Consider the following 1,143,903-nt stretch of genomic DNA (forward strand, 5'->3'; position numbering starts at 1 on the left):
TTTGGAGAAAGTGTAATATGTTTTCACTGTTTCTGCGGATAAGTGACGTCCACCATATAATGTTGAAAATTTAAAAGAAGTTTTAAACAGTGAGGTTCATATTTTCCGCTTAATTTTGGTATTTTTTTAACAGAATGAAATTTTTTTTGTCAAATTTTTATAATTAATGCAAGTTTATGCACCCAGGTCCATGACTATAATGCACATCATTTTCGTTGTAATTGATGGTGTATGAGATGTTCTAGGTTCTCCAAGTTGCTTTGAAGTTCAGATTATTTGATCTACTGGCTCAACCATGAACTACACGATGTCCTCAGCGACAAAACCTACAAAGACATGTTCATAAAGTTTCTGCGGATCGTTTTTGATTTATTTTGATTTATAATCAAGGTTCTCCAAATTGTCTTGAGCTCTGATCAACTGATTTACCTGATCAACCATAACTGATACAAGGTCCTTAGCAACTAAACATCTTCAAACAACATCAATTTAAGGTGTATTAGAAGTTCTAGGTTCTTCAGGTCAGATTATTTGATCTACTGGATCCACTAAAATCTGCACGATGATCTCACCGACAAAACTTTCCGAAACACGTTTATACAGTTTCTGCTCTCCGTTTATAGTTGATTTTGAGGTGTATAAGATACTCACGGTTCTCCAAATTGTCCTTGAGTTCAGATCAAATTCTCATCCTGGTTCACTGATTCAAAGCCCTTTGTATTAAAACATCTCCAAACAGGATTAAACATATCATGCACATTATTTACGTTTGAATTCGATGTGTTTAAGACGTTCTAGGTTCACCAAATTGTCGTCAAAACTTGTTAATTAGGCTACCATCTCGCATTTTAGTTTAATTACATTTATAGATCAGGGGGCCTCCATAAGCTCGGTCGGTAGAGCCTGCGACTATAAAGCAAACCATGCTGGAGGTGGCTGGGTTTGAATCCCGGTTGGTCTAGGATTTCAGGTTGGAAAATTTATCGACTTCCCTGGGCATAGTATATTATTGTACTTGCCACACAATATACACATGTAAAAATCGAACAGGCTTGGAAAACTTTCAATTAACAACTGTGGAAGTGCATCTAGAGCACTAAGTTGAGAGCAGGTGTTAAGTTACAGTTGGGACGTAATAGCCAGAGAAGATCATAGATAGCACTAACTAGCGGAGGAATTCCGAATTGTTCTGTCCATCATCCAACAGTCCTTGACCTCCTGATCAACTTTGCCGAAGAAATCATCCGTCTAAATAGTCAGGATCTTGAGATACAGTAGCACAAACATATACACTTCGAATGCTCACTAGCGCCGCCTAGCGGAAGAATTCTGATTTTTTCTGTCCATCATCCAACAGTCCTTGACCCCCTGATCAACTTTGTCGAAGAAATCATCCGTCTAAATAGTCAGGATCTTGAGATACAGCAGCACAAACATATACACTTCGAATGCTCACTAGCGCCGCCTAGCGGAATAATTCCGAATTGTTCTGTCCATCATCCAACAGTCCTTGACCTCCTGATCAACTTTGCCGAAAAAATCATCCGTCTATATAATCGGTATCTTGAGATACAGCATTCAAATCATGCAAAATAGGAGATTTTAGGGCAAAACTGTGAAAACCCCAACTTACCCTATCGTGCCCAAGATGAAACCCACTTCAATCGATTCCTGAGACTTTTTTCTATAAGAATGACTATTTTTTAGTCTCTTGTTCCAGCGAGCACCGAAGTTATTGAATTTTAACACATTGTTTCGATTTTGTCCCCAGTGTGCACTGGTCGTTCGCACTCCTGGTAAACCCCAGCCGTTCCACTATGAAGCCATGGAACCGGTCGTTCCATGCTTTCGAGGCTTGCTTAAGGCCGTACAGCGACTTGTCCAGCCGACACACCAGACTGTCACCACGTTCAAAACCCTCAGGCTGCACCATATATATCTCCTCGTTGAGCTTCCCATTCAGGAAAGCCGTAGCCACGTCCATCTGGTGGACTACCATGTTCTTGTGGTTCGCCAGAGCAAGCACCGTCCGCAGTGTGTCGAGCTTGGCGACGGGCGAGTAAGTTTCCGTGTAGTCGAATCCGAAACTCTCGGTATGTGCACGAACATAAGGCAACCGAACACTCGCAGCTTGCTGACGTTCGGCTTCCGGCCTTCCCAGAGCTCGAACGGTGTCACGTTGGAATCCAGCGCACTCGAAGGACTGCGATTGACTAGGTAAGCCGCTGTCTGGATAGCCTGCCCCCAGAACCGCTTGTCTATCTGGGAATCTTCCAGCATAGACCTCGCCTTCTCGACCAGGGTGCGGTTCATCCGCTCACTCACCCCGTTCTGCTCCGGAGTGTGAGGAACCGTTCACTCAACCTGGATGCCCTTTCCTTTGCAGAAACGATCGAACTCTTTGATTCTATATTCTCCGCCGTTATCGCAGCGAAGGCGGCACACTCGCTGATCGAACTTCGCGGTCACGTATGCCTCGTACTGCCGAAAACACTCGAAAACTTCGTCCTTCGTCGCGATTAGGAATGTCATCGTAAAATGCGACCAGTCATCAATAAAGGTGACGAAATATCTCACCTCGTCAAGGCCAACCGGCGTCACTGGCCCGCACACGTTGGAGTGTATCAACTCCAGCACTCGCGACGACCGTTTCGTATCGCGCACAACGAACGGCTTTCGGGTCTGCTTCCCGGTTACGCACGGTTCGCACACGACGATTTGCTTGTCCGCACAACCGCTGGTCGGTTTCAGTCCGACGACCATTTCTTCCCGAATCAGTTTTTCGATGCTTTTCGTGTTGACGTGGCCGAACCGACGGTGCCATAGTTCGAGATCCTTCGAAATTCGCCCACAGGACATAAGCGATTCACTCGCGCCACGCTCTTCCGTAAAGAAATCCAGACGATACAGTTTTCCATACCGCGAGCCACACGCGACGAGCTTTGATCCACGGTGGATCCACACTTTCCCGCTTTCGTAGGTCACTTTCATCCCGATCTGATCGACCCTTAACACGGAGAAGAGGTTACACCGCAACTCGGGCACAAAAAGTACATTGTTTACAAAACATTCAGTGTATTTACCTTGAACAAGGGCCAACACCCTTACCGTTCCCGAATGCTTCGCCAAAATCGTCTCTCCGTTCTTCGCAACGGCGATCTCCACCGGAGTTTCCAGCGGCTCCAGTTTGTCGAACAGCGCCCGATCATTTACTAGATGGTCCGAGCAGTCGGAATCTATGAACCACTGCAACCGGCTGGACTCATCTGGCGCGACGGCGCCTTCGGCAACGCCCACGAAACAAACACCACCACCCTCAGCGAGATGCGCTCGAGATTTTTGTTTCACATTCTTCGTTTCACTTTCCTTCTTCTTCGGGCAGTCGGCCAGCTTGTGGCCCTCTTGTTTACACCCGAAACACTGTAGCATTTTCTTCTTCTTCTTTTCCAGCTTCCTGGTCGAAAACGCAGCCGAGTCACCTTTTGGGGTGCACGATTCTGCACCTATTCCCTTCCGCTTCACCTCTTCATCGAGCAGCCGGCACTTCACAAATTCGAGGCTCAGTTTGTCTTCCGGCATGGTCTCGATGGCCGTTACCACGGTCGAGAACGATGGCCCCAACGTGAGAAGCAAGTGGCAAACGATGTCAAGCTCCTCCATCTCCGCTCCAGTCGCACGATACGCCCTAACGAGCCGGTCGAAGCACAAAAAGTGATCGCGAAGCGAGCCGCCCTCGAAACGCAGACTCAGCATCTGGCGCTTCAGATGCATCCGGCTGGCGATGCTCCGCCGTTCGAACACCCGTTTGAGGGCATCCCAAATCTCCTTAGGGGTCTTCTTCTCCTGGACGTATTCGAGTTGGGAATCACTGATCCTCGAGATGAGCAGCGACCGGCACTTTCGGTCCTGCTTCCGTCGTTTTTCCCGCAGCTTCTCCTTTTCTTCCTTTTTCGCCGCCGTGTCGTTCACCAGTTCTTGCAGCTCCGGTATTTCCGCGGCTTCCGTCTCCACACATTCGAACAGGTCGTGCTCTTCCAGCAGCACCTGCGTGCGGAACTTCCAGGCCATGAAATTGCTGCCGTCGAACATGTACACACGCTCGGTTTTTCCTTCGTCCTCCATCGCGAAAACACTTTTCACTTTCACTGGATTGTCCGGAAAAACACTGGGCCCATAACCTAACAGAGTTATGGAATGGCCACAGGAGAAAATAACACGAGAAACGGTTTAGAAAAACTCACAGAAAAAGAAACGTGTTTATTGCTTTTAGGTTTACAGGTTGGATTGAATGAAATTGGTTTGACAGCTCAGATGGAGCTCACTGCACAGTGGTGCCAATAAAAAGGGGGGGGGGGGGACAGTAGGTAGCAGTGTTGTACACTTAACAGAAAATAAGTAGCAAATGCGTAGTTTGAACAATCATAGAATTTGTTGAGTATGTGCGTGTTTTAAACGTCACTTGTCAGTAGCAATGTGACATCGAGCGGTAGCGACATCGGTGCAGCTCCTCCGCCAGCAGCCATCATGTTTCAGCATTATGAGCCACTACTTCTGGCAATCCACCCGCTATTTGGTGCCGTTTCCTGTTCGCCAGCAGTTCCGACAAATACGAGCTCCGTCTCTAACGGATCCTCAACGGCCACATCTCCGTTCGGCGGTATCAACATATTTGCTTCCCCCAGCTCACGCAACAACCAATCCATCGTCACCTCAGGCTTCTCACTGTTCTATTTAGTCCTTTGGAACACCCGGTCGGTTGAGAGACTACGGCCACGCCAGCCGCTGTTCGCATCGTCTTAAGCCACCACGTCCCCCGCCATCCGTAATCCTATCATCCTCGTCGTGGTCTTCCATTTCCTATGCAGATGTTAGCACATGCATTACGATTTCTCCGCTTTTGCCAATGTTGTCCAAAAATATTTTCCATCATCAAAGTGACAAGACATATTTGAGCCATGGTAGACACTAAATGGTTACAACAAACCTTTACAGTGACTACTTGATTCAGTTGGTTGCAAAACGAAGTTTGAAAACTTATAGATTCATACGCTTAATTGGAACAAGATTGCAAATACGTTTTTCAACACATCTTGGTTCGTCAACTTTTTAGTAACATTTCGAAACAGTTGCTCAATAGGTACAAAAAACATATAGTTCACACTCTGCTGCACCAAAGTTTTAAGAAACATAATGTTTTATGGAACTCTCATTCAACAAACACAACACAAGTTAGATCTGTTGCTCAAGTGTTTCATACAATATCACGTAGCATATAACTGTGTTGCTTGGGCTAACCCCCACTGGCCGGCAGTGTTATTATGGAAGAACTCTCTCTACAATGTCGCATTTATGGTCATTGTAGACAGCTTTAGTCCGGGAGTTAGAAGGTGATAGCTCTATTGCTGATCCAGCAACCCATTTCAGAATGTCTGGAGAGTCACGCCCATTCCGAGGTTACTTTCACTCACTCACAATAAGCCCCGCATGTATGCATCACCGTTATCATATTGATTATATATACACACTTCCAGGTTCGAACATATTTTTTTCAAACCTGGCATGTATTTAGTTTAATTTTGATGTTTTTTTTTAAATAAATGGAAAGCTCTCACCATATTCTGGTCTTCCGCCGTCGTTAATTGCTTCTTTTGGAATCCCTTGGACTTTTTCTCTAACGCTTCGTATTTCATTCCGTGCTTCACCGGCACTTTTCCTTCCGTAGATCGTTCTTGGTTGGTTGGTTCTAATATGATTCCGCATTTTTTGGTCGGTTTCTCACGTCCAAAGTCGCTGGTCCACCGAGCGCTCCGTGTGCGAAAAGAGAATGAAAGAAAGAAATACGAAAGGGATCAGTTTCAAGAAGTGACAGTTTCATCAGATTCCCCAACTAACCATACTCAAGCAAAGTAAGAATATACAAGCTATATTGCGGTTACTTGGGTACTCATATGGCCGTCAGAATGGTTCATCGGTTGCGAAGTGAAGTATTTCTGAAAGTGATGCGTAATATTTCTCAATGTTTTGATTTTATGCTAACGTTACCTCCATGTTATTTCACAGACAAGCAGACACAACACATTGAACATTTATCATTGTAAACCCTACCACCATCTGTCGTATATACTTTGATGGGCAATACACTCAACAGATGGTTGTAATGTGTAACCGTCAAACGCTAGGGAATTGATTATGTGCACCACAAGTGGCGGTACTACCATAGAGGTAACTCTAAGACTAGAAGGTCCCGAAGAAAGTGCTCCACTTTTTGGCTCAGCTCTGGTACTACCTTCGGTCCCAAGCTAATCGATTCACCCCTCGAAACATAGGAAAATCCACTAACCCCTCATTTTATCTGTCAAATTTGCATAGCGAATCAAAACAAACATTGTGTAGTACTAGAATTTTGACTAGAATAGGGTACGTTAATCGTTTGCTTGGGACCAATAGGCTAGTCAAGTAGTGAGCCAATTTAAAATCGTTAGTTTCGTATTGATTGTTGGTACTACCAACTAAGAAACATTTAAATTGACCGTTAAAAAACGATTTTGATTAACGTTTTAAGAGTGTTATGTCTGCTTGTCTATGATCATAACTTCACTATCGCAACTTCGGGTAATCTGCGAAAGCACTTGCATTTTTCTCAGGCACTTTTAATCTAACTGCAATTACTCTCTCATACTCGAAATATGCCACGACCAAATTGGCACAACGACGCCCTATACGCTCTCTGACCGAAGCACAGGGCGTTTGCACTGTTTACTGCCGAGTCAGGCTAAATTGAAATTTGGAAAATGCCCGTAAATTGTATCTTGTAATTCAGCCTCTGAAATCGAAATAAGTTTAGTTAGCAGTGTATGATCGATTTCAATTAAAGCGAAATAATATAAAAAAATCCCTTCAAACAGTTGCAGTATGCTGTTAAGGAATCACTTCTTCCACTAATAAAATCGATGCCGTCATATTGAATCACGTTTTCATACATGTAAATCACTTAGGCCGCGGCCAGGGTAGACGCGATTCGCGACCAATTCAAAAGAATCTTATTATTTATTATTATTCCTTGCGTGAGTCGCATGGCGTGGCGACGCGTGTCGCGTGTACCCAGGCCGCGGCCTTAGGCTCTGAACCATTTGGTGGATTATTTTAACTTTTGGTTAAAATTTGACAGATGAAAAGTTATCGATTAACCCTGCTATCCGAGCATGGTTATTTCTGACAGACAAGAAGTTAAATTTTGACAACCGTGGCTCGAAAACCGGTCGATCGACAGCACGGGGATTTTCGAACATAGAAAATAACTTTCGAAATGTCACTTTTAACCACGAGTTAAATTTAACTCGGCAAATGGTTCACAGCCTTAAGGTGTTTCTTCGTAGAGTCCGTTTTTCCATCACACCTCGCAATTTCAAGAGCACACATCTCAAGATCTACGAGGTGTATACATCTGAAAATTTCAGACATTCCTTGCTTCTCCGCAGCAAACAATAAGTAGTAGTTTCAGCTGCGTCCATTCACAGAAACCTTATTATTTTTAGATGTGAAAGAGGACGCTACAGGGAAGCACCTTAAACTCATTTTACGTAAGCACACCACAATCACACAACCGCACATAGAAGTTTGATATGAAAATGTTGACATGATATTATCTGTTTCTTTGGTATTATCTGTTTCTTTGGTAACAAAACACGCCGAAAACGACGCAGAAATCATCGCCATACAAATTCCTATGGCGACGATTTCTGCGTCGTTTACGGCGTGTTTTGTTACCAAAGAAACAGACAATATCGACAGTGAGCATTCATAAGGGCGAATACGCGATGATCGATTCTCTTCATCGATTTTCTCTTTGCATTGCTACAGCTAGGCGAAACAATTTTCTAGAATTTGTTCAATGCAGAGTAGTAACAGGTTGTATTGGCTATCAAAAGCAACAGCAAACGCATCGAGAAACGTTAAATCTAGCGAGTTATTAACAAAAGAGAAAATCGACGAGAGAATATATTATATTTATCAATCTTACTGTTGTCGCGCTTATTTTAAATTCTCATTTGGTGACCGTCAAATCGCGCCGCTCATAAGTGGGATGCAACCCCGCCCATAAGGATTATACACAGGTGTGTAACTTATAGCGAATTCGTTTATTATCGGGGTTAACACCAGTTCCAACCCAGTGCGAAACCGAACTTTTTGTCAGTGTAAACCTCAACCTGAGCTAGGTTTTAAAAACAAACGAGCAAACTGACGTTTGTCAGAAAACAAGCAGACCCAATCTTGATACCCGATCCAGGTTGGAACTGAATAATAAACGAATTCGCTATTAGATAGTTTCTTATGGCAGCGGCTTGAGGAGCGAATCCTGGATAAAGAGTCGCCGTGTGTTAAATCAATGGGCGCAGTCGTACGGCCATAAACAGAGAGCAGATGGTATAATCCCATTTTGAGAAATTATCCTGCCACACACAATACTAGAATTTCGACTAGAATGGGATACGTTAATCGTTTGCTTGGGACCAATAGGCTAGTCAGGTGAGCCAATTTAAAATCGTTAGATTCGAATTGATTGTTGGTACGACTGCGCCCATTGCACTCTAACATTATAGTACCCATTAATGAGTACAATTTCACCCATTTTGAAGTAAATTAGGTTAACCCATTTAATGGGTAAACAAATGAGTAACGTTTACCCACTAATGGGTAATAATTACTCATATATGGGTATTACTTACCCATTATGCGGTTGTTTTTTTTTTACCCATATAAAGGGTTAACCTACTTTACTTCAAAATGGGTGAAATTTTTCCCATTAATGGGCACTTTCCAGTTACAGTGTGTTTAACACACGGCGGCTCTTTATCCAGGATTTGCTCCTCAAGCCGCTGCCATAAAATACTATCAAAGTTACACACCTGTGTATAATCCTTATGGGCGGGGTTCCATCCCACTTATGAGCGGCGCGCTTCGACCGTCACCAAATGAGAATTTAACATAAGCGCCACAATATCAATTTCACCGAGCACAAATCAATAATAGCAAGCGCAACATTTGATAACGACACAAAAGCTTTTGTAAACAAACTTTGTAATCAAGAGCAAATTTTCATTATGTCGTAAGTAACATTCGCACCAATCCGAGAAAAATAAAGTTTTGTTTAGATGACCGAAAAGTTATTCCTATTTCCAAGTAAACACATATAATCTCATAGTGATAGCAATGTTTAACATATTTAGCAGGGTTTTAATCATACAAATGCAAATCGCTAGCTTTCATGCTAAAAAATACTGGTTTTTGAGTCAAAAGTTATTATACGTCGTTTGGTGGCCCCTATTGTTACTTAAGTCAAAGTGTATTTACCAGGATATTCGGGAGAATTATCAATTACGTCTCCTTACGTGCAGCCCATTCATCATTTTAGGACCACCGAAATCATCTTAGCAACAAACAGTTCGATTTATTCACTTTAATAATGAGAAAGCGAAACGACGAACGTACACTTTTCACGGGTTTCTCAGCGCTGTTACTTAAGTCTAACGGCATCTCCATAGAAATTGGGTGACTTAAGTAACATCGAAAACTATTTTGATCGGAAGGTGATTACGTCAAAAAGCAATTTGACTGGTAAATAAATTTAAAAATGGGATTTGATCCTATATTCGGACAGCATATAGTGTAATAGCAGGAGAATCGATTGACACTGATAGCTCGACTTTGTTTACCTTTGTTACATTCGACGTAATGAAAATTTGCTCTTGTAATGTCCTTTGCACGCGAACCACTTTCGGAAAGGTGAGAAAGGCCCCTACCCGATGATGTTGTTGGTTTGCATGGGCGTACTTTGGTTCGCGTGTAAAGGGCCTTATAAAGTTTGTTTACATAAGCTTTTGTGCCATTATCAAATATCACGCCTGATAGGTTTGTTCCGATGCGTTAGTTCATTCACGCTAACTCTAAAGTACCCATTAATGAGTAAAATTTGACTCATTTTGAAGAAAAGTGGCTTAACTCATGAAATGAGTAAAAGCGACTTTACTCATTAATGAGTATTCGAATAATACTTCATAAAATGGGTAGTTTTTAATCATCTTGTTTTTTCTGTAAATGAGTAAAAAGTAACCGTTTTATTGATTGTTTTTTTATTTGCTTCATTGGGCTGGCTGCCATCAAATATAAGCACTGAGAAATATAAGGGATTTGAACATTTGTAAAAGCTAAAATCATTAAAACACTTCATAGTCTTTATTAAACATAATCACATAGGTAATCATAAACACTAGAATTAACCGATGTACTGGAATATGCGAGTGTTGCAGTAAGTTGTAGACATTATTGTAATTTTTGTAAGGTAAAGAAGTTGCCTCTATTCGTTCCAAATGTACAATCGGATTTGGATTCCTGGGCATATAACCATCGTTTTATTCTCCGAACCCGCTATTAATCTGCTAACCTGAAACGGGACCGTCGGTTTTTAGAATACATACCTAAATTTAATCATAATTACATTCTTCGTAGCAATCGGGTCTTGAAAGCACACAGAAATGCCGTGCTGATCTTCTCTCGGATCTTCCCCAACACTTAGGTTTGCGGTTTGACTCTTATGGAAATAATGGAACTACCCGATCACCCTTTTCACCAGAATCAACACCGGCCGGAAAGAATCTGCTGCCTCTGCCGCATATTTTTTTGAAACGCGGTATTTATCGCCCGAATTCCGATCAATTTGCAGGACATAGCACACGCGAAATCCGTTAACTTTCAATACACTTTGCTCTTCCATTTCACCAAACCCTTTTTTACCCATTTTTATTGCAAGAAGATAATTTTAAAATGATTAAAAACTACCCGCTTTTAATTTTTTGAAAATACCCATTTTTTGACAGTTTGGAATAATAGCATAAAATGAGTCAAATTTACGCATTTAATGGGTACATTCAAGTTAGCGTGAGCTACAACATAAATCCTATTGATCAGTTCACGAAGATTTGCCGCACTCTTCTCTCACCCGTAAGTTTTGACAGTTTTGGGTGGTTTGTTTTGGCTCCCATTCGTTGCTATCTCTTTTACTCAGAAGCAAAATGATAGGGAGCAAAAAGTGAGGTTAGGGACCGTGCACTGATCAATAAGAGCGCATTTTATGAATATTTACGCTCATTGTTTTCAAAACAAAAGAAGCGCTCCCAGCGCATCCTCTTTTTCTATGTTTATCCGTAGGACGAAGAAAATCTAATGGCTTTTCAATGCGTTTGGACGGAATTGAAACTCGTAGGACGAATTTAGAATCAATAAGCAGTATTAGATTTTAAACAATATCTCAATAATTTGTGACTCTTTATTTGTGAATAACTTTAGAAGACTTCTCTGACAGAAATATTCTATTTTTTGTTCAAACCCGTTTAAAAAAAAGTGGTAAAACGAGGGTTGTGTTTAGTAGGACGGAAATTAGATAAAAAAAAACCTATAATCCCTTTTGAGAAATTATCCTGCCACACACAATATATTCTTGGGTAATTTTTTTTTTCGATAATGTTTCAGACTGCACACATTTATGTTTGTTAGCTGAAATCTCGGCAAAATTCATGTTTGTTAGCTGAACCTCGGCAAGTTTTTTACTGAAATCCAGCAAAATAAAATGGTTCAATCCGAGATATGATTTTTCGGGAAATGTCATACATTTGTTTGTTTGAATTTTTTGAAATTTCATATTGACAACATCTGACCGAACCTTCTGACAATTTTTATATATTTATTTCTTCAATATACACTTAAATGCATTGCGCATTCGCACCACAAACATTTCTATTAGGTGAAGGGATATAATCTCAGCCTTTACCGATCGCTAAAACTCAGGCTTCACGTATTTTTTTTATTCAATAGTTTATTTGTTAGACTCAGATTTGACGAAACTTCAGGCTGATATATCTGCTTCAATGGATCTTAAGTTACTACAATCCTATTGGTATTTCCGTACAGGAACATGAGCTGAGTTGACTTGTCTTAACCCTACGTCCCTTCATAAATCTCTTAAAATCATTGTTTAAATATATTTAGTAAACTCTTCATGACTTTTTCAATCCTGTACATCTTCAGCTCCCTAACATGATGATCAGTTGATCACCAGTTGTAGAATGTTGAATTAAATTACGTATAACACATCTTACGACTTATTCATACAATACGCAAATTAGGATACCCAAGTGACTATCTCGGAGGATTATAAGGCTTAGAATGGACTTAAAGACCATAATAAAACCGAAAAAATTTGCTTAGGTACTGAACAAATGCTCCTCAACATGCTTCAATGGACCAAATGCCAACATTCCACGCATACATTAAAAACATAATCTTCCAGTGTTGATCTCATCAATACCACTGGAAGGGCAGCTCCTGCTTGAGAACTCCATTGGGAAACTCGGCATTGCGGTAGTATATTTGAGTTTCCGCCACCAGCGCCGGTGGTAGCTCGTCGCCTCGGTACAACTCCAACACATTGCAGCCGGGTAGCTTCTTGCGAAGGTTCGACACTCCCTGGGAACTGATCCGGTAGCAGTCGTATAGAACCAGCAGCTTCAGTTGAGGTAGTTTTTGTGCCAATGCTTCCAGCGTGGAATCCTCGATCTAAAAGTGAAATGCATTTGTTAACATTTGAAGCACTTGGTATCGATGAAAGTACCGACTCACATTATCATTGAAGTAGAAAATGATTTTCTCCAACTTAGGACACGTTAATCGATCATCGATGCTTTTGGACACGTTGATGCCCCATAGTCGAAGGTCTGTCAAGCTTCCCATGTCTGTTAAGTGTTTGAATGCTTTATCGCTCAGTTTGTTACAGAATGCAAGCTCCAAACGTACTACCGAATGGGCATTCAGGGTAACCTTTATCAACTGCTCATTCTTCATTTTGGTATCGTGAATTTCCAACGATTTCAGAGTGGAAAGTTCTTTCAAAAAGTTGGTGAAATCAGTTCCAACGTTATCGACATGCAGTCGTTTCAGCATGCAAAAGTTTACGTGACGCCAGCTAAACTTATGGATGCCTCGTACCTGCAGATCCTCGAGACACTCCAATCTCGATAGCATGTTGAACTTCCTGCACTCAATAAGCCCGGAGCAGAGAAGGCTCAATTTCTTTAGTTTCGTTGATGTTCCACAAATGGCTGCAATAACATCATCATTAATACCGGCTTCCAGATGCAACTCCCTCAGTACTTTCATCTGTTTGAACAACTGTGGCCACACCGATCCGGATATCTTTAGTTCCAGTTTTGTCAGGTTTGAAAAACTCATCTCGGAAAACTCCGATTGATTGAAACACCGACTGGTGGAGAACCTCAAAGCGTTCAACTGCTGACTCAAACATCGCGTCAGCATGACATCCCACAGATCGATACATCCATGAATCGTCCGAATATTGAACCGCATCAGATTTGGCAGATTTGTCAAAAAATCATGATACAATCGACAATCATCTCCAATATCAAGGGTCAAGCTTTCCAGTTGATTCAGCTCTGACACCTCTGCATCGTTATCAAATTCATCATAGTAAATCCCGCCGGAAATAGTAAGTTCCTTCAGCTTTGGCAACAGCTGCAGCACTTGCCACAGTTCGCTGCGCCGCAGACCATGACAGTTTGTAAAACACAGACACTCAATCGAATCACAACACAGCTGCACCATAAAGAACAAAAACTCCCGAGCCACTGGCCGCGCAAAGTTCACATGAAAGAACTCCAAGTTGACATAGTTCCTCTTACTGTGAACCAAGGCATCGAACATGCGGTCGAACAGTTCTTCGGCGTCCACGGTTTCCCAGCTGGCAATCTTTGGACAAACCCGTAGACTAACCGAGCGAAGCGTTATCGGCGAGCTGAACAACATCCAGTTCCACGCTTTGCACGCCAGGGAAGCATTTTTACGGTCCCGTAGATCGGTGAGATTGTCCAGAATGTGCCACACTAGTTCCGGTGGAAGGGCTTCCAGATCCATGCTCTTGACTAGGCTGGGAGGTTGCTATGCTGGATGGAATTGGTTTGTGATGAAGTGACCGAATGTATTGTAAAAACATATATATAAAGATACTTACCTAATAAAACATTGTATTTTTTTAAATATAATATATTATGCACGATTGCATGAATAATGTACCTATGCTAAACGGCGGAAGACGAAGTTTGTTTTTGTTTTGAATAATGTTCTTTTTTTTTGTGAATTTACACGCTAATTCAAAACTCCCTAAATTTGGGTGGATTCCACCCAGATCGGTCAAAACTGAATCTACCCAAAAATGGGTAAACTGTGTTGGGAGTGACAAGTTGACAAATGAACAACATCGACATGAATCCGATCGACATTGTTCATTTGTCAACTTGTTAGTCCCAACACAGTTTACCCCTTTTTTGGGTAGGTTCAGTTTTGACCGATCTGGGTGGATTTTACCCAAATTTAGGGAGTTTTGAAATAGTGTGTATAATATGAGTAATATGGTAGCTGGTATGGTATGGTGAATATGGTAACTTAAATTGATGAATCACGGAAAATCGAAACAACTCAAAACTAAGTCTTTTGTAGCAGATACCGAGTTATCGGTATTTATACCGATTTCCTAACTAGATACCGATATACAGATAAGATTCCTCAGAATACCGATTTTTGAGATTTTATACCGATTTATTTTTAAAAAAAGTATAATTGATTATTTCCTGCCCGCGCTCGAATTTCGGAGAAAATTTTTGTATACCTCATATTTTTTGAGCCTTCAAAATTCTAAAAAGTCATCTCTAACGATGCCTTATCATTCCTCGTCGAACGTTCGACAGAGCAAGTTTGCTTACGCTACTCTCCCGCCGCCGCAAAAGTGTTTTTCGGAAAAAAAGTGGGTTTTTTTTTTCTCTCCCCGATCGGAATTTTTTTTATACACCTTCTGGTGTGCAGTGCCACAGGCGGACATAAACGTTCCCCGGAGGAAGCAACCATCTCAGCCGAGTCTGAAGATTGGATTGTCCAACGGTCCATCAACCACCACCTAGACATCGCATCATACGGCATCAAAAGGTCATCACCCGTATACACCGTACAACGAAGCAGCAGAACTGCAGATACGGTCTATCCAGACCGGACGGTGCCCTTTGTGCTAAGCCACGTGCTGCAACAATAGAGCTATCATCTCTGCTTCACCGCACAGTGGAGTTTGTAAACGCGCCATCCCGGCATATAGAGATAAGTTAATTTTTTTCTCAGCCTATTTCTTTTTTTTTTTTTTTGTAAATATTTTTTTTTGTTTGTTTGCTAATATTAAGTAATCCCCCTGCAGCGTTGAATTTCCTTTCTTACAAATTATTATTTTTATTATTATCATTCTCATATCATTATCTTATTTAGTTTTTTTTTTGCACATATTTTATTTTATTTTTATTTTTTAACACTGAGCAATTCACTCACAGTGTTGACTTCCATTTCTTGTTGTTTCCTTTCCAATTTCAATCCATATATTTGAAATTTGTGGAAAATATAAACATTTAATAGCTAAGATTGCAACCAATTCCGTTGCGGTGGTATCTTAAGTCACCGCAATGGATGATACAAATAAAGGCGGGGGTCTGTCGCTTGACATCTCTGATGATGAGTCAATAAAGTCTCCCTCATTTGAAAAGCTTGATAGCTCTGAGGAAATGGATACCCTCGAAGAGCACCTTGATCAAACCACCAGCAAGAACACTGGAGCCTATCCAAAAGTGAAATCTCTACCACAGCCCCCTTCTCCTCCATCACCGCCTTGTCCACCATCGCCACCTTGTCCTTATGTGCCCCCTACTCCACTCCTTCCCCCGAAAATATCAGCGACCCCCCGCCACAAGGCTTACCCTGATGACTCGAAAGGTCCGTGGGTTGTTTTCTTCCGGCCCAAACAAAAACCTTTGAATATTTCTCGGATTTCGAAGGATCTGACAAAACATTTTTCGGCCGTAACCGATATCTTTAAGGTGACGCCAAACAAACTGCGCGTTACCGTTGATAACCTGAAACAGGCAAACCGAATTGTTGCCTGTGAGCTTTTTTCGATCGAATATCGAGTCTACGTCCCCAGTTGTGACGTAGAAATTGAAGGAGTGGTCACCGATTCGAGTCTGACTTGTGAGGATTTCCTGCAAGTCGAATCTTTCGGCATTTTCAAAAACCGTGCCCTCCCGAAAGTCAAGATACTGGACTGCATTCAACTGCAGTCAGTGTCACACATAGGCACAAACAAAAAGTATACCCTCTCAGATTCGTTTCGTGTGACCTTTTCAGGATCGGCATTACCTGACTACGTCACAATTGGGAAGGTTCGACTACCTGTACGCTTGTTTGTACCGAGGGTAATGAATTGCTTGAAATGCAAACAACTAGGTCACACTGCGGACTTTTGTTCCAACAAACCGCGGTGCGATCAATGTGGGGAGGAGCATACGGAGGGTCCTTGTCATGCTACACCAAAATGCGTTTACTGTAAGGATGCTCCGCATGCTCTGAGTGATTGCCCGAAGTACAAACAGCAGGGAGAAAAACTAAAGCGGTCCTTGCAAGCTCGCTCTAAGCGCTCGTTAGCAGAAATTTTGAAAACGACCGCTTCATCTTCCCAAACCACCCCAAAAAGCAACAACACATTCCACCTCCTGCCAGATGATGATCAGGGCTCTGACTCAGAGGGTGGTGAGAGTAGTCCTTTTGTCTTTAACGGCAACACGAGGAAGCGGTCCAAAACAAACGTCACCCAAAAACCTCGTAAGGCCTCTCGTACGGACTCTCAACCTACCTTGACAAATTTAAGAGGTAGCGGAAATGTAGCAAAACCCCCACCACCGGGATTTAAAGTTTGTAATTTTAACAAAGACTTTCCGCCACTTCCAGGATCATCTAAAACCCCAGATATCCCAGTTTTTCAGCCAGAAAAACAGCTGAATAGCATCTTCAATATATTTAACGTCTCTGACTCAACTAGGAACATTATTAATTTAGTGCTTCCATTTGTGAAAACTCTTTTGAAGCAACTAGCTTCTAGGTGGTCCTTCCTTGCATCGATCATATCTTTTGATGGATAATTTTCCGAATGAGGTCGGAGATATGATCTCTCTTCTTCAGTGGAACTGTAGAAGTCTTATACCGAAACTTGACGCATTCAAATTTTTAGTTCAAAACTCACTTTGTGACGTATTTGCTCTTTGTGAAACATGGCTTTCTTCAGACACCGATCTCCCTTTCCACGGTTTTAACATTATTCGCCTTGATCGAGCAGATTCGTATGGAGGGGTGCTTCTAGGGATTAATAAGCTCCATTCCTTTTATAGAATCGATCTGCCTTCCGTGACAGGCATTGAAGTTGTCGCGTGTCAGGTAAATATTCGAGGTAAAAGCCTCAGTATTGCCTCAGTATATTTTCCTCCGAGAACTGCGATTTCTCGCCAAGGTCTCTCAGATATCTGCTCAGTTTTATCTGAGCCTCGGTTGATCTTAGGAGATTTTAACTCTCACGGTACAGGCTGGGGGGAACTGTACGACGACAACCGCTCAACCTTGATATACGACATGTGCGACATCTTCAAAATGACAATTCTGAACACCGGGGAAGCAACACGAGTAGCCAAACCTCCAGCAAGAGTAAGCAGATTAGACCTCTCACTTTGTTCGAGTTCACTATCGTTAGATTGCTCGTGGAAAGTAATCCAAGATCCCTACGGTAGTGATTTTTTTTTTTATCTAGTTCGTTTATTTGGAAGGCTCAATCGCTACGGTAGTGATCATCTGCCAATCAAAATTTCTATTACCAATGGTTCATCTTCCACTCGCTCGGTTGACATCGCGTACGACCTCACGAAAAACATCGACTGGAAAAAATTTGCGGCCACGGTTCTCGGTGGTATTGAATCGGTTGAGATACTCCCTCCGCTGGAAGAGTACGTCTTTTTATCGCGACTTATCGTTGACTGCGCTCTTCAAGCACAGACGAAACGCGTTCCGGGTGTTTCCATTCGCAAACGACCTCTCACTCCGTGGTGGGATAAGGATTGCACCAACGCGAACAGCGAGAAGTCCGCCGCGTTTAAACGCTTCCGCAAACACGGTAAGGTCGGGGATTTCGAGCGGTACACCGACCTCGAGAAAACTTTCAAGTGCTTGATTAAAGCCAAGAAACGCGGTTACTGGCGTCGGTTCGTCGATGGTTTGTCGCGAGAGACTTCCATGAGAACACTCTGGAATGTCGGCAGGAGAATGCGAAACGCGTCATCACCGGTCAACGAAGACAAGGAGTACTCAGACAGTTGGATATTCAGCTTCGCGCGGAAAGTTTGTCCGGATTCGGTGCCGGTTCAAACCAACGTTCGTGATCGTCCGTCGGGTAATAACGAAATAGATTATCCGTTTTCGATGGTGGAATTCTCACTTGCTCATGTAACAACTCAGCTCCAGGAATGGATAGAATCAAGTTTAACTTGCTCAAAAATCTCCCAGACGTCGCGAAGAGACGCTTGTTGAACTTATTCAATCAATTTCTGGAGCACAACATTGTTCCGGATGACTGGAGGCAAGTAAGAGTTATCGCCATTCGAAAACCCGGTAAAACCGCGTCGGATTATAACTCGTACCGTCCCATCGCGATGCTGTCCTGTATACGGAAATTGTTGGAGAAAATGATTCTTTTTCGTCTAGACAAATGGGTCGAGTCGAATGGTTTACTTTCAGATACGCAATTTGGATTTCGGAGAGGCAAAGGAACGAGCGACTGTCTTGCGTTGCTTTCAACTGAAATTCAACTGGCCTATGCGCAAAAACAGCAAATGGGTTCAGTTTTCTTGGACATTAAGGGGGCTTTTGATTCTGTTTGTATCGATGTCCTTTCGGATAAACTCCACGATAGTGGGCTTTCACCAATTATGAACAACTATTTGAGCAACTTGTTGTCTGAGAAATATATGAGCTTTTCTCATGGAAACTCGACAACTTCACGAATTAGTTACATGGGTCTCCCCCAGGGCTCATGTTTAAGCCCCCTTCTTTATAATTTTTATTTCAAAGACAACTTGTCTACTTGGGCTTTGAAGCTGGGTATCGAATTCTCTCCGGAGAAAACTGAGTTGGTTGTTTTTTCTAGGAAGCACCATCCTGCACAGTTACAGCTTCAGCTAATGGGTAAAACAATCACTCAAAGTATTTCTTTTAAGTATTTAGGTGTCTGGTTCGATTCCAAATGCACATGGGGAAAACATATTGCGTATCTGAAACAAAAATGCCAGCAAAGAATTAATTTTCTTCGTACAATTACTGGAACTTGGTGGGGAGCACACCCGGAAGATCTGATCAGGTTGTATCGAACAACCATCTTGTCAGTTCTAGAGTACGGTAGCTTCTGTTTTCAATCCGCGGCGAAAACACATATCCTGAAGCTGCAACGGGTTCAATACCGTTGCCTCCGAATCGCGCTTGGCTGTATGCACTCGACGCATACGATGAGCCTCGAAGTACTCGCGGGTGTTCTCCCACTGACAGATCGTTTCGCGGAACTGTCCTTCCGGTTTCTTATCCGCTGTGAAGTAATGAACCCATTGGTAATAGAAAATTTTGAGAAGCTACTCGACAGAAATCCTCAAACAAGATTCATGAGTTTGTACTATGAGTACATGACGCTGGAGGTTGGTCCTTCTTCATTAATCTCCAATCGTGATTGCTTTCAAGCCTTCTATAGTTCCTCTGTAAATTTTGATCTGACCATGATGCAAGAAATCCATGGAATACCAGATCACCATCGGTCGATGGTTGTTCCCTCAATTTTTGCAATCAAGTACCACCATGTAAGTAACGATAAAAGATTTTTCACAGATGGGTCAACCATAAATGCTTCCACTGGATTTGGTGTATTTAATCAATTTCATAGCGCCTCTTGTAAACTGCAGAAACCATGCTCAGTATACGTTGCGGAACTCGCAGCTATATTTTACGCAGTAGAGCGAATTGCCTCACTACCGTCTGACCATTATTTTATTTTTACGGATAGTCTTAGCTCATTGGAGGCTATTCGTTCAATGAGGCCGATGAAGCACTCCTCGTATTTCCTGCCTGAAATACGATCTAAACTGAGTGCTTTATCTAACTGCTCATATACTATCACCTTAGCTTGGGTCCCATCTCATTGCTCAATTCCGGGTAATGAGAAAGCGGACTCATTGGCTAAGGTGGGCGCTATGGAAGGCGATATTTTTGAGCGACAAATCGCCTTCAACGAATTTTTCTCCATTGCTCGTCAGCAAGTCCTTATCAGTTGGCAACAAAAATGGAATGATGGTGAATTGGGAAGATGGTTACATTCTATTCTCCCACAGGTGTCGAACAAGCCATGGTTCAAAGGGTTGGACATGAGCCGCGACTTTATACGCGTTACATCAAGGCTTATGTCCAATCACTGCTCGTTAGACTCGCATTTCTATCGAATTGGGCTCTCAGGCAGCAATTTATGTGCGTGTGGCAGTGGTTATCACGATATCGAGCATGTTGTTTGGTCATGTACTTTACACCGTGTTGCCAGATCTGAGTTATCCACATCCCTCAGGGCCCGAGGAAAACAACCCGCGATACCCGTTAGAGATGTCTTGGCGAGCCGAGACCTCGACTATTTGAATTTAATTTATGTGTTTTTAAAACGGATAGATTTGAGGATTTAGTAGTTAGTGTCATCTTGTGTTCTCCCAAGTTGTTAGTTGCCCATCGGTGTACCCCCATGTTTGTCTTTTTCATCAGAGTGTTGCCTAGTTCGAGATCAAGAGCACATTGCTCTCCAAACCTTGTGTTCACAATCCCTACCCTGCCATCCATTTGTTACAATTTGTTACCCCTAACCTCGAGATAGCCGCGAGTAATCGGCCTCCGCTTTACTAACGTTAGTTTTAAGTAATTTTGTTATTTAAACAATGAATATCGGCTCCGCAAAGCTACAGCAAATGAGCCTGGAAAAATAAACGAATTAAAAAAAAAAAAAAAAGTTGCCTTATGCTTGATACTCTTTCGATTAATGTTTTCATTTCCTCCTTTGATTGGCTACTCATCAATCGAGAAATTGTCGATGGCCGGTAGCTCCTAGGGAATCGAGGTATATTTTTTTAAACATTATTTAACTCTCGGAAGCTTTTATTCATTTTAAAACTTCCTGAAGTTTCATCCAACTTTCTCTGAAATTTTCTTCCATCTCACCTTGGAAGCTTATCCAGCCTCCAGCTCGAATGATTATTTCATCTTCTCCCGCCAGTTTTTTTTTCAACTTTCCCGGATCTTCAAGGATGCTATCAGATTTTTATTGCGGATCCACACTAGCTGCAGGAACATTTAAGAAGTTCTTAAACTTCAGAAAACTCCAGACTTTTGTGTAAGTTTTGATAAATAAAAAATAGTTTCATTAAATTCTGTTATAATTCGAAAACCCTGAAATTTCAGAAAAGTCCAGCGAACTCCAGTGAACTTAAGGAAACATCATACATATTTAGGAAACTTCACAAGTTCAAAGAACTTCAGGGAAATTTAATGGTTTTCAGGAACTTTAGTGAAGTTCAGAGAACATCAGGACAGATCAATGAATTTCAATGAAATTGCTGAAATAAGGCTTGTACTCGAAAAAAATCCGTGAGTAACTTTTTTTATACGTGGGTAAAAAATGATGAAAATCTAGGTATAACTAGTTTGGAGTGAATTGTTTATATGTGAAAAATTTCATAACAATCGGTTCAGTGGTTATTGAGATGTCATCGAAACAAGAAGAAAATCGCCGGAGAATTTTGCGCGCCGTCATGGAAAATCCGACTGCGACCATGAGATGGATCGGAAGACAACTGGGAATCACCCATACAACTGTGTCTCGGGTGGTAAAATCGTTTAAGGAGTTCCAGACGACCGAGCGGTGGGCTGAAAGTCGAAGAAAATCGAAGACAGCTGACCCTGTGAAGGCCCGGAAGGTGTTGGATTATTTCAAGCGTAATCCGAACCTTTCGATTCACGACGTGGCTCTGAAGGCAAAGTGTTCCGCCTGGTTCGTTCAGCAAACCATGAAACGAGCTGGGCTTCATGTATTCAAGGTCCGGAAGGCACCGAACCGGCGTGATCAACAAAACACAGTGGCCAAATCCCACGCAAGGAAGCTGTATCGAGAGTGGTTAACGAAACCGATGTGTGTGGTTATGGATGATGAAACCTACATCAAGGCAGACACAAAGCAGATACCGGGGCTGGAGTTCTACGTTGCCAAATCACAGTTTGATGTTCCGGAGGACATAAGGAAGAAGAAAGTGGACAAATTCGCCAAAAAATACTTGCTTTGGCAAGCCATATGCCAATGCGTTAAACTGAGTAAACCGTACATCACAATGGGTACCATCAACAGCGAAATTTACCGTACCAAGTGCCTCCAGAAGCGTCTGTTGCCCTTCCTGCGGCTGGACATTATTTTGGCCGGACCTGGCATCATGCCATTACGCGCGATCGATGTTGGATTGGTACAGAGACAATAACGTTGTTTTTGTACCAAAAACCGCCAACCCCCAAAATTCATCAGAGATTCGTCCGGTGGAAAGATTTTGGGCCATAATGAAGGCCAAAGTTCGAAAATCGTCCAAGGTGTTTAAGAACGAGCTGGAGTTGAAGAAAGAATGGATGAAAGTGATCAAAAAGGTTGGCTCCACCATTGCACAAAATGTAATGAGGGGTCTTAAGGGAAAGGTGCGGGCTTCCAGCGATGGAAAGGAAATTGAATAAAGTAATTATGCCGAAACATAATTCATATGTATTAGTTCATTCCCTGAAAGTTTCAAGAAAATCCGACTTAAAATAAATATTTGACGCACACTTTTGTCTGGTGCATTTTTTTCGAGTAAAGGAGTTCCAAGAAACTCAGGAAATTTCTGAAAACTTCAGCAATGTATGCAAATTTTTGGAAACGTAAGGGAAGGTACATGCTCTTTTGATCATTGTGAGAACAACTTATGGGAAGTTCCATGCTTTTAAGGACAGTGTCGATAACTTTTAAAAATAAACACATCGGGAAGATCAGAGAACTTCAATGCTGATGTTACAATAAATTCAAGAAAATTGTGAGAGCACTATAGAGATTTCGTCATCTTCAAGAAAGTCCAGAGACCTTCAAAGATCATTAGAGATATTTCGGTAGTCTTATTATAATCAGGAAAGTTCCGAGCGCTTCGAGGATGACCCAGAGAATTCCAAAACATCCCCTAATTTCAGGAAAATTGCAAGAACTTTTAAGGAATTTCGAGGAATTATGGAATATTTCTATTTGCTTTTCAGGAATGTTCCGAAAACTTCAGGGATGTTTTATGAATATCAGGAAAATTTTCTGGATCGTTTGAACATCCCCCAGGAATCTCGTCCTTCCGGAATTATGTCCTTGTTTATTTCGACTGTTCCGTAAGCGCTCTGGCTTCCGACTTTCTTCAGATGTTTCTTGCAATCTACCTTAGGAAGTTTCTGCCAGCGTCTCTCGGAAGTTTCTTTAGTCTTCTCCAGGAAGTACAATTAATTTTCCCAGAAATTTCTTTCGTCTTCTTCTGGAAGGTTTTTTCGTTTGACTTATATTGGAAGGTTTTTCCGAGCTTCTTCTGGCTTCTTTGGCTACTTCTGGAAATGTAGCTCCGATTTCTGAAGCTTTTCTGGCTTCCTTTGGATGTGACATCCGGTTGTTTTTTCCGATAGTTTATTTAAATTTTCACCACAAGTTTCTCTATTCGTGTCTTGGTAGACTTGTCTCGAACTTCATCCGGGAGTGCTTCTTTCGTCTTTCTGTTGATGTTTTTTCAGCTTCGTTCAGAAGCTAATTCAAAAAATTCATTTAATGATATTTAATTGAAAAAAAAAACTACTTGGTCACAATTTCGATCACCATATGAGGACAACGATAATTTAAAAAATTAAAGAGCGTTTTAAGACTGAGAAAGCCGTTAAACAAAGCAATTCCCCTCAAGTCCCAGTCGTCACAATTTCTAAAAAATTGCTTTCGAAAACGGCAGAAATTTAAAATTAATTGAATAGTAAATACCGATAACTAAAGGCCGGCGCACAATGCATACGTTTTCGGGTTTTTTGACAGATAATGCATGGGCTAACTGTCAAAAAACCTGAAAACGTAACTCTCGACGTATCTATTCACGCTAACTTGAAAGTACCCATTAATGGTTGAAAAAGACCCATTTTGAAGAAAAGTGGCTTAACTCATTAAATGAGTAAATTTTTTACCCATTAATGAGTATCTGTTACCCATTAATGAGTAATTGTTAATCATTAATGGGTAACAGATACTCATTAATGGGTAAAATTGTTTAATCATTAATGAGTTAAGCCACTTTTCTTCAAAATGGGTCGTTTTTTACTCATTAATGAGTACTTTCAAGTTAGCGTGTTGTGCGCCGGTCTTAACGATTTTTTAATACATTCGACACCGATAAGCTTTAAAACAATCTGGCACCGCTGAGTTAGCCTGTCAATTTGACAGTGTCAAAGTAACTCACCACAATCCGATATAGATAGAAAAATATTTACATTTGCTATTGGTGGCAATGGTCAAGATTCGCGATCTTCCTGAAGAAGTACTATTTAAGCATCATTATCAAATTGACTCACTCCCTTTGAAATCACATTTGCAGGTTGTTATCCTTATCTTTAGTTATCTAAAACTCCGAGATCGAAAGGTAGCATCCCGGGTGTGCCGCCAATGGAATCGTCTAGCATTCACAGACCGGCCCATGAGGACCGTCGCTCTACACGTAGTAGACTACCTCAGTCCGAAGGACCGGAAAATCCTGCTCAAAAGCAACCGCTGCTATCGCAATCTAACACTGGAATGGACCGAAGCCTCCAGTGTTCCATTTATGGTGGATGTTGTCGGTAGATTTGGCAATGATCTGCACTCGCTCAAACTGGCTACCTACGTCGTCACACCGCCGATTCTAGTGAGATTCCTACTGAAGACACCCAACCTAAAACAGCTCATCATCGAAGGCAGTATGTGCAGCGAGGACTGCGATATGGTGCTGCCGGCGTTCAAAGACGTTAAGGCACTGGAAATGAGCCAGAGAGGATTCGAAAGCGAGCTATGCGAACTAATTCCTAGCATGTTTCCCAATTTGATTTCGCTGGATATGCTCGGTGCTGAAGATGCTGCCATCGATTTGATTGTATCGTATGGGAAACAGTTGAAGTATCTGTATGTTCTATTGGAATACTCGCAATTTCGGAGGTTTTCCACTTTGAACTGTTTGGACAATTTGGAGAGAATGCATGTGTCTTGGCCTCAGCCAAGCGACTTTAGACAGGTTGTCAGCGTTTTTGGGCGGATGGAAGCGATTCAGGGTGCTTCCCTTACCGGTCCACTGAATGAAGCAACATTCGAACTGATCTGCAGCAGATGGAAAAACCTTACGAGTTTATGTGTGAACGTACACTCGCTCAAAGCTGCAAGCTTTCAAAATATTACAGCACTACACAAGTTGAGAATTTTAAAACTTCAAGGATCGATTAGAGATGGTAACTTTTTGAAGGATATTCAACTGCCGAAAGTAACCCATTTGATACTGGACGGAATATCGACCACCAATGGGTTCTATCATCATATGTCTAGCTTTGTACCGAACTTGTGGATGCTGAAAATCTACGATCATACGTTCGAAAATGCTCAATTACGGTTACTAACGAAAACTATGACCTCTCTAAGGGTGCTTGCCTTGGATTACTGTTATCAGGTAGACAACAGGATGAATTAAGAATCGGACGAGAACTTTACGACCATATTCATTTCAGATCAAAGACGATGGATTCCAGCTGCTCAACAATCTGACAAATTTGATCGAACTGCGCTGTTGGTCCATTTCGATTTCGGAAAATGCATTTATTCGTTTCCCCAAGTGTCCTAACCTCCGGACGCTCAGCATAGGCGGTAGCGGATGGGTACCATATGTTGGCTTCCAGATCAAAACCATAAGTATTATTAAATTGTATCGTATCGCATCCGTTACAGATAACAAACAAAACAGTGCTGGATATCCCGAAGGTGTTCCCCAACTTGAAAGAGCTACACGTGGTGGACTGCTTCAAAGTGGACGAAGATACGATTTACACACTGCAGGAGTGCATGCGGAAATGTGCAGTGGTTAGATTGGAAAAACCGGAGCTGGACCGGGATATGGAGGCCGTTTGGAGTTGGAATTACTGTGATAAATAACTGCTACCTACTTCGAAGCAATCAATGTTGGCGTTCTACCTAACTTATGCTTGTAAAAATAAACAATGGATCATATCATTGGATAATGAAACTAATCTTAATTTATGTACACTAGTCAGAGTTAGACCTGGTCCGGGCCAATGGTAATCGGTGAGGTTCATTTGGGCAAGTATAATTGGACAATCAACCCCATTTTGCAACACATCAGCGACAAACAAAGCCTACAGAGCACCACGTCGTGTCTTTAAAGGTTCCAGGTGAATCAGCCTCGTAAGGAAGCAATCTATAATGGTCTTCCCAGGGTAGTCGTCAGGCGTGGCTAATGAATCTTCGTTGAACAGATTCGATCCGCTGTGCTCCGTTTTGATAAAAAAAAGTATTCCAAACAGCAGCACCGTACTCCAAGGTGGAGCGCGCTAAGCAACAGTACAGTGATTTCAGGCAAGACACATCGGTAAAATCTAAAGATGAAACCCGAAGATCGCGAAGCTTTGTCAACGATAAACAATATGTGCTGTTTAAATGTTATTTGCGAGTCCAAAATGACACCTAGGCCTTTTATGTAACTTACTCGTTCAATAACAACGCCTAGCAGTGTATAATTGAACATCAAGGGCTCTTTCTCCCGAGCATAATTGATTACTGAGCATTTCTTCGGGTACACAGTCATCCGGTTTAAGTGACACCAGTCACTGAATATGTTAATCTGCTTTTGTAGAAACAAAGCAACGGCGTGCGTTAGAATCTTTAAAAAAAAATCTTCAGATCGTCAGCGAAGGATAGACGAGGTCCCTCTAGCACAAGCTTTACATCGGTGGAGTAAATGAGGAAAATGAATGGCCCGAGGTGACTAGAACTACTCAGAGGGATGCTCCCTCTGAGTATTTCTAGAGGTGCCTTCCCTGGGCTAGGCCCAAGTTTGTTGGAAAGGTACACGAATAACACTCCTCGATTCAAACACAAAGTTGACGCTCGGTGAGATATTACTGGTGGTAAACGTGACTGCTTTCTCACCCCAATGGGTCTAGGTTCAATCCCAGCCGAGGTCGGTGGGATTTTTCTGAGCCATAAAAATCTCTGTTCACATCTTCCTTTGGAAGGGAAACCCGCATAAGCGCGAACCATAAATTGACCTTACCGATAATGGTTATAAATTGTTTATAATCCCTGCTAAACTTCAACTGAAATGGTTATGGAACTTTACATGAACGTTTAATGATAAAGTTTTAACCTTAAGTATTATAGTTTTTTGGAAGTGGACCTTACCAATAATGGGTTGTTAAGAACCATTACCATTCAAAATTCTTGTTTTCTCCATACATTTTCGGAAAGAAAACTATATTAGAACGTTTTAACTTATGGTTTGAGAACATTAATGGTAATGGTTATGGTAACCAGTAAAGTTCATGAATGGTTTTGTAACATCGATCAACTTTATGTGGAATATATCGCGAATTGGTTGCCTGTAAATTACTGATTACCAATTCACGATATATTTCACGTAAAGTTGAGCAGTAATACAAAACCATTAATGGACCTTACTGACTACCATAACCATAACCATTAATGTTCTCAAACCATAAGTAAAAACGTTCTAATATAGTTCTCTTTCCGAAAATGTATGGAGAAAACAAGAATTTTGAATGGTAATGGTTCTTAACAACCCATTATTTGTAAGGTCCGCTTCCAAAAAACCATAATACATGAGGTTAAAAGTTTATCACACAAACGTTCATGTAAAGTTCCATAACCATTTCAGTTGAAGTTTAGCAGGGATTATAAACAATTTATAACCATTATCGGTAAGGTCATGTGATGGTTCGCGTTTATGCGGGAATACAGCCGTTGGTCCCGGCCCATGTGTTGTGTTGAATGGGTGCGATATCCTACGCAGGTGTGGAAGCTGCCTTCCTACACATTCGATTGCCGTCAATGGATGTCCGTCGGTGATTGGCTCTAGATTGCGGAACAGAGACCGACGTCAAATATAGGAAAGAAGAAGATGAGATATTACTGGAATCAGGATAGTAAGAATTAAGAATCCGTTGATCCCCAGTCGTTCAAGTTTAGCTATGGCGATGGCGTGGATGATCTTGTCAAATGCTGCCGATAAATCCGTGTAGAAGCGTCGCCCAAGTAACAATTCAGCAGCTACTTGGCATCCACTCTGATTTATGTTGGATTTATAACGGCAATGAACAATCCATTTAGTTTAAATACAGCATTTCAAAGTTTAAAACATTCCTGATTACTAATTCAGATTATTGCTGTTTTAAAAACCTTTTATATTCTGTCGAGAAAGTCAAAAACTGTCTTGATTAAAAAATAAACTTAAGGGGTTACGCCTACCTGCAAGACCGAAAAAAAAGCGAAAGTTTGGATTTTTTTTTTCTCGAAAACGACGCAACATATTGAAAATCGGTTTTCTGCCGTTTATTGAACACACATTAAATGGTACATTTATCAGTCGATGCTGTAAAAACGAGGTCCTGGTGCCCCGCACGGCTGCTCCCCGTGGACGATGTTCTAAAAAACGCTTTTTGCGGTGCCAACTGCGGTTTGTGATGTAATCATCTGAAATAAAAAAAAACCATGCCAAATCGTTAAGCATGTGTTAAACTAATTCTTCACTAATAAAAATTCAATGATTATTTGTATGTGTCCCACACATGAATTTTTGCAATGTGATAAACAAATGATAGATATGTGTCGGACACATAGTTTTTATGTGTACGTATAAAATTCATGTGTAACCACACATACTATTCATTTGACTCATAAATTTCATGTGTACTTCTGAGTGGATTCTGTTTATGTGTGGACCCATGAAAATTATGTGGAATTTTACATGGAAATTCGCCAATAAAAATGTGTCGAATTTTATCAGTGTTGATCGTTCGGTTTTTTTTTTAATTTTTTTGACAAAATGGCGGCCTTGCAAAGTTGAAGTGGCTGTAAAAAATCGAAATTAAATGATAGACGAAATCCGAACCACAAACGAAGTGACATACGACTAACCGTCGAAGAAATCCATTAAAATACTGGGTTCGCTGTAATAGAATTTTTTTAGAAGCTTGTGCCATCATCCACCATATGGGATACTATTTTTGTTTTGGTTTTGCACTAAGTTGATTTTGTGTACAATGATTCTTTGACAGTGTGCAAAGAGTGTATCATTTTGTCATTTTTTTTATGCATTTCAGTTTTGAGTAGAGTGAAAGAGATAGAACCAAAACATTCTAGTACATTTGGTGAAAATGCTAGTTCAATCCAGTAGTTGTGTTGCCATGTGGTACAATCATAGAGGTAACTCTAAGACCAGAAGGTCCCGAATCAACGTGCTGAACTTATTGGCTCAGCTCTGGTACTATCTTCGGTCCCAAGCTAATCGATTCACCCCTCGAAACATCTGAAAATCCACTAACCCCTTATTTTATCTGTCAAACTTTCATAGAGAATCAAAACAAACATTGTGTAGTACTAGAATTTTGACTAGAATGGGGTTCGTTAATCGATTTGCTTGGGACCAATAGGCTAGTCAAGTAGTGAGCCAATTTAAAATCGTTAGTTTCGTATTGATTGTTGGTACAATCCAGTAGTAGTGGTGTTGCCATGGGGTACACTGAAAAATTGAAATAGCAGGTTAGTCACCAAAGTTTTCGAGCCGCTCCGTCTGCCACTTCGTTTGTGTCCGAACGATCGTGGACTGCACAAAATAGTACTGAACAGAAATCAAAACGAATCGGACGAATCAAATGTATACTTTTCGAGAAATTTTTGGCGCCGGTTTTGAAAATATGATTCCGAGATAATCGCGTTTAAAGTTTCAAGTTGGGTTTAGTCCACTATAAGTGAATATTTTTGTACGTCGCACAACTTTCACAATTTTCATCGGATCAACTTGATCTTTTGAGGAAATATTCTTGACTTTATATACTTTCGATTAGGACAATAAAAAAAAACGATTTTTTGAAAGTTTGCAGGTAGGCGTAACGGGCGTAACCCCTTAAAGCAGCTCTCATTGACTTCTCGACGCAAGATCTCATTAATACAACCTAGCTAGCGTGGCCCTGTATAATCGATTTGTTTATTATTTTCAACCACGAAATCAGCTGTCAAAGTGTTCGACTTGACAGCGGTTTGTTTTTTATTTTCAACCAGTAAAATGCATGTATTAGTGAAACTTCTCACTAATACCAACAATCAATACGAAACTAACGATTTTAAATTGGCTCACCACTTTAGTAGCCTATTGGTCCCAAGCAAACGATTAACGTACCCTATTCTAGTTGAAATTCTATTACTACACTATGTTTGTTTTGATTCGCTATGAAAGTTTGACAGATAACATCAGGGGTGTGTGGATTCATGCAGAACATGCAGGGGTGAGTGAAATAGCTTGGGACTGCTTGGGACCGTTGTTCTGGTACTGAGTGAGCCAAAAATAATAATGATTTTCTTCGGGACCCAGTGGTCTTAGAGTTACCTCTATGCTAATACCATGGCGCGCATAGTCAATTCCCTTGCGTTTGACGTTTGCACACTACCGCCATCTGTTCAGCGTACTACCCACCACAGTGTATTCAACAGATGGCGGTAATGTTTTAGCGACGATGTTTTACAGTGAGAAATATTCAATGTGTTATGTCTGTTTGTCTGTGGTTTCTACTTTTGAAATGAAATTGTAGAACTGTCAAATTAAGAGTAGGTTCCCGAATAGAAATTTACATTAGCCCAACGTTTGATTTTGATGTCTACATCAGCATCGAAATCAAATGTATGCCTGATGTCAAACATTAGAAAACATTGTGATTTAGTTGTATTTAAGCAACGTAACATCATAGAGGTAACTCTAAGACCACTGGGTCCCGAAGAAAATCATTATTATTTTTGGCTCACTCAGTACCAGAACAACGGTCCCAAGCAGTCCCAAGCTATTTCACTCACCCCTGCATGTTCTGCATGAATCCACACACCCCTGATGTTATCTGTCAAACTTTCATAGCTAATCAAAACAAACATAGTGTAGTAATAGAATTTCGACTAGAATAGGGTACGTTAATCGTTTGCTTGGGACCAATAGGCTAGTCAAGTGGTGAGCCAATTTAAAATCGTTAGTTTCGTATTGATTGTTGGTAACATGGTGTACACACTTAGAAAAAATTACCGACTTCGGTAATTCATTTACCGAATTCTCAACAGCTGAACGGTCGGTAAATTTTCGGTAATCGAGAACATTACCGAAAAATCTGTAAACTGAATCAGCAAAATTAGCTGTCAAATTTACCGAACGATCGGTAACGTTTACCGAAAAAATAAGCATGATTTGTAATCGACTTTACCGGAGAACTGTAATTTTGGAGTCGATATGGAAAATGAAATTTACCGAAAGATCTGTAGTTTTTTAAAAGGTTACCGACTCAACTGTAATTCGCTTGTATATTGTTTCAAGGTATTTTCTTGGTTTTATCAATTGAATTAAATAATTTTTCCTTATCCTTTATTTTATTTTATTCTTACGGATATGCTTTTTTGTCAATCTAAAAACCCAAAACTTACTCGTAGCGCTGGCGGTCACTGCAATCCATGCAAATATTTGGCTCCAGTTGTGGTCAATGTATTAAAGTTGAAAATTGCTGCCGGTATAAAATTTCTCTTCTTATATGGTCTTTGATATGTCGGTGCAGTCCGGTAACATAGCCTGGTACTTGCGACCGACAGAAAAAACAAGCAACAACATCGGCCATCTGTAACAATGGGTGTTTATTTAGATAACGAAATACCATTACTTACGGAAAATATCTACGATTTGCTCATCTTTATGCGTTGCAGCTGGTCCATAAAAGCCTCCATCATTTCACTTTTTGTTTTTCATAACAGTTTCCACTTACACACTTTTTTTTAAAGGTCGAAAACACATTACGGCGGATTTGACGTTTCTCGCTGTGAAAGCTACCGAACTCGGTAATGGAACGCTTTGTTTACCGAAACTTCAGTAAAATATTTCACCGAAGTCAGTGATTAAGCTGATTTACAGATCTGCCGGTATTTTTTTTTTACCGTTTTCGTTGAATTGAAATGAAATCACCGAAATTCGGTAATTTTATTTACAGTTTTCAGCAATATAGCGAGAAAATACCGAAACATCTGTAATTTTTAGGATTACCGATCTAAGACGGTAATTTTATTTACCGAACTCAGGGTCTCTGTTTAAGTGTGTATACATCAGAAATTTTGGAACAAAATTTTGCCATTCTAATGTCGGTCTGACGTCAAAAATTTCAATCTATTGACATTAGAACCAAACGTTTTAAGGATGTTTTCGGATGTACAAAACGTTAGAACTAAACGTTGTTCGGATGTTTTTATATGTAAACGTTTTCTGATGTTTTCATATGTAGATGTTTCCTGATGTTAAAACCAAACGTTTTTGGATGTTTTCAGATGTAAAAAACGTTAGAACTAAACGTTGTTCGGATGTTTTTATATGTAAATGTTTTCAGATGTTTTCTAATGTAGATGTTTCCTGATGTTAGAATCAAACGTTTTTCGGTTGTTTTCGGATGTACACAACGTTGTTCTCTGATGTTTTCAGATGTACAAAACGTTTAAAGTAAACGTTGTTTGAATGTTTTCAAATGTATAAACATCTACATTTGAAAACATTCAAACAACGTTTCCTTTAAACGTTTTGTACATCTGAAAACATCAGAGAACATGTTTTTAGATATACAGAACACTAGAATCTTACTTTTCAAATGCTTTCAATTATATTTACAACACATTAGAATTAGAAACATGATCGTGTAAACACTACACACCATAATTGTTAGATAACATCATAAAAATGCGTACATAATAGTCAATGCTGAAGCTCCCGTTTCCCACCAGTCAGATAACTGACCTTAGCTAACCTAATATCATTGCGGCAACTCTCTATGCGGCAGGGGAACTATGCCATTAGCGCGCTAAGAGTTATTAGACCACTGACATAGGCGCCAATTTGTAGGTGACGAGGCACTTGGTGACATTACAGCAAGCTTAGCGATTGTTATAGCATTTTTGAGTAAACTACCAGACAATCATGACAATGTGATAGCTGCGCCTCCAGATCTCCCTTTAAATCGACCCGCTGTGCCAATTTGCCAATAATGCAAGACACTTTGGACGGGGTTGCTGGCTTGTTTGGTCCACTGTTACAAGTGGCAAGCCTTCCCCTTCACGGATCGCTCCAAAAATTGCTGCCTGTTCCACAGATGATCCAAAAATGCGGAAAGTTTTGGGCTGCCTTATTGACGAACTGCAAATATATAATAAACAAAATTATTGTGCATGAAAAATATGACAATAGACAATGCTCGAGAAGCACTGGGAGTTTTCGAACGACGCGTGCTTAGGACCATCTTTGGCAGGGTATATGAAGTGTATGTGTATGGAGGAGAAGAATGAACCACGAACTGGCGTAACTTTATGGCGAACCCAATATCCAGAAAGTCGCTAAAGGTGGAAGGGTACAATGGGCGGGACACGTTGTAAGAATGCCGGACAACAATCCCGCAAAAATTGTGTTTTCCTCAAATCCGGCCGGTACAAGACGCAGAGAAGCACAGCGTGCTAGGTGGTTAGACCAAGTGGAGCAAGATGTAGGAAGTGTGGGACGCTCGAGAAATTAATTATATGATTTGAGTAGTAGCTATGCTGAAGATCCGAGAGATGTCGTCCCTTCAGTGGTAGGAAAATCATTTTTGCAGCATGAAGAATATCAGAAAATCCACGATTTGTGACTAAATATGCTTTCACAGAAGGAAGCAAATAAACCAGTGTTTACCTTATCACTATAGTAATGTACTCGTGCAATTTTTGGCACCTAAAACTGCCCATAAAGACGATAATGAATAAAAACTGAAAATTTTCATGCATTTCCAAATGGTTTCCCACCATTCCCATACATTCGAAGTGACTGGCCCTCTGGATGTGGATGATGTCAAAAACAACAAAACATGATTAATTGGAGACAAGCAGCCAGGGACCGAGTTAGTTGGCACAACTTTGTTATACAGGTCAAATCTTGAGGGACATCGGACCAGCAAAAGTAAAGTATCTTATACGTTGGCCAAATTGTTATCCGAACTGCTTAAAAATTCGAAGAAATAGTTATTGAATAGTACAGAATTCTAAATTGATGTTATTTATGAAAAATTTACATTAGAATTGTGCTTTCTTAAATCTCAGTCTTTCCCTGATTGCGAACCACACTTAAAAATTTTATATAAACTTGTGGCCCATTTTGTGTACCATCATAAGGCTTGATGAAACTTATTCCGCCCGGAAACATGTTTTTTTTTCGAAATTATGAAGTCATTATACGTTATGATGACATTTTGTATTTTTAAGTTACAAGAGGACGTTGCAAAGGATGAGTTTGACGTATGAAACCTGGGCATTTAATTTTCAGAGAGTCACAATCAGCGAATTCATTAAATCAAGAGCAAATTTTCATTACGTCGAATGCAACAAAGGTAAACAAAGTCGAGCTATCAGTGTCAATCGATGCTCCTGCTATTACACTATATACTGTCCGAATATAGGATCACATCCCATTTTTAAATTTATTTGCCAGTCAAATTGCTTTTTGACGTAATCACCTTCCAATCAAAATAGTTTTCGATGTTACTTAAGTCACCTGATTTATATGGAGATGCCGTTTGCCTTAAGTAACAGCGCTGAGAAACCCGTGAAAAGTGTACGTTCGTCGTTTCGCTTTCTCATTATTAAAGTGAATAAATCGAACTGTTTGTTGCTAAGATGATTTCAGCGGTCATAAAATGATGAATGGGCTGCACGTAAGGAGACGTAATTGATAATTCTCCCGAATATCCTGGTAAATACACTTTGACTTAAGTAACAATAGGGGCCACCAAACGACGTATAATAACTTTTGACTCAAAAACAAGTATTTCTTAGCATGAAAGCTAGCGATTTGCCATTGTATGATTAAAACCCGGCTAAATATGTTAAACATTGCTATCACTATGAGATTATATGTGTTTAATTGGAAATAGGAATAACTTTTCGGTCATCAAAATAAAACTTTATTTTTCTCGGATCGGTGCGAATGTTACTTACGACATAATGAAAATTTGCTCTTGAAATCACTTATGGCTGTACACAGCAAAAAAAAAATGTAATATCGATCAACGTAATTCAAGCTGATGTATGAAATAATGATGTAATAGCAAGAAGCAGATACAATAATAGCAACAATCAATACGAAACTAACGATTTTAAATTGGCTGAATACTTGACTAGCCTATTGGTCCCAAGCAAACGATTAACGTACCCCATTCTAGTCAAAATTCTAGTACTTCACAATGTTTGTTTTGATTCGCTATGAAAGTTTGACAGATAAAATGAGGGGTTAGTGGATTTTTCTATGTTTCGAGGGGTGAATCGATTAGCTTGGGACCGAAGATAGTACCAGAGCTGAGCCAAAAAGTTGAGCACGTTTCTTCGGGACCTACTAGTTTCCCCATCAAGACCCGTATTTGGTTTCCCGCATAAGCGCGAACCATAAACTGACCTTACCGATAATGGTTATAAATTGTTTATAATCCCTGCTAAACTTCAACTGAAATGGTTATGGAACTTTACATGAACGTTTAATGATAAAGTTTTAACCTTAAGGATTATAGTTTTTTGGAAGTGGACCTTACAAATAATGGGTTGTTAAGAACCATTACCATTCCAAATTCTTGTTTTCTCCATACATTTTCGGAAAGAAAACTTTACTAAAACCTTTTAACTTATGGAACATTAATGGTAATGGTTATGGTAACCAGTAAGGTCCATGAATGGTTTTGTAACATCGATCAACTTTATGTGGAATATATCGCGAATTGGTTGCCTGTAAATTACTGATTACCAATTCACGATATATTTCACGTAAAGTTGAGTGATAATACAAAACCATTAATGGACCTTACTGACTACCATAACCATAACCATTAATGTTCTCAAACCATAAGTAAAAACGTTCTAATATAGTTCTCTTTCCGAAAATGTATGGAGAAAACAAGAATTTGGAATGGTAATGGTTCTTAACAACCCATTATTTGTAAGGTCCGCTTCCAAAAAACCATAACACATAAGGTTAAAACTTTATCACACAAACGTTCATGTAAGGTTCCATAACCATTTCAGTTGAAGTTTAGCAGGGATTATAAACAATTTATAACCATTATCGGTAAGGTCATGCGATGGTTCGCGTTTATGCGGGTTCCCCATCGAGATCCTTTTACGGAATCCCAATCGGGACTCGTATTCGGTTTCCCCATCGGGATCCGTATTCGGTTTCCCCATCAGGATACGTATTCGGTTTCCCCATCGGGATCCTTCTACGGAATCCCAATCGGGATCCGTATTGGATTTCCCCATTGGGACCCGTATTCGGTTTCCCCATCGAGATCTGTATTCGGTTTCCCCATCGGGATCCGTCTATGAAATCCCCATCAAGACCCGTATTCGGTTTCCCCATCGGGATCCGTATTCGGGTTCCCCATTGGGATCCGTATTCGGAATCCCCATCGGGATCCGTATTCGGTTTTCCCATCGGGACCCGTATTCGGTTTCCCCATCGAGATCTGTATTCGGTTTCCCCATCGGGATCCGTCTATGAAATCCCCATCAAGACCCGTATTCGGTTTCCCCATCGGGATCCGTATTCGGGTTCCCCATTGGGATCCGTATTCGGTTTCCCCATCGGGATCCGTATTCGGTTTCCCCATCGGGATCCGTATTCGGTTTCCCCATCGGGATCCGTATTCGGTTTCCCCATCAAGACCCGTATTCGGTTTCCCCATCGGGATTCGTATTCGGTTTCCCCATTGGGATCCGTATTCGGGTTCCCCATTGGAATTCGTATTCGGTTTCCCCATCGGGATCCGTCTACGGAATCCCCATCAAGACCCGTATTCGGTTTCCCCATCGGGATTCGTATTCGGTTTCCTCATCGGGATCCTTATTCGGTTTCCCCATCGGGATCCGTATTCGGTTTCCCCATCGGGATCCGTATTCGGTTTCCCCATCGGGATCCGTATTCGGTTTCCCCATCGGGATCCGTATTCGGTTTTCCCATCGAGATCCTTTTACGGAATCCCAATCCGGACTCGTATTGGATTTCCCCATTGGGACCCGTATTCGGTTTCCCCATCGAGATCCGTATTCGGTTTCCCCATCGGGATCCGTCTATGAAATCCCCATCAAGACCCGTATTCGGGTTCCCCATTGGAATTCGTATTCGGTTTCCCCATCGGGATCCGTCTACGGAATCCCCATCAAGACCCGTATTCGGTTTCTCCATCGGGATTCGTATTCGGTTTCCTCATCGGGATCCTTATTCGGTTTCCCCATCGGGATCCGTATTCGGTTTCCCCATCGGGATCCGTATTCGGTTTCCCCATCGGGATCCGTATTCGGTTTCCCCATCAGGATACGTATTCGGTTTCCCCATCGGGATCCTTCTACGGAATCCCAATCGGGATCCGTATTGGATTTCCCCATTGGGACCCGTATTCGGTTTCCCCATCGAGATCTGTATTCGGTTTCCCCATCGGGATCCGTCTATGAAATCCCCATCAAGACCCGTATTCGGTTTCCCCATCGGGATCCGTATTCGGGTTCCCCATTGGGATCCGTATTCGGAATCCCCATCGGGATCCGTATTCGGTTTTCCCATCGGGATCCGTATTGGATTTCCCCATTGGGACCCGTATTCGGTTTCCCCATCGAGATCTGTATTCGGTTTCCCCATCGGGATCCGTCTATGAAATCCCCATCAAGACCCGTATTCGGTTTCCCCATCGGGATCCGTATTCGGGTTCCCCATTGGGATCCGTATTCGGTTTCCCCATCGGGATCCGTATTCGGTTTCCCCATCAAGACCCGTATTCGGTTTCCCCATCGGGATTCGTATTCGGTTTCCCCATTGGGATCCATATTCGGAATCCCCATCGGGATCCTTATTCGGTTTTCCCATCGAGATCATTTTACGGAATCCCAATCCGGACTCGTATTGGATTTCCCCATTGGGACCCGTATTCGGTTTCCCCATCGAGATCCGTATTCGGTTTCCCCATCGGGATTCGTATTCGGTTTCCCCATCGGGATCCGTCTATGAAATCCCCATCAAGGCCCGTATTCGGTTTCCCCATCGGGATCCGTATTCGGGTTCCCCATTGGAATTCGTATTCGGTTTCCCCATCGGGATCCGTCTACGGAATCCCCATCAAGACCCGTATTCGGTTTCCCCATCGGGATTCGTATTCGGTTTCCCCATCGGGATCCGTCTATGAAATCCCCATCAAGACCCGTATTCGGTTTCCCCATCGGGATCCGTATTCGGGTTCCCCATTGGAATTCGTATTCGGTTTCCCCATCGGGATCCGTCTACGGAATCCCCATCAAGACCCGTATTCGGTTTCCCCATCGGGATTCGTATTCGGTTTCCTCATCGGGATCCTTATTCGGTTTCCCCATCGGGATCCGTATTCGGTTTCCCCATCGGGATCCGTATTCGGTTTTCCCATCGAGATCCTTTTACGGAATCCCAATCCGGACTCGTATTCGGTTTCCCCATCGGGATCTGTCTATGGAACCCGTCATCGGGATCCGTCTACGGAACCCGTTATCGGGATCCGTCTACGGAACCCGTTATCGGGATCCGATTACGGAACCCATCATTGGGATCCGTCATCGGATTTCCAACGGGGTCCACTTCCACTTAGTATTTAGTATTTCCGGAGAACTTTGAGATTTGGACGTAATTGCTTTTGTAAACAAACACGTCTATCGCCGATTAATCGTAAATTGAAACTTATTATCGCGAACAAACTATACTAAATGATAAAGGAATCATTTCTCTACCTGTTTGTGCCGTTTATTTTTTAGATTGAGCTTTAATTTGCGAGAAATTGGCGATTGACGTGTTTGTTTACAAAAGTAATTACGCCCTAATCTCAAAGTTCTCCGGATTTATTTATTGATTCGTCCATAAAAAAAACACATGCACTAACCTGCAGAGATCCGGCTTCGTACTCCCCGCCGGGTTCCAGCGTCGGACTTCCTACCGGGATCCGGCTTCGGACTGGTGCACATTTCTAAAAAAAAAAAACATAATTACATTAAATAGGTACATTAATTCACATTTACTTACCTGAAAAACAGCCTTGCTGATTTACCACCACTTTCCCGGACTAATTTGCCAAAACAAACACACACCGCGAAAACACGGCCAATGTGATCGACGCAAATTTGAATACAGTGTACTCAAAATCAAAAAAAAAAAGTGCAGGAACGCAACGATGAGTAAATTTGCCTCGAGATTTGCCTCATGTTTTCCTGTGGAAAACCTCAAAAATCTTCCAGAAAATTAGGATTGACGAAAATCCACAGAATCCAATCTTTACTTTTCTTATTTTCGGAAAATGTTTTCCTGGAAAAACCTGGAAAACCTGGAAAAACAGGGAAATTAACTCAAAACTGAGTTCCTGTACTTTTTGCGATTTATGAGTGAACTAAACTCAAATTTGGGTGTTCTCATTTGCCGTGTAGTGCTGACTCGGACAAAACAAACTTTGCATGCGCAACACGGTGTTTCTTGAAAACCCATTTATGGGTAAAAAATACCCATTTTCAAACCATGTATGCAGCTGTCAAAAAATGGGGGAATTTGGAAATCATAAAATGGGTGAAAAAATACCCATTTTATGAATCAGTTCACGATTGCATAATGGTATATTTTTTACCCACTAATAATGGGTGAAAAAACACTTGGAAATTTTATCGTCTCATTCCGTCACCGACCATTAAGGAATGCAAACAGTTTCTGTCCGCTTTTTTTTTAGCAAAAATGGACGATCTCCGGAAAAGGTTAGATTCCGAAACATTGGAGAGGCTTACGGATAAGTCTATTCAGTTTTATCCAATATGGTATTGTAATATCTCGTGTAATATTTTTTTTTTTGCTACAACTGCATTTATTTTCAATGTAAATATTTGAAAGTTTTTTATATCAACGAGGACAAATAACCCAGCACCAGCATCCTCCATTTGAAGAAATGGGTATTTTTTTACCCATTTTACGAAAAACACAATTTAAGAAGATGGGTAAAAAACACCCATTTATTGACAGATCCCCCTTTTACCCATTAATGAGTAAACCATAGTTTACCCATTAAATGAAGAGGGGCACTTTTAGCGGAAATGGGTGTTTTTATACCCATTAATGGGTTTTTGCGAAACACCGTGAAGGGCCTCAGGGACTCTAGTTTTCTTTTTGCGATTCAGCTAATAAACGCCAAATACGCGAGTTATTGACAGGTCAACATCAGTTGTTTGTAATGGAACGTCCATCTGACACTTACACCCTGAATAATTTTGGTATACGCTAATGCAGCAGCGATGTATAGAGATTTACTTCAAAAATGAGAACGACAATGACCTTTCTGTCGTTCATAACACGCACACTTGCGCAATCCCATTTTCAAGTGCGAAGTTTGTTATCCTCACTTTCGCTTCAGCCAGATATGCTGGTTTGTTATTGTTATCCTCACATTCGGACCATCAATACTCGAGCGCATAGAATGGACCGAGGAATGCATATGCATGCAGGCTGCGCCGGCCCATGCAGGGTGGCCAGATGGTTTTCTTCGTTTGCCTTGGAATTAATATTATCGTTTCAAATGAAAACCTCGTTGAAAACGTTCTGTATACGTTAAACATAACGTCGGACATAGTGTGCTGTATTCGTACACTGATGCGGTATACAGCACACTATAGAGATTGCTGACGTTTATCGTACGCACACTACGTCACGTATACGTATACGCAAAATGTTTTCATCGGGAAAAAAAACTTCATAGCAGAAAATTTTCCCGATGAAAACAAATCACTGACACAATCATACTTTAGCAATCTCTATGGCCGACGTTATGTTTAACGTATAGAACAAGAGTAAAATCGGGTTTCAATTGAAACGATAATAATCAATTAAAACACTAATTAACTCTTGCACTGTAACGTCACCAGGGCATTTGTTTTACATACAAATAAACATTGCCCACAGGGCATGCCAAAATTTCCTTCAGTGATTTGAGGCTATGTCAGTCGTGCAAGAGTTAATGATGGTAAGGTAAGCTCTACCTTGTAATCGCAATGTGCTATTTTATATGATTGCGCCGAGAATTGCGCATTGGGCACATTTATGAGATTATGAATGCGGAAACACTAATAAAAGTGCGGTTTTACGTTAAATTGTTGTTGTGTCTTCATCGCACTTATTCCTTGGTGAATGAATAATAAGTGCGCAGAAGGCGTCAAGACGATACAACGTCTAAGTGCACTTTTATTAGCGTCTCCACTCTTCTAAAGAGTTCAATTTTATTTGCAATTAATAATGTCACAAAACTATGCATAGGAGGCATCACTGCACTGCAAGCCACTTTTTATTGTTGTGTCATAGGATGTATTCTAATGTTTTATGCGTGCAACAATTTACATCGTGATGAACTTTGATTCTAATGTAACGTTAGGTTCTGTTGTCATTGGATGTATTCTGATGTTTTATGCGTGCAACAAATTACATCGTTATGAAGTTTGATTCTAATGTAACGTTAGGTTCTGTCCCGAATAGAAATTTACATTAGCCCAACGTTTGATTTTGATGTCTACATCAGCATCGAAATCAAATGTATGCCTGATGTCAAACATTAGGAAACATTATGATTTAGTTGTATTTAAGCAACGTAACATGGTGTATACATCAGAAATTTTGGAACAAAATTTTGCCATTCTAATGTCGGTCTGACGTCAAAAATTTCAATCTATTGACATTAGAATCAAACGTTTTAAGGATGTTTTCAGATGTAAAAAACGTTAGAACTAAACGTTGTTCGGATGTTTTTAAATGTAAACGTTTTCTGATGTTTTCTAATGTAGATGTTTCCTGATGTTAGAACCAAACGTTTTTGGATGTTTTCGGATGTACATAACGTTAGAACTAAACGTTGTTCGGATGTTTTTATATGTAAATGTATTCTGATGTTTTCTAATGTAGATGTTTCCTGATGTTAGAATCAAACGTTTTTCGGTTGTTTTCGGATGTACATAACGTTAGAACTAAACGTTGTTCGGATGTTTTTATATGTAAATGTATTCTGATGTTTTCTAACGTAGATGCCTCCCGATGCTGGAACCAAACTTTTTTGGATGTTTTCGGATGTACACAACGTTAGAACTAAACGTTGTTCGGATGTTTTCAATTGTACTTCGTGTTTGATGTTCTCTGATGTTTTCAGATGTACAAAACGTTTAAAGTAAACGTTGTTTGAATGTTTTCAAATGTAGATGTTTACTAATGTTTTTAGATATACAAAACACTAGAATCTTACTTTTCAAATGCTTTCAATTATATTTACAACACATTAGAACTAGAAACATGATCGTGTAAACACTACACACGATTGTTGTTAGATTACATCATAAAAATGCGTGCATAACAGTCAATGCTGAAGCTCCCGTTTCCCACCAGTCAGTTAACTGACCTTAGCTAACCTAATATCATTGCGGCAACTCTCTATGCGGCAGGGGAACTATGCCATTAGCGCGCTAAGAGTTGTTAGACCACTGACATAGGCGCCAATTTGTAGGTGACGAGGCACTTGGTGACATTACAGCGAGCTTGACGATTTTTGCAGCATTTTTTTTAGCAAACTACCAGTTAAGGTGTGTAGTGTTTACAAGATCTTGTTTCTAGCTCTAATGCTTTGTACAATTGAAAGTATTGAAAAAGTTAATTCTCATGTTTTGCACAACCGAAACCATCAGAAAACATAAAATTGTACAAAAAAAAGTCATCCATTCTGGTAGACTATCTCTTAAATGCATAAAGAATAGCCATTGCTTAAGCTCCCGTTTCCCACCAGTCAGTTAACTGACCTTAGCTAACCTAATATCATTGTGGCAACTCTCTATGCGGCAGGGGAACTATGCCATTAGCGCGCTAAGAGTTGTTAGACCACTGACATAGACGCCTATTCGTGGGTGACGAGGCACTTGGTGACATTACAGCGAGCTTGGCGATTGTTATAGCATTTTTGAGTGAACTACCAGACAATAATGACAATGTGATCGCTGCGCCTCCAGATCTCCCTTTAAATCGACCCACTGTGCCAATTTGTCAATAATGCATGACACTTTGGACGGGGTTGCTGGCTTGTTTGGTCCACTGTTCGGATATACAATTGGCAAGCCTTCCCCTTCACGGATCGCTCCAAAAATTGCTGCAAACGAACTGCAAATATATAATAAACAAAATTATTGTGCATGAAAAATATGACAATGGACAATGCTCGAGGAGCACTGGGAGTTTTCGAACGACGCGTGCTTAGGACCATCTTTGGCAGAGGGTATATGAAAATGGTGAATGGAGTAGAAGAATCTAGATAGAGCTGGAATTAGGGCGTAACAGCCTTTGTAAACAATGACTGCTCTTGTTGATTTCTCGGAATTCAAGACACGCCTACACAAACCAACATATCCATCGGGTAGTAGAAGTCTTTCTCTAATCGATGGTGATGTCGATTCGCCTTGGAGAGCCATGACTTCCGCGAAATCATCGAGAGAAGTCATTGATTACAAAAGCTGTTACGCCCTAGTTCCAGCTCTATTTAGGAATGAACCACGAACTGGCGTAACTTTATGGCGAACCCAATATCCAGAAAGTCGCTAAAAGTGGAAGATTGTACCCTTCCACGGGCGGGACACGTTGTAAGAATGCCGGACAACAATCCCGCAAAAATGGTGTTTTCCTCAAATCCGGCCGGTACAAGACGCAGAAAAGCACAGCGTGCTATGTGGTTAGACCAAGTGGAGTAAGATGTAGGAAGTGTGGGACGCTCGAGAAATTGGAGACAAGCAACCAGGGACCGAGTTAGTTGGCGCAACTTGTTATACAGGTTAGGTTCCGAGGGACGTCGGATCAGCAAAAGTAAAGTAAGTATACAGACAAACAGACATAAAACTCGCAAGATGTTCATCGAACAAGCATTTATCGGTCAATTTAAAAGTATCTTAGTTGGTAGTACCGCCACCTGTGGCGCGCATAGTCAATTCCCTTGCGTTTGACGTTTCCACACTACCGCCATCTGTTCAGCGTACTACCCACCACAGTGTACTCAACAGAGGGCGGTAATGTTTTAACGACGATGTTTTACAGTGAGAAATATTCAATGTGTTATGTCTATTTGTCTGTGGTAAGTATCTTATACGTTGGCTAAATTGTTATCCAAACTGCCTAAAAGTTCGAAGAATAGTTATTAGATAGTACAGAATTCTAAATTGGCATTATTTATGAAAAATTTACATTAGAATTCTTAAATCTCAGTCTTTCCCTGATTGCGAACCACACTTTAAATTTTATATAAACTTGCGACCCATCTTGTGTACCATCATAAGGCTTGATGAACTTATTCTGCCCGGAAACATGTTTTTTTCGGAATTATGAAGTCATTATAAGGTTAACTACCCCATTTTCGGCCTATTAAGCACAACCCGCACTTAGTCCTTCTTTATCTAGCGTAGTTTAGCACCAAACGGAATGTTATTATTACTGATGGCTTCCAAATTTATTTACCTTTCCGTATGTACCGTAAGATTTGATAAAGAGAAACCAATCGTTGAGATATTGTCAAAAGTCTAACACTGCTTCTTGACACCAAACTCGGCCTACGGATTCTAAACTCGTCCTAGCGCATTGAAACGCCATTGAAACGCCAATGAATTCACTTCGGCCTATCGGATGAAGATTAAACATTGTATTAATCATTGTATGTAGTCTACACTGGCTTGACGAAATGGAAATAAAGAATAAAGAATGAAGATAAAAATTGATTCGGTCGGAGCGCTTCTTTTGTTTTTGGGAATAATGGGTGCAAACCTTCGTATCACGTGTTCTCATTGACTTCGTTCCGTAGCTTATTAACTAAAGTATCGTACCAAATGCATAATTGAATTGACGAACTCTGAAATAATGGATTTCTATTGAAGTTTTCTGCTCGATAGGCCCAAAACGGGCGATTAGGCCGAAGTAGTTCTCTACCCTACGTTATTATGACATTTTGTATTTTTAAGTTACAAGAGGACGTTGCAAAGGATGAGTTTGACGTATGAAACCTGTGCATTTAGTTTTCAGAGAGTCGCAATCAGCGAATTATTCATTAAATCACTTATGGCTGTAAGCTACAATCGGTATTATCCTCGGATTATATCCCGATCAAGAATGTCCGGCTGCTTTGATGTCGACATCAGAGTTATTCAACACGATGCTATGCAAACAATACGCAGATCATCCAAACAGGGACGGTATTAAAAGTTAATCCGAGTTGGAGTTTACCGCCATTATTGCGGCTCTCTGAATCCAATATTAATAGGTTGAAAAAATGGTTTAAAAATGGAACCTAAATCCAAAATTTCATAAATTTTGGTTCACATGAACTATGATAAATCAGTGTTATTACATTTGCAAACATCACCATTTTAGCGGCCCTCGCCATAGAGCGAACTGTCATTCAAAAGGATATTAATGTCATCTAAAGCAATTTATCGACAATTTAAATCTTGGTTTACAAATCGACATGAATGTCTATGGGAACGATAAAAATATATTTGTGCTCAGAAAACGAAGCTCGTTCAGATGATGTATAAAAATGTGTTTGTTTTTCGAAATTATACAACCCAATTCCAGGTTTTTCACATGAAACGATAACTAATGGATACGTATTCGGTTTCCCCATAGGTATACGTATTCGGTTTTCCCATCAGGATACGTATTCGGTTTCCCCATCAGGATCCGTATTCGGTTTCCCTATCGAGATTCGTATTCGGTTTCCCCATCAGGATCCGTATTCGGTTTCCCCATCAGGATTCGTATTCGGTTTCCCCATCGGGATCCGTATTCGGTTTCCGCATCGGGATCCGTCTACGGAATCCCCATCGGGATCCGTATTCGGTTTCCCCATTGGGACCCGTATTCGGTTTTCCCATCGGGATTCGTATTTGGTTTCCCCATCGGGATCCGTATTCGGTTTCCTCGTCGGGATCCGTCTACGGAATCCCCATCGGGATCCGTATTCGGTTTCCCCATTGGGACCCGTATTCAGTTTTCCCATCGGGATCCGTATTCGGTTTTCCCATCGGGATCCGTATTCGGTTTCCCCATCGGGATCCGTATTCGGTTTCCCCATCGGGATCCGTATTCGGTTTCCCCATCGGGATCCGTATTCGGTTTCCCCATTGGGACCCGTATTTGGTTTTCCCATTGGGTTCCGTATTCGGTTTTCCCATCGGGATCCGTATTCGGTTTCCCCATCGGGATCCGTATTCGGTTTCCCCGTCGGGATCCGTCTACGGAATCCCCATCGGGATCCGTATTCGGTTTCCCCATTGGGACCCGTATTTGGTTTTCCCATTGGGATCCGTATTCGGTTTTCCCATCGGGATCCGTATTCGGTTTCCCCATCGGGATCCGTCTACGGAATCCCCATCGGGATCCGTATTCGGTTTCCCCATTGGGACCCGTATTTGGTTTTCCCATTGGGATCCGTATTCGGTTTTCCCATCGGGATCCGTATTCGGTTTCGCCATCGGGATCCGTATTCGGTTTCCCCGTCGGGATCCGTATTCGGTTTCCCCATCGGGATCCGTCTACGGAATCCCCATCGGGATCCGTATTCGGTTTCCCCATTGGGACCCGTATTTGGTTTTCCCATCGGGATTCGTATTTGGTTTCCCCATCGGGATCCGTATTCGGTTTCCCCGTCGGGATCCGTATTCGGTTTTCCCATCCGGATCCGTATTCGGTTTCCCCATCGGGATCCGTATTCGGTTTCCCCATTGGGACCCGTATTCGGTTATCCCATCGGGATCCGTATTCGGTTTCCCCATTGGGACCCGTATTCAGTTTTCCCATCGGGATCCGTATTCGGTTTTCCCATCGGGATCCGTATTCGGTTTTCCCATCGGGATCCGTATTCGGTTTCCCCGTCGGGATCCGTATTCGGTTTCCCCATCGGGATCCGTCTACGGAATCCCCATCGGGATCCGTATTCGGTTTCCCCATTGGGACCCGTATTTGGTTTTCCCATTGGGATCCGTATTCGGTTTTCCCATCGGGATCCGTATTCGGTTTCCCCATCGGGATCCGTCTACGGAATCCCCATCGGGATCCGTATTCGGTTTTCCCATTGGGACCCGGATTTGGTTTTCCCATTGGGATCCGTATTCGGTTTTCCCATCGGGATCCGTATTCGGTTTCGCCATCGGGATCCGTATTCGGTTTCCCCATCGAGATCCGTATTCGGTTTCCCCATTGGGACCCGTATTTGGTTTTCCCATTGGGTTCCGTATTCGGTTTTCCCATCGGGATCCGTATTCGGTTTCCCCATCGGGATCCGTATTCGGTTTCCCCATTGGGACCCGTATTTGGTTTTCCCATCGGGATTCGTATTTGGTTTCCCCATCGGGATCCGTATTCGGTTTCCCCATTGGGACCCGTATTCGGTTATCCCATCGGGATCCGTATTCGGTTTCCCCATTGGGACCCGTATTCAGTTTTCCCATCGGGATCCGTATTCGGTTTTCCCATCGGGATCCGTATTCGGTTTTCCCATCGGGATCCGTATTCGGTTTCCCCGTCGGGATCCGTATTCGGTTTCCCCATCGGGATCCGTCTACGGAATCCCCATCGGGATCCGTATTCGGTTTCCCCATTGGGACCCGTATTTGGTTTTCCCATCGGGATTCGTATTTGGTTTCCCCATCGGGATCCGTATTCGGTTTCCCCGTCGGGATCCGTATTCGGTTTTCCCATCCGGATCCGTATTCGGTTTCCCCATCGGGATCCGTATTCGGTTTCCCCATTGGGACCCGTATTCGGTTATCCCATCGGGATCCGTATTCGGTTTCCCCATTGGGACCCGTATTCAGTTTTCCCATCGGGATCCGTATTCGGTTTTCCCATCGGGATCCGTATTCGGTTTTCCCATCGGGATCCGTATTCGGTTTCCCCATCGGGATCTGTCTACGGAATCCCCATCGGGATCCGTATTCGGTTTCCCCATTGGGACCCGTATTCGGTTTTCCCATCGGGATTCGTATTTGGTTTCCCCATCGGGATCCGTATTCGGTTTCCCCGTCGGGATCCGTCTACGGAATCCCCATCGGGATCCGTATTCGGTTTCCCCATCGGGATCCGTATTCGGTTTCCCCATTGGGACCCGTATTCGGTTTTCCCATCGGGATCCGTATTCGGTTTCCCCATCGGGATCCGTATTCGGTTTCCCCGTCGGGATCCGTCTACGGAATCCCCATCGGGATCCGTATTCGGTTTCCCCGTCGGGATCCGTATTCGGTTTCCCCATTGGGACCCGTATTCGGTTTTCCCATCGGGATCCGTATTCGGTTTCCCCGTCGGGATCCGTATTCGGTTTCCCCATTGGGACCCGTATTCGGTTTTCCCATCGGGATCCGTATTCGGTTTCCCCATCGGGATCCGTATTCGGTTTCCCCGTCGGGATCCGTCTACGGAATCCCCATCGGGATCCGTATTCGGTTTCCCCGTCGGGATCCGTATTCGGTTTTCCCATCGGGATCCGTATTCGGTTTCCCCGTCGGGATCCGTATTCGGTTTCCCCATCGGGATCCGTATTCGGTTTCCCCGTCGGGATCCGTCTACGGAATCCCCATCGGGATCCGTATTCGGTTTCCCCGTCGGGACCCGTATTCGGTTTTCCCATCGGGATCCGTATTCGGTTTCCCCATCGGGATCCGTATTCGGTTTCCCCGTCGGGATCCGTCTACGGAATCCCCATCGGGATCCGTATTCGGTTTCCCCGTCGGGATCCGTATTCGGTTTCCCCATTGGGACCCGTATTCGGTTTTCCCATCGGGATCCGTATTCGGTTTCCCCATCGGGATCCGTATTCGGTTTCCCCGTCGGGATCCGTATTCGGTTTCCCCATTGGGACCCGTATTCGGTTTTCCCATCGGGATCCGTATTCGGTTTCCCCATCGGGATCCGTATTCGGTTTCCCCGTCGGGATCCGTCTACGGAATCCCCATCGGGATCCGTATTCGGTTTCCCCGTCGGGATCCGTATTCGGTTTTCCCATCGGGATCCGTATTCGGTTTCCCCGTCGGGATCCGTATTCGGTTTCCCCATCGGGATCCGTCTACGGAATCCCCATCGGGATCCGTATTCGGTTTCCCCATTGGGACCCGTATTTGGTTTTCCCATCGGGATTCGTATTTGGTTTCCCCATCGGGATCCGTATTCGGTTTCCCCGTCGGGATCCGTATTCGGTTTTCCCATCCGGATCCGTATTCGGTTTCCCCATCGGGATCCGTATTCGGTTTCCCCATTGGGACCCGTATTCGGTTATCCCATCGGGATCCGTATTCGGTTTCCCCATTGGGACCCGTATTCAGTTTTCCCATCGGGATCCGTATTCGGTTTTCCCATCGGGATCCGTATTCGGTTTTCCCATCGGGATCCGTATTCGGTTTCCCCATCGGGATCTGTCTACGGAATCCCCATCGGGATCCGTATTCGGTTTCCCCATTGGGACCCGTATTCGGTTTTCCCATCGGGATTCGTATTTGGTTTCCCCATCGGGATCCGTATTCGGTTTCCCCGTCGGGATCCGTCTACGGAATCCCCATCGGGATCCGTATTCGGTTTCCCCATCGGGATCCGTATTCGGTTTCCCCATTGGGACCCGTATTCGGTTTTCCCATCGGGATCCGTATTCGGTTTCCCCATCGGGATCCGTATTCGGTTTCCCCGTCGGGATCCGTCTACGGAATCCCCATCGGGATCCGTATTCGGTTTCCCCGTCGGGATCCGTATTCGGTTTTCCCATCGGGATCCGTATTCGGTTTCCCCATTGGGACCCGTATTCGGTTTTCCCATCGGGATCCGTATTCGGTTTCCCCATCGGGATCCGTATTCGGTTTCCCCGTCGGGATCCGTCTACGGAATCCTCATCGGGATCCGTATTCGGTTTCCCCGTCGGGATCCGTATTCGGTTTTCCCATCGGGATCCGTATTCGGTTTCCCCATTGGGACCCGTATTCGGTTTCCCCGTCGGGATCCGTCTACGGAATCCTCATCGGGATCCGTATTCGGTTTCCCCGTCGGGATCCGTATTCGGTTTTCCCATCGGGATCCGTATTCGGTTTCCCCATTGGGACCCGTATTCGGTTTTCCCATCGGGATCCGTATTCGGTTTTCCCATCGGGATCCGTATTCGGTTTCCCCATCGGGATCCGTCTACGGAATCCCCATCGGGATCCGTATTCGGTTTCCCCATTGGGATCCGTATTCGGTTTCCCCATCGGAATCCGTATTCGGTTTCCCCATTGGGACCCGTATTTGGTTTTCCCATTGGGTTCCGTATTCGGTTTTCCCATCGGGATCCGTATTCGGTTTCCCCATCGGGATCCGTATTCGGTTTCCCCGTCGGGATCCGTCTACACGGATAGAAATCTCCTTATACCTTTTGGCAAATTTCCATTGCTGATTATTCATAAAATGTATAAGTCAACTAATAAGCAGACGCCTTGCAAAAAGTTAATAAAGATCATGTGTCAAATGAAATGTATAAGCGGTCACACATACCTTTCATGCATTCTAATAGGACCTATGTGGTTTGTTTTATGGAATGTATAAGGCTGATGCTTTGGCAAAAATGTATAAGTGAAACACATGAATTAAATAATTGATTTTCGTTTCGTGTACGGAATCCCTATCGGGATCCGTATTCGGTTTCCCCATCGGGATCCGTATTCGGTTTCCCCATTGGGACCCGTATTCGGTTTTCCCATCGGGATCCGTATTCGGTTTCCCCATTGGGATCCGTATTCGGTTTCCCCGTCGGGATCCGTCTACGGAATCCCCATCGGGATCCGTATTCGGTTTCCCCATTGGGACCCGTATTCGGTTTTCCCATCGGGATCCGTATTCGGTTTCCCCATCGGGCTCCGTTTACGGAACCCGTCACCGGGCTTGTAGCTTTTAGTAAAAAAATACACTGACTAACCTGCAGAGATCTGGCTGCAAACTCCCCGCCCGGGATCCAGCTTCGGATTCCCTACCGGGATTCGGCTGGGACTGGTACCGGTACACTTTCCTAAAAAAAAAAAATAATTACATTACATTAAATTAATAAATTCACATTTACTTACCAGAAAAACATTGCATCGCCACCAAAACTCGCGACGGACACATTATTGGCACTTTCCCGGGCTAATTCGTAAACAAATCAAACTTTTCCCACTGCGAAAAAAACTGTACACGGCCAATGAGATCAACGCAAATTTGAGTACAGTGTACTCAATATCGAACAAAGTGCAGGATGAGTAAATTTGCCGCATGTTTTCCTGTGGAAAACCTCAAAAATCTGCCCTAAAATAAGGAAAATTTACGAGAATCCAGAGAATCCAATCTTTGCTTTTCTCATATTCGGAACATGAGGGAAATTAATTCAAAACTGAGTTCCTGCACTTTTTGCGATTTATGAGTGAACTAACCTCAAATTAGGGTCGTTCTCATTCGCCGTGTAGTGCTGACTCAGGACAAAACAAACTTTGCATGCGGCGAGAGACCGAGGGACAACAATTTACATCGTGATGAATTTTGATTCTAATGTAACGTTTGGTTCTGTTGTCATTGGATGTATTCTGATGTTTTATGCGTGCAACAAATTACATCGTGATGAAGTTTGATTCTAATGTAACGTTAGGTTCTGTTGTCATTGGATGTATTCTGATGTTTTATGCGTGCAACAAATTACATCGTGATGAATTTTGATTCTAATGTAACGTTAGGTTCTGTTGTCATTGGATGTATTCTGATGTCAAATTTTACATCGTCAAGACGTTTGATTCTGATGTAACGTTTGAGGCTAATGTATTTTTATGTAGTTGGATGTCACACTGAAGTCTGAATACATTAAGGGTACAGCAATACACGTTAAAATTTAATGTATTGAAGATGTCTGCTGATGTTTTCTACATTACAATTTCTATTCGGGTTAGGTCAAAATAAATTTTATCTTATTTCAAAATGAGAGCGTAGTTAGTCAAATAAAATTTTATTTCTTTTTTAACATAAAGTTCATTGTTTTGATTTTTACGTATATATATTTTTTAAATGTAAAACTAACAAAAAAAATAAATAAAAATATTGAATTGTGGAATTGTCCGCCATCCTTGTCAGCATCTGTTGAGCCGTCCATGCAATCCACTCCCCCTGCTTCAACCTTAAACTGTGGTGCTACCGTTTCAGCCATCTGGCTCAGAGTCCGGTGTAACCCAATCCGGAACGATGATCTTACTTTTGACTGATGCTGAAATTTCCGAAAAGAAAGCGATTCTATTATCGTAAAAAACTCTCTAGTCTAGACAAGGCATTATCGTAGATATACTTACCATATTGATCCTGTGGTATCGCCGTATTTTATTTATATTTTCAGTCGGTCTAGCTCACGGATGATCCGGTGAATGCAGCAGGGATTTGTTTTAAAAACTGGTCGAATAGAAATTAATAAAACAAGCTTTTCAATTCTCGTTTTGCGCGTTTTTATTTTTATTTACTCACGTTATTCAAAAACTAACCAGAAATGAGTAGAAACCTACCCCCGAAGAAGTTGTTTTGACAGTAAAACAATTTTTGATTTGAAAATCTGCACTTTTAAAACTACAAGTTAAAATCAAAACATCTACTTTTGGATTGAAAATAACCTTGTTGTTTCAAATATTTTCATAGTTCAAGTAACAAATTTTGGGGTACTTTTAAATTGAAAGGTTAATATTTTTACTGATACAATTTTCGTTTTTTGTGTGTACGCACACTACGTCACGTATACGTATACGCAAAATTTTTTTGCATCGGGAAAAAAAACTCCACAGCGGAATATTTTCCCGATGAATACAAATCACTAACACAATCATACTTTAGCAATCTCTATTCTCTCCATAACACCTACAGACCAGCTGCTTATGACCGATCTTCTTGTACCCCGGAGGCTGCCTCATAATAATTTCCTCGTCAAGCGATCCATGCACGGTAACCGCAAAATACCCAATAATGACTACAAAGTAAGCATTTTCGTGGGAGACTGGGACTACCCATTAAATGAGTAAACATATTACCCATTTATGAGTATTTGTTACTCAAAAATGAATACTTACTACCAAGCTTGCAAATGCTCATTACAGCTAAAACGATATTTTTCTGATTTATGAAGTTAAGAGATATGTTATTGATAATTGTTATTTACAAGATGCAAGAAGAGAAGGTAAAGTGTGTGTATGACGCATAAACCCTGTCAATTTAGCTTTCAGAAGGTCACAATAGCGATTAGCTGTAACGATGAGCAACGCGATGAGCGAGCAATCAGCGATCATAAAATCGCTAGTTGTGACCTTCTGAAAGCAAAATTGTTAGATTTTATATGTCATCCACAAACTTTTCCACTTCTTCTTGTTTCTTACAACTTAAAATTATTATTTTAGTATCTCATAGCTTCATAATTACGAAAAATAGCATTTTAGCTGTAATGAGCAATTACAAGCCTACTTACTACTTATTTTTGTAGTCCCAGTTTCTTTCGAAAATGCTTACTTTGTAGTCATTATTGGGTATTTTGCGGTTACCGTGTGGAGGTAGGCAGTCTTGACATCAAAATGGTGAACATAAAGCTTCTTGTATTCAGCGAATATAGCAACTATAGTGATACCTGGTTCGTAACTGGCGCGTAAACATCGCTGAAGTCGACTCCTTCACGTTGGGTGTAGCCCTGCGCTACTATTCTGGCTTTGTGCTTCACTGGTTCACCGCTTACGTGATGAACTAGCCTACGGCTAAAAATCACGGTAATAAAGAAAAAAAAAAACTAGTTCACCTTTCTCGTTTTCGCTTGAGTTTGAACACCCATTTAGACCCTATGATTTTCCGCCCTTCGGGTGGGCGCACGAGTTCCCAAGTTCCACTGCGCTGATGGGCATGCAGCTCCTCCTCCATTGCACGACTCCACTGGTCATCTTCCATCGATATGGTTTTATGACAGGTGGGCAGGAGCTCACGGTCTCCCAGTGTTGGTGAGTTCTTTGCCGTTAATTAGGTTCTGCAGCGTGACGTCACAAATGAACTCAGTGTTAAACGGCTGAACCTTTTTGACAGTTCAGTGGTACTGTTTACAAGCACTTAGTCGTTTTTTCGAAAAAACAAATTCTAAATTTTCAGAATTTTAACTTGAAAATTGTCGAGGAACAGCGCGGTGAAAGGATGTTGCTCGTGGACAATGCAGAAGTGTGGTTTACATCTCACTGCAGTCTGAAAAATTATCGAGAAAATCTACCCAAGAAAAAAACGACTAAGTCCACGTAAACAGTACCACTAAACTGTCATCAGATTGAGGTTAACCCCGACGGTGCAAAACCTAATTCATGGAGTATCCGACGAACACCAATCTTCTTGCTTTGCTGTCCATCTTTAACCGTTTTGACGCAGGAACGTGCACATACGCCTCACTGCCAAACACGCGCAAGTTGTCCCATTCAGGCTTTTGTCCCCACTACAACTCATAGGGAGTCTTCTCTACGGATTCTGAGGGCAATCGATTTTGGAGATACGTGGCTGTCAGCACAGCTTCTCCCCAGTAACGCTTCTCTAATCCAGCGTCGATCAGCATACAGGTAGCCATTTCGGATACTGACCGACTTTTGCGCTCAGCCACACCGTTTTGCTGAGGAGAATATGGCGCGGTGAATTCCGGTTTAATCTCTTCTTCACGATAAAACTTCGGCAAATCCCGATTATCGAATTCGCCTCCTCCATCCGAGGCTTGTGACCGAATGCATTCTCCACCAAACGCACATAATCTTTCATATTGCCTGCAGCTTCAGATTTGTGCTTGAGCAGGTATGTCACGGTAAAGCGACTGTAGTCGTCGATTATGTGCATAACGTACCGGTTACCACTAGGGATCTCGTTCTTCATGGGACCGCAGAGATTCGTATGCACAATATCCAAAATCTGTATTGAATTCCGTTCGACGACTTCTGGGAACGGTGCTCGTGCCGATTTACCCTCCAAACAAGTTTCACAAATGATTCTTAAACAACAGTCGCTTACCTTGATTCCGTTGGCCAAAGCTTCCTTCAAAATACGATAGTTCTTTTGAATATTTCCTGCTTTCCAGGAAGGATGCCTGGAAAAATATTCGGAAACTTATGCAACGTTTCCTGAAAATCTACAAGATTGAGTTTTATAAAATTTCCTCGACTTTTACTAAGTTCCCTGAATTTATTCCAAATTTCATATTTTTTCCAACTTCTACGAAGATCTCTGAACATCTTTGCACTTCTGGAAAGTCAATTATCATCTAAAAATATTCTTGAACATTTAACGAAGTTCCCAAAACCTCCAAGAAGTTTATGGAACTTTTTTGAAGTACGATCTCTGACAAACTACAATGAAGTTCTTAGAAGTTTATTGAACTATTTTAAGATCTTCTACAAAATTTCCTAAACTTTTTCAAAATTCCTTACTCTTATATGAAGTTTTATGCAACTTCTCAAAATGCTACGAATTTCGCAAAACTTTTACAAAGTGTGCTGCACTTCTGCGTTTCTCTTTGATTTTCAGCGAAGTTCCAAAAACGAAATTTCTTGAATCTGTAGGTAATTTTCACAACTATTCCAATTCCATGAGTCTTCAAAAAAGTGCCCTAAATTATATAGGGGTTGCCGATCAATAATGAGCTTCCCTGAAGTAAAATAATGCTCCCTTAACTTTTTTGAAGCTCCTCAAACTTAAATACATTTTCCACTTCTACGCAGTTTTAAGAACTTTTCCCATTTTATCTAAACATCTATGAAGTTCTCAAAATTTATACTACGTTTCCTCAATTTCTACGATGTTCCCTGAACTTCTTAGAAGTCCTCGACGTTTTACGAAGTTCCCAGAAGTTAAAGACAAATCCCGGGGCTCATTGCCAATTTGTAGAGCCTGAAGATTAAATATCGATTAAATATGTTATATAATTTCTCAAATTTGTTTCTTCAAGTCCAGAACATAAGAAAAGTAGGGGAATTTATGTATTCTCGTCAATCGAAGCAGCATCCGCACTTCTATTAGCATTTTCTCAGCGTCACGCACATATATGACGTGTCTGTTTGTTTACATTCATCTGCTGCTTGCTTCTCTATCGATTCCAATCGACAGAATTCTTCAAAACTGTTTGAAAGCGTTTTTACAACGCTCCAAACTTCTCAGTTGAGTGTGACTATTGTCGGCAGCCTCTTTTTCTTCGGCAACATTTCCATTAGAACTGCGTGTTAACCAGCTGTTCTATTATCGGCAACTTGAAATCAACCACATTTTGTAGTATGTATGCTTCATTTGAAGAAAAATCTAGCATAACAGGACTACTCGGTCGTACAGATAATATACAGTCAGGAATCCTTATTGCCGGATTTCTTATTGCCGGTATCCCTTATTGCCGGGCTATGCGCGAATAAGGATACCCACAGCTTATGGGATTTTCACTAATGGGGGCTGTGGTGGATTATCTCATTTGTTTCAATATATAGAGCTATACTGTCTTGGACGAAGTTGTTGTACTGAGATAGACCAACAAGCCTTTGTCATTGGATTCAGGTTTAATTGGGAACTACGCCGCTAAGGACGCTTCACTTTTATGTTACTTGTGACGGGTGCTATAATATATGCATCTTAGGTCCAATATAGAATATTTCGTGATCCTGGCCATATAGAAAGTTGCGGTTTTCAGAAAAGTTGATCAAGTGACCAAGTCCTTTCGGATGGTGGCCATATTAGTTCAGAACTCCCTCACTACGCAGCGCTAGTGTGCACATGAGCTTCCTATATAAACTGTATCTCAAAATCCTGGCCATATTAGTTCAGAACTCCCTCACTACGCAGTGCTAGTGTGCACATGAGCTTCCTATATAAACTGTATCTCAAAATCCTGGCCATATAGAAGGTTACTGTCTTGAGCAAAGTTGTTCAGGCGACCAAGTCCTTTCGGATGGTGTGCATAATAGTTCAGAACTCTCTCACTACGCAGCGCTAGTGTGCATGTGAACTTCCTATATAAACTGTATCTCGAGAACCTGGCCATATAGAACGTTGCTGTCTTCAACAAAGTTGTTCAGGTGACCAAGTCCTTTCGTATGGTGGTCATATTATTTAGGAACTCTCTCACTACGCGGCGCTATTGTGCACATGAACTTCCTTAATATGTTATTTCTGGAAAGCTTGTCCATATAAGATGTAGCTGTGCTATGTGAGAACACGAAACGGAATAGGGATGACGTGTAGAGGCCGGAAATCGATGCCAGACGTAATTTTGGAATCCAAGATGGTGGCCATCGGTTCAAGAAAAACTGTCAAATACGCAATAATATGGGTATTTCCGGAAAGGGTACGAAGTGTTGAGTCCGAAAATCGATGCCAGACGTTATTTTTGAAATCCAAGATTGCGGCCATCGGTTCAAGAAAAAACTATCAAATACCCTACAATATGGATATTTCCGGAAAGGGGACGACATGTAGAGGCTGGATATCGATTCAAGTCGTCCTTTGGAATCAAAGCTGGCGGGCATCGGTTCAATAAAAACTGTCAAATTCCACGACGTGTAGAAATCAGATATTGATGCCAACCGCCATTTTGAAATTGAAGATGGCGGCCTTTGCTTTAACGTAAACTTTTAATGGGGATGACGTGTATAGGCCCAAAATCGATGTCTGCCACCATTTTAGGATCCAAAATGGTGGCAATTGGCTTTCGAAGGGACATTTAGTGGCTATGGACAGCCTCGTATCAGTTCAGCACAGTTAACGTGGACCGTTCACGGGGTAGGTTTGGCGATAATCCATTAGGAAGATGAATTTGATCTTATTAATGTTTTAGGGTATTTTGGAGCTCAAAATCTTGCCTCGCATTATTTTTTTTCTGAATAATGCTTACCAAGCATATTGCGTATAGTTTGTAAAATGTGTATAACGTATCATTGAGCAAGATGGCAACGTTTCGACATCCTTTAGCGAATCTTGCATTTTTGTACTCTGTTCGACATTACTGTCCAATGTGCAGAAGCTTTCGAACTCAGAGAGTGGATTTATTTTGAACTCGATATCTGCCGTGGTGGGATGAAAATATAATCCTATTCATTGTAGATGGGTCCAGTTTGCTAACAATTCCATCTGCTGTAGCCGGTGCATCTCATATGATTTCGTTGATTTCACCGTGTTTCTTATCCCCGGCGCACCAAAGTTTTCGTGAATTTGTTGAATTTCGGACATGATCTGCAAATCCTCGTTGTCGTCTTCATTGCATTCTGAATTCGCGAAATACGACGGAAGAATGTTCTTCAAGCAGTTTATCAACGTGCTTTGTTTTATGTCCTTTAGAAACGAATCGAAGCAGTCGAAACAATTCTTGGTGCTGAACTACTTTCGTTAGAGTCGGTGTATAATGAGTCACGCCAAGAGGGAAGCCAAGTCTACCTATTGAACTGTCAAACCGGCTACCTATCGTGCAAAGTAAACAAGCATTACGATGCTATGAAAGGTCCACGAAAGGTATTGCAATTAAATATTAAATATAACCGAAGAAATGATCATATACACGCAGTGAGCATTACATTTGTCATGCGATACGTTTTGTAATGATCAGTAATGACAATTTCTACTATTTTCCCTTAAGATAATTCGACAAAATCACTGATATAATGATTTACTACAGTCGTTAATTTTTTTCCTCGCTAGAAGTCATTTGAAGTTGATGCAGAAGTCCTCTGTTGCCAAATTTCGAAAACCGTGATGCGAGTTCAACTATTTTCTCTTGGCGTGACTCATTTTACACCGACTCTAACTTTCGTGTATCCGCTAGTGAAAGGCCTTCTTTCTCGGCTGTTTTCAGAATAAAACTGTAGCTTCTCTTGACATACTTCAGCTTGAAATTTTGAACTGGTGGTCGACATCTTCGATTCCAAAGTGCCGTCTGGCATTGATTTCTGGTATATATACGTCATCCCCTCTCCGAAAATACCCATATTGTAGGGTATTTGACAGTTTTTCTTGAATTGATGACCGTCATCTTGGATTTTAAAAAGGTGTCCGAAATCGATTTACAGCCTCTCTACACGTCCTCCCTATTCCGTTTTGTGTTCTCACATTGCACAGGAACATCTTATATGGCTTTCCAGAAATAACATATTAAGGAAGTTCATGTGCACACTAACGCCACGTAGTGAGAGAGTTCTTAAATAGTATGACCACCATCCGAGAGGACTTGGTCACCTGAACAACTTTGCTCAAGACAGCAACGTTCTATATGGTCAGGTTTTCGAGATACAGTTTATATAGAAAGTTCACATGCACACTAGCGCTGCGTAGTGAAAGAGTTCTGAACTATTATGCCAACCATCCGAAAGGACTTGGTCGCCTGAACAACTTTGCTCAAGACAGTAACCTTTTTTTTAGATACAGCTGATATAGGAAGCTCATGTGCACACTAGCGCTGCGTAGTGAGGAAGTTCTGAACTAATATGGCCACCATCTGAAAGGACTTGGTCACTTGATCAACTTTTCTGAAGACAGCAACTTTCTATACGGCCAGGATCACGAAATATTCTATGTTGGACCTAAGATCCATATATTATAGCCCCCGTCACAAGTAACATAAAAGTGAAGCGTCCCTAGCGGCGTAGTTCCCAATTAAACCTGAATCCAATGACACAGGCTTGTTGGTCTATCTCAGTACAACAACTTCGTCCAAGACAGTATAGCTCTATATATTGAAAAAAAATGAGATAACCCACCACAGCCCCTATTAGTGAAAATCCCATAAGCTGTGGGTATCCTTATTCGCTGTTCCTTATTCACGCCCCCTTTACCCCGGCAATAAGGAAAGCAAAGGACTTAGCTGAAAGACTAAAGAATCGTTTGGATGTATTCAGGGAAGTGTGTCGATGGGAAAACATAATGAAATTAACGTTTAAATTTTGGTTGCCGAAAACAGTCAATGAGTGCCGAAGCCGACATTTACCCTATTTAACATTATGGGCTTTAAAAAAATGGTTGTTTGTGATCCAATTTGATTGATGACTGTTAAATATGAACATCGAACTTGAGAAGTTTTACAAAATACCGTTGAGTTAAAAAAAATCTGGGTGGGGAGGGCCTAGATAATTCTGGAGGAGGCCTGGCCCCCTTGGCACCCCCATTAGTTACGCCAATGGCCACCACTGTACTATTTCCGTAAATATTATTTATTTATCGTAAATATTTACGCAACAATCAAAAGATTTCAACAACCTAGTCATTTCCAGGGCCCAAGAGCCAATCGTGCAACCCGTCTCAGAGTTCACAAACTTTCTCTCGTATATCATCAAAATAACAGCGAAACATTATCCCATCCTACCAGAGCCTATATCGAGCAAAATTGCACCACGGCTATCATTCTGCCGTGAGATGGCAAAGTGACGTAAATCCAACCAAAACGAAGCTGAAAATATGAACCTTGCACACTTAGAAATGATTACCGTATTCGGTGATTTTTTACCGATCTTTCAACAGTTGATCGTTGGGTAATCAGTCCGGTAAACGAAATAACAGATTTTTGGATTATCTGTCAAAATTACCGAACAATTCAGGTGATTTTCTACAGAACCATTCGGTAGCTTTTACCAAACTTCCGTAAAACGAGAACGAGAAATCTTTTTTTTTTATTCTACTACTTTTTTCGATTAATTTGTATTATCTTTTTACAATAATTTATATTAATTATCTTTTTACAATAATAGTTATTTGAAAGTTTTTATAGAGAAAATTTTGCCAGAAGGGTTTGGCGAAGAATGGTCTTCTGACAAATAGAACGAGTGACATTGTATTTTTGGATGGTAAAAATTTCTTCGGTCTATAAAAGAGTAATTGTTAAGTGAATGATTTGTTGCAAAAAACTTTTGTTTTTAATACTCTACTGGTGTCTATCCTCGAAGCACGGTTCACTTATAAATAAAGTTTCTTCACGATTTGATAGTTTGTACATAACCTACGGTGATCCTATTTTACAGCTCGTACTGCAATTTTTTACAGAGTTCGTCATTTAAAAAATTAGATCACTGTTACTTCTGTTATGTTTTACCGAATATTGGTAATTTTTTAAAGTTTTACCGAAAAATCTGTAATAATTTTCGTTTACCGATTATTTTCGGTAAAAAATTACCGAACAAGCCAAACGTAGCTGAGTTTGGGATGTTTGAAACAGCTTCCTATAGAAACAGTAGAAATTGTTCACTGTTTCTCCAAAAATGTATAGGGTTTACGTCATTTTGTCTGCATGCATCCCAAACATATTTTTTTCAAGGTATGAGTAGCTTTGGGGGTTATTTAGGATTTAGAACTCGAATGTGGCGAAAAGTGAACATTGAACATGGTGGCGTTTATGTCACTTTGCCATCTCGACGGTTCCTCGTCTTGTGGGTCATGCATTGTTGTTTGTTGCACGGTTGAAGTCTCTCACTTGTGAGATTCCGCTCTGCCTAGATCGTGAAGTGAGGGAAAAGAAAACCTGTTTTCCGTTTTCTTTTGTTTTGTGTCTTTTCACTGATGCATTCCTCCAATCCGGGTTCCACGTTGGATTATTACATAATCGTTGAGCTTATTTTAAACACAGTAACCCCTCGATATATGCGGTAAGTAGTACCGTCCGCCCAGCGCCCACCCACCGCTATTTCTCGGCTATCGTTCAACCAATTGAGCTGATTTTCTGTAAATAACTACTTTATGGTTGACTCTAAACACATACACAAAATAAGCGTAGTTGGTTGACAGTACCACCCACCGCATACAGGGAGGGTCTGCTGTACCTTATGTTAACCCTCCGCTCCTTGAAGCGATCTCCAGCTGTAGAGAGCTATCATTGAAACATAGCTAAAATGATGATTCGTTCTAGTCTATGTTCTGCCGGTCTTACAAGCTTCCAATTGAAAGCGTCTTGTTCTACCAGAAATTTAACATAGAGAGCTGCTATTTGCACTTGAAACATCCAATTCCATAGAGTGCACATACATAGCTTACATGTTCAATAAAACCGGATAATCGATGCATGCTTTGTGTTGGGAAAGGCGGGCCTGCCGCTGATACTTCTTTTTGTTTGCCACCTCGTTTTAGTCTACCGAAGTCATCCGACCTGATCGTAGGTAGTAAGCAAGCAGTAGTTGTTGTTTAAATTCAGTACACGAAGAGTGCACTGTAAACGGAGAATCGGGCCCTCATCAAGCACTTCAATCCAATCGCGCATCGATCGAGGCAGGTGTCGTGCTGAGCAGCAAAATTCTATTACGGAACTATTACCGTCTCTGGAAGGGGTCACGTACGATGATCGCCGCCTAGAGTGTTTGGTGAGTAGCAACAGTGTTGACATAATCGATGGTGCTGCCACGTTTGTAACTAGTGCCGGCAGCCGGGTGATAGTAGTGCTGAAATTGCGAAAGTTTAGGTCAAACGAACTGATTGAAGGTGATGTTGGCCAAAATAAACCTTTTTTATATTTAGCCGGTGAACGAGAATACATTCTGAATAATTTGGTATTGATCTTCGACCAGTGACTATATTTGTGTAATAAAGAATAGAGATTCAATCAATCTGCAGTTGTCGAGGAAGATGGTTTAAATGAGCCGACAGTTTTCTCTCTTCCATTCTCTCATTTGAATGAAAATTAAGTGTTTTCTCAAAACATTAGCAACATTTGTGCTTAATCATCAACGTGGCTCGTAATAAATACTAGGGGCGATGCATTAATTATGTCACGCTAAATTGAGGAAAAATTAACCCCCCCTCAACCCCCTTCCGTCACGTTTTTCCTATACCTAATGCATTGCTTGTCACAAAATCATTAACCCCCCCCCCCTCCCCCCTCGGAGCGTTACATAATATATGCATCACCCTTACGAGAAAAATGGTACTTGGTAATAAGCAGAGACGATGTTTAATAAGAGACGCGCGAAGCCTGAAGCCAAAAGTTCCAGTCGAACCGTCAAACACGGTTCCAATCGAGCGCTTCGCGAGGAAAGCGAGAGGAGTATTGAGATTGCGGATGAAATTTAATTTTTGTTCTTTAAATAATTATAATTATGTTGGCGTATGAAAAGTGCAATTGAATGCTCTCTGACTTTTGGAATACAAATAAAACACAATTAAAATCTTTTGAGATCATTTTTTTTTATATTTTCATCAATTTCAAAAAGCAAATATTTTTTAAAAATTACAAAACCGTTGATTGACTGTCAAGTTTTTAATCACTGGATTTATATGTCTGATGAATACAAAGTCAAAACATTTTGAATCTATCATCTAGTTTTATGTGAACATCGCGACTGTCTTTAAAAACAGTGATCTGCAATAGCATCATCAAGGTAGCTAATCAGGCTGTAATATTATTGTTATTCACCAGCTATATTCTCGTTATGTTCTCACAAAATATGCGCTCCAGTGCAACGAAAAATATACGCAAGCCCTGTAACGTTGATCAAGGCGTTTACGGTGTAATCTGTCAAGATAATGAATTTGGGGAAAAATGTCTTAAAAGGGATTTCTCGACTACTTTTTAAAGGGACGTATCTGCTTTTGTAAACAATGTATTTAATCATCGGTTTGGTGTAACTGGTAGCTCACCTACGGTAGTGTTATTGTTTTCAAAAGCAGATACGTCCATTCGATAAAGAAATCGAGATTTCATTCATACAGGGAAGGAAGCATGTAACGCAGCTTGCATAATTTTGCGCAACGCTCTGTAAAATATCCCCTCCAATGTACTTACCTTACCAATCAGGCTAAGGCCTTGTTGTCCTCTGCTGTCCGAAGAAGTCGTCTCCACTCTACTCGATCCATGGCCATAGTTCGCCAGCCTCGTAGTCTGCGAAGGGTCCGCAGGTCACCTTCTACTTGGTCGATCCACCTTGCCCGCTGCGCGCCTATTCTTCTTGTTCCTGTTGGGTCGCTTTCTAGAACCATTTTCACTGAGTCGTCGTGCGGCATTCTTACGACGTGCCCAGCCCACCGTAGTCGCCCAATTTTTGCGATGTGGACGATGGATGGTTCTCCCAGCAGCTGGTGAAATTCGTGGTTCATTCGCCTCCTCCACGTTCCGTCATCCATCTGCACTCCACCGTAGATGGTACGCAACACCTTCCGTTCGAAAACACCAAGGGCACGTTGGTCCTCCACGAGCATATTCCAGGTCTCGTGGCCGTAAAGGACCACCGGTCTAATCAGCGTCTTGTAGACAGTCAACTTCGTGCGGCGGCGAATTTTATTCGACCGGAGCGTCCTCCGGAGTCCAAAGTAGGCACGATTCCCTGCCATAATGCGTCTTTGAATTTCTCTGCTGGTATCATTTTCGGCGGTCACCAGTGAGCCCAAATACACGAACTCATCGACCACCTCGATTTCGTCACCGTCAATCTGAACTCGGGGTGGGAGGCTAACATTGTCTTCCCTAGAACCTCTTCCTTTCATGTATTTTGTCTTTGATGCGTTGATGGCAAGTCCAATCCGTCTAGATGCAGCCTTCAGTCTGATGTACGTTTCCGCCATCATCTCAAAGTTCCGTGCCATAATGTCAATGTCATCGGCGAAGCCAAGGAGCTGGATGGACTTCCTGAATATCGTGCCACTCGTGTCTATCCCAGCTCTTCTGGTCACACCTTCTAACGCGATGTTGAACAGCAGACACGAAAGTCCATCACCCTGCCGTAACCCCCTTCGAGATTCAAAGGGACTCGAGAGTGTCCCCGATACTCGAACAACGCACATCACTAGATCCATCGTCGTATTGACCAATTGCGTCAGTTTATCCGGAAGTCCGTACTCGTGCATAATCTGCCATAGTTGATCTTGGTCGATTGTGTCGTATGCGGATTTGAAATCGATGAACAAATGATGTGTGGGCACGTTGTATTCGCGGCATTTCTGCAGAACCTGCCGAATCGCGAAAATTTGGTCCGTGGTAGCGCGGGCACCCATGAATCCCGCCTGGTATTGCCCCACGAACTCTCTTGCAAATGGTGACAGACGGCGGCATAGAATTTGGGAGAGTACCTTGTAGGCGGCGCTCAGCAGTGTGATCGCGCGGTAGTTGTAGCAATCCAACTTGTCGCCCTTTTTGTAGATTGGGCATACGACACCTTCCATCCACTCCTCCGGTAATATCTCCTCCTCCCAAATCTTGGCAATTACCCAGTGCAGCGCTCTAGCCAGTGCTTCACCACCGTATTTTAATAGCTCACTTGGTAGTTGATCTACACCAGTTACTTTGTTGTTCTTCAGCCGACCGATCTCCTCCTCAACTTCTTGAAGATCAGGGGCCGGTAGCCTGTCGTCTTCTGCGCGTGCTCCAAGGTCTGTTGCCGTGCCACCTTCGTTTTCTGCTGCTTCACCTTTGAGGTGCTCGTCATAGTACTGCTTCCACCTCTCAATCACCTCACACTCGTTCGTGAGAAGGTTACCGTCCAAGTCCTTGCACATATCGGCTTGCGGCACGTAGCCTTTGCGTGAACTATTTAGCTTCTCGTAGAACATCCGTTTACGCGGTATAGATTTTCCATCGCCTCGCGATCTCGGTCTTCCTGCTGACGCTTCTTCCTTCGGAAAACCGAGTTTTGTCTGTTGCGCGCTTGTCTGTATCGCTCCACATTCAATCTCGTGTGGTGTTGCAGCATTCTCGCCCGTGCTGCATTCTTCTCCTCTACTAACAGTTTGCATTCGCCGTCAAACCAGTCATTTCTTCGGTCCGGGATTGCAGCACCTAGTGCCGCTGCATCAGTACTACCTATGGCTGAACGGATGTCCCTCCAGCCATCTTCAAGAGAAGCTGCGCCAAGCCTCTCTTCCGTGGGTAGTGCAACTTCCAGCTGCTGCGCGTAGTCCTGGGCAACTCCGGCGTCCCGTAGTTGCTCAATGTTGGGTCGCGGCGTTCGACTTCGACGTGTGTTACGCACCGTCGAGAGTTTTGAGCGCATGCATACTGCAACTAGGTAGTGGTCCGAATCTATGTTCACACTGCGGTACGTGCGGACGTTGATAATGTCGGAGAAGAATTTCCCGTCGATTAGAACGTGATCGATTTGGTTTTCTGTGTGTTGATCAGGTGATCTCCAGGTGGCTTTGTGGATATCCTTGCGGGGGAAAAAGGTACTTCAAACTACCATACCCCGAGAGGCTGCAAAGTTCACGCATCGTTGGCCGTTGTCGTTCGATACGGCATGCAGGCTGTTTGGCCCGATTGCCGGTCTATACATTGCCTCCCGTCCTACCTGAGCGTTCATGTCACCAATGACGATTTTGACGTCCCGTTGCGAACAGCCGTCGTACACCTGCTCCAGCTGCGCATAGAACGCTTCTTTCCCGTCGTCGGGTCTCCCTTCGTGTGGGCAGTGCACGTTGATGATACTCTAGTTGAAGAAACGGCCCTTAATCCTCAACTTGCACATCCTCGCGTTGATCGACTGCCAACCAATCACGCGTTGGCGGATCTTACCCAGCACTACAAAACCGGTTCCCAGCTCGTTGGTGGTGCCACAGCTCTGGTAGAAAGTAGCCGCTCGATGCCCGCTTTTCCATACCTTTTGTCCCGTCCAGCAAAGTTCGTGCAGTGCTACGACTTCGAAGTTGCGTGGTTGAAGTTCGTCATAGATTAACCTATCGCAACCCGGGAAGCCTAGCGATTTGCTGTTCCATGTTCCGAGTTTCCAATCGTAGTCCTTATTTCGTCGCGTAGGTCTGTGCCGATTGTTCCGATCCGTATTTCTTTCTTCGGTATTTGCAACTTTGTTTTTTTCCAGGGCGGTTTGTTGGGCCTGCCCCAACCCCCTGTCTCGCTGGGGGAGCATCGTGCACAGCTCTGTTTAGAGTCCCACGCTGGCACTAGGACGGTGATCAGCCGCTCCTAACATGAAGAACAGACGCCGTTTTGAGCCGCACCTCCATAGTAAACAGACGCTCGGGTTTGGTGAAGCATTTCCTCTATCACCGTACTATGGTTACCGCGCCAGTGTTCGCGTCGCACCTCTTCACTTTGCTATTGCCGGACTGGCAACATTGCCCAGGCTACGCCACCCAGCTGTGTCCATGTTTCCTCTGGTAGTCTTTTGTTATCATATGACTCGAGGAGGCGTGAAGTAGGAACTTGTGAGGACCAGGGCTAGGTATTCCACTCCTTCCAGGTTGTCAACTCACCATTTTGTAGCCCCTCCAATGTAGTATATTTGGTTTCACTCAGTGTTTTCGAAAAATGATTATTCAAATACTTCGTTTGAATACCGATACTATCGAAGCAATTAAAAACATATTCAAGTTAAAAGTCACTCGAAGCAAACACAAAGTTGCGGGTTGCCAAACTTTGCAGACAAAATAACTTTGTTGGCCGTGCAACCAGATTTACTTTTATTCTCTCCGCGCGGCTCTCCCCTTAAGTACTCATCTCCTGTGATCTTGACTTTATACCTAGGAGATGAGTACTTAAGGGGGTTAGATTTTGATAAGTTCTTTAGTTTAGACACTGATGAAGACTGCCCAAGCAACACACATGTTCTATAACAGTTTATATAACCTTTATATGACTGAATTTGGTTATATAGCAGTTTACTCAACATAATCATATGAATTTGTGTTGCTTGGGTGCACATTGTAGTCGAAATACGTATCTGTCATGGATACCAAAATTTATTAAGTGGAATTAAATGGAAGATAACCTTTTTTGCTGTTTTATTTAAGCATTCCGCTAACAACCCAATTTCATTACTTCAAAAAAGTCAGCTGATCGCAACTATCTCGTGAACAGCGTTATTGCGTTGCGTTTGTAACGGTTTAATTCGTAGGTTGCATACTGGCATCTGTCATGTATCTACTTATTCTAATTGCTTAAAGTGATAGAGTCCACCAATGGCCACAACGTAGGCTACACATGTACATGGAACATTCCAAAATCGAGACCTTTTTCGATGTGTCACAATTGAGTGACTTAGCGATAAGAATCAATACTCCCTTAAGGGAATCCTTTTGAAAAACTATTGAAAAATTCGTGGAAGTGAGGAGGAATTGACCTACATTTGGAAGCGGCCAACACTGTTATTGCCTATCGTAAAATATGAGATCACCAGTTTTTTCACATTGCAGATGCATGCCAGTCCAACGCATCGTTTGGTTGCTTCTCTGTCAGGTGATCTGGAAATAACGGAGTAGCAACCGCGAGCAGTTAATCATTCTCATGCTCGATTATGTCTGCACTATCTGAAGTGATTCAGCACTTTCTGAAGTTTTTCTGCAGTAATTCATTACTTTTCAAACTGATTTCGAGATTTTTTTAAAATGTTTCAATACTTTCAGAAGAGGTTTTGATTCTGATTTTTAAACTTAAAAACCTTTCTGAAGGGATTCCAAACTTTTCTGAAGTGATTACAAAGTGATTCAGCTCTTGAAAAAGTGATTTTAAACTTCAGAGAATTGAAGTACTTTCTGAAGTTTTGTGAAGTTGTTCAGTTCTTTTTGCGGAATTGTTTAGTTAAGTCAGTCAATACTATCCCAAGAATATAAGAGCTTTTCTGAAGCGATTCATTACTTTCAGAATTGATTTCAAACTGTTAAAAGGTGATTCAATTTTTTTCTGAAGTGATTCAGTACTTTCGGAAGTGATTACAAATTATGTGTAATTATTCAGTACTTTTTGGAGTGATTCCAAGCATTTCTGAAGTGATTAAATGCTTTTAGGAATGATTCCAATTTTTTCCTGAAGTGATTCAGTACTTTCTGAAATGATTCAATTATATTCAAGTGAACGTTCTGCAATGTTTCAGTACTTTCCAAAGTGATTTAGAATATTTATTAAGTGTTTCCGGTCTTTTCTGAAGTAATTCGGTACTGAGTCCAAGCTTTTCTAAAGTGATTTCGAACTTTTCATAAGTTATTCAGTGGTCTCTGAAATTATTCAGTACTTTCCAAAGTGATTCCTAATTTTTATGAAGTAATTCAGTACTTTTCTAAGTGATTCCGAGCCTTTCTCAAGTGATTCAGTATTTTCCGAAGTGATGTCGATTTTTTTTATATGATTCCAAACTACTCTCCCATACCTCACCGTGAAAGAATTTTGAAAGCATCATCATGTCAAAATTTCTATCTTACGCCACTAAGTAGCGCCAACTTTTGTCCGCCAATCAGGATTTGCACCGTTAATGGTTAACCTCAATCAAATGAACCTTTTAACAGTTCAGTGGTATTATTTAACTTTTTTTATATTTCCTCGATCAGGGGTACCCCTGGCCACTTCAATTTTACCATTATTGATTGATTGTTTCCGTAAAATGTTTATCAGAGGCGTAAGCCATTTCAAATGTAAGATTTTAATTTTCCCCCGAACATGTTTACTAGGATGGGTCATCATGATCATTTTTTCGGAACAATGTTTTTTTGGTTCCATTTGAGGTCCCAAACAACTGTGCAAAATTTGGGGATGATTGGTTGTAACCCGGCTTTCCGCATTGCATTTGAAATTTGTATGAAAATTAGTATGGGAAAACCTACTTTTTTGCATCTTTATTACTAGGGACCACAATTTTGCACAAACCACGCATCTAAATACGTTAAAGTATAGCCCAGGAAGTGCCTAACCCCCTAGAATGCCCCTAAAAAAGTTATTGCTGTTTTTTCCCTTTGGTTTCTTTTTTCCGTCGATCTTGTTTTCCGTGCTGAGCACCAATGCTACCAACGTGCCAGGAAGGCAGCTCCCACACCTGGACCTACCTATCGACCCATCAACTCATGAACCGGGGACCAACGGCTTTACTTCCCATCCGAAGGAAGGCGTGATTAGAGATGTTATGCCTCAGAACATCCCGGCGGTGCCGACTGGGATTGAGCCCAGGCCTGTTGGGGTGAGAGGTAATCACGCTTACCACTACACCACCACTCATATCAAAAGATGTAAAGTTTCAAACTGAAATAACTTCGGAGTTTCTTATCTTATCGATTTGGTATGTTCAGATGAATTATTTAAAAACAATATTTCAATTTCATAGGCATACTAAGAGATGAAGGGGGCTAACTATACGCCGCCCCCCTCACCCATATAAATGGAGGTAAGGTTTCAAACTGCAATAACTTCGGTGTTTCTGATCTTATCAAGTTGGTATGTTCAGATGTATTCAAAAACATGTGCTCCATTTAATAGGCGTATATTAGATTTCGACGCTGTTCTATCCCCTGAAGCAAATATTGCTGTTGAACAAGGTATTGGGTAGATTTCTTGGTAAGTCATAAATTAGCTTCACCCCTCATTGAGCCATATCGTTGACAACCATCAAAGAAGCAACTCGATGTATCGCATTGAAATAATCTGTATCATTACGCCACTCGTTTGCCGGTTTTTGCATGAAGCCGGTCGAAATTTCGAAAAGGAATCAGGACTGTTAGAAGTGACGTTTGGCCTGGGAGCCCAACTGAAGCTTAGCCCACTTAAAGTTAGCCCAACAAGCGAAATACGATTGTACCTGTGTTTGAGACGAAACTGGTGAAGACAGTTTTCGTTTTCTCTTGTTTTTGATTTTTTGACGTTCGACTACTTCTGCGTTTTCTATATGAGGGTGGTCCGAATGGCAGTTTAATATTTCAAATAAAAGCTTTGTATAGAATATTATCCGATATTATTTCAGTTTGGAATCTGACTTGCATTGGTACACCGGCAGTGTTGGCAGAAAAAGGGATTTTTGGTGTTTAATAAACCATAATATTTGAATACATATAACTTTTTTAGATACATTCTAGCACCGTACTTCCTTCGGCAAAGTTGTTAGGCACTTCCTGGACTATATTTGTACATACTTAATTGCACGGTTCATGCAAAATTGTGGTATCTAGGGACAAAAATGCACAAAAGTAAACGAAAGTATTTCAAACGCAATGCGGACAAATTTTATATGTCATATACAATCTTTACCACCTCTTCTTGCATCTTACAAATAGCCTGTTGATCACTATTGAAAAATACACAAATGTCCAACTGTTGCAATGGTAATCAAAATTATCACCGATTGCCTGCAAACAGCGCATTCCCTAACACAGATTTAAAAATCGAATTCGATCCTGTCTCACTGAACGGTGCTCATTCAATCACCGTGTGGAGTGGCATCCGGTCATCGGTGGTATCAGCAGTAGCAGCAGCAGTGCTTTCAGCGTGTGGCGTTGAATATTGTTCTCCAGTAACAATGAAAGGCAGTCTGCAAGTAGCAAGCTGCAGGCCCACATGAGCATCCATAGAAGGAGGATAAAGCCACACCGCTATGGATCGAAATCAGTTTCTTCGTGAGTCGCTGTGGGTCATCTATGCCAAGCGCGTCACCCTTGCTGCAAACGACATTTAGACAGTTTCTTATGGGAATTTTCGGTGGAGTGAAAGGATAGTACAAAGTCCGCCATGTTTCACGCACAGTCTGACGTTTGCTTATGGATTTTCTCATAGGAGTAAAGAGCTACAGAGTTGCCGTCAACGCCAATAGCTCAGTATTACTCAACCATCACGACAAAACGGTCCTATTCAGGACCACCATGAATTTGTTAAAGAGTATGTTTTGGATGTCAGTTCCCGCAAGCAGCTAGGTATCAAGGCTCAACCTGGTCTATAGAAGGTGTGGAATTGCAGGTCTAAATGTATTGGTACAATCTGTGAGTCATCTATGCCAAGCGCGTCACCCTCGTTCCAAACAACACACAGCTCGCCAGCCTCATCCGTGTTGAACACCCTAATAGCTCAGCATTACTCAACCATTACGACAAAATGGTTCTTTTTAGAATCACCGTGAATTATCGTTGTTTTAGAGTTAATTTTCATTGAACGTTCGTTCGCCTTTCTGCCAGCCACATCACCCCCAAAGCACTTTGATAATGTACCCAGCAACCAAACGTTTGTCGTCAAATGCGTAACAGTATTGAAGTGGTACATACAAATTCTCGCAATGACCGAATACCACATGACCATGTCAATTTACCAGAGACACTTCGTAAGGTTTCCTCCAGGACGCTAGAAAAAGCAAAAAATCTCGAATTATATGATATTTTTTTTCCTTTGGTTTGTTTTCCGTGCTGAACGCCAATGCTACCGACGCCAGGGAGGCAGCTCCCACACCTGGAACCTATCTATCGACCCATCAAACTCATGAACCGGGGACCAACGGCTTTACTTCCCTTCCGAAGAAAAGGAAGCACTGGCCCTGACGGAATCCCTTCCGCGGTTATTAAGAACTGTATTGGAGTGCTGGCCGCACCTTTAGCATCCATCTTCAACTTCTCTTTGGATTCTGGGATCTTTTCCGACTGCTGGAAGGATTCTTTTGTTTTCCCTGTCTTCAAAAAAGGCAATAAGCAGTCGGTGTCCAACTACCGTGGTATCGCTGCTTTATGTGTAGTCTCAAAACTTTTTGAACTATTTTTTTTTTTTCCTTTGGTTTATTTTTTCCGTTGATCTTGTTTTCCGTGCTGAGCACCAATGCTACCGACGTGCCAGGAAGGCAGCTCCCACACCTGAACCCTACCTATCGACCCATCAACTCATGAACCGGGGACCAACGGCTTTACTTCCCATCCGAAGGAAGGCGTGATCAGAGATGTTTGCCTCAGAACATCCCGGCGGCGCCGACTGGGATTGAACCCAGGCCTGCTGGGGTGAGAGGTAATCACGCTTACCACTACAGCACCGTTTTTGAACTATTGGTGCTAGGTTATTTAAAACACACATGCTCTAATTACATCGAGACTGAACAAGACGGATTTATACCGAATAGATTGACCGCTACAAATCTCGTTCAATACACATCATCAATCATACACCCAACCGAGGGATGTAAGATTCGCTTACAATTATGTGCGATTTATCATCAGAGGATGTTAGTGGAGACCGCATGAACCGAGGATGCAATATACCTAGGTGCGGTCCAATGCAATAAAATTGGAGACCGAAAAATGTAGAGTGTATTAGTGAGGTAAATTAGTTATGTCGAAAAAAATAGGAATCCGATTGCCGACTGGACTCGAACCAAGAACGCTTCGGTTTTCAGACCTGTGCTTTCTCCACTGCTCTCTCCATGCTCCTGAATATGGATAGCCTAAAGGCAAACATGAAGCGCTCATTTTCTCGCATACTCGACTTCGTATGCTTTTTCTGCTGGAGAGATTCGAGGCAAGTGTGTGCGTCGTTCTACAATGTTCTACAATGTGCGTCGTTCTACAAGCTTACTGGTATAGTCGAAAGCGTAGATAGAACACGAAATGAAAAAGACAAAAAACCATTACATCGCCTGCATGGTCAGCTTCTAACATTCGCTGCGATGTTCATGAACAGAGGATGATAGGAAACGGAACTAACATTCATTGTAATAGATTTTTGGTTTGCGTGTACGCGAAATGGAAAGAGGTCATCAAGTGGATGCTATCTACACCGATATTTCTGCTGCTTTTGATAAAATCAATCACGAGATTGCAGTGGCCAAACTAGAGCGTCTTGGTTTCCACGGTTCCCTTCTTTATTGGCTTCGCTCATACCCCCCACCCGTCGACATAGGTCAGTGAAGATTGGAGATCATGTTTCTCAATCGTTCACTGTTTCTTCTGGTGTATCTCAAGGCAGTCATCTGGGACCGTTCATATTTTTATTGTATCTGAATGACGTTCACTTTTCGATCCGTTGCCTGAAGCTGTCTTATGCTGACGATTTCAAACTATACTTTGTCATCAAAGATCGAAGTGATGCATTGTTTCTTCAGCAGAAGCTGGACGTTTTTACTGTTAGGTGTGACAAGAACAGGATGGTATTAAATGCAGGAGCAAATATTAAAGACCTAGGCGTCCTACTTGATTCACAACTCACCTTAAAGGACCATGTGGCTTATGTTTCCGCTAAGGCGTCTTCTCAACTTGGTTTAATTTTTCGTTTCGCCAAAGACTTTAGGGACATTTTCTGTTCAACAACACTCTATTGTTCGCTAGTCCGCTCCACATTAGAGTACTGTTCCGTAGTATGGGCTCCTTTTTACAGCAACGGGGTGAATCGTATTGAGGCCATTCAGCGAAGATTTGTACGTTTCGCCCTTCGTTGGCTACCCTGGAGTGTTCCTTTCAATCTCTCTAGTTATGAAAGTCGCTGTAAATTGATGTCCCTACAATTACTTAGTGTTCGCCGAGGCGTCTCTAAGGCTAACTTTATCGCTGATCAACTACGATCGGACAATAATTGCGGTTCAATGCTGCAGCAGTTGAATGTCAATATCAGACGCGTAAATTTACGTTCTTTTTATTTTTTTTCAATATCCCGGCTTCTCGCACAAACTACGGCGCTAGTGAGCCTTTAACTAGCATGTGCAAGATTTTCAACAAATGTTATAACTGCTTTGATTTTAATATCTCCCGTGTTAGGCTTATAATGTACTTTTAATGGACTTTTAACTTCCTGACGGTTTCTGTTTTCTGTATTTAAATTAAGTTAATTATGTTATCAATAATATTGTAACCAGTTGGTTACAATCCGTGGATTTTCGTTTGTATGAGTTGTTGTTGTTTGGAAAATTCACATATTTTAATATCAAAGACAGAAGGCAACACACAGCAGCGAGAGGGTTAGTACCGCTGCAAAAACACTCGAACGATACTAAAGGGAGGACAATCGTAGTCTTAAGCTAAAAATGGAGAATGATCGGCAAAAGGCATGCGAGTGGCCATGTTCTAAAAGAAATAACCTTCTAATTGCTTGCCTTAGGCTAAAAATCTCTCTAATAAAGAAAAAAAAAAAAAAACCTTCTAATTGGCAGAAGTAATCAGGCGTCCCTGTAGACCGGTATTGTCAAGTCAAGATGGCTTCCGAGCCTAACAGTAAATGATACTCGATCGTCCGTCAGAGACGATTCCCTCAGACCGGTGGCCTTAATTGCCAAGGAGGGTCCCGTCTCGGCTCGACCAAGGTGGCCATGCCACGGTCAACCGATTTTGTCAACGATGGAAGGCGCCTGCCAGCCAAACGAGCCAGCAACGCCTGCTGAGCCGTATGTGGCTGATGAACGCCACCAGATCCGCCATTCTCCCAAAGCTGCAACAACACTGTCTGCAGCCCGCGCCGCAAGTTTCCGGCCACACGGTAGTGTAGGAGCAGCCGTGTGGGCCAACGCCAGCGTCGCGACGCCGTAAGAGATCCCGCTGCAGCAGTGAGTACAGAGCAAATTTTAAAACCCTCGCATACACGCCACATATATGTGAAAACCCACGCCCACACGCCACAGAATAGGGCAAATAAATGTGTTATAAAATGTGAATATTCCTGTGTTTCATACTTTGTCCGCGTAGTCCCTCCGAATGCCCAGTAACATGCCGGCCCTGCGACACAGTTCAGGGGTCTCATGCTACTGAGTAGTTACCCGGGAGTGTCTGGTCATGCCATAGTCACAATATCTTTTCATATGTTTAGGACTTAGTTCAAGCAAATGTATCTGTAGGATTCCATGTTATCTGTTGGTACTGAAATGATGAGGTTTTGCGCCCTCTAGTGTGGGCTTTTCCCTCCAAACAAATAAATAAATAAATAAAGGCGTGATCAGAGATGTTATGCCTCAGAATATCCCGGTGGCGCCGACTGGGATTGAACCCAGGCCTGCTGGGGTGAGAGGTAATCACGCTTTCCAGTACACCACCGGTGTAGTTGAATTATATGATTGATCGCGATTGGAAAAAATTGAGCAAGAAATTCCACCAATCAGTATTCGCTTTTTTATTATCTATTGAATAATACAAAAATTCCGTGCGGTTTGTGCACGTAAGTGCGTAATTTTGTCATCAGAAAACGAGCCGTTTCCGTGAAAGGGAAAAGTGGTTTCCCTAATATTGATACCAAGCACTGAGCATGCCAGACGGTACCGATCTTTATGCCTTTTGGTTCAAATTTTAAGCCCCTCCTTTTAAGAGCATTATGCCAAAAAATAGCCTTGTCGAATTCTCTTAATAGCAGGGGCTTAAAATATGCATCAAAAAGTATAAACGTAGGTATCGTCCGGTAGGCTATTATTATGTGATTGATGTGTTTTCCCTAATAGGGGAAATGGCTCTAATTATTATTATTATTATTATTATTATTATTATTATTATAGTCCATCTGACTTGATAGTCTCAATGAAACACTTAAATCTAAATGTAGTCACTCATTAAAAATTAAAAATTGGCCAACAGCAAACGATGAGGAAACCTCGAGGCATTGATGTCAAAGTCAAATAGGTCAGAGGCTTCGTTGAATTGATGAATCATGGCGACAAAGGAACTGTTTGCAGCATAGTTGGTTGCATGTACTACTTCATGTAGCAAGGTTCTCGGACGGAGTGTTCGGGCAGGAGCATACAGATTAATTTTGGCCAGTAACTCAGGAACATCATATTCTGCGAGTAAAACTTTAGCAACGAAGACGACCTGCGATATGTTTCGTCGCTTAGCAAGAGTATCCAAACCCAGTAAACGACAGCGGTCAGCATACGGTGGTAAATTCAGCGGGTCACTCCATGGAAGATAGCGCAGTGCGTATCTGACGAATTTGCGTTGAACAGCTTCGAATCGTCCACTCCATACAGCTTGGTAGGGATTCCAGACAACACACGCGAATTCCAGTAGTGAGCGTACCAATGAACAGTAAAAGGCTTTAAAACACAGAGGATCACGAAATTCCTTAGATATCTTGAACATGAATCCAAGCTGTCGATTAGCTTTGTCGATCGTGGTTGAGAAGTGGCGAGTGTATGTGAGCTTTTCATCCAACATGACACCGAGGTCTTTAACGTGATCGACACGTTGAACTGCAGTTTCAGCAACGTTATAATCAAACAAAATGGCAGTCCTAGTTCGACGGAAACTAATTACGCAGCACTTTGAGACGCACAGGAACATAAAATTACGTTCACACCAATCATTAAAGATTTCAAGAAGGTTTTGTAGTTCTAAACAGTCGGCATAGTCTCGAACGACTAGATAAATCTTCCAGTCATCGGCAAAAAACAATTTACCTCCACGTAGTAGAATAAACGTTACATCGTTCACAAATAAAGAGAAGAGCATTGGTCCCAAAGTGCTACCCTGTGGAACTCCTGATCTGTTCGAGAAACAGTACGATGAGTAGTTTCCAATGCATACAGTAACTTCACGTTGCACGAGGTACGATCTAAGCCAGCTGCAGAAGGAAACAGAACATCCAATTTTTTCAAGCTTTGCTAGCAGAACGTCGTGCACAACTCTATCAAACGCAGCTTTAAGATCAGTGTAGATGGCATCCACTTGAAGTTTCTTGCATACATTTTCCATACAGAACGACGTAAAGCTGACGAGATTAGTTTCCACGGAGTGGCCAGGAAAGAAACCATGTTTACATGTACTTATGTAATGCTTGCAGGAAGCAAACAATCTCTCATTTATCAGCGACTCAAACACCTTAGATTCAACCCCAAGCGAGGTAATCCTACGGTAGTTTTCCACATTGCGTTTGTCTCCTTTCTTGAAAACAGGGAACATAGTAGACCGTTTCCATAGTGCGGGAAATTTCTGTTGACGAAGTGACAGGTTGAAGAGCAAGGACAACGGAGCAGCTAAGATATCGGAGCATTTTTTTAGGACTGCAGATCGAATAACACTCGGACCTGGTGAAAATGATGATTTGGTTTTACTCATCACAGAGAGAACCATTTGTACATCTACGGCAAAAACATCCATGTTTACGACGTCGGTTGGCACATCACGGACGGCTCGCTCAATTTCTGCTTGCGATGGGGAGTCATTCGAGAAGACGCTTAAGGCTCTGAACCATTTGCCGGATTTTTTTTAACTTTTGGTTAAAATTTGACAGATCGATAGTTATTTCCCCTCAAATGGTTAAATTTTTCTTTCAATGCAACCCATTTGGAATTTTGACAGATGGGTAGTTATTTTGATTTGACAGTAGTTGAATTGAGAAAAATCCAGGAAAATAATAAAACATAAGAAAAATCTACGGAAAACTCGAAAACATCATGCCGTCGGAAGAAATATGTATATTTACGTTGATTTTTGTGATATTTTATTATTTCTTCAAGCCAGCTGATAATTCGGTGGAAATGTTTATGCATTGTATGCTGCCCTTTCCAAGAATCGTAAGGATAATTATTTCGACTGAAAATTGCATGTTGTTAATGTGTATAAATTTTTAAGGGAATGAGGTACGCTGTGAAATGTCCAGGATCTAGGGTTATGACAGAGATATTGAACCTAAATCCGGATATTATAAAGGAGCACCTAAGGGTTTCAGCTGCCGTGTTCCAGAGAATTTGTAGCTTGGTTCCAGAGAAGCGATCTGGATGGGAGATTGAAATAGATGTTGCTATCTTTCTTTTCTGGTTAGCAACAGGAACAAGTCGTCGGGTGGTTGGTGCAGTGTTTAATGTCCCTAGAAACACCACAAAGAGAATTTGTGACAAGTTGTTAAATTTTACACTTAACACTTTAATGAAACAGATCATCAAATATCCTCGTCAAGATGAACTGGCAAACATTGCATACAAATTTTGCAACCGAGCTGGAACACCGATATTTGACAACGCTGTAGGGGCAATTGACGGTTCCCACATTCGCATTAAATGCCCAATTTCTCTTCATGACCAATACATTAACCGTAAACTGAGTTATTCGATCCAATGTCAAGCCGTTTGTGACAGTAATTTTAAATTCATCGACATATGCGTAGGCTATCCCGGTAGTGTCCATGATACACGAGTAATGTATAATAGTTCTCTATACTACAAGAGATTGTATCCTCCTCCGGGCTACTACCTACTGGGTGACAGTGGCTATCCATGTAGCTTGTACCCAATTGCTATAGTAACACCATTTAAAGAAACTGTTGGGCAAAGGCTTGCTGTGAATAAAAAACGGTTCAATAATCTCCACAGTAAAGCACGAACCATTGTTGAGTGCGTTTTTGGTCAGATGAAAACGAGGTGGCGATGTATTTTCAATAAGGAACTAGAACTGAACATAGAGAACTGCATCAAAACTATTGTGGCATGTTGTGTCTTACATAATATCTGTGTGGATATGAACGATGTAATGGAAGCAGAAGAACTCACACAAAGCGGTGAAAATGAAACTGAATATCAACCTGTTTCCGATACAGGGGAAGGTATTGCTTTTCGTTTCCAGCTTTTGGAAAAATTGGAAGCTATTATAAGTCAGCAGAACTCACGACACAACTAATATCGAATAACGGATCATTCTGTAATAATTTTTTCTAATAATTCTTTAATAAATAAATCAGTCCAATGAAGCTTTTTTATTTTCCCTCCAAATTGAACAGTACAACAAAGGACAGTTTAAAATGCAGGTTGGTGTCGGATTAGATACTGTAGTGCATTTGCTCAATATATATCAGAATCTGACGAACTGGAGTTCTCAAAAGGTACAGAAATATTCTGTGATTGAGCGATCGATTTTAATAGCATAAGGCACTGCTTGCTTTCTTTCCGCTTCCGTTTGGATTCTTTTCGAAAGTACTCAAACATGTCTTGCTGTGAGTACCGCTTCTTCCTCTTTTTCTCCGATTGAATCCTGTTTTCAGGATCTGCCAAGCCAGGGCTTATGCTCAGGCGTTCGTAGCCTGAGGGACCAGCAACAGGTGAAACGGATGAATTTCTCGTAGAAGCTCGACGTTGCGCATCACCGGGAGAAGAGAGAAACGATGGGTCCGGATCGTATACGATGTAGTCGCTCATGTTGAACTCATCAGGATCACCACTTTCATCTTGAACCGGATCCGGTATGTGCTGCGCATTTTTAATGACATCGCCGTTGCTGTTGACTACAAGTGGAGGATAACACGTATGCTGCGTTGACATGAATTCATGCATTTTCTCGAAGTGCACCCATTGGTCGGCTCTCTGCTCTCCGTTCTCGGTGGCACCTCCAGTCGGAGGAGCGATAAGTTGCTGGAATAAAAAGGGTTATTACAGGTTAGTTCTACGAATTGAAGCATTTTATTTACCTTGTACTTTTTTGCCAAATTATTCCACTTCGCCTTGATCTGGTCGATGGAAAAGCTTTGAAGTCCCGAAGCTTCTTGGACGGTTCTGAAAATCATTGAATATAGGTTACATATTTTGCCAGAGTACGAATAAAGTAGTTCTTACCGCCAGGCCTCCTTTTTGTCAAAAAACTTGTTGACAAACAATCCGTTGTGTTGAATCCGGCTGTTGACCAAATCAGAAACTTCGGTCACACTCACTGGAAAAAGAAAAATGTTAGTCGTATTAATATAATAATGTTACGAATCGTATGCATACTTTTTTTCGCCTTTCGCTTGCCCTCCATTTCGAAACCAAATTTCACCGACAACAAAAACAAACACTTGATACGGGATGCGCTCTCTCACTCTTACCGTGCCCCAATGAAGCTTGCTGTCAAAACACTCAGATCTGAAAATAACTATCGAACTGTCAAAACTAACCATGCTCCAGAGTAGGGTTATTTTCAACCGGAGGGGAAATAACTATCGATCTGTCAAATTTTAACCAAAAGTTAAAAAAATCCGGCAAATGGTTCAGAGCCTAAGAAGTGCCTAGCAAATAGGCTGCATTTGTCCTGCTACGTCATTGCAGTTGTCAATGCTACGTCATTGCCGAGAAACATTTTTGACGGCAGTCCAGTTTCCTTCCTCTTAGTATTCACAAACGACCAGAATCCCTTGGGGTGGCATTGCAGATTATGTTGAGTACGAATTACATACCTCTTGTAAAGAAGCTTGTTGTAGTGGCGATAATCATTGCTGGCAATTGAAAAATTTCGCTTGGTAAGGGTACATCGTCGATGAGTGAGAGCACGGAGAGCTCTAGATCGCACTCGTTTCAGGTTGCGGAGAGTAGCGTTAGACCAAGGCGGTTTTCTTGGAGGTTGGCACTTCGGTACTGAAGCACAAACACAGTCGCGCAAAAGGCTATTATAGCGAGCGGCTGCTGTATCGATATCAAGGTCATTCAACATGTTCCAGTTGATCCGGGACAAGGAACGTCTCAGCAAACGGAAATCGGTCTTCCGGAAATTGAGCCGAGTGGCAGTCATGGTTTCATCAAAACGAATTTGAGATCCTTTCGCGATAGATATATCCAAAGCAGGGTGGAAATTGTCAAGAGGAACGATGACATCGGGCGCTTCAGCGACGACATAGTTCAGAAGTGCACTTTCGCTAATAAAAACCAAGTCAAGAAAACGAGACTGGAAATTGGGAACAAGGTTCATCTGGCTCAGTCCATGAAAAGCCGTGCCGTCAACAAGCAAGCGGCTGGCAGGAGTAGTTGAAGATGCAATCGGATCTGGAAACGCATAACCCTGGCCTGAGGGTGACCAGATAAGCCCAGGCTGATTAAAATCACCAAGCAGAAGAAGCACATCCGTTATATTAGCCATGGACGATGCAAATTCTGTAGCATCCAGATGAAGCTGCATTGTGCTGCAGTCATGTCGACGTTCAGGGGGAATATACACCGCTCCAATGAGGATGTTCTGCGAAGTGAGGCTGACCTTAACCCAAACCGCTTCAATTGTAGTAAATAGTTCGTTGGAGATTACGCAGGAGGCGAATTCGTTGGAAACAGCGATGAGCACACCACCACCGCGAGTACGAATGCTGTTGGATGAATTACGGTCTAATCTGTAGACAGTAAAAGAGTCACCAAACAGTTGCACTGAATTGATCCTCCCATCGAGCCAAGTTTCCGTGAATACATAAACGTCATATTCCCCGTCAAGCGCAGCCAGATAAACATCGTCCAATTTAGTCATGAGCCCCCTGGTGTTCTGATAGTAGACACGTAAACCGCTAGAGGGTTCGGTGCGAGCCGTGGCAATGATAACTTGTCCAAGGCGTAGAAAGGCTCGAAGTGGTGGCCATAAGCGAAGATGAACTGAAACGAAGTGGCGGATCAACAGTTGAATTCACATGGACGAGTTCATACTTGCCGCAAACGAGTGGTTGGAAGACCCCTTCACCAGGCCCGCACACAGGGCCGGGACGGCTGCAGGTCGCTGGCGGGAATGGCTCGATTGTGGCGGGGGGCTCGAGGGCTTCCATGATGCCAACGGCAGTGCGTCCCAGTAAACAAACAGAAGTTGATTCATCATAATGGTGTAAGTCGTCAATCTTCGGCTAGATCAGAGGATCTGAATGCTTCTTCCGGTGAATTTTCTGTGGAGCGTCTCGGCTTCTGGTATGGTGGGGCTGGTATACTGTTAATGTTATCTTCAGACCACAATTGTCGAGGAGCAGACATATACAATGGCACTAATGTGGACTTATGGATCTAAGACTGGGCCCATCGCTAAAAATCTGCTATTTTCAATTTTAACAATAACGATGAACGCGTCATTATTGGGACAGTAGTAATGGATATTTTTGGTCGCCATTGAAATTTTAGTTGATTGCTGAATTTATGTATGGGCCCAAATTAAAGGGCATTACATCCATTTCCCCTACATATTTCATTTCCGCACTGCTATAATTTTCAAAAACATCGAGAAAAAATTTCCACAGTATTGTTCTTAACTAGCTTTCAAGCTTCCAAGCCATCGGTGCTTTTCAGGACCACAAATGACTAATAAAAGAGAAAACTAAAGAGTAAGAGCTTGAATTCAAGACATATCGTCCAGGATTGGCTTGCATGGACATCGACAGAGCACCTTAAAAACAGAACTCTCAAATTGCTTCCGATTTTCAACCCATCGAAATTTTTCTCTAATAACGAGTTAAGAAATCAATTTAATAGGAGAAATGCAGGTAATGTCGGCCTAAGTGTCCCTAATTTGGGCCCATACATAAATTCAGCAATCGACTAAGTTTTCAATAGCAACCAAAAATATCCATTAGTAACGTCCCAATAACGCGTTCATCTAGATAAAATTGATAAATAGCAGATTTTTAGCGATGGGCCCAATCTTAGATCCATAGGCCAACATTAGAGACCTATTTACTATACTTTTGCTGTGACATCATAACTACCTTTCGTAATCCTACGTCAAATCTACGGTCGTGTCTTGGATACAACCTCTTACTCTTTTTTTTTCAAATTCCCTGAACATGTATATCAGGGATGCAGCCATTCCAAATTTAATGTTTTTATCATTTTTTCCAGAACATGTTTATCAGGCGCAAGCCATTTCAAATTTATGGATTTTGTGTTTTTGATCATGTATGTATATCAGGGGCGCGAACTATTTCAAATTTCAACCTGAACATGTTTACCTAGCTATTTCTAATTTTCACCCCAACTTGTCTACCAGGGGCGCAAGTCACTTGAAGGTTAACATTTTTATTCAACTTTTACCATAACTTGTCTACCAGGGGTGCTAGCGCTAGCTATTTAAATTTTTTAAAGATTTTCCAGATAAATCAGTTTTTGATTGCTCCCTGAACTTGTATATTAGGGGCACTATCCACTTTAAATTGAACGATTTTTATCATTTTAAATATGCTTACAAGTAATTTCAAATATATCCTTTTTAAATGTTTTCCAGAACCTGACTACCAGGGGCGCTTGCCATTTAAAATTTACTGATTTTTAAATTTACCTGAACATGTATATCAGACGCTAGTTATTTCAAATTTAATATTTTTTTTAACTTTTCGTCGAACTTGTTAATTGGGGGTGCAAGTGTACGAAGGGGCTGACTTGGGTGCAGTGTATTTTTAATATTTAACATTATTCGGTGAGATTTTGCTCTCATTGGGCTGCTGTATTTTACTTATTTTGTAAACATGTTTTCGGTTTGCAGCTAAGTAGTCACCAACTACCCGCGACTACCCACAACCACAGCACTGAGCTTGAAATGCGAAAATGAAGAAGAAGATTGAAACTCTTTTCAGATTTATGTGAAGATTACAGTGGAGTGTGTGTACATTTGGTGATCCATCAATAAAAAAACAAATTAAATAGGTTTGACAAAATGGGAATTAGGTATAGACGAAAATAAATGATCCGGAGACCGAAAAAAATAAACAAACCTCTGCAAAAAATACGTTTAAATGGATTGATTGGATCTATCGGTGGGGGATCGAAGTAGGCCTTGCTGCTTAATTAACGTGTTTGTGTTTTGAAGCATAACTCCAACGGTTATAATCAAGGGCCTGACACGCCACCATATTTTCGTAGCCAGCATAAAAACGTGAACACATATCAATCTTAGCGGGTCCACAGCGTAGACCCACAACTATGTTCGCGATGATTACTTGTTATAAGTTGTAATACAATATATAAATTAACAAAAAGCCAGTTAGTCGGCTGCAGCACTGTATTACGTAATAGTAACTATTGGAATCCCGGAAGACGGCTGTTTGATTCAGTATCTGCGTAGTTGCTGTGCTAGCTGCATTTAAAATTAAAATCATTTACAATCTCATTAAAAAAGCGTCCATTAAGCTTCGGAATGCTTGCGCTCTTGAAAAGGCTATTGAGACTATTGGTGCTGAAGCTATCACCTTCTTCTTCAAAGTCCCAGATTTACGTTTTTTTTTCTATATAGCGTAGCAAACGTATTCCTGCCATATTATGCGAAATATCCCATCGAAAATTGAGCTCACGTACACCCAGCATTATTTGCTTTATAACTGCATCACTTCACACCTCTGTGACGTCCGTGAAATTTGAACTCCCGACATGACTTCATTTATGGTAAAATAAATATAATTTAACGCAATAAGAGCCTCTTCCACACATCTTTTACATCTAGCCAGCTTAACCCAATCCGTCGCGTCATCACTTATGAAAATGATAATCCATTCCGAAGTAACTAACGCACCTATTGGAACTTCAACCCGACTCTCACACTCAATGTTATACAAATGAGAGCTTTTCAAGCCTATGATTGCACGCGTGTTAGTGTATTCTGTAATATCCAACTTACAGGCATTTCCACCGGGAAGTAAATCCACCGCTTCCAGCATGGTGTGCTTGATAATTGCGTCGTTTGCGCTTGTGGCTACCGGGATCCTCATTCGGAGTGGATATGGTCTCGAAGTATTCTCTTGTGCAAATAGTTCAATGTTTATTCAATTTATTCTTAAATCTACAAGCATAGCAGTGTATGCGCGACAAGAGGGCTACTGTTCAAGTACGCAGTGCGGCATCTTCAACACAACAGGTTCCTCTATTCCGTGATCTCTACCTACAGTACGAGAAATTCCTTTAAGCGCATGGTCATTTTTCGTCATTTCAGTCCAAAGCATAAGCAATGATTGTATTGTAGCTGACACTCGACTAATCAGTTTTCTTCACTACTAGGCAATTACATTATATGTCTCAATTTTCATTTAAAACAATTAAACTACCTTGCATTAATCAGTCAATGGATGGAAATTCTTCCACTTTGAAGAAGAGAAGATAGTTTTCCAACTTTTCCAATTTTCCTTTAAAATTTTGAATTTTTTTTTATTGTTGTAAAAATGTTTCTTGTGTGGCGATGAACACAACAAAACCAAAGCCAGATGAAATCGAACGGTCCGCTCTTGAGTTGTGCGTGGTCTATTGTATGCCACTCTATTATACATAATATAAATACAGCAATTTTTCAACAGGATTCACTTAAGAGAGTATTGATTCTTATCGTTAAGCCACATTTACACTCAATTGTGACACATCGAAATAGGTCTCGATTCTGGCAACATAGATGAAGTACAGCCAACTCTCCACAACTCGATATCCACTAGCTCGATATTGAGTTATAGAACCATAGTAAACATGAATGTCATGGCTACTGCGATAGGGAATTTGTATGGGATTGTTTTTGTATAACTTGCCCAAGCAACAATTTTTGATTTATTGAAGTTTTATAGCAGTTTATATAACCAAATTATAAATCCTTCACTGATGACCACATTACTTTAACAACCTCCTGACAACCGCTATACAGCCATGTCATGGCCAATTGGCCCAGTTTTAATGCAATCATCAAAACTTGATACGCGAACTACCTTAGGAACATAGGTTTTATGTCAGTTTTAGCACACTCTACATGTGGTTGTTAAAAATGAAAACATAAAACCTCCTCCTGGTCAGAAAGTTTTGACAACCTTTTAATGACTACCATAAAACTATATTACAACCGCATAAATCGCTCCTGAAGAAGTTGATAAAACATGATACGCAAAATATTTTGACATCCTTGAAGGTTTTATGTTGGGGTTTTTGGATGATAGTTAATATTGAGAAATATTTTATTGTGGCTTTATACTACTGTTGAGAAATAACCAGTCACATATTATTTAAATATACATAGATGTATGAAAGTGTTTTATCGCCTATCAATTAAAGCGTAATTATTCATACTGTGTGAATTTTTTTTCGTTATAAATTGATACTCCTTAAAAATACCTCAATATAACATATTCTCCTAGATTGGAATTCTATAGCATAACATAAACCTAATGGTTGTATCTTAGCATTTCGTAGTCCAAATTGAGAGCATTAAGGGTAGGTTCATTTAGATTTTGACGAAAAAATCGATTATTTTTAACATAAAATGAAAACTACACATGTGTAGAACATATGTGTCAAAGGATATTCCGATACAATACGTATTTTTTGAGTTAGAGCGTCTCGAACGGACCCATGTCACGACAAAAAATTTAAACGCGTTTTTCTCGGAACCATGTTTTGAGAACTCTTGTCAATGATAAGTCTTGTTCTATTCATCTGATTCGCTTCATTCAAACATAGTTTTAAAGTGAATAATTTTCTTTACGGCTTATACCTATTATTGGTTTGAAAAATTGTTTTTTTTTTACAATTTTTAAATGAGATCAAAGTAAAAAAAAGAGAAAAAATTAACTTTTTTTTAATGTCCAAAAAGGTTAGGTAGGGTAACCAACTGATTTTGGACCCCTAGAGGAAGTGAGATCACGTTTATGTCAAAATAATATTATTTGTTTATTATTATTATGCAATTTACATGCGGTTGTGTTCGAAAGCTACTCATCTTGGATGTAAAATGTCACTAGATGTTTTATTTATTGATATATACTCGAAAAATAATTCTTTTCACATCATGATATTCACATATTTTGGACCCTTCCACTTGATTTTGGACAGTGTCCATAATATATTTTGGACACACTGAATGGGAACGAATATATTTTGGACATGCTGAAGTTCTTTCAACCTATGAGCCTAAAATTAATTACGACGGTCACTTCTTCCTATCTCGCATTTGTTAGGTGCGTCTAGGTGGGAAAATTTTCAAAGAAGGTGCCGTAAAACGGGGTGAAATTGATCAGCGGGGTGAATTTGATCGCTGAGTATACCCAATATTGTACTTATGCATAATATTTTTACAATGTATACAAAGATACATTCGTACGCTTAGTAACGGACAACATGTTACACATGAAAAAATATCACGAGAAATTTCAGCGATCAATTTTGCCCCGCTGATCAATTACACCCCGTTTTACGGTATGCATAAAAGTTAACCCCCCGTTACTCGCGCTGTTGTACTTTGTACAACACATATGAGTTTTCCATTGCCATTTTGTTGCTGCCAATCGATCTGAAACCAACTTGTATTCCTCAAAAAACTTGTTTTGAACTAAAAAAGCTAAGCTTTGATTACAATTAACCCCCAAAATGCGGATAATAGAGAAAATGTAAATGTAAACCGCGTAAACGGTGTCCATACTACGTGGGATTGACTTAATTGGTTACAACATGGAATATCTCGAGATCCTGACCAGATAGAAATTTACTGTCTTCGGCAAAGTTGTTCAGGAGGTCAAAGCCTATTTCTTAGTGTACAATAGTTCAGAATTATCTCACTTCGTGGTGCTAGTATACATGTGAAATTCTCGTGTATAAAATATCTCTAGATCCTGACCAGATAGAAAGTAAATGCCTTCAGCAAAGTTGTTCAGGAAGTCAAGCTCTTTTCGTTGGTGGAGTAGTTCAGAAATTTCACACTACGAGGCGCTAGTATATACGTGTAATTTTCGCATATACAATAGCTCGAGTTCTTGACCAGCTAGAAAGTTACTGTACTGGGCAAACTTGTTCAGGGGGTCAAGACTTTTCGACTGGTAGACAGTAGTTCAGAATTTTCTCACCACGTGGAGTTTGTATACATATACACTTCTCGCATATGATATATCTCGAGATCCTGACCAAATAGAAAGTTGCTGTCTTTGAAAAAGTTGTTCAGGAGGTCAAAGCCTATTGCTTGGTGTAGAATAGTTCAGAATTTTCTCACTATGTAGTTCTAGTATACACGTTAAATTCTCTCATATAAAATATCTAGAGAGCATGACAAGATAGAATGTTCTGTCTTGGGCAAAGTTGTTCAGGGGATCAAGGCCTTTTGGCTAGTGGACGGTAGTTCAGAATATTTCACTTCATGGTACTAGTATATACGTGCAATTCTCGCATATGATATATCTCAAGACCTGCTAAAAATGTACTGTAATCGGCAAAGTTGTCCAGGAGATCAAACCCTATCGTTGGTGGAAAGTACATAGTTTTCTCACTAGGTGACGTTGAAATACACGTGAAATCCTTGCATATAAAATATCTCTGAATGACCCGCATACTAGTGCCACGTAAAGGGAAAATTCTGAATTACTGTACACTAACGAAAATATCCTAACATCCTGAACAACTTTGCTGAAGACAGTAACTTTCTGTCTGGTCAGGATCTAGAGATATTTTATATGCGAGAATTCCTCATGTATACTAGCGTTGCAAAGTGAGAAAACTCTGAACTTAAGTCCACCAGCAAAAAGGCCTTGACTTCCTGAACAACTTTGCCGAAGACAGTAACTTTTTATATGATCAGGATATCGAGATATTTTATATGAGAATTTCACGTATATACTAGCACCATATAGTGAAAAAATTCTGAACTATAGGCTTTGAACTCCTGAACAACTTTTTCGAAGACAGTAACTTTCTATCTGGTCAGGATTTCGAGATATATTACATGCGAGAACTTCACATGTATACTAGCGCTATGTAGTGAGTAAATTTTGAACTACTGATCACCAGCAAAAAGGTTATGATCTCTAGAACTACTTTGGCAAAGACAGTAACTTTCTATCTGGTCAGGATCTCGAGATATTCCATGTTGTAACCAATTAAGTCAGAACCCTCGTAGTATGGACACAATTTACGCGGTTTCCATTTACATTTTCTCTATTATCCGCATATTTTGGGGGTTAACTGTAATAAATATTAAGCTTGTTTAGTTAACAGCAAGTTTTTTGAGGAATACTCGTTGATTTCAGATCGATTGGTAGCTCGGCTGCAAAATGGAAATGGAAAACTCACACTGTTATACAAAGTACAACGCGTGAGTACTCGTGTTACAAAAGTTGGCGCGAGTAACGGAGGAAATATAATATAACATAAGGAAATAACTGATCATACCATAAAAAAAATCATTCAGAAGTAAATCTTAATACGGAGACCTGACTCTATGTCCATATTATTTTTTGTATGGGCTGTTCATAAACTATGTAGACGGTTTTTGAGAGATTTCAACCCCCCCCCCCCCCAGACAACCAGAATGCACGTATATTCAAAGTTGTTTCTGTGATATACAAACATATATACAAACAATCAAATCGTATAGAATGCAAAAAAAGGGCTTATACGTACAAAGGTGGAGGCCATATACGTGCAAATTTTAATTTCTTATTAAACGAGTTGATTTGGCATCATATACGATTTAATCTGTCATAACAAATTCAATTTCAAAAGCCTTACGATGTAATCCGATTTAATTTGTGGTACAGTACGATGGAAAAATGATTCATCGCATAAAGTCGCAAATTTGCGTTCTATACGATTTAACTTAAACACAATGCGATGTATGTCATACTTATATGCGATGTTGGCTTAAACTGTAGTTATTTACGATACTCTCGGTACATTGTTATGCGACTTCTGGTTGTCTGCCCCCCCCCCTTCCGTAGAAGACAGTCTCAAACACAAAATTTAAAAAATTGTATGGACCGTAGACATCTGCCAAGCGCTCCCACCCCCCTAAATCGTCTACGTAGTTTATGAACAGCCCCTTAGTTAAATGCGTTTGGGAGATAGGAAAACTTTTGTGGAAAACTAGGAACTAGGAAAACTAGGAAAACTCAGAGTGAGCCGCTCTACGTGTTTTGCCGTTTTTCTCATTTTGAATCGCCTGATAAACAAGAAATATATTTAAAAACAATGAATTCATATAATTTTGATTGATTTACTTACCAATTTAATCAAAAATCTGAGATTATAGCACGATCGACCAACCGGAATTTTTTTTTTGTCGCTCTTTTGATGATTCTCATTTGATAAGTGTCCAAAATAAGTTGGTAACATTTTTTACAATCTTTTTTGGACACTTTTTATTTAATACTTTTTAAGTAAAATCTTAAAGTGAAATCTTCATAAACACGTGAAATACATCTTCCAAAGTCAGATAAACTGATTTGATAAAAAAAATCATTGAATTGTATATTTTAGACCAAATTTAAAACAAGTACACTAACGCCGATTCCTCTTGACAAACGTCGAAACATGAAACTTTTTCGATAACATTTTCTAAAACTGCATAAATTGAGCAATTGTAAGCAATTTGAGGTGAACTAATGATCTTGAGACATAGCAAGTAATTGAAAGAATGTAATTACAACATCAACCCAGATGAATTTGAAGAAACCAGACAGTAAGCGAGGAAAATATATGAAAAGGGTCCAGAATATGTAGGGGTCCAATTCAAGTTGGTTACCCTATCTTGGTGTCATCCTTAGAATCCTTTTAAATTCTCTTAAAATTACTTTGATTTTTTTAAAGTTCTTAATCATCCTTGAAAGACTTTTGAAAATCTATCACACACAAATACCTTTGGATAGTTTCCAAGATTTACAATTTATTTTCTGGGAAAGGAGGTATATTTTCTCCGATTTTTATCGAATTTGAAGGCATTCCCAATAGCTTTCCTAGTGTTCTACAGTTTTGCGGTGACCAGATATGCATAATTGATTAAAGCTACTGTAGACTTTCTTTGTGCCATGTACCCAATTTTTTTTTTATATTTATAAATTTCACTTTATTTAGTACTGAAAAAGTGACTTTAGTGACTATTTTTAGGGAAATAGTTACTTTAGTGACTTTTTGGTGTAAAAAGTGACTTTTTAGTGACTGGCTTCAAAATAGTGACCAAGTCACTAAAAAGTAACCTACTACCAGCCCTGGAACACTGAATCTGTGTATTCAGCTCATGAAATATTTAGTAACTTAAGTTCAGCAGGGAAAATGTTTATTCGTTCAAGGATAGACTCACTTTCGAAAGTGTTAAAATTTCTTGACTAATTTAAAACTTTCGACAGTAATACCACGAGCTCTTGGGTATGTCTGAAACAAGAACCTGATATAAACGTAAAAACCTGGTACTAAAACTGAAAACGTATTGCTTACTAAGGTTTACAACGGTAATAACAATTGTAACATTGATGTGTCATTTTGCATTGATCTACATATATTTATAAAGCCAGCGCCGGTGGTGTAGTGATAAGCGTGACTGCTTTCTCACCCCAATGAGTCTGGGTTCAATCCCAGCCGAGGTGGGTGGGATTTTTCTGAGGCATAAAAATCCCTGGTCACGTTTTCCTTCGGAAGGGAAGTAAAGCCGTTGGTCCCGGCCCATGTGTGTTGTGAATGGGTGCGATATCCTACGCAGGTGTGGAAGCTGCCTTCCTGCACATTCGATTACCGTTAATGGATGGCAATTGATGTCCTCCAGCATAAATTGAACAGTAACGTAGAAACCAAATTGGTAATAATTTGTAAATCGTATCTCTGGCGTAAAACAACATTAAGTAAATCGTATAAAGTGAATCCATATTTTATATTTTTTTACTGGTATTTTTTTGAATTTAAGTATCATCATATCCATAATCTTCCCTTTATTTAGTCTCGTACTTGAGACTTAAGTAGAGCGACCGAGTGCCTCGGAGAAACAAAAGTTCGTTGCTTTGGATAGCGCAGTAACGGCTTCATACTGTTTTGATTGGGTAACTTACTGGTATTTTTGGGAACTTTATTTGCCCGAGGTTTTGCCCATGAATGCTTAGGACAGTTTCTAGAAATTGTTCAAGGCTTTTCCTGAAATTTAAAAAAAAAGTTATGTATGCTATGAGATAAATTATAAAACAAAAATCATGGTGCTTGGAAAATGTTGACGGAACTTTTGGAAATCAATCATAATTTCAAGAAGTAGGGGAAATGGCTTTAATGTTGGCCTATGGATCTAAGATTGGGCCCATCGCTAAACATCTGCTATTTATTAATTTTACCTAGATGAATGCATCATTGGGACGGTACTAATGAATATTTTTGGTCGCTATTGAAAATTTAGTCGATGGTTGAATTTATGTACGGGCCCAAATTAGGGGTATTTAGGCCGACATTACATCCATTTCCTCTAACTATAAAGAAACTTCGCAGATGTTCAAGGAACATTAGAACGATTTTCCTCCCCTCGGGATCTTGTTGTGTGGCAAATGCCACCTTCGCCACTTGTAGAGTACGGTGCTGCTCGTCGTGCAGCAGCGGTAAAGTGCAAATGTTTTGCAGCGCACTATATCAACTAGACGTTGCACTTTTTGAAACAAGGTCATCAACGTCAAGGGCGGACGCATCGTTATTTTAGGCAGATTTATATTTTAAGGGCACTGGTCAATATTGAGTGCGACTACTTAGCTCAAATTTTAGGAACACAATTTGATATCAAAATTGTCAATCGTTAACTGAAATCAAATTAACTTAAAAATTTGATTTCGATTTGCTATCTCTGGACTGTGCTCGGGATTGAAGCCGATTTTTCGTTATTTTGAAAAAAATATCCATGCGCTTATAGGAATTTTGCTCACTGTTTAGGCAGAGGTGGTAGATGACCGGAGAGTAAAATAAATGAGGATCCAATCACTCTGCAGCCGAGTTGTACATAGCAGAACAACTTAGCCTTTGTCGATGACGACAGCGACAACGACAACAATCAATGGGCTCGACAATCGTGCAAAAGCGCTAGAAGCACCGTTTCGGCGGTTGATCTTCACAGTCCGGTAGGCGACTTCGACGGATCAGCACGCGTTTTGTGATCTTCCCACCAAGAAAATCAAACCGAATCGCAACGTTTGCCCAGTAGTGTTCAGACGAAAATTTGAATCGCGCGCGCGCCCGTGTTGTGTTGAAATAGTTTTTGTGATATCTTCAGTTTTTATCATTTTCTTCGAAGGTTAGTTAGTACGTAGATGCATACTAAAAAGGTTTATGTGACAGTGTAAATGAATCCAAATCGGGTCCCACCGACGATTTATGCATACTTTCTCACAAAGTCGGCTGAAGAAGAGAGTTCTATTGGCCTGCCGCTTTGGGCTCCGCTCGGAACGAGAAAGTGTGCAACCGAAATCGTGAAGTGAAAATGGATATTTGGAACGAGTGAGTCAAATAACACCCAATAACAGCCAGTGCCGTGGTGGGTTGGGATTGAACTTGACCGTAGCTTACAGGCCGCTGTTGTGGCTGTTAGTGACTGTGTAAAGTAGAAAGTGTAGTTGCATTTCTTTCTCTCGATCGGTTTTTCGACTGTTCCATTTTCCCCGTGTGCACAGTGATCTAACTTTTGTGGTTCATTCAGTATAGTGAAGTTCGTGGTCCAGGTCGGATCGTACAAACACAGACAGGTATAATCTGCGGGAAGGTTTTCGTTGAATGAGAAGAATCATGTGAGAAACACTTTTGAAACACTGTAATCAACGGACGGAGACAATAGGCCGCGTTTTAAAGTGAATGCAACTGAAAATTAGGGCGACAAAATTAATGTCTCTTGAGTTGTGTGCGCGGCGTTCCGGACCGACGGGTGCTGGCGCAACATAAGCTAACGGTGGATGTGGCGACACACAGTGGCTGGCCGCCGTTGGTCAAAACATAAAGTCTTTCTGAATCTGGCTGAAAATCACATATTGTGCTCATTTTGGGATGCTGATTTCATTTTTGACGACGTTCTGAAAAATGTGAACTACACTGAACAAAGTTTACATATAATGAGAGAGAGAAGGATTAGTTATTTCTACACACTTAGATTTTTTTGCCGAGATGGGCACCAACGAGCAGCTCGGCATTTTATTTTGCTGGAAATTCAGCAAAAAATATGTTTGTTAGCTGAGATCTTGGCAAAATTTCCGTTTGTTAGCTGAATCTCGGCAAGTTTTTCACTGAGATCCAGCAAAATAAAATGCCAAGCTGCTCGCACCATCTCGGCGAAAAAATTTAAGTGTGTATTTCATTCCACTACCGTGTTTGCTTATCCTTGACAGATACGCGTATTTCAGCTACAATGTGCAGACTTCTGCAGTGTCTTGTCTGCACATTGTAGATGAAATACGCGTAACTGTCAAGGATAAGCAAATAAGGTAGTGGAATTAAATGGAAATTACTAACCCTTCTCTCTCTCATTATACAAGTATTCCATTAAGACGCCCACATTCATCAGGAAAGTTTACCCGTAGTTTCTATGAGAAGATCACATAACATAATCAATTCTATGTGAGTTATCATATATATATATTTCATTGGAAACATTAGGTTCATGTGATTTGGTGGTGCAAATTACAATTATGGGATCACAAGAAAGTTATGTGAGATTATCATGAATATTTTCCACTGGTTAAGTGATTGATTTTATCAGTGTAATGCCCCTAAGGTGCGATCTTATTTTTCAGATACCTGTGAACCTAATGGTTGTTTGTTAAGCTATATTAATTCATGATATTCCTCTGTTTGTTTGGGATGCTAAATCCCTTCTATAGGAAATCATGTTTCGATAAAACAAAATGAGCATAACACTACAAGATTTATAAAATAAAGGCTCTCATTGAGAATTCGCTGGATCTTGGAAGCTCGTTCAGATGACAAACGTTAACACAACGAAAAACTCATGTAACTTCCGATACTCTAAGACAGATATACGAACGTTCCGTATGAAATAAATCATGCATCAAAGATGGTAACTTCAAATTTAGAAACAGGGTGCCTTCCATTCATTTTGACTAAAAAAATGTTTTATTAAATTATGGAATAATAAGATATTTTGATAACATTTTGTGAAGTTTGTGTTTGACACATCTTCTTCTTCTTTGCATTTCAAGCTTATTGCGTATGGCATTATTAGCTTATTGCGTGCTCACAACTTAGTGTTCTAGATGCACTACCACAGTTATTAATTGAGAGCTTTCGATACCTTTACCATCCTAGACAACCAGAAGTCGTATAACAATGTACAGACAGTATCGTAAATTGCTACAGTTTAAGTCAAAATCGCATATAAGAATGGCAAACCTCGCATTATGTTTAAGTTAAATCGTATAGAATGCAAATTTCCGACTTATATGCGATAAATCATTTTTCCGTCGTACTGTATCACAAATTAAATCGGATTACATCGTAAGACTTTTCAAAATGAGTATGTTATTACAGATTAAATCGTATATGATGTTAAATCAACTCGTTTAAAATTAAATTAAAATATGCACGTATATGGCCTCCACATTTGTGCGTATAAGCCATTTCTTTGCATTATATACGAATTGTTTGTTTGTATATATGTTTGTATATCACGAAAACAACTTTGAATATACGTGTATTCTGGTTGTCTGGGATTTTTGCATTAGTATAATTGTGTGGCAGGTACAATCATACTCTATGCCCAGGGAAGTCGAGAAATTTTCCAACCGGAAAAATTCCTAGACCGGACCGGGAATCGAACCGATTTTGTCATTTATCTCATCCACTCTTCGCTCTTCACTCTTGGCGAAGAGGCGATCAGAAAATCGCTCATTGTGACTCTGTCAAAGCAAAATTTTCAGGTTTTATGCGTCAAACACAAACTTTACAATCTTTTGACATACACAGCAAAAAAAAAAATGTAATATCGATCAACGTAATTCAAGCTGATGTATGAAAAAATGATGTAATAGCAAAAATCAGATACAATATTACATCAATAGATGTAATTTTGTTCGCAAAATCGATGTACATCGTACAACGTAATATTACACAGCCGGCGGAATGACCTCTGTGCAGCTGTTTGGATGTAATATTCGACAACTTTTTTTTCTGTGTAGACTAGAAAATCGTAGTTAAAAATACAACAAGGGACAGCCCTATGGGGTTGTAAAGCTTGCTTCAGATAGAATTGGAACAAAAACAATTGCCTGTATTTCAATTATTTATTATTGAATTCAAGATCTTTTTTTATACAAATGTAGCGTTTTCTTCAACCTTTTAAGAAAAAATACGGATAAAATTATTCGTCACGGTTTCGAAGGAATTCTCGAATTTTTCCTGTAACACGGCTCATTAGGCGGCGCACACCTTCTTCGTCCATCGTTTTAGCTATCTTATTCCACCAGGTCTTCATCTGATTGATGTCTTTGACAACCTTTCCCTTTGCCTTGAGTCTCCTCTTCATGATTGCCCAGTATTTCTCAATAGGGCGGAACTGGGGGCAGTTGGGTGGGTTAAGGTTTTTCGGAACAAACTGGACCCCTTTCTCTGCATACCATTCTTGAACGACTTTGCTGTAATCACAGCTTGCCAAATCTGGCCAAAACATTACGGGATGGTCGTGGGATCGAATGAACGGCAAAATTCGTTTTTGGAGACACTCTTTTTGGTATAGTTCCGACGTCATTGTCTTATTTGTAACGAAAACTTTCGTTTTTTTGCCACAGCTGCAAATGCCCTGCCAAATCATAAATTTTCGTGCAAATTGGTCGGCAAAAACAAATTTAAATTTGGCTGGAACATCCCCCCGAGCCGTTGCCAAGTAAAATTTTTGACCTGGGATTTGCCCGAAGTCAGCCTTGACATAGGTTTCATCGTCCATCAGAAGACACCCGTCGAACTTGGTCAGCACCTGGTCGTTTAGCTTCCGCGCACGGATTTTGGCCACACTATTCTGTTTTATGGTCCGATTTGGCTGTTTGCTAGCTCGATACGACTTGATTCCTTCCCGGAGTCGAGTTCTCCTCACGGTACTATGGGCAGCACCGAAATTTCTGGCCAAATCACGGTCCGACAGATTGGGATTCCTCTTAATCGTCTTCAAAATCTTACCACGCAGTTTCCGGTCGACAGTTCCACTCCGACGATTGGCTTGAGGCTTCCGAATCGTCGTCAATGTTTCCTTATACCGTTTGATAACGCGCCATACGGTATTTCTGGGCAATTTCAGCTGTTTAGCTAGCCTAAATGCAGACCACAATGGATTTTCCAAATAACTGTGCACAATTTTTTCCCTTCTTTCGGCTTCCATGTTGATTGTTTACAAAGTACAGTCGATTTGCGGAATGTCAAAAATACATACGTGAAGCTGACAAAATTCCCGACACGTGGGCGCCAAGAACTTCCAAATCCGTCCACCAGGAGCACCACAATATGAGCAAAAGTTTGTTCCAATTCTAAATGAAGCAAGCTTTACGCAATGGTGACGTAGGACTACGTGGTCTTATATAATAAATGCAGGGCAGAGTTACAAGAGGGGTGGATTTCGCGAATTTCGCGGATTTTTCGCGAATTTGAACTTTCAGTCACGAAAATCGCGAAAGGACTGATGTGCTGTCACAAAAATTTAGGAATTAATTGTAACCTTTCCGCCCGGATTATTTTGCTGTCATCAATTTTGTTGTTCATTTGGCTCTCAATTTTTAACCGGTTCAAACCAAACACCCTGCAAATAATTGAGAAATGATCTCAATTCCACAAGTTACACCGAATTTACACGGAAATTTCCTGGGGTCTGTCCAATGTGAGACACTTTCATGGTTGTTTATTTCCAATATGAACATAACATTTTTCGTTATCAAATCATAAACGAAACGTACACACTTAGAAATAACTAATTTTACACGTGACGGAATCTATCTTTGACATAAGGGTTGAGACGTAAACAAACATGTCATGTTCAATTAAGTGCGCCGAGACTGAAAAGATCGTTACTCAACGAAAAGTTCGATTGATTGAGCTGAATTTCACGTCTGTTATGCCTCAATTTTCTGTCAAAATTGACGCTCGTATATGTCAGTCTCAGAGCACCTAAATTTACATCAATTTTTGTAAGTGTGTATACATGCGAGTTATTGCCATGTACACCGGATATTCTAGGTTCTCTAAATTGTCCTGTAGCTCAGTTGATTTGTTCTACTATATCAACCGGGACTGCAATGATGTATGTGGTATCAAAATGTGCCCAAAAAGATTCAAAGTACCTATGTGGATCGTGTCCGACCTATTGCTACGTATGCGAGATGTTATAGGTTCTGAAATCATTCTGGAGATCAGATTATTTTTCTACTAGATCACCCAAGACTAATTCAATACCTGTAGTACCGAAATATGCCCAAACAAATTTGCAGTGTCTATGTGGATCATGCCAACCTATTTCCGGGTATGTCAAATGTTCTAGGATTTCCAAATCTATATTTCGATACTGCCAATATTATACCAGTCTTTGTTGATCTAGTAAAACAAATCATCTGAACTGCAGGACGATTTGGAGAACCTAGATCGTCTGGTATACGTGGAAATAATTAAACATTATCCATATAGACACTATGAATCTGTTTGGATATATTTCGATACTACAGACCTTTTCCCAGTTATGGTTGAACTAGTAGAATAATGAGCTCCAGAACGATTTGTAGAACTTAAAATATCTGGTATACATTGCAATTGTTCATGCGTGATCCACATAGACACTGTCTGGAAATATTTCGATACTAAAGACATTGTCCCAATCTCGGTTGATTTAGTAGACTAAATTATCTGAACTCCAGGACAATTTGAAGAACCTTGAACATCTGGATTACTTGGAAATAGCATTATTGCAGTCTTGGTAGATATAGTAGAACAAATCAACTGATGTTCTGGACGATTTGAAAAACCTATAATTTCCGGTATACATAGTAATAACACCAGTGTTCACTCGGCTGTCGACAAAAGCAGACCACTCTCGATGTGTGCCACGCGATCGTCTGTATACTCGGCAGCAACCATTGTGTGGTCCTCCTCATTGTTCTTCATCAGCAGTTCTTTCGGTCGATGCGTCGTCGACTTTGGAAAGCAACCGTTTCGTGATGAGTGTGTGAGTGCTGACCACGTTTTGCGTCCATTGCTGCAATGGACGCGCTCTGACCCTCGTTGGCGTACAACAATTTGCCATACAATGAAACCACTGGAAGCGGCTCCAGTTCTGATGGAGGAGGCTTTTTGGATAGCGGAAGATAAAGTGTTTATTGTGTTGTACCTTTTGACTATAGTTTTAAGATGTATTGTATAGTGACCAAGAATCCTCGGCTCTGTTAAGTTAATTCGGTTGAGCCTTATCAAATAAATTAATGAACAAAAAAAAAATAGTAATAACATAGAGGTAACTCTAAGACAAGCAGGTCCCGAAGAAACGTGCTCAACTTTTTGGCTCAGCTCTGGTACTATCTTCGGTCCCAAGCTAGTCGAATCACCCCTCGAAACATAGGAAAATCCAATAACCCCTCATTTTATCTGTCAAACTTTCATAGCAAATCAAAACAAACATTGTGGAGTACTAGAATTTTGACTAGAATGGGGTACGTTAATCGATTTGCTTGGGACCAATAGGCTAGTCAAGTAGTGAGCCAATTTAAAATCGTTAGTTTCGTATTGATTGTTGGTAATAAGTCGTGCATTATACACAAAGTCACATATATGCGATTCGGTTATGATTTGACAACGAAAAAGTGCTAGGTTCATATTAGAAATAAAAAAAATATCATGAAAATGTCTCACCATTGGACAGACCCCGAGGAATATCCGTGTAAATACAGAACCGCGACGTGACCAACAAGTGTGACTTATGAAACTCTGGTAATTTCTCGATTATGTGCAGTGTGTTTGGTTTGAATAGGTAAAAAACTGAGAAAACTAGAGCAAAATTAACTACAACATTTAGGACAGCAAAATACGTCAGAAACGCAAAACTTAATTTTCAAGAAAATTTTCATTTCAAATGAAAATGCATTTTTTTTATTAAATAATGTTTCATCAAATCTAGGCCGGTATTATTCAATAGAATCTCATAATGTAAGGGTGTTTTATAATGTTCACTAATGACTCAGAATTTTTACTGTGCATAAATAACTGAAGATGATACACGGTTAGAAAAAAGTACCCAACGGCCAGTTCACTTTTACCTACTTTAGACTAGTTTGTCTCCTTTTCTCCTTCTAATGTTGTCAAAAACGGAGGAGCAATTGGAGGAGGAGGAGGAGGGATTGTAAAATGTGGGAACCCAACGTGGAGTATAATCATATTTACCTACTGTTGGGTACAACTTACTTACTTTTGGTTAAAAAGCCAGTGGAAAATTCCATACGAACTGCACACAGTGCACACAAGTAAATGAAAATTACGTTGACCCGCTTTACCTACTTTTGGGTTCCTGGAGTATAGCGCTGAGATGAGTGAAAAGAACTTAATTTTGGGTACTTTTTTTACTAACCGTGTACATTGTTATTTTTTCAAAGGCTACAAACGATACTCCTTTAGCTCAGTCGGTAAAGGCGTAGCTACAAAGCAAGTCAATGCTAGAGGCGACTGAGTTTGTTTCCCGTCTGGTCTATTAATTTTTCTGGTTGGAACATTTCTCTGCTTCCTTGGGCATAGGATGGTACAGGCATAGAAAGCTGTCAATTAAAATGTGAAATTACTACAAAGAACACTAAGTTGAGAGCAGGAAAAAATCTAATATGTTATACATATAACAATAAGATTGAAATGCCATGTAGTACCTACCTAGTATATAAATGGTATTTTTAGGTAAAGAAAACAGTTTTTTTTTGTCTGGATTAGTATTTGAAGTCGCGGATTTCTTTTGAGAAATCGCGGTTTCACGGATCAAATTTATAAAATCTTGTAACAGCCCTGTAAATTTTATTGGTTAACTACAGCAGGAACTTGTGTTTTGTGTAGGAATAGGAATTTGAGCGGGGTTCTCTCTGTTTATTCTCTTCAGTATGACTATGATTGTTCTGAAAAGAATTTTTTGATGTGAATTCTAGTTGGGACAAGATGGGACTGTCTCTTGTAGATAAATTGGTGGCCCTGAAAAGGGCCGTTTGTGTAAATTCAACCGGTTCATATGTGACAGGTGAACAGAAATGAGCGGCACGCTGAAGGTAGTAAACAGTTTGTTACCAAGTACCCGAATTTTCCAGTCCATGAATAGTTTGCTGTTTCTCCGCTTTCTCTGGCGAGTTCGGCTGGTCTTCTGCTTCTGGACGTACACAAAAGCCTTTATTAGAGCAGCAATTTGCTGCTTGCAATTGCATGAACCAGAAATGGCAGGCGGACGGCTTCCTCTCGAACGGTTGTCCACAAAATACTCCATAAGAGCGGCAATTTGATGCCTGGAAAAGCAAGAACTAGAATTGACAGGAGAACGGCTTCCTCGCGAACGATGATTCATAGTTGTTGTTTTCAAAATTTTGAAGATAATAATGACGACGAAATGTGATTCACCTGAGGGATGCAAAGATACTACAGGGAAAGCCTGTGATGTGATTCAATAAATAATACGGCACTGGACATCGAACGAAACACTAGATGCTAACGACACCACCAAATGGGAGGAGCTTCGGTCAGCTACTGTATGAACGAAAGAAACAATTGAGGCCATATCAGCTAAAGTTCCTCCTCTTTTCTACGGTTTTGTCGCTTGTCAATCGGACATGAAAAATAATCATTTTTCGAAAGCTAGGAAATCATACCGCATCTATTTTGAGTATTTTATCATACACTTCATCTGCTGTTCCTTTCTACACTAAATTATGCGTTGTATTGAAACAGCCGGTAGAATATCAGTGTCCACCCAGTTTTTCTGGTGTAACTCCTTCTCTCATAAAGTTGGTAAATCTTAGCCTTTAGCAGAGAGACGCTCAACACTTTTTTCGGCGATTTTTTGATTCTGTTTCAAGTCATGGTTCTTCTCTATGCCTGTTCAGATAAATTAGTACTTTTATTTATTTTCTATACTGCACACTTAGAAAAATTCATGTAAATTTAGGTGCTCTGAGACTGACATATACGAGCGTCAATTTTGACAGAAAATTGATTCATAACAGACGTGAAATTCAGCTCAATCAAACGTTGAGTAACGATCTTTTCAGTCTCGGCGCACTTAATTTTACATGACATGTTTGTTTACGTCTCAACCCTTATGTCAAATATAGATTCCGTCACGTTTAAAATTAGTTATTTCTAAGTGTGTGCGCTAAATCAATCAAAATTATTCAATGTGTGAGAAAGCTTGGAACAAAATAAAATAACAAAATTAAAAATAAAATCATTACTGGTAACCCGAGCAAAGTCCAGCATCAAAATGATAGCAAATTGAAATTAAGTTTTGAAATCAACATCAAACTGAAATCCTAATTTGATTTCAGTTTACACAATTGACAACTTTGATACCAAATTTTGTTTTCATTTTGCTGTACATTTGCTCTTCAAAAATATGTTGTTGCGGGTTTGTTTTCATTGCCTTGGCATAACATCAAATTGAATACTTGTTTTGTTATCAACAGGAAAAATTGATATCAAATTTAGTTTTCAGTTTGCTCTCACTGATAGCAGAAATAGTTTTCAATGTGATGTCACAGGAAGATTTGTTTGCTCTCAATTTTGATATTTTAACCGTTAAAACGGCCAAAACGACAGCAACCTGAGTAATCATTATCAGCGTAATCACATCATCAAATTTAGATTTCAATTTGATCTCAGACTTTGCTCGGGAAGCGTTTTGTACGGATTTCGGCCACTGTGCGACACGAACGATTTGTGTGACGTTATCATTGAAGGCTGGATTTGATGATTTCGTCGTGAAACTGCGTCACACTGCACGGCTTTAAAACGAAATTGGCATTGAATTTAGATGGATCCACACGCGATTTCTTTAGGATTCGAGGATTGTATCATTTAACAGCTAGGTTGTCACATCGTGCTTCGCACATACCTATGGGCGTATATGGAAGCAGTGAGCTTACCGCTTGGTGTGCTCTGCGGTCTGAAAAACATTTATTTAGCGCATCGGTGCGAGGTTGCGCGTGAGGTTGATCACTTTAACATGGGCATCCGTATAACAAATGGTCAATGGAAATTTTATCAATTTAATTAGGGCCTTCCGGCAGCCTACCCGAGGAAAGGATTATACCAAATTGATAACAAGTTCTGATACCCGGTTATCAAGATTTGATAACTGAACATGTGGTTTAATAAACAGCCACCATAACACAAATTTTATCAAAATAATACTCCTTGGATATCACAAAAATAACTGATTTAGTTATCATTCGAAACATCTTGATAACAAATCCTGTGATCAATGCAATTTTTTCCAAACAAATTTCAAATAATTTTATCGATTTGATATTAAAGGCTTACGCTGATAACTGGAATATGATTGACAGTGTTTTTTTTTAGTTTGCGGATAATATTTGAAGCTTTGATCAAATCTGGCATAATTTAATAATCTTTCATGATAACAACTGATAACAAAATGAGTCAAGGTTGATAACTAAATTTGTTATGCGATAACAACGGAAAACAAAATGATATCTGGAATAACAAGACTTGTTTTCAAAATGTTATCAGGTTTTTATTTTAATTTGCTCGGGTAGTCAGTAGAGGAGATGAGGCTTCCCGAGCAAAGTAAAACAACAACCTGATATCATCTTGAAAACAAGTTTTGCTATCCCAGATATCATTTTGTTTTCAGTTGTTATCGTATAACTTATTTAGTTATCACCCTTGAATAATGTTGTTATCAGTTGTTATTATGAAAAATATAAATTAATGTAAGGTTAGTTCAAAACTTTAAATATTATGCGTATGGTAACCCGAGCAAAGTAAAATATCAAATTGATAACAAGTTCTATTACCCGGTTATCACTTTTTGATAACTGAATATGTTATCATTTTGGTTGAATCAACAGCCAACATAACAAAAATGATATCAAAAAATTGCTCGTTGGATATCACAAAAATAACTAATTTTGTTATCATTGATAATATCTACATAACAAATTCTTTAAGCTTTACAAATTTATTCCATAAATTTCAAGTCATGTTATCATTTTGATATCAAAGTCTACGCTGATAACTGACATATGATTAGGGATTAAAAGCACTATTTTTTATTGTTTCAACGCGAATAATATATAAAGTTTTGAACTAACCTTGCAACGTTAATAAATATATAGTGAATTGATTTAGGCTGATAACTAAATAAGTTATGTGATAACAACTGAAAACAAAATGATATCTGGGATAACAAGACTTGTTATCTAGATGATATCGGGTTGTTATTCTACTTTGCTCAGAAATAGCATAGAGGTAACTCTAAGACCAGAAGGTCCCGAAGAAACGTGCTCAACTTTTTGGCTCAGCTCTGGTTCTCTATTCGGTCCCTAGCTAATCGATGCACACCTCGAAACATAGGAAAATCCACGAACCCCTCATTTTATCTGTCAAACTTTCAAAGCGAATCAAAACAAACATAGTGTAGTACTAGAAATTCAACTAGAATGGGGTACGTTAATCGATGATTGGGATCAATAGGCTAGTCAAGTAGTAAGCCAATTTAAAATCTTATGTTTCCACTGGTTGGTTATAACATGTTATAGCGCTATCTTGATGGTGTTTTTTTCCTTTGGTTTGTTTTTTTCCGTCGATCTTGTTTTCCGTGCTGAGCACCAATGCTACCGACGTGCCAGGAAGGCAGCTCCCACACCTGGACCCTACCTATCGACCCATCAACTCATGAACCGGGGACCAACGGCTTTACTTCTTGATGGTGGTTTCTGTGTTGCAATTATTTGACAACTGTTATAACATGTTATAACCATATAGGTAACTGTAAGACTAGAAGGTCCCGAAAGAACGTGCTCAACTTTTTGGCTCAGCTCTGGTACTCTCTTCGGTCCCAAGCTAATCGATTCACCCCTCGAAACATAGGAAAAACCAATAACCCCTCATTTTACCTGTCAAACTTTCATAGCGAATCAAAACAAACATTGCGTAGTACTAGAATTTCGACTAGAATGGGGTACGTCAACGTTATCAGCGAAATCACAACATCAAATTTAGATTTCAATTTGATCTCAGACTTTGCTCGGGGATGCAAGATAATATAGTAACGCTTAAGGGCACAATTCTACTGAGCTAAAACTAAAATACACCCAACACCTGTCAGCCGTAACCCATTTTATCTTAAGCCCATCGCTGTCCGCATGATAACCCGAGCAAAGGATTATACCAAATTGATAACAAGTTCTGATACCCAGTTATCAAGATTTGATAACTTAAAATGTTATCATTATGGCTGAATAAACAGCCAACATAACAAAAGGATACTCCTTCGATATCACAAATATAACTGATTTAGTTATCATTGAAAACATCTTGATAACATATCCTGTGATCCATTCATATTTTTTTCAACAATTTTCAAGTTATTTTATCTATTTGGTATGAAAGCCTTACCCTGATAACTGAAATGTGACTGGCAGTATTTATTTTTCTCTTAAACGCTGTCCAGACTGGGGCCTCCCTTAGCTCAGTCGGTAAAGGCGCAGCTACAAAGCAAGACCATGCTGGAGGTTGCTGGGTTCGATTCCCGGTCCGGTCTAGGAATTTTCCGGGTTGGAAAATTTCTCGACTTCCCTGGGCATAGAAGTATGATTTGACTTGCCACACAATCATATCAATGCAAAAATGGTACAGGCATCGAAAGCTCTTAATTAATAACTGTGGAAGTGCATCAAGAACACTAAGTTGAGAGCACGCAATAAGCTAATATGCGATATGCAATAAGCTTGAAATGCGAAGAAGAAGAAGAAGAAGAAGATTGGAGAGTTACGAAACTAACGATTTTAAATTAGCTCAATACTTGACTAGCCTATTGGTCCCAAGCAAACGATTAACGTACTCCATTTTAGTCGAACTTCTATGTCGTGACTGGACCGAGGTTTCCAGCCTCGGCCACGGCAACACGAATTAGCGATGCAGCTCCCACGGGTGCGGCTGCTTCTATTGCTGCTGCTGCTGATGTTTCTGCTGCTGAGGTTTCTGCTGCTGAGGTTTCTGTTGCTGCTGTTTCTGCTGCTGCTGGTGGTCCGTCACCTTCAAAATTCGTTACAAGAATGACTTCAACGAGCTTAGGTACTTCATATTTATACCTGCTAACCTATCAAAATTCTCTAACCAATGAGATTCTGTTTACATACGAACTATCACGCTTCACGCTCACTCGATTCTACTCATTATTTATTCAACACTAACTCTTTCTACTACATTCTAGTACTACACTATGTTTGTTTTGATTCGCTATGCAAGTTTGACAGATAAAATGAGGGGTTCGTGGATTTTCCTATGTTTCGAGGGGCGAATCGATTAGCTTGAGACCGAAGATAGTACCAGAGCTGAAAAGTTGAGCTCGTTTCTTCGAGACCTTCTGGTCTTAGAGTTACCTCTATGGTTGTACCAACAATCAATACGAAACTAACGATTTTAAATTGGCTCACTACTTGACTAGCCTATTGGTCCCAAGCAAACGATTAACGTACCCCAGTCTAGTCGAAATCCTAGTACTACGCAATGTTTGTTTTGATTCGCTATGAAAGTTTGACAGGTAAAATGAGGGGTTATTGGTTTTTCCTATGTTTCGAGGGGTGAATCGATTAGCTTGCGACCGAAGATAGTACCAGAGCTGAAAAGTTGAGCTCGTTTCTTCGGGACCTTCTGGTCTTAGAGTTACCTCTATGGTTGTACTATCGTTGAACAATCGTCGTATGTTAGTACCTCAAATTGTACATTTTGCAGTACTAGCTGCGTATAATTAGTACACTCTTACTCGCTGCAAACCCATGCTTTCTTTGTTCATGATCGACGATAATAGCAATAGCGTTGAAAACACTGATCCTATCGCCGAAGTATCCTTGTTCAATTCTCATTTGTTCCCATTAATTCGATGACAATCATCTATTTTCTTTTACAAAATCATATGTTTAAACTTTTGGCTCTGTACTGCTCATATACGGTACACACAGGGGGAGAGGTAGCTCATCGATTCTTCTGGTTCGCCTCCTAGCATCGTGCTATAAGGTACCAGGTGATAGCCAGGGTAGTTGATCGATAGCTCGATGACGTCATTTCGTTGGCGTCTGCAATGGGAAATTCTCATAGCAGGCGTTGACGATGGGACGTTGTCGAGTTGTTGAATAGCAACTATTGTGGTAACTCACCGATTACCTGTCGATCTGCCAAATTTGGATAGACGTCTGCATTGAATTGTCTCATATAATAATATTCCGCCCACTATATCACAAGAAATTGCGAGTAGCTGAGTTGAATGGAGATAAGTTAAGCATTGGGTACAGGACCAAGTCTCCCCTGGGTGGTGCCAAAAGATGAGCGCAATAGAATCATCAAGTTGCCATAAGGCACGGAATGAGACTATTGCATGGCTGGGTAGTCAAAGTCTTCCATTCGTTAGTTATTTCAGGTGGATTAGAACAGGTTTAGGTTTAGGGTGGGCGTTGGCCAGATTTGGATTTTTCAGATGTAATCCTTGATAGGACCCTGTCATTGAACGTCGCGTGAAAGTGGAACTTAATGAAGGCCTGAGTACTTTTTCGTAGTTTTTAGTTTTCGGATTTGAAAGATCGTCGGTTACAGTGGCCTGCTTACTCAGCAGAAAAACGCGGTCCCTGGTCCTTACATATCAAAGAGATTTATGGTAAAATCTCTTGTGTATCGTGTATTTTGCGAAATTCGTTGTTGTCGTTGGTTCCGGGTTTGAATGGATACACAAATTTGAGCAACGGTATTATGTGATATGAGGGGCTCGGTGGCCTTAGAGCAACCGTTTTTGCTTACTGAGCAGAACATCATGAGTCTAATCTCAGGCCCATCCACATTCAAGATTCGTCAATCGTTTTATTGGTTAATATGACTACATGGTAATAACAGCAACTCGGTGATTAAAAAGGTGCTCGTCTGCCTAGTGTCAAACGTTTTTGCTTACTGAGCAGAAGACCGTGGGCTTAGTCCCAAGCTCCTTCGCGTTATATGATCGTTAGGACATCAATTCAGCTTATCGTTTACCAAAACGAACCCTGCTGCAAACCCAACCCTCTTATCCAACATCCCAGTGATTCCTTGTGGAAGTGCAGAGGTGTTCTCGGCCTCCATCAAAGCGAGTGTCATGTCCACATAATCCTTCCCATTCCTTTCTTGACCTGTGTTCGGGCGCGGCCGGCGCTGGTATTGCCTAATTTAAGATCACCAGTTTTTACACATTGAGGATGATTGCTAGTCCCAAGCATCGTCTATTGGTTCTCTGTGTAATTACAGCTGATCTGGCAGTAACAGAGTAGCAACCGTGGGCGGTCAATCAAGCTCAAGCAAGCTCAAGCTCAAGCTGTACTGCTCATATACGGTACACACAAAACAAAAGTTTCATAAACTGATACTGTATTGTGTATACTACTAAGAATCAAATCTAAATTTTTAACTGGCATCACTGGAGTTCCTATGTCGCTAGCTCGCGTGTACGCTTTGGTGAGCGCGCGACAATAAGATGAATTTTAAACTTTAATTTTGTTTACTGTACATCATTTCCGCATTCGCCCTTTTAAGAAAAAAAAAAAAAAATGTGAGTTTGACAGAACCACCAGCATCAAATTGTCGGGGTACACTGGCAATATACCGGAGCTGTCAAGTTACCCCCGAGTTGGTTCCTGGGGTGGGACGTGCTGTCAAATCAGCCACTGATCATTCTTGTATGAAATTGGTTCCAATCGTAAACAAACCCTGTAGGTTTCTTATGGTTTGTTTACGTTTGGAACCAGTTATGCGAGGTAGGCGACGATTGTTCGTATTTGACAGCCACCTCCTCCCCTTGGTTGGTCCATCTAGTCATAGACAAACTTATCGAATGCTTCTTTCACATATTTTCGCGTTACTTTTTATAGAATGTTTACAACGTTACTTAGCCTAGGTAGCATGATGTTTCGTCGTTGAGTTCTTGGTCAGGTAAACATAAACATGGTAATGGTATTGGATGCAAAGACGCATCCATGCAGCTCGTTATATTGTGGTGTATACAATGAGTGTTAAATAAACGGTGTTTGCCGCTGTGTAACTGCTAACTGATTTGGTAAGTTTGTGGAGGTTAGGCTTTGCTGAATTGCAAGGGTGATGAAAGATAATATACAATATGCTAATTAAGGTTGGATTGTCTTAAAAAGGTTTCTGGGTAGATTTGGGAATTGCCGGGAGATGTTTACCTCACAGCTGACCAGAGTTCAACAGTGGAAATAACGAAAAATTCAAGTCGATAGATTTTCATTAACACCAGCAATGGCTAGGACCCAACACACAACTTGAGGTTGCCGGCGCCGGTGGTGTAGTGGTAAGCGTGAATGTTTTCTAACACCCCAATGGGTCTGGGTTCAATCCCAGCCGAGGTCGGTGGGATTTTTCTGAGGCATAAAAATCTCTGGCTGTTGAATGGGTGCGATATTCTACGCAGGTGTGGAAGCTGCCTTTCTGCACAATCAAATGCCGTCAATGGATTACGGCTTATGAGAACAACCCAAATTTGAGTTTAGTTCACTCATAATCGCCAAAAGTGCAGGAACTCAGCGATGAGTAAAATTTTTCTCATGTTTTCCCAGGTTTTTCCAGGGAAAAATTCCCGAATTTGAGAAAAGTAAAGATTGGATTCACTCAGTCTATTGGTACTACTCCGAGACTGAATAAATTTTTTGTCAATTTCCTCATTTTCCAGCAGATTTTTTAGGTTTTTCACAGGAAACCATGAGGCAAATTTACTCATCGCTGAGTTCCTGCACTTTTCGCGATTATGAGTGAACTAAACTCATATTTGGGTCGTTCTCATTCGCCGTGATGGCAATCGATGTCCGTCTGTGATTGGCACTAGATTGCGGAACAGAGACCGACGTTAAATAAAGGAAAGAAGAAAGAAGACTAATTGAGGTTAGAGGCCAATTCTGTGTCAAACAATGTAATGGACAAAGAATGAGCCAACTGCCTGTTTATTAGACCTTGAGCACACACACTGGTAAAATATAGTCTGGCGTGTTGTGTTTTAAAATGTGTTTCTATCTGCAGGCGATAGCTGATAGCAAAATGGCATACCCCGTTTTCAGATTTCGATCACCTAACCTGTGGATGTGCGACGCACATTGGACAACATGGAGTACGGCTCCAGTGCAGTGGTTTTAATCCATACCTCTCACGCCAAAGGCAAAATAATAAATAAAAATAATGATAAATAAATAAAATAATAATAATAAAATGGACGACATGATGAAATTTATATAATTTTGGATGCTGCTGCGAGTTTTCTGTCACGATTGGTGATTTGACTTGGTCTTTGATTTGGCTGTTGGATTTCCAGATGCGATCAATATACCTTCTAGGATTTTTTTTGAACACTGCAACACATTTCCCACCCATAATAACGTGGAAGAAAGACGTAAAGCAATTTTTCGTTTTAGGCTATTTTTTATGATTGTCGTATATTGTGCACTGTTCCTGCACCTGCACCATTGTAAGCAAGTAGTTTTGCAGAAGGCACCCATTGGTGTCCTTGCATGTATCGCTAACCATCATCAAGATAAAGCGGTCAAAGTTGACTGCACTCGCGTGGCTACCATCCTCGAGCCACTGAGGCAACCAGTCGAGTGAATCCAACAAGAAGGTAAACTCTTAAGCTCGGATTAGACGAATCAAGTTGGCATCCAACTCACTTGTTGAACGACCAGAAAATTGGTTGACGTCCAACGTTTTGTGCTTATTTTCTTGTCAGTTGACAGTCAACCACCAGATCTGGGATGAGTCGAATCCACTCACTTGGACCGTGTATTTCGGTCTTAGGAATTATCTCTAAGTTCACTGAGGCAAATAAACTAAAGAATTGCATAAGGCTTCACTTGTTAACCTGAACAAATTTGGATTCATACGACACTTATGAATTCCATAAGTTTGATTGATGAATTACTATTGGTTTTTGCCTAACCCATTACTGATAACTGATAGACGTGAGAGCAAACCACGGAAACCACGCTCAAGGTTCGAATCCAGTGTGCTCCAGTTCATAATTATATCTAAATTTTAATAAGCTGACTTATGAATTTCATTATTTTGTCTTATGAATCCCAAAATAAATCCTTGTGGTGAAAGAGAATAAGTGGAATTGTAAATTGTGTTTACCTCAGTGTAGGTAAATTTCACAGAGGTATATGCATCCGCCAATTGCGCATCAATCCATACAGGAGGGTGCACTTAAATATTTATTCACAACGTATACAAACACTGAAATTTACTGTGATCCATGTTTGCTTAAATGACCGTATCGGCAAACATGCCGACACACGATTTATAGACGGTTCAGTACGTAAGAAGGGCAGCTTTTTCATTAACAATGGGCTCTGCTGGACGTATGCATATGTATGTTACAGCGAGTGTGAATTTATGGGAAATTTCGTGCAATTAAGGCACGATGGAGGCTGTGATGAAATTTTATCGCGGCATGGTAGTTCATCGACCAGAGCCGATGGCATTAGCCTTGGCCGTCAATGGATTTCTTCCTTGTTGAATCTTGTTAGAGGAAACGCTCCTATAGTTGCGGTACGTTAGAAGTGCTACACACTTCGAAAAAATGATGTAAATTTCGGTTCCCTGAGACCGACACATGTAAACGGCCCTTTTGACATACACCGAGGCAAATAGACTTGCAAATTGCATAAGCCTCGACTTATGAACAACACATATGAATTTCATAAGCGTGACTTATGAATGATTTTTGGGTAACTTGAGGTAGCTCTTATACGCCATTAAACAATTCCATTTTCACATGCGTTGAAAGACGAGTGGTCAACATACGGGCCCCGTAATCTCAATGTCCATTGTTCGGATTCAGTCTGCCTCGATTTATTATTTTTTTGTCAGCATTATTTTTCATAAGGCAAATCAATGAAATTCAGAACTACACTCAGAATAATTTTCACGTCAATGCTACGTGAAAATAAACGTAGATTTTTTTCAATCGTACTTTTCACATAAAAGCTACGTGATTCTCATGTAGAGGCACTTATTTCATGAAGCTTTATTATCACATAGAAGTTACGTGATTTGGTCGGCAACATTCATTTGAGGATTCTAGTATTAATATTTATACAAATATTTAAAATATATATAATATTTATATTTATATTTAATATTTTTAATAATTTATATAAATAGTTTTAAAATCTTTACTGTATTCATTGTAGTAAAATATAATAAATATTCCATTAATTTATTTAATTTATTTCTTTAATTTATCATATATACTAATCATCAGATTTTTTTTAAATTTTCGATGCGCAGCACAAACAATCTGGACAATCATTGGGATGGGCCGAGGTACTTTTTTTCCTCAGAGAATGAAACTGCTGGACAGCTTGATATCATTCTGTTGAGCACAATGAAACAGTCAGGTTGTTTTCGTCAAAAAAAAAAAAAAAAATAATCCATAATTTTATACTTACATCTTGCCACTATCTTTCAAAAATACTGAACAAAGGATATCGTGATGCCGCCATGATTTGCAACGCTCTGAGTGTACCCACGTACCTGTACGTACCACTCTTTTTTTAGATGTGGAAATGACATAAACTTTACGTGAAACGCACATAGACTCAGTGTAATGTGAAAATCACGTACATTTCATTGATTATGTAGGTGTGTTTAAAAGGAACTCGCTGTAAAATTCAAGGAACATCACATACATTCTACGTGAGCCACGTAAAACTGAGAAGAGAGGGTAAAGTGAGAGCTTACGTGATTTTTCGCGTAGCTTCAACGTGTAGATTATTTTGAGTGTATAGGAACCTAACGCTTCTAACGTACACTCAAAAAATTCCACACGTTTGATCGAAGTGTTTAAGCACTTGATTTTTTAAATACACAATCACATTTACTTTAAGTGTATTTCACCTTGGTTTAATGTGTTATACACGTTAATTTATAGTGTTTCAAACTTTGAAATGTTGAAAATCTTTCACTATCTATTCAAGTGTATTGCACATTGAATCACGCTACTGTTCAAAACAGATGGATTTAAAGTGTTTTGCATTTCAATACGATGTGAATTGCTTGCTCAGAAACGTAAACATCGAAAACAAGAGTTGTGACTTTATCCTATCAACCCGCCTCATATATGAGAACAACCGTGGCACAGTGAGATCGAACGAAGACTCCAGCAGCAGCACACCCCAACAGTCCATGACCGAATCCCAAATCAGACCCATTAAAAAGATATGCGAGACAGCTCTGACCTCTGGAAGTTTTGTTTATATATTTTTCGATTCATTTTTAGAGTCGGTAAAGTAGAAGTCGATAAAGTAGAATATTGAACTATGATGTGCAAAGCTATTGATATCACCATATGAGGCACATATAATCCAAGTGTGTCACAATTAAAACCCATAGTGTTCAGGCATGGTTCATAGCATAATATTCACACATGAAATGGATGTGTTTCACAATAAGCGCAAAATTAAGTGTGAGACACATGATGATGACGTGTGGAATTTTTTGAGTGTACCGCAACTATAAGAGCACCCGCACCAATGCTATATAATGCTATTTTAGCAACCTCCACCATAGCACAGTAACCGCACTGGGGGTTGCTATTCAAGTGCGGGAAATAACAATCTGCCTCTCGGTGCACAGCGGGTTGACAAATATAGCAGCGCGATAGCAACGGGCCCAAGCGTTGCTATCTATGAAATGTTTGTTTTGTTTTTCATTTGAACATTGCGATATATGAATGAATTTGGATCTGGGAAAAAATGTCGACCCAAGGGACAGTAAAGCATTCCTCTGGGATACCCGGAACATCCATAAATGTTGAAAATTAGTAAAAAAGGATCTAGATTTTTTAATCATCTTGTTGTTATGCTGCATGAATGAATTTGGATTTGAAACCAGTATGTGCACTCTGGTAGCCATGGAACGGTCTTTCGAAAGATCCGGAACATCCGTAAAGGGAGCCAATTCATAGGAAAGATCGTAGAGCTCCGTATAAATCACTTATTTAGATGCTATATTAATGAATTTGGATCTGGGACCATGTATGCAAACTCTGCTGGCCACAACCCGGTCTTTCAGGAGGTCCGAACCATGCGTAAAAGTGATCAATTCATAAAAAAGTTTCAAGAGCTTCACGATTCACTTATTCTGAAGCTACATGTATGAATTAGGATCTAGGATTAGCATATGCAATCATGTAGCGGTGTGGTTCTCTGGAAGATTTTGAACATCAACAAAAGTAGACAATTCGCGTAAAAATCCTAGTTTTATTTGGAATTCTCTGAGGTTTTGAATCTTTCCTGGATTTCATTATTTTTTCTATTGTTCCGGAAATTTTAATCATATTTATAAAATTTTCTGAAGACCTCACATTGTTTCTGAAGCATTGCAAAATTCATGAAATTCTTGAAATATCCCATAATTCCTTCTTACTTCTCTGAAGGTCTTTAGACGTTCTTGAAGATTTCTGAACATTTTCTTGAACATAATCTGATCGTTGCTGAAGTTCCTGCATTTTTTTTACAGTTCTTTAAACTGCATTGAAACCCATGGAACTCCCTTAAAATGATCTCACATATTCCTGATGCTCATGTAAGATCTCTTATGTTTCTGAAATTTAAATAAAGGTCTTGGTACATTGATGAAGCTTCGGAAATTCCCTGAGATTCTTGGAACTTCTTAAGCAGTCTTCAATTTGCATGAAATTAGTTTATTTATTTTTTCCATTCCTGAAGTACTCTCAATTATTTTGAAGTTCTTGGTACTACCCTGAACTAAATAGAACTGTCAAAAAAAATCTCGAAGTTTTTCTGATGTTTATTGAATTGACCGGAATTTATCGGAGCTTACGCATACTCGTGCATACAAATCTTCGAACTTCCCTGAAAGTCTGGAATTTCTTGAATTTCTCGAAGTTATGAAATTATTGGAAGTGCCGTTAATATCTCTGAAATTCCCTAAAGCTCTCTAGTTTAACTTCTTAGAGGTATTTGGAAGTTCTTTAAAATGTAAATTTTCCTCAAGTTATCTCCACATCTCTGAAATTATTTTGACTTCCCTAAAGTTCTCTTAATATCCCTGAATTACTCAAATTTTCTTAAAAGTTCCTGCAGTTTCCAACCACTTTAAAAATCCTGAAATTTGCCTGAAGTTCACAAAAATTTCCAGAAATTTTGCGGAACTTTGCTTTTGCTCCAGCAGTTTGCCTATGATACTTCCTGAAATTTTCAGTACTTCTTTTCATTCCTCAGACTCTCCTGAAAATCTCTATTGTTTCTTGAAGTGTTCGGAATTTCCCTTATGTTTTCCTGATGACGTTCCTGGAATTGTTCAGAAATTAATGGAACTGCCCAGAAGATCTTTAAATTTTCCTTTAAACATGGATCTTCTGGGTAGCTTTCTTAATGTTTTTAAGTTCATTCCCTGAAGTTTTTTTACTATCCTTAAATTTTCGGAACTTCTTGATGGCTTTCTCTATTTTACTGAAATAAATGAAACTGCAATAAACTTCTTGAAACAAACCTAAAGTTTTAGGAACGTCCCTCAAGTTCTCACAGTTTTCCTGATATTCATGGAACTGCCCTAACATTTTCAGAACTTACCTGAAGTTCACGTAACTTACTCATAGGTCTTTATGCTTAAATTTTCCTGAATTTAATGGAACTGCCCTGAAGCTCTTGATCTTCGCTGAAGTAAATTGTCCTGAAATCTATTAGATTGCCCTGGAGCAGTCGAAACTTACTCATAAAGATCTTTTAACTTCCCCACATATCTATCAAACAGAACTTATTAAAGGTTTCAATTTTTTTCTGATGTTTATAGATCTACCTTATTAAATTCGACCAACCGAGCTTGATAGATTCACAAGTTAAAATATGTATTAAATCTCGGAATCCAGATGGGCATCCGAAAATGCCTTTATGCATTTTGGTGCGCAACTTTTATAAGATTAGCATACGAAGATCGATATTTCGATCATTTTTACGAATTGACCACTTTTATGGATGTTCCGGATCTCCAAGAGGACAGTTTCGTGACCACCAGTGTGCGCATGCTGGTCCCAGATTACAATTCATTCGTGTAGCATCACAACAAGTGATTTAAAAAAAAAAAATCGCTGGTCTAATTGGATCTTCCGGAGGACCGTTTCTTGAGTACCTGGGTCTGTAGATGGATCTTAACCTTCAATCTTCAGTCTTCGTGGTTAGGTTTATCAATATTGTTGAAAAAAAAAAACAATCACGGAACTTTGTGATCAATTTCAGTTCGAAGTTCGACGATAAGTTTAGCAACTATCGGTGCGAAAGCCGAAAACGTAAATTCACCAGGAAACGAGCAAACGATAAGAAAGCTAAGTGAATTTTGAATTAACCACTTCATTCGAGCAGATAAAATGACGTTTACTACCACTCGAACTTTGAAATGAAACATTATATTGAGATTTTTTCTTCCAGAACTTCGAGAAGAGTAGCCAACATTTGTGCGTTTCACAAAAAAATAGAAATTAGTTGGTCCAGTTTTGTGAAATCGCTGGTAGAAAGTCACGCCAAAACTGCTTGACAAAGTGGTCAATTGTATCGTAAACACTAACACTCACCCTCACATCACTCTGAACACACCCACACACTGTTTACACAAAAACCAATTCAAGTGAATGCATCCGCAGGATGTAAAATGTCAATAATAAAGAACAACAACAACAACAACAATCGTGATAGCAACGACCGGTGCGTAAACAAGTTGCTAACTAAACTAGCAATGGCTAAAGTTGACAAACTAGCAGCCCGAATAGCAACGCATTGGTGCGGGTGCTCTAAGAGCGTTTACTCTAATCGCTTTTCTTACACTTAGGATTCGTAAAAAAGGTTGGTACAGCCAGAAAGATTGTCATTATACCTATGAGGGTGGTTCAAATTAACGATTTTGCTCCGCGCAGCTCAATCGCTTCCAAATAAGGTCCAGATCGTTATCTTTAAGGGGTTACGCCTATCTGCAAGACCGAAAAAAAGCGAAAGTTTCGATTTTTTTTTTCTCGAAAACGACGCAACATATTGAAAATCGGTTTTCTGCCGTTTATTGAACACACATTGAATGGTACATTTATCAGACGATGTTCTAAAAATCGCTTTTTGCGGTGCCAATAAAAAAAAAACCATTCCAAATCGTTAAGCATGTGTTAAACTAGTCGTTGATCGTTCGGTTTTTTTTTAATTTTTTTGACAAAATGGCGGTTTTGCAAAGTTGAAGTGCCGATTTTTGATCCTTAAAATTTGTCTTTGATCGGCTGTAAAAAATCGAAATTAAATGATAGACGAAATCCGAACGATCTAAAAATAGTACTGAACAGAAATCAAAACGAATTGGACGAATCGAATGTATACATTTCGAGAAATTTTTGGCACCGGTTTTGAAAATATGATTCCGAGATAATCGCGTTTAAAGTTTCAAGTTGGGTTTAGTCCACTATGAGTGAATATTTTTGTACGTCGCATAACTTTCACAATTTTCATCGGATCAACTTGATCTTTTGAGGAAATATTCTTGACTTTATATACTTTCGATTAGGACAATAAAAAAATCGATTTTTTTAAAGTTTGCAGGTAGGCGTAACCCCTTAAACTTGCTCAAACTGTTGTGATCTCTGCAAGGGCCTTTGAGGTTTATGAGGAAAGTACTAAACCTGGAAAAGTGAACTTGTTGTTTACTCTTAAGAGCTCGGAACATTTAAAAGTATTTACAGTTGTCTGGCACTAATGGAACTACCTTAATTTTCTATGATCTTCGCTGAAGTTCCCAAACATTTTCTAACGGTCTTAGAACTGCTCTGAAGCTTACGAAACATTTCCTGAACTGTTATTTAGGATTATCCGACGTTCGAAAAGTTTCCTGATGCTCTCGGGACTTTTCTGAGGTTCTCGGAAACACTTTAAAGTAACTGCAATATACTTGAAGTTATAAGCAACCGGTCAGCACTCGTCAGCTACCGTGGGGAAATAATTTTTGGTTAGCCCCGGTCCCTTTCAAATTGTCTCATTATTTAGAGGAACAGTACCAATGAGTAAATAAGGCACATTTACTAACCGCTACCATAACGCTACTTGCGTACCGGGGGTTGCTATTCAGGTTGGGGAAATAGCAATCTGCACCTTGGGAAGTAGTGAGTTCATAAATTTAGCAACCCGGTAGCAACGCATCAGACGGTTGCTATTTTGAATAAACGCCAAAAGTTTGTTTTGCCGGTGTGGAAAACGGTAACTTAAATTATAACTAGCAACGACCAGTGTGGAGAGGAGTGATTAAGCCAAAACGGAAACGCTGTGCGTAAGTAAAATAGTGCCGCAAATGGCAACGACTGGTACGGTTGCTCTTAGAGCACTCGCACCAATTCGTTGCTAAAGCTATTTTAGCAACCTCCAGCATAACGCAGCATCCCTACCGGGGGTTGCTATTCAAGTGTGGAAAATAACAATCTGCCTCTCGATCAACGATCTGTGAAATGTCAGTTTTGGTTTTCATTTAAAAATTGTTGAAAATGTTATATGAATGAATTTGGATCTGGGACTATAATGTAGACCCTTGGTACAGCAAAGCGTTCATCTGGAAGACCCGGAACATCCGAAAATGATCTAGATTTTTTAATTAACTAGTTGTGATGCTACATGAATGAATTTGCATTTTAAACAGAGGGGGGCAACACATCTAAATCTCAATTTTAGATACTCAAAAAATCTCACACTAACGAATCAATCTTCGAAAAATCTTCTTGCATTTCTCGCATCTACATGCATCGCGCATCATTTTTTTGCATGAAATCTTCAAAATCGTCATCAATCTTCTGTCTATCTACTCAGCGTGCGAGCAGCTAGCCACAGCACAACACAATCTTTACTGCAGCGTATATAGAGTTGTCCCCCTCGTTTAAAACCAGCATATACACTCTAGTAGCCACAGATATGCACGGTCCTCTAAAAGATCTGGAACATCCGTAAAGGTGGTCAATTTCGAGGGGGGCGACACATCTAAATCTCAAGTTTAGAAAATGTCAACAAATCTCACACTAGCGAATCAATCTTCGAACAATCTTCTTTCATTTGTCGCATCTACTTGCATCGTTCATCAATTTTTTGCAGGAAATCTTCAGAATCGTCATCAATCTTCTTGCTATCTAATCAGCGTGCCACAGCAAAACACAATCTTTTTTTCATCGTATATAGTGTTGACCAGCAGGTGCACTCTGCTGGCCACGAATCAGTCTTTTGGGAGGTCCGGACCATGTGATCAATTCGTAAAAAAAGATCTCTACTATTTTTTGAATTCACATATTCTAAAGCTACATGTATGAATTAGAATCTAGGACTACCATATGCAATCAGGTAGTGGAGTGGTTCTCTGGAAGAACTTGAACATCCACAAAAGTAATTAATTTTTATAAAAGATCCGCGAAAACAGACCCAAACGACAAAGATCACTCTCATTCACTTTAAACAACACATAATACATACTTAAATAAAAATATAAACAGTAACGAAATTACCGGATGAAACCCCTAATTGGAACTGCCTGAAAGATCTCTGAGCTTCCCTTAAGTTCTATAGACTGTTTCTAAGTATCTTTTTAATCTTTCCGCAATTTTACTGCAGTTAATTGAATTACCTTGAAGTTCCTTGATCTTCCTAGAGGTTCTCACAATTTTGAAGCTCACGGCCTTTCGTCAAAAATCTCTCATTCTGCCTGAACTTCTTTGGACTTCCATGAGGTTTTGCATCGTTCCTGGAGTTCACTAAGTTTTCTATTGTTCTGGAAGCTTCTAATCATATTCATAAAATTCCCTGAAGACCCCACATTGTTTCTTCATCGAACAAGCATTTGACGGTCAATTTAAAAGTATCGTAGTTGGTAGTACCAACATAGTCAATTCTCTTGCGTTTGACGTTTACACACTACTGCCATCTGTTCAGCGTACAACCCATCACAGTGTAATCAACAGATGGCGGTAATGTTTTAGCGACGATGTTTTGCAGTGTTTTATTAAATGTGTTATGTCTGTTTGTCTGTGCGTGAGCTACTACACGGTAAGAAAAAAGTACCCAACGGCCAGTTCACTTTTACCTACTTTTGACTAGTTTGTCTCCTTTTCTCCTTCTAATGTTGTCAAAAACGGAGGAGCAAAACTACCCAACAAGGGTAGTAAAGTGTGGGAACCCAACGTTGAGTATAATCATATTTACCTACTGTTGGGTACAACTAACTTCCTTTTGGTTAAAAAGCCAGTGGAAAATTCCATACGAACTGCACACAATTAAATGAAAATTACTTTGACCCGCTTTACCTACTTTTGGGTTCCTGCACTATAGTGCCGAGATGAGTTAAAAGAACTTAATTTTGGGTACTTTTTTCTAACCGTGTAGGTGAATGAAGTAACCGAGAGTTAAAAGTAGAACGAACTGCTAGCTTGACACCACACTGGCAAAAAATGACAAAACCGCGACTAAATTGAATATCTTGGCTGCCAAACGGGTGTTATACATATACTCAAAGGAAAAACTCTCCTGAATCGATTGGTGGTGGTCTCATTGGCCGGAGACTTTTGCGTACCGAGATAGAGGGCCGGGATCAACTCGAGTTCCCGGTAATGTAGGAAATGCCACTATCTATCGGCATAATTTTAGACTTTACTGAACGTATATTACTGGAAATTGATAGTACTAATTATATATGGTGTGAAGACACCATATACGCCCTCAGGAAAACTCTACTGGCCTAAAGGAGGATCCGGAACGACCGATAAAGTGGCCACATTATAAAAATTATGCTAGAACCTTGCGATTTTTTCTATGATGTTCAGAATCAAGAGATCAAAGCGTATTTAACTTGGAATACATATTTTGGAATATGGTGGCCATATCCTGGTTCACCGGATAATCTGGATTGACCGATAAAGTGGCCACATTATAAAAAATGTCCTAGAACCTTGCAATTTTTTCTATGTTGTTCAGAATCAAGAGATCAAAGTGTATTTAATATGAAAACTATATTTTGGGGAGTAGTGGCCATATTCTGGCTCTCCGGATAATCTGGATTGACCGATAAAGTGACCACGTTATAAAACATGTCCTACATGCTTGCGGTTTATTCTATATTGTTCAGAATCAAGAGATCAAAGCGTATTTAACTTGGAATACATATTTTTGAATATAGTGGCCATATCCTGATTCTCCGGATAATTATGATTGACCAATGAAGTAGTCACATTATAAAAATTGTTCTAGAACCTTTCGATTTTTTCTATGTTTGTTAAGAATCATGAGATCAAAGGAATTTAATAAAGAATTTAAATTTTGGGGTAAAGCGGCCATATCCTCCGGAAAATCTGGATTGACCGTAGAAGTTGTCATAACGTGTAAACAGTCCTGCAAATCTACGATCTTTTTTTTTTTAAACCGTTTGGCAGTCGTTTGGCAGTCGAGATATGCAATTTAGTCGCGGTTTTTTCAATTTTTGCCCACTGTGCACCTCCGGAAGATTTGGGGCTAGTAGCTCGGGAAGGATCAGTGCGATAGACCGTAAAATCCGAACTCAATATTTGCTTAGAAAGTGTGTTCCTGTTCAACCAAGTTTCGGTGAAGGTGTACACGAATTGAAATTCCGTTTTCATTTGGTAGTGGTAATTTCCTGATAACTGTTGAGAAATACACAACAAAAATCAGGTTGCTGCGAGTTTTGAAAATCAACTCAAAAATCTGCCGTGAGCAAGAGCTGTCTTGCCCCTTGGAAGGTCCCGGAATTTTAATAAAGTTCCCTGTAATAAGTTTCATTCATTGCATCGTAGTTTCTCAAACATGTACAAGTTTCCCATTCCTTTATTTCTTTATTAATCTCTTTAATAAAGAAATGAAAAAAAAAAAAAAAAAATTCCTACGAAGTTTCCCAGATTTTATTCTAAGCTCTTCGCATGTATATTAGATTATTTGCATTTCTTCGATTGCTCTTGAACATCTCCAAAGTCACTAAAGTTTTATGAAAGTCAATAAAGTTCAAGAAAAATGCATGAACTTCAATGAACTTCCCCAAATTTCTATAAAATTTTATAAAGTATGGTGTAGCTCTACACAATTTTCTGCATTTCTACGAAGTTCATTGAAGTTTTACAAGGTTTATATGAAATTCGCTGAGCTTTTGAAAAGCTACCGGTTCTTCTATATAATTTGTTGCACTTATAGAAAGTTACCAGAAGTTCAACGCAGTTCCTGAAGTTCTTAGAAGTTTTCTATAAAGTTTCTGAAGATGTATGAAGTTCCTTGATATTTTATTACATCTTTTAATAATGTATGAAGTTCACGAACCCTCTAGCACAGACAAACAGACGTAACACTCCGTTGTGTATCTTCGTTCACGCATTTAACGGTTGATTTGAATATTATCAGTTCCGCGAACTACTCGCCGCAGCGCTGGCATCGGATCACTTTGACGTTTCTGTACACTCTATAAAACTTTTATGCAATATTGTTTGCGAGTTAGCGAGCAAGCTTGTTTTCCGCGAGAAGCCTTAGAGATGTCATTACTGAGGTCCTATGTTTTGAGATACTATGTTTTCAAGAAAAACATTTTCAAAGAGTTACGTCTGTTTGTCTGTGCCTCTAGGGAGTTAGAAGAAGCCGCAAGAAGCTCTCGATCGGGTGGCAGTAGGTTGTTGTTGTTGCTGTTGTTTCTGCTTTGATTTTGGTGCTGGTAGTAGTAGTACTAGTGGTTGTTGTTGTTACGGATGCTGTTGTAGCTATTGTTGTAGCCTAAATTATGACGTGCCATATTCTGCTTTCTCCGTTTTTTAGCCTTGTCAGCCAATTTTTGCTGACTCAAGCGGGGCAATACACGAGCGTCTTAGTCCGTCCAATCTGGTATCCATACCTTCCGGGTACCAAAAAGTATCCACCCGGGGACCAAAAATTCCCATTCTGGACCACTGTGCAGTTTTATATCATACAATTGACCTGGTCGTGGCACAGTTGGGCTGATGTGTTTTCACTACTTGGATGTGATTTATCTTATCGCCTTAACACTTCAGACGTTGGAGTTAGAATTAATGAGTTTATTTGCAAGTAGAGCCAATGGAGAAAGCCTCTATAATAAAGCACCTAACCTATTTGCAAGTAGATATATCAGCTAACCTGACTGGAAATATGCTGACAAGGAATCATTTTTAGTAGAACACATTTACGGTGGGACTGCCTGCTATGCCAAAATACTCAATAGTGATTTAATAGCTGTGGTTTGACCGGCCGAGCTAAGTGAAGCATTCACAGTTAGGGGCTGTTCATAAACTACGTAGACACCTTTGGGGAGATGTCTACGCAAAGGGAGGAGGGGTTTGAATCACTTGAAATTGGTTACGTAGTGTATGAAATAAATAACTTTGAATAAGAAGAAGAATCTAATCGAAAGGTTAATGTTTCAATTGGTTCATCAGGTACAACAAATTCATCAGCTTTACCACGAAAGCACTAATGCCCAACTCATTTTCATTTCTTTATTCACAGATTTTCCCACCCACGCTCTGAACGATGTCAACGTTCGATTGGGACGGTCCTGTCAGCATAGTAGCGTACGTCGTCTCAGGGATAGCGATATTCCTGTCTCTATTCAAGTATTACCTATACATCACCTGTGGAAAAATCACATCCAGTGTAAGTGTTAATTACTGGCCGTGCACCTGTTGGGGGATCCTGGGTGCTCGGCGTTAATTAAACTTCGGGATTAATTTATTCGTTCTCGTGTGCGGATTTTTTCCCCGCAGAGAAACATGGAAGGCAAAACCGTCATCGTAACCGGAGCCAACTCCGGTATCGGCAAGGAAACTGCGCGGGATCTGGCCAAACGGGGAGCTCGCGTCATTATGGCTTGCCGCAACATGAAAACTGCTCAGCAAGCTCGTGGTATGTGAATTTTATTTAACTAGATTGGTGGTAGTGGTCGGTGGTGATGGCTTCTAGAGAGTTGTTTATTTTTAATATTCTGGATTAGTATAATGACCACGCCGCTATTGGTTTTCCATTCCATTTGATCGAGCTCTAACGCATTTAGGATTTTTTTCGACTCAAAATTTATATTTCATCCATTGTAAAAAGACACCCCATGAGAATTTCAGCTACATAAATTCGCACAAATTGGAAAAAAAACCAGAACCTTGTACAGCGCACCAGATGGCACCAGAGATTGATTTAATCCCATACAAACAAATCCTTCGCCTCTTGCCCTTACGTTTTATGTTTCTGCAGATGAGATCGCGAAGGAAAGCGGAAACGAAAACGTTTTCGTCAAGAAGTTGGATCTGAGCTCACAGGTGTCGATCCGTGAGTTTGCCGCTGACGTTCACAAGACGGAATCCAAACTGGACGTACTGATCCACAATGCCGGATTTGCCGACACTTTCAGGAAGACAAAGAGTATCGATGGAATCGAGTTCACCATGGCCACCAACCATTATGGTCCATTCCTGTTGACGCACTTGCTCATCGATTTGCTGAAACGGTCGACTCCGAGCCGTATCGTGGTTGTAGCATCCGAACTGTATCGCTTTGCTTCGGTAGATTTGAACAACCTGAATCCGGTCAACAGCCTGCCCGCTTATCTGTACTACGTCTCAAAGTCAGCCAATATCATGTTCACTCGGGAGTTGGCTCGCCGTCTGGAAGGAAGCAACATAACTGCCAACTGTCTTCACCCGGGCATGATCGATTCCGGCATTTGGCGCAATGTGCCCTTCCCGTTGACTATTCCGATGGCTGTCATCAAGGTTTTCTTCAAGACCAACGAGGAAGGTGCTCAGACGAGCCTTCATCTGGCCTGCTCAGCGGAAGTAGAGGGCGTCAGTGGAAAGTACTTCCGAGACTGCAAAGAAGCGGATCTGACTGCCGGAATCAGCGATATGGAGAAGGCCAAGAAACTGTGGGAGGAATCGGCCAAGATAGTAAAGCTGACGGATAAGGACCCGAAGATCTAGGTTATCAACTCATGAGACTGCGGTAGTTTTGTCATGCTTACCAATAAAAATAAAAGATTTGCTTCTCCTAGTTAGTTCGGATTCCTTTGTTTGGGGTAGAATGTGGTAGCCTACCATATCACACGTTCATTTCATTTATCACAATCACCGTCCGAATCAGAATCAGAAAACGTCTACATTTTGCTTAATTAGCTATCACACCTCTTCACTCTTGTGCAAGTCTGATTTTGGTTTACATGCTCTAATTTTTGGTGGAACAAAACTGCCTTTTAGTGAAGCAATCTTGTTTCAAAAACTGGCTTATGAGCGCCAAGTTGTTCTGAACGCTTTTTACATAGTTTGCCTTGAACTGAGTGCTGGATTATAGTGACGTAAGTAGACTGCTTTAGGTCTTCAATCTTAGGCTATAGAGATTTTCACGTTCCGTTCAATTGGTATTTGAAAGATGTTAGTGAAAATCCGAGGAAAGTACACAACAAATTGCTGTCAAACTCATTTTTCCAGATCAAATTTCATATATTGTTTATGTTAGTTAGGGGCCAACAATAAACAACTGCACTCTGCGATGAACCCGCTAGTGTGCGTGTGTTAAACGTCACTAATCTCTATAGGACGAATGCCAATTTCTCAACATTGCAATGAGAAAAAAATGACGGAAAATACATTTTATTATACAGTATTATAAGAAGCAGCTGTCATCCACTGTACGAGTTACATCGATTTTGTGAACAAAATTACATCCATTGATGTAATATTGTATCTGATGTTTGCTATTACATCATTATTTCATACATCAGCTTGAATTACATTGATCGATATTAATTTTTTGCTGTGTGGAACCAGTGCGAAACCGAACTTTTGGTCAGCGTAAACCTCAATCTGAGCTAGGTTTTAAAAATAAACGAGCAAACTGACGTTTGTCAGAAAACAAGCAGACTCAATCTTGATACCCGATTCAGGTTGGAACCAGGGCTGGCAAATGTCATTTTCAACGAAAGATCTCACGCGATATTTACAGAGATACTTCTGTCACTATCATTGGATGAGAAAACGATGATAGAGATTTTCTTCAAAATCTCATCGAATTTTTTGTCATGACAGAACGTGACAGTGTTGTAATCATCGTAATTACTAGTTCATTTAATGCTATTAAAGTTACTTGTACCGAGGAAATCTTAATAATACATTCACTCTACCGATTACATACGGTTGTTTGCTGAAATTCACCTAAATCAGTTAGAAATGTTTTTTTTTTTTTTATTGGGTATCAAGCTGGAGCTGTGTGACAGCTTAGTTTTCAAGACTTGACCCATTTGAATAAATTTTGCTTCAATCTTTGACAATACAGCAGAAGGACTAGCCTATGTTGGCCGCTTGAACACTGGATTCCGTATGTATTGTTTCAAGATAGTTATAGAAAAAATGCTGTGACGTGTGCGCGTAGATACATCCGCGTAGTAAACCGATTGCATAAGTAAATCCGTTTCGAACGAAATATCTAAATTATGTAAGTTACGAAAACCGCGCGAATTCCGAAAGCCGTGCGAGACAACCGAAGCGAGAAAAAAGGCTTATTATCATTTAAAGATTGCCACCAAAATAAATGTGATAGCCTATGTTGGCAAGTTGATTAATTTTGGTTTCCTCCCTAGATATTCTACTTATTTACTACTGAGCTTTGTATCAAATTAGTTAATTTAAAGAACGTATCAATTATTACAAGATTTCACGACCGCACCGAACAAATTCTATACTACAGAAGCTCAAAAGCGTTTGACAAGCTCTACCGAATTGCGTATCACTTCTGCGTAAGCTCCGTAGACGTAGACGCGTTGAATCCGACAGTCGGCAAAGGTTTAACCTGTATCAACACCGCTTAAGGAACGACCTCGAGTCAGTAAAACCGTTTAGAGCTAAACATCTAAATTACGTAAGACACGAAAATCGCGCAAATTGTGAACGCAACGCGAAACAACCGTAGAGAAAAAATAGCTTATTATCACTTAAAGAGTGCCACCAAAATAAATTTGATAGCCTATGTTGGCAAGTTGATTAATTTTGGTTTCCTCCCTAAATATTCTACTTATTTTACTGTTGAGCTTTGTTTCAATTTAGTTATTTTACCGCACGTATCAATCATTTCAAGATTTCGCGACCGTACCGAACAAATTCTATACTACAGAAGCTCACAAAAAACTTTTGGTGAGCTCTACCGCATTGCGAATCACTTCTGCGTAAGCTCCGTAGACGCGTTGATTCCAACAGCCGCGAAAAGTTAAACATGCATCAATACCACATAAGGAAAGATCGATTTTACGTATGGTTTAGTTCATAGATTAACATTGACTGCTGTTTAAAAATGTAAGTACTTGAACACTAAGAAATAAGTTAACTCAAATGCTTTAACCGCATATATAAGAGATTTCACGTATTGAGAGAATAATATAGTAATCGAGTACAACAAACTCAGGGGAATACAATACCTCCAAAAGTTTAAAAGCTATTAATTGTCACATGCCTCTACTTTTACTTATTTCTTAAACTATTCCTCTCCTTGTTAATCTGCTTAATGCTATTGGTCTGCCTGCGTATTCTTTTTAAAGTTCAAGACTAAATAAGAAGATTTATTCTACAACTTTAAAGGTTAGTTGCCTCCCTAAGCGGACCCCCCGCATCCTAATTCTTTTGTTAATCTACTTAATGTTATTAGAGTTTCTGAATTTTCATATTTAAGTTCGCTCGATGATGATATCTCATTATTCTAATTTAATAAATTATTGTTATCTCTAAATCACCTAATCAATCATAACCCATGCTTTATTTAGTACCTGCACTTGTGCTTGTAATCTAAAATTAAACGTGTTACAAGTACTTTTGATTTAAGCCTATACCTATTTATTATATCTTAGTTCGACCCAGGTAACACCTTCATGTTTTAGTCAGCTTTATTTCATTTTGAAGTAAGTTTCCTAGCTGATTTTTATATTATATAGGGTATATGCTCCAACTATGTTCACACGCTTCCACTATGTCGCACCACAAAAATACGTATGGGTATGTCACAATAGAAGCACGCCACAGTGGAAATCTCGAGCCATAGTTCAAACACTTATCCCAAATCAAAATGAAGCACATATAAGATTAGTTACAATACCATGTACAAAAATGATGTTTAACATTGTTTCCTGAGTAATACTTCAATGAAAACAACAATGAAAGCTTGTTACGCAAATAGAAGGAGCACCGTTGGGCACTTTCTGAAATATTTCAATAGTATAATTCCCTTGCAAACCCAAATAAATCTATCTGCGTAAACATAAATAAAATAAGAGTGATTTGCGGCAAAACCCGCCAGTATCACACCCAACGTCAGTGCCTATACGTAAGTGTACTACGACGCGGCTCTCAATTAAAGGAGTAACAAGTGTGATACTATCACTGCTAGACAGATCTTTGGTTCTCTCATGTAGTGGTTCATCAGAGAGGGGAAGCTTAGAAATCCCCATTGCCTGCCCACGACGCCATTCTATTGCGGCATGAGCCAGCAACGCCGACCATAAACCTACCGTCTCCCACACTCCACTATAAAGCATGAAATTAAGCCCGCCCACCAACAGCAAGGTGCAAAAACTAGCCAAGGGGAGGGACCTAAATCAGTTAGAAATGTTGATGTCAAAACCGAATAAGAATTATTCTCATGAGTGCTTGATCATTGAAAAATGACAAGAAAGCTAATGATAGGTAGTTTCGTCTCGTGATAGTGAGAGGGCCTGTTTTCTCTTCGTCGCATGACGGTCGTGATATTTACCAGCTCTGGTTGGAACTGAAAAATAAACGAATTTGCTTTAAGGCATCTTGATGTCATTTGTGACAACTGTCCAACTTCCTTGAATTCTTTTTATTTAATATTGAGTATAGCCTCTCACTTGCACTCGATATTGTTGTCAAAAAATGTACGAGAGATTCGACCCAACTATGTAGTTCAGCCCAATAAGTTACTTTTGAGTAAATTGCATATTCTCAAATCTGCGTGAATTAAATATAATTTTAGGTAGAATATAGGGTAATTGATTCTGGTTGAACCTATCCAAAAACTGATGATGGACCTATTTTTCCAATCGCTAGTTTAGTCAATCTTCGCTAATTTTTTATTTTCAAAGATCACTTTACTATCATAAAAAACTCTTTTTCTTCAATTTGCATGGGTGTTTTATTGAAAAAACTTTAAAACAATTGAGTTTCAATGTGTTTTCAAAACAATTCACTTTCCACGCATTGGCGCGTCATCATGCCTTACTTTCAAACATACAAAAAAGGAATATTTTTACATTTTTTTTATTTTCATGCAGTAAAATACTGCTTTAAGGTGTAAACAACACGTTAGTACGCCATTTATCCATTGGTTTCACTAAAATGTTTGAATAATTGACGGAATTCGAATAGATAAATATGATCATGGTTGGACCTACGCATGATGATGGTTGGACCTATGTGTTTCCTAAGACGGCCGCTAGGTGCGCTTCGGTTTGTATACATCCTTCATGCGCAGCTGATTTGAAATTCGGTTTCGTTTTGGCCGAGTGATCAGTTTCTTCGATTGAAAAAATGGCTAAAGAAAAGAGTTATACGATCGAAAATCTTCAAGAGGCTGTTCTTTTAGTAAGAAATAAATCACTTACCGCGTATCAGGCACAGAAAAGGTACAATATTCTGAAAACGACACTTCACGCAAAAATTAAGGGAAGCCACGGCAAGAAATATAGAAGGGAAATAGTGTTGAGTGTTGATTTGGAGAACCAGCTAGGGGATTGGGTTTGAATGTGCGCTACTTCTGGCAGTCCGAAGACGACCAAAAAGATCTTGGAAGCTGCTAAAGACCTTGCGTCACTAGTTGGGCGTAAGAGGAGGAATACCATCGTCAGGTTGGCTGAAACGGTAATCACCGATTTCCGAACTACCACGAAAGCGCCGAAAGAATCTGTTAATATGAATTTACATTAAGCACTTTTCATACACCTTCTGTGTGTGAATTAACTTGAATTTTATTTCAAATTGCTTACTACAAACTAAAAATTGCTAACTGAAACTTGTTTCCGAAAAAAAAAAAAAAACTATAACACCGGAATTAAGTTCTGATATTCTGTAATTTTAAGCCCCTAAATTCCCCGGGGGCACCCAGAACATGCCCGGAAGTGGCCAATGTGGTCCAAGGCACTCAATTTTGTTATTGATCTTGTTATCGAATTTGGAAGTAATGTGAAGTGTCGCATGATAGGTTTTATTCCTTGCATGTAAAAATTAGGTCCATGTTCCATATACCCTGGAACTTGTTCCGGCCATATCTCCGGAAACAGTTGACCGATTCCAAAAATATTCGATAGCTTTCAATGGGATCACAATACCTAAAGTTTGACGTTAGAAATTTTCCAAATCGGGTCAATGATTTCTGAGAAAATGAGCCATGATGAATAGCTAATGCGTGGAAAGTGAACTTTTTTAAAAACGAAGTCAAACTCAAATTTCTTGATTTTTTTAAATAGCAAATTCATAAAAACTGTATAAAAAGGGTTTTTTCATGATACGAATAAGCTCTAAACACAGTTTTTGAACAAATATGGGCTAAACTAGCATTTGCAAAAATAGGGCCAACCATCATCATTTTTTAGGTCCAACCAAGATCAGTATAGGTCCAACCAACATCATAATTCTTTGCTGAATAAAAACGTTTTATAAAATCATTTGTTCATAATATTTAACTTTTTATGTTATTATTAGAAACAAGAAAAGTAGATCTTTCCCCTAATCACGCATTTTTCATAATTATATGTTGAATTCATAAAAAAATACGACATGAATGTTGACGTCGTGTGAAACCAGCCTAAATAGGTCCAACCTGGTCCAACCATCATCAGTTACCCTACTTAGGAGTGTGTAATTTTTTTGTTGATGTTAAATGGAGACTACTATATGCGATTTTCTACAATTTTAATTATTTGGCTAGCCCCGTGAATTAAGGGAAAAGTATTTAATTTTGGTTAGTTTTTCGTCTCCGTGTACCGTAAGTCGCCTTAATTCTGCGCCCTGCCTAATTCCGAACATTTGAAACAAAACGACAGTTTTGTGTCAATCAAATGTTAAATTGAGTCGTTACGATTTGCATTGTTTATGGTCTCAAAATAAGTACTGCTTAAATATATACAATGATACACATTTCATTTTTTTGTAGAGAAAAAATATTGCAAATGCACATCTTTACAGTATAGATACTATAGATTCCTTAGATAAGCGGTGGCACAAAAAGTTGTTTTGGCAACCATTAAAAATAAATGATCTTACTGGCATCCGTGAAAAAAGTTCATGCCATCATAGAGCTCTTCGTAGTGCAGTTTTGTTTTGTTTCGTGCGTAAAAGTTTAAAATGAAGTGAGGAGGAATTGTTTGCTTTATCTTTCCTTCTTCCGTTGTTTGCGAAATAAATCGGAATGTGGAGTGTGGAAAGCGTTTTGTGCTCATAATATTACAATACTTCTCCCTCAAACAACATCATGATGACGTAATGCTCGTTTGGCTACACTAGCAGCTGACAGTTCGTTTGGCTACATTATACCCATTATACTTTTCCTCCGCTTATCTATGGAATCTACACGGTAAGAAAAAAGTCCTCAACGGCCAGTTCACTTTTACCTACTTTTGACTAGTTTGTCTCATTTTCTCCTTCTAATGTTGTCAAAAACGGAGGAGCAAAACCACTCAACAGGGGTAGCAAAGTGTGGGAACCCAACGTTGAGTGTAATCATATTTACCTACTGTTGGGTACAACTAACTTACTTTTGGATAAAAAGCCAGTGGAAAATTCCATTACGAACTGCACACAAGTAAATGAAAATTACGTTGACCCGCTTTACCAACTTTTGGGTTCCTGCACTATAGTGCCGAGATGAGTGAAAATAACTTAATTTTGGGTACTTTTTTCTAGCCGTGTATGGTATCTATATACTTCAAATTACTTACATACAGTGCCGCAATGCTGTTAGAAAATTTGAACGTTCGCCCAGAACTGAATTAAAATAAAGTGCGCGGCAAAATTTTGCAAAAATAAAGCGAAGACGGCGTTGGAAAATGGTAGTTTCTTGCGATTTCGAAAAGAACCAGCTCTGAGGTCCATCTGTAGTACATCTAATACGAACTTTATAACACTAACATTCTGACATTTTTCTCTTCCCGACGTTCAGTAAATTTCACATATTTCGTTCGATATTCAAGCAGGTTTTTTTCACCCATTGAATCTCAGATCAAAATACACAAAAACTTCTCCAGTTTACTCAATTTTGGCTAGCCATACGGAAGCACCGAGTATAATAAAAATAACCCATTTTCACAATGACCGGTTCCCACCTGTTTCCTCGAGAGATCCATCACACAATTTGTGAACAGTTTTACTATAAATACACTAAATTTACTTTGCAAATCAATTGATATTTCAAATGCACCGTAAAAAAACATCATGTTCATGTAAAGTGATTTGCTGTTGAATTTGCACTACTTGTCAAACATTGCAATTCGATGTGAAAATCCCTTGGAAGAGATCATATCGAAACACGATGAAATCAACAGCAAATCACTTCATTTTAGATTGTATTGCACATTGTTGTTGATGTGCTGAGCTTTGAACTCGAAATGTCAACCATACTGATATTAACAAACTATCACTTTAAGTTTAAATAATTTATCCGTGGATTGAATTTTTGCTGAAAATGCAAGCCTTGTTCTATGTTATTCCGAATTTGACCATATCATATTACTACCCAGATCACATGTTTCCAAGTGACATTGAACAACATCGCAAGGCTTTTAGTAGAAGCAAGGCGAGACATTGAGCAATATATTTGATAAGTTTGACACTGTTTTGTAATCGAAATTATCTGAACAACACTATTATTGACTACAGCAACAATTTCGTATTACTCACGCTCTAGAACGCAAATTATTTCGGGTGGAGATGGATAATTGACCACTTTGTCAAGCAGTTTTGGCGTGACTTTCTACCAGCGATTTCACAAAACTGGACCAACTAATTTCTATTTTTTTGTGAAACGCACAAATGTTGGCTACTTTTCTCGAGGTTCTAGAAGAAAAAATCTTAAAATAATGTTTCATTTCAAAGTTCGAGTGGTAGTAAACGTCATTTTATCTGCTCGAATGAAGTGGTTAATTGTCGCTTCTCCGCTTGACTTCATTTGTTGTAGGCTTGCCATCTTCGCGAGTAATGTTTGTCATGTACGTTTTGACATTTGCTTCCAAAAGCAAAACTAATCAAATTCAATGGATGAAAACAGTGGTGCTGATTTAAATGATAATCATTTTGATTTAACGGTGTTATACAGTACATATGTATCAACAACAAATCACTTTGTTTCAAAACGCAAATAACTTGAAAATCAATGATAAATCACTTCGATCCGTAGTGCCGCATAACATACTGAATCAAGCGCAAGAGCATTTGGATTAGATGTGATAACTTTTTACCGTGTGCGTCAGTGAATAAATAATAATAACGAGTTAACGCCTTTGAGTATGCTATGAGCAGCTGTGTATATTTAAGCGTGGACTACTTCACACACGGCGAATGAGAACGACTCAAATTTGAGTTTACTTCACTCATAATCGCCAAAACTGCAGGAACTCAGCGATGAGTAAATTTGCCTCATGTTTTTCCAGGTTTTTCCAGGGAAAAATTCCTGAATTTGATAAAATTAAAGATTGGATTCACTCAGTCTATTAGTACTACTCCGAGACTGAATAAAATTTTCGTCAATTTCTTCATTTTCCGGCAGATTTTTTAGGTTTTCCACAGGAAACCATGAGAAATATTTAACTCATCGCTGCGTTCCTGTATTTTTGGCGATTAAGAGTGAACTAAACTCAAATTTGGGTCGTTCTCATTCGCCGTGCACGCTATCTTAAAACTAGAAATACTCAGAGGGAGAGATGGGCGGAGAAAACAAAATACAATTCGACAGCAGGGATTTGTACCTAAATAATCTTGCAACCCTTGCTATAAGCTAGCATTTCACATGACTGTTACTTTTGATTCGATTTACGTGCAAAATAATAATTGATTACATCGCAATATTTGCACATTTCTTTGTGCCATTAATGAACCGACTAATATCAATTAATCAATAGAGTTAGAATATTGTTTTTTATTCAAAAAAAACTAGTTGAATTTGAGATGCACACGAAACATAAGGGTGGATGAATTTCTGTTTGATTGCAATACTCTCAAATTTAATCTAGTAAGAATAAGAAATCCTCGGAAAAATTCTAATGGGAATGTTTGAAAATTGATTGGCTCAGAATTTGACAGTTCATTTGGCTCAAAACATTCCTTCCGCTTATCTCTCCCTCTAAATATTTCTACTTAAAACTGCAAAGAAATAGGAAGGCCTAATGTATCCAGATAGGTCAAAACTGATCCAATCAAAAATGGGTAGAACAGGAAATGAAAATTACCATAGGGGAAAAATCTTCTTCGGCCTAATCGCCCAATCGGCCTATCAAGCACAAACCATCAAATATATCTATGATTTCGGCGTGAAAGTGTTAAACAAACGTTTGGTAATATGCTCTATTCAATAGCTGTAAGACGAAGTGTTGAAGAACGCAAAATAAGATCTCGAAAACAAAAGGCGCACTTGAAGCAACCGGTGAGCACTCGTGTTTATTTCAGTTACCATTGGGACATAATTTGTGATTAGCCCCAGTCCATTTCAAATTGTATCATTATTTAAAGGGTGATACGGTCAAAATTTGGTCAAGGGAAAACGCGTGTAAATCGGTGAAATCGCTTATTTAAAAAATCAAATTAAATTTCTTTTTCAAGTTCAATTAGTATAAAATTCAGGAAAAATATTCAGTTAGGCTTCCGCTTTTCCAAATCCGAATTGCCGGGCCTTACGCTTGACCCCTGCCATCAGATTTTGTACAGCCACCTTGTCCACCTTCTTCGCCGCAGAAAGCCAGTTTGCCTTGAACTGCTGCTCGCCCTTAGCAGTTTTTTTGGTCTTCTTTAGGTTCCGCTTGACAATAGCCCAGTATTTCTCAATTGGGCGGAGCTCTGGCGTGTTGGGAGGGTTCTTGTCCTTGGGAACCACCTGCACGTTGTTGGCGGCGTACCACTCCATGGCCTTTTTACCGTAATGGCAAGATGCCAAATCCGGCCAAAACAGTACGGAACAACCGTGTTTCTTCAGGAAAGGCAGCAGACGTTTATTCAAACACTCTTTCACGTAAATTTCTTGGTTGACAGTCTCGGAAGCTATGAAAATGCTGCTTTTCAAGCCACAGGTACAGATGGCTTGCCAAACCAGATATTTCTTTGCGAACTTTGACAGTTTCATGTGCTTGAAAACATCTGCTACCTTTCCCCTTCCTTTTGCCGTATAAAACTCCTGTCCCGGAAGCTGCTTGTAGTCGGCTTTGACGTAGGTTTCGTCGTCCATTACCACGCAGTCAAACTTCGTCAGCATCGTCGTGCACAGCCTCCGGGATCGCGCTTTGGCCGTCGTATTTTGTTTATCATCGCGATTTGGAGTCACTACCTTCTTGTAAGTCGATAGTCCGGCTCGTTTTTGGCTCGATGCACGGTTGTAGACGATACACCCAGCTTATTTGCGGCATCTCGGAGAGAGAGGTTAGGGTTTCGCTTGAAACTACCGGCAACTCTCTTTGTCGTCACAGCGGCTTCCGGTTTTAGATTTCCCCCCGATCCAGACTTCCTGGCTGTCGACAAACGTTCCCCAAACACTTTAATTACATTTGTAACGGTTGATTTGGCAACTTTTAGCGATTTTCCAACTTTGCGTGCGAGTAGCTCGGATTTTCGCGATGCGCGAGCAAAATTTTGATACGCTCCTCTTCTTGCTTGGACGGCATTTTGACAACTGAAGAGTGAATTCCAAAATCAAAATAGGAGCAACATTCTACACACACACACCTTCAAAATGAGGGGTGTTCAGGTTTTTCAAATGCAAAATTGAAAGAAATACGTCAAGTTGATATTGACCAAATTTTGACCGTATCACCCTTTATGTACGGTCCTTATATTTGAAAAGACGTTTCACATTCATCTAGTGGTGGCCGATTGGTCCCGTCGGATGGGAAGTAAAGCCGTTGGTCCCCGGTTCATGAGTTGATGGGTCGATAGGTAGGGTCCAGGTGTGGGAGCTGCCTTCCTGGCACGTCGGTAGCATTGGTGCTCAGCACGAAAAACAAGAACGACGGTAAAAACAAACCAAAGGAAAAAAAACTTAACCGTCGTCCGAACCACTCGGCTCTTCTTCTTCTTATTCTTATTTTTGTTTTTCGCTGCACCGTGCTTGTTTTCCGATTTTGTTCTACACATTATACGGAAATTTCCGATGATTTTACACTTTTCACAAACCTTGTTCTTAGCCGGACACCCTTTGTCATTGGCGAAAAACTCTCGCCTCGTCCAATGAGGCGGACATTCTCTTCATCTCCTCCTTATTTCTCAGGACGGTTTCCAAAACTCGCGCATCTTCCACAATAGCCACTACCGTTAGGAGTTTCTTCTTCAAAACAACATAGCGGCAATTCTCAAACATTTTCCCCCTTAAAACGCATATCAAGTACACCCCCGAACTCGTAGAGACGACCCTGTTTCCTCAATCGAATGACTAACTTTTCCACACTTCGGAAAACGTACCGATCGTACGGGATGCTAGCCAATGAAGCAAATGTGCATCCAACAGTCGGATAACTTGCTTGTATCCATCCGAGCCAGGTGGAGCTGGAGCGTTACGGCCTTCAATTTCTTAGAAAATATCTTGAACCTCAGTCCCTGCAAAATGCAGCAAGTAGGACAGTTTACCTCCAGAAACAATAATTATTCTTATGACCGTTTCCATTTTCTCCAGCGGGTACCAACCGAAGAAGTATCGGCAGTGTCAAACGGCGGTAACGATGGGTTGGGTTCCATGTTCAAAATTTTCTTATTCGCAAGTTCGGCGTATTCACTTTTCAACTTACAATTTTTACTCTGCTACCCACATTCAGCAGCAGCTCTACTGGATTCCACTCAGATGTTTTGTTCACTTTTTGACTGGTCCACACGTCTATTTTTCGTCGATTTTTCTAAAGCAAATCAACCTCTCGGAACGTAACAGCACAGTTTCCGAACTCAATCACATGATTCGAACAGTTTAATCACTCGATCCGGAGCCGTTTCCACGAATCTAATCAAAACTTTATACCTCGTCACCAAAATGTCAAGATTGCAAATAAACGTAACTTTATTAAATGATTATTTATACATACATTGTTGCCAGTTATTAAATCATAACAGATACGCTCCTTTTCATATCGCATTCTGCTATAGCTTATGCCGACCTCTCTCCCCTCTTTGAAGACCAAAGCCTTAATGACATTCCTTTTTTTTCTATTTACAGATGAATTCATTGCCGAATCCAAAAACAAAAACATCATTATCAAACACGTCGACATGAGTTCCTTGGCATCGGTTCGCATCTTCGCCCAGGACATCATCACTACGGAATCAGTCGTTGATGTCCTCATCCATAACGCAGGTGTTGCCCAGGGTCTCAAAACCATGGTCACCTCCGATGGGTTGGAGTTCACCTTGGCTATCAACTACTATGGCCCGTTCCTGCTGACGCACTTGCTCATCGACCTCCTGAAGAAATCCGACCAAGGACGAATTGTGGTCGTTTCCTCCAAGCTCTACCGCTACGCCAGAATGAAGCAAGATCTGAGCAATATCAACCCCACGAATACTCTGTTCCCGACCAAGCTGTACAATCTGTCCAAGTTTATGGAAATCATGTTCACCCAGGAATTGGCTCGACGGCTGCAGGGAACCCGCGTCACAGCCAACTGTCTCCATCCGGGAGTGATCGATACCGGAATCTGGCGTAACATCCCGTTCCCGTTGAATATGCTGTTCAAACCGATTCAATGGTGTCTGCGTACGCCGGAGGAAGGTGCCCGAACTACGCTGTACTTGACGGTGTCACCAGAGGTGGAATCGATCAGCGGAAAGTACTTCCGTGGCTGCAAGCTAACGGAAATCAATGACCATGTACAGAACAAGGAGCTTCAGGGTAAACTGTGGGAGGCTTCCAAGCCACTGGTAAAGCTGACCGAATATGATCCAAAGATTTGAGTGACATTTTATGTGGAGCAGAAATGACATTTATAGGCGACGGGTTCGCCAGTCTGGTGGTTACATTTCCCGGCACATCCATGAAAGTTCTGTACCTTTTCTATTCTTGACGTAAAAATCATCCCTTTTTTATGACCTCAACCCCATTTTGATCCCACCACTTGTTCAGTGCAAATGTCATGGAGGAGATTGTACTCAGCACGTACTCAGTATAACTAATTGAATGTATACTTAAGTCATGTTATTAGAATAAAATAGTTGACAGCTGGTAGCAGGTCGAGCATGTTTCAAAGTTCAACATTATTTTATAAAACTCAATGCTTCATATATTTTCGTTTTCTCCGCTGGAAAGATTTCCCTGACAAGCTCTGTGGTAAAAATCGGGAATCTTATGTTTCAGTTTCTGGTTGGTGCCAGTATCTTTTCCAACTGTCTTCGAACATCCGCCGCTGCCTATGATAATGAGTATTCTTACGGGTGATACTTTACTTCCAGCGTTGGGCTGCAGCGAAGAGCTATTTACGCTATTCATTAAATTCCGTCATCGCAAATACTTGCAGCTCCAAGCAGACTTGAAAAAGCAAAGCGAAGCGGCATAGAATGCATTATCTTCTCGCTTTTCCTCCGGTTATTCTCACGAACTTCAGTCAAACACATTTCCCTGGAGTAGGTGGTACGTGAAGGACTACCCGCTGGAAAATGGCAGTTAATGTAATTTTCTTGTAAAATTAATCCAAGCTTCGTCTTGCGGAAGAATGCAAATCTGCACTTCACTTTGGTTTCTTTTCAATGTACCTACTTCCGGCTTGAGGTGTGGCAGAGCGTCACTCATTTTGGCACTCGTTCTTTTGTCCACCCGACCCGACCCGATGGGGTACAAAATTTGGAGAAATTCGCTTCCTCTGAGTGTGGAACGAACGCATAGCCATATAATTTAAATTTACGAAACTATCACCAAAGTCAACTTCGGTAGAATATCCTCTGACAGGTCAAAGTTGCAGCACTGTCCGTCTGTTCGTTCGGTTGGTCCTTTGTGAGAATTATAACGAGTGCTTTCTCGGCTGGGAGAGGGTGGGGACGGTGGACAAAAGTCTCAAGACATCTTTCTTGTATCTTATTTCACTGACGGTTCGCAGATGTAAGTTACGTGAAACGGATTAAGTGCTGTTCCGTTTGCAGCTGGGAATCGAATACAGATAGAATAATTTGCACACATTTCCGGATTGCCTTAGCAGAGCGCTCTGCTTCCAACTTTTTCTCCGGAGATTTTGTCAGTTTAATCTGATTACAATAAATTACAAAGACTTTCGTGCGACCGAAACTTTGATCAGCTCTATGAAACTGTTCCCGGGATCTAGCTCTTGACATATGAACTATATCACAATCCATTAGGAAGTAATCTGCTGATAGACGGACGGAAGGCCTTCGGGGCCATTATCAAAAGGATTTTTTTTCTTCTCTCAATCGATTAAACTAGAGCATCAAAAATTTCCGCTTATCTCGTCCTACCCGAAAAGGGTGCGTATCTGTTTCTTCTTGTTGAATCATCTGTAGTACCCCCTTTTCCGGCAATAGCGTTGAAGTTGATTTATAGATCGAAAAGCGAAAAGTCCCTGGTGGTGGTCATCGGTATATGAATTTAGTATGTGTGTGTGTGTGTGAGCCAGATAACCTTTGATCGGTGAAGGATGATTTTTGGGAAATCTTGAAAAAGTGACTTGAACTTTACTCTTACCGGATGGCTCCCTTCTTGCATGGGTCATTAGGTGGCGTCGGAAGGGATGGGCCATGAAACAATCACAGGCGGGGGCAGGGGTTCCACTGCTCCCTCCTAGCACAGCAACAGAGAGTGTTGTTATTCACATCGTCATGATTTTGAACTGTTAAATTTGATGATTTTTATCACATCCCGTTCTGTAGACTAGCAAAATTTTACCGGCTGTTAGTGGAAAGTGCAGTTTGTTGTGATAATCGACTATTTGGAGCATCTTCCATGTTGGGAAAACAGTGAAAAAGTTATCTAATCGGTCATCTTGTAGTGTTTACTGTTGTTATTGTCGATATCAGACGATCTGCAGAATCCAACTCCTCCTTGCGTATTAGAGCATCTACACCGCTGTTTCTAATTTAGATTTGGAAGCTGAATCAGCATGACTTCCGCTTGTGACCAATGCGCAAAACCAGTTAAAGGCGATGAAGAATCCGTCTCCTGCATGGCTTTTTGCGACAGGATGATTGAAATGTGGCGGCACAAAGTTGAACAAGGCTTTTCTCAGAGTTACATTTTCCTCGTGTGTGCAAAAATGTGCTGCCGAGACTCTCAACAAACCGTCTCCCGTCGCAACGAAAACAACATGTGACGAGCGAGAAAGAGACACGCGAGAATAAGATACGAGCGAGAAACAAATGCGACACCCAAAAATCCTCGCGCTGATTTCATGTGCCTCATCTCATGTGCTACGATTAATGCTAGAGCTGCAGAGCTCGAAGTTCTGGAAGGTTCGGTTGCTTTGACCGACATTTCATTTGCGTTTGCATTCCTATTTTAGAGGAAAGCTAGCATATATTTGCAGTGCTTAAATTCTTAAAATCCTCTAATAGCAAAAGCCATTAATTTGCCGATCAATTAGAATATTCTTTGTTTATTTTTTCCGGTTCAACACTTAACTGCACTTGCATGACTAACATCTTTTGACACGTTATTTTCAAAAAGTGTCTCGGTATTGTTTAGTACGGGGATTTTACCGTTGCTAGACGTTCACACATTTTCAACGTAATTTAACCATTCATCACACAACTGGTATACATTGTTAGATGGGATCCCAAGTAACAAATTTGGTTTTATGAGGGTTCTGTAGACCATGATTTAGACTTATAGAATGCTATAAAACCACGATAAAACCTGCAATGTTACTTGGGATGTTACGTATTTTGAATAGATTATATCGGAATGCTACGAATGCAGCAATGTTATGATAATTCAATGGGTGGAAGAATTTTTTGCAGAACATTTTTTTCTTGGCGTATTACTTTTACGCTTTCACTTGTACTTTGTTACCATTACTTTAAAAATGTACAGATTTTTTTTAATGTGCCTCATGTGATCGAGCATTCAGATAAATTCTATAACAGAAGTGGTGACCCACTGGGTGATGGCGCGGTCTATGCTAAATAGCTGCAGCAAAATAGTGACATGAGCGGGCATCGTTGGCTTTAACTCAGATGAGCGTGTAGACCAGTGCAGTGATATATTTACCATTCCAATTTTTAATATCACCAAGTCTAGCGACCTTCTGTTCTGTTCCTTCAAATCGCTTTCTGGTTGGCACGGTACGATCTAGGTGGCTTCTGCTGACCATTGCTCTGCGGGTTTCGATGGCATCGTTTTCGCGTCGATGTCCGTAATCGCTAAGAAGAAATAACCTTTTCGGTTAGATAATGGGCGACCTTGCCTTTGTATACCAACAGTGTCAGAAGAAAGCGCCTGAGTATCGGCACCAATTCCACAAAGTGACCACCAAGCGCCACCATCTCGCTACAACAAACCAGAAAGTGGTACAGCTATTGCTACAACCTGCAACAGATCAACCAATCAAATCACCATGTTGCCACCATGTTGCCAGAGTGTATGGTTTGAATTTGGAAAATACCGTGTTGAAAGTTGATCTATCCATTTGAAAAATTATGATATTCAAAAACTTAAGCACATTCTTAAATCATCCTTTTTTTAGCAACTCGCTAATTCAAATCAGAAGAACATCAGCAAATGCTGATCTTTTAAAACTTCCTGGCTGTCTAGGGAGCATATCTGAAAGAATATCCTGTTACTTATGCAACGTTTCCTGAACATGTACAAAATTTCCTTAAGTTTTAGAAAAATTACTCAAATTTCAAACTACCTTGAAATTAAACGATGGTCCAAAATCTTCATCTTCAGGAAGTTCATTGGGATTTTTAAGATCTCTGACAAACTTCTAAACGAAGATCCCTGAAGTCTTCTATCTTTACGAAATTCCCTGAACTTTTTTAAAATGCCCTGTTCTTCTATGAAGTTATACGCAGTTCCTCGAATTCTTACGCAGTCCACAAAACTTCATCAAAGCTTGCTTCACGTTTACGTTTCTCGTTGATTTTCCGCAAAGTTCGACGCACGAAATTTCCTGAATTTGTGCGGAATTCTCTGAACTATGTCAAGTCCATGAGGTTTCATCAAAGCTCTGAAGTTATAAACAAGGTCCCTGAATAATAAAGAGGTTCCCTGCCATTAAACAATAAACTTCTACGAAGATACCTAAACTTGTACAAAGTTCCCACTTCTACGAAGTTTTCTGAAATTTTCCATAATCACAGAACTTCAAATAATTTCACTAAACTTAGCTCATGATTCATCTGACATATGTTGGTCTTAATGCATAAAACAAAATATAATAATAATACCAAAGAAACATTCAAAATCAGGACAGTGTTCTAGTGAAAACAGTTAACGGAACATTAGAGTCAAACAAAGCATAAGTGTTACTAATCACATTAGCGACAGTATGAATAGCCTCATTCAGCCCATACTGTTAATTACGAGCTGCGAGGTGTATGAAGTGTCGTTGTCTCATAACTTTTTCAGGTACGTAGAGGAAGAGTTACCGAAGCAGTTCGATGAAACTCTACGAAGTTCACTGAAGTTCGGTGAGTTTCTACAAAGTTTAACAACTTTAAAGAAAAGTCTGCACTTCAAGAAAGTTTCCTGAACTTTTAAAAAGTTTCTTAAAGAACTACAAAATTCCTTGCAACTCGGATAGCAGTTCGTACCCTGGTGAAGTGGCTGTAGGTGCATTGTCAGACAGCACCAGCAAATCAACAGAGGAAGTGGTAGAGGTGCTGCATGAAGAGGTGGTGATAATGGACGTGCCCTCAGGAGGCCGATAAAGCATGCACAAATGAACATCAGCATCCTCGGCAGAAAGGGTTTACGGATCTGTCGAGATTCGATGCGTTACAAGCACACACAAAATATAGGAAATCGATTTAGATCTCCATTGTCATATTTGTTTAGTCCTTCGGCTCCGCAAAGCTTTCAAAGATATTGAGCTTACTAAATAAACATCTTGGAAAACATGGTTTTCGATTCAGATACTGACCGTTGAGTGTGACAAATATGCTGGATTCATCCCAAAATTTACAATCCAGTTTTCTTATTTCTCATCATATTTTCAGGTTGACTACTTGGGACGAACACACCATGCTTTTTGTCTAAATATATTTGAACAGTTCTCAAATTTAAGTACATACTTGAATTAACAAGTGATGTCGGCTACAGCTTGAAAGGCTGGAAATACTGATGGATGAAGTCACACGAATTAATTTCAACAACGAAGTTTTTTAAAGGGCCCTCCGAACTATTGGTTCTCTGTCAGCTGCAAAATACCTATCAATTTGATCCACCAAGATCAATCGGATCCAAATCAGGCTGATCAATATCCCAATATCCATTACGTGATATGGCGAACAAAGTAGTGTTTTTGTTGAGTTGTGCTGTGGAAATAAATACATAATTTCGTGTGAAATAGTGCCGTGTGCCGCGAAAGGATCATCCCAACGCGTGCCCGTTGTGTTGTTTTTAACAGGATAAGTAGAGAACGGTTGCCTAGCAACTCGTTTTGGATTTAATTTTGATTTTCCCCCCAGCGCGCTATTGATTTTGTATAGTGAGCTGCGGCGGTAAAATTTTATTTTGTGTTCTCTTCCCCTGTATATGTCTACTGCTAACAGTGTGCGCGTTTAATTTGGCGTGGTAATATGGATGTGTGTAATGTCTGCAAGGAGTCTATTACTATTAGTGGGCTCCCAGTCACATGTGTAGGTCCGTGCAATGGAATGTTCCACTTCAATTGTGCGGCACTCACTAAGACTGCGGCGCGCCTAATAGCAGATAATGCAAATGTTGTTTTCAAATGTGGTAACTGTCTATCAGGTCAGTGTTGTGGCGAGCAGAATGATCTGATCTCGCGCGTCAATAGGATAGAAGAAGAGATGAAGAAAGTTTTTCAACTCTCGGACTCTATCACTGGCATACGAGATCACATTGCTGCTCAGATAGACATCGCGGTTAAAAGCGGGATGGCAGATATAAGCCGAAATGTAAATGGTTTTGAAAATTTAATTTGTGAGAAATTGGATAATATGAAAAGTTCATTTTTTAAAATTGATGCGGAAAACAAATTAGCGGTAATGAATGATCAGTGCAGTGTATCTAGGACGATTCAGTCGGAATCGGACCAAAATACCAGACGCAAAAAACGTAAATTAGTAATCAGTAATAGTGATAATGATGATGTTTTTCAAGAAAATGCGAGTTTTGCGGATGTTGTAAAAAGAGACAGTCGTGCTAGTAAAAGTAAACATGTTAGTAACAGTAACAGTAAAAATAACAGTAACAGTAACAAACAAGATAATCGTAAGACTCGTCCGGTCATTGTGATTAAACCGAAAGAGTCCAAACAAGCTTGCGAAGACACTCGTAAGTTTTTGAAAACTCAGTTGGATCCAAAAACACACAAAATCAGTAATTTTAGAAATGGTAAAGATGGCTCCATTATTGTTGAGTGTGCAACAGGAGCAAATGTAAGTGATGTCAAAAATGGTATTGAAAGCAATCTGGGTGAAAGCTATAGTGCTGTTGTTCCCACTTCGGTGCCGAGATTGAAAATAGTGGGCATGAGCGATCAGTATTCCTCCGATGTCTTCATTGACTATTTAAAAAGTCAGAATGAAGACATCGCTATAAATGATGTAAAAGTAGTTAATATGTTTGAAAATCCACGCTTCACGTACAACAAGTTCAGTGTTGTGATTGAAGTCGATTTCGATACGTATAAATGTTTGTTATGCGCGAAAAAAGTAAATGTAGGGTTTGATCGGTGCTCTATAGTTCCCGCGATTAATGTATTGAGGTGTTTCAAATGTGGAGAATTTGGGCACAAGAGCATGGATTGCAAAAATTGTGAGAGATGCTCTAGGTGCAGCCAACAACACAAAACATCGGAGTGTACGTCAACTGTATTGAAATGTGTTAATTGTTTGAAAATGAATAAAGAACGTAAAATGAACTTGGACGTCAACCATGCCGCATTTAGTCCTGAATGTTTGATCTATAAAAGACTTTTTGAACAGAAGAAAAGCAGCTTGCGTTTCAATAAATAGCAGCCAAGTTCCAGGAATGTGAATCAATTTGATTTTTTATATTTGAATATTGCGGGGTTGTCAACAAACTACGTAGCATTACGTCAGATTGTTGAGGAAAAACGTCCTCTTTTAGTTTTATTATCTGAAACTCATATTGTAGAAACTGAAGCTTTTGATCAGTATAGTATTCCGGGATATATTGTTGCTGCTTGTTTATCACATTCTAGACACACTGGCGGTGTTGCTATTTATGTCAAAGAATCAATTCAATTCGACCTTCGAATCAACGAAGTTATCGATGGTAACTGGTTCTTGGGCATTACAGTTGTGCGTGGCATGAAGATGGGTAATTATGGTGTTTTGTATCATTCTCCCAGTTCTAGTGACCAGCGTTTTGTTGATGTTTTAGAGAACTGGCTAGAGACATTCCTTGATTCAAGTAAATTAAATATATTAGCTGGTGATTTTAATATTAATTGGCGTGACAACCATAATTCGAATCATTTGAAGCGTTTAGCTGATTTTTTCAATTTAAAACAAACGGTAGATGAGTATACGCGTATTTCCAGGCACAGTAGAACTTTAATTGACCACGTTTATTCCAATTTTGATTCCATTTGTTCAGTTCCGGATGCTGATTTGAAAATAACCGATCATGAGACCTTAGTGATTAATGTATTAGATAATATCAATAATAACGATGACTTAGTCAAATTGAAGTGCTGGAGGAAATATTCGAAACAGGCTGTTTCAAATCTTGTTGAGAGAAGCGTGGATTTTCCATTCGCGGCCGGTAATTTAGATGAATCTGCAGCTGTTCTAACTAACACTTTGAAAACGTGTACCAATCAATTAGTTGAGCAAAAGTTTGTTTCTTTGAAAAACTCGAACAGCTGGTACAATTTGGAACTTTTGCGTCTTAAACGTAAGAGGGACAAATGGTACAAAAAGTTTTGCAGATCAAATAATGATAATCATTGGAATAGGTACACAATCGCGCGTAATAAATATTCACAATCGATAAAACAAACTCGTTGTGAATATGTCCAGAGGAAGATTGATCAGCATCAAAACAACAGCAAAGAGTTATGGAAAATTTTGAAATCTTTATTAAAACCTAGTAATTGCAAACCGCGGTCCATAACTTTTAATGGCACATTAGAACAGTCAGAACCAGTAATTGCATCTATGTTTAATGATTATTTTGTCGAAAGTGTTTCATTGATTAATCAATCCATTGAATTGGTCGATGAACCTGACGAAATAAAACAGCCAGTTAATAGTAGTTGTAGATTTGAAGGTTTTCACCAAATTACTTTAGATGAACTTAGAGTTATTTGCTTTTCATTAGGAAAATCGGCTGGAGTAGATACTGTTAATTCTAGAGTTATTCAAGATTGCTTTCATGTCATTGGCCACATCTTGCTGGACCTTATTAATGAATCTTTGCAGACTGGACATGTGCCACAAATTTGGAAGGAATCCTTAGTGGTTCCTATTCAAAAAGTTGCTGGAACGATTAAAGCCGAAGAGTTTCGTCCCATCAACATGTTGCACACATTAGAGAAAATTTTAGAACTTGTTGTTAAAGGCCAGCTGTTGGAGTATTTGAATAGCAACTCTTTGTTGATACCAGAACAATCAGGATATCGGGAAGGTCATTCCTGTGAAACTGCGTTGAATTTGGTGTTAGCAAAGTGGAAAGACAACTTGGAGCGTAAAGATACGACTGTTGCTGTTTTTTTGGATCTGAAACGCGCTTTTGAAACAATTTCTAGGCCCTTACTGTTAAGTACAATCAAGCGCTTTGGAATTACGAGTACTGCTTATAAATGGTTTGAAAGCTATTTATCTGACAGAACTCAACGGACTGTTTTTAATGATTCTGTTTCCAGTCCCGTGGGGAATAACCTTGGAGTGCCCCAGGGAAGTGTATTAGGGCCTCTTTTATTTATTATGTATATTAATGATTTGCGACGCGTTTTACGATTTTGCGACATTAATCTTTTTGCAGATGATACTGTGTTATTCATTGCAGCTAAGGATTTAGAAGTTGCCGTCTCACATTTGAATGAAGATTTGCGTTCTCTAAGTAGATGGTTGAAGTGTAAGCAGTTGAAATTAAATACAAGTAAAACTAAATTCATGGTAATTTCGCGGAACCGAGTAAATGATAATGTCTCCGTGGTAATTGATGATGAGGCTATTGATCGCGTTCGGGAGATTAAATATCTTGGCGTGATTATTGATGACAAACTTAAGTTCAACTCTCACATTGACAATGTCATCAAGAAAATTGCCAAGAAGTATGGAATTCTATGTCGACTGAAAAACGATTTAACTATTGCCAGTAAAATACAGCTATACAAATCAATCATCTCTCCTCATCTAGACTTTTGCCCATCCATTTTATTTCTAGCCAATGAAACACAAATATCGAGATTACAGCGTTTGCAGAATAAAATAATGCGTTTGATTTTGCGATGTAATAGATTCACTTCCTCAACTTTGATGCTGGACGCTTTAAAATGGCTGTCAGTGAAGCAAAGAATAGTTTATTTGACTATGGTGTTCATTTTTAAAGTAGTAAATGGTTTGCTGCCTCGATATTTGTGTGATCGAATTGAAAGAGGAAGTGATTTTCATAGATATAATACTAGAAACGCGGATGAAATAAGAACACCACATTTCTTGACTTGCGCTTCACAGAATTCATTGTATTTTAAAGGAGTAAATGTTTTCAATTCGATGCCTAGACATATTAAACGTGCAACAACATTAGCAGAATTCAAGAGACATTGTATTTCACACGTTAAAACTGTCTTTTGAACAGTTATCCAGTGATTTTTATTTTTTTTTTTTTTTATGAATGGACGAAGTATGTATCTTGACGAAGTTATTTATAACGGATTATTTTGTATGGATAGCTGTCATAACGACTTTTTAATAATTATTGTAGCACTGCAAAAACTATTTTGTTCGCCACGATGGTGATGATGGATTTTTTTTTTATATTTGAATTAAAGTAGTAGTTAAAAAAAAAAAAAGTAGTAGTCTACAAAGGTTTGAGCCTCGCGCGCGTATTACGGATATAGAGGACTGAATTTAACATTTGATAAAAAAAAATGCAACTTTGAAGCTTATTTGGAAGATACTTTGAGTTAGTATTAAGTTTTCTGGCTGAATGTCGGGGGTTCGTGAGCATTCCTGACATTGCTGAAAATTATAATAGCATCATTGCGGGGTTGCTAGTGTATAGGATGCTTTGTTGATTGTTCATTAACTCTTGATTGCTTGTAATACTTATGAATATTCTAGGTGGACAAAAAGGCGAACTAAGAGGTGGACGCCTAAGCTTTTTCACATTTATGTATATTGCTGTAAAGCAACTGTAAAGTCTAGAGGGAATTTATATCTGTAACTGTAACCAGCTCGTTTTTGTTTGCTAACCTGGTTAAAATGTTTATATTTAATTATCTTAAAGATAAATCGTCCAGCTCAAACCTTTGTAGGGGTAAGAGGTGGGACCATCATCATCAAAATGTAGCTAATTTGGTGGCGAACTGATTCTGCACTGGCTCTTTGAAGTTTATGGAATTACTATAAGAAAAGTGTATTTTTTGTCCTCATCGTTCTAGCCCTGCCCCATAATGATTTACGGAAAAGTTATCCATCAGAGCCCTCCCCCCTCTTACGTGAAAACTTCCCTGCTACAACTTTGTTCAAAACCACTTTTTAATTGAATGTCAAGAAAATTTGTTATTAATTAATTTCCAAGTTGATAACTTGCTGGTAGGATTAATCGGCTGTTTTCAGGGCAACACTGCATTTTGCCCTTATGACATAATAGCCTCGATTTTTTGTCCTATTATTCCAATGTTGTCTGCTGAGTAGTAAATGAACAATGTCAGAAGAACATCATCTTTCTAATCAAATAATAACTAACTATCCTAACGTTCAATTTTTCAATTCCCACATAAACTTCAAAGGGCCAAGTGCAGTATGAGTTCGCATCCTAATGAGAACAAATTTTGTGAGAATGATCAATCGTTTGAACTTAATAGCGACCAAAAATATCCATTAGTACCGTCCCAATGACGCATTCATCTAGATAAATTTAATAAATAACAGATTTATACCCACTTTTCAATTAGGGAATCCAAAAGCATCTTCAACCTTTGTACAGTTGCGAAAAAGTCCATCCTCAGAATAACTTGAGGTTCTTTTCCAAATTTTTAGAACTCAATGAGTTCTTTTGAAATTCTTCTCAGAAGTCCTCTGGAATTATTTTTAGAACTCTTCTTGACTTTTACTCAGAACACCTTGGAACTGAAATTCCCTTAGAGTTTCAGAAGAATTTCCTATTGTATTGTCCAGAAATTATTCCCAGAATGAGCTAGAAATTATCGGCACTCCCTTGAAATTTTCCTCAAAATCCCTCTGGAATTTCATTCAAAATCTAATTTTTCTCGGTATTCTTTTCGGAATTATCTTGGAACCATCTGCAGGATTCACTAGAAATTATTCGCAGAATTTTCTTGGAATACTCCCCAGAAATCCTTTGGAACTGTTATCAGAATTCAATATCTTTAATGTTCTTCTCGGATTTTTTAGAACTCTCCTAAGAGATCTTTTGAAATTCTTCTCAGAAGTCCACTGGAATTATATTTTTCATTCATGTTTTTTCTCAGAACACCTTAAAACTGAAATTCGTTTAGAGTTTCAGAAATTTTTTCCGGAATGAACTTGAGATTATCCTCAGAATTCGCTTTAAATTTTGCGTAAAATCCCTTTGGAATTTCACTCCAAATTTGTTTTTCTCGGTATTCTTTTCAAAATTATCTTGGAACTATCTGCAGGATGCACTACAAAATATCCGCAGATTTTTCTTTGAACTCTACCCAGAAATATTTTAGAACTGTCCTAAGAATTCAATATCCTTGAGGTTCTTCTCGGAATATATTAGACCTTTTTTCTCAGAACAAATTGGAACAGAAATTCCCCTAGAGTTTCAGAAGAATTTCCTCTGAATTCTCCAGAAATTCTTCCCAAAATGAGCTAGAAATTATCCTCGGAATTTTCTTGAAATTTTCCCGAACATACCTTTGTAATTTCATTCAAAATTTCATTCGGAATTCTTTTCAAAATTATCTTGGAACTATCTGCAAGTTTTACTAGAAATCATTCGCAGAATTTTCATGGAATCATCCCCAGAAATCTTTTCTTTTGGAACAATCCTCCATACCCTTGAGGTTCGTCTCGGAAGTCAAGTTTAAGTTGTCCGTCCATCCACCAAAACGTTGTAGTTTTTCTAACAGAAATGTTCAATAAAGCTTACCCCTCCATTCACCAGAACTGTGCAATTTTTACATCAGGAATTTTCAATTCAGCTTGCCCCTCCATGCAGCAGATTGTTGCAAATCTTACACCAGAAATTTTCAATAATAACTTGTCCCCAGAAAATTTTACACCAGAAAATTTCATTTGACCAGAACGATGCAAATTTTCCACCGTTAATGTTTAATAAAAATTGCTTTTCCAATCTTCTGATTGGTGCAGATTTCCCTTTTTTCTCATTTTCCACCAGTAATTATCAATATAGCTTGCTTCTCCTATCATCAGAATGTTGCAGGTCTTCCACCAAATAAAGCTTGCCCCTATTTTCATATTTTTCTTCATAAATTTTCAGTAAAGCAGCTTCCCTTCAATCATGAGAATGGTGCAAATTTTACATAAGAAATTATTATTAAAGTATTTTTCTCTATTCAGCAAAAAGATGCAAATTTAAGACCAAACATTTTCCGAAAAGCTTACCCATCCATTCATTGTTGTGGTGCAGATTTTCCACCAGATATTTTCAATATAGCTTAATTTGAAATAAAGCTTGTGCCTTTATTTACCAGACCAGTGCAAGTTTTCCACCAGAAATTTTCCGTTCATTTCATTTATCAGAGCGATGCCAATTTTGCACCAGAATATTTTCAATATATCATGCTCCTCCATTCATCAGAACGGTGCACCAAAAATTGTCAGTGAAGTTTGTTTCAGCATGCACCTTTGTGGGTCAATTTTCAGGCTTTATCTTTTCAAGCACCATAATGGTGCAAATGTTCTACCATAAATTTTCAATGAAGCTTACATTCATCACAACGATGCAAATTATGCACCAGTAAAATGAATAAACCTTGCTTCTACATTCACATGTTCCGAACTTTCCACCAGAAATTTTCAGTTAAATGCGCAGCTCTAGATTTTTAGCGTGATTCAATTAATTCATTATGATTAGTCCCTCCATGTTAATCAGTTTGATTAGTCCCTCCATGCACCACCTTGATGATATTTTTACACAAGAAATATTCAATACAAAGCTTTTTTTTTTGAATTACCACCACGAAGTTTAATTTTTTCAACCTTAAATTTGCCCTCTTGTTTTAACACTCATTGAAAAAAAAAAAAAATACAGCAGAATTTTTTTGTATGAGCCGGTCAACTTTTTTGACCACAAAATTTCATTGAAGGTTGTCCTTTCATGCACCTTTGTGGTGCAATTTTCAGGCACCATCTTAAAGAAATTGACGCAATAAAAGGTTTTCATTTACCTTCAAATCAAGTTTAGGTTATTTTACCTTCATATCAAGTTATGTTATATCATAATTTTGTAAATGTGGAAAAATCTTATTTTTAAAAGGGTGGGCAACTGCCCCATCTTGCCCCACCCTGTGCACGCCAGTGTGTAGCATTATGGGAGACCTCGAACCACTCGATCAAGTCGTGCTAGCTGTTTCCCGCCATCAAAGTCGTTCTATTTCCTGCCATCAGCGTCGTTCTGGACCTGCGGTCGAGTTCGGTGGTGGGGTCTCCCAACCATCGTTTTCAGGAAAGTATGCGTACATTAGTTACAGTAATTTTCCTGATCAGCTTCCGTGTTCCAGTGCAACGCCTCAAGCATCTGCCGGCTATTTCCAGTTGAGAAGTACTTCTGATACTGCTCATTCACACCATCCGCTTTACTGTTCGAACAATCCCAATTCATCTCCGGAACGCACAATAGACCGCTCTTTGGAAGTTCCTGGTTCCTCCAGCCCAGTCGTGCCGATTCCTGCCAGCGTTCAGCAGAGTCGTCCTGGACCTGTGACTGGATATGAATCAGGAGTCTTCCACCTTGCCTCTATAAGCAAGTACAATCAATATATTGACTATTCACTGCCTGATGCCGATCAAATTTTCAGCAATTCTGACTATGTTAGTCATTGTGATGATACCTCTGTAACTACCAATCCTAGAAACCCGGAATGCGCCGTAGAAAGCCCCATGGAAGCCCCCAATCTCTCCGTCTCAGTCCTGCCATCAGCAGCCTTCGTTCATCATAGTCGTTCCGGACTTGCTGTCGGATGTGGAGAGCGGGACTTCCAACCCACTCACTATGGCGAGTATCCAATGATACTTGATGATGGTCAGTTATTGCCTAATGTATCTGTGATTTCCAGGAAGAGCAGTCATTCGATTCCTTGCCGCAAGCAGGACGTCGTGATCTTCTACCAAAAAGCCGGTGGAATGAATTCTGATGTTAAAGAGTACCGCTTAGCTGTATCGGATTGTTGCTACGATATAATTGTCCTGTGCGAAACGTGGCTCGATTATCGAACGCTTTCCAGTCAAGTCTTCGGTCCTGACTACGAGGTCTTTCGTTGCGATCGGAATCCTAACAACAGCCGTAAATCTACTGGTGGAGGTGTCCTTGTAGCTATCCGTGGCGGGTTGGAGGCAAAGGCCATCGAGAACGATTCATGGAACTATGTGGAGCAGGTTTGGACAGCCATCAATCTGGGTGATCGCACACTATTGTTATGCGCTCTATACATTCCACCTGATCGAGTCCACGACAATGAACTCATCGATACTCACTGTCGGTTAGTTTTCACAGTTATCGAAAGTGCCACTTCAGTTGATGAGATATTCATTTTTGGTGACTTCAATCTGCCAGGCGTTTCGTGGAGTCCATCTCATAGCGGATTCCTGTACCCAGATACTGATAGCTCTACATTTCACGCAGGACCTATTAGCCTTCTTGACAACTACAGAGCTGCGACGCTTTCTCAAGTTAACCATGTGGTTAACGAAAATGAGCGTAGTTTGGACCTCTGCTTCGTAAGCACACAGGATAGGGCTCCATTAATTTCCTCGGCTCCTTGTGCAGTAACTAAGCTAGTTCCACATCACCCTCCTCTAATTGTCACTGTTGAAGACAAACTCGTGCGTGATTTCGACGACTATCCTGCTACGGTTTCTCATGGCTTCCGTAAAGCTGACCACCGTAGCATCATAGATGTATTGTCTAGCATGGTATGGGAAAGCATCCTTGATCCAGATGACGTTGAGGCTACAGCACATGTCTTGGCATATGTCATTGACAGACACGCCCCGAAAAGAACTCACCACAAAGTGTCTCACCCTCCCTGGGTTTACTGTCGGCCGCTCTACAACCACCAATCTGCTGTGTCTAACATCGTATATAACTGAAAACATGTCAGATCGGGTTCAAACGGACGTTATTTATTCAGACCTATCCGCAACATTCGACAAGTTGAACCATGCTATTGCGATTGCTAAACTCGGCAGGCTCGGTGTATGCGGTAATCGTCTGAGTTGGTTTCGATCATATCTTACCGGTTGGCAACTAAAGGTTGCCATAGGAGATTGCAGATCAGCTAGCTTCTTCGCCACATCAGGTATACCTCAGGGAACCCCAGCAAAGTCGGTTAACAAAATGAAAGCAAATCGATATTAAAGTGTGCAGTTCCTATCATAATGAAAACTCATTTTGATTTCAAATGTTGCGACATAAGTCTGATATCATATTGTGCTTTCATTATGCAGTCAAGACTTTTTATATGAAAGCAACTTAACTTGAAGTTCTGCTGTTTACTTCTTGTTTAAAATTTAATTGATATTTATCTGTCGTTGAACTAATGATTATTGTTTATTTGATTTGTTTAACACATTTTAGGTCATTCGTGACTTTCCCGGGGTAAGATTGGAGCCGAAGTCCTTCAGCTTGAGAAACATGAATGGTAACCATTTACTCCAGGCCCGTATTCAGTTAAACATTATGAATGCAAAATCAGTAATCAAATTGATTTCATTGAAAGCAGGATTAGTTTTCCGTTTGCTTCAACAGTGTAAAATTTTGCTCTCATTTTTGCTGTGTTAACCGTTAAGTCAAGCAAAATGAGATCAACTGGAGTATTCAAAATAAGTTACATCACAACAGCAAATTTTGATTTCAATTTGATCTTCAGCTTTGCTCGGGAAGCCACATGGGACCGTTAATTTTTATACTGTACTTCAACGTCGTGCATCTGGTCATCGAAGCTCCTCGGTTATCATATGCAGATGACCTCAAAATCTTCCTACGAATCTGCTTCATTGCTGACTTTCTCTTTCTTCAACGTCAGCTGAATGTATTCGTTAGTTGGTGCAGGTTAAGCAGAATGGTAGCAACAATCAATACGAAACTAACGATTTTAAATTGGCTCACTACTTGACTAGCCTATTGGTACCAAACAAACGTTTAAGGTTCCCATTCTAGTCAAAATGTTAGTACTACACAATGTTTGTTGTGATTCGCTATGAAAGTTTGACAGATAAAATGAGGGGTTAGTGGATTTTCCTATGTTTCGAGGGGGGAATCGATTAGCTTAGGACCGAAGATAGTACCTGAGCTGAGCCAAAAAGTTGAGCACGTTTCTTCGGCACCTACTACTGGAAGCTTGGTAGTAGCCGACAGCTGATGTTCCGTCTCGCAGCGATGACCGCTACCCCTCCCCCGGAGCTGACTTCGGTTACGAGCGTCACAAGTTCCTCCGAGGTGAACGGATAATCGTCGACAGGTTCACCTGAGACAGCACCAGCGTATGATAAACCAAGTGGATGAACATGGAATTGGATGGGCCGCAACAGCAGCGAGACGATGCTGAACTGTCCGACTATTGGGAACCATTTGATACTCGCAGGATTGGCTTGTTGGTTATTGAGCGGAAGCGGGGCTAGGTTCGGAACATGTCGATGGGGCTGGAGAGCTGGGTACTGGACTTCCATGAGTACAGGAGGCGAACGATGATTACGGAGCTGGACCGAACTGGTTGTTGATTGTAGCCTTTCGACTGATAAACTCGCTTGGGACATCTGCGATTGGAGGCTTGGTGGTTTCCACCGCAGTTGACACACGTTGCCTCGATGTCATCGACTTGCTCACAGGACGCAGTTGAGTGAGCTCCAGCACACTTGCCGCAGTTTGTCTTCATGTGGCAGTTCATACACTGCGTTACATCACGATGTTGAGGTTTGTAATGCTCCCAACTGATGATGACCTGAAACAGGTCCCGGATTTTGGATCTCAGAGCCGCAAGGCTGGTGGACCCCTTCGTGAAATGCACCAGGAACAACTGATCACGGAAGCTGGTGTTGTGGTTGGGACGCCGGTTCATCGGGCACACTGCCTCAGGCTTGAGCCCAAACCGCTCCAGCTCGGATTTCACCTCGAACGACGGTAATCCACGCAAAACCACCTTCAGTGGCTTGCTCGATGGTAGATCATGCGTGAAAAAGTCCACGTTGTTGTTCTTGATGAAACATCCTACTTGTTTGTACTCCTCCAGGCTGGAGCAAATGATTTTGGTACCGATGCTGCAAAGCTTGAAGCGAGGCAGCAGCTTGTGTTCTGCCAGTTCAGCACCTAGCTTGGCAACATCCTTCACCGGCGTGAAAAGCGGGGGAATTCGCTCTTTTCTTGCAATGGGAGCGGCGTCACCATCGCCATTTTCTTCCGGGAGTACTGCATACTGGTTGGCTTGCAGTACTCGTTTCCCGGCGTCATCCTGCGACGCACTGGGCTTGATTAGCACCTTCTTTGAAGGGCCCGCTGCTGACTCATTGGCACGTTTACGCACCATTTGTTTCGTGTTTGCAAGTTCAAGTAAACTTGCCAGAACGCGAGAAGGTGGCGACACTTTTACGGCGCAACGCGACAGCACAAAACGAAACAAAATCGAATCGAGAACTCGAGTGAAAATACGGACTGAATAGCTCAATAGTCGAGCAAAGAATCAGAAAAAAAACTCTGTAATCTATTTGCTACTTTTAACGTATACTGGGGTCACACTAAAATAAAAATAAAAATTCAGACATGTAACGAAAAATCCCAAACACGGACGCAACGATAGAGCGCAAATCGAATAAAACGACACATGAGCGAGCTCAATGGTCGGTTGATCGCTCACCATTTCCACCTAAATGAAAGTAAGGGAGGAGAAAAGCAGTGTTAAAAAAAACGCTTGCCGAATCGTTTTCTTTTTCATTTGTTTTCGAGCAACGGACGGATAAGCGTCGGACACGACGTATGAGTGGAACATCAATACAAAGATGACTGACGACGACGAAAGCACCCACATCAACCGGAGGAAAGGCTTCCCTCAATAGTCAGCATGACTAGGCCGGGGTCATCCGGTCGGAATCGACTTGCACTGGTGTGGCCACCATTTGAAAAACAACCGGTCCTTTTAGGGCCACCAATTCAAAAACGGAAAGAGATAAGAACTAAATGATCAACATATTTCTTCCGTCCACTAGCGATCCTACGTCAAGCTTCCCTTCGTGCCCGTAGACAAAGACCCTTCTACTTTTTTCATGTAGCAAACAACCTGTCCTATCACCCTGTATCAGTTGACGATGTTGAAGTATTATGAACTATTAAGATATATCACTCATCGTTCTTTTGGTAATGGTAAAATGTACGAAAATAAATGATGGAACGTTTCATGACGCCACAATTTTGAACACAGTAGCGCCCTTTTGATCTTGTATATGTGGTGCCAAATGGAAATAATTTGCGACCACTTGGCTCAAATTTTACGACAACTGTACTGAATTTATGTTAAGAAAATTCACTGCCCATGTTTTGCATAGAATTCTTAAGAAGAATACAGGTATTTTCCACCTCAAAGATCTAAATCACGAGATACGAACAAGCTTCACCAAATTGGTATGTTAAACACGATGATAATAAATGAAAATTTAATACCACTATGGTATGTCTCTTCACCATCATTTGGTTGTTCTAAACGTATCGTATTTGGCCATCTTTCCTCCGATGTTCTACACAAACCGCAATAATTTAGCCCAGAACGCCCACACATCGCGCAAATGCTTGGTCCTTCGCATTTCAAAGATTTATTAAGATAATTTATCGTGTGTATATGCTTTACCGAGCGCTTCACGGAGCAGCCCGTTCCTAACAAGGATGATAGTTGTTCACACACATACTGAACAACCGCAGCCGGGGCTTCGATGTCTTAGAGTGAAAATTCATTGCCTGCATTCACCAAACGGCAATGGCTTTGACTGGTGGTGACTTGGTAGAGCAAGATTTGCATTGGAAAATATTTTTCCAACAATGTCTTTCCTTCTGGATCCAACCACTAACGGCACCAGTCGTGTGCCGAAGAAGAGCGATGGCCTCTGGAAAAAGGACACCTGAATATTCAATTTCTGCGCCTTAATTAAAAACCATCATCGTCATTTCCGTTCGAGAACGACGACCGACTACGACCCTCCGAAAACGATAATTCCATCGAAATGATTTATTGGTCCTTCTTCCTTTATCGGTTCAGTCACAAAAAATGAACACAAAAAAAGACCGGATCACAGAGGGAAACCCCGATGTCCTTGCTGCCTTGCAGGAAGCAGGAAACGAAATCTCATTCCCCATTATTCAATTATTTCGGACGAACGATTACGAACGGCTCAAGTGAGGGCTGCGGGAAAAAAAATGAGAAGATTCCTCACTGATACGACATCAATAGCTCGGTGATCGGTTTAAATTTTAAAATGATTTACGATATTTAAAGTAAACACGATGCAAACTATACACGAATAAATTAAATAATGAATCGTAATGCTCTGAATTTTCACCCAGTCTATGAATGCTGCGCGTTTTTGCGGATTTGAGTTAACGGAACTCAAATTAGAGTCAGGTTCAACTGCTGTGTTGAGAATAACTATTGAATGGTGAACTGTTCAGTTGAGGATTTCCTCACCAGGTGGCGGCTTTTGGCTTCTAACTAACCGATGGAAGCCGTTTCTGCAGAAGGCTTCGTTATTTAGATTTAAGATTGCATGGAGATTTTTCGATTTTGCTCGATTATTGAAAAACCACAACACTTTTTACCTATCATTTATGTACTGGCAAAGGCGGCTATTTTTTTGTGATTCTACTGGTAGTACCTGTTTTGCAGATAAATGCGTAGTTATTAAAAAATTCAGTTTAAGGATATTAACCTTAGATTGTAAGTTTGATTAACCTTGTGTTTAGTTTGTATTTGTACGTGTGGGGTTTTTTCAATGTTTGTTTTCAAGATGAATAGAAATAATTTCATGCTTTAGGATTAATTAAATAGTTTTATCGTAAACCACATTTCAAACCTCCTTCTTCCCTTTTCCCATCCAAAAAATTGTAAATCTCCACTAACCTCGAGACAACCGCGAGTACTCGGTCCAGTTCCTTTAACTTTAAATTTAAGACAGTAATAATGTATAACGCAAAGGATAACTCGGCTCTGTAAAGTTTATTCAATTGAGCCTGTAAAAATAAAGTAATTATAAAAAAAAAAATCAGTGCCAACATTTCAAAGGGGCGTAATTGCATTTGTAAACAGTTGTCGATTTCGTGCGAATAAAAGCTCACTCATGAACACTAATGACACCAACAGTTAGAGGAATATCAGTTAACATTGTTAGTTTAGTCGACGACTAAAGGCATTGTTTACGTTAGCGTTAGCGTTACCGTTATCGTTAGCGTTGTTATGATATACTTCGTAGATTGGATACTAGCGACACTCACGTCTCTTCTGAAATTTTCAGTTAGACTACTTTCAGGAATAATGCTGGAGAGTAAACAATGGTTCTAATCTAAACAAGAGTAACATAAGCATCACAGTCGCTATTCCCGGCCACGCCCATCTTCACCATAACCAGGAATAGGGAAGGAAATGTCGATGTAGTACTTACTTAACGAGAGGCCACCGACCTAGCGACACCCTCATAAGTGCTACGGAGTTGGAGGGTTGGGTAGGGTATTCGGTTAGGATTCACCTCAAGTTGGCGATGTAACCAAAAGTATGTATGTATGTATTTATGTTTATTTGTTATTTATTTAATAATAGCCGGCTATCGAAAGAACATATTCATTTTGATTAGTGATCATGAATTTTAAGAGTCATGACGGAGAGCTTGGGGTTAAATCCATGATTTTCTGCTCAGTAAGCAAAATCGATCCCTCCAGGGTCTTCGAGCATCTCAGAACCATAACGCTTCGCGACAATACAGGACTACGTTTTCGCTTGATATGCAAATAGTTTCCGAGGTTAATGTTCAATATCAAATATACAAATGATGGTGGCAATGTATTGTGCAGTGGAAGAGCTTGGGGTTAAATCCATGATTTTCTGATCAGTAAGCAAAATCGATCCCTCCAGGGTCATCGAGCATCTTATAATCCACAGCGCTTTGAGTAACTATTATTTACGATAATTACATGAAATAAATAAAATATAAACTACAAACAAAACGTGACTGCTAAAATCTCAAAAGATATTCTCACAAATATATTTCACGCCACCAGGAATCTCAAAACCATTTGACGTTATAATGATACTCTGCACATATTAGACAAAAGAAGAGGCCAAAAAGCAAGCGTCCGACACACAAAACCCGTCAAATCCACTTGCAGTCACAATCAACAATTCTACGAATCGCAAGCGCTCACGAATCATAAAACCGCTGACTGCGACACTCTGAAAGCGAAATTGACAGGCTCTATGCGTCAAACACCCGCCCTCCAATCTCCACCCGCATCCAACAGCACAAATCTCCATTACAACATCTAACGAATTCAAAACTCCGAAAATCACTCATCTATAGCAAGTGAGTGGAAGCAACCCTGCATGCAACCATTCTTAATGATACACTTGTTCTGCCTATCTTTCTATTAGGCCTGTGGACATGCGTTAGCTTCGAAACTTCTAACCAAACTGGGTAAATTTTCAGATCACAAAAAAAAACTTGAAAAAAACTTTCAAAGGTAATTACAAGTAAAATAAATATTGATTATTTAACGCAAAAACGAGCAAGTAATATTAAATCTCTTGTATCATATGCTAATGCAAATTGACTGTAACAAAAATAATATGCTTAAATAAAATAAAATATTGATAAAATTATATGCAAAATTTACAAGAAGATCATTACTTTATTGGTGAGAAGTTTTTAATAAGCCCTCCCAGTTCCTCTGTATACAGAACAAATCTGATACTATAATCAGAATTGCTCAGTCTGCGTAATGCAGCCGATTGCATCAAGGAAGTTCTATTAACAACCAAGAATTAATCGTTTGAGGTATACTGAAGCATTAAGAAGGTGATATGTGTCACTATAGGAAATCATCATCGTTGCAAATATGTATAAAGAAATTAAACATAACCCTTTGCTTCAGTACCGTCAACCTCCATGTCCATGGGGAGGGATTCACCTCAAGTTGTCGATGTAACCAAAAGTATGTATGTATGTATTTATGTTTATTTGTTGTTTATTTAATAATAGCCGGCTATCGAAAGAACATATTCATTTTGATTAGTGATCATGAATTTTAAGAGTCATGACGGAGAGCTTGGGGTTAAATCCATGATTTTCTGCTCAGTAAGCAAAATCGATCCCTCCAGGGTCATCGAACATCTCATAATCCACAGCGCTTCGCGTCAAAGTACGAATATATGGATGAACTATCTGTTATTGAATAACTATTATTTACGATAGTTACATGAAAGAAATAAAATATAAACTAAAACAAAAAGTGACTACTAAAATCTCAAAAAGTTATTCTCACAAATATATTTCACGCAACCAGGAATCCCAAAACCATTAGACGCTATAATGATACTTTGCACATGTTAGACACAAGACGAGGCCTAAAAGCAAGCGTCCGACACACAAAACCCGCCAGTTCCACTTCCACTCACGAATCATAAAACTGCTGACTGTGACACTTTGAAAGCGAAATTGACAGGCTCTATGCGCAAATCCCCATTACAACATCTAACGAATTCAAAACTCCGAAAATCACTCATCTATAGTAAGTGAGTGAAAGCAGCCCTGCATGCAACCATTTTTCATGATAAACTTTTTCTGTCTATCTTTCTATTAGGCCTGTGGACATGCATTAGTTTCGAAACTTCTAACCAAACTGGGAAATCTATCAGATCACAAAAAAACTTGAAAAAAACTTTCAAAGGTAATAATAAATATTGATAATTTTACGCAAAAACGAGCAAGTAATATTAAGTCTCTTGTATCGTATGCTAATGCTAATTGACTGTTACAAAAATAATATGCTTAAATAAAATAAAATATTAATAAAATTATATGCAAGATTTACTAGAAGATCATTACTTGGTGAGAAGTTTCTAATAAGCCCTCCCAGTTCCTCTGTATACCGAATTGCTCAGTCTGCATAAAGCAGCCGATTTCAACAAGGAAGTTCTATTAACAACCAAGAATTTATGGTTTGAGACATACTAAAGCATTAAGAAGGTGATAAGGCCTGTACTCGAAAAAAATGTACCAGACAAAGGTGTTCGTCAAAAAATTATTTTAAGTTGGATTTTCTTGAAACTTTCAGGGAATGAACTAATACATATGGATTATATTTTGGCATAATTACTTTATTCAATTTCCTTTGCATCGCTGAAAAGCCCGCACCTTTCCCTTAAGACCCCTCATTATATTTTGTGCAATGGTGGAGCCAACCTTTTTGGTCACATTCATCCATTCTTTCTTCAACTCCAACTCGTTCTTAAGCACCTTGGACGATTTTTGAACTTTGGCCTTCATTATGGCCCAAAATCTTTCCACCGGACGAATCTCTGGTGAATTTGGGGGGTTGGCGGTTTTTGGTACAAAAACAACGTTATTGTCTCTGTACAAATCCAACGTCGATCGCGCGTAATGGCATGAGGCCAGGTCCGGTCAAAATAATGTCTCGCCTCCGTGAGACCGCAGGAAGGGCAACAGACGCTTCTGGAGGCACTCGGTGCGGTAAATTTTGCTGTTGATGGTACCCATTGTGATGTACGTTTTACTCAGTTTACCGCATTGGCATATGGCCTGCCAGAGCAAGTATTGTTTGGTGAATTTGTCCACTTTCTTCTTCCTTATATCTTCCGGAACATCAAGCCGTGATTTGGCAACGTAGAACTCCAGCCCCGGTATCTGCTTTGCGTCTGCCTTGATATAGGTTTCGTCATCCATAACCACACACATCGGTTTCGTTAACCACTCTCGATACAGCTTCCTTGCGCGGGATTTGACCGCCGTGTTTTGTTGATCACGCCGGTTTGGTGCCTTCCGGACCTTGAATACACGAAGCCCAGCTTGTTTCATGGTTTGCTGAACGAACCAGGCGGAACACTTTGCCTTCAGAGCCGCGTCGCGAATCGAAAGGTTCGGATTACGCTTGAAATAATCCAACCCCTTCCGGGCCTTCACAGGGTCAGCTCCCAAGTAACAATTTTGGTTTTATGAGGGTTCTCTAAAACCTATAAAACCTCTATAAAGCTTGCAATGTTACTTGGACTGTCTTCGATTTTCTTCCACTTTCAGTCCGCCGCTCGGTCGTCTGGGACTCCTTAAACGATTTTACCAACCGGTGGAAACTAACGATTTGAAATTGGCTCATTACTTGACTAGCCTATTGGTCCCAAGCAAATGATTAACGTTCCCCATTCTAGTAAAAATTCTAGTACTACACAATGTTTGTTTTGATTCGCTATGAAAGTTTGACAGATAAAATGAGGGGTTAGTGGATTTTCCTATGTTTCGAGGGGTGCATCGATTAGCTTGGGACCGAAGATAGTACCAGAGCTGAGCCAAAAAGTTGAGCACGTTTCTTCGGGACCTACTTGTATTAGAGCTACCTCTATGATTTTACCACCCGAGACACAGTTGTATGGGTGATTCCCAGTTGTCTTCCGATCCATCTCATGGTCGCAGTCGGATTTTCCATGACGGCGCGCAAAATTCTCCGGCGATTTTCTTCTTGTTTCGATGACATCTCAATAACCACTGAACCGATTGTTATGAAATTTTGCACATGTAAACAATTCACTCCAAACTAGTTATGCCCAGATTCTCATTAATTTTTACCGACGGATTAAAAAGTTTTTTTTTTCCTTTGGTTTATTTTTTCCGTCGATCTTGTTTTCCGTGCTGAGCACCAATGCTACCGACGAGCCAGGAAGGCAGCTCCCACACCTGGACCCTACCTATCGACCCATCAACTCATGAACCGGGGACCAACGGCTTTACTTCCCATCCGAAGGAAGGCGTGATCAGAGATTTTATGCCTCAGAACATCCCGGCGGCGCCGACTGGGATTGAACCCAGGCCTGCTGGGGTGAGAGGTAATCACGCTTACCACTACACCACTGGTGCCGTTGGGTTAAAAAGTTACACATGGATAAAAATGGTGCATTTTTTTCTAGTACAAGCCTTATGTGTCACTATAGGAAATCATCATCGTTGCAAATATAAAGAAATTAAACATAACCCTTTGCTTCAGTACCGTCAACCTCCATGTCCATGGGGAGGGACGACTAAAGGCATTGTTTACAGGAGCAATTACGCCCCTTTGAAATGTTGACATTGATTTCAAGAATTAACGATTTTTCCCATACTGGAAAAACTGGTAACGCTGTCAAAAGAAATCCAACTGGGGCTGTCAAAAAAATCCAACGATCAGGGCCAACACCAAGGCTTACGTCTCTTTAACAGATTCGTTTGAAAGATAAAGTATTAAGGTTAACACTCAAAATTTAATCCTTAAATTTAATAGTAATGTATTAAAACAAGTGTATCTTGAAGACTGGCCAAATTTATTCATACCTATGAAAAAGTACGATTATGACTAATGATTGTAAACATCCTTAACAAAGAAAACTTAAACATCAAAATAAATGGGCCTGAGGGAGAGCATCCCAACCATATTTATTTATTGTATTTATTTATTTATTTATTTAACCCCCATCTTTGACATTTTAGCCATACAGACTGTTTAAAGAAACTTAATCCTATTCTTAAACACTGGTCTACTTATATTAAAATCAAAAACATCACACACATCATTAAACAGTGTGCAACATCTATCGAGAGGATTGTTATAACCGTAAGCAGTACGATGTCCGGGAGTCCACAGAAAGTAATAGTTGTGGAGACGGCGAGCTGGAGTGTGGAAATTGATGTTCCCGAGCAAACAACTGCAGTCAATATGATTACTAATCATGTCAAATATGAACATCCTCTGGAGAAAGACTCGGCGATTTGTTAGTGTTTGCAGTCCAATAAGTGCACATCTATGCTCGTACGGAGGTAAGCTATCTGGAATTGTCCTTGGCAGACGTCGCAATGCAAACTTTATAAACTGTTTCTGGATTCTCTCGATGCGCAGTACATGAACAGCATGATATGGACCCCAAATTTGTACTCCATATTCACGAACATTGCGGACATTACAGTGCTTTCAGGGTGTACACGTTGTTGAATTGTGCAGTATTGCGGCGCAAAAATCCTAGCATGGAGTTGGCCTTTGCCACTGTCATGGATATGTGCTCGTTAAACCGTAGTTTGCTGTCCAAGACGAGCCCAAGATCCTTAATGGCATTAACCCTTTCCAGCGGTGATTGATTCATAGAGTAATCAAAAATGATCGGAGAGTGAGAGCGGGTAAGGGTAATCACTTTGCATTTGGCAGCATTGGCTTGCATTCCATTCATCTGACACCAGGATGACAATCGCTCTATATCAGCTTGTAGTGCGCAACAATCCACGATCGATTTGATCACACAGTACAGCTTAAGATCATCCGCATATAGCAACTTACAGGAACTTAGCATATCACACACGTCTTTAATAAACAGAACGAAAATGAGAGGTCCTAGGTGACTCCCTTGTGGAACCCCCGATGGTATATGGAATACCTCGGATCTGGAATCACGTACCTTAACGAAAGCCTTCCTGGATGATAAATATAATTTCAACCAACAAACGATCCACGGTGGAAGACCAAGGCGGTTTAGCTTCATAATGGCTAGGTCGTGAGGGACTTTGTCAAAAGCCTTAGAGAAGTCGATGTAAACGGAGTCCACTTGCTGACGCTTCTCGATGCTACCTATAAGAGTGTTCGTGTGGACATAGAAAAAGCATTCGACAGTGTTTGGCATGAAGGTTTGATTGCTAAATTGAAAAAGTTTAATTTTCCACTTTACATTATGAAATTAGTTCAAAATTATTTAACTGACAGAACTCTGCAGGTAAATTATCAAAATTCCAAATCTAATCGACTACCTGTTAGAGCAGGAGTTCCTCAGGGTAGCATTCTTGGGCCTATATTGTATAACATTTTCACTTCGGACCTCCCTGATTTGCCTCAGGGTTGCCACAAATCTTTGTTCGCTGATGACACAGGCATTTCCGCTAAAGGAAGAAGTCTTCGTGTTATTTGCAGCAGACTTCAGAAAAGTTTAGATATTTTCTCTTCTTATTTACAAAAATGGAAGATTTCTCCCAACGCTTCCAAAACTCAACTTATAATATTTCCACATAAGCCTAGAGCTTCCTTTTTGAAACCTAGTAGTAGTCACTTAGTCACTATGAACGGAGTTCCAATTTCCTGGTCAAACCAAGTGAAATATCTTGGATTAATACTTGACCATAAATTAACTTTTAAAGATCACATTGAGGGCATTCAAGCCAAATGTAACAAATATATAAAATGTTTGTATCCTCTTATTAACAGGAAATCCAAACTTTGCCTGACGAATAAACTTCTAATATTTAAACATGTTTTTAGACTGGCCATGCTTTACGCTGTGCCAATATGGTCTAGTTGTTGCACTACCAGGAAAAAAGCACTTCAAAGGATTCAGAACAAAATTCTGAAAATGATTTTGAAGTTGCCTCCCTGGTACAGTACTACCGAAGTACATAGAATTTCGAATGTTGAGACTTTAGCACAAATGTCCAACAAAATAATTAATAATTTCCGGCAAAAATCGTTACAATCCTCAATTGCAACGATTAATTCCCTTTATACTTAGATAAGATTTAGTTTTAGTTATTTAGTTTTAAGCTATCAATTGTTATACTGACATGCAGGTTTAAAAAACCTGTTTAAAATACTGAATTGCCAAGACAGGAACAATGTAAAAACACTTAGATATATATCATAACAATTAAGGCTGGTAAGTTACTGTAGTAACTGGAGCACCTAGGTTAAAATGAAATGTGATTTATTTTGAATTTGGAACAAATAAAGAGTTAAAAAAAAAAAAAAAAAAAAAAAAAAAAAAAAAAAAAAAAAGAGTGTTCGTGTAAGTCATTAAGTTAGAGACTGTCGAGCGCATTTTCATGAATCCATGCTGAAACTCTGAGATTATGGGTTGAACAGCTGGATACAACTTCTCATGCAGAAGACTTTCGAGAACTTTGGCCAAGCAGTTCAGGATCGAGATAGGTCGGTAATTTTCCACTTTGTGCATGTTCCAGGCATCCGGAAAAAACGCCATCCTTAAGCGATCGATTGAAAATAGACATAACGGGAGTGACCAACGATGCTGCACAGTTCTTGACGAAAGACGGTGGAATACGGTTCGGGCCTGGACCTTTCGATGGATCGACTGAGCAAAGGGCTTTGAGAATAGCGTCTTGACTGAAGATGAGCTGCTGCAGGTGAATGTCGTATCTTGGTAGCTGATCAATGTATTGCTGCGGTGGAGGAGTTTGATCGGGTTCAAAAACACTTCGGAAAAAGTCAGCGAAAAGGTCAGCAGAAGCGGTGTCGGTGGTGGAGCTTCTACTACCGTAGGTGACGTCTACGGGAATACCAGCTGATTTTTTCCAAGAGTTAATAAAAGACCAGAAGGACGATGGATTTTCCTTGAAACCCCTCTGGAGGTTGTCGACGTACTCACGAAAGCGAACTTTCTGCAAACTATTATACTCTGCTTCTACTAAAACTTGTTTGCTGCGGTCCGGGAACGAAAGTAACGTTTTTGCAGACGTCTTCACCGGAACAGTATCTTGGATTACTTTATAGATGTTGTCATAGAATACAGAGACGGTGGCATCAATGGTGGGTTGGTCAAGTATTTGTACCCAATCCAAGGCGGCAATCCTCGTGTTAACAACATCGAAATCACATTGTGCAAAATTATACTCACTGCGGGCTGCTCGGTACGGGAGCGGATGATCTCTCGAACGGGAGTCAACTTTTATAATCAACGGCTTGTGGTGACAATCAACTGGTGGTTCAAACAGCTCGATGCAATCGGAGTCACTGACGAGAACCAGGTCAAGAAGCTTACCATTCGATATTTGACCCTTTGACTTGATATTGATCAGTTTCTTACATGATAACCATTTTAAAGGATATTCCGAACTTTTCAAAATAACAAATAATGAGAAAGTCACGAACGAGTTCTCAATTTTTCTCTGGAAAAAGGATCCAATTTGTGAATGGTGTTGAAAGGATGTAAACAAAAGCAAGAAAATAAATATTTTTCAAACAAAATAACTTCAAAATTTAAAGTGATCGACTCCGCAGCATTCAGGTAGTATGAAGTGGGTTCCGTCTGTGGGAAAAAGCTAGGACCAGCAACCTAAACATCGTTCAACCAAGAATCAATACGAAACTATCGATCTGAAATTGGCTCACTACTTGACTAGCCTATTGGTCCCAAGCAAATCAATTAACGTACCCCATTCTAGTTGAAATTCTAGTACTACACTACGTTTGTTTTCATTCTCTATGAAAGTTTGACAAATAAAATGAGGGGTTCGTGGATTTTCCCATGTTTCGAGGGGTGCATCGATTAGCTTGGGACCGAAGAGAGTACAAGAGCTGAGACAAAAAATTGAACACGTTTCTTCGGGACCTTCTAGTCTTAGAGTTACCTCTATGGATCAACTGTTTGCAATTACTTGACATTTCGTCTAGATAGAAAGTTGCAGTCTTTATCAAAATTGTTTAAATGGATGGTGAACATTTATGTTCAGAATTCACCCCCAGGTGTCGCTAATGTGCCATATGTTTTCATATGTTGAGGAGACGAACCAGTCCAGGGCTGAAAGTCTCCTTAATAAAGATATATAGGGGAAATGGATGTAATGTCGGCCTAAATGCCCCTAATTTGAGCCCAATCAAACCTCAGCAATCGACTAAAATTTCAATAGCGTTCAAAAATATCCATTAGTACCATCCCAATGACGCGCTCATCTAGATAAAATTGATAAATAGCAGATTTTTAGCGATGTGCCGAATCTTAGATCCATAGGTCAACATTAGAGCCATTTCTCCTACATAAAAAAGTCTCATGAAAAATGTTGGCTATTGAATTGAATCCAAAATGTGTGAAGCCACCCCATTGGACATCGAAGAGTTTTTTCCAGTTGGGAGACATGGTTTAAAATTTTTTTATCACTGATTTGTTTGGAATTTCGGAAAGGATATTTGTGGGATCCAGTTTGAAAAAAACATTGTTTACAGCTTTCGTGGGCGTCACTTAATTTGAATAGCTTTTTGTTAAGTCGGCCATAGATTGTGGTAATGTAAAGGACACGGTAGCTGTAGAGCAAACGGTTTTGCTTATTGAGCAGAAGGTCATGGGTTAGAACCCAAGCCTCGTTACATTACGGAGTTGACCTATACGGAGGCCTCTATTGTGAAAATCGTGAATAATAGAACTCGGTGGAACGATTCGCAAAATTAATAAATATGTGACAGACAAAAGTGACGCACGCTTGAGAAGACATTGGGGGATGTCATTTTATCTTAATAGCTTCTTATAACCGATAATGAACGATCGCCAGTCGTAGCTTGTTGTGATGTAAGGGGTACGGTGGCCTTAGAGCAACCGTTTTTGCTTACTGAGCAGAAGATCGTGGGTTAGAACCAATTGCAAATAAAAATCATAAACGTTGATTGGGACGTGTGCTTTGTCACCCATTTAACCGATAACAATATCATTGACCCCACGTAGGATGCATGGGCTTCATCAACACAAACTTATCATTTGGAATTGGTCTGTATCTTTTTTTTTTTAGAGATCATCGTAGAATTTTACATATGTAAGAAGAGTGAGATCTCACCAGGCAGATACATTCAGTATGTTTTTGTATGGTCACTTTAAGGTGATTCCTTTTAGAGTCCACAAATGACCACCACGTAGGCTATGCATGCACTTCCACCCTTGCATTTCGCATTTTCAAGTACACACATCTCAGAAATTAATTCCCCATTTCACCTGAAATTGCTACTTCACGTAGGCTGCAGTGCAGCAAACGTAGAGTAACAGTTTCATTGTGGTACGTATCGTAGAAGCTGATATTTGTGCACTTAAAGCTTCGAATTGGTTATGAGGATAAGGATGATGATAATGATGGTCCCACCTTTTACCCCTACAAAGGTTTGAGCTGGACGATTTATCTTTAAGATAATTAAACTTGTCAATTTAACCAGGTTTGCAAACAATATTGCACTGGTTACAGTTAGAGATATAAATTCCCTCTAGAGTTTACAGTTGCATCCCAGCGATATTGCCATATGTGGAAAAGCTCAGGCGTCCACCTCTTAGTTCACCTTTTTGTCCACCTAAAATATTCATAAGTATTACAAGCAATAAGGAGTTAATGAACACTAGCAACCCCGCAATCTGATGCTATCACAATTGTCAGCAATGTCAGGAATGCTCACGAGCCCCCAACATTTGCCAGAAAACTTACTACTAACTCAAGGTATCTTCCAAATAAGCTTCAAAATTGCATTTTTTTTTATCAAATGTTAAATTCAGCTCTCTATATCCGTATTTCGTGCGCGAGGCTCAAACCTTTGTAGACTACTTTTTTTTAATTATTCTACTTCTATTAAATCAAATATTAAACATCCATCCATCGTGGCGAACACAAATTGTTTTTGCAGTGATACAATAATTCAAAAAAAGTCATTATGAAAGCTATCCATATAAAATAATACGTTAGAGATAACTTCGCCAAGCCACACAAAAAAAATCACTGGATAACTGTTCAAACAACAGTTTTCACGTGGAGTGTCTTTTAAATTCTGTGAGTACTGCTGAACGTTAGAAATGTCTTGGCATCGAATTGGAAACATTTATTCCTTTAAAATTGAATGAATTTTGTCAAGCACAAGTCAAGCAATGTGGTGTTCTTATTTCAACCGCGTTTCTAGTATTATATCTTTGAAAGTCACTTCCTCTTTGAATTCGATCACACAAATATCGAGGTAGTAAACCGTTAACTACTTTAAATATAAATACCATAAACAAAAACATTTCTTTGCTTCACCGACAACCATTGTAAGGCGTCTAGCATCTAAGTTGAGGAAGTGAATCTATTACATCTCAATATCAAACGAATTATTTTATTCTGCAAGCGCTGTAATCTCGATACTTGTATTTCATTGGCCAGAAATAAAATGGAACGGCAAAAGTCTAGATGAGGAGAGATGATTGATTTGTATAGCTGTATTTTACTGGCAATAGTTAAATCGTTTTTCAGTCGACATAGAATTCCATACTTCTTGGCAATTTTCTTGATGACATTGTCAATGTGAGAGTTGAACTTAAGTTTTTAATCAATAATCAAGCCAAGGTATTTAATATCCCGAACGCGATCAATAGTCTCATCATCAATTACAACAGAGACGTTCTATTTACGCGATTCCGTTTTAATTGTTTTCAATTCCAACTGCTTAGTGGAGGCGAACCAGCCTCAGGCTGAAAGCCTCCTAAATAAAGATAAATCAATCAATTCAACTGCTTATACTTCAACCATCTACTTAGAGAACGCAAATCTACATTCACGTTTAAAACGGCATCATCTTAATCCTTAGCTGCAACGAATAACACAGTATCATCTGCAAAAAGAATAATGTCGCAAAATCGTAAAACACGTATCATGTCATTAATATACATAATAAATAACAGGGGCCCTAATACACTTCCATGGGGCACTCAAAGGTTATTCCCCACGGGACTGCAAACAGAATCAATAAAAACAGTCCGTTGAGTTCTCTCAGACAAATGCAGTACTCGTAATTCCAAAGCACTTGATTGATCTTAACAATAAGGGCCTAGAAATTGTCTCAAAAGCGGAGCAACAATCGTATCTTTACACTCCAAGCTATTTTTCCACTTCGATATTACCAAATTCAACGCGATTTCACAAAAATTACCTTCCTGATATCCCGATTTTTCTGGTATCAACAAACTATTACTATTTAAATATTCCAACAGCTGGCCTTTAACAACAAGTTCTAAAATTTTCTCTAATGTGTGCAACATGTTGGTGGGACCACAGACAAACAGACGTAACTCTTTGAAAAACTTGTTCTTGAAAACATAGTATCTCAAAACATATAACCTCAGTAACGACATCTATCTGGCTTCTCGCGGAAAACAAGCTTGCTCGCTAACTCGTAAACAATATTGCATGAAATTTCTATAGAATATATAGAAACGTCAAAGTGATCCGATGCCAGCGCTGCGGCGAGTAGTTCGCGGAACTGATAATATTCAAATCAACCGTTAAATGCATGAACGAAGATACACAATGAAGAGTTACGTCTGTTTGTCTGTGGTGGGACGAACTCTTCGACTCTAATCGTTCCAGCAACTTTTTGAATAGGGACCACTAAGGATTGCTTCCAAATTTGCGGCACATGTCCAGTTTGTAATGATTAATTAATAAGGTCCAGCAAGATGTGGCCAATGACATGAAAGCAATCTTGAATAACTCTAGCATTAACATTATCTACTCCAGCCGATTTTCCTAATGAAACACAAACAAACTGTAAGTTCATCTAATGTAATTGGGTGAAAACCTTCAAATCTACAACTTTTATTAGCTGGCTTTTTTATTTCGTCAGGTTCATCGACCAATTTAATGGATTGATTAATGAATGAAACACAGTCTACTTCGATGCAATTACTTGTTCTGACTGTTCTAATGTGCCATTAAAAGTTATGGACCGCGGTTTGCAATTACATCAGAACACCTCATTTTGGGTAATTCGTGGCTTACCTGGGGATGAGTTTTGTACACGCGACCCTAAGCGTGATACGTATGGATGCTAACGTCCTCAATTCATGTATATTTAGTAGGTGTTCGATACCGAAGTGACCACATCGCCATCTGAATGTCGATCATCAACGGACTCCCCACTGGTCACTCACCGTTGATCACTGTTCAACAGCCGAACCGCAGCATCTCCACCACTACCTACCGGAATATGTGACGATGAAATGGACCGAAACGATCGATCGTATATCGAATACATTTCAGTGCAACTCGAGCCATATACTAGGCAATTGCATGCCGGAGACGTCCGTCGCGTGTTTAATTTAATTTGTTTATGTTCGTCAATGTAGTAATTAAGATGAATAAAGTTATTAAATTAAAATGTTAGCAATAATAAACGATTTTGTGTTTATGTTGGTGTGAAAATTAGTGTATGATCCGGAGAACACCCTACGCTGCATGCTTCAAAAGAACATTGGTCCTTCGAGCCGGAGTGGGTGTCGATAGGATCCGTTCAGACCAATCGCTATTCGAGTTTCCCTGCATGAAGCGTTAAACAGCGGCGGAATTACACACGCTTATTGATAAATTTCAAACTAACGTCAAAATTCTAAAACAATTGGGGGAAAATACTGAGCACTGGGACGTACTTTTGATCCATCTTTTGAGTACGCGATTGGACACAGTTACGAGACGGGATTGGGAGGAATACGCGGAAGCAAACGACGCTACGAAGTTTCAACAGCTGATCGATTTTCTGCAACGTCGAGTCAACGTGCTAGAAACAGTCACCAGTAAGTTTTCGGATATGCCCGCAATCATCAGAAAGCCCAATCCACCACGTGCAGGAAGTCATGGCGCTGTACAGCAAGCGTCATGGAAATGCCCAGCCTGTTCCAGTCAACACTCCTTGTACCAATGTGACAACTTTTCAAACATGACGGTCGATGAGAAATAGCAGGTTGTCCGACGCAATCAAGTTTGCCGAAACTGTCTGCGTCGAGGTCATATGGCGAAAGACTGCTCATCGGAGAGCAGCTGCTGCAAGTGCCGAGGACGGCATCATACAGCAGCTGCGTTTCGCGTCAAGGTCTACAGGCAGTAGTCAACCAGCTACGATCAACCAATCGGACCAATCTAGTACTTCCGGCCAGGCGGGCAGTAGTAGCGGACCGATGTCAGCCACGCCAGCAGCGCATACTGGAATTTCGAGCTGTACAACGCAAGACGGAACCAGGAGCAGGGTACTATTAGCCACAGCGATCATCATCATGGTGGACGATAGTGGCAACGAGCATCCAGTGCGAGCTTTGTTGGATTCGGGCAGCGAATGCTACTTTGCATCAGAACGAGTGGTGCAACACATGAAGGTTCGGCGACATAAGGTGAATCTTCCAATCGCAGGGATTGGTCAAGCGTCTACCGAAGTCCGCTGCATGTTCCGCTCGATAGTGAAGTCTCGGATATCCAAGTTTTCCACCACCATCGAAGCCTTCGTTCTTCCCAAGGTCACCGTAGATCTGCCTTCAATCTCTGTCGATGCGTCAAGTTGGTCGCTTCCGACAGGAATCCAGTTAGCTGATCCGTCATTCTATCAGTCCGGAGTCATTGATGTTGTGTTAGGGGCCGAGGTATTCTTCGATCTCTTCAATGTTGCTGGTCGAATCACTTTGGGCGAATCTCTTCCGTGTCTGGTTAATTCGGTTTTCGGTTGGATTATCAGCGGCAAAACTCCTGAACAACATTCAAGATCTTCCGTAGTCTGCAACGTCGCTACCACTGCCGACATCCATCGTGACATGGAGCGATTTTGGGCCATCGAGGGTGATTCAACGGTCGTCCACTCTGCATCCGAAGCCTACTGCGAGAAATTCTTCAGCGAAACTACTTGTCGCTGCGAGGATGGACGGTACATGGTACGAGTACCGTTCAAGGAAGATGTTCTGGGCAAACTAGGAGACAATAAACGTACTGCACTCCACCGTTTTCGCCTGATCGAGGGTCGTTTCGGGCGCGATCCAAAATTAGCCGCCGAATATCGTAAATTCATGGACGAGTACGAAAAGTTGGGACACATGGAGCGAATCGATGAATCAGATGCAGCGTCAGGGCTTGCATACTTCCTTCCACATCATCCAGTCATTCGCGAGGAGAGCAGTACAACCAAGGTGCGTGTTGTCTTCGATGCTTCTTGCAAGAGCTCCACCGGAATTTCCCTGAACGACGCTATGCTAGTGGGTCCAATTGTTCAAGAAGATTTGCGGTCCATAACGATGCGATCTCGCCTGCATCCTATCATGATGATTGCTGACGTCGCCAAAATGTACCGGCAAATGGTTTTGTTTCCCCAAGACTGCCGATTTCATCTGATATTCTGGCGTCCTTCACTATCAGAACCGATCCGCATCTACAAATTGAAGACCGTAACCTACGGCACCGCTTCAGCCCCGTATCTAGCCACTCGAGTACTGAAGAAGCTAGCGGAGGATGAGAAGGAGAGCTATCCTCTAGCAGCGAAGGCAACCTGTGAGGATTTTTATGTCGACGATTTCTTTTCGGGTGCACAGACTGTCACCGAAGCAATCGAACTACGGGAGCAAATGGATGCTATGTTCAACTCGGCTGGAATGCAGCTACGAAAGTGGGCGAGCAATTACCCTGAAGTTCTAGAAGAAGTTCCGGAAAACAACCGTGCCTTGCAACCTTCGATGAATTTCAACAAGGATCAGTCCATCAAGACACTGGGTCTACACTGGGAACCCTGTTCTGACCAGTTGAAATACATCGTTCCTGAAGCAACAGCCAAGTCCTCAACAGTTGTAACCGATGGTTCCATAATGTGGGCTTGTGACTCTATCACAAGTGCACTCATAATCGACTGTATAACAGTGTTGTAGAATGTCCTAAATCCAACTCTGCTGTTGGTCGCTCACTTTCCCATACCTTTCCATTCGCCTGCGGTAAAGAGCCTAAATTTATAAAGAGGCGACATGTCAAAATTGGAACAATCGATTGTCTGTCAAAGTCATAGGAAAAGTCAGTCCAATCGAGCAGAAGACCTGTCAAATGGATAAGATGTCGTCTCTTTATAAATTCAGGCTCTTTAGCCTGCGGTACCACTCACTCTCATCAAACTGGTTGACAGCAGGCGCTCTGCCGAAAAGGTTGTCCATATATGGGGTAAGGGGAGAGACAACGACGGGTGAAATAAATATGTAAATACAGCAACATTTCGGGTCTGCTCGTATTTCGTGGTTTTTTGCGGATTATTGCTTGGCATGCTAGCAGGAGTCAGGTTAATTCTGTTTCAACCGCACTCGGGAACAGACTCAGTGCGCGACGTGCTAATTTTCCCAAAGGTTCGCTGAAAGGGCGAGGTAAAAATGTGTAGTGTGGTTTTTTTTAAATAGTGTGTTTTGTTTAATTACAGGTCTAGGGCTAGTAAAAAGAAAAGTTAGTAGTGTCAGTCGTGTTTAAAAATTTCGTTAGTAAAAGTGGTTAGTAGTGCTAGCTGTAAAATTAGAACTGAAAATAATGTGTTATATTGTTCTTTAATGTTAGGGTAGTTCGACCAATTGTCACCCCAAACTGACGGTTGACTGTTACCGTGCAGATAATTCTAAAAGAAAAGGTAAATTTATGTACATTTATTGTAAATTTGTGAAAAAAATTATGTATTGTATGAGTAATTATGTGGTTGGTTTGGTTTTGAAAGGGGCAGGCTAATTAAATGTGTATGGCGAGGTGCTAATAAGCGTGGTTAGGTCCACAAAGGGCCTTTTTCTTTTCTTTGGCAGCATTTGTCCTGGAGCGAGCGCCATTGTGTTCGAGGTCAAAGGACAAGCCCGGCATTATTAGCGAAGCCATTTTGCAAAGGCCACGTTGCAGCGGTAAGTCCATTGTGACACGCGTTCGGGATTGGTCCTCCAGCTGGGTTCAGGAGAACCAGCTTGGAGCAGTGCAGCAGTCGCTACCGCGGGTTCTAACGAGCCAATATCGTCCCGCTTCTTTCTCTTCCGCCACCCTCTATGCTGTTTTGGGTGCCACCGCTCCGCGAACTGCATGCACCGGGCGAGTTATCACGCAATCGCCACGCAGTCACCAGAATTAGACCAATTAGTGATTCGCCAGAATAACCACCACCCGCTTCATCACCGCCACCATCGCCCCATGGCCACCACCACCGCCACTGCCGAGAAACCCCGAAAACGAAGCCAAACCGCAAGTAAAATGTGACGTCACAATGTTAAAAACTATGTATCGTAAAATCTAGAATATAATGCTATTGTACATGTAATTTTCTTAGTCCAGAACTTTTCATACTAGTTGAAAATCTCACTACCATTTCTTTTGTGTATCGTTCTCCGGACTCGAAAGGAGTCTTCATGCCTCCCTCCCTTTGTGGTTTATTCAGTAGGAAATTGACTCTGTGGCTTTTGAGCATAGAAAACCATAAGTGAATCATTCATGTTTTCTTTCCCCTTTGCCCTGTTTATGGACAATACCCTATCGTCGTGAGTTACTACTGACAGCATAGATTGAAGAGTGAGAGTGGTATACCGTTATTCCTTCCTTCCGACCCTGTTGATAACTTTTTCCACTGAGTAGCTGAGGGGATTACAAATTGGCGCCCAACATAAAAATAATTTCATTGATTTTTCAGGAATTTCGGTTACAGTATCTCTCCTCTCCCGACCGAGGGAGGTAAAAACAGTAAAAACTGTTTCATTATTTTGCCTTCTCCAAACGACAAGTGCAAGTGATTATTATTAGTATTTAGCATGCATTTAGTAATTCTCGGTTATTAGAATTTTGCATGCAGTTCAGTTAATTATAATTTCGAATTCTTTTTGTAGCATTTAAGCACCCCTTACGGGTTCTCATATTCCATTGATTTGTTTTGTTGCTGTTCATTCATTTGTTTTGTTTATATTTTGACGCTAGCGAGAATCTAACAGAATCGATGTTGTTTTGCAGATCTGAGAAGTTTTCGAGATTGTTGGAGTTGTTCCGGATGTAACGAGTGGGCCCTAGAATCTATAAGGCTGCGTTGAAAACCGTCCTGGAGTCCGATTAAACCAAATCGCGACTGAGAAGGGTGAGTACAGTTGGATATAAGAGTGAGTCTGGACAGGGCACAGACGTTGATCTAGCCACGATTCGAACACTCGTTACTTCCTGAAGGCTCCAACCACCCGATAGATTCACAGTTATGGATTCTGAAATGCAGATAAAATACCGGACCCTTTTGGTTCACCATCTAGAAAAGGAAGAGGTTGAATTCGAACTAGAGGTTAGAGCAGTTCAATTCGAGAAAGATGAAAGTTTATCGGTAATCAGAAGACGTTTGAGGGAAAAGTTGAAGAGAGAAAGAGGCGATCCGGAAGAAGTTGATTTTGCAATCTGTGAAACTCGTACGGTTGATGGAGAAATTAGGTTGATCGATGGAAAGATTAAGGAAATTCGAGATTATTTGGAAAAGAGGAAGGAGTTCGAAGGCATTAGGGATGCATTAGGGACACGATTAGTGCATTATTTTGCTCGATGTTCTGCCATTCAAAGTGCCGCCGAAGAAGATAATGATCTAGAAGATCTGGACAGGCTACTAGGTACTATTCGTCGGTGGTATAGCACATTCTTCACTATGTTTTCTCCGATTGATTCGATTCGCAAGGAAGTGATGCTGCAGATTACAAATTCCCTGACCCAGTTACAGTTAGGTCTACCAGTTCCTTCGAATGTACAGCGTGTGTCACAGGAGACACAGACAGATGATACCGACGGGGAATCACGGGTTGCAGAAGGATCAAAGCCGTCAAATTCAGGTGCTAATCAATCGCGTCGTCTACTCCGGTCAACTTTGGAACAACCAACTTCAGATTCGTATGTTCCACCCAGTATTGCAAAACCGTCCGGAGCAAGAACAGTTCGCCAGAAGTCTAAGGAGCGTATTCTGAATAGGTTTGATCTATCGAGTAAGAATTCAAATCCAAATAATAAAGTTGTTGATTCCGATTCAGTGTCTGAGTCGTCATTGTCCGCATCTCCACCGAGGAGATCAAAACATAGGTCCCGTGGCCCAAATACGCGGCGAGCAAAACCAGTGTCGGACTGGAATTTACGCCGTTATGACGGTAGGGACGGAGGTCAAGGTTTGATGCGATTCATTAAGGAAGTGGAATTTTATGCGAAATCGGAAAACGTCTCCGATAAGGAATTGTTTCGTTCAGCGATCCATCTTTTCTCAGGCCTAGCCAAAGTTTGGTTTATGCAAGGGGTGGAGAATGAGGATTTTACGTCTTGGCAAGAGTTGGTGGCCGAGATGAAAAAGGAATTTTTGAGCCCAGACCACGACCACGTGAGCGAGTTTAGAGCTGTTGACAGGAAACAAAGATCTAAAGAAAAGTTTCAGGATTTCTTCTTTGACATTCAAAAAATTTTCAATTCATTAACGAAACCAATTTCAGAAAAAAAGAAATTTGAGATCGTGTTTAGAAATTTGAGAGCGGATTACAAAGGGCATGTAGTAGCTGCTCAAATTGACAATCTTGCAGATCTGAAACCTTTTGGTCGCAAACTGGATGCCACTTTTTGGTATAAGTATGAGACCCGTAACCAAGATGAACAACCTTCTAGGAATCGTTCCCAAGTTAATGAATTGAGATCATATATGAATTCGAAACCAAACAGAGATGGAGATCAGCCGGCAAAATCTCGATCGGATCAGAAAGCAGCGGATAAACCAAATAGGGAAAAAGGAGACAGAAAGCCGGCACGCGATCAGCAGTCTGGAGATGATGAGAACGGTAAAAAGTCTGTGTCTGATGGGTTGAAGGTTTTACTGGATACGTACATTCCGCCCAAGCCCGGCATGTGTTATAACTGTCGCCTTCCAGGTCATCACCAATCTGAGTGCGAGCGCCCCAAGCATAAATTCTGCTACAAGTGTGGTTTCCACAACGTGGAGACTAAATCTTGCCCTTTCTGTGCAAAAAACGCTTAAGTTCCCGTCTGGAGGGGCAGACGGCAGCTGAGTACGATAAGAAAACCCCTAGTAATCCCGATCGTAGTCTTCTTTCATTAGGTTTGCGGCAAGTTGGTAACGACGAATATATGCACTCCTCCAATATAGAAATTAGCGAGCATTTTCTAAAAATCGCGGACGATGATAGACCCTTTGTAAAAGTAGAAATCCTGGATGTTCCACTGATTGGATTGCTGGATAGCGGTGCGAATCGCAGCATTTTAGGTTATGGTTCAAGTTTTCTACTCAAAACGTGCCATTTGCGTCTACAACCCGTCCACATCGATATCGCTACGGCCAGTGGGCAAAAGTTGGAAGTTTCAGGATGCGTAGATCTGCCAGTTACGTTCAATGGCGTAACAAAGATTCTGTCAGCTCTAGTTATTCCATCTGTAAAACGCAAACTGATCTTAGGATCAGACTTTTGGCAGTCGTTTGGAATCATGCCGACAATTGCGGCCACCGATTTTCCCAGTTCCGTAGAAGAGCTACGAGAACATACGGTGGAATCCTCTTTAACAGAAGAGCAGATGGAAAAACTAGAAGAAGTGAAGAAGTTGTTCAAACCCGCAGTAGAAGGTCGTCTAGAGTCAACGGCGATGATTAGCCATCGAATCGAGCTGTCGGACGAAGCGAAGAAGCTTCCCCCGGTGCGCATAAACCCATTTCCAACCTCACCCGCTAGGCAAGAGAAGATAAATCAGGAACTAGACAGTATGTTGAAGTGTGGGATTATTGAACGGTCATACAGTGATTGGTCACTCCGCCTTGTCCCAGTGGACAAGCCAGATGGTTCAGTCCGCTTATGTCTAGATGCCCGGAAGCTCAACGAGCGAACTGTTCGGGACTCTTACCCTCTCCCACACGCCGATAGAATCTTGAGTCGCTTAGGTCCGAGTTGTTACATCTCCACGATAGATTTGTCGAAAGCTTTTCTGCAGGTTCCGTTGCATCCACGTTCTCGGAAGTACACCGCGTTTTCGGTGTTAGGGAGAGGGCTGTTCCAGTTCACTCGGATGCCCTTCGATCTAGTGAACAGCCCGGCAACCTTGTCGAGATTGATGGATCGGGTCCTCGGCGGGAGTGAGCTGGAACCAAACGTGTTTGTTTATCTCGATGACATCATCGTGATAAGCAACACGTTTGAGGAGCACCTGGACAGGCTCAAGGAGTTGGCATCTAGACTCAGAGCCGCTAATCTGTCCATCAACTTACAGAAGTCAAAATTTTGTGTGTCGGAAGTCCCGTACTTGGGATATATTTTGAGTAAGAACGGACTTCGCCCAAATCCGGATCGGGTCGAAGCCATTTTCAATTTCGAACGTCCAAAGTCGCTGCGAGCATTGCGGAGATTTCTGGGTATGTGCAACTACTATCGGCGGTTTATAGCCACCTTTAGTGAGATTGTACGCCCATTAACTGATCTGCTCAAAGATCAACCGAAAGTCGTGAAGTGGAACGAGTCCGCTGAAGCGTCGTTTGTCAAAATTAAGGAGTTGTTGATCAGCGCTCCCATATTGACGAACCCCGACTTTTCCAAGCCGTTTTCTATCCACTGTGACGCTAGCGATTCCGCCATTGCCGGAGTTCTGACCCAGACGTACGATGACATCGACAAGCCGGTCGCCTACTTTTCGCAAAAATTAGGTGCCACACAGCAGCGATATGCCGCCACCGAGAAGGAGGCCTTAGCAGTCCTGAGGTCATTGGAAAAATTCAGGTGTTATATCGAAGGTTCGAGGTTCACGGTAATCACCGACGCGTCGGCTTTGACGTACATCCTTCGGAGCAGCTGGAAAACATCCTCTCGATTATGTCGATGGAGCCTCGAATTGCAAAAACACGATATGGAAATTCACCATCGCAAAGGAGTCGATAACATCGTGCCTGACGCTCTGTCCAGGGCCGTAGAAGAGGTCAGTGCAGCATCGGCCAAGTCCGATTGGTACAACTACATGACGCAGAAGGTTATCGAGGAGCCGGAGAACTTCAAGGATTTTCGAGTGGAGAATGGGATTTTGAAGAAGTTTGTCTCGAGCCCGGAGAGCATTGACTACCGTTTTGAGTGGAAGATTTGCGTACCGTTCGCTTTGAGAGAGAAGGTTTTGTTTGAGGAACATGATGAGGCAGTACACATGGGCTACGAGAAGACGCTGGCGAAGGTCCGTAGGAAGTACTACTGGCCCCATATGGCGAAGGAAATCAAGGCTTACGTGCAAAAGTGCAGGATCTGCCAAGAAAGCAAACCGAGTAATCAGTCCCAACATCCTGTGATGGGGCAACAGAGGGTTACTACGAAGCCTTTTCAGATCATTGCCCTTGATTTCATTCAATCGCTTCCTAGAAGTAAGACCGGCCATTGCCATCTACTCGTAGTGATGGACCTTTTCTCGAAATACTGTTGGTTGTTTCCGCTTCGCAAGATTTCCACCACCCAAGTCAACAAGATCTTAGAGGATAACCTGTTTCGACGATACGCCGTGCCAGAATGCTTGATATCGGACAATGCTTCCACGTTCCTATCGAAGGAATTCAAATCCCTCCTCGAAAAGTTCCGCATCCAACATTGGGCTAACTCGCGACACCATTGTCAGGCAAACCCCGTCGAAAGGTTAAATAGGACCATAAATGCGTGCATTCGTACCTACGTCCGATCAGACCAAACTCTCTGGGATACTCGGATATCGGAAGTCGAACACATATTGAACACAACTCCTCATAGCTCAACTGGATTCTCCCCCTATAGGATCATATTTGGTCATGAATAGTAGGAAGGGGTGATGAACATAGAGTCGATAGGGATGAGACGGTAATTTCGGATGAAAAAAGACTAGAAAACAAATCTAAGGTTGATCAGTTTATTCGCGATCTCGTAGTCAAAAATTTACAGAAGCAATACTCGAAAAATTCACAATATTACAACTTACGTCGGAAAAAGCCCGCACCAGTATATCAAGTCGGTCAGAGAGTCCTCAAAAGAAGCTTCAAACAGTCCTCCGCCGTAGACAAATTCAGCGCGAAACTCGCACCGTGTTACAATCCATGTACCGTAAAAGCCAGGATCGGTACAAGCTCGTATGAGTTGGTTGACGATTCTGGAAAACACCTCGGAATCTTCTCCTCCGCCGATTTGAAGCCCGCCACCTGAAACGAAAAAAAGATAGAATGATTACCAGATAGTTCCGCTAGATTTTGTCAATGGGATATTGACGTAAAATAAAAACAGGATACTTAGCTCGCTAATCCAACTTTTCTTCCTGGAGCTGCAGACCAGGGAGAGAGACTGAAAGTAAACAAAACAAAAGTTAGGAAAAGAGAATTGAATAGTAGATGCGCATACGGATAGAAAGCTCGTCAATAATGATTTGTTAAAAGTACTTACCGGAAGAATAAATCCATTTGATCCTCGGAATATTGGTCCATGATGAATTCCCGCAAACCGACCGAATGGCAACAAAACCGATCAATGAAAATTTAACTGGAATTCTCATCGTTTAGAGCTCGAACGAGATAAATTTTCCGCGAACCGACTCGATTTAGGGAAGAGATAAACAATGACTGACAGCTGATAATCACTGGATCACTCACGCACTGGAACGATTTGATAGTTTAAGAAAAGAGAGTAAACATCGGTTTATTTGCTCTTCCAGAGAGGAAGAGAAAGCATAGATGCGATGTAAACAATACCGTAAAGATAGTTTTTGTTTCTTACCCAAGGTAAAAAGATAGAAAAAGTAGGTTTTTATTGGTAATTCATTCAAGGAAAATGATGCATGTATCATTTTCAGGCGGTCGGAGGGGTATTGTAACCGATGGTTCCATAATGTGGGCTTGTGACTCTATCACAAGTGCACTCATAATCGACTGTATAACAGTGTTGTAGAATGTCCTAAATCCAACTCTGCTGTTGGTCGCTCACTTTCCCATACCTTTCCATTCGCCTGCGGTACCACTCACTCTCATCAAACTGGTTGACAGCAGGCGCTCTGCCGAAAAGGTTGTCCATATATGGGGTAAGGGGAGAGACAACGACGGGTGAAATAAATATGTAAATACAGCAACATTTCGGGTCTGCTCGTATTTCGTGGTTTTTTGCGGATTATTGCTTGGCATGCTAGCAGGAGTCAGGTTAATTCTGTTTCAACCGCACTCGGGAACAGACTCAGTGCGCGACGTGCTAATTTTCCCAAAGGTTCGCTGAAAGGGCGAGGTAAAAATGTGTAGTGTGGTTTTTTTTAAATAGTGTGTTTTGTTTAATTACAGGTCTAGGGCTAGTAAAAAGAAAAGTTAGTAGTGTCAGTCGTGTTTAAAAATTTCGTTAGTAAAAGTGGTTAGTAGTGCTAGCTGTAAAATTAGAACTGAAAATAATGTGTTATATTGTTCTTTAATGTTAGGGTAGTTCGACCAATTGTCACCCCAAACTGACGGTTGACTGTTACCGTGCAGATAATTCTAAAAGAAAAGGTAAATTTATGTACATTTATTGTAAATTTGTGAAAAAAATTATGTATTGTATGAGTAATTATGTGGTTGGTTTGGTTTTGAAAGGGGCAGGCTAATTAAATGTGTATGGCGAGGTGCTAATAAGCGTGGTTAGGTCCACAAAGGGCCTTTTTCTTTTCTTTGGCAGCATTTGTCCTGGAGCGAGCGCCATTGTGTTCGAGGTCAAAGGACAAGCCCGGCATTATTAGCGAAGCCATTTTGCAAAGGCCACGTTGCAGCGGTAAGTCCATTGTGACACGCGTTCGGGATTGGTCCTCCAGCTGGGTTCAGGAGAACCAGCTTGGAGCAGTGCAGCAGTCGCTACCGCGGGTTCTAACGAGCCAATATCGTCCCGCTTCTTTCTCTTCCGCCACCCTCTATGCTGTTTTGGGTGCCACCGCTCCGCGAACTGCATGCACCGGGCGAGTTATCACGCAATCGCCACGCAGTCACCAGAATTAGACCAATTAGTGATTCGCCAGAATAACCACCACCCGCTTCATCACCGCCACCATCGCCCCATGGCCACCACCACCGCCACTGCCGAGAAACCCCGAAAACGAAGCCAAACCGCAAGTAAAATGTGACGTCACAATGTTAAAAACTATGTATCGTAAAATCTAGAATATAATGCTATTGTACATGTAATTTTCTTAGTCCAGAACTTTTCATACTAGTTGAAAATCTCACTACCATTTCTTTTGTGTATCGTTCTCCGGACTCGAAAGGAGTCTTCATGCCTCCCTCCCTTTGTGGTTTATTCAGTAGGAAATTGACTCTGTGGCTTTTGAGCATAGAAAACCATAAGTGAATCATTCATGTTTTCTTTCCCCTTTGCCCTGTTTATGGACAATACCCTATCGTCGTGAGTTACTACTGACAGCATAGATTGAAGAGTGAGAGTGGTATACCGTTATTCCTTCCTTCCGACCCTGTTGATAACTTTTTCCACTGAGTAGCTGAGGGGATTACACAGTCGTCACCAAACGAAGCGCCTTTTCCTGCATCGCCAAACTGTTCGACCCACTTGGTTTGGTGGGTCCGGTCGTAGTCATCGCAAAGACCTTCATGCAGGCATTGTGGGGATTGAAGGATGACAGCGGAAAGCAGTACGAGTGGGACAAGGAACTACCGGAGCAGATAAGGATACGCTGGGTCGAATACTACACCGAACTTCCCCGCCTGAATTCTCTGCGGATTGATCGATTTGTCATACTCCCAAATGCTACTTCTGTGGAGCTGCACTTCTTCTCGGACGCCTCTTTAGCTGCATACGGATCGTGTGCCTACATCAGATCGACGAATGAGTCAGGTGAAGTCAAGGTCGCTCTATTAACGTCTCGCTCGAAGGTGTCTCCACTCAAACAGCAAAGCATTCTGCGCCTAGAGCTTTGTGCCGCACTTCTGTCTGCTGAGCTCTACCAGAAGTCTCCGAAGCACTGCGAATCACGTCCAAAGCGTACTTCTGGGTAGATTCAACCACCGTTTTGAGCTGGCTCAAGGCTACATCATCCACTTGGTCCACTTTTGTCGGAAACCGAGTATCCTAAATCCAGCAGAAAACGGAGAACTGCGAGTGGAACCACGTAGTAGGACGAGAGAATCCCGCTGACATCATCTCGAGAGGTCTTCCAGCTGCGGATTTGATACAGTGTAGACTGTGGCTTCAAGGAGAAAAGAAATCGTGGACAGTTCCAGTTGACGCAGGTGTTGGCAACGAAGCAGCCAAGGAAGCAAGGAAATCGTCCCTTGCAGTCGCTTCTTCTCCGTCATCATTCGTCGAGGAATACGTAAGCAGGTTCTCCAACTACCAGAATATGTTACGCATCACTGCCTACTGGCAGCGGTATTTCAAAAACCTTCGACTACCCAAGGCCGAGCGAACCGTTTCATCACCGTTAACAGCAGCTGAACTCCGTAGCGCCGAATTAGCACTCGTTCGACTTGTTCAAAGGGACAGCTTTCCTATGGAATGGAAGGCACTGCAGGCAAATCAAATGGTCTCCTCAAATTCACGACTTCGCTGGTTCAATCCGATGATTGCTCCTGATAACGTTTTACGCGTCGGAGGACGATTGAGTCGTTCTGCACAACCGTATGATTCTCGCCATCAGATACTTCTGCCAGGGTCGCATCCATTCACGACACTTCTCGTCCGTTGTCATCATGAAGGCCTTCTGCACGCAGCTGTACAGCTACTTACCAACACTGTTCGGCAGCGGGTTTGGATCCTGGGCGGCAGAAACATCACTCGTCGCATTGTTCACGGCTGCGTCACCTGTTTTCGAACCACACCGAAGGCAGTCGAGCAATTCATGGCTGAACTTCCAACTCAGCGCGTTACCGCTTCGAGACCTTTCTTCTTCGTCGGTGTTGATTTCTGGGGACCGATCTACCTCAAGCCTCTTCACCGGAGAGATGCACCTCCGAAAGCTTACGTCGCAGTATTTGTGTGCTTCAGAACAAAAGCTGTACACCTGGAGCTCGTCGTGGACCTAACTACAGTCAAGTTTCTCCAGGCTTTCCGTCGCTTCGTATCTCGTCGGGGTTTGTGTTCAGACGTCTACAGCGACAACGTTAAAAACTTCGTTGGGGCAGCGAATGAAATCCGGAAACTACTACGTGACAAAGGCTTTCGTTGGCACTTCAATCCGCCCCGTGGTTCGCATTTCGGAGGATTATGGGAAGCTGCAATCAACTCTGCACAGAAGCACTACGTCCGTGTACTCAGAGATCGTAAGCTAGCCTTCGACGACATGGAGACACTCCTCGTGCAGATTGAAGCCTGTCTCAACTCACGACCGCTCACCAAACTATCCGAGGATCCGTCAGACTTCCAAGCCCTCACACGGGCACCACGTAGTAAGTGGTGCAAACCGCCTGTACCACTGCACAAAAACCAGCTCGTAGTCATCGTAGACGAGAACCAGCCACCGATGCGCTGGGCCACTGCACGAATCCACGATCTACACCCAGGAAAGGACGGCGTAATACGAGTAGTCACTTTGCAAACTGCAACCGGATTCCTAACTCGTCCTACGGCAAAAATCTGCGTACTTCCAATACCACCATCAGTCGACGATCAGCCATCAACGTTAGCAGCACCACCACCGCGGTCGGGCTAGAGGTTTCCTTTGTGGATCAACCTGGCCAACAGCATGGTTTCTGCAGAAGCAGATCAACCAAGCTCTTCAAAGTTGCTGGAAACGCAATGAATTCAAGGCCCTTAATGCGAAGGGTCCAGGTGATGACCTTTCCAATAACACATACCTTCTCGAAATTGGCTACCGGGTCATTTTATGTGAAATTTTCATATTGACTTTCTGCGCACAATCACTAATTCCATCGTTTGGCATTCCGAACTCATTCGTATCCATTCAGCAATTCAAGCGATGTCGTACAAGTTGGGTATTCGATCGCTCCGCAGATGGACTTAATATGCCAGAGAAAGTTAATCTGATGAACATTAGTGAATTTATGATGGGGCAAATTTACTCGACATTGGGAAAACTTTCCCCCCTGAGAGCCGGAGAGAGCAAAGGACGCAGGGAAGCACACAGGAAGGACATAAATCAACCTTCGTACTCGAATCCCAGCCACCATCACCACCACCAGAGTAACGAATGATGGGAAGCTTGTGATAATTTCCTATCATAAACCCATTCAACTAACTAGCCATCGTCGTCGTCGTCGTAAAATGAGTGGACATGAAGATCCTGTTTCGAAACGAGTCTGCACATATATTAGATTGATCCACTAATCTGTGCTTTCTCGTGCTGTTTTCCGTTTCAAACGACACGGGACTGGGTCTATCACGATGTTGACAAAAACAAAATCTGGTCTAGTCAGGAGGAAAATGAAAATAGGAATCCGCTTCAAAGAAACGAAGCATTGGGATTCCTTTCTATTTTTTTTTTTAAATCAGACGCATAGCAGTATGTGTGTCGGAATTCGAGTCCTGCGAGCTTTGGAAGTAAAAGATTATAAAAATAGATACCACATGCCGCCACTAACTCATGTCAGCAAAAGTAAGAATAATGGACAAGCTGGGGGGAATGAGGGTGGGGTGCTTGTGGAAGAGTGCTTCAAGTGCAACCAGAAAACAAGCTCCCGCTTGCTGGCTGCGGTTATCTGCCAGCTGTGACAAACCAAGTCCTTATAGGCGACACCGTAGGAATTATCAGATCCGGAAACTTTGTCCCACTCGGACGGTTTGTCCACTCGAAACTTAATGTTTAGTAACTGTGCACAACTGTGGAAATCTTCACTACAGAAAGTAGCTAGCACTGGTTGACTGGCAAGGATTTTCGGGGTGGAAAACTTCCGAACAACGAGCGGACGCAGATGTCGTCTTCCGCTGGCTGGTGGTGTTTTGTAGCAGATAATTTTAGATTTGGAGCTCAATAGGATAGTGTGAACGCAGACGTATCGTATATACGTACCTAGAGCAGTGGGGGAGGAGAGTTGTGTTTTTACGGTCAGTCGGTAGCAAGCTCCTCCAGGTTCACATTCTTCTTTGGGATAGGTTTAATGCTTGTTCACCGAGATCGTGGTTAAGCACCAGGATGTCGTGTATAATGTTTACTTTTATGTGCTACACAATAAAGCTCGCTATTTATGACATGTCCTTAATGTGGATTGTAAAGCAAATTGGGCAAGGAAAGTTAGAATTGAATGGGAGAATAAATGTGTTTCTCTTTGATGAGATAGGGAGTGTTTTTAGGATTGTTTAATTGGTAATTAGGTTCCCGGTCGGCATTTTACGGGGAATTTGGGTTATTTTTTTAATAAAGATGATATGACGTTAAAAGCGTCCAGACGCAGAGGAGCGCAGCAAGTTAGGTGGCAAGACCAAGTGGAGCATGATCCAGGAAGTGTTGTGAGGCAAGCAGCCATGAATCGAGTTAGCTAGCGCCAGTGGTGTAGTGGTAAGCTTGACTGCTTTCTCACCCCAATGGGTCTGGGTTCAATCCCAGCCGATATCAGTGGGATTTTTCTGAGGCATAACAATCTCTGGTCAGGGAAATAAAGCCGTTGGTCCCAGCCCATGTGTGATGAATGGGTGCAATATCCTACGCGCAGGTATGGAAGCTGCCTTCCTGCACATTCGTGCCGTCAATGGATGGCAATCGATGTTCGTCGGTGATTGGCACTAGATTGCATAACAGAGACTGACGTTAAATAAAGGAAAGAAGAAGATTACTGCGATCTGTTCTGTAAACGGTGTAGGAATCTCCGAAAAGCTGTGACGAAAACATTTTGTGATCAAGCCATGTTTCCGTACACGGAAAGACGAAACAACTCAAAACCGAGATATAAAGTACTTAAAAATCAGTACTCCGTTATCACCACAGTTTTGGATGAAAATTTGTTCTCATTGATGAGTACTTTTAAGTTAATCCTGAAGTACACCCAAAACTCTTACTTTTTATGAATTGTACTCAACCAGTAGTCTTGAGAGAGTTCATATTTTTGAGTACATTGTATCTAGATTTTGAGTTGTTTTGTCTTCCGCGCTATGAAAGTATCCAAAATCAAGTGTTGCGATTGCACTTAATTTTGGATGAAAAATCGTAGCCTGCGCCATATTTATTTTATTCTGGTTTTGTCGTCTGTTGGAAGTAACAGTTTTGTGAATTTCCCATCCACTGGATGGGCTCAGGATTCTTGAGGTGATGACTATTAACCAATTGGACCAACCTCGGAACCAACGGACTATTCGATGTGGTAAGTTTGCGTCATCCATGAGAACTTGAAGGCATTGAACATGAAAGGAATTTTCATTTATTTTAGGCATGATTCGACACGGGCTATGCTATTCAGATGAGCAGTTTCGGGAATAGAGGTTTCCGCTGCGCGAAGGACCATCATGAGAACCAAAAACGGACATCTGTACATGGGGACCAACAGATGGAAATCAATACGATTCTAACGTCCTTTGGGTTGTCTCATAAGGATATGGGATCATCAGTTTGCCAAAAGAAAGGTACAATTTTCATTAGAAAATCTGTCCGTGTTGGCCAGCAACATGATTTCACTACACTGAAAATAAAATTTCGTTTATGCAACGAAATCGCTCGTTTGATCTACGAATTTATTCGTTGTTTTCTGCAACGAAATGGATTTGTACATTGTATGAAGCTAGTTTCGTTAGAACTGCCACACTCCCTTTCGCTACACTCAACCAGCGGGCCACAAGTGTTGGTTGTGGAAACCGAAAAATGTGGAGTGTGTTAGTGATGATAGGTAAAAATAATTTCATCATTGGAAGGAATAAATATGACAAAAAATAAAAATAGGCTTCAGACCAGACTCGACTCATGAACCTTGCGATCATCAGATCTGTGCTTTATCCATCGCTCTATCTGTGCTATGAGAAACAGGAAAGCTAAAGGCAAATAAGAAGCACTCATGGAACGGTAATTCGATTTCGCTTGCTTTTTCTGCTGCTTGCATGTATTTTTTCTCTAACATACACTCAATAAATTTCACACGTTTGATCGAAGTGTTTAAACTCTTGATTTTCTAAATGCACAATCACATTTACTTTAAGTGTATTTCACCTTGGTTCAATGTAAAGTAGAATTCGATAAAGTAGAATAGCTTTTGATATCACCATATGAGGCACATAGAATCCAAGTGTGTCACAATTCAAATCCATAGTGTTCAGACATGGTTCATAGCATAAGATTCACACATGAAATGGATGTGTTTCACAATATGCGCAAAATTAAGTGTGAGACACATGATGATGACGTGTGGAATTTTTTGAGTGTAAAACTACCGCGACGAGTAATTTGATTTATTGTGGTGCTTGCATGTATTGGTCAAACCGACAATATTTCTAAAAAAAAATCCCATCTACAACACACAATCAGCACTTTAGGAGACAATAAGCGCAGTTGTTGGTTTGATTGTACGAAGATGTATTTGTATATTATACGAATAATGCGTAATATTGACATTGCGCCAGATGACAGGAAAACGAATGTTTCGTACCATTTATGAAAGATGTGTTGTATGTACGATATTTATTTTTACGAAACGGTTTTCAGAGAAATAACGAAAATACATTTTCAGTGTATCCATTATGTTTAAATATAATACTTATATAAACACTCTGTAAATGTCTTCAATTAAAAACTTTTCTGAATCTAAAACATCAAGAAGACGACCGAGCAAGCCAACGAGGCCATGGAGACGAATAGCCAGCCTTTGAAGTTCACTTGCAGGTTGGACTGATAACAGATTCAGCTGACCGGTTGTGATTGGACATCGTTGCGTTCGGTTTCAAACCGGAATGCTTGTCTGAGAAGAACTCAAAAACTGAATACTCCACGCCAAGTTCTGGACGGCCGCATTTAATTGTAATGAAGAATAATATTGTTTGATTAGTAGAAAATTGTTAAACTGTTTCATACGAATAATAATAATAAATTTGTTGATTATAATGCTCATTTTAAGAATTCAAAATAAATATTTGAAGAATCAAATTTCCAGTATAATTTATTAAAATGAAAACCCGGTTTTGAGTAGATTTTACCGAACATTCACTCTTAATGAAACAGTTGAATTTGACTCAATACGATGTCTATGCAAAATATTTAAAATTGGATATGTACTTTGCAAAGAACTCAATTTTTAGTGGTTGCACTTAGCTGTCAAGATGAGTACAAATGGCTTAATTTTGAGTTGTTTCGTCTTTCCGTGTAAGTACTATAACGTCATAATAACAAGACGAAACAGCCAAGAAAACGTCGGATCATTGACGAGTGCACGGATGAATTTGAGTTCACTCACTCGACAAAAAGTGACACAACAGCGGGGCCCTGTTTACTAAAAATGAACATATATGTGTTCATTTTTAGTAAACAGGGCCCCGCTGTTGTGTCACTTTTTGTCGAGTGAGTGAACTCAAATCCATCCGTGCACTCGTCAATTGAAGATGCTGAGGTTTTGACAGCACCGTACTGTGGCTACCACAGTATTTTACATTGGTTCGTCCGTATACAGTAGCGCCAAATGAAAGCTGTGGTGGGTTCAAAACTCAGCCATCTAAAATGATCCATTTTCGTGCGCACTCCTCGAACGTTCTGGTAGTACACCAGCGTTGCCAGATTGTTTTAAAGCTTATCGGTATCAAAGGTATTAAAAAATCGGTATTTATCGGTATTTACTATTTAATTAATTTTATATTTTTGACGTTTTTGAAAGTGAAAATTTTAAAGATGGTGGCGACTGGGACTTGAGGGGAATTCTTTTGCTTAACGGCTTTCTCAGTATTAAAACACCTATTTTTAAAATAATCGTTGTCTTCAAGTGGTGATCGAAATTGCGGCCAAGTAGTTTTTCACTTAAATATCATTATCAAAAATATGGAAAATCAAACAATATTTTCACTTGCAAAAAACCACAACTTACCTTACCAATCAGGCTAAGGCCTTGTTGTCCTCTGCTGTCCGAAGAAGTCGTCTCCACTCTACTCGATCCATGGCCACAGTTCGCCAGCCTCGTAGTCTGCGAAGGGTCCGCAGGTCACCTTCTACTTGGTCGATCCACCTTGCCCGCTGCGCGCCTCTTCTTCTTGTTCCTGTTGGGTCGCTTTCTAGAACCATTTTCACTGGGTCGTCGTGTGGCATTCTTACGACGTGCCCAGCCCACCGTAGTCGCCCAATTTTTGCAATGTGGACGATGGATGGTTCTCCCAGCAGCTGGTGCAATTCGTGGTTCATTCGCCTCCTCCACATTCCGTCATCCATCTGCACTCCACCGTAGATGGTACGCAACACCTTCCGTTCGAAAACACCAAGGGCGCGTTGGTCCTCTACGAGCATAGTCCAGGTCTCGTGGCCGTAAAGGACCACCGGTCTAATCAGCGTCTTGTAGACAGTCAACTTCGTGCGGCGGCGAATTTTATTCGACCGGAGCGTCCTCCGGAGTCCAAAGTAGGCACGATTCCCTGCCATAATGCGTCTTTGAATTTCTCTGCTGGTATCATTTTCGGCGGTCACCAGTGAGCCCAAATACACGAACTCATCGACCACCTCGATTTCGTCACCGTCAATCTGAACTCGGGGAGGGAGGCTAACATTGTCTTCCCTAGAACCTCTTGCTTTCATATATTTTGTCTTTGATGCGTTGATGGCAAGTCCAATCCGTCTAGCTTCAGCCTTCAGTCTGATGTACGTTCCCGCCATCATCTCAAAGTTCCGTGCCATAATGTCAATGTCATCGGCGAAACCAAGGAGCTGGATGGACTTCCTGAATATCGTGCCACTCGTGTCTATCCCAGCTCTTCTGATCACACCTTCTAACGCGATGTTGAACAGCAGACACGAAAGTCCATCACCCTGCCGTAACCCCCTTCGAGATTCAAAGGGACTCGAGAGTGTCCCCGATACTCGAACAACGCACGTCACTCGATCCATCGTCGCCTTGACCAATCGCGTCAGTTTATCCGGAAATCCGTACTCGTGCATAATCTGCCATAGCTGATCTCGATCGATTGTGTCGTATGCGGATTTGAAATCGATGAACAAATGATGTGTGGGCACGTTGTATTCGCGGCATTTCTGCAGAACCTGCCGAATCGCGAAAATTTGGTCCGTGGTAGCGCGGGCACCCATGAATCCCGCCTGGTATTGCCCCACGAACTCTCTTGCATATGGTGACAGACGGCGGCATAGAATTTGGGAGAGTACCTTGTAGGCGGCGCTCAGCAGTGTGATCGCGCGGTAGTTGCAGCAATCCAACTTGTCGCCCTTTTTGTAGATTGGGCATACGACACCTTCCATCCACTCCTCCGGTAATATCTCCTCCTCCCAAATCTTGGCAATTACCCAGTGCAGCGCTCTAGCCAGTGCTTCACCATTTCAATAGCTCACTTGGTAGTTGATCTACACCAGTTGCTTTGTTGTTCTTCAGCCGACCGATCTCCTCCTCAACTTCTTGAAGATCAGGGGCCGGTAGCCTGTCGTCTTCTGCGCGTGCTCCAAGGTCTGTTGCCGTGCCACCTTCGTTTTCTGCTGCTTCATCGTTGAGGTGCTCGTCATAGTACTGCTTCCACCTCTCAATCACCTCACACTCGTTCGTGAGAAGGTTACCGTCCAAGTCCTTGCACATATCGGCTTGCGGCACGTAGCCTTTGCGTGAACTATTTAGCTTCTCGTAGAACTTCCGTGTGTCGTTTACGCGGTACAGATTTTCCATCGCCTCGCGATCTCGATCTTCCTGCTGACGCTTCTTCCTTCGGAAAACCGAGTTTTGTCTGTTCCGCGCTTGTCTGTATCGCTCCACATTCAATCTCGTGCGGTGTTGCAGCATTCTCGCCCGTGCTGCATTCTTCTCCTCTAACAGTTTGCATTCGCCGTCAAACCAGTCATTTCTTCGGTCCGGGATTGCAGTACCTAGTGCCGCTACAGCAGTACTACCTATGGCTGAACGGATGTCCCTCCAGCCATCTTCAAGAGAAGCTGCGCCAAGCTGCTCTTCCGTGGGTAGTGCAACTTCCAGCTGCTGCGCGTAGTCCTGGGCAACTCCGGCGTCCCGTAGTTGCTCAATGTTGGGTCGCGGCGTTCGACTTCGACGTGTGTTATGCACCGTCGAGAGTTTTGAGCGCATGCATACTGCAACTAGGTAGTGGTCCGAATCTATGTTCGCACTGCGGTACGTGCGGACGTTGATAATGTCGGAGAAGAATTTCCCATCGATTAGAACGTGATCGATTTGGTTTTCTGTGTGTTGGTCAGGTGATCTCCAGGTGGCTTTGTGGATATCCTTGCGGGGGAAAAAGGTACTTCGAACTACCATACCCCGGGAGGCTGCAAAGTTCACGCATCGTTGGCCGTTGTCGTTCGACTGTTTGGCTGTTTGGCCCGATTGCCGGTCTATACATTGCCTCCCGTCCTACCTGAGCGTTCATGTCGCCGATGACGATTTTGACGTCCCGTTGCGAACAGCCGTCGTACACCTGCTCCAGCTGCGCATAGAACGCTTCTTTCTCGTCGTCGGGTCTCCCTTCGTGTGGGCAGTGCACGTTGATGATGCTGTAGTTGAAGAAACGGCCCTTAATCCTCAACTTGCACATCCTCGCGTTGATCGGCTGCCAACCAATCACGCGTTGGCGCATCTTACCCAGCACTACAAAGCCGGTTCCCAGCTCGTTGGTGGTACCACAGCTCTGGTAGAAAGTAGCCGATCGATGCCCGCTTTTCCATACCTTTTGTCCCGTCCAGCAAAGTTCCTGCAGTGCTACGACTTCGAAGTTGCGTGGTTGAAGTTCGTCATAGATTAACCTATCGCAACCCGGGAAGCCGAGCGATTTGCAGTTCCATGTTCCGAGTTTCCAATCGTAGTCCTTATTTCGTCGCGTAGGTCTGTGCCGATTGTTCCGATCCGTATTTCTTTCTTCGGTATTTGCAACTTTGTTTTTTTCCAGGGCGGCTTGTTGGGCCTGCCCCAACCCCCTGTCTCGCCGGGGGACCATCGTGCACAGCTCTGTTTAGAGTCCCACGCTGGCACTAGGACGGTGATCAGCCGCTCCTAACATGGAGAACAGACGCCGTTTTGAGCCGCACCTCCATGGTGAGCAGACGCTCAGGTTTGGTGAAGCATTTCCTCTATCACCGTACTATGGTTACCGCGCCAGTGTTCGCGTCGCACCTCTTCACTTTGCTATTGCCGGACTGGCAACATTGCCCAGGCTACGCCAACCAGCTGTGTCCATGTTTCAGTTGGTAGTCTTTTGTTATCATATGACTCGAGGAGGCGTGAAGTAGGAACTTGTGAGGACCAGGGCTAGGTATTCCGCTCCTTTCAGGTTGTCAACTCACCATTTTGTAGCCCAAAAAACCACAAACCATGGACGAAATGTCGGACAGATTACATTGTAGCCGTTGCAGTGTTTTAAAACTGAGAAAGCCGTTAATTAAAGCAAAATTTTAACTTTTGAACTATGATCGGAAAATTTCCGGAAGAAAACTCCGGGGAATGTTCGAATTAGCTCCTAACGAAGCTGAAAAACACCCAGAGAAAGACGAAAGAAGCTCTCCTGGATGAAGTTCGAGGAAAGTTCTAAGAAAAGTTGGAAAACTTTCGGGAAACTTCCAAGACACGAATTGAGAAACTTGTGGAGAAAATTTAAATAAAATAACGGAAAAAATCGGATGTCACATCCAAAGGAAGTAAATTTCCAGAAGTAGCCATTTCTAGGGAAAACCAGAAGAAGCTCGGAAAAACCATCCAATAGAAGTCGAACTAAAAAAAAACCTTTGGCTTATGGTCAAACTTCCAGAAGAAGACGAAAGAAATTTTTAGGAGAATTAATTAAACTCCCTGGAGACGCTGGCAGAAATTTCCTAAGAAACATTTGACGAAAGTTTGAAGCCAGAGCGCTTACGGAACAGTCGAAAGAATCAAGGACATAATTCCGGAACAAAGAGATTCCTGGGGGTTGTTTTAATGATCCAGAAAATTTTCCTGAAATTCATAAAACATCCCTGAAGACTTCGCATTTTTCCTGAAGTTTTCGGAACATTCCTGAAATGCACTTAGGAATATTCCATAATTTCTCGAAATTCCTTAAAAGTCCCTGACTATAATAAGACTACCGGAATATCTCTAATCATCTTTGAAGGTCTCTGGACTTTCTTGAAGATTACGAAATATCTTAAGTGCTCTCACAAATTTCTTGATTTTATTGTAACATCCTAAATTTGCAAGAGCCTCTCAGGACATTGCTGAAGTTTTCGGAAATAGCCTGAGTTTCTCGGAACTCCTTTATAGTTTCAGCAATTTAATTGAAATTAATTGATCTGTCCTGATGTTCTTTGAGCTTCACTAAAGTTCCTGAAAACAATTAAATTTCCCTGAAGTTCTTTGGACTTGTGAAGTTTCCAAAATATTTATGATGCTTCCTTAAGTTCGCTGGAGTTCGCTGAACTTTTCTGAAATTTCCGGTTTTTTTTTAAATTTTAACAGAAGTTAATCAAACTGTCTTTAATTTATCGAAAGTTAAACGAAAGTCTGAACTTTTCTGAAGTTTCAGAACTTCTTAAATGTTCCTGCAGCTAGTGTGGATCTGCAATAAAAATCTGATAGCATCCTTGAAGTTCCGGGAAAGTTGAAAAAACTGGCAAGGGAAGATGAAAGAATCATTCGAGCGAAGGCTGAAGAAGCTTCCAAGGTAAGGTAGAAGAAAATTCCTGGCAAAGTTGGATGAAACTTCAGGAAGTTTAAAAATGAATAAAAACTTCCGGAAGTTAAATAATTTTTAAAAAATATTTCTCGATTCCCTAAGAATTACTGGAAAGAACCATCGACTATTTCTCGATTGATGGGTAGCCAAAAACGGTGAGGCAATGCAAACATTAGTCGAAAGAGTAGCAAGCATAAGGCATCTTTAGAGATGATTGTTTAGAATTTGAAGGCTCAAAAAATATGAGGTATTCAAAAAGATACAAGTCTGTCACAAAAAAATTCTCCAAAATTCGAGCGCGGGCAGGCAATAATAATAAAAAAAAAAAATTGGTATAAATCGGTATAAAATCTCAAAAATCGGTATTCTGAGGAACCTTATCTGTATATCGGTATTTAGTTCGGAAATCGGTATATCTGGCAACGCTGTAGTACCAACAATCAATTCGAAACTAACGATTTTAAATTGGCTCACTACTTGACTAGCCTATTGGTCCCAAGCAAATCGATTAACGTAACACATTCTAGTATGAATTCCAGTACTACACTATGTTTGTTTTGATTCTCTATGAAAGTTTGACATATAAAATGAGGGGTTCGTGGATTTTCCAATGTTTCGAGGGGTGCAGAGCTGAGCGAAAAAGTTGAGCTCGTTTCTTCGGGACCTTCTGGCCTTAGAGTTACCTCTATGGTAGTACACCGTTAATTTGTTTTAAGCATCTCCGACCGGTTCGTTTCAAGCAAGCGCAACGGGAGTTGAGGCAGTGCCTCTTACGAATGTATTAGTAAACGGGGCAAACTTTATGGGTGGTAGTGTGGTCCAGTGTACCCAAAGCTTCAGGCACCGGAGACAATGAAGTTGCGACGTCACAATCACGAATTTTGTTCGGAGAGTTGGTTCTTGTGTCGTCACCACTTTTCATCTCCGAAAATATTTCGTAGTATTGCTCTCCAACACAATCAAACTCTATCATGTGCCACTCCTGTATATCTCATGAGTTGACACCAGTCCAGTGGCAGGAGCGTAGACAACATGCTATACAGTGACAGCGGGTCCAGCACAGCTAAATAAACTATTTGAGCCCGGGACATGCTGCCTACTGTCTAACGCTGCTGTTGGTATACAATGAACTGGATTACCGAGGTGAAGCAGTCGGTTAAGTTGTGTGAGTAAAACCCCTGTACGATACAAGCAATTAGTGACGTCACAAATTGCGTTTACGTTGATTTTTTGGATTACTAATACAACCATATTTTACGATCTGCTTCACCTCTCTCTGTACCTCATTGGTTGGTATAGGCCTCGTTACTGGCCTGGTTGACACAGAAGAATCGTTCTTGAAATTTGATCTACTTGATTGCTGGGGGGGACGAACTGTCAAATCAGCCTACTGATCATTCTTGTATGAAACTGGTTCCAAACGTAAACAAACGGTGTAGGTTTCTAATATATATTTGTCTCTAGAATCGATCCACTGATTGAATTGATGCCAAAGTATCGATCTTTGGTAGATCGATTTTTTGATTTTTATTTGAATACGCTTGTTTACGTTGGTACCCGAAGAAATTATTTCCGTTATAATATTCAATTAAATGTTGTCGTGACGGAAAGGAGCAATGAACACAGGAGGGAGGTAGCGCAAACTTTCAAATGTTGCTGTATTCGTAAATATCGGAAGCAATGCTGATGTTGACGTTATGTTCGTTAATTTTACCACGCAGTCTGGGGTGAGATTTAATCGTTTTTTCGATGTTAATACACCTAAAAAAATTAACCCCTATTGTTTTAAAATCGAAAAAATCGAAAGAAGAGATCGATTTTTTCGATCTTCTCGTGAACAAAGAATAGATCCGAAAAATCGGAAATTGGGATGAAAAAGATCGATCTTCCAAAGATCTAACCATGATCTCGCAATCCTAGCAGTGTCATTCGTAGCTTCAACTGGACATACTAATTCTAGCGTTACCTGGACGAAGATCTGGAATGGCATCGAACTATGAAAGGATGCGCAAGCAGAGTAGAACGAATCGAAGGATGCGCAAGCAGTGGCATTGGGTAAAGGGCGAACACGAAATTATTGCGACACCGAAAATGTCATGCCAATTTTCTTATAATGTTTAGAATCAAACCAAAATTTTAGGGTAGTTTTATACATATATTTACTTCAAAAATCAAAAGAAAAGTTAATCGATGGAGCCTTGAGTGTAAAATTGAACGCATTTTCGCTTGATGCCCTCCATCAAAGTCTTTACAGTGTCATCCGGTACCAGTTTCTCAGTTTTTTTTCCATTTTCTTAACGTGTCCTTCTCGTCTTTGACTGTCTTCTTGCTCTTCCGAAGTTCCCGCTTCATTATTGCCCAGTACTGCTCCACCGGGCGCAGCTCCGGACAGTTTGGCGGATTCATGTCCTTTGGAACAAAATGGACAGAATTGGCCTCATACCACTCCAGGACACTTTTAGAATAGTGGCATGATGCCAAATCTGGCCAAAATAGCGGAGCTTCGTCGTGCTGCTGCAAGAACGGCAAATTTACTGTGCCCTTTGTCACGAAAGGCTCACTCCTCAGTCCGCAAGAGCAGATGGCCTGCCAAATGAGATATTTGGAGGCGAACTTCGACATTTTCTTCTTCTTAAATTTGTCGTCCACATCGAACTTGCTCTTGCCGGTGAAAAACTCCAACCCCGGAATTTGCTTAAAATCGGCTTTTATATACGTTTCGTCGTTCATCACACAGCAGCCATATTTTGTCAGCATCTTCTCGTAGAGCTTCCGTGTCCGAGTTTTAGCCGTCGATTGTTGCCGCTCATCGTGGTTTGGGAAGTTCTGTACCTTGTATGTATGTAGTCCAGCTCTCTTCTTTGCATTCTGGACGTAGCTCTGCGACATGCCGATCTTTTTAGCCAAATCACGGCTTGAGACGTTGGTATTTGCTTTAATCATGCTTCACCTTTCAGTCCGTCTTTTTGTTCTCCGGTCCCGGTTTTCTTCCAGCTCCTTTGCCGTGGTCCAACGTCAACCGCTTCTGGAACCGCTTCAACACTCTGGAGACGGTTGAATGGTGAATGTTCAACATTTTTCCCAACTGCCAGTGCGACAGGTCAGGAAATTCCAGGTGTTTGGAAAGAATTTGTTCTCTCAACTCGCGTTGGTTCACCTCCATTTTCGTTGAATCGAAAAACACGACTTCGAGTTTGACAGCATGTACACAATACACATCAATGAGAAAGTGTGCAAAATTTGGTTGATTTTTACCCAATGGTAAAAAAGTTATGCCCTGTTGAATGTGTCGCAATAATTTCGTGTTCGCCCTTTATACTGGCTGGATCATATGCTGATGCAGATTGCTCTGGTTCGATGACCGGTAACGGCTGAGCAGCAGGACGAGGCAGGCATAAGGGCGTGGTACAGTATCAACTACTCCATTCATAAAAGCGGCGCTGTCAATGAGACAGATTTCATCATCATTCTCTGCTTGATCGTCAAGCAGTTCAGTTCGATGTTAGCTCGCTCTCTCGAGTTGTTTGAAAAGTTCGTGGCAATAGTGTTCGCGCTCACTCTTTCGCGGTTTGTGGTGCATGTGTGTGTGCCCCGAAATGGGGAAGCATCGGTCGCGAAGCCCGGTGAAGGACCAGAACCCCGGTGAAGGAAGCTCCGGTGTGCCTACCTCGAGCAGGTTTGCTGTTCTCCCCATGGATGAGAATATCCAGCCAGCTGTGTTGGAAAAACGCAGCAAGAAGAGGAAGAAAAATCGAGGCCAGACGCTGCCGAAACCGATAATACTGCCGAAATAAGCACGGCAAAAGTGAAGCTACCTCCATTGGTAGTGAAAAATGCCCATCTTAATGCGCTCATCGTGGATCTAGCGACGCTGGGCGTTAAAGCCGAATACAAGTTGGGCAGAGTCGGCACTAAGGTGGTGCTCCGTACCAAAACGGAGTATGACGTGGTCGTCGCCCACCTGGGGACTTCCAAGGTGGAATTCTTTACCCACAACATTCCCAGTGAGAAGCCGTTCAAGGTCGTCATCAGGGGCCTACCAAACTTCGACCCGCATCAAGCGCATCCGAAACCAGGCGTCCACCAACAATCAATTAGGACGAAGGAAGGATAAGGCTCCGGCTTTCAGGGCTGAGTTTCCGCCTCTTCATGGACAAGCGAATCCAAGGGTGCGATCTACCCCCCTTCAAGAAACGTCTGGATCTTTTGCCGGACTAAGCTCTCCATCCCCCCTGGATTTTGGAGACAACCAAATAATCCCGATCTGTTCTCAGCCGATGAATTGATGGTGATTTTTATCAACATGACCGGTGCTCTACGTAAGTGCCGCAATAAGCCCGAACAGATCCAAGTGCTCGGTAAGTTCATCATCCAGTATGGTGTCTAAACCGCTATCCATCGCTACCTGGAACGCTTGCTCTGTAAAAGCAAAACAGATTGAGCTTGCCGACTTCCTCCGCAAGCACAGCATCGACGTGGGCCTACTAACCGAGACCCATCTAAAGTTCGGCGACAGCTTCTGGTTGCCTGACCACAACATTATCCGGCTTGATCGCACCAACTCCAGGGGGGTGGTGTAGCGGTCATCGTCAGAAAGGGCTTCAAGTTTTGCACTCTGCCTCACATCCGCACTTCTATCATCAAGGCCATTAGTGTGGAGTTGGAACCACTAACTGGAAACGTCCGGTTTATCGTTGTTTACTGCCCACGCCAGTGTACCGCAAGCAACGGACTAGGAATCCAATTCAAGAAGGACCTGACCGCCATCACCCGTACTAGCTCCCGATTCATCGTTGGGGGCGACCTGAACGCTCGCCATGAAGCTTCGACCACGCACAACATGAACTGTACACTGTGCAGTTTACGGACGAACCAACTTTCATCTCTCCGGTGGGAAATCCCTCCACCCTGGACTTTTTCCTGTCAAACGTCGGTCTATCCATCTGACTCCAACAGGCCATATCCGTGGCTGACGAGACATGCGTTCGACAAGTTCCTGTGAGGGGTATGTTTATTGCAATTGATTCCCTCACCCAATTATTGATTCGGTTGAGAAATGTGCGTAGACGCCAGTTTCAAGAACTGGAGACCTGCGCAAGAAACGTGAAATGGCCGATCTGAACAGGCAGATTGCTTCCAGAATAGACACACTCCGAAATGAAAGTTTCGGGCGTGTTGTCCAGAATCTGAACGACCGCTCCAGACCATTCTGGAAGGTAGCCAAGGTCCTGAAAACTCATCCCAAACTCCCTCCTCTCAAGGGTCACTTCATCGCATTTGCTTGGCTCGAATATCCAAAGTCCGCTCGAAGATCAGGTTGCGCAATGCGTTCAAAACCTAGATGCCTCCCCTTGTGTAGTGCCTCCGGCGGATATGATTACAGTACAACAGATTTGCTCAGCGCTGAAAAACACCAAGAACATGAAGGCTCCCGGGTTTGACGGTATATTCAACTTGGTATTGAAGAAGCTGAGCACGACAGTGTACTCGCTTTTGACTGCTGTCTTCAATTGATGCTTGGAACTGCACTACTTTCCAAGTATCTGGAAGGTATAAAAAATCATACCAATCCGCAAACCCGGTAAGGATCCAACATTATCTTCAAGCTACAGACCAATCAGCCTCCTTTCAGCGCTGAGCAAATTGTTAGAGAAACTCATTCTCAATCGTTTGATCAAGTCTGTTGAGGAAAATAACATTCTCCTTCCGGAACAATTTGGATTTAGAAAGGGGCACTCCACCAATCACCAGCTAGTACGGGTGATGAATAACATCCGAAGTAACAAAGCTGTATCCAAGTCCACAGCCATGGCATTGCTAGACGTCGAAAAGGCGTTTGACAATGTTTGGCATGACGGACTTGTGTTCAAGCTTTGTAACTTCAACGTCCCATTACATCTGGTTAAAATCACCCGTAACTACCTCCAGCAAAGGTCGTTTAAGGTATCGTTGAATGGTTGTCTTTCAGACACGTTTTGCATACCAGCAGGAGTCCCGCAAGACAGCATTTACACTTCCGACATTCCTCCCCTCGGAGACGGTTGCGTATTTTTCCTGTTCGCAGATGATACCGCAATAGCCGTCAAAGGAAGGATGCCTCGCGAAATAACAAACAAACGTCAACGATGCCTTAACGCCTTTGCTGATTATCTTTGCAATCGCCCAAACTGAAACCGGCTCCATCTTGTACTGTAATCATGTATCACAAGGGTTGAGTGGTCTGCCGAAGTAACCTATCTCGGGATGTTGTTCGATGAAAAGCTCTTCTTTCGTTCGTATGTTGAGAAAACTGTAGTCAAGTGTTCTGCCTTGGTTAGGTGTTTGCAGGGCTGGAAAGCACCTCAGAGCGTTAGCAAAACAACTTTGTGCATGCATTTCACAACACTCGACAAAGAGTGTGTGGTTCTCCCATTTGCTTCGCACACTCTTTCCCAACTAACTGTGAAAAAGCGATCCGTGGGATGCAGGGAGCGAATATAATAATACAACAAGCGCCAATGTCTGCTTTGAGTTCAGTGCAGACCTTGATTACCGCGACTGCTAGGATAGGAGACGAAGAAGGGCATAACTAAGAATAATTTTGTCTTTTTGCTAAGTTTCCCATTTGCAACCCTACACTGAGTGGCGTTCTTTGCGTCGGAGCCGTCGGAGCGATGCCTACACATTGAGCTTTCGTTATTTCTGGGTGTGTGTCTGTCTTCTCTTCTCCGCTGCTTTACACTTGCGCAGGGTCAAAGACGAGCAAACTTTGTGTTTGCTTGATTCTCACGTTGTTTATTTCTGAAAATCAGTACATTGCGCGCATTGAGTGATCGGATGACAGCCCTGGGTGTCTGTATCCGCTGATTTGCTGCAGATCCCTCCTCTCAAGGGTGAACAAACTGGCTGTCTACAAACAAATCATAGCACCTGCGATCCTCTACGCAGCTCCGGTGTGGGAATCATGTGCACAGACTCACAGGAACAAAATTTAGGTCGCTCAGAATACAGTGCTGAGGATGGTACTTGATCGTCCTTTCGACACTAGAATAACAAATTTACACGAAGAGGCAGGCATTGCCAACATAGATTACATAATTAACGAAATTAAGCCTAAATTTGCACAAAATAGTAATATATCAGAACATGCTTTGATAAGAAATTTGTATATAATAGGCTAGGTGTATATAGTAGTTGTAGGTTAGTTGTAGTTGTAAATAGTAATTATAAGTAGTTTTCTTTTTCAATTTAAAACAAACCAATCCCACCAAGGTGGTCATTCTCTAAAGCAGGCCTGAATTCAAAAGAACTAAATTTGAAAAGACGCATCTGTGTCACTTGAGAAGTTATACATGTAGACCACACAAATTCAAGAAATAAAGATCATTTAAAGTCAAAAAAAAAAAAGACAGATTTCACGAAGCGAATAAGCGATAATACTATCGTACTTGCCTTGGTTAGCTAGTTGGAAGACCCCCTCACCAGCTCCGAACACAGGAACGGAACGGCTTGGATGGCAGGAATTGTCAGCAGAAAAATGAAAAACTGAAAAGCCAATTCATAAAAAAAATGTATTTTCAAGTTCTATGACAAGCTGATTGTAGCCAAGTTTTACCCTTACCATCATTTTAATTAGAGTGGACTAAATTGTGTACACATCCCTAAGTAGGTGCGGTGGTCATATGAAACATCAGTAAGTAACCAGCTCTAAATGTACCCTAAAGTCAAACTAAGTGTCCCTAATATTGGGCCCATACATAAATTTCAAAGGCTAATAGTTTTTGGCAATGGCTCACTAGCAACGGATAATATCCATTTGTATTATCCAGATGACGCATTTCTCTACGAAAAACTGAAGAACAGGAGATTTTTTACCTATCTGATTTAGTAGTGTCTTTCAGTCTCCTTTTTGTTATTCGTTTGTTCCCATGAACATTTTACAATTGCTTTTCCAATAACGGCCTTCCCAGTCGATTTCCGCTCACCACTGAAAACACATAATATAACAAAGGAATAGGATACCAAGCACGGCATTCAATCACTAAATTGTACTGTCTGCTTGCCGGAAATCCTACCCATCTCCCCAGTAGGTTCGACTCAGGAAATCAATTGTGTAAAGCTTGTGTCTACTGCTGCGAAAAACGCTCAGCTCAGCGGCGGCAACGGCCGCGGCGGGTGACAACCGATCTTGAGCTTTGGCTTTGTTCCATCATACCCCGGGAAGATCAAGGGACCAAAACACCGAAATCGACAATTTGTGAGAAGATGTGAAGTTGAAAAAGAAATACTCCAAATGCGCATTGCTTCACATTTTGGGTGAACGTTACCTTCGTAAAAAAAGGGTGGTGGAGATGTTCCAACGAAGGCGATTGGCAATAAAGTTGATATTGCAGCATCATAAAAGACAAAAAGTGGAATCGTGGTGCGATGTCCACGATTCCAGGAAGGGGTATGCTGCAATATTTGGACCATTAGATGGAAAACAGTTGGAAAACGACCTTGTTTTTGTTATATGTCGGAGAAGTAATTGTTGTTTGTTTCTTTTGGAAATGGGTTTCAGTAAGATTATATTTGTGGAGCAAGCAGATAAGCAGTCGATCCCATTCTTAAAGAATTTTAGCTATTAGAGGGAATAATTCACTCTATATAAAAATATGCTCAATAACTAATGCAGCACCTTGAAACACATTTCTTTTCTTCTAATCCGCAAAGTCCACTCCTCCCCAAATTTCGTTCACCATTTGATAAGATAAATCACCCCGGAACAGTCAGGTGAGTGAATGGAAGAATTCCACTCTCTGCAAACTAAGCTGCACAAAATAAATTTATGAATATTCATTCAAGTCATCTGAAGCTATTTGTTTTTCTACAACCATCGTCGTCGTTCTGTATCAATTCACCGCACCGAACCTTGTCTCTCCCTCCAAGTGTGCAGAGAAGAAGGATGATTTTTCAGCTTTCTTCTCTCATCATCTACCGAGTCATCAACCTTTTCTGGTTTGCCTCGGTCATTCTCGAATGGCATTTTCTCCCGGCTAGTCTTGATTTGAGGCCATTCTCTGGCAAGTTTTCCACTTCTTATCCCTTTACACTGAATTGTTAACGTTCCCTCCACTTGACGATGAATGTTTTAATTAAATTTCTGTTTGGAGAACGGATTTTTTAAACGAGCTCCAGTTCCTTACCCTACTTTAGCATTTTTCCCCCCCACTATCACCAAGAATACGATTCTAAAAAGTTTGATATTTACATTACTGCAATTTTGAATCGAGGATGAACCGCCACACAGGTATCCGTTTCCGCATCGTTTGAAGGGAGCAAAAGTTCAATTAAAAGTTTGCTTTGCACTTTCCGAAAAGGAGTTTGATGCCACAATAATGCACATTTCAATGCACAATTTCCAGAAATCATTTTCATAACTCGGTGGTTGGGAAAGTTTTCCTTCGAGGAAATGAATTCGAGCCATTGCACTCCGTTCGTAGAAACTTGAATGGAAGTAATCGGAAATTGAAAAGTGTTTACTCAATTAGACCTGTGCGCCGGCGCGCCACCTCATCGCCACCGGCACTTTTTCACACGCCGTCGCCGCCGTGGTCATTTTTGATACATCGACAATGTATTCTTTTTTTTACCGCTTTTAAATTTTGGAAGAAGTGTATCTTTACCGTAGACCGGATTTTTGGAATCGGTCAACTGTTTTCAAAGAAACGGCCTGGTTCAGGTGGTTCACATGAGAAATCGAACACAAGTTAAATGGAAGTCATAATGAGTAACCAGGGCTACATTGTTTAGATCGGGACATGTTGTAGGTACCCCTGAGCACGTGACAGAGTCTTGCTTGAGTCAAAGCCTATCATGCGAAGCTTAGTCACATAATAGTTCTTGAAAAACATATTTTATTGGTGGTCATGGAAAGTGCCCTGGCCTAAAATCAAATCGTACATCTTGCAATTTCCTCAACCATGAAACATTTCCAGGCAAATATTTTGACGTAGGACTACGTCTGTGATTTCTATATGGGGGTACACTTTGTGAAAATCAAAAATGGAACATGTAACGAAATTATGAAAGATTTTGAATGTTAATAGCTCAGCTGCCCCTGGACCAATTTCAATAATTGTATCACCAATCAATCAGAAATATTTTTACGCACCTATATAAATGCTGTTGATGATTGATTTTCAACAAAAAACTATTGAAAAAGTGGTAGATGTCAAGCATTGTCAAAAGCATCGAAATATCTAATAAGCTTCCCCAACACAACCTTCAGCGAATCGTTTGTAGCATTGCTGTTTCCCTAACACTGTCATCAGAGAGTCGTTAATAGACGAAACAAGCCGAAGTGGCATTCACCTCCGATCTTCAGGCGTGTGCGAATAGAGAGGATGCAATTGCGTAACATTTTGCATCACCATATTCAAAACCACACACCCCCAACGACCACACAAAATGCTCTCCAGAGTTGTAATCTTGTAACCAAACTTGGAAGCAGGGGTGCAAGTGATTTTGATCGATTCTCTTCATCGACTTTCTGTTCCGTTAAAAACTCGACGGCAAACACATTCATTGATACGTTTGTTGTTCTGGATGATAGAAGCGCATAGCAGAAATAGTGCTAAAAAGGTAAGTGAAGCCATGGTCATCAAAAATGGAAATCAATGAAGAGAATTGACTTTCTCCCCTCTGCTTCTAAGGTCCTTAATTCAGTCGTGGTCATAACAATGAAAACTAGCATCGCACCGCTTTTGCTTTTTGAGTTACACTTGCTGGTTTCAATTCTGCTGTTTAACATTTTCGCCTAAAGTAAAATATGAAATGAAACAATTTTCTAGGGATGTCTAAAAGTTCAATCATTCGATTATCGATTAATCATAAAGATTTTTCCAGCTTTTCGATGAAATATTTATCATTTTCAATTATTCAAGCGCGTAACCGAAAGAGTGGATCACAGATGAAACCTGGCGGAAGATTGAGGAGCCTAGAGAAGCAAAAGCCGCGATAGAGCGGGCGAGAACCAGAGGAGCCAAGAACGAAGCCCGTCAACGGTACTCGGCTCTAGAGAAGGAAGTCAAGCGCTCTTGCAGACGGGACAAGCGAGCGTGGGTGAACTCCCTGGCTGATGAAGGGGAGAAAGCCGCAAACACTGGTGATATACACCTCCTCTACGATATCTCACAACGCCTGAGTGGAGCAAGGATGAACCCGAGGATGCCAGTGAAGGACACGACTGGAAAATTGCTTACCGACGCCACTGACCAGCTGAAACACTGGTTTGAGCACTTCGAACAACTTCTTCAAGTTTCGACGGCCAACCAGCCATCTACATCTCGGCATGATCCGCCTAGGGTGCGGCGCATCACTCGCGTCAATTCCGAGGCCCCATCACTGCAGGAGATTGAAGCAGCTATCCGAAGCATGAAATCCAACAAGACTCCAGGGGACGATCGCATATCAGCAGAGATTCTCAAAGCTGACCCCATGCTATCCGCACAAATGTTGCATCAACTATTCTGTAATATCTGGGACCCTGCGACTTTTACGGCCGACGGGATGCAGGGCATCTTAGTGAAGGTCCCAAAAAAGGGAGATCTGACTGTGTCCGACAATTGGCGAGGCATCATGTTACTGTGTATTGTTCTCCAAGTTATGTGCAAAGTTATCCTGAATCGGATACAGGAGAAGATCAACGCGACTCTCCGACGGCAGCAGGCAGGATTCTGTGCCGGAAGTACTTGTGTGGACCATATTGTCCAGCTCCGCATAATCCTGGAGCAGGTCAATGAATTCCAAGAGTCCCTTTATTTGGTATTCATTGACTACGAAAAAACTTTCGACCGTCTCAATCACGAGAATCTGTGGGGCGCCCTGAGACGCAAGGGAGTCCCGGATAACATCGTCAACCTCATCGAAGCGCAGTATGACGCTTTCACATGCAGAGTTCTGCATAACGGAGCCTTGTCCGACCCTATCCGGGTAGTCGCTGGAGTGAGACAAGGATGTATACTATCACCGCTACTATTTCTCATCGTAATCGACGAGATCATGGTAGGTGCAATTGACCGTGTACCGAACCGTGGGCTGCTTTGGCAGCCTATCACCATGGAGCATCTCAACGACTTCGATTTGGCTGATGAAGTTGCTCTACTAGCACAACGGCGCTCTGATATGCAGAGTAAGCTCAATGACCTAGCCGAACGCTCCTCTGCGGAGGGTCTCACCATCAACGTCAACAAGACCAAATCGTTGGATATCAACACGGGCAACCCTTCCAACTTTATGGTAGCGGTGCAAGCAGTGGAGAAGGTCGAAAGTTTCCAATATCTTGGCAGCCAAATAGCGTCGGACGGCGGGACCAAGAGCGACATAGGTGCACGAATCAAGAAGGCTAGGGCTGCCTTTGCGAGTTTACGAAACGTATGGAGATCCAACCAGATAAGTCAACGCACCAAAATCCGAATTTTCAACTCGAACGTGAAATCTGTATTGTTTTACGCCAGCGAGACGTGGTGTGTATCAGCGGAGAGCTCTCAAAAGCTGCAGGTCTTCATCAACCGATGCCTGCGGTATATAATTCGTGCCTGGTGGCCTCACAACTGGATCTCGAATGCCGAGCTCCTTCGTGGATGTCATCAGAAGCCGATAGCAACAGAAATTCGAGAGCGAAAGTGAAGATGGGTCGGCCACACACTTCGACGGGGTGGAAACGAAATCTGCAAGCAAGCGCTGGATTGGAATCCGGCAGGACATCGCAGCAGAGGCAGACACAGAGGCTTATGGCGGCGGAGCCTCAATAAGGAAATTAAGCAAGTCGATAGGAATCTGACCTGGGCCCATGTCAAGGCAAAAGCGAGCAGCCGCCCAGGATGGAAGTCTTTCACGTTGGCCCTTTGCACCGCTGGTGGTGCACAGGACCCTTAAGTAAGTAAGTAACCGACATCCCTTCTTATTTCTACTCGTATTATTTAGCGCAGTAGAGAAAATAAATAAAAGTATTAATTTATCTGAACAGGCATAGAGAAGAACCATGACGTGAAACAGGATCATAAATTCACCGAGAAAGTGTTAAGCGTCTTTCAGCAAAAGGCTAAGATTTACCAAATTGTTGAGAGAAGGAGTTTAACCACAAAAAAATTTAGGGGGGGAGGAGTTTTAGCTGGGTGGACACTTATATTCCGGGGAGAGTCTCCTTAACAAAGATATAAAAAAAAAACACTTATATTCTACCGGCTGTTTCTATACAATGCATAATTTAGTGTAGAAAGGAACAACAGATGAAGTGTATGAAAAAAATACCCAAAATGGGTGGGGCAAGATTTTCTAGCTTTTGAAAAATGATTATTTTTCATGTCCGATTGACAAGCGACAAAACCGTATATAGAGGAGGATTTCATGCTGATATTCCCTCAATTGTTGCTTTCGTTCATACAGTAGCTGAAGCTCCTCGCATTTGGTGGTGTCGTTAGGATCTAGTGTTTCGTTCGATGTCCAGTGCCGTATTATTGATTGAATCGCATCACAGGCTTTCCCTGTAGTATCTTTGCATCCCTCAGGTGAATCACATTTCATCGTCATTATTATCTTCAAAACTTTGAAGATGACAACAATGACTCGCCGTTCGAGAGGAAGCCGTTCTCCTGTCAATTCTAGTTCCTGCATTTCCAGGCATCAAATTGCCGCTCTAATAAAGGCTTTTGTGTACGATTAGAAGCACCAGCTGAACTCGCCAGAGAAAGCGGACCATGGACCGGAAAATTCGGGTACTTGGTAACAAACTGTTTACTACCTTCAGCGTGCCGCTCATTTCTGTTCACCTGTCACATCTGAACCGGTTGAATCGCTGATTGAATTTACACAAACGGCCCTTTTCAAGGTCACCAATTTATCTTCAAGAAACAGGTTGGCCACCAACATTTTCCAAAAGAGTTAAATTTTAGAACATGTCCCAACTAAAATTCATATCAAAAGATTCTTTTCAGAACAATCATAGTCATACTAAAGAGTATAAACAGAGAGAACCCCGTCAAAATTCCTATTCCTACACAAAAAACAAAGGTCATTTATTATATAAGACCACGTAGTCTTACGTCACAATTGGGTACAACCAACAATCAATACGAAACTAACGATTTTAAATTGGCTCACTACTTGACTAGACTAGTTAGTTAGTTAGTTAAGTGTCCTGAGCGCCATCCCTGGCGCAAAGGGCCAACGTGAAAGATCTCCATCCTGGGCGATTGTTTGCTTTCGCCTTGACCTGGGCCCAGGTCAAATTCCGGTCGACTTGCTTAATCTCCTTGTTTAGGCTTCGCCGCCATGAGCCCCTGGGTCTGCCTCTGCTGCGATGTCCGGCTGGATTCCAATCCAGCGCTTGTTTGCAGATTTCATTTCCGCTCTTCCGTAGAGTGTGGCCAACCCACCTCCACTTACGTTCCCGAATTTCTGTCGATATCGGCTTCTGGTGACACCGTCGATGGAGCTCGGCATTCGAAATCCAGTTGTGAGGCCACCAAGCACGAATTATATACCGCAGGCATCGGTTGATGAACACCTGCAGCTTCTGTGTGATCTCCGCTGATACGCACCATGTTTCGCTAGCGTACAGCAGTACAGATTTCACGTTAGAGTTGAAAATTCGGATCTTCGTGCGGAGACTAATCTGATTTGACTTCCAGATGTTTCGTAAACTCGCAAAAGCAGCCCTTGCCTTCTTGATCCGTGCACCTATGTCACTCTTGGTTCCGCCGTCCGACGCTATCTGGCTGCCAAGATATTGGAAACTTTCAACCTTCTCCACTTCCTGACCAGCTACCGTAAAATTGGATGGATTTCCCGTGTTGATATCCAACGATTTAGTCTTGCTGACGTTGATGTTGAGACCTGCCGCTGAGGAGCGTTCGGCGAGATCGTCGAGCTTACTCTGCATGTCAGAACGCCGTTGTGATACTAAAGCAACGTCATCCGCCAAATCTAGGTCGTTTAGATGCTCCATTGTAATAGGCTGCCAGAGCAACCCACGGTTCGGCACACGGTCGATCGCACCAACCATTATCTCGTCGATTACGATGAGGAACAGTAGCGGTGATAGAATACATCCTTGCCTCACTCCAGCGACTACCCGAATAGGGTCAGATAGGGCTCCGTTGTGCAGCACCCTGCACGTGAAAGCCTCATACTGAGCTTCGATGAGGTTGACGATTTTATCCGGAACTCCCTTGCGCCTTAGGGCGCCCCACAGGTTTTCGTGGTTGAGTCGGTCGAAAGCTTTTTCGTAGTCAATGAAAACCAAGTAAAGGGACTCTTGGAATTGGAACTTGGAAATGGACCTGCTCCAAGATTATGCGGAGCGAGACAATATGGTCCACACAGGATCTTCCAGCACGGAATCCCGCCTGCTGCCGTCGGAGAGTCGCGTCGATCTTCTCCTGTATCCGGTTGAGGATAACTTTGCATAGAACTTTGAGAACACAACACAGTAACATAATGCCACGCCAGTTATCGCATACAGTTGGGTCCCCCTTCTTTGGGACCTTCACTAAGACGCCCTGCATCCAGTCAGCCGGAAAAGTCGCGGTGTCCCAGATATTGCAGAATAGTTGATGCAACATTTGTGCAGATAGCATGGGGTCAGCTTTGAGCATCTCTGCTGATATGCGATCGACCCCGGGAGCCTTGTTGGATTTCATGGTTCGGATAGCAGCTTCGATCTCCGGTAGGGATGGCGCCTCAGAATTGACGCGAGTGATGCGTCGCACTCTTGGCGGTTCATGCCGAGATGTTGATGGCTGGTTGACCGACGAAACTTGTAGAAGCTGTTCGAAGTGTTCAAACCAGCGTTTCAGCTGATCAGTGGGGTCGGTGAGCAACTGACCAGTCGCGTCCTTCACTGGCATCCTAGGATTCATCCTTGCTCCACTCAGGCGTCGTGAAATATCGTAGAGGAGACGGATATCGCCTGTTGCTGCGGCTTTCTCACCTTCATCGGCTAGGGAGTCCACCCACGCTCGCTTATCCCGCCTACACGAGCGCTTCACTTCCTTCTCGAGAGCCGAATACAGTTGGCGGGCCTGGTTCTTCGCTCCTCTGGTTCTCGCCCGCTCTATCGCGGCTTTTGCATTTCTCCGCTCCTCTATCTTCCTCCAGGTGTCATCCGTGATCCACTCCTTTCTCTGAGCGCGCAGCTCGCCCAGGTTGTTTTCACTCGTTTCAGTAAAGGCATCCTTGATCGCCGTCCATTGCTCTTCTACGCTGCCACCATCAGGAATATCCGCAGCTCTGGTCTCCAGTTCCTCGACGAATGACCTTTTTACTGCTGGATCTTCCAATCGGCGTGTGTTGAATCGCCGTCCGAGCCGCTCCTCCCGCCGCTGGACCCGCGCGATACGAAGGCGGATCTCTCCAACGAGGAGATGGTGGTCAGACGCGATGTCGGCACTGCGTTTGTTCCGAACGTCAAGAAGGCTCCTTCTCCATTTTCGGCTGATGCAGATGTGGTCGATTTGATTTTCGGTATGTCCATCACGGGAAACCCACGTGACTTTGTGCACTGGTCGATGGGGGAAGAGCGAACCCCCGATCACCATGTCGTTATTGCCACAAAACTCTGCCAACAGCTCACCGTTTTCGCTCATTTCGCCAAGACCATGGCGCCCCATGACACGCTCATAATCCGTGTTGTCGGAGCCGATCTTCGCATTGAAGTCGCCGATGTAGATCTTGATGTCACCTCTCGGAATTTTATCCACGACTGCATTCAGTTGACTGTAAAAGTTCTCTTTGTCCTGTAACTCGGCAGCATCGGTTGGCGCATAACATTGGATTATGGTTAGGTTACGAACCCGCGTTCTGAATCTGGCAACGATTATCCTCTCATTGATAGGTTCCCACTTGATGAGCGCCGCATTTGCTTGGGCGCTAAGCAGGAAACCAACTCCACGGTGGCGGGGAGCGTTTTCACCTCGAATACCAGAATAGAGTAGTACCTGTCCCGACGGCAGCTTGTGTTCTCCAAAGTTTGGCCAACGGACTTCGCTTAGTCCCAGGATTTCGAGCTTCATGCGTCGAGCCTCGCTGGCGAGTTGTGCCAGCTTCCCCTGTTGGGCTAGCGTTAGTACATTCCATGTTCCAATTCTTGTCCGTTGTTTTGCGCTAAAAGTCGTTGCCGTAATATCAGTCCGTGATCTTTCTCTATTGGTTTCTGTAACAGTTGTAAAGTTTCGGGGACAGTAGGTAGTTAGCCTAAGGTCTCCTATCCGCCGTGATGGGGCTGCCATCTTGGGTATAGCTTTCGGGGATAAGCATTTCTTGTTTCAGCCGCTGGATGCCAGGCAGACGCTGTTTGAGCCGCACCTCCATGGTGGACAGACGCTCAGTTATTGTGTAGATGGGGCTGCCATCTTAGATTTAGCTGACACAATACAGCATTTCTTATTCAGCCGCTGGATGCCAGTCAGACGCTGTTTGAGCCGCACCTCCATGGTGAACAGACGCTCAGGCCGTGTAGGCCGAACCCGCTAGGGGCCCCCTTCCCTGTCAGCATATGACCAAAGCTCCCACCGGGGTTGGTTACCCGATCTTCGCTAAGGTTGCTCATATCCCAGGAGACACCACGAGGAGGTAGGGATAGGAGTTACTGGGTAAGAGGCTAATGGACCACTAATGGGGTCTATTTTATCCTTCAAGTACTCGCGGTACTGGTGGTACGCATTACCCAGTCGTTTGCCAGAATATGATACTTTTACATCATCCCTTGACTAGACTAGCAAATCGATTAACGTACTCCATTCTAGTCGAAATTCTAGTACTACACAATGTTTGTTTTGATTCGCTATGAAAGTTTGACAGATAAAATGAGGGGTTCGTGGATTTTCCAATGTTTCGAGGGGTGCACCGATTAGCTTGGGACCGAAGATAGTACCAGAGCTGAGCCAAAAAGTTGAGCTCGTTGCTTCGGGACCTTCTGGTCTTAGAGTTACCTCTATGGTACAACCCCAAAAGGCTGTCCCTTGTAGTTTTTTAATGGATTGCTGTGAACATTTTCTTATCACTTCACAAAAAAAAAAAAAAAAAAATTGATCTGCGATTCTTGGTTCACGAATTCAAGACCAACAATTGAAATGGCCTTAACTCCATTTTGTAAACACACCTTGTAAGGCTATTTTCTCACGAACCGAAGTCCGCAAAGGCAAACCAACATAATGAACAGGTAGGGGAAATTCTCCTCTACCCGATTGTGGTTTAGGTTTGCGAATGAAGGTTTCGGTTCGCGAGAAAATGGCCTTACAAGGTTTGTTTACAAAATGGAGTTAAGGCCATTTCAATTGTTGGTCTTGAATTATGTATTTACAAAGTGTGTGATATCCTGGAAAAGCCGAAAACTTAAACTAAACATTTCCGGGAAAATTGGGTTTTGCCAGATTTTTTCAAAATAAACCTGACTTCCCTGAATTTAAAATGTAACATTTTGACAGCCACCATAGTCATACGCCGTTGCACACCGCCACCTTCGAAGCAAAAATGATTTTTACGCTGCCGCTGCCAATCAATGGACCGGCGCACAGGTCTATACTCATTGCACCAGCACTAGCAAGGTTAAACAGACTGGATGAAGCAATCGGACTGAAATAAAGATGCTTACAAGTGATGGATTATTGGATATGATCTTATCCAATATTAATGATACGATTTTTTTTTGGCGATTGAACGTAGCGTATCCAGAAACCTCCGTTAGCTTAGTCGGCAAAGGTGTGGCTGCAAAGAAATGCCATGCAGGAGGAAGTGGGTTTGAATTGAATACCGGTACGGTTGAGGAAATTTGCAGGTTATAAGTTTTCTCCACTTCCACGGAATAATAGTCAAATACAGTGGCCACATTTCCAAGGGGCGTAATTGCATTTGTAAACAATTACCTTAGCCGTCGATTTATGGCATTTCCTCAACCAGCTAGCATTCGTAATTTGGAGAGGTAAGCTTTTATTTGGAAGGATTCTACTGCTAGTCATTGTTTACATAAGCAAATACGCTCCTTTGAAATGTCGGCACTGAATTGTGTTTTGAACGCATTTAATATTCGACCCCGAATTGAACATAGTACCTTTTATAATTCTTATCCATTAGAGGCGAATGGATTTGTTAAAATGTAAAACCTCTTAAATAAAATAATAATAATAATAATAATAATAATAATAATAATAATACCGTGTGCGTGATATTGTTTGCACCATTGAGCAATGTCAGAATTAACAAAAATTCTCAAAAATTTCGTTTGCAGTTTTTTATTTATTCAAAGGGGGGATGTTTCTCAGAGTCTTAAACTATGTTAATCATCGATCGAGTTTCCACTTGCTGCAATTACGGCCTCCACACGCTTCCGGAATGCACGGCAGGTTCTAATAATGTAGTCTGGATCCATTTCTCTCCAGGTACGGGTCAATGTTTGTCTGAGGCTTGCTGTACTCGGATGGCGTTTATAACAGGCCTTGATCTTCATGACGCGCCATATTGAGTAATCCAGCGGATTAAGATCGAAGCTGGATGGCGGCCACATATCCTTCGCCCAGAACAGAAGATGTTCCTGCAACCACTTCTGAGTGCGGTTCGAGGTGTGGCACGGAGCCCCATCTTGTTGAAATACAACATTTGGCTTCGGACCGTACTGTTCTTTGATCCACGGAAGAACATACTTACTTAAAATCCCGATGTAGACCTCCGTGTTGACCTTGTCGCTTTCTGGAATGAACACCGGTCCATTTTTTTTTGCCATCGGAAGCCACCCATCCAAACACCATAGTGCTAGCAGGATGCTTGGTCAGATACACGTTCTTTTGCTCGTCGGCCTCGTCTTTTACCGGAAGAGGACTAATATACCAGTCGGTTCTGGAATTTGATACGGGATCGACGGTAAACATGCTCTCGTCGGTGAACAGGATTACCGGATTTTTTCGCTTAATGAAGTTCAAGATTTTCATGCATCGTTCGACTCGTAGCTCCCGGATGCGGTTGGTAATCATGTGAGTTTTTTTTTCGTGCCCTCGACTTCGCCCCGCAATCTTCCTTTACGATCTTCCGTGCCGTAAAGTCACTGTTCCCGTGTTCCTTTGCCATTTTCCTTATTGAACGCACTGGATTCACCCGAATCTTCCTTTTGATAGCAGCGATAACCCTCGGAACCCGAGCTGACCTCGGACGACCTGTGGCCACCTTCGCAGATAGTTGTCCTTACTTTTCTCGGTCTAAAACCCTTTTGACGGTCCACCGGGATACTCCCACGGCGATTGAAATGTCTTTTTGAGACATTTGCGCGTGGGACAAATCACGAATACGCTGCCATTTCGTCATGGTGCAACTGTCAAACTAAGTAAATCATTTTCTTTTATACACATCCTACTACCATAGAGGTAACTCTAAGACCACTGGGTCCCGAAGAAAATCATTATTATTTTTGCTCACTCAGTACCAGAACAACGATCCCAAGCAGTCCCAAATTTCACTCACCCCTGCATGTTCTGCATGAATCCACACACCCCTGATGTTATCTGTCAAACTTTCATAGCGAATCAAAACAAACATAGTGTAGTAATAGAATTTCAACTAGAATGGGGTACGCCATAGAAGTACTTGGGACCAATAGGCTACTCAAGCAGTGAATCAATTTAAAATCGTTAGTTTCCACCCCCTGCTACTACGGTATGAGCTATAGGTTACGTGCATGCAAAGAAAACCAAGGCATTGTAGGCACAGGTAAAACGGGAACCTTATTTGTACGATGGTGCAAACATTATCACGCATACGGTACAAACAATAATCGCAGCTGCCCGCAGCTTGTGTCAATTTTTTTCGGTAGATGAACAAAAATTCACCCGTGCGCTCGTCTATTATTAATGAAACTAAACAATTGTTGTTTTGCAACTGTAGCCTATCAAAGTTATGTATACACAGGTACACACCAAAGCTAAAATGACCCAACAGAAAGTTCACTACACGGAAACAAAATCCATTGTCCAAAATACTACATTGATAGATTTTTGCAGAAAACAATTCCATTTAATTCAATATTTTTTTCTCTTAAAATTGCTATGCCGTTTGAGCAAGCATAGTAGTTTTGTCAGAATCATAGTATATTTGTCTTCATTCGGTTTCAACCATACTGAAGTCATGGTAGATTTAACAGCATTAAGCGTGGTTATATTGAAAATAAGTGTTTTCTGCAAAATAGTATTCCCAACTATGGTCCTTGTTTCAGTGTAGGGTTGACAGGAGAATTAATGATAATGAAAATTATCAACCAATATTGGCCGTAGCTAGGATAAAGAGACCTCTCTAGCTGATTGTTTACCAGCTGAAAACAATAATAAGGTTTATCATGATGAAAAACACAACCTTCCACTGTAAATATATGAAGAATTATAAAAGCTTGCAAAAATGCATTCTCCTATTCCTTCAGTAAATCGTGAATATCTCAGCAAGATTTCAAGATAGGACCAAACTGGCTCAGGCAAAGTTGTTTTTGATAAAATTACCCATTTTTCTTTTTTATCAGATTGATGCTAGCGTTATGTTTGAACCCCACTTTCAATGATTAAATGCGATTAAGTACCAAAAAGTTATTGTTTTTGGGAATTAAGAAAATTGTAACACCAAAATTAGACACAAAACAACACGTGATAATTTTTTTTTGCATAAATAATTTGGACTCTAAAGAATTTGTACAATATTTGAATGGGTGTTAGGTTTCACTAGATTTGAAATTATTACATTTTTTTTATGTTGGTGATTTTTTGATATAAGCTTAGAAACAGGGACTTTTTTTTTTATAAAATTCAAATTAGCAACTCGAAGCAACATTTCCCAGAGTGGCTGTCTTACAAAAGTTTGCTTGTGACACCCTAAGCTATCATTTAGAGGGCTCACCTTCCAGGTTTCCTGACAAAATGCTATTTTGGACCACACTAATGACCATGCTGCCAGATCGATCTTTGTGGCATCACTTAGAAACAGTTCATAACTGCGAAAGTACTCAAGGAATAACAAGTGGACGTTTAGTTCAAGTAAGAAGATAATAATAGCCAAAATGAAGTAAATGTTGACTAGAAGGCTATCAATGTCAATAACTGTGTACTGCACTCGAGCCGAAATGGAAAGCTTCATTCAAAACATATGCAAGCTTTGCAAACGCAAAAGAAGAAGCACATAAGTTTATCTGGATTATTTACGTCAGGGATCCCTTGTCTGTCCTCAAACCTTTCTGGATAGACACGCTGAAAACTTGTTTAAAAGTAATTAAAATCTGCTCGTTTACTACTGCTGACGTGGAAGTTTTCGTTTTTTCATCGCATATGCAACCCTCGCACATAAGTTGATGGAAAAGAGAAGCGTTGTCACTCTCCGTTCGGCATTGGATGGTGAGCTCATATTCGGAGTCTGTGAGTTTGGAGGTGATGCCAGCTTTTCGTCACTCAGAAATTGGGCATGGCTTTTCAATATCCACAATACGTATATAGTTTCAACTTGAAATGCTGCTTAATATGTATTCTAGAAATAAGAAGTAGGAAAACTGTTTCCCTCCTTACCCGAGCAAAGCTGGAGATCAAATTGAAATCAAAATTTGCTGTTATGATGTAACTTATGTTGAATACTCCAGTTGATCTCATTTTGGTTGACTTAACGGTTAACACAGCAAAAATGAGAGCAAAATTTTACACTGTTGAATCAAACGGAAAACTAATTTTGCTTTCAATGAAATCAATTTGATTACTTATTTTGCATTCATAATGTTTAACTGAATACGGACATGGCGTAAATGTTTAGTATACATGCTTCTCACGCTGAAAGAGTTGAGCTCAAATCTCACCGCGGCAAGTCATGAATGACCTAAAAGTGTTAATCAAAACAAATAAACAATAACAAAAAAACAATCATTAGACATAAACGACATATGAACTTAAATTAAATTTTAAACAAGACTTTAATAGCAAAACTTGAAGTTAAGTTGCTTTCATTTAAAAAGTTTTGACTGCATAATGAAAGCACAATATGATATCAGACTTATGTCGCGACAATTGAAATCAAAATGAGTTTTCATGATGATAGGAACTGCAAACTTTAATATCGATTTGCTTTCATTTTGTTAACGGACTTTGCTCGGGTAGCCTGTCATATGGTTTATCCTTTTAACAGCATCACACTCGCACGCTCACGTTCGTCAAACTTCTACATCAGGAACACAAGCCACTCTGGAAAATTTGCCTGCTGAAAACTGTTTTTCATTTTTTTTTTCTTCAAGGAAATGCGTTTCTACCCACTTTATGTTTTATCCCCGTGAAAAACATCACTCATAAAGCTCGTTCGTCAAGCATAAGTAAGCAAGCGAACACGAGTCGTGCTCGACATAGTTGCTATCATCATCATCTTAATGACGGTTTCTATCGTAGCTATGACGGCAGGCTTCGAAGTTGCAATAAGTTCGGTCTCAACTCTGAAGCGTTAGCCGTGCATTGCATGTTGCATAAATATTAAAGTTTCAGCATCCATGTGTTATACACATTCCGCGTAGTAGCTCGACCTGCTTGCGGCACATATTGAAAGGCGTTTGGGTGGTTTGCTCTTCACAACAAACAGTTATTGTAAAAGCATTCTAGCGTTAAGCGAAAATCAACGCAAATTTGGGTGTCATTTTACACCGTGGCAAATGGTTATCTTTAAATTCATCGTCACTTCTAAACAGCTCTGAAAGTGGAGACCAACTGGAACAACACTTCCATTGCTAGGCAGTCGAAATGGTTTATAAATCTGAACATTTCAATGAATAGAAAAATTATTGAATTATTAAAGAAAGATCTCAGTGTCTAAACTGGTTTAATAACAGGCCTTTTTCCATGCATAACTTAAAGCTAATAGGATAACTTCAAGAGGAAATGTGTCGATTCTATTGCATAAAAAGGAAGACTCTGAACAACTGAAATTCTCTTGTGCAGCAATCTTCAATAAACAACAGTACTTTGACTATATTTTTAGTATTACTTCTGCGTGAAGTCAACGATTTACATAGTTGAAGATGCTAATTTCAAATAACAGACTGTAGTGGTAATTTTTATACGATAGATGGAGTAGATGAAAATATAGAGTAGATAGTTCCGTTAGAGTACGGCAGTGTGAAAATTGCATATAAATAAGTAGAAACCGATTTGTACCTTCCTTAAAAGTTGTCCTAGCTCGCTATTCTACTTATCTATATGCAATTTTCACACTGCCGTACTCTAACGGAACTATCAACTCTATACTTTCATCTACTCCATCTATCGTATAAAAATTACCACTACAGTCTGTTATTTGAAATTAGCATCTTCAACTATGTATTTTTCAGGCAGGCAGAACCCTTTGATATTTGGGATGCAGGTCCAAGCCAGTCAAGTACTGATTAATATAAAAAATATCTTGAATTTGTTAATCAAAATCCGATAGTCAGATCGATAAGCAATCAATTAACAAATATTATTTAAAACATCAATGATCTCTATTATTGGGGACGTCGTGATGGTGATGATGGATTTTTGGTATTTGATTTAATAGTAGTAGATTAAAAAAAGTAGTCTACAAAGGTTTGAGCCTCGCAATTTTGAAGCTTATTTGGAAGAGTTAGTAGTAAGTTTTCTATCAAATATCGGGGGTTCGTGAGCATTCCTGACATTGCTGAAAATTATGATAGCATCTGATTGCGGGGTTGCTAGTGTAATAGGATATTTTGTTGATTGTTCTTTAACTGTTTATTGCTTGTAATACTTATAAATATTTTAGGTGGACAAAAAGGCGAACTAAGAGATGGACGCCTGAGTTTTTCCACATTTATCACTGTGAAGCAACTGTAAACTCTAAAGGGAATTAATATCTGTAACTGAAACCAGTTCGATTTTGTTTGCTAACCTGGTTAAAATTTCATATTTAATTATCTTAAAGATAAATCGTCCAGCTCAAACCTTTGTAGGGGTAAGAGGTGGGACCATCATCATCATCATCATCATTATCATCACTCACACTTGCTAATCACCATCATGTTGGTGGCATCGTGCTCTCTTGCCGTGCGGATCTATTTGCTTTTTGCTTAAGGAAGTGTTACTACTACCTAAAGCTACAACAAATTTAAACAGCACTTTTCAGTGCTCAACCTGTAAAAAATTTCTACCTTGTTCAACTCTCATTCCTCTTCGATCCTTGTTTGGACGCTACCCGAGGTAGGGATTCTTGGATATCGATTTGGAAAATTCCTCTTCGATCCTTCAGATTCTTATAGTAATCTGCTTGGAAGTCGATTTGGATAAAAATTTACTGCCACCATGGCGCCTAAACGCAAAAGAAAGGGGCAAACTCTTGATCTCCCTTCTGATGAAATTAATTTGAGTAATCAATTTGATTTGCTCACGGATGATGAGAATGATCCATCATCCAAGAAAAATTCTAGTAAACTTTCCCGGCTTAATGCCAAGAAGGAAAAGATTCCCCCTATTGTGATAACCACGTCTGATTTCCATGCTCTTCACATGGAACTTTTGAACTTCGTGAAAGTTAAGTTTTCACTACAAATTGGACGTCGGGGTGAATGCCGTGTATTGGCTGAAACCTTGGACGGATTTAAATGTCTTCTCAAGTATCTTACTGAGAAGAAGCACAACTTTTTTACTTACGACACCAAAACTGAACGTGTGTTCAAGGTTGTCATGAAAGGACTGCCCAGTGGTGAATCCCTGGATCAGATCAAAGATGAACTGGCAAAATTACTTGGAGTTGTGCCACTCCAAGTAATCAAAATGAAAATGAAATCCCGTCCTGGCGATTCGCGCAACGGGATTTCTAATGACTTCAAGTCTAGTGAACTAAACAACCTTAAGGCCTTAGAAAAAGCTAGCCTTATGCTCCATGTCCGAGTGAAGTGGGAACACTTCAGGAAGACTGGAGGAAATTTCCAAAACCTCACTCAGTGCCGTAAGTGCCAGGGATGGGGTCACGGAACTAAAAATTGCTACATGCCAGCTAAATGCATGAATTGTGGTGATTCCTCTCACGCAAAGGACGACTGTCCTGTGAAGGAAGATCCTAAGAAATTTAAATGTTCAAATTGTGGTGAAAACCACAAATCCAATTTTTGGGAATGTAAGACCCGCAAAGCGATCCTACAATCTCGTTCTAACCGTCAGGTAGGAAACGCTCCACGTTTCCGACCAGGTACAAATTCATCTGCTGTTAACAACGATCAGCGAGGAACAAATTCTACATTCGTACCCGTAGGTACAAATATCACCCCTGCTTCAAATGTTTCATCTGTACCTACTCCCCTCGCTGCGAACAATGTTCAGCGAGTTAATGGAGCTACCTATGCTGCTATTGCAGTGGGTAGAAATCAAAATACTAACCAACGTTCTAACGGAAATTTTGACAATTTTGACTTAGGAAGCATTACTGCCCCTAAAATGGAATTTTTACAGAATTCATTAATTTACATGATTTCTGATATGCTTAAATCTAACTCCATGTTTGATGCTATTCAAACTGGAGTAAAATTTGCTAATAATATTGTCATGACTTTAAAATTCAGCAATGGGTTTTAAAGCATTAAACATTTTAAATTGGAATGCTCGATCTCTTAAAGATAATGAAGACGAGCTATTTTACTTTTTGAGAGTTCATAACGTGCATATTGCCGTTATAACTGAAACGTTCCTTAAACCTGACCATAAGGTTAAGAAGGACTCAAACTATTTAGTTTATAGAAATGATCGTCTTGATGGACCCTGTGGTGGCGTTGCCATCATTGTTCATAGACGAATCAAACATAAAATTCTTTCTTCATTTGAAACCAAAGTTTTTGAAACTTTGGGAGTTTCTGTTGAAACAAAATTTGGACAACTTACGTTTATAGCTGCCTATTTGCCATTCCAATGCGTAGGCCAGCAAAAGAATTTTCTCAAGGGTGACCTCCAGAAACTTACCCGTCATTTTAATGCAAACTTACCCGTGATTTTAATACAAAACACCGCTCATGGAATAATGCTCAAAGCAATTCCAATGGTAATATTCTGTTTGATGATTGTTCTGCAGGTTATTACACTATTCAATATCCAAAAAGCCCAACATGCTTTTCTTCTGCAAGAAATCCCTCAACTATTGATTTGGTCTTAACTGATTCATGTCAACTTTGTAGCCAATTGGTTACCCATGCTGACTTCGGTTCTGATCACCTTTCGGTAACTTTTGAAATATCCCAAGAAATAATTTGTAATCCCAACAGCTGTACTTTCAATTACCATAGAGCTGATTGGGAGCAATATCGAACATTTATGGAATATAACTTCGATCCAAACATTCCTTTGCAAACCAAAGATGAAATTAATTATGCTCTTGAATCTCTGACTACTTCTATAGTTGAAGCAAGAGCTGCCTCAGTACCAAAATGCGAGGTTAAATTCGATTCAATTATAATAGACGATGATCTTCAGCTCTTGATCCGTCTTAAAAATGTCCGTAGGAGACAATATCAAAGAACACGCGATCCTGCCATGAAAGTTATCTGGCGGGATTTGCAAAAACAAATTAAAAAACGATTCTCTGCCCTGAAGAACAAAACTTTTGAAAATAATGTTTCTAAATTAGACCCGAGTTCCAAACCCTTTTGGAAACTCACAAAAATTTTGAAAAAACCTCAAAAGCCAATTCCAGCGCTTAAAGAAGATGGTAAAATTTTGATCACAAATTTGGAAAAAGCTCAGAAACTTGCTCAGCAATTCGAGAGTTCCCATAATTTCAGTTTGGGTCTTACTAGTCCTATTGAGAATTAGGTTGCTCGGGATTTTCTGAATATTTTCTCTCGGGAAAATATTTTTGATGATTCCTGGGGGACTGATTTGGACGAAGTAAGCTCTATAACTAAAAAGTTTCAAAATATGAAAGCTCCAGGTGATGATGGAATTTTCTATATCCTCATCAAAAAACTTCCAGAGAGTACCTTGTCTTTCTTGGTAAAATTATTTAACAGATGTTTCCATTTGGCATACTTTCCTGATAAATGGAAAAATGCAAAAGTTGTTCCAATTTTGAAGCCGGATAAAAATCCAGCTGAAGCTTCTAGCTACCGTCCAAAAAGTTTGCTTTCTTCAATAAGTAAACTTTTTGAAAAGATAATTTTGAACAGAATGATGCTTCACATCAATACGAACTCAATTTTTGCAGATGAGCAGTTTGGATTTCGCCATGGGCATTCAACTACTCATCAACTCTTAAAAGTTACCAATTTAATTCGTTCAAACAAATCTGAACGCCACTCAACTGGAGTTGCTCTTCTAGACATAGAAAAAGAGCATTCGACAGTGTTTGGCATGAAGGTTTGATTGCTAAATTGAAAAAGTTTAATTTTCCACTTTACATTATGAAATTAGTTCAAAATTATTTAACTGACAGAACTCTGCAGGTAAATTATCAAAATTCCAAATCTAATCGACTACCTGTTAGAGCAGGAGTTCCTCAGGGTAGCATTCTTGGGCCTATATTGTATAACATTTTCACTTCGGACCTCCCTGATTTGCCTCAGGGTTGCCACAAATCTTTGTTAGCTGATGACACAGGCATTTCCGCTAAAGGAAGAAGTCTTCGTGTTATTTGCAGCAGACTGCAGAATAGTTTAGATATTTTCTCTTCTTATTATCAAAAATGGAAATTTTCTCCCAACGCTTCCAAAACTCAACTTATAATATTTCCACATAAGCCTAGAGCTTCCTTTTTGAAACCTAGTAGTAGTCACATAGTCAATATGAACGGAGTTCCAATTTCCTGGTCAAACCAAGTGAAATATCTTGGATTAATACTTGACCAAAAATTAACTTTTAAAGATCACATTGAGGGCATTCAAGCCAAATGTAACAAATACATAAAATGTTTGTAACCTCTTATAAACAGGAAATCCAAACTTTGCCTGACGAATACACTTCTAATATTTAAACAAGTTTTTAACCGGCCATGCTTTACGCTGTGCCAATATGGTCTAGTTGTTGCACTACCAGGAAAAAAGCACTTCAAAGGATTCAGAACAAAGTTCTGAAAATGATTTTGAAGTTGCCTCCCTGGTATAGTACTACCGAAGTACATAGAATTTGAATGTTGAGACTTTAGAACAAATGTCCAACAAAATAATTAATAATTTCAGGCAAAAATCGTTGCAATCCTCAATTGCAACGATTAATTCCCTTTATACTTAGATAAGCTTTAGTTTTAGTTTTTAGTTTTAAGATACCAATTGTTATACTGACATGCAGGTTTAAAAAACCTGTTTAAAATACTGAATTTCCAAGACAGGAACAATGTAAAAATACTTAGATCTATATCATAACAATTAAGGCTGGTAAGTTACTGTAGTAACTGGAGCACCTAGGTTAAAATGAAATGTGATTTATTTTGAATTTGGAACAAATAAAGAGTTAAAAAAAAAGCCTTGGCTGGTGCCAAACACAACACTATCAAGCCACATGCACGCCTTGGCATAACGCCCTTCGAGTTATTGGTGGGGTGGCGATACCGTGGCTTCTTTCCGAGTTGGTGGGAGTCTAAGCTGACCAAGGAATTGGATAGATCTGATGTGCGAGATCAGGACGCTGTTGCGAAACTGGTGAGTAAGAAATACGCGTATTTCATACTCACCTGTTTTGCAACCACGTCCTGACACGTGCGGACCATCGCCGAGGTGCAAAAGACTCCGATATCTCTGTGGGTGATAAAGTGGTACTTATGATCCCAAAGATAATGGCATGGCTGTACTCCAGAGAATGCGATATAAGTATGGATTAGTGATCGTTCGCCTTTCAGCACGAACCAGATGTTCAACTTACGAGATGATTGCAAGTGGTGAGAATGTAGAAGCGTTCCACTCTCGAGCTAATCTTTGCATTGCCTGACCTGAGAGATTCCAAGATATATATATTTGTGTGTGAGAGAATCGATCAGTACGAGACACGGCTTCCTCCAGGTCATGCCACAATTTATCCGAAACGAGTCAGTTTTTGGACGTACGTAGAAGAGAACGGACGTATTCTGCTAGTGAAATGGACGGCGGATGTGACATCATAGTTTTGGGTTGTTTACGAAATTTCGTCTTCATAATTGCCCAGAATTTTTCAAAAAGTTCCGGTGAATTTGGTGGGTTCATATCTTTAGGCGCAAAATTGACTCCATCGACTCGGTACCACTTCAACACGCTTCGAGCGTAGTCGCAGGATGCTAGATCAGGCCAAAACAGAGTTGATCCTTTGTGCTTCCTTATTAATGGCAAGAGACGCTTCTAAAGACACTCTTCCATGTAAATCGCACCGTTGATTGCTCCGGAAGTGATGAAGGGAGCGCTTATTTCATCACATCCACAAATCGCCTGCCTGATCAACAACTACTTTGAAAATTTCGATCATTTATTCTTTCGAACATCCTCCAAATATTCTTACCCAAGAAGTTGACCGAAGTCGGCCTTGATATAAGTTTCGTCATCTATCACGATGCCACACGATTTGGTGAGCAACTTCGTGTAAAGTTTCCGGGCGCGGGTTTTCGCACGCATGTTTCGCGTTTAATTCCGGGTGGGAGTTTTTTGCACCTTGTAAACATGTAACTCAGTGCGCTTCATGACTTTCTGCACAAAACCACAAAACTTTTTAGCGACATCTCGAATTGACATGTTTGTACGGTTCTTGAACTGTTGCACCACTTTCCTGGTCATCGTACCTTTCTTTGGGTACGCAGACGATCCTTGAAGGTTCTTATCACACGAGACATTGTTGTATTTGTAATATCAAGCGTTTTAGCGATCCATCGGTGGGATGCCTCCGGATTTGGATTGTAAGGGCATAACATTTTTTCACGGACAATTTCTTGTTTCTTCTACATTACTAGAACTACTGTATGAATAGCTATGAAACTTGACAGATGTAAACAATACACTATGAATAAGATTAGCTCAAATTTTCAGGTTTTTTACTCCTACGGTTCAAAAGTTACAAAGGATTTTTGGTGTGCCATTTTTATCGATTACAGGGTGGCCATAACTACCGATTTTCGGGATGCCTACCGATTCACAGACGAAATGTTCAAAACTACCGATTTTTCACTTTTCCTACCGAACATTCCAGTGATTTCTCGTGAAAGTGCAAAAGATTTCTCGGCTTCCATCAAAGCGAGTGTTACGTCAACACAATCCTACCCATTCCTTTCTTGACCTGCGTTAGGGCACGGCCGGCACTGGTATTGCCTAGTTTGAGATCACCAGTTTTTACACATTGAGCATGATTGCTAGTCCCAAGCATCAGGATTTTCCAGTAATCAAAGAATCACATTTTAGTACTTGTTACTTTTTATGTCTTGATATTAGAGTGACAAGACTCGGGTAGTGACCACCACGCCGTTCTGCATTTCTATACTGTATATTTCAAATTAAACATATTGTATATGTTCATAGATTTCACATAATCCTTTTCCCTTTGTCTCTTCTCTTTTCAGAAAGCGAGTAATGGCGCTATAGCCATTAGTGCTCATGCCCCAACTGTCAGAAGAAGATGGAGCATCACTTAACCTTTCTAGCTTTAATGTTTCCAACGACCAACCAATCATATAATTACCAAAATCGGAACGTACGGTACGAGATGTCCACGTTTTATCTATTTACTGGATTCTGAAGCATAGTGTTTAAATCAGGCCCGATGTTTTTTGAATCATCTTGCCCCTTAAATGCTGCACAGTAGGCCTGGCCGTTTTGATATGTGTGACGCATCTTCGATGTGAAACATATATCAAATAGACAAGAAAAATGATGTAGGTATATATATCATTTTCCAGGATGCTTTCAAGAACTGGCTGTGTTGGTGTTAGATTAGAATAGATAAGTGAACTTCTGGGCTAGCCTGAGTTCCTCTGGTATATTAAATTAGAGGATGTTCCTGAATATACAGTCAAACAGCACGTAATGTTGTGAACAACTTTAAAGACAGTTGTCCAGCAGTGCTCTCATACTCATGCCTACGAGATTGTGCCAAAGGTGTGCCCAAGGTATGCCGAAGATGTGCCGATGGATGTGCCCAAGCTGTGCAGAATCTAATGCCTTGAATTTTGTCAAATTATCTTAACAAAAAAATAGTAGAAATTCCCATTATTGATCATTACCAAACGTTTCCCATGACAAATTAAAGCTCACTGTGTGTTTATGATCATTTCTTCGATTCAAGGGGAAATGTAGGTAATGTCGGCCTACATGTCCCTAATTGTGGCCCATACATAAATTCAGCAATCGACTAAATTTTCAATAGCGACCAAAAATATCCATTAATACCATCCTAATGACGCGTTCATCTAGATAAAATTGATAAATAGCATATTTTTAGCGATGGGCCCAATCAATTTTTTTTTGCTGCCATTCGTGGACCTTTCACAGCATCGTAATGTTAGATTACTTTGCATGATAGGTAGCCGGTTTGACAGTTCAATAGGTAGACTTGGCTTCACTCTTGGCGTGACTCTCTAGATTAGACTATCCAATGTGTGAGGTTGAAGTTCGAAAGTTCAAAATTGCGCGTGATTTGTTTTCATTGCTCAGCTCACAAAGGGTTTTAGTTTCGGGAAGCATTCTTAAGATGGCCCACCGATAACTACCGATAAAAGTTTTGAGAAGCTACCGATAATGAAAAAAATAATCTGGCCACCCTAATTGTAGGGCAGTTGAAGACCTTTAGAATGATTTCGGATATTGAGGATTTTTATGAGATTTCTGATCACCTGACTTCAGAGCAACCTGGTATGTTGAGAGAATATCTGAGAGTTGTGTTTTGAATTGTTGTGCAGTCAAAGATCTTCAGAATGATGCCTGACTAAGGTGAAGTGTTTAACAAATATCCTGAAAAAAAATTTCGAGATGTATGCTCACTTAGCTTTGGAATAATTTCTGAGCACACTGGCGTTTGAGATAATAAGTGGGAAATGTGATTTGATTTCCGGGCATAAAAATATTATTATTTTAATTTAGGTCAAGTGATCCGCACATACCTACAGGCGTTTATATGTATGAACTTGTAGGTTTATGTGGAGCACTTGTTCTAAAGAAAAATAATAATAACTTTTTGTCTAGAAGTCGAATTCATTTACAGCTTTGGACAAAGTTTTTCCGCTTGGTATACTCAATCTATATCCAAAGTTTTGTCGAAAATGAGCTATTTTTCTACTTCCGAACTGTTATTTTCTTCGTATTCTTTGTGTATTCTTTGCGTACAACTAGTTTTCGATGTTTTGCCAGATGCTTTTGTTGCATACTTGAACTAAATATCCTTTCTTTTATGTCCATTAACATTGTTCGTTCTTTGATAAGCTGCACACGCGGCGTGGAATATGGCCACAGAAAACGGGGGAATTCGGATCACTCGGACGAACTATAAATTAAACGCGTGGACTACACAGAAACGACCGTATCGTGCGGTGGTCAAAAGCCTAGTTGGCAGTTTATTCACCCTCCTTACCTAGCTTGCCCTAGAGAGTCTGTGTTCGGGTCAGACTGTAAAAATGCTCTCTTCTCTACACTAACACAAATGATTACAAGTGATAAGGACAGATAACAAAAGACATCAAGAGAAACTCTACACAAAACATCGAACCTTCTAGCTATTCTAGTCGTTTTGTACTGAACATGCTGCCCCATTGAAATAGAATGATTTCAATCTATTCGTTCTTAGTCGTCGTCGTCGTCGTCTGCGTGGAGCTCATCATCGGGATGCACATTGTTGTCGTCGATAGGCAGTAAACACAGCTTGGCAATCGGTCGTCGGATCACCTTACTTCCAGTTCGCACGTTTGTTACTCGCACCAGTCCGTCTTGACCAGGGAATACGTCCTCGATTCTCCCAAGTTTCCATTTCATCGTCGGCAAATTGTCTTCTCGGATGATCACCATTTGGCCCGGCTTCACAGGTACGGGTTTGTGCCATTTGTTCCGGTTCTGCAGCGTCGTGATATAGTCTTGCGACCAGCGAGCCCAAAAGTGTTGTACCATCTGGGTCTGCCGCTGCCAGCGCGACAGTGTTGTTTCCTTTCAGTCCGAAAGGTCTGGTTCGGCGATATCAGTCAGTGGACGTCCCACCAAGAAGTGTCCAGGGGTGAGAGGACTGGCATCATTAGGATCTTCCGATAGCGCAGTGATAGGCCTTGAGTTTAGCAGGGCTTCGATGCGGGCAAGAACGGTTGTGTACTCTTCGAAGTTCATGTTGGCAGTTCCAGTAATGCGCTTCAGGTGGTATTTGGCAGATCGCACGCCGGCCTCCCACAGTCCACCGAAGTGCGGGGCGTGAGGTGGGATCAGGTGCCATTCGATAGCGGACTTGGTGCAGAAATCGTCCAGTTTGATTTTGAGTTGCTGGGACTGGAACATGTAGTACATTTCCCTCAACTTGTTTTTGCTACCGACGAAATTAAGGCCGTTATCGGAAAACAGTTTTGCACATTTATCTCTTCGAGAGACGAAGCGTTGTAGGGCCGCAATAAAGGCATCAGCAGTCAGATCACCCACTAGCTCCAAGTGAATCGCTCGTGTGGCGAAACATACAAAAACTGCTACATACGCTTTGTAGGTGACGGTAGATCGCTTGTTGTGCTGGCGAATGTAGATCGGTCCACAAAAGTCGACGCCCGCGTTAAGAAAAGGGTAGACTTCTTCCAAACGGGATCTGGGTAGGTCGCCCATCATTTGCTGCATCACCATCGGCTTCACCCTGAAGCAAGTGACACACTTTCGGATGACGCTGCGAACAGTACTGCGACCGTGAAGAATCCAATAGCGACGTCGCATCGTTGCAAGAAGCATTTGTGGTGGAGCGTGTATGAGTTCGATGTGATACGATCGGACCAAAGCTAGCGTGAACGGGTGACCAGATGGAAGTACCATGGGATGTTTCTGATCCACGGGAAGAGCGGCGTGACGAATTCTTCCACCCCGTAGGACGGAAAAGTGAGATTGGTCTAGGAACACAGAAATCGAGATTAATTTGCTTTTACTGTGAATTACCTTTCCACATTTCAGGCGGTTGATTTCATCGGAGAAGGTTTCTCGTTGAGCAATGCTGGTGAGGGCCAACGTTGATTGTTGAAGTTCTTGGAAAGTCAATTCTCCGCATCGGTGCTCCTTTCGATTTCCTATTCGAATGTGGTCGATGAATCATAGTATCCATGCCATTGTTCGTTGCATTTTCCGGAACTTGCTCTCGATCTCGAACAGGATGAACGATACAGGAGGATCAGTGACTGTGAGGTTTACTGTTAGATTTTTCGTTTCCAGGTGGTCCTGTCCACCATTGATCAATTTCTCCCAATACGGTAGTACATTGTCGATCAATTGAAGCTCAAAATCCTTACGAGTGCGAGCATCTAGGCGAGTACAGGTCAAGTGGATTAAAAATTGTTCCGATAATGGTTCAAGCTTCAATTCGAGATTGGCTAACGCTCGAATATGCCGAGTGACATCATTTAGCAAGCATCGCAACGCAGAACCAGACTCGCGAACAATGTGCTTCAAGTGGAACAATTGGGCAATGTGCTTGTCGGCAAGGATCCTTTTATTCTCGAACTCCGAACAAAGGGCTTTCCAAAAGGACGAAAAGGAATCTTCGGTCGATTGAACATGGTGAGCGGCACCATCTTGGATGGCAGCCTTGAGGTAGAACAGCTTCTCGCTTTCCGAAAGACCTTCACGACGCTTAACAAGGCACAAAACTGATTTTTGATGCTAATCCAATCTTCTAGTTGACCGTTGAATCGAGGATGAGGAATGTCTGGCAGTTTGGGATGCGATGGTTGAGAAGTAGAAGCCACAACTGGTGCTGAAACGGGCTTCGGAGGATCAATTTCTCGAAGCTTGTCCCGAATGAGAGGACGCGTTTCATCAAACATGTCCTTCAACTTTTCACTCGGCAAATGATGCCACGATTCAACCTCATCTTCCTTGATTAGCCCATAAAGCTTGACCTCTGTCTCATGAAGGTGGGAACGCATTTCTTCAACTGACTGAAGCTTGTCTTCGAGAAGAGATTTTTCTTGCTTCTCGGGATCAAAAGAACGCACAAAAATTAGCAACTTCTCAGCACGGGACTCAATACTATCCACCATGCGAGAGTAAGAAGTAACGAGAATCCTTCTCTCGGCCGCCATTGTTGGCTAATAGTTACTCCCGGAAACAACGCACCCACTTGCACGATCTTACCTGATTTCTAACCTTACCGATTCCACCTAGGACCGACCTGAAAAGCATGAAGGGCATCAGCGATCAAACTACGAGGCGATCCAGCTGGAACTCATCAATGGCACACAACACCGCAGGCCTTAGACCTTCACAGCACGATATCCCACTCTCTGTATGATAAGTGAATAATTAATTTGCCCGTAGGCCACTTTTCGATCACTTGGCGTGCACTTTGATCGGGATCAGCGTTTTTCGATTTTGTTCGATTCGTATCAAATCGTTCTTTTGTTCATGCAAATCAATCGTACAGAATAGTACAATCACACAATAGGCGCACAATGTCCAGCGATCATTTCACAATCACACAATGCACACGTTCGAAACCCACGTTTTCAGTGGTCACCGCCAGGGAAATTGTCCAATTGTCCAGTCCAGAACATCACCGGAAGGTAACATCCGGTTCGAAAGACCACTTTTATATGTTCGCTCTTCGATAAGCTGCACACGCGGCGTGGAATATGGCCACAGAAAACGGGGGAATTCGGATCACTCGGACGAACTATAAATTAAACGCGTGGACTACACAGAAACGACCGTATCGTGCGGTGGTCAAAAGCCTAGTTGGCAGTTTATTCACCCTCCTTACCTAGCTTGCCCTAGAGAGTCTGTGTTCGGGTCAGACTGTAAAAATGCTCTCTTCTCTACACTAACACAAATGATTACAAGTGATAAGGACAGATAACAAAAGACATCAAGAGAAACTCTACACAAAACATCGAACCTTCTACCTAGCTATTCTAGTCGTTTTGTACTGAACAAACATATCTGAATGCATTGATAACATGTGTTGAATGGCTTTGTTTGTTGTTTGTCTATTATTATTATTTTTTCTTTGATTAGTTCTCCGTCGATCTTGTTTTCCGTGCTGAGTACCAATGCTACAGACGCCAGGGAGGCAGCTCCCACACCTATGGACCCATCAACTCATAGACCGGGGACCAACGGTTTTACTTCCCTTTTGGGGTGACAGGCAATCACGCTTCCCAAGAAACACAAATTCATATAACTATATTTAGTAAACTGCTATAGATCCAAATTCAGTCATATATAGGAAATATTAACTGTTTCAGAACATGTGTGTTGGTTGGGTTACAACTACACCACGAGTGCCGTTATTCTATTATTTTGTTTTCTGTAGTTCTTATGCCTATTACGTATGTTCCGTGAATCTTCACTGCTGCTGCTGCATTTTTCTTGTTATAATTCTATGGTCTCTTTTTAACGATGTTTTTTTTTTGTGTGTGCTTCGAATGCCTCTTAGGCAATTTTTCTTTTTTTGCCGTTGAACCTATGCAGGGTTGTGAATCTAATTTTCGTCCTACTAAGCATATCCCATACTTAACCTCTCTTTTTCGAACAGATATGAACTCAGAATGGAGTAATTATACTAGATGACTTCCAAACTTATTTAACTTTCTATACGTACTGTTGGATTTGATAAAGAGTTTTGAGATATTGTAAGAAATCTATCACTGCTTCTTGATTGCAAATTCGATCTACAAGTTTCAATTCTGTCCTAACGCATTGAAACGCCTTTGGTTTTTCTTCGTTCTACGAATGAAGACAGAAAAAATGGATTTGCTAGGAGCGCTTCTTTTGTTTTGAGAACAATAAGTTTAAATATTTATGCACCGCAATCGTATAGGCTTTGTGATGTAGCTTATGAGCTAACGCATCGAAACAAACCTATTATTGATTTGTGTACGGTGAAATCATGGATATTATTGCTGACTTCTGCTCGATAGAACGGAAATGGGTCATTACGATGAAGTAGCGCTCTACCCTATTTCTGTTCACTTTTTTTTCTAATATCCTTTTACGTGCTGTGCTTTTGAATCATTATATTGCAATCCTTTAGTTTTTCAGAACATTCTATCGAATACTTGTCCTTTTCACCATAAACTCTACCTTATAACGACGGTTTTCCTCAATTGCAGTGCTCCAGTTTTTTTCTCATAGTCCTTAGTTGTGGTTTTCAAATAAAATGAAAACCAGTCTCTAATAATTTTCTCGACCATATAAAAAAGCACCTCCCAAAGCATTTCTTCCAACATAATTTGAATTAATTTTACCGGTAGAGTGTCCGAAAACATTCCGAAGATAAAATTATTCAACCGAAATCAAATGTGGTTTGCCATTCCGTCCACTGCCATACTGTCATCGCACACAAGAACATGAAAGCGACCTGACATCCGAACTGTTCCTACCCGCAATCAATGGGCAACTCAGGGGAAATACTTTCGTTCAACTAAGCATTTCTGCCAAACACCTGCTGGCAGAAGAATTGCATATTTCCCTTTTTGCTCGACTGCTACCGGCAGAAGAGTGTGCTTCCGAAATTCATTCATTTGGCTTGGATTCGTTTTCTACGGAAAAGATTTTTCTTCCACACACCGCCGGAACACGATGAAATGTTGGTCACTTCTCCTCCGTCTCTACCCCAGTGAGGAACCACAGCGTAATAATAGTAAAAATTTCCACAAAGTTTATGCAGATTGTTTTCGTGGTTTCCACACCTCCGGACCGAGCAGCATATACGTACCTACATATACACGCACACATACCGGAACCCCGTGGGGGTGGAAAAGCGGATCAGGTTTCGACCGGTTATGATTTCAACCAACCGCAGAAACGTTCGAATCCATGAGTGGAATTTTTAACAAGTTGACCATTCGGAACGAAATGGCTGGATGTGACTTCTCTGCACAGCCCAACCGTGTCCGATCCATTCCGTCGGGATTTGTCAGGTTGGCAATTCTCAGCAATGAAAGTCATAATCTGCATTTATGTCAGCAGCAGCAGCAGCAGCAACGGCATCGGTGGACTGTGATTATTATCGATGACCGGTGCGAGGGGAGGGGGAAGATTTGATGATACCCGGGCCATAATGCTGGGTCGTTTTGCTTACCAATGGGAAAATTACACATTGCTGATTTTGCCGGGATTACTCCCGGTGGGAATATTGATGGATGTGTTCTTCGTTTGAATGTGTTCTTTTATTCTTTTGATGTCATAAAATGGTCGTTTCTTTGAAATGGGGCCGCCATCAGCGTGCGGTAGCATTGACATGTGCGGAAACTTTTTGGGAACTACTGAAATGTTAAATTTATGCAAATCATGAAAACTGAAATTGGTCATAATTTCGTCTTGCACCTAGATGCTCGCAAACATTTCCTGGTAAAGTGCACCACTTGTCTCAAAGGCTCAATTCGGAAACGACCGGATAAGAGTGCTAATCCCCTATTTTAGGATGTGTATAAAAGCAGATAGAACGGACACAAATCCCTGAGCCGTTGAATAGCTCTCCTCTAAACGATTATAATCTACTTGAGTCTTCTCACCTCATCACCCTCCAAAACAGGTGTTAAATCCTTATCAAAGCCACCGTGATCTATACGATATCATCAAGCTCGTCGGCAGCCCTGAGCATATGTGTTCTTACCCACTTGTACGTGTGCAGGCGAGAATGTCTGAGAGTGTGAGGGAGCCGGAAAACACCATCATCACCTACGGTTTGAACCAGTTGTACGTACTTTGGGTAGGTTGCAATTTCCTCATCCAACCAGTATGTTTACTTCTTGCGGAAACGGGTAGCTTACAATGAGAACCGACTGGGGCGAAAGATAATTTCAGTTCCCATAAGGAAAAGTGTCTTGTGAGAAGCATTTGCTATTTATTCCCTTGTTTGTGTGTTTTTTTTAGTAATCAATCCTGCTAATGTTAGCTTTTACTTCAAGCAGTTCCCATTGGTCCAGGGTTCTATGAAACAGCAAACTCCAGAAGATCCATTAAAAAAAAAATCGCATATTCAGCTATGAACTTGAAATCCGTTAAAATGCAGACAGATCATCAGAAAATATGAATTTACAAAACAAATATGAGCATGGGTTTATATTAAGCATAAAGCAAAAGTATGAAAAATATTTCATATTTGAAGTAAAAACATACGTGATTGCAATAAAAATGCCCGTATTTTTAATCAAAACTTTTTATGCATCAATTTTAAACCATGGGTGATTAGTTTGACTGTTCTACAATTCGATTTAAAAGTTTCAAATTTTAAAAGTAGAGAGCTAGTAACTTTTGAATTGAAATTGGGATGACTTCGTTTCAAAAGCTTACCACTTTCTACCTAAGAGCACCAACGCAGTTATTTTTTAATTCTATTAATGATTATTTTTGTGTGTAGGTAGGTAAACATTCAAGCTGTGTTCGCTCGATTTGTAGACAACTAACAACTTAATAATACTTGGGTGCATCTTATGCCATCGCTCGAAAAATATAGTTGTTTGTAACTATATCGTTCTTGAAGCTTTGCATTTTCAAATTGTAAATCGCCGAAAAATAGAAATAAGTTATTATTTTTCATAGATATAATTAAAATAAAAACGCATAAACATGAGATTTCATATGGATTTGTTAAAATACACGACAAATAACTCGATCTAGCATACAACAAATCAACAACAAACAACTTCACTAGCAATCCGTCATGAGCATGAGCATTGGCGACCATACATTTCAGTAGTTGCTACTCCGCAATTGACCAGATTTAGCGAAATTTGCACAAAGAACCATATAAATGGGGCTTGGGATTAGCAATCCATTTTTAGTGTGCAAAATCCGGCCACAACTTTACGGTCATCGGGGAGGGAAGGATTGTTAGTTTGACACCCGTTGTTACTAGAGACCAAGTATACCTCTGCATCTCCACGGTTGTCACGGGAAGGACGTTTTTGTTAGTGGGAAGGGTGAATTAGATCTGGATTCACATTGGAAAGTGATGCGATCTTTTAAAGCCGCAAATGACGCGACCCTATAAACTAAGTAAAGTAAAGGGGCTTGGTTTTTAATCCACGATCTTCTGCTCAGCAAGCAAAAACTGTAGCTCTAAGGCCACCGTGCCCCGTACATCACAACAAGCTACGACCGACGATCGGTCATTATCAGTTACAAGAAGCTTTTAAAATGAAACGACATCCCCGAAAGCAGTCAACAATGTCCTCCGAACGGGATCAAGCGTGCGTCACTTTTGTCTAAACATATGTACTACATTCAAAGTGTTTTTATGTTACTTCATATGCGAAGTTTGCGATTTTCAGAGTTGGTTGAAAATGTTATCTAACATGAAGCTTTATTGCACTTATTTAGTAGTTAGAGAATGATCTTAGAAGAGGGTAGGTAGATAGTTCTGTTAGAGTATGGCAGTATGAAAATTGAATAGAAGTTGAAAATATGCGAAGGGCCATTAATGCGACAGTACAAAGTCAAACGCACACTATTTGCCTAACCCGTACGATGTACGCGGAGATTCGAAGTATGTCTTCAAATCTACAGGCTCCCCATATGTATTACTTTTCCGAATCGTTCCACGGAGTTCTATTATTAATCGTTTTCTACAATCAAAGCCTGGAATAGATCAACTTCGTAATGTAACGAGGCTTGGATTCTAACCCATGATCTTCTGCTCAATAAACAAAAACGGTTGTTCTATAGCCACCGTGCCCCTTGCATTACCACAATTTACGACCGACATAACAAAAAGCTATTCAAAAGAAGTGACGTCCCCGAAAGCAGTTACCAATGTTTTTCAAACTGGATCACATGGATACACCCTTTCCAAAATTAAAAACTCAACATACGCATCTAATCGCAACAACCGAACTACAGCTATCCCCCGAAGAACGCGTTTCCCACTGAGTTGCACCCACCGCTTTTTCTCGGCGGGATTTCAACCAGTCGGTCTGATTTTTTGCATGTGTGTAGTGCCAATGGAGAACTAGTCACTCGAAGAAAATCAGAGCGTTTGGTTGAAAACCTACCGAGACAAAGGGGTAACGCGTTCTTCGGGGGAAAGCTGTATACACGACGCGAACAAATCAAGAGCAAATTTTCATTATGTCGAAAGTAACATTCACACCGATCCGAGAAAAATAAAGTTTCGTTATGATGACCGAAAAGTTATTCCTATTTCCAATAAAAACATACAATCTCATGGTGATAGCAATGTTAAACATATTAAGCAAGATTTTAATCATACGAACCAGATCGATAACTTTCATGCTAAAAAATACTGGTTTTTGAGTTAATAGTTATTATACGTCGTGTGGTTGCTCCCTAATGTTACTTAAGTTAAAGTGTATTTACCAGGATATTCGGGAGAATTATCATTCACGTCTCCTAACGTGCAGCCCATTCATCATTTTAGGACCACCGAAATCATCTTAGCAACAAACAGTTCGATTTATTCACTTTAATAATGAGAAAGCAAAACGACGAATTTATTTCCATTTCGTCAAGCCAGTGTAGACTACATACAATGATTATTACATACTATTACTTACATACTATGCATTAATTCTATTCTGTTTTAGCTTAGTTTTTATTTGCTGCTTGGACATAGTGATGTCAATAGTTCCGCAACGCAAATTATATAGGCGCATCATTCGATTTTTTGCATAGTTTGTTCTGTACGATTATTCAGAAAATAAATTCCGTGTTCTAAGATATCGACAAGGTGTGTAAAAGTTTAATTGTGCGAGAATTTCTGCCGAATCTATGCGCATTGAAATAATGTCGTTGATGAAGAAAAGCATTGCAAATTGGCGGCGCTCCTTAAGTGTTTGTATATTGATGAGCATGCAGCGCGCTTCATAAGATGGTAATGGAAATGCAGTCCAATTCAAATTACGTAAAGCATATAAAAGGAATTGTTTTTGGACAGATTCTATGCGTTCTTCGTGTATGGAAATGTATGGATTCCATACTAGGTGGCAGTATTCCAGAATTGGCCTTACATATGTGGTATATAATAGCTTAATAGTGTATGGGTCTTCGAAATTATGACTGAACCTTTTGATGAAGCCTACACGCAAACCAAAAATCTATTACAATAAATGTTAGTTCCGTTTCCTATCATCCTCTGTTCATGAACATCGCAACGAATGTTAGGAATTGACCATGCAAGCGATGTAATGGTTTTTTGTCTTTTGTTTATTTCGTGTTAGCGTGGATATTTCTACTATACCAGTAAGATTGTAGAACAACGCACGTTGTAGAACATTGTAGAACGACGCACACACTTGCCTCGAATGCCTCTATTACAATGAATGTTAGTTCCGTAATGGTTTTTTGTCTTTTTCATTTCGTGTTCTATCTACGCTTTCGACTATACCAGTAAGCTTGTAGAACGACGCACATTGTAGAACATTGTAGAACGACGCACACACTTGTCTCGAATCTCTCCAGCAGAAAAAGCATACGAAGTTGTGTGTGTGTGTGTGTCATCCTCTATCCCTCACCCAGCCGGGGGCGTTTGGCAAGTAGAACTGCGAATAATTTGATCAAATCTCATGCTCCGTAATGGTGTCCTTTATGTTGTGAAGACTAGTACTTCAAAAAGGGTGACTTTTGAGGCAAGACAGGGTGTCCTCAACAAGTTAAGGGAACAGGATGCACTAGATGTCCACAACAGGTACAGCAAAACATCACATAGACGCCCTTATTCACACTAACTACTCAGGGGGTAGAAGGTCAAGAAGAGCCACCGCCGCCAACTAAAGCTTGAACCGGGTACCTGGGACTCCCACGATATACCCGCGGCAATAGTCAGCAGACGATGCCCTGTGCGTATTTAGTAAGTTATATGTTTTATTTTGATATACACAATTTTTGGAGCCATGTTGCTCTTAATTTAATTCTATTGCTAATTCATCATGCTAATTTTATTATTATTTTTTTATTTTTTTTTTTTATTGCCAAGTCCATAGTACCCAATGATATTTAAATAATTGACTGTTTCAATTGAACGCTTCACTGCTTCATGGCTCCAAATATTAATAAGTACTTTTTTTTTTCTTTTTACTTACCAACAAACTTGATGAAGTGCACTTCTTCCCTTAACGTAAATCCGTCTGGTTAGCTCAATCATTCCTCAACTCATTCTTGGTTCTGGCTACCTAAATATTATTTTCAATTTTTCTCTTCCTCTATTTATCATGGCTTCATTATCTTTAGATTAATTTTTCGTACTACGCTTTTCGTTTTCTTATTGTTTGGAAAATTTTTTCCTCATCGTCTTCGCTACAATACACTTTATAAATTTCTTCCGCTTTTCTTTTTAGACATTCCTTTTCCTCTGCTAACTCGTTCCATTTTCCTATTTCCACTTCCGGTAATTTTTCCATATCCTTCTTAATTGTGACGTTCCACGTGAACGCCGGTCTTCCTAGCTTCCTTCTACCGGTTCTTAGGTTCATTGGTTCATTAGGTTCAGAAAAAGCATACGAAGTCGAGCATTTTTATTTCGTGTTCCATCTACGCTTTCGACTATACCAGTAAGCTTGTAGAACGACGAACACACTTGTCTTGTCTCGAATCTCTCCAGCAGAAAAAGCATACGAAGTCGAGCATGCGAGAAAATGAGCGCTTCATATTTGCTTTTAGGCTATCCATATTCAGGAGCATGGAGAGAGCAGTGGAAAAAGCAAGGGTCTGATAATAGCAACGTTCGTGGTTCGAGTCCAGTCGGCAACCAAATTCCTATTTTTTTTCAACACAATAAATTTACCTCACTAATACACTCTACATTTTTCGGTCTCCAATTTTCTTGCATTGGACCGCAGCTAGGTATATCGCATCCTCGGTTCATGCGGTCTCCACTAACATCCTCTGATGATGAATCCCACATAATTGTAAGCGAATCTTACATCCACCGGTTGGGTGTAGCATTCTGTTTGCTTTACTAATGATAGGATTATAATGTTCTATAAAAGTTAGTTTGGAGTCTAGGATTACACCTAGATCTCTTACAATTTTGCTTTTTTCTACTATTTGGTTGCCTAATGATATATCAATATGAGGTGTTTCAATTTTCTGCTAAATGCTATTGCAGTACATTTTGTTACGTTCAGTTGAAGTAGACTTTTACTACACCAGCTGTGGATTATATTGATTTCATTTTGGAATTCTTTTGCATCGCTAGTATTACTTATTTCCATAAAGAGCTTCATGTCGTCTGCATATACAAGCAATTTTATTTTTTATGTATGTAGGAAATGTCGTTTATGTACAAAATAAAAAGAAGTGGACCTAAAGAGAACCCTGGGGTACCCCAGAGGTGACTGAAATTGGTTCTGAAAGTTTATTTTGAAAGCGGACTCTTTGTTTACGATGTGTTAGGTATGATTGAAGCCAATTCAAAAGTCCAGGCTCCATTCCTATTTTCTGCAATTTGAGGATTAATAATGGTATGTCGATGCGGTCAAATGCTTTGCTGAAGTCGGTGTATAGCGCTTCAACGTGCTTGTCACTGTCCAACGCTTTAATAATTAAAGATACATATTCTAGAAGATTAGAGGTAGTTGAGCGACCTTTAAAAAAGCCGTGCTGTTTACTTGTAATTAGATTTTTCACCTGCTGAAAAATATTGCCGTTTACGATTGATTCAAAAAGTTTTGGAATGCAAGAAATATTAGCAATTCCACGATAATTTCGAATGTCTGATTTTGCACCTGATTTGAAAATAGGTACCAAATAAGATGATTTCCAAATTTCAGGGAATTTTCCATTTTTCAGAGACATGTTGAAAAGACGCTCTAGAGGAAATGCGAGTTCTTTAGAAAGGTTTTTCAAAAATATGGGTGCGATGCCGTCAGGTCCAGATCCTTTCGACGCGTTTAAGTTTTTTAGTGCATTAAGGACTTCGTGTTGAGAAAATTGGTTGACAGAGATGTTTTTAGAAATTTCAGGAATGAATGCAAAGAAATCGCGGTCACGATCTTCTTCGGAAAATGTGGTGAAATTTGCAAAGAGATTGCAAATTTCAGTAGAATTCTCACCTACATTTGCATCCAAATTCATTCGCGAAGGAAAATTGCTGCTTTTTAATTTCGTGTTTACATAATTAAAAAAGTTCTTAGGACATGATTTGACTTCATTTTCGACTTTGAGGTTATAGTCCTCATATGCAGAGTTGATGGCTGTATTTAATTGGTTGCATAAGTTGTGATAGTTTCGCAAATTGGTTTCAGTTTTTTCTTTTTTGTATAGTTTATGAGCTTTCTGTTTTTTATTCTTCAAATTTTTCAGTTGTGGATTGAACCATGCGGGTAGTTTATTGTTTTGTGTTCGTCTTCTTTTTTAATGGTACAGTTTCTAAAATTAGGCTTTGAAGAATTGTGTGAAATTTTTCTACTTCAGTATCGACATTTCCTTCAATATTTATTAAATTTTGCCAATTTATTGTACATAGTCTACGTTTGGCTTCTTCGTAATTTGCTTTATGGTATTCCGGCACTTCCTCGTATGCCCAGTCGCTGGAGGAAGAAGAATTTTGTACGAAGATTGAGTATTCAATTGCTATGTGAAACTGTGTACACTTTTCACGGGTTTCTCTGGGCTGTTACTTAAGACAAACGGGATCTCCATAGAAATCGGGTGACTTAAGTAACATTGAAATAATATTTTGATCGGAAGGTGATTACGTCGAAAAGAAATATGACTGGTAAATAAATTAAAAAATGGGATGTGATCCTATATTCGGACAGTTTATAATGTATTAGCAGGAGCATCGATTGACACTGATAGCTCGGCTTTGTTAACCTTTGTTACTTTCGACGTAATGAAAAAAGAAATTTATAAGCATGTCTCCCAACTGGAACAAACTCACCAAATCCAGCCATAATCTACGTGGGTGGCTTCACATATTTTGAATTAAAACTGCCCCACCTCTGCACTCACTTGGTTCAGAAATGGCTGCAAACGACCCGGATCTCGTTCAGTCTCACGACGAAAAGATTCTACCACTTTTTTCACCTGGTACATAGGCCCCTTTCACTTGTTGCGCAAGATTTGAAGTCGTTCCGTTTCCATTCACACTACTACCAACCGGTGGAAACTAACGATATTAAATTGACTCACTACTTGACTAGCCTATTGGTCCCAAGCAAATCGATTAATGTACCCCATTCCAGTCGAGTCTAGTATTACACTATGTTTGTTTTGATTCGTTATGAAAGTTTGAAAGATAAAATCAGGGGCTCGTGGATTATCCTATGTTTCGAGGGGTGCATTTCCCCTATGTCTTGAAACCAAATTTACAAAAAAAAACTCCTTCTAGCGGACGTTACGCGAGGAATTAAAATTATGCTTTAATTTGGTTTTTGTCATTGTAAGGTTAATGTTATCGTAGTGCTTATTTTATGCATCTATCATTTGGTTCAAGGGTCAAAATTTGGCATAATTCGTACGATGGTGGTTTGTAGCAAATATATTTCTATTTCATAGATGCCTAGATTGTGTGTATACATTTAAGAATGACAATAGTTCTATTGAATCAATGCGATGTGATACGATATCGTTTACGAATGAAATCATAGCAAATTCACGATGCTCTTTTAATGTTTGAATATTTATAAATATACATCGAGCTGTGTAAGATGGCAGAGGAAATAACTCACAGTCCAACCTAACTTGCGGAGTGCATACAATATAAACTGCTTTTGAACGAACTTTAATATTTATTCGTGTGTGATTGGAAAAGGAGACCAAACTATGCTGCAATATTCTAATATCGAACTTAAATAAGTAATGTGCAATGTTTTTATTGTATACGGATCGTGAAAATTGTAGCAGAAACGTTTTATGAAACCAAGCATGTTGTTATCTCTGTTAATAATTGTGTTGTGTAATTGATCGGTGAAAGTAAGCTTTGAATCTAAGATAACACCTAGATCCCTGACTCTATCACACTTTTCTACGCTCTGGTTTCCTAAAGTAATGGTTATATCGGGTATGTTTCGTTTCCTCCTAAAGGTAATTGAGTTAGATTTTATTATAGCAAGCTTTAGTGACACCAATTATGGAATATCTGTATTTCCTTTTTGAACGTGTTAATGTCTTCGGCATCTTTAATGTAGTCAGCATTAAATCTTTCAATTTCATAATAATATTTTCGGAAAAATTTTCTATTTTCGCTTTATTTTATTTCTTATTCATACAATGCAATAAATGTTCACTGACACTACCATCCCATTATCGATCTGATATATGATACATCAAAACTGTGCGGTAATCGAAAAGTAAATTACTTTGGAAAGTGTTGTTCCATTAAGGCTGTGAACCATTTGCCGAGTTAAATTTAACTCGTGGTTAAAAGTGACATTTCGAAAGTTATTTTCTATGTTCGAAAATCCCTGTGCTGTCGCTCGACCGGTTTTCAAGCCACGGTTGTCAAAATTTAACTTCTTGTCTGTCAGAAATAACCATGCTCGGATAGCAGGGTTAATCGATAACTTTCCATCTGTCAAATTTTAACCAAAAGTTAAAATAATCCACCAAATGGTTCAGAGCCTAAATCAAAGCAATCGCGATTCGCCAACGAACACACCGGCGAGAGAACGGCAAGAAAGTGATCGATCACAACGCTTGCTACAAGCGAATTCACAACTGCAACAGAGGCTGAAACAAAAGCTTAGTTTCTATTGGATTTGCCTATTTGCAATCTTGTTTCAATTAAGTGCATGAATCTATAGAGCGATTCCAGACGAATGCGCAAAATTCACCCCAGCAAGCCTGGGTTCAATCCCAGTCGGCGCCGCCGTGATGTTCTGAGGTATAACATATCTGATCACGCCATCCTTCGGAAGGGAAGTAAAGTTGTTGGTCCCCGGTTCATGAGGTTCGATAAGTAGGGTCCAGGTGTGGGAGCTGTCTCCCTGGCGTCGGTAGCAGGGAGGTTCTCAGCACGGAAAACAAGATCGACGTTTGACAAATCAAGGAAAAAACTGAACATTGCATTAGCTCCAAAGTAACATTGACAGATTCTCTTCGTCGACTTCCTCTTTATATCCCCACAGCCATGTAAAAACATTCCCAGGTATTTTCAGCACACAGATCGATAAAAGAATCTTTTATCTAGCATCTAATACGACAAACACAACAAGAAACTGCTATGTGCTCAAGTTATTAAGGAAAGAGAAAGTCGACGAAGAGAATCGATCAATGTTACTTAGAACCTAATGCAATGTTCAGCTTGAAATGTGTGTGCCATTTCTAAATGGTGTATGGACATTCAGATCATCTCTCGCTCAATATTTGAAAAGGGCCTTGGTTTGGTTTGCATGGGCGTACTTCAGTTTGCGTGAGAAGGGCCAAACAAGTTTTGTTTTCAAAATCGGATAGGCCTTTTTAAAGTGTTTCCGAGATATATATGAATACAGAAAGATACCCCTTTCATGATTCGGTGCCAACATTCAACGCATTTTTGCAACGTTTGTTTACATCTCTCACTTCGCACTGTGCTCTCAGAGCATACCACCGCCCGTCGGACAGCAGAGAGTGAAAATATTGCTTTCGCACTGGCAATCCTCCCCTCGCCACCCAAAACAACCATCAGCTGTTTCTGTTTGTGATCCACAAGTTCTCCCAATGTTCTCTCGGCTCCCCACTAGGGGAGCATAGTCCATACTCATGCTCTTTCCATCATCATCGGTTGAGGGTGATGATTTCGTGTTTCGGGCAACATAACCATTTTTCGCAACAACAGCATCAACATCGGCAATCACTGAAGCATACTGTTTTCGGTTTGTTTGTTGTGACGATTCGCTACAGTCGGTTTCTCCATCGCCCTCGCCTTACCTTTTCCGTCCAACAGCATCTACCGACTCAGCTAGCCAACAGTAGGTATCGCATTCATTCTCGCGCGCGCGAGCAGCCATCGACCTTCTTCCCTTTTCCCATACTTGCGGGGGGTTTGGGGAAAATGTAGACCGTGCATGGAAACAAATTTTAGCGCAGCATTCATTTATATCCACCGTTCAGAATCATAAGGACCTAACTGTGATGATCGATTCTTTTCATAGATTTTCTCTTTTGGTAAGAGATCTGCAGTATTATCATTCCTTTTTGCGTTTGATGTTGTTATTGCTAGCTAATACAGTAGGGTGGCGCTTATTTTTCAAAATCGTTCGGGAACATGTTTTCCCATGTGGCAAATAATTATTGTGATGTATTAAGTAACTTATCCAAAATTGTGCTTTTTTCGTGTAAGTCCAAAATGTTGAAACACTCGTTTTCGACTCGAGTAAGGCATAGGGCTGTTCCCGCATATGGACTTACGCTTACATAATGATATATCGCAATCAGCATCCCCTTATGCTTACTTTACTTTTCCTGGTCCGACGTCCCTCAGGATTGCACCTGCGTCACAATGTTACGCCAACTAACTCGGTTTGTGGCTGCTTGTCTCAAATTTCTTGACCGTTCCACACTTCCTAGATATTGCTCCACTTGGTCTAACCACCTTGCTCGCTGTGCTCCTCTGCGTCTTATACCGGCCGGATTCGAGGCAAGCACCATTTTTGCGGGATTGTTGTCCGGCATTCTTAAAACGTGTCCCGCCCATCGTACCCGTCCAGCTTTCGCGACTTTCTGGATACTGGGTGCGCCATAGAGTTGCGCCAGCTCGTGGTTCAAACTTCTCGTTCTTACATACCCCGCCAAAGATGGTCCTGAGCACTCCTCGTTCGAAAACACCCAGTGGTTGCAGGTCCACCTCGAGCATCGTCCACGTCTCGTACCCGTAGAGAACTACCGGTCTTATTAGCGTCTTGTACATGGTACATTTAGTACGGGGGAGAAGTTTACCCTACGGTAGGGTCCCTACCTCAAGGTCTTGTGGAGTCCGTACTAAGCACGACTGTCGGCAATTATGCGTCTAAAAATTTCTCTGCTGCAGTTGTTATCCGACGTCACCAATGATCGGAGTTATACAAATTCACCCACCACCTCGAACTCATCTCCGTCGGTTGTCACGCTTCTGCCTATGTGAGCCCTTTCACGCCCGGTTCCTCCAGCTTTGTCTTCGAAGTATTCATCTTTATTCCAACCTTCTCTGCTTCACGTTTCAGCCTTGTGTATTGCTCCGCCACGGTCCGAAGCGGCAGCGAAGCAAATGAACTGGCTGGAAGATCGTGCCCCGCATGTGCCTACACGTTTCATAACACCTTCTAGCGCAATGTTGAACAGGAGGCAAGATAGACCATCGCCTTGTCGAAGTCCTTTGCGATTTTCGAACGGGTCCGATTGCGCACCCGATATCTTCACTCAGCACTGTACAGCATCCATCGTAGCCCATAATCTTCCATAGTTCTTCATGGTTAATAGTATCATAAGCGGTCTTGAAATCGATGAATGGGTAGTAGACTGATGCAAATTTTGACATTTTCGCTCCACAGTGCTCAAACGGTTCCAAATCGGGTCCTGATTAGTCTCCCAAAATTTGAACTCATTCGATAAGAAACTGACTTGGCACAAACCAAATGAAGTTTATATGAAACTTACTATAGGAAAACCAAATCTTTTGTTCATATCCATCTAACAATTTACCATATCGCTCTGCTTTAAAAAATGATAACTGAGCTCGAAGAAAATTTTCTCAGCTATCTACAACTTCGTCCTTAACCACTTTTCAATATAATGTAAGCATCGAAAGTTATCAATAATTCAAGCCACTAATGTCTTACGATTATGCTCAATCAACTGTTCAGCAGGCAACATTGGTGTTTCTGGCGCTTGGAATAGAGTACAAAAATCATGGCTACTATGTCATATTGCAAGATACAGTGTTGCTCACAAAACAGCTGCTTGATCATGCCATAAGATTATCAATCTCTTAAAAAATTAATAACTATTTTATTTGACGTTTGGCTCAACAACTATATTCTGCTAAGTTGAAGCTGAGAAAATTTTCCATAAGTATAGCTTTTGAATTTTTGAACAGTGCAATATAGAAAAAGGTAAGAAGACAATGAACAAAACGTTTTGATTTCCCATAGTAATTTCCATATAAACTTCAAATGGTTTGTGCTGTAACGTTTTACGTTTATTTGTAAATAGTTTTTCGTTGAAATCTAATTTAATTAACAATTAAATCCTTTTTATGTCAAGTTTGCTACACTCAAAAAATTCCACACGTCATCATCATGTGTCTCACACTTAATTTTGCGCTTAGTGTGAAACACATCCATTTCATGTGTGAATCTTATGTTATGAATCATGCCTGAACACTATGGATTTGAATTGTGACACACTTGGATTCTATATGCATCATTTGGTGATTTCAATAGCTTTGCACATCATAGTTCAATATTCTACAATATTCTACTTTATCGACTTCTACTTTACCGACTCTAAAAATGAATCGACAAATATATAAACAAAACTGCCAGAAGCCAGAGCTTTCACATATCTTTTTAATGGGTCTGATTTGGGATTCGATCATGGACTGTTGGGGTGTGCTGCTGCCGGAGTCTTTGTTCGATCTCACTGTGCCACGGTTGTTCTTATATATGAGGCGGGTTGATAGGATAAAGTCACAAGTCTTGTTTTCGATGTTTACCTTTCTGAACAAGCAAATCACATCACATTGAAATGCAACACACTTTAAATCCATCTGTTTTGAACAGTAGTGTGATTCAATGTGCAATACACTTGAATAGATAGTGAAAGATTTTCAACATTTCAAAGTTTGAAACACTATAAATTAACATGTATAACACATTGAAACAAGGTGAAATACACTTAAAGTAAATGTGATTGTGCATTTAAAAAAATTAAGTGTTTAAACACTTCAATCAAACGTGTGGAATTTTTTGAGTGTAAGAAATGAAATATTTCAACCGTGTAAATAAAATCAGACCATTACTGTGTCGATTTAACAACTTTGCCATATTTACTGTGTCTAGGCTACAACTTCGCCATAAAAGCTCAACTTATAGTGAGCTGTATTATATTGTACATGCTTTCTGGAGGCGCCATGAAGTCCGTCGCCATTCGAAAGGTTTGGCGCAACTCTCGAATAAAGAGAGAGTTTTTAAAAGATGACCTATCTGAATAGGAAAAGGTCGTTAGGAATTTTCCTGCTCGCAAAATTATTCTGACTCATCCATTTCGCTTTCGAATCGGCTGGATAACAGAAGTGCGCGAATTACTTTACGTTCTCGACTTATATTAAATCAAATTGATTTTGTGCGATAAGTTTCTCTAAAGGTACTAAATAGTAGTGAGTGAGTTTTTATCAACCAGTGGTTTTTTAAACGTTTTCTTTCTTTTTGTACAGTGGACATAAGTCCGTATTAAGTTCCGCGTAGTCTGTTCAGTGCGTTTATTTGTGATATTGTACAAAAAAGGTAATTTATTGAATTTTGTTAAAATTTAGAATTGTATGAGTAATGTGAGTTCGCGTTGGATTTCCAGCGCGTTGCGCTTTTTTTGTACGGGCTGGATATACGTTCCGTTCGGCTATCGTCAACGCCGGATCGGGGGTTCCATCTGTGGCATCGCCATCATCGTTCGTGAGAGACGGACATTTCCCGTGACTCGTGCGCCCTGCTAAGGCCCGCCTTTTCGAAGGTAGCTAAACGGAGGTGGGTGAAGTTCGCTAATCTTCGAAGCGAAATATCTTTCGACGGTCGCCAATCATCCGTCGACGAGGTCCCTTCTACTACAACCCCGTGGACCATTATTTCCGAGAGCTCGGACCGTGTGAGAGCGTCGCCAAAAGCGTGCCGCGGTCCGGATTCAATCCAACGGGAGAGGGGGTTCATTCCATCACGGATGGTCATAGCGGAAACAAAGTACGCGAAGCCGTCCGAAGGTAAGTTGGCCTCTTCTCTTTGCGGAGCGAATCTCCCGGGACACCACGACTTCTCGTCGTAGCTCAGCTCTCGATTGCCAAATCGGAAGTCTTCCGTCCAGCCGCCACTCCCTCCGCAACTCTAATTCGGCCATACCGCGTACGAGTCACCTTCCGTTGCTGCGCGCCATACTGCAGCACGTGAGCGGCACCATCACGTTTACGCCGCCATCGCTACACCGCCATCATCGAGTCATCGAGCCCTCATCGGTCAGCAGTCATCGATTCATCGTTTCGTCAAGTAAAACCTGCGCAGGTATGTGAGAGCATGTTTAATTCATGGCCATGATTTGCTCTTTCCCGTAAACCCCTCTCAGAAATCCAATGCGAATGAATGCTAGAATATAGTTTAAAGGAAAAGTTGAAGATTAGTTTTTCGAACGTTTTGAATGCTACTCCCTGAATAAAACACACTTACTACGTTACGTTCTGTTTTCTTTCGTTTCCGCTCAGTTGAGTCAGCATTCCTTCGTTCTCTTTCCGTTTCGTTTCGGGGGTGAGTCAGAGTAATACCTTGGTTTATTTATTTGGTCCATGCGCTCCATTCCTGTATTACTGAAGGACTTGGCATTTCCAGAAAGTTAATAGTTTTTTTCATTGCCGTTAGTAACCAACGACCGTTCAAGAGGTCCTCTGAGAGAAAAGTCTCATTTGTCGGGCAAAGCTTTAACACGACCAGTGGTCTTTCTTAATAGAGAGTGGCGCTTAAGCCACTGAGTTAAATCAAAACCTCAGCGAAATTTCACGAACGGTTACATTGGCGCCCAACGCAAAAAATTATAACGTTTCATTTCTTTCATTCGTACATAAACAAAAACAGCATTGTCATACTTATTTTAATTTATTTCTATTTTTATATATATATTTTTAATTTGCATTTTAGTTGGATGTTTGAATTGAATTTTCACCTATTATTTAATTTGAACTGAATTTCCTTCTAGTATTAAATCGGATTTAAATTTTTCTTCTAATGTTAAGTTTGAATTGAATTCGTTTTTCTTATATAATATATTAAGTTTTTTTTTCTTATTTTGCATTCTTGAATTTGCATTTTATTCTTATTTTTTTTCCTATTATTATTAAATCGGTATATTAAATCTATATAGCATAAGCATTATTTATTTTTCTCGGTTTGAATTTGTATTTTGTAATTGAATTTTTATTGGAATTTGGCGATTGATTCTAATCAATTAAAATGAGTTGTCAATATATATTACCATCTGTTGAGCATTTGCTGGAGGATGAAGTAGACCATGAATTGAGATTACGGAAGCAATCAGTCGATCGAAGAGAAACGTTGGAGGATAAGAAGAGGTTGTTACGCAGATTGTTTAAGGATGATAGGAGTAGTAAAGTTAATTATTCAGGAACTCATAAATTTTCAGATGAAATCGCAAAGGTTTCAGAAGTTGTCAATGGATTAATATCGAATTTGCGAAAACGAGCCGATCGGGTACAAGTCTCAAGAATACGGCACTATTTGATTCGCATAGCAAGCGCGTCTGTTGATAATAAGGAAGAGGAAATGGCACAAAAAGATGTTTGTGTTCATATTGAAGGAGTGTTAGCAGAGATAGGGTTGAAAATACGGGAAGATGAAGAAGAAGAGAGTCAAGAGGTAGGGAGAGGAAAGGTTACAGAATCCAAGGACGGAGATCAAAAGGAAACATTAAAGGTTTCCGAACCAACATGCTTATCAGGAGCTAAAGGAATCGCATGTAGTTGCCCGTGGTGTGATGGTACAGGTGCAAGGGAGAAATACCACGATCAGAAACCTGAGGTGTCAAAACATAGACAGAATGAAGGTTATTCGGATGAAAATTCGGAAGATTCAGATTATGACAGGAAATCAAGAAAAAATAGAGTCGATAAAGAAAGAAAAGGGTGGAAATATGGATGTAACAAACATAAAAGGGGTAAAGATGTTTGAGATACGAGGAAGTCAGATAGAAATTCGAGGGATCGAAAACCCACTAGCAATCGTGATGAAAAGGGAAAAGAAACCCGTAGATTGCGTCGCGAAAGAACTCCAAGTTCTAACGATGATAGTGACACAGAGGAAAAAGTCAGAAAGAGGAATTCAAGAAACCACAGACAGAAACTATACGACAGTGAATTAGAATCGGAGTCAGAAGATAGTTACAAGAGAAAAGAGAGAAGAACTCGTAGAAAAGGAAGTAGCGGTCGAAGACATCGACGACGTTTATCATCGTCTAGCAGCGTAACATCGAATAATGGAAGGAATCTTTATAGGAAGTCCAGAGTTGAGAATTGGAATATTTCGTTCTCTGGAGACAACAGATCGATGCAACTAGAAGATTTTTTGTACAAAATCAAGAAATTGGCTCGACACGAAGATGTCTCGGATAAGGAGTTGTTGAAGAACATTCATCATCGCCTAAAAGGAGAGGCGTATGATTGGTGGTTTACTAGGGAGGATAGATTCACTCGGTGGAGTAAATTTGAAGATGAAATTCGCTTCCGATATGGAAACCCTAATCGTGACAGAGGAATCAAGGCCCAAATTCGTGACTTAAAACAACGGAGAGGTGAAACGTTTGTTGCGTACGTAACAGAGGTTGAAAAACTCAACCAATGTTTGCAGCGCCCTTTCTCGTCGAGAACATTATTCGAACTCGTTTGGGAAAATATGCGTGCCCACTACCGATCAAGATTATCAGTAATGGACATATACGATCTTGAGCATCTGATTAAAATTAATCATAAAATAGATGCAAGTGACCCTAATTTCTATAGGTCACCAAACAACATGAGAAACGATGTACATCATATTGAGGCTGAGGATTCTTGCTGTGAGTACACAGAAGAAGAAGATGTTCCTGTCCAAGAGATCCAGAAATTGCAGAAGAAGAGTCGACCGACTTTGCCTGGAAGGACTCAGCAGAATAAGTCTTTTAACCAGCAGACGGGACAAAGACGGACAGAACCCAATAAAATGGCCTGTTGGAATTGCCAGAAACCTGGTCATACCTGGAGAGACTGCACAGAGCGTAAGATAATATTTTGCTACGCTTGTGGAAAATTAGGCAGAACTACAAGGACTTGTGAGAACAACCATCCTAGTACGGGCCGAAATAATGCCCAAAATCGTCAACAGTCAACAAACTGAATGCGGGATGCTTGCCTGGGAATCCGAACATCTCGCCTGTAGGACCGATTCCCGATCAAGGAACTGTAAACCGAACAACCGACAACTATTCACTATTTGAAATTCGCGTAAACCCTGGTTCATGCCCTCACATTAAAGTTAATGTTTTAGGCACTGAAATAACTGCATTATTGGATTCAGGAGCTGCGGTCAGCGTTATGAGTTCAGTCAGCCTTTTAGAATCCCATGGTTTGACTATACTTAAATCAAATATTAAAATTTGTACCGCAGACGACACTAAACACACGTGTTTGGGTTACGTAAACATCCCATACACACTTGGAAATGAGACAAAAGTAATACCAACTTTGGTCGTTCCGGAAATTCGAAAGCCGCTTATTTTAGGAATGGATTTCTGGCGTGCCTTTAAAATACGTCCAATGATTGCTTCGGACAACTTAATTCAAGATTTAGAGCTAACGTGGACTTCAAGTTTAGCAGATAACCAAATTAATTGCCTGAGAGTAGAAACGGACTCGATCGTCAGAGATGAAGATTTTATATCACTCTCAGTCCAACTTGTCGAACCGCTAGAACCAGAGATAGCTTTTAAATCCAAACCGGAGGAAGATGATTCGTTGGATATTCCAACTTTGGAACTACCAGAAGACCCTGCCAAAGCAATCGACTCGGTGGAAACCGAGCATGTTTTGACACCTGACGAACAACAGAAGCTCAAAAATACTTTGAGAAACTTTGATTGCACCAGCTCAGGCTGTCTAGGAAGAACAACGCTCATCGAACATGATATCGAACTCATTACAGAAGGAAAAATGAGGGATCTTCCAATGTATCGTTATTCACCGAAGATTTGGGAGAAGATCGAAGAAGAGCTGGAACGGTGGAAAAGTTTACGTGTGATAGAGGAATGCACGTCGGAGTTCGCAAGCCCACTCGTGCCAGTAAAGAAATCTAACGGGAAGATACGAGTTTGTCTGGACTCCAGAAGAATTAATTCAGTAACCAAAAAGGACGCCTATCCCATGAGAAACATGTCTGAGATATTTCATCGTCTTCAAAAAGCGAAGTATTTCAGTATCGTGGATTTAAAAGATGCATACTTTCAAATTCCACTGAAGGAATCATCAAGGAATTACACAGCTTTCAGGACCCCGAAAGGTCTGTTCAGATTCAAAGTAGTTCCTTTTGGTTTGAAGAATGCTCCCTTCACAATGAACAGGCTGATGAACCTTGCCATTGGGTTTGATCTGGAACCTTTCGTTTTTGTATATTTGGACGACATTATTATCGCCACCGAGACACTTGAGGAACACTTTCGCCTATTAGAAGAAGTGGCTCGTAGGTTGAAAAGAGCAAGTTTAACAATTTCGGTAGAAAAAAGTCGTTTTTGCCGGAAACAAGTAAGGTATCTTGGATACATACTTACGGAAAATGGTTTATCAATTGATAGTGCCAAATTGGAACCAATACTGAACTACCCAAGACCAAAATCCATAAGGGATGTGAGGAGATTAATGGGCCTCATGGGTTTTTATCAAAAATTTATTCCTCGATACAGTCACTTGACAGCACCGATAACGGATTTACTCAAGAAATCCAAGAAATTCAATTGGTCAGGTGAGGCAGAAAAAGCGTTGGATGAACTGAAGTCAGTGTTAACTTCAGCACCTGTCTTAGCGAATCCAGACTACACACGACCTTTCATTATTGAAACTGACGCCTCGCAACTTGCAGTTGGAGCTGCCTTATTGCAGGAGTTCAACGAAGGAAAGCGAATAATTGGGTATTATAGCAAAAAACTTTCCAGTACGCAAAGGAAATATTCAGCCACAGAAAAGGAGTGCTTAGGCGTACTGCTAGCGGTTGAGAATTTCAGGCACTACATCGAAGGATCAACGTTTACAGTAATTACGGACTGTAAGAGCATCACCTGGTTGTTCACCATCTCGGCTGCAAACGCTAACTCGAGATTGCTTCGTTGGGCACTAAAATTGCAATCATACGATTTTGTATTGCAATATCGCAAAGGAAAAGATAACGTGTTAGCAGATTGCTTGTCTCGTATCAATTCCATCCAAATAGCTGATGATGATTACAATGAACTAGTCGACAAAATCTTGAAAAGTCCTCACGATTTTAAAAATTTCAAAGCTGCAGGAAACAGGATTTTTAAATTTGTAGAAGAATCAGGGAAGTTCAGGGATAAACGATTTGAATGGAAATACTACCCCCCTGAGGTAGAGAGGCTTCCTTTGATACAATCTGTACACGATTCAGCTCACCTTGGGTACGATAAAACCCTTAATGCACTAAAAGAGAAGTACTTTTGGCCGAAAATGGCCTCAGAAGTTAAAAAGTACTGCAAAACTTGTTTGGCTTGCAAAACGTCAAAAGGAATCAATATCAACCCAACTCCATCAATGGGATCGCAGAAAAAGTACTGTGATTTTCCGTGGCAGTTTTTAACATTAGATTATGTTGGCCCATTTCCTTCATCAGGAAAAGGAAAATACACATGTCTTCTGGTGGTTACAGATGTTTTCTCAAAATTCATCTTGGTCCAACCATTTAGACAGGCCACTGCTTCAGCACTAGTTCAATTTCTAGAACAAGCCATATTTCTTTTGTTTGGAGTACCGGAGATGATGGTAACCGATAACGGTTCACAATTTACATCCAAAGAGTTTGCAGCACTACTGAAACAGTACGGAGTAAAGCACTGGTTAACACCTTCGTACCACCCACAAGTAAACAATACTGAAAGGGTAAACAAGGTGGTGACAACAGCGATAAGAGCTACCTTGAAGGGGAACCACAAACAATGGACCGATAAATTACAACAAATCGCATGTGCGATTAGAAATTCAGTGTATGAATCAACAAAATTCTCACCTTATTTCCTCTTGTTCGGTCGAGAGATGGTCTCAAATGGGATCGAATACGAGAGGATCAGGAACACAAACTCATCATCTACTGATATCCTGACCAACGGAGAACGGGAGAAATTATATCAAGAAGTAAGAAAAAACCTTGCAGAAGCTTATCAAAAACAAGCTACATACTATAATTTGCGTTCCAATAAGAAAGCACCGACTTATCAGGTAGGAGAGAAGGTTTTGAAGAAGTGTACAATCCAATCAGACAAATCGAAGGACTACTGTGCTAAACTAGCACCAAAATACACAGAAGCATATGTAAAAAGAACCTTAGGAGACAGTTACGAACTAGTGAACAAAGAAGACAACAATTTAGGAATATTCCACGCAAATTTTTTGAAGAGATTTTAAGTTTTTGTGTTACAGCTATGACATGAGCCAAAATGAAGGAAATGTACCAGAAAAGTAAGAAAACACATCAGGAAAATCCCCCAGCAATGATGGTAAAAAAAAGGGTTTATATTATGCTAGTGTTAGTAAAATAAATACATTGTAAATAGCCTAGCCTTAGCGACTTTCATCGTAACAAAAATTGGAAAAAGCTACTTAAAATCTTCGTTAGTTAATTAAAATAAAATTGTAAATAATTAGAATAGAATCGCTCACCATAAAATTCATCCAACTTCCTTTATGATTCTTAGTGGTAAAATCATCAATATCCAGTAGCATCATTAATTCATAGTCCATATTAAGCAATAGTATCCATATCCATATTAAGCATAGTATCATTCCGTATATCAGTCCGTATTCAGCAGTCCACAATAGCTCCATTTTATATCATTGTAGTTCAGTTTCTTTTGTAGTCCTTTTGTTAAATTTTGCATCCATTATTCCGATCCAAACCGATTCCAATTCAGGGGCGTTGCCATCTGCGATGTCCAGTACCTGTAAATAGAAGAACAAAAACCAGTTAAATCCGTAATATTAATAAAATAGGTAAAAATACTCCCCCGGTTTTCGATGCAATCCGGTTAAATTTGATGAAGATCGCCGTCCGTTCGATAAATTTGCGTACATTCCACCATTGAATTTGTGCACACGTTTGCTCCCGTTGGCTTCGCGATGACGTTTGTCAAAACGGTAATTTTTGTTTCGGGTAGGTTGGTAGCTCGGGTGACAGATCGCGTATGCTGTCAGTTGTTCATGCGATGTTATAGGTCTGTTCGATATTTTCGTAGTTCGAATTCTATGAGTTTGTCAAATTTGAATTTGATGAGTAGAATTTCGATTATCGTTGAATAGAGGAGTCCGTTTGAGCAATTTAAATGCAGATTGGGTCAAATAATGTTTTGATGTTGCATTTGATTGCGGTTTCCGTTGACGATCAAATTTAGGACGGAGAATGTTCCGTTGTTTTGATCATGATTTGTTGTTCAGTTATTTATTTAGGTTTATTATTGAACAGAATTCGATACGTTGATGAACAAGTGATTGTAGTTTATGTTGCTTTAAATTTGGCTGTTTATGTGCGACTTACCTGAATGAAAGAACTGTTGACAACGTTTGCGTTTATAGTGTATTTTTTTTTTAAGTTATGAAAATTTGATCAATTACCTTGATCAAATTTTCATAAAACTGGGTGGTGTGATGTAACGTTTTACGTTTATTTGTAAATAGTTTTTCGTTGAAATCTAATTTAATTAACAATTAAATCCTTTTTATGTCAAGTTTGCTAAGAAATGAAATATTTCAACCGTGTAAATAAAATCAGACCATTACTGTGTCGATTTAACAACTTTGCCATATTTACTGTGTCTAGGCTACAACTTCGCCATAAAAGCTCAACTTATAGTGAGCTGTATTATATTGTACATGATTTCTGGAGGCGCCATGAAGTCCGTCGCCATTCGAAAGGTTTGGCGCAACTCTCGAATAAAGAGAGAGTTTTTAAAAGATGACCTATCTGAATAGGAAAAGGTCGTTAGGAATTTTCCTGCTCGCAAAATTATTCTGACTCATCCATTTCGCTTTCGAATCGGCTGGATAACAGAAGTGCGCGAATTACTTTACGTTCTCGACTTATATTAAATCAAATTGATTTTGTGCGATAAGTTTCTCTAAAGGTACTAAATAGTAGTGAGTGAGTTTTTATCAACCAGTGGTTTTTTAAACGTTTTCTTTCTTTTTGTACAGTGGACATAAGTCCGTATTAAGTTCCGCGTAGTCTGTTCAGTGCGTTTATTTGTGATATTGTACAAAAAAGGTAATTTATTGAATTTTGTTAAAATTTAGAATTGTATGAGTAATGTGAGTTCGCGTTGGATTTCCAGCGCGTTGCGCTTTTTTTGTACGGGCTGGATATACGTTCCGTTCGGCTATCGTCAACGCCGGATCGGGGGTTCCATCTGTGGCATCGCCATCATCGTTCGTGAGAGACGGACATTTCCCGTGACTCGTGCGCCCTGCTAAGGCCCGCCTTTTCGAAGGTAGCTAAACGGAGGTGGGTGAAGTTCGCTAATCTTCGAAGCGAAATATCTTTCGACGGTCGCCAATCATCCGTCGACGAGGTCCCTTCTACTACAACCCCGTGGACCATTATTTCCGAGAGCTCGGACCGTGTGAGAGCGTCGCCAAAAGCGTGCCGCGGTCCGGATTCAATCCAACGGGAGAGGGGGTTCATTCCATCACGGATGGTCATAGCGGAAACAAAGTACGCGAAGCCGTCCGAAGGTAAGTTGGCCTCTTCTCTTTGCGGAGCGAATCTCCCGGGACACCACGACTTCTCGTCGTAGCTCAGCTCTCGATTGCCAAATCGGAAGTCTTCCGTCCAGCCGCCACTCCCTCCGCAACTCTAATTCGGCCATACCGCGTACGAGTCACCTTCCGTTGCTGCGCGCCATACTGCAGCACGTGAGCGGCACCATCACGTTTACGCCGCCATCGCTACACCGCCATCATCGAGTCATCGAGCCCTCATCGGTCAGCAGTCATCGATTCATCGTTTCGTCAAGTAAAACCTGCGCAGGTATGTGAGAGCATGTTTAATTCATGGCCATGATTTGCTCTTTCCCGTAAACCCCTCTCAGAAATCCAATGCGAATGAATGCTAGAATATAGTTTAAAGGAAAAGTTGAAGATTAGTTTTTCGAACGTTTTGAATGCTACTCCCTGAATAAAACACACTTACTACGTTACGTTCTGTTTTCTTTCGTTTCCGCTCAGTTGAGTCAGCATTCCTTCGTTCTCTTTCCGTTTCGTTTCGGGGGTGAGTCAGAGTAATACCTTGGTTTATTTATTTGGTCCATGCGCTCCATTCCTGTATTACTGAAGGACTTGGCATTTCCAGAAAGTTAATAGTTTTTTTCATTGCCGTTAGTAACCAACGACCGTTCAAGAGGTCCTCTGAGAGAAAAGTCTCATTTGTCGGGCAAAGCTTTAACACGACCAGTGGTCTTTCTTAATAGAGAGTGGCGCTTAAGCCACTGAGTTAAATCAAAACCTCAGCGAAATTTCACGAACGGTTACAGTGCCAAGTCAGTTTCTTTGAAAATGAGTTCAAATTTTGGGAGACTAATCAGGACCCGATGTGGAACCGTATGAGCACTGTGGAGCGAAAATGTCAAAATTTGCATCAGTCTAATGGGTAGTGTGTTGGAACTTGATATTCACGACACTTTTGGAGGATCTGCCGCAAGGTGAAGATTTGGTCCGTTGTTGATCGCCCGTCCACAAAACCGACTTGATAACTTCCCACAAATTTGCTTGCTAAATAGTGACGATATACGGCGAAAGAACTTGGGAAGCATTTTGTAGGCCTCGTTGAGAATAGTGATTGCTCGATAGTTTTCACATTCTAGCTTGTCGCCTTTTTATATAGTGGGCATATGACTCCTTCCACTTCTTCGGTAGCTGTTCTGTATCCCAGATCCTGACTATCACTCGGTACAGACAAGTGGCCAACTTATCCGGGCCCTTTTTAATAAGTTCTCTCCGATACCATCTTTACCAGCTGCTTTGTTGTTCTTAAGCTGTCGAATAGCATCCTTAACTTCACCTATCGTGGGAGCTGGCATGTCTCCCTCATCTGCTGTACCGACGAAACCATTCCTCCTGCTGCTCTGCGCCATTCAGATGTTCATCGTAGTGCTGCTTCCACCTTTCAATCACCTCACGTTCGTCCGTCAAGATACCCCCTTACTTATCCCGACATATTTCGGCTCGCGGGATGCCTTGAGTTTCTCGTAGAACTTACGCGTTTCGTGAGAACGATACAGCTGCTGCATTTCTTCGCACTCCAGCTCTTCCAGGCGGCGCTTCTTATCCCGAAAAGGATGGTTTTGCTGTCTTCGCTTGTATCACTCCACATTTTGACGAGTTCCTTGGTGCAGCATCCTCGCCCGTGCTGCGTTTTTCTCGTCCAAAACCGTCTGACACTCCACAAACCCAATGGCACCTTCAGAAGCGCCGTTAATGGCTGCTTTCACGTTGTTCCAGCAGTCCTCAAGAGGGGCTTCAGTTAGCTCTCCTTCATCCGGCATCTGGCATTGCGCGTAATCAGTTGCGACTTCGGGCAGCTTCAGTCGCTCCAGATTGTTGTTGGCAGCGGAACATTTTTGTCGCACCTTAACCATTAGAACGTAGTGGTTCGAATCGATGTTTGCACCGCGATAGGTCCTGACGTCGAAAATGTCCGAGAAGTGCCTTCCGTCGATCAAAATGTGGTCGATTTGCGATTCTGTCTGCTGCGGTGATCTCCAGGTGTACCGATATTATGCGGGAAGTAGGTACTACGCATGGCCGTGTTCTTAGAGGCGGCGGTTATAAATGCAGCGTGAGTAAATATGAGAATGAGAGAGAATGAGAGGGAAAGAAAAAGAGGGAGAAATCAATAGAGGGAAATAAAGGTATGCCTTATTTGAGTAAACTCATTCTAAATAGATATTTGCGAACAAAGAGTTACGAAATAATTTTGAAATAGAAATAAATTTAGAACCGCAGTTTTGCAATTTCTCATGGGAAATGTGGTTAAACTTGGTTGGATTTCCACCAAGTTAGGGAGAATATCGTCTTAAAGAGAATGAGACTTGACTGTATTTGAAATGTGATCTGATTTCAACGTAAGGATTTATAGAATTATTAAAGTAGCTGCTCATGAATAGGGTTGTTAATCGATAACCGTAGATAACGTTAGTATTTACGTCTGCAGTGGTGAATTTGCATTTCAGATGTTAATGCAGATGTTATCGATAGTTATTAATTAACAACCCTGCTCAAGACTACTTTTCCACAATTGTTTTTTCATCAAGTTATTAAAGTCATCACCACTACCTATCATCCTTTCCTCAACCAATATGTCAGTTCTGTCAGGTTCCTCTAACGGTGGAACATCTACTAATAAATTGTCCGCAGTTTGAAACTGTACGAACGAACCTGGACCTAGATACAAACATCCGAAGTATCCTGCAAAATCCAGCTAACGAATCTAAACTTATAATAATCTTAAAGAAACCAAACTTTTCTATAAAATTTAATGTTTCGTAAATATAAAATATGGATTGGCGCAAGTCAAGTAATTCGCATCTCCCAGTGGCGAACCAACCTTTAGGCTGAAAAACAGTTATAAAGTTTGGTTTATTAATTTATACATTTACCACATTGTATTGATAATTATTTTTGTTTTGACTTATGTTACCATCATTAGTCTAGGCGTGTGAACGCGGTTATCTGGAGGTCTCCAGATTTTTTGTTTTAACTCTTTAGGTAGGCAAACGGCCCACATGTGGTATCTCGGTGAAGTAATAATTGGTCTTGCCATTATTAATGGAAATCTTAACGATATGGAACGACAAAGTCACCTTCCTTTAAAACTTATTAGGGATGTCGGAACGAAGCGTTTTTTGTATGGAAGCTTATATGAAAACAGCCGTTTCGACTTGGTTCTAGTAAACAGGCAGAAAGCGGGTTGCATCACTCAGAGATGAGCACCGCAAAACAGATATTTTTTATAAACGTGGTATAAATTGCAGTTTTCCTGGTGCTTCTGAATTTTCCTGGGTCAACCCTATTAGCATGGAAGCAACATAGTAAATAATTAATTTGGAGGTCCTAAATAATCACGATAAAAGATATATCATGATGATTCAAAACGGCAATGAAAGCATAAGTCGAAACAAGAATAATTGCCAAAACCTTGTGTAAATTTAAATCTTCATTTACAAAACCGTCCCAACATGAACAAAATAACAATGGTTGATAATTAATCCTAATACATAACGTTGTAATCAGATCACATTTCAAATCAAGAGCCACATATGAAAAGGGCATACACGCTTTTTGTAAACAAACCTTTGTAAGCTCTTTTCTCGCCAACCGAGGGCCGCCCACGCAAACCAACAATATCATCGGGAAGAGGAATGCTTCCCCTACCCGCTAAAGTTGATGATTTGGGTTGGTGTCATATGGGTGGCGAGAGAAGGGCATAACAAGGTTTGTTTACAAAAAGCTTGTATGCCCTTTTCACATGTTGTTCTTGAAATACAGTCAACCCTCCTTCTCCTCCAGAGGGTATCCAGACTGCTTCAACCACATTTCTCATGCATATTTAGGTACTACCATAACTCGAAATCCTTTTCAAACTCATTGTTCGCTTGAATATCTATAAAGAGATGTTTCTGGAGCAACAATAGAAAAGGGGCCCACCAGAATTTGTAAACAAACAAATCAAAAGCTCTTTCCTCACAAATAGAAAGCTGCTCACGCAGTTCAACAGCATAATATGGTAGAGTTAAGTTTCCCCATACACGATTATGCTATTTGTTTGTGTGGGTGGCCTTCGATTTGTGAGGAAAGGGCTTTAGAGCGGTTTGTGCAAATGCTCATGGGTACTTTTCTATTGTTGCTCCAGAGTTTACCTTTTCCCCTACACAGAGATGAAAAACAACCCAAAATTAAGTACTTTTCCCTCAATTCCCGGGTTCAGCACAGTAACCCAAATTTGAGTAAATTTCATATAGTAGTTTCCATTTAACACCATAAAAATACTTAATATTAAGTGTATTCTTCCCAAAATTAAGTTTAATTCACGTAAATTTTATAATATGCAATTTACTCAAAAGTAACTTAATGGATTGAACTATATCGTTGGGTCGAATCACTCATTCCTTTTTTGACAACAATAACGAGTGCAAGTGAGAGACTCAACTCAAAATGAAGTAAAAAGAACTAAAATTTTGGGTAATATTTTTTCTCCGTGTAGTTTTTCTTGTTTTCAATCTCTTTTTCTCTTTATTCGCTATTTACATTATTGATTGATTGATTGATTGATTGATTTATCTTTATTAGGGAAGCTTTCAGCCTGGGGCTGGTTCACCTCCACCCCCATATTTACATTATTTTCATATTTACTCACGTTGCATAAAGCACTGCAAGAATGCTGATTGTGATAGACCAATATGCAATGGTTAGTCCACATGTGGGAGCATCGGTGTGCCATATTTGAAAAAGATAATCGTTCGGAATTTTGGACTTAGTCCCAGTCTTCTAAATGTCAACGAAAAAAGCTAAATTTTTATATGTTATTTAATTAGTCCCAAAAAATCATGTCCCCGGACGATTTTGAAAAATTTGCCCCACCCTAGTAATGCAGTTTGTCCGAAACTTTCTGACCGATGTCCAGGAGCTTTCGAGAGGAAACAGGTGTTCCACAGGGATCGGTTTTTGCGGTAACCCTATTCCTGATTGCGATGAATGGTATCTTCGACTGCTTACCCGGGAACATATTTACGCATGTTCATCTACGCCGACGATGTATTGATAGTAGCTACGGGACCAACCGTAGTTCGAACTAAGCTTCGGGCACAAGCGGCGACATCCGCCGTCGCCAATGGATCAACTCGGTTGGTGTTAGGATACCAGCTAGAAAATCCGTCAAATGTCACGTCTGTTCGGCTCTCCACCGTGTCAGCGGTACTCCGATCACGGTTCACGGTCAGACAGTACCAACCAATAAAACCGTCCGTGTGCTGGGAGTGACTATAGACCACACACTATCCTTTGTCCTTTCAGCAAGTGAAGAAGGAATGTCGCAGCAGAGGTAACCTCATCAGGACCATCTTAGTAGGCTCTTTTACAGAACTGAACTTACCTGCATCGCATACGAGAAGCTCTTAGAAGTTCAAGCTCCGGTCTACAACACCTATATTTATAAGAACGGTGTCTGATATCCTGCCCTCTACACCAGGTGATGCTGCGTGTGTGGCGGCTGGAATTCTTCTTTTCCGGCATCGTCTTAACGCAGTCATTGCCACTAAAGCCGCTGCCTTCTCTGTTAAACCATCCAATAACGTAAGGATCTCTCTCCTTGACGAGGGGAACAGAGTCCTTCGCACGGCCGCCGACGTCGACCTGCCCCGAGTGGCCAAAGTCCATTGGCACAGAGAAAAAAGTTGGCTCTTCTCAACAGACAGCCGGATTAAGGACCGTTTCAGGGCAGGAGCCAACAGTATGACGTAGATCGGTAGCTGAACGGTAACTATACACATCGTTACACGGACGGATCACGATCCAGGGAAGGTGTCGGCAACGGGATATCTGGAGAGGGCATCATTATCATCAACAGCCTTCCACCACAATGCTCAGTTTTCTCCGCCGAAGCCGCCGCGGTTTTCAACGCCACCACATCCGAAGCACCGGTGCACCCTTTGATTTAGGCCACGATAAAACAAGCCCCACCCAGAACGGTGGGGCTTGTTTTATCGTGGCCTTCTGGACATTGGATTCCTGGACATTGCGGTATACCAGAAAACGAAGCCGCTGATCATCTGGCTGGATCCGGACCATCGAATCCCAGGTTCGCAAAACAAGTACCACTGCAGGACGTCCAGTACTACACCGTTTGAAAAATTCATGCAAGTTACTACGAGATATAGCGCACATAAAATTAACGCTAGATGTGGAATAAATTTACGCGATATTTCGCGTTCTACGCAATTTCGCATTCAATAGTAATATTGTAAGCTAGCTTGTAAACGATTTCGCTGTTTATGTCAAGTATAGCTCAAAATTAAACGAAGGGAGATTTTACGCGATTGTTAAAATTCAGAATTTTGTTCTGTGTTGATCAAGCAGACCACCCGAGCGGCATGGGATGCTGAGTGGTTCTGCAACAGAACGTTGTTCATACGCGAAATCAAAGGCACAACCAGAACATGGACAGACTCCGGGAATCTGCGAGAGCAGCAAGTTTTATCAACCGGGAATTCAAAAATGTATGACAATTTCGGAGGGGTTCCCTTCTGAAAAATCTGCGTCATATGCGACTTGCCAACATCAGTGGAACACATTCTGTGCAGCCATTTGAAATTTCAGAACCTTAGGGAATCCTACGGCCTGAAATCGAGCACCCTGGACCTGCTCGGGGACAAAACTCCTGCATCTGCAGCTCTATTAGATTTTTTAAAGGAGGCCATCTTGCATATTTAATATTCTGTATTGTAGCGTATTAGTTTGTAGAAAAGTGTAGATATTGAATGGCTGTACTACGAAGAGCCAGGTTTATAAATGCCTAGCTCTGTAGTTGGGGGTTCTCCTTTTGAGGCCTTCTTTTTATTTGGAAATGAACTAGCTATTGGCTAAAAATCTCATTAATAAAGTTTAATAAAACAGGTAGTGAAATTTGAATCACAAATTCAGAAAAATTCAGAAAATTGCTAAGCAATTTGAGTGTTCCCATAATTTCAGTTTGGGTCTTACTAATCCTATTGTGAATCAGGCTGCTCGATGTTATCTGAATATTTTCTCTCGGGAAAATATTTTTGATGATTCCTTTGGGACTGATTTGGACGAAGTAAGATCTATAACTAAAAAGTTTCATAATATGAAAACTCCAGGGAATGCTTTCTTCAATAAGTAAACTTTTTGAAAAGATAATTTTGAATAGAATAATCCTTCACATGAATACGAACTCAATTTTTTCAGATGAGCAGTTTGGATTTCGTCATGGGCATTAAACTACTCATCAACTCTTAAGAGTTACCAATTTAGTTCGTTCAAAAAAATCTGAATGCTGCTCAACTGGAGTTGCTCTTCTAGAAATAGAAAAAATATTCGACAGTGTTTGGCATGAAGGCTTGATTGCTAAATTGAAAAAGTTTAATTTTTTTAACTGGTTCGTTTATTTGGAAGGCTCAATCGTGTTAGCTTTACCGAGCCGATAATTCATTATTCATTGTTTATAACAAAATTCACTTAATTCTATGTCTAGTAGGGGTTGAGCCGAATACACGCGGCTTACCCGAGGTTAGAGGGGTACATTGTCGAAGGATAGGGTCAGGGAAGGAGCTTGGGGGTAGGGTTTCGTTATATCATCAGAGCGATGTCGCCAGTATGAACGGTAGTGTGGTTCTAGATTCGTCTGGAGTTCGACCGGCTATGGTGACCAGTGGGTGACGATGAGACTCATCGAGACGGAGGACAAGACAATTAAAAACTAATTAAGAGAGACAAAAGACAAAGGAATTAAATTCTTATACTAGACATTTGCAGGAAAACATAAATTGACTGCATATAGCAGAGATCGCGCGTTGCCAACACGTCTCTGATAGAGATAAACGATTGTCTTCCTTGGGCCTCGAGGGTATTCAAAAGTCTCTCTCTGGCGGCGTCATTATCCGTACATTGCCAAACTGTGTGATCGATGTCATCGTTACCGTTTCCACACCGACAGATGTTGCTGTCCACGAGGTTTATTCTATTGAGATGAGCATCTAGCGAGTAGTAGTTGGACATAAGTCTACTCATCAAGCGAATGAAGTCACGACTTAAGCCCAAGCCTTTAAACCACGCCCTCGAAGACACATTAGGAACAATTAAATGTAACCACCGTCCAAGATTTCCATTGTCCCAATCGGTTTGCCAACTCGAAAGTGTACTCTGACGCACTAAACGGTAAAATTCATCGTGTGAAATTTGCCTTCATAAAATTGGCCTTCCTGCGCGCCCACCTTTGGGAGAGAGTCCGCCTTCTGATTGCTTGGGATTGAGCAATATAAGGGGACTCATACAAAGGTAATGTTGGTAATCATCCGCAATGCGAAGTTGATTGCTACCAGCTCAGCAGCATAAACGGAAAAAGATTCCTGAAGTTCGCGGAAGGCTAGAGTTTTCATAGAAAACACCGAAGCCAGTGGATCGATTGATACGTGACCCATCTGTAAAATATCTGCTCACGCAATTGACACGTTGGTACTTTTCAGTAAAAATACGTGGGATAATAATAGGTCGAAGTCGATCGGGAATCCCATGAATTGCTTGTTTCATGGTCAGATCATATTCAATTGAGGAACTGCGATTGGTGAGAGCACGGTTTGGAGTATAGCAAGAAAGACACATATCGGAAGATATGTAGTGGTGGTAGATTCTCATGAATCGAGATTGTGTGTTCAGCCCAAGAATTTCTTCAAAATTTCCGGATGCTTACGCAGCAAGTCTCTCGAAACGTCGAGTAGTTGCATTACCAGGAAAAAAGCACTTCAGCTCCTAACTCTTGAGCACTCTGTCTAACAAACCAAAATCGTAGTAAAAACAAAACACATTATTGATTCACCAAGAACCAACCAATCGCCCACCCTACTGGGGGGCCACTACTACTGTTGCGGCGAACAGCTGCTTCTGCTCCACCGCTGCCACAGTCATCGTCATTACCTTTGCCACCCCGTCGTCGCCGCCACGCACCGCTGTCGCAAAGTTATAAAACACTTTACTCCGCTCAGAGCGCCGTTCAGTTCGCGTCGAGACTTGGTCGTGTGCGGTTCTCTTCCGAGTGTCCCTTTTTGGCAGTTCTGTCGTGTATGGACCAGAAGTGACGATTCCGTTCTTAAGTATCCCCGAAGGAGTGATTGGCATATCCACTAAAAGCACATAAAAAACAACATCAGAGGTGAAGAGCCTTCCTTCTTGGAAAAAGCGCAGTGGCTGTGTGCTTCAGCACCTCAAAGGATCAACCCTTTCTTCGGTGTGTTTGCCAGTGTTTGTTGTGAGAGGTGGTGCTGGCGATTTGTTTTTTATTTTTTATTTTGCAAAAGTGTTACACTTGGAAGTTCGCAGCGGAGCAAATTGCAGATTACTTATTTATAGTGAATGAATTATCCCGATAGCCACACGTTGTGCCAGATCCATTGACACGTGCTCTCCGGGAAGCGGCAAGCGTCGCGAGCGCCGCTGTTTTGTCGATTAAATTCGTGGGAAGAATTTCCTTTTTAATACATTCAACCGCGTGTGTGTATGTGTGTGATTGTGAGTGTGCTTAGGCATCCTATCACGAATTGCGCCATCTGGTGTTTGTTTTCACATTTTCACTTTCTACGAGACGGAGGGTGTTTGAATCGCATTATTTCGCTGGAAGGAGGATTTTGGAATTTTGCGCGCATCGGGTAGCAGCAGCTGTGTGGAAGTAAACAGTTTTTATTGGATACAAATACGGGAAAATAAGAAAATCGACAGGCTATTACACTGTGGATCCGAGAGAGAGTGGAGGGTAGACAGAGAAGAACAATCGTTGAGTGTTTTTGTGGAAAACGTGATTCAGAAAGGATCAAGTGCGTTGTGTGCGACTTTGGAACCAAGTGGAAGTCTATTTTTTGTTTTCTTGCGGCAGTGATAAACGGTGAAATCTGTTGAAGTGATTCAGTAGGAAAAAGAGGATTCGTGGTTGAAATTTTTTGGTTGAGATAAACTTGCTACCGGCTGAATAGGAATCGTGAGGAAGATATTATTTTGCAGAAATCTTACTCCTGGAGATAGTGAGTGTAAGTATTTATATAATACAAATATTTCAATTGTCCCTAAATTTAATTGGTTATAGAACCATGTCATTCTTTCAATAATTCGTAATAATAGGCTGTACCCGAGCAAAGTCGGTTAACAAAATTAAAGCAAATCGATATTAAAGTTTGCAGTTGCTATCATAATGAAAACTAATTTTGATTTCAATTATCACGATATTAGTCTGATATCATATTGTGCTTTCATTATGCAGTCAAGACTTTTTAAATCAATGCAGCTTAACTTGATGTTCTGCTGTTAATGTTTAAAATATTAATTTAAGCTCAGCTGTCGTTGAACTAACGATTATTGTTTATGTTTTGTTTAACATATTTTAGATCATTCGTTACTTGCCCCGGGTGAGATTTGAGCTCAAGTCTTTCAGCGTGAGAAGCATGGAAGCTAACGATTTACGCCAGACCCGTATTCAGTTAAGCATTATGAATGCAAAATCAGAAATCAAATTGATTTCATTGAAAGCGAGATTAGTTTTCCATTTGATTCAAAAGTGTAAAAGTTTGCTCTCATTTTTGCTGTGTTAACCGTTAAGTCAGCCAAAATGAGATCAACTGGAGTATTCAAAATAAGTTACATCATAACAGCAAATTTTGATTTCAATTTGATCTCCATTTTTGCTCGGGTAGCATGCAAGCAATCTTTTCAAGGATGACTATTTTCGTATACAACCTTCACGAGATGATTTTCTAGCCGTAGTGCTTCTGAAAGAAAAAAACATAAATTGAATCTTTTACTGTAAAACATTTTGCAATATCCAGGATGTGGCCCTACGCTGTGTTTTGTGGTTATCAGCAAATTTAGATATTGGACGTCTCATCATCATCAGAATAATCACATTTTACACTTTGAATTGGTACTATTTTATTGCCTTCAAGAGACTTCCTGTCTTGGTCGGAGGTGAAACGTAAACTTGATAACATATATACAATTGCTTCTCTTAAATACTCTAGGACCATCAAATGTTTTACAAATAAATCCCATCATTAGAAAATAACAATGCAACACATAGTTGAAGACGCTAATTTTGAATAACAGACTGAAGTGGTTATTTTTATACGATAGATGAGGAGGAGATGAAAGTATAGAATTGATAGTTCCGTTTAGAGTACGGCAGTGTGAAAATTGTATATAGAGAGTACTCTCTATATGCAATTTTCACACTGCCGTACTCTAAACGGAACTATCAATTCTATACTTTCATCTCCTCCTCATCTATCGTATAAAAATTACCACTTCAGTCTGTTATTCGAAATTAGCATCTTCAACTATGTAAATCGTTGATTTCACGCAGAAGTAATACTAAATATATAGTCAAAGTAATGCAACACAATTTTATGAACCATTTACAATACAGCCTACACATACAAATCAGTGTAAGCATTTCAAAGGGGCGTCATTGCTTTTGTAAACAATGGCTTTAGCCATCGATTTCTCGCGAATAAATGCTCAAAAATAATAACACCAACAGGTAGATAAATTCTTCCTCTACCAGCTATCAATGTTAATTTAGAGTTATGAGCATTAATTCGCGAGTAATTGACGATTAAAGCTATTGTTTACATAATCAATTACGCCCGTTTGAAATGTTGAAACTGAAATATGAAGCGTGGACAATTTCGCCTTTTGATTCGTCTGCTCACTCACAGAAAGAGATGATTAACAAACAATACAAATCACAACACATTTTTTTTAAACATTTAGGAGTGGTCAGAACTTAAGTCAGCATTGGCTACCGAGTTGACTTGAATCAGTTAAGAACCAAATCTATAGTGTATTAATTGATAAAAAAACAACTTGGGGTAAAAATTTACAGAATTCCAATAACCTATGGAGCGAAAATTTACAGGACTTCTATAATGAGTGATTCCTGGGGGGTGTCATGACTTAAGTAATAAGTGATTCCTGAGGGGGCAGGTTAAGGAAACCAAAAGTCTCTCGGGGTGAAAATTTACAGAATTTCTATAATAAGTGATTCCTGAGAGCGAACAAATGGCTGGTTAAGTAAATCAAAGACTATTGGGATGCAAATGGACAGGACTTTCAGAATAAGTGATTTCCAAGGGCGATCAGATGGCAGCATAAGGAAACCAAAAGTCTGTTGGGGTGAACACTCAAGACTTCAATAATAAGTGATTCCTGGAGGTGACCAGAAGGCAGGTTAAGGAAACCAAAAGTCTCTTGATGTGAAAATTCTCACGACTTCGATTATAAGTGCCTCCTGAGGGCAACCAGAAGGCGGCTTAAGGAAACTAAAAATCTGTTGAGACTTAAATAAATAAATGATTCATGTGGGCGATCAGAATGCAGCATCAGGAAACCAAAAGTCACTTGGGATGAAAATTAACAGGACTTCCATAATAAGTGATTCCTGAGGGTAACCAGAAGGGAGCTAAAAAAAAACCAAAAGTGTCTTGAGGTGAACACACTCAGGACTTCTATAATAAGTGATTCGTGGGGGGTTATCAGGACTTAAGTAATAACTTAAAAGGGTAACTAGAAGGCAGATTAAGGAAACCAATTGTCTCTCGGTGTGAAAATTTACAGGATTTCTATAATAAGTGATTCTTGAGAGCAACCAAAAGGCTGGTTAAGTAAACCAAAGACTATTGGGATGCAAATGGACAGGACTTTCAGAATAAGTGATTTCTAAGGGAGATCAGATGGCAGCATAAGGAAACCAAAAGTCCCTTGATGTGAAAATTCTCACGACTTAGATAATAAGTGACTCCTGAGGACAACCAGGAAACCAACAATCAAACGGGGTGAAAATTCTCAGGACTTCTATAATAAGGGATTGCTGAAGGCAACCAGAAGGCAGGTTAAGGAATCCAAAATCCAATTAGGGTGAAAATCCTCAGGACTTCCATAATAAACCAGCTTAAGGATATCAAAAATATGTTGGGGTAAAACGTCACAGGACTTCAGTAATAAGTGATTCCGGAGGTGATCAGAAGGCAGGTTAGGGAAACCACAAGTCTATTTGGGTGAAAATTTACAGGACTTTTATAATAAATGATTCCTGGGGGTGAACAAAAGGAAGGGGTAAGTAAACCAAGACTCTTGGGATGAAAATTCATAGGACTTCCATAATAAGTGGTTTTTAAGGGCGGCCAGAAGGCAGCGTAAGGAAACCAAAAGTCTCTTAGGGTGAACACTCAGGACTTCAATAATAAGTGATTCCTGGAGGTGACCAGAAGGCAGGTTAAGGAAACCAAAAGTCTCTTGATGTGAAAATTCTCACGACTTCGATAATAAGTGCCTCCTGAGGACAATCTGTTGAGATTTCCAAAATAAATGATTCATGTGAGCGATCAGAATGCAGCATCAGGAAACCAAAAGTCACTTGGGCTGAAAATTAGCAGAACTTCCATAATAAGTAATTCCTGAGGGTAACCAGAAGGCAAGTTAAGAAAACCATAAGTCTCTTGAGGTGAACACTCAGTACTTCTACAATAAGTGATTCGTGGGGGTGATCAGGACTTAAGTAATAACTTAAAAGGGTAACTAGAAGGCAGATTAAGGAAACCAAAAGTCTCTCGGGGTGAAAATTTACAGGATTCCTATAATAAGTGATTCCTGAGAGCGACCAAAAGGCTGGTTAAGTAAACCAAAGACTATTGGGATGCAAATAGACAGGACTTTCAGAATAAATGATTTCTAAGAGCGATCAGATGGCAGCATAAGGAAACCAAAAGTCCCTTGATGTGAAAATTCTCACGACTTAGATAATAAGTGACTCCTGAGGGCAACCAGAAGGCGGGTTAAGGAAACTTCCAAAATAAATGATTCCTGTGGGCGCTTAGAATACAGCATCAGGAAACCAAAAGTCACATGGGAAAGAAATTAATAGGACTCCCATAATATGTTATTCCTGAGGGTAACCAGAAGGCAGCATAAGAAAACCAACAATCAACCGGGGTGAAAATTCTCAGGACTTCCATAATAAGCGATTGCTGAAGGCAACCAGAAGGCAGGTTAAGAAAACCAAAATCCAATTAGGGTGAACATCCTCAGGACTTCCATAATAAGCCAGCTTAAGGATATCAAAAATATGTTGTAGTAAAAAGTCACAGAACTTCAGTAATAAGTGATTCCGGAGGCGATCAGAAGGCAGGTTAGGGAAATTACAAGTCTATTTGGGTGAAAATTCGTAGGACTTTCATAATAAGTGATTCCTGGGGGTGAACAAAAGGAAGGTTTAGTAAACCAAGACTCTTGGGATGGAAGTTCATCGGACTTCCATAATAAGTTATTTCTGAGGGCGACCAGAAGGCAGCATAAGAAAACCAAAAGTCTCTTAGGGTCAGTGTGTCAAATCTCATGCATGAGTTTATGCACCTATGAGTTTTGCCAGCCAAAATGGAACGTCGCAAAAATCACCGCTGAGTTTTCAGGTTCAAAAATTCATTTCTTTATATATCGGCGCTATAAATTGTTATTAGTCTTGTTTGTGCAGCAGGAGCTGAGAAACTAATACAACATGCATAAGCATGCTATCAATTGACGTTTGAGTGGTTTTTATGAGTTTAAAGCTGGAATCATTTTTCAACGTTGTGAGTGTGAGTGCGTGAATATGCATGAGAATCTCAAGCATGAATTTTGCTTGCCACATTCGCACGCGTGTTTATTCTCGCAGGGAGACTCAATTAATGAGATTTGAGAGTGATTTTCCGAACACTGCGTTAGGGTGAACACTCAGGACTTCAATAATAAGTGATTCCTGGAGGTGACCAGTAGGCAGGTTAAGGAAACCAAAAGTCTCTTGATGTGAAAATTCTCACGACTTCGATAACACTAGTTTACAAAACAACATAAAAAGTGTGAACTTTAGTGGTTGACCAACGTTTCTAATGCAAAATCCTACGCTGAATTCAATGCCGTGGTCAGAAAAAATTAAAGTAGAGCCATTTTTGAGATACACAAAAATTTTGATTTTTTGAATTTTGGACAAAAGTACGATTACTAAAATGTCAATATCTTTGGAACTAGTGCACCAATTTTAAATCTTTTTTTATGAAAGTGAAGCTAAATAAAGTTGCTACTGTGCACTAGAATATTATGTCTTAATTAAAAATTCAATTTTGTAGTCATTTAAAAATTTACAACATTTTATTTTTATTTTTCCTGCAAATTTTCCATAAAAATCTTGTTTTAATCAACATTTTTAATGTGATAAAAAGATTCAAAAAATCATTCCATAATTTATTTTTAAAGTCCATTAAAAACTGGAGAAAATGAGCCTTTAATGGATGAAATCGGTTGGAAATTGTCGAAGTTATGAATTTTTTTGTAAAATCATGGAAATTGAATGTTCCAAGATTGGCCGTTGTCCCGCTCCTAGGTTCATGCACCACTTCCAGTAAGCCTTTCTGCGGACGTGTACGCATACGGTGCATTTCACTAACACTACCAGCTGTCACGCAAAATTAAATGGGATATTTTCAACAATATAATTTACGCTAGTGTTTGTGAGACCGCTCGGCGAGAACCTAACGCAACCAACTCAATTTGACAGCTTTCTTTCTTTAACATTGCTTAACGATGTATACGACAAAACGTGAATTCAAGTGTAAAAATGATCCTCAAAAGTTTTGTTACGCGTGTGGAAAGAAACCCAAAACTGTTTACACAATCCGAATTTAATGATTTGGTGCGAGATCTCGACTTATCGAAGGAGAAATCCGAATTGCTGGCATCACGCTTGAAAGAACACAACATGCTGAGCAAGGAGGTCAAAATTTCTTGTCACAGGAATCGTCACAAGAAATTTGACAAATATTATTCTACAAAGGACAAGGCATGTTTTTGCCATGACGTAAACGGCTTGTTTAAAGATTTTGGTGAGCCATATGATCCAGCTGAATGGCGTTTATTCATCGATAGCAGCAAGTTGAGCTTGAAAGCCGTTTTACTGCATCACGGGAATGAGAAACCTTCTATTCCATTAGCTCATGCTATTAATATGAAGGAAACGTATGAATCAATGGCTCTATTGCTCAATTTGATAAATTACAATCAACACAATTGGAAAATTTGTTCCGATCTTAAAGTGGTTGCCATGTTGACTGGATTGCAACAGGGATACACAAAATATATGTGTTTTTTGTGTAAATGGGACAGTCGAGCTCGTAAGGAACACTACGTCCGAAAAGATTGGCCAAAACGGGATAATTTCACAATTGGTAAATACAACGTTAAAAATGATCCTCTTGTGGTAAAAGAACGCATAATACTTCCACCACTACATATAAAACTTGGGCTATTCAAAAATTTCGTCAAAGCGTTGCAAAAAGAAGGGCCGGCATTCCAGTACTTGAAATCAGTATTTCCAAATTTATCTGACGCAAAGATAAAGGAAGGTGTATTTGTTGGCCCACAGATCAAAAAACTGCTCAATGATTCCGCATTCAATACAGTTTCGACACCAGATGAGGAAGAAGCGTGGAAATCGTTCCAGCGTGTTGTCACAACCTTTTTAGGAAATTTCAGAAGCCCAGATTATGAGGAAGCCGTCGATGAATTGCTCAAAAATTATGAGAAAATAGGTATAAATCAAAAATATTGTGTTTGTTGCATATAATTAATTTCAAATCCTTTTATTTCACTGAACACAGGTGTGAATATGTCTTTGAAGATACATTTCCTACATTCTCACATGGATTTTTTCCCGGAAAATCTTGGTGACGAGAGTGATGAGCACGGCGAACGTTTTCACCAACAAATGAAGATGATGGAACGTCGTTACCAAGGGTTTTGGGATGAAGCAATGATGGGTGACTATTGTTGGTTTCTGATTCGAGAAACAAGTTCAAAACATCGAAGACAAAGTCATTCGATTCTCAATCATTTTTAATAAAACCTAAATAAATTTCTTTTGTATCAACTCGGTTTTAAATCCTGATGTGCCTTAATCAAATTGATATGTAGAGAAAAGAATCTCCCATGAAAACTTTACATGGGATTTGGATGCTTAAAACGACACCTAGAAAAGGAACTCTAAAGCTGTTGTATTTCAGCAACATTTTTAAGTGTTTTACAAAAATGCTCATAACTTCGACAATTTCCAACCGGCTCATTTTCTCCGGTTTTGAATGGACTTTAAGAATAAATTATGGAATGATTTTTTGAATCTTTTTATCCCATTCAAAATGTTGATTAAAACAAGATTTTTATGGAAAATTCGCAGGAAAAATAAAAAAAAATGTAGTAAATTTTTAAATGACTTCAAAATTAAATTTTTAAATAAGACATAAAATTCTAGTGAACGATAGCAAATTTATTTAGCTTCATTTTCATAAAAAAAGATATAAAATTGGTGCACTAATTCCAAAGATATTGACATTTTAGTAATCGTACTTTTGTCCAAAATTCAAAAAATCAAAATTTTTGTAGATCTCAAAAATGGCTCTACTTTAATTTTTTCTGACCACGGCATTGAATTCAGCGTAGGATTTTGCATTGGAAATGATCATCACCTTACCGAGTTCAAAAATGCTGTAAACTAGTGTAATAAGTGCCTCCTGAGGACAATCTGTTGAGACTTCCAAAATAAATGATTCATGTGGGCGATCAGAATGCAGCATCAGGAAACCAAAACTCACTTGGGCTAAAATTTAACAGAACTTCCATAATAAGTGATTGTGGGGGGCAACCAGAAGGCAGGTTAACCTTACGTTACTCGCGCTGTTGTACTTTGTACAACACACATGAGTTTTCCATTGCCATTTTGTTGCTGAGTTACCAATCGATCTGAAACCAACGAATATTCTTCAAAAAACTTGTTTTGATCGAAACAAGCTAAACTTTAATTACAGTTAACACCTAAAAAATGCGGATAATAGGGAAAATGTAAATGAAATCCGCGAAAACTGTGGCCATACTACGTGGGATTTGACTGAATTGATTACAACATGGAATATATCGAGAACCTGACCAGATAGAAAGTTACTGTTTCTGACAAGTTTCAGAAGATCATAGTCTTGTCGCTGGCGGACAGTAGTTCAGAATCTTCTCACTACGTAGCGCTAGTATACATAAGAAATTCTCGCATGTGATATATCTCGAGATCCTGACCAGATAAAAAGTTACTGTTTTTCACAAAGATTTTCAGGAGGTCAGAGCCTATTGCTTGGTGCTCAATAGTTCAGAATTTGCTCACTACGTGACACTAGTATACACGTGAAATTATCATATAAAATATCTCGAGTTCCCAGATATAAAGGTACTGTCTTCGGCATAGTTGTACAGGAGGTCAAGGCTTTTTCGCAAGTGGACAGTAGTTCAGTGTTTTCTCACTTTGCGGTGCTACTATAGGTGTGAAACTCTTGCATATAAAATATCTCTAGATCCTGACCAGATAGAAAGTAAATGTATTCGGCAAAGTTTTTCAAAAAGTCAAGATCTTTTTGTTGGGTGACAATAGTTCAAAAATTTATCACTATGCGGTGCTAGTATATACGTGCCTTTCTCGTATATTTAATAGCTCGAGATCTTGATCAGCTAGAAAGTTGCTGTCTTCGGCAAAGTTGTTTAGGGGGTCAAGACTTTTTGGCTGGTAAACAGTAGTTAATAATTTTCTCACCACGTGGCGTTAGTATACATGTACACTTCTCGCATATGCTATATCTCGCGATCCTGATCAGCTAGAAAGTTACTGTCTACGACAAAGTTGTTCAGGAGGTCAAGGTCTTTTGGCTGGTGGACAGTAGTTCAGAATTTTCTCACTTCAAGGTGCTAGTATACATGTATACCTATGTCGCTCTTGGTCCCGCCGTCTGACGCTATTTGGCTGCCAAGATATTGGAAACCTTTGACCTTCTCCACTGCTTGCCCCGCTACCGTAAAGTTGGAAGGGTTGCCCGTGTTGATATCCAACGATTTGGTCTTGTTGACGTTGATGGTGAGACCCGCCGCAGAGGAGCGTTCGGCTAGGTCATTGAGCTTACTCTGCATATCAGAGCGCCGTTGTGCTAGTAGAGCAACATCATCAGCCAAATCGAAGTCGTTGAGATGCTCCATGGTGATAGGCTGCTGAAGCAGCCCACGGTTCGGTACACGGTCAATTGCACCTACCATGATCTCGTCGATTACAATGAGAAACAGTAGCGGTGATAGTATACATCCTTGTCTCACACCAGCGACTACCCGGATAGGGTCGGACAAGGCTCCGTTATGCATAACTCTGCATGTGAAAGCGTCATACTGCGCTTCGATGAGGTCGACGATTTTATCCGGGACTCCCTTGCGTCTCAGGGCGCCCCACAGATTCTCGTGATTGAGACGTTCGAAAGCTTTTTCGTAGTCAATGAATACCAAATAAAGCGACTCTCGGAATTCATTGACCTGCTCCAGGATGATGCGGAGCGTGATAATATGGTCCACACAAGATCTTCCGGCACGGAATCCTGCCTGTTGCCGTCGGAGAGACGCGTCGATCTTCTCCTGTATCCGATTCAGGATAACTTTGCACAGAACTTTGAGAACAATACACAGTAACATTATGCCTCGCCAATTGTCGCACACAGTCAATTTCCACTTCTTTGGGACCTTCACTAAGATGCCCTGCATCCAGTCGGCCGGTAAAGTCGCGGTGTCCCAGATATTACAGAATAGTTGATGCAACATTTGTGCGGATAGCATGGGGTCAGCTTTGAGCATCTCTGCTGATATGCGATCGACCCATGGAGCCTTGTTGGATTTCATGCTTCGGATAGCTGCTTCAATCTCCTGCAGTGATGGGGTCTCGGAATTGACGCGAGTGATGCGCCGCACCCTAGGCGGATCATGCCGAGATGTTGATGGCTGGTTGGCCGTCGAAACTTGAAGAAGTTGTTCGAAGTGCTCAAACCAGTGTTTCAGCTGGTCAGTGGGGTTGGTAAGCAATTGTCCAGCCGTGTCCTTCACTGGCATCCTCGGGTTCATCCTTGCTCCACTCAGGTGTCGTGAGATATCGTAGAGAAGGTGTATATCGCCAGTGTTTGCGGCTTTCTCCCCTTCGATGGCATTGGTACTCAGTACGGAAAACAAGATCGACGGAAAACAAATCAAGGAAAAAAAATCCTCGAATTAAATGTCGGGCTGTTTTGTTGTCGACGTCGATGTTAATCAACACCTTCCTTAACAAACATGTGGCAGATCCTGCAATCAAGGCCGGTATTAAAAACAAATCCGAGTTGGAGCTTATCGTCAAAATTGTTTATCATGCAATGATATTGGAAGAACGAGGTGCGTTATACTCACGATGACTACAAGTAATAATGACCGTGCTATTGGATATACCATATTCGTATGTGTGGGGTCCATCAATAACGCATGGTCTTAGCTTAAAATCACGTTGACAACAACGCCACTACTGTCAACATCGGAGGGTTCAAGAACCAATGACCATTGTCATTGGAGCATTCAGGTGGTGCTACTAAAACATGTGACGGTTATGATGTTTGTTTTCGCATCGGGAAAACAAATTCAGCGCCACTGACTGCCAACACTATTCGAATGGAAGCACCTTAAATTCGAACTAATTGCGTTTGCGCAAACAATTACCGGTTCCAATTAGCAGCATAATCAACAAACTGATTCGTCATCGGTACCGGCTTGTTCGCGTGATTTCCTCAAATCTCGAATACTTTTTCAAAGGGACGTATCTGCTTTTACAAACCAAGATTCAAACGTCAATTTGTCGAAACTCTTAGCACTCTCACGCAGACTAACACCACCATCAGGAAGGGTAGGGTTGTCAATTTGCGTACGTCCCTTTGAAAAAGTAATCTAGAAATGACTAAAAATGCCATAAACGTTAATCGGTTGATTTCAAAACGCCAGATGAATTGGCAAAACGATCGCGTCGGTGCGGCGTAGGGCCGTGAGATGGTAATAATTGTCCTTCAATCTCTAGCACCATCATCAAGGTGCAGAAGCGAAGAGAGCTCCCCTCGAAAGCCATTAACACGGCCGATTACAGCTAGATGGAAAGTAGGTAAACGAAATATTAAAGTTTCAAGCGGCAAACAGCTTCTCTGCAACTGTCCCCTATGTCAGAATGTTGTTCGTTAAGGGGGGGGGGGGGCAACCAGGTGGGCTGAGTGGGGTATAATAATGATTACCGCACGCGCTCGGATTTTCTTCAGCCAGTGACTTCTCTAAGGGATGGGAATAAACACAAAATTCGAACGACCAACGGCTGTCGGTCGGTGGGGAAGGAAAACTTTTGCCATCCAGCTCAGTCAACCGAACAAGTTATCCAGTGATTTTTGCGAGTCTACAAGCAGTGACGTGTGTAGACTTCTGTCAATGACAAAAGCAAACATTTCAGCCCGCACTCTTGGCACGCCTTTGATGATCGGTGGCAGCCTAGGCCCAGGTACATGGGAAGAGTTTGTCCGTTGGAAAGTGTAAAATCTGGCCAGAAAGCAAATAACAGTTGCCGGTTCTATGGGTGAACAGCAACGCTGGACGTGGGTGGAATTTCAGGGAGTTTTCCAACCAGAGCAGGCTTCTTGTTCGGCGGTGGAGAAGTAATATAATTATGCGTTAAGGCGCAAAGCATAATTAGTTATGCTTAATTTAGCAGCGAATGGTTCTGCAACACTGTGTGATTCATTTCTGGATGGATACTGTGATTTCTCCTTGGACGGCTATCGGAGGAGATTGTTGTTACAATAATGGATCTTCTGGTTAGCATCGGTGGTGATTGCCAGTTAAGTTGCAGATATGGTCAGTGAGACCTGACAACACTTCCCTTTTATGCATTTCCTCCGGAGGAGGCAACGTTCCAAGGATCGCTGTCACTTTTCGATGCGGTAAGGTGTTCATTTCTGTTTACCTCAGGCACTTTGGCACTTTGCTGTCTTAATTAGCGCTGTGCTGCGTTGACTCCCTTGCACTATAGGGTGCTTCATTTTTGTTTAAAAAAGTGTTAAATTTCTTATAGGCCTCCCTACAGTTTGACTCATAACTCAAAAATATGAGTCTGTGCAAAAATGGTATAGATTGATGAAGGTTTAGAGATCGCGCAAATGGTTTGAAGTTTATAAGGATATTTTTGAGAATTACTATACGAAATTATGTAATTTGGCTTGTTCGTCATTGGCATAGCAACCACATGTTAATTTTTTTCAATATTTGGATAACTAGAATCAAAGTAAGAGCGACCTCTGAATCTTCATCAATTTTTACCATTTTATGCACAGACTCATATTTTGGGGTTATGAATCAAACTGGAGGGTGACCTATAAAAAAATTAACATTTTTTTCACAATGAAACACTCTAATGCAGCCAACGGACAGGAAAGCAGTATTCCTCAAGGAAGACTTAAGAAAATGCTTTCGTTGAATAATTTATCAATTATCTTGTTTATTATGTTTCATTAAAGCGCTCCTGCTATGGGGTCGGTCGGTTTTGATAGAACATCTGAACGAACGAACGAACGAACGAACGATCCGAATCGTTCGTTAGCGGTATGGGCAGATGAGCTTGTAATAATGGGTGTGTGAAATATCCGCCCACCTCTTCTCCCCTCTCACGCAGCATCGTCATCGCCATCACGTTCGCACGCTGCTACTGCCAACAATGAATACGGGCGAGCGGCGGCGGCGGCTTTAAATGGCACAAATGGAAAATCGATATTACCTATACTCTTATTAAGGAGATTGGAGGAGACTCGGCGAAGGAGAACGACGGCACAGTAGGAGAAAGCACCTCGCGCCATTGAGAGGTGCGAGGAAAACGTTCACACCGGCGCGGCGCTATTGTCGGTGGATCGATTTCAATAGATGCGTACGTATTAGCAAATAGCTAAATCGATTATGCTAAATGAATGAAACGAGGTGAACGATTTTGCATAATCTCTGCGGTACATTAACCCGTTCCGGGGCTAATAGGGAAAGGGCATCGGAATGGTTTTCATAATTTTCTGTTGGCCATCTTGCAGCGATTCGGATATTATTGCAGGTGATCAGATTAATGCAGAACATTTTCATTAATCAGCGAATTTGCTAAATAGGATCATCAAAAATCGACTGATGGACACAAAACGAAAAACAGTTTGATTGAACAACATTGAAAAGGAAATACCTAAATCGAGATGTAAACAACAGCTATAACGTATGGAAGGACTGAGTAGAAAGCTTCAGTCAGCAAAGATAAGAAAATATTAGTGTAATTTTAAGTATTCATTAGATCGTTAATCATTTTGAAATGAACGTAATTAGCGTTTGGTTGTTATCAAGTTACCCTCAGCTGCTGTGGCGTCTTGGCTTAAAATAATCTTTTTGCCGCAAATCAGGCTTTATATTTGTTATACATTACCCCAACACATACACATGTATCAAATGTATAGCAAAATCAAGATTCATCGTTCATATAGGGTTGGGAAGTCCATTGAAATCTCATATGCCATAATTGGTACATTATAAAAGAATGTGCACTCTAAAAATTGGTCGCTGATAAAAAAGTTTCAATTTATAAGGCAGCCGATCCATCAGAAACTGCCTGGCTGCCTCTCGTAGGACATCATTTTGGCAAAACAAACCGTTGCGTGATAAAGTGGTACATATCTTTTTGAGTAGATTTTAGACGACACGCTATTAATTCAAAATACTCGAATAATTAGTTCTGTTCAACAAATTTCCTCAACTAAATTGCATCAAAGTGATGCAAGGGAGGTGATTAAATGTGATTACACCAAAATAATGAAATCTGGTTCAGTAGCTCGAGATTTGGTTTTTGTTATACCTAATGAACATGCAGGGTTACGGGATGTAATGTCAGCCTAGCCCCTCACTTCAGCCTATCAACACACTTAGAAAAAATCATGTAAATTTAGGTGCTCTGAGAGTGACATATACGAGCGTGAATTTTGACATAAATTTGAATCATAACAGACGCGAAATATAGCTCAATCAAACGAACTTTTCGTCGAACAACGAACTTTTCAGTCTCGGAGCACTTACTATTACATGACATGTTAAAATTAGTTATTTCTAAGTGTGAAGCAAATCACTCATTCATTCAGCAATAATACACAATAATAATGAAAAGCTAATACCACATCTGCTGTGAAATTATAATCCGTAATTGAAATGCCTATTTTCGGGACAAATTTAGAACATTTAATGCTATCTTTCATAGAAATTTTTTAGTAAAGTTTTCTTAATTGAGGGGGTTAGAAGGAAAGGGATATAAGTGACTTTGATCAATTCTCTTCATCGACTTTCTCTTTCGTTAATAATTCAGCTGCAAACACATTCCTTGATTCGTGTGCCATTCTGGATGCTAGGTGAGAACCTCCTTTATTAAACTATGGGGCAGAAATAGCGCAAAATCTGTTTATAAAGCTGTGGCTATCAAAAGAGAAAGTCACTGAAGAGAATCGATCAAAGCCACTTGCACCTCTTTCCTTCTAATCCCCTCAATTTTCGATTTCTAGGCGCCATGATCTTGCCGTATTATTGCACTAACGAAAATCTACACTGCAGTGGTCATCAAAAATCTGATAATTTCATGAATCAAATCACACTTTTCACTTCTATTGTGAACTTAGAAGATTTAACGCTTTTTGCGCTTTATATATATGGGCCGAACATTACCCAAGTAACAATTTTGGTTTTATAAGGGTTCTAAATACCGTGATTTAGACTTGTAGCATCCCAGCAAACAATTTTGTTAACATTACTCAGTTGCAATTCAGTTAGCTGTAGCCTTATACAATATAAAAGCATCATACAAGATGCATGAATTCCTTATATGCGTACAAAAGTGGAGGCCATATACGTACAAATAGTATTTAGCGCAAACATCGTATAAGAGATGTCTCATAATTTCATTAGTATGATTACGCAATCTGTTATTTTTCGTCTTGTATTACATAACGTGCATAATGCAATTATATATCAAAGCTTATATAACTTTTCAAGTTACTGTATTGTACACATTATAGGATATGTTAAAAAACATATCCGCAGATGTGTATATATATATATATATATATATATATAATCATGGTTAAACCGCAATGCATTGATAGTTCATTTGCATCCATACTTTTACGAAAAAAAAAAAATCCTGCGGGTATAAATCAAATAATATGGATTTTTTTATATTACATATTACTGAAAATTCGAGAATTTTTTAATGATCTACATGATAATTGGTTTGAACACATACTTTTTAAATAACTCAACGCATACCTGGTTACATTAGCCTCGATCCTGGTGTCTTCATATCTGCATGGCAGCTACTAATCCATTAGTCCATATACATATTGGTCAATCAACGAATTTTTGTCTATCTTACAAAATCATTAGATTCTAGATTAAGTTCAACATCTTATAAGACTGTTGTTGAGTTTATTATAATTTTATATGCCAGTAACGCTATACGACATTGTTTTGATCGAAATACGATGCATTCCCAATTACATCATAACATATGTGATTATTAGGACATTAAATGGACCGCTAAATGATTAAGGAACAGCAGCAAAATGCTTTTTAATCAATGTTCCCAAACCAGTGGATACTAGCAATAGTACAAATTCGTCACACCAATTATTACTCCATTTTCATAGATTATTATGTGATAAGAAATTTCAGTTTCAATAAAAAACAGTTTTGGTTGATTATTGCAATTCACTTCACTCTTATGTAAAGGGAAATGTGTTACATTATAAACTTTAAGAATGATATCAAAATAACAAAACTGGCTACTCTGGCACTTCATCAGTAGTGATCGATAAATGTAAATAAACATTCGTTTTCCACTACACTGTCCTGATCGCATCGAACAGCTACTTCTTCTCGTCGATTAATCACAGTAAGTTGAATTAAAACTTTATCCTCTTAAATAAACTAAAAACAAAAACAAATCTTTCAGATGTATGGAGTTGCGCAGTTTATAGAAAACGGCCGATTTCAGGTTCTGGCAGTACCCATGAGCTGGATACAAAAGGAGTTCCGATTGAAGTGATCCTAAGAATGAAAGTACAGTTTTTTTTAAATCGTTAAATTACTTTTAGTAAAATTTGGTTTTACCTTGGTATAGTTCATTTTCAACTATATCTACTAAAATTTCTTTCGAATCATCCATACCGTGAGTATTCATTTCATTATTCAAAGCTTCCGTGGCCTCATTAAATTCTTCAGAGGTGACAGAAGCAGAAGAAGAAATCGATGAACTAGAATAATGCTGTTGGTCCACATCGTTATTTTTATCCGAATTATTTTGAGAAATCTGAGGGATGATCCTTTTTTATGCTTTTGAAGCAAGCGACTGTACGTTCCACTTTTGCGGATTCGCGTCAACTTATTTTTTAAAACAAATGTATTCATACTCCGCCTGATTTTCCTGATTTTCCGAATATTTGTTTTTAATCGTAGATTATACAATGATTCCACAATCAAATAAATAAAAACAGACAGATATGCAATATAAAATAACTTCATGTGTATCTATATGTAATGTTCATCAACTTTCTCGCAATATGATTTCGGGTGGACAAATACGGTGATTTATGCAACTAGGGAAACAAGTTTTATTTCAATCATAAAAAATCGTTATATGTAATCTTTTTACAACTTGATGCAATATTGGCTGCCGTTATATGCAATTCTAATTTAATATGCGTGTATATACGACTTGATTTGAACATTCTTTTACGATTTATGGTTTGCTGGGATGCTTTAAAACCTCGATAAAACTTGCAATGTTACTTGGGTAGGGACGTAATTTTGAGACGTGTTCCTAATTATGGCCTACGAACTTTATTTGATAGCTTTGTTTTCGTTTTGGTGAAACCATTGGCGTTGACGAGGATTCTTCAACTGTTCACTCCTATATGTCCTTTAGGAACATCCCATAAATGTCGAATTTCGTGAAACATAGCGGATTGTTTCTAATCCATTCACTCCACTGCAAAATCCCGTAGGCAAAATGTTACAGGACGGGTCGTCACGGTACACACGCTATTTCTAAACTACCCAATTTTGAGAAAGATCTACTCATATTCGTCCCCTGTGGTGGCACGAGTACTGGAGTTCAACGTTTTTTCCTTAACATTCGATACTTTGCGCAATGACCATACAGAAGACGCACAAACACAAACTGGCAAGCAGAAAAATGTCATGACATTTCTAGATAAACATTTCAAAAGGTCCTATCTGAATTGATCGATTCTCTTCATCGACTTTCTCTTTCGTCAATAACTCAGCTGTAAAACCTTTCCCTGTTGTATTTGACGTTTTGAACGCTAGATAAGAACCTCCTTTATCAAACTATGTGGTAGAATTAGCGCGAAATCTGTTTGCATAGCAGTGGTTATGAAAAGAGAAAGTCGATGAAGAGAATCTATCAAAGCAGATAGGACCATTTGAAATGTTCATCGAGATTTCTAAACTGTTTTCTGCAGGCGAAAGAACATTTGCGCATAATGAAACAGACAAGCCCAGTGGCGCGTGCGACATAAATTTATGTCATGTAGAATTTTGCTGATTTCTGGCTAATTACAGCATTTATTTGATGTTAACTGCATGGAATTATAAATTAAGAACGAATACTAACCACTCATAAGCTTAGATGTTAAAATTATGCGTAAATAAGGGAGTTAATAATTTACTGTGACACGAAAGCTTGCAGCTAAAATGAAATTCCAATACTGTTTGAAAAATAATGCGCTACGACATTTTTCCTATTCTCTATCTCCGCCGTTTGTTTGTATTGTAGAAATACACGACCGCCCGTGTGCTGGCGGTTTTGTTTTGTTCTGGACGATGGTTTTGCAAAAAAATGTACTGTTGCCACCTCTGGGGTACCCCACATTGAGTGAACTAAGTTTAGACTAACAAGATGACGAATGGAAAACATCGAACTGAATCCGAACACTGTTGTTCATTTGTCATCTTGTCAGTTCTAACTTTGTTTGCTCAATTTCGGATACACACCAAATTTAAATCGCTGAAAGTCAGTAAAATTTTGCTGATTTCAGACTTGATGGAAAATCATGCTGCTGTATCTTCCAACTTCTGTCAAAATGACAATGTTTTACTGAAAATCAGTAAATATTTCAGATTTAATTTTTAATTTTTCAGCAATCCCAAATTCTGTCATTTAGCAGCATTTTGCTGAATAGACTCAGTAAATAGATTTTTTTTACTAGGAGCATGCAGCTTCTGAAGATTTGCTCAATTTCGGATACACACCAAACTTAAATCGCTGAAAGTCAGTAAAATTTTTGCTGATTTCAGACTTGATGGAAAATCATGCTGCTGTATCTTCCAACAATTCCAACTTCTGTCAAAATGACAATGTTTTACTGAAAATCAATAAATATTTCAGATTTAATTTTTAATTTTTCAGCAATCCCAAATTCTGTCATTTAGCAGCATTTTGCTGAATAGACTCAGTAAATAGATTTTTTTTACTAGGAGCATGCAGCTTCTGAAGATTAGTGACAAATAATAAAGAATCATGAACAAGATCAACAGGCTCTTTGCCATATATATTTTATTAGATTCAACCAGTGTAGTGTTTACCAACATAATTTTAATTGTTTCTTTTCTCCTCCTCCCTTTGCATAGGCCTTAAGGTGGTTTAGTTCACTAGACTTGAAGTGAACTAAATAAAAATCATTAGAAATCCCGTTGCGTGAATCGCCAGGCCGGTACTTCATTGTCATTTTGATTACTTGGACTGGCTAAACTCTAAGTAAATTTTTCAATTCATCTTTGATCTGATCCTGGGATTCACTACTAGGCAGATCATTTAAGGCAACCATGAACAGGCGTTTAGTGTTGGTGTCGTAAGCAAAACATGTTGTTGCTTCTCAATAAGACTTGAGAAGACGTTTGAATCCGTCCACGGTTTCATTCAATACACAGAATTCACCCCAACGCGTTGCAATGGTCAATTTGAAGTGAAAACTTAAATTGAACGAAGTTCAAAAGTTCCGTGCGAAGGTCATGGAAAGTGGAAGTAGTTACCACAATAGGGACGACCTTTGCCTTCTTGGCATAAAACCGGGATTGTTTAGTGCAATTTTGATTGAATGATGGATCATTCTCATCATCCGTGAGCAAATCAAATTGATTGCTCAAATGAATTTCATCAGAAGCGGGATCAAGAGATTGTCCTTTTCTTTTGCGTTTAGGTGCCATGGTGGCAGAAGCAAGTTTCTCGAAATCGATTTCCAAGAAGATTACTATAAGAATCCAAAGGATTCGAGAGGAATTTTCCAAATCGATATCCAAACAGGATTACCTCGGGTAGAGTGCATACAAGGAGCGATCAAGGTAGAAAATTTGCAGGTAATATTTAGCATGAAAAGTGCTGGTTCAATTTGTTATATCTTAAGATAGTAATAATACTTCCTTGAGCAAAAAGCAAATAGATCCACATGGCAAGAGAGCACGATGCGGACTGACCATCCATAAATGATGAACCATATTTTTGCCCTACCCTACCCTACCTGGCCACGTCCGAATGCTGGTCAAGAAAGGAACGGGTAGGAATAGCCAAGAACACCTCTGCACTTTCGTGGGAAATCACTGGGTTGTTTGATAAAAGTTTTGGGATTGCAGCATGATTAATTTTCGTCAACAATATATACGATTCGATATCACGAAGGAGCTTGGGTTTGAACCCACGGTTTTCTGCTCAGTAAGCAAAATCGGTCGTTACTAGGCCACTGAGCTCCTTATCGCACAAAATAATTACGATCAAGTTACCGTTCAACATGTTGTTACTAGGTTACAATCCTGCAAGCGACCCTTCACTGATGACGACAACAGCTAGTCTTGTGAAGGATTTGATATGGATTTTCGATCAACATGTCTTTTCTAAAACTCAAATGTTACTTCTGCTACATACCCGTCCCCGTCACCTTTCAACCGAATTTCATTACGCTTTATATCATATTATTTAAAAATAAAGCTGTTTTAAAGTAATGCTCTATAATGTGAAGGAGCTTGCGATTGAACCCACGATACTCAGCTAGCAAAATCAGTCACCATAAGGCCTCCGAGCTCCTCATTTAACAAAACAATTACGGTCAAGTTGCTGTATAATTTTTTGTTATTAGCTTTCGATCCCGGCGGCGCACAGTGGTGCCAAGGGTATCAAAACACGCGCTTTTTTATTTACGCTGAAATGGTTGATTGAAGGTACTAGGTGTCTTCTGAGAAGTTTCTCGGATTACAACACTCCTTCTTATGGTAAAAGAAAATTAAAGATTAATCCATCTGTAAATGAGATGCAAAATTTATTTTTTTAATATAATAAGATAAAAAATAATTGTCTTCGGCAAAACTGTAGGGAATATTACAGTGAACAACTTTGCTGAAGACTTTAACTTTCTAGCTTTTATAACTGCTGAGATATAAAGATTTTTTTGTGGAGACATCGTTAAAATCAGTTTTGTATCTGTAACTTTTTCTACAATATTTCTACATGTCTGGCATGTTCTACAAAGATGTTAGAAATATCAAATTACATATCTTTTCAGAAGACTGCAAATTGTTATCATCAATATTTGAAAAGTTATTTCATTTTTTTGGTTGAAAATTACCCAACTTCCAATACCAATAGCTTCTAAACGGGCAAAAACGAGCAGGCCATTATTTGAGCAATTCAAAGTTCAAGCGCTCTTTGAGATTCGTACAATTTGAATCGGAACGTAATGAACATTAAACATCCCAAGTAACATTGCAGGTTTTATCGCGGTTTTATAGCATTCTACAAGTCTAAATCATAGTCTACAGAACCCTCATAAAACTAAAATTGTTACTTGGGATGAATGATTTTGGTATTGCTTATTGAAAAAAATCGAATAATATTTAAAGTACATAAGCGATTTAGTCAAGGGTCGTTTGGGGGTGGTCTGGTTTTGATCCCGAGTCATTTTGTTAGTCACTAGAAATAACCCAACTAACATTTTCAGCTTTGTAAGCCAACTTTTCGAACGTTGTGCTGTAAAGTAGCTGAAAAGAAGCTGCAGATACAACTACAAGCCAAAGCTAGCAAAATAGTTTTGGAGAGCGTTTATTCAACTTTCTCACAACCATTATTCAATTTGTCAGTCGCACTGAATAACATCAGCCAATAAACGCTAATGTCACTTCTATACACTCACTAATCAACTTTCAACTTGTAGCTGCAAAACAAAGCTAGCAAAGTGAATATATTACTCATTTGATGGCTTCTAAACAACCAACCACTCTTGCTGAATAACATAAACATCAAAAGTGCTTTTTCAACAACTAAACAACCTGTACTCAGCTTATAAACTGTGTTAGGGCAACTTCGGAAGCATTGTCACAGTCAACTAGGTTTATTTTTAGACGTGTGCAGTTTTACAGCTTTTACTCTGCTCTTTTATAACTAGTCGAGAAATTAGAGATGAACTAGCCTAAGGCTAAAAATCTCTTTAATAAAGAATTAAAAAAAAAAAAACTAGTCGAGAAAAGTGATTTGTGTGCACTATTAAAAAGCCTCTACTCAGCGATTTTGTTGTAGAAGGGAATGTTGATTTGTTTACATAAGTTCAAAGTGTTGGCGTAGCACAGTTGGTAGTGTCAAGGTTTGCCAATGAGGTCGTCTCGAGTTCGATTCCAGGTTCCGGTGCAGGGTAAATAATTTGGTGATGATTTGTAACTAATTTCGATTAATTTGATTTACAGCAAAAAACAAACTCAATAAATTCCTTCATAAAAAAGCGTAAACAGTATTTAACCCGGTTTCAAGAGAAAGCTGTGTAGTGATTATTGGATAACCGGGAAAAGGTTGAATAAGCGCCTTTCAAGTTCACACACAACTAAACAGCAGGATAATAGCTGTATAGAAGCGTTAATGGATATGCAATAAGAGCTTCTCCCGACCGTTCCAACAGCCATAAGTAGCTGACTAAGTTCGCCAGATTTGCTTGTATAGAGGTTGAGTAAAGGTTTCCTCATATCGTATAACGTTTGAATACAGCTTAAGGCTGTATAAATGAAATGAGTAAAGCGTTTACATTGTGAAAATTGTTAGTTGGGAACCCAGGTTGCTTGGTTATCCATTTGTATGCCTCTTTTCACACCTACTCGATAGCAGTCCCGTGGTTTCACAAAATCGCCATTTCAAATTCTGAAAAGTGACAAGTTTTAATGCAAGTATTTTGGTTAAGGGTCAAGTGGGGCGGTCTGGTTTCTTCACCATTTTATTGCATTTTCTTGAAGTTTCAATTGCTCAAATAATGGCCTGCTCGTTTTTGCCCGTTTAAAAGCTATTGGTATTGGAAGTTGGGTAATTTTCAACCAAAAAAAGGAAATAACTTTTCAAATATTGATGATAACAATTTGCAGACTTCTGAAAAGATATGTAATTTAATATTTTTAACATCTTTGTAGGACATGCCAGACATGTAGAAATATTGAAGAAAAAGTTACAGATACAAAACTGATTTTAACGATGTCTCCACAAAAAAACCTTTATATCTCAGCAGTAATAAAAGCTAGAAAGTTAAAGTCTTCAGCAAAGTTGTTAACAGTAATGTTCCCTGCAGCTTTGTTGGACACAATTATTTTGTATCTTATTATGTTAAAAAAATAAATGTTGCATCTCATGTGAATTAATCTTTAATTTTCTTTTACCATAAGAAGGATTGTTGTAACCCAAGAAACTTCTCAGAAGACACCTAGTACGTTTAAGCAACCATTTCAGCGTAAATAAAAAAGCGCGTGTTTTGATACCCTTGGCACCACTGTGCGGCGATCTCACCAACGAAGATAACAACTGTTCTTGAGAAGGATTTGTTATAGATTTCCGATCTAACCGTCTTTCTTAAAACTCGAATATTAATTCTTTTAAGTACTCGTTCCTACAACCGAATTGTTTAAGAAACAAATCCGGTTTAGCGTTAGTGTTGTTACGGTATACTTCGAAGATTGGATACTAGTGACATTCTAGTCTCTTTTGACATTTCTCAGTCAGACTACTCTCAGAAATACTGGTGGGGAGTAAACGTTGATTCCTGTTTAAAGAAGGATACCAAAAGCATGAATGTCGATATTACCAGCCACCATCTTCACCGTTACTAGGGATAGGGAATTAAATGTAGATGTAGCACTTACTTAATGAGAGGCCACCGACTTAGTGACACCCTCATGTGATTACATATTTGATTCCACAAATCATGAAAACAGTAATACTCGAAAGACCTGTTCATTTTTAAAAGAAAGAGAAATCCTTAAAACTGTTACATTTTGATTTCTTACCAAATTTCCAAACCCTTTGCTTCGAAAATTCAGTGGCCTATATAAAATTTAAACAATACTGGAAAAAAATGCAAGTCACATAAATTCGCGTGAAAAAGCTTTTGAAAGAACGAGCAGTTTTAGACAGAAGGATGATGTATTTTATTCGCAATGCCATACATCACAAAAACAGTAAAACGCGATAGAACTTCTCATTTTTTAAGACGGAAAAATACTTTAAAACATTGCAGTTTATTTTCATGCCAAACTTGAATCTTTCAAATTTAAGATTTTTTTCTATTCCATAAAACACACAAATCACAGTCTGAAATTTTTAAATAGTTCAAATAGTCTGAACAAATATCTAAGTGTTTAAAATATTAAAACATAACTATGTAAGGAAGCTCGTGAAAATTTATTCAAGTCTGGGCTAATGACCATTCGGCCTATTGACCTTCAGCCTAATGGCTGGACACTCTCGGGGCGATAGTGCTACATACAAAAATGACCAGATCCAATGATATCTTGAGAAATTAAGTTTCAAGAACTGGCAGTCCTGGTCTGTGTTTTGTGCTGTTTGGTTTAATAATATAAATTAACTTCTCAGAACTTCCATGAATGGATCCTTTAACCATTTTTCGAATTCATATTAGTAAATAAGGCCAGATTCAGTGAATAGATTATTTCGGTATTAGTCTTCATATAATAGACGATCAAATAAATTATTTCATTTATTCGACACCCAACCGTTTTGCTTACAATTATGTGGGATTAATCATCAGAGGATGTAAGTGGAGACCTCATGAACCGAGGATGCGATACAATGAGGTACAGAGAGAGGTGAAGCAGATCGTGAAATATGGTTGTACTAGTAATCCAAAAAATCATCGTAAACGCAATGAGTGACGTCACTAATTGCATGTATCGTACAGGGATTTTACTCACACAACTTAAGCGACTGCTTCACCTCGGTAATCCAGCTCCATTGGATGCAATATACTGAGCTGCAGTCCAATGCAATAAAATGGAGAAAGAAAAATGTGGAGTGTATTAGTTTGTGAAATTAATCATGTCGAAAACAATGTGCCGACTAGGGGGCTCGAACCACGAACGTTTGGATTATCAGGCCACCTCTGCTCTCTCTATGCTTCGGGATATGGATAAAAGTAAACAAGAAGTGCTCATTTCCTCGCATACTCGACTTAGTTTTCTTTTTCTGCTGGAGAGAATAGAGGCAAGTGTGTGCGTCGTTCTACCATGTTATGCATAAAAATCAAGGCTTTCTTGTGTAGGTGAAGGCATAGACAGAGCACGGAACACGAAAGATCAAAAATCATTGTATTGTCTGCAAGGTTAGCTTCTAACATTCCCTGCGAAGTTCATGGACAGAGGAACGGAACTAACATTCACTGTAATACATTTTTGGTTTGTCTATATGCGTCGATAATTCTATTACTAGATGGTTATGTTCGAATCAGTCCATAAACGGAAATTTATTTGTATATAATATAGTAAAAATAAATTATACAAAAAAACTAAAACAATAAATTAAAGAAAATAAAATGGACTGAGCTCACCAAATAGCGATTTTGTATTTTATAGATCAAAGTATACTATGCATAATCGGTCTTACCAAAACGGATGATCTGCATGACTGTGATCATCATAAACTTTTCCAGTCTCTAGAAAACTCGTACGAAATTTCACGAATGGAGTCCTCCTTCAGTTACTTTTCTTTGATGTGGACTTGCATCGAACGATTGGAAGTTGGAAGTTCCGTAGAGATTATTTCGTAACTGCCACTTGACTCTTAACTCAATGTAATTTTCAGTGGCTGCACCAACACTTTATTCCAGAGTCGAGTTTCAAACGCCTTTGGATACGGTTGTGTATTAAGTTTGTTCTCTGTTTTGTGCGTGCATTCGCTTTCATAGTTTTCGGCTGCATTTGCTGGATTAGCGCTGCCACTCTGCCTCCCGGACGGTTATACGTGTGTGAGTGGTGGTTTTCTCGCTTTCCGGGAAGTTTTAGAATCGAGAAAGAAAACATGATTCATCATGTTTGCAAAATTGCAAGCAACAGAAGATTTGGCGCTGTGTGGTTTTATTGTTTCTCCCGGACCAGAAATTTATGGCATCGCGAGTGAAAATTTAAATTTCTGTTTATTTACGCGGTGATGATGTTGGTTCACTCGCAACTATTTTTGAAAAAAAATTAAGTGTTTTCGAACGAAAGTGTACTAAAAGTGCTTCTGAACGTGTTTCGTAGTTGGGTGTGGTGAAATTCGTGCATTCCCGTTTCATTTTGGAAATCCGTATCACAAAATTGCCCACCGATTCCTTTTTTTGCCGTTCGACGATGATGGGTGTGCTTTTGCAAGAGTGACGTTTATTGGATCCGTTTCTTTGCACGGGTGTGTTTTTTTTGTAACTAGCGTAAGTATGCCTGCGATTTGCATCGAGTGACGGAGATTGTGAGCAGCGTTGCCAGGTCATTTTCAGAAAAATCTGGACCAGTTGAAATATAAAATCTGGAAAAATCTGGAATGCTCCAAAACATTCTGTTTGTAACATATTGCTATTGAAATCACAGTGAGGTGCAATCTCCCATAAAAATCGGTCAGTATGATCATCTGGAATTTATTCAAAGTACCAGAATGTTTACGAATTACATGTTTCAATACATTATATAAAGCAAATAACTTGTAAGCATTGCTTAAATCATCCAAAAGTGAAGAAAAGTATTGACACAGTGGGCCCAAAAATATTAATTATTGGTAAAATACTGCAGAACATATTTTTAGAATTGTTTGTTGAATTGTAACTTCTTTAAAAATAATGAGAAGCAAAGAATCAAGCAACTTTGATGGGGTGGATTTTTTTAAACTAGTAGTCGATTAAGTCCTTACTATTTGATCCAGTACCAGAATATGTCTTAAAGATTTTATTTGTTCTAAACAATTCTAATAATACCCTGAGGTTTATCAGACTAACAATTTAATTCTTGACATCATACAACACACAACACCCAGTATACCAGTAAGCAATTTTATTTTAAAGTTTAATTCACCTGGCTGAAGTGGGAATTAAAGCCTTACATCGTGGTACTCACCAGTAGTTTAAGTAAACTTTGGATAACTCCACTATATGCATAACTATTACGAATAATTTGATGTCAAATAATAATTTTATTCAATAACTAAAATGAAAGTCGAAAGCGTCATATGAAGTCTCATGATCTTGAAATGATTCTTATTTCTGGAATTAAATTTTTTACTGGATCCCATATCAGTCTGAATTTACTTGTAACTCTTCACTGGATATCTTTGTCCTTTTTTAGAGTTCCATTTGAATCATCCTAGAATTCCATCATACTTCGTTTCTGGATTCCCCTAAAATAATCTTAATAATATCCAAACTGTTTCAGTAACATTCTAAGAGTTATTAGCATTATCTGTTGTAATCTCTTACAAATCACTCTCCGATTCCATGATTCCCTTAAGCTGGTAATAATTTCCAAGAATTGGCATAATTTTGCATCTAAATCAAAATTGTTTTGAAACCTCTTCAGTATTTCCTAAGAACTCAAGTACTTTGCCAAATTGGTCTTGAAAGTTTCCCAGAAATTTCCAGATGTTCTTTCTCATAATTCGGTGGCAGAATTCCATTGAAATTATTCTCACAATTCGTATCAGCATACTTCTTAAGTTCAATCTCTTAAGAATATCCTATGATTTCTCTTCCGAATTCTAGCTATTTCCTTTTTCATAAAATCTCCATTCAATTGTCATCAGAGTTTTCAAAAGACAATAGACATTGTCTTAAACCAGAGGTTGCACAGACTGTATACTTAACACTGGACAACTGACAACACATCACACCAGTAGGGAAATTTTCAGATGACGAAAAGTTACACCGGCTGGAGCGGGAATCGAACTCTCATTTCGTGGCACTCACAATACGCCATGGCGCCGCACGACTACGAAACCAACAAAGATGGATGCAACTCTACTCAGAATTAACTTGAAATTCTCCTTTGGTTTCACAAGGAATTCGCCTCACACTTCAATGTAAACTATTTTAAGAAATAGGGTTACGGTATGTAATGTGGGTCTAGTCCTTTCATTCGGCCTATCACGCAAATAAATAATTAATTAAGGAATATTACACAAAAAATAAGGAAAATATTGATCACTGATGGTTGATAAATGTGTACCACACACAAATCAATTTATATCACAACATTTCAATACATTTTCAGCTCTCGTAAGTAATAAAACTGGTTGAGAATATCACAATGTTCGGAGTTTTTAGCCGCCATGACTTATAAGGTTAAGATGGGAAGGTTGACTGACGATCATCAAATGGCCTGATTATGGCATTTATTGATTGGAATTACCTGATAATACACACTAGACGTAAAACTTACAGTTGCTGTTTGAATATTTTATGTTTATTTTAATTGTTTAACAACGTTTTCACAAGTAAAACATGGACCCAACTTTAGGGACACATTTCTTTTCTATGTTCCTAACTATGGCCCATGAAATTCATTTGACAGCATATAGCAATAAGAGTAACGTCAACAATGTTGTTTTGCATTTGGATGATAAGGAACGAACAGGAAGGGAGATTTTTTCTGCCAAACCTGTATAATGAACATCACAATGTTCTGATTTAGATATTCTGCGGTCAAAAGACGATAAGCGAAATTTTTAATTTTTAATTTTTAAATTGAGTGATTTAATGTAGTTTTCGTAAAATTTTCTCTAAGAAATGTTTTGAGGAATGAAGAGCATTAAGTTAACAGTGATAGTGATAAAAAAAAATACATCAGAAAACGTTACCAAGAGCGTTTTTTTGAGGATCAAACAAGATAGGACGAAGTTGCATCCATAAATAGACCCAATTTGGGGACAATAGACCCATATTACATACATTTCCCTCGTGAGTTATTGTCTTAAAAAAAGTAAGTTTTTCAACTTTTCGTGGTTTCTGATAGCAAACGACATGATAAGCATATCTAAGCATACCATTTAGCAGTAGAATATCGTTTGCAGGTAAATTCATTGATGAGTTATGATTAAAAACGTAATCGATGGCTGCATATTAGACCGAGGTTAGGGACGTATACCCTACCTTTAAATTCTCCTTAAAAATCTTATGACTTAAACTCAAAAATCTAACGAACGTACTGCAAAATGCTGGTGGTTGTCTAGATTAAAAAGCCTTGCTAATTTTCCATAGCTCAATTTATTGTTTTCAATCCTGAGAACTTTTTTTTACGATTTCTTTAAATTCCAAAATTAAAAAAAAATCGTTCATTTTGAAATTTTGATTTTTATAAGTTAAGGGTTAATATAATAATAATTAAAGCCGAAATCTAAACAAAAACTCCATATAGAAAAAATCTAGGCCCGATATTTAAGAAAATGTTAAGATTTTGTTAAGCCAATAATCTTTAGAAAATGTCTCAATTTGCATGATTCTGCAACCCATTGCAAACATGTTGTAACAATTCCAATTAGTAAGTTTGGCTTTTTATTTTTTGATTAGTAGGTCCAAAGCAACATACGTTTAAAAAATCTGGAACATATTTAAAAAATCTGGAAATATACGTGATCTGTCTGTGTATCTGGCAAGACGATTGAAAATCTGGAAAATCCTGATAAATCTGGAATACTGGCAACGCTGATTGTGAGTAAGCTGAAGGATGTCTCGCTGGATACACCCAAGACTGGACGGGCGGTAGCTGGTGACCGTGAACGGTTCCTGGGGAAAGCACTAGATGCAAACCTCCTCCCAGATGACCATGGCAAAACAGGAAGTTTTACAATAAAGGTTATTACTCTTAGATATTTTGTAAACAGTGACAGATAGCGGACATGCAAAACCAGTGGAGGTGCCGGCCAAAGGTGTTTATCCTAGACAAATGGTAAGTTACAAATTCTGTGTTGTCGTTGTCGTGGGCGCCGTCGTAGTCGCTTTCGTAATCGCCGTCGTAGTCGTAGGCAGTACCGTTAGCATATTTAAAATTAAACATCAACCGCCGAAAATATGAATTATCGCGTATTTCTGTTGTTCATTACATTCCAAGTGAAATTCGAGAACGTAATTTCATTTGAATAGCTTGTTTAACCAGGTCTTGAACAATCGTCACGTCGGTCATATCTTTTTATGATTGTCTGAACCATGTGTAAAGAGAAAATCGATCTTAATGAAGGCCTAAGTACTCTTCCGTAACTTTTAGTTTTAGGATTTCAAAGATCGTCGGTTGCAGTGGCTTGCTTACTGAGGAGAAAAACGCGGTCCCAGATCCATTCATATTAAAAATGCATGGTAAGTTCGCTTGTATATCGTGTATTTCGTAAAACTTTTCGATGTCGTCGGTGCCGGGTTTGAATAGTTATAAAAACTTGAGTAACGCTCTAATGTGATATGAGAGGCTCGGTGGCCTTAGAGCAACCGTTTTTGCTTACTGAGCAGAACATCATGAGTCTAATCTCAAGCCCATCCACATTCAAGATTCGTCAATGATTAAAAAGGAGCTCGTCTGCCTAGTGGCAAACGTTTTTGCTTACTAAGCAGAAGACCGTGTGTTCAATCCCAAGCTCCTTCGCGTTATACGATCGTTAGGACATCAATTCAGCTTATCGTTTACCAAAACGAACCCTGCTGCTAACACAACTCTCTTACCCAACATCCCTGTGATTCCTAGTGGAAGTGCAGAGGACTCCTTGGCTTCCATCAAAGCAAGTGTCACGTCAACACATTCCTACCCATTCCTTTCTTGACCTGCGTTCAGGCGCGGCTGGCGCTGGTATTGCCTAATTCGAGATCACCAGTTTTTACACATTGAGGATGATTGCTAGTCCCAAGCATCGTCTATTGGTTCTCTGTGTAATTACAGTTGGTCTGGCAATAACAGAGTAGCAACCGTGGCCGGTCAATCATGCTCACGCACCAACACTTTATTCCATACTTGAACTATTTTTGAGCAAGAGCTTATTGCGTGTGTTGATTTATTTTCTTTTAATTCCGTTATAATTGCTTATCCTTTGACAGATACGCGTGTTTCGTCTACTACTTGCAGACTTCATCAGAGCCAAGTACTGAACACCACTGAAGAATCCATCTTTTATCTACGACTTATATACTAATCAACAGGTATTAGGAATTAGTACTGCCGTGTCACAATTACCTAACCAGTTTGCTTGGCACCTAAATTTAGTCTCCAATAGGTCGAATTTAGAATCCATAGGCCGAGTTTTAGGTCAAGAAGCAGTGTTAGATTTTTAACGATATCTCAACATTTTTTTACTTTCTATCAAATCTTGCGGTACGTACGGAAAGGTAAGAGCATTTAAAAGACATCTGCTGTAAAAACATTCCATTTTGTGAAAAAAAAAAAATCGCTCGAAAAATAGAGGCAAATGGCACGTTGTGCTTAGTAGACCCAAAGTTAGATCTAAGCCCTACTGTATTATTTATTTACATCATCCGACTATAAGAGGGAGTGTGGCAAGTTGAGACTCAAATACAATTGAACGGCTTGCAGCTTAGGTCAAGTACTTCAAAGTTAGGAAGTTTCGGTGAATCGCCTTCTACCCATATTTGAGTTGAGCCACGTCGTCGTACTTCTTCATTCTATGGAGTCTACTTCAGTCATGTCTTCTGTCTCATGTCTAAATCAGTCATGACTTCTAACAAATTAACATCAAAATCTACGATTTAGTGACACACTCTAAGTTAATAAATGAAAAAAAAAATACAACTCCGTTGGAACCAGTTGGAATCCAGGTCATCTTCACTTTTACATCCAAAAGTGATAGGTCAGTTCCATGTTCTCTTTTTGCTGTGACGCCAAATTGTATTACCCACTGAACTGTGTCACTGTCACGTTCACCGTATGGACCCATGCGATGCTAACATTTATTACCATCAAGCTGGTGGATTAGACCCGCTTCAATGCCGTGTAAATCTCGATGCGTGTCTGTGCTGAATAATATGCTCTCAAATTGGTGTCGACAGGAATCAATCCATCCAAACAGCTTGCCCCGAAAATTGCGCTTGAATTTGCAATCACCCCAACAGCCAATGAAAGGAGCAACACGAACATGATTGATAACGTTCCGATTTGCTACTTTAACGGTTACTGCACGGCCCGGGGGAACAGTGCTTCACTTCCTAGAAAGCAGCAATATCCTGCACGCCTATATATATTACAACATTCGCTCTGTCCCGAGCCCATCATAATCTTGATTTGAGGCGCTACTTTGTTGCTTTCATCTCCATGTTCTTCCTACTTACTGCTCCTGCCAAGTTCAATATTCCCTTTCGTAATCAAATTTTCATTCGGGGCCGTACGACTCTAGCAGCCTCTTATAGGTCTGTTAGAACCGGACGACCGAAATCGTACCCTACGGACCCATTGACGGCTGGCAGGCCAGGACGCAAGACATCTCGGGCAGAAAGAAACGCATGGGCCACTTCCCTCGGAACGGATATTCGAAATGAAATTTTATTTTCCATCTGTTGGCTGGGCAGGATCGACTGTGGAACGGACGATTGGCGATTTGATCCTGCTGCTGATGCCCCATTCCCAGACTATTGTAGGCGGAATGGGTTGCCTTCCTGACGGACTGACCTCCCTCCTATTAGTAGGTATGTGTCTGCTCTGCTGCCGCACATGGACAAAGCGGAAAAGCTCAATGCGTGTGCCAAGAGGAATCCGACTCGAAGCCAATTCAATCTATTTTTATAGGCATGTGATTCTGGGTAGCTCATTCCGAAGGCAGACTAGCCACCGTGTAGTGCTGTTCTCCGAGGAGCGATGATTCTGCACGTTCGACAAGCATTTTATGTTTTGACGAAGAGCTGACTTCCTTTTTGCCAGTTGCGATGCTGTTGTTGTGGTTGTTGTTGTTGTTGGAGGCTGCAAGATTTGGGATATCTCTCTCGGGGAAAGTTGAATTTTGATCTTCTATTGGATGTGATTTGATGGATGTATCGATTTATATTATCCCTTCGAAACCAGCCAGCCCTGCTGACTTGAAGAAAGACATGAATAATCTGCAATCCCTGATTTCCGGATGAGGTCGAAATGGATACGTCTTTAGTGGGGAATTTCAACGATGCTAGAAATCCACCCAGTCACTCCATTATGCCGATGCTAGGGCGATGAAGATCCAATTGCATCTCGTTTGCCATATTTGCAACACTGGCGGAGCAAGGAGGTGTCTTTTGAGGAACATGAGTTTGACGGCTAAGCAGATAGACTAGGCCAGGGGAACGAAGACATACCGAATGAAACTTTGAAGTCTGCTTCACTGATGGTGAAAGGATATCCAAATGGAAATACCCTTTGGAGAGCCGATTCAATTAAGTTTACTCCCAGATGGAAATCAAATTCTCATCTTGCAATTAGGCCAAATCCGAAATGGTAGTACGTATATACGGCTCGGCATTGCACAGCAAGACAATCACGAAATCTGGAAGCACGCAAAACCCAAAAAGAATTCAGCAATGGAGCAGTTCCAGGACAAATAGCAAACCAAAAATTGGCTTTTTTTACTGGACCATCGCCGATTGGTATGAAACTTTGTAAAATTCTTTGTTAAGGGTTATTTGTGCTAAAATTCAGCCATTTTAAATTACGACAACCCGTTAGGCATACGAACGCTAGGCATACGTTTGTTAGGCATATTAAGCATAATGTATCTATGAACAATGGACGGTAGTTTGAGCTTGATATTGATTGAATGCATAATTGGTTCGTATCAATACAAAAGTTCATCTGATGGTTTGAGGTTTGATGATGAATAAAAATAATATTCAAAAATCAACTACCCAGCGGATTTCCAGTCGATTTTAAAGATTTGATAATACAGTCAAGATTCCTATAGTACGGATTCGTTCTTGCTAGATTCCTATAGTACGGTTGCCATTGGATTCCTATAGTACGGCCGATCCGGCATTCACGCATATGTGATTAGAGCTAATTGGGACCAAACACTGATTGTCGGGCAATTTGAAGAGATAACTTCCTGATGTCTTTTGAGAAGTTGTTAAGTAGAAAGTTGGCCACCTTTTGGGATAATTCAGTTTCCGGTAGGACACAAGTCTGATCCTGTGGAAGATCCGGAATTTCCGTAAAAGTGGTCAATTCATGAAACTGATCCTAGAGCTCCATTTTTTTCGGAACCTTTCATAGACGTCTTATTACAATTAGTTCGGAGTTTTCACTAGAATTTGGACTCTGGGGACTACAGGATGGTCCACCGAAAGATCCGGAACATCCGCAAAAGTTGTCAATTCATGAGACTGATGTTAGAGCTCCATGAATTTTGCGAAACCACTCATAAACGTTTTATCAGAATGAATTTGGAGTTGTGACCGGAATATGAACGCTTAGACGGAAAATGGACCTTTGGGACCACGAGATGGTTCACCAGGAAGATCCTGAACATCCATAAAAAAAAATCAGTTCTTGAAACTGAGCTTAGAGGTCCGCTTTTTTTCGAAACCACTCATTGGCGTCTTATCAGAATAAATTTGGAGTTATGAATATTGACCCTGGGGACCAATGCACAATGGTCCTAAAGCCGTAGTTATGAAGACAAAGATATTAGCACCAAAACCAACACTTTTAGGTATATCTTGGGGAAAAATTCTTCTTATTTTTTGCCGATTTGAAATTAGGGTGGTCCTTAAAATGAGTGTATTGAAAATTCAACCTTTTTTTATTACTTGAGATAGACTAATGCAGTGTTATAAAAAGTTGTAGAACAGTCAATTTGAACCAACTTTGCTCATGGCATAACATTTTTATCTCTTATGGTTCATGATTTATGGTTATTTTAAACGAGTAGGTTAAAGTGGCCTCTAGAAAAATTTTATTTAAATATTTTTATTGGTGATCAACGTATAAACAATATAAAAAAAAACGATTTTCTAGAGGCCACTCTAACCTCTCGTAAAAACATTGCTCTAAATACTTTTAGAACTTTTTATGACGCATATTTTTGCAGAAGTCACTAATTTGATATCTCCTTTATTTTAAACTTATGGCTAGTTTTGGATAAAATAAAAAGATTTTTTTAAATTAAATTAAATATTTTAAACAAAAAACGCTCTCACAGTTTTTTCCACCAATAATGAAAAAACACTATCTTTGAAATCAAAAGTTTGAAAATCGGTTTGCTCCATTTATGGACATTGTCATTTTAATAGAATCATCGAAGAAAATCTCGATTAATTTAAAAATAAAAAAAAGTTAGCAGCCTGGTTGCTTCAGCAAAAATATGCGTCATCATAAGTTCTAAATGTAACCAAAACAAGCTTTTTACGAGAAATGAGCTTATAAAAAGATATTCGAGGAAATCTGTTTTTTAGGGGCCATCCTAACCTGCTTGTTTAAAAAATCATAACTCATGTAGAGATAGAAATTTGATGTCTTGAGCAAAATTGCTTCGAATTAATTGTTCTACAACTTTCAGAACATTGCATTGGTCTATCTCAAATAATAAAAGAGTTTGTATTTTCAAATCTCCAATTTTATGGATCGCCCTAATATATCGGCTAAAAAATACAAAGAAACTTTCCCGAAGTCACTACACACTGAAACCTCCGTTTACGAAGTAAATCCCAAATAACGAGGTTTTTTTTACGAAGTAAATTCCAAATAACGAGTTTTTTTTTGTGATTTTGGGAAACTGGGATATACTTTGCAATACCCAACAATATGGGTCTTGTTGAAATCGGAGTGACGTGTAGGAACCGGAAATCGATGTGTGACGCCATTTTGAAATCCAAGATGGCGGCTTCCGGTTACAGGAAAACATGGAAATTCTGTCAAATACCCCACCATATGGATATTTTTGGAATCGGAGTGACGTTTAGAGACCGGAAATCAATGTCTGATGCCATTTTGAAATCCAAGATGGCAACTTCCGGTTACATAAAAACTTGGAAATTCTGCCAAATACCCCACCATATGGATATTTTTGGAATCGGAGTGACGTTTAGAGACCGGAAATCAATGTCTGATGCCATTTTGAAATCCAAGATGGCGACTTCCGGTTACATAAAACTTGGAAATTCTGCCAAATACCCCACAATATGGGTATTTTTTGAAACAGAGTGACGTGTAGAGACCGGAAATCAATCCAGACATCGATTTCCAGTCCCTAAACGTCACCCTGATTCCAAAAATACCCATATTGTGGAGTATTTGAGAATATTGGCAAAAACCTCTTTTTACGAAGTAAATCCCAAATAACGAGTTTTCTTTTTACGAAGTAAATCCCAAATAACGAGTTTGTTTTTTACGAACTAATTCGATTTACGAACCCCCGTAGGCATTGTATTGGCGTAAATAAAATGGGAGCACTGCTGGACAACTGCTTTCGAAGTTGTTCATAGCATTACGTGCTGTTTGACTGTATATTCAGGTATAAAACCCTAAAACGCAGGACTTTTATCATCTTTTGAACATAAAACACCAAAATTTCGCACACCCGCCACTTTCCGCGTTATCCTCAATCCGATTTATCCTTGTGATTTCAAACCAAAACATCCAAGGTGTCAGAAATACCGGGTTGCCGGATGGGTATTTTACAAATAATCATAGCTTGCTCTATGACCGTGCCGTGGCCGTGATCGGCACACCTGTAGAACACTGACAAAAAATATGACCCAAGGTTGGTGTGCGGAGTGCCCTACCCCTTGGGATTTTCAGTAATTGAAAAGTTGTTTACCGAGCTAAAATCGTTTTGCTGGATCATTTTCAGTAAACCATGTTGCTTGAAGATGAGAATAGAATTTGGTGTGTAACGATAGATGAGGAGACAAGGGGTGATCAACTCTGCAGACTGTGCCGAAACACATCATGGCACGCTAGGGCACACGTTGACAAGTAGGACACAAACATTATTATATAAAACGGCATCACTGTCGAGTGTTGACGTTTTGCCAATCATTTATATGGTTGACTACTACTTTAACTTCATTGGGCTTCACAATGGGTTTGAGAATCGTGCCTTCTTGCCACTTGTCGGAAAAAAGAAATAAAAAAAAAACTGTAAGTAGGGTTTACTACCCCATTTCCGGTAGTGATATATCTTATTCTAGCGTAGTTTAGCACCAAACGGAATGTTATTATTACTGATGGCTTCCAAATTTATTTATCTTTCCGTACGTACCGTAAGATTTGATAAAGAGAAAAAAAAGTTGAGATATTGTTAAAAGTCTAACACTGTATCTTGGCGCCAAACTCGGCCTACGGATTCTAAACTCGGCCTAACGCATTTAAGGTGTTTCCTCGTAGAGTCCGTTTTTCCATCACACCTCGCAATTTCAAGAGCACACATCTCAAGATCTACAAGGTGTATACATCTGAAAATTTCAGACATTCCTTGCTTCTCCGCAGCAAACAACAAGTAGTAGTTTCAGCTACGTGCATTCACAGAAACCTTATTATTTTTATATGTGAAATTGCGAAGTGTAACACGAAAAAGGTCGCTACAGGGAATCACCTTAAACGCCAATGAATTTACTTCGGCCTATCGGATGAAGATAAAGATCAATTCGGTCAGAGCGCTTCATTTGTATTTGAGAATATTGGGTGCATACATTCATATCACGCGTTCTTATTAACTTCGTTCGGTAGCATTTGATTTACAGTATCGTACCAAATGCACAATATACCTGTTAATGCCTAAATCATTGATTTATTTGATGTTTTCTGCTTGATTGACCCAAAATAGGCGCTTAGGCCGAAGTAGTTCTCTTCCTATTTTATACACCATGAATCTTCTAAAAACCAACTGCAGCTGGGAGTTAAGCTACGAATCGGATGCGATTTGAAACCATGGTTTCATCCAGAACAGTTTCTATTCGGGCCTCATGCCAACAGTCTTCTTCCACATTATGGTCGGTAGAGACGGCCGAAATGAGTTACCTCCAGCGACGGTTGGTTAAATGCCTGGAAGATGTTGTCGTCCAATATGACGGTACGGTACGGAATTCGGAATGGGGGGAGAGGGTTGCCGGTTTGGTTCAAATCCCCTTCTTGCCAAGGGTCTTCCGGGATGGATTCTTGTTTGTTTCAACACTCATTGGTTTGAATTGGGTATGAACATCGATGGAAAATCCACAGGAATTTATAGAGATGTCCATAGAAGTAACTGTACTGCTGGGGGATGTCGATATATTACCCTCAAATATTCCGTCAGATCTGGATCTATCCACCGTTTCCTTAGCGCAATAGTATAGGATGAATAGGAACAGATCATTGCAATTACATTTCATTCCTTGAGTCCGACATGAAGCACATACCCAACATCAACGATCCGGTAATTTTGCAGATGCATCTCGGTCATCATATTCCTGTTGAACTAGTTTGTCTCGAGAGGCCCCGATGCGATGGGTGGCCTACCGATCAGTTCTCGTAAGGCCAGTAAGGCCTTGCTCAATCTCTAAAATTTGATTCGCGGTATGCGAAGCTTATCTGGATCACAAACCATTTCCGAAGTATGACTGATCTGAAGTGGTGCGATTTGATGGTTTTCATCTGTGGTACATTGGCCATTGGTTTTCATCGGTGGTACATTGAAGAAGAGAACATAATCAGCGACACGATAGACTTGGGCACTGTCGTCGAGGTCACGTACTTCAGAGTCGATCAGATGAGCTGGTTCTCGAGGATGTTGTTTCTAGAGTGGGATTAAACTTTCGCCCGTTCGAGTTCTATTTTTATTTTAACGGGAAGTTTTTAACAGACAGCTGGAGGAAATTTCGTCCAGCATCAATCAGGATACACCTCCGTTTCTGCACACGTTCTGGTGAACGGGTCGAATTTGCTGGAGCAGGCTGGATGACTTCCAGTTCATCTTCCACTGCCCGCTCCACACACGTTCGAAAAAAAAAGGACTGCGATATGTCCACTTGTTTGTGTTTTAACTACCTTGAAATTCGCCAAACACTCTTAACAGAATTTTAGTTGATTATTTCTTTAAGAATAATCCTTTTTCACAGTACTCTTTTCAGAATTCCTCAAAAATAATTTTTAGATAAAATATCTTTATTTGAAATAACTATTTTTAAACGTGACGTAATTCGTCTTTGACTTTCAATCATGGAACGTAAACAAACACTTCATGGGGAGGGGTTGGTCCGTAATGCTATCCAATATCAACATGAAGCTTTAATGTGATAATTTATTAGCTAGAGAAAGTTCTGAAGAGGGTAAAGGGTGTCCCACATCAAATTGCATCTTTCTCTTGAAAATTTAAGTAGAAGTAGTTGGTTACACTGTATTTTTATCGCTGTCAGTTTTTCGAAAGTTGGAAAAAATGACATCACCTGAAAAATCCTCAACTCTCTCAATCGGGACATCGGAAAACAACTCGGAATCGTACAGTTAACGGCGATTCGTGTGATTGAACGTTACTACGAAACTACGAAACTCTGAGCATCGAACGGAAGGAGAAATGCGGTCAGAATAGATGTTCTATTAGTGATCAGGATCACAAGCGCGTCGTGAAAGCGTTTAAGTGGAATCCCAATGCTTCGGTTAGGGATGTGGCCAAAAAGTCTTTCGTTCAGAGAGCCAAGGACCGGGAGGGACTGCATACGTACAAAGTACAGAAGGCTCCAAATCGTGACGAACGGCAACATCCGGTGGGAAAGTCACGGGCCCGGAAACTGTACACCCAGATGCTGACAAAGCTTCAGTGTCTCATCATGGATCATGAGACTTACGTTAAGGTGGACTTGCGGCAGCTCTCGGGGCTACTGTTCTTCACAACCCAGCTCAAGTTTGATGTTCCTCAGGAAGTAAGGAGGCAGAAACTTTCAAAGTTTGCCAAGAAATACATGATTTGGCAAGCGATCTGCTCATGTGGCAAACGGAGTGCGCCGTTCGTGACTACCGGGACTGTAAACGGGGAGATCTACCTCAAAGAGTGTCTACAGAAGGGTCTGCTTCCTCTGTTTAAGCAACACGAGGGTCCTACGATTTTCTGGCCGGATCTAGCTTCGTGCCACTATTCAAATGTTGTCCTGGACTGGTATGACTTTCGTACCCAAGTACATGAACCCTCCCAACGCACCGGAACTAAGGTCCATCGAAAAATACTGGGCTATTATGAAGCCGGCACTACGGAAGCATCCCAAGGAGGTCAAATCTGAGGAAGACACGAAGAAAAAGTGGGTTTCCGTACAGACGAAGCTGCAGCCAGATGTTGTACAGCACAGCATAAAACTAATGAAACATGCACATTTTTTAAATATTGAAAACCTTGGAAACTTAAAAATTTAAACAAATCGTAGCAGTGTAAGTGCGATTCGTGGTCGTGCGATTAGTGGTCGTGCGATTAGTGGCGCCAACTGTCGTTAGGGCGTAATGTAAGTTCCAGCAAGTGGGGGTTTGATACCTGCACCAGGCAGTGGAACTTTTTGCATCCCGAAAATTTCCCAACTGATCTACTGGGTGTTGTATGTTGTCCTGTCCGTTGTCTGGTGTTGATTGTTCGGTCTGTGTAACCTCTGCTTGAAGACGGTGTCAATTGACCTTAACAGCAACGTTTGATCAAATTTCCCAGGTAATATTTTAAGTTTTATTAAGTAATACAAAGCTACTATAAAACAAAAGCCTGGTCAAGTCTGCTTTGCCATTGATGCATCCACCAAAATCTCATTCAGACTAGAATCTGTCTAGTTGGCCCATCCTGGAGACGGTTCTGAAGGGTATATTTGCGAAGTTCCTCAAGATTGATTAACTGCAAAAGGTTTTACGACGAACGAATTGAGAACCATTTGAAACCCGTATGTAAGCTACAATAAAAGCTAAAGGCAACAATAAAAGCCTTTTAAAGCCATTTTCCTTAGCCGCTTGCTGAATCCACTAGAAAAATCATCAATCAAGATAGAAAAAGCTCCATAAATACCATCCGATCTTAACAAAACAATTAAAATATAAACTGATCATAGAAAAATCCTATTCAATTTCCAAAATTATTAAATTTGTTCTCATGAAATGGCGAAGTTGTAGGTGTCATATTAAATCTTATGTAATATGTACTGGAAAACATCGAGAAAAAGCCCACCCTCGGAAAACGTTGATTTTACTTATTATTTTATTTGAAAGAAAAAAACAATTATTCTTCAGATTGATCATTAAGCTCAGCCGATATATTTTTTTATGATTATCGTATTTCAAATATCTGCCCATTGCTAAATTAACTAAAATAAAGTTATATCCAAAGAAATGCACATTGAAAACGAAGATTGTAAAAATCAAACAAAATAAGTGTAATATGGCAATGGCTTAAAGGTTGGTTTTCATGAGCCATTTGTGAAAAGTTATTTTGCCTAAATGAAATCATTAACAAATTTTAAAATTTTAAAATTACTTTTATGAAGAAAACTTGCTGACTGAATTGTATTTATCTAAAGCCAATTTGATTGATCCTAACTCGATCAGTTTTATGGCAGCATTTATCGAGGCAAAGTTGTTCAAATTGTAAACAGAGTAATTGGGGATTTTAGTATACACTTTAACAAGTCTAAACAACATCAATATATGCTTTTTGCTCTCATTTAAAACCGAATGGTTTTATGGTTGCTTCAATAATGATAGAACAGCTTTATAGAGTATTTTATCAAGACATTAATTAACAATTACTAATGAAGTTAATGATTGATTTACAGAACAGTTTTATGGAGGGATTGAGAGCTGCTTTAAATTTATTTTTTAAACAAGACAGTTTTTGACTTTCTTTACAGAATATAAAAGGTTTTTGAAACAGAAATAAGCTGGATTACTAAGAACGAATGTTTTACACTTTGGAGTGCTGAATTTAAACTAATTGGATTGTTCATTGTTGTTTTAAAACCATCATAAATCAGAGTGGATGCCAAGTAGCTGCTGAATTGTTACTTGGGTTAGAACCATTTAGAAACAAAATTTGCAAGATTAAAAATTGCTGAGTATTCACTCGGCTGTCGATAGAAGCAGGCCACTCTCGATGTGTGTCACGCAGTCATCTGTTTACTCGGCAGCAACTATTGTGTGGCCCTCCTAATTGCTCTTAATCAGCAGTTCTTTCGGTCGATGCGACGTCGACTTTGGAAAGCAACCGTTTCGTGATGAGTGTGTTAGTGATGACCACGTTTTGCATCCATTGCTGCAAAGGAAGCCGTGTACCCCAATTGCCAACACTGCCATACAATGAAACCACTGGAAGTGGATCCCGTTCTGATGGAGGAGACTTATTGGTTAGCGGAAGATAAAGTATTTATTGTGTTGTACCTTTTGACTATAGTTCTTCGATGTTGTGTATACTGAACAAGAATCCTCGTCTCTGTAAAGTTATTTCAATTGAGCCTTATTAAATAAATAAATATTAATAAACAAAAATCAAAGTAGCTCACTTTTAGCACAATTGTGAATGATTGCCCTTACAAAACAATTAGGCATAGTTTCATACACAAAACAGAGAAGGTCGAGTCTGATAGATTCCTCATTTGGCGTGGACCTGCTCAAAGAGAAAAAAAAACTTTAGATCGTTTACTGTAATTTAACACCACCAATCTTGTAGTTATAGTAAGTGGCGATTGTGATAATTCGAATCACCCGCAGAAAAGGCGCGAGTTGAGCGCGTAGTTGCGTTCGCAGACCTCTTCGCTAATCAATCAACGTCAGGCAGGCTCTACTGATTGTGCTTTTATGTTGGCTTTATTACTTCGTTCTCGTCGCTGCGTTTGAAATTCGGGCTATCCATCGTCGTCGTCACTATGGGAATTCTAAGCACTGCTGGGAAGGGAGCGTGGATTATCACCTCCCGAGCATTCAGCTCCCGAGCAGCATCACGCAACGAATGAGGATGATAAATAGTGGATTGATCCATTCGGGGATCAGATATGATGGTGATTAGTGAGACGCATTTTCGGTGGGGTGGTTATATGATGGGCTATGTATCATGCTGATAATCGATTTGTTGACAAACGCTTTGCGACGCGTGATGTTTCAGCGGTTGGAAATGGTTAACCGGCTATTTTGTTTTTAATATTTTAGAATTCATAATACAGGACGATATGAAAATCGTCAACTTCACACGTCCGTCAACTTAACAACGGCCGTAAATAAGGCTTTAATCGCGATGTGACGGGTTTTTGCAAGTTTGAAACCGTCAAATGCATTTATCTCCAGTTCTAAATCAAGATTTGAAGAGTGTTTGAGAGTTCTAAATCTGTTATATTTACGCTAGATCTGAATTTCACTTCCGACACACTGATATTATTGGTAACCATAATATAAGGCGTACGGCTTTGATATTACTATCCATATGAATATCATTCGGAAAAGTTAAAAATCTTAATTTTATCTCAATAAATCAACTATTTTGTATAACCGTTGCATTGTTTAATATTACTGATGAGTTTTCAAAAGATCGGTACTCGATTAGCTGGTGTATATAAGAAAAAATGCGGCTGAACTTTGAATATCAGTGGTTCCTTTACGATGTAAATGTCATTTACGCACTGACATTGAGGTGAATGATATTCATATTCCATCTGTGTGAACTGATACTGACATCAGGTGGTTAGTGAAATTCAGCATTTTGTATGTATTGATATTGATATTTTGCAGCACTGGATGCAATTTGATGTGGGACACCCTTTAGCTGCGCCTTTACCGCCTTTATTTTTGGTAAATCTACTTATCCAGGAAATCATCTCAGGATTCTTTGCAAATTACAATAGGCATTTCATAAAACAAATCAACTCTATGAAATCATTCCAAGATCAGATGATTCATTCCAAATGCTTCATAATTTGTTTATATACTCTTACCAGGCGGTGCTTCTGAAATTCCAGCATTTTGTAACGCGCCACAGCAAATTGCTCCCCCGTCAAGATTTTCAATTAGCGTAGCGTCGCAGTTTACAAAGTACCCGATCCCGGCGCAGAAAGCAACAATCATGCCGTTCGTTCATCAAATGTTGTGTATGATACAAACAAAATCGCAATCCACCAGGGCAGTAGGTACACACTTGACTCGTCGGATTATCTCTCCAGCAACAGTTGCGTCGCGTCGGGGTGGAGATTGAAGCACAACGAAAAGCGTCACTTCAAAATTACTTACAACTGACTGGTGCCTGATGCTGTTGGTGCGGCTGGACCAAAACAGAAGATGAGCCGAGACACTCGCTTTGCGCTTGATCACTCGCAAACGAGTCTGCGGGCAATGTGAGGAATAAGTACACGAACCTAATACGGCCCACTGTGTGATTTGATTAACCTTGAACGCAAAACAAGTGCAAAGTGTAGTAAAGCTTGATCATGACGGGGGAACTAATCTGTCTGAAGTGGATGTAGACGAAGAAGACGGCGAAGTAGAAGAGGACTTGAGCAAAATTTATCGCTCCCCAATTGATACAAGTCGTGAGTCGAATACGCAACGCGTTCGGAAGAGTTAACCAACAGATGTTTCGTTGATCCACCTAGCAGTGTGTGCTGAAGATGCTATTTTCTGTCTAATGAAACTAGGCACCAAAATGTGCGAAGATCAGTACACCTTTCTTCACGTAAAAATAAAAAAAACGATGGTTCGGTGTGATCGCGCGTGTTCATCATCGTCTGGCAGCGCACGTGGGGGCATTCCTCGATTTATTGACAACCGAAAAGACCAACCGACGAGACGATGGAGATGGCGTTTGGAGGTGAAGGCAAACCGGCAGATGTAAATAATATAATGAGGATGCTGATGACGTCGCTTATGTGACCTAAAGACGAGAGGCGCAAGCTTCACAGAAAATTTGTGAGAGGTCTGTCGGCCGACAGCCTCCGCATCGTTTGTATCCGGCCGCCGTCGTCGTCGTCGTCGTCGTCGACGTCGGTGTGCTGAATACCGAATTTGACGGGCAATTGGACATGCATGGCATCAATCGCGGTTCAAGTGCAGGAAGTCGTTGAGATACTATTACACGATTGGACAATTATCGGCTATGCGGTTATTAGAGAAGGTTTCGGAGTACATAATGGTTAATTGAAACGAGGCCTTCAATTTAAGGCAATTGCAAACGAATTCAATATGGTTAATGTGATTGGAGAACGGAGTATGACAAGAACGAATAAGAATAGGTCTTCTTTTACTTACTTAGCTCTCAACTTTGTGTCTTATGAGCAGCTTCCAAGAACAAAGGGAGTTGAATTCATGGTTCACAGTATGGCGTTATTTGTTGGTTTATTAATTTATTTATTAACGAATTTATTGATTTAGTTATTTTAAGTACTTCATCTGACTTCTTCTTCTAAAAGATATTTACGTATCTTACAAGAGTGTTTTTCAACGTTGTTGAACAATGCTCTCAACAACTGTGTTCATGAAGCACTTCCACAGTTATTAATTGAGAGTAGAAGGTCATGTTTCCCAGATTTGAAAAAATCCCGGGATTCGGGTAGAATTTTCTGAAATCTCGCGATAGTTTTAAAATGTTTAAAACTGACTACAGTCCTGAAAAATAATGTCTTTATAGAGTTGGTTGGAAATGCTAACATAGAGCTTTAGTGTGATAATTTATTAGCTAGAGAATGATCTTTAGAAGAGGGTAGGTGGATAGTTCCGTTAGAGTACGGCAGTATAAAAATTGAATAGGCGAATCCATTAGAAACAAAGCGATCGTTTCAACCTCTGGTGTTAAATAAGGAAACCATCAAAAGAGTGATGAGGGCTAAAATTTTCGCCGTGAAGCATAGGAAGAGGAAAATGTTTTTACCTTTTCTGATTAATTTATCCATCGCAGGTGCTTGTAATCATCATCCACATGGAATATTTTGTTTTCTGTATCGATTTTTCAGTGGTCCGGCTGGTGCTTCCACATAATTTTGTTAATAAAAGTGAAGATTTATAAAACTACCCCAGCGGTTATGATGTTCTGGATTTTTAATATGGTGTTATTTGAACTTTAAATCCGTTCAAATATGTGAAAAATAATAAAATAAGACCCCTCTCGACGGAAATATGCAAGATACCCATAACAATATGCGTTAATTTGATATGTAAAAATTGTAATTTTGATGTAAACAAACCGTTTGGTTGACGTTTCCTCTCATAATCGCCTACTGCACTCTACATTGGTGGTGCATAGAAACAGCCTATAGAAGTTGAAAATCAGCGAGGGCCATTAATGCGACAGTTTTAAAGTCAAACGCACATCTTTTGCCTAACCCATACGATGTATGCGGAGACTTGAAGCATGTCTTCAAGTTTACAGGCAAAAAATGTGCGTCCTCTTTTTGCTCATTACCAAAGACATCATATCAAGAAGACTGGCAGCTTTGCCAGAATCCAAGCGACAGATACAATAGCACTGCGCTTGAGTGAAGGTGGAAGAAACGCATAGAAAAATTAGCAAATACACAAACCTTTCTTCTGAGGATGTAATCTTTGCTATCAAATTCGTTCGAAGTATTTACCTTTGAGCGGCAGATGACGCGATTGTACCTGGCTCATAGCGTTCGTATGAGAAAATGGAAGAGTTGCCAGTCTTCTTGATTTGTTGTCTTCGTCATTACTGACTGCGGCGGTGGAATAGTTCTAGCGACGTTTCATCACTACCTAAAGCCCCACGATTGCGACAGCATTTCCAGTCGATGGTGTGTTATAATGCAATTCTTCTTTACCCAACTATTGTGTCAACTAATGTCTTTATGCAATATCCAAGCTTGATAAAAGAATTAAGACTAATAAATTGGAGTTCTTTCAGTCTAACTAGTTTTCTTATAATAAGATTTCAAGAAGCAAAATGTATTGTTCCTTTTGATCAGGCACAATAAAAATTACATTCACAGCTTAATACCAGTTTCGGGGTGATCACTGCATTCAAGAAATGAAATTAAAGCTCGATTTAAAGTAAATCTGGACGCACGGTTTAATACACCACCGCGCCTCTGGTGGTTGGAACAAAAAACGTTTGACAGGCATTTGTTGATGTTTTATTGACGAAGAAATTGGTGAAAAGTTTTTCTCAATTGATCGACGCAACCCGAAATTACGGATCATGGAACTTGAGAAAAGAAAATTAATTGTGCACAAACATCTAGAGAATCCTTCGTGGTCTGCCTCAAAAATAGCAAAAGTGTTAAAATTCACAAAGTCAACGGTGAGTCTTGTAATCGAACGTTACAAGGATACTCTGAGTGTGGATAAAACACAGCGCATCTATCATAAAAGTGGCACTAGGGACAAAGAGCTGAAGAGAAAGGTGTTGAGGTACGTGAAAAGCAACCCAGGTGTTTCCATACGTGATTTGGCAAAGAAATACGATTCCAACTTTTCCACCGTGCGTAACATCCTTTCAAGAGAAGGATAGAAGTCTTTTTGTGCCAGTAAACATCTGAATTGCTCCCTGAAACAAAATTTAGTGGCCAAAAAGCGAGCACGATTACTATACAAACGAAATTTGATGGCTTTATTTTAATGGAAGACGAAAAATATGTCAAAATGGATTACAAACAAATCCCCGGACGAAAGTTTTACCTGGAAACTGGTCATGGGGATGTCTTCTAGGTTTCCTTATGTTTTTGCTGATAAGTTTGCTCGGAAACTAATGATTTGGCAAAAAATCTGCAGTTGTGGCCAAGGTTTTCATCACATCTCACACAATGACGTCGACGGTTTACATTAAAGAGTGTCTGAAAAAGCGGATTTTACCCTTCATTCGGCAACACAAGACCAACGTTATGTTTTGGCTGGATCTAGCCAGCTGCCACTACTCTAAGGAGGTACTAGAATGGCATGCTGCAAACAATGTTAATTTCGTCGCCAAAGAGATTAATCCTCCGATCGAAAAATATTGGGCAATTGTCAAGCGAAAACTTCAAGGATGCGGTAAAGAAGTGACAAATGCACAACAAATACGTTTAAAGTGGAATAAGTTCGCCGGTACAGTGTCACCAGCGACTGTGCAGATCATGATGGCATCGATCACAAGTAAAGTGCGACAGTTCGTTCGAAACGGTGAAATGCAATAAGTTGTTATTTATCGTTTGAAAGCTGAATAAATACCCTTTTGTTTGACGTTTTGATCAACCGTGTATGTTGTTTAATTCTTGAGTTATGATCACTTGAATGCATCCAAATTTACTTTGAATCGGGCTTTACTGGTTTTTCCCGGTTTTGACATTTTTTTCCCGGTTTCATATAAAAAGCTAAATATGTTATAAAAAGGTATACCGACATAATTGATTTCAGCAATTGATATAACTGAAAAAATACAGCATGGAGGCAAATATTATAGATAAAAAATATGGCTCACGCTTCTATTATCCCCAAGACAAGATTTTTCCCGAGGGGGACGACTCTATTAACGATGCAGAAAAGATTGTGTTTTGCTGTGGCTAGCTGCGCGCACGCTGAGTAGATAGAAAGAAGATTGATGATGATTTAGACGATTTCCTGCAAAGAGATGATGCACGATGCAAGTACATGCGAGAAATGAAAGAAGATTTTTCGAAGATTGATTCGCTAGTGTGAGATTTGTTGTGCATCTAGACTTGAGATTTAGATGTGTCGCCCTCCTCGATTTTCCCCGACACTAGCGGCTCTAGTGACGCGAAAGGTGACTAGTACATTGTAAATTTAGCGTAACAAGCCCTAATAAAAATTGTATGGTTAATTTGCTTAACGACGTGTTCTGGGTATCATCCAAACCATTTGTGGAATAGTTCAATGATTTGGGTTATCGTTCGTATATGGTTATTTTTTATTAGGGAGGCTATCATAAACAACTCACAGTTGAGTAAAATTTTATTCACACAGTAAGAAAAAATACCCAAAATTGAAGAATCAAAGTGACGATTGACTAACAGATGGCGAGTCGGTCAAAATGGTAATGACGTTCTGTCAAATTGCATGACATTTTTTTAGTACATCATCATTTTTGTAATTGCGGATTTTATAACTTATCGCATAACCAGTTTTGGCTTTGCATTGATTCGCCAATTAAGTTTATATCTCAAGCACCGCCGGGATTTTCTGAGGTATAAAATCTCAGATCACGAAGGGTGAGGCGTCAGTAGCATTAGTACTCAGTACGGAAAACAAATCAAGGAAAACAAGTTTATTCGCTCTTTAGTACTAGCCTCGCTGTCATCTAGCGCATGGAATAGAGTAAAGGCCCAAACGCAATATGGCCGGAAGTGGAACGGAAACGGCAAGTTTGACAGTTGTCACAAATGACATCAAGATGCCTAACCGGAGTCGATTTGGTTCTAAATAGTTTTCAATCCGACAAGTAGGCTTACTCATATTGGGCTTTTCCGCTTTTCGCGCTGCCGTTCCGCTTCCGCTGTAATAGGCGAATCCAATTGAAACTAAGCGATTGTTTCAGCTTCTGGCGGTGAATAGGGTTAACCTCAAAAGATTTTCATCGTGAAGCCTAGGAAGAGGACTATATTTTCACCTTTCCTGATTAATTTATCCACCGCAGGTGCGTGCAATCATCATCCACGTGGAATATTTTGTTTTCTGTATCGGGTTTGCAGTGATCCGGCTGGTGCTTCCATATATTTTTTATGAGAAAAATTAAGATTTATAGAACTGTTTCAGCGGTTATGATCTTCCGGATTTTTAATGTGTGGTTATTTCAGCTGCAAATCAGTTCAGATCTGTAGATAATCGAAAAATAAGACCACTCCCGATGGAAATTTGCAAGTTGTGCAATAAAATGCACATTATTTTGAGTTTTGAATCGTCATTATGATGTAAGCAAATGGATTGGATGACATTTCATCTCAAAATCGGCTAGCGCATTCTACATTGATGGTGCATGAAAAGAGTCTATTGCGCTTGAGCCTTAAAGAGGAATGAAACGATACGAAATGGGACGCATAATCAAAACAAAACCCAAATAAGGCTACCAGAATCTCTCCCTTTTATACCGGCGCCATTCTAAACATGCGATTATAACCATAGAGGTAACTCTAAGACTAGTAGGTCCCGAAGAAACGTGCTCAACTTTTTGAATCAGCTCTGGTACTATCTTCGGTCCCAAGCTTATCGATGCACCCCTTGAAACATAGGAAAATCCATTAGCCCCTCATTTTATCTGTCAAACTTTCATAGCGAATCAAAACAAACATAGTGCAGTACTAGAATTTTGACTATAATAGGATACGTTAATCAATTTAGTTGGGGCAAATAGGCTAGTCAAGTAGTGAGCCAATTTACAATCGTTAGTTTCCACCGGTTGATTATAACCATTTCCCCATAATCTGGATACATTTTACTCATCGTAATAAAACCGGTTTACTAAGATTCTGCTAACTCCTTATAGCACATAAGAATGGGTACCTTCTATCCAGTCTCTGGGTAGAATCAGAATAGCGTGTAGAAGAAGTGACCGCGTACTTTTAACATCTGTCAATTTCTCTGTTAGCTAAACTAGAAAAGAAATACTCAGAGGGAGAGATGGGCGGAGAGCGAGGGGGACAACTCTATCTATGATGCAGAAAAGATTGTGTTTTGCTGTGGCTAGCTGCGTGCACGCTGAGTAGATAGAAAGAAGATTGATGATGATTTAGGTGATTTATTGCAAAAAAGATGATGCGCGATACAAGTAGATGCGAGAAATGAAAGAAGATTTTTCGAAGATTGATTCGCTAGTGTGAGATTTGTTGAGCATCTAGACTTGAGATTTAGATGTGTCGCCCTCCTCGGCGGAGAGAATGTTTTGAGCCAAATGAACTGTCAGAATCTGAGCCAATCGAACATTCCAATTAGAATTTTCCGAGGATTTCTTATTCTGACTGGAATAAATTTGAGAGTATTGCAATCGAACAGAAATTCAATCACCTTTATGTTTTGTGTGCTTCTCAAATTCAACTTGTTTTTGAAACCAAAAACAATATTCTAACTCTATTGATTAATTGATCTTCGTTGGTTTATTAATGGCACCAAGAAATGTTCAAAATATTGCGATGCAATCAATTATTATTTTGCACGTAAATCGAATCAAAAATAAAAGTCATTTGAAATGCTAGCTTCTAGCAAGGGTTGCAAGATAATTTAGGAACAAATCCCTGCTGCCGAATTGTATTTTGTTTTCTCCTCCTATCTCTCCCTCTGAGTATTTCTATGCTAAACATCTAAACTATCTGGATAGTTTTTTATTGATTTTTTTAAATGCTATTGGCGTTGACGGCGACTATATAGCTCTTTACTCCTATGAGAAAATCCATAAGCAAACGTCAGACTGTGCGTGAAACATGGCGAACTTTGTACTATCCTTTCACTCCTCCGAAAATTCTCATAAGAAACTGTCTATATTTGCTGGAAGAACGCCAATGGGTCGATCGTTTTGTGCAGTTTCTGGAAATATTGTAAATTTCAGCTAAGCCATACCAAAGTTTACTAAATTTTATGAAAGTGCATGCCTGGACAAGCTTCTGCCGCAACCCGGCACTCAAGAAGAGCAGTCTAATTTATACTTTGCATTTTTAACATTGAGAATTCATTTCAAAAGATCAACGATACTAATATGGAGTACCCAGGACCATATCGGAGCTAAGGGAGGCCTCTTAACTAGAACATAGAATCATAATTAATATGTCTATCTTGAATAAAATTAGGATCCCAGACACCATCATTTGAATTCGCACATTTAGAGAACCGACCGAAGGAAATTATCGTGTAAAGATTACGTAAGATAATGTTTATGGCCCTTATACCTTAAAACCATTTCATAGAACGGTATCCAATATCAAACAGCAAATGGAAACGCCTTCCCGCTCCCCTTCCTTGCCGTGGCAAAAATCTTTATCCACTAAAGTAACCCGTCGCCATTTCCAAAACCCCTCAGCAGAAATTTCCTTACCCAAGGTCAATGTCTTATTCCAAAGCTGCTCCCCATTTTGAAATGCTTCTATTAACAAAAGCGACGATGGCCATTAAAAATCATTATTTGTAGACATTGTAATGAAAAATCCCAGAAAACCCTTTTTGAACTGCCCGCTGTTGTTCACTGAATGAAACTCCAAACGGGCATCAACATGTTCAAACGGTAAACGTTCCTTGTGGCAGAGGGCGGCAGGGAGGGATCTGGAGTAAGTTCTCCTTTTATGACCGCCCTTTTGTGTTTGCTTATCATTAAATGGCTGACGGAACTGAAGCTTTCCAGACGAGTCCTGTCCTGTCCTGTCCTGCACCTCGTAGGATGATGAGCATTGAAAATTAACCGTCCAACTTTTTGCCAGGTGGTGATGGGTGCTCTGCTGAGGCACTCAATATGCTCATTTTGCTTCACACAATCAATGTTGAAAAGCTGCCATTTTTTGATGATGGGAGGGGGAAAGGGGGGAGCGAGGATGTTGACGAGGCTTTTCAAAACTCGGGTGTGTTGATAACAGTTTATTTTACGGTCCATTTATTCCATTGTTATGCGATTTTTGGCCCTGGATTCATATCAGTGCGAGGGCAGCTGGAATATAAGGCTCTACCCTCCGCCGTCGACACCTGCTGTTTAATCGACACTTGAATCAAGTTCTTGTGGAAGTGATTTTCGGTGTTATGGGAAACGAGACGCTAAAGTGCTAGGCAAATGCTTTGCCTTGGGATGTGGAGGAACAGGGCAGGAATTTTTTTCCAGGCAATTAATTCTGGCTCTGCAATTTAAAAAGTGTCACATTATGTCTATTCAGCAATGAGTTTTTACTCATTCGCATCATTTGAAGTATTTGAAATGCTTTTAAGTTTGCTCTATATTTTTTTTTATTTGATCTCAACACCCATCCATTTCGTTCTGTAACGATCAAAATGATTTAAATTGAATCGTTTTTTTATTTTAAAGAAAATGCTCCATTAAAGCCACGGATCGTGACCGACCGGTAATTAATATTAAATGGAATTAAAATTTCAATTTAAGGATAAAATTAAAAACCATTATCATCGCCGTTGCTCTGGGTAGTTGGTTGGTCGGTCGGTCGGTCGACCAAAGTGGCCTCTGAACTCGGTGCAGTTCAGGCTTCGGAGGGTGATATACCGGGATCAGACTTCAGACAGAATGTCAACATAATAGGGTTGACACCAGATAGCGAGCAAGTTGCTATATAGCAAGTGCTCCGGGGGCAGTTATGGGCTATAATCTCACACCTTAACCGCGCGATGGGATCGAAAGCTATCGCAGCCAGCCATTCATCCGGTACCTGGTACCACCCAGCGTGAAATCGAGATAATGAATACTGAAAACTCCCTCGTCCAAACCAGCGTTCAGTATTAAAATGCAAATTATCCAATTTATGTCATTGAAGTTAAATTTAATCTCAGCACGGAGCAACTCTTTATCTTTCCGTTTCCGAAAGAAATAAAAAATGGGATTTTCCAACAATTCATTTAATTTCTCTTCTCTGCGGCAAGCCAAATTGTCTGTCATCAAAGGTGTGTTCATGTGAATCTTAGCTTGTAGTCCAATTGATGAGTTTTGAGTTAAATTTGACAGACGTGAAATATCCAAGAAACGCTCGATGCTCAACTGATGTTGTGAATGCTTTTAAGTAAACTGACTGCTAACCTCCAGATCGGGGGTGAATTGAATATCAGTAGTAGTCTACGGGGCTACTATAAAAAAAACCCGGTTTTTGTAAAAAAAAATTCTAAATTTTAGGATGGACCGTCCACATATTGTAATACCAAAAAAAAAAACACCAACCGGGAAATGTTGGATTCTATTACAGATTTGTATAAAAAGCATGCAGAATGTGCAATGTTTCGCGACATGAACAGAATCTGTAATGTGGCCACCAGAAGGTTTTTAAATAAATTTTGAAATTTTTATGATAGCTTATTTTTTGAAAAAAAATTTGTTTGCCCAATTGCATTGCGTAACGGCGCCGGTGCTGAAGTGGTAAGCGTGATTACCTCTCACCCCAGCAGGCCTGGGTTCAATCCCAGTCGGCGCCGCCGGGATGTTCTGAGGCATAACATCTCTGATCACGCCTTCCTTCGGATGGGAAGTAAAGCCGTTGGTCCCCGGTTCATGAGTTGATAGGTCGATAGGTAGGGTCCAGGTGTGGGAGCTGCCTTCCTGGCACGTCGGTAGCATTGGTGCTCAGCACGGAAAACAAGATCGACGGAAAAAACAAACCAAAGGAAAAAAAAAAAAAAATGCATTGCGTCTCGAAAATTATCTCGTGAAGTAAGAAAATTTGCATTCTGGAAAAACTTGCTTTTACACTTGTACATCATTGCAAGAACCGTCATTATTTTTTTATAAAACATATGCAGGGCAATGAAACCACACCCCAAGCTCCTTCCCTGATCCTATCCTTCGGAAATTTACCCCTCGGCCCAACTCCTACTAAAGGGTGGAACGGTTAAAAATTGGTTGATTCAAACTTGGAGATTTTTTTTTTAAATCTTGCATATAAAAACTAGATATGAACTCAAGCATAACTTGCCAAAAGGACGTAAGTCGCAAAAATAATCAAATATATGTTTTGCTTTCAACCGATTATAAAATACATCTCTAGGCGTATCCCACTCTAAACTTTAGTTCCAATATTTATTAAATATTTTTAAATATCTCGTAAAAATCGCTAAGTATTTTTAAATATTTTAATTTTAGGTTTTATTCATCGTAATAACATTTGTTTTATGACTGGTTGCTAGTGCTGTGTTTGTTGTTTTTTGCTCCATCAGTTCAATAATTTTAGTCACGTGATCTGATCATTTGGCCGTATAAAATGAGTTTATTTTAAATGAAGTGTGCATTCATTGTAACGGGTACGTATTTCAAGTGTGCCTACGAAAGGATATAACCAAATGTATGTTTTTCAGTGATCTAAAATGTGAAAATGAAGTACACCAAGTCTTGTTGATCCGTTTTCTCCAACATCAGGATCCTAGAAGACGATTGTGCAACCAAAGAGCTTTAAATGTGTACAGTCCTCTGCAATTAAAGAATATTAATTTACTGTACAGTCAGTGTAGTGTGTTCATCATATGGAAGTGTTCCATATTTGTGGAAGAATGTATGTTGTTGACTGTATTTATTATGAAGTAAAAGCTGAACACAATGAAACTGTTTATTCTCAAGACTACTACAAATATAACAGACGAATCATACTTTACCGAACCACGTATCTAGAAATAACAATAATTTGATAATAACAATATGGTTTTTTAAACGATAAAATTAAAAATGCAAAAAAGAGCATTTTTGGAAGGTTATCGTTCAGCTCATTAACTTATTTAATGAGCATGCCCCAAATATTTTTTTTTATAATCTGTGACGTAAAATCATTGTAACTATCCACTAGAAGCTAGTTCAAGCCTCTAAGGGAGCATCCATTAAGTACGTCACGCTCTTAGGGGGAGGGGGATTAACAGATATGTGACAAGCAATGCATTAGGTATTGGAACAACGTGATGAATAACGTTGGCGTAACCGCCATACAATGAAACTACTGGAAGCGGCTCCAGTTCTGATGGAGGAGGCTTTTTGGATAGCGGAAGATAAAGTGTTTATTGTTTTGTACCTTTTGACTACAGTTTTAAGATGTATTGTATAGTGACCAAGAATCCTTGGCTCTGTTAAGTTAAATCGTTTGAGCCTTATCAAATAAATAAAAAAAAAAACTTGGCGGCCTTTATGAGCTTTAAGTAGAAGGGCATGGTATGGTGGGAAATCCATGGGAATGTTGTTCATTTCTGCAGCACATAACGCTACGGAAGCTATGAGACTCGGCTCTCAGGATGCCACAAGTTCCGATTCAGTTCCGTTCCTGAAGGGGACGTGTCTACATCGCTGACGGCTGGTCTAAGCCAGTTGGCAGTTGTTGGGGTGGGCACCAAAGGCCTTTTTTTGCTCCCGGGTCTCCGAGCGTTGGCGAGGTAGGGAGAGTTTTCGGAATTATGAGAAGCTTGACGAAAAGGGTTATTTAGGCTTTAATGTAATGATTTTATTGATCCGATGGTGGGCGGGAGGTGAAACACTTACGCTGCTGCAATAGATAAACCAGCCACTGTCGATGTCAAGCTACCGATCCTCATGGCTATCGGCGGCTGTAGTGTGGACTGATCCCAGATCCTGGGAGACCACGGACGTTAGCTGTCCCAGAGGTTGAAATCTCGGTTTCCGAAAGGCACATTATCACCGCTCTTCACACACTACCTTCCAAAACTGCACTCTAACAACGTGCCTCACGTCCCTGAATCCTATCCAAATTTCACCAGATCCAGAGCTACATAATCTCTGACCTTCTCGTCTCTTCATCGTGGCTCATCCACCTCCCAGCAACTCCCTTTCGTTATGCGTTTTGCTCTATCCGCTGTTCCATCGTGGCCCTCTTCATTATGGGAGTCCAATCGCAACCCGTCACGAAACGCATAGATGACTGGCTATCGACTACAAATTGACCATTAACTTTCTGAGCAAACTGAACACTGTTTCCATCACTATCGTCTTAAAATTATGCGCAACAAAAAACTGTTACCGTTCGTTAACAATATAATAAATGTTAAATGTACACAAAATTGGATAAGATTTGAATCCAAACGTCAGGTAAACAAACAAATGAAATTTGTCTAGATACTATATCAACCGAGCAAACAAACCATCGCTAGATATTTCTCAAGTATTTCTTAAGTATTTATAAATATTCCCAGGTATCTATAGGTATGTCGATAGAAATACAAAGTTTAGAGTAGGATGCCCCTAGAATATTATAAATATTTTATAAATAGATACAGCCACCCAGCTTGTTGAGTAACAACAGTTTGCTTCTGCACATATTCCCAGCGTCAGATATGTTGAAGAAGTGGAAACCGTTCCGCAAGAAGGATTTCCGCAAAGCCAAGATCTAAACTGTTCTTCCCATTATCATCTTTCCGTTCAGATGACGATGCTTCGTGGCAACCCGATACTGGTTGTGGATTTGATCCTGTAGGATTTCATCCAGCTACAGTGAAGCCTTCGTTTGAATCCTGCGAAAAATGTTTTGAAATGTTTGTTTTTGTATTTCCGGAAGCAACACGTTTATTATTTCAACCGGATTCTAATAATCTAGCACTTTAATATTGAACTCTACATACCATTTTGACAAAAAACGTGTAACGTCTGACAGTAGATGGTGCGATGATCGTCTCATCTCCGCATTTAACATGGAATATTTATCAATTTTGGCTAGTTATGCAAAAAAAAAAACCAACCAACCGACAGTATCGTAAATTCTTTCCAAGATAACGCCGTATCTTCACTGCAAAACAAAAACCGGCGTATCTGATCTGACCAATCTGTCAAATCGACAAATCATGCAGGGTGTATCTTTTTTTTTTTTCCTTTGGTTTGTTTTTTTCCGTCGATCTTGTTTTCCGTGCTGAGCACCAATGCTACCTAGTAATGTATCTAGTAATAAATTTGTGATTCTGACGAATCAATCAAGGTGTATATGGGTAGCACACAAGGAAACGGTTTATCATTTGGTTTTATCAAAAGCTTTGTCCGTGTTTGCGAAAACTCAACATTTTTCATAATTCTCTTAAACTTCATCCCTTTATACAACTAATAGCAGAAACAGTTAAAAAATAGCATTTACTTTAATATAGGATTTAAAAATCTCATATTGCTATCCAATGTTTCTGATATACTATCAAATGGTACATACGTCCTTTTGAAAAGTTATGCTTGAACTAGCCTACGACTAAAAATCTCTACAAGGCCGGAATAAATCTCATTTTTTATGCACACGGTGGTACCAACCGGTGAACACTCGTGTTTATTTCAGTTACCGTGGGGACGTGATTTGTGATTAGCCATAGTCCATATATTTGAAATGACGTTTCACATTCATCTAGTTATGGCCGGTTTTCATTCGAATAATCGATTAATCGATTAACGAACCGAAAAGTAAAATATTTTTGTAATCTGTTATATCATGCCGATATAAGAATTAACTTCTGCAGAGGATCATCACCGATCGTTTCAAACAAGTTTTGCACTCTCATTGGTGGAAACATGACAGCACAGCGAACAAAAAACATTCGATTAGTTGTTAATCGAGTTATTAAAAAATGCGACATCTCTGATTTTGGTGTGATTGTTGTGATAAAAAAGCGCGCAAAATTTCATCTCTACCGAGGGGGCAGCAAAACCACAAAATTACCTTGCATACTGGGGGTATTCATTGGATGAAAGGGACCGTGAAAGAGGACACTAAAATTGAAATTTTTGCTTCCGACAGATTCATCTTAGTATTCATCTTTGGTGTTACCAACAATCAATACGAAACTAACGATTTTAAATAGACTCTCCCTCTCTCTCTTGGTAACTCTAAGACTAGTAGGTCCCGAAGAAACTTACTCAGCTTTTTTGTCCAGCTCTGGTACTATCTTCGGTCCCAAGCTAATCGATGCACCCCTCGAAACATAGCAAAATCCACGAATCCCCTATTTTATCTGTCAAACTTTCATAGCAAATCAAAACAACAGAGTGTAGTACTAGAAATTCAACTAGAATGGGGTACGTTAGTCGATTTGCTTGGGGCCAATAGGCTAGTCAAGTAGTGAGCCAATTTTAAATCGTTAGTTTCCACCGGTTGATACAACGTTAAACAGCAGCTTTGGAAGAAATCACGCACACCATCATCTATACATGTACGAACCCACACCACTGAGCGGAGGGTACAGCGCAAATCAAAACACGAAGCGGTGTCATCTAGGATTGGGCAATCTTCAGAGAAAGATCGATCTTGACGGAGATCTTATATTTGGCTCTAGAATCGATCCACTGATTAAATCGGTACCGTAAAACGGGGTAGCATTGATAGTATATTTTACAGCAATGAATGTTTTTCAAATTTTATATTTTTAAAACAAGTACTGAGAATCCAAGAGTTAATTCGTTAGTAATATGTTGAATGAAAGTTAAAGCATTTGCACTATTTTTATAGTTTTGTGACCGAGCTTCAGTATTTTGATTTGGGGTTACTTTGATACTCGATGAATGTTGAAAAAATGAGTGAAACTCAAACAATTTAGTTCTTTAAATATGAAACTTTGAATGAGTATTTAATCAGAAAACTTCATAAGCAATAAGAATACAACATTGAATTTGTGATGGCTGTATCGGAAATACATTTCATAAGTGATGGTTTGAGTGCTTTTTCAAAAAGGCTAAAACACGAAAATGATTTTTTAATATTTGTGTAAATATTGTGTACATTCTATATAAAAACTATATACGATATCAACGGAAATACCTTAAGCTACAATATGGAACCAATGTTTGTTATTTGGAAAAAGCACAGGGAGTAAATTTATTCATTATATTATACTATCAAAGTTACTCGCATTATCAAAGATACTCCGTTTTGCGGTAACAAAGAATCGATCTTTCGTCGATCGATCTTATGGTTTTAATTTACCTTTCTGACGTTTTTAACTCGCACACTTGCGTAATCCCATTTTCAAGTGCTTAGTTTGCTATCCTCACTTTCGCTCTATAGCAGCGCTGCCATTTATACAGATTTATCTGTATTATACAGATTTTTTAATCTTAATACAGACCCGATACAGAATACAGATTTATCACAGATTTTTAAATTACAATACAGATTTATACAGATTTTTATAAAATGCTTGAGAAAAAAAAATCTATATCAAAATAAGTTATCAAGCAGTTCTCACTTATATCAATATATGTTATAATTTTGATATTCTTCGCATATCGTTTAGCTCTCATTTTTGTTCTGTTAGCCATCAACTCCATCAAAATGAAATCAATTTGAGTTATCAGGAATAATGAAAACAACATAATTCTTGTTTTCATTTTGTTCTCACCCTCTGCTCGGGAACCTATCAAATTTCCATCGACAATTAATCATGTTATGGTGTTTTTGACAGCATTCACAACCAGAGGACCAACCGCTTTCGGATGCATATGGAGCTGATAGTAAACGATTTGAGATTGTATGGGGATTTACAGTATTAATTGAATATTACCAATATAAGCATGTATGTTAAATACAAGAAAAGTGCCCGAGCACATTAAAATGGTACAAATACAAGTACTCGTAAACATTTTACTTGCATTGAAAATGTATTTCGTAAGAAATAGCGGATTTTCTGATATTCTCCATACTGCAAAAATGATTTTACCAGCACTGGCGGGGCGACATCTCTCGACTTTTCGGTGTAACTACCACACAAATGATGTAATTAATTGTATTCATCTATATTAAAAATATCAAATAGTAATGAACTCGTGCACTTTTTTGCATTTAAAACTGCTTATCAGGAAGATAATGAATAGAAACTAAAATCTCCATACATTTTCAAACGGCTTCATATCACTCTTATAAATAAGTACGGACGATATCACAAATGGCGCAATTATATTCCATATGGTTAGTACGATAGCCCGAATAGGTGGTTAAGCACTTTTTATGGTTATTTTGTATGCACTGTATTTGTAAAACAACAAAACATGATTAATTAAGAAAAAAATCGTCAATACAGAAAATACAGATTTTTTAATAGAGTGGATACAGATTTTTTATAAAACCACCTGGCAGCTCTGCTCTATAGCCAAAAATGTTGGTTTGTTATTGTTATCCTCACTTTCGAACTATACGGCCACTATTCCACTATACGGCCATGGTTCTCGGTGGTATTGAATCGGTGGAGATACTCCCTCCGCTGGATAAGTACTCCTGTTTATCGCGACTTATCGTTGACTGCGCTCTTCAAGCACCGACAAAACGCGTTCCGGGTGTTTCCGTTCGCAAACGACCTCTCACTCCGTGGTGGGATAAGGATAGCACCGACGCGAACAGCGAGAAGTCCGCCGCGTTTAAACGCTTCCGCAAACACGGTAAGGTCGGGGATTTCAAGCGGTACACAGACCTCGAGAAAACTTTTAAGGGCGTGATTAAAGCCAAAAAACGCGGCTACTGGCGTCGGTTCGTCGATGGTTTCTCGCAAGAGAATGCGAAACGGGTCATCACCGGTCAACGAAGAGAAGGAGTACTCAGACAGTTGGATTATCAGCTTCGCGCGGAAAGTTTGCCCGGATTTGGTGTCGGTTCAAACCAACGTTCGTGATCGTCCGACGGGTAGTAACGAAATAGATTCCCCGTTTTCGATGGTGGAATTTTCTTTGCTCTCCTCTCATGTAACAACTCAGCTCCAGGAATGGATAGAGTCAAGTTCAACTTGCTTAAAAATCTCCAAGACGTCGCGAAGAGACGTTTGTTGAACTTATTCAATCAATTTCTGGAGCACAAAATTGTTCCGGATGACTGGTTGAGTTATCGCCATTCGAAAACCCGGTAAACCCGCGTCGGATTATAACTCGTACCGTCCGATCGCGATGCTGTCCTGTATATGGAAATTTTTGGAGAAAATGATTCTTTTTCGTCTAGACAAATGGGTCGAGTCGAATGGTTTACTTTCAGATACGCAATTTGGATTTCGGAGAGGCAAAGGAACGAGCGACTGTCTTGCGTTGCTTTCAACTGAAATTCAACTGGCCTATGTGCAAAAACAGCAAATGGGTTCAGTTTTCTTGGACATTAAGGGGGCTTTTGATTCTTTTTGTATCGATGTCCTTTTGGATAAACTCCACGACAGTGGGCTTTCACGAATTATGAACAACTATTTGAGCAACTTGTTGTCTGAGAAATATATAAGCTTTTCTCATGGAAACTCGATAACTTCACGAATTAGTAACATGGGTTTCCCCAGGGCTCATGTTTAAGCCCCCTTCTTTATAACTTTTATGTTAATAACAATGATGGTTGTCTTGATGAAAATTGCTCGCTAAGGCAGCTTGCAGATGACGGGGTTGTGTCCGTAATAGGGCCAAGTGCACCGGACCTGCAAGGACCATTGCAAGATACCTTAGACAATTTGTCTACTTGAACTATGAAGCTGGGTATCGAATTCTCTCCGGAGAAAACTGAGTTGGTTGTTTTTTTCTAGGAAGCATCATCCTGCACAGTTATAGCTTCAACTAAAGGGTAGAACAATCACTCTAAGTATATCTTTCAAGTATTTAGGTGTCTGGTTCGATTCCAAAAGCACTTGGGTAAAACATATTGCGTATCTGAAACAAAAATGCCAGCAAAGGATTAATTTTCTTCGTACAATTACCGGAACTTGGTGGGGAGCCCACCCGGAAGATCAGGTTGTACCGAACAACCATCCTTTCGGTTTTAGAGTACGGCAGCTTTTGCTTCCAATCCGCAGCAAAAACACACATCCGTAAGGTGCAACGGATCCAATACCGTTGCCTTCGTATTGCGCTAGGCTGTATTCACTCGACTCATACGATGTGCCTCGATGTACTCGCAGGTGTTCTCCCACTGACAGAGCGTTTCGCTGAGCTGTCTTTCCGGTTTCTCATCCGTTGTGAAGCAATGAATCCTTTGGTAATAGAACACTTTGAGAAGCTGCTCGACCGAAATCCTCAAACAAGATTCATGAGTTTCTACTATGAGTACATGACGCTGGAGGTTGGTCCTTCTTTATTAATCTCCAATCGTGATTGCTTTCAAGTCTTCTATAGTTCCTCTGTAAATTTGGATCTGACCATGATGCAAGAAATCCATGGAATACCAGATCACCATCGGTCGATGGTTTTTCCCTCAATTTTTGCAATCAAGTACCACCATGGTAGTAACGATAAAATATTTTTTCACAGATGGGTCAACCATAAATGCTTCCACTGGATTTGGTGTATTTAATCAATTTCATAGTGCCTCCTATAAACTGCAGAAACCATGCTTCTGACCATTATTTCATTTTTACGGATAGTCTTAGCTCATTGGAGGCTATTCGTTCAATGAGGCCGATGAAGCACTCCTCGTCTCCTGACCAAAATATGATCTAAACTGAGTGCTTTATCTAACTGCTCCTATACTATCACCTTAGCTTGGGTCCCATCTCATTGCTCAATTCCGGGCAATGAGAAAGGGGACTCGTTGGCTAAGGTGTGCGCTATGGAGGGCGATATTTTTGAGCGACAAATCGCCTTCAACGAACTTTTCTCCATTGCTCGTCAGCAAGTCCTCATCAGTTGGCAACAAAAATGGAATGGTGGTGATTTGCGAAGACATTCTATTCACCCACAGGTGTCGTACAAACCATGGGTTGGACATGAGCCGCGACTTTATACGCATTATATCAAGGCTTATGTCCAATCACTGCTCGTTAGACTAGCACTTCTATCGAATTGGGCTCTCAAGCAGCAATTTATGTGCGTGTGGCAGTGGCTATCACGATATCGGTTTGGTCATATACCCTACACCGTGTTGCCAGATCTGAGTTATCCACATCCCCCAGGGCCCGAGGAAAACAACCCGCGATACCCGTTAGAGATGTCTTGGCGAGCCGAGATCTCGGCTATTTGAATTTAATTTTAATTTAATTTACTTTAAACGGATAGATCTGAGGATTTAGTAGTGTCATCTTGTGTTCTCTCAAGTTGTTAGCTGCCCATCGGTGTACCCCCATGTTTGTCTTTTTAATCAGTATGTCGCTTAGTTCAAGATCAAGAGCACATTGCTCTCCAAAGCTTGTGCTCTCAATCCCTACCCTGCCATCCATTTGTTACAATTTGTTACCCCTAACCTCGAGATATCCGCGAGTAATGAGCCCCCGCTTTACTAACGTTAGTTTTAAGTAATTTTGTTTGTCAAAACAATGAATATCGGCTCCGTAAAGCTACAGCAAATGAGCCTGGAAAAATAAACGCATTATAAAAAAAAAACTTGTCCATCGATATACCACACAGATAAAAACTCTGAATTTTAATAGTGATTTTTTTTTAAATAATTACTTTATTTGTACAGGCTCAATCGAATACACTTTACAGAGGTGAGTTATCCTTTCCGTTATACAATATTACTGTCTTATATTTAAAGTTAAAGGAACTGCACCGAGTACTCACGGTTGTGGTTAGTGGAGATTTATAATTTTTTTGGTGGAAAAAGGGAAGAAGGAGGTTTGAAATGTGGTTTACGATACAAATATTTAATTAATCCTAAAACATGAAATTATTTCTATTCATCTTGAAAACAAGCATTGAAAAAAAAAATCCCCACTCGTACAAAATATAAACTAAACACAGGGTTAATCAAACTTACAATCTAAGGTTAATATTCTTAAAGTAAACATATATGAGTTTCATAAACTCCAGATCGCGTCTAGCCAAAATATCCCGAACTGGAACATTAGGTTGTCTACCTCGAGCCCGAAGGGAATCGTACAGTTCAGATCTGACTCTGCGATACTCAGCACAAGACCAAAGGATGTGATCAGCGTCCTGGTAACCTTGTCCACATTCACAGAGATTGCTGTCTCCCAACCCCACACGGAACAAGTGAGCGTTTAGACAATAGTGATTGGACATGAGACGAGACATCACGCGTATGAAGTCTCGACCCAAGTCCAACCCTTTGAACCATGCAAACTTCGACACCTTAGGGATAATTGAATGTAGCCATCGTCCCAAGCTCCCTTCATTCCATTGATGTTGCCAGCTATCGAGCGACTGCTGACGATAAATAGAGAAAAATTCACTATAGGCGATTTGTCGATCATAAATGTCGTCTTCCATAGCGCCCACCTTCGCAAGTGAATCCGCCTTCTCATTGTTGTAAAAGTGATGTAAACATTCATTCACGTAAACTTGTATTTCATTTCATGCAACCGAGCAACTTGTAAACAATGTTGTTTACAACAATGGGTTTTTGTATACGATGTTTGCTACAATGCAAGAAATGTCTCAGAACTTTACGTGATATATAATGTAAACTTATATGGTATGTGACGCTCCATTTATGTGCATCATATTGAACAGAAATTTACACTACTTTTTCAAACTGTGCAGACCTATTGTATACAGCAGAAACTTGAAATCAAGTAGGCAATGTACTAAACTTCTAGTAAATAAATAAATGTACCAGCAACAAACCGGATAGAATTCGATGTATATGTTTCTGTTAAGGTTTTGATTTTTGGCGTTCTAGTATTTGAAGTTGCCATGTATTTTTTTTCAACGTCGGAAGTTAACAGTGTTGCAAGTTCAACAGTGCTATAATTTTGATTTTCATCTGAACAGGCAATATTAATTTTAATGAACCATGTTTAGTTTTACGATGGCCGAGTTACAATGTCAGTAGGTTTTACAAATTTTCTTCGTGTTTAACTTTGCATATCAGCGCGATTATTGAAAGGTTAATATTCATGTGAGTATATATAGCGGAGTGAAGACACATTTTCTTCATCCGATATCTCTAGCAATTTCCTCTAATTCTCATTTGTATCAAGTATTTATTTTTCTAAAATATTTTTTTAAATTATATCTCTTATTTTCACAATTCTGCCTCATAACCTTTTCATCCAGATAGCATTTGGTCTAGTGACCTTAATCTCTGTTACTCAATAAATTCTAGGACTATGCAATCATAAAATGTTTCGAGCATAAAAAATTAAGAAAATTGATTTTTTTTAATAATCTCGAAAGATCAATGATTTGTTTTGAATACATTGAGTGACTCATAGAGTTGAATTTATACTTTCTGCTTTTACAAATACTTACTATAATTTTTCTTTAATTTTTTCCACAAACAACCTCCGAAAATTTACAGTTGGCCACGTTTTTAAAAATGCATACAATTTCGTTTTTTTTTTTAATATAAACAACCGGGACATTTTTAAGATTTGAACCGGGAAAACCGGGAAAAACCGGATATTTCCAAATGAAAATTCATTAACCACCCTGCATTTATGCAATTCAGCTGAGTTGTTGAATAGATTTTATAATTATAGCATTTGAATAAGAGCATCTTCTGTAAAACTTACTTTAGTGGATATGTAGCATTTATGCTCGCAATGGTTCATTTCTTGAATCTATAAACTTGTTAACTTCATCCTCATGTTCGTTTATGGCCTTCAGCGTACTTGGAAGCCACATTGATCCGCATAAAGGAGGTGGAGACCGTTGATTTGTTTTAAAATAAAGCACCATAACAGTCAATTACCGTTAATTTATAAGATGTTGAAGTTGTACCTCTAAACATTTTCTATCCACCCAAAACTGAGCACATTTAAATGCACTACTATTTTATTCACTTCCTCCAAATTTATTGATCAGACTAAAGAACCTTCTCCCAGTGGTAACGGAAGACCTATTTCTAGAACTTCTTTACCCATTAAATCCGAAATCCGAATCAACACGCAATCCACAGCCTTACAATGTGCCGTATATCTGGTTGTGCGTGTGTACGTTATGCTTTTTTTGCGGTATTTATTAGCATAATTTTGAATAATAAATTGGGACCACTAAAGTATCCTGTCGTGGGCCCAACGAACAGCCCCGCACACTGTTTATTTCCTTCCCTAGAACTGGGGCTGTTGGTGGGAAACACAAGCCTCCATGTTTGACCGTTATAATTCTGGGTCGGTTTACATGCAAATGCTATAAATCCTCAACCGCATCCTAGGCTAGGTCGGTATGTAAATGGAACGAACACCTCAGGGTTCAGGTAGATGAATTTGGTGATGGACCGAACATGTAAAGCAATGTTTCGTGCTGATGACGAGCGTGAGTCAGTCTAATTTGTCCCGTAATATGCCTGCTGCCAAGAATCACTAATTAATCCCCGGTGCCGGTGAGGTTGATAATCTGGGAAGTTTTGCTACAATCTCTCCAGGAATTTGCTAATGGCTTTCGTCCGCATTTTGACTGTAATTTGATATACGTAATTTAAGGTTCTTGTCCCAAAGAGTAATAAAAACGTCCTGATAAGTTCAATTTTAATATTTGATGAGATTCAATTAAAAAACTTCAGTCCGCTTCCCAATCAAATTGGTCGTCTCAACTCGCATACAGCTGTGTGTGAGAGCGAGATGTCCAACCATCAAAGTCACAAAGTGAGAGGAAGACACCCAACTGGTTCCACCGGTCGGTCATCAGCGGAGAGGTGGAGAGAATGATATTAGTTCAAAGACCTTTCGCAGCCAGGATTCTGTTTGGGCTGGGGACAACAAACAGACAAAAAATAGCATATCTATAAATATGTGTATACAAATGATACGAAGCAAAAAGAGGGCCCGTGAATGACCGATCGGAACCGGTCTCGGTGGGTCCCATTTTGCGGTTCACCGCGTGCGTTCCTGTTTGAAATCGTTATAGGTGTATGCTCTTTGCGTGTGGATGATTCTTTTGACATCTTATTCCACATCGCGATGGGTGGGGAGGGGGGGCTGCAGATGGAGCAAGTAGATTGAAGATAGCGAGGCCTTCAGGTCAAGGACCGATCCTTTTTAGTTTCTTTTTTTTGTCGAGATTCATTGTGTGGTTCGTTTACGTATGATGGAATTGTTATTTCAATATAGGGGAACGTGAGGAAATACGTACCTCCTTAGGAAATGATCGATTTTCACTACAATTTGATCTTAAATAAACATTCTGTTTTCAAATTTGCATTCATCAGCGAGAAAATTATTTTCTAAAAAATCTGCGCTGCCTCGTAACCGTTATGCTTTTTGCTAGATGTTTTGTAGGTTGCTTACATTTATGTACTTTATGTGCTTTATATTTATATTACGTTATTATTGCGGGAAGTATATATTTAGAATGCAACACCTTTATAAAGACTGGAACGCGCAAAAATTGGTCGACAAAAAATCGTTTCTTTCAGTCAAAGTTCAGCTTGAGCTTGAGCTTGAGCTTGATTGACCGCCCACGGTTGCTACTCTGTTACTGCCAGATCAGCTGTAATTACACAGAGAACCAATAGACGATGCTTGGGACTAGCAATCATCCTCAATGTGTAAAAACTGGTGATCTTAAATTAGGCAATACCAGCGCCGGCCGCGCCCGAACACAGGTCAAGAAAGGAATGGGAAGGATTGTGTTGACATGACACTCGCTTTGATGGAAGCCGAGAACACCTCTGCACTTCCACGAGGAATCACTGGGATGTTGGATAAGAGGGTTGGGTTTGCAGCAGGGTTCGTTTTGGTAAACGATAAGCTGAATTGATGTCCTAACGATCATATAACGCGAAGGAGCTTGGGACTAAACCCACGGTCTTCTGCTCAGTAAGCAAAAACGTTTGCCACTAGGCAGACGAGCACCTTTTTAATCACCGAGTTGCTGTTATTACCATTTAGTCATATTAACAAATAAAACGATTGACGAATCTTGAATGTGGATGGGCCTGAGATTAGACTCATGATGTTCTGCTCAGTAAGCAAAAACGGTTGCTCTAAGGCCACCGAGCCCCTCATATCACATAATACAGTTGCTCAAATTTGTGTATCCATTCAAATCCGGAACCAACGACAACAACGAGTTTCGCAAAATACACGATACACAAGCGATTTTATCATAAATCTGACCTGGGACCGCGTTTTTCTGCTCAGTAAGCAGGCCACTGTAACCAACGATCTTTCAAATCCGAAAACTAAAAACTACGAAAAAGTACTTAGGCCTTCATTAAGTTCCACTTTCACGCGACGTTCAATGTTTCAATTTGCTCTTTACGTATTGTTCAGGCTATAAATAGGCCCTTTTCGAAAGTTACGCGAGAAATACGCACAATCGTCGCCTACCTCGCAAAACTGGTTCCAAACGACAACAAAGGCATAAGCAACGATGGATTGTTGAACTTTGCTGGCTCCGGTGGTGTAGTGCACAGCAAAAAAAATGTAATAACAATCTGTCTCTGTCTTATCTCAAATACAAAATGCCAATGGTATGAATGTATCTATATATAACTTGGAAATGACGTACAATCAAATAAACCCGTAACCCACTCACTTGGTGAGGCTTCAGAATCGTCCAGTGGGCAGTGCGCTCTACACTCCAAGTTCCCTTTTTTCAAATTTACCGCAAATTTGATATTTTACCCATTGCGTGTTGATTAGTCACAATGAAACATTGTGACAGAAGGTGAGGTTACTAGTGTATTAAATAATCTAGGTCCTATTTAGGATTATCCTATCCTATCCAAATCTGGCCAACGCCCACCCTAAACCTAAACCTGTTCTAATCCACCTGAAATGACTAACGAATGGAAGACTTTGACTACCCAGCCATGCAATAGTCTCATTTCGTGCCTTATGGCAACTTGATGATTCTATTGCGCTCATCTTTTGGCACCACCCAGGGGAGACTTGGTCCTGTACCCAATGCTTAACTTATCTCCATTCCACTCAGCTACTCGCAATTTCTTGTGATATAGTGGGCGGAATATTATTATATGAGATAATTCAATGCAGACGTCTTTCCAAATTTGGCGGATCGACAGGTAATCGGTGAGTTACCACGATAGTTGCTATTCAACAACTCGACAACGTCCCATCGTCAACGCCTGCTATGAGAATTTCACATTGCAGACGCCAACGAAATGACGTCATCGAGCTATCGATCAACTACCCTGGTTATCGCCTGGTACCTTATAGCACGATGCTAGGAGGCGAACCGGAAGAATCGATCGTTTCTTTCAGTCAAAGTTCATATCACAAAAATCTTCATATTTTTCTTTTGGTAGTTCAATTCATATATTTAAAGGAAAAAAAATGTACGTTTATTCTATTGGTTTGCCAAATCCGAACTACCATACCTTCCGCTTAATTAAATTTTGCATTGTGGTCTCATCGACATTATTCGCCGCCGAACGCCAGTTAGATTTGAACTGCTGCTCGTTTTCCATGGATTTATTAGTTTTTTTTTAGATTCCGTTTGACCAAGGCCCAATACCGTTCGATAGGGCAGGGCGGAGTTCTGGGCTGTTGGGAGGGTTGTGGTCTTTGGGTACCACAACCACGTTGTTCGCATCGTACCACTCGAATGCCTTTTTTCCTATAGGGGCAGCTCGCCAAGTCCGGCCAGAACAGGGCAGGATTATTATGTTGCTTTAGGAATGGTAGTAGCCGCTTTTCCAGGCACTCCTGGACGTAGATCTCTTGATTGATGGTTCCCGTAGTAATTCGTATACAGCTTTCGGGACCGCTGCTTTGCCAACGTGTTTTGTTTGTAATTTCGGTTCGCCACCTTCACCTTCTTAAACGTCGACTACCCGGGTCGTTTCTTGGCCCGCTGCACAGTAGTATAGGAGACATTGAGCTTGCCAGTGACTTCCCGGATGGAGAGGTTAGGATTCCGCTTATATTTCACCGCCACCTTCTTCATCATCGCTGCCACGTCCGGATCGACGTGGCAACAAGGAATAGTATTTCGTCCATTCGATTCCAAGCAATCATCGTCGGATCGGCCTATTTTTCGCTTCGGACCCACAACACAGTAGTTCACTGGGCACCCTAGATTTCGATGCAGCCTCACAGATGATCAGCTGTTCATCTGATATGGCAATAACCACAACAACACAGTCCCGAAACACAACCACTCCTTTACATCCAGACTCCACTGATAGACAGCAGTAATTCACTAACAATATACATTGTACGTCCACGCTACAATGTGATAGCTTTCACCGAAACCTGGCTCGGTGCTGATATTTCAAATTCGGAATTATCACACAACTATACAATCTATCGCTGTGATCGCAACGCCACAACAAGCCAATTTCGACGAAGTGGTGGTGTTTTGGTCGGCGTCCGTAATGCATTGAACAGTGCCGCTGTTTCGATTGCTGGTACCGAGTGTCTGGAGCAAATAATCGTTCGGATCAAGCTGTCTACATTTGAACTCTTCGTCTGTTGTATTTATCTCCCTCCCAACAGCGACAATGCATTGTATGAACAGCACTGTTCATGTGTTCAAAGACTGATGGATCAAGCGGGTGATCGTGGTTTGGTTGTTGTTGTTGGTGACTACAATCTACCCTTCTTGAATTGGGACCATGATGATGAATTGCGATGTTTGCCACTGTGGTTGAATCGTTCATCGCTAATGGTCTGCATCAGTTGAATCATTATGGTAATGCGAATGGAAGGATCCTAGATTTGGGTTTCTCTACTGATATCAATGTACTCGAGCTTGTGGAGCCCCCGTCACCGCTACTGCGTGTTGAACAACATCATAAACCATTGGTGCTTGTGATTGAAACTGCAAGCGAATGTGAAATTTCCCGAGCAACTGATCCGTTAGATTTTGACTTCAAGCGATGTGATTTTGCAGTTTTGATCTCAATGATTTCGGACGTCGGATGGGTGAATCTTCTAATTGGTAGCAGTGTCGACAAAGCGGTATCGATATTCTACGACAAGCTTTATGGAATCATCAGCGAAGTTGTGCCTCTAAAACAACGGATCGACACCCACAGGAAGAAACAACCATGGTGGAACAATGAACTGCAACGGCTGCGAAATCGTCTACGCAGGGCAAGGAAGCGTTACTTTCGGTCTAGGAATGAACAGCAAAAGGCTGAGCTGCTTGACTTAGAGAGCGAATATAACTCTTTGCATGCACAATGCTTTCGCTGCTACATTCATCGTACTGAAGCAAGTTTGAAACAGGACCCCCAACAATTCTGGCAATATCCAACGGAATGCCTCGACATCTTCGTTACCAAGGTGAGGCAGCTGAATCTCCATCAGAATCTGCAAATCTGTTCTCGGCGTTCTTTCAAAGTGTGCAAAGTAATAACCGACCACCTTTGACTGAATCGTACTTGAGCAATTTGCCGCACTACGACTTGAACGTGACCGTCTACAACTTCTCTCGGCAAGATGTTTTTGCTAAGCTGGTTTCTATCGACACTTCGAAAGGAGCAGGTCCAGATCGTTTGTCACCTTTCTTGTGCGGAGTCAATCGCTTTGCCTGTGAGTTTACTCTTCAACAGATCTCTTTCGGAGGGCATATTTCCCAACAAATGGAAAACTGCAGCCATCACTCCCTTTCATAAAAGTGGTAATGTTAATGACGTCGAAAATTATCGTGCAATTTCGATTTTGAGTTGCTTTCCTAAAGTCTTGAAGAGTCTTGTCCATGATTCTTTGTATCGTAACGTTCAACATGTGATATCAGAGAGTCAGCATGGATTTGTCAGGAAGCGGCAACAACAACCAACCTGATGTGCTACGTTTCTTCTCTTGTGGACAGTCTTGAAAAGCGACAACAGGTCGATGCAGTTTATGTCGACTTTTCTAAAGCATTTGACAAAGTGCCGCATGCACTGGCAGTGGAAAAACTCAAACGCATGGGATTCCCTCAGTGGCTTACTCAATTGATTGAATCGTACTTGTCTGAGCGTTGGGCTTTTGTACGCCTCGATGGAACCTCATCTGAAACGTTCTCAATTACTTCCGGGGTTCCCCAAGGAAGTCATTTGGGACCATTACTTTTCGTGCTGTTTGTTAACGATCTGTGCGGACTCATCAGATCACCGAAGTACATGTTCACTGATGACCTGAAATTCTTCGGCCTGATAACCTCCATGGTCGATTGTTGCGCTCTTCAGATGGATATCGACTCGCTTCTTGAATGGTGCTCATTAAACGGAATGGAAGTGAATATTCGTAAATGTAACATCATCTCGTTCAACCGATCTAGGACAACTGCCATTTTCGATTATAAGATGAACGCTTCAAGTGTCAACAGTGTGTCATCAATCAAGGATCTTGGATTAATATTGGACAGTAAGCTGAAATTCACCGAGCACATTGCAACAACCACCACCAAAGCATATGCGATACTAGGGTTCATCAAACTCGAATATGGCGTTCTAGTATGGGCACCGTATCACGTCACGCTTTGCTTTCGCATTGAAAAGATTCAACGTAACTTTGTCCGCTACGCTCTACGACTGTTACCATGGAACGATCCGGTTGTTCTTCCGCCGTACGAGGATCGCTGTGCTTTAATTCGTCTTTCAACATTGGCTGATAGAAGGATTCTTCTGCAACGGCTGTCCATATTCGACATTCTGGACAACAATGTAGATTGTGCTGAACTTCTAGGCAAAATCCAGTTCAATGCACCGGCTAGGCAGACTCGACAAAATGACCTTCTCCGTATTCCTCAGCATCGTACAGTATACGGTCAAAACAATCCACTGGATGTTTGCTGCCGTCGTTTCAACGAATCGCGTGAAGATTATGATTTTAATATTTCGAAAACTATATTTAAAAATAGGATTAGTTCATTAACTGGACATTCATAATTCTGTCTGTGCGTTTTTATTATACGAAGACAAGTAAATAATAATAAAAAAAAATATGATTGCCGCCGCTTCCAGGCTTCCTGGCGATCGATAGACGCTCCCCGAACAGTTTTAAAACGTTTGTCACGGTCGATTTGGCCATATCCAGCAATTTTGCCAACTTGGCGAGTGAGAACGTCGGATTCTCTTGCTGCGCGAGCAAAATTTTGACACGCTTCTCTTCTTGAACGTCATTTTGAAAACTGGAGAGCAAACGGTGAAAACTCATGATAGCCCACTGGTGTGCACAGGGTGGGGCAAGGTGGGCCATTTCCCCCTTCTTTTATAAATAATTCACATTTACAAAATTATGATATAAATAACTTGATTTCTTGATAACTTGATTTGAGGGTAAATAACTTCATTTCATAAAATAAGAGCATTGAAAACCTTTTATTGCGTCAATTCCTTTGAGATGGTTACTGAAAACTGCACCACAAAGGTGCATGATGAAAGGACAAACTTCAATGAAATTTTTTGGTTGCAACACAGTGCATTTTTGCACCACAGTGGTGCATACAAAAAAACTCTGGTGTAGTTTTTTTTACCAAGGTGGTTCCTGGAGGGTTAAAAGAAGACGGTAAATTTTTGGTAGATAAAATTCACCTTCATGATAGTAGATTGAAGAAAAAGCTTTATATTGAATATTTCTGGTGTAAAATATCATCAAATTGGAATAATTGAATAACGCTTAAAATTTGGAGGTGCAAATTTAACTGAAAATGTCTGTTGGAAAGTTTGCTACACTGTGGTGAATGTAGAAGCAAGGTTTATTAATTTTTCTGGTGCATAATTTGCAAGCTTCATTGAAAATTTATGGTGGAAAATTTGCAGCATTCTGGTGCATGAAGAGGGTAAGCCTGAAAATTGCACCACAAAGGTGTATTGTGAAACAAACTTCATTGACAATTTTTGGTGCACCGTTCTGGTGAATGGAGGAGCGTGATTTATTGAAAATTTCTGGTGCAAAATTTGCATCGCTCTGATAAATGAAATGTACTTTCACTGGTTTGGTAAATGAAGGCACAAGCTTTTTTTAAATTAAGCTGTATTGCTTAATTCTGGTGGAAGATCTGCACCGTTCTGGTGAACGGATGGGCAAGCTTTTTGGAAAAATTTTGGCCTTAAATTTGCATCCTTGTACTGAATGGAGAAACAAACTTTAATAATAATTTCTGGTGTAAAATTTGCACCATTCTGATGATTGGAGGCAGGGTGCCTTCCATTCATTTTGACTAAAAAAATGTTTTAGGAAATTATGGAATAATAAGATATTATGATGGTATTTTGTATGTGTAAGTAACAAGAAAAGATTTTAAAGCTTGTGTTTGACACATAAAACTTGCAAATTTAGCTTTGACAGAGCCACAATGAGCGATTTTCTGATCGCCTCTTCACGAAGAGTGAAGAGCGAAGAGTGGGTGAGATAAATGACAAAATCGCTTATTGCGAACCTCATACAGCAACATTGGCTGATATTATGTGTCAAACATAAACTCCACAATCTTTTCTTGTTGCTTACACAAACAAAATATTATTATAATATCTTATTATTCCATAATTTCATAAAACATTTTTTTTAGCCAAAATGAATGAAAGGAACCCTGATTGGAGGGAAGCTGCTTTACTGAAAATGTATGATGAAAAATCTAAAAATAGGGGCAAGCTTTATTTGGTGGAAAACCTGCAGCAATCTGATGATAGGAGAAGCAAGCTATATTGAAAATGTCTGGTGGAAAATGGAAAAAGGAAATCTGCACCAATCAGAAGATTGGAGAAGCAATTTTTATTGAACATTAACGGTGGTAAATTTACATCGTTCTGATCAATTGAAATTTTCCTGTGGCAAGTTTGTATTGAAAATTTGTGGTGTAAGATTTGCAACAATCTGCTGCATGGGGAGGCCTGATGTAAAAATTTCACAGTTCTGGTGAATAGAGGGGCAAACTTTGTTGAACATTTATGGTAGAAAAACTACAACGATTTGGTGAATGGACGGACAACTTAAACTTGATTTCCGAGAAGAAACTCAAGGGTATTGAATTATGAGGACAGTTCTAAAAGAAAATATTTCTGGGGATGATTCCATGAAAATTCTGCGAATAATTTCTAGTGAATCCTGCAGATAGTTCCAATATAATTTCGAAAAGAATACCGAGAGAATCAAATTTTGAATGAAATTCCAAAGTGATGTTAAGAAAAATTTCAATGGAGCTCCGAGGATAATTTCAAGCTCATTCTGGGAAGACTTTCTGTAGAGTGCAGAGAAAATTCTTCTGAAACTTTAGGGGAATTTCACTTCCAAGGTATTCTGAGAAAAAAAAAGTTCTAAAATATTCCGAGAAGAATCTCAAGGATATTGTATTGTTTTTGACAGTTATAAAATATTTCTGAGGAGAATTCACAGAAAATTCTGCAGATAATTTTTATTGCATTTTGCAGATAGTTCCAATACAATTTCGAAAAGAATACCGAGAAAATCCAATTTAGAGTGTGATTTATAAGGGATTTTAAGAAAAAAATTCAAGCGAATTCCGAGGATAATTTCTAACTCATTCAATTTCAATGTGTTCTGAGAAAAAATCATGAAGAGTTCTAAATATAATATCAGTGGACTTCTGAGAAGAATTTCAAAAGAGCTCTTAGGAGAGTTCTAAAAAAATCCGAGAAGAACCTCAAGGATATTGAATTCTGAGGAGAGTTCCAAAAGATTTCTGGGGAGTATTCCAAGAAAATTCTGCGTGTAATCTAGTAAACCCTGCAGATAGTTTCTAAATAATTTCGAAAAGAAAACCGAGAAAATTAAATTTTGATTGAAATTCCAAAGAGATTTTGAGTAAAATTTCAAGTGAGTACCGATAATTTCTAGCTCATTCCAGAAACATTTTTTTTTACGAAACTCATCTGAAACTCTAAGGGAATTTCAGTTCCAATGTGTTCTGATTAAAAGTCAAGAAGAGTTCTGAAAATAATTCTAGAGGACTTCTGAGAAGAATTTCAAAAGAGCTCATTAAGTTCTAAAAATTTCGAAAAGAACCTCAAGGAATTCTGAGGATGGACTTTTTTGCAACTGTACAAAGTTTAAAGGCAGCTATTGGATTCCCTAATTGAAAAGTGGGTATTAGTTTGCCATTGAACCTTGGTCTATTGTTGTCTTACTAAAAATTCGCCTAAGAATCTTCGCTGAAAATTTCAAGTCATTTGTTACCGTGGTTAAAATGTTACAGCTGTTTACGTGCGTTGCAATAAATTCGGGGTTGTCTCTTATATCATTTTTAAAACATGTTGAATGTTCGGCATAATTTTCTGTCACCCCGACTGACGGTACTTTGGGACGGTTCATCATCGTCGATGCGATAAAATTGCCAATTTCCGCAGTTTGCATTGAAGAAGATGAACTACCACCGGAGCAAAAAATAAATAAAATTAGCTAAATTAAACAGTAGGGAAAAAGTGGTGGGTGAACAGTACCATCTCCCACGCACTTTGAAGTGCCATAGAGCACCATAGAAAAAAAATGTCCCTCCTTAACAAGATTCCTGTGGCCAGTGATAGCAACACTCAACTTCCAAATGCAGCATGTCAGGTTTTTTTTAATGCATTTTAAACAGAAATACACCAATTTGGAGTTGACCAATTTTTGCGCGTTCCATACTTTATAAGGTTCCCACTATATGTAGCTCCTGTTTTGCGTAACTCATAGCAGCAGTTTAAACGTCAACGGATGTTTAAAAATTACTAAACCACGCGGTGCATATTGCCCCACTCAGAACTTTGTACATTAAAAATGGTAATTTATGATGGAAAATCATACTGTTGTCACACAGATCACGAAGCTGGTAATGCAGCAAGTAGATTCATGTATCAGATGTTAGGAATGCTCTAATTTGTGCATTTTTAAACTCTTAAAAACTGTTTAACAACTCTTACATCGAAGGCACTCAGATTAACTTTAATTTAAAATTTTTTTTTGTGAGCAGAAATAGGTAGTAGATTTTCAGATTAGAATCAAAGTGTCGATTAAGCGAAATACCGTGGTGGCACAAATAACCCCGCCGGTGCGTTTATAACCATTTTCCCCTAGTAGGTTCAGTGGCTTCCCGTTTTTATTGATAGGTTTGTATCAGAGCTTCTTAGTTGTAGTTTTTTTTTTGTTTTTTTTTTCTTTGTGGTGTCCTTTTCGACGGCTAAGGCCGCGGCTCACGGTTCATCTCGCCACTGTGGTTGGTTTTAGTTTTTTGGATCTCCAAGCAAGGTTCTAGAAAACATTCCAAAAATGAAAGAACCACTTTATTGATACCGATTGCAACTGACATTCTAGGTTTTCAGCAGATCATCGCTACGAACACAACTCAGCAAGTTTACCCATATAGGTCGTTATCCGCAGTCGTTTTCTTCTGTGCTTCGAGTCACTCCGCAGGCAAAGTTTATCGTGATTCAATTATATTGCGATTGTTGATTAGAAATCAACAACGAAGAAACCACATCGTAAACTGACTTTGGGACGATCATCGTCCGACGACTACGTCGCCGTTTGCTCTGGTCTCGGTCACCAGATTGAATCCTGACCGATAATGTTCAAGTGTGTGCTGGACTGTCGTCGGTAGCAGCGTGGGTGGGGATCTGATTCTCATTTAACGAGTTGTTGGGTTTTGTTTCCACAGTGCATCCGTTGGTGGGTGGATGACCGAGTCCGTCCGCATGCGAGCACAGTCAATTTTCGTCAGTTGAACAAGTTTTTGAGGTTGGTCGTGTGCGATGGCTTGCAAGAGTGCACTTTGCATCCAAAGGGGAAATTTGATGGAAATGTGAATGGACTTCCCAAGCAACAATTCAAGCTTAACAGTAAGGTGTACAAAGCTTAACAAAGGTTAACACCAGGCTAAATATGTATTTGATTAGTTGTGCATAAAGCGAATTGTACCCCATTATTCAACCTCACACAGTTAGCTGAACTAAAGACTGAACAAGACTTATTTAAGCTTAACATTACTTCACAAATCAGCAATGCGCTACAAATATGTTGATAGCTTGATGGAAGAATAGGAATCTATTGCAAACTATTGTTAAATGTCGTTCCTTCTAATCCCAAGCAGCGCCAGCAGTAGAGACAAAGAAAAGAAGTTTTTTTTAGGAATAGCTACAGGTAGAAGTCAACTGCCACGACATCGGAAGTATTAACATTTCTCGATTACTGTTTCGGTGGGACTTATCTGCTTTTGTGAACAATGCATTTGATCGTCGATTGGGCGTAACTGGAAGCTCGCCCACAAATGCTGCAATTTTTTCAACATTTTCCATCAATATGTTGTATACGCTTCATGTTTTTTCATCACACCGTAAAATCCAGATTATTATTTTTAAACAATTTTTTGAAGAGCTTGGTTCTCTTACAGTAGTTTTATTCTGGATATGTGTGGAGAAATCAATAAATTTGCATGCCAAAACGGCTTGTTTGCCGACTCGACAAAAATTTAATATCTAAAAATTTTACTAACAATCGTACCAATCATCATGTGACACAAACGACGCCGGTGGTGTAGTGGTAAGCGTGATTGCCTCTCACCCCAGCAGGCCTGGGTTCAATCCCAGTCGGCGCCGCCGGGATGTTCTGAGGCATAACAGCTCTGATCACGCCTTCCTTCGGATGGGAAGTAAAGCCGTTGGTCCCCGGTTCATGAGTTGATGGGTCGATAGGTAGGGTCCAGGTGTGGGAGCTGCCTTCCTGGCACGTCGGTAGCATTGGTGCTCAGCACGGAAAACAAGATCGACGGAAAAAACAAACCAAAGGAAAAAAAAAAAAAAACATGTGACACTACCTACTGATGTGAAACATGTGATTTTGGTTTGGGGTCCTTTAACGAAGGCTGTCCCGGTAGGGTGGAGCCTATTTTTAAAAATCGCTCGAGGGCATGTTTACCCGTTTGTAAAATGATTATTGGGCCTAATTAAATAACGTCTTAAAAGTCGAGCTTTTTTCGTTGACATTTAGAGGTGGTGCAAGGGCTCTAAGTCCAAAATGTTTAACTATGAGCCTTTTTTTCAAATAAAACATACTCTTCAATAAGTAAAAATGTGATTTTGTAACTCTAAGAGGCGAAAATTTTGTCCATTTTACGTTTTCTTTACTTGTCGATGCAGGATGCGATTCTGGACGGGACGTGACAATCGAGCTAAGTGTTTGACGAAGTTCAATAGTGATGCCAGGATCGCAAAATGTTTTTTTTATATTTAAATTTGGGTTTTAAAGACTGGAACGCGCAAAAATTGGTCGAAAAAAAAAAACGTTTCTTTCAGTCGAAATTCATATCACAAAAATCTTCTTATTTTTCTTTTGGTAGTTCAATTCATATATTTAAAGGCAAAAATGTTCGTTTATTCTTTTGGTTTGACAAACCTCAACTGCCGTGCCTTCCGCTTAACCCCCTCCATTAAATTATGCACAGTTGTCTCATCGACCTTATTCGCTGCCAAATGCCAGTTAGATTTAAACTGCTGCTCGTTTTCCGTGGATTTATTAGTTTTTTACCCTTCTTACAAAGAAGGGTATAGATATCACTTGAAAAACCGACTATCGATCCGAGGCCCGGAGGGCCGATTGTGATATATCATTCGACTCAGCTCGACGAGATCGGAACATGTCTGTGTGTGTGTGTGTACGTGTGTATGTGTGTATGTGTGTATGTGTGTGTGTATGTAACGAAATGAATGCGCTCACGTTTCTCAGCAACCGCTCAACCGATTTAGACAAACTTGGCGCCAAATGATAGGTCTTGGGGTCCCATTGAACGCTATTGAACGGTTTTGGAATCGGTGAACCGGTTCCGGAGATATGGCTGGAATAAGATCCGGTGAATATATTCACCGGATCTTATTCCAGCCATATCTCCGGAACCGGTTCACCGATTCCAAAACCGTTCAATAGCGTTCAATGGGACTCCAAGACCTATCATTTGGCGCCGAGTTTGTCTAAATCGGTTGAGCGGTTGCTGAGAAACGTGAGCGCATTCATTTCGTTACATACACACACACATACACACATACACACATACACACGTACACACACACACACACAGACATGTTCCGATCTCGTCGAGCTGAGTCGAATGATATATCACAATCGGCCCTCCGGGCCTCGGATCGATAGTCGGTTTTTCAAGTGATATCTATACCCTTCTTTGTAAGAAGGGTAAAAAACTTCACGCTGGATTTAACGGAAAACGTATCAAAACCATCATGCGACACATCAAATTACTACAGAATTCAAAAATAAGATCAATGCAAGTCGTGTTAAGTGTTCCAGACCACATTGGACACACTTGGACATGTTCCGGGTACCCCGGGGAAGTTGCTTGAATATGAATTGAATTAAAACCCATTAAATCACATTAAAATACGATGATAAGGTGATTGGTAGCCTCACCAAATAGACTACACCCGGATATATTCCGAGTACCCCCAGGCAGTGGCGTAGCGTCACTGGATGACACGGGGGTGGGGGGCTTGGTCACTGATAATGACAATAAAATAAATAAACTTGAATAAGTAAGAAGGGTCTGATCACACCATAGGTGGATAAATTCGGGTTTTTTTAGATACCGTTTGACCATGGTCCAATACCGTTCATAAGGTGGAGCTCTGTGGTATTGGGAAGGTTGTGGTCTTTGGGTACCACAACCACGTTGTTCGCATCGTACCACTCGATTGCCGTTTTCCCATAGCGGCAGCTCAGCTACCTTCCATTTTCCTGATGCGGTATAAAACTCCTGTCCCGGAAGCTGCTTGAAATCCGCCTTCACATAAGTTTCGTCGTCCATGAAGACACAGTCGAACTTTGTGAGCAGATTCGTATACAGCTTTCTGGACCGCTACTTTGCCGACGTTTTGACGTAGAACTACTCGGAAAAAAATCCGTTCCCGAAAACGGGAACGGACCATGAACTAAAAATCACGGCCAACTATCCAGAACAAAATTTTCTCAAATATACACCGTGAACTATGGTTCACGAATATGGGAACTCTTTTTTTCCCGTGTACGTCTTTGTCGACTATACTGTCAGGTACGGTTGCACATCGTTCTGCTTGAACCTGAAAAGATATAAAACAGTGCTGCTGTCGTGCATCTGCTGAGAGAGTTCGGTGTTATCAAGCCAACATGGAAGCAGTCATAGGTAATGCGTCACCATCTACTGATTGGGACGCTGGAGAAGGTCCTTCAACTCGAGGTAGGAAATTAAAATTAATTTTTATTGCTAATTACATCTAAAACTGGACTGTCCCAAAAGGCGTTTTGGTGTCTTCTGTATGTTGCGGCTTACCTGCCAGCCTATAGAGTGGCTACGAGCAGAGTACTTCCCCCAAAGACGTTCGACTTTTGGGCGTTACGATAAAAAAAGAGAAAGAAAAAATGCAATTTAAGACGTTTATTATTCCCTAACCTTTCCCTTTTCTCCTCGTTGTCCTCGATGTCACTCGGTGGGGCCCTTCGACGATAACGGCGGCGGTTGCTGTTCGTACTGCTTCACGTCGGCTCCAGACACGGTCGTACCAAGCGGTTTCTCCTTCAACACTTTCAGCTGCCTAGCAGCGGTCCTTTGCTTTTAGCGGAGGGATGAGCAAGGCTCCTTTATCGGAACCCCTCGGCGACAATGGTGACGAATCACCGGACCAACTACTCGCCGTAGATGGTCCCGGTAGTCACCGCAGTGCACTACCCAGGCGAACGCTCCTTCGTCCCTCCTTGACTCTTAACTGCGGTGGCGAGACTGGCTCTATTGGCTGAGCCACCGCAGTGAGGACGGTGGGTGTTCGGGGATCCTTGGGGGTTAGCCTGGAAGCGGAAAAATCCTTGAAATTAAGCTTCCCTTAGCGGCGATTCGACACCCTTCGCTTCTGCTCACGAACCACGGCACTTTTCGGGGACACGACGTCACTTCCACGTGACGATGCTGGGAATTATCCCTCCAGCGGACACCCGCCACGAAAACGGCACTCCAACTTCTCGTTTTCACTTAAACGGACGGGGCAAAATCTACGCGTCGTATTTCAACCGTGGTTCGTAACTTTCTTTTCTTTTCCGTACTCCTGACAATCACGGACAATACAACAACCGCCATCGTTCTCCTGCAACCGCGCTCGAATGTTGTGCTGCTTATGTTTTTCGCCTTCTTTTGCAGCGGGAGGAGAAACGGGACCTAACTTTATTCAAGACGCGAGACAATTTAAAATGATAATGTTTACACTATATTCTAATCCTAAAAACATGCATACACGAATTAAATCTAATATGAAAATAAAAAATTAAAATATTTACAAATAAAGCAGTGGTGTGTATGTTGCCGAGCGTGCGACCAAAACAAAAACAAATCATAACGACAAGGCACACGCTCATGGCAAACACGTTAAAAGGGTGGGTTATTAATTGTCACCCTAGACGAGGGTTACACTTCGCAGAACTTATTTCTTGCATCATAATGGATAAGTGCACTGAAGACACCAATACAATTAAATGGAAACTCGCACTTTGGTCATAGTTTTTAATAAATGAAAACGCACTTAATAAGCCACTTTGGGGTGAAATGCGCAATAACCTTTGGAACCGCATACGTATGAAATTTAAGGTAGGGTAATGGATGTTGTGGCGCTATTTTTACCGGCGCTATTTTTACCGGCGCTATTTTTACCGGCGCTAATTTAGTCCAAGAAAGTCTAAGAAACTTCTTCTCCAAGCTCAAATAACGTTGAACTAAGAACCTACTTATCGGAAACCAAACGTTTGATTTGAGAAAAGTCAAAGTATTTTATTTTGCATCATTCTACAACCAAACTGTAAAGTGCATATTAAGGTGATACGGCACGTCATGCAACAATGGCTGTCCCTAACAATCATTAAATAAACGTGTTTTGGTATGCGTACGAAAGACATCTTCCTACAAAACAGTAAATTACTAGCTACATACCTTAAAAAATGGGCCTGAATTGTATGAATAAGATCTGGATACATATTTAAATACTTTTCTACCAAAATATTGCCAATTCATTCACGCATTGGTAATATTTGCATTAAAAAGTACGATCAGCCAATTTTGTTCTGCTCAGGGCATGAAATTTCATTAACTGTTTTCACAAGCTTTCACTTCTCAAAACCACACTAAAAACAATTGCGACACGTGCTTCTACAAGCACTTTCAAGTTAATTTACTTTTAAAGACGACATTTACTTAAATAATATCATTTGCATCGTTAAAAACGCGAGCCGCGAATAATTTTGCAAGCTGAAACTGTTTTGTTTACCTTTTTTCTACACACCGCATTACGAAGGTGTGTGTACGAATCATCTATCATCGTATCCAGTGTTGTCGATTTAATTGAAACAAAGTGTGTAAAAACAATGCTTTTATTGCTTTTTCAGGTGCTTAAACTGTGTTCAATTTAGAAACCATCACTAATAAATGTTTAAAATAATTTCTTATTTTGTTTCTCAAGACAAAAAATGAAAGTAAATGAACTTGGAAATCTTCTATAGAAAACATATGTGTCGTTCTGGTTGCACTACTCGAAGCCATCAGCTGATATGCAAAAGGCGGCAAAAGGATGGTCCGAAAACAAAAACATACACGATAAGAAAAAATATCCAGCGGCCAGTTCATTTTTGCCTACTTTTGACTTTGAGTATAATCACGTTGAGTTTAATCATATTCACCTACTTTTGGGTACAACTAAATATTTTTTGGGTAGAAACAAATTGTCAATTCCACACTAATTGAACACAATCAAATGAAAACTCTTCGACTCACATTACCTACTTTTGGCTTCCTGCAATATAGTACCGAGATTTGTGAAAATGAGCCACTTTGGGATATTTTTTACTACCGTGTACCTGGAGGTTTGAGCTCTGGAATCACTTTTGGACAGGTCGTATGTAATCAAAGTGTACAAAGTGTGATGTTGAATCAATTAACTACTATGATAACTTGACATGTTGGTCTTGGTGGCTAGGCGCATAATTATATGCTGTATAGGAAGGGATGTCCTGGGAGGTGGTAGGTCGATAATATTGGCAAATTGAATAAAAATGTAGTGATAGTTTCAATATTGGATGATAAAGAGATATATTTATCTTTTAAAATGACGAAGGTTGAAATTTACAGTAAGATAGACATAACTTATTCTTCACCTTTCTTATTTTTTTTATCAAATGTTCCACATTTGATCTAATAATAACGAACTCTAGCAGATATGTTTACGGTAGTTGCGGTAGTGCATGATGTACACTCACACCACTACAGCATCAATGATAATCAATTCACTGCACATAGAAAGGAGAGAAAAAAAAGCAAAAAAAGCGTGACGTATCGTTCACCTTAATGATGCATGCTAATTTCATGTTAGGGTTGTCCTTCAAATTGGAGAAAAAGAGGTGTTAAAACCCCGTATGATCGTTATACCCCTTCCTCCCCTACTTCGCTGACATATGAACCAACATTTTGTTCAATATTGAAAGAACCGTATTCTGATAAGGAAAACAACAATCATAAAATGTAACCTTCACTCTCTTCTCTGCTTTTTCTGGCTCTGAGACCTAATTCAAAACTAATGCTGGAGCTACTGAATAAAATAACGTATTTTTTACGAATTGTTTTATCCAACAACATGCATGGTATTTTGTGTATCGTACTGAGGTGCAAATCAACAAAAATTAAAGTGGTTGTGTCCTAGTCCATTAAGTAATATCCTATCGATTGGCGTATTTGGATTTTAATTTCATCTATCAAAGTTATAAGCGTTCAAAACCTAACACTATTTCACCACACATATTTTTTGATCTGTACACCCCAGTATAGTCGACAAATACGTAGTTCTACGTCAAAAAATGTGTGACGAAATAGTGTCAGTTGAGTCGATTAAGAATTTAGTGCATACTGATCACAGCAAAATAGTTCAACATTGATGAACCTAATGTAGATATGTAAGGAAGATTCTGTCAATTTTTAACCATTACATTAAATTTAAATACATTATTTCAAATGTGTAAATTGTTTTGAGTGAACCATAACCGAAACATTGAAATACTTGAAAATTTTAAGATAAAGTATATTAGTCAAAAATGCATAATAATCATCAATTTTGTGTGGTTCTACGTCATACTGCGGTCGTGCCTAGGACACAACCCTTTAATTTTGTGTTTGTAATCTCGGTTCGCCACCTTCACCCTCTTAAACGTCGACTACCCAGCTCGTTTCTTGGCCCACTGCACAGTAGTATGGGAAACATTGAGCTTGTCAGCGACGCCCCGGATAGAGAGGTTAGGATTCCGCTTATATTTCATCGCCACCTTCTTCGTCGTCGCTTCCACGTCCGCATTACTATTGCCGCCGCTTCCAGGTTTCCTGGCGGTCGACAGATGCTCCCCAAACACTTTTAAAATGTTTGTCACTGTCGATTTGGCCACATCCAGCAATTTTGCCAACTTGGCGTGTGAGAACGTCGGTTTCTCTTGCTGCGCGAGCAAAACTTTGACACGCTGCTCCTCTTGCTTGGACGTAATTTTTTAAAAACTGGAGAGTAAACGGTGAAAACTCATCATAGCAACCATTGTATATACACTCAACTTCCAAATGCAGCATTTCAGGATATTTTATGCATTTTTAACAGAAATACACCAATTTGAAGTTGACCAATTTTTGCGCGTTCTAGACTTTATTCGGAGTTTCTGTAGCAGTTTTCTCCGAGAGGGAAGACAGTGAGAAATTAAGAGCAATGCAGAGTAACTCTGAGGAGCTGTTTTGCTCTCTGATGAACGATTTTATTATCTCGATTGTTTTGACAGCGCAGCCCAAGCTATCAATGTTTTCGGTGTAAAGGAACGTTAGTTTTTTCAGCCGGTGATCTATGCCGTAAAGTACCGTTCCGATTCAAATTTCGGACGATTCAAATTTCGGACACTTTCATTTTTAATTAAATATTACATCCAGTTAGAAACAAAGTAATAATGTTAGATGATCGTGGAGTGGCACTAGTCAAACAAATTTAAAATTTACAAGACATGTGGATCATATTCGACCGAGATAATCAACTTTTAAAAGTGTCCGAAATTCGAGTTTAAGTGTCCGAAATTTGAATCGCCACGGTACACTCAATTCATCGGAGAACCTCGGAGAATTACGCAATAACGTTGCTGTTTTAATACTAAATAAATGAGCTAGGTGGGCGTCTGTGGGGGTTTGGTGGAATAGTTTGTTCGTTTGTATTTTCCTGTTCTAGCAACCGAGACTCTCACAGGATTCATCCTCTAGTACATGTCCGCACCGGAGCTGGTAGCTGGAAGCGAATATCCAGTCCCTTGCTCAAAGCATCTGGATGCCCAGTACTACGTAGCAAGATCCTGGTCAATTTCATTATCATTGTGTCCTGTGTCCTGTGTCCTACTGAAAGCCATCATCAGTGTGATTTATGATCTTGGTGATGGCCAAAACTTCTGGTAAAAAATGAGATCATTGCGTTATTTAAATATTGCATCCATTTGCATATCATTAATTGTTTTCGTTTCGTTATCGAACTGACATTTGCATGGTCTGATTCCAAAACTATATGCCCTACTAATTCTTTTCGTCACAAATTAGATCAGATCCCAGAGCAAACCAGAGTAGCTCTCAGCAACTCTGAGTAAAAGAGGTACTCAAATGAAAGCCGTCTTCCCCCTCGGTTTTCTCCTTGTAAATCAGTTTTGCTCATCACAATAAAAACAACCATAAACTGACAACAATATCCATCGTTTAAAACACGCAGTTTACTTAATTTTTCAACTTTCCTTTTGCAAATGTAAACAATTAACAGCGCCATTGACGTCACCATTGATTCCGGCATAATTTCCAGTCAGATTGTTGTGATCCCTCTGTCCTGTTTATTCTACGATTGCCACTATCAAGCCAACCAATCAGGCTCTAAATCGCTACACGATTGTCAAGTCCCGTCCCAGGATGCGATGAGCTGACCACCCTGTCAACCGACGTTTCCAAAGGGAGTGCGGCGGCTGTTAAATCGCCGCTGCAATGAGATTGACAGACCCCAAGCTTAGATAATTAAAACATAGATTGCTCAGTCGGGCATTCCTGCTTTTACTCGAAAAGTAACATTGATAGCGCGCTATCTGTCGGTCAACGGGTGAGCTAAAAGTTTAGTAGCCAAATGGGTGCGCATTTCGAATCAAAACTGTCCTGCGTACATTAATGTTTTGGATGGCGCATTCTACGTCTGACGTTGAAAATTGAAATTTTTAATGTCACATCGGTTTTGTTTTGCTTTTATTAGCTGTGCTTCTATTTATTAACAACCTTTTAAACAATTTTATTAGCTGTGTTCAATCTTAAGTGGTGGAGAAATATTGTCAATAATATTCATAATGTGCAACTATATTGTCATGAATATCGTCAATCTCTATACATTCCGATTCCGACTCGCTAAAATGAAAGTCAACATCCATCGAACTAATGCCATCTAAACGTGAAAATTTGGCTCGCAACGTTCCGATTTGAAGACGGAACAGTTGACATCAGATAACGCTAATCTCTGAGTTTTGCAAAGCGGAATAATGAGGTCGTCATCCTGATCGCTGCAAATAACCGACTCTTTCGAGAATTTCATGACACCGCAGACGTTAATCCATTTCTCTAAATCTCTTGCGCTGAAACCCAAGAAAATATCATTCAAATGTTCATCAAAAAACAACAGCTAGGGAAAAATCTTTTTTTCACTAGAAGCTTGTGAAACGTTTTTGGACTTGGACTGGAAGCAGCTCTCGTACAATTTTTAAACTCCGTTGAAACCCTATTTTGGTTTCTGGTATGAATCACTGTTGTTTCAGACAGGAATCGGTACTCAAAGTGTTTGTTCACGCAAATGCAGATATACACGCTTATCGCAAATTACTCTGCACGCTATGATTAAATAAGCCGTATATAGCGTATGTTTACTCAAATTGGGCGTAAACTGGACGAACCAAAACATGGGAAAATTTATGACAATTTTGCATAAAAAAAAATCATATATGAAAACCATTTGGGTTTGTTCGCTATGCACCCAATCAAGATAAATTCTTTGTGCAATCTAAGTAAATTCATCTTAGCGTGCAAAGTTATGAATGCGCAGGGAGAAAAAATAAATCACCCGTTGACCGCCTTTCTCAGTTAGGCGCCACATTTTTGTCGTCAGTTTATTTTCCGAAGTAGCAAATCTATGTTTTAATTATCTAAGCCCCAACGCTGGTGCCTTGAGCTCAGCGTTGCCAGATTTACCGATTTATCGGTATTTGTACCGTTTTTTAAAATTTGATACCGATATACAGATAAGGCTCATCAGGATACCGATTTTTTAGACTCAATACCGATTTATACCGATTTTTATTAATCACAATTATTAATGCCTACCCACGCTTAAATGTCAGAAAAAAAACTAGTGTGAGAGACTTTTATCGTTCAGAATATGCTCAAAAAATATTTCAACTAAAAAAAATGTCTTATAGAGCATTTATTAAGTCCGTCAAGCTTTTAGGGGGAGATGACTTACAAATGTGTGATAAGCAACCCAACTAACAAAAATATGCTGCTTCAGCTAAGAAATAGCTCATTCAGTTTTTAATCAGCTCAAATTGTTTGTTGGAAATATATTAGGTATAAGAAAAACGTGACAAAAGGAGGGAGGGGTTGAATTTCTCTAAAATGACGTGACGTACTTGATGCATACTCTATTATTCTGGATACTCTTTCGATTATATTTCTATTTCTTCACCGTGTTTGGCTACCCATAAATCGAGAAAATGCTAATAGCTCATCTTGATAATTCCTGGGAATCAGGAAATACTTTTGTCTTTTATGTCACCAAAAAAGTCCATCAGAATGTTATTTTTAAACTTTCTGAAGTTTATTTAATCTATTCTTAGAAGTTTCTCAAAACTTTTCCCTTGAATTTTCTTCCACCTTAGTCCGTAAGTTATTTTCCAATTCCTCCCAGTAAATTATTTCGCTTTTCCTCGGGAGTTTCATGTGGCTTCGCTTGAAAAGTTCTTCCGTCCAGAGCGTAAAATTATTGACTGCCTAGGCTGAGTGTGAAAGCACTGCACTATTCAATCCATTGCTCTGTGCAGACCGTTTGTACCAAACGGTAAAGGACGAGGCAATGAAAGAGCGAACAAAAACATTCAGTCACTCACGAGCAGGCGACGCACACCGCTTGCCTTCGCTCACACTGCATGTAATTGAGTTATTTTTCCATAGAAAATGTACGCTCACTCATTCAAAACAAATATTGGGTACCATCACGGCAGAATAAACGTGTTGACTGAGCTACTGACTGAGTGCTCGGCTGTCAGTGACTCGTTTACCTCTCAATCATTCAGACTCTCACAAGGCAGTGAATGATGAGGCAGATGGCAGTTCATATTCATATCAAAATGACTCAATGAACCTGACTAATTTGAGCACTGCTTCCGTCTACTCCCGCTAGTTTTTTTTTCAATTTCCATCGGAATATTGTGCTAACTTTCCCTAGAAGATTCTACCGATTTTCACCGGAAATTTATTTCGACATTTCCCAAAAATCTCTTTCTTCCGGAATTTGTATCCCAACTTCTCTTGGAAGTTTCTTTGGACCGTTCCGAAAACCTTCTAACTTTCGCCGGAAGATGCTTCCGACTATCCTTAGAAGTTTCTTTAAGACTACCTCAAGAAGTTTTTTCCAGCGTCTCCAGAAAGTATCATCTTCAGAAGATTATTTTGTGTTCCGTTTCTCCATAAACTTCTTCCGGAGATTTTTCCAACTTTTATTGGAATGTTTCTCCAAGTTTCTTCTAGCTTTCCTTGGAAATTGTCACTTCTGGCCTTTTTTTCCGATTTCCGAAACTTTTCTGGCTTCTCTGGATATGACACCCAATTTTTTTTTCGAAAATTTCTTTGATTTTTCCCTAGAAGTTTCTCATTATTTGTTTAGAAGTTTCTTATTATTTGTCAAGAGGCTCCCAAATATTTTTTCGACTTATCTTAGAAGTTTCCGTAAAATTCCTCCAGCCGAGCTTCTTTCTTCTTTATCTGGAAGTTTTGTTTTTTGTTGGCTTTCTTCAGAAGGTAATTCGAATATTCCCCGGAAATTTCTTCCGACTTTCCTGGAAAGGTCTGTCGTAAATAGTGGTATGACTCTAAAATTTAACAAGCTAAAACAGTCTAAGCCACTCCAATACGAAATATCCCTTTACAAAGTGTATGCATCCTTCACAAGCGTCCACAAGCTTTTGCATGATCTTGCAAAGACTTATGAGCGATTGTGAGGGATACGTATGCTTAGAAAATGGATATTTTGTCTTGGATTGGTTAGGACTGGATTTTATAGCCTCAAAAATCTTAAAGTCATACCACCAACTTCTTAGTCCAAACGTTAAAATTTTCGTCTTCGAAAAAGGCAAAGATATAAAATATATTAAAAGAATAAAGACCGATAAATACCGATTTTTTAAAACCTTTGATACCGATAAACTTGAAAACAATCTGGCACCGCTGCTTGATCTGTCAACGGCAGCACCAGGGAAACGGGGAAGATTTTTTTTTGATAAAAAGTTCGCCGACCAAGCAGTAAATTTTTCGCTTAAGTTAAAACTAAAGTTAATAAATACCTATATTAGGGAGTGCTGGTTATAAATTTATTTGCATTACCAGCTAGTGAAAGAGGTTTTAAATCTAGAATTAAGGAAACTTAATCAAAAATTATCTAGGATCTACAAGCTAACCTAAAACTAAAAGCGCAGGGAGAGGTCTCACGCTGCAAAGAATCACCAAACTTGTGGGTAAAATTTAAGTAAATGATAAAGTTGATGAACTAATTAGGGGAAATGACGGCTTCGGCATGACAGACTATTTTCGGCAACCCAAATTGAAACACTATTTTCACTGGATTTTCTTACGAAAACACTTCGCTGAATGCATGCAAACGATTCTTTATGCTTTCAGCTTCAATTTGACTATATTTTAACCACTGAGAAAAAGCAATCTAGCAAGGTTTTCTTGAAATGTAACACACGCACTACAAATTGTAGCTGATTTCGAGTTGCCGATAATAGAACAGCAGATTTACATGCAGTTTAAATGGAACGGTTGCCGAAGAAAAACTGGTTGCCGACAATACTCGCTCTCACTAGAGAATATTGGAGCTTTGTAAAAGCGTTTCAAAACAGTTTTTGACAATTCTTTCGACTGAAATTGTTAGAGCAGCTGGCAGCAAAAGAATGTAAACAAACCAATACTGCATATGTGTGCGTTCCTTAGAGAAAAAGGCTATAGAAAGAAGGTCGCTGCTTAGGTTGCCGAGAATACGTAAATTCCCCTATATCTGGATGGTTGCAGTGAAGCAAACGTTAGAGCAAAATCGAAGTTTCGCTTTCAAAAGGGTATTCTCTGGACTTTCCCCCCACCTGCGCGAACATCACTTGTTCTTGAAATATATGGCATATACACTTAGAAAAAATCATGTACATTTAGGTGCTCTGCGAGTAACATATGCGAGCGTCCATTTTGACATTAAATTGAGTCAGAACAGACGCAAAATTCAACAAAATCAAACGTACGTTTCTTCGAGTAACGAACTTTTCAGTCTCGGAGCACTTAATTTTACATGAAATATTTGTTTACGTCTGATCCTTTATGTGAAAGATGGATTCCGTCACGTATAAAATTACGCAGTTCGTAGCAGAAAAAAAATTTTATTATGATGGAGGAGCGTCATAAATCATACAAGTGTACATTGCAGATCGTGTAAAGCTATGAGGAATTTCATGATTTATTTCAAATGTTGTATCTAACCGTCCATCGTTGTAAGCAACATTTATTGCAAGTTGCTAGTTTGCGTGAAAAAAGTTTAGTGACATGCATGTTTGCATACATAGATGGTTACATCAGCAGTAAAATTCAGAATTTTGTTCTGTGTAGGATAACTACATCACTGCCATTTCTATCCTGCTGAGCTGCGTTACCAGGTAATTGAACTCTGGGATAAAGCAAAAGCTCACCCAGTAAGCGGTGGCTTTACGGGATATTTGGACCATTTTCACTTTGTCCTCCTGCCCCATTTATCCGAGTTGCCATCCAACTATGTGGTTACCTTTGTTAGATGTAGAACGGAAGTCTCTCACACATACCCACACACTTTCGAATCGACCGGCAGCGAGAACCAGGATATTGCACATTGTATATTTATACCTGACGCTCTTTCCCAGTAGCAGCGTTCCAGGTCAGCATTAAATTAATTCGTTTCAGACGGGAGTAGTGTCCGTGTCCCCCCTCAGGAATGGGGTTTTTAGCTCTTGCCGTGCTGTCGTTCACTTTTTCTTACTTGTCCAGGATAGTACGGAGAACAAAAATGGGCTTTTTGTTCTGTCGATGCCATGGAAAGCAAGCTCACTTTTTTCATACCCAAAGGCCTTCTCGTCAGCTCAGCAAAAAATGCAGTTTTAACTTTTAACAAAGACCTGTGGTAAGTTGGTTTTATATCTGGACGCAGTCCTTTTAGGCTTATGATTAATATGCATTCATTTTGGCTCGATCATCCTTTTTGCGCTTTTTGCACATGAGGAAAGTTTGCATATCGTGTAAGAGCCACTGACATATGTATTCTTATTTTCTTGATGTTTGGTTACATCCTAAACGAATTATACACGTACAGCCATTCCATAGCACAATGATATGGAATTTCGTAAAAATAGGTAATTTAGTTCCTTATAGAAAAATATTTTACCTATTTTTTTATTTTGTCATTAGGGTGACCATTTCCATGGTAGGGTGGTCCGAAAAATATTTTTTTTTCAAAAATTGCTTTTTTCCGAGCTTTTTTAAAAATTTATAACTTTTGAACCACTGAGCCGATTCCCAAGATCAAAATATCAAATGAAAGGCAATTAAAATGACTTTTTAGGAAAAATATTGCGATATGAAAAATGGAATTTTTTATTGAAAAACATTAATTGTATTTGTTTTTTTATGGTTTGTATACAGAGGGCGTAAGAAGTTTTTGTATTTTTTTTTCTTGAAAATTTAGGCTTTTCCTAGATCTTCCTCCAAGTTATCGTAATTTTCCTGAAGTTTTGAAAGTTTCTTTGAACCTTCCGTTAGTTTCCTCGAATATTTCCAAAACTTTTCAGAACTTTTCTGAAGGTCCTTATTTTTCTAATGTTTGGTAAATTATCTTACTAGGGTTAACTACCCCATTTCCGGCCTATTAAGCACAACCCGCACTTAGTCTTTCTTAATCTAGCGCAGTTTAGCACCAAAAGAAACGTTATTAATACTGATGGCTTCCAAATTTATTTACCTTTCCGGCCGTACCGTAAGATTTGATAAAGAGAAACCAATCGTTGAGATATTGTCAAAAGTCTAAAACTGCTTCTTGACACCAAACTCGGTCTACGGATTCTAAACTCGGCCTAACGCATTGAAACGCCATTGAAACGCCAATAAATTCACTTCGGCCTATCGGATGAAGATAAAAATTGATTCGGTAGGAGCGCTTCTTTTGTTTTTGGGAATAATGGGTGCAAATCTTAATATCACGCGTTTTCATTGACTTCGTTTGGTAGCTTATTAACTAAATTATCGTACCAAACGCATAATTGACAGTAAACAAGTCATGGATTTATTTGAAGTTTTTTGCTCGATAGACCCAAAATGGGCGATTTAGCCGGAGTAGTTCTCTATCATATTCATTAAACATTCCTGAGATTCTCGGAACAACCCACAATCCACCGAAATATTTGAAAGTTTCTGCATTTTTGCTGAAGTGAATGGGACTGCTCTGTAGTTCTTTGAAAATCCTCGAAGTAAAAGAAAAAAAAATTTCTGGGATTCTATGAAGATCCCGAATCTTTCTTGATATTTTCTAGACTCGTATTTTCTCTAAGATTTCCTAAAAGTTCTTAACTCCCCTGAAATTTTAAGAAATTTTTTAAGGTGCTTTTAATTTTTCTGAACTGAAAACAAAATAATTAATGTGGTTCTAAGATGTTCAATGAAGTTCTCTAAATTTTCTTGAAATTCATGGATCTGCCCAAATATTATTGAAACTAATTATTTAACATCTTAAATTTTCCCCAAAAGTTCAGATTTTTCTGATGTTTTACGTGTTCTTTTAAGTTCTCTTGATTTCGCTGAATTTCTCAGTATTTTATAAAAAAATTAAATTTTTCTTTTGAAGATAATTGAGTTGACATGAAGTTCCTAGATCTTCCTTAAAGTTATTGTAATTTTTCTAAAGTTTTGTAAGCTTCTTTGAAGCTCGCGTAACTTTCTCCTAATCTTTCCCGGACTTATCAGGACTTTCCTGAAGATTTTGGTGCATCCATGAAGTTCCCTCTTTTGTCTAATTTTCGGGAAATTATTTTGCTATTCATATAACTTCCATGAGGATCTTGTTATGTGCAATTGAGTTTTAGGAAGATTCCTGAAATTCTTGAAACATCCCTTATTTTTTCAGAACTCCTTGAAAGTTCCTGCATTCTTCCTGAAGTGAATGGGAATGCTCTGAAGTTATCTACTTAATAACCTTTTTTTTAAATTCTCTAAACTTTCTATCAGAGATTTTAAAGCTTCTTAAAAATTCTCAACATTTTCAAAACATTTATCAATATGTCTTGATGTTCTCTGATCTTCGCTGAAGTTCCCACGTTTGTTAAGGTTCTCGAAGCTGCCATTGAAAATACGGAACTTCCTTAAAAATATTCTCACATTTTCTTGATATCGATGTAACTTCCCTAACGTTTCCAAAATGTGTCACCTCTCGGAACATTACTGAAGTTTTCCTTTTTAGTTCCAGAAATTACCTTGAAGAGTGTTCACTCAGCTTTGACAGAAGCAGTGTGTCACGTGATTTTTTGTTTACTCGGCAGCAACCATTGTGTGGCCCTTCTCATTTTTCTTCATCAGCAGTTCTTTCGGTCGATGCGTCTTCAGCTTTGGAAATCAACCGTTTGGTGATGAGTGTGTAAAGTCTGACCACATTTTGCGTCCGTTGCTGCAATGGAAGCGCCCTGTCTCCCGTTGGCTATACTGCCATACAATGAAACCACTGGAAGCGGATCATGTTCTGATGGAGGATAGCGGAAGAAAAAGTGTTTATTGTGTTGTACATTTTGACTCTAGTGTTACTATGTTTTGTATGATCTACGGACAAATAGCCGAATGACGAATGGTCGAATGACAAATGGCCGAACGGATGAATGGCCAAATGGATGAATTTTTCGTCATTCGGCCATTTGTCATACTACCGAAATTACATTGAAATTAATTGAACTGCCCTTAGTCTCTCCGATCTGTCCTGATTTTATTGGAGCTTCCCTGAAATTCTCTCATATCTTCAGAAGTTCCTGGAACTGTCCTGCAATAATTGGAACCTTCAATCATCATTGATATTCTCTTTTCTTAGGTTCTTTATAGTTCGCTGGACCTTCCTTAAATTTTCAGATCTTCTTAGGAATCTCGAAATTTTACGTTAATTGAACTGCCTTGAATTTATCGGATCTTACGTTTACAGATCTTTAAACATACTAGAAAGTCTGGATTCCTGGAACCTCCCTGAATTAGTGGAACTACCTTTAAGATCTCCTCTGAACATCCCTTCTCTGAGAAACATGGATTTTTTTGAAAGATTAAACAACTTTCCTCAAGTTCTCTCTTCTCTGAAGTTCTTTTAATTTTCTTGAAGTTCTCTGGATATTTCTGAAATGATCAGAGCTTCTTAAAATATTCTGAAGCGTTCCTGAAGCTCATGAAACCGCCCTAACCATCCGAACGCATTAAAACTATGTTAGACATAGTGCATTAACGGCTCTATTTGACCCCGATTTCAGCTTGCTCTCACAATTTTATTTCAAAACTGCTTCTTGAAAAATTTGGCTCATTTGAAAGCAACAAATCGTGCTGGAATTCAGATAATTTGTTCTGCAAGATCATGCCAGACTCGGACAATGTCTGCTGTATGGACATAGTTATATCCAAACAGATTCATACTGTCTATATAGCATGACCTACTGTCATGTATATCAGACGTTCTATGTTTTCCAAATCGTCCTGGAGATCAAATAAGTTGTGCTACAAAATCATTTTAAACTCGTATAATGTCTGCTGTATTTTTTTTCTCTGTTCGGGACAAAGAACCACTGCGATCAGTAATTTGATCTATTATCCTTTATTTTTTTTATATTTAGTATATCTCGTGCCTTATGTCGTATTTCTCCATAACCATTGAGAAATGAAGAAGTAATCGATTTTGATACAGTTGTCATTTTTGCCTTTATCGCAAGGATTCGACTCTAATTTTAAGGTCCCGCTCTTTATATCCTTTGGAGTGTTGGAACACCCTCCAAAGGCGCGCCCCTCTGTCAGTCAAAATTGGATTCCTTAGCAACAAAATTAAGCAACGAGACCAATAATGACCATGCATCATAATCCTAGTCTTAACCACTTCAAACTTGGGAACAACGAATAGAATATTAGATGAAGACTAACTAACTCATGTTTTCCTTGTTTCAAGATCATCCTCGGTGGACAAATCCGAGTCTTGCCACTATCAAAAATATATATAAAAAGTAACGAGGACTAAGATGTGTTCCTTGGATTATTGAAAAATCCTGTTTCCCTAGTTTGAAGTAGTAGATGTTAAATCCCGTAGCGTACCATGAAAAGGTGATCTACCCACGTGGCATGTCCAGCAATGGGCGATCTTGGATCGAAACACAAAAGATCGATAAAATATGGTTCAATAAATCGATTTTTTGAATCGATCTCAAACACGACAAAAATCGACTGGATTGATCCTTTTCATTCGATGTTTGTTTTGATCCAACAAAAAAAAAATCCGTACATTTGCATTTACAATTTAATATTGACCTGTACTTGGAGCTGAAATTGGAGTTAAAATTGTGTTTGATCAGATCTATAGTCCCGAAAGAGTATTCGATGATTGCATATATCTGCCCCCCCCCCCTCCTCCCCCACCAAAACCAACCGGAGGCCTGTGGTAGAGAAAGTTATTAATCTACATATGTACAAACATTCACTTCTTAAGACATAATTCAGGTTCATCAGTCCTCTGCTATTTCAGAACTGGATCGCCATGGAGGCATATCGACAGAATTACAAAATTTCTAGCATCAGCCATCCCACGTTCTGTCGATCCTTTTCAAGCATGGGTGAAAATCCGCAGTCAATATCCCCATGTATACCCCATTGCTCAAACTATTTATCAAGAATGGTAACAAGTGTTCCGCCAGAGAGGCTATTCTCTAAAACTGGTGAAACCGGTACCGTAAGATTTGATAACGAGAAACCAATAGTTGAGATATTGTCAAAATTCTAACACTGCTTCTTGACGCCAAACTCGGCCTACGGATTCTAAACTCGGCCTAACGCATTGAAACGCCATTGAAACGCCGATGAATTCACTTCGGCCTATCGGATGAAGATTGATTCCGTCGGAGCGTTTCATTTGTATTTGAGAATATTGGGTGCAAACATTCATTCCACGCGTTCTTATTGACTTCTTTCGGTAGCATTTGAACTAAAGTATCGTACCAAACGCATAATCAACCTGTTAACGTCGAAATCATTGATTTATTTGATGTTTTCTGCTTCATGGAACCAAAATGGGCGCTTATGCCGAGGTAGTTCTCTACCCTATATGGTGAATATTTGGATCATCCTGCCATGAAAAATGCCCACCTTACCAAACTAAAACATCATCATAAAATATGCCCATCCAAATTAAATCGCCCCTCTGTTGTTGCCATTAATCATCATCTCAATTTCCGCTTCTGAGAATGCATTTGGAAAATTCTCCCTCTGAGAGGTGGAAATGACATCGAACAAGCAGCACAATCACAGAAGCGTCTCCGACACTGTAGTACTCGCTTGGAAACGGACCTCAGCAGACCGAAAAAAAAATCCAGGACACACTTCGCTTTCCATTAGACATTAATTTGATAGGAATAAATTGCTTGTTCTACCAAAACACCCCCCTCAGCAGCAGTAGCAACAGCAGGAGCTCATCAGCTAAGCCAGCTCAGCAGGAACCAAGATTTCAAATCAGGTCACAGTCAGCTGCTGATGGCATTCATGGTTCGTTCTACACCCTTGTTTCAATCTGTATATATGTGTGTGTGTGTGAGTGTATGTTTGTGCTTTATCTCCCAAGTACAGAGACAGCAGCAGCAGCAGCAGTCCTCGCCAGACGTTGAAATAAATGAGCTTCGTTATTAATGAAGTTACATTTTCCAAAAATTTGGATGAAATTACAAGAAATAATACCGAGATAAGTAGCAGACATTCCGAGGACCGGCAGTTGCCCAGCTTCTTCATCCGGTCGGTCCCTTACTCTTCCGGAGCTACGGCAGCTGCCTCATTGGAGCTCATCATGTGGGCAAGTCCGAAGATCCTGATAAATCGCTGCTCGTTATGATAATTTAGTTGTCCGAGCTGTGGAAGCGAGGAAAATGAACTGGAGATGAGATGGTAGGTATGGACCTATCTACCACTGAGCATCGTGTCGAATGAATGGTTGGAAAAATGTGCGAATATGAAGACGGCTGTGTAAAATTGGGCCATTTACTATCGTGAAATCGTGATAGCTGCCAAGTTGTTGTTCGTCTTCCTGTAAGGAAATCTGAAGGATAGTTTTTTTTTTGATTTTTAATGCTGAGAAAGAAATTTGAAGAGTGCCCAAGATTAGTTTTGCTTAAGAAAAAAAATTGTCGATGGAAAAAAGATTGAAAGACAAACGGTTGATGGACAAACGGTCAAATGGACAAAAGGTCGAAAAGAAAAAAAAAGTTCGAAAGGTCGAATCGAAATGATGCCCAATACTATCAGCAGCGTTGCCAGATTGTTTTCATGATTATCGGTATCAAATGATTAAAAAATCGGTATTTATCAGTATTCACTATTTTAATTATTTTTTTTTTTTCAAATTTTTGGGCTAAGATCTAATGATACTGACAAACTACCAGAGGAAGACTAAAGAAGATCTTGTGAAGGAAGTTTGAAGGAATTTCTAAAAAAATGTCTAAAATACATCCGATGGGGATCTTCCAAGACAAATATTGAGAAACTTCTGGCAAAAAAATTTGAAATCCAGACGCCAGAAAAGTTTGGAAATCGGAAGCCAATCCCAGAGGAACGATTTCCAGGAGAAGCTAGGAAAACCTTAACATTAGTCGAAAAAAAAACTACGGAGAGTGATTTATGGAGAAGCTTCCAGAGGAAGAAGAAAGAAACTTCTGGGAGAACTCGATAGATACATCCGGTAGAACTTTAATTGAACTTCTTGGAGAAGACGGAATAACCTTCCAGGAGACACTAGGAGAAACTTCCTAAGGTAGATTGAAAGAAAATTCTGGAAAAAGTCGGAACAGTCGAAAGATACTTCAAAGAGAAGATGGGAAAATATCTGGAATAAATAGATTAATGGGGGATATTAGCACAATATTCCCTGAAGTTCCTCACATGCTCTATTGATCCAGCAATTTTCCTGATATTCATGAAACATCCCTGAAAATCCCACAATGTTCCTGAAGTTTTCGGAACATTCCTTCCTGCACTTTGGAATATCCCATAATTCTTCAAAACTCCTTGAAAGTTCTTGCAATTTTGGTAATGGGGCTGTTTTGAAGTTCTCTGATCATCCTCGAAGTATTCGTTTCTTCGCTGATTATTATGAAACTACCGGAAAATCTCTTATCTTCTTTAAAAGTCCCTGGATTAGCATTTTCATTTTTTTTTTTCAAATTAATGCAGTATTAAAGTTCTCTGTACTTCCCGATTTTTTTTTTTATTTTTTTTTAAGTTCTAGAAACTTTCAAAGTGTTTTTCATGTTACTTCATACGTGAAGTTAACGATTTTCAGAGTTGGTTGGAAATGCTAACATGAAGCTTTAGTGTGATGATTTATTAGCTAGAGTAATGATCTTTAGAAGAGGGTAGGTGGATAGTTCCGTTAGAGTACGGCAGTATGAATATCCACCTACCCTCTTCTAAAGACCATTCTCTAGCTAATAAATCATCACACTAAAGCTTCATGTTAGCATTTCCAACCAACTCTGAAAATCGTTAACTTCGCGTATGAAGTAACATAAAAAACACTTTGAATGTAACAACTCAAGGCGGGAGTAGCCGTCAACAATGCTGATGATGGTACAGCACGCAACAACCACCCTACTGCTTTCTCTCTGAGATGATCACGTTGGTCATGACGAGAGGAGCAACACAATAGTTGGGTAAAGAAGAACTGCATTATAACACACCATCGACTGGAAATGCTCTCGCAACGTGGGGCTTTAGGTAGTGATGAAAACGTCGCTAGAACTATTCCACAGCCGCAGTCAGTTTATGAGCAAAAAGAGGGACGCACATTTTTGCCTGTGGACTTGGAGACATACTTCAAGTCCCCGCGTACATCATACGGGTTAGGCAAAAATGTGCGTCAATCTTTAAAAAACTGTCGCATTAATGGCCCTTCGCTCATTTTCAACTTCTATTCAATTTTCATACTGCCGTACTCTAACGGAACTATCCACCTACCCTCTTCTAAAGATCATTCTCTAGCTAATAAATCATCACACTAAAGCTTCATTTTAGAAACTGCCGATACAAAAACTCAGAACTTCCCTTAAAATGTTCTCACAATTATCTAATGTTCATGTAACTTCCCTTACGTTTCCAAAACTTTCATGAACCTCTCGGATCTTAACTGAAGTTTTCAGAAATTCCCGGAACTCATTCAAAGGTTCAGAAATTTCTTTGAATTTATATGTCCTAATGCTTCCCTAAAGTTATCTCAATTCTCCTGAAACAACAAATGGAACTATCCTGAAAACCATTAAATTTATTTGAAGTTCTTGGGGCTTTGAAGTTTCCAAATATTTCATTTTCCTTAAGTTCATTTGAGTTCTGGACTCTGGACTTTCCTCAGATTCCCGGGCTCTCGGATTTGAACAGAAGTTAATGAAACTGTCTTTAATTTATCGGAACCTACTAATGGAACCGCAATAAAACTCTGGAAGCTTTTCTGAAGTTCCGGGGAAGTTGAAAAACTGACGGGAGGAGACGGAAGAACCTTTCGAGCGAAGCCAGAAGAAGCTTCCAAGGGAAGTTGAAATAGCTTTCCGGAAGGAATTGGAAAATAATTTACAGGGTAAGGTGGACGAAAATTCCTGGGGAAAGTTGGAAGAAACTTCGAAGGGAAGATTAAAGAAATTTCAGGAAGTTCAAAAACTAACTATTTTTCCACTGATTTCCAAAAATTACTGGGATGAACCATCAGCTGTTTCTCAACTCCTTGGTAACCATAATCAAGCATAAGAGATTTTGGAAGATGACATTTTGTTTAGAGCAGACTCAATTATTTTAATTCTATAAAAGATAAAAGTCACTCACAATAGGTTCCTCTGACAATTCAGTGCGGGCAGACAGTAATCATTTTGATTATTAATAAAAAAAAATCGGTATAAATCGGTATAAATCGGTATTATAACTCAAAAATCGGTATTCTGAGAAACCTTATATGTATATCGGTATCAAGTTTGAAAATCGGTATGAATACTGATAAATCGGTATATCTGGCAACGCTGACAACCAGTCCAAATGGGTCACAGAACTTCGCAATTTCTGAAAATATCTTTCGCTTGTCCAATAACCAGTGAGACCGGATTTCTTTGAGGTAAATTCCGTAGATTTCATAACTTTTGGTAGTGATGAGCGGAGGGTGGTAATTTGACAAGGCGCCATCTAGTTTGGAGATGGGCACCATTTGGCTTGAGGATGGGCGCTTCTGTATAATTCTTTCGAAAAAGACATAAATACTTCGAATCCCGTACAAAATAGTGCTGTTGCCATAAAATAAGACCTGAGAAGTAGTCTAATAGTTCATAATACTTCATAATCGTCAACTGGTACAAGGTTATATGACCGGGTGTCTCTAAACAAACATTGAAAACTTATTCAGGCAAATATTTGCTTCTTCAGCCAAAAATGGCTTATTCAGCATTCAAATTTTTTGTTGAGCTACTACATGAAAAATCCTGGAAAACCTGGAATTCTCAGGGAATTTTATGTTTCCTGAATATACCTCCAATTATCAGGGAATCTCATCATTGCACAGAGAATTTTCATTCATTAATAAAACTTTATAGATTCGTAGCGAAAAATGCTTTTGTAAAAATACTTTCAGAGGCTTGAAATATTTCTTTTTAGTTCTGGAACTTAAAATTTTAAAGCTTTCAAGAAATTTTCAAGAACCAGGAGTTTATCCCAAGCAACAATTTTTGTTTTATTTAAGTTTTATAGCAGTTGATATAACCAAATTATAAAACCTTCACTGACGACCACATTGCTTTAACAATCTCCTGAGAACCGCAATACAGCCATGTCATGGCCAATTGGCCCAGTTTTAATGCAGTCATTAAAACTTGATATGCGAACTACTTTAGGAGCATAGGATTAATGTCAGTTTTATCACACTCTATACGTGATTGTTAAAAATGAAAACATAAAACCTCCTCCAGGTCAGAAAGTTTTAACAGCCTTCTAATGACTACCATAAAACTATATTACAACCGCATAAATCGCTCCTGAAGAAGTTGATAAAACATGATACGCAAAACATTTTGACAACTTTGAAGGTTTTAAGTTGGGGTTTTTGGATGATAGTTAATATTGAGAAATATTTTATTGTGGTTTTATTCTTTCGATGTTTGATGTGAAATCATGATCCTTGTCAGTTGGTAATAATAGCTGATATGATTGTACATTGAAAATAAGACGATTTTATTATAATTTTAAACCAATCTGTATATGCTTCACAGCATGCCGTGCAATATTTATGGTGATTATTATACCAAATAGGAGCATAAATTTAGTGCGCCATATGAATACTAAAATATAGGGATATTTTTAATTTGTCTGCATTAGCACCATGCATTAAAGAGTCATTCAAAGATTATCTATTTAGTACAAAACTGTTACTACTGTTGAGCAATAACCAGTCACATATTATTTAATTATACATAGATGTATGAAAGTGTTTTATTGCCTATCAATTAAAGCGTAATTATTCATACTGTGTGAAATTTGTTCATACGGCGACATTTTTTTCGTTATAACTTGCTACTCCTTAAAAATACCTCAATATAACATATTCTCCTAGATTGGAATTCTATAGCATAACATAAACCTAATTGTTGTATTTTAGCATTTCGTAGTCCAAATTAAGAGCGTTAAGTTATATTTAAGCTATATAACTAGCTTGCTGGTTTTATTCGGTACAGCGAATCAAAACAAAACAAAAACCATGACCACCTGTCAAAAAGTCAACATTCCAAGCGATCCTCCTATTTTCGCTTGTAATCAAGATGTTAGAAATGCTTATTGGATCCAATAAAAGCTTTTTCAATACAAGGTTTAAAGCCGTGATGCCAATACTGGCCATCTCCAAACGGATTTAGTGCTTTAAGAAGGGTTCGTGGATCTTTCGGAAGTGTATCGGAATGCCGCTTGTTCAATATTTTTAAGAGCTCCTTCACCGCACTGTGCCTTATGTAGGGATCGTTTAACTGTAGTTCCTCCAGGAGTTTCATATTGTCGATCGTCTCATCTTCATCGTGTTCAGAATCACTGAAGGGGTTTTCATTTCATATATCTGAATAGATTTGTTTTTTTTATAAAGACAAAAAATTTCAGAGTATTTTTTGTTGTAGCAGTATATTTCTTATCTGTGAATCTTAGGCCTCTGATAAAGATGATAGTTGTAATGAAGCTTTAATGAAGGTCTAAGACTGCTTCAAGTTTTATATCGGTCATAAAAAGTGTACCATAAAACATAATTGTATGTTTTGTTTTGGTTTTATTCTTCAGTTATAAGTAGTGATGGGACCTCCCTTAGCTCAGTCGGTAAAAGCATAGCTACAAAGCAAGACCATGCTGGAGGTGGCTGGGTTCGATTCCCGGTCCGGTCTAGGAATTTTTCGGGTTGGAAAATTTCTCGACTTCCCTGGGCATAGAGTATGATTGTACTTGCCACACAATTATACTAATGCAAAAATGGTACAGGCATCGAAAGCTCTCAATTAATAACTGTGGAAGTGCATCTAGAACACTAAGTTGAGAGCACGCAATAAGCTAATATGCCATAAGCAATAAGCTTGAAATGCGAGGAAGAAGAAAGAAGAAAGAAGATAAGTAGTGATGCAGAACCACCTTACAGCTACCGTTAAAACTATGAAGTCTGAGTTTTAATTTAGCAGTCATAAAACAGTTTTATAGACGACTTGACGGCCTGATTTTATGACAAGCACACAAAACCGTAATACAACCACAGGCTGGAAGGGATGCTATGATAAAACAATGATAAAATAAGAATAAATCTTCCAAGCATTTAGATTGTTACTTGGGTAATACCCTGTACAGTTTTGAAAGCCTTTGGAATTTGATTATAATTTCTAAAGATCATTCCAAGGGAGCTGGTCTTTAAGATAAACACCAAGTGGAATCTATTTTTAACATATTTCTGAGGAATTCCAGATTTCAATCCAGAGATAGTTTGAGTAGTATTTCAAGAAAATCCTGAATTGGATTCTGATAGGGCAGAGTAATTAATCCTTATTCTGTTACATAGTGCATGGGTTGCTTTGATTTGCTTCACTCTAACACTCCTCCTCAACCCATTGAATTTTGTAGACCCATTGCTGCACGGCAAAACAATGAATGAGATTTTGACAAAGGTTGTTTTGAGGATCAACTCTATCAGTGACTTAGTGAAAAACAATTTGTAAATATCGGGCCAAGGTCTGTCAATGACAATGACAAATCTCAGCACTGTCTGATATACTTCAGCTTGATTTCACCTTTTTCCAACGAATCACGGATGAAATGGTGGCGTATATCAATATGTTTAGTCCTAGGTTGATAGCCACCATTCTTCGCCACGGAAATTGCACTCTGGTTAACATAGTGACTTACGATGGTTTCCTCGTCTTCGAACAAGCCCCGTAAACGCTTCCACCATATGATCTCCTGCGCCGCTGCAAATAACGCCATGTGGACAGTGCAACGGCTTGCTGCCGTTTACAGCACCGCGAAATGGCTTCACCTTGAGCTGTTAATACGCAGCCCTCTAGTCGATTTTTTGTCTTCGTGGTCAGACACCCATCCGAGAATCTCTCGATTGTTTATTCCTTGTTACGGTGGTTTTCCAGGCGATGCAAATACCGCAGCAGGTGCTTCACCGCATTCCAATATCGCTCATCAGGGTGTGTACTTTGAGCCAAGTATATTAGGCAGTCAACAACTTCCTTATACGGGACATTCTCTTCTATGCGTTCCAATTCTTCGATTGTTAACGGACACATTTTTTTTGGTCAGTTTCACGCTCACGTTCCTTGTACAATTTACAGGTTTACGTGGAAATTTGAAACCGAGCTAGAACCGCATCTATGTACGACTCCGCTTCGTCAGTCTTGGAGTTCCGGATAACCAAGAGCGTATTTAGCAGGGCCAATAACGTTCATCTTGAACTCTTGACTAAGCTTCAGTTTGATTTTCTTCGTCCAGCACTTGTAGTTGCTGAAGATGGGTACGTCGTCTACGTATACCGCTACGAACAGCACCTTGTTACCATAATTTCTATAGTACACACAAGGGTCGTATGTGGTACAGTCAAGACCAAATTTCCAGAGGACAGCATTCAGTTTTATATTCCAGACTCGATTGAATTGCTTCAGCCCGTACACGGCTTTGTTTAGACGACAAACCTTATTCCTTCCGTCTAAGGCCTGTACTCGAAAAAAAAATGCACCAGACAAAAGTGTTCGCCAAAAATTTATTTTAAGTCGGATTTTCTTGAAACTTTCAGGGAATGAACTAATACTTATGGATTATGTTTCGGCATAATTACTTTATTCAATTTCCTTTCCATCGCTGAAAGCCCGCACATTTCCCTTTAGACTTCTCATTACATTTTGTGCAATGGTGGAGCCGAAGTTTTTGGGCACTTTCATCCATTCCTTGGACGATTTTCGAACTTTGGCCTTTATTATGGCCTAAAATCTTTCCACCGAACGAATCTCTGGTGAATTTGGGGGGTTGGCGGTTTTTGGTACAAAAATAACGTTATTGTCTCTGTACCAATCCACACCAAACTCTGTACCCGTCCTCCGTGGGACCGCAGGACGGGTAACAGACACTTCTGGAGGCACTCGGTGCGGTAAATTTCGCTGTTTCTTCTTCCTTGTTCTTTTTTTTTTTTTTTTTTTTTTTTTTTTTTTTTTTTTTTTTTTTTTTTTTTTTTTTTTTTTTACTCTTTATTTGTTCCAAATTCTAAATAAATTACATTTAATTTTAACCTCGGTGCTCCAGTTACTGCAGTAACGTACCAGCCTTAATTGTTATGATCTATATCTAAGTGTTTTTACATTGTTCATGTCTTGGCAATTCAGTATTTTAAACAGGTTTTTTAACCTGCATGTCAGTTTAAGTTCTTCTTCCTTGTGTCTTCCGGAACATCAAACCGTGAATTGGCAACGTAAAACTCCAGCCCCGGTATCTGCTTTGCGTCTGCCTTGATGTAGGTTTCGTCATCCATAACCACACATATCGGTTTCGTTAACCACTCTCGATACAGCTCCCTTGCGCGGGATTTGGCCGCCGTGTTTTGTTGATCACGCCGGTTCAGTTCCTTTCGGATCTTGAATACACGAAGCCCAGCTCGTTCATGGTTTGCTGAACGAACCAGGCGGAACACTTTGCCTTCGGATTACGCTTGAAATGATCCAACACCTTCCGGGCGTTCACAGGGTCAGCTGTCTTCGATTTTCTTCCACTTCCAGCCTGCCGCTCGGTCGTCTGTGACTCCTTAAACGATGTTACCACCCGAGACACAGTTGTATGGGTGATTCCCAGTTGTCTTCCGATCCATCTCATGGTCGCAGTCGGATTTTCCATGACGGCGCGCAAAATTCTCCGGCGATTTTCTTCTTGTTTCGATGACATCTCAATAACCACTGAACTTTTGCACATGTAAACAATTCACTCCAAACTAGTTATACCCAACTTTTCATTAATTTTTACCCACTGATAAAAAAGTTACACACGGATAAAAATGGTGCATTTTTTTCGAGTACAAGCCTTATGAAGCAAGGAGGTTCCTCCATGTAGATAGCTTCCATTTGATTCACCTGCAGGTTTTGTCGAGTTGCCAGTGCGAAAAGACATCGCAGGGAACTATGGCGAACGACCGGGGAGTAGGTGTCCTCGCTGCGCGTATCCTGTTATGATCAGCCTGGTCTTGTACCGGTCGGCGTTGCCATTTACATCCAGCTTAGCCCTGTACATCCATTGTCACTTAATAAAAATAGTCCTTCTGGCAAGTCAGCAAGCGTCCACGTTCCGTTGGAGATGAAGGCCTCATACTCCTCCGCTGTGGCCTGTTTCCAGTGATTGCCATCATCTTGTGAAAGAGCCTCGGAATGCGGCACCGGATCATCCAGGGCCGTCTGTGGAAAGTCAGTACCAATCAGAACATTCATCTGAACTATTCCAATACTTGCCATGGGCTAGGCGCCCCCTGCCAAAGAGCATCAACCGCTGTAGCATAGGTCGTTTTTTTATATCTTTATTAAGGAGACTTTCAGCCCTGGGCTGGTTCGTCTCCCTTCATAGGTCGTTGGTAGCACCGACTGTGCTCTTTTACCTTCTGAAAATGTCAAAGATGGCAATCCTTTGCCTTCGCTTGAACTGGTATCATGTGGTGCTGGATCTACGTCGTCGGAATCAGTTTCAATCACGATCGGTACCGGCTCGTCATACACGTTTGTCCAATCTCACAAAGCTGCGCTCTGGATCATTGGCCATTCCGGCTGTTGTTTCGTCGATGAATGTTACGTCACAACTTTTGAAAACCTGCTTCGTCTTCAATTTAAACAAGCAGTATGCTTTAGTCTCCTCATAACCATTCGTCAGCTTTCTGATTCCTCTTTCGTCGCTTTTGATTCGGCACATGCGGCATCATGATCTTACCAAACGTAAGAATGTGCGATAGGTTAGGTTTCCGTCCAGTTCCTCTGGCGTAGTCTCGATACCCTTGGTTGCATGCCCAGTCTACTCCGGAGTGATTCCACTGTGGTCTGATGACGAATTCCCAGTTCCTTGAGGTAATTATTGAAATTCCAATTCTTTAACTCCCAGCCGTTGTCCGTTCTCAGCACATTTACTGTTTTCCCACTCTGACGTTCAGCCATGCTTTTGAAATACTTGAGTCGTTTTTGGTGCGCAAAAACTAGACTCACAATGTCCTTGTCTTGTTGTCTATGAACGATAAGTAGTATCGACACCCTCCTAGTGAATTTTCTTCCATTGGATCAGCAATATTCGAATGGACTAACTCGAGCAGTTTGCTAGCATGAGATCAAACGTGATTGAACGGAAGCTGAGTTTGATTCCCATTACGTTCCGCAGCTTCACCAGATTGACGTCAAATGACCCATGCGCATGTGCCACAAGTCTGACGTTTTTTTAGGTGCGCACGCCAGTGCCTTATTTGGTTTTTGCTCCAGCTTGAACAAGCCATCCGAACAGTTTCCTGTTGCCATGACCTTGCAGACCGGCGGATTGACGACAGTCTTTGTGAACGTAACTACATGACCTTGGCCAACTATCTTACCAACTGACAGTAGGTGTACTGCCAGCTCCGAGATTAATTCAACGTTCGTTTTCTTCAACCACATCCGGACCGCATGCAGGCTGCAGCTTCATCCCTTGTTGGATGCGTAGATGCTTCCATTCGCCTCGTGCGCGTTTGTCAGCATCGCTTTGTTGTTTGTTAAGTGCCGTACCGAGCCGGAATCGAAGTATATTTTCCTCTTCAGCGTTCCGCATAGACAGCACCGTACAGAAAGCGTCCCCGTTTTCGTCCGATCCGTTTCGCTGAACCGGTTCCTTGGCGGTACAATTTCTTGTTGTGTAACCGTATTTTTCACATCGTCGACATTGTGGACCTTGATCACATTCTCGTACTTGCTATTCAGATTTCTTTTCGAGACAAACGCCGGTTCTGCAGTAGCCTCTGCCATGCTGTTCTCCTGTAGTAATGTGCTCTTGATAACACCTTCAGTTGTCTATATTCCAGACATTTTCAGTCCCTTCACTATAAGACCATACTCTTGCGGAAGTCCTGCCAATAATAGCATACCGATCGTCTGACGTCCGATCCGATCAGCTGTTGAGCGGTAGTAACCATCCGTTTTACGTAGGTCTTTATTGAGCCACAGCTTGTTAAATTGGTCGTAATGAGCTTGTGCAATAGCCCATACTGGCAGGTCAATCCAGTGTCCTCTAAGGTGTTTGCTAGCTTCTTCCACACTTCTGCGGTTCATTTTCTCGACGTGAACGACATTCAGCGGACCGAGGAACAAAATAATTTTACCTCTAGCGATTATGCCCATTCGAGCGTCTACAGCGGAGAGTGCTTCGACGGCGTTTGGCGGCTGCACCGCCTCCAGAGATCTTCCACTTCCAGATAGGTCTGACTGCGAACTTCCATGTGCCATGTCCTCCAGTTCATCCAACCGACCAGTCGCTCGATAGTTGGATGGCCCTGTATGTATCTCTGCTGCGGTGATTGTGCACAGCAAAAAAAAATTACATGTCGAAAATCTCACGTAATTTTTTTGGCCTTCAATTTCGCTACCAGAGTGACAATCAGCGATCTTATGATTCGTGAGCGTTCACTCAGAGTGAGCGCTCGCGAGTCGTACAATCGCTGATTGTGACTATCTTAAAGCAAATTTGACAGGTTTCATGTGTCAAACACTTGCCTTTCAACCTCTTCTTGTATCTAACAAGTACAAAATATGATTATAACATCTAATGATTACAAAATTCAGAAAATTATGTTTTTATAGTAAGTGAGTGGAAGCAAACCTGCTTTCGAATTTTGGATGATAGCCTTATGGTTGAGTTCGTCATCAGCTGATGAGCATCCATATGACTGTCATCCAAATAAAGAATGTTATTTATTTGTTAATTTACTTTAAACATACAGCGCTCAGAGGATAACAATTTAAGGATGGGATAGCTTGCAAATCCATTAGTAAGATTTATAATTCTAAAGTTTACATTTCCATATTGAATAGCCATGAACAGTTATTCCAACACGGACAAAAAAAAACCGTTTGTTGGTAGAGGAAACTTCCTCCACCATGAAATAGACAATCTTCAGATTCCACCGTTTACCAATGTTCGTACCACCTCTGATAGCGATGACTATGTTTCCATATCGTTTATCAGCTCACATCAGCAAATGACGTTCGATAGAATTATTTACATCATCTTTTTGGATGATTTGCGTTATGGGGCTGAACCAGGACCATATGCATTTCAATTTGGGATGAAAATCATTCTACAAAGAGCATTACGTACTTCAACTGAGGTCCGTTTGCTTCTCGTATGCTGTATTCGAGAGAAACATCATCTGATTACAATAAAACCGTCATCCTGTTGCAGCTGTCAATCGAAGAAGCGATTTCGATGTTTCAATTTGAATTGTCTGAGGATTCATTCGAACAGAGGATGATGTTTTGGTACAGTGTAGTAAAATTTGCATTTCATTATATAACGTTTGATTAAATGCAACTGGTACAGAGTCAAACTTTTGCAATAAATCCCCGAGCAAAAAATTCAAAATTTCCACTTTTGGCAAACAAAGCCCTCAACTCGGCAGTTTCTCGTAAAAGCTCTGCGCCTTTCAGCCTCCTCAAAGTTATCTCAAACTGCACATTCAACCAGTTGGTTAGGTAAACACGTCGGCCAATTCCAGCTAGCCAGTCAGCCAAAATCGGAAGCACCTCGCTCCCATCCGATAGGTTGCGCGTAGCTGGGCTACTTCCGAAAAGAAAGCTAATTGAATTAAATCCCAAACGGGATGAAAATGGCAATTAAACAAAGTGCAGCGTTTCGCTGGCATCGTTGGATCTGCACCAACACACGATGCGGCTAAAGTTTGGCTCTCTGAAGTCTTCCGGCAGCCGCTTTTTCGCTGGTGTTTGCGCACGACACGGGTACTTTTAATCTTTATAAGTACATTAATTGAATTCTACTTTATTTTTCTCTATCGTTTCAGATCCAATTGTTAATTTCCCGGATTGCAAGAACAACGAGTCGGAAACTTTTCGGTAAATGTTAGCACTAGATTAAACATTCATATTTTAAAATGCAGTCAAACATGGCATGAACTCGACAGTGAAAAATATGGGTGCATTGTTTTTTTCACTACCAAGGTAGCCACAAAACCAATGCTCGGTGAACAACGAAATTGAATGTGTTTTGATTTTTTGTTGCTATAGCGTTCAAAATGGAACAAAACGAAAAACCGATATGCTGCCCACGCCGGATGGGGTTAGATGGTTTTTCAACCCGGTGCAGAATGTGGGGTTGGCGGGTGTGCAGCTGTCGGTGCATCCATTGGAAGCGATTTGTTTGCTTAATCGGTCTGTGGCATGCGAAGGCGGAAAAGTTTTTTTTTGCTTTTTTACTATGCACCACTGATGGTGGTTATGTTGGCGAGTGAGTGTTTGATGGAAAAACATTGTAGCTATTCGACCGAGCCACATGCTAATGCTTGTTTTGCTTTTCGCTATTAGTTGTCAGTCTGATTTGAAGGGAATGGTCAGGGTGCTGAATATGGCATAATGAGGAGAAATGAATCTAGTGGAAATTGTGATACTGCCACGATCCGACTAGTCATGTTCACTGTTCTCGCCATCAGGTGATATAATCTTACTTTCCAACTAAACTGATGCCTAACTTTTTGCACAGGATTCGAATCGAAATGCGGTCTTCAAAAAAAAAAAAAAAAAACTACAAGGGATAGCCCTATGGGGCTGCTGTACGTAATGGTGACGTAGGACTACGTGGACCTATATAATAAATCTTATATGTTAACTGGAGCAGGACCTTGTGTTTTGTGTAGGAATAGAAATTTGAGCGGGGTTCTCTTTGTATGACGCGCTTGACATAGATGGCACACAGCGACTCACGAAGAGCTACTGATTCCGATTAATAGCTGTGTGGCTTCTTTCTCCTTCTATGGATGGTCAGGTGGGCTGCAGCTCGCTGCTAACAGGCCGCCTTCCGTTGTGTACTGGAGAACACCATCACTCACCACGCGGTGATTGAATAAACACTCTTTGGGGTCTCCCTTAGCTCAGTCGGTAAAAGCACAGCTACAAAGCAAGACCATGCTGGAGGTGGCTGGGTTCGATTCCCGGTCCGGTCTAGGAATTTTTCGGGTTGGAAAATTTCTCGACTTCCCTGGGCATAGAAGTATGATTGGACTTGCCACACAATTATACCAATGCAAAAATGGTACAGGCATCGAAAGCTCTCAATTAATAACTGTGGAAGTGCATCTAGAACACTAAGTTGAGAACACGCAATAAGCTTGAAATGCGAAGAAGAAGAAGAAGTGGTGAGACCGGATGGAATTCAATTTTGAAATCTGTGTTAGGGAAATCGCTTTTCGCAGGCAATCGGAGATAATTTTGATTACCATAGCAACAGTTGCACATTCGTGCAAATTTCAATAGTGACATTTTTAAAAATGATAAAGTCTTAAACTTCACAAATGCGTAGAAATATTTCTGATCGATTGGTGATAAAATTATTGAAATTGGTTCAGGGTCATCTGAGTTGTTAACGTTCAAAATCTTTCATAATTTTGTTACATATTCCATTTTTGGATTTCACAAAGTGTACTCCCATATAGAAATTACATATGTAGTCCTACGTCAAAATGTTTTGCATAGTTGGCCCAATCTTTAGTCTGAGGTATGGGCAATATTGAGCAATGCATACATTTTTGACATTCAAATTTTGGTTTGTTTATTATGCATTTTCTCATACTAACTTTAAAATTTTCCCGCAAATTCAAATCACAATAAACTTCTTTCAAATTTGGCACAGATGATAAGGATCTTAATACCAATTGAAAGAACAGTGGTAAACAAGATGTTGTAAAGTTGACCCACCCTAGAAGCACGATCGAATAACTGTTGTAAGTAAGTGCGGGCACATCAAAAGTATGCTGCACACTAAGATTTTCTTTTCGTGTTCGGTAAGTTTTACCGGAATCAAAACAGCTGAACGTTCGGTAAAACTTTGACCTTAATTTTAAAGGCTATTGAATTTGAAAATAGTTTCAAAACATGTTCAACCTTGGGTAAATGATCAAATCTTGTCATTTTAGTGGAGATTTAGTTTCAAAGTAGCTGAAATGCAATTGAATTTAATTGCATAAATTTTACCGAACAATTCAGCTGTTCAGATTTCGGTAAAAAATACCGAAGTCGGTGATAATTTCTAAGTGTATGCTAGTTTCTGGATGGGTCCGTAATTGCGAATAACGGCCATTAGTTAGTTAGTTAGGCCAATGGTTAGTTGCGAATTTAAAATAAGCAATCCCGAACAAACAGTGAGAGCTGTTTATGGAAGTTGCGGGACTTAATAATGGACTCGCCACAATATTCGAAAACAGTCTCCCACTACAAGACCACTTCATCTCACGCGAGCGTCTTTCCACCATGGAGGTGCGGATTAAACAGCGTCTGACTGATTGCTACACCAAAAATGGCAACCCCATCTCAGAAATTGGAGACCTTAGGCCAACGGCTAATCACATATTGTCTCCGAAAAGCAATACCGTGACGGAAACCAACACTGGAACTTCTTTCAGCGCAAAACAAAGGGCATAAAGGGAATGCATTAAGGCGATTCCTCCAATAGTCCAAAAATAACCGTCATGATGACCAAGGCCCAACAAGGTCACTTTCAATCGGAAATCGTAAAGCGGCGACGAAGCTGTCAACCATCACTTTCAAGTCATTCTGTCTTCTCTTCGAGCAGATTCCCTTCAACATCAACAGAACCACTTTCGATCAGTTGTAATGCTGTTTGTTAAGGCTTGACTCGTGTTCATTTCGTCTTTCATTGTCAAATGAACCTACTTTTGCATTGAAGCGAAGCTGTTCGATGCAAACTCGCGTTGTTGATTGACTCGGTTCATTTAAGCGCATCATTATTGGGTGGTTTGCTTACCCATCAATATGGGCATTTTTGGAATCGGGGTGACGGCTAGAGGTCGAAAATCGATGATCGACACCATTTTGAAATCCAAAATGGTTGCTTCCGATTTCAGAAAAAGTGGGAAATACTGTCAAATACACATCAATATGGGTATTTGTGGAATCGGGGTGACGTCTAGTCTAGTCTAAAATAAAAATGGTAAATATTGTCGATTACCCATCAATAAAGGTATTTTTGGAATCAAGATGATGTCTAGAGAATGAAAATCGATATCCGACGCTATTTTGAAATGCAAGGTGGCTGCTTCCAATTTCAGAAAGAGTGGAAAATACTGTCAAATACCCATCAATAGACTATTTTTGGAACTGGGGTAACGTCTAGAGATCGGAAACCGATATCTGATGCCATTTTGAATTCCAAGATGTCGGCTTCCGGTTTAAGAAAAGTGTGAAATACTGTAAAATATATATTTTTTCTGAAACCCGATGGCCTCGAATATCTATTTTCGGTATCTACGTGTCGTCCCCGTTTCGAAAATACCCATATCTTAGGGTATTTGACACTTTTTCTGGAGCCCGATGGCCACCATTTTGGACTTCAAAATGGCCTCGTTAATTTAATTTTCGTTTAATATAAAATAACAATTTATTGCGACATATACTCCGCATGCCATGCCTATGGGCAACCAATATTGTACGGATACTATATTCTGATGCCTGATGAAGTGACGCGTAACAAGTCGAATGAGCCCCGAATTGAAGTGAAAGGGGAAAAAACGAAAGAAGCGTTTTTCGAGTCATTCATTGCGTCAATTGAAACTCTTTTTGCTTCAAATGAAATGAATCGATGATCTTGACGCACGAAACAAGCGATAGCCAAATCATGTTTGACAGGAGTAATGTTCATCGTGACTCGATAATAAGAAACACAATGACTTACATGCAAATTATATTGCTCGGAATGAAGCGATTCTGCGAAGGGTTCATTTTCTTTTCTTTGTTTCAAAAATGCAGAACTCTGATGATGAGTGATATTTGCTATCACTTCAAGTTTTCTAGAGCACACATCTCTGACACTGTTGTGACATCGTACTACACTGCAGTAAACATGGAGTTCCAATTTCTTGGTTGTATCTTGGGAGAGCTGATAGTTGTGCTCTTGAAATTTCGAGATGATAATGAGATAAATCAGTTTAAAGGTTTCCACAGCGATTCACCTTTACGTTAACCCAGTTGAGTGTGCTGGCACAACTTGGCAGCGTGACATGACTCTGGTATTTGGGGTGAAAACGTTCCCTGGCACCGTGGAATTTATTGCTAACCGGAAATCGATTCCAACCATCTTCAGTGGTCTTGCTTTATAGCTGCACCTTTACCGACTGAGCGAAGGGAGGTCCCATGTTCATCGAGATTATGAGACTCAAAATTTTTAACCAAAAATAAATCAAATGTCGAACACAAAGGATTTTGGCTCTTAAATTTTCAAAATCTGAGATTTAAACCAAATTTTTGAATTCTGCGAAAATCAGATATTTTCCCGATCTAAAAATTTATAACAATATTCTGTCTTCTTTGTTTTTATTTTTGAAGATTTGTGATATTTAGAATTGAGCAAAAATGAAAAATGTGGCAAAATTATATTCCTTTTTTTAATACAGACAACTCCTACTAGACATAGAATTAAGTGAATTTTGTTACAAACAAAGAACAATGAATTTTTGGCTCCGTAAAGCTAACGCGATTGAGCCTTAAAAATACACGAACAAGATAAAAAAAAAAACACACATTGTTTGGATGCTTACTGGCTCGAAATACACTGAATTTTTGGCGATGTAACGAAAATTGCCAAACAAAGTCACTTTCATTTGAAAATTTTCAAGATGACGAAGCTGTCAACCATCATTTTCAATTGAAAGTCATTACGTCTTTTCTTCGAGCAGATCTCCCTCAACATCAACAGAACCACTTTCGATCAGATTTCATGCTACTTGTTTTGGCTTGAGTCGTGTTCATTTCGTCTTCTATTGTCTAGCTTGAGCTTGAGCTTGACCTTGATTGACCGCCCACGGTTGCTACTCTGTTACTGCCAGATCAGCTGTAATTACACAGAGAACCAATAGACGATGCTTGGGACTAGCAATCATCCTCAATGTGTAAAAACTGGTGATCTTAAATTAGGTAATACCAGCGCCGGCCGCGCCCGAACACAGGTCAAGAAAGGAATGGGAAGGATTGTGTTGACGTGACACTCGCTTTGATGGAAGCCAAGAACACCTCTGCACTTCCACGAGGAATCACTGGGATGTTGGATAAGAGGTTTTTTTTTTTTTTTTTTTAAATCTTTATTTTAGAGATTTTTAGCCTGAGGCTAGTTCATCTCTTGTTGGATAAGAGGGTTGGGTTTGCAGCAGGGTTTGTTTTGGTAAACGATAAGCTGAATTGATGTCCTAACGATCATATAACGTGAAGGAGCTTGGGACTAAACCCACGGTCTTCTGCTCAGTAAGCAAAAACGTTTGCCACTAGGCAGACGAGCACCTTTTTAATCACCGAGTTGCTGTTATTACCATGTTGTCATATTAACAAATAAAACGATTGACGGATCTTGAATGTGGATGGGCCTGAGATTAGACTCATGATGTTCTGCTCAGTAAGCAAAAACGGTTACTCTAAGGCCACCGAGCCCCTCATATCACATAATACCGTTGCTCAAATTTGTGTATCCATTCAAACCCGGAACCAACGACAACAACGAGTTTCGCAAAATACACGATACACAAGCGATTTTACCATAAATCTCTTTGATATGTAAGGACCTGGAACCACGTTTTTCTGCTCAGTAAGCAGGCCACTGTAACCGACGATCTTTCAAATCCGAAAACTAAAAACTAAGAAAAAGTACTTAGGCCTTCATTAAGTTCCACTTTCACGCGACGTTCAATGACAGGGTCCTATCCAGGATTACATCTGAAAAATCCAAATCTGGCCAACGCCCACCTATACCTGTTCTAATCCACCTGAAATGACTAACGAATGGAAGACTTTGACTACCCAGCCATGCAATAGTCTCATTCCGTGCCTTATGGCAACTTGATGATTCTATTGCGCTCATCTTTTGGCACCACCCAGGGGAGACTTGGTCCTGTACCCAATGCTTAACTTATCTCCATTCTACTCAGCTACTCGCAATTTCTTGTGATATAGTGGGCGGAATATTATTATATGAGACAATTCAATGCAAACGTCTTTCCAAATTTGGCAGATCGACAGGTAATCGGTGAGTTACCACGATAGTTGCTATTCAACAACTCGACAACGTCCCATCGTCAACGCCTGCTATGAGAATTCCCCATTGCAGACGCCAACGAAATGACGTCATCGAGCTATCGATCAACTACCCTGGTTATCGCCTGGTACCTTATAGCACGATGCTAGGAGGCGAACCGGAAGAATCGATGAGCTACCTTCGTCTTCTATTGTCTAATGAAATTACTCTCGCATTGCAGCAAAGCTGTTCGATCCAATTTGCGCACGTGGATGTCAAATTTATTACTGTCGGGTGGTTTGTCTTGGCTTTCATTCGTTTCCATCTATTTCCGTCACTTTAAATCCGGTGTGAATTGACACACACACTTCGAAATAACTAAGTTTACCCGTGATGGAATCCATCTTTGACATAAAGGATGAGACGTTAATACCCCGTTCACATTACAGCGTATATCACGTGATATACGGAGCCTTGCAATGAGCACATCTAGTTTTCATTGGAAATCCTATGTATGAGTGCTCATTGCAAGACAGCCTATATTACGTGATATACGCTGTAATGTGAACGGGGTATAACCATCATTTCATGTAAAATTAAGTGCTCCATGACTGAAAAATTTGTTACTCGTCGAAAAGTACGTTCAAGTCAAGTCAATTAAGAGCTGAATTTTGCGTCTGCTGTTACTGAATTGTATGTCAGTCTCAGATCATCTAAATTTATCGGATTTTTTCTAAGTGTGTAGCTAATGAGAACAACAGCAAAGTCACATTCCGATTTCAGAAAAGTGGGAAATATTAACGCAAACCCACCAATATGGTTTTTTTTTTAAATCGGGGTGATGTCTACACACTTTGAAAAATTTGTGTAATTTTTTTCTATGCTCTGAGACTCCCATATACGAGTGTCATTATGTCATTTGACATAAAATTGAGTCATAATAGATGCAAAATTCAGCTCAATCAAACGTACTTTTAGTCGAGTAACGAACTTTTCAGTCCCGGAGCACTTAATTTTACATGACATTTTTGTTTACATCTCATCCTTTATGTCAAAGATGCGATCCGTCACGTGTAAAATTAGGTATTTCTAAGTGTGTAGGGATCAAAAATCGATATCCGACGCCAAATCCAAATCCAAAATGGCAGTTTTCGATATCAGAAAAAAAATGGGAAATACTGTCAAATACCCATCAATATGGGTATTTTTGAAATCAGGGTGACGTTTTAAGACCGATATGGGACACCATTGTAATATCCAAGATGGTGGCTTCCGGCTTTTAAAAAGTGAGGAATACTGTCAAATACCCATTAATATGGGTATTTTTTTTAATCGGGCTGATGTCTAGAGGCTGCAAATCGATAGCCGACGCCATTTTGAAATCCAAGATGGTGGATTTCAATTTCAGAAAAGTGGGAAATACTGTTGCCTATCCATCAATATGGGTATTTTTGGAATCGGGGTGACGCCTAAAGATGGAAAATTGATATGCGACTCCATTTTTAAATCCAAGATGACTGTTTACAGGCTCATAAAAAGTGTAAATACCACTGGCGTGCACAGGGTGGGGCAATTGCCCCTCCTTTTATAAATAAGATTATGATATAAAATAGCTTAATTTCTTGATAACTTGATTTGAAGGTAAAATAACTTCATTTCATAAAATAAGGGCACTGCACACCTTTTATTATGTCATTTCCTTTGAGATGATGCCTGAAAATTACACCACAAAGGTGCATGAAGGGATAAACTTCAAGGTGGTAGTGTGGTGCATACAAAAAAATTCTGGTGTAATTTTTTTTTTTCAAGCTGTTTCATGGGGGGTTAAAAGAAGAGGGTAAACTTAAGGTTAATAAAATTCACCTTCGTGATGGTAAATCGAAGAAAAAGCTTTTTATTGAATATTTCTGGTGTAAAAATCATCAAGGTCGTGCATGGAGGGATTAATCAAAATTAAAATTGGAAAAATGAATCACGCCTAAAATTTGGAGGTGCACATTTAACTGAAAATTTCTGGTGGAAAGTTCGCTACACTGTGGTGAATGTAGAAGCAAGTTTTATTCATTTTTCTGGTGCATAATTTACACCGTTCTGATGAATGCAAGCTTCATTGTAAATTTATGGTGGAAAATTTGCAGCATTCTGGTGCATGAAGAGGCAAAGCCTGAAAATTCCACCACAAAGGTGCATGCTGAAACAAACTTCACTGACAATAATTGGTGCACCATTCTGGTGAATGGAGGAGCATGCTTTATTGAAAATATCTGGTGCAAAATTTGCATCGCTTTGGTAAATGAAATGAACGGAATATTTCTGGTGAAAAACTTGCACTGGTCTGGTAAATGAATGCACAAGGTTTATTTAAAATTCAGCTATATTGAAAACTGTTGGTGAAAAATATGCGCATGGGCAAGCTTTTTGGAAAAATTTTGGTCTTAAATTCGCATCCTTCTGATTAATAGAGAAACAAGCTTCAATATCAATTTCTGGTGTAAAATGTGCACCATTCTGATAATTGGAGGGAAGCTGCTTTACTGACAATTTATGATGAAAATTCTGAAAATAGGGCAAGCTTTATTTGGTGGAAAACCTGCAACATTCTGATGTTAGGAGAAGCAAGCTATATTGAAAATGTCTGGTGGAAAATGAAAAAAGGAAATCTGCACTAATCAAAAGATTGGAGAAGCAATTTTTATTGAACATTAACGGTGGAAAATTAGCATCGTTCTGATCAATTGAAATTTTCAGGTGCAAAACTTTCTGGGGGCAAGTTTGTATTGATAATTTCTGGTGTAAGATTTGCAACAATCTGCTGCATGGAGAGGCAAGCTGAATTGAAAATTCCTGATGTAAAAATTGCACAGTTCTGGTAAATGGAGGGGCAAGCTTTATTGAACATTTCTGGTAGTAAAACTTCAACGTTTTGGTGAATATCCAGACAACTTAAACTTGACTTCCGAGAAGAACCTCAAGGGTATTGAATTCTGAGGACAGTTCTAAAAGAAAAGATTTCTGGAGATGATGCCATAAAAATTCTGCGAATAATTTCCAAGATAATTTTGAAAAGAATACCAAGATAATTTTGAATGTAATTCCAAAGGGATGTTGAGAAAAATTTCAAGGGAATTCCGAGGATAATTTCAAGCTCATTCTGGGAAGAATTTCTGGAGAATGCAGAGGAAATTCTTCTGAATCTTTAGGGGGTTCCGAGGTGTCCTGAGAATAAAAAAGTCCTAAAATATTCCGAGAAGAACCTCAACGATATTGAATTCTTATGACAGTTCCAAAATATTTCTGGGGAGAATTCAAAAAAAAAATCTGCGGATAATTTATCGTGCATCTTGCAGATAATTCCAAGATGATTTTTAATGATTTTAAGCAAAATTTCAAGCGAACTCTGAGGATAATTTCTAGCTCATTCAGTTCCAAGGTGTTCTGAGAAAAAAAATCATGAAGAGTTCTAAAGAGTTCTAATTTCAAAAGAGCTCTGGAGAGTTCTAAAAAAATCCGAGAAGAACCTCAAGGATATTGAATCCTGAGAACAGTTCCAAATGATTTCTAGGGAGTATTCCAAGAAAATTCTGCGTGCAATTTCTAGTGAATCCTGCATATAGTTCCAAGATAATTCCGAAAAGGATACAGAGAAAATTAAATTTTGAGTGAAATTCCAACAGGAAGTACATGGGAGTACTGGTAATTTCTAGCTCATTCCGGGAATAATTTTTTGAGGAAATTCTTCTGAAACTCTAAGGGAATTTCAGTTCCAAGGTGTTCTGAGTTAAAGTCAAGAAAGAAGAGTTCTAAAAATATTTCCAGAGGACTTTTGAGGATGAACTTTTTCGCAACTGTACAAAGTTTAAAGACAGCTTTTGGATTCCCTAATTGAAAAGTGGGTATTAGTTTGCCATTGAACTTTGGTCTGTTGTTGGCTTACTAAAAATTCGTATAAGAATCTTCTCTGAAAATTTTAAGTTATTTGTTACCGTGGTTAAAAAGTTACAGTTGTTTATGTACGTTACAATAAATTCGGGTTTGTCCTTTATATCATCTTCAAAACATGTTGACCGTATCCGAAACTGGCTACATCTGTTCCAATTCTGCTTCAGCCTCCAAGCGAGTCTTGAACTCTCTTTTTTTCACTCAATTGATACGTTCCCACATTGGGTTTGGCATGGAGAACTCGTCTTGAGAGAGTTTCGCTACCGCGTTTTTTTTCCGGCCAGTGTAGGATTCCAGCTTCTTTCCAACCAGAAAGAATTACGGTTAGGCATGTTTCGCATCTTTCAATTGTTTGTACCACTTTAAATGGCATTTTTTCCGCACTTGAACTTGGACGACACTAGCTGACTCCCTTCCGAAACATTTTGAACTGTCACTTTTCTCCAGGCAACTTTGTCATCATAAAACTGAACGGTACCAAGTCAAGTCAAAATGGATAATAAATAAACAATAAGGTATTCAAATTTACTTTATAAATGCTATAATAAACCATTGTGCAGCGATGATCGAGACGTTTCCGTCGGATAAGATTATTTTGCGGCCGAGTGTCTAGGAAGCTATGGAAACCGAAATGGCTCTTGATTTTGTTTTATGCCCTTATAGTATAAACCACCATCGCACTTTGTGAGTTGCCCCAATAGAACCCTTGCTTTTGGTTTGAATCAGTACAAATTCGTTCTATTATATAAAAAAAAAAAAGAAGTATACATATTCATTTTCTTCCGAACTAAATAAACCACCATCACACTTTGTGAGTGGCCCCAACAGTATCCTTGCCGTTGGTCTAAATCGGGTCAAATCGGTTCTAATAATTATTTTATATTCAATCAAGTAAACCACCATCACACTTTGTGAGTGGCCCCAACAGCATCCTTGCTGTTGGTTTAAATCGGTTCAAACCGCTTATAATTAATTATTTTGGTCATTGATAAAATAAAATAAACCATCATCACACTTTGTGAGGGGCCCCAACAGTATCCTTATTGTTGGTTTAAATCGGTATACACACATCTAATAATGATCTACATCTCTAGACAGCCGGCTGTTTAGAGCATAAATCGAAAACACTTATAAATAACTACACAAAACAAAAGATCGCATCACTTATCAAGGTGAATCCTGATCCAACGAACCTAACCCACTAACAAAACCTCCTTCCTGTGACTTTTGTGGGATGCAGAGGTAAACACGGTCCCAAAACAACAAAAGTCACACACTAACATTCCTTCCCTCTCCCACCTGATTGCAAGGACGTGGCCGGTGACGTTATTGATCTTTAAAGGTAGGAGTCACTGGAACATGTACACTGAGAATGGCAGGTTACTACCAAGCCCCATTCAGTTGATTCTTTGTACAATTTCACTGGTTCAGATCAATCACGGAGTGCAACTATCGATACGTGCAGTCAGACTAAGCTAAGCTAAGCTAAGCTATATCATCTTCAAAACATGTTGAATGTTCGGCATCATTTTCTGTCACCGGTACTGGCGGTACTTTGGGACGGTTCATCATCGACATCGTCGATGGGATTAAATTGCCAATTTCCATTGGCTGTCTGAAAGCAGTTTGCCCTGAAGAATATGAACCTCCGCCGGAGCAAAAAATTAATAAAATTAGCTAAACTAAAACAATGGAAACAATTGTGGGTGGACAACACCATCTCCCACGCACTTTGAAGTACTCTCTGTCCCCAGATTAAATAAACCATAGAAAAAAATGCCCCTTCTTAACAAGATTCCTCTGCACGCTAGTGGTAAATACGTTCATATACTCATCAATAGAGGTATTATTGAAATCTGGATAATGTATACAAACTTAGATTATTTTCCAGGAGTCAGTATTTTTAACTGGGTTATTGAATTGCTGAAAAGTCGTTAAAAATTCAAATGAACGTTTTCCGTAAGGAATCAATGATATCGGAAATTTTTACTCTCTATCAGTAAATGAGGTTATTAGAATTAAGTCTGTACAAGTTCGGAATAAATTTTCTCATTTTTGTATTTTATACATTTTATTAGCTTTTACCAAACAGTTCCGCAATTCAAAAACCCAGTAAAACCTTACTGAGTGGATAAGTATGTAAAGATGAACATAGCTTTCCGACACCATTTTGAATCCAAGATGGCGCCTTCCGATTTCTGCAATAGTGGGAAATACTGACAAATACCCATCAATATGGGTATTTTTGGAATCGAGATGACGACTAGAGAACATAAATCGATTTCCCGCGATTTTTTGAGATCCAAGATGGTGACTTCTGGTATAAGAAAAAGTGGGAAATAATACCAAATATCCATCTAGGCATGGCGAATCATTTACATTCATTTGTCTCTAACTTTTTCCATGAACAGAATTCATTAAAACAATGTTTGCAGCTTTTGTAGAGTTTTATATTTGTTAAAACTTTTTTTTTTGAAGAAATAAAATATGTACCTCTTATGCATGATGAACTAGAGCGGGCAGAACTTGTTTTTATTTTTCAGTGAATGTAATTTACATTCACTGAAAAACAATGGTGAGTACTATTTGCTCTGGTTCATCATGCATAAGAGATACAGATTTGAGTTGTTGACAAAAGTTGTATCAATTTTCAAAACCTACAAAAAGTTTACACATGATTTTACGGAATTCTGTTGATAAAAACAGTTAGAGGCTAATGAATGCATGAAATAAATGTAATGGTTGCTAATAAACTCAAAATCATTCATATTACGCTCAGCTGTCTGTTTTGCTGAATTCTGCGTTCATCGAAGAAAATAGTAGCAATGATTCTTTGAAAACAAAATTGACTGGTCGTATTTAACGGCGCCGGTGGTGTAGTGGTAAGCGTGATTACCTCTCACCCCAGCAGGCCTGGGTTCAATCCCAGTCGGCGCCGCCGGGATGTTCTGAGGCATAACATCTCTGATCACGCCTTCCTTCGTATGGGAAGTAAAGCCGTTGGTCCCCGGTTCATGAGTTGCTGGGTCGATAGGTAGGGTCCAGGTGTGGGAGCTGCCTTCCTGGCACGTCGGTAGCATTGGTGCTCAGCACGGAAAACAAGATCGACGGAAAAAACAAACCAAAGGACTGGTCTTATTTACACTTAGAAATACCTTATCTTACACGTGACGGAATCTATCTTTGACCTAAAGGATGAGTAGTAAACAAACATTTCAGTGCCAACATTTCAAAGGGGCGTAATTGCATTTGTAAACAATGGCTTTAGTCGTCGATTTCTCGCGAATTAAAGCTCACTCATGAAAAATAATGACACCAACAGGTAGATAAATGTTTCCTCTACCAGCTAGCATTGTTATTTTGGAGGAGTGAGATTTCATTCGCGAGAAATTGGCGGCTAAAGCCATTGTTTACAAAAGCAATTACGCCCCTTCGAGATGTTGGCTCTGATTTCATGTAAAATTAAGTGCTCCGAATTCGTTAGTCGACGAAAAGTACGTTTGATTGAGCTCAATTTCGCGTCTATTGTGACTCAATTTAATGTCAAAATTGACGCTAGTAAACTATATGTCAGTCTCAAAGCACCTAAATTTACATTAATATGTCTAAGTGTGTGTAAAATATATACCTTTTAACCTTTTATTGTAACTTCCCAAGTAACAATTTAATGTTTAACAAGTGTTGTTTGATCAATTTCAGTTCAGCCTTAGTTTGAATAATTGTTGTGTTAACGTTAACCTTTTCTCAGCTTTTAAACATCTTAACCTGGTAATTTTAATCAGCCGAAAGCTTAACAGTTATATACCCTTGTATAGCTTTCTAGTTTTATTTAGAAAAAAAAATTGAATACCGCTTCATATCTTACATATTTTATGGGACTGCAACAAGGTGCTGTTTAATTGATTTACATATTTATATTGTTATTATAAGTCTTAAAATGACCTTTGCATTTCGGGATTCGAACAGGCAGTCGTTGATTCACAGGCATCAATCACACCTACTGGACCACTTAAGCATATGTGTGGCAAAAGGTATGATCATTAACTTGAAATACGTTAAATTAAAGTTGAATAACAGCAACCGGAAGAGTATTATATAGCAATGCAGAATTGTAAACAACAATTGGTGAAGATAATAGCTTATCTTTCGACAGATACGCGTAATTCGTCTACTACTTGCAGACTTCATCAGTGCTAAGTACTCAACACCACTGAAAAATCCACCTTTTTTCTACGAGTTATATACTAAGCGATAGGTACTAAAAAATCAGCAGGTATCAACTCACATGTCACAATTTACCTAACCAGGTACCTAAATTCAGTCTCCACCAGGTAGAGACAATTGGTGACAGTAAAACATTCCTCTTATTTTCAAGTGTAGTTAACACAATGTGGACACAAGTGCGCGATTTATTTCGATCGTCATGTGGAAGCTGTTTTAGTGCCATAATTGAGTTATATTTTTGGAATTCTGTCTGAAAACTCAGTGCAATATAGCAGTCAAAACACAGAAATACAAATGTTAATGCTTCCGACGTCGTCGCAGCCCACTTCTACCTGGAGCTATTCCTCAAAAGCTCCTCTACCTTGTCCCTACTGCTGTCGCTGCTTGGGATTAGAAAGGTAGGCTTTGAATTTAGGAGAACAAAAATGCCGGAAATGCAACGAGTGACACTGACTACATTTAACCAATTATGCTATCAAAATATTTGTAGTGCATTGCTGATTTGTGGGGTAATTCTAAGCTAAAATAAGGCTTGTTCAATCTTTATATCAGCTAAATTAATGAGGTTTAATTATGGTGATATAATTAGCTTCATGCACTACTAATCAACTAGATATTCAGCCTGCTGTTAATCAGATTTATACACCTTAAATCAACCAATCATCAGCTTCTGGTCTTACTGTTCAGCTTGAATTGTTACTTGGGTTATAATTACAAAACCATAATACCATAGAACATTAATGTATGCTAAATGAATGGAAGTAGCCCTGCAAGTAACTGTCTAGATCAGCCTTTCTCAGCCTATAGGTCACAACCCAACGATGGGTCGCAGGCTGCCTTAAAATGGGTCGCAGAAATTCAGAAAACCAAATGAATAGAAGCATTGACATTTTCTTAATGTAATATAAACATCTTAACGGGATTTTAATTTTTCTAAAAATTATGGCATTTAAAAAAAAAAAGCCATTTATGTGTTGGCATTTTCAGGGCTGTTCTATCGTTTAATCTTAGAACTGATAAGGCGTTTTCAGGCAATTGTAAGGTGATTTTTGAATTTTAAAGTTAAAAGTTTAGTTAGAGTTAAAGTTTAAAATTCTGAGTCTTTTTAATTTCTTTGGATCATTTAATGGATTATTTTAACGTTTGAGATTATGTATTATGGGAGCTGCCGATTAGTTTTCAAGATTATTGAAAAATTGGCCGCGATGTGAGGTAATTTTTTAAATTTTCAAAATTGGAATCTCAGGATATTTTAAAAAGCCAGTCCAATGATTTAACTCAGTTTTGCTGGCTTGGCTTTTTTGGTGTTTTAAAACTATTTTTGAGTTTAAAATGTCATTTTTGCCTTACCGCATTTATATTCAATATAGGTGTGTCCAGCAGTGAAGACGTTCTTTTCGTTCCTTTACTACCCAACCCAAAATGAAAGCTAAGTGGCGTAAAAGAAGTGTATGCGAAGGGTGAAGCGTAAGCGTAGGAAGATGCTTGCGAGGTCCAAGTAGATTTCTCGGATTTCGAGTGTCCCTCTGAATTAAGGATAAGAACCCATACATGAATACATGCTTATGGAATTTCACAAAGTGGGTCGCAATCTAAAAAAGATTGAAAGCCACTGGTCTACATTCTAAATGAATCGAGCTCATTATAAAGCATTGAAAGGCATCCTAAATATAAGTTGTCATGTTTCCTCAACTTTAATCGAATAATATGATGCTGGCACAATTAAGTCTCACTCAATTTTCTTTACGTGTTTATTATGCTAGGTCGACATATGTAACATTCGCATCGACTTTATTCAAACAACCACGTCGGGTTTTCCTCTCAGCCGAAACGAACGCCGGTATTAATTACCACCCTTCACATAAGGCTAAGTCAAAGTTCATCATGCTAAGCCGAAGTAAGGCCAACCTGAAGCTAAAGAATTCGCAGCTTGAGGTCAAAGTTAATTATTCTGGCTGACTATCCGCTTGGAAAATCAGCTTTCAGGCCTCTTCTAAGTCCATTGGGTTATTGTTGTTGTTGGTGGTGGTGAGAATCAACCATCAGTGCGTGATGGAAGCGGTGCGACATGGCGATCAGCGTTCAGCCAACACCTTCTACCTTGAAAATAGCACTCGCAAGTTATGGATGATGAGCATCGCAAAGTGCTCGATCATAATTATCATCATCGTCTATGGTGTGGTCGTGTCGTGTTGTCTGAGATTCTTTGCGTTGCCGGGATGCCGTGGATAATAAGCTGTTGACGGTTCGTGTTAAAGTTAAGGGGCGCATATGACCTTCAAAGAACAAATACTAACAAGCTAGGTGGCAATCAGCAAGCGTGGGCATGGTGTGAAATTGGTAGAAAATTTGCTGTCTCACGAGTTGTTTCATTCGACTTAATGTCTTCATCGTTATGGGCAATGCAATAGCAGGTTTTATCGGTGGTTCGATTTGTACGGTGGCTATTGGATTCAAGAAGTGCTTTAGGGTTTAGATGCTAAAGGAGTTGTACACAATACAATCACATCATCAACACAAAACGGAAAATTACGAGATTTAAAATCATGCGGATATCAGTAGCAGCCAACATTATCGTGCTGTTCAAATTCCCATCAACAATTCGCATCGAAGATTTGTTTAATTTGCGGAAAAACCTTGAAATTGAATCCACTCCCCCACTGCAGAAAGCAAACAAAAACATCCCATCGCAAGCTCAATCGCGAGTCAACGACCATGCATATTGCACGGAAACGAAAAACCATATTCATGTGCGTATCGGTAGGGGCCGGTTGGTAAATCAAACGAGGCGGTTTATTGTTGTTAACAGCGCGTTCGAAATTCGAGACAGGCGTTTAGGAATTCTCTCCCGGCACCCAAGCCACATCCAAATGCCCGTCTACCGGTGTTGTTTGCAGTAAATATTCATACAAATCCAGTAGCTCACCCATGAAAAAAAAACACACGCATACACACACAGCTGACATGCGTTTACGTTTATCACCATCCCACAACGGTGGCACGCTCACCGCGCTGTGCAAAACACTTAAATTTATTACAATTACACAATAATTGTGGTTATTGTGTTTGATAATGCGTATGCTTCCATGTTTAAAGGGGAACTACCACACAGCTGGGATTACATATAGTTTTAGATTTTACAATGTCTAAATTTATCTCGTATTAAATTCATTCAACGGTTTACAAATTGAAGTTAACATCATGTGGGGAAGGTGCAACAATCATGGCTATATTTAAATCATTATAATCAAAAATCTAATTTTTTGTTTGAAGAAATTAAGGTATACAGGCTAATTTCAAGCAACTTTGTAGGAAAGAACTTTTTTGTTTCTCTTTGACCGATTTAGAGATATTTTCTTGAATTGAGTTAGGCTGTCTCTGAAAAATGGTTGTTCTGCTCTAGTTTACTAATTTAAAATTTCTCAGCAAAGGTGTCTGAAAAATTACTTTAGAAAGCGCAAACTTTTGATGCTGAGAGCTTGTCGATATCTTTCGCCGATCAAGAGTTATTGAAGTTTTTCTACTAAAAATATTCACTTTTCAAATTTTAATATCTCTGGTTGGTGTGGAGACAGGATTGAATTAATAATAATAATTAAAATAATAATTCTAATAAATAATAAGAATAATAAAAATAACAATATATATATATTTCCTCATAATTTATATATATATACACTGAAGTCTTTTTTTACGCAGTTTTTTTTCACACGGTTATTTTTACACGGTTTTTCGCAATTTACACGGTGTGTTTTTAACGATTTCTCGACAACGATACAACCTATCGACTTGATTCCAATCACATTATCCGTTTCAAGCTATTTGTAATCGAATGGCGTACTTTAAAAAAATCACAATTTTTGGTGTAAATACAGAAATTTTTATAATATGTCTATATGGACCATATCCCAAGTAATAAATCTAGAGCTGCTTGGCTATATTCAAAATTTATAAAGGTTTTATTGCAGCTGCAACCATTACCTACAGCTTTATGACGGTCATATACAATGCAAGTCATGAAACATTCTTATAGCTATCTACAAAACTCCTATAAAGCTAATTTAAAAACCAACTGATGCTTATGCTGTTTTCACTTATGAAAGGTTTTATGACTGCTCTGAAGTATAAAAAAAAGTAATATGAATTGCCCTTATAAAACCAAAAAATAAATCCTTTTGTTGCTTTATAAGTAAGCGCAATAAAACTAGTTGGCCATGAAACAGTTATTTTAAAACAATTCTAGATAGAGCTGGAATTAGGGCGTAACAGCTTTTGTAAACAATGACTTCTTTCGATGATTTCCAGAAAGTTGAGGCTTGCCAACGCAAATCAACCACACCATCGGGTAGGGAAAGACTTGCCCTACCCAAAGGTTATGTTGTTTTGCGTATTCGTGCCTTGAGTTCCTAGAAATCATCGATACAAGTCATTGTTTACAAAGGCTGTTACGCCCTAATTCCAGCTCTATCTAGAATCATAAGCATTCAGTTGCAACTTGTCAGAAATGTAAATAGGTGGTTTATTTTTACAACATAGAAAATAATCAAAACTTTCCGGTACTTCCAAGCGGAGCGCAAAGAAAATCAACAAAATTGTTGGCATGAGCATGAAAACATTTCGTGTATACGTATACGCGACGTAGTGTGCGTAAGAAAAAACGTCAGCAATATCCATGATTCTTCCGTTCTCGCTCGCATATACATGGGGTGACACGGTCGAATCTTGGTCGAAATACATGGAATGGTGACAGTCCTAGGGCAAAAAGGTTGAAATCACGCATAACTTTTCATGTACCATTCAAAACTTTTCTAAACGTTTGTAAAATTCATCGGTTGCACCCGTAGAATAGGAATATAAATTTGCCCTCAAATAAAAAAATGAATTCAAGCTGAACATTGCATTAGGTCCTAAGTAATATTGACAGATTCTCTTCGTCGACTTTCTCTTTGCATCCCCATCCATAATGGAAAAAATAATAGATGAACACATAAAGTCATCATATTTAGTCACGAATCCTCTGAGCAAATATCAATTTGCATACCAGGAAGGTAAGTCATCAGTAACAGCACTCCATACGGTTGTTACAAAACTAGAAAGATCTTTTGAAGCAGAAGAAATTTCACTTGCTGCATTCCTTGACATTGAAGGTGCATTCGATAATTCATCTCACGATTCAATGACTACAGCTATGATGAAACGTGGTTTCGATCAAAGCATTGTAAATTGCATCAATGAAATGTTATCAAAAAGAGAAATATCAGCAAACCTTGGAAGCTCACTCATCAGTGTAAGAGAAACCAAAGGATGCCCGCAAGGAGGCGTGTTATCACCTCTATTGTGGTCTTTAATAGTTGACGATCTTCTCAAAAATTTAATAGCCCATGGCTTCGAAATAATTGGCTTCGCAGATGATATAGTCATAATTGTACGTGGCAAATATGATTGTATTGTCGCTAACAGAATGCAAATTGCTTTAAATTTTGTCTCATCGTGGTGTGATAGGGAAGGATTAAACATAAATCCTTCTAAAACTACTATCGTGCCATTTACCCGAAGGAAGAAATTTTCATTAGACAACATAATATTGAAAGGCACACTTTTGGAACTTTCTAATGCTGTCAAATATCTTGGAGTAATCCTCGATAGTAAACTTAATTGGAATATGCACCTAGAGCAGGCAATAAACAAAGCTACTAATGCTCTATGGATATGCAAAAGAACATTCGGTAAACAGTGGGGACTGAAACCGAAAATGATCCATTGGATTTACTCGGCAATTGTGAAACCCAGGATTACTTATGGTGCATTGGTCTGGTGGCCAAAAACAAAAGAGAGTGTTGTTCAGAGAAAGTTAGAAAAACTCCAAAGGTTAGCAACTCTCTCAATAACAGGTGCAATGAGAAGTACACCATCGAAGGCATTGGATGCTTTGCTTTCTATGCTACCATTGCATCAATTTGTACAATTAGAAGCCGAAAAGTGTGCTCTAAGGATTACAAGGTCAGTGAAACTCTTTGAAGGAGACCTTAGAGGACATCTTACGATTCTAAAAACTGTTAGTATCAACTCTCTAGTAAGGAACAACGAAGACTGGATGGAGAAAAGATACAATTTCTATCGACTTTGTCGAGTACAGGGCGGACTCGATTATCCGGAGTCTTGAAAAAAATTTCACTCCGGATAATCGAGCCCTCCGGATAATCGAGCCATCAAAAAAAAAATTTTTTTGGTCTTATGTTCTCTTTTAATGCATTTAGTGGTCCCATTGAACGCTATTGAAGGATTATAGAATCGGACCACTGGTTTTGTAGATATGGCCGGAACAAGTTCCGGCATTTATGGGTCATGAGGCTAAATTTGACTTGAAAGGAACAAGACCCATTAAGCGACACATCAAATTAAATCAAAATTTGATATCATGATCAATGGTGGCAACAATTAAGTACCTTGGACCATATTGGCTACTTCCGGGCAAGTTCCAGGTGCCTCCGGAAAAGTGGCCAGAACCAGACTTGAATAAAAACCTATCATGCGACACATCAGATTATATCAAAATTCGATAACCAGATCAATGGTGGAAAAAATTAAGTACCTTGGACCATATTGGCCACTTCCGGACAAGTTCCAGGTGCCCCGGGAAAGTGACCAGAAACGGACTTGGATAATAACCTATCATGAGGCATATTAAAATACATCAAAATTCGATAAGAAGATCAATGGAATTGAACCCATGGACCATCCACTTGAGAAGCGAACGTGTAGCCAACCACGCCATGGGACCCCTCAACTTGAGAAAAATCGTAGTCTCGCGACTCTCACGAGTGTGTAGAGACAAAGTTGAGCTTGACTAAAATCACGGCTACCGTGAAGGCACCATATTTGACGCGGTTCCTAACTTGACGCACTCGATCAATTTCGACCATTTTCCATTAATACTTTTGAAATGATAACATTGCAAATATTAGTTCCAGTGCTCTAGGGATGATAGTGTAACAATTCAACTGATGATTCGATGTCATGTCTGATGCTGACATAGTCTGTTCTTAACCATGATTCACATTTTTATGAAGGAGAAAGTGTGACGAACACCACTCTGGATGAAACTGCAAACATTTCTACAGCAGATGACAACCAAGATGAGGAGTACGAACCAGTTCCAGATTAATCAGCGCTGAACAGTATTGACACTATCATCACATGGGCTGAGGAAAACCAATTGCCGGTGGAACGGCAGTTTTTACTTCGTGAAATCAGAGGAAATATTCTTGGTAAAATAGTCAATAAGGATTGATTTATGATCAAATTTGCAAATCTCTTTGTTTTTACTGAATCACTTTACTGATGAACTACTGTTTTTACTGAAATGATGAATAAATGAATTGAACTACAAAATAAGATAAGAAAATTGATATAAATTTACAGGTAAGAAGCCACCAAAAGACCAATTCTCACGATGTAATAAAATGTAATTTTCGCATATACAATTGCACGAGATCCTGAGCAGATAGAAGTTACTGTCTTCGGCAAACTTGTTCAGGGTGTCAAGTAGTTTTGGCTGGTTGAAAGTAGTTCAGAATCTTCTCACTATACGGCACTAGTATAAACGTGAAATTCTCATATAAAATATCTTGAGATCCTGACCAGATAGAAAGTTACTGTCTTAAGCAAAGCTGTTCAGGAGATCATAACTTTTTTGCTGATTAACAGTAATTCAAAATCTTCTCACTAGGTAGTGCTCGTATACATGATAAGTTCTCGCATGTGATACATCACTAGATCCTGACGAGATAAAGAACAAATGTCAGGAAGTCAAGATCTTTTCGTTGGTGGACAGTTGTTCAGAATTTTCTCCCTACTCGGTGCTAGTATACACATGCAATTCTCGCATATACAATAGCAGGAGAGCCTGGGCAGATAGAAAGTTATTGTTTTCGGCAAACTTGTTCCGGGGGTCAAAACTTTTTGGCTGGTGGACAGTAGCCTATAAATTTTTCATCACATGGCGCTAGTAAGCGTGTACAATTCTCGCGTATGCTAAGCTCGAGATTCTGAACAGGTAGAAAATTACTGTCTTCGAAAAAGTTGTCCATGAGGTCAATGCCTATTGCTTGGTGTACAATAGTTCAGAATTTTCACACTATGTGGCGCTAGTATACACGCGAAATTCTCGCATGTAAAATATCTCGAGATTCTGATCAGATAGATTTCTCTAGTGGACAGTAGTTCAAAATTTTCTCACTACGTAGCGCTAGAATACACGTGAAATTCTCGCATGTGGTTTGTTTCGAGATCCTGTCCAGATAGAAAGTTACTATCTTCGACAAAGTTGTTCAGGAGGTCAAAGCATTTTTGGCTGGTAAACAGTAGTTAAGAATTTTCTCAGCACGTGGCATAGATGTACACTTCTCGCATATGCTATATCTCGAGATCCTAATCAGATAGAAAGTTACTGTCTGCAACAAAGTTATTCAGGAGGTTAAAGTCTTTTGGCTGGTGAACAAAAGTTTAGAATTTTCTCATAAACTTTAGGCTTTAAACTCCTGAACAACTTTGTTCAAGACAGTAACTTTCTATCTGGTCAAGAACGTGAGATATTTTAAATGCGAGAATTTCACATGTATACTAGCATCACAGACAAACAGACATAACACATTGAATATTTCTGACTGTAAAACATCGTCGCTAAAACATTGCCGCCATCTGTTGAATACACTGTGGTGGGCACTACACTGAACAGATGGTGGTAGTGAGTAAACGTCAAACGCAAAGGAAATTGACTATGCGCGCCACAGGTGGCGGTACTACCAACTGCAATACTTTTAAATTGTCCGTTAAATGCTTGTTCGATGAACAACTTACGAGTGTTATGTCTGTTTGTCTGTGCTAGCATCATGAAGTGAGAAAATTCTGAACTGCTGTCCACCAGCCAAAAGACCTTTACCTCCTGAACAACTTTCTATCTGATCAGGGTCTCGAGATATAGCAAATGCGAGAAGTGTACATGTATACTAACGCCACGTGGTGAGAAAATTATTAACTACTGTTTATCAGCCAAAAAGTCTTGACCCCCTCAACAACTCCCCAACAAAAAGATCTTGACTTCCTGAAAAACTTTGCCGAATACATTTACTTTCTATCTTGTCAGGATCTAGAGATATTTTATATGTAAGAGTTTCTCATCTATAGTAGCGCCGCAAAGTGAGAAAACTCTGAACTACTGTCCACCTTCGAAAAAGCCTTGAAATCTTGAACAACTATGCCGAAGACAGTACCTTTCTATACTCAAGATATTTTATATGAGAATTTCACGTGTATACTAGCGTCGCGTAGTGAGCAAATTCTGAACTATTGAGCACCAAGCAATAGGCTTTGATCTCCTGAAAAACTTTGTGAAAGACAGTAACTTTTTATCTGGTCAGGATCTCGAGATATATTACATGCGAGAATTTCACATGTATACTAGCGCTACGTAATGAGAAAATTCTGAACTACTATCCACCAGCGACAAGGCTATGATCTCCTGAACAACATTGTCGGAGACAACTAACTTTCTATCTGGTCAGGATCTCGATATATTCCATGTTGTAATCAGTTAAGTCAAATCCCACGTAGTATAGTCACAGTTTACGCGGTTTCCATTTACATATTCCCTATTATCCGCATTTTTTAGGTGTTTACTGTAATCAAAATTAAGCTTGTTTAGATCAAAACAAGTTTTTTGAGGAATACTCGTTGGTTTCAGATCGATTGGTAACTCAGCAATAAAATGGCAATGGAAAACTCATGTGTGTTGTACAAAGTACAACAGCGTGAGTAACGGAGGGTTAAAGGCCCTTTGGTACATTTTTTTTTACGGATCTTCAAAAGTTTTGTTCGGTTGCCGTTCCCCGCCCCCCCTGAAACGTGACGTAATTAGTGAACGGAACATCATGGGATTCAGTTTTTGTATGTTGTTGTGGCACATGATATGTTTGATTCCTTTCAGGTCAAAGGTAATCCAACACCCCTTAACGCCGGATTTTGTAACAAAGGCACACAAACACTTAAATATAGTCATTTCCCGATCTTGTCAGACTGAGTCGAACGATGTATGTTACTCGTCCTCGGATCGAAAGTCGGTTTTCCAAGCGGTTTATGAAAAATAATTTGCAAGATAGGTAAAAAAAATATGACTCCGGATAATCGAGCCCCGGATAATCGAGCCTCCGGTTAATCAAGCCTCCGGATAATCGAGTCCGGCCTGTAGTTGACCCTGGGCGTAATTCATGGCAATTTGATGGGCCGGTTCTTCGTCCAGGATCGATTGTTTTTTATACAGATGGTTCAAGATTGAACAATCAAGTGGGAGCAGGAGTAACTGGCCCAGGGATAGAAATATCGGTTCCTATGGACAGATGGCCAACTGTGTTCCAAGCTGAAATCCAAGCAATTTTAGAGTGTTCCGTTATATGTTTGCGTAGAAACTATAAGAGTTCAAATATATGCGTCATGTCCGACAGTCAAGCTGCTCTAAATGCTTTAAAGTCGGCGACATGTACATCAAAACTTGTCTGGGAGTGTGTTCAATCACTTCAAAAATTGTCTTGTCACAATCAAATCGACTTATATTGGGTTCCTGGTCATTGCGGGAATGAGGGAAATGAAAGAGCTGATGCACTAGCAAGACTCGGATCTTCTCATAAGTTCATCGGGCCAGAGCCCTTTTGTGGCTTATCGGCTGCATCTCTTAGAATGGAGCCAAAAGCGTAGAGGAAAACTGGAAGAACACTTCCATTGCTAGGCAGTCGAAGCGATTTATTATTCCAAACATTTCTGTGACCCACAAAATCCTGGAACTTTCTAAGAAAGATCTTAGTATATATGCAGGTCTTATAACAGGTCATTGTCTGAGCCGTTATCACTTGAAGCTGATTGGAAAACTTCAAGATGATGTTTGTCGCTTCTGTGGCATGGAAAAGGAAGACTCGGAACATTTGCTATGCCACTGTCCGGTAATTTTCAATAAAAGGCGTAAGTTCTTCGACAAGGGGCTGATAGAACCCTTTGACATTTGGAGAACAACTCCCAGTACGGCAGTGCACTTTATTCGAAGTATAATGCCGTTAGTCAAACGATGGCGATCACTCCTAATAATAGTGATACGGCATCTTGATATAGCTAAAGAAAAAAAATGGGGAATATATCACAATAGATCAGAAAAATGGTCGCAGTGATGAAAATACCCGACAAGGAAAAAAAATGGGAAATCATATCTTCTATTCAAATTTAAGGGACCAAGTTTGCCCCTCGTTGCCCAAAGGGGATAAACATTAAGTTGTTAAACTTTCGGTACCTGAGCATATTAGTTTTAACATTAGATATTGCTCCCATATCATCATTTCTGACCCGATTTTGATGAAACATCTATCGAGAATTGATTCTAGTTTTAGATGTTTGATGGTTTTGTTTAAGCATTGCTTACAGGAGATTTAAGTTTACCAAGCTTGGTTTGTTCAGTCGAGTATTAGTACAAGACACTGAAGAAGCCTGCATATTGTAGATGAAATATGCGTATCTGTCAAGGATAAGCAAATAGGGTAGTGGAATTAAATGGTTATTGAGTTTTTTAAGCTTGTTAAAAATTTAGAAGCCTGGAGAAAATTCAGAAACATGGCATTCATTCAATTTGGTGTCATGGTTTTCCTAGGGTGCAGCAAAGCCTCACTACGACGCTTCCATTCTTGGCTAAAATTCAACGATAATATAACAAATGCAAAACATTGATAACGTAATTTGTGCACCAACATCATCGCATGTTTATAATGTTGATGGGGAAAATTGTAACAACGAAACCCCATGTCGCACAATTAATTTGTTCGTTTCACTTATTCTCTGCACCTACCTAATGTCACATTCAAGCCGAGCGATCTCGGAGTGTGGCGGCCGGTGCCGAAATAGCAACCTTCTACAATCAACCAACCAACCAACCAACCATTTAATCATGCTTTTCCATTTGTTCATGTTTCCAACACCACCTCTACTTCGGATATGTGTATTTAATCAATTTTATAATTTACAAGTTCACTGTTAAGCGGTGCGCTCACGGCACATAATTACATAACTTGAGGGTGGTGTCTGGTGTGACGAGGGAGAGCACGTACCTACCTCGAGTGAGGGTCGGAAACCGCGCCGAGCGGAACAAAATAGTCACTAGCTAGTCGGAGCAGAGCCTCAGGAATGTGCGCTGTAACTTGCGTGTGGCGCTAAGCGTGAATTTGTTTTCGATTTTTTTTTTTTGCGAGCATTGTGGGGTGTAGGATACTTGCTGAAAGCGGGGAGTTTTCGCAAACCGGCAAGCTATTGCATGATTAAAGTTGGCATACAGTCACACCACCCAAAGTTGGTTGGGAAACGGCGCTATTGGCTGGCATTGCCATCAAGAGGTATCAGCAGCGGCTGGGGAAATTTAATTTGCGATTGATAAACACAATTTTCTTGTGATAATTAGACGGCGCCGAGGTAACAGCGATTTGGATTATTTTAATTGGAAAATTGATAGATGTTAAGTTGTATTTGCTTTGAATAATTGGTGCTGTTTACGTTGTGCTGTTGGTTGGTTAGCTTTTGTCCGTTGTGGAGAGAAGAAGTTGATCAAATGTGTCTATTTGAGTGATTTAATGCTTCAAGCATCGCATAATCAATGTATTAGACTGATCATAAAACTACTAAGAACAACATTTCAGACCAAGATCCAAGTCATAGATTAAAAATATAAGTTGGAGTGGCCACAGACAGCGCTGCCAGATCATTTTCAGGAAAATCTGGTCCAGGTAAATAAATCTGGAATGATCTGGAATACTATGAAACAACCAAACTTTGTAAAAATCACTCCGGTGGCAGAAACTTCATCCACCAATATTTTGCCTTAAGCCAAAGTTGTTGGTTCTTTGGCTTGATTATCTGTCAATCTAAGACAGCTTTTGTTTTCCTTGATTTGATTTCCGTGGATCTTGTTTTCCGTGCTGAGCACCAATGCTACCGACGCAGGGACTGGCAGGGAGGCAGCTACCGCACCTGGACCCTACCTATCGACCCATCAACTCAAGAACCGAGGACCAACGGCTTTACTTCCCTTCCGAAGGAAGGCGGGATCAGAGATGTTATGCCTCAGAACATCCCGGCGGTGCCGACTGGGATTGGACCCACACACCACAAAATTCTGAATGTTACTGGCGATGTAAACATTCATGCATGTAAACATTCATACATGTAAACTTACTTTTCACGTAAACTAGCAGCTTGCAAGAAATGTTGCAAACAAAAGTGGACAGTTGCATACAATATATGGAATATTGCATGACATGTCTCATAAAATTAGACGATCTATAATCTAAACTTATATGATTAATGACGCTCCATTTATGTGCATCATAGTAACGGAAATTTACACTACTTTTTTTAGCTGTGCAGGCCAGCTGGGGTGAGAAGCAATTACGTTTACGCGCCGCTTAGTTCCGTTTATATTAAGATTTAGCTGAATAGTTTTAAGATAACAATTGTTATACTAACATGCAGGTATAGAAAACCTGTTTGAAATACTGTATTGTCAAAGCAAGAACAATGTAAACACACTTAGACATACATCATAACAATTAAAGCTGGTAAGTTACTGTAGTAGCTGGAGCGCCTACACACCAAAAAAATATGAATTTTAATGGTGATGTAAATATCCATGCACGCTAAAATTGAAGCATGTAAACTTCCTTTTCACGTAAACTAGCAACTTGCAAGAAATATTGCTTACAAAGATGGATGGTTGCATACAATAATTAGAATATTTCATTAAATTACTCATAAAATTACACGATCTGCAATATAAATTTGTATGATATGTGACGCTCCATTTATGTGCATCAAAGTGACAGAAATTTACACTGCTTTTTCGAACTGTGTAGGTTAAAATGAAATGTAATTTATTTTGAATTTGGAACTACATAAGAACTCTTTAAATACTCTGCAACACACATATTTGGGATTTTGATTCGATTTGAAAGATGACTGTAATGATTGCATTGTTTGGTCTTGCTACTTGTCGCTAACTTCCATTAACAAAAAAAATAATAGTGGGATTGTGTACAAGGCACGACCGCATGGTTGACGTAGACTACGTTAGTCGGTTGCGTGAAATGAAATACAAGTTTACGTGAATAAATGTTTACATCACTATTAAAATTCAGAATTTCTATCTGTGTAAATACTGCTGTTTTTTTAAGATTGCGTGTATCATTTGGCATAAGAACACTGGGCGTTTCTGTGGTGGGAAAAAGTGACTTCCATATCTATCACAAATTACACATTCGACAGTGAGCTTACATAAGAACTTAACCGCGATGATCGATTTTCTCGCTTGGATTAACATTTCTCGGTGTTGCTGTTACTTTGATAGCCAATACAACCTGTTACATCACTACATTGAAAAAAATATTCAGATCATATTCAAGCTGAATATTGCATTAAGTCCTATGTAACATGGATCTATTCTCTTCGACGACTTTCTCTTGAGCACATAACTGTTTCTTGTTGTGTTTATCGTTTTAGATGCTAGATAAAAGCTTCTTTTATCGATCTGCGTGCTGAAAATACCTGGGAATGTCTTTACATGGGCAATAGACTGATGCAAAATTTGAAATTTTCGCTCCACAGTGCTCAAACGGCTTCAAATCAGGTCCTGATTAGCCTCCCAAAATTTAAACTCATTTGGTAAGAAACTGACTTGGCAAAAATCATTCGAAGTTTATATGGAAATTACTGTGGGAAAACCAAACTTTTTGTTCATTGTCTTCTACCCATTTTCCATATTGCTTTTTCAAAAAGTTCTATAACTATTCTTACGCGAATTTTTCTAAGCTACAACTTTGCGCATTATCGTTTTTCAGCCAAATGTCAAATTAAATAGTTATTAATTGTTTAAGAGATTGATAATCTTATGGCATGATCAAGCAGCTGTTCTGTTAGCAACACTGTACTCTGCAGTGTGACATAGTAGCCATAATATTTGTGCTCTATTCTTCTCACCAGATACACCAATGTTGCCTGCTGAACAGTTGAATGAGCATAATCATAAGACATCAGTGACTTGAATCATTAATAACTTTTGTTTCGTGCATTTGACTGAAAAGTGGTTTTCAACAAAGTTGTAGCTGAAAAAATTTGCTACAATCACTGCTATCATTTTTGAAAGCACAGTGATGGTGAATTGTTACATAGATATAGACAAAAACATAAGTTTTCCCATAGTAATTCCCATATAAACTTGAAATGGTTTGTGCCAATTCAGATTCTTACAAAAGTAGTTCAAATTTTTGGAGACTAAGCAGGATCCAATTTGGAATCGTTTGAGCACTGTGGAGCAAAAATTTCAAATTTTGCATCGGTCTAATGGCCAAGGGGATACACGGAGAAAGTCGATGAAGAGAATCTTGTCACTGTTACTTAGGACCTAATGCAATGTTCAGATTGAATTGTTTCGCTTGGCTGTAGCAATGTAAAGAAACAATCGATGAAGATAATCAATCAATTACTTTTACTTTACTTTAAATGATCTTTATTTATTGTACTTGTGTGGTTAACATGTATTACTTATCAAGTGACACAGATGCGTTTTTTCAACTTTAGTTCCTTTGAAATTTCAATTATTATTAATTACAGTTCTTAGTCCTATCAGGCCTGTTTTAAGAATGACCACCTTGGTGGGATTGGTTTGTTATAAATTTGAAAAAAAAGAAGACTGCTTAAAACTACTATTTGCAACTACAACTAACCAACAGCTACTATATACACCTAACCTACTGTGTAAAAATTGCTTATCAAAGCATGTTCTTATAAAATTTCGTTAATTCTGGAATCTATTTTGGCAATGCCTGCCTTTTCATGTAAATTTGTTATTCTACTGTCGAAAGGACGATCAAGAACCATCCTCAGCACTCTATTCTGAGTGACCTGGATTTTGTTCCTGTGAGTCTGTGCACATGATTCCCACACCGGAGCTGCGTAGAGGATCGCAGGTGCTATGATTTGTTTGTAAACAGCCAGTTTGTTCACCCTTGAGAGGCGGGATCAGCGGATATACGGATATACATAAATTACAGTTCGGGGCTTACCGGAGATGTTTTTAAAAAGATTAAAAATCAACTGAACTGGTTGAAGACCAAACTAATAATGAATTTATTCCTGAAAGCAAATTACAGAGGCCTAACTCGGTGAAAAATGTTACCTAGCTAAAAGTAGCTCGTGGTGAAATTGGATCGCGCCGTCCGGTCACAGGTGCTGATACGGCGCGTTGTTGGTTGAAACTTGGTTGCTGTGGAATTTTACTCGTTGAACTTTGGTGTGCAGAACTGCTGACGTGGATCTGATGATTGTGTCGGTTGGTCCAATGCTGTTAGTTGTCTGGATAATTCCTGTTGTTGTTGTTGCAGGAGTTTGACTTGTTGTGTGAGGTTTGATGGGGGTTGGGATGTCGGTTCGATAACTCATATACGGTAGACAGCTAACCAAGGTAGAACACTTGACTACAGTTTTCTCTACATGCGAACGGAAGAGGAGCTTTTCATCGAACAACATCCCGAGATAGGTTACTTCGGCAGACCACTCAACCCTTGTGCCATCCATGATTACAGTACAAGAGGGAGCCAGTTTCAGTTTGGGCGATTGCCGATGGAGGAACATGATCGCTTGAGTTTTGGAGGCTTTCTCTTCTTCTTCTTCGCATTTCAAGTTTATTGCATATCGCATATTAGCTTATTGCGTGCTCTCAACTTAGTGTTCTAGATGCACTTCCACAGTTATTAATTGAGAGCTATCGATGCCTGTACCATTTTTGCATTGATATGATTGTGTGGCAAGTCCAATCATACTTCTATGCCCAGGGAGGTCGAGAAATTTTCCAACCCGAAAAATTCCTAGACCGAACCGGGAATCGAACCCAGCCACCTCGAGCATAATCTTACTTTGTAGCTGCGCCTTTACCGATTGAGCTAAGGGAGTTTTGGAGGCATTGATTTTAATTTTCCACGTGATGGCATAATCAGCAAAGACGTTAAGGCATCGTTGAATTTTGTTTGTTATTTCGCGAGGCATCCTTCCTTTGACGGCTATTGCGGTATCATCTGCAAACAGGAAAAACACGCAACCGTCACCGAGGGGAGGAATGTCGGAAGTGTAAATGCTGTAAAGCAAGGGGCCCAGCAGACTAGCGGGACTCCTGCTGGGATGGAAAACGTGTTTGAAAGGCAGCCATTCAACGATACCTTAAACGACCTTTGCTGGAGGTAGTTACGGGTGATTTTAACCACATGTAAAGGAAAGTTGAAGTTACAAAGCTTGTACACAAGTCCGTAATGCCAAACATTGACAATCGCCTTTTCAACGTCTAGCAAGGCCATGGCTGTGGACTTGGATACAGCCTTGATACTTCGGATGTTATTCCCGTACTAGCTGGTGATTGGTGGAGTGCCCCTTCCTGAATCCAAACTGTTCCGGAAGGAGAATGTTATTTTCCTCAACAAACTTGAGCAAACGATTGAGAATGAGTTTTTCGAACAATTTGCTCAGCGCTGAAAGGAGGCTGATTGGTCTGTAGCTTGAAGGCAATGTTGGATCCTTTCCGGGTTTGCGAATTGGTATGATTTTTGCTACTTTCCAGATGCTTGGAAAGTAGTGCAGTTCCAAGCATCTTTTGAAGATAGCGGTTAGAAGAGACTGCACTTTCATGCTGAGTCTCTTCAAGATCAAGTTGAATATACCGTCAAACCCGGGAGCCTTCATGTTCTTGGTGCATTTCAGTGCTGAGCAAATCTGTTGTACTGTAATCATATCCGCCGGAGGCACGACACAAGGTTTTGAACGCATTGCGCAACCTGATCTTCGAGCGGACTTTGGATATTCGAGCCAAGCAAATGCGATGAAGTGACATGCTCGCCGATCGCATTTGCCTTCTCCTGTGGGGTGATTAAAAGCCGATCGTGATCATTTTCGACTCTGAGAGGTGGAACGGGTTTGGGATGAGTTTTCAGGATCTGGCTACCTTCCATAATGGTCTGGAGCGGTTCTGGACAACACGCCCGAAACTTTCATTTCGGAGTGAGTCCATTCTGGAAGCAATCTCCTTGTTCAGATCGGCCATTTCACGTTTTTTGCCCAGATCTCCAGTCCTCTGAAACTGGGGTCTACGAACATTTCTCAGGCGAATCAAGAGTTGGATGTGGGAATCAATGGCAATAAACTTACCCTTCACAGAAACTCGTCGGACGCACGCCTCGTCAGCCACGGTTATGGCTTGGTGGAGTCCCTCCAACGCTCGGTCGATGTCTTCCACGGAGTCAAGCGGTGGGTTGACGATGATGTGTCTGTCTACCACGCGTCCAAACTGGGCCCAGTTTTCGCGGTGGTAATCCTTGTGCAGACTTGAAGCAGAGGCCACGTTGTAGCCCAGTTCAGCCATAACCGGTTGGTGGTCGGAGCTGAGTTCGTTCAAGGCTACCGGCTTGGACAAGCCGGTATTTGTCAGGAACAGGTCTAGCGTCGATGGGTTGCCCGCCGGTGAGATAAATGTAGGCTCATTCGTAAACCGAACGAAGTACAGCCCAAGCTGCAAATGGTCGAACAGCAGACGACCGTTCTGGTTCTGGCCTCATAGCAAGCATTTAGATCTCATCCAACTACGAAGCGGGAACCGGTACGGGTGATAATGGACAGGTCCTTCTTGAATTTAGCCGCTAGTCCACTGCTGTCCGGATGCGTTTAAAGTCCTCGCGTTTGGAGCACTGCCTGTCGGAACCTTGATGTGCATCACCACAGTTGGCGCATTTTAACGCCACGGCTCCATCCGCAAAGCAGTCAGAAGTGGCGTGTTCGTGAGCGCAGTTGCTGCAGCGTGGCTTGATGTTGCAGTTGCGGGTACCGTGTCCAAAATTGAGGCACCTCTGACACTGAGTTACGTCACGATGGCCACCACGGTATGGCTCCCACCGTACGATGATGGAGTAGATCGTTCGGATGGCTTGCAGCGCATTGAGTTTGGTAGACCCCTGATGACTACCTTGAAGGGCTTCTCACCGGGGATGTCGTGCGTGAAGAATTCCGCCCTGGAATCCTTCAGATATTTCACGGCCACCTCGTACTCCGCTTTCGTTCCGCATAAATTCAGGAATCGGCTAAATTTTCAAAAGCGACCAAAAATATCTATTAGTACCGTCCTAATGACGCGTTCATCTCGATAAAATTGATAAATAGCAGACTTTTAGCGATGAGCCCAAATTAGGGACATGTAGGCCGAAAATTCCTACATTTCCCCCATTTAGTATTTTTTGAAATTCAATCAATAGATAAAAGATGTACCGAGAATTAAATAAATGAAGAGATTTCAAGCTAAAATATTCTGATCGCGAGATATTCACGATCAATACCAAAATTTCGCATAAATGTCCAACCCGTTTTGTGTGTGTGCTGCTGATTTTCACTGTTGCCCAATGCTTAGGGAACTTTCATAAATAACGAAATAGTTTAGGGGGGAGAGGTGTTTTAGAAGTTGGCCATGTATTAGGTATAGCAAAACACGCTACGAGAAGGAAGGGGGGTTAATTGATCAAAAAAATTCTACGTTATTTATGGATGATCTCTAATTTGACTACCAAGGCTGTTTTCCAATGGGCGAATTAAATTTAACTCGTGAGTTATCGAATAACTGCTATCCAATCGTGGTTATTTCTGACCGACTAAAAGTTAAATTTTGGCAACCGAGGCTGAGTTCTGTTTGAAAACCGATCAATTTCCGGGATTTTCGAACATTGAAAATAACTTTCGAAATGTCACGTTTAACCACAAGTTAAATTTAACTCGCCAATTGGGACACAGCCCAAGAAGTATTTCTCGATTACTTTTTCGAAGGCTTTTGTAAAAAAACGCATTTTATCGGCGGTTTGGTGTAACTGGTAGCTCACCCACGCATGCTAACACTACCATCAGATAAGGAAAATTCTCCCCTACCTGGTATAGTGGTGTTAGTATGCATGGGTGAGCTATCAGTTACACCAAACCGACGATAAAATGCGTTGTTTACAAAAGCTAATAAGTCCTTTGTTCCTGTTTTATAACTTTTCAGATTCAAGCTGCACGATGTGCACCCAAATGGTACTCGATTATGACGACTGGGTTTAGGGAGAACGTTTATTTCGTGAAAACAGCGATAAAATTATCACTTTTAATTTGCACATTTTTCAACAGTTTTTTTTATGGAAAATTGTAAAAGCGTTTATTGTAGCAGATTATGAGAGTTATTTCCTATCGATTGGTGTATTTAGATTTTAATTTCATCTATAAATGACAAAGTTATAAGCGTTCAAAACCTTACACCTTTTCGTGACGGTTGCAATTTTAGATGCTCGTTTTACCCCCAGTACCTTCCCGTAAGACGTAGTCTACGTCAATAACATATTATGCCAATCAGCGCTAAAGATAGCAAATCAATGCTTGAAAACAAATTACAAACATGAACTAGAAACAGCTATAATGTTTAGAACTGCTGTACGATAAATTGCCAACAGCATAATTGATACTACCAAGCAAACATCGTTGTATGCAAAAATGTTATATTGTCTCGCATAGTCCATGCTAGCAGCCCCCAAACAGGAATAGTCGGGATAAGTTATTTAATATAGATATCGGTACTTTCTAGTACTTTGAACTCAACTTTCACCTCCTGGGATATCCAAAAAGGTAAAAGATGAGCTATGTCCAATATTGCTGCTCCTTCACTGTTGACCCAACACCATGGAATGAAGAGATCCCGTCAGCGAAATAAAATTTATTTCACTACAAACAATTTTACAAGCATTCCATGTGCACGAGGCAAATATTTATCCTGCTCGACAGAGTTTCATAGCATTGTACCTATTTTCCACCAGGCAGCCGTAAGTTCTTGTTAAAGCAAAGGGAACTATAACAGCACAGGATCAAATTATGCTTCCCTCAGGCCATCTCTTAGTTTCTAGGTTCGTACACAAACATATAGAAACGAAGGAATTCAGTGAAAGCATCATCGTCATTACCGTCATCAGTATCGTCATCCCAAGACCAGAAATTCCAGCGATCTCCAATTTTGCTGCCAGTCCAAGTGAGCAGCACTTTCTAGTCCAAATTTATGCTACAGTCTGCAGTTTCGTATCCAGCTTCTTCCAAGAAGGGCTCATCACCCTCACGGTCGCCATAGCCAGTGCGTCGCCGCTCGGCGGTGAAGCAAGGGCAAGAGAGAGAGAGAACATAATCGGCGGTCGTTAGTGGGATTGAGTCGCAAAGCTGCACAGCTGGAAGCAGGAGGAAAAGTTCGCGCTCCGGAAACAAACTTCGCTTATTATGCACAAACTTGCCCTTGTCCGGGGAGCGAGTGACAGCTTCTGCTTCCCGTTTTCCTCCAACACAACGCGGCCTGACGGCAACGGTGGCACTCGAGGAATTTAATCCCAACGTTCCGAAATGGCTTTTAAATTACAAGTTTTATTGACTTGCCCGTAGTTTTTCCACTTCTAGCCAAATATACTTTTGTTTTCCGGGGGAAACCCACTTGCAAGATTACAGGCACCGGCAAAATCCAATCGAATGGTTCTTGACGATGTCGTAAAATTAACTTTTGAGGTTTCTTTCCACACCGCCTTCAATCTCTTGCGCTGTGCACTAGGACCTGCAAGGAGCAAACATGCCGAATCATAGACCACGCAATGTTGGTTGGTTTGTTTGCTTAAGTGCAGGAGGAAGTAATATCAATTTGTGAAAATGATTTCCTGTGGAATTATTCTCCCGAGCCTATTCGGTGCTGGATCAGTTCGAGAATTTTGATCCTCGAGTGATTGGAAAAGTTTTCGTTTTTTTTGCGTCCTATGGAGATGGAAGTGAGATGCCATTTTAGCTGAATGGCGAGGCAGCACTGATGGAAGTGGCTGGCTGTCGATGGAAGCTGAATAGATATTAAAACAAAAAAAAAAAAAACTGATTGTTTCTGACTGTTGAAGCTCTGCTACTGGGCCCTTATTTTCAATCTAATGATTGTGCTTGGAGATTAATTGAGCACTTTTTTTTTCGTTTTAGGTACGCAGCGCATAAGGTAATTGATCTCTCATTAAAAGTGGAAAGGTAATGTATCGATGTCTTTTAGCATACTCCGATGATGATTTTTGGGCTAGTTTCATCTCTTTATTTTATTTTAATTTTAGTGGTTCGAAGTTTAATTGATGGGAAAGCCCGTGGGCACTACGATAATCGAGGTATATTGATAGGTTTAAACTTGTTGAGGACCGCAATCCTGGTGGGGTCGTTGGAGAGGGCGTCACGAATGTTTTCTGATATCCCATAGAAGTCACGAGGGCCCTGGTATTACGGGCAGCAGCACAACACGTATTCCACTGAGTGGGGAACTTGATAGGTTTCACATCTGAAGGGACCGGCTGCCGAGAAGTGGTGATCAAAACTTGCTATGTCCTGTCCTCTGCCACAATGTTATGATCTGAGTTCAGTGGTGGTCAGAGTCAGTCTCCCTTAACCCTTCGGATGAATGGTTCTCTTTTTTGGCTCCATTCAACTGCCCATGTGTCCTGGATAATCTCTGAGATCCACATTTTAGGTCATTCTCAGGAATCTCTTGGGTGTATAACGTAGCCTGCCTTTCAGTAGCCACCAGGTGATCAGCCACAATGTTACCACGAATCCCACAGTAGGGATCCATGCGAAGGTGGTGCTATAGGGCGCGTTCATTTGTATGCCCTAGATCCATGGGTGTTTCGTGGTATCGGTTTGAATAGCTTCAACCACGCTGGCTGAATCCGTAAATATGGCGATTAATTTATCGGAGTGGTGGCGGCAAATAAAGGCAGAAAAGATCGATTATTCTTCTTTTTTCCCTTATTTAACGTCGGTCTCTGTTCCGCAATCTAGTGCCAATCACCGACAGACATCGATTGTCATCCATTGACGGCAACCGAATGTGCAGGAAGGCAGCTTCCACACCTGCGTAGGATATCGCACCCATGCACAACAACACACATGGGCCCGGACCAACGGCTTTACTTCCCTTGCGAAGGAAGACGTGACCAGAGATTTTTATGCCCATTGGGGTGTTAGGAAGCAGTCACGATTACCACTACACCACCGGCGCCGGCTAGATCGATTATTGTTTAGGTAGTTGAAAACATTCTGACATTTGTGGGCCGGTAACCCCTGAGTACTGTGAACTAACTCAAAATGCTGGTCATCTTGGAGCCGAGTTGAACTGTCAAACGGGAACCAAACATTCAAAAGAGCTCAGAAGTCATGTGGGTAGTTACTGTTTGAACCACAAGTAAAGGTATTGCCACCTGCTGAAATCAAATTAAGAATTATAATTATGAAACTGTCGACACATCAACCTTAGTAGGCGGATAATGTAAATCATCGAACTTGATGCTCGAATAAGTGTTTTTATTTGATATTAATAATAATTCCAAAAAAGGGTTACGAACTGCTGCAAAAAGAATTTAATCAAACTTTATAAAATCATGTGAGCTTTGTGGGCAGGTGCACTTCCAACACCATGTATACGTTATTTGTGGAGCAGAGAAGGAGGAGCCAAGAGTTCATTTGACAGCATGTATATACGATTTCGTGAGCTGTTTCAACAAAACAATTTGAAGCTTCAAAAGATTTTCAAAATGTTTTCTTGGTCACTTGAAAAATTAAACCGACAGAGTTCGCAATACCCAGGGTAACCCAAATGCCGACACTTCTACGACTAACTGAACCATCGGAGTAACTGATGGAGTTGGTTTACCGAGTTGGTTACCGCTTGTGGTTTGGACCCTGGGTCATTCCAGCTCAAGTGGGTACAGAATTTAAAAAAAGTTGCGGTCGATGTCACCGATTTGAGCCAAACTTGGCCAAAACGCTTATTTTGGTATTCTGAACAAACGCTTTTTTTGATTTTACTCCAAAGTGCCTAGATCCTTCTGGGCTACAACCCTGGATTTTGGAGATTTTAAAAATTTCAACTTTCAGAAGAAATTACTCCCCATCCAACTAAGCCATTCGTGATCTTAGAACGTCAATTTGAAGGTTTTTTAATGTTATTTTTTATAGGTGTACCCACATTTTGTTTTTGTTACATAAACTACAGTAAACAGACGGTAATCAGCAGGTATCAAAATTGTCAAAACATGGCCTATTTTCACCATGGACGGGATTTTTTATTTCTTAATATTTTGGGCTCCAATTTTCACCACACTTTGGAAAACTCTTCTACTAGATGTGTTTCGAAGGGTACAAATAGTTTTTCAGATATGACCAGATGAGTGAGAGGGAGTTTTGAAGTTTTTTGGTGGAAGATCAATGCTATTTAATATCTATTTTTTATTTTTTGATAATTTGGATATCTAGCGGTAGTCAACCTGTTTACTGTAGTTACAATAATAAAAAAACAAAATATGGGTACACAAACAAGAATCTACATTTAAAAACCTTCAAATTGACGTTCTTAGATCACGAATAGCTTATTTGTTTGTGGAGTAATCACTTCTCGACGTAGTGTGAGGGTTCTGAAATAATATGACCATCATCCGAAAGGACTTAGTGACCTGAACAACTTTTCTCAAGACAGTAACCTTCTATATGGCCAGGTTCTCGAGACACAGCTTATACAGGAAATTCACTTGCACACTAGCGCCGCGTAGTGAGCGTGTTCTGAACTAATATGACGATCATCCGAAAGGACTTGCTCACCTGCACAACTTTGCTGAAAACAGCAACTTTCTATATGGCCAGGCTCTCGAGATACAGTTTATATAGGAATTGCACATGCACACTAGTGCTGCGTAGTGAGAGAGTTCTGAACTAATATGGCCACCATCCGAAAGGACTTTGTCACCTGAACAACTTTGCGAAGACAGTAACTTTCTAAATGGCCAGGATCACGAAATATTCTATGTTGGAAATATGATCCATATATTATAGCGCCCGTCATAAGTAACATAAAAGTGAAGCGCCTCTAGCGGCGTAGTTCTCAATTTAACCCAAATCCAATGGCACAGGCTTGTTGGTCTAACCCAGTACAGCAACTTTGTCGAAGACAGTATAGCTTTATGTATTGAAACAAATGAGATAATCCACTACAACCCCCATTAGTGAAAATCCCATAAGCTGTGGGTATTAGAGTGATGCAAAATTTGAAATTTTCGCTCCACAATACTTAAACGATTCCAAATCGGATTCTGACTAACCTCTCAAAATTTGAACCCATTTGGTGAGAAACTGAGATGGCACAAACCATTTGAAGTTTGTATGGGAATTACTATGGTGAAACCAAGATTTTTGTTCATGCCTATCTAACAATTCACCATATCGGTCTGCTTCAAAAGTTTTCAATTGTACTTGTAGGAAATTTTCCCAGCTACAACTTTGCTGAAGATCACTTTTTAATTAAATGCAAGGATCGAATGTTATCAATGGTTCAATGCACTGATGTCTTATGATCATGCTCAATCAACTGCTCAGCAGGCAACATTGGTGTTTCTGGGGCGTTGAATAGGACACACAAATCATGGCTACTATGTCACACTGCAAAATACAGTGTTGCCTACAGAGCAGCTGCTTGATCATGTCATAAGTTTACCAATCTCTTAAATAATTAATAACTTTTTTCTGTCTCGTTTTACATAGAAACAATCTTCAGCAAAATTGTAGCTGAATTTTCTATAAGAATAGCTATCGAACTGTTTCGCAGCTCAATATGCAAAAAGACTAGAAGGCAATGAACAAAAAATTGAGATTTCCCATAGTAATTTACATGTAAACTTCAAATGGCTTGTGCGAAGTCTGTTTCCATCCAAATGAGTTGTAACTTTGGGAGACTGACCAGGACCCAATTTGAAACCATTTAAGCACTGTGGAGCGAAAAAGTCAAATTTTGCATCAGTCTAGTGGGTATCCATATTCGCGGTTACCCCGGCAATAAGGATTCCTGACTGTACAAACACACAGTTCAATGGAGTTCTTTAGTTTTAAAATATCTATTGGTTATTCCACATCATCTAAATGTCCTTTGTTTTCTGAGCACAACTATATGTTTTTCGATGAAGAGAAGAATATCATCGATTTTTGATACTTAACTAGCAAATTGGCAGGTTACCATACAAACTCTAATGTAATCACAATTTTGAAAAATAGTTCCAGTGTGTGTGTGTATTCCTTCTAACCCTCACTGGCCGGGAGTGTTATTATGGAAGAACTCTCTCTACAATGCCGCATTTATGGTCATTGTAGACAGCTTTAGTCCGGGAGTTAGAAGGTGATAGCTCTATTGCAGATCCAGCAACCCATTTCAGAATGTCTGGAGAGTCACGCCCATTCCGAGGTTACTTTCAGTTAGGGGCTGTCCATAAACTACGTAGACAGTTTAGGGGGCGGGGGTGTTGAGAATTATCCACGGTATGGAAAATTGTCTACGCAGGGGGAGGGGGGGTCAAGAATCCCAAAAATCTGCCTACGTAGTTAATGAACAGCCCCTTGCAATAAGCCCCGCATGTATGTATTACCTCTATCAATTGGATATAAGTATTACATACACACTTCCAGGTTCGATTTTTGTTTCAAACCTAGCGCGTATTTAGTTAAATTTTGATGTTTAATTTATAAATAATAATTGGATCGGTCTCACCATGTTCCGCTGGTCTGCCGCCATTGATTGCTTCTTTTGAAGTCCCTTGTACTTTTTCTCTAACGCTTCGTATTTCATTCAGCATTCACCGGCAAATTCCTTCCGTAGATCGTCCTTGGTCGCTTCTGACATGATTCCGCGTTTTCCGGGTTTTTATTGTTTTCCGAAAGAGATAAATCCGCACTAATTTCCGTACCTGGTTCGATATTTACTCTTCCTTACTGGTTCTTGTGGTCGATCTCATGCCCACCCTCTGTTACTGTATTGCCATGGTTATCTGGTAAAAGGCACGCGTCTTGAATTGCTGATCCACCGAGCACTGAGTGTGGAATGAGTTATTGAATCAATGTAGAGATTAGTATGATATAGTATCGACCTTATTCACCGCCGAAGGCCAGTTAGATTTAAACTGCTGCTCGTTTTCCATGGACTTATTAGTTTTTTTTAGATTCCGTTTGACCAAGGCCCAATAACGTTCCGTAGGGCGGAGTTCTGGGCTGTTGGGAGGGTTGTGGTCTTTGGGTACCACAACCACGTTGTTCGCATCGTACACACTTAGATTTTTTTGCCGAGATGGGCACCACCGAGCAGCTCGGCATTTTATTTTGCTGGAAATTCAGCAAAAAATATGTTTGTTAGCTGAGATCACGGCAAAATTCCCGTTTGTTAGCTGAATCTCGGCAAGTTTGTCACTGAGATCCAGCAAAATAAAATGCCGAGCTGCTCGGTGGTGCCCATCTCGGCGAAAAAATCTAAGTGTGTACCACTCGATTGTCTTTTTCCCATAGTGGCAGCTTGCCAAGTACGGCCAGAACAGCACAGGTCTATTATGTTGCTTTAGGAATGGTAGCAGCCGCTTTTCCAGGCACTCCTTGACGTAGATCTCTTGATTGATGGTTCCCGTAGTAATGAAAATGCCGATTTTTAGACCACACGTGCATATGGCCTGCCAGACGAGATATAAGTTTCGTCGTCCATGACGACGCAGTCGAACTTTGTGAGCAAGTTTCGTATAAAGCTTTCGGGATCGCTGCTTTGCCGACGTGTTTTGTTTGTAATCTCGGTTCGCCACCTTCACCTCCTTAAACGTCGACAAGTTGGCTCGTTTCTTGGCCCGCTGCTCAGTAATATAGGAGACATTGAGCTTGCCAGTGACGTCCCGGATGGAGAGGTTAGAATTCCGCACCGCCACCTTCTTCGTCCTCGCTGCCACGTCCGGATTACGATTGCCGCCGCTTCCAGGTTCCCTGGCGGTCGACAGACGCTCCTCAAACACTTTTAAAACGTTTATAACGGTCGATTTGGCCATATCCAGCAATTTTGCCAAGTTGGTGTGTGAGAACGTCGGATTCTCTTGCTGCGCGAGCAAAATTTTGACACGCTGCTCCTATTGCTTGGACGTCATTTTGAAAACTGGAAAGCAAACGGTGAAAACTCATCATAGCAATCATTGTATATACACTCAACTTCCAAAAGCAGCATTTCAGTTTTTTTTTTGCATTTTTAACAGAAATACACCAATTTGAAGCTGATCAATTTTTGCACGTTCCAGACTTTATCACAGACAAACAGACACAACACATTGAACATTTATCATTGTAAACCCTACCGCTATCTGTCGTATACAATGTGATGGGCAATACACTCAACAGAATCAACACGAATCAATGAAGCTAGTTGGACTATAGTACACTTATGGTCGGTTTAAAATGAATGGAACTAAATTTATATACAGTCATTGAAACTTTGATAAACTCTGATTTTAAAGTTATATGTAGAGATAACTTCCTGGTGTCTTCAGAGAAGTTGTTAATTGTCCTCCTATTGGTACAATTTGTCTTCCAGTGGGACACAGAATGGTCCTCTGTACGATCCGGAACATCCGTAAAAGTGGAAAATTCATGAAATTGGAGTTAGAGCTGCACAGTTTTTAGCGGAAGCACTTATTATTGAGTTTTAAGACAAAAATATGGGGTTTTGGCCCAAATATGTACCCTTGAGGGCTAAGACTGGTCCATTGAAAGATCCGGAACATGCGTAAAAGTGGTCAATTCATTAAACTGGTTCTAGAGCTCCATGATTTTATGCGAACATGTGTTTTTAGAATTAATTCCACATTGTGGCCAGAATATAGACCCTGGGGATCACAGACTGGTCCTCCGAAAGATCCGGAACATCCGGAACATCCGTAAAAGTGGTTAATTCATGAAACTGGTCCTAGAGCTCCATGTTTTCTTGCGCAAGCGCTTGTTGATGTGTTTTCTGACTGAATTTGGCATTGAGGCCCTGGAGGTCATAAACAGGTTGTCCAGATGATCCGGATTATCCATAAAAGTGGTCAATCACGCTTGCGACAACGTATAAAAAATCCGTGAAGGTTCATATATATATATCTACAGGTCATATATATTTTTGGACACCCTTTCAGTGACCTTGGCCATCTGAACAACTTTGCAGTGAACAGTGTAGTGAGTAGGTTCCACACTTATTGTCCATCATTTTAAATGGCTTGGTTAGCTTACCAACTATGTAGAAGACGCTATTTTCCTAGTAAGTCAGGATCTTGTGATAAAGCACATAGTAAATATCACATATGCAATAGCACCGCGTAACGGGAGCATTCGCAACTAACCTGTTCTTCATGTGATAGGCCTTGTCCACCGAATAAAAAACATTGCTGAGGACTGTATTTTCCATGAAAGTCAGGTTCATGAGATATAAATAGCACACAGTAAATCTCATATAGACACTAACCGAAGACAACAAATCAAGAAGACTGGCAACTCTTCCATTTTCTCATTCGACCGCTATGAGACTGGCACAGTCGCGTCATCTGCCGTGCAAAGGTAAATGCTTCGAACGAATTTTATAGCACAGATAACAACCTCAGAAGAAAGGTTTGTGTGTTTGCTCTTTTCTCTATGCGTTACTTCCACCTTCACTCGAGCGAAGCGCTACTGTATCTGTCGCTTAGATTCTGGCAGAGTTGCCAGTCTTCTTGATCTGATGTCTTCGCACTAATGCTGCCTAGTGACTGAACCTTAGACGAAAGACCTTAGTCACCTGAAAATGTTTTCCTAAGACAGTAACTTCCTATATCGCCGTGATCACGGGGCATTCCATTTTGGAACCAATGAAATCAAATCCCACGTGCTACGTGATTCACTCGTGTAATCGGAATAACTCTAGAACAACGTACTGCGGACACGAGACAAGGCGCCCACTGTTGTGGCGACGGTGTGGCATCATGCAACATGCCAAAAGATTATGTGGATGTGGCGTAAGGCGAACCTCGACAAGCTATTTTACCATGCTAGCAGATGCCACTCCGCCGCCATATCAGAAAATACTTTGACTAACATCATGTTTACGTTCGCCACATGCAAAGTTTCAGCATAATGTTTTGACATGCCACATAGCCGCCACTCGTGTGCATGTTTTGCGGCGTGAGAGGAATGTTGTCATGATGTTTTGACATGTTAGCACATGCCACACCATGAACAGTGGACGACGCCTTAACATCCCAACCGATTAAGAAAATCCAGGCAAGACCATGGGAGTACTAGGCATAATGTTTTGTTGGAAATCCTCTGAAAAAGTTTTCAGGAATATAGTATTCCAATTGTTATGCTTCTTAAGAATATATACACAAAATTAGGAACCTGGCAATACAAAATCTCTCCCAATAACCCACGTAATTAGGTGTGAAAAGTTAATGGTCACTTTATGCAACAACTTTTAACCATCCATATTCAGTGTCGTTACATGATGCTGAATATGAACCATTCTCCAGTTTTATATTGCGCTACGCAGATGTATCATGAACAGAAACTAACGCACACAATCCATGCCGAATGGTAAACACGAATATAAAGATTCTTTCGATGATACCGTCAGTAGTAAATCGTTTGTGTGAACGTATTTGATCATCGATGAAGCAAGATTTATATTTCTCTTATTCTTTATGTGCCATGATTCGTGCCGTTGAAAGCGATTCCAATGAACATCTTAAGTATGGTATGTCTGCTTGTCTGTGATCGTACACACTTAGAAATTATCGCCGACTTCGGTAATTTTTACCGAAATCTGAACAGCTGAACTGTTCGGTAAAGTTTATGCAATTCAATTCGATTGCTTTTCTGCTACTTTGAAACTAAATCTCCACTAAAATGACAAGATTTGATCTTTTAAACAAGGTTTAAAATGTTTTGAAATTATTTTCAAATTGAATAGCCTTTAAAATGTAGGTCAAAGTTTTACCGAACGTTCAGCTGTTCTGATTTCGGTAAAATTTACCGAAAACGGAAACAAAATCTCCGGGTAATCCGCGAAAGTGCTTGTATTTTTCTCAGGCACTTTTGATCTAACTGCAATCACTCTCTCATACTCGAAATGTGCCACGACCAAATTGGCACAACGACGCCCTATACGCTCTCTGACCAAAGCGCAGGGCTGTTGAAAAATAGTTCCAGCGCACCAAAATTTATGAAATTTTGGATTTCGGTAGCATTTTTAATGAAGATTACGAATATGCATTTACCTCAATACTTCTCAAGAACCAAATTCTTGGTAAGGATCAAAATTTGGTCATTTTTGTTCTTTTGAGCGATTTTGTGCTAGATGAATTCTCAAAATCAACGTGTTCAACATATGACACAAACTCTAAGGCTGATTATATCAACACAATTAAGATCTCCGTCAACATTTATCCGTTATTTTGACCACCCAACCCATCAATTCACAAAACAATATTCGATGGTTTCGTCCCACGTGAAACCTAAACTATATCAATCTCATCCGCCCATACCACCTGTATGATCAGCTGTGGTGGAGGAATTACTTTTCAGCAGTGTCAGCACCTTCACTGCACCATTCGCTCTCTGTTAGCAACTACACCAAGCAGTCCAAGATGTATAGAACTTTGAGCAAATACCTGACTTGTGGTTTTTGCTTGTTCGCAACCACAGCCTTTGTTTCCAGAGCCGATCAGCTGCGGAACCGGGTGAAGTTTTAGGTACTTTATGCAACCGTTCTGTTGCTGCACGCGCACTTGAAATCAACTTGCTGCCCCACCCCCTGCCCATCCAACCCACCTTCTTCTGGCACCGATCTGGCAAACCGGTTGATCTTGGGTCTGGTGGATGGATATACCCTACTTCACGGTATTTACAACTTCTACCATTCAATAGCGAGCAGCGAGGGAACGGAGCTTTGATTAGCACCTTCCGGAGGTTCTGGTCGTCGTCGTTCGCGGTGTCATAGGCAAGGGATGCAGCGATATTTAGATGGTGGAATTTATTCTTTATGGGATGCTTTTTTGTCATGCCTTTACGGATGGTGGAATTTTATGACATGCTTTGAAAGAATTTAAAGCTGTGAAGACGGTTGAAAGATGCTTGCTTGGTCAAGGTCAAGGTTGAGTCAGATAAATAAGTATCTCAAGAGTAGTGTGGAATCTGATTTTTAGTGAAGTTAAATATTCATTAAATACAGATGGCATAAAAACTCGAAATTGTAATACGATATTGTTGACTATAGAGGTAAAGGTTTTATATCAGTGAGTGTGCGTTTGTGGGCTCGGCGGTGGGACCAGTTGAATTAATTGTAGTTTTAGTTTACTTGAGTCAGTGCTGATAGAATATAATGCATGCCTGTCATGGTGGTTACTCATGGTTACTTCATTACATCACCTCATCCTATAGCCAGGGCCGTAGCGTGCGGTTGGCCGGGCTGGTACTCCGCCAAGGGCGCTAGCCCTTGGGCGACGCCGAAAGCTTGATGTACTTCATGAAGTAAGAGCAGAGAAATACTGTATAAGGGCACCATACGAATCCCAAATAAGAGAAAAGAAACGTTACAAAGTGGATTCATAAAATAAACATCTCCTCCAAATTTGGTCTAAATCTACAGAAGTCAATTACACTTTGGTATTTTTTTCTCAGGTTTCCGCGAATGTACACACTTAGAAATTACTAATTTTACACGGGACGGAATCGATCTTTGACATAAAAGATGAGACGTAAACAAACATGTCATGTAATATTAAGTGCTCCGAGACTGAAAAACTCGTTGCTCGACGAAAAGTACGTTTGATTCAGCTATATTTCGCGTCTGTTATGACTCAATTTTATTTCAAGATTGACGCTCGTATATGTAACTCTCAGAGCACCTAAATTTACATGAATTTTTCTAAGAGTGTAGATACTTATCTTCTTCTTAAACCCAATCCTCACTCATCTTTAGTTTTTCATCGTTACAAAGACTTTACCCAACACCAAACATTCACCTGCGTCCAACGACAGACGCCCTGAACACCAACAAAAGATGACAAATCCTTTAAGCTCCCTTTTTTTAATTTACATTCTTGTTTCCCGCTTTCATTTGCATCTACCTGTAAAAACCTTTAAGCCCGGTTTAGATTATTCAATTCAGCATTTAGCTCACTTGAACTGCGAACTGAACGCCCTAGCTGGTCGATTTCGGACTTGCCGTCCACCCGATCGGGGTGAGTTGAATTGAACTCACTTGCCGCGTCTAAACTCGGCTTTACATGTGTATCTTCCATCCTTCGAAAGCACTTTCACTCTTCCACTTTTTTCCTATACTAAAGGTTGTCCGTTCGTCTGAGATAAATGCTCAAATGGGCCTGTCCTCATTTTCGCCAATGGAAAAACGAAAACAGTTTCCAGTAAAAGACCAAAATCTCGAAACTTGAAATAGGTACCTATACTCTCCGACAGTATCGGTTGAATCCCTTGCCAGCATATGTCACCACCGGCTGGTGTCATTCAAACATAATATATACATAAAGGGTAGATTTCCCACAACTGAAACCGTCGGACCGGCCAGCCATGCTCCAAGAAATTCATCCTCCTACGACAAAACCTCAAAACCAGCCGTCCCGAAACAACAGAAAACGGAAAACCACAACAGAGAGACAGACAGAAAGGGTAAGATGACGACAGAAACCGAAAGGGAAAGGATTTTCCGGTAGATGTTGTTGTTATTATTTCATAGGAATGGTCGACCGTGCCGGCAGAGGAGTGCTGTGTAGCAAAAGGCCAAAGACCGGATACACTCCGAAATGATATTTTGTGAAAATTGGTTTAGCTCAGGCCGGCTACTGGGCCGTCACGTTCGGTGAGTCGTCCTATTGCAGCAGGAGCGTCAGTAGTTGTTGGAATGGGAGGGTAGTTTTTTTCTTCCTATACAGCAATTACGATTTGCACGCACCGATGACCCTACCTTTAAACGCCAACGAACCCACCTTATCCAGGCGGGTCAGTATCTGAATGACCGGGTTGACATCCCCAGGCACAGCAGACGTCGAGTAGTACCGATCCACAGTGGAGTAAATCAAATAAAATCCTGCTCGTAAGTCCAAAATATAAATTAAATTTATTTTGTTTTGCATAGTTTTATTTTAGAGTGCAAAGCTTATTCTTGCATTTGACAGCTTATCGGCATTCAAACGATGTGTTTATTCATATAACGAAGTGTGCTGTGCTCTTGGCTGGATGTTTTTTTTCTTCGGTTGCGGTTCGTTTTGTGATTTTTTTTTGTTGCTTCTGTAGAATTTCAGCAAATTTTGAATAAATGACTACAACTATACAAAAATAGTACCTGTGTTTCAAAAGGACCTTTAAATGACAATCATGAATTAATTATAGGTGTATGCATGGAAGATTACAAACAGTAGCAGTGTGAAACCGAACTTTTTGTCAGTGCGAACCTCAACCTGAGCAAGGTTTTAAAAACAAACGAGCAAACTGACGTCAGAAAACAAACAGACCCAATCTTGATACCCGATCCAGGTTGGAACTGAATAATAAACGAATTCGCTATTAGTAATGGAACAACATCATTTGGGTCTATTTGGGATTGGAATTAACGGATTTGAAAACATTTATTTTTGAGCCTGTACAAATAGATTAATCAAAAAAAAAGGAAAACATGTTTTGCTCAAGTGCATACTATTCCTTATATTTTAAGAAAAAAAAAAATACGTAACGAATCATTCCTAGCGGTTTCGAAGGAATTCTCGATCTTTTCCCTCAATACGACCCATACGGCGCACAACTGTCTCTTCGACTGTTTTGGCGATTTTATCCCACCTATTTTTCATCTGAGCTGTTGTTTTGATGACTGTACTTTTTACCTTCAGTGTCCTCTTCATAATTGCCTAGTTGTTTTCAATGGGCCTGAACTGGGGAAAATTGGGCGGATTGAGGGTTTTCGGAAACTGGATTCCATTGTCATTGTACCATTGTTGTACTTTCCAGCTGTAGTGACAACTCGCAAGATCCGGCCAAAATGTCATAGGATCAACATATGACTGGATGAAGGGCAGAATTTACTTCTGGAGACATTCGGTTTGGTAAACCTCCAAGCTCGCCTTCATCATTTTCTCACTGACGAAAACCTTTGTCTTCTGGCCGCAGCTGCAAATTCCCTAGCAGATCATATATTTGCGTGCGAATTTATCCTCAAACACAAATTTCTGCCAGGGACACCTCCTCGAGCCTTCGCCCATCATCGATAAGTATGCACCGACCGGACACGATTTTTTTCCTCTTGCATGGTGACTGTCTCCAAAACATGAGCGTTTTATGAACTGAAAAAATGCGCTGTTATTGTTATTGTTGTTGTCAACAAATATACGTCAAAAGCTTCCGAAAACGTCCACTAGGAACGCTGTAATATGCAAGCTGAGCATCAATGCTACCGACGCCAGAATTTGGTGAGACCTGGCCATAGTATTTTACTCTGATTATTTCATATATATTATGTATATATATATACCTACACAGTTCGAAAAAGTAGTGTAAATTTAGGTCACTATGATGCACATAAATGGAGCGTCACATATCATACAAATTCACATTACAGATCGTGTAAATTTATGAGTCATTTAATGAAACGTTCTAAATATTGTATGCAACCATCCATCTTTGTAAGCAATATTTCTCCAAAGGGGGAGTTTGGTAAAGAGAGATGAAAAAACCGATTTGTACCTTTCTTAAAAGTTGTCCTAGCTCGCTTGTCTAATATCTATATACAATCTTCACACTGCCGTACTCTAACGGAACTATCAACTCTATGCTTTCTTCTACTCCATCTATCGTATAAAAATTACCACTACAGTCTGTTATTTGAAATTAGCATCTTCAACTACAATATTTCTTGCAAGTTGCTAGTTTACGTGAAAAGGAAGTTTACATGCTTCAATTTTAGCATGCATGGATATTTACATCACCATTAAAATTCATATTTTTCTGGCATGTATGATGGGGATTGGGAGGGACCATCAGGGACCTCAATTGAAGCGATTTGAATGGAGAGACGAAAGAACAGTGCGTGCGCGAAAAAGTTTTGCACGAGTACTTTGAGAATAATGATCGGTCGCATCGTGCCACCGGAAAAAAGTTGGGAACCGCGAATTCTTCGGTGTCTGGTAACGGTTCGAAGAACGTCTGACTGTTGATCGGAAGCGAAGATCCGGAAAAAAGCCGTTGGAGCCTTTGAATGGAAACCGAACGCCTCAGTTCGAGGTGTGGCTAAAAAGTTGCATGTGAGCAAGGCTTTCGTGCAGAATACCAAAAATCGAGCTTGACTACGTACGTTTGAGGTTCAGAAGTCCCCAAACCGTGACGAGCAACAGAATGCGGTCGCAAAAAGCCGGACCCGGAAGTTGTACGACCAGAAGTTAACGAAACCACACTGCTGTGTAATGGATGACGAGACGTACGTGAAGGCGGACTTCAACCAGATTCTAGGAAACCTGTATGTGACTGCCAAGGATAAGTGTGATGTTCTCGAGAACCTCCGGACTCAGAAGATGTGTCGATGTTTGCCAAGAAGTTCTTAATTTGGCATGCGATTTGTACTTGCGGAAAGCGGAGTACACCTTTCGATAACCGCAAGCACCATTAATGGACAGGTGTATTTAGAAGGGTGTCTCCAAAACTGGCGTCTCCCTCTCCTGAAGGCTCACGACGGTTCAATGATCTTTGGCCGGAATTGGCATCATGCCATTACACGAAGGACGTGCTAGAGTGGTATAAACCGAATAATGTCGATTTCGTGCCGAAAGATCTGAACCACCCCCCCCCCCTCAAACACTCCAGAACTACGCCCAATAGAAAAATACTTGGCCATTATGAAGGAGCACCTTCTAAAACGGCCTAAACTGGTGAAGAATGTATAAGAAATGAAGAAAGCATGGGTTAATATGCAAAAAACTATCGATTAGGTCGTGCAGAACTTTATAGCTGGGGTTAAGGCCAAGGTTCGCGCATTCGGATATAAAGGCGAAATAAATTAAATGATTGATGCCAAAACTAGCTTTAATTGTTTCTTTTTACTTCCTGAAAATTTGGTGATAATTGGATAAAAACTCGAATTTTGAGAATGAATTTTGTGTGTGCGGATTTTAAACGGTACACCCTTTAGTCATTTGACGAGCAAGAGTGGTGTACCGTTGTTCCTCTTCCGACCCTATTGATCCCTTTTCCACTGAGCAGCAGAAGGGTTTAAAAGTTGCTTGGCGTCATTTCCATCCATTTTTAGGGATTTCATCGAATGATCATGGATTTCATGGCGTCTCCAGGAATAAAGAATGCTAAATGCAACGTTGAGCTTTTCGCCATAAGCTGTAACCGCGACACAAAATATAGTAAAGTTGTAACCTTGAAACAGTGATGGTCTGATTTTATTAACAAAGTGAAATGTATTATTTCTTAGCAAAAATTGGAATGCAAATAAATAGGATTGATATAAGTCAAGCAATGTCTGAATATACGCATACGAGTAGACAATGGAATCTTTAAAAATTCACCTAAAATAGAATAAGTTAATTTAACGATCATTTCCGGTTGAAAAACGTATAGCATTTCAAGGTTTCATTCTTGCTTAACATAAAGGAGTAGTGATGTTTCAAGTTTCGTAACCCAAGTATCAATTTTGTTTCATGAGGGTTCGTTAGACGGTGATTTAGGCTTGTAGAATGCTATTAAACCTCTTTAAAGCTTTGCAAAAATTCTTGGGAAGCTGCACCACTTTCAATAAGGCTTGTACTAGAAAAAAAATGCACCATTTTTATCCGTGTGTAACTTTTTTATCCGTGAGTAAAAATTTATGAAAATCTGGGTATAACTAGTTTGGAGTAAATTGTTTACATGTGCAAAATTTCATAACAATCAGTTCAGTGGTTATTGAGATGTCATCGAAACAAGAAGAAAATCGGCGGAGAATTTTGCGCGCCATCATGGAAAATCCAACTGCGACCATGAGATGGATCGGAAGACAACTGGGAATCACCCATACAACTGTGTCTCGGGTGGTAAAATCGTTTAAGGAGTCCCAGACGACCGAGCGGCGGGCTGGAAGTGGAAGAAAATCGAAGACAGCTGACCCTGTGAAGGCCCGGAAGGTGTTGGATTATTTCAAGCGTAATCCGAACCTTTCGATTCGCGACGCGGCTTTGAAGACAAAGTGTTCCGCCTGGTTCGTTCAGCAACCCATGAAACGAGCTGGGCTTCGTGTATTGGAAGGCACCGAACCGGCGTGATCAACAAAACACGGCGGCCAAATCCCGCGCAAGGAAGCTGTATCGAGAGTGGTTAACGAAACCGATGTGTGTGGTTATGGATGACGAAACCTACATCAAGGCAGACGCAAAGCAGATACCGGGGCTGGAGTTCTACGTTGCCAAATCACGGTTTGATGTTCCGGAAGACATGAGTGGACAAATTCGCCAAAAAAATACTTGCTCTGGCAGGCCATATGCCAATGCGGTAAACTGAATAAACCTTACATCACAATGGATACCATCAACAGCAAAATTTACCGCACCGAGTGCCTCCAGAAGCGTCTGTTGCCCTTCCTCCGGTCCCACGGAGGCAAGACATTATTTTGGCCGGACCTGGCATGCTGCCATTACGCGCGGCAGATTCGGCGGGTGGGGAGATTTTGGACCATAATGAAGGCCAAAGTTCGAAATCGTCCAAGGTGTTTAAGAACGAGCTGGAGTTGAAGAAAGAATGGATGAAAGTGACCAAAAAGGTCGGCTCCACCATTGCACAAAATGTAATGAGGGGTCTTAAGGGAAAGGTATGGACTTTCAGCGATAGAAAAAAATTTGAATAAAGCAATTCTGCCGAAACATAATCCATATGTATTAGTTCATTCCCAAAAACTTTCAAGAAAATCTGACTTAAATAAATTTTTGGCGAAAACTTTTGTCTGGTGCATTTTTTTAAAGTACAGAAGACAATTTCCGCAATAGGGATGCATTCCAGTTTTTGGAATAATTACGGCCGTTTTTTAAGTATGCACCTATGTCCGTAGATAGTAGAATGTAGTGGAAATTTATTGGATAACAAATGCGATTGTTTAGTCTATTTATTTACAAAGTCCTAAACAAATCCTGAGAAAAGCTTGATATTATAATGGGGTGGATTACTCTCAAATACTCTCTGAGAATCATCCTATATTATTTGTTGAGTCATATTCTGACGAAAAACTCCACCAAAACATTTGTGATCAGGTTTGATATACTAAGTGCTCCACTGTGCATCCGACCGACCGGTCTCAATGGCAAAGAAAATATCCGTTTTTTTATGAAAATCAATATTTGTTTCTAAATATTTTATTCCAATTCGAGCCATTACCAAGTGGGTAGAACCGAGAATCGAAGGATCGCTTTCCACCTTTTATTTCTTTTCTCCAAACACTGTTGCTTCTCCTGCTTGCAGCCTTGGTCGGTTGTAGGAGAGTGGAAGTATAGCATAGCACTGAGCTGAAGCTGCTTGTATAAATATTGTGTCATACTCGAACCGTACGCAGAAAGTTCGCTGCTGGGGACAGAAAGTGGAGGCCGGAGCTGGTCGGCCGCATGAAGATGGTCCATTTATATAAAGTAGATTTTCAATTACAAATTGCTTGCTGGAATCGGATGAGAACCCTGCATGGGTTGATACATTCATGCAAAGTTATTGCTGGGCAAAACAGATGTCTCAATGCGGAGAATGCTGCGAGCTTTGGGACCAGCTTGACGTAGACGTATGAGTCGACGGGAGAAAAATGGTAAGATTTAAATTCTACAGCAAACGTAAATCAATATTGATAGATTGGTTCTCTTTCGATTTGTTCGAAGGGGACCTAAGGAACTGCCCCGATGCAGGTAGATAGGTAAATCAATGGCTCTCTACTCAACTTTGAGTTGAAAACTAATTGTACTTCATTCGCATACGCTTCTTCTTTATAAAGAAGCATAATTGTTCACTTTGATCAAGAAAAATAAAATGTTTTCACTTACTGTAAGTGGATTTAGTAGAAGGAGTAGACCCTTGTGTCTCTATTAATGAGTGTACTAATGCTTATATGCTATCTTAAATGAGGACATCATCAACGCCGAACGACATATTTGATACTTTAACTATTTTGTTTGTATTACTTCTGCGTAAAGTTAACGATTTACATAGTTGAAGATTCTAAGTTTCAAATAACAGACTTAAAGTGGTCATTTTATACGATAGATGAGGAGATGAAAGTATAGAGTTGATTTCCGTTGGAGTACAGCAGTGTGAAAATTGTATATAGAGACAACTTTGAGGAAGGTACGAATCAGGTTGATCATCTCTCTTTACCAAACTCCCCAGTTGGAGAGGCATGGTGACGGGTATCAAGGGGCAAAAAGAGATGACCGCCGATTTGCTCATGTACCTACGATGTGTGGAAACAGTTCCATCGATTGTACCGCACTCAAGTAGTTATCTGAAGGGAGGCATCTAGCCGAACATTTGGAAATTGCAGCTATTGTTGCCTCTACCACTGTATGTGCTCCTGCCATCGGCGACTAGACGATGTTTTCTGCTCCATAGGGTGAAAATGGGTTCCTAGGCCGAAGTAAATTTTTACCCTTAATTTGCAAGGATTAAAAAGGTGGAAATTTTGAGGAAAAGGGAGCACAAACATTGTTCGTACGTCCTCCTTGGGCTCAAAATGCCTTCCTTTTTAATTCTTTCAAATTTAGGTTAAAATTTACTTCGGTCTAAGCGCACATGTTCGTCCTATCGAGTAGAAAACATCAAACATGTTTTTCCACGTTGACGATTCATTAATAGTTTAAAAGCTACAGCACAAAGCCTTTAAGAGTGCAAAGTATGTTCTTCATCCATATGGTGAAGTAAATTCAATAACGGTCTTACGTGATTGTACGAAATATAAACCGGTAGGCCAAATATGGAATCAAGAAGCAGTATTGTATTTTTAGCAAAATACGTAGGGGTGGTTCTCAAGTTTGTGTTACTTATTGGTATATGGAAGGCGGGGGGTGGGGAAGGTAGTGGAAAATGTTCCGTAACGATTTGATCAAAGTGAAACATCAATTCCAAAGACGAAATAAAAACTTTGCTGTTATATAAATCCACGCGACCATTATATCTACAGCATAATAAAAACTTTTCAAACTGTTAATTGAGATTTATTATTCAATCTTGATGAAAAAAGGGGGTATCGAGTGAGTTTGTGCTACGGGGTGATGTAGATATTATGTCACGCTCTAAGGGGGAATGGGGTGTAAGATTAGGTGACCACAAGATTTCGATCGGATTAAGGTCTGGGCTCTGGGGTGGCCATTCTAGCAACTTAATTCTGTTAGCACGGAAAAAAAACAGTAGTTTTACAAACAGTGCACACTTAGAAATACTTAATTTTACACGTGACGGAATCCATCTTTGACATAAAGGAAGAGACGTAAACAAACATGTCATGTAAAATTAAGTGCTCTGAGACTCAAAAGTTCGTTACTCGACGAAAAGTACGTTTGATTGTGCTGTATTTCGTGTCTATTATGACACAATTTTATGTCAAATTTGACGCTCGTATATGTCAGTCTCAGAGCACCTAAATTTACATGAATTTTTCTAAGTGTGTGTGTTTGGGATGGTTGTCTTTCCAGGAAAGTTCTGAAATTAATGCCAAATAATGTTTAATGAGAAATCAATGGAATTTGTTACATCACTGTTACATCATCATCTGAGGAATCTTTCAAAGTGAGTAGAACTCCAAGGGAAGGCGTAAAATTCAAAGGGCATTCTGTAATGAATTCATACAAAACTTTTTGAATAATTCCAAAGGATTTATTAATGAGGAGCATTTCAAGAAAATTTCTAGGAAAATTCCATAGGAATTGAATTCCAACGATGATTCAAATTGCAATTGCGATTACGTTCCGGTGAGAAATAGATTGGAGAAGGAGAGTTCCAAGGTAATTCTGAGCAAAACTAAAAAGGAAAAGCTTGAAAAAATCCATAGGAGCTTCTGAAGAATGCAAAAGTGAATGCTGAGGAGAGATCCTAGTGAATTTTTCGAGGAAATCTTCGGGGAAGTCTCCGGGGATTTTCTAGATAATACCAGTGCTGTGCATTATAATGACGGTTATTGTACCTTGACGGTCATCCTCGCATAACCGTCACATCTCAGAAATGGAAACACCTCTACCTCACTAGATCGTCTTCATAAAAGCCATCCATGACAGTTAGATTAAACGACAAGGAGAGAGTAGCAAAATCATTCTCTCACTGATCATCTCTGTTGGGCATTTATAAGTGGGAAGTGAGAATTATGTTCCCTCATTTTCCTGTTCTTGCTAAAAGTTGTTAAGTTCAGAACATACGAAACATTTTGAAGAAAACGTTCGATTTTCATTTTCCTTGCAACAAATAAATATGTGGGTGCTATTACGTTACAATGCCGAAAAGTATCCGTTTATCTTCAAAAATCCTATTTCTTAACATGCAATTTTTTTTTAATTAAAGCCACTTTCACTTTTTTTATGATCCATCGGTAATATCAATTCTATTTTACGTACGCGTCATTGTTTACGATGCTTAATAAATCTAAAAACTGGCACAACTCACAATTTACAAGCTCACGAAAATTTTACTGTCAAAACAAATATCTTTTCAACGTTTCGTGTGAAAAGTGAAGCGAAAAATCTTAAATTTTTGAATTGCTCCGAAAAATTGCAAGGACCATCATTGAACAGGTGGAACTTCGACAAATCAGTGTGAAACCGAACTTTTTGTCAGTGCAAACCTCAACCTGAGCTGGGTTTTAAAAGCAAACGATCAAACTGACGTTTGTCAGAAAACAAGCAGATCCATTCTTGATACCCGATCCAGGGGGCAAATAGCGCATCTCGAAACGAAAGACATTTTGTACGAACGCTTGTTTGAAAAAGTTTTTCGTTTCGAGATGCGCAATGCGGCCCCAGGTTGGAACTGAATAATAAACGAATTCGCTATTAATTTTAGCAAGGATTTATTGAAATACATTGCGTTTCCTTACGGACTTCAAAGTAACGATTTGAAGTTTTCTTTGTTGATGGATACCAATGGTTGCTTTGATTGCTAGTCACAATTCCAATATTTAGAGGGGAATTCCTATTTACGCAAGGTTTTTTTTTATTGGTTTTGCTTTTTACGGGTCCCTTGATACTTTGGCTTCGGTAATTTGGACATGATATGCGGTCAGCATCCTTATTCTTGGAGCTCAAGCGTCACGGTATCCGAAAAAATGAATAGCTGCATAATCTCTATCCATGAATAAGCATTCGTGACTGCAGGTAGCACGTGTTCATGCAGATATGAATTCTCACAATAATAATTATTGGTTATGATACGATTGTTTAACGCAGGATAAGACTTTTTCCTTGATACACATATAGCTATCGCCTCATCCGTGATTTTGGAAGGGGAATGACCGTCATAACCGTATTTATGCTCGAAATGAGATGATGGTCAATTTATATGTCTGTTTATATTTCCTCGGTGATATGATGGTAACACATGGCAGATGTTAGTGATATTGCGAATGAGTGATAAAAGCAAAACAACGATAAATCACGGTTGTTGTGTCATACTGGTGAGAAGTTTTACGGAGAGAGGGTTCTCAGTTGTTTTGATTGTTAACCGTAGGAATCTCTTTAGTCAATCTAAAGGCTGACAGTACCGTGATGCAACTCAGCACTGAGTAATACTGTATGAATTACACTAGTTTACAGCATTTTTGAACTCGGTAAGGTGATGATCATTTCCAATGCAAAATCCTACGCTGAATTCAATGCCGTGGTCAGAAAAAAATAAAGTAGAGCCATTTTTGAGATATACAAAATTTTTGATTTTTTGAATTTTGGACAAAAGTACGATTACTAAAATGTCAATATCTTTGGAACTAGTGCACCAATTTTAAATCTTTTTTTTATAAAAATGAAGCTAAATAAATTTGCTATCGTTCACTAGAATATTATGTCTTAATTAAAAATTTTATTTTGAAGTCATTTAAAAATTTACACCATTTTTTTTTATTTTTCCTGCGAATTTTCCATAAAAATCTTGTTTTAATCAACATTTTTAATGGGATAAAAAGGTTCAAAAAGTCATTCCATAATTTATTCTTAAAGTCCATTCAAAACCGGAGAAAATGAGCCTTTAATGGATGAAATCGGTTGGAAATTGTCGAAGTTATGAGCATTTTTGTAAAACACTTAAAAATGTTGCTGAAATACAACAGCTTTAGAGTTCCTTTTCTAGGTGTCGTTGTAAGCATCCAAATCGCATGTTAAATTTTCATGGGAGATTCTTTTCTCTACATATCAATTTGATTAAGGCATATCAGGATTTAAAACCGAGTTGATACAAAAGAAATTTATTTAGGTTTTATTAAAAATGATTGAGAATCGAATGACTTTGTCTTCGATGTTTTGAACTTCGAATCAGAAACCAACAATAGTCACCCATCATTGCTTCATCCCAAAACCCTTGGTAACGACGTTCCATCATCTTCATTTGTTGGTGAAAACGTTCGCCGTGCTCATCACTCTCGTCACCAAGATTTTCCGGGAAAAAATCCATGTGAGAATGTAGGAAATGTATCTTCAAAGACATATTCACACCTGTGTTCAGTGAAATAAAAGGATTTGAAATTAATTATATGTAACAAACACAATATTTTTGATTTATACCTATTTTCTCATAATTTTCGAGCAATTCATCGACGGCTTCCTCATAATCTGGGCTTCTGAAATTTCCTAAGAGGTTGTGACAACACGCTGGAACGATTTCCACGCTTCTTCCTCATCTGGTGTCAAAACTGTATTGAATGCGGAATCATTAAGCAGTTTTTTGATCTGTGGGCCAACAAATAAACCTTCCTTTATCTTTGCGTCAGATAAATTTGGAAATACTGATTTCAAGTACTGGAATGCCGGCCCTTCTTTTTGCAACGCTTTGACGAAATTTTCGAATAGCCCAAGTTTTATATGTAGTGGTGGAAGTATTATGCGGATTATTAGGATCATTTTTAACGTTGTCTTTACCAATTGTGAAATTATCCCGTTTTGGCCAATCTTTTCGGACGTAGTGTTCCTTACGAGCTCGACTGTCCCATTTACACAAAAAACACATATATTTTGTGTATCCCTGTTGCAATCCAGTCAACATGGCAACCACTTTAAGATCGGAACAAATTTTCCAATTGTGTTGATTGTAATTTATCAAATTGAGCAATAGAGCCATTGATTCATACGTTTCCTTTATATTAACGGCATGAGCTAATGGAATAGAAGGTTTCTCATTCCCTTGATGCAGTAAAACGGCTTTCAAGCTCAACTTGCTGCTATCGATGAATAAACGCCATTCAGCTGGATCATATGGCTCACCAAACTCTTCAAACAAGCCGTTTCAATTTCCATGATTTTACTAAAAATTTCATAACTTCGACAATTTCCAACCGATTTCATCCATTAAAGGCTCATTTTCTCCAGTTTTTAATGGACTTTAAGAATAAATTATGGAATAATTTTTTGAATCTTTTTATCCCATTAAAAATGTTGATTAAAACAATATTTTTATGGAAAATTCACAGGAAAAATTAAAAAAAATGCTGTAAATTTTTAAATCACTTCAAAATTAAATTTTTAATTAAGACATAATATTCTAGTGAACGATAGCAAATTTATTTAGCTTCACTTTCATAAAAAAAAAAGATTTAAAATTGGTGCACTAGTTCCAAAGATATTGACATTTTAGTAATCGTACTTTTGTCCAAAATTCAAAAAATCAAAATTTTTGTATATCTCAAAAATGGCTCTACTTTATTTTTTTCTGACCACGGCATTGAATTCAGCGTAGGATTTTGCATTAGAAACGTTGGTCAACCACTAAAGTTCACACTTTTTATGTTGTTTTGTAAACTAGTGTTATTAGTAATTTGAAGAGCATTGCAGATTTAATTCAAAGAGTGTTTTGCAAATGATTTTCAAGAGTATTACGGAGTCAATCATAAGAAAATATCAGAGAAAGGTTTAAGATGAACTCTGAGGGTGTTCTGAGAAGATTCAAGTAAATTCTTCTGAAAATACTGAAGAAATCATGTGAAGATTTTCAATGGTATCAGGATGATTCCAACATAGATATCTTTTCGATATATTGGACAAAAAGATAAAATCAAGATCCAGGATTTGGAAAAAAAATGAATTTTGAGGTTTCATGTTAAGACCATTTTATGATACTGGATTAAGAAAAAGCTTCAGAACTCAGATAGTTTTATTTTAAAATATTCCGTACATGGAGAAATTTACAAGATTCTGGAGCGTTCAAATAGTCAGAATAAGTATCTAAGTGTTTAAAATCGTTGGCGGAAGTTGCTTGGATCATTAATAGCTTTTGATACTTACATTCTATCGAAAAGTGGTCTTACACAGAGTTGTGGCTGAGAAAGTTTGCTTCAGGCTCAGTTATCGTTTTTGAAGTGGAGCGATACGGTGAATTGATGGATGGATATGAGCAGAATGTTTGGCTTTCCCATAGTAATTTCCATGTAGACTTTGGACGGTTGGTGCCGTGTCATTCTCTTACCGGATAGGTTCCGGTTTTGGGGGCTCGTCGGGGACCGATTTGGGGCCGTTTGAGCGCTGTGGAGCGAAAGTGTTGGATTTTGCATCAGTCTAATGGGCACTAAGAGAGAAGGTATATCCCATTATTCAGGTTCGTCTGGCATACGTCAGGTATAGATTGGACTTCGTCTTGTGTATTGATGTTGCGTTAATCGGCTGAGTGGCCTTTGATGATTCGAGCAGACGTTTAATATTTTGTGGACAAAATTCAAACGTTGGTTCCAGTCGTTAGGGCTGCTGGGAAGATTACCGAATTTACTTCTATTCATGTCAATGTCAATAGTAATGCTCGTCTGCCAAGCAACGACCCTGTCAATTTTTTTTTTGTTTATTAATTTATTTGATAAGGCTCAACCGAATTAACTTTACAGAGCCGAGGATTCTTGGTCACTATACAAAACATCTTAAAAATATAGTCAAAAGGTACAACACAATAAACACTTTATCTTCCGCTATCCAAAAAGCCTCCTCCATCAGAACTGGAGCCGCTTCCAGTAGTTTCATTGTATGGCAAATTATTGTATGGCAAATTATTGTATGCCAACGAGGGTCAGAGCGCGTCCATTGCAGCAATGGACACAAAACGTGGTCACGTGGAAACGGTTGCTTTCCAAAGTCGACGACGCATCGACCGCACAATGGTTGCTGCCGAGAAAACAGACGATCGCGTAGCACACATCGAGAGTGGCCTGCTTTTGTCGACAGCCGAGTGAACACTGACCCTGTCAATGTCAATGTCAATGTCAATTAGTTATATAAGAAGCTTATGAAACTCTATATTTGTTGGACCCCGGGAGTTTATGCGCCGTCCCAGAAGGGGACATGCCTAGACCCCTAGCAGCTGGTCTAAGCCTGTCGGCAGCCACTGAGGTGGGCACCAAAGGCCTCTTTTGTTCCCGGGTCCCAGGATTTGTCGGCGAGGGGGAATTTTCGGTGTAAGCTGTCCTAAATATCGCAATGAATTAATTTACCTTGGTGATGTTTATTGGGTGGATCTATCTGTTCTAGTGTGCGAGTCGGCATGGGCTGTCCCGATGGCGGAGTGGAACAGCCAGAGAGCAGTGGCTGGATGGTGGTGGCCGGATGGTGGTGGCTGGATGGTGGTGGCCGGATGGTGGTGGCCGGATGGCGGAGGCCGGATGGCGGTGGCCGAATAGTGTTGGCCGGATTGCGGTTAACAGATTGTGGTGACCGGATTTCGGCGGCCAGATTGCAGCGGCCGGATTTCGGCGGCCGGATTGCGACGGCCAGATTACGACGGCCAGATTACGACGGCCGGATTACGACGGCCGGATTGCGACGGCCGGATTGTGACGGCCGGATTGCGGTTGCCGGATGGCGGTGACCGGATTGCGGTGGCCGGATTGCGGTTACCGGAGTGCGGTTGCAGGATTGCGGTTGCCGGATTGTAGTGACAGGATTTCGGCGGCCGGATTTTGGCGGCCGGATTTTGGCGGCCAGATTACAGCGGCCGGATTGCAGCGGCCGGATTGCAGCGGCCGGATTGCAGCGGCTGGATTGCAGCGGCCGGATTGCAGCGGCCGGATTGCAGCGGCTGGATTGCAGCGGCCGGATTGCAGCGGCCGGATTGCAGCGGCCGGATTGCAGCGGCCGGATTGCAGCGGCCGGATTGCAGCGGCCGGATTGCAGCGGCCGGATTGCAGCGGCCGGATTGCAGCGGCCGGATTGCAGCGGCCGGATTGCAGCGGCCGGATTGCAGCGGCCGGATTGCAGTGGCCGGATTGCAGCGGCCGGATTGCAGCGGCCGGATTGCAGCGGCCGGATTGCAGCGGCCGGATTTCAGCGGCCGGATTGCAGTGGCCGGATTGCAGCGGCCGGATTGCGACGGCCGGATTGCGACGGCCGGATTGCGACGGCCGGATTGCGACGGCCGGATTGCGACGGCCGGATTGCGACGGCCGGATTGCGACGGCCGGATTGCAGCTGCCGGATTGCGGTTTCCGGATTGCGGTTGCCGGATTGCGGTTGCCGGATTGCGGTTGCCGGATTGCGGTTGCCGGATTGCGGTTGCCGGATTGCGGTTGCCGGATTGCGGTTGCCGGATTGCGGTTGCCGGATTGTAGTGACAGAAGTTCGGCGGCCGGGTTTCGACGACCAGATTGCCGTTGCCGGATTGCCGTTGCCGGATTGCGGTTGCCGGATTGCGGTTGCCGGATTGCGGTTGCCGGATTGCGATTGCCGGATTGCGATTGCTGGATGGTAGTGACAGGAGTTCGGGAGCCGGATTTCGGCTACCAGATTGCAGCGGCGAGATTGCGACGGCGAGATTTCAACACGAGGCCAACAATGGAGCACCGCGATGGCCGAAGGGTGATAGCCGGAGCGCGATGGCCAAATCACGATGGCCGGATAGGGTTGGCTAGATGACGTCGGCCAGATGATGACGGCCGGATCCTGATCGGTTAAGTCATCTAACACCGTGATCGACGCACTTTCACCTCTTTTCCGAGTACGTTTTTTTCCCAGTCTCTCAACACTCCTCGTGTAATTCCAACTATCTCGTACCACAGTCAGCAGCACACTGCCTATCCTCTCTCTCTCTCGACCAAAACATCTCTCACCTCCTCATCGACTCTCAGCTTCACCGTAGCTAGTTTCCGTCTCTCACTACGCTATGACAGTTCGGTTTTGGTTCAGTGGACAGTGATCGCTTCGCCCATGCAGCAAAACACCACCATCATCGCCCTACCTTATCGGTCACTTTAGAAGTGACGTTATGGAGCTAGGGTTTTTGATCTAATTTCCGTCCTACTAAGCACAACGCTCACTTTACCTCTCTTTTCTGAACGAGTTTTAACTAAAAATGGAATATTTCTGTCAAAGATGACTTTTAAATTTATTCACCTTTCCATACAAACCGTTGGATTTGACAAAGAGTCACATATTGTTGAGATATTGTATACAATATAATGCTGCTTCTTGATTCTAAATTCGTTCTACGAGTTTCAATTCCGTTCAAACGCATTGAAACGCCATTAGATTTTCTTCGTCCTACGGATAAACGTAGAAAAAGGGGATTAGCTAGGAGCGCTTCTTTTGTTTTGAGATCAATGAGCGTAAATATTCATACAATGCGCTCTAACAAGATTTATGTTGTAGCTAATGAACTAACGCATCGGAACAAACCTATTTTTGATTTGTGCACGGTGAAATCATTGATATTATTGATCTTTTCTGATCGATAGAACGGAAATGGGCGATTACGACGAAGTAGCGCTCTACCCTACAAAATGGTGAGTTGACAACCTGGAAGGAGCGGAATACCTAGCCCTGGTCCTCACAAGTTCCTACTTCACGCCTCCTCGAGTCATATGATAACAAAAGACTACCAGCTGAAACATGGACACAGCTGGTTGGCGTAGCCTGGGCAATGTTGCCAGTCCGGCAATAGCAAAGTGAAGAGGTGCGACGCGAACACTGGCGCGGTAACCATAGTACGGTGATAGAGGAAATGCTTCACCAAACCTGAGCGTCTGCTCACCATGGAGGTGCGGCTCAAAACGGCGTCTGTTCTCCATGTTAGGAGCGGCTGATCACCGTCCTAGTGCCAGCGTGGGACTCTAAACAGAGCTGTGCACGATGGTCCCCCGGCGAGACAGGGGGTTGGGGCAGGCCCAACAAGCCGCCCTGGAAAAAAACAAAGTTGCAAATACCGAAGAAAGAAATACGGATCGGAACAATCGGCACAGACCTACGCGACGAAATAAGGACTACGATTGGAAACTCGGAACATGGAACTGCAAATCGCTCGGCTTCCCGGGTTGCGATAGGTTAATCTATGACGAACTTCAACCACGCAACTTCGAAGTCGTAGCACTGCAGGAACTTTGCTGGACGGGACAAAAGGTATGGAAAAGCGGGCATCGAGCGGCTACTTTCTACCAGAGCTGTGGCACCACCAACGAGCTGGGAACCGGCTTTGTAGTGCTGGGTTCGCGGTAACGCGTAACGCGTGATTGGTTGGCAGCCGATCAACGCGAGGATGTGCAAGTTGAGGATTAAGGGCCGTTTCTTCAACTACAGCATCATCAACGTGCACTGCCCACACGAAGGGAGACCCGACGACGAGAAAGAAGCGTTCTATGCGCAGCTGGAGCAGGTGTACGACGGCTGTTCGCAACGGGACGTCAAAATCGTCATCGGCGACATGAACGCTCAGGTAGGACGGGAGGCAATGTATAGACCGGCAATCGGGCCAAACAGCCTGCATGCCGTATCGAACGACAACGGCCAACGATGCGTGAACTTTGCAGCCTCCCGGGGTATGGTAGTTCGAAGTACCTTTTTCCCCCGCAAGGATATCCACAAAGCCACCTGGAGATCACCTGACCAACACACAGAAAACCAAATCGATCACGTTCTAATCGACGGGAAATTCTTCTCCGACATTATCAACGTCCGCACGTACCGCAGTGCGAACATAGATTCGGACCACTACCTAGTTGCAGTATGCATGCGCTCAAAACTCTCGACGGTGCATAACACACGTCGAAGTCGAACGCCACGACCCAACATTGAGCAACTACGGGACACCGGAGTTGCCCAGGACTACGCGCAGCAGCTGGAAGTTGCACTACCCACGGAAGAGCAGCTTGGCGCAGCTTCTCTTGAAGATGGCTGGAGGGACATCCGTTCAGCCATAGGTAGTACTGCTGTAGCGGCACTAGGTACTGCAATCCCGGACCGAAGAAATGACTGGTTTGACGGCGAATGCAAACTGTTAGTAGAGGAGAAGAATGCAGCACGGGCGAGAATGCTGCAACACCGCACGAGATTGAATGTGGAGCGATACAGACAAGCGCGGAACAGACAAAACTCGGTTTTCCGAAGGAAGAAGCGTCAGCAGGAAGATCGAGATCGCGAGGCGATGGAAAATCTGTACCGCGTAAACGACACACGGAAGTTCTACGAGAAGCTAAATAGTTCGCGCAAAGGCTACGTGCCGCAAGCCGATATGTGCAAGGACTTGGACGGTAACCTTCTCACGAACGAGTGTGAGGTGATTGAGAGGTGGAAGCAGTACTATGACGAGCACCTCAACGGTGAAGCAGCAGAAAACGAAGGTGGCACGGCAACAGACCTTGGAGCACGCGCAGAAGACGACAGGCTACCGGCCCCTGATCTTCAAGAAGTTGAGGAGGAGATCGGTCGGCTGAAGAACAACAAAGCAACTGGTGTAGATCAACTACCAAGTGAGCTATTGAAATACGGTGGTGAAGCACTGGCTAGAGCGCTGCACTGGGTAATTGCCAAGATTTGGGAGGAGGAGATATTACCGGAGGAGTGGATGGAAGGTGTCGTATGCCCAATCTACAAAAAGGGCGACAAGTTGGATTGCTGCAACTACCGCGCGATCACACTGCTGAGCGCCGCCTACAAGGTACTCTCCCAAATTCTATGCCGCCGTCTGTCACCATATGCAAGAGAGTTCGTGGGGCAATACCAGGCGGGATTCATGGGTGCCCGCGCTACCACGGACCAAATTTTCGCGATTCGGCAGGTTCTGCAGAAATGCCGCGAATACAACGTGCCCACACATCATTTGTTCATCGATTTCAAATCCGCATACGACACAATCGATCGAGATCAGCTATGGCAGATTATGCACGAGTACGGATTTCCGGATAAACTGACGCGATTGGTCAAGGCGACGATGGATCGAGTGACGTGCGTTGTTCGAGTATCGGGGACACTCTCGAGTCCCTTTGAATCTCGAAGGGGGTTACGGCAGGGTGATGGACTTTCGTGTCTGCTGTTCAACATCGCGTTAGAAGGTGTGATCAGAAGAGCTGGGATAGACACGAGTGGCACGATATTCAGGAAGTCCATCCAGCTCCTTGGTTTCGCCGATGACATTGACATTATGGCACGGAACTTTGAGATGATGGCGGAAACGTACATCAGACTGAAGGCTGAAGCTAGACGGATTGGACTTGCCATCAACGCATCAAAGACAAAATATATGAAAGCAAGAGGTTCTAGGGAAGACAATGTTAGCCTCCCACCCCGAGTTCAGATTGACGGTGACGAAATCGAGGTGGTCGATGAGTTCGTGTATTTGGGCTCACTGGTGACCGCCGAAAATGATACCAGCAGAGAAATTCAAAGACGCATTATGGCAGGGAATCGTGCCTACTTTGGACTCCGGAGGACGCTCCGGTCGAATAAAATTCGCCGCCGCACGAAGTTGACTGTCTACAAGACGCTGATTAGACCGGTGGTCCTTTACGGCCACGAGACCTGGACTATGCTCGTGGAGGACCAACGCGCCCTTGGTGTTTTCGAACGGAAGGTGTTGCGTACCATCTACGGTGGAGTGCAGATGGATGACGGAACGTGGAGGAGGCGAATGAACCACGAATTGCACCAGCTGCTGGGAGAACCATCCATCGTCCACATTGCAAAAATTGGGCGACTACGGTGGGCTGGGCACGTCGTAAGAATGCCGCACGACGACCCAGTGAAAATGGTTCTAGAAAGCGACCCAACAGGAACAAGAAGAAGAGGCGCGCAGCGGGCAAGGTGGATCGACCAAGTAGAAGGTGACCTGCGGACCCTTCGCAGACTACGAGGCTGGCGAACTGTGGCCATGGATCGAGTAGAGTGGAGACGACTTCTTCGGACAGCAGAGGACAACAAGGCCTTAGCCTGATTGGTAAGGTAAGGTAAGCGCTCTACCCTATCTCTCTTCACAACACTGACTCTACTCTTACACCAATTGAATCCAATGGTACCAACCGGTAACACTTATTAATAGAAATGAGTGTAAATCGATTCTAAACTTTATCTAACCATACAATAAACTCACCTTTAAAATACTATACTAGTTAGTTTGTAATGTGTTTTTAGAAGGTATCATAAGCGATTGTCTGAACCATGCGTAAAGAGAAAATCGAAACATTGAACGTCGCGTGAAAGTGGATCTTAATGAAGGCCTAAGTACTCTTTCGTAGCTTTTAGTTTTAGAATTTCAAAGATCGTCGGTTGCAGTGGCTTGCTTACTGAGGAGAAAAACGCGGTCCCAGATCCTTTCATATTAAAAATATTAAAATATCGCTTGTTTATCGTGTATTTTGTAAAACTTTTCGTTGTCGTCGGTGCCGGGTTTGAATAGTTATAAAAACTTGAGTAACGCTATAATGTTATATGAGAGGCTTACTGAGCAAAACATCATGAGTCTAATCTCAAGCCCATCCACATTCAAGATTCGTCAATGATCAAAAAGGAGCTCGTCTGCCTAGTGACAAACGTTTTTGTTTACTGAGCAGAAGACCGTGGGTTCAATCCCAAGCTCCTTCGCGTTTTACGATCGTTAGGACATCAATTCAGCTTATCGTTTACCAAAACGAACCCTGCTGCAAACCCAACCCTCTTACCCAACATCCCTGTGATTCCTCGTGGAAGTGCAGAGGACTCCTCGGCTTCCATCAAAGCGAGTGTCACGCCAACACATTCCTACCCATTCCTTTCTTGACCTGCGTTCAGGCGCGGCTGGCGCTGGTATTGCCTAGTTCGAGATCACCAGTTTTTACACATTGAGGATGATTGCTAGTCCCAAGCATCGTCTATTGGTTATCTGTGTAATTACAGCTGGTCTGGCAATAACAGAGTAGCAACCGTGGGCGGTCAATCATGCTCATGCTCATGCTCATGTTTTAAGTAGGTATCATTAGCATAAATCAGAATAGTTAATAATAAACACCAGAAATTACAAATGCTAAAAAATTACTTTCGATATACTTTTGATTGAACGGCCTTTAATCGTATGTTCATATGTTGGATTTTCAATCTTTTCAATAACAAGCCTCAAATTTAATGCACCAAAGTTACATCTCGTATAAGATCATTTTCTATAGGAACTTACATATTAGTATTAGCAAAATTTATGTTTAAGTATGAACTTCTTTTCTAGGTGAAATTTTTGTCTGCACATGATTACAATCCATCTCACATCAATAAAACCTTATTTATATTCAACGGCATCGTTAAAAGAAGTTGATAAATAGCATTTTGAAATCATCACCATCAGTCACTCTCGCATTGACTTATCTTTTGGAATTATTTTTATTATTATTTTTTTGCAGTATAACTAAATAATTTCTCCTCAATATCATCTACCGTTCAACACTACATCGACCAAATTGAATTTGAAATCAGTTGACCATTTTATTTTATTTTTACAGAACATTACAGTTTAATTAACACCCTTATTTTAGGACAGCGATCGAGGTCTCAACCCTTCAAGTCTATGTATCTACTTGGTTTTGTTGGTTTGAAAGTTACACCATTGTAGAAGTATGCAATATTAGCGAATTTGTGCAGTATAATTTGTATCTTTCAGATTACTGCCGATCGCGATGGAACCTTGAAGACACCTCAGCGGGAGTTCTGCCATGCCATCTATCGTACATGTCATCTATCATCTTGAATCTGTTAACTTTATTGCTTCCATTTGAATAATGATTTACTGTTGAAATTTGTAATTGATTATGATTTAAGTTGAAAAGACATAGAGGTTTTGTGCCTACGGGAGAAGAGTTAGTTACATTATTTTTACTAACGCGGGTTTTCTCCTCTATCAATAAAAAAATATTAAACACATCATAATTCCTTCCTATTATTCGAATACGGATGTGACAACGATGGTGAGTTCACCATGTTATATCTTCATTTTATTCCAGCAGACAGCAATTTCAACATTTATAAAAAAATAAATCTAAATATGCCAGCAACACTGACTGGGTGTATCCTATAGCTTACCTTCCCTACTAACATAATTCCTAAATTCCCGAGACATTTATGAGGGGTCGTAGAGTTCTCTGCATCTCTCTTAAGTAAATGTTGGACTAACATACCTTTCCTTTCCTTACCAGTTGTAAGGACGTGGCCAGGACAATCCTTAACTGTTGGAGCGGGATATGTCTTTATCTGGGAGATAGTAATTACTATCTGTCCAGTTATAGATATCCGTCTTGCTCTTAATAGCCATTCTAATATTCATGCTAATGGCCATTCGACATAATGGTCAGACACTCTAAGGGAGGTAGATCCACATAAAGAAATAAGCATAACCTTCGATATCTTGACAAATTAAATTTCAAGAACTGGCAGCCCTATTGCGTGTTTATTGTATAATATTGGTTTAATAATATAAATTAACTACTCAGAATTTCCATAAATGGTTCCTTGAACCATTTTTTGTAACCATATGAGTAAATAAAGCCAGATATTCCAGTAAATGGAGTGTTTTGGTATGATTCTTGAAAATATTGACGATCAATTAAAAAAATGTAGCTTATTATATAAGTCGATAATTCAAAAATTCGATGTCCCTTTAATGTCAAGATATGGAGAGTTGACTGTATGGCTTTATTTTCAAAACTAAAACGTCAGTTTAATAATATCATTTTTTTCAATGCCACCCGAATGCGTACAACCACTAAAATAAGTGACATTTTAAGAACAAACTCTTCCGCAAAGACACCAAACATCAAAATATAACGTAAAAAGCTCTAGGACTACTATTCTAGCTAAATTTCCATTATGGGCCTTTCGCACATCACATATTAGAGCATCTTTTGAATAGGTTTGCGATTAATTTCTTGTATTAGGATCTTGAGCATCCTGAGACATTCGTAAGCCTATTAGCCATTTGTTTTGCGTATTAATCAACTGTTTATCTGCATGGCCTTTATGGTTTATGGGTAACGCACTGTACATCAAATCCATAGTGCCTGGTTTCGCTTATACTTGTGGTTACCTGCAATCGATAAATAACATCTACCTTACAGAATTTAAACATTTCTCACTGTACCTGCAACAATTTGGCTTCTTCTGCTGCCCTCGTTATATAAGGAAGGAAAAAAATCCATCCACTCCTAGGAACGATTCATAAGATTTAAATTGGATTCCACCTTGGTCTTCCCGAGAGTCCCATCGCTTTCTGTCTCTGATTAAAAGCTCTTTCCAATTGATAAGAACCTTGGATTCTGGTTGCATTTGAAATGCAAAATTTATCAACTCGAGTCGACTTATACTTATTCAGTACTGGAAGAGCTTCAACCAGCAGCAGCTGAAGCAGAACGAAGCCACTAAATCCTGTGTTTCTGTTCCAGTAGTATCATCAACGATCAACCAGAAGCAGCTCATCCGCTTGAGCAGGGATAAAAGGAAAACTTTATGCTATAAACACTGAACCGGTCCATGGATCGGTCCAGGAGGATTGTTAGGCAAAATGCAATTTGCAATTTCATGAATGCGGGGCTTGTGTTATTTTTTTTTCTTCAAGTTATCCTTATTGAATACTCATCATCATTCCCAAAATTTATCATGGAGGATTAAGGAAACTATAGTTTATTAATATTCGAAAACATAAAGCATTGCGAAGCATCCAAAATCAACTGATCCTTCCACGGAAAACAATAACTAATTCCATCAAGTTTCACGCTATCCCCGAATCACCAGAGCGATAAGGCACGCAGGACTTTTCCCCACAACACCATCTCATTAGTGAGTGCAATTCGCTTTTAGCCGGAAAAGCCAATTTCGGATATGCGCTTTGCTACTTACTGGAAAACTATGGCGAGGAGAGGAAAGAGAGACGAGGAGAGATCGAGATTGAGGGATAAACAAAACCCGGCTTGAAGTGTGCTGCTTAAAATTTAATCAAAGTTCGAGAGTTGGAACAAAGAGACAAAGTTTGCTCTGATGCAGGCTGGGGTGGTTGTTTGTGTGTTTTCATTTCGTTTCAATGTTGTTTTGATGTCAAACTTGGGTGTGTGCAGACTGACGCGTGCAGCAGCTTCCGGAGATAGTAGGTAAGACCAGAGCCTCTCCGGTCATCCGGATTTGTTCGATAGGGGACACCAGCCACAGCCGGTCCAAAACTGACCGAGCTGGAGTAGTTTGTGTGAGTTTGACTCGAAGTGTGTACGATCCAATTAAATATGCAAAACTGGATGGTGTACACGATGCCACCGACCGACCGACTGACCGCCGGCAGTACGTGTTTAAATTGAATGGTACTCCAATAGTGGGCGATGTTGCCATTGGCAGATGTGTGTTTGCACGGAGGACATGAATGGGATGTAAATTTGATTTTTTGAAAGCAGGGGCTGGAACTGAATGGGTAGATTGTTTGCTTTGTGCGATCCTAGTCGAGGTTTGTAAATTAACAAACGGGGCCCCGGTTGATGCATTGTTACTGGCGAATTGATTTATTCATTGATTAAATCTGCACTCGAACAGTTGAATAGACATGATGATCACAAGGGCATTAGACTAAATCGATCTAATCGTCATTAACTACATTAATATTCCAATGGTGCATCAAAATATGGCAGCAGCTATAAGATTCGAGAGAAATAATAGAAAAATACAAAATTAAACAAAATGTACCACTGAATTGACGTTGTTAGACCGGTGATCGTCTCCCCAATTTTGCGGTTGTTTTGCCAATATTTGCAATACAGTCCCGTTGACCGTGATGTCATGGATTCCTTTGCTACATATCGGGTGAGATCTTTCCTTAATTTTTCTCGTAATCCCATTTTATTGATAGTTATATTAGTTATACATCACACTTTACACTTTACATTTACATGCTTACATTATTAGTAATTAGAGATAAAATGTATATTTGCTTAATATAACCTTGAAATTTCAGTGTTACATCCACTTGATATTGTGAGCTGGAGAAACATAGAGCTGCATCTTATTATATGTAACATAATTATTATTTTCATTGCAGAATATCAACTATTTCATCAATATAGATAAATTTATATTCATTTTTTCATATTTAATGTTCTGATATATTTCATTTCTCTATTACATATATTTTCATTATATAAATAAATACTGGGTTGGGAGGAAGCATCAGGGTATCATTTGACCTGGAACTGGACGATTGGAGTGGTATGACAACCGGAGTCTAGGAGGGAATAAACACTATCATTTTCTGTATCCTACCGATTCGATTGTGGTGGTGTGAATTCTACTCCAACAGTTTCAGTGAGATTGACGCGCCCTTCTTTACAAACCATCATGTAGAAAGCTTAATAAGTATTGCGAATTGCGTTATCCAATTTGTTGGATCGTATCGTTGGAAGGAGATTCTTAAATTCCCGTGGATTTCGCGTAAGTGTCTCTGCTTACGGGTCCGCACCTCCGTTTTTGGCCCTTCATACAGCGATATTGTGAATTCAGATCGGTAGCTCAAATTGATCTTGCTATTAAGTGGAGCTGCATACAAGACAAGATCTTTGAAGGGATGGTGGCTACCTTACATACATACATACATTTGCAATACAGTCCCGTTGACGGCCTCCATATCTCCACATTTGTTGTAGAACATTCTCCATGCTTACCCAAGTAACATTTCTGGTTTTATGAGGGTTCTGTAGACCACAATTTAGTTTCGATAATGTTTGCTATGTTGCTTTGGTGTGATCATTCCGCTAACAGAAGGTAATGACCTTCGTGTCCAAACCGATGTAGGTGCTTCCTGACCAGAAACGAATTGCGTCATGTGAACGTTTACCTCTCCGTGCTTTCTCCGATCTTTCACCCAGATCGAGAAATTTGATATTAGCCCATCCAGTGCTGGTAAATGGTGTCCACAGTTAAATTGCATCACTTAGAAGTACTTGCCGAAAATAAGTCTCCCAACCGTTTTTCATGAAATTTTCAGGGAATGTAAAAGGGGAAATGGATGTAACGGCGGCTTAAATGCCCCTAATTTGTTCCCATAAATAAATTCAACAATCAACACAAATTTTCAATAGCGACAAAAATATCCATTAGTACCGTCCCAATGACGCGTTTATCCAGATTTATAAATAGCAGATTTTGAGCGATGGGCCCAATCTTAGATCCATAGGCCAACATTAGAGCCATTTCCCCTACTATATTTAAATTTGGTTTACGTAACTTCATATCACTCTATTTCTTCACCAAATCCAAATGCCCGATCTTTCTTCTTAATTCCACCCATAAGGTTTTTTACAACGGTTGAATCGACATTTTTTTTCTGTTTTCAATCATGATTTCAACATTTGCTGCTCCGTAGTGACAACTTTAGGATGCTTACGGAATTCGTGCTTCATTATAGCCCAGTATCTTTCGATCGGCCGCAACTCAGGTGTGTTTGGGGGATTGAGATTCTTTGGCACGGAGTTGACAAAAATTGCAGGAACGTTGTGTGATTTGAGAAACGGAAGCAGTCGTTTCTTCAGTTTGTATGTAAACATGGTCATTTATTGTTGAAGTTGTTACGCTTGCTCTTGTGGAACTTCGACATTTGCTGTTTCCTGAGGGACTCTGAAACATCGAACTTGTCTTTCGCAGCCACATACTGGTTTCCCGGAATTTGGTTGAAGTCCGCTATTACGTTAAGTACATCGTCACTTCATTTGACATGACATGTTTGTTTACATCTCACCCTTTATGTCAAAGATGTTCTGCAGCGGCAGTACAATTTCACGCCCAACAGAAGCCAAGACCAGGTGAGGTGCAGGCGGCACAGATTTGTGCCGTGTTCAGAATTTTGTTGTTTTCTGGCTAATTACCGTATACAGTTGACTCAGCATATCTCGACATTGAAGGGACCATCTAGGTATGGAGAGATCGAGCTATAGAACAAGAATAAATCCCCTAGGTATAGGTTGCCAAGGCAGTTTATTTTGAATCCGCTCCTCTTTTATACTAGACCCTCTCTAGAGATAACCATAGATATTTATATAGGAAAACAATATCAGGACCTTTTAAAACGCATGGCTCCTCGCAATTTTAAGAATCACAGGAAATCTAAATAATGCTTATTTATAAGCCTCAGTATTATGCTTAATTCAACATCATCACGACCGTAGATTTGACGAAGGATTACGTGCTCGGTAGCAATATTCGGCGACTGTGCTAGGGAACCTACTTTTTCCCATCACGAGAACGCCTCGTTTTCTGATGACAAAATTACGCATTTTCGTGCACAAAACGCACGAAATTTTTGGTTTATTCAATAGATATTCGCGATCTTTCATATAAATTTAGAGATTATTTTGCTTTTTTCTAGCGTCCTAGAGAAAACCTTATCTTAATTCGAAATGTTTCTTGTTAATTCACAAGGTCATGGAGTGATCCGTCATTGCGAGAATTTGTATGTACCTCTGCAATACTTTTACGCATTTGACCACAAACGTTTGGCTACTGGGTACATTATCAAAGAGTTTTGGAGGTGCTGTGGCAGGCAGCAAAGCGAGCGAACGTTCAATGAAAATTAACTCTTAAACAACAATAATTTAAGGTGGTCCTGAAAAACCGTTTTGTCGTGATGGTTGAGTAATGTTGAGCTATTAGGGTGTTCAACACGGATGAGGCTGGCAAGCTGTATGTTGTTTAGAACGAGGGTAACGCGTTTGGGCATAGATGGCCCACAGCGGCTCACGACGAGCAACTGAATCCGATCAGTAGCGGTGCGACTTTTTAGGTGGCTCTTGGTGGCAGCCTTGATAACTAGCTGCTTGCGGGAAGGCTTTCGTTGTATACTGGAAAAAAATGTACAACGCCACGCACCGAAAGCACTGCTGATGACGACCGGAACCACCACTCAACGGCGAGACCGGATGGAATTCGATTTTTGCATGCAATTGGTGATAATTTTGATCGCCATTGCAACACTTGGACATTTGGGTAATTTTCAATAGTAACCTATTGAAAATTTTAAAGTGTCCATGTTAGCAAATTTGCCAAAAAGTTTTCAATCGATTGGCTTGTTGAGAATTAAAATACATTGGCTATTGACAGAGTTATAAGTGGTTAAAACGCGGTCGATTTTGTTTTTTTTTTATTGCACACCCAATATGGGACTTCAAAATGATCAAAGAGTTATTGCAAATATTGAAGATCATGATTTTTGCATAGTTTCATGCAGGTCAAATCGTTAGAAGTTCTCAAAATTCACAACAATCATTGGTTGATCAACGATGATCACTTAGTAGATCGCAGCAACGGAAACGTAATGTTTAAACGATGAAATGCTCTTTAAACCTTGAATAAATGCTCTTCGCTTAACATACTACAAAAAAAGTCATGTAGGGTAGGATGGTGCAAAATGCACCGTTTAAGCAAAATCGTCAATGGCTGGCGAATGGAAACTAAAATCAAGAAGAAAGTAATGGCGTTTGGTTCATTACCATGTTTTCTACAAAGATCGAGTGATTTAGAACTACAAAAGGATGATTTTCCATGACTTTCAAGGTATTTTTTAAATTGCTTCCAAAATGATAGCGGGGCAAAACGCCTGATTCATGATGCAATATGCACCACAACATTGGGACAAGACGCACGACAACAATGGCCAAAACGCACCACAACATTGGGGTAAAATGCACCCCATGGTAAACAAACCATAACCCCTGCAAGTAGATAATGCAAAGGGATGCGGTATTTCAAATGATTATTTCTTTATGTTACATCAGAAATAAGGTCTCAAAATCTCAATAGAATGTTAAACTGTGATTCATCAAGTAAAATATCTAAAAAATATACGAAACGTAAATTTTTTAATTTTTTTTTTGTGATACATGATGATAAAAGCTTAATTTACAGTCGATGATTTTAACAACTGTGTCCTGTTTTGCACAAAATGCAATTTTTTTAAGGAATCAGTAGATCAATACATGATTTTATGATCAAGAATTATTTGTTAAACCTCCAGTTGAAAACAATCACAAACCGTTACCCGGAAAATGCAACTGAGGAAAAGTTATCGCTGTTTTTCTATAAGTGGGCATTTTACCCCAGGGGTGCATTATGGGCTGTTCTCCCTTACATTTCGGTTCCCTGAGAACGACACATGTAAGCGGCCCTTTTGACACAAGAATCAGCTCAAAGAAACGAGAAAATCAATTCAATCAAACGTTCTCGTCGTCGAGTTGCTTATGTTTCGGTTTAAGAACACTTAATTTTTCATAAATTATTTGCTGACGTTCCATGATTTATGGAATACGTCTCGTGTAAATGAAGTTATTTCTTTGTGTGTTCACGAGTTCAAATCTCACCCCCGGACAAGTCACGAATGACCCAAGAGTGTTAAAGTGACTATAATAAAAAAAAAAAAAAAAAAAAAAAATTCTTTGTGTGTAGCTACTCAAATTTACTCTACTGCTTGTGTTTTCGTTTTAGTCAAAGAAGTGGAACTTCAGACAAGCGTCTAAAATAAGCTTCCAAAAGAAGCTTTTTTTCTCTCGATTTGTTTTTGGTCGCTCTTGTTTTCCGTGCTGAGCACCAATGCTACCGACACCAGGAAGGCAGCTCCCACACCTAGACCCAACCTATCGACCCATCAACTCATGAACCGTGATCAGAGATGTTTTGTCTCAGAACATCTTGGCGAAGCCGACTGGGATTGAACCCAGGCCTGCTGGGGTGAGAGGTAGTCACGCTTACCACTACACCACCGGCGCCGCTAAAAATCTTCTGTTAGAATCAGCTACTTTTATGAGCTTCTTAGAGAAACTTCTTTTTGAATCTTCTTAAGAAACTTCTTTGGAAGCTTCTTTGAAAATCTTCTTTATAAGCTTGTTTTAGAATCTTTTTTATTTATAATCGCTTTTTAGCCTTTCAGACTTAAAAACAAGGACATGGCAGATATTTATCCAAGATTTTCCATTGTTTTAATATTGAAAAAACCATTTTCTCCTTAGCAGATACACATTTGACTGGAAATCTAATCTAATCTAATCTAATATGGGCATCTAACTGGAAATCAAAGCAACCTTAAAAGATAAACATGAATTTGAATTTTAACATGACCACATCCCACGGCGTAATCAACTCTGCACACCTTAATTCGTGCCGAGTGATTGAGCTGTGCCGATAGCTATGCCTAATGCTGTGCCAAACGCTGTGCTGAACGTGCCTATCAAGGTCAATCATGGTGTGCTGTCAAGGGTTTCATGAGTTTGGCAACCACGAATGTTATTACTTTTATGATTGTGCTTACATTCTAAATTTCTCTGATGGATCACGGTAAGCATTCACCTTCATTATCATTAGAACGTCAGTGGGTCGTGAGAAGAAAGGTTGAGGAACTGAAAGCCATCAAACCTATGGGGTGTTCAAGCAAATTCAACGCATCTATAAAATTTTGCCTCGATGTCCCTTTAAACTGTTGATTCTCTTCAGGTGTAAAGAAGCGAAGCAGAAACACTATCGGTGATGAATAAAATTTCTGCATATTAAATCCTACCCGACTAAAGTAAACTCAAAACTCGACCGACGAGAGTTGAATTAGAAATACCTAATCTTACACGTGACGGAATCCATCTTTGACGTAAAGGATGAGACGTAAACAAACATGTCATGTAAAATTAAGTGCTCCGAGACTGAAAAGTTCGAAAGTACGTTTGATTGAGCTGAATTTCGCGTCTATTATGACTCAATTTTATGTCAAAATTGACGCTCGTATATGTCAGTCTCAGAGCACCTAAATTTACATCAATTTTTCTAAGTGTGCACCCTGGGAGTAACATCGTCGAACCAGTTTTAAATCATCTGATCGACTCAGAAGTGCGTGTCCTCAAAGATATCACCCAAGACTATCGTATCGCTGATTATGATGCCCTCTACCATCTCCTAATTCCACACCACCAACCTTCAAGCCTACCAAGCTACGGTCTGATGCAGTTGTTGTGGTTCCTACCGCAATGTACCACCGATGAAAACTATCCAACATCTTCCCCTTAGGCTATGTCTTGCTTCAAAAATAGGGTGCTCGGCCACTGCAGACTTCAGCGGAAGCGCTTTATCCGTCGCTTGTAGGTCTGTATAGAACTCGAGAAGTTTCCGCCCACTCCACTCAGCTACGACAAAAGTTGACGATTCGTAATTAAAGAGCTTATATACTTGGGATTAATACGTATTGACATCAGACTTCCTTCAATATTGTATGGTTATCCATAAAGTCTTGTGGATATCTCATCGAAGCCCATGCCAATTGAGATAAATGCCTGGCAAGAATTTCCGAAAAAACCGCGGGTAAAAGTTTGTAAATTTCCATCCGAGACCAAGACCGGGATTCGAATCTGGCCGCATCCTTACGATAAGCTTAGTTTCTTCTTTATTGTTCATTCTGCATAACAGAATTGTTGTTCATAGTTGGTCATACAAGTGAATCCGCGACATTAGGCTGACAACTAATGTCGTTTTCGTTTTTGCGGTGTAGCTACACCGGTGTTACACTGCCGTACACCGAAATATTTTAAGGTGTAGATATAGGATGCACCTTTGTTTACAAACAAATGATGTTGAGCTGTCTAAGACTCGCGCTTATTCCTGCTTACACTACACCAGTGCTACACCGCAAAAGCGAAAACGACATAAGACAAGTAGTTTCACGCTACCGTGATTATATTCAATAATATGGGGTTATACGAATCCAACAGAAACTAGGCGATCGTTTAAGCCTCTAGTGACGAATAGGGCAACCATCAAAACAGTAATGCGGGTTGAAAATAAAAAGTCAAAATCGATCTATCTTAACCATTGTCACCGATAAATTGGAAAAAATATGAATATTTAATACAATATGTTTATCGAGTAGCTCTTGAGATTTAATCGCCCATAGAATCAGTGTCTGTTTTTATCATTTACCATCACACGCAACTAGTAGCATTTTAACCCACTGTTGATGAATTGCGTTCGTTTAGAATACCCTAATAGAAATTGTATGGTTAATTTGCTTAACGACGTGTTCTGGGTATCATTCAAACCATTTGTGGAATAGTTCAATGATTTGGGTTATCGTTCGTTTATGGTTATTTTTTATTAGGTTATCTTCGCTGTGAAGTACGAGCGAATCGAACAAATGTGTTCATTATAAATCAACAAATCCGGAGTGATTTGAGATTTGGGCGTAATTGCTTTTGTAAACAAACACGTCAGTTACTGATTTCTCTTGAATAAAAGCTCAATCTCACAAACAAACTATACCAAATGATAGAGGAATCAACCCTCTACCTCATAGTGTTATTACTTTTCGAGATTGAGTTTTTATTCGCGAGAAATCGGTGATTGACGTGTTTGTTTACAAATGCAATTACGCCCGAATCTCAAATCACTCCGGAAATACGCGTTAGTTGATATTAACCACTGCTTGATTATCCAACCAAAAATGATCAAAATCAGAGGCGATCACAACAACAAAGACGATAATAACCTTCCAGCCACGAATGAACAAAAACAAATGTTGACTTCGATACTCAGAGTTTGCCTTGATCAAGAGAATGTGTTTATGTCAAAATTCAAATTCATGCTGGTAGTTGGTCTATCTGTTAAGGTAGTCTTCATTTTCAGCTAAGTTGAGTGTAGAAGGAATGATTTTTATCAGCACTGCATAGAATCAACAAAAAGCGGAGGCGATCCAGCTTTGTTTGAGAAATATATACCATTAGAGATTTTGCTCCCATATCTCATCGTGCAAAATTCTGAAATCTGCATAAAAACCATGATTTTTAAGAAGGGCCCTGTTTTTTTTTGGGTCATAAACAAACAGCTGGAGGAAAACTATTTATGAACTTGAAGAATTGATTGCACACGATTGAGTGTTTGAAACGTCGAAGTTCAAGTTGAAGATACAAAACAGCACAAATAAAACACTCGACAGCATCAGCCGGTCATCGACACGCTTACATTTATCAATTGTTAGTGAATTTGTTATTGATGTTTAGTTCGCACCTCGGGCATACACAAAAGAAAATTATGCTGGCCTGATGATCTTTATTGGTGGCATATAAAATCAATAATAACGTATAGACCGACGTAGAACAAAGGAAAGAAAAAAAAGAAGACACTCGTTATCTCTAAACTGTCCAAGCCACTCCAAACTAGAGAACAAAATACACAAGATTAGAAATCACGCAGAAGTGTAACCTATTTGTTTTCCTTGTTTCAGGTTCATCCTAGTATAGTCACTATCAATAAGGAATAACAATAGCAATCACAGTAGCAACAGGAGTAAAAGGTAAGATTCACTAGCCTTTGACAGTGCACTATTGATTATTGAATGGGATGATGATTGGTTCAATCCCAGCGGAGGTCGGTGGGATTTTTCTAAGGCATAAAAATCTCTGGTCACGTCTTCCTTCGGAAGGGAAGTAAAGCCGTTGGTCCCGGCCCTTGAGTGTTGAATGAATGGATGCGATATCCTACGCAGGTGTGGAAGCTGCCTTCCTGCACATTCGATTGCCGTCAATGGATGGCAATTGATGTCCGTCGGTGATTGGCACTAGATTGCGGAACAGAGACCGACGTTAAATAAAGGAAATAATGGGATGATCTACTGACTTTACCGAACAATCAAATATGATCAAATGTGAAAAAGATATACAAGTAAACAATAAGGCAACTTATTCGATGTCACATGTAGAGTGTATAACTTTTTTTCTTTTCAGACACTATGAATAGGTAAATTTGTACCGCAGTTGGGTTTTCATTAACAATTATAATTCTAATTTCCATCTTCATGCAAGAAGAAGTCAGGAAGAATCGAATTTAATTTGAGGGAATTTCGTACTACGGACGTCATTTGCTGGAAAAACGAGATTGTTATTGACGTTTTGCAACAAGGGGACGATAGTAAAACAAACTTCCCTTTGATAAATAGGGGAAAGTGGGGCAGTTTGGCCACCTTAAAAAATCATCTCTTATCATACAAAATTCAGTGGAAAACTCGAATGATGTTTAAACAAATTGATAGTTTTAAGTCCTATTTACATCATCAATACAAATTTGATATTAAAAGTAAACTTTTGAATCTTATGAAAGAAGATTTTAAAAATGTTTGTTATGTAACTGACATTTATCTGTTGGGGTAAAATGAGTACCCTGTAGGGGTGGTATTAGCAATTTTGTAAACATCCGGTAAGAATGTTCTGTTCTCTTGAGGCTTAATGAAAGGTCAACAATGAACAGTTTTAGCACAAACATTTGTAAAAGAAACAATTATTCTGTAAAATAAATTAAATTTAAGAAGTACTGCCTATTTAGGGCTGTATTTTTTTCAGTCTTGTGAATAACTGATTTTTTCAAAAGCAGCTGCTTCAAAACGTTCTGTAAAGTAAAGGTAGCGCAGTACAACCAGAAAGTAATTTACGTGAAATGATCGAGCATTCCAACACCGGATATTCTAAACCGTTACGTTGAAAATGATGAAAAAACCGAGAAAGATGAACAAATTGAGGTCCACAATCGTCCTTGTAACAAGTACGCTTTTCTATTTATTTATTTTGTTATTTAAATATTTGCACAGAATTCCTAATTATACTATTTTTCACATTATGGTATATTGCATGAACTTTCGTTTTTTACAATTAAATTCATAAATGTGTTCACCGCCAAGGAACGTACGACCACTTATATATAGTTATACTTGTCATACAAAACCAACGTTAAGCTAATTCATTCCAATTGATCCGAATACACTACCTATTCGTTAAAGTCCGGGGTTCGAATCCGAACCGTTCTCTCGTATAAAAGAGTAACCGAAAACAGATTTGAGCAAGATCGTTTATTAAAATTGCATGATAAGGAAAGAGATGTAGCATGGAATGGTTTGCAGAGAAAGATTATGAAAATTGTCGTTTGAAAGGTCGTCGATTTACTTCGGTAATTTGACCTACTTCCGGCCACGATGACCGTTGAATTCACACCTATCTGAGGGTTTCTGGAACTTCTACTCGTTCACTTTGACTTGAACCGTGGAAGAGGCAGGAGTGCGAGTAGTTAGTACTTAAGTGTACTTGCGGTGTGTTTTTCGTGGTATGTGAAGTTAAAAATTCCGTTAGCCTGTTGAGATTCAAACTGTAGGTTAAAGTTACGTGCGGTCCACTTATTGTGTGTGCAAAGTTCGTAGAAATGTTAGGTGAATAATATCTTTTGTGTGGAGATGTAACTGAAATGATTGGAGCTTGCACCGCATCGCTTCTAGCGATATATGGCTTTACTCGGCACACCGCACGCGCTCTCTAGACCCCACGCTTCAATGTCAAGGTTCCCGGTTCGAGGGAGAATTCGGAAGGGAGACACCGTTTAACTGATCTCCGGCAGAGCGTTGGCCGAATCCGCCAATATCAACCACGTGAACCCACGTACATTATTCGTCTTCGACGATCCCCTCGTTGACATTTGCGCCACCGGCAATCGGCGCTAGTTCAGTACCAATTCCAGTGCGGGGTGCAATGTGCAACACCACCACCGTTGAATAGGGTGCTACTTTGCCAACCTCACTCCGACAAAGGGATGCTTCTGTGCCGATACGGATGAAGCAGTGATGACAATGATTACCGTGAGTAAATGAAACGCATGCGAATCTCCACAAACACAAACCCATGAGCTCGAAGAAAATTAACATGTTAGGCTAGCAATCGCTAGAACTAGGTCAGGAAACCGCACACACGATTAGGGAGAGCTAGCAAACAAACAAACGAATGGGAAAGGAACAAGTGCCATGAATAAACCTTGATTAGGAAAACGAATAAATCATATAATGATTTCCGCTATTTAGCCCTCAATAAATGTTGTTTTCGTAAAGTAAAAGCTTTCCCCGTAAAGTTAATTTTTTTTGGCTAGATTCTTCACATTTTGGTGTCGTTCTGTTTTGCGTTATTTTTGTTGTTGTTGTGTTTTTGCTGTAGTTGAATTTATTCCAGGTTGGACTGCCTGGGAAAACAGTCTCCGCACTCGCGTGTCACGATCGGTGGAGGAAATATGAAAGGAAAAGTTCCTCCAGTGATGATAAATGTGACGACATCGACGATAAATGTGACGGTTGGCATCAACTTTCGCTTAGGACCGTTTGAAGCGGCCGCTGTTTGTGAGAATCTCAATCCCTCATAGGATTTCAGTCTGCTGAATCGCTCTCAAATTAAATTTTGGTCTCTTCCCGCCTGAGGTTGGGTTTCTTGCCGGGCAAATCGAGCCTTGAAGAGAGGTCCTCTTCGGAGGTGGCGCTTCCCGGAAAAAAATAACAATACAATTACCATAAAATAAAATACAATCACAACAAAATCTATTACCAACAATCGATCTTATTGTACGTATATTGTACAAGAAATTTTAACATATTGTTATTACAATAGATTTACAATACGTCCCATATAGTAAGAATTTTCAACAATAGAACAACAATACAATTAATGGTAAATGGCTCATCTTTGTTCGGGAAAAAGTTATTTTTCCTATGGTTAAGATAAATAACAACCCCCTTGTTCTATTGTAGATTTTACCATTTACCATAGATTCTATTGTGAAAACAATACATCATATGGTTATTTTATCGTTGTAGACAATATGAATTATTGTAAATACAATAAATTCTATTGTATGGTTACAATACATTTCATTGTGCCTTTATGGTTCTTTTTTTTACGGGTTAAACCACTCGTTTTAGAGACAGAAAGCGTATTCGGTGGTCGAGATCGCGCAGGCTGCGAGTCATGCGTTACATCCTCCAAATGCAAGCACGTCACCAGGTTTCGAGCTAGGGAGGGGCGAATTTTTTTTACTATGGATAGTTTGGCCGAATGCCATTTCACCGAAAGCCTTTGTGTTGCTGAGTTTAGGATGGGACAGTTGCCCCTGTTCCGAGCTTCGAACACAAACTGGCGAGGATACTTAGGTAGGAGCACTCAATTATGTCATTTTGAAGGGTTGACCCAAGGCCAAAGAGGGTTTGACATTCGAACTCCGGATATAAAGGGGTTTCAGGGATGATGCTTAAAACAGTATTTTCCAATTCCAAGCACACGCATGCTGTCTTTCCGGTACAGCAGTGTGCAATATTCTTTATTTTCGAACTTGCTAAAAAACAAAAGACCACAGACAGCAGACAACTCTTCCACTGCTGATAAATACACACATTGCATCGATTCCCACTTTGATACATCATAATGACACTGAGTGGAGCTCCAACTTCAATCGTATTAACTTCATCTGAAGAACAAAAAAAAAAAGGTGATCAATTTGATTGAAACTTTGAACCAATCCATAGTCGTTAGACGTAATGGCTCGTCTCCTGTTTGTTTGTTCCATTATTTTACGGTTTCTTTTTAATCACAACCGGAGCTGAACTGATTGGATTCGATCGGAAACTTTGTTCTGCGTTCGATCCAATCAGTGGGAAATTTTCCCTTTTTGACATTATTATTTTTTATTTTAACCATCACCTGCTGAAACAATTCGAGTCGTTCTCAGCTTTCAATTAGACGTATTCACTCGAATGTTTGCCATTTACAGAGTTGCAAAATGGGTCAAGGCCGTTGGATCAAAAGCGACTGGGTGGGGGTTAACCACTGGTACCACGTGCCATTACCACTGCAATAGATAGCAACAGCTGCACGGAAGGTTGTGAAAAACTACACCGCATAAATAATTCAGCGGTCGTTCCGTTTTTAGCACTTGTATGCTACAAATCCACAAAGTGGTGGTGGGTTGAGAGAGCATGTTGTTAACATACACGGAGGGTAGCGTGTAAGTCGATATCCATAGCTGTCTATTCGGATTGAATCTGACTTAAAAGTATACACCATCAATGTGCTGCGGGCAACCAACTGCGGCTTTCCCAAGGTGAAAATTAACTAGCCTTGAAAGATCAAACAATATATTTGTATTCGTAAACTTTCAATTATCACGATAACGATAATTTTTACCATCCTCAGAACATGCCGTTTATATTGACTATAAGTGATCTTTATTTCTTGTATTTGTTGATGGTTAAACACGTCTGAATTTGAAGTTACTGAGGTGTCTCTTTTCAGCTTTAGTTGATGAGAAAATTTTAAATTATTATTATACCACCTTGGTGGAATTGGTTTGCCTTTTCTCTACTGATGCCGAAGTGGTTGGCTTGATTCTATTCTTCAGAAAATGCGAGCGGTGTGCAGCTCTTAAGCAATTTAAACCCATCTTTGGATTTCCAATACATCGGTTAACTTCAACGCTAATGTCAGCTATCTTATCATACCATAACCGGTTATGATAGTGCTTGGTTACAGCATACATCCAGTCTACAAGAGCATACCATAGCTGATAGTAAGCACATTTGGTTATTTCATGGACAAAAACGAGATTCCCTGCAAGGAATCGGACATATACCACTGACTGTCGGTCAGAAGATATTCAGACACAGAGCTGCTTATTATCTGCTTTGCGTTTTGATTTAAATTTATTGAATTGATGATGGGTTGCTTGTAATGTATTGGTGCTGCTTTTATGTGGAAAGTATTAATACTTCTACACCCAACCGGGAAATGTAAGATTCTATTACAGATTTGCATAAAAATCGTACACACTTTTCAATGTTTCACCGCATGAACAGATTATATGATTTATTGAACTAATTTGTTCGCTTGAGCTTGATTTCCCAAATGCGCTGCGGCTAAAAAATCATCTTAAGAAGGTTTTATCCAAACAAATAAATTCTGGAAAATTTTGTTTATCCACTACATTAGGGAAATGTCTCTAATGTTGGCTTATGGATCTAAGATTGGGTCCATCGCTAAGAATCTGCTATTTATCAATTTTATCTGGATGAAAGCGTTATTGGGACGTTACTAATGGATATTTTTGGTTGCTATTGAAAATTTAGTCGATTGCTGAATTTATGTATGGGCCCAAATTAGGGACACTTAGGCCGACATTACCTGCATTTCCCCTACATACTGACATTTTTTCCTTTATTACCGTGATTTTTAGCCGTAGGCTAGTTCATTACGTTATTTAGCAGATGATCAGGCTAGATCTTGGTTCAAATTTGATTACCCTACGAATGAGATAGACAACATTTTAAAAACTTAATGTAAAGTGAGAATTACATCGGGGCTGTGGTGAGGACTGGGTGCTTGAACAAGGTAGAGTTCCACCGTAGGAGACAGTATCCCGTCCGGCGGAGAAACCCCGACGGCAGAAAAAAAAATAGAAACGTGAGGAAAACACGATCAGCGCAGCCACCGACGGGGGGCTAGATTTGATTATACAAGTGGGCGTCCTTCAGGCGATCAGGGCAGCCAACGTCGATCGGCGCAGCCAACGTCGTAACCAAGCAAATTCTTGACGTTCTCCGGGAGTCCGTGTTGTTTGCGTAGCTTCTGGAACTCCGGGCAGACACACAGCACGTGTTCCACCGAGGCGAGGATGCTGCAAATTGAACAAACCTTGCGAAAAGGTGTCCCACCGAAATTACAAGAAATCCTCGCATGGCCGGTCCGGAGTCTTGAGATGATAGCGATGAACGGGCCCCGGATAAACCGATCCGAGAAGCTCTGCAACAGAACGTCTCAAAGCTACAGAGTTATCTCCGGCTTGGAATCCACTCCTAATCCGCTTATCTATTTTGACGACGTTTGATCGCCAACTCTTGTGGACCCTGGCCACCGGGGGAAGGTCACGGTTGGCTGCAGTGCGGAGGGCTCTATTCCTTTCGATGAGGAGAAAGACCCTTTCGTTCCCGGATGTCTTAGCAGCGAGGGCAGCGGCTTTCGTAGCAATGGCTGCAGTAGATCGATAGCGAAAACGGAGGATTCCGATTTCCACACATACGGCATCTGCAGGCGTGGAAGGGAAAAGGCCGGATACGATGCGTACGTAGGGTATTGTATACCGGAGCGAGGATGTGGTTGAGCTGCTCGGTGGCTAAGCAAGTTATTTCGAGACCGTAGAAAAGTCGACTGTCGATAACAGCTCGAGCGACACGAAAGCGTATCTTACGGTTGCTGGAGCGATGCGAACGGAAGACTGTCCTGACTATGTTGATGCGGCTACGACAGCTTTCTTTCACCATCCTGAAGTGCTGCTTGAAGCTTAGGGTGCGATCCAGTACTACCCCCAGCACACGCACTGTTTTCTTGGGCGGAATCGGATGATCATGGATGGTGATTGGTGGTCCTCGAATCAGATGGCCCGAGTGACAGATATGGCACCGTACACTCTTCGGCGCGGAGAGCTGGAACCAACCGAAAGCGCTCACTGGCCGACGGTGGAGATTGCTGCTTGAGCTATGTTCCTGGTCCGCTTAGTCGTTCGTCCCGTTACGACGATGAGTATGTCGTCGGCATAAACGATTACGTGCACATTCTTGGGCAGTCGGCTGAATACCCCGTTCATTGCCACCAGGAATAGCGCTATCGCTATGATGGATCTCTGGGGCACTCCAGTTTCCTCGGGGAACGCAATCAGCCTAAAGGAGGAGGCTTCTTCACTCGCCGTTTTGTTCTTCGGAATGACATACTGACATTACATTTTGTGTAGTAAAACAGGCAGAGGATGTAAAAAAACGATTCTTACATTTGATGTTCATGCCATTTGTTTTGCGTGTATGGCTGTTCGCAATGCTTAGTATGAAAATTGTTTCAAACTACTCAACAATGAAACTACAACACGATCAGCGCAACGCACAGTTTTAAAAGGTGTTTGGTATTTATCCCTACATATGCACAGTAGCGCTCAAAAGTCATTAAAAAAAAAACATTATATATGAAAATTTCTGGCAGCACTGCACGAACGCCTGTCAATCATACCTGTGTGTGTGTTGCTCTGAAGCAATGTTTACCTTTGATGCAATCAGCATTTGGTTCCGAGCAAACACGGCTGATGACGATCGTGAATTTGGCGTGAGAGGTATGGATGCTAACCATTACGCCGGTATCGCCGATATCCACTGGGAATTCCCCTTATAATTCTTTTTTTTTTTAAATAATTGAATGATTGATTAAGATTTAAAAGATTTTTTAGGCCCTAAGAGATCATAAGCAGTAGTGTCAGAATTATTTCCATATCATAATTAAGTTTGTAGTAGGTTTAATTCACTTTCATCTCTCCTCCTGAGTTCCTTTAGAGTGCACCCTGAAAAACCGTCAGAGTTGCTTCAGAATCTTATTTGGACTTCTGATCATAATCTTTAAAAAAAGTCTTCCTCTGAACTACCTATGAATTCACCAATAGTTGTGCCTACAGTTTTCAGTAATCATTCACACTTTTTAAGGAATTTTTAACCGGAGTTTAAGGATCATTTGGGATTTGTAAAAGGAGCGTTTTTTATGATATATAATTAAAAGTATGTTTGCTGGGTGTCACCGCAGACAACTTCCATTCGTCTGGGAAGACAGCTTACGATAGTGAAAGGTTGATTAACCAACAAACGGATGGTCAGAGTGCCTCAGCACATCGACGAATAAACACGGAAGGTACTTTATCCGATTCAGAACCTTTCTTTCTACGGGATCTACGGAGTTCAGCTAAGTTCAATTATGTGTAATTCAGATTTCAGTTAGGTCTAAAAATTAAAAAAAAAAACTACAAGGGACAGCCCTATGGGGTTGTACGCAATGATGACGTAGGACTGTGGTCTTATATAACAAATCTTATTTGTTAACTGCAACTGGAGTTTGTGTTTTGTGTACGAATAGAAATCTGAGTGGGGTTCTCTCTGTTTATACTCTTCAGTATGACGCGCTTGACATAGATGGCCCACAGTGACTCACGAAGAGCTACTGATTCCGATCAATAGCGGTGCGGCTTCTCCCGTCTTCTATGGATGCTCATGTTGGCTGCAGCTCGCTACTTGCAGGCAGCCTTTCGTTGAGTACTGGAGAACGCCACCACTCACCGTGATTGAATTGAATAAACACCGCGTGGTGAGACCGGATGCATTTCGACTTTGAAATCTGTATTAGGAAAATCGCTTTTCGCAGGCAATCGACATTTTAATTATTATAGCAACAGTTGCACATTCGTGTAATAGTCAATAGTGGTATTTTGAAAAATGATAAAATCTTAATTTTAACAGATTTGTAGAAAAAATTCCTATCGATTGGCGTATTAAGAATTAAAATCCATCATCTCTGGATCAAAATCAGACCACTTTCATGTCGCGAACGCCTTTCGTTTTTGAAATTGCACCTCCCAATGTTGTCTTCAAGAACATGGTATGTTAGATTTAAACATATATAGATAAAGCTGGACTTAGGCGTAACAGCTTTTGTAAACAATGACTTCTCTCGACGATTTTTAGGAATTCAAAGCACGCCTACGCAAACCAACGTTACTGTCGGGTAGGGGCAGTCTTATCCTACCTGATTTTGATGTTGATTTGCGTGGGTGAGCCTTGACTTTCAAGATATCATCGAAAGAAGTAACTGTTTACAAAAGCTGTTACGCCCCAATTCCAGCTCTATCTTGATATGGGAACTGACATCCGATTGATGACCTTGACAAATGTCCAAAAAATACTCTTTTACAAATTTATGATGGTCCTAAAAAGGACCGTTTTGTCGTGATGGTTGAGAAATGCTGAGCTATTAGGGTGTTAAACACAGATGAGGCTGGTGAGCTGTATGTTGTTTGGAATGAGAATGTGAGGCGCTTGGCATAGATGGCCCACAGCGACTTACGAAGAGCTACTTATTCCAATCAATAGCGGTGTGGCTTCTTCCTCCTTCTATTGATGCTCATGTGCGCTGCAACTCGCTGCTTGCAGGCAGCCTTTCGTTGTGTACTGGAGAACAATGTTCAACGCCACGCGTCAAAAGCGTTGCTGCTGATGATGCCGACGACCGGACACCACCACACACGGTAATTGGAACTGAATCCGATCAGCGGTTGAGACCAGCCTTGATAGCTAGCTGCTTGCGGGGAGCCTTTCGTTGTAGACTGGAGAACGGCACCACTCACCACGGGGTGATTGAATAAACACCATTTGCTGAGACCGGATGGAATTCAACTTTTAAATCTGTATTAGGAAAATCGCTTTTCGCAGGCAATCGGCAATAATTTAAATTATAATAGCAACAGTTGCACATTCGTGCAATTTCCAATAGTGACATTTTGAAAAATTATAAAACGTTAAATTTACTTATTAAAAGATGCGTAGAAATATTTCTGATACATTGGTGATAAAATTATTGAAATTGGTCCAGGGTGCGCTGAGTTTTTAACGTTCAAAATCTTTCATAATTTTGTTACATGTTCCATTTTCGGTTTTCACAAAGTGTACCCCCATATAGAAATCGCAGACGTAGTCCTACGTCAAAAATAATAAATATCAGGGAGGCACTTATATCATGATGTGTATTTGTTCACATTCCACAGCAATATTCATACAAATCACTCGGTACAATCATTCCCGATTTGCTTCACTAAGTGCCCCCCACAGGAAGACATACAACCAGAACACCAAACGCGACGCCACGCAGAATCCAGCACAGATTCCGGAACCTGTTGTAAACATCTCGCTAACAACATTACTCATTTTTATGTTCCCACACAGAAAGACATTAGCATAAATATGTATTAGTATACACACTACTGATGATTCGTGGTCTTACTTGGCCCATCCGTCCTTCTCCTTGCTCCTTTTGCTGAGGAGCCATCATGACGGAGATAGTGTACCACACGCGCGGTGGTCGATGGCTGTTTGGCATGTCATGCAAAAAAGCACACCCCAGCAGCAGTTTCCGGTGAACACACTGCATTAAAAATGAATAACCATGATAGATGCGAGCAGCAGCAGCAGCAGCATCGTATTCCATGCCAGCGAGCTAGCACGCTGAAGGGTTAAAACAAAAGTTTCCTCCACATGACACTGCTGCTGTTGCTGCGGCGACTATCGTACGCTCATGCATAGTTTGGTAGGTAGGACTGGAGAAGGGTTTCTCTTCCTCTGTGTTTTCACGACAAATTTATGGCAAAGCTCGTTTGCCCTTGATGAAATGCTGCTGCCGCCGACCTGCTACTGGTGGTGAGCTGTTGTTTGTGCTTCACCCTCTCTGCCCTACCCGTGATTGCGAACCAAAGTTGCAAAGTTTTCTCAGACATTAGTACCCAATATGGGGGAGCAGTAGCGAGTCTACTGGAAAGACACATTGTCTCGCAGTGATGATGGTTGCGTGGATCACCGTCAGACCCTTTCAGTGTGTCATAAAACTGTCCAAAATCGAAACTAATGGGGGCAGCTCAAACGACTTTGAGACGATTGATTTCCCTTTTGGTGAACCTTTTTGGACGGTCGTCTTCGTCGTCGCCGCCACCGTCACCTCATCGATCACCATCAGTTGGTGGTAATTGGTCTGCAGACGCAAGGTTGCATGAATTATGGACATGGATGGAAACATTGTCGCTGTTTGAAATTCAATGTGATCGAAATTTGGGGAAATGATTGTTGGGTAATAACTATATGCAGACATTGACACAGATTAAATGTTATGGTCTGAATTATGGCAACTGATCAAAGTTTCAGTATCAATCGGCAAGTTGTGACCATACTTTAAATGATACACATCCTTCCGACCTGTTCCAATGAAAAGATCTGCCACAGATCCATTCTCGCATGAAATTGAGGGAGCAAATATTTCCCGGAGCTCTAGAACCGGCTATCATCACTCTTTAAAAGAAGTCGAATTCTATTATCCGGTCCCTTTTCATCGATTCTGGCCTGTTTCCATTCCAACGGCCACTGACCGATGCAATCGAGGCTCAACAGTTGTTGTCAGATGACGAATTGTCTTTGTCTGCGGCAATATAGCAATGGAAGTTCGTTTCACCACAAAAAGGGGGTGGAACGTCTGCTTCCCTTTCTAGCTATCTAAATATATGAGAAATGGTCATCAACTTTCTCCCCCACTTATCGATTCCACTTAAGGTCGTCTCATTTTTATGGCCCTTGATTTATGAGCAACTCGGTTTACGGTTCTCTGTGACTGCTGGCTAGCAAAGCTAAAGGGCACGAAACGACCCCGGGTTCTCTACTGGTACTGATTGGAGGCAAACCTCCATTTTCGGGGTCCTTTCCGTACGGGTTTCCTCGCCGTTTTTCCAGGGGAATGTGACCTGCTACCGTTCTTTCTCGGTGTACTGGGGAGGTAAAGGCCAGTAACAGAAGTACATAACTCAACGTAACACAGAAAAGCTGTTCTTGGGTTGACCGTTTTCCACACGAATAAACATCCAATAAAACTACGGAGAGGAAAATGTAGCCGAAAAGAAATAAATTTCTCTGGTCTTCACTGGTCACGCTTGGTCTGATGGGAGGTGTTATGGAATTTTTGTGGGATGATCAAAGGAAAGTAGTATTTACACCGGTACATTTGAATTGGTGAGAATATGCAACAGAAAATAGAAATAGTGATTAATTTTTGGTAAATTCTGTTATCAGATGACTTCGAGGCGTGTCCACACACTTAGAAATAACTATTTTTACACGAGAAGTAATCCATCTTTGACGTAATTGATGGAACGTAAACAAACATGTCATGTAAAATTAAGTGTTCCCAAACCGAAACATATGCAACTCGTCTAAAAGTATGCTTGATTGAATTGATTTTCTCGTATCTTTCAACTGATTCTTATGTCATTTGGGCCGCTTGCATGTGTCGGTCTCAGGGCACGGAAATTTACATGACTTTTTTGTAGTGTGCAGGAAATCTTAATGACTTGATGAACGAAGGTTAGTGCAGTACCCTAACACTGACAACATAACGGGTAAAACCAATTTACACACTTAAAAAGAGACCCTGAGTTCGGTAAAAAAAATTACCGTCTTAGATCGGTAATGCTAAAAATTACAGATGTTTCGGTATTTTCTCGCTTTATTGCTGAAAACTGTAAATGAGATGACCGAATTTCGGTAATTTCATTTTAATTTACAGAAAACGGTAACCATTTTTACCGGCAGGTCTGTAAATCAGCCTCATCACTGACTTCGGTGAAATATTTTACAGAATTTTCGGTAAACAAAGCGTTCTATTACTGAGTTCGGTAATGGTCTAGGTAAACGTCAAATCCACCATATTGTTATTTTCGATCGACTTTAAAAGCGTTCGTGTTTGTGAAAAATAAGAAGGTGAAATTATGGAGGCTGTTATTCAACACCAAAATGAGTGAATCGTAGATATTTTCCGTAAATAATTAATTTTCGTTATCTAAATAAATACCGATTACAGATGGCCGATGTTGCTGCTTGTTTTTTTTTCTGTCGGTGCAAGTTCCATTCCCGTTGGCGACGATCTGAAAACAGCATTTGGAATATTCTTCCAAAGCTTCCTTGTTTTCAGTGTAGCGCCGAATCCTTCCGACAAAAACTTGGTTTTGTTCATTGGTGGTGCAATTTGCAACACTAACTTATTTATCACGACAACAGCCAAATTTTTGCATGGGTTGCAGTGACCGCCACATTGAAACAATATTAAAGAAAATTACAGATCTTGAATTGGTTATACTAATGTTTGGTTTCGAGTGCCAAGGGATGGGACGGGATCGGCAAGCTTTGAAGGCAAACGGCATCCGATGGCACTCTGTTGATGTAATTTTATTGATGACTGCACAGTTTCTAAGCATAGCTCTGTTAAGGAGCATGTTGATTTTTCTTAAAAAAGGGATTTATTTTTCTTAATTTTCTAAGAACATTAGAATAAATGCAATCATTTCGGGACTAACAAGACGCGACGCGAGACAAGACACAACACTTATCGTTCTTACAACGTTAAAACAAATTAAAATTTACCTTTCTGTCGACCGGTTTCGGGCGTGATGTTGCCCATCTACGGGACAATGTCCGACCGTTTTGTGAGTATCGTGTAGTTCTTACGTTAGCACAAAACATAAAAAAAATAAGTGAATCACTTCGGTATTTCAGTTAGTTATTATTCAACATTCAGCTTAATTTTCGAAAATATTCAGCCAATAATATTGATTTTTCCGCTGTTTGCAGCCCTTTTCTCGAAACCACGTGTTATTTCCTTGCGAAACAGAGATCTCGGAGACTATCCGATCAATTTAGCTGATTCTTCTGTTTGCGATGTAAAACTGAAGTTTCTAAAATTAATTATCTAAAGATTAAAGATTTTCAGATAATACAACTTTTCGATTTTTTACACGCATTTAAGTAGCAATTTTTTCAACGATCAATTGAATTTTTTTTTCGGGCGACGACATTTTGGTAGATTGTAGATAGTTTAATTAAGAACTCAAAGCACTTTCATTTCTTCGATGTTTCAGTGTTGACAACGCTGTTCTGCAAGCGACAAAAACATCACCTGCATCTGTCTGGTTGTATTTAGGGCTGCCAACAGCGGAAAAATTGATATCTTGTGTTGAATATTTTCGAAAAAAATAGTTGAAATGCTCATCACTGCGTTTATTACTTTGATATTTTGTTGTATAGGGGAAATAGTTCTAATGTTGGCCTATGGATCTTAGATTGGGCCCATAGCTAAAAATATGCTATTTATTAATTTTATCTAGATGAATGCGTCATTGGGACGGTACTAATGGATATTTTTGGTTTTTTTTTTTTGTTTATTAATTTATTTGATAAGGCTCAACCGAATTAACTTTACAGAGCCGAGGATTCTTGGTCACTATACAAAACATCTTAAAAATATAGTCAAAAGGTACAACACAATAAACACTTTATCTTCCGCTATCCAAAAAGCCTCCTCCATCAGAACTGGAGCCGCTTCCAGTAGTTTCATTGTATGGCAAATTGTTGTATGCCAACGAGGGTCAGAGCGCGTCCATTGCAGCAATGGACACAAAACGTGGTCGGCACTCACACACTCATCACGAAACGGTTGCTTTCCAAAGTCGACGACGCATCGACCGAAAGAACTGCTGATCAAGAACAATGAGGAGGACCACACAATGGTTGCTGCCGAAAAAACAGACGATCGCGTGGCACACATCGAGAGTGGCCTGCTTTTGTCGACAGCCGAGTGAACACTCGGATATTTTTGGTTGTTATTGAAAATTTAGACGATTGCTGAATTTATGTAAAGGCCCAAATTAGGAGCATTTAGGACTAGCTTGTCTGTGTGTTTTCCGTCTAAAAACTCTTTTTCGGTTGTGTAATACTTGAAAAATGAAGATTTTTAGCGGTGGACTCATTAAATTGATAAAGTTTGCGAATAGTTCTGGTGCCGTGTTTTCCCTCCGGTGTTTTAGACAACATCGATCACTGGTAGAAGTTCGAGAGAATCTGGCAGACCATAAATGTGGAGGATCTGAATCTGATTATTGTCGTTTTAACAGCGTGAAAATGAGCAAAAAGTGCTATAATCAGGACATACTAAAGAAAAGTTCAAAACCGACCAAGAACGATCTACGGAAGGAAATTGCCGCGTGAAGCACGGAATCACAGAACAGAAGGGAAAGTGCAAACAAATCGGTGAATCAAAACGTGGTTCGTTTTTCTGCTCAACAAGCAATGTGTTGTGGTACATAGGAGAAAATTCGGTAAGATCCTTCCATTGTATTATTTTATGAGTCTTCAATATTGTACAAATCTAGATAGAGCTGGAATTAGGGCGTAACAGCTTTTGTAAACAATGACTTCTCTCGATGATTTCCAGAAACTCAAAGCTCGCTCAATCAAGTCAATATCACCATCAGGTATGGGAAGTCTTCCCCTACCCGATGCCTGTGTTGGTTTGCGTTGGCGCGCCTTGAATTCCTAGAAATCATCGAGAAATGCCATTGTTTACAAAAGCTGTTAGGCCCTAATTCCAGCTCTATCTAGAAATATTTACACATTACACACAACTACACATAGTAACTCGGAGCGTTTGGTACGGTATGTCCACGCATCCTTCCACCCCTGTATATTCAAGAAATGTTCCCATTTATTTCCAAGAATCATCTTTGCGGGAGATACAACGCAGTAGGACTGGCCGTATTGATGTTTATATCATATCAAGACCAACAATTGAAATGGCCTTAACTCCATTTTGTAACCAACCTTTTAAGACCATTTTCTCGCGAACCAAAACCTTCATTCGCAAACCTAAACCACAAGCGGGTAGAGGAGGATTTCCCCTACCTGTTCATTATGTTGATTTGTCTTTGCGGACGTCGGTTCGCGAGAAAATGGCTTCACAAGGTTTGTTTACAAAATGGAGTTAAGGCCATTTCAATTGTTGGCCTTGATATCTCAGATACGCTGTAAACATCAATTAGACAAGAAAAATGATTAGACCTCATCTAACCTAATCATTTTCCAGGATGCTTTCTCGTACTGGCTACGTTTGTATTAGATTAGATTAGATTAGGCCCAAATTAGGGGAATTTAGGCAGACATTACATCCATTTCCCCTATTCCTCGTTTTCATATTGCTTTATCAGTATGTCTATTTTGTAAAGCAACCGGCATAGACTGACCAAAAGTATTTTCCCTGCCAGGTATTATATTTCGAATGAAATGAAAATACATTCCAAATATCAAAGGGTTCTGCCAGTCCCTTATCCTTTTATTGAAGGTGTTTATTGCTATATAAGAGCATAGAAGGTGTTTAGAGTCTTCCTTTTCTATGACATAGAATCGTGATATTTTCGTGGACAATGTCCTGTTATCAAACTGTGTATATACTGAGATTTTTTTTTGATAATTCAAGAATTCTGCTAGTCTTTGAAATGTTCGGAATTATGAAGCGTTTTGACTGCCTAGCAATCGAAGTGTTGTTCTAGTTGGTCTCAACTTTCATTTTTTTCCCATTTCTTGATATCCATTTTAAGAGAACAAGTAGAAACCTCGCAGAATGGGTCTGGTCCTATGAATTGTTGAGATGATCCTAGCATGGATAACGTGTCGGCTTTTGACATTGGTCTACGTCTGTGATTTCTTTATGGGGGTACACTTTGTGAAAACCAAAAGTGGAACATGTAACAAAACTATGAAAGATTTTGAACATTAATAACTCAGCTGCCCCTGGATTAATTTCAAAAACTTTATCACCAATCGATCAGAAATATTCCGACGCATCTATTAAATTTAAGACTTTATCATTTTTCAGAATATTGCTATTAAAAATTGCACGAATGTGCATCTCTTGCTATGATAGTTAAAATCATCACCGATTGCCTGCGAAAAGAGATTTCCCTAACACAGATTTCAAAGTTGAATCCCATCCGATCTCACCAAACGCTGTTTATTCAATCACCGCGTAGTGCAGCTAGCAGCTAGCTATCAAGGCTGCCCACAACCGCTGATCGGATTCAGTTTCAATTACCGTGTGTGGTGATGTCCGGTCGTTGACATAGGCAGCAGCAGCAGCAGCAGTGCTTTCGGCGCGTGGCGTTGAATATTATCCTCCAGTACAGAATGAAAGGCTGCCTGCAAGCAGCGAGCTGTAGCCCACATCCCAAGTAACATTGTAAGTTTTATCTAGGTTTTAAAGCATGCTACAAGTCTAAATCATGGTCTCCAGGACCCTCATAAAACCAAAATTGTTACTTGGGATGAGCATCCATAGAAGGAGGAAGAAGCCGCTCCGCTATTAATTGGAATCAGTAGCTCTTCGTGCGTTGCTGTGGGCCATCTATGCCAAGCGCGTCATAATAAAGAGTATAAACAAAGAGACCCCCGCTCAAATTACTATTTCTACACAAAACACAAGCTCCTGCTGCTGTTAACAAATAACATTTATTATAGAAGACCACGTAGTCCTACGTCACCATTGCGTACAACCCCATAGGGCTGTTCCTTGTAGTTTTTCATTCCCTTCAATTTCACAGTGGCCTGGAAATTTCTTAAGTGACATTGCACATTCCCATACGAGTTTTGAATGGCTTGTAGCTGATTTTCAAGTATTTAATGCTGCTTAACTAACAGACATAAAGCAGATATTCGAATGATTATAATTTCTGCACAAACAGTAAAGTGCAATCGAGAAGTTTTTGAATTTCTGCTGGGAACACGGCTTCTAATTCGATAAATTGATGCACCCGAGGCAGATAAAGTAGAGCATCTAGTGCGATACTTGGTATACTGTTCATTGCACCAGTTATTAGACTACTCGCAAGTCTTTGCAGTCTACCCAGCTTCTTTTGAGCCGATTTTTCATTAGTTCTCGGTCACCAAACCAATGATGCGTAGGATGTTTTAGGTCTTATAATCGTCAAATAAATCCAGTGGATAATTTTAGATTTCAGGCCCAATTTCCTACCAAATGTTTTTTTTTATACTTATTCAAAGAGCATTTGTTTCTTATTGATAACCTGCTCTAGACGTGAATTTCAGTTAAGATTACTGTCAAGAACTAAACCCAAATACTTAACTGTGCGTGAAAGTTCTAAAAATTCCTTTCAATTTTAAGTTATTTATAGAAATTGGTCTTAATTTAAAGCAGTTTGCGTTCTATTTGAAATAACATTGTCAAAATTTCTACATACTATTATGACTATATCATCAGCAAAGCCAATAATCTCTATGCCCTTTGCTTCTAAGTTTATGAGAAGTTCGTCCACTATTACAGACCATAATAGTGGTGAAAGCACGCCTTCTTGAGGACACCCTTTTACATCTCTAACGGTAATGGATGAGCTTCCAAGGTTTGCTAAGATTTCTCTTTTAAAAAGCATCTCATCATTCAATCCACTTAACAATGCTTTGGTCGAATCCATGCTTCAACATAGAGTTTTTCATTGAGTTATAAGATGCATTATCAAATGCACTTTCAGTATCAATGAACGTTGCTAGTGAAATTTCTATTGATTCAATTTTTATTATATTTTTGTAACAAGCATATGAAGAGCTGTAACTGTTAAATGTTGCTTAATGACATACTGAAAACTCGAAGTGATTGCATTGATTGAACTAGTGTTCTAAAAATATTATCGTCTGTGATTTCTATATGAAGGTACACTTTGTGAAAACCGAAAATTATGAAAGATTTTGAACGTTAATAATTTAGCTCCCCCTGGACCAATTTCAATAATTTTATCATTAATTGATCAGATATATTGCTACGCACCAATAGCAATGCTTGATGGTTGATTTTTAACTAGAAACTATTGAAAAAGTTGTAAGTTTCAAGCATTGTCCTACAGCAATGCAATAACTAACAAATCCACGTACAATTACGTGCATGTGCATACTGCTTCCCCAACACAGTGATCAGAGAGTCGTAAGTAGACGAAACAAGTCGAAGTGGCATTCGCCTCCGATCTTCGGGCGTGTGCGAATAGGGAGGATACAATTGCGTAACATTTTGCACACTCATCGCCATATTCAGAACCACACGACCCCAACGACCACACAAAATGCTCTCCAGAGTTGTAATCTTCTAACCAAACTTGGAATCAGGGGTGCAAGTGATTTTGATCGATTCTCTTCATCGACTTTCTGTTGCGTTAATAACTCGACAGCAAACACATTCATGGATACGTTTTTTCTTCAGGATGATAGAAGAGCTTAGCAGAAATAGATGCGAAATAGGTTAGTGAAGCCATGGTCATCAAAAGAGGAAATCGAAGAAGATAATTTACTTTCACCCCTCTGCTTCTAAGCCCTCAATTCATTCGTCGTCATAGCAATTAAAACTAGCATCGCACCGCTTCTGGTTCTTGGGTTACACTTGCTGGTTGCAATTCTGCTGTTCGACATTTTCGAAGGACCACCAAAAACATGAAATTACAATATTTTCTGGGGATGCCTAAAAGTCCAATTATTCGATTAATGATTAATCGTTAAGATTTTTCCAGCTATTCGATTAAATATTTATTGAATTTTCAATTATTCGAGCGTGTAACCGACATCCTTTCTTATTTCTACTTGATTGATTTAGCACATAAGAGAAAATAAATAAAAGTACTAACTTATCTGAACAGGCATAAAAAGGAACCATGAAGTGAACCAGGATCATAAATTCGCCAAAAAAGTGTTAAGCGTCTTTCTCCTAAAGGCTAAGGTTTACCAACTTGTTGAGAGAAGGAGTTTAACGAAAAAAAAAACTAAAAATGAAAGGAGCTTTAGCTGGGTGGACACTGATATTCTGCGGCCTTCCAACCTGTCACAGACACCAGTTCAACCTCTGTCCAGCAGCAGACGGGTCGAGACTCTTGCGAGTGCCCAATCATTGAACCGAAGAACCTGGGATTGTCCGGTCTGACTTGCTGATCCATCTGAACATGTCATACTAAAGAGTATAAACAGAGAAAATTCCGCTCAAATTCCTATTCCTACACAAAACACAAGCTCTTGCTACAAGTTAACAAATAACATTTTTATATAAGACCACGTAGTCCTACGTCACCATTGTATACAACCCAATAGGGCTGTTCCTTGTAGTTTTTTAGATATCTCAACAGGTGTCCCTCCTCAAGAACATATTTGGTGTTGACCTGTGACACAAAGGTTCCGAACTCAGATCTCATGGAGAACCCGCCCTCAAAGATTTTTCCAAACATTCGCAACCTGAATAGCAGCTGGAATTCATAGAATTCCAGGACCTGGAATTCCAACAACTTATAGAACTTCTGATATCCACAAATAATTCCAGTACTGTGAGAAATTTTCAGAACTTCAGCAACTTCCTGATACCTTGCACCCCTTGGAACTCTTGGGAACCCCAAGAAGATCCTGTATTGTACGACTACAAGAAAGGTACATTAAGAACAGTATGAACGCTGAGTACTCCTGGAACTTTTAAAGCTTTAGTATTCCTTAAAAATCCTGGGAACTCCGCGCTCCTGGCTTGCAAGAGCTGTAGAACTCCCGGATCATGAAGATCTGTGCACCCTTCATATCTCCGATGGAGCGAAATGGCGGAATTTCCGGAAACCAACCGGCGAAAGAGAGAGAAAGATGGTTGAGAGGGAGAGTGCGAAAAGGAAAGGATGGGATGGAAGAAAAGTTGGGGATCAGCGAAGAGCAGAGTGTACGGAACTATCACCGAAGACGGAGGTACACGGAGATCGCCGCGAAAAGTGATTTTGATACCTTTCCCGAAGCCATCTTGGAAGGAATTTGAACCGTTCGTACACGCGGTGAATCTTAATATTCCCACGAAGGACCAATACGTTTCGTGGAGTGTGCGGCTATTTGCACGGTGCGTGAGTGAGACTCTGGTTAAACCAGCGAAGAAAAGTGTCACGGTTTTGCACGTTTCTCGGTGTCATCTACACGCCAAATCACGGCCTCCTCGGTCGGGAGAAGGGTATCTTCAGAGTCTTGGTGACTCAAGATTGCCCGCTCTAACTCTGTAACGCCATCGCTCGAGATTCTGCCCGCTCGTTGAGGAAAATCGACTATTGAAGAGCTAGAATCCGGAAGTCAACGTGGCACAATCAGAAGATTCTGTGTGAACCGCCCTTGTCGGTCGGACAACGGAGCCACGTCGTTTGCCGAAGTGAACGCTAGTGTGTATCACGTGAGTCACGAAAACCCGAACTAATCCCCGTTCGACCCCGAGAAATTGCCAAAGGGCCCTTAACACACGGACGTAATCCCCATCCTGCGTGCAGGTAGCTGCCGTGACCCCTACGCTATTTCGGTCAGCTACCCACGGTTGTGGAGCGGAGAAGCGGACGCTAGGGAGGTGTCATCTTGGTGAGGTCTGGTAGGTCCGCCCCCGCTTGCCAGTGCATGATACCGATGTGCTTCTCCCCCTTCCGTGACCATCCCACCACCGATTAACCAGCAATTGGTTTGTCGCTAGAAGAACTCTCTCTTTCTCTACACTTGCATGACGTCAACGGGAGCTGAACGGCCACATCGTTCCCTTTACCCTATGCCCCTCCTTTCCCTACTTTCATTTATATTTAAATAAAAAAAAGAAGATAAAATGAATATGAACGTCACCTTATTCCTAAATTTCTGAGCCCTAGGTGCATTAAAGTTGTTTTCCAGTTTTTGTTCATTTGGTGATTGGTCCACCTTGTCCCCCGACGAGTCTACCGAGAGTGCGTTGGCGTTGGCCCGAGGTTAAGAGAGCATTTAGCTAGCCGTTTCTTTCAACTTTTAACCAGTTGGTACATTTGTTAAGAAATTATCAAGTGCAAAACTAACTGCAAGTCTACTGAACTGGCTCTTGCAATTTTTGTATCACTAAAAAAAACTGTAAAGTTGTCTGACAGTTGTAAAGTTAAAGTTGACTGATAATTTTAAAATGGTAGATATAGTTCAAAAACTATGTACTAGGTAGCGCTATTGTTCATGTCTATTGTTCCTTTCCTTAAGAAAGTTACCGTCTTCTTCAAATCAATTCATTTGAGTAAGCCCATTCTGATGGCAGCAACACTAGTTCAGAATTGGTCGACTAAATGGCACTAACGAGCACAAATTTGTTTTTAAACTATATCTTAAGATTTGGATCATATGGAAGGTTCCCAACATCGCTTGAGGTGCTCAATTGATTATGACCAATCTCGGAAAATGTAACAGCAATTCAAACTATTCAAAAACTCCAAAAGCTCCAGCTTCGTACGAGGCGTACCTTCTTCACTATCAAGCATAAAAATCCGAAACAAGGAAAGGTAAAAATACGGAACATTCCCTCACAACCGCACTGCTAAGTGCCACCATTCTGCGGTATTAGAACCACAATTTTACTCCCACCTGTCATCCTCGGGTCCAACTTGGTGGTTGTGGTCTAGAACCACTCGGTAGGTTGGTTACAGTCCAACTGGTGTGTGGAAATCGAGCGTTTCAAGTGAATTCATATTTAATAGAGTGAAATAAAAACAAATGGAAAATTTATGAACTCCGATTTGATAACAGCTGCCGGTTGCTGTACTGCGGTTGGCTCCACTGCTGTATTTTACCCGCAGTAGTTTATGGAAGGAAGCAGAAGCTGTTTTTCGATGGGATAAATTGCTTTCCCAAAATCAGAGAGGTGCAAAAATGTTAATTGTATGTGTACACGCTTGGAAAAATTGGAAAAGTTCTACTTGCTGTTCAATTGATTCATCTGCCGTTTGAAATTGTTCTCTACTTCCCTGGACGTAGAGTATTCGTATACAAAGACAAGCATAGCTATATAACAACAAAAAGAAGAAGAAGAATAATGTCTGAATCTCATAATGGATTGTAGTCGCATGAGAAACGCTCGATGCAACCTACAAAAAAGGTCAATCAACACCAGAACAGCTGACTGACTGTCATGTATGGAGAGGAGCTGCGGGAGAGGAGATCGATGGGCTTGATATTTCGACTGCCGGTGGTGATGGTGCACGCGAAACTTCAAGGGCGTAACGCCGCGACGCTACGATGACGAGCGGAGGAGATTGCAATCGCATCGCATCAAATTGTAGGGTGAACGTGTGATCGGCTGAGGAGTCGTATGGATCAAGTTTTTTTGTTTTTTCCTATGAATAGCGCATCATATGATGTTTTATTATGTATCAAATGGCACCCGATGGCATTGGCATTGGCATACGAAATTGGAACATGCGATGGTTAGATATTTGCATGAGATTACTGATATTTTTTTGATGGTCGTCGCTGTACATCATCATTCTGGTTTGATGTGTTCTTACTAAGAACAATTCATTCATAGTGTTCTTCAGAATAGAGTTTTCAGGCATTAAATGTGATAGACCAGCATACATTTTGAGATCTTCTGGCGGAGCATATTTTTTTCTGATGCAACCAATTAAGTGGTTCTCATAAATAAGCTTCCAGAGATGGCGCTGTTCCCTTCGTTGAAATTCAGTATGAAATAAGAGAGAAAATCCAGAAAATTTCAATTATTACAAGCAGTAATAAAGAGTGTATGTGACCAAGTATATAGAGTAGTAAATATCTACCATATTCGGAACTTTTACTTTTAAATTGACTGTAAAATCAAAATAACAGTTCATTCCCATACATTTCCTTAGCACCTTGATACCAAGAAGCAAGTCTCTCACAAAATTATCGGCCTCACGAGTTCAATCTCTCGACATGCCATGTATTTTGATGACACACGATTTGTGAACTCCCTCTCACAGTCTTCGGAATAGCAGGGCTGGCAGCGAGTCACTTTTTAGAGACTTGGTAACTTTTTTTCAAGCCAGTCACTAAAAAGTCTCTTTTTTTAAGGCCTAGTCTCTAAAGTCACTTTTTCTTGTAACCAGTCACTATTTTCAACTTTGTTAGCGTGAATTTATTTCAAGATTGATCATTCTTTGCTTTGTGGCGTTTAATCGTCTTTCTCTATCTACAGGGTGCCCACTGAACTGATGCAAAATTTGAAATTTTCGCTCCGCAATGCTCAAACGGTTCCAAATTGGGTCCTGCTTAGCCTCCCAAAATTTGAACTACTTTAGTAAGAAACTGACTTGGCACAAACCATTTCAAGTTTATATGGGAATTACTATGGGAAAACTTATGTTTTTGTTTATATTTATCTCACAATTCACCGCATCACTATGCTTTTAAAAATGATGGCAGTGATTGTCGCAAATTTTATCAGCTACAACTTTGTTGAAAACCACTGTTCAATCAAATGCACGAAACAAAAGTTATTAATGATTCAAGTCACTGATGTCTTATGATTATGCTCATTCAACTGTTCAGCAGGCAACATTGCTGTTTCTAGCGCGTAGAATAGAGCACAAAAATCATGGCTACTATGTCACACAGCAGAATACAGTGTTGCCCACAGAACAGCTGCTTGATCATGCCATAAGATTATCAATCTCTTAAACAATTAATAACTATTTAATTTGACATTTAGCTGAAAAACGAAATTGCGCAAAGTTGTAGCTTAGAAAAATTCCCGTAAGAATAGTTATAGAACTTTTCGAAAAAATAATATGGAAAATAGGTAGAAGACAATGAACAAAAAGTTTGGTTTTCCCATAGTAATTTCCATATAAACTTCGGATGATTTGTGCCAAGTCAGTTTCTTACCAAATGAGTTTAAATTTTGGGAGGCTAATCAGGACCTGATTTGAAGCCGTTTGAGAACTGCGGTGCATCAGTCTAGTATCCACTCATTTTCTTAATATAATTACCTGAGTTTTTCCAGTGGTTTGACGAATAAATTCCAGTTTTGTAATAAAAAAAGCTATTTTTAAATGCGTTAAAAATATGCATTTTTTTGTTGATCAAAAACAAAAGCAATTAACCCAAACGTTGTTAAGACATGGCAATCAGTTTTAAAGACACAGCTTTACAATAACGCTTCTTTTAGCATCTGCAATTTTTTGGGAACTTTATGAAGTTCCTACAATTTCAGAGAGCTTCATAGATGTCAAGCGAACTTGAGAAATATAGAAAACATGAGTGGTATTGTGCAAATTTTTAAGAAGTTCTAAGTACCTCAGAAAAGCTAGATCTAGAGATTTTTGGGGAATTTCAGATCTTAATAGCAGCTTTAGTCCAGACTTTTTGGAGCAGTTTAAAGATCTATAATCGGTAAATTTAGAAAAATTCAGAATAGTTCTATGATGTGCTGAAAATCGAGAACCCTTAAGATGTTCCGAGAATTTCAAAAAAGTACAGAGGCCTTCAGAGAATTTATGGAAACTTTAGAAATATTTCATAAACTTCAAAAAAGTCCAGAGAATTTCAAGGAAATTTAAAGGTGCTTACGGGAATTCCATTAATTTCCGAGCAGGAGAACCGAGATCTTCAATAGAATTGAGAGCTTGAGGGAAGCTTCGAGAACATCAAGACAGATTAGAGAATCAAAGGGCAGTTCAAATACTTTCAAGGAACCCTAAAGAAGTTGCGAGAAACTCAGGGAATTTCCGGAAACTTCAGCAAAACTCCGAGAGAATTTCTGGAACGCTATAAAAATTATATGAACATCCGGAAAACGTGAGAGTATTTTAAGCGTGTTATATCATGGAAATTACAAGAACTTAAAAAAAAAACGCAAAAATTTAGCTTAATTGATTAGAGAAAATCAACGCATTTCCATTAATTAAAAAAAATCTATAACTTTTAGCAAGCAGTGATATCTTCAAGATATTCCAAAGAACTTCTTATCAATTCAGATACATTTAGATAGTTTCATGATATGCAGCAAAGTTCCGAGTACTTCAAGGACGATCAAATAGCTTCAGAATAATCCCATTAACTTAAGCTAATTTGCAGAGACTTAGAAGGAGTTCCGTGAATTGATGGGGTATTCCATGAATTCTATGATTGATCCGAAAACGTCAGAAGCGTCAGGGAATTATGAATAGATATCAGAAAATTTTCCGGGCTACTAAACAAATTTAGAGAACTTCAGGTACCCATATATAAGTCCAGGGAAAATTAGTGAGCGTTTATAATGGTTATAATGCTTAAGAAAAATTATTGAAGCTTTCAGTAAAGATGCAGATTCTTAAAAAAATACTGAAAATTCAGGGCAGTCTACAGAACTTCAAAGAAATTCAATAATGGTTTAGGCAGGAAAGTCAAGACTATTGAAGAAGTTTTAAATTAGTGTCGATAATTTAAGGGAAGTTTCATTAACTTCAAAAAAAAATCTGGAGAACTTCAGTGAAAATCATAGAATTATATTAATTATTTCGTTCTAATTCCATGAACATTGTGGCAGCACAAAAGTTCCAGAAATTTAGAATAACTTCGAAAAATTCACAGAAGTTTAAGAATTTGATGAGAAGTATTGTGAACATCCGGCTAGTTTATCAAACTTCGTTCATACCTCACTGATCGGCAACTGATGGTTGCCATTGGTGACAACCGTTGCAATATCTATCTAGCTACGTCAGGAATACCTCAAGGAAGTCACCTGGGACCTTTGATTTTCTTACTCTACTTCAATGACGTGAACTTGGTCATCGAAGGCCCACGACTATCGTATGCAGACGATCTTAAAATCTACCTACGAATCCACTCGATCCACTTCCTTCAACGTCAGTTCGAAGCCTTTGCCAGCTGGTGTAATTTGAACCGAATGGTGGTTAACCCCACTAAGTGTTCAGTGATCACTTTTACTCGGAAGAAAGAACCAATCACATTTGAATACAAACTTATCGGCACTGTAATCGACCGTGTGAACCATGTGAAAGATCTGGGTGTTATTCTGGATTCTCAACTTACGTACAAGCAGCACATCTCGTACGTTGTCGACAAGGCGTCTAGGACATTGGGATTTATCTTCAGGATAGCAAAGAATTTCTCCGATATCTACTGTTTGAAGTCACTGAGACCCATTTCATCTGCCCAGCTATGAAAGTCGTTGCCAGCTGATTGATCTGGAGCCTCTCCGAACTAGAAGAGACACCTCTAGGGCCCTGTTCATTACGGACACTTTACAAGGTAGAATTGATTGCAGTGCAATCTTGGGGCAAGTCAACATTAACGTCCAACCCCGTGCGCTACGTAACAACGTTATGCTGAGATTGCCACTTCAGCGCACAAACTATGGCATGAACGGTGCAATAAGTGGGCTGCAACGAGTGTTCAATCGAGTCTCGGGCATCTTCGATTTCCATATGCATCGACAGCTGCTACGAAGATACTTCTCATCGTTCTTTTCTGGCACAGTTAACCGTGAATGATTGTTTTTTTTTTTATTTATTGGTTACTGAAGATTAGCCCACTGTGGATCTATAAAGTTCAAAGTGTGAATTAAAATAACGAGAAAATTTAAATGCTTGTATTTTAAAATTCATTTTTTTTAAATATCCTTGGTAAGAAAATTATTAAATACTCTGAGGCTTCCAGGTAGTTTAAAGAAAAATAAAATTTCCTGAGGGGTCCTGGTTTTCCAGCTTTTTGCAGTTAGTAGACACCCTGACTAATACCGTGGGTTTGGCCATAAACTTTCTATTTAATATTTCGCTTTAAAGGTTCATATCGTACATAAGTGGTTATGAGTTTTCAATAAGTATGAATAAGTCTAAAACATCAAACATTTATTTTCTCTTAGGACATTTTTGCGTCACTATTTTTACAACTATAGGTCACTATTTGGTCACTTATTTCTTCAACATGGTCACTAAAATCACTATTTTTGACAGCAGTGATCGCTACCAGCCATGGAATAGAATATCTGGCACTATGCAAATTATCGTTACACTTATTTATGCATTTATATTAACATCCGAAGTTTCTCCTTTTAAGCATACTCGACACACAGAAATACCTTCTAAGCCCAATTTTTTTGTGTTTAGTATGTTGTGGCAGTACCCTGTATTATAAAAAAAAAGTTGTACTTGAATTGAAATGTTGCATACCCCATCGAATTACCCCTTGTTCAGTTTTCACGCATGAAGCGTTCTCAAACATTTCACTCACCGAAATGTTCATTAGATGGTAAATGCTTGCTTTGTACCATTTCGGGCGCCAAAGCGTAATTCGATAACCATTCGAAAAGTCTAAGCAAACCACGCGTAAACGTACGGATATCGACGTGCACAATTCAGCTTACAGGATTTTTTTACCCGTCCTATCTTTTCATACACTTCGCGTCGGAAGCTAATTGGCAAATGCGGCAACTTGAGCGAAGGGAATACTATGCTTCATATTAAAAAAGTAAGAGGTTGAATCCAAGACACGACCGCAGATTCGACGTAGGATTACGTGCTCGGTATCAATATTCGTCGACTGTGTTAGGGAAACCACTGTTTCCCATCACGAAAACGCCTCGTTTTCTGATGACAAAATTACACATTTTTGTGCACAAAACCAAGGAATTTTTGGTTTATTCAATAGATAATAAAAAAGCGAAAATCGATTGGAGGAATTTCTTACTAAAACCTTTCCAATCGCGAGATATTCGAGATGAATTTCGAAGTGTTTCTGGTTAATTCACAAGGTCATGTGGTATTCGGTCATTGCGAGAATTTTTATGTACCACTGCAATACTGTTACGCATTTGACCACAAACGTTTGGCTAATGGGTACATTATCAAGAGCTTTGGGGGTGATGTGGCTGGCAGCAAAGCGAGCGAACGATCAATGGAAATTATCTCTTAATTATCATTCATTTAAGGTGGTCCTGAAAAGAACCGTTTTGTCGAGAGGGTTTAGTAATGCTGAGCTATTAGAGTGTTCAACACGGATGAGGCTGGCAAGCTGTATGTTGTTTAGAACGAGGGTGACGCGTTTGGCATAGATGGCCCACAGCGGCTCACGACGAGCAACTGAATCCGATCAGTAGCGGTGCGACTTCTTCGGTGAATCGAGGGCTCTTGTGGGCAGCCTTGAATCAGCCTTGATAGCTAGCTGCTTGCGAGGAGCCTTTCATTGTGTACTGGAGAATAATGTACAATGCCACGCGCTAAAAGCACTGCTACTGCTGCTGCTGATGACAACCGAACACCACCACTCACCACAAGCGGTGATTGAATAAACACCGTTCGGCGAGACCGCAAGGAATTCGATTTTGAAATCTTTATTAGGGAGAGCGCTAATCGCAGGCAATCGGCGATAATTTTAATTATCATAGCAACATTCGTGCAATTTTAAATTGTGAAGTTTTAAAAATTAAGAAAGTCTCAATGTTATCAGATTCGTAGAAAAATTTCATATCGATTGGCGTTTTATGAATTAAAATCCATCATCTCGTGATCAAAATCAGACCACTTTCATGCTGTGGCAGACCTTGTTTTTTTTTAAATTGCACCTCCAATGTTGCCTTAAAAATACATGGTATGTTGAATTTTAACTTTTATGAGAACTGACATCTGATTGATGACCTTGACAAATGTTCAGAAAATAATCTTTAACAAATTTATGGTGGTCCTGAAAAGAACCGTTTTGTCGTGATGGTTGAGTAATCCTGAGCTATTAGGGTGTTCGACACAGATGAGGCTGGCGAGCTGTATGTTGTTTGGAACAAGGGTGAAATGCTTGCTTGTGTAGATGAAAGCACAGACAGAACACGAAATAAAAAGGCAAAAAACCGTTGCATCGCCTGCAAGGTCAAAATCTAACATTCGCTGCGATGTTCATGAACAGAGAATGATAGGAAATGGAATTAACATTCATTGTAATAATTTTTTGGTTTGCGTGTAGCTGTGCGGCTTCTTTCTCTTTCTTCGATTAATGGACGCTCATATAGGCTCGCTGCTTGCGGGCAGGCTTTCGTTGTGTACTGGAGAACAATTTTCAACGCCATGCACCGAAAGCACTGCTGCTGCTGATGATGACGACCGACAAGACACCGCCACACACGGTGATTGAATAAGCACCCTTCGGTGCGACCGGATAGCATTCGATTTTGAACTCTGTATTACAGAAAGCACTTTTTGCAGGCAACCGGTGATAATTTTGAACACCATTGCAACAGTTGGACATTTGTGTAATTTTCAAAAGTGACCTATTGAAAATTGATAAAGTGTTGATTTTAGCAGATTCGTAGAAAAATTTACAATCGAGTGGCTTGGTTAGAATTAAAATCCATCCACTTTGACAGAGTTATAAGTGGCCAAAACCTAACCACTTTTCGCAATGCGGTCGATGTTGGTTTTTTTTTAAATGTTCAATCCAATATATTACCGAAAAACGTAATCCTAGGTTAAAAAAATAACTAATATTGGTGAAGGCATTTTATGAATTTCGTGAAAATGAACTTCGTTGATTTCACGTAATTCCTGGCGAAGAAGACTGCAATTCTTGTGGCTAATCTGAGGATCTTCAGACTTGACTCTTTAACTCCATTCTGGTCTGTGGAAGAAGCGAAAGCGATCCGAGATAGTTATCGTGGCGTGGTGTGAAATAACAAGTGATATTAGTAAACGTGAAAATTCTTTAAGTTCGTTAATCTAGATTTTCTTTCTGAATTCCCTCGATTGGTTCGTTAGTTTAGGAAAGCTAATAAGTTCTTAGTGCGTTAGCTAGGTGGTTAGGAGTATGCGATTGTATTTTTGCAATCAAGGTGAAATATTGTGCAGAATTGTGATTTGTGGAACGTTGCAAAGCCCGTCACACGACCCACATCAGTCAGCGACCGCTTTTGACTCCACTTACCAGCTTCAAAGGACATCCGGTGGTCGAATAAAATTCGCCACCGCACGAAGTTGACTGTCTACAAGACGCTGATTAGACCGGTGGTCCTCTATGGCCACGAGACCTGGACTATGCTCGTGGTGTTTTCGAACGGAAGTTGTTGCGTACCATCTACGGTGGACTGCAGATCGATGACGGAACGTGGAGGTGGCGAATGAACCACGAATTGCACCAGCTAGGAGAACCATCCATCGTCCACATTGAAAAAAAAAACTGGGCGACTACGATGGGCTGGGCACGTCGTAAGAATGCCGCACGACGACCAACTGAAAATGGTTCTAGAAGGTGACCCAACAGGATCAAGAAGAAGAGGCTCGCAGCAGGCAAGGTGGATCGACCAAGTAGAAGGCGACCTGCAGACCTTTCGCAGACTACGAGGCTGGTGACGTGTGGCCATGGATCGAGTAGAGTGGAGAAGACTTCTTTGGACAGCAGAGGAAAACAAGGCTTTAGCCTAAATAGTGCGCAACGTTGCCAGGTCATTTTCTAAAAAATCTGGACCAGTCTAAATATAAAATCTGGATGAATTTGGAATGCTCCAAAAAATCCTGTTCTTAACATAGGTGTTAATCTCCCGTAAGAATCAGCCAGTATGATCATCTGGAATGTATTCAAAGTCTACCAGAATGTTTTTGAAATCCATGTTTAAAAAAATATATAAAGCCAACTTGTTTGCATTGCTAAAATCATAAAAAAAAATTAAGGAAAAGTATTGAGACAGCGTTCCCAAAAAGTTTAAATATCCATTACGCTTTGAAATGCTGCTTGATTGAATTTTTTGGTAAAATACTGCAGAAAATATTTTTAGGATTCTGTAGCAGCAAAGAGTCAAGCAACTTTGATCGGATGATTTTTTAACTAATCGATTTAGTCCGATTTGATGCAATACCAGAATATCTCTTAAATTTTTTATTAGTTTTAAATAATTGTAATATTACTCTGCGATTGATCAGACCTTCAATTTCATTCTTGACATCATACAATTCATAACACTCAGTAGACCAGTAGGCAATTTTATTTTAAACTAAAATTCTCCTGGCTGAAGTGAGAATCAAAGCCTTACATCGTGGTACTCACACACAGTTTACCTAAACTACGGGTAACTCCACATTACCATTACAAATAATTTTATTCCAAAGAATAATATTATTATATAACTAAAATGAAAGCCTGAAATCGTCATTTTTGAGGTCTCAGGATCTTGAAATGGTTCTTAATTCTAGAATTTATATTTTTTCGGGGTTCCAGATCATAAATTTTTTTGTTAGTCTGAATTTACTTCATAATTCTGTAGAAATTATTCTCACGATTCGTATCAGCATTCTCCTTAAGTTTCTATGATTTCTGTTCCGAATTCTAACTATTTTCTTTCTTGACAAAATCTCCATGCAATTGTCATCAGAGTTTGCAAAAGACAATTTACATATACCGTCTTCACTTCAATCAAAGGTTGCACAGACTGCATACTTTCACTTCACTGTAAACTATTTTCAGAATTACCTTCAAATTCTGAAATCTAGGGCAATTCAGAATTCTAAAATATTTCAAACTGCTAAGGTAACTCAATATTAACAGGTACTTTAAAAATCTAATTTACTATCCTCAAAAATATCACGAACATACTTCAAAGTCCTGGTGGTTGTCTAGATTCAAAAGCCTTGCTAATTTTCCAAAGCTCAGTTTATTGTTTTCAATCCTGAACAGTTTTCGATTTCTCTTAATTCCAAAATTAGGAAAATTCCTCCATATTTAAATATTGATTTTTATAAATCCAGGATTCAAAAAAAAATATTAAAGCCAAAATCTAAACAAAAACTCAAAATAAAAAAAATCCTGGCTCGATATTTTTTTTATGATTCTGCAACCCATTGCAAACATGTTGTAACAATTCCATGTATGATGTTGCAATTATGTCCAACGTTGATGGCCTTTAATAATTAAATTAGCAAGCTTGACTTTTTATTTTTTGATTAGAGGATCCATTAACTGCAGTGATATTTATAAAGCAACACATATTTAAAATCTGGGACATATTTAAAAATCTGGAAATAAACGTGATCTGTCTGTGTATCTGGCAAGATGACTGAAAATCTGTAAAATTCAGATAAATCTGGAATACTGGCAACGTTGTTGGTAAGATAAGCAAGTAACAGCGTGTGGTACACGTGGTCTAGTCGCCATCATCGAGCAACCACCAACTCCTCCATGCAAGTAGCGAGTGCAACTGGAAGTAACAAACATGTCCAGTAAATTCCCAGGCACATGGTGAGTTAAAACCCCTTTTATAGCATAACAGCTAGCGTGGTCGCAGTTTATTCAGTCGTTGCCCTTTCCAATCCACGCAAGCGCCGGTAACGCAAAACAGATTGTTTATAGGTACATGATCTCCCTCGGGAAACTCGTAATGCTGTCGGGTTACAATGTTGGAGAGAAAGGACTTCGGATGTGAATCTATATGCATATTTAGAGGTACCAGACATGTTTTGCAGTGGCAGGTACTCTATTTTGAAGTCTGTGAAAGGGTTTTTTATGATTGTTGACTGCACTGTCCTCTGTTGACAACTAACGGAAAGCAGTTTATGCGTTATTTCCTGCAGATGTCACCACAAACAATAGTAGTGCCATCTTAAGGCCAATAAGTGCAGAAACCATTTCCATCGACTTATTTGCAATCTCAAAGAACACTAAGATGAGAGCTGGCGTGAAGTCCCAGTAGAGACTTAATAAATCCAAAAAAGAAGATCTCACCTTCTCGTCAACAGATCAATTGACAATAAATACGCCACTAATGAGTACTTCCTGTCGAAGGCTAATTTGACCATTTTTCCAGCGCCACTCGTGAGCCAAATATGGGAAATTAATGTTGGAATCGTTTGGAACCAAACAACATACCCGGTAAAGCTCGCCAAATAGCGCCAATCATTCGTTTTTTGTAGTTGTTGTTGTTGTTGTTGTCACTCACAGCATCAAGGCATCGGTACTGGCAGCGAACGTAACGGCATTGACACTGACTTGAAATTCTTGGTCAAGTGCATTGTGCACATTGTCGAGGCTACTAACAGCCAGTGGTGGACATGGACAGTGATTTACTTCGCACCGGCGGCATCACTGGTCCTCTCCATCCATCCTTATCCATTCGATCCCATAAGCGAGTGGTTGAAACTTTAATTGATTCCAAATTAAATACGATGAAATTCAATTTCATCTCCTACCCAGCACCTCTGCAGTGTGAGCAGCAAACAGGAGCTGTAATTCGATTTAATTGTGGACGCAATGTCGCATAATCAATGTAGCGATCGCATACGACGACGAGCATCGGTACAAAGAATTGAAATCAACCAACAACTTGTAGAAATCCTTGTTTCGCACATGTTTCTCCTCACTCATGCTCGTGTTCGCTGATTTATTCATCTATTCTGTCACTGGCACGAGCTTTTAACGGTTTTCTTTTCTTGTTTTGCGATGTCATTTTTAATTTGTTTTAAATTAGCCGGCGTCATCGTCGTCGTCGTCGGTGATCTTCACCTGGTTTTGTTTGGTGGCGCTTTTAATGTCAAGAATGAGCGCTATCGGCAGACAAAAAAAAGTAATCAACAGGTATTGCCATCTCGTACGTTAGCTCATGTGGATGACATAAGCTATAGCAGCATTCCATAAATGCCGCTGTAAATAAAAGGAGAAACAAGAACTTGTAAACTGAGACATCTTGCTTGTGTTGTGAACAAATGAGGAGTGCGCTTTTGAAGGATAATAATAAAAGAGCTATCGAAAAGCCTTTGGGTCGTGATTCGGTGTTACATGATGAGGTGTTGTTCTTGCTGGGTATATAAATAAAATTAATCATGTTTCAGGGTGGAAATTGAAATATTGGATGTTATATGTCTTCTTCCATTCCTTCAGCCTTTATCCTATTATAAGTCCTTGATCGCTTAATTCTGGCAATCGAGGAGCTGAAGCTACATTTCCACAATTCACAATAATGTAGGGGACTTTCCCCTTTTCAACAATGAGACAGTTTCTGTTCAATGATTGTTCAATATTTTCGACGAAAGCTACAAACAAGCCCTTGGCTCCACTAATAATGGTATACGTTTTTACCCAACAAACAATCGCCTATTGATGAAACAACTTCTTCACCATTTTATTCAACTGCATGTTTAAAAATACTTGTACTATTTTTAATAAAGGCTTTAGGCTTTGTTCACACAAATCTGGGCAACTTATTCAACTTTGTGTTGTATAAGGTATGTCGAAAAGCTTTTATTCGACTTACATGAGTTGTAACAGAGCTTATTCAATCAAATTTTTGGTTATTTTTCGTTTATTAGACATCATTGCTTCCTTAAATAGTGATGGTATACGCTTGATTCTCATATGAAGTAACATTTAATTAGACACTATCGTACATTTATTAAACGATTATTCAATTATTCCTAAAATAAGAACGGGAGAAGAGCAGGATTGTTGTATCGCTCTTTAGTGATTGTTGTCATTATTTCTCTTACTAGAAAAATTATTACATACAGCTTTCCCTCGAAGAGCGCGAGTAATACGTACCGCGTAAATCGAATTCGCGTAAATGGAGTACACGTAGCATATGGAATTTGACCTAATAGGGACGGAATATCTCGCGATCCTAGACTTATAGAAGGTAACTGTCCTGGGCAAAGTTGTTCAGTGGATCAAGACCTTATCGTTGGTGGACATAAGTTCGGAAATTTCTCACTATGCGGCGCTAGTGTGCATGAATTAATTTTGCCCTTGTTTTTGTTATATCTTGAAATCCTTGTCATCTAGGAAGTTGCTTTCTTCGGCGAAGTTGTTCAGTGGATCAAGACCAATATGGATGGAATATGGATATTTTCAGAATCAGGATGACATCTACATCCCGTAAATCAATTTCCCACGCCATTTTGGAATTCAAGATGGCAGCTTCCAGTTTTAAAAAAGGTGGGAAATACTGCTAAATACCATTCAATATGTATATTTTTGGAATCAGGATGACGTCTAGAGACCGAAAATTGATGTTCAGCGCCATTTTGAAATCAAAGATGACGGTTGCTGATTCCAAAAAAAGTGGGAAAAACTGCTAAATACCCTTAAATATGGGTATTTCCGGTACCGAGATGACACCTGAAACCCGTAAAGACCAATTCCACGTCAAATCGGTCAGTCACCAAACTTGCTTATCTTCGATCTGGATGATACTTGGCACATATTTTCAGTATGATAGAACAAGTATTTTCCGCAGGAGAGGAGACCCTTTTGACTCAAGGGTTATTTTTGAAAAGGACCTATGTGTTTTTGCAAACATACTTTAAAAAATGTAGTTCTAAAACAGTTGGTTGTAGAAAAAAATTTACTAAGAAGGAGTTGTAAGAAACTACACGGAATCTTTTTTTTTCGTTTTAACAAAAAAATTAAAAATAAACCTCAAAATTCAAATAACAAAAAAAAAAAACTATCTTTGATTTTTTTTTATTTTTTTTTAATAAAACTTGTTATGATATATATCTAAGTGTTTTTACATAGTTCATGTCTTGGCAATTAAGTATTTTAAACAGGTTTTTTAACTTGCATGTCAGTATAACAATTGATATTTTAAAACTAAAAACTAAAACTAAATCTTATCTAAGTATAAAGGGAATTAATCGTTGCAATTGAGGATTGCAACGATTTTTGCCTGAAATTATTCATTATTTTGTTGGACATTTGTTCTAAAGTCTCAACATTCGAAATTCTATGTACCTCGGTAGTACTGTACCAGGGAGGCAACTTCAAAATCATTTTCAGAACTTTGTTCTGAATCCTTTGAAGTGCTTTTTTCCTGGTAGTGCAACAACAAGACCATATTGGCACAGCGTAAAGCATGGCCGGTCTAAAAACTTGTTTAAATATTAGAAGTTTATTCGTCAGACAAAGTTTGGATTTCCTGTTTATAAGAGGATACAAACATTTAATATATTTGTTACATTTGGCTTGAATACCCTCAATGTGATCTTTAAAAGTTAATTTTTGGTCAAGTATTAATACAAGATATTTCACTTGGTTTGACCAGGAAATTGGAACTCCGTTCATAGTGACTATGTGACTACTACTAGGTTTCAAAAAGGAAGCTCTAGGCTTATGTGGAAATATTATAAGTTGAGTTTTGGAAGCGTTGGGAGAAATCTTCCATGTTTGTAAATAAGAAGAGAAAGTATCTAAACTTTTCTGCAGTCTGCTGCAAATAACACGAAGACTTCTTCCTTTAGCGGAAATGCCTGTGTCATCAGCGAACAAAGATTTGTGGCAACCCTGAGGCAAATCACCCAAACTGAAATTATGGGAACTCTCGAATTGCTTAGCAAGTTTCTGAGCTTTTTCCAAATTTGTGATCAAAATTTTACCACCTTCTTTAAGCGCTGGAATAAGCTTTTGAGGTTTTTTCAAAATTTTTGGGAGGGTTCTAATTTAGAAATATTATTTGTTCCTCAGGGCAGAGAATCGCTTTTTAATTTGTTTTTTGCAAATCCCGCCAGATAACCTCCATGGCAGGATCGCGTGTTCTTTGATATTGTCTCCTACGGACATTTTTAAGACGGATCAAGAGCTGAAGATCGTCGTCTATTATAATTGAATCGAATTTAACCTCGCATTTTGGTACTGAGGCAGCTCTTGCTGCAACTATAGAAGTAGTCAGAGATTCAAGAGCATAATTAATTTCATCTTTGGTTTGCAAAGGAATGTTTGGATCGAAGTTATATTCCATAAATGTTCGATACTGCTCCCAATCAACTCTATGGTAATTGAAAGTAGAGCTGTTGGGATTAGAAATTGTTGGGATATTTCAAAAGTTACTGGAAGGTGATCAGAACCAAAGTGAGCATGGGTAACCAGTTGGCTACAAAGTTGACATGAATCAGTTAAGACCAAATCAATAGTGTAGGGATTTCTTGCAGAAGAAAAGCATGTTGGGCTGTTCGGATATTGAATAGTGTAATAACCTGCAGAACAATCATCAAACAGAATATTACCATTGGAATTGCTTTGAGCATTATTCCATGAGCGGTGTTTTGAATTAAAATCACCAATAATGAAGAATTTAGACCTATGACGGGTAAGTTTCTGGAGGTCACCCTTGAGAAAATTCTTTTTCTGGCCTACGCATTGGAATGGCAAATATGCAGCTATAAACGTAAGTTGTCCAAATTTTGTTTCAACAGAAACTCCCAAAGTTTCAAAAACTTTGGTTTCAAATGAAGAAAGAATTTTATGTTTGATTCGTCTATGAATAATGATGGCAACGCCACAACAGGGTCCATCAAGACGATCATTTCTATAAATCAAGTAATTTGCGTCCTTCTTAACCTTATGGTCAGGTTTAAGGAACGTTTCAGTTATAACGGCAATATGCACGTTATGAACTCTCAAAAAGTTAAATAGCTCGTCTTCATTATCGTTAAGAGATCGAGCATTCCAATTTACAATATTTAATGCTTTAAAATCCATTACTGAATTTTAAAGTCATGACAATATTATTTGCAAATTTTACTCCAGTTTGAATAGCATCAAACATGGAGTTAGATTTAAGCATATCAGAAATCATGTCAATTAATGATTTCTGTAAAAATTCCATTTTAGGGGCAGTAATGCTTCCTAAGTCAAAATTGTCAAAATTTCCGTTAGAATTACTTTGGTTAGTATTTTGATTTCTACCCGCTGCAATAGCAGCATAGGTAGCTCCATTAACTCGCTGAACATTGTTAGCAGCGAGGGGAGTAGGTACAGATGAAAAATTTGAAGCAGGGGTGATATTTGTACCTACGGGTACGAATGTAGAATTTGTTCCTCGCTGACCGTTGTTAACAGCAGAGGAATTTGTACCTGGACGGAAACGTGGAGCGTTTCTTACCTGTCGGTTAGAACGAGATTGTAGGATCGCTTTGCGAGTCTTACATTCCCAAAATTGGATTTGTGGTTTTCACCACAATTTGAACATTTAAATTTCTGAGGATCTTCCTTCACAGGACAGTCGTCCTTTGCGTGAGAGGAATCACCACAATTCATGCATTTAGCTGGCATGTAGCAATTTTTAGTTCCGTGACCCCATCCCTGGCACTAACGGCACTGGGTGAGGTTTTGGAAATTTCCTCCAGTCTTCCTGAAGTGTTCCCACTTCACTCGGACATGTAGCATAAGGCTAGCTTTTTCTAAGGCCTTAAGGTTGTTTAGTTCACTAGACTTGAAGTGAACTAAATAAAAATCATTAGAAATCCCGTTGCGCGAGTCGCCAGGACGGGATTTCATTTTCATTTTGATTACTTGGAGTGGTACAACTCCAAGTAATTTTGCCAGTTCATCTTTGATCTGATCTAGGGATTCACCACTGGGCAGTCCTTTCATGACAACCTTGAACACACGTTCAGTTTTGGTGTCGTAAGTAAAAAATTTGTGCTTCTTCTCAGTAAGATACTTGAGAAGACATTTAAATCCGTCCAAGGTTTCAGCCAATACACGGCATTCACCCCGACGTCCAATTTGTAGAGAAAACTTAACTTTCACGAAGTTCAAAAGTTCCATGCGAAGAGCATGGAAATCGGAAGTGGTTATCACAATAGGGGGAATCTTTTCCTTCTTGGCATTAAGCCGGGAAAGTTTACTATTTTTCTTTCTTGGATGATGGATCATTCTCATCATCCGTGAGGAAATCAAATTGATTACTCAAATTAATTTCATCAGAAGGGTGGTCAAGAGTTTGCCCCTTTCTTTTACGTTTAGGTGCCATGGCGGCAGTAAATTTCTATCCAAATCGACTTCCAAGCAGATTACTATAAGAATCTGAAGGATCGAAGAGGAATTTTCCAAATCGATATCCAAGAAGGATTACCTCGGGTAGGGTCCAAACAAGGATCGAAGAGGAATAAAGTTGAACAAGGTAGAAATTTTACAGGTTAAGCACTGAAAAGTGCTGTTTAAAATTGTTGTAGCTTTAGGTAGTAGTAACACTTCCTTCAGCAAAAAAGCAAATAGATCCGCACGGCAAGAGAACACGATGCGGACTGACTTACCTCTTATTTGATATTTTGATCTTTGAAATCGTCCCAGTGGTTCAAAAGTTATGATTTTTTCTAAATTGATATTTGAAATGGTTTACCTTTTCCAACGATTTTTCCTTTTAATTCTACTTCTTTTGTATCAGTTTCACTTTCACTAATTCATTTTCACTAATTCACTTTCACTAATTCACTTTCCTAGTGAATGTGGAATATTTCCAAATCGCGTTTTTCACTCTGGTGGAAAATCAAGTATTTTGTGTAAGATTTTCACTTTGCTTCGATCTCTAACAGGCCTTCGCGTTTACTTTATTCTCGCAAGCACATGCTCGTGAAAAGCACAGTAGCTGAACGTAGTTGACGTACCGAGAAAGAGCGTATCTGTCAGTTTGGATCGATTTTCACTACACGCGAAGTCGTAAACTTATAGATTTCACTTCAAGCAAAATGTGAACTGTGAGAACTGGTTCAAAACTTTTTTTTTCACTTGCTTTAAATTTCTCTTCGCTTCGATCTGTGTACTAGGGCTTTTTTTCCTTGATTTGTTTTTTGTCGATCTTGTTTTCCGTGCTGAGCATCAATGCTACCCACGTCAGGGAGGTTGCTCCTACACCTGGACCCTACCTCGCGACCCATCCAACTTATGAACCGGAGATCAACGTCTTTACTTTCCTTCTGAATGAAGGCGTGATCAGAGATGTTATGCCTCAGAAAATCCCTGCAGCGCCGACTGGGATTGAACCCAGGCCTGGCTGGGGTGCGAGATAATCACGCTAACCACTACACCACCGGCGCCGCTGTACTTTGCTTTTGATCGAGCATATGTTTTTCAAGTGATGATAAAGCCATTCGGTACATTTCGGTGAAAGAAAAATCCAATAACAAGCAATAATGACATTCATATTTAGACACAAATTAAACATGTTTTTGCAACTTATACCACGATTACCCTTTCTTCCCTTTTCAGAACACAAAACCAGCTCATCGCCATTTCTCTGATTAAAATTAAGGTAAGCTCCAACTTTGTTGCGCATTCATAATCAATTCCATCCGGTGAGCTCAACTTTCGCCTATTTACCCATGGACATCGGACGCCACGTAAAGGTGCATGTCCTTATTAGCATTCGATTCGAGCTGGCTAGTTGACCAGCAATTTCCATCGGACGGCTCGGCAAGCATCGAACCTTCGAATTTAGTCGTTCATTCCGTTTACACAAGCACACCTCAAATTATCGGACCCTAATTGATCGATTTTCACTGAATTTATTCAGACAAGTCACTTCTCGCCACCACCCTTGGCTTGGTGTGGTACAGAATGTGAAATTACATAGGACTCTACACTGAATGGCGGCGCGGATGTTTGGTCGAGCAAATCGATTCGTATTGAGTACCGTTTTCCCACATGCAAGAATATATGAATGTTGCTCGCGGTAAAATGCCCACGAGTATTGCTCGGATTTGAGCTTTCTGGGTTGTTGAATATTCATGAAGGTCAGTACCAGCAGCCATCAAACGGAATGAGCGAGTATTAACACATGAGGGGTGCTCGAAATGGTGCTCGCTGTGTCGGGAAAAGTTTTTGTGGGCGTTAGGATGATGCTAATATTGGCATTTCTGTGTGAGAGTGCGGATGGTTCATGGATGCAATCAGGATATTGTAGAGTTGATTGGTGGTGCTGAATTTTGGCCGAAAAAGGTCAAATGAGTAATTGAAGCTGAAAGCATTGGTTGGCAAATAACACGGTATCACAGCATTTTGACACCATACAATTATGCTGATTAGCTAAGGAACCACAGTGCCGAACACGTGTAATCCACTTGGCAAAGCTAATTGAAATGCACAAAATTACCACTGGAGTGGAAACACGACACGAACTATTAATGCAAACTACTCGGCAAATAGTCATCAAAATAATGAAAAATGCAAAAAACATCAATAAACTTCCATCAGCTGGCGGAGCGGAAGAAGCACTGCGACTGCGAGAAGAGTTGTTGCGGCGGAGACAATGCTCGCCAGCCAGTTTTTATTAATATTCATAATTCTTGATTCGTGCATAAATAACGCAACGAGTGGAAGTAGATTTAAATACCCTCCCAACCAGTCAACCCCTTAATGGCGCTCCGATCCGGCGGTGTGATGGTGGGAGAGGCGTTTGGGAGACAAATGACACAAACTGAATGTGACTTTATTTATCGCTTACCAGCTCGTTTCACTGATGGCGGGGTAGTATACTTCTAGCGTTCCGAATCAAAAGGGCCTAACTGCGATGATCGTTTCTCCTCCACCCCCCCAATGCAACTCGGCTAGATTAGCCGAGTGCATTTGAAGTTGCTTGAAAGTTGGAAAAATGTCGGGAAATTGGGGTTGCAATTCGCAGAGAACACGGACGAAGCAAGTCGATCATCGCAGTTGGGCCCTTATGATTCTGAATGCTAGAATTATATCTACTCAAGTCGAACAATCGAACAGAAACACAAACGCATATCGCCCGATGATGGCGGCAGGACAATGGGAGTTTTTTTTCGACTCCATTTCTGAGAGGACGGGGAGGAACAATATTCCCATTAAAAACCGTTGGATGCACTTTTTGTATTCTCGCGGTTCAGCGTTCAGTATGTGCGGTATTATAACGCTCTCGTTCTCATTTTGATAACTGCTTTTGATTGAGATGATAGCAAGGGGAAAAATATTGCATTATCAATGGTACTCGGGTTTTATTTTATGAGATTGTGATTCATTTAATAAAATAGAGTGGACCATTTGGCCCCGAGCAGCGCGACGCAATCAATGCATTTGTCAGATAAATGGGGAAAATGTTACGCTAATAAGTAGAAACAGTAGAAATTCGCGATTTCACGGAAGCCACGAATATCGAGAAATTTGGCTCTGGCTGTGAAATTTATTAAATTCTGCGAAATGGCACGATATTGGATGAGAATGACGAAAATCAATCAAAAACTTATTTATTTTGTCTAAGATGAACCAGCGTCTGCCTGAAAATCTTCTTAATAACGACAATCTACCAACCGACAATTTATTTTGTAGCAATATGAAGGCTATTTTTTTTTTCGATGATGATTCAGGGTTGCTTCCACTCACTTGCTAAGAGAAAGTTTTTCGGAATTATAAAATCAATCGATGTTTATTATGATGTTTTGTACTTGTAAGTTGAAAGAAGAGGTTGTAAAGTATGTGTTTGACACATGAAACCTGTCCATTTTGCTTTCATAGTGTCACAATCAGCGATTTTATGATTCGTGAGTGCTCGCGAGTCGTGAAATCGCTGATTATGACTATTTGATAGCAAATTTGACAGGTTTTATGTGCCAAACACTTTCCTTTCAACCTCTTCTTGTATCTAACTAGTACAAAATATCATTATAACATCTAATGATTAAAAAACAAAATCTAGCCGTCGCCGGAGGTGTAGTGGTAAGCGTGACTACTTTCTCACCCCAAGGGGTCTGGGTTCAATCCCAGCCGAGGTCAGTGGGATTTTTCTGAGGCATAAAAATCCCTGGTCACGTCTGGGAAGTAAAGCCGTTGTTCCTGGCCCATGTGTGTGTGATGAATGGGTGCGATATTCTACGCAGGTATGGAAGCTGCCTTCCTGCACATACGATTACCGTCAATGGATGGCAATCGATGTCCGTCGGTGATTGGCACTAGATTGCGGAACAGAGACCGACGTTAAATAAAGGAAAAGAAATATCGAAAATCATACTTTTACACCAAATGAGTGCCTGTATTACGTTAATATTTTTCTTTGTAAAATTGTCAAAACTTCGCGTGTGTCATTTGAGAAGTACCCAACAAACAATCGTCGATTGAAGAAACGACTTCTTGACGATTTTATTCAACTGCATGCTTAATAATACTTGCTTTATTTTTAATAATAACTTCTGTTCAGGCTTTGTTCACACAAATCTGGAGAATTTATTCAACCACAACACATTGAGTGCTATTGAGTGTTGTAAAAGGTATGTCAAGAAGCTGTTATTTGATTTGCAACAGAGCTTATTTGATAACATTTTTGATTATTCAGCGATTATTAGACATCACTGCTTCCCCTAATTTAAACAGTGATGCTCTGTATATGCTTGATTCAGATGTGAAGTTTCGTTTAATTAGACATTTCTTAAACAATTATTCACAACTGTGGAAAATAAAAGAGACGACGGAGGAAGGAGGGTACATAGGGATGAGTGTTAGTTATTCTTTAGTAGTGATTGATTACATTATTTCTTCGTACCACACATGTATTAGAAAATAAACTTCATACATATACATGTCGTTACATGAGATTCGAACAATGGACCTTCCGATCACCAGCTGTTTGCCTTGTCATCTGAGTTATCCTAGAATTCATCATAAGGGCAGCTCAATAATCAATAAAAGCTTGCTTGAAAGTGAATACCTATCAGCACACCTGATCGCAACTCTAGCTCCTTCAAGGTCCTGTGGGAATGATTAATTTATGCATCGTTCTTTTACATGAGACCAATGTTAACTCCTTGCCTCTCCAATTTCAAGGAAAGGATACTCGGTTATTTTTTAAACTAGATCAATGCATTCATGGTCGTGGGTCATGTGATCGATGATTACTATTTAAATTAATTAGATGTAGAACACAAATAAAAAAGTAGAAGGGTCTGTGTCTAGGGGCACGAACGGAAGCTTGACGTACACTGAGGCAAATAGACTTAAGAATTTCATAAGGCTCGACTAATGAACAACACATAAGAATTTTATAAGCGTGACTTATGCATTATTTTCGAGTAACATGAGGTAGCTCTTATACGCCTTTAATCTTTCATTTTCCCAAGCGTTGATATACAAGTGATTATTTATTTATTATTTTTTTGTCGACATTATTTTTCATAAGGCAAATCAATGAAATTCATACTAATTTATTGTGGTTAAAGTTCATAAGTGTTCCTTATCGAATTCTTACGATCTTTTGCATGCGTGTAGGACCACTAGTGGACGGAAAAATGTGAACATTTAGTTCTTTAAATTGATCAATCATCAATAATCTTAACTCTTTCAGTTTTTTTATTTGTAAGCGTATCAAATTTGTAGTATTTTTTTTCAAAGAGAAAGCTGACGAAGAGAATTCAAGGGACTCTCAACTTGAGTATTTTCGATTAATCTACGCGATTTAAAGGTGTATTTAGATTTTTTTTGTTATTTATGAATTTTTAAGTTTTGTGCATTTTGGTATTAAAGTGTATTCAATTCACCCCTCACAGGATTTCCTTCCGAATTATATGAATGGGGCTGGGTGGAAAGTATCGTTTGTGCAGAATATGTAAAAAAAGGAGGGACTTCGAGAGATTGAACTCTTGAGAGCTAATTATCTCACAAATTTGATTTTATTGGCTTTCTGGGGACTGAATATACACCCAAAGCGAATTATTCCCACTTCTCTCAAATTTTATATAGATTTTTAACACTTCCTACCAGCGTGTTCTGGAAAATGGTCGGACGACGATTAATCTCATCAATACATTCGGGCCTACAATTCCACACCTTCTATAGATACCAGGTTGAGCCTTGATATCTAGCTGCTTGCGGGAACTGATGACCTTGACAAATGTCCAAATAATACTCTTAACAAATTTGTGGTGTTCCTGAAAAGGACCGTTTTGTAGTGATGGTTGAGTAATGCTGAGCTGAGCACGACGAGCTACTGATTCCTATCCTAGCCTAGCGGTGGGACTTCTTCCTTCTTCTCTATGGTTGCTCATATGAGCTCTGCAGCTCGCTGCTTGCAGGCAGCCTTTCGTTGTTGTTGTTGTTGAAAGCACTCCTGCTGCTACTGCTGCTGCTGGACTGGACACCACCACGGTGTTTGAATGAGCACCGTTCAGTGGGACCGCATCGAATTCGATTTTTAAGTCTGTGTTAGGGAATGCGCTGTTTTCAGACATTCGGTGATAATTTTGGTCACCATCGCAACAGTTGGACATTTAGTATTTATCAATAGTGACCTATTGAAAATTAACTAAGTGTTCATTTTAGCAGCTTGGTAGATAAATTTCCAATCGTTTGGCTTGTTTAGAATTCAAATCAATCTGCTATTGGTCGAAACCTGACCTTTTTTTGTAATGCTGTGCATTTTTGGTTTTTTTAAATTGCGTTGATTCTATAGATCCTGTGGAGATCTATCTAGCCCTGATGTATGTGTTGGAAGAGGGAAAAATGTAAACTTTGCGGGAGACGATGTCTTAACACTCGAAAGCAATTTTGTGAAATATGAAGTAAAACAAATCCTAGCTAGTTCTGCATGATGATTTTGTTTGATTTTATTTATTTGTAAATTCAACGGGGAAAAACAAGCCGGCGATTTGTTTTTTATGATAACTCCTTACTTAAAAACAGGCAAAAACTCACAAACAGACTACTTTTTCATGGTATACAGTGTGATTATTCAAAAATCAATAAATTATCTCAACATTTAGAGGCAAACCATTCATAAATTTTGGTAACATACAAAAAATTCTATAATCCTCATTAAATTTCAAATGTAAGCGCCGATGAAACAATCTTTTCGACGTCACTACAAGGGTTATTGATTAAACGAAAGAAACGAATCGTGCGGCCTACAATTCCACACCTTCTATAGACAGGTTGAGCCTTGATAGCTAGCTGCTTGCGGGAACTGATGACCTTGACCAATGTCCAAATAATACTCTTTAACAAATTTTTGGTGGCCCTGAAAAGGACCGTTTTGCAGTGATGGTTGAGTAATTCTGAGCTGGGTATTCAACACGGATGAGGCTGTCGAGCTGTATGTCGTTTGGAGCGAGGGTGACACGCTTGGCATAGATGACCGACCCGCAGCAACTCACGAAGAGCTACTGATTCCGATCCATAGCATAGCGGTGCAGCTTCTTCCTCCTTTGAGCGGTTCCACGAACAAGTGGGAAATTTTTCCAGTTTTTATTTTTTGTATTTTTTGATTTGCATGAAACCTTGCATACAAGTTTTTGGGGAAGAAAAACGCCGTTTTGCATACTTGGTTCGCCATTTTGAATCTAGCCTTACTTATGAGAAGGGCCTATGAAAAATGCACATGATATCTTCAAAAAATTGTATCTCGGAAACGGTTTGTCCGATTGGTTTGGTGTCTTGGGCGAAGTTTTAGACAATTGTTGGTGTTATATGGAGAAAATATGCACGGTAAAAAAAAAGTTTGGTATTTGTGTTTTGAACTAAAATATAAATTTTCCTTTTAAAGTGACATGTCAATAATTTTTTTATTATCCTAATGTTATAGCTGACTAAAAATGCTATCTAGTACACAGTAGGTTGTTCTGGAGAAAAATAGGTTACAATGAAAAAAATTGTTTTTTTAAAAAATACAATTTTCAAAAAAGCTATTAAGAAAAGTCAAAAAAGTTCGTCACTTTAATTTTATGAAAGTACATCAAATTTGCAAACAAAAAGTACTTCGGTAACATTTTTCTAAGATGCACCGTTTAGAAGATATTACTGATTTAATATTGTTTTTTTTTATAACTTAATAAGTTTTGGCCCTTTTCGGATGTACTCCGTGTTTTTCCAGTTTCAAAAGTATTTTTTTCGGAAAGATTGGAAAATTTTGAGTTAAAATGACACTGACAGCTTAAAGATTCGAGTGAAATTCTCTGCCTTAATAGTATTTTGAAAAACAAGTTACAAAATCCCACTATCAGGAACAATGATTTCTTCAAATGATTTTTGGTGCGTTGTGCTGAAAACGTGCTAACAAGTATTAGATACAGTTAATCAGATACCAGTTAGCTGTACTACGTACAGTTAGTGATTGTAAACATGGTCTTTGTTGGAACTAGTCCACCATGGCCACGCTGGCCATAACGAGGCTAGCTCCGTCGTTGACCGTTCCTTAATAATAAATAAAAAGAACGCAGTAGTCACCTTCCATCAAACTAGAGGGATGCCGACTGATACCTCAATCAACAACCGCCGCACTCTTTATTCATTCCAGGTATATACAATTTACAATCTTCTTCAATAACAATATACCTACGCCAGCAAATCTACCTCGCTCCAACTCTCCAAACTCGTACCTGAAGGTTCGACGATACCTGAGCGTTCAACTCTACCTATCTTCCAACAGTCTTTACCCAGCATTCTATGATTTCTACCCGTGAGCTGTATAATAATGTCTGACTCGGAATTCATCCAGTATCTACTAGGGAAAACCAAACAGTAAATGCAGAAAGGTTGCTAGTAGCATAGTGATTATAGTAATTTCAGCTCATAATCCTGTGTTTTTGAACGAGATCCAGTGTTGTTTGATAACATAATAATTGTAAAGGAAAGTGTAACACGTTTTGGTGCAAAGGTAAGTTTTAAATACACATTTTAATTATATGTTTTGTGATATTTTCGTACAAAACTAACAATTGGAAAATATTTTCTGTTACAGATTACAAAATGAGTAAAATAAGATGTATTCGCCCATTCAAAGACATTCAGTGTTCGAAAGAGCTGCGATATCTCACGGATGGTATCATCCAAAAACTAAAATCAATTGGATTTTCCAAGGTATCCACACTGAACACCAAGGATTTTCGTGTTTGTTCGTCTTGCCGTCTACATATTGATTCAAGAGCTCACCTCACCCAAAACGAGGAACAAAGCGTAGCCGGCGGCTCAAGGATGCCAACTGTTCAGACCATACCTGATGTACTTGATTCGCAAAGCTATGAAAGTTTGGTCACAATACCATCAGAGTCAACGCTAAGCACAATTAAATCAAATGAAGACTTCACGATGCCTGTAGACGTCGAAATATTCAACCGAGGAATTGCAGCTATTCGTGTTTCGCCTATAGATTTAGGTAAGGTTAAAAATGTTCACTATCCTGAAAAAAAGTGCGCTGAAATCGTCGAAGGTGTACGAAGAAATCTTTTTAAATTAGACGCTAAAACAGAAAAAGCAAACGAGTTTGATGAAGTCATAGAAAATATGAAAATTAAATTTTTAAATTCAGCCACAAGGCAAGAAAAACTATCAATTTTATCATTGTTGCCAAAATCATGGTCAGTACAAAAATTGTAGACGAATTTAAAACCAGTAGAAATATGGCATCAGATGCAAGAAAGGAAAGAGATAATGTATTTGATTCATCTCAAGGTTCAAGCTCTGGAAAAGCTTTGAGTAATGAAACAAAAGAACTGGTTTTGAATTTTTTTGAGGACGATGATATAAGCCGTGCAATGCCAGGCCAAAGAGATTTTGTTAGCGTAAAGACAGGAAATAAGAGATTAGCTGTTCAGAAAAGATTGTTAATGATGACATTGAGAGAAGCTTTTAATCGCTTTAATGAAATGTACGTCAATGTAAAAATAGGGTTTTCATCATTTGCAAGCCTCCGGCCAAGGCAATGTAAACTATTGACTATCACACGAACACATAATGTTTGCGTTTGCACTACGCATGAAAATGTCAATTTAATTCTACATAGCTTAAAAAAATACAATGTCTTGAATGATCTAAAAACATTAACGAATAGATTACTTTGCGAAAATAAGACAACTCATTGCCATCTACGAAGATGTAAAAACTGCCCAGATACCTCAGTTTTAGAAGACAGTTTATTGAAACAACTGGAAGAAAACTTTGTTGAAAAGCTTTCATTCGAACAATGGATTACCACTGACAGATGTGATTTAGAAACTATTGTAAAGCAAACCGATGAGTTTGTTTCATTTTTCAGCTCAAAATTAGAAAGTTTGATTCTGCATGATTTTGTAAAAACCGAACAATCCAATTTTTTGAAAACTACACAACAAAACTTGCAAGATGGTGAATTTTTAGCTATTTGTGACTTTTCTGAAAATTACAGCTTCGTTTTGCAGGATGAAGTTCAATCACACCATTGGAACGTGCAACAGGCCACAATCCATCCTTTCGTAATATATTATACTGAAAATATGCAAATTAAACATTTTAGCTTCATTATAATTTATGAAGAACTAAGACATGATTCAGTCGCTGTCAATTTGTTTATTGGTAAAATGATAAACTTTTTACAAATTGATCAAAATAAAAACATAAAAAAAAATGATTTTATGTCAGATGGTGCTGCTTCACAGTATAAAAACCGAAAAAACTTTTCTAGCCTTTGTAAATTTAAGTCAAAGTATGGTATTGACGCTGAATGGCATTTCTTCGCAACATCGCACGGAAAAGGTCCATGCGATGCTATTGGAGGTACGATAAAACGCATGGCTACCAGAGCAAGTTTAGCCAAAGAACGCGAACACCCGATAAAGACTGCAAGAGAGTTGTTTAATTGGGCAAACAAACGAAAAGAAGAAGAACTTACAAAGTTGTCATTTTGTTATTCTACTACAGAAGAATACGAAAATATGTCTTTGCAGCTAAATAATCAATATAATAATGCAAAAACAATTCAAGGAACTCTAAAATTCCACTCATTTCTTCCTCTATCAGAAAATACAATAAAGGCAAAGCTTTATTCAAACTGTCCTGACAATGATGCCAAAATATTCAATATTGTTAAGAAAGTTGTGTAAACAATAATTTTATAAAAATACAGGAATAAAAATAAACTGATGATATCCACCATATAATGTTATTTTTTATTGCGCACAATCACCATCCCTGAAAAATAAGCTTAATTCGCTCTTTTGAATCTTGCTAATTGAGGAGCTTACATTTGCAGTTCTCAAAAAGGTGTATCTCGAAATCGAGTTGTCTCATCTGTTTGATGTCTGTGGCGATGTTCGGCAATAGAGAGAAAATATGCACAGTATAAACACATCCAGTTTAAATGGATTAAACTGTTAGGCGATATGCAAGAGTTGAATGCACATTTTCAGCACAACGCACCAAAAATCACTTGAAGAAATCATTGTTCCTGATAGTGGGATTTTGTAACTTGTTTTTCAAAATACTTTTAAGGCAGAGAATTTCACTCGAATCTTTAAACTGTCAGTGTCATTTTAACTCAAAATTTTCCAATCTTTCCGAAAAAAATACTTTTGAAACTGGAAAAACACGGAGTACATCCGAAAAGGGCCAAAACTTATTAAGTTATAAAAAAAAACAATATTAAATCAGTAATATCTTCTAAACGGTGCATCTTAGAAAAATGTTACCGAAGTACTTTTTGTTTGCAAATTTGATGTACTTTCATAAAATTAAAGTGACGAACTTTTTTGACTTTTCTTAATAGCTTTTTTGAAAATTGTATTTTTTAAAAAAACAATTTTTTTCATTGTAACCTATTTTTCTCCAGAACAACCTACTGTGTACTAGATAGCATTTTTAGTCAGCTATAACATTAGGATAATAAAAAAATTATTGACATGTCACTTTAAAGGGAAAATTTATATTTTAGTTCAAAACACAAATACCAAACTTTTTTTTTACCGTGCATATTTTCTCCATATAACACCAACAATTGTCTAAAACTTCGCCCAAGACACCAAACCAATCGGACAAACCGTTTCCGAGATACAATTTTTTGAAGATATCATGTGCATTTTTCATAGGCCCTTCTCATAAGTAAGGCTAGATTCAAAATGGCGAACCAAGTATGCAAAACGGCGTTTTTCTTCCCCAAAAACTTGTATGCAAGGTTTCATGCAAATCAAAAAAGATGAAAATTACTCGTTGCTTTAATGATATGGAACCGCTCCTTTGATGGTTGCTTATGTGGGCTCTGCAGTTCGCTGCTTTCAGGCAGCCCTTCGTTGTTACTGGAGAACAATTTTCAACGCCACACGCCGAAAGCACTGCTACTGCTGCTACTGCTGTTACTAATTTCGACGACCGAACACCACCACTCAGTGGTGTGGTCGTTGGGAGCGTGTGGTTCTGAGTATGGCGATGAGTGTGCAAAATATTACGCAATTCCATCCTCCCTATTCGCACACGCCCGAGGATCGGAGGAGAATGCCACTTCGACTTGTTTTGTCTACTCACTACTCTCTGATGACTGTGCTGGGGAAGCAGCATATGCTTGTATGTAATTGGTGGATTTGTAAGTTAATTCGACGCTTTTGGACAATGCTGGACATTTACCAGTTTTTCAATAGTTTCTTGTTGAGAATCAACATTCGGAAATAACGGCGCCGGTGGTGTAGTGGTAAGCGTGATTACCTCTCACCCCAGCAGGCCTGGGTTCAATCCCAGTCGGCGCCACCGGGATGTTCTGAGGCATAACATCTCTGATCACGCCTTCCTTCGGATGGGAAGTAAAGCCGTTGGTCCCCGGTTCATGAGTTGATGGGTCGATAGGTAAGGTCCAGGTGTGGGAGCTGCCTTCCTGGCACGTCGGTAGCATTGGTGCTCAGCACGGAAAACAAGATCGACGGAAAAAACAAACCAAAGGAAAAAAAAAAAAAAAACATTCGGAAGCATTGTTATCGATGCGTAGCCATATTTCTGATCGATTGGTGATAAAATTATTGAAATTGGACCAGGGGCGGAGTTATTAACGTTCAAAATCTTTCTTAATTTGTTACATGTTCCATTTTCAGTTTTCACAAAGTGTACCCCCATATAGAAATCAAAGACGTAGTCCTACGTCAAAAGAAGAAGTAAACAAATTATTGCCCCTTTGCAGAACCTTAATTGCGGTTAAACCCAACCTAAACTGCAGTTCAGCAGAGCTCAAAAATTGTGGTAATATCGAGCAAGTCGCTATTTGTGTTAAACTCCATAAGGCGACGATCTATGTGTGTGGAATCTATCTCCATCTGAACTCGCCACCGGAATTGTACTCAACGATCTCTGCAGCAGTCTATCAGATCTGTAAACGTGCCTCGGATTCTGATAGGATTGTTATCGTTGGAGATTACAACCTACCGCAGCTGATATGGTCGTATGATGAAGAAGTCAATTGGTTGGTTGAATCTGTGGTTGCTTCCGGTCTGCATCAGCTTAACAGCCTGCTTTATTCGAATGGTCGTACACTTGATTTGGCGTTTGTAAATGAACCAAACCTTGTTGAGCTCATCGAACCTCCGTCATCGCAACTCAGAATCGACAGCCATCATAAGCCGTTTGTTCTTCGCATCGACGTGAACAATTTCTACATGCAACTTGCCAGTGACTCAAACATCGTCAATGATTTTGATTTTCGACGTTGCAGCATTCCAGAATTGAACAACGCTATCATGAACGTCGACTGGATTGAAATGTTTCGTGCAACAAATACGGATGAAACGGTAGTTATGTTTTATGAGAAATTGTACAACATTCTGGAGGAACTTGTTCCACGTAGACGAAGTAGAACTTATTCGTTCAAACATCCTGAGTTACAGCATCTCCGTAACGTCATACGTAATGCTAGAAAACGCTATTTTAGAGCTCGGACTGCTGAGAACCGGATTGATCTACATTCGCTCGAAACAGATTACAGCGAATGCCGGACTGCTGCATTCCGTAGTAGCTACATCGGACGACTGGAGCTGACCGCGAAGCAAAAACCGTCATCCTTTTGGTCGTTGGAGTAGATGAAAGCAAGCCAATCGTATTCCTGCGGAGATGACTTTCAAGAATTCCTCTGCTTATTCACCACATGAGCTAGCTAATATTTTTGCCGAATTCTTCGAGAATGTGCACAGTACAACATCGCCGACAGTCTCTCCTGACAGTGTAAGGACCTGCCCTGCATGCAATCTAGTTGTGAGCCAGAACGAAATATGTTTAGCTTTGCAAAAGTTAGACCACGGCAAAAGTTGTTTTTAAGAAAATGTGCTGGTTCACTACTGACGCCACTGACGATTATTTTTAAAAGGTCACTCAGTGAAAGTACTTTTCCCGAAGGTTGGAAGTTAGCCTTGATCACCCGGTCTTCAAAGCTGGTAACAATCATGCTGTTGAAAATTACAGAGATGTTTCGATGATGCTGTCTAGCTAAAGTGTTCGAACAATTAGTTCACAAAGCTCTGTTAGGGTGGGACAAAATTCAAATTCTTGTTCCAGTATGATTTCCGGGCGCCTTCTGGGTCCTAGAATAACAGTGTAAAATTTCAGGTTGGTCGCTGAAACTATATTAAATATTTTTAGCTAGTTGAAGATGCTAATTTCAAATAACAGACTGTAGTGGTAATTTGTATACGATAGATGGAGTAGATGAAAGCATAGAGTTGATAGTTCCGTTAGAGTACGGCAGTGTGAAGATTGCATATAGATATTAGAATAGCGAGCTAGGACAACTTTTAAGGAAGGTACAAATCGGTTTTTTCATCTCTCTTTACCAAACTCCCCCTTTGGAGAGGGATGGTGAGGGGTGTGTCCCCCCGCCACCACTGGCAAAAAGAGATGAAAACCGACCGCTCAAGTACCAACTGCGTGTTTGAAACAGTTCTACCGATTTTTTACCGCACTACAGTTGTTATTTGAAGAAAGGCATCCAGTCGTAGGTTTGGAAATTGCAACTATTGTTTACCCCTACCACGATATGTGCTCCTGTCATCGTCGACTTGACGATCTCGAGGGGACACGGGTGGGGTAGGTGCTGCTACTGTACTTTTCGACCGTTGACAGTAATTGATGGTATGCTCCCATCCAGAGTTATGTACTTTGACTATATGTTTTAGTATTACTTCTACGTGAAGTCAACGTCCAGTCGACGTGAAAAATCACGCTTGTTTCCAAATGACCCCCGTGAAACATAATTGTTGTACTATACCGGAAACCTGTGTGAAGTTTCATCAAAATCGAAGATTCTTTGCGCATGATATCGGCTTTCCTCCATACTGAGTGAACCCCCACACAACGTGACTGCCTCGCGCAGACAGCAGCAGGTGGCAGCTGGCAGTGCTGCTAGAAAAAAAGAATAATGATCAGTTCGTTTGGTTAGCAATCAGTAATGGCTAAATAACTTTTTTCACAAGCATCGGATCGTTTTGCAATCTTCGAAGAAATTTAACTAGGGAAAAGTGGAGTTGATTTATTTTTAGAGGACAATGGGTGATATCACCAGATTTTTATTTGAAAAAGTAAGTTTTTCCATAGAAAATACTATGTAAAATTAAAACCTCTTGCGCTAAAATATAGTTCCAGCGACCGATCTGAAATTTTACCCTGTTATTCTAGGACCCAGAAGGCGCCCGGAAATCATACTGGAACGAGAATTAATTTTTTTCATATATCCGTGTCCCAGCCTGTATGTCGCCTCCCGAGCGCTGATATTGGACTTTCAACATGGATTTGTTAAGAAGCGATCTACGACGACGAACCTGATGCCTGTTTTTAGAAATCGAGAAACGGCACCAAGTTGATGCCATATACTTCGATTTCTCGAAGGCGTTTGACAAGATTCCTCATGACCTCGCAATTGACAAATTCAAGCATCTGGGCTTTCCTAATTGGATCTCCGAATGGCTGCGCTCTTACCTATCCGGTCGGAGGGCATTCGTCAAATTAAACGGTACTCGTTCCCACGATTTTTCCATCACGACAGGTGTCCCACAAGGAAGCATGCTGGGACCACTGATTTTTATATTGTTCGTGAATGATTTGTGCTTTCGGCTGAAATCGAATACTTTAACAGAGATTTCCAAATTTTAACACTACTAGATTCTTAAATGGCAGCCCTGTGGACTTTTTTTACTTTCCTCAATTCTGGTTGTTGACATTATAAATATGGATTTTTTTGTTAAATTGTATATTTTAAAACACTGAAATTTTATATTGTTAATGGATTCATTATTCTATTAAAGATAAGCTTTTCTTAATGTAATTTGTATTTTTTTAACCTCCCTTTTTAACATGAGCAGTTCTTTGAAGTTTTGATGATATTCTTATTCTTTGCACAGGAAACGCAGCTTGTCATAAAATTAAGACAAATCAGAATTTAAAGCAATAGGAGATTTTTACTTCCTCCAAACATGAGTCCGACGTCTCCTTTCTGCGACCATCAGGTTGTTGGCTTTTCTATTTAGATGATTCGAAAATCTACAAGATTATAGAAAGCCTCTCGGACTGTGGGAATCTACAGAGTATGTTATGTACTTTTGCTGGCAGGTGCTCAATAAATTTTATAAGTCGCATGTGTGCCCCGTTAACGTGTGTAGATACCCTTTTCGTGGTACGTTATGGGAGGTAAGATCTACCACCGATTCCTAGTCCTGACCACTTCAAACTAGGGGAACAGGATTTGTCAGTAATCAAAGAGGTGTTCCTTGAGGTGTTAGTCCTTGTTACTTTTTATGCCTTGTTGATAGTGACAAGACTCGGCTATGTCCACCGAGGATGATCTTGAAATAAGAAAAAAATGAGTTAGTTAGTCTTCAATCTATGTGATTCCTAATCTTCTATACGTTGTTCCCTAGTTTGAAGTGGTTAAGGCTAGGGTTCTGATTCTTATTTATTTGTCTGCATCAACAGGCTGTGTAAAGCCCCAATGATGATTTAAGTATGCATGGTCATTATCGGTGTCACTCTTTAATTTTGTTGCTAACCCAAGTAACAATTTAGTAACCATTTGGCATCCACTCTGATTTATGATGGTTTATAACGGCAATGAATAATCCATTTAGTTTAATTTTTTTAGCATTTTAGAGTGTAAAACATTCATGCTTAGTAATTCAGCTTTTTGCTGTTTTAAATGCCTTTTATAGTCTGGCAAGAAAGTAAAAAAATGTCTTGATTTAAAAATAAATTTAAAACAATTCTCAATCCCTCCTTAAAACTGTTCTGTTATTCAAGCATAAACGTCATTAGCAATTGTTTATTAATGTCTTGATAAAATACGTTATAAACGTGTTCTATCATTATCATCTATCACCTATGTGCTATTACTTTGCATGGAATGCCACATACTGTCTTTAGCAAAAACATGTAGTTTTACTTTTTTTTATATTTGTCTAGAACATTATTGGCTTCAAACTGTATTTTGTAAAAAATTTATAATTTAAAAATAAATTTAAATGGGTAACCATAGAAAACGGTTCATATATCCAAAATTATTAGACATAGAAAATTGCTATCTTCAACACAGTTTCAGATGTTGAGTAGTTCTACAACTTTGTTGAAAAATGTTTTCTTCTTTTGCTTTAGAGGAAAAAATTGATCCAGAAGCAGCTGAGTTATTAATGTTCAAAATCTTTCATAATTTTGTTTCATGTTCCATTTTCGGTTTTCACAAAGTGTACCCCCAGCAGGGCGTCACAATATCAGCTTCAATCGACCAAATCGATGCGACGAAGAGACTGCTGGCTTTCTTTTTCTGTTAAAGTCGAACAGCTTCGCAGCATTCTAGAACCTCAGTCGGCGTGCACAAACAAATGTTCAATCGCTTGTCTCTCTTTCTCCCGTCGCTCCATTGGTCTTCCTTTCAAGCTTCGTCGAAATGGATGAGCGAAAGAGCGCTCGACTTTGATAGTTTTCTCTTTCATGAAACACATCAACAGAGGTTTCATGACGTATATGACGGAAAATGAAATAACACATTTAAAGCATTTCTCACGTCAAAACACTTGAAGATTACACGTCATATTTCTAATTTATCTTCCATCCATATATTTATCTAAAAAAAATGATCGAAAACGGGACATAACGCATTTTAAACAAATTGAAAGAGCGGCGATAGAGTGTTCGTGAAAGGGGATTGAAAGCCATAATGAAGTTCGTTTAACTAGAAAATCGACGTTATTTACATTGAAAGCGATGAGCAAAGCAACGACGAGAAGTTCCACAGCCAGCCTTTCCTTCCAAGCGTCCTTCTTTTTTATTTTCGTTTCTTGCTGATAGTCTAGCTAGGCGTTATAGAAATGAAGCGTCGAACACGTATGTATGAGAGAAACAAAACACGAGTTCATTTTAGAGCTTCGAAATTGTAGAGCCCTGACCCCCAGTATAGAAATGAAAGACATAGTCCTACGTGAAAATATCGTGGTCTGCCTTGAAAAAATTCAAACCCTAGGGTTTGAATTTTTTCAAGGCAGACCACGATATTTTCACGTAGGACTATGTCTTTCATTTCTATACTGGGGGTACACTTTGTGAAAACCGAAAATGGAACATGAAACAAAATTATGAAAGATTTTGAACATTAATAACTCAGCTGCTTCTGGATCAATTTCAATAATTTTATCACCAATCGATCAAAAATCTTCCGATGCATTTATAACATTGCTTCAGCATGATGATTTTTAACGTGAAAGCATTAAAAAAAGTGGTAATGTCAAGAATTGTCCAATGTACAAATAAAAAGTTATAATGTTATCACTGTTTTCATGAAAGAAACGTTCTTCCCAAGCCCAGTCCTCATAATCGAGTACCACTTGGTTGCCCATCATTCTGCTTTAACCTGAAAAGATATAAAAGAGCGCTGCTGTATGGCATTAGCTCATTTTCGCTTCGGACGGCGTGGTGAGCAGCAATAGCAGCAGTAGGAAGGTGGTGGCTAGTCCACTCCTTCACACCCAACAAGCAACAATTGACTGGTCGTGGCAAAGGACTGTCACCTACACTAAACACGCCAATCGTAAGTGGCCATGGATGTCCTCTTTTCAGGGCCATCAAGCTTATATCAGTAAAGAGTTGGAATAAAATTTATCTGTGCCTGTTTGTCCATATTTAGAACCACAAGCCCCCAACGACCACACAAAATGCTCTCCAGAGTTGTAATCTTGTAACCAAACTTGGAAGCAGAGGTGCAAGTGATTTTGATTGATTCTCTTAATCAACTTTCTCTTTGTAAAAAATTACTACAAATTTAATACGCCTACAATTCAAAAACGGAAAGAGTTGAGATAATAGATAATTGATCAATTAAAAGAACTAAATGCTCTTCACATTTATTCCATTCACTAGCGGTCCTACGTCAAGCTTCCGTTCGTGCCCCTAGGCACAGACCCTTCTACTTTTTTTTTGAAATTGTAGCATTGTTTACAATATTTTAGCGAAAAATTGCACCTGTGTCTCTGATTAAGTCAATAGTTTATACACAATTTAAGTAAGTTCGTGATTTTGCCAGCTCCGACCACTGTGCTGCGGTGGCAGTGGTTGCACCCAAAGTCAAACTGTATTACCGTGCATTTGACTACCGTATTTGCCACAAAATCTAATTATGGTTTGGGGTTTTAGCGTTGCCACCGTAGCAGCATCTAAAACAGCCGCATCTACTTAAACACCACACGCTGGAACCTAGTTGCGCGTAATGTATACAGTGACTCCTCCATATTTGCGGTGGGTGGTACCGTCCTCCCATTGCTGTTTCTCGGCTGTCCTTACTCTGATTTTTGCATGTGATTAGCGTCAACCATTAACTAGTTATCTACAGAAAATCAGCTCAACTGGTTGAAGGACAGTCCAAAAATAGTGGTGGGTGAACGTTACCACCCACCGCATATTTGAAGGAGTAACTGTAATGCATAATAGATCACGTTTAAATTGCATTTATAAAATGATGAGGCATTCATGAGGCATTCAAACCACACTGAATATGGTCAAAACTCCACACCTTGCCATACTCCTCAAGGTTGTTCGGTTCCGGAATTTCCTTCTGTCTGATTTAAACTGGCTACGACCGAGAATATTTTATTCGTTTATCAAATGATGAAACGTCAGAATATATGTTCCTTAGGGATGATTCAAAACCGTTGAATTTATTATAAATTTGTATCATGATGTAATCACGTGATCTTCATTAGTAATCACAATAATTAAACTTTATTCTGTCATCAAATTTCCCATTCCAACAATGATTTATGATTGTAGTAAAAAACATGACAAACGGGCAAGTACACATTTAAAGCTACAGAGTTGTACTCTATAGCTCAGGAATGGTGATTTCGGATCGATTGGCATATTTTCATAACTTTTTTTTTTGTTCGAAGGTATTGTAAACATTGGTTTTCACAAATGGCAGCTGTACAATGAGACAGGAATTATTCCCACCGCTTTATGGCAGCCGCGTGGGAGTCAATTAATTATGCAATCATAAACTCGTTAGGAATTCCATGACCGGAACATTCCGTGGCAAGAGGAAGCTTGAATGCATAGATATTGTTGATGACTAGGGTGTTTCATTTTGAAAAAAGTGATGAATTTTTGATAGGCCACCCTCCAGTTCGATTCATAGCCCCAAAATATGAACCTGTGCAAAAAATGGTAAAGATTGATGAAGGTTTAGAGGTCGCGCCAATGATTTGGATTTTGTATGGAGATTTTGGTGAATTAGTATGGGAAATTATTGATTTTCGTTTACATTGCTCTAACTTTGGTTGTAGTTGTCCAAACGTTGAAAAAAAAAAATATGTGGTTGTCATGACAATGATCAACAAGCCTGTTGTTGTTGCGATGAAATTGGCGTTGTTGCCTTGTACATATTCATCTGTCAATTTACCCTATTTTGCCATTTTTTCACATTTTTATAATTCTTGATACGCTGCAAAACTGAGCGTAGCAACTGTAGGCTTTTTGTTTATTGCCATAGCAATAACATACTAAATTTTTTCGACATTTGGACAAGTAGAAGTAAAGTTATAGCGATATAAGCGATTTTTTAAATTTCAAATCATTGGCGCGACCTCTAAACCTTCATCAATCTTTACCAATTTTTGCACAGGTTCATATTTTGGGGCTATGAATCGAACTGGAGGGTGGCCCATCAGAAATTCATCACTTTTTTCAGAATGAAGCACCCTATTGATGACACACGGACGATCAGTCCGACTCAAAATTGAGTCAAGTCGACTCAATATCGTCAAAAGTGGATTTACTAAAAAGTGGGTTGAGTTTTCCGGGCATTTCCGGGAAAAATTTCTTGAATATACCAACAGATTGAGTAAAGCTTCTATCGATGTTGCTGATAATCAAGGAAGTTTTTCCTGGAAAAATCCAGAAAATACAACTCAATTTGGAGTAAATCCAGGCTCAATTTTGAGTAGATCTGATCGTCCGTGCATTTACAACGAACGGTGATAATAGGACTCTAAGCATGGGATCAGTATCTAAGATAGGAATGACATACTCCTCTTCAACATCTTCAATCTGCATTTTTCAGACGCACCATGCTTCACTGCGTTCCTCTTCTTCTTGTAGGCTTTACGCTTCTGTAGCGTCTTTACTTTGTATTCTAGATGCATTTTCTATTGCCAAGAGCTTGAGAAGAGAGTTTTCTGTGCCAACACCACACACCAAAAAATTCTGAATTTTACCGGCGATGTAAACATCCATGCATGTAAACATTCATACATGTAAACTTACTTTTCACGTAAACTAGCAGCTTGCAAGAAATGTTGCAAACAAAAGTGGACAGTTGCGTACAATATATGGAATATTGCGTGACATGTCTCATAAATTTACACGATCTATAATCTAAACATGTATGATATATGACGCTCCATTTATGTGCATCATAGTAACGGAAATTTACACTACTTTTTTTTAGCTGTGCAGGAGAGTCTAGAAGATTTCCTCGACCGGACCACCGGGCATCGAATCCGCCACCTCCGGTTTGGTAGTACCGTGCCTTTACCGACTACACAGAAAAAAATTCTGAATTTTAACTATCGCGTAAAATCTCCCCTCGTTTAATTTTGAGCTATACTTGACATAAACAGCGAAATCGTTTACAAGCTTGCATACAATATTGCTAATTTATGCGATATTGCGCTTAAATTTACATGAAATATCGCGTAAATTTATGCAAAATTTAGCGTTAATTTTATGTGCGCTATATCTCGCAGAAATTTACATGAATTTTTCAACGGTGTAGGATATCAGAGGCCCACTACGTACCTGAGACGAATATCAATCAATCACAGCCCAAAAAATCAAAAGACAACTCAATCGCGGCTGCTGACCCTGACTGACGGCAGTGCGGCGGTCCTCGTCAGTGTCGTCTCTATGTTTTGGTAAACACGAACCGAGCCATCAAGTCTGGCGCAACCGATAAACATGGTAGCGTGGTAGTCCCCAACAGCACCGGAAAGAGCTTCCGTCCCGAGTGGGGTGGGTGGTATTGGTATTCTAAATGCGGTAACCTTTCCCTCGTCATTCATGACCTCTCCAAAGCGGTGTCTGTGTGCGTTGAAACTTTTATAGATTATTATTCCAATGCAGCCGATGAGGTTACTCCACAGCTCAGGACAACAACAACCGTGAGCTGCTAATACAGGCTCTAGGTATGCACCCAGCGTGCCTCTGATTGTATCTGGGGAGGTAAATTTTACGAGCACTGATTGACTAAAGGTTGGTTGATGTTACGCCCAAGTTTCGGGGCTGTTTGATTAGGGTCTTCCAAATGATTTACTCATTCCGGACGAGTGACGAGATCGAGCTGTATAGATAGGGCTTTGATGAAATAGGTCTCCCCCCACGGAGTTTGTCCATAAAGTTTGCAAATTTTACTGTCCATCACCGAAGGTTATGAGTTATTGACGGGGGAAGTAAACAGCCTCTCAGAGGTAAATCATCAATCATGTTTTCGCCGATGATAATGTTAAGTAGTAAGATTGTGTTCCTCAATCCAATTGCGGTGCCTGCGGCTCAATACCTGAGATACTTATGGAATCAGATCAGCTCTTCAGAGATCTTCTTTTTTTCCCTGATGAAAGATGCTGAATTGATGAGGTCGTACGTAGAATTGAGCTGAAATATTTATCGTGAAAATATGTAGACTGTTATTCTTGGATTCTATTCTGGATCTATATTTTGGGATTTGATGTAAAATTCCAGAGTTGTTAAATAGTAATTCCAATGTATCTTCCGGCATGTTAAGAGAAACGTGAGAATCAGAAGATTGAAAGCTAATAATTTTATTTCCAAGATTTTCAGGTTGTTGGGCCTCCTGATGGTCAGTCTGAATAGGCACAGCTATAAAGAAAGTTTATACTGGAGGGCACAAAGTTGAATTCCCGGTCTGGTGCTGGCATAGAGAATAGAAATATGTGTCCAGTTTCTTAGGCAAAGATTAGCATTGTACGAGTGGTAGCAGTCAATCTAAGCCACACCCTAATTTCTATGAACTTTTTCTTGACATAGCGGACATCCAGTTTTTGTTTGTTGCTGCTAATCCATTTCAATCGATAGAATTGACCACTTTGCCAATCAGTTTTGGCGTGACTTTCTACCAGCGGTTTAACAATACTGGACCAACTAATTTCTATTTTATGAAACGCACAAATGTTGGCTACGTGGTTCAAGAAGAAAAAATCTCAAAATAATGTTTTATTTCAAAGTTCGAGTGGTAGTAAACGTTATTTTAACTGCTAGAATGAAGTGGTAAATTGTCCGAAACTGTTTTAAAACGTTTTTACAACGTTCCAAACTTCTCAGGCGAGTATGACTATTGTGCCTTCGTGTTAGGCTTTTAGCAATACTGTTATATTTTATATGAACTGTTTCATGCAGCTTCATTATTCGAGCACTATTTTGCACCAGATTTGCAACTGCTCGACTATTCAGTTTTATTTCTGAGCGTTTCTGTTTCAAATTTCTTTGGATAAATTTATTGATGTTTCTCGTAAATGTTCAGAGAACTTCATAACAGTTGAGAGGATTGAATAGAAATTCGGGAATTTGAGCTTGAGAATATTTGATAGAAGTTCGGAGAACTTCATTTAAATAAGGAAGAGCTTCACAGAAAAATCGTAGAATTTCACAGAAAACTGTATACAGCAGCGCCGGTGGTGTAGTGGTAAGCGTGAATGTCTCTCACCCTAAAAGATGACCCCGAGATGATGGGTCGATAGGTAGGTTCCAGGTGTGGGAGCTGCCTCCCTGGCGTCGGTAGCAAACAAACTGTATGGAAATTCCGGACAACTTTGAGATTTGGTCGTTATTGCTTTTGTAGACAAACACGTCAATCACCGATTTCTCGTAAATATTAGAATAATCTCGCAAGCAAACTATGCCAAATAATAGAGGAATCATTGCTCTAACTGTTTGTGTTGTTAGTTTTTTAGATTGAGCTCTATTTCGCGAGAAATCGGCAAATGACGTGTGTGTTTACAAAAGCAATTACGCCCTAATCTTGAAGTTCTCCGGAATTGTATTTTTGTAAGTTTACCTTACGCGTGAAGCTTAGGTAATTTCAAAGCAGTGAGAGGTATTTCACAAAAAATCGGGGAACATCATAGGAGTTCAAAGAATTTGATAGTATATTATTTAACTTCATGGAAATCCATGGTTCTTCACAGAATTTCATGAAAGTGCTTACGTCTTTCACATCTAGAAGATATTTTCTTTTTTCTTTTTGGCTTGATCAGGTATCATTCTAAAAATATCCAATATCCAGATATCCTCTCATATGATATCAGGCAGCTAATCGATTATGCCATGCGTTTTAAGATGTATATAAAGTCCTCTGGATACTATTTCAAGACTTCAGGTTGATCATGTAATATTTTGATGAAGACCTCAAACTGTCCAACAATTCAAATCACATCTCCAAAATATTTTCTCATGATAACAGGTAACTCAGAAAATATTGATCATGTCTTCAGGTTGATTTATAATAAGTCTGAAGAGCTTCAACTGCCCAACAATATGAATCTCGTCTCTCAGATCTGCACCCACGAAGCCATGTTGCTCAGAAATTGTTTCAAAGACCATCAGGTGATCAGTGATCTCCATAAATAATCATACTTTCTCTACGTGTTTCGACAGCTGAATCGTCCGGGATCTCTTTTCGTGGTTCGAACTCGTTACCTGATACTTGATTACGAATCACCGAAACAAATAAAATTTGCACACGCACACATATGCAGGGATGAATACCAAACAACGGTTAAAACTGCGCGTTACGCTGATCGTGTTGTAGTTTCATTTGTAGTTGTATTTTATAAGGACTGTTTTAATTTGAAACTAGAACCAGGCTTGGGAATTGTCAACCTCATGACGATAAACTATTGTCGTTTTCGTTTTTGCGTTGTACTACACCGGTGTGGTGCTACACTTTGCACCGAATTAACTAACGCTTGCGGTGTAGCTTTATTGGTGTGCGTGATATCCAGCTGGGTGGCATCCCTATCTTGTTTGCCTTGCCTTGAAAAGAGCTAACATCGCTGCGGGCCCGCGAATTGTGGGCCCCACTGACAGCTCATAATTTGTTAACAAATAGAAGATTCAAGCCAGAATTTCAAAAAAGGCGTGATTGATATTATGGATATTCTTAATATTTTTGCTTACATTTTGTGAAAAATAAACTTAGGACTCATAAAATATTATTTTCTGATTTCCTACCACAAAGTCAACCATTTATATGGCATAAAAGGGAAAATAATTTCATTTGATAAAAATAAGACAATTCAGTCACGCCATTTTTGCAGTTCACACTGGAATTGTGACGTTTCAGATGTTGGTTTCAATAACATGGCGGCATGACACCCAGCTGGTGATATCAGATCCATCTGTCACTGTTAACTTTCTGCCGCTTCGGGTGGAATTATAGTTTCTATCGAGCAGGAAAATGTCCGATTTTCAGATAAATTTGGAAGATTACCACCTGGTAGTCAACCGTGACGGTACAGCATATCAAGAAGAACCGGCATATTTATGTCTACAACACAAAACCAGGAAGTGAATGTGGAAAGTATTTTTGTATTATTTTGCTTAAGTTGTTGTTCTCGTGCCGCTTGGAAAGACAACGCTATTTCATGAAGGAAATGGCTCTGAAAGAGATACAACAGTGATGTTAATAAAGCCAACTCGTTACTAATTATGCGTTTGATCAGAGTTCCGATCGCGGATGACTGATACTCATCTTCTCCCAGGATCTGTTGTGCGTTCTTTGTAAACAAACATTTGTAGGCTTTCGCCAACCGATGGTCGCCCACGCAAACCAACAACATCATCGGGTAGATGAAACTTTCTCCTTCCCGGTGATATTGTTGGTTTACGTGGGCGACCTTCGGTTGATGAGAAAAGGGCCTATAAAGGTTCGTTTACAAAATGCTCTAGAATTGTGTTTGGGGGTTATAGAGCTGTGAATGACTGCCCGCTAAAATTGGTCCGGGTAGTTCACTGCGGAGTGCTAGAATCTCTACGTTAGCCACCAAAATTTAACCGGTGAAGGCACCTTTAGCAACACAAGCACTGTCCGGTAGCTGGGAGCGGACTAAGGTCAGATAGGGGACCGGGCATCCGATGGTGACCTCACTGTTAGCAGTGGTCGAGATTTTGCACAGCTCGGCGATGCTGATCTTGTCGCCGTTCATCTTTCAGTTGCCACCAACACTGAACTTACAACTGATTTTTTTTTTAATTTGATTGGCGCTCCGGTTTGCACGTTTGTCGGAGACGGATAAAACCGTCAACTTCAGCAAACCATAAGTATATTTTTTTTAACCCATCATTATGATTATTCTCAAAAGCAAAATATGCCCATCTCTTCGTCTGAATAACGATCCACTACGTCCACCAGAAATTCTTTCATTCGATGCAATGTTTTTCTTCTTTTGTTAAGAATATTAAACATCATAAAATATTCATCCTCTGAATCTGATGAAGAGAATTCAAACAATCGAAATAGTTCTTCCATTCCAACCTCTTTTTTTTTTTTTTGCAAAATTGAAAACTGTAATCAGCTGTAATCGCTGCGTCACGACGAAAACGAGAGTTTTGACAACCATGTATTTTGGATGTATTGGTGTTTTGCGATAAACATATAGCTACACCGTGATTTTTTCGAGTGCTACACCATCGTGAGTGGTGCAGAAAAAGTGTTGCACCGGTGTAGCACCAAAACCAAAAACGAACGGTTCGGTGCAAAAGTGTTGCACCAGTGTAGCTACACTGCAAAAACGAAAACGACATATGTAACAACGACAACAACAAAAAAGTCAACGCTCATCTGACAAGCATAAAATTCTGCTTGAAAGACTGATCTACTGGGCTGTCTCTCGACGAAACATTTTCTATTCTTGTCTTTCTCTCATTTGGTCACGAAACATCTGTTGCGTGACGTTTTCCAAAATGACTTAGTTGTTTCACGTACGTCGGACGACAAGATTGACGGAAACTGTCGACATGGTTATTGACGAAAAAAGTCTGTCATGTCATTCTTCCATAACAAGATAGAAATAACTGGAATTGTGTTGTTTTGACGTGATTTAACACAACTGATACTGCCGAAAATCGATGTTTGAAATCCAAGATGGCGGCTTCCGATTTAAGAAAAAGTGGGAAATACTGCCACATGCACTTCAATATGTATATTTTCGGAATAGGGATGACGTCTAGGGACCAAAATTCGATATCCAGCGCCATCTTGAAATCCAAGATGGCGGCTTCCAATTTCAGAAAAAGTGGGAAATACTGCCAAATACCCTTCAATATATATATTTTTGGAATCGGGATGACGTCTCAAGACCAAAAATTGATATCCAGCGCCATCTTAAAATCCAAGATGGCGGCTTCCAATATCAGAAAAAGTAGGAAATACTGCCAAATACCCTTCAATATGTATATTTTTGGAATCGGGATGACCTCTAGAGACCAGGTTCTGGATCGTATCACCTTAATACAATTTCTATGTAAAGATCCCTTCAGACCGATCACGTTTGTCATAGTGGTCTTTGGTTTTTTGTTCATAATTCCGTTATAAAAAATCTGGGACTTTGAACAGTTATCTGAAGTCAATGACTTGGAAAATTGGTAACTACACTGCAATGATTATTTCTGTTTCCAAACTTTGTAAACATATCAAACAGAAATTAATAAATAGTGTATTACAGAATTATAAGTGGGGATGGGTGGCATTCACTATCCTGAGAATACCCTCTACATGCTAGCCTCTTCACCAACCATACATCAGTACACACTTATCGAGTCAGTAATTTTTACCGAATTTTTGAATTGCAGAACTCTTCGGTAAAATTTAAAAAAATCTGTGAGAAATTTAAAGTTGAGAAAATGTGTTACGAAAATTTACAGACTAACTTTTGTTAACCCCGTGTAATGATGAAAAATAAAAAATTTCGAGTTTATCCTACCTTTACGAATAACGGTCATTTGAATTTTAACCGAGTCAGTAATCCAAAAATCCAGTAAAAATACTAACTCCTGTAAAAAAATCTAAGTGTGTATACAGAAGCAGCGGAGCTCCGCGCTCCTCCATCGAAACAGCACCGCAGCTGTGCTGCGAGCAGCGTTGCCAGGTCATTTTCAGAAAAATCTGAACCAGTTAAAATATAAAATCTGGAAATATCTGGAAATATCTGGAAAGATCCAAACAATCCTGTTTTTAACATAATGCTATTGAAATCAAAATGATGTGCCAATCTCCCATAAAAATCGATCTCTAATCATCTGGAATTTGTTCAAAGTACAAAAATGTTAATGAATTACATGTTTAAATCAATTATATATAAAAAAAAAACAAATAAATTGTTAGCATTGCTTAAATCATCCAAAATTTAAGAAAAGTATTGACACAGTGTGCCAAAATTTTTAAATATCCATTACACAGTATTTCAAAAATTGAGTTACATCGTTGGTAAATACCGCAGAAAATATTTTTAGAATTGCTTTTTAAACTGTAACTTTTTTAAAAGAATCCAGCAACTTTGATGGGATGGATTTTTTTAAACTAATAGTTGATGCAGTCCTTACTTTTTGATGCAGTACCATAATATGTCCTAAAGATTTTAATAGTTCTAAATAATTCTAAATTACCCTGAGGTTGATCAGAATTTCAACGTGTTTCTTGACATCATAGTAGGCAGTAGGCAATTTTATTTTAAAGTAAAATTCACCAGGCTGAAGTTGGAATCAAAGCCCAACATCGTGGTACTCACAGACAGTTTGCCTAAACTACAGGTTACTCAACAGTTTGCATTACCATTACGAATAATTTTATCATACATCTAAAATGAATGTCTGAAAGTGGAATTTATAAATTTCCTGTGTCCCAGATCATGATTTTTTTTTGTTAGTCTGAATTTACTTGGAACTCTTTACATGATATCTTCGTCCTTTTTTCAGAGTTCCATTTGAATCATCCTAGAATTCCATCATACTTTTTTCTCTGGATTTCCCTACAATAATCTTTATAATATCCAAACTTTTTCAGCAACATTCTAAGGGTTCTCTTGTAATCTCTTATAAATCACTCTCCGATTCTACAATTCCCCCAAACTGGTAATAATTTCCAAGAATCGGCATAATTTTGTTTTCATCTTTCTCTATGTAATTCCCTTGGAATATTCTTAATAATTTCCTTGGTCAGAATTGTTTTGAAATCCTCTTCCGTATTTGCTAAGTACTCATATACTTTGCCAAAATGGCATTGAAAGTCTCCCAGAAATTGCCAGATGTTCTTTTGGCATAATTCCGATTAAATTTCTTAAACATTTTTTAAAATGAATCTCCATAGAAACATTGGACAGAATTCCATTGAATTTATTCTCACGATTCGTATCAGTATACTCCTTAAGTTTCATCTTAAGAATTTTCTTTGATTTCTCTTCCGACTTATATTTCCATTCTTCACAAAATCTCCATGCATTTGTCATCAGAGTTTTTAAAAGACAACTGACACTGTCTTCAACCAAATGTTGCACAGTCTGAAAACTTTACACTAGAAAACTAACAACACACCACACCCTGTAGACCAGTAGGAATATTTTCAGGTTGCGAAAAATTCCACTGGCTGGAGCGGGAATCGAACCCTTACTTCGTGGCATTCACAATACGCCTGAAGGACGGGTAACACCACACGACCACGAAGCTTACAAAGATGGATAAAACTCTACTCAGAATTAACTTGAAATTCTCCTTTGGTTTCGCAAAGAATTCACCTCACACTTCACTGTAAACTATTTTCAAAATTACCTTACCTTTGAAATTCTAGGGCAATTTAGAATTCAAAAGAAATTCAGACTGCTGTAACTCAATATTCACAGGTACTTAAAATAAATGCTAGAAATTATCAGATGCGTTTAAAATTTTCCTCATGAATTATCCTCAAAAATCTCACAAACATACTTCAACGTCCTGGTGGTTGCCTAGATTCAAAAGCCTTGCTAATTTTCCAAGGCTCAATTTATTGTTTTCAATCCTGAACAGTTTTAGATTTCTCTAATTTAAAATATTATGAAAATTCCTCCATATTGAAATTTTGATTTTTTTTTTATTTAGAAAAAATCAAAACAAAAATTCCAACTAACCGAACATTCAAGCCCAATATTTTTAAAAGTTAAAAGATTTTTTCAGCAAATAATTTTTATAAAATGTCTCCATTTTCATGATTCTGCAACCCATTACAATCCAAACATGTTGTAACAATTCCATGTACGATGTTGTAATAATTTCTAACGTTGGCCTTTAATAATTGAAGTAGCATGTTTGGCTTTAAATTTTTTATTAGAGTGCAACATGTTTGAAAAATCTGGGAAAATCTGGAACATATTTTAAAAATCTGGAAATATACTTGATCTGTCTGTGTATCTGGCCAGATGAACGAAAATCTGGAAAATCCAGATAAATCTGGAATACTGGCAACGCTGGCTGCGAGTGCTACACTCAAAAAATTCCACACGCCATCATCATGTGTCTCACACTTAATTTTGCGCTTATTGTGAAACACATCCATTTAATGTGTGAATCTTATGCTATGAACCATGCCTGAACACTATGGATTTGAATTGTGACACACTTGGATTCTATGTGTCTCATATGGTGATATCAATAGCTTTGCACACCATAGTTCAATATTCTACAATATTCTACTTTATCGACTTCTACTTTACCGACTCTAAAAATTGAAACGACAAATATATAATCAAAACTGCCAGAGGCCAGAGCTTTCACATATCTTTTTAATGGGTCTGATTTGGGATTCGATCATGGACTGTTGGGTAAGCTGCTGCCGGAGTCTTCGTTCTATCTCACTGTGCCAGGGTTGTTCTCATATATGAGGTGGGTTAATAGGATAAAGTCACAACTCTTGTTTTCGATGTTTACCTTTCTGAGCAAGCAATTCACATCGTTTTGAAATGCAAAACACTTTAAATCCATCTGTTTTGAACAGTAGCGTGATTCAATGTGTGTACACTTAAATAGAAAGTGAAAAATTTTCAACATTTCAAAGTTTGAAACACTCTAAATTAACGTGTAGAACACATCGAACCAAGGTGAAATACACTTAAAGTAAATGTGATTCTGCATTTAAAAAAGTAGAAGGGTCTGTGCCTAGGGGCACAAACGGAAGCTTGACGTAGGACCGCTAGTGGACGGCATAAATGTGAAGAGCATGTAGTTCTTTTAATTGATCAATTATCTATTAGGGTAGAGCACTACTTCGGCCTAATCACCCATTTTGGGCCTATCGAGCAGAAAACTTCAAATAAATCCATGATTTCAGAGTTAACAAGTCAATTATCCGTTTGGTACGATACTTTAATTAATAAGCTACGGAACGAAGTCAATGAGAACGCGTGATATGAAGGTTTGCACCCATTATTCCCAAAAACAAAAGAAGCGCTCCGACCGAATCAATTTTTATCTTCATCTGATAGGCTGAAGTGAATTCATTGACGTTTCAATTGCGTTTCAATGCGTTAGGCCGAGTTTAAAATCCGTAGGCCGAGTTTGGCGTCAAGAAGCAGTGTTAGACTTTTGACAATATCTCAACGATTGGTATCTCTTTATCAAATCTTACGGTACATACGGAAAGGTAAATACACTTGGAAGCCATCAGTAATAATAACATTCGGTTTGGTGCTAAACTGCGCTAGATTAAGAAAGACTAAGTGCGGGTTGTGCTTAATAGGCCGGAAATGGGGTAGTTAACCCTATCTCAACTCTTTCCGTTTTTGAATTGTAGGCGTACCAAATTTGTAGTAATCTTTTTCAAAGAGATAGTTGATTAAGAGAATCAATCAAAATCACCTGCGCCCCGGCTTCCAAGTTTGTGTGGTCGTTGGGGGCTTGTGGTTCTGAATATGGACAAACAAGCACAGATAAATTCTTTTCCAACTCTTTACTGATGTAAGCTTGATGGCCCTGAAAAGGGCCGTTTTATTGAAGAGGACATCCATGGCCACTTACGCTTGGCGTGTTTAGTGTAGGTGACAGCATCACGGACCTCATTTTCCAGGAACACCTTCAGTACACCTCGTAGATCAGACCGGAGATACGTTTGACACCACCACGGCGAGCCAGACGACCGATGGCGGTTATCTCGAAGAACTTTGCAATGACGATTGGCATCTCCTTTGCCACGACCAGTCAATTGTTGCTTGTTGTGTTATAGCAGAGTGGACTATCCACCACCTTCCTACTGTTGCTATTGCTGACCACGCCGGCCGAAGTGAAAATGAGCTGATACCAGTTTTTTTTTTTTTTTTTTCAGTTTAAATGATCTTTATTTTAGTTTAACTTGGACGATTACCATATAAATTTTTACTAAGTGATTTAATTGCTTTCTTCATCTTTAGGTATGGGCAAAATTCAAAATTTGTTTTACAGAATTAGTCCTAGACTTAGTACACGGTCGACCACCTTGGTGGGATTGGTTTGTTTTGTTTTTAGAATTTGAAGAGAAACTACTTAATACTACTATTTACAGCTTAAAACTAACCTACTCTACTATATACACTTAACCTACTATGTACAAATTGCTTATTAAAGCATGTTCAGAAAGATTGCATTTTTGAATAAATTTAGTTGTCATATCATCAATTTTGGAATCTACTTTGGGAATTTCTGCCTCTTGATGGAGGTCTGCTATTCTTGTGTCGAATGGACGATCTAGGATCATCCTCAACACTCTATTCTGTGCAACCTGGATTTTGTTCCTGTGGGTCTGAGCGCACGATTCCCACACCGGGGCGGCATAGAAGATCGCGGGGGCTATGATCTGTTTGTAAACAGCCAGTTTGTTTTGCCTTGAGAGGCGGGATCTGCGGCAAATGAGCGGATACAAACACCTAACCAAGGCGGAGCACTTAACTAGGGTTTTCTCTATGTGCGAGCGGAACAGGAGCTTCTCATCGAACAACATCCCGAGATAAGTAACATCAGTGGACCACTCGACCCTTGTACCATCCATTATTACGGTACAGGAGGGAGACGGTTTAAGTTTTGGTGATTGTCTGTGAAGGAACATGATCGCTTGGGTTTTCGAGGCGTTGATTTTGATTTTCCACGTGGTGGCATAATCAGTAAAGGTGTCAAGGCATCGTTGGAGCTTGTTCGTAATTTCACGAGGCATCCTACCCTTGACGGCTATCGCGGTGTCATCTGCAAACAGAAAGAACACGCAACCGTCTCCTAGAGGAGGGATGTCCGACGTGTAGATGCTGTAAAGCAGTGGTCCCAGCAGACTCCCTTGCGGAACACCTGCTGGGATCGGAAATTGTCCCGAAAGGGAACTATTCAACGACACCCTGAACGACCTTTGCTGGAGATAGTTACGGGTGATTTTCACAAGGTATGGTGGAAAGTTGGAGTTACAAAGCTTGTATATAAGTCCGTCGTGCCAGACATTGTCAAACGCCTTTTCGACGTCTAACAAGGCCATGGCTGTGGACTTGGATACAGCTTTGTTACTCCGGATGTTATTCATCACCCGCACTAGCTGATGATTGGTGGAATGCCCCTTACGGAACCCGAACTGTTCCGGAAGAAGAATGTCATGTTCCTCCACAAACTTGTTTAGTCGGCTGAGGATCAATTTTTCGAACAGCTTGCTCAGCGCTGAGAGCAGGCTAATCGGTCTGTAGCTTGACGGTAGTGAAGGGTCTTTCCCAGGTTTGCGGATCGGGATGATTTTTGCCACCTTCCAGATGCTTGGAAAGTAGTGCAGCTCCAAGCATCTGTTGAGGATGGCAGCCAGCAGCGAGTGCACCCTCGCGCTGAGATTTTTCAACTCTAGGTTGAATATTCCGTCAAACCCGGGAGCCTTCATGTTCGTACTGTTTTTCAGCGCTGAGCAAATTTGTTCCTCTGTAATCCGTTCTTCTGGAGGGACGGCACAAGGGGAGGCATCTAACGTCTGGACGCACTGCACAACCTGGTTCTCGAGTGGACTTGGGATTGTAGAGCCAAGCAAATGCGACTGGGCAATGTGCTCCCCAATTGCATTGGCCTTCTCTTCGTTGGTGATAAGCCGTTCGTCATTGACTCTAAGTGGTGGAATGGGCTTGGGGTGAGACTTCAGCACCTTGGCAACCTTCCAGAATGGTCTGGAACGGTCGTCCAGGTTCTGAACGAGCCGCCCGAAACTCTCGTTCCGGATTGAGACCATTCTGGAAGCGATCTGCCGATTCAGATCGACCATTTCGTATTTACGCTGCAGATCCCCAGTCCGCTGAAACTGGCGTCTACGAACATTTCTGAGCCGAATCAAGAGTTTGGTGTGGGAATCAATTGCTTGAAACTTACCCCTCACAGGAACTCGTCGAACGCACTCTTCGTCAGCCACGGATATGGCTTGATGGAGACCCTCCAGGGCCCGGTCGATGTCATCCACTGTGTCGAGCGGTGGGTTGTCGTCGATGTGGCGGTCGACCACGCGTCGAAACTGGACCCAGTTGACTCGATGGTAGTCCTTCCGCTGGCACGGTGCAGGGGCCACGTTGTAGCCCAGCTCGGTCAGCACCGGTTGGTGGTCCGAACTCAGGTCGTTGACGGCAACCGGCTTGGCTAATCTGGTGTTTGCCAAGAACAGGTCCAGCGTCGATGGGTTGCCCGTCGGTGATGTGAAGGTTGGTTCGTCCGGAAACCAGACGGAATAGAGACCATGCTGGGAATGGTCGAATAGCAGGCGGCCGTTCTGGTTCTGCTGGTAGTTCCGCCAGGCCTCGTGCCGGGCGTTCAGGTCCCCTCCGATTACAAAGCGGGCATTGGTGCGGGTTATGATGGCAAGGTCGTTCTTGAACTGCTGTGCTGTACCATTGCTAACGGTACATTGCCGGGGGCAGTAGGCGGCGATGAACCGGACGTTTCCGGTCGATGTTTCCACCTCTACGCCGACGGCCTCGATGATGGAAGTGCGGTAGTGGGGTAGGGTGCAGTACTTGATGCCTTTCTTGATGATGACCGCGACACCGCCCCCCCTGGAGCTGGTGCGATCAAGCCGGACAATGCTGTGGTCGGGCAGCCAGAAGCTGTCACCGGTCTTGAGGTGGGTCTCGGTGAGAAGGCCCACGTCGATGTCGTGCTTGCGGAGGAAGTCTGCAAGCTCAATGTTTTTCGCCCCTACGGAGCGAGCGTTCCAGTTGGCGATCTTTATGGGTTCACGGTCCATAATTAGCGACGAAGGAGATGATAGCTTGGAGCTGTTGTGTTCTTGTTGCGCAGGTGCGCTTGATGATGATGGCCTGGGCCAACAGTGTGACGATCTCATCCGTTGACAGCGGAGAATCGTCTGTAGCTTCACCGGTTGTACCGGCCAATCCCGGAGCAGGGGGATCCGTCGATGGCCCGGAGGCTTGACCGGGTACTGCAGCGGCAGCCAACTGTTGGTTGAGCGGGAGCGGCGGCAACACTGGAATTGGCCGTGATTGGACCGGTGATAACGGAGGAAAGTTCTGCGCGTTGTTTTCTGGAACCTTCTTGCGACCGGGCTGGCTGTTGGACGAGGCCTTCTTCCGGATCTCGGCGTATTCGGCCCGCTTCGGACAGGCCTTACTCGTGGCCTTGTGGGCGGCACCGCAGTTGGCGCATGTGGGAGTGGCTTCCTCGATGCTGTCGCAGTTGTCGATCTTGTGGTTTTTGCCGTATTTGATGCAGCGGCTGGCCATGTGGCAATTCCTGGTGCCGTGCCCGAACAATAGGCAGTTCGAGCACTGAGTGACGCCACGGTGGGTGGGTTTATACCGCTCCCACTTCACTACGATGTGGAACAGTGTGCGTGTCGTCTGGAGATCCTTCACGGTTGTGGAGTTCTTCTCCAGATGGACCAGGTAGAGCTGGTCACGATACTTGATGGCCTTGCTGCGGGTCATCTTGTGGACTTCGACCGGCTTGAGGCCGTTCGCCTTAATCTCGTCCATTAAGGTGGTGGTGTCCATGTCGTGGAGCCCGCGCAGCACCACTTTCAGCGGCTTGGTGGCCTCGATGTCGTGGGAGAAGTACTCCAGCTTCATTCTGTCCAAGAGGGCCTGAACTGCGTTGAAGTGTTTTTCGGCCGGGACCATCAGTTTGTAGCCTTCCGTGCACCGTTGAATGGTGCAGCGAAGGCCCTGCTTAATGTAGAAATCCAGCTGCTCCCATAGCCCGGGAGGGAAGCCCTTCACATAGAAGGGTGGCAACTTAACTTTTTTCGGCACCGTCTCAGGGTCCGACTGCGGCTGGGCTCCGTTCTGCAGGGCGGAGAACGGATTGTTGCTCAGCAGCTTTTTTGCTGCTGATACGGTGGCGCTGCTGTCTTCAGGTCTGGGTCGTTTAGTTCCAGGAGGCCCCGGCTGCGGGTCCGCAACGCCTGTCGGGATGGGCAATGGGGTTTTCTTCTGCTTCTTCTGGGCTGGCTCGGTGGTCGCGCCGTCTCCTGGGAGAGTCTGTTTTCCCGGTAAACCGGCACTCGCGTTACCGCGCGATTTCTTACCCATGGCTGGGTCAGCGAGAGCGTCACTACACAACGCGGAGCTAATTCGACTTGCGAACGAACGAACGAAACTAGAGAGAATTCAAATCGACTGAACTGCTCAACAGTCTGGCAGCGAATGAGCTGATACCAGACAGCAGCGCTGCTCTATATCTTTTCAGGTTAAAGCAGAATGATGTGCAACCAAGTGGTATAAAAACTACAAAGACTCCTCCCATTATGAGTAGTTTGCTATCAAGTAGCGATACTGGCTCTTTTCTTTTTGCGTACACGGCGAATGAGAACGACCCAAATTTGAGTTTAGTTCACTCATAATCGCCAAAAGTGTAGGAACTCAGCGATGAGTAAATTTGTCTCATAGTTTCCTGTGGAAAAAACCTAAAAAATCTGCCAGAAAATGAGGAAATTGACGAAAATTTTATACAGTCTCAGAGTAGTACCAATAGACTGAGTGAATCCAATCTTTACTTTTCTCAAATTTGGGAATTTTTCCCTGGAAAATCCTGGAAAAACCTGGGAAAACATGAGGCAAATTTACTCATCGCTGAGTTTCGGCACTTTATTTCTTATTTCTGAGATAACTAAACTCAAATTTGGGTCGTTCTCATTCGCCGTGATAGATATCGGCACCGGTGGTAACCGTGATTACCTCTCATCCCAGCAGACCTGGGTCCAATCTCAGTCGGCGCCACCGGCATGTTCTAAGGCATAACATCTCTGGGAGCTGCCTTTCTGGCATCGGTAGCATTGGAGCTCAGTACGGAAAACAAATCTCGTGTCCCATTTCAATAGGTCCTATCTACATTGATCGATTCTCTTCATCGATACTCTCTTTCGTAAATAACTCGGCTTCACAAATGTTTCCTGCCGTCTTCGTTGAATTAGATGCTAGATTGTTGCTTCTTCCATCGAAAATAACCGGCCGTGGCGATTCAAAGTTGATCAATGTACCCCTGCTTCCAGTTTGTGTAATCATTGGTTCTGAATATGGACAAACAGGCAGATGCATTCTATTCCTACTCTTTACTGTAATAAGCTTGGTGACCCTGAAAAGAGCCGTTTTGTTGCCAAAGTTGGTGATGATTTAACCTCCGAAACCAAACAGAGTGCGTCTCTGTCAATTCAAAACGTAGATGACATCCATGGCCGCTTACGCTTGGCGTGTTTAGTGTAGGTGACAGCATCACGGATCTCATTTTTCAGGAACACCTTCAGCACACCTCGTAAATCAGACCGGAGATATGTCGATGTCCACGGCGAGCCAGACGACGGATGGTGGTTATCTCGAAGAATTTGCGTTTGGTTCTGAATATGGCTATGAGTGTGCAAAATATTACGCAATTCCATCCTCCCTATTCGCACGCGCCCGAGGATCGGAGGCGAATGCCACTTCGACTTGTTTCGTCTACTTACTACTTTCTGACGACTGTGCTGGGGAAGCAGCATATGCATGTAGGTAATTGGTGGATTTGTTAGTTAATTCGACGCTTTTGGACAATGCTGGGCACTTACCAGTTTTTCAATAGTTTCTTGTTGAAAATCAACATTCGGAAGCATTGTTATCGATGCGTAGCCATATTTCTGATCGATTGGTGATAAAATTATTGAAATTGGACCAGGGGCAGCTGAGTTATTAACGTTCAAAATCTTTCTTAATTTGTTACATGTTCCATTTTCGGTTTTCACAAAGTGTACCCCCATATAGAAATCAAAGACGTAGTCCTACGTCAAAATCAAGTGTTTAAACACTTCGATCAAACGTGTGAAATTTTTTGAGTGTATGGAATAAAAAGGACATCGACTTATTACCACTACCTACTTCTCTCTCTTCCGCTCTCAGAATTCGCCGATTCGTTGTCTCTCGTTGTGGTAAGCCGGTAATCCAAAGTTAAGAATGTAGCTAAACATCTACAATAACATTCTACCAAATTTTCATGTGCGTAGTCCACTGCAACAGCCGAACATACGAACGAATAGGGTAACTATAGCGCATTTTAAGAAAACGTAACAAGTTTTTATGGCTGTTTTAAATTAATAATTACGAAGAAACCTTAAAGCCTACAAAGTTACCACCAAAGACACAAATCTAGGGAACTGCATGAAAAATGTTTTGTAGAACAATTAAATAAACAGAAATGAAAATTTTCAACTATAAAACACTAAAATGTATGAAATTTCACCAGTTTTTTTGGTACTTTCAACATATTTTTCAATTTTAATGTATGATAATTAACTTTAATCGAGTTCTTCTTCAAAGAGCATTGATAGCTAAGACTTAAATCTTTCATTTGGTATGTTGAAATCAGAAAACCACATTAAGATTAAAAAAATATAGCTAACCAAAGTTGGCAATACAAAAAAAAAACATAAAATGTTGAATAACTCACTTAGCAGTCATTTCCGACCCTATGTTTCATGGGGATTTTTTCATAGCTTTAGGAGCCCTATCTACCCTGAAAATATGTAAAACCCGGAACCAAACACCCTGTATTAAAGAAGATTCAAGAACGCTACGAGGCCCTCAATTTTACACTAAATTTGGTGGGAAAAGTGCACTAGCTGCAAATACGACTGTTGCGATGAAGAAATTTGCACGTGTGGCTTGCTTTCTTAAATTTTCTATACAAAAGGAACTATAAATGCTGAAATTTATCAAATTGAATGTTTGAAGAACAGGTTGCTACTATTTTACAGAAAGCACCAGATTTGGCATTGACACATTACGCCAAATCCACTCTGCAGTGGTTGATGGAGAATAACATCAAGTTCGAAGAAAAAGACATCAACCCACCAAACTGTCTTCAGCTCCAACCGATCGAGAGCTACTGGGCAATAGTGTATCTTCAAGAAGGATGGTACAGTGTCCCAAAACATGGCCGATTTTAAGAAAAATTGGTCATCGATATCTAGTAAGTGTACAAAGGCCACTGTGCAGATTTTGATGGGAGGTGTCAAATCCAAAGTACGGGCATTCTACCGAAATTAACAATATGACTAGTTTTTACGGTTCGTTCCTTTGTAAACATGTTAAGCTATAATAAATTGCAACATTTTGGTTTTGGAAATTTCCTCCAGTCTTCCTGAAGTGTTCCCACTTCAATCGGACATTGAGCATAAGGCTAGCTTTTTCTAAGGCCTTAAGGTTGTTTAGTTCATTAGACTTGAAGTGAACTAAATAAAAATCATTAGAAATCCCGCTGCGTCAATCGTCAGGACGGGATTTCATTTTCATTTTGATTACTTGGACAGGCTCAACTCCAACTAATTTTTTCAATTCATCTTTGATCTAATCCAGGGATTCACCACCGGGCAGACCTTTCAAGACAACCTTGAACAGACGTTCTGTTTTGGTGTCGAAAGCAAAAAATGTGTGTTGCTTATCAGTAAGAAGACATTTGAATCCGTCCAAGGTTCCAGCCAATACACGGCATTCACCCCGACGGCCAATTTGAAGCGAGAATTTTAATTTGGAAATCGGAAGTGGTTACCACAATAGGGGGGACCTTTTCCTCTTGGCATTAAGCCGGGAATTTTTATTAGAATTATGCCTGGATGATGGATCTTTCTCATCATCTGTGAGCATATCATATTGATTGCTCAAATGAATTTCATCAGAAGGGAGATCAAAATATTGCCCTCTTCTTTTGCGATTAGGTGCCATGGCGGCACAACATAGTTTATCCAAATCGACTTCCAAGCATATTACTATAAGAATCTGAAGGATCGCAGTGGAATTTTCCAAGTCGATGTCCAAGCAGCATTACCTCCATCCTAAGGATCGAAGAGAAATAAGAGCCAAACAAGGTGCTGTTTAAAATTGTTGCAGCTTTAGGTAGCAGTAGCACTTTCTTCATCAAAAAGCAAATAAATCCACACGGCAAAAGAGCACGATGCAAACTGGTGGTAACTTTTTTATTATTTTTGTTTATATTTGCCCTGTAGTGAGTCATTAGCGTTCGAAAAGGATTTTTCCTCGAAATATTTCATCGGGAATATCGATTATATCTCCTTATCTTTCAGAGATATTGATTCACTGTATTTTGCAAAAATGTGTGCGAATTTCTCGTGAAATTTGAAATAAAACATTATGAACTAAAGAACTGTATTTTTCAGGAACACCTTAATTAAATTCTGAAAAATTACTCTAAAATGAAAATGTTAAGAAATACATAGACAAAATATCTTTCCAACAAAAATGCTTAACCTTCCTTCGGATGGGAAGTAAAGCCGTTGGTCCCCGGTTCATGAGTTGATGGGTCGATAGGTAGGGTCCAGGTGTGGGAGCTGCCTTCCTGGCACGTCGGTAGCATTGGTGCTCAGCACGGAAAACAAGATCGACGGAAAATAACAAACCAAAGGAAAAAAAAATGCTTAACATTAACTCAGCTACAACTTTTTGTCTTTATTTGCAAAATTTAAAAAGTCACCCTAACGTTTACAACCACCAAAATAAGAAACTTTTTAATTAAAACAAATTTCACGAAGACACATTTTGTCTAAATATTGCAACAAAAGCTCTAGGATTCCAATTTCTGCTACATTCCCAATCTGGACCACTGCGCAATTTACCTACATAGGAAGATTCCAATCCAATCAACCATCGTGACAAAGACATTCAGCGGACTCATAATTAATATGCGGTCTGGTCAACCACAAATTAGTTTATTGATCAATATTAGAGCGCTGAATTCAAAGGAATGTTGCCCTTGCGTAATGGTGGTCGGTTTACCACCGCACGACAACACTCATAACGCACCACCGCACAACACCACACCGATAGAATCGCTTCTGCTGGGCGTTGTTATGTAACGCTGGATGTTACAATCCGATCAACTGCTACGCTGCGTAACTGCCTTAATGGGGATAATAAGCATTCCAGCAGCACTAGGCTCGTCCAGGTGTCTGATGCAAAAACCGATGTTAAGAGCGAAGTATCAGGTTTCACCCCTGTCGCCGGAATGCGAGACTAGTTTCTCACCGAATTCAAGTTCTAGTTCAAGCTCACGGCGGACGGCGTTATCGCGATTGCCGATGATGTGGTGGTTGATGGTAGATGAATTATCCCCGTCCCGTGAGGGGTGCTGTTACAAGCTACGATGTAAGATAGATTTCCTTTGTTTGCTTTGATGTCGGGAGAGGGGGAGGGATAGAAAGAGCTTAAAGAAGAAGAGGTGAACAGTAAGAATAGACACTGTTCAAGGTGAGCGTAATTAGTCGTCACGGTCCAGCAGCGAATAGTGTGGAGCTACTGCATCTCTGATGAGGGAGATGGAACGCGCTAAGATTTATCGACATCTCGCGTTCACCCGGGTGATTATATAATAGTTTGACCGGTGTGCACGTTCTTGTTCCCTGCCATTATACCATCACCTCCTCGTTCGGAGCTTGATGCGGTCTGGATCTGGTTATAAGATGTCTATTTGTTGTGGTGTGGTATCTACGTTACGTTCGCCACAAATGAGTCTGAAAGTAGCGATGGAACCGCAGGTCTACTGCATCGATGGGGTGGTGATTTTGGAAGTGGATCCGGTGAATCAGTGTGACAAACGATGTGGAAAATAAAGGTGGGGCAAGGTTAATGCAACTGTGGTTATCTAGATGGTTGGTTTTAAGTGATGGTTTGGAAGTATGGTTCAGTAATGAAGAGCTGCCACGTCACGTAAAATATTGTTGAAAAATATGAATATAAAGTAGTTCCAGGCCAAACAGCGATAAAATAAACATATATTTGATTGTACCTCTCACAATTCCATGAAACTTTGCATAATTGTTCGATAGAGGCAATGAGCCAAGTTTATGCTGGAGTTCCGCAATTTCGACTCTCGCCTATTTTTTTTTTTTTTTTTTTTTCAAAGTGAACCATTTTTTTTCATCAATTTTATTCAATAAATCATAACATGAAAACGGCTGATCAAATTGAAATGACGTCTGAGACAAATTTGTATGAAGCTGGTCTGCCTTTTCAGAAAAAATACGCACTGAAAAAAATTAAATAAGGGAAATGGCTCTAATGTTGGCGCATGGATCTAAGATTTGGCTTATCGCTAAAAATTTGCTACTTATCAATTTTATCTAGATGAACGTAGCATATTGAGACGGTACTAATTGATATTTTTGTCGCTATTGAAAATTTAGTCGATTGGTGAATTTATTTAAAGACCCAAATTAGAGGCATTTAGGCCGACATTACATCCATTTTCCCTATGCTCGTCAAATTTTGAAAAGAAAACTTTTAAAATCTTCAATAACATAAAAGTACATTTTTAAAATTTCAAAACTTATGTATATTTAAAATTATATCAAAAATGATAACTTTTCTGAAATGAACTTCAAAATAACACTTCAAAATTGGTCAAAATCGTAGAGCATCAAGTCTTAGTACAAATTGGGAACTTATTTTCCACAAATAATTTTAATTGTTTCCGGGCAGAAACATATTTGTTAGACCAGAAAATAGTTCCCAACGCCCAAATTTTCAAAAAAAAAAATATTGCAAATTATGTTTTAAGAAACGAAGCACTCTAATTGAACCCGTTTTCTCTGCCTTCAGCAGTACATATTTCGAAGTAAATACAATGGCGTTCCTAATTCTGAAATTTAAACTTGTTTGAAGTAAATCTTTTTAATAAAGCTTGAGTCATTTATTATCGCAACGCAAAACGGATGTATCTCGGAACCATCTTAATGAAATAAAAATGTTGAGTACTCAAAATGAAGATTATTTATTGCACTTTAAAGGAAAAATAGCGAAACAAGTTGTTCCGATTTGATTTTGATGAAATCTCGAACTTTTCTTCGAATATCACTCGTCTTATTTTGGAAACTCTGTTGGCTAACCTGAGTGGCCGTTTTGTTCCACCATCTCTTCATCTCTGTCGCATTCCGAGTCACCTTTCCACTCTTCTTCAGCTTCTGTTTGACAATTGCCCAATATTTCTCAATTGGGCCAAATTGACGGTAGTTAGGTGGATTGATGTCCTTTTCGAAGAAATCTACCACTGTAGAGCTTCTCCGCTGCAGTGGCAGCTTGGCAAATCAGGCCAAAACTTTACAGGTCCACTGTGAGCCTTAATGTTTGGAAGAATACGTTTTTTCAGACACTCCTGCTTGTACATTTTGGAATCCATAGTCTTGTTTGTCACGAAAACCTAGGTTTTTTGTCCGCAGCTGCAAATACCTTGCCAGATCGTTAATCATTGCAAATTTATCGGCAAAACCGAATTTGAACTTGCTAGGGACATCACCTCGACCAGTAGCCTAATAGAACTTTTGTCCGAGAAGCTGCCCATAATCCATCCTTTTGGCCACTAGATTTTGATTCAGTGTCCTGTTTATTTGCTTACAGGCCCGAAAATATCGGAATCTTTCTCACTGACGAAACCTTCTAACGGTGCTTTGGCTGGCAATTTTGTTACGGAATTGGCTTACATGTACTCAAATAGAAGCAATTAAAACAGATTCCAGTAAAAAGACTAACAATACAGGCAACGAGAAAAAAAACAATCTGGTACATCAAAGTTAGGTAGGTTTTTGAAAGAGATCGGAGCTCCACCGTAGGACGGGGGATTGTCCGGTAGAGATGTACCGTCAGCCAAAAGAAAGTTAAAAGGACCTAAATGTTATTGTTTAACCCAGCGTCCTTGAGGAAATAAATAACTGTCGCTAAAGTGGAAGGTTTGTCGCCCAGTATGTCCCTAATGCTGTTGGGAAGTGCGTACTGCTCCCGTAGTTGTTGGTATTGCGGACACAGGCATAGGATGTGTTCCACCGATGCAGTGGTTCCGCAAACGTAGCACATTCTGTGGAACTGCGTCCCACCAAAACTATGTGACATCATTGTATGGCATGTCCTAAGACGAGAAACCGCCTTCTGGTCCCGTAGTTTCGACATATCCGTCCACTTGCTCGTCGTTCCTTTGATTCTTCGGATGAAAAGGGTTTGGAATTGGCACCACTCTGCTTCCCAGGCTTCCCACATTTTGCTGACTATCCATTGCTTTATGTCCTGTAGTGGCACTTCGTCGGTGTAACGGGGGCCAGCTGGTCCAGACCCTGCCAGGGTGTCGGCTTCGCTGTTTCCTGGGATACCGCAGTGCCCAGGGATTCAGGAAAACACCGTGTTCTGAGGTGTGGCCTCCACAATACCCTGTATCCAGGGGTGAGTCATGGTCTCCGATGTGAGGGCTTGTATCACGCTGTACGAATCGGGTAGCACCAGTATGGGCCGGTCCGAGGGTGTTGTAACGGCAACTCATCGGTGCTGAAATTCCGGGTACTCGAATTCCGACCCCGGCTCGGGAAAGCGATCCGTCCGTGTATAAGTGGGCATGGGTTGGGTAGTCCCAGCCTAGCAGTTCAGCTATTGTTCTCTTCAGCGCTGCAGAGTTATCTCCACACGGAAACAAATCCGATTCCATTTTCATGAATAAAAAATCATGAAAGGAAAAAACTAGCCATCCCATGAAATCGTAACAATGATTCATGATTTCGGGATGGAAATTCATGATTTCATAATGCAGAGGAATCAAGACCGCTAAAAGCGTTACACGTACTTGGCAAACCGTGTTCATAAACCGAACTACATAGGCATCTGTTATTCGCCTTTTGCCTTCCATCTTATACAAGTACTGATAGTCTAGTGGTCAAAGTGTGGGTTTAGTGATCTCAAGGTTCTTGGTTCGAATCCAGTTTGTTGCATTATTTTATTCTTTTTACATTTTTTTGGTTAAAAGTTAAACCCATGAATTTAGCTCATGATTTCAACTCGGATGATTCATGATTTTGGGAATGTTTGCTGCGTTACGCAAAAGTTGCTCATGATATCATGAATATTATTCATGGTGTATTTTCATAACATGAAAATACGCTGTGTTCATGAAATCATGAGTCATTTATCTCATTTCGGAGATCGTATTTTTTCCCGTGCAGCCTTGAACCTGCTCTTTATCCGACTCTCGATTTTTGGTGGAGTTATGCGCCAACTTTTGTCTCCGTACCAGTGGACCTTGGCCACTGGGGGAGCTCCGAATTGGCAGTCATGCGGAGGAGTCTGTTTCCCTCATCGAGGAGAAAGATCGTGTCATTTCCAGAGGTCATTGCGGTAAAGTCAGCGGCTTTCGTTGCAATTGCTGCGGTTATACGATGGTGGAAGGGCAGAATACCTGCTTCGATGCATGCGGCATTGGCGGGCGTTGCCGGAAGAAGACTGGAGACAATCTGAACGTAGGTGTTAAAAGTTGGGGCTAGTATCTGCACGAGCTTATCGGTGGCGATGCACGTCATCTCGAGACCGTACAGTAGGCGACTATCGATAACGGCTCTTGCAACCCGGAAACGAGTGTCGCGATTGTTAGAACGGGGGGGGGGGGGGGGCGAGAGATGGTGCGGATCAAGTCCTACTGCGGCAGCCGTTCTTGATCGCCTTAAAGTGCTGCTCGAATTTAAGGGACCGGTCAACAAGTACCCCCAGAATACGGACCGTCTTCTTCATTGGTATGGGCTGGCTTTGAACTTTAATAGGTGGCCCGCTGACACGGTGCCGGGATGGACACACGTGGCACCTGACGCTTTTGGTGGCCGAAAACTGGAAACCTACCGCGCTGGCCCACCTGGCTACAGCGGAGACTGCTGCCTGGGCCTTGATCCTGTTACGTGCTGATGTTGGGCCGGTAGTTACGATAAGTACTTCGTCAGCATACACGAAAATGTAAACAGTTTTTCGGCAGTCCTCCGAAAACTCCGTTCATGGCCACAAGGAAGAGGGTAACGGCGATAGCTGAACCTTGTGGGACGCCCGTCTCTTCTCTGAAAAGCTGGGACCTCATGTTGCCAACTGCGACTCTGAAAGAGCGATCGGTCAGGAATTTTTTTTATGAAGTGGACCATGGGTCCACACAGTCCCCTGTTGACAAGCTGCTCTAAGACGAGGGGCGTCCACGTCCTGTTGAAGGCCTTCGATATATCCAGCGAGACGATCTCGGTGTGGAAACTGCTATCGTTGCGAAATAAGTTGACGTTCCGTACCCTTGACGGAAGGCGTGCTGTCGATGGTCTAGCAGGTTTTCGGCTTCAAGAAAATGCTTTAGCCTCCTGTTGACCATTCGCTCCAGGACCTTGGCCATACAGCATGTCAAGGCTATTGGCCGGAACTTGCTAGCTTCACGGGTTGTTTCATTGGCTTTTGGGATGGGAATGACTAAGCTCTCTTTCCACGACGCTGGATACGAGTTGGTGAGCCAGAACTTGTTGAAAAGCTCCAGCATCCGTAGCTGGCCTGGCGTTGGTAACCTCTTGAGTAGAGGGTACCAGATTTCTACGGGACCCGCCGACTTTCCGTTGCTGCAGCGGAGGGCAAGCTGCAATTCCTGCCAGGAGAATGCCTGGTTGATGTCCGAGTTTCCAGTGTCAGAAAAAACAGAGAAACTTGCAATGGATGACGTCAAAGGCTTGGCTTTCCGCTTGAATTCGTCTTCGTACTTCTCGAAGGCTGCGAGATCGGCAAAGTACGAGTCGAGTTCGTCCGCTACAATTGCAGGGTCAGAAACCGCTTCACCGTTAATCTGTACGTGGAGCGGTGTCATGCGCCGTTTCCCACTGAGGCCGTAGACTTGCCTCCATAAGTCGGCCGAAGACTGTGACGAATTCATTCCTTCCAGAAAGTCCATCCAGCTGGTTCGTTTGGCAACACGGATTTCTTGCCGACATTGATTGTGCGACTCATGGTAGTGACGGAGAGCGTCCTCGCAGTCGGGATGTCCGATAGGAAGGCGCTTTACACGGCGAAGTGCTATTCGACGGGCTGTAACGGCTTTCCTCGTATCTTCATTGCACCAGCGTAGCGCTTTTCGCCCCGGATGTTGCTGGTCTTTGGGATGGTTGCTGTTGCTGCTTCATATACCACTTCTGAAAAGTCTTCAATGCTGTAACAAGGACTGAAAGGCTTCACCATAGCTATCCCAGTCCGCTTGTTCATAACGCCATCCGGGGCCTCCGTGTTGTCCTCGGGAAGGTGGCGGTCGAAAGTTGAACTTTGATGGGGTAGTGGTCACTACCATAGAGATCCGTGTTCGCGCTCCACTGAGTTTTTCCGGTAAAGCAGCGGCTTACAGCAGATTCGTCGATGGCAGAAGTATGCCGCCCGTTAAAGTACGTGGGCACACCGTCATTCAGAATCACCATGTCTTCCTTCTCGAAAATATCAACCAGGGTAACACCTCGAGGGTCGGAGTGGGGGCAGCCCCAGCTTGGGTGGTGCCCGTTCAGATCCCTAACCAGGATGCGCGGTTCGGGTAGTTTAGCTATGGCTTCGCTGAGTTGATCGTGCAGGTTTGGCAGCCGTCCGCATGGCAGGTATGCACACGCGACGGAGATGTTCGCCGGTGCCGCCAGCTGGACACCAAGTATGGGAAGCTCGGAGTCCATATCGACAACCTGGAAAGGTATCGTCTTCAAAACCCCGATGGCCACGGAGTGCCGGAAGTTGTTTCCCCGTTTTGCTGTCCACGTACACTTACCGCCTAGAGAGTGGTTCATTTGGTCTGTTGTCGCTTTGTTAGTTTCCTGGAGTGCGATGACCCAGAGAGGATCGTCGTGGCAAAGGAGCTCTAGATCACCAATGTGGTTGAGGAACCCGTTAATGTTCCACTGCAGGATGAAGTTTACTGGCTTGGGCAAGGCAGGAGTGGGGTACGAGCGCGCCGTGATTGTGGAGCTAGTGTCATCACGACGGTGACTGCCACTCTAGTCGACGGGTAGATCTATATCGTAGGTGTCCGATCCATCGTGATGGTCGCAGCCAGCTGACAGATTGAAGTTGTATGCTGAATGAGACATGGCCCCACCAAGGGCAGGTGTAGAAGTTCCACCCACCCAGGGCAGGGATGACCCAACAGAGAGAGAAGAGGTATTACATGGTGGCGTACTGGGTTTGGCAGCTTCGGTCGTTGTTATAGCAGAGTGTTCGAGTCCCTCGAAGTCCTTCGAGGAATGGGCCGATGAGCCCTTGTCCGTCCCGATACTTGAAGCAGACTTGACTCCCTCGTCGTCCATAGCGGGATGAGCGTTTCCGCCCTTGTGCGGGACTTGTGAGAGGGACTCCAGACTGGCTGGCATTAAATTTCATGGCGATATCATAATCCGACAGCCCTAGGTTTGCCCTAACCGTTCTCAACACCTTCAAATATTGCTTCCGATCCTTAGTTGCCCTACGACGCTTGCTATGATCCTGCCGATCGATAGTATGCCACTCACGGAAACGTTTGAGAACACTGCACACGATCGATTTAGCCAATTTCAACGCCTTCGCGAATTTTGAACCTGCCACGACGGATTTTCCAAGTGGGTTTCCAAAATTAATTTTCGGTTCACGGCTTCTATCAAATAAGGGAAATGGATGTAATTTCGGCCTAAATTTCCCTAATTTAAGCCCATACATAAATTCAGCAATCGACTAAATTTTCAATAGCGACCAAAAATATCCATTAGTACCGTCCCAATGACGCGTTCAGCTTGATAAAATTTATAAATAGCAGCTTTTTAGCGAAAGGCCCAATCTTAGATCCATAGGCCAACATAAGAGCCATTTACCCTATAACTTGTTTTAAACTAAAAACATAACAAAAGAAACTTTTGTGAAAACATTCGATATCCGACCACTAGGAATATTGAAATAAATAAACAGTGCGTCCAGATATTAAATTACTTAAGCTTTAAATATAAACAAACTGTACAGGGAAAATGGCTCTTATGTTGGCCTATGGATCTAAGATTGGGCCCATCGCTAAAAGTTTGCTATTATTCAATTTTATCTAGATGAACGCGTCATTGGGATGGTACTAATGGATATTTATGGTCTCTATTGAAAATTTAGTCGATGGCTGAATTTATGTATGGACAGGCATGGAAAATCAATTGCATTCATTTCGTGCATTCATTTACATTCATTTGGCTCTAACTGTTTTCATCAACAGCATTCCGCAAAATAATGTATAGAGCTTTTGTAGGTTTTGTTATTAGCTACAGCTTTTGTCAACAAGTCAAATCTGTATCTCTGATGCATGACGAACCAGAGCGAACAGAAGCCACTACTGTTTTTCAGTGAATGTATTTTACTTTCACTGAAAAACAGTAACAAGTTCTGCCCGCTCTAGTTTGTGATGCATAAGAGATACAGATTTGAGATATGATCAAAAGTTGTAGCTAATAACAAAACCTACAAAAGCTTTATACGTCATTTTGCGGAATGCTGTTGATGAAAAAAGTTAGAGGCAAATGAATGTAAATGAATGTATGAAATGAATGTAAATGATTTTCCATGCCTGTGTATGGACCCAAATTAGGAGCATTTAGGCCGACATTACATCCATTTCCCCTACATGGAAACTATCGTTGATAGAATCAATCCATGATTTGCTTTCTAATTTGCAATTAACTTCAATCCCTGTACATTTCTCCAGAAAATAGGACTTCAGATTTATCAAACAGATCAGAGATTCAGAACAGATTCATGAAAATCCAGGGGACATTTTCCACAGCTTTTAAATTTTCAGAAACCCTCTACCACAGCTTTTAAATTTTCAGAAACCCTCTAGGCCAATCCTCGAAGTCTCCATATTTTTTGACGTGTTCCTAGCTGCTGTGCTATACCTACTGCTGTAATACTGAAGGTATCCTCATGGCTCATATCCGATGCAAAAGGTGTCGCAACTTCTGCATTTTTCTGTTCCCAATCAGCCAACCCCAGACCAAAAGTTCATCCAACCTGTTCTGATCCAAATCAGCACAATACGCAATATGCCACCAAACCAGCTGCTGCACTCCGACAGATCGAGCATAAACAACATTAAATCAATCGGCCAACGACCGAACCGAACCAAACCGAACCTGAGTGATTACTGTGCTTGATGGGTCCAGCCTGATTGCCGTTGTTGTTGTTGTTGTTGTGATTCTTCGTTGGCTACGAGTCTTCTCGTTCCTACCGTTTGTTGACGCAATTTATGCTGCGCGTGCACTTTTCTGCAGAGAACATGACATTTCTACGCTTCCCACCCGGCCTGCATTGCTACCAAAGAATAGCAAAGTGGTAAACAATAATAAACTATTGCATTGCCACAGAAAACCCGAGCAGTGTGACAGGTTCAGGTTGATGGAAGCCTGCGCAACCTATTCGGCTTTCTATTCAGTGAGCGGCCCTTGTAGGTAGATAGGTAATTTATTGAATCGCAGTCGCAATACTGCGATATGCATAGGGTCTATTATGACAAAGTTATCGAGCTCTATTTTTCTTCGTCTTCTTCTGCCATTCTTTGGTTAGATTGCATGGCTTGGTTGATCAATAAATATGATTAGGTAATCAAAACAAATTACCAGTAGCACTAAGTCAACTCTATCGCTTTCAAAACTTAACAAAGGTTAATTTTAGCATTTCAAAATAGACGTGAGCACTCCGGAAGGGGGTGAAGTGTGGAGCTGCAATCTGTCATAAACCCGCTCATTTTGTTGCTTTAGTGCTACCGGTTTCCGTATAGGTTAGGTCGAGCGCGCTCTTGAAATCAGCTGTTTGGCCATTGCTGAATAATTCGTACGCCGCACATGCGAAGTGACACCGACCGCCGACCACGTAGTTAACTTCGTGCAGGTGAATTTAAATTGAATTAAATTGGTTTTATGATCGGACGGTGCCGTGCACTAGAAGGGGCTATGTGTGTCTGGCAATTTTGATAAGAAAAGTGAGAAGTTCTACACCGTTTAAAAAAAATAATGTAAATTTCTGCTAAATTTACCGCACACGTTGTTAGCGCTACATTTGGCTTAAATTAACACGATATTTAATGTAAATTGAAGCGTAATATCGCATTAATCAGCAATGTAGTATACAAGTTTGTTAACAATTTCATTGTTTATGCCAAGAATAGTTCAAATTTAAACGAAGGGATATTATACTTCATCTTCTTCTTCGTCTTCTTCGTCTCTTTCTTCTTATTCTTATTCTTTGGAACCGACTGTATCAAATTGTTAGTATTTTTGACGTAGGACTACGTCTGTGATTTCTATATGGGGATACACTTTGTGAAACCGAAAATAGCTCAGCTGCCCCTGGACCAATTCCAATAAATTTATCACTAATCGATCAGAAATATTTCTATGCATCTGCTAAGGTTAAAACGCTGTCCAGACTGGAGAGTTATAACATGTTATAACGGTTGTCAAATAATTGCAACACAGAAACCACCATCAAGATAGCGCTATAATAAGTTATAACTCTTTAGTCTGAACGTACTATAATAGTACGTTCAGACTACAGAGTTATAACATGTTATAGCGCAATCTTGACGGTGGTTTCTGTGTTGCAATTATTTGACAACCGTTATAACATGTTATAACTGCTCAGTCTGGCCAGCGTTTAAGACTTTATCATTTCATTTCAAAATGTCACTTTTGATAATTGCATCAATGTGCAACTGTTACTATGATAATTAAAATTATCACCGATTGCCTGCGAAAAGCGATTTTCTTAACACAGATTTCAATGTTGAATTCCATCCAGTCTCATCAAACGGTTTTTATTATTTATTGTGTTAACCGCGCGGTGAGTGGTGGTGTTCTCCAATACACAACGGAAGGCTGCCTGCAAGCAGCGAGCTGCAGCATCCATAGAAGTAGGAAGAAGCCGCACCGCTATTGATCGGAATCAGTAGCTCTTCGTGAGTCGCTGTGGGCCATCTTTGTTAAGCGCGTCATACTAAAGAGTATAAACAGAGAGAACCCCGCTCCTGCTGCAGTTAATAAATAGTCCTACGTCACCATTGCGTACAACCCCTTAGGGTTGTCCCTTGTAGTTTTTTAATTCGTGCTTTTATTTTGTGTACAGTCACGTCTCTACAGTTCAGTGGTGTTGTATTAAAATTAGGGTTATTAGTAGGGTTCAGGCTTCCAAATAGTACAGACTTCTCGCGTTCATACCTGAATTGACTGTTGCTTTGTGTGCTTTACTACCGCTTGCTACCATACGTTCAGATCTGAATTCGAAGTGTATTGGAAATAGCGCACGGACGAATGAAAGCTGTATTAGAACAGTTGCATCTATACCCGCTTTGCTAAAATCATCGTGTTTGGAACGTAGTGAACCGAATGGGCCAGGTTTTAAATGTTTCTGTCGTCATGACAGCCTTCACAAACCGACGACATCCCTCAGCTTACCCAAGTGGCTGTCACGAAAAGGCTATCACGAGACATTATATACAATTGATATACGGCAGTGGAGTATGGAAGAAACCCAGAAATGATCCCGAACAGACATGTCAGCTCGATGTCGGATCAATGTAAGGTCAATTTATGATCGATGTCAGACAAATTTCGGGTCGACGTCGGGTCAATTCTGTGTTTATGTCGGGTCAATGTCGGGTCAACATCGCGTTGGGGTTTGTTAGAAGTCAGGTTGGTGTCGGGTAGGCTTATATTTTTCGCCGGAATGTCGGAATGTCTGATCTGCTGCAATATCGGATGAAAATTTTGCAGTGTTTTCGGCGGCACACTGGTAGAATAGTAGCAGTCTCACGACATACGAACAAAATTTCAAAGGCAGCAGCAACGAATTGGCAGTTTGACGGACTGCTTGTTGTTTACGTACGAGGAACGTTACGAATGACCATCCGAGGCTGTCATAGTCAAACGAACAAAATATATAAATAAGAACGAGCTGTCGTGTACTGCACAAGACGGCAACGTTGCATGTCGTATGACAACCTCACTTTGGGCTGTCGCTTATAGCTCAATCTCAAGGCTGTCGTAGGAAAAATAAAGCGACAGCCGTTAGAATACTATCATGAGGCAGTACTTTTGGTATGCCTGGTAGGGTCAATAAAATATTGTCTATTAAAAAAATTATGAAGGTTAGTAGAATTTGAATTTCGTACAAAACAAGTGGGGTGAATCGCATGCAAAGCCAGTGGGTACAACAACTAAAGGATAGAGAAGACCAGCAGGCGAAGTGGGCCAAACACTACAAAGACGGTGATAACCCCCCCCCCCAACGGAGTTGAAAAAAAAGAGGAGCGTCATTGCTCATGAAGTTACAGGCGTTCGTGTGCACAAGAGCCAAATTATAAAGTTTCTTCCACAATTTTCAGTAAGTGGTTTCCAGCTAAAAAAGGAGAGGACCACGGATTTGTCAGGTATGCTAATGACCTATCCCAATGCTTAAAATCTAACTAAATCTAGCGCACTACTAATGACTAGAAGATTAGTACCTCTAATACCTCCCATTACCCTCACAGGACTTTTTGTATAATACTGTTAATTCAGCTGAAAGTCGTCATTTTGTCTGGTCAGAAGCTCGACTAGGTGCACACGATGCGACGTAGTAGACCTCGATTTGCTACGTCTATCCGCAAAGGACCATTTCCAACCTCTGGGCCAGCCGCTCGTTAAGGAGGTTTTCAAGCTCGGGGTTGAAACCCCTAACCGTTTAGAAGCATTTCCCTGTTGAAACGGCCACTCCGGTATCGTCCTGTGCCGTGCCAATCTCCATCAACGAGGGAGGACGCCTGAAAGGCTAACATAGCCACACACGATCGACAAACCCCTCCAAACCACTGTGCGGTTAAATGACCATTCGTCATCGTTTCGGGAACCATCAGCCACTATTCGTCAGCAGCCGCCTCCAACGTGGTTTTGCTTTGTAGCTGCGCCGTTACCGACTGAGCTAAGGAAGATTATACTCGATGGTTAAAATTCAGATTTTTTTTCTGGTTATCGAAACATGGCCACTTCAAGTATGTCAAAATATGTTTATATCATGACCACAGATTATTTCTTATATCATAGTTATAGCACCGATAAACCGACATGAAACTTAAACTTAACTCTTAATCGAGAATCCATAACGGCCGATTCAAATGTGCAGCGATCTCTCTGAAATGTTTTATCTAGACAAAAATAATTTGTCCAAAATAGATTAGACACAAACCAATTCATAAACTTTGTACACGTGTTCGTGGCTAGGATACATATTTTCCGCGAACACGGTGGCAGATGTCAGTGTTGTATGTTTATGGATTGACCACTTTCACGGATATTCTGGTACTTCCAGAGGACGGTGCAGATATCCATGTTTATGTCATGACTTCAAATTCTTTCTTATATCACAGTTCCTAACGCTTTAAAAAAAAAAAGTAAGAGGTTGTATCCAAGACACGACCGTAGATTTGACATAGGATTACGAAAGGTATGTTTGATGTCACAGCAAATGTATAGTAAATATTAAATTGATTTCTTAACTCGCTATCAGTGAAAAAGTTCGATAGGTAGAAATTCGTAAGGAGTTTGAGAGTTCAGTTTTTGAGGTGCTCTGTCGGTGTCCATGCCAGTACAAGCCAATCCTGGACGGTATGTCTTGGATACAAGCTCTTATTTGAACTATTTATTAAACTCAATCAAAAAATATGCGAAAATTCATTGAAGGAATTTATTGCTAAATTCGAAGTGTTTTTGGTTAATAGGCAAATCCAATACAAACTAAGTGATTGTTTCAGCCTCTGCCGGTGAATAGGGGAACCCTCAAAGGAGTGATGAGGGTGGAAACGTTCACCGTGAAGCATAGAAAGAGGACAATATTTTCACCTTTCTTGATTAATTTATGCACCGCAGTGATCCGGCTCGTGCTTCCATATATTTTTGATGAGGTAAATTAAGATTTATATAATCATACCAGCGGTTACGATCTTCCGGATTTTAATGTGTGGTTCAGTTGTAAATTAGTTCAGATCTGAAAAAATAAGACCACTCCCGATGGAATTTTGCAAGTTGTGCAATAAAATGTACCGTTCCGATTCAAATTTCGGACGATTCAAATTTCGGACACTTTCATTTTTAATTAAATATTACATCCAGTTAGAAACAAAGTAATAATGTTAGATGATCGTGGAGGGCACTAGTCAAAAAAATTTAAAATTTACAAGACATGTGGATCATATTCGACCGAGATAATCAACTTTTAAAAGTGTCCGAAATTCGAGTTTAAGTGTCCGAAATTTGAATCGGCACGGTACATTATTTTGAGTTTTTAAAATCGTCATTATGAACAAAATGGATTGAATGACATTTCCTCTCGAAATCGGCTAGCGCACTCTAGATTGGTGATGCATGAAAAGAGCCTACTGACATGGTCATTTGGTATTCGCAGAGCTGGTAGCGATCAATGCTGTCAAAAATAAAGATTTTAGAGACCAAGTTGAAGAAATTAGTGAACAAATAGTGACTTATAGTTGTAAAAAAGTGACTAAAAAGTGATCAAAACAGTCGAAAATGTGTCGTTCTGATGGCATACCAAATAAATGTTTTATGTTTTAGACTTATTCAATTAATCATTTTGTTCGACCGTTTTCCACAGAGATGCCGCTGGTAGGAAATTAAAAATCCCGGTATAGAAATGGAGAGAAGTGGGAATAATTCACTTTTGGTGCATATTCAGGTCAAAAATAGTGAACGACAACCTAAAGAAATTAGTCAGAGGCTTTGTCGTTCAGTTTTTTTTCCCGGAAATTAATGCTAAACAAGCTACAACTAAATAAAAATGATTTTCCCCATACAATTTTACCTGCTTTACTACCAGTCCCCAGAGAGCCAAAAAAATTCAAATTTGAGAGAGAAATTCTCTCTCACGAGCTCAATCTCTCAACATGCCATGTATTTTTTTTTTTTGACACTCGATTTGTGATTTCTCTTTCACAGATTACAAAATAGAGTACCTGACACTACAAAATATGTCTGGTACCTCTATATATGCATTTGCTTTAACATTTGAAGTCCCTCCTTTTTTACATATTCTGCGCAAAAGATACTTTATGCCCCGCCCCATACATAAAATTCGGCGGGAAATTCTGTGAGGGGTGAGCTATTTTGTGTGCAGAATGTGTAAAAAAGGAGGGACTTCGAATAATAATCTAAATGCATATATAGAGGTACCAGACATGTTTTGCGCTGCAGTTTGGAACTTTGCCTTAAATCACTAATTTTCCCTGCAAGAAGTTTTCTATGCTTGCTGAATTTCTCTAAATTGATCAAATGTTTCGGTAAATTTTCTGATATATATATATATTTATAAATTCCTGAAGCTTCTAAAGTTTTCGGATCAATCATAGACTTCTCGGAATAAATATCCCATAATTCTTAGGAACTCCTTGTAAGTCGCTGCAAATTTCTTTAAGTTAATGTGAATTTTCTGATGATATCTGATCGTCCTCGACGTACTCGGAACTTCACTGAATATAATGAAACAATGATATAATGAAATATCAAAATTTCTTAGAAGTTCTCTGGGATTTCTTGTAAATACCGGTGCTTCCTAAAAGTTCTCGCCTTTTTTTAATTAATGGAACTTCGTTGATGTTTTCTAATCAACTTAGGTAAATTTTCGAATTTTCTTTAGATCTTGAAATTTCCATGATATAACACCCTTGAAATACTCTCACATTTTCTGGATGTTCACATTATTTTTATTGCGTTCCAGAAATTTTCTCTGAGCAAACTGAAGTTTCCGAAAATTCCGGTTTCTGCAATTTGCTTGAAATTTTTTGAACTGCCTTTTAATTCTCTGATCTGTCTTGATGTTTTCGAAACTTCCCTGAAACTTTCAACCCTAATGAAGATTCTGCTTTAAAATAAATGGAAATCTCGTTAACACCTTTAAACTTCCCTGGAATTCTCTGGATTTCCGTGAATTTCCTGAAATATTCCTTAAGTTTTCATAAAGTTTCTGAAGGTTTCTGTACTGAATCTTTCGGAACATCTTATGGGATCTCGATATTATTTCAGCACCTCATGGAACTTTTCTGAATTTGTCTAAGCTTACGCTTATAGGTTTTTAAACCAATTCAATAGTCTGGGATAAAGTTTCGGGGACTTCCCCTTAAGATCTCTGGAATTCCCCAAAGATCTCTAGACTTACTAAAATAAAGTAAGTGTTCAACTTCAACATTTAATGGTATCAAATCTAGCTGTTTCTTTAAAACTGATTTTCATGTCTTAAAAAATTTGCATATTTTTAACGATTTCATAAATAGCATTCTTAATATAAACCTCGAAATTATCCGCCAAAGTTATGGAAAACTTTATTAAGCCAAATGAGTGGACACCATGCAGATAGAGAAGAACGACTGAACGTTAATAAAAGCTATTTACCAGTTCGTCAACTTCGAATGTAGGATGAAGAAGATGTAGAAGAATGATCAATCTTGAAATAAATTCACGTTTAAAAAAGTTTTGAATAGGGACTTATTACAAGTGACTTTAGTGACTTGGCCTTAAAAAAAGTGACTTTTTAGTGACTTGTGGCTTGAAAAAAGTAACCAATTCACTAAAAAGTGACTCGCTACCAGCCTTGTATTTGGTCATTGCGAGAATGTTTATGTACCACTTCAATACTTGACGCACTTGACCACAAACGTTTGGTTGCTGGGTACATTACATATCAACGAGCTTTAGGGGTGATGTGGCTGGCAGCAAGGCGAGCGAATGTTCAATGTAAATTAACTCTCAAACAAAAATAATTTATGGTGGTCCTGAAAAGCACCGTTTTGTCGTGATGGTAGAGTAATGTTGAGCTATTAGCACCGACGAACTATTAGGGTGTTCAACACAGATGAGGCTAGCGTATGTTTGTTGTTTGGAACGAGGGTGAAGCGCTTGGAATAGATGGCCCACAGCGGCTCGCGACGAGCATCAGCGGTTAAGGGCAGCCTTCGTGGCTAGCTGCTTGCGGGGATCCTTTCGTTGTGTACTGGAAAACACCACCACGCACCACGCGGTGATTGAATAAACACCGTTTGGTGAGACCGGATGGAATTCATCTTTGAAATCTGTCTAAGGGAAATCGCTTTTCGCAGGCAATCGGTGATAATTTCAATTATCATAGCAACAGTTTTGCACATTCGTGAAATTTTCAATGGTGACATTTTGAAAAATGATAGTCTTAATGTTAACAGATTCGAAGAAAAAATTTCTATCGCTTGGCGTATTAAGAATTAAAATTCATCATCTCTGGATCAAAATCAGACCACTTTCATGGCGCGACCGACTTTTGTTTTTGAAATTGCAGCCCAATGTTGCCTCAAAATGCATGGTTCGTTAGATTTAAACTTATGGGAACTGACATCTAATTGATGACCAAACAACTGCAGTGACATCTCATGGAACATGAATGCAGAAGCTTAGCAAATGGAGAAAAAAAACCCTTAAACAAATTTATGGTGGTTCTGAAAAGCACCGTTTTGTCGTGATGGTTGAGTAATGCTGAGCTATTAGGGTGTTCAACACGGATGAGGCTAGCGAGCTGAATGTTGTTTGGAGCAAGGGTGACGCACTTGACATAGATGACCCGCAGGGACTCACAAAGAGCTACTGATTCCGATCCATAGCAGTGCGGCTTCTTTCTCCTTCTATGGATACCCATGTGGGCTCTGCAGTTCGCTGCTTACAGGCTGCCTTTCGTTGCGTATTGGAGAACAATGTTCAACGCCACACACCGAAAGCACTGCTGCTGCTGATGCTGCTGACACCCACGACCAGACACCACCACACACGGTGATTGAATGAGCACCGTTCAGTGAGACCGCATGGAATACAATTTTTAAATCTGTGTTAGGGAAAGCGCTTTTTGCAGGCAATCGGTGATAATTTTGATCACCATTGCAACAGTTGGACATTTGTGTAATTTTCAATAGTGACCTATTTAAAATTAATAAAGTGTTCATTATTATTATTATCTCTATTTAGGAGATTTTCAGCCGCTGGCCGCAGGTTCATTTTAACAGATTGGTAAATAAATTTCCAATCGTTTGGCTTACTTAGAATTAAAATCCATCTGCTTGAAACAGAGTTATATGCGGTCAAACCCTGATCTCTTTTAGTAATGCGGTCGATTTTGGTTTCTTTGAAATTCCATCCCCGATATGTTGCCGAAAGACGTAATCCTATGTCAAAACGCGCTGAGCTCTTTTTACGGATGTTCCGAATCGTTTCGTGGTCTCCAAGATCCATATATAGAAACCCTGACTGTATTATGGCGAATTATGAACATTTGGGCTCATTAATCAAAATTGCAAAACCCATAAACAATCCTTTAAAAAACGTGTAACAACTCTTTTCGCTTTGAAAAAAAAAAAAGGTAGATAACCATTTTTTCAATCCATTTGCAACCAAAATAATCTACAGACCATAGGAATACTAGTAGTGTCACAATTTTTGAACTTCATCAAGAAATTGCTAAGCTAGTTATGGCATTGCAAATTTGCCACGTTTTTCGGAGGCTTCGTAGTCGGCGTAAAGTTTGTAACCCTCCATGTTAAAAAGATGGACGAACAAAATACGTTTTCCATAAGTCTATAATTCTATACCTCGATGGTCCCTTCAATATCGAGTAGCGTTCACTGTTTTCTTGCCTCTCGGCTCCGCAGAGTTTTCATTACGACAAGTGAGCCTGTACAAATAAACGAAATGGAAAATTATTCAAACCCCATGAAAGCCAGCGCTCTTCCCCTACGTACACCTATCTTTCTTCAAGAAACGCAAACGGACACATTAGCAAATCAACAGCAATGAGGTTCAAGTCCAAGCAAAGTAAACGGTGGTGGTGGTGGTGTTGGTGGTGATGGTTGTGGTGGTGGTGATAGATTGCGTTGGAGTAAAGAAGTGCAGTCTCTTGCTGCTCCCTGCACGCTAGGCTAGCTAGATAAAAGCGTAGCGAAGTTCAAGTGGAGGAGATTAAAATGCATAGAAAATAACCAACCTTCCCTGAGCGGACCCCGACGGGCGGACACCGAGAGACAGAGAGACGCAAGAAGCAAGTGGTTCAACTTTGTAGCTTTTGTGCAGTGCACGCGCGTCGCACGCCGGGTCAGCTCTTTGTCTGGCTGGTTTACAGTCAGCCAGCTCAGTGTTTCCATTTAATTGCCTCGTTGCAAATTTACAAGCATTCTTACTGTATTTTCATTTCCCTCCGGTTGGTCCGTGATTTGCATTGCAACAAGGACCTAACGATTCGAGATTTTTATTTTTATTTTTATTAATGGCTCAAGGTTCAATCGAACAGAGGGCTGCACAATTTGTGACTGTGACCCAAATTTCCCATCGGAGCGATTCCGCGGAAAGGAAACGCCGTCGCTTTACAAATTCCAAGAAAGCGACTAACGACAACAAAATCTTACTTGACAGTTGCCCGAGAAGATTGGCGCCGAAATTTATTTCCTACTCCGAAATAGCACCGTTCGGGAAGCCCCGAAGAAGAATGGACTCCCTTTTTCCCACTTTCGATAAAAGAAGTATTTTCACACCGCGTAGAAGCCAGGCACACCAGTTCCAAAGCCTCCGCAAGAGCGATTGGCAATTTTCTTCCGTTTCGCGACACCATCAATGCGAACGTCATTCACGCTACGTGACAACCAGCCACAGTCATTCACACACTAGACTGGTGCAAGAAATATAAAATAAAATCCACGGACGAATCCACAGATTTGGTCATTTAGGTGAGAAAAACACTTTCTGAAAGTGTCAGCACATTTGGTTGCAATATGACCTGGCGCTTTTAGCTTAAATTTGGTTGTCAATCAGCATTTGACAGATTTTTCGGATAATATTGGTGATCAATAAAATTTTATTACAAGAGATTGCAATATTTCATCCATTTGGAAAACATTAGTTATAGTGTGACTACATTTATTGCTGCAAAAAATTTGAAAATGACTTCGAAAAAATATATAAAAGATCTGGTGAATGTTGGCATCGTGACAAATTTGTGCAGCAATAATAAATAGTCTCCACATTTACAGAAATTTCTTCAAATCTTGCATCTTTGCCTTTTTTGAAAATATACACACTGAAAAAAAACTGGTTAAAACTTCAATAACAGAAAATGTACATTTTTAAGATTTCTCGACAATAGTTTTACCGAGATTTGCTCAGCCGAGCTCTCAGAAACACATTATACTGAGATCTCAGACTCAGCAGTCAAGCGTCACTTTTGCTGAATTCTCGGGTAAAAAATGATTGCCGGGAGCTCGACTGTGCAAATCTCTGAAGGGACGAAATGGAAGCTTCAAAATTGACTAACATATCACCTTTTAGTATAATGCTTGAATTTTTTTACAACACAACTTAGTCTCAGCCGTCATTCCAATTAGATTAGATATGACAACTATTTACCGTGTACCTTACGCTTCAACGTCATGTCGTCGTGCCTATTCATCATAAAAGTGACTCCAATCACTTACCTTTTGGGTGAAATTTTTTCATCAAAACCGGAAAATCGGTTTTTTCACACTTTTGCACGGGCTGTCGACAGAGGCAGGCCACTCTCGATGTGTTTCACGCGATCGTCTGTTTACTCGGCAGCAACCATTGTGTGGTCCTCCTCATTGTTCTTCATCAGCAGTTCTTTCGGTCGATGCATCGTCGACTTTGGAAAGCAACCGTTTAGTGATGAGTGTGTGAGTGCTGACCACGTTTTGCGTCCATTGCTGCAATAGAAGCGCCCTGCCTCCCGTTGATGATCCTACTATACAATGAAACCACTGGAAGCGGCTCCCGTTCTGATGAAGGAGGCTTATTGGATAGCGGAAGATAAAGTGTTTATTGTGTTGTACCGTTTGACTTTAGTTTTAAGATGTATTGTATAGTAAACAAGAATCCTCAGCTCTGTAAAGTTAATTCGATTGAGCATTAAATAAATTAATAATAAACACACTTTTGAACCTCTTGCCACTCGAGTCACACAGCAAAGAAATCTCAATGGGCCACACTACACGACCGTCGAACGGTGCAATGGTCGATTTTCTAAACTAATAGAACCAATATGGGAATTGGCCCGTTGACATTTTTTTGATGACCCATATAATATTGAACCGGTCTATTCACACGCAGCTCTGCACAAGGAAAAAAGGATATATTTCCAACACACTTGCTTCGCCCACAATTGCCATCGCGAACCCATCAAGCGTATGTACTTAGACTGAGCATTGCTCTATTTAGGCCAAATTCCGGTTGACATCCTTCGTCTCAACACTCACTGCACTCGCTCTCGGTGACGACTCAGGACGAAAACGGCGGCGGCGGCGAGGTGTTTCCATTCGACGATGACGACGACGACGACTATGGATGGGTGACGTAAAGTGTGTTTGCAAACACATGCCGATCTTCCGCTGTTGCCATAAATTATGTGGAACCCATTTTAGCTATTTGGTGCTTGCTTGTACTGAATCTATACACAGTTCACGCCACGGTGCACAGTGGAGCGAAGCCGGGCGTAACTGTTTTTTTTATCTTGCATTTTTTTTTATAAATTGTTTTTAGATTCTCAGATAGATTGTAGCCGACAATGCTAAATTTCACAATAATCCGACAAGAATTAAATGTTGTGCATTGCGGTGAAGATGAAAATTCGTTGAAAAACTTTGAATATTTGACCAAGGCATTCAATAAATTCAATGTTTCTCATGCTTATCGAAGAAAAGTAACACTGTATTCAATAACAAATCTTAAAATCCGATATAACCATTGTTTACCGAAGCTTTTATATTACTTCTTCTTCTTCTTCGCATTTCAAGCTTATTGCATATAGCATATTAGCTTATTGCGTGCTCTCAACTTAGTGTTCTAAATGCACTTCCACAGTTATTAATTGAGAACTTTCGATGCCTGTACCATTTTTGCATTTGTATAATTGTGTGGCAAGTGCAATCATACTTCTATGCTCAGGGAAGTCGAGAAATTTTCCAACCCGAAAAATTCCTAGACTGGACCGGGAAATTGAAACCAGCCACCTCCAGCATTGTCTTGCTTTGTAGCTGCGCCTTTACCGACTGAGCTAAGGGAGGCCCCAAGCTTTTATATTAATAAATCTCTATTTTACATTGAAAACAATTTGTTTAGACCTTTCTGGACCACATTTAGCTGAAGTTTGTGCTTTTATGCTAAAATTTAATATTATCATGAAGATCGACTTTTCCGGTCAAATTAAGGAGCCACTAAAGGGTTTTGATTTTGTCTTGATCCAGAAAGTAAAAAATGTTTAGTTATATTAAAACAGATTTAGTCAACGACCCAGCAATGGATGCTATTTTCATTTTCATCTTTTCATAATATTTCCAATTGAAAAAACCTATAATAAAAATGTTCAAACAACCCTAAAATATTTGATTTTTAAAGGCCACAAAATGTGAATTCAGAAGCATCAAATTACTCGAAAAGTATGTTGGTTACGATTTGAAACAAATAAATTAATTATGAGCGGTTTTTGAACGAGTTCACCCCAACTGTGCGGTGTGGTTCAATGCGACGACGACGACGACGACGACGGTGGTGGCGGCAATGGTGTTGACACTTGCTTCGCCGTAGTCGATTCGATGTGCTTTATCACGCGAAGACTTATTGGGTTTAAGCTATGCGATTTCAGTGCGTATCGTCGTGGAAGGAATCAACTATCAGGGATCAAGTTGTGGGGCATTAAAGATACAGAGATGATGACAGTAAGGAGGTCGTACTCAAAAAGAAATGTAAATAGTTTCCAAGGCACATCTCCGGTTTTATTACGGTCATCAAGTCAATAGCCTTATAAACCTCTTGAAAACCATGATTAAACCAAAATTGTAACTTGGAATATGACCACCGACTAATTTATTTCATGCATCATATATATGTAGGAATAAAATAAAAAGCAGTGGACTGCTAGCTTATTAGAAGGGAAGTCAATAGATCAGAATTGATTATCTCTTCGAGCACCAAACTGAAAATTAACTCGACACTTTTATCAAAATTATGTATCGTAGATTCTATTTATCCGTTTTCTAATGTTTTTATACCGTTGGAAAGATTATTTTCTCAACTTTTTGTGATTGTTTTATGGTGCAACACCACCCCCCCCTAACTGTCTACTAAAAGTCTGTTCAAGTTAGTATTTGGCCGCTTCTTTTTAATTACTGTAGCGCCTCTAGTTTTCGTAGCAATAAACTATTGGCAGCGTTTTGATCCGTTTACTTTGGAATTGTTTATTAAGTAGAGAAAATTTCATCATATACTTGTTCAAAAGTTATCGAAGATGGAACGTGACAGACGTGAAAAGATTCTGCACACTCACGTGCAAAATCCAACGTGGTCAGGAGAAATGATTGCAAAGGCTCTCAAATTTCCAAAATCGACTGTAAATACCATGCTTAAACGTTACCGGGAAACACTAACCGGCAAAACAAAACAAACGTAGAAGTGGAACATTTGACCGAGAACTACGAGCGAAGGTCATAAGGGCAGTTCAAAAGAATCCTGGGATCTCCGGTCGTGATTTGGCGAAAAGGTTCAGTGCGGCAGACAGTACAGTTCGGCGAATCCCAACAGGACGCTGAAACAAAACCTGGTTGCCAAAAACCGTGCAAGGAAGCTGTACGAGCAAGTTCTGACCAAGTATAACGGATGTATTTTGATGGACGATGAAACTTACGTAGAAATGGACTTTGGACAAATCCCGCACCACACCACTGCGTCCTAGAAGAAGTACGGTTGACTTGTTTCGCGCTCCGTTAATTTGGAAGTTTTCTCGCTATTATCTCACGTAAATATTCAGTTTTTTCTCGCTTAGTGATTCCTGGCAGAATTCCCGATAAATTTATCAAAAAATGAGTTTTTTTTTCTGAGAAGAAAGTGTGTTTTCGGCATCATCGAAAATTGTTTTTGCGATTGGCAATTCGCCAATCATTTTGCGCACCATCGGTGCGTGGTCACGCATACCTGCACACAGATCATCGTCATCGAGTGTCAGCATCTGCCTCCACATGTAAACCGCTCATCCATTATCGTGTGTTCAGCTGAGTGCTGAGCTTCATACAAGCACACACCAACGAAGACCGCCCGCACACGCGGATCGAAGATCATCCAAGCTGCGCGTCGCTCCGCTGCTGCTGTGTAAACGCTCGGTGGTAGTAATATAGGATTATCAGATAAGTGTTTGTTCTTGTTTCTTTCTTTCTCCCATCAGTTAAATTTTAAGTTTGTGTTTCTGTGTTAGTATTTTTTCTCGTGTATTGTGTCCGAGTAATTTTGATTATCGTTGCAGTGGTAGAGCGTTTTTCGCTCCCACTAGTACGGCAAAATGGACATTTTGTCGGAAGACGAAATGGACGTTTTGTCGGAAGATGACACCACTTTGCCACGCGATAGCAAGAAGGGTCGAAAACGTCTGTCATCCCAGAAATCAGATAATGTCATCCCTGGTTCGTCATCTCAGTCTGGTAATGGACAGGGGCAGATAAGCCCCCGATCGCGAGCCTACCCAGAAGACTCGACTGGCCCATGGGTTGTTTACTTTCAGCCCAAAAAGAAACCTTTGAATGTAATGCAACACAGCAAAAAAATAATTTTGATATCACGTCAAAGTGGATGCACTACAATCATGTCGAAAATATGGTGTAATATTACCTGCTAAAAAGGACAAAATTATCATTAATACAATGCATGAACTGACATTACGCTGCTTTTACTGCATTTGTTTATTTATGTGGTCATAAAAATTACATGAAATTTTCGACATGATTGTAGTGCATCCACTTTGATGTGATATCAAAATTATTTTTTTGCTGTGAAATTACTTATGATCTGACGAAGCGGTTCTCGGCCGTGACCGAAATCTCAAAAGTGAGATACAATAAACTTCGCGTTGTCGTCTCTAACCTGAAACAAGCTAACGAGATTGCTGCCTCTCAGCTCTTTACACTGGAGTATACATCCCAGCTCGTAATGTGGAGATCGAAGGTGTGGTCACCGAAGCGAGTCTGACCCCCGAGATCTTGGCGAAGCAAGCGGTTGGCCGTTTCAAGAACCCCTTGCTTCCCACGGTTGAGATACTGGAAGTCCAGAAGCTGAACTCAGTATCTTTCAGCGAGGGTAAAAAGAGCTTTACCCCCACAGACTCGTTTCGTGTGACCTTTTCTGGTACATCGAGTTGGGAAAACTTCGGCTACCTGTGCGTTTGTTTGTTCCTCGGGTCATGAACTGCTAAAACTGCAAACAGTTGGGACATACGGCCTCTCACTGTGGCAGCAAGGCACGCTGTTCCAAATGCGGGGAGAAGCACGAGGATGGCGCCTGCACAGTCACTGCACCAAAATGCGTGTACTGTAAGGGAACTCTTTATGGTCTCTCTTCGTGCCCGGCGTGCAAACAACGCGGGGAGAAACTAGAACGCTCTCTTAAGGAGCGTTCCAGGCAGTCTTTTGCAGCAATGCTAAAAACAGCCACACCATCAACCAACGACAAAAATCCCTTTGCTGTTTTGTCTGATGACGAGTCTGACTCTGACTTGGCTGAGGAGGGAGTTTCTTTCAGTTTTCCGGAAGGTTCCGCACGGAAACGAAAACGCATCCGTTCGCGGAAAGTTGCAGACTCCTGGTTTCCGCAGAACTGACTATAACCAGAATTTTCCATCTCTCCCGGGGACCTCAAAAACCCCTGATGGCCCATTTTTAAGAACAGAAGCCCCTTCTTCATCCGGGTTGTTCTCATTTGATAAAATTGTGGACGATATTCTCAAGTACCTCAATATTTCTGATCCTCTCAAAAGCATTGTTCTGACAATGCTTCCTTCTGTGAAGACCCTCTTGAAGCAATTGACATTGAAGTAGCCCCTCATTGCAGCAATCATTTCCTTCGATGGATAATTTTCCAAACGAGTTCGGGGATTTGATCACTGTTCTACAGTGGAATTGTCGAAGTCTCATTCCTAAATTAGATTCTTTTAAGCTTTTAGTTCACAATAATGATTGGGATGCATTTGCTGTTTGTGAATCTTGGCTCTCTTCGATATCGATCTTCTTTTTTATGATTTTAACATTATTCGACTGGATCGTGAGGATTCGCGTGGATGAGGGGTACTTTTGGGGATCAAAAAGTGCCATTCCTTCTATAAAGTGAATCTTCCACAATTTCCAGGTATTGAAGTTGTCGCATGTCAGGCTAAGAGCCTTTGTATTGCTTCTGTTTATATTCCTCCTAGAGCCGTTGTTAATCGCAAACAACTTTCAGATATCTGTTCGGTACTTCCTGCTCCACGGTTGATTATGGGAGATTTGAATTCCCACGGTACAGGCTGGGGGGAACTGTATGATGACAACCGTTCTACTTTGATATATGACCTCTGCGACAGCTTTAATATGACAGTTCTTAACAATGGAGAAGTAACACGTTTGGCGGCCAGCAAACATCCTCGAATGGAAGTAGATTAGACCTCACACTTTGCTCTAACTCATTATCGTTGGATTGCACGTGGAATGTGATCCAAGATCCCCAGTAGTGATCACTTGCCGATCAAAGTTTCAGTTGCCAGTGGGTTCAATCCAGCGGAACCCGTTAACATCGCGTACGATCTTACCCGTAATATCGATTGGACAAAGTTCAAGAATGTGATAGAAGATGCCCTAACGTCGGTAGAAGGGCTTCCACTGTTGGAGGAATATAACTTCCTCTCCAATCTGATCTTGGACAGCGCGCTTCAAGCTCAAACTCGGCCGGTTCCAGGGACGTCTTTCCCTAGGAAACCTCCTTCCCCTTGGTGGGACCAGCAATGCCCTGAGGTTTATCGTAAAAAGTCCGACGCATTTAAGCTTTTCCGGAAACGTGGAACACCCGTACATTTCGAAGCGTACTCGGCTCTTGAACGCGAACTCAAGAGCCTCATCAAAGCCGCGGATACTGGCGGCAATTCGTGGACGGATTATCGCGCGAAACGTCGATGAATACGCTTTGGAATGCGGCGCGAAGGATGCGTAACCGGTCTTCAAACAACGAGAGCGAGGAGTACTCGGATCGTTGGATTCTCAAGTTCGCGCGAAAAGTATGTCCTGATTCTGTGCCGCACAGATGATTCCTCGCGAAACGACGAATTCGGTAGACGAGATCAGCCAGCCTTTTTCAATGCTGGAGCTCTCACTCGCGCTCCTTTCGTGTGGCAATTCGGCTCCGGAGGCTGATAGAATCAAGTTCAACTTGTTGAAGAACCTCCCAGACGTCGCTAAGAGGCGCATGTTGAACTTGTTTGGTCAGTTCCTGGAGCTTAATATTGTTCCGGATGATTGGAGGCGGGTGAGAGTTATAGTCATTAAAAAACCTGGAAAACCCGCGTCAGATCACAATTCGTATCGTCCCATCGCGATGTTATCGTGCATTTGAAAATTGTTGGAGAATATTATCCTTTTTCGCCTGGACAAATGGGTTGAGTTGAACCACCTACTCTCAGATACTCAATTTGATTTCCGTAGGGGCAAGGGAACGAACGACTGTCTCGCGTTGCTTTCCACTGAAATTCAGTTGACTTTTGCTAAAAAAGAGTAAATGGCTTCTGTCTTCTTGGATATTAAGGGGGCTTTTGATTCAGTATCGGTTGAAGTCCTTTCAGACAAACTCCACGCTTGTGGTCTTTCTCCATTAATTAATAACTTTTTGTACAATTTGCTGTCAGATTAACATATGAGCTTTTCTCATGGAAACTCTACAGCTTCACGATTTAGCTACATGGGTCTCCCCCAGGGCTCATGTTTAAGCCACTTTCTGTATAACTTCTAGGTCAGAGAAATTGACAATTGTCTAAGTGACAACTGCACGTTGAGACAACTTGCAGATGACGGAGTAGTGTCTATGACAGGGCCCAGAGAGGCCGACCTGCAAGGACCCTTACAGGATACCTTAGACAACTTGCCTACTTGGGCTATCCAGCTAGGTATCGAATTCTCCACGGAGAAAACTGAGTTGGTCGTTTTTTCTAGGAAGCATAGCCCAGCACAACCGAAGCTTCAACTTTTGGGTAAGCCGATCACTCATTCCATGTCTTTCAAATATCTTGGGGTCTGGTTCGATTCAAAATGCACCTGGAGATCCCACATTGAGTATCTGAAGCGGAAATGCCAACAAAGGATCAATTTTCTCCGAACAATTACCGGAACGTGGTGGGGAGCCCATCCGCAAGATCTTCTAACGTTGTACCGGACAACGATTTTATCGGTTTTAAAGTACGGTAGTTTTTGCTTCCAGTCGTCGGCTAAAACACACATCATAAAACTGGAACGGATCCAGTATCGCTGTCTTCGTATCGCGTTAGGATGCATGCACTCGACTCATATGATGAATCTCGAAGTGTTAGCGGGCATGTAGCCACTCTCTGATCGGTTTTCGGAATTATCCCTCAGGCTCCTCACCCGTTGTGAAATTATGAATCATAATCCTTATCGTGTTTGCTTCTCCGACTTCGACAATTCTGTTCATTTTGATTTATCCATGACGCAAGAGATTCGCCGAATCCCAGAGCATCATCGTTCCATGATTGCTCCGTCAATTTTCGCTGCAAAGTTTGGCCAAGTTGATTCCGCAAGATCGTTCTTCACAGATGGATCACTAATAGAGGCGTCCGCTGGTTTTGGTATATATAACGAATTTCATAGCGCCTCTCGAATGCTTCATGCTCCTTGTTCCGTATATGTTGCTGAACTGGCGGCAAAACATTATACGCTAGAAACGATCGCCACAAACGGCGCCGGTGGTGTAGTGGTAAGCGTGATTACCTCTCACCCCAGCAGGCCTGGGTTCAATCCCAGTCGGCGCCGCCGGGATGTTCTGAGGCATAACATCTCTGATCATGCCTTCCTTCGGATGGGAAGTAAAGCCGTTGGTCCCCGGTTCATGAGTTGATGGGTCGATAGGTAGGGTCCAGGTGTGGGAGCTGCCTTCCTGGCACGTCGGTAGCATTGGTGGTCAGCACGGAAAACAAGATCGACGGAAAAAAAAACAAACCAAAGGAAAAAAAAAAAAAAGAAACGATCGCCTCACTTGCACCAGATCATTATTTTATTTTTACGGATAGTCTCAGTTCTGTCAAGGCTATTCGCTCCATGAGGCCGGTAAAGCACTCCTCGTATTTTCTCATGAAAATACGAGAGCTTCTAAGTGCTTTATCTTTAAGATCTTTTGTCATCACCTTTACATGGGTCCCATCTCATTGCTCGATTCCGGGCAATGAGAAGGCGGACTCGCTTGCAAAGGTGGGCGCTATGGAAGGCGATATTCACGATCGACAAATCGCCTACAACGAATTTTTCTTCATTTATCGTCAACAGTCACTCGACAGCTGGCAAAATAAATGGAGTGAAGGGAGTTTGGGATGATGGCTATATTCAATTATCCCTAAGTTGTCGAAGTGTCCTTGGTTCAAAGGTTTGGAGGTGGGTTGAGACTTCATTCGTGTGATGTCTCGCCTCATGTCCAATCACTATTCACTAAGCGCTCACTTGTTCCGTGTTGGGCTGGGGGACAGTAATCTCTGTGAATGTGGACAAGGTTACCAGGACGCAGATCACATTATTTGGTCAAGTGCTGAGCACCGTGGAGTCAGATCCGAGTTGTACGATTCCCTTCGGGCTCGAGGTAGACAACCTAATGTTCCAGTTCGGGATATTTTGGCTAGACGCGATCTGGAGTTTATGCAACTCATATATGTTTTCATTAATAATATTAACCATAGATTGTAAGTTTGATTAACCTTGTGTTTAGTTTGTATTTTGTATGTGTGTGTGTGTGTTTTTTTTTGTAGATTTGTTTCTGTAATAATTGTATAATTACAGAGTTGATTTAACGTCGATAGGATTAAGTATATGTTTTAGAAATAGTGAAATTTTTGAATCATAAGTCATATTCCAAATCGCCTTTTCCCTCTCCCGATCCAAACAATTGTCATCCACTAACCTCGAGAAGACCGCGAGTAATCGGTTCAAATCCTTTAATTTTAGATTTAAGACATTTATAATGTATAAAAAAATGATAACTTGGCTCTGTAAAGTTTATTCGATTGAGCCTGTACAAATAAAGTAATTAACAAGAAAAAAATCCCGCGCCAAAATTTTTACTTTGCTATACGTAAAGGGATGCTCCGGATAAATCTAGACCAACAATTGAAATAGGCGGAACAACCAAACGTAAACAATGGCTTTAATCGCAAATTTCTCGAGAATAAAAACCCATCCTCGCATTTTAACACTACCATCTGATAGAGCAAACTTCTTTTACCGAATGGTATTGTTAGTATGCGCGGGTGTATTTTGATTCTCCAGAAATATGCGATTAAAGCCATTGTTTACGTATGGTTGTTCCGCCTATTTCAATTGTTGGTCAAGAAATTCAAATTTGTCTTTGCAGATAAATTCGCTCGCAAGTTGATGATTTGGCAAGGCATCTGCAATTGCGGAAAGAAAACAAAGGTTTTCATCACTGGAGCGACTATGAATGGACAACTTTACAAGGAGGAGTGTCTCCAGAACATAATTTTGATGTTTATTCAATTATACGAAGGTTCCGTAAAGTTCTGGCCTGACTTAGCCAGCTGCCATTACAGCCGTGATGTCATAGAATGGTATAAGCAGAATAATGTCGATTTTATTGAGAAAAGTAGCAATCCACCAAATTGTCTAGATTTTCGTCCCATTGAAAAATGTTGGGCATTATCAAGCGCAAATTGAAGAAATGTGGCAAAACAACAAATCACCATCTGATTTGGAGAAGTGGTGGAAAAGGATGGTAGATGAGGTTGACAATACTACTGTGCAAGACATGATGAGAGGTATTCCGCGAAAAGTTCGAAAATTCATCCGAAAAGCTGATGAATAATTTTTGTTGTATTCTTCCCTTAAAGCTAAATAAAAATCCTACAAAATTGAACCTTAAGCTTTATTTTACTTTATTTCCCCTTGGAGAAATGACCTATTTTGTGCGGCCAAATTCTAAATGGGACAGACTTTAGTTAATGAGCAGCCCCTGATCAGAGATTTTATGCCTCAGAAAAATCCGACGGTGTCGACTGGGATTGAACCCAGATCATTTTGGAGCCACGTGTACCACTACACCACTTGTGCCGCTCGATTAATTGCTCCTAGTTAACAATTATGCAAAGTTTCATGAAACTCTGAGAGGTAAAATCTAAAATTTGTAAATTTCTGCTAAATTAAAAAAAAAATCATGCCACAAATAAATACACTACCAAGAACCTTTAACTTACTCCCTGTGGTTGTTGATGGCATCTACCCCCCGGAAAGAACGCATTCTACTGCAGTTTGGTAATGGGAATCTCCCATCGGTTCCACAACACTCCCGTATGTTTTATTTTACTACCATGAACCCCAGTCAGCACCCCATTGGCTATGAATCGCCAGCACTACGGCATGGCGATGATGGTCGTTGTGAAGTTGAATACCATCAGCTGAAATCCATGCTACTAATAAATTTCCCATTTCCCCTTCGATCCCCAACCGCTCAATGGCGTGCTTTCACTCAAATCGATAGTGGTTCGTTTGGGTAGCAGAATAGTTGACTCAGTTCTCAAAATCCAATCGAGCGCGCGTAGACCGGTAGCGAAGAGGACTACGATCCGATTTGCTTGTCAGCGCCAAAATCGAATTTCGCGTTCGAGGCTGGTGTCTATTAAATGAAATATAATCCCCTCGCCTCCCCTCACCCCCCGCACTATGACCATTGTTTTTCGACGATTTGAATTTGGCGAGGATGAGACCTCGAAAAAAGAACGCTATCGTTTGTTCTTCGCGCACAGGCAGCGGCATGGTCAATGCTTTCGACGGTGGAAAAACAAATGAAAAAGCCGCCAATTCGGTGGTGATGTTGGTCGACGACAGACGGTACCGATCGATGGGGTCAAAAACGCTCACTTCCTCACTGGCATTGTCTGGTACGTGTCAAAAGTAGGCCACTTGGCCGAGTATTAGATGGCGGATATTTCCCATGTTGGTGGGGTTGCTTTCGCGAACTTCCAGGTTTCGTCGCTATATCCGAGCAGGTGTTTGAAATTGATGGCTTCAATTGGCGGTCAGCTTTGGCGCAACGGATACGTTCAGTCTAGCACCACCAAACTGGTTCGAATGTAGATACTGCCACTAGAACAACTACCTTCACGATCACGGCTACAGACCAGTCTAGCAGTGGGAAGGTTCACATATCTGTGGGTGCCTGCAGAATTGAAAGTCATTTTCTTTAAACGTTCTGTATATTTCTTGAAGGTCAATGCGGGAACTGTGCGGGTGCTGTCGGCATTCGGCAGAACATATTTACGACCATGACAGCAGTTTAGAATTGTATTTTATGTGTGCGAATTTCAATACCCCCGCTAGTGCTGAGCGTGGCATTGTGGCTGTCTGATTGATTTGGGTCACTGCTGGCGAGGAAATGGAAGGTGATACACTTATGTATGTAGAGGAGTTGAATGTCGCAAAGTTGTTGCATATGTGCTGCTTGCGGTATAGGAACAATCCCATGATGGACGTACATACTTACTCTCACATCTTCCTATACGGAATTTGGGTAATTGGGCAGTATGAGTTTGCTGTTTTTGATTGATGTGATAACAAGTGTGGTAGAAACTTTCCTACGGAAGTGGGTTTGAATTGTAATGTTTTTTTTTTTAGTTATGGAATCTGAGGGAATTATATGACAGTGTACTTTCATAAAGGGGGTGTCAGATAGCCTAGTCAGCAAAGAAAGCGAAAGCCCGTTGAAGAATATCAAAGCCAGGTAGAATAAAACATTCATAGAGCTTTTATTAGCTTTTTTTCCACGGTGCCAGAATGAGAAATAAAAATTTAATCCACAACTTCAGTCAGTGTACCTCAATGATATTTTGAACTCTCCTATCTGTGTTCATAATCTGCTAGTATTAGTAAAATCATATGTTTAATTTGATATTCTAATTTAATATTTGTGTTTTTCAACTAGTTTACAGAATACCCCTTTAGGGTGTGTTTTGTTTGAATTGAAAAAAGTGAAACCCTACCTAACTACGAGTATAACTTAACCAAACGTGCTAGATCACGTATGATCTGATGATTTGATCTCAGACAGGTGTCTCTGAACCTTTCCAGTATGAATACTCTCCATTCTTCTAATGTCTGAATTCCAGCCAGGAGTTTAATCTCAGAATTTCTAGTCTGCGGGGGACTGTTTAGGACCATCCTAAGGATCTTGAAGCGCTTCGCCAAACTGACTGGCACATCCTTGAATCCGCTGAAGATATTGACATTGCTGTAGAGTACTTCACCAGTGTGTTGAAGAGTTACTTGGTTGATTTTGTTCCACTGCGCAGGCCATCTTCGAAAACACATTGGGTAAATACACATTTACGACGACTTAAACGTCTAAGATCCAAAGCACTCCGAACCTACTGCCAGTCTCGTTGTCTTTTTTCCAAGCAACATTTCGCACGTGCTAGTAACAATTATCGCACGTATAACCGTTATCTGTACAAACGCTACTGCAAACGAACTCAGGAAAATCTACGCAGACATCCACGACATTTTTGAAAATTTGTCGACTCTAAACGGAAGGAAAATGGGTTACCCGTTGAGATGTTTCTGGGCGATGAAGTCGCCACCTCCGCTTTGGAAAAGTGCAATTTGTTTGCCACTACCTTCAGAAGGGCATTTAATGATTCTACGTCGTTTGCACGTCAAATCACAGAAGCTTATAGAGATACACCTAGTGGGGTCTTTTCTCTGAGAAGCTTTGCGACCAAGTCGAATTAGGTGGACTCCGCAATAAACAAATTGAAATACTCTGTGTCCAGTCCAGATGGCATACCGTCATGCATCCTGAAAAAATGCGACGAAGAGTTGATTTCCCCTCTTACGACACTTTTCAACATATCATTACGGAAGCGTAGTTTTCCCACAAGCTGGAAAACATCGGTCATGTTCCCCGTGTTAAAAAAGGGGGATCGACAGAACATCGAAAATTACAGAGGTATAACTTCGTTGTGTGCTTGTTTGAAGGTTTTCGAAATCATAATAAATTATGTACTTTTCGACTCCTGCAAGAATTATATTTCTACGGATCAGCACGGTTTCTACCCCAAAAGATCAACATCTACCAATCTCGTCCAGTTTACTTCGTTTTGCATACGCAACATTGATGCTGGTGCTCAGATCGACACCGCATACATTGATTTGAAATCAGCTTTCGATAGAGTTGACCACGGAATATTACTGAAACGTCTAGGAAGAATTGGTGTCTCTGCGGATCTTGTTAGCTGGTTTGGATCATACCTTACGGATCGAAGCCTCACCGTTAATATCGGATTTGAATCTTCGGAACAATTTTCAAACTTATCTGGCGTGCCACAGGGTAGCAACCTGGGTCCTTTGTTATTCTCACTCTTCATCAACGAGCTTTCTCTCGTACTACCATCTGGCTGCCGTGTGTTTTACGCTGATGACGTCAAAATATACATGATCATTAAAGGTATCGAGGACTGCTATGCTCTACAATTGCTGCTGAATAGTTTTGCTGATTAGTGCACCCGGAACATGCTGACGTTGAGCATCCACAAATGTAACGTTATATCGTTTCACCGCAAGCTCAACCCGATTACGTATGATTATTCAATTAATGGTCAGTCCCTTGAGCGTTGTCTTCAAGTTCGTGATCTTGGCGTCATCCTGGATTCAGCACTGACCTTCCGATCGCACTACAACGATATTATCTGTAGAGCCAACCGACAGCTGGGATTTATGTTCAAAATATCCTGCGAATTTACCGATCCTCTCTGCCTTCGGTCTCTGTACTGCGCACTGGTGCGATCGACTCTGGAATCCAACTCTGTAGTATGGTGCCCGTACCGTTAAACCTACCACAATATGGAGATCGATACAGATTATTGGGACTGCAGACGCTTGAGCAGAGAGGAATGATGCCCAAGCGGTGTTTGTAGCTAAACTTCTCACAGGAGAAACTGACGCACCGGAGTTTCTAGGTCAACTTAACCTTTACGTTCCTGAACGGCCTTCATGATCCTGTCCGCTTTATGTCGACTAGGTTCAACGAAGTCTACATCCTCTTCGACTTCAACTCTACTGTGGCAACATTTAAGCGTAGACTGACTGAATTACATTAATGGATCGAGTGAGATTCGGGGCCTCCCTTAGCTCAGTCGGTAAAGGCGAAGCTACAAAGCAAGACCATGCTGGAGGTGGCTGGGTTCGATTCCGGGTCCGGTCTAGGAATTTTTCGGGTTGGAAATTTTCTCGACTTCCCTGGGCATAGAAGTATGATTGGACTTGCCACACAATTATACCAATGCAAAAATGGTACAGGCATCGAAAGCTCTCAATTAATAACTGTGCAAGTGCACCTAGAACACTAAGTTGAGAGCACGCAATAAGCTAATATGCGATATGCAATAATCTTGAAATGCGAAGAAGAAGAAAGGGATTCGTTATTGTGAAAGGTGAGTAATATTCCATTGCTCCTAAATTGTAACGATTATGCTACCTGTATCCTTTTTTTTCTCGATTCACCACTGCCGACGAGGATTGCTTCGGATGATGGTTGTCCAATGGAGCTAATAGAATTAGAAATTTTTTATGTTTTTGACTACAGTTGATATTTGAAGGCATGTTCACTTTATGTTATGTTCACGGATGTGCTTGTTTTGTAATGTTTGTACTGTATTGTGAAAAGATATGGGGTTTTTACGCCATTTAAATTGGCTTTTCCCCATCACATTCATTAAGACGACAAAAAGTCAGATGAATAAATAAATAAATAAATAAATAAATAAATAAATAAATAAATAAATAAATAAATAAATAAATAAATAAATAAATAAAAAAATAAATAAATAAATAAATACATAAATAAATCTTGTTCTGGATCCTTTGGAGTTTAAGGTGATTGGCATCCCATATTCTATTACGGGAAGGATGATTTATTTGTAGACAGCAAGCTTATTTTTCAGGGATAGAGTAGACCTCCTGTTGATGATACAGTAATCTTACAAGATGTTACACTTGGTTTTGGTTTTATCAACCTGATAAGCCGAAGTAGACTACCTCCTTTGACCATTCCACCACTGTGCCGTTCAGGCAGACCTTATTATTCACCGACGGAACAAGTCTGACAGATTTAGAGTGTGGAAATATGATGACCTGGGTCTTTGCCGCGTTGATACGGATCTTCCAGCTGTTGAAATATCCAGACAGAACGTCCAGGCCTCTCTGAAGTTTGGCAGTCAGAGCTCCGAAGATCCTACCCTTGAAGATGATGGATGTGTCATCTGTGAACAGAGTCAACGATCCACCATCAGGGAGAGCCGGCATATCGGACGTGAACAGGTTGAATAGAATGGGGCCAAGGATGCTTCCTTGTGGAAGCACCGGCACCGATGTTGAAAGCATCCGATGTGATGCCATTCAGAGAGACTCGTAACGTCCTTTCCGATAGATAGTTATTTATTATCTTCAGTAAGAAGATTGGAAGACCGTACTGCTGCAATTTGAACACCAGCCTATCATGCCAGACATTGTCGAACGCTTTTTCAACGTCCAACAACGCCATGGCAGATGTTTTCGAAACAGACTTTTTCCGTCTGGGAATGTTTGTTACTCGAGTCAGCTGGATGGTCGAACGGCCTTTCCGAAAACCAAACTATTCCTCGAGTAACAAGTTGATTTCTTCTGCAGATGATAGGAGCCGATATGGTCAATAGTCTTTCGAACAGTTTTGTTAACCCTAAGAGAAGGCTGATTGGTCGATAACTTGAAGGAGAAGACGGATCCTTCCCAGGTTTCCGTATGGGTTTGACTTTAGCTGACTTCCAGCACGAGGGTAAGTAGCCAAGTCGGAGGCACAGAATAAAAATCAGTCCCAGATGGTTGCAGAAACCTGGGACCTTCACAAAGTGTTGACCTATCGCGGCAGCCTTCTCTTCAGGAGTTATCAGATGAACCACTGGGTCGCCGGGACTATCCAGTGGGGTCAGTGGTGGAATGGGTCTTGGCTTATTTTTAAGGATTTTGGTTAGTTTCCAAAACGGTTTTGCACAATCTGGGAGAGAGCGGATCCTGTTAGCAAAGTTCTGATTTCTGAGGTCTACCATCCTAGCTTTAATGGTCTTTGTTAGGCGATTACAATGGGTCTTGAAGACAGGCAAGCCAGAACGCTGGTATTGCCTTCGAATGAAGTTACGGAGTCTAATGTGATTTTTGGTAATTCTATCAAGGTTCAGAGTATTGCTCACTTGTCTGGATACTGGCACGTGTTGTTCCCTGGCCCGGAATATCGCCTCCTCGATGGAACGCAGGCACCAGTTAACATTTTCGGGCGTCTCCGGAAGGACACCGTAGTCGACAGTGGAGTCAACACAGTGTTGGAACTTATCCCAGCTGACACGATGGTAGTTGCGTCGGGAAGCTTGGAATCGGCTGACGGATAAGCCCACAGCGGCCGCCACCGGGTAGTGGTCCGAACTCAGCTCCTGGTGGGTCACAGGTTGCGAGATGTTGTCTGCCATGCTACTGACACAGATGTCGATGGTGGAGTGTACGCCAGACCGGCTCAAGCGGGTGGGAGAGTCCGGTGCTATTATGGTGTAGTGAGTCTCTTGTAGGTCGTCCTTCAGGATTGTGCCGTTTGGGTTGCGTCAACTGTTGCCCCAAACCTGGTGTGTGGCGTTCAGGTCACCAGCGATGATGTACTTCTCACAGCGTCGAGTTAGTCTGATGATGTCCCGCCGCAGGTATGTAGCCAACCCGTCCCCAGGCATGGAAAATCATTTGCATTCATTTGGTGCATTTATTTACATTCATTTGCCCCCGGCCCGATGGTGACTTGTTCGGGACAGTAGGCCGCAATGATGGTAATAGGGCCGACAGGAGTGGAGATTTCCACACCCACCGCTTCGATCATCTTCAGCTGGAAACTCAGTAGTAGTCTACAGCCAATATTTCTCCTTAATGTGATAGCCACTTCTCCTCCGCAGGAGCTGGTCCGGTCTAGCCTTACGAGCCGAAAATCTGGGAGGTGAACATTTATCTCCGGCTTCAGGTGTGTTTCGGTGATGGCGGCGATGTCAATGCTGTTTTCAATGAGGAAATCAACGAACGCAATGCGAGCAAGCGTTCCAGGTGACTATTTTGATGGCTTCACGGTCCATACTTTTGCACGAGGGACATAACTGCACAAAGCTGTTCAGGTAGTGTCTTGGTGGTGCGCAAGATTATGATCACCTCAGTCACGAGGATCACTAGTTCGTCGCTTGTGAGTGGAGAATTGTCTTCTGACTCACCTGACACAGCACGGGTCTACGATAATCCCGGAGCAATGACAATTCTTCGTGCCGTGCCCAAATGCCAGACAATAAGTGCACTGTGTCACGTCACGGTGCCGAGGGCGATACTGCTCCCACTGAATCACGATGTTGAACAGCGCGCGAATCTGCCGCAGAGCAGCCACATGGAGTTCTTATCGAAGTGGACCATGTACAACTGGTCCCGGAATGCACTGGTTTCGTCACGTCTCGCAATGGGAAAAATGTTGATTGGTTGCAGAGGAAGGTGCTCCAATTCCGCTTTAATCTCCGCAACAGGGAGATTTGGAAGACCACGGATCACCATTTTCAGTGGTTTGCTTCCAGGGACGTCGTTAGTGTGAAACTCAAACCGGTTCAGCTGAAGAAAAGTGCCAACAGCGTTGTAGTCCACCAGCGTCGAGCACAATATTTTGATCCCCGTGCTGCACAGCTTGAACAGCGGATGGATTTGATTTTTAGCCAGTTCATTCCTGAGCAACGCGAGTTCCTTCGTCGAGGTGCACAGTGGGGAACTTTTTCTCGTTTCTCAACTGGATCAATATCTGCTTCTTCAGGGAGTGCCGAGAACGGATTACTCTGAAGCAACCTTTCCGTGTGGTTGCTGATACTAGCTTTCTTGCGAAGACTTTTCGGGGCATCTTGAATGGATGCGGTTACATCCGACATTGGTGACCCATCACATTTTGATTTTCAACGGGTGAGTGGAGGCATTCAATTGTTGCTCCACTACCGTCGATTTAGCGACTGCCACTAGAGAGACGAGAATTGACGACACGTTGCTAGCCTTTAAACACCGAACGACTCGAGAGAGTGAGCGAACACGGCGAATGAGAACGACTCAAATTTGAGTTTAGTTCACTCATAATCGCCAAAAGTGCAGGAACTCAGCGATGAGTAAATTTGCCTCATGTTTTCCCAGGGTTTTCCAGGATTTTCCAGGGAAAAATTCCCGAATTTGAGAAAAATAAAGATTGGATTCACTCAGTCTATTGGGACTACTCCTAGACTGAATAAAATTTTCGTCAATTTCCTCATTTTCCGGCAGATTTTTTAGGTTTTCCACAGGAAACCTTGAGACAAATTTTACTCATCGCTGAGTTCCTGCACTTTTGGCGATTATGAGTGAACTAAACTCAAATTTGAGTCGTTCTCATTCGCCGTGAAAAGAAAAAGATAATCTGCTAGTTTTTTCAGAACACAAAATGAGAATGAGCACGATTGCCCACCGTTGCTACTCCGTAAGGCCAGATCACCTGTCATTACACAGAGAACCAGCGGATGATTCTTGGGACTAGCAATCATCCTCAATGTGTAAAAACTGGTGAACTCATACTTCACAAAAGGCAATACGTGCGCGATACGGTGCTGTGTCCGAATGCAGATCAGTTAAGGAATATGTAGGAATGTGTTGGCGTGACACTCGCTTTGATGGAACGCGAGAAATCCTCTGCACTTCCACGAAATATCACTGGGATGATAAATAAAAGGGTTGGGCTTGCAGCAGGGTTCATTTTGAGACACGGTATGCTGAATTTAAGTGATGCGTTCATGTTAAGAAAGAAAGCGATTGACGGTAACAATCAATGAAATGTGACTTTAAAGCTTATTATTGTAAAGGGTCCAAGGAGTAAACCCACGATTTTCTGCCCAGTAAACAAAAACGACCACTCCAAGGCCACCAAGCCCTTCAACAAGCATGGGAAAATTCATTCACTCGCGCGAGTACCACAGAAACAAAATAGCCTTCCTCGGCTGCACGCAGATTGCTGAACAAGTGAAAATTTTTCCAACCAAGTAACTCTGCACGTGAACTCGGAACTGAAAGCAATAAAACGAACCAGGGATGAACTGAAAGACAACCGAAAAAAATTCTACCGAGGGAGAACCCGATTGAATGCGTAAAAACTGAACGCTAACGATTCAAATCAGCAATCGCCTCGACAAATGCGTTAAGATGAACCACCTACTCTTAAGCTGGGTTTAGACAGGGCAAGTTAATTGATCAAGTCAGTTGGATTCAACTGACTTGAACGCGAATTGAACGTGTAAACCATGCCATTCAATTGACTTGATGGCTTTTGCTAAAAAACTGCAAATGGCTTCTATGTTCTTGGATATCAAGTGAGCTTTTGATTCAGTATCGATTGAAGTCCTTTCAGACAAACTCCACGCTTGTAACCTTTCTCCATTAATTAATAACTTTGCTGTCAGAGAAATATATGAGCGTTTCTCATGGAAACTCTACAGTTTTACTATTTCAATCAATTTTCTCTTTGATAATTTAGAATTAAGTTTTTCTAAGCTATGGATTAATCAACTTTTTTATTCTCATTCCAGGTACGCATCAAATTCAGTATAAATACTGCAAATCGCCTGTAAGTAATTATCAATAACAAGCAAGGGTGTACTACTCAAAATTGGCCATGCACCAGTCATGGACCTATGTTTAGTAAGGTGCTTTATTTAGAAAAAAAATTGCAATCTAATAGGGCTAAAAAACATGACCATCTTTTTAAACGTCTTGATAAAGCAGCTTTCAGAATTTTGCTCCGATTTCTCAATTAAAGCTTTTATTATTTCTCTATAATTCTACTGCTGGCGATAACAAAATCAACAGCTACCGCTCAACGATTAAAAATATAGTGGTTCAGATAGGTGCATTTCTACTTTTTATTCCCCGTTGGCCGTTAGCGAGTTCACCTCTATAAAAAGGGGCCCCAGAGGGGGGATCCACCTGCAAATTGTGATGGCTTACAATTCACATGTTCTCAAAGAGAAACAATTAAAACAGATTACAGTAAATGACTAACAATACGGGCATCGAAAATAATGCAATCTAGTGCTCCAAAGTTATGTAGGGTTCTGAACGAGATCAGAGCTCCACCGTATGAGAAGAAGAGCCCCCGTCCATTAGAGATGTCCCGAGCGCCAAAATAAAGTTAAAGGGACCTAAATGTTGGTGTATAGTCCAGCGTCCTCGAGGGAAAAAAAACTGTCGCTAAAGTGGAAGGTTCGTCGCCCAGGATGTCCCTAATGCTGTTGGGAAGTGTGAAACAGACACAGGTATAGGATGTGTTCCACCGATGCAGTGGTTCCGCAAACGTCGCACATTCTGTGGAACTGCGTCCCACCAAAACTATGTGAGATCCTTGTATGGCCTGTCCTAAGACGAGAAACCACCTTCTGGTCCCGTAGTTTCCGCATATCCGTCCACTTGCTCGTCGTTCCTTTGATTCTTCGGTTGAAGAGGAATTGGGATTGGCACCACTCTACTTCCCAGGCTTCCCACATTTTGCTAATCATCCATTAGTCCTGTGCGCCACCGCCGCTGGCACTTTTTCATACGCCACCGCCGCCGAGACCATTTTTCATACGCCGATCACGATTGTGCTTGTTAGATTTTGTTTTTAATTAAAATGCAATTACCTCGATTCCCGATACCTATGTTGCATATCATATTCAATAACTAACGGCACCGGTGGTGTAGTGGTAAGCGTGATTACCTCTCACCCCAGCAGGCCTGGGCTCAATCCCAGTCGGCGCCGCCGGGATGTTCTGAGGCATAACATCTCTGATCACGCCTTCCTTCGGATGGGAAGTAAAGCCGTTGGTCCCCGGTTCATGAGTTGATGGGTCGATAGGTAGGGTCCAGGTGTTGGAGCTGCCTTCCTGGCACGTCGGTAGCATTGGTGCTCAGCACGGTAAACAAGATCGACGGAAAAAAAACAAACCAAAGGAAAAAAAAATCAATAACTGCAAAGTATGCACTTAAAGCAAAACAATATTAATATCCAAATACGTTGAAATGTTCATTTTTAGGCAATGATTTAAATAATATTTACGTATTGTGCATTGTAAGAATTTTTTTTTAATTAGTAATGCGCAAACATTTATGAAACTATGTATTATTTTCGGTGCACTTATTCCTTATGAGCCAAGGAATAAGTGCCCAGAGTATACTAAAAAAATTAACGTAAACCCATAGTTTTAAAGGCGTTTGCGCAAAATTTACACAATGCGCGTAGCATTTACTATATTAGTTGAACGCAAACACTTATACAATAACGGTTCTACAATAAACATGTTTGGTTTTTTCAAGCCACTTACTAATTGGGTCTTAAGAACTAAGTGCGCCGAAGACACTAAAAAGATTTGATGTAGTACCGTAGTGTTATAAGCGTTTGCGCACAAATAATAAATAAAATTTGTCTTGTGATGCGCGATAGCTTTACATCAATTATATTGATGTGCATTTGCTTACCCCTCACCAAGGCTATCGTGCCAAAAATAAAACGTCAAAGTTTATCAAAACAAATCCGTACGCTTTGGAAATATACGCAAGTGGAGCCATTTAAAGTTTAGTTTTTATACTGCTAAGAAAAATGCCTGGCGATCTGAACAAAATATCGTTGTCTCGCAAGAGTCTCGGCCCGTCTGCTGCTGGATAGGGGTTGAACTGGTGTCTTTGACAGGTTGGAAAGCCGTAGAATATCAGTGTCCACCCAGCTAAAGCTCCTTCTTCTCTCAACAAGTTGGTCAATCTTAGCTTTTAGCAGAAAGACGCTTAACACTTTTTTCGGCGAATTTATGATCCTGTTGTACGTCATGGTTCTTCTCTATGCCTGAACAGATGAATTAGTACTTTTATTTATTTTCTATACTGCGCTAAATCAAACGAGTAGACATAAGAAGGGATATCGGTTACGTGTTCGAATAATTGTAATTGTAATTGTAATTATAAATACATTTATAAAATATGAACTTTGGAAGCTAGAGAAAATACACGTTTTACATTTGATTTGATAACCCCAAAGAGCAGCCTTAAAGGCGGAGATGGTAGGTTGTTGTTTGGTGGCTATCGGCAGGTTATTCCAGGTGAAGGTGCCGTCGACGAGCACACTTTTCCTTTCGGAAGTAGGAAGTAGTATGCCTCGGGATGGTGAAAGATCGAGCTCGATCCATTTGGCCCCTTTGAAGGTGTTGTTGCATGTACTCAGGTAGAGATCCCAAGTACCCTTACCTTACGATACAAGAACCGAACTACTGCCTTGAAGCACCGATTCAGCTGTTCTTTGTCCGCCGCCGACATGCCGGGATGATACATGACGTCGCAGTATGTGAAAAATGGCACTACGACAGCTTGTATAAGCTTCTTCCGTGTTGGTAATGATAGTACAGGAGCGAATTTCCTGAATGTGTGCAGCATTCCGAATACTTTCGCAGTCACGTTGTTCACCTGAGCAGACCATCGCATGTTTTTGTCCATGTGCAGCCCTAGATTTATGCCTCTATCAACTGCAGCGATGATTTCAGAGCAGAATACAATGTCTTCTTCTTCTTCTTCTTCATTCCTTTATTTAACGTCGGTCTCTGTTCCGCAATCTAGTGCCAATCACCGACGGACATCGATTGCCATCCATTGACGGCAATCGAATGTGCAGGAAGGCAGCTTCCACACCTGCGTAGGATATCGCACCCATTCATCAAGACATATGGGCCGGGACCAACGGCTTTACTTCCCTTCCGAAGGAAGACGTGACCAGAGATTTTTATGCCTCAGAAAAATCCCACCGACCTCGGCTAGGATTGAACCCAGACCCATTGGGGTGTTAGAAAGCAGTCACGCTTACCACTACACCACTGGCGCCGGCAGAATACAATGTCGGTGTTTGTTTCTACCGAGCCCTCCTGGCAAAAAATAATTGCTTGTGTTTTCTTCGCGTTTCGTCGTGCGCAACTTTCGATCGCCAGGTCTGAGTTAACTGTTGCAATAAGTACATCAACTTGGTCCTTGGGACCTGAGATGTATATTTGTAGGACATCTGCGTAAAGCTGATATTGACACTTCAAATTCCGTTGCAGGCTGAAACTGAAAAGGAGAGCGCTCAGACAGGAACCTTGTAGTGTGCCATCGGTGACTGGATGCTCGGAGGACGATGCATTGCCGAATTTTACGGCTTGGCTACGGTGACGAAGAAACGATGCAATCAGTTGGACGGCTCCAGATGTAAAGAAAAAATCATCACGTAGCTTATCCTTCAGCTTCTGATGGTTTACACAGTTGAAGGAAAGTGAGAAATCTATCTGAACCATAACAGCACATTGATTACCATCAATGCTACTGTAGATGTCATGGGTTATCTTGGTCACGGATGTTGTTGTGCTGTAGCGGTTCCTGTACCCAGATTGATTCTTTGCTAGTAGCTGAGGGTCAGCATTGTCGATGTAATTGACAATTTGATCTAGCAAAACCTTCTCAAGCACCTTGGAGATGTCAGGAAGGACAGTGATAGGTCGGAAGTACTTCGGTTGTGTGGGGTGCACTACTTTCGGAATCGGAGTGACTTTCTTCCAGATGGCAGGAAACGAGTTGGTATCAATAACTGCATTAAACACATTTAAACCAGTAGATGAATGGCAAGATGAACGGGCATAGCAACTTTACGAAGGATATTGGGATGTCATTTGCACCTGTGGCGTTGGTTTGAATCTCCGCTATTATTCTTGCAACTTCTGTAGCATCAGTGTTCTTTTTGCTGTTATTATGCACCCCCTCGCGCCGTAGATTACGCCATAGTTTTTTTTTTTCGCAGGGAGATCGCATTGCCACAAATTTCTAGTCCGGGAGAAAAAATCAAACCACACAGATAGCGCCAAATCTTCTGATGTTTGCAATTTTGCAAACATGATGAATCACGTTTTCCTTCTCGACTCCAAAACTTCTCGGAAAGCGAGAAAACCACCAATCCACCACACACGTATAACCGTCCGGGAGGCAGAGTGCCAGCGCTAATCCGGCAAATGCAGCTGAAAACCATGAAAGCGAAAGCACGCACAAAACAGAGAGCAAACTTTAGACACAACCGTATCCGAAGGGGTTCGAAACTCATCTTGGTGTAAGAGTTGTAGGAGTACACCTAAAATGATCTCTTGCTCTTTTATCGATTACTGCTCATTAAGTCTAGCGATTTCAAAAATGTGAGCTATTTCCTTTGACTTGCCTGTATCGCTAAGAGGACGAGTTTGCATCCTGTGAACCATGTGGTGAAAAGCGACCATTTTGTGCTGATGGGAACGGTTTGAAGTGCTTGGTATTACTCTCTTTGTATTTGTTGGTTTCCCATAGATTTCGAAATTGAACGAAGACGTTTCCCTGATGATGAGAAGATCTAAGAAGGGGAGTTTACCGTCTCTCTCTTCTTCGTGAGTAAATTTGATGTCCTTGTGAACGTTGCTTATGGCCTCCAAAATTTTTGATAAATCTTCATGTACCTATACCAACACTTGGGCAACAAATGCCAATCCTCCAGAGTATTTTATAGGTTAGCCATGAAGAATTCACATCAAAATGGAGAAAGCGGATTGCCCATAGGGGTACCTTTAGTTTGTTTATAAAAATTTCCTCTGAAAATGAAATAATTTTCCTTCAACACAAAGACGAGTCAGATATGAACGAACTCTGATTTTCCAAGTAGAATCCTCACGTTGTTTCAGAAGACTGATGGTTTTTTTTACTGGTACACTTGGAAAAAGTCTGTAACATCAAATGAAACCATGACTTCATCTTCCCGAATCTCTTCTGATGCCTGAAGTTGATTTGCGAATTCCTGTGTGCTGTTAATTGAGCGAGTGGTAGAGAGTTTACGGCAATTTTTGGATTATTTTACTTGTCAATCAAAAACAAAGAGCTAACCGTACGTACCAACCTTGGAATTGATTATCCAATACAGTGCTTAAAATAAATTTACCTTTAGGCCACAGTATGGAAAACTCATTGCGTGACTTACGCTTCCAATTTCCAAGTTTTCCACATCAATTTTCAGTCATTTTCTTTTCCGGCAGCAGCTCCCCCACAGCTAATGTTTTGCCGTGGTTGATTATAATAATTTTTCAAGATCCTGTGCCGTCTTTGTTCCGCCTTTCAATCATCAACCTACTCCAGACAATTCATAATACACCCTCGCACAGCTCTATTCCAATAAGTGCAAACACTCACACATCCAATTTCTTTCTCATAAGTCAAGATCCTACACATATAGCTAACACACTCAAGAAAAATTCCCCTTTTCTGTGCCATGGCAATCAATTTGAGAAAACAAATTTATTTTAAGCACGGCAATGGCAGAAGCAGGAAATCCTCCTTTGGAATCCTTTTTCCACCTCACGGTCGATTGAATGAAAGCTGCGGTAAAATATACATGCCGCTTCCGCGCGATGGAAGATTTGCGCAAATTGATAAGAACGAGCGGAATCTCTCTATCCCGATACTTCTTTTCCTAAGGGGAAAGATTTTCTTAATATTTATACAAACAATATTATTTAAGGAACGTTTTTCGATTCCTTTGAAATGAAAATACTAGCAATTGGCTTTCAGATAGCATCATTGAAACAACTTCCGTCATCGTCATGCAAATGCACGAATCCTTTCCCTGCTGCACAGCAAATTCCAAAAGTCGAAATATCCGTCATGAATATTGATTAGCGAGAGCGCAATTTTCCATCCATCAGGGACAGCTTCCACGCCACCCACATAACGTCACATTCCGCACATCCTAAATCTTCATCAGCCGAAGAACATTTATTTATACTTCGTTGGCAGTAGGATATTTTAACATCCATTCCTCGTGAGGGCGCCTTTTATTACATCCTTTTCTATCTCCACTTCCTCACCACCCGTATTGGCAAGATGTTTGGCCTCAAGTTCCGATGGATATCGCTATATGTATGTGCAGTCCCGTACTCGTCGTTTATCACACGATCCTTGTGGGCGAGTAAGCGAAGTTGTACATATGCTCTTCTCGTACCAAACCAGCAAAGACACGGCGACGACAAACACGTGGACGCGGTTTCTGATTTCTTCATACCCAATCGTCCTGGTTGTCGAATCGTTGGCAACGGAAGCTCCTTCCTCCGCAGTTTGGCGAAGCGAGTCACTAAAAACTCGATGAACAGTAAAGAAAAAGTAGGACTTTCTTTACGAGCTGAACTGAGCCGTTCATTCCTCTTTCAATGAACGAAGCTTTCGAGGCGGTTGTTGACGGATCAACCGGTACACGGGCGGCGGTGGTATTTTGTTGGTAAAACTATTGTTTCTACTTTGCGGCACGGGCAACATGTACCTCTACCTGAATGGAGCCATTGATTTAGCAGGCCGCTGCTAGTGGCGAAAGTGGGTCATGTGCAGTAGGTAAGGGAGCTAGGGGCAATAAGGTATCCCTAACGATAGTCCATTGAAATATGTGATCCTGTGAATATTTATAGGAGTTTGTACACCGAATTGTGAGTTTATAACATTGTCTTCATGTTTCATCATTGAAAATAAAATTAAACCATAACAAAAAATGTTGATATTTTTTTTCATGCACACCTGCTTTAAAAACATACTACGGGGAGGAGTGCCAATCTTCTGCGGCAGAAAGGCCATTCGCCTAAAATTAAGTGAAACAGATTAATGTTTATTTATGAACAACAATTTACTATTGTTTAGCATGCCAGGAACAGTTTTAATAGTTTATTCCATTGAAATATTGAATTATTGTACAAAACATAAAAACCATGTGCTGTGAAAGAATACAAATGGAAACCATTTTGAATACTATTTTATACAGTTTGTTTTTCAAAATTTCGCGAAAACAATGTATTTATGATTGCGATAATGCCCAATTGTGTAAATTTCATAACAAATGAATTTGAATAATTTTATACATAAATGTAGGGGTGGCACTCTTGCCCCGTATAAAGTATATTTTTAAGAATACAATTTTTGATCATTTAAAGGAAATATTCAATAATGTATTGTTATTAATGTTTCAATAAACCATCAATAGTGACGTCTCAATGCAGAAATAGTGAGAAAAAAAAATTGGCAATTTAGAAATCCTTATTTTAAGATACCTTATTTTTATTAAGAAAATCGCTCTTCAACACACCAAAACAAAATGATTTTTTGTTTTTGTTTTAAGCTTTATTTCGAACAGAATGCTTCATAAGAATACCATGCAATAGATTCATGGAGCCGGCGCTGGTGGTGTAGTGGTAAGCGTGACTGCTTTCTCACCCCAATGGGTCTGGGTTCAATCCCAGCCGAGGTCGGTGGGATTTTTCTGAGGCATAAAAATCTCTGGTCACGTCTTCCTTCGGAAGGGAAGCCGTTGGTCCCGGCCCATGTGTATTTGATTGAATGGGTGCGGTATCCTACGCAGGTGTGGAAGCTGCCTTCCTGCACATACGATTACCGACAATGGATGGCAATCGATGTCCGTCGGTGATTGGCGGCACTAGATTGTGGAACAGAGACCGACGTTAAATAAAGGAAAAAAAATAGATTCATGGTGAGTTAGCGTTAAAAATGTCTTCATTTTTAAAATATATTCATGGTGGCACTCTTGCCCCGGGTGACCTTCTTGCCCCTAGTTCCCCTATTATTTTATATGTTTTATGTGCTGCCAACCAAGCGGTTGTTGTGAACTTTTCTATTGTTGTGAGATCCTGCTGCTGGAAACGTGAGCATGCTTTTTCCGGCAGGGATGGATTCAAGCCGAAGAAAAATTTAAACGTAAGTTAAATGATAATGAAAATTGTTACAAGGTGCAGTTTTGAATTGCCCGATTATTGTTTTAACTTCTGGTTAAGGATGGGTTAGTCTGGTTTAACAATCTAGAAAATGTTTTCGAAAAAATCGGAAACCCATGAAACCCATTGTTTGAAATTGAACATGACCTTCGATTGTCTGGTCTAAAGTATAAATCCAGCTCTTTTCAACCAATGTTATACTGATGCAGACAAACGCTACTTCGTTAAATAAAATTCCTTTAATACTTTTGTTGGATAAAATTTCCTTACTTTTCTAGGTTTTTCCAGTACTTCAGCGGAAAATTTTCAGGTATTTTAGGAATTGTTTTTAAAACTTTAACAAATAGGGTGTTTTTGTAAAACAATAACCCAAGTGCAACATCTGTGCTTACTTATTGTGCTGACGACTGAAAGCTGATGCGACGTTTTCGCTAGTAAAACCTAAATTTCATATGTCGCCAGTGGAGATTTTGACGTCGGAAGTCTCAACTCAGCAACGAACTTCAGAGTTTAATGGGGGTGTTGTGACAATAACGTAAGTTTAATAAACAGTTTTAAATTAAAAGCTTTATAATTAACCGTGTTTTCATGAGCTAATAAGAATGATGAACGAAGACCTTGAGAGAGTTGCTGAATGGTCTGATCGTAACGAGCTTTTTGTGAACCAGTCGGAAAGCAAGGCAATTTCCGTAAGGGGACGCTGTCGTAACTTGTTCGCACTGATTCGCTGCCTATTATCTCCATGAAAGGACAACCCATTGAATGGACCGACAGAGCTGTAAATCTTGGTTTCGTGTTTCAAGCTGACTTGAAATGGGATGGACTAATTAATCAGCAATGCGGGCGTATCTACGCTTGTCTGCGCACGCTCTATAGTACAGCCAACAATCAATACGAAACTAACGATTTTAAATTGGCTCACCACTTTAGTAGCCTATTGGTCCCAAGCAAACGATTAACGTACCCTATTCTAGTCGAAATTCTAGTACTAAGCAATGTTTGTTTTGATTCGCTATGAAAGTTTGACAGATAAAATGAGGGGTTATTGGTTTTTCCTATGTTTCGAGGGGTGATTCGACAAGCATGGGACCGAAGATAGTACCAGAGGTGAGCCAAAAAGTTGAGCACGTTTCTTCGGGACCTACTTGTCTTAAAGGGTGTCCACGATGAAATTGCCACACTATGAAATTGCTCTAACTTTTTAACCGTTGGGTAGAATTTAATGAAAATTTGGGTGGATTTAGTTCATAGTGCATTATTTACATCCTGCAAGCTTTAAAGTCCTGTGATCAAAACTCGCGGAAATGGAGTCGAAAGAACAGCTCGTGCGTGATAAAATCTTGCGCATTCATCACGAGAACAAGGATCTCTCGCATCGTTCCATCGCTAAAACGTTGGGAATCGCGAATTCCACGGTGTCGCGAGTGATTAAGCGGTTCGAGGAACGGTTGACCACCGATCGGAAGCCCAGAAGTGAAGGAAAAAGTATTCCGTACAACACCAAAAATCACAACCGCGTAGTTGGGGCCTTCAACCGAAATCCGAACGCCTCCGTTAGGGATGTGGCTAAGAAGCTTCACCTAAGCCGAAGTTTTGTCCAGAAGGCCAAAACTAAGGCTGGGCTTCGAACGTTCAAGGTACAAAAGGCCCCTAATCGCGACGAGAAGCAGAACAAGTCCGCCAAAACCCGTGCCAGGAGGTTGTACCTCAACATGCTGACGAAAGTTGAATGCTGCATCATGGACGACGAAACATGTGTGAAGGCCGACTTCAAACAGATCCCCGGCAACCTGTTTTTCACGGCCAAGGATAAGTTCAGCGTTCCGGAGCATGTCCGCACTCAGAAGATGTCCAAATTTGCGAAGAAGTTCCTGGTTTGGCAAGCCATCTGCACGTGCGGGAAGCGGAGTGCACCTTTCGTGACCCAGGACACGATGAACGGACAGGTGTACATAAAAGAGTGCCTCCAGAAGCGGCTGCTTCCTCTCCTGAAGGCCCACAACGTCCCAACAATCTTCTGGCCGGATTTGGCCTCATGCCACTACTCCAAGGACGTGCTGAAGTGGTATGCGGACAATAAGGTCAATTTCGTGCCGAAAATGTTCAACCCTCCCAACACTCCGGAGCTCCGCCCCATCGAGAAGTACTGGGCGATTATGAAGCAGCACCTTCTTAAACGACCTAAGGTAGTGAAGACAGTCGAGGAACTGAAGAAAGTATGGGTTTACATGCAAAAAACGGTTGATTCACAGGTTGTGCAGAATCTTATGGCCGAGGTTAAGGCCAAGGTGCGGGCATTTGCGTATGGACTGTAAATAAAATACGAGTAAAATGGTAAAATGAAGTTTAATAGTTATTTCTCAATCCCTGAAAATTGGATGGCAATCGGATGAAAACACGAATTTTGCGAATCAATTTTGTGTGTGGCAATTTCATCGTGGACACCCTTTAGAGTTATCTCTATGGTACAGCTTCTGCCGCACTCACGAATGTTCGGCTTAAGATGTCCAAAGCTCTAATGCTGCCGCATTTTCTGTTTGGAGATCTTCTGCATGTAAACCCCAGCGCGAACTCCATGGGCAGGTTACGAGTTGCACTTAATAGCTGTGTCCGTTTCGTCTATGGGCTTGACCGGTACGCAAGTGTACGTGAGTCATCTTCAGCCAAACTTGATCGGTTGCTCGTTGCAGAATTTGTATGCATACCGATTTTATGTCTTTTTGTGGAAACTTGCCAAAACGTGTTCCCCACCAGCGCTCTTCCAGAAGTTGATCCCGTTTCAAAGCCGTCGATCGCAAAATTTGATCCTTCCACCGAACAACACGTCACGTTACGCAAGCACAATGTTCGTCAGAGGTATGGTCAATTGGAATATGATGCCTTCTACGATTAAACGTTCGACTTAGGAAGCAAATTTTAAAAGGGGCTGCCTCGAGTTTTGGAATTTTCTATAAAGGTTAGGCATAGGTTAGTGGTTGTATTATATAACTGCCGACATATGATATTATGTACAAAACATTTTACAACACGGAGGTAGTATTTTAAAAGGGATTACCCCTTACACTGCCAGATGATAAATAAACAAACAAACAAACACATGTTAGGCATAATGGACGTTAGGCATAATCTATCCGATGAATTCCAGAAGGATGATAATGGGGACCGTCTATTGATTGTTGACATCGGTGACAATAATGAAAAAGCTTTAATTTTTGGTACTCATGAAAACTTGCGACGTCTTAGACAGGCAAAGTATTGGGTTGCAGATGGTACGTTTGCCACAGTTCCTTGTTTGTTTCGGCAACTCGTCACTGTTCATGGAAGTATCGCTCCCTCACATCAGCAGACGGTTCCGCTAGTTTTTATTCCGATGACAACAAAAACAGAATCATTGTATCGAAACGTATGGGAGTAAATCCTGGAAGCAGCAGGTATGTTTTTTGATATTGAATGAAAAACCACAGAATTCACCATTCTTCATTTTATGAGCTGTTCTTTGAGGAAAACCTTTTCTGTTTTTGACAATTGCAATATGTGTGTAAGAATATATCACAGCAAATGCGTGATTTTTTTTTATTTCTAGATGCGATTGATTTCAAGATATAGTTCGAAACTATGCTGAGTTTTTATTGCCAGATTACTTAACCGCTATCGCTATTAGGATCTAAGTAAATATGTTACTACGTCACTTATGATATGATAAATAATGGATTCCAAACTGTGCTTATTACATAAACTATGTTTGTATAACTTGTATCATCTTTTATTCAACGGTTAGCCTAATTTAAGCATTGTTTACCATGCTCGAAACAGGTTTCTTGAGTTGCACAGCAGCAAGATATATTATGCCTAACGTCCATAATGGATAACGTATTTATGCCTAACGGGGTACACTCGATGAAAGTATAGAGTTGATAGTTCCGTTAGAGTACGGCAGTGCGAAAATTGTATATAGAGAGTAGAAAGTGAGCAAGGACAACTTTGAGAAAGGTACGAATCGAGATTAATAACTCTCTTTACCAAACTTCCCCGTTGGAGATAGATGGTAAGGGGTCGTTAGCTTCACGTAGAAGTAATACAAACAAAAATATAGTTAAAACTTTCAAGACAAATCTTTGAACAATTAGCTAAATCAAGAAATGTTTCATTGTTCTGACGACAACGATTTCCATTCGAGATTCTAGACAAATTTAATAATAAATAACATTCACAAATAAAAATACATATACAGAAGCAATTGTACATGAGCATGAGCATGATCATGCTTGACCGCCCACTGATGCTACTCTGTTATTGCCAGACCAGCTGTAATTACACAGAGAACCAATAGACGATGCTTGGGACTAACAATCATCCTCAAAACTGGTGATCTCAAACTAGGCAATACCAGCGCCGGCCGCGCCCAAACACAGATCAAGAAAGGAAGGGGTAAAAATGTGTTGACGTGACAATCGCTTTGATGGAAGCCGAGAACACCTCTGCACTTCCACGAGGAATCACTGGGATATTGGGTAATAAGGTTGGGTTTGCAGCAGGGTTCGTTTTGATAAACGATAAGCTGAATTGATGTCGTAACAATCATTTAACGCGAAGGAGCTTGGGATTGAACCCACGGTCTTCTGCTCAGTAAGCAAAAACGTTTGCCACTAGGCAGACGAGCTCCTTTTTAATCATCGAGTTGCTGTTATTACCATGTAGTCATGTTAACAAATAAAACGATTGACGAATCTTGAATGTGGATGGGCTTCAGATTAGACTCATGATGTTCTGCTCAGTAAGCAAAACCGGTTGTGCTAAGGCCACCGAGCCCCTCATATCACATTATAACGTTACTCAAGTTTTTATAACTATTCAAACCCGGCAAGCAACGAAAAGTTTTACAAAATACACGATAAACAAGCGATCTTACCATACATTTTTAATATGAAAGGACCTGGGACCGCGTTGTTATGCTCAGTAAGCAAGCCACTGCAACCGATGATCTTTGAAATCTTAAATCCTAAATCCTAAAAGCTACGAAAGAGGCCTTCATTAAGATCCACTTTCACGCGACGTTAAATGTTTCGATTTTCTCTTTACGCATGGTTCAGGCAATCATAACAAGCTATGACCGACGTGACGATTGTTTAAGACCTGGTTAAACAAGCTATTCAAATGAAATTACATTCTCGAATTTCACTTGGCATGTAATGAACAACAGTAATACGCGATAATTCATATTTTCAGCGGTTGGTGGTTAATTTTAAATATACTAACGGTACTGCCTACGACTACGACGGCGATTACGACAGCGACTACGACGGCGCCTACGACAACGACTACAGTGAATTTGTAGCTTACCATTTCAGTGCCAACATTTCAAAGGGGCGCAACTGCATTTGCAAACAATGACTTTCGTCGTCGATTTCTCGCGAATACCCCATTTTACGGTATTTCTGAAACTCAAAAATAATTCAAGGGATCTTAAAATGAAATTATGTATTCAAACTTCCTCCCATTCTAGGAAGAATTATTTGAAATTCACAGTGAATCTTAGAATTAGTGTAATGGATTTTTTGAGAAGTCGACATAGAATGTTTGTGCTGATGTATGTAATGTATGTAAGGTAGCCACCATCCTTTCAAAGATCTTGTCTTGTATGCAGCTTAACTTAGTAGCAAGATCAATTTGAGCTACCGATCTGAATTCACAATATCGCTGTATGAAGGGCCAAAACGGAGGTGCGGACCCGTAAGCAGAGACACTTACACGAAATCCACGGGAATTTAAGAATCTCCTTCCAACGATACGATCCAACAAATCGAATAACACAATTCGCAATACTTATTAAGCTTCCTACAGGATGGTTTGTAAAGAAGGGCACGTCAATATCACTGAAACTGTTGGAGTAGAATTCACAACACCACAATCGAATCGGTAGGATAAAGAAAATGATGGTGTTTATTCCGTCCTAGACTCCGGTTGTCATACCACTCCATCGTCCAGTCCCAGGTCAAATGATACCCTGATGCTCCCTCCCAACCCAGTGTTTATTTATATTATGAAAATATATGTTGTGGAGAAATGAAATATATCAAAACATTAAATATGAAATAAAATTAATATAAATTAATATAGATTAAATAGTTGATATTCTGCAATGAAAATAATAATTATTTTACATATAATAAGATGCAGCTCTATGTTTCCTCAGCTCACAATATCAAGTGGATGTAACACTGAAATTTTAAGGATATATTAAGCAAATATATATTTTTATCTCTAATTACTAATAATGTAAGGATGTAACTGTAAAGTGTAAAGTGTAAAGTGTGATGTATAATTAACATTACTAACAATAAAATGGGATCACGAGAAAAATAAAGAAAAGATCTCACCCGATATGTTGCAAAGGAATCCATGACATCAGGATGATTTCGAAGAGCTCCAATAGATATGCTGCCGCTACATCTTCAACCGGTGTTAAAAACAGCACTCTCGCCTTTCGGCTCTCACACAGCAGAGCAAACCCCATCAACCACGAAATACACTCTAAAGGGATTTCAGCAGAGAAAAAAAAGGACTGCATCCACTTTCCATCACCAATATCAATATCCATCACCACTCGCGACGGCAGCTCCTCACCGGCCCAATCAACTCGCGACCAACGCGGAAATCAGAACCAAACCAGGAACGTGTTCATAATTTATTATATAAATAATGCTCATGTTTAAAGTTTGCCATACAAGTGTATCCGTGGCATTACACTGACCAGCAGACGATCACTTTTGTAAGCCGTAAACTCGCTGATTCACGGTAACGTTCAAACTCGCACACAGTGACGAGACTCTCGATAGAACTACACGATGAAAGCGTGACATCCGAACACGGTGAACTGGCCTCCCGGGAGGCAATCGCAGGAACACTTACGCTAGTTACAAAGAAACATCCGTGCAAAGAAACGGATCCAATAAACGTCACTCTCGCGAAAGCACACCCGTCGTCGTCGAACGGCAAAAAAAGGAATCGATGGGCAATTTGTGATACGGAATTTCCACAATAAACCAGGAATGCACGAATTTCACCACATCCAACTGCAAAACACGTTTAGGAGCACTTTTGGTACACTTAATTTTTTTTTTTTTCAAAAATAGTTGCGAGTGAACCAACATCATCACCGCGTAAATAAACTAAAATTAAAATTATCAGTCACGATGCTACAAATTTCTGGTCCGAAAGAAAAAATCAAACAACGCAGATAGCGTCAAAGTGACTATAATAAAAAAAATGTTTTCTTTCTCGATCCTAAAATTTCTCGGAAAGCGAGAAAACCACCAATCACACACGTATAACCGTCCGGGAGGCAGAGTGCCAGCCCTAATCCGGCAAATGCAACCGAAAACTATGAATGCAAACGCACGCACAAAACAGAGAACCAACTTAAAATACAACCGTATCCAAAGGCATTCGAAACTGCAGAATGTTTGTGCTGATATGGAGAAAATTTCAAGCGAATACCGGAAAGAATCTCGCTTATTTTGCAGGATTTCTTTAAAGAAATCTGAAATAGGAAATAATTCTTAGAGAATACTTGAGAACACTCAAGAGAAATAATTTGAAGACTTTCGATATTCATGACTTCCCAATTCTGACTTGATGGTCACTTCAACCGGTATGGGACAAGTGTGCTGCTAGGGTTGGAATGAATGCATGGAAGAATGCTACTGTCTTAGTAATGGCCCATTTAACCTAGTGACCTAAATTTGGCAATGATCCGTCACAAAAAACTTTGTTTGCCCCCCTCTACCTTCTTAACCTTGGTGTAACGTATGGGAGTTTTACAAATTTACTGTTTTAAATTTACCAGATATTTTCTAAAAGAACTGGCAGCCCTGCTTTCAATGCAGGGATGAACTGTAATGTCATAATTGAACTGATGAATTGTAATGTCATAATGTAATCTTTGTACAGAAGGACAACTCTGTGTGAGGAACTGTTCACAAGAATTAGAGATGAACTAGCCTAAGGCTAAAAATCTCTTAAAGAGAGAATAAAAAAAAAAAAAAAAAAATGTTCACAAGAATTAAATCAGTGTAAAATAATTGACGTTCATCTTTGCCAGATGAGAACTTGAAATCATACTTGGGAATTCTGGTGACTTATCATGAAATCAATTTGCAATGTAATTTGCATAGCAGCCAATAATTTCATGCTGCTCATTATAGTACATTTTACATCGCTGTCACTTAAAAAAACCGAGAATAAATAAGAAATTTAATATTTTTACAATACAGGAAAAAGTTCTGTTGTTTTCCTTATTCAGATGAGCAGTGGTGTGTATTCGTATAATTTGTGTATGTACAAATTATTAAGTTTTTTATTGTAGTAGAAATTCCTGCCTGTCTTTGGGCCAGACAGGCTTGAATTTTCATGTGGTTTAGAGAGTTGAAGCTTTTTTACTTCAAAATAAACCGAAATATTGAAGTGACGCTAACGCACGGAAAGTTCACCAGAAGTTCACTTTTAGAAGAATTGCCGAAGAATACACAATAATGACGGTTGATTAAAACAATGTACTGATGATATGATGATAGTGGTCTACACTCATTGTAGCACGGAAACTAGTCCGATAGCTGCGGGCTCTCGTCATTTGATCACTTGATCAATAGAACAGCAAAAAAGGTTATTTTCCATTTAATTCCAATTAATTAATTTTGGTATCCATGACAGATACGTATTTCGACTACAATGTGGAGTATTCATCAGTGTCATTCCCACTAAAGAACTCATCAAAATATAACACCCTTAAGTACTCATCCCTAGGTAACAAAGTCAAGATCACAGGTATAAAAATGAAACTACAATGTGTTGAATCGGAACCTACCTAACTAATAAAAACCATAAGTAAGTAAACTAAAGGAGAAAAAGCTATGCAACTCTCTAAAAAGGAAAATCCCAAAGGCTTGATAGCCATCATAATGAAGTAATGGAATTGGTTTGTTAGCGGAATGCTTAAATAAAACAGCAAAAAAGGTTATCTTCCATTTAATTCCACTTAATTAATTTTGGTATCCATGACATGGAATCACCTCCGTTGATTCTCAGTTGATTAAAAAACATTACTAATGCAAAACAGCCCGAGTAACAATTTTGGTAACATGGGGGTTCTGTAGACCATGATTAAGATAAGTAACATGCTTTAAAACCACTTTAAAACTTCAATGTTATTTGGGAGTACATGTTAGTAAGCAATTATGAAGATTACCCGCCAGCCTTCTCACATGATACGAGAAATCCATCAGTTCAAGGCTGATAAAAGTTCATCAGGACAAAAATATCCCATCTCAGATTGCATCCCTGTTTCATTCTGTTCCAATTCCAATTCCCAAGAATCCACCAAGAATTTAAACACATCGGTTGTTGGAGGATGGAAAATGAGGCGGAGAAAGCTGCACTTTTGCAGCGTGACTCTCAGAGCCGACAAACGAGAGGATTGGTATCCAGTTGTTATTGTTATTGTTTCCGTTGCCGCAAGCTATACAGCTTTGGGATAAACAATTTTGAAATATGGCTTCTGGGTCTATCGTGCTCACAGTCTACGAACACCCGGATAGAAGGGTAGGTACACAGCAAGTCTGGTGCTATTATACTCGTTCCCGCACTATAATACGGGGAATGAGTAGTATACAGCTTTTACCAAACTATGCTATGAATTGCGAATCGATATTTGAAACTTGTTCTGCCCGCAGACGATGCTATCGTCGAGGTTGTCGTTAAAGTAAAGGAAATGCCCCATCGCAATAACTGCTAAATGGAACAAAGAATTGAATTTCATTCCACGATGCGGTAACAAGTTACAATTTGTAATCGATACTGAAACGCTATGTGAACGCAACGTAAAATCCATATCGCACGATTTTCACAAATATACCTCCAGACAGTCCCATCAAATGTAAAATGTCCTTATGCTGCTTTCTAAAAGACGGATCTTCAAGCTCTACCAAACCAAAGCACGTGAACAAGTACCTACTCTCCATCTACATTTCCGCAGCGCACAATAAATTATCGTTAGCGTAGAGACCATTTTAATGACATTCTAACCGCACTACTCCAGCTAACCGTTGTTAGCGCACATAGCAGTAGCTGCATTACTTCATACCAAGTAATGCATCCCAAAGTGCCCGGCATATTCATACAAACCCCGCCTGCTCCCCGCACCGAGTCTCTCCCGGTTTATTTTTCGTGGATTGCAAACAAAAAAGACAGGCTGCTCCAGTCGCGTCTTTGCCATTTGTCATGCCGGATGACTTGCAAACTCTCGCTCGCGAATGGTTGAGCAGATTCCGTTGCAGTGCGCTCCTCTTGCACAATGGAACCTATACCTATACCTTCCGCGCTACCGTTTGGCTCTGGTTTCGGTACAATAGGCGCTGTCGGTGCTATGGAAGCAGAGCGCTTGAATCTCGGAACCTTATGACATGTCACGTCTCCCGGTGAATGGAATGTATGCTTCCTGGCTAAACGAATGTGTCGGACGGTCGTCGTCGTCGTCGATGTTGTCAGTTAGTGGCATTGTTGGTTCACTATTTCTCAATCTAAGCTGGTGGTGGTTTGGAGGCTGTCAGTGGCATAGGTACGTGCAGATGAAAACTATGCTAAATGAAGTGTGCTGAACAATGTAGCAATTATGAGTTTACAGCTTCACACTTTAAATCCTGCGCTGAGATGAGGTCACCGGTAATGGATTGGCAGTTGTTCAGTTTTGTGTGGTGATATGTGAATTTTATATTAAACCACAATATGTTTAGATGTTAGATTCTATAGTTTACCTGAAATATTAATGAGTACCCCAAATATTTCAAAATGTGTTCATTCATATTATCAAAATATGATAATAAAAATGCATTTTCTCAAAATATGCATGGTTGAATACGGTAAATGTCGGCTTCAGCCATTGACTGTTTTCCGCTACTAAAATTTAAGCGGTAATTTCACTGCACTTTTCCACCACAACTTCAATATGATAAGGTTTTTACGACTGATCAAACGTATTTTGTCAGTTTTTTTTCTAGAAATGAAACAAACGCATTTCAAAATGTTGCTGATTTCGAGTTGCCGATAATAGAACAGCAGATTAACCCCAAGTTCAAATGGAAAGATTACCGAAGAAAAAAAGGTTGCCGAAAATAGTCACACTCACCTAAGTTATAAAGGCGTTTTAAATCGGGTTTGAACAGTTCTATCAATTGGAATGGATAGAGCAACAGGCAGCAGATAAATGTTAACCAGACATGGGAATTGTCGCGTTTGTCATTGACGCACGACAAGATACATTAAAAATGGTCATCATGGAAAATTCTCGTCAAACAACAATTTCTTGTCGCATGACAAGATCACCACGACAAAATCAAGAATCCATCTAGTCACGACTGTCTATTCTAGTCGTATGTCACTCATACTGTTTACTGTGACAAAGTACTATAGGTCATTTAAAAAGGAGCATCACAAAAATTAACCATCCATTCTAATACGGAGGTCAGATTTCAAAAAAGGCTGGAAATAATGTTAATTCCCTTTAATATTGGTATATCCGAAATCGGTATTTCAAGATGGCGGCTTACGATTTCAGAAAAAGTTGGAATTACTGCCAAATACCTCCTGAAAATCCCGGTATTACCCGGCATCATGAAAATCCCGAGAATACCAAGGGAATAACTCCAAACAAATGATGGAGCGATGTATCTTCTTTTCCTTTATTTAACCGAGCACCCATTCAACACACATGGGCCGGGACCAACGGCTTTATTTCCCTTCCGAAGGAAGACGTGACCAGAGATTGGGATTGAACCCAGACCCATTGGAGTGAGAAAGCAGTCACGCGTCACTACACCACCGGCGCCGGCTGGAGTGATATATCAACCTACATGATATGATATTGTCACGAAAATGAATCACAGCTATCACACACGTTTTAGTTTCCGCACTTCTGAAGTTCTGGCGATGTGTTTATGCCCTAATATTGAACCGATGTCCATGCATGGTTCCTTTGTACCTATATATAATGTTGCGAAAAATAAATGATTCATTCACTTTCACACATTCACTCAATCCTGGGACTGAATGAAGTTCGTTGGCCAAACTTTGGAGAACACAAACTGCCGTCGGGACAGGTACTACTATACTCTGGTATTCGAGGTGAAAACGCTCCCAGCCATCGTGGAGTTGGTCTCCTACTTAGCGTCCAGGCAAGTGCTGCCCTCATCAAGTGGGAGCCTGTTAATGAGAGAATAATCGTTGCCAGATTTAGAACACGGGTTTGTAACCTTACCATAATCCAATGTTATGCGCCAACCGATGCTGCCGAGCTACAGGACAAGGAGAATTTTTACAGTCAACTGAATGCCGTCGTGGATAAGGTTCCAAAGGGTGACATCAAGATCTACACTGGCGACTTCAATGCGAAGATCGGCTCCGACAACACGGACTATGAGCGTGTCATGGGACGCCATGGTCTCGGCGAAATGAGCGAGAACGGTGAGCTGTTTGCAGAATTTTGTGGCAATAACGACATGGTGATCGGGAGCTCGCTCTTCCCCCATCGGCCAGTGCACAAAGTCACGTGGGTTTCCCGTGATAGACATACCGAAAATCAGATCGACCACATCTGCATCAGCCGAAAATGGAGACGGAGCCTTCTTCAGCGACGGGAGGAGAGACTCGGGCGGCGGTTCAACACACGCCGACTTGAAGATCCAGCGGTAAAAAGGTCTTTTGTTGAAGAGCTTGAGACTCGAGCTGCGGACGTTCCAGAAGGTGGCAGCGTAGAAGAACAATGGACGGCCATCAAGAATGCCTTTATAGAAACAAGCGAGAACAACTTGGGTGAGCTGCGCACCCAGAGGAAAGAGTGGATCACAGATGAAACCTGGCGAAAGATTGAGGAGCGAAGAGAAGCAAAAGCCGCGATAGAGCGGGCGCGAACCAGAGGAGCCAAGAACAAAGCCCGTCAACGGTACTCGGCTCTAGAGAAGGAAGTCAAGCGCTCTTGCAGACGGGACAAGCGAGCGTGGGTGAACTCCCTGGCCGACGAAGGGGAGAAAGCCGCAAACACTGGCGATATACGCCTCCTCTACGATATCTCACGACGCCTGAGTGGAGCAAGGATGAACCCGAGGATGCCAGTGAAGGACACGATTGGACAATTGCTTACCGACCCCACTGACCAGCTGAAACGCTGGCTTGAGCACTTCGAAGAACTTCTTCAAGTTTCGACGGCCAACCAGCCATCAACATCTCGGCATGATCCGCCTAAGGTGCGGCGCATCATTCGCGTCAATTCCGAGGCCCCATCACTGCAGGAGATTGAAGCAGCTATCCGAAGCATGAAATCCAACAAGGCTCCAGGGTTCGATCGCATATCAGCAGAGCTGCTCAAAGCTGACTTCATGCTATCCGCAGAAATGTTGCATAAACTATTCTGTAATATCTGGGACACTGCGACTTTTCCGGCCGACTGGATGCAGCGCATCTTAGTGAAGGTCCCAAACAAGGGGGATTTGACTGTGTGCGACAATTGGCGAGGTATCATGTTACTGTGTATTGTTCTCAAAGTTCTGTGCAAAGTTATCCTGAATCGGATACAGGAGAAGATCGACGCGACTCTCCGACGGCAGCAGGCAGGATTCCGTGCCGGAAGATCTTGTGTGGACCATATTGTCACGCTCCGCATCATCCTGGAGCAGGTCAATGAATTCCAAGAGTCCCTTTATTTGGTATTCATTGACTACGAAAAAGCTTGTGACCGTCTCAATCACGAGAATCTGTGGGGCGCTCTGAGACGCAAGGGAGTCCCGTATAAAATCGTCAACCTCATCGAAGCGCAGTATGAGGCTTTCACGTGCAGAGTACTGCATAACGGAGCCTTGTCCGACCCTATCCGGGTAGTCGCTGGTGTGTGACAAGGATGTATACTATCACCGCTACTGTTTCTCATCGTAATCGACGAGATCATGGTAGGTGCAATAGACCGTTTACCGAACCGTGGGCTACTTTGGCAGCCTATCACCAAGGAGCATCTCAACGACGAACGACGAAACGTATGGAGATCCAACCAGATAATTCAACGCACCAAAATCCGAATTTTCAACTCGAACGTGAAATCTGTGTTGTTATACGCCAGCGAGACGTGGTGTGTATCAGCGGGGAACACTCAAAAGCTGCAGGTCTTCATCAACCGATGCCTGCGGTATATAATTCGTGCCTGGTGGCCTCACAACTGGATCTCGAATGCCGAGCTCCATCGTCGATGTCATCAGAAGCCGATAGCAACAGAAATTGGAGAGCGAAAGTGGAGGTGGGTCGGCCACACACTTCGACGGGGCGGAAACGAAATCTGCAAGCAAGCGCTGGATTGGAATCCGGCAGGACATCGCAGCAGAGGCAGACCCAGGGGCTCATGGCGGCGGAGCCTCAATAAGGAAATTAAGCAAGCCGATAGGAATCTGACCTGGGTCCAGGTCAAGGCAAAAGCGAGCAGCCGCCCAGGATGGAAGTCTTTCACGTTGGCCCTTTGCACCGCTGGTGGTGCACAGGACCCTTATGTAAGTAAGTAATTCACTTGAAGAGATTTTAGCTACTAAAAGATAACATAACGTATTTATACAGATTAATAACATCCTCCACGTCCAAAACTGCAATCGAAAACGAATTAAATTTATAATTCTCATATCAATACAAGCTAACATTTGTACACAATGATACTTGCACATATATTAATTTTACCCATTGAGAATTTCAAACATGTGGAATCAGTGACAGTTACTCTGAATTGCCCTGTATCAGTGCTGTAAATTATCAAAATCAATTGAACACTTTTGATGAAAAAGAGATAAGCAGCTATCCGCTTTCAAAGGGGACCTCCTTCGAATGAGTGATATCAGTTCAATGAGATGGGTTTCCTGGATGATGAGGTGGATTAGGTGGACTCTCTGTATCTCATTGATATCAGTTGCCTAGTCATTTGACGAAGGCATGGATCATTCTCATTTGATAAACGCTTGATATCATTCAATTGAGTGTAACCTACACACAAACGGAGCTCTGCTCGACATTCCGGCGATATACCTAAGCAAGCCCGACACCAACCTGACTTCTACTAAAGCCCAACCCGATGTTTACCCAACATAAAAGCAAAGTTGAACCGACATTGAAACGACATCGACCTTAAACTTGCCTTACATTGATGCGACATCGGGTCTACATGTCTGTTCGGGACCATTATGCTGGGTTTCTTCCATACTCCACTGTTGTATTTCAAATGATAGTGAGTGACTTAATTGACAGCAGATCGAAATTTTCGCTAATTGAAAAGAGAAACGTCATTTTTCACCTGCTAGGAGAAATAGAAGAGAATGTGAGAAGCGAGAGAATATTATACGCTGACAGCAGTTTTCGCGAGAAAAGCAACAGCGATTTATTTTTTTCGGAGAGCATGAGCGGCAGATAAATCGTTTCTTTTGCAGTGAATTCTTGATGCCGATAATGATTTTTTCACTTCTTACATACACCTGAAAATTCACTTTCCACACGCAAACGATGATCCGAAATTAAGAACCAAAACAACAGTTAGGGCACATCCACAAGTTACGCAGAATCTGAGGAGTAATGGAGAGGGGCTTTCTACATTTGTAACGGACCATGCATAGGGTATAGAAAAAACGCCACGAAGAGGGGAAGGTCTAAAATTGGTAAGAAAATTGCATCGTCATTTATGGATGACCCTTATGATTTGACAGAAGGTATAAAAAGGAAATAAAAAAAATCTGCCGGACTGGTTAAAACCAATGAAATGCAAACAGGTGAGGATATGTGAAATCGTTGTCCCTTTCGTTCTGCCGCTGTTTAAATGGATAACACGGCGAGTTTCCAAGCCTCAACTGTTTACATCACATTGGGTTGGAACCGAACAATTTGGGGTGGTATTTTTTTCGCTCTTGGTAGTTTTCAGAGCCAAATGGGTGATGAAAAAGTATTTTCGTTGGTTTTTGAAGAGACATATTTTCATATTATGTATGAGAGTGGATAATGAATTATCGGTGAAAAAGGAGAGATGAAAATGTGAACGGTTCACAGCTCACCGAAGCTTGAGTAGCTTGAGTGAGGAAATACTTATCGTGCAACTGAGTGAGAATTTCTATCTCTGATTGACAGTGACGATGAGGTTTGATTGAGAAAGGGGCTCTACAAATGATGGGCTTGAGAGCAGTGCTGCGTGCTGTCAACAATGTCAATTGAAGTAGATATTGGTCTAGCACTGAATTTCACTTCCGACACTGATATTCGTAGTAAGCAACGGCCTTAATCAACTTTTTTGTAAAACCGTAGCATTGTTTTAATATTATTGATGAGTTTTCTAAAGATCGGTACTCGATTAGCTGACGTATTTAGGAAACATTTGCGACAGAATTTTGAATATCAGTGGTCTCGTCAATTACATAAATGTCGGAAATCTGTGCCCCATTTCACCTGAAATTGCTACTTCATGTATGTTGCAGTGCAGCAAATGTAGAGTAACAGATTCATTGTGGTGTGTGTCGTGGAAGCTGATATTAGTGAACTTAAAGTTTCGAAGTGGTTATGACAAAAAGGATCTCATAGCGAACAACCTTAAAGCTACAAAAAATGTAAACAGTATTTTTCGGTGCTCAATATTACCTGCACAATGTCGACCTTATTTGACTCTTATTTCTCTTCGATCCTTGTTTGGACCCTACCCGAGGTAATCCTGCTTGGCAATTGACTTGGAAAATTCCTCTTCAATCCTTCGGATTCTAATATAGTAATCTTTGGAAGACGATTTGGATAAAAATTTACTGCCGTCATAACGCCTAAGCGCAAAAGAAAGGGGCAAACTCTTGATCCCCCTTCTTATGAAATTAATTTGAGTAATCAATTTGATTTGCTCACGGATGATTAGAATGATCCATCATCTAAGAAAAATTCTAGTAAACTTTTCTAGCTTAATGCCAAGAAGGAAAAGATACCCTCTATTGTGGTAACCGCTTCCGATTTCCATGCTCTTCGCATGCTGTCGAGATGAATGCCGTGTATTGGCTACAACCTTGGACGGATTCAAACGTCTTCTCAAGTACCTTACCAAGAAGCAACACACATTTTTTACTTACGATACCAAACCTGAAACTCTGTTCAAGGTTGTCTGGAAAGGTATGCCCGATGGTGAATCCCTGGATGAGATCAGAGATGAATTGAGAAAAAATTTGAGGCTGTCCAAGTAATCAAAATGAAAATGAAATCCTATCCTGACTATTGACGCAACGGGATTTCTAATGATTTTTATGTAGTTCACTTCAAGTCTAATGAACTAAACAACCTTACGGCCTCGAAAAAAGCTAGCCTTATGCTCCATGTCCAAGTGAAGTGGGAACACTTCAGGAAGGCTGAAGGAAATTTCCAAAACCTCACCCAGTGCCGTCAGTGCCAGGGATGGGGTCACGGAACTAAAAATTGCTACATGCCAGCTAAATGTATGAGTTGTGGTGATTCCTCTCACGCTAAGGACAGCTTCGACTGTCCTGTTAAATGTTCAAATTGTCAATTGTAATCAATTTTTTGGAAATATACGACTTGTCAAGCGATCCTACAATCTCGTTCTAAGCGACAGTTAGGATACGCTCCGCGTTCCAGACCAGGTACAAATTCCTCTGCTGTTAACAACGGTCAGTCAGCAAGGAACAAATTCTACATTCCTACCCGTAGGTACAAGTATCACCCCTGCTTTAAATTATTCATCTATGCCTGCGATACCTGCTCTCTTCGCTACTAACAATGTTCAGCGTGTAAATGGAGCTACCCGTGCTGCTTTTGCGGCTGGAAGAAATCAAAATTCCAGTCAACATAATTCTAACGGAAATTTTGATAATTTTGAGGAAGCATTACTGCTCCTAAAATGGCAATTTTATAGAAATCATTAATAAACATGATTACTGACATGCTGAAATTAACTCCATGTTTGATGCTATTCAAACTGGAGTAAAATTTGCGAGCAATATCGTCATGATTTCGAAATCAAGTAATGGATTTAAAATTATTCAATATTTTGGATTGAAATACTCGACCTCTGAAAGATAATGAAGACGAGCTATTTAACTTTTTGATAGTTCATAACGTGCATATTTCCGTTATAACTGAAGCGTTCCTTAAACCTGACCATAAGGTTAAAAGGGACGCAAATTATTTCATTTATCGAAATGATCGTCTTGATGGAGCAGGTGGAGGCGCTGCCATAATTGTTCATAGACGTATCAAACATTAAATTTTTCTCTCGTTAGAAACCAAAGTTTTTGAAACTTTTGGAGTTTCTGTTGAAACAAAATTTGGAAAATTTACGTTTAAAGCTGCTTATTTGCCATTCCAATGCGTAGGCCAGAAAAAGAATTTTCTCAAGGGTGATCTTCAGAAACTTACCCGTCATAGGTCTAAATTCTTCATTATTGGTGATTTTAATGCAAAACACCGCTCATGGAATAATGCTCAAAACAATTCCAATGGTAATATTCTATTTGATGATTGTTCTGCAGGTTATTACACTATTCAATATCCAAACAGCCCAACATGCTTTTCTTCAGCAAGAAATCCCTCAACTATTGGTTTGGTCTTATCTGATTCATGTCAACTTTGTAGTCAATTGGTTACCCATGCTGACTTCGGTTCTGATCACCTTCCAGTAACTGTTGAAATATCCCAAGAAATAATTTCTAATCCCAACAGCTTTACTTTCAATTACCATAGAGCTGATTGGGAGCAATATTGATCATTTATGGAATATAACTTCGATCCAAACATTCCTTTGCAAACCAAAGATGAAATTAACTATGCTCTTGAATCTCTGACTACTTCTATAGTTGAAGCAAGAGCTGCCTCAGTACCAAAATGCGAGGTTAAATTCGATTCAATTATAATAGACGATGATCTTTAGCTCTTGACCTGCCTCAAAAATGTCCGTAGACGGCAATATCAAAGGAGACGCGATCCTGACATGAAAGTTATCTGGTGGATTTGCAAAAACAAATTGAAAAGCGATTCTCTGCTCTGAGGTATAAAACTTTTGAAAATAATGTTTCGAAATAAGACCCGAGTTCCAAACCCTTTTGGAAACTCACATAATTTTTGAAAAAAACTTCAGAAGCCTTTTCCAGCGCTTAGAGAAGGAGGTAAAATTTTGATCACAAATTCGGAAAAAGCTTAGAAACTTGCAAAGCAATTCGAGAGTTTCCATTCTCAATTTCAGTTTGGGTTTATTAGTCCTATTGAGAATCAGGTTGCTCGGGATTATCTGAATATTTTCTCTGGAAAATATTTTTGACGATTCCTAGGGAACTGGTTTGGACGAATTAAGATCTATAACTAAAAAGTTTCATAATATGAAAGCTCCTGGTGATGATGGAATTTTCTATACCTCATCAAAAAACTCCTTGAGAGTACCTTGTCCTTCTTGGTAAAATTAATCAATAGATATTTTCATTTGACATACTTTCCTGATAAATGGAAAAATGCAAAAGTTGTTCCAATTTTGAAGCCGGATAAAAATCCAGCTGAAGCTTCTAGCTACCGTCCAATAAGTTTGCTTTCTTCAATAAGCAAACTTTTTGAAAAGATGATTTTAAATAGAATGATGCTTCACATCAATACGAACTCAATTTTTGCAGATGGGCAGTTTGGATTTCACCATGGGCATTCAACTACTCATCAACTCTTAAGAGTTACTAATTTAATTCGTTCAAACAAATCTGGAGGCTGCTCAACTGGAGTTGGTCTTCTAGACATAGAAAAAGCATTCGACAATGTTGGCATGAAGGCTTGAGTGCTAAATTGGATAAGTTAAATTTTCCACTCTATATTATGAAAATATACCAAAATTATATAACTGACAGAACTCTGCAGGTAAATTATCAAAATTCTAAATCTGAACGGAGCAGGAGTTCTTCAGGGTAGCATTCTTAGGCCTATATTGTATAACATTTTCACTTTGGACCTACCTGATTTGCCTCAGGTATGCCACAAATTTTGTTCGCTGATGACACAGGGATTTCCGCTAAAGGAAGAATTCTTTGTGTTATTTGCAGCAGACTGCAGAAAAGTTTAAATATTTTCAATTCTTATTTACAAAAATGGAAGATTTCTCCCAACGCTTCTAAAACTCAACTTGTAATATTTTCACATAGTCAATATGAACGGAGTTCCAATCTCTTGGTCAAGTGAATTGAAATATCTTGGATTTGCCCATAACCAAAAAGTTAATTTAAAAGATCACATTGAGAACATTCAATCCAAATGTAATAAATATATAACATGTTTGTATCCTCTTATAAACAGGAAATCCAAACTTAGTCTGAAGAGTAAACCTCTAATTTTTAAACAAGTTTTTAGACCAGCCGTGTTATGCTGTCCCAATATGATCTAGTTGTTGCACTACCAGGAAAAAAAGCACAAAGTTCTAAAGATAATTTTGTAGTTGCCTCCCTGGTTCAGCATAATTAATAATTTCAGGCAAAAAACTGAAACTTCCAAGGCAAGAACAATGTAAAAATACTTAGATATATATCATAACAATTAAGGCTGGTATGTTGCTGTAATAGTTGGAGCATCTTAGTTAAAATGAAAGGTTATTAATTTTGAATTTATATCAAATCAAAAATAAATGCAATCCATAGCCAGGTTTTAAATCATTCTTCAAGACAAGGCATAATTAAAGTGTAAAAAACCAACATTATTACTTTGTCTACATGGTCATTGGATGGAAGGATTTCCCGATTCCCAGGCAGCCGAAAAAGACGAGGGAAAAACTTCCAACAACACTGCATTGTTCTCACTTTCACTCGTTGAATATTTTTTTTCTGATTGCTGCTTCTATTCTACTACCACTCGCTTGGTATGAGGGCTGCCAAACCCACAGGCAAGTGTTTTTGCTGAACTCTTATGTATTTGAAAATTTTCAACAATATCAGCACACATTTAAAAAATACAGCTCGTTAAATTGATATACTTTAACCGGTGAATACAGGCCAATTCTTAGTTGAAAATGTGCCTTTGTTCATCATTTTATTCAACCATGATTATTGCCTCTGTTGGAAGCATCACATGAGTAACACAATTTCTTTTTCAGTTTCATTTGGCAGCTACAAGTTGATACTTGGTTAACATGTGTCTAGAAAGGGCATTCACTGTTGTTAGAAATAACTGACCAATTGGAAATTGATTGTGAAAATGCTGAATAAACGCTCTTCACGATATTTTATTTTATTCTGCATGTAGCTCAAATTGCCTAACAGACGGAAAAGGTAGAATATAGCTGAAACTGTTTGTTGGAAGTCTCACCCTGTTTTACGGTAGTCCAAATTTATCCAAAGTAATTTCATATTATAGAAGAAAAACACCGAACATCAATTATGAAAACTTTAACTGGTGCTCCGAAAAAAGGTCATTTGAATCCGAAACAGCAACAAAGGAGTGCTACGTACTGCTCATGATTTTTTCAATCTATACGATTCTCCCATCGTCCACAATACAATGTCCCTAGCTAGATCCCATTTTTTTAAACCTCTTTCACACGAACAACCAAGTCTCACAAAGAAACGAAAAGTGTCAAAACATTTATCTTCTCCGGTTCTCTAGCCGGTCCCTTTCGTTTCATAAATTTTTAATAATATTGTCAAACAAGAAGCAGCAAAACCAAACTCCCAAAAGGCACCCACCCATACTACCGTTAGTTAGCTAGGAAGCTACTATCACATGGAAGTCAAACGACCATCGGGGGGGTTTCTAAACGGCTGCAACAATAGAACACAGCTCTCCGTGCCCCTCCCGTCGTGAGGAGTCGCAGAGATAACGTGCAGCACAATACACAACTACCCCCCACCCCAACATCCGGAAGCGAGTCGAGAATACAAACACTTGTCCCCATGGGCGTTTTCTTAATTTTTCTTCGCCCCTTCCGATATCAGAGATATCGCTACTGAATGAGCGAGCGAGAGTTAGTTCCGTAGCGAGTTTTTCCCTAGCACTTCTGCCGTCATTCGAGGGCCGAGGTTTGTTTGCCAACAGTTTCGTTTTCCACTGGCTCCTCAAGTCGAGAGACGATACCTCCGAGCTAGACGAACGAGGGCCGTGACCAATTGGCACGTAATTCTTTTCTGACCCAAAGCCGTTCACCCTACATACCTCTCTATAACTTTAGCGACTGGACTTGACTTGACTATGGAGTGCAGGGATTTAGCACCGATGCACAAACCAAATGATGGAGATCTTTCGTCGTGGAAGCCCATTCCGGAAGTGCACTAATTTGATAATTTAATTTGGCGTAAACGAATCGGAGTGGGATGTAATCTAATACAGCTGATCAACAGCAATGGAAGAGTTTGATTTTTTTTGCACACTGTGCGGCGCTGACTCGCAAGGAAATAATTAATTTCTATCAAGATTAAAGCTGAGGATGAGAAAGAGTTGGGGAACATTTTTAAATTTGCAATCGTTATCTAGAATGGCGTATTGGCTCACGAGTGCCAATTTCGATTCTACACATTTCGAATGTATTGAATTAAGATATTTTCTTGATTGGAAATCCGATTGCTCCCAAAATGGATAATGTTGTCTGAGTTTGCGTCCACTATAGGTCTGGATTTCAAGGAAAAAAAATTCGCAAGAAATTGATTTATTTAATTTTCATATTTAACGAGCATAAACTCAATCCATTCTCATGATATAATAAACTGCAGTGCTTTCTCTGAAATGAACTCAAATTGAATCAATAAATTATGAAGCACCGGCACTCATCATCGGATGAGGTGGGTGGGTGTGGTGTGGTCAAGGAAAAAGGCTCTTCTATACACCGGCCAGTCAACCACGGGGTGGTGGTAGATACATAACCGACCATTGGACGGAAGCATTTTACACAGCCAGTGCTTCCCCAGTCCTGTGTGGGGTTGCTGCAACTGTTTCTGATCTGGGTTGTTGAGCATTTATTGGTTTTGCTCTAGGCTTTCTCGGCTTCGTACATGGTCGTCGTTGTCGATATGGTTCTCGCCCTACATGTTAGTAAGTAAGCAGTCAATTTGAACCGGTTAGACGACTGAGATTGTTTGAGGTGAGGTTTCCATAGCTACTCAGTCGGACGTGTGTGAATGGGCAGTGGGCACAAACTATTCAGGACAGGTACTTGAGCTCGATTGCGGCAAGTTCTAGTTCACAGAACAAACGAAACGCTCTACAAAGCCGGGGAATGAAAGGTGAATTTCAACGCTGGTCCTTGTTTTCAGTATCCAATGCACAGACGAGTGTGTGTACTTGACTTTGGCTGCAGGCAGCTTTAACGGGAAGCTTACAGCCACGAAAATAGAAATTCTTTATTATGTTTCTTAAAATAATCGTGAATGATATCGAAAATCTAAGAAAAATTTTTTTCTACAATTCTTAACCCTCCGTTACTCGCGCTGTTGTACTTTGTACAACACACATGAGTTCTCCATTGCCATTTTGTTGCTGAGTTACCAATCGATCTGAAACCAACGAGTATTCCTCAAAAAACTTGTTTTGATCTAAACAAGCTAAACTTGGATTACAGTAAACACCTAAAAAATGCGGATAATAGGGAAAATCCCAAGTAACAATTAAAGCTGAATTGTAAGAACAAAAGTTGATTACTGGTTGATTTAAGGTGTACGAAGCTGATTAACACCAGGCTGAATATACAGTTGGTTAGTAGTGCATGAAGCGAATTGTATCCCCATAATTCAACCTCTGTAGTTAGATGATATAAAGACTGAACAAGACTTATTTAAGCTTAATACTACTCCACAAACCAGCAATGCGCTTCAAATATTCTGATAGGCTGATAGAATAATATGACTTGTTGCATCTCCGACTTTTTAGTTATTCTAATTTCACTGCCTACCTTTCTAATCCCAAGCAGCACCAGCAGTAGAGACTAGGAAGAGGAGTTTTTTTTTAAGAATAGCTCCACCTAGAAGTGGACTGCGACGACGTCGGAAGTATTAACATTAGTATTCCTGTGTTTTGTATGTTCACCACTTTATATTGCATTTAATTTTATTTATGTATTTATTTTACTTTGTCGTCAATCAGATGTAGACCATTTTTTACAAGTTACGAGTCATGTTTTAAAATTACGAATAGAATTAAAGTACTGCTTTAATCTGGTTTTTGTCATTATAAAATCAATAGCTTCACTATGTTTATTGTAAGCAGTCATAATTTGATTCAGTGGACCAAATCAGGCATAATTTGTGCGATAGTGATTTGTAGTAAATATATTTCGAGTTCACAGTTGCCGAGAAGATATGTAAAAATTAAGCTTTAATAACAGTTCTACTGAGTCAATTCGATGCGATACTATATCGTTCACAAACGAAACCATTCATACCGCATTTCAAAAGTAGAATTCGCACTTGTGTCCACATTGTGTTTACTGCACTTGAAATGAGAAGAATGTTTTACTGTCACAATTTATTGTTTACAATTCTGCATTGCTGTATAATACTCTTCCGGTTGCTATTATTGAACTTAATTTTGACGTGCTTCATGTTAATGATCCTACCTTCTGCCTCAAATATGCTTATGTGGTTGAGTGGGTATAGTTGACGCCTGTGAATCAGTGACTGCCGGTTCGAATCCCAAAATGTAAAGGTAGTTTTTAGACATATAATAACAATATAAATATGTAAATCCAATTAGTCAGCAACATTCTAAAGCAGTCTCATAAAAAAAATATAAGATATGAAGCGGTCTTCCATTATATTTTTTTAATAAAAAAAATGAAGGCTGAACAAGGGTTGGAAAAGACTGTTGGTTAATGCCTTGAAAAGCTTATCATTGGGATTGCTGTTAAGCTTTGGGCTGATTAAAATCACCAGATTTAGATGTTTAAAAGCTGAACAAAGGTTAAAATGGTCTATGTACAACAATTATTCAAACTAAGTCTGAATTGAAATCGTTGAAAGAACACTTGTTAAGCATCAATTTGTTACCTGGGATACTACGTGGGATTTGACATCATTGATTACAACATGGGGCCTCATAGCCTAGTCAGTAAAGGCACGGTATTACCAAGCCGGAGGCGGCGGGTTCGATTCCCGGTCCGGTCGAGGGAATCTTTCGGGTTGGAAATTTTCTCGACTTCCCTGGGCATATAGTATCACGTTGCTTGCCACACAATATACATATTCATGCATTGGTATTGGCATCGAAAGCTCTCAATTAATAACTGTGGAAGTGCATTTAGAACACTAAGTTGAGAGCACGCAATAAGCTAATATGCAGTAAGCAATAAGCTTGAAATGCGAATAAGAAGAAAGAAGATTACAACATGGAATATATCGAGATCCTGACCAGATAGAAAGTTACTGCCTCGGACAAAGTTGTTCAGGAGATCATAGGCTTATTGTCGGTGGACAGTAATCAGAATTTTCTCACTACGTAGCGCTAGCATACATGTGAAATTCTTGCATGTGATATATCTCGAGATCCTAACCAGATAGAAAGTTACTGTCTTTCATAAAGTTTTTCAGGAGGTCAAAGCCTATTGCTTGGTGCTCAATCGTTCAGAATTTGCTCACTACTCGACGCTAGTATACATAAAATATCTTGAGTTCCCAACCAGATAGAAAGGTACTGTCTTCGGCATAGTTGTTCAGGAGATCAAGGCCTTTTCGCAAGTGGAAAGTATTTCAGAGTTTTCTCACTTCGCGACGCTACCATACATGTGAAATTCTCGCATATAAAATATCTCTAGATCCTGACTAGATAGAAAGTAAATTTATTCGGCATAGTTTTTCAGGAAGTCATCATCTTTTTGTGGGGTGACAATAGTTCAGAATTTTTTCACTATGCAGCGCTAGTATATAGTGCCTTTCTCGCATATTCAGCTCGAGATCCTGATCAGCTAGAAAGTTGCTGTCTTCGGCAAAGTAGTTTAGGGGGTCAAGACTTTTTGGCTGGTAGACCGTAGGGTTTTTGATCTTATTTCCGTCCTACTAAGCACAACCCACGTTTAACTTCTCTTTTTTGAAGGGGCTTGAACAAAAAATGGAACATTTCTGTCAAAGATGACTTCTAAATTTATTCACCTTTCCATACGTAACATACGATTTGATGCAGCGTTACAAATTGTTGAGATATTGTTTAAAATCTAATACTGCTTCTTGATCCTAAATTTGTCCTACGAGTTTCAATTCCGCCAAACGCATTGAAACGCCATTAGATTTCCTTCGTCCTACGCATAAACGTAGAAAAAGGGGATTCGCTAGGAGCGCTTCTTTTGTTTTGAGAACAATGAGCGTTAATATTCATACAATGCGCTCTAACAGGATTTATGTTGTAGCTAATGAACTTACGCATCAGAACAAACCCATTTTTGATTTGTGCACGGTGAAATCATTGATATTATTGATCTGTTCTGATCGATAGAACGGAAATGGGTGATAACGACGAAATAGTGCTCTACCCTAGTTAAGAATTATCTCACCACGTGGCAATTATGAGCGAAAAAGTTATGACCTCTTGAACAACTTTGTCGACGACAGTAACATTCAATCTGATCAGAATCTCGAGATATTTTACATGCGAGAATTTCGCTTGAATACTAACGCCACGTAGAGTGAAAATTCTGAACTATTGTGCACCAAGCAATAGGCATTGACCTCATGAACAACTTTTTCGAAGACAGTAACTTTCTACCAAACGCATACGCGAGAATTGTACACGTTTACTAGCGCCACGTGGTGAGAAAATTCTGGGCTACTGTCCACCAGCCAAAAAATCTTGACCCGCTGAATAAGTACACCCTGCCCAATACAGTAACTTTCTATCTGCTCAGAATCTTGAGCTACTGTTTATGCAAGACTTGCATGTGTATACTAGCACCGCGTAGTGAGAAAATTATGAACAACTGTCCACCAACGACAATATCTTGAGTTCCTGAACAACTTTGCCAAAGACATTTACTCTCTATCTAGTCAGGATGTATCACATGCGAGAACTTAACATGTATACGAGCGCTACCTAGTGAGAAGATTCTGAACTACTGTTCACCAGCAAAAAGTTTATGATCTCCTGAACAGCTTTGCCGAAGACAGTAACTTTCTATCTGGTCTCGAGATATTAAATATGAGAATCTCACGTGTACACAGGCGCTGCGCAGTGAGAAAATTCTGCACTACTGTCTACCTGCAAAAAGGCCTTGACCTTCTGAACAACTATGTCGAAGACAGTACCTTTCTATCTGGTTGGGAACTCGAGCTGTTGTATATGCGAAAATTTCACGTATATACCAGCGTCACGTAGCGAGAATTTTCTGAACTACTCTCCACCAGAAAAAAAGGTTATCATCTCTAGAACAACTTTGCCCAAGGCAGTAATTTTCTATCTGGTCAGGATCTCGAGATCTTCCATGTTGTAACCAATTCAGTCAAATCTCACCTAGTACGGACACCGTATACGCGGTTTCCATTCACATTTTCTCTATTATCCGCTTTGTTTGGGGGTTAACTGTGATAAAAGTTTAGCTTGTTTAGATAAAAACAAGTTTTTAAGGAATACCCGTTTGTTTACATATCGATTGGTAGCTCGACTGCAAAATAGCAATGGAAAACTCACACTGTTGTACAAAGTACAACGCGCGAGTACTCGTGTTACAAAAGTTGGCGCGAGTAACGGAGGGTTAAGAAAATTAGAGTGTAAAAATATTTTTTCTATGTCATCGGGCAAAAAGTAAGACTGCAAAAACCGAAAAATTAACCTTTCGGTTATGTTAAGAGTTCAACTTTGTTTCATGATGTGATATGATAGAAAAAATGATTTTACATGTCAAATTTTAGAAAAAAATCTGGAAAAAACTAATTTTCTTAGATTTGTGAATGCTATTTCCAATATTTTTAGAAAAGTCGAAACGCACCAGAACAAAAATATGTCTGGCATAAAAAGTCGAAAGAGAGAGGACAAAAAATATGTAACAAGGGACGAAAAAAAACCTGGTTAATGTCCAAACAACTCAGTTAATAATAAATTATTAAATTAATAGAAAAAAAAAACATTTGTGTAGTTTTAAAACAAAGTGCTGAGCGAGAGAAGATTTTGAATAGAGCTTTTTTTCTGAGCCTTCAATATTTTAAAGTTCATTACAATTGTAAATATATATTGTATTAAATTAAGGAGAAAAATCAAAACTTGTATATTTATTGAAATTTTTGAGGCAACCCACCGTCGCCGTACCGTCACAAACTGAGCACACTGCAATAAAAACAAAACGCCGTTGTCACATTTGCTGTCATATTGATATGATAGATGGAGAAACCAGGGGGTTGGCAACCCTATACCAATCCTATACATTTGACACAAGCCCCCGACAAGCTGACAGTATAGTCTGGCGGAGACAATGCGGGAGCCAAACTTACCTGTCACTTCCGGGAGCCTATCGAGCATTACGTTTTCTTTTAAGACCAATGTGTTCGAAGTATTGTGATCGTGACGATAATTAATTCGAACAAAAATTGAACCAATTCAGGTGGTAATTTATCAACTCGTTTCTGAATGCTATTTTTACATTTTTCATGGAAAACATCAACGCGGCTAATGCAAAGATGACAAGTAATATATTTTTGGGAGATTTTTCCGGATGGAATGATATTTTTTTCAGGTATGCGTTGGAAAGTGTAACTTGACCGATATTCTGTTAACACATTTCCTACTATGCCGTAGAAAATTATTAGAACATTGGTACTGCACAGATGTGTACTAGGTGGGGCGAAAAGTAACCTCCTCGACCGCCAGAATGCGCTGCTACTGCAAAAAAGGTTATGGTGCCTTGTACACTGAACTAAAACATCTGCAATACTTCAACTGATTATTGTATTGCTCGAGCCCTTTAACAATATGCTCTCGAATTTCGGATGATTTCCTTATGGTTGAATTCGTCATCAACTGATGAGCATTCATATGACGGTCCACCAAATAAAGGATGATATTTATTTGAAAATTGGCTGTACAACATACAGGGCTCAGAGGACAACCGTTTAAGGATAGCATGACTTGCAAATGCTTTATATTAGAATATTGATTCGATTGTTTACATTTCCATATTGAATGGCCATGAACAGCCATTCATCATGGATATAAAAATTCCTTATTGGTTGGTAGAGGAAACTTCCTCCACCACGAAATAGACAATTTACGGTTTTTACGCTTTACGAATGCTCGTACCACCTCTGATAGCGATGGCTATGTTTCCACCTCGTTTGTCTGCTCAGAGCAACAAATGGCGTTCGATAGAATTATTTACATCATCGTTTTGAATGATTTGCGTTAAGGGGCTGAGCCAAATCAAATTAATTTCAATTTAAGATGACTACCATTCTGCAGAGAGCATGACGCATTCCAACTGAAGGCCCTATCCCTTTTCATAACAATATTCATCCTGTATTCGAGGGGAAAATCATCTGATTTCAAAACAACCGTCATCCGGTTACAGCTATCATTCGAAAAGGCGATTTCGATGTTTCGATTTTAATGGTCTGAGGTTTCATTCGAACAGAGGACGGTGGTTTTGTACAGTGTAGTCCGTTTATATTTAGGCAGACATGGCAAATTTCAGTGCGATACTGTCTTTAGTTTTGTTTTGACAGCTGATTGTTGTTGACGTGTTTGGCATCATGTTGAGTATGGATAAAAACGATTTTCGTTCTCTCATAAAACATTATTTTTTGAGAGGCAAAACGGCGAAGGAAACAAAAGAAAAGTTGGATAAATATTATGGGGCTGCAACTCCACTACCGATCAAGTCCGCAGCGGCAGGCCCTCCGATGCGGTCACAGAGGACAATGTCAAAAAAATACATTAAATGGTGTTGGCTGACCGGAAAGTGAAGGATGCGCGAGGTAGCTGATACCGCAAAGATTAGTACTGAGCGCACACGCCATATTTTGGGCGAGATTCTGCATATGAGAAAGTTATCCTGCCGCTGGGTTCCGCGCAAGCTCACTCCTGACCAAAAACCACGAAGCGAGAGCACTTCGAAAGAGTGTTTGGACTTGCTGATGCGGAATCGGGCGAACTTTTGGCGTCGATTGGTAACTGTTGATAAAACCTGGATCCACTATTACACCCCAGAGAATAGAATGAGTGCCCGGCAATGGACTGAAGCCGGCAGGAGTGCTCCGAAGCGGTCGAGGGAGGCTCTATGGGTCGGAAAGGTTATGACGTCGGTTTTCTGGGATTGTCATGGCATACTCTTCGTGGACTATCTCGAAAAAGAAAAAACTATCAACAGCGAGTATTACTGTGCATTATTGGAGCGATTGAAGGCCGAAATCGCTGCAAAACGGCCTCACATGAAGCGAAAAAAAATTGTTTTTGCTAGACAATGCACCGGCGCACAAGAGCATCGCAACCATGGCTAAAATCAATGACTTACGGCTCCAATTGCTTCCGAATCCACCGTATTCGCCCGATTTGGCTCCTTCAGACTATTCTCTCTTCCCAAAGCTCAAAAGATGGCCCAAGAGTAAAAAAAATCAGCTCTCTTGAGGAAATTATCGACACCGCGGTGGGGGTATTTTGCAGACTTTCCGGAAAATTACTTTTCGGTCGGGATCATGAAGTGAATAAAATAAAATAAAACATTATTTTGTTTTTCATTCCCAAGGAGGTTATTCACCCCACCTAGTATATTTCGTAAAGCAAAAACGTTATGCAAAAGCTTGAGCATTTTTACGAGGTGCCAGATTGTTATAGAAGAATTAAAAATTGCCATTTTGTATGTGTCCGCCTGACTATGAATATACATACTAAGAAATTATTATTTTTACACGAGACGTAATTCAGCTTTGACGTAAAGCATGGAACGTAAACAAACATGGCATGTAAAATTAAGTGTCCTGAAACTGAAACATATGCAACTCGACAAAAAGTGTGTTTGATTGAATTAATTTTCTCGTGCTTTTCAACTGATTCTTATGTCAAACAAAAGGGCCGCTTGCATGTGTCGGTCTCAGGACACTGAAATTTACATGTCTTTTTCGTAGTGTGTAGTGACTATAGGTAACAGCTAGCGGCGCTGGTGGTTTAGTGGTAAGCGTGATTACCTCTCACTCCAAAGGGTCTGGGATCAATCCCAGTCGGCGCCGCTGTGAGGCATAACATCTCTGATCACGGTTTCTTTCGGGAAGTAAAGCCGTAGGTCCCCGGTCCATGAGTTGATGGGTCGATATAAAGTGTCCACACACTTAGAAATAACTAATTTTACACGTGACGGAATCCATCTTTGACATAAAAGATGAGACGGAAACAAACAGGTCATGTAATATTAAGTGCTCCGAGACTGGAAAGTTTGAAAGTACGTTTGATTGAACTGAATTTCACGTTTATATGACTCAAGTTAATGTCAAAATTGACCACCTAAATTAACATCAATTTTTCTAAGTGCGCAAATGGGTACGTGGGTAGATCACCTTTTCATGGTACGTTACGGGATGTAAGATCTACCACCGATTCCTAGTCCTGATTTCTTCAAACTAGGGGAAGAGGTTTTTTTCAGTAATCAAAGGAACACATGTTAGTCCATGTTACTTTTTATGCCTTGTTGATAGTGATAAGTCCTCGGGTTGCCTGGACCTAGGATGATCTTGAAACAAGGAAAAAATGAGTTAGTTAGTATTCCTAATCTTCTATTCGTTGTTTCCTAGTTTGAAGTGGTTAAGACTATGGTTCTGATGCATGGTCATTATCGGTTTCATAGCTTGTTTTTGTTGTTAAGGAATCCAATTTTGACTGACAAAGGGGCGCGCCTTTGGAGGGTGTTTCAACACTCCGAAGGGTATAAATAGCGGAACCTTTCAGTTAGAATCGATTCCGTGCGATGAAGGCAAGAATGACAACTGTATCAAAACCGAATACTTCATCATTTCTCAATAGTGATGGAGTAAAACGACATGCACTAAACTAAGGACACGGGATATACTACAACAGATCAAATTACTGGTCGCAGTGGTGTTACGTCCCGAACACAGGAAAAAAAAAGTGTGCAGGTATGGGAAATGCCTCCCTGGCGTCCCCTGGAAAACAAGGTTGACGAAAAACAAATCAAGGAAAAAAAAAGGTGGCAGATAAGCTTAGTTTCACGTACTCACTTGGAATTAGTAGACGCGACACAACGTAAACAAAGGGATTGTCCTTCACCACTGCAACGGTATTTCTCTATGGGAAACCAACGTTTTGTTTCACCATCATCCAGCCTACCTATTGACCCATCAACTCATGAACCGGGGACCAACGGCTTCACTTCCCATCCGAAGGAAGACGTGATCAGACATGTTATGCCTCAGAAAATCCCGGCGGCGCCAACTGGGATCGACACACTATTTTCTTCCCGTAAGTCCCTTGACAAAGAGTTCTACCTACAGCTTAATTCCCTTGTAAAACAGTGAATTTTGCGTGGATGCTTTGAAAAAAAAACTACAAGGGACAGCCCTATGGAGTTAAACGCAATGCTGACGTAGGACTACGTGGTCTTATATAACAAATCTTATTTGTTAACTGCCGCAGAAGCTTGGGTTTTGTGTAGGAATAGGAACTTGAGTGGGGTTGTCTCTGTTTATACTATTTAGTATGAAAGGTTTGACAAAGATGGCCAACAGCGACTCACGAAGAGCTACTGATTCCGATCAATAGCGGTGTGGCTTCTTCTTCCTTCTATGGATGCTCATGTGGGCTGCAGCTTGCTGCTTGCAGGTAGCCTTTCGTTGTGTATTGGAGAACACCACCACTCACCACGCGGTGATATAATATATAGTTTGGTAAGACCGAATGGAATTCAACTTTGAAATCTGTGTTAGGGAAATCGCTTTTCGCAGGCAATCGGTGATAATTTTAATAATCATAGCAACAGTTGTACATTCGTGCAATGTTCAACACTGACACTATGAACTGACAAATGATGAAATCTTAATTTTAACGGATCAGAAATATTTCTGATCGATTGGTGATAAAATTATTGAAATTGCTTCAGGGGCAGCAGAGTTATTAACGTTCAAACTCTTTCATAATTTTGTTACATTTCCCATTTTCGGTTTTCACAAAGTGTACCCCCATATATAAATCACAGACGTAGTCCTACGTCAAAAGGTGCTACTCAAACATCATTAGCAGACTGTCCCATAGCTGTGAATATCTCTGCCACACTCAAGCCGAGATGAAAGATACTCTGGTGCAAGTCCTCTAGCTATTATACTATACATCAACAATAAGGTTTGGTTTATTACACGCTGCACGCTGTTTCATCCCAAAATGAGTATCATTAACTTATTTTCTAGTTTCTGTAGACGATACATTTGTTTATTGCTGGCTATATATATATATTATGGAGGGACATAAATCAAGGTGTGGTGCTATCAGTGCTTTATGCAGGTACATCATATTTCACCGTGTCAACTCATTTCTTAGTCGACACATAACACCGTACTCCTTCGCAATCTTCTTCACTGTATAGTCTATATGACTTTTGAAACACAACTTTTCGTGAATTTTCTTCGCTTCTATTGCTTATCGCATATTAGTTTATAGCGTGGTCTCAACTTACTGTTCTACATGGATGCACTTCCACAGTTATTAATTGAGAGCTTTCGATGACTGCATCATTGTTGCATTAAAGGGTGTCCCACATCAAATTACATCACGGAATAAACGCTGTAGAAAATTACCTAGCTTCTTCTGTACGGAAACCAACTTTTTCTTCATGTCTTCCTCAGATTTGACCTCCTTTTGATGCTTCTGTAGTGCCTGCTTTATAATAGCCCAGTATTTTTCAATGGGTCTTAGTTCCGGTGCATTGGGGGGGGGTTCATGTCCTTGGGTACGAAAGTACCACTCCAGGACAACATTTGAATAGTGGCACGAAGCTAGATCCGGCCAGAAGATCGTAGGGCCCTCGTGTTGCTTCAACAGAGGAAGCAGACGCTTCTGTAGACACTTCTTGAGGTAGATCTCCCAGTTTACAGTCCCGGTAGTCACGAACGGCGAACTCCGTTTGTCACATGAGGAGATCGCTTTCCAAATCATGTATTTCTTTGCAAAATTTTAAAGTTTCTGCTTCCATTCCACAGTAATCACTACTTGACTACCCTATTGGTCCCAAGCAAATCGATTAAGGCTCAAAACACAGTCAATCAAAAAGAATTCTTCTTGTTTTTGAAATTTTCTTCAATCATCATCATTGGTATACACATACATTCACACACAAGCTATTCGAAAATTTAAAGCAAGTATTTCATGATTTTACATCGTATATTTTCTGGGTAAAACACCATCACTGCATTTACTTACTTGTATTCTTCGTAGCATTCAACAATTTCACGTAATCGAATACACTAAATGAATAAAAACTGGAGGTCAAATCTCTTGGTGAACAAAATAAAACACCAAGAAAATCATTCCGACCCCACTTCTTTGCTAGGGAACGCAAAAGAATCATTGAACAAGCGTTGCCAGATGTATTACGTCTAGCAGTCAACATAAGTTTATTAAAACATGCAAATACTAAGTTTCAACCAATAACATAGATGAGTGGATAATTTTAATGGTTGAATGAATATCAAACACTGAATAAATAAAACTAAAAGGACCTTTTTTGGAACATAAACGTTCCATTTGCAAAGGTTAAAAAAAATTGAATTAAACACAAAAAGGGAAGATGGCAGCATTGCATGTAGCCTGTTATTGGCTTTCCCGCTCAGGGGTGTAAACAAAATGCCGTACAGCGTTGTCTGGCAGTGTGAATGTTTTGTCTACGACATTCTTATACGCTTGCATGTGTGACGTCACATTTGCTGTTGTATTGAAAATTAAAAGAATAAAAGAGATGGTAGATTTTGCTCACCATACCACTTGATATTTATGATTTATTGACTGTTTTGGCACGTCGACGCTTACTACCAACGAATTTTACCAATACTTTTAGAAAGTGATGATTTAGCAATACAAGAAGAAGAAGCAAAAGCAAATCGAGTGATGGTTAGTTGCCTCTTAACGTACCCCATTCTAGTCGAAATTCTAGTACTATACTATCTTTGTTTTCATTCTCTATGAAAGTTTGACAAATAAAATAAGGGGTTCGTGGATTTTCCTATGTTTCGAGGGGTGCATCGATTAGCTTGGGACCGAAGAGAGTACCAGAGCTGAACCAAAAAGTTGAGCCCGTTTTTTCGGGACCTTCTAGTCTTAGAGTTACCTCTATGGTAAAACCCTGTCTAAGTCTCATGTGAGTGGGGATGGGATCAAATCCCAAAAGAGTCCTAGTACCCAGATGGGTCCCTGTTCTTAAATTGGTATTAAAAAATAAGGACAATGATGGACATACAGGGGAATGCAACAATCCACTTGCAAAGACTTAAACAAATTGGAAATATTTCTACAATTATCTAATTAGATAAATCAACTTCCCATGGACAGGGAACCAGTAACGCTGGTAGATCACCTTTTCGTGGTGCGTTACTGGAATAAGATCTACCTCCGGAACATAGTCCTGACAACTTCAAGCAAGGGGAACAGAATTTTTTAGTAACACATTTTAGTCCTTGTTAAAAGTGACAAGACTCGGACTAGTATTCACAATGCCTGTTCAATTATGAAGTTAATTTAAATCAAATTGAAAATTAAAATTAAAATTTCTTGAAAAAAGGGATACTTTTGGATACGCTTCACTGGGTAAATTGCTCAGCGCTTATCTACTATAGTGCAGGGTATAAGTGGCTGTTGCTGATATTTGTTAATGAACGCGGTTCAAGTTGCGTACCAAATGAACTTGTGCCTAATCGTATTTTTTTTAAATGCTATGTACGCGTCCAGACCTATTCAATAAATTTGATGCTCGCAGATAAATTCGCTGTTTATATTGTTATAATGATGGAGGTTTTATGGTGGTGGATTTTGCATTGGGAAGATTGCCATGTTCCCTGTTTATGTGTTTTTATGTGGTTGCTTATTTTTTTTTACTTTTAGTTCTTTTCAAAATTTTCCAAAATTTATATAAAGTTGAGTTGGCGCTGCCATGGTGATTATATTTGGTGAGCTTGTTCCAGTTAAAAACAATACGTTTGTGTTATGCCGGGATAACCTCGATCGCGCGTGATCTAATTTGCAGCCATAAGAAAAGCGATACTGTCGGTAAGGTTTGTACCCGTATGTAAGAACATAGTTGAGTCTTGTGGATATGGTCTTGTAACTGATAGATTTTGGGCGGAACGCTTGATACAGTTTGGGATATATTAGTGACTGCTTTCAAGATCGTAATTTCATTTGAATAGGTTGTTTACCAAAACGAACCATGCTGCAAACTCAACCCTCTTACCCAAAATCCCAGTAATTTTGCGTGGTAGTGCAGAGGACTCCTCGGCTTCCACCAAAGTGAGTGTCACGTCAACGCATTCCATTCTTGACCTGCGTTTGGGTGCGGCCAGCGCTGGTATTGCCTAGGTTTAGATCACCAGTTTTTACACATTTAGGATGATTGCTAGTCCCAATCAACGGCTATTGGTGCTCTGTGTAAATACAGCTGATCTGGCAATAACAGAGCGAAGGGTGGTCAATCATGCTCGTGCTTATAAACTTCCCATGGACGGGGGCTAGTGGTGGGCCATTAGACTGATGCAAAATTTGACTTTTTCGCTCCACAGTGCTTAAATGGTTTCAAATCGGGTCGTGATTAGCCTCCAAAAGTTACAACTCATTTGGTTAGAAACAGACTTCACACAAAACATTTGAAGTTTTCATGTAAATTACTATGGGAAATCTCAACTTTTTGTTCATTGCCTTCTAGTCTTTTTCCATACTGAGCTGCGATAGCTATTCTTATAGAAAATTTTCTCAGCTACAACTTTGCTGAAGATCGTTTCTATGTAAAACGAGACAGGAAATAGTTATTAATTATTTAAGAGATTGGTAAACTTATGACATGATCAAGCAGCTGCTCTGTAGGCAACACTGTATTTTGTAGTGTGACATAGTAGCCATAATTTTTGTGTCCTATTCAACGCCCCAGAAACACCAATGTTGCCTGCTGAGCAGTTGATTGAGCATGATCATAAGACATCAGTGCATTGAACCATTAATAACTTTCGATCCATGCATTTAATCAAAAAGTGGTCTTTGGCAAAGTTGTAGCTGGGAAAATTTGCTACTAGTAAAATTGAAAGCTTTTGAAGCAGACCGATATGGTGAATTATTAGATAGACATGAACAAAAATCTTGGTTTTACCATAGTAATTCCCATACAAACTTCAAATGGTTTGTGCCATTTCAGTTTCTCACCAAATGGGTTCAAATTTTGAGAGGTTAGTCAGGATCCGATTTGGAATCGTTTAAGTATTGTGGAGCGAAAATTTCAAATTTTGCGTTACTCTAGTGGGCTATCGTCACAAGAATGTATTATTTGTTAGAGAAAACCTTTCCAAATTCATTATTTTAACATCATGAAACAGGATTGTTGAGAAACGAACATATCCTTACTCTCTAATCTAAAAAAAATAAGAACAAAGACATCCTTACTCTCTAATGTAATTATAAACTAGCTTCACGATGTTTTGTTAAATAAAGTAACTACCTGATTAACTAAAATATGTATGTATGAAGATCAATGATTCCTTTATTATTCATGTTATGTTAAGCGTCTATAAAAATGTGTTATCTTCCAATGGACTTCTGCTATCATGCACTCAGCTTGTGGCATTGCAACATTTATTTAAAAGCATTTTCAATCAAAACAGACCGAAACACCTCCATTGTTTACATTTAATCAACAGCACTTTCAATTTCGATAACTTAATTGATGAATGCATTTCTTTAAACCAGGTATTGTTACAATCGGTAAGCTTCCATGGCTCATGATCATCGGAACGAAAATCACATGACAGCCTTTCTGCGTGACTTTGATGTATCAATTAGCGTTAATGCAGCCACTCGTAGCAGAACAGGGCGCGTTGAATGGCCGACAATGAAGCGCGGAACATGCCTCACCATCGATGATGTTCGTGTTATACTTCTTACAAGCTATCGTCATCGTCGGCCCGTAGGCCTACAACTTTTTATTTTTTTTTTTTCCTTGCGTGTCTGATGCCTGCGGCACTACAACTGGCGCTCCGATGCATTAATGAACAATCAATGTCTTTCTCTGCTGCAGCAACCAGCTAGACAGCCTGCGGACACCGGATGGCTTGACTTCGAGATCAAACAGTATGTTTATGCTCTCGTGGTTCCTCTACGACGTGCGGATTATGAGCTGTTAATTTGCTAGCATGTTTCGGAATGGTGATGGTGATTTTAGTATGTTTTCAACATGTGAGGATATTAGGGGCTTGGTGATTATTTATTTTCAAATCCCTTATTATTAGAGGTGGGCGAAGCTCTGCATAGATCATAAATGCGGGAAACTTTAGTGGCGATACACAGAATGGTAATGCTAAGCTATATACAAGTATTATCTCGTCTAATGTTAATAACTAGGAATTCTCAGCATGGAGCAATGCAACACTGTAGCTTTCAATTTATCCCTATCACAATACGCCGTAATCAAAAGCTCATACACTTGCGTCGGAGACATCAACCACGTCAACCGCTTGATAGCCGGCCGGGTGATTACCAACTAAAGTTTCCTTTGTTTGCCACGACAAGCAAACTATATGGAAATAACGCCGGTGCTTTGCATGCTTTGCGTACACTGGCGCTTCGGATCGTAAATTAGTGACCAAACTAAACTTCTACAGCGCCGTCGACGCTCTATTGTTTCAGGCCTGCACTGCGTCGGATTTGCCCGGCCGCCGCTCAAAAATGTTTATGAAACGCATTGAGTTGACATAAATACCCCATGTCAGTAGTAGCAGTAGCAACATTAGGTACTAGTAGCAATTGCAGGTGGAGGTAATACATTAAGCAACGTTAATTTACCCCCATAGTCGCGAGCGACGAGCCAAGAAACGTCGAACAACCCTGCGGCGTATTACAATTGGTTGCGATTTTTGCGCACTTTTTGTCTTGTTTCTTTTGCTGCGGGAACGATTTAATTTTATTGAATGACTGCAATTAAAAGAAGGACAATTAGTTAATTGGTTGAACTACCGAGATAATAATGTTTCGGCAATGCAAGGTTAGGTGACAGTTTAATGATGGATTTATTTATTGACGATGCAAATCACCTGGTGTTTGAGCAATGAAGTTCAATTTCATCGTTAATTCGCGTGTATGGCAATGACGTGCATCGTCTTTATTAATGGCTCTGTAGCGCTTTTTATTTAAAGCATTGAAAATGGTGGTACAAGGATGCTAACATTCGTGGCCCACGAGTAATTTTTGATATGACTACCTTAAAATTGTAAGAAAAACTGGTAACAATAAGTACTACTGCTTCAAGGTTTACGCTGAATTTATTTATTTATTTATTTATCTGGAGGGAAAAGCCCACACTAGTGGGCGCAAAACCTTATCATTCCAATACTAACAGATAACAATACGATTCACCCCGTTGCTGTGAAAAGGAGCCCACAATACGGAACAGTACTCTAACGTGGAGCGGACTAGCAAACAATAGAGTGTTTTTAAACAGAAAATGTCCCTAAAGCCTTTGGCGAAACGAAAAACTGAAACCAAGAGTAGAAGATGCCTTAGCGGGAAAATAAGCCACATGGTCCTTGAAGGTGAGTTGTGAATCAAGTAGGACGCCAAAGTATTTAATGGTAGATTCACGGCTTAGTATTTGCTCCTGCAGGCTGTAAGCATAACAGATAGGTGATTTTTTCCTGGAAAACGTTATAATGACACATTTAGAAGCATTTAATACCATCCTGTTCTTGTCACGCCAAACAGCCAAAACGTCCAGCTGCTGCTGAAGAAACAATGCATCACTTCGATCTTTGATGACAAAGTATAGTTTGAAATCGTCAGCATAAGGCAATGGATCGAAAAGTGAACGACATTCAGATACAATAAAAATATGAACGGTCCCAGATGACTGCCTTGATGTACACCAGAAGAAACAGAGAACGGTTGAGAAAAATGATCTCCAATCTTCACTGACACATGTCGACCGGTGAGGTATGAGCGAAGCCAATCAAGAAGGGAACCGTGAAAGCCAAGTCGCTCTAGTTTGGCCATTGCAAACTCGTGATTGATTTTATCAAAAGCAGTGGAAAGATCGGTGTAGATAGCATCCACTTGATGACCTCTTTCCATCTCGCGTATGATTGATGATGTGTATTGAACGAGATATGTAGCGGTCGACCTCTTCGGCATAAAGCCGTGTTGTTCAGTCGCGATGTAACTAGAGCAAGTGTGTTTTAAATAATCTAGCACCAAAAGTTCAAAAAGTTTTGAGACTGCTCATAAAGCAGCGATACAACGGTAGTTGGACACCGACTGCTTATTGCTTTTTTTTGAATACAGGAAAAACAAAGGAATCCTTCCAGCAGTCGGGAAAGATTCCAAAATCCAAAGAGAGGTTGAAGATGGATGCTAAAGGTGCGGCCAGCTTCCAATACAGTTCTTAGTAACCGCGGAAGGGATTCCATCAGGGCCAGTGCTGAAAGAATTTTTCAAACGACAGCCTGCTCTACGAACATCATTAGTCGAGATAGGCCCAACAGCAGAAAGTACGGGAACATCACTTACGACGGCTACGATGTGCTCGTTAGGTAAATTTTCTTTGACGAAGACACTGCTGATTTGTGACATGAACAGGTCAGCGATTCCCTCCGTATCTGATTCTTCTCGATCCGTATTGTACATGGTAGAAGGTAAGCCCGATTCCTTCCGTTGCTCGTTCACATGATTCCAGAAGCTCTTGGGATTTGCTTTGAGTTTAGTTTGTAGATTTAGTCGTAGTAAAATTATTCTTTATTTTGATTTGTTATGTGGTTTACAATTGCTAATGCAACAGGTTAGCCAGAAGGGCTCTTCATCTTTGGTGGACTTTTTGATTTTGTGTTGCAGTATGTTGTTTTAATGTATTAATTTGTTATTCTACCTACTTAACCTAACTTAACCTAACGTGCCAGATCCCTGACGATCTGTTGATCGGATCGCCTACAGCAATCTCTGAACCTTGCGATGGAGTCAGCTCTCCGTAACTCCAGTGTCTGAAGACTAGCCAGGCGGTGGACCTCAGAATTTCTAGTCCGCGGGGGACTGTTAAGGATCATCCTAAAGATCTTGTTTTAGATCCTTTGGAGTTTGAGGTGATGGCATTTGGCATCACCCAGATTGGCATCCCGTATTCTATTACGGGAAGGATGATTTGTTTGTAGACAGCAAGCATATTTTTCAGGGACAGGGTACACCTCCTGTTGATGAGTGTATACAACGATCTTATCAAGATGTTGCACTTGGTTTTGGTTTTGTCAACGTGCGCCCTGAAAAGAAGCTTGCTGTCTAATGTTAGCCCGAGGTACACGACCTCTTTGGACCATTCCACCACTGAGCCGTTCAGGCAGATCTTATTATTTTCAGACGGAACAAGTCTGGGAGATTTAGAGTGTGGAAAGATAATGACCTGGGTCTTTGCGCGTTGATACGGATCTTCCAGCTGTTGAAATATTCAGACAGGACGTCCAGGCCTCTCTGAAGTTTGGCAGTCAGAGCTCCGATGACCCTACCCTTGTAAACGATGGATGTGTCATCTGCGAACAGAGACAACGATGCACCATCAGGGAGAGCCAGTATATCGGAGGTGAACAGGTTGAATACGATGGGGCCAAGGATGCTTCCTTGTGGAACCCCGGCACCGATATTGAAAGCATCCGATGTGATGCCATTCAGAGAGACTCGGAACGTCCTATCTGAAAGATGGTTGTTTATTATTTTCACTAGGAAGATTGGAAGACCGTACTGCTGCAATTTGAACACCAGGCCATCATGCCAGACATTGTCGAACGCTTTTTCAACGTCCAACAACGCCATGACAGATGTTTTCGAAACATACTTGTTCCGTCTGAGAATATTTGTCACTCGAGTCAGCTGGTGGACGGTCGAACGACCTTTTCAAAAACCAAACTGTTCCTCAAGTAAGATGTTGTTTTGTTCGGTAGATGTTAGGAGCCGGTGGTAGACTGCTCTTTCGAACAGTTTTGATAACCCTGAGAGAAGGCTGATTGGTCAATAACTTGAAGGAGAGGACGAATCCTTCCCAGGTTTTCGGATGGGTATGACTTTAGCTAACTTCCAACACGAGGGGAAGTAGCCAAGTCTGAGGCACTGATTAAAAATCAGTGCCAGATGGTTGTAGAATCTGGAACTCAAGTGTTTGAGTTCCAGATTCAGGATGTTGTCGAAACCTGGGACCTTCATGTTTTTAGATGATTTGATATAGGCCAACAGTTCGTCAGCCGTAATCTTGGATTCCTCTGGAAAAATGTTAGGAATCTGAAGAAGATTGGTTGCATTTTCAGCAACCTCAGATTCATGAGGGCTGACGATGTTTTGTCCGAGATTATGGGAGCTGACGAAGTGTTGACCTATCGCGACAGCCTTCTCTTCAGGAGTTATCAGATGAACCACTGGGTCACCGGGACGATCCAGTGGGGTCAGTGGTGGAATGGGCCTAGGCTTGTTTTTAAGAATTTTTGTAAGTTTCCAGAAGGGCTTAGCACAATCTGGGGGAGAGCGGATCTTACTAGCAAAATCGTTACTTCTGAGATCCACCATCCTGGCCTGAATGATCTTTGTTAATTGATTACAATTGGTCTTCATGTTAGGCAGGCCAGTACGCTGGTACTGCCTACGAATGGTGTTACAGAGTCTAGTGCGATCTTTGGTAGGGCTGTCAAGGTTCAGAGTGTTACTCACCTGTCTGGATACTGGCACGTGTTGTTCCCTGGCCCGGGAAATCGCCTCCTCGATGGTTTGTAGACACCGGTCAACATCTTCGGACGTCTCCGGTTGGACATCGTAGTCGATGGTTGTGTTAACGCAGTGTTGATATTGCGCCCAGTTGACTCGATGGTAGTTGCGCCGGGAAGCTTCGAATCGGTTAACCGAGGATCCAACTTCGACCACCAAAGGGTAGTGGTCCGAGCTCAGCTCCTGGAATGCCACAGGTTGCGAGATGTTGGGTCCCATGTTGCTTACGAAGATGTCGATGGTCGCATGGACCCCAGACCGACTCAACCGGGTGGGAGAGTCCAGGGCCAAGATGGTATAGTGGCCCTCTTGCAGGTCTTCATTGAGGATGATGCCGTTTCTATTGCTCCGACCGTTGCCCCAAGCTTGGTGTTTTGCGTTCAGATCGCCAGCGATGATAAAGTTCCCACTCCTCCGGATGAGTTTGATGATGTCTTTCCGGAGGGCCACTGACGACCCGTCCCTAATGTTGGTTTGCTTGGGGCAGTAGGCCGCGATGATGGTGATTGGGCAAAGTGATGTGCTCACCTCCACTTCGATGGCTTCAATTGTTTTCAGCTGGAAGTTTGGTAGCAGCCGGCAACTGATGTTCCGTCTTGCAGCGATGGCCACTCCTTCACCTCCAGAGCAGGTGCGATCAAGTCTGACGAGCCGAAAGTCGGGAAGGAATACGTTCAGTTCGGGCTTCAAATGAGTCTCGGTGATGATAGCAATGTCGACCTCCTTGGTGTTGAGGAAATCGAGTAGCTCTCTATGCTTGTTCGTCAGTGAGCAAGCGTTCCAATTTGCAATTTGTATAGCTTCACGGTCCATACTTGGTGACGAGTGACAAGGCAGCATGAAGTCACAAGTTCCTCCGAGGTGAACGGAGAATCGTCGACAGATTCACCTGAGACAGCACCAGCGTATGATAAACCAGGGGCGGTGGATGAACCTGGAATTGGCTGGGCCGCAGCAGCAGCGAGACAATGCTGAACTGTCCGACTGTTAGGAACCATTTAGATACTCGCAGGATTGGCTTGTTGGTTGTTGAGCGGAAGCGATGCTAGGTTCGGAACATGTCGACGGGGCTGGAGAGCTGGGTAATAGACTTCCGTGAGTACAGGAGGCGAACGATGATTACGAAGGCGACCAAGCTGGTTGTTGATTGTGGGCTTCCGACGGATATTAATGAACTCCACTCGCTTGGGACATCCGCGATTGGAGGCTTGGTGGTTTCCACCGCAGTTGACACACGTTGGCTCGATGTCATCGACTTGCTCACAGGACGCAGTTGAGTGAGTTCAAGCACACTTGCCGCAGTTTGTCTTCATGTGGCAGTTTTTGGTGCCATGGCCATATGAGAGGCAGTTCATACACTGCGTTACTTCACGATGTTGGGGTTTGTAATGCTCCCAACTGATGATGAACTGAAACAGGTCCCGGATATTGGATCTCAGAGCCACAAGACTGGTGGATCCCTTCGTGAAATGCACCAGGAACAACTGATCACGGAAGCACGTTGTTGTTCTTCAGGAAACTTCCTATTTGTTTGTACTCCTCCAGGTTGGAGCATATGATTTTGGTACCGATGCTGCAAAGCTTGAAGCAAGGCAGCAGCTTGTGTTTTGCCAGTTCAGCACCCAGCTTGGCAACATCCTTCACCGGCGTGATAAGCGGGGGAATCCGCTCTCGTCTTGCAATGGGAACGGCGTCACCATCGCCATTTTCTTCCGGGAGTACTGCATACTGGTTGGCTTGCAGTACTCATTTTCCAGCGTCATCCTGCGACGCGCTGGGCTTGATTAGCACCTTGTTTGAAGGGCCCGCTGCTGGCTCATTGGCACGAACGCGAGAAGGTGGCAACACTTCCACGGCGCAACGCGACTGCACACAACGAAACAAAATCGAATCGAGAACTCTAGCGAAAATACGGACTGAACAGCTCGACAGTCGAGCAAAGAAAGAAAAATACTGACTGTAAAACATATCTGGTACCTCTTTATATGTAATTAGATAAACATTCGAAGTCCATCCTTTTTTACATATTCTACTCAAAAGATACTTTCTGCCCCGCCCCATTAATAAAAAAAATGGAAGGAAATCCTGTCAGGGGCAGGGCTTAGAAAGTATGTTATGTGCAGAATATGTAAAGAAGGAGGGACGTCGGATGTTAACCCAAAGGCATATACCGTGCATCATAGAGAAAGAATTAATTAATTAATTTATCTTTATTTGGGAGGCTTTCAGCCTGGGACTGGTTCGCCTGTAGAGAAAGAAGCTCTATCTTCTGTTTCCACTTAGCACAATTACTAAGGAGTTCTTGTGTGATTACGAGCCCGCGTTTCAATAAAATCCTGTTTTGGGAACATTGTTCATTTTTTAGTATTATTAAATACTAGAAAGTTAGACTTTTTCACCAAACACAATGTCCATATGTAATATTCATAGAAAAAAACACGGCATACATTTAGACGCAGTGCGAAAATGACATGAATAGGTCCTACCAAAATCCATTACCCTACACCGGGGCAAGTATAAACGCGTGGGGAAGTTGAAACGGTAGATGTATCTCTTAGCGGAAGTGAATAATCACTGATATTATTTCTAATATAGTTTGCGGTAGTACACAATGCATCTCAAAAATAATTACAGTTAATATTCACTTCCAAAGAGATATACGTACTGTTTCAACTTGCACCGGAGTACCTTAACTATGATGTTTACTATCAAAACATTAAACAAGTGGAAAACCTGTATACAAGCTTTTGCTCTGACTTGAGCCCCCTAATGTTCAATTATTGTTGTACTAAGCACCTGCTTATTGGAAACCAAACATTTAATTAATGTATTTTTTGACAATCGATATATCCCACAACATGCATGGCGTTTTTGTGTACTATACTGAGGTGCAATTCAACAAAAAAATGAGTGACGAAATAGTGTCAGTTCCAATTGTAGTTGATGTCGATTTAAAATTTAGTGTACATTGATCACAGCAAAATAGCTCAACATTTATCAACCCAATGTAGTTATGTAGGGGAAATTCTGTCAATTCTTAACCATTACATTAAATTTAAATGCATAATCTCATGCGTAGGATGAACCGTGGTCTGATTATGCTAACATGAATTGTCACGAGTTTTGAACCATTACCGAAACATTGAAAAGCATGAAAAATTTAAGATAAAGTATAATAATCAAAAATGCATGACATACATCAATTTTGCGTAGTTCTACGTCATACTGTGGTCGTGTCTAGGACACAAACCTTTAATATATTTTTTTAAAATCTTCGATTTTCATCCTATAGTTCTATATAATTTTATGCCTCCACCATATTACTATTATTTTGCTTTTTTTTACGATCTTCGATTTTCATTCTATATTTATAGATTAGACATAACTTTATTTTATTCAATTTAGCAATGAGGAAATATTAAGAATGCAAAAATCGTGAAAAACAAAAATCTCGACTAAGCTTAATGATGGATAAAATAATAAGTTAAATCGATGTTTTCCGTGGACGGATTCATGATTTTCGATGTTTTCATGATAGCTATTTAAAAATTTTGGAAATTTGACAGGATTTTTATACGATCAGTTTTTATTTTATCTCCATAGTTCAAACAACTACCTTCTCAATTGATTGATGATGAGTGAATGAAATTTAACAGTTGATCTCTTTCCACTTTCAGAACCCACAAAACATCGCATATCTCTCCACACTGCCAGCATTCAATGGTAAGTATCAACCGACAACATCGACACACTTACCACCGAACAGCCGCCATAAAGCATTCAAGTCGCCTACTGGTAGGCAATCGCTTCCACTGCGAACGCTTACCTTTCATCGATTTAGCTTAACTTATACTACCGCTTGATCGTAAATATCCCCTATCATTCGTGACGCGCAGTGGTGCACATTAGAAAAAAAAATCTATCAGAAACACATTTTACAAAATTATAGAATTATTGCATTAATCTTAGGGGCTTCCATAACAATGCTTTATAGGGGAAATGGATGTAATGTCGGCCTAAATGCCCCTAATTTGGGCCCATACGTCAATTCAGCAATCGACTATATTTTCAATAATGATCAAAAATATCCATAAGTACCGTCCCAATGACGCGTTCATCTAGATAAAATTTATAAAAAGTAGATTTTTAGCGATGCGCCCAATCTTAGATCCATAGGCCAAAATTAGAGCCATTTCCCCTTTATCATTTTTTCCGTGACTTGTTTTCCCTCGATCTTGTTTTCCGTGCTGAGCACCAACCGACGCCAGGGAGGCAGCTCCCACACCTGGACCCTACTTATCGACCTATCAACTCATGAACCGGGGACCAACGGCTTCACTTCCCGGATTAGAGATGTTATGCCTCAGAACATCCCAGCGGCACCGACTGGGATTGAACCCAGGCCTGCTGGGGTGAGATGTAATCACGCTTACCACTACATCACCGGCGCCACTATGCATTCTATATCAATGATGTATTGTTTATGAAAATTACGACTTCTACAGTTGTGAAATGTCACGCAAAAACACTCAAGTAGCACTCTAAGGATTTATAAATGATTCCTTCATCAGATGGGACTTTATTCAAATTAAAACTCGAACGAAGACAACTCTTTTGAACCACTGTGCGACGGCTTTGGTTGCCAGCGTTTTAATATCGATCGAATCCGCTTTTTTATGTTTTAACCCACACGCTGGTAGAAGAAACAAAAACTACCTACAACAAAAGCTGTTGAACTCCAACTCACGTGCAGCGGGCAGACAGGAAACATAAGATAATTAAAGAACTAGCAATAGGGTTTGTAGAACGGTCTGCAGAAAATTTCCTCCGCTCATTTAATTGCTCCAGATGGAAGAAATCGAAACGGTTGGTGGTTTTTGCGGTGCTGAAGGTGGCAATCTATCCGACAAGTTCCCCTTTTGCAGCCCGCGTCAAGAACCTGTTGATTGCATAACCTAGTTGTTTGACTTTTTACATCTTCCCTGCCTCGTTCTTTGATTTTGCGATCGATCATTCGGCTCCGCAGCCCAAACCAACGTCTACATATATCGATATGCCTATCCGATGCAGTTGGTTGTGCGGCGGGGCAGCGAAGCGATAAAACTAAATTAAATCAACAACAGCCATCGGAATCGGATTGAATTAATCTCCATTAGACGGCTGTGCTTTGGTTGAAGCACTCAGCACTCAGGGAGACTGAAGATGATGATGACGGTCGGCGGTGGTGTCGGCGAGGACAATCAAACGTAGGTAGAATGGGATGTATGTGTCGTAACTGGATAGGGATTTCCCACCAAGGGAGCAGAGCTCCCTCGGGAGAAAATATCAAATGTATGTAGGGAGCTATAAATAAACAACAATAAATCTGATGCAATTGGGGTGCTGTCTGGAGTCATACAATATTTTGCGCCTTTAAATTTATTTAATGATGCAAAGCGAAAAATAAATCGCACGCATTCACACGAGTCCCTTTACGGGATAGGTTCCAACTAATCAATATATGTGTTGGTTTTCAAAACAGTCGGTGGGATGAAATATGAGAGTGGCTTTTTTTAAACCACATTTACGCTCAATTGAAGCGATAGGAGATTGAGTTGCATACATAATTCAGGGTTGGAATATAGCTAAACGCAAATTGAAAATTGATTGTATGTGGCCGAAGGATCGAGCAGTGATGTGGTTTTTGTTGTATGGATGGATAGAGGTTGAACAATATGAACTTTCTGTTATTAGCCACTTATTGAATAAAAACAATTTCACTATCGACATTGGTTTACCTAAGGTTAAAAAGGGGTAAAACATAGATCAAAAGTCTACACTTTGCTGTTTAAAATAAGGAATCCTGCTAAAAATAAAACATGATTAGTACACCGTTTGAATAATAAATGTAAATTTTTGCAATGTATAGCGCTAGATTTGGCGTAAATTTATAATACATTTCAAATTAATTTAAGCACAATATTGCATAAATTAGCACCGTTGTATACAGTAAACAATTTGGTTGCATTTGACAACTGTAGCTCAAATTTAACGGACGGGAGATTTATGCGATAGTTTAAATTTTTACCTAGATTATGATAATAATCATACCATTTGCGGTGAGTATTCTTACTCACCGTGAAGTGCCATAATTTCATGCACCTATAACTCCCTAATTCCACGCATTTTTTTTAATTCAAACCAAATTTAATTCATATTTTGAAGTAAAAAAGAAATGTCCATAGATATTGTTGTCTAGTGTGTGAGAAAAAATATGAAATAAGATAATATTACAATGCACTACAGATTGGCACTGCACGGTACAAAGGATCAGGTAGCTAAGAATTAGGGAACATTAATACCGGCTTAAACTCCATCCGCAAACAAAGATACCTCTCAGTACATATCTTAGTTCCACTTCATCGAACAATCCGGCCCTGGTTGGTACATTTATATTGTTCCTGCCTAACCTTCAAATCGAAATTCACATCGCGCTTTTAGCAGCACCTGAAACTGTACGAAATTCATCGAAGACCATGCGCTTCCATCGGATTCGAAATTTCAAATGACATGTGGTGCATAAATGCTACCAAGCGTCTCCATCCAGTGAATGGCATCCACTGACTGCGGAGCAAAACGTAAAGTAACTACAATTAGGCGGAAGCGACGAACTCGGTAGCGAATGTGGGGCTGAGAATAACTCTTCATAAAAATCAACTGTTAATTGATAGCATCGCATTGAGATGGTGATTTTTAGATGAATTAAGCTATGACAGAATGTATTCGAGACAGTTGATCTCAAGAAAACCAGATAATGTTTGTTGATCTATAAATCGAATCTTTTTTTTCCCTATGTTGGGGACATAATACCACCGCGACCATTACTTTGATCTATTGTGGTGTATCCTCTTTTGATTTATGCCACTATTGTTTGAGTCGCTACCACTACTATTGTATGTAAGCAATTATCCCAACCAGGTAATACATTCTTTATGAAATATATTACATGATTGGGAGCAGAAGCCCAGATTTCCCAAGGTCTCATCAGACCCTTATCAAGATATCTGCATCGTTTACGAAATAGTGCAACACAGTCACACAGCAAATGTTCAGAGCTTTCACTCTTTAAGTTACAAAAGCGACATTTATCTTCATGAAGTTTACCAATGATTTTCAGGTGATATTTACAAGGACAGTGTCCTGTTATCAAACCAGCGTATGTACTCAAATCTTTTTTAGAAATAGTAAGTAATTTTTGTACATGCAAAGCGTTCGCCTTTATAAAACGTTAGATTGCCGAAAATATAAGGTACTCTACCATTGTTTTTCCCAGTTTTTAAGCTCCATTTTTAAAGCACAAAGAAAAGTAAAAAAATGGTTCAGGACCAATGAATTTCGTGGATTACCCTACTTTTGCCAATTGACCAGCTTTTTTAATTTTGTTCCAAATTCAAAATAAATTATATTTTATTTTAACCTAGGTGCTCCAGTTACTACAGTAACTTACCAGCCTTAATTGTTATGATATATATCTATGTGTTTTTACATTGTTCCTGCCTTCGCAATTCAGTATTTTAAACAGGTTTTTGAAACCTGCATGTCAGTATAACAATTTAAACCTTAAAACTAAAAACAAAAACTAAATCTTATCTAAATGTAAAGGGAATTAATCGTTGCAATTGAGGATTGCAACGATTTTTGCCTGAAATTATTAATTATTTTGTTGGTTATTTGTTCTAAAGTCTCAACATTCGAAATTATATGTACCTCGGTAGTACTGTACCAGGGAGGCAACTTCAAAATCATTTTAAGAACTTTGTTCTGAATCCTTTGAAGTGCTTTTTTCCTGGTAGTGCAACAACTAGACCATATTGGCACAGCGTAAAGCATGGCCGGTCTTAAAACTTGTTTAAATATTAGAAGTTTATTCGTCAGGCAAAGTTTGGATTTCCTGTTTATAAGAGGATACAAACATTTTATATATTTGTTACATTTAGCTTGAATGCCCTCAATGTGATCTTTAAAAGTTAATTTTTGGTCAAGTATTAATCCAAGATATTTCACTTGGTTTGACCAGGAAATTGGAACTCCGTTCATAGTGACTATGTGACTACTACTAGGTTTCAAAAAGGAAGCTCTAGGCTTATGTGGAAATATTATAAGTTGAGTTTTGGAAGCGGTGGGAGAAATCTTCCATTTTTGTAAATAAGAAGAGAAAGTATCTAAACTTTTCTGCAGTCTGCTGCAAATAACACGAATACTTCTTCCTTTAGCGGAAATACCTGTGTCATCAGCGAACAAAATTTGTGGCAACCCTGAGGCAAATCAGGGAGGTCCGAAGTGAAAATGTTTTACAATATAGGCCCAAGAATGCTACCCTGAGGAACTCCTGCTCTAACAGGTAGTCGATTAGATTTGGAACTAATTTCATAATATAAATGGGTAAATTAAACTTTTCAATTAACCAATCAAACCTTCATGCCAAACACTGTCGAATGCTTTTTCTATGTCTAGAAGAGCAACTCCAGTTGAGTGGCCTTCAGATTTGTTTGAACGAATTAAATTGGTAACTCTTAAGAGTTGATGAGCAGTTGAATGCCCATGGCGAAATCCAAACTGCTCATCTACAAAAATTGAGTATGTATTGATTTTTTGTTTAATAATTACTTTATTTGTACAGGCTCAATCGAATAAACTGTACAGAGCCGAGTTATTATTTTTGTTAAACATTATTACTGTCTTATATTTAAAGTTAAAGGAACTGGACCGAATACTCGCAGTTCTTCTTCTTTCCTTTATTTAACGTCGGTCTCTGTTCCGCAATCTAGTGCCAATCACCGACGGACATCGATTGCCATCCATTGACGACAATCGAATGTGCAGGAAGGCAGCTTCCACACCTACGTAGGATATCGCACCCATTCAATACCAACGGCTTTACTTCCCTTCCGAAGGAAGACGTGACCAGAGATTTTTATGCCTCAGAAAAATCCCACCGACCTCGGCTGGGATTGAACCCAGACCCATTGGGGTGTTAGAAAGCAGTCACGCTTACCACTACACCACCGGCGCCGGCGTATACTCGCAGTTGTCCAGAGGTTAGTGGAGAATTACAATATTTTGGATGGGAAAAAGGGAGTAGGAGGTTTGAAATGTGATTTACGATACAATATTTAATTAATCCTAAAACTTGAACTTATTTCTATTTATCTTGAAAACAAACATTAAAAAAAAACCACACGTACAAAATACAAACTAAACGCAAGGTTAATCAAACTAACAATCTAAGGTTAATAGTCTTAAATGGACATATAGAATCCGGAATAATAAAATCATCTGTATCTCGGTAACGTACAAATAAGGTTAATACATCAAAACAAAGGTAAATCACTGTACTTTTATCAATACAAATACCAATTCAAATTAATACATCAAAACAAAGATAATGCACTGTACTTTTATCAATACAAATCATTTCTCTTCGTTTCTAATGAAAATTCGCACTTTCTTCTTTATTCCTGCCATCAAACGCTGCACACCTCCGGAGTCAACTTCCTTGGCACAATTGTTCCACATTTTGGTCATCTGAATCGTGTCCCGAGCCGTTTTTCTACTTTTCTTAAGCTTCCGCTTCATTATCTCTCGATGGGCTGGAACTGCGGGCAGTTGGGTGGATTTATGTTTTTATTGATAAAATCTACGTTATTATCGCGGTACATCTCACTGCGTCCTAGCAAGAATTACGGTCGACTTGTTTCGCGCTCCGTTGTTTTGGAAGTTTTCTCGGTATTCGCTTGATATAAATTATCAGTTTTTTCTCACTAAGTGACTGCTGGCATAGTTCCCGGTAAATTGATCGAAAAGTGAGTTTTTTTTTAGTAGAAAGTGTCATTTTCGGAAAGATTAATCCGTGCCAATGGAAATTCGCAAACAAATTTGGGCATCATCGTTGCGTGGTCACGCATACGCGCTTACGCATACCCTATCACGTATCATCATCATCGAGTGTGAGCACCCGTTTCTACATCTACATCGTGCGCCTGTGTGCGCTGAGTACCGAGCCTCGATCAAGTGCACCACAACGAAGGTCATCCACGCAGCGCGTCTCTTCCAGCCATCTGTGTAAACGCCTACACATATAACGGTCGGTGGTAGAAGTATAGAATTATCAGATAAGTTTTTGTTTTTTTTTGTTTCTTTTCCTCCTCCATTAGTTAAATTTTCATTTTGTAGTGTTTTCTGTGTATTGTGTCTGTGCGTTCAGTGGGAGAGCGTTTTGCGCTCCCACTAGTTGAACAAAATGGATGTTTTGTCAGAAGACGACATGGATGACCATTCATCTCAGATTAATGATGATGTCATCCCTGGTTCGTCGTCTCAGTCTGTCAATGGGCAGGATGAGAAAAGCACCAGATTGCGGGCCTACCCGAATGACTCGACTGGCCCATGGGTTGTCTATTTTCAGCCCAAAAACAAACCCTTGAATGTTGTTCAGATATCTGATGATCTGACAAAGCGATTCTCTGCCGTGACCGAAATAACGAAGGTTAGGCACAACAAACTTCGTGTGACCGTCGCTAACCTGAAACAGGCCAATGAAATTGCTGTTTCCCAGTTTTTCACACTGGAATATAGGGTGTACATTCCAACTTCTGATGTGGAGATCGAAGGCGTGGTCACTGAGGCGAGCCTGAACCCCGAGATACTGGAGAAGCAAGCGGTTGACCGATTCAAGAACCCCTTGCTTCCTCCGGTAAAGATACTGGCCGTTCATAGAATGAAGTCAGTATCGCTCAGCGAGGGTAAAAAGAGTTTTACCCCCACAGACTCGTTTCGGGTGACCTTTTCTGGATCTGCCCTTCCTCAATACAAGCTGGGAAAACTTCGTCTTCCTGTGCGGTTGTTTGTACCTCGGGTCATGAACTGCCAGAATTGTAAGCGGTTGGGACATACGGCCTCCCACTGCGGCAACAAGGCACGCTGCTCCACATGCGGGGAGAAGCATGAGGATGGCGCCTGCGCAGCTACTGCACCAAAATGCGTGTACTGCAATGGAACTCCTCCTCATGCTCTCTCGTCGTGCCCGGCGTACAAACAACTCGGGGACAAAATGAAACGCTCCCTTAAGGAACGTTCCAGGCGGTCTTTTGCAGAAATGCTTAAGACAGCCAAGCCATCGACCAACGAAACAAATCCCTTCGCTCTTTTGTCAGATGACGAGTCTGGCTCTGACTTGGCTGAGGAGGGAACTTCTTTCAGTTTTCCGGAAGGTTCTGCCCGGAAACGAAAACGCATCCGTTCGCGGAAAGTTGCAGATCAAGAACCCCAAATCAGCTTGCCCAAATCAAGGAGTGGTGGAAAAAAGGAGACTTCTACTCCTCCTGGATTCCGCAGAACTGATTATACCCAGGATTTTCCACCTCTTCCGGGGACATCCAAAACCCCTGATGCCCCAATTTTAAGAACAGAAACCCCTTCTTCATCTGGGCTGTTCTCATTTGATGACATTGTGGACGGTATTCTCAAATACCTCAACATTTCTGATCCTCTGAAAAGCATTGTCCTCACATTGCTTCCGACTGTGAAATCCTTCTTGAAGCAATTGACTTCAAAATGGCCCCTTCTTGCAGCTATCATCTCCTTCGATGGATAATTTTCCAAACGAGGTCGGGGATTTGATCACTGTTCTACAGTGGAATTGTCGAAGTCTTATTCCGAAATTAGATTCGTTCAAGTATTTAGTCCATAACAATAATTGCGATGCATTTGCCCTCTGTGAAACATGGCTCTCTTCAGAAATTGATCTCCCTTTTTTTGATTTTAACATTATTCGATTGGATCGTGAGGATTCACGTGGAGGAGGGGTACTTTTGGGGATCAAAAAGTGCCATTCCTTCTATAGAGTGAATCTTCCCGAATTCCCCGGTATTGAAGTTGTCGCATGTCAGGCTACCATTAAAGGTAAGAGCCTTTGTATTGCTTCTGTATATATTGCTCCTAGAGTCTCTGTTAATCGCAAACAACTTTTCGACATATGTGCGGTACTTCCCGCTCCATGGTTGATCATGGGAGATTTTAACTCCCACGGTACAGGCTGGGGGGAGCTGTACGATGATAACCGTTCTACTTTGATTTATGATCTCTGCGACAACTTCAACATAACAATACTTAACAATGGAGAAGTAACACGTTTGGCTGGTAGCAGATTAGACCTCACCTTTTGCTCGAATTCACTATCGTTGGATTGCACTTGGCATGTAATCCAGGATCCGCACGGTAGTGATCATCTGCCGATCAAAATTTCGATTGCCAGTGGGTTCAACTCGTCAGAATCCGTTAACGTCGCGTATGATCTAACCCGTAACATCGATTGGACTAAGTTCCAATCCGCGATAGACGATACAGCATCGTCAGTGGAAGAGCTTCCGCCGTTGGAGGAATATAATTTCCTCTCTAATCTCATCGTCGACAGCGCACTTCAAGCTCAAACACGACCGGTGCCGCGATCGTCTATTCGTAAGAAAACACCATCGCTCTGGTGGGATCAACAATGCACGGAGGTTTACCGTAAAAAGTCCGACGCGTTTAAACTTTTTCGGAAACGCGGAACACGCGAGCATTTCAACGCATACACATCTCTTGAACGCGAACTCAAGAGCCTCATCAAGGCCAAAAAACGGGGTTACTGGCGGCAGTTTGTAGACGGATTGTCGCGCGAAACGTCTATGAATACGCTTTGGAGTACGGCGCGAAGAATGCGTAACCGGTCTACTAACAACGAAAGCGAGGAATGCTCGGATCAATGGATTCTTAAATTCGCGCGAAAAGTGTGTCCGGATTCCGTGCCGTCGCAGTTGATTCCTCGCGAAACCGCGAATTCGGTAGACGAAATTAGTCAGCCTTTTTCAATGGTGGAACTTTCACTCGCTCTCCTTTCGTGTGGCAATTCTGCCCCGGGATCTGATAGAATCAAGTTCAACTTGCTGAAAAACCTCCCAGACGTCGCTAAGAGGCGCATGTTGAACTTGTACAATCAGTTCTTGGAGCTCAATATTGTTCCCGACGATTGGAGACAAGTGAGGGTGATAGCCATTAAAAAGCCTGATAAACCCGCGTCGGATCACAATTCGTATCGGCCCATCGCGATGCTGTCGTGCATTCGGAAATTGATGGAGAAAATGATCCTTTTTCGCCTCGACAAATGGGTTGAGACGAACCACCTTCTTTCAGATACTCAATTTGGTTTCCGTAGGGGTAAGGGAACGAACGACTGTCTCGCGTTGCTTTCCTCGGAAATTCAGTTGGCTTTTGCTAAGAAAGAGCAAATGGCTTCTGTGTTCTTGGATATCAAGGGGGCTTTTGATTCAGTATCCGTTGAAGTTCTTTCAGAGAAACTCCACGCTTGTGGATTGTCTCTATTAATGAATAATTTTTTGTACAATTTGCTGTCAGAAAAACATATGAGCTTTTCTCATGGAAACTCTACAGCTTTTCGATTTAGCTACATGGGTCTCCCCCAAGGCTCATGTTTAAGCCCCCTTTTGTACAATTTCTACGTTAGAGAAATTGATGTCTGTCTTAGTGACAATTGCACGTTGAGACAACTTGCAGATGACGGCGTAGTGTCTATCACAGGGCCAAAAGAGGTTGACCTGCAAGGACCCTTACAGGATACCTTGGACAATTTGTCTACTTGGGCTATTCAGCTAGGTATCGAATTCTCCACGGAGAAAACTGTGTTGGTCGTTTTTTCTAGGAAGCATAGCCCAGCACAACCGAAGCTTCAACTTTTGGGTAAACCGATCACTCATTCCATGTCTTTTAAATATCTCGGGGTCTGGTTCGATTCCAAATGCACCTGGAGATCCCACATTGAGTATCTGAGACGAAAATGCCAACTAAGGATCAATTTCCTTCGATCAATTACCGGAACGTGGTGGGGAGCCCATCCACAAGATCTTCTGACGTTGTACCGGACAACGATTTTATCGGTTTTAGAGTACGGTAGTTTTTGCTTCCAGTTGGCAGCTAAAACGCACATCATCAAGCTGGAACGGATCCAGTATCGTTGTCTTCGTATCGCGTTAGGATGCATGCACTCGACTCATACTATGAGTCTCCAAGTGCTGGCGGGCATGTTGCCACTATCCGTCCGTTTTTCAGAGTTATCTCTGAGGCTCCTCACCCGTTGCGAAGTAATGAACCCACTGGTGATCGAAAATTTTGAGAAGCTTCTGGAGCTAAATCCTCAAACATGTTTTATGACTTTGTACTACCTATATTTAACACAGGATGTCAGCCCTTCAAGAAATATTCCCAATCGTGTAGTCTTCTCCGATTTCGGCAATTCAGTGAATTTTGATTTATCTATGACGCAGGAAATCCGCGGAATTCCAGAGCATCATCGTCCTATGATTGCTCCGTCATTATACGCTGCAAAGTTTGGCCGGTAAAACACTTCTCGTATTTTCTCTTGAAAATACGAGAACTGCTTAGTGCTTTATCCGTGCGCTCTTTCATCATCACCTTCGCGTGGGTCCCTTCGCATTGCTCAATTTTGGGCAATGAGAAGGCGGATTCACTTGCGAAGGTGGGCGCTATGGAAGGCGACATTTATGATCGACAGATCGCCTATAGTGAATTTTTCTCTATTTATCGTCAGCAGTCGCTCGTTAGCTGGCAACATCAATGGAGTGAAGGGAGCTTGGGACGATGGCTACATTCAATTATCCCTAAGGTGTCGACGTTTGCATGGTTCAAAGGGTTGGACTTGAGTCGAGACTTCATACGCGTGATGTCTCGTCTCATGTCCAATCACTATTGTCTAAACGCTCACTTGTTCCGTGTGGGGTTGGGAGACAGCAATCTCTGTGAATGTGGACAAGGTTACCAGGACGCTGATCACATCCTTTGGTCTTGTGCGGAGTATCGTGGAGTCAGATCACATTTTTATGATTCCCTTCGGGCTCGAGGTAGACAACCTAATGTTCCAGTTCGGGATATTTTGGCTAGACGCGATCTGGAGTTTATGAAACTCATATATGTTTACTTTAAGGATATTAACCTTAGATTGTAAGTTTGATTAACCTTGTGCTTAGTTTGATGAATAGAAATAATTTCATGCTTTAGGATTAATTAAATAGTTGTATCGTAAACCACATTTCAAACCTCCTTCTTCCCTTTTCCCATCCAAAAAATTGTAAATCTTCACTAACCTCGAGACAACCACGAGTACTCGGTCCAGTTCCTTTAACTTTAAATTTAAGACAGTAATAATGTATAACACAAAGGATAACTCGGCTCTGTAAAGTTTATTCGATTGAGCCTGTACAAATAAAGTAATTATAAAAAAAAAATTATCGCGGTACCACTGGATGACTTCCCGGCTGTAGTGGCAACTCGCAAAATCTGGCCAAAACTTCACGGGACCGTTATGGGCTTTAATGAAAGGTAGTTCGCGGTTTTTGAGGCATTCTTCCTTGTACAGCTTCGAGTCCATCGTCTTATTTGTCACGAATACTTTGGTATTTGCTCCGCAGCTGCATATCCCTTGCCTAATCATTAGTTTTTTTTTTGGCAAATTTGTCCATAAAAGCAAACTTAAACCTCGTGCCGTCGCCATGTAGCATTTTTGGCCAGGAAGCTGTCCAAAATCCATTTTGACGTAGGTTTCATCGTCGATGAGAAGGCATCCCTGGTACTTCGTCAAAACCTGCTGGTAAAATTTCCGAGCTCGAGTTTTGGTGACGAAACTTTGCTTCGACGTTCTGTTTGGTTGCTTGCTGGCTCGATAAGAACGATATCCTGCTCGCAAACGAATTCTTCGAACAGTACTGCGAGCAGCAGCGTATTTTTGTGCGATTTCATTATCTGATAGTCCAGGGTTTGCTCTGACGGTTCTCAACACCTTCTGCTTCAGTTTGCGGTCATATGTTCCACTACGATGCTTAGCTTGAGGCACTCGATCCACGCTCTTTCACTCCCTGAAACGTTTGAGCACATCATACATGGTTGATTTGGCGATTATCAACGATTTTGCGATTTTTATTGCGGACCACGTTGGATTATTAACGTGGCCGTGGGTGACTCACTGCACGAAACACCGTGAAATTTATACCACAGAAAGTGGGCGCCTAGGTCAACAAACCGCTGTAAAATAATTCTTGCAGCGGTCACTTTCCGTACCACTGCAACACAATAAGTGATTCCGGATTCTAACTGGACAGAACTTTAAAGTAAACATATATGAGTTTCATAAACTCCAGATCGCGCCCAGCCAAAACATCCCGAACTGGAACATTAGGTTGTCTACACAGTTCGTATTGATGTGAAGCATCATTCTATTTAAAATTATCTTTTCAAAAAGTTTACTTATTGAAGAAAGCAAACTTATTGGACGGTAGCTAGACGCTTCAGCTGGATTTTTATCCGGCTTCAAAATTGGAACAACTCTTGCATTTTTCCATTTACCAGGAATGTATGCCAAATGGAAACATTTGTTAAATAATTTTACCAAGAAAGACAAGGTACTCTCTGGGAGTTTTTTGATGAGGATATAGAAAATTCCATCATCACCTGGAGCTTTGATATTATGAAACTTTTTAGTTATAGTCCTTACTTCGTCCAAATCAGTACCCCAGGAATCATCAAAAATATTTTTCCGCGAGAAAAATATTCTGATAATCCCGAGCAACCTGATTCTCAATAGGACTAGTAAGACCCAAACTGAAATTATGGGAACTCTCGAATTGCTTAGCAAGTTTCTGAGCTTTTTCCAAATTTGTTATCAAATTTTACCACCTTCTTTAAGCGCTGGAATGGGCTTTTGAGGTTTTTTTTTCTAAATTTTTGTGAGTTTCCAAAAGGGTTTGGAACTCGGGTCTAATTTCGAAACATTATTTTCAAACGTTTTGTTCCTCAGGGCAGAGAATCGCTTTTTAATTTGTTTTTGCAAATCCCGCCAGATAACTTTCATGGCAGGATCGCGTGTTCTTTGATATTGTCTCCTACGGACATTTTTAAGACGGATCAAGAGCTGAAGATCGTCTTCTATTATAATTGAATCGAATTTATCCTCGCATTTTGGTACTGAGGCAGCTCTTGCTTCAACTATAGAAGTAGTCAGAGATTCAAGAGTATAATTAATTTCATCTTTGGTTTGCAAAGGAATGTTTGGATCGAAGTTATATTCCATACATGTTTGATATTGCTCCCAATCAGCTCTATGGTAATTGAAAGTAGAGCTGTTTGGATTACAAATTATTTCTTGAAATATTTCAAAAGTTACTGGAAGGTGATCAGAACCGAAGTCAGCATGAGTAACCAATTGGCTACAATGTCGACATGAATCAGTTAAGACCAAATCAATAGTTGAGGGATTTCTTGCTGAAGAAAAGCATGTTGGGCTATTTGGACATTGAAAAGTGTAATGACCTGCAGAACAATCATCAAACAAAATATTACCATTGGAATTGCTTTGAGCATTATTCCATGAGCGGTGTTTTGCATTAAAATAACCAATAATAAAGAATTTAGACCTATGGCGGATAAGTTTCTGAAGGTGACCCTTGAGAAAATTCTTTTGCTGGCCTACGCATTGGAATGGCAAATAGGCAACTATAAACGTAAGTTGTCCAAATTTAGTTTCAACAGAAACTCCCAAAGTTTCAAAAACTTTGGTTTCAAATGAAAAAAGAATTTTATGTTTGATTCGTCTATGAACAATGATGGCAACGCCACCACAGGGTCCATCAAGACGATCATTTCTATAAATGAAATAATTTGCGTCCTTCTTAACCTTATGGTCAGGTTTAAGGAACGTTTCAGTTATAACGGCAATATGCACGTTATGAACTCTCGAAAAGTTAAATAGCTCGTCTTCATTATCTTTAAGAGATCGAGCATTCCTATTTAAAATATTATTTGCAAATTTTACTCCAGTTTGAATAGCATCAAACATGGAGTTAGAGATAGATGGAATTAGATTGAAGAATATCAAAAATCATATCAATTAATGATTTCTGTAAAAATTCCATTTTAGGGGCAGTAATGCTTCTTAAGTCAAAATTGTCAATTTAGATGAAAAATTTGAAGCAGGGGTGAAATTTGTACCTACTGGTACGAATGTAGAATTTGTTCCTCGCTGACCGTTGTTAACAGCAGAGTATTTTGTACCTTTCCGGAAACGTGAAGTGTTTCCTACCTGTCGCTTAGAACGAGATTATAGGATCGCTTTGTGAGTCTTGCATTCCCAAAAATTGGATTTGTGGTTTTCACCAGAATTTGAAGGATGAAGGATCTTCATTCACACGACAGTCGTCCTCTGCGTGAGAGGAATCACCACAATTCATGCATTTAGTTGGCATGTAACAATTATTAGTTCCGTGACCCAATCCCTGGCACTTACGGCACTGGGTGAGGTTTTGGAAATTTCCTCCAGTCTTCCTGAAGTGTTCCTACTTCACTCGGACATGGAGCATAAGGCTAGCTTTTTCCAAAGGCCTTAAGGTTGTTTAGTTCACTAGACTTGAAGTGAACTAAATAAAAATCATTAGAAATCCCGTTGCGCGAATCGCCAGGGTGGGATTTCATTTTCATTTTGATTACTTGAAGTGGCACAACTCCAAGTAATTTTGCTAGTTCATCTTTGTTCTGATCCAGGGATTCACCTCTGGGCAGTCCTTTCATGACAACCTTGAACACACGTTCAGTTTTGGTGTCGTAAGTAAAAAAAATTGTGCTGCTTCCCAGTAAGATACTTGAGAAGACATTTAAATCCGTCCAAGGTTGGCATTCACCCCGACGTCCAATTTGAAGTGAAAATTTAACTTTCACGAAGTTCAAAAGTTCCATGCGAAGAGCATGGAAATCGGAAGTGGTTATCACAATAGGGGGAATGTTTTCCTTCTTGGCATTAAGCCGGGAAAGTTTACTAGAATTTTTCTTGGATGATGGATCATTCTCATCATCCGTGAGCAAATCAAATTGATTACTCAAATTAATTTCATCAGAAGGGGGATCAAGAGTTTCCCCCTTTCTTTTGCGTTTAGGCGCCATGGCGGCAGTAAATTTTTATCCAAATCGACTTCCAAGCAGATTACTATAATAATCTGAAGGATCGAAGAGGAATTTTCCAAATCGATATCCAAGAAGGATTACCTCGGGTAGGGTCCAACCCAGGATCGAAGAGAAATAAGAGTTAAACAAGGTATTATACAGATTGAGCACTGAAAAGTGCTGTTTAAATTTGTTGTAGTTTAGGTAGTAGTAACACTTCCTTCAGCAAAAAGCAAATAGATACGCACGGCATGAGAACACGATGTGGACTGATCAGCTTTTTCGTTTCCGTCGATTCCACAATGACCAGGAACCCAATAAAGGTTAACCGTATTTCGACAGGACAGTTGCTGTAACAGTTTAGTACATTCCCACAGCAGTTTTGACGTGTAAGTTTTTGATTTCAAAGCATTCAGCGGCGCTTGACTATCTGAACAATATTTCGCATTTTTATAGTTCCTTTTTATGCAAATCGTTGCACATTCTAAGATGACATACATTTCAGCTTGAAATACTGTCGGTCATTTTTCCATGGACACCGAGAAGTTAACCCGGTAATACCAGCCCCGACCATATTATCTTGTTTCGAGCCATGTGTCTTGCTTGGTAGCTTCGGTTTTACTGACAGAACTACAAGGGAGGCTATTGCTTTATCATAATCCTTGAAGCATTCAATTGTCTGAAAACGTCAAGTCATACCACATGGCGTTCAAAATGACTACATTTGACAAACGGCTTGCGCAGTTTTCCACCGCACTACACCCCTGCTTCGCTGTAGCAACCAAAAATGTCAACACCTGTCACACGAGACAACAAACGCAGCGCACTGCGGCGTCATCTGGCCTCTGTCTGTCGAGGTTTTTTTTTGTGTGGGTGTCCTTGCAACCACTACCCTCAAACCAACAACCCGTCTGCATGTGGCGGAATGATTGACTGCCGTGCAGACCACTAATGGACACATCCTGTCACGAGCTGGCTCGCTTTAGTTCACCCCACTGCCACTGATATCCGCCGGGCTCCATACCCTGTATGCTGACTGAGGTTGGTATTCTGCAAAGTGCCTGCGGCCAATTCACTTTAATAATTAAATGAAAATTCATCAAACTCAAAGCACTGCAACATTTTTTTCCTATATATGTTCCATGAGTTAACAATTTGGGTGGAGATGAGATTTTTTCAACTGAAGAAAAACCCATCATCACGTTAACGAGAAGGTTATTGAAAGTAACGATCAAACGGCGAGAGAATTGATTAAATTTCACTCTAGCTGGTTTCAGATGAATCAATTAAAAGGAGTGGACTGCACTGGATTTTTATTTTGCAATTGCAATGTAGGTGGGTTGAAATTCAAACAAGTTTTCCTCGGATACAGTAGATCCAGAATCTAATCCCATTTGTTCAACCGATCCAATTTACGGCAGGTCATCAATCGAGCTTGATTGTGGTTACAAGTTCCATGAATTCTGCTAATCACCCGTATTCATTATTTCACTGTTTACCACGGTTCGCATTTCGTTGGAATTTAGCAACAATAAACCAACAGAGCTCCGAACTGCCTGCCTGTTCAAGCGCGCGATAATATGATTTAACTGTATGCAAATTAGAACTAATATTTAGCGCACAATCAATCAACCCCCGGTCAAACCGCGTACAGTCATCGGCAGTGACTGACCGGGAACCGATCCTCCTTTGACGGCTTCATCAATTATCCAGTCTTCGTGCGTCGGTCATCGATGGCTCAAACGGCGAACCGCGAACATGACCGGGACGAGCAGTCATTCGAAATTGAATAACAATTGCCTGTTTGGTCGATTGGTCACTCTGGCCGTATATTCTACGTCTGTACCGCGTTTGTCCCTAGCAGTTCAATCGCTTTAATCGGTCGGATGACTCTCGAGTGGAAAATCGCACCCTCCCCCAGCCTATCCGTGGTGTGCAGTGGAAAATCGCGTGATGATGCAAGCAGCAATTGGCAGAGTGCGATATAGGAATTCCAGCCAACCAAAGCCGTTTTGTAGAACATAACAATTTCATGTTCAGCTTAATCGGCTCAATTGTGTGCGAATGAAATTATTTTCGGTGCAAATTGACAATAGCTCCAATTGTAGTGTGTGTGTGCATGTGTGGGGGGAAGGACTGAGCTGAGTGACAAAGAGTGCAAAATTGGTGCACCATGGGGATATTGGAGCTGTCAATAGGCTATCCATTGCATGGGGAGATTTTTGACCCGGCTCAGAAAGTTAAGTATCCAAATTGGGTTAACATCACACCGTTCGTTGGAGAAATGAACCGATTCATCGTGCGTGCACATGTTCTCTTTCCGGTTGATTTAATCGTATGCGTTAGGAGTATGTGACACATGTGATTTAATTTATGTGTGTGTTTTTTTTACAAAACATTATGTAATATGAAACGCATGATCTGACATTTTATTTTTGTAGCTAAGCGTTAAACCACATGTTTCTCATTCAATTATTATACTGTTGTCATAAGCACTTGAAAAATCTAAATACGAATGTTGAACTACTTATTGTCTTAGGGTGGTTCAAACTATCGAATTTGCTCTACACAGCTCACACAGTGACTATTAGGTTTTGAACATTCCCCAAAATTTCAGCATAAAGTTCGTTGAAGACAGTATTGCAAAATGTCGACCATAAACGACGATTTTTTTTTGTTGGGGGGAGTTAAACCACTGCGTCCATTATTTGAACTTTTGTGGTGACGATATTGACAAAACAGATTTTTTACACACTCGAACTTAAACTGATCTTGAAAGGATACCATGTTAATTGTCAGTGATCTGACAATGTGGTGAGTGTTAAACATGTGCAGTTTTTGTTATTAGTAACGAAATTAAACAAATTATGCAAAATAAAGCCATGTTGTCAATGTTAACAGTTATCTAGTTCTTGAAATGTATAGATGACTATAATGAGAATTAGAATGGATCACATCAGTCTTTATCATTAACGTAAAACATTAATGTGATTTTGACGGAGGTTTGTGTGAGAGGTCAGTTCTTCATATGATGATGTCAAAAATATTGTTTTCGATATCACGTGAAATCTTTCAATGACAATGACAAAGCTCATTACTGGTGACGCCTGATTGGGAAATACGGGATGACATTTGAAATATTATAATTATTAAAATTTATACAGTAATGAACCGATTTTGACAGCCCCTGCGCACATCAGATGTATATCGATCAATAATTTCACATAACAGTAATTCCCAATCTTTCTCATTCATCTTCAAGATGAATGTTTGAGGTATTATTTGGTGCAATAAGGCCATTGAAAAAGCTCATGGGTTTCCTATAACATTAGGAAAGGTTTTCAAAAAGGAGGCTGACAAAATCGGGTCATTGCTGTAAAACCAAACCATGAAGATTAACTCTGTACGAATTGGGCGAGTATCAAAAGCTCTAAATTGTTCAAACACAAGTCTAGCTAAACTAACAACGATGAGCACAATTTGTGAAAATGATCCATTGATGGTTATGTGGTTTAACATTGAACGTGTCAAATGGGTCGAGTCTCGTTCGAGGTACTTATTAGTTGTTAAGCAATGACTGTTCATGTAACGATTATGAGTCAAGGAAAACTAAGCAAATCTTAATCAAAAATGTCTGCATCAAACACCATAGAACAGCGTTTCTCTATCTATGGGTTGCAACCCATCAGTAAGTTGCGAACGGTGGCTGCTCTGCAATCGAGTGCCAATCACCAACGACAGCCGATTTCCAATTGGTGATTATTCACCGTTGGCAATCGAGTGCCAGGGAGCTACTTCCTCACCTGGAATCTATCGAACCCATCAACGTATTGCCTGTGACCAAGGCTTTACTGCCCATCCGAAGGAAGACGTGACCTGAAATTGTTTCACCTCAGAAAAATACTACTGACCTCGAGTGAAGGATTTCTGAAGTTTTTTTTTTTTTATTTATTTGATAAGGCTCAATCAAATTAACTTTACAGAGCCGAGGATTCTTGTTCACTATACAAAACTATGCAAAACTAGAGTCAAACGGTACAACACAATAAACACTTTATCTTCCGCTATGGCAGTATCGTAGGGCGCTTTCATTGTAGCAATGGATGCAAAACGTGGTCATCACTCACACACTCATCACCAAACGGTTGCTTTCCAAAGTCGAAGACGCATCGACCGAAAGAACTGCTTATGAAGAAAAATGAAGAGGACAACCCAATGGTTGCTGCCGAGTAAACAGACGATCACGTGACACACATCGAGAGGGGCCTGCTTCTGTCGACAGCCAAGTGAACACTGTGATTTCTGAAGTTGTAATCAGCGAACGAAAAACTGACCAGTGTTTAGAAAATATAAAAAAAAATCAAATCTCACCTATGCCCAAGATCACGCTTGATTTGTTTTCCGTCGATCTTGTTTTCCGTACTGAGTACACTGAAAATTATTGATTTTTATCTGAATATCACATAACATAATAAATTATATGTGAATAATCGACAGATTTCATTGGACACAATATGATATGATTTAGAAGTACAATTTTCATTTATGGGATCAAAACCTGTCAAATTCGTTTTCACACAGTCACAATTACGACTCACGGGCGCTCACTCTGAGTGAACACTCATGATTTTTCCGGGTTGCCTTTCAAACTCCTCTTGTTTCTAACAAGTACAAAATAGCAGTATAACATCTAATGATTTCCAAAATTCCACAAATCATTTTTTTATAGTAAGTGAGTGAAAGCAACCCTGCTAAAAATATGTCATTTTTGCAGTGCGGTCTACTTTGATCAATTGTACTGGTTGTTTGATATACATTTAAATTGATGTGTATACAAATGAAACCATTAAGGGCCACCCAAATTAGATCCGTTTGCGTTGCGTTGACGTAAATTTGACAGTTAGACAATAGATTTAGCTGTCACTTTGCCGCAACGCATCCGATCCGGATCTAATGTGCATGGGCCCTTAGAGTTAGCAGTGTTTTTCGTAAATCTTGAATTTGTTTCTGCGTTCGAAATCTTCAAAATATGTATATAGGGGAAATGGATGTAATGTCAGCCTAAATGCCCCTAATATGGCCCATGCATAAATTCAGCAATCGACTAAATTTTCAATGGTGACCAAAAATATCTATTAGTACCGTCCCAATGACGCGTTCATTTAGATAAAATTGATAAATAGCAGATTCTTAGCGATGGGCCCAATCTTAGATCCATAGGCCAGCATTAGAGCAATTTTCCCTAGGTAGTTGAACTTGATAATTTGCTAACAAGATTAAAGAATTGCTTCGGAAAGTTCCCAAGTTTTTTTTTTCAGAACCAAGTCTTTCTTTTAAATTTGCCTCTGAATTAAGCTTAACAAAAATATATTTAGTTGAAGATGTTAATTTCAAATAACAGACTAAAGTGGTAATTTTATACGATAGATGAGGAGATAAAATTATAGAATTGATAGTTCAGTTAGAGTACGGCAGTGTGAAAATTGCATATAGAGTAGAAAGCGAGCAAGGACAACTTTAGAAAGGAACAAATCGGTTTGATCATCTCTCTTTACCAAACTCCCCCGTTGGAGAGGAATGGTGAGGGGTTTACACCATTTTTACTCCTCCGATCCACATGAGAGGAACAGCGGAACAGACATTGAGGATGCTGTAACGGAATCGGTAGCGGGAATTTGGTGTGACATCAATCGAATCAGTAGAACAGCCCTAAGCGGAGAATATTTGGTAGAAAACTCTACTGGGGTGAGTGCTGGTCATATGCAGGAATGAGAAGATGATCGGTTCCACTGAACATTATAAACATGTTTAAAACAAACTCTTGAAATAAATTAATGCATGATTACTAGATTCTGAATGAATTGCGCATCCAATCCGATGAGATCGAAATCGTAAAATTCCGGAGCCCGATATCCGTTAAACTCCGCTATATTTGTCAGCAAATTCATCGAGAGCTTCCAGGATGATCAGAACTGATGCGAACCGTCTTCGGAAGCAGCATTCTGGTTCCGGTACTGCAAAAGTAAAACGAATGAAAACCATCATCGAACCATTTCCAAAACTTCTCACCTTGATGATTTCCTCCAGTGGCTTCTTGGATTGTTTCCTTCCGTCTGCCGTGATAAATGCCTCCAAAATAAATAAGCTAGCGGTGGCGTGCCAGAAACGGGATTCCGCTTATTTTGAGTCGAATTTGGAGGTAAAAAGAAGTCCAGTGCTGCCAAAAACTTTGCTTTGAAGAAGTATTTTTGATCAAGGGGTAGGTCACTCCGCACACCAATCTTAGGTCATCTTTTTTGTCAGTGTATGCCCGAAGTATGCCGATTGTACCGGTCATAGAGCAAGCTGCGAGCGCGGAGCGTGTGCGAAAAGAGAATGAAAGAAATACGAAACGGATCAGTTTCAAGAAGTGACAGTTTCATCAGATTCCCCAACTAACCATACTCAAGCAAAGTAAGAATATACAAGCTATATTGCGACTATATGGTTACTTGGGTACTCATATGGCCGTAAGAATGGTTCATCGGTTGCGAAGTGAAGTATTTCTGAAAGTGATGCGTTAAATTTCTCAATGTTTTGATTTTATCCTAACGTTACCTTCATGTTTTGTCACAGACAAGCAGACACAACACATTGAACATTTATCATTGTGAACCCTACCGCCATGTGTCGTATATACTTTGATGGGCAATACACTCAACAGATGGTTGTAGTGTGTAAACGTCTAAAGCTAGGGAATTGATTATGTGCACCACAAGTGGCGGTACTAGCAGCTAAGAAACATTTAAACGTTTTAAGAGTGTTATGTCTGCTTGTCTGTGATCATACCTTCACTATCACAACTTCGGGTAATCTGCGAAAGTACTTGCATTTTTCTCAGGCACTTTTGGTCTAACTGCAATCACTCTCTCATACTCGAAATGTGCCACGACCAAATTGGCACAACGACGCCCTATACCCTTTCTGACCGAAGCGCAGGGCAATGACAGTTGTCCAGCTGTGCTCCCATTTTATTTACAACAATACAATTCCTACGAGATTGTGCGGAATGTATGCCGAAAATGTGCCGATGGATGTGCCTAAGCTGCGTAGAATATAATTTGGGCACTTTTATTTAAGAAAATGCACTTTTATAATTACAAATCGAATGTGAAAAAAACACTTTTAAATCAAAAAAATCCATTTTCATTTTAATATTTTCGCAGTTGAAACTACGAATTTTGCGAAACTTTTAAATTGAAATTGCATTATTTTTATAGCAACAATTTATGTTATTGATGTGTATGTGTCAGTCTCAGGGCCGATTTTGACGTAGACTACGTCTTACGGGGAGGAACTGGAGGTTAATTGAAAATCTAAAATTGTGACCGTCACGAAAAGGTGTAAGATTTTGAACGCTTATAACTTTGTCATTTATAGATTAAATTAAAATCCAAATACACCATTCGATAGGAAATAACATTCACAATATGCTGCAATTAATGCTTTTCCATTTTTAAATCGTTTAAAATTGTACAAATAAAAAGTGACAATTTTTCACTGTTCTAATGAATTAAACGTTCTCCTCAAACCAAGTCGTCATAATAGAGAACCATTAAGTTGCGCATCGTTAAGCTTGAACCTGTGAAGCTATATAAGAGCTTTACTGTCTCTCTCTGCTCATTAAAGCTTCGTACGGCGTGGCAAGCAGAAGCAGGAGCAAAATTGGAAAAAGGTGGAAGAGTGGCTAGAGCGCTGATGTTGTGAATCCGCTCATTTTCGCATCGGATGGACGGACGGTGTGGTAAAATAGCAGCAGTCAGCGTGATCACCTTGATGACAACCAACCATGGGGTTGGAGAGGATGTGGGATTTGTGGAGATCTAACAATTGATCCTTTTCAGGACCACACATATTTTACAGAAACAGTTTTTGATACTGATTTCGGTCCCGTTCAAATAATATGAAACGTGACCCCCCCCCCCCCCCATCCTTTTAAACCTAAAAAGAATTGATGTTAATTTTTTCACCCGCCAAAAGAGCCAAACATTCGAGTTGAGAGAAAATGTGCATGTCATGTATGCTGTATCTCTCATAGCTACAAAATAGTGTAAAACATGCAATTAGATTAACATCTGAAGTCTATCCTTTTTTAGATATTCTGCAAAAAAACTACTTTCTGTCACGCCCCATTCATAAAAAAAACGGTGGGAAATCCTGTCAGGGGCGGGACTTAGAAAGTAGTTTTTGTGCAGAATATGTAAAAAAGGAGGGACTTCGGATGTGGTATACACATTACAGATGCATTACTGTAAGAACTGTAAAATTCTATGAATTTACACGCTAGTGTTCGTGAGATTCTTCTTGGCGAACTGAACTTTGATGATTTTGGGCCATCTTTGTGTTGAAGTGGGATTTTCAGTGAGATTGACGCGCCCTTTTTTACAAACCATCAGCTAGGAAGCTTAATAAGTATTGCGAATTGTGTTATTCGATTTGTTGGATCGTATCGTTGGAAGGAGATTCTTAAATTCCCGTGGATTTCGTGTAAGTGTCTCTGCTTACGGGTCCGCACCTCCGTTTTTGGCCCTTCATACAGCGATATTGTGAATTCAGATCGGTAGCTCAAATTGATCTTGCTATTGAGTGGAGCTGCATACAAGGCAAGATCTTTGAAGGGATGGTGGCTACCTTACATACATACATACATCCCTGTGTTGAAGTGGGATCCAGAGGGACGGTAAAAATTCATTTACATCTTTAAGTAGAGGTTTTTTTTTTTTTTTGGTTTGTTTTTTCCGTCGATCTTGTTTTCCGTGCTAAGCACCAATGCTACCGACGTGCCAGGAAGGCAGCTCCCACACCTGGACCCTACCTATCGACCCATCAACTCATGAACCGGGGACCAACGGCTTTACTTCCCATCCGAAGGAAGGCGTGATCAGATATGTTATGCCTCAGAACATCCCGGCGGCGCCGACTGGGATTGAACCCAATCCTGTTGGGGTGAGAGGTAATCACGCTTACCACTACACCACCAGCGCCGTTGACATTGAAGTGTGCATGGAGAATATATTTTATAACGGAGCATTAAAGACAAGCGTTTCATATGCGGAAATATCCCTAACGGAAAGTCCAGAAACAGTCAGAAAAATATCTAATAAGGGTGAGGAAATTGACATGTCAAGGAGAGGAAATGGAGTAAATTGAGGAAATAAGTTTCTTCTACTGTATTTTAAATCAATATCAAGAAAAATGCACGAGAAGTTCACTAAACATCTCTACGTAGTCTACGTCAATCATGCGGTCGTGCCGTGCACACAACCGCACCATTTTTTTGACCTCCGCTTAAGCCTTAAACCAGGTTTAACTATTTGAGTCAGAGCACCTAAACTCAGCGAGTTTTTCGTTGACTTTGGTATTCTCCTCTGAAATATGTTGGTGTCATCTCTATAATTAATATAAAATGCTCTTTAAGTTTGGTTTGGAATTTTGATTAAAACCAGTCGATCAAAAGCACAGGGATTTTCGAACATAGAAAATAACTTTCGAAATGTCATTTTTAACCACGATTTAAATTTAACTCGGCAAATGGTTCACAGCCTAAGATTCCTTGACAACACAGTACAAAAATAATAATTCCTTGTCTATTTTTCTTATGAAAACAGTACCAAACGATATCGGAGGCTTCATTCGTTCCGTAGATAAAATATATACCTTGGACCGAGGGGTGCTCCGATCGGCATAAAAATGTGGATTTTCTAAAGTATCTCCTCAATAATTGATCTTAATCGGAAGACGTCAATTTTTCCTTTGTAATTTTTCTCGGTCACTTGGCACGAAATTATTAAATATGTTAAGGATTCAATCAAATACTCGATTATTTTCCGGTTCATCCCAATTGTTCTCAATTCCCAGTTAATTTCCGGTACTTCAAGTTTTCCAGGATCAGTGGCCCAAAATGTTCGAAAATTAGATTTGAATTGACAGTTAGATACAAATTTTACATCGGTATAGCAGCAGTGTGGTCAACTTACGGATTTATCCATAGATGTACGGTTTCTAGATTAACTACACCCACCATAAAAATGTCATAAAAGTTCTAGCATAGCAGCACAGAACAGAAGTGGAAATGTGAACGAATCAGTGTATCAAAAAGTCGAAGATAATGTTTGTTCACCAAGCGATGCTTGTGGGTGCGCTTCACACGGGTTTTCTATAGGCACTCACACCATTAAAACATGCTATCCATGTAAACTGCAGGCTAAATAATATGCAGCCACCTTTGGATCCGAAGTTCAAATGTTCTAAATATTAGTAGAGGAGCGGAGTCAAAATGCTACTTCGCCCCTATTGAAAATTATTTGGAGGGCCAAAAGTGCCATGGCAACATCAAACAGCCACAGAGCTCACATCTTATTCCAACTCACTCTCCACTGACTTCACCCAGTCGAAAGTCACGCCCACGATGATTCAACCAAGCTCATCTTTATCCCGAACACGTTCCTGCAATAACCATCCAATTGCAAATTTGCCCAGCGTTGGTTGGATCGCTAAAGGTAAACAAATTACGTAAGCGCATCAAACCGGACCAAGACGAAAATAAAACATTCCTGTTTTGGCATCGATCTAGAACTAAAAAAAAGCAAAAAGAAATCAAAAAAAGTTTCCACTGCTCCATCATAACAGAAACTAAATAAAAAAGATAATTACCTTTAATGAGCCGGTCGGTGGAGCGGCAGTCGGCCCCGTCAATCGGTAAACAGTAAACACCCTAGCCGGAGAACAGAGAGGTGGTAGCATCAAGAGAGACGGGCGCCTCCAGCGGTCATACTTTGCTCAGGTGGCGTACAAAACGATTTGCACTTGTCTTGTCTGTTTATTTATCTGCTGTCTACGTTGAGCACGATTTTACTGAGAAGTTGATAGTTCAATGGAAACTAAGATTTACGACCTTCCACGAATGATCGACAGCAAAACAAGAAGTTGAAGGAGAGAAATTCTCAGAATTTGGTTAGGTTCCGGGTCATCTTGAACCAAGCAAGAAAATACATCGACGGTTCATGAACAAATTTGAATTATATTTTATTTACACGAAGATAAACAGAAAACATCACTTACGGTCTAATCAGTTTTAAGTCTTTTGTGGGAATCGCTTAACATAAGCAAATATAAATTCGATAGAGATTTGTGATTGTTTTGCCTTAATTCTAGCTTAGCTTAGTAACAATTTTTCTTAAACATTTACTCAAAAGAAGCATTCAGTTCGACGCACTTATCTCGAATTTCCGGGAACGAAAAAGTCTGATAGTTGCTGGCTTTGGTGACATGGTTCTCCTTCATGGCCGCCCGAATGATGTCGTGTCCCTGGAGGACCATGCTGCGAATCGAGTTCAGATCTTCGAGCACCCGTTTATTCGAAGGGATGAGCTGTTTGGCCTGGGCGATGGCCTTCTCTATCTGACTCTCGGCCATATCGAACCGTCCGGTGGCGTGAGAGCGGAGATAAAATCCATATGCTAGATAGCCCTGGACGATGGGAACGGTGGGGGTGAGTTGTCCGTACAGTTTGGTGGTGACATCGAGCAGTTCCATAAAGGTTGAGACGGCGTCGGAAACGGCATTCATGAGCAGCAGACATTCGCCGTAGGTGAGCAGGACGTCAGCGTAGCGGGGGTGCACGTTGCCATACTTGGAGCGAGCACGATGAATAGCTTGCGCGATTAGCATACTTCCAAGGTCGTAGCGTTGCTTAGCAAAGCAGAACAGAGCCTCTATTTGCAGCACGGCGATGACGTCACCGATCGGGGTAGAATCTGTGATAAGACTCATTGCTTTGAGGGACCACTCGTGACATTGATCATACTCTTCAACAGAATAATGGAAGTGCGCGATTTCCATGTAGGATTTGACTAGCGCATCTGTGTCGATCACGTTGACGATCAACTGCAGCAGGGTATCACATGTTTGTTTGGCATTCGGGTGGGAACTGCTTCTCTCGGAGCGCAGCAGCTTTTGAATGCATTCCAGTTCCAGTTTCTTGTGGAAACGGTTGTCCTTAATCAACGAGATCATGTCTTTAGCTATGACTAACACATCGACACTGAAACTGGCCCAACCGGCTTCGTGCAGATAGGAGCCGAGTTTCAAGGTTGCCAGAATACGACTCATAAAGGCTGGCGATCCCGGTTCCAGTGGGTCGCTACGAGCCATATCACAGTAATTAGTAGCGAGGTCAGAGAGAACTGGCTTTCCGCTGAAGCTTGCCTCGCGCAAGCAACGGTCCAAAATGTGCTGATTCGATGCATGACCGTTGAAGATCCTCATAAACAGAGCCGGATCGGAGAGCTCTTGTCGCAGTGCGTCGCGCAGAGCCGGATAAAGGCACATTTCTTCGAAAATATTAACCAGAGCTGCGGTGGGCAAGAATTGCAGTTCTGAAATCCGTTTCCCGTTCTGATGGGTGCGGTTAACTTCAGCTACAAACACTTTCACGCATTCCTGATACAGAGACGGCGCATTGGCCGGAACTATCCGAATGCCACTGAAGCGGGCCTTGTTAATGGCATTGTACATTTTCGAAATCATGGTTGCTTCCGATTTCCGTGTCTACACAAAAGTCCTTTCACTTAAAACACTTTTCCCCTTGAAATTGTTGAGAACTTGTTTTCTTCTTTTAAAACATTCGCTACCGCAAACTTCCGTCACTTGTAGTAAAGAACGCAAACGACGAGCTAGTGCTAGTTGCTGGAATAAGTTTAACGATCACGATTCAACTGATGCCGTTCGGATCCGAAGTTGGCCTTTTATACCACACGAACGAACCACCTCGGAACGCAGTCGACTTGGCTACAGTAGCCATGACACCAACACCACGATCGCATGCTACCTACGCCAGAATAAGCTATCTCGCTCTAGTCGGACGGACACGATCGGTCGATCGCCGCAGCAGCATCAGCCGGCCCGACGCCGGTTTGTTTTGAACACTTTTCTCCCGCACGAGACGAGCCTCCGAAACGTAATCGCGTAGCACAACAAACTGGCGGTTATGTGGCGTGTTTGCTAATGAGGTAGGATCAAGCTCGCCCAGATCTGGCGGGGTAGAAGAAGGGGATGTAGGCACAGTGTGCGAAAGAGAAACGCTTGAAAAAAGGTCAATTTCCGAGATTTGCGTTGTGGAAGCCGGAGGTAGGGAGAGCAAAATTGTTGCTTGATCAAAACAACGGCGAATCGAAAGGCCGGATTTGGTAAGAAAACAGCACCGAAAGTAAGCGGCAACTGGAGGAAAACAACCCGTTCGAAAATAAACACAACGACTGCGTAAAGGAATGTTAACGACGCAAAAACAGACTTATCAAGGTCCGAAAGTGGCGCAAAGAGGTGGGCTGCCAAGTTGATCATTTTGAAAGAATAACTGAATTATAAGTTTTATAGAAATGGTTAGGAACTAGTATAGCTCTTCAAATTGAATTGATGATAACGAAGAAAAGAGAAGATAATCTGGCAACACTATAGTGACGACGCAACTGGCGATCGATCACCTCCAAAAACAACAATCGCAACCCGACCATCGGAAAACGGGAACAACAACAAAAAAAAATGTTTACGTTTTTTTTTAATCCAAAAACAAAGCAATTAACTTGAATTAATTTGATCCTCGATTCGGAACAGTCAAACTGACGACACCGTACAAGTTTGTGGCATCATGATCATCTCCTGAGATCGTGCTTGTTCTGAGTGCCTGCACAGCTTCACGTGTTTCGATAATCAAGCAACGCGTGGCCAGAATTCTTCCATTCTCGACCGACGCCATCCAGCCGCACTTTGCTACAAATCTCACAAGCATTCTAAACGGCTAGATAAGACTCCCCGTGTATCCGAGATTAGCAGCAACCAGACCTGTCTTAGATATTTATTAAGCATTGCTTATTTATAAAGCAACCGGTTTTTTACATATATCCCCTTGTCTCTGTACTGTTGAGCAGATTTAATAGACACGCTCCAACTGAAATGGGAATAATAAATTGCTCCGATCGTATACATTCGTCATCCTGCCATCCAGCCATCTCGTTAAAATACACTCTAACCAAGTATTCTACCGGCATCGAGTGTCGCGATCGGAGTGAGTAGTTACTGCAGCAGAAACATTAACGATGACGGCAACGCAATCGCTCCACTAGGTAGTTTGTGAAGAGAAACGACTTATCAACAACCGTTCTAACCCAATGGCATTAGACCGCGGCAACCATGTTGTGAGAACAAGGTCGCGCGACGAATCGGTGTGCGCACCGCAATACAATATCTACAACTCCAAATATAAGAAGAAAAAAACGGTGACGCTACACTGTGTTCCGTATTGTGTAGAATTGTGACCTCATCACGCGGTACTTGAGATGAGAAATTTAATAATAATAATATAAATTTACAAGATTTAAAATTCTTTGAAAGTGGGTACAAAGATGGACTTCAAAACCCATCAGGGTGATGCAAAGCAGCTGTCAAATTAATAGGCACAAATTCGTTGTATCCACCGAGCATAACTTACACGTTATTCGGGTTTCATAAACAAACACCGAACAAATCAGTACCATGGCTGATATGCATTTCACAAACGATATAACATGTTTCTCAGTGCCATCATTTCGGGTGGCTTTCCGGTTCCTATCCGAGTATAAACAATGTATAAATGAGTGGTTTTGAGAATGAAATGGGTATATTCAGATTGTTTCAGTCGCCAATCGATCTGCCAAAATCCGTTCCAATCGAACAAAGCAATGCATGTTGACAGTTCGGACTATGACAGGTTTCCCATACTCTTAAGAATGGTATCGGAGCGGAACTTATTAAAATGGACCTCGCACTTTAGTTTATTCTATGTATAAAAGATTCTTGTTATATTCATTACAATTCCTTTGGTAATTTCTTCAGATTTACCTATAAGCATTTTTCAGAAACCTTTTGAAATTCACCTCTGCCCTGCTATTGCAGTTTGCTAATAATTTTCTTGAAACATTCCTCAGAACACTCCTGAAAACTTCCCCAGAACTTTGTTAAAATTCTTCTTAGAATGTTACAAGGGTTCTCCTTAAAATTCCCTAATATTTAAAAAGAGAAAAAGTTCATAGTTACAAATGGGATTTAAATAACACAATGATAAAAAAAAATCTGAATAATAATTCTCAGTCCTTCAAGAAAAACCAAGAGGATTTTCGTAGTCTGTAATTATCAAGAAAAAACAATTATTGTTGCTTTTTTTCGAGTTTTCTGAAATAATGAATCCAACTTCAATCTGATTTGGAAACTTAAACAAATGTGGAAGATAAACATTTAAAAAAGTAGAAGGGTCTCTGCCTAGGGGCACGAACGAAATCTTGACGTAGGACCGCTAGTGGACGGAACAAATGTGAAGAGCATTTAGTTCTTTTAATTGATCGATCATCTATTATCTTTACTCATTCCGTTTTTGAATTGTAGGCGTACCAAATTTGAAGTATTTTTTTTTTCAACGAGAAAGTTGATGAAGAGAATTGATCAAAATCACTTGCACCCTTGCTTCCAAGTTTGGTTACAAGATTACAACTCTGGAGAGCATTTTGTGTGGTCGTTGGGGGTGTGTGGTTCTGAATATGGACAAACAGGCACAGATAAATTCTATTCCAACGCTTTACTGTAATAAGCTTGTTGGCTCTGAAAAGGGCCGATTTGTTGCCAAAGTTGGTGATGATTTAACCTCCGAAACTGTACAGAGTGCGTCTGTCGCTTCAAAGCGTAGACGACATCCATGGCCGCTTACGATTGGCGTGTTCAGAGTAGGTGACAGCATCACGGATCACATTTTCCAGGAACACCTTCAGCACACCTCGTAAGATCAGATCTGAGATACGTTTGACACCGCCACGGTGAACCAGGCAACGGATGGTGGTTATTACGAAGAACCTTGCAATGACGCTTGGCACCTTCTTTACCAAGACCTTTTCCTCATTTGCCACAACCAGTCTTTGTTGCTTGTTAGGTAGAAAAGTGGACTACCTAACGTGCCACCACCCTCCTACTGCTGCTATTGCTGTCTCTGCAGCCTGCTCACCACGCCGTCCGAAGTTCAAATGAGTTGAGGCCAGACATCAGCGCTCTTTTATATCTTTTCAGGTTAGAGCAGAATGATGTGCAACCAAGTGGTACTCTATTATGACGACTGTGTTTGGGAAGAACGTTTATTTAATGAAAACAGTGACAACATTACATTTTTACAATGCTTGACATTACCACCTTTTCAATTGTTTCTTATTGAAAATCATCAGTCAGAAGCATTGCTATTGATGCGTCGAAATATTTATGATCGATTGATGATAAAACTATTGAAATTGGTCCAGGGGCAGCTGAGTTACTAATTTTCAAAATCTTCCATAATTTTGTTACATGTTCCATTTTCAGTTTTCACAAAGTGTACCCCCATCTAGAAATTACAGACATAGTCTTACGTCAAAAGTTGTCAAAAGCAAGTTAAATTAAAAATTTAAACTTTTTTCTAGATACATGAAATCTAAATAAATATATTTTGGGGCTGAGTTAGGGGGGGTCACTTGCCCCCCCCCCTTGGGTACGCCTATGACTAAAAAGATTAGTTTAAATCATTTGTGTAGTTGGAAAATAAAAATGCGATCGTCCGAAATGCCTTCGTACATGCAAGAGGAACCAGAGCGACAATTTCTATTTTACGAAATTTTCGTTGCCTTTTGTATTATTTTCGTACAATGCACTCATTTATTTTATCAATCATTCGCTCGTAATACGAAATGAAATCAGTAGCGAGTGTGGCATTTATAACGAAACTCGCTTCATAAAAAGTACGAATCTATTTCGTTGCAGACAGTGATGAAATTAGTATTAGCATATTGATACTTTTCCGCTCTCATATGCTCTCAATATCACGCGTGTTATTGATTTTACAAGCTCCTTTTATATTGCGAGACAATTCACAACGTGTAAAGTTGAAGGTGTTTCGGTAAAAATGACTGAAGTCGGTAATCATTTTTAAGTGTGAAGGCCCCGATTTTGGATCCTTCTCAATAATATGTTTCAAGAAATTATTCGTTGGCTAGTTTTGTATTTGCATGGAACACTAAAGTTTTCAAAGCCTTAGATAACATGAAAATAATAATAAAAACAAATAAAAATAAAAACTCTCACATATGTATACTGTCAAATTACAGAGGAACATTAGGGTAGTAAGGCCGGTGCGTGGCCAAAATCTCTGAGCCGTGGCCAAATTTTCTACAGCTATACGGCTTCGACAAAGTTGCTCGGTTTACAAGGCACCAAATTAATAAAATGGTTTCTGCTTAGTTCTTTTTGATCTAGTTCGTTTATTTGGAAGGCTCAATCGCGTTAGCTTTACGAAGGCGATAATTCATTTTTTTTTTTTTTGATCTTCCTTAAAAGTTGTTCTAGCTCGCTTTTCTAATATCTATATACAATCTTCACACTGCCATACTCTAACGGAACTATCAACTCTATGTTTTCATCTGCTCCATCTATCGTATAAAAATTACCACTACAGTCTGTTATTTGAAATTAGCATCTTCAACTAGATAATTCATTGTTAAACAACAACAAAATTCATGTTATGCAAGTTACGCAGAATACCCAAGTAACATTGCAAGTTTTATCGAGGATTTAAAGCAAGCTATAAGTCTAAATAATGGTTTCCAAAACCCTCATTAAACCAAAATTGTTACTTGGGTACTTGCGGCTTACCCGGGGGTAGGTGCATTGTCGAAGGATAGAATCAGGGGAGGAGCTTGGAAGTGAGGTTTCGTTGTCTCATTAGAGAGTTGTCGCCAGTATGGATGGAGTTTTCTAGGGAGAGGATTTCTTGGGTAAAGTCGTGCATTTTATAATATTGAGAAATCATGGTGACTAATTAACAATTTCCCGCTTTTTCCGAATTTTTTCCCGGAATTTGGAATATTTTCCCGGTTGTGCGATATACATTAAAAAAAAAAACATACAATCGAAAACCGAGGGGATCACTAGGTTAAATAGGTCAATTTGGTTCTGCGTTCGATTTCTACAAAACTTCTCTATATTTTAACGGTGTCCGGTAATTTGGTCGAATGCCGTTTGGTGATTGCCGTTTGGTCAAATGCCGTTTGGCCGAATACTGTTTGGCCGAATGCCGTTTGGGCGAATACATGAAAAGAGATTTCCAATTTTTAAACACTACTAGATTATTAAATGGCAGCCCTGTGGACTTTTTTTTCCACAATTCTGGGTTTTTGGCATTATATATATGGGATTTTTTGCTTAATTGCATATTGTATAAAACTGAAATTCTATATTGTCGATGGATTCATTATTCTTTTAAAGATAAGCTTTTAATTATGTAATTGGTATTTTAGCCACCCTTTTTAACATTAACAGTTCTTTTAAGTTCTGATGATCTTTTTTTTTTATTTTTTTACAGTAAACGCAGCTTGTCATAAAATTAATTTTATTCAGAATTTAAAAATAGGAGATTTTTCCTTCTTTCAAACATGAGCAGTTCTTTGGAGTTTTTTTGTTTGGCATTCGGCCAAACGACATTCGGCTAAACGACCCATTCGGCCAAATGGCATTCGGCAAAACGGTATTCGGTCAAATAACCCGGAACCATTTTAACTACCTTGAAAATTCAGTCAAAACTCTTTACAGAGTTAGAATATCCTCAAGTATTTAATTTGAACCATTTCCCTTCACAAATATTATTTCAGAATACTTCTAAAATAAGCTTGAGATTTTATCTGGGAGTCTCTAAAAATGTATTAATATAAGTCTAGAAGATCTCTGTTGATCAATCCAAAAAAACTACAAGAGGCAGCCCTATGGGGTTGTCCGCAATGGTGACGTAAGACTACGTGGTCTTAATTAATAAATCTTATTTGTTAATTGCAGCAGGAGCTTGAGTTTTGTGTAGGAATAGGAATTTGAACGGAGTTCTCTCTATTTAAACTCTTTAGTATGACGCGCTTGACATAGATGACCCACAGCAGCTCACGAAGAGCTACTGATTCCGATCAATAGCGGTGCGGCTTCATCCTCCTTCTATGGATGCTCATGTGTGCTGCAGCTCGCTGTTTGCAGGCAGCCTTCCGTTGAGTACTGGAGAACACCACCCCTCACCACGCGGTTATTGAATAAACACCGTTTGGTGAGACCGGATGGAATTCAACTTTGAAATCTGTGTAAGGGAAATCGCTTTTCGCAGGCAATCGGTGATAATTTTAACTATCATAGCAACAGTTGATTTTGGACGTGACATTTTGAAAAATGATAAAGTCTTAATTTTAACAGATTCGTAGAAAAAAATCCTAACGATTGGTTGTCTTAAACTTCATGGTATGTTAAATTTAAACATATATAGATAGAGCTGAAATTAGGCGTAACAGCTTTTGTAAACATTTTTGATTTTTAGGAATCCAAGACATACCCACGCAAACCATTATTACCGTCGGGTAAAGGAAGTCTTACCCTAACTGATGGTGATGTTGATTTGCGTGGGCGAGCCTTGACTTTCAAGACATCATCGAAAGAAGTCATTGCTTACATAAGCTGTTACGCCCTAATTCCAGCTCTATCTTGATATGGGAACTGACATCCAATTGATGACCTTGACAAATGTTCAAATACCATTTGAAATCCGTGTTAGGAAAATCGCTTTTCGCAGGCAATCGGTGATAATTTTAATTATGAATGCAACAGTTGCACATTCGCGCAATGTTCAATAGTAACATTTTGAAAAATGATAATGTCTTAAATTTAACAGATTCGTAGCAATACATCTGATCGATTGGTGATAAAATTATTGAAATTGGTCCAGGGGCAGCTGAGTTATTAACGTTCAAAATCGTTCATAATTTTGTTACAATGGCACACAAAGTGTACCGCTATATAGAAATCACAGACGTAGTCCTACGTCAAAAAGCATGAAGTTCATCCTTAGATTTTCTTCGAAGCTTCCTTCAATAATTCTATTTAAAATTCTCTTGAATTATCTTTCAAACTCCCAAACAACTCACCTCAGAAATGTCTTGAAATTTTATTCAGAATTATCTTCGAGTTGTCCTCTAGATTCTTCTGAAATTGGATTAAAAATTTCCTTAAAATTCTCTCGTAATTTGCTTCGTGATGCTCTTGAAAATTCCTTAAAATTATTCTCAGAGTTCCTTTGGAATTGAACCCTCAAAATTCGATTCCCTTGGTATTCACGAAGCCTCTTCACAATCAACTTAAAAATTTCCACATTCTACTCTGAATTCACATAAGTGACTTGGAGTTAAAGCTGATACATCATTTACATTCATTTCATACATTCATTTACATTCATTTGCTTCTAACTTTTTTCATCAACAGCATTCCGCAAAATGATGTATGGAGATTACGTAGGTTTTGTTATTAGCTTCAACTTTTGTTCACAACTCAAATCTGTATCTTTTATGCATCACGAACTAGAGCGGGCAGAACTTGTTACTGTTTTTCAGTGATTGTAAAATACATTCACTGAAAAACAGTAGTGGCTTCTGTTTGCTTTGGTTCGTCAAGCACCAGAGATACGGATTTGACTTGTTAACAACAGTTGTAGCTAATAACAAAACCTACAAAAGCTCCATACATCATTTTGCGGAATGCTGTTGATGAAAAAAATTAGAGGCAAATGAATGTAAATGAATGCACGAAATGAATGCAAATGATTTTCCATGCCTGAATGTATCTAAGAATTCTTTCCAAAACCCCCTTTGAAAAAATCTAGTCTAGTCTAAGAATCTTTTATTTTTCAATGGTCCAAAATCTTTTACATTTTAAAATAGATTAGGTTATTGTTTTCCCGATTTGACATAAAAATTCACCGGTTTTTCCCGGTGACTTCGAATTTCCAGATTTTTTTTCCGGTTTTCCTGATTTCCCGGTTCACTGGTCACTTTGAGAAATGCTTGCAGGCCAATGATTTACGAAGAGCAGGCCAACAGAAAAGCTACGGAGCATTTCGAAATAATATATTGGTAATTCGTTTCGTGCAGCTCTTGCATCACGAACCACTACCGTTGGTGATGATTGTGATCTTCATTGAACTGCTATCTGTTAACGTTCGGTGAAGTTTTGAACTAAGTGCGTGCGTGTTTTTTTTTTTTCAATGTATTAGGGTAATTGACGGCTTCGACAATAACTCATTCAATTATCGTAAGGGGGAAAACAACGTCCAATTTTGGCATGTGGATACATTGTGGTTCAGAGCACTCTTGGCCAAATTTGAGTGCTCTAGGACTTTGTCTACCCCCTGATAATAATAGATTAAGGTATTGCCGAAGCCGACATTACCCCTATAACTATAAAATCATCTCGTTTGATTTTTAGTAAGCCATAACTGGAAAACAGAAGAAGGTGATTTGAACAAACTAATCAGTAATATATGGACTGAACCCAAGTAGTACTGCATGTTTTATCATGGTCTTAAAAGTCCAAATCAAGGGCAACAAGGCTGTGATAAAACCGAAATTACTATTCGGGAAATTTCGTTTCCCAAATGTGGAAACAATCCTCAGGATATTTATTTCAATGATTACCAAAAATAAATTGAGGGATGCTATAAACCAGACTAAGTTGATTACTGATAATGAATATTGAGTTTGAAATATTGATGACAATGTATATCAATACTTCTATTAACAAATTCGCAAGTATGAGGAGCTGTAAACAGACTAAGTTTATTTAGTTTAAATGGGTGATAAAATAAATGCAGGTTAGAAAATAAATTTAACCGAATAAGGATTGTCGCGAGTATCTAGCTGTATTTCATGTGTGAAATATGAAAATGAATATCAAATCAGAAAATAGAATTTAAAAATTGATATCAAATCATAGGGGGGCCCACAATAAAAATAGACCAGGGTTCCCAAGGGTGCTTAAGACGGCCCTGGTGTGATATTACAACAACTTATTTTGCTATTATTCAGATATAGTACAAGATTTTTTTATATTTTTAATTCTTGATCAAACCAATAACAAATTAAGATGTTCTGATTTTGTTATGATAGTAAAACTTGCTATTGGTTTGATGTTCTCTTCTACTCAGGAAGCCATCTTAAAATATGCAGTTTAGTGCTGCCGTGGACGAACTTTTGTACTATTCTCGCACTCAGACAAGTATTTTACGAAATAGCCCCCCAATAATCAACCACCAAAGTTTTATTAGCACTCAACATTTACATTCGTCACTAAAAACTGTTTGTGAAAAGCCTTGTTTGCCCAATATATGAGCGAAAGGTAAATTGCATCTGTCAAATGCGTTGAAATTCGACAAAGAAACTAAAAAGTTGGTTGATCGTTCTTATCCATTTTCGTGTTAAAAATCAAATAAAATCATCCTTTGAATGAAAGAGCATAAACCTCAACGATGTACTAGTGCTATTAATGCAATGTTTTCATTCTTTTGCTAAGTTTTATTAGATGTGATGTTTGCGTCAAATTAGGCTCATGGTGTTCCTAATTAATTATATGATTAGCTATACTGAAGATCCGAGAGATGGCGCCCCTTCATTGGTAGGAAAATCATTTTTGCAGTATGGAGAATATCAGAAAATCCACGATTTGTGACTCAACATGCTTTCACAGAAGGAAACAAATAAACGATATTTACCTTATCATCATAGTAATGTACTCGTGCAATTTTTGTGCATCTAAAACTGCCCATAAAGACGATAATGAATAAAAACTGAAAATTTTCATGCATTTCCAAATGGTTTCCTACCATTCCCATACATTCCAAAGTGATTGGCCCTCTGGATGTGGATGATGTCAAAAACAACAAAACATTATTAATTATTTTCACTCCAAAATATAGAATCCAACATTAAGAAAAATCATCAGAAAATCAATTAGCAACCAGATTAGCAGTATGTGAAGCATTGTTAATCATATTCCAATTCCTAATGGATGTTTTTTTTTTTTGGCAGCCGCACAGTGAGACGAAATCAAAAATAATGGGACATGACTATTTGCGACGAAACTACTTTGTTTAGCATTTTGACGTCTTCTAGAATGTTTCTTCATTTTTTAAGTACTTTAATTGAGAATTGAACATTTTGGTTTAAGGGGGGCATACACTAAGATTACAAAAAAAAACTTTTTTATGTCTTGTTGAAATTGATGAAAATCTATGTAATTATTGTAGACGAAGCCATTTTTAGAAACTTTGTCAAAGATGTCAATTTTCTATCTCTCAAGTGGACGAAGTTATAGGGTGAAAATGGAGTACTAACGCTAGTACCCCCATAAAAATCTTTTTTTATCATAACTTTTTGGTTTGAATTTTTTGATTTTTTCAATGTTCTACAAAGTTGTAAGTGCTTTACAAATTGCTCAATGAAGTAAATCGCTATCTCTCCATGTAAAGGATTTACATTCGCATTTATAATTTTTCAACACTAACTTTAAATGGGTATATCTTGCAGGTTAGCAGGTATTAGCAGCTAAACTGGACGTAATTTCGTTCAGCAACTTATACCCTACTGTAACATATACAATTCATAGGGGGATCCAAGGAAATGCCTAATGAATTTTTTTAGTAAAGTACCTCAATCTTTTGCTACGTTTTGCTGTTTTCATGACCATTTTTCCAAGTATGTACATTAGGGTTGTAGCTTCGACAAAGTTGTTTGGTATAGTTTTCTCAATCTAAGCCCGAGTTTTGGTGAAATCTAAGCAATATTTGGATTTTTTTGTAAGCAAAGGAATCGTTCCGTTTCCCATACAAAATTTAAAATTCTCCCGCAAATCGAGATTATAATCATATTTGTTCAAATTTTGCCCAGCTATTGGGGACCAGAATAAGCGTACTTTTTAGAAATGCATTCCCTTGGATCCCACTATGAATTGTATATGTATCAGTAGACTAGAAGTTGCTGAACAAAATAACGTTGAGATTAGCTGCTAATACTTTCTAACCTGCAAGATACAAAAAGAAAAATTATAAAAAGGAATTTAAATCCCTAAAACAAATATATAGCTATTTTCTTTGGCAGCAAAAATGTGCCGTTTTAAAGCACTTACAACTTTGTAGAATATTGAAAAAAAATGTTAAATTCAAACTAAAAAGTTATGGTAAAAAAACGATTTTTAAGGGGGTACTAGCGTTAGTACTCCATTCTCACCCTTTAACTTCGTCTACTTGCGAGATGGAAAATTGACGCCTGGGACAAAATTTCTTAAAATGACTTCTTCTACAATGTTTCCATCAATTTCAACAAGACATAAAAAAGTTATTTTTTTTATCTTAGTGTATACCACCCTTAAGCAAAAAAAAAACACCACTGCAATAAAGTATTTAAACATTGAAGAAACATTCTAGAATACATCAAAATGCTACACTCAATAGTTTCGTCTCAAATGGCCATGCCCTTCTTCTTTTTTTTTTCGTCCCACTGTGAGCCGGGCAAGCCTACCGTATTCACTGAAAGGTCGAATGGGACATAAATCGATAATGACCCTATGTCCCTTATTCGAAATCTTTAGATGTGTACTGATTAATTTATCTTGACAACACATTACTATTTTTAAGAATCAATAGAAATAAGTGATTTGATTACACAGTTCTTTCATAGCCAATGCAAATCTTAGAAATCTTATGACATATTATTGAAAACCCAGATTGCAAGTTTAACAGGGCTGTGGCTTGTTGATGAATCTTGTCTACGAAATGGTCTAAATCTGTTCCGGAAAGGTCAAACTCATTCATTAAATATTATAACGACATGTACCCGCTACGTTTTTAACAATATTTTCAACAATTCATCATTATTGTTTCCTCTATTCTTAGATGTTGGCCGGCAAAATTTGAAAGAAATTGTGTTGATTTCTTAAATCAACATTGAATTTGATATTTCCTTAACTGCGTCAAATATTATGCTTTCACGTTATTGATCTCTTTATCAAAACTCAAAATTTCGCACCTTCAAACAGTTTGAAGTGCACCTTCAAACAGTTTGAAAAAAATAAAGGAAAGATCTCACCAAATGTCTGCATCAGACTAGTTGACAGTCCTAAAACTTTTAGTTAAAGGACGCTTCTGACAAAATGCTGCAATATTGAAATGTCTAGAAAAGTCAGATCCACGTAGATCCATATTAAATGCATTTGACAACTGTTTTGATGTAGTGGTAAGCGTGATTGCCTCTCACCCCAGCAGGCCTGGGTTCAATCCCAGTCGGCACCACCGGGATGTTCTGAGGCATAACATCTCTGATCACGTCTTCCTTTGGAAAGGGAACTAAAGCCGTTGGTCCCCCGTTCATGAGTTGATGGGTCGATAGATAGGGTCCAACTGCAGGACCCAACTAACAGTTTTAGCTGCAGATTAGCTTATACAGCCGAAAATTGGCTTATACAGCTAATTTTTGCCTGTATAAGCTAGTCTGCAGCTAAAATTGTTTGTTGGGGAGCTGCCTCCCTGGCGTCGGTAGCATTGGTAGAAAACAAGCATATATCAGTTACCGTACTACAGTAGTACGAAACAGCATTCTTTATCGTAACGTATCACTGGCGGATGCAATGTGCGCATGTCTTACGAAATCCTATAAGCTGGGTTTAGTTAGACTGATACAAAATCATTTATTAGCACTCACGCCACCATTATCGCGTGCAACACAGAATAGCCCTTTACTTCATTCGCTACGCAAAGAGCGAAATCTATAAATCCGGAGGACTTCGAGATTAGGGCGTAATTGCTTTTGTCAACAAGCACGTTAATCGCCAATTTCTCGCGAATTAAAATTCAATCTAAAAAAATAACAACACAAATAGGTAGAGGAATGATTTGTTATAGTTTGTTTGCGAGATTGATTGGTATAGTTTTATTCGCGTGAAATCAGCGAATGACGTGTTTGCATACAAAAGCAATTACACCCAAATCTCAAAGTTCTCCGGAAATATTCCCCAGAAAAAAAAATCTTGTGTCAAAATCGATCTTCCACATCCAACACCGGCGATTCCAGAAATTTCAATTGCGCTTTCCAAAATTGGTTCAATCCTCATCAAGGGCACAAAAGCCACGTTTCTGTTTGCATCTTTTTTGTGTTTACAAATTCGCATGCGTACGTGACCGAGATGTCGGCTGCTATGGAGATTGGGAATATTTTTCGGCTTTCTGGTGTTACCTGATCTGGTAGTTGACATGCAGCATTGCAATACCCTACCCGGTCCACATAATGACACTTTACTTTAAAGTTCACGAAGTGGGCGTAAATTGGGCTGGCTGGTTCTGGTTTAACTATTCTATCGTTAACAACATGTTGCAGTTTGTCTTCAGCCCATAGTTGGATACCAAGAGAACTCCCGTGATTGAGGTGGGGATTGCCAAGGGCAACGAAGCAGGGATGTTGCATTGCGATCATGGAGGGAGAGCAAACCTTCGAGTGGAAATCATCGAGGGACTGCAGGTTCAGTTTTTGAAAACGATGCAACTTTAATTGGCAATCCTACTTCAGGCAGTAATGTTGTGGATTTTTTCCATCCGTCACGAAATCCATGGAAGTTTTTGACACTGTGTAATGGATCTGCATCAAACAGTGCTTGTCATGGCTTGCGGCTTAAAATTCAAGGATTTGTGTTATCCACTCTAATCATGATTTTTAGTGGCATTCAGCGAGAGAATCATGCCGAGCAAATCAAAAACTGTTATATGAGCAATATTGTGTATGCGTGTGTAATACAAGGTTAGACTTCTCGCCACTGGATTTCACGAATACTAAAGTGAACTTCTGGGTAAAAACAAACTGCTGTTTGTTTTCAACCACTCTTGCTATGATTGTGTAAGTGTACACGCCAACACCATCGAACCCAGAGAAGACAATGCAAGTTGTTGAAGTGACTTAGTGACAGTGGAATGAATGTGTTTTTTCTTGAATTCTATTGTTGTATTTGCCACATCATCTCTTAAGGTTCAAGTGAGTAATAGTACGTTCAGACTACAGAGTTATAACATGTTATAGCACTATCTTGATGGTGGTTTCTGTGTTGCAATTATTTGACAACCGTTATAGCACGTTATAACTTTCCAGTCTGGACAGCGTTTAAAACTCACTCCTGATCTGATAGTCGGAGTTAAATTTACTTGAAATCGAATAAGACAAATCTCATTTTTTTTGGTCGCTTATTTCGCAGTTCAAGTGAGTGGGACACCAAATTGAATAAACTAAATCGAACTTTAAGTTGGCAAAAAAATAATTGAAACAACGTGAAACTAAAGATAAACTAAACTAAAGATAAGCTAAACTAGAAATATATATGTATAATGTAATGCATTTGCATACTATATTGTTATTTTTAAATAGAACTGGTCCCTTCACAAGTGCGATCGATAATGCTAATACAAGTGCCTCTATCATTACACTGATGGGAATAAATGAGTTCGTAAGATAAACATTCTCAAAATCGTTATATAACACAAAACAGTACTTGTTATATTGTGTGATTCCTACTAGCTGAATCTTCACCTATTGTTCCCAACAGATTGAAAACCAGATTGTTCAGCATAGGGATCATTACTTTAACTTCCGCTTCCGACAGATCCAAGCGGATAATGAAAGATCGATGATCTAATCTCAGATAAGAATTATATAGGCATACATTTTTTATGATATAAATACCATGATAATTTCCGTTAGATTCGAATAATTCCAGTCTTGGTAACAGAGCGCTCCAAACTGCATGTATGACGAAATACCCACACATGCTTTCGGTTACTGCAGAGCCAGTTTTGTAATGACTTTACAGTTTTCATGTTTCGATTGTCTCTGCTGGGGGCCCTTAGGCAAATTTGATTGGTATGATCTCCTCGATATCTTCGAAGATATTGACGATTCAAGAATGATACAAACAGGAAGAAAACGGGACACTACTTCAGAGTGTTCTGGAATCTAGGGCAGATGATTCATTCAATCCATTTACAAATGCCAACAGCAAATAATGGTGGATAAGGTAAAATCTATCAAGAAATTGATTTACATCATGGTTCAAAAAGGATAAACAGTCTAATTTAAGTACTAATGATTTAATAAAAGCACTTCTGAAAGCAACATTATTTTTTAAAAAATGACATCCTCTAGACTGAATTCGAAAATTATGGTGAATACCTTTGTATAATTAGTTCTGACAGGATGAGACGAAATAGCATTGATTTTTTTTTTATATAAGCAGGCGTTGCACATGTTGTCAACCGATTGTCATTGTTACCTTCAATTTCATCAATATATGGTGATTCACAATAGTAATGATAACGTAACGTCCGCTTAAAAAGCATCCTTCCAGTCACTGAAAATGTATGATCTACATGCAAAACTCTCTACATCAGAATGCAACTTGGCACCTCACAGTTGACGTTTGCCAACGGAGATTCAGGTATCAAATCAGTGTCGAAAACGTTCGTCGCTTGCCGTCCATGACTGATGTTCAGTAGCTCACGTACACCAAACGAAAGTTTAAAGCAAAAGAAAGCAGCATGACCTTTTGTCCTCTAGTCGTGTATCCATTGACGGCTTAGCTTGTACCCGGCATGGAGATCTGCAGTTTCAGTAGCTAAAATTAGATGCCATAAGATCAAGAACAAATCGTAGAATTAGTAAATAATCGTATTTCTGTGCCCAACCCCTTTTCACGGAACCATTTCGGGTACGATAATTGTATACATTGTTACAGGTAGACAGGAAAACGCTTTCGTTCATGTATCGCCATAGCGTGAGAACTGCAAATCACGTACACCATACGAATGGACGATCGAAAAGAAACAAAGGAAAATTACTGCTCTGGTTTCAGTCGGCAAACGTAAACAATGACTTTTTTCGAAAATTTCTAGAAAATAAAAACTCCCTCAAGCAAAACACTATCGGAAGTATTTCATTCCGAAGAAATGTGTAGCTTTAGCTGATGGATCCTGATTTACTAGAAACTTACGGATGGCGGCATCAGTTCAATGTAAAAATTAATCAAAACAAAAATCTACCTGTCATTTGACCCAGAAATTTCCATACCGGCCGGCATCTCAGTCACGTACGCATGCGAATATCGAGACATAGGAAGAGCAAACAAAAACACGACCTTCTGTGCCCTTCGGGCAATTAATTATGCACCTAAAAATGCAAATCAATGTGTAGTAGTAGGCTGGTTCAAAATATCAGTTTCGATCCATCCCTGTCAATCGATTCTAAATCGGGTCCTGATCATTTTCTCAAAATTTTAATCCCGGCGGTCTCATACTGCACTTGGATTTTATATGGAAATCACTATAGGAGAAGCGATTTATTTGCTCTCACCAACAGCCTTTTCCCTTACTGAATAACGGGTAACCTTCTGCCTCGCTTTTTGCTATCTGTTCTTATGTGAAATTTAATCATTTGAAACTGCGCCGAAAATCGCTTTTTGATTGCGCTCCAAGATAATTAGTTAATAGTTGATTTCGATACCAATAACTTTCTGAATTGATAAATCAGTGTTGGCAAAATCATCAATCAAATGATATTTTTCGCTCTCATACGCTCTGAATACCACGCGTGATATTGAAACAAAATATCAAGCTTGATATTGATTTTACAAGCTCCTTTGATATTGCGATATGCACAAAGATTACGAGAGGGAAATATGATTAGAAGCAGTGCTGCAAAATACCAATATCAATACTTACAAAATGCTGAATTTCACTAGCCACCTGATGTCAGTTTCAGTTCAGATAGTTAGAATATCAATATCATTCGCCTCAATGTCAGTGCGCAAGTGACATTGACAGCGTAAAGGGACCACTGATATTCAAAGTTCTACCTTAAATGTTTCTTATATACGCCAGCTAATTGAGCACCGATATTTAGTAAACTCATCAGTAATATTAAAACAATGCAACGGGTATACAAAAAAGATGATTTATTGAGATAATAGTAAGCTTTTCATCTTTTCCCCAGTGTTATTCATATGTATAGTAATATCAAATCCGTACAACCTGATATCACGCCTACTACGAATATCAGTGTCAGAAGTGAAATTCAGTGCTAGACCAATATTTTACGTCAATTGACATTGACTGCCCGCAGCACTGGTTAGAAGTTTAGGTTTGTATGATCAGGATTTCCCCCCTAAATCAGTATAATCATGCTTTACAATAAGCTTCGATTTGTCTGAACGAAGGCTGATGTTCCATAATCGAAGAGCTGAAAATAAACTTATATAATTTTATCAGGGAATCCAGCATGAACGAAGGCTGAAATAAGTAATTCTAAACGTGTTCGATCATCGAAAAGCTGAAAATAAACTTAAATAATTTAAATCAATACATCCAGCCTGAACGAAGAGGCCTCCCTTAGCTCAGTCTGTAAAGGCATAGCTACAAAGTAAGACCATGTCTGGGTTCGAATCCTGGTCTAGCAATGTTTCGGGTTGGAAAATTCCTTGACTTCCCTGGGCATAGAGTATGATTGTACTTGCCCCCAACAGTGTGCCAAAAACTAGCTTAGGCACACCTGGGCACAGTCATTGGCACTGTTTGGCACGGATGGTTACAATTTTTCAGATATTTAAAGTTACTGGCAACACTGAACTTTTTCTGCACTTGCGCAGTGTGCATGTATCAAAATTTCAGAACGAAAACAGTTTCACCTTCCACCAGTTTTTTGAAAAATTTCCAGCGGTATAGGGGTTTTGATCTAATTTCCGCCCTACTAAGCACAACCCACATTTTACCTCTCTTTTTTGAACGGGTCTTACCAAAAAATGGAATATTTCTGTCAAAGATGACTTTTAAATTTATTCACCTTTCCATACGTACCGTTGGATTTGATAAAGAGTCACAAATTTTTGAGATATTGTTTAAAATCTAATACTGCTTCTTGATTCTAAATTCGTCCTACGAGTTTCAATTCCGTACAAACGCATTAAAACGCCAATAGATTTTCTTCGTCCTACGGATAAACGTAGAAAACACTCGGAGCGCTTTTTTTGTTTTGAGAACAATGAGTGTAAATATTCATACAATGCGCTGTAATAGGCTTAATGTTGTGGCTTATGGACTAAGGCATCGGAACAAACCTATTATTGATTTGTTCACGGTGAAATCATTGATATTATTGATCTTTTCTGATCGATAGACCGGAAAAGGGCGATTACGACGAAGTAGCGCTCTACCCTATAAGGTTGAACCACGAGATTTCAAGCTGAACATTGCATTAGGTCCTAAGTAACGTTGATCGATTCTCTTCGTCGACTTTCTCTTTCGTTAATAACTTGATCACACAGTTAAAATTATTTTGTAATTTTACACGAATTACCATGCACATAAAAAGAGCATGCATATTCATGTAAAATTAAATTGGTTTTTAAATTTACACGACTTGAAATGTACATGCATGTAAAATTAAACGTCTCTTGAATTTTACATGGATAGCTTTAGATGGGCTCACTTTGTAAGTCTTCAGTACATTTAGAATTACACTCATTTGGCTTTTTGAACGTATTTGCATAAAATCGAACTGATTGTCAAGTACGCGGAATTATCACCCACGTGGAATAACCCGCCTTTACGGCACAGTACATACCCTACACTTCCACCGCTGCATAAAAACGATCAGTCAGGAGAAAAAAAGGAACCACGAGCACATTTTAGAATGTTATTCTATTTTTCCTTATCCAAATTTTTGATTTTCTGCACGAACTAAAAGTGCTCTCTGTATAAAACCACTATTTTGTCTGTCATCCATTTTCTATTTGTGAACGCGCGTATGCACGATAAATCGTTCCACATAACCAAAACTGAGCGCACAAATCAAAACAAACCGAGCGGAGAAAAAACTGATCGAATTATCGGTCGGTCCGCCATATTAGCTTTCTCAATGTTTGTTGATTTAAATTTACACGAGCATGTAAATTTATAGGTTTTATCGTTGAAAAACCGATGTTCTTCGATAAGTTTTTCCATCACGTGGTGATATTACCCTTCAAGAGAAAATTAGTTTCATCATGTTTTTATTATGTGCATGATTTTTAATGTAAAATTAAATTAAAACATAGTTTAAAATTTTAAAATGGTTTTGGTTTACACGTCATGTAATATTCATTATTTTTTGCTGGGCACCGAACCGTTTCTTGATGTGTTTGTCGTATTAGATGCTAGATAAAATACTGAAAATACCTGGAAATGTCTTTACATGGCCGTGGGGATGCAAAGAGAAAGTCGACGAAGAGAATCTGTCAATGTTACTTAGGACCTAATGCAATGTTCCGCTTGATTTCCTCGTCTCTCTGTGACCGCTCACTAGAGAATACTGAGCGGATCGATGCGTATTCCCGTCCCGGAACTGGTCGGTCCCATCACGAACCATATATACGAGTACATGCAGTAGAGGTCAAAGATAGCAATGTCCTCGTCATCATAAGATCCGACCACCGAACGAGTAATGTGTTTGGACCAGGGCGTCACAATATCAGCTTCAATCGACCAAATCGATGCGACGAAGAGACTGCTGGCTTTCTTTTTCTGTTAAAGTCGAACAGCTTCGCAGCATTCTAGAACCTCAGTCGGCGTGCACAAACAAATCGACAGTGAGCATGCATAAGGGCGTATACGCTATGATCGATTCTCTTCATCGATTTTCTCTTTACATTGCTACAGCTAAGCGAAACAATTTTCTATAATTTGTTCGATTCAGAGTTGTAACAGGTTGTATTGGCTATCAAAAGCAACAGCAAACGCACCGAGAAACGTTAATTCTAGCGAGTTATTAACAAAAGAGAAAATCGACGAAGAGAATCGATCATCGCGTATACGCCCTTATGCATGCTCACTGTCGAAATGTTCAATCGCTTGTCTCTCTTTCTCCCGTCGCTCCATTGGTCTTCCTTTCAAGCTTCGGGAAACGGATGAGCGAAAGAACGCTCGACTTTGATAGTTTTCTCTTTCATGAAACACATCAACAGAGGTTTCATGACGTATATGATGGAAAATGAAATAACACATTTAAAGCATTTCTCACGTGAAAACACTTGAAGATTACACGTAATATTTTTAATTTATCTTCCATCCATATATTTATCTAAGAAAAATGATCGAAAACGGGACATAACGCATTTTAAACAAATTGAAAGAGCGGTGATAGAGTGTCCGTGAAAGGGGATTGAAAGCCATAATGAGGTTTCGTTTAACTAGAAAATCGACGTTATTTACATTGAAAGCGATGAGCAAAGCAACGACGAGAAGTTCCACAGCCAGCCTTTCCTTCTAAGCGTCCTGCTTTTTTATTTTCGTTTCTTGCTGATAGTCTAGCTAGGCGTTATAGAAATGAAGCGTCGAACACGTATGTATGAGAGAAACAAAACACGAGTTCATTTTAGAGCTTCGAAAATGTAGAGCCCTGGTTTGGACACGTTGGCAATAAAGCTAGCGACAAAAAGACCGACACCGGTTGACCACAAATGTTTGGTCAACACTGGATGAACATTTCAAATGGTGCTATCTGCTTTGATCGATTCTCTTCATCGACTTTCTCTTGTGATGACCACTGTTATGCAAACAGGTTTCACACTAATTTGACCACATAGTTTTATAAAGGAGGGTCTTATCAAAGAAAGGAAGCTCATCTCTGCTTCGAAAAGTGAAAAAAAATCAATGTACTTTAGAAAGCCACCTAGCGGTGGAAAGTACGCTTTTTACACGGAAAATATAGTTAGCATTATACCAGTTTTAATGACAGGTATAAGTACAGCTTGACTGCTTTAAAGCGGTTTTATAACAAACGAAATATTTTTCTACCAATACAATTCATTCGTATAGTAACGTATACGGCAAAGTAGAAAACCGAAAATTCCAACACGGGGGCTGTCCATAAACTACGTAGACAGTTTAGGAGGGGGAGGGGTTGACAATTATCCACAGTCCATACAAATTTTAAAATTTTTGTATGGGCGATTGTCTACGCAGGGGGAGGGGGGGTCAAGAATCCCAAAAAAAACTGTCTACGTAGTTTATGAACAGGCCCACGGGCCAATTAACCACTTCATTCGAGCAGTTAAAATGACGTTTACTACCACTTGAACTTCGTAATATAAGAATAAAAAAAAATCTTCTAGAATAACGAGAAAAGTAGCCGAAATTTGTGTGTTTCATAAAAAAAATAGTAATTTGTTGGTCCTGTTTTGTGAAATTGCTGGTAGAAAGTCACACCAAAACTGCTTGACAAAGTGGTCAATTGATTTTACTCTCAATTTGTATGTAAAACATAACGTCGGACAAAATGCGCTGTATTCGCACAACGTTGTATTTGTACAATCTGTCGAATTGAAATATGCTTATGGCGGTAACCCTCAACGAGTATTGTCATTCCACTTGGAAGCTGTAAGATAAGACTCGCGGAAAAAAAATTATTTCTTTTGTTTTATACGTTAAACGCATCATTGGGTGATTACAAACAAGAAAAAAACAAATCGATTTTCACAAGTCTGATTTTCCCGAAGGGCTATTCCCTGCTCTTGATTATTGAATCGAAAATACGAAAGTGAAAAAAAAAAACACAAAAATTCATCATTACTCATTACAAAATAAATAAAAAACAATAAAAATGTAAAATTCGAAAAAAATACATAAATATTTGACGAATAAAATAAATACACAAATATTCGCTACTGACAGAAAAATACTAAAAATGCGATAAAACTGCCAAACACAGACAAATACGAGCTCAAATCACAAAAAAAAAATGCATTAAAATATATTATTGACGTTCTTTCACTGCCTGGTAACTTTATAGTACCCATTCATGTGTAGGATTTCTCCCATTTTGTGAAAAACACAATTATGACGGTAAGCTCCAACTCGGATTAACTTTTAATACCGTCCCTGTTTGGATGATTTGCAATTTTTTTTCTTCTAAGAGTCGTGTTGATCAACTCTGATGTCAACATCAAAGCAGCCAGACATTCTTGATCGGGATTTAATCCGAGGATAATAACGGTTGGAGCTCACCACCATAAATGATTAATAAATTGCCTATTAATCAGTAACTGTAATCCACAAATGAGTAAAAGTTGTTCATCGATGGATAACCGAGTGCATAACACATACTAATTCATAAGCTCGTTCACGAGCTTATTAATGGAATATGTGTGATACAAGAATTTATCAAACTGCATGTAATTTTACTCATCACTGAGTATTTTATAGTTAGCGTGTGATTAATGCATTTGTCAAACAGAACGCGAGACAAAACGTCAAATAATATCAAAACAACAACATATTTGAGTTGTTGTCCTCGGTTCCAGTATATGTTTCGGATTAACTTTTAATATCGTCCCTGTTTGGAAGATCTGTCAAATTTTGGTTTAAGATAGAACTGATCAACACCGACGTCAACACCAAATCAACCTTACACTCTGGATCGGGATTTAATCCGAGGATAGTACCGGTTGGAGCTTACCGCCATAACTGATTTCAATACATTCATTCAAGAAAAATACACTTTTGTTTTTTTAATGTAGACAAAATAACTTTTCCTATTAAAATACAATATAATACATTATTACACAAAATTAATCCAAAATACACAAGTGAATCGCCTTTCGGATTTACCAGCTTTCAAGTGGTCAACGTCAGTTTAATTTGGTATCGACATTGGTGTAAATCAATACAATCATAAGCAAACATTTAGCAGATTTTCCTAACAGGGCCGGTATTAAAAGTTAATACGAGTTGGAGTTTGCCGCCATTAATGTAGAATTGGGATCTTCTCTCGCTTCTGCTCATACCAAGTTTGAGACCAAGTTTGATATCAATTTGGAATCTGTTAGCTAGCTTTGAAGAAAATATATTTGTTCCAAAAGTCTGACGGTATCTTTATTTCCAGTTTATGGAAAAATATTCATGGAAACATTTTTTACAATGCAATAAAATTTAATTATTACGTTTGAAAAAGAACATTATTTATGTTCAAATTTTAAGGAGGAGGGAGGGGGGTCTGGAAACTGTGACGATCCATACAAAATTTTCTGGCTTGACAACTTCCCACTTCCGTGTGAAATTTTTAATGGATCTTACCGAGGGGAAGTCAGCTTTCCTTAGAGTACCTCTTGTATTCAGATTTCTCATAGTTACTCTGGATTAATCTGGTTTGCTGTGAGAACACAAATAACTGAGCATATTGTTTTGGATCCTGACCCTGCAGTTGACAGTCCTATGACAGCACTATGAAAACAAAAGTCTAACTACACAAAGAAAACGATCCTATTTCTAGTCTCGGTTCTAAAAGTTTATTATTTTCTCTTGTAAATAACAAAAACAAGATGCAACATAATTCTTAGTTTGAGTGGTGGTAGTAAGAAGATATTTCTAATTAATAATTTGAATTGAAAATTAATTGAAAAGTTAGCAAACGTCTTATAAAATGCTCTACAACCTAGTCTACAACATTAACTGAAGGGTGATTTTTCACAGCGATGAATGTGCTTATATGTATATTAAAAAATATCAAACGTCGCTTCGACGAAACTCTCAGTACTCCCACGTAAACTAACACCACTTCTCTGATGGTGGTGTTGGTTTGCGTGGAAGGAAGTGGTGAGCGTTTCACCGAATTTTTGTTTGAGTTTTAATTTAAAAAAGCGGTTTCGTCGTTTTGATGGAAAAGCATTCTTTGTATTCGAATCAATTTGAAATTGCTTTCAGTGTAGAACTGGTTTGACTTTTAAATTTTAAATTGTTTCCAGTGTAAAACTGGTTTGACAGCTGCTGTTCCTGCTGCGCTAGCGGGTATTTTTGTATTTGCATCAGTAATTTTTTTACAAAATGGGACGAAAAATTTGCGCCATTCCCCGTTGTTATAATTCCGCAGCTCAGAATGATATTTCTTTTTATTCTGTCGCAAAACGGTAAGTAATCCGGTAATCCGTTTGCGCAGGCAACATATTCATATTGCTTAACTGTTTTCTAGCAACATTGAAAATCGTGAAAAATGGCTGAAAATTATTAGCAGAGCAGAAATCAGCGAATTGAATTTGTTTGTCTGCTCGGATCATTTCGCCGACGTTGATTTTGTCAATGCATCGATGAAATCACATGGGTAAGTGAAAATAATATAAAGTGAAAATACCACGGATTAATCAAAAGAAATTGCACGCACTATCGGAAACAACTTGATATGCCATAGAGATTGCTGACGTTTATCGTACACACACTAGGTAGCGTATACGTATACGAGAAATGTTTTCATCGGGAAAAAATCTTTCAGAGCTAAAAATTTTCCCGATGAAAACAAATTACTAATACAATCATACTTTAGCAATCTCTATGTTGATTTATTAGTGATGACAGGTGGAATCTGGTATAATTTATTTTATTCAAGATAAATACAGATCGTTCCGTTTATTCCGATCAAAGTGAAATCAATGTATGCTGTGCAGTGTGTGTGTTGAACACGCAGTTGTTAAACAATAAACATTAAAAGTTTATCTCATCCTCAACTTTATAAGGCGGCGTCCATTTATAACATAACGCTAAAAATAAAAATATTCTACCTCCTCCTCCTAGAAAATTAACATCGCTCATAAGCTTCTTCAGTGGTCTTATTGCACCTAACCCGCATAAACGCGAACCATACCTTGACCTTACCGAAAATGGTTACAAATTGTTTATAATCCCTGCTAAACTTTAACTGAAATGGTTATGGAACTTTACATGAACGTTTGTGTGATAAAGTTTTAACCTTATGTATTATGGTTTTTTGGAAGTGAACCTTACAAATAATGGGTTGTTAAGAACCATTACCATTCAAAATTCTTGTTTTCTCCATACATTTTCTGAAAGAATACTATATTAGAACCTTTTTACTTATGGTTTGAGAATTTTAATGGTAATGGTTATGGTAGTCAGTAAGGTCCATGGATGGTTTTGTATTGTCGGTCAACTTTACGTGGAATATATCGCGAATTGGTTATCACTAATTTACAGGCAGTTATATAATATCATTTTGGGAGAGAAATCAAAGCTGCTTGTTCCATCGGAAAAAGTTGTATCTATCACAATAGATGAAATGGCACTACGACCAAATATAACATATTTGGGAAAAGCAAAACCCGATGTGGTTTTGGGATTTCCAACTAAGCTTCCTAATGGCGGTTTCGTACCAGATGCTGCAGCCTCGTCGGTTTTAGTTGTTATGATCAAAGGTGTAAAGTCCGGGTTCAAGCAGAGCATTGGCTATTTTTTTAGCAAAAATGGTTTTAAGACAAACGAACTACAAACTATAATCCAAAACGCTCTTGATTTTGTGGAAAGTACCGGATTTATTCCAAAAGTGATCGTCTGTGACCAGAACTCCACGAATAGATCACTGTATACGAAATTGGGGATCAGCTTGGACCGACCTTTTTTGGAACACAATGGATCAAAGGTGTATTGTTTTTATGATCCTCCCCATTTATTGAAGTCATCCCGCAATAATTTGCTGCATCACAATGCAGTTTACGACAATAGTATAATAAAATGGGAACACATAAGGTCATTATACAATGAAGACTGTAAAAGGCTACCCAGAGCCGCCCCAAAGTTGACCAATAAGCACATATTTCTACCTGCTTTTGGAGAAATGAGGGTAGGCGTGGCAGCTGAAACACTCAGCAACACCGTGTCTTCTGCAATCAAAATGTACGTTACCAACGGAGATTTGTCTGAAGAATGCCTGAATACAACAAAGTATATAGAAGACATTGACAAACTTTTCGACGTATTCAACGCCACCGATAATGTTCGGAAATGCAATAAGGTAAGTGCATTTTTTGCTAAGTAGATTTTAATTTGTATTCAAGGTGACATGTATTTCCCCGTAAAAAGAAACCATAGATGTTCAATGAAATATATTGTAATCATGCATAGTAATTTGTTGTATAAACAATAAATTATATTGCACACAACAATAACATAACCATAAAATTCAGTGTTTTAACAATATAATCTATTATAAATTGGGCAATCTACAATACAACAAGAGAGTTTAATCACTTTTCCGAAGCATACTTGAACCATTTATCATTGATTGTTTTGTTCTTCTATTGTTGTAATTTCCAACTAAATAAAACCTCTAATAAAACTTAACCATATAACAGAGCATAACGACGTATTCGGCGTATCATCCAAACCTTTTGTGAAATAGTTTTACCATCTAGATTACCATTCGTTTGTGATAATCTGGAGGGTTTTATAGATTATGACCGTAATAATAATGTGATTAATTTATTTGCATGATACATGCACAATAAGATCAATTTTTGGAAATAGAATGTGTTATTATTGTATTTTATTATATGGTTATTTTCCCGGGTCATGTCCTTTCCAAAACTCGTTGATTGATGACATAAATTGATGAAAAAAAAAATGTTCTGCACAGTTATTCTTAAAACGAAAAAAATAGGTTTTAACATTTATAACTGTATGTCTGTGACTTAATACTGTTCAGTTATGGGTTGTTCTGCGAATGAAGTATGCTTCTATATCTGTGTGTGGCATTTTTTTATTGATCGCTAAGTGGTTTGGCGTTGGAGTTAGAATGGTTCAATTCTTGGTTCAAGAGTAGGGTTGTCACAAACATTAAAATCTTAATTTTTTAGCAGTCGCGTCAAATCATAGAAAAATGCAAGCGATTTAAAAACAAAATTTCACTTCTGTTGATGCGGGTTTTCTATTTATTTAAAGATCAACTCTACCTCTTTCTAGTGATGTTTAAACTGGTGGAAAAAATCATGTTTCAATAGTGGGTTTTTTACGAGTGTACTCAGTGCACCAACGTGACTACTAAAAGGTTAATATCACCGTTATAAGAAAGAATTGCGGTACATGAATCCCCCGGTATATGGTGACGTCAACCCACCGTTATTTCTCGGCTGTCCTTCTACCAATCAAGTTGATTTTTTGTTTGAGATGAAAGTCAATCCTGAACTAGTTATCTACAAAAAATTAGCAATTTCGGGTATACGGTGAACTACCTGTCATCTTGTATACTTTTATGGGATTTTCATTTAGTAAGGAAAGTCTGTATTTATACATTTCTTATGTCAACAGGTTTATTTAAAACCATTAACGGAACAGTCTTTCCATTGGAACTTCCTGCTACAAATAGTTAACCGATTTCAGCAGCTTATCTTTGTCGATAAACAATGTGAAAACATCTCAGATGTAAGTGTACATAGAAATTGTTTCAATCATAAATAAGTAAATTTTACAATCACTTTCAGGTTACGAAATACAAGCCTCTACCGAAGCAAAGTAGACAGCCATGGTTTATCCATGGCTGGCTGCTTAACATAAAATCCTTAAAAATGTTGTTCGATGACGTTCGTGACAACCACGATATTGAGAGCCTGGAGACACGAGCGTTAAACCAGGATTGCTTGGAAAACTTTTTCTGCGTAATACGGATGGCGAATGGTACGAATGATCGACCAGACGCTTTTGCATTCAAGTCGGCCTATAGAGCAGCAGCTATCAACCAGCTTCTTCGTGTTAGCGATAAAGCCAACAGCAGGCAAGATGCGGGTGTTGGGCTTTTCAGCTTAAATGATTTTTCTAAGTTAACTATTGAAAAGCCTGTAACCCTTTTACCTGCTGTTGAACTAAACCAAGAGCTGGAGGAGTTTGATTGCTCACAGATAAACAACATAAACTACACTGCCGGTTGGATATATTCCACAGTTACCCACAAGCAATGCATCGATCGCCTGAGAAGTGATGCACAATCTGGCCAGCAAAATTCAACATTTGCTCGTTTGAAAGGTGTCGAACAGCAAATGGTAAGTCAAGGACTCGAAAACTATCTTGCAAGCATTGTATCGGTTTTCAACAAAAATTTTGACGACCTACTTCGCGAAAGTCCTGTAGGGATCAAAACCCGGATAGCAGAATATGTGTTGAAAAAAGAAGATGGTGAACTTCTTTGTCATTCATGCAAAGCATCAATCGTTGATCGTTACTTGAATATGCTGATGAAAGCAAAAATCAAGTCTTTGAACGAATCGTTCAAGTTGAAAAAACTCTCCGGTAAAAAGAGAACAAAGACTGCTGGCAATCTCAAGGCCAAAAAAATGAACATTTGTTAAGTTTGGTTTTTTTCTGTTTACTGTTACTGTTGGTACATCCTCAATAAAATTAATTTTCGGAAAGGAATAATCATTCTATTGGTTCATTTTGTTATCATTTTATTCTTTTTTGGTTTTCAAGCTTGTCACTATAAAAGTACGTTTTGTAATAAATATCAAACTTACAAGAGTCGTGTTTTTTTTTCGTATTACTATTATTCCAATAAACAAGAAAGATAAAAAAAATAATGGAACATTTTATTAAACATATTCACGGTTGTCTACGCAAAATGAGTGGGGTCTTAAATTTCCCAACAACTGTTACCTTATTCACAAATGGTGTCGAAAATCGATTTCTGATCACTTTATGCTGTTCTTGTTGCAGAAATATTCAAACTGAAATCATAATTTTTTTTTAAATAATTTTCAAAATAGATCTAACGGAAGAACTTATATGTCTAACACCTGGAAGGTCATGGTCATGAGAACAACTTTATTGAAGACACTGATTTGAGATATGGTCAATATTACAAGATATTGCACAATAACGAAACTCACACATAGCAACGTGTAGTGTAAAAATTCAGCTACCAATAATTCAATAATGGTGACAATGATTCAATAATTCAACAATATATATATATATACATATATCAATTTTATCACCTCCCTTCCCTCGGTCTATGATTTAGTGAGCTACTTGGACGAATGAAATCACTGTTGTGATTGTTATTATATGTGGTAGATATGTAATACATTACATCTTTTAGAGCCTCCCTTAGATGTATTCATACTATTTCTGCTACATAGTTTGATAAAGGAGCTTATGGAGAATAGCAACCGCATCAAGTAATATGTTTGCCACTGAATTATTAACGAAAGACGAAGTCGATGAAGAGAATAAATCAAAATCACTTGCACCCCGTTGCCTCTAATCCCCTCATTTGAGAGCAAGCGTAAACTTCTAGTTAGGGCATAATAGCCAAAGAAGAAAAAGAAGAAGATTACATTTTTTTTTCTTTAAACCATTTGGCACAAATAGCATGAAGCATGTTTGCAAAACTGTGGTTACTCAATTAGAATATCAAATGAATCCTGAAATTAATAGATAAATGGAGACAGGACCTCTTGAAATGTTAATCTAGATATGGCCAGCATATGCATAAATACAAAAACTTGTTTGTACAAATTTTTGTGAGCTTTAAAACAACAGTTCGTATTAAGCAGGATGAACTGTTACGCTAACGGTCATTTCAAAACGTAGTCAGAAATTATACCGTTTTATGTCAGATTAAGCTGGCATAAACGAACACGCTAAATATAAAATGATTGAAGGAAGAAAAAATCGATGTTGATTTTTCAATCGTCAGAGTAAACACTTTCTGAATCAGCGTTTGTATGAAGTTGCTATTCCTTTCTTTGGTCTTATCCAGCGTCACAAACCGTTAAATACAACAGGGAAAGGTTTTGCAACTGAATTATTAACGAAAAAGAAAGTCGATGAAGAGATTCGATTAATGCAGATAGGACCTTTTGAAATGTTTATCTAGAACAGATACGTCGATAAGTCTATCAGTCCACTAAATATCGGAGCTGAAAAGACACAAATGTCCCCAATACAGCCAATGGATACCACCCGAGGGAATCATCAATCCGGAATAAATGGTTCCACCAATGATATGCCCCATTGTATACTGACTCGTCTAACAGCTTTAGGAGCTTAGAACCTAATCTCATCCATATGTTCCGTGGCACGTAAAGTAAACTGTGCTATACTTCAGAAGGTACATGTAATCCAAAACTGACTTCTTCTTCCTTTCGTCTTCCAGCATAAAAAAATAAAATTTAAAACAGAGACTAATATAAAGTTAGTATCCACCTCACCAAAGGATTTAACTCAAGGATGTTGCTCTCGTATCGAATCACCGCAAATAACCGGCTCGATAATTTACAGAGCCAAACCAACAGCGATGACTTGAGTAACCGGTCGTCTTCCGTTAGTATTTCTTCCCGGAAAGATTTATTATTTCTGCTCGCGCTTTCCTTACTCCCTTCACGCACCTGCTCCGGATTTTCCAACCCGACCGGAAGAAAGTTCCTTACCCTATCACCTTCTTTCTCTGGTGAAGACTCCGAGGTAGTAACATAGAGGTAACTCTAAGACTAGTAAATCGCAAAGAAACGTGCTCAACTTTTTGGCTCAGCTCTGGTACTATCTTCGGTCCCAAGCTAATCGATGCACCATACATGGGAAAATCCACGAACCCCTCATTTTATCTGTCAAATTTTCATAGAGAATCAAAACAACAGAGTGTAGTACTAGAAATTCAACTAGAATGGGGTACGTTAGTCGATTTGCTTGGGGCCAATAGTCTAGTCAAGTAGTGAGCCAATTTCAAATCGATAGTTGCGTATTGATTGTTGGTAGTACATTTTCAGCGTCATGTTCCCCTTATCCACCAACAGTGCATCCTGTCACAGTTCATCAGCCACTTCCATACCGTGATCGACTCTTCTGATCCAAGATGACGCGAAATCCTGTATCATACTAAGTACGCTCTGAATGGTACCCATGTTCCACAAACGAGCAATACCTTATTGTGGCACTATAAATTCCAATACACACTCAAAAAAATGTACACGTCTGATTCAAATGTTTGAACTCTCGATTTTTCAAATGCACATCCACATTGATTTTCAGGGATTTCCAAATTGGATCAAAGTGTTGTTCTAGTGCTTTACACTTTGGATTGATGAAAAATCCCACTCCATCAATTCAAGTGTATTTCACGTTGAATCAAATTGAATAACTTATGAAACCACACCACTGTTCAAAACAAATCGCTTTCAAGTGATTAACATTTCAATACGATGCGAATTACTTGTTTCTCAAAGGTAAACAAGAATATATTTTTTTCCACCTGTCAACTTCATCCTAAATCAAGTAAAAATGGCGTTGCCATGGGAAACAGCTGCACCGTATGCAAATTATACAATTCCTGAAGATTATGCTCGAAGAACATTTACGTGGATAGCAGGGCCAAGAGTGATTTTCTTGCTAGATAAAATTTCCGAAGGAGATAATTACCAACCGAAAAAACCAGTGATAAAGGAAGATGATTATGCATTGTGGCCCGGTGTTTCGAGTTGATAGGTTCAGTGAAGTGTTGATTTACAAGGAGAGACATCTCCTAAATAGAGATAATAATAATAACAAGGAGAGGCAATCATATGATATGCATAAAATTATTTTATCTGATTTATTTTCGGATTGTTTGTAGTGATGGAGTTATACATGAATTCTCTTCAGAGAAATTGATTCTGGAGGATATTCTGGGAGCCATGTCTATCGAACTAGAAACTTAATCGAAAAGGTGAGTAACTTCTATTGTACTGCCAATAGCATTAAAATCTTATCAGCATTCTCTTTTCAGAACTATCCTTACAGTAAACCTCTTTACTTAAATTGCGTCACGAATGGCTCCTGTACGGATGACTGGCATCGAGATCGAGCAGGGGAAAGCAGCAATAGAATATTAATGTGTAAAATTTTTAAATAAAATTGAAATTTGTTCACAAATTTGTGTTAAAAAAAATAGTTAAAACTCAATAAACATGACATACTAATCCGATATGATTGACATCACACTTACAAGTGTAGAGCGTTTGATAATTATGTGTCAGATTTATTAAGTCAACAAACGGGACATATGGTATCCGCGTGTGTCGCAAGGGTTTTAATAGTGATAAGAAATAGTTTATATCAAAACATTCACACTTGAAATGGATGTGTTTGCCAAATTGCGCAAACTTAGATGTGAAACACATGTGAGTGGCGTGTTATTTTTTATGAGTGCAGTTGACTTGCTGGTTCCATTACTACTTAGGCGGAGCTGGTGCCGTGGGAGGGAGGGGAAACACATACCCAATAAGCTAACCAAGCATCGGAAACAGCACCGAAACGGTAACCCAAAATCCAAGCAACCGTATCATTGTCTGCCAATGAGTTCTCAGTACTTTTCAATTGAAATAACCAAACTCCCTGCTTTCCTTGGTCATCATACTGCATTATATGCAGACTCAAATTATCATCGTTCTTCAGAGGAGTGTTTGGTTCACGTGGAATTTGAAACACGGCGACAATATGAAGAATCTGATTAGCACGAGTGAGCAACAGCGGATGCTAACTTACAATAATGATTCGGGTTTTATCCTTCAGCAGTCCGAAGTTGATATGACGCACGATATGCGACGCGGATGTCATCCAGTAGATAGATTCCCTTGTTCTGATAGATAGCTCGGGCCAGAGTGACAAGTTCCCTCTGCCCGGCGGATAGCGTTCGACCTTGCTCACTAACTCTCGTGCTGTCGCCTTTCAGAAGCATGAATCACCACCTTGAATCTGGCATCGTCGTACATTTTTCCCCATAGGATATTCGGGATCTGAGCAACGCCCACGATCGAAATTGCCACCAATGCACACTGGGCCAGGAACCGTAATTAGCAAGACAAAACCTCTAGCGCATTGGGTTTGCATTATATTGAAATAATGTCTTTGACAAAGTTTCTCTGTTTAACATGCGCCTTTATTTGGTAATGGAAATTAGTTCCAATTTTATTCTCATAGATGGTGCTGCGATACTAACTTTCTTATTTCACATGCTAGAGGATGTAGTTGTAGAACATCTAACAAACTTCTAGGTCTTCAAATAACAAAGATATAGTGAATATTGTAAAAATTTACTGAAATTTACGTTTTTTGTACTATTTTCCTTACAAACGACAAATCCTTCATTTTTAACGCCGTGTATCTTTTAAGTCGGATAATTTGCAAGTTTTAAGGAAGAGTTCCCAATGTTTTGGGTCGATACAAGCGAAATATTAGCCAACATAGTGAAAATTACCATGATTTTCAGAAACCGGTTTCTCGAAAAATAGCAAGTTTTAGCAAAAAGTCATTTACTTGCTGAAATGTACCATTTATAGTCAATCAAAGGTGAAAGTTTGCCGGACATACAATTTTATATATTTGAGAATTCTGAATTCATAGACTACAATGTTTATTCAAGCAGCGTTCGCCAACGCACGGCTTGCTGGCTGCATACGATGAAAACGATGGAATATGTCTCTTATGCTTCGCTAGCTGCACGTTGGCGAACGCTGTACTAATGTATGCACAAAGCTTCTTCATGTTCATTCTCGAACATGTGTGCTTGTGTGATGAGATATCTAGATTCAAATTATTTTTTTTTTATTCTAGCAACTACCTGTTATCTTGCATTGTCGATTATTGCAACAGCATTTGCACGGGATAGAGTAAACCTCTATCATGTGAAATAATAAAATTAGTATCCCAGCACCATCTATGCGGAGAAAATTGGAACTAATTTCCATTACCAGATGGAGGCGAATGTTAAACCGAGAAACTTTGCCAAAGACACCATTTCAATATAATGCAAACCCAATGCGCTAGAGGTTTTGTCTTGCTAATTTCGGTTCCTGGCCCAGTGTGAAATGCAAGGGTGCAAGTGAAATTAGCCAAGATAACCTTCCGCAAGGACGTATTTCCTCCTACAATCGGGCCTCCCTGACATATATAGTCTCCTTACCGTATTTGAAGGTTCAAATTGAGGAATCTGGAATCGACAATGTCCAGCTCCTTTCGGCTGCGTTGTATTTCAAACTCAAAGTGACTGTCTTTGATGGCGATCACGACCGGTCGACGGAAGGCCCCAGAAAAGGTCGTCTCTATTTAAAGCAGCGGTTTGTAGTAATCGTTAATGCTCAGTAGCTGAAAATGTGAAAAATCATTTCAATGGCAGGTAATTCCTCGAATGTAACTCGTACTTACATCAATCAGCTCATGTACCCCCTTGAGCGACATCCAACCTGGAACAATCGTTTTTTTCCGTTGACAAAAAAAAAGAGCTCTCAAAATACCGGGTTGGCAAACACGGCATTATTCACAAGCAAACAGAAGTCAGTTCAATTACTTCTCGGCACTGCCGGCACAGCTGCGGCACACTGAAACCCACTGAGGCACACTGAGAAAAAAATTGGCGCAAAGTAAGTGTGAGAGTAACCACCCCTTGATTTATCACACAATTATAAATAATAACTGTGGAAATGCATCTGGATCACTAACTTGAGAGCACGCAATAAGCTAATATGTGATGAGCAATAAGCTTGAAATGCGAATAAAAAAAAGAAAAAGAAGTCAGAACTAAGCCTGAAACAATGATTCATATAAATCTAAAAATTGTTCATCAGCGACAGACTGAAAATATAATATTCAAATAAATAAATCCAGCCTTAAAGAAAACTGAAAAAAGTGAATTGAAAGATGTTTCATCATTGAAGAGCTAAAAATAAACTTAAATAATTTAAATCAATGGATCTGTTTTGTAACATCTGTGTCAAAAATGTTGTGCTGTTAATTTTAAAGCTGTAAGCTAATTTGATATGATTAACAATTTTTCCATATAATTTTCACAATCTCCCGGCCGGCATTTTCATCACCAATCCCAATCACACACTCCGATCATCCAAAGGGATAATCTAAAAAACTGCATGCATGTGTGGCTTATCGCAACAAACGAATAAAAGATCACGAACAATTGAAGTCATACCGGGAAACAAAGGAAAATGTGAGAGCACATCAAGCACCATTGCATCAGCAACACAATTGAGAACAAAATTTGTATGTATGTATGTAAAAGCTACCACTCATTGTTGCAGGGCACAGGCATTAGACAGTGGACTATCCACTTCGTATGACTTGATCAAGTACGATACCTGGTTGTATTCACCATTGAATGAATTGCCAAAAACGCAGGGTGGACCCGTAAGCAGAGACACTTACGCGTTGTCCACGGGAGCAAGAAGAATCTCCTTCCAATGATAAAAATGTTCCAACCCGATACAAAACAAGCCATCATACGAGAGGATGTCCCAATGAGTGGGGAGAAGAGCCCACTATCAATTCACGAAATGTTAACAGCAGGCAGTTGGAAATTACACTCTCTCTATTCAAATTGCTTCAATCAGGCGCCCAGGGCTTATAATATAATCGAAGACATCATATCAAGAAGACTGCCAACTTTGCCAGAATTCAAGCGACAGATACAATAGCGCTGCGCTTCAGTGAAGGTGGAAGCAACGGATAGAAAAATGGGCAAATACACAAACCTTTCTTCTGAGGATGTAATCTTTGCCATCAAATTCGTTCGAAGCATTTACCTTTGAGCGGCAGATGACGCGATTGTACCTGTCTCATAGCGTTCGTATGAGAAAATGGAAGAGTTGCCAGTCTTCTTGATTTATTGTCTTCGATATAATACTACCCTGCTCAGTAAGCAAAAATGACTCCTACTTCTGGGTAATCGAGAATCTCAGAACCACAACACTCTACGACAGAAAATTATTAAATTTCCGCTTGATATGCAATGAACATCAGAGATACGCTATAATTCATGTATTTAGTTTCTGTGGTTGATGGTTAATTTTAAATATACGAATGGTACTACCAACGGCGACTATCAAGACGACAACAGCGAACTTGAAACTTACCATTTGTCTATAATATAATACTTTTGCCCGGCACCTCCACTGGATCTTAAAGTTCACCATATGTCACTGTCTGCAAAAATATCTAATAGCAATGACCTATGTTGTGATACTTTCTTCAACGAAAACAAGTTTTCTTGCATGTCCATGGTCATCTGGAAGCAGGCTCGCGTTTAAAGGCGCTGGGAAGGAACGGTTCAATACACAGCAATTCAGCAAATTCAACGGGCAATACACTCAACAGACGGCTGCAGTGTGTAAAGGTCAAACGCAAGGGAATTGATTATTTAAATTTATCGCTAAAACCGGTTTCGATGAACATTTTATCTTCACTATCGTAACTTTGGGTAATCCGCGAAAGTACTTGCATTTTTCTCCAAGGACTTTCGATCTAACTGCAACTACTATGTCATACTCTAAATGTGGCACGACCAACACGCCCTATACGCTTCTGGCGAATGTGCGCAGGGAACACGAGCGAGAACAAAATAATTACGAAAACCCATTCAATCAGACCAAATTATGGTGCACCAACAAAATCTGACCACTGATCCAGGATGCAACCGAAACTCCACTTCCTAATTAATTTATTACAAATTATCCTGACCTTCAATTAAAAAGTGGTCTGCCGCAAATTTGTAACTGAGGGAATTTCCTATGATTACAGATTGAAAATTTATCCATAAACAATCATGGTGAAACCTGATGAATGTGGGCGTCTAAAGTGAAATACCTTTATAAAGAAAGAGAGGGGGTTTAGTAATTTCCATTTTATGGACACGTGTCAAGGATACGCAGTGGAATTAAATGGAAATTACTCAACCATCTCTCTTTCTTTATTACGTGGAAACATTGTGACGAGGTGTTCACTTTTTTCACTTTTCCCATTGTACTTCTCATATAAACTTGAAAATGCAGTATGAAGTGCACACTTAGAAATACCTAATTTTACACGTGACGGAATCCATCTTTGACATAAAGGATGAGACGTAAACAAAAATGTCATGTAAAATTAAGTGCTCCGAAACTGAAAAGTTCGGTACTCGACGAAAAGTACGTTTGATTGAGCTGAGTTTCACGTCTATTACGACTCAATTTTATGTCAAAATTGACGCTCGTATATGTCAGTCTCAGAGCACCTAAATTCACATCAATTTTTCTAAGTGTGTGGCTACCAAATGCGCTCTAATTTAGGGAGAACGATCAGGACCTGACTTACAATCGATTGAGTGTGGTGGAACCAAATCAATATTTTGAACCATCCTAATGTGTAGATTATCGTTACCCCTAGATCCGAGCACATTCGATTTCAATTGAAAAGATTGCAATCCATCAATCCATCATTGAATGCAGCTTTTGTTTTTATAAGTGGAAAATTTTGATGAACCAGTATTTTGTGTATGGGACTGGAAGCTGATGCAACGAATTCGCTAGCGCTACACTTGAAGTTCCTGTGATGCCAGAATGCTCAACTGCAGTTAAGCGGAAGCGGAACAATAACCCCTATTTTCTATGGGAGCATCGATTATGTCTGTCACGCTCTAAGGGGGTAGGGGGGGGGGGGTGTTATAGAAATGTGACAAGCAATGCATTAGGTATAGGAAAAACATGACGAGAGGATGGAGGGAGGGTTCAAATTTCCCTACATTTGACGTGACGTAATTAATGAATGCTCTCTACAATCACATTTCCTCTTGTGAATATTCAACTAACATCCCAATTCATAACTTTCACTTTAGTAACATGTTGTGAATCGAGCATGAATGGACACTTGGATAAAACCGATTTGATACCAATCCAATCTCTTTGGGTTGTAATTGTTGTTGACATTCAATTTTATAAGACGCGCTTAGTCAGCAGCTTTTCAATTTATGAATTAAAAATTACGGCAGGCTAGAACGGCATATTGAAACTAGGAAGGGTCTAGTACAAGAGAGGAGCGGACTGGCTGGTATCAAGCCAAACGAACCGTCAAATCCAAAGAAAATCTAGCAACGCCTATATTGATTTCATTGGCAGTGTTGCTAGAAACCGCCTGGGCATAAGTTACCAAGGCAGTTTGTTTTGAATCCGCTTTTCTCTTTTACAAGACATTCTCTAAAAGAAACTAGGTAAATGGAATACTCAGGTCTATCATAGTAAATTTGGTGCTCGTGACTCACTGATTTTGCATATGTGCACTCCACCCACCTCAAATCCATGCGCACCCTTTAAAAAGCACTTAACATTGAAATTAGGAGAAGTACACACAAAACTAGAGTACGTGCAAAACTTTTCTGCAATCAGCAATGTTTCGGGTATTGGATTTTCATTTTAACGCTGTATCAAAACGCTACCATGTTCTACTTTCCTCGTTTCAATCTTTGGACTTTACCTTCTACTGGGATAATTAGTTGTACCAATCAGCACAAAAAGCTTAAGATCTAAAACTAAAACCAGCCGTGATGAAGATCTCAACTCCTGGATCGAATCTTTTGCAATGATAAAACTGTAATCAGCTATTTTCCTTGAAGACTGAAAAACCCAGTCAAAATAACTATCTTCTCAAGAGTATGAGCATGATTGACCGCCCACGGTTGCTACTCTGCTTTTGTCAGATCAGCTGTTATTACACAGAGAATCAATAGACGTTGCTTGGGACTTGCATTCATCCTCAATGTGTAAATACTGGTGATTTAAAATAAGGCAACACCTACGCCGGCCACGTCCGAATGCTGGTCAAGAAAAAAATGGGTATGAACATGTTGACGTAATACTCGCTTTATTGAAACCCGAGAACACCTCTGCACTTTCACGAGATATCAATGGAATATGTTGGATAAAAGTGTTGGGATTGCAGCAGGATTCGTTTTGGTAAACGATATGCTGAATTGATGTCCTAACGATTCCATAGCGCAAAGGAGCATAGGTTTGAACCCACAAGTGACCTCACCGATGACGATGACAACTGCTCTTGAGAAGAATTTGATATGGATCTCCAATCAACACGTCTTTTCTAAAATTCAATTATCGCTTCTTTTGCGTACCCATTTTTTAACCGAATTTCATTACGCTCAGTAGTGTAAGAGACGTAGATTTTTACCCACGATGTTCTGCTCAGTAAGCAAAAAAAGTCACTCTAAGGCCACCGTGCCCCTTACATCACAACAAACTACGACCGACGATCGTTCATTATCGGTTACAAGAAGCTATTATAATGAAATGAAATCCCCGGAAGTCCTGGATAGATCAACTCAGTAATATAACGAGGCTTAGGTTTTAACCCAAGATCTTCTACTTAATAAGCAAACAGAGTTGGTCTATAGCCACCGTGTCCCTTACATTACCATAATTTACGATCGACTTAACAAAAATCTATTCAAATGAAGCGACGTCCCCGAAAGCAGTCAACAATGTCTTCTAAACTGAATCACGCATACACCCTTTCCGAAATTCATGTTTAACAATTTAAATTTTGGTTATTGACTGTGCTTTACGCTCTCAGAACTTAACGATGGCGATTTATTCTGTTGTAGGAGAGCTTGGGATTAAACCCATGATATTCAGCTTATTAAACAAAAACGCTCCATCCAGGGGCATCGAGCATCTAAAAACCACAACACTCAACGACCAAATATGATTAAGTTTTCGCTTGTTATGTAATCAACAAGAGAGATACGCGTCAGTTCATATAGCTTCAGCTGTTGATGGTTAATTTTAAATACACGAATGGTACTGCCAACGACGACAACAACAGCGAATTTGGAACTTACCATTTGTCTAGGATATAAAACTTTTGCCCAGCACTTACCTGGTTCGTTATGTCCACTATCTGTTACTGTTTGTAAAAATATCTAATAGCAATTACCTTTGCCGTAATACTTCATTTAACGAAAACAAATTGTCTTGCATTGCCATGGTCATCTGGGAGGAGATTCACGTCTAGTACTGTCCCCAGGAACCGTTCGCGGCCACCAGCTACCGCACGTCCAGTCTTGGGCGTAGCCAGCGAGGCATCCTTCAGCTTGCTCACAATCTACGACACTTTTGCAAGCCGTAGACTTGCTGATTCACAGCAACATCGCCCACCGAATCACCACCAACACTCGCGACGGACATATTATCAGCACTTTAACGGGCAAATTCGTCAATCGGACCGGGTTCAAACTCGCCCACGGTGACGAGATACTCGAAAGAACTACACGCCGAAGGTGTGACCACCGAACTCGGAAAACCGGGCTCCCGGGAGGCAATCTACTAATGCACAATTTCAGGAACACGTAAAACTTAAAACACTTAAAGTGCGGCTTACTCATAAAATGAGAAATTCTTCAAGATTTAAAAAGTCGAGATCATTAAAGGTCTTGACTTTTCAGAAGTTTCCGGTGCATCTATGAAATTATTGGAACAGTCCTAAGGAGCTCTGAACTTTTTAAGATTTCCGCAATTTTTCTGTAGTAAAGACTGTATGTACTCGAAAAAAAAATGCAACAGACAAAAATGATCACCAAAAATTTATTTTAAGTCGGATATTTTTTAAACTCTCAGGGAACAGATAAACACATAGGAGAAATTGCTCTAATATTGGCCTATGGATCTAAGATTGGGCCCATCGCCAAAAATCTGCTATTTATCAATTATATCTGTCTGAACGCGTCATTGGGACGGTACTAATAGATATTTTTGGTCACTATTGGAAATTTAGTCAATTGCTGAATTTAAGTATGGGCCCAAATTAGGCCGATATTACATCCATTTCCCCTATTAGCAGTGTTTTTGCAAAGTTGGTTTATTTAACCTCCTCTTCTAGGCTAAATGCTCGCACCTTGGACTTAACGCTACCCATTTAATCCTGTGCAACACTTGCACCATCTTTCTTACACACTTTCACCCACTCTTTCTTCAAATCCTTGTCGTTTTTGAAGACCTTCCATGTTTTCCGGAGCATGCCCTTCATAATCGCCCAGAATTTTTATATTGGGAGAAGTTCTGGCGAGCTTGGCGGATTTGCTTCCTTTGGCACAAAAACAACATCGTTGGCTTCGTACCACTCCATCTCCGGTTTCGCGTAATGGCATGATGCCAGATCCGGCCAAAACAGAGTGTCACCTTCGTGGGACCGGAGGAAGGACAGCAGGCGCTTCTGGAGACATTCTTCTTTATATATTTGGCCGTTGATGGTGCCGGTCGTCATGTACGGCTTGTTGAATTTGCCGCACCCACAGATCGCCTGCCACACTAAGTACTTCTTGGGAAATTTGTCGACCTTCTTCTTCCGGAACATCCAGGCGGGACTTGCCGACAAAAAACTCCAGGCCGGGGATCTGATTGGCGTCCGCTTTAATGCACGTCTCGTTGTCCATTACGATGCATTTCGGTTGCACCAACCACTCGCGGTACAGCTTCCTGGCGCGGCGCCACCGTACTCTGTTTATCGGTTTGGTAAAGCATTTCCTTACCTTAAAGACATGAATTCCGGTCCGCTTCATTGCCTGCTAGACGAACCAGATGGAAGAATTGGCCTTCTTGGCCACGTCCCGAATCGAAAGGTTCGGGTTGCGCTTGAAGTTATCGTTCATGGGGTCGGTCTTCTCGCTTTTCTTCCACTGCCAACTCGCCGCTGGGTTGTCTGGGTCATCTTGAACGATTTTACCACACGGAACATGATCGAATAGTCGATTCCAAACTGTTTCGCGATCCATCTGTGGGACTGGATTTTCCACGACCGCTCCCAAAATTTTTTGTCGTAGCACTTCTTGTTTGGAAGCCACCTCGATAATCACTTGACAGATTGGGACGAGTTGTTGCACATGTAAACATTACACTCTAAACTAGTTTTACTCAAAATTTTATCAATGTTTACCCATGCAATAAAAACTTATACACAAAAGAAAGTGTTGCATTTTTTTTCGAGTACAATCTTTTTATGGAACTGCCCTGAAGTTCCTGCAATGTTCCAAAAGTCTTCTAAACTTCCTAGAAACTCATTAAACTCTCAAAAACTTCCCTGAATATTTCTGAACTTGCCAGAAGTCTACCGGTAGTTAATAATCTCTTAATTTTCAAGAAGTTCACGATACTTCTCAAACGTGCCAATCATTTTTCTGATATTCATGGAATTTCGCTGAAGACCCGCAATGTTCCTAAAATTTTTAAACATTCTTGAAACTTTTTGAATTTTCCATAACGTGCTTTCTGAAAGTTCCACGGATCTCTAGTTCTACAGCCAATGTAAGATTTGCTTACAATTATGTGGGATTCATCATCACAGGATGTTAGTGGCGACCGCATGAATGGAGTATGAGAAATACTGAGCTGCGGTCCAAGTAAGAAAATTGGAGACTGAAAAATGCAGAGTCTATAAGTCAGAGCAATTAATTATGACGAAATATAAAATAAATAAGGGTGCCAACTGGACTTTCTCCACTGCTCTCTCTATGCTTAGGAACACGGGTAGGCTAGAAGCGAATAAGAAACGCTCATAGTACGATAATTTGATTTCGCATGCTTTTTCTGCTGAACGGAAATTAGAAATAATCGAAGTAAGTGTGTGCGTTGCTCTACAATGTTATACCACAGACAAACACATAACACATTGAATATTTTTCACTTCAGAACATCGTCGCTAAAACGCTACCGCCATCTTTTGAGAATACTGTGATGGGAAGTACGCTTAACAGGTAGCGTTAGTGTGTAAACGTCAAACGCAAGGAAATTGACTATGCGGTACTACCAACCGGTGGAAACTAACGATTTTAAATTAGATCACGGCTTGAATAGCCTATTGGTCCCAAGCAAATCGATTAACGTACCCCATTTTAGTCGAAATTCTAGTACTACACTATGTTTGTTTTGATTCGCTATGAAAGTTTGACAGATAAAATGAGGGGTTCGTGGATTTTCCTCTGTTTCGAGGGGTGCATCGATTAGCTTGGGACTGAAGAGAGTACCAGAGCTGAGCCAAAAAGTTGAGCACATTTCTTCGGGACCTTCTTGTCTTAGAGTTACCTCTATAGTGCTACCAACTAAAAAATATTTTAATTTCCCGTTGAATGCATATTCGATGAACAACTTGTGGGAGTATGTTTGTTTGTCTGTGGTTATACATAAAGCGTGGTGGTATAGTCGAAAACTTAGACAGAACGCAAAATAAAAAACATAAAAATCATTGCATCGTCTGCATGGCCAACTCATATCATTCTCTCCAGTATTTGCTGCGGTGTATGATAGGACAGCTTTTTGGACATGTCCACACGGGAAAAAATCCGATTTCATATTTATGACCGATTCAAGCGTTACATGGAACACTTTGTTCACCGCACTACATAGGTATCTCTTATACGCCTTTTACCTTCCATCTTATACACTGATAGTCTAGTGATCAAAGTATGGGTTTAATGATCGTAAGGTTCTTGGTTCAAATCCAGTCTGTCGCTCTTTTTTTTTTTTGTTTTTTGGTTTAAAAACTAAAAGTTAATCTCATGAATTTAGTTCATGATTTTAATTCGAATGATTAATGATTTTGGAAATCTTGGGTCCGTTATGCAAGCATATCTCATGATATCATGAACATTATTCATGATGTATTTTCATAACATGAAAATGCGCTATGTTCATGAAATCATGAGTAATTTTTCTCATTTCGGATTTTTGATTTGTTCCCGTGCACAGCGCGTAAACCATCCCTTGTATAACTTGTAGCGTGCAAAATTCGGCTTATTGTTTTCCGTCTCCTTAAACGTTCCCTGGTTCTATAAACGGACGGATTAACCACCACCTCCGGGGAGGACCGTCCGTCGAGTCTTGTTTGTCCGGCTAAAAACCAGAATTCAGGGCGGGTTTGTTCATCAGAACCAAAACAATTAATTTGAGAACGAAACAGATGGATCGAGAAGAGGTCGCCGCAATTGCGACAAGAGAATAGTTGATGGTACCGGTTGTCCTACCTACTTGCAAAAATACCATTTACCAGTATCATCACCGGAGGAACTCACTTATTTAAAAATCCCAGCCGATCTCGACACGTGAGTGGAGAGACTTCACACACGAAGAGTGAAGCCAAGTCTACCTATTGAACTGTCAAACCTATCTTGCAAAATAAACAAACATTACCATGCTATGAATGCTCCACGAAAGGTATTGCAATAAAATATAATATATACTCGAAGAAATGATCCTAAACACTCAGTGATCATGATCATGATAAAGGTTTGGTAATGATCAGTAATGAAAATTTGTAATATTTGGTTGTTAAGATAGTGCGACAAATTCACTGATATAATGATTTACTACAGCCGCTAATTTGTTTTCTCGCAAGAAGTCATTTCAAGTTGATGCAGAACTTCCTCTGTTGCCAAGTGAAATGGAAGGAAATATTTCGGAAACCGTGATGCGAGTTCCACTGTTTTTCTCTTGACCTGACTGTTATACACCGCCTCTAGAGAGTACCTGGAGTGCACACAGCCAATGATTTTTTTAAGGAGATTTGCAGCCACGGGCTACACCGAAAAAAAGTTTGCATGTAGCTTCCATTGGAAATGCACATGATTTTCATCCATAATCAAAATTAATGGAATTCATCTGAATTTCACATAACATTTATGCAATCTCATTAAATTAATGTGATCTTGCAAATGAATTTCATCAGCCTTATAATATTCATATGATTTTGTGGTGGGATTTGCTGCTATGTGATCACAGGAAAGCTATGTGAATTTCACATGGATTTCATCCATTAGATATGTGATAAATTTTTTGAGTGTAGTTCGTCTCCGACACTACCAATAAGATCAACCCAAATTTGAGATCAGTTTACTCATAAGCGGAAAAAGTGCAGGAACTCAGCGATGAGTAAATTGATTCATGTTTTCCTGTGGAAATCCTCAAAAATCTAGCGGAAAAGTGAGGATAATTGGCGATAATTGTACTCAGTCTAGGAGTATTACTGAGAGAAGACAATCTTTACTTTTCTCATATTCGGAATTTTTTTTTCCTGGAAAAACCTGGAAAAACATAAAGCAAATTTACTCATCGTTCCTGCACTTTTTGCGATTTATGAGTAAAATCAACTCAAGTTTAAGTTGATCTCATTCTTGCACAGCAAACCGTGAATATCACAAATGTAGAACAACGCAAAATGTGAGAACTATAGGAAACGAAAAATAAGTTACATGGGAAGCTTTAACATTCAACGCATACACATTCATTGGGGTAAACTACCGTAAAACATTTAAGCAAGTTTATTCAATTTTATAACCTACGTTTTCATATTTGCTGTTCTTCTTCTCTAGTTTCAGTAGTTTTCCCACTTGTGAGCGGATTTATTCTAGTTTTTTTTTTTTTTTTTTAATTATAGTCACTTTAACACTTTTGGGTCATTCGTGACTTGTCCGGGGGTGAGATTTGAACTCGTGACTTTGGCGTGAGAGGTATGGATGTTAACCACTACGCCGGGGTCGCCCCCCGGATTTATTCTAGTGATCGCTAGCTATTTTCACATATCGAGCTCTTCTTTCGTGGAGTGTGTATGGTGTGGTTAGGTTAACGCATATGCATGGTTTCTTTTTTTTTTGTTTTTTGTTTTTATTATTATAGTCACTTTAACGCTCTCGGGTCATTCGTGACTTGTCCGGGGTGAGATTTGAACTCGTGACTTTGGCGTGTGAGGTATGGATGCTAACCACTACGCCGAGGTCACCCCCATCTATATGTGCATGGTTAAATTAATTGTTTGGTCTACTCACGGTACCGAAATAGCTTCCCGATGAATTGGTCGGCAAAGCAGATTCCGGCTGGTTTGCGGTGGTATTGTGGCTATCGCCCAGAGAATTACAGTCGATGGATGGTCTTGAAGCTGGTACTGATACTCGCGTCGAAATGGATCGGCGCTGCAGACGACATTGGGGAACATTAGTGTTTTTACACGTGCTTACCTCGTGTGACAGAAATGGCGAAATGGCCGCTCTGTCGGAACGGTTTGGTCCCTTCCGGCTTTCCTCTTAAACCGGGACCTCGGTCATACATCGCCTAGAAGCGAATCCTAAATAAAAAGCTGTCGAACTGTAACATTGTTACAAAATGGTCGTAAAAAAATAGTAACATCTGTAAATATATTCTCTTGAAGTGTGTATCTTCCACTTCTCAGGCTACAAGAAAATCAAAGGGAAGGCAATTGTATACATTTGGTGATGTTTGCATTCGAGCACTTTTTATGCATCGTAGCGCTGTGAGTGGCGAGAATTGGAAACACTCATTTGAATCTGATCGTGAAGCAAGACATACCACTCCGTTTGGATCGCAGATAGTATAGCCAATGTTTTAAAAATGAAATGATGATATGCAAATTTTTGAAGCAATGGTATTAGCAGAGATCCCCGCGTTGCGTAACACTTTGCAAAGAAGGCCATCTTCAATTACCATTCTTTCTCGTTTCGATCGGCATAGTGGTTGGACGTAGTCCCGAAAAAAAAACTTAGTGGAAAGTTATCGTTTGTGAGAATTTTAGCCAATCGAAATAGTTATAGTGAGTTTTAATAAGATATCGACCATAGGAAAAATATGTAAAAAAAATAACATCTTGTATTTCAGTAATCGGGAAATTTAGAAAAAAACAATAGTGGTTGAGAACGTTATTATTGGCCCACGCGTGCCTAAAATCTATTGTAAACCTAGAGAGTTCCTCTGTTAATTTTGTTGAATGTAGCCTAACCTAAAATTTTTTGTAGCATATGAATAGGCTAAAGTTGTCTTTAAAAGAGAAAAAGGTGAAACACACGAAATAATCTGCTCGAGGTCCAGGTAAATATCCACAACTCGACTGTTGGAAGTTAGAAAAACAAAATTGTAATTGGTGCGTTTCTTTTCACTTGAAGGACCGAATATCCTTCAAGCGAAGGTGTTTCGTCGAGGTAGGTGTAGGGGTTCGCGTATGCCACGCGATCTCTGGGAAGGTCCGAAGACTCGTCAGCTTGTAGCTGGTCTCGTTGGCGGGTTAGCGATATTCCCCAGCGCACTTACGGGCCATCGGAAGTCACCACTACTTCCGGGGTTGTATACCGGTCGCCAATTGCCGGATCACCCCATGTTTGGCCTCGAAGCAGCACTCGCGTGAGTAGAAAAGCGGGCCCGCTAAAAAAACCGAATCAAAACGTGTACCCGTGTGGTGGCTGTCTCGAGGAGAAAATTCGTCATAGCCGAGACACGCACCACTGACAGCATCATCAGCGAGAGGTAGTATACGGCTGCAGCCCCTCCGAGCATAACAGGTTAGATCAGTCCAGGTAACCTATAAATAGAATAAGAAGGCATCAACACACACATACACCTACACCGAAGATAAGAAGATTCTAGAATAGTAATAAATGGGACAAACCAAGTGAAGTCATTAGACAGTTGATTTTGAACTACGGTCGGTATAGCAGAGCCGATGGCTATTAACTAACCCCTTTCAAAACCGAATACAAAGTGTATGAAAAAAGAATAACCAACCATGATTGTCGTGAGCAAAAGAGAAAAGTCTGATAATTGAGTTTTTTTAGTCCGTGCGTTGACTTAGTTTGGGTCCCCGTTGACTACATTATCTAGGGGTCATATTTAGAAGCGTTGGTTGTGGTACGATCGGAAATCGGAGTAGTATTTTGAAGGACTCGCCTTGAGGAGCCTCACCGGGCACGAGCAAACCTTGGCTCTTCATATGCAAGTGATTCTTTTGCTTGCTTGGCGCTTAAGTGGAGAGGTTTATACACTTGGAAAAGAACCTTTCGGCGAGTAGCCCGTTACAGAACGTCTGTTCGACACATTAATAAACAAAAACCTCCACATAAACAATTATCCACGAACAACCTTTTCTCTACACGAACACACACACACACACACACAAAATTGACCACACGTCACATTGACCTACACGGTAACCAGCGTAAACACATAAATAAGTAAAAAAATACACATTTTTTATATTTATATGCAGCTGTCAAAAAATGTGTAAATTTGGAAATCTTAAAATGTGTAAAAAAATACACATTTTAAGAATGTAGTACCAATCAAAAAATGTGTATTTTTATACTCATTAATGGGTAAAAATAAACTTCAAACTTTGCTGCATCCTGTTTCGTTGACCGGCCTTCGGCCGCTAAGCAGTGATTAACAACAGTGAAATTAAGGAAGTAAGGTCCAAACTGGACAGTGCAGATGGACAAGCTAGGGTAAGTGATTTATATTATTTTCATAGCTAAGTTTAAGAAGATTTTTTTTTTTCATAATCAAGGTTTTCATTGTCCGGTGTCTGGCTGCGATGAGTTCCTTGGCAATCTCGTTAAGGTTAAAACTCATATAAAGAGATAAATGTGATAAAGATAAAAGAGATAATAAATTATTATTGTATCCGAGAATTCATTATTTTATCAGTGACACAAATAAGAAAACTCCGAAATAAATAGAAAAAAGCATGCTTTCCCATCGTATTCAATTTCTAGAAATGATTACTTTTTACACATTTTGCTGTAAAAACCGTTATTGAAAAATGTGTAAAAAATACTCTTCTATTGACGTTTGCTGGGTTTACACATAAATGTGTAAACGCAGTTTACACATTTTATGAGTAGGCCCCTTTTTTCACAAAATGTGTGAAATTTTACACATTAATGTGTTTACGCTGGTTACCGTGTAACTGCTGAACTTGGCATTGAAACACACCACGACATGAAAAAAACTATTTCACGCACTCTCGCCTCTTCCACGGTCCAGGTCAATATGGACGAGTGAAGGTTCCAAAAACCCTCAGATCATATCGTGATCATAGTCTTCGTGGCCGGGAGTACGTCAATTACCGAAGTAAGTAACGACGTTTTCAAACGACAAATCTCATCAACTACGATCTTGAGCCGATTTAAATTCTATATCTTTCTCGGTTGGCATGATTAATCTGTCTCGCTTCAATCTGTGTTTGGTTCGATTGATTTTTTTACGACAGAGAATGGTTCGGATTCAAACCTTCGACTTTACAACGAGTCTGACAAACCAAAGAACGTTTTCATTGGCGGTAAAAAAATGAATTTTGTAAGCAAGCAATTATTTTTCTTGCGGATTTAAAATACGTTTCATTTGTAGTGGTGACTTCTATTTAATTTAAGTAAGCGTGTAATTATGCCACAAAATTATTAAATGTAACTGGTAAATAAATAACGTGAGCGATAATTAATAACGAATCACAAAAATAGATGGCTACACAAATTATAAATTCAAAATAATACTTGGTAATCCTTAATTATATTTACATAAAAGTGACCATGCTAAAAACTTTCAGCTAAGCAATAAAATACAAAAAAAATCTATGGACAACTGATGGGCAACCTTTTATTGATCATGCCAAGCTCGTACGTCGAATTAATTACTAATTAAAAACAGCAACAAATTAATTTTGATATCACATCAAAGAGTCTAATATTACTTGCCAAAAAGGACAAAATTATGATTAATACAGTGCATGAACTGACATTACGCTGCTTTTACTGCATTTGTTTATTTTTGTAGCCAAAAAAAATAAAAGGGATTTTCGACATGATTGAAGTGTATCCTCTTGGATGTAATATAAAAATTTATTTTCTGCTGTAAATCAAATTCTTTGAACAACCGCCGCCGATCATTTCAGAGCATTCAAGAGATCTTGAAGAATTTATTCCACAAAAATCCTAACGTAGCGTACCGTTCTCATACCAAAACGGCGATCGAAATCGATTTCATCTTTAACGCCGAGGCAACGCAAAAACTACAGCCGACAACGACAACAGCGGCGACGAGGACTGACAAACAACACCGATTCACCGATACAATTTATATAGAAATAGAATAACAAGCTCCTTTATCGCCGAGCATCTCTCATCGCAGACAATGACACCAACAACAGCAAAATTCTGAAGCCATCTCAGGCTCAGTCAATAGGTAGGCCCCTCCTGTGCAGATCGTGACTTGACTTGAGCGCGCATACATACCTCTGTACGTACGTGGGAGAATCAAATTCGGAGCACGCGGTTCGATAAGTAGCTCTGTGCCACTTCGAACACCGGCTGCCGCCTGAGAAGGTGTCACTCAATCAATTGCTACGCCAGTTGAATTCTTGTTAGAGATTCCTTTTCCTATATACAAACACCGGGAAACTGCGCAATCCACGTACCAACCCACATCGCACCGGTTGAACGAGTGGACAATTTCGCATCCATGGCGTCGTCGTCGTCGTCGTAGACAAACTCTCAACGGCTCAACAATGTTCTTGATGCCGTCAGCGAATGAAAGGAGTTCGGATTCGGGCCAACGAGTCGATGACGCTGCACAAGATCGCTATCCCCATGTTGTTCTAGCATTGAAGTGACTTGCTGGACAGGGCGCGAGTATTTTTATTTTTTTTCACTTTTGGGTTGCTGGTTCACCATGAATTTGGAGAAGGTTGATCTACAGGCACAGATTTTTAGCACTTGGCTTGCTAGGAATAATATGCCGTCGTGCGCAATATTGAGTTCAAGGATTATTTGCCATTCTGGTGCGGGCCTCTGGTTGTAATTTAAAGGCTCAATTATATAACTAAGTGTGCATGACTGACAGAAATTCAATTATTAATATAATGAATAGTATTTCAATGATCAGTATCAAGGACGATTTGTGCTGTACCCATGAACTTGACCCTTCAGAAAGATTTATAGATTGTGTTGGTTTGAGGCGCACAACAAGTAGCCCTGACTCGTTTGATCTGATGGTGTACCACAATCACCGCCATATTTGTAGATTTGGTAGACTGTGCCAAATCTACAAGGATGGTGGTTCTTGTATGCTGTGTGTTTCAAATGCTTTGCTAATCTGGAGCTAACGAAATTGAGCTTATACTCGAAGTCATACAAACATGTTGTACAGGGTGATTCAGAATAACTGTCGCTTTTAAAAATGGTCATAACGATTGAACGCTTGCATTATTTGTTAATATCAGAATATTTCTGATATACTTCATATATAACCTTCAACATAGCAATTCAGCCACATTTGTCACGAAAATGAACCACACTGATATTTAACGTATTTTCCACGTATGGTATTTTTTCTCTTATGACAGGCTCATCCATACCAATTTAAGGTATCGAGATATTATTTTCTGCTTGGGTTTCAGCCATTCCAAAGATCGCAAGTTTTATTCGCGTCACTTCCGGAAATCAAAACTACGATCACATCACTTATCAAGATGAATCCTGGTCCAACGAATCCAACATACTAACAAAATATTCCTCCTGTGACATTTGTGGGGAGCATGTTTACCGGTCTCCAAAACAACAATGGTCGCTCTAATATTCCATCCATACTCTCACCTGAGTGCATGACGTGGCCGGCGCCGCTATTGATCTTTTAAATATGGAGTCACTGAAAGTGGTACAATGAGAGTGGACGGTTATACCCAACCCCATTCAGTTGCCGCATTGTGCAATTTCACTTATTCTGATCAACCACGGAGTAGCAACCACTTGATAAGTGCAGTCATTTTAAGCTAAGCTAGGTTAAAATTTGCGTCCCTGAATAGACGGCACACTGCTCAATCAGCTATAATTCTTAATTCATTCCACAGTTTATTGATTAACAAGCCACACCTTCGAAACAAAATTATCCAGCTCGTTCCTAAATAGGTATCACACTAAAAAAAAAATACTTTCATTACATGCCAGACGATGAAACCAGCCAAAACTGGATAGCCAAAGTTTTCGTTCATCAAATATTCAACTCTACTACATAGAGGTAGACAAGTTTCCAAAGCTAGCCTTATTTAAATACTGGATATAATCCTCATCCCCTCCCCTCACCTACAACACATCAACAACAAAGAACAAAGCTTGTTGAAAATCTGATGTAACTTCGATTAACTGTTGCATCTTTAACCTCTGTTGGAATCGACGGGAACCAGTTTGAGCCCTAATTTCAACCATGTCTAGTATTTAAATGATACAAGAAGTGTCACTGCCGTATGCCGAACATTTATTAATTGCCTCGGCTTGTCAAAGTCTGGACACCACACACCTGCACTTGATTACGTGCTGTCATGTGTGTTCTTCGGTATCGAAATGGCTATCCTATTGCCAAATATGCCCTAGGAAATCGATCGTGGTTCGTAACTGCTGGTAGATGCCATATGTATTTTTGTTTTCGGAACAGGGAACTCAGTGTTAATGGTATTATGTAAAAGACAATTTTCTTGTTTTTCTCCTGATTTAAATGGCACTCAAACAATCGCTTATTAAACGTATTTCCACTCACTCCAAAGTGTCTGAGTTCAATCCCAGTCGGTGCCGTCGGGATTTTCAAAGGCATAAAATCTCTAATAACGGAACGGAAGTAAAACCATTGGTCCCCGGTCCATGAGTTGATGGGTCTATAGGTGTAAGTGTAGGTCCAAGTTTAGGAGCTGCCTCCATGGCGTCAGTAGCAGAAAATGTAAGAGTCGATTACGAACATCCTCACAGCAAAAAAATAATTTTAATATCACGTCAAAGTTAATTTAGACACATTCGAAATTTCATCTGCAATGATCATCGGTGCTTCAAAAAAGCTGAAGAATTAATTTGCTCCTGGCCTGGATGGTATCCCTCCTGCTGTTTTCCGTCGCTGCGCATGCGTTGTAGCTGAGCCGCTAGCCCTCATTTTCAACCGTTCGCTTGAGCTAGGTGAATTTCCCATAAGATGGAAACTATCGTACATGTTTCCTGTGCACAAAAGTGGTGACCGAAGAGATGTTAGAAACTACCGTGGGATAACCAGCCTTTCTGCCGCATCGAAACTCCTCGAGATTATCGTCAGTGATCAAATTCTACGCGCTACAAAAAACCACATTTCGTCAGATCAACATGGATTTATTCCCGGTAGGACTGTTGCTACTAACTTGCTGGATCTAACTACTACCCGTTTTTCGGCTATGGAAGATAAAGCGCAGGTTGACGTAATCTATACGGACCTAAAGGCGGCTTTTGACAAAATTGATCATAAAGTATTGCACTGCTATCGCGATTGGGAGTCTCAAATCGATTGGTGTCGTGGTTGTCATCGTACTTGAGTGGCAGAACGCTGTACGTTAAACACGGATCTTATGTTTCATCGCCATTTGCTAGCACGTCCGGTGTCTCACAAGGAAGTAATTTGGGACCGTTATTGTTTGTGTTATTCTTCAATGACGCTGCATCTACCCTTGGCCACAAATGCAAGCTCGTACAGTGGGGGAAATTCGTTTAAACGCAATGTCATTTTTGCGTTTATTTTCAACACAAAAGATCGAGACAAAAAATCAAATATAGTTTGTCATAGCCCATCAGAAGTCTCGTATTTGAGAACACAATTTGAACGGAAGTTCATTGTGGTCTCTGAAAAAATCCAATAAAGGTGATTTTAGAGGGGAAATTCGTTTAAACGCACACTAACGTAAAGCCGCATTGAGCGTACCTATGCTCCTGTTATCTTGCGCATCTGTCATATTTACACTGTATAGCCCTCGTTCGCCATTAACACGAGTTTAAATTTGCGTTGCGCGGTAGTTGTTGCTTGTTTTCGGCAAAATGGGTAAAGGAAAGTATTTAAGCCAGTCGGAGCAAATACTGGTTCGAGAACTCAAAAGTCGCGGTGAGAGCAATCGCAAAATTGCACATGTGATCCACAGATCGGAAGCAGCAATCAGGAACCTGCTGAAAAAAGGCAAGACGTATGGCGTAAAAAAGAAAACAAAGGGAAATTCGAAGATCACCAACCGTGTCCGAAACCAAATCATACAAATGGGAGACTCTGGAAACTTCTCTGCTGCGCAAATCAAGCAAGAAATGGGGCTTTCCATTTCTAAGAGGCGTGTACGGCAGATTCTACATGGAAGTGGCCACTTAAAGTACACCAAAAAAGCAAAAAAACCCAATCTTCAACCGGCCCACATTAGCGCCAGATTGAATTTCGCTAAAAAATACATGTCTTGGACTACGGAATGGGACAATGTTATTTTTTCTGACGAGAAGAAATTCAATTTGGACGGCCCAGACTGCACCGCATATTATTGGCACGATTTGAGGAAATCTCCGCAGGTTAAGTTGAGCAGGAACTTTGGAGGTGGTACTCTAATGTGTTAGGCCGCTTTTTCGATCCATGGAAAGACCCCTATTGCCACCATTTCAACCAGGATGAATTCGGGAAAGTACTTGGAGCTTCTGGAAGATGTTTTGATCCCGTTTACTGAAGACGTTATGCCGGAAAATTTCGTATTTCAACAGGATAATGCAGCAATTCATGTCAGCAAGCAATCTTTGAAATGGTTTTCTGAACGAGACATCAGTCTTTTGAATTGGCCAGCTCGTAGTCCGGATCTAAATCCTATCGAGAACTTGTGGGGCATCCTGGCACGACAGGTTTACAAAGGCGGAAGGCAGTTTAAAACAGTTCGTGAACTTGAGTCAGCCGTAAGAGAAGCCTGGAGCTTGATACCTGATACAACTCTGCAGAAGCTGGTGAAATCAATGCCGAACAGAATTTTCGAAACTATTCAGAAAAACGGAAAGCAAACGAAGTATTAACTATTGTTTATTGTTGATTTTTGAACTGTGAACTCGATTTGATTAATAAAACTAAAAGTGCGTTTAAACGAATTTCCCCCCCAAAATCACCTTTTTTGGGATTTTTTCAAAAGTCATTATGAACTTCCAATCAAATTGTGTTCTCAAATACGAGACTTCTGATGGGCTATGACAAACTATATTTGATTTTTTGTCTCGATCTTTTGTGTTGAAAATAAACGCAAAAATGACATTGCGTTTAAACGAATTTCCCCCACTGTATTTGCTGATGATCTGAAAATCTATGTGGTGGTACGCTGCATCGAGGACTCATCAGCGTCGCGAAATGTCATGTGATGACCTTCTAGCGGTCCAAAGAGCCGTTAATTTATGAATACCACATCGATGATACTGTTCTTAGCAGAGTTGATCAAGTGACGGATCCTGGTGTCGTATTGGACTCGAAACTTTCCTTTCATTCCAATTATGCATCGATTATTTCCAAGGCTAATCGTCAACTTGGGTTCATCTCTAAGATTGCCAAGAATTTCACGGATCCACACTGTCTAAAAGCATTGTATTGTTCACTCGTAAGGCCGATCCTAGAAAAAGCTTCAGTTGTATGGGCTCCAAATGACGTATCATGGAATCTAAGAATCGAGCGTGTGCAAAAAAGATTCATACGACTTGCGCTCAGAAACCTACCGTGGCGTGATCCTTTGAACCTTCCAGCATATCCCGATAGATGCCGTTTGCTTGACCTCGAAATGCTTGATCGAAGACGTAAGCTACAACAGGCTACGTTTATAGCTAAATTACTCAACGGTGACGTCGATTGCTCTAATCTTCTGTCACTGCTTGATTTCCGTGATTCAGGTAGGATGTTACGTCAGCAATCCCTGATGCAACCGAGCTTTCATCGTACTCTCTATGGCTACAACCAGCCTATTTGTGCAATGGTTCGTAAGTGTGTATCCGTCGAGTCCACGTTTGATTTTAGTATGTCCACACCTCAATTTGTGAATAGAGTAAGAAGACTGAACCTTATTTAATATGAATAGTGTATTCATTTAGACAACTTTGTCAGAAGACTTATTAAAAAAATAAATTATTCTATTAAAAAAAATATTTTATTTAAAAAAAAAGTTGGTGTAAGCATTTTTAGTATAAATATTTACTGAATTTTATGCAGATTGGCTCCGTTCTAATTTTGAATATATATCAGAGCAAACATTATTTTTGTTGCGGTTTTTGCATTGACATGCATTTTTTTTTTTGCAAAACGGTAGTCTGGAATATGATGCACCTTCATGCAAAAAACCAGCGCTCATGGACGGTAAACGAAGTCCCTTGACGGTAATATGCAAAAAAGAGCCGAAACCGTCATTTTCCCTAAATGGAAACTCCTTACGTAACTTTATAAATATCTTTAAGCCTAGCTTTTTAATAGCATTTTAAGAAATTGCAAGTCCCCCCATTTTTTTCAAAATGCAAATTGCAATCTTCCTTTTAAAGACGTGCATTTCGCTATTTATTTTCACACACAGAATCAAGTCCAAACTTTTGGGTATCAAATCTTCCCAAACTGTGAACCACACACGTCCTGAGATCGAATCTTCGGTGATCAAGTCTCCTTAAACTGAGTTTTCAACATCAATTCGATATGGATAAGAGACGTGACCATTTCCGGGAAATGATATTTTCCGGGATTCCCGAGTCCATGAAACTTAATTTTTTATTCCCGGGATTAATGAATTTCCCGGGAAATTTTAAATTCATTTATTTAGATTAAGTTGGTCCTAATTTTCTTTGCTGTAATTTTTAATTAGTGAGTGATGCCCAGTTAAGCCGTTTCATTTCAGCGTTCAACTTGCTTGTATTGAACATCTAGAAAGTTGACAAGTACCCCATTTTATTTTCTGTTTGCATACTAGTCAACTACCAAATCGGAAGTGTATTTAATTCTATGCTCTTAGTTGTATTATGTCATAGACAGTGGTTAAGAAAATTACTTACGATGATTGTTAGGCTGACATCCAATAAAATCGGTCCGATTTCAGCTAGCATTAGACAGAGCTTCTATACAAGTAAAGTAATTGAAATTGATTCGTATTAAAACATCTGGGCTACAAAAGACAGACATCCAAGAACTTCTTTGAAAGGAACTTTCTTCATCTCCTCGGCTTCGTTCTGGTTTCTCGGCCCCATGGATTTGTCCAGCCTTAAACTGGGATCAGCTAGCGTTGCTACTGGAGGGAAATGGTATCACCAGAATATGCTCCAAAGCTAATATAATCATTGTACTTGCCTGGATAACTGCGCCCCCTAACCGCTGCGCCTTATAGCAACCGTAACGGTCGTTGTCATTTGCGCGACTATTTTAACAGCGCACAGCGCTCTCATTTTGGTTTAGTCACTCTTCTCCACACCGGTCGCTGCTATCGTGGTTATCAATTTACTCACCTTTGTCCGTACCGGTAGTGAGCATTTTGACATTTCTACGAATAGCAACCTTTCTCCCGCGCTGCTAAATTTGGTAGCGCGCTTCTCACCGAGAAGCCGAGTGCTATTTTAGTTACTCGTATGGCAACCCCCGATACGGTAGCTGCGCTATGATGAGGGCTGCTAAAATGAGTTTAGCAGCGTACCGTTACGGTTGCTCTTAACTCTTGCTGCGAATCAGATGGTCTATTCAGTTGCGATGGGAGCGCGTTTTCAGCTGCATCCGCAACCTTTTCGATGTCTTCATCTTCACCATCAGAAGAAACTACAACGACTTCGTATTGCTGCTCTTCATTGCTTCCATCAGAAGAGCTGATTGGTACCAACAGCTCTTGGAAATTCAGCTCCATGAACTCCACTGGCTGTGTATTTTGATCGCACAAACGATAGCCTTTGGTGTCCTCACAATAGCTGACGATGATTGCTTTTCTGGCCTTGGCATCGAACTTGTCCCGCTTGTCACTTTCGGAATGTGTGCCATCACTTGAGATCCAAAAATCTTGAGATGCGGCTTCTGTCCAGCGTTGGACATCCATTGACCAGAAAGGCACTGCCGGTAATCGCAAGTCAGTCCCATCTGCATTTTTATCAATTTTGAGTTAGCATCATTATTCAGTTTATCATTCTATGTTTTTTTGAGATGTGCTATTGAAAAAATGTGGTTTGTTCAAGAAAAATGAAAACAATACCAAGTAAAATTGTCCCACAGCGAAAAGTAACCGCAAGTCAGTCCCATTAGAAAAAAATATATTAGAAATGTTAGACAACACATACACGCAAACCATAAATCTATTACAATGAATGTTAGTTCCGTTTCCTATCATCCTCTGTTCATGAACATCGCAGCGAATGTTAGAAGTTGACCTTACAGGCGATGTAATGGTTTTTTGTCTTTTTCATTTCGTGTTCTATCTACGCTTTCGACTATACCAGTAAGCTTGTAGAACAACGCACATTGTAGAACATTGTAGAACGACGCACACACTTGCCTCGAATCTCTCCATCAGAAAAAGCATACGAAGTCGAGTATGCGAGAAAATGAGCGCTTCATGTTTGCTTTTAGGCTATCCATATTCAGGAGCATGGAGAGAGCAGTGGAGAAAGCACAGGTCTGATAACCGAAGCGTTCTTGATTCGAGTCCAGTCGGCAATCGGATTCCTATTTTTTTCGACATAACTAATTTACCTCACTAATACACTCTACATTTTTCGGTCTCCAATTTTCTTGCATTGGACCGCAGCTAGGTATATCGCATCCTCGGTTCATGCGGTCTCCATTAACATCCTCTGATGATGAATCCCACATAATTGTAAGCGAATCTTACATCCCTCGGTTGGGTGTAGCATCATGAGATTTGTCTCAATACAGCTTTTGTCCACTTCCCCTACACGCTAAGATCAGATAACCCAAATATAGGTTTACTTTACCCAAATCAGGCGTAAACTGCACGAACTCAGATATAGGTAAATTTTTTAACCCAAATATGGGTAAATTTAAATCAAATTTGCATAAAAATAAATCATTTATGGTTCACAAGAACCCATATTTGGGTTAAAAATATTTACCCATTTGTGAGTTTGTGCAATTTACGGCCAATCTCGGTAATCTCTTTGTACCGTCTAGGTAAACTGATCTTAGCGTGTAGGGTATCTGGTACATGTCCGGATGCGGCCAATATAGCTCTTACGATACTCAGTTTGACCGCTAATGGATATGGCTTTGAATTATCATGTGATTTGATGTATCGCTTGATGGATTTTAATTAAAAAGGATTTACCACTTCCCCGGGTATACCCGGAACATGTCCGGGTGTGGCCAACATGATGCTGGTCAATCATCATGACTCTTATTGATCTTATTTTTTGAATTCTCATGTGAATTGATTTATCACATGGTGGGTTTGGCACGTTTGGCTCTGGTCTGATGAAGACCCATACTCACCGGAATATGTTCCGGCCATTGCTCTGGAACCAGCGGTACAAATCCAAAAATATTCAATAACGTTCTATAGGACCATCTTTCTACTGTTCAATACTGTGCTAAACTAATGCAGCATCGGCATGGAATTGTGACTGACTTGCGGTTATTTTTCTCATTGACGTTAAATGTAATCGCAAGTCAGTCCCACTCAGATTTTGGTAATAAAATAAAAATTTCACGATATTTTTCCAATATTTTTGGGTAAACATAGATGCATTCTATCACATTGTACGTTTCCTAGACAACCAGAAGTCGTATAACAATGTACAGAAAGTATCGTAAATTGCTACCGTTTAAGTCAAAATCGCATATAACAATGGCATACCTCGCATTATGTTTAAGTGAAATCGTATAGAATGCAAATTTCCGACCTATATGCGATGGCTCAATTTTTCGTCCTACTGTATCACAAATCAAATCGGATTACATCGTAAGACTTTTCAAAATGAATTTGTTATTACAGATTAAATCGTATATGATGTTAAACCAACTCGTTTAAAGTTAAATTAAAATATGCACGTATATGGCCTCCACTTTTGTACGTATAAGCCATTTCTTTGCATTTTATACGAATTGTTGGCTTGTATATATGTTTGTATATCACAAAAACAACTTTGAATGTACGTGCTTTCTGGTTGTCTGGGTTATTTTTAAATTTATCCCTCCAAAATAAGTGTCAAATCAGAAAACTTGAAAAATCTTTGAACGCCGTTTTCTCATTTCCAGTTTTTTACAGATGGGACTGACTTGCGATTATGGGCAGGGCAGCTATCGAAACTGCTTCCGCCCAAAACTGCTTACCAAGCTTTGCATTGTTGAGCATGCATCGTGCTTTCTCCACCAACGTTCATGCGTTCAGTAACACCATTTTGTTCAGGTGTAAACGGACACGTGGTTTGATGCCGGATAGCTTCACGTTCCAAAACTTCACGGAAACTTTCGTTGACGTACTCCGTCCCATTGTCTGTACGCAAAATCTTCAGCTTCTTCCCGCTTTGTCTCTCGGCTCTAGCTTTGAATTTCTTGTATGCTTCAAGCGCCTGATTCCTCCTTTCAAGAAAGACACGACACACAATTGGTAAGTGCTTCATTCTTGAAGTCGATTCCGCTAGCCACTTCCTTGAGTTTCTTCAAGTTTCCTTCATTCAAATGGCCAAGACGTCTATGCCACAACTCGATGCCGTTAACCAGAAACGATTTTTCCGGCCGACTGACACGATAGAGACCGCCTTCTTGAACTCCGATAATGACAAGCTCGTCGCTTTCATCCCAGACTTCGCACTTGTTCACCGTAAATATTACCTTGTTTCCTCGCTTACAGATGGTGCTGACCGATAACAGGTTGGTTTCTAAGTCCGGAAGTCCTCATTAGCAACTTCCATGCTTCCTTCTGCAGTTTCCACGGAAACCGTTCCCTTTGCAATAGCCTTCATGTTGCTGTTGTTTGCTGTTCCAACGTCTTGTTCCATGGCAACCGCGTTGACGAAAGGTTGATCCTAACGTGCCATGTGGCTGGTGGCACCGGAATCCAGATACCACCATCGGTTCTTACATCTCCAATACAGCACAGTCCTTTTGACTTGCTTGACTTCAAAGACGACTTTTTGGCATTGGGACATTTGGCTGCAAAGTGCCCAGTTTCTCACAGTTGTAGCACAGCTTCTCACTTTTGTTACCGTCCTTTAGCTCGCCGAACTTTTTTCGGTTTGTTTTAAAGTGCGGCTGCTGACCGGACCGCGATCCAATTTTATGTCCTGTAAAATTTTAGCCTCCACTGTCAAAGCCGTACCGGACGCTTCGAGTCCCATGATCATGGGCTCGTACTGCTCAGGAAGTCCCATCAACAGAATCGCCGCGAGCCAAGAATCGTCCACCTTGAATCCCACGGATGCTTATCAATTCTTCCACGTACGCCTCAACGCTAGCACAATTGATTAGCCGTACTGACGTGAATTTTCTGAGCAGCCCAATTTTCCTGGCTAATCCGCTGTCCTGGAATGCAGAATGCAGCTTCGTCCTTCGCGGTTTCCGCATCCTGAACCAGGCTGTAGTTGTAGCTCTCCAGACTTAGGTAGATAGTTGCGAGAGCCTGCAACTTCACGAGCTCAGGAACATCTTCACCGTCTCCGTCAATGGCAGACCAGCTTCCTTCACTGATCAGAATCATCCGCATCGCAAATGCCAACAGTGGCAGCACAACGGAACTTCTGACTCGAACGCTTCCTGCTTCAGTCCTGCCTCTTCCGTTGCCATCTCCATTCCCTTGACCTTGCTGTCCGGATCCCGAGTTTCCGCTTGTGGACCTACTGCTGCTTCAATGAAAAAAAATATTCTGAATCTTCCGGTTAGAGATCCTGGGCCCATAACCGATTGTAGAGTACGATTGAAGCACGTCTTTAAATATTGGTTAACGTTACACAGTGGAATATTTTCTATTTACAACAGTTACACGGATTATCACAGACTACTGCGTTATTCAATAGTTATGCATCAGAACATCCCGGCGGCCCCGACTGGGATTGAACCCAGGCCTGCTGGGGTGACAGGTAATCACGCTTACCACAACACCACTGGCGCTGATAAATGCTCAGATTGAATTTGATAGCACAGATTTCAAGCTCAGAAGAATGGTTTGTGTATTTGCATATTTTTCTAGGCGTTCCCCCTGAAAAAAAAATAATTTTGATAGGGGAAATGGATGTAATGTCGGCCTAAATGCTCATAATTTTGGCTCATACATAAATTTAGCAATCGACTAAATTTTCAATAGCGACCAAAAATATCCATTTGTACCGTCCCAATGATGCATTTGAGCCATTTCCCCTATCACATAAAAGTGGATGCACTTCAATCGCGTCAAAAATATAGTGTAACATTACTTGCCAAAATGGACAAAATAATCATTAATACAGTGACATTACGCTCCTTTTACTGGTTTTTTTTTTTGTGGCTATAATAATTATATGAGATTTTTGACATGATTGAAATGCATCCTTTTGGATGCAATATTAAAATTTATTTTTTGCTGTGTACCTTCACCTAAGCGCAGTGCTACTGTATCTGTCACTTGGATTCTGACAATGTTGCCAATCTTGATGATATGATGTCTTCGATCTAAATCTTGATTATGAACTTGAATATTCCCTCCAAGCATTATCCGAAGCCGATACATCAACGTTGCGTTGAGTTGCGTTTCTAACGGAGTAATTCATAAGTTGCATACCTTTGTTATGTTAATGCTTTTTAGCAGTGCTGCAAAATATCGACCATACACCGCGATATTGACAAAACAGCTTTGGTCGCTCATTTGAGCTAAAAGTCATCTTCAAGGGAAACCATTTCAATTGTCAGTAACGTAATTAAATTAATTTTGAGAAACAATTCCATGAAGCCAATTATATGAACAAGCATCTATGTCCTCAACTGCCTGGATGACAGTAATGTGACACAATGAATGAGAATTTGACGAAGGTTTTTTTTCTGAGAAACAATTCTTCCTGTGAAAATTTCAAAAATAATGTTGGCAATATCGCTATAACTCTTTTAATGACAATCACAAATATAAGCACTGCTTCCTAGTATATATCGGTATCTAACAGTTAGTAACTGTCAAACCATTCCATCTTTTAATTCCAGATTCTCCATTGAATGACCGGACCGCCGGATCCCATCGTCGGCACACCACATTCTACCGTCCTGAACCTCCACACCACCCGCGCCACCATCGTGTCACCACACATTCAACGACCACCGTTGATCCGTTAGCTTGAAAGCACCTAATCTCAAAGCCAAACGACATGTTGCGGTTGTTCCGTGAAACCAGAAACCCCCTCGAGCCGGCACCGTCGCTGAAGTTAGCTGCACTTCTGCTGATGGCCGTATTCGTATTTCTTGACCAACACCGCAATGGAGCCCTTGCGGTTGATCCCGTCGGTGAGTTAACATGCGATTAATTTACAAGTGCGGGGAACGGTTATGCAATAGATAGATGTGAAAACTGTTATTTATTTTGTATACATTATTTGCCTGCATAGTCATAATGAAGGGACAGGGGAACACCCTGTATCTTATCCGAAATAAGCACAAGAGGTTAAAATTACGACAAACAAAAATGTGAAACAACCCAAGTAACAATTCAGAAACTATTTGGCATCCACTCTGATTTATAATGGTTTTATAACGGCAATGAACAACCCATTTAGTTTAAAAACAGTATTTCAAAGTGTAAAACATCCGTGCTTAGTAATTCAGCTTTTTGCTATTTTAAAAACCTTGTATAGTCGTCTGGCGAGAAAGTCAAAAACTGTCTTGTTTTCAAAATGAATTTAAAGCACCTCTCAATCCCTCCATAAAACTGTTCTTAAATTCAATTATGTGCTTCATTAGCAATTGTTTATTAATGTCTCGATAAAATACTCTATAAATCACGAATGACCCAAGAGTGTTAAAGTGACTATAAAAAAAAAACTCTATAAACGTGTTCTATCATTATAAAAGCAACCATAGAACAATTTGGCTTTAAATGAGAGCAAAAATCATATATTGTTGCTTTTTAGATAGGCTTTTTTAAATTTTCCATAAAATACCCAATTACTCTGTTCACAAATTGAACTTAAGAGATGGATCCTCATAGTGAATAAAAGCCAAATTCATGGCAAGGAAATCTTGAAGAACAGACGGAGTAGTATGAAAAATTCAAACAATTCTAACGACCGAAAGGAAGACGATTTTAGCTTCTTTAGAAGAACTAGAACGTCTGGCTGGACCGCTACCATAAACGACTTAGCATCTGGCGAAGACGAGTAAAGTGAGCGTGGCCATCGAATTCTCAAAACATTTTCGAAACATGTTAAAAACAGACCAAGTTTCTCAAGATCTTGCGAATATATAACGATCGGAATAACTTGGATCAGTACCGACAGCAAACCACATGAGTGTCCATTGACCGAAGAAGGAGGTTAGAAGCCTCACCGCTACTGATCGGAATCCATCTTCGTGAGTCGCTGTGGGCCATCTATGCCAAGCGCGTCAACCTCGTTCCAAACAACAGCCTCATCCGTGTTGAACACCCTAATAGCTCAGCATTACTGACATTACTGACGACAAAACTGTCCTTTTCAGGAACATCATAAGAAGTTATTTTTCACATTTTCAAGCTGAACATTGGATTGATCGATTCTCTTCGTTAACTTTCTCTTTCGTTAATAACTTGAGCACATAACCGTTTCTTTTTGTGTTTGTTTTGATAGATGCTAGATAAAAGCTTCTTTATTCGATCAGTGTGCTGAAAATACATTAGAATGTCATTACATGCCCATGGGGAAACAAATAGAAAGATGATGAGGACCTAATGCAAAGCTCAGCTTGATTTGTAAAGATCATCAATCGAATGCCAATTCCCATATGTTAAAATCTAACATATCATGTATTTTAAAGGCAATATTGGGGTGCAATTTGAGAATCCAAAGTCGGCCTAATGAATCGAGATCGATGAGTTCTTGCTTTTTGTTCTTGTTTCCTGGTTGATTCCTTGTTTGCTTGGATCCGGATACGTCGGTACTCTTCAAGTTTGGTGCACGTCTTGTCCGTTGAAAAATGATTTCCACCGCAATTTGCACTTTCAAACGAGCTCCTTCGAGGATGCAGTGTTAAGTGAGATGCTCTTGAGAGCAAAAGTTACACTTTGACTTCAAGTTGCAGTTCCGAGTGCCATGCCCAAAGTTTAAGCAGCGCTTGCACTACGCGACACTCCGGTTGGGTCCTTTGTACTCCTCCCATTTGATGATGACATTGTTGATCGAGCGGATAGCTTGCAAAGCACCGAGTGTTGCACTGCCTTTGGCAAACTGAACCAAATACAGGCAATCACGATACTCTTTGTCCTGATTTCGTCGGTTCATGGGAAAAACCGCCAGTGGATGTAGCTTGTAATTTTCTCGAAGCTCCGGTTCGATGTCCTTGGTTTCCATGATGAGTAGTCCTCTGACCACTGCCTTGAATGGTTTCTCGGCTGCCACGTCATGCGTGTAGAACTCTACGCCAGTCTTGCTCAGGTACGTCTTGGATTTATTGTATTCATTACGGGTTGAAGTGACGATTTTTATTCCCATTCTTGAGAGCTGGAACTCGGCGGTGACAGTGATCGCTTGCATTGTCCGCATAAGCTTGTCCAGTGGGACCGATTTATCTACCAGAGGGGGCAGCTTTTGCTTTGTTGCGAGAGTCTTTCCTGATGGTCCTTCGCCATGATGTTTGCTTGACTCGGTGTCAGGGTAGTTGCCTGCAGGTGGTGCTTGTGAGAATTAGTCGTCTTCCGCATCTGCGAGGAACGCAAATCTGTTTTTGTTCTGACCTTGTTCTTCACTGTTAGCAGTATGAAAATCCTTTGAACAATTAGACATGTTACCCCAAGTAACAATTTTGGTTTTATGAGGGTTCTGTAGACCATGATTTAGACTTGCAACATGCTTTAAAACCACTATAAAACTTACAATGTTACTTGGGTACTATTCCTTTTGCCCTTCTTCTCAATAGGGCTTTCCTTCGTGTCGTTGGGGTCAGGCATGGAAAATCATTTGCATTCATTTACATTCATTTCTCCCTAACTTTTTTAACAACAGAATTCCGCTAAATAATGTATGAAGTTTTTATATGTTTTGTTATTTACTACAACTTTTGTAAACAACTCAAATTCGTATCTCTTATGTATGAAGAACCAGAGCGAACAGAAGCCACTACTGTTTTCAGTGAATTTATTTTACATTCACTGAAATTCAGTAACAAGTTCTGCCCGCTCTAGTTAGTGATGCATAAGAGATAAAGATTTGAGATGTGGGCAAAAGTTGTAGCTAATGAAAAACCTACAAAAGCTCTATACCTCATTTTGTGGAATGCTGTTGATGAAAAAAGTCAGAGGCAAATGAATGTAAATGAATACATTAAATGAATGTAAATGATGTTCCATGCCTGGTTGGGGTTATTCATTATCTTTCCACTCATGTTTTTGTTGAAAACTTAACTACACTTTCCAAATGTTCCAATACGTGTTCGCTTACTAAATGCTTACACTGGAATCCCAATCAATTTTCGCTTTTTTGTATCATCTATTGAATAAACCAAAAGTTTTGTGCACGACAATGTGTAATTTTGACAACAGAAAACAAAGCGTTTCCGTGATGGGAAAAGTGGTTTCTCTCTTACAGTTGCCGAATATTGATTCCAAGCACTGAGAATGCCAGACCGTACCTATCTTTATTTCTTTTGTTGCAAATTTTAAGCCCCTTCTATTAAAAGAATTATGCAAAAAAAAAAATCTTGCCGGATTCTCTTAACAGAAGAGGTTTAAAATTTGCATCAAAAAGCATAAACGTAGGTACCGTCCGGTAGGCTCAGAATCGAGGACAAATTTCTACAGCATTGTTCTAAACTGGCTTCCAAGCTTCTAACCCATCGGTCCTTTTCAGGACCACAAATGACTGATAAAAGAGTTAACTAAAGAGTAAGAGCTTGTTTCCAAGGCATACCGTCCAGAGATTGGCTTGTACTACATGGACATCGACAACTCAACACCTCACAAACAGAACTTTCAAATTGCTTCCCAATTCAACCTATCGAACTTTTTCTCTGATAAGGAGTTAAGAAATGAATTTAATATATACTATACTTTTGTTGTGACATCAAAAGTACCTTTCGTAATACTACGTCAAATCTACGGTCGTGTCTTAGATACAACCTCTTACTTTTGTTTAATTCTGCATAATAGATATTCAAACTTTTTGGGCGCCTTGTGCCAATACTTATCTTTACTTTGTCTAACAACAACTTATTTGCTAAATATAATTCAATTTTTATGGTAATCAAAAAGTTTCTGATACTTTGCATTAATTCCAGAAAATTATATTGAACGGTTTTCTCGGGCGATTGGCACATCAATTTGATTTCAATAGTACAGTAGCCAACCGCTCCATAAATGCGATTCCACCCATCTCTGACTCTCCCATGTCCTTCATGATTTTTTGTATGTGATTAGTATCAACCATAAACTAGTTATCTAAAGAAAATCAGCTCAATTGTTTGAAGAACAGACGAGAAATATCGGTGGCTGGATGCTACAACCCATCCTATATATGGAGGGGCTACTGCATTGTTAAAAAACGATTTTTACGAGCATCCCACATTTTGCCAGATTTTGTATTTTAACTAGACCAGATTGTCCGGAAAATGACCGGAATGATTGTATCTCGTAAATTAGGTTTTTTCCGTACTTGCTTTTTTGCTTTTGCTGTAAGTTGCTGTCAGAAAATAATACAGTCTAACCAACGCCATTTCTCAACAGTCTTTCAACCAACTGAGCTGACTTTTTGTGAGTGTTAAGTTTGTGGTTGGCCCTAATTACATACTAAAAATCAGCTCATTAGGTTGAAAGATTGCTGAGAAATGGCAGTGGTTAGACGGCACCACCCATCGCGCAAATCGGGGATTCCAGTATTATTTTCTAACAGCATATTGATTACTGGACACCACGAAGCGGTGTTTGAAGTGAAGCAAGCACTATCGACTGTATTTCCGAAGAGCAGCTCGTCAACTATGGTCGCTATAGTTTTACGATGCAGCGTATGGTTGTACTGTACAGTATATGGTAAAACCAATGCGTCTGTACAACCATACTGCAGTGTGTATTAGCCCCATTACGGCGATGATTATTCGCCCAAGGAGGTTTTAACGGAGGTTATCTCTATCGAAAACCAACTAGTGTCAACCATGTCTTCCCTAGCTTCAAGTCTCTACACAAATGCGGCAGTAATTTTCCGCCACTTCAACATAGTCCACCACCCACGATTCATTCCACCACTCACCTGTCACAAAACTGCCGAATCATTGGGCACTTGCATAATCTGAGTGCGTACGTGACTTTTGCAGTGCACCAAAATAGATAGCATGCAGCAGGATGAACCAGTTCAACATAAAGGTCCGACCAATCGACCAACCGGTGTAGGCACCCACATCGGTATGAACACATTGGCGGTGGGCATTAGCCGACCATGTCGATCGAATCTTCAAAATGAAATAAATAAATCGACAAAACAAAATTGTTTTCGTTTGTTGACCCGCATGCCACGCCTGGAGACTCGCGCATTCTTAGCTCGCTGAGCGTCGTTGTTGTTTACTACTTTTGGTTTCTGGAGGGTAAGTATATCCGAAAGAATGTTATTGCTAGAACGCAACGAACAAATAACGTCACTGGCTTAATTTTAAACGAGTCGGTTTTAATTGGAAACCTAAAGCAAGTGATTGAAGTTGTTTTCTTTGATGAAAACGTCGGTCGAATCAGCTAATTATATAACTAAATTATTAAGGATTTGGACGAGTCATTGCATACAAGTAGCTTTGGAATTGTAACGAAATAAGTATCCAAATTGATTATATGCGTATGGCTCCACACTGGGAATTCCCACGATAAGATTGGATGATTGATGGGTAAGCGAATCTGGTTCAAACCAGAATTTCTTCACCCGTTTCAATCGGTTCGCAAAACAAGTTTCAGTGGAAATATTTAATCTGATCAAACTTTGAACATTCCATTATGGTGCGAACCATAAAGGTGTATTCAGAGCTGAGCGTGCATGAGTGGAGAGGAGCTAGATTTGAACGCAAATCACGACCCGCGCGTGCCAATATCGCTCCGGTCTGGATACAGCCCAAACAGTCGCGTGAAGAAAACAAATTAAAGGATTAAAAAACAAGCCAACAACAAAAGTTATAAAGGCTGAAATATAATGTGAGCAGAAATGGTGCGGCACCATCATGAGTGATGGTTGTTAGAACTGACAACAAAATGTCTCGTAGAAGTCAATTTGGTCCATAATCAATTTGTTTTTCAACTCACGACGGGGATTTCCGCTGGCGCTGCCGATCTGCTTTTGCTCTCGTTGTGTTTGAGTCTTTTTGGAAGTTTCTTATCGGTCTACGCTTTAGTTTAGCTTTAAGTCTCGGCATATGCTGCTAGTTTAAGGTGATTACTTGTAGAGCCCACAAATGCACTTCCACTTCGAAGTTTCAATTACACAATTCTCGGAAATGAGTGTAATAAGTACGCTTTATTTTTTAATTATTTGGTTTTTCATAATTTATCATTACCGTGATGGTACCATATTCTGCGCACTTAAGACATTTTCTACAAAAAAAGAGTTTCTAGAAAAATTCAGCATTGTTTTGAAATATTTTGATTTAGTATATGTATAGCTCTAGCATGTAGGTATACATAAAAAAATAAATGTTGATCTAATGAAAAACGGTAACATGAAACAAAGTATTTTTTGAGTATGTGATGATGTTCCTAATTCTGCGCATCATTTTTCAAATGTTCCATATTCTGCGCACTGTGTTCCTAATTTTGCGCACTAAAAAAAAACAGCATGTAAAATCATGGTATTTATTCTTGTATGAGTATTAAGCATTTATGTACAAAAAAATTAATCAACTTTTCTTGGAAATCTTTCTGGAGCAAACTTTATCATAATTTAAACTTTATCACTTTTTTCACAACTGTCTATTCAATTTCTGCCAAATTAGTACCAGCTCCTTCAGCCTTTTCCTTAAAGCTTTCGCTGGCGTTTTCCAGTCAGTGTTTCCAGCTTTTTCTTCGCTGCCAAACTTTTTTCTTCTCGAATGGCCTTCCTTTGTTGTTTTTCTTGCTCTTGCGTATGCTTTTCTAATTCCATCGTTTCAAAATAAGCCTTGAATGCCTCACTCGTAGCCACAGATGGAGGTCGTGGTTTATACTTCTTTAATTTACGAGTTTTACGCGCCGCAGAAGAGGGTACTTGAAAAGCTTTGTCGAAAAAGTCATCGTTCCCATGTTCTGGTTCTGCAATGTGCGTGGTTCCAATATTCACGTTTGAAGAATCTGTCACTGATTGATGCTGACTTCCACCTGCTTCTTGCATACAATCCGGACGACCGGTACCTGGGTCAATAGCGCTTCTTATAATGGGTTCCGCAACGATAGAATGGCAATCATCTGAAAATATCAATTATGGGAAATAAATATACTAAATTGGTACGTTCTCATAAACAATATTACCGATGCAATCACCAGAAGCACGAAAATTTTCCATCGCCAAAGGGTGTCCTTGGCTGATATCACCTGTTTCCAACGGAGAAGGATCTTTTTCGACAGTGCTTTGTAGTTGGTACTTAACAAGAAGCTTTCGTCGATCGGCTGAAAATATTGTTGCATGCATTATTAGGAAAACTGTAAATGTCATAGTAAGATACTACCGTCTAGATCAAATTCCTCGAATCCACGGAAGCAATCGTCCTCTGACGAAAAAGTCTTGTTAACTTTCAACAATTTCTCAGATTCTACATCTTGTTTTACACGTTGCCACACGTAAAACAAATTAGCGTCTTCAACCTGTCCTGGCCATTGTACCTTTTTTGATTTTGTTCAAAATTCTTCAGTTGTCGCAATGTGAGATGTGATTCTAATCCGTCTGTTATCTTAGTCGCATTGGAAAATGGGCTAGCATCTGATACGGAAGAGTTTGTGGTTTGAACCGTAATGCTGTGCTGGATTTCCGTATTTAGAAGCATCTCGTAGTTGACAGCGTCTGGATCCCACGGCAATAATCCACATTTGCGAAATCCGTTTTTGATATTTTTTGCCATATTTGGAATATTATCAACAGCCCGTTTTAGCAACGGCGTAAACTCGTGCCTTTTTATGGGTTCACCAGCATGGAAAGTGCGCCACTCAATAAGATGCTTATTCCACTGCACTTTCAACCCTCTGAAAAACGACACATCTAATGGCTGCAGTACATGGGTGGAATTCGGGAAGAGACAAATCAGTACAATCTTTTTAGCTCGACAAAACTCTGTTGTTTGAAAGGACACATGGGACTTGTGCCACAATCGGTAGAGGAATATCGCTTTTGATAATCCACGGATAGAACACGTTCTTCAGATAGTAATAGAAGGTTTCCTGGTTCATCCACCCCGATACACTTTTTCCGATAGCCCAACCATCTGGCGCACTGTTCGCTATTTCCGCAGGAAGCCGCTGCTTGTATGGAAATAAAACTAATGGTGGCGCAAGCGATCCGGCTGCATTTGCCGAAAATAATACGGTCTAGCATTCTTTCTCCGAGTTTGCGTTAGCCGTGTGAACGTATTTCTGTCCGACTTTCGCTAGAACTTTCTCTTTCGTGGGAACCAATCGCATAGACGATTCATCCATGTTGAAAACGCGTTGTGAGTTTTGCCAAACATCACGTAACTCTTCCTGATGGATGAATTGCTGAATTTCACGAAACCAATTCCGAATTTGGTTCTCTGTAACACACGTCCGTTGTTTAGACAAAGCGCTTGGAATTCTACGAGCAATATTCGGATGTCGGCCAAGAAAATGTTTTAACCATTTACTTCCAGGAGCTTTTACAGCGAACGGATTATTCGACTTGCGTGTAATACCAAGGTAATATGCCACGGATACTTTTAAGCGCAAGGAATCTACTGGCAAGCCAACTTTTGCTGAATCAATTATCCATTGCACAATACGATCCTCTTACCGGGATGATGAGATACGGAGCCGCGAGCCAGTGTTGCTCTTAACGTACTTTCCGGAACGTGATGTGCTTTGGAAGCTTGGCGAATAGAAAAGCCCTTCTTTATCATTAGAATTGCCGACTCAACTTGCTGTGGAGTGTACTGCATATGTTTTCTTCCGGAACTCATTTTCTCGACCTATCCGCAGACTTAGGAACATGCAGTCAATATTTGTACCATATTTTGCGCAAAATAAATTACTTCTTTTACAGTGCAATATACTCGATATGCACTGAAATCCATTTGGATCAAATTAAAAATACTTACATCTAGCGATCAGCACAAAAATGAATGAAATAAACACACTCCAATGTTTACAAATGAGAAATGTTTTCAAACGGGCTTCTTAGCGCTGCTGCTAACGGATGCCATTTTTTGACGTTTTCAGTGCTGCCGGTTTTGTTTTTATTTATTTTTCCAATGATGTCGGCAATTTCTTGAATTGGTACTTATTTATATCGTAGACTACATGATTCAGATTCATTATATCGTGTAATAAAGATGATTATAGCCGTAAATAGAATTCAAAAAATGTTTTAATGGAAAAATGCGCAGAATTAGGAGTTGTGCAGAATAAGGCACCCTCACGGTACATACTATTCATAGTTTATTCAACGGCATGATAGTTTCGTTTTCACATTTAATCCGAATAATATTCACCGCTACGGCACACCCATTTCGAAAAGTTGCAAGTGGCATATGTAATGAGTCCCCTGCGTTCAGATGTAAGCGCAAAATAAAATGTAACTACCTGTTGAGCGTACCGCCGTGATCACATGGAGAAGCAGACATCGACCTGCGAAATTTCAATTTAAAATGCATTGACCTTTTTCCGTTCGGCTTTGCGCTCTCCCCCTGAATTTCGAAGAGAAATTATCTGGATACTTAACAGCCGTTAGAAAAAGATGCTGAGAACCTCTAAGAATCAGGGGCACAATTGCGAGAATTTTGGCGTTCGTGAAATTGGACTTCGTCCAATTCCACGATTCCCGGGGGAAAAGTTCTGAACTACCGGCTATCTAAGGAATGTCCTAGCTTAGATCGTTCAATTCGAATCGACTTGTGGAAGAGGCAAGAGTGGTCGGTTTCTTATATCGTGTCGTGGTGTGTTACTACAGGTAGTTAGCGATATGAGAGTCTCCAGTAGGATTGTTAGCATATTTCCCTTTCCCTTAGTGACAAGTTAGGCAAACTCTAGCTAGTGAAGTGCAGTGGGCGGCAAAGTGTGTGGATCCAAAAGCTAATGGCAGTAATTCCTAGACCACAAAATAGGTCGACTTACAAGCGTGAGCGTAGGCTATCACCGTAGGTTCGTGGCAGCGAAGGTCATTTGCCGACACACCACCTTTCGTGAGAGACCGCTTTTGCCCCAACCTGTCGACTTCGGAGTATCCCCGAAGCACACGTGGTCGGAAGAGGACGCGTCCGTCAATCTACGTGACCTGGACAGGAAGACCAAACGACACCATTATCTATTATACGAACGAACGCATGTGCCGCGTTCCCGCGTAAGCCCGTGCTTCCAGTGAGTGAGACCATTTCGAATCATATGATCGCTTCTGTGATAGTTTCTGGGCCGAAGTAAAGGGTGATACGGTCAAAATTTGGTCAAGGGAAAACGCGTGTAAATCGGTGAAATCGTTTATTTAAAAAATCAAATTAAATTTCTTTTTCAAGTTCAATTAGTATAAAATTCAGGAAAAATATTCAGTTAGGCTTCCGCTTTTCCAAATCCGAATTGCCGGGCCTTACGCTTGACCCCTGCTATCAGATTTTGTACAGCCACCTTGTCCACCTTCTTCGCCGCTGAAAGCCAGTTTGCCTTGAACTGCTGCTCGCCCTTAGCAGTTTTTTTGGTCTTCTTTAGGTTCCGCTTGACAATAGCCCAGTATTTCTCAATTGGGCGGAGCTCTGGCGTGTTGGGAGGGTTCTTGTCCTTGGGAACCACCTGCACGTTGTTGGCGGCGTACCACTCCATGGCCTTTTTACCGTAATGGCAAGATGCCAAATCCGGCCAAAACAGTACGGAACAACCGTGTTTCTTCAGGAAAGGCAGCAGACGTTTATTCAAACACTTTTTCACGTAAATTTCTTGGTTGACAGTCCCGGAAGCTATGAAAATGCTGCTTTTCAAGCCACAGGTACAGATGGCTTGCCAAACCAGATATTTCTTTGCGAACTTTGACAGTTTCATGTGCTTGAAAACATCTGCTACCTTTCCCCTTCCTTTTGCCGTATAAAACTCCTGTCCCGGAAGCTGCTTGTAGTCGGCTTTGACGTAGGTTTCGTCGTCCATTACCACGCAGTCAAACTTCGTCAGCATCGTTGTGTACAGCCTCCGGGATCGCGCTTTGGCCTTCGTATTTTGTTTATCATCGCGATTTGGAGTCACTACCTTCTTGTAAATCGATAGTCCGGCTCGTTTTTTGGCTCGATGCACGGTTGTAGACGATACACCCAGCTTATTTGCGGCATCTCGGAGAGAGAGGTTAGGGTTTCGCTTGAAACTACCGGCAACTCTCTTTGTCGTCTCAGCGGCTTCCGGTTTTCGATTTCCCCCCGATCCAGACTTCCTGGCTGTCGACAAACGTTCCCCAAACACTTTAATTACATTTGTAACGGTTGATTTGGCAACTTTTAGCGATTTTGCCAACTTTGCGTGCGAGTAGCTCGGATTTTCGCGATGCGCGAGCAAAATTTTGATACGCTGCTCTTCTTGCTTGGACGGCATTTTGACAACTGAAGAGTGAATTCCAAAATCAAAATAGGAGCAACATTCTACACACACACACCTTCAAAATGAGGGGTGTTCAGGTTTTTTAAGTGCAAAATTGAAAGAAATACGTCAAGTTGATATTGACCAAATTTTGACCGTATCACCCTTTAGTGCGTATGCAGCTTCAGTACCGCGCGCCACCGTCTTCTTTTTTTTTCCTTTGGTTTGTTTTTTCCGTCGATCTTGTTTTCCGTGCTGAGCACCAATGCTACCGACGTGCCAGGAAGGCAGTTCCCACACCTGGACCCTACCTATCGACCCATCAACTCATGAACCGGGGACCAACGGCTTTACTTCCCATCCGAAGGAAGGCGTGATCAGAGATGTTATGCCTCAGAACATCCCGGCGGCGCCGACTGGGGTTGAACCCAGGCCTGCTGGGGTGAGAGGTAATCACGCTTACCACTACACCACTGGCACCGTTACCACCGTCTTCTCATCATCTGTAAATAGTAATATAGAAAATTGAAATTAAGTTATTCTACTTCAAAGACATATAGGGTGTCCCAGTATGTCTGAGCACGATTTTAACAAAAAAACTATACGTAACTCTGTTTACAGATTTTTTTTTGTGGTAATCACAGTGGCAGCAACTTGCTTCTACTCTACACTGGACCCATTTTATTGATAAATTTTGCTTCTATGAGCCTCTATTTTAAATCAACACACAGACTTTCCTAGGCTTTGGTGCCCGTTTGGTCACTGTTGTTTTTGTGTTGATCCAAATAGTTTTGATAATATAATTGCGCATTCTTGTTTTTTTTAAAGGTTGAGTTTTGTCCCAGTCTTGTTTTCTGTCGTCACTTATTTTGTCATTTTGTCTTGTGTATTAACCCCCATTTGTTTTGTTTATTGTGTCAACTTGTGTCTATTGTTTTTAAACTCGTTCTGTTACTCTGTCATGACTAATTTCATTGATATATAAAAATAGTAATATCAATTACAGGATAATATGGTTATTTCTCGATTACTTTTTCAAAGAGAAGCACCAGCTCCTGCAAACAATGCATCCGATCGTCGATCCGGCGCAACCGGCAGCTTGCACACGCTTATCAACACCACCAGCAGGTAGAGGAAAATTTCCCCTATCTGATGATAGTGCCAGCACGCGCGGGCGAGCCACCAGTTACGCCAAATCGACGACCAAACGCACCGCCTACAAAAGCCGATACGCTCCCTTGAAAAAGTTATCGAGATTTCTACTAATTAATGAATTATTGACAATTACCTCTCATGATCCTTGGCTCCACTATGATTTTAACTTACCACTTTTTGATTATTCATCAAATACCTCTCCGAGTATATAACGCCCCGATGCCTTGTTGGTTTCTGGTCTCATTTGGATTGGTCCTGAATTTGTTTGATATCCTGTTCGAAGTAATTCTTTGAGTTCCATCTTGTACGTGTCTCACGTCATATGATTCGCCATTCATAATGATAATGGGTTAAAAGGGAGTAAAACATACATAAAGGTAGATTAGTATTACTTGTACTTGATCCAAACAATAGAAAGATCATTTTAGTGTTAGTAGTTATGTTAGTTTTGATCCGTATTCAGCCCTGCCGGCCCCTCCAGCAGCAATTGTGATAAGATTATGCGACACTGCTACTACTACTATGTTAGATGTACGACGCTATGTCTTTCAATAAATTACTCAATCAATTTGATGTTTGAAAATTTGCTCAAAAGGGTTTTGTTGACACATCATACCTTACCGAAAACTAAAGCACAACAATCCTAATTCTTATTTCAAACCTATCAACATATTTAACACATCTTTCCTAAAACTCCACTTGTTCGTAAGCGCCTGGTTGAATATATGACTTCCGCTATTGACATTGTCTGTAATTAACAAAAACACTAAATAGGAAGATTTATTATACAACTTCATAGGCTAGTCGCCTCCCTAAGCGGACCCCCCGCGTCGTATCTCTTATGTTAATTAACTTTCTGAATTCTCTAATTGAAGTTTATTTAATAAAGAACTGAAATCTCTAATCAACCTACACTATCATAACCCATGCATTTAAACTAAAATTTAACGTGTTTCAAGTACTTCTGGCTTTGACATATATTAATTATATCTTTGTTCGTCCCAGGTGACACCTTCAAGTGACTAAAATGCTTCACTTTGAAGTTAGTTTTCAAGCTAATTTTAAATTGAAATTGAAATATTTCAATAGTATAATTCCCTTGCAAACCCAAATAAATCTATCTGCGTAAAAATAAATAAAATAAGAGTGATTTGCGGCAAAACCCGCCAGTATCACACCCAACGTCAGTGCCTATACGTAAGCGTACTACGACGCGACTCTCAATTAAAGGAGTAACAAGTGTGATACTATCACTGCTAGACTAGATCTTTGGTTCTCTCATGCAGTGGTTTATCAGAGAGGGGAGCTTAGTAATCCCCATTGCCTGCCCATGACGCCATTCTATCGTGGCATGAGCCAGCAACGCAGACCATAAACCTACCGTCTCCAACACTCCACTAGCATGAAATTAAGCCCGCCCACCAACAGCAAGGTGCAAAACTAGCCAAGGGGAGGAACTCTGTTTACAGAAAATTCGATTTTTATTTTGTATTCATGTTCTGTACAGTATTCTCTTACAGTAAAACGTAGAAAATCCAAGATCCGATCAGTGGTAAGCCAAGGAGCGGATTTTTGATCTCACGCCACTCATTAGCTTCAGCACAAATGCCTTTCCAACAATGTTGGATACTTTTCCCAGTCTTTCACCAACTTTGTAAAGGAATCCGCTGCATTTACATGTTTCCGCAAATATACTTTGGTCAGGGCCCAAAAAGTTTCGATTGGCCTGGCCTGGGGACAGTTTGGCGGATTCATCTCCATGGATACGAATTGGACCTTATTGGCTTTATACCAGGCTACCGTGTCCTTGGAGTAATGAACCGACGCCAAATCCGGCCGAAAACAGTACTAAGGCGTCGTGTTTTCGGATCATGGATAAGAGACGCTTGTTTAAACACTCACGCACGTAAACATCGGTTATCATTATCTCCGTTGTCACAAACGGTTTGGAAAGAATACCAAACTCACAAATGGCTTGCCAAACCATAGCCTTTTGACCGAATTTTTCGGTAAAAATCGACTGATCCGCGTCGTCAACATTTCGGCCATCACGAACGGTTTAATCAAATTTAACGTATGATTCATCGTCCATAATCACGCACACCGATTTTCCACACAGCAATTGGTCGTATAGCTTCCGAGCCCTCGGTTTGACGGATGCGGCTTGTTTTTCACTCCGCTTTGGCTTCTTCTGCTTCTTATACGTCTTTGGACTCACTCTTGCCTTCACGCTAACTTAAAAATACCCATTAAAGAGTAAAAAAGACCCATTTTGAAGAAAAGTGGCTGAACTCATGAAAAGAGTAAAACAGACTTTACTCATTAATGAGTATTCGATGAATACGGCAAAAAATTTACCCCTTTAAGTTTCTGTAGATCAGTCAAAAGTACCCATTTTGTTGATTTGTGTTTTACTTCATGGACCTACCTGCTATAAAAATCCTAAATAATTGAAACACGTCATACTCTTTATTGTATATAATCACAATAGTTAATTATACTATATCCGAGTTCCACGGCATAAATTTGTCCTTGCGAAAGAACACGAATCCAGTTCACTGCTAGTTGGTCCGCAAGTCACAGGTCCGCTTTTCCTTTTTTAGCCTGAAACGGACCACATTTTCAAAATACGTGTCATAATTTTCATCATGATTGCACTTCTAATTCTTACCTCGTAACACCCGGTTCCAAATTCCTATAACGACGATTTTTTAAATGGTTTCGGTGAGTATTGTCTCGAATGAAGCATACAATACTAAAATTCGTGAATGATAACAACGCTCACTTATTAAAAAAAAGTTAAACACTTTGGGTCTTCACTTCGTCAGAGATGTGTTGACGTTAATTGAAAGCATGTTTGACCCATTCTTTTTTGCAGAAGACCTTTACTCAAATGGGGAAAAAGTACACGCTTTTCGTTTTTTGGAAATATCCATTTTTTGATAGATTTGAATAACTTCAAAAAATGAGTACAAGATACTCATTTAATGCATACTTCCAAGTTATCGTGTTGGCCCGCTGGAGACGTTGATGAAAGCTTGCACGATTTTCCGGTCCAGAATTCGGTCAACAGAGTTCGATTTACGTCCAGATTTTTGCTTGTCCTGGAAAGTTGCTTCATCACCATACTTCCGAATCACGTTTCGAATGGCTCCTATGCTTACACCTTTCAATTTTACTAATTGACTCAGAGAAATGTTGGGGGTAGTACACCATTTGTGCACGATCTGTTTGCGCTTTTCCGGAGAAATGCTTCACATTGTCACGAAAATGTAAAGAACCGACACTTGCGATACACGAAACTATTGGTCGAAATGTAAACAATGATTCAACGTGATAATCAGCTGTTTAAATGTCATCTGAAACAAGCAGGGGTGTTCCAAAGTCGTGTTTAGACATTCTGGGACACCATATAACAAAAAATACCTACCCATCAACATAAGATTGCATATGAATTTATAAAAAATACACGATGAACGAATCGATCTAGCACCCGTCATATAAACAACTAGTGTTAAAAGTTGAACAAAAATCCGGATACATTAAATACGCTGCCATTAAGACATTTTTTAAGTATATTTTTCAAAATTTCACTGATTCAAGCTAAGAGTGTATAGAATCACAGTAGACATTGGTTGTCAATAAGTTCATTTGTTTACATCATGGCTTCACCGAAGCGAGCACGTCGCGATTCGATCCTGCACGCTCAAAATAAAAATCCCGGTCTATCTGCTCTTGGCAGTTTTCGATCAAATTCCTGGGCAGGAATTGTACTCCTCGGTTGATCGAAAGAAACCCGAAAGAATGTAAAAACATAAAAATCGGAATCCCCCAAAAATATCCATGTCTGGCATGTAATCTGCAGCTGTGGGCTGAAATCCGAAACATTCGTTACTTCCAAGACCATGAACCAGCAAATTCACCCGGAGGAGTGCCTACGGAAGATACAACTGCCTATTCTGGTCGGACTTGGCAAGCTGCCACTACTCAAAATCCACCAAACAGTGGTACAGGGAAAATGGCGTCACAGTGGTTCCCAAGGAGATGCTCCGGAACAAAGGCCAATTGAGGAATATTTGCCAATTGTGAAGCACATAGTGAACAAAAAGACTGCTCAAATTACATCTCTAGGAGTAAAAAGAAACCAACTATCCAGCACACTACAACTTCCGAAGCTACGAGGAGTTCATCAGCATGGCATAAGTAGAGCTTTAAAACTATTTGTCAGTTACATAATATTTGTTAGTGAAACTCCAATTGAAAACCTTAATGTACAAAATTCTACATGACTATGTTATGAACCAGCCTGCGGCTGAAAATCTTCTAAATAGAGATAATAATAATAATAATAAGGGGGCGACTCCGGCGTAGTGGTTAGCATCCATACCTCTCACGCCGGAGTCACGAGTTCAAATCTCACCCCCGGACAAGTCACGAATGACCCAAGAGTGTTAAAAGTGACTATAATAAAAAAAAAAATAATAATAATAATAATACATGACTATGTACAATTAGCTTTTAAAAAACTTACACAACATGTATAAGCTTGCTATCAATTGTCGTTTGAGTGGTTTTTAATAGTTTTAACCTGGAATGATTTTTTGTTTTACATTGTGAGTGTGAGTGCGTAAAAATGCATGAGAATCTCAAGCGTGACATTTCTTTGAAAGATTCGCACACGAGTTTATTCTCTCAGGGAGGTTCAATTAATGAGATTTTATAATGATTTTCCGAACACTGCTTAAAATTAATGCAACGCAATGGATTTTTGATATTTTAACTAATACGTCCACTAGCACAGATTATGTCCAGTCTGCCGCATTCTGATAACTACAACAGGTAGCTCAAACGTGAGCCTGCATAATGCCACCGTCTCAAGGAGTCTTTCAATTAGTCCGATTACATCCTCAATGGCTCTTCATTCTCGCTAATCAATCAACGAATCTTCGTGTCTTAACATCCTTCCAGCGGAAAATGCGATCCCGAAACCGTTGCACGCCTTCTCCTAATCCACATTAATCAGCCGGTAATGATAATCAAGGCACTAGGGCATATACCTTCTTTCTACTTCCTCTTTGACCTCCGCTGCCACCAGACGACCGGAATAGACTAAGATTGCGAGGATTAATTTCCTTCATCCTCCAACTGATCCCAAGATACAGCGCACTACTCCCCCGCAAAGCGCGTCGGCAGCGGCGGCAAGAAAATGAGAGCTATTTCGATTCATTACTAAAAGAAGAACTGCTCGAAGCGCAAATCAGGAACAAAAAAAGGGAATAATCTGGAAGAAGATTTAATTTCCTTTCCGCCGCGTGCACAAGGTTATGGTCCTGACACCTCTCCGGGGCTCCGTTTTCGGATGGTCTTTTGTTACCTTCTCTTTTAACCGATGGCGAACAGATAAAGACCTCGGTGCTGCTGCTGCTGCTACTCATCTTCCGCCGTGATGGGTAATTAGAATTATGCAAAATAACACTTTTTGTGTGGCGGAAGAACTTTCTGAACTCTGTGCCGTGGCGGTGAAGATTTCATTCTTTTCCTGGCCTGCCGGTACGGTTCAATTGAATTTAAATTTCGTGGGTGATGCCAAGGGTTAATGTGCCACTGAAAGCGACGATGAATTGTTGGGGATTACGGATCGGAAAGGGAGGACGGTGGGAAAACTTGGCTTCAAATTGGCCGGATACGCACTCAATCTCCGGTTGTTGCGCTGTTGGTGGGAGATTTGGTTGCTCCGGAATAGCAGCGTAATGGTTGCAAAGGGCCAGAGGGAAATCGAGCTTGAAGCGGAAAATAAATTTCCCTTCCTGGGTGCTTATATTTATATTTACTTTCAGTTTGGCAGGATCATCCTACGATAGCCACAAGGACGTGGGAATGAGGATTTACGACGTAGCGGATTTCTTTTTGACGTGTTCAAGACGTAATTGAATATGCATGTTTGTTGTGGACAAAGTTTTCGACATTTTTTAAAATCTCTTCTGAAATCAAATTGAATTGACGGGCTAAATTTTACTCGTAATAATAGTTCAAGGTTCAAGTGTGGATTTTTTTTTCGACTAACAACAATGTAGATTTTAGGTAACCGTTTTGAGCTCTAAGAAGCCATTTATTAATTGTGTTACGCGAAATTGAGGAAACATTAACATTCCTCCCCTTTCGTCTCGTTGTGTTTCTCGACAACCATTGAACTGAATTGGACGCAACAACCACCAATTTTCCGCATCAATCATCTAGTTCAGGAGATATGGCTGGAACAACGTTTACATTGAATTCATTACGGAAATTATGTTAATTGCATGTAATTTAATGCAAACAATTCGAAGATTTGAGGTTTGCGTTGAATAGGTGTAAAACTAACATTTTGACCTTAACCATGGTGGCCTTTTCGATCACCAAGGATCAACCTTACCACGTTTTTTTGAAGAAATTTTTCAATTGACGGCAATTGAGAAACATGGGGAGTGTTGAAATCTTATATATTGTAGGTATTGATAAGCGCTCGATATCATTATTTATCGTCCTGCTTGCAAAATTCTTGCCAATGAAACTATGCAAAGTCCGCTCAAAACACTGCATATTTTTCAAATGGGACTTCTGACTCTTGTTCCAAATTTTGCTGCTTCTCTCTGGACTTCCAAATGTAAACACTTCATGCCAAATTTATGTGGTCGTATTTTGCCTCCTACGAAACCTAATGAAATCAAAGTTTGATGAAATTGGTTCCAAAAAATTAGAAAATGTCCAAAGAAGGAAATGTAACACACATATTTCTTCTAAGTTTACCACAGTTTTGCTGTATGAATCAAGGTGATGAATTTGTTGTTCGCACTCGTTCGCTACAGTAATGTGCACCGATTAAACGTCAAAAAGCTCTATACTTCATCATCTCGAGCTAAACATCGCCGTTCTGCCATTAACGTTTCTTCTTGTCTGCAAGAAGCCTAGTTAAAGGCGTTCGACTGTTCAACTGCCAGCATGGAGCCAAACTGTGCCAAGTGCTCTTTGAAAATGACTGTCTTTGATTCAGTGACCTGCCGAGGATACTGTAACAATCTGTTTCACATGGCGTGTTCCGGAGTGTCACGTAGCCTTTCGAGTTACTTCACATCACACCTGGAAAACCACTTTTATATGTGTGATAAATGCGCGGAACTTTTTGAGGATTCAAACCAATTTGGGAGTTGAAAAATCATCTCTGGTCTCGCTCACGGAAGCTATCGGCAATTTGCAGATGGAGATAAAGCAGTTGTCATCAAAGCCTGTTCCGTCAATTCTGCGCCCTGCTATCACTTGATGGGCAACAATTGAAGCAAGTAATTTCTGTGCCTACCTGTGAAAAACTGGCGAGTAAATTCTGGCTCTACTTGTCCCGTATTCGAACTCATGTGAGTAACGGAGCAATCTCTGCAATGTTAAAAGCTAACCTGATGTTGTGAAATTGGTCCCCAAAGGAACCAAGACCAGTAACATGACTTTTATTTCATTCAAAGTTGGTCTAGACCCAGCTTTGAAGAAGAGTGCTTTGGTCCGTTATCATGGCCTGAAGAAGTTCTGTTCGGCGACTTCGAAGATCAGTCGGCTCAAAAATTTCGGAGACCCTCTGGTGTGAATCTAACATCCAAGCCAGTGACACCACAGGCGACCTTAACAGCGATTTAGCCGATGGATGGCCCCAAGACGCGTAAAAATAAGTATCTTGGAAGCCTCCTATCCACTCCGCACAAGTCGTGGAAGTCGAAGTCGTCCCGACCCTGTGTCTGATGTGCGAGAAGAGGTCTTCCAGCTTGCTTTTCTAGGCAAGGAGGTGTACTTATTGCCGTGTCCAGCGTTTACAAGTCTGTTGAGATTAAGACTATTAATGGTTGTAACCTGGAACAAGTCAGTGTGTTTGTGTATATATTCCTCCGGATCGTAGTGGGGACGTAGGTGTTATCAATACCCATTTACCTACTCCTCGTGAATTACGTGACGCAATGCCTGATGGAAACCTTTTGCTTACTTGTGGTGACTACAATCAACCACACATAGCATGGGATTGGCTTGATGATGGAATCTTAAACCTTGATTCTTCTATGATGTCTGCTGCCAGTGCTGCTCTGGTAGACAGTACGAACTTCCTGAATTTCCTGCCCCACTCTATTCCTAACCACTTGGGGCGTCTCCTGCATCTGGTATTCTGTTATTCCGATAGCAATATTGTAGTTAACGAAGCTGTGTCCCCAATGCTGGCTATTGATTTGCATCATTCTCCGCTTCTAAATCTCCTTACCAACTCAATCAGATTATGGTGTCCATGTGGAATCTCTTGATGCTGGTCAACAACTACTCAAAAATCGATTTCATCATGCTCAACGAGTTCCTGTTGAACTGTGATTGAGACAACACAATTACATAAACGATATGGCAGCACAATTTTGCAACATAATTGGCAACTGGCTCACCGATAACACTTCAAGATGAAACCCTCCTGTATCTCCTGTTTGAAGTTCTTCTCTCCTGCGACTTTTGAAACGCGGTATGGAACCTCTGTATCCAGATAAATTTACGCAGAAAACCCAAGAGTTTCTGGAATTTTGTAAACTCCAAGTGAAAATCGTCGAATATTCCATCATCCGTACTTTCTTGGCAATTCGGAGTCTACTTTTTTTTTAATCTTTATTCTAGAGATTTTTAAAGTTCGGAGTCTACTTCTATACTCGAATCCTGTGATGTCTCTTCTCGCCACTTAAGTTATGTTTTTTTCGGATTCAGTTGTCAATACAGATAACGTAGAAAGAGCTGCTTGCAATGTTCCTGAAGGTCTCATAGATCTGCGTACATTGGTGGCTCTATGGATGTCATCAAGGCTGTTAGGAAGTTGAGGAAATCAGTTTCACCGGGTGCTGATGGTGTACCGGCAATCATTTTTTTTCCGCTGTGTTGCTGCTTTAGCTGATCTTCTGGCTTGCATCTTTAGTGCTTCGTTGGACCAAGAAGTTTTTCCCGAGATATGGAGACATTCCTTTATGTTCCCTGTTTATAAGAAGGGCGACAAACGTGATGTAACTAACTACTGTGGTATAATTCTTTTGTGCAGTTCAACTCAACTTGTATAAATCACTAAATAGGGCTGAAGTAGATACCGTTTGTACTGACCTGAAAGCGGCCTTCAAATGCATCGATCATGGTATTATTCTTCGGAAAATGTCTTGCCTGGGAGTTTCGGACGGATTGGTTGAAATCGTTCCTTTCCAATAGAACTCTCCGTGTCAAGCTGGATTCGTGCACTTCGTCACCTTTAGTTGCATCATCCGGTGTTCCCCAGGGCAGCAAGTTAGGACCATTGCTGTTCACAATCATCTTCAACGATGTGACGCTCATCCTGCAGTGTGGTTGTGTGCTCATGTACGCCGATGATTGCCATCAGCTCCAAGAAATGTTGGATCAATTTGTTGACTGGTGCCACTTAAACAAGCTCTCCCTCAGTATATCAAAACGTGTAGTCTTGACATTGCATCGCACAAGAATGCCAATCGTATTCGATTACACAATTGATGGATTTGTACTCGAAAGAGTAGAACAAGTAAGCGCCCTACGTCTAATGTTGGACTCTAAGCTTACGTTTGACTTATTCATGACATCGTTCAATGGTAGTCACTAAGGCAAATCGTCAGCTTACGTTCATTTCAAGAATCTCAAGAGATTTTTCGAATCCGTACTTTAGACTGCATCTGTTGTTTGGATTCCTTGCCAACTTTCATGGAGCATTAGAATAGAATGCAATGTTTTTTAAATTCATTCATCGCAGCTTCCTTGAAGAGATCCACTAAACCTCCGTATGCTGAGAGATGTCACTTGCTCAGAGGTGGCAACAGTACATTTTTTGAAAAACCATCGTCCAGAGCGAAACAAAACAGCCAGCACACGGGCGGCCGTTTATAACTACATTCGAAGCGAACAACGGAGATAGAGAATAAATAAAATCTCGCAGCCTGATTTTTCCAAACAGTTTATTGTAATGAAATTTTAGCTGCAGGCTTGCGTGTGACAGTAAATTACTAACTCCCTTATTAACGCATAATTTTAACATCAATGCTTATGAGTGGTCAGTCTTCATTCTTATCTTTTAATTCCATGCAATAAACATCAAATAAATGCAGTAATTAGCCAGAAATCAGCAAAATTCTACACGACATAAATTTATGTCGCGCGCACCGCCGGTCTTGTCTGCTTCTTTGTGCGAAAATGTTCTGTCGCTGGCAGAAAACAGTTTAGAAATGTCATGACATTTTTGCCGCTTGCCAGTTTGTTTTTGTGTGTCGTCACAATGGTTTTCGCAAAAAGTATCAAATGTTAAGGAAAAAAATTTACACTCCAGGACTCGTGCCACCACTGCACTTGCTAAGTATGGATACATTAGAAGGACGGCGATAAATTCAACAGGCAACATTCGTCGTGAAGATATTAAGTGGTGTAATTGAGTCCACCCACTTACTCTCTTGCCTGAATTATCTTGCGCCAAGCAGATTTGTACGCTCATCGTTCTTATTGCGTCAGGACTGACACCGCTCTTCTTTTGGACAACATGAACCTATTACGAGTATGATTCGCACGTTCTCAACAGTTGAAGAGTTGTTCGAGTTTGGGGAACCTGCGGATCGTTTCGGGAGACGTATTATCAATTCCAGATACATTTAGTTTTTGTTATGGCTCCTAGTTCATTAAGACTTATTGTCAGATGAATGTATTAAATAAATAAATAATAGCAGGATAGAAGCCACATACCTCTGGTGCTCCAGATGCTTCTCCAAACTGATGAAAGCAATTAATCACCAACTGTGTTTTTCCAGAGTGTTTGTTGATGATATTTACGTCGTTTGCATATGTTGTGATGGACTCACCTGTATCGTTGCATATTTGAGAAAGTCGGCCCAGTAGAGTTTGTAAGTACGCTACAAGCAGAATCGTATGGATTGACGAACTAAACAGTTAATGTCGACAAATTCTGTCAGTTTTCCGTTGACTACTACTTGTAATTTGGAATGCCTCATAAAAATCGTCGTTTCCTGCATGGTGTTCGCCAGAAAGTCATAGTTTACTAAGTCAAATGCACTGCTGAGATCACAAGCCACGACGAGTCCATTCACTGACGTGCGGTGGGTGTGTCCGATCTCATCCCGAATCAAGCAGGGTGCTTCGAAAATGTACCTGTCCCCGTTGCTGCATTTTTGGTTGTTGGAGAGAACCAAAGCCTTCCCTTCAAAACTCGACTCAGAACCTTGTATTCCACGTTGAGTAGGTATATTGGACGGTTATAGCTGATTGAGTCATTTCCGCCTTTTTGTGAACCAGTATGATGACTCCTTTTAGTTGGTCTGATGATTTCTACTACCTCTGCTATACATATACCTCGATATAACCTAACTGTCACTATTGACTTCCATTCGTATCCAAGTGACAGTTACGTTATATCGAGGTATACCTGTAGCTGTGTCCCATAGCTTCATGAAAAATTCTGGTTAAGCCATCTTGGCTTGTGACGAGCAGAGAGTCTGATGGCATCGTAGACTTCATCATCAGTTTGATCCGGTTGGTTTCTGCCGTGTTATCGTTCTCTAAATGCGCAGTATATGCTCGATTAAAAAATGTGTAGTAGAATCCCAAGGTGCGGTTGTAACTTGTATGGAACTAATTCTGCTTCCACTTGAAGAAAGAAATCGACGAGTCAGTCAGATTCTGAGCTTGTATCAATCTAAAATTTGGGCTTAAATTGGTTCCTCCGGTAGAATCTCGTACATCGGTAATCAAGTTGAAATCGCCGGTTACTATAAGGTAGGTAGCGGTGTTTAAAATTAACTGCGGAACGACACGATTGAAAAAATATTCCCTCACATATAAGTTATTAGTTCGTTATATAATAAATTATGAGCACATCCATTCTACAAATAATGCTCATGTTCATAGATTGTCATGCAAGTGTATCCGCGGAATTTTTGAGTTTTCTAGAGTGATACATTAGACTGATGCAAAATTTGAAATTTACGCTCATTAGTTGAATGACCTTGGCCTTCCTGAAATATTAAGACACTTCTGAATAGTGATTAAAACGAAATCGACTCAACCAAAACTGAAATCAGAATTGTTTGCTTGCGCTTTTAAAGTACTGAAAATATTCATCAATCTTCAATCATCACCTTAGTCTTTGCCATAATGGTAATCTTCATATGTCAGGAAGGGTTGATTCATATTTTTCGGTGCTCAAGCGTAAAAAGCTCGATAAAATTTGCAAAACTTCTATAAAATCATCTGCATTTTGACGAAGTTCACTGAAGATCTACAATGTTAGCTGAACTTCTAGCAGTTCCATGAAGTCATTCAAAGCTTGCTAAAGTTTTACGAAGTTTCTTGAAGATCAACGAAATTCCTTGAAGTTCTATAACGTTCGTTAACGTTAAAAAAGTTTCCCGAATTTTAACGACGTTATCTAAAATCAAATGATGATCTCTTAACTTCTACAAGTTTCCCTACGTCTGTAAAGTCTCAGTTTTATTAATCCGAAATATTGAACAGCTTCTTGAACTCTTTGAAATATTAGCGGTGAAGACATTTCATGGCAAAGATTTTTTTCAAAATACACATCAAATAGCCATCATACACTAGCTCCAGCCAGCTGTGCGTAAAATGCTTCATCGTGGTCGTCGGGTCTTCAGAAGGGTAAACGCTCCGATAGTTATGGTATTGCAAGGAACCTATTTCAATTGTAAGATCCCGCTATTTATACCCTTCGAAGAGTGTGAGCACACCCAGGCATGGAAAATCATTTGCATTCATTTAGTGCATTCATTTCCATTAATTTGCCCCTAACTTTATTCATCAACATAATTCCGCAAAATGATGTATGGAGGTTTTGTAGGTTTTGTTATTAGCTACAACTTTTGCCAGTAATGAAAAAAGTTAGGGGCAAATGAATGCAAATGATTTTCCATGCCTGGCCACACCTCTTTTTTTTTTTCTTTGATTTGTTTTCCGTCGATCTTGTTTTCCGTACTGAGTGCCAATGCTACTGCCGTCAGGAAAGAAACTCCCTCACCTGAACTTTACCTATCGACTCATCAACTCATGGACCGGGGACCAACGGATTATTCACTTCCCTTCCGACGGAAGGCGTGATCAGAGATTTTATGCCTCAAAAAAATCCCGTCGGCGTCAAACGGGATTGAACCCAGGGCTTTTGGAGTGAAAGACAATCACTGTCGGCACACCCCTTTGATAACGATTCCTAGGCCACAAAATCAAGTAATAACACCAATATTGACCATGCATCAGAATATCAATGGTAAAGCCTGTCCACGTTAAATTTCGGACACTAAGATAATGTTAATCCTTTTGTCTGTAAAATTTTCGAACTTTCTGTGGGATACCCACCATCAGGTGTCGTATAGTATCCTCAGATACCTTAGTGGTTGCGTGCCACCATATCCTCTTGAAATCATTGATGCCATTTGCTTTCCTCTTTGTTTCGAATAGTTTCCGCTTAATCGGAGCCCAGTATCTTTCTATTGGGCGATGTTCTGGAGAGTTTTGCGGATTGGCTGTTTTTGGCACGTATTTGACCTCTTGTGCATTATACGATTTCAAGACGGATTTTGCATAATGACAAGAGGTCAAAACAGAGCTGGAGTGTCGTGGCTTCTGATGAATGGTAGCAACCGCATTTGCAAACATTATTTCTCGTACACATCTTTGTTGATAGTCCCGGTAGAGATGAAATATTTCGATTTCCGGCCGCAACGACATATGGTCAGCCAAACCGAACATTTTTTGGGATATTTCGAAAGCTTCTTTGTCCGGAAACATTCGGCAACGACATTTTTTTGCATTTCAGTATAAAAAGCCGAACCCAGAAGCTGAAACAGGATGAAAAGCTCTTTAGCACGACTTTTTGCAGTGAAATTCTGCTTATCATTACGATTGGGCACCATTTTCACTTTGTACGCCTCCAGTCCATGCCTCTGCTTCACTTTTTTTACATAGGATTTTGATTTTCCAACTTTGCGAGTCAAATTACGAACTGAAAGGTTTGGATGTTTCTCAATAATGGCTACCATTTGTCGAGAGCATACTTTTCGATTGGTTCCGCTTCCAACCTTCCGATCCACAGTTAAGCGTTGGTCAGACGATTTGCACACACTGAACACGGTACTCTTCGGCAGTTTTAGCTTTTTGGCGAGATCGCTTACCAATAACGTTGGATTTGCGTTTACGTGCTTCCACTTGTTTCGACACCATTTTACCAAACTGAATCAACACTGTAAACATGTTGTCCACGAAATAAAGTGGAAGGCTTCAGCTGTCATATAAGGGAAGCGGTTCGTGCGGTTCGTGAAATATTTCAAAAACTGCACTGAAAGAAAAGTGTTCGAATATTTGACGTGTACAAGCATTACACATTGTTAAACTGTTTATCAGCCAATGTATGAACCTGGGAGGGAGAAACAAACTCGAAGAATATGAACGTCACGAACTGTCATTGGCAGTTGAGCAGTTTGATCACGCTTTTCTTACAACTGCACAAGAATACTTGAAATCTTGCGTAAATTAATGTATGACAAACTGTCGTTTCCAGCTAATTTCATTCAATGGACACTGTTTCTTTTTAATTCATTCAAAATACACTCAAACCAATATTGAAAGATGCAATTAATCAAGGTTCTATCAAAATAGCTTGTGGCATAATAAAATACCAAACAGAAATTATAGTTTCTCACTACACACTGAATTATCTCAAACAATCACTACACGCTCAAAGCTATTTTGATTTGATTTCAATGGCACAAACTTTCATGACAAGCAGAACAAGTAAAAATGAATTCCGTGTGTGCTATCTGCTTCTCCCTCCCAGGTAAAAACCATGTTGATAATGCTTGAACTCCTATACCTAGCTTTGATTAGAATTCTTGGGTTCCTGTCAATCAAGTTGTTCTACATAGTCTTTTATCATGATTCCGATTTGTATGAACAGAATTTCAAAAATGCATGCTCCTAGGCGAAGATTTTTATTTATTTTATGATTCCACAATTAACTGATCAGATACACTCAGAAATTTTCATAACCACACGCAGAAAAATGGATTTTAGTTTCAGGGCCTAATGTATTTTGTTATTGATTCAAACATATTATATCACTATTTCAACAAAAAATATTTTTGAATCAACAAAATAGTTTTTAGAATAAACAAACCGATTATTGACTCTTAAACCGGTTTGTTGATTCAAAAATAGTTTTCATTCAACTAACCGAATAATATGTTTGAATCAATACCAAAAATATATTAGGCCCTGAGCCAAAAATATATCCATTTGAATTTAAAAATCATTTCTCTGCGTGTATTCAAGATCAAAGATTATTTACATATTATTTACATATTATTTACATTTTAGTACCTAAGGTAGATGTAGATTACTTTATCAAACACGAACAACTCTCTAGAAATGTCTTTTTGATCATCTCCAACAGAGCGAATTAAGATAAGAAATTCAGATAAAATTAGACAAAGATACCAAAAATGATTTTAAAAAATACACCGGTTTATGAAATGTGTTGACAACCTAGACATCGTTAAACCGTCGTGTTAAAGCTAACATATATTTAGGAGCTTGTGTTTGGAAAATACTTTCATACAGTCTAAGATTCAACATTCATTCCAAAGATTGTGGTCCCGAAAATTTGTCATAATTCTTGGAAAATAAAATCAAGATCCCGGACATAGACAATAAAATATAAATATAAATATTTTCCTGGGTCATTAAAATTTGTAGCTTCTGTGTCCTGAAAGATGCACATTTGAGTGAGAGGTATTTTCATTATCATAAAAAGGACAGGATTACACGCCTCCATACACTAATCAGACAAAATATCGGAAGGATCCAAACTATAATTCGGGCAGCAAAGGATTGAATGAAATTCTCAGAAGCATGCCTCCTCTTTCCGGAAAGCCTAGAACCTACAGGCGCTCATTTCTCGATTTAGCAGAACTCATCTACCATTGCAAGAACAAGCAATTTCCGAACTTTTCCCATTCCAGTGAATCAACTGAACTAATGACCTCGTAATCCTGATAGCAGAACGAGTACGAAACAACCTGTCACTGAACTTGCAACTTCTCTGCAGCAGTAAACTAACCCTCAAACTTCCCAACCTCAGCAGCAAAGTTGACAACTCACTTGTTGTTGATGCCATGTGTCCCCCACTGGATCACCATTCCGACCAAGCAACCGGAAAACTAGTGTTGTTCTGTGGTATACGTCGTAGTCATCGTTGTCGTCGATTCTCTGACTCCAACAGTGTGTGATGTAATAATTTTCGATACAATGAACAGTGGTCAAGGATGGGAATTTAGCAGGAAAAATGTCCTGGATTGTTTGCTTTAATACTTAGACGTTTATTTTGTGCTTAAACAATCCCTTCTTTTGCTGGCTGTAAAAATTAGTGGGGTGATACTCAAATTAATTGGTATTTAAAAATGAACTTTTTTTTTAAATTAATTCAAATGTTCTCCATCAAAGAAATGACTGAGTTAAGCAACTTTTTTGAAAAAATATTTTATTAATTTATTATTTTTATGATATGAATTAGTTTTTTATATACTCTTATTAAGGTGATTTCTAACCACTTCAGGCTAGTTCATCACCAAGAAATGAATTAAAGGAATTGAATCACTTCAGAAAAGGTTGGACTCCGTTTGGAAAATTTAAGCTAAACAAAGTGTCGGTTTACTTAGGAAATCTGCCCTGTTAGGAAAGCTAGATGACCTAAACAAGGTTGTGTTCTTGCCAAATGCCAAAGCAGTTAACAACAATCTGGGGCTCACTTAGGAAAATGTAAAACCCGCTCTGACAAGTTTGTATTTAGTTCGGAAATTGTTTAATCAATGCAGGAATCCTTGGATTAATTTAGGAAAGGGATTAAATCAGCTATTGTGGCCTAACTCCAGAGAATTTGAAACCAATTCTTTAAAGCTTGGGTTTGGGATATGTTGGAACACTTTAGGAAAATTTTAACGACTTTAAAAAGGATTGAATAACATAACAGAAAAGTTTAGACTCAGTTAAAAAAAACTACGATGACTTATTCGAAAGTTTTGCCTCACTTCAAAAGAGTTCAGACTCAGTTTTGAATCTGCTTTAAAAAGTGTTACCTCAATGAAGAATTTGCTGATTCGTTTCTGATTTGGTCTCAATTCTAAACCAATTTTGAAAAGATTAGATTTAGCTCCGAAATTGTTGAATCACTGTAGAAAAAATTGAATCATTAAGTAGCATTGCAGCAGGTTTGTAAGTTGAGAAATTTACATCGAATGCGAAAATCGGGTGACTACGGTGGGCTGGGCACATCGTAACAATGTCGGATAACGACCCAATGAAAATGGTTCTTGGTAGCGACCCGACTGGAACAAGGTGAAGATGTGTGCAGCGAACAAGGGGGATCGATCAGATTGAAGGTGGCTTACCTGGTAAGTTGCCAAACAAAATTAGGAATGATGTTCGATGAAATCCTTTTTCAACAACTGAAACCGGCTGACCAGATTTCAAGGACCTGGCATGCTGTACTGGTCTAGTACCAATTTATGTAAAAATTCTGTTGAATAACAAGGTGATATTCTACAACATAATAAAATCTAGAAAATGAATGAGCGATACTCGAGAACAAAGGAACGATCCTGTTCTTTTTATCGTCTGATCCGTTTCCTAGACGAGTGTGTCGATGGGAAGCAAAATCGGAGCAGCTCCAGGTGTCCGTGATGTTCCGTGATATTGTCATATGACGCTCTCCGAACACGAATATTGTTTTACCCGACTTGGTTACAAATAAAAGTTTGTAAACAATAACGTAAACACAATTAATCACTATTGAATCTACACTTCGACATCCAGTGCGTGAACAATAACAACAGACAACAGAAAAACTTGAAATTTGTTCCGGCCTTATTAACATTTTAAAATTACGTATTATATAAAGAAAATCGGTAATATCACGTGATCTTTTACAGATATCGATTTACTTTATTGGAGAAAAATGTGCATTTTAATAAGTTCTAAAAGTCAATTGAAGGCGACGTTCACGAGAAATTTTAAATAAACAATCTAGAGCTGAAGCATTATTTTTATAAGGTAACAGTAGGGTAAACGGTTCAGGTGGTAAACGGTATTCAATTCAGGAAAATTTCTCTAAAATGAGACGCTAAGAGATATAAATAGTATTTCTCAACATAGTTGTTTGAAATCAACTCACCTACAACTATTCTAAAGAACATATGTCTTTATTTCCATAAATTACAAAGTAAGTTTTAGAATATACATTAATTTGAGAACCACCCTTCACCGAAGACTCCAAACGTCTATACATTAAAGCAAAAAATCGTGCTATACTTTCCTACTAACTTCCTATTCTGGACCACTGTGCAATGGTTGTGGTTTGACCCTGCTGTCCAACTTTTCCCCCCTTCATTTACCGATTTTAGACTCCAGACGATGACGGCCACCGACAACCAACTGAGGGCAGAGTTTTTGATTGGGTCGCAAAAAGTGAAATGTCTCTCTGTTTTGCGACTATAAACTTTGTCGACAATAAAAACAAACTTTTGATGTTGCCTGTGGCGAAGTGTCCCTTTTCTGAGAGGTTGGGCTGGCCTGAGATAGGATTGATTGGGAATGCAAAAGGTCAACCAGCTCGGGTGGTTGAGGGGAAGCAAACTCTCTTCTACTCTGAAAACCAGTCAGATTGAGCTCGATAAGTGGTTATAGTTCGTGGAAACAATATCGAAAAAGTTGGTCAGAATTGATGCTGCTGCTAAGGTGTGGTGGGGAATGGCTACAAATGTTGCGTGACATAGAAACGTTAACTCGGTGCTGGCAGAATGTTATAATAAATTTGTGATTGTTATGCTCAGGGCGTTTGGCTTCATTGTAGCCAAAATTGGAAAAGTTAGATAACTGTTCACACGTGTGTTAATTATTTTCCAGCACAAAGTGCTCCATTTTTCCAATTCATTTATTTGTTTGTGCTCGAATATACTTCAAGCTGACTGAGGTATAATTTATGATTCAGGAAATGAGTTCGGGATCGTGGGCATAAAGCCCACGCACATTGCATCCTTTATTGATACTTTGCGGAAAATCAAACAGTTAGAAAATCAATTTAATTGTAATTTTGTAACATCGTATCACTAACGGATGCAATGTGCGTGGGCTTTCAATCTTCCAGCTAAAAAAACTCTGATTTGGTGAAATTAAAAAGTGTTCAGATTATAAACGGTCAGACTACCGGGGTCCACGGTGCATACAAAAAAAACTTGTATGAATTTTTTTTCATAAATTTTGCTTTCCGTCGATCTTGTTCTCCGTGGTGAGCACCAATGCTACCGACACCAGGGAGGCAGCTCCTACACCTGGACCCTACCCAGTGATGCAAAATATCATGACTCTCACGTGACACTCGCCTACGCATCAACCGACAATCGCTGACAGAACGTTTTGTCACGCAGTGAGAGGTAGAACCATGGTAAACAACAATCACCAGTAATGGTCGCTGCTCACAAGCAAAACGTTGCACTCGTTGCTGATGATGAAAAGCACAACGAAAACAGTGAAGACTTCTGCAGTACGATCATGAGAAAAAGCGAAACGACAGAAGAAAATGAAAACAATGCCTACACATTCCAAGTTCGTCTCGACAGGCGCGACTGTGTGAGTTACCAACAAAGCAGGCAACATTAAACGGAAGCTGTTGGGCTTACTCACCAACACACTCACATAAGCCAGCAAAGCAACAACTGCTACAAAACGAACACAGATGAGTGTCGTGATTGTCGGGAATGACCAGATCGGTGATGGATCACAACCAAAGACGACATTCACCAGTAGCTTTTTACTTCTTTCGTCAACTTGATGGATGGTCATGGAGAGAGTTTCGACTTGCTCATCGATAGGAATGTGCAAAGCGTTACTACCATCAGCTGTATGACGACCGTGATTGTGATCGGTCGCAACTCTGACCCTACCTATCGACTGATAGCAGTCATTGTAGAAAATTTTCTCAGTTACTGTTCAAAATCACTTTTCAATCAAATGTAAGGAACAAAAGTTATTAATGATTCAAGTCACTGATGTCATTCAACTGTTCAGCAGGCAACATTAGTGTTCCTGGTGCGAAGAATAGAGCACAAATATCATGGCTACTATGTCACACTGCAGAATACAGTGTTGCCCATAGAACAGCTGCTTGATCATGCCATAAGGTTATCAATCAATTTAATTTGACATTTGGCTGAAAAACAATATTCCGCAAAGTTGTAGCAAGAATAGATATAGAAATTTTCGAAAAAGCAATATGGAAAATAAGTAGAAGACAATGAACAAAAAGTTTGGTTTTCCCATAGTAATTTCCATATAAATTTCGAATAGTTTGTGCCAGGTCAGTTTCTTACCAAATGAGTTTAAATTTTGGGAGGCTAATCAGAACCTGATTTGAAACCAGTTGAGCACTGTGGAGCGAAAATGTCAATTTTGCATCAGCCTAATAAGCACATCCGTGAACAAAAAACGGCTTCAAATATCCACTGTTGCCAAAACATAAAAGCGTATAATTCAATCAGCGCATCATCCGAAGCAATTCTCGAATCGAGAAAAAAAGATACAGGTAGCATATTCGCTACAATTTAGGAGTAATATGACTCACCTTTCACAATAACTAATCTCACTCGATCCATTAATGCAGTTCAGTCAGTCTACGCTTGCCACCGTAGAGTTGAAGTCGAAGAGGATGTACACTTCGTTGAACCTAGCGGACATGAAGCGGACAGGATCACCAAGGCCGTACGAGGAGTTCCGGGGCTCAAGCAGCAAAAAGTATCGTTGGTGAGGCAATTGTTCAGAAACGTAAAGGTTAAGTTGACCTAGTATCTCCGGTGCGTCAGTTTCTCCTGTGAGACTTTGCAAATTCCGTCTCTGCTCAAGCGTCTGCAGTCCCAATAATCGGCATCGATCTCCATATTGTGGTAAGTTCAACGGCTCTTGCCACGGAAGACGTCGTAGGGCATATCTCAATAGTTTTCTGTGAATTGTTTCGATCCTACCAGTCCATGTGACTGGTACGGGCACCTTACTACAGAGTTGGATTCCAGAATCGATCGCACCAGAGTGCAGTACAGAGACCGGAGGCAGAGAGGATCGGTAAATTCGCAGGATATTTTGAACATAAATCCCAGCTGTCGGTTGGCTCTACATAAAGTCTGTTCCATTTAGAATTTGGCCGCACAAAATAGGTAATTTTTCCCCTTGGAGTACAAAAACGCTAAAGGTATCATTTTGTAGGATTTTTATTTAGCTTTAAGGGAAGAATACAACAACAAATATTGGTCAGCCATTCGGATGAATTTTCGAACTTTTCGCGGAATACCTCTCATCATGACTTGCACAGTAGTACTGTCAACCTCATCTACCATCCTTTTCTACTACTTGTCCAAATCAGATGGTGTTTTGATTGTTTTGCCACATTTCTTCAATTTGCGCTTGATAAATGTCCAAAAATTTTCATTGGGACGAAAATCTGGACAATTTGGTGGATTTATACCCATTGGAAAAAAATTGAAGGGTTAGGATATCTTGGACTTGTATCACAAATTGAGTCCAAAGATGTTCTAAAATTGACCAAAAATACTTTCGGAATTGACCTTCATATGTTTTAATCACAAACATAAAGGTAAAATCTTTAAAAATCATTGAAGATCTCTCTCTCTCCCTCTATAGCTGAGTCAGAATCCTAATTCCACTAAAATGATACTTAATTTATTCATGGTCCCCAAAGCGCAATTCTGTACATCGGGTCACAAACAACGACAAACAATTCTCAGGATAGTCAAGCTAATTAATAATTAGAAAAGTTTTCAAGTTTTTCAACTGAACCGGGAATTGTCGCTCAACATGCTCGACAAGCATTAAATACAACAGGAGGTAATCATACCATCCTTCCAGTAACAATAATTTATCAATTAAGGAACAAATTCTCCGAAGAATAAGATATTGAAACGGATAATAAATCATATGACGCTGATGCTCGACTCTGAATAAAATTAAATAATCAATTAAATAAATTAAATAATAAAAACCCAACATCTAAATCCACGCACCCGAACCGCAGAGGATCTAATATTGAGAATAAATCATTCCACCACTAGACTGACGACGACGCTTGGCATGTTGCTCTGCAGTAATCTAAATTTACCGCAAAAGTTAAACGGCATCAGGTCAATGTGGTAAAGGCAATCGCGCTAGCTTTCACGTCTGTACTGCAAGCGAAATCCAGGTCGTGGCCCGGCATGATAGAGTAGGGGAAAAAATCCTTATGCCGCAGCCAAAGATTGTTCATAAATCACGGTTACAAAACCCGCGTAAAATGACTACATACACATGTACCCATTTATCATATCCTTAAAGATCGCAAGAGAGACCGTAAGTCCCGGTCGTTCGCACACGCAGTAAGCATCCATTTTAACACGCTTTTCCCTTGGCCGGTGTTGTGCCGGGCAGACCCCCCTTTTCGCCATCCCTCCTGTGTGTTCGGGTTTTTCCAACTTTTCCACATTTCCTCCAATCGTAACGCGGTCGCTGTGTGTATATATTTATATTGCCAGTTTACCGTGATGACAACGTTACTTTGACTGTTCGCTTGCTCTTCTCGGAATGCCGTCAACCAACTTGCCAAGCTCTTCTACTACGGGGACAGCTGGATGCGAGCGGAGGAGAGGGCAGCGGAAAAGTTAAAGCTTTTCTTTTGGCTTGTATCCATAAAGCCGTGTATTTCGTGCGGATTTCTGCGCTGGTAGCAACAATTGTCACGGAGTTAGCTCGCGGCGTGAAATCCGGGGATGGCAATTTTCTGGGACGGGGAATAAGAGGGTGACAGTAGAGCAACCCAGCAGCCGTAGCAATTCAGTCGTACATATTTCACCTTTTTCCATCCATAGCTGTCGGGCTGACGGGGACAAAACGAGCACAACTTATCAGAAGGCGCGGAACGGTGCTGGTGATGTGATTTTTCGCGATTGATACAACAAATAAAGCCGTGGCATGGATGCTGGCGTAGAAAAACAAATTTCTTACAGAACAGCTAACTGCACATTTGATCCAATTAATACAGTCAATGCAATGACTTTTCGACTGCTGATGCTGCTAGTTTATGAACAGCCCACTATTGAACATAATCATATACTGAATAAAGGAAGAATCAGATCAGTATTGAAAGTGTTAGTAAAATATCGAACAGGTAAATAGATTTATTTGTGTGTTCCTGTGTCATACCTACACACATACACACACACGCGCGGATAGAGAGAAAAATAATCCAAAACAAGTGAATGACGACGACATTGAAAGCGGAAGCAAAAAGCAGGCACTGAAAACGAATCTTATTCAGAGAGTGAGTCACAAACGATAAGACAAGACCAACTATTGGAATGGCCTTAACTCCATTTTGTAAACAAACCTTGTAAGGCCATTTTTTCGCTAACCGAAGTCCGCAAAGGAAAACCAACATAATGAACAGGTAGGGGCAAGTCTCCTCTACCCGATTGTGGTTTGGGTTTGCAAATGAAGGTTTCGGTTCGCGAGAAAATGGCATTGCAAGGTTTGATTACAAAATGGAGTTAAGGCCATTTCAATTGTTGGTCTTGAAGTCTACGTTCTAAAAACTGGTAGGGTGGGTGAGCCAGTAGTGGAGGTACTAAGCCAATATATCAATTAAAAAATAAATATACGATGTACACACAATTGTTATACGTCAATCTATAGCTTTCAACCTCTATTTTAATAGAAAAATATTACATTGTAATAAAATTGCATAAAATTTTAGAAAGATCGTCCTCTATTAATAGGAACACTGTTCCAGTAGTTGTGGTAGTGGCTAAATTTGGTTCCTATAATAGTGGAATGCGTTGGTTTCTTATGGGTTCCACTATTATAGGAAAACTATCGCAACTATAGGTGCAAAGGAGTGAAAATTTTAAGGAAAATTAATTATTTTCCGTCACTATTGGCCATATTTTAAGTTTGAAATATGCAAAAATGCTTTATTTTAGGAGGGCTACCGATGAAAAATAATCTTATCCGGATCCTAATCACTATTCCGGCACAACCTCCATACCGCAACTATAGGTCCACCACTGTTACTGGAACACCTACCCTAAAGCATCTGCATTTCTTCATCAACACATAAATCAAATTACCACGGCAGTTGAACTTATTGCCAACTTACGGTTTCAAAAAAAATATCGGTAGGGTTTCTAACTCTAATTTCCAACCTACTAAGCACAATCCCCGCTTTACCTCTATTTTGTGAACGAATAAATATAATGATTATGCTAGTGGTGATTTCTAAATTTATTTACTTTTACATTTGGCTTTGATAAAGGTTCACAAAAATGTAGAAATATTGTTAATGGTGTGATAATTCCGAACTAAACTGTCCACATTTCAAAAGGTCTTGGTCTCCTAATTATAATTCAAAATTAAAGAAAACCTAAAATTTGTATCTAGGAAGATCTCGAGATATCATAGTGTCATCTAGTGAGAGAATTCTGAATTAAGTTGCACACAGATTTCATAAGAACACTTGTACTACCTAGAAAGTGAATTCCGTACTAAACTGTCCACAATTAAAAAGGATTTTGCTTCATGAAAAACATTGAAGTAAACAACATCTTTGCATCCAACAGGGATCTCGAGATATCGACTCTATATGTACACGAAGCTTATAAGAATACAAGTGCAACCTATGATGTGATGTGAATGGAACCCACCATCAGTACAAGTAGGATTACCAATGTCTGCAGATACTTTACCGGTTGTAAAGTTCTGCCTGATGGTTTGTTGCAGAAGGGTGAAGCAGCTTCATTGAAGACCTTTGAAAAACAAAACGACCAGATGGCGATCTGTAATCACGTGACAAGGGACTGGCAAATCCACGAACTCTCGTCCAGTCAACAAATTCTTTGATTCCCTTAGGCTGCCCCCAGTGTATAATATAATATTTTAACATATATGATTTACAGTAATGTTCCACCACATGCTCAAAAATGTGCAGACAATCCATTTGGCGTTCAATGATGATTTCAAAGACACAAAAATGGGATGCGTTGAGAAAACTCCTTTAAGAATTTGTCAAATTTAAGAGAATCTTGTAAATTTAGTATAAATAGATAAAATAAGATACGATCTCACCAAGTTAGTTGAAATGAATCCACAGGAAGCATCCATGCTATTGTTGCATTTTAGTTCCAAACAAAGACGGTTCGCTTGATGGGGATCAACATAAACTAGTCCCGTCCTATGTAGAACAAGTTTGAAGTGTCCAAATGTAGTGATCCTCCGGCTTGAGATAAAAGATAATTGGCTGTAGCCAATTTCTGGATCCGAGTGAAGGTAGCCAAGTATCAGGTCCAGTAACTTGAAATTTCTTGACGCGAATACGACGAACAATGGAATATCTTGGTTCCTCTTCGTTTTCGAAACCGTATGTCAGTGGCAATCACTCTCAGTACTCAATACTCAGCTTCTGCATAGATGGTTTTATTCCTTTTGAGACGGATAATCGCGTTCTTGGCCACCGTCGAAAATGTTAACCGGATTAATAACCAAATAGACATAAACAACTCCGAGAAAGAAAAAAAGAATACTAGTGCTACCTAGTGAAAAATTTTTGAGCTACGCTACGCACAATTCAAAAGGTGCCATGCTTGGCATGCACAGTTTTACACAGCAACTGCTCATTTGTTAATAACTGTTCACTCAGTTGTTAAACTTTAAATGGTTTCAAATTGGGTCCTGATTAGCCCCCCAAATTTACAACTCATTTGGTTAGAAACAGACTTCGCACAAGCCATTTGAAGTTTGCATGTAAATTACTATGGGAAATCTCAACTTTTTGTTCATTGCCTTCAAGTCTTTTTCCATATTGAGCTGCGAAACAGTTCGATAGCCATTCTTATAGAAAATTTTTTCAGCTACAACTTTGCTGAAGATCATTTCTATGTAAAACGAGACAAGAAAAAGTTATTAATTATTTAAGAGATTGAAGATTGAGAAGATTGATAAACTTATGACATGATCAAGCAGCTGCTCTGTAGGCAACACTGTATTTTGCAGTGTGACATAGTAGCCATGATTTTTGTGTCCTATTCAACGCCCCAGAAACACCAATGTTGCCTGCTGAGCAGTTGATTGAGCATGATCATAAGACATCAGCGCATTGAACCATTGATAACTTTCGATCCTTGCATTTAATCAAAAAGTGAGTTTTAGTAAAGTTGTAGCTGGGAAAAATTCCTACAAGTAAAGTTGAAAGCTTTTGAAGCAGACCGATATGGTGAATTATTAGATAGACATGAACAAAAGTCTCCTACGCAGGTGTAGAAGCTGCCTTCCTGCACAGCTGCACATTCGATTGCCGCCAATAGATGGCAATTTATGTCCGTCGGTGATTGGCACTAGATTGCGGAACAGAGACCGGCGGTTAATGAAGGAATGAATAAATAAATAGATCACTGGGTTTTAGAGGCTTCTGATCTACAGATAGATCACTGAGTGTTAATGGGTTAATGTTGTCTCTGCATGTTGAAAATAGTAACAGAGAATTGAGCAGGAGAAACGTGGTATTAAAATTTCTCCATATCATCTTTAAGTTTAGATCTTGATGTTTCTACAAATTCAACACAGCTTTGTACGATTCCTCGATAGAATTTTTTAAACTTGAGCTAGTTCTTGAGACCTTAAGACAAGCTCAAAGATCCTAAAGGCAGTCCCAATAGCTTCAGAAAAGTCCAGATTTTTGAGAAATTTTATTGATCTATAAAGGACTGATCGCGCACGGATAGGACCCGATTTGTACGTTGTATGATAATTAATTGAAACGAGAACTATCATTTGACCGTCCTGCCATGGCGGAGGTATGAGAACTATAGACGTTTATTTATTATAACATAACAAGGAAACTATATAACAAGCAATGACAATGATACGGGTACAAGTGGTGACATCTATGGGTAGGTACATAGTCCTCTCCAGGCGGGTTCGTATTGGTGCGATTTGCGTGTGTTAATGAGATATTTTTTTTTGTTAGCTGTGAGAAATTTTTTGTTTGCTGCAAGAACTGTCATTATAAAGTATAAATAAACAACAAAACGAAAACAAACCCTACGCTTGCACGGTAACAGTCAAATACCCTTTTAAGAATAAAAGTTAATCCTTTTTTAATGAAAGTAGCTTTACTCATTAATGAGTAAATTATTTTAACAACAATCAGTTTCTACTAACAGCAGCTAACAGTTACTACTTAATTGGCATAATAAATTACTCATTAATTAGTAGTGCCACTTTTATTGACAATGGGTTCACTTTTACTCATAAATGGATGTTGGATTCTTACCGTGCAGATGACAGTATACGCTAGTGTGTGTAAAATTATATTATTAGTGTAGTGTTCACGAGATCCTGCTTGGAGAACTCAATTAGCTATTTTATGTTAAGGGTAGAGGCAGAAGTAGTCGCTTGCACGAACAAGGACAATTCTATAAATTCAGGATAGCTCCATGAATTATAGGAAAATTTCAAGAAGCTTAAGTTTATAGAACTCCTGAGAAATTTTAGAAAACTTCATACATATTTTGGAAACATAACAGAAGTCCAGAAATGTTCAGTGAAAATCTTCAGGTGTATTATGTATAATGAAAACTGAACGAACTTCCGGGTAGCTTCAAAAACATCAGAGAAGATCAGATACTTCAGCAAAGTTTTCAGATCATCAGAGAAAATCTGAGATGTTTAGATAAGTTTTTCGATTTTAAAGCACTTTCATTATGATTATGTTCAGAGTATTTGAAGGATTATCAGAGATCATCAAAGCAGTTTATTCAATTAATTGCTGAAAGATTCAAGAATTTCCGAGAAATTATCAATAGTTCCGAAAATCGCAGGAACGTTAAGGACCTTCTGAGAGCTTCTTAATAATTTAGGGAACATTGTCATAGAGGAACAAAAACTTCAAGTAAGTCCAGAGAAGATCAGAGAAGTTTAGAGATTTTAAGGGATTTTCCATAACCGTAAGTATTGAAAACTTTTGAAACATTTAGGAACAGCTGGATAGATCAATGAACTTCAGGAAAATTTCGGGAACTTTTAAAATGTTCTAAGAAACTCAAGGAAGTCTTGAGAATTTTGTAGTAGTTTAGAGATCTTTAGTTAGCAGCGCTGGTGGTGTAGTGGTAAGCGTGACTGCCTCTTGCCTCAAAGGGCCTAGGTTAAATGCCATTCGGCACCGTCGGGATGTTCTGAGGCATAAAAGCTCTGATCACGTCTTCCTTCGGTAGGGAAGTAAAGACGTTGGTCCCGGTTCATGTGTTGATGGGTCGGTAGGTAGGGTCCAGATGTGAGAGCTGCCTTCCTGGCGTCGGAAGTATTGGTACTTAGTAAAGAAAACAAGATCGACGGAAAACAAATCAAGAAACTTCAGAGATCCATAGACAATTTAAGATCTTGAAGAAGTATTAATTATGTTTAGATTTCGATCCTGGGGTTGGGATCTTCATCAAGGGTAGCTTTAGTAGATCGTAAAACTTTTTCCGATGAACGGAAAATGCTACAAATTTATATCCCATGAAGAAGGTCAAGTCCAAAGGCCGTAGCCGTAGCATTTTGATCCACTGTTAAACTGAAAATCCAATACCCAAAAAAAATTGCGCATGGATTTGCAGGGAGCGGAGCGCACATATGCAAAATTAGTGAGTAACCAGCTTTAAATTTACCACTGTTGGTCCTTTCTGGACTGTCTGGAAATTCCGGCAGCGGCTAGTTTACATATTAGAGACGATGAGTTAAATTTGCTTCGTATGTTTTAAAATTAAATAATCACGATAATAGGACGTTACTTGCCTAACCAATCAGGCTAAGGCCGCGATGTCCTCTGCTATCCGAAGAAGTCGTCTCCACTCTACTCGATGCATGGTCACACGTCGCCAGCCTCTTAGTCTGCGAAGGTTCCACAGGTCGCCTTCTACTGGGTCGATCCACCTTGCCCGCTGCGCGCCACTTATTCTTGTTCCTGTTGGGTCGCTTTCGAGAACCATTTTCACTGGGTCGTCGTGCGGCATTTCTACGACGTGCCCAGCGCACCGTAGTTGCCCAAATTCTGCAGTATGGACGATGGATGGTTCTCTCAGCAGCTGGTGCAATTCGTAGATGATACGCAACACCTTCCGTTCGAAAACACAAAGGGCACGGTGATCTTCCACGAGCAAACTCCAGGTCTCGTGGCCACAGAGGATTACCGGTCTAATCAGCGTCTTGAAGATAGTCAACTTCGTGCGGCAGCGAATTTTATTCGACCGGAGTCCAAAGTAGGCGATTCCCTACCATAATGCGTCTTTGAATTTCTCTGCTGGTATCATTTTCACCAGTGAGTCCAAATACACAAACTCGTCGACTACCTCGATTTCGTCACCGTCAATCTGGACTCGGGGTGGGATGTTACTTTGCCTTCCCTAGAACCTCTTCCTATCATGTATTTTGCCTTCGATTCGATGTCTTCGATGCGTTGATGGCAAGTCCAGTCCAGTGAGAGTGTCCCCGATACTCGGACAAAGCACATCACTCGATCCAATCACGTCAGTTTATCCGGAAAGCCGTACTCGTGCATAATCTGCCATAGCTTATCTCGATGGATTGTGTCGTATGTGGATTTCAAATGATGTGTGGGCACGATGAAAGGATATTCAGTGGATTGAATAAATAAATGATTTCTTTATTAATTCGTGACATTTATGGGAAATAAATTTAAAGAAGGAACCTCAAGCGTACGAGTACACAAAGTACTCCTTTACATAAATTATTATTCTAATATTTTTTCATTTATTTCCTTAAAATCAATTGGTACCAGTAATACAGGTATTGATCTTCTCAGTACCGAAATACCGATACTCGCAAAAAATGGTACGGTATTGACAACCCTTGATGTGTTTATGCTCTACGAACATTTTTTAATAGACGTCTTTACGTCTATGCGCCTCCGTTGAACCTGAATCGAAACTCCAGAATAATGTGTGCTGGATCAACCAAAACTAAAATATTTCAAAAATGTCTTCATTTGCGATCATTTTTAGCTGAATTTGCGTTAAAAGTTCCTCAAAATAAGTCTCAGAAAAAATGGGACTAAGGCGGCTACGAATTCCGGGCAAGAAATTTTGCAGATCGGGCATTTTTTTTTTTGTTCATTTTACTCATTCACTGAGTAACCCCATTTTTTGCAATTTAACGTTGAATTAGTCTGAATTTTGAGTTACTCTCATCGGCCTTGTATGTATGAAAAGGAATGAAGAAAAAATAACAAAAAATCTGAAAATTTAGAACCGCCTGTATAATCTAGAAATGCCAAAATGGCATTGGAAAAAAAATTATAGATCATTTTTCGACTACGCAACTGAAGTTCCCGGACCTTTCATTTGAAAGTAGGAGCACAAAATTAATGCTCGACAACACACATTTAAAAATCCTGAGTACAGCTCTGCCACTAAATATACAAATTATTGTATTGGTTGAGTATGCAAGCTCTCAATTGATATTGTAATTACAGTTGAAAACTGAAAAAAAAAACCATTAGCAAAAATCACTTTTACTCTCGTTCTACACTTTACACATAGTGTTGGAAATTGTGCGATTACGACACTATGCAGGGGAAATGTATGTAATGTCGTCCTTAATGCTCCTAATTTGGGCCCATACATAAATTCAGTAATTGACCTGATTTTCAATAGCGACCAAAAATATCAATAAGACCGTCCTAATGACGCGTTCATCTAGATAAAATTGATAAATAGCAGATTTTTAGCGATGGGCCTAATCTTAGAATCATAGGCCGACATTAGAGCCATTTCCCCTATAACGTATAAACGAGACTAAAATCGATTTTCGCTGGTGGGTTTTCCAGTCTTCAGCTGTAACAACTATAATTGAGGAAGTGTGGCCAAACGCTCGCGAAGAAACCTAAAAGCCAAAAAGAAGCGGAGCAAATTTTTTCGAAGATCGCTATGCTTTGGGTAAACGCAAAATATCAGTTGAAAACAGTCTAGAATCTTAGAATTACCATTTACACTTCTACCAAAGTGTTTCGCGTTGTGTTTACTCTCGCTTATCCCCTAAAGATTTTCACAGCCCGGGATAGACAGGAACTCGGGGAGAAAGTTTTCGAATAAATTATCATAAATTAGGCGGTGAATTGATGGAAACAGGGGATTTCCCTTTTCGCCTTATGAAAGCAACATTAAAGTTACAGCTCGAGTTATTATAGAAAATTACTGTCAATTTGTACACTTTGCGAGTGTCTTCCATCCAACAGTTCAGGGACAGATTGCCAAGAACCAATTCTCGGAATTATTCAACCGTTTGTCACTCGGATTGCTCTCGAACCGGTTGTATAGCTGCATACTAAAAAGCAATTCAGTGAAGATCTCATCCCAACAAGAAAGTTTGACATCTCATATCAAGTCTTTGTCATTGACTGACTACAATCGATCCCGGGATACCGCAATTTGTACCCCCATCCAATCAAGACAACAATATGCTTTCTCAATGTTTCCTCTCCACCTAGACGAACGCCCATCCTTTTCGAATAGGACGAGGAAGAGTTCCCGACCTCTTGCCACCCCTTCATATGGCACCTACTTTTACACAAATCCATATCACCATTTTGAGACATCCGGTGATCGACGATGTCGTCGTTTCTTTCGAGACACGTGACGTGTAAAACAGAAGAGGATCAATGTCTCCCTGTTGAGTCGAAGAAAAATAAGAAGTACCTTTTCCTCAGTTGGTACATGGCTGTTCAATCCTGAAAGGCGCTCTGTTTAGTTCTGTAGTGTCACGGGAGCTTCACACTTTAGAAATTTATGTTTTCACTCCCAAGCAAGCCAGCAACAATGTCCTCATACAGAAGCAGCAGCAGCAGCTTCCGTTTGAAGGGTTTTCCTTCTTCTCAATGGTACTCTGTCTGCCTTTCTGCTGCTTGGTTGTTGGTTTGTCCGGAGAGAGAAGTACTACACGACGGACACGACACGAGTTCTTTGTTGTGTGAACGCTTGCTTCCCTTACTGGCGTGCAATATTTTTTTCTTCTCTACACCAGTTCGAAGGAATGACAAAGGTAAAAACACTTGTGAGATGTCATCAGTTTTGATATAGTCATTATCCGGTAGCTGTCAAAGGAAGGGCACGCGGGAGGCGGTTTCTTTTGTCGAAAGCTTGTAAGATATGTCGTCAGTGATTGGAAAAAAAATGAGGGAGTATTTTTATAAAGTGATGATTTGTTGACCAACGTGTTACAAAGGGATGATTGAAATTGAACCGGTTTACAGTTGGGTAGGTTACGCAAGTACACTGTACACGTGTACACTGTGGATGGACAGCTCTAGAATCTAGTCTCAGTCAATATGAAAACCTCCATACGCACATTTCAAGCTGAACATTGTATTAGGTCCTAAGTAGCATTGATCGATTCTCTTCGTCCACTTTCTAGTTCGTTAAAAGCTTGAGCCTATAATCGTTTTTTTTTTTTTGTGATTGTTGTAATAGCTGCTAGATAAGAGCTTCTCTGTAATGAAAATACCTGGGAATGTCATTATATGGCCTTCGGAATACAAAGACAAAGTCGACGAAGAGAATGTTACTTAGGACCTAATGCAAACTTCAGCTTGATTTTTTTTTTTAAATTGAGCTTCAAGCAGCAATTTAAAGCGATTTAAACTGAAAACTAAGTAAAAACTAAATTCCAAAATCCCGACCTTTCCCTCAAAAATGTTACATTCTCTAAGCTCGACTCCGTCGCAAGTAATCGGTCCCTACTAGACGTAGTATGAATCTATGTTGCGTCGGTGTTCAAGCTAAAAATAGTTTTCCCTCTTTCTCATCCCAGTGTGTCTGGATTCAATCCCAGCCGAGATCGACTTTATTTTTGAATTACCACAACCATGAAAACACATTTCGTGCTATTTTCGACACCTAGTTCGACACACATAAAAGAAGGTAATATCAAGGGGGAGGACGGCTTTAATGCGAGTGTCTCTTTAGCTTAGAGTTACTCAGAGTAACTCTGATTTGCTCTGATCTGCATCGGGAAAAATAAAGAACAAGGCATATTTCGCGTAATATTTTAAAAAGGTCTATAATCAAAATGTAATCAAATCGGCATTCTATAGCACCACTTGCTAGCTACAAATCGTGTAGGAATGTCTGCCGATCAAAGAAATTTTTCTAATCATTGGGCCGTATGAATAAAAAGAGTTTACTTTACTTTCCCGTGCTTTTCTTACGGGAAAAGTAAAGTAAACGCTTTTATTCATACGACCTATTCATTGGCCCACACCAAGGCCCGCACGCTAAAACGGCCAACTATGTAATATTTGGGGGTTGTGTGCTGAGATACCGATATTATTGTCATACTGAACTGTACAAATGCTAAAAAAACTTCGAGTTTCTTATATAGGAATAAAAATAGGCAGATTATTAACAATCCATTTTCGGGTTTGCTAATATTTTGGTTGTATGCAGTTTTCAAATGATACGCAAGATAAGAATTGAAATGATTAAAAAGGCCAAGAAAAAGACAGAGATTATTAAGAATCCATTTACATTTACATTTTAGTTGAAGGCCCTTTTCAATTGTTACGCAAGATATAGTCGTTTCTGGTCTCCTCTTCCTCTTAAGCTGGGTTTAGACAGGGCAAGTCAATTGATCAAGTCAGTTGACTTCAACTGACTTGAACGCGAATTGAACGTGTAAACCATGCCATTCAACTGACTTGATCAACTCACTTGAATTGAAAAAAGTTGAACCAGGCTTAAATTTTCAAGCCAATTGAATTCAACTGAGTTGATCATTTGACTTGCCTAGTCTAAAACCAGCTTTATAGCGAATTTGTTTATTATCGTAAAACCGAACTTTTGTCAGTGCGAACCTCAACCTGAGGTAGGTTTTAAAAACAAAGTAGGTTTTAAAGAGCTAAGAGGTAGGTTTTAAAAACAAACGATCAAACTGACGTTTGTCAGAAAACAAGCAGAGCCGATCTTGATACCCGATGCAAGTTGGAATTGAATACATAATAAACAAATTCGCTATTAGGTTTATTTGACCTGCTCCCACCGGTCCTAAGTGTGACTCCGATGTTGATATTCTGCATCTCGATTCGGATTTTAGTATTCAAGACAGTTAAAATTATCCACAGTGAAGTATAAGTCCTCTGCTCCTGTTCATTATTTTAAAAACAAACGAGGTTAGATATCTAGCTGAACATTTCAAAATGTCTTAAACGAACCTTAAACTCGATTTGCTGTCCAGAAATTATTAAGACCTTGTTCAAAAGCAATGAGAGAAAGGTTCGCTCAGAGAGCAAGAGAGTTATTCAGAGTAACTCTAGATTGCTCTAAAATTGTCACTGCCCCCCCCCCTCTCCCCCCTTGTGTATTATCTACACTAGTGTGCACAGTAGAGGCAACAATCAATACGAAACTAACGATTTTAAATTGGCTCACCACTTTAGTAGCCTATTGGTCCCAAGCAAACGATTAACGTACCCTATTTTAGTCGAAATTCTAGTACTACGCAATGTTTGTTTTGATTCGCTATGAAAGTTTGACAGATAAATTGAGGGGTTATTGGTTTTTCCTATGTTTCGAGGGGTGAATCGATTAGCTTGGGACCGAAGAGAGTACCAGAGCTGAGCCAAAAAGTTGAGCACTTTATTTCGGGACCTTCTAGTCTTAGAGTTACCTCTATGGTAGAGGTGTCAAAAAACTGCCATACAGATTCCGTTAGTTATTTTGTTCATTTGATAGCTGTTTTTACCAGCACCATAAATTGATACACATGGATTATGGAATAAACTAGCCAAATGCTAAAAATTTCAATAATATGGGTTTAATAAGTGTAAGAGTAATATACAGCGAGTTTGCAACCCCTTGCCCTAGCTCCCCCCATGCACGCTGCGCATACTAGAGATTATCTCAAGAGCAAATTTACATTACGTCGAAAGTAACAAAGGTAAACAAAGTCGAGCTATCATTGTCAATCGATTCTCCTGCTATTACACTATATACTGTCTGAATATAGGATCACATCCCATTTTTAAATTTATTTACCAGTCAAATTGCTTTTTGACGTAATCACCTTCCGATCAAAATAGTTTTCGATGTTACTTAAGTCACCCGATTTCTATGGAGATGCCGTTTGACTTAAGTAACAGCTCTGAGAAACCCGTGAAAAGTGTACGTTCGTCGTTTCGCTTTCTCATTATTAAAGTGAATAAATTGAACTGTTTGTTGCCAAGATGATTTCGGTGGTCCTAAAATGATGAATGGGCTGCACGTAAGGAGACGTAATTGATAATTCTCCCAAATATCCTGGTAAATACTCTTTGACTTAAGTAACAATAGGGGCCACAAAATGACGTATAATAACTTTTGGCTCAAAAACCAGTATTTTTTTAAGATGAAAGCTAGCGATTTGCATTTGTATGATTAAAACCCTGCTAAATATGTTAAACATTGTTATCACTATGAGATTATATGTGTTTAATTGGAAATAGGAATAACTTTTCGGTCATCAAAACAAAACTTTATTTTTCTCGGATTGGTGCGAATGTTACTTACGTCATATTGAAAATTTGCTCTTGATCTAGCACCCAAAACAAATCAGATATATCAAGCTGAACAATGCATTAGGTCCAATGTAATATTAATCGATTCTCTTCATCGACTTTCTCTTTCGTTAATAACTGTACTGCACGGATAGAAATCTCCTTATACCTTTTGGCAAATTTCTATTGCTGATTATTCATAAAATGTATAAGACAACTAATAAGCAGACGCCTTGCAAAAAGTTAATGAAGATCGTGTGTCAAATGAAATGTATAAGCGCTCACACATACCTTTTATGCATTCTTATAGGACCTATGTGGTTTGTCTTATGGAATGTAAAAGGCTGATGTTTTGGCAAAAATGTTTAAGTGAAACACATGAATAAAAAAATTGTTTTTCGTTTCGTGTGAACCGTTTCTTGTCGTGTTTCTCTTATAAAAAGCTAACTAATAGCTTGTTTCATCGATCTGTGCGCTGAAATTTCCTGGGAATGCCTTAAAATGTCAGTGAGGATGCAAAGAGAATGTCGAAGAAGAAAATCTGTCAGTGTTACTTAGGTCTAATGCAATGTTCAGCTTGAGAAACTGTATTTGATGCTGAGTTATTTACGAAAGAGAAAGTCGATGAAAAGAATCGATCAATGTAGATAGGACCTATAGAGAAGTAACGCGAGAAATCTCTAGTCACGACTTCCTTCGGAAAGGAAGCAAAACCGTTGGTCCCGGTCCATGGGTTCGATTTCTAGATGTGGAAGTCGCCTCCTTGGCACTCGATTGCCGTCGGTGATTAACCACCAATTGGCAATCGGCGCTCGTCGGTGTTTGGTACTCGGTAGCAGACGTTAAATAAAACAAAAAAAAGGTTCCCCTAAGAGGGTATATAAGCGTCTAATAACACTGGCCACATGCCTTTCTATGACAGAAACATTTTACCATATTGGACTTGCTTACGATGTCCTGAGCTAAAGTTAAGAATACACTTTTGCCCAAACTCCTGACCCGTTTCGTTTCTTGGGAACCGTGCTCTTTATGAGACTGTACCGTCCTACAGGTGTGTATGAGATAACCCAAGTAACATTTAACGTTTTATGAAGTACTACAAGGCTTCTATAAAACAACATTCTGGTCAAGATAGCTTTGCTTTTATTACATCCACCAAAACCTCATTAAGACTAGAATCTGTCTAGTTGGCCCACCCTGGAGAAGGTTCTAAACAGTGCATGATCGATACATTTCAAGAATGACTTGCTGCAAAAAGGTCATAAAACGAATGCATTGAGACCCAAAAGTACAATAAAAGCCATTTAGCACCAATACTTGTGCCATTTGCCTTTGACGCTTGCTAAGCGTACTAAAAATAAAGCATCAATCACGATAAAACGGGATACATAAATATTGCCTGATCTTGCCAAATTCATTGCTCAAAATTGAATCTGTCAAAAATCCTCATAAATTTCCTCATCATTAAAGTAAAATAATTATTAAAATTATCGAAACTCATATTGTGGTCTATTTTTAAGGTGACAGTTTAAATCTAATGTGAAATGTGCTTCGGAAAATCGAAAAAAATAAGTCCGCCTTCGGAAAACGTTGATTGACTAATTATTTTTAATCTAGAAAACAAAATATAGTTGTATGTTATGTGGACCGTACACGATTGCTTTTATTGACAATAATCGTATTGTCAATACATTCAATATTGACGTCAATACATCGGTATTGACAATATTTCTGTATTCACATCATCAATATTAATGTCAATAATTCCCCTTCGCGTCAATATATTGATACGTGTGGGGTTTGCTTTATGTTATGTTAATTGCTCACAGCCGAGACAATTTGATGGTTTTCGTAATTTCTATTACTGCTCATTGATGAGAATAAAGTTATTTTAAAGGAAAAACATCTTGAAAAACGAAGATTGAAAAAAAAAATGGAATAATAACAATATGGCGATGGCATGAACATTAATTTTCCATGAGCCATTTGTGAAAAAGCTGTTTTGCTTTCATAAAATCGGTAACAAATGCAAAACATTTTAATGCGGCTTTTATGAAGATAATTTGCAGACCAAATTGTTTTTATCTGAAGCCATTTTGCTTGATCCTATTCTGTTGAGTTTCATGACGGCATTAATGATTAATGATGGCAAAGTTGCCTGGAAAAAGTTAAACGTCAAAATTTGTTTATCTTTCGATGGGTTTGTTCTGGGACGGGACTTGACAATCGGGTAGCGATTTGGAGCCAATTTTCTGTCAAATCCGAGCCAGTTTCTGATTGGTCGATTTGACAGTAGCAATCGTGGAATAAAAAGGATAGAGGGATCGCATCAATCTGGCTGGCAGTGATGCCGGAATCAATGTTGACGTCAATGGCGTTGTTATTTGTTTATATTTGCGAAAGGAGAGTTGAAAAATTGAGTGCACTGCGTGTTTTAAGCGATGGATATTGTTGTTTGTATATGGTTATTTTTATTGTGTTGAGCAAAAATGATGTTCAAGCTGCTAGACTGCGGTAGAAACTCCGGATAAAATCCAAATTTAAAATAGAAAAATATTTTACATTCCTGGCATCATTGGTCTACTCCTTCAAACACCACGCACAACTTTCCGAAGGGCATTCTTCAAAAACATTAAGAAGAGTGAGAAGCTCGATTGTCATGTCCCGTCCCGGGGTTTGTTGTGCGATCATTGCAACGATATTCTACGCCAGCGTTGGATCAACAAGTTGCGTGACATCGTTGATAAGGGCAATTCATTTATTGGAAGCAGTTACTTAGGAAGTGAGTCTACGTAACTTGGAACAGGTGGAAGCTCAATCGTTCCCGAAAAGTTTTCCTTCTTCCGGATGAGTTTCCTGTCAGCAGATTTCCGCAGTCCCAGTTTGACACTGATGCTATTCGGATCATCATCGCAACGTTATTTCTGGAGAAGGCTGCCATTGAAAATATGCTGTGTATTTCCATCAATTTTAAGCGTCTAATTTGATGGCTTCGTAGACCGCATTCACCATGCTCCTCTCTGTCGGTTGCTCTGTTGTTGATGACCGATTTTGTCGAAGCTGCCCTCCCAGAAAGTTCTGGAATTGGATTCCTTTTCTCTTCCGTCGACAGTATTGCTAGAATTATTACTCGATTATCATTTGGCATTTCCTTGTGACTCTGCGTTAGAAAGCCCCCCACGATTGTGTTTTTCTCTGTCTCTAGGCGGATCCATCTTTTTATTTGTAAACAGTGGGAGGTTTTGTGATGCACTTCATTGACACTAAAACGCATCAATGTATGCTTTTTGATCCCGTTTGAAACCGAACGGTTTCATAATTGCTTTTATAATGATAAAACACCTTTATGGAGAATTTTGTCATGACATCAATAAAACAAATAAAAATTGATTTACTGAACAGTTTTATAAAGGGATAGAGTGCTGTATAAATTCAGCGATCGGCTAAATTTTCAATAGCGACCAAAAGTATCCATTAGTACCGTGCCAATGACGCGTTCATCTAGATAAAATTGATAAACAGCAGATTTTCAGCGATGGGCCCAATCTTAGATCCATAGGCCAACATTAAATCCATTTCCCCTATCTTGCGAAAAAGTTGAGACAGATGCGCAGGGATGGAAAATGGATGGTTGTGATAGAAATAAAAATTTTGATGTTTTTCGTTTTTTTGAATGGGGATGACGATTGATCCGATTTGAATGGGGATGACTTTGGTCCCCTCGATTGGTTTCTCTTCAGAGTTTTCCTTGGCCTCCGGAGTTAACACTTCCATTTCCACTGGTATCTTCTTCAAGCACCTCTACCTCTTCCTCCGTTACCTTGCCGTTATTATTCAACGATGGACCTTCTGTCACCATATCAGCGTACGTACTGCTTTTCATCCTGTGACTTGTGCGATTTGCTCTTAATCCTGTTCTTTTTGCCTTTTTCGGCTGCATCCTGATATTCCGCTATTCATTCGGTGCCCCTCGGATTTGCACAAGAAACGCTTGTTTTTTATCCCGTCGTAGAAACATTCCCTTTCCATTTGAGGAAAGGAATCTGGATTTAAATTCCTTTTCAACTTCCATATAAACACCTCGCACACCTGTGTGTATGTTAAGACTAAGCTCAGTAGTTCCCCTAGGCTCAACCCAGTAGTTTCCCTAGTACCAACGCAAGATCGCCGTCCAGGAGCTCTGGAGGTAAGTTTTCTTGTGGTGGTAATTTATTTCTTTATTTGGAGGGATAAGCCTACACAAGTGGGTGCAAAACCTCATCATTTCAGTATTTCCATTCCATTTCAGTATTTCTATTCTATTTCATGGAATTCTACAGATAGATTTTCTTAAGCTAAGTCCTAAACATATAAGACAAGATTAATGATAACTGAATTAACTTAATGTTTACACAGATAACAGAACGCACCAGCAAGCTAAAACTACATTACAAAACAGAGTTTTAAGGCTAACACGGGAGATATTAAATTCAAAGCAGCTATAACTTTCGTTAAAAATCTTGCACATGCTAGTTAACGGCCCATTTGCACCGTAGTTTGTGCGAGCAGCCGGGATGTTGAAAAAACAATAAGAACGTAAATTTACCCTTCTGATATTGACATTCAACTGCTGTAGAAGTGAACCGCGATCAATGTCCGATCGTAGGAGATCAGCGATGACGGTAGCCTTAGAGACGCCACGGCGTACATTAAGTAGTTGTAGGGACATCAAAGTATACCAAAGACCTTAATGTGTTTTAAGATTTCCATAAAGTCCTTTGGATACTTTTTCAAGACTTTGTGGGTAGTGATCAGAGATCTCCAAAAACTTCTCATGATATTTTTTCAAGTCTTCGAATTTATGAAATATTATGCTGAAGGTCTTCAAATGTCCACCAAAATCACGTCTATCATATATTCGCCCACTACAGGGTGCGTGACGAATTTTTGCAGTAAATTTCAAATAGTAATTTCTCATGCTTGTGCATCATGATTTAGATATATTTGGCAGCACTGGATAGCTTATACTGTTAGGTGTAAGATTTAAACAAACAATGTTGAGTAAACGTAAAGATGTCGAAACAAGAGAGCAATCTGTCAGCCGTTGTCGCTTTGTTGCGCGCCGGAGTATGCATGAAAGAAATAATTCGGTCGGTAAATGTGTCTGAAAGAACAGTCTATAATATTAAAAAAGGCTTGGGAAAGTGATAGGACGGAGCACCTGCTCATATTGCTAATAAAGCACAGAAATGGCTTACGGAAAATATTTCGTAAATTTGGGAGGAAGAAATTTGGCCCCAAGCAGTCCCGGTATCAATCCATTGGATTATTTTGTATAGGGCTTCGTCCAACGGGATACCAATAGAACCCCTCACACCACACTTAAGTCGCTAAAAGCTAAAATCAAGGCAGTGATGACATCTATGGATCGAAACATTTTAAAACGTGCATACTGCAGTTTCCGGAAGCGTCTAACTACAGTCGTCGAAAGGGAAGGCAATTTTTTTGAATAAATTTACTTACAACTTCCATATGTTGCGAAAAAAAATAAATCGCACAAAATTCATTGCTAGAATAACTAACTGGTGTATTTTTTCTCAAATATTCCATTTACTGCAAAAATTCGTCACGCACCCTGTATATCAGCTTGCCCACAAAATGATTCAAAGACCATCAGGTCATCATCGATCTACATAAATAAGCACAATCTAAATCGCATCCCTAAGATATTTTCTCATATGATACCATGCGACTCAGAAACTATTTCACAGCCCTTCATGTGATCAGAGATCTTCATAAAGTAAAGACTGGAACGAGCAAAAATTGGTCGACAAAAAAATCGTTTCTTTCAGTCAATATTCATATCCCAAAAATCTTCTTATTTTTCTTTTGGTAGTTCAATTCATTTATTTAAAGGGAAAAATGTTCGTTTATTCTTTTGGTTTGCCAAATTCGAACTGCCGTTCCTTCCGCTTAGCCCAGTCCATTAAAGTTTGCACAGTGGTCTCATCGACCTTATTTGCCGCCGAACGCCAGTTAGATTTAAACTACTGCTCGTTTTCCATGGATTTATTAGTTTATTTTTAGATACCGTTTGACCAAGGCCCAATACCGTTCGATAGGGCGGAGTTCTGGGCTGTTGGGAGGGTTGTGGTCTTTGGGTACCACAACCACGTTGTTCGCACCGTACCACTCGATTGCCTTTTTTCCCATAGTGGCAGCTCGCCAAGTCCGGCAAGAACAGCACAGGTCTATTATGTTGCTTTAGGAATGGTAGCAGCCGCTTTTCCAGGCACTCCTAGACCTAGATCTCTTGATTGATGGTTCTTGTAGTAATGAAAATGCCGCTTTTTAGACCACACGTGCATATGGCCTGGCAGACGAGATATTTTTTCGGGAACTTCGATAGTTTAATGGTTTTGAAAATTTCAACCTTCCCTTTTCCTGATGCGGTATAAAATTCCTGTCCTGGAATCTGCGTGAAATCCGCCTTCACATATGTAAGTTTCGTCGTCCATGACGACGCAGTCCAATTTTGTAAGCAGATTCGTATACAGCTTTGTTTGTAATCTCGGTTCGCCACCTTCACCTTCCTGAACGTCAACAACCCGGCTCATTTCTTGGCCCACTGCACAGCAGTATGGGAGACATTGAGCTTGCCAGCGACGTCCCGGATGAAGAGGTTAGGATTCCGCTTATATTTCACCGCCACCTTCTTCGTCGTCGCTGCCACATCCAGCTCTCTCAAAATTTTGACACGCTGCTCCTTGGACGTCATTTTGAAAACTGGAGAGCAAACGGTGAAAACTCATCATTGCAACTATTGTATATACACTCAACTTCCAAATGCAGCATTTCAGGTTTTTTATGCATTGTAACATAAATACACCAATTTGAATTTGACCAATTTTTGCGCGTTCCAGACTTTAATCAGGATATTTTTCCAAGTCTTCAAGTTGTGTAGGTACTATTCTGAAGACATTTGGTTGATCAGGTACTATTCTGAAGATCCCAAACTGTCCAACAATTCAAGTAATAATTCTAATTTTTCCAAGGATTTTTAGGTGGTCAGAGATCTTCAAAAACTACTCTGGATATTGTTTCAATACTTCTGGTGGATGAATTATTCTGAAGATCTTTTACTGCCAAATAATTCAAATTACGTATTTCAGATATTCTCTCATAATACCCGATTGTTCAATTTTTTCCATCCGGTTCATATTTGTGCTAAAATCATCGAAGCAAACCGCTCTGATCGCATTGCAGTTTCATTTCTGACAGTTTCAAATATTAGACCCGTCGTGTATTTTGAAACAATTTTGAAACTCAGCATTGCGAACGGATCAATAAAAAGATTGTCCAGAGACATTTTCGAGCAGAATTATTAATGGATCACATCATTCGAGCAGTTTAAAATGACGTTTCCTGCCGCTCGAATTTTACCATGGAACAATATGCTGATATTTTGTCCTTTTTTTGCAAGTAATATTACACCATATTTTCGACACGATTGAAGTGCCTCCACTTTGATGTGATATTAAAATTATTTTTTTGCTGTGTAGAACCTCGATAAAATAGGGTCTAGAAAAATCTGGAATTTATTGTTTCATTTTCTTAAAATCGCTCCTAAAACTGCTCGACAAAATGTTATTATATTTGATAAAAAAAATAACCCTGGTTTGGATTCTGTCTTGGCACAGTGATTCGAAAACTATTGTGACCTCACAGTAAAAAATTCTAATATCACTTCAAATTGGATCCACTTCAATCGTGTTGAAAATATGGTGCCGAAAAGGGCAAAATTATCATTAATGCAGTGCATTAACTGGCATTACGCTGCTTTTACTGCATTTGTTTATGTGTGTTGCCATAAACATTACATGAGATTTTAAACATGATTGAAGTGCATCCTCTTGGATGTAATATTGAAATTAATTACTGCCACCAAAAAATATCGAACTCCTATGATGTTGTTACGACATTTTTCCCGCATATTTCTTCCCATCCCTGTAGATTAATTTAAATTGGTGTAGCAGTTAAAATTAATTATCATTCATTTTTCCCCTCCACAGGAACTGGCGGCCCCTCGATGGTCCACGAAGGCGAAGACGCACTGCTGACCTGTGTCGTAATGACCCCCTACAACAACGATACCGTCCTGTGGCGGAAAGGACCGAATGAAATCCTGTCGGCGGGCATGAATCGCGTTACGAGCGATAAACGCATCAGCATTCTACACGACGACTGTAAGTACCCACCTACCTAATGTCCAACAACAAAGCGCATCCTATAATGTCTGCTCCGGTTATTCATTTGATACCTTGCGCTATGAATGGCGTCGTCGGGTGCTTATTTGTAATGGGTCGAAGGTTTCCACGGGAAGACACCCCTGCCCCACATGGAAATGGTTCCAAATAAATGAGAAGGAAAAAAACATTGAAAGCATTTTTGTCGCTCATTTGGCGCGACGACAATTTTGGCTCCCTCAGCTCGTAGCAATAATCGTTTCTCATTAACTCTCACGCTGGAATGGAGTTGGGTTGCCTCAGTGCTGATAGCATGGGATAAAGGTGATCCAAACTGCGGCCAAAATTCCATACGACAAGAGATGATACCCCCGTGGGAAATGGAGCAGATCATGATCATCGCACACGATACGAGTATAGGGTTTGCCTTGTACGCTTCGGGTATTAACACTTGCCGTAATGGACCCTGGTAGGCATAGCACGAAATTCTTCGAACAGTGAGACTATATCAGTGGGAGTATTCCACCAAAAAACTTCTGGCGACTTGCACACTGTTTCTACCCTCAGGCCAAGCATAGAAGCGGTTTATATGTCGCCCCAGTTTTACTCGGAATACACATAAAAAGGTGTTATCAATAACTCCTCTGCAATTTAATTAAGAGACAGCTAGAAGGCGCCAGCAACATCATCACAGCAACGTGACACCAAACAGAGCGTATTCCGGCAAACTTACACACATTTTGTCGGTTAATCCGGGTGGACGGTTTTTCACGTGCTCCGTTTTCAGGACAAATATTTTCGTCACATCATTAAAGCTCGCTTAGGAATGCTTGCCAAAATTAAACGGGTACACATCGTCGACTCCGGTAACGACAACCAACGACGAGGTGAGAATTGCTCGAGACAAATACGCCAAGAGTTATGTTATTTGCTCATTACCTATCCCGTGGCTTTCGCTGTAAACGAGGACAAGCAATGAATCGCGAACTTTTTGGGAGAAAATAAATACGTTCCTCACCGGAGGCGGTGTAGGTACGGTTGTGGAAAAGGTTCCACTAAATTTTACGGATTACAATTGAGGGACTACACGTTCTTGGAAATACTTTTCCCGGGTCGTTGGTTTGCCAGTTGATAGGAACAGTATAAGGATAACCGAACGAACGAACGAACGTAATGAGCGCTGCTCCCCTACAACTGTGAGCACAGACAGGGCGTCGTGTTGCCGAAAGCGTTTGGAAGGGATTTAATTAAAAAGATTCAAGTTACTACTGCTGCTTTATATGGTGCGGAGTCTACGCGGGTTATGGCAAATATTTGAGAGAGCCTGTTCATCTCTAATTTCGAATCCAATTAAGGTAACGTCCAAAACATAAATTGTTGCTCCCCCTCTGACAATGAGATAATTATTCATCGTGGTATTTATGCTCATTGGATACGAGGTATAAAATAGCATTAGAATTTCAAACCACCTTATTTCGAGAATTTCAGATACTGGAGCCTTTGGAGTAGTATTGCAGCATTTGATTGATGGATTTATGGGGATTTTTATATTATTATCGGACAGGTTTGGCCGAAGGGTCTCAGAATGTTATAAAATTTTACCCACAGATAAATGATTGTATGAAAGAAAAAAATCCCAAAAATCAGGATCGAATATTTTCGCCAGAAGTTGATGGATTTTCCCGGACATCAAGAACTTTGAAAATTCATAACTCATTACGTAAAAAAGGTAAGAGACGACACCCTAAAATTTTCACCAGTGAGAGATAAGAAGTTTGCAAGAATGCAAAAGACCAATAGGAAAATTTGCATTACCCTGGCAATTGTTTTTCCTGATTTTCCATGCGATTTTTCTAAGCCGGGATTTTTTTTGAGGATTTGGGATTATCATTTCGCCGCACAGAAAAAAATATTTTTAAATTTTTAACTTCAAACTGGAGCTGGTTTTAGAACATAACATTACAGAATATATAAAATCCCACAAATTACGATCAATCTTCAATGATTTCCAACTGAAATATACATATTCATATAAATTTATATCACTGTTCGTTGAACATTCAACTAATTTCAATTAAACTTTTCACTGTTTTGTAAAAAAAAAATACACTTCCACGAAAAATTAAACTTGTATCAACCAAAGCCACAATAAAATCAATGAGCCAAATTCAAATTTACAACAAATTTGCTATGTACATAACGTTCTTTCAGCAATGCTTGGTTCATGAGTTATGAATTTTTAAAGCACGTGATTTTAGATTAAAAGAGAAAATTTTCTGAGAAAATTGACAATCCCGATTTTTTTCTGTGCGAAAAATTTCATAAAATTCTGAGACCCTTCGGCCCATTTTTCACGATAAAAAACCCTTATATAAGAGTCATTCCCGTAGAAGTGTACCTGAGCTCAATTTCATCCAAACTTTACCAAAAATACTTTTTTTTTTTAACTCTACGAAATTCTCTTGTTCGATTTTGTTCTATAAAAGCAATTCTCATACTTCCATGGTTTGATACCCACTTGAATAAATTTCATAAACTTATGACCAACAATTGAGAGGCAACTTGTGAGCCCCATCCTGATTTCGTTCGCTTTCACTTTACTTCGAATTTCTTCGTAGAACACAGAGCCAAGTGAAAATAACTGCTGAATTCAACTTTGTTAATTCCGAGTGTAGTAGTGTCGATGATTACTCAGAAATTCTATCTGAGTGAGTTTTTGTAGAAAAAAATACTTATTTACGTTTAAGCTTTAAACATAATTTCCATATTTAAGCTGATATTTGTGTGGAAAAAGTATTATTTTGTATCAGATGTCAAAAAAAAAAGTGTCACCCAAGCAAACAACAGCTGCTGTAATTATACTAACTGATTATATCACTGAGCGACAAGCAACTCACTCGTTGCTTCTAAACCCCAACCATTCGGTTATTGCGCTTCCATTCGGATTTGCACTCGGAAGAGAAATTTGATCGGAACTCTTTCAGTTTCTCGCCTGTTTCGTACTGCTGTTATAATCACTAATTCACTTCTAGTAATGTAGATGAAAACGGTTGCGCACGGTTGATGACTAACTGAAACCAAAATTCTCGCGGAACTTTTCAAAAGGCGCTAAGTAACATACATATGTGAACAAATCGTGTTAATCGATACAAACTATTGCTCTTCTATCATTATGTGTGAGCATGAGCAGGAGCATGATTGACCGCCTGTGGATGCTACTCTGTTATTGCGAGATCAGCTGTAATTACACAGAGAACCAATAGACGGTGCTGGGGACTAGTATTCATCCTCAATATGTAAAAACTGGTGATCTCAAACTAGGCAATACCAGCGCGCTGTAGCACCGGCCGCGCCCGACCGCAGGTCAAAAAAGGAAAGGTTAGGAATGTGTTGGTGTGATACCCGCTATGCTGAAAGCCAAGAAGTCATCTGCACTTCCACGAAGAATCACTGGGATGTTGTATAAAAGGATTGGGTTTGCAGCATGCTTCGTTTTCATAAACGATAAGCTGAATTGATATTCTAACGATCCTATAACGCGAAGGGGCTTGGGATTGATCCCACGGTTTTCTGCTCAGTAATCAAAAACGTTTACCACTAGGCAAAAGAGATCCTTTTATTACAACACACCAATGATCGATTTGTTGTTATTCCAATTTATTCACATTAACAAATAAAGCAATTAACGAATCTTGAATGTCGAGGGACTTGAGATTAAACTCATGATGTTCTACTAAGTAGGCAAAAATTGTCGCTCTAAGGCCACCAAGCCCCTCATATCACATCATACAAGCTACGATCGCGTTGTTATGGCAACCATTCATAACCGACCCCAACGGTGACGTTGATGACGATGTTAAGTTTCACAAAACACAAGATAATCAAGCGATGTTACTATAAGTCTGCTTAATATGATAGGACCTGGGATTTATTCAAACCCAAACTCGACAACGAAGCCCTGTACACAAGAATACGCCTGTACGGCCGATGATCTTTTAAACCAGGACACAAAACATCTACGAAAAAGCTCTTATGCCTTAATTGAATTCCACTTTTACGCGACGTTCGTTGTTTCGATTTGGTCCTTACGTAAGACGGGAACATAATCCATAAAACTTTCACATTTTTGGGCTACCGTGCTTCTTACTTCACAAAGTAAACTACGACTGACACGACGATTTTACCAGCGTACAAATATTGCACATCTTTTAAGCTATCTAGACCAATCTCTATTGCGTTTAAAAACGACTGTTTTCTCCTTCATATTTCACCAATTATGCCTCAAACTACCGCATCAAAACCACCAAACCATACAATCAAACACGACCCACCGAGACTACCGTCAGTCTTCAACCACGGCTCTCATGATCGTGTTAAGGACACACCTAACAACACATCAAAACTAATCGGTCAAGTGCCAAGCTTGTATGTTTGATCGCGATATTTATTTTCTAATGAACTATGCTTCAACATAAAAAAATCATAATGCATTATTCGTAGGCACCTAACCGTAAAAACCGAGGAAGGAAGCATATGCAATCGAGGTCATACCTCTGGCAAATGGGAAATGCTGAAAATAAATCTCGATAACTTCCCCGAACTAAAGCATCTGCTCCCGAAAACAATGCATCCGACCCTCAATCCAGCGGAACCGGCATCCCGCCCACGCATACAAACACCACCATCATACAACAATGATAGGGGAAATTTTCTGTGCACAGAAGCAATGCACATCGCAAAAACCTAACAATAGATCAGTCGAGTCACAATAAAATAAAAGCTGGCAGCGTAGCAAAACCACAACCGTTCTTGGACGATTCTCAGAGTGAACTCCGCTCTTCTATCATTGTGTGTGATACAAAAACACACATCCAAATTAACTTTCATTTATTTAGGATAATCATAGGTCAAAAATTGTCCAATGTACAGTTTGGAATGATGGATATGTGATTGTTACTCCGGACGTTTGGTCTGCCTAACACGATTGGTGCTTATTTTCTAAAGGCGGGCATGGAAAACCAATCTAAGGTTATAAGTAAGGGTACCAGTTTTTTGTCCGATGTTAGGTACTCTATTCTGAAATCTGTGAAAGGGAATCTAGTATCATGTAGAACAATGCCAATGAGAAAAGTCATCAAATAGTCTCATGTTTTTTTTTATTTTTTTGTAGCATGAAATTCAAAGTAGAGTTGTAATTTTAGCGTTTCAACTGAATTTTTAACGTTATTATTCACTGACTTTGATAAAAATAGTATTGTAAAATGTATTGTTTCAAATCAGTTTAAAAATGATCTGTCATACTTCAACTTCGATTTTCTCAAAATGGCATTGGTCTTTTTGAAAAGTTACGCAACAACTGTATTCTTTTTTTCCATTATAATGGCCCCTTATATGTCATATAGAGCATTTTCCAGCCTAACACGAATATCGTGGAGAATGATTTGGGCCCCCTCTGCCATATGAAGAATGTATACATTTTGTATATGTTGGACGGGTCGTTTCTGCCATTTCGGAATCAAGCGCAATTTGAATTCGTAATGTATGAATCTGCACCATTGGACAATGATCATGATTGGATCTGGTGAGTTTGTTCCTGTCTAAGAACGTTCTTATACATTTGTTATCATTGTTCTTGATTTTTTGATTTTGTGAGTTTTTGATATTGGCCTTTGGCTGATCGGAGTGTGTGATTAGGATTGATGATGAAGGTTCTGGCTGGGAGATACTGAAAATTATATAGAAGGATCGTTATTCATATCAGATTATCGTGGAGCTTCAGAATTAACAGCACAACATTGTGACAAGACGTTACAGAACTGCCATTGAACTCAAACACATATTGATCAAATCAAATAGGTATAAATTATGTGACTTTGTTAGCTATGTATCAACGGAGACTCATAATAGTCAAGCCGGATAGGAGTATTGAGCGAAAACCCAAAACTTGATAACTTCAAACAAATAAAACTCAAAAACGAAAAAAAGCACATCTCTGATTTGTTGATATGATGCGAAAAAAGACTAAATTTTCAAAGAAAAATATAAAAAAACATATTGCGCCCTCTGTCTACAAACCATGAAAACCATAAAAAAAACAAATGCAATCAATGTTTTTCAATACAAATCCCAATTTTTATTATTATTTTTCATAGAAAGTATTTTTTATGACCTTTTAAAATATATTTTGATCTTTGAAAACGTTCAAGTGGTACAAAAGTTATGAATTGTTAAGAAAAATATTTTTTGAAAAAAATCGATTTTTTGTCCCATCTTAACATGGAAATTGTTACCCGAATGACAAAATAAAAAAATGCGATAAGGAACAAAATTACCAATTATTACGAAACTCTGAGAACCACTAAGCCTGAAGCTATTGCGTATTTTTAAATAGAAAACTATGTTTTACCTCGGTTTTTACACCATTTTTTTACCTTTTCGAATGTTAGTCGCAATGTCCAGCAAATAAATGTGCATATTATGATTCATTCATTCAAATTACCACCAGGTTTTAGGACGCATTTTAACAAGTTTTAGGACATAACTTCAGCTTTCTTCACAAAAAAATTAGAAAATTCAAATGAGGAAATCCGAGAAAATCTAATATTTTTTTACGTGAATTTACCGATTCTATCAGTGTATTTTTTTTACGTAGGACTACGTCTTTAATTTCTAAAAAAAATCAAGATTCAGACATGTAACGAAAAATTCCAAAAACGGACGCAACGATAGAGTACAAATCGAACACACGACACATTGCGCATACTCACATGAGTGAGCTCACTGCTCGGTTGACCGCTCACCATTTCACCAATGAATGGAAGGGAGGAGAAAAACAGCGGTAATGCAAACGCTTGCCAAATCGTTTTCTTCGTCATTTACTTTCGAGCAACAGACGGATAAGCGTCGGACACGACGTATGAGTGAAACAGCACGCATCGCACCAATACGAAGACGACGACAAATGCAGCCACATCGACCGGAAGATAGGCTTCTCGAAATAGGCAGCATGATTGGGCCGCCGTCATTCGGTCGGCATCGACTTGCACTGGTATGAAAGAGTCAAGTAGCGCTAGTCGTTCTTTCACAACTATCCAATTCAATGCTGGTCGGAGCACGTCTTGGTCTGGTGTGAATGCTGCCATATACTTGCAACTAGGAACGTTCTGACGAAAAATAATCCAAAAAAGAGGGGCCTAATTAGCTGTTCTGCAAGTATAAAACAGACTGTAATTCAGTGAACGTGATCAGTTGATATTCCATTAACTGTGAGGACAGTCGTCACAACTAATTTGAAAGACCCAGAAAGTGGACGCGGACATCGGAATGAGAAGCATTACCAACGGCAACGACATCCGTTACGCAGCTGAGGTTGACTACAATGATCAACTGAGCACGCTGTCTCTGGAGATACCCAATTTGGTAGGACCCTGAAGGACGCGGACATCGGAGGCTCTCTGAGAAGCTTCACTTTCTTTCGGACGTTCCTCTGCAGTCGTTCCGTTAGGCTGACTACAACATTGATCACCTGCAAAATTTCAACCGCTTTTTCAACTCAATTTTTCAGGGCCAGTATATTTATACGGTATAGATTTGATTTTAAGATCTCTAGATGGTGGGTAAAACAGGTTCACAAAATTGCAATAATTTTGAACCATGGAGAGAAATAACATCAAAGAATCATCAATCAGTGCCAATAGCAGTCCCTATTCGGAAAATCACTATCAGCTTTGGGTCATTCAGTCTCCGTGAGAGAATAAACTCGCGTAAATCATCCTGATCTAGACCTTCCTGCAGACGTCAATTGGTAGCACGTTTATGCATTTCGTTTTCCACTGAAGCAAATACAACAGCAATATCAACAAATAGCGCCAAAACAAAAGGAGCGCCAAAAGATAACAGCGATTAGAATCTATTCGTTCCGTACCCTCCAACTCCAACAACCCTTTCGATGGACACCAGAAAAAAACAACAAACGGTTCTTTTCAGGGCCACCATTTGAAAAACAAAAGGCAAGCAACCAACTAACAACCAGCCCTTTTAAAAAACGGAAAGAGTTAAGATAAAATTTAAAAAACCAATTAAAAGAACTGAAGGCTCAACATACTTGTTCCGTGCACTAGCTTTCGTTCGTGCCCCTAGACCCTTCTACTTTTTTTTCTCAAAAACCATTTATTTACCTACACAGATAAAAATTCTGAATTTTAATTGTCATGTAAACATTCATTCACGTAAACTTGTATTTCATCTCACGCAACCGAGCAACTTGTAAACAATGTTGTTTACAAAGATGGGCTTTTGTATACAATATTTGCTACATTGCAATTTACACTACTTTTTCGAACTGTGTACAACTGAAATTGTAGGTAAATAAATGGGTGTTGATTTAAAAATATGTATGCCATTTAGATCAGAGATGCCGTTTTCAAATCAAGCTTAGTGGCTACTGTTTCTGCTTACTTAGAAGAAGGTCGAGAGTTCAATCCCTGTCATCTTCCTTACAATTTTTCACTATGCCTTATTCTATCTCCATTGCTTATAAATCGGCCAGCAACGTTTACCGAACGTATCCTATGGCTTTAGCCTCCTTAATAACAAACGTCCAAACTCCTGTGACACTTATGAGAGGTCATAGAGTCCTCTGCATTTCTCCTAAATGAGTTTCCAACTAACATTACTTTCCATCGCCGGTGGTGTAGTGGTGAGCGTGATCGCCTCTCACCTCAAAAGGCCTGGGTTCAATCCCAGTCGGCGCAGCCGGGATTTTCTGAGGCATAAAATCACTGATCAGGGAAGGGAAGTAAAGCCGTTGGTCCCCGGCCTATGAGTTGTGATGAATCGATAGGTAGGGTCCAGGTGTGGGAGATGCCTCCCTGGCGACGGTAGCATTGGTACTCAGCTTATGTTTCAACACAGCTATTTCTACCGTTGGAAATTTAAAGATCGACCGACCAAAGGTTCTTTTAAAAAAAATAAGAATTCAATTCAACCGCTACGCTACTCAACTAAGACTAACTTTATTACCATTCAATTATGGTACAGTTCACCTCTAAGCGTTCTGCATTCTCAACACATCGTGCGAATCTTCCAAAGTCCCATGATCACCCTCGATATTGTTGTCGCCAGGTCGATGAATTCTGCTGATCGATCACGATGCCGCTGGTGCCGTGTTGATGAAAGTTGCTGTTGCTGGTGGCACCAATTAAATAAAAAGAACATAAAAATGCTTCTAGAACATTTCGAGATTTTTAAGATCCTAACATTTTTTTTAAATTTTTACTTGAACTTGCTAAAATCATTTTTTTTGTATAATGTTCCCAGAACAAGATAAATTTTTGCTACTGCTTTGTCTCAGACGTCATTTCAATCACAATTTTTTAAATAATTTCAAAGAAGCTATGTTGACCATCTTACAAGATTCAAAACGGCTGAAATTTAGCAAAAATGTGAATCGTTACCAAAACTAAACAATTTCATGCAAACCGGAGTCGGGTTAGGGTCGAGTTTTTCTGTTTCATCATTTGGTGTGGAACTGCTAATTTGAAACATTTTTCCGCCATTTTCAATAAAATCAATCGATTCAAAATGATCGATTAAATCGGTGAATCGATTATTTCTCTAAAAAGTATAGATCTATTTTTCCACAAATTTGCCCAAAACAAATCACAACTCCCTGCTTCTCACTGCGATTCCAATTTGTATTCCCAAGTAACATTGCAGGTTTTATCGTGGTTTGTTACTTGGGTTGAGGTTCCTAAAAACTGTGCTAAATTTGAACGAATTTTCTTACGACCTGGATTTGCGCAAGAACTTTGAAGTTTGTATGGGAAAATGTATGGGGAACGATATGAAACTATGTATTCAGCTGGTTGCCAAAACTTCAAAAATTGCTTAATTTGGACCAAGCCTGAGACATAAACTATTAATTGCAGATTTGACCACAAATCGATTCTACTTATGAGCAAAAAGTTAATTTTTTTTTTCTTTTACTTTTGGCCCAGTGCTCCACGCATATTTACAAGCACTTGGCATAAAGTTAAATGAAAAATGTTTGTGCAGTTTTAAACTATCATAGATATTGTGGAAAATGTACACAATTTTATCATGATGTCTCTTTTTACGCCATGAGAAACTCAAATAACATTTTTTATTATTAGAGATCTGTAGACCATGATTTAGACATGTAGAATGCTTATGAAACCTTGATCAAACTTGTAATATTACTAAGGAATAGTAACAAAACGTTATTTTGATTGCAAACCCTTTTTTAAACTAATGCTAAGAACTGTTCTAAAACTAAAAATCCTACTTGCAGTGCTAAAGCTATCTGATAAATATTAACCAAACGGTTCCATATTAAATATACTACCACTCCTCCAATGCCGCCTTCCCTAATTCATAACCTTCAGCGAAAAAGCAATATGTCGTTTCTAAATTCCAGCAGCAAGACACGTCAAGCGTCCGGAATCAGAATCACATTGACGGGTTCACAAACGAATTTCATTCCGAAGTTCATCTACCCAAAACAATTGCATGCATGCTTCCACTGCACGTATCACTGGAATAAATTTAAATACAGTTTACGCGAAGCTGTTTAAACCGTCCCCTGGCAAAATACTCACTGTAGGAACGGCGGAATTTCAAAAATTGTCCCCGTGTCCCGAAGTTGACTGACTCCGCCGTCGTTGTCAGCAGCCGAGAAACGACAATGATGACGGCCAACTTTGGCTGTTGAGGATAAGCTAGGAGAATTTAAGGAAAGTGCACACGTCAAAAGCTTCACGCTTTTCCTCGAGTGGAACACCCTTTTATATGAACATGGGTTGAGCAGGGTCTCATCACTGCTGATGACATGCAAACACACACCCACACAGTTCCTCCATACGGGAAAAGTCATCCGTTTGGAGTGGGTTAGCGACGGGGAAACAGCGAGTCTATGCTTGCACCGCGATAGGTTGGTTGAATTTTAAGCGATTCAAGTTCTCCTTCTAGAGGGTTTTTTTTTTCGAATTAACTATAATTTTCTTGTCTTTTTTTTTTGCATTATTGATGAAAATTTGTTATGGATTTTGTAAGCTTTCAACACCAAACGATTCAATTTCTCAGCCTAATTCCATCGCGACTAGTTTGCATATCATTTCAGCAACAGACTGACTCGCTGAAGTTTCCAGTCTTTTGTTGTGGACTCGGACTCGGACACACCATCCATCGTGTCCGTGGAAAAAATAAAAAAAATGAAAAGTTCGCCGGACATAACAAAGAGTGGACAATAAATTAAGCTCGGAAAACTAATGCCCGCTACCGCGCTTGCTTGTTTATCATTTCGTTAGACGTGACAAGCTTCTATCCTTCCAGTAGGTACTGACTGTATAAATAGAAAGCACACTGTCACAGTCTCTCTCTCTCTCTCGAGTGTCAAGTGAAACAGATGATGTAGTGGAGATGAGTTCTCTGTTTAGGTCTATACGTAGAGTTTTCTACCCTTTCTTTGGCTATAGGGTTTGTTTAGATATAGAAAAGCCAATGCTGTTACAAAAACCGTGACGAAATTCAAATAAATTATCATTTAAGTGGAATCTTGGATGCATTAAATTAATGATTGTCAAGTAGATATGTTCGGATGTCTGTCTCTGAGTTGAACCAAATACTACATACATCATGGCTGAAGACGTGGACGTTTTTTTAAAGCGCGGTTTTGTGGTAGTATCAACTTTCCTAATAGAAAGATAAAAACTGTATTCGAAAAAAATAGAAACACTCATTCGTTTCATCACAATCGTTCGAGTGATCACAGTGATGGCGTCTCAACAAGAACCGAAGCGCAAACAAATTGTGTGCACTCACTTCGATAATCCAAACGCGTCACATAGATGGATCGGAAAACAGCTAGGAATTCATCATTCTACCGGTCAACCCTCTGAACACGCCGGAACTTTATCCCATCGAGGAATATTGGGCTATCATGAAGACAAAACTTTGTGTTGGAAAATTAATTGTATTTAAAGAAAGAGTGGTTGAAACTGTCGAAACAAGTTGGCTCCAATCTAATGAACAGTGCAGTGGCAAGGCAAAGGTACGGTCATTTTTATATGGAGAAGAGGTTCAATAAAGAAATGATGTTGAAACATAACTATAATGTTATACTTTGATAACTGAAAGTTTGAAGAAAATAGGACTTAAACATAATTTTCGGCGACCATTTTTGTGTGTCTCATTTTTTTCGAATACAGTCTTTAGAAAAAGAAGAGTTAAAAATCAAATAAAGCTTAAGTTTCAGTCAAATGGGAATGGATAGTAGGCTGTGCGTGTGTTCAAACCGACGTTTGTTTTTTCCGTGGAGTTTTTTTATATCTATAATCGGTTGCTGATCTGGCCATAACCAGGCCCAGGAGACAATTTCTAGGTCCTTATTATTTGCCGCTGAGAAGCTGTTCCGAAGCCAAGTAGAACCTCCACATGGCGTTCCATCATTCATTCGTCCCATCATTATTTCCATCATTTGTTGAGTCGCAGCGTTGAACCTGACAATTGGCCACGAAAAGGCTTGACAATGCACATCAAAAATCGACTATTTACATGCGAACATTTGTTTATCTCAAATCGAAGAAAGACATTCCGCGCAACTACCATAAACCGGACTAGTTTATGTTGATCTTCGTCAAGCTTCGTCTACAATTTGGACTTCTACATCAACATATGTCAAGCAACCTTCAGGTTCAATTGGCTAAACTTGGTGAATTCTTTCCATTCTGTTAATTTTTATCTTTTCAAACCAGTAACGTTGGGAGATCACCTTTTTATGGTGCGTTACTGGTATAAGATCTACCACCGAACCCTAGTCGTGGCAACTTCAAACTAGGGAATCAGGATTTTTCCAGTTATCAAAGGATCACAGTTTAGTCCTTGTTACTTTTTATGTCTTGACAATAGGGACAATACTCGGGCTCTGCATTTCTATATTGTATATTTCAAATCAAAAATATTGTTTATGTTCATAGATTTCACATAACCCTTTTCCCTTTGTCCTTCTTCTTTTCCTTTCCATCTTCTCTTTTCAGAAAGCGAGTAATGGCGCTATAGCCATTAGCCTTAAAAGGCTAGGACAAGAGTTAGTGCTCATGCCCCAACCGTCATAAGAAAATGGAGCATCACTTAACCTTTCTAGATTTGATGCTTCCAACGAATAACCAATCATATAATTACCAAAATCGGAACGTTCGGTACGAGATGTCCACGTTTCATCCATTTATTGGATTCTGAAGCATCGTGTTTTAACCTTCAATTTAAACAGGCCCGATGTTTTCTTAATCATCTTGCCCCTTAAATGCTGCACAGTAGGCTTGGCCGTTTTGATATGTGTGACGCATCTTCGATGTGAAACATACATCAAATAGACAAGAAAAATGATGTAGGTATATATATCATTTTCCAGGATGCTTTCAAGAACTGGCTGCCCGAGTAGCACACTTTCATCACAATAAGTTACAGCAACTTGTTTATGACTGAAATTAGTCGTATTTAAGTTTCTACAATTGATTTGTGACAAGCGTGCTACTAGGGTGTGTTGGTGTTAGATTAGATTAGATTAGAAATAAAGCTCAAGTTTTAGTCAAATGGTTGACATTAAGCTAGGGAGTATATCGAGTTACGGGAGTAAATTTTGGAAATGTGTATGGGAAACGTCTTCAGTTCACTGTAGTGCAAAACTTCGACGAATGGAAAAAAGGACAAAATGGACGAATGAACAATACAACGAATGAAATTTAAATGGACATTAGATCGAATGGTTAATAGGTTGAATAGACAGAAGATCGAATATATTTTAAAAAGAAAAAGGTCAATTAAAATTTAAAGAGATAATAGGCAAAATGGACAAAACGAAGAATGAAATTTAAAGAGACAAAAGTTCGAATGGAGATTTGGTCAAAATGGTAAGAGTTCGCTTTGAGAATTGCTCGAGAGTTCTGTTTACACCGCTGCGGGCTTTTATTTAATTTTATTCATTTTTTATTTTGGGCCGTCTTTGTGCTGGCATCGAGCTTTGTTGGTGCTTTGATCAGTTTTGTGTTCCGGGCGCGATAATTTGATTTGGAAAGGTTTGTGCTGATGTTTTTCCCCCTGTTGCTTAGGTGCTTGGTGTGCTCTCGCTTCCCTTTGTTGCTGGTGTGACTCGACCGCGCTGATCTATTGTTGGGTTATTGCGATGTGCATTGCTTTTGTGTGGAAGTTTTATGGATTCTATTCCCGTCTTATGTAAGGACCAAACCGAAACAACGAACGTCGCGTAAAAGTAGAATTTAATGAAAGCAGAAGTATTAGCGAAGTGGAAAAATAACTTGGAGTGTTAAGATACGATTGTTGCTGTTTTTTGGATCTTAAACGCACTTTTGAAACAATTTCTAGGCCCTTATTGTTAAGATCAATCAAGCGCTTTGGAATTACGAGTACTGTATATAAATGGTTTGAAAGCTATTTGTCTGATAGAACTCAACGGACTGTTTTTAATGATTTTTTTCCAGTCCCGTGGGGAATAACCTTGGAGTGCCCCAGGGAAGTGTATTAGGGCCCCTGTTATTTATTCTGTATATTAATGACTTGCGACGTGTTTTACGATTTTGCGACATTAATCTTTTTGCAGATGATACTGTGTTATTCATTGCAGCTAAGGATTTAGATGATGCCGTTTTACACTTGAATGAAGATTTGCGTTCTCTAAGTAGATGGTTGAAGTATAAGCAGTTAAAATTGAATACAAGTAAAACTAAATTTATGGTAATTTCGCAGAATCGAGTAAATGAGAACGTCTCTGTTGTAATTGATGATGAGACTATTGATCGCGTTCGGGAGATTAAATATCTTGGTGTGATTATTGATGACACACTTAAGCTCAACTCTCACATTGACAATGTCATCAAGAAAATTGCCAAGAAGTATGGAATTCTATGTCGACTGAAAAACGATTTAACTATTGCCAGTAAAATACATCTATACAAATCAATCATCGCTCCTCATCTTAACTTTTGCCCTTCCCTTTTATTTCTAGTCAATGCAACACAAATATCGAGATTACAGCGCTTGCAGAATAAAATAATGCGTTTTATTTTGAGATGTAATAGATTCATTTCCTCAACTTTGATGTTAGACGCCTTACAATGGTTGTCGGTGAAGCAAAGAATTGTATATTTGGTGTTCATTTTTAAAGTAGTTAACGGTTTGCTGCCTCGATATTTGTGTGATCGAATTGAAAGAGGAAGTGACTTTCATAGATATAATACTAGAAACGCGGTTGAAATAAGAACACCAAATTTCTTGACTTGTGCTTCACAAAATTAATTATATTATAAAGGAATAAATGTTTTCAATTCGATGCCTAGACATATCAAACGTTTAGCAACACTTACAGAATTTAAAAGACACTGCATTTCACACGTCAAAATTGTCTTTTGAACAGTTATCCAGTGATTTTTTTTTATGAATTGACAAATTATGTATCTTGACGAAGTTATCTCTAACGGATTATTTTATATGGATAGCTGTCATAACGACTTTTTAATAATTATTGTAGCACTGCAAAAACTATTTCTGTTCGCCACGACGGTGATGATGGATTTTCAATATTTGATTTAATAGTAGATTATTTAAAAAAAAAGTAGTCTACAAAGGTTTGAGCCTCGCGCGCGTATTACGGATATAGAGGACTGAATTTAACATTTGATAAAAAAAAAATGCAATTTTGAAGCTTATTTGAAAGATACCTTGAGTTAGTAGTAAGTTTTCTGGCAAATGATAGGGGTTCGTGAGCATTCCTGACATTGCTGAAAATTATGATAGCATCAGATATCGGGGTTGCTAGTGTAATAGGATGCTTTTTTATTGTTCATTAACTCTTGATTGCTTGTAATACTTATGAATATTTTAGGTGGACAAAAAGGCGAACTAAGAGGTGAACGCCTGAGCTTTTCCACATTTATATCGCTGTGAAGCAACTGTAAACTCTAGAGGGAATTTATATCTGTAACTGAAACCAGTTCGATTTTATTTGCCAACCTGGTTAAAATGTCATATTCAATTATCTTAAAGATAAATCGTCCAGCTCAAACCTTTGTAGGGGTAAGAGGTGGGACCATCATCATCATCAAGAAGTGCTTTTTCGTAGCTTTTTTGTCTGCAGGTTTAAAAAATCATCAGTCGTACAGGCTTATTCTTGTGTAAAGGGCACCGCCGTCGAGTTGGAATTTCAATAAATCCCAGGTCCTATCATATTAAGCAGACTTATAGTAACATCGCTTTATTATCGTGTGTTTTTTGAAACTTAACATCGTCATCAACGTCACCGTTGGGGCCGGTTTTGAATGGTTGCAATAACAACGCGATCGTAGCTTGTATGATGTGATATGAGGGGCTTGGTGGCCTTAGAGCGACCATTTTTGCTTACTGAGTAGAACATGATGAGTTTAATCTCAAGTGCTTCTCCATTCAAGATTCGTCAATCGCTTTATTCGTTAATGTGAATACATTGTTCTATCAACAAATCGATCATTGGGGTGTTGTAATAAAAGGAGCTTACTGCTTATTGCTTACTGCGCAGAAGACCGTGGGTTCAATCCCATGCTCCTTCACGTTATAGGATCGTTCGTGTATAAATACAGCTAATCGATTACCAAAACGAATCCTGCTGCCAACCCAACCCTTTAATCCAACATCCCAGTGATTTCTCGTGGAAGTAGGATTTCTCGGCTTTCAACATAGCGGGTATCACGCCAACACATTCCTACCCTTTCCTTTCTTGACCTGCGTTTGAACGCGGCCGGCGCTGGTATTGTCTACTTTGAGATCACAAATTTTTACATATTGAGGATGAATGTTGGTTCTCTGTGTAATTACAGCTGATCTGGCAGTATCAGAGTAGTATCCGCGGGCGGTCAATCATGCTCATGCTCATGGTCAAAAGAGTCAAAATGAATGAAAGGGTGAAAAGGTCAAAAAGTTTAATCACTTTTAGTAAATCAAAAAACTCAAAAGAATGAATGGTCAAATATTCAAGTAAATTAAACTTATTTAACTGATTCCATCTTTTTAACATGAGAAGTTCGTTGGAAGATACAAGCTATTGAATACTCCAAATTAGCATGCTTCAACGTTATACTAAACTCTAGGAGATGAGTTAATCTTCATTATGTTCCGTCGGTCTCTGTTCCTCAAGCGAATACCAATCATCAGCATCGGGCAGGCGAATCCCCAACAAACAACTTTAGCTGCTGAGCTATTCTGCAGCTAAAATTGTTAGTTGGGTCAAGTCTGAATCCAAGATATCGAACTCATCGACACATGGACTAGAATCAACAGCTTTTTTTGTACTCCCCTTTGTTCGGGTAATAATCCGGGATGGCAGATTTGAAGACTTGTCTTCATTTTGAAGACATTTGAGATTCGATGACTTTTATTTTCCCCAGGCATTTTGAAGACATTTCATGTTTTGTGAAGGCATTTGAAAACGGGAAATGAAGAAGAGTTCGTAGCACACAAGTGAAGATTTTGATTTTATATTCTAAGCGCTTCTTGAATATGATAATTATGACCAAGGGTGTAACCAGGTTCCAAAATGGGGTTAAATATTGAATGGAATGATCATACATATTTCAAAGGAAGAAAAATCTGCTGCCAAAATTATTTTCATAGTCTCCAGGTCGTGAAAATAATTCATTAAATTTGCAATTTTAAATGCTAACACACTTAGATGTGATTACCGACTTCGGTAAATTTTACCGAACTTTGAACAGCTGAACTGTTCGGTAAAAATTAGGTATTTTAATTAATTAGCTTCAAATCAAGGAGAACTTCACCATAATGGCAAGAATCAATTATTTATGCAAGGCTGAAAGTGTTTTGAAATTAAAATTTAGTGAAACAGCTTTTGAAATGAGGGTCAAATTTTTACCGAAAGTTCAGCTAAAATTTCAGCTAAATTTTACCGAAGCCGGTAATAGTTTCTGAGTGAGTACTTATTTGAAAACTCAAAAATTGTTTTAAATCTTTAATCTCAATTTTTAGTGTCCTAGAGCTTCAAAAATTTGTTTCAGTACAAAATCTTTTAAAAAAAATCAAAGATTCCTTAGATGCTAAAAAGTCTCGGACATTTGATTTATTTTAGGATAGCAATGTTGAAAAGTTCAGCATGTCGTATAATTATGTTAATCATTAAAGATCTTATATAAATCTTAGATCAAAACTTATCTGAAGTGTCAGAATCTTTCTTTAAAGCCAGATTCTTCATGTTTTTATGTTCTATTGCTGGAAGCTTGAAAATGTGTCTATGTCTGGTTTATCTTGGTGTATGAGATGAATTATTTAAGTACTAAAAATGTCAATAATAAAGTTATTGACAAATGTTATCTTGGAACCCTTCACAGGATGTCTTTGATGAGATTTGATCAAGAATTTCTTGTGACTCCGACTTTCCATGGTAATACCCACAAAATTTACTTCAAAGACACAAGAAATTCTGAAAAGATGACTCTTGAAATTCTCTTAGAATTTCTAATAACTCTAGTAGGATTGCTTTGAACTTCTCTTCAGAATTTTTGGCAAAAAATCTCGTAAATATAGCGTCGGAAAAAAAAATTCCTCAGAATTCGTCTGATTCCTGAGTAAATCTTCTCAGCATGTTCTAAGTATTCCTCCGAAATAGCAAAGGAAACATTCCTCAAATTACTTTTGAATTTCATAAAATATTCTTCAGCATTGAGTTCAAGTTTTCTCATAGGAATTGCATTGAAATACTTCATGCAATTTCTTTAAAGCTCTCCTCAGAATTGGAATTTCTTCAGAATTCCTTAAAAACCTTAGAATTCTGTTGGAACTATCCTCAGAACTGCATAGAATTCTGTTATTGACAGATCAGCTGCAATTACACAGAGAACCAATAGACGATGCCTGGCATAAGCATTCATCCTCAATGTTTAAAAACATCTACTGAAACTCTAGTCAGAATTATTTTAAAATTCTTTGAATATTTACCAGCAGTTCTCGTCACAATTTTATGCTTTATTCCATGGCATTATGCTTATATAATCTTTTTAATTTTCTTTAACATTTTCTTCCCACCATGAAATTCAGTTCTCCTCTGAACTACTAAGACTATCTTGGAATATTCTAGACGACCTAGAGGTCCTCAAAATTACCTTGGAAACATTTCGGTAAAACTTCTTCCCACAACTTCCTTTGAAGTTTTCTCAAATTAAAAATTGAATTCCAGTTATAACTCTCTTAAAATACTCATCAGAATTTCATTGGGATTATCCTCAGAATTCCCCTTATGTTTGCCCCAAAATTCTGCAGAAATTCTCAAGGTAATGCCACGAAATGCCTGAATCATGAATATTTTCTCTAAGCCTAAGATCCTTGGCAATTTTCCAAGATCTAAAGAAGAAAATTATAAAGTCTTACATTTGAATTTTTATTCCAGTATCTTGAAAACTTCTTCTAGCATGGATTATTATATTTTTAAGGTCCAGGATTTTGAAAATATTGTAAGGTCCTAAAAATATTTCACTGTGTGATTGCGTGTTGCACTAGAATCTGTTCTTCCATCCATTTTTTTTTTTTTTTTGTATAATTACTTTAACGCTCTTAGGTCATTCGTGGCTTGTCCGAGGGTGAGATTTGAACTCGTGACTTTGACATGAGACGTATGGATGCTAGCCAAAGAGAGGTGTTATCGGAGTTCGTGTAGTGAGAAAGCTACAAACCTATCACGCCAAGAACCAGTGATCGAATCCCATGCTTGGCTATGATTTATGTTTGCATGAGAGGATACTTTTTGCCACAAAATTGATTGGTTATCTTTGTGTTTTCAGAACAAGATATATGTTCAACATTTTGTTTTTCGACTCTGGCGTATTTTACGCTGTGTAAGTGTATAAAATGAACTAAAATAAACTATTTATGATTTCTCCTACTTGTGCTTAAACAATATTTTCAACTTTTTTAAAACTAGCTGTGTTTCCTAAAAGCCATCGACAAACCTACATGCATGACTATCATTCCGCGCACGTCCTTCTCTAGCTGATTATTACGTTAAGGTTCAATTTACTTTGATGCATTTTTTAAAAATTCAAAAGCTGTTTTTTTCGACGCATTATTTTAGATTGGAAAAAGCTCGCGTCATTTTGTGTAAAATATCAAAAGAAATCGGATAGTGCGAGCTTTTTGCAATTTGAAATAATGCGTCGGAAAAAAACTGCTTTTGAAATTTTCCAAAAAGCATCAATGTAAATTGAACCTTAAGTGCAAAATAAGCGCACATTTTTGCCCTTTTGAGTATTCCAATAACAACACTATTTATAACTTTCAAATATTAATTGAAAAACTTCTTCACACATCACAATTGATGCTGGATTATCACTAAAAGGTCCATTCGAAATATAGGCACTCGTTTTATTTTGCATAGTTGTAGCCATTTACAAAAATTTGCTAAATTCTACAAAAAATGACATAAGCAACAATAACAAAAAAGAAGAAAACAAACACATCCTGTCAAGAGCACAGCACACTTTGATCTAACAATCGTTCATTTCCCTTAGGCAACACAAATAACGTAACGCCAAAAATCCAGATTTATGACCTCCTCCCTCTTCGCTAACATAAATCAGTAATGCATGACAAGACCCTCCCCTAAAATTACGTAAAGCTAACTCACTCCCCTTAGATACAAAGGGCGCGTGAATTTATTTAACAGCAAATTATATTTTGTACACATAATTTTTTTTTTCCCTTTGGTTTATCTGTTACCTAACATTTCCCATCACCAAACCATCATGGACCATTTACATTCATTAGCATTCATTTACCTCTATCTATTTTCATCAACAGAATTCCGTAAAATGATGTATACACCTTTTTAAGGTTTTGATATTAACTACAACTTTTGCCAATAACTTAAATCTGTATCTCTTATTCACCATGAACCAGAGCGAACAAAACCCATAATTGTTTTTCAGTGAATGTGAATTATATTCACTGAAAAACAATAACAACTTCTACCCGCTCTAGTTCATCATACAGATACAGATATAGGTTTGAGTTACTGTCGAAAGTTGTAGCTAATATCAAAACCTACAACAGCTTCATACATTATTTTACGGAGTTCTGTTGATGAAAAAAGTTAGAGGTAAATCAATAAAAATTAATGCCCGAAATGAATGTAAATAATTTTCCATGCCTACCCATCCCCCTATGTAACAATAAGTAATGCAAGCTTGACCCAAAGCTCCCCTCCCTCCCTGCGTTACGTAATTTGTGCACGAAGCCTTACATACGGACGACATCTATGCCCGGTTCAACGTACAATGCTGTCGAAATCAAAGCCTCTTGTCGCACCTTCATCTTTTCGATTACCTACATTTTATTTCACAGACATAAACATCTTCTTCCATAGAAACCCATCCGAGCTTGAAGTGTGGAAACCGGTTCGACATCGATAACTGTTCGATGTAAAAAAGTGACACTTTTATTATCGCTGATCAATCTATGTCAGTCGGTAGAAAAATCATCCACTTTGGCATGTGGGTGTGGGTTACGTTCACTCACACATAGCACATATATCGGATGCGGTGATGATTGGTGAAAGATACAGGTCGTTTCCTGGGAACTGCATCATTTCCTCCATGTGTGGTATGTTACTACGAGGTAATCACCACATCACCGTTCTCTGAAAGTGTCAATCACGTACATCCTGCCGTCAAATCGGGCCTCGTGCACCCCCCGGAGGACAACACGAAGGGGAAGCTAATGGCGCGGAGCGATGTGATTACGGCACGGAACGAAGATACACGTACTCAAAGGTAGCAAAAGTTATATCCTTGTTGTCGTGCAGTGAAAAGCATCTTTCTATCATGGGAGATAAAGCGATGAAAGATGAACGGGTTCTTGAGAGTTGTTCAATAGCGGGCGGACGGATCAAGATGACGAACCATGCGAGGGCTCAGATGCATTCGGTTGGTGGGAAAGTGTGATTAGATATTTTCCTGTACACATAATCGAGCGTGATACTGTTTACTCGGTGTACAACCGAAGGAAAAGTCAACAAGCGGCGGATTATGTCAACATTTGCATGTGGCTTTCATACTATATTTCCCTGAAACAAACCAACATTTGACTCTGGCACCACATCATTAAACTTCTCCTCTAGCAACGAACTCGGAACATATAGTATCGTTCGAAAACGATGGATTTGAGAACACAATACCACTTCATTTGTCATCGCCCAGCACCAACCATGCTACCAATGTACATACATGTCATTGGAAACGAGTATTGGATGTTGGGTGGCTGTCGCTTTTTATAAACATCGCATAGATTACACTTTTCGAAACCACCCCAGCTCTGGCAAAGCCGTACAAGGGATCACACAGGGAGACAAAAACCCATCAGCAAGAAGTGATGATGAACTCCTTTACGCTTCGAAAGACCGAAGAAGCGATGATGAGCTTCGTACAGTAGCAATTTTAAGCCGCATCTTGCGCACTATTTCTACTGCTTCATGCTGGCCCTATCTGCAACCTGCAGCAAGCATACACACCCACACAACAACGAGATCTGTGCAGTACGGTGGAAACAAGATTGTTTGTTTTCCATTTTCATTCCCGTGCAGGAGAGCGAGTGGCAAGTTTTTCCAATGGTGCTCTTATGACATATGTGGCTTAGACCAGTCCGAGTAAGGTCTGGTTAATGGACTGTTTACATATACGCTGGTTCCCTAGCTCAACCAGCTCAACCTAATAGCACGAATTTCAGTTGTTCCTGAAATATCATGCTAGTAGATTCTTTTTAGTACAGTTCTAGTACACTTGTACCAGTACAACTGAAATTCGCTAATAGCATAAGTGTAATCAGCCCATTAGCAGTTGCCGAACAGCATATGCAGGGAAATACTTCAGTTTTATTTTTATGGAGAACCATGCGTCTCCATTACTCCATTGTAGATGAATTGAAATGTTTATATTCCACAAACTGTTGGATACTTCGATGGACAAAAGGAGTCGAATCTGCATGATTCTGAGCTGAACTTACAGAATTTAAATTCCATATGAAAAGTTCTTTAAGTCCCGGGCATTTCTAAACCATTCTAATGCGCACGAAAAGTTGTCACCAACTGCTCTCGTTAGAATGACACATAATACAGGAACCACATGTGGGCTACTCACCTAGCAGCTGTATAGACATACCTACTGATTGCAGCGTGATTGGAAGCAAAGCAAGAGAAAGCATATAGGTTGCAATATCTACTCTCGGACGATGCTGAACGTTTCCATCGTCGTCGTTGTCTGGTAATTCTAGAATCACCATTGATCTGCAAACGTTTGGCAGGATGGAACTTGAGCGAGAGTTGGCTGTTGGCGATTGCTATTCATGTTGATTTAAGGCAATTTCTGCATAAAATTGCAATTTGACATTCGATCTTTGATGAATTGACTATCGAAGAAGTTCCATTTATTAATGGTTGTCTGAGTTTGAAATCACTTTAGACATCCGGGTGAAATTCCCAACTAGAATGATAATCACGTAAATGAAGATTGAATGTACATAGAAAAGACTGATCTTATAGTTTAGGAAGTGCGCCGTAAGCTACAGGTCGGAAAGGCCGTCAATCTCGCAACTTGGCAAAATAATACGTATCCTCAAAATTTATATTCTAGTTCAGTAAATTTCATGTAATTTATTAAGATTGTTTTTTGTCATGAATCTTAGTATATTAAATGAAGTTTATTGTACTTTTGATTTATAGTAACATGGTCACGACGCATATTAGTCTAGTCGCACAGAAGTATTGAGTGAAAACCCAAAATTTGATAACTTAAAATAAATATAACTCAAAAACGAAACAAAACACGTTGCTGATTATTTGATATGTTGTGTAAAAAAGCCTAAATGTTCAATGAAAATATAAAACATATTGCGCCCTCTGTCTACAAACCATGAAAACAATAAAAAACAAATAAAATCAATGTATTTCAATACAAAATCTCAATGTTTGTAATATGCCGTACGCCGGTGGCGGCCACGTCCTTGCAATCAAGTGGAAGTAGGAAAGGAATATTAGATTGACCTTTGCTGTATTAGAGACCGAGTATACCTCTACGTCTCCGCAAAGGTTACAGGAGGGATATTTTGTTAGTAGGTTGGGTTCGTTGGACCAGGCTTACCCTTGAGAAGTGATGCGATCGTAGTATTGATATAATGCATTGATTTCCGAAATCAACACGAAAGAAACATTTGATGGCTGGAAGGCAACTCTATCAACTCAGTACTGTAAAGCGGCCTGGGATAAAACCCACAATCTTCTGCTCAGTAAGTAAAAACGGTTGGACTAGACAACCAAGTCCCATACATTACATAATCAAACCATTGTGGATGTCCATTGCATGTCATTGCATGGAGCTATTTAAATGAAACGATGTCTGGAAGGGTCACTCATGATTTAAGATCAGAATCGAATTATTAGGTAGCAAATATTGCACATCTTTTATGCGACCTCGACAGAACTCTATTGCATTTATAATCGTTTGTTTTTCTTCTTCACATTTGGTCGAACCACCGCAAACATGCACCGTTCTTCCGCATCACAACCCTCGACACAACCTAACTAGCGCTCTAATCATATAGAGGTCATTCAGCGAAGATTTGTTCGTTGGCTACTCTGGAGTGATCCTTTAAACCTCCCGCGTTGAGAATTTCGCTGTAATTTGATGACCCTTCAATTACTAAGCTTTCGCTGTAGCGTCTCTAAGACTGCCTTCATCGCTAATCTTCTTCGATCGGCCATTAATTGCGGCTCACTCCTACAACAGATGAATGTCAATATCCGACGAGTAAATTGACGCTCCTATTATTTACTCAACATTCCGGCTTCACGCACAAACTATGGTGTTAATTAACTTTTAACTATTATTTTTCCTTGATTTTGTTTTCCATGCTGAGAACCAATGCTACCGACGCCAGGGAGGCAGCTCCCACAGCTGGACCCTACCTATCAATCCATCAACTCATATTATAAAAGAAAGCCGATTTAAAACATGATTCTATAATGTGGAGGAGCTTCTGCAACCAAATTTCAATACGCTTTATCTCGTATTAGGAATAAATCCTATTCACACTGAAACTCTATAATGTGAAGGAGTTCGAGATTAAAGCCATAATTTTTTGCTCGATAATCAAAATCGGTTACCACTAGCGCACCGAGCTCCCTATATCACAAACAAATTACGAATTTCCGTTCAACTAGCTGTTACTATATTTCGGTCCCGACGACAAGAACTGCTCTTGAGGTTTCTGATCAACACGTCTTAAACAGACGATCTTCAGTAAGCAAAAGCTAACCGAGCTTCTCAGCTAATTTGTTAAAACTTTATTTGGTAGATATTGAATTAAATTTAAACAAATAACTGGAAAGGATCTCATCCGACTGATCTGTAATAAGCCGCCCTTCATGTCTAATAAGCTTAAAAATAAATACATTTGAAAAGAAAGTTAACTTTATCGCGTCTTGATTTCTATATAAAGAAAATGCTGAACTGAGATTTCGAAACTTCAGGCGCAAAACCCAACACCCTTCATCGACTCGTTGTCAAATTTGAAATTTAGCATAGCATAGCATAGCATATGTGATTGTACAAATCGGGGGTGGCTATATAATGGTCAACTAATCCGTTTTGCAGAAAATATCGTGTATGAACGCAGAAAAAAAACACTTCCCGAGCAGAGTTGGATATCAAAATACTATCAAAATGATATCTAATTTTGTTTTTGAAATCATGTTGACAACATATTTTAATATGCTATTTTTTTAATTTCGGTTGAATCCACATTTTTATATTATTTTGATTTTTTTTTTAAAATATAATTAAACACAAAATTTGAAATTAAAAAAAAAACAAGCATCCACATTTATCACTGTAATCTACATTTATTTTTATTTATTTTTTTCTTACTGTCCCCAAGTACCATTAGAAGTTTTATCGAAGGTTTAAAGTATTCTACAAGCCTAAATCATGGGCTACAGAACCTCAATAAAACCAAAATTGCTACTTGGGTTTTCTTTATGAACATCACAAAGACAATTATGATTTTTACAGTGTTGTTTTACAACGTTTATTGATATTAATTTAACTGCGAATTGAATTTACAAATCGATATAAAATTTATTTCTTCCTGTTCGTCTGTAATGCTTATACTAATACATTGTCGAATATTGTATTTTACCTTTGGTAGGCTAAGTCAGTTCTTAGCACATATTTAAACATGTTGTCATAAATCTCATTAGCTATCAGTTCTCTCACAACAAAATAAATATCGTCATTCATGTCTGTTAAAATATGTTCGATGCGAAGGAATTTATCATTCATAATAATATAAAAGTCATCGTAGACTTATTTTTTACATGATTCGTGTGTCCTATTCCTATATTGAATATAATTCCACTAGAATTAGTCATGGAACCGAAACTCTAAATTTAAAAACTTCACATCGTCTATTTCTATGCTATTGGATTTAATAAATTTCAATCGTTCGTCATATTATAACTTTTGTTATTTGTCTATAATGACATAAGCGATTCATTAAGTACTTTCTTGTAATTTGTACCACTGGATGATTATTTCCAGTTCTGTACTTTATATGGCACCATTCGCGCTTTATTGACAACAATTTTTGATGTTGAATCTTGATATCAACCAGCAGATTTCTAAACATTTAGATTACTAAATTTGATATCATGATATCAAAATAATAACTAATTTAGTTTGTTTTATTTTTTTGTTTTCCTACCAGAGTTATAATAAAATAATGATTACTTATTTTGTGTATTATTAACGAAATTACTAATACATGGATTTTTTTATCAAGAAAACATTATTTGTTATCTTTTTAATATCCTTCATATACCATTTAGATCTCATTTTAGTTATGATTACTGTTAACTCGACCACACGGTAGGCAAAATATTTTATCACGAAAGCGTATATCAAAATATTAAATTTAGTTTTCATTTTGTTTTCATTCTCTGCTCGGGTTGGAATTGGGGGAGGGAGGGAATGTTAAGCCAACATCTACTTAAAAAGTTTCAGGGAACCCATACCACCTTTATAGATGTCAGAGGAAGAGAAGAGTTGTGTTAGTGGGAGGGTGAATGATAAATAAACTCTAGTCGTCAATATAGAGCATTTGATAAATCAGCATGAGCATGATTGACCGCCGCGGAAGCTACTCTGTTTTTGTCAGATCAGCTGTAATTACACAAAGAACCAATAGACGATGTTTGGGACTAGTATTCATCCTCAATGTGTAAAAACTGATGATCTCAAATTAGGCAATACCAGCGCCAGCCGCGCCCGATTGTAGGTCAAGGAAGGATAGGGTAGGAATGTGTTGACGTAATACCCGCTATGTAGGAAGTCGAGCACTTCCACGAGAAATCACTGAGATTTTGGATAAAAGGGTTGAGCTTGCAGCAGGATGGATTTTGGCTAACGATAAACTGAATTGATATCCTAACAATCCTCTAACGAGAAGGAGCTTGGGATTAAACCCACGGTCTTCTGCTCAGTATGCAAAAACGTCTGTCTCAAGGTAAACGAGCTCCTTATAATGCAAAAGCGATTAACGAGTCTTGAATGTAGAGGGGCCTGAGGTTAAACTCATGATGTTCTACTCAGTAAGCAAAAGCTGTCGCTCTAAGGCCACCGAGCCTTTCATATCACGTGTACATTCACTTGCATGAGCATGATCAATTGCAATCATACAGATGATGGCTGATCAATTGCAATCATACAGACAACCAATGGATGCCCGGGACTCGCTGTCGTCCTCATTGTGCAAACAACTGGTGATCCCAAACTTTACAATAGGTAATACCGGCTGCGTCTGAATACAGGTCCAACAGGGATATGGTAGGAATGTGTTGATGTAACACTGATTTTATTGGATGCCTCGCTCTGCACTTTTACGAGAATTCAGTAGGATGTTAGGACAAAATTAGTGAACCAAAAGGTGCAAATCTAGACACTACAAGAATAACTTTGATTGCGGCTTCTATTGTTATAAAAAAGTCAAAGCCTTCTTCATTATATGCGCCTCCCGCACAATCAATCAACCTCACTGCACAATAGATAAAGAAAACTGCGTGCGGATGGGAGGAGAAACTTAAAAACACGTCTGCACTGATCGACTCTGGTTCCAATCATTCGAGAACAAAATGTATGCGAAAAACTAATATTAAAAAAAAAATCAAACGCGAGACATGACCGCTCTGCTCAGCTGCTCACTCAGTCTAAAAAATGAATGGTCAAAGTTAGAGAGAAAGTATCTAAAAAATCAATATGAAACACGATTTCTGGATGAAGCAATCAATAATTAACCATAAAAAATATGCAAACCGTTCGATTTTTTACCCATTCCGTTCTTCTTTGGCTTTATGACGTCCCCACTGGGACTTAACGCCGGCTATCAACTTAATTTTTTTTTTTTCCTTTGATTTGTTTTCCTTTGGTTTCTTTTTTCCGTCGATCTTGTTTTCCGTGCTGAGCACCAATACTACCGACGTGCCAGGAAGGCAGCTCCCACACCTGGACCCTACTTATCGACCCATCAAACTCATGAACCGGGGACCAACGGCTTTACTTCCCTTCCGAAGGAAGGCGTGATCAGAGATGTTATGCCTCAGAACATCCCGGCGGCGCCGACTGGGATTGAACCCAGGCCTGCTGGGATGAGAAGTGGCTATCAACTTAATGTTCTTTGAACCAGGAATCGAACCCAGCTGCCTTTAGCTTTATAGCAGTGCCTTTACCGACTGAGCTAAGGGAGGCGGTTTGTTTTGTCAACATTAACTTTTCAGGCTTGTTGCCAAAATTGAACGGATAAGCGTGATTGCCTCTCACCCCAAACGGTCTGGGTTCAATCCCAGTCGGCGCCGCCGGGATTTACTGAGGCATAACATCTCTGATCACGCCGCGAAGGGAAGTAAAGCCGTTGGTCCCCGGTCCATGAGTAGATGTATTGGTCGATAGTTAAGGTCCAGGTGTGGGAGTTGCCTTCCTGACGTCGGTAGCATTGGTACTCGGTACGGAAAACAAATCGACGGAAAACAAATCAAGGACATCAATTTTACAAATTTATTCAAAAGCCTTCATGCGGTGAAACATAACAAATTCAGTACACCTTTAATACCAATCTGACACAGAATCTTACATTTCCGGGTTCAATAATCTATATTCGAATATTGTGTGGTAAGCACAGCCCTAAGTACAATGATACTCTATGTCCAACGTAGTCTAAACATTTTCCAACCCAAAAAAAAACTCCATAAATAGATCTCCCCACTAGTGTGATGTCAATGGTTCGTTATCCAAAATCAACAAGCTCAAACAATAGATTAAAGCACCATAATCTTCATCGCATTTCTGTTGATTAAGGTAAATTTACGTCTTGGGAATACTTTATGTTTATTTGATCGTAATATGTGACCACTGACTTTCCAGTGAGTGCCGACGAATATTAATCAATTTCCATTAGACAATTATCTCCCACGGTGCATTTTATTATCCTTGATCATCCATCAGGAGATCCAGTCGCCATATCCCACCTAATTAAGCGAATAATTTATTCCCAGAAACAGTAATCCGAAGGACTAGAATCCGGTCAAAGGAATAAAAACTGCCACGGTAGTTCTATCTTCAAAACGGTCTTCCATGATATGTTACCCGAGCAAGAACCAATAACTAACCGATGTCATATGAATATCTTATTTTGGTTTGCTTTTGGTATAAAACCTTGTTGTGATATTATACAGTTATGAACATATTTTGAAAAATATAAAATAAATACCAACATACAACAATACCAAAACAGGATTGTGTGTGTGAGATAAACAATTCTTGTTTTCTCTGTGCTAATTCGTGATTTTTTAACGTTTTTCATAAAATTGTTACACCCGAACGACCCATCGAGTACTTTTCACATCACCCTATCGCATCCCGCTGGAGTACCGCACCTACATACCGTTTAATCAGCCAAATTCATCGATTTACCATCTCAACGTACACTACGTGTGATCCGCCATAGTAACAATGGAAACTGTGTGTTTCTCTTGTGCCAGAAGTCTCGCCAAAGCTGATGAAATTATGTGCAATGGATTTTGCAAGTCGTCGTTCCATCAGAAATGCGTTCATCAGACCCCGGCTACTCGTGATAACATTGCAGCTTGTTCCCAACTATGTTGGATGTGCAAAGCTTGCACCAAAATGATGGCGAACGCTTCCTTTCGACAAGCAATTGCGTCCACCAATACTGCAATGCATGTTTTGGTTGAAGATCAAAACAAGGTATTGAATGAACTGAGGAACGAGATCGCTCAAAACACTACCATAATCAACACAATTCTCGAACAATCAGCAACGCGTAACGAACAAACCCAGCCAACACCGATAACTTCTGGCAACGACACACGACAACAAACAGAGTCTACTGGGACGAAACAAATAGAACCCGGGGTTACCATCCCACTTGCAACAGCTAAAAAGCAAAAGAAGTTTTGGCTGTACTTGTCCGCTTTCGACCCTTCAGCATCAGCAACTCAAATCGAAAAGCTCGTCAATGATAATCTCGACACTGATGATGACCCTGAAGTAACTAAGTTAGTTCCCAAAGGCAAAAATCTTAACGAACTTACTTTTGTTTCCTTCAAAGTCGGAATTGGTTTGCAGCTGCAGGAACAAGCCCTCTTTGGATCGACGTGGCAACAAGGAATAGTATTTCGTCCATTCGATTCCAAGCAATCATCGTCGGATCGGCCTATTTTTCGCTTCGGACCCACAACACAGTAGTTCAGTGGGCGCCCTAGATATCGGTGCAGCCTCACAGATGATCAGCTGTTCAACTGATATGGCAATAACCACAACAACACAGTCCCGAAACACAACCACTCCTTTACATCCAGACTCCACTGATAGACAGCAGTAATTCACTAACAATATACATTGAACGTCCACGCTGTACTACTAGAATGTACGTGGGTTACGCACCAATACAAACCAAGTACTGCTAGCACTATCCCAATCTGACAACGATGTGATAGCTTTCACCGAAACCTGGCTCGGTGTTGATATTTCAAATTCTGAATTTTCACACAACTATGCAATCTATCGCTGTGATCGCAACCACAACAAGCCAATTCCGACGAGGTGGTGGTGTTTTGGTCGGCGTCCGTAATGCATTGAACAGTGCCGCTGTTTCGATTGCTGGTACCGAGTGTCTGGAGCAAATAATCGTTCGGATCAAGCTGTCTACATTTGAACTCTTCATCTGTTGTATTTATCTCCCTCCCAACAGCGACAATGCATTGTATGAACAGTGCTGTTCATGTGTTCAAAGACTGATGGATCAAGCGGGTGATCGTGGTTTGGTTGTTGTTGTTGGTGCCTACAATCTACCCTTCTTGAATTGGGACCATGATGATGAATTGCGATGTTTGCTACCTACAAATACGTCTTCTGTGGTTGAATCGTTCATCGCTAATGGTCTGCATCAGTTGAATCATTATGGGTAATGCGAATGGAAGGATACTAGATTTGGTTTTCTCTACTGATATCAATGTACTCGAGCTTGTGGAGCCCCCTTCACCGCTACTGCGTGTTGATGAACACCATAAACCATTGGTGCTTGTGATTGAAACTGCAAGCGAATGTGAAATTTCCCGAGCAACTGATCCGTTAGATTTTGACTTCAAGCGATGTGATTTTGCAGTTTTGATCTCAATGATTTCGGACGTCGGATGGGTGAATCTTCTAATTGGTTGCAGTGTCGACGAAGCGGTATCGATATTCTACGACAAGCTTTATGGAATCATCAGCGAAGTTGTGCCTCTAAAACAACGGATCGACACCCACAGGAAGAAACAGCCATGGTGGAACAATGAACTGCAACGGCTGCGAAATCGTCTACGCAGGGCAAGGAAGCGTTACTTTCGGTCTAGGAATGAACAGCATAAGGCTGAGCTGCGTGACTTAGAGAGCGAATATAACTCTTTGCATGTACAATTCTTTCGCTGCTACATTCATCGACCTGAAGCAAGTTTGAAACAGGACCCCCAAAAATTCTGACAATATGTGAAAACCCGTAAGCAATCCAACAGAATGCCTCGACATCTTCGTTACCAAGGTGAGGCACCTGAATCTCCATCAGAATCTGCAAATCTGTTCTCGGCGTTCTTTCGAAGTGTGCAAAGTAATAACCGACCACCTTTGACTGAATCGTACTTGAGCAATTTGCCGCACTACGACTTGAACGTGACCGTCTACAACTTCTCTCGGCAAGATGTTTTTGCTAAGCTGGTTTCTATCGACACTTCGAAAGGAGCAGGTCCAGATCGTCTGTCACCTTTCTTCATCAATCGGTGTGCGGAGTTAATCGCTTTGCCTGTGAGTATACTCTTCAACAGATCTCTTTCGGAGGGCATATTTCCCAACAAATCGAAAACTGCAGCCATCACTCCCATTCATAACAGTGGTAATGTTAATGACGTCGAAAATTATCGTGCAATTTCGATTTTGAGTTGCTTTCCTAAAGTCTTGGAGAGTCTTGTCCATGATTGTTTGTATCGTAACGTTCAACATGTGATATCAGAGAGTCAGCATGGATTTGTCAGGAAGCGGTCAACAACAACCAACCTGATGAGCTACGTTTCTTCTCTTGTGGACAGCCCTGAAAAGCAACAACAGGTCGATGCAGTTTATGTCGACTTTTCTAAAGCATTTGACAAAGTGCCGCATGCACTGGCAGTGGAAAAACTCAAACGCATGGGATTCCCTCAGTGGCTTACTCAATGGATTGAATCGTACTTGTCTGAGCGTTGGGCTTTTGTACGCCTCGGTGGAACCTCATCTGAAACGTTCTCAATTACTTCCGGGGTTCCCCAAGGAAGTCATTTGGGACCCATTACTTTTCGTGCTGTTTGTTAACGATCTGTGCGGACTCATCAGATCCCCGAGGTACATGTTCGCTGATGACTTGAAATTCTTCCGCCTGATAACCTCCATGGTCGATTGTTGCGCTCTTCAGATGGATATCGACTCGCTTCTTGAATGGTGCTCATTAAACGGAATGGAAGTGAATATTCGTAAATGAAACATCATCTCGTTCAACCGATCTAGGACAACTGCCATTTTCGATTATAAGATGAACGCTTCAAGTGTCAACCGTGTGTCATCAATCAAGGATCTTGGACTTATACTGGACAGTAAGCTGAAATTCACCGAGCACATTGCAACAAACACCGCCAAAGCAAATGCGATACTTGGGTTCATCAAGCGCAACACGCAGCAATTTGAGGATGTATACTGTTTAAAAACATTGTATTGTTCGCTAGTGCGTAGCATACTCGAATATGGCGTTCTAGTATGGGCACCGTATCACGTCACGCTTTGCTATCGCATTGAAAAGATTCAACGTAACTTTGTCCGCTACGCTCTACGACTGTTACCATGGAACGATCCGGTTGTTCTTCCGCCGTACGAGGATCGCTGTGCTTTAATTCGTCTTTCAACATTGGCTGATAGAAGGATTCTTCTGCAACGGCTGTCCATATTCGACATTCTGGACAACAATGTAGATTGTGCTGAACTTCTAGGGAAAATCCAGTTCAATGCACCGGCTAGGCAGACGCGACAAAATGACCTTCTCCGTATTCCTTAGCATCGTACAGTATACGGTCAAAACAATCCACTGGATGTTTGCTGCCATCGTTTCAACGAATCGCGTGAAGATTATGATTTTAATATTTCGAAAACCATGTTTAAAAATAGGATTAGTTCTTTAACTAGACATTAATAATTCTGTCTGTGCGTTTTTATTATACAAAGACAAGTAAATAAAAAAAATAAAAAAACATCTCGATACCTTAAATTGGTATGGATGAGCCTGACATAAGAGGTAGAATACCAAAAAATAATACAAAAAAAATGTTCCCACAATACCATTCCAATACCAAATAATGCAAATGCAATACCAAAACAATACCACGCAGGTATTCTTTTGGTATCCAGATATCAATTTTTGTTATGTACAAAGTATTTTGCATTTTTTTTTTGTACTATTCTTTGGTATTTTACCTCTCATGCTGATCAACACCAAATTTTGGTATCAGGACAGAATTAAGAATTCGTTAGTTATTTTCTCCTGCTCAGGAAAAGTTATTGGATTGGCATTAGAAAATCTTTTAAATAACAAATTATGCTATTCTGGCACAAGAAAATAGCCTCGATCGAATAGTCAGTTATTATAATAACTACATTATTTATTAGTTTGTTGTTCGTAGAACATTATCTTTGGTATTTTACCTCGTAGCTCATCAACACCATATTTATGTTGACAGTTGTGCTATTTACATACCTGTATTTGTAATTCATAAGTTATTTTCTCCTGCTCGGGTAACGGAAGAAAAAGACTTGTTCCTCAGGACGCTGGAAAAAATAGCAAAGGGAAACTGTTTATACCTGTTCGCTGCCAGGAAACGTATTTTTTTTTCACCTTTCATCACAAAAGTTGCTCTTTATATCAAAGCACACGAAACACGTCGTCCGTGGACTCGTGGGTGTACATTGTGTAACGATTAAAATGCACATGCACACAGGAAGCTAACAGCACTAAGCAGTACCCCACTGCAGTCATTGCATTGTAGTAGTTTTCCTTTTCTCTCAAACGGCGGAACAATGATTAAAGGGTACACACCCGGTCTCTGGAACCGGTGTAGATTGTACATCAGCAGCAGCAGCAGTACCAGTTAGTGCCGCACAAGAAGAAAAAATGGTTCGGTCGGATTGTAGAAAGGAAAATGCCGTACAAAAGAACGCTAATTACTGCTTTGCTTCAGCTTTTCCTCTGGACGTAATTTGCAGATCGTTTGAAGACGAAACCAGCACTAGTATGGTGGGGAGTACGTTTGTGTTAGAAAAACGGTCGGTCACTGGGAGGGAGGGCCGTTCGGTGGTAGGAGAGCAACCTCTTGTTATAACGATCTCAAACAGCTGCCGGCACAATACACCACAGTGCTGAGTGAGGAGAGATGGACGAGAGAGACAACCTGAGTGGGTACTTGAGTGAATTGTACATAAAACTCTGCAACATCTCACTTCTGGATGTCGATGAAATGTACAGCATCGGAAAAAAAAGTGTCCTTCTACCCACAATGCCACAATATGGCTAGTGTGTACATCGTGCTTTAGTATATTTTCTTTAAATGTCGCTGTTTTCCTTTTTTGACACTGCCTAGACTTAACCACTTCAAATGGATGTCAAATCATCGTTTTGCAAGAAGAAGACTTCTTTTTAATTTGTTGTTGTTACTTTAACACTCTGGGGTCATTCGTGACATGTCCGCGGATGAGGTTGGAACTCGTGACTTTAATGTTAACCACTACACCGAGGCCGTTCCTAAGTATTTGAATAAGAATATTTCACATTCATGAAATTTGATAACATAAGCAAGTTGATCATCAAAATCCATCATCCTCCAAAGACTCCTAATGAAGGTTTTTAAATTTTTCAAAATCTAAGCTAAAACATTTTTAAAAAACCATGATTTAGGGTTTTTTCAGATCCGAGATTCAACAAATTTTGAAAATTTGGCTTTCTTCTCCATGGCTTTAACTGATACTTAATATAATGTTCACTACCACAATTGGGTTATTTAGCGGTATTGAGGTAAATACATATTCGTTATCTGCATTAAAAATGGAACCGAAATTCAAAATTTCACCAATTTTGGTACACTGAAAAAATCATCATCTTAGCGCCCCTTGGTGGGACTTATTTAGGGGGCGAGCTGTCAATAAATAGATTTAGTGCCAACGATCAAAAATTTAACCCAATTGTTAATTGAGCACTCTCTAAGCCGGTGTCAATTCTGCATTCGATTATAAGGACTTCTTTTCATGAAGAACAGGCAGCAGTCTGATTGTGCATTTATTTATTGAAAATCTTTGTGACAAAAAGAAACCTAATTTTCCCAAACTCCCCATCCCCTGTCGTTCAAGTAAAACAATAGTGGCTCGAACAACTTTAACAATTATCTGCAAAATTAGCTTAACTCAATTCACTGCCATTGTCGCAGGATGGTCGAGTGGAAACTGGAAACAAACAAACCTCCCTTCAGAATCTCGTGTGCTATGGTTTCCACAACCGGCAGGAGTTAATTTCAAACCAACTTTTCCCATTCGCTTCCTGCTCTGCTGTCCTTGCTCACATGAATTGCTCTGATGATGCTATCATTTTTTTTTCATCCTTTACTTTCAGCGCCCAAGGGCAGGAGTCCGCTCGGTGGCGACGTCTGGGTACTGCTAATTAAGGATGCCCGCCAAAATGATACCGATGTTTACGTGTGCGAAGTGAATAGCGATCCGGTCGTGCGGAGTTTTCATCCCCTGAGAGGTAATTATTACAATTTCTGTCTGACGATACACTGAGACGATACACAAGTGCACTTTGTACCCGACCACGAAACCTTACGACGACGACGAACATACTTAAGGAAAATCCTAAGGAAAATATAGAACCTTGTCGTAGTAGGAGTTGAACTTTTGCAATCGCTGAACAAAGAGAGAAAAAACTGTACCCTAATGGAAAACTGGAACGACTAGAGTCATACCTAAACTACACTTTCGAACAAGGATGCAAACAGAAACTTTGCTTCTACATGTTTTCCAGCGCGCCGCAAACTGCCAATCTTTCAGTGTACGTTTTCCTTCTTCCAACGAAAAACTGGTACAATTCCCAGACTCGCAGCGAATCCGCCATGCTTTTGAACTTTGTTCAAATTTTCCTACGCGTACCGTCAAGTGAAGCAAGTTTGAGGAAGACTTACCGTTGAACTTTTAATATGCTAGTGCTTTATTTTAGCGTGGATCTGTTCAAAACCATGTGTTCTAATCTGGTAACTGGGGTTGCATCCACTCACTTCGATATAGAACATGTTTTTTTCGAAATTATGAAATTATTAGGTTTTATGATGATATTTTGCACATGGGGAAAAAAATCGTTTCGAAATTCATGAACCACAAGTCAAGAGAAAAAAATTCGTTTACGAAAATACACCATGAATACAAATCATGAAATCGTAAACATTGTTTCGCAAAATAAACAAAAGCAACAAAATTCACAGAATCGTGAACTCTGTTCTGAAAATCATGAGTTCCCAACAAACATGGAATGCTTAATAAGAGCTTATTTAGTCAAAACTAAGCTTCTTCATCTAAGAAATGGCTTATTCAGCTGTTGATCAACTCAAATTGTTTGTTGGGTTGTGCTTAATATCGTGAACCTGTTCCATGAACCATGGCGTGTAAATGTCAACATTAAAATCATTTTCAATATTTTAAATGGAGCGAGGAAGTGGCAGGTAAACAACGGAAGGCTTGATGCAGATTCACCCCAAACACTCTTTCAGTTCAACAAATCAACATCACCCTCTACTTACATCGGAGCGGCGGGAGTAAGTACATCATATGCGTTCGGCAAGGGGGAAGAAAGTAATCCGCTTTACATATCAAATAATGAATTTCTATAAAATTTGCTTCAAAATTTCGATGTTTTAAGGTAGATTCGAGTCGTACGTAATGAATAATAACAAGCACCTGCCGATATTATCCGATTTCATACACTATTCATCAATAATGTTGGATGTGGTAGAATTATCGAGCATTATGCTGATGTTGTTTTTAGTGTGTTTTGTGATGTGAACTGTCACATTCTTGAGCACCTACTTGTGTGATTGTTGCATGTTCAAACTCTGGAAGAATTGATGGCCAAACGTGACCAAACCCAAGACCAAACGATAGGTGCCATCGATGCTGATCTTCATTGGATACCTGCGATTGGGGAAGTCTGTTGGGGTAGCGATGGAAATATGCGTTCCCGCTCTTCCTATAATGTGTGTAATGCGCTATACTATCACCTCAAAATTTCAAGAGCACTGCTGCCACCAAACATACAACAATGAAACTGGAACTTCACATTTGATGCAGCAAACAGGAAGTTCCAATTTCATGAGCGATGTCACAACTGTGTCCAAAATTTGGGCTCTAGAGCACTTGAAGTGATAAGGCATCTCCGCCTTCATCAGGCAATTTGTGGACTCTTCAAGGAATCACCATAAATGATTTTTGAACAACCTAAAGGCGAATCAGCTTTTATAATCAAATCTTTTGATGCTCTTTTCTTGCAAATCGAAACTCACCTTGCCAAATCATCAACAACTTTCTCTCCTATCCGATAGTGGAATTGGTGCAGTTTGCAAGATAAGGTCATTGCAAGTTTGCTGATCCACGCTTTAGTATTGTTGGTGGATAAATCTGTTCGTTAATTTATTGTTCAAAAATCATTTATGGTGATTCCTTGAAGAGTCCACAAATTGCCTGATGAAGACTGTGATGCCTTATCACTTCAAGTGCTCTAGAGCCCAAATTTTGGACACAGTTGTGACATCGCTCATGAAATAGGAACTTCCTGTTTGCTGCATCAAATGTGAAGTTCCACTTTCATTGTTGTATGTTTGGTGGCAGCTGTGCTCTTGAAATTTTGAGGTGATAGTATAGCGTATTACACACATTATAGGAAGTGCGGGAACGCATATTTAATGAATAAATTTGGGACTTTCGATCCCCCCGGCGTTCGGAGCTCCTTTTTTTCGAGGTTAACGGCCAGTTTGCGAAAATCACAATTCAATCGGTGTAAATATTTACATTATTTGACAAATCTCACGTAATCATGACAGCAGTAGGTCCAACAATCAATACGAAACTAACGATTTTAAATTGGCTCACTACTTGACTAGCCTATTGGTCCCAAACAAATCGATTAACGTATCCCATTCTAGTCAAAATTCTAGTACTACATAATGTTTGTTTTGATTCGTTATGAAAGTTTGACAGATAAAATGAGGGGTTAGTGGATTTTCCTATGTTTCGAGGGGTGAATCGATTAGCTTGGGACCGAAGGTAGTACCAGAGCTGAGCCAAAAAGTTGAGCACGTTTCTTCGGGACCTACTAGTCTTAGAGTTACCTCTATGGTAGGTCTCTTTTCTTCATTCAAATTGTTTTCAATAATCAAACGTCATGATTACCTGTGTTTTGTCAAATAAGGTAAATATTTCCATTGCTTGCACCAAAGAATTATGGGTTTCATGGATCACGAAATCCTGATATTTTGTAGTGTTTTCTATTATATTCTGCACCGTAACGTAACGAATGAACTCAGTGTTTATCGGATGATTTTTGACAGTTCAGTGGTACTGTTTACAACAGGGGTCTGGTTGGCGGTCATGTTTTTGATGCTATCATCTGCTCTTGTCTGCTCTTGCACCTTTGCTTGTTAGTCGATTCAAGTGGATTTGAGGTTTTAAAGAATATGACATCCTACTATGTTCGTTTGAAAAATATTCCTCTCCAAAAAATCTAAAAAAAAAATAATAATTTTTGTTTTAATTTTTTTTTTCTAAGTCCATGTAAACAAACCACTGCCAGATGTCAAAAAAGTGAGGTTAACCCGACGCGACGGTGCAGCTCCATATAGTCAGACGGGCCGTATATAAATAAGGCCCGTGATCTTGCCTAATGTCAAACGTATAGGATTGATGTGGGGTTGCCAGTCTCCTGGTTTACAAGCACTTAGAATTATTTTTTTTAAAAAATATTTAAAAAATCCAAATTTTAATTTGCATAATGCCAAGGAAATGCGCAGTTAAAGCACAAACGAAGTGACGGATGACTAACTGGCTATATGCTAGTTTTTTTTTTTTTTTTATTTGAGCAAAGTTGATTTTGTGATAAATGATCTGTGACAGTGTGTAAAGAGTGTATAATTTTGTCATCATTATTTATCATTATTTTGCATTTCAGTTTTGAGTACTAGTACAATTGGTGAAAATGCTAGTAAAATCCAGTAGAAGTGTTATCATGTGGTGCACTGAAAAATTCCAATAGCAGGTTCGTCACCAAAGTTTTCGAGCCGCTCCGTCTGTCACTTCGTTTGTGGTACCACTGAAGAGGCGTGAACTAAGTTCAAATAACTTTCTTAAGCACGCCATCGTTTATTGCCAATATGGTTGAAAATTTTAAAACTATAACCCTTGGGAAATTTCGAATTATAAATGTGCTAATTAGTTGGCCATTTTCAACCAGCCCGTCAATTTCCGGCAAGCGCTTCCAATAATTTGATATTACGTACACGCAAAATTGAGCATATTTGTAGTTCTGTGTCAAAATATCAGCTCAATTGATCATAACAAAACATAGTTGCAACTTGCCAAAGTTTGTATGAAAATCGGCCTGTTTATTGTGCTAATTTAAAGGCCACTACTGTACATCGTTTTGCTATGGAATTGCTGTATTTATATATATATTTCAACTATTTTAAAAACATGATCAATTTATCGGGATCTGACTGCAGTCCACGACTCGCTGGTAGGTCGCGACCCGTAGGCCCCAGACAGAGTGAAAGCTGGTGACCGAGTGGACAAAATATTTTATTAATATTCCTTTTGCTGATTAGCTCGGTTACCAGCTTTCACTCTATCAGGGACCTTAGAATGAGAAACGCTGTTTAACAGTGTTGGAACTTCTCTGCAAAACTGCTGGATAATTGCCCCTACCTCGGGCTGTCATTATGCCAAGAGGCTTAGGCTTAGAAACTGGGAAATACATAACGCTTGGATATCGGTAACGCCTCTTCCTACTTCAGTACGTAGCAATTGTTAAATTTTGCAAGCTACACACATTTCCCTAAACGAATCCAACAGATCTTTTCAAAACTTCAGTAAAAATATTGCATTCAGATTTTGTCATGCTTAACAATATTTTATCATCGACGTGTCCAACTTCCCCCCGGCCAACAGTTCACAGAGACGAACGAGTTGTCTCGCCGTTCACCGTGTGGTTGACGAGCAATTCGTGAACGGTAAAAGTTTTACTTTTGCTCCGGTGAGTTTTTGTACACATCCTTAACATGGATTTATCCCTCCATACCCTCAACTATGGAAGTATAAGGATGTATGCTTTCAATGCTCAAAGGATGGTATCCATAAATATTCAAACATGCTATGCATATTTGAAGCATTAAGAGGAAATTACTCAAAGATGTATTGTTTACATGACATCACATCGCATTCTCCAAAAAGCTGTAACATACTTACCAATTTATTTACAATTCTGATGCATACGATCTCATCTTTTAGTTCTGCTAACAGCAAGGCAAAAATCCTGGTAAGTATACAACTTTAAATTGAAACGAAGCGGAACGTGTTTCCCCACTAGACACGAAACAACTACCGGAAGACACAACAATGAACCGCTGTTTACATTTAAGTTCGGAGTTCGTTCCAATATGAAGCGTCTTTTACTCGCAGATTTTCTCGCATAACAGACGCCCACCTCCCGACCGTGCCCACATTAACGATAGACTCTGACTCTGACGAGAAAGTTTCGTGATTAAAATCTCTCCCCCCGATAGCGTGTCAACTAACCTTTCCCACCTGCACTTTCTACCTTTAATTTACAGTCAAAAAAGCAAGGAAAGCAAATACCACCGACGCCACAACAGGAGCAGTGTCAACTACTTCTCGTTCCAACGCGGAGGAAACTTCAGACGAGGACGAGGACGACGACGACGACGATGGAGAGATCACACCCGACGGAGTGCCAACCATTACACATGACTTCACCGGGTGCTGCCAAGCCAACAATGTCAGTGAAGCGTGCATGGGGTTCTGTGTGCTGCACAACATTTTGGACGGAGCCACCGGAGTGGAACCGGAACAGTGCGAGAAAGACTTCCCCAACATAGTGAGGTGCATGGCTGACGGTCGGAACCACGTGCCATGCTGCTTGGAAAAGGGCATTCCGGATCTGTGCCAAGACATGTGCCGAGGTGAATACACCCCCTTTACGGATCTCCTTAAATCGCGTGTATCCTGTGTGCAGCATACGCTCCCAGGTCTGCAGTGCATTCTGGATAACATCCAAAAACTCCCCTCCGAACCGCAATCCGTGTCCGTTGAAGCCGTCACCGAGCGTTCGCTTCAGGTCAGTTGGTCTCCACCGGAACAGCACGCCAAAACGGTCAAGTACTACCGGATCAATGCAACCAAGTTGCACTCGTTCGACCAGGACTTCCTGGCCAACGCAACCAAAGATAGTTTGATAAGCATGCAAGTGTCGGCCGATCAAAGCTCGGCCATCATTAGCAACCTTGAGCCATTCACCATGTACACCGTGACGGTTGCTGCCCACAATGATTTCGGATCCAGCCTGCCGAGCATACGGATTCGGGCCTTAACGTTGGAGAATGGCGTGATTAACAAGGAAACCAGCGTCGCCGTGGTTCCCGTCTTGCCAGGTAAGTGAGCACCATTTAAAAGTATCGAAGTAACTTATAATCAACTATAGGTTTAGCATAAAATCATCACAAAAAACAATTCAAAATCCATCTTAAAACATTAATCAAAAACAGAAATATCATTTGCATCGGTAACTAAGGGATGCTTTATTAGGTGCGATATTATTCGGGAAAGTGAGAAGAATTGATATGCTCATTATCAACTTCTTACTCACTCTTTCACTCCTCACTTACTTATCCTATGTATTTGCACTTTCCATTCCAATATCAAACGATCCAACCGAAAAATATGAAAAAGAAGAAGACAAGAGTCACAGATAAACTATCGCAGTAGCCCCTTCATTTATGCGGTGGGTGGTATTTCTCGACTGTTATTTAACCGATTGAGCTGATTTTCTGCAGATGACTAGTTTATGGTGGACACTAATCACAAACACTCCAAATACGATGCCTCCGCAGAACGTGTAACGGCAAGTTTGCAATGGCATTACTTTGCCATTTCTTGATGAATTTCTAAAATTGTGCTACTTCTAGAATTCCTAGGTTCTCTAGATTATTTTGAATGTAAAAATTTAAAAAAATAGGGTTGTCTACTTTATTCAAAAGCGAAAAGAGTCGTTACACTTTTTTTTAAAGGAGTGTTTATGGGTTTTGCAAGTGGCCTAAGATCCATAAATTAATGGGCTCAAATGTTCATAATTAGCCATAATATAGTCATGGTTCCTATATATGGATCCTGGAGACAACGGAACGGTCCTCCGGAAGATTCGGAACATCCGTAAAATTGGTCAATCCACGAAACTGATCCTAGAATTCCGAGGTTTTTTTGAAAACATTAAGAACTGTGATACCTGGTCAACCCATGTAGACCATTTTTAAGGATGTTCCAGCTCTTCCGGAGGACGTTCCCATGGCCTTCTGGGTACATGTTTATATCATGACCCCTAATTAATTTATATATCACAGTTCCAAGTGTTTTCAAAAAAAAACCGTGGATGTCTATGATCAGTTTCATAGATTGAACACTTTTCCGGATGTTCCGGATCTTCCGAAGGACGGTTCGATGGCCATCCTGGTCCATGTTTATGTTATGAACCCAAATTCTTTCTTATATCACAGTTCCTAATGTTTTAGAAAAAACTGCGGAGTTCTAGGATCAGGTTTATGGATAGACCACTTTTACGGATGTTCCAGATCTTTCGAGGACGGTTTCGTTATCTCCAGGTTCCAGGTATTCTGGTTAATTAAGAACATTTGTGCCCATTAATCTAAATTATGGATCTTAAGTCACTTGCAAAACCCATAAACGCAATTTAAAAAAAAAAACGTGTAACGACTCTTTTCGCTTTTGAAAAAAGGAAACGACCCTATTTTCAACCTTTCTGCAATTAAAATAATCTACCGAGCCTAGGAATTCTAGAGGTACCACAATTTTTTAAATTCATCAAGAAATGGCTAAGTTATGTCATTAAAAACTTGCTGTTAGACGTTTTTCGGAGGCTTCAAAGTCGGCGTAAAGTATTTTACCCACCGTATTCGGAGTGTTAAGAATCAGCGTTGAAGGATAGCCGAGAAATAGGTAGCCCTAGGAAATAATTGCATCAAAACATGCATTTTGACAGCTCTTTCGTTATGGTTTTACACGAATTGATTATAGACAGATCGATTATTGCCACATTGGCCACTTCAGAACAACCAAGATGCCATCGGAAGAAACACAAATATCATTCGACAACTATTTTCATCGGTTTGCAGGAATAAACTATCGATAGTCTCGCAATGGAAAAATATTCTATGTGCACCTATTTTAATAACATGAAAGCTCATGATAGGTATGTTCATCTCGTGATAGTTATCTAATTGTCACATAACGGTGTTATGTACCAGCTCTGATGCGGAGTCCCGAACGTGGGAGGATAAAGATTTCATGATCCAAGAGTAGGAGATTCCGAACTCGAAACATTGAGATCTCAGACTAAGAAAATGCTTAACATTCCATAATCTCAAAATCATACGAGTCGATCAAGAATGTTCGAGGTATAGGACTTAATTCGGCATTTCGGATTGAGTTATACTTAACAATCCCCGACTTAGAAAAAACTATCAAGATCCCAGGATGTTTACAATATAAAAGATCCATGACTTGGCGACACTATCACCGAAGACCGTCACGTATGTATGTATTTTAGTTTGTTCTCAAGATAAGAGCTATTGATGTTGTGCTTATGTGAATTCTATAAATAGCAAGCAACGATGTCCTAGTAATAACATTTCTGAACAGAAATGGTTTAATTTACACCAAGTTGAAGAATTAGAATGAAAACGCGCATGTCATATGATAGTTATTTGATAATTTTGTTTTTGGTCGAATGTTGTACTACCGTTTCTGTAGTGTAGGAGAGACGACGGTAGAGCATGAGAGTATAAATTCAAACAGACTTTTGCGAACGATAACGAAGCGAGTGTAGTAAAAACCGTTAACCGTTTCAACCCCTGTCCTGGATCCTGAAAACGCGCAAGATGGAAGCAGAAATTAACCCACGTTTCAAGTTTTTTTCGAGGTTATAAGGTGTTATTTTGTAAATTATTTTTCCTATCACACTTTGCAATTTCAAGAGCACAAATCTTAAGATTTAGAAATGTGAAAATTTCAGACATTGCTTGTTTCTCCGCAGCAAACAACAAGTGGTAGTTTCAGCTACGTACATTCACAAAACGGTTAATATTTTAACCTGATAAATTGCGAATTTAATGCGACAAAGGATGGCATAATCCTCACTCAAACGATTTTTTTCGCTCTCAAGGGCTCCCAATATCACGCGTGATATTGAAATAACATATCAGGTATGATGTTGATTTTACAAGTTCATTCGATATTGCAAGACACATGTTAATTTGTAGCTACGAGTTGACTAAACACACAAAAGGTTCCGTTGCACATCGTTTTCTTAACTAGAAAGAGAAAGCGTAGAATGCTATCTCTCTTTATTCTTCACAGACGGCAGATACAAAGTTACTGCTGCCAGCAATGATGGAAGCTTCGGTTCGTGTTCGGGTGTACAGCAAAAATCATGAAGCTCAAACTCACCACAATTTGGTGAGAATTGTAGCTGGTGAGTTTTGTTAGCCCGATATCAGAGCTACCGTATCACGGCTTGTAATATCATCCACTGTTGTTTGCTTGCTGATTATTGTTTACGATAATCAAATAATAATCTTTTGATATCTTCCCACCACTGCCTTAAAGTTTTCTTCAAGTCTGCAAGACCATGACTACCTATCGACCCATCAACTCATGAACTGGGAATCAACGGCTGAATGAAACAAGGCGTGAGCAGAGACTTTATGCCTCAGAAAATCACGGCTGTGCCGACTGGGATTGAACCCAGACCCAAAGGCAATTAAGCTTACCCCTACACCACCGGCGCCGCTTACACATTGTTGAGATATTGTTAGAAATCTAATACTGCTTCTTGACCCCAAACTTGGCCTGCGGATTCTAAAATCGGCCTAACGCATTGAAACACCATTGAAATGCATTTAAATTCACTTCGGCCTATCGGATGAAAATAAAAATTGATTCGGTCAGAGCATCACTTATGTTTTTGAGGGTGCAAACATTCATATCACACGTTCTTATTGACTTCGTTCGGTAGTTTTTGAACATAAGTATCGTAGCAAACGCATAATCTACTTGTTAACGCATGGTATCATGGTTTTATTTGATGTTTTTAGCTCGATAGGCCCAAATTGGGCGATTAGGCCAAAGTAGTTCTATACCCTATTTTAATAACACTCGATTTGTGATTTCCCTGTCATATACTTCAGAATATAATAGCACTGAAAGAAATGTTCGTACCGTTATTTGTGCACTTAAATTGACATGCGAAGGCTCGCCTTTTTTGGCACAAAAGACACTTTTTAAGGCCCACCCCATTCATAAAAACGGCGAGATATCCTGTTAGGGGCGGGGCATATAAAACTTTTTTTTTATGCCGAGTATGCAAAAAAGAAGGAATTTTAGATGCGAATCTAAATGCATATGGGTCATTCTGTGCCAAGTGACCGAGAAAAATTGCAAATGTGGAATTGACCTCTTCCGATTTGGACCAAATTTGGAGAGAAAGTTTTAAAAATCCAAGTTTCTGTGCTGATCGGAGTACCTTTTGGTCAAGGGAGTATTTTTTTGTATTTTCCGTAATATTTAAGAAAGTATTACATTCTTCTGTTAATATCTCGCGAACAAATGAAGCTACTGATAGCATTTGGTACTGCTTTCGTAAGTAAGAAATTTTATCAGGAGTCGGAGTCGAGAAGTCGGAGTCAAGAAGTCGCAGTCGAGAAATCGGAGTCGAGAAGTCGGAGTAGAGAAGTCGGAGTTGAGAAGTCGTAGTCAAGAAGTTGGAGTCGAGAAATGAGAATCGAGAAATCGGAGGCGAGCAGTCAGAATCGAGAAGTCGGAGTCGAGAAGTTGGAGTCGAGAAGTCAGAGTCGAGAAGTCAGAGTCGAGAAATCGGAGGCGAGCAGTCAGAATCTAGAAGTCGGAGTCAAGAAGTCGAAGTCGAGAAGTCGGAGTCAAGAAGTCGGAGTCAAGAAGCTGGAGTCGAGAAGCTGGAGTCGAGAAGTCGGAGTCGAGAAGTCGGAGTCCAGAAGTCGGAGTCGAGAAGTCGGAGTCGAGAAGTCGGAGTCGAGAAGTCGGAGTCGAGAAGTCGGAGTCGAGAAGTCGGAGTCGAGAAGTCGGAGTCGAGAAGTCGGAGTCGAGAAGTCGGAGTCGAGAAGTCGGAGTCGATAAGTCGGAGTCAAGAAGTCGAAGTCAAGAAGTCAGAGACAAGAATTCAGAGACAAGAAGTCAGAGACAAGAAGTCAGAGACAAGAAGTCAGAGACAAGAAGTTAGAGACAAGAAGTCAGAGACAAGAAGTCAGAGACAAGAAGTCAGAGACAAGAAGTCAGAGACAAGAAGTCAGAGACAAGAAGTCAGAGACAAGAAGTCAGAGACAAGAAGTCAGAGACAAGAAGTCAGAGACAAGAAGTCAGAGACAAGAAGTCAGAGACAAGAAGTCAGAGACAAGAAGTCAGAAACAAAAAGTCAGAAACAAGAAGTCAGAGACAAGAAGTCAGAGACAAGAAGTCAGAGACAAGAAGTCAGAGACAAGAAGTCAGAGACAAGAAGTCAGAGACAAGAAGTCAGAGACAAGAAGTCAGAGACAAGAAGTCAGAGACAAGAAGTCAGAGACAAGACGTCAGAGACAAGAAGTCAGAGACAAGAAGTCGGAGTTGAGACGTCGGAGTCGAAAAGACGGAAATCGAGAAGTCGGAAGTCGAAAAGTCAGAAGTCGAGAAGTCAGAAGTCGAGAAGTCGGAGTCGAGAAGTCGGAGTCGAGAAGTCGGAGTCGAGAAGTCGGAGTCGAGAAGTCGGAGTCGAGAAGTCGGAGTCGAGAAGTCGGAGTCGAGAAGTCAGAGTCGAGAAGTCGGAGTCGAGAAGTCGGAGTCAAGAAGTCGGAGTCAAGAAGTCGAAGTCAAGAAGTCAGAGACAAGAAGTCAGAGACAAGAAGTCAGAGACAAGAAGTCAGAGACAAGAAGTCAGAGACAAGAAGTCAGAGACAAGAAGTCAGAGACAAGAAGTCAGAGACAAGAAGTCAGAGACAAGAAGTCAGAGACAAGAAGTCAGAGACAAGAAGTCAGAGACAAGAAGTCAGAGACAAGAAGTCAGAGACAAGAAGTCAGAGACAAGAAGTCAGAGACAAGAAGTCAGAGACAAGAAGTTAGAGACAAGAAGTCAGAGACAAGAAGTCAGAGACAAGAAGTCAGAGACAAGAAGTCAGAGACAAGAAGTCAGAGACAAGAAGTCAGAGACAAGAAGTCAGAGACAAGAAGTCAGAAACAAAAAGTCAGAAACAAGAAGTCAGAGACAAGAAGTCAGAGACAAGAAGTCAGAGACAAGAAGTCAGAGACAAGAAGTCAGAGACAAGAAGTCAGAGACAAGAAGTCAGAGACAAGAAGTCAGAGACAAGAAGTCAGAGACAAGAAGTCAGAGACAAGAAGTCAGAGACAAGAAGTCAGAGACAAGAAGTCAGAGACAAGAAGTCAGAGACAAGAAGTCAGAGACAAGAAGTCAGAGACAAGAAGTCGGAGTTGAGACGTCGGAGTCGAAAAGACGGAAATCGAGAAGTCGGAAGTCGAAAAGTCAGAAGTCGAGAAGTCAGAAGTCGAGAAGTCGGAAGTCGAGAAGTCGGAGTCAAGAAGTCGAAGTCAAGAAGTCGGAGTCAAGAAGTCGAAGTTAAGAAATCGGAGTAGAGAAGTTGGAGTAGAGAAATCGGACTCGAGAAGTCGGATTCGAGAAGTCGGAGTTGAGAAGTCAGAGTCAAGAAGTCAGAGTCGAGAAGTCAGAGTCGAGAAGTCGGAGTCGAGAAGTTGGAGTCGAGAAGTTGGAGTCGAGAAGTTGGAGTCGAGAAGTTGGAGTCGAGAAGATGGAGTCGAGAAGTTGGAGTCGAGAAGTTGGAGTCGAGAAGTTGAAGTCAAGAAGTTGGAGTCGAGAAGTTGGAGTCGAGAAGTTGGAGTCGAGAAGTTGGAGTCGAGAAGTTGGAGTCGAGAAGTCGGAGTCAAGAAGTCAAGGTCAAGAAGCTAGAGTCGTGAAGTCAGAATCGAGAAGTCGAAGTCGAGCAGTCGGAGTGGAGCAGTCGGAGTCGAGAAGTCGGAGTTGAGTAGTCGGAGTTGAGCAGTCAGAAATGAAGAAGTCGTAGTCAAGAAGTTGGAGTCGAAAAGTTGGAATCGAGAAGTCGGAGTCGAGAAGTCGGAAGTCGAGAAGTCGGAAGTTGAGAAATCGGAGTTGAGAAGTCGGGGTCGAGAAGTCGGAAGTCGAGAAGTCGGAAGTCGAGAAGTCGAAGTCAAGAAGTCGGAGTCAAGAAGTCGGAATCGAGAAGTCGGAGTCGAGAAGTCGGGGTCGAGAAGTCGGAGTCAAGAAGTCGGAGTCTAGAAGTCGGAGTCAAGAAGTCGAAGTCAAGAAGTCGAAGTCAAGAAGACGGAGTCAAGAAGTCGGAGTCAAGAAGTCGGAGTCAAGAAGTCGGAGTCAAAAAGTCGGAGTCAAAAAGTCGGAGTCAAAAAGTCGGAGTCAAGAAGTCGGAGTCAAGAAGTCGGAGTCAAGAAGTCGGAGTCAAGAAGTCGGAGTCAAGAAGTCGGAGTCAAGAAGTCGGAGTGAAGAAGTCGGAGTCAAGAAGTCGGAGTCAAGAAGTCGGAGTCAAGAAGTCGGAGTCAAGAAGTCGGAGTCAAGAAGTCGGAGTCAAGAAGTCGGAGTCAAGAAGTCGGAGTCAAGAAGTCGGAGTCAAGAAGTCGCAGTGGAGAAGTCGAAATCGAGAAGTCGGAGTCGAGAAGTCGTAGTCGAGAAATCGGAGTAGAGAAGTCGAAATCGAGAAGTCGGAGTCGAGAAGTCGTAGTCGAGAAATCGGAGTCGAGAAGTCGGAAGTCGAGAAGTCGGAAGTCGAGAAGTCGAGAAGTCGAGAAGTCGGAAGTCGAGAAGTCAGAAGTCGAAAAGTCGGAAGTTGAGAAGTCAGAGTCAAGAAGTCGGAGTCAAGAAGTCAGAGTCGAGAAGTCAGAATCGAGAAGTTGGAGTCGAGAAGTCGGAGTCGAGCAGTCAGAATCGAGAAGTCAGAGTCAAGAAGTCGGAGTCGAGAAGTCGGAGTCGAGAAGTCGGAGTCGAGAAATCGGAGTCGATCAGAGTCGAGAAGTCAGAGTCAAGAAGTCGGAGTTGAGAAGTAAGAGTCGAGAAGTCGGAGTCAAGAAGTCGGAGTTGAAGAGTTGGAGTAAAGAAGTCGGAGTCCTCCGAAGAGAGTCCGAGGAAAATTGATGGACAGAGTCGGTGGAATTATGCTGACTCCGACTCCGACTACGACTATATGACTGGTTAAGATCATACATACTTGGATATAATCTATCCTTAGAAATATCAACAACCTAAATGTTCGGTAAAATTTAGGCAGTTCAGTTTAATTGTTTTAATGCTACAAAAAAACAAAAATTGCACTGCAAAGACAAGAATTGTTTATTTGAATAAGATTTAACGTGTTTTGAAATAATGGTTGAATGAAATAGGTGAAGATCATAGTTTTACCGCTGATGAGATTGCGGTAAAAAATTACCGTACGCTGCAATAATGTATGAGTGTGTTGCAATCTAGAACTTCCGGATATTCAGAAAAGCTGTGCAAGAACTTATTCAATCAACACAGCCGAAAGACTCCAATCACTCGAGAACTAAACTACTGCGAAAAACTAATTTAGTAAATTTCTCACACGTGAGACCTTGGGTTAACAATAACATGCGACTGATCCGCTTGGCTTCTCACACAGCACTCTATGGCAACAATATCAAAAGTTCAAACTGAATTCTAAAGAGACATTAAGGGAACTCCAAGGAGAATTGAATGGACATTTCTATGATCATCCTGAGAAAACTTTTACGAGCAATTCAAGATAATTTTAAACCGAATTCCAATGGAATTCTGATGAAAATACCGATAGAAGTCTGAGAAAAACTCAAAGTTAATTTCAGGAAAATTATTAAAGGAATTCCTAAATATTTCTGATCAGAATTTCCTCACAATTTGAATTTAAAGCAAATGATGGAGATGAAATCATTTTCCAGCTGCTGATTATACTAATCACAATTGAGAGTTGCTCTAGAAATATCGCCTGTATCGGTTTTGAAAGCATTCCTAATCAAATCGTTTTTCACAGAAGTTCATTTCCATTATCAACGAGCCGCTCTCACCATCTGGATGTAAACTTTGCCGTAAATATTTAAATGCCAATAAGTAGATTATAACCATCGAACCCTAATCCAATTAAGTGTAGTTCCAGAAAACGAAACCGGCCATCCATGTTGGAATTGTATGCACAGTAGGTACCTACAGTGCAGTACAGTAAGATACACACATGTGCTTGTGCATGGAGGAAATAAAATGATTTCAACAAAAGCCCACTTGAGCCACACTGCGACAGTTTGAAATGGGTCGGAAATCAAAATGAAAACCGCGTCCACTTTCCCTCATGACACTTGCCAAACCGTCGTCGTCGTCACAAGCTTTTCATTTACGGGAGTCTCCCTCCTTCCTCGTAAAAATTAAACGCATTTAAAATCGCTCTAATCCTTGAAAAGTGCTCTCTTGGGACACGGAGAAGAGACGGGGTAGCGTTGATGGGATCATAAGAAGGGAGTAAGCAGATGGATGACAAAATATTCATGGCTGGTGTGCCGTTTTATAATGTTCGTTTGGGACATGGGAGTTTTGCTTTCCTTCAATAAATAATTTAGCGATTTACCTTGTTTGATGAATATTGGATTTGGCGTTTTTTCGCCTGCCGTTTTTTGAATGATATGGGATTTGTCATAGCATGGTCGAATCGATGTTCCGGGAAAACTTTCGGTATTTGGGATATTCTCTCGACGAATGCCGGGGCAATTGAATTGGACAGATATCTATATGGGATTAATATCCCGGAAAATTGTTTCCGACAGTTCTGAGTGCTGTGCCTTGCGGTGTACATGCCCTCGGTGTCTAGTATACTCAGAAAAGTAGCTCACAAAATGTTGATCTAATTTGGATCGCAGCAACAAGCGCCTTGTTTTCCTGTTAACAACCCAGTTTGCAACATATTATTTCCTTGAAGCTCTCCACCCGGAGAGCAAATTAATGTTCCATCATTGTTAATATCTTATCCAATGAGCTGTAATATGTTGGAAATGAGCTTTTACTTCAGCTGTCTAGGATGCATCCCACATCATCCCCATCTTGATGTTTGTGGTGCTATATCACCTTATGCATCCAACCAAACTCCACCGCACATTTTTCATAAAGAGCGAAAAGAACATCCATTTTAAGACTCTTCTCAAGACTCTCCAGTTGGCTTGCCATAACTCATCGCAGTAGCTGGGGCAAAAACATCAAAGGTAACTGCGATTCAAGCTCGGCATCCCATCATAATTTCAAGGGGATTATAGCTGTGAAATTCTTCCCTGTGCTTTCCTCACCATCTTCGTGCTTCATTTTTTTTTTTCAAATTTCGCACTGCTAGAGAGCATCGTCGTTGCATCTCATCTAAATTTTTCGGCGAGCAAACATTTCAATTCAAAACCATACTTGAGATCCATTTTCTTCTTACTTTTTGCACTTTTTTCATTAGACGTCCGCGGATGCTGCATCAAGAACGGTGTCAGCCATCGCACCTGTTTGGATAAAATGTGCGACCCGGTGAAAGCTGACTTCACAGAAGTTCCGGACCTGATGGTGTGCGCTCCGTGGGCAAACATCACGTTCGCTTGCTTGGCCAACAAAATTGATCATACTCCTTGTTGCAAATCACGTGGCATTCCGGACGCATGCTTGCCATTCTGTTCCGGAACGGTCAAGGCCATAAATTTCAACTACTTCAAGTGCCTGCAGTACATGTCCGACTACAGCAGTTGTCTGCTACAAGGCTACGGAGTCCTATCAGGACCACCATCAAAGCTAAAGGCCCCCTTGATTGCCCCGCATTTTGTAGTACTCGAATGGATGCCACCAAAAATCCTGCCCGATACAGTTACCTCATACCATCTGCACTATCGACGGCTTGGAAGTGGCGAAGAGTATATGGTTCTGGATAAAAACCAAGCGCCGGTGATCGTTGAAGACCTCGAAGCTTCGCAGTACTACGAAGCTTTCGTAGTGGCAGTCAATGCTCACGGAAAAGGTGGACCTTCGCCACGACTTGTTTTCCAAACGAAGCGAGAGGTTGGTAACCCATCTCATGTCTAATTACCTGTTTAACCTTACTAATCTGTATCCAATCAACAGAGTCAAGCGGAAACCGTCACTCCGTCCTACAACATTTCAGCCTGTTGCCACGCTTCCGGACTGCTACCGCAGTGTGCTCCTCTGTGCAGCTACGACGTTAAGATGTCCGATCTGCAGAAGCTCGGAAACACCTGTAGAGGGCAGCTCGGTACGATCGTTCGTTGTAGCGCTGGAGGTCGCGATCATACTTCATGCTGCGCTCGACGAGCTGTCCCACCAAAGTGCCAATCGCTGTGCCGTGGTGTAATCACCCAATCTCCGGCTGACTGCCTACCGTACGCTGGCAACATCATTCAATGCTTCGAAGAAGGAATCGGTCATATTCCACCACCGGTTGAAGATTTACACGTCTCATCGGTTACCAATACAAGCATTTCACTAGCTTGGGTCCCATCGGAAACCGACCCGAATAATACCGATACCAAGGCATCGGATTACGTGGTTCAGTACGGTAAGGTGGACAACATGACCATGTACGAAACAATCATCAAGCTGGAAAATGTAAGTATATAATCAATTACCGCCAAACTCTGCAAACCTTACAACTAATTCCACCCGCAGGAGGTAAACACTACGGAAACTGACATCGAGCTGAACAACCTCGAACCGAAAGCCTTGTATCGAATCACCGTCGTTGCCCGCGGTCTTCACGGAACATCTCTCCCGTCGTCAATGCTCCTGATCAACACATCTCGCACGGATAAAGCTAGCACCGTGTACGGTGCTCCTTCACCTCCACATTCCCTATCGGTTTCTTCTCACAGCGCTACTTGGATCACCATCGCATGGCAACCTCCGGAGTTCTCCCATCCTCACGAAACCATAACCTATCGGGTAATTCACAAGGTGGCCAACAACATCACGGTGATCGATACCCGCCTCCTGTGGGTACGAATCTCCAACCTTCAACCAAACACTCAGCATATTATCTACGTAGTCGCTCTGGGAGCAAAGGGATCCAGTTTGCCTTCAGAAACCTTGGTCGCTTGGACCGATCCAGCTCTACCTGCCTTTGTTGACGTGAGTGGCTCCTACTTAGCTTCCCTTGAAAGATGATTTATCGTATGATTTTTTTTCTCAACAGCCACCAACGGTTCACCCATCTGACATCATCTCCGAGGGCGGTTCAATGACGATTCTCTGCCTTGCCCTGGGCAATCCCGCCCCGACCATTTCCCTGTACGTTGGAGGTCATCTCGTACGGCAGGACACCTCACGACACATGATCACTGTGATACACAACGTAACCATCGATATGGAGCACATTTCGTGCTACGCCGATAACGGCTACGGTATCCCGATGCAAGCCTCCAAGAAGGTTAACATAAGCTGTAAGTACAGAATCCTTTCGCGATTGCTTTCATAATACTAACAGAAACCTTCGAACTGCAGTTGCTCCACGAATCCAGGCTTCCGGAATCACTGTCGCATCGGTAGGGGAATCCGTCGATCTGAAGTGTACCGTCCGCTCGAGACCCATACCGAAGACGATGTTCTGGCGCGATCATGACGGCCGGGTTCCGGTTATTCAGGGTGGAAACTATGACATGTCCATGAAGAATGATGTTGATGTGAGTTATATTCTATTTTATAGCGAATCAAAAGTGTTGATCTCCTTTTCCCAAAGCAGGACACCTCTCTGTACACGATGACCTTAACGATTAACAAACTAACCGCCCAGGAGGTTGGTGATTACTTCTGTCACGCGGAGAACGCTCTCGGCTCATCGACTCGTGCCGTATCGGTACGTATTCGTAATACTGCCGCCTCGTCCAATATTTCCGAATGTTGCGTAGCCCAGAACGTATCCTCTGCATGTATGAGTGCTTGTTCGTTCTACATCGACATCGAGAGCGTCATCGATCGACCGGAGTGTATCGTAGACTTCGATAAGCTGATGAAGTGTGCCTCCGATGGATCGGATCATCGAGGTTGTTGCGCCTCCAAGGACGTTCCACGACGATGCCTGAACTGGTGCCGCGGAGAACCGATCTCACCACCGGGTATCTGTGCCTTGCAACATACGCGTACCATAGTTGGATGTTTCCAGGAGAATAGAGAACGACTACCGGGACCACCACAGAACCTGCAGGTTCAGATTCTGAACGATGAAGAAGCTTTGATCAGGTAAGGATCAAGGTAAACCTTCAAAGAATTCTTTCTAAATGTATACTTTCCTCAGATGGGACCCGCCAATCAAGAACCCTCATACCATCGAAGGCTACCGGGTATTCTGGCACGACCTGGAACCAGTGACAACCGACAATCTGTCAAATGTGATTAGTGGCCTGGGAACGAGTCGTCTAGATGCGAAGGAAACGAGCATTAAACTGGAAGGTCTCAAACCGGATGTGATGTATGAACTGGTCATCAAGGCCGGTAACCATTTTGGAGCATCAGTCCTCTCCGAACCGTTGCGATTCACCCTGGGTGATCACCACATTACTTCCGCTTCGCAGGCATCGAATGCTGGAGTTATTAGTGGCATCATTGCCGGAATTTTGGCGATCATCCTCGCGATCGCGGCTCTTGTGATTATGAAGAAGCGAAAGATCGGCCAGAAGCAAGCCAACGGAGGAGTGGCTTTCGAGAATCCAAGCTACCTTCGCGAGATGAATGTGGAGCACGTTCAGGTAGGACCGTAGAGGAAGTTTTCATTACAATCAATATCTAATCATTTCTAATCCCGTTTGCAGATTCCAGCCGTTTCCGGTCAATCAGGCACCGACTGGCGACAGGAGTCGTTGCACACCGCCAATGGAACCGCCACTACCGGGCTCGGCCAGGACAACTCGGTCGTTCCCATGGCCACCGAAGTGAACCCATCGTTGTACGAAGAGCTTAAGCTCGGTCACGATCGGGCCGGATTCAAAAGACTTGTTTCTTAGGAATTGGTGAATTCTCCTGCTCCCTAGGGCCCAACAGCCGGCGGGAGTCGCGAGGGAACGCAAAGTGTACTTGTAAATACCAGCGGACAGTTCTAGATGTGATCAATTGAGAGATGATGATGATGATGATAATGTTGATGATGAAAATGATGATGACGATGGCAGTACAGTGTATCGCTGTTTGCCGTCTGTTTTTACCGTATTATTCGTGATCGACCGTAAGATTATGATGAATTTCTAGGTGCTGAATAAGATTTTTATAGGGTTAGACAAATTTTGTAATAGGGAAAGTTTAGTGAAGGTTTTCTACACGCAGCAAAGCAGAATTCAGCTAGAAACGAAACATGGCAAGCACTTACACACATCACCTTTAGAGCCAGACTTTGATTGGTTAGACTTGTAGCAATGACGACCGCCACCCTCCGAACACTAAGATCAACAAAATAGGAAAGCAGACACGTTTGATGACACCCACTACCAGCAGCAATCTAGTCAAAACGATGAAATCCAATTCACCGTAGACGCAACCAGTTCACCAATGAAGAAATGCGAAGCAAAATGATTCAAGAATCGCCTCCAAGGAGATTCGAACATGACCAGTGGCAATAATTCGTTAAGTTACCTTACCTATTCGGGAATTAGATATTTATTAGTTCATTGCGCGGCAATTGAGAATCGTTTTACCGTTTCATCAACAAATGATATTCTGGAGAATGGAATCGAAGTAAAATCCCACAAATAGTTATATCAATTGCATATTACTTTCTGTCAAGTGGTGTGTGTTTGATGGCATTGACGTAATTTATGTGTGTATGCAGCAGTAAGAAACCATACACACGCACCGATAGGATCACAACAGTTGATTAATTTTAGTTCAGAAAAATTGACAGTAACATCAAGAGGAATTAAAACAAAAATTAATTTGGAAAATTGTGACAATGTACATATGATTCGTGCGTGAGAAACGAAATTTTAATACCACAATTCAATAAACAAACCTTTAGTTAAGAACACATTATGGAACAAAATGAGAATATTGTTGTATAGGATATAAAAGAAAATGTTTGTACGAAAAATCACTAGAGAAGCAATAAAAGCAACTAGTTTTATAACAAAAAAAATGTGTTTTATTAGTAATCTTCTAAATCCGAACCATGCACCAGTGGTGTTGAGTACTTGGCTGTACTGACCTATCATTTGGCGCCGAGTTTGTCTAAATCGGTTGAGCGGTTGCTGAGAACCGTGAGCGCATTCATTTCGTTACATACACACACACATACACACATACACACATACACACGTACACACACACACACACAGACATGTTACGATCTCGTCGAGCTGAGTCGAATGGTATATGATGGTTTTGATACGTTTTCCGTTAAATCCAGCGTGAAGGCCCATATTCACCGGATCTTATTCCGGCCATATCTCCGGAACCGGTTCACCGATTCCAAAACCGTTTAATAGCGTTCAATGGGACCCCAAGACCTATCATTTGGCGCCAAGTTTGTCCAAATCGGTTGAGCGGTTGCTGAGAAACGTTAGCGCATTCATTTCGTTACATACACACACACATACACACACACACAGACATGTTCCGATCTCGTCGAGCTGAGTCGAATGGTATATGACACTCGGCCCTCCGGGCCTCGGATCGATAGTCGGTTTTTCACGTGATATCTATACCCTTCTTTGTAAGAAGGGTAAAAAATGTGCGAACACTTCTAGATAGAGCTGGAATTAGGGCGTAACAGCTTTTGTAAACAATGACTTCTCTCGGTGATTTCTCGAAATCCATGGCTCTCACTGGCAAATCGACATCACCATCGAGTAGGAGAAGACTTCCCCTAACCGATGGATATGTTGGTTTGTGTAGGGGTGCATTGAATTCCTAGAAATCAACGAGAGAAGTCATTGTTTACAAAGGTTGTTACGCCCTTATTCCAGCTCTATCTAGACTTAACAAGTTCCGAAATCTTCTAGAATGTTCAGAGATCTTCAAAAAGGAGATTTTCCGGTAGTTTCATTATAATCAGGGAAATTCCGAGTACTTCGAGGATGATCAGAGATCTTTAAAACAGCTCCATTAACTTCAAGAAATTCGGAAGAACTTTCAAGGAGTTCCGAGGGATTATTTTTTTTTTTATAATTACTTTATTTGTACAGGCTCAATCGAATAAACTTTACAGAGCCGAGTTATCCTTTGCGTTATACATTATTACTGTCTTAAATTTAAAGTTAAAGAAACTGGACCGAGTACTCGCGGTTGTCTCGAGGTTAGTGGAGATTTACAATTTTTTGGATGGGAAAAGGGAAGAAGGAGGTTTGAAATGTGGTTTACGATACAACTCTTTAATTAATCCTAAAGCATGAAATTATTTCTATTCATCTTGAAAACAAACATTGAAAAAAAAACCCCACACGTACAAAATACAAACTAAACACAAGGATAATCAAACTTACAATCTAAGGTTAATATCCTTAAAGTAAACATATATGAGTTTCATAAACTCCAGATCGCGTCTAGCCAAAATATCCCGAACTTTCCAAAGTGCATTTCAGGAATGATCCGAAAACGTAGGAACATTGCGTGGCCTTCATGGATGTTTGATGAATATCAGGAAAATTACTGGAAATCATTAGAACATGTAAGGAACTTCATCCCCCGGAAATCTCTTTCATCCGGATTTTTTTCCCAACTTCTCCTTGAAATTTATTTTGACTGTTCCGTAAGCCCTATGCTTTCCAACATCCTCCAGAAATTTCTTCCAATCTACCTTAGGAAGTTTCTTCCAGCATCTCCAGGAAGTTTCTTCCATCTACTCCAGGAAGTTCAATTAAACTTCTACCGGATGCATCTATTGAATTCTCCCAGAAGTTTCTCCATATCCCATTCTCCATATGTTTTTTCCGACTTCTATCGGAAGGTTTTTCCAAGCTTCTTCTGGTTTCCCCTGGAAATGGCTTCTCCTGGAATTTGCTTCCGATTTCCGAAACTTTCCTGGCTTCCCCTGAATGTGCCATCCGATTTTTTTTTCCAATAGATGCTTTACATTTTCGCCTGATGTTTTTCAATATTTGCTTTGTAAGTTCTTGGATCTTTTTCTGTCTTTCCTAAAAAAATTTCTTCAAACTTTCTCCGGAAGAGTTTCTTTTTTCTTTCTCTGGATGAGCAGTTTTGGTGAATTCAAACATTCCCCGGAAATATCTTCCGACTTCTCCTGGTAAGTAAAATTTCCGTTCTTAATCCAAAAGTTAGAAATGTTGCCTTTTAACACGTCAAAAATATAAAATTATTTAAAATAGTAAATACCGTTAAATACCTATCTCTTTTCTTCATTTGATACCGATAAGCTTGAAAACTATTCTTTCAATTCATTTGAATTAAAATTGTCCCCATTATTATCATGTAATAATTTCCAGAAGTTCCTTGCAGTTCTGTTCCGAATTCTTTAGAAATTCTTTTAAAAATTCACCAAAAAACCGCTAACAAATCAAGAAGACTGGCAACTCTTGCATTTTCTCATACAAACGCGTCATCTGCCGCTCAAAAGTAAATGCTTCGAACGAATTTGATAGCAAAGATTACATCCTCAGAAGAAGGGTTTGTGTATTTGCTTATTTTTCTGTGAGTTACTTCCACATTCACTCAAGCGCAGCGCTATTGTATCTGCCGCTTGGATACTGTCAAAGTTGCCAGTCTTCTTGATATGATGTCTTCGCTAAAAGGTAAGGGTGAAAACATTTGAAGATATTTTTTTTTTCAATCGTGTTGAAGACATTTTCTAAAACCATCTGGCATCCCTGATTAACACTCCGAACACGATGCCTCCGGTAAAATGTGTAACGGCAAACTGGCAATGTTCGAAAAATCATAGCTTAGCCATTTATTGACGAATCAAATCTATTGGCACCATTTGAAACAACAGACCTTAAACATTTATTCCGTATCAATAGATTTAAAATGTATCGATAAATTGCTGAGCAATGGTTTTTCAAACACTGCTAATTTTCCGTTACACATTTTACCGGAGTGTTAAAGGTATGGAGATCAACAGGATGATATTGTGATGTGGCCGATGAGTCATGCGTACTCGATATGAGCAGTTATCATGTTTTTAAAGTTACTTTTATTTTATCATCCAAATCACAGAATTTAGAAGCTCTGCCTTTGACGTATCGAGTTATGGAATCAAATTAATACTGCATAGAACATCGACTTGTGGAAATATTGACTTATGAACAGTACGATACATGCAAAAATGAAGGGACCACTGGATCCATCGAGTTATCGAAAATATTGAGTTATAGAATATTGTGAAGAGTTGACTGTATTTGACCTTGATAATCACCTTTTAAAGGTGTTCGAATTTATGATTTATGAAGTGTCTGGATTTTAGTGCATTCCGGTATAATCGATGAAAAATTATTAAAAACAGAACTTTTAAATCTTTCTTTCGTTTGCTAATCCAACGTCCTTCAATATTTGACCTGCTTTTTAATGTTGCACCAACTAACTCGCTTCATGGCTGCTTTTCTACAGTTTGTTGAGAGTCCCCAAAATTTCCTAGATCTAGATCTATTTGGACTAATTACCTTGCCCTCTGCGCCCCTCGGCGTCTTGAACCAGACGGATTCGAGGCAAACACCATTCGTGCCGGATTGTTGTCCGGCATTCTTACAATGTGTCCGATGTTATCCTACGTTACCAATGATCTAAGGTTCACCATTTTATCCACCACCTTAAACATATCGCCGTTAATTATCATACTTCTACCTAGGTAAGGGTATTCGATATAAGATTTATTGGTACGATACGAAATAAAACGAAATGTTTATGCCCGTACAAATTACGTGGAACGAAATGCAATAGGAAGCGGAATTTCACGAAACCAAACGAAATGCTTCAAAATATTCCGCGGAATTGAAAAAAAAACCACTTTTCTGTCGATGATAAACATTAAACGAAATATTTGCATTTTGTATTTTCGCGGGATTATCGATGGCTAGCAGCAGCAGAACCTTTTCAATGCTAGAATTTCAAAGAATCGATCGGATTCCTTTTGTTATTTCTGGAAATTTTCTAATGTCTCTACACAAAACCATCTGTTAGACGGTTAAAGCCCAGCTTAACAGCAAAACCAATTTGAAGATGGCTTGAGCTGGATTTCTGGTCCAGTAAAATACTAAAAGGATTTTTCATGATATAAAACAAACATACCAGCACTCTTAATTTGCTGACTTCGCAAAACCAGGCAAAACAAACATTTTACTTAAAACCACAAAATTAATCTATCAGCTATTTCGATTGTGATGTCATGCATATCCAATATGGCAAAAGTTTTCAAGCCTTCATGCAACACTTTTTGAGAAGAAAATCCTTGACGATGCACCGTCTTTCAAATAGTTTTGAGCAAAGTTTTACTAATTTTCAAAATCATCATCAGTATCGGATGTATCCATAAATGAAATGAAACTCCAAACTGGTTCAATAACGTTTCCAGTAGCACCTTAAATCTTTAATTTGTTTATGAACATGTTTGTTGCGGTGAAACGTAAAGTTCACTTCAAAATAGTTAATTAAAAGCGTATCGCTACCATTTCCGCATCATCAAAATTGGACATTTGGGCGATCTGCCATTTTGTTGAATATTTTGATATGATCCTTATGCTTCAATGGAACTGGCTCATTACTGAAATTAGTAATTTGATCGATTGTAGCATATCCCGTTTCCTTGGTTTAGTGTCATATTACTCCATCACTATTGAGAAATGATGAAGTATTCGGATTTGATACAGTTGTCATTCTTGCCTTCTCAAGGAATCGATTCTAATTGAAACGTCCCGCTATTTATACCTTTCGAAGAGTGTGTCCGAAGACATGCCCCTTTGTCAGTCAAAATTGGATTCCTTAGAAGCAATGACATCGATAATGACCATTAGACTGATGCAAATTTTGACTTTTTTGCTCCACAGTGCTTAAATGGTTTAAAATCGGGTCCTGATTAGCCCCCCAAAGTTACAACTCATTTGGTTAGAAACAGACTTCGCACAAGCCATTTGAAGTTTGCATGTAGATTACTATGGGAAATCTCAACTTTTTGTTCATTGCCTTCTAGTCTTTTTCCATATTGAGCTGCGAAACAGTTCGATAGCCATTCTTATAGAAAATTTTCTCAGCTACAACTTTGCTGAAAATCGTTTCTATGTAAAACGAGACAGGAAAAAAGTATTAATTATTAAAGAGATTGGTAAACTTATGACAAGATCAAGCAGCTGCTCCGTAGGCAACACTGTATTTTACAGTGTAACATAGTAGACATGATTTTTGTGTCCTATTCAACGCCCCACAAACACCAATGTTGCCTGCTGAGCAGTTGATTGAGCATGATCATAAGACATCAGCGCATTGAACCATTGATAAATTTCGATCCTTGCATTTATTCAAAAAGTGGTCTTCAGCAAAGTTGTAGCCTATAAGAACAGTTGAAAGCTTTTGAAGCAATCCCTTATGGTGAATTATTAGATAGACATGAACAAAAATCTTGGTTTTACCATAGTACTTCCCATACAAACTTCAAATGGTTTGTGCCATCTCAGTTTCTCACCAAATGGGTTAAAATTTTGAGAGGTTAGTCAGGATCCGATTTGGAATCGTTTAAGTATTGTGGAGCGAAAATTTCAAATTTTGCATCATTCTAATGACCATGCATCATAACCCTAGTCTTAACCGCTTCAAACTAGAGAACTAGCTATTCCTCAATTGAATATGATCTGACCATGAAACAAGCAATTCATGGGATTCCCGATCGACTTCGACCTATTATTATCCCACGTATTTTTACTGAAAAGTACCAACACGTCAATTGCGTGAAAAGATATTTTACAGACGGGTTTTGTCTCAATGAATCCACTGGCTTCGGTGTCTTCAATGAAAACTCTAGCGCCTTCCGCAAATTTCAGAAACCTTGTTCCGTTTTTGTTGCTGAGCTGGCAGCAATCAACTTCGCATTGGGGATGATTTCCAACATGCCCGCAGACCATTACTTCATCTTCTCGGATAGTCTCAGTTTGATTGAGGCTATTTGGTCGAGGAAGCCAGTTAGGCACTCATTTTATTTCCTTTCTAAGGTAAGGCAACAGATGAGTGTGCTGGTTGAAAGATGATATATGATTACCTTTGTATGGGTGCCCTTACATTGCACAATCCCAAGCAATGAGAAGGCTCCGCCAAAGGTGGCCGCGCAGGAAGGCGAATTGTATAACAGGCAAATTTCTCTCAATGAATTTTACAATTTAGTGCGTCAGACTACCCTTTCGAGTTGGCAAACCGATTGGGACGCTGGAAATTTTGGACGGTGGTTACATTTAATAATTCTGAATGTTTCATCGAGAATGACAATAAATGACAGTTGTGCTAGCAGATGCCAGTATGACAGATGCCAGCGGGGACGTTGATGATCAGTCGAGGGTAGAGGAGGATATCATCCTCGATGTTATCATCATTATAATACGATAGCAAGATTCTCACGTTTATGTGATTGCTCCGATTTTCAATCATTACCACTTTATACGCAAGACAAACTCTTGTGAAACAATCACACATCCAAGCTCGCATCATGATGGGCTTATAGGTTATATATTTTGCTCGAATGAAAGAGTTTCCAATATCATCACGGGTATCAGCATGATGCAAATCTCGAATAGTAATTCTCAATTACTTTTTTAAAGGGACATATCAGCTTTTATAAACAATGCATTTGATCGTCAATTTGGTGTAACTGGTAGTTCACCAACGCATACTAACAGTACCATTAAATTTGGGAAATTCTCCCCTACCTGATAGTGGGTAGTGAAATTGACGATCAAATGCATTGTTTACAAAAACTGATATGTCCATTCGAAAAAGTAATCGAGCATTGATAATTTGCGAAGCTGTTACTCAAAATAATCTTTATGCGCATAGAAGTAAACATGGAAAAAACATTCCCTCGTTATTCAAAAATAACGTTGAATGATGATTACTTTCATAACGTAGGAAGGAATTTGTCAATGTCCGCAAACGCAAACGGAAGCTGCCGAAGATGAATGATGAGTGATGACACCGCGTCGAGTTTTGATTTGCGATATACCGTTCGCTGAGTGGTTCATGGTGTTGTGCGTGTTTTTTTTCAACGCTGCAGTTCAACGTTGTCTCGTCACAAACCGTTTGGCGCTGTTATCTGTCTCTGTAAATTTCAAAGAGTGAAGGGGGTCTGCTTATGTACAACCTACTCGCTAGATGCGCATCTCCATAGAATAAACCTCATGGACAGCAACATCTGTCTGTGTGAAAACGATTACGATGACATCTATCACGCCGTTAATCAATGTACGGTTAATGACGCCGCCAGAGAACGACTTTTGAATACCCTTGAGGGCCAAGAAAGACAACACTGCACGGGAAAAAAACCGATTCCATTTTCATGAATAAAAATTCATGAAATCAAAAAACTTGCCATCCTATGAAATCATAACAATGATTCATGATTTCGTTATGGAAATTCATGATTTCATAATGCAGCGGGGTCATGACCGCTTCAAGCGTTACCTGGAACACCGTGTTCACAGCACTACATAGGTATCTGTTATACGCCTTTTGCCTTCCTTATTATACAAGTACTAATAGTCTAGTGGTCAAAGTATGGGCTTAATGATCATAAGGTTCTTGGTTCGAATAAATCCTGTTGTTTTATTTTTTATATGTGTTGGTTTAAAAACTCAAAGCTAAACTCATGAATTTAGTTCATGATGTTAACTCGGATGATTCATGATTTCGGGAATATTGGGTGCGTTACGCAAACATAGCTCATGATATCATGAATATTATTCGTGGTGTATTTTCATAACATGAAAATACGCTATGTTCATGAAATCATGAGTAGTTTTTCTCATTTTGGATGTTTGATTTGTTCCCGTGCGTATCCCTATCAGAGACGTGTTGGGAACCCGCGATCTCTGCTATATGCAGCCGGTCGAACTCCAGACGAATCTAGAACCACACTACCATTAATACAGGAGACAACGCTCTGATGAGACAATTATAACCTACCCCCAAGAATTTTGTTACAAACAATGATCAATGAATCGACGCCGTAAAGCTAACGCGATTGAGCCTTCCAAATAAACAACTAGATTAAAAAAAAAGTTTGAACGAAAACGAGAATATGGATATTAGTCTTCAACGTATTCAAACTTGTGGGATTTGTGGTCACGCGGTTAGCAACGTCACCCGTCGTTCAGATGAATTGTGAATGCCACAAAGTGTGAGGGTTCGATCCCCGCTCCAGCCGGTGGAATTTTTCGCAACCCGGAAATTTCCCTACTGGTCTACTGGGTGTTGTGTGTTGTCCGTTGTCTAAAGGGTGTCCCTCATCAAATTGCATCACGGAAAAAAAAACGCTGTAGAAAATTACCCATTGAGTATTTTCTCTTGAAAATTTGGGTAGAAGTAGTTTCGAGTGTATTGTTTAGACTGTATTTTTATCTCTGTCAGTTTTTTGAATGTTGGAAAAAATTGCGTCACCCGAAAAGCAATGTCGCGAATTGATTTTGCGCAAGATCCTGGAAAATCCTCAACTCTCCTATCGGCACATCGGAAAACAACTCGGAATCGTACAGTTAAAGGCGATTCGTGTGATTAAACGTTACTACGAAACTCTGAGCATCAAACGGAAGTGAAAGAAGTGCAGAAAGCTCCAAATCGTGACGAACGGCAAAACACGGTGGGAAAGTCACGGGCCCGGAAACTGTACACCCAGATGCTGACGAAGCCTTATTGTCTCATCATGGATGTCAAGGCCAGTGACATGAACACCCCACTCCCTCCCCACCCCCCCCCACCGGAACTAAGGCCCATCGAAAAATACTGGTCTATTATGAAGCAGACACTACGGAAGCATCCCAAGGAAGTCAAATCTGAGGAAGATATTGTACTGTACTTGGCATGCATTCGACAGAACCTCAATAAATTCTTTGACAATGTTTTGGTACTGGACCGACGTTTTCCGTAAGGCAAGACCTCAATATATTTCCTCATACCATAGTAACAATTATTGCATCGTATATTAAAGAACACATGTTTTCCCAAACATAGACCCTGAACGCAACATGTATCATAACCAGGCAGTTTCAAATTGCAAACCTTTTAAAGCGAGAAACCCATGTTTGAAAATAATCGTTACCCGAAATTAAACACCACCACTCAACGCGACAGCATTCGATGTGTGGTTTGGTTTGTTTTTTTCCGTCGATCTTGTTTTCCGTGCTGAGCGAGCACCAATGCTACCGACGTGCCATGAAGGCAGCTCCCACACCTGGACCCTACCTATCGACCCATCAACTCATGAACCGGGGACCAACGGCTTTACTTCCCATCCGAAAGAAGGCGTGATCAGAGATGTTATGCCTCAGAACATCCCGGCGGCGCCGACTGGGAGTGAACCCAGGCCTGCTGGGGTGAGAGGTAATCACGCTTACCACTACACCACCGGCGCCGTTATTCGATGGTTGGTGATGACATACATTTTGAAGCACTATGTACGCATATGTTTTTGTTAAAGCATTTATCATTCTTAATAACACACATGTTTTGGAATAGTCTTTTTCGAATAGGAATAAGTTGGTTCTAGGCTCCACCCATAGAAAAACTCAAACAACTGTAAGCTAGCTGTTAAGAATTTACTTTTGAATAAAGCATTATCATTTTGGACTTCACCGAAGAACGTCTTGTCTCATTGACATCAAAGAAAAGTCCAATCAACGGTAATCATATTTCAATATGAAGAAAAGTGGGTTTTTGTACAGAAGAAGTGGCAACCATGCCAAATCACAATAATGAGTGGAGTTAAGCGTAAGGTGCGAGCGTACGGTTATGGTATTGAAGTTGAATGAAATAAATATGCCAAAAGCTTTTTTGTTTTTCCTGTGTTCATAATCATAAATCCACTGCGACCAGTTATTTGATCTATTGTGGTATACCCCGTGTCCTTTGTTTAGTGCATGTCGTATTACTACATCACTATTGAGAAATGAAGTAGTAATCGATTTTGATACAGTTGTCATTCTTGCCTTTATCGCAAGGATCCGACTTTAATTGTAAGGTCCCGCTCTTTATACCCTTTGGAGTGTTGGAACCCCCTTTTGCAGTCAAAAACGGATTCCTTAGCAACAAAATCAAGCAATAATACCGATAATGACCATGCAACAGAATCCTAGTCTTAACCACTTCAAACTAGAGAACTGCGAATAAAAGATCAGGAATCCCGTATATGAAAAATAACTACCTAACTAATTTTTTCCTTGTTTCAAGATCATCCTCGGTGGACAAAGCCGAGTCTTTTCACTATCAACAAGGCATACAAACTAAAAAGGACTAAGATGTGTTCCTTTGATTACAAAACAATTCTGTTCCCCTAGTTTGAAGTAGTTCGAACCAGACTTCGGTGGTAGATCTTAATGCCAGTAACGCACCACGAAAAGGTAAAGTAAGGTAAAGCTTACTAATGGGTTATATTTTATTGTCTGAAAGTTTGAAAAGGATCGGTCAACTAGGCGTTTTTTTTTCGTGATGCGAAATGATGTGGGACACCCTTTTATTGTTAAGTATTCAGTCTGTACAACCTCTGGTTGAAGATGGTGTCAATTGTTTTGTCTTAATCCAATCTATTCTGCTTCACATTGAAACCTAGTGTACTCACCATCTGGAACGTTCTTCCGATATTGTCCACGTCGTCAGCGAAGCAAATGATCTGGCAGGATTAAAAATACTGACTAAGCTCCTTTAACGATTCGAACGTCACGACTAATAACTAGCTTATTCGGGGTAATATCGATATGAACCTGTAGGCTTTATGGTTGCTGGAATAATCCACGAACAGCATGTTATTCGTCTTGTGGTCCAGCTTTCCCATGTCTAGGCATCAACGCAAATTAAATTTGGCATTCCGAAGTGAAACTTATTCTTCACTGCCATCTAAATTGTTATATCCCACGGGAAAATCGTTCGAATCGAACGAACACCCGGCCGATGAAAAAACAGGAAGCCATAAGAGAAAATGCACTTCCTCACTATCTTCGTCCGCACAATTCACACAGGAAGCAGGAGATTTGTCATGAAGAAAACATTTTATATAATGCCCCCAAGAAAACTCCGCAAGCCATATATGTACGATCGCATACAAAAACACGTCCGATAAGTATTGCCAGTAGTCTAAGAGTCATGCCACTACTCACAATAAACGACGTCGAAGTGATATTCAAAGTTGTCGCCTGGCTTCCGACGATGACGATGATGACGACAACGAGCGTGAGAAAAAAGGAAAAGTGTTGAATAAAATTTATATCGGAAAAGAAATAAGAGTGTTGAAGCAACACTATGCTCGATATTGGTACAATGCAACAACTGCCACGACGAGGGACGAGGGCTGTAGCAGCAATCGTTGAATAGCATGCGATTTTTCCTTCTCGCTCGAATAAAACTATCGCCCAAGTGAAAACGTGAGAAAAACCTCAAAAACTACTTGCTGTTGTATTCGAAAAGCGTTTCCTTACTTTTGGGATGGAAAAAAGAAGTGTGCTTTTCTCTCGTTTCGTTTTTATTTCATTTCTTAACTGGTCTGCTTTCGCTGTTTACCGATAACCGCTACGACACGGAGCATTCATGGTTGACACTAGGGATGTCCGGGGAAAAGTGTAGTAGGTGGAATTAAGTTTAAAGCAAACACAATATAATATTACATATTTGTAAATAAAAATGTGGATTGAGTGGGTTATGCTTACAGATAACAAAAGCTTTTCAATTAATTGCCATAGAAAACAGATCCGGCATGCAGTGTGAATATTCAGCAGGAGAATTTCAAAGGGTAACTAATTCACATTGCCGGATCAGTTCTCTACAACATTATTCGTCTCCTATACTAGAAAATTTTGACAAAACTATGCTCTAAAATTCGGACCATCCCCAATCTCCTCAATCAGGCGATACTTTTTTTTATTACGAAACCGGAAAAATATACGCTTTCAACTTTTCTTTTTGCTTCACGTGCCGAGTACTCGTTTGTGGCACTAATTTGCATTCACGTTCCCAAGTTTTGCAACTGTTGGCTGGCTTGCTGCCTGCCTTCCTGCCGGGTACACTTACTGTAGTGAACATAATACTACAAATAGTTTTTAATCTTCTGGGAAAATTTCCTCCCAAGCCAATGCCAATGCGAACGTGCTCCGAATATATTTCTGCACAAAAGTGGTTCCACTCTGCTGTTGCCAAACCACCACGCAGTGCAACACTGTGTGCATATGTGCGATATCGCAACCAGCTGGCATGGGTTGGTTGCAGAGATGGAAATGTTTTCGCACTTTTAGGTATTTTGCATTCCACGAAGATTCTCTTTGTGATGTGGTTGGATATGCGAATGGATGGGTGCAAAAAGAGAATGAGGGAGAGAAAAATGGCAAAGGAAGAAAGTCAAGTTTTGCTTATTTTCCAAAACCGGCAACTTGTTGGCACAACTTATTCTCTGCGGATGAGTTTGAAAATATCCTTAAAAGAAGTGCAACACCGGAATAATGCAAATTTTGTTGCATTATGGAATCCTTTCGAATTGGAAAAGACTGTTGGGTATGACTTTTGTAAGGGATTTATTTCAAGTTTGTATTTGTAAGCAGATTAAAAATTTTGGTGATAAGCAGTTCATACAATCAGAATCAGTTGAAAGAAACGAAAAAATCAATTCAATCGAACGTTCTCTTCGTCGAGTTGCTTATACAGGGTGTTTGGTTCCGGGTTTTACATATTTTTAGAGTAGATAGAGCTCCTAAAGTTATGAAAAAATCCCCATGAAACATAGGGTCGGAAATGACTGCTAAGTGAGTTATTCAACATTTTATGTTTTTTTGTATTGCCAACTTTGGTTAGCTATATTTTTTTTAATCTTAATGTGGTTTCTGATTTCAACATACCAAATGAAAGATTAAAGTCTTAGCTATCAATGCTCTTTGAAAAAGAACTCGATTAAAGTTAATTACCACACATTAAAATTGAAAAGTATGTTGAAAGTACCAAAAAAACTGGTGAAATTTCATCCATTTTAGTGTTTTTAAGTTGAAAATTTTCATTTCTGTTTATTTAGTTGTGCTACAAAACATTTTCCATGCAGTTCCATAGATTTGTGCCTTTGGTAGTAACCTTGTAGGCTTTATGGTTTCTTCGTAATTATTGATTTAAAACAGCCATAAAAACTTGTGACGTTTTCATAAAATGCGCTATAGTCACCCTATTCGTTCGTACGTTCGGCTGTTGCAGTGGACTACGCACATGAAAATTTGGTAGAATGTTATTGTAAATGTTTAGCTACATTCTTAACTTTTGATTACCGCACATCTCCTGCGCCGAAAGAAAACATAACTGCGGAGATGTTTCGCGGTATCGAATATTGCTCAGTCTCAGCAGAAAACACAACGAGAGACACCGAATCGGCGAATTCTGAGAGCGGAAGGGAGAGAAGTAGGTAGTGGTAATATGTCGATGTCTTTTTATTTCATAGCACTCGCAGCCCTACTAGGAGCCCTATCTACCTTAAAAATATGTAAAACCCGGAACCAAACACCCTGTATATGCATTTACGTTAACATTTGAAATCCCTCCTTTTTTACATATTCTGCGCAAAAGATAATTTATACCCCGTCCCATACATAAAAATCGGTGGGAAATTCTGTGAGGGGTGAGCTATTTTGTGTGCAGAATGTGTAAAAAAGGAGGGAGTTCGAATAACAATCTAAATTCATATATAGAGGTACCAGACATGTTTTGCACTGCAGTGTCCTCTGTGAACAATTATAAGAAAACAGATTGTGTGTAGTTTCCGATAGATGTCACCGCAAACAACAGCAGTGACATCTGATGGAACATGAATGCAGAAGCTTGACAAAATGATTAATTGTTGCAACATCACAAACCCAGAACGAAAGGTAACAAATGAAATTCAAATCTGTTTTATAGAATACCGTTCCAGGACAAGCAGAATGGTATTCAAACACAGTGACACATTTGAATTTGGTTCACCAACGGAGTTTGTCTGAGACAATATTGACAGATATTGACAAGCTTTATGCGGCAAAAAATTGCGCTTTCTTAAGATCTAAAAGTTATTTGAAGACACCTTTGCTGAGAAATTCGAAATAAGAAAACTAGAGCAAAACAACTGTTTTTTTTAGAGCCACCCTAACTCAATTCAAGAAAATAGCTCTAAATCGGCCAATTTAAGAGATACAAAAAAGTTGTTTTCCACAAAGTTGTTTGAAACTAGCTCAGCTATAACTTTGCCGAATAATGTATACCATAGTTTATTCAAACAAATAAGTTAGATTTTTTATTTTAATGATAATAGGAACCACCCTAGAATTCATTGTCATAAAAATGAGGGCATAACTATAAGGAACAACTTTGTAGAAGAGACTTTTAGTCTAAAGTTTCAATTTCAGGCTCAAAACATATCATTCCACCTAAATCTGCATTCTGGACAACTGTGCATTGATCGATTCTCTTCGTCGCCTTTCTCTTTCGTTAATAGCTTGAGCATATAACTGTTTTTTGTTGTGTTTGTCGTATTAGATGCTAGATAAAAGCTTCTTTTGTCGATCTGTGTGCCGAAAATACCTGAGAATATAGTTATATTACCGTGGGAATACAAAGAGAAAGTCGACGAAGAGAATCTGTCAATGTTACTTAGGACCTAATGCAATGTTCAGCTTGATATGGTCAAATTATACGTACAAAGTGGCGCTTATAGAACGCTAGTCCACTCCACTGAGGGGGTGTTGCCTAGCACTTCTGTAGGTCAAACGACACTGTACGTACAGAGGGATCAGTCTAAGCTTCTGCTACATCCTTCTTTTTTTTTTCATCATACACTGATTTGCATGTCATTGATGTGATGTCAAGTCTTCGTCCGCTTTCAATTTTTCTTCATTGTCGGACCTTTAACTTGTCACACTCCCCGCACGTGTCAGCCTTTGGCTTTCAAAAGCCAATATTGAAGTGATTAAAAATGATGTGGTACGTATTGTAGTCCACAGGTCGTTGTCCATCATCGGTGCACTTTCTTACATACAGTTCATACATTTTACTGATATTGAGGACGCTCGATAAATATTTCTTTCCTGTATTTTCGCTTCTTCTTCTTCTTCGTATTTCAAGCTTATTGCATATCGCATATTAGCTTATTGCGTGCTCTCAACTTAGTGTTCTAGATGCACTTGCACAGTTATTAATTGAGAGCTTTCGATGCCTGTACCATTTTTGCATTGGTATAATTGTGTGGCAAGTCCAATCATACTTCTATGCCCAGGGAAGTCGAGAAATTTTCCAACCCGAAAAATTCCTAAACCAGACCGGAACTCAAACCCAGCCACCTCCAGCATGGTCTTGCTTTGTAGCTGCACCTTTACCGACTGAGCTAAGGTAGGGCCCCTCCCGTATTTTCGCGTGTATAGTGAAAAAAATACGCAGGAAATGAAGTAATGTGCTCCTCCACGTATTTTCTTGCTTTCTTTCCCGTGGCGTTGAACATTGTTTTCCAGTACACAACGAAAGGCTGCCCGCAAGCAGCGAGCTACAGCCCACATGAGCGTCCATTCAACGAAGAAGAAGGAAGAAGCCGCACCGCTGCTGATCGGATTCAGTTGCTCTAAGTGAGCCGCTGTGGGCTATCTATGCCAAGCGCGTCACCCTCGGGGGCCTCCCTTAGCTCAGTCGGTAAAGGCGCAGCTACAAAATAAGACCATGCTGGAGGTGACTGGGTTCGATTCCCGGTCTGGTCTAGGCATTTTTCAGGTTGGAAAATTTCTCGACTCCCTGGGCATAGAGTATGATTGTACTTGCCACACAATTAAACTAATGCAAAAATTGTAGCAGGCATCGAAAGCTCTCAATTAATAACTGTGGAAGTGCATATAGAACACTAAGTTGAGAGCACGCAATTAGCTAATATGCCATAAGCAATAAGCTTGAAATGCGAAGAAGAAGAAGAAAGCGTCACCCTCGTTCCAAACATCGTACAACTCGCTAGCCTCATTTGTGTTGAACACCTCAGCATTAACCATCACGACAAAACAGTTGTTTTCAGGACCACCATAAATTATTTTTGTTTAAGAGTTAATTTTCATTGAACGTTTGCTCGCCTTGCTGTCAGACACATCACCCCCAAAAACTCTTTTATAATGTACCCAGCAACCAAACGTTTATGGTCAAATGCGTAACAGTATTGAAGTGGTACATACAAATTCTCGCAATGACCGAATACCACATGACCTTGTCAATTAACCAGAAACACTTCGAATTATGGTAAGGTTTTCTCCAGGATACTAGAAAAAAGCAAACACATCTTGAATTTATATGACTGATCGTGAATATCTACACAGATAAAAATTCTGAATTTTAGTTGTGATGTAAACATTCATTCACGTAGGCTTGTATTTCATTTCTCGCAGCTGAGCAACTTGCAAGCAATGTTGTTTACAACAATGGGCTTTTATATACAATATTTGCTTCATTACATGAACTGTGTCAGAACTTTACATGATATATAATGTAAACGTATATGATATGTGACGCTCCATTTATGTGCATCATATTGAACAGAAATTTACGCTACTTTTTCGAACTGTGTAGCGATAGGAAAATTTTACCAAGCAATTCCTCCAATCAATTTTTTATTATATATTGAATAATCCAAAAACTCCGTGCATTTTGTGCACGAAAATGCGTAATTTTGTTATCAGAAAACAAGACGTTTCCGTGATGGGAAAAAACGGTTTCCCTAACACAGTCGCCGAATATTGCTATCGAGTACGTAATTCTACGTAAAATCTATCATGGATACAACCTCTTCATTTTTTCACAACTTTACCACGTGCATCTTCGACGTCGCGTTCTAGGTCAGCAATTCCCAAATCATCACCTGGTCCGTTGTCTGTAATAATAATCAATACTTATTACGTTGAAACATCAGTATTTATAAGTCAAATAAAAAAGTGCATTTACCATTCCTGTTTTCTTCGTCAATGGTGGATTGATTGTGGTATTGCTCAAAATCAGGGGGCAATTCACTCTGCCACATTGTGTTAACACCCACAGAACACACTTCGACACACTTCAAACACCCACAAACACCCGTCCACCGCATGCTAAGCAAATTTTTAAGAGAATTTAATAGCAAGGCCCGGATTTATAAATTAAATGGAATAGATGGGCACTCGAACGGCGCCGGTGATGTAGTGGTATTTAAGCGTGATTACCTCTCACCCCAGCAGGCCTGGGTTCAATCTCAGTCGGCGCCGCCGGGATGTTCTGAGGCATAACATCTCTGATCACGCCTTCTTTCGGATGGGAAGTAAAGCCGTTGGTCCCTGGTTCATGAGTTAATGGCACGGCGGTAGCATTGGTGCTCAGCACGGAAAACAAGATCGACGGAAAAAATAAACCAAAGGAAAAAAAAAGATGGGCACTCGAACACATGAATAACATAGACATACCATTAAGGAGATAAGGATGTCCACTTATCATAACAGATGAAGTTAAGAGGTCCGTCGTCTCTTGTTGATTGTTTTTCCATTACTAAATCCAACAGCTGACCATCTTCAACGGTCTCTGAGCAGTCAAGAAATAGAAATAGAAATTTTTTTTTTTTTTTTTTTTTTTTTTTTTTTTTTTTTTTTAACTCTATTTGTTCCAAATTCAAAATAAATTACATTTCATTTTAACCTAGGTGCTCCAGTTACTGCAGTAACGTACCAGCCTTAATTGTTATGATATATATCTAAGTGTTTTTACATTGTTCATGTCTTGGCAATTCAGTATTTTAAACAGGTTTTTTAACCTGCATGTCAGTATAACAATTGATATCTTAAAACTAAAAACTAAAACTAAATCTTATCTAAGTATAAAGGGAATTAATCGTTGCAATTGAGGATTGCAACGATTTTTGCCTGAAATTATTAATTATTTTGTTGGACATTTGTGCTAAAGTCTCAACATTCGAAATTCTATGTACTTCGGTTGTACTGTACCAGGGAGGCAACTTCAAAATCATTTTCAGAATTTTGTTCTGAATCCTTTGAAGTGCTTTTTTCCTGGTAGTGCAGCAACTAGACCATATTGGCACAGCGTAAAGCATGGCCGGTCTAAAAACTTGTTTAAATATTAGAAGTTTATTCGTCAGGCAAAGTTTGGATTTCCTGTTTATAAGAGGATACAAACATTTTATATATTTGTTACATTTGGCTTGAATGCCCTCAATGTGATCTTTAAAAGTTAATTTTTGGTCAAGTATTAATCCAAGATATTTCACTTGGTTTGACCAGGAAATTGGAACTCCGTTCATAGTGACTATGTGACTACTACTAGGTTTCAAAAACGAAGCTCTAGGCTTATGTGGAAATATTATAAGTTGAGTTTTGGAAGCGTTGGGAGAAATCTTCCATTTTTGTAAATAAGAAGAGAAAATATCTAAACTTTTCTGCAGTCTGCTGCAAATAACACGAAGACTTCTTCCTTTAGCGGAAATGCCTGTGTCATCAGCGAACAAAGATTTGTGGCAAGCCTGAGGCAAATCAGGGAGGTCCGAAGTGAAAATGATATACAATATAGGCCCAAGAATGCTACCCTGAGGAACTCCTGCTCTAACAGGTAGCCGATTAGATTTGGAATTTTGATAATTTACTTGAAGAGTTCTGTCAGTTAAATAATTTTGAACTAATTTCATAATATAAAGTGGAAAATTAAACTTTTTCAATTTAGCAATCAAACCTTCATGCCAAACACTGTCGAATGCTTTTTCTATGTCTAGAAGAGCAACTCCAGTTGAGTGGCCTTCAGATTTGTTTGAACGAATTAAATTGTTAACTCTTAAGAGTTGATGAGTAGTTGAATGCCCATGGCGAAATCCAAACTGCTCATCTGCAAAAATTGAGTTCGTATTGATGTGAAGCATCATTCTATTCAAAATTATCTTTTCAAAAAGTTTACTTATTGAAGAAAGCAAACTTATTGGACGGTAGCTAGAAGCTTCAGCTGGATTTTTATCCGGCTTCAAAATTGGAACAACTTTTGCATTTTTCCATTTATCAGGAAAGTATGCCAAATGGAAACATCTGTTAAATAATTTTACCAAGAAAGACAAGGTACTCTCTGGGAGTTTTTTGATGAGGATATAGAAAATTCCATCATCACCTGGAGCTTTCATATTTTGAAACTTTTTAGTTATAGACCTTACTTCGTCCAAATCAGTCCCCCAGGTATCATCAAAAATATTTTCCCGAGAGAAAATATTCAGAAAATCCCGAGCAACCTGATTCTCAATAGGACTAGTAAGACCCAAACTGAAATTATGGGAACTCTCGAATTGCTTAGCAAGTTTCTGAGCTTTTTCCAAATTTGTGATCAAAATTTTACCACCTTCTTTAAGCGCTGGAATAGGCTTTTGAGGTTTTTTCAAAATTTTTGTGAGTTTCCAAAAGGGTTTGGAACTCGGGTCTAATTTAGAAATATTATTTTCAAAAGTTTTGTTCCTCAGGGCAGAGAATCGCTTTTTAATTTGTTTTTGCAAATCCCGCCAGATAACTTTCATGGCAGGATCGCGTGTTCTTTGATATTGTCTCCTACGGACATTTTTAAGACGGATCAAGAGCTGAAGATCATCGTCTATTATAATTGAATCGAATTTAACCTCGCATTTTGGTACTGAGGCAGCTCTTGCTTCAACTATAGAAGTAGTCAGAGATTCAAGAGCATAATTAATTTCATCTTTGGTTTGCAAAGGAATGTTTGGATCGAAGTTATATTCCATAAATGTTCGATACTGCTCCCAATCAGCTCTATGGTAATTGAAAGTAGAGCTGTTGGGATTACAAATTATTTCTTGGGATATTTCAAAAGTTACTGGAAGGTGATCAGAACCGAAGTCAGCATGGGTAACCAATTGGCTACAAAGATGACATGAATCAGTTAAGACCAAATCAATAGTTGAGGGATTTCTTGCAGAAGAAAAGCATGTTGGGCTGTTTGGATATTGAATAGTGTAATAACCTGCAGAACAATCATCAAACAGAATATTACCATTGGAATTGCTTTGAGCATTATTCCATGAGCGGTGTTTTGCATTAAAATCACCAATAATGAAGAATTTAGACCTATGACGGGTAAGTTTCTGGAGGTCACCCTTGAGAAAATTCTTTTGCTGGCCTACGCATTGGAATGGCAAATAGGCAGCTATAAACGTAAGTTGTCCAAATTTTGTTTCAACAGAAACTCCCAAAGTTTCAAAAACTTTGGTTTCAAATGAAGAAAGAATTTTATGTTTGATTCGTAATTGAATAATGATGGCAACGCCACCACAGGGTCCATCAAGACGATCATTTCTATAAATCAAGTAATTTGCGTCCTTCTTAACCTTATGGGGAGGTTTAAGGAACGTTTCAGTTATAACGGCAATATGCACGTTATGAACTCTCAAAAAATTAAAAAGCTCGTCTTCATTATCTTTAAGAGATCGAGCATTCCAATTTACAATATTTAATGCTTTAAAATCCATTACTGAATTTTAAAGTCATGACAATATTATTTGCAAATTTTACTCCAGTTTGAATAGCATCAAACATGGAGTTAGATTTAAGCATATCAGAAATCATGTCAATTAATGAATTCTGTAAAAATTCCATTTTGGGGGCAGTAATGCTTCCTAAGTCAAAATTGTCAAAATTTCCGTTAGAACGTTGGTTAGTATTTTGATTTCTACCCGCTGCAATAGCAGCATAGGTAGCTCCATTAACTCGTTGAACATTGTTAGCAGCGAGGGGAGTAGGTACAGATGAAACATTTGAAGCAGGGGTGATATTTGTACCTACGGGTACGAATGTGGAATTTGTTCCTCGCTGACCGCAGGAGAGGAATTTGTACCTGGTCGGAAACGTGGAGCGTTTCCTACTTGACGGTTAGAACGAGATTGTAGGATCGCTTTGCGAGTTTTACATTCCCAAAAATTGGATTTGTGGTTTTCACCACAATTTGAACATTTAAATTTCTTAGGATCTTCCTTCACAGGACAGTCGTCCTTTGCGTGAGAGGAATCACCACAATTCATGCATTTAGCTGGCATGTAGCAATTTTTAGTTCCGTGACCCCATCCCTGGCACTAACGGCACTGAGTGAGGTTTTGGAAATTTCCTCCAGTCTTCCTGAAGTGTTCCCACTTCACTCGGACATGGAGCATAAGGCTAGCTTTTTCTAAGGCCCTAAGGTTGTTTTAGTTCACTAGACTTGAAGTGAACTAAATAAAAATCATTAGAAATCCTGTTGCGTGAATCGCCAGGACGGGATTTCATTTTCATTTTGATTACTTGGAATGGCACAACTCCAAGTAATTTTGCCAGTTCATCTTTGATCTGATCCAGGGATTCACCACTGGGCAGTCCTTTTATGACAACCTTGAACACACGTTCAGTTTTGGTGTCGTAAGTAAAAAAAATGTGCTTCTTCTCAGTAAGATACTTGAGAAGACATCTAAAGCCGTCCAAGGTTTCAGCCAATACACGGCATTCACCCCGACGTCCAATTTGTAGTGAAAACATAACTTTCACGAAATTCAAAAGTTCCATGCGAAGAGCATGGAAATCGGAAGTGGTTATCACAATAGGGGGAATATTTTCCTTCTTGGTATTAAGCCGGGAAAGTTTACTAGAATTTTTCTTGGATGATGGATCATTCTCATCATCCGTGAGCAAATCAAATTGATTACTCAAATTAATTTCATCAGAAGGGAGATCAAGAGTTTGCCCCTTTCTTTTGCGTTTAGGCGCCATGGCGGCAGTAAATTTTTATCCAAATCGACTTCCAAGCAGATTACTTTAAGAATCTGAAGGATCGAAGAGGAATTTTCCAAATAGATATCCAAGAAGGATTACCTCGGGTAGGGTCCAAACAAGGATCGAAGAGGAATAAGAGTTGAACAAGGTAGAAATTTTTTTTTATAGGTCGAGCACTGAAAAGTGCTGTTTAAATTTGTTGTAGCTTTAGGTAGTAGTAACACTTCCTTAAGCAAAAAGCAAATAGATCCGCACGGCAAGAGAGCACGATGCGGACTGATTTTCCTGTCTCTATTTCCTACATGATTTGGTCTTTTGAATAATGTAACGCTCAAATAACTCGAGTTCGTAAAAGCTTGACATGACTCTTTGCAGAAAAATTGTCTAGATTGCCAATGTGCATGTACTGACACGAATGCATTTTCACCAATTGATATTATTTACTGCAACCCAAATTTGATTTCATTATAAAAATATTTCTAAATTTAGCTAGTTGAAAAATTTCATGATAAACTGGCAAAATGCTATTTCACTTTTGAAGTGCAATGTTTATGGATTTAAAATAGGCCCCATCTTTCATTTACTCAATATGCTTTACATTTGCATTCACATTACCCTTCCACTGATGCATAAATGATAAATGCAAAAGCTTCCACCTGAAGCGGAAGTGTAATTATTGCGTTAAAATACCGCACAAATTATGACGAACAAAAAATACGCATACCATAATAACTGATTCCCATGATTCTGCGAGGACGATAAACAAAAAGTACGAAAACAACGACGGCCATCACAACAATAGCTGCCCTATAAACTGAAGTAATGAAATGCTCGAGAAATGAACACTATCACAGCAAGAACATCAGCGGGTCGCCCTTCCTCCGGGTGTGCTTTTTTACCAGATTTACGAAACGTTCGACAAAGCTTAACGCTAGATTGAAACGGAGAGCTGGGAGAAAGATATGGCAACCAGATAGCGACTAGACTGTTTGCAATAAATATTTTATCAAGATACAAACTTCCCTAGATTCTGAATACAGTGAGAGACCTGCACGGGAGGAGGGGTTGTTCGTTGGAACATTTATGCATAAGCTAGAGTACCACACCGACCTGTAGAAGTACCACTAGATCCCATCCTCACTTCTTGCTCCATTTCATGGGGTCACACCGTAAACGTTGCCGTCACCGACGTCGTCATCGTCAAAACAAGGGTGAGATTGGATGTGGCGTGGAAAATCATTCGCATGGCTTATTATGCATATAGTGCAAAATTGTCTGGATATGAATATTTGACTAGCGTAAATTTGCAAATCGATTAGGTTGTGTTTACTGCGGATCGTTTTGGGGCATTCTTGGGGAGCAATAAATGTGGTTGGCCTACCCTGTTGAGTTGGTCCTGACTGACTCCTGCTGGTTAGGGTTGATGTATTTTGGGTATGTGTTTTAACTGTTGTGGGTTATTTTATCAGGAAACGCTTTTATTGAGGAAATTGAACCTTAAGAGAATTCTTCAACACACAAAATAGAAATAAGCATGAACATTATGGCCATATTTAACGTGTTTCAAGAGCATAAATCTCAAGATAATCTTCAAGGTGTATACATCTGTAAATTTCAAACATTGTTTATTTCTCCGTAGTAAACAACAAATAGTATTATCAGCTACCCACAATCACAAAACCTTTAATGTTTTGACTAATGAAATAGCAAAGTTTAATGCAAAACACTCCAGCGCCCATAGTTACCTAACGTGTGTTCAATAAAAAATGAGAAATTAATTTTTTCAACGAATTCAGTATTTTTTATTAAAAATATAATGTTTATTCTTCAAAAAAAAACGTCAATGAATATTGGAGAAGGGGCCCTGGTCAGCCGTACGACGCAACTTAGTCGCGATGTTCTCACAAGAGCGCTGGACGATACTGAAATCATTCTCATTTTTTATTGAACACCCGTTATAGGAGATACCTGTTTTGTTTTGCCTGTCGAAAATCCAAATTTTAAACTAAACCTATCTTATCTTATCTTTCTTTATTAAAGAGACTTTCAGCCATCGGCTGGTGCATCTCTGGATTAAACTAAACTTATGCAAATCAAAGTAGATTAGTATACTTTTCATTTGCAGCTAGTCTCATAAGTTAAACTAAACTTTTGAGACTAGCTGCAAATGAAAAGTATACTAATCTACTTTGATTTGCTCTGAATCGGCCCAGATTGAACACAAGTCGCAGAACAAAAGTAGAATTTCGGATCCAAAAGTGACTCCAAATTATTTGAGTGAATACTAGCGAATCTAGCGGTAGAAGTCAAGCTTTGCCTACAGTTTATGAATGGCTTTTCAGTCTCGACAAAATCAAAATACTGCTATTTTATTTTTATTTTTTGTCTAACGTTTCGGTCCGTTTGGGGCCTTCTTCAGGGACTCAATAAGACGAGAAAACTGTAATTATTGAGTCCCTAAAAAAGATTCCAAACGGACCGAAACGTTGGACAAAAAATGAAATAGCAGTATTTTGATTTTGTCGAGACGCAACACACATCCATTTACCAGTGCACGGATTAATTTGAGTTCACTCACTCGAGAAAAAGTGACACAAGCTGCGTTCAATGTTTACTAATCATAAACACTAAATCTCGATAACTTTTTCAAAGGGACGTATCAGCTTTTGTAAACAACGCATTTGATCGTCGTTTTTGGCGTAACTGGTAGCTCGCACACGCTTACTAACACCACTAGCAGGTAGGGGAAATTTCCCCTTTCTGATGGTAGTGTTAGTGTGCGTGGGCGAGCTACCAGTTACGCCAAATCGACGATCAAATGTATTGTTTACAAAAGCTGATACGTCCCTTTGAAAAAATTATCGAAAAATGTTCATAATTCATTATTCGTGATCATTTAGTGTTCATGATTAGTAAACATTGCCCGTAGCTTGTGCCACTATTCCTCGAGGGAGTGAACTCAAATCCATCCGTTCACTCGTCAATTCCCAGTCGAACCATACCAAATACAGTTTATATGGGCAGCATGCTTTGATGGTGTGAGTGTCCATAGGAAACCCGTATGAAGCGCATCCACAAGCATCGTTTGATGGACAAAAATGTTTAACTACTTTTTGAATTATTCGTTCACTCTTCCACTTCTGTTCTGTGCCCATTGTCTTTCTTTAATTGTAGGGTAAGTGAATCAGTTTTGGCCCTAGCTCCAGTGTTTGGCCCTAGTGGGTATTGTAGTTAATAATAAGATAACACGGCTGTATATAAGCAGAGCAACATGTATTGAGTTAAAAGGCAAAGTGCCAGCTCATAATTATTCAATTTGGTAGTAATCCACATCATGCTATCTTGCCATGCGGATCTTTATACTTTTTTTCTGAAGAAAGTGTTACTGCTATCTAAAGCTACAACAAATTTAAACAGCACTTTTCAGTGCTCAACCTGCTACATTTTCACCTTGATTGACTTGGATCCTTGTTTGGACCATACCCGAGGTAATCCTAATTTGATATCGACTTGGAAAATTCCTCTTGAATCCTTCGGATTCTTATAGTAATCTGCATGGAAGTCGATTTGCAGAAACTTGGTTCTGCCGCCATGGCGCCTAAGCACAAAAGAAAAGGGCAATCGCTATATCCCACTTCTGATTAAATTCAAGTGATCTATCCGTCATCCGGATTTTTACCCCGGCCTCATGTCAAAAAGGAAAAGGTTCCCGCTATTGTTGTAACCATTGTCGATTTCCATGGTCTTCGCATGGAATTTTTGAACTTCGTGAAATTCAAGTTTTCACTAAATGCCTGAATCAGATCAAAGATGAATTGAGAAAATTACTTGGAGTTGATTGATTGATTTATCTTTATTAGGGAGGCTTTCAGCCTGGGGCTGGTTCGCCTCCACATTTGGAGTTGTGCCAGTCCAACTAATTCCTCTGCTCGTTAACACAACGGTCAGCGAGGAACAAATTATACATTCGTACCCGTAGGTACAAACATCACCCCTGCTCCCCTCGCTGCTAACAATATTCAGCGCGTAAATGGAGCTACCTTTGCTGCTATTGCAGCTGGCAGAAATCAAAACACTAGCCAAAATAAATGTAATTTTGATAATTTTGACTTTGCAAGCATTACTGCTCCTAAAATGGAATTTTTACAGAAATCATTAAATGACATGATTACTGATACGCTGAAAACTAGCGCCATGTTTGATGCTATTCAAACTGGAGTAAAATTTGCGAACAATATCGTCATGACTTTGAAATTTAGAAATGGATTTTAAATCATTAAATATTTTCTACCACACATTGATTTCATGTGTTAACTTATCGAAATCAAAGAGATCCCCATATAATTCTACGCAACTGTTTTCTAATAGTGTATTTAACGTGTATGACACATGAATTGCACGGGATCTCACTATAAGGATGAGAATAGTAGCGTAGGATGGTGTAAAACGATCCGTTTATGCAAAATCGTCAATTGCTAGCGTATGGAAGCTAAAATCAAGAAGAAAGTGAAGACGTATGATTCATTACCATGTTTTCTACGAAGATCGATTGATTTAGAACTACTACTACAATTTGCACCACAGTATTGGGGCAAGACGCACGACAACAATGGCCAAAACGCACCACAACATTGGGGTAAAATCGAATACAACAAATCAAGAAAACTGGCAACTCTCCCATTTTCTCATACGAAAGCTATGAGACAGGTACAATCGCGTCATCTGCCGCTCAAAGGTAAATGCTTCAAACGAATTTGATAGCAAAGATTACATCCTCAGACGAAGGGTTTGTGTATTTGCTCATTTTTCTATGCGTTGCTTCCACCTTCGCTCAAGCGCAGCGCTACTGTATCTGTCGCTTGGATTCTGGCAAAGTTGCCAGTCTTCTTGATTTGTTGTCTTCGGTAAAATGCACCCCATGGTAGACAAACCATAACCCCTGCAAGTAGATAATGCAAAGAGATGTGGTATTTCAAATGATTATTCATTTATGTTACATCAGAAATAAGGTCTCAATAGAGTGTTAAACTGTGATTCACGAAGTAAAACATCTAAAAAATATACGAAAAGTGAATTCGTTCAATTTTTCTGTGATATATGTGATATGATTTTAACAACTGTGTCATGTTTTGCACAAAGTGCTATTTTTTGAAGGAATAAATAGATCAATATATGATTTTATGATCAAGAATTATTTGTGAAACCTCCAGTTGAAAACAAACACAAACCGTTACCCGGAAAATGCATCGGAGGAAAAATTATCGCTGTTTTTCTATAAATGGGCATTTTACCCCAGGGGTACATTATGGGCTGTTCTCCCTTACCTAAAGTGTCAAAACAAACATGGAAGGCAACTATGAGGAGAGAAGACTTGTTAGTGGAGTTAGGTTTTCCTAACGAAATCATCGAAATTATTAACCGTGAGTATGTGAGTAAAGGGTGATACGGTCAAAATTTGGTCAAGGGAAAACGCGTGTAAATCGGTGAAATCGTTTATTTAAAAAATCAAATTAAATTTCTTTTTCAAGTTCAATTAGTATAAAATTCAGGAAAAATATTCAGTTAGGCTTCCGCTTTTCCAAATCCGAATTGCCGGGCCTTACGCTTGACCCCTGCCATCAGATTTTGTACAGCCACCTTGTCCACCTTCTTCGCCGCAGAAAGCCAGTTTGCCTTGAACTGCTGCTCGCCCTTAGCAGTTTTTTTGGTCTTCTTTAGGTTCCGCTTGACAATAGCCCAGTATTTCTCAATTGGGCGGAGCTCTGGCGTGTTGGGAGGGTTCTTGTCCTTGGGAACCACCTGCACGTTGTTGGCGGCGTACCACTCCATGGCCTTTTTACCGTAATGGCAAGATGCCAAATCCGGCCAAAACAGTACGGAACAACCGTGTTTCTTCAGGAAAGGCAGCAGACGTTTATTCAAACACTCTTTCACGTAAATTTCTTGGTTGACAGTCCCGGAAGCTATGAAAATGCTGCTTTTCAAGCCACAGGTACAGATGGCTTGCCAAACCAGATATTTCTTTGCGAACTTTGACAGTTTCATGTGCTTGAAAACATCTGCTACCTTTCCCCTTCCTTTTGCCGTATAAAACTCCTGTCCCGGAAGCTGCTTGTAGTCGGCTTTGACGTAGGTTTCGTCGTCCATTACCACGCAGTCAAACTTCGTCAGCATCGTCGTGTACAGCCTCCGGGATCGCGCTTTGGCCGTCGTATTTTGTTTATCATCGCGATTTGGAGTCACTACCTTCTTGTAAGTCGATAGTCCGGCTCGTTTTTTGGCTCGATGCACGGTTGTAGACGATACACCCAGCTTATTTGCGGCATCTCGGAGAGAGAGGTTAGGGTTTCGCTTGAAACTACCGGCAACTCTCTTTGTCGTCTCAGCGGCTTCCGGTTTTCGATTTCCCCCCGATCCAGACTTCCTGGCTGTCGACAAACGTTCCCCAAACACTTTAATTACATTTGTAACGGTTGATTTGGCAACTTTTAGCGATTTTGCCAACTTTGCGTGCGAGTAGCTCGGATTTTCGCGATGCGCGAGCAAAATTTTGATACGCTGCTCTTCTTGCTTGGACGGCATTTTGACAACTGAAGAGTGAATTCCAAAATCAAAATAGGAGCAACATTCTACACACACACACCTTCAAAATGAGGGGTGTTCAGGTTTTTTAAATGCAAAATTGAAAGAAATACGTCAAGTTGATATTGACCAAATTTTGACCGTATAACCCTTTATAGGTTTAAATGAAGGAATTACTATGCACACTACTTAGAAATAACTAGTTTTACACGTGACGGCATCCGTCTTTGGCATAAAATAAGAGACGTAAACAAATATGTCATGTAATTTTTAGTGCTCCGAGAATGAAAATTTTGTAGCTCGACGAAAAGTACGTTTGATTGAGCTATATTTCACGTATACTGTGGCTCAAATGTATGTCGCTCGTATTATATCACTCTCAGAGCACCTCAATTTACATTTTTTTTTCTAAGTGTGCAGTTTAAATTTGACTGAACAGAGTACTGAGTTCTGGAGGTCTAAACTGAAGTCGCTTTGAATGTTTGAAATTGGATAGGTCTGATCATATGATTTTAATTTTAGAACGAAAATGAATTCTTTTGGACATCCGATTTTTTTTCTTTTGTATACGTGTGTATACGTATACTATTATTACGTAGGGTAGAGAACTACTTCGGCCTAAGCGCCCATTTTGGGCCTATCGAGCAGAAGACATCAAATAAATCCATGATATCGGCGTTGACTGGTAAATTATGCTTTTGGTACGATACTTTAGTTCAAATGCTACCAAACAAAGTCAATGAGAACGCGTGATATGAAGGTTTGCACCCATTATTCCCAGAAACAAAAAAAGCGCTTCGACCGAATGAATTTTTATCTTCATCCAATAGGCTGGCGTTTCAATAGCGTTTCAATGCATTAGGCCGAGTTTAGAATCCGTAGGCCGAGTTTGGCATCAAGAAGCAGTGTTAGACTTTTAACAATATCTCAACAATTTGTTTCTATTTATCAAATCTTACGGTACGTACGCAAAGGTAAATAAATTTAGAAGTCATCAGTAATAATAATATTCCGGTTGGTGCTAAACAACGCTAGATTAAGAAAGACTAAGTGCGGGTTGTGCTTAATATGCCGGAAATGGGGTAGTTAACCCTATATAGAAAAAAGTACAACTTTTATCACGAAAACAGCGATTTTTGATTTGATAGGTTATGCTATCTACTACGATTAATCTACTGTAACACAATATGAAAATATAAATTAATGTTTCTCAAATTAAATACATCGTGTTTATCATTTTTACATTCTGAAACCCATTCAATAATTATCTTTTATGTAGACCGTATAATGTATTGAGTTTCAAAGGTATCGGATAACAGTTTTTTTTTCTGTTCGTACGATACTATTGGAATGCAGTATGCATGACTACGATTTGCTTAAATGAAAGTCCGTTATCTTTTTCACAGCAACAAACAAATGCTACAAGGTCTTTCATCAAATTCATGTGTATCACGCCTAAATTCAGCATGTCTGGTACAACATATTCATATGCAAAAAATTTCATGATTATAAATCAAGCACATGACTTTGACATTTAAATCACATGAAACATGAAGCATGAGTAAGGTATGGCTGATTTCATAAGTTATACTTTTGAAATTAATGTGTTTGCCACATTGCGCCAATTCAAATGTGAAACACATGAACTATTTTTTAAGTGTATGTCAAACTTATAAAATCATCCAGAAAGTGGGAAGTCATGAAATGGGATTAATTTTTAGGTCATCAAAATTGCGAAGCGGTTTTCTCGATATGATGATTTTGGAATTCCACCATTTTCAAATTTAAGTCTAGATTTGTCTAACTTTTCTATATATATCTACACTGATAAAATTTCAAAGATTGTTTTTATGTGTCCCACACATGAATTTTTGCAATGTGATCAACAAATGATATCTATGTGTCGGACACATACTTAATATGTGTACACATAAAAGCCATGTGTAACCACACATACTATTCATTTGACTCATAAATTGCATGTGTGCTTCTGGGTGGATCCTGTTTATGTGTGGTCACATGAAAATCTTTTGCACGGAAATTCGTCAATAAAAATGTGTGGAATTTTATTAGTGTATACTCTCGCAAGACTGCACGGACTGCGTTCAATAGAAAACACGAACAGCACCGACCGTTTGTAAAGCTATTTTTAGTGGACCCTACACGATTACTTTTATTGACAATAATCGTATTGTCAATACATTCTATATTGACGTCAATATATCGAGATTGACAATATTTCTGAATTCACATCATCAATATTATTGTCAATAATTCCCCTTCGCGTCAATATACTGATGCGTGTGGGGTTTGCTTTTCTCTCTGCTCTCGCAAGAACCGACAGCACTATGCGCTCAATAGAAAAAAAAACCGAACAGGTCAATGAAAAGTGTAATAAAGCCGATTCCGGAAACGAATACTCGTTCTCTCTTCAGATGCTAACTTTTCATTTTTTTAACTCTATATTTTAGTATTAATAAATTTTAATCAAATGTTTATACACTTGTTTTATTATTAATGCAGAGCTTTTTATTTTACTTTATTATCAATGCATAAATCCCTACAGAAGGAAGCACGGGAGGGAGTTTGATGCCTAAAACTGAACACTACTGTTTGAATATTGTATTGTATAATTTTTTATATGAATTTAAAATTTTATTGTAAGCTCAAGATCAAGGGAAAAATGTTCGAGATCTCTAGAAATGTATGGACTACGAACAATCTTCGTGATTTTGGATCTTGCCATCATTTCTTTATTGTGATGCTTTAACATTTAAATGTTGGATTCTGGGATTCATATACTTCTATTTAGATCAGCCGGTGTTGCTAGTTCGCTGATCATCTCTCCACTTTCACTGTAGCTCTTTTAGTATTTGTATAATAGTTCTGCTGACGGCATTCCACGTGTCTTCGTGTCTACACATTTCTTATACAACCAAGGGGTAATCAACTCTGCACGCTGTGCCAAAACACGGCACGGCACACTGTTCGGTGTCCTACGTGCCAAGTATGGCACAAATAATATAGTATCAAACGGCAGCACTGTTGAGTTTTGCTTATCGTAGTCATAGTTACTGTTTGTTACTGTTTTGTTTACTTTAAAGACAAGCAGTGAAGTAGGTTTTATTGCAGGGGAAATACAGCATAATATATATTATATTCTTTAGTTCGTAATGTATATTTATAATTTGATCAGGCAGGTAAAATACATAAGCCGCAACATTCAAATGCTACCGGGTAGGACTTCACAGTATACAGCAAGAGATCGCAAATCTGTCTCGTTTCCCTTTGTTTCTCCGTTGTGCGAAATTGTTGAACTCAGACACCACGCACGAGTGTCTCAACGTTAAAGATTTATACTTATGTGTACAATCGTCCCCATATTGCGCGAGATAGTCTGGCGTTTCTCTAGATAAGATCTTAATCGAACTAAACCAGAAGGACGACGAAACTAAGTAGATCAATTATATCCGATGGATCCGCGTCAAACTGGAAGGACTTTATTAAGGCATTTTATTTGTACTAGGTTCCACCTCATCACAATAAGTTAAATATTGAAAAACGGCAAACACCGTAACGACCTTCTTAAGTCCGTTTTCAGCTACTTTGCGGACTTCCTAGGCGCGTTTGGGTTCACGTTCCCTGTGCAACTATTTTTGGTTGACGCAATGCCTCCGCCGTCTTTCAGCCAGTCGCCAAGGATCGGAAGAATGTCATCATGTCACTTGGTCGCACAGTTGGCGAATTTGGGTTGTCTACAGTATTCGGATTCGGACGTAATGTAATCATAAACAATCACAAAAGTCATTATAAAGTCAGAGTTGCCAAACTCATGGGATTTAGACGCCTTGATTGACTGGTTTTGGCTTGTTCGTTTAGGCATAGTTTTTGGCACAGCTAAAACACTCGGCACAGATTGTTTTAAGATGTAAATTGTTATACTGACATGCAGGTATAAACAACCTGCTTAAAATACTGAATTGCCAAGGCAGCAACAATGTAAAAACACTTAGATATATCTAACAATTAAGGCTGGTAAGTTACTGTAGTAACTGGAGCACCTAGGTTAGAATGAAATGTAATTTATTTTGAATTCGAAACAAATAATGAGTTAAAAAACTAGGCACAGATTAAGGTGTGCAGAGTTGAATACCCCTTGTATACAACATTATCCGTGTTGATGATCACAGTTGACACAGTAGGTGATCTTGTGAGTCCGAACTTCTCGAAGCAATCGTGACGAGATAGCAATTGTGTAATTGGACAAAACGACTTGTTCATATGTGCGTAGGTTCATACGAAAAACGCTTCGTTTTACCTTCCCCAATGAGTCCACAGATTTGTGGGAAGTTATCAAGCCGGTTTTGAACGGGCTATCGACAAAAGACCAAATATTTACGTTGCGGCAGATCCTCCAAAAGTTTTACGAAGTTCTAGTAGGGTAAACAGGAATAATGCAATCCCTAAAGGAAAAATGGTTGTATCTGTACCGTTTTGACTTCAATTAACGGAGTAATCACGTTGCTTTGAAAGTTAGGAATAACTTATGTTCTTCAACTACGCAGGGTAATATGCCCCATCTATCATATGATTTGGTTCTAAAACAAAATGACCATATGCTCTATACTAAAATATGTGACATGCCCAGAGCGTAAATATTAGATGTCTCAGGCTGCACATAAATAAATGGAATAAATAACTTTTTAAATATGCTTACCAGAATGACGTAAAAATTACTTCAAAAGCTTGAACAAAAGCCTGTTTTCATAATGTTGTTTCTAATACCTTGTTCAGACTACAAAGTTATAACACTATCTAGCACTATATTGATGGTGGTTTCTGTGTTGCTATTATTTGACAACCGTTATAACATGCTATAACTGCTCAGTCTGGCAAGCGCTTAATTTTTTTTTTGCGGCACTTGACAGCTTTCCAACTATTACAGTAGAGTGTTCCAAGGGCGTAGCCAGGTTTTGAGCTAGCGAGGGGCGAAAACAAAATTTACTATTGAAAATTTGGCCGAATGTCATTTCACCGAACGTCATTTCACCGAAAGTCTTTGTGTTGCTGAGTTTAGAGGGGCAGTTGCCTCCCCTGCTCCCCTCTGGCTATGCCTATAGAGTGTTCTCATCAAATACACGGATTGCCCATCAATTTTACAATTGATTGTTAATCCTGGATTCGATGATAAACAATGGATCATATCGCCCCGTTAAAAGTGGGACATATTACCCGTGGGTGAACCGAAGTAAGAAATAAATCATTTTAGAGCACATGTAACATTTAATGCCATTTTTTTTTTTTTCAAATGACGCAGGCTTTTAAAATTTCACTTTATGCATTGCAATAGAACAACCCAGTCTGAATACCTTTTTTATAACTTGAATGCTTATCGAAATGACGCAAAAAATTACATCGGGAGGAAGTTTTTCAGAATTTTATTTTTATTTTAGGTTATAGACACTTGACAGCTGTCAAACTTGCATAGAGAGCATTTTAATAATCGTTATATTCATAGAAATGCAAGAGGGACCTTTTGCCCCGGTGCACAGTGGTCTAAAAGTGCAAAACCTACGTTTTTTAGTTTATGCGAAAACGGTCAATTTAAGCCATATAGTGTTTGAAGAAGTTTATGCACTTAAAAGCTCCTTCTTTTGAGCTTAGCCATTCTATGGTTAATCCACCTAGCAACGAGATTAAAAATTTACTTTTTTTGTTTGTCGAGATAGCAAAATGGTGGCTTGAGCAAAGTTTAAGACAGTATAAAAAAAAATATATTTTTGCTGAAGACGTCATTTTTTGGTAAGAGCCTTAAGAAAATCATTTTTTTTTTTGCGAATATCTTTTCAGGAAATAATTTGTTGACATTAGTATGTTCTAAACGAATGTTTATTTTTTTTAAATACGCCATTTTGTCTTGGTCCCTATTTTCAATATTCCTTGAGATATTCAAGAGATTTGAGATAGCACTATTTCCAAGGCCAACCCAACAAACAATTTGAGTTGATTAACAGCTGAAAAGGCCATTCTTTAACTGAAGAAGCTTATTTTTGCCTGAATAAGCTGTTATTCAACATTCAATGTTTGTTGGGAATAGCTCAAAGTTTGGCAAAATTGGGCAAACCAGGTTGATTACATTTGAAAGTATACTTAAAATGCAGCTCAATGCATACCAAATCATTAGTCTTTTTTAGTATTCTCTGCCGATCTGCTTACTACCAAACTATAGGGTCACGACTTCCCGTATAATTGTGTTACTGTTGTTTTTTTATGAACATGATGAATTATGAATGATTACTACCTATATCTCAATATAGCTATATTTCATCAACCATTTCATACAATATCAAAGAAAAAAAACTATTCATCGCTGCCCATTTTCTCGTCACTTTCAGAATTGTCGCTTAACTGAAATACTTCTTCGTTTTCCGTACGCTCCTTTACCGAAGCTATATTATTCATCTGCGATGGAGCAGCACCGCAAATGTAGTATCTCTGTGATTACAACGTCAAGGTAACTGCATTACATACCTTCCCGTCCACCATTGTCATCAGCATTTCATATCTATAGTGCAAAAAGTTCTGACATAACAAGATCTTAATACTAAATATAAAATCATACCTTATTACGATTGTTCGTCCATTACGTGCGATTGTTGTTGGCTTCAGTTCTGCAATTTGCTGTTCCACGGTGGGGCGTTTTATACACTCCTACCCTACCTTCTCACCTCCTGTTCATCGATTTCGATACTTATGTTACTATTAATCGTGAAGAGCTACATATGAAAGATTATGAACGAGAACGGTTTTCCCGGGAAACGAGGCTGTGTCATTTTGCCGAAGTGGCTTGTGTATGTAGTGTTGCTAAGAGTATCGTACCAGGCACAGTACCTTGTAGATCACATGTTATAAACTCTAGGCCACCTCACTAGTGACAGCGAGTCATCTCAGCTAACTCGCGGCGCAGAATAAGGGGGGTTATTAATCGCTGTTAAAAAACAACCTCGAACCTGCTTGACAAGGGGACCAAAAAATGTATTCTGGAGGGAGGGATCAGATAAATCTATAGGGAGCTTGGTCCTCCATTAGATACGCCAATGTACATGCAGTGTATAAATGCATTCGGTTTCGAATCTAAATCAACATAGAAGTCACGATAACCTTGGTTGGAATTGTAACTGTCTTAAGCAATTTTGATGCAATCATCGATTTTTTACTAAGAATTTAAATTTAGGGAACTGTGTAGGATTCATGTTGTCCCCTATCAATGTTTCATGCAATATTGGAGCTGATCTTGAGTGATATGCCATGCGTCTCCATTATTCCGAACGATTCACCCATTTCCCACACATTGAATCAACACAACATTAGCTATTAGTATTTACCCCATCCATTGTTTAAATTGAATGAACTTTGATCATGATACAAAGCTGGGCTCAGTTATTGCCCTCCAGTCCGGAGCGTTAATCTCCGGAAATTGGCTTGTTTTCGGCATCAGCGGATGCTTGTGTGGAATTTGATTGAAATTGATTCGACCAATCATTAGCCCCTGATTACGATATTCGATCACACCATCGTCAACCTACCTACTGGTTATTGCAATGAGTGTGATTGCTCCCTGTCTGCTCACCGGAAGAACGTGTGTTGAAATTATTCTGATTGTATTACAAGCTACCAGCACCATCAGCGAGCGAACGGATTTTCAATTTTCATAACACCCCATTATTCCCGGATATAGGCGAATTGGTTTGCATGTTAAAATACATTAGTTGCTTAGGAAATGGATTGTGAACATAGTCGATAAAATACGTATTCCATATATCAGATTAAGTATGTTCATTTGAAAAAGGATATTTCAACCTGATGTATATTTTAAGTACATTGTGATAATTCTATGATTTCCAATTTACTAATCACTCAAAAACGAAACCATCAGTAATCAATATAATGATTGATGGGTACGACCTAGTCAGCTGGACGTAGCGAGTGCGATTCCTGGTCTGTTCATGGGATATATTCTCAACTTCCCTGTGCTTGCCAGACATTACACAAATGCAAAATGGCACGGACTTTGGAATGCTCCCAATTCAGAACTGAGGTTGCAGTCAAAACAAGTTCAGGACAGGCATTATGTTCCTGTTGAACCGTAATAACCATGAAGAAGAAGAAAATGTGAGAAAATCGATGCCGTTTTACCAGTGCCGGAAAATATTCAGCGGAACATTCAACGCAGAACAAAACAAGTCAATCAGTCGGGCTCAATTTGCATGTAATGTCTCGTGGAGTGCAAATATTGGAAAAAAAAGGATTGAAATGAATTTGTACGCCCAGGAGGAGACCGTTACATTTCCGGCTATTTTCGCACTCGCTATTTTTTTTCTCTCTCGTACGGTTGGTGCGGTGTGCTGGTGGGTTTTAATAAAAGCAAATTGGATTTGGTCGTCATTTGCATTTGTTTTTTATGTTGCGTTTATGGATGTGTTTTTTATGGTATTCTGTTAATTTGACTGATGCTGGTAGAGAATCAATTTTTATTTTTTGAAACAAAAATATGTTGACACATGCAAATTAAACATTATTCAAATTGTAAAGTGTATATTATTTCAATCGCATTAGTACAAGTATTTCACATAAAAAAAAATCCCCCTAATCACCCATTGCTGGCCTATCGAGTACAAACGTCAAGATTTCGGCGTGAACGTGTCAAACAAACGTTTGGTAGGATGCTTCTATTCAATAGCTGCAAAAGGAATCCACACCCATCGTATGGAACCAATAAAAATATTTACCTACCAATAAATAAACATGTTTGAATTAATTTACTGAAACAAAAATACTGAAAAACTCAGCAAAAAATAGAGGTAAACAAACAAATTACTGATATAGATGATATAGACAGCAATTTATTAACTGTCTTAAACAGTAATTTTTAACTGTTCAGAGATTCTGCTATGAACGGAGTTTAGTAAAAATACAGGGTTAATTACTGAAAGCTCAGCTGTTTAAAAATCCAGTAAAATTTTACCGACTTCGGTAATCTAAACTCTGTGTGTTTTCAAATTCACTGTTCTTTCCGTTCGATAGGCCAAACAGAATCCCATTAGCGTTTCAATGGCTAATAGGTCGAAGAAACCCCGTAGGCCAAGTTGAGTCGCCAGAAGCAGTTTTGCATTTTCAACAATAAACGAATATTTTGCGACCTCTTATCAGAACTAACGGTATATAAGGAAAGGTAAATTAATTTGGATACCATCTGTAATAATAACATTCCGTTTGGTGCTAAACTGCGCTAGATTAAGAAAAACTAAGTGCGCGTTGTGGTGATTTCGCTGTGAGATCCTTATTCTGGCTGCCAGTTCGAATCTTTAAGTGCACAAATATCAGATTCCACGACACGTAATACAATGAAACTGTTACTTCACGTTTGTTGCGGTGCAGCATACGTCCAGTAGCAATTTCAGGTGAAATGGGGCTCTAAATTCCGAGATTTGTGTAATTGAAAATTCGAGGTGAAAGTGCATTTATAGCCTACACTGAACCAAAACATCCGCAATACTTCGAATGATTATTGCATTGCTCGAGCCCTTTAACAATATGCATTTGAATTTCGGATGATTTTCTTATGGTTGAATTCGTCGTCAGATGATGAACATCCATATGACTGTCATCCAAATACAGGATGATTTTCGTTTGAAAATTAGCTATAAAACATACAGCACTCAGAGGACAAACATTTAAGAATAGTGTGACATGCATGTGCTTTTAATTAGATTTAAAATTTGATTATCTACATTTCTATACTGAATAGCCATAATAAGCCATTCCATTATGGATACAAAAAATTAGCCAAACATTGGTTTTCATCCTTTCCCTATGTTCAAAACAGCTCTGATAGCGATGCATATGCTTCCACCTCGTTTGTCAGCTCAGATCAGCAAATGACATTCGATAGAATTATTAACATCATCGTTTTGAATGATTTGCGTTATGGGGCTGAACCAATACCATATGCATTTCCATTTAGTATGACAGTCATTCTGCAGAGAGCATTACGCATTTCAACTGAAGGCCCTATCCCTTATCATAACAATTTTCATCCTGTATTCTAGAGGAAAATCATCTGATTTCAAAACAACCGTCATCCGTTGCAGGTATCATTCGAAAAAGCGATTTCGGTGATTTGTTTTGAATGGTCTGAGGTTTCATTCGATCAGAGGATGATGTTTGTGTACAGTGTACGTGGCGGCCATTTGTGGACTCTACAAGGAATCATCTTAATAGGCCGGGAATGTGATAGTTAACCCTACTATTGAATCAACTTGCACTCGGCTGAAATGTTCATCAAATATTGGTCCTGATGGTATACCGTCTATCATCTTAAAAATGTGTAGCCTATAAGAAATTTATCACTTTTTTTTCAAAATAAAGCACTCTTATGTTCAGGGTACATCGTAAAAATACAAACTTCGTAGAGCTTCAGAAATCTAGTCGAAATTCTAGTACTACACTATGTTTGTTTTGATTCGCTATGAAAGTTTGACAGATACAATGAAGGGCTCGTGAATTTGCCTACACAGCAAAAAAAAATGTAATGTCGATCAATGTAATTCAAGCTGATGTATGAAATAATGATGTAATAACAAAAAGTTGATACAATATTACATCAATGGATGCAATTTTGTTCGCAAAATCGATGTACATCGTACAACGTTATTTTACACAACCAATGGATTGACCTGGTTGCAGCAGTTTGGATGTAATATTCAACAACTTTTTTTTCTGTGTATGTTTCGAGGAGTGCATCGATTAGCTTGGAACCGCATAGAATACCAGAGCTGAGCCAAAAAGTTGAGCACGTTTCTTCGGGACCTACTAGTTTTAGAGTTACCTCTATAGTTAAACGGAGTGTCATGAAGTCGCTAGTTTGATTAAGCGAAATTTTCCCCGACGGTCGCCAAAAGCCGTTGGTAGAGTCCCCATTACGCTACAACCCCGAGGGCCGTGACACTCGAGAACTCGGACCGCAGAAGAACGAAGCCAATTGCGGACGGATTTTAACCAAAGAGAGGGAGATTTCATTTCATCTCAGGCGGCCATAGCGGAAACATAGTGGTCCTCTCACGGAGAACAAATTATAGCAGACTTAATTATTTTTCCGGTCAAAATAACTATATTGTTCAATTGTTTTAGAGATAACCCGAAACTATAGTTGATTTGACTATATATAGAGGGCAACAACTATAGTCCATAGTTGGCTCCTCGGTTGGCTAAACTATATTTTTCAGTAGATGAAACGTCAAACTTCAAAATACAACTATGCTTTTGTTGATTCAAGAAAACAATTGTTAGGAAAGCGAAATTTTACAATGTTTATTAAACGGACTACTCTTCACTATCGACATATTAAGGAAGTTTGTTTTGCTTCTTTATCGATCTCAAAAACTGCAACAACTGCAAAATTATAAAAAAGTGAACAAGAACATTCATCTTAGATTTGAACCGTGTTCATCTGCGTGAGAGCCAGCTATCTTATCACCTGCTCTACGCATCACAAGTTAAAAGTATATGGATTTATGAAGAACAATTGAAAAAAAAAATATATAAATAAATTACATTTGACGGTTGTTATAATTGGTCAAAGTTATAGTTATTATTATTATTATTATTTAATTTTATTCATCGGACTATTGTCTACATGAAACAACCTTAAAGCTAAAACAAATTCAAGTGTTTCTAATCCGTGCCAAAAAGCGAGATGAAGATTCCCCAAATTCGAATAATTCTTCGACAGCCGTAAACGTACGCATCATAGTTGTTAGTGGTTCGTTGTAACCGAACGCCGTTCGATGGTACCGCGGTTGGAGAAGGGTACCACTTCGTAATGTTCTCGGTGGTACTCGGATATCCAACAGCGAGAGAAGCCTCGAGCAGTCGACCTCACCATTCAATAGCTTGGCAACAAAAACTGCTTGCTGATTTTACCGTCGGCATTCCAGAGTATCCAAGCTCAGCAGATTGCAGCGATCAGAATACGGCGGGAGATTTTGCGGATCACGCCATGGTAGATTACGTAATGCTATCCTGATAAACTTGCGCTGAACACTTTCGATCCTCAAGCTCCACGTCAACTGATGAGGAAACCAGACCAAGGAGGCATTTTCCAGGATTGGTCGCACAAGTGAGCAATAGAGAGCTTTCAGGCAGTGTGGGTCAATGAAGTCCTTCGATATTTTCGACACAAAACCTAGCTGGCGATTCGCCTTTGTGATCAGAGCAGAGCGGTGGAGGTTGAACGTCAACTTATGGTCCAGTAGAACACCAAGATCGCTGAACTGGTCGGTTCTTTGAAGAACCACACCGTTGATGGCATAGTCAAAAACAATCGGCTGCTTGATGCGGTAATACGACATTACCATACATTTAGGAATGCTGAGGGTAAGCTTATTCCGACGACACCAATCAACGAACAGATCCAATACCGATTGAAGACGAATGCAATCCTCAGCAGTCCGTACCACGAAGTAAAGCTTTAGGTCATCGGCATACGCAAGCTTACAGCCATCTCCAAGTAGAAGAAGTGCGTCGTTGATGTACAACACAAACAGCAACGGGCCAAGATTGCTACCCTGTGGTACACCTGACGAGTTCGTGAAATACGAGGAAGTACTGGAATCGAGTTTCACTCGCATAGACCTGTCAGTCAAGTAGGAGCACAACCACGAAGTCAAACGGTCCGACGCACCGAGTTTGGATAGCTTTGCCAACATAATGTCATGGTTGATCGTATCAAACGCTGCTTTTAGATCAGTGTAGACGACGTCTATATGTGCCCCATGTTCCAGTTGCTCAAAACATGTCGTGGTAAAATCTAGAAGATTTGTGGTAACCGATCGTCCAGGCATGAAGCCATGTTGGTCACTAGAGATATAGCATTTGGTGTGCTCAAGAATGAAACCACTCACAATTATCTCAAACAGTTTTGATGCTGCAGAGAGATTAGTAATTCCTCTGTAGTTTTTAACGTCACGTTTATCTCCTTTCTTGTGTACCGGAACCATAAATGACTCTTTCCAGATTGCAGGAAATTTCGACTCTACAAAAGATTTGTTGAAGATTCTGCAAAGCGGTTCAACAAGCGCTCCAATGGTACGACAATACACTGCAGAAGGAATGCCATCTGGTCCAGGCGAGAAGGTACATTTCATTTTCTTGGCGGCATTAGTTACCATAACGGGCGTTATTTCAAAAGTGTTTATGTCAACAAGGTTTGAAGGCACATCCGAAACAGCCGAGACAAGTTCAGTCGAGGTGATGGATTCTGCGGCAAAAACCGACGAAAAATGAGCAGCAAAAAGCTCACATTTCTCCCCGCCTATCGACGATTCAACGTCATGGAAAAAAAACGCTTGCAGGCATTGTTGAATTTTTCCTCTTCGAGTTTACATAGCTCCAAAAGCTCTTGGGGTTTCGCCTTAAATTAGTTTGCACTCGTAAAACGTACGATTTGTAGAGCGAAGAGTTTAGATTACGGTACTCGTTACACGCCAAGTGAAAACTACGCTTATTTGCCAGGGAACGGTATCGCCGAAGTCTACGTTGCGAAGCATTTCTTTTTCGTTTTAGTTTTCGTAGCAAAGCGGTGCTCCACGCAGGAGAAACAGCAGGCCGACGAATCGGTACGTTTGTATCCATCCAATTATTTAGCACAGCACACAACGTTTCAGCCATTTCATCAGCATTCAGTCCATCGAAAAGAAGATCCCAGTCAGTGACGGAAAGGAAGTCCATTAGAACATCGAAATCAATCGTGCTATAGTCTAACGCAAGCTCATCACTCGCATTCAGCAGCAGTGCACCGTCATCAACTAGAGATGGTAAGCAGACGACTAGTGGCGGATGATGAAGATCAACTGGCAAGAGTGGTGAAACAGATCTCGAGATTTCCACAGGAAAGTCCGTATGGCAAAAGAACAAATCCAGGATGCGTCCTAAGTGGTTGCGCTCGAGATTTCTCTGATGCAGGTTGTGGAAATCCATGCCATCAATCAAGAATGAGCTAGCAACTGGTAAAGGAACAGAGTTCACAGGTCGAATCTCGCCATCAGCCCAACTCCAGGATATCCCAGGTTGATTGTAGTCACCGCATACCAGCAAGCAATCGCTGTCAGAGCCACTGTTACAAAGCTCTTGGATCGATTCAATATGCCCATTCAAAACGCTGAGATCCTTGCTCTTGTCTGGAGGAACGTAAATTGCACACAGCAATAGTCGCTTGGATCCAATCCTCGTCGATACACACACTTGTTCTATCGTTTCTCCGCTCGTTGCAACGACACTGCTACTGATGAAACGATGATGTACGGCAATTAGAACCCCTCCGAAACGAGATTTGCTGCTGTTTATATGGCTTCGGTCACATCGGTACACATTGTAGTTGCTTCCGAAAAGCTGCGTCGAATTGATAGCCTCGTTAAGCCCCGTCTCGATTAAAATGATGACGTCAAAATTGCACTCCAGGACGTTGCAGTAAAAGTCGTCGATCTTGGTGTGCAGTCCACGTACGTTTTGGTAATAAACCCATAAACGACTAGCGTCACGGGTCGTGTTCTGCAACATGGAAATATTTGGCGCGGGAATATTTGGTGAATGGTACAGATACTCACCTCTGGTGGAAACCCTAGGGTTTCCACCGTCCACAGAATGTCGCAAAGAATGATTATTGATAATGGTGCTAACCCTAGGGTTTCCACCGTCCACATGATAGAGCCTTAAGTATTTGTCAGTGGATTGCCGTTGGATTCAGACTGGTTTTTTGAGTAGTCGGTGAATTCACGGAATAATATCCCATCAGGCCACGTAGAAGCGTCGAGAGCTAGTTCTTTCAGCGATGGATCCAAGCCAACTTTGAAGGAAATGAAAGTCAGCTTCGTCATATCCACTTCCTTGGGAACGAGACGCACGACGTCAGCAGGTGTTGTTAGATCCAAGCAGCGAGAAGTAATTTTTTGAATGTCCTCAGCAGTTATTAACGGGTGTAATCCGGACAGGTAGAGCCAGAACTTTGGAGGGGAGATCGGTGGTGTTAGACACGGTACAGACAAGTCACTGAGATCAATTGCGTTGGTCCCACGCACAGAAGAAGTGCCAATCGGTCCACCTTCATTACCACGACGACATTTAACACCAAGTCTGGGCCAAGCATTTCCCTTCCTTGATCGATTCGATGGTCGCTCAGCAGGAATATCCATGGAAATGCACTTGTCAACTTTATCACTCAGCGATTCCACCAAGTTGAACAGTTGTTGAACCTGAGCCGGTAAGCCATCAGGTGACGGAGTCGTGTCGTGTGTGAGCTCATCAGTAAAATCCTGTTTCACACTTCTGCCATTCATTTTATCCCGGCAATTTGAACAAACGAATACAGCCTTGCCTTGCGAGAATAGGTCTTTGCTCGCACGACTGAGGTTGAAACCACAACATTGCATGCTGATGTGGAAGTAAACCTCACAAAAGCCGCAGCGCAACGGCTCTCTTGATTGTTAGAAAGAACCGGAACAGCAAAGTTTAAAAGTAGAATGGATTTTATTTAACGACTAGCTTGAGTGGAGTCTTGAACAGGAATGAAAAGTTTTTCACCGTTGTTTATTTAAGAAAACTTAGGTTGCTAGGGGTGACGTTCGGTCTCCAAGGAGGTGATCAGCACACTGCGTTACCGATTTACTCCAACACCCCCCCTGAATCGGTCAGTCCTAGGAGGGTCCTCAGTTCGCGGAAACGTCCAGGTTCCAGGGGCTTGGTGAACGTGTCCGCTATTTGGTTTGCTGTATCAATTGCTTCGATTTGAAGTCTTCCTTGTGCCACATGGTCGCGCAAAAAATGGTGCTTTACATCGATGTGCTTGACACGCTTGCTTTCGGTGTTTGTGGCCATTGCAATGCACCCACGGTTGTCTTCGTACACCTTGAATGCCGTGTCCGGTCGAACTTGCTTCAGGTCTTCAAGGATTCCGTGCAGCCACAGCCCTTCGGAGGCCGCGGCACTTAAAGCTGCATACTCGGCTTCACACGACGACAGTGCAACGGTTTGTTGCTTGCGGCTTGCCCAAGACACGGTGTTCCCAAAGACCTTAAAGACGAAGCCACTAACGGATTTCCTATCCTCAGCATCCGATGCCCAGTCAGCGTCTGCGTACCCGACAAGTGCCTCGGCGTCGTCGTTTTGCTTGTACTGGAGCTTCAAGTTCTTCGTTCCCTTCACGTAACGGACCACTCTCTTCAGGGCTTGCCAGTGGGCCTCATCAGGTTGAACTTGGAAGCGCCCTAGGTATCCAACAGCGTAGCATATGTCCGGTCGAACACACAGCATCGTATACATCAGGCTGCCCAGCAATTGACGGTATGGATGCGACACAGGATTCGCAGCTTGTGGTGGCAGGAAACAGCCTTTCTCCATTGGGGTTTTGACATGGTTACAGTCTTGCATGCCGAACTTCGTCAGCACACGGTCCACAGCAGCTTCTTGCGCCAGGTACATGCATCCGGTGGCGCGGTCGTATCGGATCTTCATTCCAAGGAAATGATTAACCACGCCGCAATCCGTCATCTGGAGCTTCTTGGAAAGAGCACGCTTGATCTCCTTCACCAGGTCCAGTCGATCGCCAGCAATGAGTAAATCGTCCACGTAGATGATTATGTATACCCCCCCTCGATCGTCGATCCTGGTATATAGACAGTAATCATGCCGGGAACGGGTAAAGCCGAAATCCAGTAGAAGGTCGTTTAGCTTGTTGTTCCAACAGCGGGGGCTTTGCTTGAGTCCGTACAGCGATCGATCCAGCTTGCAAACGAAGTTCGGCGGTGCTGCAACTCCTTCGGGTATGGCCATGTAGACGTCTTCTTCAAGCTCACCGTAGAGGAATGCGGTCTTCACATCGAGTTGGTGAACGTGCATCCTTCGGTGGGTTGCTACAGCAAGAACGGTTCGTATCGTGGCTAACTTTGCTACGGGGGAATATGTTTCGTTGTAGTCGACTCCGGGCTTCTGTTGGAATCCCTTCGTCACCAAGCGCGCCTTGTAACGGATCGGTTCGCCATGCTCGTCCGGCTTGATTCGGAAGACCCATTTCGATTTGAGCGGAACCACACCAGCAGGGCATCTCACCAATCGCCAAGCATGGTTGTCCGCTAGCGACTGCAGTTCCTCACGGACCGCTTGCTGCCAAAGAGCTTCGTCGGCTCGTCCAGCGATCTCCTTGTACGCCTCCGGGATATCGAAGATCGAACGCTCGGCCTCATCTCGTCCAACGGAACCGTCAAATAGTACATCGGAAACGTTATGGGGAACATCTGCAGAATGGGATTGCGCGGCAGTGAAAATTTTTCCAACCAGAAATTCTTTCAACTTACCGGGGAGTCTGCGCTCCCGTTCGCTGCGCCTCGGGGTTTCCATTTCGAGGTTTGAACCACGGTCTAGTTGCGAAGGGAGCGCTCCGGTTTCTTCAACACCGTCGTCTTCAACCTCGCCTTCTTCATCATCAGTCAGGATGTCGTCATGTTGAGCCACCAGCGGCTCATCGGGTTGAACGGACTGTTCAGGGGTTTGCACGTCTTCCTCATCTTGATCCTCAAACTCGTACGGAGCAACAACCAAAGGAGTTTCGTCACGGATCTGGGTGGCAAACGAAAAACTGTTTTCATCGAACTTGACATCTCTGGCTAGGAATAACTGCTTCTTCTCTTTGTTCCACAGGCGGTAGGCGTTCGGCGCATAGCCGATCATCACAGCAGGCTTGCTTTTCGGATCCAGTTTCTTCCTCTGTGCCGTGGACACCCAAGCAAATGCTTTACAGCCGAACACACGTAGTTTACTAACGTCCGGCTTGTGACCAGTCCACATTTCCGCAGGAGTCTTCCAATCAGATACCGCGGTGGTTGGACTTCTGTTCGTCAGGTATACCGCCGCTAGAACCGCTTCATTCCACAGATTCTTCGGAGTTTGGGCTTCAATCAGCATCGCACGCACCTTTTCGACGATTGTCCGATTGAACCGTTCGGACACTCCATTCTGCTGTGGTGTGTACGCTGCGGTTGGCTCGACTTGGATCCCCTTGGAAACGTACCAATCACGCTGGTCATTGGAGCAATACTCGCGCCCTTGGTCGACAGTCAGCTTCGAAATCGAATGTCCCAGAGCGGCACTCGCCATGGCCTCGTACTCTCGAAACTTCTGGAACACCTCGGACTTCTTCTTGATGGGATATACTACTGCAAAGTGCGTGTAATCATCAATAAAGGTGACGAAGTACCGAGAATCATCCCAAGCCGCTGGTGTAATTGGACCGCACACATCGGAGTGCACTCGTTCTAGAGGTCTTGTAGCACGGACTCTAGTACCCGTGAATGGTTCTCGGCACTGCTTTCCGAGAACACAAACATCACAAAAATCCAATTTATCTGGTTTCTCGGGAATACCTGTTACCATGCCATGCTTCGCGTGTGTCTGCAAACTCTTGCTCCCCAAATGAGCCAGTCGACGATGCCACAGGTTACCAGTCACAGCTACACACATGTTGGCCGCCACCGTATCGACACGGAGATCGAGCTCGTAAAAATCGCCCCGCATGGGACATCTCGCAATCAGGTCACGACCTTGCTTCATGATCGCTTCCTTTTTCGTGAATGTGACATCAAGATCCGCTTTTGCCATCTTCTTCACAGATAGCAAGTTTGCTCGAAGATCTGGTACGAAGAGGACGTTCTTCAAGCTGATATAGTTACCTTCCTTGTTGACGCCGTTGATCGTGCCACTGTGCCGGGAAATCAGGGATTGATCATCCTTCGCCACGTTTATGACGACAGGGTGCTTCAGCTTCGTGAGGTCGGCGAAACAGTGCTTCACATTCACAAGGTGGTCCGAGGCTCCGGAATCCAGCTTAAAGGAAACTGCTCCCTCGTCCTTTGTTTGGGAGCATATCCCGGTCATAAAAGCCACCGCCTTACCTTCAGCGTTAGCTTCAGCGCGCCCATCTGTCTTCAACTTCACACGACAGTCCTTGGCCTTGTGCCCCTTCTTCTGGCAACGGTTACACTTTCCGGCGAACTTACCAGGCTTCTGCTTCGATCCTTGGAATGCTGCAGGTTTCTCCTCGGCAATAAGGCGCTCGCGAACAACATCCAGTTTTAGGTTTTCCTCACCTAGATTTTCCAGTGCCGTAACCAACGGATCGAACGACTCGGGAAGGGTAGCAAACAGCTGGGACACAATATCGTTCTCTTCAAGCTTCGCTCCGGCCAGCTTCAGTTGTCGGATCAGCTCTTCGAAGGTTTTCAGGTGATCTTTCACAGACGAACCTTCCATCATTCGTAGCTTCGCAAGTTGCTTCCTGACGAATGTCTGCGACGAGACGGACTTCTTGGCGTAGGCGGATTCAAGGCTCATCCACATCTCCTTGGACGTCTCCTTGTCCCGCACCAAATGCAGCAAATCGTCATGAACAAATGACGTCAGCAGGAACGCCGCCTTACCGTCATCTTCCTGGAACTTCGTGAGCTCGGCCGCTTCCATCGGAGGATCCTTCTTGATGATATCCAACAGCTTCACGGACTTCAGATACTTCTCCACTCGAAATTGCCAATTGTCGAAACCGGTGCCCGAGAACTGCGGGATCCCGTGGACCAAATCCTTCCGTGAGTCGCCCATAACCTCTTGATTGTTAGAAAGAACCGGAACAGCAAAGTTTAAAAGTAGAATGGATTTTATTTAACGACTAGCTTGAGTGGAGTCTTGAACAGGAATGAAAAGTTTTTCACCGTTGTTTATTTAAGAAAACTTAGGTTGCTAGGGGTGACGTTCGGTCTCCAAGGAGGTGATCAGCACACTGCGTTACCGATTTACTCCAACAGGCTCGATTTCGTTGATTTCCAACTGGCATTCTCCGCATTGTTTTTTCTCCATCCTTACAGCGAACAAAACAAAACTCAGTGAACAGCAACAAATGATAGCGTTAGCCCGAATACAGGAATGTGGTTGAAAATTAAATTGAGTTTAAGATGAATAGTTGAATCTATTAGGTAGAAAGTTGGAATAACTATAGGTTTCTTTCAAATAACAATATTTTTCCATGTGAAAGTAACTATTAGGATTGTTATCTTAACTTAACGATTTCTTTCTCCATGTATACCTACGTAAACCTACGTGAGGATTTTTGACATATATTAGGGTGCATATCAAAAATTGTGTAACGAAATAGTGTTAGGTTTCAAACGCTTGTAACTTGGCCATTTATTGACGAATTTAATTTCTTTTTACACCCTTTGATTCAGAATTGATGTACAATGTAGTTGTTATTAAGATTATGGTAATTTATCATTAGTAAACTATTGAAAATTGATCAAAATTTTAGGCCACAATCAACCAATCACATGCTCGCTTGTTGCACTACGAAAATTTCGAAGATTGTTTTTATGTGTCCCACGCATTAATTTTTGCAATGTGATCAACAAATGCTACCTATGTGTCGGAAACATACACAGCAAAAAAATTGATTTTAATACTACATCCAAGAGGATGCACTTCAATCATGTCGAAAATCTCATGTGATTTTTATGAACACAAAAATAAGCAAATGCAGAAAAAGCAGCGTAACGTCAGTTCATGCACTGCATTAATGATAATTTTGTCCATTTTGGCAACTAATATTACATTATATTTTCGGCACGATTGAAGTGCATCCGCTTTGATGTGATATAAAAATTATTATGATATTATTTTTTGCTGTGTACTTAATATGTGTACACATAACAGCCATGTGAGATCACACATACTATTCATTTGACACATAAATTCCATGTGTACTTCTAAGTGGATTCTGTTTCTGTGTGTTCACATAAAATTTCTGTGGAATTTCTCATGGAAACTATTGAGAGAACAGAGAGGCTATAGAGCTTTTTGGCGTTTAATCAGCGCACACTAATGCACCATTTAAATTGAAGGAGTGCGAGCAAGAAGGAAACAGATTAGTGGGAAAACAAACCATCCCTTCATTCTTGTGTGCTAGATAGAGAACGACAATTAAACGTCAAAATGGATACTATAGATTCCATAGATAAGCGGAGGCAAAGTAGAATGTAGCCAAACGAATTCGCAGTTAGTGTAGTCAAACGAGCATGACGTCATCATGGTGTGTTTTGCGGGGGAAGTATTGTAATATTATGACCACAAAACGCTTTCCACACTCCATATTCTGATTTATTTCGCGGAAAACGGAAGAAGGAAATATTATGCAAACCACTCCTTGATTTGACAAAGATTTGCTCTGCAATTCATTTTGAACTTTTGCGCACAAATCAAAACAAAACTGCACAACCAAGAGCGCTATGGTGACATGAACTTTTTTCATGAATGCCAGTAAGAGCATTTATTTTTCATGGTTACCGAAAACACTTTTTGCGCCTCTGCTTATCTATGGAATCTATAGTATCTATATTCTCTACGACCGCATGTTTGGTAGCGAACGGTGCTCAAATAGGCGAGTTTATTTTAAATATTTTAACAATTTATAATCCTAGCTCCTATCATACAAACAATTACAATAATGTGTATATTTTAATTTAATGGGACATTTAATGTTACAGTACTGAGTTACTTTTACCGGCCGTGTAGACTGGGTAATTTTTTTTTTCTCGATTTTCGTCATATTCGAGCAGTTACCCCACTTTCACGATTTTAAGTGAAATTTTCAGTGATGTCATGGTGGTTAGAACTGGTGACCTTCCAGGGTAACAAGATATTGATAAAAAAATCTCTTTATTTCCTACAAGGGCGCAAAGGGTAATTTTAAATGAGTAACCAGTTCCAAATTTACCATGACATCACCGAGTTGCGGTCTTCATCAAAACTGTTCATATGCATGCACACTTAATCTAGCTCGGTAAAATCTCCAACAGCCGATTACCTCGGCATTTACTTTTGCTCATATCTCTGCAAAATATCTGTTTGTTAGCTGATATTTCAGCAAATAGTTATTTGTTAGCTGAGTCTCGGCAATTGTTGGAATCGGCTGTTGGAATCTCGGCTAAAAAAATTAAGTGTGTGAGGCCTAATGGAAGGTGAACATAAATTATTTGCTTAACTTGACATCTTGTGTCTTTGGAAAAGTTTATCAATTTAAAGAGACTTATTGGATGGTGTACACCACAATAGTATAAAGGGTGATACGGTCAAAATTTGGTCAATATCAACTTGACGTATTTCTTTCAATTTTGCATTTAAAAAACCTGAACACCCCTCATTTTGAAGGTGTGTGTGTGTAGAATGTTGCTCCTATTTTGATTTTGGAATTCACTCTTCAGTTGTCAAAATGCCGTCCAAGCAAGAAGAGCAGCGTATCAAAATTTTGCTCGCGCATCGCGAAAATCCGAGCTACTCGCACGCAAAGTTGGCAAAATCGCTAAAAGTTGCCAAATCAACCGTTACAAATGTAATTAAAGTGTTTGGGGAACGTTTGTCGACAGCCAGGAAGTCTGGATCGGGGGGAAATCGAAAACCGGAAGCCGCTGAGACGACAAAGAGAGTTGCCGGTAGTTTCAAGCGAAACCCTAACCTCTCTCTCCGAGATGCCGCAAATAAGCTGGGTGTATCGTCTACAACCGTTCATCGAGCCAAAAAACGAGCCGGCCTATCGACTTACAAGAAGATAGTGACTCCAAATCGCGATGATAAACAAAATACGGCGGCCAAAGCGCGATCCCGGAGGCTGTACACCACGATGCTGACGAAGTTTGACTGCGTGGTAATGGACGACGAAACCTACGTCAAAGCCGACTACAAGCAGCTTCCGGGACAGGAGTACGGCAAAAGGAAGGGGAAAGGTAGCAGATGTTTTCAAGCACATGAAACTGTCAAAATTCGCAAAGAAATATCTGATTTGGCAAGCCATCTGTACCTGTGGCTTGAAAAGCAGCATTTTCATAGCTTCCGGGACTGTCAACCAAGAAATTTACGTGAAAGAGTGTTTGAATAAACGTCTGCTGCCTTTCCTGAAGAAACACGGTTGTTCCGTACTGTTTTGGCCGGATTTGGCATCTTGCCATTACGGTAAAAAGGCCATGGAGTGGTACGCCGCCAACAACGTGCAGGTGGTTCCCAAGGACAAGAACCCTCCCAACACGCCAGAGCTCCGCCCAATTGAGAAATACTGGGCTATTGTCAAGCGGAACCTAAAGAAGACCAAAAAAACTGCTAAGGGCGAGCAGCAGTTCAAGGCAAACTGGCTTTCTGCGGCGAAGAAGGTGGACAAGGTGGCTGTACAAAATCTGATGGCAGGGGTCAAGCGTAAGGCCCGGCAATTCGGATTTGGAAAAGCGGAAGCCTAACTGAATATTTTTCCTGAATTTTATACTAATTGAACTTGAAAAAGAAATTTAATTTGATTTTTTAAATAAACGATTTCACCGATTTACACGCGTTTTCCCTTGACCAAATTTTGACCGTATCACCCTTTAGTTTTTAACTTCTTATTGCTAGTATACCGTTTCACTTCTTATTGCTTTAACTTGCGGCTTCGACTAGACGAAAGGTAACGGTCCTGGACAAAGTTTTGTTCTGATAAATAAGATATTGGATGATAAACAGCTCAATTCAAAATGCACACACCATGCGACACTAGTGTGCAATTCGACATCTTATTGCTTGCTTTTACTAGACAGTACGACTAGATAGAAGTTTGCTGTTTTCAGTTCTGAATGACCAATCGTTTCTCACTAATACTAACCACTAGTGCCATTTGATAATAATGGCTTGCTTGAGTCGATATCTCGGTTATAAGGTTGCTGTCAACATGACCTTTTGTATAATGGACAGCTCAGTTCTAAATGCTCACACAAGGCTCGGCAAGTATACGATATGGCTTATAATTGCTTTTACTTGAAAGTTCAACTAGTTAGATGGTTGCTGTTTTTGACAAAGCTGACAGTTTAGTTGAAAATGTCTTCACCAGTGTACGAACTGACTTTCTACCTTTGGCCGAGTTGTTCAAATGCACAAGGCCTATTGAATGGTGCACAGTTTAGTTCAGAATTTTGTCACCAGGAAAGTAAAGGTGCCTTTGCCCCGTAACGTGGGTAGATCACCTTTTCGTCGTTCGTTACGGGATGTAAGATCTACCACCGATTCCTAGTCCTGACTTCTTCAAACCAGGGGAACAGGATTTTTCAGTAATCAAAGGAATGCATCTTAGTCCTTGTTACTTTTTATGCCTTATTGATAGTGATAAGTCCTCGGGTTGCCTGGACCGAGGATGATCTTGAAACAAGGAATAAATAAGTTAGTTAGTCTTCGCCTATGTGATTCCTAATCTTCTAATTGTTGTTCCCTAGTTTGAAGTGGTTAAGACTAGGGTTCTGATGCATGGTCATTATCGGTATCATTCCTTAAATTTGTTGCTAAGGAATTCAATTTTGACTGACAAAGGGGCGCTCCTTTGGAGGGTGTTCCAACTCCGAATGGTATAAATAGCGGAACCTTTCAGTTAGAATCGATTCCTTGCGATGAAGGCAAGAATGACAACTGTATCAAAACCGAATACTTCTTCATTTCTCAATAGTGATGGAGTAATACAATACGACATGCACTAAACTAAGGACACGGGATATACTACAATAGATCAAATTACTGGTCGCAGTGGTGTTATGTCCCGAACAGAGGAAAAAATGTGCCTTTGAAATAATAATTCTTTAAAAGGAAATTTTGATAATGTCTTCTTATTATTCATAGTTATTACGTCCGAACTGGGACTTTGCTTTTGCCTTCAACTTTCATTTCATCTGCTGTTTTGGGACTGCCGTCGTTACTTGTGAAATGGAAATTACACGAATGTTACGTATTGGCTTGTAACGAATTGATTTGTCAGTATTAGTAATGGGCAATCTTGGATCGAAACACAAAGGATCGATTATTTTGGTTCGATTAATCGATTTTTCGAATCGATCTCAAACACGACAAAAATCCTTTTCATTCGATTTTGGTTTCGATCCCAAAAAATTTTTTCTGTGCATTTGATTTTGCAATTTAATATGGATTTCTTTGTCTTCACCTTTGCACATCACTTGCCTTGAACATGGGTTCTGCAAACAACCAGTGTGACAGTTCAGTAGAAAAATTCACTTCTTATGACATATTCCAGGTTCATCAGTTATCTGCCATGTCAGAACTAGATCGCTATGGTACATATCGGCAGATTTACAAAATTTCTTGCATCATCCAGTTTTCCCACGTTCAAATGAGAGCTGGGTCACGCACAGGGGTTGGATGTGGCTGTCAAATACAAACAATCGTCGCCTACCTCGTGTAACTAAAGCCCTACAGTAAAAGTATGGACGACTGTCACCACAAAACTGAAAAAAGCTGTTCCAATCGAGCAAAGCGGTGCATTTTGACGGTTCGATTGGAACAACTTTTGACAGACGTCCATACTTTTACTGTAGGACTTTACGTGTAACTGGTTCCAAACGTAAACAAGCCTTAAGAAACCTAAATGGTTTGTTTACGTTTGGAACCAATTTCAGACAAGAATGATCAGTAGGATGATTTGACAGCACGTCCCCTCGGTCACGCACATAACGGAATTTTACTGTTGTTGTGGCCATTCCCTTTACATTCAAAACATAGTCAATTATTGCAAAATTGAATGGAAAATCAACAGCAAAAAAATTCATTCTATGTAAGAAATTTGATAAAAGGCTGAATTATGGAATATGGACCATTTCTGCCGTTCGAGTATGCAACTCGTTAATTAGGGACGAGCAATCCTGGCGCAAAATAGCAAATCAGATCAACACTAGATAGGGTAGAGCACTACTTCGGCCTAATCGCCCATTTTGGGCCTATCGAACAGAAAACTTTAAATAAATGCATGATTTCAGAGTTAACAAGTCAATTATGCGTTTGGCACGATACTTCACTTAATAAGCTACCGGACGAAATCAATAAGAATGCGTGATATGAAGGTTTGCACCCATTATTCACAAAAACAAAAGAAGTGCTCCGACCGAATCAATTCTTATCTTGATCCGATAGGCCGAAATGAATTCTTTGGCGTTTCAATGCGTTAGGCCGAGTTAAGAATCCGTAGGCCGAGTTTAGCGTCAAGAAGCACTGTAAGACTTTTGACAAATCTCAAGCCTAGTTTACAGATCGAAGCGAAACGAAAATTGAAGCATGCGAAAAATCATGAAATTTCGCTAGCGAAAAAGGTTGTGAAAAAATGTTTGTGGAACATTTTCCAGTTTCCTTTTTTCACAGTTTACAGTTCATGTGAAACGAAATCGATCAGTTTACACCTCCGGTGAAGCGAAAATCTGACACTCACTTAGAAATAATTATTTTTACGCGAGACGTAGTCCATTTTTGACGTAAATTATGGAACGTAAACAAATATCTCATGTAAAATTAAGTGTTCCTAAACCGAAGTATACGCAACTCGACGAAAATTACTCTTGATTGAATTGATTTTCTCGTTTCTTTCAACTGATTCTTATGTCATTTGGGCCGCTTGCATGTGTCGGTCTCAGGGCACGGAAATTTACATGACTTTTTCGTAGTGTGCAGATACGCTCTTTCTCGAAACGTCAACTTTTCGCTTAGCTGCTGCTCTTTGCGCTAGCGCTGCATGCCAATTGCGTTTTTCACGCAGGTGAAAAATGTAGTATTTTGTATGAGTTTTTCGCTTTGCTTCGATCTCTATACAGGCCTTCAACGATTGGTTTCTCTTTATCAAATCTTACGGTACACACTACGAAAAAGTCACGTAAATTTCCGTGCCCTGAGACCGACACATGCAAGCGGCCCAAATGACATAAGAATCAGTTGAAAGAAACGAGAAAATCAATTCAATCAAGAGTACTTTTCGTCGAGTTGCGTATACTTCGGTTTAGGAACACTTAATTTTACATGAGATATTTGTTTACGTTCCATAATTTACGTCAAAGATGGATTACGTCTCGCGTAAAAATCGTTATTTCTAAGTGTGTACGTACGGAAAGGCAAATACATTTAGAAGCCATCAGTAATAATAACATTCCGTTTGGTGCTAAACTGCGCTTGATTAAGAAAGACTAAGTGCGGGTTGTGCTTAATAGGCCGGTAATGGGGTAGTTAACCCTACTATTTTCTAGCAGTATTTCCATTGACTTGAAGTTAGATTCGATTGTATTCACAGTACCCAGTTCCCTGTCAGAAAATCCGCCAATTCGAAGCCGTTAGTAGCTCCGTAAATCGACATTCTCACAAACTCAGAGGTGTCTTTAATACCGAGGTATGTAGTTACAACCACCTGTTGCCTTTCTCTTGTGCAACAGGTCATGCTGGATTTTACTATTATTTCGGTTACGCTTCTCATTTCGTGAACAAATATTTGTGTACCCGTGTTGTTTTTTGAAAGCGAAAATAAAATACCTACAATAAAAAAAAATAAATTTACACACGCATACGCAACGCACCCCTGCCTCAGTTTAAGGTGAGTACCAATCAAAAGCCCTACAGTAAAAGTATTGACGACTGAAACCAGATAATACCATTGACAGACATACAAAGCAGTACCGTTGTACTCCTTTAATCGAGTACCTCAACAACAGTGTACTTTGAATGTCTGTACAAGGCATAACAGTTATTCCAATCGAGCAAATCAGTGCATTTTGACAGTCCGATTGGGACAACTTTTAGCAGATGTCCATACTTTTCCTGTAGGACTTTAATACCAATGGGGTCGCATGGTGGAGCAAACAAATTCGAACTAAGTTTAATTACAATTCCAGCTCCAATTCAAACTGTTTCTGAACTGTAAACGTGTTTCGCGAAGCTTTTACACCGGAACAATCTATCTTGATCCTCGCAATCGCATAGGCACCTGGATTGTAGTGTTACTGAAAATTGAAAGCGAATGCCTTTTTTGCGACCACTGCTGATATCCGACATGGTAGCGTGCTCTAACACCGCCAAAATTGTTTTATCCGTGAATTTTATATTTTGTTGAAATGTGGTATAAACTGGTTCATGAAGTTGGGATCGTTAGAAAAAAGATCATATTCAGCGTAGAATTCTCTTTTTTTTTTTTGCTAGTCTAATACTGAATTGTCACATTTGTTACACTCGTAGATATATTCAAGATGATTCCTGTCCCACTATTCATGGACCAGCTCAATGATATCTGCACATATGCTCTGCTGCATCCGCATGCTCGTTCAAACAAATACCAGGACGTAACGATTTCGAAATGGCTCGCGAGGACACGTGTAAAAAGTTCGGAATCCGGAGCAAATGAATCAAAGTTTGTGCAAATATTTGCATACGTACATATTTACCTTCTCCTCCATCTCTCTCGCGGTTGTAGAAATCGAGTACGAGAACACGAATCGCAGTGCCGAGCAATAAATAAACATAAATTTCGTTTGGTTTCAATATTTCAAACTTCTTCTTCATCCTGGCTAAGGCACATCCTAACTGGAACTTTGCGCCTGCCTTCAACTTCTTCGAGCACTTTCACAGGTTTCTAAGCCTTTCCCATGAAAGTATCCAACTCGAAAGATTCCTCGACAGCAACGGGAATCGAACCCACCACCTCCAGCATGGTCTTGCTTTGTATCACGCTGACCTACTATTTCCAAACAACACCACAGCAACAACGAACGGAAAAACCAGACCGGAATGGAATCCTAAACCGGTCGGGTGAGAGGATCACTCTTGTCATAGTTTCGCGCTTGAAAGAGCATCATGGAGTGGCACGGATTTATCAGTTGGGAAAACAGATTTCGCCAAACACAAATAGAGTGGCTTTGAAAAGTGTCGAAGTCTGTCGAAGCATGAAAAATTCTGTTTGGAAGGTTTATTGAATTTATGAATCGGTTGATGCTAGTGAATTTGCACATCTTCGACGTAAATTTAATAACAAAATTCTCAGATTGGAATTTGAATGCAGCCTTTAAACCGAAATATGGTTAATATGACAGAAAACAAATCTCTAATTAAAACGGGCGATCAATCAATTAAATCATGAAAATATCGTATACCCGAGCAAACTCCAGCATCAAAATGCAGCAAATTGAAATCAAGTTTTTATATATTTGATTTCAGTTTACGCAATTGACAAATTTGATATCAAATTTTGATTTTATTTTGCTGTACATTTGCTCTTCAAAAATATGTTGTTGCGGGTTTGTTTTCATTTGCCTTAGCATAACATCAAATTGAATACTTGTTTTGTTATCAACAGAAAAAATTGATAACAAATTGAGTTTTCAGTTTGCTTTCACTGATAGCAGAAAAAGTTTTCAATGTGATGTCACAGAAAGATTCTGTTGCTCTCTATTTAAATTTGGATTTAAATTTTATCTCAGACTTTGCTCGGGTACACACTTAAATTGCATTGCTTGTCACAAAATTTTAGAAAAAAAATTAAATATTAGACAATTCTTCATTTATACGGCATCTTAGCAATTTCGATTTTTCAATCCGCAGTCAACAAAATTCTATAGTTCAGCAATATTTTTCCGTATGGTCATGGATAGAGATCTTACTTACTTACCAATCAGGCTAAAACACTGGACAGACTATGTCTTATATTATGTAATATAGGCTGTCTTGCAATGAGCACTAATACATAGGATTTCCAGTGAAAACTAGATGTATGAGTGCTCATTGCAAGACAGCTTATATTACATGATATAAGCCATAGTCTGTCCAGGGTATAAGGCCTTGTTGTTCTCTGCTGTCCAAAGAAGTCGTCTCCACCCTACTCGATCCATGGCCACACTTCGTCAGCCCCGTAGTCTGCGAAGCGTCCGCAGGTCGCCTTCTACTTGGTCGATCCACCTTGCCCGCTGCGCATCTCTTCTTCTTGTTCCTGTTTGGTCGCTTTCGAGCAGCGTTGCCAGAATGTTTTAAAGCTTATCGGTATCAAAGGTTTTAAAAAATCGGTATTTATCGGTATTTGCTATTTTAATTATTTTTATATTTTTGCCGTTTTTGAAAGCGAAAATTTTTACTTTTGGACTATGATCGGAACATTTCGGAAGAAAACTCCGGGGAATGTTTGAATAAGCTTCTGGAGAAAGCTGAAAACAAGAACCAGAGAAAAAAGAAATAAGCTCTCCTGGAGGAAATTTGAGGAAAGTTCTGAAGGAAGTCGGAAAAACATCCGCGGAACTTCCATGGCATAAATTGAGAAACTTCTGGCGAAAATTTAAAGAAACTTTCAGAAAAAAAAAATCGGATGTCACATTCAAAGGAAAGCAGAAAAGTTTCGGAAATAAATTCCTGAAGTAGCCATTTCCAGGGGAAGCCAGAAGAAGCTCAGACAAATCTTCCAATAGAAGTAAAAAAAAAACAACTGAACAAATTTCCAGAACTAGACGAAAGAAATTTCTGGAAGAAGTTTAATTGATCTTCCTGGAGAAGACGGAAGAAACTTCCTGGAGACGCTGGCAGAAACTTCCTAAGGTTCCCAATTCTGGAGCAAGTCGGAAGCCAGAGCGCTAACGGAACAGTCGACAGAAAAAAGGACATAATTCCGGAAGAAAAAGCTCTTAGGAGATGTTCTAATGATCCAGAAAATTTTCCAAATTGTCATATAACATCTCTGAAGACCCCGCAATGCCCTGAAGTTTTTGGAACATTCCTGAAATGTACTTAGGAATATTCCATATTTCCTCCGGCTGTTTTGGAGTACTCTGATCATCTTTGAAATACTTGGAACTTCCCTGATTGAGACTACCGGAATATCTCTAATCAACTTTGAAGGTCTCTAGACTTTCTTGGAGATTACGAAATTTCTTAAGCGCTCTCACAATTTTCTTGAATTTATTGTAACATCAGCATTTATTCCCGATATTTCTAATGTTTAAAAGTTATGGACACTGCCATTAATAAGCACGGAACTTCCCATAAAATGTTCTCACAATGTGCTAATGTTCGTGTAACTTCCCTTACGTTTCTTAAATTTGCATGAGCCCTTCAGAACATTGCTGAAGTTTTCGGAAATTGCCTGAGTTTCTCGGAACTCCTTTAAAATTTCAGCGATTTCCTTGAAATTTATTGATCTGATCTGATTGTCCTGATGTTCTCGGAGCCGAACTCGGAGCTTCCTAAAGTTCTCTCAATTCTCCTGAAACTAATGGAACAGTCCTGAAAACCATTAAATTTTCCAGAAGTTCTTTGGACTTGTGAAGTATCCAAAATATTTATGACGTTTCCTTAAGCTCACTGGAGTTCGCTGGACCGGGTTTTAGAATTTTAACTGAAGTTTCAGAACTTTTTAAAAGTTCCTGAAGCTAGTGTGGCGAAGGCTGAAGAAGTTTCCGAGAGGAATCGTAAATAGAAAATTCCAGGGGAAAGTTATAAGAAAATCCAGGAAGGTAAATAATGTTTAAAACGTATTTCCCGATTCACCCGGAATAACCAGAAAGAGCCATCGACTGTTCATGGGTAGCCAAAAACGGTGGGGAAATTGAAACAATAATCGAAAGAGTATCCAAAAAAATTGAGATATTTAAAAAGATACAAGGGTCACACAATAATTTTTTAAGGGTCAAAAAATAAAATCGGTATAAATCGGTATAACACCTCAAAAATCGGTATTCTGAGGAACCTTATCTGTATATCGGTATCTAGTATGGAAATCGGTATAAATACCGATAAATCGGTATATCTGGCAACGCTGCTTTCGAGGACCATTTTCACTGCACGGTAACCAGCGTAAACACATTAATGTGTAAAATTTCACACATTTCGTGAAAAAAGGGGCCTACTCATATAATGTGTAAACTGCGTTTACACATTTATGTGTGAATCCAGCAAACGTCAAAAGAAGTGTATTTTTTACACATTTTTCAAGATCGGTTTTTACAGAAAAAAGTGTAAAAAGTAATCATTTCTAGAACTTAAATATAATGGGTGCGCATGGTTTTTTTTTAACTTAGGAATTTTCTTATTTGTGTCAATGGTAAAATAAAGATTGCCCGATTATTGTACATATTTTATTAAAAAAAGAAATGCCATCAACAAAAATAAGTAGCGGCACCGTAGGTGTAGTGGTAAGCGTGATTTCCTCTCACCCCAGCAGGCCTGGGTGCAATCCCAGTCGACGCTGCCGGGATGTTCTGAGGTATAACATCTCTGATCGCGCCGAGGATCACGCCTTCCTTCGGAAGGGAAGTGAAGCCATTGGTCTCCGGTTCATGAGTTGATGGGTCGATAGGTAGGGTTCGGTAGCATTGGTGCTCAGCACGGAAAACAAATCAAGGGAAGAAAAACAAAAATCAGTATATGAAGTATATAAACTAAACTAAAACTAAAAGCTATGAAAAAAGTATAAATCACCTACCCTCTAGCATGTCCATCGTTGCGCACTGTCCAGTTTGGACCGTAGTTAATCCATTTTCCCGTTGTTCTTCACTGAAAATTTAGCAAATGGCGTGCGTCAACAAAGCAGGATGCAGCAAAGTTTGAAGTTTTTTTTACCCATTAATGAGTATAAAAATACACATTTTTTTACTGGTACTACATTCTTAAAATCCTTTACACATTTTAGGATCTCCAAATTTACACATTTTTTTACAGCTGCATATCAGAGACGTTAAATAGAGACACGCATAGACTGAAGCAAGAAAAACCAAACGAACCGTCAAACGCTGAACCAAACGAGCAAAGTAAACAAACATTACTGTTTGCTCAATTCACCAGAAAGGAGTATTGATCTCAATGATGACAAAAGTGTTTAATTATTTTCACGAAATATTTGATATCTGTTATTTCAAGCGTAAGTATTCAAATCGACGTATCTGCTTTTTTAAACAATAACTTCAATAAACGATGTGTCTCAACTGCTAACTCACCCGCTCAAACAAATACCATCATCAGGTCGGACAATCTTTTCCCTACTAGCTAGTGTTGTTAGTTTCTGTGAGTGAGCTAGCAGTTGCCACAAATTGAAGTGATTGCTTACAAAATCAGATACGTCGATTTGAATAGTTACGCTTGCTTTATTTATTTATTGTTGATTGAATTAAATACAACATTTAATAGTGATAAAAGAAAACTCGAATCGGAACGTTTTATATAGTTTTATCGTACTAAAAATGATTGCGCTGCAACCAAAATAGTAAAATATGACAAAAGTTATACTGTCATGGAGCGACTGTCATCTCTCGTATTCGCTTTATTTTTGCAAAATGTTGCCGTGCACTTCATTTTTATTCAGTATTAATTGCGGCACTGAATGAAAGTCATTTGAAGCCACTCGCAGAAACATGGTTGCCAGTGACAGAGCCAAAAGATCCCTCAAAAACCGCGCTGCTGTTTTGACAGAAATTTTCATTGCGCGTCTCTATCAACGTCTCTGCTGCATATAAAAATAAAAAATTTAAAGAGCTACAGAGTCGCCCTCAACGCCAATTCTTACGACTTGCCTACCCCACCGTAATCGCCCAATTTTTGCAATGTGGACGGTGGATGGTTCGTGTTTCATTCGCCTCCTCCACGTTACGTCATCCATCTGCACTTCACCGTAGATGGTATGCAACACCTTCCATTCGAAAAAGGTCCTCCAAGAGCATAATCCAGGTCCACTTCGTGCGGCGGCGAATTTTATTCGACCGGAGCGTTCTCCGGAGTCCAAAGTAGACACGATTCCCTGCCGTGTTTGAATTTCTCTGCTGGTATCATTTTCGGCGATCACCAGTGAGCCCAAATACACGAACTTATCGACCACCTCGATTTCGTCACCGTCAAACTTCCCTAGAACCTCTTCCTATATTTTTTTATCTTCGATGCGTTGATGGCAAGTCCAATCCATCTAGCTTCAGCCTTCAGTCTGATGTACGTTTCCACCATCGTCTTAAAATTCCGTGCCATGATGTCTGTTGCCGCAAGTCTACCAATTTACCACAGGGGTGGTGAATCTGGTAACCCGGTCGCTGAAGGCGACGCGTCCAACAGAAACGTCACCCGCTGTCACCGATGATCAACCGAGCTCAGGACGGTCGAGCTGTCAAACGAAAACCCTGCACGACCTCGGATGACTACGGCGTTTTAGTGGAGTGATATTTGTATTTAATTAGTTGAATTTCCTATTAACCTTAAATCTATTTTTCCGTGGATTAAAGTTATATACATATTGCTAACCATAAAAGCACTAAATTGTAAGTTACTTGTCCTAAATCTACCATTTCTGTTCTAATTAATCCTATTAATTGTAGCTTTGAAGCTGATAAAAATATAGCTCTCGAAAATTAGTGCAAGGGGGTTTTATTACGGCAACAATTCTTCAAAGAATTTACCTTGAACGATGCCGAACCCCCCGGATCCTCCACGTATGCCTGCAGATAAAGAGGTTAGTTGTGTGGCGTGCAGCAAGTCCGATTTGCCGGCCAACTTCGTGCAATGCGACACCTGTGATTGCTGGTGGCATTTCGCATGTGCCGACGTCGATTCATCGATTAGCGAACGGGCATGGATATGCACCAAGTGCGAAGCTGCCCCCAGCGTGTCGGCAAGAAGCAGCAAATCCAACAAAAGCGGATCGACTGTCGCTCACGAGCTCGAACGACTGAAGTGACAGCAAGACCTCGAGCGGCAACAGGCGGATTTGAAGCTGCAGATGAAATTTTTAAAGCAGCAACAAAAACTGCTGGATAAGGCCAGAGCGGCCGAGGAGACCCGGAGTCAGAAGAGCCAAGTAAGTAGTCAGGCACATAATCGGCGAGTGCGTCGATGGGTAGAGGAGTCGTCCCGTGACGGTACGGAAGAAGGCGCGGTGGGCGGAAATCCAGCACCAGCTGCCTCGCCAATCGATCACGGCGTTCAACCACAAGGCTCCAACACCGGTGACCCGAATCAAACCCAGGGGAGAGCGAAATCTCGCGATCGGTCGCAGTCGCGTAACGAAGTGGCTGAATTGCGAGCACAGTTGGAGCAATGCATGAAGCGGATGGAAGAAGCTTTCCGTCAGCAGCCAGCGAACACGGTACCGCAAGCGCCACCGCTGTGGGTACCCGAACCGGGAAGGATGACACGTGATGAACACCGGGATACAGGTGCTATTCCTAAAACGTATCCTAACCCGGAACAAGCAGGTAAGCGTCAGGCCCCTCTTCACGCTCAAAATAAAGGCAATCCTGGTTTATTTGACATAAGTCCTCCCACAACCAACCAAAACAACCACCCATTTCCTCAGTTTGTGCCACCGCAAAGTACAAACCCACTCTCAAACATTAACGATCGCCTTCCTTACATGAATGGGTCCAACCGTCAAGTTTTCCCCCTACGAAATCCCCCTAGAAATCCCCCCGTGAATGTGCAATTGGGTCCCACGTCGCAGCAGCTTGTAGCCCGTCAGTCCTTAGCTAGGGATCTTCCTACGTTCACCGGGGACCCAGCCGAATGGCCTATATTTATCTCCAGCTACAACTACACGACCGAAGCTTGCGGCTATACGGATGGCGAAAACATGATCCGGCTACAACGTTGCCTGAAGGGCAGTGCGCTCGAGAGTGTCAGGAGCAGACTTGTGATACCTTCCACCGTTCCACAGGTCATCGAGGCACTGCAGATGCGCTACGGACGTCCGGAACTCCTGATCAACGCTCTGCTCCAGAAAGTTCGATCGATTCCAGCACCAAGATCGGATCGATTAGAGGGGCTCATCCATTATGGGACCGCTATACAGGCACTGTGCGATCACATCGAGGCGGCGAACGAACTCAGTCACCTGTCTAATCCTACACTTCTGCAGGAACTGGTAGCTAAACTGCCAGCGGACCAGAAGATGATGTGGGCTGGGTATAGACGATGTTTTGCGGGCATCGTAGACCTGAGAACGTTCTGTGCTTACATGCAGCAAGTCGTCGAGGATGCTACGAGTGTACTTTCGTTCGAGTCGGACGGGAACAGATGTCACGGAAGAGAGCAGGGAAAGGAAAAAGCAAAGCAGAAGGGATTCGTCAACCAACACGCGTCCACCGTCGAAGGGTCGTCGGAAGCAGCTGTACAGAAGCCGGCTGACAAGATCGAATGCGTGAACTGTAGTAAATTTGGACATCGTATTCGAGATTGTGGGGAGTTCAAAGCTCTCAGTATCGACAATCGTTGGCGGAAAATTCGTTCGTTGGGCGTCTGCCAAAACTGCCTGTTTAGGCATGGCAGGCGGTCATGCCGAGTCATTACACGCTGCGGCATCGACGGGTGTCAGTATAGGCACCATCCTCTCCTACATTCAACGCAAAGGTCATCGAGTGCTGTCACGCAGGTAGCGGATAATCATACTCATCGTCTGCTTACTTCGAGTGTTCTCTTCAGGATAGTTCCCGTGACTCTCTATGGGAATAGCGGCCAGGTAAATACCTTTGCCTTTCTAGATGAAGGGTCCTCATTGACGTTGATCGAAGGGGAGCTAGTGAACCAGCTTGGGATAACCGGAAGACCACAACCTCTCTGCCTGCGATGGACGGCAAACACCTCCCGTACGGAGAAATCTTCACAGAGTGTTTCCATTTCGATCTCTGGTGAAGGTAAGGAACGGAAGTTCACTATCGTTGGAGCGCGAACGGTCGAATGCTTGAATCTACCGACACAAAGCTTCCATTTGGAGAATGCAGCGGAGCGCTTCAAACATTTGAAGCATCTACCATTGAAGAGCTACCAGGATGCTACTCCTAGGATTCTGATAGGGCTCGATAATCTGCGGTTGGCCCTACCACTGAAGGTCAGAGAAGGAGATGGATCCGGACCTGTTGCAGCCAAAACCAGGCTTGGCTGGTGCGTTTACGGCCAGCAGCAGCAGCTGGAGCAGGAATCGTACAGTTTTCACGTGTGCGAGTGTACGAAAAACGAAGAGCTCCATGAAACGGTAAAGCAATTCTTCGCCGTAGACGAAGTAGGAGCGGCCAACCCCATTCTCTCGGCCGAGGATCAACGAGCGCAGGAGCTACTGGAGCAAACGACCCGGCGAGTTGGAGACAAATACGAAACCGGACTGCTGTGGCGGAAGGATCACGTCGAGTTACCGGAAAGCTATCCTATGGCGCTGAGCCGAATGAAATGTTTGGAGCGTCGTATGGAGCGAGATTCAACACTGAAACAGAAAATACAGCAGCAAGTTCGGGATTACGTGATCAAGGGCTACGCACACGTTGCGTCGGATGCAGAACTGGAGAGAGCTGACCCAAGAAGGGTGTGGTACCTTCCGTTGGGAGCAGTAACGAACCCGAAGAAGCCCGAAAAGGTGCGCATTATCTGGGACGCTGCTGCCAAGGTGGACGGGTTGTCGTTGAACAGCCATCTGTTGAAGGGACCCGACCAGTTGACCTTTCTTCCTGCTGTTCTATTCCGCTTCCGGCAGTTCCACATTGCGGTTAGCGCAGACATCGCAGAGATGTTCCATCAGATTTTGATGATAGCACGCGATAAGCAGTCATTAAGATTCCTATTTCGCTTCGATCCCACACTGCCTCCCATAGTCTACGTTATGGACGTAGCTACATTCGGAGCAACCTGCTCACCGGCTTCAGCGCAGTTCGTAAAGAACTTAAACGCCAAGGAGCACTCGCAGCAGTATCCTCGTGCTGCTCAACGGATAGTAGACAACCACTACGTTGACGACTATCTCGACAGCTTCGGGGATGTAGAAGAAGCCAAGCAGATTGCTGCAGAAGTGCGCTTAGTTCATCGCAACGGTGGCTTCGTTCTGAGGAACTGGAATGCCAACAGCGATGCAGTGCTGGAGTTCCTGGGAGAGCCAGGGATCGATAGAAACAAGAATATCAACCTGGTTGACAAGGAGCACACTGAGAGGGTTCTCGGAATGCTGTGGATGCCCGCAACCGACGAACTATGCTTCTCAACGCAGATGAACGAGGAAGTGCGCACGCTTATCGAGACTTCCACTCGGCCTACAAAACGGCAAGTACTGCGCTGTGTGATGACGTTGTTCGACCCGCTAGGATTACTGGCGACGTTCCTCATTCACGGAAAGGTTCTAATTCAGGAGCTATGGCGGACCGGAATCAACTGGGATGAGAATATCAAGGACGCTGAGCTGAATCGCTGGCGGGAATGGGTGCAAATGATCCAGTTTATTTCAACGGTTCGTATCCCGAGATGCTACTTCGAAGCAGCGACGAGTTCCACCTATGAGAATGCACAGCTGCACGTTTTCGTTGACGCAAGCCCTGCGGCGTATTGCTGCGTCGTGTATCTACGCGTGATGGATTCTGAGGGTAACGGACAGTGTTCTTTAGTGGCAGCAAAGGCGAAGGTGGCTCCTCTGAAGCCAATGTCCATTCCCAGGCTTGAGCTACAAGGGTGCGTACTTGGAACACGGATGTTGAAATTTGTTCAGGAAAACCACACCATCCCGATCACGAAGCGCTATCTGTGGACGGACAACACTACGGCGCTTTCTTGGATCAGGTCGGATCCACGCAACTACCGCCCCTTCGTTGCCCACAGAGTAGGAGAAATTCTGGAGACTACCAGCGTAGATGAATGGAGATACGTTCCATCGTTGTCCAACCCGGCTGACGAGGGGACTAAGTGGGGCAAAGGACCGTATTTCAGCACCGATAGCCGCTGGTTTGCTGGACCACAGTTCCTGAGGTACCCGGAAGACGACTGGCCAACTCCACCAGAGTTATCTTCCATCGAGACTGAGGAGATACGTCCTTCTGTTCTTTTCCACTTTCCGTATGAGCCAGTCATTCAGTTTGAAAGGTTCCCGAAGTGGGAGAGGCTACATCGCACGGTAGCTTATGTGCTACGTTTCATGAACAACATCAACGGAAAGCGGCGCAAAATGTGTGGCGAATTGCAACAAGAGGAGCTCCAGGCAGCGGAAGCGGTGATCATGAAGCAGGTGCAGTGGCAAGTGTTTCCGGACGAGATGACAATTCTCACGAAGAACAAGTCTGCTGCGGAAGGTGAAGCACAACCGATCCCGAAAAGCAGTTCGCTGTATCAACTAGTACCGGCGTTGGACGAAGACGGAGTAATGCGACAGAGCGGACGCATCGGAGCAGCAAAACATGCATCGTACAATCTGCGGCATCCAGTGATTCTTCCCCGGAAGAGTGAAGTGACTACGCTCGTGGTGGATGAGTACCACCGGAAGTATAAACATGCCAACCCGGAAACTGTAGTCAATGAAATCCGTCAGCATTTTGAAATCCCTCGATTGCGAACAGTGGTGCGAAGGTGCAGCCGTGAGTGTAGGTACTGCATACTTCGCCGAGCGCGGCCGTACATCCCTCCGATGGCTCCACTTCCAGCGGCCCGTCTTGCAGCCTGCAGCCGTCCATTTAGTTTCGTCGGATTGGATTATTTCGGTCCGTTGTTGGTGAAGCAAGGAAGAGCGAGCGTGAAGAGGTGGATCGCACTTTTCACTTGTCTCACCGTGCGCGCGGTCCATCTGGAAGTTGTGCACAGCCTGACGACTTCATCATGCGTTTCCGCCGTCCGAAGGTTCATCGGCCGTCGCGGAGCACCAGTAGAATTCTACAGCGATAACGGGACCAATTTTCAAGGCGCCGAACGACTTCTGCGGGAACAAATTGAGCAGGGACTATCCGCCACCTTCACCATCTCGAAGTGCAAATGGCTCTTCATTCCGCCAGGTGCTCCACACATGGGCGGTGCCTGGGAAAGGATGGTCCAGTCAGTGAAAGCCGCGATGGGTGAAGCTTACGGGGATGGGAAACTTGACGAGGAAGGACTTGGGACTTTGGTTGTGGAGGCTGAGAGCGTAGTCAATGCTAGGCCTTTGACGTATCTGCCGTTAGACTCGGAGGAATCTGAGGCACTAACACCGAACCATTTCTTGCTCGGGAGTTCGAGCGGTATCAAGGAACCGGGCCGGGACATTCGCTACCAGCAGCGGAACCTTCAGAAGACGTGGGTAGAGATACAACAGCAACTGGACATCTTCTGGAAACGGTGGCTTAAAGAATATCTGCCAGTTATTCGCCGGCAACCGAAGTGGTTCGAAGAAGCTGCGAGAGAGATCAAGGATGGTGACTTGGTTCTCATTACCGATGACGGCAGACGAAGCGAGTGGACCAGAGGACGTGTGGAGCAAGCTATTAGAGGACCTGATGGAAGAGTGCGTCAAGCTATCGTGCGGACTAAGGGAGGTAGTGTACGAAGACCGGTTACCAAGATCGCCTTGCTGGATGTTGGAGAAACCCGTGCAGTCTTGGCCGATGGCAAGATGCACCCGGCGGAGGATGTTGCCGCAAGTCTACCAATTTACCACAGGGGTGGTGAATCTGGTAACCCGGTCGCTGAAGGCGACGCGTCCAACAGAAACGTCACCCGCTGTCACCGATGATCAACCGAGCTCAGGACGGTCGAGCTGTCAAACGAAAACCCTGCACGACCTCGGATGACTACGGCGTTTTAGTGGAGTGATATTTGTATTTAATTAGTTGAATTTCCTATTAACCTTAAATCTATTTTTCCGTGGATTAAAGTTATATACATATTGCTAACCATAAAAGCACTAAATTGTAAGTTACTTGTCCTAAATCTACCATTTCTGTTCTAATTAATCCTATTAATTGTAGCTTTGAAGCTGATAAAAATATAGCTCTCGAAAATTAGTGCAAGGGGGTTTTATTACGGCAACAATGTCCGTCGAATCGCGAAAATTTGGTCCGTGGTTGTGCAAAGCCATTCTAGAAACTAACGAAAATCCTTAAAAATAAGCCAAGATCCATTCCACCACTGACCCCACTGGATCGTTCAAGCGACCCTGTGGTTCATCTGATAACTCCTGAAGAGAAGGCTACCGCGATAGGTCAACACTTCGTCAGCTCCCATAATCTCGGACAAAACATCGTCAGCCCTCACGAACCTGAGGTTGCTGAAAATGCAACCAATCTTCATCAGATTCTTAACATTTTTCCAAAGGAATCTGAGATTACGGCTGACATCTAAAAACAACGGTTTCGACAACATCCTGAATCTGGAACTCAAACATTTGAGTTCCAGATTCTACAACCATCTGGCACTGATTTTTAATCTGTACCTCAGACTTAGCTACTTCCCCTCGTGATGGAAGTCAGCTAAAGTCATACCCATCCGGAAACCTGGGAAGGATCTGTCCTCTCCTTCAAGTTATCGACCAATCAGCTTTCTCTCAGGGTTATCAAAACTGTTCTAAAGAGCAGTCTACCGGCGGCTCCTAACATCTGCCGAAGAAAACAACTTGATACTCGAGGAAAAGTTTGGCTTTCGGAAAGGCCGTTCGACCGTCCACCACTCGAGTAACAAACATTCTCAGATGGAACAAGTCTGTTTCGAAAACATCTGCCATGGCGTTGTTGGACGTTGAAAAAGCGTTCGACAATGTCTGGCATGATGGCCTGGTGTTCAAATTACAGCACTACGTTCTTCCAATCTTCATAGTGAAGATTATTAACAACTATCTATCGAACAGGACGTTCCGAGTCTCACTGAGAGACATCACATCGGATGCTTTCAACATCGGTGCTAGGGTTCCACAAGGAAGCATCCTTGGCCCCTATCTATTCAACCTGTTCACTAGAGTGATGCAAAATTTGAAATTTTCGCTCCACAATACTTAAATGATTCCAAATCGGATCCTGACTAACCTCTCAAAATTTGAACACATTTGGTGAGAAACTGAGATGGCACAAACCATTTGAAGTTTGTATGGGAATTACTATGGTAAAACCAAGATTTTTGTTCATGTCTATCTAATAATTCACCATATCGGTCTGCTTCCAAAGCTTTAAACTGTACTTATAGGAAATTTTCCCAGCTACAACTTTGCTCAAGACCACTTTTTGATTAAATGCAAGGATCGAAAGTTATCAATGGTTCAATGCGCTGATGTCTTATGATCATGCTCAATCAACTGCTCAGCAGGCAACATTGGTGTTTCTGGGCCTTGAATAGGACACAAAAATCATGGCTATAGTAGCCATAGTAGTCACACCGCAAAATACAGTGTTGCCTACAGAGCAGCTGCATTATCATGTCATAAGTTTACCAATCTCTTAAATAATTAATAACTTTTTCCTGTCTCGTTTTACATAGAAACGATTTTTAGCAAAATTGTAGCTGAGAAAATTTTATATAAGAATGGCTATCAAACTTTTTCGCAGCTCAATATGGAAAAAGGCTAGAAGGCAATGAACAAAAATTTGAGATTTCCCATAGTAATTTACATGTAAACTTCAAATGGCTTGTGCGAAGTCTGTTTCTAACCAAATGAGTTGTAACTTTGGGAGGCTTATCAGGACCCGATTTGAAACCATTTAAGCACTGTAAAGCGAAAAAGTCAAATTTTGCATCAGTCTACTGTTCACCTTCGATATGCTGACTTTCCCTGATGGTGGATCGTTGTCTCTGTTCGCAGATGACACATCCATCGTCTAAAAGGGTAGGGTCATCGGAGCTCTGACTGCCAAACTTCAGAGAGGCCTGTACGTCCTGTCTGAATATTTCAACAGCTGGAAGATCCGTATCAACGCGGCAAAGACCCAGGTCATTATCTTTCCACACTCTAAATCTCCCAGACTTGTTTCGTCGGAGAATAGCAAGATCTGCCTGAACGACACAGTGGTGAAATGGTCCAAAGAGGTCGTGTACCTCGGGTTAACACTAGACAGCAAGCTTCTTTTCAGGGAGCACGTTGACAAAACCAAGTGCAACATATTGATATGATCGTTGTATCCACTTATCAACAAGAAGTCAACCCTGTCCCTGAAAAAATAAGCTAGCTGTCTACAAACAAATTATCCTTCCTGTAATCGAGTACGGTGTCCTGTGCCAGTCCAAATTCGAAAGAAGTTCCCCGATACTATCGTGGTCAGCATTTCGGAAATCGTAGGAGACCTCCAGCGTGGGGGGGTGGAATGACCTCAGGAATTTGGTTGCCTTCAAGTGCAGTAACTAAAGGAGGATGGTGTGGAACAGTCTTTATCAACGGAGGAACAGCCATAGACAAATGCGGAGCAGTATCCTGAGTGGTGACGAAGCAAAGGTCTAAGCTAAGGTCTAAGCTACGATTGTTCTCATTAACCACGTGGTTGTGTTGCTTCAGAGTGGCGATACTGTAATGATCCAAAAGACTTACAGCTCCAGAGTGAAATGTAGAACGGTCGTGGTCCGGATACACACACTTAGATTTTTTGCCGAGATGGGCACCACCGAGCATTTATTTTACTGGCAAGTTTTTCACTGAGATCCGGCAAATTTTCGCTCCACAGTGCTCAAACGGTTTCAAATCAGGTCTTGATTAGCCTCCCAAAATTTAAACTCATTTGGTAAGAAACTGACTTGGCACAAACTATTCGAAGCTTATATGGAAATTACTATGGGAAAACCAAACTTTTTGTTCATTGTCTTCTACCCATTTTCCATATTGCTTTTTCGAAAATTTCTATAACTATTATTACGGGAAATTTTCTAAGCTACAACTTTACGGAATCCCGTTTTTCAGCCAAAGATCAAATTAAATTGTTATTAATTGTTTAAGAGATTGATAATTTTATGGCTTGATCAAACAACTGTTCTGTGGGCAACACTGTATCCTGCAGTGTGACATATAGAGATTGCTAAAGTATGATTGTGTAAGTGATTTGTATTCATCGGGAAATTCCGCTATGAAGTTTTTTTTCCCGATGAAAACATTTTGCGTATACGTATACGTGACGCACACTACGTACGACAAACGTCAGCAATCTCTATAGCGAATTCGTTTATTGTTCAGTTCCAACCTGGATCGGGTATCAAGATTGGGTCTGCTTGTTTTCTGACAAACGTCAGTTTGCTCGTTTGTTTTCAAAACCTAGCTCAGGTTGAGGTTCACACTGACAAAAAGTTCGGTTTCGCACTGGGTTGGAACTGGTGTTAACTCCGATAATAAACGAATTCGCTAATAGTAACTGTGTTCTATTCTTCGCACCAGAAACACCAATGTTGCCTGCTGAACAGTTGATTGAGCATAATCATAAGACATCAGTGACTTGAATCATTAATAACTTTTGTTCCTTACATTTTTGAACAAAATTGTAGCTGAGAAAATTTGCTAAAATCACTGCTATCATTTTTAAACACATAGTGATGTGGTGAATATTGTTAGATAGATATGAACAAAAACATAAGTTTTCCCATAGTAATTCCCATATAAATTTGACATGGTTTGTGCCAAGTCAGTTTCTTACTAAAGTGGTTCAAATGTTTGGAGGCTAAGCAGGACCCGATTTGGAATTAAACGGTTCCAACTATGGAGCGAAAATTTCCAATTTTGCATCAGTCTAGTGTCCATCTCGGCAGAAAAAATCCAAGTGTGTAGGAATCCACCGTAAGATGATCGCCAAGAAATTGCCGGTAGATTGAAGTCGCCAATGATTATCATCTCGTCAGCAGCTGTAGCGATCTCCATTATAGCTCGAATAGACTGAATGTGGGATTCAATTAGCGTAGAGTCGCGAGTTCGATCCGGAGGAAAGTAAACTACACACAAAAACAAAGTGCGGTCAGCGAGCTTAATGGCAATCCAAACTTGTTCCACACAATTCCATGTATCATTTTCGAAAACTTTTGCCTTCAATCCAGAGCCAACCGCTATGAGAATGCATCCACTAGTTTTGCGGCTGTTGTGCGGATTCCGATCGCATCGAAAAACCTCGTATTCGGAACCAAACACTTGATTTGACAATGTTCGAGTATCGAGCCAAGTCTCAGTGAGAGCGATGACGTCGAAGCAACGATCCGAAACCGCTAAGCGATAATCATCGATGTTGAAAATTCATTCTTCTTCTTGTTCGCATTTCAAGCTTATTGCTTAGCGCATATTAGCTTATTGCGTGCTCTCAACTTAGTGTTCTAAATGCACTTCCACAGTTATCAATTGAGAGCTTTCGATGCCAATACCAATGCATGAATTTGTATATTGTGTGGCAAGCACAATGATACCCAATGATACTCTATATCCCCAGGGAAGTCGAGAAAATTTCCAACCCGAAAGATTCCCTCGACCGGACCGGGAATCGAACCCGCCCCCTCCTGCTTGGTAATACCGTGCCTTTGCTGACTAGGCTATGAGACCTGTTGGAATTCATCCCATTATCAAAATATTGAACAATAAAAAACAATTAAATAAAGGTGAACCAGCCTTTAGGCTAAAAACCTCTTAAATAAAGAAAAAAAAACAATTAAATTTATTGTAATAAGATCAAAATAGAGAAAAAATAGATTTTTTTTATGGTTACGGTAACTAACAACCCCCCTTTTCTATAGTAGCAGTCTCGTTTACAATTGATTCTTTTGTGCATAACAATAAGTTCTAATGTTTTTGTATTGTTTTTGACTATAAGATTTATTGATGCTACAATAAATGTTATTGCACTGTAACAATAGGTTATAATGTTTTTGTATTCGGGTATGTTTATCCGGGAACGACGATGCAAAACTGGATAGTATCTATAATTTTATGATATCAAAATTCCCCCATTAATGTGTTTTCGCCAAAAACCGTGTATCATAACGTTTTATTTTATAGCACATTTTTTATAGTTCGTTTCTTTCTAGACTACTCTATCCGAATCCCCTCGATTAAGATTGACAGCTCGGCGGCGGCACGCTCATTCGCTTCTTCAGTGTTGTTTGTGTTTACATTGCATCGCTCGGATGGCTTCATTTTATTCGTGACGATTGTTCAGATATTTGCAATTTTCTCACACAATACATCGCAGATTCTCATAAAACGCAATGAATCTTCAGCTACTTGGTATGTTTTTCGCGTCATATGTAAAGATTTACTAGTAAACTCGATATATTTGGCAAACTAATGATTTACATATTTCGGTAGAATCCTTCGGTCAGAACTACCCGGAAGAATTCGACGGCTCGCTGGATTGCATCTCCTTGGCGGTAACCTGTGCCTTCAACAAGTATGGAACCCTTCTGGCGGTCGGTTGCAATGACGGTCGGATCGTTGTATGGGATTTCCTGACGAGGGGAATCGCCAAGATAATTTCCGCCCACGTACACCCGGTGTGCAGTTTGTGTTGGTCCCGCAATGGGCACAAACTGCTGTCGGCTTCGACGGACAACAATGTCTGCATTTGGGACGTGATGAGTGGCGACTGCGAACACAAGTACCGATTTCCTTCGCCAATTTTGAAGGTTCAGTTCCATCCGAGAAACGATAATAAATTTTTGGTTTGTCCAATGCGGTATGCGGCAGTTCTGGTGGACATTGGAGGGAAGCACCAATGCTTACCATTGGATAATGACGTAAGATGCTTCTATTGTGCTTGAAGGATTTTGGCTCTGAAAATGGTTTTTATGTTGCAGGGAGATCTTAACATTGTTGCCTCATTTGATAGGCGAGGAATATACATTTATTCTGGCAACGCTAAAGGCAAAATCCTCGTGTTGAATTCGAATACGTTGGACATTATGGCTAGCTTCAAAATTGCAGTTGGAACCTCCAGCGCAACAGCAGTTAAAAGCATAGAGTTTGCCAGAAGAGGAGAGTATGTAACCTACGGATTCGTGTTGGGAAGATATATTTCAAATTTTACATCGCAATTTTCAGAGCATTTCTCGTCAATACATCAGATCGAGTAATTCGGGTCTACGATTCGAAGGAAGTCGTTGCCTGCGGTAAAGATGGCGAACCGGAACCCATTCAGAAGCTACAGGATTTGGTAAATAAGTAAGTTATTCAAGCATTTGATGTTGGCGCGCTTTTGTGATGCAAGGTCTAAATGTTTTCTAGAACTACCTGGAAAAAGTGCTGCTTCTCAGGAGACGGCGAATACATCTGTGCTGGAAGTGCGCGGCAACACGCACTGTACGTGTGGGAGAAATCGATTGGTAATCTCGTGAAAATCCTACACGGAACCAAGGGTGAACTGCTACTGGATGTCGTTTGGCATCCGGTTCGACCGATCATAGCCAGTATTAGTTCCGGGTTGGTTTCGATATGGGCTCAGAATCAGGTGGAAAACTGGTCCGCTTTTGCACCAGATTTCAAAGAACTCGACGAAAACGTAGACTACGAAGAACGGGAATCGGAATTCGACATTACCGACGAGGATAAATCGGTGGATCTGGCTGCTGAATCGAAACAGGATGAAGAAGTGGAAGTGGATGTGGTTTCCGCTGAACCGATAGCTGCTTTTTGCTCGTCAGATGAAGAATGTGAAGACGAGCTTGCGTTGCAATTTCTCCCCATCGCTCCAGAAGTGGAAGATCCGGAAGATGGTTGGGGTTCGCAGGACAATTCCGACCCGTTGGGATCGGGCTACAACAACAACTCGGGACACGATTCGATGTCGATGAAGGAGAACGAACCGGCTTCCAAGAAGCGGAAAACGAACTCCTTTGACATTGCTTTGGACAATGCGCCAATTGAAGGTAATCCAGGTTCGGACAATTATAAGCAATGATGATTGTTAATGCCTTGAAATTCCAACTATTTTCAGATGTACATCCCTTGCTACAGAACAAAGCCAACAAAGACAAAGTAACGGCAGCAAGTAAAAAAGCCGCTGGTCGACCTCGGAAGTGAGCGACACTTTTTTTTTTTAGATATGTAATACAAAATTATTTAAGGTAAGCAGTTGCATACAACTCAAATCCACAACCTACTTTTAAGTGTGTCCTGGAAGTAAAACAGCAGCAACATTTCGAATAAGCGTGTTTCAATCACTTCTCGCAAGGACTAGCAGAGGAATCATTCCCCCTTATTCTGCGAGTCACGTGACTCTCTCTCACCGGTGAGGTGACAATTGTCACCTCGTGTGAGGTGACTCTCCATGCAAATCAAATGGAGAGTCACCTCACACGACGTGACTATTGTCACCTCACCGGTGAGAGAGAGAGTCACGTGACTCGCAGAATAGGGGGGATTATTTACCAAAGCAGGTGCGGCCGTTTCGAAATGTTGGTGCTGAAATAGGTATCTCGCTGCTCTACTAGATAAGTACCTACCTATTGTATTGATTGTAAATATACATTTTCATTGTGCAGTAATTAAATAGGTAAAATTACTAGCGATGACCTTGCACGGCGTCCCAAAAGCCTACTCAGTTGAGGTGCTTAGGCTTTAGACCTGCAGTTCGCAGTTCGCAGTTTGACAGCGTTTTTCACAGTTCGACATCATTGTTAGTTTCGCAATTTGAAATGTTGATCCGAATATATCGTATTGAGGGTTTTGAGAAATTTGTGTTTGAACATTCTACCATTTCGTTACGAGATTAGTATTCCAACCACCAACCCCTCCCCATGGACATGGAGGTTGACGGTACTGAAGCAAAGGGTTATGTTTAATTTCTTTATATTTGCAACGATGATGATTTCCCATAGTGACACATATCACCTTCTTAATGCTTCAGTATACCTCAAACGATTAATTCTTGGTTGTTAATAGAACTTCCTTGATGCAATCGGCTGCCTCATGCAGACTGAGCAATTCTGATTATAGTATCAGATTTGTTCTGTATACAGAGGAACTGGGAGGGCTTCTTAGAAACTTCTCACCAATAAAGTAATGACCTTCTAGTAAATTTTGCATATCATTTTATTAATATTTTATATTATTTTTGTTACAGTCAATTAGCATTAGCATACAATACAAGAGATTTAATATTACTTGCTCGGTTTTGCGTAAAATAATCAATATGTATTTTGCTTGTAATTACCTTTGATTTTTTTTTTTGTTATTTCAAAATTTTCCTAGTTTGGTTAGAAGTTTCGAAGCTAACACATGTCCACAGGCCTAATAGAAAGATAGACAGACAAAGCGTATCATGAAGAATAGTTGCATGCAGGGTTGCTTCCACTCACTTTCTATAGATGAGTGATTTTCGTAGTTTTGAATTCGTTAGATGTTGTAATGGAGGTTTGTGTTGTTGGATGCGGGAGGAGATTGGAGGGCGGGTGTTTGACGCATAGAGCCTGTCAATTTCGCTTTCAGAGTGTCGCAGTCAGCGGTTTTATGATTCGTGAGCGCTCGCGATTCGTAGAATCGTTGATTGTGACTGCCAGTGGATTTGGCGGGTTTTGTGTGTCGGACGCTTGCTTTTTGGCCTTTTCTTGTGTCTAACATGTGCAGAGTATCATTATAGCGTCTAATGGTTTTGAGATTCCTGGTTGCGTGAAATATACTTGTGAGAATATCTTTTTGAGATTTTAGTAGTCACGTTTTGTTTGTAGTTTATATGTTATTTCTTTCATGTAATTATCGTAAATAATAGTTATTCAATAATAGATAATTCATCCATATATTCAATAATAAATTTACGAATGACTATAATTTGGATACCTAACAATTGGACAGAATCACTAGCATGAATAGGTTGTGTTCGCCTTCGAAAATATCGATTCGTTTTTTCAGGGTTGTAGTTTTGGTTTTCATCAGTGGCCCGGCTCTGATTGTGAACGATTTAGGTAGTATTTTTAGGTAACTATTTAGCTTTTAGCACAACTTTGCTACTACGAATCCACAAAAGACATTAAATTGGAGGCGGATTCTGGTACGGAATTACAGGCTGCTATTCTGAGCAACTTATCTTCATAAAATTAAAAATTACATTTAGGTATTAATTAGCAAATATGAATAGTAGTTAACTTTAACATAATTTTGATAAAACAATCATTTCATCCAGTTCACTTTAAAACAAACAAGTATGAAAGGAGATTGCTTAGAATAAAGATAAAAATAATAAGCGCAATATTAAACGACATTAAATTTGAATCTGATACGGTAGGCCATATATTTATATTATATATAACAGAGTCGATAGCCATTGCAAAGCAACCATCTCTACCTGCTTATTTTCCTAACTTTCACTATTATTGCTGTTACTCTGACTATCCCCTATGTCCAAAAGCTTTCCTTACTATCCGGTATCGTAAACAGGATTCATTTGACCCCTGTGGTTATTATTCTGTGATGCCAAATCTATACCTCTACCCTGGTTCAGTATGAACAGCGATTTTTCGCTGGTGACTTGGCCCTATGACCCCCTTCTGTGCTTGAAAATGAAATGAGATTAGTATTCCAACCACCAACCAAGTCAGAAGTAATAAACAGTAGCTCCTAACAACAACTAGTTTTACTTGTTAGCCTTGATTACGGATATAACAATTTGGCGACAGGGAAAGTTTGGAAACATCTCGAAGACCCTCAAGTATCTCGAAGCCTCAAGCAAGAAAATGTCCGATGTGGAACTCCGGAACGCCATCCTGCAGCTAACGAATCGCATCACGAGGCAGCAGCAGCCAATTGAAAATCCGATTATTGGCAGTGAGAAGATTATTGAGTCCTTGGCAAGCGATCTGTACAAGCTCAAACCGGACCAATTCAAAGCTCTCCGTTTTGTCTGTGGACTCAAAACGACTGATCTCGAAGCTGGAAGTCGACGAAACCGCAGTCAACGAATTGGGAGAAGCCGCCAGCAAGGAAACCCTGGAGAACCTCGTGGAAGAATCAAATTTGTATCTCGCAACCAGAATAATCCTCCTTCTAAGAAGATCCAAAAATTGCCGAAAACGCCATGTTGGAAGTGTGTCGACCAGCACTATGCTCGAGAATGATAGATGCAAATAAAAAAGACACAAGGAAGGGTACTATTCCAGCAACAATCTGGCGCCTTCGAATGGTGCAGCAGTAAAACTTCAACGGACAACCACCCACTCAACCGACGGAAGAATCTGCATTCACAGCTTCTGGTGGCAACCTCAACCTTCTCGCCGAGTTCCATACTGAGACCACCATCGGAAATGTTACCAAGCCTGGTCGCATTTTCATCTCGAGCAGCGCTGAACTCAAAGTTCTTGGAATCGAGACTATAAATCGGTTCTATTTGTGGTCTGTGTCGATAAGCAGCTTGGTTAACGTCGTTCACCATTGTTCCTATCAGTTCACCAATCAACTCTAGCAACAGTTTCCAGAGGTATTCCGAAGCACGCTGGGTAGCTACTATAAACCGAACTAGTTCATGTTGATCTTCGTGAAGCTCCGTCTATAATTTGGACTTCTACATCAACACATGTCAAGCAGCCTTCAGGTTCAATTAGCTAAACTTGGTGAGTTCGTTCCATTTTGTAATTTTTTATCTTTTCAAACCAGTAAGATCCACCACCGAACCCTAGTCGTGACAACTTCAAACTAGGGAATCAGGATTTTCCAGTAATCAAAGGATCACATTTTATTCCTTGTTATTTTTATGACTTTATAATAGTGACATGACTCGGGTAGTGACCACCGCGCCGTTATGCATTTCCATAAAAAATATTGTTTATGTTCATAGATTTCATATAATCCTTTTCCCTTTGTCCTTCTCCTTTTCCTTTTCCTCTTCTCTTTTCAGAAAGCGAGTAATGGCGCTATAGCCATAAGTCATAAAAGGCTAGGACGAGAGTTAGTGCTCATGCCCCAACCGTCAGAAGAAAATGGAGCATCACTCAGTTCACACCTAGCCCGTACTGTGTACGGACGAGTAATACTACGGCAGAGAAAAAAGTTCTGCTTTTTTTTTTACTTTTTCCGAACACCCGTCCGATGAGTTTTGCTACTCTTTTCCGAAAGGCACCAGCACACAACACAAACATGGCCAACCACCAACTATGCGTGATTGGCTTCAGTGTCATGCCAGCAAAACCCAAACCGTCCCGAGTGGACGATTTCATCGCGAAAGATGTTCAGCTTGATTGGAGCAAAGTGCGAGGATTGCAGCTCAACAACATCACATCGTACGTATTCATCAAGATGGATACAATAGAATTTGCAGAACAATTCGCTGAAGAGCACAATCTCAAGCACACGATGGGGGTACAAAGACATCACCTACCGTATTCCGTTCTTCATTGCCGAACGGAGCTGCATGATTTGCCGTTTGATATGCCAAACCATATTATCGCGGAACAGATGATGCAGTTTGGTGAGGTGTTATCGATAAAAGATGACTACTGGAGGAACCTTTTCCAAGGTTCCTAATGCAGTGAGAATAGTTCGAATGCGCATTTCTAAGCCCATTCCGTCGTATGTGACAATATCCGCAGATATCTCACATATGACCCTCGTCACACACAAAAACCAGATCCCCACTTGCCGTCACTGCAACCGAAGGGTGCACTACACTATGAAGTGCTCCGAATATGCAAAATCATTGCGTGAGGAAAAAAAACTGAATTCACCGGAGGCACCAATTGAAACTGGACATCCAACAACTGCAATAAGTATTTCGAGGGACATATCGCCAAGCGAACGTTTCGTTTCGATCGAGGACGAAATTCCAATGCCAGTCCTTACTCCAGCCAACACCGCTTTCCACACCACCGAAACTGCTGCTGAGACGTGCTCCGCTGTTGCTACTGCTGTTGTTGATAATTTCGTTGCTGCTGTTACTGCTCACTCCGCTACTGCTGTTGCTGCCTCCCCAACGGGACAGCGGTCATCTCAACTCGTCCAAGAAGTGATTGATGTGAGTGAGAAAATTCTCAAGTCACCTAACCGGAACCAGCGAGAGATATCCAATGAAAATCAACGCACCCGTAACCATCATTCGGAATCTGCATTTAAACGACCGGGATCACCCAAGACTACCGAAAGCAAGAGGCATTCCAGGCCAAAAAATCGTCATTAAAATGGATCTAAAAAGCTACAACATTTGTACCATCAATATAAACAATATTACAAACCCCACGAAACTCGCTGCTTTGCGAACATTTATACGATCAGCTGACCTTGACGAAATATTCCTGCAGGAGGTGGAAATATGCTGTTGGAGATGCCTGGATTTGACATGATTTTCAATGTGGATGAGCGACGAAGGGGAACTGGAATTGCAGTCAAGCAGCTGCTCCAATACCAATATGTGCATGGTAGTCTAGATTCCCGTTTGATCTCTCTCCAGATAGGGCAGGTCACCTTTGTGAATGTTTATGCTCCATCTGGTTCACAAAACAGAAGTAACCGCGAAAGCTTCTTTAATTCCATCGTGCCATTTTACTTGCAACGGAGGTGACTCTCAATATTTGGAGGTGACTTCAATTGCGTGGTGAACGAAAGGGATGCAATCGGCTCCGGTAACCAGAGTCCAACGTTCAATGAAACTCACCGATACGTGGACAAATCTGAATGGAACTCGAGTAGAATATTCATTACTGCGACACGATTCTGCGTCACGATTGGACAGGATTCTGGTAGGCGCAACCATGCGGGGATGGCTAAGGGATGCTTACTTCTGCACTACTTCTTTCACTGATCACAAGGCTTACATCGTACGGATAGTTTTACCGGACCTCGGCACATCGGCTGGTAGAGATGTGTGGAGTCTTTTTACGAAAGTTTTGGACGAACCTGAAGCATTCCCCGAACTTGAACGAAAATGGATATACTGGGTCCGAAACAGAAGGCATTATGCAACATGGATGGATTGGTGGATCACTTTTTGTAAGCCGAAACTGATTTCCTTTCTCAAATGGAAAACATCGCTGCTCTTCAATGATTTTCGTGGAACTATGGAAATTTATCAAGCTCAGCTTTCGCGTGTGGTTAATCGACTTCCTGGAAATCCGCACGAACGTTCTAACATCAATCGCATCAAGGGACAAATTCTTCAACTACAGCGAAACTTCTCAACAAAGCTCCGAAGGAACAATTCATCTTATATAGGTGGTGAGCAGACAAGCCTGTTTCATCTAAACGAGCGGTCAACACGCAAAGCACGAACAAGCATTAACTTGCTCGAACTTTAAGATGGCAACGTTACCATGGATATAAATGAAATTCATGCTGAAGTCTCCCGTTTCTTCAATCAACTGTATGCTGCTGGTGAAACCTCTAATACTGCGAGGTTCTTGTCGACTAGAAGTATCCCAAATGATATCGAGGAAAACATATCGATCATGAGAAATGCTGAGGAGGAGGAGGTCTTCGCTGCAATTAAATCGAGCTGCTCAAAAAAATCCCCAGACATTGACGGATTACCCAAGAAATTTTACCTGAAATGCTGGAGGATAATTTCGAAGGAATTCACACTTGTCATAAACGACGCCTTGTAAGGTAACGCTCCCAAAAACTTTCTTGAAGGTATATTAGTTCTTGTACGGAAAAGGGGTAACAAAAAAGATATGTCCACCTTTCGTCCCATTTCTTTGTTAAATTTTGACTTCAAAACCGTCTCGCGTATCCAGAAGCAGCGCATGGAAAAACTTGTTCCACTGGTGCTATCCGCTGATCAGAAGTGCTCGAATGGCTCCAAAACTATCTTCGAAGCAACGACAAAAATCTGGGATAGGATATCTGAATTGAAGCACCGGCATCAGAACGCGCTGCTAGTTTCGTTTGATCTGGACCACGCGTTTGATCACGTTGATCATTCATTTCTTCAGCAAACAATGTTAAGAATGAATTTCATTCCGGCACTAGTAGAACTTATCAAAAAGTTCATGGAGAATTCTTTTCCGAGAATATTAGTGAATGGTCATCTAACTTCCGAAATCCACATCCAGCGTTCGGTCCGTCAAGGAAATCCCTTGTCAATGTTACTTTTTGTACTGTATATGCAACCTCTATTTGACGTATTAAGGCGAGCTTTTCCTGGTGTGATAATTAATGCTTACGCAGATGACATCTCGATGTTCCTGGAAAACGAAGATACGTTAGTGCAAGTCTCTGAGGTGTTCACAAACTTTGGTGAAGAAGCAGGAGCAATTCTCAACCGAAGCAAACCTGTGGGTTTAATGATAGGCAACATCAATTTAACTGAAGCTACCGAGTGGCTGTCAATTGAGAACCACGTCAAGATCCTGGGTATCTTTTATTGCGAGAATGCACGAATTGCCAGAGATCTCAACTGGAATTCGATCTTATCGGGTATGAAACAGCGGATTTGGGAACAAAGTCCCAGAAACTTGCCACTTACTCTAAGAGTGACACTACTAAACACGTATGTGTGCTCAAAAATGTGGTCGTGGCCTCTATCGTGTACTTTCATTTTCATTTTGCAGCGTTTGGTGGGGCAATGGGAGCGCAAGTCAATCCAAAACCGAGGATAAAGGAAGGGTAATGACTGAATAGTCTATGCGGACCACTTGAACGCCATGGGAAAAGGAAGGGATTGAAGAGGTCGGTTATTGGGGGGTTTTGAGGAAATGACACCTAGTACTAGATTTGAGCTGCAAAATGTAAAGAAACCCTAAATCCACCTCCGACTGATTCATCCTTCCACATACATACCAAATTGATATTTTAAAGCAACCATCAAATAATTGAAATCTCTAATCCACCCAATCAACCATAACCCATGCTTTATTAAGTACCTGCACTTGTGCATGCTATCCAAAATTTAACGTGTTTCAAGTTGTTTTTGACTTTGACCTATACCTACGTATTATATATCAGTTCATTCCAGGTGACACCTTCAAGTGACTAAAATGCTTCTCTTTGAAGTTAGTTTCCTAGCTGATTTTTAACTTACATAGGGTATATGCTCCAACTACGATCACACGTTTCCACTATGTCGGACCACAAAAATACGTATGGGTATCTCACAATAGAAGCACGCCACAGTGGAAATCCCGAGCCAAAGTTCAAACACTTATCCCAAATTAAAATGAAGCACATATAAGTTTTGTTACAATACCATGTACACAAATGGTAGGGTTTTTGATCTAATTTCCGTCCTACACACTTAAAATTTTTCGCCGAAGTTCCAACAGCCGAGTAGTTCTGCAATTTATTTTGCTGAGATTCAGTAAAACAATTGCCGAGACTCAGCTAACAAATATCATTATGCTGAGATATCAGCTAACAAACAGATGTTTTGCAGATATATCAGCAAAAGTAAATGCCGAGGTAATCGGCTGTTGGAGATTTTACCGAGCTAGATTAAGTGTGTACTAAGGACATCCCGCACTTTACCACGCTTTTTTGACCGGGGTTTGAACAAAACATGGAATGTTTTCATCAGAGATAACTTCTAAATTTATCCACCTTTCCATACGTACCGTTGGATTTGATAAAGAGTCAAACAATGTTGAGATATTATTAAAAATCTAACACTGCTTCTTGCTTCTAAATTCGTCCTACGCGTTTCAATTCCGTCCAAACGCATTGAAACGCCATTAGATTTTCGTCGTCCTACGGATAAACGGAGAAAAAGGGGATGCGCTAGGAGCGCTTCTTTTGTTTTGAGAACAATGAGCGTAAATATGCATACAATGCGCTCTAATAGGATGTATGTCGTAGCTAATAAACTAATGCATCGGAACAAGCGTAGTATCAACAATCAATACGAAACTAACGATTTTAAATTGGCTCACCACTTTAGTAGCCTATTGGTCCCAACCAAACGATTAACGTACCCTATTCTAGTCGAAATTCTAGTACTACGCAATGTTTGTTTTGATTCGCTATGAAAGTTTGACAGATAAAATGAGGGGTTATTGGTTTTTCCTATGTTTCGAGGGGTGAATCGATTAGCTTGGGACCGAAGAGAGTACCAAAGCTGTGCCAAAAAGTTGAGCACGTTTCTGCGGGACCTTCTAGTCTTAGAGTTACCTCTATGGTAGTATTGTTTTGTGCATGGTGAAATCTTTGACTTTATTGATGATTACTGCTCGATAGAACGGAAATGGGCGATTACGACGAAGTAGCGCTCTTCCCTACTATAAATAAAATAAGAGTGATTTTCGGAAAAAAAAAACCAGCCAGTGTCGCACCCAACGTCAGTGCCTATACGTAAGCGTACCACGACGCGGCTCTTAAAAAAGGAGTAACAGGTGTGATAGTATCACTTCAGACTAGAACCACAAACGAAGTTACAGACGACTTTCTCCGAAGAAATTAATTAAAATAATGTGGTTCTCTGTAATAGAATTCTAGTCCACCTTCCGCTCCTCACCGCCAGGTTCGCTAGTATTTTTGTTTTGAATTAATTCAAGTTGGTTTTGTGTGCAATGATCTGGCAACTCGCGTTCACGCTCGCATTGACGGGGTGCTGTTTTCTCACTCATCGAAGGAAATTTTGATTAGAGTGAGAAAGTAAGAAATAGTCAGTGCGGGAGCCGTGTGCGTTACTATAGGTGCGGCAGAAGGAATGTAGTCGACTCTTTCGTTCTTACGCATGATTCAACGTTACGTCACACTAGATTATGCATAAGAACGTTGTGATAATGAAAGAGCTGACTTGTTTCCTGCTGCCTCATCAATCACATTGGTCACAGCACTTGCGATTCTCCATCGGCTCGTCTCGCTGCGCGTATGTGTTTTGCGTTCCTTCCGATGAGAAAATATTAATTTCAGGAAAAAAAATTATAAAAAAAAGTGATTACATATAAGATATTATTCGGTGAGTATTTAATAAATACTTTTATTATTACAATATATATTAATATATATATATATATATATATTAATATATTATAGAGAAAAGTTGATCTGAGTAGCCACTTTCGAAAGCAATGTTTCAATTTCCAGAAATCCTGAGGGAGATTTGTGTTTTCTGAAGAAAAAAAAACCTAGCATTGTTAAGCGAAGTGGCGTCCCTCCTCCTTGAGTTCCTTACTATCGCACTACAATAATTCCTCTATATTTTCTTTTAGAATTAACCACCGACACCACCATCATCTACGTGTTCCGGCCAGTGGGTCGATACCCGGTTCGCACATGCCATTGCAGAGTTATAAGGAAATTCTATCACTATGGCGGCGGAATCGGATCAAAACACGCATCCATCCGTTCCATCGCATGAACGTGAGTAAAACGGTATATATTGTAGACCAACAATTGAAAAGGTACTATCAACTTTTATAAACAAAACGTTGATTATTCTTTAACCTGAACGTTGGTGGGCGGGCCTAATTTTATGCTTCATAGTGGGGCGTTGGAGATGGTTGGTTTAGGTCCGGCATCGTTGGATTATGCCGTGGCAGAATAGCATGTGATGAGTATTACTGAGCTTCCCCTCTCTGATGAACCTTTGCATGCGAGAACCAAAGTTCTAGCCTGAAGTGATATTATCACACCTGTGACTCCTTTTTTAAGAGCTACGTCTTAGTTCGCTTACGTATAGGTACTGACGTTGGGTGCAATGCTGCATTATCAAACCATTTCATCGCGAGGAACGTATTGCCCTACTATCAAAGTAACATAGTGTGTAAATGTACGCATTTCGCTTGAAGTAGCTTTGATAATAACTGCTTTTCGTTTTACTTTGCTGTTATATGCTTCTGTAATATCAGGCATTCGCTTTAGAGCTGTATCCAGGCAAGTATTAGCAATATTTTTTTTTACGAGTGTTAAGTTCGTTCAAGGTGGAGAATTTTTTTTTTATAAATACAGTAATTCAAAACTTCTGACAATCCGTATTCACAAATCCCTTTGCTGTATAAGTCGTGCATGGCATCTACACTTTTATTCTCGACTGCGTGGAAAGATGGTAAATCATTAAATACGGTAAAGTCACTGATTCCTGTGTCACTCGGACGAGCTAATCCTACATCTTCTTCGTAATCGGCCTTGCGCCGTAAGCAGTCGGCATGCTCTTTGGTGTCGTGAATAAGTAGTTCCTTAGGACGGCGACAAAACCTACAATAGTACGTGGCATTGAAACCACCGGAAAATGATAACATGTATTGTACGCCAAGGTTATCACCCTGCACTAAGCATAAAACAAATCTTACCAGCAAAGGAGTGCCATTCAACATTAGCATCAAACCGTTTTCCTCAATATTTCTGAATTCTACTATTAGAGCTTGCATCAACTTATTCATACCGACTTGCTTTATGTCTACTTTCTTTAGCATGGCTGCGACAAAAATATTGTGAAGCTTTGAACGAAACTCATCTGGGATTGTGGAAAAACTGTAGTAAACACCACATACTGAGTGCCTGGTATTATGTGAGCTTTGCGAATCATTCACCTCATACTCATCAGCATATAGCCAAATGGGAATTATAACATCATCTCTATATTTTTCTCGAATTTCCTTCCACATCGATCCATTTACGTAATTAATTATTGATGTTGATTGTTCTAACTTATTTGTATTACATATCGTTAGTTCCAATACACTCTCAGATTCAAAAAATAAACTTTAGTTGAAAAGCTATCGGCATTATTATTAGATAATTTTTACTGGTTTCATTTTCTTCTACATTTTCAATATCGAATTGTCTTGCAACAGGTTCTTCATTTTCAACTGTAATCATGTTTGGAAATTCGAATGCATTTATGTTTTGTAGGTACTTGAAAAGTTTTTGATCAGAGTTAATAGGCTTAAACATATTTTTCATTTTATCCAAAAAGGTCTTAAAACTAAAATTCTTTTTTGGGTAATAATAATTCCACTGGGCGTTTTGTTGAGCCTGGTTGCTCGTATCTAACATTAGTATCTGCTTGCTTTTCTGATGAACGGTGAAGTCTAATATGCTTTTTGAAAGGATATAGCTTTGAAAAAATCTGATTACATGCTCCTACTTTGCACTTGTACCGATATTCAACCGGTTCTAGGTGGTCAGCCTTCAAGTGCAACAAGTATTCTTCAACATTAGGAAATAAAGAAGAGCACGTCGTCACCATACAGCTAATCATGATGTGTCGTTTGATTTGAGATTGCATCTAAAAATGCCTGCATTCGGTAGATACTTGCATATGTTTCACCTTGCTTTATCCCGTATACAGTTCCGCTGATGAAATGCCACATCAACTTGGACACTTTGGAGTAGGGTAATCCAAGCACAGCAGTTAGTTTTACAAGTACCTCGATAGCTCTGCCAATAGATTGCACTTGGTAGTAAAAATCGTTGTAGTGTACAAAGATTCCATCAAAGGTCCCGTCCAATCCTTTCCCTAATACTACTATCTCGGGAACGATAGGCAACCCTAGTCTGCGTAAATCTTTTGTACATATGTGCCAGTATGTTCAAGGGACTCAACAAAAACTATGGTGTCTTCTTGAGCCACGCAAATGGTTGGTTTGTATCTGGGACTGGCAGGGATGGTAGTCAACACCGTATTGAGGCTTAGCAACAGCGCACATAGCATAACATCTGAAAGCACACACATAAATATAATGTTATGATATGTATACGGATTACTATTTTATGGTTAATGAACTACCTTACCTTCATTGATATTACTGCTCGTTAAATATTTCAGCAAGCCTGCTGCTGTTGGATTCAATGCTCTCCTTGAAATGTAATCGATGATCCCAGGTCGCAAGGTTTCTAACTTGTGCAGTCCATTGCCATTGTCAGGATACATTTTTCGAAAATCAATATCGTTTTAGAGATAAATAATAATAAAAATTTAGTGTACTCTGGGCAAATACATTGTTGCATCGGGTCAATTAGTAGCCATTCGGTAGAATGAAATATGGTGGGTAAGTTGAATGCACATTATTTGGGTTAATTTCTTTCAAAATCGAATTTGCAATCATTTTACTCGAGTGTTCAGTATTTTATTTCAAAGCAAGCTTAAATGATGCCGGTCTCCACATTGGAAGTGCTCAAATGTACAGGTGTATCAAAAAGTCTCACTCGTACAGGCCTGTACCATTTCGTGCCATGGCGAGCAAAGGTACCGTTCCAGCAGGATTAAGCTATCCCTGAAAGCCTTCATCGACTTGGTTCTCACCGACTGCATCGCCGGAAAGAAATCCGCTTCCGTCTCAGCAATTTTCATGTCCTACAATTAAAATCAATATTAATTTAATACATTCATCATTCATTCAATTAACTAACCTTTACACAGGTGCCTTAATCGTCAACAGGAATCCGATCTTCTTCGCTTCCTGCCTCTTTTACAGCTTCAGCAGCTCGTCCAAATAATGGTCGCCGTTGTACCGTTTTAAGAAAGAGTACTTTTACTTCTATCGTTTAGAATCATAAGGGCCAGCGATGATCGATTATCTTCATCGGTTTTCTCTTTGCATTACTAATTACTACAGTTAACTGAATCAATTTTTCGAAATCTTATCAACACAGTATTGCCACACAGATAGTTAGCAAAACCAACATCAAATGCACCGAGAAATCTCGATGAACATTTCAAATGGTCCTATCTGCTTTGATCGATTCTCTTAATCGACTCTCTCTTTTCATAACCACTGCTATGCAAACAGATTTCGCGTTAATTCTACCACATAGTTTGATAAAGGAGGTTCTTATCTAGCGTCTAAAACGTCAAATACAACAGGGAAAGGTTTTGCAGCTGAGTTATTGACGAAAGAGAAAGTCGATGAAGAGAATCGATCAAAGCAGATAGGACCATTTGAAATGTTCATCGAGAAATGTTAATCCACCAGAGTTCAAGCTGAACATTGCATTAGGTCCTAAGTAACATTGAAAGATTCTCTTCGTCGACTATCTCTTTGCATCCCCATTCCCATGTATTTTCAGCACACAGATCGATAAATATGACAAACACACATACTGTATGTACTGTGCTCAAGTTATTAACGAAAGAGAAAGTCGACGAAGATAATCGATCAGTGTTACTTAGGACCTAATGCAATGTTCAGCTTGAGTTATTAGTGAAAGAGAAAATCGATTTAGAGATTCGATGATTGCAGTTAGACCCTTATGATTCTGAACGCTAGACTTTCAGGTTGCCGAATTTTCTACACGGCCAATCAAAGTTACTCAGAGACTGAGTAAAACTAACTCATAGCTATTTTTTTAATTACCCAGTTCGAACTAAAGCCCTACAGTAAAAGTATGGACGTCTGTCAAAAGTTGTTCCAATCGAACCGTCAAAATGCACCGCTTTGCTCGATTGGAACAGCTTTTTTTCAGTTTTGTGGTGACAGTCGTCCATACTTTTACTGTAGGGCTTTAGTTCGAACCTGGATCAAGTCAGTGCTAACATTTGAAAACGGCGCAAAAGCCATTTGTAAACAAATGGTTTGTGGGCCCTTTACTCGCTACCCGAAGAACGCCCACGCAAACCAACAGCATCGTCAGGAAGGGGAAAATTTCCCCTACCCGATGTTGCTGTTGTGTTGCGTGGGTGTACTTCAAGTAGTGAGTAAAGGGCCCACAAACCATTTGTTTACAAATGGCTTTTGTGCCGTTTTCAAATGTTAGCACTGAAGTGTGGTTTTAGAGCAAATTTTAAACAAACTCGGTCGCTGTCTCATGCAAAAATCTAACATGGCTGAATCATGATTTTGACACATTAGAACACCTATATGTATTCACCTTGATCTTCACTTTCGTTCAAGCAAAACAAATTTTTTTCATTGTTCGACAGTGAGCATACATAAGGTCGTAAACGCGATGATCGATTCTCTTCGTCGATTTTCTCTTTTGACAATGGCTCGCTAGAACTAACGTTTCTCGGTGCGTTTGCTGTTGCTTTTGATAGCCAATACAACCTGATAGCCAATACTCTGCATTGAAAAAAATCGATTAAGAGAATCGATCATCGCGTATACGCCCTTATGCATGCTCACTGTCGTGTTGTCCTCATTTTTGGACCAGCAATACACGCGCATATCAAGCTAAACATTGCATTAGGTCCTAAGTAACATGGACAGATTCTCTTCGTCGAATTTCTCTTTGTATTCCCACGGCCATGAAAAGACATTCCCAGGTATTTTCAGCACTCATATCGATAAAATAAGGTTTTATCTACACTCTTAGCTACGATTACCTAAAATTATCGGTAAAAAAAAATCGGTATTTTTTACCGATAAAAATCGTTACTTTTTACTTTAAATAGGCTATTTTTTACTGTAAATTAGGTAATATTTAACGTTAATTATTGGTAATCCATGATTACCGATAATTTAGGTATGTGCACTTACTTCGATTATCATTAATTTCTACCGATATTTAGGTATTCTTTACCGACTTAAAGGTATGTGCATGTTAGCGTGTAGTATCTATTATGACAAACACGACAAGAAACGATTATGTGCTCAAGTTATTAACGAAAGAGAAAGTCGACGAAAAGAATCGATCAATGTTACTTAGGACCTAATGCAATGTTCAGCTTGATATAGAAAGGATTATTAAAGGCAAAAGGCCAGGAGGCTGGGTATCCCGAGTAATGTACAAACATCCAGAAAGAATATGAAATCTCGTACAACGAAATCGACCTGTTCTACATCCACTACACGAAATGATAGCAATGTCCATAGCCAACCATTTGAAACAGAATATGTTAACTGTCCTGATGATGGATTTGAACATAATACGGAATATGTTAATGAAGAAAACCCTCTTGATGTTGACGGCGAAAATAACAGCCAATCAGGCGAAGATCAGGAAAACCAAAAAATGAACGAATGCATTAAAGCGCTAGAAGAATTACTGAAACATTTACCAGAACAACGAAAAATTGAAGTCGAGAAAAGGTATCAGTTTAAGCAAATTTTAAATTTTAGTATTTTTTTCGCTAACGCTCTATTTTTTAGAGATTGCTTCCGATTAACAATAGCTGAAATAAACGACACATTTGCAGAATTCAAGCCTGAACTCCAATGTATTTTCGACAAGTATAAAACATTTTCCAGTAATCAATTGGCCAAAATTCACACGTTGGCTTCATTTGAACAAGTCTGTCGAATTTTTAAGGATGACCAACTTTACGCGATGGTATTATATCTAGACAGCCAACTGGTTTTACCGGAAGATACAGGATTGGTAATGCATTTAAAAATAAACGTTTTCCATTCACCCTCACTAAACTCCGATTTTTTATTTCATTTTTCAGTTCACCGACGTTATTGACGACGTTCTCGTGTATGAATTGGCAATAAGAATCTTTACTAAAATTTATCATTTTCCTAATCGTGAAGAAGCCCTTAAACATATACAACTACAAGAAGAGGCGGAAATTTACAATTGACATATAGAAGTAAGTAGACAACATTTTTAATGACCCCATTCGGGTACTTTTTTATTACCGTGTCTTTTCTTACCGTGATGATATTTTGATCTCCGACTTTGCTCGGGTAATATATACACTTTCTTGTTCCTCCCATACACGGCGAATGAGAACGACCCCAATTTGAGTTTAGTTCACTCATAATCGCCAAAAGTGCAGGAACTCAGCGATGAGTAAAATTTGTCTCATGTTTTCCCAGGTTTTTCCAGGATTTTCCGGCAGATTTTTTAGGGAACCATGAGACAAATTTACTCATCGCTGAGTTCCTGTACTTTTGACGATTATGAGTGAACTAAACTCAAATTTGGGTCGTCCTCATTCGCCGTGTATAAAGCTTTCATATAGTTAAAATCAATAAAGAACATTTTTATCGTTGAGGTCAAGGTTCAGATCCATAAATCAACATTAGATTCCCTTCGCCCACTTACATTTTTAATTATGCAGCAGAGTTGCTCTCCTTAGTTGTTAGATGCTTTTTAAGGTGTTTCGCTGTGAGATCCTTATTCTCGTTTCCACTTCGAAACTTTAAGTGCACAAATATCAGCTTCTACGACACGTACCACAATGAAACTGTTACTCCACGTTTGCTGTACTGCAGCATACATCAAGTAGCAATTTCATGTGAAATGGGGCATTAATTGCCAAGAGTTGTGTGAATGAAAATTCGAAGTGGAAGAGCATTGTATAACCTACGTGGCGGACTCTACAAGGAATCACCTTAAATATTCCGTAATGTAACATGCACTCCAAAAAATATGCACGTCCGATCTACGTGAAAACATAGGTAGCTTTCGTCCATACTACTTTTCACGTAACATTTACGTTAATACCATGTAGCCAAAAATATTCCCATTTAGCGGTCAACGTGAACAGTAAGGTAAATATAACGTGATTTCCACTTAAGTTGGAAGCGGTTATCACGTAATGTTTACGTGATTTTGAAATGATATTTACTGGAAAATAATGTTCATCTTACGTTTACGTTCCGTGGTTTCCACTATAATTGGAATCGATTTGCACGTAATGTTGACGTGATTTTGAAGTGATCTTTACCGGATCTAACAAATACTGTTTTCCATTTAGTCCAAGAAAAGAATATTTAAACCGAGATTTAAACATTGTTAGCATTTTTTATTAATACGTTAAGTATGTCATTGAAACGTTAATACTAACCATTTCGCTTTTCCAACTTTTAATTGATCATGACAATTCAGATCTCGATTCAGATGCAATATTCGTTTGCACTGTTTACTGCCGAGTCAGACATTTGGAAAATGCCCATAAATTGTATCTTGTAATCCAACCTCTGAAATCAAAATAAATTTAATTAGCAGTGTATGACGGATTTCAAATAAAGCGAAATAATATAAAAATACCTTTAAACAGTTCTTCCATTAATAAAATCGATGCCGCCATATTGAATCCCTTTTTCATACATGTAAATCACGTAGACTCCTTTTACGCAAGCACACCACAATCACTCAACCGCACATAGAAGTTTGATGGGAAAATGTTGTCACATTCATCATCAGCTCCAGTGAACATGACATGATATATTTTTCAATTTTACTACCATCATGTAAACATGAAAGTTGAACCATTCGAATGAACTACGTGATTTTTCACGTAGATTGAACGTGTATCTGTTGTAGAGTGTACATGATTATCACTTACTTTTTACGTGAAATTCTCTTAGTATCAACGAACATGAACATCACGTAAATTTTATCCAAATTTAATTTAACATTGACGTGAGCCACGTGAAAATGATCGAAGTGGAGGGTTAAAGAGGTTACGTGATTTTTCACGTAGCATTAACGTGAAGATTTTTTAGAGTGTGGGTTAATGGTACACAGAAAAAAAAAGTTGTTGAATATTACACCTAAACAGCTGCACAGAGATCATTCCGCCGGTTATGTAATAGGGTATACGTCCCTAACCTCGGTCTAATATGCAGCCATAGATTACGTTTTTAATCATAACTCATCAATTAATTTACCTGCAAACGATATTCTACTGCTAAATGGTATGCTTAGATATGCTTATCATGTCGTTTGCTATCAGGAACCGCAAAAAGTTGAAAAACTTACTTTTTTTAAGACAAAAACTCACCAGGGAAATGTATGTAATATCGGTCTATTGTCCCCAAATTGGGTCTATTTATGGATGCAACTTCGTCCTATCCTGTTTGATTCTCAAAAAAAACGCTCTTGGTAACGTTTTCTTATGTATTTTTTTTTATCACTATCACTGTTAACTTAATACTCTTCATTCCTCAAAACATTTCTTAGAGAAAATTTTACGAAAACTACATTAAATCACTCAAGTTAAAAATTAAAAATTAAAAATTTCGCTTATCGTCTTTCGACCGCAGAATATCTAAATCAAAACATTGTGATGTTCATTATACAGATTTGGCAGAAAAAATCTCCCTTCCTGTTCGTTCCTTATCATCCAAATGCAAACCACATTGTTGACGTTACTCTTATTGCTATATGCTGTCAAATGAATTTCATGGGCCAAAGTTAGGAACATAGAAAAGAAATGTGTCCCTAAAGTTGGGTCCATGATTTACTTGTGAAAACGTTGTTAAACAATTAAAATAAACATAAAATATTCAAACAGTAACTGTGAGTTTTACGTCTAGTGTGTATTATCAGGTAATTCCATTCAATAAATGCCATAATCAGGCCATTTGATGATCGTCAGTGCAACCTTCCCATCTTAACCTTAGAAGTCATGGCGGCTAAAAACTCCGAACAGAGTGATATTCTCAACCAGTTTTATTACTTACGAGAGCTGAAAATGTATTGAAATGTTGTGATATAAATTGATTTGTGTGTGGTACACATTTATCAATCATCAGTGATCAATATTTTCCTTATTTTTTGTGTAATATTCCTTAATTAATTATTTATTTGCGTGATAGGCCGAATGAAAGGACTAGACCCACATTACATACCGTAACCCTATTACGTTGTACGATGTACATCGATTTTGCGAACAAAATTACGTCCATTGATGTAATATTGTATCTGCTTTTTGCTATTACATCATTATTTCATACATCAGCTTGAATTACGTTGATCGATATTACATTTTTTTTTCTGTGTAGTCTGACCCTAAATAGATACTGCCAGCACCATCACCATTCACATCGTCATCATAATTTCCAGCCAAACCCGACAGCTGCTCCCCCAGGAAAGAAGACGCACATCGTACGCAACAACTACAGCATCCGCAACGGGGAGGTTTTCGTGGAAAACAAGCTAAGTGGAACGCCAAAACTACACCAGCAGCAGCAGCAACGACCCAGGGAGGACGATACCGATGACATCACCACCGAAGAAATGAAGGACTGGTTATCGAAATACGTAATACTACATGCTGTGAATGAAGCGGAGCACCCGCAAAAATAACCTCATCTCGCAGAAGAATGCCAACGTAACAACAAATCCTTCGGATATGCGGAGCAGTAAGTTTGGACCGCTGCCTTCGCTTTCGCCGCCGAAAGTGTACGTCAGCGATCGGCCCGATATTCGCCATGAAGATCACCGAGAAGAAGTGGGATATTCCCGCCGTACAACGTACCATGGTTACATGGTTTAGATCGCCACGGGCTCTAACCCATCCGGAAGCAACTTCTAAACTAATGTAAACTGTCGTAAGGATGCAAATAAATAAGAGTTTATAAGGGAATTTCTGCAATCGGTTGTGTTGGTGCTTATTTATTGGTTGAAATGTTATGAAAGAACATATATTTAGATGTATAGTTTTTATGCAAATATTTATTGTGAAGTATGCGGTTTATGTATTCGCATAACCACAAACCTATTTTGGGCCGATCAAGCAGAAAACATCAAATAAATCCATGATTTCAGAGTTAACAAGTCAATTATGGGTTTGGTAAGATACTTTAGTCAATTAGCTATCGAACAAAGTCAATGAGAATGCGTGATTTGAAGCTTTGCACCCATAATTCACAAAAACAAAAGAAGGGCTCCGTTCGAATCAATTTTTATTTTCATCCGATAGGCCGAAGTGAATTCATTGGCGTTTCAATGCGTTAGCCGAGTTTAGAATCCGTAGGCCGAGTTTGGCATCAAGAAGCAGTGTTAGACTTTTGACAATATCTCAACGATTTCTCTTTATTAAATCTTACGGTACGTACAGAAAGGTAAATAAATTTGGAAGCCATCAGTAAGAATAACATTTCGTTTGATGCTAAACTGTGCTAGATTAAGAAAAACTAAGTGCGTGTTTTGCTTAATAGACCGTAAAGGGGGTAGTTAACCCTACTAAGAATATCCACTAATTATATGTACTGCTTGGAAGCCTCACCCAAGCTAAGGATTATTTCCAAATAAGGCAAACTCTTGGGGAATGATTCTGCCATTTCCATCTCGCTAAACTTCTCTATATATCACTGATGCGAAAAATTTCGCTGCCCGCTTCTGATCCACACTGAACTGCAGCGCCGTTGAGTTATCGAACACATCGTTGTAGATCCCTACTGGTTTCACTCGGATCGCCAACTCGTCAGACTCGGACCAATGCCGCAACAATCGAATTGTGGTGGAGCAGATCACATCCAATCCAGTCAAAATCTTCTTGGTATGTGCAATCTTCCAGCAAGCAAGCGCATTGCACTAATATGTGTAGTTTATCCTGAAAAAGTAAAATTTATTATACAGAATCCAGAATCCAAAATCAACTCAGGCACATTTGATAACGGCACAAAAGCATTTGTAAATAAACTTTCTAAGGCCCTTTACACGCGAATACCAATACCACTTTCGGAAAAGTGATAGTTGCCCCTATCCGATGATGTTGGTTTGCGTGGGCGTACTTTGGTTCGCGTGTAAAGGGCCTTAGAAAGTTTGTTTACAAATGCTTTTGTGTCGTTATCAAATGTTATGGCTGAACTAAACTTACCACCTTCCGGCATCGGCATCGAATTCCATCCACCGCCTCGCGACAAACTCCAATCAGGTCCTCCTTCCTATCACCATCCTCCGACTCCCCGAAAAGCGTCAACAGTTCCGCTACGGAGGAGTTCTGTCGATGTCTTCTCAGTCGCGGTTGACTCTAACTTTGGTTAGAAGCACGGACTGAAGAAATCTAGCAACAATGGCAACAAGCGCGAGTCATTGGCAGCTCAACATCGTTTACTTCTAAGCAAATGTTAACCCGATGTGTTCACCCCTAATCATTTTGGCATATGATCTTTTGTTATACAAAAGAAAAGCAGATAACAACTAAACGTCATAATGACATGCTGTTTGACAACAGGCTCTCCCTTTAAATTTTCGTTAGAGAAAAAGAGAAAACATACGGTACTTCCTACTTTAAGCTAGTACATATGAGTAGATAGTGTTGCCGTGAGGTACACTCGAAAACTTCAAATGTAAGTGCGTCAAATCAAATTTCGAGCCGCTCCGTCTGTCACTTCGTTTGTGCTAGAACCATAGAGGTAACTCTAAGACCAGAAGGTCCCGAAGTAACGTGCTCAACTTTTTGGCTCAGCTCTGGTACTATCTTCGGTCCCAAGCTAATCGATTCACCCCTCGAAACATAGGAAAATCCACTAACCCCTCATTTTATCTGTCAAACTTTGATAGTGAATCAAAACAAACATTGTGTAGTACTAGAATTTTGAGTAGAATGGGATACGTTAATCGATTTGCTTGTCAAGTCAAGGCTAGTCAAGTAGTGAGCCAATTTAAAATCGTTAGTTTCGTATTGATTGTTGCTAGAGCTTTGGTTCTCCCATGCAATTGTTCATCAGAGAGGGGAAGCTCAGTAATCCTCATCGCATGCTCATGACGCCACTCCACCACGGCATGAGCCAACGATGCCAGACCTAAACCAACTGTCTCCAACGCTCCACTATGAAGCATTATATTAGGCCCGCCTACCAGCGTCCTGGTGGGGAGAGCTTCATAATACCCCGGAGCGTTTCAATTGAATATCCTACTACACAAAAATAAGATTAAATACAATTAGATTGATCTCACCCGATATTCTTGAAATACTTGACGTTTTGAATGAAACATTGCCATTTCCAGACTTCGTTTTGTTAGTTTTCTTGAAGGTCTTGTGCTTAATGCTTGATTTGTCATTCGCTTCGTATTTCTAAGAATTGACTCTCTAAATATATAAAAACAAAAACAAACACAACGCTTCCCGCCCACAAGCTGAAGACCGAGTGCAGAATCTTTGTGATGATACTTTCCAAACGTGCATATCCGTAGAAATAAATCCAATTCAATAAAGGATTGATTTCCACTGCGACTAAATCCAGCATTCCTACTAAAATATCAAATGCTGTGCTTAATCATCTATTATTAGTACAGAGCAATAAACAATGTACGGTGATGATTAATCTGTTAATATGCTTTTATGAGCGGGTTCAAATGCACTTTTGGTAAGCATCAACACTGATCTGGCAACACTAGTGTGCATCTTTCCAATGTGGTAAAGATCCAGATCAGCCCTGGGACCTGGTAGCCTAATTAAACTACCTCAAGGTTTCGCCAAAGCCCAGGGACGTGGCCTCTATCGTGTACTTGCCAAAAAACTACGAAGCTCGCATTATAACCAACAATCAATACGAAACCAACGATTTTAAATTGGTTCACTATTTGACTAGCCTATTGGTCCCAAGCAAATGATTAACGTATCCCATTCTAGTCAAAATTCTAGTACTACACAATGTTTGTTTTGATTCGCTATGAAAGTTTGACAGATAAAATGAGGGGTTATTGGTTTTTCCTATGTTTCGAGGGGTGAATTGGTTACCTTGGGACCGAAGAGAGTACCAGAGCTGAGCCAAAAAGTTGAGCACGTTATTTCGGGACCTTCTCGTCTTAGAGTTACCTCTATATTATAACCTCGGTTATAACCAACAATCAATACGAAACTAACGATTTTAAATTGGCTCACTACTTGACTAGCCTATTGGTCCCAAGCAAATGATTAACGTATCCCATTCTAGTCGAAATTCTAGTACTACACAATGTTTGTTTTGATTCGCTATGAAAGTTTGACACATAAAATGAGGGGTGATTGGTTTTTCCTATGTTTCGAGGGGTGAATCGATTAGCTTGGGACCGAAGAGAGTACCAGAGCTGAGCTAAAAAGTTGAGCACGTTATTTCGGGACCTTCTAGTCTTAGAGTTACCTCTATGTTATAACTGAGCTGAGAAAGTTCCTGTGGATGGGGCACCCTCAACAGTTCAAGATCTCCTTTCAAAATCTTACGCTTCCCAAAAACCGTGGTGGTTTAAACCTACACTCTCCAGCGTTGAAATCAAAAGCTCTTCTACTGAATCGATTGGTAAAGTCAATGTCGCTATGGATCAACTTACACTGCTAGCCGACTTTCTGGAAGGATCTGGTAATCCACCGAACGTCCCAAGTATACCTGCAGAATTTCAGCACGCTAGGTTGGCATTGCAGGAAATGTTATATCTCTCCTCCAATCTTTTGGAGAACCTGACGGCGACTGGTTTGTACCAACATTACTTTCCGCTGCTTCCAGATCCACCGATCTTCATCGACTCGCAGATAAACTGGAAAGCGGTCTTTAAAAACATTCACCCCAGCCTGCTTCCAGCTGAGTAACGGTCAGCGTGGTATCTCATGATACATGAGAGGATTCCCCACAACCAGCTTCTTCATCGCCAAAATCCAACAATCGACCCATTATGTGCCTTATGTCACGATCATCCAAAATCGACCCCATTTCAGTGATTTCGAGTGGTATAGAAAGGCATCGATCTGTCAAATTGCTTATACCAGCTGTACAATGAGAAAAGGAATCAAGGGGGTAGTCAATTCTATTAAAATAATAATAGAGTGCACACTTAGAAAAAATCATGTAAATTTAGGTGCTCTGAGACTGACATATACGAGCGTCAATTTTGACATAAAATTGAGTCATAATAGACGCGAAATTCAGCTCAATCAAACGTACTTTGAAACTTTTCAGTCTCGGAGCACTTAATTTTACATTACATGTTTGTTTACGTCTCATCCTTTATGTCAAAGATGGATTCCATCACGTGTAAGAGTAGGTAATTCTAAGCGTGTGGTTTATAATTCTATGACTCCTTAGCACTTCTGAACTTATGTCTTTGTTTATTGTTAATTAGTTACGTCCTTTATTTATAGCTATATAGCTGGATTTAACAAATTCATCACCTTGCCTCACACAACAACAAAAATATATTAATGTTTGCATTTAAATAAGTAGACATTTTTCACCGATATTTCATGCAACGACCTGCCACCAAAGTTAATCCTAAAATGTCATTGTAAGCTTGCTTAACTGTTTACAGCCCAATTTTGAAAGCGATACGTATTGTTTTTTTTTTTAGTTATGGCAGAAAAGTGGGGAAACTCCTCGCGAATACTTGTTTAATTTTTCTAATTCCAAATTCGTGCAGGTATGTTTATCAATTTTATTTTTGTAAACTTAGAAGAAGAATGTATGTACCATTTTTTTCGTTAAACTTTTTCAAATTGTTTGGAACCAATTGCATCAAACTTTGATTTCATTTGGATTCGGAAAAATACGACCGCGCAAATTAGGAGTTTACAGCACACATTTTGAAGTCCACAGCGAAGCAGCAAAATTTTGCAACAAGTGGTCCAGTTTAGGCTGAAAATATGCAGTTTTTTAGGTGACCATCGTTCAATTCGCAAGAATTTCGCAAGCAGGACGATAAATCAAATGAAACGCTTCGATACCTGTAATACCCAATGATTCAACCCTCCATATGTTTCTCAACTGCGGCAAATTGAAATTATTTGCTCAAATCCTAACACAAAGATGCACTCCAATTACTTTGTATTCAAAACGTGGAAAGATTGACCTAAAAGGCAAAGGAGAGGCTAAACATGATCCTAACAATCCTTTTTCGACCACTATTGCTAAGGTCCCAGGCTGGAACTCCCAGCTGACTCAAAGTTACCAGTAACAGCTATTTTTTCAACGTAAGCACTATTTACAAACGAAAGTAATTGTTTAGATCTATTTTATGTAGGATAAGTGTACCAGTTTTGCCACTAGTGGTACAGTTTTTGACCCCAGGGCTTAAATCAAATTTGAAATAAAATTTCATGGTTTTATTTGCGTAGATTTATGACAAAAGATATGTCCGAACATTATATCTAAACAAATTGAAAATAATTTAAAAAGGAGCAATTCAAGACCAACAATTGAAAAGGGCCTAAGACCGAAATGTAAACAAATCGTTTTATAGCTTTATTCGATGGACCATGAATAGCTTTTGCTACATAATTAAAATCACTTATGAAAATAATTTGATTGAAAAAATATTTAACATTTAAAAAAGGGCCTACCACAAGCATATTCATATATCATGATAAGGCCTTGGTTGAAAAAGGCCTTATGATGGCAAAGGATTTATTTTTTTGATAGGGCCTTTTTAAATGTAAGATTAACCTGTTTTTTATCTGTTTGACACTGTTGCCATTGCAACAGGCATTCGAATCTCGATTCGTCGAATTTAAATTGAACGTTTGCAGTCAAAACTTTGGTGATATTTAACAATGGAGTTCTCCCGAGGAATCGAATTAATTCTAGGTAAATATAGTCAGTAATGTATCATGTGCTTAACTATTGACATTCTCCAATTTATTTTTAAGCTGCGGCTGTAGAACTAGATGAGGAAGAACATGGGGAGCACTTGGAGACGCTCGACGCTGCAAATATGTCAGTTGCGCGATACGAGGAGGTGTCCCATCGCAGTTTCTCATCTCAAAGCTTCAACGTTTCCTTTGCCAACATTCGTTCTTCAATGCCAATGAAAACTTTTCTGGATCCACGATGGTCAGTGGCTATGAATTTATCGCGTACCATGACCAACAATGAGTCACCTTTAAATTTTTCGATGAGAGACGGTGACTTGGATGTGTCCTCTGAACCGTTGGATCTTGTGGTTACTAAAGCAATTGAAAGCGCTATCAGGCCTCCTCCGGGCTGCCCTATAAATTTAAAAATAAATTTACCAGATCTTGTGGTACCGGACAACAAATTCGACCCCGAGAATACAGAGGCAGTTGCAATATCATGCAATGTGGATCAGTTTGACAGTCGATGCGATCCTCTGAACATCTCTTATAGAGAATTAGTCGAACCCTCGTGTAATGTGGAAAAACGTGTCGGTGTCATCAACAATGAAACCAGAACTCCTGCAATCTCAGTCGCTTCTGATGCTACGGAAGGTGGCCTGGTCGGCGAAGCTCATGGAAGTGGTCCTAGGGTTAATCTGACTCGCAGTGAAATCATGGGCATCAAGCAAGGCACAGGACAGGCGAATAATTCAAATTGTGACCCTGCTTCTGATAGCTCTGAATCAGACAACGGCGATGATAGCATAGAGGTAACTCTAAGACCACTGGGTCCCGAAGAAAATCATTATTATTTTTGGCTCACTCAGTACCAGAACAACGGTCCCAAGCAGTCCCAAGCTATTTCACTCACCCCTGCATGTTCTGCATGAATCCACACACCCCTGATGTTATCTGTCAAACTTTCATAGCGAATCAAAACAAACATAGTGTAGTAATAGAATTTCAACTAGAATAGGGTACGTTAATCGTTTGCTTGGGACCAATAGGCTACTAAAGTGGTGAGCCAATTTAAAATCGTTAGTTTCGTATTGATTGTTGGTAAAAGTGCCGGCGCGAAGATGTGGAGATCCCTGCCGTTGTTCAAAACTGCAGTGCAGTTCCAAATACGACAACGATGTCAGATTTGAATAAAATAGTTAAAAATCCTTTGATAAGCCCCCTGTGGGCCTGTTCATAAACTACGTAGACAGTTTTTTGGGATTCTTGACCCCCCCCCCCTCCCCCTGCGTAGACAGTTGTCCATACAAAAAATTTAAAATTTGTATGGGCCGTGGATAATTGTCACCCCCCCCCCCCCCCCTAAACTGTCTACGTAGTTTATGGACAGCCCCTGTAGAGCTAGTCGAAAACAGAATAGCCGCATTACCTTGAAACTTGCAAATGGCCTTATCGGCCACTCTGTAACTCTTCACTCCTATAGTAAATCCCCCTCAGCAAACGTCTGTCTGTGCATGAAACATGGTGAAAATTTCCTTACCCTTTCACTCCTATGAAAATTTCATAAGATCCTGTCAAGCTTTGCGTGAAGAGACGGTGCCTCACTGATATCATGGTGGAGTGAAGACACATGACAAAGTTCGCTAGATATTATGCACAGATTGTCAAATGCTTTTGGGATTTAACAATAGGAGTAAAGAATTGCAGAGTCGTCGTCGAAGTCAATGCTTACTGCATTTCATAAGAGTCAATGTTGCAAACGTAAACAATTACTTTTTCCGCGAATTTCTCGAGAATGGAATACCACTTAAGTAAACCACCACGATGATTATGTAGAGGGAGAGTTCTCATATCCGATAGAATTGGTGGCTTACATGGATTAACTTTGAGCGACGAGAAATTTACGGAAGAAGCCATTGTTTGTTTTCGACATTGGTCTTTGTGAACGCTCAGTGTCGATATCATGAAAATTTTGTTTTGACAGATCGATGGCCAACTATACCAGTTATACCACTGAGGCAACACAAAAAGGGGTCAACTTTTAGTCAGTTATTTTGCATGAAGTTCCACATATGTTATGTGCTTATGTCCAGGAGAAATTGACACTATCGTTCATCGCATCTTCAAGTGCACAAGGAATCGTAATGTCTGGTTCTATCAGAAGTCTTTATTAACTCATCTAGACCCTAGGCTTCGTCGCATGGAACCAGAAAAGTTTATGTATCCAGTCTTCTCAACATTTACAAAAGCAACAAAACAATCTTTTAATAAACAGTTAGGCAAAATGTTCCTTTATTTAGTTAATACAAATTTTGCAGATGTAATACACTTTAACAAAATACAGTGCGAGTAGGGTGAAGTGTAAATCACCAATTCAGCTGATTCAGGACCTTTCTTTTTCAAACAATCAAATTGTTTTCTGGTTGGCGAGTCAAGGACCGCCATTGCACGCTACGGTCTAGGTGACATTTAGTTACCTTGACCTAAACGTAAAAGACATCGTTCTCGGGCTGAAGGCCATAAACGCCAAGGAGAATTTCCCTTCCCGGTTCGACAGAGGGCGGCCTTGCCGTCGTCGACCGGCTTCGTCAGAAGGAAGCGCCTGTGCATCGGAACTATCTATACAAACCGCTATACCAGCCCCGGTAAAACCAACCCGCCATCGCACTACAGCCGACGTTCGGTCAGCATCACTTCGTCCGCCATTGTCGGAATTGTACCGGAATTTCACCGAGCGGTGGTACCGCCATCTTGCCGACAAGATCGGCCTTTAAGGATCATTCCGGAACCACAGCGAGCGCTCGCTGGTCTGCAGTCGTCGTAGTCGCCATCGTCATCAACGGGAATGTGTCAAGAAAATCGAACACAACACCACACAATCCACACTATCGTTAATTGGAGAAAATACAGTGTTTTAATTGATCCGCGCTGTGTTTCAGTTTAATTGAAAGCTTGGGTGCCTTTTCGTCCGCGTAGCCCCTCCAGTTGCCCAGTAGTGCGCCGACTCTGAGACACAGTTCAAGGAGTATCGTGCTGCTGAGTTGTTGTCGGGTAGAACATTAGTTTCAAGTCCTTGTTACTTTTTATGACTTGATAATAGTGACATGACTCGGGTAGTGACCACCGCGTTATGCATTTCTATATTGTATTTTTCAAATAAAAAATATTGTTTATGTTCATAGATTTCATATAAACCTTTTCCCTTTGTCCTTCTCCTTTTCCTTTCCTTCTTCTCTTTTCAGAAAGCGAGTAATGGCGCTATAGCAATCAGTCATAGAAGGCTAGGACGAGAGTTAGTGCTCATGCCCCAACCGTCAGAAGAAAATGGAGCATCACTTAACCTTCCTAGCTTTGATGCTTCCAACGACCAACCAATCATATAATTACCAAAATCGGAACGTACGGTTCGAGATGTCCACGTTTCATCCATTTATTGGATTCTGAAGCATCGTGTTTAAATTCGATTTAAACAGGCCCGATGCTTTCTGAATCATCTTGCCCCTTAATGCTGCACAGTAGGCCTGGCCGTTTTGATATGTGTGACGCATCTTCGATGTGAAACACATATCAAATAGACAAGAATATTATATATAATATATATAATTTTCCAGGATGCTTTCAAGAACTGGCTGTGTTGGTGTTAGATAAGATAAGATAAGAAAACTCTACCATTTCGTTACATTGGCAAAAGTACTATGACAGCTACCTATAACTAGAAATAAAACTCACAGGATCGGTGGTAACGGTAAAATCCGCTATTATTTATTCATGCTTGATTCTTTCTCTACTTTACCATTTGTAGATGCTACTTTTGCGTTCCCACTATTTTACACGATTACAGACTGACAACTATAAATACATAATATGGTTCTGTCGAAAAATCAGACACTCAACCTGATCTCCCGTTATTAAGTTAACGTATCCATTTGTTCATGTTACACCTTTAGTACAAATATTGCTTTGCGCGCAACATGCATACCTACAAAGTACGATCGTCCCTTACATTCAGACACCCCAGTTTTACGATAGCTACATTATAAAATTCCTACTTTCCAACGCCATTCATTACCGCTCGAGCAAATTCCTGTATTTTATTGTTAAAAAAGGTCATCATGAAGCGTTGTCTCTGATCTCGTAACCCCTCGGCGTAAGCGTACGGGTCAGTGCCCGGAGCAATCTGACTTCGAATCAACACCCGACCGAAGATGGTGGCTAAAAGGCATTACAATTTCAATTGGTTCACCACCTTTCCAAACATGTTGAGTAATACTTACCCAGATCGTTCAATCGAACGTTTGAGTTTTTCCGGTGCAGTTCGATCAAGAATGAGCAAATGTACAAAAACACCACCCGGTTGACTGGTTTTAGCTTTAGCCGAATAAGCCTTTGACAGTGCTCGTAGTTTTCTGCATTTAAGATACATTCCTTCTCGCTGATGGTAACCACTGGCTCTGGAAGAGATTCTAAAAGAATAAGCAACGCTTCTGCCGCAGTTTTCGGTGTTCCAGCTAGAGAGGAATGCATGTTAAGGAAACTTACTTTAATGCTTAAAAATAGGTAAGTAATTAAAAAGATTAAACTATTTGAAAAGGATACGAAACGGTGCCGATGACCAACTGTCCAGCCAGTCCCGAATCTCCACAATGTTCTCATGTTTGCCATAATCGCGATTCATAAATAGCTGTGATAAGTCCAAACAGCGTACGTTGTACAAATAATCCAACAATCTCCAGATTTCTCGTGGAATTTTCAGATTGCCATCGTCTGTCAAATCAACGAGCCTCTCTTCCTTCGCCAATGCAACCAACTCGTTGATCTCGTACTCGAAAACCGGCTTATTCAGCTTCATCAACGTTTCCAGCGACACCCCGAAGCAGCTGGATTTGTACTCGCCAAAAATGGTGATAAAAATGTCCCGTCCATTCTTCACGTGCAGCACCAGTATATCCAGCGGAATCTTCACTCCGGCCTTGGCATCCTTCAGCTTTTTCAACATCTTCGAAGCGGCTTTCGCATCGACCAGTATGTCTATCCGTATGGTAAGGCTATCACCGGTAATTAGTTCACCAGATTTATGGCTGATGTGGATAAAGTCTTCGCACACGTGGCTGTAGCGCTCGTCCTTGGCGGAAAAACTGAACTGCACCGGCAGGTGGCAATTGTTCGCCACCAATAGCTCTCGGGAATACTTTTCGTTGAAACGGATCAAACCAAAGTCCAAATCCGTTTGCTCGACCGTTATCTGCGAAGGTGAAAAATCAGAGAATTGATAAAGTTCGTCGTTGCTTGTCCTGTTTGCAAAGTTTACCTGTGGTTGGTTATCGTTTTCATACTTGTCGACTGTTTTCAGTACTTCTTCGTGAACCTTCTTGAACTTTTGATCATCCTTTGTTTCAATCTGCAACATTAGAAGAATGTATTGAGTCGATTCTGGGATGTTTTGCTCTTTTAAGTTTACAAACTACGACCGATTTAAGCTAAGTGACAATAGTTTACAGAAAATAAAGTTTTTTTTTAAATCTTGAAATCATGTTTGACCGTCCCCAATCTTTCCCTAGTGGGTATAGGATCATTAATTTGTACTTACATCGACTTTGAACACCGCATACACCGGTTTGTGGTCGCTCCTCCTCAACTGCATCACACTGTCGTACTTTAGTTGCTCCGTCCGGCTCCCCTTCCAGAGAATCCGATCACACCATGCTGGGCACCGGCTCTTCTCACTGCTGTCCCATTCGTCCGTCCCCGGATTGTACTTGTACGTGGGTGCGAATAATATTTTACCCTCTTTATAATCTCGGAAGATGCGCAACCTAAGCTTCTCCTGGTATAGTTGATCCTGGCGGTACAGCTGGTTATAGTCACGATCATTATCGTTTACCATTCTCTGTGTGGTGTCTCCGGTGAGCCGGTAGTTTAAATCACCGATCCAGAATATGTGACTGGAATTTGGGGGAATGTTAGGGTTACTGTTACGCTAAACTTTACGAATGTACTAACTGATGTTCATTGATCGAACGTCCACGAAATGTCTTCTCGAACGACATCCTTCGGATGATTTCGTCATGGTCCTCATTTCGTCGATCCACTTCCTGAGTATGGGCAGCCAAGTGGGTATTGACGAAGCACAGCAAAGCCTCATTCATTTGGAAGCTTACACCCACTCCTCCTTTGTTGCCCTATAAGTTTAGAAATAACCAATTCAATAACAATCATTTCTCAAGCGATAGGTAGTATTACCCATTTCAATGTTCCTGTCCCAACAGCAGCCGTTAGGCAGTCGGAAATTCGATCACGTAACGATTTCTTTACTGCCACCGTTAGCATCATTCCTACCAAACGAACCGATGCAACTTCTACGTAAACTGCACTTTTATGAAGGCCGCTCATTACTTTGTCGCTGAAACCGCAATTTTAAAAATTATCAATTTTACAAACAACAAGCCCAGAATAACACTTACACCCACGTCCGATCGATCTTGGTCTCATTCATGATAATCTTCTCCGGCGTCCATTCGATTTCCTGAAATCCGACCGCATAGATATCCGGCGGATCTTCCGTAGTCGACAGCCACTCCGGCAATTCGATGTCCTCCGATGTTTGCCCGTTCACATTCCACGTAGCCGTATAGATCTTGTACGGCTCGTAAACGATGTACTCGTGCCGTCTTCGTTCCAATTCCTCCTTGAATTTGGAATCCCTCGACTTGGGTGCTTGGCTCCCTTCCGCTATGCTACGGTCGATCAGCAGCATATCGGCCCGTTTGTAGTAGTCCAACCATGCGAAATCCAGCGGAAAGGTAACGGCAGCTTTCTCCGACGAGCGAGTTTTATAGGTGGAAATCTGACTCTTCAGTTTGCTGATGAAATTATCCCGCGAAGCAATGGCATCCCGTGACCCTTGGTAGTAGTACACCGTAGGTTCATTATTTGAGAAGATCGTAAACTGAGAGCTCGAAATGGATCCATGACCACCGGAATCTAAAAATCAAATAGTATGTGACGGAACACCTTTCAATGAACTCAGCTACGTACCTGGATTAATCCAAAATGTGTCATCAACCGGATAAACGGCAATGACAGTCAAGTCGGAAATGCTCTCCGGCGGGTAGCGCACTATGGAGAAGGCAAACAGCGCTGATGTAGTATTGGAACTGGCGATGACCAGCAGTTGATTCTGGTGATTGTTTCCAAGGATTTGGTATGCTTCGAAAATCTACCAGACAAGTGAAATGTATATTTATGTTAGCGAAAGTTCAACAAACAACACAGCTGATGTCATTGACGATGAGTAACATTCTGAGATTTGCATCTTTCCGCCTTTTGTGCATGCAACATATTGCACATTACAAGGCCGTTCACACCAATCATCAGCATGGAAGCATTCAAGTGCAACCTTTGAAATGATGTAAACAACCGTGTGATGTTGTATATTTAAAAAAAACACACGCACACACACAACAGGATGCAAGCAAAAATCGATTGCATCTATATATATATATATATATATATATTGTCACTGATATGCAGAATATAGTTGAACAATAATTTCACTTTCGTTCGTTTACCGCATCCAACTTACCGCCAGAACTGATTCGTCTTCTCGAAATTTTTGCGTGACCGTGCTAATGATTGTTGAATCATAGCTTCCGGAGGTCATCCTTGCTCTGCTGATCCAAAATCTGGATCTTTCTGTTTTGTCACAAAAGCCAACACAAACTGAATCAATTTTCACTATGCTGTATGCTCGGTGCAATTGGGAGTGGTTCCTAGTGTGCTTTATGAGTAATGGAACGGCATTTTACACTAAGTTTCGCTAGAAAACGATAACATAAAACTTGATGCTATCAAAACTGGAGTGCCAAAATCTGAAGATTTTTTTCGAGGATTTTTTAAGGTTTCTTTACTAGCAGCTGTCAACGTACGATGATGGGTGTGTTGCAATGAGTGGATTACCGAGGTGAAGCAAACGGTTAAGTTGTGTGAGTAAAACCCCTGTACGATACAAGCAATTAGTGACGTCACTACTTGCGTTTACGTTGATTTTTTGGTTTACTAATACAACCATATTTCACGATCTGCTTCACCTCTCTCTGTACTCATTGGGCGTGTTGTACCTAGTGAGTTTGCGATGCAATGAATGGAAAACTGTAATCTAGACTGAAATTTGAAAAGGGTGGAATTTCAAAATCATCATACAGAAAAATGGTGATGACCTAAAAATTAATTCCATTCCACGACTTCCCATTTTCTGGATGATTTTATTTGCTTGACATATTGTAATCCAACATCATGCATCACTAAAAAACAATCATTAAAAAACAAACGTGAAACCACAGACAAACAGACATAACACATTGAATATTTCTCAATGTAAAACATCGTCGCTAAAACATTACCGCCATCTGTTGAGTGCACTATGGTGGGTAGTACGCTGAACAGATGGCGGTAGTGTGTAAACGTCAAACGCAAAGGAATTGACTATGCGCGCTGCAGGTGGCGGTACTACCAACTACGATACTTTTGAATTGACCGTTAAATGCTTGTTCGATGAACAACTTGCGAGTGTTATGTCTGTTTGTCTGTGGTGAAACCATAATACAACCTGTTAATTTCTTATATCCCGTACAGACTATGGCTTATATCGCAGTCGAGCCCCTCCTGCCAGCAACAAGCAGTCGTCCCGGCCCTGCGTTTGAGATTGGAGAAGGGGTCTTCCACATTCCTGTTATTAGGTACTGCAGCGTGACGTCACAAATGAACTCAGTGTTAATCGGCTGAACCTTTTTGACAGTTCAGTGGTACTGTTTACAAGCACTTAGTCGTTTTTTCGAAAAAAAATATTCTTAAATTTCCGAATTTCAACTTGAAAATTGTCGAGGAAAGGATGTTGCTCATGGACATTGCAGAAGTGTGGTTTACATCTCACTGCACTCCGAAAAATTATCGAGAAAATCCACCCAAGAAAAAATCGACTAAGTCCACGTAAACAGTACCACTGAACTGTCATCAGATTGAGGTTAACCCCGACGGTGCAAAACCTAATTGGCAAGTATGATCAACCGACGAATATATTATCGCCTGAAACTATCTTGGTTTCCAGCGGCCCTACTCGAACATCCTTCCTCCGTCATCTACCAGCTCCCAAATTCAACTACACGAAACGAAAATCAATTATTTTATTCATGTGTTTCATTTATACATTTTTGCCAAAACATCAGCCTTATACATTCCATAAGACAAACCACATAGGTCCTATAAGAATGCAAAAAAGGTATGTGTGACCGATTATACATTTCATTTGACACATGATCTTCATTAACTTTTTGCAAGGCGTCTGCTTATTAGTTGACTTATACATTTTATGAATAATCAGCAATAGAAATTTTCCAAAAGGTATAAGGAAATTTCTATCCGTGTACACGCTGAACCTTTCATTGTTCCCGAACAGCGGAGGTCGGACATAACGATTTACTACCAGAACGTTGGCGGTATGAACGGCCTCGTGGAAGATTATCATCTGGCCGTCATGGATCACTGTTACGACATTTTAGTTTTGATCGAAACATGGCTCAATTATCGAACCATTTCAAACTATGTCTTTGGCGAGATGTAGTCAATATCGAGTCTTTCGGAGTCAATGTTATAATAAGAGTCCCGCTAAGAGTGAAGCCAGAAGTACCAATCGAACTGTCAAGCGGGGTACCAAACAAGCAAAGTAAATAAATATTATTGTTCCCACAGCCAATGAAGTACAAGTATTGCATTCATTACTGACAATATATAAGTAATTTTAGATGAAAAACATTTCTTCGATTTATTTAATGCATTGTGGTATTTATAAAATATACCAAGCATTTGTTTTAAAAAAATTTCAGGTTCAATAATTGTTTTTGTCTCCCAGAAGCTCCGTTATCGACAAGAAATTTTTCACTTCTAAATGAAAGTCATCCGATGCTAACCCAAACAATCTAGTTGCCGTTTACTCTGTCGAAAAATAAATCACAAACAGTGCTGCTTGTTCGCAACATTTTCTCTTGGCGGGACTCTTATTGTAACATCGACTCTGAAGTCTTTTAGAGTCATTATTGGGTATTTTGCGGTTACTATGCATACAGGCCTTTACTGTGGGAATATTATCTGTTTCTTTGGTAACAAAAAAACGCCGAACACGACGCAGAAATCATCGCCATACAAATTCCTATGGCGACGATTTCTGCGTCGTTTTCGGCGTGTTTTGTTACCAAAGAAACAAATAATATTATGGTAATAATTATAGCAGACGGAGCCTTAGGTCAGTCACCTCGATACCTACCTATCCGTCTTTAACGTCTTTGATTGAACTAAATCGAAATGTCAGATTCTACCACGCACACAACGGGACACGTATGTGTAAATAAAAATAAAAGAATGACTCAACAGCCAACAGTAAATTATTTTCTCTCCCGTTTTCTCTCGCACAAAAAGCCACCGGTCGAAGTACAACGGAGTACATTCGTCGTCGTCATTTTGAAAAGATAGGAAGTCTGAGTGCTTAAAGGTGAATCTGTGAATTTGTGATCGAATTTCATAATCTGATAATCACTTTCTTCTTACTAAACGTAAGTATATATCTCAAGAATTCATTGTGCTGGATGAATTATCAATATAGGAAGATTCGTGTCTGCCCAAAAGTGCAAAACCTGGAAAACAAGCCAAATATGTCATTCTATTTTCTCTGCTATTTTTAGAATCGCATCTGCAATCATAAAACAAAGTGTACCAAAATGAGTCTCGTTTGGAGCTTGATCGCTTCGTTCCTGTATGTGGAAATATTCATCGTGTTGATGCTGGTGCTGCCAGTGGCCAGCCCCCAGCGATGGCAACGATTTTTCAAGTCTCGCTTCCTGGCGATGCTGAGCAGCCAAGCCCAGACCTATTTTTATCTGCTGCTGTTTGTGCTTGTTCTGTTCCTGCTGGAAGCCATCCGGGAGATGAGAAAATACTCGCACGTCGGTGAGTTTCATGGGACTGGAGGTAGCTATTATGTGTGATCATTGAAGTTTGATCTTGATGGTGAAATATCTTCGACTTCCACGTCAGTGTTCAACATCCATGGAATCGATTTTTTATTAGTCATCTTGCGATTAGCCACTGGCCTTCACCCCCGGTTGAAGATGTTTCAAATCATCAATAATTTCTTGAATGCAAAAACGGCAATAGAAATGGAAACCTTATGTTTCTTAATATACGCAGCTGAATGCTTACTAGCAGGTTTTACCGTAATTTTCATTTAGTTCAAATATTTGTAACATCTTCCAGATCCAGCCGCTGAACAACACCTGAACGTAGGCATGCAGCACAGTATGCGGTTGTTCCGTGCTCAGCGTAATTTTTACATTTCCGGCTTTGCTATCTTCCTCTCGCTGGTAATCCGTCGTTTGATCTCACTGATCACCACCCAAGCTCAACTGCTAGCCCAATCGGAAGCTTCGCTGAAACAGGCTCAGAGTGCCACCGCTGCTGCTCGTAGTCTAATGTCCCAGCAGAAAAAGGAAGACGAAGCCGGAGATAAGCCTAAACCAACGGCACCGTCGGCTGATGAAGTTTCTGTAAGTACTTTTTTATTTTCAAACCAGTTCAAAATGACGAACTCATTATGATTAAATCGTTTTTATCTTTACCCCGGTTAAAAAAGGCTGACGACCTGAAGAAGCGCGTTGCCGAACTTGAAAGTGAACTGACACGCGAGCGCAAAGATAAGGAAGCAATGAAATCACAGTCGGAAAGCCTTAACCGCGAGTACGACCGACTGACTGAGGAGTACAGCAAGCTGCAGAAGCGGATTACCATCTCCAACGCCGACAAAAGTGACTAAGTTTGGTAACTGCAGGTTTCTTGAAATGTCCATGTGTTTCCCTTATATTATTTCATCTTAAAACTTAGGTTTGTAGGGTTCATCCAATGTAGTCTACTACATTTTCAGTTCATTAAACCGACATTATTAACATTTACCCACGTTGGTTCCATTTCCGAAATAACATCTAAACAAGCTTATTTCACAGGACACGATGTTAGGCTCATTATTTAAAAAAAAGTACATAGAAAGACTATTCTTAAGAATAATCACCCTAGGGACTGTGTAAAAGAAGTCTTTTTTCTTATTGAAGTGTGGATAAGATTGACCAAACATCCTGTCGTGACTAATAAAAGAGGTATACAGGAATTCCTCGAAATAACGTAGGTAACCGTACACTTCCATAAAAGCATACAAATCAACATTATAAATACATGGGGGATTGTCTCCTTTGTCCGATGTTAGTGCTAGTTGAATGGTCGTTAGCGAAAAATCGACGAAGGAAGTGAAAAAAGTCAGTTACGTTATATCGAGGAATAAACGTTCTACATAATCGCATCGGTCGAAGAATTCTTCAAATGAATGTAATGAGGAGTTTTAACGTTTAGGAATTAATAAATAAGGGGTTGTTTATAAAAATTACTCGTATGGCGCTTTTTTCTCATCGAATCTTCAGATCAGCGACGAATGATGACCTTTCAAACCCAAAAACCATTTCCAACAAGGAACACCCAGTAATTTATCATATTTAAGGGTGACAGGCATAATCTGCCCGATAAAGTTCATAATATTGAGTGCCTCGTACGCCATTACGCTAATTCAAAATTGACGTACACATTTTGTGAAAAGCATTTTAAACAAAACGGAATATCAAGTAAAAGTTACCAGTTTTTCAGTAGTTTTTACCCATATTTCACGTAAGCAGTTTGTGGAAATCAGATCTTATTAGCCAGACTAAAATCTACATTTGCCAGCAACACTAACTGGGTGTATCCTACACTCAAAAAATTTGTCACATAAATTCCACTGGAAAAAACACGATACCTTCAGATATTAAAAATAATGTGATCCACATGACGCTAATAACATTAATTACAAATCATATTAAACACAATGTGATAAGTAACGGCGCCGGTGGTGTAGTGGTAAGCGTGATTACCTCTCACCCCAGCAGGCCTGGGTTCAATCCCAGTCGGCGCCGCTGGGATGTTCTGAGGCATAACATCTCTGATCACGCCTTCCTTTCGGATGGAAAGTAAAGCCGTTGGTCCCCGGTTCATGAGTTGATGGGTCGATAGGTGGTAGGGTCCAGGTGTGTGGGAGCTGCTTTCCTGGCACGTCGGGTAGCATTGGTGCTCAGCACGGAAAACAAGATCGACGGAAAAAACAAACCAAAGGAAAAAAAAAACAATGTGATAAGCTTTGAAACTTAGATGAAATATAGATAAATTTCAAGTGATATTCATTTGTAATTGTAATTGTTCAGTGCATAGGCTGTGCCTTCCGCTAAGAAGGCTTATCTAGGGACCAACCCCCTAGTCTATATACACCTACTGTCCTTCCCGTTGCACTCGTCAGCTCGTGCGATACTCTAGACACACATGGGTGGTCGTATCCGGGTCCTCCCCTGGGTAGGCTCGTGTCCGTCCAGGTTCTGGTACATTAACTTATCTATATGCATGGTAATTATACTTTTAAAACTCACCTTTTGATTATAATGTCGAAAATGCTGAAACTAAATAAAGGTTAGCGATCCATATAAGGTGTGTGCTGCGACGGAGTAGTAATTGAAGGAAATGAGGTTCTGATGTGAAGTATAGGTAATTCTAAAATAGGTAAATCAATTAATCATTAGCTGCTAACAGTTACTAATAAATGGGTACGATAAATCACTCATCAATGAGTTTTGCCACTCCCACTGAAAAATGGGCAAAACCTTAATCATAAATGGATATTCGATTCCTACCGTGTATTTAAAGTAAAGTTAGGATCTTATCAAGCAAGCACACACCTTTTACGATTCTTATCCTACTTACGGTTTCCTGCACATACGACTTTTCCTAGATACAAGCTTCGTCCAGTATACATTGGCTGTCTCCAACCGGCATGATTCTTTCTGTCTGCTTCTTCTTGCCGGTGCAAGTTTAATTTTTCTTTTCTTGTTCGAAGTTTCTTTTTCTCCTATTGATCTTCTGGTCGTGTTCCCATTTGTCCTCAGGCAGTTAATATTAGTACATGATAGGAAGAAAGAAAGAAATAGAACAAGTTAAGTGAGAGCCGCATGCATTGGTTACTTATTTGGGTCATGGTGTTGTCTTCCCTATTTATTTGCCTCTATTCGCTCTCATATCGCAACGTTTAACTCTGGATCAACAATAGAAAAGGGCCCATCAGCATTTGTAAACAAACCGCTCCAAAGCCCCCCACTCACAAAGCGAAGGCCACCCACGCAAACCAACACCATCATCGGATAGGGGAAACTTCCACCTACACGAAGATGGTGTTGGCCTGCGTGAGCAGCCTCCGATCCGTGAGAAATGGGCTTTGGACGGTTTGCCCACAAATGCCGATGGGCCCCCCTCCATTGTTGATCCAGAACTCACCCCCTTCCCTCACACTATTATGGTCGGAAAAGAGAACCCATATTTAGGAATCTATCGCGAACTGCGATGCAGAAGATATTAATAGCAAACTAATCTGGAACTGGTCTAAGACATATGACCCAGTGAGTATTGACACCTCACACTGTTGTGAATGAGCACGGACGCGAGATTTACTAGAGTATTAAATGCAAAACGCAAATTCAAAATAAAATTTGACAAGTCATCGTCAATCCCCTTATTCTTGGGCAGGGTCTGACGATGTGAATCTGATTTTGATCAGTGAACGGGCCCCATATGGTACATTTTCTCACTATGAACCTGTCATTTCCAGCCTATCTGAACTATTTAATAAATGGAAACCATAACATGGGTTACGCTTCCCCTAAGCGGGCCCTCCGCATCCTATCTCTGTCTTATCTCAAATGCCAATGGTTTGAATGTATCAATATATACATTGGAAATGACGTTCAATCAAATAAACCCATACCCCACTCACTTGGCCAGGCTTCAGAATCGTCCAGTGGGCAGTGCGCTCTACACTCCAAGATCCCTTTCTTTCAAATTCACCCCAAATTTGATATTTTACCCCTTTGAGTGTTGATTAATCACAATGAAACATTGTGACAGAGCACGGACTTGAGGTTACTAGAGTATTAAATAATCTAGGTCCTATTTAGGATTATATCTGAAAAATCCAAATTTGGCCAACGCCCACCATAAATTTCAAGTGATATTCATGTAGCATAAATTCACTTAGATTCTACATGAATTTATAATGTGAAAATTTCTATGTGGTGATGGCATAAACAAAATCTAACAATTGCTGACGAGTTGCTGCTGAATTTACAAATTCCATTGGAATTATTAAATTTTCCGACGAGTAAATTGTTTTCTTTTAGACATGACTATGTAAATCAATAACTATGAATCAGATAGTACCAGAGCTGAGCCAGAAAAGTTGAGCTCGTTTCTTCGGGACCTTCTGGTCTTAGAGTTACCTCTATGCTAGTAGCATAGAGGTAACCATAAGACCAGAAGGTCCCGAAGAAACGTGCTCAACTTTTTGGTTCAGCTCTGGTACTCTCTTCGATCCCAAGTTAATCGATGCACCCCTCGAAACATAAGAAAATCCACGAACCCCCCATTTTATCTGTCAATCTTTCATAGCGAATCAAAACAAACATAGCGTAGTACTAGAATTTTAAACTAGAATGGGACAGACAGTGCTCCAAACGCGAGGACTTCAGGCGTCTAGCAACAATCAACCAGGACACAAGAAGGACAAAACCCCAGCATTCAGGACGGAGGATTTCCCGCCTCTTCGAGCTCCCCAGCCAAAGGAAAGCAAATTCGCGGGTGAAACCCGCCCCCCTCCAGAAGCTTCCGGTGATTCTGCTGGACAAAGATCTCCATCCCCCCTCCTGGATTCTGGAGACAACCACCAACGCTAAACAACAACCCCGATCTGTTCTCAGCAGATGAACTGATGGAAATCTTCGTCAACATGACCGGTGCTCTTCGTAAGTGTCGCAATAAGTTCATCATCCAGTATGGCGTCTAAACCGCTAACTATCATCACCTGGAATGCTTGCTCTGTAAGAGTAAAAGAGATTGAGCTTGCCGACTTCCTCCGCAAGCACAGCATTGACGTGGGCCTTCTAACCGAGACCCATCTATAGTCCGGCGACACCTTCTGGTTGCCTGACCACAACATTATTCGGCTTGATCGCACCAGCTCCAGGGGGGTGGTGTTGCTGTCATCGTCAGAAAGGGAATCAAGTTTTGCACTCTACCCCACATCCGCACTTGTATCATCGTGGCTGTTAGTGTGGAGGTGGAATCACCAACTGGAAACATCCGGTTTACAGTGTACTGCAAGCAACGGACTAGGAATTCAATTCAAGAACGACCTGACCGCCATCACCCGTACTAGCTCCCGATTCATCGTTGGGGGCGACCTGAATGCCCGCCATGGAGCTTGGCGGAACTACTGTGCAGTTTCCAGACGAACCAACTTATATCTCTCCGGCGGGAAATCCCTCCACCCTGTATTTTTTTTTTCCTGTCGAACATCGGACTATCCAAGCCGGAGGCGCACAACGATCTCAGCTCCGACCACCAACCGGTGGTGACTGAAGTCGGTGTCATCGTGGTTCCTGCTAGATGCTGCATGCGTAAAGACTACCACCATGTCAACTGGGTGTAAATTAGACTGATGCGAAATTTGAAATTTCCGCTCCACAGTGTTCAAAGTCTAGTGTAAATCCGCTGCTAGATGACATCGACCGGGCGTTGGAAGGACTCCTACAGGCCATATCCGTGGCTAACGAGACATGCGTTTGACAAGTTCCTGTGAGGGGTAAGTTTGTTGCTATTGATTCCCACACCCAATTATTGATTCGGTTGAGAAATGTGCGTAGACGCCAGTTTCAGAAGACTGGAGACCTGGGCAAAAACATGAAATGGCCTATCTGAACAGGCAGATTGCTTCCAGAATGGACTCACTCCGAAATGAAAGTTTCGGGCGTGTTGTCCAGAATCTTGACGACCGCTCCAGACCATTCTGGAAGGTAGCCAAGGTCCTGAAAACTCATCCCAAACCCGTTCCACCTCTCAGAGTCGAAAATGATGACGATCAGCTTTTAATCACCCCATAGGAGAAAGCAAATGCGATCGGCGAGCATGGCATTTGCTTGGCTCGACTATTCAAAGTCCGCTCGACGATCAGGTTGCACAATGCGTTTAAAACCTTGATGCCTCTCCTTGTGCCGTGCCTCCGTTGGATACGATTACAGTACAACAGATTTGCTTAGCGCTGAAATGCACCAAGAATATGAAGGCTCCCGGATTTGACGGTATATTCAACTTGATCTTGAAGAGACTCAGCATGAAAGTGCAGTCTCTTCTAACCGCTATCTTCAACAGATGCTTGGAACTGCACTACTTTCCAAGCATCTGGAAAGTAGCAAAAATCATACCAATCCGCAAACCCGGTACGGATCCAACATTGCCTTCAAGCTACAGACCAATCAGCCTTCTTTCAGCGCTGAGCAAATTGTTCTAGAAACTCATTCTCAATCGTTTGCTCAAGTTTGTCGAGGAAAATAACATTCTCCTTCCGGAACAGTTTGGATTCAGAAAGGGGCATTCTACCAATCACCAGCTAGTACGGGAATAACATCCGAAGTAACAAGGCTGTATCCAAGTCCACAGCCATGGCCTTGCTAGACGTTGAAAAGACGTTTGACAATGTTTGGCATGACGGAATTGTGTACAAGCTTTGTAACTTCAACTTTCCTTTACATCTGGTTAAAATCAACCTTAACTACCTCCAGCAAAGGTCGTTTAAGGTATCGTTGAATGGAGTCCCGCAAGGCGTCTGCTGGGCCCCTTGCTTTACAGCATTTACACTTCCAACATTCCTCCCCCTCGGTGACGGTTGCGTGTTTTTCCTGTTCGCAGATGATACCGCAATAGTCGTCAAAGGAAGGATGCCTCGCGAAATAACGAACAAACTTTAACGATGCCTTAACGCCTTTGCTGATTATGCCACCACGTGGAAAATTAAAATCAATGCATCCAAAACTCAAACAAACATGTTCCTCCATCGGCAATCGCCCAAACTGAAACCGGCTCCATCTTGTACTGTAATCATGGATGGCACAAGGGTTGAGTGGTCTGCCGAAGTAACCTATCTCGGGATGTTGTTCGATGAAAAGCTCCTCTTCCGTTAGCATGTAGAGAAAACTGTAGTCAAGTGTTCTGCCTTGGTTAGGTGTCTACCGTATATGTATATCCGTATATCCGCTGATTTGCCGCAGATCCCGCCTCTCAAGGGTGAACAAACTGGCTGTCTACAAACAAATCAGCACCTGCGATTCTCTACGCAGCTCCGGTGTGGGAATCATGTGCACAGACTCACAGGAACAAAATTCAGGTCGCTCAGAATAGAGTGCTGAGGATGGTACTTGATCGTCCTTTCGACACTAGAATAACAAATTTACACGAAGAGGCAGGCATTGCCAAAATAGATTTCAAAATTAACGAAATTAAATGTAATTTATCAGAACATGCTTTGATAAGCAATTTTTATATAGTAGTTGTAGGTTAGTTGTAGTTGTAAATAGTAGTTATAAGTAGTCTCCTTTTTCAAATTTAAAACAAACCAATCCCACCAAGGTGGTCATTCTTAAAACAGGACTAGGAACTGTAATTAATAATAATTGAAATTTCAACAGAACTAAAGTTAAAAAGACGCATCTGTGTCACTTGATAAGTAATACATGTAAACCACACAAATACAAAAATAAAGATCATTTAAAGTCAAAAGTAAAGTCTCGTTGACGGCATTCTGTGGCGGACGGCGGACTATGGAGAGAGCGGACGACCAGCAAAGGACCACCAGCAAAAGGGATAGCGGCACTAGCGGACCAACAGAGGGAGCAGTAGATTCGTGGAAACGTTGTGTTGGTGTTTTCGGTAACACATTTGAAAGGCACAAGTCACACATACTGAAATACAAAATTATGGTTTAAATTCAAATTTGATATGTGACATTTTGACAGCCACCTCATAGCGAATTCGTTTATTATCGGGGTTGGAACCAGTTCCAACCCAGTGCGAAACCGAACTTTTTGTCAGTGCGAACCTCAACCTGAGCTGGGTTTTAAAAACAAACGATCTAACTGACGTTTGTCAGAAAACAAGCAGACCCAATCTTGATACCCGATCCAGGTTGGAACTGAATAATAAACGAATTAGCTATTAGTGATACGCCGATGTTCGCTACCGCCGCCGCCGCCACTGATCAAAGTCAACGGTGTCACGCTGTCCCGCCGCCACCGCCGAATCAAAAATAATGGACAAGTCTGCACTACCAACTAAAGAGAAAGACCGATAAATGCGTGTTCGATGAAAACATGCCAGAGTTATGTCTGCTTGTCTGTGATATTACGTTTACCTTTTTTTTAAATAATATAGTGAGTTTCAAAGAGCTTTTTTTATTCCTGCTCCACAAGGCTATCGGATTGATTGATAACAAACTTAATTTTCACGTTCCTACTCGTACGAAAATTAATTTGATCCTACTGAAATATCACAATTAAAAGCGTCCTAGACAGACCAAACACAACGCAATTGCTGTCACCGCGGATGACACGCTCGAACGACCTGCAAGTACACAGAGAATAAATGAAAATGAAATGCAGAACTGGAAAAAAGACCAGCTCTCATCGCACCGCATCGGAGGAAACTTTGTGTATTCGATTGATGCGAATCGAAACTCGTCGATACACATCAATCACATTAAAATCGCTCAATCAAATAATTCAAGCTCTCTACCAAAGACCACCATGCGTGCTGTTGCTATAGCATACCCGAGCAATCGCTAATCTCGAATCGTCCTTGCTCGTCCATTCGCAGGCGGCTCCATCTCGTCAGCTGAGTGGGATCTACGGAACCACGTGGAAGCATGAAAATAGACGACACACGAGAGAAAATACAATCAATTATTGATCCAATGTCCTCCACAACGACGACGACGACGGGCGCTCGGACGTTGTTTAGTTGTTTGAAATTCGAAAGCATAACACCAATTGGCATTACCGTAATAGATTGTTTCGCGCTTCCGCACGTAGCTGGATCCCGCCACCGTTAGAATACAGCCAATCGAGGTGGGAGAAATCAGCAGATGCTTGTCGATCATACCGTAAATTGTTTTGTTGTACATCCGGTGTCGATCCGAAACGACCACGGTACGCGAGCTGACCAGTAGCAAATCACCGCTTACCCTGTGCAGATGGAAAGAAAAGGATCGTTTCAGTTCAAGATTACAGTTCAAAAAATACAGTTGAACTAACTTGGTAATAGGTAAAGCAAACGAAAATTTACATGAAGTATGATTGTTCAGCGATAACACACAAAAAGGCATCAACGTATTTTACAGCACCGTATAACAAACTTTACCAGGGCGGTCTATTGTCACCGTCACGTCACTCACCATGATAGAGAAGTAGCAAACAAGTGAAGCTCAATCCAATCCAGGCACGAGACTGTCCTCACAAAGTGAATATAATCATACCCAGAATCACTCCAGTCACGAGACAGTCACGTTAAGTGACGTTGCTAATGGACTCCCGGTAAAGGTAGAATTTATTATTAAAACATTGTCATAGATTTCTGTGAGCTTGAAAAAAATCGTAGCATCGCCAAAAATTTGGCAATGTGACTTGTTGGAACATCTCGCAATGTGATTTGTTTGCATTGGCGTAGCTAATGGGGATGCCAGGGAGGCCCAGAATGTTTGGTGTTTTTTTACTGATTGGTATGTTGTCAATTTGGTCAATTTCGATGTTACTATTTAACAGTGATTAATAAAATTAGACCACAAACAAAGATTTTTTTTAAATCCTTGTTGACTACTTTTCTTATGTTCTGGACTAGAAGAAACAATTTCTGGAAATTATATTATATCGATACTTAATCGATAGCAAAACAAGACCGTCTTCAGGCTCCAAAAACTGGCCGTGAGCCCAGGGATTTTTCTTTAACTTCTGCGACCTACGTAAAACTTCAAGGACGTCAAAGAAGTTCAGGGAACATCGTACAAATTGAAGAAACTTATTAGAAATTCTGGGAACTTCATAGATTTTCAGAAAAAAACGTAGAAACAAGGAAATTGGAAAACTTCTGAAAACTGCGTAGAAGTGGACATTTTTTAATGTTTGAAGAGCTTTGTGAAGTAAAGGGAACATTATTTTATTCCAGGGAAGCTCATTATTGATCGGGAAACGGTTCAGAAGTCAAAATGCAGTCTTCTGTTCAAGCCAAACAGCTGATACCAGATATCGATGGTAAAAATTTCGTTCCAATAACCATAAATTCAAAAGTTACAGAACACAATTTTAACGTTTGCAAACACAAAAATGAAACGAAAAGCGTAAAATTCCTCGCCTCCTCTCCACTTACACCAATACCAGATTTGGCTCGGGATAAATCATAAAAACGCTACACTTGATCAGGAGCATGTTCTCCTTTTCGGCATCGTTCTCGTAGTGAAGCAGCAGCATCTTCTCCGGCACTGATAACGAACAGTAGTAGCAGCAGCAGCAGCACCGGTAGCAGCATAAGAATAAAATCAACAAAAAAGCAAACATACTTGAAGTTGAAAATAATCCACCCCATCAATCTTGCACCAACAGGCGTACGGTTATTCAGCCGAAGCCAACAAATGCGATAGGCACAAAGCGATGGCGCTATCAATGCCGGGGTTGTTCAATAGAAAGTGTACTTACCGACGATTTGAAATCGAGCTGCTTTTCGATCGAACGATTCATACGTTTGCACCGAGCACATGTACTCGCCGCTGTGGTTCAACTTCGGATGCTGGATGACCAAGGCCCGGTACTTGTAGTTCGCCAAATCCGACATCGAGTAATTGGTCCGAAGTTCGCTTTTGAATTTGTTCTTATGGGAAAAAGGATTTTGGAGAAGTGGAGAAAACTAGATCAAGAACTTTTGGTTTATGATAATTGGTTAGAATTGAATTAAATCTAGAAGGACGTATCTAAAAAATGTAAGCAAATCAAGTTTTAGGGAACCCTCCATCCTCACAAGCACTCCAATCAGTAACCTAAGTTTCAAACTTCAAGCAAAAACAGATTAAAAGAAGTAGCATAAAGTAAGTCAACTCCAAGGCTAAAAAATTAAGCGCAAAATAAAAATAAATTTAATCCATAATTTAGAAATATGTTTGAACATATTTCTATACACATTTCAAACTAAAATTCTAACAAGCGCTAAGGTAATGGTCTGGCTAGGGAGTAATAGTTATAACACTATTTAATTGGAGGAAGGTTTGTCTTGTCTTTATTTATTAGGGTGCCGACAAATATTCTGTATTACTTCACTCTTTTGTTTTTTTCGGAGACACAATTTTCGGCTTCTGCGTCAGAAAAGGCAGCTAGTGTATTCTATAAACATTACGAGGGATGCTTCAAAGCTTCAACAGAGATTTTTTTTTTTTTTTTTTTTTTTTTTTTATTGGGTATCAAGCTGGAGCTGCGTGACAGCTTAGTTTTCAAGACTTGACCCATTTGAATAAATTTTGCTTCTATCTTTGACAATACAGCAGAAGGACTAGCCTATGTTGGCCGCTTGAACACTGGATTCCGTATGCATTGTTTTAAGATAGTTATAGAAAAAATGCTGTGACGTGTGCGCGTAGATACATCCGCGTAGTAAACCGATTGAATAAGTAAATCCGTTTCGAACGAAATATCTAAATTATGTAAGTTACGAAAACCGCGCGAATTCCGAAAGCCGTGCGAGACAACCGAAGCGAGAAAAAAGGCTTATTATCATTTAAAGAGTGCCACCAAAATAAATGTGATAGCCTATGTTGGCAAGTTGATTAATTTTGGTTTCCTCCCTAGATATTCTACTTACTTACTGCTGAGCTTTGTATCAAATTAGTTAATTTAAAGAACGTATCAATTATTTCAAGATTTCGCGACCGCACCGAACAAATTCTATGAGCTCAAAAGCGTTTGACAAACTTTACCGAATTGCGTATCACTTCTGCGTAAGCTCCGTAGACGTAGGCGCGTTGAATCCGACAGTCGGCAAAGGTTTAACCTGTACCAACACCGCTTAAGGAACGACCTCAAGTCAGTGAAACCGTTTATAGCTAAACATCTAAATTACGTAAGATACGAAAATCGCGCAAATTGTGAACGCCACGCGAAACAACCGTAGAGAAAAAAAAAAACAACTTATTATCACTTAAAGAGTGCCACCAAAATAAATGTGATAGCCTATGTTGGCAAGTTGATTAATTTTGGTTTCCTCCCTAAATATTCTACTTATTTTACTGTTGAGCTTTGTTTCAATTTAGTTATTTTACCGCACGTATCAATCATTTCAAGATTTCGCGACCGTAACGAACAAATTCTATACTACAGAAGCTCAAAAAAACTTTTGGTGAGCTCTACCGCATTTGTGAATCACTTCTGCGTAAGCTCCGTAGACGTAGGCGCGTTGATTCCGACAGCCGCGAAAAGTTAAACATGCATCAATACCACATAAGGAAAGATCGATTTTACGTATGGTTTAGTTCATAGATTAGCATTGACTGCTGTTTACAAATGTAAGTACTTGAACACTAAGAAATAAATTAACTCAAATGCTTTAACCGCATATATAAGAGATTTCGCGTATTGAGAGAATTATATAGTAATCGAGTACAACAAACTCAGGGGAATACAATACCTCCAAAAGTTTAAAAGCTATTAATTGTCACATACCTTTACTTTTACTTATTTCCTAAACTATTCCTCTCCTTGTTAATCTGCTTAATAGTATTGGTCTGCCTAAGTTTTCTTGTTAATGTTCAAACCTAAATAAGAAGATTTATTCTACAACTTTAAAGGTTAGTTGCCTCCTAAGCGGACCCCCCGCATCCTAATTCTTTTGTTAATCTACTTAATGTCATTAGACTTTCTGAAGTTTCTTATTTAAGTTCATTTGATGATTATGATATCTCATTAGTCTAATTTAATAAATTATTAAAAGCTCTAATTCACCTAATCAATCATAACCCATGCTTTATAAAGTACCTGCACTTGTGCTTGTAATCTAAAATTAAACGTGTTTCAAGTACTTTTGATTTAAGCCTATACCTATTTATTATATCTTAGTTCGACCCAGGTAACACCTTCATGTGACTAAAATGCTTCATTTTGAAGTTAGTTTCCTAGCTGATATTTACATTATATAGGGTATATGTTCCAATTACGCTCTCACGTTTCCACTATGTCGCACCACAAAAATACATATGGGTATGTCACAATAGAAGCACACCACAGTGGAAATCCCGAGCCATAGTTCAAACACTTATCCCAAATCAAAATGAAGCACATATAAGATTATTTACAATACCATGTCCAAAATGGTGTTTAACATTGTTCCCTGAGTAATACCTCAATGAAAACAACAATGAAAGCTTGTCACGCAAATAGAAGGAGCACCGATGGGCACTTTCTGAAATACTTCAATAGTATAATTCCCTTGCAAACCCAAATAAATCTATCGTAAAAAATAAATAAAATAAGAGTGATTTGCGGCAAAACCCGCCAGTATCACACCCAACGTCAGTGCCTATACGTAAGCGTACTACGACGCGGCTCTCAATAAAAGGAGTAACAAGTGTGATACTATCACTGCTAGACTAGATCTTTGGTTCTCTCATGCAGTGGTTTATCAGAGAGGGGAAGCTTAGTAATCCCCATTGCCTGCCCATGACGCCATTCTATCGCGGCATGAGCCAGCAACGCCGACCATAAACCTACCGTCTCCAACACTCCACTAGCATGAAATTAAGCCCGCCCACCAACAGCAAGGTGCAAAAACTAGCCAAGGGGAGGGAAAGCTTCAACAGAGATTTAAAACAAAACTAGTTTAAACAATTATTTTCGTGTTCCCACAGGTACCTACAGGCCTAAGAAATTTACTTTTGTCTGATTGTAATTAAATTGAATTTGTCATGTGTAATAATTGCAACTCACTCGACCAGGGTTGCTTCCACTCACTTGCTATAAAAAATTGTTTTTCGGAATTATGAAATCATTAGATGTTATAATGGTTATTAATTCTTGAAAGTTAAAAGAAGGGGTCGTGAAATATGTATTTGACACATAAAACCAGTCAATATTGCTTTAAGTGCGTCACAATCAGCGATTTTACGATTCGTGAGCGGTCACTCTGAGTGAACGCTCACGAATCATAAGATCGCTGAAAGTGAAATTGACAGAATACATCAAGGTGTTGTGTTTCGTATTCATGTCATTCAGCTGGCACTGAAAACTCCAGCAGTAGGCGTTCCAAAAGCTCACTTTAATATATCGACAGTGAACATGTATAAGGGCGAATACGCGATGATCGATTCTCTTCATCGATTTTCTCTTTGCATTGCTACAGTTAAGCGAAACAATTTTATAGAATTTTTTCAATGCAGAGGTGTAACAGGTTGTATTGGCTATCAAAAGCAACATCAAACGCACCGAGAAACGTTAAATCTAGCGAGTTATTAACAAAAGAGAAAATCGACGAAGAGAATCGATCATCGCGTATAGGCCCTTATGCATGCTCACTGTCGATATCTCAGATGACGTAGCGGTTCGTGCGGTGGCTCTCACGCAAAAGGACTGAGTTTAATTCTTCAAACAGCTCCAATACTACTTCTTATGCTGATAAATCAATTCACGTTCATACCTGCCTTAAAAAATAATTTTCATAAAAACCTGACTTTAGAATTTACTTTCATAAAACTGCGAACTAAATATAGAATTGGTGTAGAGGACAAAAACCTTTTTTTTTACTTATTTTCTAAAAGTTCTGTTCAAGTTCCGCCAGAAGCAGCTTAGAATGTTCTTGAATTATGGTACCGGAACTTTCAACACACTTAATCTAGCTCGGTAAAATTTCCAACAGCCGATTACCTCGGCATTTAATTTTGCTGATATCTCTGCATAATATCTATTTGTTAGCTGATATCTCAGCAAAATCTTATTTGTTAGCTGAATCTCGGCAATTGTTTTACTGAATCTCAGTAAAATAAATTGCACTACTTGGCTGTTGGAATCACGGCGAAAACAAATTAAGTGTGAAGTTCTTATACCGACTTAAAAATGAGGCTGCTTAGAATTCTGTAGACCACCTTCAACCAAGCTGCTTAAGCCACAAATAGCCTTTTATCAGAACTTTTGGTTACTTTTGAAATTCATTTGTTTCAGCACCAAACAGTGGAATTCACAATGCGGGTTTTTTAAATTCTTCATACATTCTCTTATCTTACAATTCCAAATATCCCAGAGTATTTAGATAACATTTTCGGTAGACGTTTTCCATAGTACCGTTGGAGGTTCTTGCATAATATTTGTATGTATGCTGTTTACGAAGGCCAACACCGATTTAGATTCGTTTAGTAGATTTCACTTGTTGCACTTTTTCGTGGATAAAACTGGTCTGTTCTTTCGAATCAAGCTTCCAGAATATACGGTTTGCTTCAATTCTACCATCCTTCGCAATACGTTTTCTGCAGTCTTTCAAACACCCACAGACATCGTGAATAATAGGATGTAGCAGACGACGTTTACATAGGATTTCCAGTGAAAACTAGATGTATGAGTGCTCATTGCAAGACAGCGTATATCACTCGGACATCGATTACCATCCATTGACGGCAATCAAATATGCAGGAAGGCAGCTTCCACACCTGCGTAGGATATCGCACCCATTCAAACACACATGGGCCGGGACCAACGGCTTTTTACTTCCCTTCCGAAGGAAGACGTGACCAGAGATTATTATGCCTCAGAAAAATCCCATCTGGATTCAGCCAAGACCCATTGGCTGGTACGTTTCGGGTCAGTGGTGCGTTCTTCATCAGTCCGACGTGTGTTCCGGCCGGTGTTGGTTTCGAGTTTTCCGACGGAAGATACTCGGCGGTGAAAAAATTGGTGCAAATCCGTTTCCTCCACCGGCTCCCAGAAAGGCTGGTTGACTAATGATTGACGTTCGTTGGCGGGGTTGGCCTTCCGCCGAAGATGGAAGGATCGTGTAGCAATGGAGCTCGTCCGTTGCAGGCATCCTTTGAGATGGCAGCATCCAGTTTGTAGTCCCAACTGGAGTCCGTGTCGTTTTTGTAAACATTGAAAAACAAAACAAAAACAAGAGCTGTTAAAATACCGGGTTGCCAAACAAGGCATTATTCACAAGCAAACAAAAGTCAGTTCAATGACTTCTTGGCACTGCCGGTACAGCTGCGGCACACTGATATCTCATGAAAGAATTTCAAGTCTCAAAATGTCGATTTTTGACAAAAAAATTATTTCGGGATAACATCAGATCTCGACGTTTCATGCTTTTTTATGTCATATAACATCAAAACATAAAAATCAATTTCCGAAACGAAAAAACTCAAACATTATCAATTTTACGTCTCCTCAAATCACGCTCGATTGAGTCCAAACTTTGCACAGGGTATTTTTTCGAGGTAATAAATATTTTTCACATACGCGGCTTCAAAAATTCAAGATGACTGTTTTCATTGGCACCCTAATAATGATTATACTTTGTTACCAGAGATAGGTATAGGCCAAACGTTTTCGAGAACTCGGCCGTAGAGTTATTTTTTAAGATAGGAACTAAAGAGGGTCTAGTATAAGAGAGGAACGGGCTGACTGGTATTGAGCCAAATGAACTGTCAAAGCCAGAGCCAATGGAGCAGCGCCTTGCTTAATTGCATTGGCAGTGTTGCTAAAAACGCCCTGTTTTGAATCCGCTCCTCTCTTATAATAGAACCTCTCTAAATAGGAACGAACCAACTCTGAAGAACCGGGTGGGATGTGCTGCCAAATCGGCCTACTGAAAATCCATCAATGAGATGTAAATATGTAAGGCTCAGTGAATTTCTCATCTCCTTCGTTCTCTTGCTGTTTAAACGATTGAAGGAGTGTGACGTCAAACTCCGTCATCCATTTAATCAGCCAAAGAACGAAAGAGACGATAAATTTACTGGGTCTCACTATAGATACTATAGATTCCATAGATAAGCGGAGGCACAAAAAGTTGTTTTGGCAACCATGAAAAATATATGATCTTACTAGCATCCGTGAAAATTTTTTATGCCATCATAGAGCTCTTCGCTGTGCAGTTTTGTTTTGTTTTGTTTTGTTTCGTGCGCAAAAGTTCAAAATTGACGAAAATTTCATTCAGTCTCGGAGTAGTACCAATAGACTGAGTGAATCCAATCTTTACTTTTCTCAAATTCGGGAATTTTTCCCTGGAAAATCCTGGAAAAACCTGGAAAAACCTGGAAAAACATGAGACAAATTTTACTCATCGCTGAGTTCCTGGCGATTATGAGTGAACTAAACTCAAATTTGGGTCGTTCTTATCGCCGTGTTGTTTCAGGCGCAAGTTAACATCATCTTCTGTCGAACTGTGCTGCGAGCTTAGCGAGAAATTCGTTTATATTGCCGTGGTAAACCAAAGAGAAAGTCGATGAAGAGAGTCGATCAACGAGGATGGGCCTTTTTAAAATGTTACGCAAGAATAGTTGGGTAAAGAAGAATTACATTATAACACACCATCGACTGGAAATGTTTTCGGCAACGTGGAGCTTTAGGTATTGATGAAACGTCGCTAGAACTATTCCACTACCACAGTATATGAGCAAGTCAAACGCGCACTATTTTGCCTGTAGATTTGAATCTTGTCGCTAGAGTTGGAAACCGAAATAACTCACTCACGACAATCGATTTTACTCTCGTTCTGTACGTTAAACATCATTTCGCATCTAGTGCGCATTATAGCGCATAATTCAAAGAATGCCGCGCACTTGATGCGACCTTATGTTTAACGTACAGAACGAGAGTAAAATCGATTTTCGCGAGTGAATTATTTCAGTTTCCAACTCTAGCGACAATAAATACTTCAAGTCTCCTCATGCATTCATGGATGAGTTATGTAAAGGAGTGTGCGTTTGACTAGTACTGTCGCATTAATGGCCCTCGCTCATTTTTAACTTCTATTCAAATTTTCAGTGGAACTATTAACCTACCCTCTAAAGAAATTTCTCTAGTTAATAAATTATCACATTAAATCTTCATGTTGATATTAGATAGCATTTCCAACCAACTCTGAGGAACCTGTAATTTTTAGCACTTAAAACTTTTGTACAGCATTCCCTCCATTGATGCGGTGGGTGGTACCGTTAACTCACCGATATTTCTCGGCCGTCTTTCAAAAAAAAAAAATTAACGGAATGCTTTGAGAACTACTCAACTCCTAAATCATCTCCTGCGTACTCAACGCAACACAGTTACAAATAAAAAAAACCAAACATAAATGAACATGCTGATAGGCATTTGACATTGCAGTCACATCATCCTCCCATGCTCATCATCTTCAATCACTCACCATCCCGACGGGAGACCGCGCCGGTATCCACTGGTAGATTAACTTTCTGTTGAAGTACCATTTCAGCACGAAGCCACACTCGTTAGCCTTGATCTCATACTGGCAGTCCATTATCAGTGGTTTTATCTCGTGGGAATGTTCCCTATCGCCACTGTTGCTAATGTTGCTTGCGGCAGTGAACTTTGTATCCGCAGTAGTAGTTGTTGTTGTTGATACTGTTGAGCTAGTAAACTCATTACTGCTACCAGTCTCCGATTGAATCTGCACCGGATGTCGATGTCCTGCAGAGAAGGCAGTGAGAAATTCCTCCCGCTCGAGGATGTACGTTCGCGGTACCTCCAGGTTGGTGATGTGAACGGAAGTGTAGACTGCAATAATAGATAAGAACAATAGAAAGCATTCAACAAACGCCAAAAACCATCAAACAATCGTTTCGAGTGGATAAAACTGTTTAAGTCTATTTTCGTTAGGGATGAGCAATTTTCTGTCGATTAGGGGAATATCTCACAAGGGAAATCTAGAACAAATTTTAAAATTTAATCGCTTTACTCTCTTCCATTGTACAGTGTGAGCTAACAATGTAGGGTTACTGCTACAACCAGTTCATAGCCCTGAAACAGTACATCACCATCAGGGAAAATGAACCACCCCAAACGTAGAGCAAGAGTCGCTTTCCTTCACAGAGAAAGTTTGAGGAAAACTATGTAGGGTAAGATAGGGTAAGGTGCACTCCCGGCAGCAAGGAATCTTTTTGCAAATTTTCAATTTATTTTCAATATATTTTCATTGATTTATCATGCTGCATTACAAGTTAAAAACTTATTTTGATCGCCTAAAAGCCATTTTACCCCATCTTACACTACATCCTCGAACAGCGGGCGGTCGGTCGGCGATATATCCCGTCGATTCACGCCAAACCAAGCTCGCTATAGCTGTTGGCAAAGTGGTGAGAAATTATATTTATCCTCGCCTTTCTATATAGGTACCTAGACACAGAGGACTCAGCCGCGAAACCAGACGAGCAAGGCTTTAGCGAGAAAGCGAGAGCGCTAATGAGGTTTAATATTTTATTGCATTATTTAGCTAGATTGATCCTTGAGTCGTTCGCTTTCGTTTGTCATACTCGGCTTTAGTTTGAACTGTTTCTCGGCACAAATTGTTCTATACACTATCTGTGTCGTGTTGTAGGACTTCCATGTTCAGTCGCTGAGTAACACCGCATAGTGACTTTTAAGCGCGCAAAATGTGAGCTTATGCAGAATTATGTTAAAAGTAATAATCATCATTATGTCATTCCACTTCTTTTATGAACAAAGTCTTTCTATTGACATGTTCAGATTGGAGAGTTATAGCATGTTGTAAGGCTATCGTGATGTGTTTGGTTTTTTTAAACAATTATTATAACATGTTATAACTCTGCACTTTGAACAAGGCATAAAACACTATGCGCGTGGGATTCTCAATTTTAAACAGGATTTTAAATTGATGGAAAAAGTTTGTTCTTTTCGGCATTTCGATACCACTGTGCACTGATGAAAGCAGGAATAAGGAATCGCAAACGCTGTAGCAAGTGCATTCTGTGTGCTTTATATTTAATGGGGAATTCTGTTCGAGCATGGAACCTCCATTTTCAATTAACTTTTGTCGTTAAATGTTACTCAGTTCAGTCAACTACATAATGGAATTCTAAACAGTTTGCATTGTGTTACTATATTCTGCAGCATAGTGCGATAACCATAAAATATAAATTTTCTTGGAAAATGACTACAACATCGAGCAATAATAATAAAACCCAAATTGATCCACCTATGGTGAGATCTGACCCTTTCTAGACAATAGGAATTCCGCCAAAAGTGATCTTATGATGTGAGGTGATAGATGAATTCTCATGTGATTTGAGGCATCGCAGAATGGATTTTGATCCTAGTCAGAACTGATTACTTCCCGGAGGTACGCGGAACAAGGCCGGATGTGGCCAGTGTAGTCTTGGGCACTCCAAACGACTGGTTTTTGAATTCTCATGTAATTGACACCTTAAATAAATGTTCTTTGACCACAGTCAGAAACAGGACTCTTCACCGGGAGTACCAGATCATATCCGAATGTGTTGTTGATTTCTCGTGTCATTTGATGTGTCACATTATGGGTTTTATTCGTTTCTGGTCGGATTTAGTCACATGGCCCCTACAAACCGGAACAAGTTGCGGCTATGTCTCTGGTGCCAGTTCACCGATTCCAAAAATATTCTATGGAATGGGGCATTATGTAACTGTGGTACCTTTCATTTGGTGGTTGTATTCACCGGATGACCGATTCCAAAACTATTCATCAGCGTTCAGAAATTTTGTTTCTATTCCAGACATCCTTTTTATATTTTTATGCATCCCTGTCTATTTTATTTTTGCACGATATCCTGAACATTCCTGTTTATTCTTCTGTCTATTGTCTATTCTTTCCATCTCAGTCGCATGTCACGGCAGTGCTGCCAAGTATTTTTTGAAATAAAATGCATCTGAATGCGTCTTGTAACATTTACGTTAACGCAACGCAAACGGATTCATTGTGCGTGACTCTTTAAGGTAATTTCAATTCAAAGTACTCATGGTAATCAACTTCCTAAATACAGCCGTTTTCGAGATAGCATAGCATAGCATAGCATAAACCAGTTTGCACAATGTCGTAGGTGGTACGAGTTCCAAACTGTTGTTAAGAAGGAGACCCACCTTCATCTGTTGCTGTTAGATAGTAATTTGTGATTAATTACTACCTCTTAGATAAAGGATGCGTCTCCCTCCAACAGACCAGAGCTGTCCTGGCCACGTCCTTGCATCTGGTGGGGAAAGGGGAGGAATGTTAGTCCGACACTTACTTAAGAGAGATGCAGAGAACTCTACGACCCCTCATAAGTGTCACGGGAAGGGTGGAGTTTTGTTAGTAGGGAGGATAAGCCATAGGATACGCCCAGCCGGCGTTGCGGCAATCGTTATATCAAGCATTTAATAAATAGAAGCTGTAAGCAGCTCATCTGTCCGTTGTTGCTTATTATTCAAAGCAGTCTTCAGATTTTGGAATTAAGAAACGTTATCAAATCGATCCTGTTGCTCCTTTGCGCTTGAAAATGTTTGTTGATCCTAAACATATGCAAAATTCATTCTGTGTAAAAGGTTATCAATAAACGGCGCCGGTGGTGTAGTGGTAAGCGTGATTACCTCTCACCCAGCAGGCCTGGGTTCAATCCCAGTCGGCGCCGCCGGGATGTTCTGAGGCATAACATCTCTGATCACGCCTTCCTTCGGATGGGAAGTAAAGCCGTTGGTCCCCGGTTCATGAGTTGATGGGTCGATAGGTAGGGTCCAGGTGTGGGAGCTGCCTTCCTGGCACGTCGGTAGCATTGGTGCTCAGCACGGAAAACAAGATCGACGGAAAAAAACAAACCAAAGGAAAAAAAAGTTTATCAATACTATGTGGAATCGTAGATTAGAATGAAGATTCGCCCTTAGCCTAACTCCCACTATCTTGGCAGTGGTATTATGGATAAAATCTGCCTGAAATCATTTCTTATGAATGCAAAGAAGCTTGAACCCGGGAGTTAGAAGGTGACAGCTCTACCGCAGCTACAATAGCCCATTTCAAGAACTCAAGCATTCCGAAGCTATTTTCATACATGATAAGCCCCGCTCCAATACATTATCGATGCAAATATATACCATTGATAATGTACTGAAACTTTCAATCAAGCAGCCGTACAATACTTGATTGACACGTATTTAGTAAGTTTTGAAATAATTGTATTGAATTAGATGGATATTTCCTATCGAGGACAGAGGAACGAAAAGGTAAATAAACTTAGCTGAGCGTAGGTTAGAACAGTCGGCACCACATGCAACAGATAGGAATTTGAAAATTTTCACTCAATGCACTTTTCAGCATCACTTCTGTACTTTCAAATTAACACTTTTTAAAAATGAAATTGTATATTTATAACATTTTCACTAGAACGAAAACGACGCAGCTAATCAAAAACACGTCATTTTCACAGCGCGGCCTACTTCGATCCCCCCTAAATACAGCCGTTTTCGATATGTATATTTTTACTATTAGTTTATTTGTGAAGGCTGAAATGTCTAAAAGGAGAGAACAAGAAAATAATTTTATAATTAAAAAATAAACACACAATAGAACAGCTGGTTAACACGCTTTCAAACAATTCTGTTGACAGAAGCAGGCCACTCTCGATGTGTGTCTCACGATCATCTATTTACTCGTCAGCAACCATTGTGTGGTCCTCCTCATTGTTCTTCATCAGCAGTTTTTTCGGTCGATGCGTCGTCGACTTTGGAAAGAATCCTCTTAATGATGAGTGTGTGAGTGCTGACCACGTTCTGCGTCCATTGCAGCAATGGAAGCACTCTGTCCCCCGTTGGCGATACTGCTGTAGATGCTGATGAATATCCAGTTTCGGAATATTTGTTAAAACCACTCGATTAAATTTTCACACCAACCAATATCATCAATCTGTATTCACGTCCCTTCGTCCGATAGTTTTTCCGGTTTCTCTTCGCCAAGAGCTTTTTCGCCAAGGTATTCCTAACTTATAACACTGTCAATATATTTTACTCGAAAGTAGTAAACTCATACCCTACATCCCCCTCTTCCTTTAAACGAATTATTCAGTAGCTTACGTAATCTCTGAAATGTTTAGGTTCTACTCTAGTTCTTCTTAAAGTATTTGCCGTCTGTATTTTGTCTGATGTCGATGTAGTATCATCATCCTCCTTTTCACGGTGGAGAAGTTGTATCCTCGGGTGGATCAGTCTTGTTAGGCTCTGCACGGGGAAGTGCTTTCAGATGTGCTGAGCTTCTTCTGAGTTCCTTTCCCGTTTTTGTTGATCGAATGGCGACATCAGCTCCACTTCTATGGATAACGTCAAACGTTTCAAGTGCAAAGTCAGAACACAGCTTATTTTCCTTCCTGGTACGCTTCGCTAGCACGCGATCTCCCACTTGCAAGTCACTTTCCGTGGCTCCACGTTTCTTGTCAGCATACAATCTCCCTTTCTCTTTCTCAATAGCGTCTCGTTCTCTCACGATCTCGTATTCATGTGATGGGTTTAAAATGCACGGTAATTTAGTACGTATACCACGTTCAAATATGAGCTCCGATGGAGGCTTTCCTGTAGTCGTGGGACTTGCTGCGTGGTACATCAGCAGATATTGCCTCAACTCTGTAAGTAAATTTTAATGAAAACTCTTAGGAATTTCTGGGGAGCTTCAGAGGAAAATTCCAAGGACATTCTGAGCATAATTTCATAAAGTTTTTGGGAGAAAACGACTCCGGAGCATAAGTCCTTGGATTTTTTTTTTTGAAAAAACTAAAGGAGGATTACGATTAAATCTGAGAATAACTCCAGGACATCTTCAAAGGAATTCGGAAAATGAATTCAGGAGAGTTTGCCAAACAAATTATGAGAAGAAATCTAAGTAATTTGTGAGGAGAAATTCCAATGAATTCTTAGGACACTTTCAATGTGAGTAGAATTCCAAGGGAAGGAGTGAGATTGAAAAGGAAATCTGAAATGAATTCAATGAATATTCGGAGAATCTTTCGAAAGGGTTTCTTATTGTGAGGAATTCCAAGGAAAACTAAAAGAAAATTGATTTTTTCAATGGAAATCTCCGTAGGATATGGTGAGGTTTTCAGAACTACTTGAAAGTTCCCAATTTTTTCCTGAAGTTAAACTGCCTTGAAGTTCTTTTGTAGTTTGAGAAACTAGCCTGGACTTCCTAAAGTTTCCTAAATTTTTTCAATGATCATGGATCTCTTCGAAACGAATTCGCTGAAGTTCTCTAAACTTCTTTAAAATTTATGTGACTTCTCTAATGTTAACGGAACTGCTCTGAGGTTCTGTTTTCTTTTCTGAAATTCTCAAAACTTCTCTAAAGTTTTAGCAGTTCTCATGAATCTTGTTGTATTGCGTTGAATTTAATTGAACCGCCCTAAAAATGTTTAAGCTTCAGTGAGCTTCTGAACGTATGCGAAGACCTCAATTAGCTTTTTAACGTCTCTGAAGTTATCTGAAAATCTGGGAACTGCTTTAAACTTCCCACTAATTTTCTGAAACTAAAGGAACTGGCCTCCTCAATGTTCATAAAAAATCCTGAAGTTCGCCGATCTCTCCTGAAGCTCCATAGATTTCTATAAAGTTCTCGAAATGTTTGTGAAGACCACAGTCCTTCTGTGAAGTTTTCGAAGCTTTTCTAAATTTCTGGAACTTTTGCGATATCGCAATTTTCATGGAATTAGAACGAAATAATTATGTAATATAATTTTATTACTTTTTGAAGTTCACTTCCCTTAAACTATCGACACTTATTTAAAACTTCTTCAATAGTGTAGACTTTCCTGGTGGTATTTAAACCACCGACAAACCGACATGACACTTAATTCTGACTTATACCCGAAAACCGTATACGGTCGATTTAAATGTGCAATGATCCGAGCTGTCAAAACCATAGGATTTTTTGATCTAGATAAAAATAATAGATCAGACACGAACCAATTCATAACTTTTGAATGCGGGTTCTTGGCTTATGGTCATTCATGTCGGTTTGTCGGTTTTTAAACTGCCTAAACGATTATTGAATTTCTTTAAAGTTCTCTAGACTGCCCTGAATTTTCAGTATTTTTTTAAAGAACCGCAACTTTACTGAAATTCAATTATTTGCCTTGAAGTTTCGACAATTTCCCTTAAGTATTATAACCATTATAAACGGTCCCTAATTTTCCCTGAACTTATCAGTGGTTACCTGAAGTTATTTGTTAATTTGTTTAATAATCTGGCAATTTGTTTGATATATATTTATAATTCCCTGACGCTTCTGAATTCCCTGAGTTTCTCGCAACTTCTTTAAGGTTTCTACAATTTCCTTGAAATTGTTTGAACTGCCCTGCTCACGCCGAACGTGAACTGCTTAAGATTATACTTATTTTGACCACCATGGGCACCCACCATAGCCCATAGTGCAGAAAGGCAGATTCTCTCCTTGCTACCTTACTTGAGATTCCACTGTTATCGTATTATCTATACCTAAACAGCTGATAGCAGTCGATGCCGAAAAACAATAGTTTTATGACTATTTTGAGCTTCTCCACTATTCTTCACAGATCTCATATACGGGCTAACTAGAGGCTATTGTCCTAGGATCGATGGAAATATATACAGCTGGTCAATCGTATACAAGGACAGTATAGGAGATAGTGTACACTTCCAAGCGCTCCCCCCCCCCCCCCTTTCCCGAACAGCAACAGCAGTGTCGTGTCTCAGCCTAGTAGCAAATCAAACCAGCAGTTAGCTTGTTGACCGCCGAAGCAAACGGTCCTCTTCTGCACGGACAGGCTTCGTGCATCGGGTACGCTCGCTCGACCTGTCGCACCTGGATGGCCCACAGACCGGGAAAGGGTGTAGTAAGAAGTTTATATACGTGTAAATAAAGTGGACAATTTTACTGTAAAGTGTTTTCATGCGTAAGATTACTGCACCCCGGCCCTGAGTATCGGCCAGTTCTATCCCGGCGTCAACATGCCCTTTGATTCTATAATATATCTTGATGTTCTCGAAGCTTCCCTAAAACTTTCAATTCTATTGAAGATCTCGGTTCTGCTGCTCGAAAATAAATGGAATTCCCGTAAAACCATTAAATTTTCCTGACTTTCTCTGGACTTCTGTGCAGTTTCTGAAATATTTCTGAAGTTTTCATAAATTCTTTGAAGGACTGTGTATTTCCCTGAAATTCTCGGAACATCTTAAGGGTTCTCGATTTTTTTTTCAGCACATCATGGAACTGTCCTGAATTTTTCTAAATTTACGATTATAGGTATTCAAACTGCTCCAAAAGTCTGGACTAAAGCTGCGGAAACTGCTCTTAAGGTCTGAAATTCCCCAAAAAAATCTCTAGATCTAGCTTTTCGGAGATACTTAGAACTTCTTAAAAAATTGCACAATACCCCTCATGTTTTCTATATTTCTCAAGTTCCCTTGATACCTGTGAAGTTCTCTGAAATTCTAGGAACTTCATAAAAGTTCCCGATGCTAAAAGAACCGCTTTGAGGTTCTTAAAGTTTCCAGTAAGTTCCCCAGCAGGCCTGGGTTCAATCCCAGTCGTCGCCGCCGGGATGTTCTGAGGCACAACATCTCTGATCACTTCCTTTATGATCCCGTAGTTTGTTTATGGAGCTTCACTGAAATTCTCATCATTTCTTTTCATTACTCATTACTTCGCCAAAGTTCCTACGAACTTGAAATAAATCATTTATTTTTTTTTCCTTGATTCTGGCACTTTGGAAATTTTCAATAGCTTGAACTTGTACATGGAATACGAAACTTCAAGATATTGAATAATTTTAGATCTTGGAATTACTCAAATTTGGTATGTTTTTTATAACTTTATTAAGTAAGAAATTAAGTAAGTGATAAACTTCAACATTCAATGGATTTGATTGTAAAACTGTTTCTCTAAAACTGATTGACTTGTCCTAAAAACATTTGGGTAAATTGCTGTTGTTTTTGATCTACAATAAAAAAAAGAATATTTTTAACGCATTTAAAAATTTAGCTTTATTAAAAACCTGGAATTTATCCGTTAAAATACTGGAAAAACCTGGAAAAATCAGATAATTTATTTAATTTAGAAAAATGAATAGACACCCTGTAGATAGAGAAAGACGATTAAATGCCGGAAGCAATGAATGATCAATCTTGAAATAAATTCACGCTAAAAAAGTTGAAAATAGTGACTGATTACAAGAAATAGTGACTTTAGTGACTTGGCCTTAAAAAAATATTTTTAGGGACTGGCTTGAAAAAAGTGACTACCAGCCCTGTATCTTCTTTTTTCACGTGCAATTTATTGTTCAGAAAAATAACATAACCATTCGGATTAACACCTTCTTCTATTGCAAAATATGAAGCGAAAAAAATATACAACGAATAATTGTTCAACAACAAACTTTGTGTTCTACACTCATCAGTCCACTTTCAATCCTTGATCAATACTTTGATGCAAACCCTTAATTCATTCAATGTCGTTCCCAGCCCCCTAGCCGCAGAAACTTTCAAATTATTGTCTCTATTCCATTTAACGTCTAGCCTCCAGCCCCTAGCTGCAAAAACTTTTAAAACAATAGCCCCCCCAGCCATTCAATTTCAGATTTCCAGCCCCCAGGCTGCAGAGAATTTTAAAACAGTGGCCCTCTAGTCATTCAATTTCAGGTTTCCAGTCCCCTAGCTGCAGAAACGTTCAAAATAATAGCACTATAGCTATTCAATCCATCACTTAAGCTGGTAACAACAACTTTCAAAATTTGATTCTTGCAGTACTATGCCCCTCCTAGACACAGCATTGTCAACTAATTTTGCATCACAGTAGCCCCAACCGATGCTCCAACTAATCGATAGCCTGTACTGAACGGTCTTTCGATCCCGGATCTATTTTCAATTAATATCTCCTACAACACAAATTCATGAATCTTTCCGCATGCCAAAACAACATCAATAAATCTTCTTCGTCGTCCCTGGGTAGGGAAAAAACCCAGAATTGTAAGATACAATCGCCAGAAGCAGCCATTTTTTTCAGGCTTCCTTCAATCACAGAAAAAATTTAATAACACTACATTTTATTCGTAATTACCTTTGATTTTCTGTAATCCTCGCCGCCAGATGTAGATACTAAAGAAGATCCAGTTTCGGAGTATTTGTTAAAACCAATCGATTAGATTTTCACACCAACCAATATTTCTTTTTCACCTCATGAATCTGTTATCACGTCCCTTCGTCCGATTGTTTTTCCGGTTTTTCTCTTCGCCAAGAGCTTTTCCACCAAGGTGTCCCTAACTTATAACACTGTCAATATATTTTACTCTAAAGTAGTAAAATCATACAATAGCCCATTTCAAGAACTCAAGCATTCCGAAGCTATTTTCATACATGATAAGCCCCGCTCCAATACATTATCGATGCAAATATATACCATTGATAATGTACTGAAACTTTCAATCAAGCAGCCGTACAATACTTGATTGACACGTATTTAGTAAGTTTTGAAATAATTGTATTGAATTAGATGGATATTTCCTATCGAGGACAGAGGAACGAAAAGGTAAATAAACTTAGCTGAGCGTAGGTTAGAACAGTCGGCACCACATGCAACAGATAGGAATTTGAAAATTTTCACTCAATGCACTTTTCAGCATCACTTCTGTACTTTCAAATTAACACTTTTTAAAAATGAAATTGTATATTTATAACATTTTCACTAGAACGAAAACGACGCAGCTAATCAAAAACACGTCATTTTCACAGCGCGGCCTACTTCGATCCCCCCTAAATACAGCCGTTTTCGATATGTATATTTTTACTATTAGTTTATTTGTGAAGGCTGAAATGTCTAAAAGGAGAGAACAAGAAAATAATTTTATAATTAAAAAATAAACACACAATAGAACAGCTGGTTAACACGCTTTCAAACAATTCTGTTGACAGAAGCAGGCCACTCTCGATGTGTGTCTCACGATCATCTATTTACTCGTCAGCAACCATTGTGTGGTCCTCCTCATTGTTCTTCATCAGCAGTTTTTTCGGTCGATGCGTCGTCGACTTTGGAAAGAATCCTCTTAATGATGAGTGTGTGAGTGCTGACCACGTTCTGCGTCCATTGCAGCAATGGAAGCACTCTGTCCCCCGTTGGCGATACTGCTGTAGATGCTGATGAATATCCAGTTTCGGAATATTTGTTAAAACCACTCGATTAAATTTTCACACCAACCAATATCATCAATCTGTATTCACGTCCCTTCGTCCGATAGTTTTTCCGGTTTCTCTTCGCCAAGAGCTTTTTCGCCAAGGTATTCCTAACTTATAACACTGTCAATATATTTTACTCGAAAGTAGTAAACTCATACCCTACATCCCCCTCTTCCTTTAAACGAATTATTCAGTAGCTTACGTAATCTCTGAAATGTTTAGGTTCTACTCTAGTTCTTCTTAAAGTATTTGCCGTCTGTATTTTGTCTGATGTCGATGTAGTATCATCATCCTCCTTTTCACGGTGGAGAAGTTGTATCCTCGGGTGGATCAGTCTTGTTAGGCTCTGCACGGGGAAGTGCTTTCAGATGTGCTGAGCTTCTTCTGAGTTCCTTTCCCGTTTTTGTTGATCGAATGGCGACATCAGCTCCACTTCTATGGATTTACGATTATAGGTATTCAAACTGCTCCAAAAGTCTGGACTAAAGCTGCGGAAACTGCTCTTAAGGTCTGAAATTCCCCAAAAAAATCTCTAGATCTAGCTTTTCGGAGATACTTAGAACTTCTTAAAAAATTGCACAATACCCCTCATGTTTTCTATATTTCTCAAGTTCCCTTGATACCTGTGAAGTTCTCTGAAATTCTAGGAACTTCATAAAAGTTCCCGATGCTAAAAGAACCGCTTTGAGGTTCTTAAAGTTTCCAGTAAGTTCCCCAGCAGGCCTGGGTTCAATCCCAGTCGTCGCCGCCGGGATGTTCTGAGGCACAACATCTCTGATCACTTCCTTTATGATCCCGTAGTTTGTTTATGGAGCTTCACTGAAATTCTCATCATTTCTTTTCATTACTCATTACTTCGCCAAAGTTCCTACGAACTTGAAATAAATCATTTATTTTTTTTTCCTTGATTCTGGCACTTTGGAAATTTTCAATAGCTTGAACTTGTACATGGAATACGAAACTTCAAGATATTGAATAATTTTAGATCTTGGAATTACTCAAATTTGGTATGTTTTTTATAACTTTATTAAGTAAGAAATTAAGTAAGTGATAAACTTCAACATTCAATGGATTTGATTGTAAAACTGTTTCTCTAAAACTGATTGACTTGTCCTAAAAACATTTGGGTAAATTGCTGTTGTTTTTGATCTACAATAAAAAAAAGAATATTTTTAACGCATTTAAAAATTTAGCTTTATTAAAAACCTGGAATTTATCCGTTAAAATACTGGAAAAACCTGGAAAAATCAGATAATTTATTTAATTTAGAAAAATGAATAGACACCCTGTAGATAGAGAAAGACGATTAAATGCCGGAAGCAATGAATGATCAATCTTGAAATAAATTCACGCTAAAAAAGTTGAAAATAGTGACTGATTACAAGAAATAGTGACTTTAGTGACTTGGCCTTAAAAAAATATTTTTAGGGACTGGCTTGAAAAAAGTGACTACCAGCCCTGTATCTTCTTTTTTCACGTGCAATTTATTGTTCAGAAAAATAACATAACCATTCGGATTAACACCTTCTTCTATTGCAAAATATGAAGCGAAAAAAATATACAACGAATAATTGTTCAACAACAAACTTTGTGTTCTACACTCATCAGTCCACTTTCAATCCTTGATCAATACTTTGATGCAAACCCTTAATTCATTCAATGTCGTTCCCAGCCCCCTAGCCGCAGAAACTTTCAAATTATTGTCTCTATTCCATTTAACGTCTAGCCTCCAGCCCCTAGCTGCAAAAACTTTTAAAACAATAGCCCCCCCAGCCATTCAATTTCAGATTTCCAGCCCCCAGGCTGCAGAGAATTTTAAAACAGTGGCCCTCTAGTCATTCAATTTCAGGTTTCCAGTCCCCTAGCTGCAGAAACGTTCAAAATAATAGCACTATAGCTATTCAATCCATCACTTAAGCTGGTAACAACAACTTTCAAAATTTGATTCTTGCAGTACTATGCCCCTCCTAGACACAGCATTGTCAACTAATTTTGCATCACAGTAGCCCCAACCGATGCTCCAACTAATCGATAGCCTGTACTGAACGGTCTTTCGATCCCGGATCTATTTTCAATTAATATCTCCTACAACACAAATTCATGAATCTTTCCGCATGCCAAAACAACATCAATAAATCTTCTTCGTCGTCCCTGGGTAGGGAAAAAACCCAGAATTGTAAGATACAATCGCCAGAAGCAGCCATTTTTTTCAGGCTTCCTTCAATCACAGAAAAAATTTAATAACACTACATTTTATTCGTAATTACCTTTGATTTTCTGTAATCCTCGCCGCCAGATGTAGATACTAAAGAAGATCCAGTTTCGGAGTATTTGTTAAAACCAATCGATTAGATTTTCACACCAACCAATATTTCTTTTTCACCTCATGAATCTGTTATCACGTCCCTTCGTCCGATTGTTTTTCCGGTTTTTCTCTTCGCCAAGAGCTTTTCCACCAAGGTGTCCCTAACTTATAACACTGTCAATATATTTTACTCTAAAGTAGTAAAATCATACCCTACAACTGCCATACAATGAAACCACTGGAAGCGGATTCCGTTCTGATGGAGGAGGCTTATTGGCTGGCGGAAGATAAAGTGTTTATTGTGATGTACATGTTGTCTAAAGTTTTAAGATGATGTGTATAGTGAACAAGAATCCTCGGCTCTGTAAAGTTATTTCGATTGAGCCTTATCAAATAAATTAATGAACAAAAAAATTCTGTTGATTGATCTGGATAGAGAAGCAAGCAGCAGATAAATGTGAACAAACAAACACGTCACATGCGTCACGACGCTGAGAAAATGCTAATAGAACCACGGGCGCTGCTTAGATTGACGAGAATATGTAAATTCCCCTACTTCAACGAGTAACCGCAAATTCAAGATTTGTAACATTGAATCCAACTGCTTCAAATTGAAAATCTACTACGAAACACAAAGCGTCTCCATCAAATTCCAAATGCTCGTGAGGTCACCTCCCACTGGCCGTCTCCATGAAGAGAACAACCAAACGCAACACAACAGAATCACTTGGACGCAAATTAAATTTAACTCTCATCATTAATTCAAACATGCGAAAGTTCCCCCCATCCTATCCCGCAGAACAGCATCATCTTCCCTAGCCGACAACGGACGACGAAGACGCCGTGAGTTCACCCTTAATCTCGGAGAAAACTGTATATTTTACACATTTCCACTCTTCTGTGACCCGTTTTACAACCAGCCTGCAAATAAGTCCACCGTCTGATTTTCTTCCGACCACGACGAGGACGATGCTTTCCCTTTTCTTAGTCTCGCCTTCCGGAACGAGTGTTTCGCGGTCAATTGATTTAGGATTGACTTTGGTTGGGGGGATATCGTGTTGTTTATAGCACCGCACCAAGAATAGCGCCCACAATCCAGGGTTTGATGGGAAAATCCCTTTGTCATTCTCTTTGCTGCTGATTTTCCCAGCTCCGAGGGTAGGAGGTTTACGGACAACGCAAAATAGTTGAGAGATTTTTCAGTTTGATTGAAACCATCAATAGATTCTTTGGACAGATTTTGAATCAGTTTCCTTTGGAAAATGGCAACTCACCGATCGGGCAACCTGCCGAAATGGCAGCGTACGGTATGTTTAAAGTTTCTGTTTTAAATTTACTTTTTCAGGTTTACTGTGGCATCAAATTTACTGTCCTACCAATGATTTTTTTAGTTGCACACTTAATCTAGCTCGGCAAAATCTCCAACAACCGATTACTTCGGTATTTAATTTTGCGGCAAAACTGAACCTACCCAAAAATAGGTAAACTATGGTCGGAGTGACAATTTGACAAATGAACAAAGTCGATCGGATTCATGTCGATGTTGTCCATTTATCAACTTGTCACTCCCAACATAGGTTACCAATTTTTGGGTAGGTTTAGTTTTGACCGATCTGGGTGGACTCTACCCAAATTTGGGTAGTTTTGTAATAGCGTGCAAGCTAGATTCAAGTCACTCAGAAAGGTTTGATTCAACAAGTTTCCTGATACCTATAACGTTTGAAAACATACCAACAAAAAAGGTCGCATGATGAAACGGATCGACAATAAGTTTCGATAAGTTCGTTCCCAAGTAATAAAATAAATTGTATGGTACACATAAAGAAGTTTTCAAGACTAGTTCTAAAGCCACTCTAAAACAGGCATAAAACCTTCATAAGACGAAGGAGGTCTACACTAAAGAAGGTTCTCAAGACTTTTTTAAGGTTCGCTTAAAATTTGACATTCTTATCGATAAATGCTTTTACATGAATCACCCGATTTTGTCAACCCCTCCACGCATCAGACTTTTATCTTTCAATAACTTTGTATACATTGGTACAATCAGACCACTGAAGAAGCGCATGTCTATCATAGAACATTAGAAAATATTTTTTTTCAAAAAGGCGACTAATAAAATCGGGTCACTACTGTAATGACATTCAATATCTCCTTAAACCTCTGACAAAACTACGACAAGTACCCATAGTTTTTTGTTTTTCCTCTTCAAGAGTACCTTATAAATTTATTTCACGGATTCCAGTTTCTTTTTTTCTAGGTAGACAGAGCTTGTTTCTAGTTGGCAGAATCTGTTCGAGATATCAATTTATCGATTACATGATATTTCTTTACCAAAATGGATGTGAATAAAAATTGGTCATCAAAATAGTAATAAAGACAATAATTATCCAGCTTATATGCGATCCTTAGAACTTTTATAAGATGGCTATTTTCTTTGATTAATTTATGTTAGCAACAAGAGTTTTTAAGCATTGTTCAAGACCATGTGTCCCAAAATTGATCATCTCCTACTGACACTGAAAGGGCACGGTCTTCACAGTTTGTAGTAAAGGTCTAGGGTCTTTCGGCAAAGCATTTGGTAGCTTGACATTGTGGGATATCGACCAACTCCTTAGCACTGCTAATAGTGTTGTGTATTTTTATAGCGAATTCGTCTGTGCGAAGCCGAACTTTTTGTCAGTACGAACCTCAACCTGAGGTCGGTTTTAAAAACAAGCAATCAAACTGATGTTTGTCAGAACACAAGCAGACCCAATCTTGATACCCGATCCAGGTTGGTACTGAAACGAAATAAACGAATTCGTCATTACTGTTATTGTCATCCTCTTCATCCTCGTCTTCCGAAAAATGTGGGTCAGGCCGTCTTCCGAAGGTGTCCACTCAACATTGGGTATCTTAGGCTGGCATTTTGCGTTGTCAACTTGTTCCTTCGTATAATCTTCCGGGGCATCGGGGGAATGTTCTCCAGCTGTGTTTCCTTGTGACTTTTTGTACAACTAGTTCGTACCTGTCCTTAGTTCGTACCTTTTCGTCTTGTTTCGAAGTCGATGCTTGCTGAGATGAAAGAGTGTTCAATATATCAGATCTAGGGGTAGTCAACTGGGGCATGGATTTGGATCCAGTTTTGTATTGATTTAGTACAGGGTCTGCAGGAGCAAATTAAGAATCGGTTTTACGAAAACTGCTGGGCATTCTTCAGTCATCGCAGAGCGTCATTCTTACATCATTTCAGTGAAGAGCGGAGCTGGAATAAACTATCAAGAAACGTAATTTGCTACACATTACGTACATGCTACCTGTAGTTAACGTGTTTATCCACATCCAGCAGAACAATTAAATTTTTCTTGAAGTACTTACTACAGTGAAGAGTTTTCAGTTAATTATAAGTCGTTATTTATAAATAGTTTATTGCCGTGTGAATCAGTCGAGTTCAAGATAGATGAATTATCGTTAAGGGAACTGTAAGTTGAATTTAACCTAAGATGTAGAGGAAATGACTCTAATGTTGGCCTATGGATCTAAGATTGGGCCCATCACTAAAAATCTGCTATTTATCAATTTTATCTAGATGAACGCGTTATTGGTACAGTACTAATGGATATTTTTGGTCGCTATTGAAAATTTAGTCGATTGCTGAATGTATGTATGAGCCCACATTAGGGGCATTTAGGCTGACATTACATCCATTTCCCCTATTAAACATTTTTTGATTTCTCGTACTGTAAATGTATACAAAATGGTGAGTTGACAACCTCGAAGAAACGGGATACCTAGTACCTCACAAGTAACCACCTCACCCCGAGTCATATGATAACAAAATACTACCTGCTGAAACATGGACACAACTAGGTGGCGTAGCCTGGGCAATATTGCCAGTCCGGCAATAGCAAAGTAAAGAGGTGCGACGCGAAAACTGGCGCGGTAACCAAAGTACGGTGATAGAGGAAGTGCTTTGCCAAACCCAAGAATCTATTCACCATGGAGGTGCGGCTCAAAACGGCGTCTGTTCTCCATGTTAGGAGCAGCTGATCACCTTCCTAGTACCAGCGTGGGACTCTAAACAGAGCTATGTACTATGGTCCCCCGGCGAGACAGGGGGTTGGGGCAGGCCCAACAAGCCGCCCTGGAAAAATATAAAGCTGCAAATACCGAAGAAAGAAATACGGATCGGAACAATCGACACAGACCTACGCAACGAAATAAGGACACTACGATTGGAAACTCGGAACATGAAACTGCAAATCGCTCGGCTTCCCGGGCTGCGATAGGTTAATCTATGACGAACTTCGGAGGCGTAGCACTGCAAGAACTTTGCTGGACGGGACAAAAGGTATGGAAAAGCGGGCATCGAGTGGCTACTTTCTACCAGAGCTGTGGCACCACCAATGAGCTGGGAACCGGTTTTGTAGTGCTGGGTAAGATGCGCCAACGTGTGATTGGTTGGCAGCCGATCAACGCGAGGATGTGCAAGTTGAGGATTAAGGGCCGTTTCTTCAACTACAGCATCATCAACGTGCACTGCCCACACGAAGGGAGACCCGACGACGAGAAAGAAGCGTTCTATGCGCAGCTGGAGCAGGTGTACGACGACTGTTCGCAACGGGACGTCAAAATCGTCATCGGCGACATGAACGCTCAGGTAGGACGGGAGGCAATGTATAGACCGGCAATCGGGCCAAACAGCCTGCATGCCGTATCGAACGACAACGGCCAACGATGCGTGAACTTTGCAGCCTCCCGGGGTATGGTAGTTCGAAGTACCTTTTTCCCCCGCAAGGATGTCCACAAAGCCACCTGGAGATCACCTGACCAACACACAGAAAACCAAATCTATCACGTTCTAATCGACGGGAAATTCTTCTCCGACATTATCAACGTCCCCACGTACCGCAGTGCGAACATAGATTCGGACCACTACCTAATTGCAGTATGCATGCGCAGCTTCTCTTGAAGATGGCTGGAGGGACATCCGTTCCGCCATAGGTAGTACTGCTGCAGCGGCACAAGGTACCGCAATCCCGGACCGAAGAAATGACTGGTTTGACGGCGAATGCAAACTGTTAGTAGAGGAGAAGAATGTAGCACGGGTAACGGCGCCGGTGGTGTAGTGGTAAGCGTGATTACCTCTCACCCCAGCAGGCCTGGGTTCAATCCCAGTCGGCGCCGCCGGGATGTTCTGAGGCATAACATCTCTGATCACGCCTTCCTTCGGATGGGAAGTAAAGCCGTTGGTCCCCGGTTCATGAGTTGATGGGTCGATAGGTAGGGTCCAGGTGTGGGAGCTGCCTTCCTGGCACGTCGGTAGCATTGGTGCTCAGCACGGAAAACAAGATCGTCGGAAAAAACAAACCAGAGGAAAAAAAAAAGATATGAACAAAAACATAAGTTTTCCCATAGTAATTCCCATATAAACTTGAAATGGTTTGTGCCAAGTCAGTTTCATACTAAAGTAGTTCAAATTTTGGGAGGCTAATCAGGGCCTAATTTGGAACCGTTTAAGCACTATGGAGCAAAAATTTCAAATTTTGCATCAGTCTATAGGACATAGTTATTTCCTGCATTGGCTGTCAGGTATGCTTTGGTTTGTTTACAATTTCCTTCGCGCGCAGCAACATAATTTTCTGTTTACTTTCCTAGTCACAACATTCTCAAACACAGCATAGAAGAAGTAGATGAATTCTCAGTGATTTGAAGCATCGCATAAAGGATTTTGATGGGGCCTCCCTTAGCTCAGTCGGTAAAGGCGCAGCTACAAAGCAAGACCATGCTGGAGGTGGCTGGGTTCAATTCCCGGTCCGGTCTAGGAATTTTTCGGGTTGGAAAATTTCTCGACTTCCCTGGGCATAGAAGTATGATTGGACTTGCCACACAATTATACCAATGCAAAAATGGTACAGGCATCGAAAGCTCTCAATTAATAACTGTGGAAGTGCATCTAGAACACTAAGTTGAGAGCACGCAATAAGCTAATATGCGATATGCAATAAGCTTGAAATGCGAAGAAGAAGAAGAAGATAAAGGATTTTGATCCAAGTCTAATACTGGCTACTTTTCTAGGGGTTTCCGGAAATTGACTGGATCCTGGCTATTCCTAATAACTGTCATTGAACTGGTTGTTGAATTTTAATGTGATTCAATGGTTTTAGACCATTTTCAGAAACTGGCCACTTTTCCAAGGGGATCGAAACATGGCCAGATCTGGCCAATGTGACACACGGCTCCCCGAATGACTACAATTGAACTAATTGTTTAATTCTAATGTGATTTGAGGTGTCACATGATAAGTTTTATACGTTTGAGATCGCAATTTGCCTTTATGCCTCATACGAGCTTTTGCAAATTTGAAATTCAATAATTCAAAAATTCAATCCCCCTAATGTTAAATAAATGTTGTACTAAGCACCTACCACTTATTGAGAAAAGTCACAGTATTCTATTTTGCATCATTCTACGAACCTGTAAACTATTTACATAATGATGATGCATGATAATTTTATGTTAGGGTTGTCCTCCAAATTAGAGAACAAAGATGTGCTTAAACCCCGTAGGATCGTTATACCCCTTTCTCTCCTTCTTCGCTGACATATGAACCAACATTTTGTTCAATATTGAAGCACCGTCTTCTGATGAGGAAAACAACTGCTTGTTGCTTTATCATAAAATGCAACCTTCACTCTCTTCTCTGATTCAGAGACCTAATTTAAAACTAATGATGGAGCTACTGAAACAAATTAACGTATTTTTTGGCAATTGTTTTATCCCACAACATGCATGGCGTCTTTGTGGACTATACTGGGGTGTTACTCCAAAATATATAACGGCTTGTTTAGGATCCCACATTTGAATTTTCATAATTTATTACATTTCAGGAAAAATACTTGAACCAACATTGAACCATAACCGCAACAATTAAATACTTGAAAAAATTAAGACAGAGTATAATAGTCATAAATACATGGCATACATCAATTTTGCATAGTTCTACGTCATACTGCGGTCGTGTCTAGGACACAACCCTTTAATTTTTCTCTTCCATGAAACTCCAATGACTCTAAAACTTTCCTAAGAATTTGACATATTTAAATATCTTCAAAGTTCTTAAAATTAGCTTGTTCTTCAAAATTACCTTGGCACTTCAAAGATTGACAATGTTGGCTAGAATTCTAAAAAAAATAGTTCGAGATATAATTTAAATGGGTTATGAATATATTTTTTTAAGGAGAACCCTTGCAACATTCTAAGAAGAATTTTAACAAAGTTCTAAGGAAATTTACAGGAGTGTTCTGAGAAAAGTTCTGAGGAATTTTTAGCAATAGCCGGCTAGCAATAGCTTATAGGCAAATCACTGCTGGTTTATCCGTTCAGATCCTTGTCGAGTCCCTGATTAAATACTTGACAAATATTTAGAGTTGACTGGAAGCAAGAATTTAAAATACCACTTAAAAATACTTAAGGATACCTATTAATTACCTATAAATTAGTTTCTACCAGAACTAAAGTTTCGAGTTGAATGCCCCTAGAGCAGACCCAATCTTGATACCCGATCCAGGTAGATACAAGAAATATGATTCGTCAGCTTTTCGGATGAGTTTTCGAACTTGTCGCTAAATTCCTCCCATCATGTCTTGTACCACTGAATAAACAATCCTTCCAAATCAAAACGCTGTCAACAGTTTCTTTCTACGACAACTAGAGACGCTACAGTAATTAAAAAGAAGCGGCCAAATACTAACTGGAACAGAGTTTGACAGAGAGACAGGGATTGAACCCAGGCCTTTTGGAATGCGAGGCAGTCGCGCTTACCACTACATCACCGGCGCCGCTAACTGTTATAGTTGCTGCAAAGAGGTGTTTATGTACTTCCAGAATCACTTCCCCCAACAATCGACGAAAAAGAACAAAAAGAAGCCAGGTTTTACCTAAGTCTGACGAAGACACATCGTAGTCGCCCCTCGATGTCAAGTAGGTATACAAAGCAAATCAGTGTATAACTGTGCATGATTCTTACTAAACGGCAGAACCTAGTTGTTCGTTTTTTCGTTTCTCATAAGCAGTTGAAATGCGATGTTACGCGACGTTTTGCAGCTACACTCCTGCACTGGTAAAACGAAGCTTATTTCCCGAAAGATCGCATCAAGCAATATTTCCTTGCGCTGAACAAACATTTTTAAGACTATATCCAACTTTTGAAAGAAGAAAAAGTTAATGTTCAGGATACTATGGTCTCGTTACTTTTCAAAGTTCCAATCGAATTGTCTGAATGCCAGGATATTCAAACTAAGCTAATCAATTTATTCACTTCATATCGTTTGAAAAACATGCCGAAGTTGAAAGTTAAGAAAAGACAATTCAATAGCAAATCAATCATGATGAACAGAAAATACGTATTGATCATCAAATTATTTCCGAAAAATAATAACGGTTGACTTTCACTCAGATTTCAATACCTTCTGTCTGTTTCCTTCTTAAAATAACAGTAAAAACTGGTTCGAATTTGACAAACTCTAATTGGATCGAAAATCATTACGTCTTCGCCCGGTCTAAGTTTCTACTCAATTTTCATTTGTAAAATCCTATCTTTGTCAATTTCTTCCACCTGTTGGTGTCCATTGTGACAGTTTGTTTAACTATTTTTCTCACGAGTTTTTAATCTTGGTTGAAATTCAGTAATTTTAGGAAAGTTTTATTGCAGCAATCTCAAGATACATTAAACTTATAGAAGAATTTCATAACACTTTTTCAAAACTATTCTCAAGTTTTATGAAAGCTTAAAACGAAAATTGGAGCTCTCTTTCAAATTTTTCTTTTTTCATAAAACTTGAGAATAGTTTGAAAAAGTTTTATGACATTCTTCAATTGTCTCTTAAAACTGTTCATAAAGTCAATTACACTTATAAAAGATGGAGTTTTATTGAGACTTCTACAAGTGTTCTTGAAACACTTTTCATAACTATCAATCATAGAAGACTAAGTTGACTTGGCAAAAACTATGATAAAACCAGATGGACTCACTCATGCTTTGATAAAACATGAAAAAAAATTGGCATTAGGAGTGTTACTTGGGAATTGTAACGTACCCGGTCGGGTGCAATGTACACCGGCAGTGTGCAATCACTGAGCTGACGGCTATCCACACCTGTTTCCCACAGTTTCACACGTCATTTTGTATAGCTCTCACCTTTAGATCGGAACGGATTGCCACAAGAACACCATCTCCAGTAGACTTCCAACTGTTGTTCGGATTTCTTCCGCGACGAAACCTTATACTCTTCATTGAAGTTCTTCCACAATTATTAATAGAAACCTTCCTATGCCATCGAATCCATGAATCGTACCAGGTAATTTGAGAAAATTCTCAACCATCTGTTCTATGCTCCAAAATTGTACAATGTTTTCATCCTTGATGTCAATTTTGGCTTGGGATTAATTATAGACTATCATGATGTTTTCTTCTTTCCTTCATGTCCTTTTTTATTTTTAGGAAGGAATTTTCAATATAGTAACATCCTGCTTTTATATCTTGAACATATTAATATATGCATATTTGAGCGGAAAACACAAATCATATTGAAAAATCCGGCCTTTTACCAACCCTGCATTATTAACCTTTTGCCCGAGTGTCAACGTTGACATTCGCACAGTTCATCCATAAATAAACGATCATGCTTCCAGACAAAACAAGAAAGCGAACCTTCCCTAGTATGAAAAACAGTAGCAACAGCATCTAGCAAAGTCCTATACCTACTATTGCCAACATGTTGGGGTTCGAGGATAAAACCCCTGCTAGGTACGACATGGAGATGAAGGACACGTTGTTGCGTTCCAGTGGCAAAAGGGAAACAGCCGCTTTGTGTTTTGCGCCACTTGAGAGAGACACTGACCTATAATGTGTTTGCCCTTTTCCATTCTCTTTTACCCATTCATGAAGAAGACCGTCATTCATATATTTGCCACTATACGTACAAAGGGTTGATGTCCCTAATATCGGCCTAAATGTCCCCAATGATGGGTCCAAAAATAAGTTAAGTTTTTGACCCGAAATAACCATTTGTCAGGTTCAGTGATCCATTCAACTGGAATTTTTTTTGGCGATCGCCGTGATCTTCAGATCCATTGGTCAATATTAGCTATTTACCCTAATTTCTATTGATGACGATGCGATATACTTTAAAATCGGTATAGGACAAGTAGTGAAAGAGTTCCTTCCTCTTTTGTTTTGCCAGCTTAGAGTCCGAATCATGAGCGGAACGGAAAACTCTGTGAATGTACTATATGTGTCTGGATAGACCTGTACACATTTTAAAAATGTTAAACATAAATACTACTGGGAAAGTGTTAACTTCTATAAAGTTATTGATTGAATCGACATGTAAAAAAAAAGAAAATTTCTTCATTTGTTCTTGGGGTATTAAAGTCTTAGTTTTTGTTTCTTCTAAGTTCTATTGTAGAACTGGAAGTATTGTTCCAGTTGAGAAGTAATAACCAACATGAAGAAAGTTAAATTTAATCGCACACCTCCCACACCTGGACCCTACCTATGAACCCATCAACTCATGGACCGGGGACCAACGACTTTACGTGATCAGAGATTTTATGCTTCAGAAAATCCGGACGGCGCCGACTTTGCCCATTAGAGTGAGAGGTAGTCACGCTTACCACTAAACCACCGGTGCCGCTGTAGCCTTATAACATGCTATAACTACTCAGTCTGAACATAGCATTAGAGTGCAAGGTTCGTCTCTTCAATTCAGCAGAAATGGAAATATGTTTGTTCCCATACTTGCTTTTCTATGAGATTCTGCAAGAAGCAAACGTATGTTCCCGTACTTTCTGCAGTATATAATTTTCTTTAAACCAAAGCAAAAAAGCAAGAACGGGAACAGACCTAATGACAATACTTATAATCAAAATATTACGAGAGATTTTGCTATCATCAAATTTATCCAAAATAGCAAAAGTCAGAAGAAAAGGGAGAAGTAGGAGCAAATATTCAAATTAGTGAGCTGATTTGCAATTTGAACTGCCTCTATACCAGTTTTCATTCAGAATTGTAGTACTTATCTTTTCAATCGGCGATGTAGAAAAATGCTTTCGCTCTGTACAGGTGGTAATGATACAAACATCCCCTAAACGACAAGAACGATCTCGATACGCTTCTTTACCTGATAATGTTACCTCCCGTGATATCTCTTTGATGCTATTTATATAAAGGATTTTGCGGTTGTTTTATTTTAAGGTTCTACCAAAGGATTGAAAAACAGAGCGTATCTTTCTTCGTAACATCATAGCACGTTGAGACATAGAGAGTTTGTCTGCAATAAGAGGACTACCTTTTCCGTTGTACCAGGTCGTGTCTATCTCTCTCTCTCTCGACAGTTCAGTCTTCAAACATAAACACCGTATGTTAGGATTGGAAGTAGGTATGTGGAAATAGAAGCCTGGAAATGCATGAAATCGAGTTCAAGTGGTGGGAAGACATGATTCGCAGACAGGTTGGCAGAAATCAAAAATTAAACCAATTTCCGAGTTTCCTTAAATTGTACTTCATCTAGTCGTTTAACGTTCAAGCTTCAACCGAAACGGTACATTTGAATCCTTGGTTTTCCTGAGTGAAACGGAAGCGGTATGTACTGAGTATTTAAATGAATTTTAATCCGATTTTCCGAACGAAGAAGCAACCACTTGTTTTCGATGGCAGATTCCACTCGATGGAGGTGATATTTGAGATACACATTCTTTCGACGGTGCATATTTTTAATGAGCATTGCTATTCGTTGGGGATCGTCAGCTGAAAGAAACGTGGCAAAAACAGTGACTTCTTTATATGGCTGCACAAAACAGGAAACATGTAGGTTAGGGTGGTTCAAATTATGCATTTAGTACACCAATGCTGCCTGTATCTTCATTTGAAGATACGATTTTGAAGACCATAAGCTTTTTAATACTCCAAACACGATGCCTCCAGTAAAATGTGTAACGGCAAATTTGCAATGTTTGAAAAATCATTAGCCAGCAATTTATCAATAGATTTTAAATCTATTGATAACGAATAAAACTACTAAACTACTTATACACAAATTTTCAAGAGAAAACACCCAATAGGTAATTTTCTACAGCGTTTTTCCGTGATGCAATTTGATGTGAGACACCCTTTATTCCCTCTTCAAATAAATCGGATTATCCATACAAAACTCTTTTTTTTTAATCCGATCGGGAATATAAGGGCTTTAAAATGAGGTTTCAGGTTCGCAACTGCAAAATGAATAATTTGAACTACCCTAATGTTGGTGGGTCTATTTCCGTTGGAGCTTCATCCCCCGTTGGACTTGAATGATGTGTTCACTTTGCATGTGTGTGTGTGTGAAAAAAAACACGAGTGGATTATTCTGAAGTATCCTGTTGAAAGGAAGGGAGGAAGCATCACGTACGACCGGGTTCATCTCGTTCTTTATTCCATTTATGGGTTCATCACACAGATTGTGGTCTGTAGGTATACGCTTTTACTCTTCATTAACTTCAGGTGAATAAACTTACAGCTGGGGCGAATCCGTGTGATTATGATTTCTGGTGAGGCTGAAAGAGCACGGAGTAAACCCAGACGTGACTATGCCTATGGATTGCAATGTAATGAGGCTGCAGTTTCATAGTAGGTATATAGCTATTGCTTGAGGCATGCGATGAGACATTTCGTGTCCTATATGTACATACATGATATCCGGGTTTGTGTCTTTTTTCAATCCAATAATTTTGAACGGGAGGGGTGGCGTTAAACACCAACTACGAACTAGTAATCGATAAGATCGATAATAGATGAAGGGTTTTAAACAGTGCTGTCATGGTAGATTATATCAGATATAATCACTGATTTTTCATATGTGCGCCACCTTCAAGGAGCGTCCATAATTTTAACATCGGAATGTACACTCAATATAGTTCCCTCTATTATTAAAAGTAGGGTACGAGTAAATTGGATTTCCCTGAAGATCTCGCAACTTTGCTGAAGTTTTCGGAAAGGTTTTTTGTAAATTCTATAAAGATCCTGCAATTTCTTTGAAGTTAATTAAACTGACATGAGAATATATGACTTTTCCTGATGCTATCCAAGCTACCATGAAGTTCTCGCAATTCTGCTGAATTTATTGGTACTGCCCTGGAATTATATGAAATGTCCTTTAATAACATAACTTCCCTGAATATCTGTGGACTACTATTAAAACTATTCATATGTTTAAAACTTTCTAAAATTTTCAGGAGTTGGACTTCCCTGGAAATTCGTAAAATTTCTCAAAATGCTGATGACACCATGTCCTGAATTTGTTATCAGCTAACCCTCGCAGATCTTTGAGCTTTTCCGAAAATCTGGACGTTCCTGAAGATGCCTTTAACATCTCTGAGCTTCACTGAATGGTAGATCTAGCTTCCCTGAAGTTCCCACAATTTTCCACAAGTTCTCTGGACTAAAAGGAAATTAATAAAAGTTCCTGCAGTTTCCCACAAAGCTTCCTTGAAGTACCCGAAATTTGTTATGCACGCAGTCTGTTCATTCATCGGAACTTCTTTAAAGTTCCCTGAAGTTCTTGCTACTCTTCTGATGATGTTGCAGGAATTGTTCTGAAGTTTATAAAACTGTCATAAAGATCTCTAAACTTCCCGACGTTTTCAACAGTTCCGTGAATTTCTCGGAACATCTGTATTGCTTCCGAAATTTTCCTTAAATTCTCTAAACTTTCCTGATATTTTCTAGACTATCTGTAATTTTGGGAGCTTCTTGAAGGATCTCGCTTTTTTCCTGATAATTTTAAAACTGCCCTGAGTTCTCAAAACTGCCATAGCTTCCCTTATGATCTCTATACTCAACTGAAGTTTTGGCAACTTCAGTAAAGTCTTGCGATTTTCCAGAAGTTACTGGAACTGCCCGGAAGCTATCGGAACTTACGATGAATGATATTAAAACTTCCATGTTGTTCTTGGAACACCCCTAAAGTTGACAGAATGTCCTTTAAATTCTTGTAAACTCTATAATCTTTTCTAATGTTATGGTGATTTCAGTTTGCAGAACTTTCAATAATTCATGGGACTCTCAGCTTATTTGAAATTTTCTGGAATATATTCTTGGAACATCATAAAGTGCAATTTTTCTGAAGTTAATCAAACGGACCTGAAGTTCTCAAAATTATCCAGAAGTATTCGGAACTTTCTTCAAGTTTCTACATATTTTAAAATGATCATGGATCCGCCCTGAAGTTGTCAGAACTTTCCCAAAGCTCTCTAAACCTGTAACGTTCCGTTCTGTTCCTTAAAGCAAACGGCCTTACCGCCACCTTCCCAAAAGAAGGCCCGTAACTCCGTTCAAATACCCGCCATGAGACTACCCGTTCAGGGCAGGCCAAACAGTCATCTCAGAACTGATGTTTCACTTGAACCCTACCGATACGAGCAAACTAACCAAACTATTGTAAAGACTCGGTAATCTAAAGGCAAACGAACTCCAAAATTGAATGGTAGAAAAGTGTCGCTGCTAAAAGAACAAACAACTCCGACAATGATCAGCATTTGACGACCACGATCTGGTAAAGTCAAAACTAAACTCGAAATCAGTGTTGGCCATCAATTGATATTATTCCGCTCTGATGCGCCGCAATATCACGCGTGATATTGGAACAAAATATCATGCTTGATACTGATTTTACAAGCTCCTATGATATTGCGAGACTATTCACAACGTGCAAAAATCAAGCTGAGAGTTGACTCGACACAAAAATGATTCCATTGCACATCGTTTTCTTAGAAAGAGAAAGTATAGTTTGCTATCTATTTTTACTCTTCACCGATGGCAGACACGAAGTGACTACTGCCAGCTGTTATTGAAATTTCGGTTACATTCGGGTGTAAAGCTAAAATCATAAAACTCAATCTCACCACAATTTGTTGAGAATTGCAGCTGGTGAGTTTGAGATTTGAGCTGCGATATCACAGCTTGCAAAATCAACCGCAGTTGTTTGCTTGTTGATTTTTATCTGCGAAAATCAAGCGTGGTCTTAGGCGTTGGTGAGATTTGATTTTTTGATATTTTCCCAACACTGCTCGAAATAATAAAATAGATTCAAAACATTCATTCGCAACAAAAGAAATCAATCAAAAGTTGAATTTAAGGAGTTGCACAAAGGCTATTAGGCCGAATTTATTCAAAGTTCGATTACTAATTTTACTGATCAGGGCAAACCTAGCTTTTGAATTTGGCTAATTGAGCTACAATTGTCCTAAGGACTTTAAAAAACAAGGACCAATAACTTCTGACCTTATTGTTCCAGGCGTTGGTCCAACGGCGGGTGTTCTCAGGCGTCTTTCCAGCAAGGGGCTGCTAAGCCAGCATTTTTCTGTTGTCTGCTATTTTTCACTCACACACTTACAACCAACGCAAAACAAACACATGCGATGTAAGCGGCAGCTGTAAAATATGCAATACAGCCGCAAAGTTCGTATGTGTTGTTCAAGTTTGTTATGGGCCATAAATTTATAGACCAGTTAAGAGGGTACTGTCAAATTTGTGAAATCCCATAGTGGAAACATTTGATGTCAGTCCTGTGCTTTCCAGCGTTGGAAGATGTTCCTCGACAAACAGGCAGGCTTCAGGCAGCGAAATCGGTTTGTGCGAGTTAACGCCGGTGCCAACCGCACTTGGCAAATTCCATCGTCGGTGCTTTCGTCAGCATCTAGGACGGATGCACAGAACGGCAACAGCAGCGAGCTTCATCAGCATTCCGCAATCGGGCGATCGATTGGACTCCGGACTTGCATAGTGGACACTTTTCGCGAGTGCTAGGTTCTCTGTAGGAATTATTGATTGAATAAAGTAGTCTTTAGGTAGCAGCAGTAGTGAGTAGATCTTTTTTTAAAAAGAACCTCCGACGTTCAAAACTTTAACTGGCGCCCGAATAGGGACCTGCCGAAGTGGAAATCGTATAAGTTCCGCGGTAAAAATCGTAAACTCAGTGCTAGTGCGAAATATCCTCAAAAGTGGAATATCACAGATTCCAGCGATTGGTCCAAGGAGCCAAGCACCTATCACAAACGGGTACCACGAGCCCCACCGTAGCAACCAAAGCAGGAATCAGGACACCGTAGCCATCCGGCTCGATCGTCATCAGGGCCCCCAGTAGCATCGCAGCAAACAGGACAACCCCGAAGTGACTGCCTGGTTTCTCTCCACAGGCAGAAGTTCCCAGCGAAGACCATCCCAAAATCATCCTCAAAAGTTCAACGGAAGATGTTAACAATCTTTATGTAAGTAAACCTCAACATTCTTTCTAACCTAAGTGAAAAAGTTAAAATCCGATGAAAATTTAAAAGTGAAGTGTTAAGTGTTTTTATGTGATTTTTTTTTACTTGTGCAAAAACGTACGTAAAACCGTTTCAGAAACGCTAGTGAATTTTTTTTCTCATATTTCGCGTGGATTAATTTTGCCAAAATTTTCAAAAAGGCAAGAGTGGATTTATATTTCAGAGACATAATGGCTAATGAAAATGCTCGAGCGGTCCCAAATATGACCCCGCAGCAATTTATTGATTTGGGCAAAGTACCAGATTTTGTGCGGGATGTAAGACCATTCAACGGCGATCCCACAAAACTTATTGACTGGATTTCCGACGTGGAAGGAATTTTTCGCACGTACCGAGATAACGGTGCGACACCAACACAAATTAACATTTTAGAGAGATCAATTCGTAGGAAAATTGAAGGCGAGGCAGCCGACATTATTAATGCTAATAACATTACCACGAATTGGACTGAGATTAAAAACGCCCTTATTTTATATTATAGAGATCAGAGGGACGTTAAAACCTTAGACTATCAGTTGACTTCAATAAAAAAGTCGAATAACGAACCCTTAAATACATATTACAGTAGGGTGAATGAACTTCTGTCACTCATTATTGCACAGGTACAGACAGATGATGTGCTGAAATTAAATGCAGCAGCCCATATTAATTATTTCCGGGAGAAGGCCTTAGATGCTTTCATAAGAGGGTTGGATAAACCTCTAAGCATACTGTTAAAGAGTACAAGTCCAGCAACGTTAAGCCAAGCCTACAATTTCTGCGTAGAATACCATAACATGGACATTCGCTCCGCACCATGCAGAAACGAATTTTCTGGACAACCCGTACCAAAACCGCGAGCTCTCCCAGAATTACCATCTAGAGTGCAAAATCAACCTAGGATGCTTTTACCTCCTCCTCCTCTCCCCCCAAGAAGACACCCTATGAATCAGTCCCAAAATTATTTTCCGTCACCCAGAATGGTTTCAACTAATCCATTCAGACCGAACCCATCTCCCCAAAATGCATTCCAACAAAATCTATTCAGACCGAATCCATTTCCTCAAAATGCATTCCAACCAAATCCATTCAGAACACAACAACAGCCCTCAAAGGTGGAGCCAATGGAAGTTGATCCCAGTTTACGTTCACGAGTTGTAAATTATGGAAATCGCCCTCAGCTAAATTTTAAACGTCCTCACCCCCCGTCTCAGCAACACCAAAATTTTAAACGCCAAGCGCACCCACTTGAAACTGCTTACGATCATGAATACTCCGATTACAGTTACGATAATGCATACCCTGATCACACTTACGGTTATGACTATCCCGACGGATATCACAACGATCAGTATTTGGATAATAATATGGAATATGATGCTTCGTACGACTCACCCACTCAAAATTCATATGAAATTGGAGAAAATAGTACCCCCAATGCCCCAGAGAATAATCCTGAATCGCAAGAGGCTAATTTTTTAGAATGGCACCCCCGTTGGTAACACCAACGATGCCATATATAAATCTCCAAACATCCGTAGGAGAATTTCCCTTTTTAATTGACACAGGTGCCAACATAAACCTGATCCATCCACAACTGGCAAACTCTTGTTCTATAGCAAAACCGTACTATTTTACTGCAAATGGTATAGGAAGTGCAAATGGAAAGTTCAATGCTAAAGCAGCAATTGACTTGAATTTTTTCAAACCTAAAATAAATCACATTGCTCAATTTTTATTGCATGATTTCCATCCATTCTTTCATGGAATCATAGGAACCGGTGTGCTAAACGCACTTAACGCTAAAATTGACTTGGAAAGTAACACGTTGCATTTAAGCAACGCAAATGAATATCTAAATATCCCACTTCTACGGTATTCTCCACAGCAAACGGTTACTAATGCATCAAAAAACATTACTCAACAAAATTCGCCTCACGAAGCTCAGCCAGTGTGTCAAACAAAACCGACCGAACAAGCATACCGCATGTCTCATCTTTCACCGGTAGAGAAAGAACAGCTGTTAAGAGTATTGACCCGATATGAGGAAGCGTTCCACAAGCCTGATGAAAAATTGTCATGTAGCACTGTTGTTGAATGTGCTATCAACACGATTGATGATACGCCAATTCATCAAAGAGTTTATCCATACCCAGCTGCTTATGCTGACGAGGTAAATGAACAAATAAAAAAATTACTGGCGGATGGTATTATTAGACCATCAAGGTCCCCATGGACATCCCCAGTGTGGATTGTCCCGAAGAAGGCCGACGCCTCAGGGAAAAGAAAATTTCGAATGGTCATTGATTATAGGAAAATCAATGAAAAGACTGTATCTGATAGGTATTCAATGCCTGAAATTGGATACGTTATCGGACAACTCAAAGGGCAAAAATATTTTTCGACCCTTGATTTAGCCTCCGGATTTCATCAAATCCGAATGAAGGAAAGCGATATTGAAAAGACTGCTTTCTCCATTAATAATGGCAAGTATGAATTTACAAGAATGCCGTTCGGGTTGAAAAATGCGCCCGCGACATTTCAACGTGCGATTGATGACATCCTCAGAGAGCATATAGGAAAAATTTGCTATGTGTATATCGATGATGTGATTGTTTTTGGCCGTACCCTTGAAGAGCATTTAGAAAATCTTTCAATCATATTAAAGGCTTTAAATAAAGCTGGATTAAAAATTCAAATGGATAAATCCGAATTTCTACATACAGAAGTAGAATTCCTTGGATATATTATAAGTTCAGATGGAGTAAAGCCCAATGAGAAGAAAATTGAAACCATTAAGGCATTCCCTGAACCAAAATCCATCAAAGAGGTACGATCATTCCTTGGTATGATGGGCTACTATCGAAGATTTGTGAAGGATTTCGCGAAAATCGCAAAACCCCTCACAAACCTTCTAAGAGGGGAAGGAATTCACTCCAGTAAGAAAATCTCTTTTACAATCGACCAAAAACTATGCTTCGAAAAAATGAAAAATATTCTAACTTCCTCAGATATACTCATTTACCCGGATTACAACAGGCCATTCCTTTTAACTACCGATGCTTCAGATTTTGCTATCGGAGCAGTGTTATCTCAAGGCGAGGTTGGAAAAGACAAACCCATCCATTTTGCCTCCAGGACACTTTCAAGATCGGAAGAGAAGTATTCTGTGCCAGAGAAAGAGATGCTTGCAATCTTTTGGGCACTAAAATCATTTCAAAATTATCTATATGGAAGTAAGGTAAAGATTCTAACTGATCATCAGCCGTTAACCTATGCGCTTTCATCGAAAAATTCCAATTTCAAATTAAAACGAATGAAATCATACTTAGAGCAACACGACTATACCATAGAGTATAAACCTGGCAAGAGCAACGTGGTAGCAGACGCTCTCAGCCGTATAGTGTGCTCAATGACAGCTACGCAACACTCAGCAGATAACAGTGACCACTTTTACATTAAATCTACAGAGGCACCGATAAATGTGTTCAGACATCAGGTCATCCTGAAAAAAGGACCTGATAAAGTCACAATGGAGCACCTCTTTGACAAATTTACTCGAATAAATGTATTTATTAGCGAAATTAATGATAGTTCTCTTTTACAGGTATTAAAGAACAATTTTGACATAAATAAGTTAAACGGACTCTTAACGACAGAAGAGATAATGGGGAAAATACAAGAAGTGTATAAAGCTCACTTCGGGAATAAAAAGTTGTTAAAAATCCGTTTTACTCAATGCCAATTACAAGACGTCCAAGATGAGAACGAACAATGGGATCTTATATATAAAGAACACTATCGTGCGCATCGCGGCGCAGAAGAAAATAAAAGGCAAATTTTGAGGAAGTTTTACTATCCAAAACTTTCTCAAAAATTGCATGATTTTATAAAGAACTGTCAGATCTGTCATGAAAACAAATATGACAGAAAACCTATACGTTTCCCTATTCAGAAAACTCCAGTACCAAACAACCCTTTCCAAATAGCCCATATTGATGTACTTTTTATAGACAATTTACAATATCTAACATATGTCGATAAATTCTCTAAATATGCTCAAGCTCGTCTGATTGAGTCCAGAGCTGCCATAGACCTTGTACCGGCTGTGAAAGACGTGTTATCGAAATTCAAGTTTCCTGAGACGCTAGTAATGGATCAAGAAAAGTCATTTATGACCGGGGAGCTAGTGAATTTCTATAACATTAATAAGATCACGCCTTACATTGTGGCTACAGGTAGAAGCGAAATGAATGGCGTTGTAGAACGATTTCATTCGACCTTATTAGAAATCTATCGCATCACCAAAGCTGAAAACCCCGGAAAGGAACCGAAACAGATAATGGAAATTTCTATAATTAAGTACAACAATACTATCCACTCCTCTACAAAGTACACCCCATACGAGGTAGTAATTCCAAGTTCCCAGAGCTCTTATATAATTGAAACGGTACACAAAAATTTACTAAAGACTCAGACTAAAGACTTGAAATATCACAATGGCAAGACAAGACATACCGCCATTGAAACAGGAATTAACGCATACGAAAAGACTAGACGGAGAGTAAAGACAACCCCTCGTTATAAAAAAATCAAAATTGCAGAAGTTAACAAAAGTACCATTAAAACAGATGACGGCCGACGCGTGCATAAGAACGACATAAAAATCAGGAAGATATAAACGACGACTAGACTGACGAAACCCAATCTTTCATTTCTTTCAGACTTCCAATACTATTGAGACAAACATGGACGCTACAAATACAAAAGATAGATCAACCAATTTTTGTTTTCGAACAAGGTGTTAGCAGAATTCAGATTCATTCCTATTATTACCTACATCATTTTAACATAGAAATCTTGAACCACCATGTAACCGATTTGAGAGATAAATTTGATAAAGTAGGAAAAACTCAGTTTACAGATATGATAGTCCAAAAATTTGACGACATAAACCTCTCACTAGGAACTATTTTACAAACCAAGAGACAGAAACGTTGGGACGCAGTAGGAAAAGTTTGGAAATTTATTGCCGGATCCCCCGACGCAGATGATTTAAAGTTAATCAATTCAACCATTAACAATCTCGTAGCAAATAACAATATACAAGTAAAAATTAACCGAGAAATGGCATTACAGTTAAAAGAGACAGTATTTAAAACAAAAGATGCCATTCAACTGTTCAATTCAAAAACTTCGGAACTATATTCCATAAATATTCTTTTTAACCTTAAGGAATTAAATGATAAAATAAACAACATTATTGATACTATAGCCTTAGCAAAACTAGGATTATTAAATGAAAAAATTCTATCAAAAAATGAAATTGAAATGTTTAGGAGAGATTTAGAGAGAGAAAATATTACAGTTCACTCAAATTCCGAAGTTGTAACCTATGCCAAGACAGCAATCGCCACCAACCGCAAGGAGATCGTATTATTCATCAAGATGCCGAAGTTAGACCCCAGAACTTTTCGTAGAATCTATGTTTTCCCAACATTCCACAACCAACAACAAATCCACACCACAGAGAGATCTTTCCTGATCCATCCGACACAGAAATTTATCGTCAAGAACCTAGAACCCATTATTTATCGAATTGAGGACATTGAAGTAACCGAGTCTACATGCATACCAAACTTAATAGATGCGAGACCAGCCATTTGCAACTATTCATCAAATCCCATACAGCAGGAGATTGTTCCCATAGATAAGTATTATTTACTGGTGAATTCAATGAGCAATTTCACCCTATCATCAGATTGCAGCACCAATGAAAGAATTCTCACTGGATCATATCTGATTCGATACGAGAACTGCACCATACGAATCAACAACATTTCGTATGCCGGCAGAACTCGAACCACTGCTGGAAATCCGGTCCACCTTCATCTGGACGGAATAGCTATTTCCAAGGACAGTCATATATTGAACCTTACTATGGAACATCTCCACAAACTGCAAACAGAAACACGGAAAGACTTGGACTTACTCCGTTTAAAAAGCTACAGTCTGCATTTCCCACACTGGTCCCTTTTTGGAGGGATAACCATCCTCCCCATAATCGGTATCATTATTTTCCTCAGCATTTTCTCCCGCAGAACAACAAATATCAAACTAGAGACGATGCCAAACACTAACGATCATCGTGGAAAATCAGAACCTGGAAAAAACGTCGGAAACCTAAGTACATCTACATTTGGATATACGATGCCCCTGGAGGTTCATCACTAAGGAGGGGCGAGTTAACGCCGGTGCCAACCGCACTTGGCAAATTCCATCGTCGGTGCTTTCGTCAGCATCTAGGACGGATGCACAGAACGGCAACAGCAGCGAGCTTCATCAGCATTCCGCAATCGGGCGATCGATTGGACTCCGGACTTGCATAGTGGACACTTTTCGCGAGTGCTAGGTTCTCTGTAGGAATTATTGATTGAATAAAGTAGTCTTTAGGTAGCAGCAGTAGTGAGTAGATCTTTTTTTAAAAAGAACCTCCGACGTTCAAAACTTTAACTTGCGCAAAAGACCACCTCGTGCGTGTGCGATAATCTTCGAGGTAGGGGAATTTACGTATTCTCGTCAATCTAAGCAGTGTCCACACTTCTATTAGCATTTTCTCAGCGTCACGCACATATATGACGTGTCTGTTGGTTTACATTCATCTGCTGCTTGCTTCTCTATCCATTCCAATCGACAGAATTCTTCAAAACTGTTTGAAAGCGTTTTTACAACGCTCTAAACTTCTCAGGTGAGTGTGACTATTGTCGGCAGCCTCGTTTTCTTCGGCAACCTTCCCATTAGAACTGCGTGTTAACCAGCTGTTCTATTATCGGCAACTTGAAATCAACCCCATTTTAGAGTACGTATGCTTCATTTGAATAAAAATCTGCCATAACAGGACTGCTCAGACGTACACATACAATCAGCTTGAAGCTGAAAGACTAAAGAATCGTTTGGATGCATTCAGGGAAGTGTGTTGATGGGAAAACATAGTGAAATTAACGTTTAAATTTTGGTTGCCGAAAACAGTCAATGGGTGCCGAAGCCGACATTTACCCTATATGCGTCCCCGGAATTTATTGGAGTCAGAGCTTTTTGTTGCGTCGCTCGGCGCCACATGACTTGACGAGTTGTAACGGTGGTGTCGCAGAGAAATTCACCACTAGCTAACGATCGGATTTTGATCGTCGGAGAACCGGTTGGCGTTCTCGCTATGGACGGTGGGAAATTCCACCCCCAGATAAGCTGCCCACGTTAATTGGGCCTGACGTGGCTGATTTACTGTTAGTCGTCATCAAATTCCAATTTGTTTCAAAAATTTTAATTCCTTACGAACTCTATATATTCAATTCGAATTTAGTTAATTTAAATTACTATTCCAATTTATTATGTTTCTAATATTTTTTCTTAAAATTTTCACAGCGAAAATACTCTTGTGAACTGTATCACGTACTCCACCAGAAAGAACGATCTATCGCGAGGCAAAGTGGTTCACTCTTAAAAACTACGACGCAATAACTACCCAATGGACTGCAGTGGGAATTTATCCTTTTATTCCATTGGTCAGTTCTGGAGAGCGAGATTTTGTAAAGGTTTTCCATGCCAGCGGTATACAAAACTGACTATTTTTAAGCATTTATTTTCTGAGTTAAGTATGCTTCGTTATTTGCACATGTTTATCGCGAGCTTTATCAATTTACACCCCGTTCACATTACAGCGTATATCACGTGATATACGCTGTCTTGCAATGGCACTCATACATCTAGTTTTCACTGGAAATTCTATGTATGAGTGCTCATTGCAAGACAGCCTATATTACGTGATATAGGTTGTAATGTGAACGGGGTATTACCATAGAGGTAACTCTAAGACCACTGGGTCCCGAAGAAAATCATTATTATTTTTGGCTCACTCAGTACCAGAACAACGGTCCCAAGCAGTCCCAAGCTATTTCACTCACCCCTGCATGTTCTGCATGAATCCACACACCCCTGATGTTATCTGTCAAACTTTCATAGCGAATCAAAACAAACATAGTGTAGTAATAGAATCTCAACTAGAATAGGGTACGTTAATCGTTTGCTTGGGACCAATAGGCTACTAAAGTGGTGAGCCAATTTAAAATCGTTAGTTTCGTATTGATTGTTGGTATTACCACAAACGAAGTGAAAGACGACTAACTGGCGAAGAAATCCATTTAAATAATGTGGTTCACTGTAATAGAATTTTCTTGGAAGCTTGTGCCATCATCCACCAGATGGGTTAGTTTTTTTGTTTTGATTTGAACAAATTTGATTTTGTGTACAATGATTCTTTGACAGTGTGCAAAGAGTGCGTATCATTTTGTCATTTTTTTATGCATTTCAGTTTTGAGTAGAGTGAAAGAGATAGAACCAAAACGTACAATTGGTGAAATGATAGTTCAATCCAATAGTAGTGTTACCATGTCGTACAATCCGGTAGTAGTGGTGTTGCCATGTGGTACACTGAAAAATTGCAATAGCAGGTTAGTCACCAAAGTTTTCGAGCCGCTCCGTCTGTCACTTCGTTTGTGGTATTACACTCATACCGAAATATTTAAATGCGGAGAAAATCCACAACTAGGAGGCAGCACATGTAAAAAAGGAAAACAATATGTATAGCAGTATTGGAAGATTGCCGCAAAAGCTCAACGCAGATGTCGCCACTGCATGATGATGATAATGTTGACAAACAGCATATAAAATTCCTGAAAAATAGCATTAAATCATAATTTTCATCAAGCCTGCGTAAAATCCTTCCAATATAACATTCGAATTGAAGAAGAAATCATTTTTACGATCAGACTGATGTGCATCTTTGACTTTTCCAGATAAACTTTCATAAGATATATTCATTTCATTTCACGGCTCCATCAATCGGCTCCATCGTAAACATGATGTAAACAGAAGTAAATTGCTCAATTACTCAAAATAAATATGATTTGTCATCTTGTTATCACTTTGAAGACCATCCAGCACCATTTTATAGTATGGTGCGTGTTGAGTAAATCAAGTTCCGGTGCGTTTTCCGTCGAAAATTGTGAGTATCAATATGTTTGCTTAAAAACGGCCAAAATGAACATGTATTGAATATTGGCCTACAACCAATTCTCTATTATCACCAGCATGATACAACCTTTCCTAAGTAAATTCAATTAATTTCCACTTTCATCTTAGTGGAAATCGCACATATTCACCTTTTCCGAAAAATGCAGCTCCGCAGGAGGTAACCTCTCCCTGTGGGTGCAAACTTGTTATGGATAATTTGCCATGATAACATCTCCGATCCATACCGAAATAATAAGGAATAGTTTTCAAACACGTTTTCTTACACGATTCAAGCAAAAGTTTCCACGGGAAATTATTAGTTTTTCTTTATGGACCGATTTGCCCCAAAAAGCATCTGTTTTACTTGGAAAATTTGGAAACTATCCTCCTTCTAGTAGTTCTCACTTCGAAATGTAGGTGGCGAAAGCTTGGAAAAGTTTCACTGCAAGACGTCAATTGGGTTGTCGCTAGACTCATAATCCATGTGCCGTTCTATTTTTATTCAGCTAAAAGGTTTGAAGTTTATTTTAATGGAACGGATAATTATTTTACAAACTTTCCTAAAGTTATTACAACTTATCTGAACTTTTCTGAAGTTTCTTGAATTTCTTGAAAAGTTCCTTAAAACTAGGTGGAGCTCTTGAAATTCATGAAACTGCACTGGCGTTCTCGGAAATCACCCTTAAAGATTTTTAAAACTTCCAAAAGTTCTAAACTATCTTCTAATTTTTGAAACTTTCCTGAAGTTTTTGATAGTTCCCTGAATGTTTCGGATAATCGCCGCCAAAGCTCTTAGAACATCTCTAATGTTTTAGAAACTGATTTAAAGAACTCTGAACTTCCCTACCTTTGTTCAGAAGTTTCTTAAATTTCTCTGAACTTCTATAAATTTAATTTGATTGAAATAAATGGAACTGTCCTGTCCTGAACTTCTCTGATATGTACCAGAGCTGTCATTGTAAGCTATATCTAAGGTCGCTGCCATGCTGACGCGGTACACAAAGCGAAGCATCAAATCGAATGTAAGGAAAACCATCGATAATGAAAAAATTCCTTTGCACGCACGACGAGTGGTGAAGGGAAACTACGTGAGCGGTGGTTGGCGACCTTACAGTACTTTGTTTTTCAAAATGAAGCACCCTAGTGTGCATATGTACACCCAACCAGGGAATGTAAGATTCCCTTTTAATAATGAGGGATTCATCATCGTAGGATGTTGGTGGAGACCGCATGAACGGAGGATGAGATATACTGAGCAAGAGCTGCGGTCCAATGCAAGAAAATGAAGAAAGAAAAATGTAGTGTGTAGGGTTAACTACCCCATTTCCGGTCTATTAAGCACAACCCGCACTTAGTCTTTCTTAATCTAGCGCAGTTTAGAACCAAACGGAATGTTATTATTACTGATGGCTTCCAAATTTATTTACCTCTCCGTACGTACCGTAACATTTGATAAAGAGAAACCAATCGTTGAGATATTGTCAAAAATCTAACACAGCTTCTTTACGCCAAACTCGGCCTACAGATTCTAAACTCGGCCTAACCCATTCAAACGCCTTTGAAACGCAATTAAATCCACTTCGGCTTTTCGGATGAAGATAAAAATGGATTCGGTCGGAGCGCTTCTTTTGTTTTTGGGAATAATGGGTGCAAACCTTCATTTCACGCGTTCTCATTGACTTCGTTCGGTAGCTTATTAACTAAAGTATCGTACCAAACGCATAATAGACTTGTTAACTCTGAAATCATGAATTTATTTGAAGTTTTCTGCTCGATAGGCCCAAAATGGGCGATTAGGCTGAAGTAGTTCCCTACCCTATTAGTGTGTAAAATGAATCATGTCGAAAAGAAAGCAGAAAAATGGTTTCCGACTGGACTCTACACGAACCACGAACGTCGCGATTATCAGACCTGTGCTTTCTCCAGTGCTCTCTCCATGCTTCGAAAAAAGTAGAAATGAAATATGAGGCTAAAAGCGAATAAGAAGCGCTCTTTTCCTCTCATACTCGATTCCGTATGCATTTTCTGCTGAACGTTGTTTGTGTGCGTTGTTCTACAATGTATTAAATAAAACGCTTGTTGGTATATCCGAAAGCGTACACTGAGGCAAATAGACCTAAGAATTTCATAAGGATCGACTTATGAACAACATATATGAATTTCATAAGCGTGACTTATGGTTGATTTTCGGGTAACATGAGGTAGCTCTTATACGCCTTTAACCATTTCATTTTCCTAAGCGTTGAAAGACGAGAGGTCAACACACGACCCCCTAACCTCAACGTCCATTTTTCGGTTCCAGTCTGCTCCGATTTATTTTTTTTGTCGACATTATTTTCCATAAGTCAAGTCAATGAAGTTCACACTCATTTCTTATGGCTAAAATTCACAAGTGTTTCTTATGGGGTTCTTACGTTCTTTTGTCTGCGTGTAGGCAGAACACAGAATAGAAAAAAAATCATTACATCGTCTGCAAGGTAAACTTATATCATTCGCTGCGGAGGATGATTGGAAATGCAACTAACATTCAATGTAATAGGGGAAATGAATGTAATGTCGGCCTAAATGCCCCTAATTTGGGCCCATACATAAATTCAGCAACCGGCTAAATTTTCAATAGCGACCAAAAATATCCATTAGTACCGTCCCAATGACGCGTTCAACTAAATAAAATTGATAAATAGCAAATTTTTAGCGATGGACCCAATCTTTGATCCATGGGCCAACATTAAAGCTATTTCGCCTACATTTTTGGATTTGCGTGCAATGGTCGATAAACCAACCGGCCAGTCTTTTTTCACAGTTGATCTTTTTCAAGTTTTTCTCAATCTTTGCACAGAACACTGCACCTCCAACTGGTGGATTCAACATTTTGAAACAATGAACGCCCTAAATCCAACCTCCTATGGTTCAACAAACCGACGGAATATTTGCTCATTCAACAGAATCACAACGATAAATTAAATTTTTGCCGGCTCACAAGCGCTCAAGCTTCGCCACCGTATCGTCAACGTCAGCTTCCGTTGGATTAAGCACACTACTGGCAGATAGCCAACCCGAAATTCGGTTAGCTGCGGTTTTCCCAGCCCAGCATGCGAAACGAATGGACATTGTCATTGTACTAGGCGCGAATTATGCTTACGGTACTAGCAATATATATCAACCAGAAAGTGGCCGCCATGCCGACCGTGGTGATGCTAATTGATGTATGATTCGGGATTCGGGCAACGAAACAGGTAAGCACAAAAAAGGCTACAATGTTCTATAGTATTTTTATTCTGTAGGATGAAAAGCCTTTTCAAATTAGCAATTAGCGGGCAGGACATTGACCAATGTAAAACTAAATGAACCTTGATATGTGTGACATTTTAGCAGATAAACCGTATATTGCACAAACGGCGAAACAGTCAGCTGTATGCCTTTTTACTTTTGTCCCCCTTTTTTGACGGCACAATTCTAGGAAATGAGCAAACAACCCAGCTCAACCCTCTCCGATTTGGATGAAGCTTTGCACGTCTACGTCTTGTATCTTGTCCATAGGTTAAGGGACCACTTTGACCCAAGACTTTTGATCTTTCAACAGGCAATTTTGTACATAGAGGTACAGATTTTAACCGGCTGAAACTCCACCCGCAAACAACGGTACCTACCTCTTCCCTTAGACCGTGATGTACTTAACCGATGCCGCCTTATCGGAAGTATCTTTTGGCGTAGGATTACGTCTTTCGGCAACATATTGGGGGTGCAATTTAAAAAAAAACTAAAATCAACCGTGTTACCAAAAGTGGTCAGGTTTTGGCCACCTATAACCATAGAGGTAACTCTAAGACCACTGGGTCCCGAAGAAAATCATTATTATTTTTGGCTCACTCAGTACCTGAACAACGGTCCCAAGCAGTCCCAAACTATTTCACTCACCCCTGCATGTTGTGCATGAATCCACACACCCCTGATGTTATCTGTCAAACTTTCATAGCGAATCAAAACAAACATAGTGTAGTAATAGAATTTCAACTAGAATAGGGTACGTTAATCGTTTGCTTGGGACCAATAGGCTACTAAAGTGGTAAGCCAATTTAAAATCGTTAGTTTTGTATTGATTGTTGCTATAACTCTGTCAATAGCAGATTTTAATGGATTTTAATTCTAAACAAGCCAATCGATTGAAAAAATTTTCTACGAATCTGCTTGAATGAACACTTTATCTATTACACAAATGTACAACTGTTGCAATGGTGATCAAAATTAACACGGAATGCCTGCAAAAGGCGCTTTCCCTAACACAGATTTCAAAATCCAATTCCATCCGATCTCTCCGAACGTTGCAAATTCAATCACCGTGTGTGGTGGTGTCCAGTCGGTCGTCATCAGCAGCAGTAGCAGCAGCAGTAGCAGCAGCAGTGCTTTCGGCGCGTGGCGTTGAACATTGTTATTCAGTACACAACGAAAGACTGCCCGCAGGCATCGAGCTGCAGCCCACATGGGCGTCCATTCACCGAAGAAGGAGGAAGAACTAAGAGGTGGACGCCTGAACTTTTCCACATTTATATCGCTGTGAAGCAACTGTAAACTCTAGAGGGAATTTATATCTGTAACTGAAACCAGTTCGATTTTGTTTGCTAACCTGGTTAAAATGTCATATTTAATTATCTTAAAGATAAATCGTCCAGCTCAAACCTTTGTAGGGGTAAGAGGTGGGACCATCATCATCATTCATCATTCAAGAAGTCACACCGTTACTGATCGGAACAGTTGTGCGTCGTGAGCCACTGTGGGCCATCTATGCCAAGCGCGTCACCCTTAATTTTCAATGAAAGTTTACTCGCCTTGCTGCCAGTCACATCACCCCCAACTCTTTGATAATGTAACCAGAAACCAAACGTTTGTGGTCAAATTCGTAACAGTATTGAAGTAATACATAAACATTCTCGCAATGACCGAATACTACATGACCTTGTCAATTAACCAGAAACACTTCGAATTAAGGTAAGGTTTTCTCCAGGACACTAGAAAAAATCCAAAAAAAATCTTGAATTTATACGATTGATCGTGAATATCTCGCGATTGGAATTTTTTTTTTCAATTAATTCCTCCAATCAATTTTCGCTTTTTTATTATCTTTTGAATAAACCAACAGTTCCGTGCGTTTTGGGCACGAAAATTCATAATTTTGTCATCAGAACACGAGGCGTTTCCGTGATGGGAAAAAGCGGTTTCTCTAACACAGTCGCCGAATATTGATACCGAGCACGTAATCCTTCGTCAAATCTACGGTCGTGTCTTGGGAACAACCTCTTGCTTTTTTATCTGGATCCAGCGCATGAATTTTTTTTTATAGTCACTTTAACACTCTTGGGTCATTTGTGACTTGTCCGGGGTGAGATTTGAACTCGTGACTTTGGCGTGAGAGGTATGGATGTAAACCACTACGCCGGGGTCGACCCTTATGTATGAAAGCTTCCCTAATCTAAGATCTCTAATTTTTCATTTCAAAGTACGTTTATTTGTTTGCTTATGATTCAAACTTAAGAAGTTTGTTTAAACTGGGTTCAGAAAATTTGGTCTAAGCATGAGATCTCGATATCAATTTCCAGTTCTGGAATCTTTAAATCATCAAACCATGAGTCATGCTTTTTTCTGTGTCCGGGATGTCGAAAATTTCCTTATGTCTGAATATTGAAAATCCATGAATCCTGAATTATTTCTCATTTTTCCAAGTTTCAGAATTCAAGGATTCAAGCATTCAAGGCCTCCATTTCCTAGCTAAATATTTGATTATTGAAATCATAAAAATATTATTCCTGGACATTGAAAAGCTCTTGAGGCCTTGGACTTAAAAAGTTATCAACATTTTGAGACTTGCGAATATTTGTAGATTGAGGCTATCCATAAACTGCGTAGATAGTTGGGGGAAGTCATTGGTGTTTGTTTAAAGTTCCTACAATTGAAACAAATGCATCGGTAAAACGGCTTAGTATGTGGACAACCCTGTTCTGCGAACAATGGATTTTTAGATCCTTAATTTTGTCTGTTAATATTATTACTGGGGGAACTGATGCCCCAATGAACACCTATAGAACCAACATATACAATAAGTTAGCTGTTCGAGAAGGCCTATCGTATATTATGCCTAACGTATGAAGGCCTAATGGGGTGTACTCATGAGGAACAATAAACTGATTAATTGGAAGCCTAATCAATTAATTGACTGATATTTTACGACGATCGAAATAATTAAAACAAAACTACAAGGGACAGTTCTATGGGGTTGTACGCAATGGTGACGTAGGACTACGTGGGCTTATATAATAAAACATATTTTTTAACTGGAGCAGGAGCTTGTGTTTTGTGTAGGAATAGGAATTTGAGCGTTCTCTCTGTTTATAATCTTTAGTGTGAAGCGCTTGAGATAGATGGCACACAGCAACTCACGAAGAGCTACTCATTCCAATCAATAGCGGTGCTGCTTCTTCCTCCTTCTATGGATGCTCATGTGGGCTGCAGCTCGCTGCTTGCAGGCAGCCTTTCGTTGTGTACTGGAGAACACCACCACTCACCACCCGGTGATTGAATAAACACCGTTTGATGAGACCGGATGGAATTCAACTTTGAAATCTGTGTTAGGGAAAGCGCTTTTCACAGACAATCGGTGATAATTTTAACTATCATAACAAAATTCGTGCAGTTTTCAATAGTGACATTTTTTTTAAAAAAATGATAAAGTCTTATATTTAGAAGATGCATCGAAATATTTCTGACCTATTGGTGATAAAATTATTGAAATTGGTCCAGGGGCAGCTGAGTTATTAACGGTCAAAACCTTTCATAATTTTGTTACATGTTCCATTTTTGGTTTTCACAAAATGTACCCCCAATTACATCTTATCTTATCTTTCTTTATTAAAGAGACTTTAAGCCATCGGCTTGCCCCCATATAGAAATCACAGCCGTAGTCCTACGTCAAAAACATTGAACGCCATGTTGATCCTATAATGCGTAAGTAAAATACTGCCCTTCGCATCGCTGTTTAGCACCACCTAAACATGTTGAAAAAGCTGAAAACGTGCTGAATACGCTTGGGGAAGATAGAATTTGCGTCTTGGTAACTGTAAAAAGTACTGATTCACTTCAGAACAGCTCGAAATCATTTTGAAAAGTACTGATTCACTTCAGAGACAGAACAGAAATGGTCGGAATCACTTCGGAAATGTTCTGAATCACTTTGAAAGTACTGAACCACTTAATAAAAACGGAATCCCTTCTGTAATAACTGGATCACATCAGAAATGTTCAGAATCACTTCGGCATGTATTGAATCACTTCAGAATCGATCGGAATCACTGTTAAAAGTACTGAAGAACTTCAACAATGTTCTTAACCACGTCGGAAAGTACTGAATTACTGTTGAAAAATGCGGAATCACTTAGGAAAGTTCTAAATCACTTCAGAAATGTTGAAACCCACTTCGGAAATGTTCTGAATCACTTAAAAACGAGCGGAATCACTTTTAAAAGTACTAAAGCACTACAACAATGTTCTTAACCACTTCGGAAAGCACTGAATCACTTCATAAAAATTCGAAACCACTTCGGAAAGAACTCAATCACTTAATAATTGTTGAATAAATTTAATAAATGTGAATCTCTTCGGAAAGCACTGAATCACTTCAAAAATGCTCTAAAGCTTTTAGGAAAGCAGAAAATTACTTCAGACATATTTGGGGTCAATTTGTAAAGTACTGAATCACGTCGAAAATGATCTGAATCTCATCTAAAAGTACAGAATCACTTATAAAAAATCTAAATCACTTCAAAAATGTTCGGAATCACTTCGGGAAATATTGAATCACTTCATAAAAGTGCTAATTTACTTCTGAATTACGGTTGAAAAAATCGAAACCCCTTCGAAAAGTACTAAATCATTTAAAAAATGGTCGGAATCACTTCAGAAAGTTCTGATTCACATCAGGAATGTTCAGAAACACTTCGGAAAGAACTGAATCACTTCAAAGAAATCCTAAATGACTTCTAAAAGAACTAAATCACTTCAGAAATGTTCGCAATCGGGAAACATTAAATCACTTAATAAAAGAGCTAAATTACTTCAGAAAGTGCTGAATCACGTTTTTTTTTTTTAATGAATCTCTTCGGAAAGTACTGAATCACTTCAGAAATGGTCGGATTCACTTCGGAAAGTACTGATACACACTAATCGAGTCAGTACGGTTTTACCGAGTTTTTGAATTGCGGAACTGTTCGGTAAAAGTTTAAAAATCTGTGGAAAATTTATTAATAAGAAAATTTGTTCTGAACTTGTACATACTTAGTTCTGTTAACTCCATTTAATGATAGACAATAAAATTGGTCGATTTCATTGATTCTTTACGGATAACGGTCATTTGAATTTTTACCGACTTTTTCAGCATAGCATAGCATAGCATAGCATATGCGATTGTACAAATCGTGGGTGGCTATATAATGGTCAACTAATACGTTTTGCAGAAAATATCGAGTGTTGACGCAGAAAATATCACTTGGGATTAGTGATTTTCCCCACACGAAAATAAAATCTACAATAGAAGCATCGCATTAAACACCTGGCCACATCCTTACAATCGCAGGGGAAGGGAGGGAAAGTTAATCCAACATCTACTTAAGAAGGTGCAGGGAACCCATACTACCTTCATAGGTGTCACAGGAAGGAAAGAGTTGTGTTAGTGGGAGGGTGAATGATTTGGCAACTCTATTCGTCAATATAGAGCATTTGATAAATCAGTGACAAAAAATAAAATATAAATAGATAAAATGGAAAGATCTCACCCGATTGGCCTAGAGACTTTGCAGCGTTATGTTTTCAGAAATGCTTTATTTAATTTTCCTTGAACCACCGCAATCACTGATAACGCTCTTCTAGCTCGTACGTACAAAAGAACGCACTCCACTCATAATCAAGGTCATGTATTTTCAGACTGTCTTCTTTAACACCACACAAAGAAGTTGCTCATCGCAGCAACAGAAAAATATATCAGCGTGATAGAGGTTGTACGGGGCAACAAAGAAAAACGCAAGACCACACCAAGCACCATTGCATAAGCAACAAGAGATCAAAAAAAAAAAATCACGCACGGTATTCAAAACTTTTAAATGCGATAATTTTTACCGACTTTTTCAGCAATTCAAAAACCCAGTAAAAAAATACTGACTCCTGTAAAAAAATCTTAGTGTGTACACTTCATAAAAGTTAGGAATCACATCGGAATGAACTGCATCAATTCAGCAATGTTCTAAATCACTTCGGTAAGTACTGAACAACTTTAAAAAAAAGAAAAAAAAAAGAACTAACCCACTTCAGAAATAATCGGAATCACTTTGGGAAACATTGAATCACTTCATAAAAGAGCTAAATTACTTCAGAAAGTGCTGAATTACGTTTGAAGAAATTAGAATCCTTTTGGAAAGCACTGAATCACTTCAGAAATGGGCAGAATCACTTCGTAAAGTACTGATTCATTTAAGAAAAAGTTGGAAATCACATCAGAATGAACTGAATCCATTCAGAAAGGTTCATAATCACTTTGGAAAGAACTGAGTCATATTCGGAATCACTTCGGAAAGTACTGAAGCACTTCACTGCCCTGTGTGGCATAACAGTCCCATTAGCATTTTTAGCGAAAATGAGTTATACATTTGAATCGATTATCAACTACCATCACTTTACAATGTACTCGATAAGTTTCTTACTTTGATCTGAAAATAACGCAACAATACCAAAACTATGTTGTCCCATCCACAAGAGGCCATAGCGAAAAATATCTACAACAGCGTTTTTCTTAGTTTGTTGTTTTAGCGACTGGGACAACTATGCTGAAAAGGGCAGTTCAGCAATGTTCTCAATCACTTCGGAAAGTACTGACGCACTTCAGAAATGGTTGGAATCACTTCGGAAAGTACTGAATCACTTCAGAAATGCTCTAAAGCTCTTAGGAAAGCACAAAATCACTTCAGAAATAGTTGGGGTCACTTTGTAAAGTATTGAATCACGTCGAAAATGATCTGAATAACATCGGAAAGCACTGAATCACTTTATAAAAATCTAAATCACTTCTAAAAGAACTGAATCATCCCAAAAATATTCAGACTCAATTCGAAAAGTAGTGATTCACTTCAGAAAAGTTCTAAATCTCTTCAGTAAGTACTGAGTTACTATTGAAAAATGTTGGATCACTTCGGGATGTACTGACTTACATCAGAAGTGTTCTGAAAAACTTCGGAATGTACTGAATCACTTCAGAAATTATCGGAATCAATTTTAAATGAAACTAAATCACTTCAAAAACTTCCAGAATAACTTCGGGAAATATTGAATCACTTAATAAAAGTTCTAATTCACTTCTGAATTACGTTTGAAAAAATCAGAATCCCTTCGGAAAGTACTAAATCACTTTTGAAAGTTCTGTTTCACATCAGGAATATCCGGAAACACTTCGGAAAGAACTGAATCACTTCAAATAAATTCTAAATAACTTCTAAAATAACTAAATCACTTCAAAAATGTTCGGAATCACTTTGGGAAACATTGAATCACTTCATTAAAGTGCTAATTTACTTCTGAACAACGTTTGAAAAGATTGGAATCCCTTCGGAAAGTACTAAATCATTTCAAAAATGGTCGGAATCACTTCAGAAAGTTCTGATTCACATCAGAAATGCCCGGAAGCACTTCGGAAAGAACTGAATCACTTCAAAGAAATCCTAAATGACTTCTAAAAGAACTAAATCACTTCAGAAATGTTCGGAATTACTTTGGGAAACATTGAATCACTTAATAAAAGAGCATTACTTCAGAAACTGCTAAATCACGTTTGAAAAAAAAATTGAATCTCTTCGGGAAGTACTGAATCACATCAGAAATGGTCGGAATCACTTAGAAAAGTACTGATTAACTTCATAAGAGTTAGGAATCACATCGGAATGAACTGAATACATTCAGAAAGGTTCACTTTAGAAAGAACTGAGTCATGTACGGAATCACTTCGGAAAGTACTGAAGCACTTCAGCAATGTTCACAATCACTTCGGAAAGTACTGATTCACATCATAAATGTCTGGAAATTTTCTCGACTTCCCTGGGCACAGGGAATCAAGAAAATGCTATCTTCCGATGCTTACCGACGATAAAAATACTAGTTAACGGAATCATGATCAGTGTACAGTAAGATCATGGATTATCATTTGTGTTACACATCATGATCAGCAACAAAAACGATAATCTACTGATATGATAACAATCATTTTGTAATGTATCTCAAAATGTAGGAACTTGCTGTCTTCGGGAAAGTTGTTCTAGAGGTCAAATACCCTATAATGCGGATATTTTCAGAATCGGGATGACACATATATTTTGAAAATCCATGTAAGTCGCCATTTTGAAATCCGTCATCTCGGCTCTTTGATTTTAGATAGAACTGACAAATAAACTAGTCAACATGGCGGCCGACATCAATTTTTGACATTTACACGTCATCCCGGTTTCTAAAATGCCCACATTGTAGGGAAAAGTTGTTTCTTAAATCAATAGCCGCCATCTTGGATTCCCAAATAGCGGCAGATATTAATTTTCTACATCTGCATGCCATCCCTGTTCCGAAAATACCCACATTGCAGGGTAATCTTGGATTTCCAAAATGGTGGCGGACATCAATTTTCGACAGTTTTTCTTAAATCGATGGCCACCATCTTGGATTTCATAATGGCGGCAAACATCGATTTTCGATCTCTATACGTCATCCTCATCCCGAAAATTCACATATTATAGGGTATTTGATTAGCCTTGTCTTAAATGGGGAATTTTCAGTGACGACAGCTGATGATGATGATCTGAGATTATCGCTATTTCATATGATCATGATCTGTTACACAAATGATAATCGCATTATCGTTTCCAGAACTGTCCATTCTGATTTATGGATTTGTACTAATCATGAGTGTAACCAAAATGAGAATGCCATTATCTCTATCTGAATCTTTCATTTTGATTCCCTGCCTGGGCATAAAGTATCATTGTGCTTGCCACACAATATACAAATTCATGCATTGGTATTGGCATCGAAAGCTCTCAATTAATAACTGTGGAAGTGCATTTAGAACACTAAGTTGAGAGCACACAATAAGCTAATACGCGCTAAGCAATAAGCTTGAAATGCGAACAAGAAGAATAAGATGTCTGGAAACGCTTCGGAAAGTACTGAATCACTTCAAAGAAATTCTATATAACTTCAAAAAGAACTAAATCACTTCAAAAAGGTTCGGAATCACTTCGGGAAACATTGAATCACTTCATAAAAGAGCTAAATTACTTCAGAAAGTATTGAATTACGTTTGAAAAAAAATTGGAATCCTTTCGGAAGGTACTGAATCACTTCAGAAATGGTCGGAATCACTTCGTAAAGTACTGAATCCCTTTATAGAAATTCGATATCACTTCTAAAAAACTTAATCATCCCAGAAATTTTCGGAATCGATTCCAAAAGTACTGATTTACTTCAGAAAAGTTCTAGACCACTTAGGAAAGCACCGGTTTACATATTTTTATGTCATTTGGCATCCCAAAAAAAAGTCGAAAATCGAAATTGGAGATCTTTTGGTTCTCCACAAACTTAAACTTGGACGATTTTGCGCCACCCCTAAATCATGTCCGATTGGACCGAATTTTGCACTGGGTTTTTTTTCGATGTAATAAACTTTATGCATATCGTCAGTTTTGAAAATATAATATGTCTATTTCAGATTGAATATAAACATTGCGCATGTCACACCAAAGTGAATAAATAAGCGCGTTTTCACTTATTAAAAAGTGTGATAAAAGTCCAATCGTCTTGGTGTCTTCGGTGCACTTATTCCTTATGATACAAGCAATAAGTGGTTCCAAGACACCGAAATGATTTGACGGAAACTTGTACTTTTATCGCACTTTACTTTTTGACCGAAGTAACTCTTTACTCTTCCACAGTAAATCACACTTCCCATGATTCGCAATGTAGCGTCATTCTGTCTTTTCGAGAAGCTTTTTTTTTACGTTTTAATAATTTAAAATGGTTTGCGGAGATTCAAACAATCATCTTATGCATCATTTTGAATTAGTTACAAAAGATGTACTTACAGAAGAAGGATTATAATTCTCAAAAGAGGTAAGAGGGGCATAGTGAACAATGAGCATCCCACACTCAAGTCCCAAACATCTTATTGTTAGAAACAAATTAATTGGTAGTAGGTTGAATATAACCATTGCAATGCCTGATAACTTATTAATTTGTTTCGCACCATAAAAAAAATCCAAGGTTAAAGCACATGAAGTTCACTATTCCCTACCTGTTCAATATGCACCTTCTTCCCCATCGAAGGCAACGCTCATATTCTATATTTATAATGATCAAACTCATACAAAATCTTTAAATTTGAAAAAAATAATAGCGGCGCCGGTGGTGTAGTGGTAAGCGTGATTGCCTCTTACCCCAGCTGGCCTGGGTTCAATATAAATCGGCGCCGCCGGAATGTTCTGAGACATAACATCTCTGATCACGCCTTCCTTCGGAAGGGAAGTAAAGCCGTTGGTCCCCGGTTCAAGAGTTGATGGGTCGATAGGTAGGGTCCAGGTGTGGGAGCTGCCTCCTTGGCGTCGGTAGCATTGGTGCTCAGCACGGAAAACAAGATCGACGGAAAACAAAATCAAAGAAAAAAAAAAGAAAAAAAATATAAAAAAAAAATTTAAAGAAAATTCAACTACAACTACAACTTATTATATTTTTTGAATGAGTTAGAATTTTTAGAACTATTAAAATATATCATCTACAACTTCTGCTGAGACACAATTTCGTTACAATCATAGGTTTACGACTTACATTTTTGAAAATACGTATGTAACAATATATTCGCCCTTTTGAAAAAATAGTCTTGAGTCTAAATGGTCTCTTTACCTGTACAAAATACGTTATTTAATTCTCATATCGAAGAGATGTTAGACCTTTCATCTAATACGGAGAGGCTCATGCAAGATTTTGGCTTTTATCTGGAAGATAAATCTGTGGAACTAATCACATTATCGAGCAGTTGCGATTTCAAGAAAATTCAGCAACAAATTCATGATTGTTCAAGCTTAGCATAAGTAAGACCCAATTTTTTCGAGGTTCTAGAAGAAAAAAAAACAAAATTTGATGCCACGGCAAAGTTCTAATGGTAGGAATTTGAACTGCTCGATTGCTTATTTCCAAAAAAAAATAAGCTCGGAATTGAAGGAATTAAATTTGGTATGAAATTAATCTATCAATCGTGATCAATCATCAATTCACCCCCGTTTTATGGTATGCAATACAATACCCTTCATGGCACGGATGATTAAAACATGTTCGAAAATAAAACTGACAGCAAAATCACCTAAATCAACATCAGATCACTCGAATAAATTTATGTATCAATTCAAAACAGCATCATATATGAAATTCTAACCAGAACAACATTTATCAGCATAAACACCGGTGTCATATAATACTACTAGTGTATACACAAACGTAAATAAAATAGAATAACATTGCTACAAGCAATTCGCACGCAAATCTCCCGCTGAAATTAAACGCAAAATTGGTTTCCAGTGGAGCGGAACGGCGTTTGTGCTCCCGCTCGTTCTCTTTTTTTTTATCGGAAACATATTCTGCTCAACTTCATTCACAACCAGCTCAGTGCAGCCACGCGTTTTCCTTGATTTAGAATCTGCGGTTTGCGGCATTCGAACGTAGATTTTATATCCTCAGTGAAGTTTAGCGGTTTACGGGCACACAGCCAAAAATCGCTGTGGTAAAGTGGGAATTAAATTTTAATACTTTTCAACATTTCAAAAATAAGGTTCCTGTCCTATGCATAATCCCGTATGAATAAAAAAAAATCCTCTTACCTCGGAATAACGCGCAAACGATAATCAACAGTACACAGTTGAACGAGTTGATGCCATTCATCCTGGACTGAAGTTTTAGCTCACTCGACCACGATAGGTCCTTAGTTGCAAACGACTCGTAAATAACAGCCTGGATTTATCACAACTTATTTTAATGACGGTTCAAATAAAGCCCATGCTCAACGGGTTTTACGGTTTTGATCACATACAACTAATACCACGTGAACTTAGAATCAACACCACTCGACACCGACTGAAGAACACGTCCGTTTGGAACGAGCTTCCGACACCCGACTGAACTGTTCCGCCGAGCAGACCCAAGTGAGAAGCGTGTGATAATTTGAACAGGATATCGTCTAAATAAAGTAGGCATAGTAGTGAAGTGAAAGCGCGCTCTTACCCTTTGTATGCTCCTTCTTTGAGGGTGGATTTGAGTTGGCGTCGGGAGTACTGTGGGCCAGGCTGTAAATGTGCCAGCGCCATGTTCGCTGAAAGATTTTCCATTTTCATGACACACTTGATTCCTTCGGAAGATTAGATGAGCTCGTTTCATGGCGCGATTGGTTAGATATTCTTAGTAGCACGCTAGTCTCAAATCGGTTGTAGAAACTTCTATACTATATATTTCAGTCCTAAACAAGCTGCTGCAACTTTTCGTAATGGAGGTATGCTACTCGGAATATAAGCTGTGGAGTCACCTTTCTGGAGTCGGAAATTAGCATAAAGGGTGATACGGTCAAAATTTGGTCAAGGGAAAACGCGTGTAAATCGGTGAAATCGTTTATTTAAAAAATCAAATTAATTTTTTTTTCAAGTTCAATTAGTATAAAATTCAGGAAAAATATTCAGTTAGGCTTCCACTTTTCCAAATCCGAATTGCCGGGCCTTACGCTTGACCCCTGCCATCAGATTTTGTACAGCCACTTTGTCCACCTTCTTCGCCGCAGAAAGCCAGTTTGCCTTGAACTGCTGCTCGCCCTTAGCAGTTTTTTTGGTCTTCTTTAGGTTCCGCTTGACAATAGCCCAGTATTTCTCAATTGGGCGGAGCTCTGGCGTGTTGGGAGGGTTCTTGTCCTTGGGAACCACCTGCACGTTGTTGGCGGCGTACCACTCCATGGCCTTTTTACCGTAATGGCAAGATGCCAAATCCGGCCAAAACAGTACGGAACAACCGTGTTTCTTCAGGAAAGGCAGCAGACGTTTATTCAAACACTCTTTCACGTAAATTTCTTGGTTGACAGTCCCGGAAGCTATGAAAATGCTGCTTTTCAAGCCACAGGTACAGATGGCATGCCAAACCAGATATTTCTTTGCAAACTTTGACAGTTTCATGTGCTTGAAAACATCTGCTACCTTTCCCCTTCCTTTTGCCGTATAAAACTCCTGTCCCGGAAGCTGCTTGTAGTCGGCTTTGACGTAGGTTTCGTAGTCCATTACCACGCAGTCAAACTTCGTCAGCATCGTCGTGTACAGCCTCCGGGATCGCGCTTTGGCCGTCGTATTTTGTTTATCATCGCGATTTGGAGTCACTACCTTCTTGTAAGTCGATAGTCCGGCTCGTTTTTTGGCTCGATGCACGGTTGTAGACGATACACCCAGCTTATTTGCAGCATCTCGGAGAGAGAGGTTAGGGTTTCGCTTGAAACTACCGACAACTCTCTTTGTCGTCTCAGCGACTTCCGGTTTTCGATTTCCCCCCGATCCAGACTTCCTGGCTGTCGACAAACGTTCCCCAAACACTTTAATTACATTTGTAACGGTTGATTTGGCAACTTTTAGCGATTTTGCCAACTTTGCGTGCGAGTAGCTCGGATTTTCGCGATGCGCGAGCAAAATTTTGATACGCTGCTCTTCTTGCTTGGATGGCATTTTGACATCTGAAGAGTGAATTCCAAAATCAAAATAGGAGCAACATTCTACACACACACACCTTCAAAATGAGGGGTGTTCAGGTTTTTTAAATGCAAAATTGAAAGAAATACGTCAAGTTGATATTGACCAAATTTTGACCGTATCACCCTTTATATACAAATCCTGCGAAAAGCACGGTAGGTGGTGCCGTCCATCCACGATTGTACACAGTAAAAAATAATTAATAAAAACATACATATCATGTCAACGGGAAGCATTTAAAAATTACATCAATTTAATCTATAGTTTAATTTAGTTTTAAATTAACATCATTGCACATTTAAAGAGCATGGTAAAACGCACAAAATTACACTTTCATTCGATTAATTTTCCTTCGAAGTGTATTTTTGTAAAAACGTGTAAAAGAACACAGGGTGGCAAGTGATTTTCCATTTTAAAATTCCGGTTTTTACAAATTGTGTTTTTAGAAAATAATTGATTTTTTTTTTTGCTGCGTAATTTTTGGCATAAAAGTTTGCAATATTACAAGCCAACATATTAAGGTTTTTTTGAATGCACGTAGCTGAAACCAATAATTGTTGTTTGCTGCGGAGAAGCATGTAATGTCTGAAAATAACAGATCTCTAAACCTCTGAAATATTGAGTCTTATGTTCGTTGAAATTCGTTGTTGAGTTAGTGTGATATGAAAAAATTCTACAAGCAACAGCCTTAAAGCGTCTATCAATTTATTTGTAAATTCGTTTAAATTTTCCGCTTTTTTTTAATAATTTAATTTCTACCCATTTTGCGGAATCCCATTTGTCGGAATGCCCCAGATCGCGGAATACTCCATTTGACAGGATGCCCCATTTCGCGGAATGCTCCATTTCGCAGAATCCCGTTAAATGAATTTCATTTTACTAACTGACTACGCGTTTTGTGTTGAAGATTACGAGTACAGGAAAACTCTAAAAAAAACTATTGTAACTCATGTTCAAGGTGAAAACAATTTTACCTTTATTACATCTACCAAAACCTCATTCAGACTAGCATCTGTCTAGTTGGCCCACTTTGGAATTCAGGCTGCTTAATTATCCGGATAGGTATGGATAATCCGGATAGACCTATCCATTGGATAGAAATAAACGGAGTCTATCCCTATCCACATTTCTTTGCCTCTAGATAATAGGGCAAATGGCTCTATTGTTGGCCTATGGATCTAAGATTGGACCCATCCCTAAAATCTGCTATTTATCAATTTTACTAGTGGTACTAATGGATATTTTTGGTCGATATTGAAAATTTAGTCGATTGCTCAATTTGTTTATGTTGGAGGCGAACCAGCCCAAGGCTGAAAGCCTCCTTAATAAAGCTAAATAATAATAATAATAATTTGTTTATGGGCCCAAATTAGGGGCATTTAGGCCGACATTACATCCATTTCCCCTATAAGACATGTTGAAACTTTCATCTAAATCAGAGGGGCTCGTGCCAAGTCGTTTGCTTATTTGACAGAGATCCGCTCAATATGGATTTCAATAGTCTGTTTACTCACATCTTCTGCTTATTTGATGAAGACGCATGTCACTTTACTCCGATAGGTGTTTCAGTACAGGGCTACAAATGGTGAGTTGACAACCTAGCTCTGGTTCTCACAAGTTCCTACCTCACACCTCCCCGTGGTGTAGCCAGGACAATGTTGTCCTTCTGACAATAGCATAGTGAGGGGGTGCGACGCGAACACTGGCGCGGTAACCATAACTCGGCGATAGAGGAAATACTTAGTCACCCCGCAGGAGTGCCAACCGGCACATTAGGATGGACGCCAGTAAGATCTTTATTACGGTATACTGGACACGGCATGGAACTATGGACACGACACGGCACAATGGATTGGATACTAATTAATTAATTTAGCTTTATTTAGGAGGCTTTCAGCCTTAGGCTGGTTCGCCTCCAACTTGGATTGGATACTACGCTACAGGACTGACAGTCGTGCTATTCTGCTCCCTGAGTAAAGAAGAGTGACACCTTCTTGAAATGGCGAATGGGCTAATAGTGCGGCTGCCCCCGTCCCGGTAAAACCTTGGCAGGCCTCCGGATACGTTCAAAACTCGTCACCAATTGGTGATTGGTGAGTAGTAGGCTCAGATGTAACATTCCTGACTTACGCCGATCTGGCTCTGAACACGGCCCCCATGAAGGACCGTGTCAACCCTAGCATGGCCTCCCTGCTTGCATAGATATGGGATCACGATAGGAGACTACATACAACGAGTGGAGATAGCGGCCCGGAGGGAGGACCCATAAGAATGGAGAAAATCGGAGAAAAAAAAACAAAAATGACGAAAATGGAAAAACCAAAAAAAAAATGAAAGGCGACGGCAAGACGCCAGATAGTGAAAACGGAGGAGTGAACGTGTTCGCAAGGAGCGGGATATTGCAGAGATCACCAGTGTCGAACCTGGGGGCCACTGCGAGTTCCAACAGAAGCAGTAAGTCCCAAGGAGAACAACCAGGCGTTGGGCTAAGCCAGATATTCATACCGATATACAGCAGTAGCAAATCTCAAGAACTGCAGCTTGGCAGAACCAAAATGACGGAGGTCAGGAGGAAGATCGATGAACTCTATGTGTTCGTTAAGAACAAAAACAACGTACACAAAGAGATCAAGCAACTTGTGACTGGAATGGAATCAGGCATAGCAGTAGCAAATCGGGATTTCCAAGAGTAGAGAAAAAGAGCTGGAAATGCCGAAAAGGCTCTCGTGGAGGCCAAGGAGAACATAAGACTGGCTGAAGCACATGAGACGCCGAAGGGAACCACAAATCCACGTCCTGAAAAGAGAGATAGGGACACGCCAGGAGATGAGGAGGAGCCCAAAAAACGCAGGGATGACGAAAAAGGCATCATGGAGATGGGAGAAAATGGTGGGTGGCGTAAAGTCGAGAACCAGAAGGAGAGGAAGAAAAAACAGAAGGAAGATGACGTAAGGAAGAAGGAAGAGGAAGCGAGGAAGAAGGAAGACAGGAAGAACAAGGAGAAGCCTAGGCCTCGGAGGGAGAGAAGCAAGGGTTGTTGAGGCGAAGGACAAAACGTCCTACGCAGCACTCCTCCGGAAAGTGGGAGAGGATCCGGAGTTGAAACAACTAGGCGAGAACGTGGTGAAAACCAGGCGAACCCAGAAAGGCGAGATGCTATTTGAGCTGAAAAGGGATCCTACGGTTAAGAGCGCAGCTTTTAAGGAGCTTGTCGATAAATCTCTTGGCGCGACGGCGAACGTAAGAGCCTTATCCCAGGAGTCAGTGGTTGAGTGCAGGGATCTGGACGAGATCACAACGGAAGACGAGTTGAAAAGTGCACTGAAGGTACAATGCAACCTGGGAGACGTACAAATGGCAATTCGGTTGAGGAAGGCGTATGGTGGCACGCAGACGGCGTCGATACGACTTTCTTCGGACGCAGCTAACGAGCTGCTGAAGACAGGCCGAATCAAGGTTGAATGGTCAGTGTGCCCGTTGAAAGCTATTCCTCGGGTGTCTAAGAAGATGGAGAAATGTTACAAATGCATGAGCTTCGGTCACCAGCTTAGCTTAGCTTAGCTTAGTCTGACTGCACGTATCGATAGTTGCACTCCGTGATTGATCTGAACCAGTGAAATTGTACAAAGAATCAACTGAATGGGGCTTGGTAGTAACCTGCCATTCTCAGTGTACATGTTCCAGTGACTCCTACCTTTAAAGATCAATAACGTCACCGGCCACGTCCTTGCAATCAGGTGGGAGAGGGAAGGAATGTTAGTGTGTGACTTTTGTTGTTTTGGGACCGTGTTTACCTCTGCATCCCACAAAAGTCACAGGAAGGAGGTTTTGTTAGTGGGTTAGGTTCGTTGGATCAGGATTCACCTTGATAAGTGATGCGATCTTTTGTTTTGTGTAGTTATTTATAAGTGTTTTCGATTTATGCTCTAAACAGCCGGCTGTCTAGAGATGTAGATCATTATTAGATGTGTGTATACCGATTTAAACCAACAATAAGGATACTGTTGGGGCCCCTCACAAAGTGTGATGATGGTTTATTTTATTTTATCAATGACCAAAATAATTAATTATAAGCGGTTTGAACCGATTTAAACCAACAGCAAGGATGCTGTTGGGGCCACTCACAAAGTGTGATGGTGGTTTACTTGATTGAATATAAAATAATTATTAGAACCGATTTGACCCGATTTAGACCAACGGCAAGGATACTGTTGGGGCCACTCACAAAGTGTGATGGTGGTTTATTTAGTTCGGAAGAAAATGAATATGTATACTTCTTTTTTTTTTATATAATAGAACGAATTTGTACTGATTCAAACCAAAAGCAAGGGTTCTATTGGGGCAACTCACAAAGTGCGATGGTGGTTTATACTATAAGGGCATAAAACAAAATCAAGAGCCATTTCGGTTTCCATAGCTTCCTAGACACTCGGCCGCAAAATAATCTTATCCGACGGAAACGTCTCGATCATCGCTGCACAATGGTTTATTATAGCATTTATAAAGTAAATTTGAATACCTTATTGTTTATTTATTATCCATTTTGACTTGACTTGGTACCGTTCAGTTTTATGATGACAAAGTTGCCTGGAGAAAAGTGACAGTTCAAAATGTTTCGGAAGGGAGTCAGCTAGTGTCGTCCAAGTTCAAGTGCGGAAAAAATGCCATTTAAAGTGGTACAAACAATTGAAAGATGCGAAACATGCCTAACCGTAATTCTTTCTGGTTGGAAAGAAGCTGGAATCCTACACTGGCCGGAAAAAAAACGCGGTAGCGAAACTCTCTCAAGACGAGTTCTCCATGCCAAACCCAATGTGGGAACGTATCAATTGAGTGAAAAAAAGAGAGTTCAAGACTCGCTTGGAGGCTGAAGCAGAATTGGAACAGATGTAGCCAGTTTCGGATACGGAGGCGAACGAAGGGAATAATCCACCACCGTCAAAGAAAGTTTGCCCCGAAGTCTACAAGTCCCCCAGTCGGAAGGGAAACACAATAAGAGACTTTAACGAAGTTTTCCTTATTCCTGGGCAGGAGGTTGACACCTGTGAAGCTGACTGTAAAATCCAGAATCAGATGAGATTATAATATATGCGACACAAATTCACTTTTTTATAGGGGAACATGTGATGTGAATAGAACCCACCATCAGTGCAAGGATTACATATGACTGCAGATACTTCACTGGTTGTAAAGTTCTGCCTGATGGTTTGTTGCAGCTGGGTGAATCAACTTCATTGAAGACCTTTGGAAGACAAACGACAAGATGTACGTCTATCAACACGTGACAAGGGACTGGCAAATCCACGAACACTTGTCCAGTCTACAAATCCATTGAAACCCTTAGGCTGCCCCCCCCCCCAAACCCAACATATAATAATGTTTGATTGATGAAACGTATTCAAAAAAGGGATATTTAGAGAGAACAATCTTCAACTGGAACGTACTCACCAAATCAATACATCCGGGAGCGCATTCTCGATGCTTAATTTTCTCTAGTCATTTTTAAACAATTCCTCCTCCAGCGAATCCAAACACACAATAACTAAATATCACTTTTCTTCTTCATGTCACTCTGTGCACAAAAGCAATGCACACCGCAAAAACCTAATAATAGATCAGCGCGGTCGAGTCACACTGTCAACAAAGGGAGCGAGAGCACACCAGGCACCAAAGCAACAGGGGAAAAACATCAGCACAAATCATTCTAAATAGAATTATCGCGTCCGGGACATAAAACTATTTAAATGCGAGCACCGAAAAACTACACGGCAGCACAAAGATAGCCCGAGCTCTAAAAAAAAGCACGCAGCGGAGCAAAAACACACAACCGTTCTCGGACGCTTCTCAAAGCGGACTCCTTCTGAATGTTCGAGGTTTCAGACGTGAGAAATAGACTATTGGGGAGAAATTGCTTGAGTCATCTAGTCGAGTTGATGGTTGAAGTACTAATGAAGAAAATCTTTATTTCAGATCAGTATAATATTGTGGTTGCTAAGGAAAATACATAGCAACGCAGGGCTGGTAGCGAGTCACTTTTTTAAGCGAGTCACTAAAAAGTCTCCTTTTTTAAGGCCAAGTCACTAAAGTCACTTTTTCTTGTAATCCGTCACTATTTTCAACATTTTTAGGGTAAATTAATTTCAATATTGATCATTCTTTGCTTTGTGACGTTTAACTATCTTTCTCTATCTACAGGGTGTCTACTCAGTTTTCTAAATAAAATTACCTGAGTTTTCCAAGTAAGTAAGTCCATGATCTAAAAATATGCAATGTCTTGAAGTTTCGTTCAAGTTCAAGATATTGAAAATTTTCATAATGCCAGAATTAAGGAAAAAATAAATGATTTATTTCAAGATCGTAATTAACTTTATGAAAGATTAGAGATCTTCCTTGATTATCTTCACAACAATTGTAGGAACTTTGGAGAAGTTCTTAGGAATGAAAGGAAGTGCTGAGAATTTCAGTGAAGCTCCATAAACAAACACGCTGAGAACATGCTTGGCATACACAGTTGTACACACCAACTGCTCATCTGCTAATAACTCCTCACTCAGTTGCCGAAATTCGTTTTTCTTTAAAGCAATTGATAGATTAGGATCATAGCTTGCTATAGATATGCAAAGAGTAGGTAAATCTTAACATTTGCATCAACACAAATGAATTTTTACACTTAAAGTCCGAGATGAGCAGTGAGCATTTCTCACTTGATTTTTACAACACAAAAACAAAAACAGTTTACTACTGGAATTAAAATCTACTTTTTCTAACGTATCTATAACAAGCTTAAATTTTATTCTATCTACTGCTTCAAACAGAACTATGTTTTATCAACTGTATGCAAAGTTATTAGCAAATGAGCAGTTCGTGACCAAAACTGTGTATGCCAAGCATGGCTGAGAATATGGGGAACTTACTGCTGGAAGCTTTAAAAACCTCAAAGTGGTTCTTTTAGCATCCGAGACGTTTCAGGAACTTTTATGAAGTTCCAAGAATTTCAGAGAACTTCACAGCGAAACATAGAAAACTTGAGGGGTATTGTGCAATTTTTTAAGAAGTTCTAAGCACCTCAGAAAAGCTAGATCTAGAGATCTTCAGGGAATTTCAGATCTAAAGAGCAGTCCCCGCAACTTTAGTCTAGACTTTTGAAACAGTTTAAAGATCTATAATCGTAAATTTAGGCTAATTCAGGATAGTTCCATGATTTGCTGAAAAAACATCGAGAACCCTTAAGATGTTCCGAGAATTTCAGGGAAGTACAGAGACCTTCAGAGAATTTATGAAAACTTCAGAAATATTTCAGGAACTTAACAGAAGTCCAGGGAATTCCTGGCAAATTTAAAGGTGTTTACGGGAATTCTATTTATTTCATAGCATAACCGAGATCTTCAAGAGCCTTAGGGAAGCTTCGAGAACATCAAAACAGATCAGAGAATCAAAGGGCGGTTCAAATAATTTCAAGGAAATTGTAGAAACCTTAAGGAAGTTGCGAGAAACTCAGGGAAATTGCGGAAACTTCAGCAAAGCTCTGAGAGAATTTCTGGAACGTGATAAAAATTATATGAACATCCGGAAAACGTGAGAGTATTTTAAGATGGAGATTTCAAGAACTTAAAAAAATCAAAAAAATTGCTTAGTTGATTAGAGAGCATCAACGGAGTTCCATTAATTAAAAACATTTAGCAAACAGCGATATCTTCAAAAAATTCCAGAGAACTTCTAATAAATTTAGATATTTTTAGATAGTTTCATGATATTCAGCGAAGTTTCGAGTACTTCGAGGACGATCAGATAGAGATAGCTTCACAATAATACCATTAACTTAAACAGACTTATAAGAAGTTCCGTGGAACTATGGGTTATTCCAAGAATTCTATGATTGATCCAAAAGCGTCAGAAGTGTTAGGATATTATGAATATATTTCAGAAAATTTGCCTGATTATTAAACAAATTTAGAGGAATTCAAGTAGTATGCATAGATAAGTTCAGGGAAAATTAGTGAGCGTTTATAATGGTACTTAAGGAAAATTGACGAAACTTCAAAGCAAATCATTAATTTCAGTAAAGTAGCGGTTCTTAAAAAATACTGATAAATTCAGAGCAGTCTAGAGAACTTTAAAGAAATTAGTAATCGTTCAGGCACTTTTCATAACACCAGGAAAGTCTAGACTATTGAAGAAGTTTTAAATTAGTGTCGATAATAAAAATGCATGAGCTTCGGTCACCAGGCGAGAAACTGCAAAGGCCCTGATAGATCTGATCTGTGCAGGAAATACGGAGAGAAGGATCACGTTGCAAAAGACTGTACAAAGCAACCGAGGTGCATGTTCTGCAAAAAGGAGGACGGAAACGGCCATGTGACGGGAAGTTTCAGGTGCCCAGAGTTCAAGAAGGCGATGGTGGGCCAGCAATAATGGAGGTAACCCAAATCAATCTCAATCATTGCAACACAGCACAACAACTGTTGTGGCAGTCAACAACGGAAAAAAAAGTGCGACGTTGCTATCATTGCAGAGCCATATCATGTCCCTCTCTATAATGGTAACTCGGTGGCAGATAGAGCATGAATGGCGGCCATACAAGTCATGGGCAGATATCCCATTCAACAAGTGGTGGCGCGCTCATACGAAAGTTTGGTGATCGCCAAAACCAAGTAGTTGCTACGCACCCCCGAGATGGACAATTGAGAAGTTCCACCAGATGCTAGGTGAGCTCACCGGAGAGCTCATTGGACGGAAACCAGTCGTCATCGCAGCTCTGGCAAAGTTGAACGTCAGTCTAGCCAACTTAAGAACCAGCAGCACCTTCCGCAAAGATGGTAGGGAATCCATTATCGACGTCTGCAGTACGTCACTAGTGGCAAATATGAACTGGAGAGTGTGCGAAGAGTACACCCATAGTGACCACCATCAGGCGATCCGGTACAGTATCGGCGAACGGACACCAGTGGAAATGCGGAGGACGAAAGTAAGCGAGCGAAAGAGGAAGACGAAGGTATTCAATAAGGATCTCTTCATCGAAACTCTAAGGGTAGACAGCAGCATCCCGGGTCTAAGCGCGAACGAGTTGACCGAATCATTAGCAAGGGCATGTGACACAACTATGACGAGAAAATTGGAACCAACGAACAGGCGGCGTCCAGTTTACTGGTGGAACGAGGAAATTAGCACCCTCAGTGCTAGTTGTCTTCTAGTCAGAAGACGCGTTCAGAGAACAAGAACGGTAGCAGGCAGAGATTAGCGCAGGGTGGTGTTCCTAGAGGCCAGGGCTGCCCTAAAACGAAAGATAATGCTGAGCAAGTCAAACAGCTTCAAGGAGCTGTGCCACGATGCCGATGCCAACACCTGAGGCAACGAATACCGAGTCGCGATTGCGACGATCAGAGATCCAAAGATGCCGGTTGAAATGTGTCCCAACAAGCTGAAAGTCATCGTGGATGGACTTTTCCCACAGCATGACCCAACAACCTGGCCACCTACACCATATGGCGAGGAAGATGGAGACAACGTCGAACAAGTCTCCAACGGTTATAGGCGAAGAAAGCTCCCGGCCAGACGTTCCCGGACATGTTCAGGATAGTGCAGCAGAAATGTCTGGATGAGGGTCAGTTCCCTGATAGGTGGAAGGTACAAAAGCCTGTGCTGTTGCAAAGCCCGGAAAACCGCTGAGGGATCCTGCATCGTATAGGCCAATATGCTTGCTGGATACTGTCGGAAAGCTCTAGGAGAGGATCATCCTGAATAGGCTGACGAAATGCACGGAGAGTGAACACGAGTTGTCGGAGAGCCAGTTCGGATTCTGGAAAGGGAGATCGACGGTGGATGCAATCCGGACAGTGATTGACAGAGCCGAGAAAACTTCCAAACAGAAGCGGAGATGAAATCGATACTGCGCCGTGATTACAATTGATGTGAAGAATGCATTCAATAGCGCCAGCTGGGAGGCCATCGCCAAGGCGCTCCATAGAATGAGGGTTCCAGACTACCTCTGCAGGATTCTAAGTAGTTACTTCCAGAACCGGGTCCTGGTCTACGCGACAGACACGGAGAAGAAATCGCTTAGAATCACGGTGGGAGTTCCACAAGGCTCCATTCTAGGTCCCACGCTGTGTAAGGGAATGTACAATGGCGTGCTGACGCTAAGCTGCCCAAAGGAGTTGAGATCGTTGGTTTTGCGGACGATGTCGTTTTGACGGTAACCGGTGAGACGCTTGAAGAAGTGGAAATGCTGGCGGCCGAGGCGATAGATATGATTGGTAACTGGATGCAAGGAGCGAAGCTGCAAATAAAGGGTGTCCACGATGAAATTGCCACACTATGAAATTGCTCTAACTTTTTAACCGTTGGGTAGAATTTAATGAAAATTTGGGTGGATTTAGTTCATAGTGCATTATTTACATCCTGCAAGTTTTAAAGTCCTGTGATCAAAACTCGCGGAAATGGAGTCGAAAGAACAGCTCGTGCGTGATAAAATCTTGCGCATTCATCACGAGAACAAGGATCTCTCGCATCGTTCCATCGCTAAAACGTTGGGAATCGCGAATTCCACGGTGTCACGAGTGATTAAGCGGTTCGAGGAACGGTTGACCACCGATCGGAAGCCCAGAAGTGAAGGAAAAAGTATTCCGTACAACACCAAAAATCACAACCGCGTAGTTGGGGCCTTCAACCGAAATCCGAACGCCTCCGTTAGGGATGTGGCTAAGAAGCTGCACCTAAGCCGAAGTTTTGTCCAGAAGGCCAAAACTAAGGCTGGGCTTCGAACGTTCAAGGTACAAAAGGCCCCTAATCGCGGCGAGAAGCAGAACAAGTCCGCCAAAACCCGTGCCAGGAAGTTGTACCTCAACATGCTGACGAAAGTTGAATGCTGCATCATGGACGACGAAACATATGTGAAGGCCGACTTCAAACAGATCCCCGGCAACCTGTTTTTCACGGCCAAGGATAAGTTCAGCGTTCCGGAGCATGTCCGCACTCAGAAGATGTCCAAATTTGCGAAGAAATTCCTGGTTTGGCAAGCCATCTGCACGTGCGGGAAGCGGAGTGCACCTTTCGTGACCCAGGACACGATGAACGGACAGGTGTACATAAAAGAGTGCCTCCAGAAGCGGCTGCTTCCTCTCCTGAAGGCCCACAACGTCCCAACAATCTTCTGGCCGGATTTGGCCTCATGCCACTACTCCAAGGACGTGCTGAAGTGTCATGCGGACAATAAGGTCAATTTCGTGCCGAAAATGTTCAACCCTCCCAACACTCCGGAGCTCCGCCCCATCGAGAAGTACTGGGCGATTATGAAGCAGCACCTTCTTAAACGACCTAAGGCAGTGAAGACAGTCGAGGAACTGAAGAAAGTATGGGTTTACATGCAAAAAACGGTTGATTCACAGGTTGTGCAGAATCTTATGGCCGGGGTTAAGGCCAAGGTGCGGGCATTTGCGTATGGACTGTAAATAAAATACGAGTAAAATGGTAAAATGAAGTTTAATAGTTATTTCTCAATCCCTGAAAATTTGATGGCAATCGGATGAAAACTCGAATTTTGCGAATCAATTTTGTGTGTGGCAATTTCATCGTGGACACCCTTTAGCCCACCACAAAACAGAAGTGATGTTGGTCAGTAGCTGCAAAGCAGTGCAGCGGGCAGAAACCACCGTTGGAGAGCACACCATTGTTTCGAAGCGCGTGCTGAAGAATCTGGGAGTGATGATCGACGACCGGCTAAACTTTAACAAGCACATCGAATATGCTTGCGAGAAGGCGGCGAAGGTCATCAACGCAATAGCCAGAATCATGCCGAACCATTCTGGTCCAAGCAGCAGCAAGAGGCGTCTTCTGGCCACCAGTGTGTCCTCATCGATACTAAGGTACGGAGGTCCAGCCTGGATTGAAGCGCTGAAAACGAAGCAGAACCAAAGGAAATTGAGCAGTACGTTCCGGTACGATCCCAATAGGCATCACCTTGGCGGAGGACTAAAGGGTGATACGGTCAAAATTTGGTCAATATCAACTTGACGTATTTCTTTCAATTTTGCATTTAAAAACCTGAACACCCCTCATTTTGAAGGTGTGTGTGTGTAGAATGTTGCTCCTGTTTTGATTTTGGAATTCACTCTTCAGTTGTCAAAATGCCGTCCAAGCAAGAAGAGCAGCGTATCAAAATTTTACTCGCGCATCGCCGAGCTACTCGCACGCAAAGTTGGCAAAATCGCTAAAAGTTGCCAAATCAATCGTTACAAATGTAATTAAAGTGTTTGGGGAACGTTTGTCGACAGCCAGGAAGTCTGGATCGGGGGGAAATCGAAAACCGGAAGCCGCTGAGACGACAAAGAGAGTTGCCGGTAGTTTCAAGCGAAACCCTAACCTCTCTCTCCGAGATGCCGCAAATAAGCTGGGTGTATCGTCTACAACCGTGCATCGAGCCAAAAAACGAGCCGGACTATCGACTTACAAGAAGGTAGTGACTCCAAATCGCGATGATAAACAAAATACGACGGCCAAAGCGCGATCCCGGAGGCTGTACACGACGATGCTGACGAAGTTTGACTGCGTGGTAATGGACGACGAAACCTACGTCAAAGCCGACTACAAGCAGCTTCCGGGACAGGAGTTTTATACGGCAAAAGGAAGGGGAAAGGTAGCAGATGTTTTCAAGCACATGAAACTGTCAAAGTTCGCAAAGAAATATCTGGTTTGGCAAGCCATCTGTACCTGTGGCTTGAAAAGCAGCATTTTCATAGCTTCTGGGACTGTCAACCAAGAAATTTACGTGAAAGAGTGTTTGAATAAACGTCTGCTGCCTTTCCTGAAGAAACACGGTTGTTCCGTACTGTTTTGGCCGGATTTGGCATCTTGCCATTACGGTAAAAAGGCCATGGAGTGGTACGCCGCCAACAACGTGCAGGTGGTTCCCAAGGACAAGAACCCTCCCGACACACCAGAGCTCCGCCCAATTGAGAAATACTGGGCTATTGTCAAGCGGAACCTAAAGAAGACCAAAAAAACTGCTAAGGGCGAGCAGCAGTTCAAGGCAAACTGGCTTTCTGCGGCGAAGAAGGTGGACAAGGTGGCTGTACAAAATCTGATGGCAGGGGTCAAGCGTAAGGCCCGGCAATTCGGATTTGGAAAAGCGGAAGCCTAACTGAATATTTTTCCTGAATTTTATACTAATTGAACTTGAAAAAGAAATTTAATTTGATTTTTTAAATAAACGATTTCACCGATTTACACGCGTTTTCCCTTGACCAAATTTTGACCGTATCACTTTTTATGAGTGCTATATGACGAGAGAAACCAGAGGAGTACGAAAAATGGTGAGAACGGAGTCGATAGCTAAGTAGGGATGCGGCAGAGAACGGTAGATGGACACACAGGCTAATACCGATTCTTTCGACCTGGGTGAACAGGAAGCATGGAGAAGTCAACTTCCACTTGACGCAGTTTCTGTCTGGTCATGGCTGCTTCAGGAAGTACCTGCATCGGTTCGGACACACAACGTCACCCTTCTGTCCGGAGTGTGGGAATTGGAAGAATCACCAGACCACGTGGTCTCCGAATGTCCTAGATTTGATGTTGTGCGAGAGGAAATGCTCGCCCTTAGCACGGAAAATGTCGTCGAAGAAATGTGTCGAGAGGAGGGCACCTTTAACGCCGTCAGCAGAGCAGTAACGCAGATCATGTCAGCGCTGCAGCGAAAATGGCGAGAGGACCAGCTAGAAAGTAACGGGTGTTCAATAAAAAATGAGAATGATTTCAGTGCCGTCCAGCGCTCTTGTGAGAGCATCGCGACTAAGTTGTGTCATACGGCTGATCAGGGCCCTTTCTCCAATATTCATTGACGTTTTTTTTGAAGAATAAATATTATGTTTTTAATAAAAAATACTGAATTAGTTGACAACCGTTATAACATGTTATAACTCTCCAGTCTGGACAGCGTTTAACAAATTTATAGTTAAATTATTGTTCATTGGCCCACAGGATGATGCCAGAGGCAAAGGGATGAAAATGTATTGCACAGTGGATAAAAATTTCAAATGTGACCTCACATCGTCTTACCAAATATGAAAATGTTCTCAAAGTAAGCATTAGGTCATGTATCGAGAACATATACATTCATCTCCAAAAATATATCCTGCTGAATAAATTAATAATAAACTAACCGAATAGTCCAAATATTCCACTGTGCCCAGCGCATGAGCACTGAATGCCAGAAATCAAAGAGGATGAAATTCTCAACTGTTTTTCTTCTAGCGAAAGACATGCCTTTGCCAACACTTCAGTGAACGACCGGCTACTACCGACCGATGACCGTTAGTTTATGTATATTTCAACCAAGTACCAATTCTTTTTCTGCATCTATTCAAACCAGAAGCTAACGGAAAAGCTTGCCGCGAGAGATTCCACGTAGTGCCACCAGCCGGGTGGAATGTACAGGACCTCTCCCCGCCGAAGCACTAACCGACGCAGCTTAACCGCCCGAACCAGGGGAAATTGGTCGTAGTCCACATTCTTTACGTCCACTCGGGAAGTGTTGCTCAGGATGAAATGCTCGTGTGGGTACAGATTTGGGGTGTCCTCCGGGGAAGCCAAAATAATTGTTTTACTTCCGAATACCTGTACGGTGTTTACGTATATCATACATGTACGAGTCGCAGGTAGGTGTTGCGGTTACACAGAAGAAGAAAAAATACACCAAAACAGGAAGAAAAGAAAATAAATAGATGCTGTTAGAAGCACTGGTATTCATGTTTTGCTTTTCTCTCCACGGGAGGTGAGGTATTTGGGAGGAAACTATACCGTTTATGTAGTTGGGGTAAGCGATGGGAATTTACTCTTTGAAGCTGTCACACTCAACACACGTTGGTTGGTGATTTGTGTTCCGTCCGGTACTTTTTGTTCTGATCCGTCTATGAAGACTGCACGTAGTGAAGAATGACAATTTTTTGTGCAATGGCCAATTGGTACCATAAACAGTATGCATAATATAGCATGTGGCATGATCCAACGTGACACCAACGACCCAGATTAAATTGTTTGGATTTGTGCCAATAGGAAAGGCAAAATAATTAATTGCCGGAAAAACAGTTCGGTACAAAGTTTTGCCAGCTAATCCATCACAATCTTTAAGAAACTCACCTGACACAGTAGATTATGACCCGGATCGGTATGCAGCGGTGAAATGGTTCCTTTTGGTCCCAACCATGCCTTAATCCTCGGATTAACATCCGTCCTCCCAATGTAATCCGGCACGTGTATATCCTTCCTCAATTCCGGGATTTGATCGAACAGCTCGTGTTGCGCCAGATATGCACGTTTCTGTCCAGTTTCAGCATGTGATGCGTCCGTCAAATTGTCAACGATAAAGTCTTTAAACTTTATCAACCGCTGGGACCAATCATCGCTGCTATACTGTGAGCCCATTTCCACCGGGACAGTTCGTTCCCCCGCCAGCCCAACGAGGTAATTGGGATCGTGCCACTTCTGCATCGCTGGCCAATCATCGATGATGCCCCGGAGCAGTGCCGGTTCCCGCTTATCGTAGTGCTGCGAGCTGAGAGGTGAGAGATGGATAATTGATGTTGCAGTTTTTCAACATCCGATTTTGCATTTTATTGAATTATCTAGAGCTCTCATGTGTGCACGAAAGTGATTGTGTTTCGAATTTAATTTTGCATTCCCTCTTTGGTATTTTTTTTCTCGATGCTTCATGTTTAACCTCTTCTGCTTGTAAAATGCAAAACAAAATATCGAGCATGCGAAATCAATTAATTTAATTGTCAAGAAAAGATCGTACATTTTGAGTCGTTAGTTAACAGTTTGTCAAGTGGCGCTTGAAAGTAACCTCAACCTTTTTTTAATCAATCAGGAAAGCATGCCATGCTAATTCCTCATAAAATACTTGGCTTATGCATACAGCAATTATTTAGATTGGTATTTTCAATGTTATGTATTATTTATTCCAAACGTTGGATTTCTGATCAAATTTTACCGAAAAACATTAACAGAGTTTGTTTTTTAACCCACGAACGAATCCTGAAATTTTTTAGAATGTCTCTGAAATTTCTAAGGCGCTGACCACAAACCTCGTGGACAGTTTATAGGGAGGAGGGAGTCTAGAATTTAGACGAATCTCCGTCCATGACAAAGTTCATGCAAATTATTATTATAAAAAGTATTGTTTACGCAGGCGGAGGGGTCCTAAAATCTCCCAAAAACTGTTCACTGGTTGTTCATAAACTAGGGGTCGTCCATTTATTATGTCACACATTTAGGAGGAAGGGGGGTTTTGAAAACTGTGACGATCCATACAAAAAAATAAGATTCATACAAAAGTGTGACAAAGGGGGGAGGGGGGGTTGAAAATGGGCCAAATTTGCGTGACATAATTAATGGACCATCCCCTATGTAGACCGATTTTTGAGGTTGCATTTTAGATACCAATTATTATTTGATTACCTAACAAACAATCGTCTATTGAAGAAACGACTTCTTGGCCATTTTTTATTCAACTACATGCTTAATAGTACTTGTATTATTTTTAGTAATAACTTCTGTTCAGGCTTTGTTCACACAAATCTGGAGAATTTATTCAACCACAACATCGAAATATTTGGTGTTGAGAAAACAGTGATGCTCTGTATACGCTTGATTCTCATGTGAAGTAACGTTTAATTAGATATTATTATACATTTATTCAACGATTATTTAACTGAGGGAAAATTAACCCGAAAATAAGAGGGACGGGGACAGGGAAGGGTGTGTTTTCCTAAGTGATTGTTCTCATTATTTCTGACGTGGCGCACACCACACAGATATTAAAAAATTTATTAAATGCTTATACATGGTCGTTGCATGGGGATTAGAACCATGTACCTTCCGATCGCCAACCGCTTGCCTTGTCATCTGAGCTATCCTAGAATTCATCATATGGGCAACTCGTTTGAACACGCCTACCATCACGATCTCTCCTATTACGGGACCTTCCGAGTTCTCAACTCCCATTTCCGGACTAGACCCAGTCTGCTGATTCAGAATTGGATTTTGCGTTGTGAATCGGAGCGCTGTAGACCAGAACGCAATGCCTGTCGCATTATGTGAGACCTCGAACCACTCGATCCAGTCGCGCTAGCTGTTTCCCGCCATCAAAGTCGTTCTATTTCCTGCCATCAGAGTCGTTATGGCCCTGCGGTCGAGTTCGGTGGTGGGGTCTCCCAAGCATCGTCTTCAGGCAAGTATGCATACATTAGTTACAGTCATTTGCCTGATCAGTTTCCGTGTTCCAGTGCAACGCTTCAAGCACCTGCCGGCTGTTTCCAGTTGAGAAGCACTTCTGATACTGCTCATTCACAACATCCGCTTTACTGTTCGAACAATCCTAATTCATCTCCGGGACGCACAATAGACCGCTCTTTGGAAGCTCCTGGTTACTCCAGCCCAGTCGTGCCGATTCCCGCCAGCGTTCTGCATAGTCGTCCTGGACATGTGGCTGGATATGAATCAGGAGTCTTCTACCTTGCCTCTACAATCAAGTACAATCAATATATTAACTATTCACTGCCTGATGCCGATCAAATTTTCAGCAATTCTAACTATGTTAGTCATTGTGATGATGCCTCTGTAACTCCTAATCCTGGAAACCCAGAACGCGCCGTAGAAAGCCCCATGGAAGCCCCCAATCCCTCCGTCTCAGTCCTGCCATCAGCAGCCTTCGTTCATCATAGTCGTTCCGGACCTGCTGTCGGATGCGGAGAGGGGGTCTTCCAACCCACTCACTATGGCGAGTATCCAATGAGACTTGATGATGGTCAGTTATTGCCTGATGTATCTGTGATTTCCAGGGAGAGCAGTCGTTCGATTCCTTACCGCAAGCAGGACGTCGTGATCTTCTACCAAAACGCCGGTGGAATGAATTCTGATGTTGAAGAATACCGCCTAGCTGTATCGGATCGTTGCTACGATATTATTGTCCTGTGCGAAACGTGGCTCGATTATCGAACGCTTTCCAGTCAAGTCTTCGGTCCTGACTACGAGGTCTTTCGTTGCGATCGGAATCCTAACAACAGCCGTAAATCTACTGGTGGAGGTGTCCTTGTAGCTGTCCGTAGCGGGTTGGAGGCAAAGGCCATCGAGAACGATTCATGGAACAATGTGGAGCAGGTTTGGACAGCCATCAATCTGGGTGATCGCACACTATTTCTATGCACTCTGTACATTCCACCTGATCGATTCCGCGACAATGAACTCATCGATACTCACTGTCGGTCAGTTTTCACAGTTGTCGAAAGTTCCACTCCAGTTGATGAGATATTCATTTTTGGTGACTTCAATCTGCCAGGCGTTTCGTGGAGTCCATCTCATAGCGGATTCCTGTATCCAGATCCTGATAGCTCTACATTTCACGCAGGAGCTATTAGCCTTCTCGACAACTACAGCGCAGCGACGCTTTCTCAAATTAACCATGTAGTTAATGAAAATGGTCGTAGTTTGGACCTCTGCTTCGTGAGCACACAGGACAGGGCTCCATCAATTTCCTCGGCTCCTTGTGCACTAACTAAGCTAGTTCCACATCACCCTCCTCTAATTGTCACTGTTGAGGACAAACTCGTGCGTGATTTTGGCGACTATACTGCTACGGTTTCTTATGACTTCCGTAAAGCTGACCACCGTAGCATCATAGATGTATTGTCTAGCATGGTATGGGAGAATATCCTTGATCCAGATGACGTTGAGGCTGCAGCGCAAACCTTTTCACATGTCTTGGCATATGTCATTGACAGACACGTCCCGAAAAGAACTCACCACAAAGTGTCTCACCCTCCCTGGCAAACGAGAGAGCTACGTAGGTTGAAGTCAATCAAGAGAGCAGCATTGAGAAGATTTACGAAGTATCGCACGCTTCCTCTGAAACTACATTATGTGAGGCTGAATCACATGTACCAGCGAGTCAGTCGTGAATGCTTTTCAAATTTCCAACGAGGCATCCAGCGCAAACTTAAGCTACACCCGAAATCCTTTTGGAACTACGTGAACGAGCAACGCAGGGAATCCGGCCTCCCATCGTCTATGGAATTCAACGGAGAAGTTGCTGCCACTGTTCAGGATATATGCCACCTTTTTTCCGAAAAGTTTTCCAGTGTATTCACTAATGAGACACTAACTGACGACCATATTAACCTGGCTGCCAGGAACGTTCCAGTAAACGATCAAACGCTGGGTGCAATTGATGTTAATGCAGAAATGATTTCTTAGGCCGCGACTCTGCTCAAGTCATCCTTCAATCCTGGACCTGATGGAGTTCCATCTGTATTTTTGAAGAGACATATTGCTAGCTTGTTAATTCCGCTTCTTCGCCTGTTCCGAATGTCTCTCTCAGGTGGCATATTTCCATCTTGCTGGAAATTTGCGCACATGTTTCCCGTCCACAAAAAAGGAAGGAAACGAGCTGTGGATAACTATCGAGGAATTACATCGTTAAGTGCCGTTTCGAAGCTATTCGAGCTAGTGATTATGGAACCGTTGCTGTCCCATTGCAAGCAGTATTTGAGTGCTGATCAACATGGGTTTACTGTCGGCCGCTCTACAACTACCAATCTGCTGTGTCTCACATCGTATATAACCGAAAGCATGTCGGATCGGGTTCAAACGGACGTTATTTATTCAGACCTATCCGCAGCATTCGACAAGTTGAACCATGCTATTGCGATTGCTAAACTCGGCAGGCTCGGTGTATGCGGTAATCTTCTGAGTTGGTTTCGATCATATCTTACCGGTCGGCAACTAAAAGTTGCCATAGGAGATTGCAGATCAGCTAGCTTCTTCGCCACATCAGGTATACCTCAGGGAAGCCACATGGGACCGTTAATTTTTATACTGTACTTCAACGACGTGCATCTGGTCATCGAAGCTCCTCGGTTATCATATGCAGATGACCTCAAAATCTTCCTACGAATCTGCTCCATTGCTGACTGTCACTTTCTTCAACGTCAACTGAATGTATTCGCTAGTTGGTGCAGGTTAAACAGAATGGTAGTGAACCCAGCCAAATGCTCCGCTATTACGTTCTCACGAAAACAACAACCGATAATATTTAGCTATGACCTGCTTGGCTCGACAATCGAACGCGTGAATCAGGTGAAAGACTTGGGTGTGATCTTGGATTCGCAGCTTTCTTTCAAGCAACACATTGCATATGTTGTTGATAAGGCGTCAAGAACTTTAGGGTTCATTTTTAGGATAGCTAAAAACTTCACTGATATCTACTGTCTAAAATCTCTCTATTGTTCGCTTGTTCGATCGACGCTTGAGTATTGTTCAGCGGTTTGGAACCCAAACTACAACAACGGTGCCGAGAGAATTGAATCTGTTCAACGTCGCTTTCTTCGTTTTGCGTTGCGTAGATTGCCTTGGAACGATCCGTTTCGATTACCAAGCTACGAAAGCCGTTGTCAACTTATCGACCTAGAACTTCTCCGGACTAGAAGAGACACAAACAGAGCCCTTACCGTGGCCGATATCCTACAAGGAAGGACAGATTGTGAGGCTATCCTGAGGCAAATTGACCTGAATGTTCAACCCCGACCGCTTCGTAATAACCTTATGCTAAGACTGCCTCTACGTCGCACGTCGCATAGTTGATAAGGTTTAAATCATTCGGGCTTCATCCAGCCTGTTGATGTAAATAAATAAAATAACAAAAAATAACAAATAAAATAACTCAACTATAGTGCCTTAAAAACTTTCCCTTCATTGGAAGCCACTGAGGCGCATATCACCAAAAAACTACAAACACAACGATAGTGTTGACAAGGTATCTTAAAAATCCAAATTCTTGGTAATGAAAAGCATATCACGTAAGTTCCCATTAAGAATATTCTTGGCATCAGCACATGTTTTAAAAGTTGGTTGGTTGGTTGGTTGTTATTAAGAAGATCATGTCTTAAAAATCTTGATATCTTGATATCTTGATTTACCGGAAAATTGTCATTAAATTAGAACAGTCTCCATACAAAACTTTCCAGCTCTTCAACCTTACCAATTAAGCGGATATGATGAATTGGTACATTAAAAAAGTTGTAGAAAATTTTATCAGTCGGATACCTAAATATTATCAAAAAATATATCAAATTTTGTGTTTAAAATCATATTGATAACAAATTTAGATATTTTTCCAGAAATAAAAGGTGATTTCATAGTTGAAGATGCTAATTTCAAATAGCAGACTGTAGTGGTAATTTTTATACGATAGATGGAGTAGATGAAAGCATAGAGTTGATAGTTCCGTTAGAGTACCGGAGTGTGAAGATTGCATATAGATATTAGAATCGCGAGCTAGGACAACTTTTAAGGAAGGTACAAATCGTTTTTTTCATCTCTCTTTACCAAACTCCCCCTTTGGAGAGGGATGGTGAGGGGTGTCCCCCCCCCCCGCCACCACTGGCAAAAAGAGATGAAAACCGACCGCTCAAGTACCAATTGCGTGTTTGAAACAGTTCTACCGATTTTTTACCGCACTACAGTTGTTATTTGAAGGAAGGCATCCAGTCGTAGGTTTGGAAATTGCAACTATTGTTTACCCCTACCACGATATGTGCTCCTGTCATCGTCGACTTGACGATCTCGAGTAGAAATACTAGAAGGAGAGATGAGCGGAGAGAATGTTTTGAGCCATATGAATTGTCAAAATCTGAGCCAAACGAACAAATCGGTAGAACTGTTTCCAACACACCGTTGGTACTTGAGCGGGTCGGTTTTCATCTCTTTTTGCCAGTGGTGGCGGGGGGGGGGACACCCCTCACCATCCCTCTCCAAAGGGGGAGTTTGGTAAAGAGAGATGAAAAAAAACGATTTGTACCTTCCTTAAAAGTTGTCCTAGCTCGCTATTCTAATATCTATATGCAATCTTCACACTGCCGTACTCTAACGGAACTATCAACTCTATGCTTTCATCTACTCCATCTATCGTATAAAAATTATCACTACAGTCTGTTATTTGAAATTAGCATCTTCAACTATGTAAATCGTTGACTTCACGTAGAAGTAATACTAAAACATATAGTCAAAGGTGATTTCATATTTTGATACATTTTTTTATATGTATGAAAAATTTAGATGGCATCAACAATAGGGTGTTTCATTTTGAAAAAAGTGATGAATTTTTGATAGGCCACCCTCCAGTTCGATTCATAGCCCCAAAATATGAACCTGTGCAAAAAATGGTAAAGATTGATGAAGGTTTAGAGGTCGCGCCAATGATTTGGATTCAACAACCGTGGATCCCCGGGTAACCTGACCGTTTTTAATCTGAACACTTTATAGTTTGAACCCGTACGCCGTGCAAACTAAAATAGAATGGAGAAAAGCGAAGTGGAACGATGCGAAAAGGAGCGCAAATTCATAACAAAACAGCAAATAAGGCTACCAGAAACTTGCTTTTCTGCTTGTCGTAGGGTTACTAGAGGTTCAAATTAAAACTTAACCCCGCTAATATGCACCAAATGTAGCTCAGATTAACGGGGATCCGGGGATTTGCAAAGAAATTGGTATTGAGAAAATAAGCATATTAGGAAAAATTACGTTACAAAACGTTTGATCGAAATTTCTAGCAAAATATTATTTATTGAGTTTAAGGTGATACTCTAAGGAAGCCTTAGCGTGAAACTTTAAAGGCACAAATGTCAGCTTCCACAAAACATACAAATTTGAAATTGCTACTCCTTGTTTGCTGTGCTACTACAAACAGAGAGTAGCAATTTCAAATTTGTATGTTTTGTGGAAGCTGACATTTGTGCCTTTGAAGTTTCACGCTAAGGCTTCCTTAGAGTATCACCAAACACAGGTTTTAATTGAATGTTATTGCAATAATCATTCGCTGGTTGAAACACAACCTTATCCCATCTTCCGAATTCCATTCGATAGTTGGGATGGTGTTGAACCTGTCAAACTTTAGTTTTTCATATACCGGCCTAATAAAATTGTTATGGTTATTTTGCTTAACGACGTGTTCGGGGCATCATCCAAACCTGCTGTGGAATAGTTCTATTATTTGGGTTATCGATCGTTTATGGTCATTTTTTATCAGGGTGTGGATTCATTTTTAATATGAACTTATAGTAACCCTATGAGCATAAGAAAATCGTGTTTCTGGTAGCCTTATTTGTTGTTTTGATTATGCGTTCCGTTTCACAATAGCGAGTTCTACTCGCTAACTGGGCTGACTTGTCAAACGCAGGGCTGTTACAAGATTTTCTATTTTTTTTTTTTATAATGCGTTTATTTTTCTAGGCTCATTTGCCGTAGCTTTGCGGAGCCGGTATTCATTGTTTGGATGACAAAATTTCTTAAAACCTGGGTACTGCGGACTCAATCAATGTGCTTGTCACTTGGGAGCCAGTCAGAACTGTCAAACGGGAGCCAAACATTCAGAAGCAACAAACTCAGTTACTGTTCTTACCTCTCGTCAATTTTGCAATCTCATAAAAATGATTCATACTTTTTCATAACACAGTATTAATTGTAAGCTCAAAGACAAAAACCAACAGGCTCAATGATGAAAGTATAAAAACCAGCATAGTTTTTATGACTCAGCTGTTTTTTTCAATTACAGTAAAACATACTTTGGCGAAACATGTATGTAAACAAACTTTGATAGAGTCATGGGGGCTCGAGCACTCCTGGCTCAGAGCTTTTGGCGGCAATCAACTGAGAAAGAACAAAACAATTTTAAACTTGAACAAATTTTCAAGCAGTTTTCCATTGGCTTGCAAAATGACATCGATTTACTCCGCAGTACTCAGCTTTAAACTAACGTTAGTAAAGCGGGGGCCGATTACTCGCGGCTATCTCGAGGTTAGGGGTAACAAATTGTAACAAATAGATGGCAGGGTAGGGATTGAGAACACAAGGTTTGGAGAGCAATGTGCTTTTTATCTCGAACTAAGCGACCAACTGATGAAAAAGACAAACATGGGGGTACACCGATGGACAGCTAACAACTTGGGGGAACACAAGATGACACTAACTACTAAATCCTCAGATCGATCCGTTTTAAAAAACACATAAATTATATTGCAATAGTCGAGATCTCGGCTCGCCAAGATGTCTCTAACGGGCCGCATAGGTTGTTTTCCTCGGGCCCTGAGGGATGCGGATAACTCGGATCTAGCAACACAATGGAGGGTGCATGACCAAAGCACGTGGTCGATATCGTGATAGCCACTACCACAAGCGCACAAATTGCTGCCTGCGAGCCCGATTCGGAAGAAATGCGAGTCTAACGAGTAGTGATTGGACATGAGCCTTAATATGACACGTATAAAGTCACGGCTCATGTCCAATCCTTTGAACCATGGGTTGTTCGACACCTGTGGGAGAATAGAATGTAACCATCTTCCCAGATCACTCTCATTCCATTTTTGTTGCCAGTTGGTGAGGACGTGCTGACGGGTAATTGAGAAAAATTCCGCAAAGGCGATTTGTCGATCAAAAATATCGCCCACCTTAGCTAGCGAGTCCGCTTTCTCATTACCCGGAATTGAGCAATGAGATGGGACCCAAACTAAGGTGATAGTATAGGAGCAGTTAGATAAAGTACTCAATTTTGCTCGGATTTCGGTAAGGAAATACGAGGAGTGCTTCATCGGCCTCATTGATCGAATAGCCTCCAACGAGCTAAGGCTATCTGTAAAAATAAAATAGTGATCAGATGGTAGTGAGGCAATTTGCTCTACTGCGTAGAATATGGCTGCTAGTTCCGCAACGTATACGGAACAGGGTTTTTGCAGTTGATATGAGGCGCTATGTAATTCGTTGAATACTCCAAATTCAGTGGAAGCGTTTATAGTTGACCCATCTGTGAAAAAACTCTTATTGTTACTAACATGGTGGTACTTGTTTGCAAAATTAAGGGAACAACCATCGACCGATGGTGATCTGGTATTCCACGGATTTCTTACAACATGGTCAGATCAAAATTTACAGAGGAACTATAAAAGTCTTGGAGGTAAACACGAGAGGAATTGAATGAAGAAGGGCCAATCTCCAGCGTCATGTACTCCTAAAAGAGACTCATGAATCTTGTTTGAGGATTTCTGTCCAGCAGCTTCTCAAAGTTTTCTATTACCAATGGGTTCATTACTTCACAACGGATAAGAAACCGAAAGGACAGTTCCGCGAAACGATCTGTCAGTGGGAGAACACCCGCGAGTACTTCGAGGCTCATCGTATGCGTCGAGTACATACAGCCAAGCGCGATTCGGAGGCAACGGTATTGAACCCGTTGCAGCTTCAAGATATGTGTTTTGGCCGCGGATTGAAAGCAGAAGCTACCGTACTCTAGAACCGACAAGATGGTTGTTCGATACAACCTGATCAGATCTTCCGGGTGTGCTCCCCACCAAGTTCCGGTAATTGTACGAAGAAAATTGATTCTTTGTTGGCATTTTTGTTTCACATACGCAATATGTTTTCCCCACGTGCTTTTGGAATCGAACCAGACACCTAAATACTTGAAAGATATACTTTAAGTGATTGTTCTACCCTTTAGTTGAAGCTGTAACTGTGCAGGATGATGCTTCCTAGAAAAAACAACCAACTCAGTTTTCTCCGGAGAGAATTCGATACCCAGCTTCATAGCCCAAGTAGACAAATTGTCTAAGGTATCTTGCAATGGTCCTTGCAGGTCCGGCCCTATAACGCTGCTGTTTTTGCGCATAGGCCAGTTGAATTTCAGTTGAAAGCACCGCAAGACAGTCGCTCGTTCCTTTGCCTCTCCGAAATCCAAATTGCGTATCTGAAAGTAAACCATTCGACTCGACCCATTTGTCTAGACGAAAAAGAATCATTTTCTCCAACAATTTCCGTATACAGGACAGCATCGCGATGGGACGGTACGAGTTATAATCCGACGCGGGTTTACCGGGTTTTCGAATGGCGATAACTCTTACTTGTCTCCAGTCATCCGTTACAATGTTGTGCTCCAGAAATTGATTGAATAAGTTCAACAAGCGTCTCTTCGCGACGTCTGGGAGATTTTTGAGCAAATTGAACTTGATTATATCCATTCCTGGAGCTGAATTGTTACATGAAAGGAGAGCAAGCGAGAATTCCACCATCGAAAACGGGGAATCTATTTCGTTATTACCCGACGGACGATCACGAACGTTGGTTTGAACCGACACCGAATCCGGGCAAACTTTCCGCGCGAAGCTGAATATCCAACTGTCCGAGTACTCCTTCTCTTCGTTAATCGGTGATGACGCGTTTCGCATTCTCCTGCCGACATTCCAGAGTGTTCTCATGGAAGTCTCTCGCGACAAACCATCGAGGAACCGACGCCAGTAACCGCGTTTTTTGGCTTTAATCAAGCCTTTAAACGTTTTCTCGAGGTCGGGAGATTTTCTAAATTTGATCCGCGAAATCCGCGATTTTTCAAAAGAAATCCACAACTTCAAATAACTTATCCGCGACAAAAAAAAAACCTGTTTTCATTACCTAGAAATACTATTTGTCTACTACTACATGGCATTTCAAGCTTAAAGGGTGTCCACGATGAAATTGCCACACTATGAAATTGCTCTAACTTTGGGTAGAATTTAATGAAAATTTGGGTGGATTTAGTTCATAGTGCATTATTTACATCCTGCAAGTTTTAAAGTCCTGTGATCAAAACTCGCGGAAATGGAGTCGAAAGAACAGCTCGTGCGTGATAAAATCTTGCGCATTCATCACGAGAACAAGGATCTCTCGCATCGTTCCATCGCTAAAACGTTGGGAATCGCGAATTCCACGGTGTCGCGAGTGATTAAGCGGTTCGAGGAACGGTTGACCACCGATCGGAAGCCCAGAAGTGAAGGAAAAAGTATTCCGTACAACACCAAAAATCACAACCGCGTAGTTGGGGCCTTCAACCGAAATCCGAACGCCTCCGTTAGGGATGTGGCTAAGAAGCTGCACCTAAGCCGAAGTTTTGTCCAGAAGGCCAAAACTAAGGCTGGGCTTCGAACGTTCAAGGTACAAAAGGCCCCTAATCGCGACGATAAGCAGAACAAGTCCGCCAAAACCCGTGCCAGGAAGTTGTACCTCAACATGCTGACGAAAGTTGAATGCTGAATCATGGACGACGAAACATATGTGAAGGCCGACTTCAAACAGATCCCCGGCAACCTGTTTTTCACGGCCAAGGATAAGTTCAGCGTTCCGGAGCATGTCCGCACTCAGAAGATGTCCAAATTTGCGAATAAATTCCTGGTTTGGCACGCCATCTCCACGTGCGGGAAGCGGAGTGCACCTTTCGTGACCCAGGACACGATGAACGGACAGGTGTACATAAAAGAGTGCCTCCAGAAGCGGCTGCTTCCTCTCCTGAAGGCCCACAACGTCCCAACAATCTTCTGGCCGGATTTGGCCTCATGCCACTACTCCAAGGACGTGCTGAAGTGGTATGCGGACAATAAGGTCAATTTCGTGCCGAAAATGTTCAACCCTCCCAACACTCCGGAGCTCCGCCCCATCGAGAAGTACTGGGCGATTATGAAGCAGCACCTTCTTAAACGACCTAAGGTAGTGAAGACAGTCGAGGAACTGAAGAAAGTATGGGTTTACATGCAAAAAACGGTTGATTCACAGGTTGTGCAGAATCTTATGGCCGGGGTTAAGGCCAAGGTGCGGGCATTTGCGTATGGACTGTAAATAAAATACCAGTAAAATGGTAAAATGAAGTTTAATAGTTATTTCTCAATCCCTGAAAATTTGATGGCAATCGGATGAAAACTCGAATTTTGCGAATCAATTTTGTGTGTGGCAATTTCATCGTGGACACCCTTTATTGCTTATAGAATATTAGATTTTTGCCTGCTCTCAACTTAGTGTTCTTTGAAGTACTTTCACATTTTAATTGAGAACTTTCTATGCCTGTACCATCCTATACCCAAGTAAGTAGATAAATTTTCCAACCCAAAAAGTTAATAGTAAGGACGGTAAACGAACTCAGTCGCCTCCAGCATGGACTTGCTTTGTAGCTGCGCCTTTACCGACTGAGCTAAAGATGTATCGTTTGTAACCTTAGAAATAAAATAAAAAATAACAATGTTTCATCTTCAGTTATTTATGTATGGTATAAATTCTGAGTAATTAGTTAACATAATACATACAACATACATTATGAGATTCTTTTGAATAATACCGGCCTAGATTTGATGAAACATTATTAAAAAAATGCATTTGAAATACATATTTTCTTGAAAATTTACCTTTGCGTCTCTGACGTATTTTCCTGTTCTAAATGTTAATTTGGCTCTAGTTTTCTCAATTTTTTACCGATTCAGACCAAATACCCTGCACATAATCGAGAAATTTCCAGAGTTTCATAAGTCACACTTGTTGGTCACGTCGCGGTTGTGTATTTACACGGATATTCCTTGGGGTCTGGTCAATGGTGAGACATTTTCTTGTTTTTTTTTATTTCTAATATGAACCTAACACTTTTCGTTGTCAAATCATAACCGAATCGTATATATGTGACTTTGTAGATCATGCACGACTTATAACTATGTATGCCGGAAATTATAGGTTTTCCAAGTCGTCCCGGACATCAGTTGATTTGTTCTACTAGATCAACCAAGACTGCAATAATGTCTGTAGTATCGAGTAGTCTGTGGATCATACAAGATCTATTTCCGAGTAATCCAGATGTTCAAGGATCTTCAAATCATCCTGGAGTTCAGATAATTTGATCTACTACCGAGATTAGGACAATGTCTTTAGTATCGAAATATTTCCAGACAGATGCACAGTGTCTATGCGGATCATGCATGAACTATTGCCATGTATACCAGATGTTTTAAGTTCTCCAAATCGTTCTGGAGTTCAGATGATTTATTCTACTAGATCAACCATGACTGGGATAAAGTCTGTAGCATCGAAATATGTCCAAACAGATTCAAAGTGTCTATGTGGATCGTGCCCGACCTTTTGCTACGTATACAAGATGTCATAGGTTCTGAAATCATTCTGGAGATCAGATTATTTTTCTACTTATTTTTTTTAATCAAGAAATTCGCCAACCAACAGTAAAATAACAATAATATATACTGTTTTTGAAAAAAAAAATATATGGGGAAATCTCGAAAATATCATTGTTAAGATACTTAACAACCCCCTTTTCTATTGTAAATTTTCCATTTACCATGAAACTAAACAACAACATAAATCAAGGTAAATTTATTGTAGTCGCAACAATATAAATCATTGTTAAGACAATAATTTTCGGCTTCTTGTTACATTGTTTTTTAATGTATTTTTGTTGTTTTTTTTTTTTTTGGAATCTTGTATACGTAGCAATAGGTCGGGCACGATCCACATAGACACTTTGAATCTGTTTGGACATATTTCGATACTACAGACATTATTGCAATTACTCGCATGATTTGACAACGAAAACTGCTATGTTCATATTGGAAAAAAATAAATAAGAAAATGTCTCACATTGGACAGACCCCAGGGAATTTCCGTGTAATTTCGGTGTGACTTATGGAATTGAGATCATTTCTCGATTATATGCAGAGTGTTTGGTTTGCACCGGTAAAAAATTGAGAGCCAAATGAACAACAAAATTGATGACAGCAAAATAATCCCTTCGCGATTTTCGCGACATCATTTAATGTTTCCGCGATTTTCGCGACTGAAAGTTCAAATCCGCGACAAATCAAGAGCAAACTTTCATTATGTCGTAAGTAACATTCGCACCGATCCGAGAAAAATAAAGTTTTGTTTTGATGACCGAAAAGTTATTCCTATTTCCAATTAAACACATATAATCTCATAGGGATAGCAATGTTTAACATATTTAGCCGGGTTTTAATCATACAAAGGTAAATCGCTAGCTTTCATGCTAAGAAATACTGGTTTTTGAGTTAAAAGTTATTATACGTCGTTTGGTGGCCCCTATTGTAATTTAAGTCAAAGTGTATTCACCAGGATATTCGGGAGAATTATCAATTACGTCTCCTTACGTGCAGCCCATTCATCATTTTAGGACCACCGAAATCATCTTAGCAACAAACAATTCGATTTATTCACTTTAATAATGAGAAAGCGAAACGACGAAAGTACACTTTTCACGGGTTTCTCAGTGCTGTTACTTAAGGCAAACGGCATCTCCATAGAAATCGGGTGACTTAAGTAACATCGAAAACTATTTTGATCGGAAGGTGATTACGTCAAAAAGCAATTCGACTGGTAAATAAATTTAAAATGGGATGTGATCCTATATTCGACAGTATATAGTGTAATAGCAGGAGCATCGATTGACACTGATAGCTCGACTTTGTTTACCTTTGTTACATTCGACGTAATGAAAATTTGCTCTTGAAATCCGCGAAAATCGCGAAATCCGTGAAATTCGCGAAATCCGCGCCTGTTGTAACAGCCCTGCAAACGTCAGAAAAACCCTGCGGGGAACTACAATGGATTGTTTGATCGACGATATTAAAATGAATATGCATTGAATTGAAACAGTGTAAAGTTTGTTATTGTTATTTTCACAGCATTCAATTTAGCGAGTGTAGAAAGGCTTCCCGCTTCTCGCTAAAAACGCTTTCAACTCCTAATTTCAATGTGAAATGAAAAGTTTGGATTGTGTCGTTTGACGTGTAAACGATCAAATTTAAACGTTTACACGTCAAACGACACAACTCAAACGTCAAATCATATGTTCCCTACCAAAAACTCAGCCAGATTGTGGCGGCCATAAGCGCTCGTAAAATGCTGGATAACTGCTTTTTATCTGGGCTACAGTAGTAATCCTATGTATAGAGATTCGCGGAACCGGCCATTGTGAGCCAATCGAGCAGCGAGAACTGTCAAACCGTCAAACTGTGAGCCAAACGAGCATTTTGATTAGAAAATATTTAGAGGATTATTGAGTTGAAAAGAATTGTAATCGGGGAAAATTAATTCAAACTAAAAGCAAATATGTATTGTAGCAGTAAAATGCGTATGACATAAGAGAGTTTTATGCATAATTAACAATTATATAAAACATTGTGAATGGATATTTTTTATAGATTTTTCAGTTCGGATAATATTGCTGGTTGCATCTGCAACAGGACAGTCCCAAAAATTCAAAAAGTGTGATAAAATGCACGATTCCGTCCTTGTCTCTGGAGCACTTATTGCTTCCTTATGAATGCGTGCACTAAAGACACCAAAACGATTAGAAGAAAATTCGCACTTTTATCACCCTTTTTAAGAAGTGAAAACGCGCTTAGGTGTCCAGTTTGGTGTGAAGTGCGCAATTAAACCATAGAGGTAACTCTAAGAACAGAAGCTCCCGAAGAACGAGCTCAACTTTTTGTCTCAGCTCTGGTACTATCTTCGGTCCCAAGCTAATCGATGCACCCCTCGAAACATAGGAAAATCCACGAACCCCTCATTTTATCTGTCAAACTTTCATAGCGAATCAAAACAAACATAGTGTAGTACTGGAATTGATACTATAATGGAGCACGTTAATCGATTTGCTTGGAACCAATAGGCTAATCAAGTAGTGAGCCAATTTAAACAACTATTTTTCCAATGGACGCATACTTGTCCCACTAGAAACATTCAAAAAAGAAAATCGATGAAGAGAATTCGTAGTTAGACCCTTCTGATTCAGCTAGACTTACAAAACTTTTTTTTTTCAATTTCATATTTCCAGTGGGAAGTTATTCAAGTGGGAAATCGCCTTAACATGTTTTCAAATGTTTGTGTTTTATAACAGTTATGCGTCCACCGACAGTATATGCATCAACTTACCCAAAATATTCTATGGTTGGCTGGTTTATTACGGGAATATCACATAAAACTCGTTCACTGCTATCCGTTTCGATTTTCAGTTTTTTTAGTGGTGGCTCATGCGAATCTCTCACTATAAAATTGTGTAAAAGAGACATAAAGACAATTCTCATTAAAATATGCCTTAAAACAGACTTATAACCTTGTGTTGGAAAAGTTCCCGAAAACTCACTATGACTCTCAAACTTTTCACTTGGTAATTTTTGTTAAATATCGCGAACTTTACCAACGTTGGTTATTATAACATGTTATAACCTATCTTGATGACATTTTTCTTGACAATAATTATTATAAAATGTTATATCTGGATCAATAATATAAAAGGGCCCATCAGCATTTGTAAACAAAACGTTCCAAAGCCCTTTACTCACAAAGCGAAGGCCACCCACGCAAACCAACACCATCATCGGATAGGGGAAACTTCTACCTACACGATGATGGTGATGGTTTGTGTGAGCGGCCTTCGATTTGTGAGGAATGGGCTTTGGAACGGTTTGTTTACAAATGCTGATGAGCCCTTTTCTATTGTTGATCCAGATATATCCGTATTCTGATGTCTTGTTCATATTAAAGAGTTATAACATGTTAAAATGTTATAACTGATCAGTCTGGCCAGTGTTTGAACATAGCATTATATTAAAATTTATGTTTTGCTTAATTTCAGTTGATTCAAACGTACTTCTTGTTTTTGACAACATTGATGCTACTTCGCTGAGCAGATCACATTCTTTCCCATCTAGATGCGCAGTTACTTTCGATCCCAGCATTATACCAATATCGGCAATGTAAATAGCGTCTTCTAAATAATCAGTCTTTTCATCTGAGCATAAAAGCATATAAACAATCTGAAATATGATTGTTTTTATAGAATAGATTTTGTTTAAAATTTTCGTTGCTTAAAAAAACTTACCCGAAGAAAACAGACAATGGTGAATACCTCCCTTTCTTCCTGAGGTACAGCGTGCCATTCTCCTGTGTGTAAATTCCCATACACCAGGTCATACAGAACGCCAATCCGAGTAAGATTCTGTCGCGCACATATCAAGTTGCTATTATCCATCAATCCACTTCCCACAGGTTCAATCACTCGGGTTATCACATCACGATAGAGATTTCTTATTTGAATGGATTTATTTTCACTGAAAAACAGCGGTTCTGGAAAGATTTTTAACAAACTCGATACAACGCTCATGTTTTCATTCAAGAGAAGCAGTTGTTATTGTTATTGTTTACGAATTAGGGGAAGGACGATAGCGAGAGAGCAATCTAGGAAGGAACATATGGAAACAGAAACAACTCATGAGGATATACCCGCAGTGATGCCAAAAGATCTTATTAAAATACTTTAGAGCGTATTTTTAGCAACAAATCCGCCGGAGATAAGTGGGTTCTTTAATTTTGAAAAAATATATAGATGGATTACTAGTCACCCTCGTTTTCTGAGCACATCGATATTTTTTTTGATCCCATTTACTTCCATCTAGATTTTTAAATCAAGATTTAAAGCACTTTACTGTTTGACATAAAACCAACATATTAACAGATCACTCCCATTCAAAGTGCCACAGAGGGGCACTAACACTAAGATGGTGATTTTGGCTAATGTAATTACACTTATTTAAAATAGTTCCAGTGCCCCAAAACCGATGAAATTTTGAATTTCGGTTCGGTCACGACAGGTTCCACCCCTAATAAAATTGTTATGGTTATTTTGCTTAACGACGTGTTCCGGGTATGATCCAAGCCATATTTGGCATACCGTGGACCCTCGCTAATCTGAAAGATTTTTTCACCAAGCCAGGCATAAAAAAGGGCCGAGAATCCATAAGCCAAGGCATTGTGCGAGTACAGCGCACTATGTCTCAAAATATTTGAGGTAAATTTAAACGTAAACTCAGTTTGTTAAGGCCCGAGCGCAATGACAACGGCAGCGGAAAAGCCCGATCTGAGAAAGCCAACTTGTCGGATTGAAAACTTGTTGGAACCAAATCGACTTCGGTTAGGCATCTTGATGTCATTTGTGACAACTGTCAAACTTTCCGTTTCCGTTCCACTTCGGTCCACATTGCGTTTGGGCCTTTACACTAGGTTTATTTCAATGTTGGAAGTCATGTGATATCAATGTTTAAAATAAAAATAATATTACGTTTATTTTAAAAATATTCTAGTTGAAATTAAACGTGAATATTTTTGTTGGATTTGACAACTTGTTTTATTTTAAACATGCTTTTCATTTTTAAAACAAACATGCATATTTTTAAATTATGTTAGTATTTGAATGCGCAAGAGTTGAAAATAAACCAGAACATTGTTGTTTGATTTGACAATTTGATTTATTTTAAACATGCTTTTCATTTTTAAAACAAACATAATAACAAAAATAAAATCGATAACAAATCAGTTAAAAACATCATCTGCAGGCTGGGCATCTAAATGCCAGCTATTTTTCGGGGCTGATTAAGGGTGGTCTGTGGTGATCCTGGTCCGGGATCGGGACCCATCGGAGTTGGTGTTAGGGGGTTCCAATTCAGTAACCGGCGAAACTGTGTGATATTGGCGTCGTTTTGTCACTAACCGTTTTGTCGCTGACCTTCATAACGACCTCTTTCTACGTTTGGTGTCGGGGGAGGTATAGTCGCTAAATTCATAGTCTGGCGAATAGAATTTCGATTTATCAAAAAGCAGAACCAATTCAATATATTGTAGACCAACAATTGAAAAGGTTCTATCAACTTTTATAAACAAAACGTTGATTATTCTTTCCTCGCCAATCGAACGCAAATTACCAGCATCATCGGATAGGAGAAGCTTTCCCCAACCCAAAGATGGTATTAATTTGCGTAGGTGAGTCTTGAGTCACGAGAAAAGGGGTTCCGAAGTTTTGTTCGCAATAACTCATGTGCTCTTTTCTGTAGTTGATCGTGATTTGCTCGATTGGTTCCGCTATTTGACAGCTAAATTGGTTCCCGAGATTCTATCCGCCAGACTATGAATATAGCGACTATAGGGGGAGGGGGAGGATCTGGACTGGATTTGGAATCCATTTTGGATTTTCATTGTTCTTTCGATGTCGGGCGTGCAGATCAGCATATCAGAAACGACGGAGTGACTTTGTTATTGTGGGCTTCCTCCGGTTTTGTCGAAACTGCTACAAATTTATTTCGACACTTGACCAGGTGGGTTTCCGGATCGCTTAACGACGTGTTCGGGGTATCATTAAAACCATTTGTGGAATAATGGTATGTATTATATAATTATGAGTAGTCAAATCGGGCTTTTCCACTGCCACTGACATCCCGCTGCCGCTGACGTTCCGCTTCCGCTGTCATTGAGCTTGGGTCTTTATAGTACGTTCAGACTACAGAGTTATAACATGTTATAGCGCTATCTTGATGGTGGTTTCTGTGTTGCAATTAGTTGACAACCGTTATAACATGTTATAACCAACAATCAATACGAAACTAACGATTTTAAATTGGCTCACTACTCGACTAGCCTATTGGTCCCAAGCAAACGATTAACGTACCCTATTCTAGTCAAAATTCTAGTACTACACAATGTTTGTTTTGATTCGCTATGCAAGTTTGACAGATAAAATGAGGGGTTAGTGGATTTTCCTATGTTTCGAGGGGTGAATCGATTAGCTTGGGACCGAAGGTAGTACCAGAGCTGAGCCAAAAAGTGGAGCACGTTTCTTCGGGACCTTCTAGTCTTAGAGTTACCTCTATGTTATAACTCTCCAGTCTGTACAGCGTTTTACACTCAATCTGGGAAAAGTTAATTAATAGCGAATTTGGTTACTAACAGGGTTGGAGCCAGTTCCAACCCAGTGCGAAACCGAACCTTTTATCAATGCGATCCGAGGTGCGAACCTCTATCTGAGCTAGGTTTTAAAAACAAACGAGCAAACTGACGTTTGTCAGAACACAAGCACACCCAATCTTGAAACCCGGTCCAGGTTGGAACTGAATAATAAACAAATTCGCTACAAAAGTCAACAAAGCTATAAATATATAAAGTTATATATAACTCGACCCGGTCAAAATCATTGAAACTATTTTTTCTAAACATTTTCTATCCTCCATATTAAAAATTATTCTGGCATCACGGGTGTCTGTGACAGCTGCAGCCCTGCGCATTGCATCGGAAAACGTTGCCCAGCTGTCATGTCAAGTGAAAATTTTAGCTCAAAGCGGCAGCATTTTGCGAGGTGGTGAAAAATCGTTCTAAACCAGTAAAAAGTGCTCTAAAATAAAAATTTCAACCGCTGGATTATGAATGGTGCAGCAGTAATGGTAAATGTTATGTTTAATATGTAGAAAATGTGTTTTCCTTAGCAAAAAATGAATTTAAAAACTAAGCATTTTGCGTAGCCACTTCCCAAAATCAATCATGGCGGACGTAGCTTTCTAGCTCGATGCTGTTGTTTCCTTTTTCCAATTTTCATGTGTGATAGTAGATGTGAATAATGCGAGAGTGGATCTGTTTGTTTACATCGATGTTTTCATACAATTTCGGCAGTGAACTGGCGTTTTTCCTTAAAATTCAGTTAACCTCTTGAAAAATGATTACTAATTTTGTATTTTTCGTAGGGCGGTAACAACGAATACGCTAACAGTGGTGGTAGCAGCAACATCAACGACCCATCGCCCGTACGTGACGACTACCGGAAAGATGGTTCCGAGGATCCTTCACCGTCGAAGGCTTCCTCGACTTCATCCAAACGAGATAAAGAAAGTCGTGGACGCGACCGAGATCGCGATCGGGACCGCGAGCGTGAAAGTCGTGACCGCAGCAGAGACAGAGATCGCCGTGATCGACGTGATCGCGATCGGGAACGTGGTGAGTAAAAGATGATTGCTTTTGAAATCTCTCGAAGAAATCCCTGTGCAGGACACTATCAGCAAAGCAGTAGTGTTGTATTAGAACCAATACTTTTTTTATCATTGTAAAGTGTTTCTGCACAAGGTTTGACCCGTAGCCAGATAGTTTTGCTGTTAAGCATTGGCATTTGATACAACGTAAAGATGATCCGTTTATTGTACCGTATGCTCTCGTTTGTTTTATAGGTCCCACCTACCGAATAGGCGAGTCGAATTATTAGCCATTCATGCTCTTTTTTATTACCATCCACAGCTTTTACATTTTGATATTTCTCTTGTCCTTGGCCTATATATACTTTATCGTTTTTTCTTCTTCTGTTAGTTCGTTTCTCACTAATTCTTGGCGGTTTTCTACTCTTCTGCTTAGATTTTGCAGACTCCGACACAGAACCGTATATTTCTCCTCTACAACTACTTCCGCCACTGCAACCAGTATGAGTGTGAAAGTAACAATTGAAATAGAAAAAGTGTCCCGCACGAACGATCGAAGACAGAGGTGACTTTCTCTAATCTTCTCTTTTCTCTTATACGCAAATTATTAATATGATAATCTTTTTGTAACGGTGAGGTGCACGAGTGTCACAAGTGAGTTATTTTGAGTTAGAGTTCAAAAGTTGAACTATTTGCCCATTGTTTATCTTAAGAAATCTATATGTTTTAGCTACATATTTTTGTACGTATGTACAAATCTTGCATTGTTGTTGTCAATACAGGTTTGTCGATAATTCTGAACATTCCACGAGTCTCTCATTTCGCCAGGACCTTCATCCAGCTAAAAAAATTGATTTGGCATTTGTTCGAAAACTTTGAGTTTCATTTGAAATTTTGGAAAAAAAACACAAAACCATATATTAAGCACATCAGTGTTTTACTTTTTCCATTCAGCTTCAGGCAACTTCCTTCTATCTTAAGTGGTTTTTGTTAAATCTTCTCAACCACAACAAAGGATGCGAGTACTCCCCAACAAGTTTTAGCCTTCTGTCAGTTGGCCCAAATCCGAATTCGTTAGTTGAGGGGTGGTGGTGGCCCAGCTAGCGAATTTCGACTGTATCAAAAGGATAACAAATCTAGCTCAATGTATGCATTTTGATATTGGTATTTTCGTTAACAATAAACAAAATTAGTAATCGATATGTTATTATTACTATGAGCATGATTGACCGCCTGTGGATGCAACTCCTTTATTGCCAGATCAACTGTAATTACACAGAGAACCAATCATCCTCAATGTGTAAATAAATGTGATTTAAAACTAGAAAATACCAGCGCCGGCCACGTCCGAATGCTGGTCAATAAAGGAATGGGAATATGTTGACGTAATACTCGCTTTCATGAAAGCCGAGCACACCTCTGCCCTTCCACGAGATATCACTGGGATATGTTGGATAAGTGTTGGGATTGCAGCAGAATTCGTTTTGGTAAAGGAGCGTAGGATTGAACCCACGGTCTTTTGCTCAGTAAGCAAAATCGATCGTCACTAGGCCACCGAGCTCCTTATTTCACAAAACAATTACGACCAAGTTGCTGTTCAACTTGCTGTTACTACGATAACAGCTACTCTTAAGGAGGATTTTTTATAGATTTCTCATCAAAACGTCTTTCTTAAAACTCAAATATTATTTATTTTACGTACAAATGCAATTCACAATAACGCTCTATTGTGTGAAGGAGCTTGAAGTTGAACCCATAATTTTTCTGCTCAGTAAGCAAAATCGGTCGCCACTAGGCCATCGAGCTCCTTATATCAGCGACGACCTCACAAACGACGACAACAAGTGCTCTTGAGAAGGACTTGATGTGAATTTCCGATCAACACGTCTTAAACATAAAGCAGCCAAGCTCCTCAATTAATTTTTTGAGACGTTATTTGGTAAAGATTGAATTAAATTTAAACAAATAATTGGAAAGGTTCTCATCCGAATGATCTGTTTCATAAGCTTAAAATGAATTTCTGCTTAAAAAATTAGATGTATTTTAAAAGAAAGTTAATTTTTATATTAAGATGTTCCATCATCGAAGGGCTAAAAATAAACTTAAATAATTTAATTCAAAAGATCCAGTCGAAAAGAAGGCTGAAAAACGATAATATAAAGAAGTCTCATCGGAGCTTAAAATAAACTTAAATAGTTTAGTTTAAATCTATAGATCCAGTGGCAGTTTTGTAACTGTGTCACAAATGTTGTGCTGTTAGCTCTAAAGCTGCACGAAAATCTGATAAGTATAACGATACTTCATTATAATGTTCACTATCTCCTGGCCAGAACCTTCATCAATCCCAATCACACACTCCGAAGGCCAATCTAAAAAACTCACAAAATCAAGAAATGATGAACACTGATAACAAATGCATAAAGAATGTTCTTCAACTGGAACAAACTCACTAAGCCCAACGATGATCGTTGTCCAATGGTGCATTATGAATTCAAATTGCACTTGATTCAGAAATGGTAGAAAATGACCCGGAACTCGCCCAACATATACAAAATGTATACATTCTGCATATGGCAGACGGGCCCGAATCCATTATGTTATTATTACTATGGCAGAAAAACTAAAACATCTTCAAAATATGCTATTATTTAAATATTGTCATTAAATTGCGATATTAAAAAATGTTTATGATATTCAATTTCTACGCATCGAATATATTTTAACAGACATGAATGATGGTATTTATTTCGTTGGGAAAGAACTGATAGTTGATAAGATTTATGACAACATGTTTAAATATGAGCTAAGAAATCGACTAAAGTTGTGTTCCATTTGGTGAATTTTCACTTGAATTTGACACTTCGAAAATAAATTATAATGTTAAAAAATCCCTCTCCCATTTTTAGAAGGTGAGAAGGTCAAAATTGATTCCTGGTCTGTCTGAAATAAGTCTGGCACAATAGCAGGTATATTTGAAAAAAAAAATCCATCTGTCAAATTTAAGTGAACATTCACCAAATGTAACACAGCCTAAGCATACGAAGGTTATACAACAATATTCGACAACGTATTAGTATAAGACGAACAGGACGAACTCAATTTTATATCGTTTTGTAGATTCAATTCGCAGTTAGATTGATATCAACAATATTAAATAAAAGCAGCAAAATTACTGTAAAAATATAATTGTCTATGCCAATATAAAGTAGGATTCTGGCTGCTTTGTTCATGAAGCAGCAAGAAATCCTGCTTTATATTGGCATGGTTATTATTTTATTAAAATTCACTGCATTATTTCTTAAATTTCTAATTTATTAGATAACACGTTTGTTTTGACTCAAAAGAAAATAAAAGTTTAAAAAAAAGTTTTCAGTGATGCATGCTCAAATATCAAATTTTATTTAAGATTTTTTTTAAACTAAATTAAAAAAAAAAGAATATCAAAATATATTATCAGCATGATTTCAACAACATAATTTGAAAATATTTTGATATCTAACTTTTCTCGTAATATGGCCATTATGTCAAATGATATTATACTAAACGGCATTATTCCAAATAGGGTAGAGCCAAAATTATGTACATTGTATATGTATATTGGAAACAATCATATTAAGAACTACACAAATGACCATCTTACACTGCACGATGGTGGTTGATGATGTGTCACTGAAGAGCTCACAGAGTGCTGATCCATTTTCCCACAGATTACACTCAATTTACTGAATGCAAGCGTTTCAATATAGGCTGATGGTTGTAGTATGGGATGCCTCTCTCTGACTACTAAGCATTGGTGAGAAAGCGACTTTCGTCCTTCAACCATTGGCCCATTGCATCATCTTCAAAGGGCCAACAACTGTAGGACGAAAGACGTTCGACATTTGACGAATCATACCGAATTCTTCATCCATTCGATAGGTTCCTTTTTAGTGGATCGTTGCTAGGTTTTTTCATTTTCGTCAAACATTTTCAATTCAAAATGAGAATTAGCAACACAGTCGAAACTAAGCTTAAATAGATGGTCGCCAATGTCCGATCGTACATACCCGGATTGACTTCCGTTGAGGACAATTTTCATTGAAAATACCCCCGATGCATAGTTCTGCATGCCTGACTATCGGGAGGTCCCAAATAACTGCAAAAAAAATCATGTAGCGTAGATGTACCAGTTAGCCGGCGCCGGTGGTGTAGTGGTAAGCGTGACTGCTTTTTAACACCCCGATGGGTCTGGGTTCAATCCCAGCCGAGGTCGGTGGGATTTTTCTGAGGCATAAAAATCTCTGGTCACGTCTTCCTTCGGAAGGGAAGTAAAGCCGTTGGTCCCGGCCCATGTGTGTTGAATGGGTGCGATATCCTACGCAGGTGTGGAAGCTGCCTTCCTGCACATTCGATTGCCGTCAATGAATGGCAATCGATGTCCGTCGGTGATTGGCACTAGATTGCGGAACAGAGACCGACGTTAAATAAAGGAAAAAAGAAAAGATGTACCAGTTATGGCTATACGATCCTATTATGGTATGTTCCAATATTATAGCCTATCGAAATTCCGTATGGCCATAATTGGTACATCTTTTCTTTTTTCCTTTATTTAACTTTTATTGGGAACGCACATAATATTGTTCCTATAACAACATTAATTATATTGATATGAATTTCACATAACATTGATGAATTGTATGTGGTTAATCATAGGAATTGGATTAGGATTGCAATTATCATCATCAACAGTTACCCATGTTCATGCGTTTGCATAAAACAAGTTTGATATTCAATGAAAATTCTTGATTTACGACTGTGACAAATTTGTAGAATCACTTGTTAGGATATTAGGATTTCCACATAGCTCTCAAGATAAAATACGATAAGAAATGCACATCAAGAATATTTTAATAAACCATTGCACTGCCGGTGGAAGCATAACTGTCCCATGTTGCAAAACACAAAAATGAGACAACTGCAGTTAAAGATCGAACAGACGTTTTGCTGCTATCGTAAAATTTCACGGAAAAATTTGGTTGTACTTCGAAAAACTGACGTAATACAACTATTCCATAGACAGTTTATCAAAATTTTGCATAAAAAAAATTTCTGTGACACTTATGCTGCGAATTTCTCTGATGAGTTGAAAAATGTACGCATATCTGTCCCACTGTGAACAACTTCTCAGTTGCTGCTGTTGATATGTTTGACACTTCGTGAGTGATGGTTGAAGTTTTTTCTTTAAAATTGTTGATTTCAGTGCCAACATTTCTAAGAGGCGTAATTACATTTGTAAACAATGGATTTAGCCGTCGATTTCTCATGGAAAAAAGCTCACTCATGAAAGTTAATGACACCACAGAGACACAGGCAGAGGAATTTTTCATCTACCAGCTAGCATGGCTAATTTGGAGGGGTGAGCATTTTCTTGCGAGATATCGACGGCTAAAGCCAATGTTTACAAAAGCAATTACGCCCCTTTGAAATGTTGACACTGATTTGAATGTAGGCTGGAAACGTCTGCCATAGAAAATTTAAAGCAGTACTGTGGTTCCAGTGGTAGTGATAGCTATTAGTCTTTAACGAGACAATTGCTCCTGATGGCGCATACGCACGATCATTTCCAGTGTCTGCATGTACACGTACAGTACACGTTGAACTTATTCAAGGCTCGCCCGTACGTGGACATCATGAGAAAATTGTTTTTCTCAAAAAGGACGATATGAGCTAGGATACGCAAGCAACATCAACAGTGAGGACCTTAAATACTGCAAACAGCTGATCGCCAACGATACGTTCTTTGCTTAAGCTAAAGTACTCTGGTAAAGGTCTCCTCGTTGAATTGACGTAGATAGTGTAGTGGATATGGTAGGTGTTGTAAATTAATTTACTAGATATGGTTAAGTGTGTTGATAAAAATGAATAAATGGCCAAGTAAATGATAACACCGACTTATCCGTACTAAACATCGAAAGCAACGAGAATGACAATTGAATGAAAATCGTATAGTTTCGTATCTGATTCGGGCAGACAGTCTCGCGCTTTGCGAGTGCGTCTACTTTCAGAGCGAAATATGCATATGATGTGTTCAGCCCGGTTTATATTAGAGGGAATGTTATATAGAGGCTAGACAGAGATAACAAATCAGGATCAATCGCCGATTAGGGTTTCGCGTCGGGCATGAGAACAAACGAAAATAATTCTGTTGACGATTGTTACGAAGTTAGCACGTACAGAGGACTTGGTCACTACAGATAGGAAGGGCTCTCTGTTGGCAGTTATCGTACCTGTTATTGGAGAAGACGAAACATCATTTTTAGTTGGTTTTCCGACCAAGCAACATGCATCGGAATGATAGTTATTTAAGGTTAACCGTTGTATGGATTTCTTTTAATTAAAAAAAATCTCATCATTTTACTCTATAGTTTTTCAATATCAAATTATCATGTGTGTCACGAAAAGGTACAAATAGGGCAAGGCGTTGCAAGTTGATTAGTACATTATAAAATTTATTTGTTTGTAAATAGCAACAAAACTGAGAATGATAGCTTAAATTTTCCAAAAAAAAGTGTTAATGTGCTTACGACGTTATCGAGGTATCATCCAAATAATTTAAAGATTAATTTTACCATTTGGGTAATCGTTTGGATCTTGTAATATGTTTACGATGTATTATTTGGATAACAGACTGTAACTTTTGAAGAATTTCTTATACATATTAAAAATTGGAGCAGTGGGACAGATATGCGTCCATTTTTGTAATGCGACAAAACGACTTCACATTTTTTTTTAATTTTCCAAGAATAAACAGCATGTTTTAATATAATATTTTAAAAATATGTATTGATTTATAACGTTAAGCATCATAACCTCAAAAAAGTCAAAATGTCACATGGGACAGTTATGCTTCCACCGGCAGTGCAGGAGGAAATTCAAGGTGGTGAAGGTAGTCAGAAGCCATCCTTAGTATATTTTGGTGAAATTAGTAGATGACAATTTAAATACTGAATTCGATATTAGTACATTTTTGAAATCTCTTAAGTGAATTTGGATATCAGTTTGCTTAGTTTATTCGAGATTTGTCACCATTTGTTTAAATATATCAAATCGATGTCGATACACAGTTCTCTCCGCGTTTTAAACATTAATGTATGCTGTTATGATTAAACAAACAATCAATCTTAAACATTTTGATTAAAATGAAGGTAACATTTCCCGGGGAACTGCTATTAAATTTCCAGCAGAATAGAATGGAGTTTGTTTTTACCCTTTTTTTACTTTATGTAACCAAAATAACTCATTTGTGCACCACATCTATGCTTTAATCTTCTTAAGTGATGCATAATAACAGAATCTATGTGATTCATCATCTTATCCATCACTCATGCAGATTACGGCAGACCTGCCCACCTATATTTGTTGAAATTTACCGAAACAAATGCCTACGACAATATGACTCATGCCGATGATATGTATTTTTCCTTCTTTTTCTTTCTTATGTTTATACTTTCAGAGTTTAAATGAAAAGGTATGTCCACGTCAGGGTCTCAGAGCGCTCATTTTTGGCGCATCATTATTCTCTGAAACGCTGATCGGTGATTGCCTAAAAGAAGGGGTTTCGTTCTTTTTTCCCATGAGGGGAGCCTCCATGTCTTCGACCTTCTTGCATCGTGTTGGGCCAAAATGCAAGTGACAATTTTTGTTCGGAAGAAATAGAAACCTTGGTTTTCATTGTCGATTTAGTCGAATTTTGAGGACAAACTGAAGTGACCCATCATAATTATGTTTCTTCCTTCTTTTATCGTGTTTATTTTTCAAGAGACTCTTCCTGAAAAACGTGAAGAAACGCATTGCTTTCAAACATATCATCACATTCGTATACCAACAAACTCATAACTTACAAATCAAATTAAAAAAAATAGAGTAATACTGCACAAATCGTCGACTGAAAGCGCGGCCGCAACGAATAACAGCTCGAGGGAACACACGTCATCGCAACAAAACAGATTTGGCAGAGCAGTCAGGAGTTAATTGAATAAAGCCGGGAGGCGAATAATTTTCTTTTTCTTTTCTTTTCTTTCTTTTTCTGAAAACACGTTTTTTGAAAAATCAAGAATCATAAACTGTGCTAACAACCGACCGGTGTGAAGCCCGAAAAGTGTCCTCCGACGAAAGCTGCTGGCTTGCCAAACATCGGACCCAATCGTACTATTGTCCTATATGCACTTACCACCTACACTGAAGGAATATTTGATTATTTCACCTGGTGTTTGTATTTCTTTTGTGTTTTTCATACTTTCAGCCATCTCTCTGTGTGTGTCTTCTCTCTCCCATCTTGTTCGGGTGCGTGATGAAGAGACCTACCGGGGTTGTCTGTTACAATCAAAGTTGAAATCTTTTGATTAAATCTTCCAGAAAGATACTCATAATATCAAGAACACATCTTACAACACTCCACCCATGGATCTAGAGAAGCTTGGATGCGATACAGAGTACCACCGGCCCGTTGCCAAATCAGTCGTCGATTTTTCTCTCTTTATCTCTTTATCTATTTTTATCTCTCTTTGTGTCTGTTTTGTTCTCTATTTTTTTTCTCTATTTCTCCACCATTCTGAACAACATGCTCATTTGTGTCATCACATCCATGAGCATTTACCAAAAACCATGCCCATGAGAGCCCACGTTATCAACCGTTCCAATTCATCCCTTAGTGATTGATCGCAATGAAGCATGAGATTCACTATCTGGGCATGAGTCGATCAACAATAACCGCTCTCTATCCCCGCTCATCTATCACCATTCATCGCAAATCAAAAAAATAAATAAAGAAAAAAACACGCAAACTCTCAATTAATCCATATTATTTTTCTATTTATTTTTTATTTATTTTCAGGATCTCTATTTCTCTCGCATATTTTTCTGTTTCCGTTTTCGTTCTTTTTAACATCTCTTGAAAATACTGCCCCTGATAAAATGACACGAATCATTGGTTGTTCCCTGCCTCTTCTTCGAGATCATTTCCAACTGAACATTAACCTACTACTACTACTACACAACCACAATCCTACTGTTGCGAAGTGTGAAATGAACTCATAATCTATTGATGATGGGGGAACACGAAGAAAAGGTTAGCTTTGCATTTCTACTAAAAAAAAAACAATTTATCGATTTACTTTTGGATCCTTTGACCCAGATGTCTTCATTTTTAACCAGCAGCGCTCAGCGAACAACTACTTTATTCTGATGAATTTTTCTCGTACATGAACCTACAAATTTATAGTTTATGATTTGTTCGATGTATGTTGTCAAAATGATAGTTTTCGATAGTGTTATTTGTGTTAATCTACAATGCAACCGTAACTGCATTGGTACCGCTAAGGGCAGAGTAACAACTACCAGATAATGGTTGTGCTATACTACCCCGAATGTTAATTTCCCGAACGCCACTATCTCGAATGCGATTCTGCCTTCTTTTAATAGCTGAAATGAAATCCGAGGTAACGACATTTGGGGTAATGTAGCAGAATTCTTGAAAACTCCTGACATTTTGGAAGAATCGGAAAATTCTGGAAATATCTGGGAATTTTGCGTTGCGGAAAATAGATAGAGTTTTCTAGGTAACGTTAAAGGAAAGCATGATTCACGCAAATTGTGCTCGTCAATTCGAAAACAAGTAAATAATATTTAATTGTCCATTGCGGGAAAGTAAGAATGGTGTAAAGGCATTACATTTGTTGCCACCTTGCTGCATTTAATGTTACATGGTTGGAGCTTAAATATGTTATGGATCACCAGCGCTGCTGATGTTTTCAGCAGTTTCAAGAACTGGATCGCATTGCAGAGGGTTGGTACCCGAGCAAAGTCTGAGATCAAATTGAAATCTAAATTTGATGTTGTGATTTAGCTGATAATGATTACTCAGGTTGTTGTCGTTTTGGTCGTTTTAACGGTTAAAATATCAAAATTGAGAGCAAACATATCTTCCTGTGACATCACATAGAAAACTATTTCTGCTATCAGTGAGAGCAAATTTGCTATCCATTTTTCCTGTTGATAACAAAACAAGTATTCAATTTGATGTTGTGCTAAGGCAATGAAAACAAACCCGTAACAACATATTTTTAAAGAGCAAATGTACAGCAAAATGAAATCTAAATTTGGTATCAAATTTGTCAATGTGTAAACTGAAATCAAATTATGATTTCAGTTTTATGTTGATATCAAAACTTGATTTCAATTTGCTGTCATTTTGATGCTGGACTTTGCTCGGGTATACAGTGAAAATAAGCAAGGATTCTATTTTTCGCAAATTAAACAACAAACAAAATGTAAATTTGACAAACATGTTAATTCATGCCAATGTATCAAACATTGATGTAATTGCAAAAAAAAACTAATGCAATATTTACATCGCTGGATGTAAATTCGTTAGCAAAAAACTGTGTCCATCGTCTTCTTCTTCTTCTTATTCGCATTTTAAGCTTATTGCTTACCAGAGCAAAGCTGGAGATCAAATTGAAATCAAAATTTGCTGTTATGATGTAACTTATTTTGAATACTCCAGTTGATCTCATTTTGGTTGACTTAACGGTTAACACAGCGTTATTAATTGAGAGCTTTCGATGCCAATACCAATGCATGAATTTGTATATTGTGTGGCAAGCACAATGATACTCTATGCCCAGGAAAGTCGAGAAAATTTCCAACACGAAAGATTCCCTCGACCGGACCGGGAATCGAACCCGCCGCCGTGTCCATCGTACAACGTAATATTATACAACTGATGGAATGACCTGTGTGCAACAGTTTTGATGTAATATTCAACAACTTTTTTTATAGTTGAAGATGCTAATTTCAAATAGACTAAAGTGGTAATTTTTATACGATAGATGATAAAAATTACCACTTTAGTCTGTTATTTGAAATTAGCATCTTCAACTATGTAAATCGTTGACTTCACGCAGAAGTAATACAAAACACATAGCCAAAGAACTTTTTTAGCTAGTTAGTTTAGCTTTATTATTATAGAAACTTTCAACACAACTATTTTGTTTGCTATGTCCGTCTCGGATTACACAATCCATATTCAGAGCTGCCATTCGCCTCTTTACTACAGCAATTCGCATGTAATTAGAAGTTCCATAGAATATGACACAGTTCTGTGAATTACAACCAGTCCCCTCATGAGAGCATCATTATCACATATCACATCATGGTAATCAAATTTGTCCATCACTTTAAAATTCAAATCTTTCTCCTTTTAACTAGAGTCGGTGTATAATGAGTCACGCCAAGAGTGAAGCCAAGTCTACCTATTGAACTGTCAAATCGGCTACCTATCGTGCAAAGTAAATAAACATTACGATGCTATGAAAGGTCTACGAAAGGTATTGCAATGAAATATAAAATAAAATTGAAGAAATCATCATAAACACGCAGCGAGCATTAAATGGTCATGGGATACGTTTGGTTTTGATCAGTAATGAGAATTTCTACTATTTTTTGATAAGATAATTTGACAAAATCACTGATATTATGATTCACTACAGCCGTTATTTTTGGTTCTCGCTAGAAGTCATTTAAAGTTGATGTAGAAGTCCTCTGTTGCCAAGTGAAAAGAAAGGGAATCCTTCGGAAACCGTGATGCGAGTTCAACTGTTTTTCTCTTGGCGTGACTCATTATTCACCGACTCTACTTTTAACATGACTAATGCTACTGATGCAATCACTCTCTGCTAGCCACCATATGCTGTATTTCGATAGTGTTGATCGTAAGCCCAATTCAACCTGAACATTGCATTAGGTCCTAAGTAACATTGACAGATTCTCTTCGTCGACTTTCTCTTTGTATCGCCACGGCCAATTAAAGACATTCTCAGGTTTTTTTTCTGCACACATATTGATAAAAGAAGTTTTGCAATGTTCAGCTTGAATTCGACAGTGAGCCTGCATAAGGGCGTAAACGCAATGATCGATTCTCTTCGTCGATTTTCTCTTTAGTTAATAACTCGATAAATTTAACGTTTCTCGGTGCGTTTGCTGTTGCTTTTGATAACCAATACAACCTGTTACAACTCTGCATTAAACAAATTCTAGAAAATTGTTTCGCAAAGAGAAAATCGATGAAGAGAATCGATCGTCGCGTATACGCCCTTATGCATGTTCACTGTTGAAATTTTTCCATTGCTGAAGGTAGAGACAATGTTAAATAAGATACGCGCGAAGACTGAAGCCAAAAGTTCCAATCGAACCGTCAAACGCGGTTCCAATTGAGCAAATTAAATAAACACGAGCACCTCACGAAGAAAAGCGTGGGAAGTATTGAGATTGGGGTTGAATTTAATTGTTGAGATTGATTGTCTTTATTAAGGAGATTTTCAGCCAGACGCTGGTTAACTGTTGAGATTTAAATAATTATGTTTGCGTATTAAAAGTGACATTGGACAGGGAATATTATTGTTATCCACCAGCTGTATTCTCGTTATGTTCTCATGAAATATTTGCTCCAGCACAACGAAATACATCTACATAGGCTGTGTTACAAAGATCGGTGTATTTTTTTAAGATAGTAAAATTTGTGAAATTTAAGTCTTTGAAGAGAGATTTCACTCATACGTGATAGGAAGCAATTATTGTTGATTGAATAATTTAGTGCGACGCTCTGTAGAATATACCCTCCAATGTGGTATATTTGGTTTCACTCAGAGTTGTCAAAAATTGAGTCTTCAAATACTTCTATTGAATAGCAATATACTACCGATACGGTTAAAAAAGTATTCATTGTACCGTAATACTGGAGCAGACGACAGTCACTCAAATTAAAAGTCACTTAAAGTAAACACAAAATTGCGGGTTGCCAAGTCTTGCAGAAAAAGAAATTAGTTGATCGTGCAACCAGATTTACTTTTATTCTCTCCGCGCGTCTCTTATATAACATCGTCTCTTGCTGTAGGCAGGTTTTCTTCCTTTCGTTTGGATTTATTGGCGTTGACGGTACCGTTGCAAATCGTCTCTTCTAGCAAAAATTGACAGTATCTTGCGGGAATTTTCGGTGGAGTAAAGAGATAGTACAAAAGTCGCCATGTTTCACGCACAGTCTGACGTTTGCTTACGTGATTTTCCATAGGAGTAAAGAGCTACAGAGTCGCCGTCAACGCCAATTGGATTGATAGATGCACAGCATCTTTAACTTCTTTGGCTTAGTAATTGTATTGGTCAACTCATGTTTTACACAAACAGTTAACATAGTCTAGTTTAGCGTACCGTAGAATGAGTTACCACTACACTGAACCAATATGACATATTCCTGTTATGTGGAAGTCTAATGAATTTGCGCTATAAGATAATCCAATGAAAATGATATGATTGAAAATGTGTCAGGTCAATTCTATATGAATATCTAATTCATTTACAATGCTGATAATTTGGTAACTTTTATATGATCGTCATATGATAAATGAAAATCGGTCAAATTATAATAATTAACTGAAATGGATTTGAAACCTATAAGCATAAGCTTTACTTTTCACCACAATATAATATATGTGTCATAAATCAATCGAAGTAAATTTTATGTGAAAATCACATGAAATTTACTTCTTCTTTTGACACATATATTTAATCGATTTCTAAAAATAAATCGAAAAATAAACATCGGGCAGTGGGAGCTTTCACAGTTGTGTCTTTTTTTTATTGTAGCTGATTTGGGATTCGATCAAGAACTGTTGAGGTGTGATGCTTTCGGTGTCTGCGCTCGATTCCACTGGGCCACGGCTGACTTCAAGATTAGAGTGAAGTAAGAACAGCTCTCCCGACATGGAATGAAGTGCAACGTTATGCTCGTTTTGCTGGAGTGAACAAATTTATGCTCCGTTTCGGTGGTGTCGTGTATTCAAATCTTTCTTAATGCTCCTGTGTGCAATAAAACAACGACTACATTATATGAGTTCATGGAAGTTCGAGTACTAGTGCTGGAATCTGAATTAGCCGTGCACACTAAGATTTTGTTTCCATGTTCGGTAAATTTTACAACAACTGAACATTCGTTAAAACTTTGACCTTCATTTTAAAGGCAATTGAATTTGATTGAATTAGTTTCAAAACATGTTCAACCTTATTTAAATGATCAAATCTTGTCATTTAGTAGAGATTTAGTTTCAAAGTAGCTTTAACCAAACAGTTCAGCTGTTCAGATTTCGGTAAAAATTACCGAAGACGGCGATAATTTCTAAGTGTGTGTAGAAGGCTTACAATTAGAATCTTAGCCAAGTAAATATTGTAGTAGAATCATTTTTTTTTCAATCTCAATACATTCTTTTCCGGAACCATCTTATGGAACAATAACAAACATGGATTATTCAATACAGTATCATTGTTGTTAGCTATATTTAGTTCGACTAATCATTTTAATGAGTGTACGATAACATTGTTGAAAATTGTTTCAATAATTTATGAAGAACAATCATGTAAGAAGTATTTTATTGGGATCGATATTCATCTCAGAAAACCACGTGAAAACAAATGTATGCTATTGGATTTCTTAAAAGGCAAACCTATATGATTATATAATGATTGATATAGATCTGTTTACAATCTTTAAACGTCAAAAATCAAAGGAAGCTATTACAATAAGATATACATGTTTCCCTATACTGCAAAGTTAAATGACTGTCCAATAGTTTCTACATGTCTGTTTACACGTGACATATCAACAAACGTCAAAAATCGTTAAAAGCATCTCCAATAAAATAAACATGATTATCTTATAAGATATATCTTTTAGTGAGCAATATTCATCATGAAAACAGGTATATTTAACTGAATTGTCTCATAGTGCAAACTTATGTGATTTTCCATTAGTTTCTAGATGTCTGTTCCCACCTATGACATATCAACAGTTTTTCACGATGAAATATATTAGACAATATTCAAATACGTCTTACCTATCGCTAACCACGTTCGAAGCAAAGTTTTATCGAGTACTAAGTATGTGAAATTACGATAGAAATCATTCCATATCGCAGTCATAGTTTTTAAGTAATAATCCAATGTAATTTATCAATCATCACATAGAATGAATAAATCTGCTGACATTACTATGTTATAAGATGGATCCAATAAACGGTACATGTTGATTTGTTTCAGTGTATGGTTCCACGCTCAGTTGGCTTAAATGTCCCGTACTTGCTTTTCTGTAAGATTCTGTACAGCAAAAACAAAAGTATGTTTTCGTACTTTTTGCAGTACATACAGTTGTGTTCAATATAATAGCAGCGCATGCCGATTTCCATACAAAATGGTCAACTTTGACATGATGTAACTTTGTTAACTTATGATCAATTGAGCTGAAACGTTCGCCACAGAACTACAAGTACCTGTTGGAAAGTGAGACACTAGGTAAAATTGTTCAAATAATAGCAGTTTTTGATATGAATTTTTATGTACTGTAAATATTTTAAACATTTTTAACTATTATGTAAAATTTAAAATCTCAAAACTGAGCTTAAATGCAAATTAAAAGTACTGCTATTATTTTGAGCAATTTTACCTAGTGTCTCACTTTCCGGCAGGTTCTGTGGTTGAAACGTTTCAGCTCAATTGATCTTAAGAGAACAAAGTTACAACTTGTCAAAGTTGACCATTTTGTATGGAAATCGGCATGCGCTGCTATTATATTGAACACAACTGTATATATCAGTGCTAACATTTGAAAACGGCACAAAAGCCATTTGTAAACAAATGGTTTGTGGGCCCTTTACTCACTACTTGAAGTACACCCACGCGACACAACAGCAACATCGGGTAGGGGAAATTTTCCCCTTCCTGACGATGCTGTTGGTTTGCGTGGGCGTTCTTCGGGTAGCGAGTAAAGGGCCCACAAACCATTTGTTTACAAATGGCTTTTGCGCCGTTTTCAAATGTTAGCACTGATATATATATATACTCAGCAAATTACAGAAAGCTGCAGCAACTTACAAGCAATAGCAAAAAAATCAAGTACGAGAACAGACCTAATGATTCTATCTATCTGCAGGTAGCCACCGACTGTTTTTCTTTTAACAAGTTCCTCCTCCATGGCTAATGCAAATGGCTGTCCATAATTATTAATGTGTTAATTAGTTGGCCATTTTCAATCAGCCCGTCAATTTCCGGCAAGCGCTTCATAACAAAACATAGTTGCAACATGCCAAAGTTGGCTAGTTTGTATGAAAATCGGCCTATTGTGCTAATTTAAAGGCCACCACTGTACTTGGGACCAACAGGCTAGTCAAGTAGTGGGCCAATTTAAAATCGTTAGTGTTCACCGGTTGATTCAGCTGTGTAAAAATCACCGGTGAGTTTTCAGATTTCAGATTACTGTTGTTTTCGCATCAGTGGATGGGAAACTATCGCAACATACATAAGTATGCTAGCAATTGACGTTTGAGCGGTTTTTATGAATCTTAAGCTGGAATGTTTTTCCTAGCGTTGTGAGTGTGAGTGCGTGAAAATGCATGAGAAACTCGAGCGAGAGATTTGTTTGACAGAAAGAGAGAAAATGTAAAGCATAAATGTATGGACCATAGCCGTGGTTGGACAGTCCCTAAAATAGAAAAGCTCTACTACCTTTTGTACCGCTATCTATTCTGCAGTGGTATCTATCACCATCACCAACATACTTCTAATGTAGTATTCTGCTCTTCCGTCAATATCTACCATTCCTCATCACATATCAACCAATTTGTATTCGTATTTGAGCATTACGTGTCGTCTGTTGTGGTCGTCACCTTGTGTGAAAAATTTCAGAATTTCCTTAGACTGATGATCCCTTAGTTTCCGTTGCTTTTTTTTTTTTTTTTTCTTTGGATTTGTCTTTTCAGACAGGCTAAGACGTTTCCGTTGCTTGTCACCACATCTAGTTTTCTGTAGTCACACCTTTCATTGACAAATATCCTACACGGCGAATGAGAACGACCCAAATTTGAGTTTAGTTCACTCATTATCGCCAAAAGTGCAGGAACTCAGCGATGAGTTAATTTGCCTCATGTTTTCCCAGGATTTTCCAGTGAAAAATTCCCGAATTTGAGAAAAGTAAAGATTGGATTCACTCAGTCCATTGGTACTACTCTGAGACTGAATAAAATTTTCGTCAATTTCCTCATTTTCCGGCATATTTTTTAAGTTTTCCACAGGAAACCATTAGACATATTTTACTCATCGCTGAGTTCCTGCACTTTTGGCGATTATGAGTGAACTAAACTCAAATTGGAGTCTTTCTCATTCGCCGTGTACAGATTGATAGGCTACGATCTACGGCTTCAATGTAAAGATCAGAGGTTTTGAAAGTTCGTTTGTATGGAAAATGCGGTTCGAACGTAAACGAGAATTTACGGGTGAAAGTCCCAAAATGCAGAATAGAATCCATGAAGAGCGTTTTCTTGAAAGCTGGTGATCGTCGTACTTACTACCTATTTGTTTTCGTACACCTTTGGTCATGATAACCTTGTTCGTATCTGACTCCCTGAGAATCCTATTCAATTTTATGTCAACCGGACATTTGGATCCGGAGATACGATAAAAAGAAGTTGAATTTGTTGTACCAGAAATGAGTTTTAGTCAACAAATGTCGGCCTGTTAGTGAGACAACCACTTCGGCCTAATAATCCATTCGTACTTTGCGCGACCTTAGGGTTTCGTACTTCGGCCTGACAACCGAGAACCGTTTAATAGAAAGAGCGGTTAGATGCACACAAGAGGTGTGAGTGCTATCAAAAATATTCTATTAACACTGCACTTTTTCCTTTTTCATACATCACGCAGTGGACAAGAACACGCTGTTTAGCGCACCAGCTAGCGTCGTAAAAGGTAACTAAAAACATAATTATATAAGATAAGTAATGTTTCATTACTAAGCAAGCAGTAGTAATTCATTCATAGCAACACGAAGACAACTTGTTGGTGCGTACCACTTTTAGGGCTGATTTGTCCATCTGCGCTTGACCAGGTTTAACCATATGGATAAGGGATATGGATTGAATGACGTAGAATATTTTTAACAAGTTTTTGACCACCCTTTCCCTCGTAGCGTATTTTGTTATACCTAATGCATGGCTGGTCTTCCCTTCTGGCCCTCCCCCTCAAATTCTACGTCATTTATTCATGCTTCCTAACAGGGTAAACCTGGTTTAGGATTTTAGCGCAGATGAAGTAATCGACCTCTAAAAATGTTTGACTGTTGCCTTCCCATTGTAGTACAGCTAATCAGCACCTTTTCCGCATTTTATGCAACTGAGTAATAGTTTCCACCATCAAATCCGACAGATGTCGCCCCGCCAGTGGTGGATAAACCAGTTTTGCGGTGTGGAGATTTTCGAAAAATCGTCAATTTCTCTTCAAAGCATGCTTCCAGCGGTGAGAAAATGTCTACATTTTGTTGTTTTTAGTAATAGTTACATTATGTAGAAATAATATATCGAACAAATTGCACCATTGATATTTTTAATTAAAAGTGAATTTCGCCATACATTCTCGAGTCGATTTTCGACCAGCCCATACGATCGAAGGCTGCTCGCCCTCTGGTCTAATTGGCTATCAAAACTAGTGCCGCTCTTCGCATGTCCGTCCCATAGCGAAAATCAGCTAATCGATAAAATCGCGTTTTAAATTTGCTTCGTACCATTGCTTCTTATGTGATGGGACAACCAATTTGACAGTCTTTCCAAACTTTTTCAGAACTAAGTTTTTGAGTTCATCCAGTATGATGAAAATATGGGTAATTAGCTACCATTTGTAATGAAAAGCTCAGTTTTGACGAAAACGACTTATGGGACCGACAATCGAAGAGCGGCAGAGTACTCTCCTGATGATGGATATAAGAACTACCGAAATGATGATGGTTTCTGAGTTTTGCACGGTTCTATTTTCAGATGGTGATAAATTTATGACAGCCGATTCAAATTCCAGAGTTTGAATGATAAATTATTGAAAAAAAAGTTCAAAATAGTGAGATACGATCTTTATTATGGCTGATAGGGGAAGGATGGGCATAGTGAACAGGTGGGGCATAGTGAGCATCCCGCACTTTGGCTCTTCATCTCCAGCTGCATGAAACAAATCAACTGGTAGTAGGTTCAATACCATTATGATATTTATCCTACCACCAACCAATTTGTTCCGAACGGCTGGAAGTCCAAGCTGGTGCACGGGATGCTCACTATGACCCACCTGTTCACTATGCACCTCTTACCCTACATGTAGGAAATTTATCGAATAATGTAATGTTATGTTAATTTTCTTTGCAACGTCATTGAAAGATAATGAAAATGCGTTTTTTGATGCACCGATATTATTTAGGTTATGTTTTGTATGATTGCAGATTCCTATTCCGAAATCGACGTCCAAGTCAGTCTGCTGGATATACTGGATTATGTTGGGGACTCCGTGCTACCGGATTTAGAGACCTAGCATATTGTGTTGCAAAGTTCCCATCCCGGGGAGCGGCCACATGAAATTGATGTCAAATCATCCCACAAAGTCTGCTTCAACAAAATGATGGGAGCATATCAGTGCTGTCCCTGATCCGTAAACAGTGGTAACCTTTCTCCACTGCACGAATTTGTTGCTACCCGAATTCGGAACCCGAAAAAGTTGAAATTTGCTCTCGTTCTGCAACAACCATGAAAATCTTAAGCGGTGGAGCCTAGGGTGGAGCTTGTGTTTACGTAGTCTAAAAAATCAACTATTTTCCTAATTGCAAGCAGTGATATCATGGAAGTCATTTGTCATTTTGAAGAAGGCCACTTTTCCTACTATTTTACAAGCTTTATGATCATTAAAAACGTACAAAACAAGACAAATTTTCAATTTAAAAAGAGAAAATTCTGATGTAATTCACGTTTGACAGATGTTTACATTTTTATCACCACTACGACAACAGCGTCACGGGTTGCTGGTTGGATTTCACTATAGCATTATTGAAAAAAATTAGAACACTGTTCGGAATGCATTTTAAAATATCGCTTCCATACCTTGGTGCGTAAAATGTTGAAATCATTATCATTTTGGTAGTTCTTGTATCCGCCGTCAGTAGATAACTACTGATGGTCAATAACTCAGGTTAAAGGTTGTTTTTTTTTTTAATCGTAGGGCGAAAGCAAAGAAATGCAACATACTAAAAAGGCATTACCAACCGGTGGAAACTAACGATTTCAAATTGGCTCACTAGCCTATTGGTCTCAAGCAAATCGATTAACGTACCCCATTCTAGTATAAATTCTAGTGTAGTATGTTTGTTTTGATTCGCTATGAAAGTATGACAGAAAAAAATGAGGGGTTCGTGGATATTCCTATGTTTCGAGGGGTGCATCGATTAGCTTGGGAACGAAGAGAGTACCAGAGCTGAGCCAAAAAGTTGAGCACGTTCCTTCAGGACCTTCTGGTCTTAGAGTTACCTCTATGGTATTACACCATGCAAGATAATTGTAGTCATACACGTTGCATGATGAGGATAAGAATTAGGCACACAGACCACGGCGGCAGAGCTTATATAACATTATTCCGACGAATTGTGACGGTAACAAGCGCGCAAGATAACCGCATTACCGGAACAGGAGATCTCTTAACAGTTTGTATTGGGTCCTATCAGGCATAACATTTGATAACGGCACAAAAGCATTTGTAAACAAACTTTCTAAGGCCCTTTACACGCGAACCAAAGTACGGCCACGCAAACCAACATCATCGGATAGGGGGCAACTATCACCTTTCCGAAAGTGGTATTGGTTTGCGTGGGCGTTTTTTTGGTTCGCGTGTAAAGGGTCTTAGAAAGTTTGTTTACAAATGCTTTAGTGCCGTTATAAAATGTTATGCCTGCTATTTATATTAATGTTAACATTGTACATTGCAATGATATCAAATTACATCATTAAAAAATGTAATGTTTACTGCAATGTTGTATTCAAAAACAAATGAATAAAAAACATCCAGCTAAACATCCATGATTTTATTGGATTGTAACGATAGCTTCTATTGTTCTTGTATACCAACTGCATTTTTATTCGGCATGGAATCAAATTACCTTTCCAGACTCGTATAATATTGCTTCCTTTCCGTATGCAGTCAGCGGAGTAATATTTCCCTCGCACAACCAATGCGAAGAGTTCAAAGATGGAATTGTGGAAATTTGTTCGAAGTCCTAAAACTTCATTATTTCTATATGTTCTGTTATGAACAAATGGATTCGCTCACTGATGGCAAGCTGAGCTTCTTTTTTCCTTTGATTTGATTCGAGTTTTCTAGGTAGTTGATCTCGAACACTATTTCAATTTCAGGCATTGAATGTGCGTCACCATACACGCAGAAAAATGGATTTTTGTTTCAGGGCCTAATGCATTTTGTTATTGATTCAAACATATTGTATCACTATGTCAACAAAACATGTTTTTGAATCAACAAAATGGTTTTTAGAATCAACAAACAGATTATTGACTCTACAACCGGTTTGTTGATTCAAAAATATTTTTCTTTGAATTAACCGAATAATATATTTGAAACAAAATCTAAAATATATTAGGCCCTGAGTCAAAAATATATCCATTTGAACTTAAAAACCATTTCTCTGCGTGTAGCCCTCGTCAGCCGTCTACGTGGTTTACAGAGAGCTCCTATGACGCATAATTCTTAGATGCCTGCACTGCACTGCACTGCCTATAATCGCATATCAGTCCCATATGGATTTTCGTCAATTTTAAGATAACAACGACATCAATTGACATCTACTTTCATATTATGTGATAAAACTATGGACTTTGATCATGAAAAATATGAAAACAACATCAAGTCAGCTTGTCCCATCAAGCAAAGTAATCGCATATCAGTCCCATCCTGAAATTCAATCGCCAATAGTTCAAGTTAAAGTTCTGCTTTTCGAAATGCCATATTTTTCGCTGATAAAACATAACATGCAAGCTTGATTGTGATAGATTTTAACTTGAAAAAAATATCAATAAATTTACTAGGATTTTTCAAATATTTACATGAGAATTGCACTTCGTAACTTCGACTGCCATTTTCTCAATGCCTACTTTTTCCATATGGGACTGATATGCGATTATAGGCAGTGCACCCAATAAAATAAAAATTTAAAGATCAGCTTGTGAGTTAAGAAATATTATTTTTAAAATACTTAAAATCTTCTGTGGCGGTGGCGGACAGGTCTAGCGTCAACCATGTATACTTTAATCAAAACGTTTCTTTTAATGAACCCCTGAAGTTTAATTTTGAGTTTCGAATTTTGTTCGATGTTTTAGATTTCTATTTTCTGCGATAAAATAAGTCGCTCGAAAGCAATATTTTGTCTGCCTTTTTCAGCAATCAACTCCTTCCGAACTTTCTCAAGGTCGTCTAACCACATTCTTTTTTCCCCATTGTAGAGGTAAAAGTACTACCCTATATTGCACAACCGGTGTATGACATCCGTCAGACGGGTGATGTGGTCTTCGGGCCAGGAACAAGATCCGCCCTTCTCGGCATCTTGGGAGGAGCCCTTCCACGTTTGACCACCGAGCAGCATGAACTGGTCACCCGCGCCAAAAAGTACGCTATGGAACAAAGCATTAAGATGGTGCTGATGAAGCAGACTCTTGCCCACCAACAGCAGCAACTGGCCAGCCAGCGGACCCAGGTTCAACGTCAACAGGCGTTGGCCCTCATGTGCAGGTTGGTAGCATTTTGTTTTTTTATTTCCTACCTATTAGGGTAGATGTACCAGTTAAGGCTATAGCTTCCTATTATGGTGTTCCCATAGGCCATAATTGAAACACACCATAATAGGGACGTCATTACTGGTACATCTACCGTAAGTACTGCGGCTAAAGCAGTGACGATGATGTGAAACATTTTTTAAAAGAGAGACACGACCGTTGAGTCCTGGCTTTGAACGCTAGATGCATTCCGTTCTTGGATGACCTTTTCTTTGCTGATAAGATCTGAGGTCACGAAATAATTTCAGTAGTCATAAATTTTCCCCTTTTTGGAGCATTGGTCGTAAAGTAATTTTGCGTTTTGCTTTCAGAGTCTATGTCGGTAGTATTTCGTTCGAGTTGAAGGAGGACACGATCCGAGCTGCTTTCTTGCCGTTTGGTCCGATCAAGTCGATCAACATGTCCTGGGATCCGATTACTCAAAAACACAAGGGCTTCGCTTTCGTTGAGTATGAAATTCCCGAAGGAGCGCAACTTGCTCTCGAACAGATGAATGGAGCTATGCTCGGTGGCCGTAACATTAAGGTTGGTCGCCCAAGCAATATGCCACAGGCTCAGCAGGTGATTGACGAAATCCAAGAGGAAGCGAAAAATTACAATCGCATCTACATTGCGTCGATTCATCCGGATTTGACGGAAGAGGATATCAAGAGTGTATTCGAAGCATTTGGGCCTATAATGACGTGTAAGATGTCGCAGGGTAGCGCTGCTCATACCCACAAAGGATACGCGTTCATTGAGTACCAGACGAATCAGTCGGCGATTGAAGCTATCGCCAGTATGAATCTTTTTGATTTGGGTGGACAACTATTAAGGTAAGTGAAACTTACTTCAAAAAACGTTTGATAATCAAAAATTTAACGATGTTTTTTTTTATTTTGCTGATAATTTTATAGAGTTGGTCGTTCCATTACTCCACCGAATGCATTAATGGGCCCGGCAGCTAATTCGGCGATGCCAACAGCAGCTGCCGCCGCTGCTGCTGCTGCAGCAGCTGCTGCCACAGCTAAAATACAAGCTATGGACGCTGTTGCAACCAACACCGTGCTAGGCCTATCGGCATCATCACCACCTCTTATAGTTGGTCTTGGTGCTCTTCCCATACCCCAAACCATCACTTCGGCTGCCAATGTCAATCTGGTAGCGCAAGCTCAGCTTGCGGCCGCCGGTCAAGCGGCTGTAATTTCGCAGCCTGGATTGCTCGTTCCACCGGTAACTAATGTTGCTAGCTTGGCCCCGTCTTTACTGGTCAATCCGGTTTTGGCCAATGCGGTTAAGCCACTGCAATCAGTATTAAGCGCAGCGAACCCGGCTGCGGTTGCTGCAGCTGCTGCTATTCCAAATGCAACGGCAGAAGAAATATTCAAAAAAGCCCAAGAAAAGCAACAGGAAGAATTACAAAAGAAACTCCTGGAAGAAGGAGAACCACAGACGCTGCAGCAACAAGAAACAATGTCCATCAAAGGACAAAGCGCACGTCATTTGGTTATGCAAAGGCTCATGCGACCACGCGAGAGCAAGGTGATTATTCTGCGCAACATGGTTGGCCCAGAGGACGTGGACGAAACGCTGCAGGATGAGATTCAGGATGAGTGTGGTAAATACGGTATTGTGGAGCGGGTCATTATCTACAAGGAGCGCCAGTCCGAAGGCGATTACGCCGAGGACGACAATACGGATGTGATCGTTAAGATCTTTGTCGAGTTCTCTCAGGCCGCCGAAGCAGATAAAGCCCGCGAAGCACTCCATGGTCGCTATTTCGGTGGCCGTCTGGTCAAGGCCGAATCCTACGACCAAGCGCTCTTTGACCATGGTGACCTGTCTAGTTAGGAAAACAAAAAAAAAATCGACAAAGAGCGTGGCCACACTCTAATCCACCATTGAATCCCCGAATGCGAAGCGTTTCGTGTAGTATGACAAAGCAAACTTATTTCGAATGAAAGTAGCTATCACCCCAGCGCCAGTCAGGACTAAGAATAAAGTGTATGATCTATTTTATGATTCACTATTTACTCGTTGCGAGAGCATGAAAAGAGCAAGCCACAAATACATCTTGGAAAATTTACACCTAAGGACACAGACACACACATGTTGGGACACAAAGGAACAACATGAACACGATTATGATTTTCAAAGAAGGAAACAATTTATTAATCCTACTAATATAATTGTATATATATACAATTACGCTTCTCTTCAGAAACAAATAAATTACTCTATTATTTTAAAAACTTACACCAACTGAATTAGTTAGTTTGTATCACATTCCTTCTACTTTTCGTGTTTCTTCTTTCCAGGCATTATCTCATACTCTTCGTACTGTGGGAACGAACCCATGCCAGTAGTCGTTTTCTGCAGCTCTGCTGCATCCGTGGGTTTACTATACTTTGCTTCCAATTCAGCTGCGTTGCGTTCCTTCATTTTCATTATTGCTAGATTACGCGTAAGCTCCTCTGCGGTCGGGGGTTCCTTCCTAGAATAATGAGATATAATATAAATAGAATTAGACTTTAAATAACTACCGGAAATGAAAATAATAAAGCAAGAAGATGACGAGTAGCCGGTAAAATGAGAGCCTTAAAAATGTCCCAGAAAGTACAACTGTTTTATGGAACATCATAAGTTTTTATACACTATGGATTTTATTCAATTTTGAGATAACAACGCTATACATCAATTGGCATCTACTTTCATATTACGTTATAAAACTACGGACTTTGATCATGAAAAATATGAAAACAACATCGAGTCAGTTTGTCCTATCAAGCAAAATAATCGCATAGTTCAAGATAAAGTTCTGCTTTTCGAATTGCTATATTTTTCGCTGATAGGGGAAATGGATGTAATGTCGGCCTAAATGCCCCATACACAAATTCAGCAATCGACTGAATTTTCAATAGCGACCAAAAATATCTATTAGTACCGTTCCAATGACGTGTTCATCTTGATAAAATTGATAATATATAATCATCAGCATCATTGGATAGGGGAAACTTTCCTCAACCCCAAGATGGTATTAATTTGCGTAGGCGAGTCTTGAGTCACGAGAAAAGGGGTTCCGAAGTTTTGTTCGCAATAACTGATGTGCTCTTTTCTGTTGTTGGTCGTGATCTGCTCGATTGCTTCCGCTATTTGACAGGTCAATTGGTTCCCGATAGAATATCATATCCGCCAGACTATGAATATAGCGACTATAATATTTACATGGGAATTGCACTTTGAATCTTTGACGGTCATTTTCGCAATGCCTACTTTTTTTCATATGGGACTGATATGCGATGATTTTAAGAAATACACTGAAGTCTTTTTTACACGGTACGTTTTTAACGATTTCTCGACAACGATACAACCTATCGACAAATGGCATACTTAAAAAAAATCACATTTTTTTGTGTAAATACATAAATTCAGTGCCAACATTTCAAATATCCGCGAGAAATCGACGGCTCAAGCCATTGTTTACAAATGCAATTACGTCCCTTGGAAATGTTGGCACTGAATTTTTAAAATATGTATATGGACCATAGCATGCTATAATTACAAATGGCATCAACATCCGATGTTTTATAAACATGCTTAAGTGAAAAATCAAATCTCGGTAGGTTTTTTTACATGGTACATATCCCCCGTGTAAAAAAAGACCTGAGTGTAGTTACTTTAGTGACTGACATGAAAATAGTGACCTAGCCACTAAAAAGAAACCTGCTACCAGCTCTGTACGACGAACATTTTTGCAAATTTTATGTTTTTACATTATAAAAACAATTGACAATAATAGCAGGTCATTATAAGAATTCAGGACCGCATTAGCCACGTACGGATGGTCGGAAGTGGGCAACAACTAGTATGTGCTGAAATTCATAACGGGACACATCGAATCACATTCATTCAAGCATTCAAGAATTAGCTGCACCGGTGAACATAGGGTAAATGACGGCTTCGAAAATACCTTATTCTATTATCGTCTGGGGATAAACAACATTCTTGATCCTTGAGATGATAATAGGTTAAGGTATTGCCGAAGCCGACATTTCCCCTATATGTTCTATGGATCTATGAGTGTAAGTAAATTCGGACATTAATTTTTTTTTATGAATTATTGAGTGTCCGTCTAAACTATCTACAAAGGTTGACAGGCTAGTAGACTACACGGCGAATGAGAACGACTCAAATTTGAGTTTAGTTCACTCATAATCGCCAAAAGTGCAGGAACGCAGCGATGAGTTAAATTTGTCTCATGGTTTCCTGTGGAAAACCTAAAAAATCTGCCGGAAAATGAGGAAATTGACGAAAATTTTATTCAGTCTCGGAATAGTACCAATAAACTGAGTGAATTCAATCTTAACTTTTCTCAAATTTGGGATTTTTTCCCTGGAAAAACCTGGGAAAACATGAGGAAAATTTACTCATCGCTGAGTTCCTGCACTTTTGGCGATTATGAGTGAACTAAACTCAAATTTGGGTCGTTCTCATTCGCCGTGTATGTTGTAAGCATTGTACTGTTTTGGTGCTTTACAACATTAGGAATTGTACACCGAAATTCACCTTTTTTATATTTTTACATATTGGAATGCATTAAAGGAGTTTGTGTGACTAAAACCCGATTATTCAATAGTTAAACCTTCAAACAATCTGGTGTCCATATTACACCCACTGTCCGTCTTACCCCGAATACCCCTAGAACAATATACAGTCCTGTCCACTAGCTCGATATGGAGATATAGAACCATAAATAGTAAAAATGAGTTTCATGGCTATCCTATTATTTTTTTTTATGATTATTTTGCTTAATGGCGTGTGCGGAGTATCATCCAAATCATTTGTGGAATAGTTCAATAATTGAGTGGATTATCGTTCACACGTTTTTTCAAAACTACCTAATGCTACCGACGCCAGGGAGGCAGCTCCCACACCTGGACCCTACCTATCGACCCATCAACAAACTCATGATCCGGGGATCAACAGCTTTACTGCCCTTCCGAAGGAAGGCGTGATCGAGACATTATGCCTCAGAACATTCCGGCGGCGCCGACTGGGATTGAGAACCAAGAGACCTGCTGGGGTGAGAGGTAATCACGCTTACCACTACACAACCAGCGCCGCCTGGAATTGTTGTTCTCGATGGTTCTTTCAATATCGAATTGTGAAGAGTTTCATTGTACATATAAGGATAAGAAAAACATTTTGTCCTACCTTCTTCCACGCAGCCAAGCTTCCCATTCAGCCGTGACTTCCTGGTTGTAAGCCTCCTTCTCGGTTGGTTCAAACCATCGTTGCGATCGACGTTGTCCTAGGGAAGGATTAGCCGGTATCTCGTAGAACTTGTTCCCGAGATAATCTTCCCCCATTAAGTTTCCCTTCAGTTGGCGTGGTTTAAATGAGTTTATGAAGCTATTGAACAGGATTCTCATTAAACTACGCGTTGGTGGTTGAGCCATCTTTATGTCCGAGAAACTTAACACTGTTTTCCCAGATTTTCTTTACCAAAAACGTTTTGTTATGTAAAGTTTGTAAAATAATTATTCTTGGATGCGCAGTCAAATTATTTTGTAAACACAGCAGTGCTGCTGATAGGGCACGAACACAGCCAGGATTCGGGAATGACGGGAGAATGACAGCAAATTTTCTCACGACACACGGTACACTCAAAAATATTACTAAACGAAGAAAGATTAAAAAACAACCATTTATTACCACATATTGTGCTTGCAGATAAAATATGTAATTCATGCGCCATTCATTTGGCAACACTGCACAATTGCGACGAGTTTTTTCGTTCAAAAAATAAAATCTGGCAGCCCTGCGTCACGTCTCCAGTAGTTTCAACGTCGAGATTAGCGCAAAAACGAAAACAAAACATTCGTCATGCTGTGACTCTGGTGAAAATAGGTGAAAATAAAAATATTTATTTATCGAAAAATGGATGAGTAAGTTCGATATTACCATAATTTTGTTTGCTGAGAATCTTACTAACTAGTATTTATTTGCAGATCATTCGAGGCGGAGGAGTATTTGGAGGATGAAAAGGATACGGCTGAGATGCGAATGTGCGAAGATGCAGAAATCGGACAAGAAAGTGTAATGGAAAGGGAAAATGGCATGGAAAATGATAAAAGTAGTGTGGAAGAAGAGATGCCCCATGATCAGGAGCGCTCGCACCCAGAGAAAATGTGGGATCCATTGGAAGAAGTGAACATTGTAGCGGATCACGATGAATTAAGGAACGAGAGCGGGTTTCTGGAAACAGTTGTCGTCAGTGAACATGTTTTTGCGTTCATTGGCATTTTCTGTCGTAAGCTTTATCGCAGTCAACTGCGCCCAAAGGAGTGTGGAAAACAAAATGTGAGCGGAAATAGTGTGCCAGATGTACTGGATTTAATCTGGGGAGTGGCGAAGAAAGAAATTCATCGAGCGGTAATTTACGAGAACGAAGTTCCTCGCTGGGCTGATGATGACCCCAAACAAGAAGATATGGAAAGTTTTGTGACCTTACAGGACACCGAGAAGAAGAAACTTTACATCGTTCCTGCAGTCACACCAAGGGTGCTGCGAAATTGGCGAGGAAAAACCATCAAAATTGTTGTGCATGTTTATTCAACTAACGTTGAAAACAACACCCAGTATCAGCAAGTGCATCGAAAGTTGATCGCTTCTCAAAATCCAGACCGATCTGGCGCTGATTGTACCCTGGATGAGTATACTTTGGCGAATGAGCTTCGCGATGGACATCCTGATATAGAGGGACACCATAGTTCTTGGTTACTGTGCGCGAATTTTATCAACTCATCACCGGCACATGAACGCGATCGACTGAAACAGGCCCGAGAACCTCCGCTAAACTTGGCGAAGTTTTTCCGTTGGACGTCTGTCTCGGAGGCAGCAAGACTGCAGTCACTAAGCAGAGGACTTGTCGTAGCAAAAACTGTAAACCAAAGCTGGTCCAAAGAAATCGCCGAGGTAAGAAAGGATGCTGATCTTGCGCTGTCTATTCTGCAAGGAATGGTGAACAAATTGCATGTGATGGAATCTCGAGCGAACACGGATTTGGAGCTTTTGACGGCGATGACATCAGCGACACAACCCGAAGAATGCGAGCTTAGTCACACTCTAGCAGAAAGAGTCGTAGATTGTGCTGACTTAGATCATTCTTAGAGTAAGACACATTTTAACATGTAATGTTCTGTTTTATTATATATCACCAGTTCATTTCGTTATATTTCCTTATGATCAATGAAATAATGATTCTATTGTTTTAAGTCTGAATGAATCAAACTAGTGAAAGAAAATTAGGAGAAATCCATGATAAAATGCTTGCAAAGTCAACACGATCAATTAACGTTCTTTATTAAAAAAAAGTCCATTTGTCTAATGTCTTGATTCAAACCTTTTTCTGGAAAAAAATTTCCTCCCGCATAATACCCACAATGCTCAAAAATGTTTGTGCAATAATAAATTTTGAAACGGTTAATCGATGCGCAAACGTCATAGATCACTGATGAGTGCTCTACTCTGTTCCTAATAAGATCTTTTATCACTAATCCAAAAATTATTTCGATAGGATTGAAAAAAGGACAATATGCTGGGAGGAAAACTGGGATTATGCCGATCGATCTCAGGTATCTAATAATATTTGGATCACAACCCGTAAAAAAAAAATCCAATAATAATACAATGATTTTCATTGTCATTGTAACCATGATATTTACTGTCAAAACATTTTTTTGTCCATTACCATAAAATCACAACGAAATTTATGGTTCATAACAATGAAAATCATGGTATTTGAGAAATTTACAGTAAAAAAGGGGGGTTGTTAAGCATCTTAACAATATAAAAAAGTGATTTTTCGCGATCAAATTTGATCTCATCACACTAATTTTCGTTGTTAGAGCATTGTATCGTTCAAAATCGAAATCTATTTTTTCTCCCATACAATAATTTAACAGTAAATTTTAATGTACTCAAAATTCAACAGTAAAAATTATTGTAATTTCATTGTTATATTATATTTTTTTTTTTTTCGGGAATGGATCCTTGCCCCATCCATCACCCAAACCGAATGAAATCCTGGATAGTTTTGTACATGTTTATTATGTAAAGCAAAATTTCTGCAACATGCAAAGAATTTGTTTCTTGTAAATGTACCCTGTGTTGAAAAACTATCCAGCATCCCATTCATGCCCAGGAAGCAAAGTAAAGATACACGAGGCTTGCGACAAAATTCATCACGATAGATAACTTTTTGTCCTATTACCCCATATCCTTTCCGGCGTAGCATGTCGCGATTGTCGAAGCTAACTTCGTCTAGAAAAACTAGGTTGTAGATATCCCACTGAATACCCGAAAAAAAAAAAATTATAATATAACAATGAAATTACAATAATTTTTACTGTTGAATTTTGAGTACATTAAAATTTACTGTTAAATTATTGTATGGGAGAAAAAATAGATTTCGATTTTGAACGATACAATGCTCTAACAACGAAAATTAGTGTGATGAGATCAAATTTGATCGCGAAAAATCACTTTTTTATATTGTTAAGATGCTTAACAACCCCTCTTTTTTACTGTAAATTTCTCAAATACCATGATTTTCATTGTTATGAACCATGAATTTCGTTGTGATTTTATGGTAATGGACAAAAATGTCCAATGTTTTGACAGTAAATATCATGGTTACAATGACAATGAAAATCATTGTATTATTATTGGATTTTTTTTTACGGGTAGCCATCAGTTCTGTAACGAATCTTACAATTTCCGTATCTCTTATTTGAATGGCCCTGCGTTCAATTGTTTTTCGTGAGAGACCACACTCGTGCAAAATAGCGCAAATCGACGACACACTAATGGTAATATGGAATCGCTTCTGGAACCTTTCCTTAGCCTCATCCAGAAACAACATAGGTTCTCTCATGTAAAGTTGAGCCAACCAACTACGCATACCGACTCTGAACTTTTTGTACACCTGCTCACGTTGTTTACGCCGGAAGCGCCCATTCTGGTCGTACTTTTTGATCCAAGAGCAGATAGTGGCGAGTGATTTTCCATAAACAGTGGCAAGTCGTGATTTTGAAATTCCTAAGAAGTAATATCCATACAGTGCATGGTAAACTGTATTTACACTAGCGTGTTGTCGGCGGACACTTTGTACAATAACATTTGCCATCTTAATTATAATATATTAGAATTTACATCATCCAATTAATAAATAATTTTATTCAAATACTCACTTGTAAGCATCTTCATACAATACCAAAACAAAGAAAATAAACAAAACTATACAGCCATCGAGCTCGGTTGAGTCCACTGACAGATAAGTCGGAAGTGAACTTCGCGTCGCGAGTCAGACTTGCGAACTTCAGTTTAGTGGTGGCGCGACAATATTATGGTTTTTTGGAACTGGGCTTTACAAATAATGGGTTGTTAAGAACCATTACCATTCCAAATTCTTGTTTTCTCCATACATTTTCAGAAAGAGAATTATATACACACAAAAAACAAAAATTGTTTTAATAAAAATAATGCCATTACAAATTAAAAGTTTCCTAAATTTCGTAATTTTAACAACGAAAATATTCAAATTAAAAGTTATTTTTTTGGTTTGAAAGTGTTTCTTTCAGGTTCGACTTGTAATTTTAAAAGTGCATTTTTTTTAAATGAAAGTTGTTCAACTGTCAAAAATACATTTTCTAGGCAAGGTTTTTGGCAGCACTGGACCTCGTTTTGCCGCTTAATTTGGCTTAACGTCAGATGAGTCACGAAGAGCGAGGAAAAGTTGAGAAGGACAATAATTTTCCTCCATGGAAAATAATAGTCGCATCAGGTAAGCGATCAAATTTAAGAACAATAGTAGAGTTTAATTAGAGATTTTTATTAATTTCAGATAAACCGAAACCGAGACCGAAACAATAGTCATCTGCGAGCGGACGAGATGGCTAGGAATGAAAGTGAGTGTTCGACGACTACTACAACAGTAGATGTTAAAGGTATATAACAATATTTAATTAATATTCCACAGAAACCCTCACCAGAAACGGTCTAATTTGATACCTTCCTTCCGCTATCCGCTGCCGTAAAGTCTCTACTGGTAAACAATGACGCTGCTGACAATGCTGCAATGTGACATCACCATGTACCTGTTACTGTAGCAGGTTTACTCAAAGCGAGAATAGCTCCAAGACGCAATAACGTAAACATCAACAAAGATAACAATAACAATGTAAAAAAAATTGATCTTCTCCTATTGCAAAATAATAATAAAGAAGATTGAATATTTATCCACTAAAATTAAAACCAAAATATTTTTTTTTTGCCAAATAAATATTTTTTGAAAATATTTTAATTTTAATTCAAAATGCCCATTTAATTTTAACTATGCCATATTTTCAAGTCAAAAATAATCCACCATTAATTTCAACACTAATATATTTTTCATTTGACAGTTCTACAATTCAATTTGAAAATTTGAACTTTTAAAAGTATCGAGCGGACAACTTTTGAATTGACGGTTGGTTGACTTTTATTTTGAAAGCTAACCGCTTTCTACCAAAAAGAACCAATGCAAACTTATAAATCTACCAATGGTTTTTTTTAATTTTATAAACGACTTTTCTTTGTGTGTAAGAACGTTTTTACTTATGATTTGAGAACATTAATGGTAATGGTAGTCAGTAAGGTCCATTAATGGTTTTGTATTATCGCTCAACTTTACGTGGAATATATCGTGAATTGGTAATCAGTAAATTACAGGCAACCAATTCGCGATATATTCTACATAAAGTTGTTCGATATGTTACAAAACCATTCGTGGACCTTACTGACTACCATAACCATTACCATTAAAGTTCTCAAACCATAAGTTAAAAGGTTCTAATATAGTTCTCTTTCCGAAAATGTATGCACGGTTAGAAAAAAGTACCCAAAAGTAAGTTCTTTTCACTCATCTCGGCACTATAGCAACCGGTGAACACTCGTGTTTATTTCAGTTACCGTGGGGACGTAATTTGTGATTAGTCCCGGTCCCTTTCAAATTGTATCATTATTTATGTACGGTCCTTATATATGAAATGACGTTTCACATTCATCTAGTGATGGCCGATTTTCATTCGAATGATCGAATAATCGATTAACGAACCGAAAAGTAAAATATTTGTAATCGGTTATATCATGCCGATATAAGCATTAACTTCTCCAGAGGATCATCACAGATCGTTTCAAACATGTGCTGCACTCTCATTGGTTGAAAAATGACATCACAGCGAACAAAAAATAATTGATTAGTTGTTAATCGAATAATCAAAAAAATGGGACATCTCTGATTTTGGTGTGATTGTTTTGATAAAAAAGAGCGCGCAAAATTTCATCTGTACCGAGAGGGCAGCAAAACCACAAAATTACCTTGCATACTGGGGATGAAAGGGACCGTGAAAGAGGACACTAAAATTGAAAGTTTTTCTTCCGACAGTTTCATCTTAGTATTTATCTTTGACTATAGTGCAGGAACCAAAAAATAGGTAAAGCGGGTCAAAGTAGTTTTCATTTACTTGTGTGCAATTCGTATGGAATTTTCCACTAGCTTTCAACGCAAAAGTAAGTTAGTTGTACCCAACAGTAGGTAAATATTATTATACTCAACGTTGGGTTCCCACACTTTACTACCCCTGTTGGGTGGTTTTGCTCCTCCGTTTTTGACAACATTAGAAGGAGAAAAGGAGACAAACTAGTCAAAAGTAGGTAAAAGTGAACTGGCCGTTGGGTACTTTTTTCTTACCGTGTGGAGAAAACAAGAATTTGGAACGGTAATGGTTCTTAACAACCTATTATTTGTCCAGTTCCAAAAAACCATAATACATAAGGTTGAAACTTTATCATTAAACGTTCATGTAAAGTTCCATAACCATTTCAGTTAAAGTTTAGCAGGGATTATAAACAATTTTTAACCATTTTAGGTAAGGTCAATTTATGGTTCGCGTTTATGCGGGTTGGTATAGGCTTTGTCACTGGCCTGCTGTCGATCGACCGGTTTTCGAGAAGAACTCAGAAACGGTTGTCAACATTTAACTTCTTGTCTGTCAGAAATAACCCCGCTCGGATAGCAGGGTTATAGCAACAGTTATAGTACGTTCAGACTACAGAGCTATAACATGTTATAGCGCTATCTTGATGGTGGTTTCTGTGTTGCAATTATTTGACAACCGTTATAACATGTTATAACTCTCCAGTCTGGACAGCGTTTTAATCGATAACTTTCCATCTGTCAAATTTTAACCAAAATTTAAAATAATCCACCAAATGGTTCAAAGCCTAAGGCTGTGTTCTATTTGGTGAATTTTCACTTAAATTTTACTCTTCGAAAATAAATTAAGATGTTCGAAAATCCCTCTGTTGTTCATCTTCCTATTATCGAGAAGGTGTTTGTCTAAATTTATTCGTCGTCTGTCAGAAATAAGTCTGGTACAATAGCAGGTTTATTTGAAAATTTTACATCTGTCAAATTTAAGTGAAAATTCACCACAGCCTAAATATCCTCCATATTAAAAACTATAGATAGGGTCTACTGGACATTATATATCTAATAAAAACTATTCTGGCATCACAGGTGTCTGTGACAGTAGCACCCTGCACATTGCATCGGAAAAACGTTGCCCGGCTGTCATTTCGCAAGTGAAAATTTTAACTCAAAGCTGCATGCAAAAGGACAACACAGAGAAAAAAAAGCGGCAGTGGTGAAAAATCGTTTTAAACCAGTAAAAAGTGCTCAAAAGTAAAAAAATCAACCGCTGGATTATGAATGGTGCAGCAGTAATGGTAAATGTGATGTTTAATATGTAGAAAATGTGTTTTCCTTAGCAAAAAGTCTATTTAAAAACAGCATTTTGCGTAGCCACTTCCCAAAATCTATCATGGCGGACGTAGCTTTCTAGCTCGATGCTGTTGTTTCCTTTTTCCAATTTTCATGTGTGATAGTAGCTGTGAAGAATGCGAGAGTGGATCTGTTTGTTTACATCGATGTTTTCATACAATTTCGGCAGTGAACTGGCGTTTTTCCTTAAAATTCAGTTAACCTCTTGAAAAATGTTTACTAACTTTGTATTTTCCGAAGGGCGGTAACAACGAATACGCTAACAGTGGTGGTAGCAGCAACATCAACGACCCATCACCAGTACGTGAGGACTACCGGAAAGATGGTTCCGAAGATCCTTCACCGTCGAAGGCTTCCTCGACTTCATCGAAACGAGATAAAGAAAGTCGTGGACGCGACCGAGATCGCGATCGGGACCGCGAGCGTGAAAGTCGTGACCGCAGCAGAGACAGAGATCGCCGTGATCGACGTGATCGCGATCGGGAACGTGGTGAGTAAAAGATGATTGCTTTTGAAAATCTCTCGAAGAAATTCCTTGTGCAGGACACTATCAGCAAAGCAGTAGTGTTGTACTAGAACCAATAGTTTTTTTTTATCAATGTAAAGTGTTTCTGCACAAGGTTTGACCCGTAGCCAGATAGTTTTGCTGTTAAGCATTGGCATTTGATACAACGTAAAGATGAACCGGTTATTGTACCGTATGCTCTCGTTTGTTTTATAGGTCCCACCTACCGAATAGGCGAGTCGAATTATTAGCTATTCATGCTCTTTTTTATTACCATCCACAGCTTTTACATTTTGATATTTCTCTTGTCCTTGGTCTCTATATACTATATCGTTTTTTGTTATTGTTTAGTTCGTTTCTCACTAATTCTTGGCGGTTTTCTGCTCTTCTGCTTAGATTTTGCAGAGTCCGACACAGAACCGTATATTTCTCCTCTACCACTACAACTACTTCCGCCACTGCAACCAGTATGAGTGTGAAAGTAACAATTGAAATAGAAAAAGTGTCCCGCACGAACGATCGAAGACAGAGGTGACTTTCTGTAATCTTCTCTTTTCTCTTATACGCAAATATGATAACCTTTTTGTAAAGGTGAGGTGCACGAGTGTCACAAGTGAGTTATTTTGCGTTAGAGTTCACATGAACCATTTGCCCAGTGTTTATCTTAAGAAATCTATATATTTATATGTTTTATCTACATATTTCTTTACGTACGTACAAATCATGCATATTGACAACAGGTTTGTCGACAACTCTGAACAATCCACGAGTCTTTCGCTTCGAAAGGACCTTCATCAAGCTAAAGGTTAACTACGCCTCTTGCAACTGACTTGATGATTTGACTAGCGGCGGTGTCGCTGCAATGTACCGAATCTGGTTGCTTGGCAAATCCCTTTGCTATTGCCCTCTTCTCATTCAATTCTCATATCCAACAATATTCTTTGCCTTTCACCTTAAGTAACTTGAATATACATTAGGAGAACAGTTAGCAAAAAGCAGGGACCTTATTTCGCAAGTCGAATCGACAAAATTCTTAATACAAGCGTTCATACAAAAAAAAGAGCTCCGTTTAGACTTGCCCCAGGTATTATTCTCCTGTTCCGCAGAACGCTTGATGTTTTCAAACGTCACTTGACGTCTTGACCTCCCTACAGTGAGCAAAACAATCTTAAGAATTCCATTTCATAAGACACTTTTTATGAATTCCATATGCATGTATGATTATCTTATTACACGAGGAACTATGAGTGGTTCTTATAGTTGTACCCAGTTTGGCATAACTGCCGTTTGGCATAATTGTCATTAGGCATACGTGGGGGAAAAAATACTTAGACCTTTTTTTCTATCAGCGGAATAAGAAAGAGTAGCCCATAATAAAAAGAAGGGAATACCGCGGTCCCCTGTTAATCTGAACGACACTTCGTGTATATTAACGGGGTTCATTTTTAATCTGAACTCCTACACTCAAATAATAAATCACATATCCAATGGAAAATATTCATTAGAATTTCACATAATTTTCATGTTATTTCAATTGCACCACAAAATCACATGAACCTTATGTGTCAAATGAAATTTAAGTGATTTACATGAATATTATGTGAAATTCAGATATATATAATTGGTTTTGTTAATGGAAAAATATTATGTGGAATCCCAATTGAAACTACATGAAAACTTTTTTTCCGTGTAGTAACTCTATGACCATCAGAAAAGTGCATGAGCTTCTGGTAGCCTTATTTGCTGTTTTGTTTTGCTTCTGCGTTCTGTTTCGAATCGTTCAATTTCGCTTTACTCCATTCCATGTACTAAATAACGTTTGAGCTATTTTAGTTTACCGTTCAAACTAAAAAAGTGTTCAGATTAAAAACGGTTAGATTACCGGGGGTACACGGTATAATTATGAGTATTTTCTCTTCTTTTGAACATGACCTGTTCTTTAATACTTGTATGCGAAACGGCTATTCTTCAGTGGTGTTGAGTACTTGACACTGATGAAGTCTGCAAGTAGTAGACGAAATACGCGTATCTGTCAAAAGATAAGCAATTATAACGGAATTTAAAGGAAATAAACCAACCCACTCAAAGATCTTCAAAAATTTAGATATTTTCAGATAGTTTAATGGTATTCAGCGAAGTTCCGAGACTTCGAGGATGATCAGATAGCTTCATAATAATCCCATTAAATTCCAGAAATTTAGAAAACTTCGGAAACTTCACAGAACATCTATGGAGCTCAAGATGAGATCCGCAAACTTCAGGAAATTTTATGAACATTAGCAAAATGCGGAAGCATTTGAAAGAAGTTTAGTAAGCTCCGAAAATTTGAAGAATTTTTAGGGGGAAGTCAAAAGAAGTCCAAGGCAGTTTCATTAACTTCAGGAAAAATTTGAAAATTTTCAAGTGGTTCTGAAGACCTCAAAATAGTTCACTTCATATTTAACGGAGATTTCCTCAAAATCTCGATGAAGCTATCTTCAGAATTAAATTTTCTTTTAGTTTTCCTCGGAATTACTTTGAAATTCTTCACAATTAGAAATCCTTTGGAAAGATTCTCCGAGTATTCATTGTATTCATTCCAGATTTCTTTTTGAATCTCACTCCTTCCCTTGGAATTCTACTTACATTAAAAGTATCCTAACAATTCATTGGCATTTCTCCTCAGAAATTCCTTAGATTTCTTCTCATAATTTGTTTGGCAAACTCTTCTGAATTTATTTTCCGAATTCCTTTGAAGGTGTTCTGGAGTTATACTCACATTTAATAGTAATCCTCCGTTTAGTATTTTCAAAAAAATCCAAGGACTGCTCCGTATTCATTTTTTCCCAAAAACTTTATGAAATTACCCTCAGAATGCCCTTGGAATTCTCCGGTGAAGTTCACAAAAGTTGTGCTCCTCAGAAATTCCTAAGATTTCTTGTAATTCTACTCAAAACTAAGGCTTCATATGAAATCTAAAATTCCTCAGAACTACCTCGAAAGCCGATTGCATTTGATGTTTTTCTGAATGTTTTTTTTCCAAAGATCCCTTGGAATGAGGTCCTTATTAATTATAATAAAATTCCTCGAATCTTTAAAACTGTTCATGGAATTTGAATGCAGATTCTTGGAAATTTCTTGAAGTATTATAGCAATTAAGTCCAGAACTAGTTCCAATAATTTTTATTAGGAAATATGCATGTTCCAAAACCAAAACAAATTTATTTTAAATTTATTTGTTGCTAAAGATTAATCCAATGTGAATCTTTAAAGTTCAAAGTGTGAATGAAAATAACGAGAAAAATTAAATGGTTGTATTTTAAAATTCATTATTTTCTTTAAAATATCGTTAATAAGATTTTTTTAAATTCTTTGAGACTTCCAGGTAGTTTAAGGAAACAAAAAATTTCCTGGATTCCCGCTTTCGTTATAAACTTTCTATTGAATCTTTCGCTTTAAAGGTTTATTTCGTACATAAGTGTTTATGAGATAATAATTGAATAAGTCTAAAAAATCAAACATTTGGTGTTTTCTTCTCTTAGGTCACTTTTTAGTCACTATTTTTACAATTATAAGTTACTATTTGGTCACTTATTTATTCAACATGGTCACTAAAATCACTATTTCTGACAGCAGTGATCGCTACCAGCCCTGAAATTATGCCTTTCACTGTGATAAAAATTTGCGGAATATTTAAATAAATTTCTAAACAAATTGATAAAAGCATTTATATGGTTTATAAAACAAGGAAATTTTCGAATAATTGATCAGGAAAACAGGTAAAACACCAAGAATTTTAAAATGGAAATTCAGTTCCCGAGCAGAGAATGAAAACAAAATGTTATATTGTGATATAAGCGTTTTTGATAACATGTTTTGACAGCCGTGTGGTCGAGTTAACAGTAATCATAACAAAAAATAGGACTAAATTTTATATGAAGAATTCAGCGGAAATTTGCTAGTTTGATGCTCGTTAGTTGGGCCTTCGCTGGTTGGGGCATGACCCAATTAAAAAGCAACTGGATGTGAAATTACATTTGAAATAGACGAACCAGTCCTAGGCTTAAACTCTCTCTCTAATAAAGCAAAATAGATTTGACATACAAAAAATCCACTAGGGGTAAGAATACGCGTTTTGAACTGCGCAATAAATGAAATGAATGTAAGCATATGACATTTGTTCGAAAACTTTGAGTTTCATTTGAAATTTTGGAAGAACACAAAACCATATATTAAGCACATCAGTGTTTTACTTTTTTTTCCATTCAGCTTCAGGCAACTTCCTTCAATCTTAAGTGGTTTTTGTTAAGTCTTTTCAACCACAACAATGGATGCGAGGACCCCCCAACAAGTTTTAGCGTTCTGTCCATGCTTGGCATACACAGTTTTGGTCACGAACTGCTCATTTGCTAATACTGCTTTTTGAAGCAGTAGATATAATAGGGTTTAAGCTTGTTATATATACGTAAAAAGCAGATTTTAATTCTAGTAGTAAACTGTACTTGTTTTTGCGTTGTAAAAATGAAGTGAGAAATGCTCACTGCACATCTCGGACTTTAAGTGTAAAGACTCATTGGTGTTGATTTAAATGTTAATATTTACCTACTCTTTGCATATCTATAGTAAACTATGATCTTAATCTATCAATTACTTTAAAGAAAACCAAATTTCAACCACTGAGTGAAAAGTTATTAACAAATGAGCAGTTGGTGTGCACAACTGTGCATGCCAAGTCTGCTTCTGTCAGTTAACCCAAATCTGAATTCGTTAGTTGGGGCGTGGTGGTGGCCCAACCAGCGAATTTCGATTGTATTAAAAAGATCTTTCTTCTTCTTATTCGCATTTCAAGCTTATTGCTTAGCGCATAAAGGGTGATACGGTCAAAATTTGGTCAATATCAACTTGACGTATTTCTTTCAATTTTGCATTTAAAAAACCTGAACACCCCTCATTTTGAAGGTGTGTGTGTGTAGAATGTTGCTCCTATTTTGATTTTGGAATTCACTCTTCAGTTGTCAAAATGCCGTCCAAGCAAGAAGAGCAGCGTATCAAAATTTTGCTCGCGCATCGCGAAAATCCGAGCTACTCGCACGCAAAGTTGGCAAAATCGCTAAAAGTTGCCAAATCAACCGTTACAAATGTAATTAAAGTGTTTGGGGAACGTTTGTCGACAGCCAGGAAGTCTGGATCGGGGGGAAATCGAAAACCGGAAGCCGCTGAGACGACAAAGAGAGTTGCCGGTAGTTTCAAGCGAAACCCTAACCTCTCTCTCCAAGATGCCGCGAATAAGCTGGGTGTATCGTCTACAACCGTGCATCGAGCCAAAAAACGAGCCGGACTATCGACTTACAAGAAGGTAGTGGCTCCAAATCGCGATGATAAACAAAATACGACGGCCAAAGCGCGATCCCGGAGGCTGTACACGACGATGCTGACGAAGTTTGACTGCGTGGTAATGGACGACGAAACCTACGTCAAAGCCGACTACAAGCAGCTTCCGGGACAGGAGTTTTATACGGCAAAAGGAAGGGGAAAGGTAGCAGATGTTTTCAAGCACATGAAACTGTCAAAGTTCGCAAAGAAATATCTGGTTTGGCAAGCCATCTGTACCTGTGGCTTGAAAAGCAGCATTTTCATAGCTTCCAGGACTGTCAACCAAGAAATTTACGTGAAAGAGTGTTTGAATAAACGTCTGCTGCCTTTCCTGAAGAAACACGGTTGTTCCGTACTGTTTTGGCCGGATTTGGCATCTTACCATTACGGTAAAAAGGCCATGGAGTGGTACGCCGCCAACAACGTGCAGGTGGTTCCCAAGGACAAGAACCCTCCCAACACGCCAGAGCTCCGCTCAATTGAGAAATACTGGGCTATTGTCAAGCGGAACCTAAAAAAGACCAAAAAAACTGCTAAGGGCGAGCAGCAGTTCAAGGCAAACTGGCTTTCTGCGGCGAAGAAGGTGGACAAGGTGGCTGTACAAAATCTGATGGCAGGGGTCAAGCGTAAGGCCCGGCAATTCGGATTTGGAAAAGCGGAAGCCTAACTGAATATTTTTCCTGAATTTTATACTAATTGAACTTGAAAAAGAAATTTAATTTGATTTTTTAAATAAACGATTTCACCGATTTACACGCGTTTTCCCTTGACCAAATTTTGACCGTATCACCCTTTATTAGCTTATTGCGTGCTCTCAACTTAGTGTTCTAAATGCATTTCCACAGTTATTGATTGAGAGCTTTCGATGCCAATACCAATGCATGAATTTGTTTTTATATTATGTGGCAAGCACAATGATACTCTATGCCCAGGGAAGTCGAGAAAATTTCCAACCCGAAAGATTCCCTCGACCGGACCGGGAATCGAACCCGCCGCCTCCGGGTATTAAAAAGATACTATGGCAGAAAAACAAAAACAAATTCAAAATTTGTTATTATTTAAATATGGCAATTAAATCGCGATATTAAAAATATCTATGATATTCAACACAGACATGAGTTATCATTTTTTGTTAAGGAGAGAACTGATATTTGATAAGATTTATAACAACATGTTTAAATGCGAGCTAAGAAAACGACTAAGGCTGTGTTCCATTTGGTGAATTTTCTCTTAAATTTGAAACTTCGAAGATAAATTATAATGTTGTTGATGGTCCCATTTTTGAGAAGGTGTTTGTCAAAATTTATTCCTGGTCTGCCAGAAATCAGTCTGGCACAATAGCGGGTATATTTGAAAAATTTCCACCTGTCTAATGTAAGTGAAAGTTCACCAAATGGAACACAGCCTAAGCATACAAAAGTTAAATAATAATATTCTACAATGTATTGATATCAAGATTGATATATTTTAGGGACGAACAGAACGAAGTCAATATCAACAATAATAAATAAATGTTGTAAAATAACTGTAAAAATCAGAATTGAACCCATTGTTATTATTTCATTAAAATTCACTGCATTATTTCTGAACTACTAGAATTTATTAGTTAAGTTAATTTTGACTCGAAAGAAAATATATGACCAAAAAAGCAGTTTTCATTGATAAATGTACATGCTCTTTTTATCAAATCAGTGTCAACATTTCAAATGGGCGTAATTGCTTTTGTAAACAATGACTTCAGCCGTCGATTTCTCACAAATTTAAGCTCACCCCTCCAAATTAACAACGCCAGCTGGTAGAGGATATATTCATCTACTTGTTGAAGTCATTGATTTTCTTGTGTGAGCTTTTATTCGCGAGAAATCGACGGTTAAAGCCTTTGTTTACGCCCCTTTGAAATATTGACACTGATATATCAAATTTTGTTTTTCATTATTTTTTATAAATAAACTTCCATTTAGGATCATTTCCATTGCAAATACCCCGATGCATCTGTCTGCTTTTCCGAAGGTTCGAATAACAGTTGTTGGCTGACTGACTAGTCTATCGGGAGGCCCCAAATAACTGCACCACAAAATATCATGTACATAGGATAGATGTACCAGTTATAGCTATACGATCCTATTGTCTTCTTTCTTCTTTTTCTCATTTCAAGCTTATTGCATATCGCATATTAGCTTATTGCATGCTCTCAACTTAGTGTTGCATCTAGATGGATTTCCACAGTTATTAATTGAGAGCTTTCGATGCCTGTACCATTTTTGCATTCGTATAATTGTGTGGCAAGTACAATCATACTCTATGCCCAGGGAAGTCGAGACATTTTCCAACACGAAAAATTCCTAGACCGGACCGGGAATCGAACCCAGCCACCTCCACCATGGTCTTGCTTTGTAGCTGCGTCTTTACCGACTGAGCTAAGGGAGGCCCCGATCCTATTGTGGTATCTTCCAATTATGGCCTATGGAAATTCCGTATGACCATAATTGGCTTACGACTGTGACAAATTTTGTAGAATCACTTCTTAGGGCATTAGGATTTCCACATAGCTCTCAAGATAAAATACGATAAGGAATGCACATCAAGAATAATTTATTAAACCATTGCAGGAAGAAATTCAAGGTGGTGAAGGTAGTCAGAAGCCATCCTTAGTATATTTTGATTAAATAAGTAGATGACAATTTCAATACTGAATTCTATATTAGTACATTTTTGAAATCTCTAAGTGAATTTGGATTTCAGTTTGCTTAGTTTATTCGAGATTTGTCGCCATTTGTTTAAATATATCAAATCGATTTCGATACACAGTTCTCTCCGTTTTTTAAATATTAATGTATGCTGTTATGATTAAACAAACAATCAATCCTAAACATTTTGATTAAAACGAAGGTAACATTTCCCGGGGAACTGCTATTAAATTTCCAGCAGAATTGAATGGAGTTTGTTTTCACCCGTTTTTTTACTATATGTAACCAAAATAGCTCATTTGTGCACCACATCTATGCTTTAATCTTCTTAAGTGATGCATAATAACAGAATCTCTGTGATTCATCATCTTATCCATCACTCATGCAGATTACGGCAGACCTGCCCACCTATATTTGTTGAAATTTACCGAAACAAATGCCTACGACAATATGACTCATGCCGATGATATGTATTTTTCCTTCTTTTTCTTTCTTATGTTTATACTTTCAGAGTTTAAATGAAAAAGGTATGTCCACGTCAGGGTCTCAGAGCGCTCTCTTTTGGCGCATCATTATTCTCTGAAACGCTGATCGGTGATTGCCTAAAAGAAGGGGTTTCGTTCTTTTTTCCCATGAGGGGAGCCTCCATGTCTTCGACCTTCTTGCATCGTGTTGGGCCAAAATGCAAGTGACAATTTTTGTTCGGAAGAAATAGAAACCTTGGTTTTCATTGTCGATTTAGTCGAATTTTGAGGACAAACTGAAGTGACCCATCATAATTATGTTTCTTCCTTCTTTTATCGTGTTTATTTTTCAAGAGACTCTTCCTGAAAAACGTGAAGAAACGCATTGCTTTCAAACATATCATCACATTCGTATACCAACAAACTCATAACTTACAAATCAAATTAAAAAAATAGAGTAATACTGCACAAATCGTCGACTGAAAGCGCGGCCGCAACGAATAACAGCTCGAGGGAACACACGTCATCGCAACGAAACAGATTTGGCAGAGCAGCCAGGAGTTAATTGAATAAAGCCGGGAGGCGAATAATTTTCTTTTTCTTTTCTTTTCTTTCTTTTTCTGAAAACACGTTTTTTGAAAAATCAAGAATCATAAACTGTGCTAACAACCGACCGGTGTGAAGCCCGAAAAGTGTCCTCCGACGAAAGCTGCTGGCTTGCCAAACATCGGACCCAATCGTACTATTGTCCTATATGCAATTACCACCTACACTGAAGGAATATTTGATTATTTCACCTGGTGTTTGTATTTCTTTTGTGTTTTTCATACTTTCAGCCATCTCTCTGTGTGTGTCTTCTCTCTCCCATCTTGTTCGGGTGCGTGATGAAGAGACCTACCGGGGTTGTCTGTTACAATCAAAGTTGAAATCTTTTGATTAAATCTTCCAGAAAGATACTCATAATATCAAGAACACATCTTACAACACTCCACCCATGGATCTAGAGAAGCTTGGATGCGATACAGAGTACCACCGGCCCGTTGCCAAATCAGTCGTCGATTTTTCTCTCTTTATCTCTTTATCTATTTTTATCTCTCTTTGTGTCTGTTTTGTTCTCTATTTTTTTCTCTATTTCTCCACCATTCTGAACAACATGCTCATTTGTGTCATCACATCCATGAGCATTTACCAAAAACCATGCCCATGAGAGCCCACGTTATCAACCGTTCCAATTCATCCCTTAGTGATCGATCGCAATGAAGCATGAGATTCACTATCTGGGCATGAGTCGATCAACAATAACCGCTCTCTATCCCCGCTCATCTATCGCCATTCATCGTAAATAAAAAAAAAAAAAAATAAAGAAAAAACACGCAAACTCTTTATTAATCCATATTATTTTTCTATTTATTTTTTATTTATTTTCAGGATCTCTATTTCTCTCGCATATTTTTCTGTTTCCGTTTTCGTTCTTTTTTACATCTCTTGAAAATACTGCCCCTGATAAAATGACACGAATCATTGGTTGTTCCCTGCCTCTTCTTCGAGATCATTTCCAACTGAACATTAACCTACTACTACTACTACACAACCACAATCCTACTGTTGCGAAGTGTGAAATGAACTCATAATCTATTGATGATGGGGGAACACGAAGAAAAGGTTAGCTTTGCATTTCTACTAAAAAAAAACAATTTATCGATTTCCATTTATGTTTGGATCCTTTGACCCAGATGTCTTCATTTTTGACCAGCAACGCTCAGCGAACAACTACTTCATTTTGATGAATTTTTTTTTTTCGTACAAGAACCTACAAATTTATAGTTTATGATTTGTTCGATGTATTTTGTCAAAATGATAGTTTTCGATCGTGTTATTCGTGTTTGCTCTACAATGCAACCATAACTGCATTGGCACCTCTAAGGGCAGAGTAGCAACTACCAGAGAATGGTTGTGCTACACTACCCCGAATGCCACTATCTCGAATGCGATTCTGCCTTTATTTAATAGCTGAAATGAAATCCGAGGTAACGACATTTGGGGTAATGTAGCAGAATTCTTGAAAACACCTGAAATTTTGGAAGAATCGGAAAATCCTTGAAGTATCTGGGAGCTTTGTCAGATCTGAACTGAATGAGTTGAGTTTTTTATATGATCGGAATATATGTAAATTCACTGCGGCCAGTAATTTGATCTATTGTAGTATATCTCGTATATTATGGAGAAATGATGAAGTATTCGGTTTTGATAGAGTTGCAATTTTTACTTTAATCGCAAGGGTCCGATTATCAGAATTGGTAAAATGCCGTTATTTATACCCTCCAAAGACTCGTTTGTCAATAAAAAACCGATCCCTTGGCGACAAAATCAAGCAATGACACCGATGTTGACTACGAATCAGAACCCTAGTATTAACCACTTCAAACTATAGTCACACAGACAAACAGACATAATCCTTAGAAGGGCATTCCTCAAAAATTTCGTCAAGCGTATTTTCCATGAACACTAGCACCCTCTATCATGCACATTCCCAAGCATTGCACTATGGGCAAAAATGGGACCAAAATTACCCAAAATTCAATATCTCAACAGCACGCTGAATTCCGGCCATAAAAAACAACTTTTCCGAAGGGAAATTGTCCGGGGAATCGATTGCACGTTACTCCCTTATAAAGTGTTCCCCGTATTCCCCTAATATCTCATGAACTGTTGTTTAAAGACATAGTATTCTAAAACCATGCATAAAGTGCTTATGTTTTACGAAAAATAGGGCTGTGAAAAAACATTTCCTCCAAAAAGTAGGTGAAAATGGTTAAGGGGGGGTGACTCCGGCGTAGTGGTTAGCATCCATACCTCTCACGCCAGAGTCACGAGTTCAAATCTCACCCCCGGACAAGTCACGAATGACCCAAGAGTGTTAAAGTGACTATAATAAAAAAAAAAGGTGAAAATGGGGTAAAATGCTCCAAAACACATACCTACAAGGCTCTCCGGTCTATGGGACCACGTGCAATCGATTTCCCGGACGATTTCCCTTCGGAAAAGTCGTTTTTCATGGCCGGAATTTAGCGTGCTGTTGAGATATTGAATTTTGGGTAATTTTGGACCCATTTTTGCCCATGTAGAACATTGGTTTGCAACCGGAGCATCCCTCGTTCATGCAATTTTTTTACTAGTTGCTTTTCCATCGATCAGTCAACACACCAACTGAGTTGAATAAAAACAAAACAGATGCAGGTCAGTGATGTCGGTTTGATTGAATTTTGCAGAAATACTGATCGTAGGAAATATTCACAGAAGCTTAGGGATTTGTTTTGTTTGTTTAGTGAGATTTTTCTTTTGCTGAAAACAAGTTTTCAAACGTGGTGATGCATCACTAATGAGTGCCATTTCTACCACGGCTCATCACTTTAATGTGTACACAGCAAACAATTATAACAAGAGCAAGTTTTCATTATGTCGTAAGTAACATTCGCATCAATCCGAGAAAAATAAAGTTTTGTTTTGATGACCGAAAAGTTATTCCTATTTCCAATTAAACACATATAATCTCATAGTGATGGCAATGTTTAACATATCTCATAATCTCATAGTGATAGCAATGATTAACATATTTAGCAGGGTTTTAATCATACAAATGCAAATCGCTAGCTTTCATGCTAAAAAATACTGGTTTTTGAGTCAAAAGTTATTATACGTCGTTTGGTGGCCCCTATTGTTACTTAAGTCAAAGTGTATTTATCAGGATATTCGGGAGAATTATCAATTACGTCTCCTTACGTGCAGCCCATTCATCATTTTAGGACCACCGAAATCATCTTAGCAACAAGCAGTTCGATTTATTCACTTTAATAATGAGAAAGCGAAACGACGAACGTACGCTTTTCACGGGTTTCTCAGCGCTGTTACTTAAGGCAAACGGCATCTCCATAGAAATCGGGTGACTTAAGTAACATCGAAAACTATTTTGATCGGAAGGTGATTACTTTAAAAAGCAATTTGACTGGTAAATAAATTTAAAAATGGGATGTGATCCTATATTCGGACAGTATATAGTGTAATAGCAGGAGCATCGATTGACACTGATAGCTCGACTTTGTTTACCTTTGTTACTTTTGACGTAATGAAAATTTGCTCTTGATAATATGTATCAATCGATGATATTCATGGTGATGTATTGATCGTCAATAACTGGTAAACGTTGATAGAATATTACATACATCAAAACGATTTGTTCTCAAATTATGTGTAAATCGTGCAGCGTAATACACTAGCGGAATGACCAATGTGCAGCAGTTTGGATGTAATATTTATCAACTTTTTGTTTTCTGTATTCGAGAGATGTGGTGTGTCTTCAGTGGGATGCCTTAGCCACTTATCATTTTCAAGAGCTAACATCAACTAAATTTACCTAAAAAAGAACTGTCATTACTGATAAGTTTGAAATGTGGTAGCTTGCTTAACGGTTCAGTGGCGCACCATGACAAATGCAAGCACATTCCCAACTAAAATTTGTGCGCGTAGGGAAGTCGAGAAAATTTCCAATCCGAAATAATCTACGACTGGGAATCGAACCCACCACCTCTGGGATGCGAATACCATGTCTTTACTAACTAGGCTATATGCGGCCTCACAACATGAACTCAAGAGCAAATTTTCATTACGTCGAAAGTAACAAAGGTAAACAAAGTCGAGCTATCAGTGTCAATCGATGCTCCTGCTATTACACTATATTCTGTCCGAATATAGGATCACATCCCATTTTTAAATTTATTTACCAGTCAAATTGCTTTTTGACGTAATCACCTTCCGATCAAAATAGTTTTCGATGTTACTTAAGTCACCCGATTTCTATGGAGATGCCGTTTGACTTAAGTAACAGCGCTGAGAAACCCGTGAAAAGTGTACGTTCGTCGTTTCGCTTTCTCATTATTAAAGTGAATAAATCGAACTGTTTGTTGCTAAGATGATTTCGGTGGTCCTAAAATGATGAATGGGCTGCACGTAAGGAGACGTAATTGATAATTCTCCCGAATATCCTGGTAAATACACTTTGACTTAAGTAACAATAGGGGCCACCAAACGACGTATAATAGCTTTTGACTTAAAAACCAGTATTTTTTAACATGAAAGCTAGCGAATTGCATTTGTATGATTAGAACCCTGCTATATATGTTAAACATTGCTATCACTATGAGATTATACGAGTTTAATTGAAAATAGGAATACATTTTCGGTCATCAAAACAAAACTTTATTTTTCTCGGATTGGTGCGAATGTTACTTGCGACATAATGAAAATTTGCTCTTGAACTAATATATGTTCCTTTAGTTATTGAATAAATCTGCTTCTCTAGTTTGATGTAGTGAGTTCTTGGGTTTGGCAGTAGATCTAAAAACGTAATGCACGTAGAGGTGGTCCACCCGCGTTACAAGACTTTGCAATGAGTTGAAACTGTTTCTATTTGAGACTTTTTGCAAATATATCATATTAACAATATGATCCATTTATGTCTTTTCCAAATGTTACAATGGCGACCCGCAAAATATTGCTTCACGCACCATCTAGCGTTGAAAAAGGTCATCAAACATCATTCAATTACAATCGAAGGGTGCGAATATAGCACTTATTACAAAAGTAAGAGTCAAATTATTTTCATTAATTACATTGTATATATAACTTTAAAATTTGTCTGATATGTCACTGTTGTCATCAAATATAATAAAATACTGAAATACATTCATTTGAAATATTAAACAAATTTTCATTTGATTTACCCCTCGTGACGATAAACAAATACATTGGTAGCCTTTTTGGCCACAGAGGTGCTTTCATCGCTAAAACTTCGGTTCGCCAGCTAAGCAAAAGAGTGGATCACATTGTTAATATAATATATTTGCTTTTTGATAACAGGATTAAAATAGTGCCAATACCAAGATGTTTCAAGTTTCAAGATGTTTCAAGCTATGATGTATGTTAAGAAAATTGTATACAACATGGCGCTTGCATACATGCAGAAGAATAGATATTTGTTCACGGGCCTAATGTATTTTGTTATTGATTCAAAAACATTGTATCATTATTTCAACAAAAAATAGTTTTGAATCAACAAACGGATTACTGACATTAAAACTATAGTTTCGTCCGAAACATGGCTCAATTATCGAACCATTTCAAACTATGTCTTCGGTGCTGGCTACGAAATATTCCGCTGTGATCGAAACACGAATAATAGCAGGAAAACTACTGCTGAAAGCAGAAGTTATCGAGGACAATTCCTGGAACACGGTTGAACAAGTGTGGGTAGCTATTCATCTTGGTGATCGTCAATTGCTTCTCTGTGCAGTGTACATTAGGGTGCTTCATTCTGAAAAAAGTGATGAATTTCTGATGGGCCACCCTCCAGTTCGATTCATAGCCCCAAAATATGAACCTGTGCAAAAATTGGTAAAGATTGATGAAGGTTTAGAGGTCGCGCCAATGATTTGAAATTTGTATGGGAATTACTATGGAAGAATTTAAAAAATCGCTTATATCGCTATAACTTTGCTTCTACTTGTCCAAATGTCGAAAAAATTTAGTATGTTATTGCTATGGCAATAAACAAAAAGCCTACAGTTGCTACGCTCAGTTTTGCAGCGTATCAAGAATTATAAAAATGTGAAAAAATGGCAAAATAGGGTAAATTGACAGATGAATATGTACAAGGCAACAACGCCAATTTCATCGCAACAACAACAGGCTTGTTGATCATTGTCATGACAACCACATATTTTTTTTTCAACGTTTGGACAACTACAACCAAAGTTAGAGCAATGTAAACGAAAATCAATAATTTCCCATACTAATTCACCAAAATCTCCATACAAAATCCAAATCATTGGCGCGACCTCTAAACCTTCATCAATCTTTACCATTTTTTGCACAGGTTCATATTTTGGGGCTATGAATCGAACTGGAGGGTGGCCTATCAAAAATTCATCACTTTTTTCAAAATGAAACACCCTAGTGTACATCCCTCCAGATCGAACCCGTGACTTGGAGCTTATTGACGCACATTGTCGATCCTTCTTGGTCGCTTCCGACGAAGTTATTGTTCTTGGCGATTTTAACCTACCGGATATTTTGCATGGACTCCAACCCATAGTGGTTTCTTTTTTCCTGATCAAGAGCGTTCATCTTTCTACGTAGGAACCACAGACAAACTGGACAGTTATAGCACAGACAAACATACATAACACTCGCAAGTTGTTCATCGAACTAGCATTTAACGGACAATTTAAAAGTATCGTAGTTGGTAGTACCGCTACCTGTGGCGCGCATAGTCAACTCCCTCACGTTTGACGTTTACACACTACCGCCATCTGTTCAGTGTAGTGCCCACCACAGTGTACTCAACAGATGGCGATAATGTTTTAGCGACGATGTTTTACAGTGAGAAATATCCAATGTGTTATGTCTGTTTGTCTGTGGTTATAGCACAGACAAACAGACATAACACATTGAATATTTCTCACTGTAAACCATCGTCGCAAAAACATTACCGCCATCTGTTGAGTACACTGTGGTGGGTAGTACGCTGAACAGATGGTGGTAGTGTGTAAACGTCAAACGCAAGGGAATTGCCTATGCGCGAGTGGCGGTACTACCAACTACGATACTTTTAAATTGACCGTTAAATGCTTGTTCGATGCACAACTTGTGAGTGTTATGTCTGTTTGTCTGTGGTTATAGTACCGCAATTCTGTCACAACCGCACCCTGGATCTCTGCTTTGTGAGTGCTCGCAATACAGCTCCTTTCCTTTCTACGGCACCCGAACCTTTAGTCAAGGAAGTGCATCATCACCCTGCTTTAGTTATCGTGATCGAATTTAATTTTGTCCTTGATTTCATCAGCACTCCAAACGCTGTGTCACGTGACTTCCGTGGAGCTGACCATCGCAGTATTGTCCATGTGCTGTCTAACCTAGATTGGGAGCATATTCTAGATCCTGTAGACGTCAACATTGCTGCATAAACCTTTTCTCACGTCTTGGCATATGTCAGGCACGTTTCCAAAAAGATCATCCATATCGACTCTCGTGTCCCGTGGATGACGAAAGATCTTCCGTTGAAAAGAACTAAGAAGGCTGCTCTCAGAAGATTTACTAAATTCCGCACACTGCCGCTGAAATGCTACTATGTCAGACTCAACCACGAGTATAAGCGGTTAAGTCTTCTCTGTTTTCAACGCTATCAAAGGAGGATTCAACGGCGGCTAAAATCAACAAGACATTTGCAACCTGTTCTCAGCCAAATTTGCTAGTGTGTTTGAAGACGAGCAACTCTCCGCTAATTTCATTTATTTCCGCGGCCAGTAATGTTCCCTTGGTCAACCAAACGCTTAGCGTTGTCGACGTCACTACAGATACGATTTCTAGAGCAGCATCTAAACTTAAGAATTAAAGTTTTCCGGCGAATCCGCTCACTCGACGATTGCCGTTCCCCCCAAAATCAGATTGACATCTTTGCTGACTGGTGTAGTCTAAACCGACTGGTGATCAACCCAGTTAAGTGTACAATCGTTACTTTCTCACGCAAGAAACAACCGATTATTTTCAACTACAAACGACTAGGCACGACTTTCGAACGGGTGCATTGCATGAAAGACTTATGCGTTTTCTGGACTCAAAGCTGACATACTCACACCATATATGGTATGTCGTCGACAAAGCGTCCAGAACTCTTCGCTTTGTCTTCAAGATTACTAAGAACTTAACAGACATTTACTGCTTGAAATCGCTCTATTGCTCTCTCGTACGATCTACGTTGGAATACTGCTCTGCAGTCTGGAGCTCGAGCGAATTGAATCTGTGCAACGACGTTTCGCTTCGCGCTCCGTAAGCTGCCTTGGAGATACCCACTTCGTCTTCCAAGCTACGAGAATCGCTGCCAATTGATCAATGTCAAGCCCTTACGTATCCGAAGAGATGTTTTCAGAGCCTTAACCGTCGCCAGTACTCTGCAAGGAAGAATCGACTGCGAAGCAATTCTGCAACAAGTGAACATTAATGTTCAACCTCGATCACTACGCAACAGTCTTATGCTGAGACTTCCACTTCGAACTAATTATAGCTTAGGGAGCGCTATGTACGGCTTGCAGTGAGTGTTCAACCGAGTAGCTCGACGCTGTTCGATTTCCACTTGACACGGAATATGCTTCGCCGAAGATTCTCTGACTTTTTTGCTGACCGAAGGCGCTTGACGCCCAACAGCTAAGTGTAATATTTTAGACTTATACATTTTTAGTAGCTTGACAATGCTTTCCTTGTTATTTTCGTTTGTGACTGTAGTATATGTAGTCTGTATAATCTGTACTTTTTTACAACACATTATTGGGAGTATTTTTAGTCTGTTGATGCAAACATAACAAATAAACAAAACCAGTTTGTTGACTCAAAAATATTTTTCGTTGAATTAATCGGATAATATATTTGAATCAATACATACAATCTATTAGGCCCTGAGTCAAAAAATATCAATTTGAATTGAAAAATCATGTCTCTGCATGTAGAATTTATTAACTTAATTTAACAACTATATCGGTTTTATTCCGTGCAGAACTATTTTTGCAAAGTCTGCTTTCAAAAACGGCAGTAAGTCCTGTCTTATTTTTAACTTTTTTAAATTATAATTAATGGGGATGACATTGGTAGATTCACGAAATAGTTTCTTTAAACAAAAATCGAACGATAACATTAAAAAGTAGTGCCATATCAGCCTACACCTAAGCAGCTCAACTTCAACTGACCAATCGATCAAACTTCAGCCTCTCCATTTACCATGAAACTTTGCATAATTGTTTGTTATGAGCATCCATTGAAATGGGTCTACCCCGTTTGGAATAATAGCACCATATCACATCATGGTAATCAAATTTGTCCATCACTTTAAAATTCAAATTTCTTCTTCTTCTTTTTCGCATTTCAAGCTTATTGCATATCGCATATTAGCTTATTGCGTGCTCTCAACTTAGTGTTCTAGATGCACTTCCACAGTTATTATTTGAGAGCTTTCGATGCCTGTACCATTTTTGCATTGGTATAATTGTGTGGCAAGTCCAATCATACTTTTATGCCCAGGGAAGTCGAGACATTTTCCAACCCGAAAAATTCCTAGACCGGACCGGGAATTGAACCCAGCCACCTCCAGCATGGTCTTGCTTTGTAGCTGCGCCTTTACCGACTGAGCTAAGGGAGGCCCCAAATTCAAATCTTTCTCTCTTTAACATGACTAATGCTGCTGATGCTACCGCTCTCTGTTCATATGCTTCGTTTCGATAGTGTTGATCGTGAGCCCAATTGTTTCTATTGCTGAAGGCAGTTCTTCTTCCTTTCGTTTGGATTTGGTGGATTGATTCGTCAACCTCTTCGTCTTAGTAACTATTGGTCTTGGTCAAGTCATGTTTTACATAAACAGTAGTCTAGTTTAGCGTACCATAGAATCCCGTTAGTTTGAGTAGCTAAAATTACAATTTAAAGGCACTCATTTAGAACATGTTTAATGGATTGATTTCTTTATTATAGAGTCTCCCTTTTTATCATGTTAGGAGGTCTATAAGAGGCCTCCTCTAGTTAAGTACTGAGGGTGTCAATGTGCTGTCTTTCTTCGGAGTTTTGATTGTTAAGTTGCAGAGGATCTTGCTTTGTTTTGAGATGTTGGGTGATGAGAGAAAGTCCATTTGTGGTCGGGATTTTGGCAGGTTTCATATTTGATCGAGGCCGGCCTCGCGGAGGTCGTTACTCAGTGCGTCCCTAATGCTGCCCGGTATGCCGTACAGCTGTCGTGAGCCTTCGTATTGAGTACAGTGGCAGATTATGTGTTCCACTGAACAGTTGGTGCGGCAGAGCTCGCAAAACTTCCGGAACGGGCCGCTTCCTGAAAAGTTATGCGAGACTCTGGTATGGCCTGTTCTGAGTCTTGCCAGGACAACCTGAGTTCGGTGGTTGATTGGGACCATGTATGTGACCATAAGTCATAGATTTTGTTGGCAACCCATTTTTTTCAGGTCCCCCGATGGAACCTCCTTGGTAAACAGTTGGGCTTGTCTTCCAGAAGCCGCTGATGATCCGCCTCTGTATTACCACGAATGTCGCAGTGACCCGGAATCCATACAAATGTAGTGTTTCTGGCGGCATACCGCTGAATGGCTTGGATCCATGTGTGCTTGATAGTGTCTGAATTGAGGGGTAGAACTACATTTGCGGAGTCCGTAAATACGGCAATTGGCTTGTTTGAGGGCGTGGTAGCAGCAATAAAAGCAGAGACCGCTTCTGCCAAGAATATAGTGTACTGGTCTGGAAGTCGGAGTAACGGATAGTGGGGTTGCAGTATCTGGTTCTCTGGAGTTCCGCGACGGATCTCACAAGTGCCGTAGAGTTGGATCCTGCCTTGAACTTCTTTTTTATCGCCAAGTCGATAACGGGCCCGGGCAGGTTCCAATCTCTGGCTCCACACCAATGTATGCTAGACACCGGGGGGAGCTCCAGATTGGCGATGGCTGAAAGGAGTCGTTTAGCCTCGGTAAGGAGGAAAACTCCTTCATCTGAGCCAGCTGTCTTCTCCTCGAAGCTAATTGATCGGTTGCAAATGGTCTGAGCAACTAGAAGGTTGAATGGTAGTACTCCACTTTCCACGTAAGTTGCAATTGCAGGTGTGGATGGTAGTAGGCCGGATGAGATACGGATAGCTTGATTGTATGTAGAGGCTAGTTTTGTAATAAGTTGTTCGCGAGCGAGACAGATAACTTCGTCAAATATCGGTCAATTCGAACTCCGAGTATACGGGCTGACCTTCTGATGGGAATAGCTGTACCATTGATACAGACGGAAGTGTTAAGGACGGCATGATGTTGAGAGCAGATGTGCACCAGTGTGCATTTTTCGGCTGAGAGTTGGAAGCAAGTCAGTGATGTCCACAGGGAGACTGCCCTTGTGGCAGCGCCCATCTTGAATATGTTTAACTGGCACCCCTACACAAGTGCCCAATGGATTACATACCTCTGTACCTCAATTTTAGCCAATCAAACAAACGGGGATCTACTGTAGTGGATCCACGCTCGGTCGTCTTCAATGTTTATTCTTTTTTTTTAGGTTCCCTTTCCATCCAATATTAGGACTGGTCCCGTACTTGCATTTCTGTAAGATTCTGTAAGGCAAAAAAAAAACAAAATGATGTTCCTGTACTTTTGCAGTACCGTAAAGTGGGGTATCTTTGATAATACGGGTAACTTTGATATTACAACATAATGATTAAATTTTCTCACAACACTATTTCCAAATTGGAAGCGCTGGTTCCATTTGAAGCTTGGGGCATTATCTTTGATATCGTATAAAGTTTGTACATACAGTACTTGTTCGCTAACTGGGCTAAAAGCGCAGTCCAGTTAGCGAATTCCACTCGCTAACTGGGCTGACTTGTCAAAAGTCAAAAAACACTGAGGGGAACTTCGATGAATTGTTTGATCGATGTTCAAAAATTTAATGTGCGTTGAATTAAAACAGTGTAAAGTCTGTATTGTTATTTTCACAGCAATCAATTTCGCGTGTTTAGAAAGGCTTAACGCTTTCGCTAAAAACGCATTTAAGTCCTGATTTCAACGTGAAATCAAGTTTATTGATATCAACACTTAATATTCCATTCGAATGCCCCTCACCAATTTTGACAACGAAATGTCAAACTAAATGTGACGCCTATTTTTGAAGTATGACTGCTTTTTAACGAACGCCCAGTTAAAAAGCAGCCCAGTTAAAGAATGCTCATTTAGTGAACAAGTACTGTAGTATCTTTTAAATATTTTACAAATATAAGAAAAAAACTTGCCTGATTGAAAAGGCACTCAAATAATCATTTCTTAAATGTATTTCCGATAGAGCCACCACAAATTCAATGTTTTATTCTAAGGGGCTGTTAATTAACTACCTAGACAGTTTTTTTGTTGGGATTATTGACTCCCCTCTTCCTCTGCGTAGACAATTGTCCATACATTTTTTTACTTTGTATTGGCTGTGGATAATTCCCAACCCCTAACATGTCTACGTAGTTTATGGACAGACCCTTACTGCTTATGATGTTTCTGATTATATATTTATTCAAAAATTCATATTTCCTGAACTTAATTATTGAGATTTACGCATCTTTTATTTTATTTATCGAGTATTATCAAAGTAACCCCAAAACAAAAAAAAAAAACTAAAGTTCGGTCACTAGAATATAAAATAGTGCAAATTCAATTATTTTCGTTGAACATATTACTTACTACTAGGATCTAGTATTTGCTTAAAAAAAATGAAAAACACTATTTGTTTTAAAAAATATTTCGAATAAACATAAAAAACTATCAAAGCTACCCCGTACGGTATATTATTTTCTTACATCAAACTACAGAAAGCTGCAGCAACTTACAGTAAAAGCACAGACAAACAGACATAACACTCGCAAGTTGTTCATCGAACAAATATTTAACGGACAATTCAAAAGTATCGTAGTTGGTAGTACCAACAATCAATACGAAACTAACGATTTTATATTGGCTCACTACTTGACTAGCCTATTGGTCCCAAGCAAACGATTAACGTATCCCATTCAAGTCGAAATTCTAGTACTACACTATGTTTGTTTTGATTTGCTTTGAATGTTTGACAGATAAAATGAGGGGTTAGTGGATTTTCCTATGTTTCGAGGGGTGAATCGATTAGCTTGGGACCGAAGATAGTACCAGAGCTGAGCCAAAAAGTTGAGCACGTATCTTCGGGACCTTCTGGTCTTAGAGTTACCTCTATGGTAGTACCGCCACCTGTGGCGCGCATATTCAATTCCCTTGCGTTTGACGTTTACACACTACCCCCATCTGTTCAGCGTAGTGCCTACCACAGTGTACTCAACAGATGGCGGTAATGTTTTAGCAACCATGTTTTACAGTGAGAAATATTCAATGTGTTATGTCTGTTTGTCTGTGGTAAAAGCATACAATCAAGTACGGGATCAGACCTAATGACTGCAGGTAGCCACCGATTTATTTCCTTTTAGCAAGCTTCTCCTCCATAGCTAATGCAAAAAGCGTAAAGGGCTGTCCATAAACTACGTAGACAATTTTTAAAAGATGTTAGATCCCCTCCTCCTGCGTTCCTACAAATTGTAAAACAAAAATGTATGGAACATAGACGCTCGCCCATAGGCATGTTTGGACAGTCCCTAATATAGAAGAGCTCTACTACCTTTTATACCGCTTTCTATTCTGCAGTGGTACCTATCACCATCACCGACATACTTCTAATGTAATATTCTGCTCTTCCGTCAATATCTACCATTCCTCATCACGTTTCAACCAATTTGTATTCGTATCTGAGCATTACGTGTCGTCTGTTGTGGTCGTCACCTTGTGTAAAGAATTTCAGAATTTCCTTAGACTGATGATCCCTTATAGCGAATTCGTTTATTATCGGGGTTAACACTAGTTCCAACCCAGTGCGAAACCGAACTTTTTGTCAGTGTGAACCTCAACCTGAGCTAGGTTTTAAAAACAAACGAGCAAACTGACGTTTGTCAGAAAACAAGCAGACCCAATCTTGATACCCGATCCAGGTTGGAACTCAATAATAAACGAATTCGCTATTAGTTTCCGTTGCTTGTCACCACATCTAGTTTTCTGTAGTCACACCTTTCACTGACAAATATCCTACAGATTGATAGGCTACGATCTACGGCTTCAATGTAAAGATCAGAGGTTTCGAAAGTTCGTTTGTATGGAAAATGCGGTTCGAACGTAAACGAGAATTTACGGGTGAATGTCCCAAAATGCAGAATAGAATCCATGAAGAGCGTTTTCTTGAAATGTTGTAAAGCTGGTGATGGTCGTACTTACTACCTATTTGTTTTCGTACACCTTTGGTCATGATAACTTTATTCGTATCGGACTCCCTGAGAATCCTATTCAATTTTACGTCAACCGGACATTTGGATCCGGAGATATGATAAAAAGAAGTTGAATTTGTTGTACCAGGAATGAGTTTTAGTCAACAAATGTCGGCCTGTTAGTGAGACAACCACGTCGGCCTAATAATCCATTCGTACTTTGCGCGACCTTAGGGTTTCGTACTTCGGCCTGACAACCGAGAACCGTTTAATAGAAAGAGCGGTTAGATGCACACAAGAGGTGTGAGTGCTATCAAAAATATTCTATTAACACTAAATTTTTTCCTTTTTCATACATCACGCAGTGGACAAGAACACGCTGTTTAGCGCACCAGCTAGCGTCGTAAAAGGTAACTAAAAACATAATTTTATAAGATAAGTCGACAGTGATCATGCATAAGGGCGTATACGCGATGATCGATTCTCTTCATCGATTTTCTCTTTTGTTAATAACTCGCTAGATTTAACGTTTCTCGGTGCGTTTGCTGTTCACACTTAGATTTTTTACCAGTATCGACAAAACAATCTAAGTGTGTTGGTTTTGATAGCCAATACAACCTGTTACAACTCTGCATTGAACAAATTCTACAAAATTGTTTCGGTTAGCTGTAGCAATGCAAAGAGAAAATCGATGAAGAGAATCGATCATCGCGTGCACGCCCTTATGTATGCTCACTGTCGAAGGTAATTCCCTTTATTCTGCGCCGCGAGTGAGGTGAGGTGACTCGCTGTCACTAGTGAGGTGACACAAGTCACCGCGAGTGAGGTGACTCTCCGTACAAATCAAATGAAGAGTCACCTCACTCGCGGTGACTTGTGTCACCTCACTAGTGACAGCGAGTCACCTCACCTCACTCGCGCCGCAGAATAAGGGGGAAGGTTTCATTACTAAGCAAGCAGTAATAATTCATTCATATAATGTATTGCAGGTTCGGTATTATTAATGTTCAAGATGCTCCATGTATACATAAACTTAATTCCATTAGAGTGTCTTATGAAATCCATAAAATAGATTAGATGTCCGCTCATAAGATTATCTTATTAAAAATTCTAGACCATAGTATGAAAAAGAACATCAACGCCACTGACGTCATTTCATAAGAACTTCTTATGAATTTCAAAGTTTTTTCTTTTGTCGAAATTACATAAGCATATCTTATGGAGCTCATACGTAATATTTCCTCAGTGTAGCAACACGAAGACAACTTGTTGGTGCGTACCTCTTTTAGGTAATCAGTTCATCTGCGCTTGACCAGGTTTAACCATATGGATATGGATTGAATGACGTAGAATATTTTTAACAAGTTTTTGACCACCCTTTCCCTCGTAGTGTATTTTGTTATACCAATGCATGGCTGGTCTTCCCTTCTGGCTCTCCCCCCTTCAAATTCTACGTCATTTATGCATGCTTCCTAACAGGGTAAACCTGGTTTAGGATTTTAGCGCAGATGAAGTAATCGACCTCTAAAAATGTTTGACAGCTAATCAGCACCTTTTCTGCATTTTATGCAACTGAGTAATAGTTTCCACCATCAAATCCGACAGATGTCGCCCCGCCAGTGGTGGATAAACCAGTTTTGCGGTGCGGAGATTTTCGAAAAATCGTCAATTTTTCTTCAAAGCATGCTTCTAGTATTGGTGAGAAAATTTCTACATATTGTTGTTTTTAGTAATAGTTACATTATGTAGAAATAATATATCGAACAAATCGCACCATTGATATTTTTAATTAAAAGTGAATTTCGCCGTACATTCTCAAGTCGATTTTCAACCAGCCCATACGATCGAAGGCAGCTCGCCCTCTGACCTAATTGGCTATCAAAAGTTATCTCCTGGCGGTGGATATAAGAACTATCGAAATGATGATGATTTCTGAGTTTTGCACGGTTCGATTTTCAAAATATTGAAACAAAATAATAATAATGGTTTTATTTATAGCATTATTGAAATAAAATTAAAACACTGTTCGGAATGCATTTTAAAATGTCGCTTCCTTGGTGCGTAAAATGTTGACATCATCATCATTTTGGTAGTTCTTGTATCCGCCGTAAGGGGATAACTACTGACTGTCAATAATTCAGATTAAAGGAGGTTTTTTTAATTGTATAGGGCGAAAGCAAAGAAATGCAACATAGTGTTGTGTTGTATCGGCGTTGCATGATGAGGATAAGAATTAAGCAAACAGACCACGGTGGCAGAGCTTATATAACATTCTTCCGCAGAATTGAGACGGTAAAACGCGCTCAAGATAACCGCATTACCGCAACAGGAGATCTTAACAGCAGGGCTGGTAGCAGGTCAAATTTTAGTGACTAGGTCACTATTTTTATGTCAGTCACTAAAAAATCACTTTTTGCACCAAAAAGTCACTAATTCCCTCAAAATAGTGAAAAACATCATCAAAATGTTTAAATTGAGTACTTGGCACTAAGGAAGTCCACAGTAGAAATATTCATATTTGTTTAAAAATAAACAATTATAACCAGGGTAACGGGAAAATAAATCAAGGAATTTTAAAACACCGTGCAAAAAGCTGCGAAAAACCTTGAATTTCGAGGACAAATCGGGGAAAATAAACTTCGTTTTTCCGAAAATAAATTATGAACCTTGGAAACTTTTCAAGGATACCGATCTGTAATAGATTTTGTCTTTTAAGAATTATCTAGAGCGGAGGTGAAAAAACGACACATACGAGCATCACTTTTGATATTAAATTATTAGAACGCAAAATTCAGCTCCAAAACACAATGTTTGGATGAATGCCATGATAATTGAGAGACGAGGTCCAGGTGCATAAAAGAGAGTTCTGAATAGAATTTTATGACTATTGGATGAGGATTCTTGATCCACATTCTAATAAGTATTTAAGATAAGTTCTGATATTTTTTTTAAGAGAGCTCTGATGAGAATCCCTTGGAAATCCCGTGAACTTTAAAGGTCTCCAAACTCAGCGGATAGTTGTAAAGGAATTTTAAGATGGATTTTTGTTTGAGAATTCTGAGGAAATACCAGGAGAATAAGAAATTCACGGCCCAAGAGCATTCAGAGAAGAAATTTAAAACATTTATGAGGTTAATTGCATGAGAGTTCTAAGGAGAATTCATGTAAATTTAAAATGTATTTTGAAATGGACTTTCAGGGAATTCAGAAGTTCCAATTTTGTGGATTGTTCTGCTATATATAAACAAAGTTTTAAGGTTTCGAAAGCAGAATTTACGAAAAATACTGCTGTTGTAGTAATGATCCATTTAGCCCTATATTGATTTATACATTAGTTTAAATGTATATTTCACAACCAGTAAAATTTACAAAACTCCAGAAAATCCGGAAAATTTCAAATTGCTGTTTTCTGGTCATCATGTATAAAGTAATCAAAAGAAAATTATTCAAATCACTTCAATTGCTCCTCACAGAAGATTCTGTTGAGAGATTCGTAATAATTAGAGGAATTTATTAAATGTAATTTTAGGTTCCATGACAAAAAATTGAGTTTATTTCAATATCAAACCGTATTTGAATTTCTGAGTCACCATATAAATGTCGCCATTGGTTATTTATTTATTATATAAAAGTCGCTATTTTCGTAATTTTAGTCACTAAAGTCACTACTATTACATCACTACCAGTCTTGTAACAGTTTGTTCTGGGTCCTATGTCTATTAATGTTAGCATTGTAAATTGCAATGATATTAAATTACTCCATTAAAAAAAATATATAAAAAAATGTAATGCTTCCTGCAATGGTGTATTCAGCAACAACAATTCCAGTGAAAATCTCCTCAAAATTATCATGTAGGAAGAAGTGGGGCTATTTCGTCAATGGAGCAAATTGACAACCTGTTTAAACATCAATTCATTGAACATATTTTACAAAACATCTGTTGCAGGCTTAATGCGTGAAGCCTTCTTGAACTATAGTCTAAAATTTTACTTTTATCTAGTGCAAAAAATCAAAAAAATGGTAGAGTAACTCAAAATGTTCGAAATGTTATAACATTTCTTAATCATAAAATAAGGTCTATCAGTTGATTTTTTTTCTCCCTAACTTTATTACTTAATCTTTCTTCTAATTATACTCATGACTCCCCTTGAATTCGCAAAGCCCATGATATTCTTTCCAGAATTACCTTGGCATTCTTCGCAAGAGTTCTTTACATAATGCCCTTAGATTTATACCAATTCTTATCTCAATTCCATGAAAAGTTCTTCCTGTAAGATCATCCAAGAACCTTGACAATTTACCAGGATCCAAAATCTTGATTAAGAATTCAAATATGAAATCGCTGAAATTTGTTTGAGGTCCTAAAACTTCAGTATTTCTATAAGTTCTGTTAGGAACAAATGGATGGTAGTTTGAGCGTCTTTTTTCCCTTGATTTGTTTTCCGTCGATCTTTGAGCTGTCATCTGCTGATGTTTATATTTCTTAAGATGATACGATCCAGCGTCTATTAATCATAGGCACTTGCACTGCCACTGCCACACAATTTTCTAGGGAGTTGATCTCGAACACTATTGTGATTTCAGGCTTTAAATATGCGTCACCATAGCCCTCGTCAGTCGTCTACGTGGTTTACAGAGAGCTCCTATGACGTATAATTTTCTGATTGCTAGTGAGCTACGAAAGATTATTTTTAAAATACTCAAAATCTTCTGTGGCGGTGGCGCACCACGAATTTATTCGATGGGTCAGATTCCTATTTTCTGCTCAGAAGCGATAAAATAAGTCGCTCGAAGGCAATATTTTGTCTGCCTTTTTCAGCAATCAACTCCTCCCGAATTTTCTCAAGATCGTCTAACCACATTCTTTTTTCCCAATTGTAGAGATAAAAGTACTACCCTATATTGCACAACCGGTGTATGACATCCGTCAGTCAGGTGATGTGGTATTCGGGCCAGGAACAAGATCCGCCCTTCTCGGCATCTTGGGAGGGGCCCTTCCACGTTTGACCACCGAGCAGCATGAACTGGTCACCCGTGCCAAAAAGTACGCTATGGAACAAAGCATTAAGATGGTGCTGATGAAGCAGACTCTTGCCCACCAACAGCAGCAGCTGGCCAGCCAGCGGACCCAGGTTCAACGTCAACAGGCGTTGGCCCTCATGTGCAGGTTGGTAGCATTTTGTTCTTTCTTATTTCGTACCTATTAGGGTAGATATACCAGTTAAGGCTGTAGCTTCCTATTATGATGTTCCCATAGGCTATAATTGGACCGTACCATAATAGGAACTTATAATCATAACTGATGTACCACCCTAAGTACTGCGGCTAAAGCAGTGACGATGATGTGAAACATTTTTTAAAAGAGAGACACGACCGTTGAGTCCTGGCTTTGAACGCTAGATGCATTCCGTTCTTGGATGACCTTTTCTTTGCTGATAAGATCTGAGGTCACGAAATAATTTCAGTAGTCATAAATTTTCCCCTTTTTGGAGCATTGGTCGTAAAGTAATTTTGCGTTTTGCTTTCAGAGTCTATGTCGGTAGTATTTCGTTCGAGTTGAAGGAGGACACGATCCGAGCTGCTTTCTTGCCGTTTGGTCCGATCAAGTCGATCAACATGTCGTGGGATCCGATTACTCAAAAGCACAAGGGCTTCGCTTTCGTTGAGTATGAAATTCCCGAAGGAGCGCAACTTGCTCTCGAACAGATGAATGGGGCTATGCTCGGTGGCCGTAACATTAAGGTTGGTCGCCCAAGCAATATGCCACAGGCTCAGCAGGTGATTGACGAAATCCAAGAGGAAGCGAAAAATTACAATCGTATCTACATTGCGTCGATTCATCCGGATTTGACGGAAGAGGATATCAAGAGTGTGTTCGAAGCATTTGGGCCTATCATGACGTGTAAGATGTCGCAGGGTAGCACTGCTCATACCCACAAAGGATACGCGTTCATTGAGTACCAGACGAATCAGTCGGCGATTGAAGCTATCGCCAGCATGAATCTGTTTGATTTAGGTGGACAACTATTAAGGTAAGTGAAACTTACTTCGAAAAATGCTTGGTATTCAAAATGTTAATGATATTTTTTTGTTGATAATTTTATAGAGTTTGTCGTTCCATTACTCCGCCGAATGCGCTGATGGGCCCGGCAGCTAATTCGGCGATGCCAACGGCAGCAGCCGTCGCTGCAGCTGCTGCCACAGCTAAAATACAAGCTATGGACGCTGTTGCAACAAACGCCGTGCTAGGCCTATCGGCATCATCGCCAACTCTTAAAGTTGGTCTTGGAACTCTTCCCATACCCCAAACCATCACTTCGGCTGCCAATGTCAATCTGGTAGCGCAAGCTCAGCTCGCGGCCACCGGTCAGGCGGCTGTAATTTCGCAGCCTGGATTGCTCGTTCCACCGGTAACTAATGTTGCCAGCTTGGCCCCGTCTTTACTGGTCAATCCGGTTTTGGTCAACGCGGTTAAACCACTGCAATCAGTATTAAGCGCAGCGAACCCGGCTGCGGTTGCTGCAGCAGCCGCCGCCGCTGCGGCCGCAGCAGCAGCAGCTGCTGCTATTCCAAATGCAACGGCAGAAGAAGTATTCAAAAAAGCCCAAGAAAAGCAACAGGAAGAATTACAAAAGAAACTCCTGGAAGAAGGAGAACCACAGACGCTGCAGCAACAAGAAACAATGTCCATCAAAGGACAAAGCGCACGTCATTTGGTTATGCAAAGGCTCATGCGACCACGCGAGAGCAAGGTGATTATTCTGCGCAACATGGTTGGCCCAGAGGACGTGGACGAAACGCTGCAGGATGAGATTCAGGATGAGTGTGGTAAATACGGTATTGTGGAGCGGGTCATTATCTACAAGGAGCGCCAGTCCGAAGGCGATTACGCCGAGGACGACAATACGGATGTGATCGTTAAGATCTTTGTCGAGTTCTCTCAGGCCGCCGAAGCAGATAAAGCCCGCGAAGCACTCCATGGTCGCTATTTCGGTGGCCGTCTGGTCAAGGCCGAATCCTACGACCAAGCGCTCTTTGACCATGGTGACCTGTCTAGTTAGGAAAACAAAAAAAAATCGACAAAGAGCGTGGCCACACTCTGATCCACCATTGAATCCCCGAATGCGAAGCGTTTCGTGTAGTATGACAAAGCAAACTTATTTCGAGTGAAAGTAGCTATCACCCCAGCGCCAGTCAGGACTATGAATAAAGTGTACGATCTATTTTATGATTCACTATTTACTCGTTGCGAGAGCATGAAAAGAGCAAGCCACAAATACATCTTGGAAAATTTACACCTAAGGACACAGACACATACATGTTGGGACACAAAGGAACAACATGAACACGATTATGATTTTCAAAGAAGGAAACAATCTATTTATCCTACTAATATAGTTGTTATTGTTATTGCTCAGCACACACCCTGGCTGACTACCGTAAACTCATCTACAGTCAAACGAGTATGTACATACGGGAACTTGGCCGTGGGCCTATGCTAAACGGTATAGCATAACGACCTTCTTCCACTAGCAGGTCTGTTGTCTCCTGTTTGCCCAGGCAGTACACTTATAGGGGATAGTAGGAGATTAAAAGAATGGATAAAAGGTTTTTGTTGTTTTGCTGAAAAGAGAAACGAAATTACGCCGGCTTATATTCCTTGGTGTGTAGATTCCCAATATACTTGCATCAGTATTTCCCTCGTTTTTGTTCCGGGTCGAATGTTGCCCAATGATTCGTTGAGCCTTGCTCATTCGTTAATTTTGTCTCAAAAAGAAATTCAAATTCAAAGACAGAAACATGAGTGTTTGTGACGTTGTGTGTGTGTGTGAGTGTGGGTACGCGCGTGTTTGTGTGTGTGGTCCAGAACCGGGGGGACTTTTTTTTCCTCTTCTGGACCTAACACCACTGCGACCAGTAATTTGATCTATTGCAGTATATTCCGTGTCCTTAGTTCAGTGCATGTATTTCTCCATCGATTTTTTTTAACAGTTGTCATTCTTGCATTCATCGCAAGGATCCGACTCTAATTGAAAGGTCCCGCTAGTGTTGAAACACCCTCCAAAGGTGCGCCCCTTTGTCAGTCCAAATTGGATTTCTTAGCAACAAAATTAAGGAATGACACCGACACCATGCATCAGAACCCTAGTCTTAAGCACTTCAAACTAGGGAACAACGAATAGAAGATTAGGAATCACATAGATGAAGCCGAGTCTTGTCACTATCAACAAGGCATAAAAAGTAACAATGACTAATAGCGAATTCGTTTATTATTCAGTTCCAACCTGGATCGGGTATCAAGATTGGGTCTGCTTGTTTTCTGACAAACGTCAGTTTGCTCGTTTTTTTTTTTAAACCTAGCTCAGGTTGAGGTTCACACTGACAAAAAGTTCGGTTTCGCACTGGGTTGAAGCTGGTTCCAACCCCGATAATAAACGAATTCGTTATAAGATGTGTTCCTTTGATTACTGAAAAATCCCGTTCCCCTAGTTTGAAGTAGTCAGGACTAGGAATCGGTGGTAGATCTTACATCGCGTAACGTACCACGAAAACGTGATCAACCCACGTTACGGGGTAAGAACCAGGGGACTTGGTCATGTACCAATTGCTCTCCCTACCTCCACTCCACTCAGCTACACACAATACACTGCGAGATAGTGGGCGGAACGCTATGATTGAGGCAACTAGAGCAGACGACAGGCAATCAGTTGGTCACCTCCAGCAATCCCACCGACACAGGACTACTAGTTGTCACCTGGTACCTTACAGCACACGATGCCACAACGTAGACCAAAAAGATTGGTAATTCAATTCCCCCAATCCGTTTAACACCTTAATAATTAATGGTATATTCCTAAGCGGTCCTTCCTCGTCCATTCCATGCCCTTCCCAAAATCAAATCAAAATTTAACCAAATCCCACCCCAAACCTATAAGATCAAATCAAATTCAGTAAAATCAAAGGGGGTCAATTACCCACATTGTTGTATTGTGCACTTTAGAGCCACCCAGGGCCATTAGCACTAGAGCATTATGTAGCTTGAAACTTTTAACCTTGTATGGAAAGGCATCAGGCTGGCTGCATTCTTGAAGAATGTCAAGCATCGAGAAGGAATATGCATGATGAGGGCCGCTGCGACACCCAGAGCATACATACTTTGAACAACGATCAATGTTTTTATGCCATGAAACCAATGCTCATCCTAATATATTAACCCAACCTAGCTGCCTCCACTTTCGGCATAACAACACTAACCTATCTACCCCAATTTATTAATCCTATTGATATAATTGTATATATACACAATTACGCTTCTCTTCAGAAACAAATAAATTACTCTATTATTTTAAAAACTTACACCAACTGACGTAGTTAGTTTGTATCACATTCCTTCTACTTTTCGTGTTTCTTCTTTCCAGGGATTATCTCATACTCTTCGTACTGTGGGAACGAACCCATGCCAGTAGTTGTTTTTTGGAGCTCTGCTGCATCCGTGGGTTTACTATACTTTGCTTCCAATTCAGCTGCGTTGCGTTCCAACAACAACATCGAGTCAAGTCAGTTTGTCCCAAGGAAAATAGTCCCATCCTTAAATTCAATCGCCCATAGTTCAAGTTAAAGTTCTGCTTTTCGAATTGCCATATTTTTCGCTGATATAACAAAACAAGCAAACTTCATTGCAACTGATTTTATCTTGGATACATTATCAATAAATTTACTATTACATTTCAAATATTTACGCGTCACTTTTAAAATAGACCATTGTAACCCTAATAAAAAATAATCATAAACGAACGATAACCCAAATCATTGAACTATTCCATAAATGGTTTGGATGATACCCAGAACACGTCGTTAAGCAAATTTTTTTTTTTTTTTTTTTTTTATTAACTACTTTATTTGTACAGGCTCAATCGAATAAACTTTACAGAGCCGAGTTATCATTTTTGTTATACATTATTGATTTCTTATATTTAAAGTTAAAGGAGCTGGACCGGATACTCGCGATTGTCTCGAGGTTAGTGGGGATTTACAATTTTTTGGATGGGAAAAGGGAGAGGGAGGTTTGAAATGTGGTTTACGATACAAATATTTAATTAATCCTAAAACATGAACTAATTTCTATTCATCTTGAAAACAAACATAAAAAAACCCACACGTACAAAATACAAACTAAACACAAGGTTAATAAAACTTACAATCTAATGTTAATATTCTTAAAGTAAACATATATGAGTTTCATAAACTCCAGATCGCGTCTAGCCAAAATATCCCGAACTGGAACATTAGGTTGTCTACCTCGAGCCCGAAGGGAATCGTACAGTTCAGATCTGATTCCGCGATGCTCAGCACAAGACCAAATAATGTGATCTGCGTCCTGGTAACCTTGTCCACATTCACAGAGACTGCTGTCCTTCAGCCCAACACGGAACAAGTGAGCGTTTAACGAATAGTGATTGGACATGAGGCGAGACATCATACGAATGAAGTCTCGACCCACATCCAACCCCTTGAACCAAGAACTCTTCGACACCTTAGGGATGATCGAATATAGCCATCGTCCCAAACTCCCTTCACTCCACTTATTCTGCCAGCTGACGAGTGACTGTTGACGATAAATGAAGAAAAATTCATCGTAGGCGATTTGTCGATCGTAAATATCGCCTTCCATAGCGCCCACCTTAGCAAGTGAGTCAGCCATCTCATTGCCCGGAATCGAGCAATGAGATGGGACCCATGCAAAGGTGATGACAAAAGATCTTAAAGATAAAGCACTTAAAAGCTCTCGTATTTTCATGAGAAAATACGAGGAGTGCTTTACCGGCCTCATAGAGCAAATAGCCTCGACAGAACTGAGACTATCCGTAAAATAAAATAATGATCTGGTTCAAGTGAGGCGATCGTTTCTAGCGTATAATGTATTGCCGCCAGCTCAGCAACATATACGGAACAAGGAGCTTGAAGCATTCGAGAGGCGCTATGAAATTCGTTAAAAATACCAAAACCAGCGGACGACTCTATTAGTGATCCATCTGTGAAGAACGATCTTGCGGAATCAACTTGGCCAAACTTTGCGATCATGGAACGATGATGTTCTGGGATCCCACGAATCTCCCGCGTCATAGATAAATCAAAACTAACTGAATTGCCGAAGTCGGAGAAGCATACACGATGAGGATTATGCTGTGAAGGGCTGACATCCTGTGTTATGTACACGTAGTACAATGACATAAAACGAGTTTGAGGGTTCAGCTCAAGAAGCTTTTCAAAGTTTTCGATTACCAGTGGGTTCATAACTTCGCAACGGGTGAGGAGCCTGAGGGACAATTCCGAAAACCGATCCGATAGTGGCAACATGCCCGCCAACACTTCTAGACTCATCGTATGAGTCGAGTGCATGCATCCTAACGCGATACGAAGACAACGATACTGGATACGTTCCAGTTTGATGATGTGAGTTTTAGCCGCCGACTGGAAACAAAAACTACCGTATTCTAAAACCGATAAAATCGTTGTCCGGTACAACGTTAGAAGATCTTGCGGATGGGCTCCCCACCACGTTCCGGTAATTGTTCGGAGAAAATTGATCCTTTGTTGGCATTTTCGTCTCAGATACTCAATGTGGGATCTCCAGGTGCATTTGGAATCGAACCAGACCCCAAGATATTTGAAGGACATAGAATGAGTGATCGGTTTACCCAAAAGTTGAAGCTTTGGTTGTGCTGGGCTATGCTTCCTAGAAAAAACGACCAACTCAGTTTTCTCCGTGGAGAATTCGATACCTAGCTGAATAGCCCAAGTAGACAAATTGTCTAAGGTATCCTGTAAGGGTCCTTGCAGGTCGACCCCTTTGGGCCCTGTCATAGACACTACGCCGTCATCTGCAAGTTGTCTCAACGTGCAGTTGTCACTTAGACAATTGTCAATTTCTCTGACGTAGAAATTATACAAAAGGGGGCTTAAACATGAGCCCTGGGGGAGACCCATGTAACTAAATCGAGAAGCTGTAGAGTTTCCATGAGAAAAGCTCATATGTTTCTCTGACAGCAAATTGTACAAAAAGTTATTTATTAATGGAGAAAGGCCACAAGCGTGGAGTTTGTCTGAAAGGACTTCAACGGATACTGAATCAAAAGCCCCCTTGATATCCAAGAATACAGAAGCCATTTGCTCTTTTTTAGCAAAAGCCAACTGAATTTCTGTGGAAAGCAACGCGAGACAGTCGTTCGTTCCCTTGCCCCTACGGAATCCAAATTGAGTATCTGAGAGTAGGTGGTTCGTCTCAACCCATTTGTCCAAGCGAAAAAGGATCATTTTCTCCAACAATTTTCGAATGCACGATAACATCGCGATGGGACGATACGAGTTATGATCTGAAGCGGGTTTTCCAGGCTTTTTAATGGCTATAACTCTCACTTGCCTCCAATCATCCGGAACAATATTGAGCTCCAGGAACTGACAAAACAAGTTCAACATGCGCCTCTTAGCGACGTCTGGGAGGTTCTTCAACAAGTTGAACTTGATTCTATCAGCCCCCGGAGCCGAATTGCCACACGAAAGGAGCGCGAGTGAGAGTTCCAGCATTGAAAAAGGCTGGCTGATCTCGTCTACAGAATTCGTCGTTTCGCGAGGAATCATCTGTGCCGGCACGGAATCAGGACATACTTTTCGCGCGAACTTGAGAATCCAACGATCTGAGTACTCCTCGCTCTCGTTGTTCGAAGACCGGTTACGCATCCTTCGCGCCGCGTTCCAAAGCGTATTCATCGACGTTTCGCGCGATAATCCGTCCACGAATTGCCGCCAGTATCCGCGTTTCTTGGCTTTGATGAGGCTCTTGAGTTCGCGTTCAAGAGCCGAGTACGCTTCGAAATACACGGGTGTTCCACGTTTCCGGAAAAGCTTAAACGCGTCGGACTTTTTACGATAAACCTCAGTGCATTGGTGGTCCCACCAAGGGGAAGGAGGTTTCCTACGCAAAGACGTTCCAGGAACCGGCCGAGTTTGAGCTCGAAGCGCGCTATCCAAGACCAAATTGGAGAGGAAGTTATATTCCTCCAACGGTGGAAGCCCTTCTACCGACGACACGGCTTCCTCTATCGCGGTCTTGAACGTTGTCCAATCGATATTACGGGTAAGGTCGTACGCGACGTTAACGGATTCCGACGGATTGAACCCACTGACAATCGAAATTTTGATCGGCAAGTGATCACTACCGTGGGGATCCTGGATCACATTCCACGTGCAATCCAACGAAGCAATACAAAGGCTCTTACCTTTAAAAATAGCCTGACATGCGACAACTTCAATACCTGTAAATTGTGGAAGATTCACTCTATAGAAAGAATGGCACTTTTTGATCCCCAAAAGTACCCCTCCTCCACGCGAATCCTCACGATCCAGTCGAATAATGTTAAAATCATAAAAAGGAAGATCTATATCTGAAGAGAGCCAAGTTTCACAAAGAGCAAATGCATCACAATCATTATTGTGAACTAAAAACTTAAAAGAGTCTAACTTAGGAATAAGACTTCGACAATTCCACTGTAGAATAGTGATCAAATCCCCGACCTCGTTTGGAAAATTATCCATCGAAGGAAATGATTGCTGCAATGAGGGGCCACTTCAATGTCAATTGCTTCAAGAGGGTCTTCACAGTAGGAAGCATTGCCAGAACAATGCTTTTGAGAGGATCAGAAATATTCAGGTACTTGAGAATATCGTCCACAATTTTATCAAATGAGAACAACCCAGATGAAGAAGGGGCTTCTGTTCTTAAAAATGGGACATCAGGGGTTTTGGATGTCCCCGGGAGAGGTGGAAAATCCTGGGTATAGTCAGTTCTTCTGAATCCAGGAGGAGTAGAAACTTCCTTTTTTCCACCACTCCTTGATTTGGGCAAGCTGATTTGGGGTTCTTCATTCTCAACTTTCCGCGAACGGATGCGTTTTCGTTTCCGTGCTGAAAGACAGAAAGAAGTTCCCTCCTCAGCCAAGTCAGAGTCAGTCTCGTCATCTGACAAAAGAGAAAAGGGATTTTTGTCGTTGGTCGATGGCGTGGCCGTCTTAAGCATTTCTGCAAAAGACTGCCGGGAACGTTCCTTAAGTGAGCGTTGTAATTTCTCCCCGCGTTGTTTGTACACCGGGCATGACGAGATAGCATGAGGAGTTCCCTTACAGTACACGCATTTTGGTGCGGTAGCTGCACAGGTGTCATCCCCATGCTTCTCTCCGCATTTGGAACAGCGTGCCTTGCTGCCACAGTGGGAGGCCGTATGTCCCAACTGCTTACAGTTTTGGCAGTTCATGACCCGGGGAACGAACAAGCGCACAGGTAGTCGAAGTTTTCCCAGCTCGATGTAGTGAGGAAGGGCTGAACCAGAAAAGGTCACACGGAACGAGTCTGTGGGGGTAAAACTCTTTTTACCCTCGCTGACAGATACTGAGCCCAGTTTTTGGACATCCAGTATCTTCACCGGAGGAAGCAAACGGTTCTTGAAACGGCCAACCGCCTGCTTCTCCAAGATCTCGGGGGTCAGACTCGCTTCGGTGACCACACCTTCGATCTCCACATCACGAGCTGGGATGTAAACTCTGTACTCGAGCGTGAAGAGCTGGGAGGCAGCAATCTCGTTAGCCTGCTTCAGGTTAGAGACGGAGACACGAAGTTTATTGTGCCTAACCTTCGTGATTTCAGTCACGGCCGAGTATCGCTTCGTCAGATCATTAGTAATTTGCATTACATTCAAAGGTTTGTTTCTGGGCTGAAAGTAGACAACCCATGGGCCAGTCGAGTCATCTGGATAGGCTCGCGATCGGGGGTTTACCTGAGCCTGTCCTTTGCCAGACTGAGACGATGAACCAGGGAGAGATGACGTACGTTTTCGACCCTTCTTGCCATCGCGTGGCAAAGTGGTGTCATCTTCCGACAAAACGTCCATTTCGTCTTGCGACAAAATGTCCATTTTGCCGTACTAGTGGGAGCGAAAAACGCTCTACCACTGAAACGATAATCACTCGGACACAATACACAAAAAAAAAACTACAAACACAGAACACAAACTTAAAATTTAACTGTGGGTGAAAGAGAGAAACAAGAACAAAAACTTATCTGATAATCCTATACTACTACCACCGAGCGTTTAAACGGCAGCAGCGGAGCGACGCGCAGCGTGGATGATCTTCGATCAGCGTGTGCGGGCGGTCTTCGTTGGTGTGTGCTTATGTGAGGGTCGGCACTCAGCTGAACACACGATGATAGATGAGCGGTGTAAATGCGGAGGCAGATGCTGACACTCGATGACGATGATCCGTGTGCAGGTATGCGTTACCACGCACCGATGGTGTGCAAAATGGTTGGCGAATTGGCAATCGTAAAAACAATTTTCCTTCCGATGATGCCGAAAACACACTTTCTTCTCAGAAAAAAACTCACTTTTAGTTAATGATTTAGCTGGGAACTCTAAGCGAGAAAAAACTGACAATTTAAATCAAGCGAATAGCGAGAAAACTTCCAAAATAGCGGAGCGCGAACTAAGTCGACCGTACTTCTTGCTAGGACGCAGTGGAATGTTAAGCAAATTAACCATACAATTTTTATTAGGGAACATATCCACCATTTTGAGAAAATCGAAGTTCAACAGATTATTATTTTAACTGTTTAGAAACAATACATTTTGCAATACTATTTTTTAATGTCAGTGAATAATAATGTTGAAAATTTAATAGAAACGGAAAAATCACAATTTTATTTTGAATTTCATGCTACAATATAAAAAAAAACCACATAGGACGTTTTGTCTAGTCAAGTTGTACATCGGACATGTTACATTGGACAATTTTTCTCAATGACATAATCAATGAGTGTTACATTGGACGTTTTGTTCTACATGATACTAGATTCCTTTTCACAGATTTCAGAGTAGAGTACCTAATTTTAGATTGGCCCCGCCTTTAGAAAATGAGCACCAATCATGTAGCCATCATTTAAAACTGTACATTGGACAATTTTTGACCTATAATTATCTTAAATAAATGAAAGTAAAAGTGACGCGAGATTTTTGGCTGGAGCGAAAGTGCTACACTCCAAAAATAAATCACATTTCCGATGGAAAATATCCATTAGAATTTCACATAACTTTCATGTGATCTCATAATTGGGAATCGCACTACAAAATCACATGAACTTTATGTGTGCAATGAAATTTATGTGATTTATCACATAGAATTCATGTGATCATATGAATGTTATGTGAATTTCAGATAAAAATCATTAGTTTTGTTATTGGAAAAATATCATGTGCGTTCCCAATGGTAACTATATGCAAACTTTTTTCGGTGTACGATAACAAACTTCGCACTTGAAAATGGTATTAAGTGGACCCTACACGATTGCTTTTATTGACAGTAATCGTATTGTCAATACATTCTATATTATCGTCAATACATCGAGATTGACAATATTTCTGAATTCACATCATCAATATTATTGTCAACAATTCCCCTTCGCGTCAATATATTGATGCGTGTGGGGTTTGCGTAGGCAGCTTGCTGGTGTTGGAAGCAAAAATCTCGCGTCACTTTTCAAATAGACCAATGTAACAAATGTAAACAAATCGAGTTAAGCGATACAAACTATTGCTCTTCTATCATTGTATGTGATACAAAAACATCCATCCAAATTTACTTTCATTTATTTAAGATAATCATTGATCAAAAATTGTCCAATGTACAGTTTGAAATGATGGGTACATGATTGTTACTTCGGTCATTCGGACTGCCTAACATGATTGGTGCTCATATTCCAAAGGCGGGGCCAATCTAAAGTTGGGTACTATACTCTGAAATCTGTGAAAGGGAATCTAGTATGATGTAGACAAAATGTCCAATGTAATACTCATTGACTATGTCATTGAGAAAAATCGTCCAATGTAACATGTCCGATGTACAACTCGACTTGTCAAAACGTCCTATGTGATTTTTTCTATGCTGTAGCATGAAATTCAAAGTAAAATTGTGATTTTACCGTTTCTTCTGAATTTTCAACGTTATTATATGCTGACTACATTAAAAATAGTAATGCAAAATGTATTGTTTTTAAACAGTTAAAATAATAATCTGTCGAACTTCAACTTCGATTTTCTCAAAATGGTGGATATGTTACATTGGTCTATTTGAAAAGTGACGCGAGAAATATTGTAAACATTGCTGAGCACTCGACGCCACTCTACCATAATGACTGCGAACAGTGCACGGTTAGAAAAAAGTACCCAAAATTAAGTTCTTTTCACTCATCTCGGCACTATAGTACAGGAACCCAAAAGTATGTAAAGCGGGTCAAAGTAATTTTGATTTACTTGTGTGCAGTTCGTATGGAATTTTCCAATAGCTTTTTAACCAAAAGTAAGTTAGTTGTACCCAACAGTAGGT

The 1,143,903-nt window shown here is 39.9% G+C and overlaps 18 protein-coding genes and 1 pseudogene across 32 annotated transcripts; 10 read left to right on the top strand and 9 right to left on the bottom strand.

Moving 5' to 3' along the window:
* Positions 1-11,700: 11,700 nt before the first annotated feature.
* Positions 11,701-14,164, bottom strand: LOC135712537 (uncharacterized). Of its 3 annotated transcripts, none has more exons than XM_065235493.1 (3): positions 14,078-14,164; positions 12,673-14,009; positions 11,701-12,609 (listed from the first exon to the last, which is right to left on the bottom strand). In XM_065235493.1, the coding sequence occupies exons 2-3, from the start codon at positions 13,978-13,980 to the stop codon at positions 12,355-12,357; spliced, it is 1,563 nt and encodes a 520-aa protein (XP_065091565.1). In that variant the 5' UTR covers positions 13,981-14,009; positions 14,078-14,164; the 3' UTR covers positions 11,701-12,354. The 3 variants fall into 3 exon arrangements, with proteins under 3 accessions (XP_065091565.1, XP_065091566.1, XP_065091567.1); XM_065235494.1 differs by having other exon boundaries at positions 12,673-14,004; positions 14,078-14,162; XM_065235495.1 differs by having other exon boundaries at positions 12,673-13,993; positions 14,078-14,147.
* Positions 14,165-24,551: 10,387 nt separating this feature from the next.
* Positions 24,552-26,297, top strand: LOC135712539 (uncharacterized). Of its 3 annotated transcripts, none has more exons than XM_065235496.1 (4): positions 24,552-24,605; positions 24,663-25,757; positions 25,816-25,971; positions 26,033-26,297. In XM_065235496.1, exons 1-4 carry the CDS (start codon positions 24,576-24,578, stop codon positions 26,234-26,236), a joined length of 1,485 nt encoding a protein of 494 aa, XP_065091568.1. In that variant the 5' UTR covers positions 24,552-24,575; the 3' UTR covers positions 26,237-26,297. The 3 variants fall into 3 exon arrangements, with proteins under 3 accessions (XP_065091568.1, XP_065091569.1, XP_065091570.1); XM_065235497.1 differs by having other exon boundaries at positions 25,816-25,962; positions 26,033-26,295; XM_065235498.1 differs by having other exon boundaries at positions 24,583-24,605; positions 24,683-25,757; positions 26,033-26,295.
* A 36,427-nt stretch (positions 26,298-62,724) lies between these two features.
* LOC135712526 (retinol dehydrogenase 14) lies at positions 62,725-139,160 on the top strand. 3 transcript variants are annotated; one of them, XM_065235481.1, is made up of 4 exons: positions 62,725-62,782; positions 124,213-124,359; positions 124,470-124,608; positions 138,145-139,160. In XM_065235481.1, exons 2-4 carry the CDS (start codon positions 124,237-124,239, stop codon positions 138,876-138,878), a joined length of 996 nt encoding a protein of 331 aa, XP_065091553.1. In that variant the 5' UTR covers positions 62,725-62,782; positions 124,213-124,236; the 3' UTR covers positions 138,879-139,160. The 3 variants fall into 3 exon arrangements, with proteins under 3 accessions (XP_065091553.1, XP_065091555.1, XP_065091554.1); XM_065235483.1 differs by lacking the exon at positions 138,145-139,160 and adding an exon at positions 124,951-125,715 and having other exon boundaries at positions 62,747-62,782; XM_065235482.1 differs by lacking the exon at positions 62,725-62,782 and adding an exon at positions 93,598-93,722.
* On the bottom strand, positions 79,829-80,777 carry LOC135712545 (uncharacterized; annotated as a pseudogene).
* A 35,039-nt stretch (positions 139,161-174,199) lies between the features above and the next one.
* LOC135712546 (uncharacterized) lies at positions 174,200-176,149 on the top strand. The gene has a single exon (XM_065235504.1). The coding sequence runs from the start codon at positions 174,200-174,202 to the stop codon at positions 176,147-176,149; it is 1,950 nt and encodes a 649-aa protein (XP_065091576.1).
* An 86,125-nt stretch (positions 176,150-262,274) lies between these two features.
* On the bottom strand, positions 262,275-280,254 carry LOC135712547 (uncharacterized). Its single transcript, XM_065235506.1, has 2 exons — positions 279,959-280,254; positions 262,275-262,671 (listed from the first exon to the last, which is right to left on the bottom strand). Exons 1-2 carry the CDS (start codon positions 280,252-280,254, stop codon positions 262,275-262,277), a joined length of 693 nt encoding a protein of 230 aa, XP_065091578.1.
* LOC135712517 (Ig-like and fibronectin type-III domain-containing protein 1) lies at positions 269,711-843,693 on the top strand. 4 transcript variants are annotated; one of them, XM_065235464.1, is made up of 17 exons: positions 269,711-270,722; positions 417,845-417,860; positions 462,365-462,433; positions 503,129-503,171; positions 639,006-639,051; positions 729,670-729,966; positions 786,275-786,448; positions 822,788-822,922; positions 828,045-828,881; positions 839,058-839,647; positions 839,711-840,211; positions 840,272-840,730; positions 840,795-841,041; positions 841,103-841,281; positions 841,341-841,837; positions 841,893-842,343; positions 842,407-843,693. In XM_065235464.1, exons 6-17 carry the CDS (start codon positions 729,831-729,833, stop codon positions 842,596-842,598), a joined length of 4,398 nt encoding a protein of 1,465 aa, XP_065091536.1. In that variant the 5' UTR covers positions 269,711-270,722; positions 417,845-417,860; positions 462,365-462,433; positions 503,129-503,171; positions 639,006-639,051; positions 729,670-729,830; the 3' UTR covers positions 842,599-843,693. The 4 variants fall into 4 exon arrangements, with proteins under 4 accessions (XP_065091536.1, XP_065091534.1, XP_065091538.1 ...); XM_065235462.1 differs by having other exon boundaries at positions 269,711-270,716; XM_065235466.1 differs by lacking the exon at positions 462,365-462,433 and having other exon boundaries at positions 269,711-270,716.
* LOC135712541 (amyloid protein-binding protein 2-like) lies at positions 665,411-667,141 on the bottom strand. Its single transcript, XM_065235501.1, has one exon. It carries the CDS (start codon positions 666,928-666,930, stop codon positions 665,587-665,589), a length of 1,344 nt encoding a protein of 447 aa, XP_065091573.1. The 5' UTR covers positions 666,931-667,141; the 3' UTR covers positions 665,411-665,586.
* A 63,031-nt stretch (positions 843,694-906,724) lies between the features above and the next one.
* On the top strand, positions 906,725-912,445 carry LOC135712548 (uncharacterized). Its single transcript, XM_065235507.1, has one exon. It carries the CDS (start codon positions 906,725-906,727, stop codon positions 912,443-912,445), a length of 5,721 nt encoding a protein of 1,906 aa, XP_065091579.1.
* A 5,286-nt stretch (positions 912,446-917,731) lies between these two features.
* On the top strand, positions 917,732-919,833 carry Rbbp5 (retinoblastoma binding protein 5). Its single transcript, XM_065235489.1, has 6 exons — positions 917,732-917,878; positions 917,960-918,387; positions 918,448-918,629; positions 918,692-918,811; positions 918,875-919,515; positions 919,584-919,833. Exons 1-6 carry the CDS (start codon positions 917,860-917,862, stop codon positions 919,667-919,669), a joined length of 1,476 nt encoding a protein of 491 aa, XP_065091561.1. The 5' UTR covers positions 917,732-917,859; the 3' UTR covers positions 919,670-919,833.
* A 29,512-nt stretch (positions 919,834-949,345) lies between these two features.
* Ocrl (Oculocerebrorenal syndrome of Lowe) lies at positions 949,346-953,494 on the bottom strand. The gene is made up of 10 exons (XM_065235488.1): positions 953,188-953,494; positions 952,641-952,821; positions 952,067-952,586; positions 951,846-952,005; positions 951,606-951,784; positions 951,193-951,547; positions 950,914-951,003; positions 950,202-950,847; positions 949,880-950,113; positions 949,346-949,817 (listed from the first exon to the last, which is right to left on the bottom strand). Exons 1-10 carry the CDS (start codon positions 953,263-953,265, stop codon positions 949,651-949,653), a joined length of 2,610 nt encoding a protein of 869 aa, XP_065091560.1. The 5' UTR covers positions 953,266-953,494; the 3' UTR covers positions 949,346-949,650.
* Positions 953,495-956,116: 2,622 nt separating this feature from the next.
* Positions 956,117-958,062, top strand: LOC135712536 (B-cell receptor-associated protein 31). Of its 2 annotated transcripts, none has more exons than XM_065235490.1 (4): positions 956,117-956,206; positions 956,336-956,621; positions 956,907-957,196; positions 957,283-958,062. In XM_065235490.1, the coding sequence occupies exons 2-4, from the start codon at positions 956,372-956,374 to the stop codon at positions 957,460-957,462; spliced, it is 720 nt and encodes a 239-aa protein (XP_065091562.1). In that variant the 5' UTR covers positions 956,117-956,206; positions 956,336-956,371; the 3' UTR covers positions 957,463-958,062. The 2 variants fall into 2 exon arrangements, with proteins under 2 accessions (XP_065091562.1, XP_065091564.1); XM_065235492.1 differs by having other exon boundaries at positions 956,121-956,206; positions 956,336-956,600; positions 957,283-958,061.
* A 7,048-nt stretch (positions 958,063-965,110) lies between these two features.
* LOC135712525 (uncharacterized) lies at positions 965,111-1,028,760 on the bottom strand. Its single transcript, XM_065235480.1, has 7 exons — positions 1,028,459-1,028,760; positions 975,024-975,391; positions 967,337-967,508; positions 967,011-967,122; positions 965,649-965,833; positions 965,420-965,494; positions 965,111-965,213 (listed from the first exon to the last, which is right to left on the bottom strand). The coding sequence occupies exons 1-7, from the start codon at positions 1,028,517-1,028,519 to the stop codon at positions 965,146-965,148; spliced, it is 1,041 nt and encodes a 346-aa protein (XP_065091552.1). The 5' UTR covers positions 1,028,520-1,028,760; the 3' UTR covers positions 965,111-965,145.
* Positions 1,028,761-1,044,655: 15,895 nt separating this feature from the next.
* On the bottom strand, positions 1,044,656-1,063,393 carry JMJD5 (Jumonji domain containing 5). Its single transcript, XM_065235479.1, has 5 exons — positions 1,063,086-1,063,393; positions 1,062,855-1,063,020; positions 1,062,137-1,062,248; positions 1,045,481-1,045,895; positions 1,044,656-1,044,958 (listed from the first exon to the last, which is right to left on the bottom strand). Exons 1-5 carry the CDS (start codon positions 1,063,365-1,063,367, stop codon positions 1,044,701-1,044,703), a joined length of 1,233 nt encoding a protein of 410 aa, XP_065091551.1. The 5' UTR covers positions 1,063,368-1,063,393; the 3' UTR covers positions 1,044,656-1,044,700.
* Positions 1,063,394-1,066,343: 2,950 nt separating this feature from the next.
* LOC135712520 (poly(U)-binding-splicing factor half pint-like) lies at positions 1,066,344-1,091,940 on the top strand. 5 transcript variants are annotated; one of them, XM_065235473.1, is made up of 7 exons: positions 1,066,931-1,067,017; positions 1,067,426-1,067,554; positions 1,074,482-1,074,496; positions 1,075,862-1,076,095; positions 1,089,378-1,089,663; positions 1,090,019-1,090,522; positions 1,090,604-1,091,940. In XM_065235473.1, exons 5-7 carry the CDS (start codon positions 1,089,548-1,089,550, stop codon positions 1,091,535-1,091,537), a joined length of 1,554 nt encoding a protein of 517 aa, XP_065091545.1. In that variant the 5' UTR covers positions 1,066,931-1,067,017; positions 1,067,426-1,067,554; positions 1,074,482-1,074,496; positions 1,075,862-1,076,095; positions 1,089,378-1,089,547; the 3' UTR covers positions 1,091,538-1,091,940. The 5 variants fall into 5 exon arrangements, with proteins under 5 accessions (XP_065091542.1, XP_065091543.1, XP_065091545.1 ...); XM_065235470.1 differs by lacking the exons at positions 1,067,426-1,067,554; positions 1,074,482-1,074,496; positions 1,075,862-1,076,095 and adding exons at positions 1,066,344-1,066,470; positions 1,084,768-1,084,812 and having other exon boundaries at positions 1,066,768-1,067,017; XM_065235472.1 differs by having other exon boundaries at positions 1,074,482-1,076,095.
* LOC135712530 (NADH dehydrogenase [ubiquinone] 1 alpha subcomplex assembly factor 2) lies at positions 1,091,829-1,095,254 on the bottom strand. The gene is made up of 2 exons (XM_065235486.1): positions 1,094,901-1,095,254; positions 1,091,829-1,092,180 (listed from the first exon to the last, which is right to left on the bottom strand). Exons 1-2 carry the CDS (start codon positions 1,095,143-1,095,145, stop codon positions 1,091,979-1,091,981), a joined length of 447 nt encoding a protein of 148 aa, XP_065091558.1. The 5' UTR covers positions 1,095,146-1,095,254; the 3' UTR covers positions 1,091,829-1,091,978.
* A 585-nt stretch (positions 1,095,255-1,095,839) lies between these two features.
* LOC135712549 (uncharacterized) lies at positions 1,095,840-1,096,859 on the top strand. Its single transcript, XM_065235508.1, has one exon. The coding sequence runs from the start codon at positions 1,095,840-1,095,842 to the stop codon at positions 1,096,857-1,096,859; it is 1,020 nt and encodes a 339-aa protein (XP_065091580.1).
* A 115-nt stretch (positions 1,096,860-1,096,974) lies between these two features.
* Positions 1,096,975-1,098,876, bottom strand: LOC135712550 (uncharacterized). Its single transcript, XM_065235509.1, has 4 exons — positions 1,098,444-1,098,876; positions 1,097,735-1,098,053; positions 1,097,092-1,097,348; positions 1,096,975-1,096,979 (listed from the first exon to the last, which is right to left on the bottom strand). Exons 1-4 carry the CDS (start codon positions 1,098,874-1,098,876, stop codon positions 1,096,975-1,096,977), a joined length of 1,014 nt encoding a protein of 337 aa, XP_065091581.1.
* Positions 1,098,877-1,102,409: 3,533 nt separating this feature from the next.
* LOC135712519 (poly(U)-binding-splicing factor half pint-like) lies at positions 1,102,410-1,134,110 on the top strand. The gene is made up of 6 exons (XM_065235469.1): positions 1,102,410-1,102,517; positions 1,102,813-1,103,062; positions 1,126,839-1,126,883; positions 1,131,356-1,131,641; positions 1,132,003-1,132,506; positions 1,132,581-1,134,110. The coding sequence occupies exons 1-6, from the start codon at positions 1,102,497-1,102,499 to the stop codon at positions 1,133,533-1,133,535; spliced, it is 2,061 nt and encodes a 686-aa protein (XP_065091541.1). The 5' UTR covers positions 1,102,410-1,102,496; the 3' UTR covers positions 1,133,536-1,134,110.
* The last annotated feature ends 9,793 nt before the right edge of the window (positions 1,134,111-1,143,903 follow it).

The sequence above is a fragment of the Ochlerotatus camptorhynchus genome, unplaced genomic scaffold, assembly GCF_037179485.1.
Source record: "Ochlerotatus camptorhynchus isolate MF236.1 unplaced genomic scaffold, CSIRO-AGI_Acam_v1.1 ptg000491l, whole genome shotgun sequence".
Taxonomy (NCBI): Eukaryota; Metazoa; Arthropoda; class Insecta; order Diptera; family Culicidae; genus Ochlerotatus; species Ochlerotatus camptorhynchus.

Bases quoted from the DNA above. Each gene is read 5' to 3' on its own strand.
- LOC135712537 (XM_065235493.1), bottom strand. From the start codon at position 13,980: ATGGATCTGGAAGCCCTTCCACCGGAACTAGTGTGGCACATTCTGGAC. The intron at 12,610-12,672 runs GTGAGTCGGTAC...TTTCACTTTTAG, and splicing joins TTTTCTACTTCAATGATAAT to ATCGAGGATTCCACGCTGGA.
- LOC135712539 (XM_065235496.1), top strand. From the start codon at position 24,576: ATGGTCAAGATTCGCGATCTTCCTGAAGAA. The intron at 25,758-25,815 runs GTAGACAACAGG...TATTCATTTCAG, and splicing joins CCTTGGATTACTGTTATCAG to ATCAAAGACGATGGATTCCA. The intron at 25,972-26,032 runs GTTGGCTTCCAG...CATCCGTTACAG, and splicing joins GTAGCGGATGGGTACCATAT to ATAACAAACAAAACAGTGCT.
- LOC135712526 (XM_065235481.1), top strand. From the start codon at position 124,237: ATGTCAACGTTCGATTGGGACGGTCCTGTCAGCATAGTAGCGTACGTC. The intron at 124,360-124,469 runs GTAAGTGTTAAT...TTTTCCCCGCAG, and splicing joins GTGGAAAAATCACATCCAGT to AGAAACATGGAAGGCAAAAC. The intron at 124,609-138,144 runs GTATGTGAATTT...TTCTATTTACAG, and splicing joins AACTGCTCAGCAAGCTCGTG to ATGAATTCATTGCCGAATCC.
- LOC135712546 (XM_065235504.1), top strand. From the start codon at position 174,200: ATGAGAAATAGCAGGTTGTCCGACGCAATCAAGTTTGCCGAAACTGTC.
- LOC135712547 (XM_065235506.1), bottom strand. From the start codon at position 280,254: ATGTTACTGTGTATTGTTCTCAAAGTTCTGTGCAAAGTTATCCTGAAT. The intron at 262,672-279,958 runs GTATGACGCTTT...GTACACCTGGAG, and splicing joins GTCGACCTCATCGAAGCGCA to ATCACCGCAGCAGACAGAAT.
- LOC135712541 (XM_065235501.1), bottom strand. From the start codon at position 666,930: ATGATTTCGAAAATGTACAATGCCATTAACAAGGCCCGCTTCAGTGGC.
- LOC135712517 (XM_065235464.1), top strand. From the start codon at position 729,831: ATGTTGCGGTTGTTCCGTGAAACCAGAAACCCCCTCGAGCCGGCACCG. The intron at 729,967-786,274 runs GTGAGTTAACAT...TCCCCTCCACAG, and splicing joins CCTTGCGGTTGATCCCGTCG to GAACTGGCGGCCCCTCGATG. The intron at 840,731-840,794 runs GTGAGTGGCTCC...TTTTCTCAACAG, and splicing joins CTCTACCTGCCTTTGTTGAC to CCACCAACGGTTCACCCATC.
- LOC135712548 (XM_065235507.1), top strand. From the start codon at position 906,725: ATGAAATTTTTAAAGCAGCAACAAAAACTGCTGGATAAGGCCAGAGCG.
- Rbbp5 (XM_065235489.1), top strand. The intron at 918,388-918,447 runs GTAAGATGCTTC...TTTATGTTGCAG, and splicing joins GCTTACCATTGGATAATGAC to GGAGATCTTAACATTGTTGC. The intron at 918,812-918,874 runs GTAAGTTATTCA...AATGTTTTCTAG, and splicing joins CTACAGGATTTGGTAAATAA to AACTACCTGGAAAAAGTGCT.
- Ocrl (XM_065235488.1), bottom strand. From the start codon at position 953,265: ATGACCTCCGGAAGCTATGATTCAACAATCATTAGCACGGTCACGCAA. The intron at 951,785-951,845 runs GTAATACTACCT...CTAAACTTATAG, and splicing joins GGACAGGAACATTGAAATGG to GGCAACAAAGGAGGAGTGGG. The intron at 949,818-949,879 runs GTAAGTATTACT...AATGCCTTTTAG, and splicing joins CGTTCGATTGAACGATCTGG to CCACCATCTTCGGTCGGGTG.
- LOC135712536 (XM_065235490.1), top strand. From the start codon at position 956,372: ATGAGTCTCGTTTGGAGCTTGATCGCTTCGTTCCTGTATGTGGAAATA. The intron at 956,622-956,906 runs GTAGCTATTATG...AACATCTTCCAG, and splicing joins TGAGTTTCATGGGACTGGAG to ATCCAGCCGCTGAACAACAC. The intron at 957,197-957,282 runs GTAAGTACTTTT...CGGTTAAAAAAG, and splicing joins CGTCGGCTGATGAAGTTTCT to GCTGACGACCTGAAGAAGCG.
- LOC135712525 (XM_065235480.1), bottom strand. From the start codon at position 1,028,519: ATGAATGGCATCAACTCGTTCAACTGTGTACTGTTGATTATCGTTTGC. The intron at 975,392-1,028,458 runs GTAAGAGGATTT...CTATTATTGCAG, and splicing joins CGTTTGCGCGTTATTCCGAG to TCTACACTTCCGTTCACATC. The intron at 967,123-967,336 runs GTAAGTACACTT...GTTCGTTATCAG, and splicing joins AGCTCGATTTCAAATCGTCG to TGCCGGAGAAGATGCTGCTG.
- JMJD5 (XM_065235479.1), bottom strand. From the start codon at position 1,063,367: ATGAGCGTTGTATCGAGTTTGTTAAAAATCTTTCCAGAACCGCTGTTT. The intron at 1,063,021-1,063,085 runs GTAAGTTTTTTT...ATCATATTTCAG, and splicing joins CCATTGTCTGTTTTCTTCGG to ATTGTTTATATGCTTTTATG. The intron at 1,062,249-1,062,854 runs GTACGTTTGAAT...ACAATTTTATAG, and splicing joins AATGTTGTCAAAAACAAGAA to TGAGAGATTCGCATGAGCCA.
- LOC135712520 (XM_065235470.1), top strand. From the start codon at position 1,066,450: ATGAATGGTGCAGCAGTAATG. The intron at 1,067,018-1,084,767 runs GTGAGTAAAAGA...TACATCACGCAG, and splicing joins TGATCGCGATCGGGAACGTG to TGGACAAGAACACGCTGTTT. The intron at 1,090,523-1,090,603 runs GTAAGTGAAACT...ATAATTTTATAG, and splicing joins TTGGGTGGACAACTATTAAG to AGTTGGTCGTTCCATTACTC.
- LOC135712530 (XM_065235486.1), bottom strand. From the start codon at position 1,095,145: ATGGCTCAACCACCAACGCGTAGTTTAATGAGAATCCTGTTCAATAGC. The intron at 1,092,181-1,094,900 runs GTAGGACAAAAT...TCATTATTCTAG, and splicing joins GCTTGGCTGCGTGGAAGAAG to GAAGGAACCCCCGACCGCAG.
- LOC135712549 (XM_065235508.1), top strand. From the start codon at position 1,095,840: ATGCCCCATGATCAGGAGCGCTCGCACCCAGAGAAAATGTGGGATCCA.
- LOC135712550 (XM_065235509.1), bottom strand. From the start codon at position 1,098,876: ATGGCAAATGTTATTGTACAAAGTGTCCGCCGACAACACGCTAGTGTA. The intron at 1,098,054-1,098,443 runs TGATGGCTACCC...TAATTTTTTTTT, and splicing joins TGTAAGATTCGTTACAGAAC to TTTCGGGTATTCAGTGGGAT. The intron at 1,097,349-1,097,734 runs TTCCCGAAAAAA...TTTTTTTACGGG, and splicing joins ATGGATGGGGCAAGGATCCA to TTGTGATCCAAATATTATTA.
- LOC135712519 (XM_065235469.1), top strand. From the start codon at position 1,102,497: ATGAATGGTGCAGCAGTAATG. The intron at 1,102,518-1,102,812 runs GTAAATGTGATG...TATTTTCCGAAG, and splicing joins TGAATGGTGCAGCAGTAATG to GGCGGTAACAACGAATACGC. The intron at 1,131,642-1,132,002 runs GTTGGTAGCATT...TTTTGCTTTCAG, and splicing joins GCGTTGGCCCTCATGTGCAG to AGTCTATGTCGGTAGTATTT.